Raw genomic sequence first — 1,021,742 nt, 5'->3', positions numbered from 1 at the left:
ATTGTCAGTGGCAGGAATGGAAGGATGTCAGCGCATAGTCTAAACATTGGTGGAAGTGTGAGAGATAATTGTGGAAGTGGCAGAGCAATGTTTGACCTGGGGGTGGGTGAACTCTCTTGTGGACGGCGGTAGAGGCCCAGGGCCCCTCATGTTACAACAGTGTGTCTGACGTTGGGTGCGCACCACCACCGCCAGAGACAGTTTAGTGTACTATGAGGGACCCAGTGGCAGTGCTGTCGACCAAAAGCGGGCACACCCACCTCTTCAGACAAACAGCACTCTCACGGGTGCTTGCGCCAAGTCGCGATACCACGGCCCCGTATGGGGAGTTTGGCCATTTAGGGAGGTGTAAACATGTCGTATTCTGGACAATCAGCTGCTGCAAATTAAGACATTTGAAAAGTCATTCACAGTAGTCCACAGGCAAGAGCTTTTCATAGGAAAGCTAGGTGTCGCCCGGGCAAGGTGGGGCAAAAGAATTCGAAATCCAGTTGTGGTTCATTTTAATGAATGTTAGACCATCAACATTTTGTGTAGCCAGACGAGTCCTTTTTTCGGTTAATATTGAACCTGCAGCACTGAATACTCTTTCTGATAGGACACTAGCTGCCGGGCAAGCAAGCTCCTGCAATGCATATTCAGCCAATTCTGGCCAGGTGTCTAATTTTGATGCCCAGTAATCAAATGGGAATGACGGTTGAGGGAGAACATCGATAAGGGATGAAAAATAGTTTGTTACCATACTGGACAAATGTTGTCTCCTGTCACTTTCAATTGATGCAGCAGTACCTGTCCTGTCTGCGGTCATAGCAAAATCACTCCACAACCTGGTCAGAAAACCCCTCTGTCCAACGCTACTTCTGCTGTGTGCACCCCTAACACTCCTGGTCTGCTGCCCCCTGGAGCTCGTGTGAGAACGATCACGGGCGCTGTGTGCTGGGAATGCCTGAAGCAAACGGTCAACAAGAGTTGATTGTTTTGTTGCTAATATTAGTTCCAAGTTCTCATGTGGCATAATATTTTGCAATTTGCCTTTATAGCGAGGATCAAGGAGGCAGGCCAACCAGTAATCGTCATCGTTCATCATTTTAGTAATGCGTGTGTCCCTTTTGAGGATACGGAAGGCATAATCCGCCATGCGGGCCAAAGTTCCAGTTGTCAAATCTGCGGTTGTGCTTGGTTGAGGTGCAGTTGCAGGCAAATCTACGTCACTTGTGTCCCTCAAAAAACCAGAACCCGGCCTTGCCACGCCACCAATTTCCAGTGCCCCCGGGAAAGCTTCCTCATTAAAAATATACTCATCCCCATCATCCTCCTCGTCCTCCACCTCCTCTTCGCCCGCTACCTCGTCCTGTACACTGCCCTGACCAGACAATGGCTGACTGTCATCAAGGCTTTCTTCTTCCTCTGGTGCAGACGCCTGATCCTTTATGTGCGTCAAACTTTGCATCAGCAGACACATTAGGGGGATGCTCATGCTTATTATGGCGTTGTCTGCACTAACCAGCCATGTGCATTCCTCAAAACACTGAAGGACTTGACACATGTCTTGTATCTTCGACCACTGCACACCTGACAACTCCATGTCTGCCATCCTACTGCCTGCCCGTGTATGTGTATCATCCCACAAAAACATAACAGCCCGCCTCTGTTCGCACAGTCTCTGAAGCATGTGCAGTGTTGAGTTCCACCTTGTTGCAACGTCTATGATTAGGCGATGCTGGGGAAGGTTCAAAAACCGCTGATAGGTCTGCATACGGCTGGAGTGTACAGGCGAACGGCGGATATGTGAGCAAAGTCCACGCACTTTGAGGAGCAGGTCGGAGAAACCAGGATAAGTTTTCAATAAGCACTGCACCACCAGGTTTAAGGTGTGAGCCAGGCAAGGAATGTGTTTCAGTTGGGAAAGGGAGATGGCAGCCATGAAATTCCTTCCATTATCACTCACTACCTTGCCTGCCTCAAGATCTACTGTGCCCAGCCACGACTGCGTTTCTTCCTGCAAGAACTCGGACAGAACTTCCGCGGTGTGTCTGTTGTCGCCCAAACACTTCATAGCCAATACAGCCTGCTGACGCTTGCCAGTAGCTGCCCCATAATGGGACAACTGGTGTGCAACAGTGACAGCTGACGATGGAGTGGTTTGGCGACTGCGGTCTGTGGAAGAGCTCTCGCTTCTGCAGGAGGACGAGGAGGAGGAGGAGGGGGTGCGAACGCCTACAGCCAACTGTTTCCTAGACTGTGGGCTAGGCACAACTATCCCGAAATTGCTGTCCCCTGTGGACCCTGCATCCACTACATTCACCCAGTGTGCCGTGATGGACACGTAACGTCCCTGGCCATGCCTACTGGTCCATGCATCTGTAGTCAGGTGCACCTTTGTACTCACAGATTGCCTGAGTGCATGGACGATGCGCTGTTTAACATGCTGGTGCAGGGCTGGGATGGCTTTTCTGGAAAAAAGTGTCGACTGGGTAGCTCGTAGCGTGGTTCAGCGTACTCCATCAGGGCTTTGAAAGCTTCGCTTTCAACTAACCGGTAGGGCATCATCTCTAACGAGATTAGTCTAGCTATGTGGGCGTTCAAACCCTGTGTACGCGGATGCGAGGATAAGTACTTCCTTTTTCTAACCAGAGTCTCATGTAGGGTGAGCTGGACTGGAGAGCTGGAGATCATGGAACTAGCGGGTGTGCCGGTGGCCATGGCAGACTGAGAGACTGTTGGAGACGGTATTGTTTCCGCCGGTGCCCTAGATGCAGTATTTCCTCCTACAAAACTGGTGATTCCCTGACCCTGACTGCTTTGGGCTGGCAAAGAAACGGTGGTGCGGAAAATGGTGGCCTTACAGTGACGGAAGGGATGTTGCGTTGCTGACTAGCTTCATTGGCCGAGGATGCTACAACCTTAAGGGATGTTTGGTAGTTAGTCCAGGCTTGCAAATGCATGGTGGTTAAATGTCTATGCATGCAACTTGTATTGAGACTTTTCAGATTCTGACCTCTGCTTAAGCTAGTTGAACATTTTTGACAGATGACTTTGCGCTGATCAATTGGATGTTGTTTAAAAAAATGCCAGACTGCACTCTTCCTAGCATCAGATCCCTTTTCAGGAATTGCAGACTGAGCTTTAACCGGATGGACACGCTGTCCTCCAACAGTTTTTTGCTTTGCCACGCGTTTTGGGCCAGATACGGGCCCGGCAGATGGAACATGTTGATGCCTGCTGCGGCCCCTCCTCCTCCGCTTCAGAACTACTGCCGCCTGCACCCTGTTCCCCCAATGGCTGCCAATCGGGGTCAACAACAGGGTCATCTATTACCTCCTCTTCTACCTCGTGTGCAACTTCGTCTGTGTCACCGTGTCGGTCGGTGGTATAGCGTTCGTGATGGGGCAACATAGTCTCATCAGGGTCTGATTGTGGATCAGTACCCTGAGAGGGCAATGTTGTGGTCTGAGTCAAAGGACCAGCATAGTAGTCTGGCTGTGGCTGTGCATCAGTGCACTCCATGTCAGAATCTACTTGTAATGGGCATGGCCTGTTAAGTGTTTCACTTTCTAAGCCAGGGACGGTATGTGTAAAGAGCTCCATGGAGTAACCCGTTGTGTCGCCTGCTGCATCCTTCTCTCTTGTTGTTGTTTTTGCTGAAGAGGACAAGGAAGCGACTTGTCCCTGACCGTGAACATCCACAAACGACGCGCTGCTTTTACATTTACCAGTTTCAGAAGAGGAGGCAAAAGAGCTAGAGTCTGAGTCTGCAAGGTAAGCCAAAACTTGCTGTTGCTGCTCCGGCTTTAAAAGCGGTTTTCCTACTCCCAGAAAAGAGAGCGTTCGAGGCCTTGTGTAGCCAGACGACGAACCTGGCTCCACAGCTCCAGACTTAGGTGGAATATTTTTTTCCCCACGACCACCTGATGCTCCACTACCACTACCATCATTACCAGCTGACAATGAACGCCCACGGCCACGACCTCTTGCACCAGACTTCCTCATTGTTTTATAAACTTAACCAAAGTAACTTTATTTGTTGCTGTCAAACAACTTACACGGTGAGCTATAACTTCTGTTTGATTTCAATATCCCTTTACAGGTTGGTGATACCACAAGGAAAATCAGGCACAATGTTACACACTCTGTTTTCTGTGGCACCAAATCACAGAGATGCCACACACGCAGGACTTTTTTTCAGGGAGACTTTATAAACAAAATAAAATAAAATGATTTTTTCAGGAATAATTTAGAAACCAAATAAAATAAAATGATTTTTTCAATGACAATTTAGAAACCAAATTAAAAAAAAAAAATGGCTTTCTATGCCCCACTGAGTGACAGATGGCACACACAGGAGTCAGGAGTGGCCCACAAGCCCAGAGGGCAATATTTTTCTCCCACTGATTGATGTAGTGATTTTTTCAGGTAGATTTTAGAACCCAAATCAAGCAAAAAAATTAATAGGCTTTCTATGGCCCTCAATTTGAGAGAGAGAGAGAGAGATGGCACACCCAGGAGTCAAGACTGGCACACAAGCAGAAAGGGCAATATTAATCTCCCACCTATTTTTTTTTTTTTTTTTAGGGAGACTTTATAAACAAAATAAAATAAAATGATTTTTTCAGGAATAATTTAGAAACCAAATAAAATAAAATGATTTTTTCAATGACAATTTAGAAACCAAATAAAAAAAAAAAAGGCTTTCTATGCCCCACTGAGTGACAGATGGCACACACAGGAGTCAGGAGTGGCCCACAAGCCCAGAGGCCAATATTTTTCTCCCACTGATTGATGTAGTGATTTTTTCAGGTAGATTTTAGAACCCAAATCAAGCAAAAAAATTAATAGGCTTTCTATGGCCCACAATTTGAGAGAGAGAGAGAGAGAAAGATGGCACACCCAGGAGTCAAGACTGGCACACAAGCAGAAAGGGCAATATTAATCTCCCACCTATTTTTTTTTTTTCAGGGAGACTTTATAAACAAAATAAAATAAAATGATTTTTTCAGGAATAATTTAGAAACCAAATAAAATAAAATGATTTTTTTCAATGACAATTTAGAAACCAAATAAAAATAAAAAAAAGGCTTTCTATGGCCCATTGACTGAGAGATGGCACACACAGGAGTCAGGAGTGGCACACAAGCCCTGAGGCCAATATTTTCTCCCACTGATTGATGTAGTGATTTTTTCAGGTAGATTTTAGAACCCAAATCAAGCAAAAAAATTAATAGGCTTTCTATGGCCCACAGTTTGAGAGAGAGAGAGAGAGATGGCACACCCAGGAGTCAAGACTGGCACACAAGCAGAAAGGGCAATATTAATCTCCCACCTATTTTTTTTTTTCAGGGAGACTTTATAAACAAAATAAAAATAAAATGATTTTTTCAGGAATAATTTAGAAACCAAATAAAATAAAATGATTTTTTCAATGACAATTTAGAAAACAAATAAAAAAAAAAAAAGGCTTTCTATGCCCCACTGAGTGACAGATGGCACACACAGGAGTCAGGAGTGGCCCACAAGCCCAGAGGCCAATATTTTTCTCCCACTGATTGATGTAGTGATTTTTTCAGGTAGATTTTATAACCCAAATCAAGCAAAAAAATTAATAGGCTTTCTATGGCCCACTGACTGAGAGATGACACACACAGGAGTCAGGAGTGGCACACAAGCCCTGAGGCCAATATTTTTCTCCCACTGATTGATGTAGTGATTTTTTCAGGTAGATTTTATAACCCAAATCAAGCAAAAAAATAAATAGGCTTTCTATGGCCCACTGACTGAGAGATGGCACACACAGGAGTCAGGAGTGGCACACAAGCCCTGAGGCCAATATTTTTCTCCCACTGATTGATGTAGTGATTTTTTCAGGTAGATTTTAGAACCCAAATCAAGCAAAAAAATAAATAGGCTTTCTATGGCCCACTGACTGAGAGATGGCACACACAGGAGTGGCACACAAGCCCTGAGGCCAATGTTTTTCTCCCACTGATTGATGTAGTGATTTTTTCAGGTAGATTTTAGAACCCAAATCAAGCAAAAAAAATAAATAGGCTTTCTATGGCCCACTGACTGAGAGATGGCACACACAGGAGTCAGGAGTGGCACACAAGCCCTGAGGCCAATATTTTTCTCCCACTGATTGATGTAGTGATTTTTTCAGGTACATTTTATAACCCAAATCAAGCAAAAAAATAAATAGGCTTTCTATGGCCCACTGACTGAGAGATGGCACACACAGGAGTCAGGAGTGGCACACAAGCCCTGAGGCCAATATTTTTCTCCCACTGATTGATGTAGTGATTTTTTCAGGTAGATTTTAGAACCCAAATCAAGCAAAAAAATTAATAGGCTTTCTATGGCCCACTGACTGAGAGATGGCACACACAGGAGTCAGGAGTGGCACACAAGCCCAGAGGCCAATATTTTTCTCCCACTGATTGATGTAGTGATTTTTTCAGGTAGATTTTAGAACCCAAATCAAGCAAAAAAATTAATAGGCTTTCTATGGCCCACAGTTTGAGAGAGAGAGAGAGAGAGAGATGGCACACCCAGGAGTCAAGACTGGCACACAAGCAGAAAGGGCAATATTAATCTCCCACCTATTTTTTTTTTTTCAGGGAGACTTTATAAACAAAATAAAATAAAATGATTTTTTCAGGAATAATTTAGAAACCAAATAAAATAAAATGATTTTTTCAATGACAATTTAGAAACCAAATAATAAAAAAAAAAAGGCTTTCTATGCCCCACTGAGTGACAGATGGCACACACAGGAGTCAGGAGTGGCCCACAAGCCCAGAGGCCAATATTTTTCTCCCACTGATTGATGTAGTGATTTTTTCAGGTAGATTTTATAACCCAAATCAAGCAAAAAAATTAATAGGCTTTCTATGGCCCACTGACTGAGAGATGGCACACACAGGAGTCAGGAGTGGCACACAAGCCCTGAGGCCAATATTTTTCTCCCACTGATTGATGTAGTGATTTTTTCAGGTAGATTTTAGAACCCAAATCAAGCAAAAAAATAAATAGGCTTTCTATGGCCCACTGACTGAGAGATGGCACACACAGGGATGGCACTCTAGCAGAAATGCCAATCTTAATCTCCCACAAAAACAAAACAAAACAGGTATGGCAGGCAGCAATAAGGAGTGGACTGATGCACAAATTAAATAAAATGTGTGGACAAACAAAAAAGATAGCTGTGCAGAAAGAAAGGAACACGAGGATTTGTGCTTTGAAAAAAGCAGTTGGTTTGCACAGAGGCGTACACACAGCAATGAAGCTATCAGGGAGCCTTCTAGGGCAGCCCAATGAGCTACAGCGCTGAGGAAAAAAAAAAAATGTAGCTTCCACTGTCCCTGCACACCGAAGGTGGTGTTGGGCAGTGGAAATCGCTACAGCACAAGCGGTTTGGTGGTTAATGGACCCTGCCTAACGCTATCCCTGCTTCTGACGAAGCGGCAGCAACCTCTCCCTAAGCTCAGATCAGCAGCAGTAAGATGGCGGTCGGCGGGAACGCCTCTTTATAGCCCCTGTGATGCCGTAGACAGCAAGCCAATCACTGCAATGCCCTTCTCTAAGATGGTGGGGACCAGGACCTATGTCATCACGCTGCCCACACTCTGCGTTCACCTTCATTGGCTGAGAAATGGCGCTTTTCGCGTCATTGAAACGCGACTTTGGCGCGAAAGTCGCGTACCGCATGGCCGACAACGCACAGGGGTCGGATCGGGTTTCATGAAACTCGACTTCGCCAAAAGTCGGCGACTTTTGAAAATGTTCGACCCGTTTCGCTCAACCCTAGTTACCAATACACTTAAGGTTCAAGTGTCAGCATTGGGAGCTGGTTTTTGGTCATTCTGCCTCACAAAAATCAGAATAAAAAGCGATCAAAAAATGTCACGTGCCTAAATATGTTACCAATAAAAATGTCAACTCGTCCCGCAAAAAATAAGACCTCACATGACTCTGTGGACCAAAATATGGCTGCCAATTATAAAAATCCGCTAAAAAACCCGCTATAAAAGTAAATCAAACCCCCCTTCATCACCCCCTTAGTTAGGGAAAAATTTTAAAAAATGTATTTATTTCCATTTTCCCATTAGGGTTAGGGCTAGGATTAGGGCTAGGTTTAGGGTTGGGGCTAGGGTTAGGGCTACAGTTAGGGTTGGGGCTAAAGTTAGGGTTAGGGTTGGGGCTAAAGTTAGGGTTAGGGTTGGGGCTACAGTTAGGGTTAGGGTTTGGATTACATTTACGGTTGGGAATAGGGTTGGGATTAGGGTTAGGGGTGTGTCAGGGTTAGGGGTGTGGTTAGGGTTACCATTGAGATTAGGGTTAGGGGTTTGTTTGGATTAGTGTTATGACGTGGTGGTTAGGAGCACCCGGCACGACCTGATAGATAAACTCACACAGGACAAGATCTGGGATGTGGGAGCTCTGCTGACCGCAGGCCCTAATCCTATCACAACAACTAGAAATAGCCGTGGAGCGTTCCTGACTCTCCCTAGACGCCTCTTCACAGCCTAAGAGCTAGCTAGCCCTAGAGATAGAAAATAAAGCCTACCTTGCCTCAGAGAAATTCCCCAAAGGAAAAGGCAGCCCCCTACATATATGGACTGTGAGAAAAGATGAAAGTCACAAACGCAGAAATGAAACAGGTTTCAGCAAAGGGAGGCCAGACTTGCTAAACAGACAGAGGATAGGAAAGGTATCTTTGCGGTCAGCACAAAAACTAGAAAAGACCACGCAGAGTGTGCAAAAAGACCTCCGCACCGACTAACGGTGCGGAGATGCCACTCTGCATCCCAGAGCTTCCAGCTAGTAAGACAAAATCATGATAACCAGCTGGACAAGGAAACAATGAACAAATAATAACTATCAGGAACTTAGCTTCTACTGGAGAAGACAGGTCACCAGAAAGATCCAAGAGCGAACTGAACCAATGCAGGAACATTGACAGCTGGCATGGAGTAACGATCTGAGTAGAGTTAAATAGAGCAGCCAACCAAAGGATAAACCACGTCACATGTGTAAGGAACCTCAGAAGCAGCAGCTTCACTCACAGCCACCAGAGGGAGTCCATGGACAGAACTCGCCGAAGTACCATTCACGACCACAGGAGGGAGTTCGACAACAGAATTCACAACAGATTAGGGTTTCAGTTATAATTGGGGGGTTTCCACTCTTTAGGCACATCAGGGGCTCTCCGATCTCAATTCCAGCCAATTCTGCGTTGAAAAAGCAAAACAGTGCTCCTTCCCTTCCGAGCTCTCCCGTGCGCCCAAACGGGTTTACCCTAACTTATGGGGTATCAGCGTACTCAGGACAAATTGGACAACAACCTTTGGGGTTCAATTTCAACTGTTAGCATTGGAAAAATACAAAACTGGGGGCTAAAAAATAATTTTTGTGGAAAAAAAAGAATATTTATTTTCACGGCTCTGCGTTATAAACTGTAGTGAAACACTTGGAGGTTCAAAGCTCTTACAACACATCTAGATGAGTTCCTTAGGGGGTCTACTTTCCAAAATGGTGTCACTTGTGGGGGGTTTCAATGTTTAGGCACATCAGTGGCTCTCCAAACGCAACATGGCGTCCCATCTCAATTCCAGTCAATTTTGCATTGAAAAGTCAAATGGTGCTCCTTCGCTTCCGAGCTCTGCCATGCGCCCAAACAGTGGTTTACCCCCACATATGGGGTATCGGCATACTCACGACAAATCAACTTTTGGGGTTTTGAGCACCTTAAGGGGTGCAGTTTTTAGAATGGTGTCACAATTGGTTATTTTCTATCATATAGACCCCTCAAAATGACTTCAAATGAGATGTGGTCCCTAAAAAAAAATGGTGTTGTAAAAATGAGAAATTGCTGGTCAACTTTTAACCCTTATAACTCACTAACAAAAAAAAAATTTGGTTCCAAAATTGTGCAGATGTAAAGTAGACATGTGGGAAATGTTACTTATTAAGTATTTTGTGTGACATATCTCTGTGATTTAATTGCATAAAAATTCATGGTTGGAAAATTGCGAAATTTTCAAATTTTTTGCCAAATTTCCTTTTTTTTTCCCACAAATAAACGCAGGTAATATCAAATAAATTTTACCATTATCATGAAGTACAATATGTCACGAGAAAACAGTGTCAGAATCACCGGGATCCGTTGAAGCGTCCCAGAGTTATAACCTCATACATGGACAGTGGTCAGAATTGTAAAAATTGGCCCAGTCATTAACGTGCAAACCACCCTTGGGGGTAAAGGGGTAAGGCTAGGTTCACACTGTGTTCAGTGTCTTTGTTAAATGGACTACGTTACACCACGGCATAACGCGGTGTAACGTAGTCCGTTAACGCCGCCATTAAATGCAATGTTGGACGCATCGCTAGCGCACGCCCACAATGGGCGTGCGCTAGCAATGTGCCGTCATTGAGTGACGGACCCGAGACACGGGCTGCAGCGTTTCCGGGTCCGTCACTGCTAGCGTAAATGGAGCTAGCAGATGCTTCATCTGCACTAGCGCTGTGCCAAAGTGGGCACTTGCGTTAGCGCAGTCCGTTTAACGTATGCGTTGAACGGACTGCACTAATGCAATGTGAACCTAGCCTTAAGCTTAATTTCACAAACGAACAAACTACAAGAAAACTGGTGGCACCTTCTCTTTAACCCCTTCCCGACCCAAGACGCCACGTAGGCGTCATGTAAGTCAGTGCCAATCCGACCCATGACGCCTATGTGGCGTAAGACCCCCCCCCCCACCCCCGTGGCTACGATCGCTCTGATTGGCTGTTGAAAGTGAAACTGCCAATCAGAGCAATATGTAATATTTCACCTATTAAAACTGGTGAAATATTACAATCCAGCCATGGCCGAAGCTGCAATATCATCGGCCATGGCATGGAAACACTGGTCTATCCCCCCCACCCCACCAATCGCCCCCCCAGTCCTCCGATCAGTCCTGCACTTCTCCGCTCCCCTCCGTCCTCCTGTCCGCTCCCCCCGTGCTCTTGTCCGCTCCCCCGTGCTCCAATCCACCCCCCGTGCTCCAATCCACCCCCCCGTGCTCCCCCCCGTGCTCCGATCCACCCCCCCTTGCTCCAATCCACCCCCCACGCTCCGATACACCCCCCATCCTCCGATCCACCCCCCATGCTCCCCCCACCCCATCATACTTACCGATCCTCCCGGGGTCCGTCCATCTTCTCCATGGGTGCCGCCATCTGCCGGGAGGCAGATTCGTTCCAATGTGCATTTTGATCACTGTGATAGGTTTTATCACAGTGATCAAAATAAAAAAAAAGTAAATGACCCCCCCCCCTTTTGTCACCCCCATAGGCAGGGAAAATAATAAAATGAAGAATTATTTTTTTCCACTAATGTTGGGGTTAGGACTAGGGTTAGGGTTAGGGTTTCGGTATGTGCACACGTATTCTGGTCCTCTGCGAATTTTTCCGCAGAGGATTTGATAAATCCGCAGTGCTAAACCGCTGCGGATTTATGGTGGATTTACCGCGGTTTTTCTGCGCATTTCACTGCGGTTTTACAACTGCGATTTTCTATTGGAGCAGTTGTAAAACCGCTGCGGAATCCGCAGAAAGAAGTGACATGCTGCGGAATGTAAACCGCTGCGTTTCCGTGCAGTTTTTCTGCAGCATGTGTACAGCGATTTTTGTTTCCCATAGGTTTACATTGAACTGTAAACTCATGGGAAACTGCTGCGGATCCTTTAGAATTAGGCTATGTGCACACGGTGCGGATTTGGCTGCGGATCCGCAGCGGATTGGCCGCTGCGGATTCGCAGCAGTGTTCCATCAAGTTTACAGTACCATGTAAACCTATGGAAAACCAAATCCGCTGTGCCCATGGTGCGGCAAAATACCGCGTGGAAATGCTGCGTTGTATTTTCCGCAGCATGTCAATTCTTTGTGCGGATTCCGCAGCGTTTTACACCTGTTCCTCAATAGGAATCCGCAGGTGAAATCCGCAGAAAAAACTCTGGAAATCCGCGGTGAATCCGCAGGTAAAATGCAGTGCCTTTTACCCCTTGATTTTTCAAAAATGGTGCGGAAAAATCTCACACGAATCCGCAACGTGGGCACATAGCCTTAGGGTTAGGGTTGGAATTAGGGTTGTGGTTAGGGTTGTGATTAGGGTTATGGCTACAGTTCGGATTAGGGTTAGGGGTGTGTTGGGGTTAGTGTTGGAGTTCGAATTGAGGGGTTTCCACTGTTTAGGCACATCAGGGGTCTCCAAACGCAACATGGCGCCACCATTGATTCCAGCCAATCTTGTATTCAAAAAGTCAAAAGGTGCTCCCTCACTTCCGAGCCCCGACGTGCGCCCAAACAGTGGTTTACCCCCACATATGGAGTACCAGCGTACTCAGGACGAACTGCGCAACAATTACTGGGGTCCAATTTCTCCTGTTACCCTTGTGAAAATAAATAATTGCTTGCTAAAACATCATTTTTGAGGAAAAATTGATTTTTTATTTTCACGGCTCTGCGTTGTAAACGTCTGTGAAGCACTTGGGGGTTCAAAGTGCTCACCACATATCTAGATAAGTTCCTTGGGGGGTCTAGTTTCCAAAATGGGGTCACTTGTGGGGGGTTTCTACTGTTTAGGCACACCAGGGGGCCAGGGCTCTGCAAACGCAACGTGACGCCTGCAGACCATTCCATCAAAGTCTGCATTTCAAAACGTCACTACTTCACTTCCGAGCCCCGGAATGTGCCCAAACAGTAGTTTACCCCCACATATGGGGTATCAGCGTACTCAGGAGAAACTGGACAACTTTTGGGGTAAATTTTCTCCTGTTACCCTTGGGAAAATAAAAAATTGCGGGCTAAAAAATAATTTTTGAGAAAAGAAAAATTATTTTTTATTTTCATGGCTCTGCGTTATAAACTTCTGTGAAGCACATGGGGGTTTAAAGAGCTCAATATGCATCTAGATAAGTTCCTTGGGGGGTCTAGTTTCCAAAATGGGGTCACTTGTGGGGGAGCTCCAATGTTTAGGCACACAGGGGCTCTCCGAATGCGACATGGTGTCCGCTAACAATTGGAGATAATTTTTCATTCAAAAAGTCAAATGGCGCTCCTTCCCTTCCGAGCCTTACCATGTGCCCAAAAAGTGGTTTACCCCCACATGTGAGGTATCGGTGTACTCATGAGAAATTGCCCAACAAATTTTAGGATCCATTTTATCCTGTTGCCCATGTGAAAATGGAAAAATTGAGGCTAAAACAATTTTTTGTGAAAAAAAAAGTACTTTTTCATTTTTACGGATCAATTTGTGAAGTACCTGGAGGTTTAAAGTGCTCACTATGCATCTAGATAAGTTCGTTGGGGCGTCTAGTTTCCAAAATGGGGTCACTTGTGGGGGAGCTCCAATTTTTAGGCACACGGGGGCTCTCCAAACGTGACATGGTGTCCGCTAAAGAGTGGAGCCAATTTTTCATTCAAAAAGTCAAATGGCGCTCCTTCCCTTCCAATCCCTGCCGTGCGCCCAAACAGTGGTTTACCCCCGCATATGAGATATCAGCGTACTCAGGACAAATTGGACAACAACTTTTGTGGTTCAGTTTCTTCTTTTACCATTGGGAAAATAAAAAAATTGTTGCTAAAAGATCATTTTGGTGACTAAAAAGTTAAATGTTCATTTTTTCCTCCCATGTTGCTTCTGCTTCTGTGAAGCACCTGAAGCGTTAATAAACTTCTTGAATGTGGTTTTGAGCACCTTGAGGGGTGCAGTCTTTAGAATGGTGTCACTTGTGGGTATTTTCAGCCATATAGACCCCTCAAACTGACTTCAAATGTGAGGTGGTCCCTAAAAAAATGGTTTTGTAAATTTCGTTGTAAAAATGAGAAATCGCTGGTCAAATTTTAACCCTTTTAACTTCCTAGCAAAAAAAAATTTTGTATCCAAAATTGTGCTGATGTAAAGTAAACATGTGGGAAATGTTATTTATTAACTATTTTGTGTCACATAACTCTCTGGTTTAACAGAATAAAAATTCAAAATGTGAAAATTGCGAAATTTTCAAAATTTTCGCCAAATTTCCGTTTTTATCACAAATAAACGCAGAATTTATTGCCCTAAATTTACCACTAACATGAAGCCCAATATGTCACAAAAAAACAATCTCAGAACCGCTAGGATCCGTTGAAGCGTTCCTGAGTTATTACCTCATAAAGGGACACTGGTCAGAATTGCAAAAAACCGCCAGGTCATTAAGGTCAAAATAGGCTGGGTCATGAAGGGGTTAAACTGTCTGGCATAGATAGGTGTTGTGTGTGTGTCCCTGCTATTGTGGTGTGCCTGTCCCCCAGAGGTTGATTGGCTTTTGTTTGTCTATGTTGTATGTGTTGTTTGTACTCTAACATCACTTGTCGGCTGTGATATCTTTATGTTTATATTTTGGGATCCTATATATTGTGTGACCCTTGTGCCCTTCATTATGGCTGCGGTTTTGTTCAGCCCACGGTACATACGGGTTCTCTGCTTTTTTAAGCATATGCGACTTTAACGTTTTCTTGGCTGAATTGGCCTAATTATAATGCCCTGTGCTGTAGTTTATGTGGATACCCCATATGGCCAACCTGCGTTTGGTGCATTTTTTGGCAAGCATATATTAACTATGAATACTATGTACCGTGGTGCTGGACTCTGCGGCGTGTTATTTTGCGCAGGCGCCTGATAGTTGTCTTGCACTCTAATCTATGGAGGCGATTCACAGGGCCAGTTTATGCAGGCGCACTTTCGTGCTCGGTGAGCATGTACTGATCATGCGCAACAATGTACAGTCGCTGGATCCTGTTGCGCTGTACCATGCGCAGGTGCCTTGAGTTGACCCGCGTCCAAGCATCTGCAGCTGTGCAACGGCGCTGGACTTTGTTGCGCTCCACTTCACGCAGGCGCCCCGACAGGGTCTGTGTTCTTTGTGCGCGGCCACTTTTTCGTGCCGGTTCTCATGTGCACTTTTTTTTTTTTTTGCCTGGTTGGGCTGCTGCTATCTATGCACAATGGTTTTTCATCAGGTAATTATGGCAATTCCACATACTGCTATTTATTTGTACATTGGTGTGTGTATGTGCCACCACTTTCCCTGACGAAGCCCTTTCCACTAGGGCGATACTCGTGGGGTCACTGTCTTCATTCCACTCAGCTCCTGAATTTGAGTGGTCTTGCCCTGTTTCACACGTGGAGCATTTGGTAATTTAACCCTTACCTTTCAGGCTTTTACTGAGTTCTCTTGGTTTCATTATGCAGATGACCATCTATAATATAACGCTGGGAGCGTCACTCTGTCCGAAGCCTTTATAGACTGCGCAAGCACAAGCGCCGGCGCAGTCTGGGCCTCACAGAGTGACGCTCCCGGGAGATCGCGGTATGCGTTAACACTGAACGCACACCGCGATCTCCAACAAAGAAGCAGGGACCGCCAGGAGGGTGAGTATCGGCTATATTCACCTGTCCTCCGTTCCACCGCTGCGCGCCGCCATCTTCCCGGTCCTCGGCCTGTGACCTTCAGTTCAGAGGGCGCAATGACGTGCTTAATGCGCGCCGGCGCCGCCCTCTGACTGACCAGTCACAGCCAGAGGACCGGGAAGATGGCGGCGCGCAGCGGTGGAACGGGGCCAGGTGAATATAGTATGTGCTAGGGGGCCTGAGCTGGCGGCGATACCGGCACCTGACCCCCACAGCGCGCCAGTGTCCCCGCCTGCTCAGGCCCCCCAGCACTCGGCGCCCAGCGACGATAGGTGAGGGTTTTTTTTTTTTATATATCTATATATTGCAGTAGCATACGGGGGCATATAGAATGGAGCATTTTAAGGGGGCCATCAACCATAATGGAGCAGTGTACGGGGGCATATAGAATGGAGCATGTTAAGGGGGCCATCAACCATAATGGAGCAGTGTACGGGGGCATATAGAATGGAGCATGTTAAGGGGGCCATCAACCATAATGGAGCAGTGTACGGGGGCATATAGAATGGAGCATGTTAAGGGGGCCATCAACCATAATGGAGCAGTGTACGGGGGCATATAGAATAGAGCATGTTAAGGGGGCCATCAACCATAATGGAGCAGTGTACGGGGGCATAGAGTATGGAGCATCTTATGAGGCCATAAACCATAATGGAGCAGTGTACGGGGGCATAGAGTATGGAGCATCTTATGGGGCCATCAACCATAATGGAGCAGTGTCCGGGGGCATATAGTATGGAGCATCTTATGGGGGCCATAAACCTTTATGGAACAGCATACAGGGCATACACTATGGAGCATCTTATGGGGGCCATAAACCATAATGGAGCAGTGTACGGGGCATATACAATGGAGCATCTTATGGGGCCATAAACCATAATGGAGCAGTGTACGGGGGCATTTACCATGGAGCATCTTATGGGGGCCATAAACCTTTATGGAGCAGTGTACAGGGGCATATACTATGGAGCATCTTATGGGGGCCATCAACCTTTATGTAGCAGTTTACGGGGCATATACTATGGAGCATTTTATGGGGGCCATAAACCTTTATGGAGCAGCGTATGGGGCATATGGATGGGAGCAGCAAATTAAAGAACGGTGGCGCAGGATGGGAGCAGCACATGACAGAACGGGGGCGCAGGATGGGAGCAGCACATGACAGAACGGGGGCGCATGATGGGAGCAGCACATGACAGAACGGGGGCGCATGATGGGAGCAGCACATGACAGAACGGGGGCGCAGGATGGCAGCAGCACATGACAGAATGGGGGCGCAGGATGGAAGCAGCACATGACAGAACGGGGGCGCAGGATGGGAGCAACACATGACAGGATGGGGGCACAGGATGGGAGCAGCAAATGACAGGATGGGGACGCAGGATGGGTGCAGCACATGACAGGATGGGGGCGCAGGATGGGAGCAGCACATGACAGGATGGGGACGCAGGATGGGTGCAGCACATGATAGGATGGGGACGCAGGATGGGTGCAGCACATGACAGGATGGGGGCGCAGGATGGGAGCAGCACATGACAGGATGGGGACGCAGGATGGAGCAGCACATACCAGGATGGAGACCATATACCAATATAAATGCTCGCCACCCAGGCGTAGAACGGGTTCAATAGCTAGTTTATATATATATATTGTCTTTAATCATCTTCTGTGGTCTTCCCTATAGGATCCTTCCCTACCTTGGGGGGCCCTTTGCCTTGATGGGCATGTTATTGTCCACGTTAGGTTTGCAGAGTTGCACCACATAGCCCCATGAGCCAGTAGGTCTGAGATTGGTTTATATGTGTATATTGGGTACTATAACATATACCTTTTTTTCTGAGTGGATTGATTCTTGTCTGGTTTTAATTATGTTTTAATATTTTGTGTGGCATACCAATAAAATATACCGTTAAAAAATTTTGTATACAATTTTGTGGTGTGCATTTATTGTAGTGGTACGTTCTCTTTTTTGGACATTATTGTTTACCACTGAGCTGTCACATCACCCGATGTCCCTGTTCTGTAAGGGAGATTGTCGTGAGACACTCATTATTAATTGGACTACATCTGAACAGGGAGTATACTGTTGGTTTATTATTTTTTGCAGGTGATCAATGGCTTTTGAGGAATTAGATGTGCTTGTAAGTATGGTGAAATTAAGAATGTTAAAATACTCAGATAGGAATGCTCGGACCTGACACCCATAATGTGGTAGTGCACCATTTTATGGGTGTCAGGTCCAAGCATTCCTACATGAACAGTTTCCTGGAAAGTGGATTGGTCATCGTGGGCCAGTTGAATGGCCACCAATGTCTCCTGATCTGACCCCCTTAGACTTTTATTTTTGGGGTCAACTATTATTATTATTATGATTTATTTATATAGCACCATTAATTCCAAGGTGCTGTACATGTGAAAAGGGGTTGTAGATATCGTTAACAGTAAACAAATTTACAGTGACAGACTAGTACAGAGGGGAGAGGACCCTGTCCTTGCGGTCTTACATTCTTCAGGATAATGGGGAAGAGACAGGAGGTTGGTGTACTGTAGCACTGGTGGTGGTGAGGCGGCTGCTCGGGTGGTCGGTGACGTGGCAGCAGCTCGAGTGGTCGGTGACGTGGCGGCAGCTCGGGTGGTTGGTGAGGCGGCAGAACGGTTATTGCAGGCTGTATGCTTTCCTGAAGAGATGGGTTTTCAGGTTCCGCCTGAAGGATCTGAGGGTGGTGGATAATCGGATGTGTTGAGGGGTGGAATTCCAGAGGATGGGGGATATTCGGGTGAAATCTTGGAGGCGGTTGTGTGAGTAACGAATAAGTGTGGAGGAGAGTAGGAGGTTTTGGAAGGATCGAAGATTACGTGAGGGAAGATAGTAGGAGATTAGTTCAGAGATATAAGGAGGGGACAGGATGCGGGTGGCTTTGTAGATCAGTGTTAGTAGCTTGAACTGGATTCGTTGGGGAAGTGGGAGCCAGTGGAGGGATTTGCAGAGGGGTGAAGCAGGGGAGTAGCGAGGAGAGAGGTGGATTAGCCGAGCAGCAGAGTTGAGGACAGACTGGAGTGGTGCAAGGGAATTAGCTGGGAGGCCACAGAGGAGGGTGTTGCAGTAATCGAGGCGGGAGATGATGAGGGCAAGCACAAGAGTTTTATTAGATTGTTGGCTGAGGAAGGGATGGATTCTGGCAATATTTTTGAGTTGGAGGCGACCGGAGGTGGCAAGAGTTTGGACATGCGGTTTGAAGGACGTGGCAGAATCGAGAGTTACCCCGAGGCAGCGGATTTCAGGTGCGGGAAAGAGCATGATGTCATTTACTGTAAGAGATAGATCAGGTAGGGGGGATACACGAGAAGGGGGAAAGATGATGAGTTCAGTTTTGTCTACATTTAGTTTTAGGAAGCGAGAGTTGAAGAAGGAGGATATGTCTGACAGACACTCCGGGATTCTGGACAGAAGAAAGGTGACATCTGAGCCAGAGAGGTAGATCTGAGTGTCGTCCGCATATAGGTGGTACTGGAAGCCATGGGACTTTATGAGTTGTCCTAAGCCAAGGGTATACAGTCATGGCCAGAAGTTTTGAGAATGACACCAAAATTATATTTTCACATGATCTGCTGCCCTCTGGTTTTTATTAGTGTTTGTCTGATGTTTATATCACATCTACTATATAAAGCTGAATGTGTGTGTGTGTGTGTGTATGTGTGTATGTCCGGGATTGGCATCTGCACCGTCGCAGCTACAGCCACAAAATTTTGCACAGTCACACGTCTGGACCCCGAGAGCGTCATAGGCTATATTGTGAGGCGAAATTTTAACCCCGCGCGTTCCAATTCACCAAACAATTTTGCCCCTATCTACATAATGGGGAAAAAAGTGAAAGGAAAAGTGTTGGAAGCGTCGCAGCTACAGCAACAAAATTTTGCACAGTCACACGTCTGGACCCTGAGAGCGTCATAGGCTAGGTTGTGAGGTGAAATATTAACCCCGCGCTTTCCAATTCACCAAACAATTTTGCCCCTATCTACATAATGGGGAAAAAAGTGAAAGGAAAAGTGTTGGAGGCGTCGCAGCTACAGAAACAAAATTTTGCACAGTCACACATCTGGACCCTGAGAGCGTCATAGGCTTCGTTGTGAGGTGAAATTTTAACCCCGCGCATTCCAATTCACCAAACAATTTTGCCCCTATCTACATAATGGGGAAAAAGTGAAAGGAAAAATGTTGGAAGCGTCGCAGCTACAGCAACAAAATTTTGCACAGTCACACGTCTGGACCCCGAGAGCGTCATAGGCTATATTGTGAGGCGAAATTTTAACCCCGCGCGTTCCAATTCACCAAACAATTTTGCCCCTATCTACATAATGGGGAAAAAAGTGAAAGGAAAAGTGTTGGAAGCGTCGCAGCTACAGCAACAAAATTTTGCACAGTCACACATCTGGACCCTGAGAGCGTCATAGGCTACGTTGTGAGGTGAAATATTAACCCCGCGCTTTCCAATTCACCAAACAATTTTGCCCCTATCTACATAATGGGGAAAAAAGTGAAAGGAAAAGTGTTGGAGGCGTCGCAGCTACAGAAACAAAACTTCGCACAGTCACACGTCTGGACCCTGAGAGCGTCATAGGCTACGTTGTGAGGTGAAATTTTAACCCCGCGCGTTCCAATTCACCAAACAATTTTGCCCCTATCTACATAATGGGGAAAAAGTGAAAGGAAAAGTGTTGGAGGAGTCGCTACAGCCACAAAATTTTGCACAGTCACACGTCTGGACCCCGAAAGCGTCATAGGCTATATTGTGAGGCGAAATTTTAACCCCGCGCGTTCCAATTCACCAAACAATTTTGCCCCTATCTACATAATGGGGAAAAAAGTGAAAGGAAAAGTGTTGGAAGCTTCGCAGCTACAGCAACAAAATTTTGCACAGTCACACGTCTGGACCCCGAGAGCGTCATAGGCTATGTTGTGAGGTGAAATATTAACCCCGCGCTTTTCAATTCACCAAACAATTTTGCCCCTATCTACATAATGGGGAAAAAAGTGAAAGGAAATGTGTTGGAGGCGTCGCAGCTACAGAAACAAAATTTTGCACAGTCACACGTCGGGACCCTGAGAGCGTCATAGGCTTCGTTGTGAGGTGAAATTTTAACCCCGCGCGTTCCAATTCACCAAACAATTTTGCCCATATCTACATAATGGGGAAAAAGTGAAAGGAAAAATGCTGGAAGCGTCACAGCTACAGCAACAAAATTTTGCACAGTCACACGTCTGGACCCCGAGAGCGTCATAGGCTATGTTGTGAGGTGAAATTTTAACCCCGCGCTTTCCAATTCACCAAACAATTTTGCCCCTATCTACATAATGGGAAAAAATGAAAGGAAAAGTGTAGGAGGCAAATTGACAGCTGCCAGATGTGAACAAGGGGGACTTAAAGAATGAGAGCGATGGCGCCAAAGAGTATATACCGTACAGTTGCTAAGGTGGGGCCTCGACATGGGATACTCACCACACACGGGGATATGAACACACACAAAATGCGCCACACACTACCACGTGCTTGAACACATATTACCCTCAGCACACATTTCACCACAAATACACCAACCTCGCCACATAAAAGTCAAAACACAAAAGTCGCCACTCAAAACTCGCCACGCGCAGAACTCGCCACATGCAAAAACTAGGCTCTTGCAAAACTCGCCACAAGTGCAAAATTCTCCTCATGAAAAACTCGCCACACGCAAAACTTGCACATGCGGAAAAATTGCCACATGCACAAAAGTTGCAACACATGCAAAAGTTGCCTCACACAAAACTTGCACATACTCAAAAGGCACCACACATAATACTCGCAACGCGCAAAACTCGCCATGCGCAAAACTTGCTGCACACAACTTGCTACACTAACCTGTCACATGTAACTCGACACACAAAAAGTTGCTACATGCATGTTGCTACACAAAACTCATCTCACAAAAGTCGCTACATGCATGTCGCCACACGCAACTCAACACACACAACTTGACAAACGAAACTCGCCCTAAAACACACACAAGTCTGGTATTATCCTTCAAAAATAAAAATCTGATTAATAAGCAGACAAACTACAACAATTGCACCATATAGGAAATACGGCAGCTGTCAGTCACATGACCTGTCTATTATGTGTATGTGTGAGCTAATATATACTGCCAAGGGGAGGGCTTCCTGTTGGCTGGGGATTTATCAGGCTGCCAATTTAGCTTACAAATACTGAGGTAAAAATACTGAGCAAATAACGTGTGAACGAGGTCTAATACAGGAGGAGATGACACACAGGTATATACTATATACAGGGGAGATGACACACAGATATATACTATATACAGGAGAGATGACACACAGGTATATACTATATAGAGGAGGAGATGACATACAGGTATATACTATATACAGGAGGAGATGACATACAGGTATATGCTATATATAGAAGATGACATGCAGGTATATACTATATGCAGGAGGAGATGACACTCAGATATATACTGTATACAGGGGAGATGACACACAGGTATATACTATATACAGGAGGAGATGACATACAGGTATATGCTATATATAGAAGATGACATGCAGGTATATACTATATGCAGGAGGAGATGACACTCAGATATATACTATATACAGGGGAGATGACACACAGGTATATACTATATACAGGAGGAGATGACATACAGGTATATACTATATATAGAAGGAGATGACATTCAGGTATATACTATATATAGGGGAGATGACACACAGCAGGTATATACTATATACAGGGGAGATGACATACAGGTATATACTATATACAGGAGATGACATACAGATGTATACTATATATAAGGGAGATGACAAACATGTATATACTGAGGTGATGAGGTGAAAATGAGAGGTGTGAGGTGAAAATGAAAAGGTGTGAGTGCAAAATGAGAGAAGTGAGGAAAAATAGTGGAGTGATCAGAAAATGACAGATGTGAGGTTGAAATGACAAGTGTTAGGGGAGAATGAGAGGAGTGAGGGAGAAAATGAGAGGTGTGAGGTAGAAAATGAGAGATGTGAGGGGGAAAATGAAAGATGTGATTGGGAAAATGAGAGGCGTGATGGGAAAATAAGAGAAGTGAGGTGCTATAACTAACCACAGATATTTACTATGCCCAGGCAACGCCGGGCTCTTCAGCTAGTACAGAAATATAATTGCAATCATATAATGAGTACCAATAGGTTATATTGGCAGTTAGAATGAGTTAATGCAGCAAGTCAATATTTGCAGTGTTGACCATTCTTCTTCAAGACCTCTGCAATTCTCCCTGGCATGCTCTCAATCAACTTCTGGACCAAATCCTGACTGATAGCAGTCCATTCTTGCATAATCAATGCTTGCATTTTGCCAGAATTTGTTGGTTTTTGTTTGTCCACCCGTCTCTTGATGATTGACCACAAGTTCTCAATGGGATTAAGATCTGGGGAGTTTCCAGGCCATGGACCCAAAATCTCTATGTTTTGTTCCATGAGCCATTTAGTTATCACCTTTGCTTTATAGTAAGGTGCTCCATCATGCTGGAAAAGGCATTGTTGGGCGCCAAACTGCTCTTGGACGGTTGAGAGAAGTTGCTCTTGGAGGACATTCTGGTACCATTCTTTATTCATGGCTGTGTTTTTAGGCAAGACTGTGAGTGAGCCGATTCCCTTGGCTGAGAAGCAACCCCACACATTAATGGTTTCAGGATGCTTTACAGTTGGCATGAGACAAGACCGGTGGTAGCGCTCACCTCTTCTTCTCCGAATAAGCTGTTTTCCAAATGTCCCAAACAATCGAAAAGGGGATTCATCAGAGAAAATGACTTTGCCCCAGTCCTCAGCAGTCCACTCCCTGTACCTTTTGCAGAATATCAGTCGGTCCCTGATGTTTTTTCTGGAGAGAAGTGGCTCCTTTGCTGCCCTCTTTGAAACCAGGCCTTGCTCAAAGAGTCTCCGCCTAACAGTGCGTGCAGAAGCACTCACACCAGCCTGCTGCCATTCCTGAGCAAGCTCGGCACTGCTGGTAGTCTGATCCCGCAGCTGAAACAGTTTTAAGATACGGTCCTCGCTTGCTGGTCTTTCTTGGGCGCCCTGGAGCCTTTTTGACAACAATGGAAGCTCTCTCCTTGAAGTTCTTGATGATGCGACAGATTGTTGACTGAGGTGCAATCTTTGTAGCTGCGATACTCTTCCCTGTTAGGCTATTTTTGTGCAGTGCAATGATGGCTGCGCGTGTTTCTTTAGAGATAACCATGGTTAACTGAAGAGAAACAATGATACCAAGCACCAGCCTCCTTTTAAAGTGTCCAGTGATGTCATTCTTACTTAATCATGACTGATTGATCGCCAGCCCTGTCCTCATCAACACCCACACTTGTGTTAATGGATCAATCACTAAAACAATGTTAGCTGCTCCTTTTAAGGCAGGACTGGAATGATGTTGAAATGTGTTTTGGGGGTTAAAGTTCATTTTCTGGGCAAATATTGACTTGGCAAGTACAGTAATTGCTGTTAAGCTGATCACTCTGACATTCAGTAGTATATGCAAATTGCCATTAGAAAAAATGAAGCAGTAGACTTTGGAAAAATTAATATTTGTCTCATTCTCAAAACTTTTGGCCATGACTGTAGATGGAAAAAAGTAGAGGCCCTAGGACAGAGCCTTGAGGGACTCCAACAGAGAGCGGGCGGGGTGAGGAGGTAGTGTGAGAGTGGGAAATGCTAAATGTGCGGTCAGAAAGGTATGAAGCAATCCAGGACAGGGCAAGGCCTTTGATGCCGAGGGAAGAAAGAATCTGTAGCAGTAGGAAGTGGTCAACTGTGTTGAAAGCAGAGGACAGGTCGAGAAGGAGGATGATGGAGAACTGTCTGTTAGCTTTGGCTGTGAGTAAGTCATTAGTAATTTTGGTCAGAGCAGTTTCGGTGGAGTGGTGGGGGCGGAAGCCAGATTGGAGGTTGTCAAGGAGAGAGTTAGATGAGAGGTGGGAGGAAAGTTGGCCATTGACATGCTGCTCAAGGAGTTTAGAAGCAAACGGGAGCAGTGATATGGGGCAATAGCTGGGCATAGCAGTTGGGTCAAGGTTAGCTTTTTTGAGAATGGGTGTGATGGTGGCATGTGGGGAAAAAGTACCAGAAGATAGTGATAGGTTGAAGAGATGGGTTAGGGCTGGAATAAGCGTGTTAGTGAGGTTGGGGAGCAGGTGGGAAGAGATGGGGTCAAGTGCACAGGTGGTGAGGTGTGATTTGGACAGGAGGCGAGTAAGTTCTCCTTCAGTGATGTTGGAGAGGGAAGTTATTGGGGAACGGCAGAGATCTGGTATATGGAGTTGTTGGAGTGGTGGAACAGTAAAGGTTTGCCTTGTTTGGTCAATCTTGTTTTTGAAGTACGTGGCAAAGTCCTCAGAAGAGATTAGGGGAATTGGAGGTGGCAGTGGTGGGCGGAGGAGAGAGTTAAATGTGCTGAACAGTTGTTTTGGGTTGTAGGATAGTGAACATACAAGGTTACTGAAATAGGTCTGTTTAGCAGAAGTGAGGGCTAGTTTGAAGGCAAGTGTAGCTTGTTTGAAAGCGGTGAAGTTGTCTGGCAGGTGTGTTTTTTTTCCAACGCCGCTCAGCGAACTGAAGGCAATTGTCTATGCTGTGAAGATACGAGATGTGCAGCATCTGAAACAACGTATACTGGAAGACTGAGATAGCATTTCTTCTGCGTTGTTGCAATCAGTGTGTCAAGAGTGGGAGAAGAGGGTTGCATTGACAATCCAACACAATAGGCAGTACTTTGAACACATTTTATAAGTGGTCATAAACTTGTAAATAATTCAAGAAAAAATAAAGTTACGTTAAAACCAAGCACACGATTGTTTTTCTTGTGAAATTCTCAATAAGTTTAATGTATCACATGACCCTCTTCCCATTGGAAAAAATAAGGTTGGATCCAAAATGGACAACTTCAAAATGGCCGCTGTAGCGGGGTCTACCAAGCTGGGGTACCTCTTTCAGTACCACCCCGTGTTTCAGGAGGTCCACTCTGCTTTTGCTGGATTCTGAATGAAGGACGCTGGCTGAAATTCCTTGGTTACGTGAGAGCATATAAAAGCTGACTGCTACCCCACGTATTTCCAGTCTCAAAGAACGGACTTTATTTACAGCACACAGAATATATAACACAGATACACAGAGTAGGCCAATAGAAAAAGCAAGCCAGACATACATTACAATAGCCGCAGGGGGCCGGAGCCTGCTGATATTTACTGGGGGAATTACAAAGGTGGGGGAGGACAGAAGGGGGATATCTTGTCCTCTCTGTCCAGGGGCGCAGCCTGTGGACTGATGCATTTCACATGGAACCTATTATACATAATATATACTGCATAACATTCTTGGTGCTGGGGGGTTCTGTAACACGGCTCCCCTTTTCAGCGATGCGATCGGCATACACAGTCTGATCCTTAACGGATCGGTTTGGGGATGACCAAAGTTTATGGGGTTGGTACAAGTTCTGTTTGTCGACTTAGTCCATCGGCGTTACCATTTTGTTTGCCGGGTCTGTAGTGGATGGTGAAGTCCAGAGGTTGTAGCGCTAAACTCCACCGCAGTAATCTGGCGTTGTCTCCGGAGACCCGATTCAGCCAGACTAGGAGATTATGGTCCGTTAGGAGGGAAAACTGTCGTCCATACAAATATGGTTGTAACTTTTTGAGTGCCCATACTATTGCCAGGCACTCTTTCTCAATGGCCGCAAAGCTCACTTAACGGGGCAGTAGTTTCCGACTCAGGTAAGCTACCGGGTGTTCTTGGCCGTCCGGCCCGACTTGGCTTAGTACTGCCCCCAATCCAAACATAGAAGCGTCTGTGTGAACAAGGAAACGTTTAGTTGGATTGGGTGCAGAAGGCTTCCTCACACTCTGGGGTCCAGGTTACCTGGCGGGGTTGGTTCTTACGGGTCAGATCAGTGAGGGGCTTAGCCACGCTGCTGTAATTGGGAACGAATTTCCTGTAATACCCCGCTGTCCCTAGAAACGCCATGACCTGGGTTTTAGTGCGTGGGGTGGGCCATTTGGCTATGGCCTCAATCTTGGCTGGTTCTGGTCTCTGTTTCCCACTTCCCACCCAATGCCCTAAATACTGAACCTCTGCTTTGCCCACGTGACACTTGTTTGGGTTCAGGGTGATTCCGGCCTTGTGGATCCTGTCTAATACTGTCTCTAGGTGACTTAGATGCTCTTCCCATGTCGCGCTGTAGATGGCGATGTCATCCAGGTAGGCACACGCATAGTCCTGGAGACCATCCAGAAGCCGGTCAGCCAGCCTCTGGAAGGTCGCCGGGGCAGTCTTCATCCCGAATGGCATAACTCGAAACTGGAATAAGCCAAACGGGGTGACAAATACCGACTTGGGAATAGCATCAGGACTAAGGGGAATCTGCCAGTAGCCTTTGCATAGATCGATGGTGGTCAAATACTTTGCCTCTGCCAGCCGGTCTAACAAGTCATCCACACGCGGCCTGGGATACGCATCCGTCACTGTTTTCTCATTGAGCTTACGATAGTCTACACAAAACCGTGTACTCCCATCCTTCTTGGGCACTAACACTACGGGGGATGCCCAGGGACTATCTGACTCTTCAATGACCCCTAAACGCAACATCTCTTGTATCTCTTGTCGTATCTCCCTTCTTGTACAGACTCAGGGACGCGGAAGGGGGGTTGTCGCAGGGGGGTCTGATCCTGGGTCTCAACCTTGTTTGTGCCAGGTGAGTGTACCCGGGTTTCCCCGAAAACATCCTCTGTCGCTGTCTCAACAACTCCTCCGCCTGCTGTCTCTCCCGGGGACCTAAGTCTTCACCCCAGTGTACCTGGTCCCATGTATTAGACTGAGTCCTCTCCCCTAAGACATCAGGCAAGGGAAGTCCGGCTAAATCCTCTGCTTCAGGTGCACAGATGACCACTACCTCTTCGGGCACTCCCAATAGGGCTTCAGCATATTCACGTGGAACATGCGGATAACCCTGGGGTCGTCACAATCGGCGACATTATAGGTGGTGTCGGCTATTTTCCCCACTACCTGGTAGGGCCCCTGCCATGCAGCTTGGAACTTGTTCTGCCTAGTGGGCTCTAACACCAGGACCTTCTGCCCTATTTCCAAGGTGCGCTCTCTGGCCCTCCGATCGTACCATACGCGCTGGCGCCGCTGGGCCACCTGCATGTTCCCACGTACAGCCTGGGTCAGCTCCTGTAGGCGGTCCCGGAATTCCAGCACATAGGGTACAATAGGTACCCCTTCTATGATGCCCTCCCCTTCCCAGTGTTCTAGCACTAAGTCTAGGGGTCCCCTTACCCGTCTCCCGTATTCCAGTTCGAATGGGGAGAACCCCGTGGATTCTTGGGGCACCTCTCGATAGGACAGAAGGGGGATATCTTGTCCTCTCTGCCCAGGGGCGCAGCCTGTGGACTGATGCATTTCACATGGAACCTATTATACATAATATATACTGCATAACATTCTTGATGCTGGGGGGTTCTGTAACAGCCGCCATGGTCACCGCCCATTTTGAAAAGTTTTCCCCCTCCCATATACTAATGTGCCACAAACAGGAAGTTGATATCACCAACCATTCCCATTTTATTTAGGTGTAGCCATATAAATGGCCCAGTGTGTGTGTGTGTGTGTGCGCGTGTGCATGTGTGTATATATATACACTACAGACCAAAAGTTTGGACACACCTTCTCGATTTTTCTGTATTTTAATGACTATGAAAATTGTACATTCACACTGAAGGCATCAACACTATGAATTAACACATGTGGAATTATATACTTAACAAAAAAGTGTGAAACAACTGAAATTATGTCTTATATTCTAGGTTCTTCAAAGTAGCCACCTTTTGCTTTGATAACTGCTTTGCACTCTCTTGGCATTCTCTTGATGAGCTTCAAGAGGTAGTCACCGGGAATGGTTTTCACTTCACAGGTGTGCCCTGTCCGGTTTAATAAGTGGGATTTCTTGCCTTATAAATGGGGTTGGGACCATCAGTTATATTGAGCAGAAGTCAGGTGGATACACAGCTGATAGTCCTACTGAATAGACTGTTAGAATTTGTATTACGGCAAGAAAAAAGCAGCTAAGTAAGGAAATATGAGTGGCCATCATTACTTTAAGAAATGAAGGTCAGTCAGTCCAAAAAAATGGGAAAACTTTGAAAGTGTCCCCAAGTGCATTGGCAAAAACCATCAAGCGCTACAAAGAAACTGGCTCACATGAGGACCGCCCCAGGAAAGGAAGACCAAGAGTCACCTTTGCTTCTGAGGATAAGTTTATCCGAGTCACCAGCCTCAGAAATCGCAGGTTAACAGAAGCTCAGATTAGAGACCAGGTCAATGCCACACAGAGTTCTAGCAGCAGACACATCTCTACCACAACTGTTAAGAGGAGACTTTGTGCAGCAGGCCTTCATGGTAAAATAGCTGCTAGGAAACCACTGCTAAGGACAGGCAACAAGCAGAAGAGACTTGTTTGGGCTAAAGAACACAAGGAATGGACATTAGACCAGTGGAAATCTGTGCTTTGGTCTGATGAGTCCAAATTTGAGATCTTTGCTTCCAACCACCGTGCCTTTGTGCGACGCAGAAAAGGTGAACGGATGAACTCTACATGCCTGGTTCCCATCGTGAAGCATGAAGGAGGTGTGATGGTGTGGGGGTTCTTTGCTGGTGACAAAATTGGAGGCATACTGAGCCAGCATGGCTACCACAGCATCTTGCAGCAGCATGCTATTCCATCCGGTCTGCATTTAGTTGGACCATCATTTATTTTTCAACAGGACAATGACCCCAAACACACGTCCAGGCTGTGTAAGGGCTATTCGACCAAGAAGGAGAGTGATGGGTGCTATGCCAGATGACCTGGCCTCCACAGTCACCAGACCTCAACCCAATCGAGATGGTTTGGGGTGAGCTGGATCGCAGAGTGAAGGCAAAAGGGCCAACAAGTGCTAAGCATCTCTGGGAACTCCTTCAAGATTGTTGGAAGACCATTCCTGGTGACTACCTCTTGAAGCTGATCAAGAGAATGCCAAGAGTATGCAAAGCAGTAATCAAAGCAAAAGGTGGCTACTTTGAAGAACTTAGAATATAGGACATAATTTTAGTTGTTTTCACACTTTTTTGTTAAGTATATAATTCCACATGTGTTAATTCATAGTTTTGATGCCTTCAGTGTGAATGTACAATTTTCATAGTCCTGAAAACACAGAAGAATCTTTAAATGAGAAGGTGTGTCCAAACTTTTGGTCTCTACTGTATATATATATATATATATATATATATATATATTGAGATTGCAAGTTAAAATATGGAATCTTCCTTCATCAATAAATTTAAAGGGAATTGAATTTCTTATTATTGTAAATAGTTCTGCTTTTTTCCATCTGTTAAGAGACATAAAAATGTGGGAGTAATTTTTATGGACTAATTTAGGGTGATTTTTATTTCCTTCCTTGTAAGGTGCCTTTTCCCAGGTCTGTTAAGACTGCTAAAGGTACTGTTACACTTTACACTAAACGACTTACCAACGATCACGACCAGCGATACGACCTGGCCGTGATCGTTGGTAAGTTGTTGTGTGGTCGCTGGGGAGCTGTCACACAGACAGCTCTCTCCAGCGACCAACGATCAGGGGAACGACTTCGGCATCGTTGAAACTGTCTTCAAAGATGCCGAAGTCCCCCTGCAGCACCCGGGTAACCAGGGTAAACATCGGGTTACTAAGTGCAGGGCCGCGCTTAGTAACCCGATATTTATCCTGGTTACCATTGTAAAAGTAAAAAAAAAACAGTACATACTCACATTCCGATGTCTGTCACGTCTCCCGCCGTCAGCTTCCTGCACTGACTGTCAGCGTCAGCCGTAAAGCAGAGCACAGCGGTGACGTCACCGCTGTGCTCTGTTTTACGGCCGGCACTGACAGTCAGTGCAGGGAAGCTGACGGCGGGGGACGTGACAGACATCGGAATGTGAGTATGTACTGTTTTTTTTTTTAACTTTTACAACGGTAACCAGGGTAAATATCGGGTTACTAAGCGTGGCCCTGCACTTAGTAACCCGATATTTACCCTGGTTACAAGTGAACACATCGCTGGATCGGCGTCACACACGCCGATCCAGCGATGACAGCGGGTGATCAGCGACCAAAAAAAGGTATATAAACTAGTATTCTTCATATAAACAGATTCTATTCAAAATGTTGTCTCAGACCACAATACCCAACTGACACTAGAATGCTGCATTAGTGCTATGAAGTAGGGTTGAGCGAAATGGGTCGGCCAGATTCAGAAGTCGCCGACTTTTGGCAAAGTCGGGTTTCATGAAACCCGACCCGACCCCTGTGTGGGGTCGGCCATGAGGTCGGCGATCTTCTGAATCTGGAATTGGAATTCCTATATCGATTCCCGATATGTTTAAGATATTGGGAATCGGTATCGGAATTCAGATTTAAGTGTAAAATAAAGAATAAAAATAAAAAATATTGCTATACTCACCCTCGGACGCGCCCTGGTTGTAACCGAGAGCCTTCCTTCCTAAGAATCAGCGCCTGAAGGACCTTTCGATGATGTCGTGGCTTGTGATTGGTCGCGTGAGCGGTCACATGGGCGTCACGCGACCAATCACAAGCCGCGACGTCATCGAAAGGTCCCTCAAGCGCTGATTCTTAGGAAGGAAGGCTGCGGGTTAGAACCAGGGCGTGTCCGAGGGTGAGTATATACCTTTTAGGAATATACTCACCCTCGAACGCGCCCTGGTTCTAACCCGCAGCCTTTCTTCCTAAGAATCAGCGCTTGAAGGACATTTCGATGACGTCGCGGCTTGTGATTGGTCGCGTGACGCCCATGTGACCGCTCACGCGACCAATCACAAGCCGCGATGTCATCGAAAGGTCCTTCAAGCGCTGATTCTTAGGAAGGAAGGCTCTCGGTTACAACCAGGGCGCGTCCGAGGGTGAGTATAGCAATATTTTTTATTTTTATTCTTTATTTTACACTTAAATATGGATCCCAGGGCCTCAAGGAGAGTTTCCTCTCCTTCAGACCCTGGGAACCATTAGAAACCCAATGCACTGCATTGGGTTTCGTGTTTCGGCCGACCCCGACCCCGACTTTTCTATAGGATCGGCCGATTTCACTCGACCTGACTTTTGAAAAAGTCGGGTTTCGTGAAATCCGACCCGATCCTATAAAAACAAAAGTCACTCAACCCTACTATGAAGTTTGACAACCAAGGAATCTGTATGCAACACTATAAGACAATCGGAGTCCTCCTAATCCAGAGAGTTCACTTCCTATTGAGGAAACTTTTGTGAAAGGAGATACGGAAAAACATCTTACCATTAAAAGAGGACATTAATCCAGATGTAAGTCCTCAGGAGAAAAATGTAACAAGTAATTTTTCAACAAAATGCACTATTCTTCTGCATTGTGGGGAAATCAAGGTTAAACAGGTAAAAAAATTCCTGTAAGAAAAAATATGTGACAATAATAAAGACATTTCTTCCACAATATAAGTAAGCCCTCTGCATATGCAGAAATTAAATTAGAATAAACAAGAGCCTTACCTCAGTATTTGTAAGCCAAAACCAGAAGGAAAACTATAATAGAAATGTGTCACCATTTCTGTATTTTTCTCCCACTCCTGATTTTAGCTTAGAAATACTGAGGTAAAATACTGACCAAATACTGAACATGTGAACGTGGCCTAAAGTTACAAATAGAGAACTTCTGAAGTGTTCAAAATTGTATTGTGAATCATGTTTTACTGATTGTGTAAAATCGTCATGTAGGAATGTTATTATAACATTTCAGCTTTAATATGTTCAACAGAAGTTAAAATAAAGTCTGTTTATATTTCCAGCAGCTGACTGCACAGAAAAATATGTAGAAAATCCCCTTTCTTCTCCAGACAACAAAGTAAATTGCAATAATTTCAAAAAGGATAATCAAGAAAATTCAAGAACACTTCTTATAACAACTATACCATCATTTTTCCCCGCCGATGATCTATCTACTGATTTAACTAATCGCAATGATCTTTTACCTGTTCAATCCCAGATTGTTAAGCAGAAGATGCAGAGGGTAAAATATTTCCACATTCTGAAAGTGGTAAACATTTTAAAAATAAAACAATTCTATCAATCCAGGAAAGAATTCACAGAGATGAGAAGCCATTTTCATGTTCTGAATGTGGGAAAGGCTTTAGGAAGAAATTTAACCTTTCTAAACATGAATTAATTCACAAAGATGAAAGGCCATTTCCTTGTTCAGAATGTGAGAAAAGTTTTCGCCAGAAATCAGATCTCTTTATTCATCAAAAAATGCACACAGGAGAGAAGCCACATTTATGTTCTGAATGTGGTAAATGTTTTGCAAGGAAATCGTGTCTTGTTGAACATCTGAGAACTCACACAGGGGAAAAACCATTTTCATGTCCGGTCTGCTTTCGCCTGCGGTCTGCTGCTGTTCACCATCGTGTAATCCATACAGGAGAGAAACCCTATTCATGTTTGGAATGTGACAAATGGTTTAGCAAGAAAGCTGATAGTATGAAACATCTGCGAACTCACACTGGGGAGAAGCCATTCTCATGTTCAGACTGTGGGAAAAGCTTTACAAGAAAAACAAGTCTTGTTCAACATCAGAGAACTCACACCGGAGAGAAGCTATATTCTTGTTCAGAATGTGGAATGTGGTAAATGTTTTAGTCAGAAGTCAGATCTTCTTAACCATCAGGTAATCCATACAGGGGAGAAGCCATTTTCATGTAATGAATGTGGAAAATGGTTTAGCAAGAAATCTTATAAGGTTAAACATTTGAGAACTCACACTGGGGAGAAGCCATTTTCATGTTCAGAATGTGAGAAAAGCTTCACAAGAATATCAAGTCTTGTTGAACATCAGCGAACTCACACAGGAGAGAAGCCGTATTCTTGTTTAGAATGCAAGAAATGTTTTAGTCAGAAGTCAGATCTTCTTAAACATCGGGTGATCCATACAGGGGAGAAGCCATTTTCATGTTCTGAATATGGGAAATGGTTTAGCAAGAAATTTGACAGAGTTAAACATCTTAAAACTCACACTGGAGAGAAGCCGTTATCTTGTTCAGAATGTGGAAAATGTTTTAAGCATAATTCTGATCTCATTAAGCATCATAGAACTCACACAGGGGAGAAGCCATATTTATGTCCAGAATGTGGAAAATGTTTTACGCTTAATGATGATCTGAATAAACATAGGGTAATCCATACAGGAAAGAAGCCATTTTTATGTTCAGATTGTGGTAAGTGTTATAATCATAGATCATCGCTTACTCAACATAAGAAGCGCTTCCATTTTAGCAGTGTGACTGTAGCAAATGTTTTTCCTTAGATCCAATGTTTAATAAAAATAAAATATATTAAGTTAAAATCATGATTTTTGTAATCTCAGGCTTGCTCATAACAAATATTTTTTCTCCAGTGTCTGTATTATAACCCTCAACAAAATAAATAGCAGAGAGCTGATCCTTCAGACAAAACCTAGGCCGCTGTACAACTCCATGCACTATGCCATATTTCACCATGTTTCTAAGGAATTCCTGGTTCTGACCTCTCTAGCTATAGTTAATGCACAAGTTCACAAGAAACATTCTTTTCAAGTTCATCCTGGCAGCAATAAAAGCAGAGGAAGCCCCATTCTTGCACTGTATTACTGTGGAGCACAGCTCCAGACATGCCATCTCAAACTTTGCTTTAGTCATGGCTAATTCCCTATAGCTTTCTATAGCACTCACTGCTAATTTCCTATCGCCATGCATTTGGGACCTTCAAAACTGCTTATGTTTAGAACTTTTCCCGACCTAACCCCATAGCGTGGCTGCTGTCAATACTGATGCCTTCATCTATCCATCAAGGTTTCACACTGGGATATTGAAAAGGGTTAGCTTCTTCTCCCACCAATTTTCAAAAAAATTTGATAAGACCCACTTCTTTCTAATGGAGCCTTAAAGGCAACCTGTCAGGTTCCCCATTCCTTCCAAACCAGCACCATTCACTTATGTATCAGTAAATTCCCTGCCTATCCAGCCTTGTATAAAGTTTTTAGGTAAAAAATTGTTTTAAAAAAGCATTTATAATTTTATCTTTTTCTGTGCTAATTAGGACTTTGACTAATTGATGGGGCGTTAGTTTCCCCAGACTAGTCAGCCTTCTTTCCATCTGATAAAAACATTTGCAGGAGCTTTCAACATCACCAGCAAATCTCACGCATGTGTGCCACTCATTTTGGCAGCATTGTTGCATCTCTGATGCCGAGTTTATCCTTCCCGTCTTCAGAGGTGCACTACACATGACCAGAAGTTCAGACGATGGCTGCTGGTCATGCGCAGTGCGCCTCTTGAGCTGGAGAATTGTACAGCCAGCTTCTGAGGCTCACTTCGCTGTCATGATCCCAATGGCAGGGGATCACAAAAAGGACAAGCACAGATACAAACAAGCTCTAGGGCGATGGAACCTGAGCTGACCGCGACCCTGAACCTAACACACAAATAAAAGTAGCCGGGGAACGTGCCTACGATGATCCTAGACGTCTCGCTCCAGCCGAAGATCTAACTTCCCCTATCAGAAGAAACACAGACCTCTCTTGCCTCCAGAGAAATACCCCACAGCAAATAGCAGCCCCCCACATATAATGACGGTGAAATGAGAGGAAAGCACATACGTAGTATGAAAACAGTTTCAGCAAAATGAGGCCCGCTAAAGCTAGATAGCAGAGGATACAAAAGTGAACTGCGCGGTCAGCGAAAAACCCTTCAAAAAACCATCCTGAAATTACTTGAACTCATGTGCCAACTCATGGTACATGAAAAGCAATTTCAGCCCACTAGAGCAACCAGCAGCAGAGAATCACATATCTGCAGGCTGGACTAAAAACCAAATTAAGCAAAACACAAAACAGGAAAATCCAAACTTAGCTTGTCCAGAAGGTTCTAGGAGCAGGGAGCAGAGGTAACAAGACACACTGGATACATTGATAACCGGCGAGGAAATGCCAGCAAAGCCAGGTTAAATAGGAAACTCCCATATGCTGATGGAACAGGTGGAACCCAGAAACCCAGGAAAGACAAGTCACCCAGTACCATCAGTAACCACCAGAGGGAGCCCAAAAACAGAACTCACAACAGTACCCCCCCTTGAGGAGGGGTCACCGAACCCTCACGAGAACCACCAGGGCGACCAGGATGAGCCCTATGAAAAGCGCAAACCAAATCATCAGCATGAACATCCGAGGCAACCACCCAAGAATTATCCTCCTGACCATAACCCTTCCACTTGACCAAATACTGGAGTTTCCGTCTGGAAACACGAGAATCCAAGATCTTCTCCACAACATACTCCAATTCTCCCTCCACCAGCACTGGAGCAGGAGGCTCAAGAGAAGGAACAACAGGTACCTCATACTTCCGCAACAACGACCGATGAAACACATTATGAATAGCAAACGATGCCGGGAGATCCAAACGAAACGACACAGGGTTAAGAATTTCCAAGATCCTATAGGGACCGATGAACCGAGGCTTGAACTTAGGAGAAGAGACCTTCATAGGAACAAAACGAGAAGACAACCACACCAAGTCACCAACAAGAAGTCGAGGACCCACGCGGCGACGGCGATTAGCAAACTGCTGAGCCTTCTCCTGGGACAACTTCAAATTGTCCACCACATGACTCCAAATCCGATGCAACCTATCCACCACCATGTCCACTCCAGGACAATCAAAAGGTTCCACCTGACCAGAGGAAAAACGAGGATGAAACCCCGAATTACAAAAGAAAGGAGAAACCAAGGTAGCAGAACTAGCCCGATTATTAAGCGCAAACTCGGCCAGCGGCAAAAAGGTAACCCAGTCATCCTGATCAGCAGAAACAAAACACCTTAAATAAGTTTCCAAGGTCTGATTAGTTCGTTCAGTCTGGCCATTCGTCTGAGGATGGAATGCAGACGAAAAGGACAAATCAATGCCCATCTTAGCACAGAAAGTCCGCCAAAATCTAGACACAAACTGGGATCCCCTGTCAGAAACGATGTTCTCAGGAATCCCATGCAAACGAACCACATTCTGAAAAAACAGAGGGACCAACTCAGAGGAGGAAGGCAACTTAGGCAAGGGTACCAGATGAACCATTTTAGAAAAGCGATCACACACAACCCAGATGACGGACATTTTTTGAGAGACAGGGAGATCCGAAATAAAGTCCATGGAAATGTGCGTCCAAGGCCTCTTCGGGATAGGCAAAGGTGACAACAATCCACTGGCCCGAGAACAGCAAGGCTTAGCCCGAGCACAAACCTCACAAGACTGCACAAAAGAACGCACATCCCTCGACAAGGAAGGCCACCAAAAAGACCTGGCCACCAAGTCTCTAGTACCAAATATTCCAGGATGACCTGCCAACGCAGAAGAATGGACCTCGGAGATGACTCTACTGGTCCAATTATCCGGAACAAACAGTCTCTCAGGCGGACAACGATCAGGTTTAGCCACCTGAAACTCCTGCAAAGCACGTCGCAAGTCTGGGGAGACAGCAGACAAAATCACCCCATCCCTAAGGATACCAGAGGGCTCAGAATTTCCAAGGGAGTCAGGCACAAAACTCCTAGAAAGAGCATCCGCCTTCACATTCTTTGAACCTGGCAGATATGAAACCACAAAATTGAAACGAGAGAAAAACAGTGACCAACGAGCCTGTCTAGGATTCAGACGCCTGGCAGACTCAAGGTAAATCAAATTTTTGTGATCAGTCAAGACCACCACACGATGTCTAGCACCCTCTAGCCAATGATGCCACTCCTCAAATGCCCACTTCATGGCCAAAAGTTCCCGATTACCAACATCATAATTCCGCTCAGCCGGCGAAAACTTTCTAGAAAAAAACGCGCATGGCTTCATCACTGAGCCATCGGAGCTTCTCTGTGACAAAACCAATCTCGGAAGCATCAACCTCAACCTGAAAAGGGAGCGAAACATCTGGCTGACGCAACACAGGAGCAGAAGAAAACCGGCGCTTAAGTTCCTGAAAGGCCTCCACAGCCGCAGGAGACCAATTAGCAATATCAGCACCCTTCTTAGTCAAATCCGTCAAAGGCTTAACAACACTAGAAAAATTAGTTATAAAACGACGATAGAAATTAGCAAAGCCCAAGAACTTCTGTAGACTCTTAAGAGATGTAGGCTGCGTCCAGTCACAAATAGCCTGAACCTTGACGGGATCCATCTCAATAGTAGAAGGGGAAAAAATATACCCCAAGAAAGAAATCTTCTGGACTCCAAAGAGACACTTTGAGCCTTTTACAAACAAGGAATTGGCCCGCAGGACCTGAAACACCTTCCTGACCTGCTGAACATGAGACTCCCAGTCATCAGAAAAAACCAAAATATCATCCAAATACACAATCATAAATTTATCCAGATATTCACGGAAAATATCGTGCATAAAGGACTGGAAGACTGAAGGAGCATTAGAAAGTCCAAAAGGCATTACCAAATACTCAAAATGGCCCTCAGGCGTATTAAATGCGGTTTTCCACTCATCACCTTGCTTTATTCGTATAAGATTATACGCACCCCGAAGATCAATCTTAGTGAACCATTTAGCCCCCTTAATGCGAGCAAACAAATCAGTCAACAATGGCAAAGGATACTGATATTTTACGGTAATCTTATTCAAAAGACGATAATCTATACAAGGCCTCAAGGAACCATCTTTCTTGGCCACGAAAAAAAAACCTGCTCCCAAAGGGGACAAAGATGGACGGATATGTCCCTTTTCCAAGGACTCCTTAACATAATCCCGCATAGCAGTATGCCCTGGCACTGACAGATTGAACAAACGACCTTTAGGAAATTTACTGCCCGGAATTAAATTTATAGCACAATCGCAATCCCTGTGAGGAGGAAGCGAACTGAGCTTAGGCTCCTCAAAAACATCCCGATAGTCAGACAAAAACACAGGAATCTCAGAAGGAGCAGATGAAGTGATAGAAATCGGAGGTGCATCATCATGAACCCCCTGACAACCCCAGCTTAACACAGACACTGATTTCCAGTCAAGGACTGGATTATGAGTTTGTAACCATGGCAGACCAAGTACTAGAACATCATGCAAATTATACAGTACCAGGAAGCGAATCACCTCCTGATGAACGGGAGTCATACACATGGTCACTTGTGTCCAGTACTGAGGTTTATTCATAGCCAAAGGTGTAGAGTCAATTCCCTTCAAAGGAATAGGGACTTCCAGAGGCTCCAGACTAAACCCACAGCGATTGGCAAATGACCAATCCATAAGACTCAGGGCAGCGCCTGAATCCACATAGGCATCGACGGAAATGGATGATAATGAACAAATCAGAGTCACAGACAGAATGAACTTAGACTGTAAAGTACTAATGGCAACAGACTTATCAACCTTTTTTGTGCGTTTAGAGCATGCTGATATAACATGAGCTGAATCACCACAATAAAAGCACAACCCTTTTTTCCGCCTATACTTTTGCCGTTCACTTCTGGACTGAATTCTATCACATTGCATTATCTCAGGTGACGGTTCAGACGACACCGCCAAATGATGCACAGGTTTGCGCTCCCGTAAACGCCGATCAATCTGAACAGCCATAGTCATAGACTCATTCAGACCAGCAGGCACAGGGAACCCCACCATAACATCTTTAATGGCCTCAGAAAGGCCATCTCTAAACTTTGCAGCCAGAGCGCACTCATTCCACTGAGTAAGTACCGACCACTTCCGAAATTTTTGACAATAAATTTCTGCTTCATCTTGCCCCTGAGAGAGGGCCAACAAAGCTTTTTCAGCCTGAATCTCTTGGTTAGGTTCCTCATAGAGGAAACCCAATGCCAGAAAAAACGCATCTGCATTAAGCAACGCAGGGTCCCCTGGTGCCAATGCAAATGCCCAATCCTGAGGGTCACCCCGCAGGAAAGATATAATTATCTTGACTTGCTGAGCAGGGTCTCCAGAGGAGCGAGATTTCAAAGAAAGAAACAACTTGCAATTGTTCCTAAAATTCAGAAAACGAGATCTATCTCCAGAAAAAAACTCTGGGACAGGAATTCTATGTTCAGACATAAGAGCATGTACAACAAAATCCTGTATATTTTGAACCTTAGTGGCAAGATTATTCAGGCTGGAAGCCAAACTCTGGACGTCCATGATAAACAGCTGAGATCAGAGCCATTCAAAGATTAAGAGGAGGAGGATGTAGCCAGGCTGCAATAAGGCTAGGCAGCAAACTCTGAGGGGAAAAAAAAAAAAAAAAACTTCCTCAGACTACTTATCCTCCTACTTCAGCCAATACAATTAACACTTTGTGGGCCGGTTATACTGTCATGATCCCAATGGCAGGGGATCACAAAAAGGACAAGCACAGATACAAACAAGCTCTAGGGCGATGGAACCTGAGCTGACCGCGACCCTGAACCTAACACACAAATAAAAGTAGCCGGGGAACGTGCCTACGATGATCCTAGACGTCTCGCTCCAGCCGAAGATCTAACTTCCCCTATCAGAAGAAACACAGACCTCTCTTGCCTCCAGAGAAATACCCCACAGCAAATAGCAGCCCCCCACATATAATGACGGTGAAATGAGAGGAAAGCACATACGTAGTATGAAAACAGTTTCAGCAAAATGAGGCCCGCTAAAGCTAGATAGCAGAGGATACAAAAGTGAACTGCGCGGTCAGCGAAAAACCCTTCAAAAAACCATCCTGAAATTACTTGAACTCATGTGCCAACTCATGGTACATGAAAAGCAATTTCAGCCCACTAGAGCAACCAGCAGCAGAGAATCACATATCTGCAGGCTGGACTAAAAACCAAATTAAGCAAAACACAAAACAGGAAAATTCAAACTTAGCTTGTCCAGAAGGTTCTAGGAGCAGGGAGCAGAGGTAACAAGACACACTGGATACATTGATAACCGGCGAGGAAATGCCAGCAAAGCCAGGTTAAATAGGAAACTCCCATATGCTGATGGAACAGGTGGAACCCAGAAACCCAGGAAAGACAAGTCACCCAGTACCATCAGTAACCACCAGAGGGAGCCCAAAAACAGAACTCACAACACTTCGCATTGCCTGAAATTCAGAAGATGGCTTCCGGATAGGTACAGTGCACCTCTGAAGACGTATATGTCCCTCATCTTGGTATATGCCCTCACCCTGGTATATGGTCCCCATCCTAAACCCCATGTTGGTATATGTCCTCATCCTGGTATATGTCCTTATTTTCGTATATGACCCTCATCCTGAGCCCCATCCTAGTATATGGCCCTCATCCTTAGCCCCATCCTGGTATATGGCCCTCATCCTGGAATATGTTCTCATCCTGGTATATAGCTCTCATCCTTGTATATGGCCCATCCTGGTATATGGCTCTCATCCTGGGCCGCATCTTGGTATATTTCCCCTTCCTGGTATATGGCCCTCATCCTGGTATATGAACCTTATTCTGGACCCCATCTTATATGTTTACCACCCTGGTATATGGCACTTATTTTTGACCCCATCCTGGTTTATGGCCCTCATCCTGGTATATGGTCCTCATCCTGGAATATAGCCCTCATCCTGTGCCCCATCCAGGTATATGTCTCCATCCTCTTATTTATTATGCTTTGCTTATATGACGCTATCTTATTCCGTAGCGCTTTATAGACATTGTCATTGCTGTCCCCAATTGGGCTCACAATCTAAATTCCCTATCAGTAAGTCTTTGGAGTGTGGGAGGAAACCAGAGTACCCGGAGGTATATGGCCGGGCTGTATATGGTCCTATCCTGTTATATGTCCCTCATCCTGAGTCCCATACTGGTATATGTGTATCATCTTATATGGCCCTCATCCTGCGCCCTATCCTGGTATATGACTCCATCCTGGCACATGTCCCCATCCTGCTATATAGCCCTCATCCTGCTATATGGCACACATCCTGGGCCCCATCCTGGTACATGGCCCTCATTCCTGGTATATGGCCTCATCCTTATATGTCATGTCCCCATCCTGGGCCTCATCTTGGTATATGGCCCCCATCCTGATATATATCCCCATCCTGGGCCTCATCATGGTATACGGCCCCCATCCTGGTACATGGCCCGACTGTTCAATGCACAGTAAAAAAAACAAAAAAAAAACAAATGCTCCTACTCACCTTCCCAGCACTTTCACGCCATGCAGCATCCACTTTTGGAACTGGCAGCTGACTTCAGCGTGCGACAGGAGCTCATGACGTCACTGCCATGCTCCCCTGGTCACATGCGTGCTGACATCAGCTGCTGGCCTCTGGCCGGCAGCATGTATTACGGCACACAGACGTTATTGGTCTTTACGATGCAATACACTTTAACTCGAACGCATATCCAGCTGAAGTAGAGGCTGGCGTCGGTGGGCCCCTAACCCACCAGATCTGGTCACAGCAGCGACCGCGATCGTTACGCCCCTGCTGTAATCGTATCTGTTTACTGTGTCAGATCTTTGGTGAAGATATTTCTATATAGAGTCTGATGTTGAGTACCCCTATGGTTGTCAACTATTCGATTTCTGTTTAGGATGCTGATGTTCCACGTCCAAGACATAATTATAAGGTTATTACATCAATGAATGCTGCACACCCTACAGCAGTGGTCCCCAACTCCAGGCCTCGAGGGCCGCCAACAGTGCAGGTTTTCAGGATTTCCTTAGTATTGCACAGGGGTTGGAATCATCACCTGTGCAGATGATCACATTACCACCGATGCAATACTAAAGAAATCCTGAAAACCTGCACTGTTGGCGGCCCTCGAGGCCTGGAGTTGGGGACCCCTGCCCTACAGGATTGTGCTGTTACTAACAGCTCAGCAGGTGCAATATATCATTGGGGTATCATGATCGGCCGTACAGGGGCCCAAAAGGTAAGGAGCACAATTACCACCTCTAAATCTGCAAGCAACTTCTCTAGTAAACAGAGCTATTGTACTGCAAATGACCCATATATGATTCTTTGCACAGTGACCCTTTTCTATCTGTGTCCGCTACTGCAGCTCATTGTATCTAGAATTACATAGGTGTTTGTGCGATCCCAACATCACGCTAAGTTTATCTTTTTAAACGGCTTATGTATAGGTTGATAGACTGCGGTAATAGTTAAAAGGTGGTGGCTTTAGTTTATATTGGCAAAACCTGGTGAATTAACTCCTTCAAGACATATGATGTAAACTTAAGTCATATGTCATGTCCCTGCCTTTAATGCAGGCTCACGTCTTCCCCCGTACATGATGGCTGATTTAATAAGCACACATGTGCCTCGAACAGCTGTGGGTGGAACAGAGCTCTAAAAGTTGCCATTTACCTGTTAACTCCTGCTGTCAATTTCTGACAGAGGGATTAGCAGTGGAGCACATCGTTCCACACTCTCATCGGCATGCCCGTGTCATGATCTCGGGGGGGTGCTGATAGGTTATCGTGACATCTGAGGGTCTGCTGATAACCCTGTACCTGTCATTACAATCCTGTGGAAGCTGGTATACATAGCAGTGCTCATGCACTGGTATACATAGCGGTGCTCATGCCCTGCTATAGATAGCACAAGCTATCAGACAATCACAGCTTCAAGTCCTCTACAAGGACTATTGAATACAGTAAAAAGTGAAAAAAATTTTTTTAAAAAAATATGACAATAAAAAATAAGTTACCCTCTTTTGTACCATTAAAAAGCAAACAATTTAGAAAATAAACATTTGGGATTGTTGCATTAGTAAAAGTAAGATCTACGAAAATATAAAATCAATCAATCCAATCGGTAAACAACCTAACAAGAAAAAAATCAAAACGCAAAATTTACAGGGTTTTTTGGCCTCTGCAACATTGCCATAAAATGCAATGAGAGGAGATCAAAATATTAAATCTACCCCATGTGACAGGGTCACTGGCACGATATGTGAGGGAAGATATGTGTCACGGAGACTGCTTTCATCCATTATCTAGAAGTTTCCATTCAGCATGGTATGTGTTGAAGGAGTTAAGCGGCCATGTTATGGGTGGATTTTTAGGTGAGTAGGTAAGAGTTGGGCGGGACGCCTACTTACCATATCTCCTCAAGGGTGTGGCTGAGGAAATAAATGTCCAGCCATTTTTTTCTGTGTTGTGTAGAGGCAAGCAATCCTTAGGCTGATGCTCCTGAGAGAGCCACCATATACAGGTCCTTCTCAAAAAATTAGCATATAGTGTTAAATTTCATTATTTACCATAATGTAATGATTACAATTAAACTTTCATATATTATAGATTCATTATCCACCAACTGAAATTTGTCAGGTCTTTTATTGTTTTAATACTGATGATTTTGGCATACAACTCCTGATAACCCAAAAAACCTGTCTCAATAAATTAGCATATTTCACCCATCCAATCAAATAAAAGTGTTTTTTAATAACAAACAAAAAAACCAACAAATAATAATGTTCAGTTATGCACTCAATACTTGGTCGGGAATCCTTTGGCAGAAATGACTGCTTCAATGCGGCGTGGCATGGAGGCAATCAGCCTGTGACACTGCTGAGATGTTATGGAGGCCCAGGATGCTTCAATAGCGGCCTTAAGCTCATCCAGAGTGTTGGGTCTTGCGTCTCTCAACTTTCTCTTCACAATATCCCACAGATTCTCTATGGGGTTCAGGTCAGGAGAGTTGGCAGGCCAATTGAGCACAGTAATACCATGGTCAGTAAACCATTTACCAGTGGTTTTGGCACTGTGAGCAGGTGCCAGGTCGTGCTGAAAAATGAAATCTTCATCTCCATAAAGCATTTCAGCCGATGGAAGCATGAAGTGCTCCAAAATCTCCTGATAGCTAGCTGCATTGACCCTGCCCTTGATGAAACACAGTGGACCAACACCAGCAGCTGACATGGCACCCCACACCATCACTGACTGTGGGTACTTGACACTGGACTTCAGGCATTTTGGCATTTCCTTCTCCCCAGTCTTCCTCCAGACTCTGGCACCTTGATTTCCGAATGACATGCAAAATTTGCTTTCATCAGAAAAAAGTACTTGGGACCACTTAGCAACAGTCCAGTGCTGCTTCTCTGTAGCTCAAAAGTGGCTTTACCTGGGGAATGCGGCACCTGTAGCCCATTTCCTGCACATGCCTGTGCACGGTGGCTCTGGATGTTTCCACACCAGACTCAGTCCACTGCTTCCTCAGGTTCCCCAAGGTCTGGAATCTGTCCTTCTCCACAATCTTCCTCAGGGTCCGGTCTCCTCTTCTCGTTGTACAGCGTTTTCTGCCACATTGTTTCCTTCCAACAGACTTACCATTGAGGTGCCTTGATACAGCACTCTGGGAACAGCCTATTTGTTGAGAAATTTCTTTCTGGGTCTTACCCTCTTGCTTGAGGGTGTCAATGATGGCCTTCTTGACATCTGTCAGGTCGCTAGTCTTACCCATGATGGGGGTTTTGAGTAATGAACCAGGCAGGGAGTTTATAAAAGCCTCAGGTATCTTTTGCATGTGTTTAGAGTTAATTAGTTGATTCAGAAGATTAGGGTAATAGGTCGTTTAGAGAACCTTTTCTTGATATGCTAATTTATTGAGACAGGTTTTTTGGGTTATCAGGAGTTGTATGCCAAAATCATCAGTATTAAAACAATAAAAGACCTGACAAATTTCAGTTGGTGGATAATGAATCTATAATATATGAAAGTTTAATTGTAATCATTACATTATGGTAAATAATGAAATTTAACACTATATGCTAATTTTTTGAGAAGGACCTGTATGTTGGCCCAGGAGTTCTGGGCAGGACTGTTTATGAACTTTTTGTTTTCTTTTGAGCCAGAAGGCTATTTCTTCTGTTGCCATTTTGTGGTTTATGATACAATAAACCACCCAGAGACACTAACCCTCTTGTTCCTGTGTCTACCTCAAGGAGCAGCTAAGTGAGCCTGCCACATCCAAAATGCTTTCAATAAAAATGTCAGGGCGCAAAAAATAAGCACTCACACAACCCCATATTTTGAAAAATGAAAATGATACGGGTCTCGGAAAATGTAATTTTTTTTTGTTTTACAAATTTCTAAAGTTTCTTCACTTAAATGAAAAAAAAAGAAAACTATACATTTTTTATATCTGCATTCTCAAACTGATCTAGAGAACTAAATTGGCAAATTAGTTTTACCATTTGGTGAATATGGTAAATAATAAAAAAAAAAAACAGTTTTGCAATTTCAATGCACTTGGAATTTTTTTTTCCGTTTTTAAAGGGACTCTGTCACCTGAATTTGGAAGGAACAATTTTCAGCCATAGGGGCGGGGTTTTCGGGTGTTTGATTCACCCTTTCCTTACCCACTGGCTGCATGCTGGCTGCAATATTGGATTGAAGTTCATTCTCTGTCTTCCATAGTACATGCGTGCACAAGGCAATCTTGCCTTGTGCAATCATGTACTACGGAGGACAGATAATGAACTTCAATCCAAAATTGCAGCCAGCATGCAGCCAGCGGGTAAGGAAAGGGTGAATCAAACACCCGAAAACCCCGCCCCTATGGCTGAAGATTGTTCCCTCCAAATTCAGGTGACAGAGTCCCTTTAACTACACTATGTTGTAGAATGATGTCATTGAAAAGTACAACAAAAAGTAAAAAAATGAAAATTGCCATGTCATGAAGGTTAAAATCTTGTTACCTCTATTTCCTTTGTGAAGGAGCCAAAAATAAACACAAATCATGAAACATGAAAGTGTTTTTGACAGTTTTCTGGTGTGTTACAAGTTTTAGCACAACTCAGAAGATTTTGCAGCTTTTGGTGTTTTATGCCAGTCCTGGAGAGCTCCACTGAAATGGGTGTATCATCAGCAGGATGGGAAGAGGTAATCCCCACCCCTCTGTTGAATGACAAAAGTGGCGTATATTTGTCAGAAATGTACTCAAGTCAGTTACTGGCATACATTCCCAGCGGAGGTGTATGGCACTTGTAAAATGTGCCTAATTAATTGACATGTGCCTCTTAATGAATTAGGCGCATCTTAATTCAACACAACCCTTCATTAAGACTGGCTTGATACATGCCAGTCTTCATGAATTGGACCGCTAATTGATTTTTGCTAGCACCCTTGGTCAAAATTTGCCAGTCAGCCCCTACGTATGTATGCAATCGCTAAACAATATTTGAGAATGCATGCTCCTGTGCCAGTGTGTGCAAGTTGTACATTTGGAAGTCCAGGTACTGGATCTAAGTGAATAGCTGGCAACACGGAGATCTATAGCCAATATGGAAATTAGATTGCTGCTCACTGAGCCAATGCTCGCTGGGGTAGATTTGGGGGAGGACAGAAGTGTGGAGATACAGGACATTGAGGCAGCTAGTTGGGGGAACAAAGGTGGGGTAAAGGGAAGACTGTCAGAGTCATTGGCACCATTGACAGTTAGGCTAAGTTCACATTAGAGTCTCTGTGCGCAGCATATCATCTAAATGCGCAAATGCATGCCAAAACGCATTCAAACTCATGGTTACATTGCGTTTTATATCCGCATCAGCTTATGCATGACGCCAAAAAAATGCGTGTGCATGCGTTTGCGTTTTTTCAGAGCATGCGTTCAAATTTTCAACGAATTTTGATATGCAGCAAATGCTTTTCCAGGAGAATTTTATTGACACAAGCCACACCCAATGGGCATGTCTCATGGGGATTCTGTATATATATAGACCCTACACAGATGAAATCCTCATCTTTTGCTGCTATATCCAGCTACAAGATAGATCTTGGCATGGAAAGCTTCTATCGTAATCTGGATTTGGAATTGAAATTGGCTTTTGCCTTTGCTGTGGCTTGTGAAGAAGAAAGAAGAAGAGTAAGATGGAGAAGACGTCATCATCGCTACTGGCAACACCCCATCGTTCAAGTCCTAGAGAGCCATGGAGCCTACCACTCCTTGTTCAGCGAGTTACATGAAAACCAGGAGAAGTTTTTCGAATACACGAAGATGTCTGAACAGAGCTTTGATGAATTGCTGCAACGTGTGCGAGGATCCATCACCAGGCAGGACACACTACTTCATAGAGCAATTCCTGCTGAGGAATGTCTGTTGGTGACCCTGAGGTACGTAATTTTGAAAAATAAACACGTCGTTTGTGTTATTGTTAGAAAAGCCATGTACTGATATTTTTTCCCCATTTTCTGTTTGTCAGATTCCTGGCTACCGGAGAGACCTTAAGATCTCTACATTTCCAATTTGGAGTGTCCACCCTTTCTGGGATTGTTGGAGACACCTGTCGTGCTTTATGTGACGTTCTATGTGCAGAATTCCTCCCCCAACTCACAACTAAACTCTGGCTGAAAAATGCAGCAAAATTCATTGAAATTTGTAATTTTGCTAACTGTGTGGGGGCTGTGAATGGCAAACATATTCGAATTCTGAAACCTGCTGGAAGTGGATCCGAGTATTTCAATTACAAAAAATACTCTTAAATTGTTCTCATGGTGATTGCAGATGCTGAGTGTCGATTTGTCACCGTTGATGTTGGCTCATTTGGACGAGAAAATGACTCACAGACTTTCAAACACTCTGACATGGGACAACGTTTGGTAATTTAAAATTCCACCGCCACAATTTCAGAACACTGAAGGATTGCCAATGCCATTTGTTGTGGTTGGGGTTGAAGCATTTCAAATGTGTAGCAACCTCATAAAACTACTCGAGTCAGGACTTGGATCACACCAAAAGGGTTTTCAACTACCGACTGACAAGGGCACGAAGAACTGTGGAGTGTGCCTTTGGTTTGCTGGCATCAAAATAGCACGTTTTATAAACACTGATCAATCTAAAAACTGAGACAATTGATGATGTGGTCAAAGCGTGTGTTATGCACAATTATATCCTGGCAAAAGAGTGACTACAATTAGAACTTGATGAACCTGTTGATACCACTTTGCAGGATTACCACGGACACCCTCTGAGGACTACAGTGGAAGTTGCCCACATGAGGGATAAATTTGCTTACTTTGTATCAGATATTGGACATTTTGCATGGCAAGATATGGTTTAATACACTTTAAGTAAATGTTATATGTTTGCTGACTTTACTACATATGTTTGCTGACTTTACTACTAATAAAACACCTCCAGATAAACACCCGTTACAGCTTGACTAAAAAATACAATATACACGTGTGTTTTTGCATAAAGAGACAAATAAAATGGGGATTGTGCAAACAAAATTTTTTTATTTAACAACGAACAAACAATTGGTTTTATGTTCGGGGTCTGTATGATGGTGATATATTGTGGACCTTGAGGGTGTTGAGCTGTGATGATTAAGTATCATTTGATGATGAAGGGGTTACAGGAGATGGGGCACTTAATTGAAGGATTGGCTCCTGGATAGGACTGGACACATTGGGAGTAGAGAACAGATTAGGAGTTGAACTGTGGGAAGTGATAGACAAATTGGAAGGAGGACAACCAAGGGAGGGTAGTGACATATTAGAGACACATTGAGAGGTGAGGATGGAGGTGGTAGGACCATTTTTGGCTGACATTTCCTGCTCCTGGTGCAGCGCCAAGTCACTAGTGGGAGTCTTTCTGAGTTTCTTTGTTGTATGAGTGGGAGTTTGGGGCTCTGTAACAGCGCGTGGTGCTGGACTGTGCAGCGTGGTGGATGCTGCTTGCAGGGGTTCTGCACTCTGGAGTGTGGTGGATGCAGCTTGCTGCAGGGGTTCTGCACTCTGGAGCGTGGTAGATGCTGCTTGCTGCAGGGCTGCTGCACTCTTGAACGTTATGTAGCTATGAACTGGGGGAACAGGCCAATGATGCTGTGCTTGGTGATGCTGGTAAAATCCAGCCCACGGCTGATAGCTTCAGGACTGCTGCTGCTATAATTTCTGGCTGTAAGCAGCCTGGCAGGCCTGTATGACGTTCAGCTGGAGTTCAGGCGTAGGGTTTTCCGACACGCCGCGCTCTATTGCTGAAAAAAAATTGTCTCGCCAGTCTCTGAAGGTCTGCTTCCAGGTGGTCAGGCGTCTGTTGAATCCTGGAAAAGTGTGTTCACCTGAGTGAACCCACTGTCCAATCACCTTCATCCCATCCTGGAAGACCGAGCTTAAGTGAATAAGCTCTGGCATGACTGACCTCTCCCAGGCCCTCTGCCACTGATGAAACTTCCCAACAAAAGCAGTGGCAGACAGCTGGGAGAGGGGAACACCTGATGGACCAGCTGCCTGTTCCCCAGCCTGTGAAGCCTGCCTAGTTGCTACATTGCTGGTGGATGATTGGGACTGTTTGTTGGCTGGTCGATGAGGGGCCTCTCCAACAGAGGAAGATCCAGGTTCTATAGTACTGCTCCAGGTTCTGTGTATAAAATAAAAGAAAAACATTATTAAAAAATGTTTTAAAGTTTCTATAATAGACAACAGAAAAGATAAGTTTGCTGAGCAAGCGCAGGTCTCAGAAAATACAGCATACAATTGTATTTGTACTTCGAAAGCTTTGGAGCAGCACCACTTTTAACCCGCAGCTCCTGTCTGATATCCTTATTGAAACGATCCTTCATTGAACGCCAATGAACTTTTCACTGTGAAGGGGGAAGAAAAAAAAATTGTAATAAAAGACAACATTTACAGCAAAACAGAGACCACGTTGCAATACTTAAGAAAATCCTTTCTGACTTTTGGCCTTGCATGGTCCCAAACATCCAACAGCGATCTGGCCACTTCTTCCCACAGTCATCGAATCAATACTGAGTCAAAATGATTACGATCAAGGGGATGGGTCCCACAACGCTACATGCTCTTGAACCAGTGGAATGAATAGGTCATTGTCAATGACATATTGACCTTCCTCACGTTGTCGAACCTATAGATCAAATAAAATACGAAAAAAAATTATTAAGTCATACAGTTTGAAAGATACAAACCTGAAAAAAATCCAATTACAAGTCTGATAATGAAAAAGAATACTTACACCCCATCTTTCCTCAGGAATTTGAACCCGACGACCCTGGGAAGATTCATTTCGACTTGAATGCTCCTGCTCTTCCATACTGGAAGGTTCCTGTAAAGAAAATACATGATTTACCACGTGTAGTATTGCCAGTCAATATATACCAATCAGTATACAACTGTGATTATATAATCAGTGTTATGTCCACCCTGGGAAGCAGTCAGGTCTTCACCGGACGACATGTTTGAAGAGCAGGCAGCACTCAAGTGAAACACTATGGAAAAGAGCAGATAATAAAAATTGAACTTAAAAAAGCTAAAGCAAAAAAATTTGAAGGCCAATACTTACATTACAGGCAGCAGTCCAACAGCACGGCATCGGAAAAGCAGCACAACACAGGGACAGCAGCACCGCATTGGAAAAGCAGCACAAAACGGGGACAGCAGCACCGCAGTCTACAAGGAAAACATAAGACACAAAGTAACGAAGGATGTGAAACTGGGCAGAGTGGCATAGTACACACACTCTTACACAGGGCTTCAGGAGCAATCCACAACAGGTAATCATGGAAAGGAAGGAGCAAGCCAGGCTAGGAATCCAGGACAGGAAAAAAACAGTCTAGAAGGTACAGAAAACAAAACATAAGTACAGAATGCAGTGAGAGACAGACATACATTTTCAAAGCTCTATACTTACATCCAGAGTTTTGTCCAGAGTCTTGTGCTTGCATCCAGAGTTTTGAGAGTAATGGACTACCTGTCTCCAGACCTCCTTTTATACATCAGGGATTTTGCAGGAGGTGACATCATTTCCTGGACATGGTTAGTGTGAAGTACGCATGTTCTTGCGTAGCAGTACGTTCCCTTAGACAGTAATGCGTTGTTTTGAGACACTCATCCATATGCAGACGTCTGCGCTACATTGATGCCTCAAAAATGCAACGTGTTGCGTTCGCTGCACACCGCGAAAAGACATGTGTACGTGTTATGATCTAGTGGTTTAGGAACAACATGAGACAAGCTCTGAAGGAGGTGGTATCTGTACTGACCGCAAACCCTGAACCTAGCAGCGCAACTAAAAATAGCCGTGGGGGGTACCTGACGCTCCCTAGACCCCTCGGCACAGCCTAAGATCTAACTTCCCCTAAAGATGGAAACAGGAAACCTATCTTGCCTCAGAGAAAATCCCCAAAGGAAAGATAGCCCCCCACAAATATTGACGGTGAGAGGAGGGGAAAATAACATACGCAGAAATGAAATCAGATTTGAGCATAGGAGGCCAGTCTAGCTTGATAGATAGGACAGGAAAGGATACTGTGCGGTCAGTATAAAAACTACAAAACAATCCACACAGAGTTTACAAAAATCTCCACACCTGACTAAAGGTGTGGAGGGTAAATCTGCTTCCCAGAGCTTCCAGCTAACAGAAATAATCCATACTGACAAGCTGGACAAATATAGAATGCACAGAACAATAAGTCCACAACATGTGGACTGAAATGAGCAAAGCCAGAACTTATCTTTGCAGAACTGGTCAGGAAACTAGGAGAATCCAAGCAGAGATGTGAATCCAGCCAGGAAACATTGACACAGGCTGAAGAAAGAGCCAGACTTAAATAGCCGAGCAGAAGAGACGATAAGTGGAGGCAGCTGATGACAGCTAACTCCAAGGAGCAGCCATACCACTAGAAACCACAAGAGGGAGCCCAAGAGCAGAACTCACAAAAGTGCCACTTACAACCACCGGAGGGAGCCCAAGAGCAGAATTCACAACAGTACCCCCCCTTGAGGAGGGGTCACCGAACCCTCACCAGAGCCCCCAAGTCGATCAGGACGAGCCAAGTGAAAAGCACGAACCAAATCGGTGGCATGGACATTGGAGGCAACAACCCAAGAATTATCCTCCTGGCCATAACCCTTCCACTTGACAAGATACTGAAGCCTCCGCCTCGAAAAACGAGAATCCAAAATCTTCTCAACCTCATATTCCAACTCTCCCTCAACCAACACCGGGGCAGGAGGGTCAACCGAGGGAACAACGGGCACCACATATCTCCGCAACAAAGATCTATGGAAAACATCATGAATGGCAAAAGAGGCAGGAAGGGCCAAACGAAAAGACACCGGATTAATAATTTCAGAAATTTTATAAGGACCAATAAACCGAGGCTTAAACTTAGGAGAAGAAACCTTCATAGGAACATGACGAGAAGACAACAAAACCAAATCCCCCACACGAAGCCGGGGACCAACATGCCGACGGCGGTTAGCAAAACGTTAAGCCCTTTCCTGAGACAACGTCAAATTGTCCACCACATGAGTCCAAATCTGCTGCAGCCTGTCCACCACAGAATTAACACCAGGACAATCAGAAGGCTCAACCTGCCCAGAAGAAAAACGAGGATGAAAACCAAAATTACAAAAAAAAGGTGAAACCAAAGTAGCCGAACTAGCCCGATTATTAAGGGCAAACTCGGCCAACGGCAAGAAAGACACCCAATCATCCAGATCAGCAGACACAAAGCATCTCAAATAGGTCTCCAAGGTCTGATTAGTTCGCTCAGTTTGGCCATTAGTCTGAGGATGAAACGCCGAAGAAAAAGACAAATCAATGCCCATCCTAGCACAAAAGGCCCGCCAAAATCTAGAGACAAACTGAGAACCTCTGTCAGACACAATATTCTCCGGAATGCCATGCAAACGAACCACATGCTGAAAAAATAATGGAACCAGATCTGAGGAGGAAGGCAACTTAGGCTAAGGTACCAGATGGACCATTTTAGAGAACCGGTCACAAACAACCCAGGTAACAGACATCTTCTGGGAAACAGGAAGATCCGAAATAAAATCCATGGAAATATGCGTCCAGGGCCTCTCAGGGACCGGCAAAGGCAAACAGCAAGGCTTGGCCCGGGCGCAAGTCCCACAGGACTTCACAAAAGCACGGACATCTTGCGACAAAGAAGGCCACCAAAAGGACCTAGCAACCAAATCTCTGGTACCAAAAATCCCAGGATGACCAGCCAACACTGAACAATGAACCTCAGAAATTACCTTACTTGCCCATCTATCAGGAACAAACAGCTTCCCCACTGGACAGCGGTCAGGCCTATCAGCCTGAAATTCCTGAAGCACCCGCCGCAAATCAGGGGAGATAGCAGAAAGAATCACCCCTCCCTTAAGAATGCCAACCGGCTCCAGGACTCTAGGAGAATCAGGCGAAAAACTCCTAGAGAGGGCATCAGCCTTAACATTCTTAGATCCCGGAAGATACGAGACAACAAAATCAAAACGGGAGAAAAACAGGGACCATCGAGCCTGTCTATGATTCAGCCACTTGGCCGACTCGATGTAAATCAGATTCTTATGATCGGTCAGGACCACAACACGGTGTTTAGCTCCTTCAAGCCAATGTCACCACTCAAACGCCCACTTCATAGCCAACAACTCCCGATTGCCGACATCATAATTGCGTTCCGCAGGCGAAAACTTTCTGGAAAAAAAAGCACACGGTTTCATCAAAGAACCATCAGACTCCCTCTGAGACAAAACGGCCCCTGCCCCAATCTCAGAAGCGTCGACCTCAACCTGAAAAGGAAGAGAAACATCCGGTTGACGCAACACAGGGGCAGAAGTAAATCGGCGTTTAAGCTCCTGAAAGGCCTCAACAGCCTCAGAGGACCAATTCGTCACATCAGTGCCTTTCTTCGTCAAATCAGTAAGGGGCTTAACCACACTGGAAAAGTTGGCAATGAAACGGCGATAGAAATTAGCAAAGCCCAAAAATTTTTGAAGACCCTTCACAGATGTGGGTTGGATCCAGTCATGAATAGCTTGGTGTTGTGAATTCTGTTGTCGAGCTCCCTCCTGTGGTCGTAAATTGTACTTCGGTGAGTTCTGTCTGTGGGCTCCCTCTGGTGGCTGTGAGTGGAGCTGCTGCTTCTGAGGTTCCTTACACAGGTGACGGGGTTTATCCTTTGGTTTGCTGCTCTATTTAACTCCACTTAGATCGTTACTCCATGCCAGCTGTCAATGTTTCTGCATTGGTTCAGTTCGCTCTTGGATCTTTCTGGTGACCTGTCTACTCCAGCAAAAGCTAAGTTCCTGATAGTATCTAATTCGTTCATTGTTTTCTTGTCCAGCTGGATATCATGATTTTGTCTTGCTAGCTGGAAGCTCTGGGATGCAGAGTGGCATCTCCACACCGTTAGTCGGTGCGGAGGTCTTTTTGCACACTCTGCGTGATCTTTTGTAGTTTTTTGTGCTGATCGCAAAGCTACCTTTCCTATCCTCTGTCTATTTAGTAAGTCTGGCCTCCCTTTGCTGAAACCTGTTTCATTTCTGCGTTTGTGACTTTCATCTTTACTCACAGTCAATATATGTGGGGGGCTGCCTTTTCCTTTGGGGAATTTCTCTGAGGCAAGGTAGGCTTTATTTTCTATCTCTAGGGCTAGCTAGCTCTTAGGCTGTGACGAGGCGCCTAGGGAGCGTCAGGAGCGCTCCACGGCTATTTCTAGTGTGTGTGATAGGATTAGGGATTGCGGTCAGCAGAGCTCCCACATCCCAGAGCTTGTCCTGCATGAGTTTTAACTATCAGGTCATTCCGGGTGCTCCTAACCACCAGGTCATAACAGTACAGCTGGCCCAAAGTATTAATGCATCTCAATAGAGGGATAAGAGAAGTTCTGAGACCATTTTTTTTTCTTTGCACTGTGTTTTGTCTTTCTTTTCCCCTAAACCTTTGGGTGGTTCAGGACACAGGTGTAGAGATGGACATTCAAGGTCTGTCCTCTTGTGTGGATCATCTCACTGCAAGGGTACAAAACATTCAAGATTTTGTGGTTCAGAATCCAATGTTAGAGCCTAGAATTCCTATTCCTGATTTATTTTCTGGGAATAGATCTAGGTTTCTGAATTTCAAAAATAATTGTAAACTGTTTCTAGCTTTGAAACCCCGCTCCTCTGGTGACCCCGCTCAACAAGTAAAAAGCATTATTTCTTTGTTGCGTGGTGATCCTCAAGACTGGGCATGTTCCCTTGCGCCAGGAGATCCTGCATTGCGTGATGTTGATGCGTTTTTTCTGGCGCTTGGATTGCTTTATGATGAACCAAATTCCGTGGATCAAGCAGAGAAAATCTTGCTGGCATTGTGTCAGGGTCAGGATGAAGCGGAGGTGTACTGTCAGAAGTTTAGAAAGTGGTCTGTGCTTACTCAGTGGAATGAATGTGCCCTGGCGGCAATTTTCAGAAAGGGTCTTTCTAAAGCCCTTAAGGATGTAATGGTGGGATTTCCCACGCCTGCAGGTCTGAATGAGTCTATGTCCTTGGCCATTCAGATCGATCGGCGCTTGCATGAGCGCAAAGCTGTGCACCATTTGGCGGTGTTCTCTGAGAATAGGCCTGAGCCTATGCAGTGTGATAGGACTTTGACCAGAGCTGAACGGCAAGAACACAGACGTCGGAATGGACTGTGTTTTTACTGTGGTGAATCCACTCATGCTATCTCCGATTGTCCTAAGCGCGCTAAGCGGTTCGCTAGTCTGCCACCATTGGTACGGTACAGTCTAAATTTCTTTTGTCCGTTACTCTGATTTGCTCTCTGTCGTCCTATTCTGTTATGGCATTTGTGGATTCAGGCGCTGCCCTGAATTTGATGGACTTGGAGTTTGCCAGGCGCTGTGGTTTTTCCTTGGAGCCCTTGCAGTATCCTATTCCATTGAGAGGAATTGATGCTACACCTTTGGCCAAGAATAAACCTCAATACTCGATGCAATTGACCATGTGCATGGCTCCTGCACATCAGGAGGATATTCGCTTTTTGGTGTTGCATAATGTTACCGCTCCTGTCGTCCCTGCGCGCCGCCGTCGCTCCTCCAGGCTTCAGCGTGCCGGTCTCTCTCTCAGCGCGTTGTCTCGTCCTCCTTCCGCTGCGCGTCCCCGCCGCTCCTCTTCCTGGTCGCGGCGCGCTCGTGCCCGGATGGTTTCTTCACTTCCGGTTCCTCGCTCTGCCAAGGGCGTCCGGTGCTGGCGCAGGCGCTCTGGAATCATCAAGGGACGCATGCGTTCCTCTGCTTCTCCTCCTTCCCCGTGACAGCCAATCCGAGGAGGACTTCCAGTATTTAAGGTCGGTCTTGCTGCCTAGCTATGCCTGATTGTCATTTAGCTTTTGCTAAGTGCTTCCGGCCCGTTCGCTCTGCCTGTGCTCGCTGTCTCTCGCGTTCCTCGTAGTCCGTGCCCGTTATCTTCTGCCTGCCTGCTTTCTCTTGTGTCATTTGTCTTTCCTTTATTAAGCTCCTCTCTGTTTCCTTGTCTCCTGTAGGTACCCCCTGTCCTGGCTCCTCGGTCTGTCCTCCATCTTCCTGGTCCAGTGCTTCGGCTCAGTCTTCCCAGTTAGTCCTTTTGTTCACCTCTCACCTTCCTCCCTTGCTCCTTAGTTCTTGTTTTCTCCGCTCTTGAGCCGCCCCTCTTGGTACGGCCACTGTGGGTTTGACTCCTCTGGGTCTGCGCCTGACGGTCCCTGTATAGGGGTCGGTTCCATTAGGTTAGCTCGCCTGGAGGTTCGTCTCTCCCACGGTCCAGAGGGTCCACTCTCCTCACGCTTCGTAGCGCGTCACAGTACAATCAGGCCATGGACCCCGCTGGTACCCCATTCTCGGCCCAGAAGGAGTTGGCTATCTTGCGTGAGAATCAGCAGCGCATTATGTGTTTTATGAAGACTATGGAGTCTCGCTTGTCTTCCTTACAGGCCGCTGATCCGGTTAACGCCGCTCAATTAGCTAGCCTTCAGCAGGAGCTTACTCAGCAGCGAGATACTCAGGCTTGCATGTTGAGTTATATGGCCTCCATCGATGATTGTCTGTTTAATTTACAGTCCTCAGCTTCCGTTCAGGTCCCTTCTCTCGATTCTAGTCCATCTTCCATTCCTCACCCACCTCCTCGCCTTGGAAAGCCTCCCAGGTTTAGTGGGGATCCCAAACTCTGTAGAGGCTTCTTAAATCAGTGCCGTCTCCACTTTGAGCTTCTTCCCCAACAGTACCCCACTGATCGGGCTAAGGTGGCTTTTCTTGTGTCTCATCTTGAGGGGGAGGCTTTGGCTTGGATTAACCCCTTGTGGGAGCGTGACGATCCTTTAATCTCCCACTTAGAGGACTTTCTTGGGACTTTTCGTAAGATCTTTGACGAACCTGGACGTCTGGCCTCTACAACAGAGTCCCTCTTTAACCTTCATCAGGGGTCTCTGTCGGTAGGCCAATACGCCATCCGGTTCCGTACTTTAGCCTCAGAACTAGGGTGGAACAACGAGGCTCTAGTTGGCGCTTTCTGGCGAGGCCTGTCGAGTCGGATCAAAGATGAGCTTGCAGGTCGTGATACCCCCTCTACCTTGGAGGATCTTATTTCCCTGGCCACACGCATCGACCTTCGCTTTCAAGAGTGATCTCGTGAAACCGCTAGGGAGAAGAGACCTAATATTTCTATGCATCCTTCTCGTCAGTCCAGTAGTCCTCGACTCTCTGCCTCTCCTACTCCTCCATCACCTGAACCCATGCAAGTGGATCGTGTTAAGATGGCAGAGCAGCGTCGTAAGGAGAGACGTACCCAGGGTCTCTGTTTCTACTGCGGTAGTGCTTCCCATTTGCTGCGTGCTTGCCCTGAAAGGCCAGAAAACTCCTCAGCCTAGGACAGGTAAGAGAGGCCTCCCTAGGTGTTCCTGTTTCCTCTCTATCTTTAACCCTTTCTGTTTTATTAGTCCTCAATCACAAACGTTTTTCCGAGGTCGCGTATGTGGATTCGGGCGCGGCAGGTAATTTTGTCAGTCTTGAGGCAGTTCGGAGGCTTCGCATTCCAGTTCTCACTCTGGCTACTCCTCGTCTTATTGCATCAGTGGACGGCAGACCATTGCAAGAGGTCATCACCTTGGTTACTGAAGAGGTTGAGTTACAAGTCGGAGCTCTTCATCATGAGAAGATTGCTTTCTATGTACTACCTCGCCTTTCCCATGCTCTATTACTCGGGTTGCCGTGGCTCCGTACACATGAGCCTACTCTAGATTGGCGTTCGGGTGACGTTCTTCGCTGGGGATCTACTTGCCAGGAACAGTGTTTAATTTCTGTTTGTCCAGTCGCCCCTTCTCTGCCGGCCACTGTTCCCGCAGGATTACCTCCTCCTTATTGGTCTTTTACTGACGTCTTCAACAAACAGGAGGCTGAGAACCTTCCTCCTCATCATCCTTACGACTGCCCGATTGAGCGTCTTCCTGGTAGCACACCACCTAGAGGTAGAATTTACCCACTTTCTCCTGCTGAGACACAGGCGATGTCCGACTACATCCAAGAGAATCTTGCCAAGGGATTCATTCGGAAATCTTCTTCTCCTGCTGGAGCAGGATTTTTCTTTGTTAAGAAGAAAGACGATACCCTTCGCCCTTGTATAGATTACCGTGGGTTGAATAACATTACAGTCAAGAACAAATATCCTCTTCCTCTCATCCCTGAGCTTTTTGATCGACTTAGAGGAGCTCGTATTTTCACCAAACTTGACCTGCGAGGTGCCTACAACTTGGTTCATATCCGCCCGGGTGACGAGTGGAAGACCGCTTTCAATACCCGGGATGGCCATTATGAATACTTGGTCATGCCTTTCGGCCTCTGCAATGCCCCTGCAGTATTCCAAGAATTCGTTAACGATATCTTTCGAGACCTTCTCTACTCCTGCGTGGTAGTTGTCATGCCCTCAGCCGCAGGTTCGGTCTCCGCTGTGCAGGGACACCGGCACCTATCACACAGCCTTACTCACCCTGTCCGTGGCTCCAGACGATCTGCGGCTTCTTTCTCTGCGAAGAACCTGCATCCTCTTGGCAGGTCTCCTGGAAATGCTCTTAGGAGCCGCGCCCCGCTTCCTGCACATACTTGAAACAGCAGGACACCTGTTCGCTATTAGGGCCGTCTGTGTTATGATGCTCTGTGCATAAAAAGCACCCTCCCCTTTAGGGAGGTGCCTGGGCTATGTGTTCATTCTTTGGATTGTTGCCGCAGCTTCAGGCCATGCTCTGCTGTGCTCTACACTTTACTTATATCTCTATTTTCACAGAGTCCTCTTCTGGTGAATCCCATTCTGGACTTCTCTGGTCTCTCCGGTTCTCACTCCAGGTTGTCTTGCCTCTCCTCACGGAATCCTCCAGACCCTGCTACAGCGAAACGCGCGTCGAGGCTCCCTTCCTGCTTCCACCACACCGGTGTCCGGACACCAGCATGTCTCAAGGTAACATTTTGACACTCTTGGTAGCATGCGTACATATCTCCTAGGACTTGGGCTTGCTGATGTTGATTACATCTTTATGCTCTGCATATTCTCTGAGCGTCACGGATATATATATTATTTCGGGGATTTCCCATCATCCATTCGGGCTATCGCTCTGGGCCTGTCACTTAGTATTTGATACTGTTATGCCCTTATGTGGAGCGATCCTTGTATGAGTTATCTTGGATGCTCACACTATTTATGAGCATATCCCGGTGTGGTGGTATAGTTAGGATGCCTGGATTTTTTGTGTTCCTTTTTCAGCAGTTGACATCTATTATGCTGATGTAGTTTGTCCTGCTTTTCCCAAGCATCCGCTGTTTATGTATATTTATTGCACATTTTGCATGTAAATTTTTTTTGCTTTAATAAACTGTTGTTTATACCTCTACTGCTTGGTTGTGGCTTTTGGGTCATATTTATGGTCCTTGTCGGACTTGGTATACCTTTTTACTTCATACCCCAAACCACCACCTGGCGTTTCTCTTATAGGTTTATACCAGTGGAAACTACCTTGCTGGATTTCATGGAGCTTCTGGGATTGTCCCCACCAGCTGGCCCAAGTATTCTACGGTGTTGCTAGTTTGTCAGTATGGGTCGTCCTCTGGTCCTGGATTCGTAGCATTCAGGCCACCTGGTGTTGTGACGGGGGAATCCCTGTATAGGGGTACACCTTGCCCGGTGCTCCACTACGTGGTACAGTGCTGTGATCCAGAGGTTCTCTCCCTCTGACTCCTGTTTCCTTTTTGTTAATAAATATCTTTTGGTTTATGAGATCTACTCTCCTGTCTGTTGAGTATCGGGTATATAGCCGCCACTGCACCATCAGTGGTTTAGTGAGTCCACTTTACCTTGTCACACCCTGTGGGAGTAACAGTTAGCCCAGGCCACTTATCCTTAGGAATATTTTTCTGGAGCGCTGCTGAAGACGCATGTCAATCCGAATGGCGAGGGATATGAGATCATAGGCCGATGAAGAGCTGGTGCGGTTGAAAAGGCTTGTTTGAGGGAGGCGAAAGCTGATTCGGCCTCAGGAGTCCAATCCTTTGGTTTGGCTCCTTTACAAGTCAGGGCAGTGAGTTTCCTTCACACAAAAACTGCCTACTGGTAAGATGGTGACCTGTGGTTTCTTCTCCAAGGATTTTCATTGTTTGAAATTGCTTGCCTCCTTACGGATCCATAACTCCTTCCATGTATCCCTGCTGAAACCAGTTGTCCTCAGCCGCTTCACCCAGGATCCTGGTAATTTTCCTCCTCCTGTCGGTTCCGAGGACGTTTATGAAGTGAAGGACATCCTGGCCATGAAGAAAAGAGGGGGCAGGTCCCTCTTTCTGGTTGACTGGAAGGGATACGGTCCTGAGGAGAGATCCTGGAAGCCTGTGGAGAATGCCCCAGTTCTTCTTAGAAGGTTCATGACAGGTTTGAAGAAGGGGGGGCGTAAGGGGGAGGGTACTGTCATGCCCTCAGCCGCAGGTTCGGTCTCCGCTGTGCAGGGAGACCGGCACTTATCACACAGCCTTACTCACCCTGTCCGTGGCTCCAGACAATCTGCGGCTTCTTTCTCTGCTAAGAACCTGCATCCTCTTGGCAGGTCTCCTGGAAATGCTCTTAGGAGCCGCGCCCCGCTTCCTGCACATACTTGAAACAGCAGGACACCTGTTCGCTATTAGGGCCGTCTGTGTTATGATGCTCTGTGCATAAAAAGCACCCTCCCCTTTAGGGAGGTGCCTGGGCTATGTGTTCATTCTTTGGATTGTTGTCGCAGCTTCAGGCCATGCTCTGCTGTGCTCTGCACTTTACTTATATCTCTATTTTCACAGAGTCCTCTTCTGGTGAATCCCATTCTGGACTTCTCTGGTCTCTCCGGTTCTCACTCCAGGTTGTCTTGCCTCTCCTCACGGAATCCTCCAGACCCTGCTACCAGTGGAAACTACCTTGCTGGATTTCATGGAGCTTATGGGATTGTCCCCACCAGCTGGCCCAAGTATTCTACTGTGTTGCTAGTTTGTCAGTATGGGTCGTCCTCTGGTCCTGGATTCGTAGCATTCAGGCCACCTGGTGTTGTGACGGAGGAATCCCTGTATAGGGGTACACCTTGCCCGGTGCTCCACTACGTGGTACAGTGCTGTGATCCAGAGGTTCTCTCCCTCTGACTCCTGTTTCCTTTTTGTTAATAAATATCTTTTGGTTTATGAGATCTACTCTCCTGTCTGTTGAGTATCGGGTATATAGCCGCCACTGCACAATCAGTGGTCTAGTGAGTCCACTTTACCTTGTCACACCCTGTGGGCGTAACAGTAGTATACCTGGATGATATCCTAGTATTCTCGACTGATCTACCGTCCCATCGAAGAAGTGTCCGCATGGTTCTACAACGTCTAAGAGAGAATCACATCTACGCCAAATATGAAAAATGTCTTTTTGAGCAAACCTCTTTGCCTTTTCTCGGATACATTGTCTCTGATTCTGGTCTTAAAATGGATCCCGAGAAGGTGAATGCTATCGTCAATTGGCCACGACCTTGCGGGGTGAAGGCCATCCAACGATTTCTTGGATTCGCCAATTATTATAGGCAATTTATATCCCATTTCTCCTCCATGATCCAGCCTCTGTCCTCTCTCACCCGAAAAGGTTCCGACTCGAAGAAGTGGACTCCAGAGGCGGAGAGAGCCTTTGAATCTCTTAAGCAGTCTTTTTCCTCCGCTCCAGTCTTGCATCATCCAGAGATTAACAAACCTTTCATTTTGGAGGTGGATGCATCCTCCACGGGGGCTGGAGCTGTGCTCTCAATGGTCTGCTGTTGGTCGAATGGTTCCCTGTGGCTTCTTCTCCAAAGCATTTTCAACATCCGAACGTAACTACACTATCGGAGATTGAGAATTGCTAGCCATTAAATTGGCTTTAGAGGAATGGAGGTATCTGCTAGAGGGTTCCGTACATCCATTTGTCATATACTCCGACCATAAGAACCTAGCCTATCTTCAAACAGCACAAAGACTTAATCCTCGACAAGCCAGATGGTCTCTGTTTTTTGCCCGTTTTGAGTTTGAGATACGTTTCCGACCGGGTAAGAAGAATGTCAAAGCAGACGCGCTGTCAAGGTCTTTTCAGCCTTTGGATTTAGAGGAGGAACCAGCATACATCTTGGATCCTTCCAAAGTTATTGCCGTGGCTCCCGTGAGGATGATTTGTCCTCCACCAGGTAAAACCCTTGTACCAGAGTGTAACAGAGAGAGGGTGTTACGTTGGGGTCATTCTTCTAAGTTGGCTGGTCACGCGGGATTCAATAAGACTTTTCTTCTCATCTCTCGCTATTATTGGTGGCCTAAGCTACGTCTGGACGTCAAAGACTTTGTTGCATCCTGTCCTTCCTGCGCGAAGAACAAAGTTCCTAGACAGTTTCCTTTTGAAACTCGGCTTCCTCTTCCAGTTCCCTCTGCGCCGTGGCAGCATATTGCCATGGATTTCATTACCGACCTACCAAGTTCTTCTAGTTGTACAGTCGTCCTTGTGGTGGTTGACCGGTTCTCCAAAATGGCTCATTTCATCCCTCTACCCAGCTTACCTTCAGCATTTGAGTTGGCAACAGTTTTTATCTCTAACATCTTCAAACTCCATGGCTTCCCTCAGCACATCGGAGGAGTCCAGTTTACATCCCGTTTATGGAGAGCTTTATGCAAACTCTTGAAGGTTTCTTTGGATTTTTCTTCCGCGTATCATCCGCAAACTAATGGGCAAGCTGAGAGGACTAATCAAATTTTGGCTGCTTATCTACGACACTTCATCAATGCCCATCAGGACGACTGGGTCTCTCTGCTTCCGTGGGCGGAGTTCGCTTATAATAATCACTCCAGTGAGGCATCTACAAAATCTCCATTCCTCATTGTCTTTGGACAACATCCAGGTATTCCTCTTCCGGTCTCTCCCGCCTCTGGCGTGCCAGCAGCCGACTCGCTGTCTTTGAGTTTTTCCACTATTTGGGGTGAAGTGAGAGAAGCACTCAATAAAGCAGCTTTGAAAATGAAGAGCCACGCCGACAAGAGGCGTTTGGATTCTCCTCCTTTTATGCCAGGCGACAAAGTCTGGCTCTCGTCGAGATTCATCAGACTCAAAATACCGTCCTACAAGCTTGGTCCTCGCTACATTGGTCCCTTTGAGATTCTGAGTCGGGTCAACGAAGTTGCTTACAAGCTGAAATTGCCTGCCGCGCTCCGTATTCCCAATACCTTCCATGTGTCTCTACTTAAACCCGCTGTTTTCAACCGCTTTCTTCCTTCCTCTTGTACCTCTTCTCCACCCGTCAGTGTTGATAACAACATCTTTGAGGTTAAGGATGTTGTTGCTCAAAAAAAGATTTGTGGTAGAGATTTTTTCCTGATTGATTGGAAGGGTTTTGGTCCAGAGGAGAGGTCCTGGGAACCTATAGAGAATATCAATGCTCCTCGTATTTTAAACAAATTCCTTTCTAGTCAGGGTAAGGGGAGTAGTAAGGGAGGGGGTACTGTTACTGCTCCTGTCGTCCCTGCACGCCGCCGTCGCTCCTCCTCCAGGCTTCAGTGTGCCGGTCTCTCTCTCAGCGCGGCGCCTCTTCCTGGTCGCGGCGCGCTCGTGCCCGGATGGTTCCTTCACTTCCGGTTCCTTGCTCTGCCAAGGGCGTCCGGTGCTGGCGCAGGCGCTCTGGAATCATCAAGGGACGCATGCGTTCCTCTGCTTCTCCTCCTTCCCCGTGACAGCCAATCCGAGGAGGACTTCCAGTATTTAAGGTCGGTCTTGCTGCCTAGCTATGCCTGATTGTCATTTAGCTTTTGCTAAGTGCTTCCGGCCCGTTCGCTCTGCCTGTGCTCGCTGTCTCTCGCGTTCCTCGTAGTCCGTGCCCGTTATCTTCTGCCTGCCTGCTTTCTCTTGTGTCGTTTGTCTTTCCTTTATTAAGCTCCTCTCTGTTTCCTTGTCTCCTGTAGGTACCCCCTGTCCTGGCTCCTCGGTCTGTCCTCCATCTTCCTGGTCCAGTGCTTCGGCTCAGTCTTCCCAGTTAGTCCTTTTGTTCACCTCTCACCTTCCTCCCTTGCTTCTTAGTTCTTGTTTTCTCTGCTCTTGAGCCGCCCCTCTTGGTACGGCCACTGTGGGTTTGACTCCTCCGGGTCTGCGCCTGACGGTCCCTGTATAGGGGTCGGTTCCATTAGGTTAGCTCGCCCGGAGGTTCGTCTCTCCCACGGTCCAGAGGGTCCACTCTCCTCACGCTTCGTAGCGCGTCACACATAATCTGCATGATGTGGTCGTTTTGGGGTTGCCATGGCTACAGGTCCATAATCCAGTATTGGATTGGAAATCTATGTCTGTGTCCGGCTGGGGTTGTCAAGGGGTACATGGTGATGTTCCATTGTTGTCAATTTCACCTTCCACTCCTTCTGAAGTCCCTGAGTTTTTATCAGATTACCGGGATGTATTTGATGAGCCCAAATCCGGTGCCCTACCTCCTCATAGGGATTGCGATTGTGCTATTAATTTGATTCCCGGTAGTAAGTTTCCTAAGGGCCGACTGTTTAATTTATCTGTGCCAGAGCACGCTACTATGCGGAGTTATATAAAGGAATCCTTGGAGAAGGGACATATTCGCCCGTCGTCGTCACCATTGGGAGCAGGGTTCTTCTTTGTGGCCAAGAAGGATGGCTCTTTAAGACCTTGTATGGATTACCGCCTTCTTAATAAGATCACAGTCAAATTTCAGTATCCTTTGCCGCTGATGTCTGATCTGTTTGCTCGGATTAAGGGGGCTAGTTGGTTCACCAAGATAGATCTTCGAGGGGCGTATAATCTTGTGCGAATTAAACAGGGCGATGAATGGAAAACAGCATTTAATATGCCCGAGGGCAATTTTGAGTACCTGGTTATGCCATTCGGGCTTTCTAATGCTCCATCTGTGTTTCAGTCCTTTATGCATGACATCTTCCGAGAGTACCTGGATAGATTCATGATTGTATATTTGGATGACATTTTGGTCTTTTCGGATGATTGGGAGTCTCATGTGAAGCAGGTCAGAATGGTGTTCCAGGTCCTTCGTGCGAATTCCTTGTTTGTGAAGGGGTCTAAGTGTCTCTTTGGAGTTCAGAAGGTTTCGTTTTTGGGTTTCATTTTTTCCCCTTCTACTATCGAGATGGACCCTGTTAAGGTCCAGGCCATTTATGATTGGACTCAGCCGACATCTGTGAAGAGCCTACAGAAGTTCCTGGGCTTTGCTAATTTTTACCATCGCTTCATCGCTAATTTTTCTAGTGTTGCTAAACCGTTGACTGATTTGACCAAGAAAGGTGCTGATGTGGTCAATTGGTCCTCTGCGGCTGTAGATGCTTTTCAGGAGTTGAAGCGTCGTTTTTCTTCTGCCCCTGTGCTGTGCCAGCCAGATGTTTCGCTCCCGTTTCAGGTCGAGGTCGATGCTTCTGAGATTGGAGCAGGGGCTGTTTTGTCGCAAAGATGTTCTGATTGCTCGGTGATGAAACCTTGTGCCTTCTTTTCTAGAAAATTCTCGCCTGCTGAGCGCAATTATGATGTTGGCAATCAAGAGTTGTTGGCCATGAAGTGGGCATTCGAGGAATGGCGACATTGGCTTGAAGGAGCTAAACATCGCGTGGTGGTCTTGACGGATCACAAGAATTTGACTTATCTCGAGTCCGCCAAACGGTTGAATCCTAGACAGGCTCGATGGTCGCTCTTTTTCTCCCGTTTTGATTTTGTGGTTTCATACCTTCCGGGATCTAAGAATGTGAAGGCTGATGCCCTGTCAATGAGTTTTGTGCCTGACTCTCCAGGTGTTCCGGAGCCGGCGGGTATTCTTAAAGAGGGGGTAATTTTGTCTGCCATCTCCCCTGATTTGCAGCGCGTGCTGCAGAAGTTTCAGGCTGATAGACCTGACCGTTTGGAGAAACTGTTTGTCCCTGATAGATGGACTAGTAGAGTTATCTCTGAGGTTCATTGTTCGGTGTTGGCTGGTCATCCTGGAATCTTTGGTACCAGAGATTTGGTGGCCAGATCCTTTTGGTGGCCTTCTTTGTCATGGGATGTGCTTTCTTTTGTGCAGTCCTGTGGGACTTGTGCTCGGGCTAAGCCCTGCTGTTCTCGTGCCAGGCAACCGCAACAACCAAGACCTGGAATGCCAAAAGGAGTTGAACCACACAGAAGATAAATATAAAATAGCCTTTATTACAGTGAGTGGCAAAAAAGTTATATATACATAAAAATTACATTAAAAAAATACAATAAAAAACAAGTACGCGATTTGTTCTCGTGCCAGTGGGTTGCTTTTGCCCTTGCCGGTCCCGAAGAGGCCCTGGACGCATATTTCCATGGATTTTATTTCTGATCTCCCTGTTTCTCAAAGGATGTCGGTCATTTGGGTGGTTTGTGATCGCTTCTCTAAGATGGTCCATTTGGTACCCTTGTCTAAATTGCCTTCCTCCTCTGATTTGGTGCCATTGTTTTTCCAGCATGTGGTTCGTTTGCATGGCATTCCGGAGAACATCGTCTCGGACAGAGGTTCCCAGTTTGTTTCAAGGTTTTGGCGGTGCTTTTGTGCTAAGATGAGCATTGATTTGTCTTTTTCTTCGGCTTTCCATCCTCAGACTAATGGCCAAACTGAACGAACTAATCAGACTTTGGAAACATATCTGAGATGCTTTGTTTCTGCTGATCAGGATGATTGGGTGTCCTTCTTGCCTTTGGCTGAGTTCGCCCTTAATAATCGGGCCAGCTCGGCTACTTTGGTTTCTCCTTTTTTCTGCAATTCTGGTTTCCATCCTCGTTTCTCTTCAGGGCAGGTTGAGCCTTCGGACTGTCCTGGTGTGGATACTGTGGTGGACAGGTTGCAGCAGATTTGGACTCATGTGGTGGACAATTTGACATTGTCCCAGGAGAAGGCTCAACGTTTCGCTAACCGCCGGCGCTGTGTTGGTCCCCGACTTTGGGTTGGGGATTTGGTTTGGTTATCATCTCGTCATGTTCCTATGAAGGTTTCCTCTCCTAAGTTTAATCCTCGTTTCATTGGGCCATATAAGATTTCTGAAATTCTTAATCCTGTGTCATTTCGTTTGGACCTTCCAGCTTCTTTTGCCATCCATAATGTGTTCCATAGGTCGTTGTTGCGGAGATACGTGGCGCCTATGGTTCCCTCCGTTGATCCTCCTGCCCCGGTGTTGGTCGAGGTGGAGTTGGAGTATGTGGTGGAGAAGATTTTGGATTCTCGTGTTTCAAGACGGAAACTCCAGTACCTGGTCAAGTGGAAGGGTTATGGTCAGGAGGATAATTCCTGGGTTTTTGCCTCTGATGTTCATGCTGCCGATCTAGTTCGTGCCTTTCATTTGGCTCATCCTGATCGGCCTGGGGGCTCTGGTGAGGGTTCGGTGACCCCTCCTCAAGGGGGGGTACTGTTGTGAATTCTGTTGTCGAGCTCCCTCCTGTGGTCGTAAATTGTACTTCGGTGAGTTCTGTCCGTGGACTCCCTCTGGTGGCTGTGAGTGGAGCTGCTGCTTCTGAGGTTCCTTACACAGGTGATGGGGTTTATCCTTTGGTTTGCTGCTCTATTTAACTCCACTTAGATCTTTACTCCATGCCAGCTGTCAATGTTTCTGCATTGGTTCAGTTCGCTCTTGGATCTTTCTGGTGACCTGTCTACTCCAGCAAAAGCTAAGTTCCTGATAGTATCTAATTCGTTCATTGTTTTCTTGTCCAGCTGGATATCATGATTTTGTCTTGCTAGCTGGAAGCTCTGGGATGCAGAGTGGCATCTCCGCACCGTTAGTCGGTGCAGAGGTCTTTTTGCACACTCTGCGTGGTCTTTTGTAGTTTTTTGTGCTGATCGCAAAGCTACCTTTCCTATCCTCTGTCTATTTAGTAAGTCTGGCCTCCCTTTGCTGAAACCTGTTTCATTTCTGCGTTTGTGACTTTCATCTTTACTCACAGTCAATATATGTGGGGGGCTGCCTTTTCCTTTGGGGAATTTCTCTGAGGCAAGGTAGGCTTTATTTTCTATCTCTAGGGCTAGCTAGCTCTTAGGCTGTGACGAGGCGCCTAGGGAGCGTCAGGAGCGCTCCACGGCTATTTCTAGTGTGTGTGATAGGATTAGGGATTGCGATCAGCAGAGCTCCCACATCCCAGAGCTTGTCCTGCATGAGTTTTAACTATCAGGTCATTCCGGGTGCTCCTAACCACCAGGTCATAACAGCTTGGACCTTAACAGGATCCATTTCTATAGACGAGGGAGCAAAAAATAAAACCCAAAAAAGAGACCTTCTAAACTCCGAATAGGCACTTAGACCCCTTCACAAATAAAGCATTATCACGAAGGATCTGGAACACCATCCTGACCTGCTTCACATGAGACTCCCAGTCATTGGAAAAAATCAAAATATCATCCAAATATACGACCATGAATTTATCAAGATAATTGCAGAAAATATCATGCATGAAAGACTGGAACACAGATGGAGCATTAGAGAGCCCAAATGGCATCACAAGGTATTCAAAATGGCCTTCGGGCGTATTAAATGCAGTTTTCCATTCGTCACCCTGTTTAATACGAACAAGTTTATATGCCCCTCGGAGGTCAATCTTAGTAAACCAACTAGCCCCCTTAATCTGAGCAAACAAATCAGTAAGCAAAGGCAAGGGTTATTGGAATTTGACCGTGATCTTATTAAGAAGATGATAATCAATACAGGGTCTCAAGGAGCCATCCTTCTTAGCAACAAAAAAGAAACCCGCTCCCAATGGGGATGAAGAGGGCCGAATATGCTCTTTCTCCAAAGATTCCTTAACATAGCTCCGCATGGCGGCATGCTCTGGCACAGAAAGATTGAAAAGTCGGCCCTTAGGGAACTTACAACCAGGAATCAAGTTAATAGCACAATCACAGTCCCTATGTGGAGGAAGGGAACTGGACTTGGGCTCATCAAATACATCCTGGAAATCCGACAAAAACTCAGGGACCTCAGAAGAGGGGGAAGAGGAAATTGACATCAAAGGAACGTCACTATGTACTCCTCGACAACCCCAACTAGTCACCGACATAGTTTTCCAATCCAGCACCGGATTATGTTCCTGTAACCATGGAAATCCCAGTACAACAACATCATGCAGGTTATGCAACACCAGAAAACGGCAATCTTCCTGATGTGCAGGAGCCATGTACATAGTCATCTGTGTCCAGTACTGAGGTTTATCCTTGGCCAAGGGTGTAGCATCAATGCTCTGCAAAGGCTGCAAGGAAAAACCACAGCGCCTGGCGAATTCTAAGTCCACTAAGTTCAGGGCAGCGCCTGAATCCACAAATGCCATGACAGAAAAGGACGACAATGAGCAAATCAGGGTCACAGATAAGAGAAATTTAGGCTGTATAGTACTAATGGTAACAGACCTAGCCACTCTCTTAGTACACTTAGGGCAATCAGAGATAACATGAGCCGAATCACCACAGTAAAAACACAGCCTATTCTGACGTCTGAATTCCTGCCGTTCTATTCTAGTCAAAATCCTATCACATTGCATCGGTTCAGGACTTTGCACAGAGGATACAGCCATTTGGTGCACAGCTTTGCGCTCTCGCAGACGCCGATCAATCTGAATGGCTAGAGACATAGATTCGCTCAAACCGGCAGGCGTAGGAAAGCCCACCATAACATCTTTAAGGGTTGCAGAAAGACCTTTTCTGAAAATAGCAGCCAGAGCCTCTTCATTCCATTTAGTGAGCACAGACCATTTTCTAAATTTCTGGCAGTATAACTCTGCCGCTTCCTGACCTTGACACAAGGCCAACAGGGTTTTTTCTGCATGATCCACAGAATTAGGTTCATCATACAATAATCCGAGCGCCTGACAAAATGCATCTACATTCAATAATGCCGGATCCCCTGTTTCAAGAGAAAAAGCCCAGTCTTGAGGGTCACCACGCAGCAAGGATATGATGATTTTTACTTGCTGAATGGGATCACCAGAAAAACGGGGTTTCAAAGCAAAAAACAATTTGCAGTTATTTTTAAAGTTCAAAAACTTGGATCTGTCCCCAAAAAACAAATCAGGAGTAGGAATTCTGGGCTCTAAAGCCGGAGTCTGGACAACATAGTCCTGGATACTCTGTACTCTTGCAGCAAGTTGATCCACACGAGAAAACAAACCCTGAACATCCATGCCAAAACATATATCCTGAACCACCCAGATATCAAGAGGAAAAAAAAAAAAAGACAAACCAAAGCACAGAAAAAAAAATGGTTCAGAACTTTCTTTTCCTTCTTTTGAGATGCATTTAATTCATTTTTGGCCACTTGTACTGTTATGATCTGGTGGTTTAGGAACAACATGAGACAAGCTCTGAAGGAGGTGGTATCTGTACTGACCGCAAACCCTGAAACTAGCAGCGCAACTAAAAATAGCCGTGTGGGGTACCTGACGCTCCCTAGACCCCTCGGCACAGCCTAAGATCTAACTTCCCCTAAAGATGGAAACAGGAAACCTATCTTGCTTCAGAGAAAATCCCCAAAGGAAAGATAGCCCCCCACAAATATTGACGGTGAGAGGAGGGGAAAATAACATACGCAGAAATGAAATCAGATTTGAGCATAGGAGGCCAGTCTAGCTTGATAGATAGGACAGGAAAGGATACTGTGCGGTCAGTATAAAAACTACAAAACAATCCACACAGAGTTTACAAAAATCTCCACACCTGACTAAAGGTGTGGAGGGTAAATCTGCTTCCCAGAGCTTCCAGCTAACAGAAATAATCCATACTGACAAGCTGGACAAATATAGAATGCACAGAACAATAAGTCCACAACATGTGGACTGAAATGAGCAAAGCCAGAACTTATCTTTGCAGAACTGGTCAGGAAACCAGGAGAATCCAAGCAGAGATGTGAATCCAGCCAGGAAACATTGACAAGTGGCACAGGCTGAAGAAAGAGCCAGACTTAAATAGCCGAGCAGAAGAGACGATAAGTGGAGGCAGCTGATGACAGCTAACTCCAAGGAGCAGCCATACCACTAGAAACCACAAGAGGGAGCCCAAGAGCAGAACTCACAAAAGTGCCACTTACAACCACCGGAGGGAGCCCAAGAGCGGAATTCACAACATGTACGCATCCACCTGCGAACTCATGCTAACGCCTGTCCCTGTGTAAACAATGTTAAATATATGTACGCAAGACGCATGCAGATCGATGCGCATGTAAACGCTGCGCACACATACGCTATTAGATGTAGGTGAAAGGCCATTAAAAAAAATTTCAGATATTTATGCCATAAGCTTAAGCAAAGCATCTCAAAGTAAATGGTAAGGTAAATGAGTTGCTCAGTAATTGGTGTGGGAAGGAGGGTTTAGGGTTCCTGGAGAACTAGGCCACTGCTGGCTACAATTTCTATCGTAGCGATGGGCTGCAGTTGTGTGGGGGAGGAATAGCTAGAAATTTGGAGGAGTGTTTAATCTCCATACTAAGGGGAGAGCAATTAGCACTGTTGCTTTGCAGTGCTGGGATCCTGGGTTCAAATTCCACCAAGGACAACATTTGCAAGGAGTTTGTATGTACTTTCCATGTGTGAAGTGAGGGGAGAAACCCACAAAAAGACATACTGATGGGGAATTTATATTGTGGGTTCCAATGGGGACAGTGATGATGTCTGTAAAGTGCTGTGAAATTAGTGACTGAATATACAGTTGAAACCAAAAGTTTACATGCACAATATAAAAGACACATATGCATGTTTTTCTCAGTATCTAACATTAAATCATAAGCCTTTCCCATTTTACGTAATTAGACTGTTTTAAGGCAATTTTATTACTTAATTAGGCCAGCCCGCCTAATCGAAAAGTAGGGCGTTACTAATAGGCTGTGAACCAGACACTATGCAGTACCATTGTGTGAACAACGCCCTATGTGGGCTTTTATTGTGCAATTATATACTGGACAGACACCCCCTTTAGGAGTGGGTATGTGGAGAGTGGCTGTTGATCTGGTATTTTGCACCTGTGTTGCTAACATCTTGCTTTATGGGCTGGCTGCACTCTGTAGTGCATTTTGTTCCAAGATCTGGGCAGATAAGCGTTGCTGCCTTTTTTTTTTCTGCTTTTGAAAATTGAATTTTTGTAGACCTTGAGTCTCTAGTGGCTTTGCTATCTAATTTTATTACTTAAGGCTGGTTTCACATTTGCGTTTAGAAACGCAGCATTTCAAACGCAAACGCATTTGGTGAAAACACGCATTTAAACGCGTTTAAACGCATTTTTTAGACGCATGCGTTTTTGCATGTTTTAACAGAAACGCGGCGTTTTGATGCATTTACATGCGTTTTTTCCAGCATTTGCGTTTTTTAAATGCATGATGAGAAGTGTGTGACAGCTGCCAATCATCAAAATCAACTAGAAAACCCACTATAAACAGAAATAGCTAGGGTTAGGATCCCTAGTAACCCTAGGGATCCTAACCCTAGGGATCCTAACCCTAACCCTTAGGGTTAGGATCCCTAGGGTTAGGGCTAGGATCCCTAGGGTTAGGGTTAGGATCCCTTTGGGTTAGGGTTAGGATCCCTAGGGTTAGGGTTAGGATCCCTTTGGGTTAGGGTTAGGGTTAGGATCCCTTAGGGTTAGGATCCCTTAGGGTTAGGGTGTATTCTTGTGTTTTTCTATTAAAACGCATGCAAACGCATGTGCTTAAAAACGCATGCGTTTACATAGACATCAATACGTTTTTTTTTGCAGCAAAAAAACGCCGCTAAAAATTACTACATGTTGCATTTCTGCAACAAAACGCATGCATAGAAACGATGCATGCGTCGTCAAAACGCGTCAAAACGCATGCGTTTTTTAATGTTAAGTATAGGGAAAAAAACGCATGCGTTTTTTTGCGCAAAAATGCAAAAAAAAAACGCAAATGTGAAACCAGCCTAAGTCAAATGTTTCCATACACTAAGATTATTATGCCTTTAAAAAATTCTGGACTGCCCATATGATGATGATGTCATTTGTTTGGAAGCTTCTCATTTTTTGGCAACAACTGAGTTAATTAGAGACACATCTGTGTAAGTATTTTAATGCACACCGGAAACACACTGCTTCTTTGTGTAGCATCATGGGAAAGTCTAAAGAAATCAAAGCATAGTAAAGAACCAGCGCTCCATCCAGGTGTAGTAATCCAAATATAAATTTATTCAGCCATGTCAGAGCAACGTTTCGACCATACAGGTCTTTTTCAAGACCTGTATGGTCGAAACGTTGCTCTGACATGGTTGAATAAATTTATCTTTGGATTACTACACCTGGATTGAGCACTAGTTCTTTACTATCTTTTGATTACTTGGAGTATCCAGCAAGGTACTCTGAATTTGGATCGGGCGCCCCAATAAGTGAGTGCTGTCAGTCTTTTTTGTCTAAAGAAATCAGTCAAGATATCAGGAAGAAAATTGTAGACTTGCGCAAGTGCAGCGCCCCACAGATCTGGTCGTTGCAGTATGACACTCTGCCACTAAGGGGAGTGATGGTACGTCTGATGGCACTGAAGGAATTCTACTGACCAGGTATCACCAGCACACATTACACTTCACACTCCGGCTACTAGGGGGAGCAAAGGGCTTTATTTATTGGGCCACTCCTCACACTGGTAAAACTGGGGGTTGGATAGGAAGTTAGTCAGAAGCTGACTGGGTTGGATTCAGGCAACATCCCGTGGCAGGGGGTGTTGCAGGGAGAAGACACAGGGGGGTCTCTCAGGCGTGGGAACCTGGCAGGCACCTAGCGACCAGAATAGAACGTTACGGAACCGCGCCTACACACCCCACGGCGGTATCCTAAGAAAGAGACACGAAGCGAAGGATGTTGTGGAACAGTGAGAAACGATATCAAGCACAAAGGAGAGCCAGTAGGAGTCGTGCCGTGAGACCGAGGCAACATCCTACTGAGGCGCGTAGCCGGTGGCCGGAACACCGAGTGAGTAACTGACTCTACGCTTTACTTCAAACTCCGCAGGACAGTTAATTATAGGTTGGCTGTCTCACCTAAACACCTACGAAGACATAGGGGGCAACAGTGGGAGAGGGGCGTCTCTAGGGTCCCAGAAGAACTTCAGGCCTTCCCGTCATATGGGTGCGTCCTAGCCATAACATACCTGGGGGACGTTGAACTAGAAACATCTGGAACACATTAGAAAGAACAAACGAGAACAGACGTTGTGAGGACTATTCCGAATGCTCAGCAGGTGTTATGAACAGGTGATTCAGAACCACAATGGACCTAGTGGTTAAGAGCACACAAAGTGACCTGATAGTTACTAACATAGGACGAGCTCTGAGACGTGGGAACTCTGCTGACCACAATCCCTAATCCTATCATACCACACTAGAGGTAGCCGTGGAACGCTCCTGACCAGACCTAGGCGCCTCGGGCACAGCCTGAGAAACTAGCTAGCCCTGAAGATAGAAAAATAAGCCTACCTTGCCTCAGAGAAATTCCCCAAAGGAAAAGGCAGCCCCCCACATATAATGACTGTGAGTAAAGATGAAAATACAAATACAGAGATGAAATAGACTTTAGCAAAGTGAGGCCCGACTTACTGAATAGACCGAGGATAGGAAAGATAGCTTTGCGGTCAGCACAAAAACCTACAAACAACCACGCAGAGGGGGCAAAAAGACCCTCCGCACCGACTAACGGTACGGAGGTGCTCCCTCTGCGTCTCAGAGCTTTCAGCAAGCAAGAAAAACCAATATAGCAAGCTGGACAGAAAATATAGCAAACGAAAGTAACACAAGCAAAACTTAGCTTATGCAGGGCAGACAGGCCACAAGAACGATCCAGGAGAGAGCAAGACCAATACTGGAACATTGACTGGAGGCCAGGAACAAAGAACTAGGTGGAGTTAAATAGAGCAGCACCTAACGACTTAACCTCGTCACCTGAGGAAGGAAACTCAGAAGCCGCAGCCCCACTCACATCCACCAGAGGAAGATCATAGACAGAACCAGCCGAAGTACCACTCATGACCACAGGAGGGAGCTTGACCACAGAATTCACAACAGTACCCCCCCTTGAGGAGGGGTCACCGAACCCTCACCAGAGCCCCCAGGCCGACCAGGATGAGCCAAATGAAAGGCACGAACCAGATCGGCAGCATGAACATCAGAGGCAAAGACCCAGGAATTATCTTCCTGACCATAACCCTTCCACTTAACCAGGTACTGGAGTTTCCGTCTCGAAATACGAGAATCCAAAATCTTCTCCACTATATACTCCAACTCCCCCTCAACCAAAACCGGGGCAGGAGGATCAACGGATGGAACCACAGGTGCCACGTATCTCCGCAACAATGACCTATGGAATACGTTATGGATGGAAAAAGAAGCTGGAAGGGTTAAACGAAAAGACACAGGATTAAGAACCTCAGAAATCCTATACGGACCAATGAAACGAGGCTTAAACTTAGGAGAAGAAACTTTCATAGGAATATAACGAGATGACAACCAAACCAAATCCCCAACACGAAGTCGGGGACCCACACAGCGCCTGCGGTTAGCGAAACGTTGAGCCTTCTCCTGAGACAACGTCAAATTGTCCACCACATGAGTCCAAATCTGCTGCAACCTATCCACCACAGTATCCACACCAGGACAGTCAGAAGACTCAACCTGCCCTGAAGAGAAACGAGGATGGAAACCAGAATTGCAGAAAAACGGTGAAACCAAAGTAGCCGAGCTGGCCCGATTATTAAGGGCGAACTCAGCCAAAGGCAAAAAGGACACCCAATCATCCTGATCGGCAGAAACAAAACATCTCAGATATGTTTCCAAGGTCTGATTGGTTCGTTCAGTCTGGCCATTTGTCTGAGGATGGAAAGCCGAGGAAAAAGACAAATCAATGCCCATCCTAGCACAAAAGGCTCGCCAAAACCTCGAAACAAACTGGGAACCTCTGTCAGAAACGATGTTCTCCGGAATGCCATGTAAACGAACCACATGCTGGAAGAACAATGGCACCAAATCAGAGGAGGAAGGCAATTTAGACAAGGGTACCAAATGGACCATCTTAGAGAAGCGATCACAAACAACCCAAATGACCGACATTTTTTGAGAGACGGGAGATCCGAAATAAAATCCATAGAGATATGCGTCCAGGGCCTCTTCGGGACTGGCAAGAGCAAAAGCAACCCACTGGCACGAGAACAGCAGGGCTTAGCCCGAGCACAAATCCCACAGGACTGCACAAACGAACGCACATCCCGCGACAGAGACGGCCACCAAAAGGATCTAGCCACCAAATCTCTGGTACCAAAGATTCCAGGATGACCAGCCAACACCGAACAATGAACCTCAGAGATAACTCTACTCGTCCATTTATCAGGGACAAACAGTTTCTCCGCTGGGCAACGGTCAGGTCTATTAGCCTGAAATTTTTGCAGCACCCGCCGCAAATCAGGGGAGATGGCAGACAAAATTACCCCCTCTTTGAGAATACCCGCCGGCTCAGACAAAGCCGGAGAGTCGGGCACAAAACTCCTAGACAGGGCATCCGCCTTCACATTTTTAGAGCCCGGAAGGTACGAAACCACAAAGTCAAAACGGGAGAAAAACAGCGACCAACGAGCCTGTCTAGGATTCAACCGTTTGGCAGACTCGAGATAAGTCAAGTTCTTGTGATCAGTCAAGACCACCACGCGATGCTTAGCTCCTTCAAGCCAATGACGTCACTCCTTGAATGCCCACTTCATGGCCAGCAACTCTCGATTGCCAACATCATAATTACGCTCAGCAGGCGAAAACTTCCTGGAAAAGAAGGCGCATGGTTTCATCACCGAGCCATCAGAACTTCTTTGCGACAAAACAGCCCCTGCTCCAATCTCAGAAGCATCAACCTCGACCTGGAACGGGAGCGAAACATCTGGTTGGCACAACACAGGGGCAGAAGAAAAATGACGCTTCAACTCTTGAAAAGCTTCCACAGCAGCAGAAGACCAATTGACCACATCAGCACCCTTCTTGGTTAAATCAGTCAACGGTTTAGAAATACTAGAAAAATTATTAATGAAGCGACGATAAAAATTAGCAAAGCCCAGGAACTTTTGCAGACTCTTCAGAGATGTCGGCTGAGTCCAATCATAAATGGCCTGAACTTTAACAGGGTCCATCTCGATAGTAGCAGGGGAAAAAATGAAACCCAAAAATGAAACCTTCTGAACACCAAAGAGACACTTTGACCCCTTCACAAACAAAGAATTCGCACGCAGGACCTGGAACACCATTCTGACCTGCTTCACGTGAGACTCCCAATCATCCGAGAAGACCAAAATATCATCCAAGTATACAATCAGGAATTTATCCAGGTACTCGCGGAAGATGTCATGCATAAAGGACTGAAACACTGATGAAGCATTAGAAAGCCCGAATGGCATAGCCAGGTACTCAAAATGGCCCTCGGGCGTATTAAATGCTGTTTTCCATTCATCGCCCTGTTTAATACGCACAAGATTATACGCACCACGAAGATCTATCTTGGTGAACCAACTAGCCCCCTTAATCCGAGCAAACAAATCAGACAGCAGCGGCAAGGGGTACTGAAATTTGACCGTGATTTTATTTAGAAGGCGGTAACCAATACAAGGTCTCAGCGAACCATCCTTCTTGGCCACAAAAAAGAACCCTGCTCCCAATGGCGGCGACGACGGGCGAATATGACCCTTCTCCAAGGATTCCTTTACGTAACTCCGCATAGCGGCGTGTTCAGGCACAGACAAAGTAAACAGTCGCCCTTTAGGAAACTTACTACCAGGAATCAAATCGATAGCACAATTACAATCCCTATGCGGAGGTAGGGCACTGGACTTGGGCTCATCAAATACATCCCGGTAATCCGACAAGAACTCTGGGACCTCAGAAGGGGTGGATGACGAAATAGACAGAAATGGAACATCACCATGTACCCCCTGAAAACCCCAGCTGGACACAGACATTGATTTCCAATCCAATACTGGGTTATGGACTTGTAGCCATGGCAACCCCAACACGACCACATCATGCAGATTATGCAACACCAAAAAGCGAATATCCTCCTCATGCGCAGGAGCCATGCACATGGTCAGCTGGGTCCAATACTGAGGCTTATTCTTGGCCAAAGGCATAGCATCAATTCCTCTCAATGGAATAGGATACTGCAAGGGCTCCAAGAAAAAACCACAGCGCCTAGCATACTCCAAGTCCATCAAATTCAGGGCAGCGCCTGAATCCACAAATGCCATGACAGAATAGGATGACAAAGAGCAGATCAAAGTAACGGACAAAAGAAATTTCGACTGTACCGTACCAATGGTGGCAGACCTAGCGAACCGCTTAGTGCGCTTAGGACAATTGGAGATAGCATGAGTGGAATCACCACAGTAAAAACAGCCCATTCTGACGTCTGTGTTCTTGCCGTTCAGCTCTGGTCAAAGTCCTATTGCACTGCATAGGCTCAGGTTCATGCTCAGATAATACCGCCAAATGGTGCACAGTTTTACGCTCACGCAAGCGTCGACCGATCTGAATGGCCAAAGACATAGACTCATTCAGACCAGCAGGCATAGGAAATCCCACCATGACATCCTTAAGGGCTTCAGAGAGACCTTTCCTGAAAATTGCTGCCAGCGCACATTCATTCCATTGAGTGAGCACAGACCACTTCCTAAACTTCTGACAATATATCTCTACCTCATCCTGACCCTGACACAGAGCCAGCAAATTTTTCTCTGCCTGATCCACTGAATTAGGTTCATCATACAGCAATCCGAGCACCAGAAAAAACGCATCAATATTACATAATGCAGGATCTCCTGGCGCAAGGGAAAATGCCCAGTCTTGAGGGTCGCCACGTAATAAAGAAATAATGATCTTAACTTGTTGAACTGGGTCACCAGAGGAGCGGGGTTTCAAAGCCAGAAACAGTTTACAATTATTCTTAAAACTCAGAAACTTAGCTCTATCTCCAGAAAACAAATCAGGAATAGGAATTCTTGGTTCAAACATAGAATTCTGAACCACAAAGTCTTGAATATTTTGTACTCTTGCAGTGAGATGATCCATACAAGAATACAGACCTTTAATGTCCATCACTACACCTGTGTCCTGAACCACCCAAATGTCTAGGGGAAAAGAAAGACAAAACACAGTACAGAGAAAAAAAAATGGTCTCAGAACTTCTCTTTTCCCTCTATTGAGAAGCATTAGTACTTTGGGCCTCCAGTACTGTTATGAACAGGTGATTCAGAACCACAATGGACCTAGTGGTTAAGAGCACACAAAGTGACCTGATAGTTACTAACATAGGACGAGCTCTGAGATGTGGGAACTCTGCTGACCGCAATCCCTAATCCTATCATACCACACTAGGGGTAGCCGTGCAGTGCTCCTGACCAGACCTAGGCGCCTCGGGCACAGCCTGAGAAACTAGCTAGCCCTGAAGATAGAAAAATAAACCTACCTTGCCTCAGAGAAATTCCCCAAAGGAAAAGGCAGCCCCCCACATATAATGACTGTGAGTAAAGATGAAAATACAAACACAGAGATGAAATAGACTTTAGCAAAGTGAGGCCCGACTTACTAAATAGACCGAGGATAGGAAAGATAGCTTTGCGGTCAGCACAAAAACCTACAAACAACCACGTAGAGGGGGCAAAAAGACCCTCCGCACCGACTAACGGTACGGAGGTGCTCCCTCTGCGTCTAAGAGCTTCCAGCAAGCAAGAAAAACCAATATAGCAAGGTGGACAGAAAATATAGCAAACGAAAGTAACACAAGCAAAACTTAGCTTATGCAGGGCAGACAGGCGACAAGAACGATCCAGGAGAGAGCAAGACCAATACTGGAACATTGACTGGAGGCCAGGAACAAAGAACTAGGTGGAGTTAAATAGAGCAGCACCTAACGACTTAACCTCGTCACCTGAGGAAGGAAACTCAGAAGCCGCAGCCCCACTCACATCCACCAGAGGAAGCTCATAGACAGAACCAGCCGAAGTACCACTCATGACCACAGGAGGGAGCTTGACCACAGAATTCACAACAGCAGGGTAGCACTACAACACACAGGCGCTATTGGTAGGCAACGATTTCCACCTGCAAAGGGAATTCTGGAAGTGCCCATCGGACCGGCCGGTCTCAGATAGCCCTGTTAAACGTGCTCTGGATTGCGGATCCTGAAGTCTTCAGTAAAGAGGTAAAGAGACTGCAACCTTGTGTCCTCGTTATTGACTGCTCCTCATACCATCACCATCCACCTTACTGGGAAGCCCTGGGGACACACTTCACCTGTGGGAAGGTATACCATCCGGCTGCCATTTCATCACCCCAGCGGACCCCACAGCAGCGTCGGTCACCCTGACCGAACACCACATGTGGCATCACGAATCCCTGATAGACTGTATTCCCTTTATTGGACGCCCCTTAGCAGGGTCGCGGACCGGGTCTAGCCACCGTGACAGTCTTAGAACCGAACCAGAGAGGCCCGGTACCGAGAACGCGTGGCCCTGTAATTGGGCGTGCTCCAACTTGGCGTCACGAACAGGATCGTACTTAAGCCTGAGAAGCAGGTCATGTGTGCCTTCGAACTGTGATTGAAACGTGTTTGGACTATGATTTATTGCAAGGACTGTGTATTGCTGATTGTCGCATGATTCCCGCCAAAACCACCGCCATTGCCACGCCACGAGGAGTGCAGGAGAAGGAGGGCGTGTCATGGGAGGAGATCGAGAAAACGGCACGAACAGCAGCATCCGCCCACTCCGACTACGGCTGCACGGTGACGAGCTCAGGAATGGAGGAGCTCAAACCCCAGAAAATAGCGGAGCCTCGTGTGTGTGCCGCTGCAGACCAAGGAGCAGAGCTGATGACCAGCGGGTACCTGAACGACGACGAAGTGACCCGGGATCACCGCAGCCCAGCGGAGCCGAACCAGGGCTTGCCGTCACAGGGGAACCCGGATCCCCTGGAATTGCCAGAGGAGGCATCGGACCACCCAACTCCAGACAGGGGGTCGGTGACGGCGAGGAAATGGAAGTCGGAGCTGTGCTGGTAGGCCGCCCGGGGGGAGCCGTGGTCAGGGCCGCAGCAGACTCCAGTGTCCTCGTCAGCGGAGCCGACCGACATCGGTGGAACCACATCAGACGCAGGTACCAAAAGTGACCCTGCCCCACCGACCGCTCCGGCTCCGTTGACCGCTCCCCAGCCCATTGATGACTGGTCTCCCGCTACTGAGATTGTGGTGGCGGCCCTTTACGCCATGAAGGGGATCCTGCCCCTGCTGCCGACACCTCTGGATACACATGGATAGACATGAGCCCCAGGGGGGTGGTCTTTGAGTGGAATGCTCCCCGGTTACAACCAGACGGGTCCCGACAGGAGGGCTCCTACGTCATCAGGCTCACTTGGGATCAGTATAGACGAAGTTTGATTTCACAATGGGAAGACCGGGAACGAATGGAACAGACTGTCCGACCAGAGGAACGGGTGCCCCTCGTCAATTGCTGCCCTAAGAGTTTGATAAAACGGGATTGTGCTGGCCTTCCACCGGGGGAGGGTTTGTGGCTTCATATTAGAGCCAGGGCTGCTGACCGAGGTCTATGTGACTAGCTGCAACGTGGAACCCCAGTCCCGCAGTGTACCTCCACTCCGAAACTTGTACAGAGGGGACCATGTGACCTACACCCGCCACTGGAGTGAGCGAGGGTGGAATGCTAAGAGAGTAAAACGCTGTGCGCTAGTGGTCGCGCCATCTACGATTACGACTGAAACTGGTGGCGGTACTCCACTGACCACTGACCCCACAGGACCCAGCACTACTACCCCGGCGGGTGGTGTCCCAACTGCAGAGTCTGCCACCGGCACCACCGTTCGTGCCCAGACCACTGCTGGTTTGATGAAGACGGGGCTGGACAACAACGCCGAGCCAGGCCCTCCCCAGCCAGGAAGTAGTCATTACCGACTGATGTCTTGTCACCTGCTATAGAAATAAACCTCGAATAACCGAGTATGTACATAGTTATTTAACTGTTTCCTGTTTTCGCTGCTTAAACCCGTCCAGGGTTATTTCTTAAAGGGATCCCTTTGTTGACCCGGGATCCCTATTGCTTTCATTCCTTTTTCTACTTTGCACAAGTTCATCATTGTTTAAAAGACTGCCGGATCATGAACAGTGAATGATTCCAAAATTGTTTTGTACATAGTTTGCACCTTCTTAAAGGTGCTCCCTACTCGTTTTACATCGAAAGACTTTGCGAAGATACTGCTTTTGGACATGACGCAGAAGGTCTTGCTTTCATTGGACTTGCAGACAGAGAGAAACTGCACTACCTCATAGAGACTTTGTTCCCTCTTAAAGGGAATGTTCACATGTTGCACTGAAGTTATAATGTTGCCTTAAGAAAAGTTGCAATTTAGAATAGTTTGATAATGTTGATAGAGATTGAGGACAGGAAAGATTGAAAGTGAACCCGTAGGGGTTAGAGAGAGAGTCCTGAGAACCGTAGAACGACAGTTGGTAGCTGAAAGAGAGACAATGACAGTAGGCCCGGCCCAGGAGCTAGGCGGTCCTGCATTGGTGAAGCTAGAAAGGAAAGACAAGTTGAGTTATTTTATAGTATTTTATAGTAGGCCTTTAGTGGGTTAAGCTTATACGCCCTTAAAGGAAAAGTTAACTTATTGTTCAGAATTTGCACTGAGTAGAATACCCGGTTGGGTGAAAAGAGTTATTTATAGTCATAATGTTATTTAAAAATATTTAATCCTGTTTTTGTTTGTAACGTTCAAGTGTCCTCACCTCCCATAAAGGGAAGCATTTGCACTACTAAAGCAGGATGGCACCATTGAAGCTCTAAAAAACTATAGGGAGAAAAATACTTTATCTAAAAAACTAGTTAAAGCTGCCAAAAAGGAAACAGAGAAGCAAATTGCTAAGGAGAGTAAAGCTAATCCCAAACTGTTCTTCAACTATATCAATAGTAAAAGAATAAAAACTGAAAATGTAGGCCCCTTAAAAAATAGTGAGGAAAGAATGGTTGTAGATGACGAGGAAAAAGCTAACATATTAAACACCTTCTTCTCCACGGTATTCACGGTGGAAAATGAAATGCTAGGTGAAATCCCAAGAAACAATGAAAACCCTATATTAAGGGTCACCAATCTAACCCAAGAAGAGGTGCGAAACCGGATAAATAAGATTAAAATAGATAAATCTCCGGGTCCGGATGGTATACACCCACGAGTACTAAGAGAGCTAAGTAATGTAATAGATAAACCATTATTTCTTATTTTTAGGGACTCTATAGCGACGGGGTCTGTTCCGCAGGACTGGCGCATAGCAAATGTGGTTGTAGGGATTCGGACAGAAATCCGAGAGTGGACCCTCTGGTTCGTGACTCTAGAGCCCCCGGGGTCGAGCGGACCAGATGGAATCACCCCCTATACAGGGAGTGTTAGAAGCAGGACCTCGGGGGAATGGAGACACAACAGCTAGAGCCAAAGGGACGACCCAAGAGAAAGGAGGAGACCACAGAGCTATAGGAATGGCAGGGAACAAATAGGAAAACAGGACTTAACTGAATATGACAGGAACACGAGACGATGCAAGACACGGCAGGAACTTAGGACTGGGCAGGACACGGCAGGAACACAGGACTTGGCAGGAGACGGCAGGAACACGGAACTTGGCAGGACACAGCAGGAACACGGAATTTTTCAGGACACAGCAGGAACACGGAACTTGGCATGACACAGCAGGAACACAGAACTTGGCAGGACACAGCAGGAACACGGAACTTGGCAGGACACAGCAGGAACATGGAACTTGGCAGGACACAGCAGGAACATGGAACTTGGCAGGACACAGCAGGAACACGGAATTTGGCAGGACACAGCAGGAACACGGAACTTGGCAGGACACAGCACTGAGACAAAGAGAGAACTAAGCAGGGAAAAGATACAAATACGGGGGAGCCTAGGGCATAGGGACACTGACGGCAGACAGTGCACCTACAAAGCAAAGGCGTCTTACCTGGAAAGACGCCGGGAAGAAATACCCGATGGGCGCCGCCATGTTGGGGCAGAGCCATCGGGTCGTGACCTCCCAGAGGGCTCAGCGACGGAGGAGACGCGACCGCGCATGCGCAGAGAGACCGGACGCCGTGAGCCGGCGAAGGAGGAGGCAGAGCGGCGAGGGACAGGATCGAGAGTGCGCCGAGGGATGGAAGAAGCCGGGTAAGTATGTGCAGCGGACGTGACAGTACCCCTCTCCTTAGTCCCCCTCTTTTTAAGGCTAGAAAGGAATCTTTTCATGATAAAAGGAGCATTGATGTTCTCACGGGGCTCCCAGGACCTCTCCTCAGGGCCAAATCCCTCCCAATCAATCAAAAAATAGGTCTTACCCCTAACTACCTTTTTGGCAAGAATATCTTTAACATTAAAGATTCCATCAGAGGTACAGAGCTGAGGAGAAAGAGAGGTAGCGGAGTGAAAACGATTAAACACTGCGGGCTTGAGAAGAGATACATGGAAGGCATTGGGAATGCGTAAAGAGGCAGGTAGTTTCAATTTGTAGGAAACATCATTAATGCGACCCAAGATAGGAAAAGGACCAATATAGCGAGGACCCAGTTTGTAAGAGGGGATTTTAAGCTTGATATAGCGAGAGGAGAGCCAAACTCTATCACCCGGAGAATATGGAGGAGCATCCAAACGCCTCTTATCAGCAAATCTTTTCATATTATGGCTAGCTCTCTCAAGAGCCTCTTTGGTCTCACTCCAAATCTTAGAGAATTCCCGGGACAAGAAATCCGCTGCCGGTACCCCCGAGGAGAGAGAAACAGGAAGAGGAATGCTCGGATGTTGACCATAGACTACAAAAAAGGGAGATTTGGAGGAAGACTCACTGGGAAGATTGTTATATGAGAACTCAGCCCAGGGGAGGAGGGAGACCCAGTCATCTTGATGTGCATTGGAAAAATGTCGCAAGTATGTAGTCAGGACTTGATTAACTCGCTCCACTTGACCGTTGGACTGAGGGTGATAAGCGGAAGAGAAGTCCAGGTTAATTTTCAATAGACTGCAGAGAGCTCTCCAAAAACGTGAGGTAAATTGTACTCCGCGGTCTGAGACAATATGATGTGGAAAACCATGAAGACGGAAGACTTGGTGTAAAAAGATTTTTGCCAACTCAGGAGCAGAAGGCAGACTAGGCAACGCGATGAAGTGAGCCATCTTAGAGAAGCGATCCACAACAACTAGGATGACAGAGCAACTCGAGGAACAAGGTAGATCAGTGATGAAGTCCATAGCGATATGACTCCAAGGGACGGAAGGCACAGGCAGAGGATGCAGGAGACCGGAAGGAAGCTGCCTAGGGACCTTATTTTTGGCACAAGAAGCAATAAATTCGGTGACGTCTTGTCGGAGAGATGGCCACCAGTAGTGCCGAGAGATAAGGGAAAGTGTCTTCTTGACTCCTACATGTCCTGCAATCTTGGAGGAATGACCCCAACGTAAAACTCTCTCCTTGTCTTGATTAGACACAAGAGTCTTGCCAGGAGGAGTTGAAATCACTCTTAGAGGAGCAAGAGTGACGATCTTCGCAGGATCAATGATGTGAGCCGGAGAGTCCTCAATGTCCTGAGGCTGAAAGGATCTTGAAAGAGCATCCGCTTTGACGTTCTTATTTCCGGGTCGGAAATGAAGTTCAAATTCAAATCGTCCAAAGAATAAAGACCATCTGGCTTGTCGTGGATTTAGTCTTTGGGCAGACTGAACATAGGCCAGATTCTTGTGGTCTGTGTAAATGGTGAATGGATGAAGAGACCCCTCAAGGAGATAACGCCACTCTTCTAAGGCTAGCTTGATAGCCAATAGTTCTTTATCCCCAATGGAGTAGTTTCGCTCTGGAGCAGAAAAGGCTTTAGAAAAAAATCCACAGGTCACCAAATGTCCGGACGAAGATTTTTGCAAAAGTACTGCTCCGGCTCCGACAGAGGATGCGTCGACTTCAAGGACAAACGGTCTATTAACATCAGGACGATGAAGCACAGGGGCTGTAGCGAAACTTTGTTTAAGGGACTGAAAGGCCTCTTCAGTCTCAGGGGTCCAAAGACTGGAGTTGACTCCTTTGTGAACTAGGGCAGAGATAGGCTTGGTAATGGAAAAAAAATGAGGAATAAATTGTCTATAGTAGTTGGCAAAGCCAAGAAAACGTTGGATTGCTTTAGTTCCAAGAGGACGAGGCCAATTCAGGACAGCAGAAACCACCTCTGGATCCATCTCTAGGCCAGATCTTGAGACAATATATCCAAGGAAGGGAAGTGAGGATTGCTCAAAGACGCACTTCTCAATCTTAGCGAACAGATGATTCTCCCTTAGCCGTTGCAGAACACGGCGGACATCTCGTCTATGAGTGGAAAGATCCGGAGAAAAGATGAGAATGTCGTCAAGGTAGACTACGACAGAGGAGTAGAGAAGATCCCGAAATACATCAGTCACAAATTCCTGGAAAACCGCAGGAGCGTTGCAGAGACCAAACAGCATAACCAAGTACTCATAGTGACCGTCACGAGTATTGAAGGCGGTCTTCCACTCATCGCCTGCACGAATTCGAACCAGATTGTATGCGCCACGTAAATCCAATTTGGTAAAAATTTGCGCTCCACGAAGACGATCGAAGAGTTCCGGAATGAGTGGCAGAGGATATTTGTTCTTCACCGTGATGTTGTTTAGGCCTCGATAATCAATGCAGGGACGAAGTGAACCATCTTTCTTCTTCACGAAAAAAAAACCTGCTCCGGCAGGAGAAGAAGACTTGCGAGTGAATCCTTTAGCTAGATTTTCTTGAATATACTCAGACATAGCTTGTGTCTCAGCAGGAGAGAGAGGGTAGATTCTTCCCCTGGGCGGGGTAGTTCCAGGCACGAGATCTATGGGACAATCATAGAGACGGTGAGGCGGAAGACCCTCAGCCTCCTTCTTGTTGAAGACATCAGAGAAAGAACTGTAGACACAGGGTAAGGCGGGAAAAGAAGAAGAAGGAGAAGAAGAGGAAGAACCCACAGGACGCACCGGCAGCAAACGTTCCCAACAAAGCTCTCCCCAGCGCAAGATATTGCCATTGCGCCAATCTAAAGTGGGCTCGTGATTCCGTAGCCAAGGAAGACCTAAAAGCATAGGATGAGACAGACCCACTAAAACATAAAATGCAATTTTCTCCCTATGCAGAACCCCAACTTGAAGTTCCACCTCAAGTGTTACTTGAGTAATGGTCTCCTGTAACGGTCTACCATCCACAGATGCAAGAATCACAGGAGCCTCTAAGGTTTTGACTGGAACGGAGAATTTCAAAACCTCTTCCAACCTGATAAAATTCCCTGCTGCGCCAGAATCCACATAAGCATCCAAAGAAATGCCCTTGCCAGAAATATGCAAAAGGACAAACAAAGTGAGGGGTTGAGAGGAATCACACACACCTAGGGAGGCCTCTCTTACCTGACCTAGGCGGAGAAGTTTTCCGGACGTTCAGGGCAAGACCGCAATAGATGAGCAGCACTCCCGCAGTAAAAACATAAACCCTGAGTACGCCTCTCTTTACGTCGCTGTTCGGACATCTTTAGACGGTCCACCTGCATAGGCTCAGGTGCGGATGCCAGAGAGGAAGTTCTAGGATGTGTTCTGAGTGGCTTACGGGTGGCAGGAGAAGGACGAAGAGATCTCCGCTCCCGGGCGCGTTCTTGGAACCGAAGGTCAATACGGGTAGCTAAGGAAATTAAATCCTCCAAAACCGTAGGGGTGTCCCGACCAGCTAACTCATCTTTTATGCGCCCAGAGAGGCCCCGCCAGAAAGCACCCACTAACGCCTCATTGTTCCAGCCTAAGTCGGAGGAGAGGGTGCGGAACTGAATAGCATACTGGCCCACGGATAAAGATCCCTGATGGAGAGACAATAGAGCCTCAGTAGTAGAAGCCAGACGACCAGGTTCTTCAAAAACAAGACGGAAGGTCTCCAAAAATTCAGACAACCGGGAGACTAGGGGATTGTCTCGCTCCCAGAGAGGATTTACCCATGCCAAGGCGTCACCCTCCAGATGGGAAATCAAAAAAGCAACCTTGGACCGATCCGTTGGGTAATGCTGGGGCAGAAGCTCAAAGTGAAGACGGCATTGGTTTAAAAATTCTCGGCAGAATTTAGGATCCCCATTGTACCGAGGTGGTTTAGCCAAGCGGGGTGGAGGGTGGGAAGCAGAAGCAGAGGTAGAAGCGGCTGTCTGAATAGAAAGCAGCCGATCGTCTATCGAAGACATATAACTGAGGATATGAGCCTGGGTGTCACGCTGCTGAGCTAACTCTTGCTGTAAGCCAACGAGTAGAGCGGCGTTGCCAGGATCAGAGGGCAGGAGCGTAGAAAGGCGAGAATCCATAGCCTTCATAAAGGACATAATACGGGACTGATTCTCCCGCAAAAAGAGTAGCTCTTTTTGCGCAGCAGAGGCCCCAGCGGGGTCCATGGCCTTTGCTTACTGTAGGGATTCGGACAGAAATCCGAGAGTGGACCCTCTGGGTCGTGACTCTAGAGCCCCCGGGGACGAGCGGACCAGATGGAATCACCCCCTATACAGGGAGTGTTAGGAGCAGGACCTCGGGGGAATGGAGACACAACAGCTAGAGCCAAAGGGACGACCCAAGAGAAAGAAAGAGACCACAGAGCTATAGGAATGGCGGGGAACAAATAGGAAAACAGGACTTAACTGAATATGACAGGAACACGAGACGATGCAAGACACGGCAGGAACTTAGGACTGGGCAGGACACGGCAGGAACACAGGACTTGGCAGGAGACGGCAGGAACACGGAACTTGGCAGGACACAGCAGGAACACGGAATTTGGCAGGACACAGCAGGAACACGGAACTTGGCAGGACACAGCAGGAACACGGAACTTGGCAGGACACAGCAGGAACACGGAACTTGGCAGGACACAGCAGGAACACGGAACTTGGCAGGACACAGCAGGAACACGGAACTTGGCAGGACACAGCACTGAGACAAAGAGAGAACTAAGCAGGGAAAAGATACAAATACGGGGGAGCCTAGGGCATAGGGACACTGACGGCAGACAGTGCACCTACAAAGCAAAGGCGTCTTACCTGGAAAGACACCGGGAAGAAATACCCGATGGGCGCCGCCATGTTGGGGCGGAGCCATTGGGTCACGACCTCCCAGAGGGCTCAGTGACGGAGGAGACGCGACCGCGCATGCGCAGAGAGACCGGACGCCGTGAGCCGGTGAAGGAGGAGGCAGAGCGGCGAGGGACAGGATCGAGAGTGCGCCGAGGGATGGAAGAAGCCGGGTAAGTATGTGCAGCGGACGTCACATAGGTTCCAATATTCAAAAAGGGCTCTAAAAGTGAACTTGGAAATTATAGGCCAGTAAGTCTAACCTCTATTTTTGGTAAAATATTTGAAGGGTTTCTGAGGGATGTTATTCTGGATTATCTCAATGAGAATAACTGTTTAACTCCATATCAGCATGGGTTTATGAGTAATCGCTCCTGTCAAACCAATCTAATCAGTTTTTATGAAGAGGTAAGCTATAGGCTGGACCACGGTGAGTCATTGGACGTGGTATATCTCGATTCTTCCAAAGCGTTTGATACCGTGCCGCACAAGAGGTTGGTACACAAAATAAGAATGCTTGGTCTGGGGGAAAATGTGTGTAAATGGGTTAGTAACTGGCTTAGTGATAGAAAGCAGAGGGTGGCTATAAATGGTATAGTCTCTAACTGGGTCGCTGTGACCAGTGGGGTACCGCAGGGGTCGGTATTGGGACCTGTTCTCTTCAATATATTCATTAATGATCTGGTAGAAGGTTTACACAGTAAAATATCGATATTTGCAGATGATACAAAACTATGTAAAGCAGTTAATACAAGAGAAGATAGTATTCTGCTACAGATGGATCTGGATAAGTTGGAAACTTGGGCTGAAAGGTGGCAGATGAGGTTTAACAATTATAAATGTAAGGTTATACACATGGGAAGAAGGAATCAATATCACCATTACACACTGAATGGGAAACCACTGGGTAAATCTGACAGGGAGAAGGACTTGGGGATCCTAGTTAATGATAAACTTACCTGGAGCAGCCAGTGCCAGGCAGCAGCTGCCAAGGCAAACAGGATCATGGGGTGCATTAAAAGAGGTCTGGATACACATGATGAGAGCATTATACTGCCTCTGTACAAATCCCTAGTTAGACAGCACATGGAGTACTGTGTCCAGTTTTGGGCACCGGTGCTCAGGAAGGATATAATGGAACTAAGAGAGAGTACAAAGGAGGGCAACAAAATTAATAAAGGGGATGGGAGAACTACAATACCCAGATAGATTAGCGAAATTAGGATTATTTAGTCAAGAAAAAAGACGACTGAGGGGCGATCTAATAACCATGTATAAGTATATAAGGGGACAATCCAAATATCTCGCTGAGGATCTGTTTATACCAAGGAAGGTGACGGGCACAAGGGGGCATTCTTTGCGTCTGGAGGAGAGAAGGTTTTTCCACCAACATAGAAGAGGATTCTTTACTGTTAGGGCAGTGAGAATCTGGAATTGCTTGCCTGAGGAGGTGGTGATGGCGAACTCAGTCGAGGGGTTCAAGAGAAGCCTGGATGTCTTCCTGGAGCAGAACAGTATTGTATCATACAATTATAAGGTTCTGTAGAAGGACGTAGATCTGGGGATTTATTATGATGGACTATAGGCTGAACTGGATGGACAAATGTCTTTTTTCGGCCTCACAAACTATGTTACTATGTTACTATGTTCTATTTACTTGTTTTAAGCATTTCAAAAATTTTGTATGTCTTTTGCTGAAATATATTGTTGTTCTTCTTCCCAGTCCAGGAGTACTGGATTTAACCGGGTGTGGGAGTGCAGCGCCCCAGAGATCTGGTCGTTGCAGTATGACACTCTGCCACTAAGGGGAGTGATGGTTGTTATGATCCGGTGACTTTGGAGCTGCATGAGAACTTTCACTGGAGATGGTGGCCACTGTACTGACCGCAATCTTGAACTTAACACCGCAACTAGAAGTAGCCGTGGAGTGTACCTAACACACCTAGACACCTCGTCACAGCCGGAGGACTAATTACCCCTAAAGATGGAAAGAGGAATACTATCTTGCCTCAGAGAAAATCCCCAAAGAATAGACAGCCCCCCACAAATATTGGCGGTGAGTCGGAGAGGAAAAAACACAGGCAGAAAACAGAATTTAGCACAGGAGGCCACATTAGCTAAATAGGACAGAATAGGACAGAGTTCTAAGCGGTCAGTAAAAAACCCTTCAAAAACATCCACTGCAGAAATAACAAAAATTACCTACATCTAACTAATAGATGTAAGAGCGTAAATCTGCAACTCCAGTGAATCCTACAATCAGAACAGGAATAAAACTGAAACCAGCACACAGCAGTGTGCCACAGATACAAAGAACCAAACACTTATCTTTGCAGAATTTGGCAGCAGGCAGGAGAAGCCAGAAAGTGATCCAACACTTCACAAGGAACATTGACAACTGGCAAGGGCTAATGAATCCTGCACACTTAAATATCCCAGTCCGAACAGCAATTAGCAGATACACCTGGCCAAGACTGTGACTCAGAGACAACTGCATTCCCACCTACAACCACTGGAGGGAACCCAAGAGCAGAATTCACAACAGTACCCCCCCTTGAGGAGGGGTCACCGAACCCTCACCAGGACCTCCAGGATGAGCCACATGAAAGGCACGGACCAAATCAGCAGCATGGACATCAGAGGCAAAAACCCAAGAATTATCCTCCTGGCCATAACCCTTCCATCTGACAAGGTACTGAAGCTTCCGCCTCGAAAACCGGGAATCCAAAATCTTCTCAACAACATATTCCAACTCCCCATCAACCAACACAGGGGCCGGAGGATCAACAGAGGGAACAACGGGCTCCACATATTTCCGCAACAAAGATCTATAGAAGACATTATGGATAGCAAAAGAGGCCGGAATCGCCACTCGAAAAGACACCGGATTAATAATCTCAGAAATCCTATAAGGACCAATAAACCGAGGCTTAAATTTAGGAGAAGAAACCTTCATAGGAACATGACGGGAAGACAACCAGACCAGATCCCCAACCCGAAGCCGGGAACCAACACACCGACGACGGTTAGCAAAACGCTGAGCCTCCTCCTGAGACAACACCAAATTGTCCACCACCTGAGCCCAAATCTGCTGCAACCTGTCAACCACAGAATCCACACCAGGACAGTCAGAAGGCTCAACCTGCCCAGAAGAAAAACGAGGATGAAAACCAAAATTACAAAAGAAAGGCGAAACCAAAGTAGCCGAACAAGCCCGATTATTAAGGGCAAACTCGACCAATGGCAAAAAAGCCACCCAATCATCCTGATCAGCAGACACAAAGCATCTCAAATAAGTCTCCAAAGTCTGATTAGTTCGCTTGGTCTGGCCGTTTATCTGAGGATGAAATGCAGAGGAAAAAGACAAATCTATGCCCAGCCTGGCACAAAAGACCCGCCAAAACCTAGAAACAAACTGGGAACCTCTGTCAGACACAATATTCTCCAGGAATACCATGCAAACGAACCACATGCTGAAAAAACAACGGAACCAAATCTGAAGAGGAAGGCAATTTAGGCAAGGGCACCAAATGAACCATCTTAGAGAACCGGTCACAAACAACCCAGATAACAGACATCTTCTGGGAGACCGGAAGATCAGAAATAAAATCCATCGAAATATGCGTCCAGGGCCTCTCAGGAATAGGCAATGGCAAAAGCAACCCACTAGCACGGGAACAACAAGGCTTAGCCCGCGCACAAGTCCCACAGGACTGCACAAAAGAACGCACATCACGTGACAATGAAGGCCACCTAAAGGACCTACCAACCAAATCTCTGGTACCAAAAATGCCAGGATGACCAGCCAACACGGAACAGTGAACCTCAGAAATCACTCTACTAGTCCACCTGTCAGGAACAAACAGTTTCCCCACAGGACAGCGGTTAGGTTTATCAGCTTGAAATTCCTGAAGAACCCGTCGTAAATCAGGGGAAATGGCAGAAAGGACCACCCCTTCTTTCAGAATACCGACCGGCTCCAAGACCTCAGGAGAATCAGGCAAAAAACTCCTAGAGAGGGCATCAGCCTTAATATTCTTAGAACCCGGAAGGTACGAGACCATGAAATCAAAACGGGAAAAAAACAAGGACCATCGAGCCTGTCTAGGATTCAGCCGTCTAGCAGACTCGAGGTAAATCAAATTCTTATGATCGGTCAAGACCACAATACGGTGCTTAGCTCCTTCAAGCCAATGTCGCTACTCCTCAAACGCCCACTTCATAGCCAACAACTCCCAATTGCCGACATCATAATTGCGTTCAGCAGACAAAAATTTACGGGAAAAGAAGGCACACGGTTTCATTAAGGAATCAACAGAATCCCTCTGAGACAAAACGGCCCCTGCCCCAATCTCAGAAGCGTCAACCTCAACCTGAAACGGAAGAGAAACATCCGGTTGGTGCAACACAGGAGCAGAAGTAAATCGACGTTTAAGCTCCTGAAAGGCAGAGACAGCCGCAGAGGACCAATTAGCCACATCAGCACCTTTCTTCGTCAAATCTGTCAAGTATTTAACCACGCTAGAAAAATTAGCAATGAAACGGCGATAAAAATTTGCAAAACCCCAAAATTTCTGAAGGCTCTTCACGGATGTGGGCTGAATCCAATCATGAATGGCCTGAACCTTAACCGGATCCATCTCTATAGACGAGGGAGAAAAAATGAAGCCCAAAAAAGAGACTTTCTGCACCCCAAGGAGACACTTAGTCCCCTTCACAAACAAGGCATTGTCACGAAGGATCTGAAATACCATCCTGGCCTGTTGCACATGAGACTCCCAGTCATCGGAAAAAATCTAAATATCGTCCAAATATGCAATCAAGAATTTATCAAGATAAGTCCGAAAAATATCATGCATAAAGGACTGAAAAACAGATGGAGCATTAGAGAGTCCGAATGGCATCACAAGGTATTCAAAATGGCCTTCGGGCGTGTTAAACGCAGTTTTCCATTCATCGCCCTGCTTAATACGAACAAGATTATATGCCCCTCGAAGGTCAATCTTAGTAAACCAACTAGCTCCCTTAATCCTAGCAAACAAATCGGAAAGCAAAGGTAAAGGGTATTGAAACTTGACCGTGATTTTATTCAAGTGGCGATAATCTATACAGGGTCTCAAGGAACCATCTTTTTTAGCAACAAAAAAGAACCCTGCTCCCAATGGTGAAGAAGATGGTCGAATTTGCCCTTTCTCCAAAGACTCTTTAATATAGCTCCGCATGGCGGTATGTTCAGGCACAGATAGGTTGAAAAGTCGACCCTTAGGAAACTTACAGCCTGGAATCAAGTCAATAGCACAATCACAATCCCTGTGCAGTGGAAGAAAACTGGACTTGGGCTCATCGAATACATCCTGAAAATCAGACAAAAACTCTGGAATCTCAGAAGGTGAAGAAGAGGAGATTGACATCAAAGGAACATCATTATGAACCCTCTGACAACCCCAACTAGTCACAGACATGGATTTCCAGTCCAACACAGGATTATGTACATGCAACCACGGAAAACCTAGCACGACAACATCATGCAAGTTATGCAACACCAGAAATCGACAATCTTCCTGATGGGCTGGCGCCATGCGCATGGTTACCTGTGTCCAAAACTGGGGCTTATTTTTAGCCAAGGGTGTAGCATCAATGCCCCTTAAAGGAATAGGGTTCTGCAAAGGCTGCAAGGGAAAACCACAACGCTTGGCAAATTCAAAATCCATTAAATTCAAGGCGGCGCCTGAATCCACAAACGCCATGACAGAAAATGATGACAATGAGCAGATCAAGGACACAGATAATAAATATTTAGGTTGTACAGTACTGATGGTAATTGAACTGGCGATCCTCTTAGTCCGCTTAGGGCAGACAGAAATGACATGAGAAGCATCGCCACAATAATAACACAACCTATTTTGACGTCTGAAACCTTGTAGTTCCGTTCTAGACAGAAATCTATCACATTGCATAGGCTCTGGAATTTGCTCTGAGGATAACGCCACAGCGCGCACAGTTCTGCGCTCCCGCAAGCGTCGGTTAATCTGAATGGCCAGAGACATAGATTCACTCAGACCGGAAGGTGTGGGAAACCCCACCATAACATCTTTAACGGATTCAGAAAGCCCCCTTCTGAAAATTGCCGCTAAAGCGTCATTATTCCATTTAGTCAACACCGACCATTTTCTGAATTTCTGACAATATAATTCTGCCACCTCTTGACCCTGAGACAGGGCCAACAATGTCTTCTCAGCTTGATCCACAGAATTAGGCTCATCATACAATAATCCTAAAGTCTGAAAAAAGGAATCAATATTAAGCAAAGCCGGATTTCCAGATTCCACAGAAAACGCCCACTCCTGCGGATCGCCACGCAGCAGTGAAATAACGATTTTTACCTGCTGACTGGAATCACCATAGGATCGAGGTCTCAGGGCAAAAAAAAGTTTACAGTTGTTTTTGAAACTCAAAAATTTAGACCTGTCACCAGAAAATAAATCAGGAGTAGGAATCTTTGGTTCTAAAGCAGGAGTCTGAAAAATATACTCACAAATACCTTGCACCTTAGCAGCAATCTGGTCTACACGAGAAGCTAAATCCTGAACATTCATGCTTGCACCAGGCTCCTCAGTCACCCAGATATTAAGAGGGAGGAGAACACAAAATAGACTGGAGAAAAAAATGGCTCAAGAGCTTCCTTCCCTTCTTCCGAGATGCATTTAACTCATTGTGGGTCAGTTGTACTGTTATGATCCGGTGACTTTGGAGCTGCATGAGAACTTTCAATGGAGATGGTGGCCACTGTACTGACCGCAATCCTGATCATAACACCGCAACTAGAAGTAGCCGTGGAGTGTACCTAACACACCTAGACACCTCGTCACAGCCGGAGGACTAATTAACCCTAAAGATGGAAAGAGGAATACTATCTTGCCTCAGAGAAAATCCCCAAAGGATAGACAGCCCCCCACAAATATTGGCGGTGAGTCGGAGAGGAAAAAACACACACAGGCAGAAAACAGAATTTAGCACAGGAGGCCACATTAGCTAAATAGGACAGAATAGGACAGAGTTCTGTGCGGTCAGTAAAAAACCCTTCAAAAACATCCACTGCAGAAATAACAAAAATTACCTACATCTAACTAATAGATGTAAGAGCGTAAATCTGCAACTCCAGTGAATCCTACAATCAGAGCAGGAATAAAACTGAAACCAGCACACAGCAGTGTGCCACAGATACAAAGAACCAAACACTTATCTTTGCAGAATTTGGCAGCAGGCAGGAGAAGCCAGAAAGTGATCCAACACTTCACAAGGAACATTGACAACTGGCAAGGGCTAATGAATCCTGCACACTTAAATATCCCAGTCCGAACTGCAATTAGCAGATACACCTGGCCAAGACTGTGACTCAGAGACAACTGCATTCCCACCTACAACCACTGGAGGGAACCCAAGAGCAGAATTCACAACAGATGGTACGTCTGATGGCACTGAAGGAATTTTACTGACCAGGTATCACCAGCACACATTACACTTCACACTCCGGCCACTAGGGGGAGCAAAGGGCTTTATTTATTGGGCCACTCCTCACACTGGTAAAACTAGGGCTTGGATAGGAAGTTAGTCAGAAGCTGACTGGGTTGGATATAGGCAACATCCCGTGGCAGGGGGTGTTGCAGGGAGAAGACACAGGGGGGTCCCTGTCAGGCGTGGGAACCTGGCAGGCACCTAGCGACCAGAATAGAACGTTATGGAACCGCGCCTGCACACCCCGCAGCGGTATCCTAAGAAAGAGACACGAAGCGAAGGATATTGTGGAACAGTGAGAAACGAGATCAAGCACAAAGGAGAGCCAGTAGGAGTCGTGCCGTGAGACCGAGGCAACATCCTACTGAGGCGCGTAGCCGGTGGCCGGAACACCGAGGGAGTAACTGACTCTACGCTTTACTTCAAACTCCGCAGGACAGTTAATTATAGGTTGGCTATCTCACCTAAACACCTACGAAGACATAGGGGGCAACAGTGGGAGAGGGGCATCTCTAGGATACCGGAAGAACTCCAGGCCTTCCCGTCATACGGGTGCGTCGTAGCCATAACATACCTGGGGGACGTTGAACTAGAAACATCTGGAACACATTAGAAAGAACGAACGAGAACAGAAGTTGTGAGGACTATTCCGAATGCTCAGCAGGGTAGCTGTTATGATCTGGTGGCCTAGGAGCAGCATGAGACGTACTCTGGAGAAGGTGGTACCTGTACTGACCGCAAACTCTGAACTTAGCAGCGCAACTAGAAGTAGCCGCGGGGGGTACCTAACACTCCCTAGACCCCTCGACATAGCCTAAGAACTAACTTCCCCTAAAGACAGAAACGGGAAAACTATCTTGCCTCCCCAAAGGATAGACAGCCCCCCACAAATATTGACTGTGAGAGGAGAGGGAAATACCATACGCAGACATGAAATCAGGATTTAGCAGGAGGCCATACTAGCTAAAAAGAAAGAATAGGACAGAGTACTATGCGGTCAGTATTAAAATACTAGAAAATATCCACCACAGAAAATACAAATCACCACATCTGACTAAAGACATGGAGGGTATATCTGCATCTCCAGAGACACAGCTTGGCTGCAAAAAATCCTTCACAGACAAAGCTGGACAAGACAAAACATGAAAATGCACTGAACTATAAGGCCCACAGCATGTGGACAGCAAAAACAAAGCCAGGACTTATCTTTGTTGAAAAGCACAGCAAACAGGAGAGACCAGAAAGGGATGTGAATCCTCCAAAAACAATGGACAACTGGCACTGACTAAAGGATCAAGCAGGACTAAATAGCTGAGTCCAAATTGCAAAAAGTGAACACACCTGATAAATGCTGCGATCCAAACACAGCAGCACTACCACTCATAACCACCGGAGGGAGCCCAAGAGCAGAATTCACAACAGTACTCCCCCCTTGAGGAGGGGTCACCGAACCCTCACCAGAGCCCCCAGGCCGATCAGGACAAGCCAAATGAAAGGCACGAACCAAATCGTCAGCATGAACATCGGAGGCAACAACCCAAGAATTATCCTCCTGGCCATAACCCTTCCATTTGACCAGATACTGAAGCTTCCGCCTCGAAAAATGAGAATCCAAAATCTTCTCAACCACATACTCCAACTCCCCATCAATCAATACCGGGGCCGGAGGATCAACAGAGGGAACAACGGGCACCACATACTTCCGCAACAAAGATCTATGGAAAACATTATGGATGGAAAAAGAGGCTGGAAGGGCCAAACGAAAAGACACTGGATTGATAATCTCAGAAATCCTATAAGGACCAATAAACCGAGGCTTGAACTTAGGGGAAGAAACCTTCATAGGAACATGACGGGAAGACAACCAGACCAAATCCCCAACCCGAAGCCGGGAACCAACACACCAACGACGGTTAGCAAAACGCTGAGCCTCCTCCTGAGACAGGACCAAATTGTCCACCACATGAGCCCAAATCTGCTGCAGCCTGTCAACCACAGAATCCACACCAGGAAGGTCAGAAGGCTCAACCTGCCCTGAAGAAAAACGAGGATGAAAACCAAAATTACAAAAAAAAGGCGAAACCAAGGTAGAAGAACTAGCCCGATTATTAAGGGCAAACTCGGCCAATGGCAAGAAAGCCACCCAATCATCCTGATCAGCAGACACAAAGCATCTCAAATAAGTTTCCAAAGTCTGATTAGTTCGCTCAGTTTGGCCATTTGTCTGAGGATGAAATGCGGAAGAAAAAGACAAATCAATGCCCAGCCTAGCACAAAAGGCCCGCCAAAACCTAGAAACAAACTGGGAACCTCTATCGGACACAATATTCTCCGGAATGCCATGCAAACGAACCACATGCTGAAAAAAACAACGGAACCAAATCAGAAGAGGAAGGCAATTTAGGCAAAGGTACCAAATGAACCATCTTAGAAAACCGGTCACAAACCAACCAGATAACAGACATCCTCTGGGAAACCGGAAGCTATGAAATAAAATCCATAGAAATATGCGTCCAAGGTCTCTCAGGGACCGGCAAAGGCAGAAGCAACCCACTAGCGCAGGAACAGCAAGGCTTAGCCCGTGCACAAATCCCACAGGACTGCACAAAAGAACGCACATCCCGCGACAAAGAAGGCCACCAAAAGGACCTACCAACCAAATCTCTGGTACCAAAAATCCCAGGATGGCCAGCCAACACAGAACAATGAACCTCAGAAATCACTTTACTAGTCCATCTATCAGGAACAAACAGGTTCCCCACTGGACAGCGGTCAGGTTTATTAGCCTGAAATTCCTGAAGAACCCATCGTAAATCAGGGGAGATGGCAGAAAGAATCACCCCTTCCTTCAGAATGCCGACCGGCTCAAGAACCCCAGGGGAATCAGGAAAAAAACTCCTAGAGATGGCATCCGCCTTAACATTCTTAGTACCAGGAATGTACGAGACCACAAAATCAAAACGGGAGAAAAACAGGGACCATCGAGCCTGTCTAGGATTCAGCCGTTTGGCAGACTCGAGGTAAATCAGATTCTTATGATCGGTCAGGACCACAATACGGTGCTTGGCCCCCTCAAGCCAATGTCGCCACTCCTCAAATGCCCACTTTATAGCCAACAACTCCCGATTGCCGACATCATAATTGCGTTCCGCAGGTGAAAACTTACGAGAAAAGAAGGCACACGGTTTCATCAAGGAGCCATCAGAATTCCTCTGAGACAAAACGGCCCCTGCCCCAATCTCAGACGCGTCAACCTCAACCTGAAATGGAAGAGAAACATCCGGCTGACGCAACACAGGGGCAGAAGTAAATCGGCATCTAAGCTCCTGAAAGGCAGAAACAGCCGTGGAGGACCAATTCGTCACATCAGTGCCTTTCTTCGTCAAATCAGTCAGAAGTTTAACCACACTGGAGAAGTTGGCAATGAAACAACGATAAAAATTAGCAAAGCCCAAGAATTTCTGAAGGCTCTTCACAGATGTGGGCTGAATCCAATCATGAATGGCCTGAACCTTAACCGGATCCATTTCTATAGATGAGGGAGAAAAAATGAAACCCAAAAAAGAAACCTTCTGCACTCCAAAGAGGCACTTCGACCCCTTCACAAATAAAGCATTATTACGGAGGATCTGAAATACCATCCTGACCTGTTTCACATGAGACTCCCAATCATTGGAAAAAATCAAAATATCATCCAAATATACAACCATGAATTTATCAAGATAACTCTGAAAGATATCATGCATGAAGGAATGGAACAAAGATGAGGCATTAGAGAGTCCGAATGGCATCACAAGGTATTCAAAATGGACTTCGGGCGTATTAAATGCAGTTTTCCATTCGTCACCCTGCTTAATACGAATAAGATTATATGCCCCTCGAAGGTCAATCTTAGTAAACCAGCTAGCCCCCTTAATCCTAGCAAACAAATCAGTAAGCAAAGGCAAAGGGTATTGAAATTTGACCGTGATCTTATTCAAGAGGCGATAATCAATACAGGGTCTCAAGGAGCCATCCTTCTTGGCAACAAAAAAAAAACCTGATCTCAATGGTGAAGAAGATGGCCGAATATGCCCCTTCTCCAAAGACTCCTTAATATAGCTCCGCATGGCGGCATGTTCTGGCACAGACAGGTTGAAAAGCCGGCCCTTAGGGAACTTACAACCTCAAATCAAGTCAATAGCGGCAATTTTCAGAAAGGGTCTTTCTGAATCTGTTAAAGATGTTATGGTGGGGTTCCCCACGCCTGCTGGTCTGAGTGATTCTATGTCTCTGGCCATTCAGATTGATCGGCGCTTGCGCGAGCACAGAATTGTGCACACTGTGGCGTTGTCCTCTGAGCGGAGCCCTGAGCCTATGCAGTGTGATAGGATTTTGTCTAGAGCTGAACGTCAAACATTCAGGCGTCAGAATAGGTTGTGTTTTTACTGTGGCGATTCTGCTCATGTTATTTCTGATTGCCCTAAGCGTACTAAGAGAATCGCTAGTCCTGTTGCCATCAGTACTATACAACCTAAATTTCTGTTATCTGTGACCTTGATCTGCTCATTATCATCATTTTCTGTCATGGCATTTGTGGATTCTGGCGCCGCTCTGAACTTAATGGACTTAGAATTTGCCAGACGTTGTGGTTTTCCCTTGCAGCCTTTGTAGAACCCTATTCCTTTGAGGGGCATTGATGCTACACCGTTGGCTAAAAATAAACCTCAGTTTTGGACACAGCTGAACATGCGCATGGCGCCAGCCCATCAGGAAGATTGTCGTTTTCTGGTGTTGCATAATTTGCATGATGATATTGTGCTGGGTTTTCTATGGTTGCAGCTACATAATCCGGTGTTAGATTGGAAATCCATGTCTGTGACTAGTTGGGGTTGTCAGGGGTTTCATGATCAGGTTCCTTTGATGTCAATTTCCTCTTCCCCCTCTTCTGAAGTTCCTGAGTTTTTGTCTGACTTCCAGGATGTATTCGATGAGCCCAAATCCAGTTCCCTTCCACCGCATAGGGACTGTGATTGTGCTATTGATTTGATTTCAGGTTGTAAGTTCCCTAAGGGCCGACTTTTCAACCTGTCTGTGCCTGAACATACCGCCATGCGGAGCTATATTAAGGAGTCTTTGGAGAAAGGGCATATTCGGCCATCTTCTTCACCGTTGGGAGCGGGGTTCTTTTTTGTTGCCAAGAAGGATGGCTCCTTGAGACCCTGTATTGATTATCGCCTCTTGAATAAGATCACGGTTAAATTTCAATACCCCTTGCCTTTGCTTACTGATTTGTTTGCTAGGATTAAGGGGTCTAGCTGGTTTACTAAGATTGACCTTCGAGGGGCATATAATCTTATTCGTATCAAGCAGGGTGACGAATGGAAAACTGCATTTAATACGCCCGAAGGCCATTTTGAATACCTTGTGATGCCATTCGGACTCTCTAACGCCCCATCTGTGTTCCAATCCTTCATGCATGATATCTTTCGGAGTTATCTTGATAAATTCATGGTTGTATATTTGGATGATATTTTAATTTTTTCCAATGATTGGGAGTCTCATGTGAAACAGGTCAGGATGGTATTTCAGATCCTCTGTAATAATGCTTTGTTTGTGAAGGGGTCAAAGTGCCTCTTTGGAGTGCAGAAGGTTTCTTTTTTGGGTTTCATTTTTTCTCCCTCATCTATAGAAATGGATCCGGTTAAGGTTCAGGCCATTCATGATTGGATTCAGCCCACATCTGTGAAGAGCCTTCAGAAATTCCTGGGCTTTGCTAATTTTTATCGTCGTTTCATTGCCAACTTCTCCAGTGTGGTTAAACCTCTAACCGATTTGACCAAGAAAGGCGCTGATGTGACGAATTGGTCCTCCGCGGCTGTTTCTGCCTTTGAGGAGCTTAAACGCCGATTTACTTCTGCCCCTGTGTTGCGTCAGCCAGATGTTTCTCTTCCATTTCAGGTTGAGGTTGACGCGTCTGAGATTGGGGCAGGGGCCGTTTTGTCTCAGAGGAATTCTGATGGTTCATTGATGAAACCGTGTGCCTTCTTTTCTCGGAAGTTTTCGCCTGCGGAACGCAATTATGATGTTGGCAATCGGGAGTTGTTGGCTATGAAGTGGGCATTTGAGGAGTGGCGACATTGGCTTGAGGGGGCCAAGCACCGTATTGTGTTCCTGACCGATCATAAGAATCTGATTTACCTCGAGTCTGCCAAATGGCTGAATCCTAGACAGGCTCGATGGTCCCTGTTTTTCTCCCATTTTGATTTTGTGGTCTCGTACATTCCTGGTACTAAGAATGTTAGGGCGGATGCCCTCTCTTGGAGTTTTTTTCCTGATTCCCCTGGGGTTCTTGAGCCGGTCGGCATTTTGAAGGAAGGGGTGATTCTTTCTGCCATCTCCCCTGATTTGCGATGGGTTCTTCAGGAATTTCAGGCTGATAAGCCTGACCGCTGTCCTGTGGGGAAACTGTTTGTTCCTGATAGATGGACTAGTAAAGTGATTTCTGAGGTTCATTGTTCTGTGTTGGCTGGCCATCCTGGGATTTTTGGTACCAGAGATTTGGTTGGTAGGTCCTTTTGGTGGCCTTCTTTGTCACGGGATGTGCGTTCTTTTGTGCAGTCCTGTGGGATTTGTGCGCGGGCTAAGCCTTGCTGTTCCCGCGCTAGTGGGTTGCTTTTGCCATTGCCGGTCCCTGAGAGACCTTGGACGCATATTTCTATGGATTGTATTTCCGATCTTCCTGTTTCCCAAAGAATGTCGGTTATCTGGGTTGTCTCTGACCGATTTTCTAAGATGGTTCATTTGGTGCCTTTGCCAAAATTGCCTTCTTCTTCTGATTTGGTTCCGTTGTTTTTTCAGCATGTGGCACGTTTGCGTGGTATTCCGGAGAATATTGTGTCCGACAGAGGTTCCCAGTTTGTTTCTAGGTTTTGGCGGGCCTTTTGTGCCAAGCTGGGCATTGATTTGTCTTTTTCCTCTGCATTTCATCCTCAGACAAATGGCCAGACTGAGAGAACTAATCAGACCTTGGAGACCTATTTGAGATGCTTTGTGTCTGCTGATCAGGATGATTGGGTGGCTTTTTTGCCATTGGCCGAGTTTGCCCTTAATAATCGGACTAGTTCGGCTACTTTGGTTTTGCCTTTTTTTTGTAATTTTGGTTTTCATCCTCGTTTTTCTTCTGGGCAGGTTGAGCCTTCTGACCTTCCTGGTGTGGATTCTGTGGTCGACAGGTTGCAGCAGATTTGGGCTTGTGTGGTGGACAATTTGGTGCTGTCTCAGGAGGAGGCTCAGCGTTTTGCTAACCGTCGTCGGTGTGTTGGTTCCCGGCTTCGGGTTGGTGATCTGGTTTGGTTATCTTCCCGTCATGTTCCTATGAAGGTTTCTTCCCCTAAGTTTAAGCCTCGGTTTATTGGTCCTTATAGGATTTCTGAGATTATTAATCCGGTGTCCTTTCGCCTGGCGCTTCCGGCCTCTTTTGCTATTCATAATGTCTTCCATAGATCTTTGTTGCGGAAATATGTGGAGCCCATTGTTCCCTCTGTTGATCCTCCGGCCCCTGTATTGGTCGATGGGGAGTTGGAATATGTTGTTGAGAAAATTTTGGATTCCCGTTTTTCGAGGCGGAAGCTTCAGTACCTTGTCAAGTGGAAGGGTTATGGCCAGGAGGATAATTCTTGGGTTTCTGCCTCTGATGTCCATGCCGCTGATTTGGTTCCTGCCTTTCATCGGGCTCATCCTGATCGGCCTGGGGGCTCTGGTGAGGGTTCGGTGACCCCTCCTCAAGGGGAGGGTACTGTTGTGAATTCAGCTTTTGGGCTCCCTCCGGTGGTTGTAGAGGGTAAAGCAGTTGTGCCTGGACTGCAGGAGTGGACAGGTGTATCTACTAATTGCAAGACTGACTGGGTTATATAGCTTTGCTGGATCCTTTAGTCAGTGCCAGTTGTCCATTGTTCTTGAAGGATTCACTTCCCTGCTGGTCTCTCCAGTTTGCTGTGTTTTTCTACAAAGATAAGTCCTGGCTTTGTTTTTGCTGTCCACCTGCAGTGGACCTTATAGTTCTGTGCATTTTTATGTTTTTGTCTTGTCCAGCTTGGTCTGTGAAGGATTTTTTGCAGCCTAGCTATTTCTCTGGAGATGCAGATATACCCCCCATGTCTTTAGTCAGATGTGGTGATCCGTATTTCCTGCGGTGGATATTCTCTAGTGTTTTTATACTGACCGCATAGTACTCTGTTCTATTCTTTCTTTTTAGCTAGTATGGCCTCCTATGCTAAAATCTGATTTCATATCTGCGTATGTTATTTCCCTCTCCTCTCACAGTCAATATTTGTGGGGGGCTATCTATCCTTTGGGGATTTTCTCTGAGGCAAGATAGGTTTCCTGTTTCTGTCTTTAGGGGCAGTTAGATCTTAGGCTGTGCCGAGGGGTCTAGGGAGTGTGAGGCACCCCCCACGGCTATTTCTAGTTGCGCTGCTAGGTTCAGGGTTTGCGGTCAGTACAGGGACCACCTTCTCCAGAGTATGTCTCATGCTGCTCCAAGGCCACCAGATCATAACAGTACAGACCATTTTCTAAATTTCTGGCAATTCGATTCTGCCGCTTCTTGACCCTGACACAGGGCCAACAAGATCTTCTCAGCTTGATCCACAGAATTAGGCTCATCATACAATAACCCCAATGCTTGAAAGAAAGAATCGACATTAAGCAAAGCAGGATTGCCAGTTTCCAGGGAAAATACCCAATCCTGTGGGTCACCACGCAGCAGGGATATGATGATTTTAACCTGCTGAATAGGATCACCAGAGGACCGGGGTCTCAATGCAAAAAAACAGTTTACAGGTATTTTTGAAATTCAAAAATTTGGATCTGTCACCAAAGAATAAATCAGGAGTGGGAATCTTAGGTTCTAAGGAAGGAGTCTGAACAATATAATCTGAAATACCCTGTACCCTAGCAGCAAGCTGATCCACACGAGAAACTAACTCCTGAACATTCATGTTATTAATAGGTTCCGTAGCCACCCAGAGATTAAGAGGGAGGAAAAGACAAAACAGGCTAAGGAACAAAAAATGGCTCAAAACCTTTCCTGTTATGACCTGGTGGTAAGGACAATAATGGACCTAGTGGGTAAGAGCACACGGAATGACCTAATAGTTACTAATAATATAGGACGAGCTCTGAGACGTGGGAACTCTGCTGACCGCAATCCCTAATCCTATCACACACACTAGAAATAGCCGTGGATTGCTCCTAACGCTCCCTATGCAACTCGACACAGCCTAAGAAACTAGCTAGCCCTAGAGATAGAAAAATAAAGCCTACCTTGCCTCAGAGAAATTCCCCAAAGGAAAAGGCAGCCCCCCACATATAATGACTGTGAGTAAAGATGAAAATTACAAACACAGAGATGAAATAGATTTAGCACAGTGAGGCCCGACTTACTGAACAGACAGAGGATAGGAAAGGTAACTTTGCGGTCAGCACAAAAACCTACAAAAAGACCACGCAGAGGGCGCAAAAAGACCCTCCGCACCGACTCACGGTGCGGAGGCGCTCCCTCTGCGTCCCAGAGCTTCCAGCAAGCAAGACAAAAATCAAAATAGTAAGCTGGACAGAAAAATAGCAAACCAGAGAAAAACAAGCAGTAACTTAGCTTCAGCTGGGAAGACAGGTCACAAGAACGATCCAGGAGAGAGCAAGACCAATACTGGAACATTGACAGGTGGCATGGAGCAATGATCTAAGTGGAGTTAAATAGAGCAACCATCTCACGAATTAACCTCGTCACCTGTAGAAGGAAACTCAGAAGCCGCAGCTCCACTCACAACCACCAGAGGAAGCCCATGGACAGAACCAGCCGAAGTACCATTCATGACCACAGGAGGGAGCTTGACAACAGAATTCACAACAGTACCCCCCCTTGAAAGGGGTCACCGAACCCTCACCAGAGCCCCCAGGCCGACCAGGACGAGCCAAATGAAAGGCACGAACCAGATCGGCAGCATGAACATCGGAGCCAAAGACCCAGGAATTATCTTCCTGACCATAACCCTTCCACTTGACCAGGTACTGGAGTTTCCGTCTTGAAATACGAGAATCCAAAATCTTCTCCACCACATACTCCAACTCCCCCTCAACCAACACCGGGGCAGGAGGATCAACGGATGGAACCACAGGCGCCACGTATCTCCGCAACAATGACCTATGGAATACATTATGGATGGCAAAAGAAGCTGGAAGGGTCAAACGAAATGACACAGGATTGAGAACCTCAGAAATCTTATACGGACCAATGAAACGAGGCTTAAACTTAGGAGAGGAAACCTTCATAGGAACATAACGAGACGACAACCAAACCAAATCCCCAACACGAAGTCGGGGACCCACACAGCGCCGGCGGTTAGCGAAACGTTGAGCCTTCTCCTGGGACAATGTCAAATTGTCCACCACATGAGTCCAAATCTGCTGCAACCTATCCACCACAGTATCTACACCAGGACAGTCCGAAGACTCAACCTGCCCTGAAGAGAAACGAGGATGGAAACCAGAATTGCAGAAAAACGGCGAAACCAAAGTAGCCGAGCTGGCCCGATTATTAAGGGCGAACTCAGCCAATGGCAAAAAGGACACCCAATCATCCTGATCAGCAGAAACAAAGCATCTCAGATATGTTTCCAAAGTCTGATTAGTTCGTTCGGTTTGGCCATTTGTCTGAGGATGGAAAGCCGAGGAAAAAGACAAATCAATGCCCATCCTAGCACAAAAGGCTCGCCAAAACCTCGAAACAAACTGGGAACCTCTGTCCGAAACGATGTTCTCCGGAATGCCATGTAAACGAACCACATGCTGGAAAAACAATGGCACCAAATCAGAGGAGGAAGGCAATTTAGACAAGGGTACCAAATGGACCATCTTAGAGAAGCGATCACAAACCACCCAAATGACCGACATCTTTTGAGAGACAGGGAGATCCGAAATAAAATCCATAGAGATATGCGTCCAGGGCCTCTTCGGGACCGGCAAGGGCAAAAGCAACCCACTGGCACGAGAACAGCAGGGCTTAGCCCGAGCACAAGTCCCACAGGACTGCACAAAAGAACGCACATCCCGTGACAAAGACGGCCACCAAAAAAATCTAGCAACCAAATCTCTGGTACCACAGATTCCAGGATGACCAGCCAACACCGAACAATGAACCTCAGAGATAACTCTACTAGTCCATTTATCAGGGACAAACAGCTTCTCCGCTGGGCAACGGTCAGGTCTATCAGCCTGAAATTTTTGCAGCACCCGCTGCAAATCAGGGGAGATGGCAGACAAAATTACCCCCTCTTTGAGAATACCCGCCGGCTCAGGAACACCCGGAGAGTCGGGCACAAAACTCCTTGACAGGGCATCAGCCTTCACATTCTTAGAGCCTGGAAGGTACGAAACCACAAAATCAAAACGGGAGAAAAATAGCGACCAACGAGCCTGTCTAGGATTCAACCGTTTGGCAGACTCGAGATAAGTCAAATTCTTGTGATCCGTCAAGACCACCACGCGATGCTTTGCTCCTTCAAGCCAATGACGCCACTCCTCGAATGCCCACTTCATGGCCAACAACTCTCGATTGCCAACATCATAATTGCGCTCAGCAGGCGAAAACTTTCTAGAAAAGAAGGCACATGGTTTCATCACCGAGCCATCAGAACTTTTTTGCGACAAAACAGCCCCTGCTCCAATCTCAGAAGCATCAACCTCGACCTGAAACGGAAGCGAAACATCTGGCTGGCACAACACAGGGGCAGAAGAAAAATGACTCTTCAACTCCTGAAAAGCTTCCACAGCCGCAGAAGACCAATTGACAACATCAGCATCCTTCTTGGTCAAATCAGTCAACGGTTTAGCAACACTAGAAAAATTGCAGATGAAGCGACGATAAAAATTAGCAAAGCCCAGGAACTTTTGCAGACTCTTCACAGATGTCGGCTGAGTCCAATCATAAATGGCCTGGACTTTAACAGGGTCCATTTCGATAGTAGAAGGGGAAAAAAATGAAACCCAAAAATGAAACCTTCTGAACTCCAAAGAGACACTTTGACCCCTTCACAAGCAAAGAATTCGCACGAAGGACCTGGAACACCATTCTGACCTGCTTCACGTGAGACTCCCAATCATCCGAGAAGACCAAAATATCATTCAAATATACAATCAGGAATTTATCCAGGTACTCTCGGAAGATGTCATGCATAAAGGACTGAAATACTGATGGAGCATTGGAAAGCCCGAATGGCATAACCAAGTACTCAAAATGGCCCTCGGGCGTATTAAATGCTGTTTTCCATTCATCGCCCTGTTTAATACGCACAAGATTATACGCACCACGAAGATCTATCTTGGTGAACCAACTAGCCCCCTTAATCCGAGCAAATAAATCCGACAGCAGCGGCAAAGGGTACTGAAATTTGACTGTGATCTTATTAAGAAGGTGGTAATCAATACAAGGTCTCAAAGAACCATCCTTCTTGGCCACAAAAAAGAACCCTGCTCCCAATGGTGACGACGACGGGCGAATATGACCCTTCTCCAAGGATTCCTTTACATAGCTCCGCATAGCGGCGTGCTCTGGCACAGATAAATTGAACAGTCAGCCCTTAGGAAACTTACTACCAGGAATCAAATTGATAGCACAATCGCAATCCCTATGAGGAGGTAGGGCACTGGATTTGGGCTCATCAAATACATTCCGGTAATCCGACAAAAACTCCGGGACTTCAGAAGGGATGGATGACGAAATAGACAAAAATGGAACATCACCATGTACCCCCTGACAACCCCAGCTGGACACAGACATAGATTTCCAATCCAATACTGGATTATGGACCTGTAGCCATGGCAACCCCAAAACGACCACATGCAGATTATGCAAGACCAAAAAGCGAATATCCTCCTGATGTGCAGGAGGCATGCACATGGTCAATTGGGTCCAGTACTGAGGCTTATTCTTGGCCAAAGGCGTAGCATCAATTCCTCTCAATGGAATAGGATACTGCAAGGGCTCCAAGAAAAAACCACAGCGCCTAGCAAACTCCAAGTCCATCAAATTCAGGGCAGCGCCTGAATCCACAAATGCCATAACAGAATAGGATGACAAAGAGCAAATCAGAGTAACGGACAAAAGAAATTTCGACTGTACCGTACCAATGGTAGCAGACCTAGCGAACCGCTTAGTGCGCTTAGGACAATCGGAGATAGCATGAGTGGATTCACCACAGTAAAAACACAGCCCATTCCGACGTCTGTGTTCTTGCCTTTCAGCTCTGGTCAAAGTTCTATCACACTGCATAGGCTCAGGCCTATGCTCAGAGAACACCGCCAGATGGTGCACAGCTTTGCGCTCACGCATGCGCCGATCGATCTGAATGGCCAAAGACATAGACGCATTCAGACCAGCAGGCGTGGGAAATCCCACCATGACATCCTTAAGGGCTTCAGAAAGACCCTTTCTGAAAATTGCTGCCAGGGCACATTCATTCCACTGAGTAAGCACAGACCACTTTCTAAACTTCTGACAGTACACCTCCGCTTTATCCTGACCCTGACACAAAGCCAGCAAGATTTTCTCTGCCTGATCCACTGAATTTGGTTCATCATAAAGCAATCCAAGCGCCAGAAAAAACGCATCAACATCACGCAATGCAGGATCTCCTGGCGCAAGGGAAAATTCCCAGTCTTGAGGGTCACCACGCAACAAAGAAATAATGATTTTTACTTGTTGAGCGGGGTCACCAGAGGAGCGGGGTTTCAAAGCTAGAAACAGTTTACAATTATTTTTGAAATTCAAGAACCTAGATCTATCCCCAGAAAATAAGTCAGGAATAGGAATTCTAGGCTCTAACATCGGATTCTGAACCACAAAATCTTGAATGTTTTGTACCCTTGCAGTGAGATGATCTACACAAGATGACAGACCTTGAATGTCCATACCTACACCTGTGTCCTGAACCACCCAAATGTCTAGGGGAAAAGAGAAACAAAACACAGTGCAAAGAAAAAAAATGGTCTCAGAAGTTCTCTTATCCCTCTATTGAGATGCATTAATACTTTGGGCCACCTGTACTGTTATGACCTGGTGGTAAGGACAATAATGGACCTAGTAGGTAAGAGCACACTGTGACAAAACACTCTGGGATCGCCTTTGCTGGGGTCAAAGGTCACGTGGTTTGTGCATTGAATCTGAGGCGTACAGCAGGTTTTCTGAGCAGGCTGACCTCAGGTCAGATTTATTAACGTGAAAGCAACATGAACAAAACAAAACGTAAAAATATATCCTAGCCTGTCCGGCACTAACTAAACAAATATGTTGCTATCTCAACAACTGGGGGGCTTCTCCCACCTAGCTAACATCACATAGATCTTGAGCACAGCTCTCACTCACGTTTGTCACACACAGGCAGGCAATCTGTGTGCCCCAGGCTGACGCTGGAAACCTCCAGCTGGTCATCTTTTATTCCTGCAATCATTAACCCATTAGCACCCTGAAGATACTGAGTGGCCTAATTCACATAGGACAAACACCTGGGCGAGATATACCTGCCTCCAACTACCACACCAGCATGAGTCTTACATATCCCCCCCCCTTGCTCAGACCACTCCGGTCGAGCAAGAACACTCTTGAAACAGTGCACTCGGGATAGGGCATCGGCGTTCCCCATCTGCACCCCAGGTCGGTGCTCCACCGTAAAAGAGTAAGCCTGCAGGGCAAGGAACCACCGGGTTACCCGACTATTACGGTCTTTGTGGAGGTGCATCCACTTGAGAGGGGCATGGTCTGTGACCAGCCTAAACTTCCTACCGGCCAGGTAATACTTGAGGGAGTCGAGAGCCCATTTAATGGCTATGCACTCTTTTTCAACCACCGCATACCTCTGCTCATGTACATTCAGTTTCCGACTGAGATAGAGGACCGGGTGTTCGACTCCGTCCCTCACCTGGGAAAGTACAGCTCCGACACCAGTATCAGAGGCATCAGTTTGTACCACAAACTCGCTGCTGAAATCAGGAGTCACTAGTACGGGCTGAGAGCACAAAGCCCGTTTCAGGCTGTGGAAGGCCTCTTCAGCAGCTGAGGTCCATTTTACCATGACGGAACCCTTCCCCTTGGTAAGATCCGTCAAGGGAGTAGCCATGGCTGCAAAATTGGGTATGAACCGGCGATAATAGCCGGCAATCCCCAGGAAAGCCTGTACTTGTTTTTTGTTCACTGGTTGTGGCCAGCCCTGAATTGCCTGTATTTTGTCGATCTGGGGTTTAACCACTCCTCGGCCAATCACGTAGCCCAAGTATCGGGCTTCTTCAAGCCCGATGTGGCATTTCTTGGGGTTTGCCGTTAAACCTGCATCTCGCAGGTCATCAATTACCGCTTGTACCTTCTGGAGATGAGTTTCCCAGTCCATGCTGTAAATTACGATGTCATCCAGGTAGGCAGAAGCGTACTGTCTGTGAGGCCTCAAGACTCGATCCATCAATCTCTGGAACGTTGCGGGAGCTCCGTGAAGTCCAAACGGCATATAGACATACTGGAACAGACCTTTCGGTGTAGCAAATGCCGTCTTCTCTCTGGCCGCCTCGGCCAGAGGAATCTGCCAGTACCCCTTTGTTAAATCCAGGGTCGTAATGTATCGGGCTTTACCAAGCCGGTCGATCAACTCATCGACCCGGGGCATAGGGTACGCATCAAATTTAGAAACTGCATTCAGTTTCCTAAAGTCATTACAAAACCGGATGGAGCCATCCGGTTTAGGTATCAACACAATTGGACTGGACCAGGCGCTGTGCGACTCCTCAATGACTCCTAATTCCAACATTGCCATCACTTCCCGGGAGACGGCTTCACGGCGGGCTTCCGGAATCCGGTAGGGCTTCACATGAACAGTGACGCCAGGCTCTGTGACAATTTCATGTTTCACCAACTTAGTCCGGCCAGGTTTTTCGGAGAAAAACTGTCGGTTCTGTAACAAAAATTGCTTAACCTCAGATTTTTGTCGTTCTGAGAGAGTCTCGGCAACCTGCACCTCCGGTACAGTAGGTGAACAAACCGGACGGGGCAGATCCGCCGTTAGGGCAGAGCGGTCTTTCCAGGATTTTATCAGATTCACATGATAAATCTGTTCCGGTTTTCTCTTACCCGGCTGGTACACTTTATAGTTCACTTCACCAACTCTTTCTCGGACCTCAAATGGGCCCTGCCATTTCGCCAGGAATTTACTATCCACCGTAGAGATTAGGACCAACACCCTATCGCCGGGTGCAAATGTACGGACCTTAGCGCCTCTATCATAACTTTGCCTCTGGGCTCCCTGGGCCTGTAACATATGGTCCCTAACAATGGGCATGACAGCGGCAATACGATCCTGCATTTGTGTTACATGGTCGATCACCATTTTAAAGGGAGTGACGTGACCTTCCCAGGTTTCTTTTGCGACGTCCAGCAGTCCCCGGGGACGACGGGCGTACAACAGTTCGAAAGGCGAAAACCCTGTGGAAGACTGGGGAACTTCCCTAATGGCAAACAGCAAATAGGGTAACAAGTAATCCCAGTTCTTCCCATCTTTGTCTATCGCCTTCCGGAGCATCTGTTTTAAGGTTTTGTTGAAGCGCTCAACCAGGTCTGTTTGAGGGTGATAGACAGACGTACGCAACGGGTCTATTTGTAAGAGTCTGCAGAGCTCCTTCATTACCCTCGACATAAAGGGAGTCCCCTGGTCCGTGAGTATCTGTTTTGGAATTCCCACCCGACTAAACACTTGTACCAATTCCTTGGCGATCGTCTTGGTAGCTGTGTTACGCAAAGGGACGGCTTCCGGGTAACGAGTGGCATAGTCCACGATGACGAGAATATGTTGGTGCCCACGTGCGGATCGGGGAAGGGGCCCAACCAAATCCATCCCAATTCTCTCAAAAGGGACCCCGATGATAGGAAGGGGTACCAAAGGGCTACGGAACTGAGATTTAGGGGCCGCGATTTGGCACTCTGGACAGGACTCACAATAGTTACGCACATCATAATGTATTCCAGGCCACACAAAACAATGCAATATCCTTTCTGTGGTTTTCTGTACCCCCAGATGTCCCCCCATTATATGTCCGTGGGCCAAATCCAGTACCTTCCGCCGATAAGGTTTGGGTACCACTAACCGTTGCACTGTGTCTTCCCCTTTTTTTTCTACCTGGTAGAGCAAATCATTTTCAAGAACCATATACGGGTACGCTAGCCTAGTGTCAGGTTCTACGGGTACCCCATCTATCATTTTTACATTTTTCCTAGCCGGAGTCAGGGTAGGATCTTTCATTTGATCGCTGTGGAAGTCATCCACCTGGACTCCCAAATCTGGCAGGCAGGGTGCCGGATGGCTGTCTGCCTCCGCCTCTCGCTGAGGTTCCTCAGTTTCCTCCGTTTCCCCCGCCATGACGGAGAAGGGGTACTGAAGGTTAGATTCACTAACCTCCCCAGCAACATCTTCCTGTGGGGTCTCCTCTAGGGACTCGGGACCTCCAGATGGCATGGGAGAAGATTCACGGGTACAGCTACCGTGAAGGAGCAACTGATTCTCCCACAACTGCCAGAAATAGGGAAAATCCCTGCCCAGGATTACATCCTGTAACAATGCGGGAACGAGTCCCACTTTGTGCTGCACTGACCCATAGGGAGTAGAAATCCATATGACCGCTGTTAAGTACGAGCGGGTGTCACCATGCACACACGTCACAGAAAACTTGTCAGACGGACCAGACGGAAGTGCCACCAGACTAGCTTTCACCAGAGTCACCACACTTCCAGAGTCTAATAATGCCACAACATTTTTCCCATCAACAGATATATCACACAGGTGTTTCGCTATATCATTTTGTTCTGCATTCACACTCACTAGCTGTGTAACCAAAGACATGCGTTTTCTAGAGTCTATAACGTCGCACTGCATGGGTTCAGCGGTAACAGGACAGTTCGCAGAAACATGACCCTTCTCATGGCAGCGGAAACACCTAACAGGTCCCCTACTGAGACCACCGTCCAACACTCTTGGTCTCGGAGTGCGAGCAGTCCCGGGCTCCTCCCCCACAGTTTTAAGCGATTTTCCTTCACCCGTGGTCCCTGGAACAGTCTTACCGGTTCCACGAGGAGGAGGCACAGACCGGGGGTTGGCAGTGTCGTCGGGAAGTCCTTCTGCCACGGAATAACGCTCGACCAACTCCACAAGTTGATCCGCTGTCGTGGGATTTCCTTGGCTTACCCACCTTTTCAGCGCTGGGGGTAGTATTCTCAGGTACTTGTCCAGGACAACCCGCTGGATTATTTCGGGTATTGTCAGTACCTCGGGTTGCAGCCATTTCTTTGTTAAGTAGATCAGGTCGAACATCTGAGACCGCGCCAGCTTATCTTGCTGGTATGTCCACTGATGTACCCTCTGTGCCCGGACAGCCGTCGTCACACCCAGCCGGGCCAGGATCTCAGCTTTCAGCTTCTCAAAGTCCTGAGCGACCTCCGGGTCCAAATCATGGTAAGCTTTCTGGGCCTCGCCGGAGAGAAACGGGGCAATCAAATCGGCCCATCGTGCCTTCGGCCACTTCTCTCTCAATGCCGTCCGCTCAAACGTTGTCAGGTATGCCTCGACGTCATCTTCTGCAGTCAGCTTTTGCCAGTATCGACTCGCATGGATCCTTCTGGACTCTGCTTCCGGGTCAGCGTCAGGCATGCTCACCAGGCGCTGCGCCACCTGTTGGAGAAGTTGGCGGTCTGCAACCATCATGTCCACTAACTCCTTCAGCTGTGCGGCCATCAAGCGATTAGCTTCGTGCTGTGCAGCAGTGGCCTGCTGCTGTACGGCAGTGGACTGTACTAAGGCTTTCACCACGTCTTCCATGCTGTCGCCTGTGCCACGGTATGCCCGCGTTCTCCACCACAATGTGACAAAACACTCTGGGATCGCCTTTGCTGGGGTCAAAGGTCACGTGGTTTGTGCATTGAATCTGAGGCGTACAGCAGGTTTTCTGAGCAGGCTGACCTCAGGTCAGATTTATTAACGTGAAAGCAACATGAACAAAACAAAACATAAAAATAAATCCTAGCCTGACCGGCACTAACTAAACAAATACGTTGCTATCTCAACAACTGGGGGGCTTCTCCCACCTAGCTAACATCACACAGATCTTGAGCACAGCTCTCACTCACGTTTGTCACAGGCAGGCAATCTGTGTGCCCCAGGCTGACGCTGGAAACCTCCAGCTGGTCATCTTTTATTCCTGCAATCATTAACCCATTAGCACCCTGAAGATACTGAGTGGCCTAATTCACATAGGACAAACACCTGGGCGAGATATACCTGCCTCCAACTGCCACACCAGCATGAGTCTTACAACACGGAATGACCTAATAGTTACTAATAATATAGGACGAGCTCTGAGACGTGGGAACTCTGCTGACTGCAATCCCTAATCCTATCACACACACTAGAAATAGCCGTGGATTGCTCCTAACGCTCCCTATGCAACTCGACACAGCCTAAGAAACTAGCTAGCCCTAGAGATAGAAAAATAAAGCCTACCTTGCCTCAGAGAAATTCCCCAAAGGAAAAGGCAGCCCCCCACATATAATGACTGTGAGTAAAGATGAAAATTACAAACACAGAGATGAAATAGATTTAGCACAGTGAGGCCCGACTTACTGAACAGACAGAGGATAGGAAAGGTAACTTTGCGGTCAGCACAAAAACCTACAAAAAGACCACGCAGAGGGCGCAAGAAGACCCTCCGCACCGACTCACGGTGCGGAGGCGCTCCCTCTGCGTCCCAGAGCTTCCAGCAAGCAAGACAAAAATCAAAGCTGGACAGAAAAATAGCAAACCAGAGAAAAACAAGCAGTAACTTAGCTTCAGCTGGGAAGACAGGTCACAAGAACGATCCAGGAGAGAGCAAGACCAATACTGGAACATTGACAGGTGGCATGGAGCAATGATCTAAGTGGAGTTAAATAGAGCAGCCAGCTAACGAATTAACCTCGTCACCTTTAGATGGAAACTCAGAAGCCGCAGCTCCACTCACAACCACCAGAGGAAGCCCATGGACAGAACCAGCTGAAGTACCATTCATGACCACAGGAGGGAGCTTGACAACAGAATTCACAACACTTTCCTCCCTTCTTCTGAGATGCAATTAACTCATTGTTGGCCAGTTGTACTGTTATGATCTGGTGGCCTAGGAGCAGCATGAGAGGTACTCTGGAGAAGGTGGTACCTGTACTGACCGCAAACCCTGAACTTAGCAGCGCAACTAGAAGTAGCTGTGGGGGGTACCTAACACTCCCTAGACCCCTCGACATAGCCTAAGAACTAACTTCCCCTAAAGACAGAAACGGGAAAACTATCTTGCCTCAGAGAAAATCCCCAAAGGATAGACAGCCCCCCACAAATATTGACTGTGAGAGGAGAGGGAAATAACATACGCAGACATGAAATCAGGATTTAGAATAGGAGGCCATACTAGCTAAAAAGAAAGAATAGGACAGAGTACTATGCGGTCAGTATTAAAACAGTAGAAAATATCCACCACAGAAAATACAAATCACCACATGTGACTAAAGACATGGAGGGTATATATGCATCTCCAGAGACACAGCTTGGCTGCAAAAAATCCTTCACAGACAAAGCTGGACAAGACAAAACATGAAAATGCACAGAACTATAAGGCCCACAGCATGTGGACAGCAAAAACAAAGCCAGGACTTATCTTTGTTGAAAAGCACAGCAAACAGGAGAGACCAGAAAGGGATGTGAATCCTCCAAAAACAATGGACAACTGGCACTGACTAAAGGATCAAGCAGGACTAAATAGCTGAGTCAAAATTGCAAAAAGTGAACACACCTGATAAATGCTGCGATCCAAAGACAGCAGCACTACCACTCATAACCACCGGAGGGAGCCCAAGAGCAGAATTCACAACAGGTAGCACTACAACACACAGGCGCTATTGGTAGGCAATGATTTCCACCTGCAAAGGGAATTCTGGAAGTGCCCATCGGACCGGCCGGTCTCAGATAGCCCTGTTAAACGTGCTCTGGATTGCGGATCCTGAAGTCTTCAGTAAAGAGGTAAAGAGACTGCAACCTTGTGTCCTCGTTATTGACTGCACCTCACATCATCACCATCCACTTTACTGGGAAGCCCTGGGGAGACACTTCACCTGTGGGAAGGTATACCATCCGGCTGCCATTCCATCACCCCAGCGTACCCCACAGCAGCGTCGGTCTCCCTGACCGAACACCACAGGTGGTGTCACGAATCCCTGATAGACTGTATTCCCTTTATTGGACGCCCCTTAGCAGGGTCGCGGACCGGGTCTAGCCACCGTGACAGTTTCAGAACCGAACCAGAGAGGCCCGGTACCGAAAACACGTGGCCCTGTGATTGGGTGTGCTCCACAAGTCTGGCTCATCCTTGGGTACAATTTCAAGATACCTGAAGATGTCTTGTTCATCTGTACAAACAATTATACACAAGTACAAACAAGATGGGAATGTCCAGCCATCACATCGATCAGGAAAGAAACGGGTTCTGTGTCCCAGAGATGAGCGTGATTTGGTCCAACATGCATATCAACCCAAGAACAAAAGCAAAAGACCTTAAGAAGAGGATGGCGGAAACTGGTAAGATTGTGTCAATATCCACAGTGAAACAAGTACTGTATCAGTATGGCCTGAAAGGCCACTCAGCCAGGAAGAAGTTATTACTCCAAAAGAAACATAAAAAAGCTAAATTACTGTTCTTCCAAATTGACAATGACCAGAAGCATCCTGCCAAATTGGTAGCAGAGTGGCTAAGGATAACAAAGTCAATGTTTTGGAGTGGCCATCACAAAGCCCTGATCTCAATCCTATTGAAAATGTATGGGCAAAGCTGAAAAGGCAGGTGCGAGCAAGGCGACCTACAAACCTGGATCAGTTACACCAGCTTTGTCAGGAGGAATGGGCCCAAATTCTGACCAACTGCTGTTGAAGGATATCCCAGACATTTGACCCAAGTCATTCAGTTTAAGAGCAATGTTGCCAAATAATTAAATGAATGTAAACTTTTGACTTTGCAGTAAGTAAAAATGGCTTAAAACATTTTATCATTATTCTGGCATTTGGCAAGTATTATTTACGGTAATCCTAATTGACCTAAAAAGGAAAAAGTTTATTCTTATTTCATGTCAAATATTGAGAAAAACATGCATGTGTCTTTTTATATAGTGTATGTAAACTTCTGGTTTCAACTATAAGAGAGTAAAATAAATTACTGTACAAGAGGGGAAAATAGTGGATAGTGTGACCTGAACTACAGTAATGAAATTGGGAGTGACCTGGGGGAGTGATTAGACCAGTTCAAATAGTGAGTAGGAATAAAACTGCAGAGAAATACATAAAGTGCATGCCAGAAGCCTCACAAACCAGATGGAGGAATATTGTACAAAGAAAATTATATTATTTGGATAACGGAGACATGGCTGGATGAGAACTATCACTGGGCTGCCTCATGGGGTTTATAATTTCTTCTGGATCAAAATGTTGGGTTAAAAGTCAGGAAAGATTGGTTTGTCTTCTTTCATCTTTAAAATTATGCAACTATGAACATGTCCCACAATAAAGACCTCACATGGCTATATCAACCGAAAAATAAAGTTATAGCTATTGGAAGAAAATGAAAAATCAGCTAGTTAGTCCTTCGGAGGTTATATGTAAGCTTTCACTCTGTACTTCAAAGTATAGAGAGCGTGTGGCTTCCTGAGAATGAGCATGTCACTTCTGTTAACAGTTTGAGGGTTTCCGAACCCTTGAAAGGGTACTCTGCGGAGATAAAAAAAAAGTTATACTGTATTTGCCTTCAAACTATAAAGATAAAGTGTACAGTGCACTTTAATTATCTTTATAACTCTTGTAAAGGTACCGTCACACTAAGCGACGCTGCAGCGATACCGACAACGATCCGGATCGCTGCAGCGTCGCTGTTTGGTCACTGGAGAGCTGTCACACAGACAGCTCTCCAGCAACCAACTATGCCGGTAACCAGGGTAAACATCGGGTTGCTAAGCGCAGGGCCGCGCTTAGTAACCCGATGTTTACCCTGGTTACCATCCTAAAAGTAAAAAAAACAAACGCTTCATACTTACCTTCAGCTGTGTGTCCCCGGCGCTCTGCTTCTCTTGTACTGGCTGTGAGCACAGCGGCCGGAAAGCAGAGTGGTGACGTCACCGCTGTGCTTTCCGGCCGCTGTGCTTACACAGGGCAGAGAAGCAGAGCGCCGAGGGACAGACAGCGGAAGGTAAGTATGTAGTTTTTTTTTTTTTTTTTACTTTTACGCTGGTAACCAGGGTAAACATCGGGTTACTAAGCGCGGCCCTGCGCTTAGTAACCCGATGTTTACCCTGGTTACCAGCGAAGACATCGCTGAATCGGCGTCACACACGCCGATTCAGCGATGTCAGCAGGAAGTCCAGCGACGAAATAAAGTGCTGGACTTTCTGCAGTGACCAACGACATCACAGCAGGATTCTGATCGCTGCTGTGTGTCAAACTGAACGATATCGCTAGCCAGGACGCTGCAACGTCACGGATCGCTAGCGATATCGTTTAGTGTGACGGTACCTTAATTGCATGTGACAGGATTTGCTCCTCACTCCTGTCTGGGACAATACGTCACACACCAGTGTTCAGCTCCCTGCTGTTAGTAACAGTCAAGATGAGAGAAGCAGACATGGCCGTGCCCCCTGTTCTCTGCAGAGAAACCACTATTATTAGGTGACTGGCTGGTAGTAACAGCATGGAGCTGTGCACCGTGTAACGCCCAAGATGGATGGGTGAACAGTGAGGAGCAGCTCCTGTCACACTAGCCACTTGATAATGTCGCCTTGTCTGCAGCACGAGGTGAGGAGGCATCTCCTGCTTCATGCCAGTGAAGGAGACATTATCGGGGGGCTGGCTACTAAAAGTCAGGGAGGGGGGCAGCTGCCGCAGGGGACTGGCTGCTGCTACTAAAGGCCTGGCTGTTTCAGTGGGGAGATTCACATTGCTGCTTGCCATATTGTGCCAAATGGGAAGGGTGAGCAGTGAGGAGCAGCTCCTGTCACACGGAATTACAAGGGTTATAAGGATAAAATTGGTCAACGCTATTTTTCTGGCAAAAGGTTTTAAAACATATTTTAAGTCAATTTTGGCTGCTGATTATGAATATGAACTCCATTTTTGGCTATCATATCAGGATTTCGAGATATTTTCCATTTTTTATGAAAATTACTCCTAATGTTTTATGATAAAAACACATGATTTTCAGTTCTACATTTTGTATATTTTTAATCAAGGAATAACAAAGATTACAAAGTCTATGTACAGCAAATCAAATATACTTACAGAATTAAACTACAAAATATAAAAACACATATATATGGCACACAGATGAATGACAAATGGCAGCTATTTGAACTTTCTTTTCTTGGCTGATCTGTGATGTACAGCTTCTGGGTTGTCTCTCATCAAGCTCCATAGCCAGCCATCATATGTGAGTCCCACTGGCCTTGATACCGTTCTTCCACTGTTTTAATGTCCTGATGAAAACGCTCCTCTTGTTCCTCGCTCACATCCCCAAGTTTTTCTCTAAAAAAGTCCAAATGGCTGTGTAAATAGTGAATCTTGATACTCATTCTACATCCAAGATTTCGCAGACTCATTGGTAGCTCTTCCACAATCTCTTCATAGTTGTCTGTGCCACGCCGTTAATGGCAATAAAGGGACAGGATGGCGTACTGGGACCTGCACCTGTCCCTGCCACTATAATGGGGCCCTGGCTTTCCCTTATGTCAGGGGTACCTATAATGGTTAGGAGGCCTGAGCCGCCAGCGTATCCCTGTCTCCTGTGCAGGCCCTATCAGTGGCCCCCTCTCCCCCCAAGGGAGATGGACTGCACCAGTGTATAAATACGATAATTAAACAGGGTATACAGACAAGGTAACTGAAAGTCTCAAACTCACCAAATGCTCACACAACCACAGAGGAAACACAGAGAAGGGAAGAGAAGGAAAATGCTAGGAAGGAAAAACAGATATAACATGCACCCAAAACAGCAGACACCAATCTCTGTAAATAAACCTCCAAGCTCCTAATACCACGCTCCTTCTCACTCCAAGCCAGGCAGCAGAACTGATCACTGACAACAGTTGTAGACAAAGCTGAGTCTATATAGGAGCAAAGATTACCAAAACCAATTCAGCTGAGAGACCTAGCTCTCAGTAACTTCAGTATCAAGGTTTAACTCCTGCCCTGCTGGCACAAGACAGCCAGGTCAGAATTCAGGAGAAGAGCTTCTGTTCATCGTGTGTGAACGAGGCCCAGAGCGCTGCGGTTCTCTGGAACCTTTCTGTCACGGTAGCCCCGTGACAGTACCCCCCCTTCTACGAGGGACCTCTGGAACCTCAGGACCAGTTTTCTCAGGATGAGCTGAATAAAATGCACGGACTAATTTAACCGCATGGACATCGGCTGCAGGTACCCACATCTTCTCCTCAGGACCGTACCCTTTCCAATGTATTAGATACTGTAGAGACCGGCAAACAAATCGAGAATCCATGACCCTGGCTATCTGGAACTTGAGATTTCCATCAACAAGGACCAGAGAGGGAGGTAAAGGTGATGGATTAAGTGGTGCCACCAACCTCTTGAGTAAGGAGCGATGAAAAACATTATAAATCCTTAACTACTGAGGTAAAGCCAGCCGAAATGCAACAGGATTGACGACAGCCACAATCCTATAAGGGCCAATAAACCTAGGGCCTAATTTCCACGAGGGAACTCTCAGTTTAATATTCTTTGAGGACAACCAAACCCAATCACCCACACCTAGGTCCGGACCTTTCATACGTCTCCGATCAGCCGCATTCTTATATCTGGAACTCATCCTCTTTAACTTATCAAGAACCCCCTGCCATACGGACATGATGGACGGAGAAAACCTCTCCTCTTCAGGCACCCCCGAGGAATTCTTTCTATTAAATGAACTGAATTGAGGATGAAAACCATATGCCCCGAAAAACGGGGACTTACCACTGGACTCATGAGTACGGTTGTTTATTGCAAACTCTGCCAACGGTAAATACTTAACCCAGTCCTCCTGATTTTCTGAAATGAAACACCTGAGATAAGTTTCAAGATTTTGAATTACACGTTCTGTTTGACCATTAGATTGAGGATGAAAAGCTGAAGAAAACGACAATTGAATCCCCAGCCGGCTGCAAAAAGCCCTCCAAAACTTAGAAATAAACTGCACCCCACGGTCTGACACAATATCTGAAGGAACACCATGTAATCTCACAACCTCCTTGATAAAGATCTGTGCCAGAGTCTTGGCATTAGGTAACGCGGGAAGGGCAATATAATGTGACATCTTGCTAAATCTGTCAACTATGACTAAAATAACTGTATTACCCTCAGAAACTGGTAAGTCAGTGATGAAGTCTATTGACAAATGGGTCCAAGGTCTACTGGAAATCTCCAGAGGTTGGAGAAACCCAGACGGGCGAGTACGAGGGGTCTTGGAACACGCACACACACAGCAGACAGCGACATATTCCTGTACATCATGATTTACCTCAGACCACCAAAAACGCCGAGTGAGAAGGTCCGTAGTAACTTTACTTCCAGGTTGTCCGGCCAGGACCGAATCATGATGTTCATTAATGACCCTAAGACAAAGATTAGCAGGAACATAAAGTTTACCTAAAGGACAGGCTGTTGGGGTGTCCCCCTGCACCTCTAGGACCTCTCTCTCAAGATCCGAATTAATTGCAGCGACAATTACACCCTTCTGAAGTATAGGACCTGGCTCACAATTATCCCCACCCCTAGAAAACAACGGGATAACGCATCAGCCTTGACATTCTTGCTTCCTGGCCTATACGTAATGTAGGAATTGAACCTGGCGAAAAACAGAGACCATCTATCTTGCCTAGGTGTGAGACGCTTCGCAGATTCTAGATACAACAGATTCTTGTGATCTGTGATCACCATGACTGGGTGAAGTGCTCCCTCCAAAAAATGGCGCCATTCCTCAAATGCCCATTTAATTGCCAACAGCTCCCTGTTACCAATATCATAATTCCTCTCAGTAGGAGAAATTTTTTTTAGAGAAAAATGCACATGGACGCCACTTACTTGGAGAAATCCCCTGAGAAAATACAGCTCCCACTCCCACCTCAGAGGCATCCACCTCTACCACAAATGGTTGCGTGATGTCAGGCTGTATTAGTATGGGTGCAGTGGAAAAACACTTCTTCAAAGTCTCAAAAGCCTGGCAGGCCATACTGGACCAGACAGAGAAGTCCGTGCCTCTCTTGGTCATGTCTGTTAAAGGTTTGGCTACTACTGAAAAGTCTTTACTAAATTTGCAATAGTAGTTTGCAAAACCTAAAAACCTCTGTAAGGCCTTAAGGTCCTCAGGACGCTCCCACTCCAAGACCACCTTAACCTTAGCTGGATCCATACAAAATCCTGTGGAGGATAAGAAATAACCCAAAAACGGAATCTCTGACCGCGAACATGCATTTCTCAAGTTTGGCAAACAGTTTATTGTCCCTAAGTACCTGAAGGACCTGTCGTACATGATCCTGATGGGACTCGAGGTCAGGGGAATAAATTAAGATGTCATCGAGATATACCACCACAAACCTACCTATTAGGTGACTAAGTATATCATTGACAAAGTGTTGAAACACAGCAGGAGCATTACTTAACCCAAAAGGAATAACCAAGTTCTTGTAATGTCCCTCTGGAGTATTACATGCCATCTTCCATTCATCCCCCTCCTTCATCCGAATGAGATTATATGCTTCCCTGAGATCTAATTTGGAGAACCATTTAGCCCCCAAAATTTGATTAAAGAGGTCCAGAATAAGAGGGAGCGAGAAAGAATCCCGGACCATAATTTTGTTTAATTCACGGAAGTCTAAGCATGGGCGTAAACCCCTGTCCTTCTTCTTTACAAAGAAGAACCCGGCAGCAATGGGTGATGACGAGGGTCTGATATGACCCTTGGCCAGACTCTCCGTGATATAGTCCTTCATGGCTTGTCTCTCTGGGGCAGAGATGTTGTATAGCCTACTCTTAGGCAGTTTAGCACCAGGAATGAGATGTATGGCGCAATCATAAGGATTGTCTTCTAGAAGGACACACATTCAAATAATGATCCCTTCTGCCACAAAAAAAAACATGCACATCCCTTACTCCGTACTACTGCAGCCCCCTTAGAACGAGAAGCGCCACCCAACTGCATAGGTTCTCCTAGAGACTCAGATTCTGGTGAGGCCAAATCTGAATTACCCTTGAATAGTGGCGATTCATTAAGTCTCTGGCGCAGGCGGCGGTCTACACGGATCACAAGAAACATAGCTGCCTCCAGTGTGGTTGGTGTCTCCTGTAGGGTGAAGGCATCTTTTATATTATCAGATAGGCCCTGATAAAATTGACTGCGGAGTGCAGGGTCATTCCACATTGTGTCAGTAGCCCATCTCCGAAACTCAGAGCAGTACTCCTCTACTGGCCGGTCTCCCTGTGTAAGATGGCGTATTGTGGACTCAGCGAGGGAGACGCGGTCAGGATCGTCATACACTTGACCTAAGGCTCGAAAAAACTCCTCCATAGTCCGTAACGGCAAAGCGTCAGCGGGAAGTGAAAAATCCCAGGCCTGAGGATCACCTTGTAGGAGCGATACTACAATTCCAACCCTCTGCTCCTCTGAACCTGAAGTGTGAGGTCGCAACCTAAAATACAAATTACAGGCCTCCCTGAATGTAACAAATTTGTCACGCCCCCCAGAGAACCTGTCAGGTAACGCAATTTTAGGCTCCAGCAAAGCTTGTAGAGGTGTAGTAACCCCTGCAGTGGCCACTGGAGTGCGCTGTACAACCACCGAGTGGAGGTCAGCCACCTCTAGACTGGGTTGCTGCAATTGTCCAGCTAAAGCAGCAATGGGGTCCATATTGGACCAAGAAAATTTTTAAGGTCAGTGATACTGTCACGCCGTTAACAGCGATAAAGGGGCAGGACGGCGTACTGGGACCCGCACCTGTCCCTGCCACTATAATGGGGCCCTGGCTTTCCCTTATCTCAGGGGTACCTGAGATAATGGTTAGGAGGCCTGAGCCGCCAGCGTATCCCTGTCTCCTGTGCAGGCCCTATCAGTGGCCCCCTCTCCCCCAAAGGGAGGTGGACTGCACCAGTGTATAAATACGACAATTAAACAGGGTATACAGACAAGGTAACTAAAAGTCACAAACTCGCCAAATGCTCACACAACCACAGAGGAAACATAGAGAAGGGAAGAGAAGGAAAAAACTAGGAAGGAAAAACAGGTATAACATGCAACCAAAACAGCAGACACCAATCTCTGTAAATAAACCTCCAAGCTCCTAATACCACGCTCCTTCTCACTTCTAGCCAGGCAACAGAACTGATCACTGACAACAGTTGTAGACAAAGCTGAGTCTATATAGGAGCGGAGATTACCAAAACCAATTCAGCTGAGAGACATAGCTCTCAGTAACTTCAGTAACAAGTTTTAACTCCTGCCCTGCTGGCACAAGACAGCCAGGTCAGAATTCAGGAGAAGAGCTTCTGTTCATTGTGTGTGAACGAGGCCCAGAGCGCTGCGATTCTCTGGAACCTCTCTGTCGCGGTAGCCCCGTGACAGTCTGCTTTCTTATTCCCTAGAAAATTCTGCACCACATTACAAAATGCATTCCAAGCTCTTTCTTCTGTCTCACTCATTGATGTGATAAAATTTGGGTCTCTCATAAGTGTTCTTATTTGAGGTCCATCAAATATTCCAGCCTTTTTCTTCTCTTCACTAAGACCAGGAAAAGTTGAACATATATAGTTAAAACATTCTCCACTGTGATTGAGAGCTTTGACGAACTGCTTCATCAATCCAAGTTTTATGTGTAAGGGAGGAAAAGACAATGTCCTTCCTATCCACTAGAGGATCATGGATGACATTCTTATCGCCAGATGCCAAACTCTGTCGCTGAGGCCATTCAGTTTTCACCCAATGCTCTGCTGTAGCTCTCCTGTCCCAGTAGCACAGAAAACAAGGGTGTTATCATAACAAATGGGAATTATGCATGTTCAAAGAAAACAAAGATATTCTCACATTTATTGGGAGACTAAAGGCTACTTCACACTAAGCGAGGTCGCTAGCGAGATCGCTGCTGAGTCACAAGTTTTGTGACGCAACAGCGACCTCAGTAGCGATCTCGCTATGTTTGACACGTAGCAGCGACCAGGCCCCTGCTGTGAGATCGCTGGTCGTGTCGGAATGGCCTGGACCTTTTTTTGATCGTTGAGGTCCCGCTGGGTAGCACACATCGCTGTGTTTGACACCTTACCAACGACCTCGTTGACGACTCAGACACCGACACATAGGCGTGCATTTCCGTTGCCTTTTCTCCACCCCTCCGCTCCGATTGGTGGTCGCTACTGCATTCTGATTGGCGGTCATGCCTTCAACAGAAGGCGACATAGTAGCGCTTCCATCCTTTGTTCCTGACCGCGTGGTGGTTTGCAGATCGTTGTAGAGTTCTCCGGCCTGCGACTCCTCTTCGATTTATCTATTCTTCAACGGTTCTTCTGACACGTATATTTTGTGCACGGTAGGTATCGTTTGGGGTCTCAAATGCGTTTTCATTTTTCCTTAATCTGCAAACCACCACGCGGTCAGGAACAAAGGACGGAAGGGCTATTGTGTCGCCTCATAAGGCAAGGCCGCCACCAATCAGAACGCAGTAGCGACCACCAATCGGAACTGAATGGGCGCGGAAAAGGCAACGCAAATGCACGCCTGTGTGACTACAACGTCACACAGGACGTCCCTCATCGAGGTCTGAATCGTCATAATAGCTGCCATGTGACAGGGTCACAACGACCAACGACATCGTTGTACAGGTCGCTACAGGTCGCCGCATCGCTGCTGCGTCGTTGGGAAGATCTCACTGTTTGACATCTCACCAGCGACCACATAGCGACGCAGCAACGATCCCTGACAGGTCGTATCGTTGTCGGGATCACTTTAGCGTCGCTAAGTGTGACGGGGCCTTAAATGAAAACTAAATTTACCTTAGTGAACTGTATAAACCGACACTTTTCATACACTACTTATATTTATCATGGAATTCATGAAAATGGGCTATATACCTATAGCGCAAAAACACTTTTTTGTAGACCAGTGTAATTAGAGTGCACTTGGCAACTCTTCTTTATAATTTATGAGGGCAGGGACAGAACAAAAATGTTTAATCTCCCCGGAAAACCCTTTTAAGCAGTTAAAAGAAGTGATATCATACGGACCATGTACATATGTTAATTTTATAAATAAATAAATAAATATAATAAACCATGAATAAATTTTCAAAAAGGGGTCAAAAACTGAGCTCGGAAATTATAGGCCTGTAAGCTTAACCTCTACTGTGGGTAATATCCTGGAGGGCATTCTAAGGGATGCTATTACTGGAGTATCTGAAGAGGAATAACCTCTTGACCCAATACCAACATGGGTTTACTTAGGGACCGTTCCTGTCAGACTAAGGCTACTTTCACACTTCCGTCCTTATAAAGGCATTGCAATGTGTCGTTCTGTGCAAAAAACGCATCCCGCAAAGTTGCCCGTAGGATGCGTTTTTTGCACATAGACTTGTATTACCGATGCATCGCGACGTATGGACACACGTTTCATACGTCGTGCACTGGATGCGTTGGTAATTGGCGGACCGTCGTCACAAAAAACGTTCAATGTAACGTTTTTTTGTGCGACGCGTCCGCCATTTTCGACCGTGCATGCGCGGCCGAAACTCCGCCCCTTCTCCCCGGAACTCATAATGGGCAGCAGATGCGTCTGAAAACTACATCCGCTGCCCACGTTGTGCACTATTTTGCACAACGTACGTTGGTACGTTGGGCCGACGGTTTCGACAGCCCCCTACCGACGGAAGTGTGAAAGTAGCCTAATCTCATCAATTAATATGAAGAGGTAAGTTATGGACTGGACCAAGGGAACCCAGTGGACGTAGTGTATATAGACTTTTCAAAAGCTTTTGATATGGTGCCACACAAAAGGTTGATACATAAAATGAGAATAATGGGGATAGGGGAAAATATGTGTAAGTGGGTCAAGAGCTGGCTCAGGGATAGGAAACAAAGGGTGGTTATTAATGGAGCACACTCGGACTGGGTTGTGATTAGCAGTGGGGTACAGGGGCTGTCTGGCAAATTTTAGCCTGGGGGCAAGCGCACAGCAGTGGCCCATGAGTAGCGACCCATCCTTAAAGGGGTTTTTGGATCTTAAGCTACATGTCTACAGACACTATGTGTGAATCCTCATATCGTGAGCACTGTGATGATTCTCTGGTGCCGGGAACAGGTGGTCTTGTTACTGCAAGCATGCGAATATATAATATATATATTTTGACACACACACGCACAGTCCCACTGTATAATGAGACAAACACAAGGCCAGACTGGGACAAAAAAGCAGCCCTGCCTGCCACACAAACCCAAATCCATTTAAATGGGTTTTCCAATTTTTTTTTTTACTTCCCCATTAAAAAACTGAAAATAATAAACCAGTATTAACCTTCTCAAAGTCCAAAGTCACCTCTCTGACAATAGAACAGGAGGAGTGGTACTGTGCAGTGTATATATATATATACAGGAGGAATGGTACTGTGCAGTGTATATATACAGGACAGGAGGAGTGGTACTGTGCAGTGTGTATATACAGGACAGGAGGAGTGGTACTGTGCAGTGTATATGTACAGGACAGGAGGGGCGGTACTGTGCAGATATACAGTACAATACAGATAAGGCCACATTCACCCTTTCAGTATTTGGTCAGTATTTCACCTCAGTATTTGTAAGCCAAAACCAGGAGTGGGTGATAAATGCAGAACTGGTGCATATGTTTCTATTATACTTTTCCTCTGCATTGTCCCACTCCTGGTTTTGGCTTACAAATACTAATTAAAATACTGAACACATACTTACCGTGTGAACGTGGGCTTAATACAGGTACTCATTAGGATGGAATCACACTAGAATATGGCATCGGATGTGATATGCCAACGATACCCGGCTCTTGCTCTGCTGCGAGCGTGAGCCAAGTGTCCGTGCTCCAATGCTCTCGCAGCACAGATGTGGAGGAGAAGGAAAAACTAATTTCTCCATCTCCTCAATGGTCTGACTCGCCGCGTATCGGACTGCAACATCTGCTGAGAAATAAATAAACGACTTCACACTGACAGCAAGTGGGAAGAAAATTGTACCACTTTTGTGGAAGAAAATGGAACCAATTTTTTTTATACTCTTTATTAGCCCATGTGGCAACATTTCACTTCCATATCAGAGAAATGTTCAGTTATGCATCCAAAACATTGCCACATGGGCCAATAAAGAGTCCGCTACTTTTCTAACAATTAATCAGGCTCCCTCGTTCCTGTATCCATGGCTCCTTATCCTCATCCTTGTATGCATGGCTCCTTATCCCCCTCCTTGTCTGCATGGCTCCTTATCCCCATCCTTGTCTGCATGGCTCCTTATCCCCGTCCTTGTCTGCATGGTTCCTTATCCTGGTCCTTGTCTGCATGGCTCCTTATCCCCGTCCTTGTCTGCATGGGCTTCTTATCCCGGTCCTTGTCTGCATGGCTTCTTAACCCCGTCCTTGTCTGCATGGCTCCTTATCCCGTCCTTGTCTGCATGGCTCCTTATCCCCGTCCTTGTCTGCATGGCTCCTTATCCCCGTCCTTGTCTGCATGGCTCCTTATCCCCGTCCTTGTCTGCATGGCTCCTTATCCCCGTCCTTGTCTGCATGGCTCCTTTTCCCTGTTCTTGTATGCATGGTTCCTATTAAAAAACAAAACAAAAAAACATCCTACTTACCTTCACTGCATGCCCTCGCAGCATCTCGTTCCGATGCCAGCAGCTCCTGTGGTCACATGTCCCCCGCTCATTAAAGTAATGAATATTTACTCCACACCTATGGCAGTGGAGAGGGGTGAATACTCATTACCTTAATGAGCGGAGGACACATGATCGCTCGGCCTGAAGAGCTGCTGGCGCAGGAACGAGATGCAGCGAGGGTGCGCAAGGAAGGTAAGTAGGATGTGTGCTGGAAGGCGGCAGCTGTGCACGCTATAAGAGAAATGAATATTCACTGCTAGCGCAGTGAATATTCATTTTTCTTTAGCAGCGGCACAGGCTTTAGCCACAGCCACCGGCTCCTGCCTCTGTGACCCGCTGCTCCCCCTCCATCTTTCTGAGACAATGACTCATGTATAAGCCGAGGGGGGCGTTTTCAGCACACAAAAAAAATATGCTGAAAAACTCGGCTTTATATACGGTATACTACATTCTATTATATACACAGCTGCATATTATATACCGTGTTAAGGAATATAGAGCGGTGTAAATATTATATAGTGTAGAGATGTGGCAGTGTAAATATAGTGTGAATTCTACACTATATACATAGCGCCATCTATATACATAATTGCCTAAGGGGTACTTCCATCTGTCTGTCTGTCTGTCCTTCTGTCATGGATATTCATTGGTCCTGGCCTCTGTCTATCATGGAAATCCAAGTCGCTGATTGGTCGCCGCAAAACAGCCACGACCAATCAGCGACGGGCACAGACCGGAAGAAAATGGCCGCTCCATACTCCCCGCAGTCTGTGGCCAGCACCCGCTCCCCGAACTCACTGTCCCCGGCGCCCGCTCCCCGCACTCACTGTCCCCGCCGCTCCACTCCCCGTAGTCAGTGTCCCCGCCACTCCACTCCCCGCACTATGTCCCCGGCGCTCCCCTCCCCGCACTGTGGCCCCGGCGCTCCCCTCCCCACACTGTGGCCCCAGCGCTCCCCTCCCCGCACTGTGGCCCCAGCGCTCCGCTCCCCGCACTGTGTCCCCGGCGCTCCGCTCCTCGCACGCTCCATACTCCCCTCCAGTCACCGCTAACACAGGGTTATTGCCGGCGGTAACGCATTCCATTACCGCCGCTATTAACCCTGTGTCCCCAACCTTTTACTATTGATGCTGCCTATGCGGCATCAATAGTAAAAGAAAGTAATGTTAAAAAAAACAAACAAAAAAACCCTGTTATACTCACCCTCCGCCGCCATTCACGATCCTCTCCACGCTCCCGTTACCGCTCCATTGCAAGCGGTAGCTTCCGGTGAGGTCCCATCCCAGGGCTGGTGTGCGACAAGGACCTGCCGTGACGTCACGGTCATGTGACCGCGACGTCATCATAGGTCCTGCTCACACCAGCGCTGGCAGCGGAAGCTGCCGCTTCCAATGGAACGGTCCCGGAAGCTTGGAGAGGAGCGAGAAAGGCGGCGGAGGGTAAGTATAGCAGGACGTCAACGGGATTTAGGTGAGTATATGTTTGGTTTTTTTTAAGTCTATACTACGTGGCTCTGTGCTGTGCAATATACTACGTGACTGGGCTATATACTATGTGGCTGGGCAATATACCGTACTACGTGACTGGGCTATATACTATGTGGCTGGCCAATACGTAACTGGGCAATATACTACGTGACTGCGCAATATACTACGTGGCTGGGCAATATACTACGTGGACATGCATATTCTAGAATACCCGTTGGGTTAGAATCGGCCCACCATCTAGTGTGTGTGTATATATATATACAGTATATATATGTATATATATATATATACAGTTGTCCAAAAAAGTATTTAGTCAGTCAGCAATAGCTCAAGTTCCACCACTTAAAAAGATGAGAGGCGTCTGTAATTTACATCATAGGTAGACCTCAACTATGGGAGACAAACTGAGAAAAAAAAATCCAGAAAATCACATTGTCTGTTTTTTTATCATTTTTTTTGCATATTATGGTGGAAAATAAGTATTTGGTCAGAAACAAACAATCAAGATTTCTGGCTCTCACAGACCTGTAACTTCTTCTTTAAGAGTCTCCTCTTTCCTCCACTCATTACCTGTAGTAATGGCACCTGTTTAAACTTGTTATCAGTATAAAAAGACACCTGTGCACACCCTCAAACAGTCTGACTCCAAACTCCACTATGGTGAAGACCAAAGAGCTGTCAAAGGACACCAGAAACAAAATTGTAGCCCTGCACCAGGCTGGGAAGACTGAATCTGCAATAGCCAACCAGCTTGGAGTGAAGAAATCAACAGTGGGAGCAATAATTAGAAAATGGAAGACATACAAGACCACTGATAATCTCCCTCGATCTGGGGCTCCACGCAAAATCCCACCCCGTGGGGTCAGAATGATCACAAGAACGGTGAGCAAAAATCCCAGAACCACACGGGGGGACCTAGTGAATGAACTGCAGAGAGCTGGGACCAATGTAACAAGGCCTACCATAAGTAACACACTATGCCACCATGGACTCAGATCCTGCAGTGCCAGACGTGTCCCACTGCTTAAGCCAGTACATGTCCGGGCCCGTCTGAAGTTTGCTAGAGAGCATTTGGATGATCCAGAGGAGTTTTGGGAGAATTTCCTATGGTCTGATGAAACCAAACTGGAACTGTTTGGTAGAAACACAACTTGTCGTGTTTGGAGGAAAAAGAATACTGAGTTGCATCCATCAAACACCATACCTACTGTAAAGCATGGTGGTGGAAACATCATGCTTTGGGGCTGTTTCTCTGCAAAGGGGCCAGGACGACTGATCCGGGTACATGAAAGAATGAATGGGGCCATGTGTCGTGAGATTTTGAGTGCAAACCTCCTTCCATCAGCAAGGGCATTGAAGATGAAACGTGGCTGGGTCTTTCAACATGACAATGATCCAAAGCACACCGCCAGGGCAATGAAGGGGTGGCTTCGTAAGAAGCATTTCAAGGTCCTGGAGTGGCCTAGGCAGTCTCCAGATCTCAACCCTATAGAAAACCTTTGGAGGGAGTTGAAAGTCCGTGTTGCCAAGCGAAAAGCCAAAAACATCACTGCTCTAGAGGAGATCTGCATGGAGGAATGGGCCAACATACCAACAACAGTGTGTGGCAACCTTGTGAAGACTTACAGAAAACGTTTGACCTCTGTCATTGCCAACAAAGGATATATTACAAAGTATTGAGATGAAATTTTGTTTCTGACCAAATACTTATTTTCCACCATAATATGCAAATAAAATGTTAAAAAAACAGACAATGTGATTTTCTGGATTTTTTTTTCTCAGTTTGTCTCCCATAGTTGAGGTCTACCTATGATGTAAATTACAGACGCCTCTCATCTTTTTAAGTGGTGGAACTTGCACTATTGCTGACTGACTAAATACTTTTTTGCCCCACTGTATATATATATATATATATATATATATATATATATATATATATATATATATATATATATATATATATAAAGAAACACAGCAGCACATGTATATGAATCTAGGCCATGTGAAAACACAGACAAATATTCGATATGAATCATACTACTCAAAAATATTTTTTCATAAAAAAAATTTTCAAAAATTTTTTTCCGTAAAACTTACAGTTATAGATAAAATGAAGATTCTTAGCGCATAAATTGGCCAATTCATGTGTGCCCATCAACCGCGGCAAGGTGATCTCCCTCTGATGGGTCCTACTCTACTGTACATGCCACTCTTGGGCCACCAGCCTACAACTTAGGACAAAAATGTCACTCTGGGCTAAACCTACAATTTATGGGCAAGTAGAGATGATTACCGCCACCTGCAAGGTCAATGGGAGGAGTGCAAGATCAGGATGGATGCAGCCACATCCATACACTAAACAAAGAAAAAAAAAAAACCAACCAGCACTCCCAATGTGAACACATGCAAGCTGCAAGCTGTATCATATAGATATAAAGAAACACAGCAGCACATGTATATGAATCTAGGCCATGTGAAAACACAGACAAATATTCGATATGAATCATAATACTCAAAAATATTTTTTCATAAAAAATTTTTTCAAAAATTTTTTTTCGTAAAACTTACAGTTATAGATAAAATGAAGATTCTTAGCGCATAAATTGGCCAATTCATGTGTGCCCATCAACCGCGGCAAGGTGATCTCCCTCTGATGGGTCCTACTCTACTGTACATGCCACTCTTGGGCCACCAGCCTACAACTTAGGACAAACATGTCACTCCGGGCTAAACCTACAATTTATGGGCAAGTAGAGATGATTACCGCCACCTGCAAGGTCAATGGGAGGAGTGCAAGATCAGGATGGATGCAGCCACATCCATACACTAAACTGTTTGTCCTAAGTTGTAGGCTGGTGGCCCAAGAGTGGCATGTACAGTAGAGTAGGACCCATCAGAGGGAGATCACCTTGCCGCGGTTGATGGGCACACATGAATTGGCCAATTTATGCGCTAAGAATCTTCATTTTATCTATAACTGTAAGTTTTACGAAAAAAAATTTTTATGAAAAAATATTTTTGAGTAGTATGATTCATATCGAATATTTGTCTGTGTTTTCACATAGCCTAGATTCATATACATGTGCTGCTGTGTTTCTTTATATCTATATGATACAGCTTGCAGCTTGCATGTGTTCACATTGGGAGTGCTGGTTGGTTTTTTTTTTCTTTGTTTAGTGTATGGATGTGGCTGCATCCATCCTGATCTTGCACTCCTCCCATTGACCTTGCAGGTGGCGGTAATCATCTCTACTTGCCCATAAATTGTAGGTTTAGCCCAGAGTGACATGTTTGTCCTAAGTTGTAGGCTGGTGGCCCAAGAGTGGCATGTACAGTAGAGTAGGACCCATCAGAGGGAGATCACCTTGCCGCGGTTGATGGGCACACATGAATTGGCCAATTTATGCGCTAAGAATCTTCATTTTATCTATAACTGTAAGTTTTACGAAAAAAAAAATTTGAAAAAATTTTTTATGAAAAAATATTTTTGAGTAGTATGATTCATATCGAATATTTGTCTGTGTTTTCACATGGCCTAGATTCATATACATGTGCTGCTGTGTTTCTTTATATCTATATGATACAGCTTGCAGCTTGCATGTGTTCACATTGGGAGTGCTGGTTGGTTTTTTTTTCTTTTTTTTCTTTATATATATATACATACATACACACTAGATGGTGGCCCGATTCTTGGCCCGATTCTAACGCATCGGGTATTCTAGAATATGTATAGAAGTATATAGCACAGTCCACGTAGTATACAACACAGTCCACGTAGTATACAACACAGTCCACGTAGTATATTGCCCAGCCACGTAGTATATTGCCCAGCCACATAGTATATTGCCCAGCCACGTAGTATATTGCCCAGCCACGTAGTATATTGCCCAGCCATGTAGTATATAGCACAGCCACGTAGTATATAGCACAGCCACGTAGTATATAGCACAGCCACGTAGTATATAGCACAGCCCACGTAGTATACAGCACAGCCCACGTAGTATATAGCACAGCCACGTAGTATATAGCACAGCCCACATAGTATATAACACAGGCCACGCAGTATATAACATAGCCCATGTAGTATATAACACTGCCCACGTAGTATATAGCACAGCCCATGTAGTATATAACACTGCCCACGTAGTATATAACACAGCCATGTAGTATATTGCAGAGCCACGTAGTATATAGCACAGCCCACATAGTATATAACACAACCCACGTAGTATATAGCAATGTGGGCACCATATTCCTGTTAAAAAAAGAATTAAAATAAAAAATAGTTATATACTCACCTTCCGGCGGCCCCCGGATCCAGCCCAGGCCTTTACCAATGCTCCTCGCAATGCTCCGGTCCCAAGAATGCATTGCGGCAATAACACGTGATGATGTCTCGGTCTCGCGAGACCGCTACGTCATCTCCGGTCGTTGCCGCAATGCATTCTTGGGACCGGAGCGTCGCGAGGAGCAGCAGGAAAGGCACCGGAAGGTGAGAATAGCACGATTTTTTAAATTATTTTTAACATTAGATCTTTTTACTATTGATGCTGCATAGGCAGCATCATTAGTAAAAGTTGGTCACACAGGGTTAATAGCAGCGGTAACAGGCTGCATTACACCGTGTTATGCCGCGGTGTAACGCAGTCCGTTTAACGGACTGCTAAACCGCTATGGGGGCACTGACTGGAGGGGAGTAGGGAGGGGCCAATTCATGGCCGGACTGTGCCCGTCGATGATTGGTTGCGGCCGGCCGGGATTTCCGTGACAGACAAACAGACGTAAGTGACCTTTAGACGATTATATGATACTGCGACTATACACTGCAGTATCACCTATATATTGAATATGAAGTAGTCTATACATTATACAGATGATACTGCAAATGTTGGATACACGTTATATACACGTTATATATACTGCTACTGCTGTATATAATGATAGTATCACCTATATAATGTATATACAGCAGTCTATACACATGCTATAGGAAGTACTGGTACTGTATATGTTACATATAGGTGATACTGCTGGGTATACGTGTGTGTGTGTGTGTGTGTGTGTGTGTGTGTGTGTGTGTGTGTGTGTGTGTGTGTGTGTGTGTGTGTGTGTGTGTATGTGTGTATGTGTATATATACATATACTGTCCGCAGTGTCAACTATAACGAATCTACACAACAGTAGCAGTATTGCCTATAGAATGTATATAGACTGCTGTATATACATTATATAGATGATACTATCATTATATACAGAAGCAGCCAGTATCACTTATATATTGTATATACAGCAGTCTATATACATTCCATAGGCAATACTACTACTGATGTGTATATACGTTATATATAGGTGATACCGCTGTGTATATATGTACGTGTGTGTGTATATATACACACACACCAGTATTGCCTATATAACGAATATACACATCAATAGCGGTCACTGTATCACCTATATAATGTATGTATAGCAGTCTATATACATTATATAGTGTGAATACTGCTACTGATGTGTATATACGTTATATAGGTGATACTACTGTGTATATATGTACAGGTGTGGGTATATAAATATATATTCACACACACACACCGCAGTGTCACCTACAGTGGGGCAAAAAAGTATTTAGTCAGTCAGCAATAGTGCAAGTTCCACCACTTAAAAAGATGAGAGGCGTCTGTAATTTACATCATAGGTAGACCTCAACTATGGGAGACAAACTGAGAAAAAAAAATCCAGAAAATCACATTGTCTGTTTTTTTAACATTTTATTTGCATATTATGGTGGAAAATAAGTATTTGGTCAGAAACAAAATTTCATCTCAATACTTTCTAATATATCCTTTGTGGGCAATGACAGAGGTCAAACGTTTTCTGTAAGTCTTCACAAGGTTGCCACACACTGTTGTTGGTATGTTGGCCCATTCCTCCATGCAGATCTCCTCTAGAGCAGTGATGTTTTTGGCTTTTCGCTTGGCAACACGGACTTTTAACTCCCTCCAAAGGTTTTCTATAGGGTTGAGATCTGGAGACTGGCTAGGCCACTCCAGGACCTTGAAATGCTTCTTACGAAGCCACTCCTTCGTTGCCCTGGCGGTGTGCTTTGGATCATTGTCATGTTGAAAGACCCAGCCACGTTTCATCTTCAATGCCCTTGCTGATGGAAGGAGGTTTGCACTCAAAATCTCACGATACATGGCCCCATTCATTCTTTCATATACCCGGATCAGTCGTCCTGGCCCCTTTGCAGAGAAACAGCCCCAAAGCATGATGTTTCCACCACCATGCTTTACAGTAGGTATGGTGTTTGATGGATGCAACTCAGTATTCTTTTTCCTCCAAACACGACAAGTTGTGTTTCTACCAAACAGTTCCAGTTTGGTTTCATCAGACCATAGGACATTCTCCCAAAACTCCTCTGGATCATCCAAATGCTCTCTAGCAAACTTCAGACGGGCCCGGACATGTACTGGCTTAAGCAGTGGGACACGTCTGGCACTGCAGGATCTGAGTCCATGGTGGCGTAGTGTGTTACTTATGGTAGGCCTTGTTACATTGGTCCCAGCTCTCTGCAGTTCATTCACTAGGTCCCCCCGCGTGGTTCTGGGATTTTTGCTCACCGTTCTTGTGATCATTCTGACCCCACGGGGTGGGATTTTGCATGGAGCCCCAGATCGAGGGAGATTATCAGTGGTCTTGTATGTCTTCCATTTTCTAATTATTGCTCCCACTGTTGATTTCTTCACTCCAAGCTGGTTGGCTATTGCAAATTCAGTCTTCCCAGCCTGGTGCAGGGCTACAATTTTGTTTCTGGTGTCCTTTGACAGCTCTTTGGTCTTCACCATAGTGGAGTTTGGAGTCGGACTGTTTGAGGGTGTGCACAGGTGTCTTTTTATACTGATAACAAGTTTAAACAGGTGCCATTACTACAGGTAATGAGTGGAGGAAAGAGGAGACTCTTAAAGAAGAAGTTACAGGTCTGTGAGAGCCAGAAATCTTGATTGTTTGTTTCTGACCAAATACTTATTTTCCACCATAATATGCAAATAAAATGTTAAAAAAACAGACAATGTGATTTTCTGGATTTTTTTTTCACAATTTGTCTCCCATAGTTGAGGTCTACCTATGATGTAAATTACAGACGCCTCTCATCTTTTTAAGTGGTGGAACTTGCACTATTGCTGACTGACTAAATACTTTTTTGCCCCACTGTATATAATCTATATACATCAGTAGCAGCATTCCATATATAATGTATATAGACTGCTATATATACATTATATAGGTGATACAGTGATTATATACAGCAGCATCACCTATATAATGTAAATACAGCAGTCTTTACACATTATATAGGTGCAACTGCTGTATATACACATTTAAAAAGATTATCTTGGGACTTACCCAGATCCCTGAGATGGGGGGGAGGTTGGTAGGATAAAGGGCTGAGGTGGGTTGGCTCCCAGCGTCGGTGGTAGAAGATCCCAGGCAGCATTGGTGAGAGAGAGCAGTCTTCTCTGACGCTGCTTCCGGCCGGCCAGAGTCAGACACAGGTGGAGGCGCCCTTTTCGAGCGCCAGCCTTTTCAAATATCTCCGTGTGCACGCGGGGTCTCCTGCTTGCCCGCGCTGGCAAGGGCAGCAGCAGACGAGCACACTCGGCACACGAAGGGCAGGCGGCACGAACAAGGACCGCGGCCGTGCTCATTGTTGCTCTTGCAACCCGCACTGACGCCGGCCGCCGCGGCCCTTGTCAGTGCGGGCAACTGAACGCGCGCATACAGGACCATTTAAAGGGCCAGTGCGCTATGTAGTAAAATCGCTGCCTGTCTTCGAGCGGCCCTGTTTAGTTGCTCAGGCACCGTCCCGGGGGGCACATGCACTCCTGCCACCCGGCCCAGTCCGCTCCTGGTGGGGTACCACAGGGGTCAGTATTGGGCCCTCTTCTTTTTAACATATTTATTAATGATCTTGTAGGGGGCATACAGAGTAGAATTTCAATATTTGCAGATGACACTAAACTCTGCAGGGTAATCAATATAGAAGAGGACAATTTTATATTACAGGATGATTTATGTAAACTAGAAGCTTGGGCTGATAAATGGCAAATGAGCTTTAATGGGGATAAATGTAAGGTCATGCACTTGGGTAGAAGTAATAAGATGTATAACTATGTGCTTAATTCTAAAACTCTGGGCAAAACCGTCAATGAAAAAGACCTGGGTGTATGGGTGGATGACAAACTCACATTTAGTGGCCAGTGTCAGGCAGCTGCTACAAAGGCAAATAAAATAATGGGATGCATTAAAAGAGGCATAGATGCTCATGAGGAGAACATAATTTTACCTCTATACAAGTCACTAGTTCGACCACACTTAGAATACTGTGTACAGTTCTGTCTCCGGTGTATAAGAAAGACGTAGCTGAACTGGAGCGGGTGCAGAGAAGAGCGACCAAGGTTATTAGAGGACTGGGGGGTCTGCAATACCAAGATAGGTTATTACATTTGGGGCTATTTACTTTGGAAAAACGAAGACTAAGGGGTGATCTTATGTTAATGTATAAATATATGAGGAGACAGTACAAAGACCTTTCTGATGATCTTTTTAATCATAGACCTGAGACAGGGACAAGGGGGCATCCTCTACGTCTGGAGGAAAGAAGGTTTAAGCATAATAACAGACGCGGGTTCTTTACTGTAAGAGCAGTGAGACTATGGAACTCTCTGCCATATGATGTTGTAATGAGTGATTCATTACTTAAATTTAAGAGGGGATTGGATACCTTTCTTGAATAGTATAATGTTACAGGGTATATATACTAGATTCCTTGATACGGCGTTGATCCAGGGAACTAGTCTGATTGTCGTATGTGGAGTCGGGAAGGATTTTTTTTCCCCAATGTGGAGCTTACTCTTTGCCACATGGTTTTTTTTTTGCCTTCCTCTGGATCAACATGTTAGGGCATGTTAGGTTAAGCTATGGGTTGAACTAGATGGACTTATAGTCTTCCTTCAACCTTAATAACTATGTTACTATGTTATGTCGTTCTTTCACTGCAATTTTTCAGGCAGAAAAAGATGTTGTATGCACATAGCTTAATAGTGGCAGAACACGCACCGCACCCCTCCCAGCATCTCAATTTTAACAGTATCTGCTTCTTCATTATGCAGATGTAGTTGAACACAATAGTGGAACAGAAAACCGCCGACTACCTGTTTTACTATACAGCCTGTGCATCTAAGCCTCAGCTCAAGAAATGCGATAACATCACTAAATCATGTTTGCTGCATGGAGCCCCAGTGCAAATGCTGCACAGATCAGAACAACTTGCTCATAGCAGCAATGTTACAATGGGTCATGTGACGGATATGACTATTACATCATCGCAGGTCCTTTATCCTCTTAAAAGCCGCCAATGTGGCTTTTCAAAGTGGTCAATAAGGGACCTAATTCTTCAGTGCCTCTGTTTCACGGCACTGAAGAAAAAGTGAATAGTGTCCCCAATGGGCGAAAATTCAGACACCCTGAGGCATCGGGTTTGAATAATCTCTTAGAAACTGCTGTCTATCCCAACAGCGGCATCTAGGTGGTTAAAAGAGGGCGATAACTCCCTCTTTTATCCTATTAGCACCTAGTGATCATGGTTGCTGATAGTACAGTGGCCTGTTAGACCTTGCCATCAAAATTTGAAAACCCTTGCAGTTTTATTTTTATGGCACAATCTTATAAAATTCTGTGAAGTAGTTTGTGGGTTAAAATGCTCATCTCACCTATGGGTGAATTTCTTGGGTTGTTTCCCAAATTGGGACACTTGCGGGTGTTTCACTGATATAAGGTAGACATATAGGACATAACATTTATTAACTATTTGTCTCGTATGACTACCTGGTTTAATGAGAGAAACATTCAAAGTTTGAAAATTGCACAACCCACCCACATGTTATAAAATTGCAACCTGTGGAGCTTATTGGATAGATTTTTACGACTAAACAAATATATGGATAAAAACTCCGTGGGTCCCCCCCCCCCCTTCATTTTTGACAACCAGCAAAGGTAAAGCAGACAGCTAAAAATCCCAACCATCAGCCATCCCAGAAGTGGCGCATCACATGAGAATCACCAATTCTCGCTTTCTACCTTCTCTTCCCGACTGCCTTTGTGGGTAATGATGGCTGGGCTTGATATCAGCTGTGAATTGTACAAAAGTTCTAACCCAGTAATCAAAAATAAAAACACTCAAAAAATACTTTATTTGAAAAAAAAAAACACACCTCCACACACTCAATGGTTCAACAATTTATTAAAAAAAAAAAAAAAAAGTCATGCAGGTCAGCCATAGTCCAGGTCGCCCCCTGAGGAAGGAACTATCCGAAACGCGTGTCGGGGTGGACAGGGGCTACACGTGTGGTCTGATACTTCTTTCCTGGTATGTACATCAGTTGCACTTGTATTTTACACAAGTGATATTGTGAGTGATACTGAACTACATGACTGACATGTGTTGCTACCTGTCCCGCTGTGTGTGTTGATTTTTGGCACAAAGAATCCCCTTACCTGCTGTGCTTTTTTATCTGTTATTTGTTAATAAAGTTTTTTACACATTTATTTGACTTTTGACTGTTCTTCAACTCTAGTTTTTTTCTTATTGAATTTGCAGTGGGTCAGACATTGTCCTATCCTGTCTACTGTATTTATTTCAGATAATTACATTAATCTCCAACATGTCAATGAGGTGTATTTCATAGACTGGTGATGTGCGCCATTTATCGTCCAAGGAATCCACTGTAGTCCAGGGAATCCACCACATAGAAAACAAATGGATACCTGAAAAACATAAAAAAAGAAAAAACAAGACAATGTCTCTTATTCACCAATTTAATAGAAAAAATGTTCGCACACAGGTTCGACGTAGTCCAGCGTTCCACAATTCCGGCCCTGGCGCCTGTTAATAGCAGTAAGTGATGTTACTGCTACTCACAGACGCTGGGTACTATCGTAGCTCATCAGAGTTGCCGACTCCCACTGCGTGAAACCCAGCTTCTCTGAACAGAGGTGACGTCAGTTACCATACTGTTCAGCAGAGTTGGCGAGTCACTGACATCACTGCCGTTCAAAGCTGCCGAGTCTTGCGCAGCGCAGTAGGACCCAAGAGTGGCTGCTGCTAAAGCCTATGGAGCCTTTGAACGAGGCTCCATGTGCTTTGCAAGGAGGACAAGGAAATTCTCTGGGATTAGCTTGGAATAAGTTGGACTTGCGCGGGAACTTTTCTAATAAATTGGTGATCCAGGAACAGTGTCTTGTCTTTATTTCTCTCTTTTTTGACATTTTTCAGGTATCCATTTGTTGATAATATAGTGGTGAACCAAGTAAAGTGTCAGGGTGTCTATTTAAATAAAGATTCTTTGTGTGCGGTTTTTCTTTTTATTACTGGGTTAGCAATGGGGGTGTCTGATAGACACCTTTACACTACTAAACCCAGGGCGTGATGCCAGCTGTGATTTTTCACACCTCACAGCTGACATTAACCCTAATAATAATAATAATTTTTATTTATATAGCGCCAACATTTTCCGCAGCACTTTACAACTAAGTGGGGACATGTACAGACAATAAATTCAGTACAAGTTAAGACAATTTAAACAGTGACATTAGGGGTGAGGTCCCTGCTCGCAAGCTTACAATCTACAAGGAAATGGGGGGACACAATAGGTGAAAAGTGCTTGTTATTTCAGGTCTGGCAATTATAATAAATAGGGATTTTCATATAAAGCTGCATGATCCGGTTATCAGCCCATGTGTTTAAGTGCAATAGTCAAGTATCAAGTGCAGTTATCGTGTGCATGGAGGGTGTGGAGACAAATCAATAGTAGGGTGCAGATTCACATGCAGATAATATTTGGAAGGAAGGAACAGGACAAAGTTAGTTTACTGAGTAGTTGATGTGGTAGGCTTGTTTGAAGAGATGGGTTTTTAAAGTGCGCTTGAATAGGTCGGGGCTAGGTATCAGTCTGATCGTCTGGGGAAGTGTATTCCAGAGAGCTGGCGCAGCACGAGAGAAGTCTTGGAGACGGAGGTGCGAGGTTCAGATTACGGGGGATGTTAGTACTAGGTCATTTGTAGAACGGAGGGGACGTGTAGGGCGATAGACGGAGATGAGAGAGGAGATATAAGGCAGTGCATAACTGTGGAGAGCTTTGTGGGTGAGAGAGATGAGTTTATACTGGACCCTGTAGCGAATGGGTAGCCAGTGTAATGACTAGCACAAGACGGAGGCATCGGTGAAGCGGCTGGACAGAAATATGACCCTGGCTGCCGCATTCAAGATGGATTGGAGAGAAGAAAGTTTGAAAAGAGGGAGACCGATCAGAAGAGAGTTGCAGTAGTCCAGACGTGAATGAATAAGAGCAACAGTAAGAGTCTTAGCAGTTTCAAAGGTGAGAAAAGGTCGAATTTTGGAGATGTTTTTAAGATGCAGGTGACAAGAGCGAGTGACTGATCGGATATAGGGAGTAAAAGAAAGTTTGGTGTTGAATATGACCCCAAGACAGCGGGCATGCTGTTTGGGAGTTATGGTTGAACCCTCCAGGGTAATTTCGATGTTGGGTAGAGTGAGGTTAGTAGAAGGGAGAAACACAAGTAGTTCAGTATTGGAGAGATTTAGTTTCAGATAGAGGGAGGACATGATGTTAGAGACAGCAGACAGACAATCCTTGGTATTTTGAATTAGGGTAGGGGTGATGTCGGGGGAAGAAGTGTATAATTGTGTGTCGTCAGCATAGAGATGGTACTGGAACCCAAATCTGCTGATTGTTTGTCCAATAGGGGCAGTGTATAGAGAGAAGAGGAGGGGGCCCAGGACTGAGCCCTGCAGAACCCCGATAGTAAGGGGACGAGGAGAGGAAGAGGAGCCAGCAAAAGATATAGTGAAGGAGCGGTCAGAGAGGTAGGAGGAGAACCAGGAGAGGGCTGTGTCCTTGAGGCCTATGGAGCGGAGCATGGTGAGAAGGAGCTGGTGATCCACAGTATCAAATGCGGCAGAGAGATCCAGGAGAATCAGCAGAGAGCAATGACCTTTGGATTTAGCTGTTATTAGATCATTAGAGACTTTAGTGAGGGCAGTTTCAGTGGAGTGTAAAGAGCGGAAACCAGATTGTAAGGGGTCAAGAAGAGAGTTATCCAAGAGATAGCAGATTAGACGGGAGTGGACCAAGCGTTCCAGGAGTTTAGAGATGAAGGAAAGGTTAGAGAGAGGTCTGTAGTTAGCCGTGCAGTTCTGGTCCTGGGATGGCTTTTTAAGTAAAGGGGTAATGATGGCATGTTTAAATGAGGAGGGAAAGATGCCTGAGGAAGGAGAGAGGTTAAATATTTTAGTCAGGTGAGTGCTGACCACTGGTGAGAGAGACTGCAGGAGAGGTGAAGGAATGGGGTCACTATTGCAGGTTGTAGGCCAAGCAGAAGTGAGGACCTTTGAAACTTCTTCTGAAACAGGCTCAAAGATGTCTAATGAGCTTGAAGTGCAGCAGGGAAGGGGATCCAGGCACTGAGGAGATTGGGTTGAGATATCCTGATGGATGTGGTTGATTTTTTCTAGGAAATAAGTGGCCAGATCCTCACCACTGAGATTGAAGATGGGGCCTGTACTTTAGGTTTCAGGAGGGAGTTTAAGGTTTCAAAAAATCGTTTTGGGTTGTTGGATAGTGAGGTGATGAGGGTGGTGAAGTAGGATTGTTTGGCCAGAGAAAGGGCAGAGTTATAGCATGAACTTATAGTGGATGAAATCTTCTGCTAAGAGAGATTTTCTCCACTGCCGCTCTGCACACCTCGAGCAGCGCTGAAGAAAGCGTGTTTGCATAGTGTGCCTGGGCTGCCGTTGTCTGTGTCAGGTCTTTCTGCGTGTAGAAGGTGCTGCTTCATCCAGGGCATTCTTCAGTGTAATATTGAAGTGTGACAATGCCAAGTCTGGACAGGAGAGTGGGGAGATGGGGGCTAAAGATGTGTGGAGGTTGTCCATAAGCTGCTGGGTATTAATGGTACGTGTATTCCGATAAGTGTGGTAAGTGGGGGTGTCCCTGGTGAGGAGACTATTCTTGACAGAGAAGGAAAGAAGGTTGTGGTCCGAGAGCGGGAGAGTGGAGTTAGTAAAGTTGTGCAGCGATCCGAGACGGGAGAAAACCAGGTCCAGAGTATTCCCGTCCTCATGCGTAGGAGAATTAGTAAACTGTGAGAGGATGAATGAAGAAGTTAGAGAAAGAAGATGAGAGGCAGATTGGTAGAGGGGATCATTGATGGGGATCTTAAAGTCTCCCATGATGAGGGTGGGGATGTCACAGGATACAAAGTGAGTAAGCCAGGTGGCAAAGTGGTCTAGAAACAGGCGGGAGGAGCCTGGAAGGCGATAAACAACCGCCACCCGCAAGGGGAAGGGCTTAAAGAGTCTGACGGCGTGGACTTCAAAGGAAGGAAATGTAAGTAAGGGAACCGGGGGGATGACCTAGAAAGCACATTGTGATGAAAGGAGTAAGCCAACACTTCCACCCTGTCTGTTCTCAGGTCTGGTGGTATGTGAAAATTTCAGCCCACCAAACGAGACAGCGGCAGCGGCGGTGGTGTCTGAATGCTGGATCCAGGTTTCTGTAATAGCCAGAAGATTAAGGGAATTAGAGAGGAAAAGATCGTGAATGTAAGTTAGTTTGTTACACACAGACCGTGCATTCCAGAGAGCACAGTGGAAAGCAATAGGAGAAGGCATGCACTGAATGTTAATAAGATTAGCAGGGTTTCTATATGTTGCTGGAGGAGAGTAATGTATGCTGGTGGAGGGAGGTCCAGGGTTTGGGGAGATGTCACATGCAACTAATAGAAGGAGAAAAAACAGAAAGAGTAGGTGGTGGGTTGATTTGTATGAACGTTTTGAGTGCTGCATGGCGGTAGTGGCTGGTTTGGAGTGGGTAAGAAATGTCAGTAGAGCCTCAGAGTTAGGCCAGTCTCACACGTCCAGATAATTCCGGTACCGGAAAAATCGGTACCGGAATTATCCGTGTCCGTGTGCCCGTGCGTTTCTGTGGCACATCAGTGTGGCACACATGTGCCGCCCGTGTGCCCACTGGGTACCACACGCACCGTGCAGGAGACAGCGCTAGAGATAAGCGCTTTCCCCCCCACGTGGTGCTGAAGCCGCCATTCATATCTTCTCTGCAGCAGCGTTTGCTGTAGAGAAGATATGAATAATCATGTTTAAAATAAAGATCCAGGTCCCCACCACCCTCCCATCCCCTGTGCGCCCGCCCACTGTTATTAAAATACTCATCCGGCTCCCTCGCTGGTGCCTGCTTCCTGTCCTGACCGCACCTTCTACTGTATGAGCGGTCATGTGAAGCCGCTCATTTACAGTAATGAATATGCGGCTCCACCCCTATGGGAGGTGGAGCCGCATATTCATGACTGTAATGGGCGGCCCCACGTGACCGCTCATACAGAAGAAGTTGCGGCCAGGACAGGAAGCAGGCGCCAGCGAGGGAGCCGGGTGAGTATTTTAATAACAGCGGGCGGGCGCACAGGGGGTGGGAGGGGGGTGGGGACCTGGATCTTTATTTTAAACACGATTATTCATATCTTCTCTACAGCAAACGCTGCTGCAGAGAAGATATGAATGGCGGCTTTAGCACCACGTGGGGGAGACAGGAGACACAGACTGCACACCGACAACGTCCGTGTGCGGTACGTGTTTTACACGGACCCATTGACTTTAATGGGTCCGTGCAATCCGTGCGCTCCCACGAACACTGACATGTCTCCGTGTTTGGCACACGGAGACACGGTCCGCAAAAAATCAATGACATCTGCACAGATGCATTGATTTCAATGTGTCTACGTGTGTCAGTGGCTTCGGTACGTGAGGAAACTGTCACCTCATGTACTGGAGCCACTGACGTGTGAAACCGGCCTTATACATGGGAGAGGGAAGAAGGGAGGGGTGGATATAGAGAGAGTGCCCAGAATGTGTTAATGGGCGGGTGAGTTGTGAGAAAGCAGAAGTAAAAACAAATAAGAAGCAGGTTGATATGATCAATGCATAATGTAGTACAACTGACCAAGAAGTATGATTGTTTGAAAAACGTATGCACCTTACCTATCTCCTGCCCTATCCAAATGCCATTGTCTAACTGCAAAGCACTTTAAACTGTCGCACTTAAAATCTGTTGCACATGCGAACCCGCACACGTCCTATCCCAGCCAGACTAAATATATATGAAATGGAGTGACTGCTAGAATCAGGAGCCAAATGGTCCCAATCAGCAATCCACCAATTAGCATAAAGGTACCTTCACACTTAGCGACGCTGCAGCGATACCGACAACGATGTTGATCGCTGCAGCGTCGCTGTTTGGTCGCTGGAGAGCTGTCACACAGACAGCTCTCCAGCGACCAACGATGCCGGTAACCAGGGTAAACATCGGGTTACTAAGCGCAGGGCGGCACTTAGTAACCCAATGTTTACCATGGTTACCATCGTAAAAGTAAAAAAAACAAACACTACATACTTACCTTCCGCTGTCTGTCCCCGGCGCTCTGCTTTCCTGCACTGGCTGTGAGCACAGCGGCCGGAAAGCAGAGCGGTGACGTCACCGCTCTGCTTTCCGGCTGACCGGCACTCACAGCCAGTGCAGGAAGCAGAGCGCCGGGGACAGACAGCGGAAGGTAAGTATGTAGTGTTTGTTTTTTTTACTTTTACGCTGGTAACCAGGGTAAACATCAGGTTACTAAGCTCGGCCCTGCGCTTACTAACCCGATGTTTACCCTGGTTACCAGTGAAGACATCGCTGAATTGGCGTCACACACGCCGATTCAGCGATGTCTGCAGGGAGTCCAGCGACGAAATAAAGTTCTGGACTTTCTGCAGCGACCAACAACATCACAGCAGGATCCTGATCGCTGCTGCATGTCAAACACAACGATATCGCTAGCCAGGACGCTGCAACGTCACGGATTGCTAGCGATATCGTTGTGAAGTTGTTTAGTGTGAAGGTACCTTAAGGCCAGAGCAGGCATTACTATGGAGGGTAAACAACCAATGCTGAACAAAGCCATAAAACAGTGGATAAGAGGAAGAAAGAAAAAAAAAATAGCTTTGAACACTTTAAATCAGAAACCAAAAACAGAGGGAAAAAATAAAAACAACACAGGGGTGATGGATTAAAATACCCTGAGCAAAGCTTGCTAGATATGAATCTGTTCACACTTGCAGTCAGCACACAAATGGATAGATGGATATAATACCTGTATGAAGAAGAGAAGAGAGGAACATCAGCTTCAATGCCATTGTCTAGCTGCAAAGCACTTTAAACTGTCGTACTTGAAATCTGTTGCACACGCGAACCCGCACGCGTCCTATCCCAGCCTATGTGGCTGCTTAAAAGCATAGCTCCCAACCGTCCCTCATTGTGCGGGATTGTCCCGGTTTTGAATCTTTGCCCTGCTGTCCAGCACGGGACGCTTTGATCCCGCAGACAGCAGGACCGACACGCTCCCTTGTGTTAAGCCCTGCCCCGAGCCTTTACCCTTCCGTATGGCTTCCTGCTTTCTGTGCACAGGACCTGTGATGAAGTCACAGGAGGGGAGGAGTCAGGGGTCACATTATCGGGACCTCCGTGGATTGCAGGACTCGGCTGCCTGTGCTGATTGCCAACTTGCCACATGGTGCTGCAGCCGCAGGATGAGGTAAGTATGCTGCCTTGTGTGGGGTCAGGAGGTGTACAGTGTGGATGTAGCAGAGCCGTGTGTGTGCGAGGTGGACGGAGCGGAGCCGTGTGTATGCGAGGTGTACGTAGCGGAGCCATGTGTGTGCGAGGTGTACGGAGCGGAGCCGTGTGTGCGAGGTCTACGGAGCGGAGCCGTGTGTGTGCGAGGTGTACGGAGCGGAGCCGTGTGTGTGCGAGGTGTACGGAGCGGAGCCGTGTGTGTGCGAGGTGTACGGAGCGGAGCCGTGTGTGTGCGAGGTGTACGGAGCAGAGCCGTGTGTGTGCGAGGTGTACGGAGCAGAGTCGTGTGTGTACAAGGTGTACGGAGCGGAGCCGTGTGTGCAAAGTGTACGGAGCACAGCTGCGTGTTTAGGAGTAGCTATGTGTCGCCATTATATGGTACGAAGTATCATGTGCGGTCATTATACAGTATGGAGCATCATGTGGAGCCATTATACAGTATGGAGCATCATGTGTGGCCATTATAGAGTATGGAGCATCATGTCCGTTCATTATACAGTATGGAGCATCATGTGCAGCCAATATACAGTGGAGCATCATGTGCAGTCATTATACAGTATGGAGCATCATGTGCGTTCATTATACAGTATGGAGCATCATGTGTGGTCATTATACAGTATGGAGCATCATGTGGGGCCATTATACAGTATGGAGCATCATGTGTGGTCATTATACAGTATGGAGCATCATGTGGGGCCATTATACAGTATGGAGCATCATGTGCAGTCATTATACCGTATGCAGCATCATGTGGGGCCATTATACAGTATGGAGCATCATGTGCGGTCATTATACAGTATGGAGAATCATGTGGGGCCATTATACATTATGGAGCATCATGTGCGGTCATTATATAGTATGGAGCATCATGTGCGGTCATTATACAGTATTGAGCATCATGTGGGGTCATTATACAGTATGGAGCATCATGTGCAGCCAATATACAGTGGAGCATCATGTGCAGTCATTATACAGTATGGAGCATCATGTGCGGTCATTATACAGTATGGAGAATCATGTGGGGCCATTATACATTATGGAGCATCATGTGCGGTCATTATATAGTATGGAGCATCATGTGCGGTCATTATACAGTATTGAGCATCATGTGGGGTCATTATACAGTATGGAGCATCATGTGCAGCCAATATACAGTGGAGCATCATGTGCAGTCATTATACAGTATGGAGCATCATGTGCGTTCATTATACAGTATGGAGCATCATGTGTGGTCATTATACAGTATGGAGCATCATGTGGAGCCATTATACAGTATGGAGCATCATGTGCGGTCATTATACAGTATTGAGCATCATGTGGGGTCATTATACAGTATGGAATCATATGCGGTCATTACAGTATGGAGCATCATGTGTGGTCATTATACAGTATGGAGAATTATGTGGGGCCATTATACAGTATGGAGCATCATGTGCGGTCATTACACAGTATTGAGCATCATGTGGGGTCATTATACAGTATGGAGCATCATGTGCAGCCAATATACAGTATGGAGCATCATGTGCAGTCATTATACAGTATGGAGCATCATGTGCGGTCATTATACAGTATGGAGCATCATGTGTGGCCATTATACAGTATGGAGCATCATGTGTGGTCATTATACAGAATGGAGCATCATGTGGAGCCATTATACAGTATGGAGCATCATGTGCGGTCATTATACAGTATTGAGCATCATGTGGGGTCATTATACAGTATGGAGCATCATGTGCGGTCATTACAGTATGGAGCATCATGTGGGGTCATTATACAGTATGGAGCATCATGTGTGGTCATTATACAGTATGGAGCATCATGTGTGGCCATTATACAGTATGGAGCATCATGTGTGGTCATTATACAGTATGGAGAATCATGTGGGGCCATTATACAGTATGGAGCATCATGTGTGGTCATTATACAGTATGGAGCATCATGTGCGGTCATTATACAGTATTGAGCATCATGTGGGGTCATTATACAGTATGGAGCATCATGTGCGGTCATTATACAGTATGGAGCATCATGTGCGGTCATTATACAGTATGGAGCATCATGTGCAGCCATTATACAGTCAGTATGGAGCATCATGTGTGGTCATCATACAGTATAGAGCATCATGTGTGGCCATTATACAGTATGGAGCACTGTGTGGCCATATTTTTTTGTTTATAATTATTGTATATGAAACGGTGTGATCAGCAGTGCTAAATGGGTGTGTTTGGGACGTGGATATGGGTGTGACTAATTATGAATGGGTGTGGTCAGGGGCATGGCCTAAAATTTGCCGTGGCGCACATTGCGCGCCCCCAGCTTTGTCCCTCTTTCCCATCTTCAAAAATTGGGAGGTATGTTAAAAGGCATATAGTTCTAGCCCATGATTTAAGCCCTTAGGTGCAAGGCAATCTAAGGAAAATATCCAATTAGACTCCTCGACGTAACCTGTATTAGATTGCCACCTCTTATATTTTGTTGGATTCTTTGAATCCCGCAAAAACGTACATCTTTCATAGATTTGTTATGTTTCTCACTAAAATGCCGTGAAAGGGGATGACCAGCAAAACCTTTCTGAATGGTTGTCAAATGTTCCTTAATACGCACCATAAGGGGCCTCTTAGTGCGGCCTATATACAGTTTCTTGCATGGACACTCAATTAAATATATGAGGTAAGCCCCATTACCCTGATTACTACTGCACCAGGGCAATCAGGAAGAGTGTGGCAAAGTACCAGATTTGGTGCATCTCATGTGATGCCCCACTTTTGGGGCGGTTGTGGGCTTGTATTTTTCAGCTGGGAAGGGCCCAATAACCATGGACCTTCCCAGCCTGATATCAGGTCTCAGCTGTCTGCTTTACCTTTGCTGGTTACCAAAATAGGAGACCCCATGTAGTTTTTTTTCCATTTATTTAACTCAAAATCTATTTTCTATCTCTATAGATCTGACATAAAAAGTGGCTCTTCAATGATTAATGTAAAAATCCTTTATTGGTGCATCAATTTAAAGGGATATACATATTAAAGCCATTTAAAAAGACAAAAAATGACTGTGTAGGATGCAGAAAAAGAGACACAGGGCACAATAATATAAAAACACCACACTGGTTGTAAATATAAGTCGGAAAGGCATACACACATAGAATATAATTAACTTTTAAATAATGCATGGTAGTGTCATGCATAGAGTAAATAGATATACAATGTATATGTAAAAACTAAAGAAAGTAAACAGGGTGTGTGCAAATAATGCTCCAAGATGGGGCAGTATGGGAGACTCACAAAGGGAGAACTAAACCAGTGCAAACAAATGAGCAGACCAAGGTGCAAAATCAAATAACTACAACACATAGCCAACACACCCCCTGCAGACTGTGAGCCCTCGCGGGCAGGGTCCTCCCTCCTTATGTACTTGTGTGCCTTGTTATCTGCTCATGTTTAATGTATTTGTCTATATTTGCCCCGTATTCACATGTAAAGCGCCATGGAATAAATGGCGCTATAAAAATGTATAATAATAATAATAATAAAATAATAATAAGTTTAACACAAGACAATGGAGGAGAATATATATCATATCAATGTGCCCCAGGGACCCGCAGGGAGCATTTGACTAAAGGATTCTCATTCACTTTGCTAGCATCAGGATTCCCTTCAGGATTTGTTGACCAATCCGAACTGCAAAAACTCAATGTGTGCACATGGCCAAACCAGTAACATATGGTAGAATTGAAAATTGGGGCTTGATCATTAAAGGGGTTATCCTATCTTCAAGATCCTATCCCAATATGTAGCAGGTGTAGTAATAATAATAATATTAGCAAATATCTCCAATTAGACATTATAAGTCATAAATGCTTACAACGGATTTCTAATATTTGCAACCACTGTAAAAAAAAATAAGTGACCGCTAATTGATAATAATAATCTATTTTTTTTTTCCATGCTCAATTTAAAAATAATTAAAATTCAGGAGTAGGTACTGGAAAGAAATAGAAGGCAGAAAAGCACACATAATACATATAGCAGCAAGGTATATGAAAAAGTAATAATATTACTAGGTAGAAATACAAAACATACATTTGTCTGACCAGATTTGCTAATTGGTGAAATTTTAGGGAAGTATCTTCTCCTAATTGTAGAAAAAATAAATATATTTAACCTCTGTAGGCAAACAAATGCCGTTATTTCAACTAGCCACTAGGTGGCAGTCTATCTTTGAAATGCAAATTGCTTGAGGTTTATCCCCTTTCTGACATATGACATACTATCCCATCGAGGTGGGGTGGGCCCGTATGACCACCGACGGGAAAGTACATCATATGCGATCGGCCGCGCTCACGGGGGGAGCGCGGCCGGGTGTCAGCTGCCTATCGCAGCTGACATCCGGCACTATGTGCCAGGAGCGGTCACGGACCGCCCCCAGCAAATTAACCCCCGGCACACCGCGATTAAACATGATCGCGGTGTGCCGTCGGTATAGGGAAGCATCGCGCAGGGAGGGGGCTCCCTGCGGGCTTCCCTGAGACCCCTGCAGCAACGCTCAGAGCAGGCGCTTGGTAAGCCTGCAGTACTGCAAGTCAGATCACTGATCTGACAGAGTGCTGTGCAAACTGTCAGATCATCGATCTGTGATGTCCGCTGTTATGATCTGGTGGTTTAGGAACAACATGAGACAAGCTCTGAAGGAGGTGGTATCTGTACTGACCGCAGACCCTGAACCTAGCAGCGCAACTAGAAATAGCCGTGGGGGGTACCTGACGCTCCCTAGACCCCTCGGCACAGCCTAAGATCTAACTTCCCCTAAAGATGGAAACAGGAAACCTATCTTGCCTCAGAGAAAATCCCCAAAGGAAAGATAGCCCCCCACAAATATTGACGGTGAGAGGAGGGGAAAATAACATGCTCAGAGATGAAATCAGATTTTAGCATAGGAGGCCAGTCTAGCTTGATAGATAGGACAGGAAAGGATACTGTGCGGTCAGTATAAAAACTACAAAACAATCCACACAGAGTTTACAAAATCTCCACACCTGACTAAAGGTGTGGAGGGTAAATCTGCTTCCCAGAGCTTCCAGCTAACAGAAAAAATCCATAATGACAAGCTGGACAAAAATAGAATGCACAGAACAATAAGTCCACAACATGTGGACTGAAATGAGCAAAGCCAGAACTTATCTTTGCAGAACTGGTCAGGAAACCAGGAGAATCCAAGCAGAGATGTGAATCCGGCCAGAGAACATTGACAAGTGGCATAGGCTGAAGACTAGAGCCAGGTTAAATAGCAGAGCCAGGAGAGACAATTAGTGAAAGCAGTTGCTAAAGCTAAACCCAAGGAGCGGCAGTTCCACTCAAAACCACCAGAGGGAGCCCAAGGGCAGAATTCACAAAAGTGCCATTTACAACCACCGGAGGGAGCCCATGAATGGAATTCACAACAGTAAAAAAGTTAAAAAAAATTTTTCCACATGTGTAAATAAAGAAAAAAATATATATATTATTCCCATAAATACATTTCTTTATCTAAATAAAAAAACAAACAATAAAAGTACACATATTTAGTATCGACGCGTCCGTAACGACCCGACCTATAAAATTGGCCCACTAGTTAACCCCTTCAGTAAACACCGTAAGAAAAAAAAAAAACGAGGCAAAAACCGACACTTTATTATCATACTGCCGAACAAAAAGTGGAATAACACGCGATCAAAATGACAGATATAAATAATCATGGTACCGCTGAAAACGTCATCTTGTCCTGCAAAAAACGAGCTGCCAAACCGCATCATCAACAAAAAAATAAAAAAGTTATAGTCCTGAGAATAAAGCGATGCCAAAATAATTATTTTTTCTATAAAATAGTTTTTATCGTATAAAAGCGCCAAAACATAAAAAAAGATATAAATGAGATATCGCTGTGATCGTACTGACCCGAAGTATAAAACTGCTTTATCAATTTTACCAAACGCAGAACGGTATAAATGCCTCCCCCAAAAGAAATTCATGAATAGCTGGTTTTTGATCATTCTGCCTCACAAAAATCGGAATAGAAAGCGATCAAAAAATGTCACGTGCCCAAAAATGTTACTAATAAAAACGTCAACTCGTCTCGCAAAAAACAAGACCTCACATGACTCTGTGGACTCAAATATGGAAAAATTATAGCTTTCAAACTGAACTGGTCAGGAAACCAGGAGAATCCAAGCAGAGATGTGAATCCGGCCAGAGAACATTGACAAGTGGCATAGGCTGAAGACTAGAGCCAGGTTAAATAACAGAGCCAGGAGAGACAATTAGTGAAAGCAGCTGCTAAAGCTAAACCCAAGGAGCGGCAGTTCCACTCAAAACCACCAGAGGGAGCCCAAGGGCAGAATTCACAAAAGTGCCATTTACAACCACCGGAGGGAGCCCAAGAACGGAATTCACAACAGTACCCCCCCTTGAGGAGGGGTCACCGAACCCTCACCAGAGCCCCCAGGCCGATCAGGACGAGCCAAGTGAAAAGCACGAACCAAATCGGTAGCATGGACATCGGAGGCAACAACCCAAGAATTATCCTCCTGGCCATAACCCTTCCACTTGACAAGATACTGGAGCCTCCGCCTCGAAAAACGAGAATCCAAAATCTTCTCAACCTCATATTTCAACTCTCCCTCAACCAACACCGGGGCAGGAGGGTCAACCGAGGGAACAACGGGCACCACATATCTCCGCAACAAAGATCTATGGAAAACATTATGAATGGCAAAAGAGGCTGGAAGAGCCAAATGAAAAGAGACCGGATTAATAATTTCAGAAATTTTATAAGGACCAATAAACCGAGGCTTAAACTTAGGAGAAGAAACCTTCATAGGAACATGACGAGAAGACAACCAAACCAAATCCCCCACACGAAACCGGGGACCAACACGCCGACGGCGGTTAGCAAAACGTTGAGCCCTTTCCTGAGACAATGTCAAATTGTCCACCACATGAGTCCAAATCTGTTGCAGCCTGTCCACCACAGAATCAACACCAGGACAATCAGAAGGCTCAACCTGCCCAGAAGAAAAACCAGGATGAAAACCAAAATTACAAAAGAAAGGTGAAACCAAAGTAGCCGAACTAGCCCGATTATTAAGGGCAAACTCGGCCAACGGCAAGAAAGACACCCAATCATCCTGATCAGCAGACACAAAGCATCTCAAATAGGTCTCCACGGTCTGATTAGTTCGCTCAGTTTGGCCATTAGTCTGAGGATGAAACGCCGAAGAAAAAGACAAATCAATGCCCATCCTAGCACAAAAGGCCCGCCAAAATCTAGAGACAAACTGAGAACCTCTGTCAGACACAATATTCTCCGGAATGCCATGCAAACGAACCACATGCTGAAAAAACAATGGAACCAGATCTGAGGAGGAAGGCAACTTAGGCAAAGGTACCAAATGGACCATTTTAGAGAACCGGTCACAAACAACCCAGATAACAGACATCTTCTGGGAAACAGGAAGATCCGAAATAAAATCCATGGAAATATGCGTCCAAGGCCTGTCAGGGACCGGCAAAGGCAAAAGCAACCCACTAGCGCGGGAACAGCAAGGCTTGGCCCGGGCGCAAGTCCCACAGGACTGCACAAAAGCACGCACATCGCGAGACAAGGAAGGCCACCAAAAGGACCTACCAACCAAATCTCTGGTACCAAAAATCTCAGGATGACCAGCCAACACTGAACAATGAACCTCAGAAATTACCTTACTTGTCCATCTATCAGGAACAAACAGCTTCCCCACAGGACAGCGGTCAGGCCTATCAGCCTGAAATTCCTGAAGCACCCGGCGCAAATCAGGGGAAATAGCAGAAAGAATCACCCCCTCCTTAAGAATGCCAACCGGCTCAAGGACTCCAGGAGAATCAGGCGAAAAACTCCTAGAGAGGGCATCAGCCTTAACATTCTTAGATCCCGGAAGATACGAGACCACAAAATCAAAACGGGAGAAAAACAGGGACCATCGAGCCTGTCTAGGATTCAGCCGCTTGGCCGACTCGAGGTAAATCAGATTCTTATGATCGGTCAGGACCACAACACGGTGTTTAGCTCCCTCAAGCCAGTGTCGCCACTCCTCAAACGCCCACTTCATAGCCAACAACTCCCGATTGCCGACATCATAATTGCATTCCGCAGGCGAAAACTTTCTGGAAAAAAAAGCACACGGTTTCATCAAAGAACCATCAGACTACCTCTGAGACAAGACGGCCACTGCCCCAATCTCAGAAGCGTCGACCTCAACCTGAAAAGGAAGAGAAACATCCGGTTGACGCAACACAGGGGCAGAAGTAAATCGGCGTTTAAGCTCTTGAGAGGCCTCAACAGCCTCAGAGGACCAATTCGTCACATCGGCGCCCTTTTTCGTCAAATCAGTAAGGGGCTTAACCACACTGGAAAAGTTGGCAATGAAACGGCGATAGAAATTAGCAAAGCCCAAAAATTTTTGAAGACCCTTCACAGATGTGGGTTGGATCCAGTCATGAATAGCTTGGACCTTAACAGGATCCATTTCTATAGACGAGGGAGAAAAAACAAAACCCAAAAAAGAGACCTTCTGAACTCCGAATAGGCACTTAGACCCCTTCACAAATAAAGCATTATCACGAAGGATCTGGAACACCATCCTGACCTGCTTCACATGAGACTCCCAATGATTGGAAAAAATCAAAATATCATCCAAATATACGACCATGAATTTATCAAGATAATTGCGGAAAATATCATGCATGAAAGACTGGAACACAGATGGAGCATTAGAGAGCCCAAATGGCATCACAAGGTATTCAAAATGGCCTTCGGGCGTATTAAATGCAGTTTTCCATTCGTCACCCTGTTTAATACGAACAAGATTATATGCCCCTCGGAGGTCAATCTTAGTAAACCAACTAGCCCCCTTAATCTGAGCAAACAAATCAGTAAGCAAAGGCAAGGGGTATTGGAATTTGACCGTGATCTTATTAAGAAGACGATAATCAATACAGGGTCTCAAGGAGCCATCCTTCTTAGCAACAAAAAAGAAACCCGCTCCCAATGGTGACGAAGAGGGCCGAATATGCCCTTTCTCCAAAGATTCCTTAACATAGCTCCGCATGGCGGCATGCTCTGGCACAGACAGATTTAAAAGTCGGCCCTTAGGGAACTTACAACCAGGAATCAAGTTAATAGCACAATCACAGTCCCTATGTGGAGGAAGGAACTGGACTTGGGCTCATCAAATACATCCTGGAAATCCGACAAAAACTCAGGGACCTCAGAAGAGGGGGAAGAGGAAATTGACATCAAAGGAACGTCACTATGTACCCCTTGACAACCCCAACTAGTCACAGACATAGTTTTCCAATCCAGCACCGGATTATGTTCCTGTAACCATGGAAATCCCAGCACAACAACATCATGCAGGTTATGCAGCACCAGAAAACAGCAATCTTCCTGATGTGCAGGAGCCATGTACAAAGTCATCTGTGTCCAGTACTGAGGTTTATCCTTAGCCAAGGGTGTAGCATCAATGCCCCTCAAAGGAATAGGGCTCTGCAAAGGCTGCAAGGAAAAACCACAGCGCCTGGCGAATTCTAAGTCCATTAAGTTCAGGGCAGTGCCTGAATCCACAAATGCCATGACAGAAAAGGACGACAATGAGCAAATCAGGGTCACAGATAAGAGAAATTTAGGCTGTATCGTACTAATAGTAACAGACCTAGCGACTCTCTTAGTACGCTTAGGGCAATCAGAGATAACATGAGCAGAATCACCACAGTAAAAACACAGCCTATTCTGACGTCTGAATTCCTGCCGTTCTATTCTAGTCAAAATCCTATCACATTGCATAGGTTCAGGACTATGCTCAGAGGATACTGCCATATGGTGAACAGCTTTGCGCTCGCGCAGACGCCGATCAATCTGAATGGCTAGAGACATAGATTCGTTCAAACCGGCAGGCGTAGGAAAGCCCACCATAACATCTTTAAGGGTTTCAGAAAGACCTTTTCTGAAAATAGCAGCCAGAGCCTCTTCATTCCATTTAGTGAGCACAGACCATTTTCTAAATTTCTGGCAGTATAACTCTGCTGCTTCCTGACCTTGACACAGGGCCAACAGTGTTTTCTCAGCATGCTCTACAGAGTTAGGTTCGTCATACAATAATCCGAGCGCTTGAAATAATGCATCTACCTTCAATAATGCAGGATTCCCTGTTTCAAGAGAAAAAGGCCAGTCTTGCGGATCACCACGCAGCAAGAATATGATGATTTTCACCTGCTGAATGGGATCACCAGAAGAACGGGGTTTCAAAGCAAAAAACAATTTGCAGTTATTTTTAAAGTTCGAAAACTTGGATCTGTCCCCAAAGAACAAATCCGTAGTAGGAATTCTGGGCTCTAAAGCCGGAGTCTGGACAACATGGTCCTGGATACTCTGTACTCTTGCAGCCAGTTGATCCACACGAGAAAACAAACCCTGAACATCCATGCCAGAGCATATATCCTGCACCACCCAGATATCAAGAGGAAAAAAGAGGCAAACCAGAGCACAGAAAAAAAAAATGGTTCAGAACTTTCTTTTCCTTCTTTTGAGATACATTTAATTCATTTTTGGCCACTTGTACTGTTATGATCTGGTGGTTTAGGAACAACATGAGACAAGCTCTGAAGGAGGTGGTATCTGTACTGACCGCAGACCCTGAACCTAGCAGCGCAACTAGAAATAGCCGTGGGGGGTACCTGACGCTCCCTAGACCCCTCGGCACAGCCTAAGATCTAACTTCCCCTAAAGATGGAAACAGGAAACCTATCTTGCCTCAGAGAAAATCCCCAAAGGAAAGATAGCCCCCCACAAATATTGACGGTGAGAGGAGGGGAAAATAACATATGCAGAGATGAAGTCAGATTTTAGCATAGGAGGCCAGTCTAGCTTGATAGATAGGACAGGAAAGGATACTGTGCGGTCAGTATAAAAACTACTAAACAATCCACACAGAGTTTACAAAATCTCCACACCTGACTAAAGGTGTGGAGGGTAAATCTGCTTCCCAGAGCTTCCAGCTAACAGAAAAAATCCATAATGACAAGCTGGACAAAAATAGAACGCACAGAACAATAAGTCCACAACATGTGGACTGAAATGAGCAAAGCCAGAACTTATCTTTGCAGAACTGGTCAGGAAACCAGGAGAATCCAAGCAGAGATGTGAATCCGGCCAGAGAACATTGACAAGTGGCATAGGCTGAAGACTAGAGCCAGGTTAAATAGCAGAGCCAGGAGAGACAATTAGTGAAAGCAGTTGCTAAAGCTAAACCCAAGGAGCGGCAGTTCCACTCAAAACCACCAGAGGGAGCCCAAGGGCAGAATTCACAAAAGTGCCATTTACAACCACCGGAGGGAGCCCATGAATGGAATTCACAACAGTAAAAAAGTTAAAAAAAAAAATTTCCACATGTGTAAATAAAGAAAAAAATATATATATTATTCCCATAAATACATTTCTTTATCTAAATAAAAAAACAAACAATAAAAGTACACATATTTAGTATCGACGCGTCCGTAACGACCCGACCTATAAAATTGGCCCACTAGTTAACCCCTTCAGTAAACACCGTAAGAAAAAAAAAAAACGAGGCAAAAACCGACACTTTATTATCATACTGCCGAACAAAAAGTGGAATAACACGCGATCAAAATGACAGATATAAATAATCATGGTACCGCTGAAAACGTCATCTTGTCCTGCAAAAAACGAGCTGCCAAACCGCATCATCAACAAAAAAATAAAAAAGTTATAGTCCTGAGAATAAAGCGATGCCAAAATAATTATTTTTTCTATAAAATAGTTTTTATCGTATAAAAGTGCCAAAACATAAAAAAAGATATAAATGAGATATCGCTGTGATCGTACTGACACGAAGTATAAAACTGCTTTATCAATTTTACCAAACGCAGAACGGTATAAATGCCTCCCCCAAAAGAAATTCATGAATAGCTGGTTTTTGATCATTCTGCCTCACAAAAATCGGAATAGAAAGCGATCAAAAAATGTCACGTGCCCAAAAATGTTACTAATAAAAACGTCAACTCGTCTCGCAAAAAACAAGACCTCACATGACTCTGTGGACTCAAATATGGAAAAATTATAGCTTTCAAAATGTGGTAACACAAAAAATATTTTTTGCAATAAAAACCATCTTTCAGTGTGTGACGGCTGCCAATCATAAAAATCCGCTAAATAACCCGCTATAAAAGTAAATCAAACCCCCCTTCATCACCTTCTTAGTTAGGGAAAAATTAAAAAAATTTATTTATTTCCATTTTCCTGTTAGGGTTAGGGCTAGGGCTAGGGTTAGGGTTAGGGCTAGGGTTAGGGCTAGGGTTAGGGCTAGGGTTGGGGCTCGGGTTAAGGCTACAGTTAGGGTTGGGGCTAAAGTTAGGGTTAGGGTTTGGATTACATTTACGGTTGGGAATAGGGTTGGGATTAGGGTTAGGGGTGTGTCTGGGTTAGAGGTGTGGTTAGGGTTACCTTTGGGATTAGGGTTAGGGGCGTGTTTGGATTAGGGTTTCAGTTATAATTGGGGGGTTTCCACTGTTTAGGCACATCAGGGGCTCTCCAATCGCGACATGGCGTCCGATCTCAATTCCAGCCAATTCTGTGTTGAAAAAGTAAAACAGTGCTCCTTCCCTTCCGAACTCTCCCGTGTGCCCAAACAGGGGTTTACCCCAACATATGGGGTATCGGCGTACTCAGGACAAATTGGACAACAACTTTTGAGGTCCAATTTCTCCTGTTACCCTTGGGAAAATACAAAACTGGGGGCTAAAAAATAATTTTTGTGGGAAAAAAAAAGATTTTTTATTTTCACGGCTCTGCGTTATAAACTGTAGTGAAACACTTGGGGGTTCAAAGTTCTCACAACACATCTAGATAAGTTCCGTGGGGGGTCTAGTTTCCAATATGGGGTCACTTGTGGGGGGTTTCTACTGTTTAGGTACATCAGGGGCTCTGCAAATGCAACGTGACGCCTGCAGACCAATCCATCTAAGTCTGCATTCCAAACGGCGCTCCTTCCCTTCCGAGGTCTGCCATGCACCCAAACGGTTGTTCCTCCCTGCATATGGGGTATCAGCGTACTCAGGACAAATTAGACAACAACTTTTGGGGTCCAATTTCTCCTGTTACCCTTGGAAAAATACAAAACTGGGGGCTAAAAAATATTTTTTGTGTGAAAAAATTTTTATTTTATTTTTACAGCTCTGCATTATAAACTTCTGTGAAGCCCTTGGTGGGTCAAAGTGCTCACCACACCTGTAGATAAGTTCCTTAAGGGGTCTACTTTCCAAAATGGTGTAACTTGTGGGGGGTTTCAATGTTTAGGCACATCAGTGGCTCTCCAAACGCAACATGGCGTCCCATCTCAATTCCTGTCAATTTTGCATTGAAAAGTCAAACGGTGCTCCTTCCCTTCCGAGCTCTCCCATGCGCCCAAATAGTGGTTTACCCCCACATATGGGGTATCGGCGTACTCAGGAGAAATTGTGCAACAACTTTTGTGGTCCATTTTCTACTGTTACCCTTGGTAAAATAAGACAAATTGGAGCTGAAATAAATTTTTTTGTGAAATAAAGTTAAATGTTCATTTTTATTTAAACATTCCAAAAAATCCTGTGAAACACCTGAAGGGTTAATAAACTTCTTGAATGTGGTCTTGAGCACCTTGAGGGGTGCAGTTTTTGGAATGGTGTCACACTTGGGTATTTTCTATCATATAGACCCCTCAAAATGACTTCAAATGAGATGTGGTCCCTAAAAAACAATGGCGTTGTAAAAATGAGAAATTGATGGTCAACTTTTAACCCTTATAACTCCCTAACAAAAAAAAAGTTGGTTCCAAAATTGTGCTGATGTAAAGTAGACATGTGGGAAATTTTACTTTTTAAGTATTTTGTGTGACATATCTAAGTGATTTAATTGCATAAAAATTCAAAGTTGGAAAATAGCGAAATTTTCAAAATTTTCACCAAATTTCCATTTTTTTCACAAATAAATGCAGGTAATATCAAAGAAATTTTACTACTATCATGAAGAACAATATGTCACGAGAAAACAGTGTCAGAATCACAAGGATCCGTTGAAGCGTTCCAGAGTTATAACCTCATAAAGGGACAGTGGTCAGAATTGTAAAAATTGGCCCGGTCATTGACGTGCAAACCACCCTTGGGGGTAAAGGGGTTAAGGAACCATCATTGAATATAAACAGGTGCTGTTACTTCAAATATCCACAAGGTGGCACTATATCTTACAAATACTAAATGTTTGTGCTTTATCAGACAATCATTAACCTCTCAATTTTGACCTTAATGACCAAGCCAAATTTTATAATTCTACCCACTATCACTTTATGTGTAATAACTCTGGAACGCTTCGATGGATCCTGGTGATTCTGAGATTGTTTTCTCATGACATATCGTTGGTGGTAAAATTTCTTCAATATGACTTGTGTTTATTTGTGGAAAAAAAACCTGAAATTTGGCAAATGGTTAAAAGTTGACCATCTAGGAGTGTAGTGAGTATTTGGAAGCCATATGTGCCTCACAGAATTTTATAACATTGAGACGTGGAACTATGACATTTTAGTGGTAAAAATGTTTGTATTTGCTGCAAATTTGTCAGGCACACAAGGGTTAATAGGTGAAACTAGACCGAACAAATAATTGCGCAATTTCTCCTGAACACGGTGATGGCCCCTATGTCATCAGAAATTACTGTTTGGCCACATGTCAGGGCTGAGAGGGAATAAGCGCTATTTGGAGCACAGATTTTGCTAGAATAGTGTAACAACTCTGCTGGCATCACGGCATGGACTCTCATCTCTCACACTATCTTACCCACTGCTCCAGGTCATGTTGTGGTTTCTTTTTCTTGCCAGCTCTATATTCTGCACCTCTGCTCTCTGCATGCTTCCTGGCTGTGTGCATAGGGGGGCGGCGCCTGAACTCTCTGGTTCTTATAGGAATCAGGTGCACCTGTCTAATCTGTTCCTGACCAATTACCAAAAGGCCTCCAATATTTAGTGCAGCTCCACCCAGTGGACTGGGCCTGTGCAATGTGTTAACTCCGTTTGTGTTTTGCTTCTGAGCTGCCAGGCCTTGCTCTGTGTCTTGCCTTCTCTGAAGGCTGTTCTCCTTGCTTTGCCTTGTATCTTGTTTGTCTGCCCTCCAGGAGGCTGTATATCCTGGTCCCTGTGTCTTTGTTTTTATACCTTGTCTTGTTCCATTACCTTGTCTGAACTTTGTCCTACCTCTGTCTCCTTGTCTGTGGTTTCTTTCCCTGCAGTGCCTCTCTGCTCTCGGCTCCGCACTCTGTGACCTTGCTTTGCTTCTTACTCTGCACTCTGTGCCTTTGCTCTTGGCTCTGCACTCTGTTCCTTCACTCTGCTTTTGGCTCTGCACTCTGCCTTCACTCTGCTCTTGGCTCTGCACTTTTTGGTTCTACCCTTGTCTCTCTGCAGCTTTGCCTCTGCTCTGCACTCCTGCGGTTCCTGCTCCATTCTACTCTGCTCCGCTCCTGCAGTAATCTCTTGCTGCAGCTCCTCTCCGCATTTCTTGTGGTTCCGCTCTGCTTAGCTTTTGTTGCTTATCTCTTGCTGCCCTACCTGTTCATTCATACTTCATTCCTTCCTGCTTGTTTCCTTACCTGCACCTCCTGTGTGAACAGGTTCCAACCTGTCCCTTCATACTATATATCTGTACCTGCACCTCCTATGTGAACAGGTCCCTACCTGTTCCTTCATCACCACACCAACCTGCCCTGTATCTCTGCCGTTCCTGCCAGCCCTGTGCCTCTGACGTTCCTGCCAGCCCTGTGTCTCTGCCATTCCTGCCAGCCCTGTCTCTGCCATGCCTGCCAGCCCTGTGTCTCTGCCATGCCTGCCAGCCCTGTGTCTCTGCCGTACCTGTGAGCCCTGTGTCTCTGCCGTGCCTGCCAGCCCTGTGTCTCTGCCGTTCCTGCCAGTCCTCTGTCTCTGCCAGCTCTGTGTCTCAGCCGTGCCAGCCTACTCATTTGAGTTTCATCCGTGCTCATCTGCTAGTCCTGCCTGATGCCCGCACCAATCCTGGTGTTCCTGTTTCCCAAGTGGGATCAGCAGCCACAGCCAGAGACCACCCTGGAGTAGCACCTGCCAGCTGCCTGCCGCATAAGCCTGACCTCACCATCAGAGGCTCCAGTGAAGACCAAGGCAGCTGTCATAGTCACGCCCCTTCCAAGGTAGTCTGGTTCGTGGCACAGTGGGGCCACAAACCCCCTTGGTTCATGCCCATCAGTCAGGGCATGAGCGTGACAAATAAATTGCGGGCGGGTGACATTTGCAGAGCCCCGAAGGTGCCAGAACAGCAGAAAAACCGTAAAAGTGAGCCCAGAGAGCCCCAATAAATTCATCTATGACTGCAGTGACTATTTTGTAACATCCATGATAGGCTTTTTTTCTGTAGAATTGCCAACCTGCCAGTCTGGTACCAATACATTGTGTTTCCATACAAAATAGAGCTTCCATATATTGTAGTGCCCCCATACATTGTGCCCAGCTTGTGCTTTTGGCGATACGCACCCGTAAATTAAATGCCTTCATTCCATTACAATAATGCCAAACATGTGGCCACTTACTGTGGTTTAGGCACAGAGGAGCTCAGAAGAAGGGGGACATTTGGGAGTGCAGAATTCACTGGATTTTATTTGAGGGGCGGGAGCCATGTGGCTTTTCCTGACTCTTTGTTCTACCTGTCATTTGGGAACCCCCTGTAGTGCCAATGACAGATAATGGACCTGAGTGGGGGCTGGTTTGTGCCAGATAAATTGAGGGTTTTTTTGTAACATTTTTGGGTACATAATATTTTTTGATCACTTCCAGTATAAGGCTGTGATCACATTCTTCTGTTCTATGCTGAGCACATACGTAAAGGTTTCCGTGTAAACCCCACAAAAATGCGATTCAAACGAAATCCCCAATGGAACCACCCACCATAATAAGGCAGATGGAGACACTTCATACTCCGTTTGACGTCTGCTCTTGTGGTGTCCATCTTTTTAGGTGTGCACAGATTTGTAGTCTTCCACACTGGACACCGAAAATGATGGGACACCGCTGGAACACAGACCAGTTCAAAGTGACTCCATGTGCCTCATAAGGCTGGGTTCACATTGCGTTAATGGGAAAGCGCTAACGGACAGCGTTGCACGGCGAAATTAACGCCGTGCAACGCGTCCGTTAGCGCGCCCATTCACAGCAATGGGAACGCGCAGCACTAGCGCGTGCCATGTTCGGCACGCGCTATGCGACGCGTCGGTGATTCCTGGCGCGCCGCGGACGCTGCTTGCAGCGTCCGAGGCGCGCCCGCGGTCCGTTCCCCGCTCTCGCAGATCGGGGATCTGCGAGAGCGGGGACATTACCGCGACCCCGGGACGCAGCCCCATTAAAAACATTGCGTTAGCGCAACCCGCTAGCGCTAGCGCTAAACGGGTTGCACTAACGCAATATGAACCTAGCCTAAGAGAGTGGTTCCATCTGGGTTTTGTATGGATCGCTGTTTTGGAGAATTTACACAGAAACCCTAACGTAATGCACAGCGGAAGGCGCTGTATAAATGTGAGCCGAGCCTTATTCCGATTTTTGGGAGGTAGAATGAACAAATAGAGAGCAGTGCAAGAGTAGTTCTTATTTTTATTTTTGCACGATTCACAGTGCGGTATAAGTGATGAGACGATTTACTGTTCCGTTCGGTGCGATTACAGTGATACCAGATCGTTTTTTGGTTCAGGTTTTGCATCTTTAGAAAAGGTAGCTTTTTTGTCGCCTTATTGTGAATTTTTAGAGAACAGACCTGTGTGAGGGCTTATTTTTTGCAAGATGAGTGGCAGATTTTTTTATACCATTTTGGGGTACATAATACTTTATCGCTATTCAGATTTTTCAGACACCTGTTTTTAATTTTTTTTGCCTCGTTCACCAAGTTGTATAAGTGATAAGAACAATATGTTTGTCAGATCTGTATGATTACAGCAATACCAGATTTATTATTTATATATACTTTTCTATTCTATACACTAAAAACAATATTTTAACAAAATGAATTTGTTTTTGCATCATCCTATTCTGAGAGCTGTAACTTTTTATTTTTATTTTGCAGAATGAGCCACATTAGGGCTTGTTTTTTACGGGACGGTTTGGCATTTTCATTTGTACCATATTTATTGTACATATGACTTTCTCAACACTTTCCATTCACTTTTTTGTAAGTCAGTATAATGAAAAAGCAACATTTTTGGCATTTTCTTTTATTAAGATCTGCATCCATTAGACATTGTCACCTTCCATGATTAATGTTTTAATATAATTGAGATGGATGCATATATACTTTCTTATTAAATGGACAACATATCTGTTTAATTATTTTCCTTGAGATACTCACCTCACCTATATAAATACAGCTTCACTTCACTGCACACTCCCTTAATTCATTTACTTACAGTTTTTATATTCTGATATATGACTATTTGTCTCTACAATATATCACACTGATGGTAGCCTTTGTTATGATGGTCCCAGCTCTATGCAGGTCATTCACTAGGTTCCCCCCCGTGTGGTTCTGTGATTTTTGCTCACCGTTCTTGTGATCATTTTGACCCCATGGGGTGAGATCTTGCGTGGAGCCCCAGATCGAGGGAGATTATCAGTGGTCTTGTATGTCTTACATTTTCTTATTATGGCTTCCACAGTTGATTTCATCACGCGAAGCTGCTTTCCTATTGCAGATTCAATCTTCCCAGCCTGGTGCAGGGCTACAATTTTGTTCTTGGTGTCCTTCGACAGCTCTTAGGTCTTCACCATAGTGAAGTTTGGAGTGTGACTGTTTGAGGTTGTGGACAGGTGTCTTTTATACTAATAACAAGTTGAAACAGGTGCCATTACTACAGGTAATGAGTGGAGGACAGAGGAGCCTCCTAAAGTAGAAGTCACAGGCCTGTGAGAGCCAGAAATCTTGCATGTTTTTAGGTGACCAAATACTTATTTACCACCATAATTTGGAAAATAAATCTTGCCAAATCAGACAAGGTGATTTTCTGGATTTGTTTTCTCATTTTGACTCTCATAGTTGTGTTATGGACCTGGTGGTTAGGAGCACCCGGAACGACCTGATGGTTAAACTCACACAGGACAAGCTCTGGGAAGTGGGAGCTCTGCTGACCGCAACCCCTAATCCTATCACACAACTAGAAATAGCCGTGGAGCATACCTAACTCTGCCTAGACGCCTCTTCATAGCCTAAGAGCTAACTATCCCTAGAGATAGAAAATAAAGCCTACCTTGCCTCAGAGAAATTGCCCAAAGGAAAAGGCAGCCCCCCACATATATTGACTGTGAGTTAAGATGAACGTCACAAACACAGAAATGAAACAGGTTTCAGCAAAGGGAGGCCAGACTTACTAAACAGACTGAGGATAGGAAAGGTATCTTTGCGGTCAGCACAAAAAACTACAAAAAGACCACGCAGAGTGTGCAAAAAGACCTCCGCACCGACTCACGGTGCGGAGGTGCCACTCTGCATCCCAGAGCTTCCAGCTAGCAAGGCAAAATCATGATAGCAAGCTGGACAAGGAAACAATGAACAAATAATTAACTAGCAGGGACTTAGTTTCTGCTGGAGTAGACAGGTCACCAGAAAGATCCAAGAGTGAACTGAACCAGTACAAGAACATTGACAGCTGGCATGGAGAAACGATCTGAGTGGAGTTAAATAGAGCAGCCAGCCAAAGAATAAAGTACGTCACCTGTGGAAGGAACCTCAGAAGCAGCAGCTCCACTCACAGCCACCAGAGGGAGTCCATGGACAGAACTCGCCGAAGTACCATTCATGACCACAGAAGGGAGTTCGATAACAGAATTCACAACAGTACCCCCCCTTGAGGAGGGGTCACCAAACCCTCACCAGAGCCCCCAGGCCGATCAGGATGAGCCAAATGAAAGGCACGAACCAGATCGGCAGCATGAACATCAGAGGCAAAAACCCAGGAATTATCTTCCTGACCATAACCCTTCCACTTGACCAGGTACTGGAGTTTCCGTCTCGAAATACGAGAATCCAAAATCTTCTCCACCACATACTCCAACTCCCCCTCGACCAACACCGGGGCAGGAGGATCAACGGAGGGAACCATAGGCGCCACGTATCTCCACAATAACGACCTATGGAACACATTATGGATGGCAAAAGAAGCTGGAAGGGCCAAACGAAATGACACAGGATTGAGAGCTTCAGAAATCTTATATGGACCAATGAAACGAGGCTTAAACTTAGGAGAGGAAACCTTTATAGGAACATAACGAGACGACAACCAAACCAAATCCCCAACACGAAGTCGGGGACCAACACAGCGCCGGCGGTTAGCGAAACGTTGAGCCTTCTCCTGGGACAATGTCAAATTGTCCACCACATGAGTCCAAATCTGCTACAACCTGTCCACCACAGTATCCACACCAGGACAGTCCGAAGGCTCAACCTGCCCTGAAGAGAAACAAGGATGGAAACCAGAATTGCAGAAAAAAGGAGAAACAAAAGTAGCCGAGCTGGCCCGATTATTAAGGGCGAACTCAGCCAAAGGCAAGAAGGACACCCAATCATCCTGATCAGCAGAAACAAAGCATCTCAGATATGTTTCCAAAGTCTGATTAGTTCGTTCGGTTTGGCCATTTTTCTGAGGATGGAAAGCCGAAGAAAAAGACAAATCAATGCCCATCTTAGCACAAAAGGACCGCCAAAACCTCGAAACAAACTGGGAACCTCTGTCCCAGATGATGTTCTCCGGAATGCCATGCAAACGAACCACATGCTGGAAAAACAATGGCACCAAATCAGAGGAGGAAGGCAATTTAGACAAGGGTACCAAATGGACCATCTTAGAGAAGCGATCACAAACCACCCAAATGACCGACATCCTTTGAGAGACAGGGAGATCTGAAATAAAATCCATGGAAATATGCGTCCAGGGCCTCTTCGGGACCGGCAAGGGCAAAAGCAACCCACTGGCACGAGAACAGCAGGGCTTAGCCCAAGCACAAGTCCCAAAGGACTGCACAAAAGAACGCACATCCCGTGACAAAGAAGGCCACCAAAAGGATCTAGCCACCAAATCTCTGGTACCAAAGATTCCAGGATGACCAGCCAACACCGAACAATGAACCTCAGAGATAACTCTACTAGTCCATCTATCAGGAACAAACAGTTTCTCCGCTGGACAACGGTCAGGTCTATCAGCCTGAAACTTCTGCAGCACCCGCCGCAAATCAGGGAAGATGGCAGACAAAATTACCCCCTCTTTGAGAATACCCGCCGGCTCAGGAACACCCGAAGAGTCAGGCACAAAACTCCTTGACAGGGCATCAGCCTTCACATTCTTAGAGCCTGGAAGGTACGAAATCACAAAATCAAAACGGGAGAAAAACAGCGACCATCGAGCCTGTCTAGGATTCAACCGTTTGGCAGACTCGAGATAAGTCAAATTCTTGTGATCCGTTAAGACCACCACGCGATGCTTGGCTCCTTCAAGCCAATGTCGTCACTCCTCGAATGCCCACTTCATGGCCAACAACTCTCGATTGCCAACATCATAATTGCGCTCAGCAGGCGAGAATTTTCTAGAAAAGAAGGCACATGGTTTCATCACCGAGCCATCAGAACTTCTTTGCGACAAAACAGCCCCTGCTCCAATCTCAGAAGCATCAACCTCGACCTGAAACGGGAGCAAAACATCTGGCTGGCACAACACAGGGGCAGAAGAAAAACGACGCTTCAACTCCTGAAAAGCCTCTACAGCCGCAGAGGACCAATTGACCACATCAGCACCTTTCTTGGTCAACGGTTTAGCAACACTAGAAAAATTAGCGATGAAGCGACGGTAAAAATTAGTAAAGCCCAGGAACTTCTGCAGGCTCTTCACAGATGTCAGCTGAGTCCAATCATAAATGGCCTGAACTTTAACAGGGTCCATCTCGATAGTAGAAGGGGAAAAAATGAAACCCAAAAATGAAACCTTCTGAACTCCAAAGAGACATTTTGACCCCTTCACAAACAAGGAATTCGCACGAAGGACCTGGAACACCATTCTGACCTGCTTCACATGAGACTCCCAATCATCCGAAAAGACCAAAATATCATTCAAATATACAATCATGAATCTATCCAGGTACTTTCGGAAGATGTCATGCATAAAGGACTGAAACACAGATGGAGCATTAGAAAGCCCGAATGGCATAACCAGGTACTCAAAATGGCCCTCGGGCGTATTAAATGCTGTTTTCCATTCATCGCCCTGTTTAATTCGCACAAGATTATACGCCCCTCGAAGATCTATCTTCGTGAACCAACTAGCCCCCTTAATCCGAGCAAACAAATCAGACAACAGCGGCAAAGGGTACTGAAATTTGACTGTGATCTTATTAAGAAGGCGGTAATCAATACAAGGTCTCAAAGAACCATCCTTCTTGGCTACAAAAAAGAACCCTGCTCCCAACGGTGATGACGACGGGCGAATATGACCTTTCTCCAAGGATTCCTTTATATAACTGCGCATAGCGGCGTGCTCTGGCACAGATAAATTAAACAGTCGGCCCTTAGGAAACTTACTACCAGGAATAAAATTAATAGCACAATCGCAATCCCTATGAGGAGGTAGGGCACTGGATTTGGGCTCATCAAATACATCCCGGTAATCTGACAAAAACTCAGGGACTTCAGAAGGAGTGGAAAGTGAAATTGACAGCAATGGAACATCACCATGTACCCCCTGACAACCCCAGCCGGACACAGACATAGATTTCCAATCCAATACTGGATTATGGACCTGTATCCATGGCAACCCCAAAACGACCACATCATGCAGATTATGTAACACCAAAAAGTGAATATCCTCCTGATGTGCAGGAGCCATGCACATGGTCAATTGAGTCCAGTACTGAGGCTTATTCTTGGCCAAAGGCGTAGCATCAATTCCTCTCAATGGAATAGGATACTGCAACGGCTCCAAGAAAAAACCACAGCGCCTGGCAAACTCCAAGTCCATCAAATTCAGGGCAGCGCCTGAATCTACAAATGCCATAACAGAATAGGATGACAAAGAGCAAATCAGAGTAACGGACAAAAGAAATTTAGACTGTACCGTACCAATGGTGGCAGACCTAGCGAACCGCTTAGTGCGCTTAGGACAATCGGAGATAGCATGAGTGGAATCACCACAATAAAAACACAGCCCATTCCGACGTCTGTGTTCTTGCCGTTCAGCTCTGGTCAAAGTCCTATCACATTGCATAGGCTCAGGCCTATGCTCAGAGAATACCGCCAAATGGTGCACAGCTTTGCGCTCATGCAAGTGCCGATCGATCTGAATGGCCAAGGACATAGACTCATTCAGACCAGCAGGCGTGGGAAATCCCACCATGACATCCTTAAGGGCTTCAGAAAGACCCTTTCTGAAAATTGCCGCCAGGGCACACTCATTCCACTGAGTAAGCACAGACCACTTTCTAAACTTCTGACAATACACCTCCGCTTCATCCTGACCCTGACACAAAGCCAGCAAGATTTTCTCTGCCTGATCCACTGAATTTGGTTCATCATAAAGCAATCCAAGCGCCAGAAAAAACGCATCTACATCACGCAATGCAGGATCTCCTGGCGCAAGGGAAAATGCCCATGCTTGAGGGTCACCACGCAACAAAGAAATAATAATTTTTACTTGTTGAACGGGGTCACCAGAGGAGCGGGGTTTCAAAGCTAGAAACAGTTTACAATTATTTTTGAAATTCGGGAACTTAGATCTATCCCCAGAAAACAAATCAGGAATTGGAATTCTAGGCTCTAACATCGGATTCTGAACCACAAAATCTTGAATGTTTTGTACCCTTGCAGTGAGATAATCTACACAAGAGGACAGACCTTGAATGTCCATATATACACCTGTGTCCTGAACCACCCAGAGGTTAAGGGGAAAAGAAAGACAAAACACACTGCAGAGAAACAAAAAATGGTCTCAGAACTTCTCTTATCCCTCTATTGAGATGCATTAATACTTTGGGCCAGCTGTACTGTTACGGACCTGGTGGTTAGGAGCACCCGGAACGACCTGATGGTTAAACTCACACAGGACAAGCTCTGGGAAGTGGGAGCTCTGCTGACCGCAACCCCTAATCCTATCACACAACTAGAAATAGCCGTGGAGCGTACCTAACTCTGCCTAGACGCCTCTTCATAGCCTAAGAGCTAACTATCCCTAGAGATAGAAAATAAAGCCTACCTTGCCTCAGAGAAATTCCCCAAAGGAAAAGGCAGCCCCCCACATATATTGACTGTGAGTTAAGATGAACGTCACAAACACAGAAATGAAACAGGTTTCAGCAAAGGGAGGCCAGACTTACTAAACAGACTGAGGATAGGAAAGGTATCTTTGCGGTCAGCACAAAAAACTACAAAAAGACCACGTTGAGTGTGCAAAAAGACCTCCGCACCGACTCACGGTGCGGAGGTGCCACTCTGCATCCCAGAGCTTCCAGCTAGCAAGGCAAAATCATGATAGCAAGCTGGACAAGGAAACAATGAACAAATAATTAACTAGCAGGGACTTAGCTTCTGCTGGAGTAGACAGGTCACCAGAAAGATCCAAGAGCGAACTGAACCAGTACAAGAACATTGACAGCTGGCATGGAGAAACGATCTGAGTGGAGTTAAATAGAGCAGCCAGCCAAAGAATAAACTACGTCACCTGTGGAAGGAACCTCAGAAGCAGCAGCTCCACTCACAGCCACCAGAGGGAGTCCATGGACAGAACTCGCCGAAGTACCATTCATGACCACAGAAGGGAGTTCGATAACAGAATTCACAACAGTTGTGGTCTACATATGATGTCAATTACAGGCCTCTCTCATATTTTTAAGTGGGAGAACTTGCACAATTGGTGGCTGACTAAATACTTTTTTGCCCACTGTATGCTTGGATACAGCACTCTGTGAACAGCCAGCTTCTTTAGCAATTACCTTTTGTGGATTACCCTCCTTGTGGAGTGTGTCAATGACTGCCTTCTGGACATCTGTCATGTCACCAGTCTTCCCCATGATTGTGGAGCCTACTGAAACAGACTAAGGAACCTTTTAAAATGATAGAGAAGCCTTTGCAGGTGTTTTTGTTAATTATTGTAATGTACTGAGAAAATGACTAATCATCAACATAAACAGAAATAAACACTTGAAATAGATCACTCTATTTGTATTGACTATATATGATTTTTATTTATTATATTGACGAACTTAAAGAAAATTATCTTTTTGATGATATTTTAATTTTGTGAGAAGCACCTGTACATATGTGAGTCGGCCGTCAGGGCCATGGGGTACTCGGTTCCGGGTCTGGTACTTAAAGTGATGTGTCACAGCGGTGGCGACCCGGTCCGTAGCCCTGGGCACCCATGTTTAAGGGACGGTCTTTAACGGGGTTTTTGAAATAAGGAAAGTTCGTGACACCACCTGTGGTATTCGGTCAGTGGGGACCGACGCTGCTTAAAGGGGTCCTCTTGGGTGATGATATGGCAGCCGTATGGTATAACTTCCCACAGATGATGTAGGTCTCCAGAGCTCCCAATGAATAGATGGAGGTTGGTGAGTGGTGCAGTCAGTAAAGAATGAAGGACATTGTTGTGCAGTCTTTTTACCTGGTTTACTTATGGTAGCAGGCAGCCAAAGTCCAGGGCACCAGATCACAGGTACAGGCAGGGTCCGGCCAGCTTGGAAGCGAGTTCAGAGTCCAGCTTTATCAGGTGGAGTTAAAAGCCTTCTAGCCCTGTGTTGTTATAGTCCCTATGGCTTTGTAGCAAGGTCCTCTCAGTTATCTCTGTCCTTTGTTGAACTGGGACACAAACCCGTATGACAGGTGACTCGAGCCTTTTTACAGGGTCTCTATCACGATCTGGGCTCTATGTGTCACTGTGTCTCATGGGTGTTAGGGCGAACAGGTGATGTATAATCCAGCTGTGCTGCCAGTTTCTGCTATGTGTCTTAGAGTCCCACAAAAGCTTCGGTCTTCCGGCTACCGGTGTCTGCGCTCAATCCGGGATGTAGCCCAGTCGCAGCTATTCTCCCCTGTTGTCACACTCCTGTGCTTCGCTCTCCGGCACGTTAGCTAAAGGCTGTTCTTCCTTCTGTATCTCGCTATCTAGGAGCTACAGAACCTCAGGCTGTACTGCCCCTCACCCGTCCTTCTGCCTCAGACTGCTCCAGTCTCCTGTCAGGCACCAACTGACAAACTCTTCCTAACCACCTAGCAACTGCCCCGCAACTAACTCCTCCTCCCGACCATAGAGAGAGTAGCTCCCCTGAGGTCAGGTGTAGAGCTCCCCCTTCTGGCCAGAAGTCTCAATAGTGTTGTATGTGCTAATTACCTGTTAAAAGGAATTTTCCATCGCTTCCAAGCGTGACATCACTCTCCCCATGAGGAAAGCAATGCCACTGTGACAACCAGGACCCAGGGGCGTCACACATGCACATGCCAATTTTTAGTTATTTGATCCCATAAATTTAAGCCTATATTTTAATCACTTCACCAACTTAGACTATTGCTGATGCATCACACAGAAATCGGATTACAAAAATATTTAAACACTGGTTGTAATATAGCAAAATAGGCAAAACCCAAAGGATCGGGGAATACTTTCGCAAGCCTCTGTAGTTAGAAACTATAGTTTAGAATACCTATTTCCTTTAAAAAAAAATTTATTTGTGGCTGACGCAACATATAAAAAAAAAAAGGTACTCAATTTAATAAATACTTTTTTTCATTTTAATATTTAATTCATGAGAACTAAAGTTAATATTTTAATGTGTCTGTACTTAAAATATATGTAAAAAAACACCTTTTTTATTTTATGTGTCTTATGTGCTGAATCATGTGGTGCCACACTGAACTTTGACATGTTGTCATGTGATATGTTGGCGTCCAGATTAAAAAATCAAACATATATAAGAACCATCCCTGTATCTCCTGCGTACATGTGTTTGCCTCCTGAAGAGGTGACCGAAACTTCAAAACGCGTAGAATAAGCAACAAATTTCCTTTATCTCCCTATGTCTGGATTGACATCTTCATTCATTCAATCATTCAGCTGCGCGGAAAAATAACCCACCAAACTAGAACTCTGTGTGCTTTCCAGAGGTCTCACAATTTGTCATACGAAACCTCTAGACAAAACAGAACTTGGTAGTGACATGGAACCATATTTCACGAGACTGAAGTGTATAGTGTACAGGTAATACAGTGATAACCAGTGACATTATACACAGGAGCTCTGTATATAATGTTAGTGTACAAGTAATACAGTGATCACTGGTGACATTATACACAGGAGCTTTGTATATAATGTCAGTGTACAAGTAATACAGTGATCACTGGTGACAATGTGACATTATACACAGGAGCTCTGTATATAATGTCAGTGTACAAATAATACAGTGATCACTGGTGACATTATACACAGGAGCTCTATATATAGTGTCAGTGTACAGGTAATAGTGATCACCGCTGACATTATACACAGGAGCTCTGTATATAGTGTAGGTGTAAGGTAATAAAGAGATCATCAGTGACATTATACACAGCTCTCTATACAGGTAATATAGTGATAACTGGTGACATTATATACAGGCGTATTGTACATAGCATCAGTGTACAGGTAAGACAGGGATCACCAGTGACATTATACGCAGGACCTCTGTATACAGTGTCAGTGTACAGATAATATAGTGATCACTGGTGACATTATACACAGGACCTCTGTATACAGTGTCAGTGTACAGGTAATACAGTGATCACCAGTGACATTGTAAACAGGAGCTCTTGATATGTCAGTGTACAGTAATACAGTGTTCACCAGTAACATTATACATTGGACCTCTGTATATAGTATACAGTGTATAGTGTCAGTGTACAGGTAACACACTGACTCACCAGTGACATCTCTAGCTGAAGTCCTTCATCTTTGCTTTTATTTTTCATGCAGCACAGACTGCCATCATTTCTTCCAGCCAGGACTCATCTCTGCATAAAATAACATAGTTACCTAGAGCACAGCTACCCGAGCACATTCCCCAATTTTTCCATTTCTTCTACACTTCACATCTGAATACAGATATGCACCAACTATTAATATATAATTGATTATTATGCAATCCACCATTCTAAATGTAAATTACAATCTGCCACTGTGCCCCAACTAACTATACATAGCCACTTTCCCCACCTAATAAATGTATAAATTAGCACCTGTACTCTTGCCACCAATTCATTCATTACCAGTCACTGCATACTCAACACCCCCCACTATGTACCTCCCGCTCCCTCGATTAATTATATTTACATGCCCCTTCTGCCCCAATTCATTGTCATGTCTTCTCTATTTCCCACCCTCTATTCATTATCAACAGCTCTCCTTCCATATTCAATATATCATTTACTCCCTCACCCTCTAAATTCATTATTTGCTCTCCCCCACCCCTTCACACTATATAATAATCTTTTATAATTTTTTCTAGCATAGTTTTTTCTAGCTTCAGATCTATTCAGATCTTTCAAACATGCTGTTACCGGTCAATGATATGCAACGGCAACAGATGTGGGAAGACCCACAATCTCCTCTCCAGAAGATTTGATTTACAGCCTGTTCACACTTTAGTTAAAGAAAGACTGAGATTAACTCTTTCGACTGGAGACTTTATTCTACAGATCCTAGGTGTTTTTCTTTGGCACATAATGCTACCAATAGTTTTCTCATTCTGCCATTTTGCTTTTAATACCATTATAAGCAGTGTATGGCCTGATGATACATGTGCAAGGAATTTTTCCATCTATGTAAATTTGATTGAATTGCTTTGTTTCCATATCAGTAAAAAATAAGGCTGCGCGGCACTCCAAAAAACATGGTGCATGAATAGGATACCACTCCAAGTAAGTAAAAAAATAATTCGGCACTCCCAAATTGTATGATGCAAAAAATAAGATTGAGATTTTATTAATGAAATAATATCCACTGTAGACAAACACGTTGACGTTTCGGCCAATTCTTAGCCCTTCATCAGAACTCTAACAAATAAGCACAGATGGAAAAATCTATGTCAGTATAATACATACACATCATAAATTGATCATACATAAATCAGTAACAGTGGAAAGTAATACAGAAATAACAATAGATAATCCAAGAAAATAATAGAAAAATATAGGAAGTATAATGTACAATCGAGATACAGAAGCCATCAGCGGTTGGTGGTGATACTGAACCCTCTAAAAGAACTAGAGGAAACCCAAGTAGTAATATACCTCAAGATGATAAATACACTGAAATAACGCGTATTATAACTAAATAAAGCATTTAGCAAGAGGTAATAGTACCAGTGCACACTTGGATGCATCAATATGTCTGGGTTTAATATCCTTCACAAAAAATTAGTTTAGTTAAATAGTGAAACAGATCTCAAGTACAGAATAGTGGATGGAGACAGAGCAATATAAGGTATGAGCATAAATAAGGTCACATACATTGTCTTCAGTGAATGTAGACAGCACAACAGGTCAAGAAGGGAGCTAGAAAAAGAAGACATGTAAAATGTCAGCATAATGAAATATACAGTATATAAGGGAGACAGTAGGGTTGAGCGAAACGGATCGGTCATTTTCATAAGTCGCCGACTTTTGGCAAAGTCAAACCCGATCCGATCCCAGCGTGGGGTCGGCCACGCGGTCGGCGACCTTCGCGCCAAAGTCGCGTTTCTATGACGCGTTCAGTGCCATTTCTCAGCCAATGAAGGTGGACGCAGAGTGTGGGCAGCGTGATGACATAGGTCTCAGTTCCCACCATCTTAGAGAAGGCCATTACAGTGATTGGCTTGATTTCTGCGGCGTCACAGGTGCTATAAAGGGGCGTGCACGCTGACCGCCATCTTACTGCTGCTGATCTGAGTATAGGGAGAGGTTGCTGCCGCTTTGTCAGAAGCAGGGATAGCGTTAGGCAGGGTACATTAACCCCCAAACCGCTTGTTCAGTAGCGTTTTACACTGTCCAACACCACCTTTTGTTTGCAGGGACAGTGGAGTTTTTTTTGGGTGCATCAGCTCTGTAGCTTAGGCTGCCTTATAAGGCTCCCTGATAGCTGCATTGCTGTTTGTACGCCGCTGTGCAAACCAACTGCTTTTTTGAAAGCACAAATCCTGTTGCTCCTTCCTTTCTGCACAGCTATCTTGTTTGTTTGTCCACACTTTTGACTTTTGTGTGCAGCAGTCCTTTTTATTGCTGCCTGCCATACTTTTCTGAGATTACTGTAGGGAGATAGTAATTGTAGTACAGCCCCCTTTTTTTTTGTTGGTATATCTCTTCAAGCCACTTTCTGCCACAGAAAATATACTCTAATACAGTGGCCCAGATTTATTTACTAGTCTCCCTGAAAAAAAAAGGGGCAGATTAAAATTGGCAAATCTGCATCAGTGCCAGTCCTGTCTGTGGCATCTGTCTTTCATTTTCTGCCACAGAAAACCTACTGTATAACAGTGGGCCTGATTTCTTCACAATTCTCCCAGAAAAAATAAAACAAGTAGGAGATTAAGATTGGCAAATCTGCATCACTGCCAGTCCTGTGTGTGGCATCTCTCTTTCATTTTCTGCCATAGAAAATATACTGTATAACAGTGGGCCTGATTTCTCCACAATTCTCCCAGAAAAAATAAAACAAGTGGGAGATTAAGATTGGCAAATCTGCATCACTGCCAGTCCTGTGTGGGGCATCTGTCTTTCATTTTCTGCCACAGAAAACCTACTGTATAACAGTGGGCCTGATTTCTTCACAATTCTTCCAGAAAAAATAAAACAAGTGGGAGATTAAGATTGGCAAATCTGCATCACTGCCAGTCCTGTGTGTGGCATCTGTCTTTCATTTTCTGCCACAGAAAACTTACTGTATAACAGTGGGCCTGATTTCTTCACAATTCTCCCAGAAAAAATAAAACAAGTGGGAGATTAAAATTGGCAAATCTGCATCACTGCCAGTCCTGTGTGTGGCATCTGTCTTTCATTTTCTGCCACTGAAAACCTACTGTATAACAGTGGGCCTGATTTCTTCACAATTCTTCCAGAAAAAATAAAACAAGTGGGAGATTAAAATTGGCAAATCTGCATCACTGCCAGTCCTGTGTGTGGCATCTGTCTTTCATTTTCTGCCACAGAAAACCTACTGTATAACAGTGGGCCTGATTTCTTCACAATTCTTCCAGAAAAAATAAAACAAGTGGGAGATTAAGATTGGCAAATCTGCATCACTGCCAGTCCTGTGTGTGGCATCTGTCTTTCATTTTCTGCCACAGAAAACCTACTGTATAACAGTGGGCCTGATTTCTTCACAATTCTCCCAGAAAAAATAAATCAAGTGGGAGATTAAGATTGGCAAATCTGCATCACTGCCAGTCCTGTGTGTGGCATCTCTCTTTCATTTTCTGCCACAGAAAACCTACTGTATAACAGTGGGCCTGATTTCTTCACAATTCTCCCAGAAAAAATAAAACAAGTGGGAGATTAAGATTGGCAAATCTGCATCACTGCCAGTCCTGTGTGTGGCATCCGTCTTTCATTTTCTGCCATAGAAAATATACTGTATTACAGTGGGCCTGATTTCTTCACAATTCTCCCAGAAAAAAATAAAACAAGTGGGAGATTAAGATTGGCAAATCTGCATCACTGCCAGTCCTGTCTGTGGCATCTGTCTTTCATTTTCTACCACAGAAAATATACTGTATTACAGTGGGCCTGATTTCTTCAATATTCTCCCTGAAAAAATAAAAAGGGGGAGATTTTTATTGGTAGTGTCTGTGTCAGCGTCAGTCCTGTTAGTGGCATATCTGTCTGCCACTGAAGCTGTGTACTGTTATACATTGGGCCTGATTTTCCCTGCAGTCTCACCCACCTATAAAGGGATATATAAATCCAACAGAAGTTTGAGTACACCTTGTAACTGGTTTTACAGTAACAAATACCATTTGTTTGGTTACGTGTTTCAAACAATGAGGAAGTCTGGTGGAAGAGGTCGTGGCCGTGGGCGGTCATTGCCAGCTTGTAATGATGGTAGTGGTGGTGGAGCATCAGGTGGTCATGGGAAAAGCAATATAGCACCTAAGTCTCGAGTTGTTGAGCCAGCGTCATCGTCTGGCTACACAAGGCCTCGAACGCTCCCTTTTCTGGGAGTAGGAATACCGCTTTTAAAGCCGGAGCAGCAGGAACAAGTTTTGGCTTTCCGTGCTGACTCTGCCTCTAGCACTTTCGCCTCCTCTTCGGAAAGTGCAAAATTGAAAAGCAGCGCATCGTCAGTGGATGTTCACGGTCAGGGACAAGTCGCTTCCTTGACTTCTTCACCAAGAACAACAGAGAAGGATGCGTCAGGCGACACAACGGGTTACTCCATGGAGCTCTTTACACATACCGTTCCTGGGTTAGAAAGGGAAATTGTTAACAGGCCATGCCCATTACCAGATGAATCGGACATGGAGTGCACAGATGCACAGCGACAGCCAGATTACTATGCTGTTCCTTTGACTCAGATCAGAACATTGCCCTCGCAGTGTACTGATCCAGAATCTGACCCTGATGAGAATATGGAGCCCTGTCACGAACGCTATAGCACCGGATTACACGGTGACACAGAGGAAGTTGCACACGACATAGAAGAGGAGGTCATAGATGACCCAGTTGTTGACCCCGATTGGCAGCCATTGGGGGAACAGGGTGCAGGCGGCAGTAGCTGTGAAGCGGAGGAGGAGCTGCAGCAGGCATCAACATCACAACAGGTTCCATCTGGCAGGCCCGTATCTGGCCAAAAACGTGTGGCAAAACAAAAACCAGTTGTAGGACAGAGTGGCCATCCGGTTAAATAAACTCAGTGTGCAATGCCTGAAAAGTATCCGAGAGTAGGAAGAGTGCTGTCTGGCATTTTTTTAACCAACATCCAAATGATCAGTGCAAATAATCTGGAAGAAATGCTCAAGGACCTTCAGCAGAGGTCAGAATGTTAAAAGTCTAAATACAAGTTGCATGCGTAGACATTTAACCACCATGCACTTGCAAGCCTGGACTAACTACCAAACGTCCCTTAACATTGTAGCACCCTCTCACAATGAAGCTAGTCAGCAACGCTACATCCCTTCCCTCACTGTAAGCCCACCGTTTACCGCACCACCTGCAGTAAATGTGGAGGTTCCGTCGCAAGGCCAAAGCAGTCAGGGAATCACCAGGTTCGTGGCAGGAAACACTGTATGTAGGGCACCAGCAAGAATACCATCTCCAACCCTCTCTCAGTCTGCCATGTCCACCGGCACCCCCGCTAGTTCCACCATCTGCAGCTCTCCAGTCCAGCTCACCTTACATAAGACTCTCGTTAGGAAAAGGAAGTACACATCCTCGCATCCGCGTACACAGGGTTTGAACGCCTACATTGCTAGACTAATCTCATTAGAGATGATGCCCTACCGGTTAGTTGAAAGCAAAGCTTTCAAAGCCCTGATGGACTACGCTGTACCACGCCATCCCAGCCCTCCACCAGCATGTAAAAGACCGCATCGTCCATGCACTCAGGCAATCTGTGAGTAGAAAGGTGCACCTGACAACAGATGCATGGACCAGTAGGCATGGCCAGGGCCGTTACGTCTCCATCACGGCACACTGGGTTAATGTGGTGAATGCAGGGTCCACAGCGGACAGCAATATTGGGACAGTTCTGCCTAGCCCACGGTATATGAAATAGTTGGCTGTAGGCGTTCGCCCCCCCTCCTCCTCTTCCTCATCCTCCTGCAGAAGCGAGAGCTCGTCCACAGACCGCAGTCGCACGACCACTCCATCCGCAGCTGCCACTGTTGCACACGAGGTGTCCCATTATGGAACAGCTAGTGGCAAGTGTCAGCAGGCTGTATTGGCAATGAAGTATTTGGGCGACAACAGACACACCGCGGAAGTTCTGTCCGAGTTCTTGCAGAAAGAAACTCAGTCATGGCTGGGCACTGTACATCTTGAGGCAGGCAAGGTAGTAAGTGATAACGGAAGGAATTTTATGGCTGCCATAGCCCTTTCACAACTGAAACACATTCCTTGCCTGGCTCACACCTTAAACCTGGTGGTGCAGTGCTTCCTGAAAAGTTATCTGGGGTTACCCGACCTGCTCCTGAAGGTGCGCAGACTTTGCTCGCATATCCGCCCTTCGCCCATACACTCCAGCCATATGCAGAACCATCAGTGGTCTTTGAACCTTCCCCAGCATCGCCTAATCATCGACGTTGCAACAAGGTGGAACTCCACACTGCACATGCTTCAGAGACTGTGCAAACAGAGGCGTGCTGTTATGTATTTGTGGGAGGATACACATACACGGGCAGGCAGTTGGATGGCAGACATGGAGTTGTCAGGTGTGCAGTGGTCGAAGCTACAAGACCTGTGTCAAGTCCTTCAGTGTTTTGAGGAATGCACATGGCTGGTTAGTGCAGACAATGCCATAATAAGCATGAGCATCCCCCTAATGCGTCTGCTGATGCAAAGTTTGACGCACATAAAGGAGCAAGCGTCTGCAGCCGAGGACGAGGGAAGCCTTGATGACAGTCAGGCATTGTCTGGTCAGGGCAGTCTACAGGACGAGGTGGCGGGCGAAGAGGAGGAGGACGAGGAGGATGATGGGGATGAGTATTTTTTGGATGAGGAAGCTTCTCAGGGGGCAATAGAAACTGGTGGCGTTGCAAGGCCGGGTTCAGGGTTTTTGAGGGAGACAAGTGATGTTGATTTGCCAGAAACTGCCCCTCAACCCAGCACAACCGCAGATTTGACAACTGGAACATTGGCCCACATGGCGGACTATGCCTTGAGTATCCTCAAAAGGGACCCACGCATTATAAAAATGATGACCGATGATGATTACTGGTTGGCCTGCCTCCTTGATCCTCGCTATAAAGGCAAATTGCAAAATATCATGCCACATGAGAACCTCGAACAAATATTGGCAACCAAACAAGCAAGTCTTGTAGACCGTTTGATTCAGTCATTCTCTGCACACAATGCCGGTGATGGTTCTCACACGAGCTGCAGGGGCAACAGGGCAGAGGTTTTCGAGGTGCACAAACCAGAAGTGGCGTTGGACAGAGAGGTTTTCTGACAAGTTTGTGGAGTGATTTCGCAATGACCGCAGACAGGACAGGTACTGCAGCATCAATTCAAAGTGACAGGAGACAACATTTGTCCAGTATGGTTACTAACTATTTTTCATCCCTTATCGATGTTCTCCCTCAACCATCATTCCCATTTGATTACTGGGCATTATTGTTGAGCATTCCGATACCGCAAGTATCGGGTATCGGCCGATATTTGCGGTATCGGAATTCCGATACGGAATTCCGATATTTCCCGCATATCGGATACCGGAATCGGAAGTTCCCAGAAGTCAAAACTGCACGCAGCAGCCAATGAGGAACAAATGGAAGTGTGGGCACATCCTGTTTAGCATGGTGGGCATGTAACTACTGGCAAGGCTGTGATTGGCTGCTGAAATGATGTCACGATGCACTATAAAAACGCTGCCGCCATTTTGCGCTCTTTCTGCTGTGATTTCAGTTAGGGACAGGACGCTGTGTTCTAACTGAGGGCCAGTTGAGATAGCGAATTGCTTCATTGCGCTTTTCCAAGTCTAATTTAGCAAACGCTGTGTGTTCACCTTGCTCTTGCCTTGCAGCGCTGTTTTAACAGCGTTCTGCAAGGTCTCTCTCTGTGTGTGTGTGTGTGCAGCTCACTCTGTAGTCTGTGTGCAGCGATATACCCGGTTGTATTCAGCTCAGGGGGGGTTCACACTGCCTCATACTGTTCTATCCATTGTCCTTTTTTGCTCATAGTGCAGCCTTCTGCACATTTTTTCTAAAATTTCCTATTAGTGTCTTTCCACCCGTCTCCAGCTAAATTGTGGAAAAACACTACATAGGATAACCTAGAGGAGGGTTTTTGGGCCTTGCAGCGCCGTTTACGGCTGTCTGCACGGTCTCCGTGTGAGCGCAGCTCGCCCTGTAGTCTGTGTGCAGCCACAGCCGGTTGTATTCAGCTCAGGGTGCGTCACTGCCTCATACCGTTAAATAACTTGTCCTTTTTTTGCAAATAGTGCAGCCTGCTGCAAATTTTTTCTAAAATTTCCTATTAGTGTCTTTCCACCCGTCTCCAGCTAAATTGTGGAAAAACACTAAATAGGATAACCTAGAGGAGGGTTTTTGGGCCTTGCAGCGCCGTTTACGGCTGTCTGCATGGTCTCCGTGTGAGCGCAGCTCGCCCTGTAGTCTGTGTGCAGCCACAGCCGGTTGTATTCAGCTCAGGGTGCGTCACTGCCTCATACCATAAAATAACTTGTCCTTTTTTGCAAATAGTGCAGCCTGCTGCAAATTTTTTCTAAAATTTCCTATTAGTGTCTTTCCACCCGTCTCCAGCTAAATTGTGGAAAAACACTACATAGGATAACATAGAGGAGTGTTTTTGGGCCTTGCAGCGCCGTTTACGGCTGTCTGCACAGTCCCCGTGTGAGTTAAACTCGCTCTGTAGCCCGATCTGCAGAAAAAAAAGAAAGCAAAGTTCACCAAACACCACTTAACACTTGTGTAGGCCACGTTTTATCAATAATAAAGTCTAGTCCACACTTTACAAAATTAGTGTTTCTTACACCTGTTAGGAGGAGCATTTCAGGAATAAGCACACTAAGGCCTTAGTACTTTTCTGCTTATCTTTATCTGTCAACCAAGATGAAGAGGGCAGGGAGTAAGGCACGTGGGCGTGGGCGCGGAGCAGGGAGAGGAGCAGGGAGAGGACGTGGTGATTCTGTGCCTGCTGCGGGCACCGGTGACTCATCATCACTCAGTTTCAGCAGGGAACAGTCCTTCATGCGCAGCTTTGTCGGAGAGCGCCGTGCACCGCTGCTGCGTGAAGATCAGATTGAAGCCGTTGTCGGATGGATGGCAGCTAACGCATCGGCATCGACTTCAATTAGTGCCACATCCTCTCAGGCACAGACCACTGGAGAGCAGCCATCTGTCTCTTCACCACCTGCCAAATTGGCCAGGCAGTCAGAGAGCCCAGGACAGGAGCCGTCTCTACTTCTGTTCTCTGAATCTCTTGGCTTGGAAACAGGGGGCCAGCCAAGCAACATTGGAGAAATGGAAGAAGAGGCAGTGTGCAGTGATGCCCAACAGCTTTGTCTCTCTGACTCTGAAGAGGCGGGTGGGCCAGTGCCTCCGGTGACCACAGCACAGTATGCATCTGATGATGAAACTCAGGTGCCGCTTTCTGGTGCGTACTGTGCTGCCGAGACTACCCAGGAGGAGCAGTTGGTGGCAGAGGGTAGTGGAGATGATGAGGTCCTTGACCCATCGTGGCGTGAGGAACAGGAAGGTGGTGGGAGCAGCTCTGAGGAAGAGATTCCGCTAACGGGCCAAAGAGGGAGAGGGAGGGGGAAGACTGCGGAGCCTGTAGCCTCCACTTTGGCACCCGTTAGGAGCCTGTCTCTTCCAAAAGCCAAAAAGGGCGCTCCCAAGACTTGCAGTGCCTGGTCCTTTTTTGACACAGTTGCAGATGACATTTGTTTTGTCAAATGCAAGCTGTGTCATCAGAAAGTCAAAAGAGGGAAAAGTGTCAGCAACCTCAATACCACAAATATGTGGAAACATGTGCAGACCAGGCACGCGGTGGAGTTACAAAAACACACTGAAGACCTAGGCCAACCAACAGCGGCAGCTACCACCTCTTCAGCTCGTGTTGCCTCTTCCTCCAGCTCACACACAGCTGGTTCGGCTTCCTCCCAGGATCGCCATGGAAGAACCTCTGGCACTGTTGTCCAGAGACCTAGTGTAATTCCACCCACAGCACCACGTTCCCAGTCATCCTCACACTCCCAGCCTAGTCTACAGCAATCGGTAGTACAGGCATGGGAGAAAAGGCGGGAATTCTCGGCCAACCACCCCCGAGCACAGGCTCTGAATGCAGGCATTGCCAAACTTCTGTCTCTGGAAATGCTCTCATTCAGGCTGGTGGAGACTGACAGCTTCCGTGACTTGATGGCATTGGCAGTCCCACAGTACAAGGTGCCCAGCCTCTTTTACTTCAGCAGGCAAGCTGTCCCTGCCCTGCAGAAGCATGTGGAGGGACACATAAAACACGCGCTACTGAACGCCATCAGTAGCAAGGTCCACCTCACCACCGATGCGTGGACCAGTCAACATGGACAGGGGCGATACCTTTCCCTCACTGCCCATTGGGTTAATGTTGTTGAGCCAGGTACAGATCGTGCGAGTGGCGCAGGACGTGTCCTGCCCACTCCAAGGATTGCAGGAATCCAGTCTGTACGCATTGACTCCTCCTCATACACAAGTTCCTCAGAATCATCGCTGCAGGAGCCGTCACAGTCCACCTCCACATGGACCCGTGAACGTTTACCTGTTACGACCGACATGAGCACAGCCGTGGCCAAACGTCAACAGGCCGTCTTGAAACTAGTTTCTTTGGGGAATCGAAGCCACACAGCGCAGGAGCTCTGGAATGCCATCAAGCAGGAGAGCGATGTGTGGTTTGTGCCAGCGAATCTCCAGCCAGGCATGGTAGTGTGTGACAATAGCCGAAATCTGGTGGCAGCTTTGGCCATTGGCAACCTCACTCACATCCCATGTCTGGCACATGTGCTCAATTTGGTTGTGCAGAGTTTTCTGAGGGACTATCCGGATCTTGATGCACTGCTGCACAAGGTCCGCCTAGAGTGTGCTCACTTGCGGCGTTCCAGCTTGGCAAGATCCCGCATTGCTGCTCTGCAGCGCCGATTCCGCCTTCCGGAACACCGCATCATATGTGACCTACCTACCAGGTGGAATTCCACGTTACATATGTTGGAGCGGTTGTGTGAGCAGCAGCAAGCAGTAATGGATTACCAGCTGCATCAGGCGCAAAGAAGTCGCAGTCAGCGCCGATCAGACTTCACAACCACAGAGTGGGCCACTATGAAGGATGTCTGCCAGGTTTTGCGTCCTTTTGATTAATCCACCCGGATGGCAAGTGCAGATGATGCACTAGCCAGCATGACTGTCCCCCTTATCTGCCTGCTTCAACAAACACTGCAAGCGTTAAGGGATGATGTTGCGGAAGAGGTGGAGGATGAGGAGTCACCTTTTCCATCAGCTTCTGGAGAGTCAGCGCCACGTGGTTCCTCACAAAGGGGTAGGCAGGGGCCACTTTGTGAGGAGGATGAGGAGGAGTCAATGGAGGAGGAAGCGCTCCGTCCAGAGGAGGGAGTTACACAATTGTCCAGTGGTCAGTGTGTACAGCGAGGGTGGGGTGATGACGAGCGGGCAGAGATCATGTCTCAAGCAGGGGACAGCGTTTCTGGGCCAATTGGAAGTCTGCAGCACATGGTTGATTTCATGCTGCAGTGCCTGAGAAACGACCGCCGCATCGACCACATTCTCAACATGCCTGATTATTGGGTGTTCACCCTCCTCCATCCTCGCTACCGGGACAACGTCCAAAACCTCATCCCAGCGTTGACCCGGGAGCGTAAAATGCGGGAGTACCACGACACACTGGTGAATTCAATCATCTTCTCCAGTCCAACTGAGAGGAGTGCTGCTAGTGCTTTACAAAGCAGCTCAGTGCGTCGAGGCAGTGGAGGAGGCTCTGCACAAAGAGGGAGCAGAAGCAGTGCCTCTGCCCAAGGCAAGCCCAGTATGGCACAACTGTGGCAAACTTTTGTGTGCCCGCCCCAAATGTCTACACCATCACCGGTGGCTCCAGTCAGCAGGAGGCAACGGTTCCGTCAGATGGTGACAGACTACATGTCTTGCCCTCTTACTGTACTCCCAGACGGCTCTTCCCCTTTCAAGTTTTGGGTCTCTAAGCTGGATACATGGCCAGAGCTAAGCCAGTATGCATTGGAGGTGCTGGCTTGCCCTGCGGCTAGTGTCTTATCGGAACATGTCTTTAGTGCCGCAGGTGGTGTACTAACAGACCGTCGCATGCGACTATCCTCCAATAACGTTGACCGGCTTACTTTTCTGAAAATGAACCAGGCCTGGATCTCGCAGGAATTTGCCACTCCTCTGCCTGATTAAGTAATTGAGTATCATCCAGGTCTCCTGATGTGTTCATCTTTCTACCACCTGAACTGCTATTCCTGGGCTCCAACACCGCCAGTTGCGGCTCAGAAGTGCAGGCTGCACAGTCAAAACATACGACCCAGTGTTATTGGGTTTCAGTAACGTCAGCTGATCCCCAGCTGTGTAGCCGGCAATGTGTCCTGCGACCGCCACGCTGGCACAACAACCTAAATGTAAGGGAACCTGTCCCCCCCTCCTCCCCCCCCCCGGCGTTTGTTACTGAAAAAGCCACCTTGTGCAGCAGTAATGCTGCACAAGGAAAAGGTAGCTCTTTTAGTTTAGCTCCTTGCACACACAGAACTTAACACTTATAAAATGTGTTCACTGATACCGTTATACCGTCCCGGAGCTGGGACTTTCCTTCGTAATGTGACGCAGCACAGCCGTCATTCCTACCCCCTTGGTGCTGTGCGCTGCCTCCTCAGCGTTGTTTTAAGCTGTCACGGACCCTGCGCTGTTCTGTTATCCCTTGGCCATGCCCAATTTGCGCTGCCTGTCTTCTGACATAATTTGGTGTCAGGCTGGCTGCGCTTGTGCGGCCGCGCTGCCCGAGATCCCGCCTCACAGTGTCTTCTGATTGAATCACACTGCGGGCCTGGGATCCATGGGCATGTGCAGTGCATATCTTCCCCTCGGGCTCTCGCTCATCTCCCTCCGCCTTCTTCAGACAGTGCGCCGTCAGCTGATCCCTAATAGCATGCCACGGCCGTGACGCCGCACAGTCTGAAGAAGAGGGAAGGAGGGGAGTGAGAGTCGAGGATATGCACTGTGCATGCCCATGGATCCAAGGCCCACAGTGGGATTACATTAGACGACACTGCGAGGTGGGATCTCGGGCAGTGTGGACGCACAGGCACTGACAGCCTGACACCTAAATGATGTCAGAAGACGGGCAACGCTAAGTGTGCATGGCCAAGGGATAACATAACAGCGCAGGCTCCGTGACAGCTTAAAACAACGCTGATGAGGCAGCGCACGGCACCAAGGGGATAGGAATGACAGCTGTGCTGCGTCCCATTATGAAGGAAATTCCCACCTCCGTGACGGTTTTACGGTATCAGGGGACACATTTTAAGTGTTTACTTCTGTGTTTGCAAGGAGCATAATTAAAAGAGCAACCTTTTCCTTTTGCATCCTTAGTTCTGCACATGATGGCTCTTTCAGCTACAAACGTCTTGGGGGGGGTTAAAGGTTCCCTTTAATTTGCTCCAATCAGGCTTCGGCCTACACTCTGTTCCTCTGCTACTCGTGCTGTCCCTGTGCTCTAACACCGCCAGTTGGTGCCTGGAAGTGCTGTCCGCAAAGTCAACAGTCGCTCCTCTGTTATTGGGGTTCAGTAACGTCAGCTGATCCCCAGCTGTGTGTGCGGCAATACCTCCAATCTGCTCATCCTGCTGTCCCTGGGCTCTAACACTGCCAGTTGGTGCCTGGAAGTGCTGTCTGCACAGTCAACAGTCGCTCCTCTGTTATTGGGGTTCAGTAACGTCAGCTGATCCCCAGCTGTGTGTGGGGCAATACCTCCAATCTGCTCCTCCTGCTGTCCCTGGGCTCTAACACCGCCAGTTGGTGCCTGTAAGTGCTGTCTGCACAGTCAACAGTCGCTCCTCTGTTATTGGGGTTCAGTAACATCAGCTGATCCCCAGCTGTGTGTGCGGCAATACCTCCAATCTGCTCCTCCTGCTGTCCCTGGGCTCTAACACCGCCAGTTGGTGCCTGGAAGTGCTGTCTGCACAGTCAACAGTCGCTCCTCTGTTATTGGGGTTCAGTAACGTCAGCTGATCCCCAGCTGTGTATCCGGCAACATGTCATGTGACCGCCACGCCTAAAATGTAAGGGAACGTGTGTCCCCCCCCCCTAGGCGTTTGTTACTGAAAGAGCCACCTTGTGCAGCACTAATACTGCACAAGGAAAAGGTCGCTCTTTAAATTATGCTCCTTGGAAATGCTGAACTACACACTCATGTAATGTGTCCCCTCACACCGTCAAACCGTCCCGGAGGTGGGACTTTCCTTTGTAATGTGACGCAGCACAGCCATCATTCCTACCCCCTTGGCTCCGTGCGCCGCCTCCTTAGCGTTGTTTGATTCTGTCACGGACCCTGCACTGTTATGTTATCCCTTGGCCATGCACAGTTTGCGCTGCCTGTCCTCTGACATCATTTGTTGTCGTCCTGGCTGCGCCTGTGCGTCCACGCTGCCCGAAATCCCACCTCGCAGTGTCGTCTAATGTGATCCCACAGTGGGCCTGGTATCCATGGCCATGCGCAGTGCATATACTAGCCTCTCACTCCCCTTCTTCACGCTTCTTCAGACTAGGTGGCGTCAGCTGATCCCTAATAGCATGCCACGGCCGTGACGCCGCACAGTCTGAAGAAGCAGGAAGGAGGGGAGTGAGAGGCAATGATATGCACTGCGCATGCCCATGGATCCCAGGCCCGCAGTGGGATTACATTAGATGACACTGCCAGCCTGACACCTAAATGATGTCAGAAGACGGGCACCGCTAAGTGTGCATGGCCAAGGGATAACATTACAGCGCGGGCTCCGTGACAGAATCAAACAACGTTGAGGAGGCACCAAGGGGGTTGGAATGATGGCTGTACTGTGTCACATTACAAAGGAAAGTCCCATAATTTAAAGAGCCACCATTTTCCATTTGCAGTATTACTGCTGTACAAGATAGATCTTTCAGCAACAAATGCCTGGGGGGGGGGGGGGGGGTTAAAGGTTCCCTTTCAACTTGCTCCACTGCAGGATTCGGCTTACACTCTGCTCCTACTGATGTGAATCAAGAGGACAAATGGAAGTTCGTTAAAAAAGGTATAAACATGACTTTATTAACAATAATACCATACATAAATACACGCAACCGTCACACACTGACAGTGCAGACACAGACACAACAAGTATAAGACACCAGAAAAAATGGGTCTACCGCATATAAATAATATACATAACACCACACAGTAGCATATGGTAAGGTGCAGGCAGGAAATAGTCCCCACTAGAGTCTCCCGGCAGTCTAGATCTCATATGGGGTACACCATCAGTATGGTATGTAAATAGCCGGAGAATCACACCCACAATAAGTGCCTAACATCAGCCACTATAGAGATAAAGAGGGGGTGAAGGGGAAAATGTCTCACCTCACTGCAGATAGACCACTATACACGCCCCGACGCACGTTTCGCCTCGCTTTCTCAAGGGGTAGTATGCTCTTTTAGTGCCTACCAAGCCTTTAAATAGTGCACAAATTAAAAATTAAAAACAGCTGTCCGGTCCCATATTGATGCCGTGAGGATCCGGCGCATGCGCGCGCTGCCCTCCGGGTCCACCCGCCCCCATCCGGACATATCCGGCCTCGGGAATCGGCGGGCACCAGCAGGTCCCGCCCGCGCCCGCTGCAGGAAGTCGCCGGAGGAGGGAGGGCGGAGCCGCGACGGAGGCGCACGCACGCGCACCACAGCAAGAGCCCAGTGGAACCCAGCACCGCCTCCTGTGTCAGTTGTAGCCAAACAACGCTACTTGCGTAGGTATGGAGGCGTAACCCCACATCACAAAAAATGATTCGTAACATTCAGTAGTCCATGTCCATTCTGTGTCTTCATGTGAACCATATGTGGGTAAACAAACTGGTTGGAGACATCTTCTCCTAAGTGCCGGGTGTGTAATAGGATCTCACGGCTCCCATGAACAGCCACATATAATTCGATTTCCTCATTCCATTGGTAAATAGGTGCCGATAGCTGAGTACATATTGCCAAGTCAGGGGAGAATATCAATCACCGGAAAGATAATACTAATAAACCTAAATATAAATATAAGACAAATAAGCATTAAAAACAACATAACTAAAATACAGGGAGAGAGAATAAAGGGAGAAGGGGAGATGAAGAGAAAAAGTAGTCGAACCTAAATCCACATTAGTCATATGACTCTGCTCCTACTGCAGACCCTGGGCTCTAACACCGCCAGTTGTTGCCCGGAAGTGCTAGCTGCACAGAGAATAACACCCGCCAATGTGTCAGTGGGGTTCAGCAACGCCAGCTGTTCCTCTGCTGTGTAGCCGGCAACGTGTCCAGCACAAGCCACGCTGGCACAATAACAGACATTTTCCTGCCTCCAGTGCAGGCTTCGGCCTACACTTTGCTCCTCTTTGATTCCCTGGGTTTCAACACTGTCAGTTGTCACCTGAAAGTGTTGTCTACACAGAAAAAACACTCGCTGATGTGTCAGTGGGGTTCCGCAACGCCAGCTGTTCCCCTGCTGTGTAGCCGGCAACGTGTCCTGCAAACGCCACGCAGACACAACAGACCTAAAGCTGCCACGAGTGCAGGCTTCGGCCTACACTCTGCTCCTCTTCTCCTCCTGCTGACCCTGGGCTCTAACACCGCCAGTTGTTGCCCGGAAGTGCTAGCTGCACAGAGAAAAACACCCGCCAATGTGTCAATGGGGATCAGCAACGCCAGCTGTTCCCCTGCTGTGTAGCCGGCAACGTGTCCTGCAAACGTCATGCAGGCACCTGAACTGAAATTAAAGGGAACCTGCCCCCCCCCAGGTGTTTCTATGCATAACAGCCACCTTGTACAGCAGTAATGCTGCATTTGTACAAGGTGGCTAACTTTTTCTCCTTGCCCACGTGGAAGGCAACACTTACAAAATGTGTCTCATTACAGACCATTACATTGTCCCTGAGGTGTGACTTTCCTTTTTAATGACACGCAGCACCCCCCTTGGTAGCGCTGCCTGTCTTCTGACATCATTGGTTGGCTGGCTGTGCCTGTGCGTCCGCCCTGCCCGACACAACGTCCCTCGTTGTCTGATATATTTTGACTGCGAGGGTGTGATTGATGGGCATGTGCAGTGCATATGTTCGCCTGACTTGACTCATCTCCTTCCGCCTTCTTCAGACTGTGCGGCCTCATGGCCGCGGCATGCGATAAGGGATCAGCGGAGGCCGCCCAGTCTGAAGCAGGTGTAAGGACATGAGTGAGCGGCAAACATATTTACTGCGCAAGGCCATGAATCCCAGCTCTACAGTGTGACTTTATGAAAAGACACTGCTGGTCTGGGATTCATGCCCATCGCTAACCGCACTGGCCGACATGAAATGAGGTGAGAAGACAGGCAGCGCTCACAGCGCATGACCAAGGGATAACAAGAGCGCAGACTCCTGTACAGCAAACAACAACGCTCAGGAGGCTGCGCCCAGCACCAAGGCGTTATTTTGGACACCTGTGCTGCGTCTCCTTAAAAAGACAAGTCACGCCTCCAATACAGTTTTACTGTATAATGGACAAAATTGTGTACGTCTTTCATTCAGCGTGTGCAATGAGCAAAATTTAAAGAGCAACCTTTCACTTGTGGAGCATTACTGCTGCACAAGGTGTGGCTCTTCTACATTGTAACACCTGAGGGTGGGTTAAAGGTTACCTTTGAAATTGGTTCAATTAGGCTTCGTCCTACACTCTGCTCCTCTCCTCCTCCTGCTGACCCTGGGCTCTAACACCGCCAGTTTTTGCCCGGAAGTGCTAGCTGCACAGAGAAAAACACCAGCCAATGTGTTAGTGGGGTTCAGCACCGCCAGCTGTTCCCCTGCTGTGTAGCCGGCAACGTGTCCTGCAAACGCCACGCAGGCACCTGAACTGAAATTAAAGGGACCCTGCCCCCCCCAGGTGTTTCTATGTATAACAGCCACCTTGTACAGCAGTAATGCTGCATTTGTACAAGGTGGCTGACTTTTTCTCCTTGCCCACGTCGAACTCAACAAACACGTACAAAATGTGTCTCATTAGAGACCATTACAGTGTCCCTGAGGTGTGACTTTCCTTTTTAATGACATGCAGCACCCCCATTGGTAACGCTGGCCGTCTTCTGACATCGTTGGTTGGCTGCCTGTGCCTGTGCGTCCGCCCTGCCCGACACAACGCTCCTCGTTGTCTTACTTATTTTGACTGCGAGGGTGTGATTGATGGGCACGAGCAGTGCATATCTTTGCCTGTCTTCACTCCCCTCCTTCCGCCTTCTTCAGACTGTGCGGCCTCATGGCTGTGGCATGCGATAAGGGATCAGCTGAGGCCGCCCAGTCTGAAGCAGGTGTAAGGACATGAGTGAGCGACAAACATATTTACTGCGCAAGGCCATGAATCCCAGCCCTGCAGTGTGACTTTATGAAAAGACACTGCGGGTCTGGGATTCATGCCCATCGCTAACCGCACCGGCCGACATGAAATGAGGTGAGAAGACAGGCAGCGCTCACAGCGCATGGCCAAGGGATAACAAGAGCGCAGACTCCTGTACAGCAAATAACAACGCTCAGGAGGCTGCGCCCAGCACCAAGGCGTTATTTTGGACACCTGTGCTGCGTCTCCTTAAAAAGACAAGTCATGCCTCCAATACAGTTTTACTGTATAATGGACAAAATTGTGTATGTCTTTCATTCAGCGTGTGCAATGAGCAAAATTTAAAGAGCAACCTTTCACTTGTGGAGCATTACTGCTGCACAAGGTGTGGCTCTTCTACATTTTAACACCTGAGGGGGGGTTAAAGGTTACCTTTGAAATTGGTTCTACTAGGCTTCAGCCTACACTCTCCTCCTCCTGCAGACCCTGGGCTCTAACACCGCCAGTTGGTGCCTGGAAGTGCAGGCTGCATAGAGAAAAACACCCGCCATTGTGTCAGTGGGGTTCAGCAACGCCAGCTGTTCCCCTGCTGTGTAGCCGGCAACGTGTCCTGCAAACGCAACGCAGACACAAAGCTGCCTCCAGTGCAGGCTTCGGCCTACACTCTGCTCCCCCTGCTTACCTTTTGCTCCAACACCGCTAGTTGGGGCTCTAGGAAGACAATCTTGTATAGGCAACGCATCCGGGTTCCAGCACCGTCAGCTGGTTCTCGGCAGTGTCTTTGTTACCGGTACTCCCTCGTGCCCAGCCTGGTTCCAGCACCGTCAGCTGGTTCCGGGTAGTGTCAAGGTCACTTAGACGCCTATACGTTGCCCCGTCGTGTTTCGGTCGGGTTAGCCAACTCCATGGTGCCTCCAGTTTAGGAGCGTCCTATGTGGGCTGCGGGAATTGGAAATCAAGGCTGGTTCTGTAGTGCCAGTAGGCCAAGCTCCCCCTGTAGGACTGTTGGTGTTCGGTAACTGCGGCAGCCTCGCGGCCTAGCTGTTCTCTCCTCTCCTGTGGACCTTCTGGTCCACATCCTGGTTCCAGCACCGTCAGCTGGTTCCGGGCCGAGCCTTTGGCTTAGGTGCCTCCTTCTGGGTATCCGAGTTCCGCCAACGCCAGGCGGTCCTTGGTAGTGCTTTTAAGCGCGGGTACCTACAGCTTTGTAACTGGGTTCCAGCACCGTCAGCTGGTCCTCGGTCCTGCCATTGGCTCTTGCACACTTGGGCAACGCATCCGGGTTTCAGCACCGTCAGCTGGTTCTCGGCAGTGTCTTTGTCACGGGTACTCCCTCGTGCCCAGCCTGGTACCAGCACCGTCAGCTGGTTCCGGGTAGTGTCAAGGTCACTTAGACGCCTATACGTTGCCCCGTCGTGTTGCGGTCGGGTTAGCCAACTCCATGGTGCCTCCAGTTTAGGAGCGTCCTATGTGGGCTGTGGGAATTGGAAATCAAGGCTGGTTCTGTAGTGCCAGTAGGCCAAGCTCCCCCTGTAGGACTGTTGGTGTTCGGTAACTGCGGCAGCCTCGCGGCCTAGCTGTTCTCTCCTCTCCTGTGGACCTTCTGGTCCACATCCTGGTTCCAGCACCGTCAGCTGGTTCCGGGCCGAGCCTTTGGCTTAGGTGCCTCCTTCTGGGTATCCGAGTTCCGCCAACGCCAGGCGGTCCTTGGTAGTGCTTTTAAGCGCGGGTACCTACAGCTTTGTAACCGGGTTCCAGCACCGTCAGCTGGTCCTCGGTCATGCCATTGGCTCTTGCACACTTGGGCAACGCATCCGGGTTCCAGCATCGTCAGCTGGTTCTCGGCAGTGTCTTTGTCACGGGTATTCCCTCGTGCCCAGCCTGGGTCCAGCACCGTCAGCTGGTTCCGGGTAGTATCAAGGCTACTTAAACGCCTATACGTTGCCCCGTCGTGTTGCAGTTGGGTTAGCCAACTCCATGGTGCCTCCAGTTTAGGAGCGTCCTATGTGGGCTGCGGGAATTGGCAATCAAGGCTGGTTCTGTAGTGCCAGTAGGCCAAGCTCCCCCTGTAGGACTGTTGGTGTTCGGTAACTGCGGCAGCCTCGCAGCCTAGCTGTTCTCTCCTCTCCTGTGGACCTTCTGGTCCACATCCTGGTTCCAGCACCGTCAGCTGGTTCCGTGCTGAGCCTTTGGCTTAGATGCCTCCTTCTGGGTATCCAAGTTCCGCCAACGCCAGGCGGTCCTTGGTAGTGCTTTCAAGCGCGGGTACCTACAGCTTTGTAACCGGGTTCCAGCACTGTCAGCTGGTCCTTGGTTGTGCCATTGGCTCTTGCATACTAGGGCAACGCATCCGGGTTCCAGCACCGTCAGCTGGTTCTCGGCAGTGTCTTTGTCACGGGTACTCCCTCTTGCCCAGCCTGGGTCCAGCACCGTCAGCTGGTTCCGGGTAGTGTCAAGGTCACTTAGACGCCTATACGTTGCCCCGTCGTGTTGCAGTCGGGTTAGCCAACTCCATGGTGCCTCCAGTTTAGGAGCGTCCTATGTGGGCTGCGGGAATTGGAAATCAAGGCTGGTTCTGTAGTGCCAGTAGGCCAAGCTCCCCCTGTAGGACTGTTGGTGTTCGGTAACTGCGGCAGCCTCGCGGCCTAGCTGTTCTCTCCTCTCCTGTGGACCTTCTAATCCACATCCTGGTTCCAGCACCGTCAGCTGGTTCCGGGCCGAGCCTTTGGCTTAGGTGCCTCCTTCTGGATATCCGAGTTCCGCCAACGCCAGGTGGTCCTTGGTAGTGCTTTTAAGCGCGGGTACCTACAGCTTTGTAACCGGGTTCCAGCACCGTTAGCTGGTCCTCGGTCGTGCCATTGGCTCTTGCACACTTGGGCAACGCATCTGGGTTCCAGTACCGTCAGCTGGTTCTCGGCAGTGTCTTTGTCACGGGTAGTCCCTCGTGCCCAGCCTGGTTCCAGCACCGTCAGCTGGGTCCGGGTAGTGTCAAGGTCACTTAGACGCCTATACGTTGCCCCGTCGTGTTGCGGTCGGGTTAGCCAACTCCATGGTGCCTCCAGTTTAGGAGCGTCCTATGTGGGCTGCGGGAATTGGCAATCAAGGCTGGTTCTGTAGTGCCAGTAGGCCAAGCTCCCCCTGTAGGACTGTTGGTGTTCGGTAACTGCGGCAGCCTCGCGGCCTAGCTGTTCTCTCCTCTCCTGTGGACATTCTGGTCCACATCCTGGTTCCAGCACCGTCAGCTGGTTTCGGGCCGAGCCTATGGCTTAGGTGCCTCCTTCTGGGTATCCGAGTTCCGCCAACGCCAGGCGGTCCTTGGTAGTGCTTTTAAGCACGAGTACCTACAGCTTTGTAACCGGGTTCCAGCACCGTTAGCTGGTCCTCGGTTGTGCCATTGGCTCTTGCACACTTGGGCAACGCATCCGGGTTCCAGCACAGTCAGCTGGTTCTCGGCAGTGTCTTTGTCACGGGTACTCCCTCGTGCCCAGCCTGGTTCCAGCACCGTCAGCTGGTCCTCTGTCGTGCCATTGGCTCTTGCACAGTTGGCCAACGCATCCGGTTTCCAGTACCGTCAGCTGGTTCTCGGCATTTTCTCAGCCTTCTTGTACCTTCTGCTACATTTCCAAGTTCAAGACCCTAAAGACGACGACCCGGAAGACCACCCCTAAGATGACGACGACACCAGAGACGACAACCACTGAGATGACGACGACCCTGGAGATGACGACCCTGAAGACCACCCCGATGACGACGACGACAGCGGAGACGACAACCCTGGAGACGACGACCCTGGAGACGACGACATGGAAGACCGAGAAGCAGAAGAACAAGAGGCTGCAGAACAAAGAGCAGAAGAACATTAAGCATAACACTTAATATCTGAGCAAAAGATATTATCTAAATTATATGCAGAAGAAGACTAAGCAGTGTATGGGGGTGAGTCCGTTCCTCCTCGTGGTGCCCCTGGATAAAGCCTGATGCTGCAGGCCAAACTGAACGCGGACAAATGTAACTTTTGTGACAGGCAGAACAGAAGGTGTAATCTTCAAACTTTTATAGATAACAACTACGGGAATGCCTGTCACAAATGAGAATAAGATGAAGAAGTAGAATAGGAAGAATAATAATAGTTGAAGAAAATGAATATGAAGAATGTAATAAAAAAAAATGTAGAAGATGAAGAAGAAGATGAATAAGGTGAAGAAGAAGTTGATGTCAAAGATGCTGATGATGATGAAGTTGAAAGTGTGGGAAAAGTAAAAAAAAGAAGGGGAAGGGCGTGGAATAGTGAAACATCAATATCTGACAAAATAAAAAAAAACTTTACATAGTCAATATCTTTGTAACTCCCAACGTCTTTAAAAAAAATTAAAATTCCTGCTATTCTATTTGATTGGGCTAAACCTCTATGCCTTTAATGTCTCCGCCACCTCCCCAAATACATCCTGCATTATTCTTAGTTGTTTTCCTTCATGTAGAATGAACCTACAAGGAAAGAAAGGGTTTATTTTAATTCCGATATTTTGGTCCCATTGACTTGTATTGGGATCGGGTATCGGTATCGGCGATATCCGATATTTTTTGAATATCGGCCGATCCAATCCGATACCGATACTTTCCGATATCGGAAGGTATCGCTCAACACTACTGGGCATTCAAAATAGACACCTGGCCTGAATTGGCAGAATATGCATTGCAGGAGCTTGCTTGCCCAGCAGCTAGTGTGCTATCAGAAAGAGTATTCAGTGCTGCTGGTTCAATATTGACTGAAAAAAGGACTCGTCTGGCTACCCAAAATGTTGATGATCTAACCTTCATTAAAATGAACCACTCATGGATTTTGAATTATTTTGCCCCACCTTTCCCGGCTGACACCTAGCTTTCCTATAAAAAGGTCTTGCTTGTGGACTGATCTTACTGACTTTTCCAATCTCTTAATTTGCAGCTGCTGTTTGTCCAGCATATGACATGTTTACACCTCCCTAAATGGGCTAACTCCCCCCACGGGGCCGTGGTCTCGCCACTTGGTGCAAGCACCCGTGAGAGTGCCGTTTGTCTGAAGAGGTGGGTGTGCCCACTTTTGGCCGACGGCACTGCCACTGGGTCCCTCATAGTACAATGAAGTGTCTCTGGTGGTGGTGGCGTGCACCCAACGTCAGACACACCATTGTAACATGAGGGGCCTGTACCGCCGGCCACAAGAGAGTGTCCCCCCCAGCTCATACAATGCTCTACCACTTGCAAAATTATCTCTCACAGCTCCACCAATGTTTAGTCTATGCGCTGAAATCCTTCAATGCCTGGCACTGACAATACCAATTTGTTGACATGTATGATGCTAGTTAAAATAGTCAGGGGCCGTGTCCTATATTTACACCAGTAAATACTTTGCACCAAATTACTATGTCTGAAAGTCACCAGAGGAGCAAACCCCTGTACCTAAGTATGCCACCCTTTTTTTGTTTTTCTTTTGTTGTTTTGCGAGACATTAACATCTATTTATTTTTTGGGAGTACTAACTGTGTCAGACACTCCTTCCAATTGTCTTCCGCTGACCACACCAATGCTGCCTGTGTACCCCTACCACATAAGCGAAGCTGCATTGAGCCTAATTTATTTATTTTAGGCCTACTAAGTCTGTCTGCGGTCCCTCCTTCCAATTGTCCTCCGGTGACCACACCAATGCTGCCTGTGTACCCCTACCACATAAGTGAAGCTGCATTGAGCCTAATTTATTTATTTTAGGCCTACTAAGTCTGTCTGCGGTCCCTTCTTCCAATTGTCCTCCGCTGACCACACCAATGCTGCCTGTGTACCCCTACCACATAAGCGAAGCTGCATTGAGCCTAATTTATTTATTTTAGGCCTACTAAGTCTGTCTGCGGTCCCTCCTTCCAATTGTCCTCCGCTGACCACACCAATGCTGCCTGTGTACCCCTACCACATAAGCGAAGCTGCATTGAGCCTAACTTATTTATTTTAGGCCTACTAAGTCTGTCTGTGGTCCCCCCTTCCAATTGTCCTCCGCTGACCACACCAATGCTGCCTGTGTACCCCTACCACATAAGCGAAGCTGCATTGAGCCTAATTTATTTATTTTAGGCCTACTAAGTCTGTCTGCGGTCCCTCCTTCCAATTGTCCCCCGGTGACCACACCAATGCTGCCTGTGTACCCCTACCACATAAGCAAAGCTGCATTGAGCCTAATTTATTTATTTTAGGCCTACGAAGTCTGTCTGCGGTTCCTCCTTCCAAATGTCCTCCGGTGACCACACCAATGCTGCCAGTGTACACATGTAACCTTTTTTAAACCTGCAGCGAGCCAACTTTGTGGTGTAAGGCCTACTAGCAGTGTCATGATCCCAATGGCAGGGGATCACAAAAGGACAAGCACAAAAAACAAAACAAGCTCTAGGGTGATGGAAACTGAGCTGACCGCGATCCTGAACCTCAACACACAACTAGCTGTAGCCGGGGAACGTGCCTACGATGATTCCTAGACGTCTCGCGCCAGCCGAAGAACTAACTTTCCCTATTAGAAGAAACACAGACCTCTCTTGCCTCCAGAGAAACACCCCACAGAAATAGCAGCCCCCCACATGTAATGACGGTGAAATGAGAGGAAAGCACATACGTAGTTATGAAAACAGATTCAGCAAAATGAGGCCCGCTAAAGCTAGATAGCAGAGGATACAAAAGTGAACTGCACGGTCAGCGAAAAACCCTACAAAAACCAATCAAGAAATTACTTGAACTCATGTTCCAACTCATGGAACATGAGGAGTAATATCAGCCCACTAGAGCAACCAGCAAAAAGGAATCACATATCTGCAAGCTGGACTAAGACAAAAATTAAGCAAAACGTGGAACAGGAAAATCAAAAACTTAGCTTGTCCTGAAGAATACAGAAGCGGGAAGCAGAGGTAACAAGACACACTGATTACATTGACAGCCGGCGAGGAAATGACAAGAAAGCCAGGTTAAATAGGAAACTCCCATATCCTGATAGAACAGGTGGACACCAGAGACAGCAGAGAACACAAGTCACCCAGTACCATCTGTAACCACCAGAGGGAGCCCAAAAACAGAATCCACAACATAGCAGTGTCTGGCTGCTAGTGTCTGGCAGCGCCACTAAATACAGCTGTCCTCCTCTTTTAAAAAAAAGAGCTGCAATTGTCTGGTTTTCAGCCTGTCGGAATTTTAAAACTGCATTGGGGCCACAAGTTTTGTTGGGGTCTACAAACTGTGTCTGCAGCTCCAAGGTGTTCTTCAGTTTGCCTCTCCATAGCTTCTATCTTCATGCTCTTGTTAAGTAGTTGTTGAAACAACAATGCATTAGACCTACAAGTTGGGTCTGGGTTGTAGAGACGGTGTCTGCCGCTCCAAGGTGTTCCCCAGGTTGCCACTTCCTTGCTTCTATCTTCAGGCTCTTGTTAAGTAGTTGTTGAAACAACACTGCATTAGGCCTACAAGTTGTGTCTGGGTTGTAGAGACGGTGTCTGCCTCTCCAAGGTGTTCTCCAGGGTGCCTCTCCATAGCTTCTATCTTCATGCTCTTGTTAAGTAGTTGTTGAAATAACACTGCATTAGGCCTACAAGTTGGGTCTGGGTTGTAGAGACGGTGTCTGCCGCTCCAAGGTGTTCTCCAGGTTGCCTCTCCCTTGCTTCTATCTTCATGCTCTTGTTAAGTAGTTGTTGAAACAACACTGCATTAGGCCTACAAGTTGGGTCTGGGTTGTAGAGACGGTGTCTGCCGCTCCAAGGTGTTCTCCAGGTTGCCTTTCCCTAGCTTCTATCTTCATGCTCTTGTTAAGTAGTTGTTGAAACAACACTGCATTAGGCCTACAAGTTGGGTCTGGGTTGTAGAGACGGTGTCTGCCGCTCCAAGGTGTTCTCCAGGTTGCCTCTCCATAGCTTCTATCTTCATGCTCTTGTTAAGTAGTTGTTGAAACAACACTGCATTAGGCCTACAAGTTGGGTCTGGGTTCTACAAACGGTGTCTTCCGCTCCAAGGTGTTCTCCAGGTTGCCTTTCCCTAGCTTCTATCTTCAGGCTCTTGTTAAGTAGTTGTTGAAACAACACTGCATTAGGCCTACAAGACAGTGTCTGCCGCTCCAAGGTGTTCTCCAGGTTGCCTCTCCTTGCTTCTATCTTCAGGCTCTTGTTAAGTAGTTGTTGAAACAACACTGCATTAGGCCTACAAGTTGTGTCTGGGTTGTAGAGACGGTGCCTGCCGCTCCAAGGTGCTCTCCAGGTTGCCTCTCCCTTGCTTCTATCTTCAGGCTCTTGTTAAGTAGTTGTTGAAACAACACTGCATTAGGCCTACAAGTTGGGTCTGGGTTCTACAAACGGTGTCTTCCGCTCCAAGGTGTTCTCCAGGGTGCCTCTCCATAGCTTCTATCTTCATGCTCTTGTTAAGTAGTTGTTGAAACAACATTGCATTAGGCCTGCAAGTTGGGTCTGGGTTGTAGAGACGGTGTCTGCCGCTCCAAGGTGTTCTCCAGGTTGCCTCTCCATAGCTTCTATCTTTAGGCTCTCGTTAAATTGTTTTTAATATAACACTGCATTTGGCCTACTTGTTTTGTTGGCCCTACTAACGGTATCTGCCGCTCCTTGCTGTTCTCCTCCACTGAACAAACCAGTGCCGCCTGTTTACTTCTGTTACCAATTTTGAACTGCATTTAGCCTACTTACTGATTTGGGCCTACTCACTGTGTCAGCCTCTCATTACAGTTGTACTCCACTGAACAAAGCAATGCCCCCTGGTTAGTCCTGTTACCAATTTTGAACTGCATTTAGCCCACTTTATTATTTGGGCCTATATCTGTGTTTCCTCCTCATCCTGCCAATTGCCCAGCCAGTGATAGACGAGTCTGCTGGTACATTGACCCAGAACGCCAAATTCCCCGAGCACGCTACACAGCCAGAATGTGACCCTGCTGAAAGTCAGGTTTCCCTTCCCGCATACTATACCACCTTACACAGGGACAAAGAGTAAGGTGCAGATGAAAGTGCAGGTTCCTTCATCACGTGGGGGGGCATACTCTTTGGCGATGTCACTGGCACAGGGCCCCTCATAGTACGCAAAAGTGTCGCTGCCGGTGGGAGGCGCACCCACCATGCAAATACACCGTCGTACTTTGAGGGGCCCTGTGCCAGTGCCAATGCGAACGAGTGGGCCCCCCTGCTTGCTCAGGATCACAGCACTTGCAAAGTTGAAATACTTACCTCTCCCTGCTCCACCGCTGTGACGTAGTCCACGTTTAATGGGCCCACTAAAACTTGAACCAGCCCTACCTCCCACAACTATAGCCAAATGACCCCCAATTTCCAATGCCTAACTATTATTATAAGGTAAAAGAAGATTGGCAAGCTTCAGTAACAAGAATGGATGTTTTTGCCATTAAAATGGGCACTGTAGGTGTTTTCCTGGCCCCGACTCACTGCCGACTATGCTTCCCCATTGACTTGCATTGGGTTTCGTGTTTCGGTCGATCCCCGACTTTTCGAGAAAATCGGCCGATTTCACTCGACTCGACTTTTGAGATAATCGGGTTTCGCAAAACCCGACTCGACCCCAAAAAAGGAAAAGTCGCTCAACCCTAGTAGACAGTGTTTACACACAAGCAAAGATAGCACATATAGCATTAAATGTTTAGCCCCTAAAAGATAGGGGACCTAGCTCACCAATAGAGGTTAAGTGTTCGTACGCTGAGGTAAATGGCACAGAAGTGCTGAAGGATAGCGTCATGTTGATGGAGTAAGAGGTCATTTAAATACGTTGGCCCGCATGTAGGGTATTTGTTGCGCCTCTGTGTCGTGTTCCTGGAAGTTCCGGGCCAGGGAACTGCGTGAGGATGTGTACTAGACGTGTGCCGTGTCCCCGCGTGTAGGGTGCCTATGGCGCCATTGTATTGTGATCCCGGAAGTTCCGAGTAAAGCTCCGTCACAGGAAGTGACGTCGCTGGCCCAGAGAGTCACATGATAGGTCCGGGAGGAGAATTCTTCCCCTGAGAAAGCCGGAAGTCACCAATGGTCCGAGGATGAAATACCTTCCCTAGAGATGTATACAAAATAAACGATATGTGTGCAAAGTGGTTCTGGTGTATAGTTGTAATCTTGATGTGGAAGAGGGATAGCAGTAGTATTTAAACAATAAAAAGGATATAATAGAAGGATATAACAAGCAGAGATGGATAGAGCTCCAGACTTACATAGAGGAGAGAAATAAATTAATTATACGTGTAAATAATGGACTGAAGAAAATAATCAACAAAAATGAAAAATGAATAATAAAAATAAATGTAAAAATAAATGTAAAAATAAGAATAAAAAATAATAATAGTAATAATAATAATAAGTCGAAATTATGAAAAAATCTGAAAAATATAAAAAATATAATAATTATGAGAAAATTAATAACGCTCTTAGAGTAGATTCAAAAGAAAAAATATCAAATAGAAGAAGAAATACAAAAATAAAAAAAAAATAATCAAAGAAATAAAAATTAAAAATAATTAGTATAAGAAAAATAGTGTACTGTATATACTTGTCCATTTGACACTACATTATATTTCAGTTTACACGTGTCTGAAAAAAAAATAGAGGCAAGCGATAGATTAATGACATATCAAATAAAGCTGGATAACTCATAATCCCTATTTACCGGTAATCCTCGTTGCTCCAAGGTGTCAAGCTTGTTGATCCAGATAGCCTCACGATGCTCAATTGTTTCTACCCTATTGCCACCTCTTCTACGACAAGGAATTTGTTCCAACACCTGGAAACGTAATTGAGAAATATTATGTTTTTTTCTGGGTTAAGTGATATGGTAGAGGGAGATAGGTCTTTCCACGGCGTATACTAGACTTGTGCTGTGAAACCCGGTCATGTATATGTTGGGCAGTTTCTCCAACATATACTAGACCACAGGGGCATTTTATAGCATACACGACAAAGGATGAATCACATGTATAGAAACCTCCAATTTTGATACTCTTACCCATATGTGGGTGGAAAAATCTATCACCTTTATGTACATTCCCACATTGTGGGCAATGAAGGCACGGAAACGTACCTTTTTTAGGGGTGTCCAGGAAAGTGGCAGTTTCTTGGTGGGACCAAAATCTGCACGTACTAGTTTGTCACGCAAGTTAGTAGGTCTAAAGCAGGGTAAAAAGGGACCTGAAATTCATGGACTCTAGGATAGCTGGCCTTCAGTAAGTGCCAGTGTTTTCTAATGCTTATATATATATACGATACATAAAAGGATGGAAAGTGTGGACGAGGGGTACCCTCATGTTGGTGTTAGATTCTTTGGGTGACCTAAAGGAAGGTGTGCGTAAATTGTTAAGAAGTTTAGTTGGATAACTCCTGTTTGAGAATTTACTTTGCATCTCATTGAGTCTGATTTCTCCAATGGTTGGATTAGATACAATCTTTGTTACTCTACTGAATTGTGAAAGGGCACAACACCACCATATAAAGGATGATACTCTAGTCCCAATTAATCAAAATATACAAAATTTTATTATTTAAAATTTACAGACATAAGTGAGAGGGAATGAAAAACATGACCATAACCCTAAAAAGCATGCTGTGCAAAAAGTAAGGGAGCACATCTCCCTGGGCATCCACTACTAGGTATAAAATGATGGTGACTGGCCTGTCTCAATAATAATAACATTTACCGCCATATATAGAAAGCCAGTCCTCTGGAGATCACCCATTACCCACCATGATCACAATTCAGAATAGCTGAACTTAATTTTCCATTAATATTACCTTATAGTAATGTGGTCAGGATGTCCAGGGAGCGTGCGCCCACCCCAACGCGTGTTTCGGTGAAGCACCTTCGTCAGGGAACATGTGATAAAATAACGCTGTGAGTTTAACAAGGCTGAGCCCGGAAATACATCGCGCATGAAACCGGAAGTAATCCTCCGTCACCATGACACACACGGCGCACGCTGGCAACAACTGTTATGATCTGGTGGCCTTGGAGCAGCATGAGACGTACTCTGGAGAAGGTGGTCCCTGTACTGACCGCAAACCCTGAACCTAGCAGCGCAACTAAAAGTAGCCGTGGGGGGTACCTAAAACTCCCTAGACCCTTCGGCACAGCCTAAGATCTAACTACCCCTAAAGACAGAAACAGGAAACCTATCTTGCCTCAGAGAAAATCCCCAAAGGATAGATAGCCCCCCACAAATATTGACTGTGAGAGGAGAGGGAAATAACATACGCAGATATGAAATCAGATTTTAGCATAGGAGGCCATACTAGCTAAAAAGAAAGGATAGAACAGAGTACTATGCGGTCAGTATAAAAACACTAGAAAATATCCACCGCAGAAAATACGGATCACCACATCTGACTAAAGACATGGGGGGTATATCTGCATCTCCAGAGAAATAGCTAGGCTGCAAAAAATCCTTCACAGACCAAGCTGGACAAGACAAAAACATGAAAATGCACACAACAATAAGGTCCACTGCAGGTGGACAGCAAAAACAAAGCCAGGACTTATCTTTGTAGAAAAACACAGCAAACTGGAGAGACCAGCAGGGAAGTGAATCCTTCAAGAACAATGGACAACTGGCACTGACTAAAGGATCCAGCAAAGCTATATACCCCAGTCAGTTTTGCAATTAGTAGATACACCTGTCCACTCCTGCAGTCCAGGCACAACTGCATTACCCTCTACAACCACTGGAGGGAGCCCAAAAGCTGAATTCACAATAGTACCCCCCCCTTGAGGAGGGGTCACCGAACCCTCACCAGAGCCCCCAGGCCGATCAGGATGAGCCCGATGAAAGGCAGGAACCAAATCAACGGCATGGACATCAGAGGCAGAAACCCAAGAATTATCCTCCTGGCCATAACCTTTCCACTTGACAATGTACTGAAGCTTCCGCCTCGAAAAACGGGAATCCAAAATCTTCTCAACAACATATTCCAACTCCCCATCGACCAATACAGGGGCCGGAGGATCAACAGAGGGAACAACGGGCTCCACATATTTCCGCAACAAAGATCTATGGAAGACATTATGAATAGCAAAAGAGGCCGGAAGCGCCAGGCGAAAGGACACTGGATTAATAATCTCAGAAATCCTATAAGGACCAATAAATCGAGGCTTAAACTTAGGGGAAGAAACCTTCATAGGAACATGACGGGAAGATAACCAAACCAGATCACCAATCCGAAGCCGGGAACCAACACACCGACGACGGTTAGCAAAACGCTGAGCCTCCTCCTGAGACAGCACCAAATTGTCCACCACATAAGCCCAAATCTGCTGCAACCTGTCGACCACAGAATCCACACCAGGAAGGTCAGAAGGCTCAACCTGCCCAGAAGAAAAACGAGGATGAAAACCAAAATTACAAAAAAAAGGCAAGACCAAAGTAGCCGAACTAGCCCGATTATTAAGGGCAAACTCGGCCAATGGCAAAAAAGCCACCCAATCATCCTGATCAGCAGTGTTATGAACTGGTGGTTTAGGAGCAACATGGGACGAGCTCTGAAGGAGGTGGTACCTGTACTGACCGCAGTCCCTAAGCTCAACACAACACTAGAAGTAGCCGTGGGATGCTCCTGTCACTCCCTAGGCACCTCGTCACAGCCTGAGAACTAACTACCCCTAAAGATAGAAACAGGAAAACTATCTTGCCTCAGAGAAAATCCCCAAAGGATAGATAGCCCCCCACAAGTAATGACTGTGAGTGGAGAGGGAAAAGACATACGTAGAATGAAACCAGGATGTAGCACAGGAGGCCAGTCTAGCTAGATAGATAGTACAGGACAGAATACTGTGTGGTCAGTATTAAAAACTACAAAAATCCACACAGAGTTTACAAAAATCTCCACACCTGACTAAAGGTGTGGAGGGTAAATCTGCTTCCCAGAGCTTCCAGCTTAACTGAATTAATCCATACTGACAAGCTGGACAAAACATAGAATGCACAGAACGAATAAGTCCACAACATGTGGACAGAAAAGAGCAAAGAACGGACTTATCTTTGCTGAACTGGTCAGGATATCAGGGAAATCCAAGAGAGATGTGAATCCAACCAGGAACCATTGACAAGTGGCACTGCTGAAGGGAAGAGTCAGGCATAAATAGCCGAGCAGAAAAACAATCAGTGGAAGCAGCTGCAGACTGCTAAATCCAAGGAGCAGCCATTCCACTTAAAACCACCGGAGGGAGCCCAAGAGCGGAATTCACAACAGTACCCCCCCTTGGGGACGGGTCACCGAACCCTCACCAGAGCCCCCAGGCCGATCAGGACGAGCCAAGTGAAAAGCACGAACCAAATCGGCGGCTTGGACATCAGAGGCAACAACCCAAGAATTATCCTCCTGGCCATAACTCTTCCACTTGACAAGATACTGAAGCCTCCGCCTCGAAAAATGAGAATCCAAAATTTTCTCAACCTCATATTCCAACTCTCCCTCAACCAACACCGGGGCAGGAGGATCAACCGAGGGAACAACGGGCACCACATATCTCCGCAACAAAGATCTATGGAAAACATTATGAATGGCAAAAGAGGCTGGAAGAGCCAAACGAAAAGACACCGGATTGATAATTTCAGAAATCTTATAAGGACCAATAAACCGAGGCTTAAACTTAGGGGAAGAAACCTTCATAGGAACATGACGAGAAGACAACCAAACCAAATCCCCCACACGAAGCCGGGGACCAACACACCGACGGCGGTTAGCAAAACGTTGAGCCTTTTACTGAGACAACGTCAAATTGTCCACCACATGACTCCAAATCTTCTGCAGCCTGTCCACCACAGAATCCACACCAGGACAATCAGAAGGCTCAACCTGCCCCGAAGAAAAACGAGGATGAAAACCAAAATTACAAAAGAAAGGTGAAACCAAAGTAGCCGAACTAGCCCTATTATTAAGGGCAAACTCGGCCAACGGCAAGAAAGCCACCCAATCATCCTGATCAGCAGACACAAAGCATCTGAAATAGGTGTCCAAGGTCTGATTAGTTCGCTCAGTTTGGCCATTAGTCTGAGGATGAAACGCCGAAGAAAAAGACAAATCAATGCCCATCCTAGCACAAAAGGCCCGCCAAAACCTAGAGACAAACTGAGAACCTCTGTCAGACACAATATTCTCCGGAATGCCATGCAAACGAACCACATGCTGAAAAAACAATGGAACCAAATCTGAGGAGGAAGGCAACTTAGGCAAAAGTACCAGATGGACCATTTTAGAGAACCGGTCACAAACAACCCAGATAACAGACATCTTCTGGGAAACAGGAAGATCCGAAATAAAATCCATGGAAATATGCGTCCAGGGCCTCTCAGGGACCGGCAAAGGCAAAAGCAACCCACTAGCGCGGGAACAGCAAGGCTTGGCCCGGGCGCAAGTCCCACAGGACTGCACAAAAGCACGGACATCCCGCGACAAAGAAGGCCACCAAAAGGACCTAGCAACCAAATCTCTGGTACCAAAAATCCCAGGATGACCAGCCAACACTGAACAATGAACCTCAGAAATTACCTTACTTGTCCATCTATCAGGAACAAACAGCTTCCCCACTGGACAGCGGTCAGGCTTATCAACCTGAAATTCCCGAAGCACCCGCCGCAAATCAGGGGAGATGGCAGAAAGAATCACCCCTTCCTTAAGAATGCCAACCGGCTCAAGGACTCCAGGAGAATCAGGCAAAAAACTCCTAGAGAGGGCATCAGCCTTAACATTCTTAGATCCCGGAAGATACGAGACCACAAAATCAAAACGGGAGAAAAACAGGGACCATCGAGCCTGTCTAGGATTCAGCCGCTTGGCCGACTCGAGGTAAATCAGATTCTTATGATCAGTCAAGACCACAACGCGGTGCTTAGCCCCCTCAAGCAAATGTCGCCACTCCTCAAACGCCCACTTCATAGCCAACAACTCCCGATTGCTGACATAATTGCGCTCCGCAGGCGAAAACTTTCTGGAAAAAAAAGCACACGGTTTCATCAAAGAACCATCAGAATCCCTCTGAGACAAAACGGCCCCTACCCCAATCTCAGAAGCGTCAACCTCAACCTGAAAAGGAAGAGAAACATCTGGCTGACACAACACAGGGGCAGAAGTAAATCGGCGTTTAAGCTCCCGAAAGGCCTCAACAGCCGCAGAGGACCAATTCGTCACATCAGCGCCTTTCTTCGTCAAATCAGTAAGGGGCTTAACCACACTAGAAAAGTTGGCAATGAAACGGCGATAGAAATTAGCAAAGCCCAAAAATTTCTGAAGGCTCTTCACAGATGTGGGTTGAATCCAGTCATGAATAGCTTGGACCTTAACAGGATCCATTTCCATAGACGAGGGAGAAAAAATAAAACCCAAAAAAGAGACCTTCTGAACTTCGAATAGGCACTTAGATCCCTTCACAAATAAAGCATTATCACGAAGGATCTGGAATACCATCCTGACCTGCTTCACATGAGACTCCCAATCATCGGAAAAAATCAAAATATCATCCAAATATACAACCATGAATTTATCAAGATAATTGCGGAAAATATCATGCATGAAAGATTGGAACACAGATGGAGCATTAGAGAGCCCGAATGGCATCACGAGGTATTCAAAATGGCCTTCGGGCGTATTAAATGCAGTTTTCCATTCGTCACCCTGTTTAATACGAACAAGATTATATGCCCCTCGAAGGTCAATCTTAGTAAACCAACTAGCCCCCTTAATCTGAGCAAACAAATCAGAAAGCAAAGGCAAGGGGTATTGGAATTTGACCGTGATCTTATTAAGAAGACGATAATCTATATAGGGTCTCAAGGAGCCATCCTTCTTAGCAACAAAAAAGAAACCCGCTCCCAATGGTGACGAAGACGGCCGAATATGCCCCTTCTCCAAAGATTCCTTAACATAACTCCGCATGGCGGCATGCTCTGGCACAGACAGATTGAAAAGTCGGCCCTTAGGGAACTTACAACCTGGAATCAAGTTAATAGCACAATCACAGTCCCTATGTGGAGGAAGGGAACTGGACTTGGGCTCATCAAATACATCCTGGAAATCCGACAAAAACTCAGGGACCTCAGAAGAGGGGGAAGAAGAAATTGACATCAAAGGAACGTCACTATGTACCCCTTGACAACCCCAACTAGTCACAGACATAGTTTTCCAATCCAGCACCGGATTATGTTCCTGTAACCATGGAAAACCCAGTACAACAACATCATGCAGGTTATGCAACACCAAAAAACGGCAATCTTCCTGATGTGCTGGAGCCATGTACATGGTCAGCTGCGTCCAGTACTGAGGTTTATCCTTGGCCAATGGTGTAGCATCAATGCCCCTCAAAGGAATAGGGCTCTGCAAAGGCTGCAAGGAAAAACCACAGCACCTGGCGAATTCTAAGTCCATTATGTTCAGGGCAGCGCCTGAATCCACAAATGCCATGACAGAAAAGGACGACCATGAGCAAATCAGGGTCACAGATAAAAGAAATTTAGGCTGTACAGTACTGATGGTAGCAGACCTAGCGACCCTCCTAGTACGCTTAGGGCAATCGGAAATAACATGAGCAGAATCACCACAGTAAAAACACAGCCTATTCTGACGTCTGAATTCCTGCCGTTCTGTTCTAGTCAAAATCCTATCACACTGCATAGGCTCAGGACTCTGCCCAGAGGACACTGCCATATGGTGCACAGCTTTGCGCTCGCGCAGACGCCGATCAATCTGAATGGCTAGAGACATAGATTCGTTCAAACCAGCAGGCGTAGGGAAGCCCACCATAACATCTTTAAGGGCTTCAGAAAGACCTTTTCTGAAAATAGCAGGCAGAGCATCCTCATTCCATTTAGTGAGCACAGACCATTTCCTAAATTTCTGGCAGTATAATTCTGCCGCTTCCTGACCTTGACACAGGGCCAACAGGGTTTTTTCTGCATGATCCACAGAATTAGGTTCGTCATACAATAATCTGAGCGCTTGAAAAAATGCGTCTACATTCAGCAATGCCGGATCCCCTGATTCAAGGGAGAATGCCCAGTCCTGAGGGTCACCACGCAGCAAGGATATGATGATTTTAACTTGCTGAATGGGATCACCAGAAGATCGGGGTTTCAAAGCAAAAAACAATTTGCAGTTATTTTTAAAGTTCAAAAACTTGGATCTGTCCCCAAAAAACAAAACAGGAGTAGGAATTTTAGGCTCCAAAGCCGGAGTCTGGACAACATAATCTTGGATACTCTGTACTCTTGCAGCAAGTTGATCCACACGAGAAAACAAACCCTGAACATCCATGCCAGAGCATAAATCCTGAACCACCCAGATATCAAGAGGAAAAAAAAGACAAAACAGAGCACAGAAAAAAAAATGGCTCAGAATTTTTTTTTTCCTTCTTTTGAGATGCATTTAATTTATTTTTGGCCACTTGTACTGTTATGAACTTGTGGTTTAGGAGCAACATGGGACGAGCTCTGAAGGAGGTGGTACCTGTACTGACCGCAGTCCCTAAGCTCAACACAACACTAGAAGTAGCCGTGGGATGCTCCTGTCACTCCCTAGGCACCTCGTCACAGCTGAGAACTAACTACCCCTAAAGATAGAAACAGGAAAACTATCTTGCCTCAGAGAAAATCCCCAAAGGATAGATAGCCCCCCACAAGTAATGACTGTGAGTGGAGAGGGAAAAGACATACGTAGAATGAAACCAGGATGTAGCACAGGAGGCCAGTCTAGCTAGATAGATAGGACAGGACGGAATACTGTGCGGTCAGTATTAAAAACTACAAAAATCCACACAGAGTTTACGAAAATCTCCACACCTGACTAAAGGTGTGGAGGGTAAATCTGCTTCCCAGAGCTTCCAGCTTAACTGAATTAATCCATACTGACAAGCTGGACAAAACATAGAATGCACAGAACGAATAAGTCCACAACATGTGGACAGAAAAGAGCAAAGAACGGACTTATCTTTGCTGAACTGGTCAGGATATCAGGGAAATCCAAGAGAGATGTGAATCCAACCAGGAACCATTGACAAGTGGCACTGCTGAAGGGAAGAGTCAGGCATAAATAGCCGAGCAGAAAAACAATCAGTGGAAGCAGCTGCAGACTGCTAAATCCAAGGAGCAGCCATTCCACTTAAAACCACCGGAGGGAGCCCAAGAGCAGAACTCACAAAAGTGCCACTTACAACCACCGGAGGGAGCCCAAGAGCGGAATTCACAACACAGCAGACACAAAGCATCTCAAATAGGTCTCCAAGGTCTGATTAGTTCGCTCAGTCTGGCCATTTGTCTGAGGATGAAATGCAGAGGAAAAAGACAAATCAATGCCCAGCTCGGCACAAAAGGCCCGCCAAAACCTAGAAACAAACTGGGAACCTCTGTTGGACACAATATTCTCCGGAATACCATGCAAACGTACCACATGCTGAAAAAACAACGGAACCAAATCAGAAGAAGAAGGCAATTTAGGCAAAGGCACCAAATAAACCATCTTAGAAAATCGGTCACAGACAACCCAGATAACCGACATTCTTTGGGAAACAGGAAGATCGGAAATACAATCCATAGAAATATGCATCCAAGGTCTCTCAGGGACCGGCAATGGCAAAAGCAACCCACTAGCGCGGGAACAGCAAGGCTTAGCCCGCGCACAAATCCCACAGGACTGCACAAAAGAACGCACATCCCGTGACAAAGAAGGCCACCAAAAGGACCTACCAACCAAATCTCTGGTACCAAAAATCCCAGGATGGCCAGCCAACACAGAACAATGAACCTCAGAAATCACTTTACTAGTCCATCTATCAGGAACAAACAGTTTCCCCACAGGACAGCGGTCAGGCTTATCAGCCTGAAATTCCTGAAGAACCCGTCGCAAATCAGGGGAGATGACAGAAAGAATCACCCCTTCCTTCAAAATGCCGACCGGCTCAAGAACCCCAGGGAAATCAGGAAAAAAACTCCTAGAGAGGGCATCCGCCTTAACATTCTTAGTACCAGGAATGTACGAGACCACAAAATCAAAACGGGAGAAAAATAGGGACCATCGAGCCTGTCTAGGATTCAGCCGTTTGGCAGACTCGAGGTAAATCAGATTCTTATGATTGGTCAGGACCACAATACGGTGCTTGGCCCCCTCAAGCCAATGTCGCCACTCTTCAAATGCCCACTTCATAGCCAACAACTCCCGATTGCCGACATCATAATTGCGTTCCGCAGGCGAAAACTTCCGAGAAAAGAAGGCACACGGTTTCATCAAGGAACCATCAGAATTCCTCTGAGACAAAACGGCCCCTGCCCCAATCTCAGACGCGTCAACCTCAACCTGAAATGGAAGAGAAACATCTGGCTGACGCAACACAGGGGCAGAAGTAAATCAGCGTTTAAGCTCCTGAAAGGCAGAAACAGCCGCGGAGGACCAATTCGTCACATCAGCGCCTTTCTTGGTCAAATCGGTTAGAGGTTTAGCCACACTGGAGAAGTTGGCAATGAAACGACGATAAAAATTAGCAAAGCCCAAGAATTTCTGAAGGCTCTTCACAGATGTGGGCTGAATCCAATCATGAATGGCCTGAACCTTAACCGGATCCATTTCTATAGATGAGGGAGAAAAAATGAAACCCAAAAAAGAAACCTTCTGCACTCCAAAGAGGCACTTTGACCCATTCACAAACAAAGCATTATTACGGAGGATCTGAAATACCATCCTGACCTGTTTCACATGAGACTCCCAATCATTGGAAAAAATCAAAATATCATCCAAATATACAACCATGAATTTATCAAGATATCTCCGAAAGATATCATGCATGAAGGATTGGAACACAGATGGGGCATTAGAGAGTCCGAATGGCATCACAAGGTATTCAAAATGGCCTTCGGGCGTATTAAATGCAGTTTTCCATTCATCACCCTGCTTGATACGAATAAGATTATATGCCCCTCGAAGGTCCATCTTATTAAACCAGCTAGACCCCTTAATCCTAGCAAACAAATCAGTAAGCAAAGGCAAGGGGTATTGAAATTTAACCGTGATCTTATTCAAGAGGCGATAATCAATACAGGGTCTCAAGGAGCCATCCTTCTTGGCAACAAAAAAGAACCCCGCTCCCAACGGTGAAGAAGATGGTCGAATATGCCCTTTCTCCAAAGACTCCTTAATATAGCTCCGCATGGCGGTATGTTCAGGCACAGACAGGTTGAAAAGTCGACCCTTAGGGAATTTACAACCTGGAATCACATCAATAGCACAATCACAGGCCCTATGCGGTGGAACGGAACTGGATTTGGGCTCATCGAATACATCCTGGAAGTCAGACAAAAACTCAGGAACTTCAGAAGAGGGGGAAGAGGAGATTGACATCAAAGGAACCTGATCATGAACCCCCTGACAACCCCAACTAGTCACAGACATGGATTTCCAATCTAACACCGGATTATGTAGCTGTAACCATGGAAAACCCAGCACAATATCATCATGCAAATTATGCAACACCAGAAAACGACAATCTTTCTGATGGGCTGGCGCCATGCGCATGGTCAGCTGTGTCCAAAACTGAAGTTTATTTTTAGCCAACGGTGTAGCATCAATGCCCCTCAAAGGAATAGGGTTCTGCAAAGGCTGCAAGGGAAAACCACAACGTCTGGCAAATTCTAAGTCCATTAAGTTCAGAGCGGCGCCTGAATCCACAAATGCCATGACAGAAAATGATGATAATGAGCAGATCAAGGTCACAGATAACAGAAATTTAGGTTGTATAGTACTGATGGCAACAGAACTAGCGATTCTCTTAGTACGCTTAGGGCAATCAGAAATAACATGAGCAGAATCGCCGCAGTAAAAACACAACCTATTCTGACGCCTGAATGTTTGACGTTCAGCTCTAGACAAAATCCTATCACACTGCATAGGCTCAGGGTTCCGCTCAGAGGACAACGCCACAGTGTGCACAATTCTGCGCTCGCGCAAGCGCCGATCAATCTGAATGGCCAGAGACATAGAATCACTCAGACCAGCAGGCGTGGAGAACCCCACCATAACATCTTTGACGGATTCAGAAAGACCCTTTCTGAAAATTGCCGCCAAGGCATCCTCATTCCATTTAGTCAGTACAGACCATTTTCTAAATTTCAGGCAAAACAATTCTGCCGCTTCTTGACCTTGACACAGGGCTAACAAGATTTTCTCAGCCTGATCCACAGAATTAGGCACATCATACAACAACCCCAATGGGTGAAAGAACGAATCAACATTAAGCAAAGCAGGATTGCCAGATTCCAGGGAAAATGCCCAATCCTGTGGGTCACCACGCAGCAGAGATATGATGATTTTAACCTGCTGAATAGGATCACCAGAAGACCGGGGTCTTAATGCAAAAAACAGTTTACAGTTATTTTTGAAACTCAAAAATTTGGATCTGTCACCAAAGAATAAATCAGGAGTGTGAATCTTAGGTTCTAAGGCAGGAGTTTGAACAATATAATCTGAAATACCCTGTACCCTAGCAGCAAGCTGATCCACCCGAGAAACTAACTCCTGAACATTCATGTTAATACAAGACTCCGTAGCCACCCAGAGGTAAAGAGGGAGGAACAGACCAAACAGGCTAAGGAAAAAAAAATGGCTCAAAATCTTTCCACCCTTCTTCTGAGATGCAATTAACTAATTGTTGGCCAGTTGTACTGTTATGATCTGGTGGCCTTGGAGCAGCATGACACGTACTCTGGAGAAGGTGGTCCCTGTACTGACTGCAAACCCTGAACCTAGCAGCACAACTAAAAGTAGCCGTGGGCGGTACCTATCACTCCCTAGACCCCTCGGCACAGCCTAAGATCTAACTACCCCTAAAGACAGAAACAGGAAACCTATCTTGCCTCAGAGAAAATCCCCAAAGGATAGATAGCCCCCCGCAAATATTGACTGTGAGAGGAGAGGGAAATAATATATGCAGATATGAAATCAGATTTTAGCATAGGAGGCCATACTAGCTAAAAAGAAAGGATAGAACAGAGTACTATGCGGTCAGTATAAAAACACTAGAAAATATCCACCGCAGAAAATACGGATCACCACATCTGACTAAAGACATGGGGGGTATATCTGCATCTCCAGAGAAATAGCTAGGCTGCAAAAAATCCTTCACAGACCAAGCTGGACAAGATAAAAACATGAAAATGCACAGAACAATAAGGTCCACTGCAGGTGGACAGCAAAAACAAAGCCAGGACTTATCTTTGTAGAAAAACACTGGCGAGACCAGCAGGGAAGTGAATCCTTCAAGAACAATGGACAACTGGCACTGACTAAAGGATCCAGCAAAGCTATATACCCCAGTCAGTTTTGCAATTAGTAGATACACCTGTCCACTCCTGCAGTGCAGGCACAACTGCATTACCCTCTACAACCACTGGATGGAGCCCAAAAGCTCAATTCACAACAAACAACACAACCAGGGCAGGAGGAGCAAACACGGGAAAGTGGCAGTTTCTTGGTGGGACCAAAATCTGCACGTACTAGTTTGTCAGTAGGTCTAAAGCAGGGTAAAAAGGGACCTGAAATTCATGGACTCTAGGATAGCTGGCCTTCAGTAAGTGCCAGTGTTTTCTAATGCTTTTATGTATCAAATACTTAAAAGAATGGAAAGTGTGGATGAGGGGTACCCTCATTTTGGTGTTAGATTCTTTGGGTGACCTAAAGGAAGGTGTGCGTAAATTGTTAAGAAGTTTAGTTGGATAACTCATGTTTGAGAATTTACTTTGCATCTCATTGAGTCTGGTTTCTCGAATGGTTGGATTAGATACAATCTTTGTTACTCTACTGAATTGTGAAAGGGGAATAGACTCCTTTGTAGCTTTTGGATGACAACTAGAAAATAAAAGGAGTCTGTTGCGATCAGTCTCCTTCACATGTAGGTCAATCTCCAAGGTACCCCCAACCTTTTTAATAATTTTAGTATCTAAGCAGTTCACCTAGTTCAAATCGTAATGTATGGTAAACTGTAGTTCTGGCCAGATTTGGTTAAGATACCTATGAAAGGAGAGAAGGGAATCCAATGGGCCCCGCCAAATGCAAAAAATATCATCAGTATAGTGGCTCCATGAGGTCGCATAGGTCTTAAAGTTGTGGTCCGGGTAGATGTAGTGTTCCTCAAAGTATGCCATAAAACAATTAGCATATGACGAGGCTACATTGGTTCCCATAGCAGTACCTTGTTTTTGCAGGAAAAAGTCATCACCGAACATAAAGAAGTTTTCTTGAAATACCAAATTGAGAAGCTCCATACAAAATCTAATAGCGTTTTGGTCCAATGATGAACCATTGAGTAATAATTATTGGACTGCTGTTAGACCTTTTTCATGTTGTATAGAGGTATACAGGCTGTTGTCATCCCATGTGACTACGTATGAGTCACAAGGGACCTGTTTCACACCTTTAATCAAGTTGATAGTCACCTGTGTCCAAAATAAAAGATTTTGTAAATCTGACCAAAGGAGTCAGAATTTTCTCTAGTAGTATAGATAGAGGGGACAAGATTGAATTTGTGGAAGCGACTATAGGCCGCCCTGGGGGTTTATCAAGCCATTTATGTACTTTAGGGAGTACATAAAAAACAGGGATGATTGATCAAAACAATCATAGACTTTTTTTATCTATGGTGTTCTGTAGGTAAGGTTCGATAGTTCGATAATATTTGTTTTTAATCTGTATTCACCTCATATGTTTTCACTTTGATCAGCAATCATGCTAATTAACCCCTTAGTGACAGAACCAATTTGCAGCTCAATGACCAGGCCAATTTTTACAATTCTGACCACTGTCAATTTATGAGGTTATAACTCTGGAACGCTTTAATGGATCCCGCTGATTCTGAGAATGTTTTTTCATGACATATTGTACTTCATGTTAGTTGTAACATTTCTTCGATATTACTTGTGTTTATAAAAAGAAAAGGAAATATGGCGAAAATTTTTAAAATTTTGCAATTTTCAAAATTTGAATTTTTATGCCTTTAAATCAGAGAGATATGTCACACAAAATAGTTAATAAATAACATTTCCCACATGTCTACTTTACATCAGCACAATTTTGGAAACAAAGTTTTATTTTGTTAGGAAGTTATAAGGGTCAAAAGTTGACCAGCGATTTCTCATTTTTACAACAAAATTTACAAAACCATTTTCTTTAGGAACCATCTCACATTTAAAGTCACTTTGAAAGGTGTAGATGACAGAAAATACCCAAAAGTGACACTATTCTAAAACCTACACCTCTCAAGGTGCTCAAAACCACATTCAAAAAGTTTATTAACACTTTAAGGGCTTCACAGAAACTGAAGCAATGTGGAAGGAAAAAATTAACATTTAACTTTTTTTTACAGCTGAGACCCCAAGATCTGCCAGGTGCCGAGAAGATGGCGGCACCCATGGGGGGGAAGCACGAGGGCCGAGGAGCACCAGGAGACACTGGTAAGTATCTGGGGCAATTGGGGACCCTATTTCTCTGTCCTCCGATGTGCGATCACATCAATGTACAAATAAATTACCGTATATACTCGAGTATAAGCCGAGATTTTCAGCCCAAATTTTAGGGCTGAAAGTGCCCCCCTCGGCTTATACTCGAGTCACGGTAGTGGCAGGGTCGGCGGGTGAGGGGCTGAGGGCGCTGGGGTATACTTACCTAGTCCCAGCGATCCTCGCGCTGTCCCTGCCGTCCCACGGGCTTCGGCGCTGCAGCTTCTTCCTCTCTTCAGCGGTCACGTGGGACCGCTCATTAGAGATATGAATAAGCGGCTCCACCTCCCATAGGGGCGGAGCCGCGTATTCATTTCTCTGTCAGCGGTGCCGGTGACCGCTGACAGAGAAAGAAGCTGCAGCGCGGAAGACAGGAGGGGACAGCGCGAGGATCGCCAGGACTAGGTGAGTATGTTATATTCACCTGTCCTCGTTCCAGCCGCCGATCCATCTTCCCGGCGTCTATCTGCGCTCTGACTGTTCAGGTCAGAGGGCGCGATGACGCACTAGTGTGCGCGGCGCCCTCTGCCTGATCAGTCAGTGCAGACAGACGCCGGGACCAGACGCTGGGAGCTGCAAGTAGCGAGGTGAGTATGGCTTTTTTTTTTTTTTATTGCAGCAGCAGCGGCCATCGCACAGATTAATGTGGGGCATCTATGGGGCCACTATGAACACTGCAGAGCACTGTATTGGGGCATCTATGGGGCCACTATGAACACTGCAGAGCACTGTATTGGGGCATCTATGGGGCCACTATGAACACTGCAGAGCACTGTATTGGGGCATCTATGGGGCCACTATGAACACTGCAGAGCACTGTATTGGGGCATCTATGGGGCCAGTATGAACACTGCAGAGCACTGTATTGGGGCATCTATGGGGCCACTATGAACACTGCAGAGCACTGTATTGGGGCATCTATGGGGCCACTATGAACACTGCAGAGCACTGTATTGGGGCATCTATGGGGTCACTATGAACACTGCAGAGCACTGTATTGGGGCATCTATGGGGCCAATATAAACACTGCAGAGCACTGTATTGGGGCATCTATGGGGCCAGTATAAACACTGCAGAGCACTGTATTGGGGCATCTATGGGGCCAATATAAACAGTGCAGAGCACTGTATTGGGGCATCTATGGGGCCACTATAAACACTGCAGAGCACTGTATTGGGGCATCTATGGGGCCAGTATAAACACTGCAGAGCACTGTATTGGGGCATCTATGGGGCCAGTATAAACACTGCAGAGCACTGTATTGGGGCATCTATGGGGCCAGTATAAACACTGCAGAGCACTGTATTGGGGCATCTATGGGGCCAGTATAAACACTGCATTTCCACCCTAGGCTTATACTCGAGTCAATAAGTTTTCCCAGTTTTTTGTGGCAAAATTAGGGGGGTCGGCTTATACTCGGGTCGGCTTATACTCGAGTATATACGGTAAATGACAAATCGCGCTTCTTTTTAAAAAAAAATCACATCTGATTAGTCACATGCGTAGAAACTGCGTAAATGCAGCTTACTACGCATGTCTGCCGGCTCACCTGTCCCGCCACCAGAAGTCCCTTGTCCACTGCAGTTCTCGCGATAACTTATGCTATCGCGAGAACTGCCGTGCACGTGACTGGGACTTATCTCCGGTCACTAGTCTGGTTCTCGCAAAAAGCTGATCATTCTGAGAATGCTGCAGTGTAGGTGATCGCTGGAGAGTTATCTCCGGTGATCATCTACCGGCTCTGCTACATCTAGATGTCAGGCATCCAGATGTAGCAGAGCTGGACTCGTCTAGACTGTGTGCACATGCAACACACAACATACACCATACAACATACACCATACAACAACATGCGACATGCAACATGCGACAACATGCGACATGCAACAACAAGCGACATGCAACAGCATGCGACAACATGCGACATGCAACATGCGATAACACGTGACAGCATGCGACAACATGCGACAGCATGCAACAACATGCAACATGCAACAGCATTCGACCACATGCAACATGCAACTTGTGACAACATGCTACATGCAACATGTCACATGCAACACCATACGACATGCGACAGCATGCGACGACATGCGACGTGCGACAGCATGCGACAACATGCAACAACATGTGACATGCAACATGCAAAAACATGCGACATGCACCATACAACATGCAACATACACCATACAACACATACATACAGTATATACATATAGACATACAGTACATTAAACATAGATTACATACTCACCATCACTTGTCACTTTGATCCCCGAAGCCAGTGTCATCTGTAAAAAAATATCTACTATATAATTGTCTAAGGGTCACTTCTGTCTGTCATGAAATCCAAGTCGCCGATTGGTCTCGCCAGCTACCTGTCATGGCTGCCGTGACCAATCAGCAACGGCCACAGTCCGATTAGTCCCTCCCTACTCCCCTGCAGTCGGCGCCTGCTCCATACTCCCTGCAGTCAACGCTCACACAGGGTTAATGCCAGCAGTAACTGACCGCGTTATGCCACGGGTAACTCACTCCGTTACCGCCGCTATTAACCCTGTGTGACCAAGTTTTTACTATTGATGCTGCCTATGCAGCGTCAATAGTAAAAACATCTAATGTTAAAAATAATAAAAAAAATAACAAATCATTATATACTCACCTTCGCGACGCTCCGGTGACCTTCGGCAGCTTCCGGTGCCAAGGGTGGTATGGGAGAAGGACCTGCCATGACGTCACGGTCATGTGACCGCGATGTCATCACAGGCCCTGCGCGCGACGAGAAGGACCTGCCGTGACGTCACAGTCATGTGACCGCGACGTCATCACAGGTCCTGCGCGCCTACGCGAGACGGACCTGCCATGACGTCACGGTCATGTGACCACGACGTCATCACAGGGCCTGCGCATCTGCACGAGAAGGACCTGCCATGACGTCACGGTCATGTGACCAAACTACAAGGGGCCCTCGGAAGGTGAGTATATGTTTATTTTTTAACCTGTGACATACGTGGCTGGGCAATATACTACGTAGCTGGGCAAAATACTACGTGACTGGCCAATATACTACGTGGCTGGGCAATATACTACGTGACTCTGTGCTGTATACTACGTGGCTCTGTGCTGTATACTACGTCGCTGCGCAATATACTACGTGGCTCTGTGCTGTATACTACGTCACTGGGCAATATACTACGTAACTGGGCAATATACTATGTGGCTGGGCAATATACTACGTCACTGGGCAATATACTGCGTAACTGGGCAATATATTACGTGGCTGGGCAATATACTATGTGGCTGGGCAATATACTACATGGCTGGGAAATATACTACGTGGCTGGACAATATACTACGTGGCTGGGAAATATACTACGTGGCTGGGCAATATACTACGTAACTGGGCAATATACTATGTGGCTGGGCAATATACTACGTGGCTGGGCAATATACTACGTGGCTGGGCAATATACTACGTGGCTAGGCAATATACTACATGGCTGGGCAATATACTACGTGGGCTGTGCAATATACTACATGGCTGGGCAATATACTACGTAGCTGGGCAATATAGTACGTGACTGGGCAATATACTACGTGGACTGTGCAATATACTACATGGCTCTGTGCTGTATACTACATCGCTGGGCAATATACTACGTAATTGGGCAATATACTACGTGGCTGGGCCATATACTCTGTGCTGTCTACTACGTGGCTGGGCAATATGCTACATGGCTGGGCAATATACTACATGGCTGGGCAATATACTACGAGGACATGCATATTCTAGAATACCCGATGCATTAGAATCGGGCCACCTTCTAGTTAAAATAATAAACAAACACTATACTCCCTGATCCGCAGAAATCCAGTTAAAACGAGTGTCCCATGACGATCTCCCGTGGAGAGCAGCAGCATCAGCTGATGCCACCGCTCTCCGGCTCCAGGAACACAATGATGGAAGGTATCCTTCCGCACTGTATTCCTACGCCCCTGCGAGAAAATAGTCCCTAGTCTCACTTCCGGCACTGCTGTGTGAGAAAGTTCCCAAGCAGCAATGCCATAAACTGAGACCCTGAACTGAGGTAACCTCAGTGATACACTGCAGGAGCCATTGTCTCCTGTCAGTGTGTCACTGGAGGGCCTATAGAGCAGTGACATCACCAAATGTCACTGTTCTATAGGGGAGTTCGTCGTGGGACAGTCGTTATTAATTGGACTATGGCGGACAGGTAGTATACGGTTTATTATTTTTAATTTTTTGCAGGTGATCGAGTATGGTAAGTATGGTTAAAGCTACTATATAATTGTCTAAGGGTCACTTCCGTCTTTCTGTCTGTCTGTCTTTCTGTCACAGATATTCATTGGTCGCGCCTTCTGTCTGTCATGGAATCCAAGTCGCTGATTGGTCTCGCCAGCTGCCTGTCATGGCTGCCACGACCAATCAGCGACGGCCACAGTCCGAATAGTCCCTACCTACTCCCCTGCAGTCAGTGCCCGGCGCCCGCTCCATACTCCCCGCAGTCACCGCTCACACAGGGTTAATGCCAGCGGTAACGGACCGCGTTATGCCGTGGGTAACACACTCCGTTACCGCCGCTATTAACCCTGTGTGACCAAGTTTTTACTATTGATGCTGCCTATGCAGCGTCCATAGTAAAAGGATCTAATGTTAAAAATAATAAAAAAAATAAAAAATCATTATATACTCACTGTCCGCCTGCTTTCCCACTCCTCGCGACGCTCCGGTAACCGCTCCATGCAAGCGGCAGGTTCCGGTGGCAAGGATAGTATGCGACAAGGACCTGCCATGACGTCACGGTCATGTGACCATGACCTCATCATAGGTCCTGCTCGCCTGCGCGAGAAGGACCTGCCATGATGTCACGGTCATGTGACCGCGGCGTCATCACGGGTCCTGCACTACCATCCCTGGAACCGGAAGCTGCCGAGTACACCGCACACAGGCGACATGACTACAAGGGCTCCTTCGGAAGGTGAGTATATGTTTATTTTTTTATTTTTGAACCTGTGACATAAGTGGCTGGGCAATAAACTATGTGGCTCTGTGCTGTATACTACGTGGCTGGGCAATATACTACGAGGCTCTGTGCTGTATACTACGTCACTGGGCAATATACTATGTGGCTGGGCAATATACTACGTGGCTGGGCAATATACTACGTGACTGGGCAATATACTATGTGACTGGGCAATATGCTACGTGACAGGGCAATATACTACGTGGCTGGGCAATATACTATGTGGCTGGGCAATATACTACGTGGACATGCATATTCTAGAATACCCGATGCGTTCGAATCGGGCCACCATCTAGTTAAGAATAATAAAATACTTTTTTCTGGCTGTGTCTTTATTTTGTTTTTTAACTCTTTCACTACTCTAGGATTAATAATGGATAGCGGTCTTATTGACGCCTCTCCATTATTAACCCGGCTTAATGTCACCTTACAATAGCAAGGTGACATTAACCCCTTATTACCCCATATCCCACCACTACACGGGAGTGGGAAGAGAGGGGCTAAGTGCCGGAATTGGCGCATCTTACAGATGCGCCATTTCTGGGGCGACTGGGGGCTGCGACTGGGGGCTGGTATTTGTAGCGGGGGGGGGGCAATATCCATGGCCCCTCTCTAGGCTATGAATATCAGCCCGCAGTCTTTCTGGTTATAAAATATAGGGGGACCCCATGTCTTTTTTTGGGGCTCCCCCTATCTTTATAGCCAGTAAAGGCTACGCAAACAGCTGCGGGCTGATATTCATAGCCTAGAGAGGGGCCATGGGTATTACCCCCTTCCCAGGCTACAAATATTGGCCCCCGGCCGTCGGCTTTCCCCCTCTGGAGCCGTTTTTTTCCCATTTTTGTTTCAAATTAAACGTTCATTCATAAACATCGGCCTTGCTATTACATATCAACTAGATGGTGGCCCGATTTTAACGCATAGGGTATTCTAGAATATGTATGCATGTATGTATGTACGTCGCGCTGTGAGTGGGGGCTAAATTCTGCACCAGTATCGCTGATTGGTTGCGGCCGGCCGCGTAGTATATAGAACAGCGATGTAGTATATAACACAGCCCACGTAGTATATAGCAGCCACGTAGTATATAGCACAGCCACGTAGTATATAGCACAACCACGTAGTATATAGCACAGCAATGTAGTATATAACACAGCCCACGTAGTATGTAACAGACACGTAGTATATAGCACAGCCACATAGTATATAGCACAGCAATGTAGTATATAACACAGCCCACGTAGTATGTAGCAGACACGTAGTATATAGCACAGCCACATAGTATATAGCACTGCCACGTAGTATAGCACAGCCATGTAGTATATAACACAACCACATAGTATATAGCACAGCGATGTAGTATATAGCACAGCCCATGTAGTATATAACACAGCCACGTAGTATATAGCACAGCCAACACAGTAGATAGCGCAGACACGTAGTATATAGCACAGCCACGCAGTATATAGCACAGCCACGTAGTGTATAGCACAGCCACATAGTATATAGCACAGAGATTTAGTATATAACACAGCCCACGTAGTATATAGCAGCCACGTAGTATATAGCACAGCCACGTAGTATATAGCACAGCCATGTAGTATATAGCACAGCAATGTAGTATATAAAACAGCCCACGTAGTATGTAGCAGCCACGTAGTATATGGCACAGCCACATAGTATATAGCACAGCCACGTAGTATATAACACAGCCCAAGTAGTATATAGCAGCCACGTAGTATATAACACAGCCACGTAGTATATAGCACAGCGATGTAGTATATAGCACAGCCCACGTAGTATATAACACAGCCACATAGTATATAGCACAGCCAACACAGTAGATAGCGCAGCCACGTAGTATATAGCACAGCCACGCAGTATATAGCACAGCCACGCAGTATATAGCACAGCCACATAGTGTATAGCACAGCGATTTAGTATACAACACAGCCCACATAGTATATAGCAGCCACGTAGTATATAGCACAGCCACGTAGTATATAGCACACCGATGTAGTATATAACACAGCCCATGTAGTATATAACACAGCCCACGCAGTAGATAGCACAGCCACGTAGTATATAGCACAACCACGTAGTATATAGCACAGCGATGTAGTATATAACACAGCCCACATAGTATATAGCACAGCCCACGCAGTAGATAGCACAGCCACGTAGTATATAGCACAACCCACATAATATATAACACAGCCACGTAGTATATAGCACAGCCAATGCAGTAGATAGCACAGCCACGTAGTATATAGCAGACACGTAGTAAATAACACAGCCCACAAAAAGAAAATAAAAAATAGTTATATACTCACCTTCTGTCGTCCACCGAAGCTGTCCCGCTCATCGCGATACGGCCGGCAGCTTCCGTTCCCAGAGATGCATTGCGAAATTACCCAGATGACTTAGCGGTCTTTGCCAGAGACCGCTAAGTCATCTGTGTAATTTCGCAATGTATCTCTGGGAACGGAAGCTGCTGAGAGCATCGGGAGGAGCGGGAAAGCTGTGGAGGCGACGGAAGGTCAGAATAGCATGATTTTTTTTTTTTTATTAGTTTACCATTATATCTTTTTACTATTGATGCTGCATAGCCAGCATCAATAGTAAAAAAAAAGTTGGTCCGGGATGGGGAGTAGGGAGGGGCCAATTCCCAGCTGGACTGCTGCCCGCGACCAATCAGCAACTCGGGATTTCCGCTACAGACAGAAAGACAGACAGACGGAAGTACCCCTTAGATGATTATATAGATAATCTAGCTATCTATATATTTATAGATAGATATATCTATAGATACATAGATATACTAAATATCGGGCTTGGTATTATCTATCTATTATCTATCGATATATATGTCTAGCTATCTATAGATATATCTATCGATAGATATATTTATAGATAGATAATAGATACGATAGATCTATTATCTATCTATCCCATATCTATCATCTATCTATCATCTATCTATCTGTTATCTATCACCTATCTGTCTGTGTGTGTAAACATTATTCTTCAATGGAGTATGTAAATGAAGATGTTGGACAAGAAATGACATCACCCTTTTTTTGGTATATCTTTATTGAGCTTACAAAAACACACACAAATCCGCATGAAAAAAAAACTCATGAAAAACGCAGGTGACCTGCCAGTGACCTCAGGTGCAGATTTTACCTGCGTCAAATCCTGATGCAATCCTGAATGTGGACACATACCCTTACAAGAAGAAACCCAAAAGAAAAATGGACACTAAGAGCTAAAATATAACACTTTATTAAAGAACCATATAACTAGAATACAAAAAAATGCATAGATAAAAACCAAGTAATGGGATGCAATGAAGCAAGATAAAAGAGGCGACACTAGTACCACACACGGAACAAATGACACACAAATAGAGCCAAAAGATAATCAAGAGACCTATTCCAAAATTATGAACAGTTACACTGATATCAATAAATGCACAATATCATACGTAGATCTACGTATCATATTGTGCATTTATTGATATCAGTGTAACTGTTCATAATTTTGGAATAGGTCTCTTGATTATCTTTTGGCTCTATTTGTGTGTCATTTGTTCCGTGTGTGGTACTAGTGTCGCCTCTTTTATCTTGCTTCATTGCATCCCATTACTTGGTTTTTATCTATGCATTTTTTTGTATTCTAGTTATATGGTTCTTTAATAAAGTGTTATATTTTAGCTCTTAGATCTACGTATGATATTGTGCATTTATTGATATCAGTGTAACTGTTCATAATTTTGGAATAGGTCTCTTGATTATCTTTTGGCTCTATTTGTGTGTCATTTGTTCCGTGTGTGGTACTAGTGTCGCCTCTTTTATCTTGCTTCATTGCATCCCATTACTTGGTTTTTATCTATGCATTTTTTTGTATTCTAGTTATATGGTTCTTTAATAAAGTGTTATATTTTAGCTCTTAGTGTCCATTTTTCTTTTGGGTTTCTATTTGATATATTGTGGCGGAGCTTTCACCTCCGATGCCCTTTCTGTAGGTTTATGATATAACATACCCTTATAAGGCAGCACCTGCGCTCATGTAGTGCTCTCAGGTGGGTTAGGCCGCGTTCACATTGCGTTAACAGCAGCCCGTTCAACACATCCGTTAACGGGCTACTGTTAACGCAAGTGCCGAATTTCGCTAGCACAGATAGAGCTAGCAGATGCCCTATCTACGCTAGCAGTGACAGACCCAGAAACACTGCAGCCCGCGTCCCAGGGTCCGTCACTCAATGACGGCACATGGCTAGCGCACGCCCATTGTGGGCGTGCACTAGCGATGCGTCCGACATAGGGGATAATTGCGGCGTTAACGGACTACCTTACACCGCGTTATGCCGCGGTGTAACGTAGTCTGTCTAACGTGCCATATAAACGCAGTGTGAACCCAGCCTTACAGCGAGCGCCTGCCAGAAAAACACATCATGCACACTCACTCAGAGCAAAAATAGACCGTCAATAGGGCCAGCAAAAAAAAAAAAAAAGATGTGAACAAGCCCACAGACTAACAGCTGCGTTTTTTAACCCGCAGCACATATACATCGGAATGAGGCTCTGCTATCTGCACACATTGCGACAGGAGCAAGAGCGCCACCTGCAGAGTGCCTGCAGCATGACACACAGACTCCTCACACACGTGACCGATCACGTGCGCATGACATCACGGAAGGTCCTTCTACTCAAGCGGCACGTACTTGAGCCTGTCTCCGCCCACACATGTGACTGATCACCTGAGCATGATATGAAAGGTCCTTTAGATCTTCCAGCTGAGTGAGCAGGGCCAGGCTGAGCAGTAGGTGACAACACTGGTGAGTGACGGTCAGGAACAGTGGGACTTGCTGCAGTGTAATTCCGGTGCTGTGTACCCGGTGCTGTAAGACTATGTGCACACGTAGAATTTACCTCTGCAGATTTTTCCGCAGCGGATTTAGAATTCTGCAGGTAAAAGGCACTGCGTTTTACCTATGGATTTTACCGCGGTTTTTATGCAGAGTTTGTGCGGATTCCACTGCAGTGGGTACCTGCGGATTCCTATTGTGGAGCAGGTGTAAACCACAGCGGAATCTGGGACGGACTAAACTGCATATTGGGATGATGGGATGATGGGCTGCAATACTAGACTCCACCACTAGATGGAAGCACATTTTAGAAATGCAGCCCAGGAAATGACTTCTTGTAATATAGCAAGGGAATTCAATGGAATCAGAACATCCACAGGGCTGGATTAAAGTTTAATAATAGAACAAGGGAAAAAAAGATTGTAACTATATGGGATTATGTGTAGAATATCGGGTTACACACGCCTGGTGATATATCTCATCAACATCTCATAGGAATATGGGTATAACTATTGTTCTGTATGGGGATTATGGGTGAAATATCACAAATACACATGCCCAGGAACATACTTCATCTACTTCTGATAGGAATATGGGTATAATTATTGTTCTGTATGGGGATTATGGGTGAAATATCACAAATACACATGCTCAGGAACATATTTCATCTACTTCTGATAAGAATATGGGTATATCTATTGTTCTGTATGGGGATTATGGGTGAAATATCACAAATACACATGCTCAGGAACATATTTCATCTACTTCTGATAGGAATATGGGTATAATTATTGTTCTGTATGGGGATTATGGGTGAAATATCACAAATACACATGCCCAGGAACATACTTCATCTACTTCTGATAGGAATATGGGTATAATTATTGTTCTGTATGGGGATTATGGGTGAAATATCACAAATACACATGCTCAGGAACATACTTCATCTACTTCTGATAGGAATATGGGTATAATTATTGTTCTGTATGGGGATTATGGGTGAAATATCACAAATACAGATGCCCAGGAACATACTTCATCTACTTCTGATAGGAATATGGGTATATCTATTGATCTGTATGGGGATTATGGGTGAAATATCACAAATACACATGCCCAGGAACATACTTCATCTACTTCTGCTAGGAATATGGGTATAATGGTTCTTTGTGGGTATTATAGGTGATATATCATGAATACACATGCCCAGTGTCATATTCGATCAATTCCTGGTAAGAACACGTATGTGTACAATTATTGTTTTATATGATGATTATTGGTAAAATATGATGAAACATTTCATTAACTTCCGGTAAGAATATGGGTATATTTATTATTCTATATGGGGTTATGGTCAGAATGCTATGGATATACAGATCCTGTAACCTATTTGCATCTGACAGGATTACATGTCCATTGACTTCTCCCACCCCTGGGAGATGTGAGCCCTGGCATCATAGGTCTTTGACCCAGTGTTCCCACCTCCTTATTAGGCCGGCCATGCCGGCCATGTCATAGAGATGAACAGTCTTGCACCATACTTCTTGCTTATATACCTATATTATTCTCAATACATTGTTCTTTATAGGATGTTGGATCTTTTGCAGGATTTTATTGGTTACTTAGGTTTGTTGACATCAATAACTTTTAATGGAGATATATAGAATTTTTTTTAAATAACTTTTAATAAAATACGGTAATAGGTTTTATCTTAACAAACATATTTGGAAATGGAACATGTATTTTAGTGTATACTGGTCTCTAGGTTAATACGAAGGCCATCATAACAAATCCAACAAAATAGCTTTCATGGAACAATAAATGATCCTGCTTACGTTCACATGTCTGATATAGGACTCGGTATTGCTTCTTCGTCAGTAGGCAAGGCATAATTGAATCTTATGTGCCTGTTTTCCATCCAGGTTCACTTGAATGGGAATGGAAACTTTCATATTGTTCCCCGCTATACAGGGCAGATTTTTTTTTTTGTGTGTGGCTGTTTCTGTGCTGCCACTATCATCCTCTGCTGTGCTTCGGAAACCCAGGTCCAGTGCGTGGCATATTTCCTTCTACTTCTTCAAGAGAATTCTGACCTCTGCCGGAACACTCATGTGGAGGGGTGGACATCAGAGGAGGATGATGTCTGCCTGACATAGGTCACAGACATCATCCTCCCTCTCCACTGCAATAGGGATTGGCGGTGGGCAGACCTACCCACCCCTCTCCCTCTGCCCTCACTGCCTCCTTGATTGCACAGTTTAGCTGTGCCACCATCAAAAAGTCCTATGTTGAGCACATTCGTTCCTGATGTACAGAACACACATTATGCCAATTCAGAGTCTTTATATACTCTTTACTGTATTTTATGGGCACTTTTGGAAAATAATGAAAGTCTAAAGTGTCCATAAAATACAAATTACTTGTAAAATTCTGGATTCCAAGCTAAAAATATCAATCTTCCTTGTTTTTGATCTGTTTAAAGAGTCAGTGTACTTTTTACTTGTCATTTTCAGCTCCGTGCCGTCCTCCAGATGCTTTTTGGACCCACGATGCCGGGTCTCCTCATGCTCCTTCACCGCTTCTGACCCGCCGCAGCTACGGAGTCCGGTCTCAGCACTGCGCTCCAACAATTGAGAAAAATCGGAGCGCAGCACTGAGACCGTGTGCCTGATTGGCTGGCTGCTCGCAGGAGTTTGCAGCTAGCCAATCAGGATCGCTGTATTAGCGCTGGCACTTCCGTGTCATGTGACACAGCTTGCTCAGCGCTGATACAGGATCCGGGATCTTCAGCGGGTCAGAAGTGGGTGAAGGAGCGTGAGGAGACCTGGCACCGCTGGACTGAGGAGGATCTGGAGGACAGCGCGGACCTGAAAATGAAAAGTTAGTAAAAAGGACAGTAACTCTTTAAAAAGTAAGTCCACATTATAATATAAAGGTTTTTTTTTTAAATATCAAGTCTCTCACCGTAAACAAAATGGCAATAACATTTTGCACTAGTTTCTTTTACATTGTAAACATAGGAAATATTTTGGTGGTCGGCCCATCGGTCCCGCACACTTCTGGTGATACCAATTTCGACACATTACACACAGGATCTGTTTTTCTTCATGATAAATGTCACCTGTGCAATAGCAAGAGCTGCACAATGTCCACCCTTCTGAATTGCTGTAGCGGGATGCAAGAGTACTTATTTCCTGCTCTGTTTCCTTTTCAATTATTTTGATCATTTTCTCAGCCACAATTTTTTGTTGTGGTGTTTGTTTGTAGCTGAAATGTGAGTAATTAACTTCCCTAATCTTGGTCTGTATCCACCTTCTAACATTATTGCTGTCAAACCAATGAACATAGTTAATACCATTACATATCACATATGAATTTAGTATGACATGCACTCCACAGTCCTATGAATTATTCTGTTTTAGGCAGTCGGCGCTCACAATAAAAGTCCATTCATCTTCAAAAAACTCCACTGAGGAGCATAGAGAGTGGATGCCATAGAGAATTTTTTTGAGAACAGCACAGTGTATGTTGCATTCGGAGATCATAGAGTCCATTATTGTCACTGTTTTAGATTTTAGGTCTGCTAAAGCCAAAAACCAGTTGAAACCTCGTCCATATAAAGTGAGGTCACTGTTTATTGGAAATAGCAAAATGTCATAGTTTAACATTGCTAAGGAATCAGCAAATCTTAAAAAAGATGCGTGTCCTCCATTACTAATAGCATTGAAAAAATGTGGAGGAACAGTCAAACAACTACTGGTAATTCCAGATTCCTTGACCAACTGTATTATGGCACTGTCTATTACTTCTCCTTCAAGCCAGGCCTTTGGTTTTAGACATAGTGTCAGACTGTCAATTAGGTCTACTGGTTGATCCCAAGGCTTTCTGTCTATAAAGCTATCAGACTTTCTTGGTGTGCTTTCATACTTTGGAGATTGTACTGCAATATTCTCATCAGTTAATTCTTTAAACGTGAGAGTTTCACAGGAAAACGGTGACACTGGTTGGTTATCAATTTGTTTGTGTGAACTGGTAGACTGGTCTTGAGTATTCTCTATTAACTGCATAACTGTAGGTATCAAGATTGCATGAGATTCATTTGCTACATTCTCCTCTAGGTTTTTTTGGTTAAGATTTGGCTGTGAAGAGTTTGGCTGAGTTGCCTTCTCGGAATCTGGTGCAGCCTCTGTTTCATAGTCATAATCTCTCTTTCTTGCCTTTTTACGTGCTGATTTTCCATCTTTCCGACGTTGTCGTTTCCTCAAAGTGGAAAGATTATAAGTGAAATTATCTGGGATAAAAATTCCACATGCCTTTTGGACTGCTATTAAATGGAAACACAGTCCAGAGCTATTACAGTAACATTGAGGTTTTCGTGACAAGCACACTGAATGGACATCATTTTTAAATGGACTCTTAACAACAAACACCTGTAGTTGCCCATTTAAAGAAACTAAACTGTTCTCAATGCATAAGTTTGCAATAGCTGTCTGTGTCATTCTGTTAGTGGATTCTTTTTTAAGGCTGGGAACAATTGTGGAATTTTCTGATTTCACCTTCTCAACAATTTTCTCAACTGGTATATATAATGGGAATTGCGTGTACTCATTGGGGACTTTCTGCAATTTCTTGAATGTTGCTTTCAAGTGATACATTCCTAGACTATAGTAAGCCCTTTGGAACTCATAAACATAAAACAATTGTAAATGGAGTAAGCACAATAGAAGGCAGTCCAAAGACAATTCTTTCCAATCTGTTGCGATTTTCAATATTTTGTTCATGCTTTCACTTACATTATTTGTTGACCCTTTATCTTGAAATGCAGCAAACTTCTTAGTATAGAACCTGCTTGCAAATTTGAATATGTGTTCATGCAAATTATGCTCAAAATATTCAGCGAACGAGTGCGACCACAGTATTTTGAACTCTTCATATTTGTTCCTCCATTCTTCTTCACTTTCAGAATCTTTAAGCTGTTCTACATGATCCTTCAATACCTGTATGTCATCGTTTTTTCCTCTAGCAGACTTCACCCAATATTCAATATCTCTCAAAATGTGATTTTCATATAACACAAGTGAAATAGATTGTGCCACTTTCTTCACAGCATTAAGAATTCCTTTTTCACGATCAGTCACAAATGGAATAGTTTTGATATCTTTAAGATTTAACTGATTGACAAGTTCTCCAATGAAGAGTTCATGGTATTTTTGAAACCTCCTTTCATGAACCATAAAAGCTACTGGAAATATTGGATTTTTCTCCAACATTGTATTTCTCATAACAAAAGTTGACATGTAGAAATCACCAAGGTTAAAGGTGGTGTCATAAGCAAACATTTGTTCTATTTCAATGTCTTGTAAGGCACTTTTTATTAACTCTTTTCCAAAATCCAATAACTCTTTTGACCACGCAAACACCACAAGATCTGGATATATTGTGACATATCTTACAAAATCTGTTTGTTCTGCCAGCTGTATTGTACTAAAAATTTCATCTTTACCAATTTTGCATCTGATAATTTCTGAATAGCGAACATTCTGTACTTGTTTTAGATTTCTTGGGCGATTTACGGCTGCTCTTCCATCATCTCCTCCTGCAGATGCCTCACTATGCAATTTTGAGTATGTGTTTTTTGGAGCACTGGAGTAATGTTGTCTACATTTTAGTAATAGCGATGGAGTGGACGGTATGAACATACGGTTAGATTTTTAATTTCCATGAGGGGTTGGAAGATTTACAGAATGATCTCCAAGATATTGTATAACTTTTATATGTTTGTGTGGCCCAGTCATGTATTGCCATACCTGGGAAAAAATGAAATCGAATGTTAAACATCTTTTTGAGATGAGAACTAAAGAGACATAGTAAAACATTGTCTGTCATAAGTTATTTTGCACATTCAAAATGCTATGCATGTTGTATTGATCAAATGATAACAGTCCGTTTAAAGGGTTTGGCCCAACTATTGGGACTTTTGGGGAGGGCTGCCCAGTCGCCCCAGCAGCCTAATGATGCATGTTGCACTGTGGTGCCAGCTCCCGCCACCGCAGCGTGAACCACAAAAGTCCCGGCGCGCGCTCCCGCTGAACGTGATGGATGGATGACCACCGCTAGGGGGAACGCAACTGTGCACCTGAGCTCATGGGAGACTAAATCTCCCATAAATGCTTGTGGTCATGGCACACATGGCGCATGTGTGGCTATAGCCATGGCTATAGACACACATGCGCTGCAGCGAGCTATAGCCAAGAATGCTGGCCAGGGTATGCGCTAGTGCTCATGTCTGGCCAGCCCAGTTATAGAACTACAGGACATATACCTGGGTGATGCAAATAGCATCGCTCTAGGGGTGTCCTGCTTCAGCCCCCCCAGCGGCCACAGGGACATAGGAAGCATATTACAAAAAGTAATATGCTGGTGTGTTCTGTATAATGAGGGGGATCTTTAAGTTGGTCCTACCCCTTTTAGTCTATTGGATTTGAATTTGTGTTTGACAGCAGCAAAAAGGACAAATGGTCCCGCTCAGCGCTCCGACTTTTCTGGTGGTGCATGGAGTGCTGTGTCGGGACTTGACCAGGCCAAGAAGAGGGTGAAGGAGCCGTTGGGGACCAGGAGAAGCTAATCCAGATGTGATAATCGTGCCGCCGTGGGTCTGAATCCGGCAGGTAAGTTAAACCTATACTTCCTCTTTAACAAGACCTCCGGCTGCCATGTGAGTTTCATGGACGGCCATGAATTTAATTGCGGGTGTATGTGTTTCTGCAAAACCATGTAAATGGCACTTTCAGTGTTCACAGTATGTTAAACAGCCACAATCAGTTATCTCTGGTCATAGCCGTTTGCAGGTGTGTCAGCTTTCACAGTAGACAAGCACCATGCATGTACATAGCATATACCGACACCAGACAAAAGATGTGTGTATATATACAGCTGATGTCAGGAAGGTGTTAAATATGAAAACATAAAAATACTGTATCGTTTGACAGTAAATTACAATTGCTCTTATTGCTGTACCTGCTTTCTGAATGTCAGTAGGTACTGTTTACCTTTGCCATTTGGATCCTTTAAAGCAAAATACCTATAAAAGGAGTATTTACAAAATTAGTTGTAGTACACAATATAAACTTTTGACATTCACATTATAAATGGAAAGAGAACATAAATTTACTTCAGGTCAAAATTGTACTGTCTTGTATTCATTTACTTTTTCATTTACCTGCAGCGCATGTCACATATGCACTCTGCAGCCGGCCTAAAGGTGTCGGCTCTTCCGAGGCAGCAGCGCTGAGAGGGTGCTCGCTATTGTCTGGTTGATAAGTCATGCTTGATTGACACAGCAATCAGCCAATAGCCTTCTCAGCGCTGCTCCCATGCATGAAACCATGTCGGGTCGGCTGCAGAGCATCGCACCGGGACCCAAAGCTGCAGATAAGAGGGGAGAAAACAGTGTATTCTCCTATACTAAGGTTAGGAGAATACACTGTTTCCAGGGGTCGGGGAACAGTTGCAGCACATTGCTGCAATAAAAATTTTGCATTCAGTTGCTCTTTAACCCCTTCCCGACATCCGCCGTACATGTACGGCGTATTTTGTCCAGACCAATGGACAGCCGCCGTACATGTACGGCGGAGTGCTTCTCCGGTCCCCGCACGCGATCGCACGTGGACCGGAGGGGGGCGACGGTACCTAAGGTACCGTCGGGGTCCTCGCCTGCCGAGAAGCACAGTCTCTGTGCTTCCCTGCAGCTACGAGCGCTGCTATTGGCTGGGGCTTCTCAGGCGTACTTTCACGAGCAGATCTGGCAACTCGGGGTACGATTTAAGAAACCGCTGAACCACGAGGTTAAGCACATGAGCCAGGCATGGTACGTGTGTGATCTCACCTAGCCTCAGAGCCGCCACCAGGTTACGGCCATTGTCACACACGACCATGCCGGGATGTAGGTTCAGCGGTCTCAGCCACAGATCTGCCTGCTCTTTCACAGTTGTCCACAACTCACAAGCAGTGTGAGGATTATCACCTAAGCTTATGAGTTTCAGCACAGCCTGTTGCCGCTTGGCGGAGGCAGTACTGCAGTGCTTCCAGCTTGTAACTGATGTGGTGATATCTGAGATGGAGGCTGAACATGAGGAGGAGGAGGATGATGCGCAGGAGCTATACACTGTGGGGGCAACTATGACTGACATAGGGCCCGCAATCCTCGGTGTGGGGAGGACGTGTTCTGTCCCAAGGTCCGACTGGGTCCCGGCTTCCACTTTGTTTACCCAGTGTGCCGTCAGAGAGATGTACCGTCCCTGGCCACAAGCACTTGTCCACATGTCCGTTGTCAGGTGGACTCTCCCAGAAACTGCGTTGTTGAGAGCACGGCAGATGCTTTGGGACACGTGCTTGTGTAGTGCGGGGATGGCACACCAGGCAAAATAGTGTCGGCTGGGGACCGAGTACCGAGGGACAGCCACCGCCATAAGATTGCGGAAGGATTCCATCTCCACCAGCCTAAAAGGCTGCATTTCCAACGCAAGCAGTAGTGAAATGTGCAAATTTAGGACTGTGGCCTGTGGGGCATTAGCTGCGAATTTCCGCTTTCGTTCAAAGGTCTGGGATATGGACAATTGAACGCTGCGGTGGGACGTGGACGTTGATGCTGTTTCTTGAGAAACTGCCATAACAAGTGAAGACTGAGAGGAGGGGGCATCTTTACATTCAGTATGGACAGGGGATTGCCTTGCACACACAACAGGGGGTTCTATTGCACGCACAACAGTGGAAGAAGCAGGGGTTACACCCGATGGAAAAAGGGTAAGAAAAAGGGGATTAGAACTGTGGAAGAGGAAAACCACAGTTCTATTTCTCTGGCCTACACCAGACTCTTTTACACAATCAGAACAATCAGGGAGAAACTATTACTGTTTTTCTTTACGTAAAAAATACCAAAACCTGAATAGTAGAGATTTTTTACCGTGGAAGAGCAAAACCACAGTTATTGTTTACTGGTGTATATACCAGAGTTTTTTAAATATATAGATTTGCAGCTGAACAGTGAGCGACACACTCAAACTGTGTTTTTTTAGATACCAAAGGCCTAAAACTGGATAGTAGAGATTTTACCCGTGGAACTGCAAAACCACACTGGGATTTGTCTGGCCTACACCAGACTATTTTCAACAGATATATTTTTGTGTCAGAACAGTCAGGAGACACTTACTGTTTTTCTTTATGTAAAAAATACCAAAACCTGAATAATAGAGATTTTTTACCGTTGGATGGCAAAACCACAGTTATAATTTACTGGTGTATACCAGACTTTTTTATCTAGATATTTTTGGGCTGAACAGTGAGCAACACACTGAAACGGTTTTTTTTTTTTTAGATAAAAAAGGCCCAAAAGTGGATAACACAGAGGTTTGAACCGTGGAACTGCAAAACCACACTTCTGTTTCTGTGGCCTACACCAGACTATTTTCAACAGATATATTTGTGTCTGAACTGTCACAGACACACTTTTTTTTTGGGGGGGGGACACCAAAAGGTTAATAAGACGGGTATTTGTACAGTGTGAAGGAGGAAAAAAAAAATAGGATTTAGATGAAAAAAAAGGATTTTTCCTGTCCCCCGAGACCTGGAGCTAAGTCCAGAAATTTCAGCAACAGGAGCACACAGGACTGTAATGCAGCGTTTGCTGGTATAACCACTGCGTCTCCTATACAGCCTGCCTGTCTGATATCTGGGATGGATATTAGTCCTGAGAAGGACTGCTTGTTTGATCTGGCAGCCTTTAGAGACCCTACACTATTTCGCAGTATAAATCTCTCCCTAGCTCAGCAGCGCTGTCCCTTCACTGTCTAATCCGGAGCGACTTTCCAAGATGGCGGCGCCCGGTTTTAAATACTCGAGGTGACGCTGTGAGGCCAGCCAATCACTGTAATGCCCACAAACAACATGGATGCGGCATTCCAGTGACTGGCTGGCAATCTCTGCATGTTCATTGGCTCTGTAAAGAGCGCGAAACATGCAGGGCGGAGACCTGAGCTACTGCCCGAGTAACCCGGAAATGCTCGGTGCTCGCCGAACATCCCGAGTAGCGTGATGCTCAGGCGAGTAACGAGCAGTGTCGAGCATGTTCGCTCAACACTAGTTACGGTATGTATGCAAATCTATGGAAATTTTTAATGTTTGGATACCATAATCGTCACTTGGCCGCTGCCGAATAACGACCGAAACTTCAGTCCTGATGCGTCCGTTGTCCGGTTACCATTATTATAACTGTGTACATTCGTGCCACTTGTGTTGTCAATCCAAGTCGATGGAGATTAGTAACGCTCCGCTACTTCACCGTAAAGAATGGAGTTGTTACCCTCTGGTCTTAAGAGTGAACTAAAGCAGGTGCGAACCTAACCTAACAATACTGACGTACGATGTGGACCAGAAGCTGCCTTCTAGTAGCTGTGGGTGTGAAACGGCAATTTCAGCATTGACAATAGCCACCTGTGATGAGCCAATGCTAATCAGGAGGGCTGCGCCGCATTGCATTACTCAGGTCTCGCTATGGCTGGCGCCCGCACTGAGTTTATGCTTCAGCTCAGTGCGGGCGCTATTGCAAGACCTGTGTGAAGCAGCCTGATGCTAATTTTGTGGCCGATGCTGCATCGGCATAATGCGATGCAGTGCCACCCATGAAATTAGAATCAGGCTGCCTCACACAGGTTTCGCGGTTGGGCCTGCACTGAGTTGATGCTAATGCATCAGCTCAGTGCGGGTGTCATAGCAAGACATAAGTAATGCAATGCAGCGCAGCCCTCCTGATTAGCATTGGCCCAACACAGGCAGCCTGTGTCGAAGCTGAAATTCTGGCTCATGGTCACACTCGTCACTGACATGCGATGCAGTACAGAAGCCTTAATATGTAGAACTGTAGGTGCAAAATACAAGGTCAACCACTGTAGTAACATAACAAAATAATTGGTCACAGTTGCTCTTTCCAGATAAACTGAAGCAACACATGACAAAAAAAAAAAAGACAAACTGATTTATTTTTACAGTCAGCTTTGTTTTGCACAGATTTTTGCAAATTCCCTTTCACAATGGAAAAATGATTTAGAGCCCCACCTTTTTTGGAGTTGTGTTTCCACATACCACTTGCGCTGCTTGTTGTTTCCTCTTGAAATCTATCTGTATTGATCTTTTGAATAATAATTTTCTTGAAGACTATTTAGAGGCACAAAGATGTAAATTTCTCCTCCTTTGGGAGTCACTGGTGGACCATGCATCATTAGTTCTTCTGCAATTTCTCCTCTAGCTATTTTTTCAATCAGGTCAATCACCTTTTGATTTGTAAGTAGTGTTGAGCGATACCGTCCGATACTTGAAAGTATCGGTATCGGATAGTATCGGCCGATACCCGAAAAATATCGGATATCGCCGATACCGATATCCGATACCAATACAAGTCAATGGGACATCAAGTATCGGAAGGTATCCTCATGGATCCCAGGGTCTGAAGGAGAGGAAACTCTCCTTCAGGCCCTGGGATCCATATTAAAGTGTAAAATAAAGAATTAAAATAAAAAATATTGTTATATTCACCTCTCCGGCGGCCCCTGGACATCAGCGGGAGGATCCGGCGTCCGGCACGGCTTCTTTCTTCAAAATGCGCGCCTTCAGGACCTGTGGAATGACGTCCCGGCTTCTGATTGGTCGCGTGCCGCCCATGTGACCGCCACGCGACCAATCAGAAGCCGCGACGTCATTCCTCAGGTCCTAGAAGGCGCTCATTCTAGGACTTTAGCTGAGGAATGACGTCGCGGCTTCTGATTGGTCGCGTGGCGGTCACATGGGCGGCACGCGACCAATCAGAAGCCGGGACGTCATTCCACAGGTCCTGAAGGCGCGCATTTTGAAGAAAGAAGCCGTGCCGGACGCCGGATCCTCCCGCTGATGTCCAGGGGCCGCCGGAGAGGTGAATATAACAATATTTTTTATTTTAATTCTTTATTTTACACTTCCGATACCGATACCCGATATCACAAAAATATCGGATCTCGGTATCGGAATTCCGATACCGCAAGTATCGGCCGATACCCGATACTTGCGGTATCGGAATGCTCAACACTATTTGTAAGGTCATCCTTCTTGTCTCTTAAATATGGTTTGTTCGCCATTAGATTGGTACAATGGTCAGAGAAAGAAAACTCAGTTTAAGAATGTAGGCAGATTCTCCTTCATCCTGGGAGGGTCACTGAGAGGCTAGTAGTAGCATCTAATATATGTAACTTTGTAACTTTTCCCCTAAGATGTTGCTTTGGTAACAGTCAGGTGACCATCCTGAGCTGGATTTCTCCATGTATAGAGAAAGACATGCTGCAGTTGTAAAAGCCATTTAATCTGCCACCTCAAAATCATCTTTGCTTTTGACCTGCATTGACCTGCTGACACAGAGCATAATGAGACCAGAGGCGTTCCGATCCAATGTACAGTAAGGGTGCTACGGCCCCTGGAATGGAGCATGTGCTGGCTGTCAGAGCGCTGGGACTAGTCCCATGATGCAGCTCCTCCATTGAACTCAATGGAGGAAACCATGTGACCGGACTAAACCCGGCTCTGACAGGCAGCGTGCGCTCCGTTCCAGGGGCCGTAGCACAATTACTGTACATCGGATCGGAGCGCCGCTGGTCTCACTATGCTCTGCGTCAGCAGGCCAATACAGGCCTGCTGAGCATAGCACAGTGATCACAGCCACGCTCTGATCCGATGAGCTGTTCGGGTGCTACGGCCCCTGGAATGGAGCACATGCTGGCTGTCAGAGCCGAGATTAGTCCCGGTCACGGGGTCTCCTCCCATTGACTTGAATGGGGGAGCTACATCACAGGACTAGTCCCAGCGCTGTGACAGCCCAGCACGCGCTCCGTTTTGGGGGCCGTAGCGCCCGAACGGCTCATCGGATCGGAGCGCGGCTGGGAACACTGTGCTGCTGTGCTGTGCGGCAGCAGGTCAATGCAGGCCTGCAGAGCACAACACATGTGATTTGGCACTGGCAGCCCCTTTAACAAAAAAGACATTATATTCATTTTTTTTTTTGTGTGTGTGTGTGTTGTTTTTTTTTTTTGGTGTGTCTGTGGGAAAAAGATGAGGGTAACGTATACAGTCATGGCCAAAAGTTTTGAGAATGACACCAAAATTATATTTTCACATGATCTGCTGGCCTCTGGTTTTTATTAGTGTTTGTCTGATGTTTATATCACATACAGAAATATAATTGCAATCATGTTATGAGTACCAATAGGTTATATTGACAGTTAGAATGAGTTAATGCAGCAAGTCAATATTTGCAGTGTTGCCCCTTCTTCTTCAAGACCTCTGTAATTCTCCCTGGCATGCTCTCAATCAACTTTTGGACCAAATCCTGACTGATAGCCGTCCATTCTTGCATAATCAGTGCTTGCATTTTGCCAGAATTTGTTGGTTTTTGTTTGTCCACCCGTCTCTTGATGACTGACCACAAGTTCTCAATGGGATTAAGATCTGGGGAGTTTCAAGGCCATGGACCCAAAATCTCTATGTTTTGTTCCATAAGCCATTTAGTTATCACCTTTGCTTTATGGCAAGGTGCTCCATCATGCTGGAAAAGGCATTGTTGGGCGCCAAACTGCTCTTGGACGGTTGGGAGAAGTTGCTCTTGGAGGACATTCTGGTACCATTCTTTATTCATGGCTGTGTTTTTAGGCAAGACTGTGAGTGAGCAGATTCCCTTGGCTGAGAAGCAACCCCACACATGAATGGTTTCAGGATGCTTTACAGTTGGCATGAGACAAGACTGGTGGTAGCGCTCACCTCTTCTTCTCCGAATAAGCTGTTTTCCAGATGTCCCAAACAATCGAAAAGGGGATTCATCAGAGAAAATGACTTTGCCCCAGTCCTCAGCAGTCCACTCCCTGTACCTTTTGCAGAATATCAGTCGGTCCCTGATGTTTTTTCTGGAGAGAAGTGGCTTCTTTGTTGCCCTCCTTGAAACCAGCAGCCCTTGCTCAAAGAGTCTCCACCTCACAGTGCGTGCAGAAGCACTCACACCAGCCTGCTGCCATTCCTGAGCAAGCTCGGCACTGCTGGTAGTCTGATCCCGCAGCTGAAACGGTTTTAAGATACGGTCCTGGCGCATGCTGGTCTTTCTTGGGCGCCCTGGAGCCTTTTTGACAGCAATGGAAGGACTCTCCTTGAAGTTCTTGATGATGCAATAGATTGTTGACTGAGGTGCAATCTTTGTAGCTGCGATACTCTTCCCTGTTAGGCCATTTTTGTGCAGTGCAATGATGGCTGCACGTGTTTCTTTAGAGATAACCATGGTTAACTGAAGAGAAACAATGATACCAAGAACCAGCCTCCTTTTAAAGTGTCCAGTGATGTCATTCTTACTTTATCATGACTGATTGATCGCCAGCCCTGTCCTCATCAACACCCACACCTGTGTTAATGGATCAAGCACTAAAACGATGTTAGCTGCTCCTTTTAAGGCAGGACTGCAATGATGTTGAAATGTGTTTTGGGGGTTAAAGTTCATTTTCTGGGCAAATATTGACTTTGCAAGTACAGTAATTGCTGTTAAGCTGATCACTCTTTGACATTCAGGAGTATATGCAAATTGCCATTACAAAAATGAAGCAGTAAACTTTGGAAAAATTACTATTTGTCTCATTCTCAATAGTTTTGGCCATGACTGTACAGCACTTTGCCAGCCAATTTACTGCTTTATCCAAGCATCCAGGCGGCTGCCCAGGGCTCCCCTTTTAGACACAAAAAAGGGACAAAAGCGGACAGTAGAACATAACAGAGAGGTAGGATGACACAAAAGGAGGATACTCAGAGGGACAGAAGGATACAAGAGGGACAGGAAGACCCAAAGCGGGACAGCAGGATACAAAGGGGGGCATTTTATTCAGTTGTTTGAGTTATCCCAGTTTTTCACAAATCCAAGCACCCTCTGCTCCCGTTTAGCTTGGATAAAAGAGACTCTACTGGATATTTTTATCAGGTAAAGGATAAATATGGGAGTTGGGATTTGTAGCCATATAATCCAAATCATAATCCCCATATAAATGAATATTGATAATAATCAATAATATAATCATCCACATCTGATGATCATATCACATTACATTTTATGTGAAATTAGTGGGGTAAGGTGTTCGTTGGTTGACAGCACACGCTATGCACGATTGAGCAGCTAAGTATTAAATTTCACAAGGAAAACACAGGCTATTTTCAACTCGACGCTTTAAAGAGGACCTGTCATCACATTCAATGCCACCAAGCCGCAGCTATGGTGGCATAGTTGACAGGTCCAGCTGTGTGGAGAGACCTTTGTCCACCTCCCTGGGTGCCTCCTCATTGAAATACTAAACTTTATTGCCCCCTTGGCATGCGTAACGGGAATCAAGAAGTGGTCCTGTTGGTGTTTTGGAGTGTGAACCAATCAGTGCTTGAGCCCTGCGCTGTGCCGCGTCATCAGTCGCTGGGCAGTAAAAAAATTCCTGCCCAGCAACTGATGACGCAGTGCATTGTAGATTGTGCAGATTTGTTCTCACTCCATCGGACCGATACAGACACTTCATGCTTCCAGTGGTGCCCGTCAAGAGGAATAAAGTGTAATATTTTAGTGCGGAGGCACCAGGGAGGCGGATAGAGGGCTGTCCACACTGCTGGACCTGTCAGCTATGCCACCATAGCTGCGGCTTGGTGGCATTGAATGTGATGACAGGTCAGCTTTAAGCCTTTTTTTCAGTACTGAAGATAAGCAGTTAAAAGTCTCTTAAATCAGCCTTTATTTACTTATTTCAGCAACCTTGACGTCCAACCACAAAATATATCAATAAAGTCACAAAAGCTATTTTAAAGTCAATGCTTCAGACAGTTTTCACAATCTTGAAGAAAAAAAAAAAAAAAAAAGCAAAAACTTTGTTAAACCCGTCTTTCCAGGCCTGTTTCAGCATCTTTGAGCGTATAAACACTGCATACAGTGGGGCAAAAAAGTATTTAGTCAGTCAGCAATAGTGCAAGTTCCACCACTTAAAAAGATGAGAGGCGTCTGTAATTTACATCATAGGTAGACCTCAACTATGGGAGACAAACTGAGAAAAAAAAATCCAGAAAATCACATTGTCTGTTTTTTTAACATTTTATTTGCATATTATGGTGGAAAATAAGTATTTGGTCAGAAACAAAATTTCATCTCAATACTTTGTAATATATCCTTTGTTGGCAATGACAGAGGTCAAACGTTTTCTGTAAGTCTTCACAAGGTTGCCACACACTGTTATTGGTATGTTGGCCCATTCCTCCATGCAGATCTCCTCTAGAGCAGTGATGTTTTTGGCTTTTCGCTTGGCAACACGGACTTTCAACTCCCTCCAAAGGTTTTCTATAGGGTTGAGATCTGGAGACTGGCTAGGTCACTCCAGGACCTTGAAATGCTTCTTACGAAGCCACTCCTTCGTTGCCATGGCGGTGTGCTTTGGATCATTGTCATGTTGAAAGACCCAGCCACGTTTCATCTTCAATGCCCTTGCTGCTGGAAGTAGGTTTGCACTCAAAATCTCACGATACATGGCCCCATTCATTCTTTCATGTACCCGGATCAGTCGTCCTGGCCCCTTTGCAGAGAAACAGCCCCAAAGCATGATGTTTCCACCACCATGCTTTACAGTAGGTATGGTGTTTGATGGATGCAACTCAGCATTCTTTTTCCTCCAAACACGGCAAGTTGTGTTTCTACCAAACAGTTCCAGTTTGGTTTCATCAGACCATAGGACATTCTCCCAAAACTCCTCTGGATCATCCAAATGCTCTCTAGCAAACTTCAGACGGGCCCGGACATGTACTGGCTTAAGCAGTGGGACACGTCTGGCACTGCAGGATCTGAGTCCATGGTGACGTAGTGTGTTACTTATGGTAGGCCTTGTTACATTGGTCCCAGCTCTCTGCAGCTCATTCACTAGGTCCCCCCGTGTGGTTCTGGGATTTTTGCTCACCGTTCTTGTGATCATTCTGACCCCACGGGGTGGGATTTTGCGTGGAGCCCCAGATCGAGGGAGATTATCAGTGGTCTTGTATGTCTTCCATTTTCTAATTATTGCTCCCACTGTTGATTTCTTCACTCCAAGCTGGTTGGCTATTGCAGATTCAGTCTTCCCAGCCTGGTGCAGGGCTACAATTTTGTTTCTGGTGTCCTTTGACAGCTCTTTGGTCTTCACCATAGTGGAGTTTGGAGTCAGACTGTTTGAGGGTGTGCACAGGTGTCTTTTTATACTGATAACAAGTTTAAACAGGTGCCATTACTACAGGTAATGAGTGGAGGAAAGAGGAGACTCTTAAAGAAGAAGTTACAGGTCTGTGAGAGCCAGAAATCTTGATTGTTTGTTTCTGACCAAATACTTATTTTCCACCATAATATGCAAATAAAATGTTAAAAAAACAGACAATGTGATTTTCTGGATTTTTTTTTCTCAGTTTGTCTCCCATAGTTGAGGTCTACCTATGATGTAAATTACAGACGCCTCTCATCTTTTTAAGTGGTGGAACTTGCACTATTGCTGACTGACTAAATACTTTTTTGCCCCACTGTATGTCCAGGAAATCAATGCAGATATTTTCAAATTAATAGTTCAAACTGTTATCGCTATATTAATGAAAAGCCGTCATATAGAGACAATAAACAGCCTATACTGACTTATTACAGCGCTATTGAATGCAGAATTACCAAGCTGTAAAAGGAAATTACTTAGCCTATTTGACGCTGTAATATAAATGTACATATAGGTATTCATTTATTATGGAGCTTAGGTGCCCACAAGTTTTTAAAGATATTTTTTCAAACAAAGCTGCAAAATTATTTGGCCTCTGTAAATATAATATTTCACATTGAATTGAATTACCATGGAGGTGAATAATTCTATTCATATTATTATGGGAAATTCATCAAATGTGGTACTGGGCATGACTATTTGGGATAAATATATATGTTCTTAAAATAATGATAAAATATGTTCCTGAGCATGTGTATTTGTGATATTTCACCCATATTCCCCATACAGAACAATAATTATACCCATATTCCTATCATAAGTAGATGAAGTATGTTCTTTGGCATGTGTATTTGTGATATTTCACCCATAATCCCCATACAGAACAATAATTATACCCATATTCCTATCAGAAGTAGATGAAATATGTTCCTGAGCATGTGTATTTGTGATATTTCACCCATAATCCCCATACAGATCAATAGATATACCCATATTCCTATCAGAAGTAGATGAAATATGTTCCTGGGCATGTGTATTTGTGATATTTCACCCATAATCCCCATACAGAACAATAATTATACTCATATTCCTATCAGAAGTAGATGAAATATGTTCCTGGGCATGTGTATTTGTGATATTTCACCCATAATCCCCATACAGATCAATAGATATACCCATATTCCTATCAGAAGTAGATGAAGTATGTTCCTGAGCATGTGTATTTGTGATATTTCACCCATATTCCCCATACAGAACAATAATTATACCCATATTCCTATCAGAAGTAGATGAAGTATGTTCCTGGGCATGTGTATTTGTGATATTTCACCCATAATCCCCATACAGATCAATAGATATACCCATATTCCTATCAGAAGTAGATGAAGTATGTTCCTGGGCATGTGTATTTGTGATATTTCACCCATAATCCCCATACAGAACAATAGTTATACCCATATTCCCTTCTTGCTATATTACAAGAAGTCATTTCCTGGGCTGCATTTGTAAAATGTGCTGCCATCTAGTGGTCGTGTCTAGTATTGCAGCCCATCATCCCATCATCCCATCATCCCAATATGCAGTTTAGTCCGTCCCCGGAATCCGCACAAAGGCTATGTGCACACGTAAGAAAAGAGGTGCACAATTTTCTGTACAAAATCTGCAGCTCCTGGCAGAATCCGCAGCCACGGATTGGCCGCTGTTTTTATGCGGAATTGCTGCGGATTTTATGCAGATTTTGCCACTGTGGATTTTTAACATGGAGGGGTTCAGAAATGCTGCAGATCCGCACAAAAGAAGTGACATGCACCTCTTTGAAATCTGCAGCAATTCCGCACTGATTTTTCCACACAGTCTGCACATTTTTTTTTCCCATTAACTAACGTACTGTACATCAGAGTGCGGATCTGCAGCGTTTCTGCATGGTAAAATCCACTGCGGATCCGCAGCAAATTCGCAACGTGTGCACATAGCCTTATAGCAGCAGCACTGCACGTATCTCTAGCTATAGCAGAGTCAGTAAACTAGTAACATGCGGCGCCAGCAAATCCGCACCGTGTGCACATACCCAAAGAATTGACATGCGGCGGAATGTAACCTGCAGTGTTTCCACGCTTTTTTTCTGCAGCATGGGCACTTCGGATTCCATAGGTTTACATTGTACTGTAAACGCATGGAGAGTTGCTGCGGACCCGCAGCTGCAGATCCGCAGCAATTCCGCACTGATTTTTCCACACCGTCCGCACATTTATAATAATAATAATAATAATCTTTTTTTTTTTTTCCCATTAACTAACATTGTACTGTACATCAGAGTACGGATCTGCAGCGTTTCTGCGCGGTTAAATCCGCTGTGGATCCGCAGCAAAATCCGCAACGTGTGTACATAGCCTTATAGCAGCAGCACTGCACGTATCTCTAGCTATAGCAGAGTCAGTAAACTAGTAACATGCGGCGCCAGTCAGCTTCACAGCCCTCTACAGCACATCTCTGACACGGTGGCCAGCGGCAGTCAGTGTCTGATGGGACTTGAGTAATCTGTGCAGACAGTACAATTCTGTCCAGCAAAGACCATCTCTTAGACACAGTAAGGGCTCATACTTGTGTAAAATACGGCCGAGTCTCGCATGGTAACACCCGGTTCTGCCGCCGGCACTTGGGAGCGGAGCATGCAGCTCCATGTATTGCTGTGCAGCCGCACGCTCCGCTCTGGGGTGCAGGCGGCAGGGTTTTAACCTGCGAGACTCGGCCGTATTTCACGCAAGTATGAGCCATAACGACAACATGTTTATTCTTTAACCTTTGTTATACCATTACCAGCCCCTTTAATGGCTGCCGATATTCCTTTTAATGGTGGTCATTAAGGGGTCTTATTCCTCAGGGTCATACAAAAGTTATGTTGAGGATTAAGTATATAGGGTCCCCCTTTAACAAGCCAAAACGTAGCAGTTGTCAGCTGTATATGATAGCCGATACCCGGTTACACTGCTTTTGATCGATTCTAGAGCCAAGCAGGGCTATATAACCCCTTACATGCCACTGTCGAATGCAACAGTGGCATCTAGATGGTTAAAAGAGGAAGGGAGCCCCCGCTTTTAATCTTGATTGCTGTGGCAAGTAAGGGGTTAAATAACCCAGCTCGGTTATGATGCCCACCTAGTTAAGGTCGCCACAAAACCTGACTGGCTAAACTTTAGGATGTTCTGACTACATGGCTCATATTGGACTTGCTCTCCCTTTGTTTCCTTAAACAAAAAATAGGCATTTTTTTTACTGATGTATTGAGGATGGATGAAGACGGGAAACAGATGACGGAGAGAATATTAAGGCTCATCGTAGAGATAATCTACCTGCTCACTGGAGAGGTGAGGGGATCTGGAAGTCATATCATGTATCTTTCTATAATGCATGGACGTGATCGGAGAGGTGATGGGAATGTGTAATCAATGTCTCCCTCCATACACAGGATTACATAGTGGTGAAGAACATAACTGATGGAGCAGAACCCAGGATCCTATTAGGATGTCTACACCTCACTCATTAAAACATGAGAGAAGGGATTATCAGGAGATCCTGAAACAGGCCAGCGAAATCACAGAGCTGCTGACTGGAGAGGTGAGCACTGCTGGGAGCCAATACTTTATCATCAAGAGACGTTCTGGTAAGACTGTAGGCAATTAAAGGGAATCTGTCACCCCAAAATTCGCCTATAAGCTGCGGCCACCCACATCAGGGGCTTATCTACAGCATTACAGAATGCTGTAGATAAGCCCCAGATGTATCCTGACAGATAAGAACAACAAGTTAAGGTACCGTCACACTTAGCGACGCTGCAGCGATACCGACAACGATCCGGATCGCTGCAGCGTCGCTGTTTGGTCGCTGGAGAGCTGTCACACAGACCGCTCTCCAGCGACCAACGATGCCGGTAACCAGGGTAAACATCGGGTAACTAAGCGCCGGGCCGCGCTTAGTAACCCGATGTTTACCCTGGTTACCATCCTAAAAGTAAAAAAAACAAACACTAGATACTTACCTACAGCCGTCTGTCCTCCAGCGCTGTGCTCTGCTCTCCTCCTGTACTGTCTGTGTGAGCACAGCGGCCGGAAAGCAGAGCGGTGACGTCACCGCTCTGCTTTCCAGCTGACCGATGCTCACAGCCAGTACAGGAGGAGTGCAGAGCACAGCGCTGGAGGACAGACGGCTGTAGGTAAGTATGTGGTGTTTGTTTTTTTTACTTTTAGGATGGTAACCAGGGTAAACATCGGGTTACTAAGCGCGGCCCTGCGCTTAGTAACCCGATGTTTACCCTGGTTACCAGTGAAGACATCGCTGAATCGGTGTCACACACGCCGATTCAGCGATGTCTGCGGGGAGTCCAGCGACGAAATAAAGTTCTGGACTTTCTTCCCCGACCAGCGACAGCACAGCAGGGGCCTGATCGCTGCTGCCTGTCACACTGGACGATATCGCTAGCGAGGACGCTGCAACGTCACGGATCGCTAGCGATATCGTCTAGTGTGACGGTACCTTTAGATTATACTCACCCAGGTCCTCTTCTTTGCTTCCTGCCGCGGCTCCTGCGCAGACGTACTGATTTGCCCTGTTGAAGGCAGAGTAAAGTACTGCAGTGCGCAGGCGCCGGGCCTCTCTGTCCTTTCCCTGTGCACTGCAGTATTTTGCTCTGCCCTCAACAGGGCAAATCTGTATGCCTGCGCAGGAGCCGCGGCAGGAAGTAAAGAAGAGGCCGACATCGTATGAAGATGCGAGGCGCTGGACCCGGACCGCAGCACCCCTGGGTGAGTATAATCTAACTTGTTTTTTTATCTTTCAGGTTAGATCAGGGACTTATCTACAGTATTACAGAATGCTGTAGATAAGCCCCTGATGCCTGTGGCCTTAGCTTATAGGCGAATTTTGGGGTGACAGATTCCCTTCCGATTATCCAGTTCATTCTATGCAGTTTGCCTATTCTGCGTAACTAGCCAACGCAGTTTATTGCCATAAATCCATTTCAATATGTTTTGCTATTGTGCAGAAGCTGTCACTTTTTACATAGTCTGATCTGAGGACACCGTATATACACAAGGAGCAACCATGCAGAATGAAATATAGGTCTACTGGAAAAGATTTAGCACAACTTCTATTCTTTAAAATTTCTGGTGTTTGTATGCATGTGAGTCCACAGTGGGCGGTCCTACTCGGTGACTGACAGCAGTTTCTGTAGTCATATTGGGAAGACTCAATCACTGAGTTGGATGGCTCACTGGACTCGTATGCGTACCAACACCAGAAATTGTAAAGAATACAAGTTGTAATTAAAATTTTCACACAAAAATGTCTATCAATCTAAGCAGCTCCTCTTGCTCTATAAAATCTGGCCTGCAAGATAAGCTATATTCAAATTGACAGGTCCCCTTTAAGCACCAAAATGAGAAATCTTAGTGTGAATGTGGCCATACTATCAGTATTTGGTCAGTATATTACCTCAGTATTTGTAAACCAAAATCAGGAATAGAACAATCAGAGGAAAAGTATATAGAAACACTTGCACCACTTCTCCAGTTTTCACCCATTCCTGGTTTTGGCTTACAAATGCTGATGAAAAAACTGACCAATTCTCAAGGTGAACATGGCCTTTTACTACGTACATTGGGTCAGTTCTCTCACTTTGTCCAAATGACTGTGATGCAGTGTTAAAGTGAAGAGATTTTGCAATATAATGTCATGTTTCTTTTAAGCCCCATGACATACTACATCTTTCGCACCTGAACCTTAATGCAAACTGCCTTACCATTACAGCAATGCTGAAGGTTTCCTATGCAAACCAAAGACCTAATCATGGCCTTTGTGATTGCCATATGCAGAAGTCTAGGAATTCCGTCAGTATAAAACTATTGTCAATGGGGGGGGGGGAAAAAAAGGTCTTAAAAAAAAAATTGTCAAGTTAAGATGGGATTTTGTTGAAAAAGTAATAAACTGGTTATCACCCTAAAAGGGTCAAGTACAAAAATATATTATACACACACACCTTTCTAGAACAACTCTTCAATATACCACTGATAATAATGAGGGACTTCATTATAAGTGATGCCTATTGGAATCACCTATGAAAAGTTTCTGCAACGGAAGGAGGTTCACCACAAATTTTGGATTATTACTTCAAGAATTACCACTGAGATACATGCAGGACTAGAAACCCTGGAACTAGAGCCTTATCTAGAAAAATATACACATGCTCCCAGTCAGGATGTGTCAGATATAGAAGTGTTACATGGGGTTATAAAGAAATGATCAATTCGGATCTGTCAGGATTACACAAGATGCACCATGACCTTTACAGTCAGAAACATGTCGGTCATACACAGATGAAGCCTTTATCCGTCTCGATGTGGATGGAGACTCAGATCCATGAAGTCAGTCTTCTGAATTTTACCCTTTGCCACCACAGCACCCACATGAGAGAGGGGATCCGCCCATAGGAATAGGAAACCTACAGAATAAAAAGAGGCGGTCCCCCTCTCCTCCTCAGTTTAGGTTTCCTGTTCCTATAGGAATCCCACAATACCTGCAGTAAGAAGAGGATTCCTGGGCCAAAAGCATCCACCTGTGTGGTGTCCGAGGGAACAGTAGGGGCTGCAGCACCAGATGCAGCGATGGGGGAGCCCCTGCTTGCAGCCTCCCCCCTCGTCTGTCCAGGTCCAGGGTGGGCCGCCCGGTTCCATGAGTACGTGCGCGCTGCAGCGGGTGGCTTTTTCAAAACTTGCAGTGGCTGCCGTGCAGTGAGGGGAGCGGCGCGTCTAACCCGGAAGTGACCGGAGTACTTACGGGAAGGCAGGAGATGTGGCGCCAAATTTAAAAATGGCGGCGCCCGACAAAGCCGGTGTGTGTAACATGGCTTCACCGGCTGATGGAGCGCACCTACCTACGGCAGCGCAGCGTCCTCCCAGCAAGGAGGGAAGCGCTAAAAGCGGCAGTGCAAAGGGCAGTGGTTGGCCTAGCAGGCAGTAAGGTAGAAAGGACGAACTACCTGAGCCCCGGGTGTCCCCGCCTCCAGAACCGGTACCTTTCAGCTTCACTGGGTGAGTGTAAAAAAAATCCTCTTCCTGTAAGCTGATCTATTCCTCCTATGTTCCCCTCTTCTTTTAGACTAAGAAACGGACACACAATTCCAAACATAAAGAATGTGCCCTATGCACGCAGCTCCTCCCAGATTCGTATATTAACCCCTTCAAGTCGCGGCCCTTTTTCGTTTTTGCGTTTTCATTTTTCACTTCCCTCCTTCCCAGAGCCATAACTTTTTTGAGTTGTACTTTTGAACGACACCATTGGTTTTGCCATGTCTTTTACTAGAAAACGGGAAAAAAAAAAAAAAAAAAAGTGTGGTGAAATTGCAAAAAAAGTGCAATCCTACACTTGTTTTTTGCTTGGCTTTTTTGCTAGGTTCATTAAATGCTAAAACTAACCTGCCATTGTGATTCTCTAGGTCATTACGAGTTCCTAGACATCTAACATGTCTAGGTTATTTTTTATCCAAGTGGTGAAAAAAAATTCAAAACTTTGCTTAAAAAAAAAAAAAAAATTCCATTTTCCGATACCCGAAGCATCTCCGTTTTTCGTGACCTGGGGTCGGGTGAGGGCTTATTTTTTGCGTGCTGAGCTGACGTTTTTAAAGATACCATTTCGGTGCAGATACGTTCTTTTGATCGCCTGTTATTGCATTTTAATGCAATGTCACGGCGACCAAAAAAACGTAATTCTGGCGTTTCGGATTTTTTTCTCGCTACGCTGTTTAGCGATCAGGTTAATGCTTTTTTTTATTGATAGATCGGGCGATTCTGAATGCGGAGATACCAAATACGTGTAGGTTTTTTTTTTTTTTAATTGTTTTATTTAGGATGGGGCGAAAGGGGGGTGATTTAAACTTTTATATTTTTTATATTTTTTTCATATTTTTAAAAACTTTTTTTTTTTACTTGTGCCATGCTTCAATAGCCTCCATGGGAGGCTAGAAGCTGGCATAGCCTAATCAGCTCTGCTACATAGCAGCGATCATCAGATCGCTGCTATGTAGCTGAAATGCAGGTGTGCTGTGAGCGCTGATCACAGTGGGGCGCTCACAGCAGGCCGGCATCAGTAACCATATAGGTCTCAAGGACCTCTATGGTTACCTTCCTGATGCATCGCCGACCCTCGATCATGTGACGGGGGTCGGCGATGACATCATTTCCGGCCGCCCGGCCGGAAGCGCCGGTTAAATGCCGCTGTCTGCGTTTGACAGCGGCATTTAACAGGTTAATAGCGGCGGATGAATAGCGATTTCACCCGCCGCTATTGCGCGCACATGTCAGCTGTACAAAACAGCTGACATGTCGCGACTTTGATGTGGGCTCACCGCCGGAGCCCACATCAAAGGGGGTGACACGGCATGCGCAGTACTAGTACGGCGCATGTCGTGAAGGGGTTAAAAGATTATGCCCCGACTGCATCAGTCTAACCTTACAGGAAGAAAAGATAATGACGCCAACGGTCTTAAGGGCCATAATTCGGGAAGAAATACAGGCTTTGGGGCAGGCCAGCAGTTCAAGTACACGTTTTCTGAGTAAATCCCTTTCACCAGTGGCCAGCTCAGATTCAGATGATGCGCAGGATAAATCCTCTGACACTCCAAATTCCCAATCGAGTTCATCAGAATATGAAGGTGGTCTTTGCCTTCCGGACGGTAGTATAGATAATTTAGTTAAATCCGTCAGAAATACGATGGGATGCCCTGGTTCAAAAGGATCTAAGTCCGCACAGGGCATAATGCTTGCCGGGTTGTCCCAGAAAAAACATAGAACCTTTCCGGTAATCTCAACTATAAAAGAATTGATTAAAAAGGAATGGGATAAGCAGAACCTGCGAGGATTTTTACCATCATACTCTAAGGCCGGCATCACACACAGCGTAAAACAATACGGTCCGTATATTACGGCCGTAATACGCTGAAAAGTCCCGAAAATAGTGGTCCGTAGCTCCTCCGTAGGCAGGGTGTGTCAGCGTTTTTTGCGCATGGCATCTTCCGTATGTAATCCGTATGGCATCCGAACTGCGTGGTTTTCTCGCAGGCTTGCAAAACCAACATACCGCTATAGAAGTGATCCATGTGTCCCAAAAAAAAAAAAAAAAATATATATATATATATATATAAATATATATATATATATATATGTCAGTAGACACATATATGTATATATATTAATATTTATTCCAGCGCTATACAGCTTGAAAGCCGGTAATTCAATTACCGGCTTTTTCTTTCTCCTTCCTAAACCCGACATGATTTGAGACATGGTTTACATACAGTAAACCATGTCTTCTCTCCATTTTTTTTGCAGATTCCACACTACTAATGTTAGTAGTGTGTATCTGCAAAATTTGGCCGTTCTATCTACTAAATTAAAGGGTTAAATGGCGAAAAAAAATTGGCGTGGGCTCCCGCGCAATTTTCTCCGCCAGAGTAGTAAAGCCAGTGACTGAGGGCAGATATTAATAGCCTGGAGAGGGTCCACGGTTATTGGCCTTCCCCTGGCTAAAAACATCTGCCCCCAGCCACCCCAGAAAAGGCACATCTGGAAGATGCGCCTATTCTGGCACTTGGCCACTCTCTTCCCATTCCCGTGTAGCGGTGGGATATGGGGTAATGAAGGGTTAATGCCACCTTGCTATTGTAAGGTGACATTAAGCCAAATTAATAATGGAGAGGCGTCAATTATGACACCTATCCATTATTAATCCAATTGTAGTAAAGGGTTAAATAAAACACAAACACATTATTTAAAATTATTTTAATGAAATAAAAACAATGGTTGTTGGAGTATTTTATTCTACGCCCAATCCAGTCACTGAAGACCCTCGTTCTGTAACAAAAAAAAACATAATAAACCAACAATATCCTTACCCTCCGCAGATCTGTAACGTCCAACGATGTAAATCCATCTGAAGGGGTTAAAATAACTTGCATCCACGAGCTTTGCTAATGCAATGATGCTCATGGCTGCAAAAACCCCGGAAAATGAAGGTAAAGTAGGTCAATGACCTATATTTACCTTCATTTGCGGTGAGGCGCCCTCTGCTGGTTGTTCCTAGATCGTGGGAACTTTCCTAGAAAGCTCCCAGGCTCGAGTTCATATGAGGACAACCAGCAAAGGGCGCCTCTTATGAACTCGAGCCTGGGAGCTTTCTAGGAAAGTTCCCACGATCTAGAAACATCCAGCAGAGGGCGCCTCACCGCAAATGCAGGTAAATATAGGTCATTGACCTACTTTACCTTCATTTTCCGGGGTTTTTGCAGCCAAGAGCATCATTGCATTAGCAAAGCTCGTGGATGCAAATTATTTTAACCCCTTCAGATGGATTTACATCGTTGGACGTTACAGATCTGCGGAGGGTAAGGATATTGTTGGTTTATTATGTTTTTTTTGTTACAGAACGAGGGTCTTCAGTGACTGGATTGGGCGTAGAATAAAATACTCCAACAACCATTGTTTTTATTTCATTAAAATAATTTTAAATAATGTGTTTGTGTTTTATTTAACCCTTTACTACAATTGGATTAATAATGGATAGGTGTCATAATTGACGCCTCTCCATTATTAAATTTGGCTTAATGTCACCTTACAATAGCAAGGTGGCATTAACCCTTCATTACCCCATATCCCACCGCTACACGGGAATGGGAAGAGAGTGGCCAAGTGCCAGAATAGGCGCATCTTCCAGATGTGCCTTTTCTGGGGTGGCTGGGGGCAGATGTTTTTAGCCAGGGGGGGGCCAATAACCGTGGACCCTCTCCAGGCTATTAATATCTGCCCTCAGTCACTGGCTTTACTACTCTGGCGGAGAAAATTGCGCGGGAGCCCACGCCAATTTTTTCCGCCATTTAACCCTTTAATTTAGTAGACAGAACGGCCAAATTTTGCAGATACACACTACTGACATTAGTAGTGTGGAATCTGCAAAAAAAATTGAGAGAAGACATGGTTTACTGTATGTAAACCATGTCTCAAATCATGTCGGGTTTAGGAAGGAGATAGCAAAAGCCGGTAATTGAATTACCGGCTTTCAAGCTGTATAGCGCTGGAATAAATATTAATATATATACATATATGTGTCTCAATGACATATATATATATATATATATATATATATATATATACCTATATAATATTCTATGTGTAGACATTAATTCTACCTATTCTATTGTAAGCGGTCAGTGTGATTTTGCTGTACACCGCAGTGAATTACCGGCTTTTCTCTCTAACACAGCTGCGTATTTCTCGCAAGTCACACTGCTTGTCCGTGTGTAATCCGTATTTTTCACGCTTCCATAGACTTTCATTGGCATATTTCTTGCGCAGTACGGTGACAAACGCAGCATGCTGCGATTTTGTACGGCCGTAGAAAGCCGTATAATACTGATCAGTTTAATACGGCAGATAGGAGCAGGGGCATAGAGAATAATTGTGCCGTATGTTTTGCGAGTTTTACGGACGTAGTTTCTGCGCTCTTACGTCCGTAAAACTCGCAAGTGTGACGCCGGCCTAAGAGATGCTATCCTTTTAGTGATGGATGAAGCTGCTCCTCCTATAAATAAAACAACTCAGCACAGACGGTGACAACCGTGGCACGCTGCAAACACGTTTCCTGCAGCAGTGCTCCAGGTGCGCCGAAAGTCTGTGGAGAAAATCTAATCTACTCGAAGATTTCATCCATTATATGTTCATGCTAAAAACATACAACTCTGCCCTTCACCTCTCCAAACAAACCTATTTCAACACCCTCCTCACCTCGCTGTCCAATAACTATAAGGCTATGTGCACACGTTCAAGATTTCTCGCAGAAAATTCCTGAGAAAAAACGGACATTTTCTGCAAGAAATCTGTATGCGGTTTTGCCGCGTTTTTTTCCGGACATTTCCCAATGCATTTTGTAGTGGGAAATCCGCAAAAAAACCCGCAAAATTAATGAACATGCTGCGGTTTTTACCGCGAAGCGTTTTTTTTTCGCAGAAAAAAACGCATCATATGCACAAAACATGCAGAATTCATTCTAAATGATGGGATGCTTATTGTATGCATGTTTTTTTTTTTGCGGTTTTATAGCGTTTTTATCGGAAAAAAACGCAACGTGTGCACACAGCCTAAACGTCTCTTTGACACTTTCCAGTCCCTTCTCAACCTAAGGCTGCCGTCACACTAGCAGTATTTGGTCAGTATTTTACATCAGTATTTGTAAGCCAAAACCAGGAGTGGAACAAATAGAGGAAAAGTATAATAGAAACATATGCACCACTTCTGTATTTATCACCCACTCCTGGTTTTGGCAAAACAAATACTGATGTAAAATACTGACCAAATACTGCTAGTGTGACGGCAGCCTAAGAGTGCAGGCCCCAAACACAGATCTCCGCGCTGATGATCTGGCCAATTACTTCAAAGAAAAAAATGAGTACATTCGACAGGAAATCATTTCCCAATCTCTTCATACCATGCATCTAGTTCACTATCTGACTTTGAACCAGTTACAGAAGAAGTAATCCGGCTCCTTGCATCTTCTCACCCAACCACTTGCACCAGTGACCCCATTCCGTCACATATACTCCAGTCCCTTTCCCCGGCTGTCACCTCTCACCTAACAAAAATATTCAACCTTTCCCTCACTTCCAGTATTTTTCCATCCTCATTTAAGCATGCCATCATACATCCATTACTTAAAAATCCATCCCTCGATCAAAACTGTGCCGCTAATTATAGACCTGTCTCTAATCTTCCCTTCATCTCTAAACTCCTCGAGCGCCTGGTCCACTCCAGTCTTACCCGCTATCTCTCAGATAACTCTCTTCTAGACCCTCTTCAATCTGGTTTCCGCTCTTTACACTCTACTGAAACTGCCCTCACTAAAGTCTCTAATGACCTACTAACAGCTAAATCTAATGGTCACAACTCCATGCTAATTCTCTTGGATCTCTCCGCAGCATTCGACACTAGGGTTGAGCGACCTTGACCTTTTTGAAGTCGAGCCGTGTTTCGCGAAACCCGACTATCTTAGAAGTCGAGTCGAGTGGAATCGGCCGATTATCGCGAAAAGTCGGGTATCGCCCGAAACACGAAACCCAATGCAAGTCAATGGGGGAGCATAGTCGGCAGTGAGTGGAGGCCAGGAAAACATCTACACTGCCCATTTTAATGGCAAAAACATCCATTCTTGTTACTGAAGCTTGTCAATCGTAATTTAGCTTATAATAATTTGAAGGCATTTGAAATTGGGGGTCATTTGGCTAAAGTTGTGGGGGGTAGGGCTGGTTCAAGTAATTAGTGGGCCCAGGAAATCTGGAACACGTCACGGCAGTGGAGCAGGGAGAGGTAAGTATTTCAACTTTGCAAGTGCTGTGATCCTGAGCAAGCAGGGGGGGCCCACTAGTTGGCATTGGCACTGGCACAGGGCCCCTCAAAGTACAGCGGTGTGTTTGCACGGCGGGGGCGCCTCCCACCGGCAGCAACACTTTTGCGTACTATGAGAGGCCCTGTGCCAGTGACGTCACCAACTAGTATTCCTCCCCCCACCTGATGAAGGAACCTGCACTTTCATCTGCACCTTCCTCTTTGTCCCCGTGGAAGGTGGTATGGTATGCGGGAAGAGGAACGTGACTTTTAGCAGGGTCACAATCTTGCTGTGTAGCGTGCACAGGGAATTTTGCGTTATGGGTCAATGTACCAGCAGACTCATCTATCACTGGCTGGGCAATGGGCAGGATGAGGAGGAAACACAGATATAGGCCCAAAGAATAAAGTGGGCTAAATGCAGTTCAAAATTGGTAACACAGGACTAACCAGGGGGCATTGCAGTGGAGGACAACTGGAATGAGAGGCTGACACAGAGAGTAGGCCCAAATCAGTAAGTAGTCGAAATGCAGTTCAAAATTGGCAACCGTAGTAAACAGGCGGCACAGCTTTGTTCAGTGGAGGAGAACAGCAAGGAGCAGCAGACACTGTTAGTAGGCCCCAAACCAACTAGTACGCCAAATGCAGTTGTTCCATTTAACCACTATTTAACAAGAGCCTGAAGATAGAAGCTCAGGAAAGGCAACCTGGAGAACACCTTGGAGTGTAACACACCATCTCTCTACACCCCATACCCAATTTGTAGGCCTAATGCAGTGTAGTTTCCAACAACTACTAAACGAGAGCATGAAGATCGAAGCAATGGAGAGGAAACCTGGGGAACACCTTGGAGTGGAACACACCATCTCTCTTCACCCCACACCCAATTTGTAGGCCTAATGCAGTGTAGTTTCCAACAACTACTAAACGAGAGCATGAAGATCGAAGCATTGGCGAGGAAACCTGGGGAACACCTTGGAGTGGAACACACCATCTCTCTACACCCCATACCCAATTTGTAGGCCTAATGCAGTGTAGTTTCCAACAACTACTAAACGAGAGCATGAAGATCGAAGCATTGGCGAGGAAACCTGGGGAACACCTTGGAGTGGAACACACCATCTCTCTACACCCCATACCCAATTTGTAGGCCTAATGCAGTGTAGTTTCCAACAACTACTAAACGAGAGCATGAAGATCGAAGCATTGGCGAGGAAACCTGGGGAACACCTTGGAGTGGAACACACCATCTCTCTACACCCCATACCCAATTTGTAGGCCTAATGCAGTGTAGTTTCCAACAACTACTAAACGAGAGCATGAAGATCGAAGCAATGGAGAGGAAACCTGGGGAACACCTTGGAGTGGAACACACCATCTCTCTACACCCCATACCCATTTTGTAGGCCTAATGCAGTGTAGTTTCCAACAACTACTAAACGAGAGCATGAAGATCGAAGCAATGGAGAGGAAACCTGGGGAACACCTTGGAGTGGAACACACCATCACTCTACACCCCATACCCAATTTGTAGGCCTAATGCAGTGTAGTTTCCAACAACTACTAAACGAGAGCATGAAGATCGAAGCATTGGCGAGGAAACCTGGGGAACACCTTGGAGTGGAACACACCATCTCTCTACACCCCATACCCAATTTGTAGGCCTAATGCAGTGTAGTTTCCAACAACTACTAAATGAGAGCATGAAGATAGAAGCAATGGAGAGGAAACCTGGGGAACACCTTGGAGTGGAACACACCATCTCTCTACACCCCATACCCATTTTGTAGGCCTAATGCAGTGTAGTTTCCAACAACTACTAAACGAGAGCATGAAGATCGAAGCAATGGAGAGGAAACCTGGGGAACACCTTGGAGTGGAACACACCATCTCTCTACACCCCATACCCATTTTGTAGGCCTAATGCAGTGTAGTTTCCAACAACTACTAAACGAGAGCATGAAGATCGAAGCAATGGAGAGGAAACCTGGGGAACACCTTGGGGAGGCAGACACCGTTAGTAGGCCCTACCAAAGTTGTACCCCCAATGCAGTTTTAAAATTCCTAGAGGCTGAAAACAAGACTATTGACGCTCAGCTTTTTTCAAAGGAACACAGCTGAATTGAGTGGCGCAGACAGACACAGGTAGTAGGACTTAAACCAAAAATGTGGCTCACTGCAGCTTAAAAAAGTTACAGGGGTACACAGGCAGCATTGCTCTGGGCAGTGGAGGACAATTTCAATAGTGGACCGCAGACAGACTTTGTACGCCTACTATTAAAAAAAGGATGCTCTATGCAATTAAAAATAGGTTCCAGGGGTCCACGGGCAGCAGTGGTCTGGTCAGTGGATGTGTATTGGAAGGAGGGACCGCAGACAGGCGTAGTAGGCCTAACACAACAAAATTAGGCTGTAGACACTGTAAAATTGGTTCCAGGGGTACACGGGCAGCAGTGGTGTGGTCAGCGGAGGAAAATTTGAATTAGGGACTGCAGACAGACTTTGTAGGCTGTCCCCTGTGGACCATGCATCCAACACATTAACCCAGTGCGCCGTAATGGACACGTAACTTTTTGTGGACATGCCTACTGGTCCATGCGTCTCTTGTCAGGTGCACCTTTCTACTGTTTGATTGCCTGAGTGCTATGACAATGCAGACTTTTTCATGCTGCTGGAGGGCTGGGATGGCTTTTCTCGCAAAAGAAATGTCGACTGGGTAGCTTGAACCGTGGTACAGCGTAGTTCATCTGAAAAAAAGGAGGCTCCATGCACTTTCAGCTGGGTTCCAGGGGTACACGGCCAGCATTGGTCTGGTCAGTGGAGAACTATTGGAAGGAAGGACCGCAGACAGGCTTCGAAGGCCTAACATAATAACAGATGACTGTAGGCAATTTTAAATTGGTTCCAGGGGAACACGGGCAGCAGTGGCCTGGTCAGTGTAGTAGTAGAAAGAACGCACTGAAGACAGGCTTCGAAGGCCTAACATAAAAAAATTGGGCTGGCTGTAGGCAATTTTAAATTGGTTCCAGGGGTACACGGGCAACAGTGGTGTGGTCAGTGGAGGCCTAGTGGAAGGAGTGACCGCAGACAGGCATCGAAGGCCTAACATAATAACAGATGGCTGTAGGCAATTTTAAATTGGTTCCAGGGGAACACGGGCAGCAGTGGCCTGGTCAGTGTCGTAGTAGTAGAAAGAACGCACCACAGACAGGCTTCGAAGGCCTAACATAATAACAGATGGCTGTAGGCAATTTTAAATTGGTTCCAGGGGAACACGGGCAGCAGTGGCCTGGTCAGTGTAGTAGTATTAGAAAGAACGCAACGCAGACAGGCTTCGAAGGCCTAACATAAAAAAATTGGGCTAGCTGTAGGCAATTTTAAATTGGTTCCAGGGGTACACAGGCAGCAGTGGTGTGGTCAGTGGAGGCCTAGTGGAAGGAGTGACCGCAGACAGGCATCGAAGGCCTAACATAATAACAGATGGCTGTAGGCAATTTTAAATTGGTTCCAGGGGAACACGGGCAGCAGTGACCTGGTCAGTGTAGTAGTATTAGAAAGAACGCACCGCAGACAGGCTTCGAAGGCCTAACATAAAAAAATTGGGCTGGCTGTAGGCAATTTTAAATTGGTTCCAGGGGTACACGGGCAGCAGTGGTGTGGTCAGTGGAGGCCTAGTGGAAGGAGTGACCGCAGACAGGCATCGAAGGCCTAACATAATAACAGATGGCTGTAGGCAATTTTAAATTGGTTCCAGGGGAACACGGGCAGCAGTGGCCTGGTCAGTGTAGTAGTAATAGAAAGAACGCACCGCAGACAGGCTTCGAAGGCCTAACATAAAAAAATTGGGCTGACTGTAGGCAATTTTAAATTGTTCCAGGGGTACACGGGCAGCAGTGGTGTGGTCAGTGGAGGCCTAGTGGAAGGAGTGACCGCAGACAGGCATCGAAGGCCTAACATAATAACAGATGGCTGTAGGCAATTTTAAATTGGTTCCAGGGGAACACGGGCAGCAGTGGCCTGGTCAGTGTAGTAGTAGTAGAAAGAACGCACCGCAGACAGGCTTCGAAGGCCTAACATAAAAAAATTGGGCTGGCTGTAGGCAATTTTAAATTGGTTCCAGGGGTACACGGGCAGCAGTGGTGTGGTAAGTGGAGGCCTAGTGGAAGGAGTGACCGCAGACAGGCATCGAAGGCCTAACATAATAACAGATGGCTGTAGGCAATTTTAAACTGGTTCCAGGTGAACACGGCCAGCAGTGGCCTGGTCAGCGGAGGATGATTGTAATGAGTGTCTGCCAGTTAGTAGTCCAAAACAATACATAAATGTGAATGTCTCACATTAAAATCCAGCGAAAACACTAAAGGGTGCAATCTTTAGGTACAGGGGTGGGATCCTCTGCGTTGTTTCTGACCTACTAATTTGGCGCAAAGTTTTTACTTTGGTAAATAGAGGACACTGCCCCTGACTATGTTAAGTACCATTATACATGTCAACACAATGGTATTGTCAGTGGCAGGAATGGAAGGATGTCAGCGCATAGTCTAAACATTGGTGGAAGTGTGAGAGATAATTGTGGAAGTGGCAGAGCAATGTTTGACCTGGGGGTGGGTGAACTCTCTTGTGGACGGCGGTAGAGGCCCAGGGCCCCTCATGTTACAACAGTGTGTCTGACGTTGGGTGCGCACCACCACCGCCAGAGACAGTTTAGTGTACTATGAGGGACCCAGTGGCAGTGCTGTCGACCAAAAGCGGGCACACCCACCTCTTCAGACAAACAGCACTCTCACGGGTGCTTGCGCCAAGTCGCGATACCACGGCCCCGTGTGGGGAGTTTGGCCATTTAGGGAGGTGTAAACATGTCGTATTCTGGACAATCAGCTGCTGCAAATTAAGACATTTGAAAAGTCATTCACAGTAGTCCACAGGCAAGAGCTTTTCATAGGAAAGCTAGGTGTCGCCCGGGCAAGGTGGGGCAAAAGAATTCGAAATCCAGTTGTGGTTCATTTTAATGAATGTTAGACCATCAACATTTTGTGTAGCCAGACGAGTCCTTTTTTCGGTTAATATTGAACCTGTAGCACTGAATACTCTTTCTGATAGGACACTAGCTGCCGGGCAAGCAAGCTCCTGCAATGCATATTCAGCCAATTCTGGCCAGGTGTCTAATTTTGATGCCCAGTAATCAAATGGGAATGACGGTTGAGGGAGAACATCGATAAGGGATGAAAAATAGTTTGTTACCATACTGGACAAATGTTGTCTCCTGTCACTTTCAATTGATGCAGCAGTACCTGTCCTGTCTGCGGTCATAGCAAAATCACTCCACAACCTGGTCAGAAAACCCCTCTGTCCAACGCCACTTCTGATGTGTGCACCCCTAACACTCCTGGTCTGCTGCCCCCTGGAGCTCGTGTGAGAATGATCACGGGCGCTGTGTGCTGGGAATGCCTGAAGCAAATGGTCAACAAGAGTTGATTGTTTTGTTGCTAATATTAGTTCCACGTTCTCATGTGGCATAATATTTTGCAATTTGCCTTTATAGCGAGGATCACGGAGGCAGGCCAACCAGTAATCGTCATCGTTCATCATTTTAGTAATGCGTGTGTCCCTTTTGAGGATACGCAAGGCATAATCCGCCATGTGGGCCAAAGTTCCAGTTGTCAAATCTGCGGTTGTGCTTGGTTGAGGTGCAGTTGCAGGCAAATCTACGTCACTTGTGTCCCTCAAAAAACCAGAACCCGGCCTTGCCACGCCACCAATTTCCAGTGCCCCCGGGAAAGCTTCCTCATTAAAAATATACTCATCCCCATCATCCTCCTCGTCCTCCACCTCCTCTTCGCCCGCTACCTCGTCCTGTACACTGCCCCGACCAGACAATGGCTGACTGTCATCAAGGCTTTCCTCTTCCTCTCGTGCAGACACCTGATCCTTTATGTGCGTCAAACTTTGCATCAGCAGACACATTAGGGGGATGCTCATGCTTATTATGGCGTTGTCTGCACTAACCAGCCGTGTGCAGTCCTCAAAACACTGAAGGACTTGACACATGTCTTGTATCTTCGACCACTGCACACCCGACAACTCCATGTCTGCCATCCTACTGCCTGCCCGTGTATGTGTATCCTCCCACAAAAACATAACAGCCCGCCTCTGTTCGCACAGTCTCTGAAGCATGTGCAGTGTTGAGTTCCACCTTGTTGCAACGTCTATGATTAGGCGATGCTGGGGAAGGTTCAAAGACCGCTGATAGGTCTGCATACGGCTGCAGTGTACGGGCGAACGTCGGATATGTGAGCAAAGTCCACGCACTTTGAGGAGCAGGTCGGCGAAACCAGGATAAGTTTTCAATAAGCACTGCACCACCAGGTTTAAGGTGTGAGCCAGGCAAGGAATGTGTTTCAGTTGGGAAAGGGAGATGGCAGCCATGAAATTCCTTCCATTATCACTCACTACCTTGCCTGCCTCAAGATCTACTGTGCCCAGCCACGACTGCGTTTCTTCCTGCAAGAACTCGGACAGAACTTCCGCGGTGTGTCTGTTGTCGCCCAAACACTTCATAGCCAATACAGCCTGCTGACGCTTGCCAGTAGCTGCCCCATAATGGGACAACTGGTGTGCAACAGTGACAGCTGACGATGGAGTGGTTTGGCGACTGCGGTCTGTGGAAGAGCTGTCGCTTCTGCAGGAGGACGAGGAGGAGGAGGAGGGGGTGCGAACGCCTACAGCCAACTGTTTCCTAGACCGTGGGCTAGGCACAACTATCCCGAAATTGCTGTCCCCTGTGGACCCTGCATCCACCACATTCACCCAGTGTGCCGTGATGGACACGTAACGTCCCTGGCCATGCCTACTGGTCCATGCATCTGTAGTCAGGTGCACCTTTGTACTCAAAGATTGCCTGAGTGCATGGACGATGCGCTGTTTAACATGCTGGTGCAGGGCTGGGATGGCTTTTCTGGAAAAAAAGTGTTGACTGGGTAGCTCGTAGCGTGGTTCAGCGTACTCCATCAGGGCTTTGAAAGCTTCGCTTTCAACTAACCGGTAGGGCATCATCTCTAACGAGATTAGTCTAGCTATGTGGGCGTTCAAACCCTGTATACGCGGATGCGAGGATAAGTACTTCCTTTTTCTAACCAGAGTCTCATGTAGGGTGAGCTGGACTGGAGAGCTGGAGATCGTGGAACTAGCGGGTGTGCCGGTGGCCATGGCAGACTGAGAGACTGTTGGAGACGGTATTGTTTCCGCCGGTGCCCTAGATGCAGTATTTCCTCCTACAAAACTGGTGATTCCCTGACCCTGACTGCTTTGGGCTGGCAAAGAAACCTGCACAGACACTGCCGGTGGTGCGGAAAATGGTGGCTTTACAGTGACGGAAGGGATGTTGCGTTGCTGACTAGCTTCATTGGCCGAGGGTGCTACAACCTTAAGGGATGTTTGGTAGTTAGTCCAGGCTTGCAAATGCATGGTGGTTAAATGTCTATGCATGCAACTTGTATTGAGACTTTTCAGATTCTGACCTCTGCTTAAGCTAGTTGAACATTTTTGACAGATGACTTTGCGCTGATCAATTGGATGTTGTTTAAAAAAATGCCAGACTGCACTCTTCCTAGCATCGGATCCCTTTTCAGGAATTGCAGACTGAGCTTTAACCGGATGGACACGCTGTCCTCCAACAGTTTTTTGCTTTGCCACGCGTTTTGGGCCAGATACGGGCCCGGCAGATGGAACCTGTTGCGATGTTGATGCCTGCTGCGGCCCCTCCTCCTCCGCTTCAGAACTACTGCCGCCTGCACCCTGTTCCCCCAATGGCTGCCAATCGGGGTCAACAACAGGGTCATCTATTACCTCCTCTTCTACCTCGTGTGCAACTTCGTCTGTGTCACCGTGTCGGTCGGTGGTATAGCGTTCGTGATGGGGCAACATAGTCTCATCAGGGTCTGATTGTGGATCAGTACCCTGAGAGGGCAATGTTGTGGTCTGAGTCAAAGGACCAGCATAGTAGTCTGGCTGTGGCTGTGCATCAGTGCACTCCATGTCAGAATCTACTTGTAATGGGCATGGCCTGTTAACTGTTTCACTTTCTAAGCCAGGGACGGTATGTGTAAAGAGCTCCATGGAGTAACCCGTTGTGTCGCCTGCTGCATCCTTCTCTCTTGTTGTTGTTTTTGCTGAAGAGGACAAGGAAGCGACTTGTCCCTGACCGTGAACATCCACAAACGACGCGCTGCTTTTACATTTACCAGTTTCAGAAGAGGAGGCAAAAGAGCTAGAGGCTGAGTCTGCAAGGTAAGCCAAAACTTGCTGTTGCTGCTCCGGCTTTAAAAGCGGTTTTCCTACTCCCAGAAAAGAGAGCGTTCGAGGCCTTGTGTAGCCAGACGACGAACCTGGTTCCACAGCTCCAGACTTAGGTGGAATATTTTTTTCCCAAGACCACCTGATGCTCCACTACCACTACCATCATTACCAGCTGACAATGAACGCCCACGGCCACGACCTCTTGCACCAGACTTCCTCATTGTTTTAAAAACTTAACCAAAGTAACTTTATTTGTTGCTGTCAAACAACTTACACGGTGAGCTATAACTTCTGTTTGATTTCAATATCCCTTTACAGGTTGGTGATACCACAAGGAAAATCAGGCACAATGTTACACACTCTGTTTTCTGTGGCACCAAATCACAGAGATGCCACACACGCAGGACTGTCACTCAAGCACAAATGTCAATATAAATCTCCCAATTTTTTTTTTTTTTTTCAGGGAGACTTTATAAACAAAATAAAATAAAAGGATTTTTTCAATGACAATTTAGAAACCAAATAATAAAAAAAAAGGCTTTCTATGCCCCACTGAGTGACAGATGGCACACACAGGAGTCAGGAGTGGCCTACAAGCCCAGAGGCCAATATTTTTCTCCCACTGATTGATGTAGTGATTTTTTCAGGTAGATTTTAGAACCCAAATCAAGCAAAAAAATTAATAGGCTTTCTATGGCCCACAATTTGAGAGAGAGAGAGATGGCACACCCAGGAGTCAAGACTGGCACACAAGCAGAAAGGGCAATATTAATCTCCCACCTATTTTTTTTTTTCAGAGAGACTTTATAAACAAAATAAAATAAAATGATTTTTTCAAGAATAATTTAGAAACCAAATAAAATAAAATGATTTTTTCAATGACAATTTAGAAACCAAATAAAAATAAAAAAAAGGCTTTCTATGCCACACTGAGTGACAGATGGCACACACAGGAGTCAGGAGTGGCACACAAGCCCTGAGGCCAATATTTTTCTCCCACTGATTGATGTAGTGATTTTTTCAGGTAGATTTTAGAACCCAAATCAAGCAAAAAAATTAATAGGCTTTCTATGGCCCACAGTTTGAGAGATGGCACACACAGGAGTCAGGAGTGGCACACAAGCCCTGAGGCCAATATTTTTCTCCCACTGATTGATGTAGTGATTTTTTCAGGTAGATTTTATAACCCAAATCAAGCAAAAAAATAAATAGGCTTTCTATGGCCCACTGACTGAGAGATGGCACACACAGGAGTCAGGAGTGGCACACAAGCCCTGAGGCCAATATTTTTCTCCCACTGATTGATGTAGTGATTTTTTCAGGTAGATTTTAGAACCCAAATCAAGCAAAAAAATAAATAGGCTTTCTATGGCCCACTGACTGAGAGATGGCACACACAGGAGTCAGGAGTGGCACACAAGCCCTGAGGCCAATATTTTTCTCCCACTGATTGATGTAGTGATTTTTTCAGGTAGATTTTAGAACCCAAATCAAGCAAAAAAATAAATAGGCTTTCTATGGCCCACTGACTGAGAGATGGCACACACAGGAGTCAGGAGTGGCACACAAGCCCTGAGGCCAATATTTTTCTCCCACTGATTGATGTAGTGATTTTTTCAGGTAGATTTTAGAACCCAAATCAAGCAAAAAAATAAATAGGCTTTCTATGGCCCACTGACTGAGAGATGGCACACACAGGGATGGCACTCTAGCAGAAATGCCAATCTTAATCTCCCACAAAAAAAAAAAAAAAAAAACAGGGACTGTCCTACAATTACTATCTCCCTGCAGTAATCTCAGCCAGGTATGGCAGGCAGCAATAAGGAGTGGACTGATGCACAAATTAAATAAAAAGTGTGGACAAACAAAAAAGATAGCTGTGCAGAAAGGAAGGAACAAGAGGATTTGTGCTTTGAAAAAAGCAGTTGGTTTGCACAGCGGCGTACACACAGCAATGCAGCTATCAGGGAGCCTTCTAGGGCAGCCCAATGAGCTACAGCGCTGAGGAAAAAAAAAAAAATGTAGCTTCCACTGTCCCTGCACACCGAAGGTGGTGTTGGGCAGTGGAAATCGCTACAGCAGAAGCGGTTTGGTGGTTAATGGACCCTGCCTAACGCTATCCCTGCTTCTGACGAAGCGGCAGCAACCTCTCCCTAAGCTCAGATCAGCAGCAGTAAGATGGCGGTCGGCGGGAACGCCTCTTTATAGCCCCTGTGACGCCGCAGACAGCAAGCCAATCACTGCAATGCCCTTCTCTAAGATGGTGGGGACCAGGACCTATGTCATCACGCTGCCCACTCTCTGCGTTCGCCTTCATTGGCTGAGAAATGGCGCTTTTCGCGTCATTGAAACGCGACTTTGGCGCGAAAGTCGCGTACCGCATGGCCGACAACGCACAGGGGTCGGATCGGGTTTCATGAAACTCGACTTCGCCAAAAGTCGGCGACTTTTGAAAATGTTCGACCCGTTTCGCTCAACCCTATTCGACACTATGGATCATCAGCTCCTCCTCACTATGCTCCGCTCCATCGGCCTCAAGGACACCGTTCTCCTATCTCTCTGACCGCTCCTTCACTGTATCTTTTGCTGGTTCCTCCTCCTCTCACCTTCCCCTTACTGTTGGGGTTCCTCAAGGATCAGTCCTAGGCCCCCTCCTCTTCTTTGTATTCTGCCCCTATTGGACAAACAATCAGTAGATTTGGTTTCCACTACCATCTCTATCCTGACGACACCCAATTGGACGCACAAACTTTATTTTTAAGGGAAAAGAAAAAAAAAGATTTTTCATTCCTTCTTTCCAGCGAACGCTGCTGGGAAGAAGGGATGAATTCCGGCTTCAGCACCACACGCGGGGGGACAGCGCTTACAGTCTTACTTATGTGTCTCCTGCACGGCACACGGACTGCACACGGACAGCATCCGTGTGCGCTACGTGTTTTACACGGACCCATTGACTTTAATGGATCAGTGCGCTCCCACGAACACTGACATGTCTCCGTGTTTTTCAAACGGACACACGGTCCGTGAAAACACGCTGACATGTGCAGAGACGCATTGATTTTAATGTGTCTATGTGAGTCAGTCACCTTACGTACCGGACCCACTGACGTGTGAAACCAGCCTAAGGAAGCTGTAGCATTTCTAGCGGATGCATCAGCAGACTCCCTACATTTAGCAGCCAGGTCAGCCGGCTTGGTGAATACAGCCCAACGAGCACTCTGGTTGAGGCCGGCGTTTTACGGACGTTAGAGAGGTGCTGAAAATACGGATTGCATACGGTACAATGCTTCTCTATGCCCCAGCTCCTATCAGCCGTATTTTACTCATCCGTATTATACGGTCTTCTACGGCCGTAGAAAATCACAGCATGCTGCGTTTGTCACCGTATTGCGCAAAACATACGCCACTGAAAGTCTGTGGGGGCCAGAAAAATAAGGATTACACACGGACCAGCAGTGTGACTTGTGAGAAATACGCAGCGGTGTTAGAGAGAAAAGCCGGCAATTCAGTGCAGTGTACAGTAAAATCACACTGACAGCTTACAATAGAATAGGTAGAATAAATGTGTACACATAGAATAGGTATATATATATATATATATATATATATATATGTCATTGAGACACATATATGTGTGTATATATATATTAATATTTCATCCAGCGCGAGATAGCTTAAAAGCCAGTAATTCAATTGCCGGCTTTTGCTATCTCCTTCCTAAACCCGACATGATATGAGACATGGTTTACGTACAGTAAACCAGTTCATATCCCCATTTTTTTTTTTTTTTGCATATTCCACACTACTAATGTTAGTAGTGTGTATGTGCAAAATTTGGGCTGTCTAGTTATTAAATTAAAGGGTTAAATGGCGGAAAAAATTGGCGTGGGCTCCTGTGCAATTTTCTCCTCCAGAGTAGTAAAGCCAGGTGAGGGCAGATATTAATAGCCTGGAGAGGGTCCATGGTTATTGGTTTCCCCCCCCCCCCCCCCGGCTAAAAACATCTGCCCCAGCCACCCCAGAAAAGGCACATCTGGAAGATGCGCCTATTCCGGCACTTGGCCACTCTCTTCCCATTCTCGTGTAGCGGTGGGATATAGGGTAATGAAGGGTTAATGTCACCTTGCTATTGTAAGGTGACATTAACCCAGATTAATAATGGAGAGGTGTCAATTATGACACCTATCCATTATTAATCCAATAGCATGAAATGGTTAAAAAACACACACACACACACACACACAATTTTGCAAAGTATTTTAATGAAATAAACACACAGGTTGTTGTAATATTTTATTCCACTCTCAATCCACCTGAAGACCCTCGATCTGTAACAAATTAAAAATAATTAACCAACAATATCTCATACCTTCCGTCGATATGTCCCACGATGTAAATCCATCTGAAGGGGTTAAATTATTTTACAGGCAGGAACTCTGCTATAATGCAGCTGTGTTCGTGCCTGTAAAACCCCAGCAAATGAATGGAAAGTAGGTCAATGACCTGTAGTTACCTTCAATTCGAGCGTGGGAACTTTTCTGAATATTTTCCCAGCCTCGAGGTCATATGAGGACATCCAGCAGAGGGCGCATCACCGCAACTGAAGGTTGTCTCAATGATATATATATATATATAGATATATATATATATATATATATATATATATATATATATATATATATATATATATATATAATGACAGTAAATATGTTTTTATGTTTTTGGGAGCACATGGATCCATTGCATGTCCGTATGTCGGTCTTGAAAGCTTGCGAGAAAATCTCGCAGTACGGATGCCATACGGATTACATACGGGGGATGCCATGCAAAAAATACGTTGACACACCCTGCCTACGGATGAGATATGGACCACTATTTTGGGGACTTTTCTGCGTATTACGGCCGTAAATTACGGACCGTATCTTTATACGTTGAGTGTGATGCCGGCCTAAAAAGCTGGAAGGGGGACGCACAGACAAAAGCAAAACTTTGTGCAATCCCGTGCCAGGGTGAGTTCCTTTTTGGAAAGACGCTAGATGATCTTCTCACCAAAGCGGGAGAGAGAAAGAAGGGATTCCCTAATCAATCTTTTCCTTCCTTCAGGAGAGCCTTTAGAAGACGCCCCTTTATCAGGAATAAAACATTCAAGACGCAAAGAGATCATTGGGAGACAAAGGACACAAAACAAAAAGGTGCCTTGTTTAGTGGATCCTTTGGGGCAAGGCGTAACAAATACCGATAGTCCTCAAGTTGGTGGTAGGCTGAAATTTTTTATCCAAAAATGGAAACTTATAACATCAAGCCAGTGGATCCTTGACATCATAGAGTTCGGATTAAAATTAGAATTTGAATGAATTCCTCGGCATTCATTTATAGTAACATCTCTTAGAATGCCGGAACAACAAAAGGCTCTTGGATTAGAAATCCTGTCCTTAACCCCTTCATGATCCAGCCTATTTTGACATTAAAGAGAACCTGTCACCCCCAAAATCGCGGGTGAGGTAAGCCCACCGGCATCAGGGGCTTATCTACAGCATTCTGTAATGCTGTAGATAAGCCCCCGATGTTACCTGAAAGAGGAGAAAAAGACGTTTGATTATACTCACCCAGGGGCGGTCCCGCTGCTGGTCCGGTCGGATGGGCGTCTCTGGTCCGCTGCAGCGCCTCCCATCTTCATTCCATGACGTCCTCTTCTGATCTTCAGCCACGGCTCCGGCGCAGGCGTACTTTGTCTGCCCTGTTGAGGGCAGAGCAAAGTACTGCAGTGCGCAGGCGCCGGGCCAGAGACGCCCATCCGACCGGACCAGCAGCGGGACCGCCCCTGGGTGAGTATAATATAACGTCTTTTTCTCCTCTTTCAGGTAACATCGGGGGCTTATCTACAGCATTACAGAATGCTGTAGATAAGCCCCTGATGCCGGTGGGCTTACCTCACCCGCGATTTTCGGGGTGACAGGTTCCCTTTAATGACCTGTCCATTTTTTTTGCAATTCTGACCAGTGTCCCTTTATGAGATTATAACTCAGGAACGCTTCAACGGATCGTAGCGATTCTAAGACTGTTTTTTCGTGACATATTGGGCTTCATGTTAGTAGTAAATTTAGGTCGATAATTTTTGCATTTATTTGTGAAAGAATCAGAAATTTGGCAACTTTTTAAAATGTTGCAATTTTCAAATTTTGACTTTTTATTCTGTTAAACCAGAGAGTTATGTGACACAAAATAGTTAAAAAATAACATTACCCACATGTCTACTTTACATAAGCACAATTTTGGAAACATTTTTTTTTTTGCTATGAAGTTATAAGGGTTAAAATTTGACCAGCGATTTCTCATTTTTACAACAAAACTTACAAAACCATTTTTATTAAGGACCACCATTTGAAGTTAGTTTGAGGGGTCTATATGGATGAAAATACCCAAAAATGACAACATTCTAAAAACTGCCCCCCTCAAGGTGCTCAAAACCACATTCAAGAAGTTTATTAACCCTTCAGGTGCTTCACAGCAGCAGAAGCAACATGGAAGGAAAAAATGAACATTTCACTTTTTAGTCACAAAAATGATCTTTTAGCAACAATTTTTTTATTTTCCCAAGGGTTAAAGGAAAAACTGGACGATGAAGGTTATTGTACAATTTGTCCTGAGTACGCCGATACCCCATATGTGGGGGGAACCTCTGTTTGGGCGCACGACAGGGCTCGGAAGGGAAGGAGCGCCATTTGACTTTTTGAATGAAAAATTGGCTCCAATCTTTAGCGGACACCATGTCGCGTTTGGAGAGCCCCTGTGTGCCTAAACATTGGAGCTCCTCCACACATGACCCTATTTTGGAAACTAGACCCCCCAAGGAACTTATGTAGATGCATAGTGAGCTCTTTGAACCCCCAGGTGCTTCACAAATTGATCCCTAAAAATGAAAAAGTACTTTTTTTTTTTCACAAAAAATGTTTTATCATCAATTTTTCTCCTTTTTACATGGGCAACAGGATAAAATGGATCTTAAAATTTGTTGGGCAATTTCTCCTGAGTACACCGATACCTCATATGTTGTCATAAACCACTGTTTGGCGCACGGCAGGGCTCGGAAGGAAAGGGGCGCCATTTGACTTTTTGAATGAAAAATTAGCTCCAATCGTTAGCGGACACCATGTCAGGTTTGCAGAGCCCCTGTGTGCCTAAACATTGGAGCTCCCCCACAAGTGACCCCATTTTGGAAACTAGACCTCCCAAGGAATTAATCTAGATGTGCGATGAGCACTTTGAGCCCCCAAGTGCTTAACAGAAATTTATAACGCAGAGCCGTGAAAATAAAAAAATCTTTTTTTTTTCCCACAAAAATAAGCTTTTAGCTCCCATTTTTTTATTTTCACAAGAGTAACAGGAGAAATTGGACCCCAAAAGTTGTTATCCAGTTTGTCCTGAGTACGCTGATACCCCACATGTTGGGGGGAACCACTGTTTGGGTGACGTTTTGAAATGCAGCGAACAAAATGTACTTGGAATGAATCTGCCGGCCATTTTGGAAGGTGGCGGCGCCCATGGAGAAGACGGACGGACACCAGTAGGGACACCGGAGCTCGGTAAGTATGCGGGGGTGGGACCGGACCACGGGGGGGTGAGATCGGACTGCGGGGGGAGCGGACAGGAGGATGGAGGGGAGCGGAGGACAGCAGAAGACAGGATGGGGGCAGTGGATCGGTGGCGGGCAGATCGCGGTCTCCAGCCATGGCCGATGATATAGCAGCATCGGCCATGGCTGGATTGTAATATGTCACCAATTTTCATTGGTGAAATATTACGATTGCTCTGATTGGCTGTTGAAAATGACGTTTCACTTTCAATCAGAGTGGATCGTAGCCACGGGGGGGGGGGGGAGGGATTCGGGAAGCCACCCTCCCTGGGCTGAAGTACCACTCCCCCAGTCCCTGCAGGTCCGGTGAAATTACAGTCAACCCTTTCACCCGACCTGCAGGAGAATGATTATTCTGTGACACAGCATATGCGTCGCAGGTCGGATTGGCACCGACTTTCATGACTCATACGCTGTGTCACAGGTCGGGAAGGGGTTAATATCTAAAAAAGTTCTGATAGAGGTTCCCAAAGTTCAGGAAGGAAGGGGGTGTTATTCCCCTTTATTTCTTATCACCAACCCTGACGGTTCATTCCGAACCATAATTAATCTAAAAAAATTACATTCCTTTCTATATAACCGTACCTTTTAAAATGGAATCCATTGGTTCTACTATCAAACTTTTACTTCCTAGATGTGTGATGGCAGGAATAGACTTAAAAGATGCCTATTACCCTCTTCCCATACACGCCAAGCGCCAACGGTACCTGAGACTAGCAGTCAACCTGGCAGGACATATCCATCATTTCCAGTATGCAGCAATGCCCTTTGGTCTTTCGATGGCTCCTTGTGTATTCACAAAAGTAATGCTAGAGGTGATGGCTTACTTGCGCCAACAGTATACTTTAATTGTACCCTACCTAGATGTTTTCTAGTAGTAGGAAGATCTGCCTCTAAGTGTGAGGACTGTCTATCTAATACAATTTCATCCCTGCAGGAGTTAGGATGGATCGTCAATTTCAAAAAATCCAGATTGGTTCCAGAAACCTTCCAGTCCTTCCTAAGACTACATCTAGACTCTGTAAGTCAGATGTTTTCTTCCAGAGTCCAAAAAATTGACTATAATATCGAAGATAACGCTAGCAAGGAAAAATCCTAAGATGTCGCTAAGGGAGGCTATGTCTTTACTTGGATCCCTAACCTCGTGTATTCCAGCAGTTCCATGGGCCCAGTATCATATTAGGCCCTTACAACATGAGATCCTATATGTACAGGATATCTCGCAGGGTCATCTGGAAAGGAAGTTAACTCTTTCCCAAAGTGTAATAGAATCCCTGGCCTGGTGGTTGGATATAGACCACCTTTCCAGAGGAGTACCCTGGGTAATAGAGCCATCCAGAGTAATCACTACTGACCCCAGCCCCTCGGGATGGGGAGCCCACATGGGGGATAATTTAGCACAGGGTCTCTGGAATCCTGCAGAGTCACTCTACTCTTCGATTTGGTAAGAGTTAAAAGCGGTTGATCATGCTTTAAATCATTTTCTTCCACAGATTCAGGGAACACATGTAAGAATCTTGTTGGACAATTCCATCACAGTGGCGTACGTGAACTGTCAAGGGGGAACACGATCGAAAAATCTAATGTCCATAGCAGCAGACATCTTTCAATTAGAAGAAAACAATCTTTCATCCCTAACAGCCCTTCATATCAAAGGAATAGAGAACACGAGCAGACTTTCTCAGTCGAAACATGCTACGCCAGGGAGAGTGGACTCTCAATGCTCATATATTCAAAAAAATAGTAAAATTATGGGGTACTCCACAAATAGATTTATTTGCCACCAGAGAGAACAGACAAGTACAAATGTTCGCTTCCCTGAACAAAGTAGACCATCCGGACTTGTTGGACTCACTTCAGTACCCCTGGAAGTTCGATCTAGCGTATGCTTTTCCTCCGGTGATGCTAATTCTGCTAGTGCTCAGGAAGATCAGGAGGGAGAAAGCAAGGGTGATCCTTATCGCACCCTTTTGGCCAAAGAGACCGTGGTTATCTTGTCTCCAAGCCATGTCACTATGCGACCCTTGGATTCTTCTATGAGACCCGAAGCTGCTATCTCAAGGGCCATTCTTCCACTCTCAGGTGAAAGGACTACACTTGACGGCGTGGAATTTGAGAGGCAGATATTAAGTTCAAGAGGCTTCTCTGAGGACCTTGTAAACACTCTGTTATTAAGTAGGAAAAAATCTACTACGTTAATATACAAACAAACCAAAGAGCAAAACAGTCATAAAGCCCATAAAGAGTAACAAAGTCTAAATCTTTATTAATAACATTGAAACAGGGAAAAAAGGGGCCAGTTTTTTTTACACGAGTAAAATCAGATGTTAACAGCATCCAGAAGAAACGCTAAGGGCGAGCATGTCACAGGCATAATATATATATACAGTACAGACCAAAAGTTTGGACACACCTTCTCATTTAAGGATTTTTCTATATTTTCATGATGATGAAAATTGTATATTCACTGTTGTGAATTCTGCTCTTGGGTTCCCTCCGGTAGTTGTAGGTGGGAATGCAGTTGTCTCTGAGTCACAGTATCTGATGATTACAATTCGGACTGGGTTATTTAGATGTGCTGGATCCTTTAGCCCTTGCCAGTTGTCAATGTTTCTTGTGAAGTGATGGTTCACTTTCTGGCTTCTCCTGCCTGCTGCCAAATTCTGCAAAGATAAGTGTTTGGTTCTTTGTATCTGTGGCACACTGCTGTGTGCTGGTTTCAGTTTTATTCCTGCTCTGATTGTAGGATTCACTGGAGTTGCAGATTTACGCTCCCACATCTATTAGTTAGATGTGGGATGTTTTTGTTATTTCTGCAGTGGATGTTTTTGAAGGGTTTTTTACTGACCGCACAGAACTCTGTCCTATTCTGTCCTATTTAGCTAGTGTGGCCTCCTGTGCTAAATTCTGTTTTCTGCCTGTGTGTGTCTTTTCCTCTCCGACTCACCGCCAATATTTGTGGGGGGCTGTCTATCCTTTGGGGATTTTCTCTGAGGCAAGATAGTATTCCTCTTTCCATCTTTAGGGGTAATTAGTCCTCCGGCTGTGACGAGGTGTCTAGGTGTGTTAGGTACACTCCACGGCTACTTCTAGTTGCGGTGTTAAGTTCAAGATTGCGGTCAGTACAGTGGCCACCATCTCCAGTGAAAGTTCTCATGCAGCTCCAAAGTCACCGGATCATAACAATTCACACTGAAGTCATCAAAACTATGAATTAACACATGTGGAATTATAAACTTAACAAAAAAGTGTGAAACAACTGAAATTGTCTTATATTCTAGGTTTTTCAAAGTAGCCACCTTTTGCTTTGATGACTGCTTTGCACATTCTTGGCATTCTCTTGATGAGCTTCAAGAGGTAGTCACCAAGAATGGTTTTCACTTCACAGGTGTAACAATTATAGGGGATAATTCAGGAGACTCTTTGCGTGGAACAAGACAACAGGACACAGTTTTATAATTGGTAAAGTTTATATTATAACACGGTGATTCAAGCAGGTGCAGAGATAAACTCAAAGTCCACAACACTTGGTGCAAATAATAAATGCAGCTAGCAGAGCAGTCCATAGGAAACTTCAGAGGAAGATGTAAACAAACAGAAAGTCTATGAAGCACTTGACTTAGTCCAGACACAGATAGATATGCTATAGGCAGTTCAAAACATATCTTACCTCAACTAGGGAGGCCTGGTTAATAGTCTCAGGTTTTGCAGAGCAGAAACAGCTTACATGTCCAGCAAATGCAGATGGTAGTAACAGGAGCAGCAGATGAAGGAGGATTACTGAACACTGTAATGCAGCAGGAACTCAGAGCAGAGTGGAAGGATCTCCAACACAGGTTCACAGGAGCAGGTGCAAGGCCAGGGAGCAATCAGGAGCTGGATGCAAAGCAGAATAATCTAGCACAGACTGAAGGCTGGGGTGGAGTTTTATAGCAGGAAGACAAGTGCACATGAGACCAAGGACGCCATGTTGGAAAAGGGCAGTAATGCACAAAAATAAAAAATGTTCAGAGTCCTGACAACAGGTGTGCCATGTCAGGTTTAATGAGTGGGATTTCTTGCCTTATAAATGGGGTTGAGACCATCAGTTGTGTTATGCAGAAGTCTGGTTGATACACAGTTGATACTGAACAGACTGTTAGAATTTGTATTATGGCAAGAAAAAGGCAGCTAAGTAAAGAAAAATGAGTGGCCATCATTACTTTAAGAAATGAAGGTCAGTCAGTCCGAAAAATTGGGCAAACTTTGAAAGTGTCCCCAAGTGCAGTGGCAAAAACCATCAAGCGCTACAAAGAAACTGACTCACATGAGGACTGCCCCAGGAACGGAATACCTAGAGTCACCTCTGCTTCTGTGGATAAGTTTATCCGAGTCACCAGCCTCAGAAATCGCAGGTTAACAGCAGCTCAGATTAGAGACCAGGTCAATGCCACACAGAGTTCTAGCAGCAGACACATCTCTACAACAACTGTTAAGAGGAGACTTTGTGCAGCAGGCCTTCATGGTAAAATAGCTGCTAGGAAACCACTGCTAAGGACAAGCAACAAGCAGAAGAGACTTGTTTGGGCTAAAGAACACAAGGAATGGACATTAGACCAGTGGAAATCTGTGCTTTGGTCTGATGAGTCCAAATTTGAGATCTTTGGTTCGAACCACTGTGTCTTTGTGAGACGCAGAAAAGGTGAACGGATGGACTTTACATGCCTGGTTCCCACCGTGAAGCATGGAGGAGGTGGTGTGATGGTGTGGGGGTGCTTTGCTGGTGACACTGTTGGGGATTTATTCAAAATTGAAGGCATACTGAACCAGTATGGCTACCACAGCATCTTGCAGCGTCATGCTATTCCATCTGTTTTGCGTTTAGTTGGACCATCATTTATTTTTCAACAGGAGAATGACCCCAAACACACCTCTAGGTTGTGTAAGGGCTATTTGACTAAGAAGGAGAGTGATGGGGTGCTACGCCAGATGACCTGGCCTCCACAATCATCAGACATGAAACCCAATCGAGATGGTTTGGAGTGAGCTGAACAGCAAAGTGAAGGCAAAAGGGCCAACAAGTGCTAAGCATCTCTGGGAACTCCTTCAAGATTGTTGGAAGACCATTTCCGGTGACTACCTCTTGAAGCTCATCAAGAGAATGCCAAGAGTGTGCAAAGCAGTCATCAAAGCAAAAGGTGGCTACTTTGAAGAACCTAGAATATGACATAATTTCAGTTGTTTCACACTTTTTTGTTAAGTATATAATTCTACATGTGTTAATTCATAGTTTTGATGCCTTTAGTGTGAATGTACAATTTTCATAGTCATATGAATACAGCAGTGTTCTGCCCATTCCAGCGAAGGTCAGGGCTTCGTATCTAGCTTTAAAAAGGTTTAATACCATAGTTTGGTTTTGCTGTGTTATAGCACCACCCAGTGGTGGTTAAATTTATTACCTGTGTTTTTCAGTAATTATTAGAGTGTTGCATTCTGGGATTCACCAAGGTATCATGGGAAGGGGAAACTCCATTTTCTCTCTGTGTATTTCCCTGGACACACGTGTTAATCTGCTGTGTTGAACTACCTCACTTACTTCCCATTCCGGTTAAGTTTATCCGGTAAGACCATTATCCCTGTTCTTGCTATGTAATGTTGTACAGAGTGTGATTAACTGTATAGCAGCCAGTACACAGGAAATGTGATTTCAGTTACCTGCTGTATGTAGTTATTATAGAAGTTGCATCATCCTGTATGCTTTCCCTGTTAGTTGCAGTCATGTTATTATTTGCCCAATACTTACTCAAATCATTTGCATTCTTATAGTTTTACCGCGCTCATGTTTACCAATAAACAAGTTAGACTACAGAAAACAGTCTGCTTATTTGGGAGACAGAAGTGGTTTATGCCGTATGTCGGATCACACACCGTATCAACGTGTATGAAGACAGAACAGTAAAACGGATTCTAGATACCAGCAAGCAGTAAAACAGAAGCTAAATACCAGCGGAGGCTAGCAAAACCAGGCTAGATGCCAGCAATAACAAGACAACTCTGATCCGTTACACCAACCAGCCTATACAGATTACCAGAGATCCTTCCTCCAAACACCGTACTGGAAGCAGGAAGGTATACTGCGAAACGACGTCGACCACCACTACCGTCTTACAGAACAGAAGGTACGGCCTCTTCCCAGACTGACAGGGACACCCTTCGCTTCAGAACGGTTTTATACAGACTTTCCTAAGCCAGAAGCTCCTACCAGGTATGAGGATGCACCACACACTGCATGACAACAGCACACCAGCTCATGTTGACACTGACTCAGCCACTATGAACTTTGCAAGGTTCTTTACCCGCCGGGAGCTGGTGACCAAGGGACTTGTAAAGTTCACCGATCGAGCTGAAAGCTACAGAGCTTGGCGAGCCTCCTTCCAGAACGCCATCAGAGACTTGCATCTTTCCAGTAGTGAAGAGTTAGATCTACTGGTTAAGTGGCTTGGGAACGAGTCAGCTGAACACGCCAAAAGAATCAGGAACATTAACATAAAGTACCCACACAAAGGACTTCGCATGGTGTGGGAGAGACTCGAAGAATGTTATGGGTCAATAGAAGCTATAGAAAATGCTTTGTATAAAAGAATTGATGATTTCCCCAAGATAGCAAATAAGGGTTATCACAAGCTCAGAGAACTGAGTGACTTGTTAATGGAGGTGCATGCTGCTCAGGCAGAAGGTGACCTACCAGGGTTGGCATTCCTGGACACCGCCAGAGGTGTCAACCCAATTGTCCAAAAACTCCCTTACAACTTACAAGAAAAGTGGGTCAGTCACGGGTCCCGTTACAAACAGGCTCATAAGGTGCCATTTCCTCCTTTCAGGGTGTTTGTAGACTTTGTTGCTCAGCAGGCTAAAGTTAGAAATGACCCCAGTTTCGATTTCACTATGTCATGTACCACTGCCTCCGGTGTAAAACACCAGTGGCAGTACACAAAACTAATGTTACCTCCACAGGTTTTCCTTACAGGGCAAGTAAGTCCTCTCCAGAGGAGGACAAACCTCAGGATCTCAGCAAACACTGCCCCCTACACAAGAAACCTCATCCTCTCCTCAGGGAGAAGCCTCTAGAAGACCGTAAGAGCTTCCTAAAGGAAAACAAGATATGCTTCAGATGCTGCGCGACTACCTCACACTTCGCCAAGAACTGTGAAACCAGTGTGAAATGCGCAGAATGCAGTAGTGTGGAGCACAACACGGCTTTACACCCTGGACCACCCTCAGGGGTATCGTCACGAGTAGAAGAGTCTGCCGAAAAACAGACGGACACTGACATTGACACCCCAGTGGTCACTTCTCAGTGTACAGAGATCTGCAAGGAATTTGTAGCAGGGAGATCCTGCTCGAAGATCTGTCTTGTCAGAGTATTCCCAGCGAGCCAACGGGATAAGGCAATCAAGGTATATGCAATATTGGACGATCAGAGCAACAGGTCTCTAGCTAAGCCCTTTCTCTTCGACACCTTCAACATTGCTGGTCCCGGCTCTCCGTACTCCTTGAAGACATGTGCAGGTACTGTCGAGACGGCGGGGAGAAAAGCGACCGGATTCAAAGTAGAGTCTATGGACGGTCAAACCTGCTTATCCTTACCATCAATACTAGAGTGCAATCAAATTCCGGACAACAGGTCTGAGATACCTACACCGGAGGTAGCAGCTCATCACACCCACTTGAGACGTATAGCTCACCTGATACCGGAGCTTGACCAAGGAGCCCCTATCGTCTTACTCCTCGGAAGAGACATTCTACGGGTCCACAAGGCTAGAGGACAGATCAACGGCCCACAAAATGCCCCATATGCTCAGAGACTTGACCTAGGATGGGTCATTGTGGGAGACGCCTGTTTGGGCGGAGCACACAGGCCGACATCAGTCAACAGCATGCTCACCAATACCCTCGAGAATGGACGCCCGTCTCTCTTCCAGCCATGCGAGAGCAGTTTCCTGATTAAAGAATTGCCACACAACACCCCTCCATCTTGCCCATTAGCTGATCCCTCCTGTGAAGACCATGCATGCGACGGTGAGCAAGATCATATAGGGTGCACAGTTTTCCACAGGACAAGAGAAGACAACCAGGTAGCAACGTCCATAGAGGACAGGCTGTTCTTGGACATCATGGAGCGAGAGATAGTAAGAGATGAATCAAAGAGTTGGATCGCACCTTTACCATTCAAACCACAGAGGCAACGCTTACCCAACAACAGGGAACTTGTGTACAGTCGATTTGTCTCCCTTACACGCAAACTGCAGAAGTCACCAGAGACAAAAGAACACTTCTTTACCTTCATGGAGAGAATATTCCAGAGTGGCCATGCGGAAATTGCACCTGTACTTCAAGATTCCGAGGAATGTTGGTACTTACCTATTTTCGGCGTGTATCATCCGAAGAAACCTGGTCAGATAAGAGTGGTATTTGACTCAAGTGCCAGATACGAAGGTGTTTCTTTAAACGACGTCTTTCTATCTTGTCCAGACCTCAACAACAGACTTCTGGGAGTACTCCTTCGTTTCCGCAAAGATGCAGTAGCATTTACGGCTGACATATAACAGATGTTTCACTGCTTCCTTGTTAAAGAAGAACACAGAAACTACTTGAGGTTTTTCTGGTACCGTGATAATGACCCCTACAAGGACATCGTGGAATATCGTATGAAGGTACACATCTTCGGGAACAGCCCTTCCCCTGCTGTCGCTATCTATGGGCTTAGACATTCAGCCAGAGAGGGTGAAGCAAAGTATGGATCGGATGTAAGATCTTTTGTGGAAAAGGATTTCTACGTAGATGACTGCCTGAAATCCACACCCTCAGATGAGTCGGCAGTCAGTCTCCTGAAAAGGGCACAAGAAATGCTCGCTTCATCCAATTTGAGGTTGCACAAAATTGCTTCCAACTGCCAAAAACTAATGGCAGCCTTTCCCTCTCAAGATTACTCAACCGATTTAAAAGACTTGGATTTAAGCACGGACTCCCTTCTTATGCAGCGGAGCCTGGGTTTACTTTGGGATTTGAAAAAGGATGCATTCACCTTCCAGATCAGCGAAGAAGAGAAACCTTTCACGCGTAGAGGCGTCCTGTCCGTTGTGAACAGCTTGTACGATCCTCTGGGATTTGTAACTCCTGTAACTATCCAAGGTAAAATGATGTTGAGAGACTTCAACCAAGAGACGTCCGATTGGGGTGATCCGCTTCCCAGTGAGAAAAGAGACTTGTGGGTAAGATGGAAGAACTCTTTAGAAGCCAACACCGGAGCTCCTGCAACCCTCAACCTACTGTCTCCTTCCCCATAATCCTGTAGAATGTAAGCCCGCAAGGGCAGGGTCCTCGCCCCTCTGTATCAGTCTGTCATTGTTAGTTTGTTTACTGTATGTGATATTTGTAACTTGTATGTAACCCCTTCTCATGTACAGCACCATGGAATCAATGGTGCTATATAAATAAATAAATAAATAATAATAATAATAAGAAGCCCTGTCAAGTCTCTATGTTGCACGACCATATGCTTCTGTGCCATCAACAGAAATCAAGATGCAAAGGCTTTGTATCTTCTGCGATGCCTCAACCAAAGCAATTGCAGCAGTGGCGTATTTGAAAACTACTGACATCAATGAACAATGCCACGTGAGGCTTGTTATGAGCCGGACAAAACTGGCCCCACTCCGTGAACACACAGTACCCAGACTGGAACTCTGTGCAGCTGTGTTAGCAGTAGAGTCAGCTGAGCTTATCTCAACAGAAATGGACCTGGAGGTCAAAGAAATCGAGTTCTACACCGACAGCAAGGTAGTGTTGGGGTACATTTGCAATGAAACTCGTCGTTTCTATGTCTATGTCAGCAATCGGGTGCTAAGGATCAGGAGATCCACCTACCCTAAACAGTGGCACTATGTGTCCACACACCACAATCCTGCGGACCACGCAACCAGATCCGTTGGAGCTAGACCATTGACTTCACTTTCTAGTGACTCTGAGGATCCGACCATTCTCACTCCTGCCATGTTACTTACTCAGAAAGCCAGCGTTCTCAGCGCTCCACCTGGAGAATTTAGCAACAAAGACCTCTACAGACGACAATGGAGACAAGTCCAAAGTCTCTCCAATACCTTCTGGGACAGATGGAGGAAGCAGTACCTCTCCACCTTACAACCCAGGAAGAAGTGGCAGACCGACAAACCAAACATCAAAACCGGTGATGTCGTTCTCATGAAAGACAGCCAGTCTCACCGTAATGAGTGGCCACTAGGCCTCATCACTAAGATACTCCCAAGCAAAGATGGGAAGGTGCGTAAGGTCGAAGTCAAAGTAGGCAAGTCCGGGGAGAGTAAACTATTCCTCAGACCAGTTGCGGAACTTGTCTTACTGTTTTCGCCGAAAGAACCTGTGGGTGGCATCGGTTGATGCCAAGCGGGGAGTGTTCTGCCCATTCTAGCGAAGGTCAGGGCTTCGTATCTAGCTTTAAAAAGGTTTAAATCCATAGTTTGGTTTTGCTGTGTTATAGCACCACCCAGTGGTGGTTAAATTTATTACCTGTGCTTTTCAGTAATTATTAGAGTGTTGCATTCTGGGATTCACCAAGGTATCATGGGAAGGGGAAACTCCATTTTCTCTCTGTGTATTTCCCTGGACACACGTGTTAATCTGCTGTGTTGAACTACCTCACTTACTTCCCATTCCGGTTAAGTTTATCCGGTAAGACCATTATCCCTGTTCTTGCTATGTAATGTTGCACAGAGTGTGATTAACTGTATAGCAGCCAGTACACAGGAAATGTGATTTCAGTTACCTGCTGTATGTAGTTATTATAGAAGTTGCATCATCCTGTATGCTTTCCCTGTTAGTTGCAGTCATGTTATTATTTGCCCAATACTTACTCAAATCATTTGTATTCTTAGGCCATGTTCACACAGTGCGTTTTTTACTGCGGAACCGCATCGGTATTGCCGCTGCGGTTCCGCAGCTGTTTTCCATGCAGGGTACATAACAATGTAACCCTATGGAAAACAGTCACTGCTGTGCACATGATCCGGAATTTCGTGTAAAAAGCCGCGCAGAATAGCTGCGGCAAAAAAGAAGGAGCATGTCAATTCTTTTTCCTGAACCGCAGCGGTTCTGCACCCATAGACCTCCATTGTGAGGTCAAAATCGCAGTAAAACCCGCAGATCAAAAATATATCTGCGGGTTTTACTGCGATTTGATGTGCAGAACCGCTGCAGCAGGAAGTGCGGGGGAGCGGGCGGAAGTGCGTGGGCGGAGTGTGGCTGCCCCCCCGTGCTCCGATCCCGCCCCCCCGTGCTCCGATGCCCCCCCCCCGTGCTCCGATGCCCCCCCCCAGTGCTCCGATGCCCCCCCCGTGCCCTAATCTCCCCCCCTTATACTTACCCGGCGTCCCGGTGTCCGTCCGGCCGTCTTCTCCCTGGGCGCCGCCATCTTGCAAAATGGCGGGCGCATGCGCAGTGCGCCCGCCGAATCTGCCGGCCGGCAGATTCGCTCCAAAGTGCATTTTGATCACTGAGATATAACCTATCTCAGTGATCAAAATAAAAAAAATAGTAAATGACACCTCCCCCCCCACTTTGTCACCCCCATTGGTAGGGACAATAAAAAAATTAAGAATTTTTTTTTTTTTTTTCACTAAGGTTAGAATAGGGGTAGGGGTAGGGTTAGGGGTAGGGGTAGGGTTAGGGTTAGGGGTAGGGTTAGGGGTAGGGTTAGGGGTAGGGTTAGGGTTAGGGGTAGGGTTAGGGTTAGGGTTAGGGGTAGGGTTAGGGGTAGGGTTAGGGGTAGGGTTAGGGTTAGGGGTAGGGTTAGGGTATTTTCAGCCATTTTAGCCCTAAAAAGCTTCCCAGGAAACACACAGTCTCTGCATAGAAAACTGCATAAAAAAAGGATCAAAAAACGCCTCAAAAAACGCATCAAAAAACGCATCAAAAACGCATCAAAAAAGGACCAAAAAAAGGACCTGCGTTTTCTGCCAAGAGCTGCAGTTTTTAAAAAAACTGTCCTGAAAAAAAAAGGATGGAAATCCTGAACGTGTGAACATACCCTTATAGTTTTACCGCGCTCATGTTTACCAATAAACAAGTTAGACTACAGAGAACAGTCTGCTTATTTGGGAGACAGAAGTGGTTTATGCTGTATGTCGGATCACACACCATATCAACGTGTATGAAGACAGAACAAGCAGAGTATGGAAAAAATTCTTAAATTTTCATACTGAACTTTTCACTAGACAGGCTCCAATCTTGGCCATCCTAGAATTTTTACAGAAAGGCCGAGAGCTGGGGTTATCAGTAAACACCTTAAGGGTATGTGCACACGTCACGATTTCTTGCAGAAATTTTCCTGACAAAAAACGGACATTTCTGCCAGAAATCCGCATGCGTTTTTACCGCGATTTTGACGCGTTTTTGATGCGTTTTTTGTGCGTTTTTTCCCAAATGCATAGAATTGCGGGAAAAACGCAGAAAATCCGCAAAAATAATGAACATGCTCATTTTTTTACCGCGATGCGATCCATGTGAACAAAACATGCAGAATGCATTCTAAATGATAGAATGTATAATGCATGCGTTTTTAATGAGTTTTTATAGCGTTTTTAGCGCGAAAAAAACGCGAAAAAACCTGAACGTGTGCACATGGCCTAAGAGTACAGGTTTCAGCTTTAGGGGCCCTGTATGGGTGCAATATAGCAGGAGATACATGGGTCGCAAGATTCATTAGGGCATGTGAGCGAAGTAACCCGGTCCACATTCCATGTTTACCTCCATGGGATTTGAACCTAGTCCTCGATGCCTTAACTAATTCTCCATTTGAACCGCTAGATTCTATTCCCTTAAATATCTTAACATATAAGGTAGCTCTGCTGGTAGCTTTAACATCAGCCATAAGGGTCAGTGATATCCTGGCCCTCTCCATAGACCCACCCTACCTGTTAGTATTCCAAGATCGGGTAATAATTAAACCAGACCCCTTCAAACCATCCAAAAGTCGCATCTAGCTATCATAGGTCACAAGAAATATTTCTTCCTTCCTTCTTTGAGGCTCCAGTAACTCCAGAACAACAAATGTTAGATGTTAAAAGAGCCATCTAGACCTATATAGAAAGGTCTTGGGTATGGAGACAGAGTAGGGCTCTGTTTGTGTCCTTTCAGGGCCAAAGGAAAGGACGTGGGGTCACAAAAGCTACCTTATCCCGGTGGATCAGAGAAACTATCTGCTTGGCTTATTCGTCAAAAGGCAAAGTTCCTCCGGAGGGCATAAAAGCACATTCTGCACGAACCATGGCATCCTCTTGAGCGGAGAAAGCAGACGTGCCAATTGATTTATTATGTAAGGCCGCAACCTGGTCGACACCTACTTTTTACAACCATTATAGACTCGATCTATTCACATCTTCTGACTTGGCCTTTGGTAGAGCTGTCCTTAGCACAATAATCCCACCCAGGTGACTGTTCTCTGAAAGTCTCTTACGTGGGTGCTGTCGTGGCGAAGGGTAAAAAGCCGGATTACTTACCGGTAATGCTCTTTTAATGAGTTCACGACAGCATCCATTCACTACCTTCCCTAGTCATACACTGTTTCTTCCTTTTAAACTGACAAATAAATTGCTGTATAGAGTATTTTAAGGCATTGACATTATCTGATATGAATTGGACTAAAACCTTGCGGTTCCTCTCGTACTCTGAAAACTAAACTGAGGAGGAGTGGGGGACTGCCTCTTTTTTATTCTGTAGGTTTCCTGTTCCTATGGGCGGATCCTCTCTCTCATGTGGGTGCTGTCGTGGACTCATTAAAAGAGCATTACCGGTAAGTAATCCAGCTTTTCTATTACATAGTGTGAGATTTATCAGTATGTCAGAACTATAGAAGTGTTCAAACGTCCTAATCTTTGTCCTGGTATTGCTACATAAGTGGTCATCCTAAAATAAACAGCAAATGGTGCCACCATTCACAGGCTAGCCTTAATGTGCCCTATACTGGTCCTTCAAAGATAACTAACTCCACATATACTGTTAACCTCTCGATAACCACAGATGCAACATGATGGGCCTGTAGAACAGAACTAGTTCCCATACAAAGAGCTCCTTTCTACAGTTCTGATCCCCCTTTTCAGCACTGTTCTCTGATATTTCCCACATGGCAATCAGTTTAGATTAAAGGTCAACACAGACTGAAATGTTAATTTGTGGATTACCAAATAAATCTGTTTACGTTCAAACTATCCTGAGTGCCAGGTTTATTGCTACTAATTCCCATACAAAGTCAGGGTTTTTCTAATCACAGTATGTACAAATTCAGAAAGGTGCTCCGCTCAGGAAGAGACTGCGGCAATTAAAAGGATAATTTTCCATTTAACGTCTAAGTTTCCAGAATCATGGTTTTCAGATTAGTGTTCTCCTCTCAATGCATTTCCCGCAACAATGGTTAAAGGCTCTTCAGGAGAATTAATGAAGTCCAGAAAGCACTACAGTCAGTTTCCACAGCAGGCTCACACATGGTTCAGAAAGCAGCAAATTCAGCTTTTCAGGAGGCTCACACATGGTCCAGCAGATTTAGTGGGGTCCACAAATAATCCAGGAATCACTCCAATAAGCTGCTCAGTGCTCACAATTTTACCCCACCCCCCCCCCACTCTCAATGACAGCATCACGGTGAGAAAGGGGATCCTCCCTTCAGGGACATGAAACCTACAGATAAAAAGGGCAGGGACAGGGAACCTGCAGTTCAGGCATACCTGAAGTCAGAAGACAAGAAGACCAGAGGGTGTCTGGGCCTGGCCAGTCCGGTACAGGCAGCTTGGTTGCCTCTGCCGCGTCTGGTTCAGTGTCCTGAAGCCGCCACTGCTGTGACCAAGCAGTGTTTCAGGGTGAGCAGGGGGAGCGAGTCCACCCCACCATACTCCGGTGCTGGGCCTCTGGACGTCCAGTCTGCGAAGTTGACCCCTGATGACGCGACTAGGGGTCACATGACAAGGAGGAACTTCAGGGATCGAACCCAAAGTAGTGCAGGAGATGCCTGGCAATTTTTTCAAATGGGAGCCGGGTGAGACTCTCCTTGCAGCTGTCAGTCCCCTGTAGGATGGAGGTACAGTACAGCAAACTGCAGCAGCAGCAACAGCCAAGGAGAAGACAGCATGTTTCTTCAGGCAAGCGTAGTGGACGTTCCAGCAGCCATTCCACCCAGCACAGCATGCACTCTGGCACAGTGGACAAGTCTCCAACCTCAAAAGGCCCATCAGTGGACCTTATTCCTCCACCAAAACCGGTATCCGCGGCTGCCTCTGATTGGTGAGTGATGTTTGTGAAAGATCACTTTGTAATTGGGGTCTCCTTTCTCTTTCATTATTCAGGGAGGAAAAAGTTTAGCTAAGACCAAACACAGAAGTTGCCCAATGTGTAAGGAAGATTTACCTGTCACCTGGGATAAAAGACTTTGCTATTCATGCATATAACAAGTGCTATGTGAGGAGACCCCAAATGTTGCCTCCGAACTAAGATCAGTAATCAAGATGGAGGTTGAAAGCACCTTTTTAGATCCTCTCACAAGGGGGGAATAGTGTTGTGAAAGGTAATTCAGTACCACAATGGACATAGAGGTCAGCGCACATACAGTGACCTGGCGATAACCCAAAAAACAAGAACGAGCTCTGAGACGTGGGAACTCTGTTGACCGCAATCCCTAATCCTCTCCAACCACACTAAAGGCAGCCGTGGATTGCGCCTAACGCTCCCTATGCAACTTGGCATGGCCTGAGAAACTAGCTAGCCTGAAGATAGAAAATAAGCCTACCTTGCCTCGGAGAAATACCCCAAAGGAAAAGGCAGCCCCCACATATAATGACTGTGAGTTAAGATGAAAAGACAAACGTAGAGATGAAATAGATTTAGCAAAGTGAGGCCCAGCTTTCTGAACAGAGCGAGGATAGGAAAGGTAACTTTGCGGTCAACACAAAACCCTACAAAAACCACGCAAAGGGGGCAAAAAGACCCTCCGTACCGAACTAACGGCACAGAGGTACACCCTCTGCGTCCCAGAGCTTCCAGCAAGCAGTAAAAAACAAATTGACAAGCTGGACAGAAAAAAACAGCAAACAAATAGCAAAGAGGAACTTAGCTATGCAGAGCAGTAGGCCACAGGAACGATCCAGGAGGAAACAGGTCCAATACTAGAACATTGACTGGAGGCCAGGATCAAAGCACTAGGTGGAGTTAAATAGAGCAGCACCTAACGACTTCACCACATCACCTGAGGAAGGAAACTCAGAAGCCGCAGTACCACTTTCCTCCATCAACGGAAGCTCACAGAGAGAACCAGCCGAAGTACCACTTGTGACCACAGGAGGGAGCTCTGCCACAGAATTCACAACAGAATAGTGTCATGGAACAGAAAGCCAGCAAGCACCCCCAATCTGAGTCTGCTAGCTCTGTGGAGAAAGACTCTGGTTCATCGGATGCTTCCTCATGCTCAGAAGAAGTAGGGGGGCGCCATTGTTTCCCTTTAGAAGAAATAGAACGTCTAGTTAAAGCAGTGAGATGCACTATGGGAGTAATGGACCCTCGCCTGTAAATAACTGCAAGTTGTGATATTTGGGGGATTAGAACAAAAAAAGCGGAGTTCATTTCCCCTAAATGAAAACATACAGGCCCTGATTAAAAAGGAATGGGATAAACCAGATATGAAGAACTCTTCTCTACCGTCCCTCACGCGTAAATATCCCTTTGAGGATGTAGCATCAGCATCCTGTGATAAAGCCCTAAAATTGGATGTAGCAGTAGCAAAGGTCTACAAAAAATGTACCCTCCCCTTTAAGGACATGAAGGATTTAAAGGAACCTCTAGATAAAAAGGCAGATATCTTCCTTAAAGGCGCATGGGAAGCATCAGGAGGGGGTTTAAGACCTGCTATAGCAGCAACCTGCACCTCTAGATCCCTAATGATATTGCTAGACCAGTTGGAAAAACAGCCCCAGGAAGAGTATCAGGAGACAGGATTCTAGAGTCCATTAATGCGGGGAGGCTGCAGCTTTTATGGCGGATTCATAAGCCAACTCTGTTCGACTAGCGGCCAAATCTGCAGCTCTCTCTAACGCAGCCCGTAGAGCATTTTGGCTTAAATGCTGGCCTGAAGAAATACAGACTAAATCAAACTATGCTCCATCTCCTGTGAAGAAAATTTTATATTTGATAATACATTAGATGACCTCCTTCAGAAGGCAGGGAATAAGAAAAAGGGTTTCCCTTACCTGCCCACCCCTGCATATAAACGGTCCTTTCGGAGCAGAAAATTTTTCCGTAGGAGACCTCTGAGGGAGCAGAGTAGATGGGAAAGGGGGAAAAAGAAAAAAAGAAAGAAAGATAAAGGTTTTCTCTTTGGAAGCTCCTTTCATGATAGGAAGCCCTACGAGTGATGTTCCTTCCCAGGTGGGGAGCAGACTATCCCGCTTCTCTCTGGCTTGGGAAAAGATTCCCAACAGTCCCTGGATAATAAGCCTAATCAAGTCAGGTCTGAAGATAGACTTTCGTTCATTCCCTCCCCAGACCTTTGTAGTAACTCCCAAACAATCTTCCCCGGAGGAACAAAGGGCCTTGGAACATGAGGTGTTGGATTTAGTGGGCAAAGCTGTCCTCCAGGAGGTCCCTCCTTCAGAAAGGACGGAAGGATTCAACTCTCCATTGTTTCTGGTAAACAAACAGACGGGTCCTTCCATACAACTATAAATTTGAAAAAAATTAAGTATGTAACAACTCAAACTTTCAAGATGGAATCGATAAAAATCAGCCATCAAATATTGTTTCCCAAGTGCTTTATGACAGTCCTGGATCTGAAGGACGCATATTATAACGTTCCCATACACAAAGACTCTCGAAAGTTCCTCAGGGTCGAAGTCTCCATAAAACGAAAAATAAATCTTTCAATACAAGGCCCTAACCTTCGGCTTGTCAGTAGCCCCTCGTGTGTTTACCAAATTAGTGGCGAAATCAATGGTGCACCTGACACAACAGGACATTTTGATCATCCCTTATTTGGACGACTACTTAGTGATGGTCAACTCAGTCCAACATTACAGGTGGCTATTAAATTTAAAAAAAAAAATCAAAGATCGAGGCAAGTACTGTTCAGAGTTCCTGAGGCTTATGTTGGACTCCCAGAAGCAAGAGTGTTGCCTAATGGAGCACAAAGGGGAAATTTTTTTTCCCTTAAACGGCGCATTGCGACGTATTAAAAAAAAACGCCAGTGTGAAAGTAGCCTAAGACGGACCCCCATCTTACAAAAAATAATTTTTCTGCAATTTTCACCCCAAATTTGGGGTGTGTCTTATGGTCCGGTGTGTCTTATAGTCCGAAAAATACGGTAGATAGATGCAGCGTCGGACTGGAGTAGCTTGGACCCACCAGAAAAAAATCATTCTAAGGGCCCACCATGCTTAAGGGGTACTAGCTTCAGAGTCTTCCCTTAGCTTCCATCTGGTCAAGCACGCTAGACACAGGATACATTCACGTGACACACACCAGTTACACGCTAGACACAGGATACATACACGTGACACACACCAGTCACACGCTAGACACAGGATACATACACGTGACACACACCAGTGACACGCTAGACACAGGATACATACACGTGACACACACTAGTCACAGGATACATACACATGACACACACCAGTGACACGCTAGACACAGGATACATACACGTGACACATACCAGTGACACGCTAGACACAGGATACATACATGTGACACACACCAGTGACACGCTAGACACAGGATACATACACGTGACACACCAGTGACACGCTAGACACAGGATACACTCACACAGCATACAAACACCAGTCACACGCTAGACACAGGATTAGAGATGAGCAAACCCTTGGGTGTTCGGGTCCAGCCGAACAGTTACAAAAAAGTCCAGGGGACCCATTCACTTGAATCGGGGGCCCGAACATCCAGTGTTTACCACTCTGTGAGGTGCAAGACAGCGCGGCAAACACTCTTTCTCCACATAGCCCCCTCATCATCCCCCCTTCTGCCCACATCTCCTCATTATCCCCCTTCTCCACACAGCCCCTCATCATCCCTCCTTCTCCACACAGCCTCATCATCCCTACTCCACACAGCTCCTCATCATCCCCCCTTCTCCACACAGCCCCTCATCATCCCTCCTTCTCCACACAGCCCCTCATCATCCCTCCTTCTCCACAAAGCCTCATCATCCCCCCCTTTTCCACACGGCCTCATCATCCCTCCTTCTCCACACAGCTCCTCATCATCCCTCCTTCTCCATACAGCCCCCTCATCATCCCGCTTTTCACACAGCCCCTCATCATGACCCTTTTTCCATACAGCCAGTCATTATCATCTCCCCTTCTCCACACAGCCCCTCATCATCTTCCCTTTACAAGCCCCACTCAAGTTACATCAACCCATTCCAAAATACATCCTCTCACCACTCTCATTGAATCCTGGGTCTTCATTCCTATTTGTGCAAGAGTCCATTGTGCAGCTTCTCGGTCCTCTTCTCACGGGGCTCCATGGTGCGCCTCTCATTTCATTCCTCTCCAGCAGCCTTAGAACAACGCTGCTTCCTGCTTTCAGGTCACTGGTCTGATTGAGGCCCCGCCCCTTCCGGTGACATCATGCCATTGCCTTCAGATAATAATAATAATCAAAAAATCAACTCCGCTCTAGAGGCTGTGTGCAGTGCAGTCTCACAGCCTGTGGCTCTGTGCTGTGCGTGGTGTGTTATTCCACATCCGGTGCCGGCTGTCTGCACTGCTCAGCAACAAGTGATGTGAGGTGAGCCCTTTCTCATCACCTGCTGCTGCCACTTCTATTGATCTCATCCAGCACACCACAGCTGATAGAACGGTGAGCGCCACAAGATCAGTAATAGCTGCAGCAAATGATGAGAAAGCTCTCTCCTCACATCACTTGTTGCTGAGCAGTGCAGACGGCCGGCACCGGGTGTGGAATAACAAAATCACCGCTGGGTGATCTATGGATCTATCTGGCGTATTTATGTATGGTATCTATCTATCGATATATCTATTATCTACCGATATATATATCTATACTAGATGGTGGCCCGATTCTAACGCATCGGGTATTCTAGAATATGTATGTAGTTTATTTATGAAGTTTTCAAAATAATGCAATTTATACACAGGATTCAGGCGGCCGGCCATGACCAATTAGCGAAGCGTGGTTCAAATTCCGCGTCAATTCACGGGCGGACTGCGACTGTCACTGATTGTTCACGGCCGGGCGCGACTAATCAGTGAAGCCAGGGCCGGCTCCAGGTTTTTAGGGCCCCACAGTGGCGTAGGAAGGGGGGTGCGGGGGGGGGCGGGCCGCCCCGGGCGGCACAATGCGGGGGGCGGGCATCTAGCCCTGCTGGCACAAGCATCTTTTCATTCAGTGCAGGGCCAGGCAGTGCAGGCACATCGGGGTTAAGAACGCAGCGTGACTTTGTTTGTGGGCGGAGAGAGCACTTCTCCTGCTCTGCTCCTCCGCCCGCCCCTCCCTGGCTGCTGTGAAGTGAACACTTATTAGGACAGATGCAGATCCTGGAGGAGCTCCTTCCTTGCCGCCCTGAGTGAGTGCGATGTATCTTTGTATTCTGACAGTCTGGGTGACCTGGGGCGGCCACAGCTGATATATATATACTTCAGCAGCCGCCCAGGCCCCCAGCACCTGTCCTGTATGTGTATATACTGTATCTGTACAGCCTGCATGACAGTATATATAATATATATACAGGACAGGTGCTGGGGGCCTGGGCGGCTGCTGAAATATATACACTGCACAGTACCATCACTCCCCTGTATATATACACTGCACAGTACCATCACTCCCCTGTATATATACACTGCACTGTACCACTGCCCTGTATATATACACTGCACTGTACCACTGCCCTGTATATATACACCGCACTGTACCACTGCCCTGTATATATACACCGCACTGTACCACTGCCCTGTATATATACACCGCACTGTACCACTGCCCTGTATATATACACCGCACTGTACCACTGCCCTGTATATATACACCGCACTGTACCACTGCCCTGTATATATACACCGCACAGTACCACTGCCCTGTATATATACACCACACTGTACCACTGCCCTGTATATATACACCGCACAGTACCACTGCCCTGTATATATACACCGCACAGTACCACTGCCCTGTATATATACACCGCACTGTACCACTGCCCTGTATATATGCACCGCACTGTACCACTGCCCTGTATATATACACCGCACTGTACCACTGCCCTGTATATATGCACCGCACTGTACCACTGCCCTGTATATATGCACCGCACTGTACCACTGCCCTGTATATATACACCGCACTGTACCACTGCCCTGTATATATACACTGCACTGTACCACTGCCCTGTATATATACACTGCACAGTACCACTGCCCTGTATATATACACTGCACTGTACCACTGCCCTGTATATATACACTGCACAGTACCACTGCCCTGTATATATACACTGCACAGTACCACTGCCCTGTATATATACACTGCACAGTACCACTGCCCTGTATATATACACTGCACTGTACCACTGTCCTGTATATATACACTGCACTGTACCACTGCCCTGTATATATACACTGCACTGTACCACTGCCCTGTATATATACACTGCACAGTACCACTCCTGTATATATACACTGCACAGTACCGCTCCTCCTGTCCTGTATATATACACTGCACAGTACCATCACTCCCCTGTATATATACACTGCACAGTACCACTCCTCCTGTATATATACACTGCACAGTACCACTCCTCCTGTCCTGTATATATACACTGCACAGTACTGCTCCTCCTGTCCTGTATATATACCCTGCACAGTACCACTCCTCCTGTCCTGTATATATACACTGCACAGTACCACTCCTCCTGTATATATACACTGCACAGTACCACTCCTCCTGTCCTGTATATATACACTGCACAGTACTGCTCCTCCTGTCCTGTATATATACACTGCACAGTACCACTCCTCCTGTATATATACACTGCACAGTACTACTCCCCTGCCCTGTATATATACACTGCACAGTACCATCACTCCCCTGTATATATACACTGCACAGTACTACTCCTCTGCCCTGTATATATACTCTGCACAGTACCATCACTCCCCTGTATATATACACTGCACAGTACTACTCCTCTGCCCTGTATATATACACTGCACAGTACCACTCCTCCTGTCCTGTATATATACACTGCACAGTACCATCACTCCCCTGTATATATACACTGCACAGTACTACTCCTCTGCCCTGTATATATACACTGCACAGTACCATCACTCCCCTGTATATATACACTGCACAGTACTACTCCTCTGCCCTGTATATATACACTGCACAGTACCACTCCTCCTGTCCTGTATATATACACTGCACAGTACCACTCCTCCTGTCCTGTATATATACACTGCACAGTACCACTCCTCCTGTCCTGTATATATACACTGTAGAATTTACAATAGCTGTCACTCATGTTAGAAGTGAAATCTGGCATTGTACTATACCTAGATTTCTCTGCCGTATCTGGGCATCATGAATCGTGGTATGTGTTAATGGGGGGACCCACTGAGACTCTTTTGCCCGGGGCCCTCAAAAACCTGGAGCCAGCCCTGGGGGTGGGTCACTGGGCCGGCGCTGCAGCTGTTTAACGCTATTGACGTGCGGGCCCGCGCCCGCACGTCAATAGTTAACAGCCGCCAGCCAATCTGAGGCTGGCAGCTGACGTCAGTCCCAGTGTGCATGTCGCCAGCGTCTGACATCATTGTCAGTCGCCGGCGAGTGCACGTTTCAGCTGCGTGGAAAGAGCAGGAGCGCGGTCAGGTAAGCAGAACTTGTTTTTTTTTTTGCAGTCCCGATCATGTGATGGTAACATTCACCGGCGAAACAATTTAACTTCTCCATCTGAGGTCTTATTCCTGCGTATAACACAGCCCACATAGTATATAACACAGCCCACGTAGTATATAGCACAGCCCATGTAGTATATTGCCCAGCCACGTAGTATATAGCACAGCCCACATAGTATATAGCACAGCCCACGTAGTATATTGCACAGACACGTAGTATATAGCACAGAGATGTAGTATCTAACACAGCCCACGCAGTATCTAACACAGCCCACGTAGTATATAGCAATGTGGGCACCATATCCCGTTAAAAAAAGAATTAAAATAAAAAATAGTTATATACTCCCCCTCCGTCGGCCCCCCGGATCCAGCCCAGGCGTTTACCGATGCTCCTCACGACGGTCCCAAGAGTGCATTGCGGTCTCGCAAGATGATGACGTAGCGGTCTCACGAGATCGCTACGTCATCATCTCGCAAGACCGCAATGCATGGACCGGACCGTCGCGAGGAGTGGGAAAGGCGCCGAAGGTGAGTATATAATGACTTTTAAAATTTTTTTTATTATTGTTAACATTAGATCTTTTTACCATTGATGCTGCATAGGCAGCATAAATAGTAAAAAGTTGGTCACACAGGGTTAACAGCAGCGTTAACGGAGTGCTTACACCGCGGCATAACGCGGTCCGTTAACGCTGCCATTAACCCTGTGTGAGCGCTGACTGGAGGGGAGTATGGAGCGGGCACTGATGGCAGGGGAGTAGGGAGCAGCCATTTCGCGGCCGCACGGTGCCCGTCGCTGATTGGTCGTGGCCGTTTGACTGCGACCAGGCCACGACCAATCAGCGACTTAGGATTTCCGTGACAAACGTCTATCCGTTACTAATCCTGTTATAGTGTAACAAAAACAATAAAGACACAGCCAGAAAAAAGTATTTTATTATTCTTAATTTAACCATACTTGCCATACTTGAGCGCCTGCAAAAAAAGTAAAAATAATAAACCAACCGTATACTTGCTTTCTGCCGTAGTCCAATTAATAACGAATGTCCCACGACAATCTCCCCTATAGAACAGTGACATCAGATGATGTGACCGCTCTATAGGCCCTCCAGTGACACACTGACAGGAGACAATGGCTCCTGCAGTGTATCACTGAGGTTACCTTAGTTCAGAGTCTCACTTTATGGCAAAGCTGTGTGGGAATTTTCCCACACAGTAGTGCCACAAGTGAGACTAGGGACTATTTTCTCAAAGGGGCGGAGGAATACATTGTGGAGAATACATCGTGAAAGGATACCTCCCATCATTGTATTTCTGGAGCCCCTGGAGAGCGGTCACATCAGCTGATGTAGCTGCTGTCCATGGGAGATCGTCGTGGGACACTCGTTTTAATTGGATATCTGCGGATCAGGGAGTATATTGTTTGTTTATTATTTTATTATTTGTTACAGGTGACAATGGCTTCGGGGATCAAGGTGATGGTGAGTATGTACTCTGTTTAATGTACTGTATGTCTATATGTATGTATTGTATGTATGTACCTCCTGTATGTATGTTATGAATGTTGCATGTTCTGTATGTATGTACAGCATGTTGCATGTCACATGGGGTATGTCGCATGGTGTATGTCACATGGTGTATGTGCACACAGTCTAGACGAGTCCGGCTCTGCTACATCTGGATGTCTGACATTCAGATGTAGCACAACCTGTAGATGATCGCCGGAGATAACTCTCCAGCGATCACCTACACTACAGCGTTCTCACAATCAGCTGATCAGCTGTTTGTGAGAACCAGACCAGTGACCGGAGATAGCTCCCGGTCACGTGCACGGCAGTTCTCACGATAAGATAAGTTATCGCGAGAACTGCAGTGGACGAGGGACTTCTGGCGGCGGGACAGGTGAGCCGGCAGACATGCGTAGTAAGTTGCGGTTATGCAGTTTCTACGCATGTGACTAATCATTAGATGCGGTTTTACCGCATCTAATGATAGTCTATGATAAATTTACGCCGCGGCGACGGAGCGTCGCCACATTGTAAACAGACATGCTGCGTAATGAAAAGAGGCGCCGCATGTCCGTTTACACGGGTCTGCCGCCTGCGTGTTTTACCGCATAGTGGAGACGGGATTTCATGAAATCCCCTCCACTATGCTGTAACATCTGGACGCTGCTTGTTTGACGCTGACAAAGAATTGTGATGTAATTTGCTTGTCCAACCTCCTATAGATAGGTGATTAATAGATCTATAGGTAATGGGTAGATATAGCTATAGATCTATAGATAGATATAGCGATAGATAGATATGATAGATAATAGATATAGCTATAGAAAATACCAAGCCCAATGTTTAGTAATAAACATAATAAAATCGTACATAAAGAGTTAGGCCGGGATCACACATGCAAGAAACTCGGATGAGTCTCGCATCTTAATACCCGGCACTGCCGCCGGCACTCGGGAGCAGCCGGGACTCGGGAGTATGTCCAAAGACATACTGATAGGGAATTTAGATTGTGAGCCCCATTGGGGACAGTGATGATGATGTGTGCAAAATGTAAAGCGCTGCGGAATATGTTAGCGCTATATAAAAATAAAGATTATTATTAGAGCGTGCGGCTGCATGTATTTCCCCGAGTGACGGCGGCAGTGCCGTGTATTAAGGAGCGAGACTCGTCCTATTCTTTCGCATGTGTGATCCCGGCCTTAAATAAAGACACACTTTAGGCCGGGGTCACACTTGCAAGAAACTCGCACAAGTCTCACACCTCAGTACCCGGCACTGCTGCCAGCACTTGGGAGCGGAGTATGCGGATGCATGTATTTTTATGCAGCTGAACTCTCCGGTCCGAGTGCTGGCGGCAGTGCCGGGTATTGAGGTGCGAGTCTCGTGCGAGTTTCTCGCAAGTGTGACCTCAGCCTTAAATGCAATATCTGTTTTAATTTTAATAAAATTTTAATAAAAAATTGAAAAAAAAAATGGCGTTGGCTCCTGCGCAATTTTCTGCACCAGAGAGGGAAAGCCAGCGACTGACGGACCGATGTCTGTAGCCTGGGAAGGCGTTAATACCCATGGAGCTTCCCAGGCTATGAATAGCAACCCACAGCTGTATATTTAGTCTTTAATGGCTATTAAAATAGGGGGGACCCCCCCGCCAAAAAAAAAAAACAATGACGTGGGGTCCCCCTAATTTATAGGCATAAAGGCTACGCAGACAGCTGCGGGCTGATATTCATAGCCTAGGAAGGGACCATGCCCCCCGATGGCTACAAATACCAGCTGCCCCTAAAATGGCACATCTGTAAGATGCGCCAATTCCGGCGCGTAGCCACTCTCTTCCCACTGCCCTGTGGCAGTGGCATATAGGGTAATAATGCGTTAATGTCACCTTTGTAACATGACATTAAGCCGGCTTAGTAATGGAGTGGCGTTAATAAGATACCTACCATTACTAATCCTATAGTTGGTAAAGGGTTAATAAAACACACACATGCAGAATAAAGCATTTTAATTAAATAAAACACCACACAGTTTTTCCATCTTTATTGTACTGGTAATCAAAATGAAGCCAACGATCTTCTGAAAAACAAAAATAACAATAAACCAACAGTATACTCCATGTGTCTGACGCAGACATCCAGACATAGCAGAGCTTGTAGATGACTCTCCGGTGATCACCTACACTCTAGCACTAGCGGTCAGCTGACCATGAGAACCAGCCTAAAGTGACTGGAGATAACCCTTGGTCACGTGCACGACTGTTCTCGAGGTAAGCTAAGTTATCGCCAGAACTGCAGTGGATGCAGACTTCCGTCGGTGTGACAGATAAGAGATTATTTAAATTAGTAGACATGCGTAGTAAGCTGCGTTTACACAGTTACTACGCATGTGACTAATCATTAGATGCGGTTTTACCGCATCTAATGATAGTCTATGGGAAATTTACGGTGTGGCGATGGAGCGTCGCTGCATTGTAAACAGACATGCTGCGTTCTGGAAAGACGTGTTGCATGTCCGTTTACGCGGGTCTGCCACCTGCGTCTTTTGACGCATAGTGGAGAGGGGATTTCATGAAATCCCCTCCACTATGCTGTAACATCTGGAAGCTGCATGTTTGACGCTGCGGCTGTAAGCAGCGTGAAACACGCAGCGTTTCCTGACCATGGGAACATACCCTTAGAGACTTGAACCTGGGATTTTCTGATCGCTTCTATATACAGCTATTACTGTATATCTTCTAGGTCTCTCAGCCTCAGGCTGGACATCACTGTTGAGATCATATGACATACGTGGGGTGGGGGGCGTACAGCCAACCCTGGACCCCAAAAGTTGTTGTCCAATGTATCCTGAGTACGCTGATACACCATATGTTGGGGTACACCCCTGTTTGGGCGCACGGGAGAGCTCGGAAGGGAAGGAGCACTGTTTTACTTTTTCAACGCAGAATTGGCTGGAATTGAGATCGGACGCCATGTCGCGTTTGGAGAGCCCCTGATGTGCCTAAACAGTGGAAACCCCCCAATTATAATTGAAACCCTAATCCAAACACACCCCTAACCCTAATCTCAACGCCAACCCTAACCACACCCCTAACCCTGACACACCCCTAATCCTAACCCTGTTCCCAACCATAAATGTAATCCAAACCCTAACCCTAACTTTAGCCCCAACCCTAACTATAGCCCTTACCCTAGCCCTAACCCTAATGGGAAAATGGAAATAAAAACATTTTTTTATTTTTCCCTAACTAAGGGGGTAATGAAGGGGGGTTTGATTTACTATTTATAGCAGGTTTTCTAGCGGATTTTTATGATTGGCAACCATCACACACTAAAAGATGCTTTTTGTTGCAAGAAATATTTTTTGCGTTACCACATTTTTCCATATTTTGGTCCACAGTCATGTGAGGTCTTGTTTTTTGCCAAAGAGAAGGACCTCTGCAGGTACCAGAAGTACACGCTCCAGGAGCCATTCCACGCCGCAGAGTAAAGCCTCTAGCCAGCCGACACCATCCACTTCGGGTCTCATACAAGATCCCATACCTCCTCCAGAACCGGTACCTGTAGCTGCGCAAGATGGGTGAGTGATCTTCGTGAAAGTTCACCGAATAATTGAGGTCCCCTTTTCCGTTTATTTTTAGGCAAGGAAAAAAACGGAGAAAACTAAACATAGGAACTGTCCCTTATGTGGAGAACCCCTGTCACAGAACTGGGATAAGAAATTATGCGGTTCCTGTATAGGACAAGTCCTTTGTGAAGAAACCCCTAGTTTTGCCTCTGAATTACGATCAGTAATAAGATCAGAGGTAGAAACAGCGTTCAAGTCCCTTAAAGGGGAGGGGGTTAAGGATAAAACACCTATGCTCTATTCTCACTCCGATTCTTCCAGTTCTGATGAGGGTGTGTCCGACAAACGGGGTTCCTCTTCCTCCTCGGATTCTGAGAGTGGAGGCCGCCACTGCTTCCCCTTAGACGAAGTAGATGCCCTTGTGAAGGCTGTAAGATCTACAATGGGGGTCCTAGATCCACGTCCTGATAAAACAGTACAAGACATTATGTTTGGAGGTCTGGGCCAGAAAAAACGTAGAGTTTTCCCACTTAACGAGAACGTGCAGGCCTTAATCAAAAAGGAGTGGGAGAAACCAGAGAGAAAAAATTCATCTGTGCCCTCCCTTAAAAGGAAATATCCTTTCACGGAGGAGGCTTCTACGTCATGGGACAAGGCCCCTAAACTTGACGTTGCAGTAGCTAAAGCGTCAAGGAAGTTTGCATTGCCCTTTGAGGACATGGGAACGCTGAAAGATCCCCTCGATAAAAGGGCCGATCCCTTCCTTAAAGGGGCCTGGGAGTCGGCGGGGGGATGTTTAAGACCCGCAATAGCAGCCGCGTGTACTTCCAGATCTTTAATGATTTGGATAGATGATTTAGAGAAACAATTAAGAGATGGGGTATCCAGACAAAAAGTAATTGAATCAATTCCCAGGATTAGGGGAGCGGCAGCGTTTTTGGCTGACTCATCAGCTGATTCTATCAAGCTCACTTCAAAATCAGCAGCCTTATCTAATGCAGCTCGTAGGACGCTATGGCTTAAAAATTGGCCGGGCGACCTACAGACAAAACAAAAACTCTGTTCAATCCCATGTGAGGGGAAATTTTTGTTTGGGGAGACCCTAGATGACATCTTACAAAAAGCTGGAGATAAGAAGAAGGGGTTCCCTAACCTGACCACACCATTTGTTAGGCGGCCCTTTCGGAATAGGAAGTTCTTCCGGAGGCGTCCCCCAAGAGAACAGAACAGATGGGACGATGGGAGAAATAGAGATAGGGGCTTCCTCTTTGGCAATTCCCCAAGAAATAAAAAGACCCCTAAGTGACACCTCCCCCAGGGTGGGAGGGAGACTGTCTCAATTCCTTCCGGCCTGGGAAAAAATCCAGTACTTGGATTTTAAACCTAATAAAGATGGGACTTCAGATAAACTTTACCGCCCTTCCTCCCCAAAACTATGTGGTCACTCCACTAAGACCCTCACCTCGGCAACAACAAGCCCTGGAACAAGAAATCTCAAAACTCATAGTCAAAGACGTGATTCGAGAGGTTCCCCTACTAGAAAGAGGGAAAGGTTTCTTTTCCCCACTATTTCTGGTCCCAAAGCCGGACGGTTTTTTCCACACAATAATAAATCTACGGAAATTAAACAGATATGTAAAGAATCAGACTTTCAAAATGGAGTCAATAAAATCAACAATAAAAAACCTGTTTCCGAACTGTTTCATGGTAGTGTTGGATCTCAGCGACGCGTACTATCACGTCCCAATCCACCAAAAATCACAAAAATTCCTCAGACTAGCAGTAGCCATGGAGGGGAAAATAAGGGAATACCAGTACAAGGCCCTCCCTTTTGGAATTTCCATAGCGCCCCGTATATTCACCAAATTGGTAGCGGAAATGATGGCCCACATAAGGGAAAAAGACATTCTTATAATACCATATCTCGATGACTTCCTAATTGTCAGCAACTCAGCCCAACACTGTCGCCAACAATGCAACAGAGTAATAGAAACTCTAACGGAATTAGGTTGGCTCATAAATCTTCAAAAATCAAAACTGGAACCGACCAGGTTTCAAGAGTTTTTGGGCCTGACTTTGGACTCGGTTTTACAGGAATGTCGTCTTCCAGACCAGAAGAAACAAAAAATATCAACTATTGTGTCCAGAGCTCACTCAAATCCTCATATGACCCTGAGGGGGGCAATGTCATTACTGGGGTCCCTTTCTGCTTGTCTCCCAGCAATACAGTGGGCACAAATCCACACGAGAGACCTCCAGTGGGATATCCTGAGGAGTCAGGTTACACTAAGGGGACACCTAGAGGGTCGCATGACTCTAAGTTCAAACACTATTCGTTCCCTAGCCTGGTGGTTAGATTCCAACAACCTAGCAAAGGGGGTTCCGTGGGTGATAGATATACATCGAATAGTTACTACGGATGCCAGTCCCACGGGGTGGGGAGCTCACCTGGACAACGGTTTTACTCAGGGGGTCTGGACAGACCAAGAATACGAGATATCCTCGAATCAAAAAGAACTTTCTGCAGTGAGCCATGCTCTGTCATTTTTTCTTCCCAGCCTGCGGGGGCATCATGTCCGGGTTTTTTCGGACAATCAGGTGGTGGTAGCTTATCTGAACCACCAGGGGGGGACCAGATCCTGAGCCCTAATGAAGACTACTTTCCAAATCTTCACCCTAGCAGAAAATCACTTCCTATCCCTCTCGGCGCTACATATTAAAGGGGATAGAGAACCAAAAAGCAGACTTCTTAAGCCGTACACAACTAAAACAGGGGGAGTGGGCTCTCAACCAAAGTATCTTCGATCAGATCACCAAAATCTGGGGGGTTCCGGTAATAGACCTCTTTGCCAGCATAGAAAACAGGAAAGTAAAGGAATTTTGCTCTCTAAACCCCAGAGGGAACCCTCGAGCACTAGATGCGTTCACGATTCCCTGGACTCAGGGTCTTGCATATGCCTTTCCCCCTCACATACTTATCCTGGCAGTCCTACGGAAGATCAGACAGGATGGGGCGAGGATCATTCTAATAGCCCCCTTCTGGCCCAAAAGGGCCTGGTTTTCCTGGCTGAGAATCCTATCGGTTACAGACCCCTGGGTTCTTTCGGACCTTCCGGATCTCTTATACCAGGGACCGGTGCTTCACCCTCAGTCAGCAAATCTCCACTTGACAGCGTGGAACTTGAGAGGTCACTGCTAGGGTCAAAGGGGTTCTCAGATAATTTAGTGTCCACACTACTAAAAAGTAGAAAAACTGTAACAACTAAAATCTATGGTAAAACCTGGAAAAAGTTTCTGTCCACCTCAGGGGTAAAACTACAAGATGGGGTCCCTGTGGTGAAAATATTAGAGTTTCTACAGAAAGGCTTAGATATGGGCCTTTCTGTGAGCACCTTAAAAGTCCAGATAGCGGCCTTAGGGGCTTTATACAATGATAATATTGCCACTAACCCATGGGTATCAAGATTCATTAAAGCCGCTGTACGTTCCAGGCCCATAAAAATCAAAAGTCCTCCATCCTGGGACTTAAATTTAGTATTATCAGCTCTTACTGAACCCCCGTTTGAACCCATAGATTCAATACCACTTAAAATCTTATCTCTTAAAACAGCCCTTCTTACAGCTCTAACATCTGCCCGTAGAATTAGTGACCTCCAGGCTCTATCCGCGAATCCTCCCTTCACGCAAATCATGGAGGATAGGGTAATATTGAGAACAGACCCTGCTTATCTACCCAAAGTTGCTTCCAATTTCCATAGGTCCCAGGAAATAATCCTTCCTTCCTTCTGTCCAAACCCGAAAAACCAAAAAGAGGAAAAATTCCACACATTAGATGTGAGAAGATGTTTAATACACTACCTAGAATCCTCCCGACAGTGTAGGAAGGAAGGGTCTCTTTTTGTCTGTTTTCAGGGACCTAGAAAAGGACTCAAAGCCTCCAAAAGCACTATAGCTCGATGGGTAACTGATGCGATAGCCTTGGCATACTCGTCCACGGGAAACGCAGTGCCTGAGGGGCTCAAGGCGCATTCTACAAGAGCTATGGCGACCTCCTGGGCCGAAAGGTCGGAGGTACCGATAGATAAAATCTGTAAGGCGGCCACCTGGTCAACCCCTTTAACCTTCTTTAGGCACTACCGCTTAGACCTAGCCTCTTCATCTGACCTAACCTTCGGAAGAAGGGTCTTGCAGGCTGTGGTCCCTCCCTAAAGAAATTATCTCTGCAATTCTCTCTGGTAGTGCTGTCATGGGCGACTGAGAATAGTGTAGTTACTTACCGATAACGGTATTTCTCGGAGCCCATGACAGCACCTGCTTATTCCCCCCCTATCACGCGTGCGGTGAGCACTTTATTATACGAAGTGTGTGTTTGATTTAGACACGGTGTAATCTTCATAAGTATTTTGCTAAAAATGTATATTTCTTGTTGTCATTAACCTGGAGGACCTCTGATGCTCTGTAAACTAAACTGACGCAGGAGAGAGGTACCGCCCTTTTTATCCTGTAGGTTTCCTGTCCCTGAAGGGCGGATTCCCTCTCTGGTAGTGCTGTCATGGGCTCCGAGAAATGCCGTTATCGGTAAGTAACTACACTATTTTGCCTCTCTTTTTCTTTTTACGGTGTTCACTGAAGTGGTTAACTAGTGGGACAGTTTTATAGGTCGGGTCGTTACGGATGCGGCAATACTAAATATGTGTACTTTTATTTTTTTTTTTTATTTAGATAAAGGAATGTATTTATTGGAACAATATTTTTTTTTTTTACACATGTAAATTTTTTTTTTTTTTTTTTTTACTTTGCCCCAGGGGGGGACATCACAGTAAAGTGACAGATCGCTGATCTGACACTTTGCTGTGCACTGTGTCAGATCAGCGATCTGACGTGCACTACTGGAGGCTTCCCGGCGCCTGCTCTGAGCAGGTGCTGTGAAGCCACCTCCCTGCAGGACTCGGATGCAGCCCCACGGCCATTTTGGATCCGGGCCTGCTGCAGGGAGGAGGAGGTAAGAGACCCTCGGAGCAACGCGAACACATCGCGTTGCTCCGAGGGTCTCAGGGAAGCACGCAGGGAGCCCCCTCCCTGCGCGATGCTTCCCTATACCGCCGGAACACGGCGATCATGTTTGATCGCAGTGTGCCAGGGGTTAATGTGCCGGGGGCGGTTCGTGACCGCTCCTGGCACATAGTGCCGGATGTCAGCTGCAATAGTCAGCTGACACCCGGCCGCGCTCCCCCCGTGAGCGCGGCTGATCGCGCTGGACGTACTATTCCGTCCTTGGGAAGTAGGGCCCACCCCACATGGACGGAATAGTACGTCCAATGGTAGAAAGGGGTTAAGGTGATCAACACACTCATCGATCAGTAACTTATTCCCAAATTCTAAGGATTGGGGGATAACATAAAATCTGGGATTAAACCCTTTAATGCAAAATGATCAAGATGTTATGACGGTGCATAATTCATTGGCAGTATTTTATATGATGTTCCTTGGTATGTCTTAAAATATCCAAGTAATTGTTTTATGCAAAAATTGTAATCAAAATTGTTTCTATTCCTAACAGAAGAATACCCCAAGACTATGGAAAGTCAATGTATATCTCCAGACCATGATGTAAAATATAACCGTATCACAGAAGACTATCCTGGAGAACATGCCATAATACTCAACAAAATATATATAATATGGTTGGCGCAAAATCGAAATATTGGAGATATTATTGCCGCTGCAAAAACAGGACACCAACCACCAGTGTTGTCCAAAGTAAATACTATGTATGAAGAAAAAAACCTATAGGTTTGTTTTGCGCTGAACAAGAATAATAATCTCCACTAGCATTTCAATACACTCTATATGTCCCATATGCCCTCTGGCATGTCTAAAAGTACCATATGAAAAAACGCTTAAAAGTACCTGAGAAAGTAGTGAAGCAAGTCTCTACGATAGCGGTATACTTGCAGCCGTTGTCCGGGAGAAGTGTGAAGTACCGGAGGAAGAAATGTTTCTTCAGGAGTGTAGTCCCGGCCGGTGACTAACACCCCCCTTTCTGTGTGTCCTCTGATGGTGTACAGATAGAACCGATGTACGCTCGGAACCTGTGGCACTGCAGACGCCGAAACAGGACCTTGCGTGACGTTGGTGATCACGTGCCCGTCCGAGGTAAGGAACACTGTGTGGACCAATTCCTACGCGTTTCGAAGATCACGGTCTTCTTCGTCAGGGATGGTCCACCAGCGTTATGAGCTTCCTTATATAGAACTAGCTGAAGAGCCCGGCGTTGCCTGGGCATAGTAAATATCTGTGGTTAGTTATAGCACCTCACTTCTCTTATTTTCCCATCACGCCTCTCATTTTCCCCCTCACATCTCTCATTTTCTCCCTCACTCCTCTCATTCCCCCTAACACTTGTCATTTCAACCTCACATCTGTCATTTTCTGATCACTCCACTATTTTTCCTCACTCCTCTCATTTTGCACTCACACCTTTTCATTTTCACCTCACACCTCTCATTTTCACCTCATTACCTCAGTATATACGTTTGTCATCTCCCTTATATATAGTATACATCTGTACGTCATCTCCTGTATATAGTATATACCTGTATGTCATCTCCCCAGTATATAGTATATACCTGCTGTGTGTCATCTCCCCTATATATAGTATATACCTGAATGTCATCTCCTTCTATATATAGTATATACCTGTATGTCATCTCCTCCTGTATATAGTATATACCTGTGTGTCATCTCCCCTGTATATAGTATATATCTGCGTGTCATCTCCTCCTGTATATAGTATATACCTGCATGTCATCTTCTATATATAGCATATCCCTGTATGTCATCTCCTCCTGTATATAGTATATACGTGTGTCATCTCCCCTGTATATAGTATATATCTGTGTGTCATCTCCTCCTGTATATAGTATATACCTGCATGTCATCTTCTATATATAGCATATACCTGTATGTCATCTCCTCCTGTATATAGTATATACCTGTATGTCATCTCCTCCTGTATATATATGTACCTGTATGTCATCTCCTCCTCTATATAGTATATACCTGTGTCATCTCTCCTGTATATAGTATAAATCTGTGTGTCATCTCCCCTGTATATAGTATATACCTGTGTGTCATCTCCTCCTGTATTAGACCTCGTTCACACGTTATTTGCTCAGTATTTTTACCTCAGTATTTGTAAGCTAAATTGGCAGCCTGATAAATCCCCAGCCAACAGGAAGCCCTCCCCCTGGCAGTATATATTAGCTCACACATACACATAATAGACAGGTCATGTGACTGACAGCTGCCATATTTCCTATATGGTACATTTGTTGTAGTTTGTCTGCTTATTAATCAGATTTTTATTTTTGAAGGATAATACCAGACTTGTGTGTGTTTTAGGGCGAGTTTCGTTTGTCAATTTGTGTGTGTTGAGTTGCGTGTGGCGACATGCATGTAGCGACTTTGGTGAGATGAGTTTTGAGTGGCAACATGCGTGTAGCAACTTTTTGTGTGTCGAGTTGCATGTGACAGGTTAGTGTAGCAAGTTGTGTGCAGCAAGTTTTGCGCATGGCGAGTTTTGCGCGTGGCGAGTTTTATGTGTGGTGCCTTTTGAGTATGTGCAAGTTTTGTGTGAGGCAACTTTTGCATGTGTTGCAACTTTTGTGCATGTGGCAATTTTTCCGCGTGTGCAAGTTTTGCGTGTGGCGAGTTTTCCATGAGGTGAGTTTTGCACTTGTGGCGAGTTTTGCAAGAGCCTAGTTTTTGCATGTGGCGAGTTCTGCACGTGGCGAGTTTTGAGTGGCGACTTTTGTGTTTCAATTTTTATGTGGCGAGGTTGGTGTATTTGTGGTGAAATGTGTGCTGAGGGTAATATGTGTTCAAGCACATGGTAGTGTGTGGCGCATTTTGTGTGTGTTCATATCCCCGTGTGTGGTGAGTATCCCATGTCGGGGCCCCACCTTAGCAACTGTACGGTATATACTCTTTGGCGCCATCGCTCTCATTCTTTAAGTCCCCCTTGTTCACATCTGGCAGCTGTCAATTTGCCTCCAACACTTTTCCTTTCACTTTTTTCCCCATTATGTAGATAGGGGCAAAATTGTTTGGTGAATTGGAACGCGCGGGGTTAAAATTTCTCCTTACAACATAGCCTATGACGCTCTCGGGGTCCAGACGTGTGACTGTGCAAAATTTTGTGGCTGTAGCTTCGACGGTGCAGATGCCAATCCCGGACATACACACATACACACACACACATTCAGCTTTATATATTAGACTAGCTGAAGAGCCCGGCGTTGCCTGGGCATAGTAAATATCTGTGGTTAGTTATAGCACGTCACTTCTCTTATTTTCCCATCACGCCTCTCATTTTCCCAATCACACCTTCAATTTTCCCCCTCACATCTCTCATTTTCTCCCTCACACCTCTCATTTTCTCCCTCACTCCTCTCATTCCCCCCTAACACTTGTCATTTCGACCTCACATCTGTCATTTTCCGATCACTCCACTATTTTCCCTCACTCCTCTCATTTTGCACTCACACCTTTTCATTTTCACTTAACACCTCTCATTTTCACCTCAGTATATACATGTTTGTCATCTCCCTTATATATAGTATACACCTGTATGTCATCTCCTGTATATAGTATATACCTGTATGTCATCTCCCCTGTATATAGTATATACCTGCTGTGTGTCATCTCCCCTGTATATAGTATATACCTGTATGTCATCTCCTCCTATATATAGTAACATAGTAACATAGTAACATAGTTAGTAAGGCCGAAAAAAGACATTTGTCCATCCAGTTCAGCCTATATTCCATCATAATAAATACCCAGATCTACGTCCTTCTACAGAACCTAATAATTGTATGATACAATATTGTTCTGCTCCAGGAAGACATCCAGGCCTCTCTTGAACCCCTCGACTGAGTTCGCCATCACCACCTCCTCAGGCAAGCAATTCCAGATTCTCACTGCCCTAACAGTAAAGAATCCTCTTCTATGTTGGTGGAAAAACCTTCTCTCCTCCAGACGCAAAGAATGCCCCCTTGTGCCCGTCACCTTCCTTGGTATAAACAGATCCTCAGCGAGATATTTGTATTGTCCCCTTATATACTTATACATGGTTATTAGATCGCCCCTCAGTCGTCTTTTTTCTAGACTAAATAATCCTAATTTCGCTAATCTATCTGGGTATTGTAGTTCTCCCATCCCCTTTATTAATTTTGTTGCCCTCCTTTGTACTCTCTCTAGTTCCATTATATCCTTCCTGAGCACCGGTTCCCAAAACTGGACACAGTACTCCATGTGCGGTCTAACTAGGGATTTGTACAGAGGCAGTATAATGCTCTCATCATGTGTATCCAGACCTCTTTTAATGCACCCCATGATCCTGTTTGCCTTGGCAGCTGCTGCCTGGCACTGGCTGCTCCAGGTAAGTTTATCATTAACTAGGATCCCCAAGTCATTCTCCATGTCAGATTTACCCAGTGGTTTCCCGTTCAGTGTGTAATGGTGATATTGATTCCCTCTTCCCATGTGTATAACCTTATTTATCATTGTTAAACCTCATCTGCCACCTTTCAGCCCAAGTTTCCAACTTATCCAGATCCATCTGTAGCAGAATACTATCTTCTCTTGTATTAACTGCTTTACATAGTTTTGTATCATCTGCAAATATCGATATTTTACTGTGTAAACCTTCTACCAGATCATTAATGAATATGTTGAAGAGAACAGGTCCCAATACTGACCCCTGCGGTACCCCACTGGTCACAGCGACCCAGTTAGAGACTATACCATTTATAACCACCCTCTGCTTTCTATCACTAAGCCAGTTACTAACCCATTTACACACATTTTCCCCCAGACCAAGCATTCTCATTTTGTGTACCAACCTCTTGTGCGGCACGGTATCAAACGCTTTGGAAAAATCGAGATATACCACGTCCAATGACTCACCGTGGTCCAGTCTATAGCTTACCTCTTCATAAAAACTGATTAGATTGGTTTGACAGGAGCGATTTCTCATAAACCCATGCTGATATGGAGTTAAACAGTTATTCTCATTGAGATAATCCAGAATAACATCCCTCAGAAACCCTTCAAATATTTTACCAACAATAGAGGTTAGACTTACTGGCCTATAATTTCCAGGTTCACTTTTAGAGCCCTTTTTGAATATTGGCACCACATTTGCTATGCGCCAGTCCTGCGGAACAGACCCTGTCGCTATAGAGTCACTAAAAATAAGAAATAATGGTTTATCTATTACATTACTTAGTTCTCTTAGTACTCGTGGGTGTATGCCATCCGGACCCGGAGATTTATCTATTTTAATCTTATTTAGCCGGTTTCGCACCTCTTCTTGGGTTAGATTGGTGACCCTTAATATAGGGTTTTCATTGTTTCTTGGGATTTCACCTAGCATTTCATTTTCCACCGTGAATACCGTGGAGAAGAAGGTGTTTAATATGTTAGCTTTTTCCTCGTCATCTACAACCATTCTTTCCTCACTATTTTTTAAGGGGCCTACATTTTCAGTTTTTATTCTTTTACTATTGATATAGTTGAAGAACAGTTTGGGATTAGTTTTACTCTCCTTAGCAATGTGCTTCTCTGTTTCCTTTTTGGCAGCTTTAATTAGTTTTTTAGATAAAGTATTTTTCTCCCTATAGTTTTTTAGAGCTTCAATGGTGCCATCCTGCTTTAGTAGTGCAAATGCTTTCTTTTTACTGTTAATTGCCTGTCTTACTTCTTTGTTTAGCCACATTGGGTTTTTCCTATTTCTAGTCCTTTTATTCCCACAAGGTATAAACCGCTTACACTGCCTTACAGTGTATACTGCCTTACAGTATATACCTGTATGTCATCTCCTCCTATATATAGTATATACCTGTATGTCATCTCCTTCTATATATAGTATATACCTGTATGTCATCTCCTCCTGTATATAGTATATACCTGTGTGTCATCTCCCCTGTATATAGTATATATCTGTGTGTCATCTCCTCCTGTATATAGTATATACCTGTATGTCATCTTCTATATATAGCATATACCTGTATGTCATCTCCTCCTGTATATAGTATATACCTGTAGGTAATCTGCTCCTGTATATAGTATATACCTGTGTGTCATCTCCTCCTGTATATAGTATATACCTGTATGTCATCTCCTCCTGTATATAGTATGTACCTGTATGTCATCTCCTCCTCTATATAGTATATACCTGTGTCATCTCTCCTGTATATAGTATATATCTGTGTGTCATCTCCCCTGTATATAGTATATACCTGTGTGATCTCCTGTATTAAACCTCGTTAACACGTTATTTGCTCAGTATTTTTACCTCAGTATTTGTAAGATAAATTGGCAGCCTGATAAATCCCCAGCCAACAGGAAGCCCTCCCCCTGGCAGTATATATTAGCTCACACATACACATAATAGACAGGTCATGTGACTGACAGCTGCTGTATTTCCTATATGGTACATTTGTTGCTCTTGTAGTTTGTCTGCTTATTAATCAGATTTTTATTTTTGAAGGCTAATACCAGACTTGTGTGTGTTTTAGGGCGAGTTTCGTTTGTCAAGTTGTGCGTGTTGAGTTGTGTGTGGCGACATGCATGTAGCGACTTTTGTGAGATGAGTTTTGTGTGGCAACATGCGTGTAGCAACTTTTTGTGTGTCGAGTTGCATGTGACAGGTTAGTGCAGCAAGTTGTGTGCAGCAAGTTTTGCGCATGGCGAGTTTTGCGCGTGGTGAGTTTTATGTCTGGTGCCTTTTGAGTATGTGCAAGTTTTGTGTGAGGCAACTTTTGCATGTGTTGCAAATTTTGTGCATGTGGCAATTTTTCCGCGTGTGCAAGTTTTGCGTGTGTCGAGTTTTCCATGAGGGGAGTTTTGCACTTGTGGCGAGTTTTGCGTGAGCCTAGTTTTTGCATGTGGCGAGTTTTGAGCGGCGACTTTTGTGTTTCGACTTTTATGTGGCGAGGTTGGTGTATGTGTGGTGAAATGTGTGCTGAGGGTGGTATATGTGTTCAAGCACGTGGTAGTGTGTGGCGCATTTTGTGTGTGTGTTCATATCCCCGTGTGTGGTGAGTATCCCATGTCGGGGCCTCACCTTAGCAACTGATCGGTATATATTCTTTTGCGCCATCGCTCTCATTCTTTAAGTCCCCCTTGTTCACATCTGGCAGCTGTCAATTCACTTTTCCTTTCACTTTTTCCCCCAATATGTAGATAGGGGCAAAATTGTTTGGTGAATTGGAACGCGCGGGGTTAAAATTTCGCCTCACAACATAGCATATGACGCTCTCGGGGTCCAGTAGTGTGACTGTGCAAAATTTTGTGGCTGTAGCTGCGACGGTGCAGATGCCAATCCCGGACATACACACACACACACACACACACACACACACACACACACACACACACACACACACACACACACACACACACACATTCAGCTTTATATAGTAGATTTCTATGTAAACTTAAAACAGAGCAATTTCATTAAGTGAACGCAAAGAGTTCAACCTCACAATTAAAACCATTTGGTCTCAGCGTGTCTAAATTAAAAATCCATCTGCTTTCAGCCCGGGACATTTTCTTAAAGGGACACTGTCACCTGAATTTGGAGGGAACAATCTTCAGCCATGGAGGCGGGGTTTTTGGGTGTTTGATTCACCCTTTCCTTACCCGCTGGCTGCATGCTGGCTGCAATATTGGATTGAAGTTCATTCTCTGTCCTCCGTAGTACATGCCTGCACATGGCAATCTTGCCTTGCGCAGGCATGTACTATGGAGGACAGAGAATAAACTTCAATCCAATATTGCAGCCAGCATGCAGCCAGCGGGTGAGGAAAGGGTGAATCAAAAACCCCAAAACCCCGCCTCCATGGCTGAAGATTGTTCCCTCCAAATTCAGGTGACAGTGTCCCTTTAATATCGTCACCTCTGCGCCAATCCGGTGGAATAATTTCTAGGCCAGTGATTACAATATCTTTCACCCGTCCATCATGATAATCAGCAAAATGCTAAGAAAGTGGATGTCCACAGAATTTCTTTTTTATGTTTCTAAGATGTTCATTCACTCTAACATTAAGGGGGCATTTGGTGCGTCCCACATATAACTTCCCGCAGGGACATTTTAAGGAATAGATCACCCCTGTACTAGTGCAGGTAATAGAGTCACGGATCTTAAATTCTATCTTTCCATTCGAAATGGTGCTTTGTTTGATCATTTTGAGTGATTTACACACTTTGCAATTGAAACATGGGATGAAGCCGGGTTTCTTTTTCCCAGATAAAGAGCCTATTTTCTGATTGTATATAGGTATTGAAGGAGCAATAGCATTACCCAGATTTTGGCTCTTAGTAAAAATAAACCTGGGGTTTGGTGGTATTTGATCTCCAATTATTTTGTCCCCTTTGAGCAGGTCCCAGTGTTTACCCACCATTTTTTTAAAATATCCCTATTATTACCCAGTATAATACAAATGCCTACATTTTTAAAAAAATTGTGGGTAAACACTGGGACCTGCTCAAAGGGGACAAAATAATTGGAGATCAAATACCACCAAACCCCAGGTTTATTTTTACTAAGAGCCAAAATCTGGGTAATGCTATTGCTCCTTCAATACCTACAGGTCCTTCTCAAAAAATTAGCATATAGTGTTAAATTTCATTATTTACCATAATGTAATGATTACAATTAAGCTTTCATATATTATAGATTCATTATCCACCAACTGAAATTTGTCAGGTCTTTTATTGTTTTAACCCCTTTACCCCCAAGGGTGGTTTGCACGTCAATGACCAGGCCAATTTTTACAATTCTGACCACTGTCCCTTTATGAGGTTATAACTCCGAAATGCTTCAACGGATCTTAGCGATTCTGAGATTGTTTTCTTGTAACATATTGTACTTCATGATAGTGCTAAAATGTTTTCGATATAACTTGCGTTTATTTGTGAAAAAGACGGAAATTTGGCGAAAATTTTGAAAATTTCACAATTTTCCAACTTTGAATTTTTATTCTGTTAAACCAGAGAGTTATGTGACACAATATAGTCAATAAATAACATTTCCCACATGTCTACTTTACATCAGCACAATTTTTGAAACAAACTTTTTTTTTGCAAGGAAGTTATAAGGGTTAAAATTTGACCAGCAATTTCTCATTTTTACAACCAAATTTACAAAACCATTTTTTTTAGGGACCACCTCACATTTGAAGTCATTTTGAAGGGTCTATATGGCAGAAAATACCCAAAAGCGACACAATTCTAAAAACTGCACCCCTCAAGGTGCTCAAAACCACATTCAAGAAGTTTATTAACCCTTCAGGTGATTCACAGCAGCAGAAGCAACATGGAAGGAAAAAATTAACATTTTACTTTTTAGTCACAAAAGTGATCTTTCAGCAATAATCTTTTTAATTTCCCAAGGGTAAAAAGAGAAAATGGACCTCAAAAGTTGTTGTCCAATTTATCCTGAGTATGCTGATACCCCACATGTGAGGGGGAACCACTTTTTGGGCGCATGGCAGGGCTCAGAAGGAAAGGAGCGCCGTTTGACTTTTTCAAGCTAAATTTGGCTGGAATTGAGATCGGACGCCATGTCGCGTTTGGCGACCCCCTGATGTGCCTAAACAGTGGAAACCCCCCACAAATGACCCCATTTTGGAAACTAGACCCCCTAAGGAACTTATCTAGATGTGTCATGAGCACTTTTATCCCCCAAGTGCTTCACGAAAGTTTATAACGCCCGGGCGTGAAAAAAAAAATTCCTATTTTTTCCACAAACATGATCGTTTAGTCCCCAATTTTTTATTTTCTCAAGGGTAAAAGGAGAAATTGGACCCCAAAAGTTGTTGTCCAATTTGTCCTGAGTACGCTGATACCCCATATGTGGGGGGGACCACTGTTTGGGCGCATGGCAGGGCTCAGAAGGAAAGGAGCGCCGTTTGACTTTTTCAAGCTAAATTTGGCTGGAATTGAGATCGGACGCCATGTCGCGTTTGGCGACCCCCTGATGTGCCTAAACAGTGGAAACCCCCCACAAATGACCCCATTTTGGAAACTAGACCCCCTAAGGAACTTATCTAGATGTGTCATGAGCACTTTTATCCCCCAAGTGCTTCACGAAAGTTTATAACGCCCGGGCGTGAAAAAAAAAATTCCTATTTTTTCCACAAACATGATCGTTTAGTCCCCAATTTTTTATTTTCTCAAGGGTAAAAGGAGAAATTGGACCCCAAAAGTTGTCCAATTTGTCCTGAGTACGCTGATACCCCATATGTGGGGGGGACCACTGTTTGGGCGCATGGCAGGGCTCAGAAGGAAAGGAGCGCCGTTTGACTTTTTCAAGCTAAATTTGGCTGGAATTGAGATCGGACGCCATGTCGCGTTTGGCGACCCCCTGATGTGCCTAAACAGTGGAAACCCCCCACAAATGACCCCATTTTGGAAACTAGACCCCCTAAGGAACTTATCTAGATGTGTCATGAGCACTTTTATCCCCCAAGTGCTTCACGAAAGTTTATAACGCCCGGGCGTGAAAAAAAAAATTCCTATTTTTTCCACAAACATGATCGTTTAGTCCCCAATTTTTTATTTTCTCAAGGGTAAAAGGAGAAATTGGACCCCAAAAGTTGTTGTCCAATTTGTCCTGAGTACGCTGATACCCCATATGTGGGGGGGGGACCACTGTTTGGGCGCATGGCAGGGCTCAGAAGGAAAGGAGCGCCGTTTGACTTTTTCAAGCTAACTTTGGCTGGAATTGAGATCGGACGCCATGTCGCGTTTGGCGACCCCCTGATGTGCCTAAAAAGTGGAAACCCCCCACAAGTGACCCCATTTTGGAAACTAGACCCCCTAAGGAACTTATCTAGATGTGTCATGAGCACTTTTATCCCCCAAGTGCTTCACGAAAGTTTATAACGCCCGGGCGTGAAAAAAAAAATTCCTATTTTTTTTCCACAAACATGATCGTTTAGTCCCCAATTTTTTATTTTCTCAAGGGTAAAAGGAGAAATTGGACCCCAAAAGTTGTTGTCCCATTTGTCCTGAGTACGCTGATACCCCATATTTGGGGGGAACCACTGTTTGGGCGCATGGCAGGGCTCAGAAGGAAAGGAGCGCCGTTTGACTTTTTCAAGCTAAATTTGGCTGGAATTGAGATCGGACGCCATGTCGCGTTTGGCGACCCCCTGATGTGCCTAAACAGTGGAAACCCCCCACAAATGACCCCATTTTGGAAACTAGACCCCCTAAGGAACTTATCTAGATGTGTCATGAGCACTTTTATCCCCCAAGTGCTTCACGAAAGTTTATAACGCCCGGGCGTGAAAAAAAAAATTCCTATTTTTTCCACAAACATGATCGTTTAGTCCCCAATTTTTTATTTTCTCAAGGGTAAAAGGAGAAATTGGACCCCAAAAGTTGTTGTCCAATTTGTCCTGAGTACGCTGATACCCCATATTTGGGGGGGAACCACTGTTTGGGCGCATGGCAGGGCTCAGAAGGAAAGGAGCGCCGTTTGACTTTTTCAAGCTAACTTTGGCTGGAATTGAGATCGGACGCCATGTCGCGTTTGGAGAGCCCATGATGTGCCTAAACAGTGGAAACCCCCCACAAGTGACCCCATTTTGGAAACTAGACCCTCTAAGGAACTTATCTAGTTGTGTGGTGAGAATTTTGAACCCCCACGTGCTTCACTAAAGTATATAATGCCCAGGCGTGAAAATAAAAAATCCTATTTTTTCCTACAAAAATGATATTTTAGTCCCCAATTTTTAATTTTCCCAAGGGTACCAGGAGAAATTGGACCCCAAAAGTTGTTGTCCAATTTGTCCTGAGTACGCTGATACCCCATATGTGGGGAGGAACTACTGTTTGGGCACACGTTGGGGCTCGAAAGGGAAGTAGTGACGTTTTGGAATGCAGACTTTGATGGAATGTTCTGCTGGCATCATGTTCCATTTGCAGAGCCCCTGATGTGACTAAACAGTAGAAACCCCCCACAAGTGACCCCATTTTGGAAACTGTACCCCCTAAGGAACTTATCTAGTTGTGTGGTGAGAATTTTGAACCCCCACGTGCTTCACTAAAGTTTATAATGCCCAGGCGTGAAAATAAAAAATCCTATTTTTTCCTACAAAAATGATATTTTAGTCCCCAATTTTTAATTTTCCCAAGGGTACCAGGAGAAATTGGACCCCAAAAGTTGTTGTCCAATTTGTCCTGAGTACGCTGATACCCCATATGTGGGGAGGAACTACTGTTTGGGCACACGTTGGGGCTCGAAAGGGAAGTAGTGACGTTTTGGAATGCAGACTTTGATGGAATGTTCTGCTGGCATCATGTTCCATTTGCAGAGCCCCTGATGTGACTAAACAGTAGAAACCCCCCACAAGTGACCCCATTTTGGAAACTGTACCCCCTAAGGAACTTATCTAGGTGTTTGGTGAGAAATTTGAACCCCCACGTGCTTCACTAAAGTTTATAATGCCCAGGCGTGAAAATAAAAAATCCTATTTTTTCCCACAAAAATGATATTTTAGTCCCCAATTTTTAATTTTCCCAAAGGTAACAGGAGAAATTGGACATCAAAAGTTGTTGTCCAAATTGTCCTGATTACGCTGGTACGCCATATGTGGGAAAAAACTGTTTATGCACACGTTGGGGCTCGAAAGGGAAGTTGTGACGTTTTGGAATGCAGAAATTGTCTGCGGTCGTCATGTTCCGTTTGCAGAGCCCCTGATGTGCCTAAACAGTAAAAAAAAACCACAAGTGACATCATTTTGGAACCTAGACCCCCCCCAAGGAACTTATCTAGATGTGCCCCCTTTTTGGAACTAATGTACGCTTTCTTGTAAAGTAAATTAGTAGTGCATGGAGGTGTGGTACAATCTGAAGCAATCCTTCATACACAGACCAGGTTTTTCGGGGCAGGTGTCGCATTGATAAATGGTGTCCTTGCGTATTCCCCTTTTGTAACACACTCGGCACCTTTTTTGCGGCTTACCTTTTCTGCCGGTTGGCGGGACCACCCCCGGAAAATGCTGGCCTGGTACGATACGAGCACCTTCAGTTCCGGAAGTACTGGGGCCCTCTCCTTCCGGAGTACCAAATATCAGGGCCTTAACCACTACCTCCTGGAACTGAAGGTACGACGTATCGGTGTGGCGTGCACATCGTAACAGCAGGAAAGCGTTGAGCATTGCCATTTGTACGATGTGGACGGCAAACTTTTTGTACCACACCTTGGCCTTTCTCAAAGCACTGTATGGTTGGAGGAGTTGATCAGAGAGATCAACCCCCCCCATGCTTTTGTTGTAGCCCAGTACACAGTCCGGTTTGCAGACCTGTGTAGAGGTACCCCGTACAGTGCTGAGGGCTCTGCCATCACCATGTATGGTGGTCAAGAGAAGGACATCCCTCTTGTCCTTGTACTTGACCACCAGCAGGTGGTCGCTACATTGGGCCTTGCTCTCACCTTTTCTGAGCATCTGCCGAAGTAGCGTCTTTGGGAGGCCTCTCTGATTTTTGCGCACAGTACCGCAGGCTGCGGTACCTCGCGCAGAGAGGGATTTGTAGAGTGGGATGCTGGTATAAAAGTTATCAGTATAGAGGTGATAACCTTTATCCAGCAGTGGGTGCACCAAATCCCACACGATCTTCCCACTCACTCCCAGGACAGGAGGACACTCAGGGGGTTCAATCCTGCTGTCCTTCCCTTCATACACTCTAAACCTGTGGATGTACCCTGAGGCACTCTCACACAGCTTGTAGAGTTTGATTCCGTACCTGGCCCTTTTGTTGGGCAGGTATTGACGGAATCCGAGCCGCCCCTTAAAATGGACCAAGGACTCATCCACGCAGATGTCCCTTTTGGGCACGTACACTTCAGAAAACTTTTTGTTGAAGTGTTCGATGACCGGCCGAACTTTGAACAGACGGTCAAAGTTGGGGTCATCTCGTGCGGGACACTGTGCATTATCGGAATAATGCAGGAATTTATGGATGGCCTCAAAACGTCTCCGAACCATGGCCATTCGGAATACTGGAGTGTTATATAAAACATCTACACTCCAATATTGCCGCATTTCTGGCTTCTTCACGATCCCCATGTGGAGGACCAGGCCCCAAAACTGCATCATTTCAACTGCGTCTACAGGAGACCAGTTGGAAAATGATGTACCGGGGTTTTGCTCCAAAAATTGACGAGCATACAAATTAGTTTGCTCCACCATGAGGTTAATAAAATCCTCAGAGAAAAAGACTTTGAAAAAGTCTGTTTCTGTGAGGCCCGTGGTGTCAAACTTGATTCCTGATTCTGCCACAAAATCAGGAATCAGTGGCTCGTAATTTTCGGGGGGCGAGGCCTATGTGGGTTCCGCAGTGGGGAGCGCTGGTTCAGGAGTGGTGGGGGCTGCCTCATCTTCTGTCCTGGGGCGTCTGCGTGGTGGTTCCGCAGGACCCGAGGAGGAAGATGAGGAGGAAGAGGAGGAGGAGGAGGAGGAGGAGGAAGAGGATGAAGAATCAGAAAAGTGAAGAAAAGTGGGATCCTCTCCCTCGCTATCAGTGTCGGAGGCAAGGAAAGCATATGCCTCCTCCAATGAATAGCGCTGTTGGGACGAACGGGACGAGCGGGACATTTTTGTGTGAATATGGTGATTGGGTGCACTTTATTGATAACTGTATGTGTATGTGTGGGGGGATAGTGATTTGTGCAAACTTATCTGAAAAGAAAATGCTAAAAGGAGAAGAAAAACCTGTAAAAAAAAAAAAAAAGGCAAGCACAAACTCTGATAAGAGAACTGCGTCACTTATCAAAGTTTGGCGGCTGCGGGATGTGTGTACGGAGGTTTCGCAAAAAGGCTGAAGGGAAAAAAGCGAGCGCGAGAGTTGATCGGTGAACTGCGTCACCAATCAACGCTCGGCGGCTGTTAAATGGGCGCACGGAAGGAGGTGCAAAGGGGGGTAAAAAGAGGGGGAAGGGAGATGGGGGTGGAAGTGGGGTTTGGGCAGGGATCAGTGATCAAAACGTACGGTTGTAGTCAGGTGGCGCAAAAGGGGGGTGAAAAAAAAAAAAAAGGAAAACGGCAGGCACAAACTCTGATAAGTGAACTGCGTCACTTATCAAACTTTGGCGGCTGCGGAATGTGTGTACGGAGTTGGCGCAACGGGGGTGAGGGAAAAAAAGCGAGCGCGAGCGTTGATCGGTGAACTGCGTCACCAATCAACGTTCGGCGGCTGTTAAATGGGCGCACGGAAGGAGGTGCAAAGGGGGGTAAAAAGAGGGGGAAGGGAGATGGGGGTGGAAGTGGGGATTGGGCAGGGATCAGTGATCAAAACGTACGGTTGTAGTCAGGTGGCGCAAAAGGGGGGTGAAAAAAAAAAAAAGGAAAACGGCAGGCACAAACTCTGATAAGTGAACTGCGTCACTTATCAAACTTTGGCGGCTGCGGAATGTGTGTACGGAGTTGGCGCAACGGGGGTGAGGGAAAAAAAGCGAGCGCGAGCGTTGATCGGTGAACTGCGTCACCAATCAACGTTCGGCGGCTGTTAAATGGGCGCACGGAAGGAGGTGCAAAGGGGGGTAAAAAGAGGGGGAAGGGAGATGGGGGTGGAAGTGGGGATTGGGCAGGGATCAGTGATCAAAACATACGGTTGTAGTCAGGTGGCGCAAAAGGGGGGTGAAAAAAAAAAAAGGAAAACGGCAGGCACAAACTCTGATAAGTGAACTGCGTCACTTATCAAACTTTGGCGGCTGCGGAATGTGTGTACGGAGTTGGCGCAACGGGGGCGAGGGAAAAAAAGCGAGCGCGAGCGTTGATCGGTGAACTGCGTCACCAATCAACGCTCGGCGGCTACTAAATGTGCGCACGGAGGCGGCACAAATGGGGGTGGAGGGGGTAAAAAGAGGGGGAAGGGGGGATTGGGGTGGATGAACGGGGATTGGGGTGGATGAAGGGGGATTGGGGTGGATGAACGGGGATTGGGCAGGGATCAGGGATAAAACTTACGTTTAGTTGTCTTCTTTCTTTAGCAGGGATTGTGGTGCTACAGGCTGCTGTGGCACCACAATACCCAGCACGGCAGGGAGATCCAGGCACAAAATCCAGCAGGGAGATCCAGCAGTATGACCGCTCTGTAGGAATCCTCAGCTAGAATGAGGACCCTGCAGAGCGGTCATACACAGGTCAGGCAGGTGACACAGACAGGTCACAGAGCGGTCATGCTGCTGCTGTGACCTGTCATTGGTGGGATCGACCATAACATCGATCCCACCAATCAGAGCTTTCCTGGTGACCTGGCTGTGACCTGCCTAGGATCGGATCTGTTCGCGCCATCCTAGGCAGGTCACAGCCAGGTCACCTGCAGGGCACAGAGCGGTCACAGCGTGATCGCCGCTGCGCCCTGTGATTGGCGCGATCGACGATGACATCGATCGCGCCAATCGGCTCCTGCAGGCCCTGCTGGGCCTGCACTGTGTCCTATCCTAGGATCGGTGCTATTAGAGCACCGATCCACGCAGGTTCCGGCAGGGCACAGCGCGGTAATACCGCACGGTGCCCTGCGATTGGCGCGATCGATGCGATCGGCGATCGCGCCAATCCGGGGTGTTCTTGCCGGTGCCTGGCGTTGCCAGGCACCGGACCTAGGATCGAGTACATCGGTACTCGATCCTAGCCTGTGACCTGATTGTTTCAGCCGCTCCGATTGGCTGAAACAATGAGAATGGCTGTGATTGGCTGTTCAGAATTGAACAGCCAATCACAGCGATCGAGAGGGCGGGTGGGCGGCGACAATGCCCTGGATGCCGAGGCCATCTCCCCCCAGGTGAGATGGCGTCGGAATTTTAATGCGATCACCGCGACTTAAGTCGCGGTATCGCATTAAAGGGCAGGATCACTATGGCGTACTATCCCGTCAAGGGTCAGATAGGCCCAGGGCACCTCGACGGGATAGTACGTCCAAGGTCACAGAGGGGTTAATACTGATGATTTTGGCATACAACTCCTGATAACCCAAAAAACCTGTCTCAATAAATTAGCATATCAAGAAAAGGTTCTCTAAACGACCTATTACCCTAATCTTCTGAATCAACTAATTAACTCTAAACACATGCAAAAGATACCTGAGGCTTTTATAAACTCCCTGCCTGGTTCATTACTCAAAACCCCCATCATGGGTAAGACTAGCGACCTGACAGATGTCAAGAAGGCCATCATTGACACCCTCAAGCAAGAGGGTAAGACCCAGAAAGAAATTTCTCAACAAATAGGCTGTTCCCAGAGTGCTGTATCAAGGCACCTCAATGGTAAGTCTGTTGGAAGGAAACAATGTGGCAGAAAACGCTGTACAACGAGAAGAGGAGACCGGACCCTGAGGAAGATTGTGGACTGAGTCTGGTGTGGAAACATCCAGAGCCACCGTGCACAGGCGTGTGCAGGAAATGGGCTACAGGTGCCGCATTCCCCAGGTAAAGCCACTTTTGAACCATAAACAGCGGCAGAGGCGCCTGACCTGGGCTACAGAGAAGCAGCACTGGACTGTTGCTAAGTGGTCCCAAGTACTTTTTTCTGATGAAAGCAAATTTTGCATGTCATTCGGAAATCAAGGTGCCAGAGTCTGGAGGAAGACTGGGGAGAAGGAAATGCCAAAATGCCTGAAGTCCAGTGTCAAGTACCCACAGTCAGTGATGGTGTGGGGTGCCATGTCAGCTGCTGGTGTTGGTCCACTGTGTTTCATCAAGGGCAGGGTCAATGCAGCTAGCTATCAGGAGATTTTGGAGCACTTCATGCTTCCATCGGCTGAAATGCTTTATGGAGATGAAGATTTCATTTTTCAGCACGACCTGGCACCTGCTCACAGTGCCAAAACCACTGGTAAATGGTTTACTGACCATGGTATTACTGTGCTCAATTGGCCTGCCAACTCTCCTGACCTGTACCCCATAGAGAATCTGTGGGATATTGTGAAGAGAAAGTTGAGAGACGCAAGACCCAACACTCTGGATGAGCTTAAGGCCGCTATTGAAGCATCCTGGGCCTCCATAACATCTCAGCAGTGTCACAGGCTGATTGCCTCCATGCCACGCCGCATTGAAGCAGTCATTTCTGCCAAAGGATTCCCGACCAAGTATTGAGTGCATAACTGAACATTATTATTTGATGGTTTTTTTGTTTGTTATTAAAAAACACTTTTATTTGATTGGATGGGTGAAATATGCTAATTTATTGAGACAGGTTTTTTGGGTTATCAGGAGTTGTATGCCAAAATCATCAGTATTAAAACAATAAAAGACCTGACAAATTTCAGTTGGTGGATAATGAATCTATAATATATGAAAGTTTAATTGTAATCATTACATTATGGTAAATAATGAAATTTAACACTATATGCTAATTTTTTGAGAAGGACCTGTATATACAATCAGAAAATAGGCTCTTTATCTGGGAAAAAGAAACCCGGCTTCATCCCATGTTTCAATTGCAAAGTGTGTAAATCACTCAAAATGATCAAACAAAGCACCATTTCAAATGGAAAGATAGAATTTAAGATCCGTGACTATTACCTGCACTAGTACAGGGGTGATCTATTCCTTAAAATGTCCCTGCGGGAAATTATATGTGGGACGCACCAAACGCCCCCTTAATGTTAGAGTGAATTAACATCTTAGAAACATAAAAAAGAAATTCTGTGGACATCCACTTTCTAAGCATTTTGCTGATTATCATGATGGACGGGTGAAAGATATTGTAATCACTGGCCTAGAAATTATTCCACCGGATTGGCGCAGAGGTGACTATATTAAGAAAATGTCCCGGGCTGAAAGCAGATGGATTTTTAATTTAGACACGCTGAGACCAATTGGTCTTAATTGTGAGGTTGAACTCTTTGCGTTCACTTAATGAAATTGCTCTGTTTTAAGTTTACATAGAAATTCTATATAAGGAAGCTCATAACGCTGGTGGACCATCCCTGACGAAGAAGACCGTGATCTTCGAAACGCGTAGGAATTGGTCCACACAGCGTTCCTTACCTCGGATGGGCACGTGATCACCAACGTCACGCAAGGTCCTGTTTCGGGGTCTGCAGCGCCACAGGTTCCGAGCGTACATCGGTTCTATCTGTACACCATCAGAGGACACACAGGAAGGGGGGTGTTAGTCACCGGCCGGGACTACACTCCTGAAGAAACATTTCTTCCTCCGGTACTTCACACTTCTCCCGGACAACGACTGCAAGTATACCGCTATCGTAGAGACTTAGTTCACTACTTTCTCAGGTACTTTTAAGCGTTTTTTCATATGGTACTTTTAGACATGCCAGAGGGCATATGGGACATATAGAGTGTATTGAAATGCTAGTGGAGATTATTATTCTTGTTCAGCGCAAAACAAACCTATAGGTTTTTTTCTTCATACATGCCATAATACTCCTTACAAAAAATATACCAGCAGAACTTCACAGCGAAAGTCTAGCTACTGATCTCAGTAATCTCAAGGAACCTGAACCTCCGCAATCAGAGATTGTTAAGCAAAGTACAGGCGAGATTGAAGATAAAATATTTCCATGTTCTGAATGTGGGAAATATTTTAAAAAGAAATCAATTTGTCCATTCACAAGAGAATTCATAAAGTTGAGTGGCCATTTCCATGCTCAGAACGTGGGAAATGTTTTCGCCAGAAATCTGATCTCAATGTACATCAAAGGCGGCACAGAAGAGAAAAGCCATATTCGTGTCCAGCGTGTGAAAGATCTTTTCTACAGAAATATGATCTTCTTGCACATCAAAGAACTCACACAGGAGAGAAACCATATTCATGTTCTGAATGTAGCAAATGTTTTAGTCGGAAGTCATCCCTTATCACGCATCAGAGGACTCACACAGGGGAAAAGCCATATTAATGTTCTGAATGTGGGAAGTGTTTCACCCAGAGGTCAGTCCTTGCCATACATCAGATTACTCACACAGGGGACAAGTCCTTTTCATGCACTGAATGTGGCAAATGTTTTAGCCAGAAGTCCGATCTTGTTAAACATCAGGTAATCCATACAGGGAGAAGCCATTTTCATGTTCAGAATGTGGAAAATGTTTTACCCAGAGATCAACCCTTGTTACACATCAGAGAACTCACACAGGGGTGACTCCATATTCTTGTTATAAGTGTGGGAGATCTTCTTGTGCATCAAAATAAGCATTGGAAGGGAGATTCATTTTCTAGTCCAGAATATAATAGGGATTTCCTACCAATATACAGTCTCATTGCACATAAAGAAACTTACACAGGGGAGAAGCTATACTCATATTCTGAGTGTCAGAAATGTTTTACTCAGAGATCATCCCTTGTGACACATCAGAAAACTCACACAGGAGAGAAGCCATATTCTTGTTCTGAGTGTGGAAAATGTTTCACCCAGAGATCTGTTCTTGCTATACACCAGAGTACTCACACAGGAGAGAAACCATTTTCCTGTTCAGAATGTGGAAAATGTTTTAACCAAAAGTCCAATCTTATTAAACATCACGTAATCCATACAGGGGAGAAGCCATTTTCATGTAAAGAATGTGGGAAATGTTTCGGACATAAATCTGATGTTGTCAAACATCAGAGAATTCACACAGGAGAGAGGCCTTATCCATGTTCAGAATGTGGGAAATGTTTTAGTCACAAATCATCCCTTGTTACACATATGAGGAGTCACACAAGAGAAAGGCCATTTTCATGTTCAGATTGTGGAAAATGTTTTAGCCAGAAGTCTGATCTTGTTAAACATCATGTAATCCATACAGGGGAGAAGCCATTTTCATGTTCAGATTGTGGGAAATGCTATAATCATAGATCCACTCTTGTTCAACATAAAAAGTGGAGCCATTTTAATGTTCAAACTGAAGCAAATGTTTAACCTCATGTAGTAGTACAAGGAAATGACTTGGAAAACGTTACCAACAGGATTTCTTTTTTTTTTTTTGTTCTTTTTAGCACATTTTTGGGGAAAATATGTGTTGAACAATGCTACACATGCCACCTTTTAATTTGCATACTGTATATAGAAGACCGTTTTTAAATACAATTTTTAGTGGCTGTTTCAATAGTACATGTAAGCAAGGTAGTACTACACGTGCTTCTCACTAAATTAGAATATCATCAAAAAGTTAATTTATTTCATTTCTTCCATACAAAAACCGGTTTTTACGTACCGGTAATAGGATTTTACAGAGTCCACGACAGCACCCACAACGAGAGAGGGGATCCGCCCACCTTCCGGACAGGAACCTACAGGTTAAAAAGGGGCGGTCCCCCTCGCCCTCCAGTTTGTGTTCCAGAGTACAAGGGATACCGCCAATGCATCAGTACATGACAATATTATCTTAAACACTACTAAATACCACCACCTCTATAGAGTGATCTCTAAGGCACACCTTCCAACAGAGTGCAGGAATAAGTAACTAAATACGGGGGGGAATGTATGGGTGCTGTCGTGGACTCTGTAAAATCCTATTACCGGTACGTAAAAAACGGTTTTCCTATCGCCACGACAGCACCCACAACGAGAGACTTTCAAAGACTATTTAACTGGGAGGGACCACAGCACTAAGTACTGAACGGCCAAACTGTAAGCTGGAATTAGCAGATAGATCAAGGCGATAGTGCTTATAAAAGGTGGAAGGTGATGACCAAGTTGCCGCCTTACATATCATTTCAATGGGGACATCTGCCTTCTCCGCCCAGGATGATGCCATGGCCCGAGTGGAGTGCGCCCTGATGCCTTCTGGTGGTGCTACTCCCCTGGCAGAGTAGGCAAGACATATCGCTTCTCTAATCCATCTAGCGATAGAATTCTTCGTGACACCAGAACCCTTTTTCTGATTCTGGAAAGAAATAAACAGAGCCCTACTCTGTCTCCAGCTTTGTGTCCTATCCAGGTATTCTAATATCGCCCTCTTTACATCTAGGGTATGATATTTTTTCTCCTCTTCTGAACCTGGATTTTCATAGAAAGATGGTAAATAAATCTCCTGACTTCTATAAAACTTAGTTGCTACTTTTGGTAAATATGCAGGATCAGGCTTAAGACAATCTTATCCTGGAGAATTATTAGATAGGGAGGATCTACTGATAACGCATCTATATCACTGACCCTCCTGGCAGACGTTAATGCTAAAAGTAGAGCTGTCTTTAAAGTTAAATTTTTTATCGAAATAGTCTAATGGCTCAAAAGGAGGTTCGGTCAATGCCTCAAGCACCAAATTTAGATCCCAAGGGGGTATTCTTACAATATGGATTGGGTTAGAACGCTGACATGCCTAAATGAACCTAGCAACCCATCTATTACCAGCTATATCACTGTTATATAGAGCTCCCAAGGCTGAAACATGAACTCTTAGAGTGTTGACTGCTAAACCCAATTCCCAGCCTTTCTGAAGGAATTCTAAAATAGCTGAAATCGGAGCCTTATCTCCTAATGGTTGCTGATAAAACATAAGGAATTTTTTCCAAATTTTTGTATAGATCTTTGTAGTAACCTCCTTCCTGCTTTTCAATAAGGTAGTAATTAAAGCATTAGAGAACCCTCTCTCCTTCAGAAGCTCCCTCTCAAGTTCCAAGCCGTTAAGTGAAGAGTCTCCAAATTTGGATGACGAAATGTACCTTGAGAAAGGAGTTCCGGAACTACTGGCAGCACCCAGGGATCGGTCACAGACATTGTCCTGAGGAGAGAAAACCAAGGCCTCCTGGGCCAGAAGGGGGCAATTAGGATCACTCTGGCTCCTTCCTCCCGGATCTTCCTGAGAACTATCGGAATCAGACACATAGGGGGAAAGGCATATGCCAGCTGGAAGTCCCAACGGACACGAAGGGAATCCACTATGAATGGTTGGTCTGCTATGTGTAAGGATGCGAACCTCCTGACCTTCCTGTTCTTCCTCGTAGCAAATAGATCTATTATCGGCAATCCCCACAGATTGACTATTTGATCGAATATGTGTTGGTTTAGGGACCACTCTCCCTGACGAAGGGAATGGCGACTGAGATAGTCCGCCTCTATATTGAGTTCCCCTTTTATATGAACTGCCGACAGGGATTGTAAGTGATTCTCGGCCAGAGACAATATCTGTGCTGTAGTGGTCATTAGGGATCGTGATCTTGTCCCCCCCTGATGATTGATGTAGGCCACCACAGTCATATTGTCTGTTTGTATCTGTACATGTGAATTCCTCAGGGATGGTAGTAAGCAAAGAAGAGCCTGTTTGACTGCAGCAAGCTCTCTTAGATTTGAGGAATTCTGGGATTCTTGAATCGACCATCGCCCTTGGGTTAGAATGTCTCCCATATGGGCTCCCCAACCGAACGGACTGGCATCTGTTGTAATTACGTTGTCCGGAGTGATGGTCCAGAGAACTCCTTTTGACAAATGTGCCAGATTGAGCCACCATCTCAGATCGTGAAGAGTAGCGGGTGATAGACTGAACTTTCTGCTCAGAGCACCGTGAAGATCTTTCTCTGCTTGAAGAACCTCGTATTGAAGCATTCGGGTATGAGCCTGAGCCCATCTCACCGCCGATATACACGCAGTCAAAGATCCTAGTAGAGACATTGCGTCTCTTAAACTTAAGTTTGGAACTCTCCTTACAGCCGTGATCCTTTGAATGATCTTCTGCTTCTTCTCTTCTGGTAGGAAGGATGACTGATCTTCTGAGTCTAGAAGAACTCCTAGGAACATTTGACGTCTTGTGGGTTCCAGTTTTGACTTTTCCCAATTGATTATCCATCCGAGTTCCTGTAGGGATGATATTATGGCATTTACCCTAGACGTACACTGAGCAATTGAATTTCCGACTATTAAAAAATCGTCTAAATAGGGCACTACAAGGGTTTCCTATTCCCTGATATGGGCCATTACTTCCGACACAACCTTTGTAAAAACTCTAGGTGCCATGGACAGGCCAAAGGGCATTGCCAAAAATTGGAAATGTTTAATCTGATGGTTTACCCATACTGCCATCCTGAGGAATTGCTGGTGATTTCTGTGAACTGGAAGATGGTAGTACGCATCTTTTAGATCCAAGACCGACATGTAGCACCTAGGAAACAAAAGCTTAGTTGTTGATTTAATGGATTCCATCTTAAAAGCGTGGTACTGAAGATATTTATTCAATTTACGTAAATTTATGATAGTCCTAAAGGACCCATCAGGTTTAGAGATTAAGAATAGCGGAGAATAAAAGCCCGTCTTCTCCTGATGTTTTGGTACTTCTTCAATAACTCGCTTTGTAAGCAATTGTTGAATCTCTAATTCTAAGGCCTGTTGTTGGGCCGGAGTGTCCAGTGATGTTATAACAAAATGTTTTGGGGGAGTTCTCAAAAATTCTAATTTTAATCCTGACTCGACTACTCCCATTATCCAGGCGCTAGAAGTTATCCTTTTCCATTCTGCTGAGAAGAACCGTAGTCTTCCCCCTACTGGTAGATCTGTTCTCTCTGTAATTACGTCTACGTCTTGAGAAAGACGAAGGATTTTTATAGTATCCACCTTTCTTCTTTTGGTCCAACGTCTCCCAGTCACGATTATATCCCTGCTGGTCTGACTGGAATTTTCTGAAGGGCATGCGTCTCCGGAAGGCATTCCCCTACACGGAATGGAGCACAATTTGGCTTTTGCCTGAGCATCCCCCTTCCAGGTCTTTAGCCAAAGTGCCCGTCGGGCTGCATTTGAGAGACCCGCCGATCTTGCAGCCAATTTCAGGGAATCAATCGAGGCATCCGCTAGATAAGCCGCTCCTTCTCTGACCTGAGACAGGGAGTTTAACAATTTATCCCTGGGTACTTTAGCTTTAAGCTGTTCTTCCAGCTGAGTTACCCAGACCATAACTGATCTTGCCGTACAGGTGCCTGCGATTGCGGGCTTAAAGGCTCCAGATGATGCTTCCCACACCTTCTTAAGGAGAATGTCAGCCTTCCTGTCTGAAGGATCTTTAAGGAGTCCTACATCCTCTAATGGTAGCGAGGCTGTTTTCGAGGTAGAGGCTACTGCCGCATCTACTTTTGGGATCTTCATCCACTGGGATAAGGTGTCATCCTCAAAGGGGTACCTTCTTTTTGCGGCCGAAGGTAAGAACCCTTTATCCAGCTTGTCCCACTCCCGTTTGACCAGATCTTTAATGGTATCTACCACCGGGAAAGCTTTGCGACTTCTCTGGCTCAGCCCTGCGAACATGATCTCCTGGGTTGTTTTCGGTTCTTTACTCTCAGCCACACCCATAGTCGCACGGACTGCCTTAATTAAAGTCTCCATATTATCGGTGGCAAAGCAAGGCCTTCCCTCCTCATCTGAGGAGGATGGTGATGAACTCTCCGAGCACTCGCCCTCTTGCAACGAAGGGCTGGAATCGGATACCATTTCCATACTACTCTTCTCATGCCGCCTAGATTTAAGGGAAGATTTTATTTCTTCCCTAATTACTTCCCTCAAATCCGATACACGGAGGGGGGCCTCTTCCTCTAACGTACGGCATATACACGTCTGACAATTTCTTTACATAGGTGTCAGGTAGTGGCTCCGTGCATAACGCACACTGCTTATGTTTAGACTTTGAGACCTTCTTCCCCTATAACAAAGCATAGTATAGAAGACAGTTGTATCAGCCAGTGGCTCAGATATAACACTCACCACTGATGATGAAATTAGAGTACCGGTTTCTGAGGGGGTGAGGTGCGACGTGACGTCGGGTTGCCAGGGTCCTGCTGCCCGCGTGCCACATCTCCACTATGAGATCTGCTGCTGCTCCTCTGCTCTGCTAGCTGTCAGTGTTCGGCGTCTCCTGTGGAAGACATGTTGCTGCACACCACTCACCAAGCGCTGCCTTCTTTTCAAAGGTCCCGCGCTCCTCCTCCCGGCCTCCTCCGGAAGTCGTTAGATCACTTCCGGGTCATAAGCGCCAACTTGCTCCCGCAGCGTCGCGCGCGTGTGGACGACCCAGGGCGGCGTGCCTTCCCCCGGGAACGCCACTTCGAACGCTCGGCCATGCCGCTCCTTGCCAGACGAGGGGGGAAGCTGAACACAGGACTTCCCCCGACGCTGCTTCCGGGCCCCCGACTCTGCCGTTCTCACCTGGACACCGCACAGAGGCTTGGCGGACCCGGGTAGGTGAACGAGACCTGTAGGCTCCCGCCGTCCGGACAGGAACCCAAAACTGGAGGGCGAGGGGGACCGCCCCTTTTTAACCTGTAGGTTCCTGTCCGGAAGGTGGGCGGATCCCCTCTCTCGTTGTGGGTGCTGTCGTGGCGATAGGAAAAGAGAAACTCATTATATAGAGTCATTACAAACAGAGTGAACTATTTCAAGTGGTTATGTTAATGTTGATGATTATGGCTTTACAGCCAATGAAAACCCAAAAGTAATTATCGCAGTAAATTAGTATAACAAAAAACAGCGATTCAAAAGGTCCCTTAGTCTGTTTCAGTATGCTCCACAATCATGGGGATGACTGCTGACTTGACAAATGTCCAGAAGGCAGTCATTGACCCATTCCACACGGAGGGTAAGCCACAAAAGGTCATTGCTAAAGAAGCTAGCTGTTCAGAGTGCTGTATCCAAGCATATTAATGGACAGTTGAGTGGAAGAAAAAAGTGTGGTAGAAAAAGGTGCACAAGCAACTGGGATAACTTCAGCCTCGAATAGATTAAAAAAAGCCATTAAAAAAAACTGGGGAATGAATGGAATGCAGCTTCGTAGACTTGCAGTGATGCGCCCCCTGGTGGCATAAACTCATATGAACTCTAGTGAGGGAATATATTCAGAAAAATTCCCACACTACAGTTCATGAGTTTATGCCACCAGGGGGCGCATCACCGCAAGTCTACAAAGCTATGTTCCCCTGCATTCCATTCATTCCCCAGTTTTTACAACCAGGAGCAACAGCTGCATTATAAGGCCATGTTCACACGTTCCTGATTTCCCTGCTGTTTTTTCTGCACTAAAAACCGCAGCTCTTGGCAGAAGACGCAGGTGCGTTTTTGGTGCGTTTTTTGATGCATTTTTTGATGCGGTTTTTAGTGCGTTTTTTTATGCAGTTTTCTCTGCAGAGTCTGTGTGTTTTCTAGGAAGTTTTTTTAGGGTTAAAATGGCTGAAAATACCCTAACCCTACCCCTAACCCTACCCCTAACCCTACCCCTAACCCTAGTTCTTACTGTAGTGGGGGGAAAAAAAATAAATAAATTCTTTATTTTATTATTGTTACTACCTATGGGGGTGATAAAGGGGGGTGTCATTTACTTTTTTATTTTATTTTGATCACTGTGAGGTTATCACAGTGATCAAAATGTGCCTGGAACGAATCTGCCGGCCGGCAGATTCGGCGGGCGCACTGCGCATGCGCCCGCCATTTTGGAAGATGGCGGCGCCCAGGGAGAAGACGGACGGACGGACACCGGGAGGCCCGGTAAGTATAAGGGGGGGGAGATGAGGGCACGGGGGGCGTCGGAGCACGGGGGGGTGGCATCGGAGCATGGGGGGGTGGGATTGGGGCATGGGGGGACAGCCACACTCCGCCCACGCACTTCCTGCTGCAGCGGTTCTGCACCACAAACCGCAGAAAACCCGCAGATATTTTTTTCGTCTTCGGGTTTTACTGCGGGTTTGACCCTCACAATGGAGGTCAATGGGTGCAGAACCGCTGCAGTTCCGCAAAAAGAAGTGACATGGTCCTTCTTTTTTACCGCAGCTATTCAGCGCGGCTTTTTTAGTGCATTTCCGCAATGTGGGCACAGTGGTTCCTGTTTTCCATAGGGTTACATTGTACTGTACCCTGCATGGAAAACAGCTGCGGACCCGCAGCGGCAAAATCGCGGCGGTTCCGCAGTAAAAAACGCATTGTGTGAACATGGCCTAAGGCTCCTGGTTGTAAAATTATTTAACCCCTTCAGATGGATTTACAGCGTGGGACATGACTATACGATGGACAGGTATGGGATATTGATGCTTTTTTATTTTATTTTTTTTTACAGAACGAGGGTCTTCAGGTGGATTAAGCGTACAATACAAATTTTAACCCCTTCACGACATGCGCCGTACATCTACTGCGCATGCCGTGAATCCCCCTTTGATGTGGGCTCCGGCGGTGAGCCCACATCAAAGTCGCGACATGTCAGCTGTTTTGTACAGCTGACATGTGCGCGCAATAGCGGCCGGTGAAATCGCTATTCACCCGCCGCTATTAACCTGTTAAATGCCGCTGTCAAACACAGACAGCGGCATTTAACTACCGCATCCGGCCGGGCGGCCGGATATGACGTCATCGCCGACCCCCGTCACATGATCGGGGGTCGGCGATGCATCAGGAAGGTAACCATAGAGGTCCTTGAGACCTCTATGGTTACTGATACAGGTCTGCTGTGAGCGCCCTCCTGTGGTCGGCGCTCACAGCACACCTGCATTTCTGCTACTATGTAGCAGAGTCGATCAGGCTATGCCAGCTTCTAGCCTCCCATGGAGGCTATTGAAGCATGGCACAAGTAAAAAAAAAAATGTTTTTAAAAATATGAAAAAAATATAAAAAATATAAAAGTTTAAATCACCCCCCTTTCGCCCCATCCTAAATAAAACAATAAAAAACAAACAAACCTACACGTATTTGGTATCGCCGTGTTCAGAATCGCCCGATCTATCAATTAAAAAAAAGCATTAACCTGATCGCTAAACGGCGTAGCGAGAAAAAAATCCGAAACGCCAGAATTACGTTTTTTTGGTCGCCGCGACATTGCATTAAAATGCAATAACGGGCGATCAAAAGAACGTATCTGCGCAAAAATGGTATCATTAAAAACATCAGCTCGACACGCAAAAAATAAGCCCTCACCCGACCCCAGATCACGAAAAATGGAGACGTTACGGGTATCGGAAAATGGCCCTTTTTTTTTTTTTTTTTTTTTTTTTTTTTTAGCAAAGTTTGGAATTTTTTTTCACCACTTAGATAAAAAATAACCTAGTCATGTTAGGTGTCTATGAACTCGTAATGACCTAGAGAATCATAATGGCAGGTCAGTTTTAGCATTTAGTGAACCTAGCAAAAAAGCCACACAAAAAACAAGTGTGGGATTGCACTTTTTTTGCAATTTCACCGCACTTGGAATTTTTTTCCCATTTTCTAGTAAAAGACATGGTAAAACCAATGGTGTCTTTCAAAAGTACAACTTGTCCCGCAAAAAATAAGCCCTCACATGACCATATTGACGGAAAAATAAAAAAGTTATGGCTCTGGGAACGAGGGAAGCGAAAAACGAACACGCAAAAATGAAAAAGGGCCGCGACTTGAAGGGTTTAAAACCTCATGTGTATTTATTTCATTAAAATACTTTATTCATAATGTGTGTGTGTATTATTAACCCTTTACTACTATTGGAATAATAATGGATAGGTGTCTTATTGACATCTCTCCATTATTAACCAGGCTTAATGTCACCTTACTTTAGCAAGTTGACATTAACACCTTATTACCCCATATCCCAGCGCTACTCGGGAGTGGGAAGAGAGTGGCTAAGTGCCGGAATAGGCGCATCTTACAGATGTGCCTTTTCTGGGGTGGCTGAAGGCAGATGTTTTTAGCCGGGGGGGCCAATAACCATTGTCCCTCTCTAGGCTATTAGTATCTACCCTCAGTCACTGGCTTTCCCACTCTGGTGGAGAAAATTGTGTGGGAGCCCATGCCAGTTTTTTCTGTGATTTAACCCTTTATTTTAACACGTAGAACCCCCAAATTTTGCACACACACACTACTAACAGTAGTGTGGAATATGCTGCTGAGAACAATGATTTCTGTTCCAGCAAAAACAATCTAAATATGCAGCATTTTACTTGTTTAGTAAAATACACCCCATAGTCCTCCATATATTATAATGTGCACCACAGTCCTCCATATAGTATAATACACTCCCTATAGTCCTCCATATATTAAAATACACTGCTCAGTCCTCCATATAGTATAATGCACCGCCATAGTCATCCATGTAGTACAATTCACTTCCCATAGTATATTGCACCCCATAGTTCTTCATATAGTATAACGTAATCCCCATAATCCTCGATACAGTATAATGCAGCCCACATATAGTATAATGCAGCCACCACCTTACAGAATATAATGCAGCCACCCCATAGAATATAATACAGCCCACCTCCCCATAATATATAATGGAAACAGGAACACATGGGCTACTTGCACAGTGAACAAGTCTATATGATCATGTTCACACACCACCAAGAAACCTGAAGACACAAAAGAGAATAGTAAAACCAAAAACACTCAGTTTGAAAAAATGTTGCAGTAATCCGCAAGTGCTAGTAAAAGATGTAAAAAACAGGGTATTTGGTTGATACGTTTTTTGCAAAAAATGTATACTAAGCTGCTCTACCAATCTTCACGGTATACCCTTATCAGAGCAGTCCTAACTAATGTATGCAATCCCTATCTGATGTATTTAAAAACCTGATCATCTGTATATAACCTGTGTGAACAGGGTTCAGAGAGGAAAAATCCATGTGCGCATACAGGGTAGAACAGCTTTTGTGCAGATAGCCCAAGAGGAGTGGTGGAACTCCCCAGTCTTGTAGACACAAGAGAACAATTATGGAAACAGGAACACATGGGCTACTTGCACAGTGAACAAGTCTGTATGATCATGTTCACACACCACCAAGAAACCTGAAGACACAAAAGAGAATAGTAAAACCAAAAACACTCAGTTTGAAAAAATGTTGCAGTAATCCGCAAGTGCTAGTAAAAGATGTAAAAAACAGGGTATTTGGTTGATACGTTTTTTGCAAAAAATGTATACTAAGCTGCTCTACCAATCTTCACGGTATACCCTTATCAGAGCAGTCCTAACTAATGTATGCAATCCCTATCTGATGTATTTAAAAACCTGATCATCTGTATATAACCTGTGTGAACAGGGTTCAGAGAGGAAAAATCCATGTGCGCATACAGGGTAGAACAGCTTTTGTGCAGATAGCCCAAGAGGAGTGGTGGAACTCCCCAGTCTTGTAGACACAAGAGAACAATTATGGAAACAGGAACACATGGGCTACTTGCACAGTGAACAAGTCTGTATGATCATGTTCACACACCACCAAGAAACCTGAAGACACAAAAGAGAATAGTAAAACCAAAAACACTCAGTTTGAAAAAATGTTGCAGTAATCCGCAAGTGCTAGTAAAAGATGTAAAAAACAGGGTATTTGGTTGATACGTTTTTTGCAAAAAATGTATACTAAGCTGCTCTACCAATCTTCACGGTATACCCTTATCAGAGCAGTCCTAACTAATGTATGCAATCCCTATCTGATGTATTTAAAAACCTGATCATCTGTATATAACCTGTGTGAACAGGGTTCAGAGAGGAAAAATCCATGTGCGCATACAGGGTAGAACAGCTTTTGTGCAGATAGCCCAAGAGGAGTGGTGGAACTCCCCAGTCTTGTAGACACAAGAGAACAATTATGGAAACAGGAACACATGGGCTACTTGCACAGTGAACAAGTCTGTATGATCATGTTCACACACCACCAAGAAACCTGAAGACACAAAAGAGAATAGTAAAACCAAAAACACTCAGTTTGAAAAAATGTTGCAGTAATCCGCAAGTGCTAGTAAAAGATGTAAAAAACAGGGTATTTGGTTGATACGTTTTTTGCAAAAAATGTATACTAAGCTGCTCTACCAATCTTCACGGTATACCCTTATCAGAGCAGTCCTAACTAATGTATGCAATCCCTATCTGATGTATTTAAAAACCTGATCATCTGTATATAACCTGTGTGAACAGGGTTCAGAGAGGAAAAATCCATGTGCGCATACAGGGTAGAACAGCTTTTGTGCAGATAGCCCAAGAGGAGTGGTGGAACTCCCCAGTCTTGTAGACACAAGAGAACAATTATGGAAACAGGAACACATGGGCTACTTGCACAGTGAACAAGTCTGTATGATCATGTTCACACACCACCAAGAAACCTGAAGACACAAAAGAGGACTGCTCTGATAAGGGTATACCGTGAAGATTGGTAGAGCAGCTTAGTATACATTTTTTGCAAAAAACGTATCAACCAAATACCCTGTTTTTTACATCTTTTACTAGCACTTGCGGATTACTGCAACATTTTTTCAAACTGAGTGTTTTTGGTTTTACTATTCTCTTTTGTGTCTCCATAATATATAATGTAGTCCACATCAGGGCCGGACTGGGACTAAAATTCAGCCCTGGCATCTGAAGTTACACAGGCCCACTTGTCACATGGTGACTGTATAATATCTTTGTACACTTGTAGGCAGGGCCGGTTTTAGGCAAAGTGGGGCCCTAGGCAAAGTTTAAAATGGGCCCCAAATGCTAACATATTGCACATCATAGAAAAGCATTTCGGTTGTATTTACATGCGCTGAGTTCAGGCCGCTAAATGAGTTTGATCAACAATACTGAAGTTGCTCAACACTTGTTTCCCGGCCTCTTTAGACGAGCTGAGGAATAATGATGGGACAGTACGATTACTAATAGATCACTAACAGATCACCATACAGTATCATGTTATCAGCAGCACATCTACAGTTTACACCGGCGATGTGCTGCTGAGAACAATGATTTCTGTTCCAGCAAAAACAATCTGAATATGCAGCATTTTACTTGTTTAGTAAAATACACCCCATAGTCCTCCATATTATAATGTGCACCACAGTCCTCCATATAGTATAATACACTCCCTATAGTCTTCCATATATGAAAATACACTGCTCAGTCCTCCATATAGCATAATACACTCCTCATAGTGCTCCATATAGTATAATGCACCGCCATAGTCATCCATGTAGTACAATTAACTTCCCATAGTATAATGTACCCCATAGTTCTTCATATAGTATAACGTATTCCCCATAATCCTCGATACAGTATAATGCAGCCCACATATAGTATAATGCAGCCACCACCCTACAGAATATAATGCAGCCACCCCAGAGTATAATGCAGCCACCCCAGAGTATAATGCAGCCACCCCATAGAATATAATACAGCCCACCTCCCCATAATATATAATGTAGTCCCCATAGAATATAATGCAGCCCCACATAGTATAACACAGCCTCCCCCATAGAATATAATATACCACCATAGTATATAGCACAACCCGCATAGCAGATAACACAGCCCGTGTAGCAGTATACAGCACAGCCCATGTAGCAATATACAGCACAGCACACATAGTAGTATACAGCAGAGCCCACATAATAGTATACAGCACTGCCCAAATAGTAGTATACAGCACTGCCCACATAGTAGTATGTAGCACAGCCCACACGGTAGTATACAGCACTGCCCATATAGTAGTATACAGCACTGCCCACATAGTAGTATACAGCACTGCCCACATAGTAGTGTATAGCACAGCCCACATAGTAGTATACAGCAGAGTCCACATAGTAGTTTACAGCAGAGCCCACATAGTAGTGTATACCAGAGCCCACATAGTAGTATACAGCACAGCCCACATAGTAGTATACAGCATAGCCCACATAGTACTATATAGCACAGCCCACAGAGTATACATCAGAGCCCACACAATAGTGTATAGCACAGCCCACATAGTAGTATACAGCACAGCCCACACAGTAGTATACAGCGCAGCCCACATAGTAGTATATAGCAGAGCCCACACAGTAGTATACAGCACAGCCCACACAGTATTATACAGCACAGCCCACACAGTAGTATACAGCAGAGCCCACATAGTAGTGTATAGCACAGTCCACATAGTATACTGCACAGCTCACGCAGTAGTATACAGCAGAGCCCACACAGTAGTATATAGCACAACCCACTTAGTAGTGTATAGCACAGCCCACATAGCAGTATACAGCAGAGCCCACACAGTAGTATACAGCAGAGCCCACATAGTAGTATACAGCAGAGCCCACATAGTAGTACACAGCAGAGCCCACATAGTAGTACACAGCAGAGCCCACATAGTAGTGTATAGCACAGCCCACATAGTATACAGCAGAGCCCACATAGTAGTGTATAGCACAGCCAACATAGCAGTATACAGCAGAGCCCACATAGTAGTGTATAGCACAGTCCACATAGTATACTGCACAGCTCACGCAGTAGTATACAGCAGAGCCCACACAGTAGTATATAGCACAACCCACGTAGTAGTGTATAGCACAGCCCACATAGCAGTATACAGCAGAGCCCACACAGTAGTATACAGCAGAGCCCACATAGTAGTATACAGCAGAGCCCACATAGTAGTACACAGCAGAGCCCACATAGTAGTACACAGCAGAGCCCACATAGTAGTGTATAGCACAGCCCACATAGTATACAGCAGAGCCCACATAGTAGTGTATAGCACAGCCAACATAGCAGTATACAGCAGAGCCCACATAGTAGTGTATAGCACAGCCCACATAGTAGTATACAGCAGAGCCCACACAGTAGTGTACAGCACAGCCCACACAGTAATATATAGCACAGCCCACATAGTAGTATACAGCACAGCCCACACAGTAGTATACAGCAGAGCCCATATAGTAGTATACAGCAGAGTCCACATAGTAGTATTCAGCACAGCCCACATAGTAGTATACAGCAGAGCCCACATAGTAGTGTATAGCACAGCCCACATAGCGGTATACAGCAGAGCCCACATAGTAGTGTATAGCACAGTCCACATAGCAGTATACAGCAGAGCCCACATAGTAGTATACAGCAGAGCCCACACAGTAATATATAGCACAGCTCACACAGTAGTATACAGCACAGCCCACACAGTAATATATAGCACAGCTCACACAGTAGAAAGAAGTAGCGGACAATCAATAAATCAAATAAGTGAATACGCCCAATAACTCATATATGTGTCCAAGTAAGACCCGTGAAAAAAAGGGGGACCACTACTTAACGGGTGAATGGCAGACCATTCGGTAAATTAATACAACATAAAACCCTATGTATGGAAAACAATACCAATATATAAAAATATATAGATGGAGAAAAATAAAAATATAAAAATGTGTATATATATATATATATATAAATATAAGATAATAAAAAATATGAAGACCAAAGTATAATATAGTAAAATGCCTTTATTAACCCCTTCATGACCAGGGGATTTTTCGTTTTTCCGTGTTCGTTTTTCGCTCCCCTCCTTCCCAGAGCCATAACTTTTTTATTTTTCCGTCAATTTGGCCATGTGAGGGCTTATTTTTTGCGGGACGAGTTGTACTTTTGAACGACATCATTGGTTTTAGCATGTCGTGTACTAGAAAACGGGAAAAAAATTCCAAGTGCGGTGAAATTGCAAAAAAAGTGCAATCCCACATTGGTTTTTTGTTTGGCTTTTTTGCTAGGTTCACTAAATGCTAAAAATGACCTGCCATTATGATTCTCCAGGTCATTACGAGTTCATAGACACCAAACATGACTAGGTTATTTTTTATCTAAGTGGTGAAAAAAAATTCCAAACTTTGCTAAAAAAAAAAAAAAAAAAATTGCGCCATTTTCCGATACTCGTAGCGTCTCCATTTTTCGTGATCTGGGGTCGGTTGAGGGCTTATTTTTTGCGTGCCGAGATGACGTTTTTAATGATAGCATTTCGGTGCAGATACGTTCTTTTGATCGCCCGTTATTGCATTTTAATGCAATGTCGCGGCGACCAAAAAAACGTAATTCTGGCATTTCGAGTTTTTTCCCCGCTACGCTGTTTAGCGATCAGGTTAATACTTTTTTTTATTTGATAGATCGGGCAATTCTGAGCGCGGCGATACCAAATATGCGTAGATTTGATATTTTTTTTATTGATTTATTTTGATTGGGGCGAAAGGGGGGTGATTTAAACTTTTATGTTTTTTTTATTTTTTTCACATTTTTTTAAACTTTTTTTTTTAACTTTTGCCATGCTTCAATAGCCTCCATGGGAGGCTAGAAGCAGGGACAGCACGATCGGCTCTGCTACATAGCAGCGATCTGCTGATCGCTGCTATGTAGCAGAATTGCACGTGTGCTGTGAGCGCCGACCACAGGGTGGCGCTCACAGCGACGGGCAATCAGTAACCATAGAGGTCTCAAGGACCTCTATGGCTACAATGGAGACGCATCGCCGACCCCCGGACATGTGACGGGGGTCGGCGATGACGTCATTTCCGGCCGCCCGGCCGGAAGCGGTAGTTAAATGCCGCTGTCTGCGTTTGACAGCGGCATTTAACTAGTTAATAGGTGCGGGCAGATCGCGATTCTGCCCGCGCCTATTACGGGCACATGTCAGCTGTTCAAAACAGCTGACATGTCCCGGCTTTGGTGCGGGCTCACCGCGGAGCCCTGCATCAAAGCAGGGGAGCCGGCATCGGACGGTATAGTACGTCCGATGCCGGTAAGGGGTTAAAATAATGTAATGGGCAATAAATGGTAACAACAATATGTGCCTGTAACTGGAGGAACAAATATATATCAGCAAAAATTAGCAATAAAATATGGACGTATAAGGAGGGTTAAAATGCCAAAAAATGGCTAGAGGTGGAAATACTCTGCAAAGGTTTATATGGGCTACCGCAAAAATATATAAAGATTGTATGCGTACAGAAAATATATATATAGAAGTATGAAATACAAAAAAATGGACAATTGCTGTATATATATGAAAGATTAAATATATGTGTAAGAATAAATTATGTGAACAAATAAGTGAAAGTATGAGTGTGCAACCAATTGAGTGAACAACTGAGCAATATTTACTCAATAAAAATACAGTGAACTATATAGAAAAAATAAAATAAATAAAATAAATAATAAAAATAAAACCCCCCCCCAAAAAAAGGAAAGTGAGCGGTGCAAAAATAGAATGTGTATATATATTTATATATATATATATATATATATATATATATATATATATATGAAAAAATGCCAACCACGAAAAAAATAATAAAATAAATTTTTACCTAAAAACCGCTGTGAAATACACAGTCCATACAGTATATATATATATTTGTGTAGAAAATAAGGGGCACAGCCAATTATATACAAACAAAGGTATGGGGCCGGTAAGCAAGCGTAAAGTGCATGTGCATATATATCAGATCAATGGCGGACATAAATAGTGCAACATGAGCCCCAGACCAAGGACACGGTCCGAAACGCGTGTCGGGGTGCTCTGTACCTGGAGGACTGGACTGTTGTAGGAGGAGGTAATTATCTATTATTTTGTATGGAACTCTGCTTTTGGCTCTTTGGTCTGGGGCTCATGTTGCACTATTTATGTCCGCCATTCTTACACATATATTTAATCTTTCATATATATACAGCAATTGTCCATTTTTTTGTATTTCATACTTCTATATATATATTTTCTGTACGCATACAATCTTTATATATTTTTGCGGTAGCCCATATAAACCTTTGCAGAGTATTTCCACCTCTAGCCATTTTTTGGCATTTTAACCCTCCTTATACGTCCATATTTTATTGCTAATTTTTGCTGATATATATTTATATATTTGTTCCTCCAGTTACAGGCACATATTGTTGTTACCATTTATTGCCCATTACATTATTTTAATAAAGGCATTTTACTATATTATACTTTGGTCTTCATATTTTTTATTATCTTATATTTATATATATATATATATATACAGTTAGGTCCATATATATTTGGACAGAGACAACATTTTTCTAATTTTGGTTATAGACATTACCACAATGAATATTAAACAAAACAATTCAGATGCAGTTGAAGTTCAGACTTTCAGCTTTCATTTGAGGGTATCCACATTAAAATTGGATGAAGGGTTTAAGAGTTTCAGCACCTTAGCATGGGCCACCCTGTTTTTAAAGGGACCAAAAGTAATTGGACAATTGACTCCAAGGCTATTTCATGGACAGATGTGGGCAATCCCTTCGTTATGTCATTCTCAATTAAGCAGATAAAAGGCCTGGAGTTGATTTGAGGTGTGGTGCTTGCATTTGGAAGGTTTTGTTGTGAAGTAAACATGCGGTCAAAGGAGCTCTCCATGCAGGTAAAACAAGCCATCCTTAAGCTGCGGAAAAACCCATCCAAGAAATTGCTACAATATTAGGAGTGGCAAAATCTACAGTTTGGTACATCCTGAGAAAGAAGAAAGCACTGGTGAACTTATCAATGCAAAAAGACCTGGGTGCCCACAGAAGACAACAGTGGTGGATGATCGCAGAATAATCTCCATGGTGAAGAGAAACCCCTTCACAACAGCCAACCAAGTGACCAGCACTCTCCAGGAGGTAGGCGTATCAATATCCAAATCTACCATAAAGAGAAGACTGCATGAAAGTAAATACAGAGGGTTCACTGCACGGTGCAAGCCACTCATAAGCATCAAGAATAAAAAGGCTAGACTGGACTTTGATAAAAAAAAAACATCTTAAAAAGCCAGCACAGTTCTGGAAGAATATTCTTTGGACAGATGAAACCAAGATCAACCTCTACCAGAATGATGGAAAGGAAAAGTATGGTGAAGGCGTGGTACAGCTCATGGTCCAAAGCATACCACATCATCTGTAAAACACGGCGGAGGCAGTGTGATGGCTTGGGCATGCATGGCTGCCAGTGGCACTGGGTCACTAGTGTTTATTGATGATGTGACACAGGACAGAAGCAGCTGAATGAATTCTGAAGTATTCAGAGACATACTGTGTGCTCAGATCCAGCCAAACTGATTGGTCGTCGTTTCATACTACAGATGGACAATGACCCAAAACATAAAGCCAAAGCAACCCAGGAGTTTATTAAAGCAAAGAAGTGGAATATTCTTGAATGGCCAAGTCAGTCACCTGATCTCAACCCAATTGAGCATGCATTTCACTTTTTAAAGACTAAACTTTAGACAGAAAGGCCCACAAACAAACAGAAACTGAAAACCACTGCAGTGAAGGCCTGGCACAGCATCAAAAAGGAGGAAACACAACGTCTGGTGAAGTCCATGAGTTCAAGACTTCAGGCACTCATTGCCAACAAAGGGTTTTCAACCAAGTACTAGAAATGAACATTTTATTTAAAATTATTGAATCTGTCCAATTTCTTTTGGTCCCTTTAAAAATAAATGAAAGCCAAAAGTCTGAACTTCAACTGCATCTGAATTGTTTTGTTTAAAATTCATTGTGGTAAAGTCTATAACCAAAATTAGAAAAATGTTGTCTCTGTCCAAATATATATGGACCTAACTGTATATATACATTTTTATATTTTTATTTTTCTCCATCTATATATTTTTATATATTGGTATTGTTTTCCATACATAGGGTTTTATGTTGTATTAGCTCACACAGTAGTATACAGCGCAGCCCACACAGTAGTATACAGCACTGCCCACATAGTAGTGTATAGCACAGCCCACATAGCAGTATACAGCAGAGACCACATAGTAGTATACAGCAGAGACCACATAGTGTATAGCACAGCCCGCATAGTAGTGTATAGCACATCCCACATAGTATACAGCAGAGCCCACGTAGTAGTCCATAACACAGCCCACATAGCGGTATACAGCAGAGCCCACATAGTAGTATACAGCAGAGCCCACATAGTAGTGTATAGCACAGACCACATAGTAGTATACAGCAGAGCCCACATAGTAGTCTATAACACAGCCCACATAGCGGTATACAGCAGAGCCCACATAGTAGTATACAGCAGAGCCCACATAGTAGTGTAGATCACAGCCCACATAGCAGTATACAGCAGAGACCACATAGTAGTATACAGCAGAGCCCACATAGTAGTGTATAGCACAGCCCACATAGTAGTATACAGCAAAGAGCCCACATAGTAGTGTATAGCACAGCCCACATATCAATATACAGCAGAGCCCACATAGTGTATAGCACAGCCCACATAGTAGTATACAGCAGAGCCCACACAGTAGTATACAGCACAGCCCACACAGTAATATATAGCACAGCTCACATAGTAGTATACAGCACAGCCGACACAGTAGTATACAGCACTGCCCACATAGTATACAGCAGAGCCCACATTGTAGTGTATAGCACAGCCCACATAATAGTATACAGCAGAGCCCACATAGTAGTATACAGCAGAGTCCACATAGTAGTTTACAGCAGAGCCCACATAGTAGTGTATAGCACAGCCCACATAGTAGTATACAGCAAAGTCCACATTGTAGTATACAGCACAGCCCACACAGTAATATATAGCACAGCTCACATAGTAGTATACAGCACAGCCCACACAGTAGTATACAGCAGAGCCCACATAGTAGTGTATAGCACAGCCCACACAGTAGTATACAGTAGAGCCCACATAGTAGTATACAGCAGAGTCCACATAGTAGTATACAGCAGAGCCCACATAGTAATATACAGCAGAGCCCACATAGTAGTGCATAGCACAGCCCACATAGCAATATACAGTAAAGCCCACATAGTAGTGTATAGCACAGCCCACATAGTAGTATACATCAAAGACCACATAGTAGTATACAGCAGAGCCCACATAGTAGTATACAGCAGAGCCCACATAGTAGTGTATAGCACAGCCCACATAGTAGTATACAGCACTGCCCACATAGTAGTATACAGCAGAGCCCACATAGTAGTGTATAGCACAGCCCACATAGTAGTATACAGCAGAGCCCACATAGTAGTATACAGCAGAGCCCACATAGTAGTGTATAGCACAGCCCACATAGTAGTATACAGCAAAGAGCCCACATAGTAGTGTATAGCACAGCACACATAGCAGTATACAGCAGAGCCCACACAGTAGTATACAGCACAGCCCACACAGTAATATATAGCACAGCTCACATAGTAGTATACAGCACAGCCCACACAGTAGTATACAGCAGACCCCACATAGTATACAGCAGAGCCCACATAGTAGTGTATAGCACAGCCCACATAGTAGTATACAGCAGAGCCCACGCAGTAGTATACAGCACAGCCCACACAGTAATATATAGCACAGCTCACATAGTAGTATATAGCACAGCCCACACAGTAGTATACAGCACTGCCCACATAGTAGTATACAGCAGAGCCCACATAGTAGTGTATAGCACAGCCCACACAGTAGTATACAGCAGAGCCCACACAGTAGTATACAGCAGAGCCCACATAGTAGTATACAGCAGAGTCCACATAGTAGTATACAGCAGAGCCCACATAGTAGTTTACAGCAGAGCCCACATAGTAGTGTATACCACAGCCCACATAGTAGTATACAGCAGAGCCCACATAGTAGTGTAGAGCACAGCCCACATAGCAGTATACAGCAGAGACCACATAGAAGTATACAGCAGAGACCACATAGAAGTAGTCAGCAAAGCCCACATAGTAGTGTATAGCACAGCCCACATAGTAGTATACAGCAGAGCCCACATAGTAGTGTATAGCACAGCCCACATAGTAGTATACAGCAGAGCCCACATAGTAGTATACAGCAGAGCCCACAGTAGTATATAGCACAGCACACACAGCGGTATACAGCAGAGCCCGCATAGTAGTATACAGCAGAGCCCACATAGTAGTATACAGCAGAGCCCACATAGTAGTGTATAGCACAGCCCGCATAGTAGTGTATAGCACATCCCACATAGTATACAGCAGAGCCCACATAGTAGTCTATAACACAGCCCACATAGCGGTATACAGCAGAGCCCACATAGTAGTATACAGCAGAGCCCACATAGTAGTGTATAGCACAGCCCACATAGTAGTATACAGCAGAGCCCACATAGTAGTATACAGCAGAGCCCACATAGTAGTGTACAGCAGAGTCCACATAGTAGTATACAGCAGAGCCCACATAGTAGTATACAGCAGAACCCACATAGTAGTATACAGCAGAGCCCGTAGTAGTATACAGCAGAGCCCACATAGTAGTGTATAGCACAGCCCACATAGCGGTATACAGCAGAGCCCGCATAGTAGTATACAGCAGAGCCCACATAGTAGTGTATAGCACAGCCCACATAGTAGTATACAGCAAAGAGCCCACATAGTAGTGTATAGCACAGCCCACATAGCAGTATACAGCAGAGCCCACATAGTAGTGTATAGCACAGCCCACATAGTAGTATACAGCAGAGCCCACATAGTAGTGTAGAGCACAGCCCACATAGTAGTATACAGCAGAGCCCACATAGTAGTATACAGCAGAGCCCATAGTAGTATACAGCAGAGCCCACATAGTAGTGTATAGCACAGCACACACAGCGGTATACAGCAGAGCCCGTATAGCAGTATACAGCAAAGAGCCCACATAGTAGTGTATAGCACAGCCCACATAGCAGTATACAGCAGAGCCCACATACTAGTATACAGCAGAGCCCACATAGTAGTATACAGCAGAGCCCACATAGTAGTGTATAGCACAGCCCACATAGCGGTATACAGCAGAGCCCGCATAGTAGTATACAGCAGAGCCCACATAGTAGTGTATAGCACAGCCCACATAGTAGTATACAGCAAAGAGCCCACATAGTAGTGTATAGCACAGCCCACATAGCAGTATACAGCAGAGCCCACATAGTAGTGTATAGCACAGCCCACATAGTAGTATACAGCAGAGCCCACATAGTAGTGTAGAGCACAGCCCACATAGTAGTATACAGCAGAGCCCACATAGTAGTATACAGCAGAGCCCATAGTAGTATACAGCAGAGCCCACATAGTAGTGTATAGCACAGCACACACAGCGGTATACAGCAGAGCCCGCATAGCAGTATACAGCAAAGAGCCCACATAGTAGTGTATAGCACAGCCCACATAGCAGTATACAGCAGAGCCCGCATACTAGTATACAGCAGAGCCCACATAGTAGTATACAGCAGAGCCCACATAGTAGTATACAGCAGAGCCCACATAGTAGTATACAGCAGAGCCCACATAACGGTATACAGCAGAGCCCGCATAGTAGTATACAGCAGAGCCCACATAGTAGTGTATAGCAAAGCCCACATAGTAGTGTATAGCATAGCCCACATAGCAGTATACAGCAGAGCCCACATAGTAGTGTATAGCACAGCCCACATAGTAGTATACAGCAGAGCCCACACAGTAGTATATAGCACAGCCCACACAGTAGTATACAGCACAGCCCACACAGTAGTATACAGCAGAGCCCACATAGTAGTGTATAGCACAGCCCACATAGTAGTATACAGCAGAGTCCACATAGTAGTATACAGCAGAGCCCACAGTAGTTTACAGCAGAGCCCACATAGTAGTGTATACCACAGCCCACATAGTATACAGCAGAGCCCACATAGTAGTGTAGAACACAGCCCACATAGCAGAGACCACATAGAAGTATACAGCAGAGACCACATAGTAGTATACAGCAAAGCCCACATAGTAGTGTATAGCACAGCCCACATAGTAGTGTATAGCACAGCCCACATAGTAGTATACAGCAGAGCCCACATCTCTCTTCCCTCCCTAGAATGGCCCCACAGTCCAGAAAAAGAAAAAAAAACACTCCTCACCTCCCCTCGTGCCTGCGGTGCTCCCTGCTCCTGTCTCAGCGGCTGCCACTGCACTGCCTGGGACACAGTGAGTGCGCGCGCACCCGCAGTGTCAGAGGCAGATCAAGGAATGATGGGAGAGAGAGAGCGTCAGCAGACGCTCTCTCCTCCATCATTGCATTCAACTGTATCGGCATTATAGACGCCGATATAGTTGAATGCGGCAGCGGCGGCACTGGGGCGGGGAAGGGGGAGTCGGTGTGCAGCAGCCCACTTCTGGCACCGGCCCTTCTGGCATTTGCCAGAACTGCCCGATGGCCAGTCCGGCCCTGCTCAGGGTACACTCTCAGCTTTAGAGTTTATCAAGGAAAGGACAGCAGTATCCAGCCCCCAGAATGTCCACCTGCTCTGGGGTGAGTGGGAAAATAGTGTGGGATTTGTTCCACCCACTGCTTGATAAAGGTTACCATCTGTACGTTGATAACTTTTATACAAGCATCCCACTCTTTCAATCCCTCTCTGCCAGAGCTACCGCAGCTTGCGGTACTGTGCGCAGAAACAAGAGGGGTCTCTCCCTTTGTCGCTAATTGAGCAGACTCTCCCAAAAGGTGAGAGCCGAGCCCACTGTAGCAGCAACATACTTGTGGTTAAATTCAAAGACAAAAGGGACGTCTTTTTCTTGACAACAATCCATGGTCCCGGCACCACGGCCACCACCGTTCGAGGTACCCCAGCACAGGTCCACAAACCGGATTGTGCCCTGGGGTACAACAAACACATGAGGGAGTTGATCTTTCTGATCAAGTCCTCCAGCCCTATAGTGCCATGCGAAAGGTGAAGGTATGGTATAAAAAACTGGCTGTGCACATCGTACAAATGGCACTGTATAACTCATACGTACTATCACGATGTGCAGGCCAGACCAACACCACCTTCCTTCAGTTCCAGGAGGCTGTGATAAAGGCCCTGATGTTTGGAGGCGTGGAAGGAGCGGTCCCCAGCACCCCTGGAACTCAAGTTTCCCGTATGGTGCCAGGGCAACATTTTCCCTGTGAGGGGAGAGCAAAAAAAGGGTGCTGGGTATGCTATAAAAGGGGGATAAGAAGGGAAACTCGTTTCCAATGTGAAACGTGTCCGCCAAACCTGGACTGTGTTTGAATGAATGCTTCAGAATTCATCACACATCCGTGGACGAAACACATCCTGACATTCCCCTACAGAACTCACTAACACCAGCCTGACATCCACAACAACACACACACACACACCAACCTGACGTACACTACACCACACACCAACTGGACATACACTACACCACACACACCAACCTGACGTAGTGTGTCAGGTTGGTGTGTATGGCGTAGTGTATGTCAGGTTGGTGTGTGGTGTGGTATAGTGTACGTCAGGTTGGTGTGTGTGTGGTGTACACTAAACCACACACACCAACCTGACGTACACTACACCACACACCAACCTGACAAACACTACACCACACACACCAATCTGACGTAGTGTGTCAGTTTGGTGTGTATGGAGTAGTGTACGTCAGGTTGGTGTGTGGTATGGTATAGTGTACGTCAGGTTAGTGTGTGTGTGTGGTGTATACTACACCACACCCACCAACCTGACATACACTACTATTATTATTATTTATTATTATAGCACCATTTATTCCATGGCGCTTTACATGTGAGGAGGGGTATACATAATAAAAACAGTTACAATAATCTTGAACAATACAAGTCACAACTGGTACAGGAGGAGAGAGGACCCAGCCCGCAAGGGCTCACAATCTACAAGGGATGGGTGAGGATACAGTAGGTGAGGATAGAGCTGGTCGTGCAGTGATTTGGTCGATCGGTGGTTACTGGAGATTGTAGGCTTGCCGGAAGAGGTAGGCTTCAGGTTCTTTTTGAAGGTTTCGATGGTAGGTGAGAATCTGATATGTTGTGGTAGAGAGTTCCAGAGTAGGGGTGATGCGCGAGAGAAATCTAGTATGTGATTGTGGGAAGAGGAGATGAGAGGGGAGTAGAGAAGGAGATCTTGTGAGGATCGGAGGTTGCGTGTAGGTAAGTACCAGGAGACGAGGTCACAGATGTATGGAGGAGACAGGTTGTGGATGGCTTTGTATGTCATGGTTAGGCTTTTGTACTGGAGTCTCTTGGTAATGGGGAACCAGTGAAGGAATTAACAGAGGGGAGAGGCCGGGGAATAGCTGGGGGGCAGGTGGATTAGTCAGGCAGCAGAGTTTAGAATAGATTGGAGGGGTGCGAGAGTGTTAGAGGGGAGGCCACAGAGCAGGAGGTTACAGAAGTCGAGGCGGGAGATGAAGAGGATATGGACTAGGGTTTTTGCAGATTCTTGGTTTAGGAATGTACGGATCCGTGAAATATTTTTGAGTTGAAGGCAGCAGGAAGTGGAAAGGGCTTGGATATGTGGTTTGAAGGAGAGATCAGTGTCAAGGATTACCCCGAGACAGCAAGCTTGTGGGACTGGGGAGAGTGGGCAGCCATTTACTGTAATGCATAGGTTCGTTGGGGGGGGTCGCATGAGATGGGGGAAAGACAATGAATTCTACATACCTTCCATATGCAACATGGTGTCCACTAACGATTGGAGCTAATTTTTCATTCAAAAAGTCAAATGGCGCTCCTTCCCATGTGCCCAAACATTGGTTTACCCCACATGTGAGGTATCGGTGTACTCAGGAGAAATCGCCCAAGAAATTTTAGCATCCATTTTATCCTGATGCCCATGTGAAAATGAAAAAAATTGAGGCTAAAATAACATTTTTGTGAAAAAAAAATACTTTTTCATTTTTTGGATCAATTTGTGAAGCACCAGGGGGTTCAAAGTGCTCACTATGCATCTAGATACAGTTATATCCATATATATTTGGACAGAGACAAAATTTTTCTAATTTTGGTTATAGACATTACCACAATGAATGAATGAATGAATGAATGAATGAATGAATGAATGAATTACAAAACAATTCAGATGCAGTTGAAGTTCAGACTTTCAGCTTTCATTTGAGGGTAGCCACATTAAAATTGGATGAAGTTTCACATTAAAATTGGATTGGAGTTTCAGCTAGGGTTGTGCGAAACGTATCGGACAAATTCAAAAATCACCGACTTTCGGCAAAGTCGGGTTTCACGAAACCCGACCCTAGTGTGGGATCAGCCATGAGGTCGGCGATCTTCACGCCAAAGTCATGTTTCCTATGATGCTTTCAGCGCCATTTTTCAGCCAATGAAGGAAGACGCAGAGTGTAGGCAGCGTGATGACATAGGTCTCGGTCCCCACCATCTTAGAGAAGGGCATGACAGTGATTGGCTTGCTTTCTGCGGCGTCACAGGGGCTATAAAGGGGCGTGCACGCCGACCGCCATCTTACTTCTGCCGATCGTAGCATAGGGAGAGGTTGCCGCAGCTTCAACAGAAGAAGGGATATAGTTAGGGAGGGAAGATTAACCCCCGAAACTGCTTGTGCTGTAGCGATTTCCACTGTCCAACACCACCATTTGTTTGCAGGGACAGTGGAGGTTATATTTTTGTGCATCAGCTCTGTAGCTTATTAGGCTGCCTTATTGGGGCGGCACGGTGGCGTTGTGGTTAGCACTGCAGCCTTGCAGCGCTGGAGTCCTGGGTTCAAACCCCACCAAGGACAACATCTGCAAAGAGTTTGTATGTTCTCTCCGTGTTTGCGTTGGTTTCCTCCGGGCACTCTGGTTTCCTCCCACATTCCAAAGACATACTGATAAGGAATTTAGATTGTGAGCCTCATTGGGGACAGTGATGATAATGTGTGCAAAATGTAAAGCACTGCGGAATATGTTAGCGCTATATAAAAATAAAGATTATTATTATAAGGCTCCTTGATAGCTGCATTGCTGTTTGCACGCCGCTGTGCAAACCAACTACTTTTTTAAAAGCAAAAATCCTGTTGCTCCTTTCTGCACAGTTATCTTGTTTATTTGTCCACCCTTTTGTGTGCAGCAGTCCTTTTTATTGCTGCCATACTTTTCCTGAGATCATTGTAGGGAGATTGAAATTGTACTACAGTCCTTGTATTTTTTCATATATCTTCCAGCCGCTTTCTGACACTTACATTGCATTGTTTTATACACTGGGCCTGAATTTTGGGTCAGTCTCCCCCCAAAAAAGGCAGTTTCCAATTCGCACAAAGTGGATCTACTGCAGTCCTGTTAGTTTAGTGTATGTCAGCCAGCTACTTTCTGCCACTTACATTGCGTTGTTTTATACACTGGGCCTGAGTTTTGGGTCAGTCTCCCCAAAAAAAGGGAGTTTCAAATTCTCACAAAGTGAATCTACTGCAGTCCTGTTAGATTGGTGTATGTCAGCAAGCTACTTTCTGCCACTTACATTGCATTGTTTTATACACTGGGCCTGAGTTTTGGGTCAGTCTCCCCAAAAAAAGGGAGTTTCAAATTCTCACAAAGTGGATCTACTGCTGTCCTGTTAGTTTGGTGTATATCAGCCAGCCACTTTCAGCCACTTACATTGTGTAGTTTTTTTTACACAGGGCCTGATTTTTTGTTCAGTCTCCCCAAAAAAAGGGAGATTTAAAATCTCAACACGTTTATATACACCTTCTACCTTGTTTTACAGTACCATATAACCGTTGTTATTTTGGTTAGATTTTCCAAAAAATGAGGAAGTCAGGTGGAAGAGGCCGTGGGCGGTGGTTGCCAGCTGGTACTGATGGTGGTGGTGGTGCATCTGGTGGTAGTGGCAAAAGCACAATAGCACCTAAGGCTGGAGGTGTTGAGCCAGCGTCATCGTCAGGCTACACAAGGCCTTGAAGGCTCCCTTATCTGGGAGTAGGAAAACGGCTTTTAAAGCCGGAGCAGCAGGAAAAAGTTTTGGCTTTCTTTGCTGACTGAGCCTCTAGCTCTTTCGCCTCCTCTTCAGAAAGTTCCAAATATAAAAGCAGCGAGTCGTCAGTGGATGCTCCCAGTCAGGAACAAGATGGTTGCTTGTGTCCTTCACCCAAACCAAAAGTGAAGGATGCGTCAGGCGTCACTACAGGTTACTCCATGGAGCTCTTTACACATACCGTGCCTGGGTTAGAATGGGAAATTGTTAACTACCCATTACAAGATGAATCAGACATGGAGTGCACTGACGCACAGCCACAGCTAGATTATAATGCTGTTCCATTGACTCAGATCACTACATTGCCTTCGCAGTGCACTGAGCCAGTGCACTGAGCCAGAATCTGACCCTGATGACACTATGGTGCTTCATCCCGAACGCTATAGCACCTTACACGGTGACACAGAGGAAGGTGCACATGACATTGAAGAGGAGGTGATAGATGACCCAGTTGTTGACCCAGATTGGCAGCCATTGGGGGAAGAGGGTGCCGCTGCCAGTAGATCTGAAGCGGAGGAGGATGATCAGCAGCAGCCATCTACATCGCAACAGCTGTCATCTGGCAGGCCCGTATCAGGCTAAAAACGTTTGCCAAAAACAGTTTTAGGACAGCGTGGCCATCCAGTGAAAGTAGCACTGCGTGCAATGCCTGAAAAGGTATTCCATAGTAGGAAGAATGCAGTGTGGCAATTTTTTAACCAAGATCTGAATGATCAGTCAAAAGTCATCTGTAAGAAATGCTCAAAGACCTTTAGCAGAGGGAGGAATCTCCTAAATTTAAATACAGTTAGGGCCAGAAATATTTGGACAGTGACACAAGTTTTGTTATTTTAGCTGTTTACAAAAACATGTTCAGAAATACAATTATATATATAATATGGGCTGAAAGTGCACACTCCCAGCTGCAATATGATAGTTTCCACATCCAAATCGGAGAAAGGGTTTAGGAATCATAGCTCTGTAATGCATAGCGTCCTCTTTTTCAAGGGACCAAAAGTAATTGGACAATGGACTCTAAGGGCTGCAATTAACTCTGTAATCAATGAAGTAGTTAAAAGGTCAGGGGTGGATTCCAGGTGTGTGGTTTTGCATTTGGAAGCTGTTGCTGTGAGCAGACAACATGCGGTCAAAGGAACTCTCAATTGAGGTGAAGCAGAACATCCTGAGGCTGAAAAAAAAGAAAAAATCCATCAGAGAGATAGCAGACATGCTTGGAGTAGCAAAATCAACAGTTGGGTACATTCTGAGAAAAAAGGAATTGACTGGTGAGCTTGGGAACTCAAAAAGGCCTGGGCGTCCACGGATGACAACAGTGGTGGATGATCGCCGCATACTTAATTTGGTGAAGAAGAACCCGTTCACAACATCAACTGAAGTCCAGAACACTCTCAGTGAAGTAGGTGTATCTGTCTCTAAGTCAACAGTAAAGAGAAGACTCCATGACAGTAAATACAAAGGGTTCACATCTAGATGCAAACCATTCATCAATACCAAAAATAGACAGGCCAGAGTTAAATTTGCAGAAAAACACCACAAGAAGCCAGCTCAGTTCTGGAAAAGTATTCTATGGACAGATGAGACAAAGATCAACCTGTACCAGAATGATGGGAAGAAAAAAGTTTGGAGAAGAAAGGGAACGGCACATGATCCAAGGCACACCACATCCTCTGTAAAACATGGTGGAGGCAACGTGATGGCATGGGCATGCATGGCTTTCAATGGCACTGGGTCACTTGTGTTTATTGATGACATAAGAGCAGACAAGAGTAGCCGGATGAATTCTGAAGTGTACCGGGATATACTTTCAGCCCAGATTCAGCCAAATGCTGCAAAGTTGATTGGACGGCGCTTCATAGTACAGATGGACAATGACCCCAAGCATACAGCCAAAGCTACCCAGGAGTTCATGAGTGCCAAAAAGAGGAACATTCTGCAATGGCCAAGTCAATCTCCAGATCTAAACCCAATTGAGCATGCATTTCACTTGCTCAAATCCAGACTTAAGACGGAAAGACCCACAAACAAGCAAGACCTGAAGGCTGCGGCTGTAAAGGCCTGGCAAAGCATTAAGAAGGAGGAAACCCAGCGTTTGGTGATGTCCATGGGTTCCAGACTTAAGGCAGTGATTGCCTCCAAAGGATTTGCAACAAAATATTGAAAATAAAAATATTTTGTTTGGGTTATGTTTATTTGTCCAATTACTTTTGACCTCCTAAAATGTGGAGTGTTTGTAAAGAAATGTGTACAATTCCTACATTTTCTATCAGATATTTTTGTTCAACCCTTCAAATTAAACGTTACAATCTGCACTTGAATTCTGTTGTAGAGGTTTCATTTCAAATCCAATGTGGTGGCATGCAGAGCCCAACTCGCGAAAATTGTGTCACTGTCCAAATATTTCTGGCCCTAACTGTACAACATGCATGCGTAGACATTTAACCAGCATGCACTTGCAAGCCTGGACTAACTACCAAACATCCAGTACCGTTGGTGCACCTGCTCAGAACGAAGGTAGTCAGCAACGCTACATTGCTTCCCTCACAGTAAGCCCACCAGTTAGGACACCACCAGCAGCAAATGTGGAGGTATCATCGCAAGGCCAAAGCAGTCAGGGAATCACAAGGTTCTTGGTAGGAAACACTGTAGGTAGGCCAACATCAAGAATACCATCACCAACCCTCTCTCAATCTGCCATGTCCACCACCACCCCCGCTAGTTCCACCATATGCAGCTCTCCAATCCAGCTCACCCTACAAGACTCTCACTAGGAAAAGAAAGTACTCATCCTGTCATCCACGTACACAGGGTTTGAACGCCCATATTGCTAGACTAATCTCGTTAGAGATGATGCCCTACTGTTTGGTTGAAAGCGAAGCTTTCAAAGCCCTGATGGCCTACGCAGTACCACGCTATGACCTACCCAGTTGACAATTCTTTGCGAGAAAAGCCATCCCAGCCCTCTACCTGCATGTCAAAGACCGCATTGTCCATGCACTGGGGCAATCAGTCAGTAGAAAGGTGCACCTGACAAGATGCATGGACCAGTAGGCATGGCCAGGGACGTTACGTGTCCATCATGGCGCACTGGGTTAATGTGGTGTATGCAGGGTCCACAGGGGACAGCCAAAGTGGGACAGTTCTGCCTAGCCCACGGTCTAGGAAAGTTTGCTGTAGGCGTTCGCCACCCCTCCTCCTCCAGAAGTGAAAGCTCATCCACAGAGCGCAGTCGCATGACCACTCCATCTGCAGCTGCCAGTGTTGCACACGAGGTGTCCCATTATGAAACAGCTAGTGGTAAGCGTCAGCAGGCTGTGCTATAAATGAAGTGTTTGGACGACAACAGACACACCGCGGAAGTACTGGCCGAGTACTTGCAGCAACAAACTCAGTCATGGCTGGGCAGTGTACATCTTGAGGCAGGCAAGGTAGTCAGTGATAACGGAAGGAATTTTATGGCTGCCATAGCACTTTCAGAACCGAAACACATTCCTTGCCTGGCTCACACCTTGAACCTGGTGGTGCAGTGCTTCCTGAAAAATTATCCGGAGTTACCAGCCCTGCTCCTGAAGGTGCGAAGACTTTGCTCGCACATCCACCGGTCGCCTGTACACTCCAGCCGTATGCAGAACCATCAGCGATCGCTGAATCTTCCCCAGCACCGCCTAATAATCGACATTGCAACAAGGTGGAACTCCACACTGCACATGCTTCAGAGGCTGTGCGAACAGAGGCGTGCTGTCATTTATTTGTGGGAGGATACACATACACGGGCAGGCAGTTGGATGGCAGACATGGAGTTGTCTGGTGTGCAGTGGTCGAAGCTCCAAGACCTCTGTCAAGTCCTTCAGTGTTTTGAGGAATGCACACGGCTGGTAAGTGCAGACGACGCCATCATAAGCATGAGCATCCCACTAATGCGTCTGCTGATGCAAAGTTTGACGCATATCAAGGAGCAGGCGTCTGCAGCCGAGGAGGAGGGAAGCCTTGATGACAGTCAGCCATTGTCTGCTCAGGGAACTCTCCTAAACGAGGTGGCGGACGAAGAGGAGGATGATGGGGATGAATATTTATGGGAGGAGGATGCTTCTCAGGGGGCAATAGAAACTGGTGGCGTTGCAAGGTCAGGTACAGGGTTTTTGCGGGCCACAAGTGATGTTGATTTGCAAGAAAGTGCTCCTCAACCCAGCACAAGCAGTGAATTAACACCTGGAACATTGGCCCACATGACAGAGTATGCCTTGCGTATCCTAAAAAGGGACCCCCGCATTATCAAAATAATGACCGGTGACGATTACTGGTTGGCCTGCCTCCACGATACACAGGAAAAATACAAAATATCATGCCACATGAGAACCTTGAGCAAATATTGGCTACCAAACAAGCAACTATTGTAGACCGTTTGGTTCAGGCATTCCCAGCACACAGAGGCGGTGATGGTTCTCACACGAGCTGTAGGGGGCAACATGGCAGAGGTGTTAGAGGTGCACAAATCCGAAGTGGTGTTGGACAGAGGGGTTTTATGACCAGGTTGTGGAGTGATTTTGCAATGACCGCAGACACGACAGGTACTGCTGCATCAATTCAAAGTGATAGGAGACAGCATTTGTCCAGTATGGTTACCAACTGTTTTTCCTCCCTTATCGATGTTCTCCCTCACAGGTCATTCCCCTTTGATTACCGGGCATCTAAAATAGACACCTGGCCTGAACTGGCAGAATATGCATTACAGGAGCTCGCTTGCCCAGTTGCTAGTGTGCTATCAGAAAGAGTCTTCGGTGCTGCTGGTTCAATACTGACAGAAAAAAGGACACGTCTGGCTACCAGAAATGTTGATGATCTAACCTTCATTAAAATGAACCAATCATGGATTTCAAATTATTTTGCCCCACCTTCCCCTGCTGACACGTAGCTTGCCCTATAAATAATCTTGCTTTTGGCCTCCTCTTACTGACTGCTCCAATTCCTCCATTTGCAGCTGCTGAATGTCCACCATAGGCCATTTTTATACCTCCCTAAATGGGCTGACTCCCCCCACAGGACCGTTGTCACCACTTGGCGCAAGGACCCGTGCAAGTGCCGTTTGCCTGGACAGGTGGGTGTGCCCACTCTTGGGCGACGGCACTGGCACAGTGTCCCTCATAGTACAATAAAGTGTCTCTGATAGTGGGGGTTCACAACCAACGTCAGACACACCAACGTAATATGAGGGGCCCTGTGCCAGTACCGCCGCCCACGAGAGAGTGTTCCCCCCCCAGCTCGAACAGTGCTCTACCACTTGAAAAACTTACCTCTCCCTGCTCCACCACTGTGTAGTCTGTGCTGTTAAATCCTTCAATGGCACTGCCGATACAAATTTGTTGAAATGCTAGATGATAGTAAAAATATACAGGGGCCATGGCCTCCATTTAGACCAGTTAATACTTTGCTCCAACTACCATTGTCTGCTACTCAGCAGAGGAGCCCACCCCTGTACATAGCTATGCCACCAGTTTATTTATGAGTATTTTTTGGGCCGACATTTAGCCCACTTTATTATTTTGGCCTTCTAACTGTCAGCCACTTATTACAGTTGTCCTCCACTGAACAAAGCAATGCCGTCTGTGTACTTCTGTTACCAGTTTTGAACTGCATTTAGCCTACTTTTTTATTTTAGGCCTACTAAGTCTGTGTGAGCCTCTCATAACAGTGGTCCTCCTCCACTGAACAAAGCTATGCCGCCTGTGTACTCCTGTTACCAATTTTGAACTGCATTTAGCTAACTTTTTTATTTTAGGCCTACTAAGTCTGTGTGAGCCTCTCATAACAGTTGTCCTCCTCCGCTGAAACAAACTGCCGCCTGTGCACTCCTCTTACCAATTTTGAACTGCATTTAGCCTACTTACTTACTTAGCCTGGTAACTGTGTCAGCCTCTCATAACAGTTGTCCTCCGCTGAACAAAGCTATGCCACCTGTGTACTCCTGTTACCAATTTTGAACTGCATTGCATGTATTATGTGGTTATGACATCACCACAGGTCCTGAAACACATATAGATAGGCATGGTTATGTGCATCAAAGAAAACACTCCAGGTTACATCACAGCGACAAGCCACCTATGTGACACATACCTCCCATCGACTAAACAACCTTTAGCCACGCTACATACCTCCCCCTCTGTCTAAAGCTGTGGGGCTTGGCACTTTATCCCACTAAACAAGGGATTCTTGATAGGGCATCAGCATTACCGTGCAGCTTTCCGGCCCTATGTTCCACATGGACACTGAAGTCCTGCAGGGCTAAGAACCAACAGGTGACCCTAGCATTTCTACCCTTTGTTTCCCTCATCCATCTAAGTGAGGCATGGTCGGATATCAGTCTAAATTTACGTCCCAGCAGATAGTACCGCAACGTGTCCACTGCCCACTTTATGGCCAAACACTCCTTCTCTACGACTGAGTAATTCCTTTCAGACGAGGACAGCTTCCTACTCAGAAAAAGAATAGGATGCTCCTCCCCATGTAGCTCTTGGGAAAGGACTGCTCCTACCCCAACATCTGAGGCATCTGTCTGAAGAATTAATTCTTTCATAAAATCTGGGGCCATCAGAACGGGTTGCTTACATAGAGCCCTTTTCATTTCTTGGAAGGCTGACTGTCTCTTTGGACCATTTAACCATCACTCATTTTGTCCCCTTTAGCAGATCAGTCAGAGGTGCAGCCATTGTGGCGAAGTTCGGGATGAACCTCCTGTAATATCCCACGATCCCCAGAAAGGATTTAACTTGCTTTTTGCAGAGGGGTTTTGGCCATGTTTGGATTGCCTCCACTTTACTGATTTGGGGTTTTGTTTCTCCACGACCCACTATATATCCTAGGTACTTAGCTTCTTCCTTACCCAAGGCACACTTCTTCGGGTTTATTGTAAACCCCGCCTCTCTTAGAGCATCAAACACCGCTTAAGACTTTTTCCAGATGACGATATCATCCAGGTACGCAGCAGCGTATGGCTTATGGGGTGCAAGGACTCTATCCATAGCCCTCGGGAAGGTCGCCGCAGCTCCCTGTAGGCCAAACGGCATCCGGACATACTGGAAGCATCCATCTGGTGTAGAAAAAGCAGTCTTCTCCTTGGCTTCCTGTGCCATGGGGATCTGCCAATACCCCTTCATCAAATCCAAGGTGGTTATATATCTGGCGTGCCCAAGACTTTCGATGAGCTCATCAACGCGGGGCATGGGATATGCGTCGAACCTGGAGACCTCATTCAACTTCCGATAGTCATTGCAAAACCTCCACTCTCCATCAGGTTTTGGGACCAGGACAATTGGGCTCGACCAACCGCTCTTGGATTCCTCAATGACTCCAAGCTTCAACATACTCTCCACCTCCTTGGAGATTACTTCTCGACGGGCCTCAGGAATTCGATAGGGCTTCACGTTCACCCGCACATGTGGCTCTGTTAGGACCTCGTGCTTTATGACCTTCGTGTACCCTGGCAACTCTGAAAACAGGTCCCTGTTTTTCTGGAGTAACTCCCGGCACTGCTGTTTCTGGGCCTTCGATAGCGTCTCCGCTATAGTGACCGCTCCAACCTCAACTTCTGGGTTGCTTAGCAAAGATGGAGTGACAGCCGGCTCTCTATCTTGCCATGGCTTGATGAGGTTGACATGGTAAACTTGGATTGGTTTCCGTCTTCCTGGTTGGTGAATTTTATAGTTTACCTCACCAAGCTTCTCGATGACCTCATATGGCCCTTGCCATTTGGCCAAGAACTTGCTCTCCACCGTCGGAATTAGCACAAGAACTCGGTCTCCCGGATTGAACTGCCTAACTATTGCAGACCGGTTGTACACCCTGGCCTGAGCTTCTTGTGCCTGGTGGAGATGTTCTTTCACGATAGGCATCACCTTTGCAATCCTCTGCAGCATCAGGGCCACATGCTCAATGACGCTTCTGTGGGGCGTGACTTCTGCTTCCCAGGTTTCCTTGGCTATATCCAGGAGACCTCGCGGATGTCGGCCATATAGAAGCTCAAACGGTGAGAACCCTGTGGAGGCCTGCGGAACTTCACGAATGGAAAACATCAGATATGGTAAGAGACAGTCCCAGTCTCTACCGTCTTTCTCTATGGCTTTTCTCAGCATGCTCTTCAGTGTCTTGATAAATCTCTCAACAAGGCCATCCGACTGAGGATGGTACACCGAAGTCCTCAACTGGGAGATTTTCAGGGCTTTGCATAACTCCCTCATCACCTTGCTCATGAAAGGCTAACACGGTACCAAAATATATATCTTTCCTGTAGAAAATGGTTTGAGAGAAAGCACTGGAGATTTCTAAGGTGGCCAGCAATGAGTCCAGACCTGAATCCCATAGAACACCTGTGGAAAGATCTAAAAATGGCAGTTTGGAGAAGGCACCCTTCAAATATCAGGGACCTGGAGCAGTTTGCCAAAGAAGAATGGTCTAAAATTCCAGCAGAGCATTGTAAGAAACTCATTGATGGTTACCGGAATGGCTCAAAGGGGCTTTCTGTCAAAGCTGTCAACACTAAATTTAGATCCCATGGTGGAGGAGTAGGGGATGCAACAGAGTCAGCTCTACTACAGGCTCGGATAAACCTCATAACCCATCTATTGCTTGCCAGGTAACAGTTGAATAAGGCTGCTAAAGCTGAAATGTGTACTTTGAGGGTACTAAGAGCTAATCCCAGATCTAAGCCCTTTTGCAGGAACTCCAGTTGAGCTGGACAGGAATTTCTTCCATATTCTCCCATAGATCTTGGTCGATACTGGTTTTCTGCTACTGAGCAAGGTGGATATTAAACCAGCTGAGAACCCTTCTTTCTCTAACAACGACCGTTCAAATGCCAGGCTGTCAAATGTAGCCCGGAATTCTGCGGGTGGTTAGAGGGACCCTGTGTTAGAAGGTCCTGGTCTTCCGGGAGTACCGACGGGTCCGTCACTGACATCACTCTTAGCCAGTAAAACCATGGTCTTTTCGGCCAGAAGGGAGCTATTACAATCACCATGGCCTTGTCCTCCCTGACCTTCTTCAGAACTGCTGGGATTAGACATATCGGTGGGAAGGCATACAAGAGTCCTGACGTCCATTCTATGCTGAAGGCGTCTACTGCCAACGGTCTGCTGGGTTCAGGGAGCAGAATTTTTGAACTTTTTTTGTTGGCTTTTGAGGCAAAGAGGTCTATACATTGGGTCTCCCCCACATCTGCACTATCCGTTGAAAAATTGACTTTTTTAGGGACCATTTCCCTTGCCTTAAGTGGTTACTGGTCCACACCTTGAATATGCAGAGCCGATAATGAGAGGAAATGCTTCTCGGCTAGAGTCATGAGTCTCTTGGTTATGTGCATCAGTGACCGAGAACGGGTGCCCCCCTGGTGGTTCACGTATGCGACTGCTGTTCGGTTGTCTGATAGGACTCTCACATGATGCCCTGTTAAGTGTGGAAGTAACATCCTTAGCGCTTTCGATTGCTAGGAGTTCCCACTCGTTTGAGGATAGATTTTTCTCCTCTTGAGCTCAGGGGTCTTGGACCCATAGTGTGTCTGAGTGAGCTCCCCATCCCCATGCACTGGTGTCCGTTGTGATTACTTTGGAGGCTGTGTATGTCCAGGGAACTCCTCAAAAGGATCTTCTCTTTAGGGAGGTGGTTATTTGGGACTTTTTCTCCGTTTTTTGCCATTCCCTCTTAATCAGTTCTTGTAGCTGTTCATTAATAGGGAATGACCTCCATTTTTTCTTTTGCAGACCAATGAACATTAGCTCTTGGGCTGTCTTTTTTTGCCTTCTCGTCTACCAGCCCCATGGTAGAGCTTTTATAAGCTTGTCCGTAGCCTCCGCTGGAAATGCATCTTCCTCCTCTGAGCTACTATCTGAGCAGTGGGCTGTGTCTGAGTCCTCCTCTGACACCGAGGAATCCCTTTGGGATGCTACTGAGGGGCTGGATCTGTCCCTAGATCTGGCATCTGTGTCGGCTGTCTGTAACGCTTTTACAGACCTAGGGACCTTGGACTGGATCAGAGATCTTAGGCTCTCCGTAAAGGAGGATGTTTCCTCCGCCACTGTCTTGTTGATACACTCCTGACACAGTCTTTTACCCCAAGATGTCTTTAAAGGCTTTTTACACAAGGGACATTCCTTATTTTTAGCTTTTGCCTTATATTTTTTGGGGACCTCCTATACTCCACCCCCAATGTATGTAAGAAAAGAGGGGAGAGACGGAGATAAAAGAACAGACATTAGCGTGCTGGACTTTCTCGAAGTTCACTCACCACTCGGACGCTTTCAAAGTACGGGTACCGGATCTGGAGGTTGACTGGTTTTCTCCGTGTCTCCCAATGAGACTAGGGACCCCTCCTTGGTATGGTGATCCGTCCGTACGCTGTCCAAGCGGCTTCTGCTGCTGCCATGGCGGATCTGGCTCTTTTCACTTGAGCGAGACCGCCTCTCCTGCACCTCTTGCTGTGGCATTAAATGTTCTGGTGAAAAGCTTTCCATCTTACACACCACCACGCAACAAGAGTAGTCACCTTCAACCTAGCCTGGTTTGGTGACACAGGGCAGCACTTCTGGTTCGTTTAAATAGATTCACTTCCTTTTGTTTTTTTAATTTTTTTTTATGGATCACCTGGTTGAACCTGCCTTTACTGGCTGCTCAGCACCCTGGTGTGTGCTATAACCAGGTGTATGTCTTAATCCTATTAATTACCTGGCTGATCGTGCCTGCACCACTTCCGGTGCACGTAAATGCAATCAATCACCTGGTTGATCCTGCATCTGCCGCCGCTAGCGCAACACCTGCGCTGTATAATGATATCTAAGCGCACCTCCGGCAATCACTTCCGGAACGCGCTAGTCAATTAACCATTCACCTGATTGATCCTGCCTCTGCTCCAAGTGCCGCCGCCGGGTCCTGCGCATGCTGCTCTGCCGCCCTCCAGCGTCCATGAGTACTCTACTTCCAGGCGCACACCCGGCCCTTACTTCCGCTGCGCGCCGAAGATTCCGGCCCTTCTGCCCCAGTGCCCTGCACAAACGTTCCGAGTGTTGCTTCCCGGCGATGTGCGCACGCGTGGCCGCCTCCTGGGAACATTGCGCCGGCCAGGCAGGAAACTTTGAAGTGTCCACTCCGTCCGACACGCCACGCTCACTCCCAGATCCATGCTGCCAGATATCGCTCCATACCTCTCTGCTGTCTCAGCTACCGACCAGGGAGGAAGGAGGGGACCATCTGCAGTGCTCAACAAGGATGGTATAATACCTCCGAGGAGCCTTACATAGCCTGGGCACCGATGTGCCTCACAGGCTGCATGGCCACCATAGTCAACAGGGAGGGAGCACCATTGTGACCTCTGAGGACAATTAGCAGGTGGATTTTTTGTGGCAACAGCCATGGCCTCCAAGGCTCCATCTTCTCCCGGGCATTGCCTCACGGGTTGTGGCCATGCTTCGCTCAGGGGGCATGGAATACACGGCCCCCCCGAGGCGACTACCGGTACCTGGTGACGGGTGCAGCAGACCAGCACCTGCCCAAATCCACCCGACTAGGCCCAGGCATCCTCTTCTGTCTTCATCTTGAGGGTTCCCCGTCAAGGACAGGAAACCAACTGATGTGGAGGAACCGCCCCTTTTATCTTGAATGTTTCCTGTCCTTGATGGGCAGATCCCCTCTCTCGTGGTGCCATAATGTATGATGGAAAAACATATCTACCCATCCATCCGTGTGTAATGGTGCGTGGGTTGGACAAAAGTAAAAGAGGAAGTTGGACAGAAATGACATCACAAATCTTTTTGAAGATAGAGGGAGGGGGGTTTGGGTGTGTTTTGGTGAGGGTGTGGTAGGTTCGGGCTTCGTGGCCTATGCAAAGCATCATGGAACTTTTAGTATTAGAGAACAATAACTCAAGAAAAAGGAAGTTGTTGAGTAACCCCATGAGAGCTGGATCCAGCACTGAAGATGTGCTGCTACAGTGATAAAAGGCAATATTGCTAAAATAAACACAGTGGATGTTGTCAGTGGCACATAATAGCAAGATTTCTGAAAAAAAAATGTTATAGTAGTGGATAACTTCTTTAATAGTGGAAAGAGTAAATCTGGAACAAGTGACAGCAGTATGGATTAAATCAGTAAAAAAAAAAAAATCAATGGTGATCTGTGGGTACTATACCTGGAGATGACGCAGAGACCCCGACACGCATTTCGCGTGGGCTTTATTGAGGGGGGATATGCACACTGAGCCTCTAAATCTATTTGGACATATGCACATTGGCACTTTCTCTTAAACCGGACATGGATTTATTACTTAGGCATATTGTGATTATTTTTGAAGCTGGTTCCTTGCTCATTACTCTGATACAACATGCCTCGTTTAATTTCCAAAATCTTGGTATTGTATTGTGGTACTATAGTCTCTTGTATGGTTGCTCTTTTTGTATTGTTACCTGCCCCCCCCTCTAGTGGATTTTAACATGTTATATTACATTTTAATTATATTATCAATAAAATGTATAGTTTTTTGGCTCATAGCTTCCTTGTTCTATTTTTGATGACCTGTTAAGAGGAGACTTTGTGCAGCAGGCTTTTATGGTAAAATTGCTGCTAGGAAACCACTGCTAAGGACAGGTAACAAGCAGAAGAGACTTGTTTGGGCTAAAGAACACAAGGAATGGACATTAGACCAGTGGAAATCGGTGCTTTGGTCTGACGAATCCAAATTTGAGATCTTTGGTTCCAACCACCGTGTCTTTGTGCGACGCAGAAAAGGTGAACGGATGGACTCTACATGCCTGGTTCCCACCGTGAAACATGGAGGAGGTGTGATGGTGCGTTGCTGGTGATTTATTCTAAATTGAAGGCATACTGAACCAGCATGGCTACCACAGCATCTTGCAGCGGCATGCTATTCCATCCAGTTTGCGTTTAGTTGGACCAACATTTATTTTTCAACAGGACAATGACCCCAAACACACCTCCAGGCTGTGTAAGGGCTATTTGACAAAGAAGGAGGGTGATGGGGTGCTATGCCAGATGACCTGGCCTCTACAGTCACCAGGCCTGAACCCAATCGAGATGGTTTGGGATGAGCTGGACCACAGAGTGAAGGCAAAAGGGCCAACCAGTGCTAAGCATCTCTGGCAACTTCTTCAAGATTGTTGGAAGACCATTTCCAGTGACTACCTCTTGAAGCTTATCAAGAGTATGCCAAGAGTGTGCAAAGCAGTCATCAAAGCAAAAGGTGGCTACTTTGAAGAACCTAGAATATAAGACATATTTTCAGTTGTTTCACACTTTTTTGTTAAGTATATAATTCCACATGTGTTAATTCATAGTTTTGATGCCTTCAGTGTGAATGTACAATTTCCATAGTCATGAAGATACAGAAAAATCTTTAAATGAGAAGGTGTGTCCAAACTTTTGGTCTGTACTGTATATACACACATTGTTTCTGTCAGGAAATACCGTTCATGAGACTGTGGATCATACAAGAACCACAGCACTGATGAGACAGTCAGGACCACAAATACATTTACCTCCACGTACCTTATTTTTGACAAGATGTTCACATCCTTTTGTCTCCATGTAGCACAAAGGTCATGCTGATGTCATGCCTAGACTTAGTCTCTGCAGACTTCACCACATGGCATCCTTAAAAAGATCATTCTTTCCCCATAAATAATAATAATAGTAATAAAAAAAAAAAAAAAAAAAATCACCCAGGCTCTACCCCCTGAATTAGGCTGTAGTAAACAATCATATGAAAAATTAGTCAATAGTGCTATGGGATGTATTCTTGCATTGTAATCGTCCAAATTATACGCTCGTGTGAGCGAACCCTAAGTGTCACAGTGGTGTTTGAACTAAATAGTTAACCCACTGCAACACGCACTGAAACGCTGCAAAATTCCCAATGTACACACGCACTCAAAAATACCATACGTGCACACACTGCTTCCGCACAAAAATTTCCCCTCACTGCAACATATGCACGCAGACCAGCTGCAAAACACACACAGCAAAATACCAAAACACAATATCCCCACTGCCCCCCGACAATGATAGAACATTTATTCTACAGCTTCTTGGTGCCGGGACCAGTGCCGCTGCCAGTCAAGACTGACGTGCTCCTCTGCACCAGTTCTGGCGCTAGAGTGTTCAAATGTATTTATGTCTAAAGACGCTAATACAGGAAGGAGCAGCAGTCACATCCACATCCTGGAAAGCTTTGCGGGACGCATGTTGTGCAGGCCTGGTCTAAGTAAACAAAACAATACAAGGACTTCAATTTTTATACATTTTATTACAAGGTCCACAACTGAGGTACAATCTTCATAAAGAGAGTCTTTGGATCCTTTAATCCTTCTGTAAGAAAAAAAAAAAAAAAAGGAAAATAAAGTTTAAATTCAAAATAAATTTAACCCCTTAGTGATATATATCTATTAAAAAAAAGGTGCAATTTTCAAACTTTGAATGATTATCCCTTTAATCCAGATCGTCATACCACAGAAAAACATTAATAAATAACAGTTCCCTCATGTTTGCTTTACATCAGAACCATTTTGTAATATGTTATGTTACGGTGTTTGCATTTTAGGAGGTTTAAATTGTAGCATTTTTTCAAAGACATGTACAAAACTTATGTTTTTGTGACAAAATCAAGGTTTGAAGTGACTGAGGGTCCTATTTATTGAAAAACCCCCAAAAGTTATAACATTTTAAAAACAACACCCCATTACATATTGAAAAGCTGCGGTCAGGTAGTTAATTAACCCTTCAGGTGCCGTGAATTGCCATGGCAAACATCAGGACAACACAGCCATGATCTCTGGGTGCTGATGGTAATAAATAGGAAGACCCCGCACTGTTAGCCATTTATATAATCTAATCACTTGACAGCAGCAACTAACTGGTTAAACATATGGATGGTGCCAGCGCTGATTGTGGCGGATGCAGCAAGTTGTCAACTATAGTGTACAGCTACTGGATTGTCACCTGTGTGGGAATGTTATTCTCTTATATCTCAGGTCTGTAAAAAGAATTATCAGCAGTCATTAAGGGATTTAAAAAGGACTATGGACATGACAGAATTGCCTTGGGCTAGAATTAGAGACTGCACAATACTCCATTTGCAATAGAATAGTACAGGAATGCAATACTCCTATTAAAAACGGGACCAGCTTTAGGGGCCATTTTTTACTTGCACACGGGCTTCAAAAGGCAAACTAACATTTTTAATGAAACTTATGGAAAAAATTATTTTAAAGCCCCAAATATATGCTTTTGGAGAAAAAAAAAAAAAAAAAAAAGGAAATCTAGAACCTGTTATGAGTCATTGATCCAAGAACGTCTGACATATTGCAAACACAAAAGCAAAACATTAGCAGGCACTGCAGCTACAAGTTTAGTAAACTAAAAATAAACTTAAAATGAAGATGGTGCATCAAGAGATTGAGGGGGAACACATGCGAACATGCTATAGGGCCATATATCAAATATGTGTATGTTTGATCTCTTTTGCGGTTTTATTTCGAATGGGTGATAGATATAGATATATATATATATATATATATCTATTTTTTTTTTTTCCAATAGTCTCCATAGACTAGAAGCTGCCACAACCCGAACGCTACATAGAGGCGACGTTCAGATTGCCTCTATATAACAGAATTACTCACTTGCCATGAGCGTCTACCACTGGGTGGCACTCACAGCAAGCCATCACTGTCAACCATAGAGATCTCCAGGAGACCTCAGGTTGTCATGCCAACACACTGGTGAACCACGTGACGGAAGTCAGTGGTGTGCGTATTTCCTGGGGGGTAGTCATATCACACGTCATAACATACGACAACCCCCCAGGAAGAAGCAAGTCGCGAAACGCGCGTCGGGGACCATCTGCACGCACAGGTCATGTATCATTTAGCACCTTAAGCCCTCTGCTTCATTAGTCCTGTCATGTTATTATGCCTATATTTGCTCCCTATTATGTGTTGCACTAAAGCACCTTATACCGCTGTGAGGCTATTAGCACACATGCACTAGACACTTTATAGGTTAGCGGATAATACCTATAGGGGCACTTAGCACTTTGGCAGACTCAGGTAACATTAAGCACTCCTGGTAGACAGAGGCAGGACAATCCTGCATAGGGTATATAAGCATTAACAAATATTTGAACTATATATAACGAATCATTAACTATACCTACCTATTTATGTACCTCTACTGAGTTACTACACTCATTTAGATCAATTATTTATGAAGCAGTTCTGCTCGCATATTTATATTTAAGTATGATGGTTACAATTCAGTAGCATTGTTTATTCCCTTTTATTGATCTCTTATGTGATTCATTCATGACAGTGGTTTTTTCTATGTATACTGAATAATCTAATGATATTGCAAGATGCTATTTTTCTGGTGCATGCCAGTGTTGGCAGTGTCTTTGTCTGTGTTCCTTTTTATATGTATGTTAATGTTGTATTATATATCATATTGGAATAAAATTTGTTTAATTTTATATTGGGTGTTTGACTTCCTTATGAGTTCTTTTTTGGTGAGATTGATATTGGAAATGCCATATACCTAGGCCTAGTGCTTTCTCGGATATATCAAATATAAATATGTTCTTAAAGTATGTGGTGTACAATGACAATGTCCTTCTGACAGTCAGGACATGTAAAGCTCGTGATAGTAACACAGGCACAGGGATTATGACCCGGTAGTCCAACGCAAACCTAAAATGGGACGGTATGAAGTGCGAGGTGGGAATAGCAGTCACACTCATGCAATCACTATACCTGCTGATCACTTCATTTCTAAAGAATGCCAAGAAAGTGTGGAATAAAAAAAAAAGGCAGAAAGTGTCAAGTTACAACATACAAAACTATAGACAGAAATTAAGTCTTGCTAAATAAGAAAGCAGCTAATAATCTTAATGAATCCTCAAGTCATTTGCTTCTTATTAGGCTATGTGCACACGTTGCGGATTCGCAGCAGTTTTCCATGCGGTTTACAGTACCATTATAAACCTATGGAAAACCAAATCCGCAGTGCACATGTTGCGGAAAATACTGCACAGAACCGCAGCGGTGTATTTTCCGCAGCATGTCAATTCTTTGTGCAGATTTCACAGCGTTTTACACCTGCTCCTCAATAGGAATCCGCAGGTGTAAAACCGCAGGTAAAACTCAGGAAATCCACAGGTAAAACGCAGTGCGCTTTCCCTGACGATTTTTCAAAAGAGTTGCGGAAAAATCCGCACACAAATTTGCAACGTGGGCACATTAGAAGCAAACTGAATTAGATTTGAGAATTGACACGCAATACAATTTTTCAGCAGTATGTCATTTTACGTGGTGGATTTTTCAGCAAGAATTCCATCCTTTACAACTTTATGTGAAATCAGAGTATAACTGATGCCAATCTTGTAATGCAATCTGCAGCAGAAACTTAAGTGGTAATGTACCCCAATGTCATGTGGGAACCAAGAAAAAGGTGAAGAAAGTCAAACTTAAATTCAAGAAAGAAAGTAGCTTCTTTACATTAGAGTTCAGCAAAGGAGAACTTGTGACAATTCCTCCAAGAGATGTAAGGCATACTAAGACAGTGAACGGGTTAAGGTACCTTCACACTAAACAACTTCACAACGATATCGCTAGCGATCCGTGACGTTGCAGCGTCCTGGCTAGCGATATCGATGTGTTTGACACGCAGCAGCGATCAAGATTCTGCTGTGATGTCGTTGGTCGCTGCAGAAAGTCCAAAACTTTATTTCGTCGCTGGACTCCCTGCTGACATCGCTGAATCGGCGTGTGTGACGCTGATTCAGCGATGTCTTCACTGGTAACCAGGGTAAACATCGGGTTACTAAGCGCAGGGCCGCACTTAGTAACTTAATGTTTACCCTGGTTACCAGCGTAAAAGTAAAAAAAAAAAACAAACTCTACATGCTTACCTTCAGCTGTCTGTCCCCGGCGCTGTGCTTCTCTGCACTCCTCCTGCATCAGCCAGCCGGAAAGCACAGCGGTGACGTCACCGCTCTGCTTTCCGGCCGCTGTGCTCAGTCAGTGCGGGAAAGCACAGCGCCAGGGACAGACAGCAGAAGGTAAGTATGTAGTGTTTGTTTTTTTTACTTTTATGCTGGTAACCAGGGTAAACATCGGGTTACTAAGCGCGGCCCTGCGCTTAGTAACCCGATGTTTACCCTGGTTACGCGGGGACCTCGGGATCGTTGGTCGCTGGAGAGCTCTCTGTGTGACAGCTCTCCAGCGACGCTGCAGCGATCGACATCGTTGTCGGTATCGCTGCAGCGTCGCTTAGTGTGAAGGTACCTTAAGACAGTATTCCTGCACACACAAGCCCTAAATCTAGCCAAGTAGCCTAGCACTACTACTAATTAAGCAAGTCTGGTTTCGAGATCTGAATGGCTGACAAGTATTTTATGTAGCCCCCAAGGATGCAGAAAGACATTTTAGGGTCTTGACTTAAAAAGTGAACCATCAGAGGAAGAGTTCAGAAGAGGACATTTGCCTCGCCACTGTCAGATTCAGAGCACCATCGTACTCGAGCCATTGCACTTTAGGTTCAGAATCGAATAGACAATACTGGTATTAAACTTCAATGAGTTCTCATCACTACATTTTATGAAGTAAAGCAAATACTATGATCTGGCAGACTACATACTAATCCTCAACAGGAAGTGTTACCTTCTGTACAACAGGGGAGAACAAAGACAAAAGCAATTTTAAAAAGTTACTAGTGAGAACCCATGACATTTAAAGAGACACTACAAACTACTGTGCTTTACACTTACCTTTTTACCAGCACCCACGGTAGCTTTGGCTGTACCCCTGACCTTCTTCATTCTGTTCTTCCTTTCTTTACGCTGTTTTCTTGAAGTCTTTTTTTTCTCATAGAGACCATGCTATAAGAAGTATATCAAGTTATCCAACTTATAGGAAACTGTTAAACATATCCAAAACACGTTAGGTGCAAAGAAGTGAATATCTGTAATGCATGTGGGCATCTCATCTTACAATACATATAATACCCTGGCTCCTGTGCGATAAAAGCAGGCATGTTTTCTTGGGGAAAAGACCTCTGCTCTAATAATTAAATATCTATATTAGTACATATGAATGATGGGAATCCTACTCAAAAGGCAAAACGTGGGGTTAGAGACCAGTTGTGCATTAAAGTGGATCTGGCAGCAAGTTTTTGCTAGCTCAGCATTATATGGGGGAAGAAACAATGCTGCCATTGATGTGTTACTTAACGGGCTGCTTTCTGCAGTTTTGATAAAATCTTTGTTTTCTCTGCTGCAGATCTACCAGTTCTCTGAATGCGGAGTTTTGCATAACCCCCGCTCACACCCCAGATTTTATACAGAAATCTGCCAATCAGTGGTAGGGGCAGGGTTATAGAGATCATGAGTATGGAGGACTACATGGCAGTGGGTTTACTTGTCCTCTAGTGATTAATATCACTGATTTATAAGCAGGTTATCACTAGACTAGTAAACATGTTGCTATGTAGTCCTTCATATTCAGAGCTCTGTATAACTCCAGCCCATTACAGATTGACCACAGAAAGCTGAGATAAGCATTCAGAGAGCTCAGTAGATCTACATCAGATAGAAGACTTTTTCAAAAGTAGCAGTTCGCCCATTAAGTCACTGTTATCAGGTGGGGCAAAAACTCTTATATTTTCTGCAGCGTTCTTCCTACCAACACTCAAGGACTTGCAGTTTTCTTCTGCAAATTCTTAACATGTGCACATACCAATAGTGAATATATCAATAAACAGTTTTTGGAGAAAGAAACAGCTTTAACCACTACTGACACTTACCCTGGCCAGTCTGTGCTTGGGTTCATTCTTCTTAGCATAGTCTAGAGAGTCGTAAATCATTCCAAAGCCGGTAGTTTTGCCACCACCAAAGTGAGTCCTGAAACCGAAGACAAAGATCACATCTGGGGTAGTCTTGTACATTTTTGCCAGCTTCTCCCTGATTTCGGTCTTAGGGACAGTAGCTTTCCCCGGATGAAGGACATCTATGACCTAAATGCAAGAAGCACAACATACAGATTATAATAAAGATCCTTGCAACTAATGCAATAGTCTAAGGTAATGACCCCATCCTCCCAAAGTAAGGCAAGAACGCAGCCAAAGCCATATACATCTCTCCTAAGCAGCTAGAGACAGGGCGACTTACCATTTGCTTCCTCTGAAGCAGCCGGTTGGTCATGAACTTCCGAGTTCTAATAGTGACGCTGTCGTTCTAAAAGAAAAAAAAAATGTAAACTTCTATTATCTTCCAACTCTTTTCTATGATTAGTAAGTATCCTGATGTGTCCAGCTGCTAGGCCTCAAAGGGCGAGCTAGAAATGAATGGAAACATGACAATACGTGGCATGATTGACTTCTATGGCTATATTAAAGGGGTAGAAATCCTAAAGGGTCACATGTATTCCTTCATTGTGATAACCATGGAGCTTCAGGTGTAAAGACAGATCCCTGCAGACATCTCTCCAGCTCCACGGTACTTTCTTATTGCTGACCTATAGAGATGGGCCAGGTCCGTAATCTGTGGCCGCTGGATGCAAGCACTGTGAATCCCCTTACCGCCCGACTCTTCATCAGCCAGGCTAGTGCGATATCATTGCGGCAGATGGACACAACAGACAGCACCAGCCTAGCTAATCAAATGGGGGCTGGGAGACCAGGAGCGCGCAGTGCTAGCGGTGGCAGATGGAGAGTCCGCAATGCCATTCTCCCATCTCTATCCTATGGATCAGTGGGGCCGACACGTGGTACCGCCCGCAGCACGGTTTCATGGCCAGTTAGGCTACGTTCACATTTGCGTTGTGCGGGGCTGTGTCGGCGACGCACAGCACAACGCAAACAAAAACGCAACAAAATGCACGCTAAAACGCTGCGTTTTGCGACGCATGCGTCCTTTTTTGCCGAAAAATGGATGCAAAAAAAAAATGCAACTTGCTGCGTCCTCTGTGCACTACGCTTGCGGCAAAAAAAACGCATGCGTCGCAAAACGCAGTGCAACACATGTCCATGCGCCCACCATGTTAAATATAGGGGTGCATGCGTCGCCGCAGCTGCGTCGGGAGACGCTAATGTGAACATAGCCTTACTGCAGCCCCCTAAGGCTGTGTCCACACTAGGTTTTAGAGCTTTCCACAGCCAGGGGCCTGCAATCATAACGGATGGGCACATTCTACCCGACTTACTGCCCATGGGGCTGCATGGCACTGTGCACGGCTTATCAGGCACCGGCCCACGAGTGGGAGGAAAGACCCCAGCCATCCTAACTGGCTCCATCCAGGCCGCACTCATGCCTGGCGCCGCGGCCTGGGTCAGGCGGGGACACTCCGCAGCCCGCCGCACCCACTCAGGTATGGCCAGATCACGTGGTGCCACTACCCGCAGCGCTGCCCTGGGGAGGCCACTGCCCAGAGTAACCGTGCTCCCGGGCCAGTCCGCACACCCAGAGCTGCCGCCACACGGGCCCACAGCAGGGCGGGTTTCCGGAGCTCTCTACCCGCACTAATATCCCGCCAGCAGCCGCGCTCCTGCCGTTGGAGCCGCACATCACACGCTGCTCGGTGCCCGAGGCAGGATGGCGCGGATATTCCACAGATCGCACACATACAGCGCCGACACTCACCATCTTGGTACCGTCTCTCGTAGAGAGGAAGGAAAGAAAGACCGAAATTTCTTCAGCCAATCCTATAGTAGGATTCACAGGAAGTGGGCGTGGTTTCAGGCACCTGAATACGGCACAAGCATTGGTTGGAAGGGCCGTCAATCATCAACCCTGAGTACGCCTATTTAAAGGGACCATATGGAAAGAGGAAAAAAAATCACGGAAAATGCCGAATTAGGCTGCCGTCACACTATCATTATTTGGTCAGTATTGTACCTCAGTATTTGTAGCCAAAACCAGGAGTGGGTGATAAATGCAGAAGTGGTGCATATGTTTCTATTATACTTTTCCTCTAATTGTTCCACTCCTGGTTTTGGCTTACAAATACTGATGCAAGATACTGACCAAATACTGATAGTGTGACGGCAGCCTGAAGGTGAAAGTGTCTCCCCGCACGTTCCGCAGCCAAGCACAACAGTGGCCGTAGCCTCACTTTGGCATTCATGAATCTGATCTGTTCAGGCTATGGGCCCATGCTGTGCTCCTATATCCCCACAAGAGCGTATTACACCGTCGTATATGACCGGCTGCCCGCGGATAGAAGGACTGTGACGTACGCCCACGTCATAGCCTCATCCATTGCTTGTCCAGCCTGAACAGCTCAGAGGAACAAGTGGCAGCCCTGTAAAACTGCAGTCTACACTCCGACCGGACGGTGTCGCTGTACGTGTCTGAGACCTCGCCTCCTGCACTGCTTAACTCTATGGCGAGGTGAAAGGTTACCGGAAGTGGCGTCTGCAAGAGCACTGAGTGGGGAATCACTCGTGGCGGAGAGGACTCGGGGCGTCAGGATGAAGGAGCAATTCAGGGAAACCGATGTGGCTAAGAAGATGTGAGTGACCGTAGGCGGGCTGCTGCATGGAGTGGGGACTGGGCACATGACACTCCCAGCAGGCTATAAAGTGTGCAAGGAGGGCATGCTGGCATTTGTAGTTCCAATTACGTATTGTCTCTGTTCAGATATTGCTAAAAACGAGAAAATAAACCCTGGTTGTTGTGAAGCTGCTGGTAGTAAGACGGCTCTGTGTGTAGCCTGCCGGCCGGACTGTAGTGGAGGTATCCCCATATACCAGCGCGCTACCCCCTATTCCATTCAACACAAAAAAACGGAGCAAGAACGTCCAAAACCACATAATTATAAAAATATGTAAAGTATTTATTATAGAAATAACACACTATCGACAATTGCAATAAAGTGCTATATGCACTATGCACTTAAAAGAGGACAACAGGAAGGAGACATGACGATAGCCAAGCATAGGCGGGGGAACTAAAGGAAATAGACATCCCTTTTGATTTGGCAGTGATCACATATGCAGGGTCCAGCCGGTATCCCCTTAAAAAAAGTAGCGCAGATACAATATATTCAATGCAGCAGATGAAGGATCAAGCTTACCCATTGCAGTCATGTGAATAGAGTGCCCCCTCCCTGCTTGGCGCCCCTATTCTATGGTGTACGGACGATACGTGCCTTGTCTCCAATGTAACGCCGCTTGTGTCTCACGCATACATCCGCATGCACCATGATTTCATATCTTTATCATTGTAGACGCAGGTGCATGCGGTCGCCCGCGTTTGCTTACACGTGGATTTTCGTGGTGCGCGGCTAACGCACCATGTCAGAATTTTTTTGGCTTCAAACTTCTGCCGCCATATATATGTGGACGCTTGCAGAAGGAGTGCGTCAAAACAACACATTACAGTCTATGGGAATGCAAGGACATGCGTTCGCTTGCATTTGCACAAGGGTCTATATACAGAAATCCCATGAGCCACGCCCATTGGGAGTGGCTTGTCAAGGAAATTCTCCTTGAAAAATTTTTTCATAACAAACGCATGCACATAAAAAAACGCAAACGCATGCAACGTTGAGTTTTTTTATCCGTCATGCATAAGTTGATGCAGATAAACGCTGCGTTATCATGTGTTTGCAGTTGCGCACGAAACGCTGCAGACTCAACCGCAATTGTGAACCTAGCCTAATGCAGTGGAACTGATGTTAGATTTCGGGGAGCAATAGTCACGAAGTGTCCCCTGATCAACCACAGAGAGACACGCTTGGTTCTAATGCACTGGGTATAGGCAGCGCTGTTGGTACATGTATCCAGATAAATGAGACACTTAGTCTTCTATGGCTATGATTTCCAGTAAGCAGTCGGTGAACGCTGCAGGTTGGGCGCTGCATGATTCAGTGGCCAGATGTTACAGCATAGTGGATGGGATTTCCAGAAATCCCATCTCCACTGTTTGTGCACCGGTGCCCATGGAGATACCGCAGTATGTCTATTTATCTTGTGGAGACGCGAGCCTACGCAAAATAAATTTCATCTGTACAATGTATAGGATGCGGTGACTCCGCACAGTTCAGTGCACACATGCGGAATCGCCTGCGTTCAATAGCGGCGGCGCTTTGGACTCAGCGGACATGTGCTGCTTCCAAAGCACTGACAACTCCTGATCATGTGCATATACCCTTAGCGAAGCAGCGGGTCCTTGGTGCAGCCAGAAACTGTCGTGTTTAGAAGGAATCACAGTCCTTCTTCCTCAGGGTGTCTGACAACTTATTGTGGGATGAATATTTGGTACCATATTAGTTGTCACCAAAGTTTCATAACCGAGAGAACAGTTTTTAATAGGGTTGTCACATCATGGCACCTCGCTATCCATATGTCCAGTCCTTAACCCCTTCCCGACCTTTTACGCCACGTAGGCATCATGAAAGTCGGTGCCAATCCGACCCATGACAACCTATGTGGCGTCATGGAAAGATCGCGTCCCTGCAGATCGGGTGAAAGGGTTAACTCCCATTTCACCCGATCCGCAGGGACAGGGGGATTGGTAGTTTAGCCCAGGGGGGGTGGCTTCACCCCCCCCCCCTTCCGTGGCTACGATCGCTCTGATTGGCTGTTGAAAGTGAAACTGCCAATCAGAGCGATTTGTAATATTTCACCTATTAAAACTGGTGAAATATTACAATCCAGCCATGGCCAATGCTGCAATATCATCGGCCATGGCTGGAAACACTAATCTCACTGAGATATAACCTATCACAGTGATCAAAATAAAAAAAAATAGTAAATGACCCCCCCCCCCTTTGTCACCCCCATAGGTAGGGACAATAAATTTTTTTTTTTTTTTCCCGCTAAGGTTAGAATAGGGTTAAGGTTTCGGTATATGCACACATATTCTGGTCCTCTGCGGATTTATGGCGGATTTACCGCGGTTTTTCTGCACATTTCACTGCAGTTTTACAACTGCGATTTTCTATTGGAGCAGTTGTAAAACCGCTACGGAATCCGCAGAAACAAGTGACATGCTGCGGAATGTAAAGCGATGCGTTTCCGTGCAGTTTTTCTGCAGCATGTGTACAGCAATTTTTGTTTCCCATAGGTTTACATTGAACTGTAAACTCATGCTAAACTGCTGCAGATCCGCAGCATTTTCCGCAGCGTGTGCACATACCTTTAGAATTAGTCTATGTGCAAACGTTGTGGATTTGGCTGCGGATCCGCAGCGGATTGGCCGCTGCGGATTCGCAGCAGTGTTCCATCAGGTTTACAGTACCATGTAAACCTATGGAAAACCAAATCCGCTGTGCCCATGGTGCGGAAAATACCGCGCGGAAACGCTGCGTTGTATTTTCCGCAGCATGTCAATTCTTTGTGCGGATTCCGCAGCGTTTTACACCTGTTCCTCAATAGGAATCCACAGGTGAAATCCGCACAAAAAAACACTGGAAATCCGCGGAAAATCCACAGGTAAAACGCAGTGCCTTTTACCCGCGGATTTTTCAAAAATCCGCAACGTGGGCACATAGCCTTAGGGTTAGGGTTGGAATTAGGGTTGTGGTTGGAATTAGGGTTGTGGTTAGGGTTGTGATATGGCTACAGTTGGGATTAGGGTTAGAGATGTGGGGGGGTTAGTGTTGGAGTTAGAAATGAGGGGTTTCCACTGTTTAGGCACATCAGGGGTCTCCAAACGCAACATGGCGCCACCATTGATTCCAGCCAATCTTGTATTCAAAAAGTCAAATGGTGCTCCCTCACTTCCGAGCCCCGACGTGCGCCCAAACAGTGGTTTACCCCCACATATGGGGTACCAGCATACTCAGGACAAACTGCGCAACAATTACTGGGGTCCAATTTCTCCTGTTACCCTTGTGAAAATAAAAAAATGCTTGCTAAAACATCATTTTTGAGGAAAGAAAAATAATTTTTTATTTTTACGGCTCTGCGTTGTAAACGTCTGTGAAGCACTTGGGGGTTCAAAGTGCTCACCACATATCTAGATAAGTTCCTTGGGGGGTCTAGTTTCCAAAATGGGGTCACTTGTGGGGGGTTTCTACTGTTTAGCCACATCAGGGTCTCTGCAAACGCATCGTGATGCCCGCAGAGCATTCCATCAAAGCCTGCATTTCAAAACGTCACTACTTCACTTCCGAGCCCCGACATGTGCCCAAACAGTGGTTTACCCCCACATATGGGGTATCAGCGTACTCAGGAGAAACTGGACAACAACTTTAGGGGTCAAATTTCTCCTGTTACCCTTGGGAAAATAAAAAATTGCAGGCTAAAAGATCATTTTTGAGAAAATATTTTTTTTATTTTCATGGCTCTGCGTTATAAACTTCTGTGAAGCACTTGGGGGTTCAAAGTCCTCACCACACATCTAGATTAGTTCCTTTGGGGGTCTAGTTTCCAAAATGGTGTGGTTTGTGGGGGATCTCCAATGTTTAGGCACACAGGGGCTCTCCAAACGTGACATGGTGTCCGCTAATGATTGGAGCTAATTTTCCATTTAAAAAGCCAAATGGCGTGCCTTCCCTTCCGAGCCCTGCCGTGCGCCCAAACAGTGGTTTACCCCCACATATGGGGTATCAGCGTACTCAGGACAAACTGGACAACATTTGGGGTCCAATTTCTCCTATTACCCTTGGCAAAATAGGAAATTCCAGGCTAAAAAATCATTTTTGAAAAAAGAAAAATTATTTTTTATTTTCATGGCTCTGCTTTATAAACTTCTGTGAAGCACCTGGGGGTTTAGGGTATGTTCACACGTTCCTGATTTCCATCCTTTTTTTTTCAGGACTTTTTTAAAAAACTGCAGCTCTTGGCAGAAAACGCAGGTCCTTTTTTTGGTCCTTTTTTTGGTCCTTTTTTTGGTCCTTTTTTTGGTCCTTTTTTTTGTCCTTTTTTTGTCCTTTTTTGATGCGTTTTTTTATGCGTTTTTTGATCCTTTTTTTTATGCAGTTTTCTATGCAGAGACTGTGTGTTTCCTAGGAAGCTTTTTAGGGCTAAAATGGCTGAAAATACCCTACCCCTACCCCTAACCCTACCCCTACCCCTAACCCTAACCCTACCCCTTCCCCTACCCCTTCCCCTAACCCTACCCCTAACCCTACCCCTAACCCTACCCCTAACCCTACCCCTAACCCTACCCCTAACCCTACCCCTAACCCTACCCCTAACCCTACCCCTAACCCTACCCCTAACCCTAACCCTACCCCTAACCCTACCCCTAACCCTACCCCTAACCCTACCCCTAACCCTACCCCTAACCCTACCCCTAACCCTACCCCTAACCCTAACCCTAACCCTACCCCTAACCCTACCCCTAACCCTACCCCTAACCCTACCCCTAACCCTAACCCTACCCCTACCCCTAACCCTACCCCTACCCCTAACCCTACCCCTAACCCTACCCCTACCCCTAACCCTAACCCTAACCCTAACCCTAACCCTACCCCTAACCCTACCCCTAACCCTAACCCTATTCTAACCTTAGTGAAAAAAAAAAAAAAATTCTTAATTTTTTTATTGTCCCTACCAATGGGGGTGACAAAGGGGGGGGGGTGTCATTTACTATTTTTTTATTTTGATCACTGAGATAGGTTATATCTCAGTGATCAAAATGCACTTTGGAGCGAATCTGCCGGCCGGCAGATTCGGCGGGCGCACTGCGCATGCGCCCGCCATTTTGCAAGATGGCGGCGCCCAGGGAGAAGACGGCCGGACGGACACCGGGAGGCCGGGTAAGTATAAGGGGGGGAGATTAGGGCATGGGGGGGGGCATCGGAGCACGGGGGGGGACATCGGAGCACGGGGGAGGGGCATCGGAGCATGGGGGGGGTGGGATCGGGGCAGCCACACTCCGCCCACGCACTTCCGCCCGCTTCCCCGCACTTCCTCCTGCAGCGGTTCTGCACCACGAACCGCAATAAAACCCGCAGATCTATTTTTGATCTGCGGGTTTTACTGCGGGTTTGACCTCACAATGGAGGTCTATGGGTGCAGAACCGTTGCGGCTCCGAAAAAAGAAGTGACATGGTACTTATTTTTTCCCACAGCTATTCAGCGCGGCTTTTTTTTTGAAATTCAGGATCATGTGCACAGTGGTTCCTGTTTTCCATAGGGTACATTGTACTGTACCCTGCATGGAAAACAGCTGCGGAACCGCAGCGGCAAAAACGCTGCGGTTCCGCAGTAAAAAACGCACTGTGTGAACATGGCCTAAAAGTGCTCAGTATGCAACTAGATAAGTTTCTTGGGGGTCTAGTTTCCAAAATGGGGTCACTTGTGGGGGAGCTCCAATGTTTAGGCACACAGGGGCTCTCCGAACGCGACATGGTGTCCGCTAACAATTGGAGCTAATTTTCCATTCAAAAAGTCAAATGGCGCGCCTTCCCTTCCGAGCCCTGCCGTGTGCCCAAACAGTGGTTTACCCCCACATATGAGGTATCGGCGTACTCGGTAGAAATTGCCCAACAAATTTTAGGATCCATTTTATCCTATTGCCCATGTGAAAATTAAAAAATTGAGGCGAAAAGAAATTTTTTGTGAAAAAAAAAAAAAAAAAAAAAAAAAAAGTACTTTTTCATATTTACGGATCAATTTGTGAAGCACCTGGGGGTTCAAAGTGCTCACTATGCATCTAGATAAGTTCCTTGGGGCGTCTAGTTTCCAAAATGGGGTCACTTGTGGGGGAGCTCCAATGTTTAGGCACACAGGGTCTCTCCAAACGTGACATGGTGTCCGCTAAAGAGTGGAGCCAATTTTTCATTCAAAAAGTCAAATGGCGCTCCTTCCCTTCCAAGCCCTGCCGTGCGCCCAAACAGTGGTTTACCCCCACATATGAGGTATCAGCGTACTCAGGACAAATTGGACAACAACTTTCGTGGTTCAGTTTCTCCTTTTACCATTGGGAAAATAAAAAAATTGTTGCTAAAAGATAATTTTTGTGACTAAAAAGTTAAATGTTCATTTTTTCCTTCCATGTTGCTTCTGCTGCTGTAAAGCACATGAAGGGTTAATAAACTTCTTGAATGTGGTTTTGAGCACCTTGAGGGGTGGATTTTTTAGAATGGTGTCACTTTTGGGTATTTTCAGCCATATAGACCCCTCAAACTGACTTCAAATGTGAGGTGGTCCCTAAAAAAAATGGTTTTGTAAATTTCGTTGTAAAAATGAGAAATCGCTGGTCAAATTTTAACCCTTATAACTTCCTAGCAAAAAAAAAATGTGTTTCCAAAATTGTGCTGATGTAAAGTATACATGTGGGAAATGTTATTTATTAACTATTTTGTGTCACATAACTCTCTGGTTTAACAGAATAAAATTTCAAAATGTGAAAATTGCGAAATTTTTAAAATTTTCGCCAAATTTCCGTTTTTATCACAAATAAACGCAGAATTTATTGACCTAAATTTACCACCAACATGAAGCCCAATATGTCACGAAAAAACAATCTCAGAACCGCTAGGATCTGTTGAAGCGTTCCTGATTTATTACCTCATAAAGGGACACTGGTTAGAATTGCAAAAAACGGCAAGGTCTTTAAGGTCATGGGTCATGAAGGGGTTAAAGAGGTTGTCTCATCAGGGCCCTTCTGTCCATATGTCTAATCATTAGATCATCTACTGTTGGAAACCCCCATTTTTAGCTGAGACTTGATGTGTGATATGTCATATGCTAGCCATTTGCCTTCTTTGTAGAAATTTCCGCAGCTTATCTGATTGCTGATGCTGCATTCCACTGCGGGTTTTCTCCTTGCACACAGCTGTCATGCTGAGATGACCAGCACATAGGAATACCATTCATTTGTATGGTCACCGGCAGCTTCTCCCCAACAGTTATATGGTTCCCAGTGATTTCATCTGCTGGTTATCAGCTCCTCACCAGCTCATGTTCATTTATAGGGGTACTCCAACATTAAATGTATGACTTATCTAAAACCTAGATAATATTTTGCAGTTTGAACCCCACCAATCCCAAGAACAGGTTCTGATCAACCCAATTGGAATGGAGCTACACTGTATTTCTGGCAGTCCCATAGAGAATGAATGTGCTTTATGTCCACTGGTTCATTCAGAGTCCCAATCTTGGCATCTGTGTGGGTCACATTGGTGTTTCTACTCCTTTCAGTCCTCTGGGTTAATGGGTCTGTGTGACTGCAGACGCATGAATCCCCCCAGCATACGCACCTTGTGCTGCTGGGATTAACAGGTTACAGACTGGGAACGGAGGGTATGTATGAGTTATACATACTCCCGGCCAGTAGGCGTGGCCTCCCTCTATTCACTTGTATTGAGCCAAGGCCGCTCCCCGACCAGTAATGCCAACGGCCCGTGAGCATGGCTGACCAGAGACCGCAGCCTTACTTCATACAATTGTATGGAGAGCGAGGCTTCGCCCACTGGCCGAGGGTATGTACAGTGGGGGAGATAAGTATTTGATACCTTGCTGATTTTGTAAGTTTGCCCACTAACAGACATGAACAGTCTATAATTTTAAGGATAGGTTAATTTTAACATTGAGAGATAGAATATCAAAAATAAAATCCAGAAAATCACATTGTATAAATGTATTTGCAGTTTGCAGTGAGATATAAGTATTTGATCCCCTACCAACTAGTAAGAGTTCTGGCTCCTACAGACCAGTTAGACGCTCCTAATCAACACCTTACCTGCATTAAAGACAGGTGTCTTATATAGTCGTCACCTTTATAAAAAAGACTCCTGTACACAGACTCAATCAGTCAGACTCTAACCACTACAACATGGGCAAGACCAAAGAGCTTCATAAGGATGTCAGGGACAAGACCATAGACCTGCACAGAGCTGGAATGGGCTGCAAACCCATAAGTAATGTAAACTAAAAGAAAGTCAGCACTCCCCCTTCTTTTTGAAGAAAGTCAGTTCTTTTTTGATTTTCATTATATTGGACAAATGGCAAAGAAGTGCTAGCAGCAGGTGTAGTAATTCCATATAGAGAGACATGACGGACAACGAACTTTTGGTGCGCCAAGGTTGAGTGCTGACTTTCTTTTCATTTACATTATAGTGAAACTCTTTTTGTTTCCTTTCTTTGCACCTCTCTCTATTTGAAAGTAGAGGCTGCAGTACTAATAATTTTGTACCTTGATGCTGGTGAAAGAGCTTTCGATTTTGGTGCTTCAACCCTTTTATGATTAAAACCATGAGTAAGATGCTGGGTGAGAAGGAGACAACTCTTGCTGCAATAGTAAGCAAATGACAGAACAGCAAAATGACTGTCAATCGACATGGATCAAGGGGCACCATGCAAAACCTCACCTCGTGGGGTATCATTGATCATGAGAAAGGTGAGAGATCAGCCTAAAATTAATTGGGGGGGGGGGGACTTGATAATGACCTCAAGGCACCTGGGGCCACAGTCATGAAGAAAACCATTGGTAACACATTACTCCGTAAAGGTTTAAAATCCTGCAGTGCCCACAAGGTGCCCCTGCTCAAGAAGGCACATGCAGGCCCGTTTGAAGTTTGCCAATGAACACCTGGGTGATTCTGTGAGTGATTGGGAGAAGGTGCTGTGGTTAGATGAGACAAAAAGTGAGATCTTTGACATTAACTAAACTCGCCGTGTTTGGAGGAAAAGAAATGCTGCCTGTGACCCAAAGAACACCGTCCCCACTGTCAAGCATCGAGGTGGAAACATTATGCTTTGCGGGTGTTTCTCTGCACAAGACTACTTCACCGCGTCAATGGGAGAATGGATGGAGACATGTACCGTAAAATCCTGAGTGACAATCTCCTTTCCTCCTCCAGGACATTAACCCATTCATAGATACGATGACACGTCACTCCTCGTTAAAGGTGGTGCTCGAAAAAGGGGTTACCACTCCCCTATTAAATACTCCAAAAATTGTTCCGGCACTCGAAAATTTCAATGCTTGTTCAGAAATATTTTTTAATGAAGAACATATATACTCCAGAAAAATGTGACATTTCGGTCATTACACTGACCTTCATCAGACAAAAGAATGATAGATAATTATTCAGGGTGTCATCAGCAATGTGTCATAATTCCCTAGACATAGCGCAGCGGATAGCGGGTAAAGACCGGAGAAAAGGCGCATTTGACTTTTTCAATGAAAAATTGGCTCCAATCTTTAGCGGACACCATGTCGCGTTTGGAGAGCCCCGGAGTGCCTAAACATTGGAGCTCCCCCACAAGTGACCCCATTTTGGAAACTAGACCCCCCACGGGGCTTATCTACATGCATAGTGAGCACTTTGAACCCCCAGATGCTTCACAAATTGATCCGTAAAAATGAAAAAGTACTTTTTTTTTTCACAAATTTCTTTAATCCTCAATTTTTTTCATTTTCATATGGGCAACAGGATAAAATGGATCCTAAAATGTGTTGGGCAATTTCTCCTGAGTACACTGAAACCTCATATGTGGTCACAAACCACTGTTTGAGCACACGGCAAGGCTCGGAAGGGAAGGAGCGCCATTGGACTTTTTGAGTGAAAAATTAGCTTCAATCGTTAGCGGACACCATGTCGCGTTTGGAGAGCCCCTGTGTGCCTAAACATTGGAGCTCCCCCACATGTGACCCCATTTTGGAAACTAGACCTCCCATGGAACTAATCTAGATGCACGGCGACCACTTTAAACCTCCAAGTGCTTCACAGAAGTTTATAACGCAGAGCCGGGAAAATAAAAAATCATTTTTCTTTCCTCAAATTATTTTTTAGCCTGCAATTTTTTATTTTCACAAGGGTAACAGGAGAAATTGGACCCCAATACTAGCTGCCCAGATTGTCCTGAGTATGCTGGTACCCCATATGTAGGGGTAAAACACTGTTTGGGCACACGTCGGGGCTCAGAAGGGAAGTAGTGACGTTTTGAAATGCAGACTTTGATTTAATGGTCTGCGGGCGTCACGTTGCGGTTGCAGAGCCCCTGATGTGCCTAAACAGAAGAAACCCCCCACAAGTGACGCCATTTTGGAAATTAGACCCCCCTAGGAACTTTTCTATATATGTGGTGAGCACTTTGAACCCCCAAGTGCTTCACAGAAGTTTACAACGCAGAGCCGTGAAAATAAAAAAAAAAAATTTTCTTTCCTCAAAAATTGTTTTAGCAAGCAATTTTTTATTTTCGCAAGGGTAACAGGAGAAATTGGACACCAATAGTTGTTGCCCAGATTGTCCTGAGTATGCTGGTACCCCATATGTGGGGATAAACCACTGTTTGGGCGCACGTCAGGGCTCGCAAGGGAGGGAGCACCATTTGACTTTTTGAACGAAAGATTGGCTGGAATCAATAGTGGTGCCATGTTGCGTTTGGAGACCCCTGATGTGCCTAAACAGTGGAAACCCCTCATTTCTAACTCCAACACTAACCCCAACACACCCCTAACCCTAATCCCAACTGTAGCCATAACCCTAATCACAACCCTAACCACAACCCTAACCCCAACACACCCGTAACCCTAATCCCAACCCTAACCACAACCCTAACCCCAACACACCCCTAACCATAACCCTAACCACAAGCCTAATCTTAACCCTATTTCCAACCCTAGCCCTAATTCCAGCCCTAACCCTAAGGCTATGTGCCCACGTTGCGGATTCGTGTGATATTTTTCCGCACCATTTTTGAAAAATCCGCAGGTAAAAGGCACTGCGGTTTACCTGCGGATTTACTGCGGATTTCCAGTGTTTTTTGTGCGGATTTCACCTGCGGATTCCTATTGAGGAACAGGTGTAAAGCGCTGCGGAATCCGCACGAAGAATTGACATGCTGCGGAAAATACAACTCAGCGTTTCCACACGGTATTTTCCGCATCATGTGCACAGCGGATTTGGTTTTCCATAGGTTTACATGGTACTGTAAACCTGATGGAAAACTGCTACGAATCCGCCGCGGCCAATCCGCTGCGGATCCGCGGCCAAATCCGCACCGTGTGCACATAGCCTAATTCTAAATAACCCTAGTTCTAACCCTAACCCTAGTGGATAAAAAAATTATATATTTATTCGGACTCCCATGACAGCACTACGAGAGAGGGGATCCGCCCTTCAGGAACAGGAAACCTACAGATACAAAAGGGCGGTACCTCTCCCATGCATCAGTTGGTTTCCTGTTCCTGAAGGGACAGGATCCTACAGATGAATCTCGTAGGAATAGATCCCAGGCCGGCCGGTCGAATCAGGTAGCGGGGGGGTCTCCTACCTCGGCCGGTGCGGAAGCCCCTGGAAGACGTCACGGTGGTCCTGGCTGGACTGCACGTCAGTGACGTAGACAGCAGGGAGCAGAGTCCAGAGGATTCCTGATCTCTTTCAGCGCCGGCGCCGGTAAGTATAGCGCTCCTTCGGTCCATGTGGTGGTGCAGCGCGGTGGTGAAGTAGCGGTGCCAGGAGGGGAACGCTATCCGGAGCGCTGCTGCGTGCTCTTCAGCATCCTGCATCGCTCTCAGCGTTAGCTGGAGCGTTTCCGGGTGCAGTGACGTCGAGGGGGCGGAGTCAGCAGGCGCTTCCGGGTCACTGGGTGACTGCGCATGCGCAGTTCATCCAAGATGGCGGCGCCCATCGATCCTGAACGCCAGACTCCTCACACACTGCGCTGACCCCCCAGCTGTAGCCTCATCAGCAGGAACCAATGAGAGTGGCGCCAGGCAGCCTGCTGACCGGATCTGAGGGGGATTTAAGCAGGAGCCGGATTTAGAGCTCTGCCTTTGGTCACATCTACATCATGGAGAGTGATGGTGAGCGGCAGCTTCAGCTGCCGGAGGAGGTGTGACAAAAGCCCACGGAGAAGGAGCATGCCAGGAGTGACCAGTCCAGCCGTAAAAGCTCGTCCAAGCAGGGATCTAGAGCATCGACTGGCAAAGAACCCCTCGTGTTCCGGTACCTTTTTTGGCGTACACTGGTAAGTGATCTACGTGAATGCTCACTCAGTGACGCGGGCCCCTTATACTTTGTCATTCTAGGGGAAGAAAAGTGCAAAGTCGAAACATAAGGAGTGTGCCCTGTGTGAAGTCCCGTTACCAGATTCTTATACTAATAAATTATGCGCCTCCTATATACAACAGACGGTGAGGTCTACAGGAGTGGAGGGGTTGAGTGACATCAGGCTAGATAGATGGTATCACCCTTATTGTCCTCCCCTAGGTAGCGGAAGAATCTACTTCTACGGCTAATCTGCGTGAGATGATCCGTACGGAAGTAAGGGAATCCCTGCGGTCTATGTCCCAGGCGGGAAGTTCAAAACAGAGAGCCTCGGTGATCTCTGATTCGTCAGAGGAAGATAAGGACGAAGGTTCTTATGGCTCAAATCTCTCTTCCTCGTCATCAGAAGAGGAATCTGGCCGATTCTGTCTGCCTCTGGACCGGGTGGATAAATTAGTTAAGTCGGTCAGAGGTACGATGGGCCTAGAAGAACCTAAGACTCAGCTTTCCCGTCAGCAGCTAATGTTCAGTGGCTTGGAACACAAGCGTAGATCCTTCCCGGTGAATGATAATATTCAAGACCTGATTCTCCGGGAATGGAAGAAACCGGAGAAGAAAGGCTCATTACCACCAGCTTTAAAACGCAGATATCCCTTTGAGGATACGACTGGATACCTGGGACAAGGCCCCTAAATTAGATGCCGCGGTGGCAAAGGCATCAAAGAGAGCCGCATTACCTTTCGAGGACATGGGATCCCTTAAAGACCCTCTTGACAGGAAGGCGGATACCTTCCTTAAAGGTACTTGGGAGATGGCAGTCGGATCCTTGAGACCGGCAGTGGCTGCGACTTGTACAGCCAGATCCCTAATGGTTTGGCTGGAACAGTTGGAATCCCAGCTTAAAGAAGGCGCTTCCCGAAGTTCTATTCTAAGTGCGCTTCCGGTGATTCAAGATGCTGCGGCTTTCCTGTCGGACGCGTCGGTTGATTCGGTCAGAATGGCGGCCAGAGCAGCAGGACTCTCCAACGCGGCTCGTAGAGCCCTGTGGTTGAATTGTTGGTCGGGTGACATTCAATCAAGGTCCACATTATGCGCTATCCCATGCAAAGGGGAATATCTCTTTGGGCCAACCTTGGATGAGCTGCTTGAAAAGGCTGGAGATGACAAGAAGAAATTCCCTAGTTTGTCATCAGCTTTTTATCGGCGTCCATTCAACAGGAGGAGATTTGGTCGCGGAAGGAAGCGCGCATCCTCGCCCTCTAGAGAGAATTTTAGATGGGAGGATAGACGCAGGAGAGGTACGGGTTACATGTTCCGCCGTTCCTCAAAAGAACGTAAGAAACCGGACCAATGACTAGCAATCCCTGTGGGAGGGAGATTGTCAGCCTTCTCTTCCGCATGGACTAACATCTCAAATAGTGACTGGGTCCGAGGTATTATTTCAGAAGGTCTGAAATTAGAATTTATTCACTGGCCTCGGGATAAATTTATGCTAACCCCCTTACGTTCCTCCACTATTGAACAGACGGCTTTAGAGGCAGAAGTTGTGAGTTTATGCCTTTTAAAAACGTGCTGATTGAGGTCCCAGAGTCAGAAAGAGGGAGTGGATTCAACTCTCCTCTATTTCTGATTCAAAAACCAGACAGGTCATTTAGGACTACTATTAACCTTAAATCCCTTAATTAATACCTGGTTAAGGCCACATTTAAAATGGAGTCAATCAGCTCTGCAATTAAAATGTTGTTAAAACACTGCTTCATGGTAGTTGTGGACTTAAAAGATGCGTATTATCATGTTCCTATCCATGAAAACTTTCAGAGGTTTCTACGTGTGGCGGTGTCTATGGGGGGTATTGTTCGACATTTTCAATTTAGAGCCCTTCCCTTCGGCCTCTCAACGTCCCCCCCGAGTATTCACTAAAGTTGTTGCGGAGGTCATGGCGCACTTACGTGAATCTGATATCCTCATAATCCCTTATCTGGATGATTTCCTGATAGTTGGAAACTCAGCAGACCATTGCCTTGCTCAGGTAAAAACAGTTATGTCTAAACTAGAACATCTGGTCTGGATCATAGTAACATAGTAACATAGTTAGTAAGGCCGAAAAAAGACATTTGTCCATCCAGTTCAGCCTATATTCCATCATAATAAATCCCCAGATCTACGTCCTTCTACAGAACCTAATTGTATGATACAATATTGTTCTGCTCCAGGAAGACATCCAGGCCTCTCTTGAACCCCTCGACTGAGTTCGCCATCACCACCTCCTCAGGCAAGCAATTCCAGATTCTCACTGCCCTAACAGTAAAGAATCCTCTTCTATGTTGGTGGAAAAACCTTCTCTCCTCCAGACGCAAAGAATGCCCCCTTGTGCCCGTCACCTTCCTTGGTATAAACAGATCCTCAGCGAGATATTTGTATTGTCCCCTTATATACTTATACATGGTTATTAGATCGCCCCTCAGTCGTCTTTTTTCTAGACTAAATAATCCTAATTTCGCTAATCTATCTGGGTATTGTAGTTCTCCCATCCCCTTTATTAATTTTGTTGCCCTTCTTTGTACTCTCTCTAGTTCCATTATATCCTTCCTGAGCACCGGTGCCCAAAACTGGACACAGTACTCCATGTGCGGTCTAACTAGGGATTTGTACAGAGGCAGTATAATGCTCTCATCATGTGTATCCAGACCTCTTTTAATGCACCCCATGATCCTGTTTGCCTTGGCAGCTGCTGCCTGGCACTGGCTGCTCCAGGTAAGTTTATCATTAACTAGGATCCCCAAGTCCTTCTCCCTGTCAGATTTACCCAGTGGTTTCCCATTCAGTGTGTAATGGTGACATTGATTCCTTCTTCCCATGTGTATAACCTTACATTTATCATTGTTAAACCTCATCTGCCACCTTTCAGCCCAAGTTTCCAACTTATCCAGATCCATCTGTAGCAGAATACTATCTTCTCTTGTATTAACTGCTTTACATAGTTTCGTATCATCTGCAAATATCGATATTTTACTGTGTAAACCTTCTACCAGATCATTAATGAATATGTTGAAGAGAACAGGTCCCAATACTGACCCCTGCGGTACCCCACTGGTCACAGCGACCCAGTTAGAGACTATACCATTTCTAACCACCCTCTGCTTTCTATCACTAAGCCAGTTACTAACCCATTTACACACATTTTCCCCCAGACCAAGCATTCTCATTTTGTGTACCAACCTCTTGTGCGGCACGGTATCAAACGCTTTGGAAAAATCGAGATATACCACGTCCAATGACTCACCGTGGTCCAGCCTATAGCTTACCTCTTCATAAAAACTGATTAGATTGGTTTGACAGGAGCGATTTCTCATAAACCCATGCTGATATGGAGTTAAACAGTTATTCTCATTGAGATAATCCAGAATAACATCCCTCAGAAACCCTTCAAATATTTTACCAACAATAGAGGTTAGACTTACTGGCCTATAATTTCCAGGTTCACTTTTAGAGCCCTTTTTGAATATTGGCACCACATTTGCTATGCGCCAATCCTGCGGAACAGACCCTGTCGCTATAGAGTCCCTAAAAATAAGAAATAATGGTTTATCTATTACATTACTTAGTTCTCTTAGTACTCGTGGGTGTATGCCATCCGGACCCGGAGATTTATCTATTTTAATCTTATTTAGCCGGTTTCGCACCTCTTCTTGGGTTAGATTGGTGACCCTTAATATAGGGTTTTCAGTGTTTCTTGGGATTTCACCTAGCATTTCATTTTCCACCGTGAATACCGTGGAGAAGAAGGTGTTTAATATGTTAGCTTTTTCCTCGTCATCTACAACCATTCTTTCCTCACTATTTTTTAAGGGGCCTACATTTTCAGTTTTTATTCTTTTACTATTGATATAGTTGAAGAACAGTTTGGGATTAGTTTTACTCTCCTTAGCAATGTGCTTCTCTGTTTCCTTTTTGGCAGCTTTAATTAGTTTTTTAGATAAAGTATTTTTCTCCCTATAGTTTTTTAGAGCTTCAATGGTGCCATCCTGCTTTAGTAGTGCAAATGCTTTCTTTTTACTGTTAATTGCCTGTCTTACTTCTTTGTTTAGCCACATTGGGTTTTTCCTATTTCTAGTCCTTTTATTCCCACAAGGTATAAACCGCTTACACTGCCTATTTAGGATGTTCTTAAACATTTCCCATTTATTATCTGTATTATTAGTTCTGAGGATATTGTCCCAGTCTACCAGATTAAGGGCATCTCTAAGCTGGTCAAACTTTGCCTTCCTAAAGTTCAGTGTTTTTGTGACTCCCTGACAAGTCCCCCTAGTGAAAGACAGGTGAAACTGTACAATATTGTGGTCGCTATTTCCTAGATGCCCGACCACCTGCAGATTTGTTATTCTGTCAGGTCTATTAGATAGTATTAGGTCTAAAAGTGCTGCTCCTCTGGTTGGATTCTGCACCAATTGTGAAAGATAATTTTTCTTGGTTATTAGCAGAAACCTGTTGCCTTTATGGGTTTCACAGGTTTCTGTTTCCCAGTTAATATCCGGGTAGTTAAAGTCCCCCATAACCAGGACCTCATTATGGGTTGCAGCTTCATCTATCTGCTTTAGAAGTAGACTTTCCATGGTTTCTGTTATATTTGGGGGTTTGTAACAGACCCCAATGAGAATTTTGTTACCATTTTTCCCTCCATGAATTTCGACCCATATGGACTCGACATCCTCATTTCCTTCGCTAATATCCTCCCTTAAAGTGGACTTTAGACAAGACTTTACAGAGACAAACCCCTCCTCCTCTCCGATTTTTACGATCCTTTCTAAACAGACTGTAACCCTGTAAGTTAACTGCCCAGTCATAGCTTTCATCTAACCATGTCTCGGTTATTCCCACTATGTCAAAGTTACCTGTAGATATTTCTGCTTCTAGTTCTTCCATCTTGTTTGTCAGGCTTCTGGCGTTTGCAAGCATGCAGTTTAGAGGATTTTGTTTTGTTCCAATCTCCTCGCTGTGGATTGTTTTAGAAATGTTCTTACCTCCCTTCTGAGTATGTTTTCCTGGATCTTCTTTGTTCAAGTCTAATGTTTTTCTTCCCGTCCCCTCTTCTTCTAGTTTAACGCCCTCCTGATGAGTGTAGCGAGTCTTCTGGCGAATGTGTGTTTCCCAGGTTTGTTGAGGTGTAGTCCGTCTCTGGCGAGGAGTCCATCGTACAAGTAATTCACACCGTGGTCCAGGAATCCGAATCCTTGTTGTCTGCACCATCGTCTTAGCCAGTTGTTTGCATCAAGGATCCTGTTCCATCTCCTGGTGCCATGCCCGTCTACTGGAAGGATAGAAGAAAAAACTACCTGTGCATCCAGTTCCTTTACTTTCTTCCCCAACTCTTCAAAGTCCTTGCAGATTGTCGGTAGGTCCTTCCTTGCCGTGTCATTGGTGCCAACATGTATCAGAAGAAATGGGTGGACGTCCTTGGAGCTGAAGAGCTTTGGTATCCTATCGGTCACATCCTTGATCATCGCACCTGGAAGGCAGCATACTTCTCTTGCAGTTATGTCCGGTCTGCAGATGGCTGCTTCTGTGCCTCTCAGTAGTGAGTCTCCCACCACCACCACTCTTCGTTGCTTCTTGGCTGTACTTTTTGCTGTCACTTGTTGCTGTGTGCCCTTTTCTTTTTTGCTTGCTGGTATTGCTTCATCCTTAGGTGTGCCATCTTCATCCTCTACAAAGATTTGATATCGGTTCTTCAGTTGTGTGGTTGTTGATTTCTCCATGGTCTTCTTGCTTCTTTTGGTCACATGCTTCCACTCATCTGCTTTTGGAGGTTCTCTGACACTTTTTTCACCTTCTGTGACCAGTAGAGATGCTTCTGTTCTGTCTAGAAAGTCTTCATTCTCTTTGATGAGTTTCAAGGTTGCTATTCTTTCTTCCAGACCCCGCACCTTTTCTTCTAAAAGGGCCACTAGTCTACACTTCTGACAGGCGAAATTTAATTCTTCTTCTGGTCGATCTGTGAACATGTAGCACATGCTGCAGCTCACCATGTAGGTTGTCACATCTGCCATGTTGCTCCTAGATCCTGCTGACTTGCTGTGTGTTTTCCTTCTTGTGTAATCTACTCAGCCAAGCTCTCTTGCAATAATCATAAACTATGAAAAATCCCGATTACAACCCCTAAAAACCCAGAGATTTCTAGGGCTGCTGTTAGATTCCGAGTCCCAACAATGCTGTCTTCCACCTGATAAACTGCTCCATATCCAACAACAGGTATTAAAAGCAATTAATAAACCAACCATGACTCTTAGACAGGCTATGTCCTTGTTAGGTTCCCTAACTTCCTGTATTCCCGCCGTCCGTTGGGCACAGTTCCACTCCAGACCTTTACAGTTTGACGCACTGAATTATGATAGTCTTACAGGGTTCCTTGCAGGGTCAGATGACATTGAGTCCAGAGGTTCTGGCATCTCTTAGATGGTGGCTAAAGGAAGACAATCTGTCAGCAGGAGTTCCCTGGGTGACTCAAGTGACTCGGGTAATTACGACGGACGCCAGCCCCACGGGGTGGGGGGCACACATGGGTGACGTAGTAGTCCAGGGTTTATGGGATCCCCAAACATCAGCCTCTTCCAATCAGAGGGAGTTAATGGCAATTGAATTCTCAATTAAAGAACTCCTCGTATATCTACAGGGTCACCATGTCAAAATCCTCTCCGACAACCAGGTGGCAGTGGCCTATGTGAATCACCAGGGTGGAACACGCTCCAAGTCCCTGATGGAAGTAGCGGATCGCCTGCTCCAAACAGCAGAAAACCATTTTCTATCTTTATCCGCAGTTCACATAAGAGGGAGAGAGAATATAAGAGCAGACTTTCTAAGTCGAAGCACCTTAAAACAAGGAGAATGGTCTTTGAACACAAAAATCTTCAACCGGATTGTCCGCATGTGGGGTCATCCAGAAGTGGACTTATTTGCCACCAAGCACAACAGAAAGACGATAAATTTCTGTTCCTTAAATTCCAGGGAATATCCACTGGCAGTGGATGCCTTCCTGATCAGATGGGATTTCCGATTGGCATATGCGTTCCCTCCGCTCAATCTATTGCCGCTGGTGGTCAGAAAGATAAGGGAGGATCAAGCGAGAGTCATACTGATCGCTCCGTTCTGGCCCAGAAGAGCTTGGTTTTCCTGGCTCAGGACCATGTCCGTGAAAGACCCCTGGGTACTGCCGGACATTCCGGACTTACTTCATCAAGGTCCGATCAACCATCCACAAGTGAAGGGTCTCCATTTGACGGCATGGTTTTTGAGAGGTCATTGTTGAAAAGCAGAGCTTTTTCACCAAATCTAATTGATACCCTTATGAAGAGTAGGAAAAACATAACAACTAAGATCTGCTCTAGAACTTGGAGGAAGTTTCTGGCCTCTTCAAATTTTAATATTGAAGAGGGTATACCAATCAACCAGATTCTAGAATTCCTGCAGAGGGGGCTAGAGCTAAATCTATCCACAAGTACTCTAAAAGTACAAGTCTCAGCCCTGGGGGCTCTATTTTCTTGTAACATTGCGGGTAACTACTGGATATCAAGGTTTATCAAAGCAGCTAGTAGATCCAGACCTATACACAGGAATAGGTCAATGCCTTGGGATCTCAATCTAGTCCTTTCAGCCTTGACTAAGGAACCATTTGAGCCCTTACATTCAGCCTCACTTAAATTACTATCCCTCAAAACAGCGTTTTTGGTGGCAATTACATCTGCTCGTAGGGACAGAGTAGTCCTCAGACCAGATCCAGCTTATTAACCAAAAGTGGCCTCAGATTTTCACAGATCTCAGGAGATAGTGTTACCGTCATTTCTCCCTAATCCTTCTAATTCCAAAGAGGAGTTACTCCATACATTAGATGTTAGGAGATGTCTATTAGAATATATATCAGTCACTGATGCTTGGAAGAGAGAGGATGCGTTGTTTCTATCCTTCCAAGGTCCCAGGAAAGGACTTAGAGTATCAAAGTACACGCTAGCGAAGTGGATTAGGGAGGCTATCTCTCTGGCTTATACTGCAGGTGGAGGTCCAGCTCCGCAGAATCTGAGGGCACATTCCACCCGGGCCATGGCTACATCCTGGGCTGAAAGATCTGGAGTTTCGATCGACCAGATATGTAAGGCAGCTACGTGGTCATCCCCTTCCACCTTTTTCAAGCACTATAGGTTGGACTGGGGGTTCTCTTCTGATCTCACCTTCGGGTTAAGGGTGCCACAGGCTATAGTCCCTCCCTAAGGTAGTTTACATCTCTGTAATTCTCTCGTAGTGCTGTCATGGGAGTCCGAATAAAGCATTAAGCTACTTTCTGGTAGCGGCATTTTTCGGAGGCCCATGACAGCACCCTTAGTTCCCTCCCTATTCACGTGGGGGTTGCACTTCCTATAATGTATATAATGAGATAGATAGATCTCACGTGTGGTATATAGTTCAATATGATGGATTATTATTGTACATAAACTGTATATAATGTATTTTTGTGTGCTACTAACCGCGCTAGTCCTCTCAGGCTCAGAAATACAATTGATGCATGGGAGAGGTACCGCCCTTTTGTATCTGTAGGTTTCCTGTTCCTGAAGGGCGGATCCCCTCTCTCGTAGTGCTGTCATGGGCCTCCGAAAAATGCCGCTACCAGTAAGTAGCTTAATGCTTTTCTTTATTTTACTATTGTTCCTACCTATGGGGGTGATAAAGGGGGGTTCATTTACTATATTTTTATTTTGATCACTGTGATAGGTTTTATCACAGTGTTCAAAATGTACCTGTAACGAATCTGCCGGCGCACTGCGCATGCGCCCGCCATTTTGGGAGATGGCGGCGCCCATGGAGAAGACGGACGGACACCGGGAGGCTCGGTAAGTATGAGGGGGAGGGGGAGATCGGAGCACGGGGGGATCGGAGCACGGGGAGGTGGAATAGAAGCACTGGGGGAGCAGACAGGAGGACGGGGAGGCAGACAGGACGACGGAGGGGAGCGGAGCACAGGACGGAGGACTGGGGAGGAGATCGGTGGTGGTGGGTGGGGGGGGGGCAGAATGGGGTTTCCAACCATGGCCGATGATATTGCAGCATCGGCCATGGCTGGATTGTAATATTTCACCAGTTTTCATATGTGAAATATTACAAATCGCTCTGATTGGCTGTTTGTGAAGCCACCCCCCCTGGGCTGAAGTAGCGCTCCCCCTGTCCCTGCAGATCGGGTGAAATTGGAGTTAACCCTTTCACCCGATCTGCAGGGACGCGATCTCTCCATGAGGCCACATAGGCGTCACAGGTCGGATTGGCACCGATTTTCATGACGGCTACGTGGTGTCAAAGGTCGGTAAGGGGTTAAAAATGGGTCATGGCTGGGTCTTTCAGCAAGACAATGACCCAAAACATACAGCCAAGGCAACAAAGGAGTGGCTCAAAAGGAAGCATATTAAGGTCATGGGAGTGGCCTAGCCAGTCTCCAGACCTTAATCCCATAGAAAACTTATGGAGGGAGTTGAAGCTCCGAGTTGCCAAGCAAAAGCCTCAAAATCTTAATGATTTCGAGATGATCTGCAAAGACGAGTAGACCAAAATTCCTCCTGACTTGTGCGGAAACCTCATAATCAACTACAAAAAAGGTCTGACTGCTGTGCTTGCCAACAAGGGTTTTGCCACCAAGTCTTGTTTGCCAGAGGAATCAAATACTTATTTCTCTTTGCAAAATGCAAATAAATGTATAGAATTCACCAGATGGAGGCCCGATGCTATCTCATTGGGAGGGCAGTAGTGTCACGATGGGAGCAGGCTTTGCAGCGTTGAGAATCTCTATCACCCCTCCCCCCCCGATGTGCTCACCAGGGCTGTGGAGTTGGTAAGCCAAACCTCCAACTCTGACTCCTCGATTTCCATAACTCCGACTCCACCAAAATAGGCTTCGACTCCACGACGACAAAGCCCTGGTGCTCACCCACCTACACACTCTCTCTTTCCCCATTTGCTGACTTCTCCAATCTGTTCTCTCTTCTTTGACCTGTCTACCCCATGTGCTACCCCCTTGTCTGGTGTCTCTCTCCTTTCTGTGCTGTGTTCTCCCCTCATGTGCTGTCCTGTTTGAGCTGTCTCCTCCCTGTGCTCTGTCTCTCACCCCTGTAAATCAGACCACCACCATCTTTGTGCAGACAGATAGCGGCAGTCACATTAAAACTGCGCTTGTGCTCCTCCTGTACAAAGATGGCGGCGATCAGTAAATCATTTGGCTGATCCCGACGGTGGTGTGTTCGCGATGGTGTTCTGCTGGTGGTACCGCGCAAGAGGCTGCGTACGCTGTATACAGTGTGTGTTGCGTACGGCGTTTAGTGTGTGTGGTGCAACGGTGTTCCGCTGGTGGTACAGCGCAAGATACTGGTACCACCAGCAGTTTCCATATTGAGACACCCATCACTTGGGTGTCCCAATATGGAGGTCGGTGAACTTCCGCCACTTGGAATTCTGGGATCCAGACACATCCAGACTGAACAGGATGTGAAGACATTACAAGGTAAGTATATATTAAGATAAATGTGATTTTCTGGATTTTATTTTTGATATTCTATTTCTCAATGTTAAAATTAATCTACCCTTGAAATTATAGACTGTTCATGTCTTTGTTAGTGGGGCAAACTTACAAAAACTTTAAGGGAGTAAATACTTATTTCCCCCACTGTACATACCCTCCGATCTACACTCTTAAACCAACAAATCCTCACAGCACACAGCGCATGCATGAGGGGGATTCATAAGTCTACCACAATGAAAGGAAAAAAAAAAGTGATCCGCAATAGCCTAGTTTGCCAGCTTGGTGTTTAAAGGAAATCTGTCACCCCAAAAATCGAATATGAGATAAGGCCACTGGCATCAGGGGCTTATCCACAGCATTCTGTAATGCTGCAGATAAGCCCCTGATGTATCCTGAAAGATGAGAAAAATAGGTTAGATTATACTCACCCAGGGGCGGTCCCGCTGCGGTCCGGTCTGATGGGCGTCGCGGTCTGTGTCTGGCGCCTCCTAGCTTCATACGATGACGTCCTCTTCTTGTCTTCCTGCTGCGGCTTTGTCTGCCCTGTTGAGAGGACGTCATCATATGAAGCTAGGAGGCGCCAGACATATACGATTTTTGGGGTGACATTCCATTTTAATACTGCTGTAGGCATGTAACCTGAGATGGTGGGGGGGTGCTCACCAAGAGGATACACAGTACTAAAGTCCAAGTATGTAAAAAGCAGAGGTGGCACTCACCAGTCTAGAAATCCATGCTTTATTGTAGAAACACAAACAGTTAAAACATCAACGGGAGAATGGGAGATGGAGTATGTGAGTGACGACAGCCGTTTTGTGCTGTTGCGCTTCTACGGGTTGACCCGATAGAGCGGAGCATGGTGATCGACAGTGTCGAATGCATCAGAGAGTTCCAGGAGAATCCGCATTAAGTAAGGACCATTAAATTTTGCTGTTAAGTCATTAGAGAGTTTAGTGAGGGCAGTTTCAGTAGAATGTAAAGAACGAAGACCAGATTGTAGAGGGTCAAGTAGAGCATGGTCTGGGATTAGACGGGAGTGAACCAGGCATTTCAGGAATTTAGAGATGAAGGGAAGATTATAGACTGGTCTGTAGTTAGCCGTGCAGTTCTAGTCAAGGGATTTTTTTTTTCTTTAAGTAAAGGGGTTATGATGGCATGTTTGGGGGAAAAATACCAGAAGAAAGAGCGCAATATTTTGTATCCGGCTACCAGAATATAATATTCACCCTACCAATCCTTAATTGAATTCTTTCACTATCCTTTTTGTCTCTAGAAGCCATATCTGCTTCGGTGTGAAGTCGGCAGAGCAGATGAGGCAGCAGGCTCACATCCAGGTGGTGAGCAAGAGTCTGTACAGCCAAGACAACCACCATTCACCTCTTCCTTTTGGGGTTTTGGACCATCGCATGGTAACTAAACGCTTTGCATTCCACTTCTCCTATTTCAGTGTTTGGACTTATTTTAAAGTGATACTTCTTTGTTTCCAATAAAAGCTCTCTTGTAAGTCATAATTGGATGGTCAGTTTTTCCAGGAGTCTTTGCTTATTTTAGGTAAAATGACAGGAAAATATTTCTAATATTTTGTTCATTATTGAACTAGTTTTTCAAGGGATCCTGACAGCGGATACATGCTGCTCAATCCATGGGCAGCACGTATCGGACACTGGCTGTATGATTACAGTCAAGTATGTTTGACTCTGAAATGCTACTGTGTTTGAAAGATGTACCGTATATACTAGAGTATAAGCCGACCCCCCCTAATTTTGCCACAAAAAAACTGGGAAAACTTATTGACTCGAGTATAAGCCTAGGGTAGGAAATGCAGCAGCTACCGGTGAATTTCAAAAGTAAAAATAGAAGCTCCATACCGTTCATTATGGCCCCATAGATGCTCCATATAAAGCTGTGCCACATATAATGCTCCATACTGTTCATTATGGCCCCATAGATGCTCCATATAAAGCTGTGCCATATATAATGCTCTGCACCGTTCATTATGGCCCCATAGATGCTCCATATAAAGCTGTGCCACATATAATGCTCTGCACCGTTCATTATGGCCCCATAGATGCTCCATATAAAGCTGTGCCATATATAATGCTCTGCACCGTTCATTATGGCCCCATAGATGCTCCATATAAAGCTGTGCCATATATAATGCTCTGCACCGTTCATTATGGCCCCATAGATGCTCCATATAAAGCTGTGCCATATATAATGCTCTGCACCGTTCATTATGGCCCCATAGATGCTCCATATAAAGCTGTGCCATATACAGGTCCTTCTCAAAAAATTAGCATATAGTGTTAAATTTCATTATTTACCATAATGTAATGATTACAATTAAACTTTCATATATTATAGATTCATTATCCACCAACTGAAATTTGTCAGGTCTTTTATTGTTTTAATACTGATGATTTTGGCATACAACTCCTGATAACCCAAAAAACCTGTCTCAATAAATTAGCATATCAAGAAAAGGTTCTCTAAACGACCTATTACCCTAATCTTCTGAATCAACTAATTAACTCTAAACACATGCAAAAGATACCTGAGGCTTTTATAAACTCCCTGCCTGGTTCATTACTCAAAACCCCCATCATGGGTAAGACTAGCGACCTGACAGATGTCAAGAAGGCCATCATTGACACCCTCAAGCAAGAGGGTAAGACCCAGAAAGAAATTTCTCAACAAATAGGCTGTTCCTAGAGTGCTGTATCAAGGCACCTCAATGGTAAGTCTGTTGGAAGGAAACAATGTGGCAGAAAACGCTGTACAACGAGAAGAGGAGACCGGACCCTGAGGAAGATTGTGGAGAAGGACCGATTCCAGACCTTGGGGAACCTGAGGAAGCAGTGGACTGAGTCTGGTGTGGAAACATCCAGAGCCACCGTGCACAGGCGTGTGCAGGAAATGGGTTACAGGTGCCGCATTCCCCAGGTAAAGCCACTTTTGAACCATAAACAGCGGCAGAGGCGCCTGACCTGGGCTACAGAGAAGCAGCACTGGACTGTTGCTAAGTGGTCCCAAGTACTTTTTTCTGATGAAAGCAAATTTTGCATGTCATTCGGAAATCAAGGTGCCAGAGTCTGGAGGAAGACTGGGGAGAAGGAAATGCCAAAATGCCTGAAGTCCAGTGTCAAGTACCCAGAGTCAGTGATGGTGTGGGGTGCCATGTCAGCTGCTGGTGTTGGTCCACTGTGTTTCATCAAGGGCAGGGTCAATGCAGCTAGCTATCAGGAGATTTTGGAGCACTTCATGCTTCCATCGGCTGAAATGCTTTATGGAGATGAAGATTTCATTTTTCAGCACGACCTGGCACCTGCTCACAGTGCCAAAACCACTGGTAAATGGTTTACTGACCATGGTATTACTGTGCTCAATTGGCCTGCCAACTCTCCTGACCTGAACCCCATAGAGAATCTGTGGGATATTGTGAAGAGAAAGTTGAGAGACGCAAGACCCAACACTCTGGATGAGCTTAAGGCCGCTATTGAAGCATCCTGGGCCTCCATAACATCTCAGCAGTGTCACAGGCTGATTGCCTCCATGCCACGCCGCATTGAAGCAGTCATTTCTGCCAAAGGATTCCCGACCAAGTATTGAGTGCATAACTGAACATTATTATTTGTTGGTTTTTTTGTTTATTAAAAAACACTTTTATTTGATTGGATGGGTGAAATATGCTAATTTATTGAGACAGGTTTTTTGGGTTATCAGGAGTTGTATGCCAAAATCATCAGTATTAAAACAATAAAAGACCTGACAAATTTCAGTTGGTGGATAATGAATCTATAATACCGTATATGAAAGTTTAATTGTAATCATTACATTATGGTAAATAATGAAATTTAACACTATATGCTAATTTTTTGAGAAGGACCTGTATAATGCTCTGCACCGTTCATTATGGCCCCATAGATGCTCCATATAAAGCTGTGCCATATATAATGCTCTGCACCGTTCATTATGGCCCCATAGATGCTCCATATAAAGCTGTGCCCCACATATAATGCTCTGCACCGTTCATTATGGCCCCATAGATGCTCCATATAAAGCTGTGCCATATATAATGCTCTGCACCGTTCATTATGGCCCCATAGATGCTCCATATAAAGCTCTATGGGAGGTGGGGCCGCATATTCATTACTGTAATGAGCGGTACCATGTGAACGCTCAATACAGGAAGAAGATGCAGCGGTGGAAGAAGCAGGGACTGCAGGGACCGCGCCAGGAGCAGGTAAGTATAACTAGACAGCCCCGCTCCCCATTCCCTGCCGACCCCCGGGTATGACTCGAGTATAAGCCGAGACTTTCAGCCCCAAAAAATGGGCTGAAAATCTCGCTTATACTTGAGTAAATACGGTACTTTAAGAGCTGCAAGGGAAGCTGGTTGGACAGGTAGGTTCCCAGTGGCTTCTCCCTGTTTGCTCCACTGCAGTGACTGGTCTCTCTTTGCATCTGTGTGTAGGAAGGTGCCTGTCAGTCATTGACAGAGATTAGAGAGAAGTCGCCGGGGACTTGTATTTTCAACTAGTCAGGTTGCGTTGAGCTCCTTCCACATCTATTGACCTGTTAAATACCTCTGTCAAACGCTGACAGTGGCATTTAATACTCGCCAGCAGGGAGCACGCCATTACATGCGGCCATTGGCGCGCCCGTGATGTGATGGTGGGGCGCCCTTGAGTTGCCGGTGGCCTGGTGAAGACTTCTACTCTTGTCATGATGATCCTTCTGTTAAAGACAGCAATTAGCTGGTGTTCAAATGAGATTGTAATAATTACTATAGGTAGCAGTGCAGCTGCACTGCTATGTATGGCACATGTAATCAGACGATTGGAGCTTCAAGTCCCCTAAAGGAACTATGAAATAGAGTAAAAAGAAAAAAGTTTTCAAAAATTTAAGGAGAAAAATAAAATCGCCCCCCTTTGCCCCATTAAAAATAAAGTAATAAAAAATACCATACATATATATACATTTGATAGTGCTCCATTCAGAAATGTCTATTCTTTCACAATGTAAAATAAATCTGATCGGTGACAGCGTTACGAGAAAAAAAATCAAAATGCCAGAATTAAAGTTTTTTGGCTGTAGCAACACTGCAATAAAATGCAATAAGAGGCGGTCAAAACATTGTATCTTCAAAATTTGTATCAGTAAGAACATCTGCTCAGGGCTCATAAAATAAGCCATTGCCCAGCCACAGATTCTGAAAAATGGAAATATTACAGGTCTAGGAATATTGCGACAAAAGGAAAATGTCCTTTTTTTTCCCCACCACTTAGAAAAACTAAGCATGTTTGGTATCTGTACTCGCACTGACCTGGGGAATCATATTGCCAGGTCAGTTTTACCATACAGTGAACATTGTAAATAAAAAAAAAAAAAAAAAGTGGAATTGAGCTTTTTTTGCTATTTCAACACAGTTGGAATTTTTTTTTCTGCTTTCCAGTGCATCACAAAATAAAATGAATGGAGCCAATCAAAAGTACAATTTGTCCTGCAAAAAGCAAGTCCTCATATATGGATGGATAAATTAAAAAGTTATTGCTCTTGGAAGAGGGGAGAAAAAAATGGAAAATGGCCCCGAGGGTGAAGGGGCTAATGAATTTTAATTGTGTATTTTTAATACTATTGCATAAAGCGATATTAACTGATAATCTTCTACCTTTGGAGGGCTACAAGTTTTTTTTTTTTTTTTTGCTGGCGTTCAGTGTGTCAAAACATGACACTTACACACTGTAAATACGGATAGCACAGTCCTTAGGAGACCTTATCTCCTATTCTGTGAGTTCATCAACTGTGAACTGCGCATGTCCCATGACTATGGCTGGCTAGTTTCACACTAGCGTTTTGCTGAGCTGCGGACTTCCTCCGTGAGGCCCCGCCTACGACCGCACCTCCACCACTCAGGTCCGCCTACGCCCGCATGCGGCCTGCGTACCTATCTTTAATATTAGGTACGCAGGTTGTGCAGATGTATGCGGATGCCTCCGCATGTGTCATTTTGACGATGTAGAGAAAAAAAAAAGAAATTCCAACCAGCTGCATTTGACACGGGTCGCCGCATTGTCAAAATGACACATGCGGAGGCAGTCCGCAGCTCAGCAAAACGCTAGTGTGGAACTAGCCTAAGCCATGGCACCTGAAACACGTAAATGTCTTAAGCCATGTTATAACATGAAATTTTAACTTTTGTCATCCGATTTGTCTGATGTGTTCTCAAAATCACTGCCCTGGTGCTTGAACTCGCTGTCACCGCTACGCTGTTCAGAGTGCAGCAGTAAAATTATTATGACTGCTGTGTTGTTAGTACGGACTATGTTCAGCTTTATTAAGCAATATCATGTTGATTTGTAAAAGGCTTCTTCCAGGAGTGAGCACTAGTGATGAGCGAGTGTACTCGGGTTTTCCATGCATGCTCGGGTGATCTCCGAGTATTTTGGGTGTACTCGTAGATTGTTTGAGTCGCTGCATCTGCATGATTTGCATCTGGTAGACGGCCTGAATACATGTGGGGATTCCCTAGCAAACAGGCAACCCCCACATGTATTCGAGCTGTCCAGCAGCCACAAATCGTGCAGCTGTGGAGACTCAACCATAATCTACGAGCACGCCCAAAACACTCGGAGAACACTCGGCATGCTCGGAAAACCTGAGTACACTCACTCATCACTAGTGAGAACAAGTCAGGCAGCCTGACTTAGCAGTACAGTTCTCAATGTTGGATGAAGTCAAGGGAACTGAAATCAAGGGAATTTTATGGCACTAAAGAAAAAGTTTAAAGAAAAACTTCAATTCACTTCCATGTATAACACAACATAAATAAAGAACTTAAAAAGATAAAAAATAAACAGTCTTGCCACATTCTTAAGCCTGTCCTATCAAAATATAAAATGAATCAGTTTAGTAAATTCTTTAAAAAGAAAAAACAATCAAAAATACCAAATTTATTTTTTTTTTTGGTTACCTGATCTCATTAAAGAATGCATTAAGAAACCATCAAAACTTTGTATGTAGCCAAAAATGGTATCAATTGAAACCGCTCACCATGCACAAAACAAGCCCAAACACATCTCCACCAATGGAAAATAAATACGTCTCTGAAAAAGGTGCTACGAACCACAAAAATTATTCGTTTAGTATCGCTGACATACTGACCTGGAGAACTATGTCATCAGGTCATTTCTACTACACAAAAGCCATTAGCTAAACCCAAATATTCCCATGCCTTAGCAAATGATACTGTTGAAAAGTTTTTAAAAAAAATGGGGTTTAAGGGGTAAGGTTTCTCCTTGTGGAGAGTGACACACCAGCTCTGGCTTGTCAAGGTAAGGAGGCACAAGGAGAAACCTTACCCCAGTCCAGAGCCTCTTACCTAGCCAAATTAGTTCTCATGCTTCGCACTGAAGAGGGCCAACTGGCCGAAACACCGTGTCTGCAAATTGAGATACTGATTTGGCTTTTATCCGAAGTCATATTACAAGTCTCGTTAAAGGGTTGATTGTAACTTGTAGGATCGCTACTTCCAACAGGTGGTGCTATAGAGTTCAAATCCTCTTTTTCTCTGAAGAGGCAATTTGCATTTTAAAAATGGGAATCATAGGACAATTCTTATTCATAGTCTATTATGTTACAATTCTATTCAATATGAAATGGAACCATAAATATTAGGTTACTGTTAAATTATCTTATGAAAGCAAACATTTCTATTTGTTTTTATTTGTTATTTATGCTATACTAGATGGCAGCCCGATTCTAAAGAATCGGGAGTCTAGAATCCATATATACTTTATTTATTCAAATGTAAGAATAATACAATTAATAAATAATAGTAAGAAAGAACAAAAATAATAGGCAGTATATGGAGAAAACACCAAACAAAAGTTCAAAATTGGTGTGAAAATGTCACTGAACCACTTCACAACTAAATATATATAGTTTTGGTAAATGGTATTATCATTTTTTTGACGAAATTCGGCAGGAGCTTGAAGAGCAACGTCACTGGGCCCGCCTCCACGCAGTAGAAACTTGCTGTGAGGTAAAAATTCAAAAATCACACCAAAATGGCGGGCGGAGTGTGTCACAGTACGGCACGTTTCTGATTGGTTGCCGCCTGCTGCGAGCGACCAATCAGACACTGGACACTGTTGACGTCACTTATCTCCGGACATTAGCTCCGGACATTAGCTCCGGACAAAGCCACGGAAGTTGGCACAAATTGCAGGAAGTAGTATTCTAGGCAATTATATATTAGATATGGTATATACGAACTTATGTTTGTTAACCCGCTTAATCCCATATGACGTACTATCCTGTCAAGGTGACCTGGGACTTAATTCCGAGTGACGGGATAGTACGTCATATGCGATTGGCCGGGCTCACGGTGGGAGCCCCTGACACATTAATCCTTGGCACACTGCGATCAAACATGATCGCAGTGTTCCGGCGGCATAGGGAAGCATCGCTCAGGGAGGGGGCTTCCTGCGTGCTTCCCTGAGACCCTCGAAGCAACACGATGTGATCGGGTTGCTCCGAGTGTCTCCTACCTTCTTCTCCCTGCAGGCCCCGGATCTAAAATGGCCGCGGGGCTGCATCCGGGTCCTGCAGGGAGGTGGCTTACCAGCGCCTTCTCAGAGCAAGCGCTGGTAAGCCTGCAGCCCTGCATGTTAGATCGCTGATCTGACACAGTGCTGTGCAAAGTGTCAGATCAACGATCTGTTACTATAACATGATGCCCCCCCCCCCGGGGCAATGTTATAAGGTAAAAAAAAAAATATTCACATGTGTTTAAAAAAAAAAAAAATATATATATATATTGTTCCCATAAATACATTTCTTTATCTAAATAATAAAACAAAAGTACACATATTTAGTATCGCCGCGTCCGTAACGACCCCACCTATAAAACTATCCTGCTAGTTAACCCCTTCAGTGAACGCGGTAAAAAAACAAACAAAAAGAGGCAAAAAACAACGCTTTATTATCATACCGCCGAACAAAACGTGGAATAACACACGATCAAAAAGACTGATATAAATAACCATGGTACCGCTGAAAACGTCATCTTGTCCCGTAAAAAAACGAGCCTCCATACAGCATTATCAGTGAAAAAATAAGTTATAGTCCTCAGAATAAAGCGATGCAAAATTAATAATTTTTTCTATAAAATAGTTTTTATCGTATAAAAGCGCCAATAAAGGTATCACTCCCAGAATACTTATGCCATCGTTGGGCAGAAAAGTATTCACATCGATTTTTTTTTTTTTTTTTTTTTTCTCTGGCTGTGGCCGGTTTCACACGTCAGTGGCTCCGGTACGTGAGGTGACAGTTTCCTCACGTACCGGAGACACTGACTCACGTAGACACATTAAAATCAATGTGTCTCTGCACATGTCAGCGTGTTTTCACGGACCATGTCTCCGTTTGGAAAACACGGAGACATGTCAGTGCTCGTGGGAGCGCACGTATTACACGGACCCATTAAAGTCAATGGGTCCGTGTAAAACACGTACCGCACACGGATGTTGTCCGTGTGCAGTCCGTGTGCCGTGCAGGAGACAGCGCTACTGTAAGCGCTGTCCCCCCCGCGTGTGGTGCTGAAACCCCATTCATTTCTTCTCTCCAGCAGCGTTCGCTGGAAAGAAGGAATGAATAATCTTTTTTTTTTTTTTAATTTATTTTTGTTTTTAAAATAAAGTTGCCGGTAATCTGCGCCCGCCCGCTGGCATTAAAATACTTACCCAGCTCCCTTGGCGCTTACGTCCTCTCAGCGTCGCTGCTTGTCCTGTATGAGCGGTCACGTGGTGCCGCACATTACAGTGATGAATATGCGGCTCCACCTCCCATAGGGGTGAAGCCGCGTATTCATTACTGTAATAAGCGGCACCACGTGACCGCTCATATAGGAAGAGCTGCGACGCTGAGAGGATGCAAGCGCCGAGGGAGCTGGGTAAGTATTTTAATGCCAGCGTGTGGGCGCACAGGGGGTGGGAGGGGACAGATTACCGGCAACTTTATATTAAACACCAAAAAAAAAAAGAACGCTGCTGGAGAGAAGAAATGAATGGCGGCTTCAGCACCAGATGCAGGGGATAGCGCTTAACTGTAGTGCTGTCTCCTGCACGGTGCGTGTGGTACCCAGTCGGCACACAGGCGGCACACGGATGCCGCACGTGAGCACACGGACAAGGATAATTCCGGTACCGATTGGGGGTTGGGGTTAGGGTTGGGGCTTGGGTTGGGGCTAGGGTTAGGGCTTCAGTTAGAATTGGGGGTTTCCACTGTTAAGGCACATCAGGGGCTCTCCAAACGCAACATGGCGTCCCATCTCAATTCCAGCCAATTTTGCATTGAAAAAGTAAAACAGTGCTCCTTCCCTTCCGAGCTCTCCCTTGCGCCCAAACAGGGATTTACCTCAACATATGGGGTATCGGCGTACTCAGGACAAATTGGACAACAACTTTTGTGGTCCTGTTTCTCTTGTGGGAAAATAAAAATTTGGAGGGCTAAAAAAAAACATTTTTGTGGGGAAAAAAAAGATTTTTTATTTTCACGGCTCTGCGTTATAAACTGTAGTGAAATGCTTGGGGGTTCAAAGTTCTCACAAAACATCTAGATAAGTTCCTTGCGGGATGTCTAGTTTCCAATATGGGGTCAATTGTGGGGGGTTTCTACTGTTTAGGTACAAAGTCTGCATTCCAAATAGCGCTCCTTCCCTTCCGAGCTCTGCCATCGCCCAAACATATGGGGTTTCAGCGTACTCAGTACAAATTGTACAACAACTTTTGGGGTCCATTTTCTCCTGTTACGCTAGGTAAAATAAATCAAATTGGAGCTGAAGTAAATTTTGTGTGAAAAAAAGTTAAATGTTCATTTTTATTTAAACATTCCAAAAATTCCTGTGAAACACCTGAAGGGTTAATAAACTTCTTGAATGTGGTTTTGAGCACCTTGAGGGGGTGCAGTTTTTAGAAAATAACCAAGTGTGACACCATTCTGTCATATAGACCCCTCAAAATGACTTCAAATGAGATGTGGTCCCTAAAAAAAAAATGGTGTTGTAAAAATGAGAAATTGCTGGTCAACTTTTAACCCTTATAACTCCCTAACAAAAAAAAATTTTGGTTCCAAAATTGTGCTGATGTAAAGTAGACATGTGGGAAATATTACTTATTAAGTATTTTATGTGACATATCTCTGTGATTTAAGGGCATAAAAATTCAAAGTTGGGAAATTGCGACATTTTCAAAATTTTTGCCAAATTTCCATTTTTTTCACAAATAAACGCAAGTCTTATCGAAGAAATTTTACCACTATCATGAAGTACAATATGTCACGAGAAAATGTCAGAATCATCCAGGATCCTTTGAAGCGTTCCAGAGTTATAACCTCATAAAGGGACAGTGGTCAGAATTGTAAAAATTCTTTTCTTATTATATTTCTGTTAATATTTTAAAATGTGATAAAAATTATTGAAATATAAAAGACTTTTCAGACTGCTCCAGTGCAGGTTCCGGATTGCTTTTTCAGGCGCTTGCAGTCTGCCATCAATAGCTTTATTTGGGGAGCTAAGAAGCCGCGGACTCAATTCTCAGTGTTAGTGAGACCCAAGACTAAAGGGTCGTTTTGCAGTAGGCCTTCCTGGTTTTAAACGTTATTATCAGGCAGTCTTGCTCTCTAGGATTGTCGACTGGAGGTTCAGTGATGCTCATAAACAGTGGGTGCTCCTGGAGAAACTTTTATCGCCCTCTTCTTTGTACTGGCTGCCTTGGCTGGGGGGGACCGGACGCCCACCTGTGTCGAGTTTTGCTCCACTCACACAGACTGTTTTGAGGTTCTGGGATAGATCCTATTTGAAATTACGCCTGACCTCCCGATTGAGCAGACTGGTTCCCCTTTTTGACAATCCAGCCTTTCCCCCAGTAATGAATAGATCTATGTATCTGTGTTGGTCACGACTTGATGGGGTGGGACTGGGTCAGGTGAAGGATAAGCTTGCGGGGCTCTCCGGCGTGCGGGGGTTACGAGGTTCTGGTCTTAAGACACCACTGTCCTGGCTAGAGTTTCTGTAATTGCGGAGCTTTCTTTCCAGTGTGCCGATGGGGGCGCTGACGCCATTTGAGTCCCTGATGCTCCCTACCGAGTGTCCCTCCCACGTGGTTTCGGTGCTCTATGGCCTGGTCTTGAATTCACTTCCCCCTACTATGCTTATATTTATGGAGGCTTGGGAGAGGGATCTGGGGATCACCTTTTCTGAGGCGGATAGTCTAAAAATCTTCACTCTTGCACACAAGATGACGATGTCCAGTCAGGCGCAGGAGAGGAATTATAAATTACTGACACGCTGGTATAGGTGTCCCGCCCTTCTCCACAGGATTAACCCGGAGATCTCGGACGCCTGCTGGAGATGTGGCTCCGCCACGGGCTCTATGCTTCATGTTTGGTGGTCCTGTGGTCCCCTGCAACCCTTCTGGAACTCAGTTTTTGATGACTGGGGTCCGCCACGAGCCCTCCCCCCAAATGGCCCTACTGTCCCTGATACCCAGTTCGATAGCTTCCGTTAAAAAGGGGATCCTGAGATTTTGCCTCATAGCTGCCAGGGCAGTTATTCCCCGACATTGGAGGTCCACTGAGGTCCCCTCCACGGAGGAATGGATAGCTGAAATGGATAGATTACATCATCTGGAGTCGCTGGTGGCTGGTGTTGGTGATGCTGCATATGACCAGGGACGCACCTGGTTCCTCTGGCAATCCTTCAAGGAGAGCACAGGGTTCCTGACTTGGCTGCGTACATACTCATAATTCTCAATACGTGGGCGTGTACATTGCTGGGTCTCCCTTAAGCCCCCCCTTCCCTCCCCCTCCTTACTCCCCTTCTCCACCATTCCCCCCCCCTTTTTTTTCTCTTCTCTTTCTTTCTTTCTTTTTCTTTCTTTCTCTCCTGTCTCTACAATTGCTTTTCTTGCAGGTTCTGTATTCTGTATATAAGGTCCATGTCCCGAGGTGATTCTCAAGATGAGAAGCATGTACCCTGTATGTGCCAGAGTCCTTGTTCAACTACACTTGTGCTGTGTTCTCAGAGGCGTAATGTATAGCTCTGGACATTGTAATGATTCGTTTTATTCTTTTTCCTGTTTAAAATTTCATTAAAATTTCAATAAATATATTTACTGACAAAAAAAATAAATAAAAGCCATAAGCTAACCCAACTACAATGCAGGAATTGCGTTTATTCACTGCATGTTTATATTGCGCTGTGGGCAGGGACGCTATTCCAATTGTTGCCTCCGCCATCAGGATAGACAGATTCGGTTCGGCCAGTTGTTTTTGGTGACACTGTTATCTTGCAGTCACCTATGCAATTGACCCGATTCATCAAAACTTTTATGCCAAGCTTTGACTTGACGACTTCAAGACAGTTTCTCCCAGCTCCACAGATATGTGCAAGCTGTGGCATCCAGCCGGGTACTGCAGTGAGCTTTCTGGTGTAGGGCACGGAGGCATGCACTCCTTTATAACTCATTTGCATCTGCTTCCAGCACATCTCATCAAAAACGACATGAGCAATGCTGCTCTTGCTCAATTGGGCCCAATATCTCTGCACTGTGATCCTAAACCTCCAGAAGGGTAGGAGTTACATCACACGGAGCAGGTCCCACCCACTTTTACCCTTGTCATAACGCGAGCTAGCAGTACACTAGACTTTCATGGGAAATTTCAGCAGATGCTCCCCCTAGTACTTAAAAATTCAAAATATCAAAACTTTTAAAATGATTTTTCAGTATTTCATACCATTAAAAAAAATTGCCTGCCCTCCCCCCCCAAAAAAAAATAATTAGCCATTAATACTATATTTTTTTTTCTTTACTTTTTTTGAAAAATATATAAATTTCCATTTGTATTCGGTGTTCCTTCAGCAACACCACCTGGAAAATTAAGCATGTTAAGTTAGACATGTCCATTGAAATAAATTGGCCAGCTATACAATGTATTTGAGAGGCCAAGAGGTGATAATCCTGTAAAATGCGATTTGCCGATCTATAAAGAGGAATTCCCTAGTAGGGTATGTGAAAATAGATTTGCTAAGGCTACTTTCACACTAGCGTTAACTGCAATCCATCACAATGCGTCGTTTTGCAGAAAAAACGCATCCTGCAAAAGTGCTTGCAGGATGCGTTTTTTTCCCCATAGACTTGTATTGACGACGCATTGCGACGAATTGCCACACGTCGCATCCGTCGTGCGACGGATGCGTCGTGCTTCGGGGGACCGTCGGGAGCAAAAAACGCTACATGTAACGTTTTTTGCTCCTGACGGACCGCTTTTTCCGACCGCGCATGTGCGGCCGGAACTCCGCCCCCACCTCCCCGCACCTTACAATGGGGCAGCGGATGCGCCGGAGAAATGCATCCGCTGCCTCCGTTGTGCAGTGCGTTAAACGCTAGCGTCGGAATCTCTGCCCGACGCATTGCGACGGGGAGATTCCGACGCTAGTGTGAAAGTAGCCTTAGCTAAACGAGCACTTTAATATGTTTTTTTTTGCATTTGCAGGGTACTAGTGAGAAGGATCGTCCCTGCCTGACCTGTGGGAAAAACTTGGCTGATTGCTTAGGTCATTATGGATACCTAGATCTGGAACTTCCTTGTTTTCATGTTGGATATTTTAAGTCTGTCATTGGCATTTTACAGGTAAGTTGAATGATGCAATATTATGTACAATTACGACGATTTTCATTGGTTTAAGAGAATGATGTTGCAAATTATGCATGTTCTTTAAAGGGTTTTTCCCACAAACAAAAATTCATTTTAATCAATACATATTGGAATAAGAATATTTTCCTCCATTGGATGTATTTGTATTTGAATTAAATAATCCTCTGCTGAGATAATCTTATACATGTGCCCCTGCTGTGTACTGTGTAATGGCTGTGTCTGACTGTACAGTGACATGGTCTGATCATACCACAGCTCCCGGGCAGGGGGGAAGCAAATGAGTTTACAGACATTATAGCAGAGGATCACAGCTGACTATTTCTGTGTGGAAAAAGATTTCCCTGCCTGTTTTTAAACAATGTTTTATCTTCAAGAAAGAATCATTTGTGATCTCCTGCTGTAATGTTAGTATAGGTTGCTATTTTTTTTCTCCTCCCTTCCCAGGAGCTGTGGTATGATCAGACCATGTCCCTGTAAGGTGAGACACAGCCATTACACAGTACCCAGCAGGGGCAGATTTATAAGATTATCTCAGCCCAGGAACATTTTATTTAAACACGTCCAATTGTAGAAATTATTATAATTCCATAATCTATTGATTAAAATCAAATTTTCTTCTTGGGAAAAACCCCTTTAAATATATTTTCTCAACACAGATGTTTAACCCCTTTCTGACAATGGACGTAATGATCCGTCCATGTGCGCTGGGCCTATTTGACCAGGGATGGATTATTTTGTCACCGCGATCGCACGCGGCAATCGCTGCCGGGTGTCAGCTGATTCTGACAACTGACACCTGGCACTAGGTGCCAGGAGCAGTCACAGAATGCTCCCAACATTTTAACCCCCCAAATTCTGTGATTGAACACGATCGCAGCATTCCAGAAGCCAGCAGAGGGCTGACAGCCCCTCTGCCTTTGGATCGGAGACCCCGCAGCATGATGCGGGGTCCCGGTCGTTGCCATGGTGACCTGATGTCATCATGACGACATCCAGGTCACCAGAGATGGGAAACTTGCTGATCATGTGCAGAGCATGATCAGCAAGTCTCTGTCAGTGCAGAGCTGCTAGTTTCTATAGCATGCCGATGCTGCTTCATCTGCATGCTATAGAAGCGATCAGCCTGCAAAAAAATTATCCCATAGTGGGGCAAAGTAAAAAAGTTAGAAAAGTATAAAAAAAAATACTTTTAAATAATTGTAAAAATTATTTTTTTAACCCCTTTCTGACCTTTGACGTACTATCCTGTCGAGGTGACCTGGGCCTATCTGACCCTCGACGGGATAGTACGTCATAGCGATCGGCCGCGCTAAGCCTGCACTGCTGTAAGTCAGATCGCTGATCTGACAGAATGCTGTGCAAACTGTCAGATCAGCGATCTGTGATGTCTTCCCTGGGTCAAAGCAAAAAAGTAAAAAAAAAAATTTCCACATGTGTAAAAAAAAAAATAATAAAAAAAAAAATATTCCCATAAATACATTTCTTTATCTAAATAAAAAAACAAACAATAAAAGTACACATTTAGTATCGCCGCGTCCGTAACGACCCAACCTATAAAACTGTCCCACTAGTTAACCCCTTCAGTAAACACAGTGAGAAAAAAAAAAGAGGCAAAAAACAACGCTTTATTATATCGCCAAACAAAATGTGGAATAACACGCGATCAAAAAGACAGATATAAATAATCATGGTACCGCTGAAAACGTCATCTTGTCCCGCAAAAAATGAGCCGCCATACAGCATCACCAGCAAAAAAATAAGTTATAGTCCTCAGAATAAAGCGATGCAAAAATAATTATTTTTTCTATAAAATAGTTTTTATCGTATAAAAGCGCCAAAACACAAAAAAAGATATAAATGAGGTATCGCTGTAAACGTACGGACCCGAAGAATAAAACTGCTTTATCAATTTTACCAAACGCAGAACGGTATAAACGCCTCCCCCCAAAAGAAATTCATGAATAGCTGGTTTTTGGTCATTCTGCCTCACAAAAATCGGAATAAAAAGCGATCAAAAAATGTCACGTGCCCGAAAATGTTACCAATAAAAACATCAACTCGTCCCGCAAAAAACAAGACCTCACATGACTCTGTGGACTCAAATATGGAAAAATTATAGCTCTCAAAATGTGGTAACGCAAAAAATATTTTTTGCAATAAAAAGCGTCTTTTAGTGTGTGACGGCTGCCAATCATAAAAATCCGCTAATAAACCCACTATAAAAGTAAATCAAACCCCCCATCATCACCCCCTTAGTAAGGGAAAAATTAAAAAATTTAGGGTTAAGGCTACAGTTAGGGTTGGGGCTAAAGTTAGGGTTTGGGTTTGGCCTAAAGTTAGGGTTGGGGCTAAAGTTAGGGTTAGGGTTTGGATTACATTTACGGCTGGGAATAGGGTTAGGGGTGTGTCTGGGTTAGATGTGTCATTAGGGTTAGGGGTGTGTTTGGATTAGGGTTTCAGTTATAATTGGGGGGGTTTCCACTGTTTAGGCACATCAGGGGCTCTCCAAACGCGACATGGCGTCTGATCTCAATTCCAGCCAATTCTGCGTTGAAAAAGTAAAACAGTGCTCCTTCCCTTCCGAGCTCTCCTGTGTGCCCAAACAGGGGTTTACCCCAACATATGGGGTATCGGCGTACTCAGGACAAATTGGACAACAACTTTTGGGGTCCTGTTATGAAAGGCAATTCAGTACTACAATGGACATAGCGGTGAGAGCACATACAGTGATCTGACAATAACCCAAAATCATAGAACGAGCTCTGAGACGTGGGAACTCTGCAGACCGCAATCCCTAATCCTCTCCAAACAACACTAGAGGCAGCCGTGGATTGCGCCTAACTCTGCCTATTCAACTCGGCACAGCCTGAGAAACTAACTAGCCTGAAGATAGAAAATATGCCTACCTTGCCTCAGAGAAATACCCCAAAGGAAAAGGCAGCCCCCCACATATAATGACTGTGAGTTAAGATGAAAAGACAAACGTAGAGATGAAATAGATTTAGCAAAGTGAGGCCCGACTTTCTTAACAGATCGAGGATAGAAAAGGTAACTTTGCGGTCTACACAAAACCCTAAAGAAAACCACGCAAAGGGGGCAAAAAGACCCTCCGTACCAAACTAACGGCACGGAGGTACACCCTTTGCGTCCCAGAGCTTCCAGCAACAAATTAGACAAGCTGGACAGAAAAAATAGCAAACAAATAGCAAAGAAGAACTTAGCTATGCAGAGCAGCAGGCCACAGGAATGATCCAGGGAAAAGCAAGTCCAACACTGGAACATTGACAGGAAGCCAGGATCAAAGCATTAGGTGGAGTTAAGTAGAGAAGCACCTAACGACCTCACCAGATCACCTGAGGGAGGAAACTCAGAAGCCGCAGTACCACTTCCCTCCACCAACAGAAGCTCACAGAGAGAATCAGCCGAAGTACCACTTGTGACCACAGGAGGGAGCTCTGCCACAGAATTCACAACAGGGTCCAATTTCTCCTATTACCTTTGGGAAAATACAAAACAGGGGGCTAAAAATTAATTTTTGTGTGAAAAAATTTTTGTTTCATTTTTTACGGCTCTGCATTATAAACTTCTGTGAAGCCCATGGTGGGTCAAAGTGCTCACCACACATCCAGATAAGTTCCTTAGGGGGTCTACTTTCCAAAATGGTGTCACTTGTGGGGGGTTTCAATGTTTAGGCACATCAGTGGCTCTCCAAACGCAACATGGCGTCCCATCTCAATTCCAGTCAATTTTGCATTGAAAAGTCAAACGGCGCTCCTTCCCTTCCGAGCTCTCCCATGCACCCAAAAGTGGTTTACCCCCACATATCGGGTATCAACGTACTCAGGACAAATTGTACAACAATTTTTGTGGTCCATTTTCTCCTGTTACCCTTGGTAAAATAAATCGAATTGGAGCTGAAGTAAATTTTGTATGAAAAAAAGTTAAATGTTCATTTTTATTTAAACATTCCAAAAATTCCTGTGAAACACCTGAAAGGTTAATAAACTTCTTGAATGTGGTTTTGAGCACCTTGAGGGGTGCCGGGGTGTCACACTTCGGTATTTTCTATCATATAGACCCCTCAAAATGACTTCAAATGAGATGTGGTCCCTAAAAAAAAAAATGGTGTTGTAAAAATGAGAAATCGCTGGTCAACTTTTAACCCTTATAACTCCTTAACTAAAAAAAAAAAATGGTTCCAAAATTGTGCTGATGTAAAGTAGACATGTGGGAAATGTTACTTACTAAGTATTTTTGTGACATATCTCTGTGATTTAATTGCATAAAAATTAAAAGTTGGAAAATTGCGAAATTTTCGCCAAATTTCCGTTTTTTTTTCACAAATAGACGCAGGTAATATCAAAGAAATTTTACCACTATCATGAAGTACAATATGTCACGAGAAAACAATGTCAGAATCACTGGGATCCGTTGAAGCGTTCCAGAGTTATAACCTAAGGGACAGTGGTCAGAATTGTAAAAATTGGCCCGGTCATTAACGTGCAAACCACCTTTGGGGGTAAAGGGGTTAAATAAAAAATAAAAAAATCAATATATATTTTATCTCTAAATAAGTATTTGAAAAGAAAGTATGAACAATAAAAGCACATATTTGGTATCGCCACATCAACGACCCGACTGATAAAACTGTCCTACTAGTTAACCCCTTAAGTGAACACCATAAAAAAAAAAGATGCCAAAAACAACACTTTATCATGATACCGCCGAACAAAAAGACAGATATAAGTAAACATAGTACCACTGACGTTATTTCTTCTTCGCCTCATTGGGGGACACAGACCGTGGGTGTATGCTGCTGCTGACACTAGGAGGCTGACACTAAGTGATACAAAATGTTAGCTCCTCCCCTGCAGTATACACCCTCCTGCTGGCTCTCAGCTAACCAGTTCTTGCTTAGTGTCCGTAGGAGGCACACGGACTGGTCTGCCATTCAGACCCAAAAACTCTTTTTACCTTTTACAACGGACGAATGGGACGACAGATCCTTTCAAGGTTCCGATCTTCCCGAACCAACAGGCGAGCACGGGAGTGTTACTTCTCCGTATCCTCTCCTGTGACGTGGGAAGCCACTGACTGAGCTGATTCTAGGGGCGACTGGCCCCTTCAAGGGCACCGATCTCCCCCCTCCCTTATCAGACGAGCACTGGAGTGTCACTTCCACGTATCCTCTTTTGCAGCCAGGCCTGTTGCCGGACATTCAGCCCTGCCCACCAGGTTTTACCCTCGGCTGTTGAGAGGCACTTTCCAGCGTGGTGTCCGAGCAGCCCCCACTGCACCACCACTATTAAAAGCAGATGGTACAAGGAGGCGGCCGGTTCCTCTCCACCTTCCTGCTAAAGGGACGATGGATTGAGGGTTTTTCTTTATCCCTGCACTGTCCAAACAGCAGCAACAGCACGGGATCTTTTCTACCTTCTGACCTTCTGAACAAAGCTGCATACTGGGGTAAGTGGCGGGGCTCGAGCGGTTGAAGGGCTCTGCGCAACCTTCGATTTTTTTTTTCTTTCCCTCGTTTTTCCTCGTTCAGCGCCGGCTGGCTTCAAAAATTTAGCCGGGGCTTTGGGTTTGTGTAAGCCGGAACTCCGCCCATGCAAGGCCGCGCTTCAGGCTCTGCCTGTTATGACCTGGTGGTCAGGACAATAATGGACCTGGTGGTTATGAGCACACGGAATGACCTGATAGTTACTGATAATAAGGACGACCCCTGGGACGTGGGAACTCTGCTGACCGCAATCCCTAAACCTATCAAACACACTAGAAATAGCCGTGGATTGCGCCTAACGCTCCCTATGCAACTCGGCACAGCCTAAGAAACTAGCTAGCCCTGAAGATAGAAAAATAAAGCCTACCTTGCCTCAGAGAAATTCCCCAAAGGAAAAGGCAGCCCCCCACATATAATGACTGTGAGTTAAGATGAAAATACAAACACAGAGATGAAATAGATTTAGCAAAGTGAGGCCCGACTTACTGAACAGACCGAGGATAGGAAAGGTTACTTTGCGGTCAGCACAAAAACCTACAAAAAGACCACGCAGAGGGCGCAAAAAGACCCTCCGCACCGACTCACGGTGCGGAGGCGCTCCCTCTGCGTCCCAGAGCTTCCAGCAAGCAAGACAAAAATCAAAATAGCAAGCTGGACAGAAAAATAGCAAACCAAAGAAATACAAGCTTGAACTTAGCTTCTGATGGGAAGACAGGTCACAAGAACGATCCAGGAGTGAACTAGACCAATACTGGAACATTGACAGGTGGCATGGAGCAAAGATCTAAGTGGAGTTAAATAGAGCAGCAGCTAACGAATTAACCTCGTCACCTGTGAAACTCAGAAACACCCACCAGAGGAAGTCCATGGACAGAACCAGCCGAAGTACCATTCATGACCACAGGAGGGAGCCCGACAACAGAATTCACAACAGTACCCCCCCCTTGAGGAGGGGTCACCGAACCCTCACCAGAGCCCCCAGGCCAAGCAGGATGAGCCAAATGAAAGGCACGAACCAGATCGGCAGCATGAACATCAGAGGCAAAAACCCAGGAATTATCTTCCTGACCATAACCCTTCCACTTGACCAGGTACTGGAGTTTCTGTCTCGAAACACGAGAATCCAAAATCCTCTCCACCACATACTCCAACTCCCCCCTCAACTAACACCGGGGCAGGAGGATCAACGGATGGAACCACAGGCGCCACGTATCTCCGCAATAACGACCTATGGAACACATTATGGATGGCAAAAGAAGCAGGAAGGGCCAAACGAAATGACACAAGATTGATAACCTCAGAAATGTTATACGGACCAATGAAACGAGGCTTAAGCTTAGGAGAGGAAACCTTCATAGGAACATAACGAGACAACCAAACCAAATCCCCAACACGAAGTCGGGGACCCACACAGCGCCGGCGGTTAGCTAAACGTTGAGCCTTCTCCTGGGACAATGTCAAATTGTCCACCACATGAGTCCAAATCTGCTGCAACCTATCCACCACAGTATCTACACCAGGACAGTCTGAAGACTCAACCTGCCCTGAAGAGAAACGAGGATGGAAACCAGAATTGCAGAAAAACGGCGAAACCAAAGTAGCCGAGCTGGCCCGATTATTAAGGGCGAACTCAGCCAACGGCAAAAAGGACACCCAATAATCCTGATCAGCAGAAACAAAGCATCTCAGATATGTTTCCAAAGTTTGATTAGTTCGTTCGGTTTGGCCATTTGTCTGAGGATGGAAAGCCGAGGAAAAAGACAAATCAATGCCCATCCTAGCACAAAAGGATCGCCAAAACCTTGAAACAAACTGGGAACCTCTGTCAGAAACGATGTTCTCCGGGATACCATGTAAACGAACCACATGCTGGAAAAATAATGGCACCAAATCAGAGGAGGAAGGCAATTTAGACAAAGGTACCAAATGGACCATCTTAGAAAAGCGATCACAAACCACCCAAATGACCGACCTCTTTTGAGAGACGGGGAGATCCGAAATAAAATCCATAGAAATATGCGTCCAGGGCCTCTTCGGGACCGGCAAGGGCAAAAGCAACCCACTGGCACGAGAACAGCAGGGCTTAGCCCGAGCACAAGTCCCACAGGACTGCACAAAAGAACGCACATCCTGCGACAAAGACGGCCACCAGAAGGATCTAGCCACCAAATCTCTGGTACCAAAGATTTCAGGATGCCCAGCCAACACTGAACAATGAATCTCAGAGATAACTCTACTAGTCCATCTATCAGGGACAAACAGTTTCTCCGCTGGGCAACGGTCAGGTCTATCAGCCTGAAATTTTTGCAGCACCCGCTGCAAATCAGGGGAGATGGCAGACAAAATTACCCCCTCTTTGAGAATACCCGCCGGCTCAGGAACACCCGGAGAGTCAGGCACAAAACTCCTTGACAGGGCATCAGCCTTCACATTCTTAGAGCCCGGAAGGTACGACACCACAAAATCAAAACAGGGGAAAAATAACGACCATCGAGCCTGTCTCGGATTCAACCGTTTGGCAGACTCAAGATAAGTCAAATTCTTGTGATCTGTCAAGACCACCACGCGATGCTTGGCTCCTTCCAGCCAATGACGCCACTCCTCGAATGCCCACTTCATGGCCAACAATTCACGATTACCAACATCATAGTTACGCTCAGCAGGCGAAAACTTTCTAGAAAAGAAAGCACATGGCTTCATCACCGAGCCATCAGAACTTCCTTGCGACAAAACAGCCCCTGCTCCAATCTCAGAAGCATCAACCTCAACCTGAAATGGAAGCGAAACATCTGGCTGGCACAACACAGGGGCAGAAGAAAAACGACACTTCAACTGCTGAAAAGCCTCTACAGCCGCAGAAGACCAATTGACCACATCAGCACCCTTCTTGGTCAAATCAGTCAACGGTTTAGCAACAGTAGAAAAATTAGCGATGTAGCGCCGATAAAAATTAGCAAAGCCCAGGAACTTTTGCAGGCTCTTCACAGATGTCGGCTGAGTCCAATCGTAAATGGCCTGGACCTTAACAGGGTCCATCTCGATAGTAGAAGGGGAAAAAATGAAACCCAAAAATGAAACCTTCTGAACTCCAAAGAGACACTTTGACCCTTTCACAAACAAGGAATTCGCACGAAGGACCTGGAACACCATTCTGACCTGCTTCACATGAGACTCCCAATCATCCGAAAAGACCAAAATATCATCCAAATACACAATCAGGAATTTATCCAGGTACTCTCGGAAGATGTCATGCATAAAGGACTGAAATACTGATGGAGCATTGGAAAGCCCGAATGGCATAACCAGGTACTCAAAATGGCCCTCGGGCGTATTAAATGCCGTTTTCCATTCATCGCCTTGTTTAATACGCACAAGATTATACGCCCCTCGAAGATCTATCTTGGTGAACCAACTAGCCCCTTTAATACGAGCAAACAAATCAGACAGCAACGGCAAAGGATACTGAAATTTGACTGTAATTTTATTAAGAAGGTGGTAATCAATACAAGGTCTCAAAGAACCATCCTTCTTGGCCACAAAAAAGAACCCTGCTCCTAACGGTGATGACGACGGGCGAATATGGCCTTTCTCCAAGGATTCCTTTATATAACTCCGCATAGCGGCGTGTTCTGGCACAGATAAATTGAACAATCGGCCCTTAGGAAACTTACTACCAGGAATCAAATTAATTGCACAATCGCAATCCCTATGAGGAGGTAGGGCACTGGCTTTGGGCTCATCAAATACATCCCGATAATCCGACAAAAACTCTGGAACTTCAGAAGGAGTGGAAGACGAAATAGACAAAAATGGAACACCACCATGTACCCCCTGGCAACCCCAGCTGGACACAGACATAGATTTCCAGTCCAATACTGGATTATGAACCTGTAGCCATGGCAACCCTAAAACGACCACATCATGCAGATTATGCAACTCCAGAAAGCGGATATCCTCCTGATGTGTAGGAGCCATGCACATGGTCAATTGGGTCCAATACTGAGGCTTATTCTTGGCCAAAGGCGTAGCATCAATTCCTCTCAATGGAATAGGATACTGCAAGGGCCCCAAGAAAAAACCACAGCGCCTAGCATACTCCAAGTCCATCAAATTCAGGGCAGCGCCTGAATCCACAAATGCCATAACAGAATAGGATGACAAAGAGCAGATCAGAGTAACGGACAAAAGAAATTTAGACTGTACCGTACCAATGGTGGCAGACCTAGCGAACCGCTTAGTGCGCTTAGGACAATTGGAGATAGCATGAGTGGAATCACCACAGTAAAAACATAGCCCATTCCGACGTCTGTGTTCTTGCCATTCAGCTCTGGTCAAAGTCCTATCACATTGCATAGGCTCAGGCCTATGCTCAGATAGTACCGCCAAATGGTGCACAGCTTTACGCTCACGCAAGCGTCGATCGATCTGAATGGCCAAGGACATAGACTCATTCAGACCAGCAGGCATGGGAAACCCCACCATGATATCCTTAAGGGCTTCAGAGTGACCCTTTCTGAAGATTGCTGCCAGGGCACATTCATTCCACTGAGTGAGCACAGACCACTTTCTAAACTTCTGACAATATATCTCCGCTTCATCCTGACCCTGACACAGAGCCAGCAAGATTTTCTCTGCCTGATCCACTGAATTAGGTTCGTCATAAAGCAATCCAAGCGCCAGGAAAAACGCATCAACATCACGCAATGCCGGATCTCCTGGCGCAAGGGAAAATGCCCAGTCTTGAGGGTCACCACGTAACAAAGAAATAATGATCTTGTTGAACAGGGTCACCTGAGGAGCGAGGTTTCAAGGCAAGAAACAATTTACAATTATTTTTTAAATTCAAGAACTTAGATCTATCACCAAAAAACAAATCAGGAATTGGAATCCTAGGCCCTGACATCGGATTCTGAACCACAAAATCTTGAATGTTTTGTATCCTTGTAGTGAGATTATCCATCCAAGAGGACAGACCTTGAATGTCCATGTTAACACCAGTGTCCTGAACCACCCAGAGGTAAAGGGGAAAATAGAGACAAAACACACTGCAAAGAAAAAAAAATGGTCTCAGAACTTCTCTTATCCCTCTATTGAGATGCATTAGTACTTTGGGCCACCTGTACTGTTATGACCTGGTGGTCAGGACAATAATGGACCTGGTGGTTAAGAGCACACGGAATGACCTGATAGTTACTGATCATAAGGACGAGCTCTGGGACGTGGGAACTCTGCTGACCGCAATCCCTAAACCTGTCAAACACACTAGAAATAGCCGTGGATTGCGCCTGTTGTGAATTCTGTGGCAGAGTTCACTCCTGTGGTCACAAGTGGTACTTCGGCTGATTCTCTCTGGGAGCTTCCGTTTGTGGAGGAAAGTGGTACTGCAGCTGCTGAGTTTCCTCCCTCAGGTGATCTGGTGAGGTCGTTAGCTGCTTCTCTACTTAACTCCACCTGATGCTTTGATCCATGCTTCCTGTCAATGTTCCAGTGTTGGACTTGTGTTTCTCTGGATCATTCCTGTGGCCTGCTGCTCTGCATAGCTAAGTGCTTCTTTGCTATTTGTTGCTATTTTTTTTTTTCAGTCCAGCTTGTCTATTTGTTTTGCTGGAAGCTCTGGGACGCAAAGGGTGTACCTCCGTGCCGTTAGTTCGGTACGGAGGGTCTTTTTGCCCCCTTTGCGTGGTTTTCTTTAGGGTTTTGTGTAGACCGCAAAGTTATCTTTCCTATCCTCGTTCTGTCCAGAATATCGGGCCTCACTTTGCTGAATCTATTTCATCCCTACGTTTGTCTTTTCATCTTACTCACAGTCATTATATGTGGGGGGCTGCCTTTTCCTTTGGGGTATTTCTCTGAGGCAAGGTAGGCTTATTTTTCTATCTTCAGGCTAGTTAGTTTCTCAGGCTGTGCCGAGTTGCATAGGGAGCGTTAGGCGCAATCCACAGCTGCCTCTAGTTGTGTTTGGAGAGGATCAGGAATTGCGGTCTACAGAGTTTCCACGTCTCAGAGCTCGTTCTATTATTTTGGGTTATTGTCAGATCACTGTATGTGCTCTGATCGCTGTGCACGTTGTTACTGAATTACCTTTCTTAACATGCGCCTAACGCTCCCTATGCAACTCGGCACAGCCTAAGAAACTAGCTAGCCCTGAAGATAGAAAAATAAAGCCTACCTTGCCTCAGAGAAATTCCCCAAAGGAAAAGGCAGCCCCCCACATATAATGACTGTGAGTAAAGATGAAAATACAAACACAGAGATGAAATAGATTTAGCAAAGTGAGGCCCGACTTACTGAACAGACCGAGGATAGGAAAGGTTACTTTGCGGTCAGCACAAAAACCTACAAAAAGACCACGCAGAGGGCGCAAAAAGACCCTCCGCACCGACTCACGGTGCGGAGGCGCTCCCTCTGCGTCCCAGAGCTTCCAGCAAGCAAGACAACAAATTAAATAGCAAGCTGGACAGAAAAATAGCAAACCAAAGAAATACAAGCTGGAACTTAGCTTCTGATGGGAAGACAGGTCAAAAGAACGATCCAGGACTGAACTAGACCAATACTGGAACATTGACAGGTGGCATGGAGCAAAGATCTAAGTGGAGTTAAATAGAGCAGCAGCTAACGAATTAACCTCGTCACCTGTGAAACTCAGAAACACCCACCAGAGGAAGTCCATGGACAGAACCAGCCGAAGTACCATTCATGACCACAGGAGGGAGCCCGACAACAGAATTCACAACATCTGCCCCCTTATTCAGGCGCCTCTCATTCAGGACGAGAACTCTATTCTCGGCGGCCATCTTCATCCTCCTGCCATTTCCGGACACGAGCTCATCCGGAAGTGGCTGCTGCATCGCAACTGAGGTACTCTGTGCTGAAGACAGAGCTATGCCAGAGGGGGACTCAGAATCTGGGTAAGGAGACAGCACCATCCCTCCCTCCGCACCCCTCCCCCGCACACACCCCGGCAGCATAAAGGAACTAGTGTTCCCTGTTTTTAATACATACGACCTGCAATCTCTGGTTGACCAGCAAGCTCTGGTCTTAAAGGCACGGGTCTTAAGGGTACATGACCGCATTCCCTGGTCTTAAATACGCATGTCCAGTAGTCGCTGGGCTTATAGGTACATGTCCAGCATTCCCTGGTCTTAAAGGTTCCCTAGTTTAAAAGGGCACATGACCTGCATTCTCTGCTCTTAAAGTCATGACCTTCCAGAAGCCGGTCACCATTCCCAGAGTACTTAGTTCAAATGAGCTCAGGAGCCCTCCACCACCGCCGATCCCAGCTCTTCCCAGAGTACCTAGTTCCCCTGAAGGGGCTTCACCTCTGGCTTCTCTGACCACGAGATGAACCCTCTGGTTTGAAGTGCTCGCAAGACCAATATACATGTATTCTAGAAACAGAACAAGACTCCACATATGAATCAGACGTCACCTTGGATCTGGACTCGCTAGAGCTTCAGAACAAGATTGATTCACCCATTTAGGCCATCAACCAATCTCTGTAAATTGGCAAGGGCTTCCTCTAGATCACACAGGGTCCCTCACAAACGGAAACCCTTAGTAGTGCTTTTGCAATTTTCCTGAACTGCGAGTGTCCGGAAATGACTCACTGGTGAGCACCATGGTAGCGCAGTGGTGAACACCATGAATAATTGCAAATTGACTTCCTCTAGAAACACTCTTCTTCAAGCGACACGAGATGCCATGACTGGTTTAACTGTTTTTTTTAACCCCTTAATGACAACCAATACGTTTTTTAACTGACCTGAGATATAAGAGAATAGCCTCCCCATACAGGTGACAATCCAGCAGTTGGCTGTCCACTATAGCTGACCACTTCCTGCATCAGCCACGATCAGTGTTTGCACCGTCCAACTCTGTTTAACCCCTTAGATGCTGCTGCCAATAGTGACTACATCATTATAAATGGTTAACAGAGTGTGGGGGCTTCCTATTTCACCAAATTGGTGCCCTCAGATCTTGATTTTGTGGTCCTGATGTTTGCCATGGCAATTCATGACCAAATAGCGACCTTAGAGTCTGACGGCTGTAGTAATCTGTTCCAAAGTTAGAGACATTTAGGTGGTAAAAATGCACATTTTCATTCCTATCATGCCACTTTGCATTAATTCCTGTAAAGCACCTAAAGAGTTAATAAACCACCTGACTGCAGTTTTCAATATGTCAGGGGGTGCTGTTTTTTAAATGGTATAAAGTTTGGGGGTTTCCCAATATATAGGACCCCTAAAGTCACTTCAAACATGGATAAGTCCCTAAAAAAATAAATTTTGTAAATTTCTTTGAAAAAATGAGAAATTGCTGCTACATTTTTAATCCTCCTAAAATGCTAGCAAAATAAAATAACATTTTACAAATGGTGCTGATGTAAAGCCGACATGTGGGAAATGTTATTTATTAATGGTTTGCTATGGTATGACTATCTGGATTAAAGGGATAATCATTCAAATTTTGAAAATTTTTAATTTTTTTATATTTTTCTCAAATGTTTGATATTTTTTGTAAATAAACACTAAACATATTGACCTAAATTTACCATTATCATAAAGTATAATGTGTCACGAAAAAACAATCTCAAAATCACTGGGATTTGTTGAAGTGTTGCAGAGTTATTACCACATAATTTGACACTGGTCAGATTTAAAAAATTTGGCTACGTCACTAAGGGGTTAAAGGCGACGGGTCCTTTAAAGGACACCGATCGCCTCACACCAGCATCAAATGAGCACATGGAGTGTCGCCTCCACGTATACTCTGGGCGACGGGTCCTTCAAAGGACACCGATCTCTCCTCCTTGCTTTTGACGTCCGAGCAGCTCCCCTCTGCATCGCCACTATTTAACAGATGATGCGAGGATGCGGACGATTCCTCTCCACCTCCCTGTTAACCCTTTCTGACATCGGATGTACTATCCCGTCGTGGTGGGGTGGGCCCCTATGACCACTGACGGGATAATACGTCCAGCGCGATCGGCGGCGCTCATGGGGGGAGCGCGGCCGATCGCGGCCAGGTGTCAGCTGCCTATCGCAGCTGACATCCGGCACTATGTGCCAGGAGCGGTCACGGATCGCTCCCGGCACATTAACCCCTGGCACACCGAGATCAAACATGATCGCGATGTGCCGGTGGTGCAGGGAAGCATCGCGCAGGGAAGGGGCTCCCTGCCGGCTTCCCTGAGCCCCCCGCAGCAACGCGATGTGATCGCGTTGGTGCGAGGGTCTGCTCACCTCCCTCCCTGCTCCAGGCCCGGATCCAAGATGGCCGCGGCATCCGGGTCCTGCAGGGAGGGAGGTGGCTTCACAGAGCCTACTCAGAGCAGGCACTGTGAAGCCTGCAGCCCTGTAAGTAAGATCAGTGATCTGACAGAGTGCTATGCAAACTGTCAGATCATTGATCTGTGATGTCCCCCCCTGGGGCAAAGTAAAAAAGTAAAAAAAAGTTTTCGAAATGTGTAAAAAAAAAAAAAAAAAATATTCCTAAATAAAGAAAAAAAAATATTATTCCCATAAATACATTTCTTTATCTAAATAAAAACAAACAAACAATAAAAGTACACATATGTAGTATCGCCGCGTCCGTAACGGCCCGACCTATAAAACTGGCCCTCTAGTTAACCCCTTCAGTAAACACCGTAAGGAAAAAAAAAAAAGAGGCAAAAAACAACGCTTTATCATACCGCCGAACAAAAAGTGGAATAACACGCGATCAAAAAGACAGATATAAATAACCATGGTACCGCTGAAAACGTCATCTTGTCCCGCAAAAAACGAGCCGCCATACAGCATCATCAGCAAAAAAAATAAAAAAGTTATAGTCCTGAGAATAAAGCAATGCAAAAATAATTATTTTTTCTATAAAATAGTTTTTATCGTATAAAAGCGGCAAAACATATAAAAAAAAATGATATAAATGAGGTGTCGCTGTAATCGTACTGACCCGAAGAATAAAACTGCTTTATCAATTTTACCAAACTCGGAACGGTATAAACGCCTCCCCCAAAAGAAATTCATGAATAGCTGGTTTTTGGTCATTCTGCCTCACAAAAATCGGAATAAAAAGCGATCAAAAAATGTCACGTGCCCGAAAATGTTACCAATAAAAACATCAACTCGTCCCGCAAAAATCAAGACCTCACATGACTCTGTGGACCAAAATATGGAAAAATTATTGCTCTCAAAATGCGGTAACGCAAAAATTAATTTTTGCAATAAAAAGCGTCTTTTAGTGTGTGATGGATGCCAATCATAAAAAAATCCGCTAAAAAACCCGCTATAAAAGTAAATCAAACCCCCCTTCATCACCCCTTTAGTTAGGGAAAAATTTAAAAAATGTATTTATTTCCATTTTCCTGCTAGGGTTAGGGCTAGGGTTAGGGTTAGGGTTGGGGCTAGGGTTTTAAGGCTACAGTTAGGGTTGGGGCTAAAGTTAGGGTTAGGGTTTGGATTACATTTACGGTTGGGATTAGGGTTAGGGGTGTGTTTGGATTAGGGTTTCAGTTATAATTGGGGGGTTTCCACTGTTTAGGCACATCAGGGCTCTCCAAACGCGACATGGCGTCCGATCTCAATTCCAGACAATTCTGCGTTGAAAAAGTAAAACAGTGCTTCTTCCCTTCCGAGCTCTCCGTGTGCCCAAACAGGAGTTTACCCCAACATATGGGGTATCAGCGTACTCAGGACAAATTGGACAACAACTTTTGGGGTCCAATTTTTCCTATTACCTTTGGGAAAATACAAAACTGGGGGCTAAAAAATAATTTTTGTGGGAAAAAAAAAGATTTTTTATTTTCACAGCTCTGCGTTATAAACTGTAGTGAAACACTTGGGGGCTCAAAGTTCTCACAACACATCTAGATAAGTTCCTTGGGGGAGTCTAGTTTCCAACATGGGGTCACTTTTGGTTTTTTTTTTACTGTTTAGGTACATTAGGGGCTCTGCAAACGCAATGTGACGCCTGCAGACCAATCCATCTAAGTCTGCATTCCAAATTATGCTCCTTCCCTTCCGAGCTCTGCCATGTGCTCAAACAGTGGTTCCCCCCCACATATGGGGTATCGGCGTACTCAGGACAAATTGTACAACAACTTTTGGGGTCCAGTTTCTTCCCTTACCCTTGGAAAAACAAAAAAATTGGGGGCGAAAAGATAATTTTTGTGAAAAAATATGATTTTTTATTTTTATGGTTCTGCATTATAAACTTCTGTAAAGCATTTGGTGGGTCAAAGTGCTCACCACACATCTAGATAAGTTCCTTAGGGGGTCTACTTTCCAAAATGGTGTCACTTGTGGGGGGTTTAAATGTTTAGGCACATCAGTGGCTCTCCAAACGTAACATGGCGTCCCATCTCATTTCCAGTCAATTTTGCATTGAAAGTCAAATGGTGCTCCTTCGCTTCCGAGCTCTGTCATGCACCCAAACAGTGGTTTACTCCCACATATGGGGTATCGGTGTACTCAGGACAAATTGTACAACAACTTTTGGGGTCCACTTTCTCCTGTTACCCTTGGTAAAATAAAACAAATTGAAGCTGAAGTCAATTTTTTGTGAAAAAAAGTTAAATGTTCATTTTTATTTAAACATTCCAAAAATTCCTGTGAAACACCTGAAGGGTTAATAAACTTATTGAATGTGGTTTTGAGCACCTTGAGGGGTGTAGTTTTTAGAATGTTGTCACACTTCATTATTTTCTATCATATAGACCCCTCAAAATGACTTCAAATGAGATGTGGTCCCTAAAAAAAAAAATGGTGTTGTAAAAATGGGAAATTGCTGGTCAACTTTTAACCCTTTGTCAGGATTCCCTGACCGCTGCCACCAATTTGTCACGATTCACACCGTGACCGTCACCCCTACGTCACGGGTCGGGGTTACTTTGGGCCAACAGACGGCTATCACATGTGCAGGGGGGCTTATCTTAGTTAACACTCCACTCCACAATGTGATGAAACAACACACCCAAGGCTATTGACCTTTTAGTTTACAGCAGGGGCTTATTTTAGGTATCCCACTGCTTTTCCATATACCACGAACTGTAGGGATTTATGTATATCCCGCTTACAGTTCCACTTAACACTTGCAGCTCTCTGGCGCCCCCCTTACTCTCAGGTCAGATTAGGTACTGCACCCTGGGTAATTAGTCGCCAGAAAGGCTGCCTGCTATGTACTGGCTATTAGGCACGCTGCAGCGACGCGATAACTACTCCCACTCAGGCAGGAACAATAATTATCAACGCCGCAGCCGCTACAGCATCACTCTACAGTCTGCACACTATCGCTGCCACCAGCTTCGATTAAATGGGTCCGAAGCTAACCCAACAGTAACAGTAGCGTATTTCCCTTCAGAAGACTTAGGGTACGGTTTAGAACAGGAGAACGAACTAATATTAAATATTATTTCCCATAAAAATTAGGCAGTGCTTTATCAAAAATATTTTATAAAGATGTTACAAATGAGACAATTGCAAATATGTACAAGGGTAATTATGAAATAAACAGGCATTAAATGAGAAAATGTAACACTCACATGTTCAAAGCATGGCAGGCAACCAGGCTAGTGTAGTTTTTTCCATACGTCCCAGCTCATTGGATGTGCTGCTGGCTTCAGGAGAAGACAAGAAGTCAAGAAAAAAAAAGTGACTCCTCAGAGCCTGCCAGACACTTAAAACCTTAAGGCTGTGACACAGAAAGGCTGGTTTATCCAGACCCTCCTCTCTCTACATTCTGAGTAAACTTTAAACTATTTTCTCTGATTTCTATAACTTCACTACAAAACATGTCAGAGTCATAACAAACCCATCATTCATCTCGGATTAACGTGAGCATTCTAATGAGATCAAATATGTACTATCTGGGATACATATTTACAGAGAAATCCCTTCTTCTTTACCAGATGGAGTTAGAAGCCCGTGTTTCGAGCGATGTATAGATCCTCCGATTGACTCTAACAATATATATTTTCGTGCTCGTAACGTAAACGGTCGGCCTAATATCTTAGAAAAACTAAACAAAGAACTTCCATGGATTTCTGGAAGTTTCTAGTTCACTTATAGCTGGACAAGAGCTTACACGGCAGGAAATGCCGGTCGTAAGAGTTTATTACCTCTAGCTCGGAGAGCAGAAGTACTTACGACCGGCATTTCCTGCCGTGTAAGCTCTTGTCCAGCTATAAGTGAACTAGAAACTTCCAGAAATCCATGGAAGTTCTTTGTTTTAGTTTTTTTTTTTTAGTTTACGTTACGAGCACGAAAATATATATTGTTAGAGTCCATCGGAGGATCCATACATCGCTCGAAACACGGGCTTCTAACTCCATCTGGTAAAGAAGTAGGGATTTCTCTGTAAATATGTATCCCAGATATGACATATTTGATCTCATTAGAATGCTCACGTTAATCCGAGATGAATGATGGGTTTGTTATGACTCTGACATGTTTTGTAGTGAAGTTATAGAAATCAGAGAAAATAGTTTAAAGTTTACTCAGAATGTAGAGAGAGGATGGTCGTAAATACTTCTGCTCTCCGAGCTAGAGGTAATAATCTCTTCTTCCCCCATCTACATTGGCAAAGCAGCTCTTGGCTGAGTGAAAGGGAAGGGGGGCTTGTTAGCCCACAGCCTTGAGCAAGAGAAGCTACTTAAATGATATTTCATACCATATCGTGACACCTTATAACTCCCTAACCCAAAAAAAATTTGGTTTCAAAATTGTGCTGATGTAAATTAGACATGTGGGAAATGTTACTTATTAAAGGGAAGGTGCCACCAGTTTTTTGTATTTTGTTTTTTTGTGAAATTAAGCTTAAAATAGTAATTAAAATGTATTAATGCAATGTTTGCACTGTTTGCAAACATTTCTATATGAAAAATTTTATATATTTTTCTACAAATATACATATTTACCACTAGGGGGAGCATTTTCCTGTTTTAGACCTCAAGCAGCTATAGTAAGATTTAGCAGCTTTACTCTTTGCTGGAAAATTGGGGCAGTAACTGCTGACATCACCATTTCCCTCACCTTTTGGGTGGTGTAATATCCCTGGGGCAGAATGAAGAGCAGCATCACAGGGCAGCACCATTTTGTGTGTGACTGCCCTGTGACCTGCTATCACCAGCAGTTACTGCATCAGAGGCACAGATTGTTTACAGAGGAGCAGAACACAGTGGGCTCAGCAGCATTTTTTGTGAATAACATTCTTGCCATCCCCCTTCCCCCACCTTAATCCCTGTCCTGTCAGCTGCCCTGCTCTCTCTCCAGGTGTCACCTCCCTCTCTGCAGGCTGTGACTGCAGCTTACCAGAGATCACAGGGACTGGGTGTGGGGGGGAGGCAGAGATACAGCAGGAGAAGCACACAGGGCAGCTTGTGAGGAGCAGAGGATGTGTGCCTGCTTGGAGTACAGAGGAGCAGTGAGGGCTTCTTCTGTCCTGCGATAGAGAGTAAGTGGAGCTGGGCAGATAGCACTGGCCTATAGTAAAATGGCAGCTAGTCACACCTACAGCAGTGAGTTGTGCAGCCCACAGAGGCGTGCCAAGCTCACTGCTAATGCTGCTGCAATGTTAGAGATAGGGTCCTCGCCGGTCTATTATCTCCTATGTCCATGGGGTGCCGTGAGCTGACACGGATAGTGCCCTCCTACTGCTGCAAAACCAAGATGTCAGCCCCCAGTGCATTCTTTAAACTCATATAACACATGAAATCTGTTTCACATGCATTTTAAACTTGCATGTTATGCTACATTACAGTGATTTATTAATGACCTACAAACGCGGTACCTTCCCTTTAAGTATTTTGTGTGACATATCTCTGTGATTTAATTGCATAAAAATTCAAAGTTGGAAAATTGCGAAATTTTCAAAATTTTCGCCAAATTTCCATTTTTTTCACAAATAAACGCAGGTAATATCAAAGAAATTTTACCACCATCATGAAGTACAATATGTCACAAGAAAACAATGTCAGAATCACTGGGATCCGTTGAAGCGTTCCAGAGTTATAACCTCATAAAGGGACAGTGGTCAGAATTGTAAGAATTGGCCTGGTGTTTAACGTGCAAACCACCCTTGAGGGTAAAGGGGTTAAGACTGGACAACCCCTTTAACATGCAAAACAGACTGGGTCATAAGCATTTAAACTTTGTATACCCCAGACAACCCCTTTTATCTTTTACAGTGACTAAGGGTACCGTCACACTATACGATTTACCTACGATCACGACCAGCGATACGACCTGGCCGTGATCGTAGGTAAATCGTAGTGTGGTCGCTGGGGAGCTGTCACACAGACAGCTCTCCAGCGACCAACGATGCCGAGGTCCCTGGGTAACCAGGGTAAACATCGGGTAACTAAGCGCAGGACCGCGCTTAGTAACCCGATGTTTACCCTGGTTACAAGCGTAAAACTAAAAAAACCAAACAAATAGCACATACTTACATTCTGGTGTCCGTCAGGTCCCTTGCCGTCTGCTTCCCGCACTCACTGACTGCCGGCCGTAAAGTGAAATTGAAAGCACAGCCGCTGTGCTCTGCTTTCACTTTACGGCCGGCAGTCACAGTGCGGGAAGCAGACGGCAAGGGACCTGACGGACACCAGAATGTAAGTATGTGCTGTTTTTTTTTTTTTTAGTTTTACGCTTGTAACCAGGGTAAACATCGGGTTACTAAGCGCGGTCCTGCGCTTAGTTACCCAATGTTTACCCTGGTTACAAGCGAATGCATCGCTGGATCGCATCGCTAGATCGGTGTCACACACACCGATCTAGCGATGACAGCGGGAGATCCAGCGATGAAAGAAAGTTCTAAACGATCTGCTACGACGTACGATTCTCAGCAGGATCCCTGATCGCTGCTGCGTGTCAGACACAGCGATATCGTAACGATATCGCTGGAACGTCACGAATCGTACCGTCGTAGCGATCGAAATGGTATAGTGTGACGGTACCCTAAAACATTGTTGCTTTTTCTATTGTTTGTTTGGCACAGAGATCACTTTTTTTTTTTCTTGTATGCGACTTTGTTCATTCACTTCACTCATAAATGTGATTAAATCCTGGACTAGCTGAAAGTTAGACATTTAGCTCAGCATTTAGCTGTAAATGCTTCTTCAAATGGTAATACATTTTGTCTCACTTCCAGTAAGACTAGAATAAACTGCACCTCAAAACCAGACATGGGCACCTTAATATGGGCTTTGTCCTCATCCTGACTGGGTCTACCATCAATTTACCAATAGAGTTCTAAATCTGTTGTTTTTTTTTTTATTTATAGAACTCCTGGTCAAGTTTATCTGCTTTTTGGGTGACTTTGATCCTTGTTGTTCTGTCTCCGAATTGTTTGGTGGAGCTTGTAGTCTTGTCTGAGAATGCTAGCCCAGCCCACGCAGCGTGTAGCCCAGCCCACGCAGCGTGTAGCCCAGCCCACGCAGCGTGTAGCCCAGCCCACGCAGCGTGTAGCCCAGCCCACGCAGCGTGTAGCCCAGCCCACGCAGCGTGTAGCCCAGCCCACGCAGCGTGTAGCCCAGCCCACGCAGCGTGTAGCCCAGCCCACGCAGCGTGTAGCCCAGCCCACGCAGCGTGTAGCCCAGCCCACGCAGCGTGTAGCCCAGCCCACGCAGCGTGTAGCCCAGCCCACGCAGCGTGTAGCCCAGCCCACGCAGCGTGTAGCCCAGCCCACGCAGCGTGTAGCCCAGCCCACGCAGCGTGTAGCCCAGCCCACGCAGCGTGTAGCCCAGCCCACGCAGCGTGTAGCCCAGCCCACGCAGCGTGTAGCCCAGCCCACGCAGCGTGTAGCCCAGCCCACGCAGCGTGTAGCCCAGCCCACGCAGCGTGTAGCCCAGCCCACGCAGCGTGTAGCCCAGCCCACGCAGCGTGTAGCCCAGCCCACGCAGCGTGTAGCCCAGCCCACGCAGCGTGTAGCCCAGCCCACGCAGCGTGTAGCCCAGCCCACGCAGCGTGTAGCCCAGCCCACGCAGCGTGTAGCCCAGCCCACGCAGCGTGTAGCCCAGCCCACGCAGCGTGTAGCCCCATAGCCCTGTAAAAAAAAAAAAAAAAAAAGAATTAAAAAAAAGTTATATACTCGACCTTCCGTCGGCCCCCTGCCGGCCGCTACCAATAAGTGACGTGGGATTTCTGTGACAGGCAGACAAACAGACAGACAGACAATCAGACGGAAGTGCCCCTTAGATGACTATATATATAGCACCATATGACAGGATGGGGGCAGGATGGGAGCAGCACATGACAAGACGAGGGCGCAGGATGGGAGCACATGACAGGATGGGGATGCAGGTTGGAGCAGCACATGACAGGATGAGGACGCAGGATGGAGCAAAACATTACAGTATGGAGGAGCAAGATGAGAGCAGCACATACCAGGATGGAGACCATATACCAATATAAATGCTCGCCACCCGGGCGTAGAACGGGTTCAATATATATATTATATTATTCATTCCTGCACCCAAAATCCTCCTTGCTGGTCCTTGGTTTACAGTGGGGCAAAAAAGTATTTAGTCAGTCAGCAATAGTGCAAGTTCCACCACTTAAAAAGATGAGAGGCGTCTGTAATTTACATCATAGGTAGACCTCAACTATGGGAGACAAACTGAGAAAAAAAAATCCAGAAAATCACATTGTCTGTTTTTTTAACAATTTATTTGCATATTATGGTGGAAAATAAGTATTTGGTCAGAAACAAACAATCAAGATTTCTGCCTCTCACAGACCTGTAACTTCTTCTTTAAGAATCTCCTCTTTCCTCCACTCATTACCTGTAGTAATGGCACCTGATTAAACTTGTTATCAGTATAAAAAGACACCTGTGCACACCCTTAAACAGTCTGACTCCAAACTCCACTATGGTGAAGACCAAAGAGCTGTCAAAGGACACCAGAAACAAAATTGTAGCCCTGCACCAGGCTGGGAAGACTGAATCTGCAGTAGCCAACCAGCTTGGAGTGAAGAAATCAACAGTGGGAGCAATAATTAGAAAATGGAAGACATACAAGACCACTGATAATCTCCCTCGATCTGGGGCTCCACGCAAAATCCCACCCCGTGGGGTCAGAATGATCACAAGAACGGTGAGCAAAAATCCCAGAACCACGCGGGGTGACCTAGTGAATGAACTGCAGAGAGCTGGGACCAATGTAACAAGGCCTACCATAAGTAACACACTACGCCACCATGGACTCAGATCCTGCAGTGCCAGACGTGTCCCACTGCTTAAGCCAGTACATGTCCGGGCCCGTCTGAAGTTTGCTAGAGAGCATTTGGATGATCCAGAGGAGTTTTGGGAGAATGTCCTATGGTCTGATGAAACCAAACTGGAACTGTTTGGTAGAAACACAACTTGTCGTGTTTGGAGGAAAAAGAATACTGAGTTGCATCCATCAAGCACCATACCTACTGTAAAGCATGGTGGTGGAAACATCATGCTTTGGGGCTGTTTCTCTGCAAAGGGGCCAGGACGACTGATCCGGGTACATGAAAGAATGAATGGGGCCATGTATCGTGAGATTTTGAGTGCAAACCTCCTTCCATCAGCAAGGGCATTGAAGATGAAACGTGGCTGGGTCTTTCAACATGACAATGATCCAAAGCACACCGCCAGGGCAACGAAGGAGTGGCTTCGTAAGAAGCATTTCAAGGTCCTGGAGTGGCCTAGCCAGTCTCCAGATCTCAACCCTATAGAAAACCTTTGGAGGGAGTTGAAAGTCCGTGTTGCCAAGCGAAAAGCCAAAAACATCACTGCTCTAGAGCAGGGGTCCCCAACTCCAGTCCTCAAGGCCCTCCAACATGTCATGTTTTCAGGATTTCCTTAGTCTTGCCCAGGTAATAATTGCATCACCTGTGCAATGCAAAGGAAATCCTGAAAACATGACCTGTTGGTGGGCCTTGAGGACTGGAGTTGGGGACCCCTGCTCTAGAGGAGATCTGCATGGAGGAATGGGCCAACATACCAACAACAGTGTGTGGCAACCTTGTGAAGACTTACAGAAAACGTTTGACCTCTGTAATTGCCAACAAAGGATATATTACAAAGTATTGAGATGAAATTTTGTTTCTGACCAAATACTTATTTTCCACCATAATATGCAAATAAAATGTTAAAAAAACAGACAATGTGATTTTCTGGATTTTTTTTTCTCTTAGTTTGTCTCCCATAGTTGAGGTCTACCTATGATGTAAATTACAGACGCCTCTCATCTTTTTAAGTGGTGGAACTTGCACTATTACTGACTGACTAAATACTTTTTTACCCCACTGTATCTTGTGTGCATATGTGACATGCCGTATAGACCACATGACCTCTGCAGTCAATCGCCTGCCTCTCACATTTCATGCCACATATATATATGGTTGGCTGTATCACTATATGGACGTCGAGCATTCATCATTGATGCAGTGTTAAAGCTGCAGGAGTGAAAAGTGTTAGTATATATTATGTGTTCATTTTAGCTGGCTTATTGCCCGTTTACAGATTTTTTTTTTAGTACTTTGAAAAGTCAATAAAATGATTTTTAGCTGTAAAACGGTTAGAAACGTTTCATTTATATATGCTCTTAATAGTACATTTTGATTGGCTCTTACAGATGATCTGCAAGACCTGCTCCCATATTATGTTGAGCACAGAAGAGAAGAAACAGTTCTTGGATTTCTTAAAGAGGCCAGGCCTTGCATACCTGCAGAAAAGAGGACTAAAAAAGAAAATCTCCGAGAAGTGTCGCAAAAAGACAACTTGTTTGTACTGTGGTGCCTTTAACGGTCAGATTTATTTTATATTTTTATGAAACAAAAAATATTTTTGTGGGTTCAAACATTTTTTTTTCTTGTGTTCCAAAGGATTCCTGGGTCAAAGGAACTGACAGTCTTTTGTTGTTTATAATACACCCTCCATCTTTTAACACTGAGGGGTTAAGTAAAAAAACATTGCTTATCTGGTGACAATTGCAAGGGGTGTTTTTATTGGGCAGAAAGTTTTTTCCACTCCTTGAAGTTAGTGTGTTAAGGTCAGTAATAAGGATTTAAGAAAGCTTAAAGGGAACTTGTCCCCTCCCCCCCCCCCCCAGGCGTTTGTTACTACAAGAGCCACCTTGTGCAGCACAAATGCTGCATTCTGACAAGGTGGCGCTTATAGTTATGATGCCTGCACATGCTGAAATAAACGTTTATAAAATGTGCCCACTCATACCCTGAAATCGTCCCAGAGGCGGGACTTTCCTTTCTAATCATACGCAGCACAGCCGTCACTCCGGGCCTGTGCGCGCCGGGCGCCGCCTCCTCTTGCAGCATTATCGTCCCCGGCGCCTGCGCATTACTTTTTTTTGGGGGCATGCGCAGTTGCGCTGCCCTTCGTACTTACAGCGCAGGCTCCAGGGACGATAATGCAGCCAGAGGAGGCGGCGCCCAGGCCCGGAGTGACGGCTGTGCTGCGTCTGATTAGGAAGGAAAGTCCCGCCCCGGGACGGTTTCACGGTATGAGGGGGCACATTTTATAAACGTTTATTTCAGGCCGTGCGATGAGCATAACTAAAAGAGCCACCTTGTCAGAATGCAGCGTTTGTGCTGCACAAGGTGGCTCTTTAAGTTACAAACACCTGAGTGGGGTGACAGGTTCCCTTTAAATGGGGACAAATTTTGATAAGAGGACGGAGTCAACCCATCTCCAACATGACCGATCCTGTGCATTTTCTCCCTTTGTAGTGGTTAGTAGGACAGTCAAGGATCATAAATTCCCAAGGCTCACTGTTGTGGTTAGGAAGAGAGGGATAGCCGGTCTGGTCAGATATTAAAGAAACCTTAGGCTGTGCTGGCTTCTCCCCTTTTTTTGCTTTGTTATTGGTAAGTGGCTGACCACCACTGTTGCCGTGCGCCGCGCCTGGTTATGTGCGCCATTCTTTCTGTGTCTCAGTGATTGATAGGCTGCTGTTCACACACAGCAGCCCTGCCCTGCCTCAGGCTTTGTTTAATTATGCACCTGTGCCTCAGCCTGTTTCACTCTTCATCTGTGGCTCTAGATGGGCAGTGTGGAGGTTGGATCCGAAATGTCTGTCTGGACCTGGTCAACCTTTATCCTCGCTTGCCTACTCTGGCGCCATGGGGGTGACTCAGTATATGCTCCAGGTACAGCATGTTTTTAATGTGGTCTTGCGTTTAGTTCATTTAGGAGGCCTTTATGGCACACCGAATATAAAAAACGTAGTGTAAGACTGCCCCAATATGAGATTGGTGTGAAGAGGCGGGGTTGCTCAAAGAATTGATCAATTGTTTGCTAAATGTCTCATTTTGAAAATACAGTTAGAAATTAATATGTGCATTTGCACTTTATGTATTGCGTCTTAACCTTAGGCTGCGCTGGCTTCTCCCCTTTTTTTGCTCAGATATTAAAGAAAGTAAAGTACTATGGCACAAATTTCTGGAAGGTGTAATAATACATAGTGCTTCACAGCTTGCACCAGAATGCACTGTGAGATGAAGTGCTGATTCACACTGGTCAAAATTTTGCTGGGAAACTTGGGTTCTGGCATTCACGTAGTTGTGTACCTTTTACATTGGGGATATGCTGTTTTAAAGGGAATCTTTTACCATATTTGACCAATCTAAACTTTTAATATGGACATACGGTTATAAACTGCTAAGGAGAGTGATGCCTTTATGCCTCATACCAGATGCCTTGTTGTTGAGAAGTCTTTTATCACTTTATATAAATAACCTCTACCAGGCTCTGGGGAGGACACTGCTTGGAACATAACTCTGCCCCCGGAGCTTATTTTACATGAAGGGGGAGTTACTAGTGTGATGTCTGATGGCCGCTCTCTGCTCATCTGGTCTCACTGCTGAGCTGTGTGTGATTATACATAACACATCTGCAGGATGCTCTCCGCTTCAGTTTCCATCTCACAGGCAGACAGGGTTGCAGTATTGTTACAATACAGCAGAGCTTAGAGAGAAGCAAAAGGTGTTTGGAAGAAGACCAAGTTCATTTCTCCTGCTCGGTTAGTTAAACGTCTCACACTGATAACTCTCCTTTCATTTAAAATCACTCCTCCTTAAGAGCTTATCTTCCAGGCTTCCCTATTGCCTGGAAGACATTTACATAAAATGCCAAAAGATGATTGTGAAGGATGGCACCAGAGAGATCACATAGAATCCTATCGCTGCCACCACATGTGAAGAGCCCACTCCTCGCCACCCCTCCTGACGTCACTATTACATCAGAGGTATCATGTGGAACGCTCTTCTTACTTGCACCAACGTGACGTTTCACACCCCCTGGGGAGATGTCAGCTTGGCACAGTTTCACAGACTCCTCTTGTTCACACATGCCCATGGAGGCATGGGACGTGTGAGGATGTGGCCTACGCAGTTGCTGACATGGCAACACACTCACTTGTATCCCTGAGGGCCTCTTCACTAGCACTAGTCAAATAGCTTTTCATCAGCCCGGTAGGACTGAAACCAGTTCCTCTTGGATATAAGCCCTGTCCGTTAACTTGATTATATGGGGCCAGAAACCAGCCCTGGTAGCATGGAAAATTAACCCAAGAACACGGACGTGTGGATTGCGGTAAAAGAGCAGCCCAAGGTTAAATTATATATTTAACCCCTTTCCGACCTTTGACGCCAAGTAGGCGTCATGAAAGTCGGTGCCAATCCGACCTGTGACGCCTATGTGGCGTCATGGAGGGATCGCGTCCCTGCAGGTCGGGTGAATGAGTTAACTCAAATTTCACCCAACCTGCAGGGACAGGGGGAGTGGTACTTCAGCCCAGGGGGAGTGGTACCTCAGCCCAGGGGGGGGGTGGCTTTGCTCCCACGAGGCTACGATCGCTCTGATTGGCTGTTTCACTTTGAACAGCCTATCAGAGCAATTTGTAATATTTCACGTATGAAACTTGGTGAAATATTACAATCCAGCCATGGCCGATGCTGTTATATCATCGGCCATGGCTGGAGACTGCGATCTGCCCTATCCACCGACTGACAGCAGCGATCTACCGTTGCTTTCACATCCCTCCCCTCCGTTCTGTGTTCCGCTGCCCTCCTCTCCCCTTCGCCTGCCCCCGGCCTCCCCTCCGCCACCCCCACTGTCCGATCCCACTCCCCCATACTTACCAAGTCCCGGTGTCCGTCCCTCTTCAGCGATGGGCGCTGCCATCTTCCAAAATGGCATGCGCAGTGCGCCCGCCGAATCTGCCTACCGGCAGATTCATTCCAGGTACATTTTGATCACTGTGATCAAAAAAAAAAAAAAAAAGTAAATGAACCCCCCCCCCTTTATCACCCCCATAGGTAGGGACAATCTAATATATAAAGCTGAATGTGTGTGTGTATGTCTGGGATTGGCATCTGCACCGTCGCAGCTACAGCCACAACATTTTGCACAGTCACTTCTGAACCCCGAGAGCGTCATAGGCTATGTTGTAAGGCAAAATTTTAACCCGCGCATTCCAATTCACCAAACAATTTTGCCCCTATCTACATAATGGGGAAAAAGTGAAAGGAAAAGTGTAGGAGGCAAATTGACAGCTGCCAGATGTGAACAAGGGGGACTTAAAGAATGAGAGTGATGGCGCCAAAGAGTATAGACCGTACAGTTGCTAAGGTGGGGCCCCGACATGGGATACTCACCACACACGGGGATATGAACACACACACACAAAATGCGCCACACACTACCACGTGCTTGAACACATATACCACCCTCAGCACACATTTCACCACACATACACCAACCTCGCCACATAAAAGTCGAAACACAAAAGTCGCCGCTCATAACTCGCCACACGCAAAACTTGCACACGCGGAAAAATTGCCACATGCACAAAAGTTGCTTCACACAAAACTTGCACATACTCAAAACACACCACACATAAAACTCGTCACACGCAAAACTCGCCATGCGCAAATCTTGCTGCACACAACTTGCTACACTAACCTGTCACATGCAACTCGACACACAAAAAGTTGCTACATGCATGTCGCCACACGCAACTCAACACACACAACTTGACATATGAAACTCACCCTAAAACACACACAAGTCTGGTATTATCCTTCAAAAATAAGAATCTGATTAATAAGCAGACAAACTACAAGAGCAACAAATGTACCATATAGGAAATACGGCAGCTGTCAGTCACATGACCTGTCTATTATGTGTATGTGTGAGCTAATATATACTGCCAGGGGGAGGGCTTCCTGTTGACTGGGGATTTATCAGGCTGCCAATTTAGCTTACAAATACTGAGGTAAAAATACTGACCAAATAACGTGTGAACGCGGTCTAATACAGGAGGAGATGACATACAGATATATACTATATACAGGGGAGATGTCACACAGATATATACTATATACAGGAGAGATGACACACAGGTATATACTATATACAGGAGGAGATGACACACAGGTATATACTATATACAGGAGGAGATGACACACATATACTATATACAGGGGAGATTACACACAGGTATATACTATATACAGGAGGAATTGACATACAGGTATATACTATATACAGGGGAGATGAGACACAGGTATACACTATATACAGGGGAGATGACACGGGTATATACTATATACAGTAGGAGATGACACACAGGTATATACTATATACAGGAAGAGTTGACATACAGGTACATACTATATACAGGAGGAGATGACGACACACCGGTATATACTATATACAGGGGAGATGACACACGTATATACTATATACAGGAGGAGATGACACACAGGTATATACTATATACAGGAGGAGATGATATACAGGTACATACTATATTCAGGAGGAGATGACGACACACAGGTATATACTATATACAGGAGGAGATGACATACAGGTATATAGTATATACAGAAGAGATAACATACAGGTATAGACTATATACAGGAGGAGATGACACATAGGTATATACAATATACAGGAGGGGATGACATACAGCAGGTATATACTATTTACAGGGGAGATGACATACAGGTATATACTATATACAGAAGATGACATACAGGTGTATATTATATAAGGGAGATGACAAACATGTATATACTGAGAGGAAAATGAGGTGTGAGGTGAAAATGAAACGGTGTGAGTGCAAAATGAGAGGAGTGAGGGAAAATAGTGGAGTGATCGGAAAATGACAGATGTGAGGTCGAAATGACAAGTGTTAGGCTAGGTTCACATTGCGTTAGTGCAGTCCGTTCAACGCATACGTTAAACGGACTGCGTTAACGCAAGTGCCGAAAAAGATAGCGTTTATGCGATCGCGCTAGCGCAGATTCTCTATCTGTGCTAGCGGTGATGGACCTGAAAACGCTGCAGACTGCGTCCGAGGGTCCGTCACAGAATGAAGGCACATCGCTAACGCATGCCGATTATGACATGTGTTAGCAATGCGCTACATAATGGCAGATAATGGGTGCGCTAACGCATCCGTTACATAGCGTTAGTGCCGCTATGTAACGGATGCCGTCAGCGCATTGTCATTAACGCAATGTGAACCTAGCCTTAGGGGGGGAATGAGAGGAGTGAGGGGGAAAATGAGAGGCGTGATGGGAAAATAAGAGAAGTGAGGTGCTATAACTAACCACAGATACTTACTATGCCCAGGCAACGCCGGGCTCTTCAGCTAGTAATGAAATAAAGAAAATATATTTACTTTTATTTTTCAACTAGGGTTAGGGCTAGGGATAGGATTGCAATTAGGGTTAGAATTAGGGTTAGGCTATGTGCACACGGTACGGATTGGCCGCTGCGGATTCGTGGCAGTTTTCCATCACGTTTACAGTACCATGTAAACCTATGGAAAACTAAATCCGCAGTGCCCATGGTGCCCATCCGCAGGTGAAATCCGCACAAAAAAACACTGGAAATTCGCGGTAAATCCGCCAGTAAAACGCAGTTTTCCAAAGGAAAAAAAAAGGGATTGAGATCCAGCTCCTAAAATTCGGTAATTTTTATTAGATTCCAAAAACGATAAAATCCACAGACATGGAATAACCAAACTTCCTCCGGGTGGGTGCCCCTGCACATGAGGGGCTATACGGCAACGCGTTTCGATCTGACGATCTTTTTCATAGCCTTTTTCCTTTGGAGGACTTGTTCGTTTACCTGCAACGGAGATCCGTGCACCTGTGATCGTCATCGGTGAGCTGGCTTATTTCTTTTCTCTTGTTGAAAACGCAGTTTTACCTGCTGATTTTTCAAAAGCGGTGTGGAAAAATCCGCACACGAATCCGCAATGCGGGCACATAGCCTTAAGGTTAGGGTTGGAACTAGAGTTAGGGTTGGAATTAGGGTTAGTTTTGGAATTAGGGTTAAGATTAGGGTTAGGGGTGTGTTGAGGTTAGGGTTAGGCTTGTGGTTAGGTATATGGTTACTGTTGGGATTAGGGTTGGTTGTGGTTAGGGTTGGTGTTGGGGTTAGAATTAAGGGGTTTCCATTGTTTAGGCACATCAGGGGGTCTCCAATCACGACATGGCACCACCATTGATTGCAGCCAATCTAGCATTCAATGAGTCAAATCGTGCTCCCCCCCCCGTCCAAGCCCTGACGTGCGCCCAAACACTGGTTTACCCAAACATATGGGGTATCAGGGTACTCAGGAAAAATTGTACAACAATTTTGGGGGTCTAATTTCTCCTGATACCCTTGGAAAAATAAAAAAATGGGGGCTAAAAAATTATTTTTGTGGGAAAAAAATGATTTTTTATTTTCACGGCTCTGCGTTAAAAAATTCTGTGAAGCACTTGGAGGTTCAACGTGCTCACCACACATCTAGATAAGTTCCTTAGGGTGGTCTAGTTTCCAAAATGGGGTCACTTGTGGTGAGTTTCTACTATTTAGGTACATTAGGGGCTTTGCAAACGCAACGTGACGCCTGCAGACCATTCCATCAGTCTGCATTTCAAAACGTCACTACTTCCTTTCCGAGCCCCGACGTTTCCCCCCACATATGGGGTATCAGCGTACTCAGGACAAACTAAACAACAACTATTGGGGTTCAGTTTCTCCTGTTACCCTTGTGAAAATAAAAAATTGCTGGCTAAAAAAATCATTTTTGAGGAAAGAAAAATTATTTTTTATTTTCACGGCTCTGCGTTATAAACTTCTGTGAAGCACTTGGGGGTTCAAAGTGCTCACCACACATCTAGATGAGTTCCTTGGGGGGTCTAGTTTCCAAAATGGTGTCACTTGTGGGGGAGCTCCAATATTTAGGCACACAGGGGCTCTCCAAACACGACATGGTGTCCGCTAACGTTTGGAGCTAATTTTTCATTCAAAAAGTCAAATGGCGCTCCTTCCCTTCCGAGCCTTGCTGTGTGCCCATACAGTGGTTTACCCCCACATGTGAGGTATCGGTGTACTCAGGAGAAATTGCCCAACAAATTTTAGGATCCATTTTTTCCTGTTACCCATGTGAAAACAAAAAAAATTGAGGCTAAAATAATTTTTTGTGTGAAAAAAAGTACTTTTTCATTTTTACGGATCACTTTGTGAAACACCTGGGGGTTGAAAGTGCTCATTATGCATCTAGATAAGTTCCTTGGGGGGGGTTAGTTTCCACAATGGGGTCACTTGTGGGGGAGCTCCAATCTTTAGGCACACAGGGGCTCTCCAAACGCGACATGCTGTCCGCTAAAGATTTTTTCAAAAAGTCAAATGGCACTCCTTCCTTTCCGAGCCCTGCCGTGCGCTCAAACAGTGGTTCCCCCCACATATGGAGTATCGGCGTCATCAGGACAAATTGTACAACATCTTTCGAGGACCAGTTTCTCCTTTTACCCTTGGGAAAATTAAAAAATTGTTGCTAAAAGTTCATTTTTGTGACTAAAAAGTTAAATGTTCATTTTTTCCTTCCATGTTTCTACTGCTGCTGTGAAACACCTGAAGGGTTAATAAACTTCTTGAATGTGGTTTTGAGCACCTTGAGGGGTCCAGTTTTTAGAATGGTGTCACTTTTGGGTATTTTCAGCCATATTGACCCCTCAAACTGACTTCAAATGTGAGGTGGTCCCTAAAAAAAAACAAACAAAAAAAAAAAGGTTTTGTAAATTTTGTTGTAAAAATGAGAAATTTTAATCCTTATAACTTCCTAGCAAAAAAAAAAACATTTGGTTTCCAAAATTATGCTGATGAGTAGTGTATAATCGGGTCCTTTCGTCAAACTCAATTTGACAGGTGGGCCCGCCCCTATCAGAGTGTATCAAAATGTGTAACCCCTCCCCTCCATGTCTGCCAGCTGTCCCTCCTTGGCTGATTTCCCCTTTTGATATAGTTTGATATTATCACAGTATTTTGATACAGTGATTATTATACCAGTATTTGTTTTTTATATCCTATTAGATTTTCATTTTATACGTAGCTGCGAGCTTGCTTCTGTAAAATGTATATTATTCACAGTGTACACATGTTATTCAGGGCTGGTGTTTCTGTCTGCAATCCTACATCCTGTTATGTGAAAAGCATTCTCATTTTACATCTCATAAACTACAGCCAGAGTTTCACATGTTATTCAACATCATTAACACACCAAGCTGTTTATTTTATATCCTATTAGATTTTCATATTATATGTAAGTTGCTGTAGCTGCTATGAGTATGAATGAGTCTGATACTATAATTGCTAGCAGCTGTGCCTGATACTATAACTGCTAGCATCTGCTAAAATGTGTCTCTACTAACCATTAACTAAATGATGGTCATCACATTTACGCAGAGTATCCGGCTACTCCTTACATAACTACAGCCAGTAGTTTTGCATGAATACACCAAATGGTTAGGCATTCAATCCAATTATCCCAGTATTTGTTTTTTTATATTAGATTGTCATATTTGTTTGACTGATTTTCCCTTTTATCCTGGTATATTATGTATGTCTCTATCAAAATGTTAAATGTCACTATCAAAATGCGACTACTTGGTCATTTTATGTTGTATTTAAGTTTACTCTCATTTGATAACCCGATGACAGGAAAAATGAGCCTGTGTTTCTGCACCATTATTTGACACTGGTATTCTCATTTTATGTGTTTTATAACGCCCAGGATCAGTGCATGGGCATATTATGTATATGGACATGTTACAACACCACGCCTGTGCTTATGTATATAACCCATGTTACAACACCCGCAAGTATGAAGCGGTGTGTTTTATACGTTTATACAAAACAGACATGATATTGTAAAAGTTTAAAAGATTTTATTGTTGCAAAATAAACACAGCTCAAAGACATTTCAATCATATAAAAATTCTTACAGAATCTAAAAGTAAAAGCATTAAATAGTAAAATGAACATACACCAACACACTTCTTACAAAATGAGTAATATAGTGTTACAAGCCAAGTACAGATTTTATCCAGTACATTCTTTACATCATGAGCCACATGGTTTGTAGTATCGGTAGAGACCATTTTTTAGGTAGCAGAGTTCCGCGTGTGGTGCCTAATGACTGTGAATGTAAAGATTGAATTGTACGGGGCATCGGAGCTAGCTTCTGCGGTGTAGATACAGCGTGTGTCTCACTGGTGGAAATTTTTAATTAATCTAAAAGCTTCCTAGTAGCAGGGTTACCCACAACTGTAGACAGCATATTTAGCTCGGCCATAGCCTGCATAAATGAATCCCAACCCGGAGGTAAATTTCTGCTGTTCAGAGCATGACTCTGTGTTGTACTACGTACCAAATCCAGTAAGTTAGACCCTGGTATTACGGAGCCTTTGAAAATAAATTCAGCTTTATTATTCCAGGCTGTAAAATTTTTATTCTGCAGTACCCTGCTTAGTAAAAATTCAGCATTCTTTTTATATCTTTGGTTTATATGGCTGACAATTTCAGCGACCTCTTGATTTTTATCAGAGTCGGTATTTGGCAATTGTTGCTGACCAGGATCAGGAGTGCTAACGAGATTTAAAGCCGTTACTTCTTTTGAGCTGTGCCTCGTATGTACCAAGTAGCGCTGTAGCACGGAGCTATAGATTTTAATTTTCTCATCATCGGGAATATCACAACGTTGTAAAATGGCGCTAATTTCATCATCAAGGTGGCGAATAACACTGTCGCGTATGTTATCTGCAGCACGGGGCCTTAGTTTGTCTAGCTCCTGTTTGGGGACTAGATACATTTTCTCTGTATGCTCCATTATTTTCCTGCGAACAGGCTTGTTATTATTGGAATTGCAAAAGCTAAAAGAGGGCCGATAAACCCGCCGGCCTGCTTTAGTAGGCGCTTCTTTTTCCTTATGGGCTGAGACCTGTCGCTCAGGGTTCTTATAGCTTAACGCCACTTCTTTAATATGCCCTTTTGACGCTCTTTCACCGGAATCCTGCCTTTTAAGATGTTTAAAGCAATCTCGCCTATGGCTGTAATTAAATCATTGCTTGCATTGTGCAAACTAGACTTTCTGACAGCGGGGGTTGCTTTCACCAGTGTTTTTAAGAGCGCCCAGTTACGCCGGAGCCTCTCAGACATCTTTACATCACAACGCACACAGCGTAGAATGTCTGATACGGGGTAAAATTCACTTTTTAGAAGTGTTTTTCTTTTGAACATAGACAGCGGGCAACGCTGGTGAAAACAACCCGGTCCTTAAGCGAAGATCCTCAGGGGTATTACCTCTCAAATCTCCAAGCAAATACCCATAAGGCTCCCGCGTGGCATCCTCAAAAGCTTCTAGGAAAAAACGTGTTTTTCCGGGAAACATCTGCCGAGCTAAAGTTAAAATTTGTAATTTATCTCGGGGTTTATTAAAAAGCACCATGTATTTTGTGTTTAAATTTATCGTGCAGCTTTTCTTACCCTGACAAAATATGTTTTGTACCAGGTAGAAAATGCTGAGATTTCTGTGGTGCACATACTTGGTAAAGGCTTTTTCTATCTCACAATTTTCGCTAGCACTCTCCATGAGATCATCAACAATAGCCAAATTCACCTTCTCCGGCGGGAATAATTCGTCATCTATGAATGTATTCGGCAGACCCTCCACAAATCTGGTGTTGGGAAAAGAGAGAGAGATTTCATCATATAGTTTTTGCCAACACGAATAAAACCAAACAATATTATCAGGTTTCTGAGAAAAATTAGCTTCAATATTATATAGCATTTGTTTTACAAACTAGCTCTTTCCAGAATTAGACGGTCCTGCTAGAATGCATGAGAATGGGTGTTGCAGGCGCGTATCCATCACAATACGTGGCTAATACCCAAAAGCTAATGTGGTGAAATCATCTGATAGTCTCCGCTTTGTATAAATGCACTTTTGTGTTTTGCGTAATGGCCTTGTTTCAATATCACAGTACTTTTTATTTCTCACAATGGACGCCTGCTGTACGACAATACGTTCCTGAGTTTCTGCGGCAGAATTGTGCGGGTAGTCCAGAACTAGATCTTTTAGACTGTTGAAATTAATAGATTGAGAGTTACCGACATTTAGTGTTATTCCCTTAACTTTTAAGACAGTTTTACCGGTGTTGAGTTTGTATCCGTAAGTTTTGGTGCCCGCGGATACAAATTCTGTGATGTGTGTACCATCTGGTATTTCACTGGTCAGCTCCCCCAGGTAATCGCCTAAAGGCGGCTGCCACTCACCATCTCTCTGTACAAAAATAACTGAATCTGTGTCGTGATAAAGGCACCTCTCCTGCAGCCGGTCCAGCAGCGAATAGAGCTCTAACCGGGCATAAGCTGTTGTAAAACACGCTATAAAAATGTTTGTGTTTTTGTTGAGTGTGTGGTGGCCTTTTGCATATTTCCAGTTAACGGTTGCAGTGTCATCATCAAGGAAATGTAACATCGAAATGTCATAGTAAGGCAGGAACAAATACTTAAAAAGCTCATCTGGATCCCTAACAATGCTGGTACATGATAGATTAGATCTCTGAGCAAACTTTCCCCATAAAGAATTTAAGAAAAGCTTGGAGATCTGTCGCTTAGCAGGATTGACAGCTATATTTTCAGGGCGTAATTGGACACCTTCTTTTTCAAGAAAAGAGTCAATGTACTGCCTTTTCTTGGCGTCATCAGTACACCAGCTAGGATAACCAGAGGCTTCCTGCTTATCCCTAAGATGTAATTTAATGTAGGGAGCAAACAGATCATCGGTGGTTTTAGGAAAATGCCATATTTCATAGATGTGTGCGATCCGATACCCTTTTTCTATCGCCATCTGGAGCTCTACAGTGCACCAGGTGCCTGTCAGGGCACGTTCTTCATCACTATGAGCACAAATATCTGTCTGGGAGTTTACAGCGCATGTGTAGCAAAGGGGGAACATTAATTTTTTGTTGAGTTTTACCGGTAGAACTGGAAAAAATAAATCTCTTGGTGGGTAGACCTTGACTTTAGCAATGCCAAAGTATTTTTTAATGAATCCAAAATTGTCATAGATGATGTCTGGGTGGCCTACAGGGTATGTTTTAGTTTTGTTTACAAAGGGGTACAGACTCGTAGTGAAATCGTAGTAATGTAAAGTCTCCCCTTCTTCCAGATGGTGATAGAGCTTAATGGCGTTAGTTCGGCTGCCATAAAGCGCATCACGGGGGTCTAAAGGAACGGGGAAATCCATCTGGTGGAGAAATGCTTGAAGGTTAGAATCATTTTCAACCATTTCATTCCACGCATGCTCCCACATCACTCTTACTGTGTACCCGCAGCACTGTAAGTAACGCTTTTTAGCTAAAAAGGTATAATATAATTGTCCGTAGGACGTGTTTGTGGCCGTATTCGTGTCTTTTTCATTATAGCACACGGGACATCCGTGGTAAAAACACCCCTGAAATTCAAAGGCTATGTGTTGGCCGCTAACATTAGCATACCCATCTGGAAAATATTTCCCGACTTGTTTTTCGCCGCCTCTCAAAGCGTGCTGTATGTCGATGTTCTCGGAGTGGGCTACATACATGAGCCATTGTATAGCGGGTGTCGAGTAGCGCTTTTTTGCCTTGTGATAATTATCACCAGGTAAAATGGCGATTGTCTTTTTTGGAAGAAATTTAAACCGGTACATTGTCATACACACCGAGGCCAGGGTGATGAGCTGAAAAGGGTCAACACATCTGCTCACTACAATCCTTTGCTTTTGACGCTTACAGTATTTTTTAACATTTTTCTGTGTCATCTGCATAATACGCTCTCTATAGATCTCACAGGGGTGCCTCAAAATTTCAACATCTTGTTTGCAATAAGATTTTAGCTCGGCCTTGAAGTCAAAAGTTGTATTTACCTGTGTCTCATACCACTCCAGGAACTCTACCTTCTCACCAGGTGACATGTACTCCACCCCATAATATTTTACATCAGGTATGGGGCCTACATAATTTTGGTTTTCTCTGGTATTAAAAAAGTGTGGAAAATGGCCTTTGCCGCCTGAAAAGCCCATGGCCTGTGGTAATTTAATGAGTTTCATGGGGATAAAATTGAGAGTCTATGAACCTTATAGACAAATCGGGTAGCAACACACACAAGAGACGGCCACCTTGGGTTATCAACTGTACTTGTAGTTTTTCAGAAATCAGTTCCTTAACAATAAAGTATGCGTCGTATCTTCCACCATTGTGGGCAATAAATGTATGATCTGAAAGTCTACTGCTTGTAAAGAACTGTACAAAGTCATGTGTACACGTATCACCCTTAAACTCCCAGGAGGGGTGGCAATACAGCGTTGTAGCATAAATGTAATTCGGGATGTGCGTGCCTGTCTCTTGCATACATTCAAAATCATAAAAGATATAACAATCTAACTCCTCCTGTGCTACATGCTTCCGCATGTAACAAAGATGGGCATCAAATTTATTTATATGTCTGCGACATACAGGACAGCGCATACCATTACATTTATGCTCTGTTTCGCTATTTCTGAAAACAAAATTGTTGCATTTATCACAAAATGTTTAAGCCTGCAGAAAGCTAGGTCGCTTACACCCAATTGTGTGTGATAATCTAAGCACTCGCTTGATCGGCAATAAACCCTGCAAACAGGACACCTGGGCTGTTGGTCGGCACTGCTTTCTACACAATTCTCTCTCTGACAGGCTTTACAAAAATACTGGAAGGAGTGATTGTTTTTGTGGTGAAACACTGAATTGCAGAGCTCACAAAAGTAATCAGCACGGATAAAACCCTTCATATTTTTGATACCGTAGTAGTGATTATCATGGAACAATATGAATACGGTTTTACCATTAGGTGTATTACCGCTCTGAAAGTAACGCCAATCACCCTGACTATAGTACAGTACTTTAATGGTGACCCCCAAATATTTTTCAAATGCCGGGATGTCGCTAAAACTCACTAATTGCCCATCAGGGATGCCCAGTGCTGCGTGTATGTTTTCAGAGCGGCTCAGTAAAACAGCATCAGCGACATCCGTGTCCTCCATCAGGGCGCGCACACTAGCCGCCAAACACAGATTTGTCGTGTAATTGTTAAAATCATACAACCATTGCCTCTTTTGTTTAATGATCTGGCTGCTCGCTATAGATTTCAAGCGCCTTTTTACACCACCGCGTCGGTTTTTAATGATGGTGACTACTAGCTTTAGTGAATTGGATGATAATGCATTCAGCGTTACTTTGAAGTGTGCGGGCAACGGCATTTAAAAAAGATTCAGAATTAAACTCTTCACGGGTTTGTTTTGTAGTGAAAATAGGGTCTATAGTATCGCCACATTGAAGCCTTAACTGTACAAAGTCGCCAGGTTCAATGTCCCTGATGATTCTATCCAGTAATGACTGAATGCCGTCATGAACAATATTCACGCCCTCTTCAAATGATCGTACACGCTCCAAATTTACAAATCTAAAATGATCTGTATGTATATGGCCGTTGAAATTGCGGAGGTCCCTTTGATGAAGATGGATGTGTTGCAAAAATACTGTATGATCGGGGCTCCGCACATTACCATCAGCGACAGCACCAGCGTCTGAGGCTTGTGAATTTTGTGTAGATGCATGCGCGGCATCTGCAGAGTTGTCTCGGCTATGTGAATGCTGTTCTGACTCTTATGACGACAGCTGGGGTGTCTGTAGAGGCATTGCAGGACACCTGCCACCACGACGCCTCCTAGCGCATAGCGCGCGTTTAGCGCTGACCAACAATTTTAGAGTCCTCTTTATAACTCTAGCCCTATTATGCCTGGGTAGTGCGGGTTTATTCAGTCATAATGGGGTCGCTGTAGTTGTTATCTCGCCATCCAGTTGCAGGTTCCGGAGTGTGTATAGTTCGACCTTATTAGCATGTGTTCGGATTTGTGTTGAAGATAATTTTTCAAAAGTATCACAAAAAAACATTATTTTGGGGACCCAGAGGTTGTAGCGTAAGTAGCGGCTGAACTGTTCCTGAAACACAGGCATTTCAGCGGGGCCCCAACCGATGGATTCATGCAGCAGATTTGTAGATGCCACAGATACAGATTCTGTATTGTTAGCCGCTACCGACACCGCTGCGTGAATCCTTGGCTTTTTACACACCTTAACATCCGCTGGTAACGACCTCTTTAACCTTTTCTTAACATTAACAGAGTTAGATACACAGACATGAGATATGCCACCCAAATTAGAGGCTCCTGAGGGGCCGGCACCAGAGGAATTAGCAGGTACAGTTAGATATGCTGCTGGCGGCGGCATAGTGTGGGCCATACGTGTAATGAGCGGTTCTACGGCTGATTGCTTACCATCAGCGAGCTGATCAATCGCGCGATCAAGCTCTTCACGAGTCATCGTGGCTGTGGCACTCACGGCGCTGGATGTGCTTGCTGGCTCTGTAATATGCTTTGTTTTTCGCTTATGTTTTCGGGGGGCCTCTATCACTTCTGGGTATAGTAGCGCTGGGTCATTCACACGGCGGATCGATGGCTGGCCACTTGAATGGGGTATTTCACGCTGGTCCGCTGACACCTGGTTTCTTGCGCCCTGCACCACACATATCGGTGATACCGGGGGTGTTCTAACAGCTCCATTAGTCGTCTGTATTGACGTCCACACTGGTGCTGCGCCATTCTCGGAGAGCTGTAGCGGCTGTAGAGGTGCTGATGGCGTTTTACTCACGACTTTGCGTTTAGCTGCAAGAAAGATTATACATGTGTCAGATATGTGCGAGACCGCCGCCTAGGCTTCACTTTACAAGCTATAAATAAAGATATAGGACTTAGTAGAGGCGATTGGGGATTTTCTCAGAGCGGCTGTGCAAAAACACGTTTTCATACGATTGCTACCTTTTCCTTTCTTGCTCGCAGGCCCTCGCGGTTTTTTAGGGGCTCTAGAAACAGGGCTGTTTCTCTGTGTGATGGCCTGGTACAACAGGTCTTCAGCGGACATCTGATTGTGTTCCGAGGTAATTGGTTCTGGAAACAGGTCGACATCTGTAAAGAATTAATATATATTTACACATCTAAATACTTAAAAGATATATATACATACACACACACACACACACAACGCACCTATGATGTCCTGCGTCAAATCCCATACCGCTGCGTCAGCTTCATTAGTGTTACTATACTCAGCTCCAGGTGTATCACACTCCAGAGCAGGTACGCTGATGGCGCTTAACCCCTTTCTGACCTCGGACGGGATAGTACGTCCAAGGTCAGATCCCCTGCTTTGATGCGGGCTCCGCGGTGAGCCCGCATCAAAGCCGGGACATGTCAGCTGTTTTGAACAGCTGACATGTGCCCGTAATAGGCGCGGGCAGAATCGCGATCTGCCCGCACCTATTAACTAGTTAAATGCCGCTGTCAAACGCAGACAGCGGCATTTAACTACCGCTTCCGGCCGGGCGGCCGGAAATGACGTCATCGCCGACCCCCGTCACATGATCGGGGGTCGGCGATGCTTCAGAATAGTAACCATAGAGGTCCTTGAGACCTCTATGGTTACTGATCCTCGGCAGCTGTGAGCGCCACCCTGTGGTCGGCGCTCACAGCACACCTCCATTTCTGCTACATAGCAGCGATCAGCAGATCGCTACTATGTAGCAGAGGCGATCGAGTTCTGCCAGCTTCTAGCCTCCCATGGAGGCTATTGAAGCATGGCAAAAGTAAAAAAAAAAAGTTGAAAAAAATAAAAAAATATAAAAGTTTAAATCACCCCCCTTTCACCCCAATCAAAATAAATCAATAAAAAAAATCAAATCTACACATTTGGTATCGCCGCGCTCAGAATCGCCCGATCTATCAATTAAAAAAAAGCATTAACCTGATCGCTAAACGGCATAGCGAGAAAAAAATTCGAAACGCCAGAATTACGTTTTTTAGGTCGCCGCGACATTGCATTAAAATGCAATAACGGGCGATCAAAAGAACGTATCTGCACCAAAATGCTATCATTAAAAATGTCATCTCGGCACGCAAAAAATAAGCCCTCAACCGACCCCAGATCACGAAAAATGGAGACTCTACAAGTATCGGAAAATGGCGCAATATTTTTTTTTTTTTTTTTTTAGCAAGGTTTGGAATTTTTTTTCACCATTTAGATAAAAAATAACCTAGTCATGTTAGGTGTCTATGAACTCGTAGTGACCTGGAGAATCATAATGGCAGGTCAGTTTTAGCACTTAGTGAACCTAGCAAAAAAGCCAAACAATAAACAAGTGTGGGATTGCACTTTTTTTGCAATTTCACCGCACTTGGAATTTTTTTCCCATTTTCTAGTACACGACATGCTAAAACCAATGATGTTGTTCAAAAGTACAACTCGTCCCGCAAAAAATAAGCCCTCACATGGCCAAATGGACGGAAAAATAAAAAAGTTATGGCTCTGGGAAGGAGGGGAGTGAAAAACGAACACGGAAAAACGAAAAATCCCAAGGTCATGAAGGGGTTAAAACATCATCGGGGATGTTCCTGATAAATTCATATTAAACAAGAAAGAATAAAGTAATATAAAAATAATATACATAACAGCCAATACTTAGAATGGCACACTAACAGTTGTATTTATATAAAGCTTGAAACATACCTAATTGCGAATCCTCAACTAGGTCGGAAAAAGCCAAAAAAATTTGGGATTCCATCTAAAATAAATTCTGTGTACATTTTTTTTTTTTTTGTGCTATCTATATTAATTTTAGACCACAAACACATTTTATATACCGAACAAATACATTTGAGACTGCTGCATAAATATGTTTATACTAACCAAAACATAGGTAATATGGATAAGTCTTTCTATATTAATTTTACACCGTAAATACGGGTTATACAGTTAAACTATATTATTCAGCGCAACTAAATTTGTACCTATTGTATAAATATGTTTGTCATGCAAATCATATGTAATAAGTCTTTATACACGATTAAATACCTCAAGCGCTGAATACGTTAGTTATGATGTATTAACAGCTATTAACTATTGTATTACACAAATTATGTCGTAATAAATAAACGGTTGAATTATTAAAACAAATAACTTTAAATATGGTTTTAGAGATGCATAGTTAAATATAATTAAGAATTTGCGAATAATAAGACAAAATAGATTAATGCGGCGCTCTGTGTATACTTACATTTAGAATAGCTCAGAGAGTAGCCTGGTCTGCCTTTTGGTGGATGTCTGGTGTCATGCATTGCTACAGGGAGCTGTATTTATTCTGACTGTCAGAAAACAGCCCTTCTGTTAACACCTAGAAACACACCCAGTTACGCCCCACCACACGCCTTCTGTTAACACCCAGAACACAACCATACAGACAATTATTGCTTGTATTAACTCAAGCATGATATAGTCGGATTAAAACCGGAAATTTTATACAATTGAATTTCTGAAAGAAGCAGGCGGTTATTGCTTATCGCCACACAATCATTTTATTCAATCATGACGTCTAATGCCTATCAGGAAATATTAGAGAGACAATATTTTACCCCTAAAGCACCCTGGTCATTCTACGGAATTGACAAATTATTTAGAGAGACAAGAGCCCGCGGAATAAAGAAATCTGCTGTGACCGCTTGGCTGAATAAACAAGACGCCTGCACGCTACACAAGCCTGCTAGAAAACGCTTTTTGACAAATAAAATTTACGTCTCGGACATTGATGCGCAGTGGCAGGCGGATCTCGTAAGTTTAATTGACTATTCAAGGGAAAATGATAATGTCAAATACATCCTGACGGTGATTGATACTATCGAGATACGCATGGTGCGTGGGCTTATCAAACAAGACCGGTGCGAGTGTAGCCAGATCGTTCGAATTAATATTTCAAAATAAGCGCATACCGAAGAAATTGCAGACGGATCGCGGCAAAGAATTTATAAATTCACCACTCAAGCAACTATGTAATATGCATAATATTCACCACTTTTTTTTTTACCAACAATGATGTAAAGGCCGCTATGGTAGAGCGCTTTAATCGCACATTAAAAACCCGTATGTGGCGCTATCTTACGCAGCATAATACCTTTAGGTATATTGATATTTTACCGGATTTGGTGCATAGCTACAATCATACTTATTATTCTACCATACGCTGTAGTCCCGCAGCTGTGACAGAGAAAAACGCTCTGCAAATCTGGCGAAATATTTACAGTTCTACTATTACTAATTACTAATAAGCCTATTAAACCAACTTTAAAGTTTGGGGATCATATCAGAATTTCCCGCTATAAAGGGCCCTTCGTACAGCGAAGAGATTTTTTAAATTACCGCCGTCTCCAATAAATTTCATAAACCTCTTTATAAAATCAGTGATTTAGCCGGCGAGGCTATAGAGGGGTCATTTTATAAGGAAGAGCTGCAAAAAATACCTATGGATGAGCATCGTGTCTACAGAGTAGAAAAGATTTTGAGAAAAAAACGTGTCAGGGGTGTGAGTCACTGCTTTGTCAAATGGCTGGGCTACCCTGAAAAATTAATGCCGTGGAATCGCCGCTTTTACCCCGATTCAAAGGCTGGTTTTTATTCGCTTTTTGTATACACTGATATAATTCAGCATCAGCTTGTAGGGGACAGTTACGTTCAACTGTTACGAACCGTAGAAGTTAGCGGTGATAATGATAGTCACGGTGCGCTACTCGCGTCCCGATTACATACCGCTGTGCAAACAACACTTTGACTCCATAAACGTTAGTCATGTCGGACCAGGGTACGCCAGTTAAATTCAGATACGGAAAGTGTATAGTGCGATTACATTTTAGACCTCGACAGTATTGACACGATAAAATGGTGTCTCAAAGGGTGTATGGAGATCCCACTGTTTATGCCCGCTACTATACTGCTCAGTCAGAGCACGGGCTAGAGGGTTCTGCGGGAGCGAGTACATGTATGGCTCTGGCCTGGCCGGGATATTTAAAGGCTCATTTCGCCGCGCCGTGCCGCTTTTCAGAAAAGACCTAGAATTAGTAAAACCGCATGTTAAGACAGCTGTCCGGAACATCGAGGCGGACGCCGTCACGACAGCCTCAACGGCCCTTATGAAGCGGATAAATACACCACCACAGCAAGACAGATCTGGGATAATTTATGTCGCTAAAAAAGCACAAAAAAGAAAGAGGCGCACGTGCCCGCCTTTACCCCCGATGCTCATGAATAAAACTACAACCAAGAGACGCACCCGTCAGAAACGAGTAAGACGCTCTGTGGACGACATCTTCTAATCAGTTATCATGGCTTTCCTGCATGACGCTTCTGTAGAGTGCGCAAAATCTGAACTGGATATTTTTGACGTACCCCGACACAAACAAGTATAGAGAAATCTCTATTTGTAGAAGTACAGCCGGTTGCGGCTCTGTCAGACAATGGACCGTTGGAATTTTACATATCTGGGAACGGCGATTATTATTATGATCTGAACAACACGCTGCTGTACATAAGCTGTCACATCGTGAAGCAAGATAATACGGCTATCGCCGATGGTGCGCGTGTGGCGCTCATAAAGTACCCTCTAGCCACTCTTTTTAAACAGGTCGATATTACTCTGGGATACCGGCTTATCTCACAATCGGACAATCTCTACAGTTATAGAGCGTACATAGAGACCCTTTTAAATTACAGCTCGCAGACGCTGTCATCACAATTTACAGCCGGTTTGTTCTATAAAGACACTGCAGGCCATCATAATGACAGGCGCTTGGATGGCGCAAATGCAGGGTTTATCAAAAGAGCCAGTGCAGCTTCTCGCTCAAAGCCGGTCGACCTCTTGGGGCCCATTTTTTTGGGATATATTTAACCAACCAAAGTTAATATTGAATGGCCTTGACCTTAAGGTTAAGTTATCAAGAAATAAGGATACTTTCTGCCTCATGTCCGCAGAAGTCGAACCGCTGAAGGTGCAAATCTCGCAGGCGGCTCTCTATGTGAAGAGTGCAGGTATCTCCGGCTGTCCGAATCAGTCACAGCCAGGCCCTCCTATCCGCAACAGCCAAGTACGCTATTGACCGAACATGCCTGAAAGTGTACAGTATCGCCGCAGGGACACGGATTACGAACCACGAGAACCTCTTCCTAGACCAGATACCAAAAACTGTTATATTGGGGTTTGTAGATAATGAGGCCTTCAGCGGTTCTTACACAAAAAACCCACTGGACTTTCACCACTACCACGTCAACCACGCGGCATTATATCTGGATGGCCAGCAGATACCCGCGAGACCTTATAATCCTAATTTTAATGATGATTTAGCCATCAGAGAGTATATGGCGCTTGCCCATATATCTGGCAAGCAAAAGGCTGATTGTGCCATGGCGATAGATCGTGAAGAATTTATGGCTGGATTCACGCTATTTGCTTTTGATTTATTGCCTGATCAAGAGCCTGGCGGCCATTTCTCGCTCATTAAAACAGGTAACCTGCGTGCTGAAGTCCGCTTTGCGCTAGCGACACCCCACACGATAAATATGATTGTTTTTGCCGTCAACCACACCATTGTGGAAATTAATAGGCGAGAGATCTTGTACGATTTTTAATTAACGATGGACAGTCTGCAGCTTACAGCGGTAGTGAGGTCCGATAATTATGCAGAGAGCATATTCGCGGGTGTGTTTCCGTGTGATTTGCTTCCGGAAGAAAGAGTGACTCAGAGACCCGCCGCATATATCGTGAATACAGACCCGGCGAATCAAGCTGGACGCCACTGGGTATTAATCGTACTCTGCGGTGATAAGACGGGCATATTTTTGGATAGTTACAGCTTTCGCGCGGACAATGTTATCTTCCCACGTGATTTTGTGGCATTCCTGAACAAGAATTGTGACTCTTATTGTTACCATAACGCGCAAATCCAGGATTTGTATAGTAGTGTCTGTGGCCATTACTGCATATATGTATTACACCATTTAGCGCTCGGGTTACCATTCAAGAAGGTTTTACAGCGCTTCACTTCTGACTTGCAGAATAATGATAGAATCGTATCAGATTTTGTGTCATCAAAATTTTCAAGTTTAATCCGTTATTCTGACCGGGGCTATCAAACCCAACAAAAATGTACTTGTCTGTCAGTTCACATGGATAGCTAACATATGCTATGAATTAGTTAAGGCTGTTTTATAATGTGGGTTTTCCTGTAGTTGTGTTATGTGCCAATAAATATTTTAAGCCTCTGTGTGCTTCCACATCTGTTTTTTGCTGCTTCGGTCACGCTTATGTATTGCCCCTTTGATTGTGTTGAACTGTTTGCTTCTCTTTTGGTGGATTGATTGCCTAGCCATTTGGTGTGTTCATGCAAAACTACATCTGGCTGTAGTTATGTAAGGAGTAGCCGGATACTCTGCGTAAATGAGATGACCATCATTTAGTTAATGGTTAGTAGAGACACATTTTAGCAGATGCTAGCAGTTATAGTATCAGGCACAGCTGCTAGCAATTATAGTATCAGACTCATTCATACTCATAGCAGCTACAGCAACTTACATATAATATGAAAATCTAATAGGATATAAAATAAACAGCTTGGTGTGTTAATGATGTTGAGTAACATGTGAAACTCTGGCTGTAGTTTGAGATGCAAAATGAGAATGCTTTTCACATAACAGGATGTAGGATTGCAGACAGAAACACCAGCCCTGAATAACATGTGTACACTGTGAATAAAATACATTTTACAGAAGCAAGCTCGCAGCTACGTATAAAATGAAAATCTAATAGGATATAAAAAACAAATACTGGTATAATAATCACTGTATCAAAATACTGTGATAACAATATCAAACTATATCAAAAGGGGAAATCAGCCAAGGAGGGACAGCTGGCAGACATGGAGGGGAGGGGTTACACATTTTGATACACTCTGATAGGGGCGGGCCCACCTGTCAAATTGAGTTTGACGAAAGGACCCGATTATACACTACTCTGATGTAAAGTAGACATGTGGGTAATGTTTATTAACTATTTTGTGTCACATAACTCTCTGGTTTAACAGAATAAAAATTCAAAATTAGAAAATTGCAAAATTTTCGCCAAATTTGTTTTTTTCACAAATAAATGCAAAAGTTATTGACCTAAATTTACCACTAACATAAAGTTCAATATGTCACAAAACAGCAATCTCAGAATCGCCAGGATCCGTTGAAGCGTTGAGTTATTACCTCATAAAGGGACACTGGTCAGAATTGCAAAAAATGGCCAGGTCGTTAAGGTCAAAATAGGCTCGGTCATGAAGGGGCTAATCGCCTTAAGGGCACAGTAGACAAAACACTATATACAAAATGGTTATACATATGCAATAGTCAGATATGTAAATACCTACGATGGGTCATAACTCCTTAGTGAACGGTCCTAAAGAGATGGTTTTGGCGTCATTAGATCTGGCCGGGCCCCTGCTACGCATTGAGGCCAAACATGTTTTTTTTCTACTTGACTTCTACAAGCTATTTTGCGTAACTCCCCACTATGGAGTGCTTGAATGGATTTGGACCCTGGAAGCCGTTCACCATGTTCTGGGGATCTCCGAAGTATACACAATGCATGGCAAGGACGTATAGTATCTCCATAACTCTCTATGAAATTTTGCTTCTCAGTCCCCCATGATAGCACCACAGAGAGAGAGGATCCGCCCTTAAGGGACAGGAAACCTACAGATAAAAGGGCGGTACCTCTAACTTTCATCAGTTGGTTTCCTGTCCCTTACGGGGAAACCTTCAGTCAGCGGTACCTTCAGTCAAGACAAAGATTCAATCCAGGGCCGGCCAGTCGGAGTTCCCTGCCGTGGCTGGTCCGGTTCCTGAAGCCGCCACCGCTGGGACTGATGGGTTCTTCAGGGTGTGCAGTGGGGAGTGCAGCCGCCGCTCCGGAAAGGAGTCTGAGGCTCCCGGGTTCCCAGGGAGTACTCGCGCCGACAGCGCACACTGTTTGGTGCACCAAGATGGCCGCCGCTCCAGAAGTAGAGCTGAATTACCGGGGCGGGTGCATGCGCAATGACGCTCCCTCTCAATGACGAGCACAGGAGGAGTGGGCGGGACCGGAAGTGACGAAGTGGCGGCAAATTTAAAAAAAGGTAAAAGTGTAGACAACTTTTGCTGCATGCAGTCTCCATGAACATGGAAGGCAGCGATGAGCAGCCGCAACAGAAGCGCCACCATAAACGGCAAGATGGTCCAAAGGACAAAGACAAGCGAAACAGCTGTTCCAGTAGCCACTCCACGCAGCAGATCTGCTGCAGTGAACAAGTCGTCATCTCCGGATCCTTTGGTTCAAGATCCAGTCCCCCCTCCAGAACCGGTACCTGCGATTACATCTAATGGTGAGTGAACGTCGAGAAAGTTCACCATTGTAATAGGGTTCCTTCTATTCCCTTACTAGGGAAAGAAGTCGGGGAAAATGAAAAACTGGTGTTTTCCCACTTGTAACAGAGCCTTATCAGAGTCATGGGATAGGAAGCTCTGTAAATCATGCATACAAAAAATAGTGTGAAGAAACCCCAGATTTTGCCTCTGAACTAAGATCTGCAATCAGATCAGAAGTTCAGAGTGCCTTTTCATCCATCACTCAGGAGGAGAAAACAAAAAAGAAAGATTACATCATACCCCATATCTGACCCCTCTACTTCAGGGAAAGTGGACTCGGATACCTCAGACTCTCCTCCCCTTCGTCCCGGGGTGAAGAAAACTCAGGACGTCACTGTGTTCCCCTAGACCAAGTGGATGGTCTCATAAAAGCAGTGAGATCTACCATGGGGATGGAAGACCCCTGTCCGGATAGAAAGCTATCCAGGACATAATGTTTGGGGGTTTAGGGCAGAACAAACAGAGTGTTTCCAATAAATCAAAATGTCCAAACCCTAATCAAAAAAGAATGGGAAAGACCAGATAGAAAAAAAACTTGTCAGTTCCTTCCCTCAAAATGAAATACCTCTTCGAGGAGGAAGCATCCACATCCTGGGACAAAGCCCCTAAGCTAGATGTAGCTGTGGCTAAAGTTTTAAAGTTTGCACTTCCCATCGAAGACATGGTTACACTCAAGGTATGTGCACACGTCAGGATTTCTTGCAGAAATTTTCCTGACAAAAACCGCACATTTCTGCCAGAAATCCGCATGCGTCTGTTATGCGTCTGTTATGCGTTTTTGACGCGTTTTTGTGTGTTTTTTCCAAAATGCATAGAATAGCGGAAAAACCACAGAAAATCCGCAAAATTAATGAACATGCTGCTTTTTTTTACAGCGATGCGTTTGTTTTCACGGAATAAAACGCATCATGTGCACAAAACATGCAGAATGCATTCTAAATGATAGGATGCGTAATGTATGCGTTTTTAATGAGTTTTTATCGCGGAAAAACGCGAAAAAACCTGAACGTGTACACATAGCCTCAAAGATCCCCTAGATAAAAAAAGCTGACATCCTCCTTAAAGATAAATAATACAAAAAGTCTCGCACTCAACTTAAATCTTATTGATTGATAGATTTATTGGTACTAAGGTAGCACTGGAAACGTTTCAGCCCTTATCGAGCTTTCATTAGTCACGATAAGGGCTGAAACGTTTCCAGTGCTACCTTAGTACCAATAAATCTATCAATCAATAAGATTTAAGTTGAGTGCGAGACTTTTTGTATTATTTACTGGATGGTTTGGGAACCTAGTCTCTGCACCAAAATATAGCAGTGCACACGGTGTTTGTTTACATCCTCCTTAAAGAGGCCTGGAAATCTTAGGCCGGCCATACCGGCGACGTGTACCTCCAGATCCCTCATGGTATGGGTGGATCAACTGGAGAAACGGTTGAGTGATGAGACACCAAGGATCAAAATCCTAGAAACCATCCCCATGACAAGAGGGGCAGCAGCCATCCTAGTGGACTCTTCGACAGATTCATTTCGTTTAACATCAAAGTCGACAGCCCTCTCAAATGCGGCCAGGAGAACCCTATGGCTCAAAAGCTGGCCTGGAGATCTTCAAACCAAGCCTAAATTATGCCCAATTCCCTGTGAGGGTAAATATTTGTTTTGAGAAACTTTGGATGACCTATTCCAACAAGCAGGGGATTGCCCAAGGGAACAAAGCAGATAGGACGAACAAAGAAGGAAAGACGGAGGATTTCTCTTCGTCAACCCCTCCAGAGATTAAAAAAAAAAAAAAATCCCCCAAGTGACGGTCTCCCCAGGGTGGGGTGGAATATTAACTCTCTTCCTCCCAGCCTGGGAAAAAATACCAAACAGTCCTTGGAACTTAAATCTGATTAGGTCAGGGTTGAAGATAGATTATTTTTTTTCCTCCCCAAAACTATGCCGTAACTCCCCTAAGATCTTCAGCAAGGGAGCAAGAAGCCTTGGAAACCGAAGTCCTAAACCTAGTAAAGAAAGCAGTCCTACAGCAGGTTCCACCTCACGAAACAGGGAAAGTATTTTATTCCCCACTATTTCTGGTATCCAAACCAGACTGCATATATCGGACAATAATAAATTGAACAACTATGTCAACAACTAAAGATTCAAGATAGAATCAATAAGATCTACCATCAAAATACTGTTCCCCAGGTTGCTTTATGACTGTATTAGGATCTCATTGATGCATATTATCACGTACCTGTCCACAAGGAATATTGGAAATTCCTCAGACTAGCAGTCTTAATAAATGGGGAGGTGAAAGAATTCCAGTACAGAGCTCTCCCATTCGGAATATCAATAGCCCCCCGTGTGTTCACAAAATTGGTAGCAGAAATGATGACCCATCTGAGAGAATAAGATATCCTAATCATTCCATACTTGGACGATCTTCTAATAGTAAGCGAATCAGCCCAGAACTGCAGAGAACAGAGGGATAGAGTAATGAGCACTCTGGAAAACCTAGGAAGTCTTCTAAACTTAAAAAAAACAGGGTTGGAACCCAGCAAAATTCAAGAGTTTTTAGGTTTAACACTGGACTCTCAAAAACAAGAATGCCGCCTCCCAGTGCGCAAAATACAGAACATTCTACACATAGTACCAAAGGCCTTACGGAACCCCTCCATGACATTAACCCCTTCCCGACCTTTGACGCCACGTAGGCGTCATGAAAGTCGGTGCCATTCCGACCCATGATGCCTATGCGGCGTCATGGAAAGATCGCGTCCCTGCAGATCGGGTGAAAGGGTTAACTCCCATTTCACCCGATCTGCAGGGACAGGGGGAGTGGTAGTTTAGCCCAGGGGGGGTGGCTTCACCCCCTCGTGGCTACGATCGCTCTGATTGGCTGTTGAAAGTGAAACTGCCAATCAGAGCGATTTGTAATATTTCACCCATTATAACGGGTGAAATATTACAATCCAGCCATGGCCGATGCTGAAATATCATCGGCCATGGCTGGAAATACTAGTGTGCTCCCACCCCACCCCTCCGATCGCCCCCCCACCCCCCCGATCTGGCCGGTACACTGCTCCGGCTCCCCTCCGTCCAGTGCTCCGCTCCCCCCCGTGCTCGTGTCCGCTCCCCCCGTGCTCCAATCACCCCCCCTGCACTCCGATCCACCCCCCCCGTACTCCGTTCAACCCCCCCGTGCTCCGTTCCAGCCCCCCCGTGCTCCGTTCCACGCCCCCGCGCTCCGTTCCACCCCTCCCGCGCTCCGATTCCCCCCCCGTGCTCCGATCCCCCCCCCCGTGGTCCCCCCCCACCCTATCATACTTACCGATCCAGCCGTGGTCCCGTCCGTCTTCTCCCGGGCGCCGCCATCTTCCAAAATGGCGGGCGCATGCGCAGTGCGCCCGCCGAATCTGCCGGCCGGCAGATTCGTTCCAAAGTGCATTTTGATCACTGAGATATAATCTATCTCAGTGATCAAAATAAAAAAAATAATAAATGACCCCCCCCCCCCCCCCTTTGTCACCCCCATAGGTAGGGACAATAAAAAAATAAAGAATTTTTTTTTTTCCACTAATGTTAGAATAGGGTTAGGGGTAGGGTTAGGGTTAGGGGTAGGGTTAGGGTTAAGGTTAGGGCTAGGGGTAGGGGTAGGGTTAGGGGTAGGGTTAGGGGTAGGGTTAGGGGTAGGGTTAGGGTTAGGGCTAGGGTTAGGGTTAGGAATGTGCACACGTATTCTGGTCCTCTGCGGATTTTTCAGCTGCGGATTTGATAAATCCGCAGTGCTAAACCGCTGCGGATTTATGGCGGATTTACCGCGTTTTTTTCTGCGCATTTCACTGCGGTTTTACAATTGCGATTTTCTATTGGAGCAGTTGTAAAACCGCTGCGGAATCCGCACAAAGAAGTGACATGCTGCGGAATGTAAACCGCTGCGTTTCCGTGCAGTTTTTCCGCAGCATGTGTGCAGCGATTTTTGTTTCCCATAGGTTTACATTGAACTGTACACTCATGGGAAACTGCTGCGGATCCGCAGCGTGTGCACATACCTTTAGAATTAGGCTATGTGCACATGGTGCGGATTTGGCTGAGGATTCGTAGCAGTTTTCCATCACGTTTACAGTACCATGTAAACATATGAAAAACCAAATCCGCTGTGCCCATGGTGCGGAAAATACCGCGCGGGAACGCTGCGTTGTATTTTCCGCAGCATGTCAATTCTTTGTGCGGATTCCGCAGCGTTTTACACCTGTTCCTCAATAGGAATCCGCAGGTGAAATCCGCACAAAAAACACTGGAAATCCGCGGAAAATCCGCAGGTAAAACACAGTGCCTTTTACACGCAGATTTTTCAAAAATGGTGCGGAAATATCTCACACGAATCCGCAACGTGGGCACATAGCCTTAGGGTTAGGGTTGGAATTAGGGTTGTGGTTAGGGTTAGGGGTGTGTTGGGGTTAGTGTTGTGGTTAGGGGTGTGTTGGGGTTAGGGTTGTGATTAGGATTATGGCTACAGTTGGGATTAGGGTTAGGGGTGTGTTGGGGTTAGTGTTGGAGTTAGAATTGAGGGGTTACCACTGTTTAGGCACATCAGGGGTCTCCAAACGCAACATGGCGCCACCATTGATTCCAGCCAATCTCGTATTCAAAAAGTCAAATGGTGCTCCCTCACTTCCGAGCCCTGACGTGTGCCCAAACAGTGGTTTACCCCCACATATGGGGTACCAGCATACTCAGGACAAACTGCGCAACAATTACTGGGGTCCAATTTCTCCTGTTACCCTTGTGAATCTAAAAAAATGCTTGCTAAAACATAATTTTTGAGGAAAGAAAAATGATTTTTTATTTTCACGGCTCTGCGTTGTAAACGTCTGTGAAGCACTTGGGGGTTCAAAGTGCTCACCACATATCTAGATAAGTTCCTTGGGGGGTCTAGTTTCTAAAATGGGGTCACTTGTGGGGGGTCTCTACTGTTTAGGCACACCAGGGGCTCTGCAAACGCAACGTGACACCCGCAGACCATTCCATCAAAGTCTGCATTTCAAAAGTCACTACTTCCCTTCTGAGCCCCGACGTGTGCCCAAACAGTGGTTTACCCCCACATATGGGGTATCAGCGTACTCAGGAGAAACTGGACAACAACTTTTGGGGTCCAATTTCTCCTGTAACCCTTGGGAAAATAAAAAATTCTGGGCTAAATAATTATTTTTGAGGAAAGAAAACGTATTTATTATTTTCACGGCTCTGCATTATAAACTTCTATGAAGCACTTGGGGGTTCAAAGTGCTCACCACACATCTAGATAAGTTCCTTTCAGGGTCTAGTTTCCAAAATGGGGTCACTTGTGGGGGGTTTCTACTGTTTAGGCACATCAGGGGCTCTGCAAACGCAACGTGACGCCCGCAGAGCATTCCATCAAAGTCTGCATTTCAAAACGTCACTACTTCAATTCCAAGCCCCGGCATGTGCCCAAACAGTAGTTTACCCCCACATATAGGGTATCACCGTACTCAGGAGAAACTGGACAACAACTTTTGGGGTCAAATTTCTCCTGTTACCCTTGGGAAAATTAAAAAATTCTGGGCTAAATAATTATTTTTGAGGAAAGAAAACGTATTTATTATTTTCACGGCTCTGCATTATAAACTTCTATGAAGCACTTGGGGGTTCAAAGTGCTCACCACACATCTAGATAAGTTCCTTTGGGGGTCTAGTTTCCAAAATGGGGTCACTTGTGGGGGGTTTCTACTGTTAAGCCACATCAGGGGCTCTGCAAACGCAACGTGACGCCCACAGAGCATTCCATCAAAGTCTGCATTTCAAAACGTCACTACTTCACTTCCGAGCCCCGGCATGTGCCCAAACAGTGATTTACCCCCACATATGGGGTATCAGCGTACTCAGGAGAAACTGGACAACAACTTTTGGGGTCAAATTTCTCCTGTTACCCTTGGGAAAATAAAAAATTGCAGGCTAAAAGATCATTTTTGAGAAAATAATTTTTTTTTTTATTTTCATGGCTCTGCGTTATAAACTTCTGTGAAGCACTTGGGGGTTCAAAGTCCTCACCACACATCTAGATTAGTTCCTTTGGGGGTCTAGTTTCCAAAATGGTGTCATTTCTGGGGGATCTCCAATGTTTAAGCACACAGGGGCTCTCCAAACGTGACATGGTGTCCGCTAATGATTGGAGCTAATTTTCCATTTAAAAAGCCAAATGGCGTGCCATCCCTTCCGAGCCCTGCCGTGCGCCCAAACAGTGGTTTACCCCCACATATGGGGTATCAGCGTACTCAGGACAAACTGGACAACAATATTTGGGGTCCAATTTCTCCCATTATCCTTGGCAAAATAGGAAATTCCAGGCTAAAAAATCATTTTTGAGGAAAGAAGAATTATTTTTTATTTTCATGGCTCTGCGTTATAAACTTCTGTGAAGCACCTGGGGGTTTAAAGTGCTCAATATGCATCTAGATAAGTTCCTTGGGGGGTCTAGTTTCCAAAATGGGGTCACTTGTGGGGGAGCTCCAATGTTTAGGCACACAGGGGGCTCTCCAAACGCGACATGGTGTCCGCTAACAATTGGAGCTAATTTTCCATTCAAAAAGTCAAATGGCGCGCCTTCCCTTCCGAGCCCTGCCGTGTGCCCAAACAGTGGTTTACCCCCACATATGAGGTATCGGCGTACTCGGGAGAAATTGCCCAACAAATTTTATGATCCATTTTATCCTACTGCCCATGTGAAAATGAAAAAATTGAGGCGAAAATAATTTTTTTGTGAAAAAAAGTACTTTTTCATTTTTACAGATCAATTTGTGAAGCACCTGAGGGTTTAAAGTGCTCACTAGGCATCTAAATAAGTTCCTTGGGGGGTCTAGTTTCCAAAATGGGGTCACTTGTGGGGGAGCGCCAATGTTTAGGCACACAGGAGCTATCCAAACGCGACATGGTGTCCGCTAACGATGGAAATAATTTTTCATTCAAAAAGTCAAATGGCGCTCCTTCCCTTCCGAGCCTTACCATGTGCCCAAACAGTGGTTTACCCCCACATGTGAGGTATTGGTGTACTCAGGAGAAATTGCCCAACACATTTTAGGATCCATTTTATCCTGTTGCCCATGTGAAAATGAAAAAATTGAGGCTAAAAGAATTTTTTTGTGAAAAAAAAGTACTTTTTCATTTTTACGGATCAATTTGTGAAGCACCTGGGGGTTCAAAGTGCTCACTATGCATCTAGATAAGTTCCTGGGGGCGTCTAGTTTCCAAAATGGGGTCACTTGTGGGGGAGCTCCAATTTTTAGGCACACGGGGGCTCTCCAAACGTGACATGGTGTCCGCTAAAGAGTGGAGCCAATTTTTGATTCAAAAAGTCAAATGGCGCTCCTTCCCTTCCAAGCCCTGCCGTGCGCCCAAACAGTGGTTTACCCCCACATATGAGGTATCAGCGTACTCAGGACAAATTGGACAACAACTTTCGTGGTTCAGTTTCTCCTTTTACCATTGGGAAAATAAAAAAATTGTTGCTAAAAGATAATTTTTGTGACTAAAAAGTTAAATGTTCATTTTTTCCTTCCATGTTGCTTCTGCTGCTGTGAAGCACCTGAAGGGTTAATAAACTTCTTGAATGTGGTTTTGAGTACCTTGAGGGGTGCAGTTTTTAGAATGGTGTCACTTTTGGGTATTTTCAGCCATATAGACCCCTCAAACTGACTTCAAATGTGAGGTGGTCCCTAAAAAAAATGGTTTTGTAAATTTCGTTGTAAAAATGACAAATCGCTGGTCAAATTTTAACCCTTATAACTTCCTAACAAAAAAAAATTTTGTTTCCAAAATTGTGCTGATGTAAAGTAAACATGTGGGAAATGTTATTTATTAACTATTTTGTGTCACATATCTCTCTGGTTTAACAGAATAAAAATTCAAAATGTGAAAATTGCGAAATTTTCAAAATTTTCGCCAAATTTCCGTGTTTATCACAAATAAATGCAGAATTTATTGACCTAAATTTACCACTAACATGAAGCCCAATATGTCACGAAAAAACAATCTCAGAACCGCTAGGATCCGTTGAAGCGTTCCTGAGTTATTACCTCATAAAGGGACACTGGTCAGAATTGCAAAAAACGGCAAGGTCTTTAAGGTCAAAATAGGCTGGGTCTTGAAGGGGTTAAGGAAGGCAATGTACAGTGGGCATAGCTACACGCAAGAGGCCTCCAATGGGATATATTGGGAAATCAGTCCAAGTTGAGAGGCCACCTAGAAGGTCAAGTAACTCTAAGCTCCTCTTCTACTCATTCCCTACTTTGGTGGAGAAATGCCCACAACCTATCCAAAGGGATTCCCTGGGTAACAAAAATATCCCATATGATTAATACAGACACAAGCGTCACAGGATGGGGAGCTCACATAAACAACCAAGTTACACAGGGGAAATGGGAGAATCGGGAATTAGGAGCTTCTTCGAACCAGAAAGGACTAAAGGCTGTGGGTCAGGCTCTCTAGACTTTCCTACCCTACCTACAGGGTCATGATGTCCGCATATTGTCAGACAACCAGGTAGCAGTGGCTTATATAAACAATCCGGGAGGTACCAGGTCCAGAACTCTGATGGATCCCTCCAGGATCCTCAACCTAGCAGAGGAGAACCTTCTATCCCTCTTGGCACTACACATTTGGGCGGTAGAAAATCAAAAGGCCGACTATCTGAATCGAACCCAACTAACCCAACTAAGGCAAGGCGAGTGGGTTTTAAGTCAGTCCCATTTTCCCCAAACTAAGAGGATGTGGGGAACCCCGATAATAGATTTATTTGCCGATCACAAAAACAAGAAAGTAGAAGATTTCTGCTCTCTCAACCCCAGGGGGAATCCTCAAGTACTAGATGCTTTTATGCTTCCGTTGTTTATAAGAAAAGACCTGGCACTCAACTTATATGTAAGCAGTTTATTATTCAAAAATGTTTCAGTCCCCAATTTGACCTTCATCAGTTACTGTAAATACAATATGACAATACTCAGTGTAAAGAAAACAGTGTAAAAAAAACAAATTAAAGTATATACAAATTAAATTTCCAGTAGAATGATAATATGGCATGGTAATGGAGAAATAGTGATACTGAAAAACCGGTGGAGTAGTGGAGGAGGGGTCACATACCGTATTGTAGATGATGATGAGGGAAATGTGCCAGAATAGGCAAGGTGTGATAAGCTTCTGTAATATAGCGATAAACATATATATAAGAAAAGAGCCAAGTGGCGTGATGCTATATATATGTGGAAACATATCCCTGGTTTGTAGGAAGAATTGTAATACGGATAAATGTCACAGCCTGATGGATAGAAAACATAGGTGGATTAGGGGTAAGGGACTACTGGTAAATCAGAACAAAGGTCTGGAGATATCTTACCGTATGTGTGGCGCGGCAGACACGGTGTCCACCGCTTGTCTGGCGCCCTGTGTGAAGCCGCATGTGTTATATACACCGGAGAAGTGGCAGGAAGAGAGCGAGTCCTGCCGACCGGAAGTGGGCGGGTCCAGCACTGTGCAATGTTACCCGGGACAGAAAATGACATCACCAATATGGTGGTGCGTTCCAAGGATCAGAGCTTGCGTTCCACCCATAATAAGTACTATATGGCTGTATAGGGTATGGGATAAGCGCTATTGTGGGTGCCTAAATGAAATGCGCTATATGGTGCTATAGGGAAGGATCAGATAATGTTGATGACAGTATGTAAAGATCGTGAGGACCCCAAAAAAAAGACGGAAAAAAAGAAGAAAAAAAACGGGAAAAAAAAACAGAACAGTAATGGTATTGCATTATTAAACGTGTGCAGGAGGATTGTGGTGAGCGTCAGGAAATAGTGAGTGCCCATAGGTGAAGAGATAGAGAAGACATCATTAGAAATCAGGCATGATAAAATACAATATCACTATACTACTTTAAATAAAGGCAAGTAAATCATATTCTCTGTTTAAACCCTTTGGGGTTAGGGTCTCCAGGGTCTGGATCCAGTAGGCTTCACGTTTCTTTAAGAGTGAGATCCTATCGGGTGCCTCCCCCCCCCCCCTATTGTTGTGGGGGAACTGAGTCGATTACTTGGTATTTTAAATGTGAAATAGTATGCCCGTGTGTCACAAAATGCTGGAGGATGGGTAGAAGCAAATTTTTACAACGAATGGTGGATTTGTGCTAGGAGACACTCTATCTCGTACCGATTGTGTAGTCTCGCCAATGTATAGTAAGTCACATGGGCACTTAATTAGGTAGATGACAAAAGATGACTCACATGTATAGTAGTCTTTAATCTGAAAGCTTTTTCCTGTGTGGGGATGTTGGAAAGTGTTACCCTTTTGTACATTGCCGCACTGCGCACAGTGTAGGCAGGGGAACGTGCCCATCTTGGGTTGTGATAGGAATCGGGGTTTTTTGGACTGCGTAGGACCGATGTCCGACTCCACCAAATTGTCCCTTAGGTTTTGTGGTCTCCTAAAACATGGAAGAAATGGGAGTTTAAACCCCGGGACGTTGGGGTATGCCGTAGTAAGTAGGAACCAATGTTTCCTAATATTTTTATGAAGGATGGAGGCGAACGGATGGTAGGTGTGTACAAATGGAATACGTCCATTATGATTAACATCCCGAGTGCGGGGGGAGGATGTAATTGTTCGTTCAGAACCCTAGTGGGGTAGTCTCGACGGAGGAACTTAGATGTCATGTCCTGTAGGCGTTGGTCCCGTGTTGTATTGTTGGAGACAATGCGATTAACGTGTTGATATTGGAATCTAGGTATGGAACGTTTGACCACTGGGGGGTGAAAACTTTGATAGTGTAAGATGCTATTGCGGTTAGTGGGTTTCATATGAAGGACAATAGTTAGATGACCACCCTCATCTTTAAGGACAACTGTGTCTAGAAAACGGACTGACCCGGTATCATGAGTCATCGTGAACTTTATGCCTGGCCATGCCCCATTCAAGAACACCAAGAATGATTTGAGGGATTCCAACGTGCCCCCCCATAGGCAAAAAACATCATCTATATAGCGTGTCCAATAGAGGACGTTTGAGATGAATAGGGGATGTTTATAAATAACAGATTCCTCAAAATGAGCCATATAGGCGTTAGCGTAGGGGGGCGCTACATTGGAACCCATAGCGGTCCCACGGGTCTGGAGAAAGAACTGGTCCTGAAAAAGAAAGAAATTGTTAAACAGGACCGGAGTAAAGGCCCCGTCACACACAGCGAGATCGCTAGCGAGATCGCTGCTGAGTCACAAGTTTTGTGACGCAACAGCGATCTCAGTAGCGATCTCGCTATGTGTGACACGTACCAGCGGTCAGGCCCCTGCTGTGAGATCGCTGGTCGTGTCGGAATGGCCTGGGCCATTTTTTGATCGTTGAGGTCCCGCTGACATCGCTGAATCGGCGTGTGTGACGCCGATTCAGCGATGTCTTCGCTGGTAACCAGGGTAAACATCGGGTAACTAAGCGCAGGGCCGCGCTTAGTAACCCGATGTTTACCCTGGTTACCATCGTTAAAGTAAAAAAAACAAACGCTACATACTTACCTACCGCTGTCTGTCCCCGGCGCTCTGCTTCTCTGGTCTGACTGTGAGCGCCGGTCAGCCGGAAAGCAGAGCGGTGACGTCACCGCTCTGCTTTCCGTCCGCTGTGCTCACAGCCAGACCAGAGAAGCAGAGCGCCGGGGACAGACAGCGGTAGGTAAGTATGTAGCGTTTGTTTTTTTTACTTTAACGATGGTAACCAGGGTAAACATCGGGTTACTAAGCGCGGCCCTGCGCTTAGTTACCCGATGTGTACCCTGGTTACCGGGGACCTCGGGATCGTTGGTCGCTGGAGAGCTGTCTGTGTGACAGCTCTCCAGCGACCAAACAGCGACGCTGCAGCGATCCGGATCGTTGTCGGTATCGCTGCAGCGTCGCTATGTGTGACGGGGCCTTTAGGAGGTCCACACATAGGTTGATTTGATTGATATCCATACCAGCTGATGTTAGTAGGTGATATACTGAGTTGATTCCAACGATATAGGAAATTGAGGTATACAGGTCTTTGACATCCATCGTGACCAGAATGGTATGGGATGGTATAGTATCTATCATGCGAATCCTATTCAAGAATGCCCCGGTGTCAAGGAGAAAAGATGGGGAGGATTGGATAATGGGTGTGAGAATTTTCTCCAAAAAGATGGAAATTGGGGACAAGATGGATTCAGTGGAGGCCACTATGCGTCTCCCAGGGGGATTCTGTAGATTCTTATGAATCTTTGGTAGAGTGTAAAATACCGGAATAACCGGATTTCTTTTAGTTAGGAACTCCACAGTTTTGGAGTCCAGAATCCCAAGTTGGGAGTTTTTTGGAGAATGGCCTCTGTTTTAATACGGATGTCGTTAGTGGAATCCCTAGTAAGTTTGGCATAAATGTATTCATCTTTTTATTTGTCGAGTAATTTCTGAGAGATAACTGGAACTATCCATAACTACCAGGGCACCCCACTTATAATAATAATAATAATAATAATAATAATAATAATAATTTTTATTTATATAGCGCCAACATATTCCGCAGCGCTTTACAAATTATAGAGGGGACTTGTACAGACAATAGACATTACAGCATAACAGAGATCACAGTTCAAAATAGATACCAAGAGGAATGAGGGCCCTGCTCGCAAGCTTACAAACTATGAGGAAAAGGGGAGACACGAGAGGTGGATGGTAACAATTGCTTTAGTTATTCGGACTGGCCATAGTGTAAGGCTTGGTTCCCATTGCGTTAATGGGAACGCGCTAACGGACAGCGTTGCACGGCGAAATTAACGCTGTGCAACGCGTCTGTTAGCGCGCCCATTCACGACAATGGAAACGCGCAGCACTAGCGCGTGCCATGTTCGGCACGCGCTAGCGACGCGCCGGTGTTTCCTGGCGCGCCGCGGACGCTGCTTGCAGCGTCCGAGGCGCGCCCGCGGTCCGTTTCCCGCTCTCGCAGATCGGGGATCTGCGAGAGCGGGGACGTTACCGCGACCCCGGGACGCGGCCACACTAAAAACATTGCGTTAGCGCAACCCGCTAGCGCTAAACGGGTTGCACTAACGCAATGTGACCCTAGCCTAAGGCTCGGGTGTTCATGTAAAGCTGCATGAACCAGTTAATTGCCTAAGTATGTAGCAGTACAGACACAGAGGGCTGGTAACTGCATAAAGTGTATGAGAACATGATGCGAGGAACCTGATATTTTATTTTTTTTATTTTTTTTAAATAGGCCACACAGGGATCGTTAGGTTAATGCATTGAGGCGGTAGGCCAGTCTGAACAAGTGAGTTTTTAGGGTACGCTTAAAACTGTGGGGATTGGGGATTAATCGTATTAACCTAGGTAGTGCATTCCAAAGAATCGGCGCAGCACGTGTAAAGTCTTGGAGACGGAAGTGGGAGGTTCTGATTATTGAGGATGCTAACCTGAGGCCACTTATCAGCTGGTTTGATAACTAGATTCCCATCACCTCGAAGTGTCCTAAGGGCTTGATTCTCAACAGCGGATAGATTAGGAGGAAAAAAAGTCTCCCCTTCTCGATGTCATCACGTATATCCTGAAAGGATTTTTGTATAAAGTTGATAAAGGTGGAGACCTTAATTAACTTTATACAAAAATCCTTTCACGATATACGTGATGACATCGAAAAGGGGAGACTCTTATTTATTCGGACTCCCATGACAGCACTACGAGAGAGGGGATCCGCCCTTAAGAAACAGGAAACCTACAGATACAAAAGGGCGGCACCTCTCCCATGCATCAGTTGGTTTCCTGTTCCTGAAGGGACTGGATCCTACGGAAGATACTAGGATTCCAGGCCGGCCGGGCCGAATTAGGTAGCGAGAGGGTCTCCTACCTCGGCCGGTGCGGGGTACCTGAAGGAAACACGGTGGCTCTGGGGGGCTGCACGGCAGTGTCTCATCAGCGTGGAGCGGTCGCCAGGGGGTGTCCGATCTCCGAAGCCGGCGCTTGGTGAGTATATTGTTTCCCTCCCTTGAGCGGCTTAGGGGAGGCTCTGAGGGGTCGGCGACATTGAGGGGGCGCCACCCGGAGTCTCGTGGCAAGTCTCGGCGTCCCACGTTGTTCACAGCGCTAACAGGAAGCGCTGTGGGCCGGGGGTGACGTCGGAAGGCGGAGCCAGCTGTGACTTCCGGGTCACGGAGCTTCTGCGCATGCGCAGGAGCTCCAAGATGGCGGCGCCCACCGGAAAATGTGCGCTCATCACCCTCAGGTGTCGGCTGATCCCCTGCAGCTGCATGGGGGGAAGGGGAGCAACTGGAAGCGCGGTGCAATTACGCTGGCCGAAGGAGGGGCTATATATCGGCTCCAGGTGCGCGTTCCTTGCTCCTGGTCTCCAAACTGCTTCAGATGGAGTCTGATCAGGATCAGCAGCCTCTGCTGCTGGATGAAGGTCCCCTTGCCTGACTCACACCCTAAAAAACTATGTGACCCCTGTATCCAGCAGACGGTGAGGTCCTGGAAAGAGGGAGGGGATATAGCATGTAGATCTTACACTCTAGTCTACCTTACTTATCCCTGTAGGTGGCAGAAGAATCCTCTTCTATGGTGACCAGTCTGAAGGAAATGGTTAGAAGGGAGGTCAAGCAATCCATTAAGGATCTTTCACAGTCAGGCTCTAAGCAGAGAACTCAGTGGGCATCTGATTCATCTGTGGATAAAGACAAGAGTGAAGAATCGGATGATTCAGCAGCATCATCTTCCTCGTCGGGGGAAGACGCTGCCCGGTTTTGTTTACCCATAGAGAGGATAGACAAATTAATAAAAGCGGTCAGAGGCACAATGGGTATAACAGAACCCAAGCCTCAGCTATCTAAGGAACAAATGATGTTCAGCGGCCTAGAACAGAGGAAGCGCAGAGTCTTTCCCCTGAATGAAAAGATACAGGAACTTATCAACAGGGAGTGGAGAAAACCGGAAAGGAAAGGCTCCTTACCACCTGCGCAGAAGCGTCGGTATCCCTTTGATGACCCAGCAGTGGGTAATTGGGAAAAGGCCCCAAAGCTGGACGCAGCAATTGCCAAGGTGGCAAAGCGATCCTCTCTCCCGTTTGAGGATATGGGTACGCTTAAAGACCCCCTGGATAGGAAAGTGGATACCTTCCTAAAAGGAACCTGGGAGATGGCAGCCGGCTCCTTAAAACCTGCGGTGGCGTCAACCTGCACGGCAAGGTCAATAATGGTCTGGCTGGACCAGTTAGAAACCCAATTAAAACAGGGGGCCTCTAGAGATTCCATACTTGCAGCGTTACCAGTAATCCAGGAGGGGGCAGCTTTTTTATCGGATGCCTCAATAGACTCTGTTAAATTGGCGGCTAGGGCAGCAGGTCTTTCTAATGCTGCAAGAAGAGCCCTATGGTTGAAATGCTGGCCGGGGGATATGCAGGCAAAAACAAAACTCTGCGCTATCCCTTGTAAGGGCGAGTATCTATTCGGACCTACCCTGGACGAACTCCTGGAGAAGGCAGGAGATAAGAAAAAATTTCCTAACCTTTTCAATCCATATCGTCGTCCCTTCAACAAAAGAAGGTTCAATCGGGGAGGAAGGCGGACCTTCTCACCGGGTAGGGATCGTTCCAGATGGGATGATAAGCGAAAAAGAGGCACAGGTCTCATGTTTCGCCGTAACCCGACGGAAAACAAAAAACAAGACCAATGACTGGCAATCCCGGTGGGAGGGAGACTGTCGCATTTCTCAGCAGAGTGGTCAAAAATCACAAACAGTGTTTGGATAAAAGACACTGTTTCCCATGGTCTCAGACTTGAGTTTGTCCATAACCCACGGGACAAATTCCAGTTAACACCCTGGCGCTCATCTCCCACTGAACAATTTGCCTTAGAAGAGGAAGTGAGGACTCTTTGCTCCAAAAATGTTTTGATTGAAGTGCCGTATTCTCAGGCAGGGAAAGGGTTCTACTCTCCCCTTTTCCTAATTCAAAAGCCGGATATGTCTTATAGGACCATTATAAACCTTAAGGGTCTCAATAAGTTTTTGGTGAAACATACCTTCAAAATGGAGTCCATCAATTCAACAATAAAAATGCTTTTCAACAATTGTTTTATGGTAGTAGTGGATTTGAAAGATGCCTACTATCATGTACCCATTCACGCTGATTTCCAACAATACCTAAGGGTAGCAGTACTAATGGGGGGTAGGATTCAACATTTTCAGTTCAGGGCACTCCCCTTCGGGATAACTTCTGCTCCTAGAGTGTTCACTAAAATAATCGCTGAAGTCATGGCACACTTAAGAGAATCAAACGTCCTTATAATTCCTTACTTGGATGATTTCCTCATTGTAGGGAACTCGATAGATCACTGTCTGTCACAATGGGAGGTTACTAAAGCCAAGCTAGAACACCTGGGTTGGATCATAAACTTCGAAAAATCTAAGTTACAGCCCCTAAATATTCAAAAGTTCCTGGGTCTAATGTTGGATTCAGTGACACAACAGTGTCTCCTCCCCATAGAAAAAATAGATCTAATTCAAATTTATGTGTTAAATGCAATTAATACACCTTCCATGACACTTAGGCAAGCAATGTCTCTACTTGGGTCACTCACATCTTGCATTCCAGCAGTTAAGTGGGCTCAGTTCCACACCAGATCCCTACAAAGAGAAGTCTTGTTCCATGACAGAGCCTTGGGAGGCGTGTTAAATGGGAAAATAACGTTAGAGCCAACCACGCTAGATTCCCTTAGGTGGTGGTCAGATAAAAAGAATTTATCAGCAGGGGTCCCCTGGATAGTAAATGTGTCCCGGGTGATAACCACGGATGCCAGCTCTTCAGGGTGGGGAGCCTACATGGGGGACATGGTGGTCCAGGGACAATGGGAACCCTTCACAACATTCTCATCCAACCAGAGGGAGTTGTTGGCGGTTGAATTGGCTGTTAAAAAATTCCTCATATATCTGCAGGGCCAGCACGTCAGAATTCTGTCGGACAACAGAGTTGCAGTCGCTTACATAAACCGGCAAGGGGGAACTCGTTCCGAGACATTGATGCAAATCACGGATCGATTGTTCCAGATGGCAGAGCTCAATTTTCTATCTTTGACGGCTCTCCACATCAAAGGAAAGGAAAATGTGGCAGCAGATTTCCTCAGCCGAAACATGTTAAAGCAAGGAGAGTGGTCTCTCAACGAAGACATTTTCAATCTGATCGTCTGCAGATGGGGTCAACCAGTGGTAGACCTGTTCGCCACCAGAAACAACAGAAAAGTAAAACTTTTTTGCTCGCTAAATCCCAGGGAAAATCCCTTGGCAGTGGACGCGTTTCTGATAAAATGGGATTTTCCACTGGCCTATGCTTTCCCACCACTGAACCTGATACCTCTAGTGGTGAGGAAAATCAGGGAGGATCGAGCGAAAGTCATCCTTATCGCCCCCTTTTGGCCCAGAAGAACCTGGTTTGCCTGGCTCAAGACAATGTCTGTATCGGTTCCCTGGGTACTACCAGAGATCCCGAACCTGCTTTCTCAGGGACCGATCTCCCATCCACAAGTGGCAGCACTCCATTTAACGGCGTGGAGTTTGAACGGTCACTATTAGTGGGGAAAGGCTTCTCTCCAAATTTAGTCGAGACACTCCTAAAGAGTAGAAAGCAAGTAACTACAAAAATCTACTCTAGAACTTGGAGGAAGTTCTTGTCTTGTTCAAGATTTGACATCCAAGACGGGATACCAATACAACAAATCTTAGAGTTCCTACAGAGGGGTTTCGAGTTAAAACTCTCTACTAGTACCCTTAGAGTACAGGTCTCAGCTCTGGGTGCCCTGTTTTCATGCAATATAGCAAACAATTATTGGATAGCGAGGTTTATGAAGGCAGTTAGCAGATCTAGACCGGTATATAAGGATAGGACAGTTCCATGGGATTTAAATTTAGTTCTGTCCTCTCTAACAAAACCCCCCTTTGAACCTCTGCAAGAGGCCTCAATCAAAATGTTGACACTTAAGACCGCCTTCCTGATTGCCATAACCTCAGCTCGCAGGATAGGGGATATCCAGGCGCTTTCCAGAGCTCCTCCATACACAGAAATCTTATCAGACAGAGTAGTCCTTAGACCAGACCCGGCATATCTGCCGAAGGTAGCGTCACGTTTCCATAGATCACAGGAGATAGTTTTGCCATCCTTTATTCCTAATCCCTCTAATCCTAAAGAGCAGGAGCTTCATACGTTAGACGTTAGGAGATCTCTCCTTCAGTATATCTCAGCTACTGATAATTGAAAGAAAGATGGAGCACTGTTTCTTTCATTCCAAGGTCCAAGGAAAGGATTTAGAGTGTCAAAATATTCACTAGCCAAATGGATTAGGGAAACTATATCTCTAGCTTACACAGCAGGTGGGGGGCCAGCTCCGCAGAATCTAAAGGCACATTCCACCCGGGCCATGGCGTCATCCTGGGCAGAGAGATCTGGAGTGTCAGTGGAGCAAATATGTAAGGCGGCCACTTGGTCATCTCCTTCCACTTTCTTTAAACACTATCGGTTGGATTTGGGGTCCTCCTCTGATCTCTCCTTTGGGTTAAGGGTGCTACAGACTATAGTCCCTCCCTAAGGTAGCTTACATCTCTGTAAATCTCTCATAGTGCTGTCATGGGAGTCCGAATAAAGCATTAAGCTACTTACTGGTAGCGGCATTTTTCGGAGGCCCATGACAGCACCCTTAGTTCCCTCCCTATTCACGTGGGGGTAGCACTTCCTGATATGTAAATAGTGTAGTATGTAAATCTCACATATGGTGTCTGGTTACAATATAGTAGATTATTTTTTGGTTTCCAAATGTATATAATGTATATAATGTATGTTTGTGTACCACTAACCGCGGTAGTCCTCTCAGGCTCTGAAATACAACTGATGCATGGGAGAGGTGCCGCCCTTTTGTATCTGTAGGTTTTCTGTTCCTTAAGGGCGGATCCCCTCTCTCGTAGTGCTGTCATGGGCCTCCGAAAAATGCCGCTACCAGTAAGTAGCTTAATGCTTTCCTCCTAAACATACATAACGTATAAAGTGTGTGTATGTGTATATGTATATGTATATATTTCCTATACCGTGGTTTATGGAGATCAAAATTTATTGAAACATATGTATGTGCAGAACAGGGCAAACCCAAACTGATTGGCGTAAATAAATAATAAATAATAAATATATATATAGCATCGTGATTACTCGCTAATCCTGCCCCCTGCACAGTAGCACTGCCTCCCACCACATCACCACACACAATCCCGCCCCCCACCTCATTACCATACACAATCCCGCCACCCACCACATCACCACACACAATCCCGCCCCACAACACATCACCACACACAATCTCGACCCCCAACCCATCACCACACACAATCACGCCCCCAACCCATCACCACACACAATCCCGCCCCCCAACACATCACACACAATCCCGCCCCATCACCACACTTAATCTCGCCCCCCACCCCATCACCACACACAATCCCACCCCCAAACACATCACCACACACAATATATATTGTTGTCACTAACCTGGAGGTTCTCCGATGCTCTGTAAACCAACTGATGCGAGGGAGATGTACCGCCCTTTTATCTGTAGGTTTCCTGTCCCCTCTCTCCGTGGTGTCTCCCCTCTCTCCGTGGTGTCATGGGCTCTGAGAAACAGTTATCGGTGAGTACCTATGACTTTCTAGAATGTTCTAGAAGGTTTCTTTGGCAGCAGCTTCAGCATGACTGTATATTGCAAGCAAGTGTTTGTCCTGAGCTTAGCTTGCTCAAGGTGTGACATCTGTCACTCACAGCCTTTTGAGGCTTGACCACCTGCTGCATTAGGCATCAGCTTTCTCTTTGAGGCTTTGAAAATGCTGGACAACCTGCTGATCCAGGTTTCCTGTCCCTGCTGCACAAAGGAAGAGGGTTATATAATCCTGTGCCAAATGGGATATAAATTATTCACATGTAAGTACGTATCCAGTATTCTTCACACTGATTTCTCAACAACAAGGCATCTGATATGCCTCATACAGGTATCACTCACCTCAGCAGTCTATAACCTGTATATGGAGACAGAGGGGTGATGGTAAAAAGGGGCAACAGGGTGTCATTAATAGTCCAGTCAGTTCTGATGCCCAAGAGACTGAAAAACATCCTGTGCCCGGCCATTCATGCTAATTCACAGGTAATTGGCCCAGTCAGCTGTGGGCTCCTGGTGCATCATCATTTTGGTCTCAAAGCTTTGCAGATGTTCATCAACCTCTGTGTTTGACTCCTTAAACACTGGCACATTTTTGTAGCGAAGATTATTTTCTTGGTGGTGGACCATCATAGAGGTAGAGTCCAGAGTTAGGTCAGGTTCACATTGCGTCTATGGCATCCGTTAGACGGACTACGTTACACCGCAGCATAACGCGGTGTAACGTAGTCCGTTAACGCAGCTATTATGCCCTATGTCGGACACATTGCTAGCCCACGCCCACAATGGGCGTGCGCTAGCGATGTGCTATCATTGAGTGACGGACCCTGGGACGCGGGCTGCAGCGTTTCCAGGTCCGTCACTGCTAGCGCAGATAGAGCATCTGCTAGCTCTATCTGCGCTAGCGCTATATCAAATCGGCACTTGCGTTAACAGCAGCCCATTAACGCATGTGTTGAACGGGCTGCTGTTAACACAATGTGAACCTGGCCTTAGGGGTACCAGAACTCCCAAAACTGATTCAATAACACATGCCCTCTCATCACTTGAGGCTTCGGGTCCCAATGCAATCAACAATTCCTGGATTCGGGCTGCTTTAGACTAGGTATTGGATTCCAGACTACCGCTGGATCCTGAATTTGGCAAGCAGCTTAATTCCTTTGGGTCCACTTCAGCTGAGTTTTCATCTTCCTCCATGACATTCTGGGCATCCCAACAGACCAATTCCTTGATCAAATTCGACCAAGTGTCGGTGGGACGGTATTCAATCTGTCGAAGCTAGTCCAGCTCCTGTAGTTTTTCGTTTCTTGTTGTAGCTGTACATCCACTCTGGTCCTCTTCCCAAGGCAGAGTTGGTGGGGTTGTCAGCTCCAAGCTGAAAAACAGCGGACGCTGCGTCTTTCTCCAGGCACGTGCACACATTGAGGTCCCCTGGCTTGTTTGCCATTGGGGTTTTTCCTCTTTAAACGCCCAATACAATGGATATGGATAATTCAGATTAAATGCGATGTCACCACACTGTATACTTGAGAGAGGCATGTTTAGGATGATGGGACTCATCGGGGATGTCACCTTGCCCTAGTAATGGGCACACAAACCAAGGGCCAATTTATGCACTAAGAACCTTCATTTTTGTAAGTACTTCTTTTTGTAAGTACATTTTATTAAGTGACAGTGTAGTCTAGATCTTGTTTGCATATATCTTGGTCCTCAGAGAGTGCTGTTGTTCACCCTTTTTTTGCATATTAATAGTTTAAATAGGTCAAATGTGCTGCCAGATTTCCATTAAGGAAAAAATACAAAGTTCCAAATATAGGAGAATTGTTGGAGGCAATTCACGACGCTTATATGACTACTAGTGATGAGCGAATATTCTCGTACTCGAGATTTCCCGAGCACGCTCGGGTGTCCTCCGAGTGTTTGTAAGTACTCGGAGATTTAGTTTTCCATGCCGCAGCTGAATGATTTACATCTGTTAGCCAGCATAAGTACATGAGGTTGCCAGTGAATCCAAACATGTACTTATGCTGGCTAACAGATGTAAATCATTCAGCTGCGACACTGAAAACGAAATCTCCGAGTACTTAAAGATACTCGGAGGACACCTGCGCATGCTTGGGAAATCTCAAGTACCGAGTATATTCGCTCATCACTAATGACTACCTGTCCTCCTCCAAATTACCAGATCTTTATCTGATTAAGCATTTGTGGAATGTGCTGGAAACAAGCTGTCATCCTTGGATTCTACACCACTATTCTTATAGGACTCGACAATCACCAGATAATTATGGGAAACCTTCAGGGTAGGTGCACACTGTTAGTAATTGGCAGTGCTTTGGATGCATAACATGTCCATTGTGTCCAAAGTGCTGCCGGCTATTGAACACAGGTTATTCCGCATGTGTTCACGGAACCATGTGGAATCGCTACGTCCAGTACCATTGTATGGGTGAGATTTATCTTGCGGAGACTCGCATTTCCGCAAGATAAATTGACATGCTGCGGTCTGGAAAGACACGGAGAATGTCAGTCTCTGCAGGTAAGCCACGGGCGTCGGTGCTCACAGTGGGCATGGGATTTCTTAAACTCCCATCCACTATGCTGTAACATCTGGCCGCTGCTGGTTGGACGCTGCGAATGTACGCGCAGCGTCCAACCTGCATCATTTACTGACCTTGTGGACATACCCTAACAGGTTTTGTGGAGTCCATGCTATGATGGAACCAGGAGAGTATTAGGACATACATTAAAGGGGATGTCCAATTTCAGTAAACTGGTTCCTAAATTATATAAAGTGTATGTAATGGCAAATTCCTCAGATACTCGCCCTCCCTGGGTCGTGCATTGGCTCCTCACCACTGCTCTGCCAGTGCTGTGACTAGAGCAGTGATGTCACATTGACCGCACATGTCGCTGCTGTAGACCGTGCCTGGGTTCAGCTCTCATGCAGAGGTTGATGACATGCAACACTGAGCTCAGTGACAAGTTACTGTAGATTGGTGACGTGACCACACCGATCACAACACAGAGAGCGGAGCAGCAGTGGTATGGACCCAGGATGGTTGAGACCCTGATGAGTTTATTTTAAGCAATTTACACACTTCGGGTACCACTTTATTGAAAGTGAACATCCCCCTTTTAATCAGCCAGTACATTAAAACCACCTGTGTGGCATAAGAATATCATCAGTTCTGCTAATATACCTGTAAATTATTTGTTAGCTCTACAAAAATAGAAAAGTTACATTTCTGTACAGTCACAGATGGAATTCTAAGGTCTTGGATTAATTGTTTGTATTTTTATGCAATTATAGGCCCTGTGAAGAAGTGTGGATTGCTAAAAATTATTCATGAAAAGTACAAAACTACTAAAAAAGTGATAGACCCCATGGTGTCTCAGTTCTTACAGTCTTTTGAGAATGCTATAGAGCACAACAAGGAGGTGGAGGCTCTCTTAGGGCGAGCTCAGGTGAGAGCATTTTTATGTGAAACCTAATATTGTGCAATTGCTACATTCTACAGTATTACTGCTATTTCTGCTCACCTCTTAGCTTCTGCAAGTGCCCAGTTACTATTAAACAGGAAATGTCCCTAAGCACTGGTTTCTACGTTTTTATGCAGTATGTATATAGTTTTCTTTTAGTTCTATTTTTCTCTATTCCCCTCCGTGACAGCACGCAGGAGGTTGCCTCCCCATCCTAATTAAGGACAGGAAACGAGGTTTAAATAGCCCTCCCCTTCCCTCAATCCCCAGTGTTTTCCTGTCCCTAAGGGACGAAGAGGTTTTTTTTGTGCGTTTCTGAGTGTGTCCCGGCCAAACTCTTATGTGTACCTTTAAGCCGGGCAGCCTGGGTTGATCGTCCTGGACCTTCCTTCTTCAGCTGCTCCTGCCTCGGGTGGGACTGCACCATCCTCCGGCACCTGCTAGCAATGCTGGATGGTTAAGAAATGGCTGGGGGCCTCCCGTAGCCACCCAGCCTCGTAAAACCGGGTGGTGGAGCTACCCTAAAGGGGGTAAAGGAGAAATATTTTTCAGAACCCTCGTTCAGATAGAAAAGGGCGCCAAACGAGTAGGGGGCACGAATTCAAACTACACTTCAAGATAGCGGAAGGTAACATCAGACCACAAAATCCTGGACTCAGTCAGAAGAGGAGTAAAAATAGAATTTTCCTACTTTCCCCCACAAAGACTAGAGGTGACATTCCTTCCATCTTCAAAGCTGAAAAAATTCTGTACACTGAACTCCAGCAAATGCTGTCCTCTGCGGTAATATCACCGGTTCCAGAAGCAGAGCAAGGCCAAGGTCATTACTCCCGGGTGTTCCTTATAAAGAAGCTGAGTGGAGATAACCCGGTAATCATCAACCTGAAATGGTTAAATCAATACATCGTGTATCGAGGATTCAAAATGGAATCGATAAAAACTACAAACCCGTCGATTTCTGAAGGACTTCGCCATGGCTACCATAGACCTTCAGGAGGCATGCTACAATGTACACATTCATCCAAGCTACCATCAGTATGTGAGGTTTGCGGTCACTCTAGGCTAGGAGGTGTGTCAATTCCAGTTCAAGGTCCTTCCCTTCGATATATCATCTGCACCCCAAACATTCACAACTATTATGGCGGAAGTAGTAGCTTTTTTCAGGAAGCAAGACCTCTGCATCATTCCCTACCTGGACGACCTTCTCATCATGGCTCCTTCCAGTGCTACTCTTAAGAGGGCATCTCCATTCAGTTCTACATACCCTAATCTCTTTAGGCTGGATCATAAATCGGTGAACACCAGACCTGAACCCATCAACCGAGAAAGTCTTTTTAGGAACCCTCCTAGACTCCTAGCCAAAAATCCTTTCTTCCGGTCACCAAACAATTATACATAAGATCAAGGGTTCGGACCCTAAAAACCCTGAAGAGGGTGACCCTGAGATTTGCAATGTCAGTCCCGGAATCAATTACATATATTCAGGCAGTTCCCTGGGCCCAAGCTGTCAAGGATCCTCCAAAAATGAATATGGACCAGACTCCACTCTCATAGGGGTGGGTCATTCCATGCCTAGTGAACCAATGATTTTTACCACTATATTTTTAATTCTTTTGAGATTTTGTTATTTGGTAATAGTGTGTCAAAGAATGCAAAATGTGAAGACAAAAAAATTCTAGGTTTTTTAAAATTTTTCATTGATTTTTAAAGTTTGGAAAAAGTGCGAATTTCGGTGTTGCCTGCCTTTTACATTTCTCCCCATAACTCAGGCTAGAAAAAAGATAGAGACACAAAATAAACACCATTCTACTCAGAACTGTACAGGCTTTCACCAGATATGTCACAAGCGTATCTTTGATATTTTACCTATGCGAACGCAAGCGCAAAATTTTAAAACGCATTTTTGAAAAAAAAGTTTAATTTAAAAATTTCAAAAACTGCGGATGTGCCTGCTATGCTCCTAGCCACATCTGTACCAAAATACAAGCTGGGATCGTGATGGGATCATATTTAAAAAAATAAAACTATTACAGTGTCAATTCGAAAATCTCGCATTCAGATCTGTTCAGCCTGTGGTCTAACAGTGTGGGGTCTATATTTACCAAATAATCCATGATTTTTAGATATTACTGTATTATTTTATTATGTTACAGAGTATTAGAAGCAGGAGAGGGCAGAGGAGAAGCTTTGTTAGGGCTGAGAATGACCAGGGGTAGACAGTGAATGCAAAGCAGATGACAGGCCGGCAGCTCCAGCCTCCAGAGGCCATATTCACTCCAAATCTTAATACCCAGACAACTCCTCAAATGGAGGGAGAAAAATATTCTTAACATCCAGTTGATGTATTGTACAAACCAGGACTACAAAGAGGAGGAGAGTTTGTGAAAACATCAGTTACCGGAAGCAGAACCCATCACAGGGACTCGGCAGTACCACACTGTCATCCCATGTAGTGAAACAGAAATAAAAACTAGGGTTTTTTCATTCAGCAAAGAGAGTGACGCCCATGACGTGGTAGAAGGCGGCACAAGATCGGCAATGGATGGCATAACTGGTGATGTGACCTGTGAATATGATCGGCGCTGGTGGCGGCTACTGTACTCTCCAAAGATTGTGAAAATTAAGAAGTAGAAAGGACTTTTCTGCGACTTCTGGTCCAGCGCCGTCCTTTGTGTATCCAAGAAAACCAGACATTGTAAAAGTTAACATAAATCAGATATTGACTCAGGTGGAGCCGAGCACCATGACCGGCCGTACATACTCTGACACAAAAGGAAACTGCCACTGCTAGTAAGCGCTTATGGACAAGATTACATTTCACCCACTAGAAGGGACACATTGATGATAAAAGGCCAGTGTAAAAACCTACTATTAATTGTTTGATTACCACGTTTTTTCCGGACTATAAGATGCACCGGACTATAAGATGCACCCAGGTTTTAGAGGTGGAAAATAGGGAAAAAAATATTTGAAGCAAAAAAGGTGGTAAAATATTTAATAACATAAACATACTATATGTATTGTTATTACTGGTATATACAATAGTATGATATGTTGGAAGCTGCGGGTAGAAGATGGTGCTGCGGGACCAGTGTGGTGTCTGTAAAGTACTGTATGAAGATGCTGGAGGGTGAGTATAAGAATGGGGGCACAGGACTTATATTTAAAGCCCCACTCCAACACTGAAAAATAACACTGGAGTGCTGCTTTGAGGTCCCATTGAGAGAACTATAACTCCCAGCATGTCCTGCAGAACCTATGGCATGCTGTGAGTTATAGTTAACCACAGAAGTGGCAGAGTGCTTTGTGTGTTGTAGTGACTAACCTTTTAATTGTGGCAGCCAGCCACACTGTGGTGTGGTAAAATGCTGGAGCATCCCATCCCATGACACCACAGAGCGCTCCCTCTTGTTGCCTCTCCACAGCACAGGAGTAAGCATGCAGATTGTAGTGTGGTGTCTGCAGGACCTGTGATGACATCAGAAGAGGGAGGGCTCTGTGCTGCCATGTGATGCTCCAGCCCGCCCTCTTCATGACATCATACAGGTCCTTGTGCTGGAGCACTCAGCCAGCCGGCAGGCAGGTATGCGGCAATCTTGTCCCCTCTGGCCCCTGCTGCTGCTCCTCCACCAGACACACAGATCTCCCCAGCTGCTGCAGGAATCCAGCGCTGGGGAAATCACTGTGTTTCAGTGAAGGAGTATTCATTTGCTGCTCCTGCTCAGCTGACAGGTGGGCGGGAAAGCAGCTAATGAATATTCACTGCACTTTAATGATATGGTTTCCCCAGCACTGATTCCTGAAGCCTATTTTATAAAACAAGGATTTGTTCGTAACCACTTCATAAATGACATGTTTAGTGATATAATAGAAAAAAAATTGTTACATGTATAAATAGGTGGTAAAAATATTGGTTCTTTTAATCTTGTTTTTAACATATAATTAGGATGAGACTGTATTTGGATAATCACACTTGAGGATATGATCACCTTTTTCTTTTGGCTTGTTCAATGAATTCAGGTTGAAAATGCTGAGCAAGTTGTGTTATGATGATTAAGATGTATTCTGTCACTTCGGTATTTGTTTTTTTGTGTTTCTTTATTGTTGCATATAAATGTTGAATTCAATAAGTTGTAATTTGAAAAGAAAAAGGGAAGAAACTCCCACAAACATAAAATCAGATGATTCAAGGCTTAAAAAAAAATACAAATTTGATAGGTCCCAAGTTGAATCCCTGTACAAATATAAGCAAGAACACAAGTAACACACATGCATCTTTTTACAATTTTAAAACATACGTTTTTTTCACAATTGCGCATCAAAATTTTGAATTTGATTTCTCCAAAACAAAATATCAAGAAACAGTCTTGTGACATATCAAATGAAAGCCGGTACCATTCTGAGAACAATGATGCCTCTCTCTCCACTTTATTTTAATGTTGGCCCAAGATATGATAAAAAATGTAAAGCCATACCAGGCCAAAATCCGCACTTTTTTCAAACTTTAAAAATCTGTAAAAAATTAACGGATGAAGAAGAAAATTCTAAATTTTTAATTTGTAATTAACTAAAGTTGTACTTCATAAAAACAAAAAATAAAAAAAAATCTAAAGACGTCAGGTAAAAAAAAATTCATATTTGGATCACTTGATGTGAAATGACCCGGGTGGAGCCGCATATTCATTACTGTAATGAGCGGTACCATGTAACCGCTCAACACAGGAAGAAGCTGCCGGCGCCCGGAGAACCAGGGACGTGCAGGGACCACGCCAGGAGCAGGTGAGTATAGCGGGGGCATTGTGCGAAATTCACCTGTCCGCGTTCCGCCTTCCGCGTACTCTGCAGTGACGCTCAGGTCAGAGGACGCGGAAGACACAGTGGCACTTGGCAGTGGAATGGGGAAAAATGACTATAGCAAGTGTCGGGGGCCTGAGCAACGAGAGGTGAGTATGTGATTTTTTTTTTTTTTTTCTTAATCGCAGCAACAGCATATGAGGCAAATGTGTCTATGGAACATCTTATGGGGCCATAATCAGCATTTGTGCAGCATTGTATGGTGCAAATGTCTGTATGGAGCATCTTATGGGGCCATAATCCGCATTTGTGCAGCATTATATGGGGCATATTTTAATATGGAGCATCTTATGGGACCCATCATGAACTGTATGGAGCATTATATGGGGCTCCTGATTCAGTATGGATATCCTAAAACCCTTAACCTACTGATGTCTCAATTAATTTTACTTTTATTGGTATCTATTTTTATTTTTGACGTTTACCGATACCTGCTGTATTTTCCACCTTAGGCTTATACTCGAGTCATTAACTTTTCCCAGTTTTTTTTTGGCAAAATTAGGTGTCTCGGCTTATACTCGGGTCGGCTTTATACTTGAGTATATACGGCAAGTTTTATTCCACTTTTTGTTCCGCGATGGGGGTAAAGTTTCTTGATAGATAGAATCGGAAGACTACAACAAAAAATTGTTCTTGGATGTAGGCTTGTGTGTTCTGTGATGTCTGTAATGATCTGTTTTTGTGTTGTGTGTACTGTGATGATGTCGTTCTGCGACGCATATAACAAACTTGCCAATTGCAAGCCCACTCCGGGTATTTCTCCACCCGGTCCTTCTCCTTCTGGAAGCACCTCCGATGCTGTGTATGTATGTATATATACGTGTGTGTGTACACATACATACATACATACATACATACATACATACATACTAGATGGTGGCCCGGTTCTAATACATCGGGTATTCTAGATTATTCTTGTCCCCGTCGTATATTGCCCAGTCACGTCGTATATTGCCCAGTCACGTAGTATACTGCACAGCGACGTAGTATACAGCACAGAGCCACGTACTATACTGCCCAGTCACGTAGTATATTGCCCAGCTACGTAGTATATTGCCCAGCCACGTATGTAACAGGTTAAAAAATAAACATATACTCACCTTCCGAGGGCCCCTTGTTGTCCTGTTGCCTGTGTGCGGTGCACGCGGCAGCTTCCGGTCCCAGGGTTGGTATGATGGCAGGACCTGTGATGACGTCGCGGTCACATGACCGTCACGTCATGGCAGGTCCTTCTCGCATAGCATCCTTAGCACCAGAACCTGCCGCTTGCACTGCCGAGGACAGGACGCCACGTCGGAGGGTGAGAATGTTTTTTTTTTTTAAATTATTCTTATTTGTAACAGATCTTTTTACTATTGATGCTGCATACGCAGCATCAATAGTAAAAAGTTAGTCACACAGAGTTAATAGCTGCATAACCGGAGTACGTTACACCACGCTCCGGTAACGCTGGCATTAATCCTATGTGAGGGATGACTGGAGGGGAGTATGAAGCAGGCACTGACTGCGGGGAGGAAAGAGCGGCCATATTGCCTCTGGAGTGTGGCCGTCACTGATTGGTCGTGAAAATGGTCGTGGGCGTTTTGCCACGACCAATCAGCGACTTGGATTCCATGACAGACAAAGGCCGCGACCAATGAATATCCGTAACAGACAGACAGAAACACAGACGGAAGTGACCTTTAGACAATTATATAGTAGATATATATGTATGTATATATAGTACAGACCAAAAGTTTGGACACACCTCATTTTAATGATTTTTCTGTATTTTCATGACTATGAAAACTGTACATTCACACTGAAGGCATCAAAACTATGAATTAACACATGTGGAATTATATACTTAACAAAAAAGTGTTAAACAACTGAAAATATGTCTTATATTCTAGGTTCTTCAAAGTAGCCACCTTTTGCTTTGATGACTGCTTTGCACACTCTTGGCATTCTCTTGATGAGCTTCAAGGGGTAGTCACCGGGAATGGTCTTCCAACAATCTTGAAGGAGTTCCCAGAGATGCTTAGCACTTGTTGGCCCTTTTGCCTTCACTCTGCGTCCAGCTCACCCCAAACCATCTCGATTGGGTTCAGGTCTGGTGACTGTAGAGGCCAGGTCATCTGGCGTAGCACCCCATCACTCTCCTTCTTGGTCAAATAGCCCTTACACAGCCTGGAAGTGTGTTTGGGGTCATTGTCCTGTTGAAAAATAAATGATGGTCCAACTAAACGCAAACCGGATGGAATAGCATGCCCTTGCAAGATGCTGTGGTAGCCATGTGGGTTCAGTATGCCTTAAATTTTGAATAAATCCGCAACAGTGTCACCAGCAAAGCACCCCCACACCATCACACCACCTCCTCCATGCTTCACGATGGGAACCAGGCATGTAGAGTCCACCCGTTCACCTTTTCTGCGTCGCACAAAGACACGGTGGTTGGAACCAAAGATCTCATATTTGGACTCATCAGACCAAAGCACAGATTTCCACTGGTCTAATGTCCATTCCTTGTGTTCTTTAGCCCAAACAAGTATCTTCTGCTTGTTGCCTGTCCTTAGCAGTGGTTTCCTAGCAGCTATTTTACCATGAAGTCCTGTTGCACAAAGTCTCCTCTTAACAGTTGTTGTAGAGATGTCTGCTGCTGGAACTCTGTGGCGTTGACCTGGTCTCTAATCTGAGCTGCTGTTAACCTGCTATTTCTGATGCTGGTGACTCCCTTATAGTTACCTTATAGTTTATTACATCTGTAATAAAATCAGAGGTAGAGACAGAGTTTAAATCTCTTAAAGAGGGGGAAAGGGTTAAGTGGAAAACACCTATACCCTATTCCCACTCCGATTCCTCTAGTTCTGACAGGGGAGACTCAGATAGACGGGATTCCTCCTCCTCTTCCTCGGATAACGAGAGTGGAGGTCGCCATTGCTTTCCTCTAGATGAAGTCGATGCACTTGTGAAGGCAGTTAGATCGACCATGGGGGTGCTGGATTCTCGTGCTGACAAGATGGTTCAGGACATAATGTTTGGAGGATTAGGCCAAAAAAAGCGCAAAGTCTTCCCTCTTAACGAAAACATCCAAGCTTTAATTAAAAAGGAGTGGGAAAAGCCAGAGAGGAAAAACTCGTCGGTACCCTCCCTTAAAAAGAACTATCCCTTCGACGAGGAGGCTTCTACTTCATGGGATAAAGCCTCTAAACTTGACGTAGCAGTAGCTAAGGCCTCAAAAATATTTGCGTTGCCCTTTGAGGACATGGGAACCCTGAAGGATCCCCTTGACAAAAGAGCGGATACCTTCCTCAAAGGGGCCTGGGAATTGGAAGGAGGATGTTTAAGGCCAGCAATAGCAGCCGCATGCACTTCTAGATCCCTAATAATTTGGGTTGATAATTTAGCAAAACAACTGAGGGATGACGTATCCAGAAATAAGGCGATAGAATCTATTCCCATGATAAGAGGGGCAGTGGCCTTTCTGGCAGACTCATCAGCTAACTCGATTAAACTCACTTCTAACTCAGCAGCCCTATCAAATGCAGCTCGTAGGACATTACGGCTAAAAAGTTGGCCAGGCGACCTACAAACTAAACAAAAACTTTGCTCAATCCCATGCGAAGGAAAATTTTTGTTTGGGGAGACCCTAGATATTGTGCAAAAAGCAGGAGACAAGAAAAAACCACCACCTAACCTGGCCACACCATTTGTTTAGCGGCCCTTTCGGAATAGGACGTTTTTCCGGAGAAGGCCCCCAAGGGAGCAGAACAGATGGGATGATGGAAAAAAGAGAGATAGGAGGTTCCTTTTCGGTAATTCCTCAAGAGATAAAAAGACCCCTAAGTGACTTCTCCCCCAGGGTGGGAGGAGGGAGATTATCTCAGTTCCTCCCGGCCTGGGAAAAAATCTCAACCAGCCTCTGGATATTACATTTGATAAAATTGGGGCTTCAAATAGACTTTACTTTACTTCCTTCCCAAAATTATGTGGTCACTCCGCTGAAATCCTCACCTCAACAACAACATGCTTTGGAACAGGAGATTATAAAGCTCATAAACAAAGCCATCATCCAGGAAGTGCCCCCACTGGAAAAAGGGAAAGGTTTTTATTCCCCATTGTTCCTAGTTCCAAAACCAGACTGGTCCTTCCACACGATAATAAAATTGCCATAGCTAAACAGTTATGTGAAGAACCAGAGTTTCAAAAGGGAATCAATAAAATCAACAATCAAAAACCTGTTTCCGAACTGTTTCATGATAGTGTTGGATCTCAGCGACGCATATTATCACGTCCCCATCCACAAGAACTCACAGAAATACCTCAGACTAGCAGTAGTCATGGGAGCGGAAGTAAGGGAATACCAATACAAAGCCCTTCTCTTTGGCATATCAGTGGCACCCCGCATATTTACCAAATTGATAGCAGAAATGATGGCCCATCTAAGAGAAAAAGACATTTTGATAGTTCCATACTTGGACGACTTTTTGATTGTGAGCAATTCAGCCCAATACTGCTGTCAACAATGCAAGTGATAAAAGCTCTAACAAAGTTAAGGTACCGTCACACATAACGATTTCGTTAGCGATATCATTGCTTTTTGTGACGTAGCAACGATATCGTTAACGAAATCGTTGTGTGACAGCGACCAACGATCAGGCCCCTGCTGGGAGATCGTTGGACGCTGGGGAAAGTCCAGCACTTTATTTTGTCGCTGGATCTCCCGCTGACATAGCTGAATCGGCGTGTGTGACGCCGAATCAGCGATGTCTTCACTGGTAACCAGGGTAAACATCGGGTTACTAAGCGCAGGACCGCGCTTAGTAACCCGATGTTTACCCTGGTTACCGTTGTAAATGTAAAAAAACAAACACTACATACTTACATTCCGGTGTCTGGTCATGTCCCCCGCCGTCAGCTTCCGCACTGACTGGTGAGCGCCGGCCGTAAAGCACAGCACAGCGGTGACGTCACCGCTGTACTTTACGGCCGGCGCTCAGTCAGCGCGGGAAGCTGAAGGCGAGGGACATGACCAGACACCGGGAATGTAAGTATGTAGTGTTTGTTTTTTAACATTTACAACGGTAACTAGGGTAAACATCGGGTTACTAAGCGTGGCCCTGCGCTTATTAACCCGATGTTTACCCTGGTTACCCGGGGACTTCGGGATCGTTGGTCGCTGGAGAGCTGTCTGTGTGACAGCTCTCCAGCGACTAAACAGCGACGCTGCAGCGATCGACATCATTGTCGGTATCGCTGCAGCGTCGTTAAGTGTAACGGCACCTTTAGGCTGGCTTCTAAATCTTCAAAAATCAAAACTAGAACCAACCAGAGTTAGAGTTTTTGGGCCTAACCTTGGACTCCATAACACAAGAATGTTGTTGTCTTCCAGACCAGAAAAACAAAAAATATTAAATCTTATGTTAAAAGCTTGCTCAAACCCTCATATGACCTTAAGAAGGGTGATGTCATTACTGGGGTCCCTTTTTGCCTGCCTCCCAGCAGTCCAGTGGTCACAACTCCACACGAGAGACCTGCAGTGGGACATCAGATTACACTAAGGGGGTGTCTAGAAGACCACATGACTCAAAATTCAGCCACTATTCATTCCCTAGCTTGGTGGTTGGATCCCAACAACTTGTCAAAAGGGGTCGATTGGGTAGTAGAGGTATCTCGAATAGTTACCATAGATGCAAGACCCACAGGGTGGGGAGCTCACCTGGGCAACAGTCACTCAGGGAATTTGGACGGGTCAGGAACACAAGGCTTCCTCAAACCAAAAAGAAGTCTGGGCGGTGGGCCGTGCTCTATTATCCTTCCTTCACAGCCTACAGGGGCATCATGTCCGGGTATTTTCGGACAATCAGGACTTGGTAGCTTACCTGAATCACCAGGGGGACCAGGTCTCAAGCCCTAATGAAGGCCACTTCCGAAATCTTCCGTTTAGCAGAGAACAATTTCCTATCCCTCTCTGCGCTACATATAAAAGGAGTAGAGAATCAGAAAGCAGACTTCTTAAGCCGTACCCATTTAAAACAGGGGGAATGGACACTAAATCAACGCATCTTCGATCAGATCCCGCTTTGGGGGGTCCCTGTAATAGGTCTTTTTGCCAATGTAGACAACATAAAATTAAAATAATTTTGTTCTCTAGACCCCAGGGGGGCCCTTGGGCGCTGGATGCATTCGGGATTCCCTGGACTCAGGGTCTCGCATATTCCTTTCCCCCTCCTATTCTCATCCTGGCAGCTCTGCGGAAAATCAGACAGGGCGAGTCTCATTCTAATAGCCCCCTTCTGGCCCAAAAGGACCTGGTTCTCCTGGCTGAGGATGCTATCGGTCACCGATCTCTGAGTTCTTCCGGATCTTTCCGACCTGCTATCACAGGGACCGGTGCTCCACCCCCAGTCAGCGAGTCTCCACATGACAGCGTGGAATTTGAAAGGTCACTACTAAACGGAAGGGGGTTTTCTGATAAATTAGTCTCCACACTATTGAAAAGTAGGAAAACTAACCACTAAAATCTATGGCAAAACTTGGAAAAAATTTCTGTCCACCTCCGGGCTAAAATTATAAGATGGGGTCCCAGTTGTTAAGGTGTTAGAATTTCTGCAAAAAGGTCTAGATCTGGGCCTCTCAGTAAGCACCTTAAAAGTGCAGATAGCGGCTTTAGGGGCATTGTACAGTGAAATTATAGCTGCTAACCCTTGGGTAACACGTTTCATTAAAGCTGCTATTAGATCTAAACCCATAACCATAAAAAGACTACCAACTTGGGACTTAAACCTAGTCTTGTCGGCTCTAACAGAACCCCTGTTTGAGCCTATAGAGTCAATACCTCTTAAAACCTTATCACTTAAAACGACCCTTTTTGTAGCCTTAACATCTGCCCGTAGAATAAGTGATCTCCAGGCCCTATCTGCAAGGCCCCCCTTTACACAAATCCTGGATGATAGGGTTATCCTAAAAACTGACCCCGCCTATCTACCCAAGATTGCTTCCAAATTTCACAGGTCCCAGGAGATAATCCTTCCTTCCTTCTGCCCAGACCCTAAAAATAAGAAAGAGGAAAAATTCCACACATTAGATGTGAGAAGGTGTCTAGCTCAATACTTAGAATCCACCCAGCGGCATAGGAAGGAAGGGACTCTCTTTATCTGTTTCCAGGGACCCAGAAAAGGAGTCAAAGCTTCTAGGGGCACTATAGCACGCTGAGTAACAGATGCGATAGCCTAGGCATACTCGTCTACAGGAAACACAGTTCCCGAGGGGCTGAAAGCGCACTCTACAAGGGCTGTAGCGACCTCCTGGGCCGAAAGATTGGAGGTATCAATAGACCAAATCTCTAAGGCGGCCACCAGGTCATCACCTTCAACCTTTTTTAGACACTACCGTTTAGACCTAGCCTCTTCATCTGACTTAACTTTCGGAAGAAGGGTTCTGCTGTGGCTGTGGTCCCTCCCTAAGCAATAATCTCTGCAATTCTCTCTGTGGTGCTGTCATGGGAGACTGAGAAAAGCATAGTTACCAATAACGGTATTTCTCAGAGCCCATGACAGCATCCGCTTTAAGAAACGCAGTATCATTAATTGAAGGGTTTGGGCAAATATCGGGGCTGATTATTAATTGGGATAAATCGTGTGTTTTACGGGTTGACAGAGTATATGATTGTACAGGGGAGGTGGAGGAAAACACTAAGTTGAGGATGGTTCAAAAACTTAAGTATCTGGGGATCCAAATTGCTGTCCCATTGACAAGATTTGAGGAGCTTAATTTAGAGCCATTAATACAAAGATTGCGTACTAAAATTTCAGCTTGGAATAAGCTGCATTTATCGGTGGAGGGTAGAGTGAATGAATCTCCTTCAGATTGTGATGCCACAGTTATTATACGTTTTGCATAACTCTCCTGTTTGGCTCCCATTGAGCAGATTGCTCAGGATAAAATCATTAATCGGTGAGTTAGTGTGGGGTAGGAAGAGTCCGAGAATTAAACAAGAAATATTGCAGAGGCCAAAAGATGGAGGGCTTGCGCTTCCTAACCCCTGGGTATATTTCTTGGCTGCGCAGTGCCAACATCTCTGGGGATGGGTGGAAGGGTCTGAGAAGGGACAGGTTCATAGTAGTTTGGTGTATTTAATTGAGACTTGGCCTTTGAGTAGGGGTCTAGAAGTGGGACTTTTCAAGAAATTGGGATCTAAATACCATACCATAAATTTAATTCACAAGTTAAGGCAGACAATCAAACAAATTAGGGGGGTAGAGCAGTTCACAGAATTTCCACCTATTTGGGATAATATATACTTTCAGGATTTTAACAATATGGAGGGAATGGGGGAGTGAAAGGAAAGGGGCTTTGGGCTGATAGGCCAGTTGATATGCAGAGGGGATCTTAAGTCATATGATATGTTACAGGAAGAATTCCGGCTCCCAAGGATTAATATTTTTCAATATAGACTGGTTCAGCATGCATTCCAGGCGCAAAGAAGAAGAGGGCCTATAGTGATAGAGAGATCACATGTTGGATTTTATACTTGATAATAGAGGAACGAAGGAGGCAATATCAGAAGTATACGGAGATCTATTGCATACCTTTCTGGTTGATCACCCTATTAAGGCCAGAAGGAAGTGGGAGGCTGACTTGGGTGAGATAGACCATGACAGGTGGGAGTCTATTTTCGAGTACGTACCCAAGATTTCTATGAACGAACTCGGGAGATTGTCACAACAGTACGTGATAAATAGTCTACAGCACACCTGACATGCTATTTAAAGCTGGGTTGAGATCCAATTCTGAGTGCCCTAGGTGTTCAGTCTCAGGCGGGTATATTACACATGCTCTGGCATTTCCCCAGACTATCTTCCTACTGGGTTGTAGTGCTGAACCGAACTGAAGCAATTTTATGGGTGCTCAATTCCTAGAGACAAGTTGATTTGTGTACTAAGGTATGTGGAGGAAATACTAGCCGACAATACGACTAAAATTGCAGTTGCACGGTTATTGTTTATTGCGAGGAAATTGATTGCAAGGTATTGGATCAGAGAGGAACCTCCATCCAGACGGGACTTAATCACTCAAACGAATCATATTATTCAGCTTGAGTATATACACTAAGAGGAATAGGTTGGGATTTTTCCAGAAACTGTGGCAACTATGGCTGGATGGGAATAACTGATGGTTATTTGTATAGAGAATACTAGACTGTATAACATATGTGAATTGTTAACTCTGTTTTCTCTAGTAACCCCCCACGACAGCACACCTGGAGGATGTTACCCCTTTCCTAATAGGGACAGGAAATGACCAAGAGGTTAAATAACCCCTCCCTCATCCTCCCCTCAGTGTTTTTTCCTGTCCCTACTAGGGATGAAGAGGTCATCCCAGGTGTACTGTGCCGGCAGCGGTCACCAGGGGGAAAAGAGAACCTCCGATCAAGAACCTTCTCTATCAGGGGCCAATACTTCATCCAGATTCCGAGAGATTACACCTGAATGCCTGGCTTCTGAATTCTCAATTCTGAGGACCAGAGGGCTATCAAAGAAGGTCATTAGTACGCTAAAGAAAAGCCGGAAGACAGTTACCAATTCCATTTATCAGAAAATATGGAAAACATATATCACATGGAGTGCTCTTGAACGGCCCAACCCAGACCGGCCGAACTTAGCCAGAACCCTGGATTTTTTGCAAGATGGGCTAGAAAAAGGTCTCAGACTTGGCACCCTCAAGGTACAGGTGGCGGCACTGAGCTCGTATTTTGACCAGCCTTCAGCCAAACACAGATGGATAGGAAGATTTATTACGGCAGCATCCCGCATATCTCCAAGATCTATAAATATAGTCCCATCTTGGGACCTCAATATAGTCCTGAAGGGACTTACACTTCCACCTTTTGAACCCTTGTCATCAATAGCAATGGATACTCGCCTGGAAAACCACCTTCCTGATAGCTATAACTACAGCCAGGAGAGTAGGTGAACTACAGGCCCTGTCAATCAATGAACCCTACATGAGGATTCTACAAGATAGGATGGATTCAATCGCAGAATAAGTCTTTCTCCCAAAGGTCGTCTCTGACTTCCACAAGTCACAGGAGATAATTCTCCCTTCCTTTTATCAAGAACCAAAAAATGAGCAAGAAGAACAATTCCATACTTTAGACGTTCGGAGAACGGTACTTTATTACCTTCACGTTTCAGAAAAAATTAGGAAGGATCAGAATTTGTTTATCCATCTTCACGGACAGAATAAGGGAAAGAAGACTTCCAAATCTACAATTGCCAATTGGATCAAGAGAGCAATCTTGGAGGCTTATCAGATCCAAGGCTTTCCACCGCCAGAAAAATTCACAGCTCATTCTACCAGAGCAACAGCTGTCTCCTGGGCCGAGAAAGCCAGTGCTTCCATTGGGCAAATTTGCAGAGCTGCTACATGGTCCTTGGTCCATACATTTTCCAAACATTACAGGCTAGACCTGATGTCAAAGGAAGGCTTAGCCTTCGGAGAAAAAGTCCTTAGGGCTATAGTCCCTTCCTAAGAGATTACTCTTGGGTACTGCTCCAGGTGTGCTGTCATGGGGGGGTTACTAGAGAAAATAGAATTATTCTTACCATTAATTCGGTTTCTAGTAACCCACCATGACAGCAGGAGTAATCCCTCCCTTTGCTTAATATACGTTCTGGAAAGAATAAATATAATTTGAAGCATTACTTCTCCTGTGGTCCTTTATAATAACACTGAGGGGAGGATGAGGGCGGGGCTATTTAACCTCTTAATCATTTCCTGTCCCTATTAGGAAAGGGGTAACATCCTCCAGGTGTGCTGTCGTGGTGGGTTATTAGAAACCGAGTTAACGGTAAGAATAATTCTATTTTTCTTTTCAGTCAACATGGACCGACTACTGTACCCTGATCTGGTCTCCGAGAGGGAGGGGGGGGGAAGGGGAGATGTATTTCTTTTGTTAAATCAAAATGAATATGGTCATATGAGTGGTTGTCAACTTTGATACGTTTAATAAAAATTTATCTGATTAAAAAAAAAACAACTCTCAAAATGGCCAGAAAAAAAAGAACTTTCATGTGAAACTCGTCATTCTTTTCTTGTTCTTAGAAATGAAGGCTATTTCATGTTAGAAATGGCCAATAAACAGAAGATTTCCAACAACGGTGTGTACTACTCCCTTCAGAGGGGAGCACAAACCAGCTCTAACCAGAGTAGAAGGAGAAGTGGGAGGCCCTGCTGCACAATTGAGCAACAGGACAAGTACATTAGAGTCTGTAGTTTGAGAAATTGACGCCTCACAGGTCCTCAACTGGCAGCTTCATGAATTAGTACACGCAAAACGCCAGTGTCAACATCTACAGTGACGAGGCGACTCTGGGATGCTGGCCTTCAGGGCAGAGTGGCAAAGAATAAGCCAGATCTGAGACTGGCTAATAAAAGGAAAAGATTAATATGGGCAAAAGAACACAGACACTGGACAGAGGAAGATTGGAAAAAAGTGTTATGGACAGATGAATCCAAGTTTGAGGTGTTTGGATCACACAGAAGAACCTTTGTGAGACACAGAACTGAAAAGATGCTGGAAGAGTGCCTGACGCCATCTGTCCAGCATGGTAGAGGTAATGTGACGGTCTGGGGTTGCTTTGGTGCTGGTAAAGTGGGAGATTTGTACAAGGTAAAACAGATTTTGAATAAGGAAGGCTCACTCCATTTTGCAACGCCATGCCATACCATGTGGACAGCACTTGATTGGAGCCAATTTCATCCTACAACATGACAATGACCCAAAGCACACCTTCAAATTATGGAATAACTATTTAGAGAAGAAGCACACAGCTGTTTTTCTATCTAATGGAGTGGCCAGCGCAGTCACCAGATCTCAACCCCATTGAGCTGTTGTGGGAGCAAGCTGTATGGTACGCAAAAAGTGCCCATCAAGCCAAACCAACTTGTGGAAGGGGCTTCTGGAAGCATGGGGTGAACTTTCTCCAGATTACCTCAGCAAATTAACTGCTAGAATGCCAAAGATCTGCAATGCTGTAATTGCTGCACAGGGAGCATTCTTTGACGAAAGCAACGTTTGAAGGAGAAAATTATTATTTGAAATAAAAATCTTTCTTTCGAACCTTGTCAATATCTGGACTCGATTTTCAATTCCTTTGCAACTCATTTGATAAGTGTGATTCTTTTTTTTTTTTTTTCATGGAAAACACAAAATTGTCTGTGTGACCCTAAACATTTGAACGGTAGTGTATATAGGTTATATTTTATTTAAGTGGTGAAACAAAAATCAAAACTTTACAAAAAAAACAAAACAAATGGCTCGGTTTTCGGAGTCCTGTAGGGTCTCCATTTTACAGGATCTGGGGCTGGGTGAGGGGTTATTTTTGAACGCAGAGCTGATGTTATTATTGATACCGTTTTGGCTAGATATGTTTGGATCACCTTATTGCATTTTATTGCAATGTTGCAAAAAAAAAAAAAAAAAATGGAATTCTGGCAGTTTGCTTCTTTTATTTTATTTTTTTTTCCTCATTGTCGTTTGCTGATCGGATTAATTCTTTATATGTTTCGAAATACGGTGCATTTCTGAACGCAGCTATACCAAATGTGTTTTTATTTATTTTGAATGGTGCAAAGGAGGGTGGGTGATTAGAAAATATATATATATATATATATATATATATATATATATATACATATATACATATATACATATATATATAATATAATTTTTTTTTTTTTATTAAAAACTTTTTTTTCTTACTTTTCAATTGCTTCAGTAGTCTCCATAGGAAACTTGAAGCTGCGATCATCCGATCACCTGTGTGGCTAAAATGATCATGTCCTATGAGTGCCCGCTATAGTGTGGCACTTATAGCACATCGACAACCATTGGGTGGGATAATTGACTTATTAAATGCCGCTGTCAGAGATTGACAGTGGCATTTAACATGTTAACAGCCGAGGGTGTATCGTGATTCGACGATCAGCTTTTAAAGGTGAAATCAGCTGACATGTGCCATAAAACAAGTGAGTTTAGCCCCAGAGCCCGCATAGAATTCACGGACACGACCTATGACACACATATATACATCATAGGTCGTGAATGGGTTAAAGCATCACTTCTAGTGGTAACTGAGTGTACTCATTGCTCGGGTGACGACCCAGAGCCCCCCCAAACAAGTATTTGTTAGTGTTCGGAGATTGTTTTTGTCACCTCAGCTGAATGATTTACAGCTATTAGCCAGGCTGAGTACATGTGGGGGTTGCTTGGTTGCTAGGTAATCCCCACATGTAATCAAGCAGGCCAATAGCTGTAAATCATTCAGCTGCCGCCATGTAAACTAAATCTCCTAGCAGTCATAAATACTCAGCGACCAATCGGGAAATCCCGAGTAACGAGTACACTCGCTCATCACTAATCACTTCCATCAAAGTGTTTTCTTTATTGCAGTAATCATACTATATAGCATTGTGTACTTAAAATTGCTCATTTTGCCTTTCTACTCAGGTAATTCTTCTTTTCCATTAGGTCTATGACATCACGTGATTAAAAACAGACTAGGTTGAATCATTGTAAGCTCTATGTAGAAACAGGAAGTCTATTTTCCCTGCATGAATCACTGCAAAAGGCCCTGGCAGGGGGAGGAGCAGAGCAGCTGGGTCAGGAGTTGAAGAGGCGGATGACTGGCGCAGGGAAGAGAGACTTCCTGTTTCTACATAAAGCTACAAAGTGTTTTCTTTATTGCAGTAATCATACTGTATAGCATTGTGTACTTAAAATTGCTCATTTTGCCTTTCTACTCAGGTAATTCTTCTTTTCCATTAGGTCTATGACATCACGTGATTAAAAACAGACTAGGTTGAATCATTGTAAGCTCTATGTAGAAACAGGAAGTCTATTTTCCCTGCATGAATCACTGCAAAAGGCCCTGGCAGGGGGAGGAGCGGAGCAGCTGGGTCAGGAGTTGAAGAGGCGGATGACTGGCGCAGGGAAGAGAGACTTCCTGTTTCTACATAGAGCTGAGAAAAGAGAAGAATTAACTGGATATACATTGAGGGGAAATGAGTATTTGATTCCTTGGTGATTTAGTAAGTTTGCCCACTGACAAAGATGTGAACAGTATATAATTTTAAGGGTAGGTTTAATTTTAACATTGAGAGATAGAATATGAAAAATAGAATCCAGAAAATAACATTGTATAAATTTATTTGCATTTTGCAGTGAGATATAAGTATTTGATCCCCTACCAACCATTAAGAATACTGGCTCCTACAGACCAGTTAGACGCTCCTAATCAACTTGTTACCTGCATTAAAGACATCTGTCTTTCATAGTCACCTTTATATAAGACTCCTGTCCACAAACTCAGTTAATCAGTCAGACTCTATCCTCTACAACATGGGTAAGAGTAAATAGCTTTATAATGATGTCAGGGACAAGATCATAGACATACACAAAGCTGGAAAGGGCTACAAAGTAAGACGCTGGATAAGGAGGAGACAACTATTCATGCAATAGTAAGAAAATTGAAGCAATACAAAATGACCTGCAATCGACATCAATCTATAGCACCATGCAAAATTTCACCACGTGGATGGTATCCTTGATCATGAGGAAGGTGAGATATGAGCCTAAAACTACATGGGGGAAACTTGTTAATGATCTAAAGGCAGCTGGGACCACAGTCACGAAGAAAACCATTGGTAACACATTACGCCGTAAAGGTTTAAAATCCTACAGTGCCCACAAGGTCTCCCTGCTCAAGAAGACACATGTGCAGGCAAGTCTGAAGTTTTCCAATGAAGACCTGGATGATTCTGTGAGTGACTGGGAGAAGGTGCTGTGGTCAGATGAGACAAAATTTGAGGTCCTTGGCATTAACTCAACTTGCTGTGTTTGGAGGAAGAGAAATGTTGCCTATGATACAAAAAACACCGTCCCCTGTTGTGAATTCTGTTGTCGGGCTCCCTCCTGTGGTCATGAATGGTTCTTCGGCTGGTTCTGTCCATGGACTTCCTCTGGTGGGTGTTTCTGAGTTTCCTTCCACAGGTGACGAGGTTAATTCGTTAGCTGGCTGCTCTATTTAACTCCACTTAGATCTTTGCTCCATGCCACCTGTCAATGTTCCAGTATTGGTCTAGTTCACTCCTGGATCGTTCTTGTGACCTGTCTTCCCAGCAGAAGCTAAGTTCCAGCTTGTATTTCTTTGGTTTGCTATTTTTCTGTCCAGCTTGCTATTTTTATTGTTGTCTTGCTTGCTGGAAGCTCTGGGACGCAGAGGGAGCGCCTCCGCACCGTGAGTCGTGCGGAGGGTCTTTTTTGCGCCCTCTGCGTGGTCTTTTTGTAGGTTTTTGTGCTGACCGCAACGTAACCTTTCCTATCCTCGGTCTGTTCAGTAAGTCGGGCCTCACTTTGCTAAATCTATTTCATCTCTGTGTTTGTATTTTCATCTTAACTCACAGTCATTATATGTGGGGGGCTGCCTTTTCCTTTGGGGAATTTCTCTGAGGCAAGGTAGGCTTTATTTTTCTATCTTCAGGGCTAGCTAGTTCCTTAGGCTGTGCTGAGTTGCATAGGGAGCGTTAGGCGCAATCCACGGCTATTTCTAGTGTGTTTGATAGGATTAGGGATTGCGGTCAGCAGTGTTCCCACGTCCCAGAGCTCGTCCTTTATTATCAATAACTATCAGGTCATTCCGTGTGCTCTTATCCACCAGGTCCATTATTGTCCTGACCACCAGGTCATAACAGTCCCCACTGTCAAGCATGCAAGTGGAAACATATTTTGGGGGTGTTTCTCTGCTAAAGGTACAGGACTAATTCACCTCATCAATGGGAGAATGGATGGAGTCATGTACCGTAAAATCCTGAGTGACAACCTCCTTCCCTCCTCCAGGACATTAAAAATGGGTCATGGCTGGGTCTTCCAGCAAGACAATGACCCAAAACATTCAGCCAAGGCAACAAAGGAGTGGCTCAAAAAGAAGCATATTAAGGTCATGGAGTGGCATAGCCAGTCTCCAGACCTTAATCTCATAGAAAACGCATTGAAGGCGTTGAAGCTCCGAGTTGCCAAGCGACAGCCTGAAAATCTTAATGATTTAGAGATGATCTGCAAAGAGGAGTGCATCAAAATTCCTACTGACATGTGCGCAAACCTCCTCATCAACTACAAGAAACGTCTGACTGCTGTGCTTGCCAACAAGGGTTTTGCCACTAAGTATTAAGTCTTGTTTGCCAAAGGGATCCAATACTTATTTCCTTATTTCTCACTGCAAAATGCAAATACATTTATAGAATTTATACAATGTGAATTTCTGGATTTAGTTTTTGATATTCTATATCTCAATGTTAAAATTTACCTACCCTTAAAATTATAGACTGTTCATGTCTTTGTCACTGGGCAAACGTACATAATCAGCAAGGGATCAAATACTTATTTCCCCCACTCTAAGGCCAAAAGGAGCAGTTGTTAGTACACAGTGAAATATAATGTGATAGTTGCAATATATAAAAACTCTGATGGGAGTGCTTCTTTAAGCAAGGCACAAGTTTCAAGCAATCTAGGAAAGAAAAAGGATCTCTGGACAAGGTATGAAAACATTAGCTATTTCACAAAAGCTTAAGTGTGATCATCTTACTGAAATATGTAGCTGATACACAGCACAAAAGGGTTTGTGCAGATAAAGGCAAAATGAGGAAGATATCTGCCAGACAAATTCATTGAATTAAGAGAGCTGCTGCTAAAATATTAATACAAAGCAGTAAACAGATATTTGGAGCTGCTGGTGCCTCTCGAGTCCTGCAAACTTAAAGGTGTTGGGTCCTCCAAAGCCTTTCAGTTGCGCAGAAACCTACTATTCGACTACCCCTAAACAGTGCTTACAAGCAGAAATGGTTGCAGTGTACCCAGGCATACATGAAAACTGATTTTAAAATAGTCTTGTTTCGTGATGAGTGCCAGGCAACCCTGGATGGTCCAAAGGAATAGAACAACTTCAGTGGCTTGCGAAAGTATTCACCTCCCCTTGGCTTTTTACCTATTTTATTACATAACAACCTGTGTTAATTCTTTTTGTAATCTCGATTTATGTGTGATGCATAATCACTAAATAGTCTAAATTGGTCAAGTGAGAAAAATATATGTATAAATTAAATTTATTGGATCAAATAACTATAAATTGACATGTAGATATGTATTCAACTCTTTTGCTATGAAGCCCCCCAAAATTTCTGGTGCAATTAATTATTTTCTTAAGTCACGTGCTTAGAGAAAGGAAGTTCACTTTTGTGCAATCTAAGTGTCACATGGTCTGTAAGTATATTCACACCTTTTCTGAAAGACCGCGGAGGCTTCAACACCCTTAAAGATATTGTCCACTACTTTTACATTGATGGCCTATCCTTAGGATGGGTCATCAATGTCTGATCGGCACACCTGCCAATCAGCTATCAGTGTCGGCGGCCGCCTGCTGAAAGTACTCACCTGCTAAGCTGCTCTGTCTACTTGTAGTGGCTGGGGCTTGGTACTGCACATCCGCCTACTATTCAAATCAATAAGAGGTGGATGTGCAGTACTCTTCTGCAGCCTCTACACGTAAACAGAGTAGCTCGCCAAGTATTTACGGCCGCCGAAACCGATAACAGCTGATTGGTGGGTTTGTCGGACCTTGGGCGATCAGACATTGATGATGTATTCTAAGGATAGACCATCAATGTAATTGTAGAGATCATCCTCTATAATTGCCTCTAAGGTGGTCTCTCCCTGTTTGCTGCTGGCTCCGGCGATCAGCCTGCAACTTTTCCGGCACATGCACCTAACAGCCGCGGGTGGAATCGCGATCTCTGACAGCGGCATTTAAAATGCTGGCATCAGAAGCGCGTCACTAATCCCACTCATCAGTGCCCATGTCAAATGACTGTGGATCGCCAATGGGTTGGCATGACAGCCCGGGGTCTGCAGCAGATCCCTGTGGTTGTCATTGCCATATGACTGAGCGCCGCCTGGCGCTTATAGCAAGTGAGTATTTCTGCTACACAGAGCAGTGTTGAAGCCCTGCTTTGTGTAGCACAGGCGATGGGTTGATTGCAGCTTCTACTCTCCCATGTAGACTATTGAAGTAAATAAAAAGTGAAGAAAAAAAAGTTTTTAAAAATATAAAAAATATAAAAGTTCAAATCGTCCCCAATTTGCCCTATTTAAAATTAAACTAAAAAAATACACATATTTGGTAGCACCGTTTTCAGAATCGCTCGATCTATCAATATATGAAAATAAAATTATTCCGATCAGTTAACTGCGTAATGAGAAAAAAAATCAAAATGGCAGAATTACGGGGATTTTTGATTGCCGCAACATTGCATTAAAATGGAATAACTGGCGATCAAAAAGATCATATCTACACCAAAATGTTGTAGTGCGACGCGCAAAAAATAAGCCCTCATCCAGCCCTAGATCAAGAAAAATGGAGACTCTACGGGTCTTAGAAAATGGCGACTTTTTCTTTTTAAAAAAGAAACTTTGGATTTAAAAAAAAAAAAAAACACAACAAAACTGTTTTGGAATTGCACTTTTGCAATTTCACCGCACTTGGAATTTTTTTCCCGTTCTCCAGGAGACTATATGGCAAAACCAATGGACTCGTTCAAAAGCACTATTCATCCCCCAAAAACCAAGGGCTCACATGGCCATATTGACGGAAAAATAAAAGTTATGACTCAGGGAAGAAGGGAAGCAAAAAACAGGGTGTTTTTTTTTTTTTTTTTTGAGTACTCATCGTAAAATCCTTTTCTCCGAGCCGCTCATTGGGGGGCACAGGACCATGGGTGTTATGCTGCTGACACTAAGTTAATACAAATAAAGTTAGCTCCTCCTCTGCAGTATACACCTTTGTGCTGTCTCCAAGAGAGCCAGTTTGGTACAAAAGCAGTAGGAAAACATTAACAACATAGAAAAGTACAACATGGCAACCCAAAGAACAGGCCAAACTATTAGGCTAACAGGGTGGGTGCTGTATCCCCCAATGAGTGGCTCAGAGAAAAAGATTTTTTACGGTGAGTACTCACAAAAATCCGTTTCTCCATCGCCTCATTTGGGGACACAGGACCATGGGACGTTCCAAAGCAGCCCCTGGGTTGAATAATATGAGTGGGCTTCATGTAACAACTGCCTAGGTGTGCAACCGTGGCTTGCCTGAGAGTGCATATTATGCTTTGAGAATATATGTAAGCTCGACCAAGTCTCAGCCTTCCAGACCTGTTCTGCCGATGCCTGATGCCAATGCCGCTCGAGTGGAGTGTGCCCTGATCCCCGCTGGAATGGGCTGGCCTCTGACACGATAGGCCTCCTGAATGGAGGAACAAATCCACCTGGTTATTGTGGCCTTTGAAGCTGTGAAGCCCTTCCTATGACCCTCGGGGATCATGAAAAAAGCGTTCGTCCTTATGAAAGATGCCGTCCTCTAGACATACCTTCTCAGGGCTCTGACCAGATCCAGAGTATGGAGAGCTCTTTCCATTCTGTGAATGGGAGCCAGACAAAGTAGAAGAACAATGTCTTTGTTCAGATGGAAGGACGAGATGACTTTGGGCAAGAAAGTCAGGGATGGCCTGAAGACAACCTTGTTCTGATGGAAATTGAGAAAAGGCGCCTGACAAGACAGTGCGGCTAGTTCTAAGACTCGTGAGATTGACGCGATTACCACCAGGAAAGCAACATTCTAGGACAGGAGATTCAGCAAAATGTCCTGGAGTGGTTCAAAGAGGGGTTCCTGTAGGACACTCAGTGCCAAGTTGAGATCCCAGAGGTCTAAGGGCATGCGATAGGGGGGTACCAAGTGTGACAACCCCTGCATGAGTCTCCACCTGAAGCCTAGTTGCGATCTTCATTTGAAATAAGACTGATAGGGCGTAGATCTGACCCTTGAGAGAACTAGACACCAGGCCCGAGTCCAGACTGACTTTTAGAAACTGTAATATGTTTGGAATGGAGAAGACGAGAGGGGGAAGACCTTGATCATCGCACCAAGCAAAATATTTCTTCCAGGTGCGATGATAAATATGTACCGATGCCGGGTTGGCAAGCACTGACCATTGTGGAAACAATCTGTTTAGAAAAACCAGCCTGGGTCAGAATCCAGGATTCAACGGCCATGCCGTTAAACACAGAGCCTCAGAGCTCTGGTGGCAAATCAGACTCTGGGAGAGCAGATCTGGACAATCTGGCAATCGCCCGGGGAAAATCGGCGACGAGGCGCACCAACTCCGAAATCCACGCGTGGCGTGGCCCATCTAGGGCGACCAAGATCACGGGGACTCCCTCCGCCTTGATCTTCCTTGTGACTCTCGGACATAATGACAACAGGGGAAAAATGTGTGGAAGACGGTAATCCGCTCCGATTGCTCTTGGGTCTCAAGAAATCTGTAGTCCCCCCAACGACTACATATCTGTTGGAACACTTCCAGATGAAGTTCCCATTCCCCCGAGGTGAGACACTGGCGGCTGAGGAAGTCTGCCGTCCAGTTTTCAACGCCTGGAATGGGGACCACTGAGATTACCGAGTGGTTGTCTTCTGCCCATTAGAGAATGTGAGAGACCTCGGACATAGCCACGCAGCTGTGAGTACCCCTTTGATTGTTTATGTAAGCCACGACCGTGGCATTGTCCGATTGAATTCTGATGGGGTGACCCGCTAGGAGATAATGGAACTGATGTAGGGCCAGCCATATTGCGTGAATCTCCAGTACATTGATCAGGAGTTTCGATTCTCGGATGGACCAGTGGCCATGGGCGACGTGACGTCGGTGGTCACCATTAGCCAATGAACCAGGAGAAAGGATTTCCCCTGATTGAGAGAAGAGTTCAATGTCCACCATCTGAGAACTCATCTGACCCGCAGGGGTAAACTTCACTGGTGGTCGAGGGAGAAAGGGTTCCTGTCCCAGGCCTCCAGAAGTGCGTGCTGTAGGGGACGAAGGTGCAGCTGCGCAAAAGGGACCGCTTCCATTGCTGCCACCATTTTTTCCCAGTACCCTCATGGCAAACCGGATGGAATGAGGGGACGATTGACAGAGGTTACGGGCTCCTTGTTGAAGGGCTAAGACCTTTTCTCGAGGAAGAGTTACTAACCCTCGAGTGTCCAGGGTCATCCCTAAAAAGGATATCTGCTGGGCTGGGACAGGGGATGACTTGCTTAAGTTTATCAGCCAGCCCAGGCACGAAAGGATGTCGCAAGTAATACAAACAGAGACCTTGCAATCGTGGAAGGATGGGCCTTTGACCAAGAGGTGGTCCAGGTAGGGCAGAATGACCATGCCTCGAGAGTGTAAGATGGACATGACGGCTGCCATGACCTTTGTGAACACTCTGGTGGCCGTGGCGAGGCCAAAAGGCAGGGCCGTGAATTGCGAAGTGCAGGAATCTGGTGGGGAGGAAAGATCGGGATATCCAGGTAAGCGTCTCAGATGTCGATGGATGCCAAAAACTCTCCTCCTTCCACAGAAGTGATGACTGAACGCAGAGATTCCATGCGAAAATTATGAATCTTGACAAACTTGTTTAGAAGTTTGAAGTCTAGAATGGGTCTCAACTTTTCATCCTTTTTTGGGACCACGAAAAGCTTTGTGTAGAAACCCTGAATGTTTTCCGAAACAGGGACAGTGACGCCATCGTGACGCAATGTGTCTATGGCTCTTGAAAAGGCTTTTGCCCTTACCTCTGACGCCGGATGACCGGAACGGAAGAAACACGTTGGGTGACGTGTAGAAAAATCAATAATGTATTCGGACGACACCAGGTTTCTGACCCATTTGTCGTGGACGACGGAAAGCAAGGCCTGACTGGACAGAAGCAGACGGCCGCCCAACCTGGCAGTCTCGACCGGACAACGCCAAGAGTCAGCGGGCGGAAAATCTGAGACTTAGGTCTCTTAGATCTCGACTGTTTTGGGTGAGATTTCCATTGACGACTAGGCCTGTAGGAGACTCGAGAACCTCTGTCCCTGTGTGGGGAGCACCCTGACCCAGGAGAGGTATTGGTGGTGGAACTGCCCGGGATGGAGCGAAAGGCTTGGAAACGGAACTGTTTTCTCCAAAAAGGACGTCTAAGCCTCTGCTGGGGTAGAAATTTACTCTTTCCTCCCGTGGCCTCAGAAATAAGCTGATCTAGCTTCTCACCAAATAAGCGACCACTCTGGTAAGGCAGAGAAATTAAGGACTTTTTGGATGCAGAGTCCGTTTTCCCTTCTTTGAGCCATAATGCTCTTCTGATCGTGACAGCGTTCGCTGCCAGTAGAGCGGAACAGCCAGCCGTGTCCAAATATGCATGTAACAGGTAATCTCCAATCCGAGAAATTTGACTGGCAAGATGTAGTGCGTCAGAGGGGAGATTGGAGCTCTGAATGGATTTGGCCACGTTATCTGCCCAGAAGACTTTCTCCTTAGCAACCCATGCTACAGCGAATAAAGGAGAGAGGGCCGAGCATGAGGCCTCAAAGACAGAGCGAGCCAGGTGTTCTCTCTGACTGTCTGTGGGATTTTTAATGGATGACCCATCCGGTACGGAAAAAAGGGTCTTGGATGCCAGGTGAGACACTGGCGGGTCTACAACAGGGGATTCAGCCCAGCCCTTCCTCAGCAGAGCCGAAAAAGGATATTTCACTTCAAGAGACTTTTGTCCTGTGAATCGTTTATCCGATTGCTCCCTGTGACAATTGAGTATGGCTGTAAACTCAGGGTGAACTGCAAAATTCTTATGGGGGCGTTTAGCCCTCTTAAAGGACACGGCTTGATCCGGAATGTTGTCAGATTTCTCCTCAACGTTTAATGAGAGATTGACCGCCTCAATCAGCGAATCTAACGTTTTCTGGAAGTCTGGCAAATCCAGGTCCAAGAAGCGTCCGATTCGTACTCAGATTCGCGTTCGCTACTGTCCACTGAAGAGGGAGAGCAAAAAGCAGAACTCGCAGACAAGAATGCATGTGAATGCTCTGGTGACGTGTTGCGGACCCATTTCCTAGACAACTGTAGATTTGTAGAGTGCTCTCTGCCCCTGCTGATTGACTGCTCCCGTATGGGAGAGGGTCTATTTATGTCAGACCTGCGCATACTTCGATCCCTGGAGGGATAATGGACGGATTCAATCTCTTTGGCCAGAGAAGCCATGGATTGTAACAGTGACTAAGCCCACTCAAAAGGACTAGGTACACTGGGTTTGGCGGCGGTGTGTTCCCTGGGCATTTGGGGTCACAGGCATTGCAGAGCAGTGAAGTCTCATCCTTAGGAGGCACACTGGCAGGAGGTACATGAAGTGAAGAAGATTGCATTAGCCTTGTTAGCCTTTTAAATGCTTTAGGCTGAGACATTGTACCCTTCTATGTATTCCCTTTAAAAACTTAAAGAATTCCTGCAGAGAAAAATGTTACAGCAGGGAGGAGGAGGATGGTCTAGAGTAGCGCTCCCTTGCCCAGATCCTGCGTCCCCAGGTCCTTCTGCATGGCACTGTAACTGCTGAGCCTCCCCAGAGAGTACTGATGCCGCTGTGAGTTGTTCCTGGCAAAATTGCTTCATAGACCGCTGCTGGATGCCAGTGTAGGTCCGGAGGATCCGTGGGAGAAGGGAAGATGGCCGCCGAGATTAGGAGAGGTGCTTTTCATCCTGTATGAGAAGCGCCAGAAAGGTGGGTGGAGCCGCCGGGACGCGTTACAGCGGGGGCGGAGTTACAGAATGCGGCCTAGCAGAGAAGCGAAGCCAGGGACTAAATTTATCGGCGCCGATACCAGAAGGACCAGGGAGTGCTGCACTGCCGCGAGAAGCCCCCTTCTATGCTGCGCCATCTCAGACCGCCTGCCCAGAGCCCTCCAGCCCCGGATCTTACCCAGAGAAGCTGCTGGGTGGCAGGTAAGCCAGCGATATGCACGCGGTACAAGTCCTCCAGTCCTCCTGCTGCTGCTGGCCTTAGGCGGTGCAGGGATAAAGGGATCACGCTCGATCCACCAAACTTTTAATAGGGAGGTGGAGAGGGACCGTCCCCCTCCTTGTACCATCCCCTTTTGACAGTGGTGGTGCAGTGGGGGCTGCTCGGATGCCACACACGAGGGGCCTTTGTACATCCAAGAGATTAAACCCCTAGGATGGGACAGGGCTAATGTCCGGAATTGAGCCCGGCTGCAGAGGAGGATACGTGAAGGCGACACTCCATGTGCTCGTCCGTAAGGTGCAGGGGAGATCGGTGCCCTTGAAGGGACCCATCGCCCCTAAAAAATTCAGCTCAGACATTGCATTCCCACATTGCAGGAGAGGATACGGAGAGGCTACTTTCTCCACGCTCACCTGTTGATGGTTCAAGGAGATCGGAACCTTAAAAGGATCCATCGGCCCATTCGTCTGTAGTAAAAATACAAATGAAAAATAAAATAAAAGACTTTAGGTCTGAAGACCAGACAAGTGTGCCTCCTACGGACACTAAGCAATAACTGGCTCTCTTGGAGACAGCACGAGGGTGTATACTGCAGAGGAGCTAACTTTTTTTTTTTTTTTTATTAACTTAGCGTCAGCCACCTAGTGGCAGCAGCATAACACCCATGGTCCTGTGTCCCCCAATGAGGGGATGGAGACAGCTGGGGTAAGGAGGGCATTAATCAGAGAGGCAGCGCAGACCAAAGGTAACCCTGAATTAGCTGCAGTATTCCAAAGCAGAGACTGGAGTATCTGTCCATATGACTGCAATAACCCGTACACTCCATGTTGCTTGCTTTTATGGAAGTGTGTGTATAAAAAAAAAATCCTTTACTTACAATTTTTGTGTTTTGGGCTCGTTTTGAGTTTGCCAAAATACATGTTGAAGATTACTCAAATGTGTGGAGGAAGGTGCTGTGGCCAGATGAGACCACAATTTAACTTATTGGCCACCAAGATAAATGCGATGTCTGGCACCAAACCAACACCACACAAGAACAAATCCTCATAGTGAAACATGGTGGTGGTAGCATCATGCTGAGGGGATGTTTGTCAGCAGCAGGGAACAGGGACAATGGTCCAAGTCGAGGGGAAGATTGATGGTGCGAACTACAGGGATATTCTTGAGCAAAACTTGTTTCTGTCAGTGATTTGAGACTGGGATGGAGGTTGACCTTCCAACAAGAAAATGACCCAAAGCATACTGCTAAAGCAACACGCGAGTGGTTGAAGGGAAAACTTGTAAATGTTTTGGCGTGACCTACTCAAAGCCCAGACCGTAATAACATTGAGAATCTGTGGTTAGACTTGAAGATTGCTTTTTACCAGAGGAAACCATCTAACATGAAGGAACTGGGGCACTTTTGCCTTGAGGAATGGGCAAAAATCCCAGTGGCAAGATGTGAAAAGCTCACAGCAGCTTGCAGCTGTAATTGCCACAAAAGGAGGCTCTACAAAGTACTGACTTTCGGGGGATGAATAGTTTTTCACAATTAATTTTTCTATTATCCTTCTTATTTCTTTTTAGGCTATGTGCACACGTTCAGGATTTCTCCCAGAAAATTCCTGACAAAAACCTGAAATTTTCTGCAAGAAATCTGCAAAAAATCTGCATGCGTTTTTGCCGCGTTTTTGATGCGTTTTTTTCGGACATTTCCCAATGCATTTTGTAGTGGGAAATCCACAAAAAAACGCAAAATTAATGAACATGCTGCGTTTTTTTACCGCGATGCGTTTTTTTCACGGAAAAAAACACGTGCACAAAACATGCAGAATTCATTCTAAATGATGGGATGCTTATGGTATGTGGTTTTTTTTGCGGTTTTATAGCGTTTTTATAGCGTTTTTATCGGGGAAAAAAACGCAAAAAATCTGCAACGTGTGCACACAGCCTTAATGCGAAGCAAACACCAATTGTTTACAGTTGTAGACATGTTTACCTGAACTAATGCAAACCATGGGGGAATGAATTGAAATTCCAGGTTGTGACATAGCAAAACACAAAACATGTCAACAGTGTTGAGGGTGTGAATGCTTTTGCAAGCCACTGTATATTTGCTGTTGTTAGCGGTCGTTGATGGTTGTGTAACACAGCCAGTGTCTTCTGGTATTCATGCAGGCTTGGCTCCGGAGCTTGCATCAAAGGAAGGGAACCTGACATATGACATATGACTTTAACAGTATGTCGCATTTCAGTAAGGGTGCGAGTTTGTCTCACCAAAACGGTTTACGGCTCATCCAAATTTTGTACCATAAATGTTGGTGATCATGCTTGACAAAATTCTGACTGTCTCATTCTCCAACTTGATATCTGATTCTTTCCAGGAAAACTTAAACCCATTAGTCGTATTAAATATTCTGAAACGGATACCAGCTGAAGACGTGCCTTTATTACTCATGAATCCAGAAGCAGCTAAGCCGTGTGACCTTATCCTCACCAGACTTCTCGTGCCTCCCCTCTGTATCCGGCCTTCAGTAGTGAGCGACCTGAAATCTGGCACCAATGAAGATGACCTTACCATGAAGTTAACAGAAATCATTTTCCTAAATGACGTCATTAAGAAGGTGAGGTGACTTTGTTTTTACCTGTAGTTCGCTTTTCTGATTCTCGGTTGAGAAATTACCCCCCCACACAAAAAAAAAGAAGGAATCTAAAAAAAAAACCAAAAAAAAAAACAAGCACACAGTTCTTCTACATACATCCGCATCAATATAGTTTGGCAAGTATGGAACAAAACAAGTGTGTTTTTTTTGGGTTTTTTTTTTTTTTTTTAAATTTGTGGGGTCCTTCATGTGATTTGTGTTTTCTGCGTATGGGTGACAGGTTACATGCGTGTTACCAGCGAAACCTTTAGGCTGTGTGCACACGGTGTGCTTTTGGTGTGTTTTCCTATGCGGAAATGGGACAAAAAGGCTATGGAATCCTTATGCCAGCTATTTCACTGAGAATCTTATAGATGTGCCTTTTCTGGGGTGGCTGAGCTGATGTTTGTAGTCTGGGAGGTGCCAATATCCATGGCCCCTTTCTAGGCTATTAATATCAGCCTGCATCTGTCTGCCTAGCCTTTGCTGGTTCAATTTTATACGGGGACCCTATGTCAATTATTTTTTTGTGGGTCCTGTAACGGGTTCTACTGTGCTGTAGTACCTCTTTCAGCACCCCCCGTGTTTCAGGAGGTCCACTCTGCTTTTGCTGGATTCTGAATGAAGGACGCTGGCTAGAATTTCTTGATTACATGGGAGCATATAAAAGCTGACTGCTACTCCACGTATTTCCAGTCTAAAAGAACACACTTTATTCACAGCACACAGAATATATAACAGATACACAGGGCAAGCCAATAGAAAAAACAGGCCAGACATACATTACAATAGCCGCAGGGGGCCGGAGCTTGCTGGTATTTACTGTGGGAATTGCAAAGGTGGGGGAGGTCAGAAGGAGAATATCTTGTCCCCTCTGCCCAGGGATACAGCCTGTGGACTGATGCATTTCACATGGAACCTATTATACATAATATATATAGCATAACATATTCTTGGTGCTGGGGGTTCTGTAACACGGCTCCCCTTTTCAGCGACGCGATCGGCATACACAGTCTGATCCTTAACGGATCGGTTTGGGGATGACCGAAGTTTATGGGGTTGGTACAAGTTCCGTTTGTCGACTTAGTCCATCGGCATTACCTTTTGTTTGCCGGGTCTGTAGTGGATGGTGAAGTCCAGAGATTGTAGGGCTAAACTCCACCGCAGTAATCTGGCATTGTCTCCGGAGACCCGATTAAGCCAGACTAGGGGATTATGGTCCGTTAGGAGGGAAAACTGTCGTCCATACAAATATGGTTGTAACTTTTTGAGTGCCCATACTATTGCCAGGCACTCCTTCTCAATGGCCGCATAGCTCACTTCACGGGGCAGTAGTTTCCGACTCAGGTAAGCTACCGGGTGTTCTTGGCCGTCCGGCCCAACTTGGCTTAGTTCTGCCCCCAATCCAAACATAGAAGCGTCTGTGTGAACAAGGAAACGTTTAGTTGGATCGGGTGCGGCCAATACAGGGGTATAGGTGAGGGCGTCCTTTAGCTGGCGGAAGGCTTCCTCACACTCTGGGGTCCAGGTTACCTGGCGGGGTTGGTTCTTACGGGTCAGATCAGTGAGGGGCTTGGCCACGCTGCTGTAATTGGGAACGAATTTCCTGTAGTGCCCCGCTGTCCCTAGAAACGCCATGACCTGGGTTTTAGTGCGTGGGGTGGGCCAATTGGCTATGGCCTCAATCTTGGCTGGTTCTGGTCTCTGTTTCCCACTTCCCACCCAATGTCCTAAATACTGAACCTCTGCTTTGCCCACGTGACACTTGTTTGGGTTCAGGGTGATTCCGGCCTTGTGGATCCTGTCCAATACTGTCTCTAGGTGATTTAGATGCTCTTCCCATGTTGCGCTGTAGATGGCGATGTCATCCAGGTAGGCACACGCATAGTCCTGGAGACCATCCAGAAGCCGGTCAGCCAGCCTCTGGAAGGTCGCCGGGGCAGTCTTCATCCCGAATGGCATAACTCGAAACTGGAATAAGCCAAACGGGGTGACAAATGCCGACTTGGGAATAGCATCAGGACTAAGGGGAATCTGCCAGTAGCCTTTGCATAGATCAATGGTGGTCAAATACTTTGCCCCCGCCAGCCGGTCTAACAACTCATCCACACACGGTATGGGATACGCATCCGTCACTGTTTTCTCATTGAGCTTACGATAGTCTACACAAAACCGTGTAGTCCCATCCTTCTTGGGCACTAACACTACGGGGGATGCCCAGGGACTATCTGACTCTTCAATGACCCCTAAACGCAACATCTCTTGTATCTCTTGTCGCATCCCTTGTCGTACAGACTCAGGGACACGAAAGGAGGGTTGTCGCAGGGGGTCTGATCCTGGGTCTCAACCTTGTGTTGTGCCAGGTGAGTGTACCCGAGTTTCCCCGAAAACATCCTCTGTCGCTGCCTCAACAACTCATCCGCCTGCTGTCTCTCCCGGGGACCTAAGTCTTCACCCCAGTGTACCTGGTCCCATGTTTTAGACTGAGTCCTCTCCCCTAAGACATCAGGCAAGGGAAGTCCGGCTAAATCCTCTGCTTCAGGTGCACAGATGGCCACTACCTCTTCAGGGCGCTCCCGATAGGGCTTCAGCATATTCACGTGGAACATGCGGATAACCCTGGGGTCGTCACAATCGGCGACATTATAGGTGGTGTCGGCTATTTTCCCCACTACCTGGTAGGGCCCCTGCCAAGCAGCTTGGAACTTGTTCTGCCTAGTGGGCTCTAACACCAGGACCTTCTGCCCTATTTCCAAGGTGCGCTCTCTGGCCCTCCGATCGTACCATACGCGCTGGCGCCGCTGGGCCACCTGCATGTTCCCACGTACAGCCTGGGTCAGCTCCTGTAGGCTGTCCCGGAATTCCAGCACATAGGGTACAATAGGAACCCCTTCTATGATGCCCTCCCCTTCCCAGTGTTCTAGCACTAAGTCTAGGGGTCCCCTTACCCGTCTCCCGTATACCAGTTCGAATGGGGAGAACCCCGTGGATTCTTGGGGCACCTCTCGATAGGCAAACAGGAGGTGAGGCAAGAATTTCTCCCAGTCCCTGTAGGTCCTGGTAAAAGTCCCAATGAGTTGTTTTAACGTCCCAATAAACCGTTCACACAACCCATTGGTTTGCGGGTGGTACGGGGCGCTTCTAATGGACTTTACGCCGCACAGCTTCCACAGTTGGTCACCTCTGCTGTAAACTGGGTACCCTGGTCTGAGATAATCTCCCGGGGAAATCCAACCCGTGAGAAAACCTGGAGCAGGGCAGCCACCACCGTCTCTGCCAGTATGTTAGGTAATGCAACCTCCTCTGGATACCGTGTGGCATAATCTATCACTGTTAATGTATACCTTTTCATTGACGGACTGGGTTTGGCTAACGGCCCTATCAGATCGACCGCTACTCGGCTAAATGGTTCCTCCACAATGGGGAGGGGGTGTAATTTGGCCTTGCATCGATCTCCCCTCTTGCCAATGCGCTGGCAACTGTCACAGGTCTGGCAGTATTGACGAACATCATAGGTTACCCCCGGCTAAAAGAAGTTTTGTGTCAGACGATGCCTGATGCGACTGACGACGAAGTGCCCGGCCAAGGGTATGTCATGAGAGATTCGCAGTAACTCCTGCCTATACTTCTTGGGAACTACCAGCTGTCGTTTTATAGTGGGGCTCGTCCCTGTGTGGTGCTGCTCTGTGATCTGGTAGAGGAGTCCCTGCTTCCATATAAACTGTTCCCCTTCCAGTACCCCTCTCCCCTCCTGTGCCTTCCCACGATATCCCTCCAATGAAGGATCCTCAAGTAACTCCCTCTTAAATTCATCTGGGGTGGCCCAAGAAATGTGTCTGGCTATGGGAATACGTGTAGGGCTGGGATGTCTTACCTGGGCCTCCTCTGAGTGTGATTCCTCCTCCGCAGCTTGAGCTCGTCTCCGGGTGGTCACAGGATATGTCTCAGCCAGAGGGGCAACCGAGAAGGCAGACAACATGGGCCCCAAGTCATTTCCCAGCAAAACGTCTGCAGGCAAATCCTCCATCAAGCCGACCTCAACAAGGCCATCCCCAACTCCCCAGTTAAGGTGAATCCTGGAAGTGGGCAGTCGATGTATGGCTCCCACTGCTACACGGAATGCCACTGTCCGGTCCGTCTTCTCTTGGTCCCGGATGAGATGAAGCTTCACAAGGGTCAAAGTTGCTCCGGAATCTCTTAGTCCCTGCATGCGTTTCCCACTAACCCACACGACCTGTCGATGCGGTTGTCGATTATCTGCCCGGGCTGCCTGCACAGGGTCTACTTCATGCAGCACTTCCTCCATGTCTTCCACCCCTTGGTTAGTTGTAGCCCCCAATGACGGGTCAGCTTCGCCTTGGTAGCAGTGTACAGCGGCCCGGCGGAAGGTAGCTGTTCCCGCCTTTGGCCACTGGGTATGCTGAGTCCGGTTGGGACATTGTCTTTGCAGGTGGCCCAGCTGACGGCAGGTGTGGCATCGCGCCCCAGGGGAACTGTGGTAGGCCGGGTTTCTAGCTGGTCCCCCTACAATCTTCGGTGGTTTGGGGCCCTCCAGGTCCATGGGCGAACCCCTAGTGACCATCTTTAATCCGGACAATTGAGGCGTCATGATGTTCATCGGCCAGACGAGCGGCTTCCTCAAGAGTCATTGGCCGCCTGTCCTGAAGCCATTCCTGTGTCTCGGGGTTTAGTCCATTAAAGAATCGTTCTGACAAGAAGAGCTGGAGGATGTCCTCCTTAGTGGTTGCTTGGCTCCCTTGTACCCACTGTAGCAGTGACCGCCGTAATTTAAAGGCCCATTCAGCGTGGGTATCGGTTACTCGTTTTATAAGTCAGCGGAACTTTTGGCGGTATGCCTCTGGTGTCAGCGCATACCGGGCCAAGATCACTTCTTTGATCCGCTCATAGTCCATACAGTCCTCATCAGGTACCGTGCGATACACGTCCGCTGCCCGGCCTGTCAGCTTGCTGGCCGGAATTTGAACCCGTTTCTCCGGCTTCACTTGATGAAGGGCACACTGCCGCTCAAAGTCCTGCAGAAAGCCATCAATGTCTTCCTCTGCCTCCCCCAACTGTCGGAAGGCATTATACTGGATCTTTTTGTGGCTTCCTGTTGAAGGTACCTGGGCGGAGGCCAGAGCTCCCCTTGCTCGCTCACTCTCCTCTCTCCGCTCTGCCATCTCCATCTTGGCCAGCTCCACTTTGGTCTGCTCTGCCATCTCCATGTTGGTTAGCTCTATCCTGTCCGCTCGGCCATCTTTTCCTTCAGATCAGTACGCACATCAGCCATCACCTCTCGTATGATCTCTACTGCAGGGTTTGGCCATAGAGCGCCAGTCTGTTCTTTACCTCCCTCTGGAATTCAGTCTCCTCCACGTTTACATTGGGGGGTGCTGCACTGTCGTGTTCCGTGATGGCTGCTATCAAATCTTGTTTTGTTGCTGGCGATTAACCCTTGGGCTTCCACCAGATCTTTTAGTGTAGTCCTCTTTAACTTCTGGTAGTTGTCTTCCATTCATTCCTTTCCTCCTGTAGAGGGGGTATCACATCCCGCTGTCTGCCACCAGTGTAACGGCGTCTACTGTGCTGTAGTACCTCTTTCAGCACCCCCCGTGTTTCACTCTGCTTTTGCTGGATTCTGAATGAAGGACGCTGGCTGGAATTCCTTGATTACATGGCATATAAAAGCTGACTGCTACTCCACGTATTTCCAGTCTAAAAGAACACACTTTATTCACAGCACACAGAATATATAACACAGATACACAGGGCAGGCCAATAGAAAAAACAGGCCAGACATACATTACAATAGCCGCAGGGGGCCGGAGCCTGCTGGTATTTACTGTGGGAATTACAAAGGTGGGGGAGGTCAGAAGGAGAATATCTTGTCCCCTCTGCCCAGGGATGCAGCCTGTGGACTGATGCATTTCTCATGGAACCTATTATACATAATATATATAGCATAACATATTCTTGGTGCTGGGGGTTCTGTAACAGGTCCCCCTGTAAACTAGCCACCAAAGGCTAAGCAAATAGCTGTGAGCTGATATTAAAATCCTGGGAACATTTATGGCTATTGACTTGTTCCCAGCATATTAACATCAGCCATCGGCTTTCTCTCTGCTAGGTTTTGAAAATTGTGCAGGAGACCACTAATTTTTTTTTTTTTTTTTTTTGTATAGATAAACATTTGCTGTTTGGTTCCAGCCTATGTAGGTTCATTCTGTTAATGCTCCTACATAGGCTGGTAACAGTATGTTTATTTAACTGTTTATTTACCACCTTAGTAAGGAGGGTGTCTGGCTAACACCTCTTCATTACTAAACCTAGGGCTTGGTGTCAGTGACAGCAGCTGACACCAAGCCCTAATCCGATTACCATGATGCTACTGCATCAGAATGAAAAAGGTGTTGAACCAAGAAATTAAATCACAAAACATTTTTTTTTAAATGTCTATCTTTAGCTCAAAAAGCCTTCATTGCTATACAAAGACGCATGCAAAAAATGCTGCAAACCGCGTGTTGTTGCTGACAAGAGATGCAGAAACCTTGCAAAAAATTCCACCAGCAATTACTCAATGTGCACACATAGCATTAGGGTGTTTATAATGTTTTGCTGTGCTGATATTGGGACCCCACAACACAATGACATAAGAAAACAAAATTACAGTAAAACAAAATATAAAATTGAGTATCTGCATGTAAAAAAGTCATTGTTTTTACTCTTAGTCAATGGAGTGAAAGCAACCTCTGTATTCTGCTCATTGCATATTCTTTTTAGTCCAATGAAATGATCACAATTTTTTTCATTTGTGAAGGATGTAATTCTTTCATACAATGAAAACATCACTTTTAGGAAGAAACGCTATTTGCTTGTAGATCATCTGCGGTAAATAGCTTTTAAAGTATCATATATACTCGAGTTTAAGCAGAGATTTTCAGCCCATTTTTTTTTAAGGCTAAAAGTGTCCCTCTCAGCTGATAATCCAATCATTGTCCAGTGGATCGGCGGGGGAGCGGCAGGAGTGGCGGCTGTCATATCATACTCACCTGCTCCCGGCGCGGTTTCTGCACTTCCCTTCTTCTCCGATGGTCTCTGGTGCCCACAGCTCTTCCTGTGTTCAGCGGTCACGTGGTACCGCTCATTAAAGTAATGAATATGGACGTGACTTCACTCCCATAGGCGTGGAGCACATATTCATTACTTTAATGAGCGGTACCATGTGACCGCTGAACAAGGGAACAAGCTTCCGGCGCCAAAGACCATCTGTGAAGCAGAGGCCGCACCAGGATGGGGTGAGTATGACCCGGGAGGGTGAGCCATGCGATACTCACCTGTCCCCGTTCCACCACCGGGCTGTCTTCTGCATCCTCTGGCTGTGACATTCAGGTCAGAGAGCGCGATGACGTTGTTAGTGCGCTCCTTCAGCCTGAACAGTCACTGCAGAGACCCGAAAGACACAGGCGCGTGGCGGTGGGATGGGGAAAGGCGAATATCGCAAGTGCCGGTGTCCTGAGCCAGTGGCAACTCCCGCACCTGGTCCTCATAGCAGGCCGGTGTCCCCGCCTGCTCCGGACCTCGGCACCAGACCCCCAGCGACAAGAGGTGAGTATGTAATTTTTTTTTTTTTTTTTTAATCGCAGCAGCAGTATATGGGGCATATTATTCTATGGAGCATCTCATGGGGCCATCAACCTTTGTGCAGCATTATATGGGGCATAATATTCTATGGAGCATCTTATGGGGCCATAAACCTTTTGTGCAGCATTATAAGAGGCACATTTTAATATGGAGCATCTTATGGGGCCCATCATGAACTTTATGAACTTTATGGAGCATTATATGTGGCATATTTTGTATGGAGCATCTTATGGGGCCCATCATGAACTGTATGGAGCATTATATGGGGCTCCATCTGAATATGGATATTCAAAAACACTTGACCTACTGATGTCTCAATCAATTTAACTTTTATTGTCATCTATTTTTATTTTTAAAATTTACCAGTAGCTGCTTAATTTCCCACCCTAGGCTTATACTCGAGTCATTAAGTTTTCTCAGTTTTTTTTGTAGCAAAATTAGGGGTCTCCGCTTATACTCGGGTCGGCTTATACTCGAATATATACGTTAACTGGTTTCATTTTTAGGTCATTAATCAATAGTACATAAGATATATATTAGAGTATATTTTTATATTAGGGGAATCTTCTTTCTCCTCCAGGACTGATCAGTCATTCTCGAAATTACCAATTCACAGATAAAATCTGTCTTTGGAGAATACAGATTTTCCCATTACTCAAATAGATGACAATTGGTGTTCATAACGTTTTATGGAGATCTGTAACTATTTTAGAAGAACTCATATTAGAATGTCAATGTCTTACTCCAGCTCCTCCCCTCCACCAAATTTTACAAGCACCAGCTGTCCTCTATTTCAGTAATGGGATAATGTTCCTTCACTAAATGCAGATTTTATCCATGAATTGAAAGAGAAAGTTCAGTCCAGAAGGAGAAACCATCAGATTTGTCTGACAAGATGTCTTACAAAGTTATTTATTTTCATGTGTAGATTTATAAAATAAAAATTAAAACTGTTATTTATAAATTTTTATTTAGCCGATTTACGGGAGCAGCGTTGGCTACATGGAGATAAGGAAGTTTCATTCTACTGGCAGTGCAGGAAGCTTTTACAGTCATGGCTCATTATACAGAGAGCTGCTGCTGCGATCAATCCCACTGCACATTGATTCCGAGCCACATCTTCAGTGCATGTTTGCAGGATGAGTGATCGCAGCTGCACACTTTATAGTCAGCAGTGAATGTAACTGTTTTCTGCACTGCCCCAATGACTGGAAGTACGCGGCTGCAGGGTGAATAACATCTCATTTTCTCTGTGTTTCTAGAGCTTTATTAAGCTGACTACACAGGGTTTAAACACTGTAGATTATCCCTATATCTACAAGTAAATAGCGTTTCTGGATGTGTAGGTTCTCTTTTATAGCTAGACTATAATTTCCCAAATGGGTTATAATGATGTAATCTTTGTTTTTTTTTTTTTGTTTTTTTATAGCATAGAATCTCTGGAGCCAAAACTCAGATGATCATTGAGGATTGGGATTTCCTTCAGTTGCAGTGTGCGCTTTACATAAATAGTGAACTATCTGGAATTCCTTTAAACATGGCCCCAAAAAAGTGGACACGTGGCTTTGTTCAAAGGCTGAAGGGGAAGCAAGGTACATTCTATTGCTAACAAATGTGCCTTAACATCTAACCTTTATTAAATGGATGGTCCCTACCTCCTGGCTTCCTTTTTGCCAAGAACAGTGTGCTCTCTAAGATTGACAGTTTAGACTGGCTTCATGTCAGAGCCACTGTTACGAACTGCGAGCTCTCCAATACTTCTAGCAAAGGCTACCGATCCAGCAATCTAACCACTTCCAGAGCAGCACTTGCAAATTGTATAGCAAATGGCAAGTGTGCCTTACTTGTTTAGCCATTTCTTAGGTGGCCGGTAACCTGAGGCACAAAGGTATAAACTAATACAATTCAAAATCCCTCATTTTGAAAATGGAAAGGCTTTTTAATTAGAAGTACACTGCATAGTGTACACTAATCCTTAAAGATACTGTATAATGAATTTGGTTGTTTGCCCTCTAAATAAACTTTTAACAATAGGTGATAAATATAATTGGGGTGTCACTTCTGGGAATATCATCAATTCCAAAGTCTCGAGTGAAAGGAATGGTAGTGCTCCTATTCCATCTTTGTCTATGAGACTAAAATAACTGCTATCTGTCCCTTAGAAAGGAATGGACTAGTAAAAAAGCATGTGAGCAAAGGTCTCCACACAGGGAAATGGATGAGACAAGGACAGAGACTATTTTTTTTTTTTTTTTCTGAACCATTTTCTCTGTGGACAATTGATTTGATTATTGTGACTAGCATCTAAATATTATACTGTAGCTCAGATTGGTAGCAAATTAATCAATATATTTCGAGTTCAAGTGGGATGTCCTATTTTTTTTTCTGTGGCACGTGTCACATCGGGGTGAATTGATAAAGACTGACATATTATGAGCTGGTCTTGATCTAAGGTTTGCTAGAGCAAAAAGCAGCAAGGTGAGTATAATAAAACATATATACAAACCAACTTGGGTAGTATAAACTTAAAATGAAAAAACTTTGCTATGTGTATGTATGTATGTATATGATCATATAGCCCACAGTGGTGGACAATTTGTCCGTGAAAGATCCAGACCTGAAAAAAAATACACATTCCTATATCACAGTAGTCAAAATGACTCCTATTAGACAATGAGAAATCAGTAGTATCTCCTGAAGTCTGATGACGAAAATATGGAAATCTCTCACCCAATGTAGGTTCTCCACAGGGTAAGTAGAAAATACTTAATCCGATAAATCATGGAGCGAATCCTCACCAGATCTGGAATGAGCAGTGTCAGGATCATAAGCTCTAATATTCCCTATAGGAACTACAGTTGCTCTATGTTCCCCATGACAAGGCCAGTCCACAGCTTGCCCTCAGATGGCCTTGCCCTGAAATAGCCCTGCTTTTCTTCTGTAATAGGCCATCAAGGGAGGGCATATGCACGCATCATACAAGATCAAAGGCGAATTGTCCACTGTTTTAACTGTTCATAATCCTGCAGATCCTGTTGGCACGTATGTCAGAAGTTATGACACACATGCCTCATTCCCAATACTACACACCTCCTGGTCCGTCATCGCAGGGTCTCGTGATTAGCATCATAGTGTTGCCATGCGACTGAGTGCCTCATTCATAGAGTGAACTGCAAAATTAAACCGTAAACCCTCTAGGACCTTTCCTAAAAGCTGCGTCATCAGTCACATTACAAAATATCCTAGAACTTTCCTTAAATAATATTAAGGAACGTAAGCATAAGCAATTTGTAAAGGATCTACAGCAGTGGTCCCCAACTCCAGGCCTCGAGGGCCGCCAACAGTGCAGGTTTTCAGGATTTCCTTAGTATTGCACAGGGGTTGGATTCCAACCCCTGTGCAATACTAAGGAAATCCTGAAAACCTGCACTGTTGGCGGCCCTCGAGGCCTGGAGTTGGGGACCACTGATCTACAGGATTTCAAGGAGAACAAGGCCTATTTATTCCTTAACAAAAATACAGCACCAATGTTGGAAACAGACAACTCGTCTACTGACTCTAAGGCTTCAGATGACGAGACTAAAAATAAGGGTCAATGTGGGAGGGATTGGGGAAGAGGACGGGGACGTGAATTCCCAAAGGCTAGGGAAATATATGGTACTGGAATAAAAATTACAAATTACCAATGTCAAATAATTTCCATCTTAAATTTAAGTTTTATTTCAACTACTAAAGGATAATTAAAATTGCGCTCAGGTCAGTTCATCATAAGGGGACACTAATATATATTTTCAGATGGACTCTGGTCCTGTAAGTGCTAATTGTCCTAATTTTATGTTCATCAATCATGGGCTTATGGATTGAGGTGCGGCCGCTACCTATATCATATCTATTGCCATCCCGAAACTACCCTGACCAGTTTTATTAAAAGTTGCCCTAAGCCTCCCCACTGAGCGGAATTTTAATTATCCTTTAGTAGTTGAAATAAAAGTACATTTTTAGGCCTTTAGATAGGGATTATTTGCCTTTGGCAATTTGCAATTTATATTTTGTTACCCTACGCTGGCTTTGGACAGCAATTTTTGGTGTGTTTATATATGGTACTGGGGCTCATTTTCCAGACATGAACTACCCTTTAAGAAACCGATTAGCTCCCTAGAAGACTCACAAAGTTTGACCTTCAGGTCATCAATCTATCCTCTTGAGTACTGAATAATGATTCTAAATAAGGGCCTTTCTTTTGTCCCTACATCAGACTTTGACCTGTTTTAATATCGTGAATGATTTTAACTTATTTGCTCAAAAACGTAAGTGGAAGAAACATTTTCATTTTGCAAGACAGAATAAAGACATGTGTAGATATTTGGGTATTCCTCCTAGCATGCTAGATGATGTGAGGCTTCTTGATGGCCTAGCTGAATCTGACTGAGTTGACTGCTAAGGGCCCCTTTTCAGATCTCAAAAATGTAATAAGATGCCTCCAAGTCTAATTGATGTTTCAGCCATAGATGTGTTTGTGAACATGGTGACAGAGGATTTCCATTCCCTCCAAAAAGTTAACCCCTCCCAGGTATGACTACAGCTCTAGAGAAATGGCAGCACTTGGGGGTCTAGAACAGGACCACCATATTGTCATTAAACCCTCTAATAAGGGTGGCAATGTGGTGGCCCTGAATGCAGAGAAGTAGCTCACTATGTGCCTTGACCTTCTGCAAGAAAGTGAGGGCTATACTGTTTTGCCTAATAATCCTACCTCTGGTTTTCTGGGTGAACGCAAACTGATTCTTGATAATGGTTTTAAAGTAATTGACAAGACAGTTTGATTTTCTTTTGCCTGTGAACCCAAGACTTGCTACATTCTTCAGTTCCTGAAAATTCATAAGGGCATAGAACCCCTACGAGGGTATCCTATAGTTTCTGGGATAGGGAGCATGTGTCAAAATTTGGGACTCTATATTGATCATATTCTCAGATTATTTATACAGGTGTTGTAGTCTAATACAAGAGATACTACAGACTTGCTGCTGTGTAAGCTAGAGGGCACCCCATTTGACACTGGGAGTATTCTGGCGAGAATAGATGTAGAATTTGTAAACGCCTTGTTTCCACACAAGGGGTCTTCAATTATTCGGACAGGGATTGTCAATACCGGTCTCATAACAACTTACTTCTAAATATTCTTGAGTTTTGCCTTACCAAAAATGTTTTTGACCTTCAACGACAAGTACTACCACCAGTGCAGGGGCACAGCTATGGGAAAATTAAAGGGAGGGGGAAGGAGGATATGTGCTCACCAGAATATGCTAGAGACTGTCCGTGCCTGGAATTCAGTGGCTGACTACCATGTCTAAGCACATATAGAAACAAAGGATTTTTCCGGCACAGGAGTCCTTTTCTTAAAAAATAATTTTATTTATTCAGACATCTTCATCAGTAAAAACAGTACATACGGGGGGAACCCCCAACGCCTGATGCGTTTCGGACCCGTTAAAAATGGTCCTTTCTCAAAGGTATGCCTTTTTTAAGAAAAGGACTCCTGTGCCGCAAAAATCCTTTGCTTCTACAGAGCTATGGGCAGCACTTGTGTGATCAACTATGCTAATGGGGATAAATGTAAGGTCATGCACTTGGGTAGAAGTAATAAGATGTATAATTATGTGCTTAATTCTAAAACTCTGGGCAAAACCGTCAATGAAAAAGACCTGGGTGTATGGGTGGATGACAAACTCATGTTCAGTGGCCAGTGTCAGGCAGCTGCTACAAAGGCAAATAAAATAATGGGATGCATTAAAAGAGGCATAGATGCTCATGAGGAGAACATAATTTTACCTCTATACAAGTCACTAGTTCGACCACACTTAGAATACTGTGTACAGTTCTGGTCTCCGGTGTATAAGAAAGACATAGCTGAACTAGAGCGGGTGCAGAGAAAAGCGACCAAGGTTATTAGAGGACTGGGGGGTCTGCAATACCAAGATAGGTTATTACACTTGGGGCTATTTAGTTTGGAAAAACGAAGACTAAGGGGTGATCTTATTTTAATGTATAAATATATGAGGGGACAGTACAAAGACCTTTCTGATTATCTTTTTAATCATAGACCTGAAACAGGGACAAGGGGGCATCCTCTGCGTTTGGAGGAAAAAAGGTTTAAGCATAATAACAGACGTGGATTCTTTACTGTAAGAGCAGTGAGACTATGGAACTCTCTGCCGTATGATGTTGTAATGAGTGATTCATTACTTAAATTTAAGAGGGGACTGGATACCTTTCTGGAAAAGTATAATGTTACAGGGTATATATACTAGATTCCTTGTTAGGGTGTTGATCCAGGGAACTAGTCTGATTGCCGTATGTGGAGTCGGGAAGGAATTTTTTTCCCCAATGTGGAGCTTACTCTTTGCCACATGGGTTTTTTTTGCCTTCCTCTGGATCAACATGTTAGGGCATGTTAGGTTAGGCTATGGGTTGAACTAGATGGACTTATAGTCTTCCTTCAACCTTAATAACTATGTAACTATGTAACTAATTTACTCCTGGGCTGGTAGGAGGAAACGGACGTTTTAACAGATGTCAATGAATTGTGCACAGATAAGATCGATATCGATCGATATAAGGAAGAGATTTCTCGAGTCAATCCTGATAAAATCTTAAAAGAAGCCTATAAAGAGGCGAAATCTAGAAGTAGGTTTGAACTATTGTCCTAAAAGATAAAACATCAGTAACACACACAAAATAACAAAGTGCAAGGCGCTTTAGACAGACAACACTACAAATACATGGAGTGCGCATACAAGATAGGGTAATCCAATATGCCCAAGGCCTTCCAGGTTCCTGCAAAATTTAGTTCTTTCAAAGAAACCACAATCCCTATAATGCAAGCTATTGAGCTGACAATCAGGTTTCAGCGACCAATATTATATCTCAATATATGCCCAATTATTGCAGACTCCAGATTAGTGCATTAGTTTCACAAACCTATGGAAAGGCAAGCTATTCAGCTGACACGTTTTGGTGACCAATACTATATCTCCATATGCACCCAATTATTGCAGACTACACATTGATGCATCAGTATCACAAACATATGGATAGGCTATGTAAACCCTAACTCCAACATCATCATCAGCATAGAACTCTTGTCCTAGTATAGGTACAAATGACTAATGCATATAATCGGCCCTTATATTAAATCTGTCGGGACCGTCAATTTGCCACAAAGCTAAGACCCCTTTTTGTGGTTATGTTATGAAGTCCTTCAGGATATTAAACAAGATAGCGGTGTCCTCAATTGCAACAACTCCATTATAAGCAAGTGCCACCTCTTGGTGCGGTATTATACTTACAGGTGCATCCCCTACGGTGCACCACACTAATACCTCTCTTAGGAGGTGATCAATATAACGCCTAAATCAGCATAGTTTGGTAATATGGAAAGGTCTCACCAAATGTAGAGGTAATTTGTTTGATGACCCTCCAACCGGATTCTATGGTGGACGCTTCCCCCCTTTCTCTGACGCGTTTTGCTGTGCTCATCAGGGGAGTACCATGGGGCTAATATAATTTTGTTATCTCGGACGTTGTCGTTGCACATGGACATACCTGTGTTGTTTGTCCTTGCTTTCAAAAAGCACAAATGCTTTCGGCTTCTATCATGCGGAGGTTCCGGTCCTTGAATCGCTGACGTCAGCCGGACATCCGCTCCATGGAACGCATGTGCCCCACAAACGGCACATGTGACACAGAGCTGGAATGGAACGCAAGCGGCTCAGTACGCGCATATGCCAAATGCCAGTTCTAATGGTTTCTATCTATTATAAATAGAGGAATAGCAATGTGCAGCAAACCCTTTATTCAGAAGTGATGAAATCACATTTCTGTGATGGGTAGTAACATTTAGAAATGTGTCTACTGTGATGCAGCGGTAGGACCATATACAGTGAAACGGCAGTGACCCAAGCAAGTTCAAACAAAACGTTCTTTTATTGTGTTACTTCACACAATCAATATAGTATACAGCTTCTTCATACAGTCCATTAATAATGCATGGCTATATGACGCAGTCAATACACAGGCCGAACTTCCCTCTGTCCAGTTTCCCTGGGTGACCGCACGCCGGTAACAAGTCTCTGTACTCACTCAGCGCACTGCACTCTTTATCCTCTGGAGTGCAGCCGGGTACACATAAGACAGCCCAAGACGCAGGGTGTCAGTCTCTCTGGTTCCTTTAGCATCTGTGCTGCTCCACACAGAGAGAGCTCTGCAGACAACTGCCCTGTCTGCTTCCAAGAACACACTGACACCCTTCCCCCAGTACTACAGGGCTTTTTAAATCAGTCACTGCTTCACTATTCTAACTACAGCCACATCTGTGTCTGTAGTACGCCCTCATGGCCTCACTACGCTTCCTTGCACATTCTGGAGAGCACATACAGCGCCCCCTAGCTGTAACAGGGGTCACTGCCTCACATATCCTCCCCCCCTGTTCATACCTGTGGGGTTGAACATTTGTTACCCCGTAAGGGCGAAAGACAGGGCATCGGTATGCCTCCCTGACATCCCCGCTCACTACATTAAGAAACCAAAGTAGGGACCGGAACCATCGCTCAACGCACGCATCCCTAACCTTTGCGTTTCTCCTCCATATTTCATTACGGGACAACCCACCCTGATCTCCATTGCAGAAGCCAAACCCTCTTTTCTGATTAACCGCAGATTTGGGACAGTTTTGGGTGGTCTTTACTTTGTTTACTTCAGCTTCACTAACCCCACTGGTCATCCTGTCACCTAAGTATCTGCTTTTGGGCACCTGGTACCGCTTCCTCTGTACCCTTACCCGTGCCTCAGTGACTATATCACGCTGAAACGCCACGGACCGCGCTGGCAACTCTGGGCATATATCTGTACTATGCCGCACCCGAACCGGAGCCTCCCGACAATGCTGTCTAGCGAGCACTCTATCAAATTTACTCTGAGCCCCGGCCCCTTCCTTGACCGGTGCCAGAGGGTTCCTCGTGCGCACGTCCCCGGTCGCCTCTGCGATCGTACACTCTCGGCTCTTCTCATACCTGAGTCTTTTATATCTGCGTCTCCGAAAGAGACCCTGGATCTGAGCTGTCCCAACCTTATCAGGGAAGACCTCCAGCTCAGGGTTCAATGGGGACCCCACAACCTCTACTGCCACAACCTCTAGAGGGAGCCTATCGGGATTACACTCTAATCCTAAATTGGTGACCCCTGTGGCATACATCTTATGATTTTCGGGTTCTACGCCCGAAACATCTTTAGCTTCTCCTGCCATTACCTCTAGGGGAAGCCTATATTGGCATTACACTCGGTCCCTAGGTTGGCGACCCCTATGGCAGGTATTTCAACATTTTTGGGTTCTGCAACCGGTATAACTTTTTCCATGAGAGGGTTTACCCTGGTCTCCCACAGGGACCAAAACAGGGGAAAATCTCTTCCCAACACAGTCCCATAGGGAAGGGTCTTTGCCACTCCCACCACATGTCTAATGTCTCCACATGGTGTAGAAACATTGACCTCCACGGTCGGGTACTCCCGGATTTCCCCATGGATACCCATCACCTCCACTTTCTGTCTGTTGGTGTTGTCCACAGCAACAAGGGATTGATGGACCAGAGTCACTTTACTCCCCGTGTCCAGGAGAGCCTCTGTTTGGCACCCATTCACAAGTACCTGGCACAGCTCTGGTTCGCCGCTAGCTGTGTCCCTAGTGGTGATACAGACAGGCTGGGCACACATAGACTCCTGACCAGTGTTCCCACAGTCCATGGGCTTAGATGTTACTGAACAGTTACTAGCCCCATGCCCAGGCTCTAGTGCAACGTCCTGAGTGGACTTATACCGCTCAATCAATTCTATCAGCAGTTCCAGGTGGCCTTGGTCCCTCAGCCCGACCCAATGCTGCATGGCGGCCGGCAGATCCCTCACCATCCGATCAGCCACGATTCTCTCCATCATCTCATACGGAGAACAGAACTCAGGCTGGAGCCACTCCTCCACCAATTGCAACAAGTCACTTACTTGAGACCTGGCAAACCGAGTCTCTACATAGGACCACTGGTACACTGTTGTGAATAGGTAATTCAGAACCACAATGGACCTTGAAGTTCAGAGCACACAAGTGACCTGACAAAAACCACAAAACATAGGACGAGCTCTGAGACGTGGAAACTCTGCTGACCGCAATCCCTAAACCTACCAAACCACACTAGAGGTAGCCGTGGATTGCGCCTAACGCTCCCTATGCAACTCGGCACAGCCTGAGAAACTAGCTAGCCTGAAGATAGAAAAATAAGCCTACCTTGCCTCAGAGAAATTCCCCAAAGTAAAAGGCAGCCCCCCACATATAATGACTGTGAGTAAGATGAAAATACAAACACAGAGATGAAATAGATTTAGCAAAGTGAGGCCCGACTTACTGAATAGACCGAGGATAGGAAAGATAGCTTTGCGGTCAACACAAAAACCTACAAACAACCACGCAGAGGGGCAAAAAGACCCTCCGCACCGACTAACGGTACGGAGGTGCTCCCTCTGCGTCTCAGAGCTTCCAGCAAGCAAGCAAAACCAAAAAAGCAAGCTGGACAGAAAATATAGCAACAAAAGTAACACAAGCAGAACTTCGCTTATGCTGAGCAGACAGGCCACAGGAACGATCCAGGAGGAAGCAAGACCAATACTAGAACATTGACTGGAGGCCAGGATCAAAGCACTAGGTGGAGTTAAATAGAGCAGCACCTAACGACTTAACCTCATCACCTGAGTAAGGAAACTCAGAAGCCGCAGTACCACTTGTGACCACAGGAGGGAGCTTGATCACAGAATTCACAACAGTACACCCAATGATCGCCCTTTACCTTTGGGGTCTCTTCAGGACTCTGCTGTTCACCCCTCACATTAGAGGTCTCCACTTTAAATCGTTGAAGCTCTGCTAGCTCCCTCTGCATTGTCTCCTGCTGCCGCTGCTGAAAAATCTCTTGCTGGGAATGTTGAAACTGCAGCATCATTTGTTGAAGCCTTTGCTGACTGAGCACAACCTGCTCCAAAAGTTCCTCCATTTTTCCAGCTGGCTCAAACTGTAGCCTTGCAGGCTTAGGCTACGTTCACATGTGCGCCGCTCCCGGCTGCGTCGGGTGCAGCCGCGGCGACTCACGCGCTATGCGCCCCTATATTTAACATGGGGGCGCATGGACATGCGTTGCATTTGCGTTTTGCGATGCATGCGTCGCTGCAGCGCATGCGTCATGGCGCAGGGAACGCTGCATGATGCAGATTTTCCTGCGCCCAAAACCATGCAAAAAGCGACAACGCAGCGTTTGTGCATGCGTTCATATTTGCGTTGTGCGTTGCGTCGCTGACGCAGCGCCGCACAACACAAATGTGAACGTAGCCTTAATCAGTGACAAGCAGCACGCTCTGGGTATGCCTCAGTTCACATGGCCCGCATTCTTTCCACCATATGTGATGCAGTGGTAAGACCATATACAGTGAAACGGCAGTGACCTAAGCAAGTTCAAACAAAACGTTCTTTCATTGTGTTACTTCACACAATCAATATAGTATACAGCTTCTTCATACAGTCCATTAATAATGCATGGCTATATGACACAGTCAATACACAGGCCGAACTTCCCTCTGTCCAGTTTCCCTGGGTGACCGCACGCCGGTAACAAGTCTCTGTACTCACTCAGCGCACTGCACTCTTTATCCTCTGGAGTGCAGCCGGGTACACATAAGACAGCCCAAGACGCAGGGTGTCAGTCTCTCTGGTTCCTTTAGCCTATGTGCTGCTCCACACAGAGAGAGCTCTGCAGACAACTGCCCTGTCTGCTTCCAAGAACACACTGACACCCTTCCCCCAGTACTACAGGCCTTTTTAAATCAGTCACTGCTTCACTATTCTAATTACAGCCACATCTGTGTCTGTAGTACGCCCTCATGGCCTCACTACGCTTCCTTGCACATTCTGGAGAGCACATACAGCGCCCCCTAGCTGTAACAGGGGTCACTGCCTCACATATCCTCCCCCCGGAGATTACATCCTATATACTACCACTTATGTACAGGTTCCAAGTCACGGAATATGTCAAGAAGGTATCCAGATATATCGGGAGATCCCCCAGGCGGCCCCTATGCAGATACCGTATATACTCGAGTATAAGCCGACCAGAGTATAAGCCGACCCCCCTAATTTTGCCACAAAAAACTGGGAAAACTTATTGACTCGAGTATAAGCCTAGGGTGGAAATGCAGCATTTACAGGTGAATTTCAAAAATAAAAATAGATCATTATTTCCCCATAGCTGTGCCATATAGTGCTCTGCATCGTTCATTATTTCCCCATAGCTGTGCCATATAGTGCTCTGCACCGTTCATAATTTCCCCATAGCTGTGCCATATAGTGCTCTGCACCGTTCATAATTTCCCCATAGCTGTGCCATATAGTGCTCTGCACCGTTCATAATTTCCCCATAGCTGTGCCATATAGTGCTCTGCATGTTCATTATTTCCCCATAGCTGTGCCATATAGTGCTCTGCACCGTTCATTATTGCCCCATAGCTGTGCCATATAGTGCTCTGCACCGTTCATTCTTGCCTCATAGCTGTGCCATATAGTGCTCTGCACCGTTCATTATTGTCCCATAGCTGTGCCATATAGTGCTCTGCACCGTTCATATTTCCCCATAGCTGTGCCATATAGTGCTCTGCGCCGTTCATATTTCCCCATAGCTGTGCCATATAGTGCTCTGCACGTTCATATTTCCCCATAGCTGTGCCATATAGTGCTCTGCACCGTTCATTATTGTCCCATAGCTGTGCTATATAGTGCTCTGCACCGTTCATTATTGCCCCATAGCTGTGCCATATAGTGCTCTGCACCGTTCATATTTCCCCATAGCTGTGCCATATAGTGCTCTGCACCGTTCATATTTCCCCATAGCTGTGCCATATAGTGCTCTGCATCGTTCATATTTATTCATAGCCGCATATTCATTTCTCTAATCAGCGGTCCCACGTGACCGCTGAAGAGGGGAAGAACTGCAGCACCGAAGACCGTGTGACAGGCGGGGAGCGTCAGGATCGCTGGAAGCAGGTAAGTATGCCTCAGCGCCTTCACCCCCTCACCCGCAGACCCTGCCACTCACCTTGACTCGAGTATAAGCCGAGAGGGGCACTTTCAGCCCAAAAATTTGGGCTGAAAATCTCGGCTTACACTCGAGTATATATGGTGTGTGTGTGTGTGTGTGTGTATATATATATATATATGTAAATATGTATGTATATATATATATATATATATATATATATATATATATATATATATGTATATGTATATATATATGTATATATGTGTGTGTGTGTATATATATATATATATATATATATATATATACTGAATGTGTGTATGTATGTGTGCGTGTGTATGTCCGGGATTGGCATCTGCACCGTCATAGCTACAGCCACAAAATTTTGCACAGTCACACGTCTGGACCCCGAGAGCATCATAGGCTATGTTGTGAGGTGAAATTTTAACTCCGCGCTTTCCAATTCACCAAACAATTTTGCCCCTATCTACATAATGGGGAATAGTGAAAGGAAAAGTGTTGGAGGCAAATTGACAGCTGCCAGATGTGAACAAGGGGGACTTAAAGAATGAGAGCGATGGCGCCAAAGAGTATATACCGTACAGTTGCTAAGGTGGGGCCCCGACATGGGATACTCACCACACACGGGGATATGAACACACACAAAATGCGCCACACACTACCACGTGCTTGAACGCATATTACCCTCAGCACACATTTCACCACACATACACCAACCTCGCCACATAAAAGTCGAAACACAAAAGTCGCCGCTCAAAACTCGCCAAGCGCAAAACTCGCCACATGCAAAAACTAGGCTCACGCAAAACTCGCCACAAGTGCAAAACTCACCTCATGGAAAACTCGCCACACGCAAAACTTGCACACGCGGAAAAATTGCCACATGCACAAAAGTTGCAACACATGCAAAAGTTGCCTCACACAAAACTTGCACATACTCAAAAGGCACCACACATAAAACTCGCCACGCGCAAAACTCGCCATGCGCAAAACTTGCTGCACACAACTTGCTACACTAACCTGTCACATGCAACTCGACACATAAAAAGTGGCTACACGCATGTTGCCACACAAAACTCATCTCACAAAAGTCGCTACACGCAACTCAACACACACAACTTGACAAACGAAACTCGCCCTAAAACACACACAAGTCTGGTATTATCCTTCAAAAATAAAAATCTGATTAATAAGCAGACAAACTACAAGAGCAACAAATGTACCATATAGGATATACGGCAGCTGTCAGTCACATGACCTGTCTATTATATGTATGTGTGAGCTAATATATACTGCAAGGGGGAGGAGGGCTTCCTGTCGGCTGGGGATTTATCAGGCTGCCAATTTAGCTTACAAATACTGTGGTAAAAATACTGAGCAAATAACGTGTGAACGAGGTCTAATACAGGAGGAGATGACACACAGATATATACTATATACAGGAGGAGATGACACACAGGTATATACTATATACAGGGGAGATGACACACAGGTATATACTATATAGATGAGGAGATGACATACAGGTTCATACTATATACAGGAGGAGATGACCTACAGGAATATACTATATACAGGACGAGATGACATACAGGTATATACTATATACAGGACGAGATGACACACAGATATATACTACAGACAGGGGAGATGACACACAGCTATATACTATATACAGGAGGAGATGACATACAGGTATATACTATATATAGAAGGAGATGACATACAGGTATATACTATATATAGGAGGAGATGACATAAAGGTATATACTATATACAGGGGAGGTGACACACAGCAGGTATATACTATATACAGGGGAGATGACATACAGGTATACACTGTCCGAGAGATGACATACAGGTGTATACTATATTTAAGGGAGATGACAAACATGTATATACTGAGGTGAAAATGAGAGGTGTGAGGTGAGAATGAAAAGGTGTGAGTGCAAAATGAGAGGAGTGATCGGAAAATGACAGATGTAAGGTCGAAATGACAAGTGTTAGGGGGGAATGAGAGGAGTGAGGGAGAAAATGAGAGGTGTGAGGGAGAAAATTAGAAATGTGAGGGGGGAAAATGAAAGATGTGATTGGGAAAATGAGAGGCGTGATGGGAAAATAAGAGAAATGAGGTGCTATAACTAACCACAGATATTTACTATGCCCAGGCAACGCAGGGCTTTTCAGCTAGTATATATATATATATATATATATAGATAGAGAACCGACATACAGAAGAGCAGAAGTGCTCTGAAGACTGAAAATTCGCACGTGCGCGTACATCACACCACCCCCAGGAGGACTAGATATGTTAAAGAAAATCAGGGCTGTGGAGTCGGTAAGCCACAGTTGCGACTCCGACTCCTGGATTTTATCAGGTTCCGGCTCCGACTCCTTCATAAATGGCCAATTTGTAACAATAAATTTATGTTGTCAAATATTAACATCGTTTTTATTCAGTTTCTCACCATCATATAAGTAATCAGACCACTTAGAGCAAAAACTATATTTATTAGAATACAATTAGAATATAGCAAATAACTTTTATAAACTTTTCTAAACTCTTGTAAGTAAATATGCAATAAACACTGTTGTGCGGTTAATAAGAAGAAATCTATAAATTGTTCCTCAGAAAAAGTATTGCCTCTGTCAGATCCTCCTTCATGGATGCCCTCAAATCTGATCTAATTATTTTGAGAGCAGAGAACAACCTCTCTACACTAACTTGGGTTGGTGGCAAAGCAGTAACCACTCGGGCAACATCTCTGACAATGTCAGGATACAGAGGAATCGTTTGTTGCACTGTTATTTTTGATGAACGGTCAAATTTCTCAATTTCTTGAAGTGCACATGAAAAATTTTGCTGAAATGTACTGGCTGTGTTCTTTGATGGGGATGACTCTTCTTGTGGGAACGCTTTTCACGGTCCTTGTGATCCAAATATTTTTCTAAATTAAATTCTTCATCAGTTGATGAGGGTGAAGATGTGGCAGGATGACCAAATTCTTCTTGTTCCTCCTGACTGTTCTGCAACCCTTTCATCCTTACTGCTATTTCAAACAGAGCCTCTTTTCCTTTAGTTAGCTGTTGATCATCTAGAAGAATCCGATGCATTGGGTCTACATAAACAGCTGCCAAAAGAATGTTATTTTGTAATAGTAGCTCCTCTCTGGTTTCATTGATGTAGCAATGCCACTTGCAATTAACCCTCCTCTTTGGGGCAGGCAAAACATCAGGTTCTTACACTCCTTTAAGAAAATACCTGGAGTTATGTCCTCTGCTTGTAAGTTTTTAGTCACTGTAAATGGGTGCTCTAGCAATTTTTCCAGCTCAGTCACCTGATTCCACTGACTTTCATTTAGCGTCAGTTGAGGGTTAGCCATGTCTACAAGAAAGGTTTTCAGTTCAACCAAGCGCTGAATGATTAAGTAAGTACTGCCCCATCGTGTGGCTTGATCAATAATTGGCCCTTTTCCAGCACGTCTCTTCAAAATTGAGTCCACTTTAGGGGTTCTGGCAACATTAGCCAATTTTCTCACCTTGCCAATCAGTGCAACAGCATGTCCTTCTTGCAGACTGTCTCTTATAGCCAGCTGTAGCGTATGCACAACACAGCACATGTGATGAATGAAAGAACGTATTGACACAGTTTCAACAAGATCATCTAAATTATCATGTTGCTGTTCATCTGAAGCAACTTCATTTTGCTCCCGAGTTACAATACTGTGTTCCTCTATTTCAAACATTTCTGTGTCTGTGTACCCAGAATGTTCTTAGCTTAATAGTACTTATCATATTTGAAGCATTGTCAGTTACGACAAAAAAGAACTTGCTCTTTTTTAAGTTCATAGTCTTGCAGAACCTTTTCCACCAAGACCTAGAGAAACTCACTGGTGTGATGAGCTTTGGTGTCTTTTACTGCCAATGTCTTGGTAACTATTTAATTTTTGTCACAAACAAACCGGACATTGATGGCAAAATAGTTCTCTGTGACGTGTGCTGGCATCCATTTTAAGAAACAGAAAGCGTCCCTTGAGAGTTTTTTTTAAGTTCTTCGTTTTGTTTAAAAGCTTCTTTGATTACTAATTTTCTAATACTCTCTCTCTCCAGAGAAACACTAAGCTTGCGGGCCATTTCCCCATTCAGACACAACAGCTGGTTGTGAAAATAATGAAATAGGCACACTATCCTTTACAACAAGCTCTATGATCTGTTTTTTAAATGTATCTACTGTCATTGTCACAGTAACTTTGTCACTGACAAAATATCTTGCAACTGATGGCTGCAAAGTTCTCTGCTCCTTTGTTTGCTTTCAAAATATTTTATTAAATTTTAAACTTTAACCGGGAGGGATAAATCGGGAGGGGAGGGGGAGGGGTATGGAGGTAGGGAGAGACAAACCCCTAACAATGGGGTATAATAATGATCATACAGTAATATTGCATAGGACAAGTATGATAACAAGAACTATATACAGATTTTTACAAGCATGTTAATAAACGTCTTGAAATGAAACCAAGAGTGTAAATTAGGACCACATAAAACAGGAATCGAGGTAATCACTTTATGATTAATGAATGGAGCCTGAACTTGACTAACACTTCAAGTAATCGGGGTAGGGAATATTTCGTCCCATCTGGACCATTTTTTCATGAATTTTAGACACTGGTTATTCGCTATTGAAAAATGAAACTCATGGGATCTGTGCTGAGAAACTCTTAGTATGATATCTTTTAATGATGGTATCTGTTGACTCTTCCAATGAAAAGCAATATAATTCTTCACCACAAGACATATATGAATTATAGTTAATTTTAAGTTATGGTCGAGCTGATCAAGTCCAATAGACAGCAGAGCATTTTGAGGTTGTAAAGTGAAGGGAGCATTGGTAAGTTTGCTGATGACTTCTCTAGAAAGTTTTTTCCAGAGAGGGTTTACTATTGGGCAGCTCCAGAATATGTGCATCATGTCTCCTTTTTGACCGCATCCTCTCCAACATTGGGAGGAGTTTGTTGATCCCATGTGTGCCAGCCTGCTTGGGGTGTAGTACCATCGCGAGGTCACCTTAAAATGGGTTTCTTGGAGAGACATGGAAAGAGTTGATTGATAGGAAGTGGTGAAAGCTTCCTCCCAATCCTCAATTTTGTATGTATCTTTTAAATCTTGTTCCCACTTAATCATTGGGGGGCTTTTGGATAAATTAAAGTCTGAGTTGACGTTATCTACTATATAAAGCTGAATGTGTGTGTGAATGTGTGTATGTCCGGGATTGGCATCTGCACCGTCGCAGCTACAGCCACAAATTTTTGCACAGTCACACGTCTGGACCCCGAGAGTGTCATAGGCTATGTTGTGAGGTGAAATTTTAACCCCGCGCTTTCCAATTCACCAAACAATTTTGCCCCTATCTACATAATGGGGAAAAAAGTGAAAGGAAAAGTGTTGGAAGCGTCGCAGCTACAGCAACAAAATTTTGCACAGTCACACGTCTGGACCCCGAGAGCGTCATAGGCTATGTTGTGAGGTGAAATTTTAACTCCGCGCTTTCCAATTCACCAAACTATATTTCCCCTATCTACATCATGGGGAAAAGTGAAAGGAAAAGTGTTGGAGGCAAATTGACAGCTGCCAGATGTGAACAAGGGGGACTTAAAGAGTAAGAGCAATGGCGCCAAAGAGTATATACCGTACAGTTGCTAAGGTGGGACCCCGACATGGGATACTCACCACACACGGGATATAAAAACACACACACAAAATGCGCCACACACTACCACGTGCTTGAACACATATACCACCCTCAGCACACATTTCACCACACATACACCAACCTCACCACATAAAAGTCGAAACACAAAAGTCGCCGCTCAAAACTCACCACGCGCAAAACTCGCCACATGCAAAAAATAGGCTCACGCAAAACTCGCCACAAGTGCAAAACTCACCTCATGGAAAACTCGCCACACGCAAAACTTGCACATGCGGAAAAATTGCCACATGCACAAAATTTGCAACACATGCAAAAGTTGCCTCACATAAAACTTGCACATACTCAAAAGGCACCAGACATAAAACTCACCACGCGCAAAACTCGCCATGCGCAAAACTTGCTGCACACAACTTGCTACACTAACCTGTCACATGCAACTCGACACACAAAAAGTTGCTACACGCATGTTGCCACACAAAACTCATCTCACAAAAGTCGCTATATGCATGTCGCCACACACAACTCAACACACACAACTTGACAAACGAAACTCGCCCTAAAACACACACAAGTCTGGTATTATCCTTCAAAAATAAAAATCTGATTAATAAGCAGACAAACTACAAGAGCAACAAATGTACCATATAGGAAATACGGCAGCTGTCAGTCACATGACCTGTCTATTATGTGTATGTGTGAGCTAATATATACTGCCAGGGGGAGGGCTTCCTGTTGGCTGGGGATTTATCAGGCTGCCAATTTATCTTACAAATACTGAGGTAAAAATACTGAGCAAATAACGTGTTAACGAGGTCTAATACAGGAGATCACACAGGTATATACTATATACAGGGGAGATGACACACAGATATATACTATATACAGGAGAGATGACACACAGGTATATACTATATTAAGGAGGAGATGACATACAGGTACATACTATATACAGGAGGAGATGACATACAGGTATGTACTATATACAGGAGGAGATGACACACAGGTATATACTATATACAGGAGCCGATTACCTACAGGTATATACTATATACAGGAGGAGATGACATACAGGTATATGCTATATATAGAAGATGACATACAGGTATATACTATATACAGGAGGAGATGACACACAGATATATACTATATACAGGGGAGATGACACACAGGTAGATACTATATACAAGAGGAGATGACATACAGGTATATACTATATATAGAAGGAGATGACATACAGGTATATACTATATATAGGAGGAGATGACATACAGGTATATACTATATATAGGAGGAGATGACATACAGGTATATACTATATATAGGAGGAGATGCCATACAGGTATATACTATATACAGGGGAGATGACACACAGCAGGTATATACTATATACAGGGGAGATGACATACAGGTATATACTATATACAGGAGATGACATACAGGTGTATACTATATATAAGGGAGATGACAAACATGTATATACTGAGGTGAAAATGAGAGGTGTGAGGTGAAAATGAAAAGGTGTGAGTGCAAAATGAGAGGAGTGAGGGAAAATAGTGTAGTGATCGGAAAATGACAGATGTGAGGTCGAAATGACAAGTGTTAGGCGGGAATGAGAGGAGTGAGGGAGAAAATGAGAGGTGTGAGGGAGAAAATGAGAGATATGAGGGGGGAAATTAAAGATGTGATTGGGAAAATGAGAGGCGTGATGGGAAAATAAGAGAAGTGAGGTGCTATAACTAACCACAGATATTTACTATGCCCAGGCAACGCCGGGCTCTTCAGCTAGTTATAAATAAATTTATGGCTCCAAAATATACGATGACCAATGTTATTAAGTAATTTGATTGAAGATTCTGAGAATTTTGGTTTGTCTTCCAAGAAAGATCCTATGTTCTTTTTAAGAATCATAAACTCCAAAAAGGAGGATGTGTGTATGCCGAATTTGCTTTTTAGGGTTTGAAAATTTATAAATGTCTGGTCCGAATATATATCACCTATTTTTTTAATTTTTGAGTCTACCCATAGCTTAGGGAGAGTTTGATTGGTTATAGAATATACCAAGGAGATGGGAATGTCTTTTAAAATATCTGAATGTTTTAGGCCATTTTTCTGGTAAGATAGTTTATTCCAGGCTTTGGCCACCGCCTGAAAAAGGGGGTGTGATACAGAGTCTGGGAGGTTGTTAAAAAGAGCTTTGTGAATGATTGATTTTGGATGACGGTTGTTGTTTATTGCCATCTCTAAATCTAACCATACCGGAGGGTCTGTATTTTGGAGCCAGTGAATACTTTGCTTTATCAGAAGGGTGTGGTAATGTGCTTTGAGGTTTGGGATATTGATCCCACCATTGGTTTTCCTTTTGTATAGGGTTTGAGTGGCTGTTCTTGGTTTTTTTGAGTTCCAAATGAATGCCTTGATCTGTGCTTGTAGATGTGTGATACCGATGTCTGAGAATGGAAGGGGAATACACCTAAGAACATAGAGGAGTTTTGGTAAGATGAAAAGTCCCATTGTAAGAGTCCTACCCCACCATGATAAAGTGTTATCTCTATGAGCGATGTCCTCTTTGCTTATTATCTCGCTTAAAAGTTTGAAATTTGATTTTATTGTCCCTTTCATGGTTTTGTTTATCAAAATGCCTAAGTATGTAAATTCTTTATCACACCAGTTCAACATAGTTGAGTTTTTTATGGTTTGGATTTGATCCTTGTCTAGGTCTAAGGGTAGGATGTTAGACTTGATTTCATTTATTTTGAAATTTGAAAGTGTAGAGAATCTTTCAATATTTAGTAACACCTCAGGGATAGAAGTTTCTGGGTTTGACAAGGTTAATATTAAATCATCCGCGAAAAGTGTAATTTTATGGTGCCTAGTTTGGGTGGAGATGCCCGTAATTTTGTTGTTGGATCTTATTAGTTCAGCTAGGGGTTCTATAGCTATGTTAAATAGAATAGGTGAGAGGGGGCAGCCCTGTCTGGTACCATTATTGATACAGAAGGGATCCGAGATTTGGCAATTGCAGCAGATACTAGCCTTAGGCTTCGAGTATAGGGCCATGATGTATGATATCATAATTTCGTCGAACCCAAATTTAGTTAAGCTCTCTCTCAGAAAGTCCCAATCGACCCTGTCGAAGGCCTTTTCGGCGTCAAGAGACAGTAAGGCTAAGGGTATCTTGTTTTTCCTAGCCCAGCTCATAATGTCAATAATTCTTCTAGTTGCATCTGCCGGTTGCCTTCCTTTCACAAATCCCATGTGATAATTGGGTATCAGTCTTGGAAGAATAAGGCTAATTCTGTCTGCTAAAATTTTTGAGTATATCTTTAAGTCCACGTTAATCAAGGAAATAGGTCTGAAATTTTCTGTAGCCTCGGGATCACCTTTGGATTTTGGAATAACTGACACCGTAGCCATCAGCATCTCCTGAGGAAAGGATCCTCCTTGGAACACATAGTTAATGACCTCGGCCAAGTGTGGTGATAGAACATCTGGGAAGGCCTTATAGTAAGCGTTTGTGAACCCATCAGGGCCAGGAGATTTATGAAGGCCGAATTCCTTGATTACACTTTCTATCTCACCCGGGGTAATTGGGGCTTTAAGGGAGGTAAGTTCGTTTGATGTTAGGGTAGGAAGATTTATTTGTGACATAAATGCTTTGATTTTGTTGATTTTTTCCTAATTTCTCTATGGGGTCGTTTTGTTTGGGATTGATGTTATAGAGCTTTGAGTAGAATTTTGCTAACTCGTTCGCTACTTCTTTTGGGTGTGAAATTTTGCCCGTCCCGTCCAATTTGTTGATTCTGTTAATCCTATTGTTAATTCTTTTCTTTTTAATTTTGTTGGCCATAAATTTAGTTGGTCTGTTATGGGAAGTGTAATATTTGTAGTTCGACATTTTCACAATGGCATCATATGGTGAGAATAGTATATCTCTAAGTTCCGTTCTCAGCTTAGATAATTCAGTCTGAAAGTTTTGGGGGGGTGTGGTAAATTTAAGTAATTTGTTTTCCATTTCTCGGATTTTGTTTGATAAGTTTTGAATTTTTTTCCTGGACTCTTTTTTTCTCTTTTGAGGCTAAGCCCATAATCACTCCTCTAATCACTGCCTTATGGGCACACCAGTTATTGCAGGGGTTTGTCATTTCAGGTTTGTTGTCATCAAAGTAGTTAGTTTTGGCTTTTTGTATAATTGTTTTGCTTACTGGATTGTGTAGGATTTTTGAACTGCATCTCCAGAGTTTAGTATTTAGAAGAGGGGGGCCTATTATAGTTTTACCGGTGACTGGGTCATGATCAGAAATTTTTCTATCCCCGATTGAAACCTCTTTAATTCTGGTCAAGGAATAAATGTCGGTAAGAATCAAGTCAATTCGCGAGGCTGTCTGGTGTACATCTGAGAAGTGGGTGTACTCTCTGGAATTTGAATTTAGACACCTGAAGGTGTCAAATACCTCATTCTTATCCAGCCAAGCATTAAGGCAATCCGCGATAGGCCTATTTTTTGAAGATGAATCCAATTTGTTGTCTGGGGTAATATTAAAATCACCCATCAGAAACAAGTACCCTCTCCTGACTTCCTCAATTAACCTCATGACCTTATTTAAAAAAGGTATTTGACCAGTATTCGGCGCGTAGATGTTGGCTATTGTACATTCCTGGTCATTAATTTTGCATGTCAGGATGTGAAAACGACCTTTATTATCTTTGTATTCTTCTATTGTTTCGAATGGGATGGAACTATCTATTATTGTAAGTACCCCTGCTCTTTTCTTTGTATTGCATGCCTCAAAGATATGAGGGAATTTGTGGTGGGAGAAGTATGGATGATTACCTTCAAGAAATTTGGATTCCTGAATGCATATGATGTTAGCCTTGGACCTGATCAGCTCTTTCCAGAGGGCATGTCTTTTCCTCGGATTATTAAGACCCCTGACGTTATATGAAACTACGTTCAGCTCCATTATCTTTTCTGTGAAATAACTGAAAAATAACTGAAAAATAAACAGTAGTAAAGTTGCTTAGATTAGTAGGTTAATATAAACAGTAACAGCTCTCTTGATGTTCTGAATATAACGATTTAACTTGTAACCTGCAAAGCAAAAATAGTTAACAATGTATAATATGAAACAAATGCCCAGGTAGACCCGAAGAGGTACTACCGCCTCTCAGCAAGGAGCTCCTGTAAAAGGAAAACAGAGACAACATCCAAATAGCTGATAATCAAAGCCAGCATATCCCCAATTGTGGCGATACAAACAGTTTTTTCATTCTTTGGCTTTGGTGAAGGTTTCTTTAATCGAATGAATAAAGTCCATTCCATCTCCTGGGGAATGGATTGGGATGATCCGTCCTCTAAAGTTCACCAATAGTTTTAGGGGGATCGAGGTAACTCTGTTGAACTCCTTTCGGCCTTCTAACGTATCTTTAGACAAGTCCGGGAAAACTTTTAAGTCCTTTTACGGTTCAGGGAAGAATTTATTTATTCTCAGATAGTTAAGAATTTTCTCCTTAGTATGATAAAAGTGGATTCTTAAGATGGTATCCCTTGGGATGTCCGGTGCTATTCTAGGAGGTCGAGGGAGTCTGTGTGCCCTATCAATGATGAGGTCAGAGGGAGTCAAGTCCGGAATTGCAGTTTTGAAGATATCTTGGATATGGTTAGAAAGATCTTCCTGTGTTATTGTCTCCGGAAGCCCTCTAATCTTTATATTGTTCCGGCGTCCCCTATCTTCGATGTCTGCCATTTTTAATCTCAGTTTGTGGACTTCTGCCGAGATATATTCTAAGTCAACTGATGATTCAGCACCTCCTTTTTCTAATTTTTGAATCCTTTTTTCATGGCTTTCCAATTGTTTGTCGACTTTCTCACAGAACTTCACAAATTGTTCATTAATTTCTTGTTTTTGTATTTGAAATTTTTTATCTAGCATTGTGCTGAACCTGTCAATGAGATCAGCTTGGGTGTCTTGGTTCTGCGGATTCATAGCAGATTGAAATCTTACAGGGCTCTCTCTTCTGGCTCTTTGTTTCTCCGGGCTCCTATTAGGGCTATAGTCGTTTGAGGAGTCCTCTGACTCACTAAGATCTTTTAGGACCTCGTATTTTTCATCCGTTGCTCCCGGCATGTTTCTTTTTGAAGAAAAGGATGAATCCATTTTATCTGATGGGTGGGGACTTTCATCCAATTTAGTTTTCCTTTTAATTTCAGGACGATGGTTTAGGTCTCTTGGGGGTGATCTGGATTTGAGAGGACTGATAGGGTTTGCTTGGTCCCTGTATGGCTTATAGCTGCTGTAGAGTTTATTTTGTTTACCAACGCTTTGTGATTTTGGTGATTGTTGAGGTTGGGAGCCTCCTTTTGTTTTAGAGAAACTCATAGTGATTAACTTCACCAGTAGGTTTCTTCTTATATTGTAGGAATGAACTTATGGGCAATCCTGCCTCAGTTATTGTGTATTCACTGCTACAGATGCTGTGAAGTAACAAGTTGGTACCGGATGACCCGGTGTGGGAGCCGCCGCTATTGCTGCCCTTCTAGCGGTTATAATGTGGCTCAATGGCACTTATATATGTGCCTGCAGAGAGAGGGGAGGAAGACCTCTAGTTGAACATTGGTGGTGTAATGGATAAAGCGCTAAAGTGTCTTAGAGCGCTGGAACGTCGTGAATAGAGCGCTGGTGCGTTGTAAATGAATCGTTGAAGCATCGTAAATGGTCCGCTGGAGCGTCGTGAATGATTCGCTGATGCGTTGTAGATAAGACGCAGGAGCGTTGTAGAGCGTTGGAGCGTATTAGATCGCCGGGGCGACGTTGGGCGCTGGAGCGTCGTAAACAGTAACTGCAGGCGCGACGCTGCAGCCACTTGTCTAAGGAGAGTTTGTTATTCGAGTGCTGGGACCGGGACGAGAGGCTCTTACCTCCGGTTCAGAGGGCTTCAGTAATGTCTGTGCCTCCGGTGTGGCGCAGTCTGAGTCCTGGACGAGGCTCTAACGCGTCGGATGTCCTCCGGTAAGGTTGTTCTCCGGATCGGTCACAGCGGAGGGAGGGGGAAATGGAGCTATCAGCCGCACCTGCTTCTTGCTCCGGTCGGAGCTCCGGTGCTCGGTCTCCTCGCTGTGCCTGGTGATGGCGCGGGCTGCAAGAGTCTGTGTCGCGCTGCCTGTCACAGTAAGTGGAGGAGGGAAGCGGCGCTCTCCGCAGCGGTTGTTTCCTGCTATAAGCGGGAACTCCGGTGAGACAGGGGCCCGGCAGGGCTTCTTGCTGCGATCGGTGGCTCCGGTTTTCTGCCTCTTCACCGTGTCCAGCCACAGCTCAGGTTGAGAGGCTCTGTGTCGCTGCTGATTTTGCAGCGCTCGGCCGCGGCACAGGCTTTGGGGCCTTTGATCTCCCGCTCGGTGCCGCCGGGCGCTGCGAGGGAGGGAGGGAGATGTTGTAGCAGCGGCTGTCTCACCTCGGTCTCGGCGGTCCCGGAACCAAGGGGACCCGGTTAGTCCGCTTAAGTTTTCTTAGTCCTGGAAGCGCCTCACTGTGTGTGAGGAGGTGTGGCTTTGCTGTAGCCGGCCGGCTGGGGAAATCTAGGTCCCGGCCTCAGTGTTGCATCAGCTTTGTAGGCCTCAGCTTCCAAAGTCCTCAGAAATTAAAGGGAACCTGTCACCCCGTTTTTTTGAGATTGAGCTATAAATACTGTTAAATAGGGCCTGCGCTGTGTGTTCCTATAGTGTATGTAGTGTACCCCGATTCCCCATGTATGCTGAGAAATAACTTACCAAAGTCGCCGTTTTCGCCTGTCAATCAGGCTGGTCAGGTCGGGAGGGCGTGGTGACATCGCTGGTTCTTCCTCAGCTTTACGTTGGTGGCGTAGTGGTGAAGACACAGCGCGCGATCTGCGCTGTCATCCCTTTCGTCGGTGGGGGCGGCCATCTTCCTGGGGCCGCGCATGCGCAGATCGAGTGCTCTGCTGCACGGGGCTTCAGGAAAATGGCCGCGGGATGCCGCGCGTGCGCATTAGAGATCGCGGCGGCCATTTTCCCAAAGCCGAGATGCAAACTCGGCTTTGGGAAAATGGCCGCCGCGATCGCTAATGCGCACGCGCGGCATCCCGCGGCCATTTTCCTGAAGCCCCGTGCAGCAGAGCACTCGATCTGCGCACGCGCGGCCCCAGGAAGATGGCCGCCCCCACCGACGAAAGGGATGACAGCGCAGATCGCGCGCTGTGTCTTCACCACTACGCCACTACGCCACCAACGTAAAGCTGAGGAAGAACCAGCGATGTCACCACGCCCTCCCGACCTGACCAGCCTGATTGACAGGCGAAAACGGCGACTTTGGTAAGTTATTTCTCAGCATACATGGGGAATCGGGGTACACTACATACACTATAGGAACACACAGCGCAGGCCCTATTTAACAGTATTTATAGCTCAATCTCAAAAAACGGGGTGACAGGTTCCCTTTAAAAATAAACATCCCAAAAGGGGCTAGACTGTGTCTTGGATCAATCCCACATACTTTTGGGGCTGGATGGCTTGATTAATGTCACTTTTTAGTCGGATTGGGATGATTGTCTCTGGAGCTCCTGAAATTACATCCTCATGCTTCAGGCTCAAGCCACGCCCCTCTGCTCCTTTGTTTGGCTGGAAGAGCTGGGCACTGGTAAACCTATACAACAAACCTCCGAGCTACCAAAGGGAATCCCCCGTGAGGCAATACGTATAAACCAAAAAAGACCGAAAACAACTCAGTACGGTAATGGATAGGTAATATTACTAAAAAATGAAGAAACATCAAGTGTAAAAATACACAGAATCCATACCAGACGGGGGTGAATAAAAATATAAATTTTATTAGAAATAATTTTTTTAATAGGTCATACAAAAAGGACAACAGTGTACGTGAGCAAAAACAGCTAAAAAGAGCAGCGCATCAGATGTTACAAAAAACGTGGGATGCGCTGGAAGACAGCGCAAAAATGTCACTGCTGCACAGGCCGCAAAACCTGAGGTGTGGATGCCATGAATATAGCCAGCATACGATCAGTGAAAAACCTCATAGAGGGTAACAGGTGAAAAGACAAGCTGGTAATAATCACACTGAAAACCCAGAGTACTGGATTGCTGCACTATAATATATAACACAAGGTAACCCCAATAAAAATAATTGTCAAATCTGACTAAGTACTAGTACCTTGGGACATCACAGCAACAGGGTGCAGGCGTGCAGAGAGCCTCGACGTGCGTTTCACCGCCTTGGCTTCGTCAGGAGGCGTGGCCAATAAAAAGAGGGCCGGGATATTTATCGAGAAGTGTGAGGGGGCTCCAGCGAATCGGCGCGCTAACCCATCATGATGTGTATGCGGCAGCAGCGAGGCGGGCCACCGCGCGCTGCGGATCATGGGCAGGAGGACGTGCGTCATCCTCCCCATCCCCACAGCAACGCTCCCAGCCAGCGACACCGCTGAGGCAACACAGCGCATGCGTGGGGCGTGTCTGCATCGGAGGTAAGAAGATAAGCAGGTAACAAATGGAGCGGAATCACAGCCCGCATCAGAAGCTCCTCCCCTTAATAGCCGGAGTTAGGCAGAGTCACAAGATGATCAGAGTGATCGCATGAACACAGAGACCAGGTACATAATAGAAAAAGCACAGAGACATGCAAACAAATAAGCAAGGAAAATTAACCCAAAATCTCCTGAAAAATTAACAATGAACATAACAATGCAAGTAAGCAAAAGTACATCTAAAGACAATTGATAATGTAAGAATTACAAAAAATACAAAATTGAACAGCATATGTACATAATAACTACCGTATATACTCGAGTATAAGCCGAGATTTTCAGCCCATTTTTTTGGGCTGAAAGTCCCCCTCTCGGCTTATACTCGAGTCATATACCCGGGTGTCAGCAGGGGAGGGGGAGCGGGGGCTGTGTAATCATACTTACCTGCTCCCAGCGCGGTCCCTGCAGTCCCTGGCTTCTCCGGTGCTGCAGATTCTTCCTGCACTGAGCGGTCACATGGCACCGCTCATTACAGAAATGAATAGGCAGCTCCACCCCCATAGGGGAGGAGCCGCATATTCATTGCTGTAAATGATCGGTGCCATGTGACCGCTCAATTACAGGAAGAAGCTGCAGCGCCGGAGAAGCCAGGGACTGCAGGGACCGCGCCGCAGCAGGTAAGGGGAGCGCAGCGCTATAATTACCTGCTCCTCGCTCCGGCTCCGTCTGCAGCGTCCTCTAGCAATGACGCTCAGGTTAGAGGGCGCTGTGACGTAGTCAGTGCGCGCCCTCTGCTGAGCGTCAGTGCTGGAGACGGAGCCGCAGAGGAGCAGGTAATTATTGAAAGCGCCGGCGTCCTGAGAAGAGAGGTGAGTATGTGATTTTTTTTTTTTCTTATGGCAGCACCAGCAGCATTCTAAGGAGCACCTATGGGGCCATAAAGGTGCAGAGCATATAAGGGGCACAGCATTATAAGGAGCACCTATGGGGCCATAAAGGTGCAGAGCATATAAGGGGCACAGCATTATAAGGAGCACCTATGGGGCCATAAAGGTGCAGAGCATATAAGGGGCACAGCATTATAAGGAGCATCTATGGGGCCATAAAGGTGCAGAGCATATAAGGGGCACAGCATTATAAGGAGCACCTATGGGGCCATAAAGGTGCAGAGCATATATGGGGCACAGCATTATAAGGAGCATCTATGGGGCCATAAAGGTGCAGAGCATATATGGGTCACAGCATTATAAGGAGCACCTATGGGGCCATAAAGGTGCAGAGCATATAAGGGGCACAGCATTATAAGGAGCATCTATGGGGCCATAAAGGTGCAGAGCATATATGGGGCACAGCATTATAAGGAGCACCTATGGGGCCATAAAGGTGCAGAGCATATATGGGGCACAGCATTATAAGGAGCACCTATGGGGCCATAAAGGTGCAGAGCATATAAGGGGCACAGCATTATAAGGAGCATCTATGGGGCCATAAAGGTGCAGAGCATATATGGGGCACAGCATTATAAGGAGCACCTATGGGGCCATAAAGGTGCAGAGCATATATGGGGCACAGCATTATAAGGAGCACCTATGGGGCCATAAAGGTGCAGAGCATATATGGGGCACAGCATTATAAGGAGCACCTATGGGGCCATAATCAAAGGTGCAGAGCATATATGGCACAGCATTATAAGGAGCATCTATGGGGCCATAATCAACGGTGCAGAGCATTCTATATAGCACAGTTGTATATGGAGCATCTATGGGGCAATAATGAACGGTATGGAGCATCTATTTTTATTTTTGAAATTCACCGGTAAATGCTGCATTTTCTACCCTAGGCTTATACTCGAGTCAATAAGTTTTCCCAGTTTTTTGTGGCAAAATTAGGGGGGTCGGCTTATACTCGGGTCGGCTTATACTCGAGTATATACGGTATATGCAAATATACAGAAATATAATAATCATAAACTAATAAAGCATACAGGTAAGACAAGCAATATACATGCTGAATTATACTGGTCCCATGGCATATTGGTTATATTAACCATATAATGCTTCCTAACCACAAACTCCCAAATAGAGCTGTCAAAAGAATGGAAGAGGGCTGAATAAATACTGAGCGTGCAGGTATATCAGAGGCGGATCAGTCCATATATCTTCAGCTAAGGCAGATGTAATATCTGGTGTAGGGTCCCCTCATCGTGTAATAAAGAGATGAATTAATGATACATGAAGCAGCATCCAATTAATAAAAAGAAAAAAAGTAAGAACATGTACAATAGCAAAAACAACACAAAATATACCCGGACCAAGATAAAAACCAATAAAATAAAAAAATCTAGATAAAAGACTTGAAACTGAGGGCTTCATTTAAACCTATTGGTGAAAGAGTATCCAGGGTTACTATCCAGCGTGCTTCTTTTTGAAGCAACCTCTGCTTAATGTTACCACCCCGAATACCCATGTATATGCTGTCAATCCCGCATACTGCAAACCCCTTGGGATTACTGTTGTGCCTATCAAAGAAGTGTTTTGGAATGGGTTTCAACAAATGTGGTTCGGAGCAGTTGGCTGAATTCTTTATGTCCCTCAGATGTTCTTGCACTCGGATTTTCAAGGACCTAGTTGTCATGCCAATATAAATGCGGTCACACGGACAACGGCCATAGTACACTACTGCTTCGGTATTACAAGTAATGTGGTGAACGATCTTATAATTCTTATTTCCTGCTGAATTTGTGAATTTTGTTTGTTCTTTTAATGGCACTGCAAGCCGAACAATTCCCATAAGGGAAACAGCCCCATGGGGGACCACTGCTATTAGAGCCAAAAGGTATGCTCTTAGGGGGTACATAATGGTTGTTGCATAGAATATCGCCCAAAGTACGGGATTTACGCCACGTAATAAGAGGGTATGGGGTCTGATGATTGGCCAGATCTCTGTCGGTTAATAAGACTGACCAATGTTTTTTAAAGATTCCATTGATTTCTGACCAGTTGGAATTAAATTTTGTGATGAATCGAGGTGTCAGATCTGAATTTTTTGTAGCTTTTCTAGGTGGTTTTGTCAGCAAAGTGGATCTATATGAATTGAGGGCACGAAAAAAACCTCTATAGATGTCTTTCCGCTTATAGCCTCTGTTCCTGAAACGAGTAGATAGATCCATAGCCTGGCTGAGAAAGCTATTGTCGTCCGAACAAATACGACAGGCTCTCAAGAACTGTCCCATAGGTATTGAACTCCTAAGTTTGAGAGGGTGAGAAGACGTAAAGTGCAACAGTGCAATGGTGGCCGTTTCCTTGCGGAAAATATTTGTCCTAATAGTACCCTCCATAGGTTTAGTAATTTGCAGGTCCAAGAAATCAATAGAACTTTGGCTATACTTCCACGTAAGCCTAATATTAAGAGTATTGATATTTAATTGGTTCAGGAATGAATCCAACCGTGACGTGGAGCCCTGCCAGATGAAAAATATATCGTCGATATTGCGTAGCCACGAGATAAGCGCACTGATTCATTGGTTTGGATGCAGTCTTTCTCATCCACTGCTTTCAGTACTTCTGGATGAAGCACTGTAAATGTCTCTTTAGATTAGAAGCTCTGGCAGGAGCATTTTTATCTTTGCCTGAATATGCACTGATCTTGGCTTCACAGCATAATGTTTTCTATCTTGAGTGATGGTGAAATGTTCAAATACAGCTGATTTAATGTGACGCTTCTTTGACATTCTCAGGTTTTTAATTCTGCATTCACAATCCAAATGACAATTGGTTTTCCTAAAATCAATTGTACAAAATTATTGCCAGGTCGTACAACTGATAAAGTGGTCAGTAATACTGTTATTCCTCATGTATTCACAGTTAACTGATGCAAAGTTTGATGAAAGGATAATACTTCTTACAGTCTTCCTCTTCTGAGTAGCAGCTGTGAGAGGCTTGAAAGACGCACACCAAACATCTAGTCTAGAGGAGGAGCTTTACTACTAAGAATTTGCAACACATTTTCACTTTCAGTTTCATACATTGTAAGTAGGGGGGTTGGGGCAGAATGAGGTTAACCAAGTATAAGATTAGATAAGGGCTCTGGAGAACAGTGACACACAAGAAGTAAGAAATGTCTCTATCTCCAGCAGAACTGCTTATCACTGTTGTTCATAGTTTGATAGAACATATATATTTGAGTAAAGGCCCCGTCACACATAGCGAGATCGCTTGCGAGATCGCTGCTGAGTCACAAGTTTTGTGACGCAACAGCGATCTCATTAGCGATCTTGCTATGTGTGACACGTAGCAGCGATCAGGCCCCTGCTGTGAGATCGCTGGTCGTGTCGGAATGGCCTGGGCCATTTTTTGATCGTTGAGGTCCCGCTGACATCGCTGAATCGGCGTGTGTGACGCCGATTCAGCGATGTCTTCGCTGGTAACCAGGGTAAACATCGGGTTACTAAGCGCAGGGCCGCGCTTAGTAACCCGATGTTTACCCTGGTTACCATCGTTAAAGTAAAAAAAACAAACGCTACATACTTACCTACCGCTGTCTGTCCTCGGCGCTCTGCTTCTCTGCTCTGGCTGTGAGCAGCGGGCAGCCGGAAAGCAGAGCGGTGACGTCACCGCTCTGCTTTCCGACCGCTGTGCTCACAGCCAGAGCAGAGAAACAGAGCGCCGGGGACAGACAGCGGTAGGGTAAGTATGTAGTGTTTTTTTTTTTTACTTTAACGATGATAACCAGGGTAAACATCGGGTTACTAAGCGCGGCCCTGCGCTTAGTAACCCGATGTTTACCCTGGTTACCCAGGGACTTCGGCATCGTTGAAGACAGTTTCAACGATGCCGAAGTCTTTCCCCTGATCGTTGGTCGCTGGAGAGAGCTGTCTGTGTGACAGCTCTCCAGCGACCAAACAGCGACGCTGCAGCGATCCCGATCGTTGACGGTATCGCTGCAGCGTCGCTAAGTGTGACGGTACCTTAACATTTATAAAATTCATACGAAAGTTCAATTATGAAATATTAATACATTTTTTTTTAAAGCTGGAGTTTGAGTCGGTACATTTCTACCGACTCCGACTCCACGACTCCGACTCCACAGCCCTGCAGAAAATAGACAGAAAAGTGGAAACAAGTAACCACCCACATAAGCCTGATGTACCTCTAAGGTACCCTATTCTTACTTCACCCTACCTCACGCGGAGGTTGGCACCGAAGACCTACACAGTGGCGCCCCCACTCGTCATCAGCTTTCCCTCTCTATATTCCCTAAAATCCCCTACTCTATAGGAAGGAAGAAAATGAAAGTTAATCATTGAGGCCCTTTGGATGTATTGGATGTAAACTTGGTGAAATATTACAATCCAGCCATGGCCGATGCTGCAATATCATCAGCCATGGCTGGAGACCCCGATCTGCCGGTCGGCAAATTCTTTCCAGGTACATTTTGATCACTGTGATAGGTTCTATCACAGTGATCAAAATATAAAAAAATAGTAAATGACCCCCACCCGTTATCACCTCCATAAGTAGGGAACATAATGAAATAAAGAAAATATATTTATTTTTATTTTTCCACTAGGGTTAGGGTTAGAACTAGGGTTAGGGTTAGAACTAGGGTTAGGGTTAGAACTATGGTTAGGGTTGCAGTTAGGGTTAAGGTACCTTCACACATAACGATTTTGTTAACGATATCGTTGCAACGTCACGCTTTTTGTGACGTAGCAACAATCCCGCTAACGATCTCGTTATGTGTGACAGCGACCAACGATCAGGCCCCTGCTGGGAGATCGTTGGTCGTTCGTGAATGATCAGGACCTTTTTTTGGTCGCTGATCACCCGCTGTCATCGCTGGATCGGCGTGTGTGATGCCGATCCAGCGATGTGTTCACTTGTAACCAGGGTAAATATCGAGTTACTAAGCGCAGCGCCGCGCTTAGTAACCCGATATTTATCCTGGTAACCATTGTAAAAGTTAAAAAAAAAAAAAAAAAAACAGTACATACTCACATTCCGATGTCTGTCACGTCCCCCGCCGTCAGCTTCCCTGCACTGACTGTCAGCGCCGGCCGTAAAGCAGAGCACAGCGGTGACGTCACCGCTGTGCTCTGCTTTACGGCCGGTGCTGACACAGTCAGTGCGGGAAGCTGACGGCGGGGGACGTGACAGACATCGGAATGTGAGTATGTACTGTTTGTTTTTTGTTTTTTACTTTTACAATGGTAACCAGTATAAATATCGGGTTACTAAGCGCGGCCCTGCACTTAGTAACCCGATGGTTACCCGGGGACTTCGGCATCGTTGAAGACAGTTTCAACGATGCCGAAGTCGTTCCCCTGATCGTTGGTCGCTGGAGAGAGCTATCTGTGTGACAGCACCCCAGCGACTACACAGCGACTTACCAACGATCACGGCCAGGTCGTATCGCTGGTCGTGATCGTTGGTAAGTCGTTTAGTGTAACGGTACCTTTAGGGTTGCAATTAGGGTTAGGGTCAGAATTAGGCTATGTACACATGGTGCGGATTTGGCTGCTTGGCCACTGCAGATTCGTAGCAGCTTTCCATCATGTTTACAGTACCATGTAAAACTATGGAAAACCAAATCTGCTGTGCCCATGGTGCGGAAAATACCGCTCAGTATTTTCTGCAGCATGTCTATTCTTTGTGCGGATTCCAGAGCGTTCTACACCTATTCCTGTATAGGAATCCGCAGTTGAAATCTGCACAAAAAACACTTGAAATCCGCAGGTAAAATGCAGTGTGTTTTAATTGCGGATTTTTCAAAAACGGTGTGGATAAATCCACACACAAATCCGCAATGTGGGCACATATCATTAGGGTTCGAATTAGGGTTAAGATTAGGGTTAGGATTGTGTTGAGGTTAGGCTTGTGGTTAGGGTTATGATTTGGGTTAGGGGTGTGTTGAGGTTAGGGTTGGGATTAGGGGTGTGTTGGGGTTAGTGTTGGAGCTAGAATTGAGGGGTTTCCACTGTTTTGGCACATCAGGGGGTCTCCAAATGCGACATGGCGCCACCATTGATTTCAGCCCATCTTGCGTTCATTCGAGCCCCGACATGTGCCCAAACAGTGGTTTACCCCCACATATGGGGTATCAGCGTACTCAGGACAAACTGGACAACAACTTTGGGGTCCAATTTCTCCTGTTACCCTTGGGAAAATGCAAAACTGGGGGCTAAAAAATAATTTTTGTGGAAAAAAATAAGATTTTTTGTTTTCACGGCTCTGTGTTATAAGCTGTAGTGAAAAACTTGGGGGTGAACAGTTCTCACAACACATCTAGATAGGTTCCATAGGGTGTCTACTTTCCAAAATGGTGTCACTTGTGGGGGGTTTTCCCTGTTTAGGCACATCTCAGCTCTTCAAACGTGACATGGCGTCCTATGTCAATTCCAGTCAATTTTGCATTGAAAAGTCAAACGGCGCTCCTTCCCTTCCGAGTTCTGCCATGCGCCCAAACAGTGGTTTACCCCCACATATCGGGTATCAGCGTAATCAGGACAAATTGCACAACAACTTTTGGGGTCCAATTTATTCTGCTACCCTTGGGAAAATAAAAAAAATTGGGGCAAAAAGATCATTTTTGTGAAAAAAATATTTTTTATTTTTACGGCTGTACAGTATAAACTTCTGTGAAGCAGTTGGTGGGTCAAAGTGCTCACCACACATCTAGATAAGTTCCTTAGGGGGTCTTTCCAAAATGGTGTCACTTGAGGGGGGTTTCAATGTTTAGGCACGTCAGGGGCTCTCCAAACGCGACATGGCGTCCTATCTCAATTCCAGTCAATTTTGCATTGAAAAGTCAAATGGCGCTCCTTCCCTTCCGAGCTGTACAACAACTTTTGGGGTCCAAATTCTCCTGTTACCTTTGGTAAAATAAAACAAATTGGAGCTGAAGTTAATTTTTTGTGAAAAACATTAAACATTTAAACATCACAAAAATTCCTGTGAAACATCTGAAGGGTTAATAAACTTCATGATTGTGGTTTTGAGCACCTTGAGATGTGCAGTTAGAATGGTGTCACACTTGGGTATTTTTTATCACATTGACCCCTCAAAGTGACTTCAAATGTGATGTGGTCCCTAAAAAAAAAAATGGTGTTGTAAAAATGAGAAATTGCTGGTCAACTTTTAACCCTTATAACCCTTTTAACTTCCTAACAAAAAACATTTTGGTTCCAATACTGTGCTGATGTAAAGTAGACATGTGGGAAATGTTACTTAGTAAGTATTTTATGTGACATATCTCTGTGATTTGAGGGCATAAAAATTCAAAGTTGGAAAATTGCGATATCTTCAAAATTTTCGCCAAATTTCAGTTTTGTTTTTTGTTTTTTACAAGCGCAGGTTATATCAAAGAAATTTTACCACGATCATGAAGTACAATATGTCACGAGATCCTTATTATATTTTTACGTTTTACAGGTCGTTTCAGAGGGAATCTTTCTGGCAAGAGAGTAGATTTTTCGGGGCGCACAGTCATTTCTCCTGATCCAAATCTTCGTATAGATGAAGTTGCTGTTCCCATACATGTGGCCAGAATACTTACTTTTCCTGAAAAGGTAAACTTGCAATGAATGTTAATGCTTTAACTATTAAATTTCATATCGTTCATTATTTTGGGAAAGTCTGTCACTGGTGTGACTGTTAGATATTCACCACGTAGGCCACACCGACACTGCTGTGTGTATTCACCACGTACGCCGCACTGTCACTGCTGTGTGCATTCACCATGTAGGCGACATTACTGTGTGTATTCACCACGTAGGCCCCACTGCTATGTGTATTCACCACTTACTCCACACTGTAATTGCTGTGTGTGTTCACCAATTACTCCACACTGTCACTGCTGTGTGTGTATTCACCACGTAAGCGACACTGCTACGTGTATTCACCAAGGAGGCGACTCTGCTGTGTGTATTCACCACGTAGGCGACACTGACAGCCAGTGTCAGACATTATTCACTGTTGTTTGCACTGCAGTGGTGTTCAGTAGTTAACGATACATGTGCACGCCGTCTGCAGAAGAATTAGGCTGTGTGCGCACATTGAGCATTTGATTGCAGAAATTTATGCAAGGTTTCTACTTCTCTTGACAGGAAAAATGCTGCAGCGAAAATGCACGTTTTTTGCGTAATTTCATGCATTTTTGCTGTGTGTTTGTATGCGTTTTTGCATGCATTTTTGTTCAGCAATGAAGGCTTTTTTTTTAGCTAAATAAAGATATTTAAAAAAGTTTTGTGATGTAATTTCTGGGCTCAACACCACCTTTTTCATGATGATGCAGTGTGGCATTAAGGTAATGGGATTAGGGCAGCAGCTGTCATTGACAGGTAGGTCTAGGCTTAGGGTACCATCACACTCAGCAACTTTACAACGAGAATGACAACGATCTGTGATGTTGCAGCATCCTGGATAGCGATCTCGTTGTGTTTGACATGCAGCAGCGATCTGGATCCCGCTGTGCCATCGCTGGTCGGAGCTAGAAGTCCAGAACTTTATTTGGTCGTCAGGTCGGCGTGTATCGTCATGTTAGACATCAAAAGCAACGATGCCAGCAATGTTTTTACATGGAGCTAACAACCAGCGAGAACGATAAGTGAGTCGCCGTTACGTCACTGGATCGCTCCTGCATCGTTCTGGAGTAATTGTGTTTGACGTCTCTACAGCGACCTAAATAGCGACGCTCCAGCGATCGGCTCGTTGTCTATATCGCTGCAGCGTCGCTGAGTGTGACGGTACCTTTGGTAATGAAAAGTTGTGAGCCTGACGCCCTCATTACTAAGCTGATAAAAAAAAAACAAATACAAACAGACACAAAAACACACACACATTGTCACCAGCCTATGCACGAGCGCTAACAGAACGAACATACATAGCTACATGTTAATTTTAAAAGAAAATTGGGTGGGCTTGTGTGTAATTTTAATAACCAGCAAAGGGAAAGCCAATGGCTGGGGGCAGATGTTTATAACCTGGTAAGGGGGTAATATCGATGGAGCTTCCCACAGCTGTATACTTAGCCTTTACGGTCTATTAAAATGGGGACCCCCCCCACCAAAAAAAAAAAATGATGTGGGGTACCCCTATAATTAATAACCAGCAAAGGCTATGTAGACAGCTGCAGGCTGATATTAATAACCTAGGAAGGGGCCATGGATATTGGCCCTTCCCAGACTAAAAACATCAGCTCTCAGCCGCCCCAGAAAAGGCTCATCTATAAGATCAGCAACTGAAAACCACCGCAGTGAAGGCCTGGCACAGCGTCTGGTGATGTACATGAGTTAAAGACTTCAGGCAGTCATTGCCAACAACGGTTTTTCAACCAAGTACTAGAAATGAACATTTTATTTCAAATTATTTAATCAGTCCAATTACTTTTGGTTCCTTTAAAAACAGGGTGGCACATGTTAAGGAGCTGAAACTCCTAAGCCCTTCATCCAATTTTAATGTGGATACCCTTAAATGAAAGCTGAAAGTCTGAACTTCAGCTGCATCTGAATTGTTTTGTTTAAAATTCATTGTGGTAATGTCTGGAACCATAATTAGAAAAATGTTGTCTCTGTCCAAATATATATGGACCTAACTGTAGATAGAAGGAATGAATGAGCTAGTTAGATGACAGATAGATCGATAGATCTATACATAGATCGATAGATATTCTCTATCTATAGATATGTCATCTATCTAGCTCATTCCTTCTATCTATTATATCTGTCATCTATCTTATCTATCTCATTCCTTCTATCGATCGATAGAAGGAATGAAATATAGATTGATAGAATAGATAGAAGGAATAAGCTAGATAGATGATAGAATAGATAGATAAATAAAAGAAATGAGCTAGATAGATAGATGACAGATCTATAGATAGATCTATACATAGATCGATAGATATTATCGATCTATAGATCTGTCATCTATCTAGCTCATTCCTTCTATCTATCAATCATCTATCTAGCTCATTCCTTCTATCTATCTATTCTATCATCTATCTATCTCATTCCTTCTATCTAATCGATGGATAGATATAGATAGATGGAAGGAATGATATAGATATAGATATAGAGATAGATAGATATAGAGATAGATATAGAGATATCTATCTGTGGATAGATGTAGATAGATATAGAGATAGATATAGAGATAGAGATATCTATAGATATATCTATCTGTGGATAGATGTAGATAGATATATGGTTAGATATATCAAAATCTATAAATATATCTCTGTAACTATTCATGTTTGTATCTACATCTATCCATAGATAGATATATGAATAGATATATCTCTCATTCCTTCTATCTAGCCCATATCTGTCTGTCCCCTATCTGTCTGTTCCCTTTCTGTCTGTCCCCTATAATAATAATAATAATCTTTATTTTTATATAGCGCTAATATATTCCGCAGCGCTTTACAGGTTACACACATTAACATCGCTGTCCCCGTTGCGGCTCACAATGTCCCCTATCTGTCTGTCCCCTATCTGTCTGTCCCCTATCTGTCTGTCTCCTATAATAATAATAATAATAATCTTTTTATATAGCGCTAACATATTCCGCAGCGCTTTACAGGTTACACACATTAACATCGCTGTCCCTGTTGGGGCTCACAATGTCCCCTGTCTGTCCCCTGTCTGTCTGTCCCCTGTCTGTCTGTCCCCTGTCTGTCTGTCCCCTGTCTGTCTGTCCCCTGTCTGTCTGTCCCCTGTCTGTCTGTCCCCTGTCTGTCTGTCCCCTGTCTGTCTGTCCCCTGTCTGTCTGTCCCCTGTCTGTCTGTCCCCTGTCTGTCTGTCCCCTGTCTGTCTGTCCCCTGTCTGTCTGTGGATAGATCTATGGGTAGATGTAGATGGATATATGGATAGTTAAGCTACTTTCACACATCAGTTTTTTTCCGTCAGGCAGCATCCAGCGAATTTTTGAAAGAACGGATCCGTTGCAAATAGTGAAAAACTGATGCAGCAGAACCATTTAATTTTTTTTTTTTTATAGAGAGCGAGAGAGAGAATGGAAAATGTGCATGATTTGAATGGAAAAATGCACACACAACCAGATTCGGAGGCCGGATTTATCATTTCACATCTCAGTTTCATACATTTTTCGCCGGATCAGTTGCTGGGAGTTTTTTCGCTGGACAGAAAAAACGTTCCTCTGTATGTTTTCTCTGTCCACCGGAAACGGCTTTTTTGACGGATCCGGCAAAAAAAACGGATGAAGCGTATGGCCATCAGGCGCAATTCGGCGCCAATACAACTCAAAAAAATGGATCAGTTTTTTTCAAAACTCGCCGGATTGTGCCTGACGGCAAAAACCTGATGTGTGAAATTGGCCAGATAGATATATGGATAGATACGTTCTACAGATATATTTATAGATACATAGATATAAGTCCGCAAGGTCAGGGTCCTCTCCCCTCTGTACCAGTCTGTCATCATAAATTTGTGTACTGTAAATATCTATAACCCTGTATGTTACCCCTTTCTCATGTACAGCACCATGGAATTAATGGTGCTTTATAAATAATAATATAGCTATAGTTATATCTATAGTTATATCCATAGTTATATCTATAGATATATCTGTAGATATATCCATAGATATCCATCTGTAGATATATAGATTTATCCATAGATATATCCATAGATATATAATAGCATGGCCGATGTTGATTAACCCCTTTCTGCCATTGGACGTACTATTCCGTCCATGTGGGGTGGGCCTTAATTCTCAAGGACGGAATAGTACGTCCAGCGCGATCGGCCGCGCTCACGGGGGGAGCGCGGCCGATCGCGGACGGATTTCAGCTGCATATCGTAGCTGACATCCGGCACTATGTGCCAGGAGTGGTCATGGACCGCCCCCGGCACATTAACCCCCGGCACACCGCGATCAAAGATGATCGCGATGTGCCGGCGGTGCAGGGAAGCATCGCGCAGGGAGGAGGCTCCCTGTGGGCTTCCCTGAGACCCCCGCAGCAACGCGATGTGATCGCGTTGCTCCGGGGGTCTCCTACCTTCCTCCCTGCAGCAAGGCCCGGATTCAATATGGCCGCGGCATCCGGGTCCTGCAGGGAGGGAGGTGGCTTGCCAAGTGCCTGCTCAGAGCAGGCACTTGGTAACGCTGCAGCGCTGTTTGACAGATCGGTGATCTGACAGAGTGCTGTGCAAACTGTCAGATCACCGATCTGTATTGTCCCCCCCTGGGACAATGTAAAAAAGTTTAAAAAAAAATTTCCAAGTGTGTAAAAAACAAAACAAAAAAAAAACCTAAATAATGAAAAAATATATATATATATTATTCCCATAAATACATTTCTTTATCTAAATAAAAAAAAAAACAATAAAAGTACACATATTTAGTATCGCCGCATCCGTAACGACCCGACCTATAAAGCTGTCCCACTAGTTAACCCCTTCAGTAAACACCATAAGAGAAAAAAAAAAAAAAGAGGCAAAAAACAACGCTTTATTATCATACCGCCGAACAAAAAGTGGAATAACACGCGATCAAAAAGACGGATATAAATAACCATGGTACCGCTGAAAGCGTCATCTTGTCCCGCAAAAAACAAGCCGCCATACAGCAACATCAGCAAAAAAATAAAAAAGTTAGTCCTCAGAATAAAGCGATGCAAAAATAATAATTTTTTCTATAAAATAGTTTTTATCGTATAAAAGCGCCAAAACATAATAAAAATGATATAAATGAGGTGTCGCTGTAATCGTACTGACCCGAAGAATAAAACTGCTTTATCAATTTTACCAAACGCGGAACAGTATAAACGCCTCCCCCAAAAGAAATTCATGAATAGCTGGTTTTTGGTCATTCTGCCTCACAAAAATCGGAATAAAAAGCGATCAAAAAATGTCACGTGCCCGAAAATGTTACCAATAAAAACGTCAACTCGCCCCGCAAAAAACGAGACCTCACATGACTCTGTAGACTTAAATATGGAAAAATTATAGCTCTCAAAAAACGCAAAAAATATTTTTTGCAATAAAAAAGCGTCTTTCAGTGTGTGACGGCTGCCAATCATAAAAATCCGCTAAAAAACCCGCTATAAAAGTAAATCAAACCCCCCTTCATCACCCCCTTAGTAAGGGAAAAATTAAAAAATTAAAAAAATGTATTTATTTCCATTTTCCCCTTAGGGTTGGGGCTAGGGTTAGGGTTAAGGCTACAGTTAGGGTTGGGGCTAAAGTTAGGGTTAGGGTTTGGATTACATTTGCGGTTGGGATTAGGATTAGGGGTGTGTCTGGGTTAGAGGTGTCGTTAGGGTTACCATTGGGATTAGGGTTAGGGGTGTGTTTGGATTAGGGTTTCAGTTATAATTGGGGGGTTTCCACTGTTAACCCTGCTGTTCTGTTGGTCAAAAATGACCGACTTTGAACTTCAATATTCTTTAAAATATTCAAGATGCGGCTCTGAAACCCGTGGCCGACCGACCCATCCTCATTTAAGTCAATCAACCACAAGTTTCAGAACCGCATCTTGAACACCCCTAAAAATACCAAAGTTCAAAATAGGTCTCCCCAGACCGAACAGAACAGCAGGGTTAAGACACATCAGGGGTTCTCCAAACGCGACATGGCGTCCGATCTCAATTCCAGCCAATTCTGCGTTGAAAAAGTAAAACAGTGCTCCTTCCCTTCCGAGCTCTCCCGTGTGCCCAAACAGGAGTTTACCCCAACATATGGGGTATCAGCGTACTCCGGACAAATTGGACAACAACTTTTGGGGTCCAATTTATCCTGTTACCCTTGGGAAAATACAAAACTGGGGGTTAAAAAATAATTATTGTGGGAAAAAAAGAGATTTTTTATTTTCACAGCTCTGCGTTATAAACTGTAGTGAAATTCTTGGGGGCTCAAAGTTCTCACAACACATCGACATAAGTTCATGGAGGGGTCTAGTTTCCAATATGGGGTCACTTGTGGGGGGTTTCTACTGTTTAGGTATATTAGGGGCTCTGCAAACGCAATGTGACGCCTTCAGTCCATTCCATCTAAGTCTGCATTCCAAATGGCACTCCTTCCCTTCCGAGCCCTCCCATGTGCCCAAACGGTGGTTCCCCCCCACATATGGGGTATCAACGCACTCAGGACAAACGGGACAACAACTTTTTGGGTCCAATTTCTCCTTTTACCCTCGAGAAAATACAAAACTGGGGGCTAAAAAATAATTTTGAGGGGAATTTTTTTTTTTTTCACGGCTCTGCGTTATAACCTGTAGTGAAATACTTGGGGGCTCAGTTCTCACAACACATCTAGATAAGTTCCGTGGGGGGTCTAGTTTCCAATATGGGGTCACTTGTGGGGGTTTTCTACTGTTTCGGTACATTAGGGGCTCTGCAAACACAATGTGACGCCTGCAGACCATTCCCTCTAAGTCTGTATTCCAAATGGCGCTCCTTCCCTTCTGAGCCCTCCCATGCGCCCAAACGCTGGTTCCCCCCCTCCCCCCACACATAGGGTATCAGCGCACTCAGGACAAATTGCACAACAACTTTTGGGGTCCAATTTCTCCTGTTACCCTCAGGAAAATACAAAACTGGGGGCTAAAAAATAATTTTTGTGGGAAAAAATGTTTGCTTTATTTTTACGGCTCTGCATTATAAACTTCTGTGAAGCTCTTGGTGGGTCAAAGTGCTCACCACACCTCTAGATAAGTTCCTTAGGGGGTCTACTTTCCAAAATGGTGTCACTTGTGGGAGGTTTCAATGTTTAGGCACATCAGTGGCTCTCCAAACGCAACATGGCGTCCCATCTCAATTCCTGTCAATTTTGCATTGAAAGGTCAAACGGCGCTCCTTCCCTTCCGAGCTCTCCCATGCGCCTAAACAGTGGTTTACCCCCACATATGGGGTATCAGAGTACTCAGGACAAATTGCGCAACAACTTTTGTGGTCCAATTTCTTCTCTTACCATTGGGAAAATAAAAAATTGGGGGCGAAAAGATATGGGGTATCGGCGTACTCAGGACAAATTGTACAACAACGTTTGGGGTCCGTTTTCTCCTGTAACCCTTGGTAAAATAAAACCAATTGGAGCTGAAGTAAATTTTTTGTGAAAAAAAGGTAAATGTTAATTTTTATTTAAACATTCCAAAAATTCCTGTGAAGCACCTGAAGGGTTAATAAACTTCTTGAATGTGGTTTTGAGAACCTTGAGGGGTGCAGTTTTTAGAATGGTGTCACACTTGGGTATTTTCTATCACATAGACCCCTCAAAATGACTTCAAATGAGATGTGGTCCCTAAAATAAAATGTTGTTGTAAAAATGAGAAATTGCTGGTCAACTTTTAAACCTTATAACTCCCTAACAAAAAAAAATTTTGGTTCCAAAATTGTGCTGATGTAAAGTAGACATGTGGGATATGTTACTTATTAAGTATTTTGTGTGACATATCTCTGTGATTTAATTGCATAAAAATTAAAAGTTGGAAAATTGCGAAATTTTCAAAATTGTCGCCAAATTTCCATTTTTTTCACAAACGCAGGTAATATCAAAGAAATTTTACCACTATCATGAAGTACAATATGTCACGAGAAAACAATGTCAGAATCACTGCGATCCGTTGAAGCGTTCCAGAGTTATAACCTCATAAAGGGACAGTGGTCAGAATTGTAAAAATTGGCCTGGTCCATAACGTGCAAACCACCCTTGGGGGTAAAGGGGTTAATGAACATTTTTAATTTAAAAAAAAAATGGAAACAAATGGTGTGGGCTCCCACGCAATTTTCTGCGCCAGAGGGTGAAACCCGACAGCCAGGGGACAATATTTGTAGCCTGGGACGGGGGTAATACCCATGGCCCCTTCCCAGGCTATAAATATCGGCCCGCAGCTGTCTGCATAGCCTTTACTGGCTATTAAAATAGGAGGACCCCCAAAAAAATGACGTGGGGTCACCCTTTATTTTATAGTCAGAAAGGCTACGCAGACTGCTGCTGGCTGATATTCACAGCCTGGCTACAAATACCAGCCGCCCCAGAAATGGCGCATCTGTAAGATGCACCAATTCCGGTACTTAGCCCCTCTTCTCAATCCCCTGTAGCGGTGGGATATGGGGTTATAAGGAGTTAGTGTCACCTTGCTAATGTAAGGTGATATTAAGCCTGGTTAGTAATGGAGAGGCGTCAATAAGACAATGTTTTATGTACTGTTGTATGTACTGTTGTATGTTTTGTATGTAGTATGTTCTCTGTCATATGTTGTATGTACTGTATGGTGTATATTATATGTTGTATGTACTTGTTATGCACTCTGGATCTCGGCAAGGCACTAGTGGCATAGTTCCATGGAAACAAGCCCTACACAATGTGAGAAATAAGCCCTCTCGGGTAGAGAAATATAGCAGATAGAGTGAGCAATTCCATTGTAAGCTTGCTTATATTCTTGTAAATCATTAACCCCTTAGTGATCACCAAGACGTATTTTTACTGACCTGCGATATAAGAGACTAGCCTCCCCATACAGGGAACAATCCAGCAGCTGTCGGCTGTACACTATAGCTGACAACTTGGTGCTTCAGTTACAATCAGTGTTGGCACTGATTATGGTTGTTTAACCCCTTTAATGCTGTCAACAGTGACTATGGCATCTAGATGGTTAAGAGTATGTGGTCTCCCTCTTTAACCCCATCGGCACCCTGAGATATTGATCGTGTGGTCCCGATGTTTGCCATGGCAATTCATGGCCAAATAAGGTCCTTAATGTCTTCCATCTATAGTGGCCTGTTCAGAAGTTATCATTTAGATGGTAAAAATTATCTTTTTCATTCCTGTCATATCACTTTGCATTAATTCCTGAAAAGCACCTGAAGGGTTAATGTACACGAAGTACCCAAAACCAATTTTGACTATGTTGAGGGGTGCAGATTTTAAAATTGTTTCAATTTTGGGGTTTTTCTAATATATAGGACCCCCAAAGTCACTTCAAAACTGAATAGGTTTTGTAAATTTCCTTGAAAAAATGAAAAACTACTGCTAGGTTTTTAAGCCTTCTAAAAGGCTAACAAAATAAAACAACATTTTACAAATGGTGCTGATGTAAAGCCGACATAAAGGAAATGCTATTTATTAATGTTTGTGTGTGATATGACTCTGGATTAAAGTTAATCATTCAAATTTGGAAAATTGCACATTTTTATCAAATTTCTGCCATTTTTATAAATAAATGCAAAACATATTAACCTAAATTTGCTATCATCATAAAGTATGTGTCATACCACTAACAGCAGCAGGTGGAGCTGAGCTGTTAACCACTTAAATGCTGCTGTAAATTTCTAACTGCGGCATGTAAAGTTTATGGATTGGTGTGGTTTGCCATTTCACATGCTTATTGGGCTCTCCCCTTATTGCTTATGGAGTGTCTGGGGTTTTCTGAATTTCCCCTATTAATTCCATTCTGTTTCTCTTGTGGAGACCAGCGTTTGGCTGACATTTATCGTACACCATGATTTTTGACTATTTACCACAATACCATGGTATTGCAGTATACGATCTAAGCAATCGGACAGCCACAGGTTTGAGCCCCCTTAAAGGGAATCTGTCACCCCAAAATTCGCCTATATGCTATGGCCATCAGGGGCTTATCTACAGCATTCTGTAATGCTGTGGATAAGCCCCCAATGTAACATGCAACAGGGGAGGTTCCGGTTCTGTTCGGGTGCAATGGGCGTCGCGGTCCGCTCCGGGGGCTCCCATCTTCATACGATGACGTCCTCTTCTTTTCTTCCTGCCGCGGCTCCTGCGCAGGCGTACTTTGTCTGCCCTGTTAAGGGCCCAGACCGCGACGCCAATCGGACCGGACTGCAACGGGATCGCCCCTGGGTGAGTATAATATAACCTGTTTTTCTTCTCTTTCAGGTTACATCTGGGGCTTATCCACAGCGTTAAAGAATGCTGTAGATAAGCCCCTGATGTCTGTGGCCTTAGCTTATAGGTGAATTTTGGGGTGACCGATTCCCTTTAATGAGACTTAAAAACACTTTTTATAAAAATAAATTCCAATGACCCCTCTTTCCTGCATTAAAAGTAGAAAAAAATTTAAAAATTAAATGTGGTGTCACTGCTTCTGTAAATGTCAAAATATATTGTTAATAAAATCAGTAAACACTATTGATGAAATACAACAAAAATAGACAAGCCAGAATTGTGCTCTTGGTGTCACGGGGCTGCCAAGAGAGACTAAAGGTACCGTCACACTTAGCGACGCTGCAGCGATACTGACAACGATCCGGATCGCTGCAGCGTCGTTGTTTGGTCGCTGGAGAGCTGTCACACAGACAGCTCTCCAGCGACCAACGATCCCGAGGTCCCCGGTAACCAGAGTAAACATCGGGTAACTAAGCGCAGGGCCGCGCTTAGTAACCCGATGTTTACCCTGGTTACCAGCGTAAAAAAACAAACAGTACATACTTACATTCAGCTGTCTGTCCCTTGCCGTCTGGTTCCTGCACTGACTGCTGGCCGTAAAGTGAAAGTGAAAGCACAGCACAGCGGTGAGTCACACAGCGGTGACTCACCGCTGTGGCTGTGCTCTGCTTTCACTTTACGGCCAGCAGTCAGTGCAGGAACCAGACGGCAAGGGACAGACAGCTGAATGTAAGTATGTACTGTTTGTTTTTTTACGCTGGTAACCAGGGTAAACATCGGGTTACTAAGCGCGGCCCTGCGCTTAGTTACCCGATGTTTACCCTGGTTACCAGTGAAGACATCGCTGAATCGGTGTCACACACGCCGATTCAGCGATGTCTACGGGGAGTCCAGCGACGAAATAAAGTTCTGGACTTTCTTCCCCGACCAGCGATCTCCCAGCAGGGGCCTGATCGCTGCTGCCTGTCACACTGGACGATATCGCTAGCGAGGACGCTGCAACGTCACGGATTGCTAGCGATATCGTCTAGTGTGACAGTACCTTAAGGCTGGTAACCCGGGCCCCTGCGTTATCCCTCAGACTAGGGGAAACCCTGTCTGTCCCTCTCCAAGAATTTACACTGACGGTGTGCTTGTCTGGGCCGCCAGGCCTGGCCCTAACTCCTGTTTCAGCCCTATGCTGAAACCACCACCCGCCACCCAGTGAAGAGACCACACACCAATCCCCCACAGAAAGCACAGACAGGGAAAACTAAAAACGCACCACGCCGCAAGCACACAGGAAAATACGATAATGTGCACAGGGCAAAACAAATACAAATATAGGAAGGAGAAATATAACAACGGATCATACACCACCAGATACGATATTACTTCTCCAAGACCACTACTCCAGACCGGAATCACTAGGCACGAGGCACAAGCTATAATCGGCGACGCCCAAAGTCCAGCAAGACTATTTGAAGGCCATGGGCGTAACCCAACCTCCAACCCGATTACCAACTAAATTAACCCCGACAAACCTGGATAAAGTCTAGCCGGCGCCACTGAGCGTATAGTGGTCGTAAATGGAATTACCGCTGTCTGTCGGACGCCCTAGTGTGAATAGCGTCCGACATGACAGTACCCCGCCTTCTTACGAGGGACCCCAGGGCCCTCACGACTTATAGGACCCGGCTTGTCTGGATGACGGCTGTGAAATATACTGACCAGCCGGTCCGCATGTATGTCCGAGGCTGGTTCCCAGAACCTCTCCTCCGGCCCATAACCACGCCACTGTACCAGATACTGTAATGTGCGAGGCAATACTCGAGAGTCAACCACCTTGGAGACTTCAAATTCCAAATTGCCATCCACCAAGACTGGAGGTGACATCGGCGCCGTGTCCACAGAACCCACCACCTTTTTTAATAAAGATCTGTGAAACACGTTGTGTATCTTATATACCATAGGAAGCTCCAATCGGTAGGCTACCGGGTTGATGATGGCGGCGACCCTAAATGGACCAATAAACCTTGGACCCAATTTCAAAGATGGTATTTTAAGTTTAATGTTTTTTGTGGACAACCACACCCAGTCACCCACACTCAGGTCCAGACCTGGCACACGTCTGTTGTCAGCCACACGTTTGTACCTTGCACTCATGCTTAGCAAGCGCTGTTTCACTCTCCTCCAGACGGATGACATTTGTGCTCCTAGCTGGTCCTCCTCCGGAACGCCAGCAGAGCCCCCCTGACGCAAAGTACAAAATTGAGGATGGTGCCCGTAAACACAAAAGAACGAGGACACCCCAGACGATTCCTGGCGGTGATTATTTATGGCAAACTCAGCCAAAGGAAGGAACGTCGACCACTCCTCCTGGTTGTCAGAAACAAAGCAGCGTAAATACTGCTCCAAATTTTGGTTCATACGCTCGGTCTGCCCATTTGACTGAGGATGAAACGCCGAAGAATACGACAACTTGATCCCCAACCGTAAGCAAAATGCCTTCCAAAATTTTGCCACATACTGAGTACCCCTATCAGACACGATGACATACGGGACCCCGTGAAGTCTGACCACCTCCTGCACAAATACCTGAGCCAGAGTCTTAGCATTAGGCAACGAAGGCAAGGACACAAAGTGCGACATCTTTGAGAACCGATCAACAACCACCAAAATGACCATGTTCCCAGCTGAGGAGGGCAAATCTGTGATAAAAATCCATGGAGATATCCGTCTATGGTCTACTGGGTACCCTGAGAGGATGGAGTGTGCCAGCAGGGCGGGAACGGGGCGTCTTAGCCCTAGCGCACGTGGTGCATGCTGACACATACGAGACCCTGTCCTGTCGGATTTTAGGCCACCAAAACCGATGCGACACGAACTCCAAGGTACCCCTCACCCCCGGATGGCCGGCCAGAACAGCATCATGATGCTCACCCAACACCTTTAGGCGAAGATGGAGCGGTACAAATGATTTGTTAATGGGAAGCCCTGGTGGTACCTCCTCCTGAGCTTCGGCAATCTCAGCCTCGACCTCGGTCGTGAGAGCCGAGACCACTACACCCTTTTGGAGGATAGGTACCGGATCTTCCCGAGGTTCTCCCCCTGGAAAACACCTGGATAAGGCGTCCGCCTTAGTGTTTTTAGACCCAGGACGGTAAGTAACAACAAAGTTGAAACGTGTGAAAAACAATGCCCAACTAGCCTGCCTGGGGACAGACGCTTGGCTGACTCCAAATAAAGTAGATTTTTATGGTCGGTGAAAACTGTAACCTGGTGGACCGATCCCTCCAAGAAGTGACACCATTCCTCAAAAGCTAACTTGATAGCCCCCAACCTCCAACCCGATTACCAACTAATTTAACCCCGAGAAACCTGGATAAAGTCTAGCCGGCGCCATTGAGCGTATAGTGGTCGTAAATGGAATTACCGCTGTCTGTCGGACGCCCTAGTGTGAACAGCGCCCGACATGAGATTTGGAGTCACCACATCACTGCAAAAAAAAAAAAATGCAACAAGGATCATAAAAGGTCATATCTACCCCAGAATAATATAAATACAGCCGTGAGCCGACCCTGCAAGGGTAATCTCTTACACAACTCCATTGATGGAAAAATGAAAACAAGGGTCTCTGAACATGGCGACAGAAGCAAAAACTTAATTATTTTTATGAATTTACACTTTTTTTTTAAATCACTTAAAAAATAAAAGGCTAAACAAGTTTTCTAGTGATGTATTGGCATTGACAAGGCAAATTATTTTTCCAGCACAATGAATATTGTAAAAACAAAGACGTTTTTGCCCAATTTCACAGCATTTGGAATTTTTTCTCCCATTTTTCACTATTGTGAAATCTATGGAGTATTTTAAAACTACACCTCATCCAACAACAACAAAAAAGTCCTCATACAGCTGTGTGGATGGAAAAATAAGAAAACATTTGTGGTTCTTGTAAAAGCGGCAGAAAAGGGCAAGCAAAAAAAACAGGGATTAAATATTAAGAATAATTTTGGTTCAGAAGGTCCATAGTAGCACCTTTATCATAAAACTGTAGATTGATAACACAGGATCATAAATAGAAAATCTAATATATAATTGCCTAGAATACTACTTCCTGCAATTTGTGCCAACTTCCGTGTCTTTGTCCGGAGCTAATGTCCGGAGCTAATGTCCGGAGCTAATGTGCGGAGCTAATGTGCGGAGCTAATGTGCGGAGCTAATGTCCGGAGCTAATGTCCGGAGCTAATGTCCGGAGATAAGTGACGTCAACAGTGTCCAGTGTCTGATTGGTTGCCGCCTACTGCGAGCGACCAATCAGAAACGTGCCGTACTGTGACACACTCCGCCCGCCATTTTGGTGTGATTTTTGAATTTTTACCTCACAGCAAATTTCTACTGCGTGGAGGCGGGCCCAGTGACGTTGCTCTTCAAGCTCCTGCCGAATTTCGTCAAAAAAATGATAATACCATTTACCAAAACTATATACAGGGTGGAGCGCGGTAATTTGCTTTTTTGCACTGCATGCTGTGGCGGCACTGTCGGTCGAAGAGAGGGGAGAGTGGGTGTGGCTTACAGTGGCTGATGGGAGATTTGTATTCCTCTGCCTTTCAGTTGCCATCATGCAGTGGACACGTGAGGAGAGGTCATTTTGTGTTGAAGCGTATTTTTCAAATGCCCACTCGATCATTGCAGTGCAGCGTGCTTTTCGTTTACAATTCGCTGTTCCTCCACGCGGACGTGTTCCTGGACGGCAATCAATTGTAAATTGGGTGAATGCATTCAGAACAGCAGGGAATGTGTCATGTGTACGAAGGGGACCTGAGAGAAGGATTACAACACCACAAAACATCGAGAGAGTTAGAGCAGCAGTACTGCAATCTCCGAAACGCTCTGCTCGGAAGCAATCATTTGCTCTTGGCATTTCAAGACGTTCTCTCCACTGGATTCTTCATGATGAACTGAATTTTCACCCGTATAAAATGTGCGTGGTCCAACATTTGTCAGCATGGGACTATTTGACACGGCGGACCTCTTGTGAAGACATGTTAGCAACAATACCCCGTGACGCAATTGTGTTTTTTTCTGATGAGGCACATTTTTACCTCAGTGGGTGTGTAAACAAACAAAATATGCGTTACTGGAGTGAAACAAACCCCAGAGAAGTTCACGAGAGACCTCTGCATTCGGACCGCGTCACTGTGTGGTGCGCCATATCACGAGTAGGCATCATTGGTCCTTACTTTTTTCAGGATAATGGTCGTGCCATAACTGTGAACTCCGAACGGTACTTGTCTATGATACAGGATTATTTTCAGCCGGCTCTTGAGGCGATGGAACTAGAGGATACATGGTTCCAACAGGATGGTGCCACTGCACACACAGCGAGGGTTACCATGAATTGTTTGAGGCAAATGTTTCCTGGACGGCTTATCTCTTTGAGGGGAGATGTGAACTGGCCAGCACGCTCACCAGATTTAGCCCCATGCGATTTTTTCCTTTGGGGTTACCTGAAGTCTAAGGTGTATATCAACCGTCCCAACACCTTGGAAGACCTAAGGAACAATATTGAAGCTGAAATTGGCAGAATACCAGTGGACATGCTTGTTAGAGTTCATGAAAACTTCAGAAAACGTATGCAGCAGTGTGTGGATAGCGAAGGTCGACATTTGCCAGATACACTATTTAAAACCATGTAATTTAAAAATTCCATTACTGTTCAGTATAATTAAAATATAAAATAAATTTTTCTAATGATCATAATTTTTTTATTTCATTCCCAAGTCAGCAAATTACCGCGCTCCACCCTGTATATTTAGTTGTGAAGTGGTTCAGTGACATTTTCACACCAATTTTGAACTTTTGTTTGGTGTTTTCTCCATATACTGCCTATTATTCACTGACTGTTATACTGAGAGACTGCCGTTTATTAACCTCTTCTTTGCCACATTGGGTATATTGCTCTATTATTTGCCACATAAGGACATTGTCCATTATTGCCCAGCAATTTCTCTGCAATATAAACTGCCTATTAATATCTGCATTCCTGCAAAGAACTATTGCCTATTATTAACTAGCTATTTTCCTACTACCTGACACTGCCCACAACACGCAAAGTTGTCGTCTGATGTCTTTCATCCCTCCCCTCATAAGCATGTTCATGGATCCTGTGTAACTGTACCTTAAATAACAAGAATTGTCAAGAGCTGGTGAGTGCAGCCATTTTTTGTTCTTTCTTACTATTATTTATTAATTGTATTATTCTTACATTTGAATAAATAAAGTATATATGGATTCTAGACTCCCGATTCTTTAGAATCGGGCTGCCATCTAGTATTATATAATGTAATATTATTAGTATTTTCCTGATGAAAATAACTTCCGCCAAACCAAGGACCTCAGTCCACATGGAGAGAAATCAGGCGGCACATTACTCCTGCTACAGCAGACTTTGTCGGCACTCTTTACTTGGGCAGAAATCACTTTCTCAGTTTATTCGGTTAAAGATGTCTGTAATTTTTTTTGAACACTGTCTTTTCTCACATTATTTTTTTTTATGTGCAGGTGAACATGGCAAATATCCATTTTATGAGGAAACTGGTACAGAACGGGCCAGATGTTCATCCAGGAGCAAACTTCATCCAACAGCGACATACCCAGATGAAGAGGTTGGCCTTTCCTTTGTTTGTGCCTTGCCTTTTAGCCTTTGTGGAAATACAGTGCCTTGCGAAAGTATTCAGCGCCCAGGAACTTTTCAACCTTTTCCTACATATCATGCTTCAAACATAAAGATATCAAATGTAAATTTTGGTGAAGAATCAATAACAAGTGGAACATAATTGTGAAACGAAATTTATTGGTTATTTAAAATTTTTGTGGAAATTCAAAATCTGAAAAGTGGGGCGTGCAATATTATTCGGGCCCTTTACTTTCAGTGCAGCACACTCACTCCAGAAGTTCATTGTGGATCTCTGAATGATCCAATGTTGTCCTAAATGCCCAGTGATGATAAATATCCACCTGTGTGTAATCAAGTCTCCGTATAAATGCACCTGCTCTGTAGCAGTCTCAGGGTCCTGTTTAAAGCACAAAGAGAATCATGAAGACCTAGGAACACAACAGGCAGGTCCGTGATACTGTTGTGGAGAAGTTTAAAGCTAGATTTGGATACAAAATGATTTCCAAAAGTTTAAACATCCCAAGGATCACTGTGCAAGCGATCATATTGAAATGGAAGGAGTATCATACCACTGCAAATCTACCAAGACCTGGCCGTCCCTCTAAACTTTCATCTCAAGCACGGAGAAGACTGATCAGAGATGCAGAGATGATCACTCAGGATGAACTGCAGAGATCTACAGCTGAGGTGGGACAGTCTGTCCATAGGACAACAATCAGTTGTACACTGCACAAATCTGGCCTTTATGGAAGAGTGGCAAGAAGAAAGCCATTTCTCAAAGATATCCAGAAAAAGTGTAGTTTACAGTTTGCAATATGCCACTTGGGAGACACACCAAACATGTGGAAGAAGGTGCACTGGTCAGATGAAACCAAAATCGAACTTTTTGGCAACAATGCCAAACGGTATATTTGGCATAAAGGCAGCACAGCTCATCACTCTGAACACACCATCCCCAATGTCAAGCATGGTGGTGGCAGCATCATGGTTTGGGCCTGCTTTTCTTCAGAAGGGACAGGGAAGATGGTGAAAATTGATGGGAAGATGGATGGAGCCAAATACAGGACCATTCTTGAAGAAAACCTGTTGGAGTCTGCAAAAGACCTGAGACTGGGACGGAGATTTGTCTTGCAACAAGACAATGATCCCAAAAATAGAGCAAAATCTACAATGGAATGGTTCCCAAATAAACGTGTCCCGTGTTAGAATGGCCAAGTCAAAGTCCAGACCTCAATCCAATCAAGAATCTGTGGAAAGAGCTGAAAACTGCGGTTCACAAACAATCTCCATTAAACCTCACTGAGCTCGAGCTGTTTGCCAAGGAAGAATGGGCAAGAATTTCAGTCTCTTGATGTACAAAACTGATAGAGACATACCCCAAGCGATTTGATTCTGTGATCGCAGCAAAAGGTAGCACATCAAAGTATTAAGTTAAAGGGGCCGAATAATATTGCGCACCCCACTTTTCAGTTTTTGATTTTACACAAAAATGTAAAATCTAATATATTAAGCTGAATGTGTGTATGTATGTACAGTATGTCCGGGATTGGCATCTGCACTGTCACAGCTACAGCCACATAAAATGAGGATCATGGGGATAGGGGAAAATATGTGTAAGTGGGTTGAGAGCTGGCTCAGGGATAGGATACAAAGAGTGGTTATTAATGGAGCACACTCGGACTGGGTAGCGGTTAGCAGTGGGGTACCACAGGGGTCAGTTTTGGGCCCTCTTCTTTTTAACATATTTATTAATGACCTTGTAGGGGGCATTCAGAGTAGAATTTCAATATTTGCAGATGACACTAAACTCTGCAGGGTAATTAATACAGAGGAGGACAATTTTATATTACAGGATGATTTATGTAAACTAGAAGCTTGGGCTGATAAATGGCAAATGAGCTTTAATGGGGATAAATGTAAGGTTATGCACTTGGGTAGAAGTAATAAGATGTATAATTATGTGCTTAATTCTAAAACTCTGTGCAAAACCGTCAATGAAAAAGACCTGGGTGTATGGGTGGATGACAAACACATATTCAGTGGCCAGTGTCAGGCAGCTGCTACAAAGGCAAATAAAATAATGGGAAGCATTAAAAGAGGCATAGATGCTCACGAGGAGAACATAATTTTACCTCTATACAAGTCACTAGTTCGACCACACTTAGAACACTGTGCACAGTTCTGGTCTCCGGTGTATAAGAAAGACATAGCTGAACTAGAGCGGGTGCAGAGAAGAGCGACCAAGGTCATTAGAGGACTGGGGGGTCTGCAATACCAAGATAGGTTATTACACTTGGGGCTATTTAGTTTGGAAAAACGAAGACTAAGGGGTGATCTTATTTTAATGTATAAATATATGAGGGGACAGTACAAAGACCTTTCTGATGATCTTTTTAATCATAGACCTGAAACAGGGACAAGGGGGCATCCTCTGCGTTTGGAGGAAAAAAGGTTTAAGCATAATAACAGACGCGGATTCTTTACTGTAAGAGCAGTGAGACTATGGAACTCTCTGCCGTATGATGTTGTAATGAGTGATTCATTACTTAAATTTAAGAGGGGACTGGATACCTTTCTGGAAAAGTACAGGGTATATACACTAGATCCCTTGATAGGGCGTTGATCCAGGGAACTAGTCTGATTGCCGTATGTGGAGTCGGGAAGGAATTTTTTTCCCCAATGTGGAGCTTACTCTTTGCCACATGGGTTTTTTTTGCCTTCCTCTGGATCAACATGTTAGGGCATGTTAGGTTAGGCTATGGGTTGAACTAGATGGACTTATAGTCTTCCTTCAACCTTAATAACTATGTAACTATGTAACAAAATTTTGCACAGTCACACGTCTGGACCCCGAGAGCGTCATAGGCTATGTTGTGAGGCGAAATTTTAACCCCGCGCGTTCCAATTCACCAAACCATTTTGCCCCTATCTACATAATGGGGAAAAAAGTGAAAGGAAAAGTGTTGAAGGCGTCGCAGTTACAGCCACAAAATTTTGCACAGTCACACGTCTGGACCCTGAGAGCGTCATAGGCTATGTTGTGAGGTGAAATTTTAACCCCGTGCTTTCCAATTCACCAAACAATTTTTGCCCCTATCTACATAATGGGGAAAAATGAAAGGAAAAGTGTAGGAGGCAAATTGACAGCTGCCAGATGTGAACAAGGGGGACTTAAAGAATGAGAGCGATGGCACCAAAGAGTATATACCGTACAGTTGCTAAGGTGGGGCCCCGACATGGGATACTCACCACACACGGGGATATGAACACACACACAAAATGCGCCACACACTACCACATGCTTGAACACATATTACCCTCAGCACACATTTCACCACAAATACACCAACCTCGCCACATAAAAGTCGAAACACAAAAGTCACTGCTCAAAACTCGCCACATGCAAAAACTAGGCTCTTGCAAAACTCACCTCATGGAAAACTCGCCACATGCAAAACTTGCACACGCGGAAAAATTGCCACATGCAAAAAAGTTGCAACACATGCAAAAGTTGCCTCACACAAAACTTGCACATACTCAAAAGGCACCACACATAAAACTCACCACGCGCAAAACTCGCCATGCACAAAACTTGCTGCACACAACTTGCTACACTAACCTGTCACATGCAACTCGACACACAAAAAGTTGCTACACGCATGTTGCCACACAAAACTCATCTCACAAAAGTCGCTACATGCATGTTGCCACACACAACTCAACACACAACTTGACAAACGAAACTCGCCCTAAAACACACACAAGTCTGGTATTATCCTTCAAAAATAAAAATCTGATTAATAAGCAGACAAACTACAACAAATGTACCATATAGGAAATACGGCAGCGGTCAGTCACGTGACCTGTCTATTATGTGTATGTGTGAGCTAATATATACTGCCAGGGGGAGGGCTTCCTGTTGGCTGGGGATTTATCAGGCTGACAATTTAGCTTACAAATTCTGAGGTAAAAATACTGAGCAAATAACGTGTGAACGAGGTCTAATACAGGAGGAGATGACACACAGGTATATACTATATACAGGGGAGATGACACACAGATATATACTATATACAGGAGAGATGACACACAGGTATATACTATATAGAGGAGATGACATACAGGTACATATATATACAGGAGGAGATGACATACAGGTATATACTATAGACAGGAGGAGATGACACACAGGTATATACTATATACAGGAGCAGATGAACTACAGGTATATACTATATACAGGAGGAGATGACATACAGGTATATGCTATATATAGAAGATGACATGCAGGTATATACTATATACAGGAGGAGATGACACACAGATATATGCTTTATACAGGGGAGATGACACACAGGTATATACTATGTACAGGAGGAGATGACATTCAGGTATATACTATATATAGGGGAGATGACACACAGCAGGTATATACTGTATACAGGGGAGATGACATACAGGTATATACTATATACAGGAGATGACATACAGATGTATACTATATATAAGGGAGATGACAAACATGTATATACTGAGGTGATGAGGTGAAAATGAGAGGTGTGAGGTGAAAATGAAAAGGTGTGAGTGCAAAATGAGAGGAGTGAGGAAAAATAGTGGAGTGATCAGAAAATGACAGATGTGAGGTTGAAATGACAAGTGTTAGGGGGGAATGTGAGGGGGGAAAATGAAAGATGTGATTGGGAAAATGAGAGGCGTGATGGGAAAATAAGAGAAGTGAGGTGCTATAACTAACCACAGATATTTACTATGCCCAGGCAACGCCGGGCTCTTCAGCTAGTAACCAATAAATTTTGTTCATCTTCACAATTGTGTTCCACTTGTTGTTGATCCTTCACCAAAAATTTACATTTGTTATCTTTATGTTTGAAGCATGATATGTGGGAAAAGTTCCAGGGGGCCGAATACTTTCGCAAGGCACAGTATATTAGATTGTTTTTTTTTTTTTTTACTTTATTTACCATACACCGCTCAGGATAGAGATGATCCGATGAATGGAAATGTGTCCTTGATCGAGAGCAACAGCAGGGAACTGTCTTATTATTATAAAGTCAAAGGCATGAAGGCACCCATTTGGGAAAGTGTAATTTTGCAGAATTTATTTTTCACAGCGAAGTATCTTTTGTATTTGCGTTCTGTTTCTCTATTGTAAAACTTGCTTTTGCAGGTTCCTTAAGTATGGTAACCGTGAAAAGATGGCTCAAGAGCTGCGATATGGAGACACAGTGGAGAGGCACCTTATAGACGGCGATATAGTTCTTTTCAACCGACAGCCATCCCTGCATAAGCTCAGCATCATGGCTCACATAGTGAGTACCACAGGATTGGGATGTTTAGTGTATGGAGGGTGTAGTGAAATATGTATAGGTATGTGTGTGGCCGGCAGTTAACTAGCATCTGTCCTCAGGCTGCAGGTCTCACTAAGGTGATAATATATGTTATCCTGAGAAAAGTCAGTTTTCCTGTTCTCAGACCACAAGGGGCCTTCCTGGAAAGACATAGAATTGGAAACATTTAACACCTCTGATTCCTCAAAGGAAGATGCCAAATGGGACCTAGTACAGCCTGACAATTTCTGTTTATTATGAGAAAGGAAGGTTACACAAAGAGTTTTAGAGAAAAATAATGTATTCATTGGTGGAGTGGCCATGGTCCAATCACAAACCAGCAATTGGAATATTAACCTGAGAGGCTGGTCTAGAAATTTGACCTCCAAATTGACTCGATAAATTAGGCCTTTACATTTCGAAAGATGTTCACATGGGGGCAGCCTGGAAAGCTGATGTCAGCCATTCCATATTTCTCCCTCCCTCAGGGACAGAATACCAGACTGCAAAGTTTGATATTTCTGTAAGTTCTCCCTTTTATTTTATAACTGTTTTTGCATATTTGTATGTCACTTTTTATTTTCATATTTTTATATATTTTATTGTAAGCACTGTACCTTTTATATTAAAGCTTACACCTTTAATAAGTCTGAACCTTGTATGCTCTAAAGAATCCATAACCTTAAAGTCTTTCATCCTGGTGATTGGCAGACAGAAGTAGTAGTATTTCCGGGACTCATCGCCCGTGTGTTTGGTGAGTGGTGGCAGCGTATATGAGCGGGGTGTGTGTACTGTGTTGGGGTGTGATTTGTGCTACCATTGCAGCATAGAACAGAGATTGAATGCTGGACTGAGTGAGAGGAGAAAGACTAACCCTTGCAGGCGCAACCCCAAATCACGTGCTGAGAAGCGGGTACGTGACAGAGGGATATATACTTGAAGGAAAACTAATCTTGTAAATAAAGAACACTGGAAACCGGAGTTACATTTGCCTACACTGTTAGTTTTATGAACGTGCATAAAGTCCTACAAAACTGTCATGTAGATAAGGTTGGTGAGATGGGGCTTAGCAAATGGCTGGGCCCAATGTTAAAATTGGAGAGAAATTTAAAGGAGTATTCACATCTTCAAAATCCTTTCCCAATAGTACGTGTAATAATAATATTAGCAAATATCTCCATTTAGAAATGTAGTATAGTTTTTCTGATTCCTTATTTCTCTTTCCTCATGTGCAGGCATTGCAGGACCTTAGGTATCCATGGTTATGACCATTGATATATTGACAGCTAGTTACTAGTGGCCGTAACCTTGATTAACTACAGGAACTGTCAATATATTAGTGGTCATAACCATGGATACCTAAGGTCCTTCAATTCTTGCTTATGAGGAAAGAGACATAGCTAATCAGAAAAACTATACTACATTTCTAATTGGAGGTATTTCCTGTTATTATTACACCTACTAAAAAGTGAGATAGGATCTTGGAGATGGGAGTACCCCTTTAAGAACACTTATGGATTTAGCTTAGTTTTCTCTTTTTCTTATTTTTAGCGTTCCTTTAATTACTACTAAGGGTATGTTCACACGTTCAGGATTTCCATCCTTTTTTTTTCAGGACAGTTTTTTTAAAAAACTGCAGCTCTTGGCAGAAAACGCAGGTCCTTTTTTTGTCCTTTTTTGATGCGTTTTTTGATGCGTTTTTTGATGCGTTTTTTGATGCGTTTTTTTATCCTTTTTTTACTGTGTGTTTCCTAGGAAGCTTTTTAGGGCTAAAATGGCTGAAAATACCCTAACCCTACCCCTACCCCTAACCCTACCCCTACCCCTAACCCTACCCCTAACCCTACCCCTAACCCTACCCCTACCCCTAACCCTAACCCTACCCCTAACCCTAACCCTACCCCTAACCCTACCCCTAACCCTAACCCTACCCCTAACCCTACCCCTAACCCTACCCCTAACCCTACCCCTAACCCTAACCCTATTCTAACCTTAGTGAAAAAAAAAAAAAAAAAAATTCTTAATTTTTTTATTGTCCCTACCAATGGGGGTGACAAAGTGGGGGGGGTGTCATTTACTATTTTTTTATTTTGATCACTGAGATAGGTTATATCTCAGTGATCAAAATGCACTTTGGAGCGAATCTGCCGGCCGGCAGATTCGGCGGGCGCACTGCGCATGCGCCCGCCATTTTGCAAGATGGCGGCGCCCAGGGAGAAGACGGCCGGACGGACACCGGGACGCCGGGTAAGTATAAGGGGGGGAGATTAGGGCACGGGGGGGGCATCGGAGCACTGGGGGGGGGGCATCGGAGCACGGGGGGGGGGGGGGGGCATCGGAGCACGGGGGGGCGGGATCGGAGCACGGGGGGGCAGCCACACTCCGCCCACGCACTTCCGCCCGCTCCCCCGCACTTCCTGCTGCAGCGGTTCTGCACATCAAATCGCAGTAAAACCCGCAGATATATTTTTGATCTGCGGGTTTTACTGCGATTTTGACCTCACAATGGAGGTCTATGGGTGCAGAACCGCTGCGGTTCAGGAAAAAGAATTGACATGCTCCTTCTTTTTTACCGCGGCTATTCTGCGCGGCTTTTTACACTAAATTCCGGATCATGTGCACAGCAGTGACTGTTTTCCATAGGGTTACATTGTTATGTACCCTGCATGGAAAACAGCTGCGGAACCGCAGCGGCAATACCGCTGCGGTTCCGCAGTAAAAAACGCACTGTGTGAACATGGCCTAACAGTGTAAATAGACAGCTGGTGAAATCCATATTGAACATTTTCTAAACTTTTCTAAATAAATATATTTCTAAAGGTTCTATTGACATGAAATTTTCACCAGATGTCAGTAACAACCCATCCAATCCATACAGGCAAAGAAATCAATTATAGATGTCCATAAATTGTGTAGTTGGGGGCATAGCCTGGCAGGCATGTGAGAAAGAGGCTCTGTTCATCGCTTCTGCTCTACCCCTGTAAAAATCCTATAATACCCCAGTAGTGTACCATGATTCGAGGACACAAATTAAAGGCCTGTATCACCCTACACCCGTGCCACGCAGTGAGCTGTTTCACGGCCCGAAACAACGTGACCCGCAGCAGAAGAACTGGACAAAAGGAGCAGCCACCGATGGAACATCCTTCATCCAAGATGGCACTGGTGGACCAGACTCCTGTCAGAGCTGTGGTGGAGGACACCACTGCGAAGCTCGTGAGATTTGCTAGAGTCCCGGAGTCACAGACAAAAACTTCTGCTCATGGGAATAGAGTCCGGGAATTACCCAATCCTGAACAGCAGGTAAGAAACACAGATAATATCTATATGGGCAAGATGGAGCCTGCATGCAAAACGAGGAAAAATGAACAGGAACTTAAAAAATCTGGTACAGAGATAATAATGGAGGTATGTGATGACGCTCAAACCTCAGAGATCTCCTCCATAGGGCCAACTTTAAGAGATGTGTTCTCAGCAGTAACTGTCTCTAATAAAATCCTGACTGATCTAACTGAACACATGAGGTATAAAAGAGGACATTCACTTTATTAATCAAGACCTCCAAAAAGCAAATGACAGTGTGGAGGGACGGGTCAGTTCTATTGAAGATAAAATACCACGAATGACCAAAGACCTTGCCAAAACCATATATATTACCCTACTAATTGAAAAAAACGGATGATTTATAAAACAGATCGCACAGAAATAATTTAAGGCTGGTTGGTGTGCCTGTAAAAGCAGAGGACAGAGACACGGTAGCCTTTTTTGAGAAATGTTTGCTAAACACCTTGGGAAAAGTCACAATCTTCATCCTTTGCAATAGGGAGAGCTCATAGTTTCCCACTAGACCACTTCCAGCAGGTGCTCCCTCAAGACCAGTCCTTATGCGGATATTTCATTTCTGGGACCGAGACACCATTTTGAGAAGGGCCAGAGACATAAAAGGTGTTTTCATTGATGTATACAGAGTCTCCACATATCTGGACTTTTCCAGTGAAATACAAAAACATGAAGCAAAAAATCTTAGAAATTCAGAAAAGGCTGAGAATACGCCAAGTGCCTTAGTCTATTATTTACCCTGCTAAACTACGGGCTGAAGCAAATGTGGTGATGCAATGAAAAAATTGCGTAAAAAAAGTATAAAACCAATTCTTCACCTGCTGTTTTGTTCATTCTTCCGCATAAAGATCACAGTGAGGCTTAGCGCACATTTATCCTGCGCTCTACGCTGAGCTCTTACATCGGGGTTTTTGTGTACATATCTGAAATACGTGATTCAAACGGAACCCACTGCTGATGATTTCCTATAATGAGGCAGATGGAGGCCCTGTGGATGCCATAGGACCTGTGATCCGGCGGTGTCCTTCTTTTTAGGATGGCATAAAAGTGCAGTCGGCTACAGTTTTGTGCACTTCTGAAAAGGACACCTCTGAACAGAGGCCAAATGGAGTCCAGAGTAACTCTGATTCCTCATTATAGTGAATAGATCTCTTCAGGGATTTCATCTGAATCACCTCACTTGGAGATTTAGATGGAAACCCCCAAAGTAAGTGCTCATCGTGGATTGCCTGATAAATGTGATCTCAAACGTTGTGTAAAATGTTACCAATAAAAGTTTCAAATCGATCCACAAAAAAGCAAGTCTACATTCAGGTCTGTCATCTGTTAACGGAAATTTAGGGGGCTTCCACATTACTGGTATACAATGGCTCTAGAAAAGCAAAATAGCTCCTCGCCCCACAAGAGATTTAAATTCTGCGCTCCCAAATCAAAATTCCCTCTCCCTTCTGAGCCCCACAATGTTCCTAAACTACATATAGCGTCCACATGTTTGGAATTACGGGTGCATGTCTCTAGAAGCATGAGCTGGGCTTACCTTACTGGTGACTGCAATGTACTGGTCACTATAATGACAGTTTGCAATTTTCACTCTGCAACATACTCATTGTTTCTGGAAAACACCCATGGATTCAAAATCGTCACTACATCTGTAAGATAAATTCCCAACGGGTTTTAATTTTCAAAATGGGGTCACATTAGGGAGGGATTCTGCTTTTCTAGCAATTGGGGGCTTTGTATATGGAGTCCGCTAACTAATCTAGGAAAACCTGCGCTCCAAGATGCAAATGGTGCTCCGTCGCTCCCAAGTCTCTCCATATGGCTAAGTAGTGCTGTAGAGCCACTAATGGGGTATTGCCACATTCAGTAGAACTTGTGGAACAAATTATGATGCCATTTTTACCCACTAAATCTGCGTCTAAAGCAACATTTTGGTGGTAAAATGTAGTTGTTTCTTGACTGCCCAATGGTGCAAAATTCTGTGACACACTTGTGTCAATATGATCACTGCACCCATAGATGAATTTGTTGAGGTGTAGTTTGTAAAATGGGGTCACTTATGGGGGTTCGGCTGTTCTCAAAAATTAGGGGCTCGCCCAGTGGGTCACGGCACCGCACACCATAACAGTAAAATCTTCTCTATAGTATGGCGCTACTTTCCTCCTTCTGATCTTTGCACTGCGCCTGAAAAATATTTCCCGATTTACATTTCGGGTATTGGCGCACTCAGGAAAAAATGGACCTCAGTTTTTTGTGAACAAAAAATTCCTATTAGCCCTTGGAAAAATTAAAAACTTGTAGTTAAAACAACATTTTAGTGGTAAAATGTAATTTATTCTTTCTTCACCGCTCAATGGTGTAAAATTCTGTGAGGCACAGGTGATGTCACCAGATGAATTCATTGGGGAGTGCAGTTTGTAAAAGGAGTTGACATATATGGAGGGTTTCTGTTGTTCTGGCACCTCAGGGGATCTGCCAATTTGACATGGCACCCTCAAACCATTCCAGCAAAATCTGAAGTCCAATATGGCACCTCTTCCTTTCTGAGCTTCGCACTGGGCATCAAAAGTAGTTTTCTCCCTCATGGGGTATCGACGAACTGAGAGAAATTGAACTACAAATTATGTGCTGAAATTTCTCCAGTTACCCTTATGAAAATGCAAAATTTGGGGCTAAAATGATATTTTTGTGCTGAAATTTTTTTTTTTTTTAATTTTTCACGGCTCAACGTTCTAAACTCTTAGGATTCAAAGTGCTCACCATCTAAATACATTCCTTGCGGGGTCTAGTTTCCAAAATGGGGTCACTTGTGGGGGGGTTTCCACTGTTAAGGCACATCAGGGACTCTCCAAATGGGACATGACGTCCGCTAATGATTCCACGAATTTTTACATTTTAAAAATAAAATGGCTCTCCTTCCCTTCCGAGCTCTGCCGTTTGCCCAAACAGTGGTTTTCCCCCACATATCGGGTATCTGCATGCTCAGGCGAAATTGCACAACAAATGTTGGAGTCCATTTTTACTTTTACCCTTGTGAAAGTAAAAAACATTTGGTGTAACTTTTTTTTTTTCCACAAATTTACTTTAATGCTATGTGCACACGTCCGGAATTGCTGTGGAAATTTCCGCGGCAATTCCGGAACTCCCTGCCGCGGGAAAACCGCATGCAGAATTGGCATGCATTTTCCCGCTAAACACTAGCGTTTTGCAAGCATAATTAGCTTGCTGAATGCTAGTGTTTTCCAAGCGATCTGTAGCATCGCTCGGAAAACTAATTGACAGGTTGGTCACACTTGTGAAACATTGTCAAATATCTAATGTTATAAAAAATGGTGATTTTCTCACCTTCCGCGTCCCCGGCAGCCTTTCCTGCTCTTCGCACTGCTCCGGTCCCAGTAATGCTTTGCAGCAATGACCCCAGATGACGTAGCGGTCCTTCTCACAATGCATTATTGGGAATCGGAGAATCGCGAGGAGCGGGAACACTGTGAGGGACACCGGAAGGTGAGAATATCAGAATTTATTATTAAAAATTTTTTTTTTAAAGCAATTCTATGGTTCCCAACCGCACATGATCCGCTTACTTCCCGAATGGTGGGCATAGCCACATGCGTAAAGTAAGCTGATCAGTGCATTCCTATGTGTGCGGAAAAAAATGCAGCATGTGTACAAAAAATGCGGATTGCTTTCTAATAAATAGGATGATTAATGTATGCGGTTTTTTTCACAGTTCTATCACATTTTTATAGCGAAAAAAAGGGAAAATTCCGAAACGTGTGTACATAGCCTAAATGTTTTTTTTTTTCACATTCAAGAAATTCCTGTGAAGCACCTGAAAGGTTAATAAACTTCTTGTATGTGGTTTTGATTACTTTGAGTGGCAGTATTTAGAGTGGTGTCACTTCAAATGTGAGATGGTCTAAAGAAAAAAAAATTATTTTGTTGGAAAAGGAGAAATTTCTGGTCAACTCTTAACCCTTACTTCCTAACATAAAAAAAAAAGATTGGAAAATTTGCTGATGTATAGTAGACATGTGGGAAATGTTAGTTATTACCGTATATACTCGAGTATAAGTTGAGATTTTCAGCCCCTTTTTTTGGGCTGAAAGTCCCCCTCTCGGCTTATACTCGAGTCATATACCGGGAGGTCAGCAGGGGAGGAGGAGCGGGGGCTGTGTAATTATACTTACCTACTCCCGGCGCGGTCCCTGCAGTCCCTGGCTTCCCCAGCGCTGCAGATTCTTCCTGTACATGGCACCACTCATTACAGAAATGAATATGCGGCTCCACCTCCCATAGGGGTGGAGCCGCATATTCATTGCTGTAAATGAGCGGTAACTGTGACCGCTCAATACAGGAAGAAGATGCAGCGTCGGGGAAGCCAGGGACTGCAGGGACCGCACCAGGAGCAGATAAGTGTACGGGGAGCGCAGCGTTTACCTGCTCCTCACTCCGGTGCGGCTCCGTCTGCAGCGTCTTCTAGCAGTGACGGTCAGGTCAGAGGGCGCGGTGACGTAGTCAATGCGCGCCTTCTGCTGAGCGTCAGTGCTGGAGACGGAGCCACACGAGGAGCAGGTAAATATTGAAAGCGCTAGCGTCCTGAGCGAAGAGAGGTGAGTATGTGATTTTTTTTTTTTTTTTTTTTTTTTTTTATTGCAGCAGCAGCATTATATATGGCACAGCTTTCTATGGAGCATCCATGGGGCAATAATGAACGGTGCAGAGCATTCTATATGGGGCACAGCTTTCTATGGAGCATCTATGGGGCCATAATGAACGGTGCAGAGCATTCTATATGGGGCACAGCTTTTTATGGAGCAATAATGAACAGTGCAGAGCATTCTATATGGGGCACAGCTTTCTATGGAGCATCTATGGGGCCATAATGAACGGTGCAGAGCATTAAATGTGGCACAGCTTTATATGGAGCATCTATGGAGCCATAATGAACGGTGCAGAGCATTATATGTGGCACAGCATTTTTATGGAGCATCTATGGGGCAACAATGAACTATATGGAGAATTATATGTGGCACAGCTTTATATGGAGCATCTTATGGGGCACTAATGAACGGTATGGAGCATCTATTTTTATTTTTGAAATTCACCGGTAGCTGCTGCATTTCCTACCCTAGGCTTATACTCGAGTCAATAAGTTTTCCCAGTTTTTTGTGGCAAAATTAGGGGGGGTCGGCTTATACTCAGGTCGGCTTATACTCGATTATATACGATAACTATTTTGTGTGACATAACTCTATGATTTAAGGGTACAAAAATTAAGTTTGAAAATTGCAAAATTTTCAAAAGTTTTGCCAAATTTCCATTTTTTTTCCGGAAAACGCAAGTGTTATCAATTAACATTAATTAACATGCAGTACAATATGTCATGAAAAAAACAATCTCCGAATCAATGGAGTCAGTTGAAGCGTTCCAGATCTATAACCTCATAAAGTGTAAATATATATATATATATATATATATATATATATATATATATATATATATATATATATATATATATATATATATATATATATATATATATACATACATATACACACATACATATACATACTAGATGGTGGCCCGGTTCTAACGCATCGGGTATTCTAGAATATGCACGTCCACGTAGTATATTGCCCAGCCAGGTTTGTCACAGGTGAAAAAATAAAAAATAAACATATACTCACCTTTCCGAGGTAGCCCTTGTAGTCCATGGCAGGTTCCGGTCCCAGGGTTGGTATTAGCGCAGGGCCTGTGATGACGTCGCGGTCACATGACCATGATGTCATGGCAGGTCCTTCTGCCACCGGAACCTGCAACGGAAGATGGCGGCCGCCGCGAGCTGCAACAGAGGATGAGTATAGCAGTTTTTTTTTTATTTTTAACATTACATTTTTTACTATTGATGCCGCATAGGCAGCGTCAATAGTAAAAAGTTGGGGACACACAGGGTTAATAGCGGCGGTAACAGTGCGTTACCCGCGGCATAACGCGGTCCGTTACCGCCGTCATTAACCCTGTGTTAGCGGTGATCGGAGGGGAGTATGCGGGCAACAGGCACTGACTGCGGGGAGTAAGGAGCGGCCATTTTGTTCCGGACTGTGCCCGTCGCTGATTGGTCGCGGCAGCCATGACAGGCAGCTGGCGAGACCAATCAGCGAATGAATAACCGTGACAGAAAGACAGACAGAAGGACAGACGGAAGTGACCCTTAGACAATTATATAGTAGATATATGTGTATGTATATATATCTACTATATAATTGTCTAAGGGTCACTTCCGTTTTTCTGTCACAGATATTCATTGGTCGCGGCCTCTGTCTGTCATGGAAATTCAAGTCGCTGATTGGTCGCGGCAAAACAGCCACAACCAATCAGCGACCGGCACAGTCTGGCTGAAAAATGGCCGCTCCTTACTCCCAGCAGTCAGTGCCCGCTCCGTACTGCCCTCCAGTCAGCGCTCACACAGGGTTAATGACTGCGTTATGCTGCGGTGTAACGCACTCCATTAACGCTGCTATTAACCCTGTGTTACCAACTTTTTACTATTGATGCGGCCTATGCAGCATCAATAGTGAAAAGATCTAATGTTAAAAATAATAAAAAAAAATAAAAAATCATATACTCACGTCCATCGGCCCTTCGGATCCGCAACAGGCCTTTCCCGCTGCTCGCGACGTTCCGGTGACCGCTCCATGCATTGCGATCTCGCGAGATGATGACATGTCGGTCTCGTGAGACCACTACGTCATCTCTCGCGAGACCGCTTCGCTAATTGGTCGCGCGGTGCCTTGCGATCAGCGACATTGCCGCGGGATTTAAATCCCGCTTCGCTGATTGGTCGCGCGGTGCCTTGCGATCAGCGACATTGCCGCGGGATTTAAATCCCGCTTCGCTGATTGGTCGCGCGCGCCAGCTGGGCGCGAGCAATCAGCGACATTGGCGCGGGATTTAAATCCCACGCCAATGTCGCTGATTGGGCGCCACCAATCAGCGAAGCAGGATTTAAATTAAAAAAAAAAAATTTAAAATCGTTATATACTGATTGTCCGTTGGCCCCTCGGATTCACAACAGGCCTTTCCCGCTGCTCGCGATGTTCAGGTGACCGCTCCATGCATTGCGATCTTGCGAGATGACGACGTATAGCGGTCTCGCGAGACCGCTACGTCATCATTTCGCTAGACTGCAATGCACTCTTGAGACCGGAGCACGCGAGGAGCGTCGGTAACCGCTTCGCCATGATCCGGGGGCCAACGGAAGGTGAGTATGTAACTATTTTTTATTTTAATAATTTTTTTAACCGGGATATGATGCCCACTGTGCAATATACTGCGTGGGCTGTGCAATATACTGCGTGGGCTGTGCAATATACTGCGTGGGCTGTGCAATATACTGCGTGGGCTGTGCAATATACTGCGTGGGCTGTGCAATATACTGCGTGGGCTGTGCAATATACGGCGTGGGCTGTGCAATATACGGCGTGGGCTGTGCAATATACGGCGTGGGCTGTGCAATATACGGCGTGGGCTGTGCAATATACGGCGTGGGCTGTGCAATATACGGCGTGGGCTGTGCAATATACTGCGTGGGCTGTGCAATATACTGCGTGGGCTGTGCAATATACTGCGTGGGCTGTGCAATATACTGCGTGGGCTGTGCAATATACTGCGTGGGCTGTGCAATAGGCTGTGGGATAGAGGTAAAGACTAGTGATGAGCGAGTATACTCGTTTCTTGAGATTTCCTGAGCATGCTCAGGTGGTCTACAAGTATTTTGGTGTCCTCAGAGATTTAGTTTTTGTCGAGGCAGCTGCATGGTTTGCAACTGCTAGACAGCCTGAATACATGTGGGGATTGCATAACAAACAAGCAAGATGTGGACTTAATAACACTCATTTGATGCATGTGTTATAGGTGTGCCCAAGAATTGGTGACTATTGGAAAGGGTAGCTATACTTATAGGCACAATTTTTGGACTATAAATTCAATTGGGACCCAAAATATGCATACTTGGAATGTTGGGTGATGGGGTGGACTCAGATTCCCCTATGGCACTGGCAATTTTTATAATTCTATTTCAAGCCAGAAAGTTGATAGCATTGCACTGGATGAATGGCTTTCCACCAGGGTTTGAACAATTAAAGTCCAGAATTTACAACCTCCTGTGTCTACAGTGGGGAATATTATTTAAAAGGAAGGCCCTTAAGAAAGATATAAATATTTTGGAGCAATGGTTGACTACGCCGGTTATTGCATCGGAGACCCTCCTTAGTAATGCCATTATGGACTGCTTAACCCCTTACTTCCATTGGATGGGATACTACTTTAGTTCGTCCAATGGCAATACCCCTGCTTTGATGTGAGCTCCGGCGGTGAGCCCACATCAAAGCCGGGATATGTCAGCTTTTTTGAACAGCTGACACGTGCCCCCAATAGGCCGCTGTCAAACTCTGACAGCGACATTTAAAGGGAATCTGTCACCCCCAAAATCGAAGGTGAGCTAAGCCCACCGGCATCAGGGGCTTATCTACAGCATACTGTAATGCTGTAGATAAGCCCCCGATATATAGCCCCCATCACACATAGCGAGATCGCTGCTGAGTCACAAGTTTTGTGACGCAACAGCGACCTCAGTAGCGATCTCGCTATGTGTGACACGTAACCCCTTTCCCCCAAAGGGTGGTTTGCACTTAAATGACCAGGCCAATTTTTACAATTCTACAAGATAAGTGAAAGCAGTCGGAGGGGAGCGCAGAGGAATTGACCCAGGGAAGGGGAGATGAAAGGGAGTTGTCGAGCACCACTGCAGCTCCAGCTGAATACCTCCAAAGGAGGATAAGAATGTGTGTCAAACAGAAATCAGTCCCAGGAGCGCTGAAGGAAACTCAGACAACATATGTCATTTGCCACAACGCGTTTCAACGGTAAACACCGTCTTCTTCAGGTGGGAGTTCCTGAAGAAGACGGTGTTTACCGTTGAAACGCGTTGTGGCAAACGACATATGTTGTCTGAGTTTCCTTGAGCGCTCCTGGGACTGATTTCTGTTTGACACACAATTTTTACAATTTTGACCACTGTCCTTTTATGAGGTTATAACTCTGGAACACTTCAACGGATCCCAGTGATTGGCATTGTGTTCTCGTGACATATTGTGCTTCATAATAGTGGAAACATTTCTTTGATATTACCTGCATTTATTTGTGGAAAAAAATGGAAATTTGGCAAAAATTTTGAAAATTTCGCAATTTTTCAACTTTGAATTTTTATGCAATTAAATCACAGAGATATGTCACACAAAATACTTAATGAGTAACATTTCCCACATGTCTACTTTACATCAGCACAATTTTGGAATCAATTTTTTTTTTGTTATGGAGTTATAAGGGTTAAAAGTTGACCAGCAATTTCTCATTTTTACAACACCATTTTTTTTTTAGGGACCACATCTCATTTGAAGTCATTTTGAGGGGTCTATATGATAGAAAATACCCAAGTGTGACACCATTCTAAAAACTGCACCCCACAAGGTGCTCAAAACCACATTCAAGAAGTTTATTAACCCTTCAGGTGTTTCACAGGAATTTTTGGAATGTTTAAATAAAAATTAACATTTAACTTTTTTTCACAAAAAATTTACGGTACTTCAGCAGCAATTGTTTTTATTTTACCAAGAGTAACAGGAGAAAATGGACCCCAAAAGTTGTTGTACAATTTGTTTTGAGTACGCCGATACCCCATATGTGGGGGTAAACCACTATTTGGGTGCATTGGAGAGCTCGGAAGGGAAGGAGCGCCGTTTGACTTTTCAATGCAAAATTGACTGGAATTGAGGTGGGACGCCATGTTGCATTTGGAGAGCCACTGATGTGCCTAAACATTGAAACCCCCCACAAGTGACACCATTTTGGAAGTAGACCACCTAATGAACTTATCTAGATGTGTGGTGAGCACTTTGACCCACCAAGGGCTTCACAGAAGTTTATAATGCAGAACCGTAAAAATAAAACAAAAATTTTTTTCCCACAATAATTATTTTTTAGCCCCCAGTTTTGTATTTTCCCGAGGGCAACAGGAGAAATTGGACCCCAAAAGTTGTTGTCCAATTTGTCCTGAGTACACTGATACCCCATATGTTGGGGTAAACTCCTGTTTGGGCACACGGGAGAGCTCGGAAGGGAAGGAGCACTGTTTTACTTTTTCAACGCAGAATTGGCTGTTATTGAGATCGGATGCCATGTCGCATTTGGAGAGCCCCTAATGTGCCTAAACAGTGGAAACCCCCCAATTATAACTGAATCCCTAATCCAAACACACCCCTAACTCTAATCCCAACGGTAACCTTAACCACACCTCTAACCCAGACACACCCCTAACCCTAATCCCAACTCTATTCCCAACCGTAAATGTAATCCAAACCCCAACCCTAACCGTAACCCTAACCCTAACACTAACCCTAGCCCTAACCCTAATGGGAAAATGGAAATAAATACATTTTTTAATTTTTCCCTTACTAAGGGGGTGATGAAGGGGGGTTTGATTAACTTTTATAGCGGTTATTTAGCGGATTTTTATGATTGGCAGCCGTCACACACTGAAAGACGCTTTTTATTGCAAAAAATATTTTTTGCATTACCACATTTTGAGAGCTATAATTTTTCCATATTTAAGTCCACAGAGTCATGTGAGGTCTTGTTTTTTGCGGGACGAGTTGACGTTTGTATTGGTAACATTTTCGGGCACGTGACATTTTTTGATCGCTTTTTATTCCGATTTTTGTGAGGCAGAAGGACCAAAAACCAGCTATTCATGAATTTCTTTTGGGGGAGGCGTTTATACCGTTCCACGTTTGCTAAAATTGATAAAGCAGTTTTATTCTTTGGGTCAGTACGATTACAGCAATACCTCATTTATATCATTTTTTGTGTTTTGGGGCTTTTATACGATAAAAACTATTTTATAGAAAAAATTATTATTTTTGCATCGCTTTATTCTGAGGACCATAACTTTTTTTTTTTTCACTGATGATGCTGTATGGCGGCTCATTTATTGCGGGACAAGATGACGTTTTCAGCGGTAGCATGGTTATTTATATTAGTCTTTTTGATCGTGTGTTATTTCACTTTTTGTTTGGCTGTATGAGAATAAAGCGTTGTTTTTTGCCTCTTTTTTATTTTTATTTAACGGTGTTCACTGAAGGGGTTAACTAGTGATATAGTTTTATAGGTGTGGTCATTACGGACGCGACGATACTAAATATGTGTACTTTTATTTATTTTTTTATTTAGATAAAGAAATGTATTTATAGGAACAATATATATATATATTTTTTTTTTGGAATTTTTCTATTTTTTTTTACACATTGGAATATTTTTTTTTTTACACTATGACATTGCCCCAGGTGGGGGGCATTATGTTATAGTGTAAGATCGCGGATCTGACACTTTGCTGTGCACTGTGTCAGATCAGCGATCTGACGTGCACTTTTCCTATGCTTCCCGGCACCTGCTCTGAGTAGGCGCAGTGAAGCCACCTCCCTGCAGGACCCGGATGCCACAGCCATTTTGGATCCGGGCCTGCAAGGAGGAGGAGGAAGTAAGAGACCCTCGCAGCAACGCGATCACATCGCGTTGCTGTGGGGGTCTCAGGGAAGCCCGCAGGGAGCCCCCTCCCTGTGCGATGCTTCCCTATACCGCCGGCACACTGCGATCATGTTTGATCGCAGTGTGCCGGGGGTTAATGTGCCGGGGGCGGTCCGTGACCGCTCCTGGCACATAGTGCCGGATGTCAGCTGCGATGAGCAGCTGACACCCGGCCGCAATCGGCCGCGCTCCCCCTGTGAGCACGGCCGATCACTATGGCGTACTATCCCGTCGAGGGTCAGATAGGCCCAGGTCACCTCGACGGGATAGTACGTCTAAGGTCAGACATGGGTTAAAAGATGAGAAAATGAGGTTAGATTATACTCACCCAGGGGCGTTCCCGCTGCTGGTCCGGTCCGATGGGTGTCGCGGTCCGGCGCCTCGTATCTTCATCAGATGACATCCTCTTCTCGTCTTCAGACTCAGGCGCAGGCATACTTTGTCTGCCCTGTTAAGGGCAGAGCAAAGTACTGCAGTGTGCAGCCGCCGGGAAAGGTCAGAGAGGCACGGTGCCTGCGCCGGAGCCGCAGCCTGAAGACAAAAAGAGGACGTCATCTGATGAAGATAGAGGGCGCCGGACCAGACCAACACCGGGACCGCCCCTGGGTGAGTATAATATAACCTCTTTTTCTCATCTTTTAGGATACATCGGGGGCTTATCTACAGCATTACAGAATGCTGTATATAAGCCCCTGATGCCGGTGGGCTTACCTCACCCTCGATTTTGGGGGTGACAGATTCCCTTTAAAGCACATTTCCAGCCATCGCTTATCGTCGTAGCGAGAAAAAAATTGAAATGCCAGAATTACGTTTTTTTTTGTTCGCCTCGATATTGCATTAAAATGCAATAACGGGCGATTAAAAGAATGACTCTGCACAAAAGTGGTAGCATTTAAACCCTCAGCTTGGCGCACAAAAAATAAGCCCTCACAAAACCTGAGATCACGACAAATGGAGACGCTGCAGGTATCGGAAAATGGTCCAATTTTTTTTTTTTTTTTTTTTAAGCAATCTTTGAATTTCTTTTTCACCATTTAGATAAAAAAGAATGTAGATGTGTTTATGAACTCGTAATGACCTGGAGAATCATAATTGCGGGTCAGTTTTAGCATTTAGTGAACCTAGCAAAAAAGCCAAGCGGAAAACCAGTGTGGGATTGCATTTTGTTTTGCAATTTTACCGCACTTTGAATTTTTTTCGAGTACACAACATGCTAAAACCAGTGGTGTATTTCAAAAGTACAACTTGTCCCGCAAAAAAAGCCGGATTACTTACCGGTAATGCCCTTTTAATGAGCCACGACAGCACCCACTTTGAGAGAGGGACCCGCCCATAGGAACAGGAAACCTACAAAGACAAAAGGGCGGTCCCCCTCTCCTGCTCAGTTGTTTTTCAGAGTATGAGAAGAACCGCTGTTGTTAGATTAGTATATCTCCGTAATTTTTAGTACATTTTATCATATCTATATTCACCCATGAGAATATCTTGTATTAATAAGTGACAGGGTGCTGTCGTGGCTCATTAAAAGGGCATTACCGGTAATTAATCCGTCTTTTTACCCTTCGCCACGACAGCACCCACTTTGAGAGATTTTCAGAGAACCATCACCTGGGTGGGATTACCGTACTAAGGACGGCTCTCCCGAATGCCAAGTCAGATGCAGAAGACAGATCAAGTCTATAATGTCTATAGAAAGTTGAAGGCGACGACCAGGTTGCGGCCTTACATATGAGCTCGATGGAGATGTCTTTATTCTCCGCCCACGAGGATGATACAGCCCGAGCTGAATGTGCTTTCACTCCCTCTGGAGGATCTTTGCCTTTTGATAAGTATGCAAGATGGATAGCCTCTCTGATCCAACGGGACAAGGTAGCTTTCGTGACACCGTGGCCTTTTCGGTGACCCTGAAAAGATACAAACAGAGCCCTACTCTGTCTGCAGGACTGGGTTCTGTCTATGTAGCTTAGGACTGCACTTTTTACGTCCAACATATGTAGCTTCTCTTCCTCTGGATTTAGTGGATTATCATAAAAGGAAGGCAGGAAAATTTCCTGAGATCTATGGTATTTTGTCGCTGCTTTAGGGAGATATGATGGATCTGGTTTGAGAACCACTCTGTCCTGATATGTCATTAAGAATGGAGGGTCTATGGAGAGGGCTTGGATGTCTCCTACTCGTCTGGCCGATGTTAAGGCTATCAATAAAGCTACCTTGTATGTGACATTTTTTAGAGGGATAGAATCTAAAGGCTCAAAAGGAGGTCCAGTTAAGGCGTCTAGAACTAGATTCAAGTCCCAAGGTGGTAGACGTGGGACATGAACCGGAGTACATCGTTCACATGCTCTAACAAATCTTGCTATCCATCTATTACCCGCTATGTTAGCACTCTAGAGGGCTCCTAAGGCAGACACTTGAACTCTCAAGGTATTAACAAATAATCCCATCCCATGACCTTTTTGTAAAAACTCAAGGATGGCTTTAATAGGAACCTTGTTAGAGAAGGGTTCGGTATAAAAGTTGAGAAATTTGCTCCATACTCTGCTATATATGAGTTGTGGATCTTTTCCTACTTAACAGTATGGTATTAATCAATTCTTGTGAGAACCCTCTTAATGTTAGAATCTGCCTCTCAAATTCCATGGAGTCCCTTTACCCGTGGATGGTAGAATGGACCCTGAGTCAAGAGGTCTGGTGTCATTGGCAGAATCCAGGGATCGCAAACTGACATCGCTCGAAGACAGGAGAACCAGGGTCTCTTTGGCCAAAACGGAACTATTAATATTACTTTTGCTTTTTCTTCTCTTATTTTCTTGATCACCATTGGAAGTAGCATCATTGGTGGAAAAGCGTAGGCCAGATCGTATTTCCATGGATACTGGAGAGAGTCTATTATATCTGGATGATGTGACACATTCAGGGAAGCAAACATCGGTACCTGCCTGTTGTTCCTGGTCGCAAATAAATCTATCTGCGGAAGGCCCCATATGTCCACTATCTTCCTGAATATCCGAGGATTGAGAGTCCATTCTCCCTGGCAAAGCGTGTGGCGACTTAGGAAGTCGGCTTTTACATTTTCTACTCCTCTGATGTGTAGAGCCGTGAGTGAAAGTAAATTGGGTTCTGCTAGCTCGAAGATGTCTGCTGCTGAACACATCAGACTTCCTGATCGCGTTCCGCCTTGCCGATTTAAATATGCGACCACTGGTGTGTTGTGTTGTCCGACAGGATTTTGACATGAGACCCTCGGAGCTGAGGAAGGAAAAAATTTAAGGCATAATAAACTGCATTTAGTTCCTTCCAATTTGAGGAGTGCTGAATTTCTAAAGAATTCCAACGACCTTGGGCTATATTTTTGTCTAGATGGGCCTCCCACCCTTGTGGACCTGCGTCGGTAGTGAGTATTTTAGAGGACCTAATTGTCCATGAGACTCCTCTGGACAAATGGTCTTTATTTAACCACCAAAGAAGAGATTGAAGCACGTCATCAGATAAGGTTATCTTAGGGTACCGTCACACAGTGGCACTTTTGTCGCTACGACGGTACGATTCGTGACATTCCAGCGATATCCATACGATATCGCTGTGTCTGACACGCAGCAGCGATCAGGGATCCTGCTGAGAATCGTACGTCGTAGCAGATCGTTTGGAACTTTCTTTCGTCGCTGGTACTTCGACGAGAACATTCTTAGCCAAAAGGCTCAGAATTTCTAACTGAAGCGCTTCTTGTTGATCCGGCGCTTTCAGTGATGTTATGATAAATTTATCTCGTGGTAATTTAAAGAAATCTAATCTTAGTCCAGATCTTATTAGAAGGAGGATCCATTGATTTGAAGTTATGTTTTCCCACTGATGATAAAAATATTTAAGTCTCCCACCAACTGGGATCTCTCTACTGATGGTATCTACCACGTCTAGATGTCTCAGGGTTACTGTATAAGGCACCTTTCGGTTTTGCTTCCGTTGACTCCCAACGGTCTTTCTGTGGCTCGTACGGCCTCCTCCTGTTAAACGGCCGTCTTCTAAACGCTCTCCTATAAGAAGGAAGAAACTGTTTAGGAAAGCCCTTCCTTCTCTCTCTTGCTTTATTCAGTAGGTCATCCAGGACCTTCCCAAACAGGAACTCACCCTGGCATGGGATTGAACATAATCTGGATTTCGATTGTGCATCTCCCCTCCATCCTTTTAACCAGAGGGCTCGACGAGCCGCATTGACCAGACCTGCTCACCTCGCCGCCAACCGTAGGGAGTCCGCTGAAGCGTCGGCTAAAAATGCTGCAGCACTCCTGATTAGAGGCACAGTTTGGAGAATTTTTTCTCTTGCCACCTTGCCCTTTACTTGCTGCTCCAGCTGGTCTACCCAGACTAGTAGAGACCTGGCTGTGCACGTGCCTGATATTGCTGGCTTAAAGGCTCCTGTATTTGTCTCCCAAGATCTTTTGAGGAAAGCTTCTGTTTTACGGTCTAATGAATCCAGTAAAACTCCCGCATCTTCTACCGGAAGGGAGGACTGTTTTGAGGTTGACGCCACTGCCGCGTCCACTTTAGGGACTTTGGACCATACCGCCAAATCCTCATCACTAAAGGGGTAACGCCTTTTAGGAGATGATGGGAGAAACCCTTTCCCTTGTTTGTCCCATTCCTTCTTAACAAGGTCCTTAATAGTGGTATTGACCGGGAAGGCACGGCGTTTTTTCTGGCCTAGTCCAGCTAACATTATATCCTGTACCGACCTAACCTCCTTAGTATCCGGACACCCCATGGTGTTCCTAACGGATTTTACGAGGTTATCTATGCTGTCGACAGGAAAACATGCACCGCCTTCATCCACAGAAGAGCTAGGGGATGATCCTGAGGTATTAGAGGATCGGATAAGGCCCTCTTCAGATTCTGAACTGGAGACGGGAGAGTGGTGCTTACTTCCATGTTTTTTATGAGATTTCGCTCCGAGAGACTGGATCTCCTGTCTTATCATGGAACGGATGTTTGTGGCCGTAACAGCCGCCTCATCCTGTAAAGTCTGTTTAATACAGGTCTGACACAACCTCTTGGGATACGTGTCGGGCAGGGGTTGCATACACAGGGCACACTGCTTATGCCTAGATTTACTGCTCTTCTTAGCCTAAGGGGAGAGGTAGAGGAGGGGATCAGCTTATAGGTAGAGTATTATAGACACTCACCCAGTGAAGCTATTGTCATACCGGTCTTGGAGGTGAAGCCACTGTGTGGGGTGTGAGTAGATCAGTATCTCTACTCTTTGTCTTGGTCCTGGAATGAGTGTCAGATCCTGCCATGGAGCGACCATTCTTCTTTGCAGACGATCTAGCGCTGCTTTTTTCAGTGCTATCTTCCACCATAGGTGAGAGCTCCTCATGTGCCGGGGACAGCATGGTGAGCGATCTGCTCGGCGTCCCCGGCCTGCATTTGTAAAGCACGTTTTTTTTTTTTTTTTCCAGTGCTCCTGCCGCGAACCGGAAGTGTACCAATCACTTCCGGTTCAATGGATTAGTGCGGACTTACCCGCGCGATGCAGCCACCACCGCCTCTACAGCGTCGCTGGCGGCCGACGATACCCCACACCTGGGCCCTCCATAGGCCGGGTTCGATCACCCGGAACCTGCCGGATCTCCACAGACGAGGGGGGAGGATGCGTGCAGTTGCTCCCCCGCCGCTGCTTCCGACGCCGCAGCCCCTGCTGTCCCCACAGGATCACACAGGCGGGTGCACAGGCGTCAGGTAATCCTGGAGGTGCTCCAACCACCTCCTCTGTAGGAATCCCGGGATTTCCGATAGGAACAGGAAACCAACTGAGGAGGAGAGGGGGACCGCCCTTTTGTCTCTGTAGGTTTCCTGTTCCTATGGGCGGGTCCCTCTCTCAAAGTGGGTGCTGTCGAGGCGAAGGGTAAAATAAGCCCTTACTTGGCCATATTCACGGAAAAATGGCTCTGAAAAGAGCGAAAACCAAAAAAAGCTCTGGTCATGAAGGGGTTAATTTTTACACTGTAGCAATGTGTGTAAGTATGAGTGTTGTGGAAACACTGGGATCAGTGGGTGCTCTCCTCCGCTGGCCCAGCTTTCATTAGAAAGACTGTCTGGACCAGGGCTCATACCACTGAATGCCCACGCTCTCTGCCCGTGGGCAGAACACTACTCAGACAACACAGGGTGAGGGTAAAACGGTGTGTCAATAATTTATTGAACCACCAACCCACAATAACGTACAGAACAGTCCCAGCAAATACCCAAGATGTTGCAAATTAGAGTTTCACCCTTCCACTGACTCTATGGAATTAGAGCTGCTTCTTTGTATAGTTCTCAACTGGCCTTCAACCAGCATCCAGAGGTCAGAGAGAGATGTGAATGAGGCCAACCTGCATTGTCCAATTATGTAAGCTATTTGCATAGTTTTCCCTCCTCTGTTTGGGCATGCCCAGAAAGGTGGCTGGCATAAACAATGTAAGTAATCCGCATACATCATTGTTCAGTGGCCATGCCTTAAGGTACCGTTACACTCAGCAACTTTACAACGAGAACGACAACGATCTGTGACGTTGCAGCGTCCTGGATAGCGATCTCGTTGTGTTTGACACGCAGCAGCGATCTGGATCCCGCTGTGCCATCGCTGGTCGGAGCTAGAAGTCCGGAACTTTATTTGGTCGTCAGGTCGGTGTGTATCGTCATGTTTGACATCAAAAGCAACGATGCCAGCAATGTTTTACATGGAGCTAACAACCAGCGAGAACGATAAGTGAGTCGCCGTTACATCACTGGATCGCTCCTGCATCGTTCTGGAGTTGCTGTGTTTGACGTCTATACAGCGACCTAAACAGCGATGCTCCAGCGATCGGCTCGTCTATATCGCTGCAGCGTCGCTGAGTGTGACGGTACCTTTACTGTTTGCAAAGATAGCTGAAGATAAACAGTAGGAGATAATATATCAGGCTATGTGCATGCGTTCAAGTTTTTTCGCTTTTTTTGCGGTAAAAACGCTATAAAAACTCATTAAAAACGCATGCATTATGCATCCTATCATTTAGAATGCATTCTGCATGTTTTGTGCACATGATGCGTTTTTTTCCGCGAAAAAAAACGCATCGCGGTAAAAAAAAAGCAGCATGTTTATTAATTTTGCGGAATTTCTGCGTTTTTCCCGCTATTCTATGCATTTGGGAAAAACGCACCAAAAACGCATAAAAAACGCATGAAAAAATGCGAAAAAACGCATGCGGATTTCTGGCTGATATGTCCGGTTTTTGTCAGGAAAATTTCTGCAAGAAATCCTGACGTGTGCACATACCCTTAGAGGTAAATGCTGTGTCGTCACAAGTGTTATCAAAAGTTTCATATGTTCCATTTCCATCCAATAATATAATTGAAGAAATTAAGTGGTTCAGCTTCCGATAAGCCTTGACTTTATTGAAACATATTAAAATTACAAGGTACCCATTACCACAGCAACACGTTTCGAACACTAGTAGTGGTCTTTGTTAGATCTGCATTTACAGTGATCCATCAATTTATACAGAAAGGACACCTTTGGACATACCCCAAAAAGGTCAACTGAACTAATAAAACCAACCCTTCACATCAGTGGCATGATAAACTGCAAACAAGAAAGATCTGTACAAAAACCGGGTGAGAAAACACAAAAGCAAGCAATACATTTGTGGAACAAACTACAAATAAAACGCAATGAAATAACATGGAAAAAGCAAGAGAATATGTTTAGGCAATGGCACATAACAATTAACACAGAAGTACTATTTTAATCAGTATAAAGGTGCCGACCTGACACACTAGCTCACTGTGCACAATCCACCTGACACTTTCCCTTTAATACTTCATACAAAAGCCTTTGTTGGTGATCACTTCAAGTCACCTCCTGTGAGGAGAATCCAGTCCCATGCATTGTTCAGGTGTGATTTTAGCCCATTCTTCCACACAATCACTCTTCAAATCCTGATGGTTCCGTCTATGAACGCTTAGCTTTAGTTCCTTCAATAAATTTATTACGCTAAGTTCACACTGCGTTAGCAGCCCGTTCAGCGCATACGCTAACGGGCTGCTGCTAGCGCAAGGGCCGACGTTCAATGGCGCTAGCGCAGATAGAACAGCTGCTAGCTCTATCTGCGCTAGCAGTGACGGACACGGAAACGCTGCAGCCCGCGTCTCCGGGTCCGTCACTCAATGACGGCACATCCCTAGCGCACACCCACTGTGGGCGTGCGCTAGCGATGCGTCCGACATTGCAGTCAATGGCGGCCGTATCGGACTGGGTTACACCGCGTTTATGCCGCGGTGTAACGTAGTCCGTCTAACGGACACCATTGACGCAGTGTGAACTTAGCCTTAGATTCAGTTCAGGTGGTTGTAAATCTCTGGGGTCTCAGCTACTGGGGATAGCTGAGACCCCCGGAGAACATGATCAGGGCCGGACATTCCAGTGCCTGATCGCTGTTATTCAGCAAATAATGGCCATCACGTTATCACAAAAAATGAAGTGTGCCCGCTTTTTTAATTATTTTTCTCTCTTCTGACATGATATACATGTCAGAGGAGAGAAATCATGCCCCCTAAGACCACCCGGTTCCTTTGCCATCCCTGGGTCCTCCATCTTCCAGCCCGGTGTCATCTTCCTGGAGGAAAAAGAATGGCGGGCCCGCCAAGCTCTGCCGGCCGTACACAACAATAGGAAATTTTTCCAGTTGGTTCCTTTTGATCACTGTGATAGACCCTGTAAGACGAGTTTTTCAGCACATTTTTGCGGCAGGAGCCGGCTGCTGTGGCTAAAGCTAGTACCCGCTGCTAAAGAGAAATTGAATATTCACTGCACTCGCAGTGAATATTGATTTCTCTGTAATGGCAGGCATAGTAGTCGCAGCCGCTGGCTTCATGCATAGGCATGGAGGGCATTGAATATTCATTCCCTTAAGACGGGAACACTTGATCACCCCACCGCTGCTGGCACCGGAACAAGATGCTGCGAGGGAGCGCAGAAACGGTAAGTAAGATGGTTTATTTTATTTTTTGTGTGTGTTTTTCTGATGGATGCCATGCATACAAGGATAGGAATGAGGAGCCACGCATACCAGAATAGGAATGAGGAGCCATGAATACCAGGATAGGGCTGAGGAGCCATGCAGACCAGGATGGGGATGTGGAGCCATGAATACCAGGCATAGGGATGAGGAGCCATGCAGACCAGGATAGGGATGAGGGGACAATACATACCCAGCTTATACTTGAGTCAATAAGTTTTCCCAGGTTTTTTAGGTAAAATTAGGTGCCTCGGCTTATACTCTGGCCGGCTTATACTCAAGTATATACGGCATGTTTCAAAAATTGTGCTGATGTAAAGTAGACATGTGGTAAATGTTTATCAATTATTTAGTGTGACATGTCTCTGATTTAAGGGCTTAGGAATTACAAGTCTGAAAATTGGAAAATTTTCATCAAATTGATGTAAGTCATATCGAACACATTTTACCATTATTATACCATCAGTCTCAGAATCAGTGAGACCCGTTGAAGCGCTTCAGAGTTGAAACCTCATAAAGTGACAGTGGTCAGAATTGTAAAATTTGGCTTGGTCATTAAGGTCAAAATTGGCTCAGTCGTTAAGGGGTTAATTAAATTTAAGTAGGCATGTTCAATACTTTTTCATGCTTCATGTCTCATTATTGCACATAATTAAATTTATAGACTTCTATGGTTTGATACTTTTTGCCTGTGTGGATTGGAAGGGTTTTTACCGACATTTGGTGGGAATTTCATGTCAATAGCACCTTTAGAAATATATTTACTTAGAACTTGGTAACGTGTTCAATACTTATTTCATCTACTGTATATACCCATTTGTTTTTTACAGAAAGTAAATTATACTATAAAAATCAGTGCAGTCTATTTATAACAATAAAACACAAACACTATTTAACAATATTTAATACATGTGCTCAGTTAGTTTACAGGTCATTCAGGTGTTTGATTGTGTAAGGATAAGTTTTGGGCATGCAGCAAGTATTTCTCTGTCCCCCATGACGGCACCACGAAAAGAGGGGATCCGACCATCAAGGACAGGAAACCTACAGATAAAAAGGCGGTACCTCTCTCCCGCATCAGTTTGGTTTCCTGTCCTTGATAGGGAACCTGCAGCAAGACTACCTTGGAATCTTCGTGAGATACCGAGGCAAGTCAGACCGATCCAGGCAGCAGGGGTTCCCTGACTCGGCTGGCGTGGCTACCCGAAACGCCACCGCTAGGCTCAGTGGGTCTCTAGGGTGCGCGGAGAGTAGCGGCAGGAGCGAGACCGCCATTCTCAAAGAATCCTCCATAGCGTCGCTGGCAGCACAACACTGCGAGGGGTCCCTCCAGGTGAGGGAGAAGCAGCTGCAGGTAACTGCTTCCCCGGAACAGAGTTTGCCGCCTCTAGGGCTCCCGGCCGGAACCAGAAAGCACGCGCGCAGAGGCTCAATCCTTTTCTGCAGCAAAGCACCTCTGAGAGTAGGTTAGTACGCATGCGCGGGCCCAATGACACGTTCAGGCGCAATGCATGACTGGGTAACCGGTCAGCGTGCACGCGTGGGGCATAATGGTGTGCTGGCAGGGGTCAAGACTGGATAACCCAGTCATACACTCTTTAAGGGGACAGTACTCTGGCCAGACGCTTCTAAATGGAGCGTTCCCCAGCAGCAATGAGTGACCCAGACTTGCCAGAATCAAGATCCCCACAAGCCAGGCAGCAGCAGCAGCAAAAATGGCTACCACAGCCAAAAGGGAAACAAGCTTCTCATGACCAGCAACATGATACTGCTGGGAAAAGACGCTCAGGATCTCTGTACAGCAAAGGCTCCAGCGCAGCATCCGGAGGAAGGGAGAATCCTATAGCAGATACGGATCATCCCCAACTGGTACTGATTGGTCCACCAGGTGATGAGTGATCTTCGTGAAAGTTTGCGGCTAATAGAGCCCTATTTTTTCTGTTAATCTCCTCTTTAGGGGAGGAAAAGTTCAGGGAAATCAAAACACAGGATTTGTACGCTTTGTAAAGAAGATTTGCCCACCATGTGGGAAAAAAGACTGCAGTTCATTCATGTATAGAACAGACACTCTGTGAAGAGCTCCCCGAATTCGCAACAGAGCTTAAGTCACTAATTCAAACCCAAATAGAGGACACCTTTAGGTCCCTTCAGGAGGGTACAAAAAGAAGGAAGACTAGACAGAGGTCCCCTGATCCAGTGACACAGATAGCGAAGGAAAAGATTCAGATTCTTCGAATTCATGATCATCGTTGTCATCGGCAGATGGGGGACACCAGACATAGATCTGTTTGTGAAAAATCTGAACCGGAAGGTGAACACCTTCTGTTCCATAACTACCAGTCGGGAACCCGTCACGCTCGATGCATTTTTGATTCCATGGAATTATCGACTAGCCTATGTATTTCCCCCAGTCGCATTAATACCAGCAGTCATGAGGAAGATACGAGAAGACAGAGCTCGGGTAGTGTTGATAGCCCCCTTCTGGCCAAAGAGGATCTGGTTTTCATGGGTCAGGAGGATGTCCATCTCCGACCCTTGGGTACTCCCGGACCTGCCCAATCTTCTCTCCCAGGGACCAATAGCGCACCTGCAGGTAGCAAGGTTACACATGACAGCCTGGAATTTAAAAGGGGGCTACTAAGGGATAAATGGTTTTCTCCAGGCCTGGTATCAACTTTTCTACAAAGCAGAAAGCCAACAACTACCAAACAATATGGTAAAGTCTAGAAAAAAATTTCTTTCATCCTCAGGCTCTGAAGTGTCTGAGGGAGTTCCGCTTAATGCCATATTAGAGTGATTTAAATTTAGTCCTCACAGCCCGTTTTAAATCTCCCTTTGAACCCTTGGAGGACCCTGTCTTGAGAATTCTATCCCTCAAAACCTCCCTATCGGTAGCTCTTACTTCAGCTCACAGGGTCAGTGACATTCAAGCTAACCCGCCTTTTACGCAGATCTTGGACGATAGGGTTGTTCTCAAGACAGACACCGCTTATCTACCAAAAGTAGCCTCTCGTTTCCACAGATCTCAGGAGATTTCTCTTCCCTCCTTTTGCCCGATCCCCAAAAATGAGGGGGAACAAAACCTTACACACGTTAGATGTTAGAAGATGCCTGATTCGTTACCGAGAAGCCACTAGGGAGTGTAGGGAGGACAGATCTTTTTATGTGTTTAAGTCCTCTGAAAGGGGAAAAAAGCCTCCAAAAGCACATTGGCAAGATGGATCAGAGGTGCCATCAACCTGTCTTACACATCGAGTGGGGCGTCCGTTCCAAGGGAAGTTAAAGCTCACTCGACGAGGGCAGTGGCAGCCTCCTGGGCGGAAAGAGCTGGTGCTCCTGTTGATCAGATATGTAGAGCTGCTACTTGGTCTTCACCCTCTACATTCTTTAAGCACTATTGGTTGGACTTAGCTTCTTCTTTGGACCTTACATTTGGTAAAAGGGTTCTGGAAGTGGTCCCTCCCTAAATGTACAGTCTTTGCAATTCTCTCCGTGGTGCTGTCATAGGGGACAGAAAAATAATTACTTACCGATAACTGTATTTCTCTGAGCCCATGACGGCACCCGTACATTCCCTCCCTTCACGAGTGGATGTGCACACTAGTTTAAAATTATGCTAGTACTTACGAAATAATCACATGGTATCTCTACTGAAACTTTAGTAATGTTGAATATTTTTTTGTTATTAACCTACCGTTCCCTTCATACTCTGTAAACAACTGATGCAGGAGAGAGGTACCGCCTTTTTATCTGTAGGTTTCCTGTCCTTGATGGGCGATCCCCTCTCTCTGTGGTGCCGTCATGGGCTCAGGGAAATACCGTTATCGGTTAGTAACTATATATTTTTTTTTTCTTGCGGGATGTAATATCTAGTCTTGAAAGAGGTCCTATCAACCAGATGAAAAATGGCCCGTTTTTTTGTTTGTTTTTTTTAAATTAACCATTCAATTCCAGATAAGCTTTTATTTAGTGCAAATTTTTATAGTCTTTACAAGGGTGCATTTGACTGTGGGTGAATGCCGGTAATGAGTGTTATGGCTGTGAGCAAAATCTGCTCTTTGCAATACAGTGTGGTGTCAAACTAATTTAATGTAAATGAATGTGTACGATTGGCTTTGAGGAATCAACTCACAGATACAGCAGCTGTATACCCAATGTAAATTCATGTTTATGTATAGACAGGCAAACTTAAGTATTCATGGTGGCCCAGATATGCACAAAAGATATAGCCTGCAGTCATCTGGGTGAGTCAGGAACTTGTTCTTCAAGGTTGTGGGCTACATGGATTAAGTCTATGCACATTGTTGATGCAGGGAACAAGATGGAAGATGCAGAAGACAACATGGTTTTCTTCACATCACTAATAGTGATGTGCGAGCATACTCTGTAATGCTCGTTACTCGCCTGAATATCACTGTACTCTGCGAGCGCCGAACATTTCCGGGTTTGCTCTTTGGGAGCTTGGGGCCCTGCCCTGCATATTTGGTACTCTTTAGAGTGACAATCAACATGCAGGGAGTATCTGCCACGGATTGTAATGCTGCAGCCATGTTGGTTGTGGCATTACAGTGATTGGCTGGCCGCACAGTGTCATGAGGTCTATATGAGACCTGCCACCTCCCTGCTCGTCGTATTCAGCTCTGGATTCAGACAGTGTATGGAGAGTTGCTGCTGAGATAGGGTCAGATTTGGGGGTTTATAAGTTAGAGTATTCCATCATAGAATACACAAATCCAGCTAAACCAGCATCTTTCTAAGAACTAATTATGGGGTATATAGGTTGCAGTGTTAGGTAGGCAGGTGAGTGTATGTGGGTCTATACATATCAGTGCAAGGCATGCAGGCACTGTATGTGAGTACATACAGTGCCTTGCAAAAGTTTTCGGCCCCCTGGAACTTTTCAACCTTTTACCACATATCATGCTTAAAACATAGATACCAAATGTAAATTTTTGTTGAAGAATCAACAACAAGTGGAACACAATTGTGAAGTTGAACAAAATGTATTGGTTATTTAAATTTTTTGTGGAAATTCAAAAACTGAAAAGTGAGGCATGCAATATTATTCGGCCCCTTTAACTTAATACTTTGTTGCGCCACCTTTTGCTGTGACTACAGCTGCAATTCGCTTGGGAAAGGTCTCTATCAGTTTTGGACATTGAAAGACTGAAATTCTTGCCCATTCTTCCTTGGCAAACAGCTCAAGCTCAGTGAGGTTTGATGGAGATCGTTTGTGAACCACAGTTTTCAGCTCTTTCCACAGATTCTCGATTGGATTGAGGTCTGGACTTTGACTTGGCCATTATAACACCTGGATACATTTATTTGTAAACCATTCCATTGTAGATTTAGCTTTCTTTTTGGGATCATTGTCTTGTTGGAAGACAGATCTCCATCCCAGTCTCAGGTATTTTGCAGACTCCAACAGTTTTTCTTAAAGAATAGTCCTGTATTTAGTTCCATCCATCGTCCCATCAATTTTAACCATCTTCCCTGTCCCTTATGAAGATAAGCAGGCCCAAACCATGATGCTGCCACCACCATGTTTGACAATGGGGAGGGTGTGTTCAGGCTGATGAGCTGTGTTGCCTTTACGCCAAACATATCGTTTGGCATTTTTGCCAAAAAGTTCAATTTTGGTTTCATCTGACCAGATCACCACCTTCCACATGTTTGATGTGTCTACCAGGTGGCTTGTTGCAAACTTTAAACAACGCTTTTTCTGAATATCTTTGAGAAATGGCTTTCTTCTTGCCACTCTTCCATAAAGGCCAGATTTGTGCAGTGTACGACTGATTGTTGTCCTATGGACAGACTCTCCCACCTCAGCTGTAGATCTCTGCAGTTTATCCTGAGTGATCATGGGCCTCTTGGCTGCTTCTCTGATCAGTCTTCTCCTTGTTTGAGATCAAAGTTTATAGGGACAGCCGGGTCTTGGTAGATTTGCAGTGGTATGATACTCCCTCCATTTCAATATGATTGCTTGCACAGTGCTCCTTGGTATGTATAAGGTTTTGGAAATCATTTTGTATCAAATCCTGCTTTAAACTTCTCCACAACAGTATCACGGACCTGCCTGTTGTGTTCCTCGGTCTTCATCATGCTCTCTGTGCTTCAAACAGAACCCTGAGACTATCACGGAGCAGATGCATTTATACTGAGACTTGATAACACACAGGTGGATTATATTTATCCTCATTAGGCATTTAGGACAACATTAGATCATTCAGAGATCCACAATGAATTTCTGGAGTGAGTTTGCTGCACTGAAAGTAAAGGGGCTGAATAATATTACGCGCTCCACTTTTCAGTTTTTGAATTTCCACAAAAATTTAAAATAAGCAATACATTTCGGTAAAGGTTGAAAAGTTCCAGGGGGACGAATACTTTTGCTAGGTACTGTAGATATCATTGCATACATCAAGAGGGTCCTTTCCATTACTGTCTGCTGCTGCCTTTTATATATATTGACCGTATACCTGGCCCCAGGTAGCGGTGGCTAGGAATATTTTTTTTTTGCATCTTAATCCTGATTATTTTATTCCAAAGCAATCCAGAGCCTGCTTTTTTTGCATGTTGACACCGCAGAATACAGCAAGATCCTTTTCATAGTACAGCGTGAAAATCCAGCTATTTTAAAACAGGTTTGCCCATCCCAAGCATTTCATCTGAGTGCGCAGAAAATTCTGCCTTTTTTGTGGTAATGTAAAAAAAATTTGGAGTGTCTTATACAATTTCTTGACACCATTTTGGTGCTCAAAAAATACTTGGCTGCCCAAAAAAATATTTATCTACAGAGCAGATTTTTTACACTGGGTTTTGTCCACCACACGGATCACATATTATTGCGCTCAAAATTGTGCCATTTCAGGCATCCAATTTTTTTTGTTGTGTCTTAGCCTACGTATTGACACGATTTTCCTGGCCAAAAAAAAATTACAGGCCCCATATAGAACAGTGTGGTATCTCCGTCAGACGCCTCATCTATCTGTGGGCTACAAATTGTGGCATTTTAGGCCTCCATTCAACTTTTTTTTGCTGTGTGTTACCCTAGTTCTATACACTATTTTGCGGTAAAAAATGCCACATATTGAACAATGTAGTATCTCCTTCAGACGCCTAATCTATCTGGGCTTCAAATTGTGGCATTTCGTGCCTCCATTCAACTGTTTTTGCGGTGTTACCCTAGTTATTGACACCAGTTTGCTAAAAAAAAAAATGTACCTACAGCCAAGATATCTTAAACTGTGGTTTTCCCGCACACTGAACACATATTAGTTCGCTCCGAATTCAGCTATTTGTAGTCCATTTAAAATGGGCAAGGCGCGTGGCAAGGGACAGGGAAGTGGACGTGATGGTGCATGCCGAAGCCGTGGGCAAGCTGAAATTGGTCCACAATAAACACCAACATCTTCTCGCCCGACCTTCCTGTCCCAATTACTAGGGGACCGCAGCAGCATCGCACTATTGCAGCCAGAGCAGTGTCACAAGGTTGTTGATTGGATAGCGGATAATGCTTCTAGTCACTTTGCCACCAGCACCCTATCTTCCACATGGTCAAGTCTGAGTAGCCGTGAATCTGTACCGCATATTACTCCTGATCCTCCTTCCTCCCACCATGCCGAGTGCCCGGAGACAACTGATCCCACACTTGGACACTCTGAAGAGCTATTCCCTTTTCCATTTATAGATTCGGGCCTCTCGTCCGGTCCACTTGAAGCGGGACAAGATGAGATCACATGTAGAGATGCCCAAATATTTGAGCAGCCACTGTCACACGAAGGTGATGGTGGAAACGTGTCACAAGAGGTGGACAATGATGAGACACAATTGCCAGAAAGTCAGGAGGAGGACCAAGGTGCGAAAGTGTAAGTCGAGGTGGTGGATGATATAGTAACTGACCCAATCTGGCAGGAGGACATGCAGGGCGAGGGCAGCAGCACACATTGGGAGGGAGGCGTAGCACCCCAACAGGCAGGAAGGAACAGTGTGGTGGCCGCAGACAGAAGGCGGGCAACCGTTCCTCGTAATATGACAGAAGTTGCCAGTACAACTGTTAGGTCTTCCCGCGTTTTGTTCTATTATAAAGACTGCCGATAACCCCAAACAGGCCATTTGCACCACTTGCCATGCCCGCATCAGCAGGGGTAGAAAAACTACCAGCACCCGACTTTGTAGGCCGAACCCCAGGCTCCAGGAACAGTGTCTGGGGGTGACACCACTGCTTCTCCCATTGTTGTGCCTGCAAGCCAATCCCTTGTCCATAGTGCATGCGAAGATGCCTCCTGCCCTGCACCTGTCTAATCCACACTCAACTAGCACCATCATCAAGCACGTCCTTGTCCCAGAACAGCCTTCAGTTGTCCATATCCCAGACATTGGAACGCAAGCGGAAAAACGCAACCAATGCCCCACAGGCCACAGTACTAAATTCACACATTTCTCATCTACTTGCTCTTGAAATGTTGCCTTTTAGGCTCATGGAGACTGAAGCTTTCCACAACCTGATAGTGGCGCCCATCCCAATGTACTCGGTCCCCAGCCGCCACTATTTCTCCCAGTGTGCCGTCCTGGCATTACACAAGCATGTATCCCACAACATTACCCGTGCCCTCAACAATGCTGTTACTGGGAAAGTCCACCTAACCACGGAAACGTGGACAAGTGTTTGTGGGCAGGAACAGTACATCTCAATGTCGGCACACTGGGTTAACATAGTGTAAGCTGGGACTCAGTCTGACCTTGGGATGGAACACATCCTCCTGATGCCGAGGATTGGGGGCCCTACGCCAAGTCAGGGTTGCCCTCACAGTGTACAGCTCCTGCACCTCCACCTGCGCTGCTATTTTTTCTTCGGGCATGCGCAGTTGCGCTGCCCTTCGAACTTAGAGCAGGCGCCTGGAACGCTAATGAAGGAAGAGGAGGCGGCGCCCGTCGCGCAGAGGCAATGAGTGACGGCTGTGAGGCATCTGGATTAGGGGGGAAAGACCTGCCCCCGTGGCGATTTCGAGATATGAGGGACAAATTTCAAAAGCAATTATTTCAGCAGTGCCAGGGACCCGAACTAAAAGAGCCACCTTGTCAGAATGCCGCATTAGTGCCACCTAGTGGCGTATAGGGAGGGGAGTTAGTCGACAACTAGTCTGGTTTTCTCTGTTACCTATGCCACAGCCATGTTTTCTCCAGCTGTTTCTTCAGTACAGAGTGCGTTCATCATATGTATGCATTCGTGCTCACCAGCCTGTTTTTTGCTTAATTTTTTGCACCTTTTTGTTATAATTGTATGAGTTTATCATGTGTTTCACCACTTCTCTTCAGTCCACTTTCCTCTCCTGCAACTTTCTGCACTTTCTTACTAGTATCAGAGATGTATTCATAAGTGTTGTCCATGTTGTACATATGGCCATGCTCCCAGATAAAGTAAAGCCTGTCTATACTGTTTGTGTTAGACTGCCAAAAACCTTATTTTTTTGCCAATTGTGTTTTCTTATAGTGTTTTGTGAGGTGGTCTTGTTACTTGTGCTGCTTAACCCCTTAATGACCGCCAATACGCCTTTTAACTGACCTGCTATATAAGAGCATAGCCTCCCCATACAGGTGACAATCCAGCAGCTGTCGGCTGTCCACTATAGCCAACAACTTGCTGCATCAGCCACGATCAGTGTTTGCACCATCCATATCTGTTTAACCCCTTAGATGCTGCTGTCAGTAGTGACTACATCATTATAAATGGCTAACAGAGTGTGGGGGCTTCCTATTTATCCCAATTGGTGCCCTCAGATCATGATTGTGTGGCCCTGATGTTTGCCATGGCAATTCATGACCAAATAGCGGCCATAGAGTCTGACGGCTGTAGTAATCTGTTCAGAAGTTAGAGACATTTAGGTGGTAAAAATGCACATTTTCATTTCTGTCATGCCACTTTGCATTAATTCCTGTAAAGCACCTGAAGGGTTAATAAACTACCTGACTGCAGTTTTCAATATGTCAGGGGGTGCTGTTTTTAAAATGGTATCACGTTTGGGGGTTTCCCAATATATGAGACCCCTAAAGTCACTTCAAACATGGATAAGTCCCTAAAAAAATACATTTTGTAAATTTCCTTGAAAAAAATGAAAATTGCTGCTACATTTTTAATCCTCCTAAAATGCTAACAAAATAAAATAACATTTTACAAATGGTGATGCTGTAAAGCCGACATGTGGGAAATGTTATTCATTATGGTTTGCTGTGATATGGCCATCTGGATTAAAGGGATAATCATTCAAAGTTTGAAAATTGCTAATTTTTTAACATTTTTCTCAAATTTTTGATATTTTTTATAAATAAACACAAAACATATTGACATAAATTTACCATTATCATAAAGTATAATGTGTCACGAAAAAAAAATCTCAAAATCACTGGGATTTGTTGAAGCGCTGCAGAGTTATTACCATATAAAGTGACACTGGTCAGATTTCAAAAATTTGGCTCCGTAATAGTGGTTTTTTTCTGGTTTAGTCCGGTTTGCCTGCTTCTGTGGGAACAGTGCTCTACCATGCAGCAGCTTATCTGCACTGCTGTGATTAGGGACCAGTCTGTGCTGGCTTCTGTGTTAGATGTGTTGTATCATGGAGATGAGGCCAAACTAAAGGTACCGTCACACTCAGCGACGCTGCAGCGATATAGACAGCGAGCCGACCTAAAGTAGATCGCTGGAGCGTCGCTGTTTAGGTCGCTGTAGAGACGTCAAACACGGCAACTCCAGAACGATGCAGGAGCGATCCAGTGACGTAACGGCGACTCACTTCTCGTTCTCGCTGGTTGTTAGCTCCATGTCAAACAGCCGGAGTGTACCGATCCGACACACATCTAGGGGCCCTATGCTCGTTGCTGGCGTCGTTGCTTTTGATGTCAAACATGACGATACACGCCGACCTGGCGACGAAATAAAGTTCTGGACTTCTAGCTCCGACCAGCGATGGCACAGTGGGATCCAGATCGCTGCTGCTTGTCAAACACAACGAGATCGCTATCCAGGACGCTGCAACGTCACGGATTGTTGTCGTTCTCTTTGCAAAGTTGCTGACTGTGACGGTACCTTTATTTCATTATTGTGGTCCCTTTTTTTCCAGTCAGTGTGAGTTTCACTATTCTTATCCACCAGTTGGCACACACCCTGTGGATTTTGCAGTGATTTATAAACCCTTTTGGATCCTGCTCATTGATTTGCTACTTTGTTCATGTTTATCTCAATTGCCATTTCCAGTTTTTGTTATAAAGTAGCCCACATGATTGCTAACATCTGCATATTTTTCCTATGTAGGCCAAAGTGAAACCACATAGAACTTTCCGCTTCAATGAATGTGTCTGCACACCATACAATGCTGATTTTGATGGGGACGAAATGAACCTTCATCTCCCCCAGACAGAAGAAGCCAAGGCAGAAGCCTATGTGTTGATGGGGGTAAGTGCTTCCAACTAGATCCAAGCGCATCATATAAGCTCCTGTTTTCATGTAATAATAATTGCAAATATTCTTGTAAGACTTCCTCGGTTGCATGTTGCATCTTGCTGAGTTGCTCCAGAGGCCTTAAGATATGTAAGATCGGATTTTGTAAACCGTGCAGTAAACAACCATTAATGAAAAGTTAGTGGTTGTTTTCTGCACAGTTTATAAAATCCCATTCTGATTTTGCAAATGTCATTGTGTTGCTGTGAATTCACATTGAGTTTTACCCTTCTTAATGCAAAATAGGAAAACTCTCCTGAAATATCTGCCTTGAACACCTACTGGTTTTTGCTGCAAATTAATGCTAAAACTTTGTCATATCTGAAACCCACTTTAATAGTTATATTCATTGAACCATTAATTTATGGCTTAAAAAAAAACGTATTACAGCCTAGACACCAACCAATTGTGTGTTTTATGAAAAAAAAAGTTTGTCGTCTTAGGCTACGTTCACATTTGCATTGTTGGGCGCAGAGTCGGCGACGCATACCGACGCATGCGTCATGTGCCCCTATCTTTAACATGGGGGGGCAAATGGACATGCGCCGGTATGCGTTGTACTGCGTTTTACGACGCATGCGTCATATGGACGCACAAGACAGGGCGCAGAGGACGCTACTTGTAGCGTTTTCCCTGCGCCAAAATTCCTGATCTGTAGGATCTTACGACAACGCATGCGTCGCAAAACGCTGCGTTGTGCACATGTCTTGTTGGATGCGTTGCGTCGCCGACGCTGCGCCCAACAACGCAAATGTGAACGTAGCCTTAGGCTTCTTTCACACTTCAGTTGTGTGGCGTCAGTTAGGTCCGACATCGTGGCGGATCGACGGATCCGTCAAATTTTGTGGAAAAACGGTTCTAACGGATCCGTTTTTTTGACGGATCAGCTGCCCTGATCCGTTAAAAAAACGGATCCGTTAGAACCGTTGCGACCGTTTTAACATCCGTTGTAACCGTTTTTTGACGGATCCGTTTTTTAAAAGGGGAGGATTTCAATGTGATTGGCTACTGGAAACTACTGGAAAACTATATATAGCGTGTATTTACACCACATCTTTGAAAGGTTGTAGAGAAAGTGGCAGAAATGGAAGGAGTCCTGGCGAACATTGCAAAGATCTATGCGGATTTTACTTTTGAGGCAAATCAGTTGGCAGTCAGCGTTCGAGAGAGGGAGGAACAAAGACTGCGCATCCTACGGCAGCGGCGGAAGAGAAGGCTGTGGATCCATCCCATCACAGCACAACATATGACCCGTGGTGTTTATTCCACGCTTTACATGGAACTAAGGGAAAACCCTCAAAAGTTCTTCAATTATGTGAGGATGAGAGCTGAAAATTTCGAGTTTTTATTGGGCTATGTGGAAGACTGTATACGGAGACGAGACACCCAGATGCGATTCTCAATATCACCAGCAGAGCGTCTGATGGTGACTATTCGGTAAGTAAGTTTTTTTTTAAATGATTCTCATTCATCAGACTTATAACTGTAATGTTTTTTGAATTTTTTATTAATTATTGTCTTTTCGTTTTGTTAACAGATTCCTTGCAACTGGAGAGTCGTTCTCATCCCTCCATTTCCAATTTCGACTTGGGATATCCACCATCTCGGGGATCATCAGAGATACCTGCCGGGCATTGTGGGAGTGCCTACAAGTGGAATACATCCCAGAGCCATCACAGGAGAGGTGGCTGGAGATCGCCCAAAATTTTCATCAAATTTGCCAGTTTCCAAATTGTGTTGGAGCAGTTGATGGAAAGCACATACGGATCGTCAAACCTTCAGGCTCTGGATCACAGTTTTATAACTATAAGAAGTACTTCTCTATTGTGTTGATGGCCATAGCCGATGCACAATGCAAGTTCATCGCTGTTGATATCGGTGCGTATGGACGCGCAAATGATTCACAAATCTTTAAAAATTCACCAATGGGGCGCCGTTTATATGGAGAGACATTTGATTTTCCGCCCCCTAGACCTCTCCCTGGAACCACTGGTCCACCATTACCATTTGTTTGTGTTGGAGATGATGCCTTCCGGCTTTCCCCACACTTGCTGAAACCCTTTGGAAGTAGTGGACTGACCCAGAGGAAAAAAATTTACAATTACCGCTTAACCAGAGCACGAAGAGTAGTGGAATGTGCTTTTGGCATCTTAACTGCCAAATGGAGAGTCCTGCTAACTGCAATTAAACTGCAGACTGAAACTGTCGATGATGTGGTCAAAGCGTGCGTTGTCCTGCACAATTTTGTTTTATCAAAAGAACAAGTTTCCCTGGAGGATAATGTTTCAGAAAGCACCTTACGGGATTACCAAAACCCCACTTTTTGCAGTCCAGTAGCAGTCTCCAGAATGCGGGACAGTTTTGCAGACTACTTCATGTCTCCTGCAGGATCAGTTGACTGGCAGTATGAAATGGTGTAAAAAAAATTTTCTTTTTACACTTGTAAAAATACCATTTTTTGTTTGCTTACAAAATCTTTGTACTTTAATGCAGCATTGTATGTTTTGCAACGGTACCCTTTAAACACTGTTATTGTTACTATTGCCATAACCTTGGTGACTTAAAAACTTTACAAAAAAAAAAAAAAGAAAGACAATAAAATTGTTTTTAAACCAAAAAACTGTTTATTTATTGACTTTTACAGATTCTCATAGTTTGGGGTGGAGATAGTAGCGGAGGGGCTGACAGGGCGGACCACGTCGAGAGTGGGGGACAGGACATCACGGGGAGGAACAGAAGTGGAATGGGTGGTGAAAACATGAGGTTGTGTAGAGAGTTGAGGTGCAGATGTGGTGTGTGGGAGGTATGAAGGTGTTGGTGGGATTGGGAACGGAGAAGTTAAAGGGGAAGAATGGAAGGGGGACGGTAAAAACTGGGAAAGACTAAGGGGGGAAGGAACAAATGACGAAGGAGTAGAATGGACGGGAGGAGGACGGACGGGAGGATAGACGGTGGATTGAGAGGGGAAAGGTGTTGACACATGAAGGGTAGGTGGAGGGGCATGGGACATCGCCTGCGCTAGAGCAGTGTGGCAGCCTTGCATCACATGCATCTGCAGGTCAGGAGTTAGATTTTCCATGTGCCTGAGGACCGACTGAAAAAAACAGTGCCTTGGTGACTGGTTTGCATCTGATTGCATCCTATCAAGACGACTGCTGAGTTCAAGTATGCTTTTGTTAAGCATATTGTACCCAGCAGACGTTTGCTCACTCAAAAGCTTGATGGCACTGTGAAAGGATGCATTCAGCTGCAAAAAGTCAGGCGCATAGCTCCTTTCCTGACCTCTCTGGCGCTGCCGTCCTGACCACAAAGTTGGTCTAGATGTTGCGGCAGTGGCAGAGGGGTGGGGTAAAGGGAACTCTAACTCATCACCTGCAGCTTCAAGTGACGAAGTCCGCCCTGCTGCTCCAGCGCTGGTGGATGAGGCTGAGGGATCAAACGAAAGGGAAGGTGCAGAAACAGAGGGGTCGACGTGGTCCCCGGTGGCGGACTCTTGAGGGATCGCTCCAGAGGGGTGCAACTCTGATGCAGGCTCCCGAGTGCTGCAGAAAGTGCTGTTAAAGAAGAAAAAAAAAAAATTAGTATCTGGATATTACAATTGCCCTTGCTGCAAAAAAAAATTGAAGGTTACACATTTTTACAGTTTGACTGAAAATATGTGGTGTTGAATATTTACCTTCTGCTCAACAGCGTTGAGCGGAGGAACGACAGGGCTCTGGCATGTTTGTATCTGCTCCTGCGTCCTCTAGATCCACTCGGGGCCTGCATCTCCTTATTAAACTCCCTCTTGAAGCGATCCCTGAGTGACCGCCACCGCACGATAATCCTGTTACCTGGAAAGAGAAAGCAAAAATTGGTTACTATACACCACATTAAATCATGCTAACATAAGGTTATGAAGTGTGAATACTTACGCGCTAGATCCTGGGCCCCAGCATCGAGTTCCTCCCAGTTATCCATAACAGCACTGCACACTTCCTGCCATAGCCGTCGGGTGATTAACTGGTCAGCATGGCGGCGGTCCGACATGTTCCACAGCGGCTCCCGACTTTGTACTGCTTCGATGAGGGTGTTCACATCGATGCCCTCCTCTTCATCATCTTGTTCGGGAGCACGCTGTGAAGCCTAACAAAAAGATAAGAATAAAAAGGGAAAGATTACAACACATGAATTTTACATTTTACTAAACACCAAACAAAAAAGGAACTTACTCTTCGGCGACCGCCGCGATTATCATTCCGACGACTATGGGAGGTGCTTTGAGGAACTCTACGTCGAGCCCCGGATTGTGAAGACTAATTTAAAAAAAAAAAAAAAAAAAATTAATAATGTTCTTTGATCGAGGCATATGTATTGTGTGCTGTGCTGAATGTTTGTGTTGGGTGTAGTGCATTGTATGTGAGAATCGGTCTGTTCAAAACTTACACTATGCGCTCCCGCTCCTTGTATTTCTCCACCCTGTCCGTCTCCTTCTGTTAGCCCCTCTGCTTCATATTCCTGTGAATACAGAATAAACACATAAAGGCTTAAAATACAATTGCCATTGTTGCACCAAAATAAAAAATTTATGAAGAAAAAAAATTAACACCTCAGTTTGCTGATGATGTGCTGGGGGGCTCTCAGAAGAAGACATTATGATCTTGCGTCTATCTTGGGTTGGTCGGTCCCTTGCTTGGGTCCTCTTGGTCCCTAGAATCTGTAAGCATAAAGGGAGTTCTAAGCTACTATACAAAAGGATAGATAGATAGATGCATCTTTCAGGACTTTACACTTACATCTGTTTCCAAAACTTGGGGCTTGCGTATAGCTTGGGTCGGTCGGTCCCTTGCTTGGGTCCTCTTGGTCCCTAGAATCTGCAAGTATAAAGAGAGTTCTAAGCTACTATGCAAAAGGATAGATAGATAGATGCAGCTTTCAGGACTTTACACTTACATCTGTTTCCAAAACTTGGGGCTTGCGTATAGCTTGGGTCGGTCGGTCCCTTGCTTGGGTCCTCTTGGTCCCTAGAATCTGCAAGTATAAAGAGAGTTCTAAGCTACTATACAAAAGGATAGATGCAGCTGTAGGGACTTTACACTTACAACTTTTTAAAAAAATTGGGGAGCCTGCTTGTGTACGTCTTGGGTCAGTACCTACTACAGTACCTACAGTGCCAACTTATTTTTGATTTCCCCCACCACAAAAGAAAAAAAAAATTCTTAACCGTCAAACTTGATATGCTTGATGCACAAGCTGCCAAACCCTCTACCTCCTGTTTCCCCACAAAAAAAAAAAACCCAAAAAATCCCTTTAAAACAACACCAAAACTACTTAGAACTTGATATGCGCAATGCGCATGCTGGTAAAACCCACCTAAACAAAGTTTAACCTTATAAAAAACGTTACTCATTTGAAATTAAAATACCAATCCCCAAAATTGTTAATTATGATTACCCTACAGTTTGTATTTTCTAAAACCAGATAACATATTCTATAACAAAGATTTGCATTACACATTTGTATATATAACCTTTACTGCATGTTTACCCAATATTACATTTATCTTGAAATGAGACTACTGACAGTTTTATGAAATTTTTATTACTATATTTTTTAAAATTTTCTTTTTTTTAGGGTACAGTAGGAGCTACACTGCTCTTTATTTGAAATACAAGTACATTATGGAAAACAACAAAGCTGCAGAACACATCACACATCATTTATACACACACACAAAACACATTTTACACCACAGCTATTCAAAATACCAGCATAGTATGAAAAACATATAAACAGGGCAGGCGCACGCACACACAGCCACCTTCTGTCTGTCCCTCGGCGCTCTGCTTCTCTGCCCTGTGTAAGCACAGCGGCCAGAAAGCAGAGTGGTGACGTCACCACTGTACTCTGCTTTACGGCTGGCTGGCGCTCACAATGCAGAGAAGCACAGCACGGGGACAGACAGCGGAATTCACCTTTTTTTTTTTTTACTTTTACACTGGTAACCAGGGTAAACATCGGGTTACTAAGCGCGGCTCTGCAGTTAGTAACCCGATGTTTACCCTGGTTACCGGCATCGTTGGTCGCTGGAGAGCTGTCTGTGTGACAGCTCTCCAGCAACCAAACAGCGACGCTGCAGTGATCCGGATCGTTGTCGGTATCGCTGCAGCGTGTGACGGTACCTTTAGTAAATACATCAAAAATCAACATTAACCAATATGGCATTGACAAATGCACATGCAACCAACAAGATGCAAACAAACATACCTGCTAGCAGAGTCATAACGCAAGCATAACACATGAAAAGGCATAATATTGACGAAGGCATAATAAGGTGCAGGCACGTGAACACATACATACAAAAGCACACAGCAGTACAAAAATACACACACACACACACACACACACACACACGGCCATCAGTCCTCCAGCTGGAGCTTGATATATTCACAGTGGCAGGCCTCGGGGTGGATCTGGACTGTAGCAGGGCACTGGCTGTTGCAGGGCGACGGCAGGCCTCAGGTTGGATTCAGGTTTTAAAAGCTATTGCTGTACTCAGTACGTCATACACAAATGCGCGCACACACACACACACACACACACACACACACACACACACACACACACACACACACACACACACACACACATATACACATGCACGCTGGATGGCAGTACTCACATGGCTGTCTCAGGCAGGGTCTGGCTAGCACGGCCTCTCTGGCTGGCTGGCAGGGCCTCTCTGGCTGGCTGGCAGGGCCTAGCTGGCAAGGTCTTGCTTGCAGGGTCTGGCAGTGTGTCTCTGGCTGGCAGGGCCTCTCTGGCTAGCTGCCAGGGCCTCTCTGGCTGGCTGGCAAGGTCTTGCTGGCAGGGTCTGGCTGGGTCTCTCTTGCATTGAAGGGTCTCTCTTGCTGGCTGGTACATTTGGGAATGACCTGTCCTCTTTATATAGTTTTTGGGTTGTCTGGGCAAAGTATCCACTTTTTGGAGCATGCTCAATCAAAAAAAGCGGATTGAGGCGACGGATCCGCCAAAAAGCGGATCGCGACGGATCCGTCGCCCATAGGCGCCCATTCTAAAAAAAGGCGGACACGACGGATCCGCCGCGGTCCGCCTTTTCGGCGGCGCCAAAAAACGTTACAAAGTCCGTCAATGTCTAGACAACGTCCGCCAAATATCGACGGATCCGTCGCATGGCGGATGGTACGGACGACCATCCGCCACAATCCGTCTCTAATGCAAGTCAATGGGAAAATAGCGGATCCGCCAAAAAAAAATGGCGGATCCGCCATTTCACGAAAATGGCGGTTTTTGACTGACACCGAAAGACTGAAGTGTGAAAGAGGCCTTATCGGAAACAACACTATTTAACCCCTTTGTATCTGCATAATTTAAAATTATGGATGGAGCATTTTCAGTAGCTTAGACAAATAAAAGGTTACATGAATTTTTTTCCACCTCTACAATATAACAAGAACACATACATTTGGTATCTCTGCACTCTCACTGACCTGATCAGTCATACTGCTATCTAATTTTTACCACATAATGAATGCCGTAACAGGAAAACGCAAAAAACTATGACTGAATTGAATTTTTTTCACCGCTTTCCCATAGTTTTTTTTTCTACATGTTTCACTACGTTATATGGTAGAGTGAATGGTGCCGTTGAAAACTACAATTTGTCCTGCAGAAAACAAGCCTTCGTTCAGCTCTGTTGTTAGACAAAAAAGTTATGACAATTGGAAGAAACTGGGAAAATAAATCAAAGGGCCAAAGACTAAAGATTTACTGATCATAGAGGGGTTATTTTTTGTGTGCGTATAATACTTACTTTTAACATGTTTTTCAGACTAAAGCTAACCTGGTCACACCACGTAATGGGGAGCCACTTATTGCTGCTATTCAGGACTTTCTTACAGGTAGGTGATGTTACTGTAAAGTAATGTCTGGGCAGTTTGAACTGTACCTCAAAGCAATAGCCAATAGGGCTGTGAGTAAAAGGAATTATGTTTCCTATGTGAGGCTCACAATGTTTCCTGAAAAAGTTTAAGAATGGCCAAACATGAACACCAATCAACAAGATTATCCAGTGATATCAGGCGACAGTGATGGCAGAGATATAGAAGATGAGTTGCCACAGGTTGTGGTGCTTAAAGGGAACTTGTCAGCAGAATTTCAAACTATTTATATTTACACTAGATGGTGGCCCGATTCTAACGCATCGGGTATTCTAGAATATGCATGTCCACGTAGTATATTGCCCAGCCACGTAGTATATTGCCCAGCCACGTAGTATATTGCCTAGTCACGTAGTATATTGCCCAGTCACGTAGTATATTGCCCAGCCACGTAGTATATTGCCCAGCCACGTAGTATATTGCCCAGCCACGTAGTATATTGCCCAGCCACGTAGTATATTGCCCAGCCACGTAGTATATTGCCCAGCCACGTAGTATATTGCCCAGCCACGTAGTATATTGCCCAGCCACGTAGTATATTGCCCAGCCACGTAGTATATTGCCCAGCCACGTAGTATATTGCCCAGCCACGTAGTATATGGCCCAGCCACGTAGTATATGGCCCAGCCACGTAGTATATGGCCCAGCCACGTAGTATATTGCCCAGCCACGTAGTATATTGCCCAGCCACGTAGTATATTGCGCAGCCACGTAGTATATTGGCCAGTTACGTAGTGTATTGCCCAGTCACGTAGTATATAGCTCAGCCACGTAATATATTGCCCAGCCACGTAGTATATTGCCCAGCCACGTAGTATATTGCCCAGCCACGTAGTATATTGCCCAGTTACGTAGTATATTGCCTAGTGACGTAGTATATTGCCCAGTGACGGAGTATATTACCCAGTGATGGAGTATATTGCCCAGTCACATAGTATATTGCCCAGCCCACGTAGTATATTGCCCATTTACGTAGTATATTGCCCAGTCACATAGTATATTGCCCAGCCCACGTAGTATATTGCCCATTTACGTAGTATATTGCCCAGTCACATAGTATATTGCCCAGTGACGTAGTATATCGTACAGCGACGTAGTATACAGCACAGAGCCACGTAGTATATTGCACAGCGAAGTAGTTTACAGCACAGAGCCACGTAGTATATTGGCCAGTCACGTAGTATATTCCCCAGCTATGCAGTATATTGCCCAGCCAGGTTTGTCACAGGTGAAAAAATAAACATATACTCACCTTTCCGAAGACCCCTTGTAGTCCACGGCAGCTTGCGGTCCCAGGGTTGGTATCAGAGCGCAGGATTTGTGATGACGTCGCGGTCACATGACCGTGACGTCATGGCAGGTCTTTCTAGCGCAGGGCCTGTGATGACGTCGCGGTCACATGACCGTGATGTCATGGCAGGTCCTTGTCGCGCAGGGCCTGTGATGACGCCGCGGTCACATGACCATGACGTCATGGCAGGTCCTTCTGCCATACCATCTTTGCCACCGGAAACTGCAGCGGAAGATGGCGGCCGGCGGGAGCGGCTCAGCGGACTACAGAGGGTGAGTATAGCAGGTTTATTTATTTTTTATTATTTTTAACATTACATTTTTAACTATTGATGCCGCATAAGCAGCGTCAATAGTAAAAAGTTGGGGACACACAGGGTTAATAGCGGCGGTAACGGAGTGCGTTACCCGCGGCATAACGCGGTCCATTACCGCCGACATTAACCCTGTGCTGGCGGTGACCGGAGGGGAGTATGCGAGCGCCAGGTACTGACTGCAGGGAGTAAGGAGCGGCCATTTTCTTCCGGACTGTGCCCGTCACTGATTGGTCGCGGCAGCCATGACAGGCAGCTGGCGAGACCAATCAGCAAATGAATAACCGTGACAGACAGAAGGACAGACGTAAGTGACCCTTAGACAATTATATAGTAGATGCAGCTTTCATAGACTAGTCCAGCAAGATGTTTCCATGGCCAGTCCACTCCTCCATTACTGAGAAATCAACAATTGAATTGATATGCAAATGAGGCTGAAGAGCTGTGGTAGATCTGAAGCCTCTGTTACTTCAGATTCATTCCCCTTCTAGCACACCTCTTCTTGCTTGACTACCAGCCTCTATGCTGTATGACTTCATGCAAAGGATCCATCAGTCAAGAAGGAGGAAGAGGTGGTGCTAGTTGGGGAATAGCGTTGGAGTGAAAGTGGCTTCAGATCTACCATAGCACTCCAGCCTCGTTTGCATATCAATTCAAATGTTAATTTCTCTGTAATGGAGGAATGGACTTTCCATGGCAACTTTTTTCTGGGCTAGTCTATGAGAGAGCTGCGTGCACATATAAATAGTGTTGGGTGTGAAATCCTGCTAGCAAATTCTCTTTAAGCACCACAATCTGTGGTAGCCCATCTTCAATATATCTACCATCACAATCGCCTGATAGTCCAGTTGATCAAGAGGAAGAGTCAGTGCTACATGAGGAATAGATTTTGAGTGAAAGTGGCTTTAGATCTACCATAGATCTTTAGCCTTATTTGCATTTCGGACTGACAACATGAGGGTATTTGCTGGACTTGTCTTTTTAAATAGATCAAATATCAATAGTTTGGGGTGTAAAATTGTGCTGATAGGTTGTCCTTCTTAAAGGGAATCTATTAGCATAGTTGTTTGTGAACATTACACAATAGTTCAGAAGTACAAAAGATGAGGACACAGCCCCTGCAGGTATAAATGCATCATCCCACATGGGAGAAAAAAGATGAAAACACAGGTAATCATCTTCAGTAAATGCAGCCAGAAACCAGTGCCGAATACTAGATTTCTACTGATGAGAAGGATGAAGATTACCACATAATAGAAAGAAAGGTCAGCATTACTCGAAAAAAACATGAGAAACACATTAAGGGATATTCACACGTATGGTGCGCAGTATATTTTGATCATATGATAAAACGGTTATTTTCTTTGCCTGGTGGAGTGGTATAGAAAAACAATATGCACTAGTCCATAGGATGAAGAGTGAGCCATGAATGACAGATCACTGGAGTTTATTTTATTTTGGAATTGTTACCCTTCTTGAAATTATTGTGCTTTAACAATTCTGCATGGAACTATGTTTTCTATATGTCTAATTATTATCTTTTTATCTACTGTTAATAAATGTGCTTTGTATAGAAAGCACCACAATACCATTTTAATAATGTCCACCTTTACCAGCGGCCTATCTCCTCACTCTCAAGGACACATTTTTTGACCGTTCCAAAGCTTGTCAAATTATTGCATCTGTCTTAGTCGGTAAAGATGAGAAGATAAAAGTCCGTCTGCCCCATCCAGTAATCTTGAAGGTATTTGTCCAGAATCAGTAGCATGAATAGTTATTGTAGGTTTTGTGATTTGTAGCTCACGCAATCCTTCTCTTTTCACTTCCATAGCCTGTAACTTTGTGGACTGGAAAGCAAATATTCAGCATCATCTTGCAACCAAGTATGGACAATCCTGTCCGTGCCAACCTGCGTACTAAGGGAAAACAGTACTGTGGAAAAGGAGAGGATCTGTGCTATAACGACTCTTGTAAGTCTTGTGTATCTTCAAACTTTAACCCTTTAACCACCGCCAATAGCTATTAAGACAGCGGTCATTAAGGGTACTTATTCCCTCACTGCCATTTTAAAACGGCAGCTGGGAATAAGGGAATAGCGCCACCACTGTATATGACAGCTAGCACCCTGCAGTATCGGACTCAGCTGGTGTTGTGACCGATCGGGGCGGATTAACCCCTTAAACACTACGGTCAGTCGCGACAGCAGTATTTTAAGTTGTTGCAAGGCCTTATTAACCATCTGACCCTTGTGATGAGAATCACCTGTCCCGATTACCATAGTACCATGATGTCATGTGATGACCCCAAGGTACAGTGGCCTGTGAGACCCAGCAATAAGCAGAGTCTCTCAGGCACAGTCAGTGAGACACACGAGTACAGCAGTGTATGAGACAAGTGATCAACATAAAAATTATTCATGTCTCACAATGGGACTAAGTAAAAATATGAAAATAAAGTCAAATAAAACATGTAAAAAAGTGAAGAAAAAAACCACACAAAATTACATATGCTGCGTTTGTGATAAAACAAAAAAAAAGTACACATAATTGGTACCGCTGTGTCCGGAACGACCCATTCTATAAATCTGGTACATTATTAATTCCGTTTGACAAACGCCATAAAAAAATTATAAAATACATGCCAAAAATGTTGCTTTTTCATGGTACTGACGTACAAAAAAAAGAGAAAAAGCAATCAAAAAGTCATATGTAAGAAAATAGTATAAATGAAAGCGCCAAGCCGTCCCGCAATAAACAATCCCTAACATGGCTCATTCAGCAAAAATAGTTACAGCTCTCAGAATTTCATGATGCAAAAACAAATTCATTTTTGTAATTTATTGTTTTAGTCTGTAATCTCAGAATGTCATGATGCAAAATGTAATTTTTCTATTTGCAGTAAATTTATCAAGTACACAATGGTTAGTTAATAGGTGTAACTAGACCCCACAATTTATTGTGCAATTTCTCCCGAACACCGCCACACGTCACGGCTGAGAAGGAAGGAGAGCCATTTGGCTTTTAGAGCAAAGATTTTGCTAGAATAGTTTGCAGGCAACATTTGTGGAGCCCAGAAGGTGCCAGAGCAGCAGAAAACCCCAAAAGTGACTCCATTGCAGCCCTCCATTAATTCATCTATGGCTGCAACGCCTATTTTGTAACATCAATGACAAGCTTTTTTTTGGAGAATTGCAAATCTGCCAGTCTAGTACCCATACACTGTGTCCCCATACAATGTAGAGCCTCCATATATTGTAGCTCCCCCATACATTGTGCCAAGCTTATTCTTCTGGCAATACGTACTCATAAATTGCCTTCTCTCCATTGCAATAATGCCGAACATGTGGCTGCTTACTGTGGTTTAGGCACAGTGGGGCGCAGAAGGAGGAGGGCATTAGGATTTGGGAACACAGAATTCACTGGATTTTATTTGAGGGGGCAGGAACCATGTTGCTTTTCCAGAGACCAGTAACGTGAGAACCTCCTAGATATCCAGTGACAGATGACAGACCTGAGTGGGGGCTGGTTTTGTGCTGGATAAATTAGGGTATTTATTGGTAACATTTTGGGGTACATTATATTTTTCGATTGCTTCCAGAATAAGGCTGGATCACATTCTTTTGTTCTACGCTGAGCACTTATGTCTCGATTTCCGTGTAAATCCCACAAAAATGCGATTCAGACAAAACCCCCAATGGAACCACCCACCATGAGCCAGATGGAGACAATTCGTACTCAGTTGGCATCTGCTCAAGTGGACGCCATCATTTTAGGCGTTTATAGAACTGTGGTCGCCCACACTTGTGCAGTAAAAAGACGCCTATAATGATGTGACACTGTTGGAACACAGACGAGTCCAAAGTAACTCCATCCGCCTCATAAGTGTGTTATTCAGTCTGGGGTTTTGTCTGAATCGCGGTTTTGGGGAATTTACATGGAAATCCCAACCTAAGCGCTCAGCAGAGAACGCAGGATGAATGTGAGCTGAGCCTTATTCCGATTTTTGGGAGGCAGAATGAACAAACAGCAGTACAATTCCTATTTATATTTTCGCGCAATTCACACTGCGGTATAAGTGATAAGGCGGATTTTTTCTTCGGGTCGGTGTGATCATGAGATTCCAGTTTTATATATTTTTTTTGTAGCTTTTGCTAGAATTTTTTTGTCGCCGTATTCTGAGAGCTGTAACTTTTACTTTTTGGCGAACAGAGCTGTATGAGGGCTTATTTTTTGCAGGATGAATTACACATTTTTTATACCATTTTGGGGTACATAATATTTTTGATCGTTTTTTTTATTCAGATTTTTCAGACATAGAATGAACAAAACCAGCAATTCATTTAGGCTGCACTGTTCACCGCGCAGAAAAAGTGATAAGACTGATTTGTTCGTCGGGTCGGTACGATTACAGCGATACCATATTTATATATTTTTTTGCTTTGCTCTTTTTACAGACTAAGACAATAAATTACAAAAATGAATTTTTACCACTAAAATGTCATATTTTCACATTGCATTGTTAAAAAATTCTGTGAGGTTCCTATGGGTTCAAAATACTCACTACGCCCCTAGATGAATTCCTTGAGGTGTCTAGTTTCCTAAATAAGGTCACATGTGGGGGGTTTCTGCTGTTTTCACATGTCAGGGGCTTTTCAAATGCAACATGACATTCACAATCTATCCCAGGTAAATAGCGTTCTTTCTTTTCCTAGCCTTGCCATGTGCCCAAGCAGAAGTTTTCGACCACATATGGGGTATTGTCTCGTTCGGGACAAATTGCACAACAAATTATTGGGTCCATTTTCTTTTATTATCCATTGTGAAAATGACAAATTTGGGGCAAAAACGTTTTTGTAAAAAAAATGAACTTTTTCAATATGACGACCTAATGTTATCAAATTCTGTGTCGTACCTATGGATTCAAAATGCTCAGTATACCCCTTAATAAAATCTTTGAGGGGGTGTAGTTTCCAAAATGGGGTAACTTCTGGAGGAATTTCACACCAAGGACTCTCCAAACGTGACATGACGCCCGCAGATCATTCCATCAATGGTTTTTTTATTTCACAGCTTTAACCCCTTCATGACCTTGGGATTTTTCGTTTTTCCGTGTTCGTTTTTCACTCCCCTCCTTCCCAGAGCCATAACTTTTTTATTTTTTGTCAATTTGGCCATGTGAGGGCTTATTTTTTGCGGGACGAGTTGTACTTTTGAATGACATCATTGGTTTTAGCATGTCGTGTACTAGAAAACGGGAAAAAAATTCCAAGTGCGGTGAAATTGCAAAAAAAGTGCAATCCCACACTTGTTTTTTGTTTGGCTTTTTTGCTAGGTTCACTAAATGCTAAAACTGACCTGCCATTATGATTCTCCAGGTCATTACGAGTTCATAGACACCTAACATAACTAGGTTATTTTTTATCTAAGTGGTGAAAAAAAATTCCAAACTTTGCTAAAAAAAAAAAAAAATTGCGCCATTTTCCGATTACCGTAGCGTCTCCATTTTTCGTGATCTGGGGTCAGTTGAGGGCTTATTTTTTGCGTGCCGAGATGACGTTTTTAATGATAGAATTTTGGTGCTGATACGTTCTTTTGATCGCCCGTTATTGCATTTTAATGCAATGTCGCGGCGACCAAAAAAACGTAATTCTGGCGTTTCGCATTTTTTTCTCGCTACGCCGTTTAGCGATCAGGTTAATGCTTTTTTTTAATTGATAGATCGGGCGATTCTGAGCGCGGCGATACCAAATATGTGTAGATTTGATTTTTTTTTTTATTCATTTATTTTGATTGGGGCGAAAGGGGGGTGCTTTAAACTTTTATATTTTTTTTATTTTTTTCACATTTTTTTAAACTTTTTTTTTTTACTTTTGCCATGCTTCAATAGCCTCCATGGGAGGCTAGAAGCAGGCACAACGCGATCGGCTCTGCTACATAGCAGCGATCATCAGATCGCTGCTATGTAGCAGAATTGCAGGTGTGCTGTGAGCGCCGACCACAAGGTGGCACTCACAGCTGCCGAGGATCAGTAACCATAGAGGTCTCAAGGACCTCTATGGTTACCATTCTGAAGCATCGCCGACCTCCGATCATGTGACGGGGGTCGGCGATGACGTCATTTCCGGCCGCCCGGCCGGAAATGGTAGTTAAATGCCGCTGTCTGCGATTGACAGCGGCATTTAACTAGTTAATAGGTGCGGGCAGATCGCGATTCTGCCCGCGCCTATTACGGGCACATGTCAGCTGTTCAAAACAGCTGAGCTGTCCCGGCTTTGATGCGGGCTCACCGCGGAGCCCTGCATCAAAGCAGGGGATCTGACCTCGGACGTCAGGTCAGGTTAAGTTATAAACGTCTGTGAAACACCTGGGGTTCAGAGTGCACACCACACATCTAGATACTTTCCTTAAGGGGTCTAGTGTCCAAAATTGGGTCACTTGTGGGGGTTTTCCACTGCTCAGGCACATCAGGGACTCTCCAAATGCGACATGGCGTCCGCTCTTGATTCCAGCCATTTTTGTTTACAAAAAGTCAAACGGTGCTCCTTCCATTCTTAAACCTGCCGTTTGCCCAAACAGTGGATTTCCCCCACATATGGGGTATCTGCATTCTCAGGAGAAATTGCACAGCAAATTTTAGGATCCATTTTCTCCTTTTACCCTTGTGAAGATGACAAATGTAGAGCTAAAATAAATTTTTGTTAAATGTTCATTTTTCTCCTCCCACACTATTAATTCCTGTGAAGCACGTGGATAGTTAACCCCTTCCCGACCCATGACGCCACGTAGGCGTCATGAAAGTCGGTGCCATTCCGACCCATGACGCCTATGCGGCGTCATGGAAAGATCGCGTCCCTGCAGATCGGGTGAAAGGGTTAACTCCCATTTCACCCGATCTGCAGGGACAGGGGGAGTGGTAGTTTAGCCCAGGGGGGGTGGCTTCACCCCCTCGTGGCTACGATCGCTCTGATTGGCTGTTGAAAGTGAAACTGCCAATCAGAGCGATTTGTAATATTTCACCCATTATAACGGGTGAAATATTACAATCCAGCCATGGCCGATGCTGAAATATCATCGGCCATGGCTGGAAATACTAGTGTGCCCCCACCCCACCCCTCCGATCGCCCCCCCAGCCCTCCGATCTGGCCGGTACACTGCTCCGGCTCCCCTCCGTCCAGTGCTCCGCTCCCCCCCGTGCTCGTGTCCGCTCCCCCCGTGCTCCAATCACCCCCCCGTGCTCCAATCACCCCCCCTGCACTCCGATCCACCCCCCCCCCGTGCTCCGTTCCACCCCCCCGTGCTCCATTCCAGCCCCCCCGTGCTCCGTTCCACGCCCCCCGCGCTCCGTTCCACCCCTCCCGCGCTCCGATTCCTCCCCCCCGTGCTCCGATCCCCTCCCCCGTGGTCCCCCCCCACCCTATCATACTTACCGATCCAGCCGTGGTCCCGTCCGTCTTCTCCCGGGCGCCGCCATCTTCCAAAATGGCGGGCGCATGCGCAGTGCGCCCGCCGAATCTGCCGGCCGGCAGATTCGTTCCAAAGTGCATTTTGATCACTGAGATATAATCTATCTCAGTGATCAAAATAAAAAAAATAATAAATGACCCCCCCCCCCTTTGTCACCCCCATAGGTAGGGACAATAAAAAAATAAAGAAATTTTTTTTTTTCCACTAATGTTAGAATAGGGTTAGGGGTAGGGCTAGGGTTAGGGGTAGGGTTAGGGTTAGGGGTAGGGTTAGGGCTAGGGTTAGGGGTAGGGTTAGGGGTAGGGGTAGGGTTAGGGGTAGGGTTAGGGTTAGGGTTAGGGTTTCGGTATGTGCACACGTATTCTGGTCCTCTGCGGATTTTTCCGCTGCGGATTTGATAAATCCGCAGTGCTAAACCGCTGCGGATTTATGGCGGATTTACCGCGTTTTTTTCTGCGCATTTCACTGCGGTTTTACAATTGCGATTTTCTATTGGAGCAGTTGTAAAACCGCTGCGGAATCCGCACAAAGAAGTGACATGCTGCGGAATGTAAACCGCTGCGTTTCCGTGCAGTTTTTCTGCAGCATGTGTACAGCGATTTTTGTTTCCCATAGGTTTACATTGAACTGTACACTCATGGGAAACTGCTGCGGATCCGCAGCGTTTTCCGCAGCGTGTGCACATACCTTTAGAATTAGGCTATGTGCACACGGTGCGGATTTGGCTGCGGATTCGCAGCAGTGTTCCATCAGGTTTACAGTACCATGTAAACATATGGAAAGCCAAATCCGCTGTGCCCATGGTGCGGAAAATACCGCGCGGGAACGCTGCGTTGTATTTTCCGCAGCATGTCAATTCTTTGTGCGGATTCCGCAGCGTTTTACACCTGTTCCTCAATAGGAATCCGCAGGTGAAATCCGCACAAAAAACACTGGAAATCCGCGGAAAATCCGCAGGTAAAACGCAGTGCCTTTTACCCGCAGATTTTTCAAAAATGGTGCGGAAATATCTCACACGAATCCGCAACGTGGGCACATAGCCTTAGGGTTAGGGTTGGAATTAGGGTTGTGGTTAGGGTTAGGGGTGTGTTGGGGTTAGTGTTGGGGTTAGGGGTGTGTTGGGGTTAGGGTTGTGATTAGGATTATGGCTACAGTTGGGATTAGGGTTAGGGGTGTGTTGGGGTTAGTGTTGGAGGTAGAATTGAGGGGTTACCACTGTTTAGGCACATCAGGGGTCTCCAAACGCAACATGGCGCCACCATTGATTCCAGCCAATCTCGTATTCAAAAAGTCAAATGGTGCTCCCTCACTTCCGAGCCCTGACGTGTGCCCAAACAGTGGTTTACCCCCACATATGGGGTACCAGCATACTCAGGACAAACTGCGCAACAATTACTGGGGTCCAATTTCTCCTGTTACCCTTGTGAATCTAAAAAAATGCTTGCTAAAACATAATTTTTGAGGATAGAAAAATGATTTTTTATTTTCACGGCTCTGCGTTGTAAACGTCTGTGAAGCACTTGGGGGTTCAAAGTGCTCACCACATATCTAGATAAGTTCCTTGGGGGGTCTAGTTTCTAAAATGGGGTCACTTGTGGGGGGTTTCTACTGTTTAGGCACACCAGGGGCTCTGCAAACGCAACGTGACACCCGCAGACCATTCCATCAAAGTCTGCATTTCAAAAGTCACTACTTCCCTTCTGAGCCCCGACGTGTGCCCAAACAGTGGTTTACCCCCACATATGGGGTATCACCGTACTCAGGAGAAACTGGACAACAAATATTGGGGTCAAATTTCTCCTGTTACCCTTGGGAAAATTAAAAAATTCTGGGCTAAATAATTATTTTTGAGGAAAGAAAACGTATTTATTATTTTCACGGCTCTGCATTATAAACTTCTATGAAGCACTTGGGGGTTCAAAGTGCTCACCACACATCTAGATAAGTTCCTTTGGGGGTCTAGTTTCCAAAATGGGGTCACTTGTGGGGGGTTTCTACTGTTAAGCCACATCAGGGGCTCTGCAAACGCAACGTGACGCCCACAGAGCATTCCATCAAAGTCTGCATTTCAAAACGTCACTACTTCACTTCCGAGCCCCGGCATGTGCCCAAACAGTGATTTACCCCCACATATGGGGTATCAGCGTACTCAGGAGAAACTGGACAACAACTTTTGGGGTCAAATTTCTCCTGTTACCCTTGGGAAAATAAAAAATTGCAGGCTAAAAGATCATTTTTGAGAAAATAATTTTTTTTTTTATTTTCATGGCTCTGCGTTATAAACTTCTGTGAAGCACTTGGGGGTTCAAAGTCCTCACCACACATCTAGATTAGTTCCTTTGGGGGTCTAGTTTCTAAAATGGTGTCATTTCTGGGGGATCTCCAATGTTTAGGCACACAGGGGCTCTCCAAACGTGACATGGTGTCCGCTAATGATTGGAGCTAATTTTCCATTTAAAAAGCCAAATGGCGTGCCATCCCTTCCGAGCCCTGCCGTGCGCCCAAACAGTGGTTTACCCCCACATATGGGGTATCAGCGTACTCAGGACAAACTGGACAACAATATTTGGGGTCCAATTTCTCCTATTATCCTTGGCAAAATAGGAAATTCCAGGCTAAAAAATCATTTTTGAGGAAAGAAAAATTATTTTTTATTTTCATGGCTCTGCGTTATAAACTTCTGTGAAGCACCTGGGGGTTTAAAGTGCTCAATATGCATCTAGATAAGTTCCTTGGGGGGTCTAGTTTCCAAAATGGGGTCACTTGTGCGGGAGCTCCAATGTTTAGGCACACAGGGGCTCTCCAAACGCGACATGGTGTCCGCTAACAATTGGAGCTAATTTTCCATTCAAAAAGTCAAATGGCGCGCCTTCTCTTCCGAGCCCTGCCGAGTGCCCAAACAGTGGTTTACCCCCACATATGAGGTATCGGCGTACTCGGGAGAAATTGCCCAACAAATTTTATGATCCATTTTATCCTACTGCCCATGTGAAAATGAAAAAACTGAGGCGAAAAGAATTTTTTTGTGAAAAAAAATTACTTTTTCATTTTTACAGATCAATTTGTGAAGCACCTGAGGGTTTAAAGTGCTCACTAGGCATCTAAATTAGTTCCTTGGGGGGTCTAGTTTCCAAAATGGGGTCACTTGTGGGGGAGCGCCAATGTTTAGGCACACAGGAGCTATCCAAACGCGACATGGTGTCCGCTAACGATGGAAATAATTTTTCATTCAAAAAGTCAAATGGCGCTCCTTCCCTTCCGAGCCTTACCATGTGCCCAAACAGTGGTTTACCTCCACATGTGAGGTATTGGTGTACTCAGGAGAAATTGCCCAACACATTTTAGGATCCATTTTATCCTGTTGCCCATGTGAAAATGAAAAAATTGAGGCTAAAAGAATTTTTTTGTGAAAAAAAAGTACTTTTTCTTTTTTACGGATCAATTTGTGAAGCACCTGGGGGTTCAAAGTGCTCACTATGCATCTAGATAAGTTCCTTGGGGCGTCTAGTTTCCAAAATGGGGTCACTTGTGGGGGAGCTCCAATTTTTAGGCACACGGGGGCTCTCCAAACGTGACATGGTGTCCGCTAAAGAGTGGAGCCAATTTTTGATTCAAAAAGTCAAATGGCGCTCCTTCCCTTCCAAGCCCTGCCGTGCGCCAAAACAGTGGTTTACCCCCACATATGAGGTATCAGCGTACTCAGGACAAATTGGACAACAACTTTCGTGGTTCAGTTTCTCCTTTTACCATTGGGAAAATAAAAAAATTGTTGCTAAAAGATAATTTTTGTGACTAAAAAGTTAAATGTTCATTTTTTCCTTCCATGTTGCTTCTGCTGCTGTGAAGCACCTGAAGGGTTAATAAACTTCTTGAATGTGGTTTTGAGTACCTTGAGGGGTGCAGTTTTTAGAATGGTGTCACTTTTGGGTATTTTCAGCCATATAGACCCCTCAAACTGACTTCAAATGTGAGGTGGTCCCTAAAAAAAATGGTTTTGTAAATTTCGTTGTAAAAATGACAAATCGCTGGTCGAATTTTAACCCTTATAACTTCCTAACAAAAAAAAATTTTGTTTCCAAAATTGTGCTGATGTAAAGTAAACATGTGGGAAATGTTATTTATTAACTATTTTGTGTCACATATCTCTCTGGTTTAACAGAATAAAAATTCAAAATGTGAAAATTGCGAAATTTTCAAAATTTTCGCCAAATTTCCGTGTTTATCACAAATAAATGCAGAATTTATTGACCTAAATTTACCACTAACATGAAGCCCAATATGTCACGAAAAAACAATCTCAGAACCGCTAGGATCCGTTGAAGCGTTCCTGAGTTATTACCTCATAAAGGGACACTGGTCAGAATTGCAAAAAACGGCAAGGTCTTTAAGGTCAAAATAGGCTGGGTCTTGAAGGGGTTAATAAACGACTATGTGGTTTTAAGCATCTTGAGGGGTGCAGTTTTTAGAAATTGTCATATAGGCCCCCCAGAGTCACTTCAAATGTGATGTGATGTCCGTAAAAAAAATGGTTTTGTAAATGTTGCAACAATGGGAAATCGCTGCTCAACTTTTAACCCTTAACTTCCTAAGGAAAAAAAATTGTTTAAAAAATGATGCAGATGTAAAGTAGACATGTGGGAAATATTTCATACTACTGAACGTACTGGAAGACTGGGAAAAAGTGTGCTGTGAAATTGTAGAAAAAAATCAATACCAGTTTTGTTTTTTTCTCTGTTTTACTGGTGAAAACAAAATGTAAAACAAATGTTAAAAATAAACTGAGGCCTGTAACTTGTCCTCACCCCTACCCTTGTTCATTGTACTTTATAGGTGGGGGCTTGTTTTTTTTGTGTTGCAAGCACATGTTGGTATTGATGCTATTTTGGGGTGCATGTTTGATCACTTTTAAACCTTTCATAAACTTTGACATGCCTGTATGTCATGGTCGGTAAGGAAATCCCATCAAATGATGCACATTACTTCATGACAGTCGTATGCGTATAGGAGCTGTGGTCTCACGATCGATGTCAGGAGCTTAAGTGATAGCCGAGCTCTGGCTGTTTAATCTGCTAAATGCCACAATCGGTAGCAATCGCAGCATTTAGAAACCTGGAGGACTCCCTCTACCACGCGATAAATGTAATTGCTAGCTGCTCATGAGAAGTCATGGCAACTGGAAGTGAAATGATGACCTCCGTGTCTGCCAGCTACGGTGGCCTGTTAAACCATGCCAGGATCATAATCTAAAATGCATTTTATCATTGTAGCAGTAACAGGTGTAATGCATTGCAATGCATCATACCAGTGATTAAAGTAATAAAACTCAGTCACACAGAGGGACTCAAAATAGTTACAATTGTAAAACTATTTTCAAAATATATCACAAAATGATTAAAAAATATTATACCAATAAACGTGTATTTATGTAAAAGCAAGAATGAGCAAAAGAACATACATAATATATACGTATATTTTGTATCGCCATATCCAGAACGACCTGATCTAATTAACCCCTTACGTGAGCACTATAAAAAAGAAATAATCTAGTGTTTTTCATCATACCGCCAAAGTCAAATGTAAAATAAAATGGTATCTTTGAAAACGTCATCTTATCCCTCAAAAAAAAACATCAGCCATACAGCTCCATCAGTGGAGAAATAAAAAAGTTATAGATCTGAGTAAAGCAATGCAAGAACAATTTTTTTTCTATAAAACAGTTTATGTTGTGTGAAATCACTGAAGCATAAACATTTATATAAATGTGGTATTGCCGTAATCGTACTGACCCAAAGAATAAAGCTGCCTTTTCAATTTTACTACACAGTGAACGTCATAAAAAAAATCCCCAATTGCTTGTTTTTGTTCATTCTACTTCTCGAAAATCGGAATAAAAAGTCATCAAAAGATATTATTTGCCCAAAAATGGTACCAATAAAAACGTCAACTCGTCTCTCAAATATCAAGCTCTCATGACTGTCGGCAGATACATAGGAGAAAACTCAAAATATGGTAATGCAAAATCTTGTTTTTTGCAAAAGGAAGTGTGTCTTTTACTGCAGCAGCCAAACATAAAAAATCTGATATTGCTGTAATCACACCGTCCTAAAGAATAAAGCCATTGAATCACTTACACTGCTCAGGGAATGGCATAGAAAATAAATAAAACCAATTCTTCATCTACTGTTTATTTGTTAATTCTGCTTCCCAAAGATCCCAGTAAGGTTCTGCTCAAATTTATCCTGTGCTCTACGCTTAGTGCTTACACCAAGGTTTCCATGTAAATCTTTCAAATACCGTATTTTCTGGTGTATAAGACGACTGGGCGTATAAGACGACCCCCAACTTTTCCATATAAAATATGGAATTTGGGATATGCCCGCCGTATAAGACGGGGGTCATCTTATACGCCCAGTCATCTTATACGGCGTGTGGTTCCCAGGGTCTGGAGGAGAGGAGACTGTCCTTCAGGCACTGGGATCCATATTCATGTAAAAAATAAAAATAAAAAACATGGATATACTCACCCTCGGACGGCCACTGGCTCACAGCGCTGCTAGCGTCTCCCTCTGTTCCTAAGGAATGCAGTGAGTGAAGGACCTTCGATGACGTCGCGGTCACATGAGCGGTCAGGTGACCGGTCACCTGACCGCGACGTCATCGAAGGTCCTTCACTCACTGCATTCCTTAGGAACGGAGGGAGACGCTAGCAGCGCTGTGAGCCAGGGGCCGTCCGAGGGTGAGTATATCCATGTTTTTTATTTTTATTCTTTATTTTTTACATGAATATGGATCCCAGGGCCTGAAGGAGAGTCCTCCTCTCCTCCAGACCCTGGGAATCACACGCCGACATGCAGGATCGCTCCCTGCACACGCCGTACCCGGCGTATAAGACGACCCCCGACTTTTGGGACAATTTTTAGGGGTCAAAAAGTCGTCTTATACGCTGGAAAATACTTTACATGATTCAGACAGAACCCCTGGCAGAAGATTCCCCATAACAAGGCAGATGGAGACACTGTGGACACTTTCTGGCCTGTGATCCAACGGTGTCTGTCTTTTAGGGGTGCATAAAAGCACAGTCGGCCACAATGTGGGCACCTCTGAAAAGGACACTACTTAACAGAGGCCAGATGGAGTCCAGAGTAACTCTGTTGCCTCTTAATAGTGAATCGATCCTCCAGGGATTTCATCTGAATTGCATCATTCAGAGATTTTGATGGAAATTCTGATATAAGTGCTTAGCGTAGAGCGCCAGATAAAATGTTATGTAAAATGTTCCCACTAAAAGCTTGATGTGAATACTTTTCTGCCGAATGATGACATAAGTATTCTGGGAGTGATACCTTTATTGGCTAACCAGAAAATATGTTTGCAAGCTTTCAGAGCACAGAGGCTCCTTCTTCAGGCAAGATTACAGATAGATTAATAAGAAAAAAGCACAATATTTAAAGAACAGTACAGCAGGACATTTGTTAGGGTGTGGGAAGTGTGAGGAGTCCATACATAAGCCATCTTATCAAATTAGGCATTTTCTTACAAATGGAGAGGTAATGGGAACAATGTTCTTAGTTATCTGGAGTATGTCCGGTGGAGGTGTGAATTGTATCCATGTAGTGACTCATAAATTCAGGTGTTAAATTGAGTCCTAGTGTCAACGAATTAAACATATTCATTAGTTTGTATTCCCAAATTTTTCTTTCCCTGTGGTCCTTAAAATTACCTTTTAGTATTAAAGGTACCTTCACACTGAGCAACTTAACAACGATATCGCTAGCGATCCGTGACGTTGCAGCGTCCTGCATAGCGATATCGTCGTGCTTGACACGCAGCAGCGATCTGGATCCTGCTGTGACATCGTTGGTCGGAGCAGAAAGGCCAGAACTTTATTTTGTCGCTGGATCTCCCGCAGACATCGCTGAATCGGCGTTTGTGACGCCGATTCAGCGATGTCTTCACTGGTAACCAGAGTAAACATCGGGTTACTAAGCGCAGGGCCGCGCTTAGTAACCCGATATTTACCCTGGTTACCAGTGTAAATGTTAAAAAAACCAAACACTACATACTTACATTCCGGTGTCTGTCGCTTCCACCGGCGTTCTGCTTCCCTGCACTGTCACCGCTCTGCTTTACGGCCGGCGCTTACAGTGAAGGGAAGCAGAACGCCGGTGGAGCGACAGACACCGGAATGTAAGTATGTAGTGTTTTTTTTTTTTTTACATTTACACTGGTAACCAGGGTAAACATCGGGTTACTAAGCGCGGCCCTGCGCTTAGTAACCCGATGTTTACCCTGGTTACCCGGGGACTTCGGAATCGTTGGTCGCTGGAGAGCTGTCTGTGTGACAGCTCTCCAGCGACCAAACAGCGACGCTGCAGCGATCGGCATCGTTGTCTAGATCGCTGCAGCGTCGCTAAATGTGACGGTACCTTAAGACTTTTAAATCTGTCATACTTTGTCCAGGTCCAGAGAAAAGTTTTCCCACAGGTGTGTCCACTTCATTCCTGATTGTGTGTCTGTGCAGATTCATCCTAGTTTGTTGTCTTTGCATAGTTTCCCCTACAGTCATGGCCAAAAGTATTGACACCCCTGCAATTCTGTCAGATAATACTCAGTTTTCTTCCTGAAAATGATTGCAAACACAAATTATTTGGTATTATTATCTTCATTTAATTTGTCTTAAATGAAAAAAAACAAAAAGAATTATCCTAAAGCCAAATAGGATATAATTCCACACCAAACATAAAAAAAGGGGGTGGACAAAAGTATTAGCACTGTTCGAAAAATCATGTGATGCTTCTCTAATTTGTGTTAACAGCACCTGTAACTTACCTGTGGCACCTAACAGGTGTTGGCAATAACTAAATAACACTTGCAGCCAGTTGACATGGATTAAAGTTGACTCAACCTCTGTCCTGTGTCCTTGTGTGTACCACATTGAGCATGGAGAAAAGAAAGAAGACCAAAGAACTGTCTGAGGACTTGAGAAACCAAATTGTGAGGAAGCATGAGCAATCTCAAGGCTACAAATCCATCTCCAAAGACCTGAATGTTCCTGTGTCTACAGTGTGCAGTGTCATCAAGAAGTTTAAAGCCCATGGCACTGTGGCTAACCTCCCTAGATGTGGACAGAATAGAAAAACTGACGAGATTTCAACGCAAGATTGTGCGGATGTTGGATAAAAAACCTCAACTAACATCCAAACAAGTTCAAGCTGCCCTGCAGTCCGAGGGTTCAACAGTGTCAACCCGTACTAACCGTTGGCATCTGAATGAAAAGGGACTGTATGGTAGGAGACCCAGGAAAACCCCACTTCTTACCCTGAGACATAAAAAAGCCAGGCTGGAGTTTGCCAAAACTTACCTGAAAAAGCCTAAAACGTTTTGGAAGAATGTTCTCTGGTCAGATGAGACAAAAGTAGAACTTTTTGGGCAAAGGCATCAACATAGAATTTACAGGAGAAAAAAGAGGTATTCAAAGAAAAGAACACGGTCCCTACAGTCAAACCTTGCGGAGGTTCCCTGATGTTTTGGGGTTGCTTTGCTGCCTCTGGCACTGGTCTGCTTAACCGTGTGCATGGCATTATGACGTCTGAAGACTACCAACAAATTTTGCAGCATAATGTAGGGCCCAGTGTGAGAAAGCTGGGTCTCCCTCAGAGGTCATGGGTCTTCCAGCAGGACAATGACCCAAAACACACTTCAAAAAGCACTAGAAAATGGTTTGAGAGAAAGCACTGGAGACTTCTATCGTGGCCAGCAATGAGTCCAGACCTGAATCGCATAGAACACCTGTGGAGAGATCTAAAAATGGCAGTTTGGAGAAGGCACCCTTCAAATATCAGGGACCTGGAGCTGTTTGCCAAAGAAGAATGGTCTAAAATTCCAGCAGAGCATTGTAAGAAGCTCATTGATGGTTACCGGAAGCAGTTGGTCGCAGTTATTTTGGCTAAAGGTTGTGCAACCAAGAATTAGGCTGAGGGTGCCAATACTTTTGTCTGGCCTATTTTTGGAGTTTTGTGTGAAATGATCAATGTTTTGCTTTTTGCTTCAATCTCTTTTGTGTTTTTTCATTTAAGACAAATTAAATGAAGATAATAATGCCAAATAATTTGTGTTTGCAATCATTTTCAGGAAGAAAATGAGTATTATTTGACAGAATTGCAGGGGTGTCAATACTTTTGGCCATGACTGTATATAAATACTTCCAGGGCACCTCGTACATTGTATCATCTACACCACGTTGGAGGATGTACAAGAAAAGAAGCCCATGACACAATAACTTCAACAAGTTCCACCCAACCATCAAGTTCTCCCTCATCGTTTCAAAGACCCAAATACATTTTCTGGACATGACCATATACATCAAGGACAATGCCATACAGACATCCATTTACCACAAGCCCACCGGACGTCCGGCTTATCTTAGATGGAACAGCTTTCATCCAAGACAAACAAAAAAATCAATCATCTACAGTCAAGCTGTGAGGTATATTCGGATCTGTTCAGACAGCAAAGACGGGGAACTACAGCTGCGATCACTGAGGAATACATTCCTACAACAAGGATACCATCCACTGGTAATAGATGAGCAGATCCACAAGGCTACAAGGATCCCAAGAAACAGCCTCCTGGATTGCAAACTGAGAGAGGATAACAACAGGGTACCTCTTGTGGTCACATACAACCCCCACATGAGCATCCTAAGGAAAGTTGGTGCTGATCTCCAACCCATATTCCATAGAGATCACAAATTGAAAGACATATTCCCAGAACTATCACTTCTCTCCTATAAACAGCCCCCTTACTTAAAGAATCTGCTTGCCAGAAGTGTCCTCTCATCACCATCCATGACTGGCACATTCCCCTGTAACAATAAAAAATGCAAGACTTGTACCCGCATATTACCAACAAATACACAACTTGTACATCCTCCAACGTGGTGTACATGATACAATGTACGAGGTGCCCTGGAAGTATTTATATTGGGGAAACTATGCAAAGACTACAAACTAGGATGAATCTACACAGACACACAATCAGGAATGAAGTGGACACACCTGTGGGAAAACATTTCTCTGGACCTGGACACAGTATGAGATTTAAAAGTCTTAATACTAAAAGGTCATTTTAAGGACCACAGGAAAGAAAAATTTGGGAATACAAACTAATGAATATGTTTAATTCGTTGACACTAGGACTCAATTTAACACCTGGATTTATGAGTCACTACATGGATACAATTCACACCTCCACCTGACGTACTCCAGATAACTAAGAACATTGTTCCCATTACCTCTCCATTTGTAAAGGTACCGTCACACTCAGCGACGCTACAGCGATATAGACAACGAGCCGACCTAAACTAGATAGCTGGAGCGTCGCTGTAGAGACGTCAAACACAGCAACTCCAGAACGATGCAGGAGCGATCCAGTGACGTAACGGCGGCTCACTTATCGTTCTCGCTGGTTGTTAGCTCCATGTAAAACGTTGCTGGCGTCGTTGCTTTTGATGTCAAACATGACGATACACGCCGACCTGGCGACGACATAAAGTTCTGGACTTCTAGCTCCGACCAGCGATGGCACAGTGGGATCCAGATCGCTGCTGCGTGTCAAACACAACGAGATCGCTATCCAGGACGCTGCAACGTCACGGATTGTTGTCCTTCTCGTTGCAAAGTTGCTGAGTGTGACGGTACCTTAAGAAAATGCCTAATTTGATTATCTTGGCTTATGTATGGACTCCTCACACTTCCCACACCCTAACAAATGTCCTGCTGTACTGTTCTTTAAATATTGTACTTTTTTCCTATTAATCTGTAATCATGCCTGAAGAAGGAGCCTCTGTGCTCTGAAAGCTTGCAAACATATTATTTTCTGGTTAGCCAATAAAGGTATCACTCCCAGAATACTTTTGTCATCATTGGGCAGAAAAGTATTCACATCGATTTTTCTGGCTAACACTGTACCACAATACAATTTGTTATTGTACATCACCACTAAAAGCTTCAAATCAATCCACAAATATTTCAAGTCCCCACTCGGGTCCATTTTATGTTACCGGAAATATAGGGGGCTTACACATAACACAAAGGCTCTGGAAGAGCACTATAGCTCCTTTCACCCCATAAGAAATTTAGGGCATTATGTGCTATAAAAACCAAATGCCCCTGTCCCTTCTGAGACCCACATTATACCTAAACTACATTTGGCATCCACATGTTTGGTATTTCTGTAGCGATGAAAACCTGCTTAATTTACGGGGTACATGTCTCCAGAAGCATGAGCTGGGCATAGTGTAAAGGCACTACAATGTGTCGAGCAGACTACATACTGGGCACCGCAATGTAGGGGCACTACAGTGGCAGATTTCCAATTTTCAGTCTGCAACATTCACTGCTGCTTGTTTATGGAAAACACCCATGGAGTCAAAATTGTCACTACACCTGCAGATAATTTCCCAGAGGGTATAGTTTCCAAAATGGGTTCAGTTGAGGGGGGATTCTGCTCTCTTGGCGCTTGTGGGCTTTGTTTATGAAGTCTGGAAACTATTCTACGATAATTTGTTCTCCAAGAGTTCCCTTCCAAGCCTCGCCATGTGGCTAAGCAGTAATGTACAGCCACATATGGAATATTGCCTCATTCAACAGAATTTGTTGGACAAATTTTGTTGCCATTTTTACCCACTTCCCTGTGTGAAAATATAAAATCTAGGGTTAAAACAACACTTTTTTTTCCATTTCCCAATGGTATAAAATTTTGTGGCACACCTGTGGTGTCAATATGATCACTGCACTGTTAAAGGGAACCGGTCACCCCCCCCTCCCCAGGTGTTTGCAACTAAAAGAGCCACCTTGTGCAGCACTAATTCTGCATTCTGACAAGGTGGCTCTTGGTGCTGTAACTGCAGAAATAATCGATTTTGCAATTTGTCCAAAATACATTGAAGCAGTCCTGGGGGCAGGTCTTTCCCCCCCTAATGCAGACGCAGCACCACCATCACTCATGCCCTCTTGGCGCCGCCTCCTTAGCGTGGTTTTCAACTACCCCGGCGCCTGCGCTGTTATGCCTTGGGCATGCGCAGTTAGCGCTGCCCGTCTTCTGACATCATTTGATGTCTTGCTGACTGCGGCTGTGCTGCCCGAAATCCCGCCCCGCAGTGTAAAAAAATCAGAAGACACTGCAGGGCGGGATCTCGGGCAGCGAGGCCACACAGGCGCAGTCAGCAAGACATCAAATGATGTCAGAAGACAGGCGCAAGGCATAAGAAGATAGCACAGGTGCCGGGATAGTTAAAAACAACGCTGAGGAGGCGGCACCAAGAGGGCATGAGTGACGGCTGTTCTGCGTCTGCATTGGGGGGGGGGTTTGAAAGACCTGCCCCCAGGACTGTTTCAAGGTATTTTGGACAAATTGCAAAATCGATTATTTCTGCAGTTACAGCACCATGAACTGAAAGAGCCACCTTGTCAGAATGCAGCGTTAGTGCTGCACAAGGTGGCTCTTAGTTTCAAACGCCTGCGGGAAGGGGGGGGGGGGGGCGCGACAGGTTCCCTTTAAATTAATTCATTGAAAGGTGTAGTTTGTAAAATGGGGTCCATTATGGGGGGGGGGGGGGGGGGGTTCTGCTGCTCTGGCACCTCAGGGGCTCTGCCAGTGTGACATGGCAGCCTCAAGCCATTCCGGCAAAACCTGAACCCCAATATGGCTTTTGTTCCCTTCTGAACTTTGCACTGTGCCTCAAAGGTACTTTTTGACCACATATGGGGTATCGACGTTCTCTGGAGAAATTGCATAATTCTCCCCTTCATTTTGTTAACCCTTTTGACAATTAAAAACTTGGGATATTACCAATATTTTAGTGCAAACAATGGTGATTTTTAGTGATGATCGAATATGCTGAGATGACGTGTTGTTCGGTTTTTTCAGAGTTTCTTGGGCGTGCATGAATAATATGTTCCAGTCCCTCCGGCTGCAGGTTTTACATCTGTTAGACAGCCTTAACACGGGCGGGAATTGCCTAACAGACAGCCACAAAACATGGAAAAATTTGGCCTGCAGGAATTAAAATACAAACCAAAAAAACCCACTTTGTTTTGGGGTTTTTTTTCTATTAACCTCTAAAAGGCTTAAGCTGAAATTTGGTTTGGTCATAAATCAACTGAGAAGCTCAGAAGAAAAAAAAAAAACCTTTGTAAGGCTACGTTCACATTTGTGGTTGAGTCCGCAGCATATCGTCCGCAAACACATGCAAAAACTCATGCAAACGCATGATAACACAGCTTTTTTTATCTGTTTCAGCTAACGCATGACGAGAAAAAAAGCAACGTTTGCACATGTTTGCACACGTTTGCATACGTTTGCATGCGTTTTTGCATGTGTTAGCATTTTTTATGCGCATGCGTTTGATAGGAAAAAAAATTTCAAGGAGAATTTCCTTGAAACGAGCCACGCCAAATGGGCGTGTCTCATGGGATTTCTGCATATAAATCCTTGTACAGATGAAATCCTCAGATTTTGCTCTTGTATCCTGCGTCAACATGGATCTTCCCATGGAGAGTTTCTATCGGAATTTGGATTTGGATGTCAACTAGTTTCCTTTGCATTTGCTTGTGAGCAAGAACGGAAAAGAGAAAAACAGAGAAGGCATCGTCTCTTTTGGCAGCACCCGATTCTTGAACTCCGACAGAGCCGTGGAGCCCACCACTTCTTATTCAGTGAGCTCCGTGAAAGCCCAGAGAAATATTTTGAGTACATGAGGTTGTATAAAGACAGCTTTATGGAATTGCTGGTCCGTGTACAAGGAGCCATCAGCTGGCAGGACACCCAGCTCCGTAGAGCGATTCTTGCTGAGGAACGTCTGCTGGTGACACTAAGGTACACAATATTTAAACATTAACGCCTGTCATAGTGCTTATTATTTTGCAATGCACTTAATATTTTTCACTTTTTTGTTTTGCAAAAAAACTGACCTAAATATTAATGTTATAAAAGCCATGTCCTTTTTTTTTCTGTTTTGCAAAATCCCAGTCATAAATATTATTGTACTGAGTTTTTTTTTCATTCTCTGTTTGGCAGATTCCTGGCTACCAGAGAGAGCCTATCATTGCTCCATTTCCAGTTCCGGATAGGAATTTCCACACTATCTGGGATTGTCGCAGACACTTGCCGGGCTTTGTGGGATGTTCTCCTTGAGGAATTTATTCCCCTACCCACCATGGAAATCTGGCAGGAAAATGCTGATAAATACTGGCAAATTTGTAATTTCCCTAACTGTTTGGGAGCAGTGGATGGAAAACATATTAGAATTACCAAACCTGCTGGAACTGGCTCCAAGCACTTTAATAATAATAAAATATTTTTCCTTAGTGCTCATGGCAATTGCAACTGCGGACTATAGTTTTTGGATCATTTTGCCGTGGTAATGACTCCCTGACATTTAAAAACTCGGACATGGGCCAACGGTTGTATGGCAATCATTTCAATTTCCCCCTGCCACAACCTCTTCCCAACACTCAAGGCCCACCAATTCCATTTGTTGTGGTTGGGGATGAGGCCTTTCAGATGTGAAGAAACCTACTAAAATCATACTCCAGTCGGGACTTGACACACATAAAAAGTATTTTTAATTACCGACTGACCAGGGCAAGAACAACTGTTGAGTGTGGATTTGGTAGCCTTATCTCAAAATGGCGCATTTTAGGGATAGCCATTAATCTCAAAATTGAGACAGTCGAAGAGGTTGTCAAGGCGTACATAATGGCTAAAGAACGACGCAACGTTGAACTTGATGAACCTGTTTCTAACACATTGCCAGATTACCATCATCACCCTCTCAAGATGGACAACAGTTGAAGTTGCCCAAATGAGGATACAGTTGCGTCCTACTTTGTTTCTGAGAGTTGACGTCTGTCCTGGCAAGATGAAATGGTTTAGTAATCTTATAATGTTGTGTAATGTTATGTACCTGTAATTATTAAAATGTACTTTAATGTTTGCTGACAATAAAACACCTCTAGTTAAACACCTGTTCCAAGTGTCCTCTATATAAGGGTGCGTATCCACGGTCCGGATTGTCGTCACTTTGGACGGAGCAGAAAACCCACTCCGCCCAAAGCGCCGCCCTTTTCTATATGTTCGCTGATTCTGGATGTGTTCATTGCACACATCCGGAATTGCCACACCCTATACATAGGACCTTGTTATTTACCTTCCGGCGACGGAGCATCGCATTGCTGCATTCTAAAAAGACGCGCCACATGTCCGTAAATGCAGGGCCGCCGGATGCGTGTTCGCACGCATAGTGGAGATTTCATAAAATACCCTTCACTATCCTGCAACATCTGAACCCTGCAGTTGTATGCAGCGTTCAATCCGCAGCTAATCCGGATGTAATCCGACCCGTGGACACATACCCTTAGAATATTTATTTTTAAAGTTTAAAAAGGTGATCACCGCTTCACAACTACAGTTTTTATAAAATCCACTCGCTGTATCATGCGGATTGCATGAGACAGGGATTGGATTATAACCAAATTGGGTTTTGTCGCCCATGCTTTACACTACACCTCTTCTGTCTGTGGTCAGTGCTATGGTAGGTGACGTTGATTAGCTCCATCGTCTCTTCAGTCTGCATTTCTATAGTTCTATATATTAATGCAGACTGAAGAGATGATGGAGCTAATACACCTCATATCTTTACTCACCTGCCTGTGTGTCAGAACTTGTGCACTCAGGATGCAGAAAACTCAACATCCTGACTGCATTAGTGCTCACACCTGGGCAGATGAGCATTGTTGACCCCTGACCTTTTTTGCTGTATTAATATATATATTTTTGGAGGATTTTCAGTCCTCTTTGTGTTTTTGCCACCTCATAGCTCCATGACAGATACAAGAAGCAAAGCTGCAGTGTAAAACAAATAAGAGGGGCAGTTGATTGTGTGTCATGGAGCTATGAGGTGGCAAAAGCACAGTGTGTGTACACGGCGACGTGTGTTGACGGCGCACGGTGTGTGTTTCCAGCGACGACAGAGACAAAGAACAAGCAGTGAATGGGTAAAAACAACACAAATTTATTTAAAAAAATAAATAATAATAATAATAATAATATAATAATAATAATATTTATTTATATAGCGCCAACATATTCCGCAGCGCTAAATAACTTTTACGAACCAATGAGGGGGAAATGTTAAGGAACCGGGGGTGTGGAGCTGGGACGACTGGCTACAGGTGGACAATGAAGGGGTTCCAGGAGAAAGGACTATCTACTCTTGGGTGGCCTGGGAGGTCAAGGATGGAAGTAGACACATTAGGAGTGTAAGCATGGGACGGGAGAGACACATTGGAAGGGAGAGAAAAACTGGACAACACAGACACATTGGGAGGTGAGGGTGGAGGTAGTATGACAGTTCTGGTGGCACTACGCTTTTTAGCTTTCTGTCCATTTTTTTGTGCCAGCTTCCTATTTTTGTGTCTCCTTGGGAGGGTGGGGTCAGCAGGTCGTTCAGAATGTGGATCCGGCCTGGTGGTGGCAGTGGACAGTCGTGCAGGATCTTGAGGAGACCTAGTGGTGGTGGCGGTGGACAGCCGTGCAGGATCTTGAGGCGGCCTAGTGCTGGTGGCGGTGGACAGCCGAGCAGGACTCGGCATAGTGATGGAGTGGCTTTCAGCAGCACCTGGCATGGTGGTGGCGGTGTAGTGGTGTGCGGCAGGACTGGGCATGGTGGTGGCTGTACAGTGGTATGCAGCAGAACTTGGTATTGAGGTCAAGTGTGCAATTTGTGACACAGGTGGAAATACCACCTGTGGCTGTTGTAATTGCTGAGTCTGCTGCATAGCCTGAACATAAGCAGCATTGCAGGCCTGTATCACGTTGAGCTGGAGTTCAGGTGTAAGGTGTCCTGACATGCCCTGCTCTATCTTATTAAAAATAAATGGTGTGCTGGTCTCTGGAGGTCAGCTTCCAGACTGTTAAAGCGTTGGTTGACATCCTGGAAAAGTGTGTTAATATGGGTCAGACCACTTTCCATTCTGTTTCCCAGCTCCTTCAAGCCATTCTGGCATACCGAGCAAGTGAATAAACTCAGGCATGAGTGACCTGTCCGAGGTCTTCTGCCGCTGGCGGGAAGAGCCCAAATAAAAAAGAGGCAGAGGACTGGGACAGGGGAATACAAGAAGGATCAGATGCTTGTTCTCCAGCGTGTGACGCCGGCCCACTTGCTGCTTCACTGGTGGATGGCTTGGACTGGTCCGTGGCTATTCGATGAGGGACCGCTCCAGAGGATGATCCAGGTTCGAGGGTGCTGCTCCAGGTTCTGTGAAAAGAAAAGAAAACTAAAACATTACTACCCAAAAATAACAATAGTAAAAGCGCCAACTCCTGTGTAATACAAAAAATCAGATTAGTGAATACATCACAAAGGAATACAACACAAAAATACTTACGTTCTCTGAGCAAAGACAGGCCTCAGGAAATCCAGCATGCGGTGGTATTTGTATTTCCCTATCCTTGCTGCAGCACCATTGCGAACTTGAATCTCCTGTCTCAGGTCCTTGTTGAAGCGATCCTTGAAGCAATCCTTCATCGAACACCAACGGATTTTGACTTTGTTCACTGTCAATAGGGAAAAAAACGAAATTGTTAAACAATGCACTTTAGGCCGGGATCACATAACCGTGTGTGATGTGAGAAATTCACAGGAGTTTATCACATCTCACATGGTTGTGTGATCCCGACCTTCATGTTCACTGCCGCATCAGACCACATTGCACTACTTACAAAAAGCCTTTCTGACTCGTGGCGTTGCATTGTCTGTCATCCATCATTGCTTGGGCCACCTAATTCCACAGCCGCCGAATCAGCACAGCGTCCGGTCCGAGTGCTGCTGCTCCCGAGTGTTCCACAACGCAACTCGCTACTGCACCAAGCTGATGAGGAGGTCGTTGTCAAGGAATTCCTCATCCCGTTGTGGAACCTAGAAATTGAAATAAAGACAATGTTGGAAAGATAAAACAGTCAATACTACCAAAAACAGTCAAAAATAAATAAGAACAGTCAAGAATACTTACGGCGTCTTGCCACCAGAACTTGGGCCTGAGCCTGCTGCTCCTGCTCATCTGCACTGGAATGGTTCTGTAAAAAGAAATATTTTGCCACATGTGTAATAGTGACAGTGAATACCTACCAATCCGTAGCAAATGTACTCACTTCAGTCTCCTATCCACTCTGTGAGGTCTGCTCTGAATTGGAGGACATGATGAAGAATGCTGCAAGAGAGACAGAAATGATTACAGACTGCAGGGAGAAAAACACAGGCAGACATATAGCTTGTATACTCACATTGTAGTCAGTCTTCCAATGCTTCCAAAAAAGATGCTGCAATGCTTGTAGAGTGTTGAGTACTGGACTTCCACTGCCCACACCTTCTTTTTAAGCCCTTAATCCCATATGACATATTATCCCGTCAAGGTGACCTGGGACTTAATTCCCAGTGACGGGATAGTACGTCATAGTGGATCGGCCGCGCTCACGGGGGGAGCGCGGCCGGGTGTCAGCTGACTATTGCAGCTGACATCCGGCACTATGTGCCAGGAGCGGTCACGGACCGCTCCCGGCACATTAACCCCCGGCACACCGCGATCAAACATGATCGCGGTGTGCCGGCGGTATAGGGAAGCATCGCGCAGGGAGGGGGCTCCCTGCGGGCTTCCCTGAGACCCCCGGTACAAGGCGATGTACTCACCTTGTACCGAGCGTCTCCTCCCTGCAGGCCCCGGATCCAAAATGGCCTACTTCCGGGTCCTGCAGGGAGTACTTCCGGGACCAGAGCAGGCTCTGTTACCTAGCAGCAGGGCACGCCAGATCGCTGATCTGACATACTGCTCTATACAGTGATGTCCCCCTGGGACAAAGTAAAAAAAAAAAAAAATTTAGATGTGTAAAAAAAAATTTTTTAAAAAATCCTAAAAAAAGAAAAAAAAAAAATATTGTTCCCATAAATACATTTCTTTATCTAAATAATAAAAAACCCAATAAAAGTACACATATTTAGTATCGCCGTGTCCGTAACGATCCGACCTCTAAAACTGGCCCACTAGTTAACCCCTTCAGTGAACACCGTAAAAAAAGAGGCAAAAAACAACACTTTATTATCATACCGCCGAACAAAAAGTGGAATAACACGCGATCAAAAAGATGGATATAAATAACCATGGTACCGCTGAAAACGTCATCTTGTCCCGCAAAAAAACGAGCCGCCATACAGCATCATCATCGAAAAAATAAAAAAGTTAGTCCTCAGAATAAAGCGATGCAAAAATAATTATTTTTTCTATAAAATAGGTTTTATCGTATAAAAAGTGCCAAAACATAAAAAAAGATATAATTGAGGTATCGCTGTAAACGTACTGACCCAAAGAATAAAACTGCTTTATCTATTTTACCAAAGGCGGAACGGTATAAACGCCCCCTCCCCCAAAAGAAATTCATGAATAGCTGGTTTTTGGTCATTCTGCCTCACAAAAATCGGAATAAAAAGCGATCAAAAAATGTCACGTGCCCGAAAATGTTACCAATAAAAACGTCAACTCGTCCCGCAAAAAAAAAGACGTCACATGACTCTGTGGACCAAAATATGGAAAAATTATAGGTCTCAAAATGTGGTAACGCAAAAAATATTTTTTGCAATAAAAAGCGTCTTTCAGTGTGTGACGGCTGCCAATCATAAAAATCCGCTAAAAAACCCACTATAAAAGTAAATCAAACCCTCCTTCATCACCCCCTTAGTTAGGGAAACATAAAAAAAATAAAAAAATGTTTTTGTTTCCATTTTCCCGTTAGGGTTAGGGCTATGGTTGGGGCTAGGGTTGGGGCTAGGGTTGGGGCTAGGGTAAGGGCTAGGGTTGGGGTTAGGGTAGGGGCTAAAGTTAGGGTTAGGGTTGGGGCTAAAGTTAGGGTTACATTTACGGTTGGGATTAGGGTTAGGGGTGTGTCAGGGTTAGGGGTCTGGTTAGTGTTGTGGTTGAGATTAGGGTTAGGGGTGTGCTGGGGTTAGGGTTTCAGTTAGAATTGGGGGTTTCCACTGTTTAGGCACATCAGGGCTCTCCAAACGCGACATGGCGTCCGATCTCAATTCCAGACAATTCTGCGTTGAAAAAGTAAAACAGTGGTCCTTCCCTTCAGAGCTCTCCCGTGCGCCTAAACAGGGGTTTACCCCAACATATGGTGTATCAGCATACTCAGGACAAATTGGACAACAACTATTGGGGTCCAATTTCTCTTGTTACCCTTGGGAAAATAAAAATTTGGGTGTCTAAAAAAACATTTTTGTGGGAAAAAAATTAATTTTTATTTTCACGGCTCTGCATTCTAAACTGTAGTGAAATACTTGGGGGTTCAAAGCTGTCAAAACACAGCTAGATAAGTTCCTTACGGGGTCTAGTTTCCAAAATGGTGTCACTTGTGGGGGTTTCTACTGTTTAGGTGCATCAGGGGCTCTGCAAATGCATTGTGACGCCTGCAGACCAATCCATCTAAGTCTGCATTCCAAATGACGCTCCTTCGCTTCCGAGCTCTGCCATGTGCACAAACGGTATTTTCCTCCACATATGGGGTATCGGCGTACTCAGGATAAATTGGATAACAACTTTTGGAGTCGAATTTCTCCTGTTACCCTTGGGAAAATACAAAACTGGGGGCTAAAAAATAATTTTTGTGGAAAAAAAAATAATTTTTATTTTCACGGCTCTGCATTATAAACTGTAGTGAAACACTTGGGGGTTCAAAGCTGTCAAAACACAGCTAGATAAGTTTCTTAGGGGGTCTACTTTCCAAAATGGTGTCACTTGTGGGGGGTTTTAATGTTTAGACACATCAGGGGCTCTCCAAACGCAACATTGCGTCCCATCTCAATTCCAGTCAATTTTGCATTGAAAAGTCAAATGGCGCTCCTTCCCTTCCGAGCTCTGCCATGCGCCCAAACAGTGGTTTACCCCCACATGTGGGGTATCAGCGTACTCGGAACAAATGGCACAACTTTTGGGGTCCAATTTCTTCTCTTACCCTTGGGAAAATAAAAAATTGGGGCGAAAAGATCATATTTGTGAAAAAATATGATGTTTTATTTTTACAACTCTGCTTTATAAACTTCTGTGAAGCACTTGGTGGGTTAAAGTGCTCAGCACACATCTAGATAAGTTCCATAGGGGGTCTACTTTCCAAAATGGTGTCACTTGTGGGGGTTTCAATGTTTAGGCACATCAGGGGCTCTCCAAACGCAACATTGCGTCCCATCTCAATTCCAGTCAATTTTGCATTGAAAAGTCAAATGGCGCTCCTTCCCTTCTGTGCTCTGCCATGCGCCCAAACAGTGGTTTACCCCCACATGTGGGGTATCAGCGTACTCGGAACAAATGACACAACTTTTGGGGTCCAATTTCTTCTCTTACCCTTGGGAAAATAAAAAATTGGGGCGAAAAGATCATATTTGTGAAAAAATATGATTTTTTGTTTTTACAACTCTGCTTTATAAACTTCTGTGAAGCACTTGGTGGGTTAAAGTGCTCAGCACACATCTAGATAAGTTCCATAGGGGGTCTACTTTCCAAAATGGTGCCACTTGTGGGGGTTTCAATGTTTAGGCACATCAGGGGCTCTCCAAACGCAACATTGCGTCCCATCTCAATTCCAGTCAATTTTGCATTGAAAAGTCAAATGGCGCTCCTTCCCTTCCGAGCTCTGCCATGCGCCCAAACAGTGGTTTACCCCCACATGTGGGGTATCAGCGTACTCGGAACAAATGGCACAACTTTTGGGGTCCAATTTCTTCTCTTACCCTTGGGAAAATAAAAAATTGGGGCGAAAAGATCATATTTGTGAAAAAATATGATTTTTTATTTTTACAACTCTGCTTTATAAACTTCTGTGAAGCACTTGGTGGGTTAAAGTGCTCAGCACACATCTAGATAAGTTCCATAGGGGGTCTACTTTCCAAAATGGTGTCACTTGTGGGGGTTTCAATGTTTAGGCACATCAGGGGCTCTCCAAACGCAACATTGCGTCCCATCTCAATTCCAGTCAATTTTGCATTGAAAAGTCAAATGGCGCTCCTTCCCTTCCGAGCTCTGCCATGCGCCCAAACATTGGTTTACCCCCACATGTGGGGTATTGGCGTACTCAGAACAAATGGCACAACAACTTTTGGGGTCCAATTTCTTCTCCTACCCTTGGGAAAATAAAAGAAATTGGAGCTGAAGTAAATTTTTTGTGGAAAAAAGTTAAAAGTTAATTTTTTTTTTAAGCATTCCAAAAACTCCTGTAAATCACCTGAAGGGTAAATAAACTTCTTATATGTGGTTTTGAGCACCTTGAGGGGTGCAGTTTTTAGAATGGTGTCACACTTGGTTATTTTCTATCATATAGACCCCTCAAAATGACTTCAAATGTGATGTGGTCCCTAAAAAATATTGACGTTGTAAAAATGAGAAATTGCTGGTCAACTTTTAACCCTTATAACTCCATAACAAAAAAAAATTTTGTTTCCAAGATTGTGCTGATGTAAAGTAGACATGTGGGAAATGTTAATTATTAATTATTTTACATGACATATCTCTGTGATTTAAGGGCATAAAAATTCAAAGTTGGAAAATTGCAAAATTTTCAAAATTTTCGCCAAATTTCCATTTTTTTTCACAAATAAACGCAAGTTATATCGTAGAAATTTTACCACTATCACGAAGTACCATATGTCACGAGAAAACATTGTCAGAATCGCCAAGATCCGTTGAAGCGTTCCAGAGTTATAACCTCATAAAGGGACAGTGGTCAGAATTGTAAAAATTGGCCTGGTCATTAACGTGCAAACCACCCTTGGGGTTTAAGGGGTTAAATCCAGTTCCTAGACATGTTTACTCATAAAAATGCATGCGTACGCAATCGTACGCATGTTCTTGCGTAGCAATGCGTTCCCATAGACTGTAATGTGTTTGTTTGACGCACTCCTTTTGCAAGCGTCCGCATGCGTATGACTGCTGAAATTTGCCGCCACAAAAAATACAACAAGGTGCGTTTGCCGCGCCCAACCGCTCACCGCAAAAATATGCATGCATAAGCAAACGCAGGCGAACGTATGCAAACGTTATATATAAACGTATATAAATAATTTGCCCCTCCCTACGGTCTCTTTATCTTTTAAAGTAAACCTGACAGCTAATACACTCTACCCGATGCACAGGCGGCATGTATCGGACTAACTTTTCAGCCTTGTATGTTTCATTCTGAAACGCTGTAGCATTTCAGAGAATAACTTACTTGAAGGCTATGTGCACACGTTCAGGATTTGTAGCAGAAATTTCTTGAGCAAAACCGGACATTTTCTACAAGAAATCCGCATGCTTTTTTTTACGCGTTTTTTGTACGTTTTTCACAAGTTTTTTTCCAGAGCTTTCCAATGCATTAAATAGCGTGAAAAACACCAAAAATCCGCAAAATTAATGAACATGCTGCGTTTTTTACCGCAATGCTTTTTTTTTGTGGAAAAAAATGCATTATGTGCACAAAAATTGCGGAATGCATTCTAAATGATGGGATGCATAATGTATTCTTTCTTATGCGTTTTTATACCGAAAAACGTGAAAAAAACGCAACGTGTGCACACAGCCTAAAACTCACGGGGACCAGACAGGAGACTGGTTGTACAGGATGGTCCCCAGCTGCCGCTACTCACCCGATGCCCTGGAGGGATGAATATCTCCTTCCTCTCTGTTCATGTGTAGGCGGAGACCTGTCAGTCACTGGCAGCAGGCAGAGAGAAGCGACCTGCCTATCCAACTAGCCTCCTCCCCAATAGCTTTTTCAGGCTGTGTGCACACGTTGCGTTTTTTTTTGCGTCCTTTCGCTATAAAACAGCATAAAAAAACACATACATTATGCATCCCATCATTTAGAATGCATTCTGCAATTTTTGTGCACATGATGAGTTTTTTTCTGCGAAATAAACCGCAGCATGTTCATTAATTTTGCGGATTTTTCACGTTTTTCCCGCTATTTAATGCATTGGGAAGCTCCGGAAAAAAAGCGTCAAAAACGCGAAAAAAACGCATGCCGATTTCTTGCAGAAAATGTCTGGTTTTGTTCAGGAAACTTCTGCAAGAAATCCTGAACGTGTGCACATACCCTTAATGTGTTTGCCTGAAATGTTGAGAGTAAAACCTACAAGGCTGAAATAACATACTGTAGTAAGTCTTATACATGCTGCCTGTGGACCGTGTAGCATATATCCGCTGTCACGTTTCCTTTGAGTTAATATGAAGTGACATACAAAGGTTGCTTTTAATTCATCCTCCGCTACTCTGTAGTCATGAAGAACTGAGTCAATCTAAGCAAAGGATAATTTTATTAAATCATTTTTTGTCCTTTTGAGTAAACGGATTATCAATGACATCCAATTAATGGTTTTATTTACTACCAGTCACATTACTCTCTTGCTTTTTCCCAGATGTGACTATTCAGAACAGTGATCTAATGTGCGGCAGCATGGACAAGGGAACTTTGGGTTCTGGCTCGAAGAATAACATTTTCTATATCCTTCTGAGGGACTGGGGACAAGTTGAGGCTGCTGATGCAATGTCCCGCCTGGCTAGACTGGCACCAGTATATTTGTGTAAGTGAAAGCTGCCACCATGGCATCTAAATTAAAAAAAAAAATGTGTTTTTTCAATGTTTTTCTTATAGGCTTTTTAAACTTGTGCTTCATGCAATCTTCAGCATTAGGAAATTAATGACTTTTTCTATAACTACATCTTGAAAGGTGGTTGATTCGCTTTGTCTTGTTATACGTTTGTGTACAATGTATGGCTCCCTTTCTCTCTCTGATGTTGTTGAGGTACACAGAAGACCGTGGTTAGAGCTGCTACCAACAGGATATGAACAGTAGGCCAAAAGTCTAAATTCATACACAAGCTAATAGCACTTCTGCAGTCACCAAGCTACTCTGTTTTAGCTTGGTGTTCACAGGAAGCAGATATTCTCCATCCAGGTCCCTCCAGCAGGCTTTAAGGGGTGTTCTTAAATTGATTTTATTAGACAGCATGAAAATAAGCAGTTTGTAATTGGCTTGCTTTTTCTACCTTCTGTCATTCTTCTGCAATGGGAGATTTTATCTTTTATAATGTAGAGCTAGTTTCCATGGAGCCCACCCTTTAGTGCACAATAGTTATTTTCCAGGAGAGAGGTTAAAGGTACCGTCACACTAAGCGACGCTGCAGCGATACCGACAACGATCCGGATCGCTGCAGCGTCGCTGTTTGGTCGCTGGAGAGCTGTCACACAGACCGCTCTCCAGCGACCAACGATCCCGAGGTCCCCGGTAACCAGGGTAAACATCGGGTTACTAAGCGCAGGGCCGCGCTTAGTAACCCAATGTTTACCCTGGTTACCATCCTAAAAAGTAAAAAAACAAACGCTACATACTTACCTATCGCTGTCTGTCCTCGGCGCTCTGCTTCTCTGGTCTGGCTGTGAGCGCCGGGCAGCCGGAAAGCAGAGCGGTGACGTCACCGCTCTGCTTTCCGGCTGACCGACGCTCACAGCCAGAGCAGGAGGAGTGCAGAGCACAGCGCTGGAGGACAGACAGCGGTAGGTAAGTATGTAGTGTTTGTTTTTTTACTTTTAGGATGGTAACCAGGGTAAACATCGGGTTACTAAGCGCGGCCCTGCAGGAGCCCCATATAATGCTCCATATAAAAATGTGCCACATATAATGCTCCATACAGTTCATTATTGCCCCATAGATGCTCCATATAAAGCTGTGCCCCATATACAATGCTCTGCACCGTTCATTATTGCCCCATAGCTGTGCCATATAGTGCTCTGCACCGTTCATTATTGCCCCATAGCTGTGCCATATAGTGCTCTGCACCATTCATTATTGCCCCATAGCTGTGCCATATAGTGGTCTGCACCGTTCATTATTGCCCCATAGCTGTGCCATGTAGTGCTCTGCACCGTTCCGTTCATTATTGCCCCATAGCTGTGCCATATAGTGCTCTGCACCGTTCATTATTGCCCCATAGCTGTGCCATATAGTGCTCTGCACCGTTCATTTTTGTCCCATAGCTGTGCCATATAGTGCTCTGCACCGTTCATTATTGCCCCATAGCTGTGCCATATATGCTCTGCACCGTTCATTATTGCCCCATAGCTGTGCCATATAGTGCTCTGCACCGTTCATTATTGCCCCATAGCTGTGCCATATACAATGCTCTGCACCGTTCATTATTGCCCCATAGCCGTGCCATATACAATGCTCTGCACCGTTCATTATTGCCCCATAGCTGTGCCATATAGTGCTCTGCACCGTTCATTTTTGCCCCATAGCTGTGCCATATAGTGCTCTGCATCGTTCATTTTTGTCCCATAGCTGTGCCATATAGTGCTCTGCACCGTTCATTTTTGTCCCATAGCTGTGCCATATAGTGCTCTGCACCGTTCATTTTTGTCCCATAGCTGCGCCATATAGTGCTCTGCACCGTTTATTATTGCCCCATAGCTGTGCCATATACAATGCTCTGCATCGTTCATTATTGCCCCATAGCTGTGCCATATACAATGCTCTGCACCGTTCATTTTTGTCCCATAGCTGTGCCATATAGTGCTCTGCACCGTTCATTTTTGTCCCATAGCTGTGCCATATAGTGCTCTGCACCGTTCATTTTTGTCCCATAGCTGTGCCATATAGTGCTCTGCACTGTTCATTATTGCCCCATAGCTGTGCCATATAGTGCTCTGCACCGTTCATTTTTGTCCCATAGCTGTGCCATATAGTGCTCTGCACCGTTCATTAATGCCCCATAGCTGTGCCATATAGTGCTCTGCACCGTTCATTTTTGTCCCATAGCTGTGCCATATAGTGCTCTGCACCGTTCATTTTTGTCCCATAGCTGTGCCATATAGTGCTCTGCACCGTTCATTATTGCCCCATTGATGTACCATAGAAAGCTCTGCCATTGCTGCTGCTGCAATAAAAAAAAAAAATGCCATACCTCTCTTGCTTGCAGCTCCCCAGCGTCCGGTCCCGGCGTCTCTCCGCACTGACTGACCAGGCAGAGGGCGGCGCGCACTATATGCTTCATCGCACCCTCTGACCTGCACAGTCAGTGTGGAGAGACGCCGGGAAGATGGAGCGGCGCCGGGAAGATGGAGCGATGCCCGGCGTGTGGAACGGGGATAGGTAAATGACATACTTACCTGATCCCGGCGTCCCGCTCCTTCTCCTGGACAGCTGGTCTTCGGTGCCGCAGCCTCTTCCTCTATCAGCGGTGACCGTTACCGCTGATTGGAGAAATGAATATGTGGCTCCACCCCTATGGGAGTGGAGTCCATATTCATTTTTCTAATGAGCAGTCCCACGTGACCGCTTAAGAGGAGAAGAGCTGCAGCACCCGAAGACCGTGGGACGGCAGGGGGGAGCGTCAGGATCGCCGGGACTAGGTAAGTATGCCTCAGCGCCCTCTCCCCCTCACCCTCCGACCCTGCCACATACCGTGACTCGAGTATAAGCAGAGAGGGGCACTTTCAGCCAAAAAATTTGGGCTGAAAATCTCGGCTTATACTCGAGTATATACGGTAGATAGATAATAGATTGATAGATCATAGATAGATCTATATATTATTATTATTTTTATTATTTATATAGCACCGGTAATTCCATGGTGCTGTACATGAGAACGGGTTACATACAAAGTTAGAGCCAAAATTGATAAACAATACACAGCGTGTTTAATCACAAACCACCTGTGCCTATACAGGGACTACTAGCAAAAGAAATCCCATGCAATTACGACAGATAAATCCTATAAGCAAATATTGTACAAAACAAGGGGATCATTATCAAAAAAAGATTTATTCTTTATTTAAATGCAAATAGAAAATATTAAAATATAAAATTACAACAGAGGGAAAACTATGACGGTGATAACTACACCAGGGGCCGCAGGTAAGAGGCTAACACATTGCTCATAATCACAAATACAAACCCCATAGCAATTGTTGGTGTGCTAGTGATCTATAACATAGGAAAATACCACTACGCTGGTAGAAAGCATCCAGCACCCACATCCAGACTAGCATATAGGACAATAGACATATGTTAGTGCAGCATAGATACCTCAGGTCTGCGGCGCCACCACCCCTTTACGCGCGTTTCGGCGTGCGTGCCTTCTTCCGGGGGAGTGGCGTCGTCAGGACTTGTAACAGCATATATACAACTGGCCACCCAATGAGAAACAGGACATCAAAAGACGCTAAGTATCGGCCGTGTATCGGCGCATGCCCAGTCGGAACAGGAAGCGTACACCTCGCAGAGTGCGTCATCGCAAGGAGGCAGAGCAAGAACCACCCACAATGACGTGGGACGACACTGCTCGCACGCTGGAGCGTTGCGATGGAGACGCCGTCAGCGAAGGTAAACAAGCTGACACAACGGGCATGCGCACTGGCCATAAAGGGGATCCAAGTGAACCAAATCGAAACGCAAGAGAGCTACTATCTAAAGTGCATTATTACAAAGTAATAACAATTATCATAAAAAATACATTGTCATATAATGAAGACAATAAATATATAGATTAAAGTGTGAGAAATAAATGTGAACAATAATTATACCGCAATACATGAGAATGAATCATCACAAAAATTAAATAATAATAACCACAACTAGTTATTAACCCCTTTACCCCCAAGGGTGGTTTGCACGTTAATGACCAGGCCAATTTTTACAATTCTGACCACTGTCCCTTTATGAGGTTATAACTCCGAAACGCTTCAACGGATCCTGGTGATTCTGACATTGTTTTCTCGTGACATATTGTACTTCATGATAGTGGTAAAATTTCTTTGATAGTACCTGCGTTTATTTGTGAAAAAAACGGAAATTTGGCGAAAATTTTGAAAATTTCGCAATTTTCAAACTTTGAATTTTTATGCAATTAAATCACAGAGATATGTCACACAAAATACTTAATAAGTAACATTTCCCACATGTCTCCTTTACATCAGCATAATTTTGGAACCAATTTTTTTTTTGTTAGGGAGTTATAAGGGTTAAAAGTTGACCAGCAATTTCTCATTTTTACAACACCATTTTTTTTTAGGGACCACGTCTCATTTGAAGTCATTTTGAGGGGTCTATATGATAGAAAATGCCCAAGTGTGACACCATTCTAAAAACTGCACCCCTCAAGGTGCTCAAAACCACATTCAAGAAGTTTATTAACCCTTCAGGTGTTTAATAGGAATTTTTGGAATGTTTAAATAAAAATGAACATTTAACTTTTTTACACAAAAAATTTACTTCAGCTCCAATTTGTTTTATTTTACCAAGGGTAACAGGAGAAATTGGACCCAAAAAGTTGTTGTCCAATTTGTCCTGAGTACGCTGATACCCCATATGTGGCAGTAAACCACTGTTTGGGCGCATGGGAGAGCTCGGAAGGGAAGGAGCGCTATTTGACTTTTCAATGCAAACTTGACAGGAATTGAGATGGGACGCCATGTTGCGTTTGGAGAGCCACTGATGTGCCTAAACATTGAAACCCCCCACAAGTGACACCATTTTGGAAAGTAGACCCCCTAAGGAACTTATCTGGATGTGTGGTGAGCACTTTGACCCACCAAGTGCTTCACAGAAGTTTATAATGCAGAACCGTAAAAATAAAAAATCATATTTTTTCACAAAAATTATATTTTTGCCCCCAATTTTTTATTTTTCCAAGGGTAAGAGAAGAAATTGGACCTCAAAAGTTGTTGTCCAATTTGTCCTGAGTACGCTGATACCCCATATGTGGCAGTAAACCACTGTTTGGGCGCATGGGAGAGCTCGGAAGGGAAGGAGCGCAGTTTGACTTTTCAATGCAAAATTGACAGAAATTGAGATGGGACGCCATGTTGCGTTTGGAGAGCCACTGATGTGCCTAAACATTGAAACCCCCCACAAGTGACACCATTTTGGAAAGTAGACCCCCTAAGGAACTTATCTAGAGGTGTGGTGAGCACTTTGACCCACCAAGTGCTTCACAGAAGTTTATAATGCAGAACCGTAAAAATAAAAAATCATATTTTTTCACAAAAATTATATTTTTGCCCCCAATTTTTTACTTTTCCAAGGGTAAGAGAAGAAATTGGACCTCAAAAGTTGTTGTCCAATTTGTCCCGAGTACGCTGATACCCCATATGTGGCAGTAAACCACTGTTTGGGCGCATGGGAGAGCTCGGAAGGGAAGGAGCGCCGTTTGACTTTTCAATGCAAAATTGACAGGAATTGAGATGGGACGCCATGTTGCGTTTGGAGAGCCACTGATGTGCCTAAACATTGAAACCCCCCACAAGTGACACCATTTTGGAAAGTAGACCCCCTAAGGAACTTATCTGGATGTGTGGTGAGCACTTTGACCCACCAAGGGCTTCACAGAAGTTTATAATGCAGAGCCATAAAAATAAAACAAAATTTTTTTCCCACAAAAATTATTTTTTAGCCCCCAGTTTTGTATTTTCTCTAGGGTAAGAGGAGAAATTGGACCACAAAAGTTGTTGTCCAATTTGTCCTGAGTACGCTGATACCCCATATGTGGGGGGGAACCACTGTTTGGGCGCATGGGAGGGTTCGGAAGGGAAGGAGCGCCATTTGGAATGCAGACTTAGATGGAATGGTCTGCAGGCGTCACATTGCGTTTGCAGAGCCCCTAATGTACCTAAACAGTAGAAACCCCCCACAAGTGACACCATTTTGGAAAGTAGACCCCCTAAGGAACTCATCTTGATGTGTTGTGAGAGCTTTGAACCCCCAAGTATTTCACTACAGTTTATAACGCAGAGCCATGCAAATAAAAAATATTTTTTTTTCCACAAAAATTATATTTTAGCCCCCAGTTTTGTATTTTTCCAAGGTTAGCAGGAGAAATTGGACCCTAAATGTTGTTGTCCAATTTGTCCTGAGTACGCTGATACCCGATATGTGGGGGGGAACCACCGTTTGGGCGCATGGGAGGGCTCGGAAGGGAAGGAGCATCATTTGGAATGCAGACTTAGATGGATTGGTCTGCAGGCGTCACATTGCGTTTGCAGAGCCCCTAATGTACCTAAACAGTAGAAACCCCCCACAAGTGACCCCATATTGGAAACTAGACCCCTCAATGAACTTATCTAGATGTGTTGTGAGAACTTTGAACCCCCAAGTGTTTCACTACAGTTTATAACGCAGAGCCGTGAAAATAAAAAATCTTTTTGTTTTCCCACAAAAATTATTTTTTAGCCCCCAGTTTTGTATTTTCCCAAGGGTAACAGGAGAAATTGGTCCACAAAAGTTGTTGTCCAATTTGTCCTGAGTACGCTGATACCCGATATGTGGGGGGGAACCACCGTTTGGGCGCATGGGAGGGCTCGGAAGGGAAGGAGCATCATTTGGAATGCAGACTTAGATGGATTGGTCTGCAGGCATCACATTGCGTTTGCAGAGCCCCTAATGTACCTAAACAGTAGAAACCCCCCACAAGTGACCCCATATTGGAAACTAGACCCCTCAATGAACTTATCTAGATGTGTTGTGAGAACTTTGAACCCCCAAGTGTTTCACTACAGTTTATAACGCAGAGCCGTGAAAATAAAAAATCTTTTTGTTTTCCCACAAAAATTATTTTTTAGCCCCCAGTTTTGTATTTTCCCAAGGGTAACAGGAGAAATTGGTCCACAAAAGTTGTTGTCCAATTTGTCCTGAGTACGCTGATACCCCATATGTTGGGGTAAACCCCTGTTTGGGCACACAGGAGAGCTCGGAAGGGAAGGAGCACTGTTTTACTTTTTCAACGCAGAATTGGCTGGAATTGAGATCGGACGCCATGTCGTGTTTGGAGAGCCCCTGATGTGCCGAAACAGTGGAAACCCCCCAATTATAACTGAAACCCTAATCTAAACACACCCCTAACCCTAATTCCAACGGTAACCCTAACCACACCTCTAACCCTGACACACCCCTAACCCTAATCCCAACCCTATTCCCAACTGTAAATGTAATCTAAACCCTAACCCTAACTTTAGCCCCAACCCTAACTGTAGCCCCAACCCTAACCCTAACCCTAATCCTAGCCCTAACCCTAGCCCTAACCCTAGCCCTAACCCTAGCCCTAACCCTAGCCCTAACCCTAGCCCTAGCCCTAACCCTAGCCCTAACCCTAGCCCTAACCCTAGCCCTAACCCTAGCCCTAACCCTAGCCCTAACCCTAGCCCTAGCCCTAACCCTAGCCCTAACCCTAGCCCTAATGGGAAAATGGAAATAAATACATTTTTTTTTATTTTTCCCTAACTAAGGGGGTGATGAAGGGGGGTTTGATTTACTTTTATAGCGAGTTTTTTAGCGGATTTTTATGATTGGCAGCCGTCACACACTGAAAGACCCTTTTTATTGCAAAAAATATTTTTTGCAATACCACATTTTGAGAGCTATAATTTTTCCATATTTTGGTCCACAGAGTCATGTGAGGTCTTGTTTTTTGCGGGACGAGTTGACGTTTTTATTGAAAACATTTTTGGGCACGTGACATTTTTTTATCGCTTTTTATTCCGATTTTTGTGAGGAAGAATGACCAAAAGCCAGCTATTCATGAATTTCTATTGGGGGAGGCGTTTATACCGTTCCGCGTTTGGTTAAATTGATAAATCAGTTTTATTCTTCGGGTCAGTACGATTACAGCGATACCTCATTTATATCATTTTTTTATGGTTTGGTGCTTTTATACGATAAAAACTATTTTACAGAAAAAATAATTATTTTTGCATCGCTTTATTCTCAGGACTATAACTTTTTTATTTTTTTGCTGATGATGCTGTATGGCGGCTCTTTTTTTGCGGGACAATATGACGCTTTCAGCGGTACCATGGTTATTTATATCTGTCCTTTTGATCGCGTGTTATTCCACTTTTTGTTCGGCGGTATGATAATAAAGCGTTGTTTTTTGCCTCGTTTTTTTTTTTTTTTTCTTACGGTGTTTACTGAAGGGGTTAACTAGTGGGCCAGTTTTATAGGTCGGGCCGTTACGGACGCGGCGATACTAAATATGTGTACTTTTATTGGTTTTTTTTTTTTATTTAGATGAAGAAATGTATTTATGGGAATAATATTTTTTTTTTTTTTTCATTATTTTGGAATATTTTTTTTTATTTTTTTTACACATTTGGAAATTTTTTTTTTTACTTTTTTACTTTGTCCCAGGGGGGGACATCACAGATCAGTGATCTGACAGTTTGCACAGCACTCTGTCAGATCACTGATCTGATAGGAGTGCAGGCTGCTTCACAGTGCCTGCTCTGAGCAGGCTCTGTGAAGCCACCTCCCTCCCTGCAGGACCCGGATCCGCGGCCATCTTGGATCCGGGGCTCGAGCAGGGAGGGAGGTGAGGAGACCCTCGCAGCAACGCGATCACATCGCGTTGCTGCGGGGGGCTCAGGGAAGCCCGCAGGGAGCCCCCTCCCTGCGCGGTGCTTCCCTGTACCGCCGGCACATCGCGATCATCTTTGATCGCGGTGTGCCAGGGGTTAATGTGCCGGGGGCGGTCCGTGACCGCTCCTGGCACATAGTGCCGGATGTCAGCTGCGATAAGCAGCTGACACCCGGCCGCGATCGGCCGCGCTCCCCCCGTGAGCGCGGCCGATCGGCTATGACGTACTATCCCGTCCAGGGTCAGATAAGCCCAGGGCACCTCGACGGGATAGTACGTCTAAGGTCACAGAGGGGTTAATACAAATATACCAATGTGTCAACGATACATAGTGATACATGAAACATTTTATCAGATACTTGAAATACATATGAACATATTATATATACCAGTGTGAAACAATTGGTACACATAGATGAAGATAATATATTAGAAAAACACACAAGCTCATAAAGTGCATATTGTGCAAAGAATCATTGTTCCAAAAGTCCAAAGGTGCTAATAAGATCCTCTTCATGAAATATTGAGAGACATCATGGGACAAGCCAGATAGACAATTAAACTCAATACAAATGAACTAAGAAAAAAGAAGAAAGAAAAACACATAATTAATAACAGTTAAAAAAAATTAAAATTAAAAACCCCTGACGAGGCCATTAAAAAATCTGATAACGGGTTGATCAGAGAAAAGGGGCGTAACTAATCATTTCGTTTAGGCCTTGTGGATACATAGTACGTAGTTCCCAGATCCAACGAGCCTCCTTTTGGGCTAACAACCGACCCACACTGCCACCCCGCAAATTCAGATGAACACAATCAATCCCCTTGACTTGCAGAACCGTAGGATCACAGGCATGAAATTGCTTAAAATGCCTCGGTACACTTTTCAGAATCTCCATATTATCCTCATTTTTGGCCGCCAGGATATCTCTTACATGTTCCCTAACTCTAATTTTCAGGGCTCTTGTTGTCAAACCAATATAGATCTTGGTACAAGGACAGGACGCATAATAAACTACAGCCGTAGTAGCACATGTGATGGTATGTGTTATTTTGAATATACGTCCATCTGTTGAGGTGAACTCCTTGGCTGACACAACGTATGGGATGCCACACATTTCCCACATGGCTTGCAGCCCCAAGGTGGCAATGATTTCTTTTGGTCAGAACTGAAAGGAGATGGGGAAGTTTTAGGTGTATAATAACTCCTAACCAAAATATCACCCAAACTGGGAGATTTCCTAGCTGTCAATGATGGTTTGGGTGACAGGTACAGGATCAGCCAAAAGTATAGGCCAATGTTTGTCCATAATTTGGTACAGCTTGTTCCAATGGGAATTATATGTGGTGACCAACCTTACCTCATTACTTAATTCCTTCTTTTTGGGTGCATATAATAATTGATGGCGATCCGTATTTCTTGCCCTATTGTATGCCCTCTTGATAGACCTTTTGCTGTAACCTCTCTCCAAAAACCGGGCCTTCATTTCTTCAGCTCTGATCTCAAAATCCGAAATGTTGGAACAAATTCTCTTGATGCGTAAAAATTGTCCTGTGGGGACAGCGTTAACCACATGAGGAGGGTGTGAGGAACTAGCATGGAGGACCGAGTTCACAGCCGTGACCTTACGGAAGGCATCGGAGGACAACAGACCATCAGGGCCCCTTCTGACCACAACATCCAAAAATTCAACTTGATGATAACTGGAATTAAACGATAAATGAATATTCAAATCATTATTGTTAAGAACTTGAAAAAAAGAATTTAACTCAGAAGAAGTACCTCGCCAGATCAGGAAAATGTCATCGATGTAGCGGGTCCAAAAAATGACCCGCTCAATCGACACACCCCGATCTGACGAGAACAGGTCCCTCTCCCACAGCCCCAGGAACAGATTCGCATACGAGGGCGCACATGCCGCCCCCATTGCTGTCCCCTGGAGCTGTAGGAAGAAGGACCCATTAAAAAGAAAAAAATTTTTTGTAAGTAAAAATTCTAACAAAACCAACAAAAACTCAGTATCATCAGTCGATAAATCCGTCATGGTCAGAAAATAGGAGACCGCCCTCAAGCCATCCTGGTGGCGAATGTTCGTATATAAAGACTCAACATCACAAGTGGCGAGGATCATATCCTCGTCAATGTGAATTGAGTCAATCTTTTTTAAAAAATCAGACGTGTCCCTAGTATATGATGGGATCGTCTCCACCAGGGGCTTGAGGAACGAGTCAATATACCTCCCGATGCCCTCCGTAAGGCCACCAACCCCAGATATGATGGGCCTACCTGGGGGAACCTGCAAACTCTTGTGAACCTTAGGCAAAAGGTATAATGTTGATATTCGTGGATCCTTAACCATCAAGATGTCACGTACTTCCGTGGTGATTATATGCCTCTCCTCTGCATTCCAAAGGATTTTCCGTAGTTGTTCCTTATATGAAGATAGAGGATTGTATGTTAATTTTCTGTAACAAGACGTGTCCCTCAGCAACCGATAAGCCTCAGCCTCATATAACTTAGTGGGCCAGACGACGATATTTCCGCCTTTATCGGCCGGTTTAATTACAATATTTTTCAAGTTTTTGAGGCGTTTTATGCACTGGTGCTGAGAGACAGTCAGATTATTATGATGAATATGCGATGGTATACTTTCGAGATCATTGGTGGTGAGTTGAACAAAAATCTCCACATTTGGACAAGCAGATAAGGGTGGAAACCTCGTGGATTTTGGGCGGAGAGAAGGGGGAACCTTACCCAAAGATGGACCCTGATGCTCCACGGCTAGTTCCTCCAATGTCCTCAATGCTGCCTGTTCAGATGGTAAGGGGAATAATTTTTGGATCTCCTCACTATGGTACCATTTCTTAAAAAGTAACGATCGTCCAAAAACGTGCAGATCCTTGATAACCGTAAATTTATCACATCTTGTGCTAGGAGAAAAGGTTAAACCCTTAGATAACACATAAATTTCCTCATTACTAAATACATGATCAGATAAATTGATCACCTTCAAGGAATCGCTCCGTGGGTTGGGACCAGGGTTGCGTTTATTAGCATCTGTTCTTTGTTCCTTCTTTCTTTTATTGTTATTCCCAAACCTTGTTTTCATGGAGTGTGACGTATCCGAAGTTTCACCCGAAGATGAGACAGATGAGAACGAAACAGATCTTTGCCTCCTAGTACCATTGTTTCTCCATCTATATACCGTACCTTGTTGGTAATCATTATTGTCACGTGATATTTTTTTGGCATGAATAGTTTTGATTTGTTTTTCCCATTCGTCTGAATTTTTATCCATAGTCATATTAAACGTGGTCAAATTCTCAGCTGAAGACACCTCCTTAAGATTACCAAATAATTCATCAATTTCAACTTCCACAGCCAAAACCGATTTTTTGTTCAATTCAATTAATAGTTCCATGAACTGAAGAGATGATTTGGTACAAATTTCTTCCCATTTTGTTATAAAATTTTCATCACTCACTGGAAAAGACGGGAACACCTGAATCCTCAAGCCACGTGGAATAATTTTTTTCCTCAAATAATTCTCCAGGAGGGCTCTATTCCACCACATCCTAGTACGTTTGTGTAATAGACGTTTGATCTGCGTTTGTAAACCACTCACATCACCCTGAACACCCGTCATCAGATTAGTAGCATCACCATCAAAGACCTGGGCAGCTTGAGCCTGCCAGGTAGCATCCCTATTTCTGTAATCCATTGTGAATCAGAGATATTTCTGTGAAAATAAACAGCAACAATTAGAGCCAAAATTGATAAACAATACACAGCGTGTTTAATCACAAACCACCTGTGCCTATACAGGGACTACTAGCAAAAGAAATCCCATGCAATTACGACAGATAAATCCTATAAGCAAATATTGCACAAAACAAGGGGATCATTATCAAAAAAAGATTTATTCTTTATTTAAATGCAAATAGAAAATATTAAAATATAAAATTACAACAGAGGGAAAACTATGACGGTGATAACTACACCAGGGGCCGCAGGTAAGAGGCTAACACATTGCTCATAATCACAAATACAAACCCCATAGCAATTGTTGGTGTGCTAGTGATCCATAACATAGGAAAATACCACTACGCTGGTAGAAAGCATCCATCACCCACATCCAGACTAGCATATAGGACAATAGACATATGTTAGTGCAGCATAGATACCTCAGGTCTGCGGCGCCACCACCCCGGGGTCCAAATGCTCTCTAGCAAGCTTCAGACGGGCCCAGACATGTACTGGTTTAAACAGTGGGACACGTCTGGCACTGCAGGATCTGAGTCCATGGTGGCGTAGTGTGTTACTTATGGTAGGCCTTGTTACATTGGTCCCAGCTCTCTGCAGTTCATTCACTAGGTCCCCCCGCGTGGTTCTGGGATTTTTGCTCACCGTTCTTGTGATCATTCTGACCCCACGGGGTGGGATTTTGCGTGGAGCCCCAGTTCGAGGGAGATTATCAGTGGTCTTGTATGTCTTCCATTTTTTAATTATTGCTCCCACTGTTGATTTCTTCACTCCAAGCTGGTTGGCTATTGCAGATTCAGTCTTCCCAACCTGGTGCAGGGCTACAATTTTGTTTCTGGTGTCCTTTGACAGCTCTTTGGTCTTCACCATAGTGGAGTTTGGAGTCAGACTGTTTGAGGGTGTGCACAGGTGTCTTTTTATACTGATAACAAGTTTAAACAGGTGCCATTACTACAGGTAATGAGTGGAGGAAAGAGGAGACTCTTAAAAAAGAAGTTACAGGTCTGTGAGAGACAGAAATCTTGATTGTTTATTTCTGACCAAATACTTATTTTCCACCATAATATGCAAAAAAAATGATAAAAAAACAAACAATGTGATTTTCTGGATTTTTTTTTCTCAGTTTGTCTCCCATAGTTGAGGTCTACCTATGATGTAAATTACATACGCCTCTCATCTTTTTAAGTGGTGGAACTTGCACTATTGCTGACTGACTAAATACTTTTTTGCCCCACTGTATCTATAGATAGATATATCTATAGATAGATATATCTATAGATAGATATATCTATAGATAGATATATCTATAGATAGATATATCTATAGATAGATATATCTATAGATACATAATACCAAGCCTGATATTTAGTAATAAACATAATAAAATGGTGGTACATCAAGCGTTAAATAAAGACACACACACACACACACAAAATCTGTGTTAGGCCGGGGTCACACTTGCAAGAACCTCACACGAGTCTCACACCTCAATACCTGTCACTGCTGCCGGCACTCGGGATCGGAGCATTCAGCTGCATAGAAATACCTGTATCCGCACGCTCCGGTCCCGAATGCCGGCAGCAGTGCCAGGTATTGATGCGAGAGACTCGTGCAAGTTTCTCACAAGTGTGACCCCAGCCTTAAAGTCAGTATAACTTTAATTTATTAAAACTTTTTTTTTTAAAATGGTCTGGGCTCCCGCGCAATTTTCTGTGCCAGAGAGGGAAAGCCAGTGACTAGGGGCCGATGTTTATAGCCTGGGAAGGGGTTAATACCCATGGATCTTCCCAGGCTATGAATATCAGCCCATAGCTGTATATTTTGCCTTTACTGGCTATTAAAATAGGGGGACCCCCCCAAAAAAAACATTGTGGGCTCCCCCTATAATTAATAGCCAGAAAAGGCTATGCAGACAGCTGTAGGCTGATATTCATAGCCTGGGAAGATCCATGGGTATTAACCCCTTCCCAGGATATAAACATTGGCCCCCTGGCGTACTTCCCCGTCCCGCCCGGCTACAAGCAAAGAAAAAAATAATATAATAAATAAAAAATAATAAATAGTGATGGGCGAATATACTCGATACTCGAGATTTCCCGAGCACGCTCGGGTGTCCTCCGAGTATTTTTTAGTGCTCAGAGTTTGTTTTTGGTGCCGCAGCTGAATGATTTATATCTGTTAGCCAGCATAAGTACATGTGGGGATTCCCTAGCAACCAGGCAACCCCCACATGTACTTATGCTTGTTAACAGATGTAAATCATTCAGCTGCGGCGCTAAAAACTAAAACTCCGAGCACTTAAAAATACTCGGAGGACACCCGAGCGTGCTCTGGAAATCTCGAGTAATGAGTATATTCGCTCATCACTAATAATAAACCAACACAAATACTCCCTGGTCTGACACGGTCCATTTAATAACGAGTGTCCCACAACGATCTCCCCTATAGAGCTGTCACATCAGGAGAGATGACAACTCTATAGGCCTCCAGTGACACACTGACAGGAGACAATGGCTACTGCCATGCATCACTGAAGAGGTTACCTGAGTTCAGGCTCTCACTTTACGGCAACGCTGCAGGATAATTTTCCCACACAGAGGTGCCACAAGTGACAGTATGAACTATACTGAACTCACGACGGAGGGATACAGTGCGGAGGATTACCTCCTGTCACTATATCACCGGAGCCCCTGGAGAGCGGTCTCATCTGCCAATGTGACGGCTTTCCAGGGGAGATCGTCGTGAGACACTCGTTATTTAAAGGATTAAATTGGATCAGGGAGTATACTGTTGTTTTATTTTTTTTACATGTGATAGAGGGCTTCGGGGCTAAGTGTATGGTGAGTATGTACGTACTGTATGTCTATATGTGTTTATGTGTTTTTTTTGTTTGTTTTTTTTACACTTGAACACAGTAGCCGGATGATGGGACTACTACTGTCCCATCATCCGGCTAGCTGTCATTGTAGCAGGCATAGCCAGATGGGACTAGTAGTCCCATCGGACGATGCCTGCCTTCACACAGCCCCGCACACACACACACACACAGCCCCGCACAGATGCACACACTCTTCCCCCTCCCAATCTGCAGCGTTTCTCGCTGGCACATCCGCAGCAAATCCGCAGATCTTTTTTAAAACTGCGGTTTGGCTGCGGATTGGTCTGACACAATGGAAGTCAAAGGGTACAGAAAAGCAGCAGATCTGTAAAAAGAATTGACATGCTGCGGAAAATAAAACGCTTCAAATTCGGACTTTTTTTTACGCAGCATGTCCAATTCTCAATTTCACATTGACTAACATTGCTTGTGCACTACACTGCAGATTTGATGCAATTCCACGCTTCCAAAAACGCTGCGGATCCGCATCAAAATCCGCAACTTGTGCACATAGCCTTACATGATTCTACAAGCAGATTTTGATCAGATGACCAATTGTTTTGTCTTTGTTCCCTTCTTCTGTTTTACGACATTCAAAGATCTTCTGTGTTCCCCAATGACATGAGCGAGGGAAGAGGAATTATTTTCTTACGTATAAAATTCTTTTGTATCAGAGCATTTTTTTCATGCGGTTATTTTTTGTTTTGGAGCACCTTCTCGGTTCTACTGAATGGGTTTTCATTGTTCTCTGTTCTCTACCCATTAACTGTTTTTTTTCCAGATTACCTTCTGTTTATTTCTCTTAGTTGCTGCAATTGCTTATATAGGAAATGCTCAGCTGAACCGCTGCAGAAGGGATATAGCCCTTGTTGGAGCAGCGTACAAATTTGGCTTGGTATTTGTCTCCTAGTGTCAGCAGCTATATGCAGTCTTTTGTGTCTCCCAATAAGCTTAGAAATAATTTTTTTCAAATGTAGTGCTCTACTTGGCACATTTTACTAAAACATGTTCCTTAAAGGGATCCTGTCACCATGAAAATGCAGTCCAATCTGCAGGCACCATGATATAGAACAGGGGGAGCAGAGTAGATTAATAGTTTTGTGAGAAAAGATTCAGTACGTGTTAATCATTTACACCTCCTCTCTTTCTGGGACTTTGGGTCCAAGAAGGAAATTTGGCTTTGTTTCATCTTTTTGCTGATGACACCCAACTATACACTTCTTCCCCTGGCATTACCTCTGCTGTTCTACAGAACACCAGTGATTATCTGTCCGCAGTTTTCAACATCATGTCCTCTCTCTGTCTGAAACTCAACCTTTCCAAAACTGATCATCTTCTCACGCCGTTTACTTACGTCCCTAAATCTATCATCTCCCTCTCCGTGCGTGGCACCACAGTAACGCCTAGGTATTTGGCTTGCTGTCATGGTTTTATGTTTGACACCAATCTTTCCTTCACCTCCTATATACAATCTCTTGCCCGCTCTTGCCGCTTACACCTAAAGAAAATCTCTAGAATCCTCCTCTTTCTCACCATTGAAAAAATAAAAACCGTCATAGTTGCCCTGATCCACTTCTGCCTTTACTACTGTAATTCTCTTTTAGGGTATGTTTCCACGTGGCGTATTTGCTGCGGAATGGACGCTGCGTACAGCCTCAGTGTCCAATCTGCAGCATCCGGATGTTACAGCATAGTGGATGGGATTTTATGAAATCCCATATCCACTATGCGTACAAAGACGCAGGTGGCAAACCTGCGTATACGCACATGCGGCGCGTCTTTATAGACTGCAGCATGTCTATTTACCTTGCGGAAACGCACAGTCTCCCCAAGATAAATAGCACCGTTCTATGTATAGGATGCGGCGATTCCGCATGTGTTCAATGAACACATGCAGAATCACCACGTGGACAAAAGCCGGCAACGAACACCCGCCCCGTCCAAAGCGCTGCCATTCCGGACCGTGGAAACATAACCTTAATGGGCCTTCCCCTAACTCAACTTTCCTCTCTCCTGTGCATCCTTAATGCAGCATCCTTCTGGCTTATCATTACTCGGACACATCTGCTCTGTGCCAGTCATTACAGTGGCTGGCCATACATTATAGCAGTGGTCCCCAACCTTTATGACCTTGAGAGCCACATTCAGCTTAGAGAGAGGGTCGAGAGCCACATTAAGCACTGAGAGAGGGTCGCGAGCCAAATCTAGCTCCCAGCCCCTTCAAAAGTAGTGTCAACCAAAGCCCCCATTACAGGTATACTGATAACCAAACTTTTCCACAGAAATCACTCCAGAGCAGTACACTGAGATCCAGGGGTTCCCACAATACCCCCATTCAGTATTCTCCCAACACACTGTCACATCCAGCTTTGAGCACCTCATCTAACAGATAGTACAAACCTCCAGCGTATCATACCTAAAACATCTCTAAACCCCTAAGACCAGTAAATGTGCATCCATATCTGCAATTCTGTGCAGGGCTACTCACAAAATTCACCATTTTGAGATGCGGTCTTCATACCTGTTTGCTAGACCTGGACCTAATGCATCAAGCTGGCAGACAGTCGCGAGCCACAATTCATTGGGCCGCGAGCCACATGTGGCTCCCGAGCTACAGGTTGAGGAGCCCTGCATTACAGGATCCAATTTAAATTGCTTGTTCTCCCCCACAAAGCTCTCCACTGTGCGGCACCCCCTTACATCTTCTCCCTTATTTCTGTTCATCAACCTACCCACTTGTTGCAATCCTCAAGAGACTTTCTACTAATATACGCACTAATCCGGACCTCCCATTCCCGGGTCCAAGACTTCTCCCGAGTTGCACCAATTGTTTGGAATGCTCTACCCCAAGAAATTAGGACTAACCACAGCTTACACAGTTTTAGGGGCTCCCTAAAAATACATCTGTTTAGGTTAGCCTATCACGTTCTCTAATTGAAGTCCTTTTTATATATAGCCCCTTCACTATTTCTATGAACATAATTCTCCATCAAACTCCACCGCACCCAAAACTATAAATATTGGCTGGTGACTACTTCATGCAACCTTTATCTATCACCCATTCTCTCAAGATGGCTGTTCCATCAAGGTAAATAAGCACCTGTACTTTGTATCTCATCCACCCCATTGTAGATTGTAAACTTTTACAAGCAGGGTCATCATTATTTTCGCATTAATTACTGTATTATCTTTAAAGCGAACCTGTCAGAAGGATTTTGCTAACTAAACTACAAGCATTGTTAGGTTGGCGTTGTTACACTGATTAAAATGATACCATTGGTGAAGATACCCGTCTTGTGCTTTTTGTGTAATCAGTGTTAGAAGTTTTCTTTTTTTATATCAGATAATTTTTATTAACAGTAGTCATGTTGACAGACAAAACAGTTCTGTCAAGAAAGGAGAATAAACATGTGTACAAAATTTTTTGAAACAAACCCCCAATTCCCACCCTCACCTCCCGCCTCCCATAAAGCCTCTATATACAAGAATAGGACAATAGCATACATTGCCTTCTTATTGAAGCAACATTTCCTTGGAATCAGTTCCTCTCCATCCACGGTTTCCAAAGTGTTTCAAATGTTTTCACACTTTTTCCTTTTTTCATAAATATCCTTTTCCATATTAATATCAGACTGTCTATAGAATTCCTGCAGAGTCGGCGGTACCTCACTCAACCAATGCCTGGTAATTAACTTACACGCAACATACAATAATCTAGCTATGGCCACTTTATGATGATTTGGAACTCTGATCTTTTCCATATAGCATGTGTAGAATACCTGACACCTAGGACACTCGGAAGTCTGTCTCAGCCCTGCCTTATAAAGCCTATCTGGAGTTCTATATACTCTGTGAACCACATATATTTGCAAAAGTCTACTTTGTTCGCTCAATGACAATTGGGGAATATATTCCATGATATCCTCCCATTTATCCTCCTCTATCCTTCCCAACTCTTCCTTCCATTTCTCATTTGCTTTAATAGGGAATCTATTTAGAAAGGTACCGTATATAACAAATCTCTATAGATATCCGAGGCTACCCCTTTCGTTCCTCCCATCGCACAGACATAGTCTGCCAGAATATTCCTAGAAATTCTCATGTCAACCGTTTTACTCTGCGCAAGATAGGCATGTTTCAACTGTCCATATTGAAACCTACAAGTCTCCTGCAATGCCTCAAAGGATAACAGTCCTTGTGCATCCTGAATCTGAGCCACATATTGAATACCCAATGACTTCAAATTTTTGAATTCCCCCATTTTAATAAATTCAGGTAGTATTTCATTGTGCAGTGTTAGAAGTTTTCAGTTAATGATATACCCGTTCTCCGGGGCGCGACTGTAGACAGAGTCTTATCTTCCTGCTCTAGCCAGAGAATCCAAGGAAAGATCTGCTAACAGGCCACCCCGAAGCACAAACAGTCTGTCTCTATGATGAGGAACATGTTTGTGCTGCGGAGTGGCCTGTAGGCAGGTCTTTACTTGGATTCTCTGGCCCAGAGCAGGAAGAAAAGACTCTGCCCTCAGCCCTGCCCAGAGCACGGGCATATCATTAACTGAAAACATCTAACACTGATTACGCAAGAACCACAAAACGGATTTATTCACCCCAGGTATCATTTTAGTCAAAATTCTGCTGACAGGTTTGCTTTAACTATGATTCTTATGACTGTTGTATATGAATCTCTGAATTGTAAAGCACAGCAGAATATGTTGGCGCTATATAAATAAAGATTATTATTTTCTATCAGTGACTGATAGCTGTCTTTGTATAAGAATGCATAGTGAGATCGCTGTCACTTGTAACCAGACAACATGAGCACTCTGGTAAATTGGTGCATGATGTGCCACTAATGAGAAAGACTGCCATCTGCTGGCCAGCCAAAATCAAGCGGAACCAAAGTTTGCTGTAAGATTTGCAGAGGGCGGAACCTTGTGTGCTCGACCAGATCAGGTGACCCTCTGTAAGAACTGCCCTGATATAAAATCCCAGCCCACCAAAAAACAGGTGGATTTGGCGCTAGGAAAGAGAGCGGGGCAGACGTGCTCCAGAGACTCCACTGAGACCGTGACAGGCCTCAGCAGAAAGTCTCTCCTACCTGGGTGTCGTTTACCACCTGGCAATGTCCGGATCCCCCGGAAGGTATTCCGGAGTACCGCTTACGCTGGTCAGAGCCATAATCTGAGCTCTGCCCTGGTCATTCCCCCAAGGTTGGACTACGCCTGTCAAGAGTTGAGACCCGGTCCTGTCTGCCCCGAGCCTGAGACTTTCGCCGACTATCAAGCTGAGAAGAACCGTGCAGCGACTGCGACAGGAGAGGCACGCCTGCGGGAGAGGAGGGATAGGGCAAGTGAGCAGGGCCTTCACTTCCAGCTATCACCTAGGGTACCGGGCTCAACTGGGACTAGGATTACAGGTTGGAAGGGGGCCGGTTGGTGCATGGGAGACTCAACGGGCTTTAATAGACTAGATCAGGAAGATACTTGCAGCCTAGCGGGAAAACCCGGTGACCCCCGCTAGAGCCGGAGCTTCAAGTGAGAACTCACGTGGAGTCTCCCAAGACTGGGCACACCGCTAGCGTTAAGTACTGAGAGACTTTCTAGCTTGTTCATAATCCTCTATAATGTTAAATTGCATATTTACTAAGGCTGTGTTTACACTGCGTTAGTGTGACCCGTTTAACGGACTACGTTACACCGCGGCATAATGCGGTGTAACATAGTCCGTTAACGCCGCCATTACTTTCAATGGCGGACGCATCGCTAGCGCACGCCCACAATGGGCGTTCGCTAGCGATGTGCCGTCATTGAGTGACGGATCCGAGACGCGGGCTGCAGCGTTTCCGGGTCCGTCACTGCTAGCGCACTGCTAGTGCAGATGGAGCTAGCAGATGCTCCATCTGCGCTAGAGCAGTGCAAACGTCGGCACTTGCGCTAGTGCAGTCCGTTTAACAAATGTCTTGAACAGACTGCACAACGCAAGTGTGAACTTAGCCTAACCCTAATTGTTTAGAAGTTATTGTTGTATAAAAATACCAATGTATCAACCCTTGGCTATTTCTGCCTCATGATCTCTGTACTTTGCATCCAGGCACCTGCATACACACTGATAGGACCACCCACTGGACCCAAAATCCCAGAAATCTTTTTCTTACAAATCATTATATCAATCTCTTTAGCTTCTCCTACTCCTTAATATGGTGCCTGTAGGTTGGATTGTATTTTTATAGTGACCGGTTTCCTTTAGGGTATGTGCACACGTTCAGGTTTTTTCGCATTTTATCGCGATAAAAACGCTATAAAAACTCATTAAAAAGCATACATTATGTATCCTATCATTTAAAATGCATTCTGCATGTTTTGTGCACATGATGCGTTTTTTTCCACGAAAAAAAACACATTGCGGTAAAAAAAAGCAGCATGTTCATTAATTTTGCGGATTTTCTGCGTTTTTCTCGCTATTCTATGCATTTGGAAAAAACGCACAACAAACGCACAAAAAAAGCTCAAAAACGCGAAAAAAACGCATGCAGATTTCTGGCAGAAATGTCTTGTTTTTGTCAGGAAAATTTCTGCAAGAAATCCTGACGTGTGCACATACCCTTAAAGATGTGTCTGTTTTTATTTTTAAAGAATGAAGTATCTGTAAAGCTAAGGCTCTGTTTACATGAAATGTGTATTCCATCAGGAAGGGTTTGTTTAACCCCTTAAGCACCACCAATGTCTTTTTGCTGACCTGAGATATAAGAGAATAGCATCCCCAGACAGGTGACAATCCCAACAGATGTAGGCTATAGCTGACACCCACAATCAGCCACGATTGGTGTTGGCACCGACCATAGCCATTTAACCCTATAGATGCTGCTGTCAATAGTGACTACAGCATCTAAATGGTTAACAGAGTGTGGGGGCTCCCTCTTTAATCCCATTGCACCCTGGTATCATGATTAAGTGGTCCTATGTTTGCCATGGCATTTCATCCCCAAATAACAGCCTTAGTCATCCGGGTACAGTGAACTGTTCAGAAGTTAGTGACATGTACCGTATTTTTCGGACTTTTTAAGACGCATCGGACCATAAGACGCATCTCAAATTTTCATAAGAAAAATAGGGTAAAAAAATTAGTGCTTCAAATGAAGGTCCGTCTTACCGTCCGAATTCAGCTTACAGGTGTGGGGGGATCAGCAGCGCTGGTGGCGGCGATGATATGACTCCTAACCCAGAGTGATGTGTCAGGTTTGGCAGTGCTTGGTGGTATGGGGAGATTTTGTGAAAGCCCTGAGCCCCTGCACTTCCATTGCTGCATGCACAGATTGCTGAGATCTCAATCTGCACATGCGCCGCCTTCGGCGGCCATTTTCTTGGTGGCCGCCGCATTACAGCAATGGAAGTGCAGGAGCTCTTGTCTTTCACAAAATGTCGGCAGAGCCCTCACATCACCAAACACCACCAAATACTGCTGCACCATTCTGGGATGGAGTCATATCAACGCCCTGCAGTGTCTGACCACCAAACGCCCCCTCTTCCCAGCCTAGGGTCAGCAGAATCGCCTCACTCCTGCTGCCGCCACACTCCTGGTAAGTACATTCTGACTATAAGACGCACACCCATTTTCCCTCAAAATTTTTGGTTCAAAAAGTGCGTCTTATAGGCCGAAAAATACAGTAGGTAGTAACCATAAATGTTTTCTTTCCTGTTATGCCACTTTGCATTAATTCCTGAAAAGCACCTGAAGTGTTAATAAACTATCTGACAGCAGATTTGAGTATATTGACTGCTGCTGTTTTAAAATGGAGGTTTCCAATATACATGCCGTGAAAGTCACTTCAAAACTGAATAGATCCCTAAAAATTTTGAAAATTTTCTTGGAAAATTACTGCTACATATCAGTGTGATCCTTTAAAACGTTCCAGAGTTGTTAAAGTGACCCTGGTCAGATTTTAAAAATTTGGCCTGGTCATTAAGGAGTTAATGGTGAAAAAAATTTTTAACGTCCCATTTTATTTTTATTTATTTTTCTCACTTATATAGCGCCATTAATTCTACAGCACTTTACATACACAATTGGCACTGTCCCCATTGGGGCTCACAATCTAGATTCCCTATCAGTATGTCTATGGAGTGTGGGAGGAAACCGGAGAACCCGGAGGAAACCCACACAAACATGGGGAGAACATAGAAACTTGGTGGGATTTGAACCCAGGACTCCAGTGCCATATAAACACAATCTTAATTTGTCCCCCATATTCTCTCCCCCGATTCAGCAAACAGAGGATTTTCTATTGGCATTGGAGATGTCACTCCAGGACAAGGACTCTTAAAGGCCAAACAAGATCTTTTGGATGCGGGATACAAGAAGTGCGATGAGTACATTGAAGCTCTAAATACCGGAAAGTTACAGCAGCAACCTGGGTGTAGTGCAGAAGAGACTTTGGAGGTAATATATTAAAAGAAATGTGCATGTATAAAATGTGTATATATGTGTAAATACACAAGGGGTGAAATCACCAATTTTCAAACTAAATATATTCTGAATACTGGCTATTGACATGAAATTGCTAACAGAAGTCAGTAACAACTCATCCAATCCACACAGGCAAAGAAATCAAACTATAGATGTCTATGAATTAACTTAAGTGTAATAATGGGAAATGATACAGGGAAAAAGTATTGAACACGCTTACTGAAATTTATTTAATACTTTGTACAGAATCCATTGGTGGTGGTGGTGGTGATCGCTTCAAGATGCCTCCTACAACCCCTAGCAAAAATTATGGAATCACCGGCCATGGAGGATGTTTATTCAGTTCAACTTTCTGGCTTTAAGAAACACTAAAAGAAATCAAGAACAAAAAATGTGGTAGTCAGTAATGGTTACTTTTTTTAACCAAGCATGGGGGAAAAAATATGGAGTCCCTCAATTCTGAGGAAAAAATTACGGAATCACCCTGTAAATTTTCATAACCAAAACTAACACCTGCATCAAATTAGATCTGCTCGTTAGTCTGCATCTAAATAGGAGTGATCACACCTTGGAGAGCTATTGCACCAAGTGGAATGACATGAATCATGGCTCCAACACGAGAGATGTCAATTGAAGCAAAGGAGAGGATTATCAAACTCTTTAGAGGGTAAATCATCACGCAATGTTGCAAAAGATGTTGGTTGTTCACAGTCAGCGGTGTCTAAAATCTGGACCAAATACATACAACATGGGAAGGTTGTTAAAGGCAAACATACTGGTAGACCAAGGAAGACATCAAAGCATCAAGACCGGAAACTGCAAGCAATATGTCTCCAAAACAGGAAATGCACAACAAAACAAATGAGGAACGAATGGGTGGAAACTGGAGTCAACATCTGTGACCGAACTATAGGAAACTGCCTAAAGGAAATGGGATTTACATACAGAAAAGCTACACGAAAGCCATCATTAACACCTAAACAGAAAAAAACGTTACAATGGGCTAAGGAAAAGCAATCGTGGACTGTAGATGACTGGATGAAAGTCATAGTCAGTGATGAATCACGAATCTGCATTGGGCAAGGTGATGATGCTGGAACTTTTGTTTGGTGCCGTTCCAATGAGATTTATAAAGATGCCTGCCTGAAGAGAACATGCATATTTCCACAGTCATTGATGATATGGGGCTGCATGTCAGATAAAGGCACTGGGGAGATGGCTGTCAATACATCTTCAATAAATGCACCGGTTTATGTTGATATTTTGGACACTTTCCTTATCCCATGAATTGAAAAGATGTTTGGGGATGATTAAATCATTTTTCAAGATGATAATGCATCCTGCCATAGAGCAAAAACTGTGAAAACATTCCTTGAAAAAAGAAACATACGGTCAATGTCATGACCTGCAAATAGTCCGGATCTCACTCAAATTGAATATCTTTGGTGGAAGTTGAAGAAAATGGTCCATGACAAGGCTCCAACCTGCAAAGCTGATCTGGCAACAGCAATCAGAGAAACTTGAGGCAATATTGATGAAGAGTACTGTTTGACACTCATTAAGTCCATGCCTCAGAGACTGAAAGCAAGGGTTGGTGCAACAAAATACTAGTGATGTTTTGGGGTATTTTTTTGTGTTTGTTTATTTTTCGTGATTCCATAATTTTTTCCTCAGAATTGAGTGGCTCCATAATTTTTCCCTATGCTTGGTTAAAAAAAGTAACCATTACTGACTACCACATTTTTTGTTCTTGATTTCTTTTAGTATTTCAGAAAGTTACCATTTGAAATGACTTTAGTTTTGTGCCATGTCTGTGATTTGCTTTTTTCTACAAAATTAAACAACTTGAATGAACATCCTCCAAGGCCAGTGATTCCATAATTTTTGCCAGGGGTTGCATATGAAGAAATTAGATGCATGCTTTGCTAAGGTGAGATTTTGGCCCATTTTTTTTTTACTCAAACACTCTTCAAATCCTGAAGGTTCTGTGGGCTTCTCCTATGAACTCTGAGCTAAAGTTCCTTTCACAAATTTTCTATTGGATTATGGTCCTGTGATTGGCTGGACCATTCTAGCAGCTTTATTTATTTTCTCTAAAATCAATTGATTTTTCTTGGATGTGTTTCGGATCAATGTCTTTCTAAAATGTCCACTTTAGTGTCATTTTCATCATCCTCGTAGATGTCAGCAGATTTTTATTAAGAATGTTGCTGTACATTTGTCCATTCAGTCTTACTTTAATTACATAACGTTTGCCAGTGCCTTATGCTGACAAACAGCCCCATACCAAATATTTCCATCTCCAAACTTCACTGTTGGTTTGGTGGTTTTTGGGGTGGTATACAGTGGCTTTTGGCCTTCAAACGTGGTGTATTATGGCATCCAAAAGGTTTAATTTCTCATCTGACCAGAATGTGTTCTCCCAGTATTTCACAGACTTGTCTAAATGTTGTTGAGCAAACTTTTAAACGCACTTGATCATACTTATTGTTTAGCAATAGATTCTTGAGTGGTGAGCGTGTATACAGGCCATGGAGGTTGAGTGAATTACTTATTTTTTTCTTTTAAACCAAGAACAGCGCCTACTGTAGCGCTTCTTCCCCGGTGGTCGTCCGTGTGGTACTGATGCAGCACACGGGTGGCACACAGTTGCCTACACGTAGTATACACACGGACACGGATATTTCCGGTATCTCTTTTTCCGGTACTGGAAATATCAGAACTTGTGCAACCGGCCTAACAGTGCTCACTAGAACCTGCAGAAGTTTAGAAATTCTTCTGTAACCAATGCTATTAGTATTAGTGATGAGCGGAGTGAGTATACTCGTTGCGCGGGTTTTCATTCAAATCATTCAACTGCGGCGATGAAAACTTAATCTCCGAACACTAGCAAATACTCGGAGATCACCGAGCGTGCTTGGGAAAACCAGAACAACGAGTTGTTCTGGTTTAATTAGCTCATCACTAATTAGTATATACTATTTTGCAACATTAAGGTTGCGAAGGTCTTGAGACTGCTCACTGGTTTTACCCATTATGAAATGTTTAGTCTGTGGCACCTCGGTAGTGACACTTTTTATAGGCCATCAGTTGAACCAGCTGATATTATTTTTACTAAATGGCTGAATTGCTTCCTAATTAATGATAGATTTTAGCTGGTGTCATTAACTTTCATTGATTTTTTTCACCTCTTTTTCTTCATGTGCTCAATACTTTTTCCTTGTGTAATTTCTTTTTATTACACATAATTTATGGACATTTATGGTTTGCTTTCTCTGCCCCTGTGGATTGGATGAGTTGTTACCTACATCTGGTGAGAATGTTATATTACCACCTTTAATAATATATTTACTTAGAAAATTAGTGACGTGTTCAATAATTATAGAATGGTTAGGTGGAATGTTACACTGTGTGTGTGTATATATATTGTGAGGCAGTGACTGATTTTACATGTAGGGGTCGCTGTTTGTTCCCACTAGGATGCGTACGGAGGGTTATTGATTTAGATTGTGAGCCCCATTGGGGACAGCGATGATAATTTGTGCAAACTGTAAAGCGCTGCGGAATATGTTAGCGCTATATAAAAATAAAAATTATTATTATTATTATTGAGGCCATGGGAGTGCATGGCAGTCACAGGCGTAGCTGTGGTTGCAATGCAGAATTTAAAAAAAGTCATTGTTAGTCCTAGGCAAACTATTTGTCCAACGCATATTTAAGAAAACCTGCTATGGGCGTTTGTGTCTTGAAACGGCCTACAGGATGGTAGTGGTGCAGTCCGTTTCATTCTTGGCTGAGATTTCCATGGGCTGAAGGCCACAGGTTGCCTGCTTTAAAAAAATAAATAAATTAAAAAAAGGGGGAAAAAAAGGAAAAAAAAAACCTGGAGAAGAGAGTTGGGTGTGTCAGTCTGGTGTTTGGAGGAGTACAGAGCAGAAGGCTCTGCAGAGCTCCACCTGTGTGAGGCAACACAGGCAAGCATGCCACACAGCCCACGTAGCTGGAAGGCCTGGCACCCACAGCGGTGCAGTCAACCACGGCAACTGGTTTCGGAGGTGGACTGGCCTGTTTATCGGCGGCAATCTGGAGGATATGTTTCCCAGCTGCGATCCAGAGGATATTGTGTGCTGTGTACTCTGTGAATTCGACATTAAAGAGACTTTTGTTTTGAACTTTACTGGGTCACTGCACAGAGTACTGCACTACATATGGTGAAAAGATTGGGGCAGTGTGAACTGAGGCATGCCCCAAAGCGTGCTGCATGTCAGTGATTAAGCCTGCAATGCTACAGTTCAAGCCAGCTGACAAAATCGAGGAGCTTTTTAATCAGTTGGTCCTTTCTCAGCAGCGAGAGGTGCTACAGTTGCAGTGGCAGAAGCAGGAGCATCAGCAAGAGGCACTGCAGTTTCAGCGACAACAAGAAGATGATTAACGGCAGCAGGAGTAGTCCCAATTGCAGTTGTATCAGCAGCAACAAATGACCAATGAGCTGATTCTGTAGCAGGTTGCGGCTATATGAGAGGCACCCTCCACAGTTACCTCGATCCGTTCTGAGGCCTCGTACAAAGTCCGGACAGCGCTGAGGAAGATGAGTCCTGAGGACGACATGGAGGCCTTCCTCACTGTCTTCAAATGCACTGCAGAGCGGGAAAGCTTGCCGATGTCACCGTGGGCTGAAGTGGTGGCCCCTTTCTGATGTCCAGAAGGCTTACCTAGACCTCAGTCAGGAGGATGCCTTGGACTATGAGAAGCTGAGAGGTGAGAACCTTGCCTGACTGGGGTTTAATACCTATGTGCGGGCTCAGCGGGTGTACCAGTGGTCCTTTGTGGAGTCTCGTCCCGCCAGGTCTCAGGCATATGAGTTGCTGCAGCTGGAAAAAAAAAATTGCTCCAGCCTGAGACCTTAACCTCGTTCCAGATGGTAGAGCGGGTGGTGGTTGACCAGCTGGTGAGGGCTCTGCCAGCAGCCAAACAGCATTGGGTGGGACAAGGGAACCCGGTCACTCTGGACCAGGTGGTTGGATTTGTAGAATGGTATACAGCCACTCAGGACTTTATACGGGACATTGCTCCAATTCGGCTGTCATGTAAGGCCCTCCCAGCCCAGGAACTGGGGAAAAGTCCACAAACCTCTGTTGTGGCTAACCAGGACCGAGCCAGGGATGGAGAGGGTAACCCAAAGTGAAGGTGACAAAAGTCTCAAATTCCCTAAAACGGCCCCACGGTATAGTCGGACCTTAGCGATAAAGTGTTGGTGGTGCCAAGGGCCCGGACATGTGGCCCCCGAAATCTGATCCCATGGACTGTACTGCCACTACGTGCACTGCCGACAGAGATGCCCAGCTGTACCAGGTACTAATGAATGGGTACCAAACAGAGGCTCTCCTGGACTTGGGGAGCTTAGTGATTTTTGTCCATGGGTCCCTGGTTTCCAAGGACAACCCCAAAGGATGGAGAGTGGAGGTGAAGGGTATACATGGGGAAATCCAGTTGTACCCGTCAGGAGAGGTTAATTTTTCTACATCATGTGGGGACATTAAACATGTGGTGGGAGTGGTGAAGACCCTTCCATATGGGACTGTTGGGAAGAGACTTGCCCCTGTTCTGGTCATTGTGGGAGACCAGGGTCAACCCTCCCAAGGTAAATGTTGTTCCAGGTGTAGAATCCAAAGATCTCAAGTCAGGGATATCTGCCATAGAGGTCGCCAACCTAGGGACAGAGTAGAACCTTGATAGACTCCCCCTAGAGGTATTGGCAGGAGAGGCTGAGGATGTTGTTGCGGGCGCAGAACCCGAAGATCACTAGTCAGGGATACCTTCCATAGTGGTCGCCAACCTAGGGGCAGAGTGTAACCCCGATAGGTTCCACCTAGAGGTTGTGGCAGGAGAGGTTGAGGAGACCCCACCAATCCCCGTGCTGAAAATGTCCCTTTGTAAGTTTGGGACAGTTCAGTTCCAGGGAACCTCCACGCAGAGACGCGTATAAAAAGAAAGCCAGGACGAACCAGGAGTGTATGGTCGTGGAGGCGACTAAGGATGTACGTGTAAGGAGGTGGCAGGAACCCTTGTTTGCCCCCTCTCTCCCGTGTGCTGGGCCTGTGCACTTTATTCGGCACCCAAATGGTGTATCTGTATAGGAACATATTAAAGTGCTGTGTTTGCAATGCGTGATGCCCCTTTTTACTCTGTACTGTCTCAACTTATATTGTATTACTGTTGTGATGTATTGTTCTCTGTGCTTCACACTGCCATATCTGTTTGCACATGTTGGAGGCAGGGACAGAAGGGGTTACTTTAGGGGACTGGACTTGCAGCCTCAAGGGAGCAGGAAGTTCCTGCTTCTGCAGCAGAGCCTGGCCAAGCTTGGCTGTGGCATGTTGGTCTCCAGCATCTGGAGCCAAGGACTACCCTGGAGGGGAGAGAAAGTGCTGCCCTGGACCCACAGGCAGTTAAGTGTGCACAGGATTACGTAGGTGCCCCGCCGAAGGGACTTTAAGCATCCAGATTTCGGCATATGTGCGTCCCCATACAGGACAGAAGAAGCCCCCATCTGGGGTATGGGTGTGTCCCCATCCGGGACAGAAGGGACTCCCAGCTGGGGAGAATATTTGCTGTCAGGACTGTCGGGCACCAAGACTGGGTGAGTGCTCAGCCGAAGGGACTATAAGCGTCCAGACATCAGTCACTGAAGCATCTCCATTACTACTGCTGCTGACACTGCAGTGACTAACAATATGGACCTAGCAGGAACTTTTATTGGATTTACTGCAACTACTTTTTCTACCCTTTTCTACCTCGTTTGTTCACAAATAAATAAAAGTTGTCCCTGTTGGATCATAACTGTGCTTCTGGATCCTGATTGCCTGAACTGCAGTGACCGAGGAGAAGAGATAGATCTCCTGGGGTTGCATCCGTCCTGTTTATTTCATGTACAAGGTCCCGGGGTGTATACTGACTGACTCGGCTAGGACTACCGTCCCGGGCCACCTTGTTACACTTGGCCTATTCGGCAGGATTGAACCCAGCAGCACTGAAACCCTAAGACTATCAGAAGGATCCGGGGTCTACGACCGGGTTGGGAGCAGCTGAGATAGCTTTCCCGGGCCACCTTGTTACATACACACGAGGAACCCTCTGGCACCTGCCAAGAATGTGGCCTTGGATCAGGGTTAAACTGGATAGAACTCTCGCTGGACAGCAGCGTTTGGGAGGTTCGAGTGCGACATGGTACGGATGTGTGCCTGAAGTTTCCTTGGTGGACCTCAGTGTTTCCCTGGAAAGTGGTCACAGGGGCACAGGTGGAGGTACGGAGGAAATGGTATCAAGTGCCCAAAGGCAGGTATTTAGGTCACGGGATGATGATGCGGAGTTATTGAACCTCACAAAAACAAGGTAGAGACCACCCAAAACTGTCACAAATCTACTGTTAGTCAGGAAAGTGGGCGTGTCTTCTGCAACGGAGAACATGGAGGTGGGTGGTCATGTAACAAAGTGTGGAGGCATAAGGGTATGTTTCCACGTTCAGTATTAGCAGCGCTTTGGACGCAACACATGTTGGCTCCGTCCAAAGCGCTGCCGACTTTTCTACGTGTGGTGATTCTGCATGTGTTCATTGAACCATGCAGAATCACCGCATCCTATACATTGGACTTTGATATTTATCTTGCGGAGAAGGAGGGTCTACGCATGATAAATTGACATGCTGCAGTCTAGAAAGACTCGCCGCCTGTGCGTATACACAGGGAAGTCGGAGGCGTCCGTGCACATATAGTGGAGATGGGATTTCATAATATCCCATCCACTATGTTGTAACATCTGGCCGCTGCGGATTGGACCCTGCGGCCGTACGCAGCGTCCAGTCCGCAGCGTTTACTGACCGTGGAAACGTCCCCTGAAGGGAAATGATGCTTTCAAAAGATGGTTCTGGTCCCTACCTTTTTTCTCAATACAATTTAGCGGGGCAGGGGTGTTACAGGGTCATGCGGATGCCCTGTCACGCTGACATGTGGGGTGACAAGTGTTCAGCCCTACAGTTTTGAACAGAGGGAGGGGATATGTGAGGCAGTGACTGGTGTTACATGTAGGGGTTGCTGTGTGTTCCCCCCAGGGAGGCGTGTCGAGGCCATGGGAGTGCATGGCAGTCAGACGTAGCTGTGATTGCAATGCGGAATTAAAAAAAGTAATCATTAGTCTTGGGCAAAATATTTGTCCGAGGCAGATTTAATAAAACCTGCTCTTGGCTTTTGTGTTTTGAAACAGCCTACAGGATGGCAGTGGTGCAGTCCGTTTCATTCCTGGCCAGGTATTCAATGTGGCTGAAGGCCACAGGTTGCTTTACAAAAAAAAAATGAAACCCTGAAACAGAGGGTTGGCTTTGTCAGTGTCAGTGGTCGGTCTGGTGTTTGTAGGAGTACACACACGCCAGAGTTATATAATAACATCCACAGTTATTATTAATGGCATTTCATATACTAAGATAAAGAATACTAATTTGAAGCCTAATAATAAAAGGTTGAATTGGAGAAGAGATCCATATTAAAAAATATATATATTAAGTCTAAAAGTTTTTTAATATGAATCTCTTCTCCAATTCGGCCCTCTATTATTAGGCTTGAAGTTAGTATTGTTTATCTTAGTCTATGAAGTGCCATTAATAACTACGGATCTTAATATATAACTGTATATGTATGTGTACATATGTATGTTTTTGTTTTTTCTTTTTTATGCAATTGGCAAAAATTTCTACATTTGTTTTTTTTTTCCATTCAAGATGGGGTGCAGAGTGTACATTAATGAGAAAAAAATGAGCTATTTTGAATTTACCAAATGTTTGCAATGAAATGGAGGGACAAATTTAAAGGGGTCTGAATACTTTCCATAGCCACTGTATATGTATGCTTATGTATTTGTGTATGTATATATTATACACACAGTAACATTCTACCTAACTATTTTGCATCCTTTGGCTTTCAGTTATACCCTTGGCAAAGAGTCTATTATACAGAAGTATCTAGACTGAATTGCCGTTTCTTACCAAAAAGTGGTGAACTGTCTTATTTCCTGTGCGATGTCATACACACATATCCATGCTCTATTGTAATATGCCATGCTCATGTGTTAGACATAATCAGAAAGGTTTTTCTTCTCACTTTTCACTAAATTGAGGATCAAATTGCTACCAATCTTTTTACCTTGCTTTATTGAATATCTATTGGTACAAGCTTCTAATACTTGAAAATCCTTATTCTTATTTCAAAACTTTTATTTTGTGACTAATTTTTTTTCCATTTATAAAATTATCTGAGACTATTTGGAACATCTTTTTTTTCCATACTATACAAATGCAGCTTCATGAAACATTAAACTAGCAGCATTTTCTCTGTAGTTTTGTTTTCTAATTCTTTTTTTTTTTTATATATATTATATATAAGGCCTTGATCTTGCGTGAACTGTCCGTGATCAGAGACCATGCTGGTAGTGCCTGTCTGAGAGAACTGGACAAGAGCAACAGCCCCCTCATTATGGCTTTATGTGGCTCCAAAGGTTTGTTACGTGACACAGATGAAACCATATTAGTAATTACTGATACGTTATAATCAACTAAACAGAACTTTCACCAATATTTCAAGTGGATTCTTGATTTCAAGTTTTTGTTTTAACCTAGGTAATATTTATATGTCTCAGTATGCCGGTCTATACCTCCTGTACTGATGTCTACGTCTACTAATATGCAAAGCTATCATAAATGTAACAATGAAACAGAACAATAGATAACAATTCAGAGGACGTTATGCAAAAAGTCCTTGCTGTGTGTGAGTGCTTGCCGAATAACACATGCTGGGTGTCAGTGTCAGTGTTCACAGATTTTTGTATAAAATGATGGTGTGTAGGCAATAACCTCACCGACCAGTCTATCCTTTTTGGGTAATGCTATCCCGAGTATCAGTCATTGATCCATAGTAATCCAATGTTGAGAGGAATCCAATACCTTGAGAGCTCTCCAGCCGGTAGTCATTCTCTGAAATCCACAAATTTCAATGACTGCATTGTTGAGCAACGTCACCTCAAAGTACACGAGTTCAGATAGATCAAACCACCGTCCAATGTGTTTCTAAGGGTATGTGCACACGTCAGGATTTCTTGCAGAAATTTTCCTGACAAAAACCGGACATTTCTGCCAGAAATCCGCATGTGTTTTTACCGCAATTTTACCACGATTTTGACGCGTTTTTTGTGCGTTTTTTTCCCAAATGCATAAAATTGCGGGAAAAATGCAGAAAATCCGCAAAAATAATGAACATGCTCATTTTTTTACCGCGATGCGTTTTTTTCGCGGAAAAAAACGCATCCATGTGCACAAAACATGCAGAATGCATTCTAAATTATAGAATGCATAATGTATGCGTTTTTAATTATTTTTTATAGCGTTTTTACCATGAAAAACCACGAAAAAAACGCGAAAAAACCTGAACGTGTGCACATTCCACACATGTAGGGCTCCTCATTGGCTGGACATTTTATCCCTACCTTGATAGTGAGCTGCAAATATAACCTAAGTCAATGTCGGTTTCTAATTTCATGTAAATTACATAAATAATGTTTATTAATAGTTACAGATATATGGTTCTATTTTCTTTTGTTACAACTCGCATGTTTGAAGACCCTAGTATAAAAATGCACATAATTATATAAATTAATTTGCTCTTCAGGATTTAAATAGCACAATAAAAGGATTTGATTTTACTGTATATCTAATTACTAATAATAATAATAATAATTTTTTATTTATATAGCGCCAACATATTCCGCAGCGCTTTACAAATTATAGAGGGGACTTGTACAGACAATAGACATTACAGCATAACAGAAATACAGTTCAAAACAGATACCAGGAGGAATGAGGGCCCTGCTCGCAAGCTTACAGACTATGACGAAAAGGGGAGACACGAGAGGTGGATGGTAACAATTTCTTTAGTTATTCGGACCAGCCATAGTGTCAGGCTCGGGTGTTCATGTAAAGCTGCATGAACCAGTTAACTGCCTAAGTATGTAGCCGTACAGACACAGAGGGCTATTAACTGCATAAAGTGAATGAGAACATGATGCAAGGAACCTGTTTTTTTTTTTTTTTAATAAATAGGCCACACAGGGATCGTTAGGTTAATGCATTGAGGCGGTAGGCCAGTCTGAACAAGTGAGTTTTTAGGGTACGCTTAAAACTGTGGGGATTGGGGATTAATCGTATTAACCTAGGTAGTGCATTCCAAAGAATCGGCGCAGCACGTGTAAAGTCTTGGAGACGAGAGTGGGAGGTTCTGATTATTGAGGATGCTAACCTGAGGTCATTAGCGGAGCGGAGGGCACGGGTAGGGTGGTAGACTGAGACCAGAGAGGAGATGTAGGGTGGTGCAGAGCCATGGAGTACTAATAAATATTATTTGTCACTTCCATGAGATTAGGTGCACACAGTAATATTTTTCTGTCATTGTGAGGGTAGGGATAAAATGTCCAGCTAATAAGTAGTACTGCTGGTGTATCATTAGAAAGCTGCTAAAAGCTATATAAGAAGCAAAAAAGGAAAGGGGATTCAACATTAAAGAAGAAATGTTCTACTTTTCAAAACGAGTTGGACGCTGGTTCGATCTACCTGGATTTCTGTAGCGCTAGGTACCAAAAAACGTTGTCTTCGAAACTAGTGAACTTGGAACAGTCACTACAGGTCGGAGCTCTCACAGTATTGAATTCCTACTAACATTGCATTACTACAGATCAACTACTACGATACTCAGGATGCTATTATCCAGATAGAATAGACTGGTTGGTGTGGTTATTATCTACACAAAGATCAGTGAACACTGACACTCACGTGCATTACTCTGCAAGCAAACCGCCATAACTTTGTGCCCATTGTCCCTTAGTTTATACGTTGTTGTCTATCGTTTTGTTTTATTGTTACTTGTATTATGGTTTTGAACTTTAATAGACGCCAGCGCAGGAGGCTATACCTGTACTCATCCTTTTATGAGTTTTATTTCTGCTGTGCACAAACCTACCTCACTCTGCTGCAGTGTCAGTATATGGTAGTAATACTAATGCTTATTCATTTCTATAACCTATATTTTAATATATATATTGACTTAAAGGTTCCCAGTAGATACACTATGTGTTTGAATGAAAGCCTACATAAAATCTGTAGTCTGTGTCACTACATTCCACTGAATTCATAAATAACAAATATACAGATCTGACATGTGCTGAACGTTATTGGAGAGTTTCATCTGAGTACATGTAATTATTCTATTTTTCCTTAGGCTCATTTATTAACATCTCCCAGATGATTGCTTGTGTGGGTCAGCAGGCTATCAGTGGCTCTCGTGTTCCTGATGGCTTTGAGAACCGATCTCTTCCACATTTTGAGAAACATTCAAAGGTGAGTTTCCTATCAAGGCTCTATTGATGAGTATGTTTGCAGGCTTTTAGCTGTTGCAGAGTATTTGGTTTTCTTTTAGATATATGATCTAAAAATTGTCAGGTAAAAGTTCACTTTCTTGCTTAAAGATTTGCAAACATGTATTTTTGTCTGTGTCTTTGAGGGCACAAAAACCTGCTGTCACTAGGAAGCAGACACTGAGTATTCAAGTGTTTGCTCCATGAGCTATACCTCTCCTGCAAGCACTGAGCTATATCAATTGTTAGTTTAGTACCTGTAGGAGGCAGACCTTACTACTTTTGCACAGCGTCTCTGGTTTTCTTATTTTAGTTTTTTTATTTTCTTCTTCTGTAGCTGGGAAACCAGGATGACACAATCTCCCAGCTTATCCCCAAGTGGGGAGAGCATAGTAATGAATAATCCCACTGTTACTCCCTCCTCCAAGGAAGCACAGTGGACCAGCGCAGTCTAGCTCCTCTGCCTTCCTCACTAGGCCAGCATACCCTCCTTAGACCTCACGTACACTATAGTATAACAAAAATAACTTTATTACAGTGGGGCAAAAAAGTATTTAGTCAGTCAGCAATAGTGCAAGTTCCACCACTTAAAAAGATAAGAGGCGTCTGTAATTTACATCATAGGTAGACCTCAACTATGGGAGACAAACTGAGAAAAAAAAATCCAGAAAATCACATTGTCTGTTTTTTTATCATTTTTTTTTTGCATATTATGGTGGAAAATAAGTATTTGGTCAGAAACAAACAATCAAGATTTCTGGCTCTCACAGACCTGTAACTTCTTCTTTAAGAGTCTCCTCTTTCCTCCACTCATTACCTGTAGTAATGGCACCTGTTTAAACTTGTTATCAGTATAAAAAGACACCTGTGCACACCCTCAAACAGTCTGACTCTAAACTCCACTATGGTGAAGACCAAAGAGCTGTCAAAGGACACCAGAAACAAAATTGTAGCCCTGCACCAGGCTGGGAAGACTGAATCTGCAATAGCCAACCAGCTTGGAGTGAAGAAATCAACAGTGGGAGCAATAATTAGAAAATGGAAGACATACAAGACCACTGATAATCTCCCTCGATCTGGGGCTCCACGCAAAATCCCACCCCGTGGGGTCAGAATGATCACAAGAACGGTGAGCAAAAATCCCAGAACCACGCGGGGGGACCTAGTGAATGAACTGCAGAGAGCTGGGACCAATGTAACAAGGCCTACCATAAGTAACACACTATGCCACCATGGACTCAGATCCTGCAGTGCCAGACGTGTCCCACTGCTTAAGCCAGTACATGTCCGGGCCCGTCTGAAGTTTGCTAGAGAGCATTTGGATGATCCAGAGGAGTTTTGGGAGAATGTCCTATGGTCTGATGAAACCAAACTGGAACTGTTTGGTAGAAACACAACTTGTCGTGTTTGGAGGGAAAAGAATACTGAGTTGCATCCATCAAACACCATACCTACTGTAAAGCATGGTGGTGGAAACATCATGCTTTGGGGCTGTTTCTCTGCAAAGGGGCCAGGACGACTGATCCGGGTACATGAAAGAATGAATGGGGCCATGTATCGTGAGATTTTGAGTGCAAACCTCCTTCCATCAGCAAGGGCATTGAAGATGAAACGTGGCTGGGTCTTTCAACATGACAATGATCCAAAGCACACCGCCAGGGCAACGAAGGAGTGGCTTCGTAAGAAGCATTTCAAGGTCCTGGAGTGGCCTAGCCAGTCTCCAGATCTCAACCCTATAGAAAACCTTTGGAGGGAGTTGAAAGTCCGTGTTGCCAAGCGAAAAGCCAAAAACATCACTGCTCTAGAGGAGATCTGCATGGAGGAATGGGTCAACATACCAACAACAGTGTGTGGCAACCTTGTGAAGACTTACAGAAAACGTTTGACCTCTGTCATTGCCAACAAAGGATATATTACAAAGTATTGAGATGAAATTTTGTTTCTGACCAAATACTTATTTTCCACCATAATATGCAAATAAAATGTTAAAAAAACAGACAATGTGATTTTCTGGATTTTTTTTTCTCAGTTTGTCTCCCATCTTTTTAAGTGGTGGAACTTGCACTATTGCTGACTGACTAAATACTTTTTTGCCCCACTGTATAAGACTTCTGGGTCTGAGGAGGATACTGTGCTGATCATGGGACAGATGCTGAAGGGGAAGACTCTTCAGGTACATCAGCTGAGCTAACATGAAGAGGAAAAAAAAAGGGGGGATGATTATTGCATCATGGGAAATTGTTGGTAGAAACATCGGGATTGATTCCGTACATTGAGCCCAACAGCGAAACATTTAGACGGGGGACATCTACGCAAAATCTGCATTTTTTTCCCCCGCCGGGACTGCATCTGCATAGAACAGAATTTGTATGTCCATCCCACTATGACAGCATTGTCCTATAATAACATTGAATAGAATCTGTATGGTCTGTCCCAAAGTCAGCCTATTCATCTCTTAACTGAATATCTCCAAGGTGGCAAGTAAGTGAATCTTTATCACGTGATAAGCCCCGCTCATTCACTAGGGGATTTTCCAAGGAATTTTGCATGTCGTGTTGGTGGTAATGCACCTTAACAAGGTTACAAATAAAGTTCCTGTTAGCCAAAGCAAAGCAACCATGCCAATGTACTCTTTGGTCCTCTGGCTGTAGACACCATGGCGTTGTATGCTCCATGCTGGGTGGGTTAGGGAGTCCTGCTAGAAGTCAAACCAAAGATGAATATTTGTTATGCAAGTCTAACGGTCTTGCGGTTTGCACCACTTTTCTTTCAGAAGTACGTATTCAGTCTCCTCCACACTTTTAAGCTTGAGTTTTGTGCTTTGCTTCTCACTTGGATGTAGAAAAACTGTCCAACACTTCATTCATGTTATAAATGTTAGGGAGACAAGTGACAGCTTCCAGGTTCAGAGCCTTTAATAGTTTAACTTTCTGGCCTTTCACCCTGCTATGACCACTGTCATAGGGGCCGCAAGTATTCTAGAAACGTGCAGGCGTCTAGAAACATACAGGCATCTAGAAAACGGAAGTTTTTCGTTTCCTGCTCCCTCACCAATGATTTGATGACAACAAGGCTCTGAATATGGATTGGATATTGCCTGAGCTTGCCAGAGCTTCAGAGACTAAACTCCCTCGAGAGCATTTGCCGTTCAATTCGGATAAGTGATTCACTGGACAGAAGCCTCTACGTGGGATGCCATACCTGGCCTGTTTTTTAGGGGCGACGGGTCCTTTAAAGGGCACCGATCTCCCCACACCATCAACAGACGAGCACACGGAGGGTCGTCTCCATGTTTCCTCTTCTGCATCCAGGCCTAACGCCAGACAACCTGTCCTGTCCACCTGGAGACCTGAACTCTGTGGACATATAGAGGCACCCTTTTTGGCGTACGAGCAACCCCCTCTGCATCACCACTATTTAGCGGATGATGCAAGAAGGCGGACAATTCCTCTCCACTTCCCTGTTAAGAGGTTGATGGATCGAGGGTTCCTAATTTTTATCTCTGCACCATGAAAAGAGGAGATGGCAAGAGACTATGACCTGCTGGATGCAGCCGCACATTCTGCCATGGGGCAGATTATCCGGGTAGAATCTCCTGTGGTATATCTTCCAGTATCCCTACCCGATGGGTCATCAATTAAAAATACCACGGACTGTCAGATAGCAAATCTGGTTCGTTCCGTATTGCGGCTTCGGGTCCAGCGCTCTATCCTCCCTAGCGGCCGCATGGATTGCTAGAGCAATGGTCTCCTGGCTGGAGACCTTAACTACCTTGATTCACACCAGCAACAACTGGCCAATCAAATCCTTTGAGCGGGAGACTGACAAAGGATTGTATAAGGATTGTCCAGCACAGTCTAGATCTAAGGGATCTTGGTTCCAAACAGGGGAACAAAAAGTAAGATCGACCCTGGACCTCAAACTTCTAACAACCTTTGACATGGTCCTCCTTTTTTGGATGGAGTTCCTCCGCTCAGCCATTACTTCAACAGAAAAAAGGTGCAGTTTCCGGCATCCATCGACATTCGGGTTGCTTGCCCTCTGCAAAAATTCCTTCGCCTTTCCATTCGTCAACAGCATTTTCAAGTCACAACCTTGTCCTTCGGCCTTGATTCCGCACCCAGAGTGTTCGCTCGGGTCATGGCGGATGTCATGTTTCTCTTGCACTCTAGAGGCGTGCTCGTCCTGCCCTGTTTGGTCTGTCTAGCCGCCCTTCCAGGACTACGCTGAGTCGTCTATATCTCTTGTGATACCTTCTCTCCTGGGCTGGCAGCTACACTTAGACAAGTTCTCCTCATTTCCAGCCCAGCAGATATCCTTTTTGAGGATGATCCTGCACACTTCTAGAAGGATGGTAATTCTTCTTCGAGACAAGGTCATGGCCCTTCAACAAGGGGCTCGCGCAAGGAGAGTTCTGAGGACTTGATTACTCACCCCCTCATTTCATTCGATTTGCTAAGAGAGTTCTGAGGAAAAATGGTGACGACAATGGAAGCGGTTTCCTTCGCTCCGCTCGTTTTCAGCAAGTCAAACAGACTTTCAGACAATAGTCTCTGAGCTCCTTCTTCATCCAGGGCCTTTCTCCCGGTTCAATGGTTATTAGTAACTACCAATGCCAGTCTTCTTCTCCCCATCATTGTTCTGGAGATCCGAACGGTAGTCTTACAGCAGGTCCACTGCCTTCTGGCACGTCACCCAATCCAAATTCAATTGGATAATGCCACGGCGGTGCCTTACTTCAGTCATCTAGCAGGTACCCACGGTCAGGCGCCATGACCGAGGTACCTCACTTTCTCTGATGGGCCGAAGTCTATTATTCGGTGATCTCGGCAGTATATATCCCAGAAGTAGAATTCTGAACGGCAAACAAATTCAGCCGTCAGGGTTCCGCCTCAAGTCAGTGGGAACTTCACCCCGAAGTCTTCCATCAGATCTGTCCTTACTGGAGCTCTCCAGTTGTAGGTGGGATGACATCCAGACTGAAGGCCAATGTACTCGAGTTCGTGGTTCGGCCTCGAGATCCAAGAGCCATCGCTCTCCATGCTCTGGTTCTGCCGTGGTACCAGTTTCCATAACTCCCCTTCCACTGCTTCCGAAAGCCTTTCGGAAGCAGAAAGGGGCCCCAGTGATCCTCTGAGATCCGCACTGACCACGTCCGTTTTTTGTTTGCGGAGCTAGTATCTTCTCGCCTTATCGCAGCACAACTGCAAGTAGGGACTTTCTCACAGGGAGTTTTCACACGTAGTCCTTTTCTATCGCATACCGTTAGCTCATTGGGACCTTATTATTCCTAGGAGCCTTAAAGTAGGCTCCTTTTTCATCTGGGCAGACTTTACTATCAGGGAAAGTCGTCCCGTTCTCCTCTGCGATATTCTCACTCTGACGAGTCTTCGGAGCTAGCTTCTCTGCTTTTTCAGACTTTTTTCCCTTATTACCTTCGAGGCAAGGTTGTCCTCAGGCCATCTCCATCCCTTGTTGCCAAGGTGGTACTGTATTACCACTGTTATGAGGGCATAGTTCTTCCCTCATCTCTTTTGGCTCCAGTCCACAAAATGGAATAAGATCCCCCATATTCTGCACGAAGTGAGTGCTCTGAGTAGGTAAGTCTTGAGGACAGCGTCCTTCTGAAGGTTGGACGTTTTATTTGGGCTTCCTGACGGTAGAGGAAGGCTTCCTGACATTTTCAGGAAGGGTTTAGCCGTTTCATCGACCATGATAACATGGTGAATTCTTTTCACCATCCAGGAGTCCTTCCGTGCTAGATGTCAGCCTATCTCCCTGTCTATCAAGGGTTCTAGGCACCAGGCGTCGGCAAGGCACGCCTGCAAGCTTGCGGATTCGTCCAGTCCGCATGCATTCTTGAAGCACTATAATTCCCACACTTCCACAGATGTGAGTCTGGGCAGGCAGACTCTGCAGGCCGCGGTGGCGCACTTGTAAGTAGCGGTTACACAGGGCCTGATCTATTGTTGTCCCCACCCAGGGACTGCTTTGGGACGTCCCACGGTCTGTGTCCCCCAATGAGGCGAAGGAGAAATAGGGATTTTTGTGTACTCACCGTAAAATCCTTCTCTCCGAGCCATTCATTGGGGGACACAGCTCCCACCCTGTTATTAGCTTATGCTTGTTTTTTATAATATGACATGCTATACGCTCATATATTGTTATTGATCTCCTACTGCTTTTGCACCGAACTGGTTAGCTGAGAGCCAGCAGGAGGGTGTATACTGCAGGGGAGGAGCTAACTTTTTTTTGTATCACTTAGTGTCAGCCTCCTATTGGCAGCAGCATACACCCACGGTCTGTGTCCCCCAATGAATGGTTCAGAGAAAAGGATTTTACGGTGAGTACACAAAAATCCCTATTTTATTTTCAAGGCTCTACTTTATAAACTTCTGTCAAGCACTTGGGGGTTCAGAGTGCTCACCACACATCTAGATAAGCTCCCTGGGGGGGTCTAGTTTTCAAAATGGGGTCACTTGTGGGGGGGGGGGTTGTACTGAATAGGTACATCAGGAGCTCTGCAAATGCAACATGACGCCCGCAGACCATTCCATCAAAGTCTGCATTTTAAAACGTCACTACTTCCCTTCCAAGCCACGTTGTGTGCCCAAGCAGTGCCACCCCAGCCCCCCCCCCCCCACCCCACACACACACACACACACACACACACACACACACACACACACACACACACACACACACATATATATGGGGTATCAGTGTACTCAGGACAAACTGGAAAATAAATTTTGGGGTCCAATTTCTCCTTTTACCATTGCAGAAATCAAAATTTGGGGGCGAAAAAGATCATTTTTGTAGAAAAAAATGCGATTTTTTTTTTTTTTTTTTTTTTTTTATTATTATTTATTTATTTTTTCTCCAAGTCTCTACTTTATAAACTTCTGTGAAGCACTTGGGGGTTTAAAGTACTCACTACACATCTAGACAAATTCCTTAAAGGGTCTAGTTTCCAAAATGGTGTCACTTATGGGGGGTTTCCACTGTTTAGGCACATCAGGGGTTCTCCAAACGCAACATGGCGTCCAATCTCAATTCCAGCCTATTCTGCATTGAAACAGTGCAATGGCACTCCTTCTCTTCCAAGCTCTGCCGTGCGCCCAAACAGTGGTTTACCCCCCACATATGAGGTATCGCCGTAGTCAGGAGAAATTGCACAACAAATTTTGTGGTTCATTTTCTCTTTTTACACTTGTGAAAACAAAAAAAAAATTGGTTCTGAAATAAAATGTTTGTAAAAAAAAAGTTAGATGTTAATTTTTTCCTTCCACATTGTTTCAGTTCCTGTGAAGCACGTAAAGGGTTTATAAACTTCTTGAATGTGGTTTTGAGCACCTTGAGGGGTGTAGTTTTTAGAATGGTGTTACTTTTTTTGGTATTTTCTGTCATGTACACCCCTCAAAGTGACTTTAAATGTGAGATGGTCCTTAAAAAAATGGGTTTGTAAATTTTGTCGTAAAAATGAGAAATCGCTGGTCAACTTTTAACCCTTATAACTTCTTAACAAAAAGCAATTGTGGTTCCAAAATTGTGCTGATGTAAAGTAGACATGTGGAAAAGGTTATTTATTAACTATTTTGTGTGACATATCTCCCTGATTTAAGGGCATAAAAATTCAAAGTTTGAAAATTGCAAAATTTTAAAAATTTTCGTCATATTTCCATTTTTTATTAAGCAAACACAAGTAATATAGAAGAAATTTTACCACCAACATGAAGTACAATATGTCACGAAAAAATAATCTCAGAATTAGCGGGATCCGTTAAAACGTTCCAGAGTTATAACCTCATAAACTGACAGTGGTCAGAATTGTAAAAATTGGCCTGGTAATTAAGTACCAAGTTAGCTCTGTCACTAAGGGGTTAAACACCCCAAATGAGGTTCTACTACATTTACAGAAGAATGTTCCTCTTGATTGGCATCAGGACCGTATTACATATTTAGTATTTAGGAATGTCAATAACTATATCTGCATCAGCTTTATATAAATCAAATTATCTTCCTTTATTGCAGACTCTAGAATTTGACCTAAATAAAATAGGCCAATACAAGGTTTCATGGGTGGGACATGTTGCAGCCTATCAGATGTCCTCATTACCCAAATTATTATGCTTGTTTCGCACTGTTCCATTCTCCCTTCCTCCTTTTTTCTATCACATAAACAGAATCTTAGGCTAAGTTCACATTAGCGTTCCGCTAATGTGCGTCGCTGTTGCGTCGGCGACGCAGCGGCGACGCGCCCCTATGTTTAACATAGGGGACGCGTGCGTTTTTTTGGTTGCGTTTTTCGACACGTGCGTCGTTTCCGACGCTAGCGTCGGACGCAAGAAAATGCAACAAGTTGCATTTTTCGTGCGTCCGATTTTCGTCAAAAAACGACGCACGCGTCGCAAAACGCAGCGTTTTTGCGCGCGTTTTTTGTGCGTCGTGCGTTGCGTCGCCGACGCACCGGCGCGCAACGCTAATGTGAACGTAGCCTTAAAAACACTTTTGTGTGGAGGAACAAAAGACCTCTCTTATCTAATCACCTCATGAAAAGACCTAAGAAATGTGGAGGGCTCAACCTCCCTAATATCCATGATTACTATCTAGCTACCCAACTAGATCAAGTTAAGGTACCGTTACACTAAACGACTTACCAACGATCACGACCAGCGATACGACCTGGCCGTGATCGTTGGTAAGTTGTTGTGTGGTCGCTGGGGAGCTGTCACACAGACAGCTCTCTCCAGCGACCAACGATCAGGGGAACGACTTCGGCATCGTTGAAACTGTCTTCAACGATGCCGAAGTCCCCGGGTAACCAGGGTAAACATCGGGTTACTAAGCGCAGGGCCGTGCTTAGTAACCCGATATTTACCCTGGATACCATTGTAAAAGTTAAAAAAAAAAAAAAAAACACTACATACTCACATTCTGATGTCTGTCACGTCCCCCGGCGTCCACAGGGTTAAAACGGTTTTCGGCAGGAGCGCTGCTAATGCACGCTCTCCGGCCGAGAGCTTCCCTGCACTGACTGTGTCAGTGCCGGCCGTAAAGCAGAGCACAGCGGTGACGTCACCGCTGTGCTCTTCTTTACAGCCGGCGCTGACAGTCAGTGCAGGGAAGCTGACGGCGGGGGACGTGACAGACATCGGAATGTAAGTATGTACTGGTTTGTTTTTTTTACTTTTACAATGGTAACCAGGGTAAATATCTATGTTTACCCTGGTTACAAGTGAACACACCGCTGGATCGGCGTCACACACGCCGATCCAGCGATGACAGCGGGTGATCAGCGACCAAAAAAAGGTCCTGATCATCCCCCAATGACCAACGATCTCCCAGCAGGGGCCTGATCGTTGGTCGCTGTCACACATAATGAGATCGTTAGCGGGATCGTTGCTACGTCACAAAAAGCGTGACGTTGCAACGATATCGTTATGTGTGAAGGTACCTTTAGAGCATGGTGAAATGGAAATCAAACTTGTAATTGGGTTCAAATTGAATCACAAGTGCCGCCTCTAAAAATCTAAAAGCTCTATTTAGTGCTTCTTTGATTGCTCCAACTTAAAAAGATAGCGGCTCATCCTCTGACGGTGTCATCCATCTCCAGCTGGACAGCATTCCATAATAAAAGGTTCTAACGCCTCGGCCCCTGTTGTGTCCATAACTTCATTGGCAACCTTAGAACTCATAATACCAGATCTTAATATTAAAGATTCGACATAACAAGGCATGTACTTGTGAAAGATTTGTATGAAGGTCCTAACCTCCTCTTTTTTGCTTCTTTACATAATCAAAATTCCCAATAAAGAGTTGTATAAATATCTCCAAATTCGGTACACATTACAACATTTTCCGACATCAGAGGGAACGGTTAACTCAGAATTAATATTGACTCTTTTAAATGTTTCATCTAATAAAGTGGGCCTAAAGCGCATATATAATTTAATAGACATGAAAAATGTTTTAGAAAGTCGACTCCTTTTTTATCATGGGAAAAAGAGTTAAATAAAACATTCTCAAGCAGTGAATGGACAAGCTCACTAGTTTTTGCAGCTCACACCTTCAAATGTGCATCTTATCTTGAGTCCTAGATGGTATTACACCCCAATGAGGCTTCACTCTGTTCACCTCTTCTACTTAAAGGGAAGTACTCGGCTTTGGGAAAATGGCCGCCGCGATCTCCATCTGCGCACGCGCGGCATCCCGTGGCCATTTTCCTGAAGCCCCGTGCAGCAGAGCACTCCATCTGTGCACGCGCGGCCACAGGAAGATGGCCGCCCACACCGATGACAAGGGTAATAGCTCAGATCGCGCGCTTTTTCTTCACCTGCGCGCAGTGGATTCGGCACTTGGACATGCGCACACCACTACGCCACCAACGGAAAGCTGGGGAAGAAACAGCGATGTCACCACGCCCACCTGACCTGACCAGCCTGATTGACAGGCGTAAGCGGCGACTTTGGTAATGTATTTCGCAGCATAGGTGGGGAATCAGGGTACACTACATACACTATTGTAACGCACAGCGCAGGCCCTATTTAACAGTATTTTTATCTCAATCTGAAAAAACGGGGTGACAGGTTCCCTTTAACTCTGCTGGCGTAACTGTGGCAAAAAAGGTTCTTTAATCCACACTTTTTGGAGCTGTCCAGTTATCGCTCCCACCTGGTAGTTTACTTTTCATCTGATCTCTTCTTTACTCCACCGAAAAACAAAAACCATCTCCTTCTTTAGCACTGCTTTAGTTAGATATACATTCTATTCCCTCCAATGGCAGAGTAATTGCCTCACATATTCTTCTAGCTACAAAAATAGCAATTACAAGATATTGGAAGCCCCCAGGAATTCCTGCCAACGAATAGATAATACAATCGATAAATAAAATTTAAGCTTTTAAAAAAATGATAGCACACAAAAATATTAAGTTACAAGTTTTCAATGTTAATTGGAAGAGTTGGTTGAATCATCCAGAAAATGTTGTTCTAATTTAATAGTAGTCATTAATGATTGTAATTCTTGAAATGTGTTGTATACAGCCCTGTATGTTATGTTGTATTTTATTTTCTGTAAGTTTAATCCCTATGTAGACTTCAATGTTTGTCAGTCTAAAGTAATGTATACACTGTTTATTTTCTTAAAACCAAATAAAAAGATAATGTTAAAAAAGAGTTGTTCCTTTAGACCCTTCCTCTCATGGTGTAAGTTCTCAAGTTCCAAAACCTGCAAGTGGGCTAACTACTGGTAGTGCTATCCCCATCCTTGGTGTAAATAAAGGGTGTGGGTCCTTCCTTTATCAGGCTGTCTGTCTCCTCTTTTTATCCAAGGTGTGAGTAAAAGATGCGTGCTCTTCACAGGCTACACGTTTTCTTAGATCTTTTTTTAGATGGACTATTCCATCCTTCCATTTTTGGATATTTTGGATATTCTGCTCTGGTCTGTTTGTTGCTCTTCAGCAATGATCTCATCCTCCCAAGGATGACACAGGCCTCTCAATTCTACCGAAACTATGGTGGTTCTGCTTCATATTTGAGAGGTGCCACATAAAACCTGATGGTTCATATCAGTAGCCCTTTTTCCCTTGGCATGCAGGAACTAGCTCTCTGTTGGCATATAGGGACTAGCTCCCCTTCTGATCAGTTGTTCTGTTAGGGCTTGATTGATTAAGCAGCTTAGTCATGTTAGTGTTTCCTAAGGTTTTGCTCCACATGGGTGTAGTCTATGCTTCTTATTGGATCCATACGCCACTCTCTGGGCACTTCTCAGGAGTTTTGTGAGTGAACACCATGGATCTCCATATACGGAACCCACTAACCATGCAGATAGAAGAATTTAAAAAAGTATTGATCATTTTTGCAAATGGCTTAAAGTAACTAATCTTTAATTAGGTTAAATGGCCGGTACAGGTGTTGGACTATTTTTTTCCACTTTCCATAGGGTGCATACCTTTGCATCCAGATTGTGGTTCGATGACTGCAGTGCTATGTCCATGATCTTTCATTCTCTGCCCCCAAAAAATACTCGAGTCACCGCTGCTGCATGTCTCGTGGCTGTTAGACATCCGCAACACATGCAAGGATTGCCTAACAAACAGGCGTAAACCCTGCATGTGTTGCTGTTGTCGAACAGCTGCAAAATGTGCAGCCGCTGCAACTCAAGCAATTTTTTTCGAGCACGCTGAAAAAACTTGATAAAGACATGAGCGTGCTCAGATAATATTTTATCCGTATCCGACCACACTCGCTGTTCACTACTTCCCATCCATAGGGACTGCTTTTAGCTAAACATTATTACCTAGAAAGATAGGTGATATAAGGGAGCACTACCTTAACGTAGTAACATAGTAACATAGTTAGTAAGGCCGAAAAAAGACATTTGTCCATCCAGTTCAGCCTATATTCCATCATAATAAGTACCCAGATCTACGTCCTATAGTAAGTATTATGGAGTTATTATTTTTATTATATATATTATATATATAGTTATTATTATAGTAGTATTATGGAGTATGGTCAAAGTAAGGAGAGAAGAGATTTTGCTCACCTTTATAAAGTAGTTTCAAGCACGCACAACTCTGAGAAGGGCAAATGTCCAATAATTAATCCTTGGTGATGGTTTGCTGTCAACTTTGTTCCCATGGACAATTCATTGAAAAGGATTCAGCATGAAGTAATGGATAAAAATAGAAAACCGAGATATAGGCACTCCCACTCTGTTACCAAGGTTCCAATGAATCGATGTTTAATAAAAATGTTTTATTGATAAAATATTTGGATATTAAATAAAAATAGCAATATAAAAACACAACTAGCTATCCAACCTTGTTCCTTTTGGGACAAAGCAGCCGTACAGTTTTGTACCTGTTACATGCTGTGTCCACTGTCCTCAAGCAGGGGATTTTTCCCAATAAATCTCGGATAATCTTTTGTTTTTTTATTTATCTTAATAATAATTATAATAATAATTTTTATTTATATAGCGCCAACAAATTCCGCAGCACTTTACAATTAAGCGGGGACATGTACAGACAATAAATTCAGTACAAGTTAAGACAATTTAAACAGTGACATTAGGGGTGAGGTCCCTGCTCGCAAGCTTACAATCTACAAGGAAATGGGGGGACACAATAGGTGAAAAGTGCTTGTTATTTCAGGTCTGGCAATTATAATAAATAGGGATTTTCATATAAAACTGCATGATCCGGTCATCAGCCCGTGTGTTTAAGTGCAATAGTCAAGTATCAAGTGCAGTTATCATGTGCGTGGAGGGTGTGGAGACAGATGAATAGTAGGGTGCAGATTCACATGCAGATAATATTTGGAAGGAGGGAACAGGACAAAACAGGGAACACCTTAGTATTTATCTACTCTTACTGCAAGCTACAAAACTGATTGATCCAGCTTAATGCCTGTAGGGGGGTGTACTTCGTGGGCAGATCAAAGACTTAACTACTTAGTGTCAGTCTCATGGTAGCAACAGCTATAACCCAATTTCTCATCCCTAATGAGTGTGATGCATAAAGAATTTTACCGTCACAAAAAAAATACATTTTTTTACATCAGTTTTACTGCTCATTTGAGTTGTCATCTGAAAAGTGTGTCAATAATGTGTAATGATTTTTAAATTGTATGATTAGGTAATATCTAATATATAATTCAACGAATTACTGGAGTTTTAAGTTGCATTTCACAACATATTTACAGCTACCAGCAGCCAAAGGATTTGTTGCAAACAGCTTTTATTCTGGACTGACACCCACAGAATTTTTCTTCCACACCATGGCTGGACGCGAAGGTCTTGTAGACACAGCTGTGAAGACAGCAGAGACTGGTTATATGCAGGTATAGTATGGATATTCTCAAATCTATATCGCTTCATCGGGACGTCGAGAAACTGCCACATTGAGCAAGGCGTCTGGTTTGGGCTTTTCTGATCATGGGGTTTTGTGGGCCAGATTGATATAGTACAGACCAAAAGTTTGGACACACCTCATTTAAAGATTTTTCTGTGTTTTCATGACTATGAAAATTGTATATTCACTCTAAAGGCATCAAAACTATGAATTAACACATGTGAAATTATATACTTAACAAAAAAGTGTGAAACAACTGAAAATGTCTTATATTCTAGGTTCTTCAAAGTTGCCACCTTTTGCTTTGATGACTACTTTGCACACTCTTGGCATTCTCTTGATGAGCTTCAAGAGGTAGTCACCGGAAATGGTTTTCCAACAATCTTGAAGGAGTTCTCAGAGATGCTTAGCAGTTGTTGGCCCTTTTGCCTTCACTCTGCGGTCCAGCTCACCCCAAACCATCTCAATTGGGTTCAGGTCTGGTGACTGTGGAGGCCAGGTCATCTGGCATAGCACCCCATCACTCTCCTTCTTGGTCAAATAGCCCTTACACAGCATGGATTTGTGTTTGAGGTAATTGTCCTGTTGAAAAATAAATGATGGTCCAGCTAAACGCAAACTGGATGGAATAGCCGCTGCAAGATGCTGTGGTAGCCATGCTGGTTCAGTATGCCTTCAATTTTGAATAAATCCCCAACAGTGTCACCAGCAAAGCACCCCCACACCATCACACCTCTTCCTCCATTCTTCACGGTGGATACCAGGCATGTAGAGTCCATCCGTTCACCTTTTCTGTGTCGTACAAAGACATGGTGGTTGGAACCAAAGATCTCAAATTTGTACTCGTTAGACCAAAGCAAAGATTTTCATTGGTCTAATTTCCATTCCTTGTGTTCTTTAGCCCAAACAAGTCTCTTCTGCTTGTTGCCTGACCTTAGCAGCGGTTTCCTAGCAGCTTTTTTACCATGAAGGCCTGCTGCACAAAGTCTCCTCTTAACAGTTGTTGTAGAGATGTCTGCTGCTAGAACTCTGTGTGGCATTGGCCTGGTCTCTAATCTGAGCTGCTGTTAAGCTGCGATTTCTGAGGCTGGTGACTCGGATAAACTTATCCTCAGAAGCAGAGGTGACTCTTGGTCTTCCTTTCCTGGGGCGGTCCTCATGTGAGCCAGTTTCTTTGTAGCGCTTGATGGTTTTTGCAACTGCACTTGGGGATGCTTTTAAAGTTTTCCCAATTTTTCGGACTGACTGACCTTCATTTCTTAAAGTAATGATGTCCAATCGTTTTTCTTAGCTGCTTTTTTCTTGCCATAATGCAAATTCTAACAGTCTATTCAGTAGGACTATCAGCTGCGTATCCACCAGACTTCTGCACAGCACAACTGATGGTCCCAACCCCATTTATAAGGCAAGAAATCCCACTTATTAAACCTGACAGGGTACACCTGTGAAGTGAAAACCATTTCCGGTGACTACCTCTTGAAGCTCATCAAGAGAATGCCAAGAGTGTGCAAAGCAGTCATCAAAGCAAAAGGTGGCTACTTTGAATAATCTAGAATATAAGACATATTTTCAGTTGTTTCACACTTTTTTAAGTATATAATTCCACTTGTGTTAATTCATAGTTTTGATGCCTTCAGTGTGATTGTACAATTTTCATAGTCATGAAAATACAGAAAAATCTTTAAATGAGGTGTGTCCAAACTTTTGGTCTGTACTGTATATAGATTTGTCGAAAAGACTCCGTAGGCCCTTTATTTAATTCCTGTTTTTTTATATGTAAGAATCTAGTGGGCAAGTCTCATGAGTATATGAAAGAGTAGGGATTTATATTAACAAAATCAGTGTTTTGCACAAGCGATCAGATGATCACAGCTTTGTCTCTTAAGGGGTCTAACAAGTGCAGTGAAAAGTTTTTAAAAAAAATATGAAAAAAACAACTTCAAATGAAAAGTTGAATATATGAAAATAATTAACCCGATCGGTAGACACCGCAAAAGAAAAAAAAAATCAAGAACGCCATTTTGTTTTTTTCTTTGGGGGTAGGGGGGGTCACTGTAATACAACAAAATGATGTAACAAACTATCAAAATGTTATATGTAACCCAAAATGGTATCAATAAAAATTTAGTCAAGCCCCGCAAAAAATAAACTGCTACACAGCCACCAACCTGTGGCTGCACCAAAAAACCACTAAGACACCGTGAACAAACTAGTGTGGGGAACTGAACATGCCCTGCACAAAAATTGTACTGAGGTCTGCCTGTCAGCGGGGGTTGGCGCCCTATGGGATGCGTATTGGCGCCCCCGCTCTGCGTCGACTGTCCCTAGGGTCCCTAAAATGCCCTGACCATATTATTGGGCCCCTCTACCCACGTAATCGTGAACTAAAGGTCAGCTAAGGGCTAAACATAGACCAAACCTAAGTCTAGGGAGTCCTATACCCCACACTGTGCAATTAAAACAAAACAGAACATATATATGTATATAGGCGTTTGACGAAAATGCAGATTAATTAAGCCCCCTTTCTCAAAACGGAATTTACTTGAGCGGCTTTCTCCAAATAATCGTAGTTTGCATACACCATTATCATAAACAATGCTATCGTGTTACTGCTGTAGACCATGATTCTGGCTACTTAATATCTCAAAAATATTTTTATCTGCTCTTTGTCACAAGCATATAGATCAAAAAATTTGGCGACTGTACTCAGATGCCGTCCAATCACAATGTATGAAATCAATCTATAGCCAATAAATCTCAATCATATTCCATCAGGAATGTATCCCATTGATAAAGACAAGATTAGTACTCATCATAAGATAAAGTGCCGTCCACCTCATAGTAGTATAGCCTCAAATAAATCTCTATCATATTCCATCAGGAATATATCACATTGATAAAGACAAGATTAATACTCATCATAATATAAGGTGCCGTCCGCCTCATAACTGTATAGCCTATAGCCTCAACGCGTTTTGTCCTTCTGGCTCATCAGGAGGCTCGATCCCATGTCATATGTCTTGATAGTTTGATACCTGAAGAAAACAATGCTTTTACCTTATTTTTAAGCAGGACCGCCAAAACATCCAGCGCGTGTACTTCCTGTTTCAAGACCGGAAGTTACGTAGAACGTGCTTCTCTCATAGGGCTCGAGGATTTGCTCAGTGTGCATGCTCGAGATGTAACGCTCAGCTCCTCTCTGCGCTCCACCATGTACCTACTGCGCATGCTCGCCATCCCCGTCAATGAACAACAGACACCGTAGCCAAGGGGATACTGCGCACGCGTCAAATGGATCACATTCACTCCTCCCCGCGTTGCGCAGTCAATGATATGCGCACATCCCATTACTGGCTCTGTGACTTTTCTAAAGATGCTGTACTGCTGCACATACACAGAGGCTGCGCATGCGCTAGATAATTAGCTCCCTGTATTCTAAGCTCATAGAGTCCCCGGGGTTTGGTCGCAAGTACCCCTTCCTATTAACACAAACCACTCCGGTCATAAGCGCTGCGCAGACTTCAGGTTCAGCATCTCATTACAGCAAAAGGGCAGCCTACTTCTCATTAGGCATCTATTCTTATCTCATATCAAAATATTATGCATGTATTGAAACACACTCACGTAAGTATAGATTTATCAGTCCGCTGTGTCATGATTCCAATGGCAGGGAATCACAAAAGGACAAGCACCAACGAGCTCTCGGGTGATGGAACCTGAGCTGACCGCGACCCTAAACCTGAACACACAAATAACAATAGCCGGGGAACGTGCCTACGTTGATCCTAGACGTCTCGCACCAGCCGAAGATCTAACTTCCCCTATTAGAAGAAACACAGACCTCTCTTGCCTCCAGAGAAATACCCCATAGAAATAGCAGCCCCCCACATATAATGACGGTGAAATGAGAGGAAGGCACATACACAGTATGAAATCAGATTCAGCAAAATGAGGCCCGCTAAAACTAGATAGCAGAGGATACAAAAGTAAACTGCGCGGTCAGCAAAAAACCCTTCAAAAAACCATCCTGTAATTACTTGAACTCATGTTCCAACTCATGGAACATGAGGAGCAATTACAGCCCGCTAGAGCAACCAGCAGCAAAGAAACAATTATATGCAAGCTGGACAAGACAAAAATAAATCAAAACGTGGAACAAGAAAATCAAAAACTTAGCTTGTCCTGAAGATTACTGAAGCCAGAAGCTGAGGTAACAAAACATATGATAACCTTGATAGCCGGCGGGGAAATGACAAGAAAGCCCGGTTAAATAGGAAACTCCCAAATCCTAATAGAACAGGTGGACACCACAGACAGCAGAACACAAATCACCCAGTACCATCAGTAACCACCAGAGGGAGCCCAAAAACAGATCTCACAACAGTACCCCCCCCTTGAGGAGGGGTCACCGAACCCTCACGAGAACCACCAGGGCGACCAGGATGAGCCCTATGAAAAGCGCGGACCAAATCATCAGCATGAACATCAGAGGCAACCACCCAAGAATTATCCTCCTGACCATAACCCTTCCACTTGACCAAATATTGGAGTTTCCGTCTGGAAACACGAGAATCCAAGATCTTCTCCACAACATACTCCAATTCTCCCTCCACCAGCACCGGAGCAGGAGGCTCAGGCGAAGGAACAACAGGTACCTCATACCTCCGCAACAACGACCGATGGAACACATTATGAATAGCAAACGATGCCGGGAGATCCAAACGAAACAACACAGGGTTAAGAATTTCCAAGATCCTATAAGGACCGATGAACCGAGGCTTGAACTTAGGAGAAGAGACCTTCATAGGAACAAAACGAGAAGACAACCACACCAAGTCCCCAACACGAAGTCGAGGACCCACGCGGCGACGGCGATTAGCAAACTGCTGAGCCTTCTCCTGGGACAACTTCAAATTGTCCACCACATGACTCCAAATCCGATGCAACCCATCGACCACCATGTCCACTCCAGGACAATCAGAAGGCTCCACCTGACCAGAGGAAAAACGAGGATGAAACCCCGAATTACAAAAGAAAGGAGAAACCAAGGTAGCAGACCTAGCCCGATTATTAAGGGCAAACTCGGCCAGCGGCAAAAAGGTAACCCAGTCATCCTGATCAGCAGAAACAAAACACCTCAAATAAGTTTCCAAGGTCTGATTAGTTCGCTCCGTCTGGCCATTCGTCTGAGGGTGGAATGCAGACGAAAAGGACAAATCAATGCCCATCTTAGCACAGAACGTCCGCCAAAATCTAGACACAAACTGGGATCCCCTGTCAGAAACGATGTTCTCCGGAATCCCATGCAAACGAACCACGTTCTGGAAAAACAGAGGGACCAACTCAGAGGAGGAAGGCAACTTAGGCAAGGGTACAAGATGAACCATTTTAGAAAAGCGGTCACACACACCCCAGATGACGGACATTTTTTGAGAGACAGGGAGATCCGAAATAAAGTCCATGGAAATGTGCGTCCAAGGCCTCTTCGGGATAGGCAAAGGTGACAACAATCCACTGGCTCGAGAACAGCAAGGCTTAGCCTGAGCACAAACCTCACAAGACTGCACAAAAGAACGCACATCCCTAGACAAGGAAGGCCACCAAAAAGACCTGGCCACCAAGTCTCTAGTACCAAATATTCCAGGATGACCTGCCAACGCAGAAGAATGGACCTCAGAGATGACTCTACTGGTCCAGCTATCCGGAACAAAGTCTCTCAGGCGGACAACGATCAGGTTTACCCGCCTGAAACTCCTGCAAAGCACGTCGCAAGTCTGGGAAGATGGCCGACAAAATCACCCCATCCCTAAGGATACCAGTGGGCTCAGAATTTCCAGGGGAGTCAGGCACAAAACTCCTAGAAAGAGCATCCGCCTTCACATTCTTTGAACCTGGCAGGTATGAAACCACAAAATTGAAATGAGTGAAAAACAGTGACCAACGAGCCTGTCTAGGATTCAGACGCCTGGCAGACTCAAGGTAAATCAGATTTTTGTGATCAGTCAAGACCACCACATGATGTCTAGCACCCTCCAGCCAATGACGCCACTCCTCAAATGCCCACTTCATGGCCAAAAGTTCCCGATTACCCACATCATAATTCCGCTCAGTGGGCGAAAATTTTCTAGAAAAGAACGCACATGGCTTCATCACCGAGCAATCGGAGCTTCTCTGTGACAAAACCGCCCCCGCTCCAATCTCGGAAGCATCAACCTCAACTTGGAAAGGAAGTGAAACATCAGGCTGACGCAACACAGGAGCAGAAGAAAACCGGCGTTTAAGTTCCTGAAAGGCCTCCACAGCCGCAGGAGACCAATCAGCAACATCAGCACCCTTCTTAGTCAAATCCGTCAAAGGCTTAACAACACTAGAAAAATTAGTTATAAAACAACGATAGAAATTAGCAAAGCCCAAGAACTTCTGCAAACTCTTAAGAGATGCAGGCTGCGTCCAGTCACAAATAGCCCGAACCTTGACGGGATCCATCTCAATAGTAGAAGGGGAAAAAATATACCCCAAGAAAGAAATCTTCTGGACTCCAAAGAGACACTTTGAGCCCTTTACAAACAAGGAATTAGCCCGCAGGACCTGAAACACCTTCCTGACCTGCTGAACATGAGACTCCCAGTCATCAGAAAAAACCAAAATATCATCCAAATACACAATCATAAATTTATCCAGATATTCACGGAAAATATCGTGCATAAAGGACTGGAAGACTGAAGGAGCATTAGAAAGTCCGAAAGGCATTACCAAATACTCAAAATGGCCCTCAGGCGTATTAAATGCGGTTTTCCACTCATCACCTTGCTTTATTCGTATAAGATTATACGCACCCCGAAGATCAATCTTAGTGAACCATTTAGCCCCCTTAATGCGAGCAAACAAATCAGTCAACAAAGGCAAAGGATACTGATATTTTACGGTAATCTTATTCAAAAGACGATAATCTATACAAGGTCTCAAGGACCCATCTTTCTTGGCCACGAAAAAAAAACCAGCTCCCAAAGGGGACGAAGATGGACGGATATGTCCCTTTTCCAAGGACTTTTTAACATAATCCCGCATAGCAGTATGCTCTGGCACTGACAGATTGAACAAACGACCTTTAGGAAATTTACTACCAGGAATTAAATCTATAGCACAATCGCAATCCCTGTGAGGAGGAAGCGAACTGAGCTTAGGCTCCTCAAAAACATCCCGATAATCAGACAAACATACAGGAACCTCAGAAGGAGTAGATGAAGCGATAGAAATCGGAGGTGCATCATCATGAACCCCCTGACATCCCCAGCTTAACACAGACATTGTTTTCCAGTCAAGGACTGGATTATGAGTTTGTAACCATGGCAGACCAAGTACTAGAACATCATGTAAATTATACAATACCAGGAAGCGAATCACCTCCTGATGAACGGGAGTCATACGCATGGTCACTTGTGTCCAGTACTGAGGTTTATTCATAGCTAAAGGTGTAGAGTCAATTCCCTTCAAAGGAATAGGGACTTCCAGAGGCTCAAGACTAAACCCACATCGCTTGGCAAATGACCAATCCATAAGACTCAGGGCAGCGCCTGAATCTACATAGGCATCGACGGAAATGGATGATAATGAGCAAATCAGAGTCACAGACAGAATGAACTTAGACTGTAACGTACTAATGGCAACAGACTTATCAACCTTTTTTGTGCGTTTAGAGCATGCTGATATAACATGAGCTGAATCACCACAATAAAAGCAGAACCCATTTTTCCGCCTATAGTTTTGCCGTTCACTTCTAGACTGAACTCTATCACATTGCATTGTCTCAAGTGCCTGTTCAGAAGACACCGCCAAATGGTGCACAGGTTTGCGCTCCCGTAAACGCCGATCAATCTGAATAGCCATAGTCATAGACTCATTCAGACCCGTAGGCGCAGGGAACCCCACCATAACATCTTTAATGGCCTCAGAAAGGCCATCTCTGAACTTTGCAGCCAGGGCGCACTCATTCCACTGAGTAAGCACTGACCATTTCCGAAATTTTTGACAATATATTTCTGCTTCATCTTGCCCCTGAGAGAGAGCTAATAAAGCTTTTTCAGCCTGAATCTCTTGGTTAGGTTCCTCATAGAGCAAACCCAATGCCAGAAAAAACGCATCCACATTAAGCAACGCAGGATCCCCTGGTGCCAATGCAAATGCCCAATTTTGAGGGTCACCCCGCAGGAAAGATATAATAATCTTAACCTGCTGAGCAGGGTCTCCAGAAGAGCGAGATTTCAAAGAAAGGAACAGCTTGCAATTGTTCCTAAAATTCAGAAAACTAGATCTATCTCCAGCAAAGAACTCTGGAATAGGAATTCTAGGTTCAGACATAGGAGCATGTACAACAAAATCTTGTATATTTTGAACCTTAACAGCAAGATTATTCAAGCTGGAAGCTAAACTCTGGACGTCCATGATAAACAGCTAAGGTCAGAGCCATACAAGGATTAAGAGGAGGAAAAAAAAAAAAAAAATCAGCCAGGCTGCAATTAGGGCTAGGCAGCAACCTCAGAGGAGAAAAAAAAAAAAAAAACTTCCTCAGACTACTTTTCCTCCTACTTCAGCCCAAACATTTTAGGCTGGCTATACTGTCATGATTCCAATGGCAGGGAATCACAAAAGGACAAGCACCAACGAGCTCTAGGGTGATGGAACCTGAGCTGACCGCGACCCTAAACCTGAACACACAAATAACAATAGCCGGGGAACGTGCCTACGTTGATCCTAGACGTCTCGCACCAGCCGAAGATCTAACTTCCCCTATTAGAAGAAACACAGACCTCTCTTGCCTCCAGAGAAATACCCCATAGAAATAGCAGCCCCCCACATATAATGACGGTGAAATGAGAGGAAGGCACATACACAGTATGAAATCAGATTCAGCAAAATGAGGCCCGCTAAAACTAGATAGCAGAGGATACAAAAGTAAACTGCGCGGTCAGCAAAAAACCCTTCAAAAAACCATCCTGTAATTACTTGAACTCATGTTCCAACTCATGGAACATGAGGAGCAATTACAGCCCGCTAGAGCAACCAGCAGCAAAGAAACAATTATATGCAAGCTGGACAAGACAAAAATAAATCAAAACGTGGAACAAGAAAATCAAAAACTTAGCTTGTCCTGAAGATTACTGAAGCCAGAAGCTGAGGTAACAAAACACTCTGATAACCTTGATAGCCGGCGGGGAAATGACAAGAAAGCCTGGTTAAATAGGAAACTCCCAAATCCTAATAGAACAGGTGGACACCAGAGACAGCAGAACACAAATCACCCAGTACCATCAGTAACCACCAGAGGGAGCCCAAAAACAGAACTCACAACACCGCTGTCCCATTTGGTACTAGCGAATCTACCAGATGTTTATAAATAAAACTTAGTATTTTTTGATATACACTAGATTTAATAGATATTGGTAGAGTTTATAGATAGACAAACAAAAATCACAGTGGGGCTTGTGACCATTTTAAGCATTAGTCCAAACCCCAGAAATAAATGTTGAGTACATATAAGTTAAGGCCGTATATCACATAGTCCACCTTACGCTGCGAATCCTAGTGAATGAGGATTTCTATTAAGAAATAATAGTACACACTGATCTATGTATACCCCTCACAAAGGAGGGGCTCATTGCAGTAGAGAGCATGTCCGTAATCGGATGTGCGCATATCGTTGACTGCGCAAGGCGGGGAAGAGTGAATGTGATCCATTTGACGCGTGCGCAGTATCCCCTTGGCTACGGTGTCTGTTGTTCATTGACGGGGATGGCGAGCATGCGCAGTAGGTACATGGTGGAGCGCAGAGAGGAGCTGAGCGTTACATCTCGAGCATGCACACTGAGCAAATCCTCGAGCCCTATGAGAGAAGCACGTTCTACGTAACTTCCGGTCTTGAAACAGGAAGTACACGCGCTGGATGTTTTGGCGGTCCTGCTTAAAAATAAGGTAAAAGCATTGTTTTCTTCAGGTATCAAACTATCAAGACATATGACATGGGATCGAGCCTCCTGATGAGCCAGAAGGACAAAACGCGTTGAGGCTATAGGCTATACAGTTATGAGGCGGACGGCACCTTATATTATGATGAGTATTAATCTTGTCTTTATCAATGGGATACATTCCTGATGGAATATGATTGAGATTTATTGGCTATAGATTTCATAAATTGTGATTGGACGGCATCTGAGTACAGTCGCCGAATTTTTTGATCTATATGCTTGTGACAAAGAGCAGATAAAAATATTTTTGAGATATTAAGTAGCCAGAATCTCATGGTCTACAGCAGTAACACGATAGCATTGTTTATGATAATGGTGTATGCAAACTACGATTATTTGGAGAAAGCCGCTCAAGTAAATTCCGTTTTGAGCAAGGGGGCTTAATTAATCTGCATTTTCGTCAAACGCCTATATACATATATGTGTTCTCTGTTTTGTTTTAATTGCACGGTGTGGGGTATAGGACTCCCTAGACTTAGGTTTGGTCTATGTTTAGCCCTTAGGGGACCTTTAGTTCACGATTGTGTGGGTAGAGGGGCCCAATAATATGGTCAGGGCATTTTAGGGACACTAGGGACAGTCAACGCGAAGCGGGGGCACCAATACGCATCCCATAGGGTGCCAACCCCCGCTGACATGCAGACCTCAGTACAGTTTTTGTGCAGGGCATGTTCAGTTCCCCACACTAGTTTGTTCACAGTGTCTTAGTCGGTTTTTTTAGTGCAGCCACAGGTTGGTGGCTTTCTAAGGTTAATATTTAATAATTTTTTGTTATTTTTGAGTACTACATAATTTCTACAAATTCTTACTCTAATATATTGATATAAACTGGTAAAACTGCTACACAGCTCTATCAACTGAAAAAGAAAAACATTAAGGGTATGTTTCCATGTGCAGGAAACGCTGCGTGCTTGACGCTGCATAGAGCCGCAGCGTCAAACACGCAGCGTCCAGATGTTACAGCATAGTGGAGGGGATTTAATGAAATTCCGTCTCCAGTATGCGTGGTAACACGCACGCGGCGGCCCTGCGACTCCGGACATGCGGCGCGTCTTTTAAGATCGCCGCAAGGTATAGCACAGGGCCCTATGGTGGGGTGCAATGATCCCGGATGTGTGCTATGAACACATCCGGCATCATCGCGTCCCAGAAAGGGGGCGGAGCTTAGCGCAGAGCGGGTTTGCCGCTCCGACGAAACCGCCGGCCATCCTGATCGTGGACACATACCCTAAGGGTCTCGAAAAATTGTGATAAACCCCCAGATTTTCATTCTTTAATTTTTGAAAGCTTTTGGGTTTTCTTCCACTACTAAAGTAATAAAAATAACACTGTAATTATACTGATGAGCAGAATCATATTGTGAAGGTATTTTTACCAAACAATATACAATGTAAAAACAATTCCCAAAAAACAATGTCAGAATTGTGGGGGGAAGGGGGTTCAAATTTTTTTACATTTTCCTGCACACTGTGGTAAAATAAATGGTGTTATTCTAAGTTGACAGAAAAGTAAAAAATAATTATGGCAATGGGAAGAAGGGGAGGAAAAAACGAAACAGCAAAAAAACGGAAATTGGCCACATGTGAAGGGGTTAATGGGGAAGTGGTCATTAATGTGCTCTGAAGTGCTGCATCACCCATTGTCAAATCATTCCTTATAAACTGAGCTACGGGAGGTGCCAGTTTGTAAATGGTCACACAGGAGGCGGTCACAAGTTTGTGCACTCTGCAGCTGCAATCTCTGCATGGGTCTTAGAGTTTAAAAATAAATTGTGGGCTTTTGGGACAATACTTTAAATTGATTTCTACTTTGCAGAGGCGTCTTGTGAAATCTCTTGAAGACCTCTGCTCTCAGTATGACCTGACCGTCCGTAGTTCTACTGGTGATATCATTCAGTTCATATATGGAGGAGATGGGTTAGACCCTGCAGCCATGGAAGGAAAGGACGAACCTCTTGAATTTAAAAGGGTCTTGGACAACATAAAGGTGGGAGAAGTGTGTCATCTGATTCTTGAATTTAGCAGCTAGTCATAATTACAGATACCGTAGCGAGTTCTTATTCAGCGCCTCTGCACACATACGTCTACTTCATAACTTTTTATTCCCTGCTTTACAACCGCATTTACACTACCTTCATTCTGCCTCCTGCTTGGTGTTACCTTCTCATAGCATTTAATCATCAGTTGGGGACAGACTGGAAAGGGGTGAGACTGCAGGATCACGCTGCAATGTGTGTGCTTGAAATTTTGCCATGGAGATTCACAGGTCAACCCACAGGAAAAAAGCAAGATGTTTTGTGTACAACTTTTTACTGCCTTTATAAAAGCATCACCCCAGGGTTTTTTGTATTGTTTATACTTATCAGCCGCCGTCTTAACCTATTATCGAGACCATCTTGTGACCGCAACTTCTGACTGGTAGTGGTGCTTTTAGTTTTAAATTAATTTGAGTAACAAAATGACATAACCGTTAAACTGTACTTTCAACAAAATTTGTGTGAGGCAATAGAACAAGCGAATGTAAAAAAAAAAATGGTAATATATCTTATCAGAGAATTCTGTTTATTTTTCTCCATTTATAAGCCACTTCTCTTGCCTCCTGAATGACAGAGGAAGACAAAGAAAGATTGTGTTGAGCATTCTAGCAAGTTTCTCAATCAGATCATTTTTGTGAAAAATGTCAAATACATTCACATTTTAATAAATGAATAAAAATAAAAACATAAGTCATTGCGAACTAAATAAAAACCTGTTCATATCAATTCTCATTGTAGGTATTATCATTCGCTTACTGCTATTTACGTACATGAATATAAATGAATATGATCTGACTGCTTGTTGATTGCATTAAAATACAGACAATTGCAGTATTTACATATAATTATCTAGGTCCTTTTGTTTCCGAAAACCTAAATCTCTCACTTTGAGTTTGTAAAGGTACCTTCACACTGAACAACATTACAACGATAGCGATCCGTGACGTTGCAGCGTCCTGGCTAGCGATATCGTTGTGTTTGACACGCAGCAGCGATCAGGATCCTGCTGTGATGTCGTTGGTCGCTGCAGAACTTTATTTCGTCGCTGGACTCCCTGCAGACATCGCTGAATCGGCGTGTGTGACGCCGACTCAGCGATGTCTTCACTGGTGACCAGGGTAAGCATCGGGTTACTAAGCGCAGGGCCGCGCTTAGTAACCCGATGTTTACCCTGGTTACCATCGTAAAAGTGAAAAAAAACAAACACTACATACTTACCTTCCGCTGTCTGTCCCCGGTGCTGACGTCACCGCTCTGCTTTCCGGCCGCTGTGCTCACAGTCAGTGCAGGAAAGCAGAGCGCCGGGGACAGACAGCAGAAGGTAAGTATGTAGTGTTTGTTTTTTTTACTTTTACGATGGTAACCATGGTAAACATCGGGTTACTAAGCGCGGCCCTGCGCTTAGTAACCCGATGTTTACCCTGGTTACCGGCATCGTTGGTTGCTGGAGAGCTGTCTGTGTGACAGCTCTCCAGCGACGCTGCAGCGATTGACATCGTTGTCGGTATCGCTGCAGCGTCGCTTAGTGTGAAGGTACCTTTACTTACAGACTTGAGATGAATCACGAGATTTTACAGGTTGATGACAAGGAAATGCACAAACAGTCTATCATAGTGTTTCTGAGAAGGCTTTCTGGTGCAATCCCCAGAGTAGTTAACCATTGTTCTCATAGCTTTATATTTTTTTAGGGCATTTCTTTTAACATATGTTCCCCTTTCCAGACATGAAACATTATTTAACCCCTTCCCGACCCATGACGCCACGTAGGCGTCATGAAAGTCGGTGCCATTCCGACCCATGACGCCTATGCGGCGTCATGGAAAGATCGCGTCCCTGCAGATCGGGTGAAAGGGTTAACTCCCATTTCACCCGATCTGCAGGGACAGGGGGAGTGGTAGTTTAGCCCAGGGGGGGTGGCTTCACCCCCTCGTGGCTACGATCGCTCTGATTGGCTGTTGAAAGTGAAACTGCCAATCAGAGCGATTTGTAATATTTCACCCATTATAACGGGTGAAATATTACAATCCAGCCATGGCCGATGCTGACATATCATCGGCCATGGCTGGAAATACTAGTGTGCCCCCACCCCACCCCTCCGATCGCCCCCCCCCCACCCCCCCGATCTGGCCGGTACACTGCTCCGGCTCCCCTCCGTCCAGTGCTCCGCTCCCCCCCGTGCTCGTGCCCGCTCCCCCCGTGCTCCAATCACCCCCCCGTGCTCCAATCACCCCCCCTGCACTCCGATCCACCCCCCCCCCGTGCTCCGTTCCACCCCCCCGTGCTCCATTCCAGCCCCCCCGTGCTCCGTTCCACGCCCCCCGCGCTCCGTTCCACCCCTCCCGCGCTCCGATTCCCCCCCCCGTGCTCCGATCCCCCCCCCGTGGTCCCCCCCCCACCCTATCATACTTACCGATCCAGCCGTGGTCCCGTCCGTCTTCTCCCGGGCGCCGCCATCTTCCAAAATGGCGGGCGCATGCGCAGTGCGCCCGCCGAATCTGCCGGCCGGCAGATTCGTTCCAAAGTGCATTTTGATCACTGAGATATAATCTATCTCAGTGATCAAAATAAAAAAAATAATAAATGACCCCCCCCCCTTTGTCACCCCCATAGGTAGGGACAATAAAAAAATAAAGAAATTTTTTTTTTTCCACTGTTAGAATAGGGGTAGGGTTAGGGTTAGGGGTAGGGTTAGGGGTAGGGTTAGGGGTAGGGCTAGGGGTAGGGTTAGGGGTAGGGTTAGGGTTAGGGCTAGGGTTAGGGTTAGGAATGTGCACACGTATTCTGGTCCTCTGCGGATTTTTCCGCTGCGGATTTGATAAATCCGCAGTGCTAAACCGCTGCGGATTTATGGCGGATTTACCGCGTTTTTTTCTGCGCATTTCACTGCGGTTTTACAATTGCGATTTTCTATTGGAGCAGTTGTAAAACCGCTGCGGAATCCGCACAAAGAAGTGACATGCTGCGGAATGTAAACCGCTGCGTTTCCGTGCAGTTTTTCCGCAGCATGTGTACAGCGATTTTTGTTTCCCATAGGTTTACATTGAACTGTACACTCATGGGAAACTGCTGCGGATCCGCAGCGTTTTCCGCAGCGTGTGCACATACCTTTAGAATTAGGCTATGTGCACACGGTGCGGATTTGGCTGCGGATTCGCAGCAGTGTTCCATCAGGTTTACAGTACCATGTAAACATATGAAAAAACAAATCCGCTGTGCCCATGGTGCGGAAAATACCGCGCGGGAACGCTGCGTTGTATTTTCCGCAGCATGTCAATTCTTTGTGCGGATTCCGCAGCGTTTTACACCTGTTCCTCAATAGGAATCCGCAGGTGAAATCCGCACAAAAAACACTGGAAATCCGCGGAAAATCCGCAGGTAAAACACAATGCCTTTTACCCGCAGATTTTTCAAAAATGGTGCGGAAATATCTCACACGAATCCGCAACGTGGGCACATAGCCTTAGGGTTAGGGTTGGAATTAGGGTTGTGGTTAGGGTTAGGGGTGTGTTGGGGTTAGTGTTGTGGTTAGGGGTGTGTTGGGGTTAGGGTTGTGATTAGGGTTATGGCTACAGTTGGGATAAGGGTTAGGGGTGTGGGGGGGTTAGTGTTGGAGTTAGAATTGAGGGGTTACCACTGTTTAGGCACATCAGGGGTCTCCAAACGCAACATGGCGCCACCATTGATTCCAGCCAATCTCGTATTCAAAAAGTCAAATGGTGCTCCCTCACTTCCGAGCCCTGACGTGTGCCCAAACAGTGGTTTACCCCCACATATGGGGTACCAGCATACTCAGGACAAACTGCGCAACAATTACTGGGGTCCAATTTCTCCTGTTACCCTTGTGAATCTAAAAAAATGCTTGCTAAAACATAATTTTTGAGGAAAGAAAAATGATTTTTTATTTTCACGGCTCTGCGTTGTAAACGTCTGTGAAGCACTTGGGGGTTCAAAGTGCTCACCACATATCTAGATAAGTTCCTTGGGGGGTCTAGTTTCTAAAATGGGGTCACTTATGGGGGGTTTCTACTGTTTAGGCACACCAGGGGCTCTGCAAACGCAACGTGACACCCACAGACCATTCCATCAAAGTCTGCATTTCAAAAGTCACTACTTCCCTTCTGAGCCCCGACGTGTGCCCAAACAGTGGTTTACCCCCACATATGGGGTATCACCGTACTCAGGAGAAACTGGACAACAACTTTTGGGGTCCAATTTCTCCTGTAACCCTTGGGAAAATAAAAAATTCTGGGCTAAATAATTATTTTTGAGGAAAGAAAACGTATTTATTATTTTCACGGCTCTGCATTATAAACTTCTATGAAGCACTTGGGGGTTCAAAGTGCTCACCACACATCTAGATAAGTTCCTTTCAGGGTCTAGTTTCCAAAATGGGGTCACTTGTGGGGGGTTTCTACTGTTTAGGCACATCAGGGGCTCTGCAAACGCAACGTGACGCCCGCAGAGCATTCCATCAAAGTCTGCATTTCAAAACGTCACTACTTCAATTCCAAGCCCCGGCATGTGCCCAAACAGTAGTTTACCCCCACATATGGGGTATCACCGTACTCAGGAGAAACTGTACAACAAATATTGGGGTCAAATTTCTCCTGTTACCCTTGGGAAAATTAAAAAATTCTGGGCTAAATAATTATTTTTGAGGAAAGAAAACGTATTTATTATTTTCACGGCTCTGCATTATAAACTTCTATGAAGCACTTGGGGGTTCAAAGTGCTCACCACACATCTAGATAAGTTCCTTTGGGGGTCTAGTTTCCAAAATGGGGTCACTTGTGGGGGGTTTCTACTGTTAAGCCACATCAGGGGCTCTGCAAACGCAACGTGACGCCCACAGAGCATTCCATCAAAGTCTGCATTTCAAAACGTCACTACTTCACTTCCGAGCCCCGGCATGTGCCCAAACAGTGATTTACCCCCACATATGGGGTATCAGCGTACTCAGGAGAAACTGGACAACAACTTTTGGGGTCAAATTTCTCCTGTTACCCTTGGGAAAATAAAAAATTGCAGGCTAAAAGATCATTTTTGAGAAAATAATTTTTTTTTTTATTTTCATGGCTCTGCGTTATAAACTTCTGTGAAGCACTTGGGGGTTCAAAGTCCTCACCACACATCTAGATTAGTTCCTTTGGGGGTCTAGTTTCTAAAATGGTGTCATTTCTGGGGGATCTCCAATGTTTAGGCACACAGGGGCTCTCCAAACGTGACATGGTGTCCGCTAATGATTGGAGCTAATTTTCCATTTAAAAAGCCAAATGGCGTGCCATCCCTTCCGAGCCCTGCCGTGCGCCCAAACAGTGGTTTACCCCCACATATGGGGTATCAGCGTACTCAGGACAAACTGGACAACAATATTTGGGGTCCAATTTCTCCTATTATCCTTGGCAAAATAGGAAATTCCAGGCTAAAAATCATTTTTGAGGAAAGAAAAATTATTTTTTATTTTCATGGCTCTGCGTTATAAACTTCTGTGAAGCACCTGGGGGTTTAAAGTGCTCAATATGCATCTAGATAAGTTCCTTGGGGGGTCTAGTTTCCAAAATGGGGTCACTTGTGGGGGAGCTCCAATGTTTAGGCACACAGGGGCTCTCCAAACGCGACATGGTGTCCGCTAACAATTGGAGCTAATTTTCCATTCAAAAAGTAAAATGGCACGCCTTCTCTTCCGAGCCCTGCCGAGTGCCCAAACAGTGGTTTACCCCCACATATGAGGTATCGGCGTACTCGGGAGAAATTGCCCAACAAATTTTATGATCCATTTTATCCTACTGCCCATGTGAAAATGAGAAAATTGAGGCGAAAAGAATTTTTTTGTGAAAAAAAATAACTTTTTCATTTTTACAGATCAATTTGTGAAGCACCTGAGGGTTTAAAGTGCTCACTAGGCATCTAAATTAGTTCCTTGGGGGGTCTAGTTTCCAAAATGGGGTCACTTGTGGGGGAGCGCCAATGTTTAGGCACACAGGAGCTATCCAAACGCGACATGGTGTCCGCTAACGATGGAAATAATTTTTCATTCAAAAAGTCAAATGGCGCTCCTTCCCTTCCGAGCCTTACCATGTGCCCAAACAGTGGTTTACCTCCACATGTGAGGTATTCGTGTACTCAGGAGAAATTGCCCAACACATTTTAGGATCCATTTTATCCTGTTGCCCATGTGAAAATGAAAAAATTGAGGCTAAAAGAATTTTTTTGTGAAAAAAAAGTACTTTTTCATTTTTACGGATCAATTTGTGAAGCACCTGGGGGTTCAAAGTGCTCACTATGCATCTAGATAAGTTCCTTGGGGCGTCTAGTTTCCAAAATGGGGTCACTTGTGGGGGAGCTCCAATTTTTAGGCACACGGGGGCTCTCCAAACGTGACATGGTGTCCGCTAAAGAGTGGAGCCAATTTTTGATTCAAAAAGTCAAATGGCGCTCCTTCCCTTCCAAGCCCTGCCGTGCGCCAAAACAGTGGTTTACCCCCACATATGAGGTATCAGCGTACTCAGGACAAATTGGACAACAACGTTCGTGGTTCAGTTTCTCCTTTTACCATTGGGAAAATAAAAAAATTGTTGCTAAAAGATAATTTTTGTGACTAAAAAGTTAAATGTTCATTTTTTCCTTCCATGTTGCTTCTGCTGCTGTGAAGCACCTGAAGGGTTAATAAACTTCTTGAATGTGGTTTTGAGTACCTTGAGGGGTGCAGTTTTTAGAATGGTGTCACTTTTGGGTATTTTCAGCCATATAGACCCCTCAAACTGACTTCAAATGTGAGGTGGTCCCTAAAAAAAATGGTTTTGTAAATTTCGTTGTAAAAATGACAAATCGCTGGTCGAATTTTAACCCTTATAACTTCCTAACAAAAAAAAATTTTGTTTCCAAAATTGTGCTGATGTAAAGTAAACATGTGGGAAATGTTATTTATTAACTATTTTGTGTCACATATCTCTCTGGTTTAACAGAATAAAAATTCAAAATGTGAAAATTGCGAAATTTTCAAAATTTTCGCCAAATTTCCGTGTTTATCACAAATAAATGCAGAATTTATTGACCTAAATTTACCACTAACATGAAGCCCAATATGTCACGAAAAAACAATCTCAGAACCGCTAGGATCCGTTGAAGCGTTCCTGAGTTATTACCTCATAAAGGGACACTGGTCAGAATTGCAAAAAACGGCAAGGTCTTTAAGGTCAAAATAGGCTGGGTCTTGAAGGGGTTAATTTGGATTTCAATTCTTCTTTCGTTGGGGGAGATTTTTCTATCCAGTGTGGAAGATTTTTCTGTATTTTCATGACTATGAAAATTGTACATTCACACTGGAGGCATCAAAACTATGAATTAACACATGTGGAATTAAATACTTGGCAAAAAAGTGTGAAACAACTGAAAATATGTCTTATATTCTAGGTTCTTCAAAGTAGCCACCTTTTGCTTTGATGACTGCTTTGCACACTCTTGGTATTCTCTTGATGAGCTTCAAGAGGTAGTCACCGAGAATGGTTTTCACTTCACAGGTGTGCCCTGTCAGGTTTAAAAAGTGGGATTTCATTCCTTATAAATGGGGTTGGGACCATCAGTTGTGTTGTGCAGAAGTCTGGTGGATACACAGCAGATAGTCTTACTGAATAGACTGTTAGAATTTGTATTATGGCAAGAAAAAAGCAGCTAAGTAAAGAAAAACGAGTGGCCTTCATTACTTCAAGAAATGAAGGTCAGACAGTCCGAAAAATTGGGAAAACTTTGAAAGTGTACCCAAGTGCAGTGGCAAAAACCATCAAGCGCTACAAAGAAACTGGCTCACATGAGGACCGCCCCAGGAAAGGAAGACCAAGAGTCACCTCTGCTTCTGAGGATAAATTTATCCGAGTCACCAGCCTCAGAAATCGCAGGTTAACAGCAGCTCAGATTAGAGACCAGGCCAATGCCACACAGAGTTCTAGCAGCAAACACATCTCTACAACAACTGTTAAAAGGAGACTTTGTGCAGAAAGCCTTCATGGTAAAATAGCTGCTAGGAAACAACTGCTAAGGACAGGCAACAAGCAGAAGAGACTTATTTGGGCTAAAGAACACAAGGAATAGACATTAGACCAGTGGATATCTGTGCTTTGCTCTAATGAGTCCAAATTTGAGATCTTTCGTTCCAACCACCGTGTCTTTGTGCGACGCAGAAAAGGTGAACGGATTGACTCTACATGCCTTGTTCCCACCGTGAAGCATGGAGGAGGAGGTGTCATGGTGTGGGGGTGCTTTGCTGGTGACACTGTTGAGGATTTATTCAAAATTGAAGGCATACAGCATGGTTACCACAGCATCTTGCAGCGGCATGCTATTCCATCCGGTTTGCATTTAGTTGGACCATCATTTATTTTTCAACAGGACAATGACCCCAAACACACCTCCAGGCTGTGTAAGGGCTATTTGACCAAGAAGGAGAGTGATGGGGTGCTACGCCAGATGACCTGGCCTCCACAGTCACTAGACCTGAACCCAATCGAGAATGTTTGGGGTAAGCTGGACCGCAGAGTGAAGGCAGAAGGGCCAAAAAGTGCTAAGCATCTCTAGGAACTCCTTCAAGATTGTTGGAAGACCATTCACGGTGACTACCTCTTAAAGCTCATCAAGAGAATGCCAAGAGTGTGCAAAGCAGTCATCAAAGCAAAAGGTGGCTACTTTGAAGAACCTATAATATAAGACATAATTTCATTTGTTTCACACTTTTTTGTTAAGTATATAATTCCACATGTGTTAATTCATAGCTTTGATACCTTCAGTGTGAATGTACAATTTTCATAGTAATGGCAATACAGAAAAATCTTTAAATGAGGTGTGTCCAAACTTTTGGACTGTACGGTATATGTGTATGTATATATATATATATATGTGTGTGTGTGTATATATATATATGTGTATATATATATGTATATATATATATATATATATATATATATATAATGTTCTCCTTCGCCTCATTGAGGGACACTATGGTGTTATGCTGCTGCCACTAGGAGGACACTAAGCAAGTACACAAAGTTAACTCCTCCTCCGCAGTATACACCCTCTGCTGGTTCTCTCGTGAACCAGTTCTTGCTTAGTGTCTTTAGGAGGCACTAGGGTCTGATTTCAGACCCAGACTTTATTTTATTTTTCAATTTTTTTCCATTTTCACGGATTGGACGGGCGACGGGGCCTTTCAAGGTCCCAATCTCCCAAAATCATCAACAGGCGGGAACGCGGAGTGTCGCCTCCACGTACCTACTCCTGCGCTGCGTATGCCTAGGCTCTTTTAGGGGCATCGGGAACATGAGGTGTCGCCCTCACATACCCTCTTCTGGAGCCAGGACTTCACTGACAAGCTGTTACCTGCAGCGGAGACTTCCTTCAGCAGTTATGTGCCCCTGCACCACCACTGTCAGAAAGCGGCTGATGCCAGGAGGCAATTGGACTCTCTCCACCTCCCTATCAAAGGGATGGTGGATTGAGGAAGAATACAGTGCCACAGATTTCCTACATGGATCCAATCAGACAACGAAAATTGTGAGTACTTGGCTGGAGATTGCAGGCAAATGCACTCCATCGGCAGGGGTGAGTAAGACTCTTTCCCTCCCCCTCCAGGGGTCCTCTGTGGAAGTCCGGAGTCCAGAGGGGATTAGTACTCCTCATAATTCTCTCCTTTCCGACGCCGTTTGAGCCCCCCCCGGTCCTCGCTGGAGCTGTCCACTCCGCTGTGACCACTGCACTGGCCGCTGCACGCAGCAGCGCTGGCCGCGGCAGGCTCCGGCCGTCGTGGCCATCACCGCTGACCGCGGCCGTCATTGCTGACCGCGGTTGCTAATTTAGGCCCTGGCTTTTGTCCGTGGTATGCCAGATCACGACCTACTCTGCCCCTCTTTCTGGTGCTTGCCGGGCGGCTTTTCTTCCTGGGACGCTGCACATTGCAACTGCGTCCCTCCCATAGCTCTGCCTACTCCTGGTGCATCTCGTTGCCCACCAGAAGTACCGTCTTCACTCTCGGGGACTGCTTCCTAGATGACTGAAGGAAGTTAGGTGTGACACCGCAGCAGGACGACCTGACTGGGGGCACAGACGCAGGACCTGGGTAAGTTAGCGCTCGCTTCTTTACCCACTCCACGGCAGATACTTATTTAACCCCTCACTCTGCTAGGCCAGTCTCAGCCCTACAGCCTCTCAGCAGCCATCTGCATCTCCCTACAAATGTTTGTAAAATGTCTCAGCCACAGGCTAATAAAAAGGCAAATTAAATGCACATGGTGATCTATGCCTCATGTACCTCATTTAATGCTTCCCTACCGCGGAAACATCCAAAACCCCTCTGTACAGACTATGAATCTTCAGGCTCTCAGGAGCCCCCCGCTACCGTAGAACATAGCGGGGCCAGCCCCCTGAGTGGGCTTCTTCTTTGACACAGTCCATGGCTTCCCTCGAGGGGCCTTAGAATCCTTTCGCGATTCATCCTCAAGCCAGGGCATCACCTTACCCCCAGTAGAGGGTCTCGCGGCTGCACAACAGTCTTCTTCAGACATGGGGCCGGACGGCGATGGGGAGTACACATTCCTCCAGGAAGCGTATCCATGCCGTATCCCAACGGAGCTCCGATGTTTCTTCATCCACTAGTTCTGTATGCTGTTCCCCTTCTCCAGGGCTTACAGTGAGCACGACTCAGAATACGAATCCGATGTGGCCCCAGACTCGGAATCCCCTGAGTTCCAGGAGTCTATTGATTCCCTCATCGAGGCGGTTAATCATACTCTAAAAAAAATAGACGAAGTGCTCGATACTAATCAGGATCACCCAGTGTCCTTTAAGCGTGCAAAACTGCCTCACAGGCTTTCTGCCAACCACCCTGAGTTTACGGACATTATTACAAGGCATAGAAGCCGCCCAGATAAGCGTTTCTCAGGCCTAAAACCTCTAAACCTCTAGAAGCTAGATGCGGCCCATTTTGGACCTGAAGTTGTTAAACAAATTCCTCTCAGTGCACCATTTCAGGATGGAATCCCTACGCTCTGTCGCTTCTTTGGAAAAAGGGGAATACCTGGCGTCAATCGACATCAAAGACGCATATCTTCACTTCCCAATCTTCGAAAGTCAAAGATTCCTACGCTTTGCGGTCGGAGACGATCATTTTCAATTCACTGCTCTGCCCTTCAGGCTCGCCACCGGCCCCAGGGTATTCACAAAAGTCATGGCAGCTGTCATGTCTATTCTACACTCCCGGGTTGTGGTGATTCTTCCATATCTGGACGATCTTCTCGTCAAAGGTCCATCCTATCGGGCTTGCAAAGAGAGCGTCACTGTCACCGTCGACACTGTCTCCTTTAGGTTGGCTGGTGAACATGGAGAAATAATCTCCAGTTCCATCCCAGCAAGTCTCCTTTTTTGGCATGATCTTGGACACTTCCCTAGGGTTGGTAATTCTCCCTCTGAAAAAGATTTCCTCTCTAAGCCGGGGAGCCCAATTGCTGTCCCTGGGCCGCTCTCACCCCTGCAGTTTGCCATGCAGGTACTCGGGTGGCATCTATCGAGGCAGTGCCATTTGCCCAATTTCACTTCTGTCCCCTGCAGCAGGCTTTGATCTCAGCATGGGACAAGAATCCAGCCTCCCTGGGTCACCGTTTTCGCCTGGCACCCAGAATCAAGTGATCTCTCAGGTGGTGGACTGCAACGTCGTCCTTGAATCAGGAAAGGTCCTTCCTTCTCGGATCATTGGCTGGTAGTGACCACCGACGTCAGTCTCCTCGGATGGGGCATGTTTTTTTCGTCACCACATGGCTCAGGAACGTTGATCTGCTCAGGAAGCCAACCTTCCAATCAACATGCTCGAGATCCGAGCGATAATGCTGGCTCTTCATTGATTCCATCACCTCTTGGCGGGAAGTCCCGTCCGGATCCAATCAGACAACGCCACAGCTGTGGCATACATCAATCGCCAGGGAGGCACGCACAGCAGAAGAGCGATGACCGAGGTTTCGCACATCCTTCAATGGGCCGAGGCAAATTAATCGCTTATCTCCGCAGTTCACATTCCGGGGGTAGAGAATTGGGCAACGGACTTTCTCAGCTGCCAGGGCATAGCCTTCATCCGGAAGTCTTTCATGGGATTTGCCAGCGTTGGGGCACTCCAGATGTGGACCTCATGGCCTCCAGGCTAAACACCAAGGTTCCGGCATTTGTAGCTTGATACCGCAATCCGTTAGCCATCGGCTCAGATGCCCTAGTACTCCCATGGAGCCAATTTTGTCTCCCTTACATCTTTCCGCCTCTTCCGCTGATCCCAAGGGTCATCTGAAAAATCAAAGCGGAAGGCGTCCCGGTGATCCTTGTCGCTTCGGACTGGCCACTCCGAGCTTGGTACCCTGTATTACATATATATATATTATAATACTAGATGGTGGCGATTCTAACGCATTGGGTATGCTAGAACATGTATGTAGTATATAGCACAGCCCACGCAGTATATAACACAGCCCACGTAGTATATTGCACAGCCACTTAGTATATAACACATCCCACGTAGTATATAGCACAGCGACATAGAATATAGCACAGCCCACGTAGTATATAGCAGTGTGGGCACCATATCCCTGTTAAAAAAAACAATTAAAATAAAAAATAGTTATATACTCACCTTCCGGCGGCCCCCGGATCCAGCCCAGGTCTTTAGCGATGCTCCTCGCGACGCTCCTTTCCCAGTAATGCCTTTCGGCAATAACCCATGATCATGTAGCGGTCTCGCGAGACAGCTACGTCATCATCTCACGAGACCGATACGTGATCTCAAGTCATTGTCACAAGTCATTCTTGGGACCGGAGCGTCGCGAGGACTGGGTAAGGGTGCCACGGACGCCGGAAGGTGAGAATATAATGGGGTTTTTTTATTATTATTTTTAACATTATATGTTTTAACTATTGATGCTGCATAGGCAGCATCAATATTGAAAAGTGAAGCGGTGTTTAACTCCTGCCCCAATATCGGCCGCGACAATCAGCGACCCGGGATTTCCGTTACGGAAGTTACAAACAGACGGAAGTACCCCTTAGACAAGCCGGCCGCGACCAATCAGCGTCAGGCATAGTCCGGCCATGAATTGGCCGCTCCCTACTCCCCTGCAGTCAGTGCCCCAGTGCCTATGCAGCATCAATAGTAAAAAGATATAATGTTAAAACTAATTAAAAAAATTAAAAATGGTGCTATTCTCACCTTCCGCCGTTTACCGATGCGCGCGAGCGGTGATGCTGCCGCCAGCGTCCGTTCCCAGTGAGGCATTGCAAAATTACCCAGATGACTTAGCGGTCTCGCGAGACCGCTAAGTCATCTGGGTAATTTCGCAATGCCTCACTGGGAACGGAAGCTGGCGGCAGCCTCGCACGCATCGGGACAACTTCTGTGGATGCCGGAGGGTGAGTATATAAATATTTTTTATTTTAATTCTTTTTTTTTTTTTAACAGAGATATGGTGCCCACACTGCTGTATACTACGTGGGCTGTGTTATATACTGCGTGACTGATATATACTACGTGGGGAGTGTTATATACTGCGTGGGCTGTAATTTACTGCGTGGGCTGTGTTATATACTACGTGACTGTGCTATATACTACGAGGCTGCTATATACTACGTGGCTGTGCTATATACTACGTTGCTGTGCTATATACTACGTGGCTGTGCTATATACTACGTGGTTGTGCTATATACTACGTGGCTGTGCTATATACTATGTGGCTGTGCTATATACTACGTGGCTGTGCTATATACTACGTGGCTGTGCTATATACTACGTGGCTGTGCTATATACTACGTGGTTGTGCTATATACTACGTGGCTGTGCTATATACTACGTGGCTGTGCTATATACTACGTGGCTGTGCTATATACTACGTGGCTGTGCTATATACTACGTGGCTCTGCTATGTACTACGTGGCTCTGCTATGTACTACGTGGTTCTGCTATATACTAGATGGCTCTGCTATATACTACGTGGCTGTGTTGTATAGTACATGGTTGTGCTATATACTACATGGCTGTGCTATATACTACGTGGTTGCTATATACCAGGGGTCCCCAACTCCAGTCCTCAAGGCCCACCAACATGTCATGTTTTCAGGATTTCCTTAATCTTGCCCAGGTAATAATTGCATCACCTGTGCAATGCAAAGGAAATCCTGAAAACATGACCTGTTGGTGGGCCTTGAGGACTGGAGTTGGGGACCCCTGCTATATACTTATATACTACATGGCTGTGCTATATACTACATGGCTGTGCTATCTACTTCGTGGTTGTGCTATATACTACGTGGCTGTGCTATATACTACGTGGCTGTGCTATATACTACGTGGCTCTGCTATGTTCTACGTGGTTCTGCTATATACTACATGGCTCTGCTATATACTACGTGGCTGTGTTGTATAGTACGTGGTTGTGCTATATACTACGTGGCTGTGCTATATACTACGTGGTTGCTATATACCAGGGGTCCCCAACTCCAGTCCTCAAGGCCCACCAACATGTCATGTTTTCAGGATTTCCTTAATCTTGCCCAGGTAATAATTGCATCACCTGTGCAATGCAAAGGAAATCCTGAAAACATGACCTGTTGGTGGGCCTTGAGGACTGGAGTTGGGGACCCCTGCTATATACTCATATACTACATGGCTGTGCTATATACTATATACTAAGTGGCTGTGCTATATACTACTGCTCTAGAGTCGGGCCACCATCTAGTTATGGCCAAAAGTATTGACACCCCTGCAAATTCTGTCAGATAATACTCAGTTTCTTCCTGAAAATGATTGCAAACACAAATTATTTGGTATTATTATCTTCATTTACTTTGTCTTAAATGAAAAAACACAAAAATAATTGTCCTAAAGCCAAATTGGATATAATTCCACACCAAACATAAAAAGGGGGTGGACAAAAGTATTGGCACGGTTATAAAAATCATGTGATGCTTCTGTAGTGTAATTAACAGCACCTGTAACTTACCTGTGGCACCTAACAGGTGTTGGCAATAACTAAATCACACTTGCAGCCAGTTGACATGGATTAAAGTTGACTCAACCTCTGTCCTGTGTCCTTGTGTGTACCACATTGAGCATGGAGAAAAGAAACCAAAAAGAAAGACCAAAGAACTGTCTCAGGACTTGAGAAACCAAATTGTGAGGAAGCATGAGCAATCTCAAGGCTACAAGTCCGTCTCCAAAGACCTGAATGTTCCTGTGTCCACCGTGCTCAGTGTCATCAAGAAGTGTAAAGCCCATGGCACTGTGGCTAACCTCCCTAGATGTGGACGGAAAAGAAAAATTGACAGGAGATTTCAACGCAAGATTGTGCGGATGTTGGATAAAGAACCTCGTCTAACATCTAAACAAGTTCAAGCTGCCCTGCAGTCTGAGGGTACAACAGTGTCAACCCGTACTATCCGTCGGCATCTGAATGAAAAGGGACTGTATGGTAGGAGACCCAGGAAGACCCCACTTCTTACCCCGAGACATAAAAAAGCCAGGCTGGAGTTTGCCAAAACTTACCTGAAAAAGTCTAAAACGTTTTGGAAGAATGTTGTCTGGTCAGATGAGACAAAAGTAGAGCTTTTTGGGCAAAGGCATCAACATAGAGTTTACAGGAGATAAAAAAGAGGCATTCAAAGAAAAGAACACGGTCCCTACAGACAAACATGGCGGAGGTTCCCTGATGTTTTGGGGTTGCTTTGCTGCCTCTGGCACCGGACTGCTTGACTGTGTGCATGGCATTATGAAGTATGAAGACTACCAACAAATTTTTCAGCATAATGTAGGGCCCAGTGTGAGAAAGCTGGGTCTTCCTCAGAGGTCATGGGTATTCCAGCAGGACAATGACCCAAAACACACTTCAAAAAGCACTAGAAAATGGTTTGAGAAAGCACTGGAGACTTCTATGGTGGCCAGCAATGAGTCCAGACCTGAATCCCATAGAACACCTGTGGAGAGATCTAAAAATGGCAGTTTGGAGAAGGCACCCTTCAAATATCAGGGACCTGGAGCAGTTTGCCAAAGAAAAATGGTCTAAAATTCCAGCAGAGCATTGTAAGAAACTCATTGATGGTTACCGGAAGTGGTTGGTCGCAGTTATTTTGGCTAAAGGTTGTGCAACCAAGTATTAGGCTGAGGGTGTCAATACTTTTGTCTGGCCCATTTTTGGAGTTTTGTGTGAAATGATCAATGTTTTGCTTCATTTTCTTTTGTGTTTTTTCATTTAAGACAAATGAAATGAAGATAATAATACCAAATAATTTGTGATTGCAATCATTTTCAGGAAGAAAATGAGCATTATCTGACAGAACTGCAGGGGTGTCAATACTTTTGGCCATGACTGTATATATAAATATTATATGTAGAAATATTATATATATATATATATATATATATATATATATATATATATATATATATATATATGTAAATATAATATATATGTATATATAATATATTATACCGTATTTTCTGGCGTATAAGATGACTTTTTAACCCCTGAAAATCTTCTCAAAAGTCGAGGTCGTCTTGTATGCCGGATACAGCGTGTGCAGGGAGCGTTCCTGTATGGTTCCCAGGGTCTGGAGGAGAGGAGACTTTCCTTCAGGCCCTGGGATCCATATTCATGTAAAAAAAAGGAATAAAAATAAAAAATAGGGGATATACTTACACTCCGACGACCCCCGGCTCTCAGCGGCGCAAGCAGCGGCCTCCGTTCCTAAGGATGCATTGAGCAAAGGACCTTCAATGATGTCACGGTCACATGACCGGTCATGCGACCGCGACGTCATCGAAGGTCCTTTACTCAATGCATCCTTAGAAACGGAGACCACCGCTGAGAGCCGTTGAAGGGTAAGTATATCCCATATTTTTTATTTTCATTCTTTTTATTACATGAATATGGATCCCACGGCCTGATCTATGAGTACAAGCCTAACCCAGAAGGAGTGAACCAAGCTGCAAAAGACCTCAATGATATATTCTACACCATGGCCGAACTGTCCGACCTTAAAAAAGTCAACTATAAAAGGCCAAAAGAAAAACAGACCAATAGTTGGTTTGACAGAGAATGTAAAGCCATACGGAAGACCCTGAGAACAGCCTCAAACAAGAAACAGAGACCCCAGCCATCCGGGTCTGAGGGGATGCCTATGACACCATACAAAGGCAATACAAAGCCATCCTCAAGAGGAAGAAGCAGAATTACATCTCCACCAAACTTAACCAACTCCAAGACGCCCTCCAAAACAACTCCTTCTGGGAACTATGGAACCACATGGGCACAAAAAACAAGAAAAACATCCATATCCAAATTGGCAATATCTGGCTCAGTGCTTCATAGACCTCTACAAAGACATCCCGAAGGAAGAACTAAACCAAGAACAGAAAAACATAACAGAAAAACAAAAACAATGGAGGAAAAAGTCAAACATTTCCAAAACCACTGGATACAGCAATCACACTACAGGAAGTTAGAGAGAATCTCTTCCATAAGAAAGCCAGTGGCCCAGATGGAATCCCACCAGAAATGCTGAAATATAGCCCACCGGAAATACAGGCAGCAATGGTTAAACTGTTCAATATTGCGCTGAGTGCTGGCTACTTCCCTCGTACCTGGAATCAAGGACTCGTCTCACCCATTCACAAGAGTGGGGATAGGTACGACCCTGCCAACTACAGAGGAATATGTGTCAGCAGCAACCTGGGGAAACTGTTCAATAGCATCTTGAACAAAAGGATCCTTAATTTCCTCACGAGCATAACATCCTCAGCAAAAGCCAAGCAGGGTTCATGCCAAACCACCGCTCTACCGATCACATCTATACCCAGCATAGCTTCATTCAGAGCCACGTCCAAAACACAAAGCATGGGAAGATGTACGCATGTTTTGTGGATTTCAGAAAGGCTTTTGATTTGGTGTGGCACCCGGGCCTGTTACTGAAACTACACTGAGAACCGCTGCAGCTTGATCGTGAATGGTAGAAGAACGGCTGAATTCCAGCAGAGCCGCGGAGTCATACAGGGCTGCACCCTAAGCCCAACGCTTTTCAACATTTACATCAATGAGCTGGCCACCACTCTGGAATCTTTCACGGCACCAGGTTGTATGCAGATGACCCGCTGCTGCTGTCACCAACTGAGAAAGGTCTCCAAGAAAACCTGAAAATCTTGGAGAAATTCAGCTCCACGTGGGCACTACTGATCAATGCAAAGAAAACCAACGTCATGGTGTTCTAGAAGAGAAAGCCAAGACCGAACCAGCAACTTCCATTCGTGCTAAACAACTGCGCTCTTACAGAAACAAACAAATATACCTACCTGGGCCTGGAAATTCACCAGTCAGGGAGCTTCAAACAAGCTATAGAGACCATGAAGGACAAGGCCTGCAAAACCTTCTATGCCATTCGAAGGAAGCTCTACCATCTGAAGCCACCAGTGAGGGTCTGGCTAAAAATCTTTTATGTCATAATCACCCAAATCCTCCTGTATGGCAGTGAAGTCTGGGGCCCTCATGCCTACCCACACTGGTCAAAGTGGGATTTCAGTCCAAAAAAAAAAATTTTCCACCTGGAATTCTGTAAACACCTCCAGGTCCATCGGAGCACCACCAACAATGCCTGCCGTGCTGAGCTGGACAGATTCCCACTGCACCTAGCAGTCCTGAAGAGGGTGCTGTCCTTCCAGTCTCACCTACAGAGTAGCAACCCAAGCTCCCATCACCATAAAGCCATGCTACATATAGGTGGTTCCCACAAACCAGGACCCCTAGAACAGCTCACCCAAACTCAACCTGACCGAACTGTCAACCAAAACAATCTGACAAAAGCCACAATCAGGAAGATGGTAGAGGAGGGGCAGGAGAGATACGCCAGTGTCTGGAGGAACGAGATCAGCAGATCACAGAATCTGACCGTGTACTAGAGTCTACAGAGAGACTACAGACTGGACTGGCTCCATATCTGGAGGACCCCATCGGACCCAAACAAAACCGGGACCGCCCCTGGTTGAGTATAACCTGTTTTTCTCATCTTTCAGGATACATCCGGGGCTTTTCTACAGCATTACATTACAGAATGCTGTAGATAAGCCCCTGATGCTGGTGGGCTTAGCTCATCTTCCATTTAGGTTGTGACAGGTTCCCTTTACTGACTTAATCGACTGTGGATAGTATACAGAATGATTTGTTCATGTGCTTTACTAAAGTAGCAGTAGACTGTTGATCCCTGCCTGGTGTATGTGCTGCTGCATTCAGACCACCTGCTTACAGCTGCTGAAAAAAAAAAAAATACTAAAAATGACATTTAATTATGTATTAAAATAATTGATTTGATATAATAATTGCGACACATTCCCTTTAAGAGAGAGCCTGCAGGGAAAAACTGGTGAAAGTGTAGGATACAGATCACATAATGGCCACATATACAGGTCCTTCTAAAAAAATTAGCATATAGTGTTAAATTTCATTATTTACCATAATGTAATGATTACAATTAAACTTTCATATATTATAGATTCATTATCCACCAACTGAAATTTGTCAGGTCTTTTATTGTTTTAATACTGATGATTTTGGCATACAACTCCTGATAACCCAAAAAACCTGTCTCAATAAATTAGCATATCAAGAAAAGGTTCTCTAAACGACCTATTACCCTAATCTTCTGAATCAACTAATTAACTCTAAACACATGCAAAAGATACCTGAGGCTTTTATAAACTCCCTGCCTGGTTCATTACTCAAAACCCCCATCATGGGTAAGACTAGCGACCTGACAGATGTCAAGAAGGCCATCATTGACACCCTCAAGCAAGAGGGTAAGACCCAGAAAGAAATTTCTCAACAAATAGGCTGTTCCTAGAGTGCTGTATCAAGGCACCTCAATGGTAAGTCTGTTGGAAGGAAACAATGTGGCAGAAAACGCTGTACAACGAGAAGAGGAGACCAGACCCTGAGGAAGATTGTGGAGAAGGACCGATTCCAGACCTTGGGGAACCTGAGGAAGCAGTGGACTGAGTCTGGTGTGGAAACATCCAGAGCCACCGTGCACAGGCGTGTGCAGGAAATGGGCTACAGGTGCCGCATTCCCCACTTTTGAACCATAAACAGCGGCAGAGGCGCCTGACCTGGGCTACAGAGAAGCAGCACTGGACTGTTGCTAAGTGGTCCCAAGTACTTTTTTCTGATGAAAGCAAATTTTGCATGTCATTCGGAAATCAAGGTGCCAGAGTCTGGAGGAAGACTGGGGAGAAGGAAATGCCAAAATGCCTGAAGTCCAGTGTCAAGTACCCACAGTCAGTGATGGTGTGGGGTGCCATGTCAGCTGCTGGTGTTGGTCCACTGTGTTTCATCAAGGGCAGGGTCAATGCAGCTAGCTATCAGGAGATTTTGGAGCACTTCATGCTTCCATCGGCTGAAATGCTTTATGGAGATGAAGATTTCATTTTTCAGCACGACCTGGCACCTGCTCACAGTGCCAAAACCACTGGTAAATGGTTTACTGACCATTGTATTACTGTGCTCAATTGGCCTGCCAACTCTCCTGACCTGAACCCCATAGAGAATCTGTGGGATATTGTGAAGAGAAAGTTGAGAGACGCAAGACCCAACACTCTGGATGAGCTTAAGGCCGCTATTGAAGCATCCTGGGCCTCCATAACATCTCAGCAGTGTCACAGGCTGATTGCCTCCATGCCACGCCGCATTGAAGCAGTCATTTCTGCCAAAGGATTCCCGACCAAGTATTGAGTGCATAACTGAACATTATTATTTGTTGGTTTTTTTATTTGTTATTAAAAAACACTTTTATTTGATTGGATGGGTGAAATATGCTAATTTATTGAGACAGGTTTTTTGGGTTATCAGGAGTTGTATGCCAAAATCATCAGTATTAAAACAATAAAAGACCTAACAAATTTCAGTTGGTGGATAATGAATCTATAATATATGAAAGTTTAATTGTAATCATTACATTATGGTAAATAATGAAATTTAACACTATATGCTAATTTTTTGAGAAGGACCTGTAGAAGTATTCCTCAATCCTCATATTGTGAAAAATCAAATGAAAGTGAAGTTCACCTTTAGGCACAAAGAATGTGGTCCAACAAAGGAGAAACATAGGCGTTTATGGTAAAAATTATAACAAATCTTTATTAGCAAAATCACACATAAATAGACAAAATGTTAAAAGATGTGATAACAAGGACACCAACCCAGGTAATATTCAGCACCCTGTCAAGTACCCGTCCAAAAAAAGGACTACAAATATGTTATATATAACCCCATCCAATGTCAGGTCCATCCATATGCTCCCAAAGTCTTTGAAGGGAGGACACCACTCATTATGACCTAGTGATTAATACATAATGATATCCCTAGATCCAAAGATCCTTTTATCATGCTACCACCTAAATGCATATAGTCACAACATAAATATGTGGCAAAGTGGATGGAGGTTATCCTTACCGGTGCTGAAATCTACCACTGGATGCGTTTGGATCTAGGGATATCATTATGTATTAACCACTATGTTTCTCCTTTGTTGGTACATGTAATATGGAGTGGTACGTGGGTAGCTAGGCGATTTTCGCTTAGTTCACTGAACAATATGAGTCTGGGATTTTTTGTATTTATAATGAATGTGGTCGTTGTTTACCTCGGTCTGCTATCCTGTTACATTGGGTTTAATTTGTGTGTGACTTTATGAACTATATTCTTATCATAACCCTGTCTCATACTGTTGTATTCATGGGGACCTATTTCTCTCATAGGCAGTGTTTCCCAGCTCAGATGAACCAGCCTTAAGTAAAAATGAACTTGTTCTGACAACTGAGTCAATACTGAAGAAACCGGAATTTTTATCCTGTCAAGATTCTTATCTGCAGGTAATGATTGTCATTTGTTAGGGTCAGCTACAGATCCTCACCCTTTTCTGTGATGACATCTCACATTAAATAAAGTAATCTAACCAAAGTGCTTACTTTTGTAAAGGCTGGGAAGGGGGTGGCTGCAACCATCAGGTAGCCAGATGCTATAGCCAAGACATCTGTCCAGCTATAACAAGCAAGAGATAGTCTATCGAGCACATCTGCACAGTTATTGCAAGCACGAGGCAGTGGACAGCCATCTTACTCATGTCTATGGGATAAATAATTGTACTGTCGCTGGATCAGGAGCCTGATATGGCTACATAGATATCGTAAGCACTAGAGCTGATGCAAACTGAGTTACCTGACCAAGCCCCTCTGCCATGACAGTAATTCTTTTTGTTGGATGAAAGCCTTAAGATCCACCTCTTACCTGACAACATCCACAGCTCTTTGATTAGCTGGCTTGGCTTGACTTCATCACTGTGGCATTACATACATGTGACATTGCGCCAATCTGCTAATGAAGAGCAGCGGATGTAAGGTAAAAGATGGTTCTTAAGGCTTCTATCCAACGTCAAGAGTTTATTGTTATGGCAGATGGCCCGGGTCAGGCAACTTGATTCACGAAAACTCTAGTAAGCATCAACCACATTACTCAGTTACCTGGCGAAATACAATTGTCAACTCTTGGTGTTCATTTCTTCCACAGTTATTACCGTAAATCTTCAGGCAACCATGTATCCTTTTGGGTTAGCGTAGGATTACTGCACCATGTTCCTCAGATGGCTACACAGTTTCTGCAAATGTCACTTTTTGGGGGGGGCACTGCAATTGTAACATTGTGAGCCAGACGTTTTTGGCACAGGTGAAAAAATTAACAGCTCCACTTCCCTCTCGGTTTCAGCAGTCAGCCTTTCCTTCCAACAGGTAACAGCAATGTCTACACTGTCCAGTTACTGATACTGCTACACACAGGCCCGTTATTAATATTCGAGTAATTGTCCTATCTTTCAAGATAATGTAACGGATACTTCTACTTTCTTTTGGCGTGCAGCCACATTTCTTTTTTTTCTTTTTTTATCTAGCGGGAGTAATAATATTTGTGCTTCACACTAAACAGATATTGTGAAACCAGTCATACACTAGATACGAATAGTGAATGATCTAATTTCTGGGGATGCAGGAATGGTAGTTCACACTACATTCATGTATGATCTCAGGACAACTTTGAAAGGTCTCTTTATATGTCTGGAGAAATCTAAAACAACTAGCCAACCAACAAAGGCAGTCACAAGGCATTTGGCATATAAATGGTCAGATTGGAGTCTTCCTCCACTGGGCTCCAACCAGCTACTTCCAATGATTGGTCTCTAGAACGTGCAGATACCTGGCAAATGGAACAACACCTTGAATCAGACGCTGATATCAGAGAGCTCTTTGTTGATCTTCATATGGGATCTTGCCCTGTCACTGGCTGTGTCTACCCTACACTCCTAAAGTTCTTATAAAATCCTTGAAATTTTCCTCCAGTGAAAACCCCCAGGCAGATATCGTTTTCTTTTGGTACCACTGGTCTAATAATTTTCCAAATCATTTAGTAGTTAAACTGTACCTTTTTGGACTTTCCAGGGTACCTTCCTCAAGTCCTCTTGTGAAACCCACAAATTCAGTCTCTCTCTGTGTATGAGTACGGCAGGAATGTAGATGTTGGACTTCCACTGGTCTGATATTGATGACCTATCCTAAAGATATGTAACAATATAATTTTTCTGGAGAATCCGTTAAAAATGAGACTATTGGCACAAACGAAGTGTTTAACCCCTTTCTGGCATTGGACGTACTATTCCGTCCATGTGACCTGGGACGTAATTCCCATGGACTGAATAGTACGTCACGTGCAGTCAGCCGTGCTCAGTGATGGAGAGCAGCTGGGTGTCAGCTGATTATCACAGCTGACACCCCACACTGTGTGCCAGGAGCTCCCGACACTTTAACCCCCGGTACACTGCGATCAAACAAGATCCCAGCGTTTCGGTGGCATAGGGAAGCATCGCGCAGGGAGGGGGCTCCCTAAGTGCTTCCCTGAGACCCGCAGAACAATGCAATGTGATCGCTTTGTTCCGCGGGTCTCCTATCTACAGGCCCCCAGATCCAAGATGGCCGCGTGGTCCTGCATGGAGGTGGCTTCTCAGTGCCTGCTGAGAGCAGGCATCGGCTAGCCTCTTGCACTGCCTGTCAGATCGCTGATCTGACAGTGCTATGCAAAGTGTCAGATCTGACTTTATACAAGTGATGACCAACCCTGGGACAATGTAAAAAATTTTAAAAAAATTAACGTGTAAAAATATTTTTTTTTTAAATTCCTAAATAAAGAAAATATATATATTGTTCCAATAAATACATTTCTTTATGTAAATAAAAAAAAATAAAAGTACACATTTAGTATCGCTGCGTCCGTAATGAGCCGACCTATAAAACTGTCCCACTAGTTAACCCCACTAGTTAACCCCTTCAGTGAACAACGAAAAAAATAAACGAGGCAAAAAAACAATGCTTTATCATCATACCACCAAACAAAAAGTGGAATAACATGTGAGACAGATACAAAAAAACATGGTACCACTGAAAACATCATCTTGTCCTGCAAAAAACGAACCGCAATACAGCGTCATCAGCAAAAAAAATAAGTTATAGCAGTCAGAATAAAGCGATGCAAAATATTTTTTTTATTTAAAATACTTTTTATTGTATAAAAGCGCCAAAACATAAAAAAATTATACACTGCTCAAAAAATAAAGGGAACACGTAAACAACCGAATATAACTCCAAGTCAATCAAACTTCTGTGTAATGAAACTGTCCACTTAGGAAGCAACACTGACAATCAATTTCCCATGCTGTTGTGCAAATGGAATATACAACAGATGGAAATTATTGGCAATTATCAAGACACCCTCAATAAAGGAATGGTTCTGCAGGTGGGGACCACAGACCACATCTCAGTACCAATGCTTTCTGGCTGATGTTTTGGTCACTTTTGAATGCTGGTTGTGCTTTCACACTCGTGGTAGCATGAGATGGATTCTACAACCCACACAAGTGGCTCAGGTAGTGCAGCTTATCCAGGCTGCCACATCAATGCAAGCTTTGGCAAGAAGGTCTGCTATGTCTGTCAGCATAGTGTCCAGAGGCTGGAGGCGCTACCAGGAGACAGGCCAGTACCCTAGTAAATAAGATGTGGAGGGGGCCGTAGGAGGGTAACAACCCAGCAGCAGGACTGCTACCTCAGCTTTTGTGCAAAGAGGATCAGGAGGAGCACTGCCAGAGCCCTGCAAAATGACCTCCAGCAGGCCACCAATGTGCATGTGTCTGCACAAACAGAAACCGACTCCATGAGGATGGTCTGAGTGCCCGACGTCCAAAAATGGAGATAGTGCTCACAGCCCAACACCGTGCAGCATGCTTGGCATTTGCCACAGAGCACCAGGATTGGCAAATTCGCCACTGTTGCCCTGTGCTCTTCACAGATGAAAGCAGGTTTAGTGGCATATCCAGGGGGGCAGCCGGGGCATGTGCCCCGGGCGCAGCCGACAGGGGGCGTCAGTGGGCCGCCTGATGATGCGGTGGTCCAAGGAGGCTCCTCCGCGATCACGGGTGGGACTGCACTTGTCCCGCAGCAGAGCCTGTTGTGAATTCTGTTGTCGAGCTCCCTCCTGTGGTCGTGAATGGTACTTCGGCGAGTTCTGTCTATGGGCTCCCTCTGGTGGCTATGAGTGAAGCTGCGGCATCTGAGGTTCCTTACACAGGTGACGTGGTTTATCCTTTGGTTGGCTGCTCTATTTAACTCCTCTCAGATCGTTACTCCATGCCAGCTGTCAATGTGTTTGCATTGGTTCAGTTCGCTCCTGGATCTCTCTGGTGACCTGCCTTCTCCTGCAGAAGCTAAGTTCCTGATAGTCATTATTTGTTCATTGTTTTCTTGTCCAGCTGGTTTTCATGATTTTGTCTTGCTAGCTGGAAGCTCTGGGATGCAGAGTGGCCCCTCCGCACCGTGAGTCGGTGCGGAGGTCTTTTTTGCACACTCTGCGTGGTCTTTTGTAGGTTTTTGTGCTGATCGCAAAGTTACCTTTCCTATCCTCTGTCTATTTAGTAAGTCTGGCCTCCCTTTGCTGAAACCTGTTTCATTTCTGCGTTTGTGACTTTCATCTTTACTCAGTCAATATATGTGGGGGGCTTCCTTTACCTTTGGGGAATTTCTCTGAGGCAAGGTAGGCTTTATTTTCTATCTCTAGGGCTAGATAGTTCTTAGGCTGTGACGAGGCGCCTAGGTCTGGTCAGGAGCACTCCACGGCTAATTTTAGTGTGTGTGATAGGATTAGGGCTTGCGGTCAGCAGAGCTCCCACATCCCAGAGCTCGTCCTGTATGAGGTTTAACTATCAGGTCATTCTGGGTGCTCCTAACCACCAGGTCACAACAAGAGCCCCTCCACCGCAGAGAGCCGCACACCACAACTATGGCTGCCGCTGCTCTGTGCGCACATGACCTGTGATGAGGTCACAGGAGGGGAGGAGTCAGGAGTCACATGATGAAGGGCCTCGTGTAGTGCAGCACTCTGCTGGTTGTCATGGTGCTGGAGGAGGGTAAGCTTTTGTGTGGATGTAGCAGAGCCGTGTGTGTATGAGGTGTACAGAGCGGAGCCATGTGTGCAAGGTGTATGGAGCGGAGCTGGGTGTGTACGAGGTGTACGGAGCGGAGCCATGTGTGTACGAGGTGTACAGAGCGGAACTGAGTGTGCAAGGTGTATGGAGCGGAGCTGTCTGTGTACGAGGTGTACGGAGCGGAAGCCGTGTGTGCAAGGTGTATGAAGCAGAGCTGGGTGTACACAAGGTGTACAGAGCGTAACTGGGTGTGTGCAAGGTGTATGGAGCGGAGCCGTGTGTGTACGAGGTGTATGGAGCGGAGTAATGTGTACGAGGTGTACGGAGCAGAGCTGGGTGTGTACGGAGTGGAGCCGTGTGTGCAAGGTGTATGGAGCGGAGCCGGGTGTGTACGAGGTGTACAGAGCGGAGCCGTGTGTGTACAATGTGTACAGAGCGGAGCCGTGTGTGTACGAGGTGTACAGAGCGGAGCGGTGTGTGTACGAGATGTACAGAGTGTAGCCGTGTGTGTACGAGGTATACAGAGCGGAGCCGTGTGTGTACGAGGTGTACAGAGCGTAGCCGTGTGTGTACGAGGTGTACAGAGCGTAGCCGTGTGTGTACGAGGTGTACAGAGCGTAGCCGTGTGTGTACGAGGTGTACAGAGCGGAGCCGTGTGTGTACGATGTGTACAGAGCGGAGCCGTGTGTGTACGAGGTGTACGGAGTGCAGCCGTGTGTGCAAGTTGTCTGAAGCGGAGTAGTGTGTGTCTATGAGGTGTACGGAGCGGAGCCGCGTGTACGAGGTATACGGAGCAGAGGCGCGTGTGTACAAGGTGTACGGAGCGGAGCCGCGTGTGTATGAGGTGTGCGGAGCGGAGCCGCGTGTGTACGAGTAACTAGGTGTGGCCATTATATTGTACGCAATATGTGTGTGTGTGTTTGTGCGTGCATGCGTAGCGCTGCGGGTGAATGTGTAGAGACATAAATGGTTTTGTGTGTGTGTGTACAGGGAGGAGAGGCGAGGGCAATGATGGGGCTGACGGGGAGAGGGCAATAATTGGGATAGAGGGGGAGGAGGAAATGATGGAGTTGGAATGGGCAATGATGGGGGTGGGGAGGAGGAAATGATGGAGGTGGTGGAATGGGCAATGATGGGGGAAGCAATGATGGAGGTGGAAATTGGAATGGGCAATGATGAGGGTGGGGAGGAGGAAATCATGGAGGTGGTGGAAAGGGCAATAATGAGGGGGGAAGAAATGATGGAGGTGGTGGAATGGACAAGGATGGTGGTGGTGGAAAGCACACTGATACTGGAGGGGGAGAAAATGATGGAGGTGGTGGAATGGGCAAGTATGGTGATGGCGGCAGAAAGGACAATGATGGGGATGGTAAGGGAAGAGATAATGATGTATATGGTGGAAAAGGCAAAGGAGGAAATGATGGAGGTGGTGGAATGGGCAATGATGCGAGTGCTGGGGAAGGAGAAAATGATGGAGTTTGTGGAATGGGAAATTATGGGGTGGTGGGGGAGAAAGCATAGATAGAGGTGGTGAAGAGCACAATAATGGGGTGGGGTAGAGGAAAATAATGGGCATATATGAGGAAACAGTATAGGGGATGGGTGCAGACAGTATGAGGAGCGAATGTGGAATGTATGTGGAGACAGTATGAGTAGCGATGTGAAAAATGTATGTGTACACAGTACGGGGAGTGAGGGTGATGGGATGTGTGCAGACACAGTATGGGGAGTCAGGTGCACAGGCAGTATAGAAAGTGAGGGGGGAAATATATGAGGAGACAGTATGGTGAACAGGAGGGATGTGAGAGGAGACAGTATGAGGAGGGAGGGGAATAGTGTGAGGAGACCGTATCGGGGAGAAAAGTGAGTGGGCACAGAATAGAAACTGAGTAGTGGGGGCGTAGCATGGGGGGACAGTGTAAGGGCACAGCCAGGAGGAGACAGTATACCAAGGAGGGGGAGTGTGATGAGAGAGTACAGTATAAATACTGGGCCCTATTGGGGGACACAGTGTGAGAGGACAGTGTGAAGAGGGGTCCGGTATGGAAAGGAGAGGTCAGTGTTAAGAGCATGTACCATAAGAAGGACAATGTTGGGTCATATTTTGTGCAGACAATATAGTGAGGGGCAGTTTTTTATTCAGGAGCATTAGAATGACACATATATCTTTAGGGGTATCGTGTGGAGATTTTCCGCAAAAGAGCGGAGCAGATGGAAGTCTGCAGAGACGAGCTGTGGATGAAATAACTCATCATGGGGTCTGGACAAGATGAAGAAAATAAGAACGGCTCCAGAGACGACGTCATCTATAAGGTACCTGAATGTAAATGTTATTTGTGATACTGACTAATTCTCATGTTTTTATTTATGTTAGTAGCATTAAAGTGGACATGACTGTCCACAGGCAAGGGAGAATCCTAAAAGTGTGCAGTGCATTCGTTGTGAGAATTCAGAAGCCTGCGATGTCAGGATTCAGCTCTGCAGGTTCCAGTAGTCGTCACATGGACACTTCACGAGCTTCTCTTCCTACTTCTCTCAGTTTTTCACTGAATATTAAGAGCATTAGGGAGAGGAGCTCGTCAGTAAGTGTGCAAATCGCATGTTTGCTGGGGGGGGCGCCAAAATGAATATTTGCCCCGGGTGCCAGAAACTCTAGATACGCCTCTGAGCAAGTTCACACTGAGCACATGTGACAGGCGTGACAGAGTCTTTAGACGCTGTGGAGAGCGATCTGCTGCCTGCAACATTCTTCAGTATGACCAGTTTGGCAGTGGGTCAGTGATGGTGTGGGGTGGCATTTCTTTGGAGGGCCGACACAGCCCTCCGTGTGCTCACCAGAGGAAGCCTGACTGCCATTAGGTACCGAGATGAGATTCTGAGACCCCTTGTGAGACCATATGCTGGTGCGGTTGGCCCTGGGTTCCTCCTAATGTAGGACATTGCCAGACCTCATGTGGCTAGAGTGTGTCAGCAGTTCCTGCAAGATGAAGGCATTGAAGCTATGGACTGGCCCGCCCGTTCCCCAGACCTGAATCCGATTGAACACATCTGGGACATCATGTCTCGCACCATCCACCAACTTCATGTTGCACCACAGACTGTCCAGGAGTTGGTGGATGCTTTGGTGCAGGTCTGGGAGGAGATCCCTCAGGAGACCATCCGCCGCCTCATCAGGAGCATGCCCACGCATTGTAGGGAGGTCATACAGGCACGTGGAGGCCACACACACTACTGGGCATCATTTCCTTGTCTTGAGGCATTTCCACTGACGTTGGGTCATCCTGTAACTTAATTTTCCACTTTGATTTTGAGTATCATTCCAACTCCAGACCTCCGTGGGATATTAGTTGTGATTTACGTTGATCATTTTTAGTTTTTATTGTTTTCAACACATTACACTATGTAATGAATAAAGATTTACAATTGGAATATTTCATTCAGTGATATCTAGGATATGGGATTTTAGTGTTCCCTTTATTTTTTTGAGCAGTGTATAAATGAGGTATCGCTGTAATCGTACTAACCCGAAGAATAAAACTGCTTTTTCAATTTTACCACACACGGAATGTAAATGCGATCAAAAAATGTAATGTGCCCAAAAATGGTACTAATAAAAACAACTCGTCCCTCAAAAAAGCAAGACCTCACATGACTCTGTGGGCCAAAATCTGGAAATATTATAGCTCTCAAAATGTGATGCATAACTATTTTTTGCAATAAAAAGTGTTTTAATGTGTGACTGCTGCCAAACCTAAAAAACAGCTATAAATAGTAAATCAAACCCCCGTTTATCACCCCCTTAGTTAGGGAAAAATAATAAAATAAAAATTTTCCCATTAGGGTTGGGACTAAAGTTGTGTTTAGGGTTGGGGCTAAAGTTAGGGATGGGGCTAGAGTTGAGGTTAGGGTTTGGATTATGTTTACGCTTGGGGTTAGGTTTGGGATTAGGGTTAGGAGTGTGGTTAGGGTTATGGTTACGGTTAGGGTTAGGGGTGTGTTTGGGTTAGGGTTGCAGTTAGATTTGGGGGGCTTCCACTGTTTAGGCACATCAGGGGCTCTCCAAATGTAACATGTCGTCCTATCGCAATTCCAGCCAATTTTGCATTGAAAAGTAAAACGGCGCTCCTTCCCTTCCGAACTCTGCCATGCGCCCAAACAGTGGTTTAGCCCCACATATGGGGTATCGGCGTGCTCGGGACAAATTGCACAACAACCTTTTGGGTTTAATTTCTCCTGTTACCCTTGGGAAAATAAAAATTGGGGGGCGAAATTATCATTTTTGTGAAAAAAAAATGACTTTTTATTTTTACGGCTCTACATTATAAACTTCTGTGAAGCACTTGGAGGTTTAAAGTGCTCACCACACATCTATATAAGTTCCTTAGGGGGTCGTCTTTCCAAAATGTTGTCACTGGTGGAGGGTTTCCACTAGGGTTGAGCGAAACGGGTCGAACATTTTCAAAAGTCACCGACTTTTGGCGAAGTCGAGTTTCATGAAACCCGATCCGACCCCTGTGCGTTGTCGGCCATGCGGTACGCGACTTTCGCGCCAAAGTCGCGTTTCAATGACGCGAAAAGCGCCATTTCTCAGCCAATGAAGGTAAACGCAGAGTGTGGGCAGCGTGATGACATAGATCCTGGTCCCCACCATCTTAGAGAAGGGCATTGCAGTGATTGGCTTGCTGTCCGCGGCGTCACAGGGGCTATAAAGGGGCGTTCCCGCCGACCGCCATCTTACTGCTGCTGATCTGAGCTTAGGGAGAGGTTGCTGCCGCTTCGTCAGAAGCAGGGATAGCGTTAGGCTATCCATTAACCACCAAACCGCTTGTGCTGTAGCGATTTCCACTGCCCAACACCACCATCGGTGTGCAGGGACAGTGGAAGCTACATTTTTTTTTTTTTTTTCCCCTCAGCGCTGTAGCTCATTGGGCTGCCCTAGAAGGCTCCCTGATAGCTGCATTGCTGTGTGTACGCCGCTGTGCAAACCAACTGCTTTTTTCAATGCACAAATCCTCTTGTTCCTTCCTTTCTGCACAGCTATCTTTTTTGTTTGTCCACACTTTTTATTTAATTTGTGCATCAGTCCACTCCTTATTGCTGCCTGCCATACCTGGCTGAGATTACTGCAGAGAGATAGTAATTGAAGGACAGTTCCTTTTTTTTTTTTTTTTTTTTTGGTGGGAGATTAAGATTGGCATTTCTGCTAGAGTGCCATCCCTGTCTGTGTCATCTCTCACTCTGTGGGCCATAGAAAGCCTATTTATTTTTTTTGCTTGATTTGGCTTCTAAAATCTACCTGAAAAAATAACTACATCAATCAGTGGGAGAAAAATATTGGCCTCAGGGCTTGTGTGCCACTCCTGACTCCTGTGTGTGCCATCTGTCACTCAGTGGGCCATAGAGAGCCTATTATTTTTTTTGCTTGATTTGGGTTCTAAATTCTACCTGAAAAAATCAATAAATCAATCAGTGGGAGATTAATATTGGCCTTTGGGCTTGTGTGCCAGTCCTAAGCGTGCCATCTCTCTCTCTCACATAGTGGGCCATAGAAAGCCTATTTATTAATTTTTTTATTGGGTTTATAAATTTTCCCTGGAAAAAAAAAAAAAAAGTGGGAGATTAATATTGGCCTCTGGGCTTGTGTGCCAGTCCTGAGCGTGCCATCTCTCTCACAAATAGTGTGCCATAGAAAGCCTATGTATTTTTTTTGGTTGATTTGGGTTCTAAATTCTACCTGAAAAAATCAATAAATCAATCAGTGGGAGATTAATATTGGCCTTTGGGCTTGTGTGCCAGTCCTAAGCGTGCCATCTCTCTCTCTCACATAGTGGGCCATAGAAAGCCTATTTATTAATTTTTTTATTGGGTTTATAAATTTTCCCTGGAAAAAAAAAAAAAGTGGGAGTTTAATATTGGCCTCTGGGCTTGTGTGCCAGTCCTGAGCGTGCCATCTCTCTCACAAATAGTGTGCCATAGAAAGCCTATGTATTTTTTTGGTTGATTTGGGTTCTAAATTCTACCTGAAAAAATCAATCAATCAATCAGTGGGAGATAAATATTGGCCTCTGGGCTTGTGTGCCACTCCTGACTCCTGTGTGCGTCATCTCTCACTCAGTGGGCCCTAGAAAGGCTATTTTTTGTTTTATTTGTTTTCTAAATTCTCCCTGAAAAAATCATTTTATTTTATTTGGTTTCTAAATTATTCCTGAAAAAATCATTTTGTTTGTATTTTTTTTTTCTCTAAAGTCTCCCTGAAAAAAAAAAAAAAAAAAAATCTGTGGGAGATTCATATTGCCCTTTCTGCTTGTGTGCCAGTCTTGACTCCTGGGTGTGCCATCTCTCTCTCTCTCTCTCTCCAATTGTGGGCCATAGAAAGCCTATTAATTTTTTTGCTTGATTTGGGTTCCAAAATCTTCCTGAAAAAATCACTAAATCAATCAGTGGGAGATAAATATTGGCCTCTGGGCTTGTGTGCCACTCCTGACTCCTGTGTGCGTCATCTCTCACTCAGTGGGCCCTAGAAAGGCTATTTTTTGTTTTATTTGTTTTCTAAATTCTCCCTGAAAAAATCATTTTTTTTTTATTTGGTTTCTAAATTATTCCTGAAAAAATCATTTTGTTTGTATTTTTTTTTCTCTAAAGTCTCCCTGAAAAAAAAAAAAAACACAAATCAGTGGGAGATTCATATTGCCCTTTCTGCTTGTGTGCCAGTCTTGACTCCTGGGTGTGCCATCTCTCTCTCTCTCTCTCTCTCCAATTGTGGGCCATAGAAAGCCTATTAATTTTTTTGCTTGATTTGGGTTCCAAAATCTTCCTGAAAAAATCACTAAATCAATCAGTGGGAGATAAATATTGGCCTCTGGGCTTGTGTGCCACTCCTGACTCCTGTGTGCGTCATCTCTCACTCAGTGGGCCCTAGAAAGGCTATTTTTTGTTTTATTTGTTTTCTAAATTCTCCCTGAAAAAATCATTTTTTTTTATTTGGTTTCTAAATTATTCCTGAAAAAATAATTTTGTTTGTATTTTTTTTTTTTTTTCGAAAGTCTCCCTTTTAAAAAAAAAAAACACAAATCAGTGGGAGATTAATATTTACATTTGCACTTCAGTGACAGTCCTGCGTGTGTGGCATCTCTCTCATTTGTTGCCAACAACAACAGAGTGTGTAACATTGTGGCTGATTTTCGTTGTGGTCTCACCCACCTGTAAAGGGGTAGCTAAATCATACTGAAGTTATAGCTCACCGTGTAAGTTGTGTGACAGCAACAAATACCGTTAGTTTGGTTACGTTTTTAAAACAATGAGGAAGTCTGGTGGAAGAGGTCGTGGCCGGGGGCGTTCATTGTCAGCTGGTAATGAGGGTAGTGGTAGTGGTGGAGCATCAGGTGGTCGTGGGGAAAAAAATATTGCACCTAAGTCTGGAGCTGTGGAGCCAGGTTCGTCGTCTGGCTACACAAGGCCTCGAACGCTCCCTTTTCTGGGAGTAGGAAAACGGCTTTTAAAGCCGGAGCAGCAAGAGCAAGTTTTGGCTTATCTTGCTGACTCAGCCTCTAGCTCTTTTGCCTCCTCTCGTGAAACTGGTAAAAGTAAAAGCAGCGCGTCGTTAGTGGATGTTCACGGTCAGGGACAAGTCACTTCCTTGTCCTCTTCAGCAAAAACAACAACAGAGAAGAATGCAGCAGGCGACACAACGGGTTACTCCATGGAGCTCTTTACACATACCGTCCCTGGCTTAGAAAGTGAAGCAGTTAACAGTGCATGCCCATTACAAGTTGAATCTGACATGGAGTGCACTGATGCACAGCTACAGCCAGACTACTATGCTGGTCCTTTGACTCAGACCACAACATTGCCCTCGCAGGGTGCTGATCAAGAATCAGACCCTGATGAGACTATGTTGCCCCATCACGAACGCTATACCACCGACCGACACGGTGACACAGACGAAGTTGCACACGAGCTACAAGAAGAGGTAATAGATGACCCAGTTCTTGACCCCAATTGGCAGCCATTGGGGGAACAGGGTGCAGGCGGCAGCAGTTCTGAAGCGGAGGAGGAGGGGCCGCAGCAGGCATCAACATCGCAACAGGTTCCATTTGCCGGGCCCGTATCTTGCCCAAAACGCGTGGCAAAGTCAAAACCTGTTGGAGGACAGCGTGGCCATCCGGTTAAAGCTCAGTCTGCAATGCCTGAAAAGGTATCCGATGCTAGAAAGAGTGCAGTCTGGCATTTTTTTAAACAACATCCAATTGATCAGCGCAAAGTCATCTGTCAAAAATGTTTAACTAGCTTAAGCAGAGGGCAGAATCTGAAAAGTCTCAATACAAGTTGCATGCATAGACATTTAACCACCATGCATTTGCAAGCTTGGACTAACTACCAAACGTCCCTTAAGGTTGTAGCACCCTCGGCCAATGAAGCTAGTCATCAACGCAACATCCCTTCCGGCAGTGTAGGGCCAACATTTTCTGCACCACCTGCAGTATCTGTGCAGGTTTCTTTGCCAGGCCAAAGCAGTCAGGGTCAGGGAATCACCAGTTTCGTAGTAGGAAACACTGCATCTAGGGCACCGGCGGCAACAATACCATCTCCCACCGTCTCTGTCTGCCATGTCCACCGGCACCCCCGCTAGTTCCACGATCTCCAGCTCTCCAGTCCAGCTCACCCTACATGAGACTATGGTTAGAAAAAGGAAGTACTTAGCCTCGCATCCGCGTACACAGGGTTTGAACGCCCACATAGCTAGACTAATCTCGTTAGAGATGATGCCCTACCGGTTAGTTGAAAGCGAAGCTTTCAAAGCCCTGATGGACTACGCTGTACCACGCTACGAGCTACCCAGTCGACAGTTTTTTTCCAGAAAAGCCATCCCTGCCCTCCACCAGCATGTTAAAGAGCGCATCGTCCATGCACTCAGGCAATCTGTGAGCACAAAGGTGCACCTGACAACAGATGTATGGACCAGTAGGCATGGCCAGGGACGTTACGTGTCCATCACGGCACACTGGGTAAATGTGGTGGATGCACGGTCCACAGGGGACAGCAAGTTTGGGACAGTTCTGCCTAGCCCACGGTCTAGGAAACAGTTGGCTGTAGCCGTTCGCACCCCCTCCTCCTCCTCCTCTTCCTCCTGCAGAAGCGAGACCTCGTCCACAGACCGCAGTCGCACAACCACTCCATTCGAAGCTGCCACTGTTGCACACCAGGTCTCCCATTATGGGGCAGCTACTGGCAAACGTCAGCAGGCTGTATTGGCTATGAAGTGTTTGGGCGACAACAGACACACCGCTGAAGTTCTGTTCGAGTTCTTGCAGAAAGAAACGCAGTCGTGGCTGGGCACTGTAGATCTTGAGGCAGGCAAGGTAGTGAGTGATAACGGAAGGAATTTCATGGCTGCCATCTCCCTTTCCCAACTGAAACACATTCCTTGCCTGGCTCACACCTTAAACCTGGTGGTGCAGTGCTTCCTGAAAAGTTATCCGGGGTTATCCGACCTGCTCCCCAAAGTGCGTGGACTTTGCTCACATATCCGCCGTTCGCCCGTACACTCCAGCCATATGCAGTGTATTGACATTTTTGTTATGTTAGGCCTTCGAAGCCTGTCTGCGGTCCCTCCTTCCACTAGGCCTCCACTGACCTGTCTACTGCTGTCCGTGTTCCCCTGGAACTCATTGTAAATTGCCTACATCCCAATTTTTGTTATGTTAGGCCTTCGAAGCCTGTCTGCGGCCCGTTCTTTCCACTACTACTACACTGACCAGGCCACTGCTGCCCGTGTTCCCCTGGAACCAATTTTAAATATCCTACAGCCATCCCAATTTATTATGTTAGGCCTTCGAAGCCTGTCTGCGGTCCCTCCTTCCACTAGGCCACCACTGACCTGTCTACTGCTGCCCGTGTTCCCCTGGAACCAATTGTAAATTGCCTACAGCCAGCCCAATTTATTATGTTAGGGCTTCGAAGCCTGTCTGCGGTCCCTCCTTCAATAGGCCTCCACTGACCTGTCTACTGCTGCCCGTGTTCCCCTGGAACCAATTGTAAATTGCCTACAGCCAGCCCAATTTATTATGTTAGGCCTTTCTCAGCCTGTCTGCGGTCCCTCCTTCCACTAGGCCTCCACTGACCTGTCTACTGCTGCCCGTGTTCCCCTGGAACCAATTGTAAATTGCCTACAGCCAGCCCAATTTATTATGTTAGGCCTTTCTCAGCCTGTCTGCGGTCCCTCCTTCCACTAGGCCTCCACTGACCTGTCTACTGCTGCCCGTGTTCCCCTGGAACCAATTGTAAATTGCCTACAGCCAGCCAAATTTATTATGTTAGGGCTTCGAAGCCTGTCTGCGGTCCCTCCTTCCACTAGGCCACCACTGACCTGTCTACAGCTGTCCGTGTTCCCCTGGAACCAATTGTAAATTGCCTACATCCCAATTTTTGTTATGTTAGGCCTTCGAAGCCTGTCTGCGGTCCCTCCTTCCACTAGGCCACCACTGACCTGTCTACTGCTGCCCGTGTTCCCCTGGAACCAATTGTAAATTGCCTACAGCCAGCCCAATTTATTATGTTAGGGCTTCGAAGCCTGTCTGCGGTCCCTCCTTCAATAGGCCTCCACTGACCTGTCTACTGCTGCCCGTGTTCCCCTGGAACCAATTGTAAATTGCCTACAGCCAGCCCAATTTATTATGTTAGGCCTTCGAAGCCTGTCTGCGGTCCCTCCTTCCACTAGGACTCCACTGACCTGTCTACTGCTGCCCGTGTTCCCCTGGAACCAATTGTAAATTGCCTACAGCCAGCCCAATTTATTATGTTAGGCCTTCGGAGCCTGTCTGCGGTCCCTCCTTCCACTAGGCCTCCACTGACCTGTCTACTGCTGCCCGTGTACCCCTTGAACCAACATCAGAAAATAAAAAAAAAAGTATTTTGCTTATAAAAAAGAAAATACTGGAGAGATATCAATTGCAGACATGTTAAAATTAAAAACAAACACATACAACAAAAATCTGGTACAGTACTAAAAATGGCCACCAGCTACAATAACTTTCTCCTGCAAGTAGTTAACTGAAAGTTTTTTTAAATTTAAAACACAGATATGGCATCCACCGAGTGTTGTCCTGTCGCGTCTTCTTTATATTATTGCCAAGAAGATGCAAAACAATGAAAACAATAAAATCATTATTTACCAAAAAAAAAGAGTAAGTCAAAAGCACATTGCAAATAAACATTCATTACAAATAAAGAAGCAGGGCGCGTCCGAGGGTGAGTATATACCTAATAAGAATATAATCACCCTCGGACGCGCAATGCTTCTTTCCGACAGCCTTCATTCTTAAGAATCAGCCCTTCCGTGGTGTAGAGAGAGGGTGTGTTACACTCCAAGGTGTTACCCAGGTTGCCTTTCCTGAGCTTCGATCTTCATGCTCTCGTTTAGTAGTTGTCGGAAACTACGCTGCATTAGGCCTACACATTGGGTATGGGCTGTAGAGAGAGGGTGTGTTACACTCCAAGGTGTTCCCCAGGTTGCCCTTCCTGAGCTTCGATCTTCATGCTCTCGTTTAGTAGTTGTCGGAAACTACGCTGCATTAGGCCTACACATTGGGTATGGGGTGTAGAGAGAGGGTGTGTTACACTCCAAGGTGTTCCCCAGGTTGCCTTTCCTGAGCCTCGATCTTCCGGCTCTCGTTTAGTAGTTGTTGGAAACTACGCTGCATTAGGCCTACAAATTGGGTATGGGGTGTAGAGAGAGGGTGTGTTACACTCCAAGGTGTTCTCCAGGTTGCCTTTCCTGAGCTTCGATCTTCCGGCTCTCGTTTAGTAGTTGTTGGAAACTACGCTGCATTAGGCCTACAAATTGGGTATGGGGTGTAGAGAGAGGGTGTGTTACACTCCAAGGTGTTCTCCAGGTTGCCTTTCCTGAGCTTCGATCTTCCGGCTCTCGTTTAGTAGTTGTGGGAAACTACGCTGCATTAGGCCTACAAATTGGGTATGGGGTGTAGAGAGAGGGTGTGTTACACTCCAAGGTGTTCTCCAGGTTGCCTTTCCTGAGCTTCGATCTTCCGGCTCTCGTTTAGTAGTTGTTGGAAACTACGCTGCATTAGGCCTACAAATTGGGTATGGGCTGTAGAGAGAGGTTGTGTTACACTCCAAGGTGTTCCCCAGGTTGCCTTTCCTGAGCTTCGATCTTCATGCTCTCGTTTAGTAGTTGTCGGAAACTACGCTGCATTAGGCCTACACATTGGGTATGGGGTGTAGAGAGAGGGTGTGTTACACTCCAAGGTGTTCCCCAGGTTGCCTTTCCTGAGCCTCGATCTTCCGGCTCTCGTTTAGTAGTTGTTGGAAACTACGCTGCATTAGGCCTACAAATTGGGTATGGGGTGTAGAGAGAGGGTGTGTTACACTCCAAGGTGTTCTCCAGGTTGCCTTTCCTGAGCTTCGATCTTCCGGCTCTCGTTTAGTAGTTGTTGGAAACTACGCTGCATTAGGCCTACAAATTGGGTATGGGGGAAACATTGGCGCATCTGCGGTCCCTCCTTCCACTAGGCCTCCACTGACCTGTCTACTGCTGTCCGTGTTCCCCTGGAACCAATTGTAAATTGCCAACATCCCAATTTTTGTTATGTTAGGCCTTTGAAGCCTAAACAACAAAATAGCGGCAGACAGCACTCCGTGGTATATAGTGGTGCTCGTCCTAACTCCACAGGATCCAAGTGGAGGAGTACATACCAAAATTCAAAAGTGAAGGACAGCATCCAATCCGGGTGAAAAAGAAATAAACACTTTATTGTGCCTTAAATGCGACGTTTCAACCCCATTGGGGTCTTTATCAAGCATGTATAACATTCAAAATGACGGCCTTATAAAGGAAGTGGATCACCACCACCTGAAGGATCCGCCTACAAAATTTACATACATAATAACTGGTGATCGTATTAACAATAAAAAACATATACAAAGTGAAACATACATAATTAAAATCTCATTGCATTCATAACACATGATCACATTGTTGGCAATATTGTTCAAGCACATACTAATATACACATGTCAATGGTGAAAGGTAAATAAACAAAACTCGCAAGTCACTCGACGGCCTATCAGAGGACACATGGGGGCTATTGTGAGCGTGAGCTGCCTATCACTATACCCATAACACATCAATACTTAATTAGCCAATCCACGCCTCTGGTGAAAATCCAATCCAGGGCCCTGACCCATATCGAGCCCAAGCTTCGGAGCCAATCCAAGCTCCATAAACGCTTACATAGTAACACCCTCCAGGCTGACTACCGTAGTGCTACATAATCGTACATAATCGTATATAGTGACATAAGTGATAGTATTACAAGCTCCCATTACTCACCCCCGGGTATATCCAATTAACCTGCGCAAATCTGCCGGCCACACGGCAGCGCCAGACATGTAAACACATGTAGCTACGCCGACAGCCGCCGAGAGGCACGCCCATCCAGACCGGTACACGCCCCATGTATTCGAATCACCGCAGGCTCTGCATCAGCATCCGCCCTTACTCAGGTCACATGACCGACCAGCGCGTCACCTCACCATACTCACGTAAGTCCAGGACCGAGTACGCATGACCGTCGGCCCACCAGCGGCCCATGTAAACATAGCGCCGCTAGAAGGCCGACAGACACGCCCCCCGGACCCCATAGCGCCGCTAGAGAAGGCCGAAAAACACGCCCCCCGGACCCCACAGCCACGCTAATGTGCTAATGTTCCATCTGTGCCCTAGCTCTCACTAAAGGGCAAATGCCACTAGCTATGTGAAAATACAAAAAAAGGAGATGTGCAAATATTACGCTCCCCAGCTCAAGGTTATAAAAGGAGGTCCTCATAATCACCCCTCAATCAATAAATGGGGCCATAAGTAGCTAAACTTAGCTCAGACCCGTCCTACTTGACAAACTATAATATGGGGAAGCATAAAGATGAATCATTTTGAATAATATTACGCCATATCCATGGCTATATATCCATCAAGAAAACAAAACATCATGTCCAACAGACAGAAGAAAGATCAGCCCATCAACCAAATGTCAATTCACATTCTAGAAAAAATGCAATAAGTAATATAACCATCACCACATTAAAAACAATCTAAACGGATGTGAGCCACACAGGACCATATATGGATATATCAAGAAACACATACTGAGAGATTGTAGTCAACATTTAACCCCCCAGGCTGTCGAGAACCCAACCTCGATATCCATCTGAGTTCTTTCTTTTTTAATAGTTTGACCCTGTCCCCACCCCTACGTAGAGGAGGCACGCCATCTATCACCCTAAATCGTAACTGACTGATCGAATGCCCACTATCAATGAAATGTTTAGGTATTGGTAATTCCAACATTTTGGTCCTGATAGTACTCTTATGTTTACTAATGCGGGCCTTGATTTCCATTGTGGTCTCACCCACATACGCAAGTCCACAAGGACAAACAATAAGATAAATAACAAAACTTGAGGTACACGTGTACCTCCCCCTGATGGAGTATCTCTCACCTGTGTGAGGATGATTAAAAAAATCACCCTTGATTATATTCCCACAACACGCGCATCCCAAACAGGGAAAATTACCAAATTTAGGGGGACCCAATGTCCTCTGTACCTTGGTCACTATAGGGCCAACATCGGATTTGACCAATTTGTCCTTAAGGTTGCGTCCTCTTTTGTAGGATAAAATCGGTGGCAGGGCAAATTCTTCAATGTCAGGCAGACCTTGATGCAAAATGTGCCAGTGTTTCAAAATCACGTTCTTCATCAACCCACTAGCAGTATTAAAAGTGGACACAAAGGGAATCCGCTTCTCTCTAACCCTAGATTTTTTCTCCCTTAAGGCCTCTCTAGATGTCCCCTTAGCCCGTTCCATATGCCATCTAACTCCACCCACAGGATAACCCCTACTCAAAAATTTATGGCACATCTCATCCAATCTAGAGTCAAGACGTGAGTCCTCCGCCACTATCCTCCTCACTCTAAGCATCTGGCTCCATGGTAACGACTCAAGCATATTCCTTGGATGATGGCTATTAAACCGTAATAAGCTGTTTCTATCCGTGCTCTTCACATATAGATCAGTTTTTAGAGAAGACCCGACTTTGTACACCAGTGTGTCCAGGAATTGCACCTGTTCCTGAGAATATGTGATCGTAAAACTGAGTTCAGGAAAAATGTTGTTTAACTCTTGGTGAAAATCAAGTAGTTCACTGAGGTGCCCCTCCCATACCACGAACACATCGTCGATGTAGCGCCACCAGGCCCGGACCTGGGGCCAAAACCGCGAAACATACACGTACTGGTCCTCGAGCACCGCCATGTAGATATTAGCATAGGTGGGGGCCACATTGGACCCCATGGCGGTACCCCTCAGCTGCTGGTAGTAATCATCCCCAAAAAGAAAATAATTCTTTCTGAGAATGAACTCCAGCAGCTGGAGGACCAGACGTGCACGGTCCGGCCCCACGTCCGAGCCCGATAGCGCCACATCAACGGCTGCCAAACCCCTGTCATGCTCTATGGAGGTGTATAACGACACCACATCAAAGGACACCAACAGTGTATCAGTTGTAACATTTACACTCTCAAGTTTATTCAAAAAATCATCAGTGTCACGGATATACGACTTTGCACCTGATGCAAACTTGGACAACACCTTATCCAAAAAAATCGAAACTTTATTGAAAATGGAGTCACGGCCTGAAACAATCGGCCGGCCCGGGGGGTTAAAATAATCTTTGTGAATTTTGGGCAAAACATATATCAAAGGCCTAACCGGACAGTTGGTGATCAAATATTCCGACAGCTTAGAGTCAATCAGGCCATTGGTCAAGGCCTCATTGACTATAAGCTGTAGCTCCTTCTGGAAGCGTAATGTGGGGTCCCCTGACAACTTACAGTAAACATCAGTGTCTGACAATTGTCGTAATATCTCCGCTTTGTATTTAACAGTATCCATCACAACCACCGCCCCACCTTTGTCAGCGGCCTTGATCGTAATGGATGTGTTATTGGAAAGATTATCCAGAGCTTTTCTCTCAGCCATAGTCAGGTTATGCCGACAACGATTTCTATGTGTCTTTCTTAGTGTCTCAAAATCTTTTTCAACCAACTGTATGAATGCTTCCACTATATGGGTTCTGGTAGGTGGCTGAAAATCACTTCTGCCATATAAACCAACACCCTGTAAAGAAAAGAGATTAGCATTCCCAACATCAACTGGTCTCATTATATCCTGTTTTTTATCTGCAAAGAAAGAAGTTAAACGACACCTCCTAAAAAAAGCAAACAAGTCAGTCTCTAATTGAAACCAATCAGGTAAATTAGTGGGGCAAAACGAAAGGCCCTTTTCCAAAACACTCAGTTCAATCGTAGACAAAATAACAGAGGAAATGTTCACCACAAGGGTTTTTTCTATCGATTGTTGAACCTCCGTCTCTCCTCTCCATTCCTCTGTTTCATTGTAGTGTTCCGCATCACTCTCTGTCCTTGTGCTGACTTTGTTCCTTTTATGTTTCCTGCCCCCCCTCCGGTATCTCCTCCGGGGGCAGTATCTGTCGCTATTTCTCTCTCCAAAAAATTCGTTGATGTTGAGGCTCCCATATTAGAATCATCAGTGGAGTCAGATTCCCCAGTAGTGAAGCCAAATTGTTGTCTACCCTCAGGGGCTCTCTTTCGTCGACGTGATTGAAAAGTCCTGTTATTTCTTTGTGAGGACTGTTTCCCCATATGCCATGGAAAAACTCGACCTGTCTTATAGTCCTCATTATCACGGAACCATTTAGTCCTTTTAGTGCTCTCATTGTCTGCACGAAATTTAGATAGATTAACATTCAATCGTGTCATATAAGCACTCATTTCTGATGTTGTCAAATGAGCTGTAAGCAACTGTTCACATTCAACAATAATCCTTTTAAGAGTCTCAATTTCTTTACTCAAAAATTCAATGTTTAGCAACATCAGATCGAAACAGTACTTATTTGTTATAGACTCAAATCTTGAGCAGAACAACACATTCTCAGCCATTAGTGTGGGCCGGAGATGTGGACGCAGGCCACGTGGTATCCTGTGCACTTTATAATATTCAGTTAAAGTTGAAACATGCAGTTCCAGTGAGATCAATCTCCGTTTCTCATTTTCATACTTCCTTTTCAACATGTCACCAGAGGGGACACTCAAGAAAGTCACGTCAGTCTGTGCAGCATTAATGATCCGAGCGGCATCATCATCCGTATAGGAAAAAATATTACTGGCACCATCCAGTTCACCCATATCTGGATTCAAATTAAGTTCAGTCATAATTACCAGGTGCACGTCAGCCAGGGATCCCAGCACAGTCCAAACAACAAAATAGCGGCAGACAGCACTCCGTGGTATATAGTGGTGCTCGTCCTAACTCCACAGGATCCAAGTGGAGGAGTACATACCAAAATTCAAAAGTGAAGGACAGCATCCAATCCGGGTGAAAAAGAAATAAACACTTTAATGTGCCTTAAATGCGACGTTTCAACCCCATTGGGGTCTTTATCAAGCATGTATAACATTCAAAATGACGGCCTTATAAAGGAAGTGGATCACCACCACCTGAAGGATCCGCCTACAAAATTTACATACATAATAACTGGTGATCGTATTAACAATAAAAAACATATACAAAGTGAAACATACATAATTAAAATCTCATTGCATTCATAACACATGATCACATTGTTGGCAATATTGTTCGAGCACATACTAATATACACATGTCAATGGTGAAAGGTAAATAAACAAAACTCGCAAGTCACTCGACGGCCTATCAGAGGACACATGGGGGCTATTGTGAGCGTGAGCTGCCTATCACTATACCCATAACACATCAATACTTAATTAGCCAATCCACGCCTCTGGTGAAAATCCAATCCAGGGCCCTGACCCATATCGAGCCCAAGCTTCGGAGCCAATCCAAGCTCCATAAACGCTTACATAGTAACACCCTCCAGGCTGACTACCGTAGTGCTACATAATCGTACATAATCGTATATAGTGACATAAGTGATAGTATTACAAGCTCCCATTACTCACCCCCGGGTATATCCAATTAACCTGCGCAAATCTGCCGGCCACACGGCAGCGCCAGACATGTAAACACATGTAGCTACGCCGACAGCCGCCGAGAGGCATGCCCATCCAGACCGGTACACGCCCCATGTATTCGAATCACCGCAGGCTCTGCATCAGCATCCGCCCTTACTCAGGTCACATGACCGACCAGCGCGTCACCTCACCATACTCACGTAAGTCCAGGACCGAGTACGCATGACCGTCGGCCCACCAGCGGCCCATGTAAACATAGCGCCGCTAGAAGGCCGACAGACACGCCCCCCGGACCCCATAGCGCCGCTAGAGAAGGCCGAAAAACACGCCCCCCGGACCCCACAGCCACGCTAATGTGCTAATGTTCCATCTGTGCCTTAGCTCTCACTAAAGGGCAAATGCCACTAGCTATGTGAAAATACAAAAAAAGGAGATGTGCAAATATTACGCTCCCCAGCTCAAGGTTATAAAAGGAGGTCCTCATAATCACCCCTCAATCAATAAATGGGGCCATAAGTAGCTAAACTTAGCTCAGACCCGTCCTACTTGACAAACTATAATATGGGGAATCGTGCTACGATTATGTAGCACTACGGTAGTCAGCCTGGAGGGTGTTACTATGTAAGCGTTTATGGAGCTTGGATTGGCTCCGAAGCTTGGGCTCGATATGGGTCAGGGCCCTGGATTGGATTTTCACCAGAGGCGTGGATTGGCTAATTAAGTATTGATGTGTTATGGGTATAGTGATAGGCAGCTCACGCTCACAATAGCCCCCATGTGTCCTCTGATAGGCCGTCGAGTGACTTGCGAGTTTTGTTTATTTACCTTTCACCATTGACATGTGTATATTAGTATGTGCTCGAACAATATTGCCAACAATGTGATTATTATTATTATTATTATACATTTTTATAGCGCCATTTATTCCATGGCGCTTTACATGTGAATACGGGGCAAATATAGACAAATACATTAAACATGAGCAGATAACAAGGCACACGAGTACATAAGGAGGGAGGACCCTGCCCGCGAGGGCTCACAGTCTGCAGGGGGTGGGTGAGGATACACTAGGAGAGGGAAGAGCTGGCTGTGCGGCTGTTCAGTAGGTTGAGGATCACTGCAGGCTGTAGGCTTGTCGGAAGAGATGAGTCTTCAGGTTCTTTTTGAAGGTTTCTATGGTAGGCGCAAGTCTGATGTGTTGGGGTAGAGAGTTCCAGAGTATGGGGGAAGCACGGGAGAAGTCTTGGATGCGGTTATGGGAAGAAGAGATGAGAGGGGAGTAGAGAAGGAGGTCTTGGGAGGACCGGAGGTCGCGTGTAGGTAGGTACCGGGAGACCATGTCACAGATGTATGGAGGAGACAGGTTGTGGATGGCTTTGTATGTCAGTGTGAGGGTTTTGAACTGGAGTCTCTGGGCGATAGGAAGCCAGTGAAGGGCTTGACACAGGGGAGAGGCTGGGGAATAGCGGGGGGACAGGTGGATTAGTCGGGCAGCAGAGTGTAGGATGGATTGGAGTGGTGCCAGAGTGCTAGAGGGGAGTCCAGAGAGTAGGAGGTTGCAGTAGTCGAGGCGGGAGATGATAAGGGCATGCACTAGCGTTTTTGCAGTGTTGCGGTCAAGGAAAGCACGGATCCGGGAAATATTTTTGAGTTTGAGACGACAGGAGGAGGCAAGGGCTTGGATATGTGGCTTGAAAGAGAGGGCAGAGTCGAGGATCACCCCGAGGCACCGGGCGTGTGGGACTGGGGATAGTGAGCAGCCATTGACATTGATGGATAGGTCTGGTGGAGGGGTAGAGTGAGATGGGGGAAAGATGATGAATTCTGTTTTGTCCATGTTCAGTTGTAGAAAGCGAGCAGAAAAGAAGGCTGAAATGGCAGACAGACAGTGCGGGATTTTGGTAAGCAAGGAGGAGAGGTCAGGTCCGGAGAGGTAGATCTGCGTGTCGTCAGCGTAGAGATGGTACTGCATACCGTGGGATTCTATGAGCTGTCCCAGGCCGAAAGTGTAGATGGAGAAGAGTAGGGGTCCTAGAACAGAGCCTTGAGGAACACCGACTGACAAGGGGCGAAGTGAGGAGGTGGTGTGGGGGAGGGAGACACTGAATGTTCGGTCTGTCAGATATGACGAGATCCAGGAAAGGGCCAAGTCTGTGATGCCAAGGGATGAGAGGATTTGTAGCAAAAGGGAGTGGTCTACAGTGTCAAAGGCAGAAGACAAGTCCAGGAGAAGGAGGACAGAGTAGTGTCGCTTGCTCCTGGCAGTTAGTAGGTCATTGGTGACTTTAGTTAGGGCAGTTTCAGTTGAGTGATGGGAACGGAAGCCTGATTGTAACCGATCAAAGAGGGAGCAGGAGGAGAAGTGGGAGGACAGTTCAAGATGGACGTGTTGCTCCAGCAATTTGGAGGCATAAGGGAGAAGAGATATCGGGCGATAGCTAGACACAGAGGATGGGTCGAGGGAGGGCTTTTTGAGGATGGGTGTGATCTTGGCATGCTTGAAGGATGAGGGAAAGACACCTGTTGTGAGTGAGAGGTTGAAGAGGTGTGTTAGGGTTGGGATGAAGACCGTGGAAAGGTTAGGGATGAGGTGGGATGGGAGCGGGTCAAGCGTGCAGGTGGTGAGGTGTGATCTTGACAGGAGGGTGGAGAGCTGATCTTCTGTCATGGTGGAGAAGCTGGTTTTGGAGGAGCAGGGTTGAGCAGCTAAGAGGGGCAGTGGGCGCTGTGGGCCAAAGCTTTCTCTGATCGTATCGATCTTCTGTTTAAAGAAAGAGGCGAAGTCATCAGCAGAAATGAGGGGGGAGGGAGGAGGTGCGGGGGGACGGAGTAGAGAATTGAAAGTGTTGAAAAGCTGTTTAGGGTTGTGGGACAGGGAGGATATGAGGGATGAGAAGTAAGTTTGTTTTGCGGCAGTGAGTGCAGACTTGAAGCTGGCGAGGGACTGCTTGTATGCAGTGAAGTGGTCGGCAGAGTGGGATCGCTTCCATCTCCGCTCAGCAATCCTGGAAGCCCGTCTCAATTCTTTGGTCAGGCTGGTCAGCCAGGGCTGCCTGTTAATTGTACGAGTTTTACTATGCATGAGTGGGGCGGCCGAATCGAGTGTTGTTGTTATTGTGGTGTTATAAAAAGCAGCAGCAACATCTGTGTCATGAAGGGAGGCTATGTCTGTGAGAGGGAGAAGGGACTCAGAGAGTGATTGTAAGTTGAGATGTTTGAGATTTCTGCGAGGGTGAGTGAGTTTGTGGAGTGGGGGTTGCACACTAGGAGAGGAGAGGGACGAGAATGTCAGTAGGTTGTGGTCAGACAGGGGGAGGGGTGTGTTAGTGAGGTTAGTAAGGGAGCAGAGGCGGGTGAAGATGAGGTCCAGCGTGTGGCCATCTTTGTGAGTGGCCTCAGAGGACCATTGAGTGAGGCCAAAGGAGGCAGTCAGTGATAAAAGTTTAGAGGTAGCTGAGGTGAAAGTGTCAATGGGGACATTGAAATCACCCATGATGATAGTGGGGATGTCAACAGAGAGGAAATGAAGTAGCCAGGTGGTGAAGTGGTCGAGAAAGGTGGAGATGGCTAGTTCTGGGGGGCGGTAGATGACAGCCAGCTGGAGGTTGGAGGGGGAATAGATGCGGACAGAGTGCACCTCAAACGAGGGAAGAGTAGCGGAGGGTGGTAGCGGGATTGGAGTAAAGGAGCAGGTGTCGGACAGGAGCAAGCCAACTCCTCCACCGCGTTTGTTGCTGGGGCGAGGGGTGTGAGAGAGGTGGAATCCGCCATAGGAGAGCGCAGCTGGAGAGGCCGAGTCAGAGGGGGTGAGCCAGGTTTCAGTGAGGCCGAGGAAGGAGAGTTTGTTGGTGATGAAGAGGTCATGGATAAATGTCAGTTTGTTGCAGATGGAGCGTGCGTTCCATAGTGCTCCAAGTAGGGGGAGCTGGGGAGTGGGGGCTGGATGAATGGGTATGAGGTTGTCGTGGTTGGGAAAACGTGCGGAGGATCGTGGCAGGGGGTTAGAAACGAGTGTGGGGATGAATTGGGGAGGGCCGGGATTTGGGGATATGTCACCAGCAATGAGGAGTAACAGACAGATCATTAGAAGGTGGGAGCAGGATAGGACATGATGTGGCCGTGTGTGTCTGAATAAAAAGGATTGTATGTGGAGGAACAGTTCTGAGGGGAAGGTGAGATGGCTGGGGAGTATGGAGGAAGAAATGACTAGTTCCTTACTAGGAGGAGGGATTGCAGGAGATTGTAAGAAGGAAAGTAGTATGGGGGTGAAAGAGAAAAGAAACCGAAACATTGTAGTGGTTGGTGTTCTGTTACCTTCCAGTCAATTCCAGTCCAATTCAGTCTAATTCAGAATCATAATTAAAAAGATGGAAGTTAAAAGATGGAAGTTAAAAGATGATTTGCAGCAGACTGAGTCTATAGCAGACTCCTGCATGTGAATATATCCCCAGTTAAGGGCAATCAGGTGTGAATGAGGGGGTGGCTGGGTATGGGAGACCAGATGTAGAGAGTTAAGCAAAGGTCGTAAAGTGAGGGAGGGGTAAGACTGACCACTCAAAGAGATGCCAGGATCACACAATGAGAGACATGAAAACAGGTCGTGGAAACAAGCTCATAGGTGAGAAAGCATACTAAAAGGATTGTATGTGCTGCACCAAGACACTCAGATCCAGGGGAAGCATAGAAAAGCCAGTGCAATATACAGAGACATTCAGAAGCCAGGGAGAGCTGGGTAAAGTCAGTGCATACCATGGAAAATCAATGCAGTATACAGAGATATTCTGGAGCCAGGGAGAGCTGGGTAAAGTCAGTGCATACCATGGAAAATCAATGCAGTATACAGAGATATTCTGGAGCCAGGGAGAGCTGGGTAAAGTCAGTGCATACCATGGAAAATCAATGCAGTATACAGAGATATTCTGGAGCCAGGGAGAGCTGGGTAAAGTCAGTGCATACCATGGAAAATCAATGCAGTATACAGAGATATTCTGGAGCCAGGGAGAGCTGGGTAAAGTCAGTGCATACCATGGAAAATCAATGCAGTATACAGAGATATTCTGGAGCCAGGGAGAGCTGGGTAAAGTCAGTGCATACCATGGAAAATCAATGCAGTATACAGAGATATTCTGGAGCCAGGGAGAGCTGGGTAAAGTCAGTGCATACCATGGAAAATCAATGCAGTATACAGAGATATTCTGGAGCCAGGGAGAGCTGGGTAAAGTCAGTGCATACCATGGAAAATCAATGCAGTATACAGAGATATTCTGGAGCCAGGGAGAGCTGGGTAAAGTCAGTGCATACCATGGAAAATCAATGCAGTATACAGAGATATTCTGGAGCCAGGGAGAGCTGGGTAAAGTCAGTGCATACCATGGAAAATCAATGCAGTATACAGAGATATTCTGGAGCCAGGGAGAGCTGGGTAAAGTCAGTGCATACCATGGAAAATCAATGCAGTATACAGAGATATTCTGGAGCCAGGGAGAGCTGGGTAAAGTCAGTGCATACCATGGAAAATCAATGCAGTATACAGAGATATTCTGGAGCCAGGGAGAGCTGGGTAAAGTCAGTGCATACCATGGAAAATCAATGCAGTATACAGAGATATTCTGGAGCCAGGGAGAGCTGGGTAAACACATGTGATCATGTGTTATGAATGCAATGAGATTTTAATTATGTATGTTTCACTTTGTATATGTTTTTTATTGTTAATACGATCACCAGTTATTATGTATGTAAATTTTGTAGGCGGATCCTTCAGGTGGTGGTGATCCACTTCCTTTATAAGGCCGTCATTTTGAATGTTATACATGCTTGATAAAGACCCCAATGGGGTTGAAACGTCGCATTTAAGGCACAATAAAGTGTTTATTTCTTTTTCACCCGGATTGGATGCTGTCCTTCACTTTTGAATTTAGGCCTTTGAAGCCTGTCTGCGGCCCATTCTTTCCACTAATACTACACTGACCAGGCCACTGCTGCCCGTGTTCCCCTGGAACCAATTTTTAATTGCCTACAGCCAGCCCAATTTATTATGTTAGGCCTTCGAAGCCTGTCTGCGGTCCCTCCTTCCACTAGGCCTCCACTGACCTGTCTACTGCTGCCTGTGTACCCCTTGAACCAACATCAGAAAATAAAAAAAAAGGATTTTGCTTATAAAAAAGAAAATACTGGAGAGATATCAATTGCAGACATGTTAAAATTAAAAACAAACACATACAACAAAAATCTGGTACAGTACTAAAAATGGCCACCAGCTACAATAACTTTCTCCTGCAAGTAGTTAACTGAAAGTTTTTTTAAATTTAAAACACAGATATGGCATCCACCGAGTGTTGTCCTGTCGCGTCTTCTTTATATTATTGCCAAGAAGATGCAAAACAATGAAAACAAAATCATTATTTACCTAAAAAAAAGAGTAAGTCAAAAGCACATTGCAAATAAACATTCATTACAAATAAAGAAGCAGGGCGCGTCCGAGGGTGAGTATATACCTAATAAGAATATAATCACCCTCGGACGCGCAATGCTTCTTTCCGACAGCCTTCATTCTTAAGAATCAGCCCTTCGTGGTGTAGAGAGAGGGTGTGTTACACTCCAAGGTGTTCCCCAGGTTGCCTTTCCTGAGCTTCGATCTTCATGCTCTCGTTTAGTAGTTGTCGGAAACTACGCTGCATTAGGCCTACACATTGGGTATGGGGTGTAGAGAGAGGGTGTGTTACACTCCAAGGTGTTCCCCAGGTTGCCTTTCCTGAGCTTCGATCTTCCGGCTCTCGTTTAGTAGTTGTCGGAAACTACGCTGCATTAGGCCTACAAATTGGGTATGGGGTGTAGAGAGAGGGTGTGTTACACTCCAAGGTGTTCCCCAGGTTGCCTTTCCTGAGCTTCGATCTTCCGGCTCTCGTTTAGTAGTTGTTGGAAACTACGCTGCATTAGGCCTACACATTGGGTATGGGGTGTAGAGAGAGGGTGTGTTACACTCCAAGGTGTTCCCCAGGTTGCCTTTCCTGAGCTTCGATCTTCCGGCTCTCGTTTAGTAGTTGTAGAAAACTACACTGCATTAGGCCTACAAATTGGGTATGGGGTGGAGAGAGATGGTGTGTTCCACTCCAAGGTGTTCTCCAGGTTGCCTTTCCTGAGCTTCTATCTTCAGGCTCTCGTTAAATTGTGGTTAAATGGAACAACTGCATTTGGCGTACTAGTTGGTTTGGGGCCTACTAACAGTGTCTGCCGCTCCTTGCTGTTCTCCTGGTTTCCTGTCCTGAAATTCCGTTTTCAGGCGCTCGTTAAGTAGTTGTTAATGTTAGACTGCATTTGGCCTACTAGTTGGGTTGGGGCCTACTATCGGTGTCTGCCACTCCTTGCTGTTCTCCACTGAACAAAGCTGTGCCGCCTGTTTACTACGGTTGCCAATTTTGAACTGCATTTCGACTACTTACTGATTTGGGCCTACTCTCTGTGTCAGCCTCTCATTCCAGTTGTCCTCCACTGCAATGCCCCCTGGTTAGTCTTGTGTTACCAATTTTGAACTGCATGTAGCCAACTTTATTCTTTGGGCCTATATCTGTGTTTTCTCCTCATCCTGCCCATTGCCCAGCCAGTGATAGATGAGTCTGCTGGTACATTGACCCATAACGCAAAATTCCCCGTGCACGCTACACAGCAAGATTGTGACCCTGCTGAAAGTCAGGTTCCTCTTCCCGCATACCATACCACCTTACACGGGGACAAAGAGGAAGGTGCAGATGAAAGTGCAGGTTCCTTCATCAGGTGGGGGGAGGAATACGACGTCACTGGCACAGGGCCTCTCATAGTACGCAAAAGTGTTGCTGCCGGTGGGAGGCGCCCCCGCCGTGCAAACACACCGCTGTACTTTGAGGGGCCCTGTGCCAGTGCCAATGCCAACGAGTGGGCCCCCCCTGCTTGCTCAGGTTCACAGCACTTGCAAAGTTGAAATACTTACCTCTCCCTGCTCCACTGGCGTGACGTGGTCCAGATTTCCTGGGCCCACTAATTACTTGAACCAGCCCTACCCACCACAACTTTAGCCAAATGACCCCCAATTTCTAATGCCTTCCAATTATTATAATGTTAATTACGCTTGACAAGCTTCATTAAGAAGAATGGATGGTTTTGACATTAAAATGGGCACTCTAGGTGTTTTCCTGGCCCCCACTCACTGCCGACTATGCTGCCCCATTGACTTGCATTGGGTTTCGTGTTTCGGTCGATCCCGACTTTACGTCATAATCGGCCGATTTCACTCGACCCGACTTTTGAGATAGTCGGGTTTCGCGAAACCCGGCTCGACTCTAAAAAGGTCAAGGTCGCTCAACTCTAGTTTCCACTGTTTAGGCACATGAGGGGCTCTCCAAACGCGCTCCTTCCCGTCCAAGCTCTGCCATGCGCCCAAACAGTGGTTTACCCCCACATAATGGGTATCGGCGTACTCAGGACAAATTGTACAACAACTTTTGGGGTCCAATTTCTCCTGTTACCCTTGGTAAAATAAAACAGATTGGATGTTAAGTACATTTTTTGTGAAAAAAAGTTAAATGTTCTTTTTTTTTAAAACATTCCAACAATTCCTGTGAAGCACCTGAAGGGTTAATACATTTTTTTAAATGTGGTTTTCAGCATCTTGAGGGGTGCAGGGTTTAGAATGGTGTCACTTTTGGGTATTTTCTATCATATAGACTCCTCAAAGTGACTTCAAATGGGATGTGGTCCCTAAAACAAAATGGTATTGTAAAAATGAGAAATCGCTGGTCACCTTTTAACCCTTATAACATCCTAACAAAAAAAAAGAAATGGTTCCAAAATTGTGCTGATGTAAAGTAGACATGTGGGAAATGTTACTTTTTTATTTTGTGTGACATATCTCTGTGATTAAGGGCATGAAAATTCAAAGTTGTAAAATTGTGAAATTTTCTAAATTTTTGCCAGTAATATCAAAGAAATTTTGCCACTAGTGTGAAGTTAAATATGTCACGAGAAAACGGTGTCAGAATCAGCGCATCCATGGAAGCGTTCCAGAGTTATTACCTCATAAACGGACAGTGGTCAGAATTGTAAAAATTGGCCCGGTCATTAACGTGCAAACCACCTTTGGGGGTTAAGGGGTTAAAGTAGGTACTGGTGTTGTAGGGTCTAAAACCTTAATACAAATAGGAACCTTTTGGTGTCTCAAAATAATAATTTATATTGAGCATAATCCAAGTAGTCTCAGCTTTTTCATGTACTAGTACATGCAGATCATTATCTGCAGTTCCTGTGTTATGACAAATGTTAACAGTGCAGGAATGTAGCACTTTGGAGAACGTTGGGACCATCCTTATTTAAGACCATCTTGCAAGAATAAAATTTGAGTTTGCAAACAATAGATGGAAGATGTGCCCATCAAATCAGTTTCTCTGGAGAACTAAAGGTACCTTCACACTGAGCAACTTTACAACGAGAACGACAACGATCCGTGACGTTGCAGCATCCTGGATAGCGATCTCGTTGTGTTTGACACGCAGCAGCGATCAGGATCCCGCCGTGACATCGCTGGTCGTAGCTAGAAGTCGAGAACTTTATTTGGTCGTCAGGTCGGCTCGATTCGTCATGTTTGACAGCAAAAGCAACGATGCCAGCAATGTTTTACATGGAGCTAACAACCAGCGAGAACGATAAGTACGTCACTGGATCGCTCCTGCATCGTTCTGCTGTTGCCGTGTTTGACGTCTCCTAGCGACCTAAACAGCGACGCTGCAGCGATCGGCTTGTTGTCTATATCGCTGCAGCATCGCTTAATGTGACGGTACCTTTAATGTCCCCAATCTGATACTGGTTGGCTAATCAAAATTATGGCCTATTTTTGGCTTTGTTTTAATGCAGGCGATGTGGGTCACACCATTTCTCCAGCCACTTTCAGGTAGGCCACACATGTTGGAAAAACATGTCTAAAAGCATAATAAATATGGGCTCTCTTGATTGGTAGGTGCCTCTGCATTGGGACTTCACGAAATTATCAGCTTGTCACCCACCCTTTAAGTTGTAATAGTGGGTTAACACCTCTGCCATTTTTTTTTTATTATTTTATTTCATTGGTCAGTATAAACTAATGGTAAAATATTAACATTGTTAGGTGTTGTTATTTTTCTATTGATCCATGAGACTTATGAGACCCTTTATTTGAAGTCCCTTACAGATACAGGGTTCACTCACTTTTATGAGGTAAATGAAGCATGGAGTGAAACTGTGGGGATGCTGTGTGCACATTCTGTAACATGGCCATGTTTGTCTGTGTCTTGTCGCTTCAAAATAATTTTTTGTGTATGCTTAAAATAAGTTTTTCAACATTTTTGTAACATTTCTTTCTGACTGTTTTACTATTGATGACATATTAGGGGAGAGGGCTACATAAATGCATCAAATGCTTGTAGATGCAGAAGTTGCCAAAAAATCGATTAAAATCTCTGCACAGCAAATGGAAGAACATGAAAAGCAAAAGAAAAAAGCCAGCTCACCAGGCAGCCACAGCAGGTGCACGGAACTTCCACGTTGATCAGCGTAGTTGCATAGACAGGAAAAAAAGTTCAGTTCCAGCTCCGATAGCTTTGTTTAAAACTTGATACTTTATTCATCCATAATAAAAGCAATGATGAGGCTGTGAAGCTCTCCAAGGCACAAACAGGGAAAGCGCAACGCGTTTCCATCCTTTGCAGATCTTTATCAGCGCTAAATACACATACAAATGTCTACGTTATATAGCCACCACTAACCAATAAGCAGAAGCCGGTCAATCACATGACATGTGAAGGTCCTGATAGTAAAGACATTAACCATATAAAAACAAAAAAGAGAATAATGAATGAAAACATAATAATAAAAACAATGAAAAAATGTGAAAATAATAATGATACATTAGTTCATTGCGCTTGTTGAGACCGGCTGGTCTCAACAAGATCGAAACGCGTTGCTCTTTCCCTGTTTGTGCTTTGGAGAGCTTCACAGCCTCATCATTGCTTTTATTATGGATGAATTAAGTACCAAGTTTTAAACAAAGCTATCGGAGCTGGAACTGAACTTTTTTTCCTGTCACACCAAATGGAAGCCCAAACTCATAAAGAATGATTTTTTTTTTGTTTTTATCTTACATGTGTTTGCATTGTACTGGTGCGAGTGAGCACTGAGACTGTAGACAGATGCACAAAATCCCTGCAAGTGCATACTACGGAAACTGTTCTGCCTTATGAGTATAACACTATTGTTACCTTGTGCCCTTCAGATTTTCAGGACCGATTTACCAGTCCCCTACCTCATTACTAATTGCACCCTATGTTTTATGCTTTTTTATATTTTTTATTTAAAACATTTTATTTCATATGTGCAGTGCACTACAATTTAAAAGAACTACAGGTCAAGGACCAAAAATCAAACTTAGTCTTATTCTTCATAGATTACTCAGACTGTTTATTAAAATTTTTGAGATATTAGCTGATTTCTTTAGTTTAGAACTGGTTGCCTAGGACAGGGGTCCCCAACTCCAGTCCTTAAGGCCCACCAACATGTCATGTTTTCAGGATTTCCTTAGTCTTGCCCAGGTAATAATTGCATCACCTGTGCAATGCAAAGGAAATCCTGAAAACATGACCTGTTGGTGGGCCTTGAGGACTGGAGTTGGGGACCCCTGGCCTAGGAGATCAGCCACCTCTGCTGTCTAGCAGAGGTGGGTGAATATGCCCAGTATTTACAAGCTTTTCTCTATAGAACTTAAGCTCTGCTCTGAAGCTGACCAGGATCACTGTAGTGCATGGTGGCTCCCGATCGTTGCCAGCTTCAGTGCCACTGCACTGCCAATGCTACAGAAGTAGAGCTTCCTTATATGTCAGCATCGGAAGCACACTGTTCAGGCAAGCACGTCAATGATGCCATTGGCCTGAACTGTCACTCAAGCAGGGGTGCCCGATCCCCAGGAAGCATGGAGGCTGAGGAATGGGGCTCTCCTACTTCAGGACATGGAAGTAACCCTTGGGTTATTCGGAATCATCAAAATTGGCATTGTGGGAATTCATTTGGACTGCTGATAGTAGGTTTGCTAAAACTCTAGATGCGTTACACTCATGCAATTGCGCTCTTCTCTTGCTCGGTTATTTAGTTGCTGAGCACAGTTTGGTACAAAAAAACCTGTGCTATAATCTTCTTCCTAGTCAGCGCAGAGTGAATGTGTAAGCCAAGTACAGCACTTTGTGCGTCGTGGCGCAGCCAAGCCTTTAACTACACCTTACCATCTGCTTATTTTCCATCTACCGCCACCATTCTTTGACTCGATATGAAGCTAGAACTATCAATTAAAGTAATGGAGGGATACGAGGACATTGAGGGAGTCCTTTAATCACTGAAAGTTAAATGCTTTGCAGTATTTATGCACAATTGTGATATCTTACTCTACTTTCATCTCAGTCCGAGGGTTTTTTAAAATCTTTTTACTTTTCTTACAGGAAATTAGAAAGTTTGTACAGACCGTTTCAGATCGCATCAAGAAGACCAGAGATAAATATGGGATCAATGACAATGGCACTACAGAGGTAAAATGCCTTGTGTTTCAATATTTTTTATTACATTTTTAAATATTAACAAAAATATAATAAGGGAAAAGGGAGGAAGGAAATATAGATGTAAATAATTATTTAATAGGGAGTAATTGGGATAGTGGGACAGGAAAGGATAACTAAGGGAAGGGAGAACTTTTAAATGCATAGCTCTTTTCTGGATTGATGCAATAAAATGCATAATACATTTTGACAAATATAGATATGTATGTATATATAGCATAAATAACCAATAAAAGCAAATAGAAATGGTTTACTTTCAGATTTAACGGTAACCTAATATTTATGGTTCCATTCCATATAGAATAGAATACTAACGAATCATACTATGAAATAGGAAACGTCCCATAATTCCCTTTTTTTAACTTTTCAAAAGTATTATTTGCGAAGGCATGGGAATATTCATAAGTTTTATGAAGTGAAATCTTGTTAATGTCCGACACTGTAGGGACATTTGGTTTCTTCCAGAAGGCTGCGATTGAGTTCTTAAGCACTAGAAATACATGTATTAACAAAGGTTTACAAGTGGGGTTAATATTCTCCATATCCAATGAAAGAAGGGCCATTTGGGGAGTTATGTCTCTCTTCAGTAGCATAAAAGAGGATGTCTCTTTCCAAAATGTTCTCAATTTAGGACATTTCCAAAAAATGTGCAGAATGTCACTATCTTGTCCACTATTTCTCCAGCATTGACATGAGGTGTTTGGAATTGCCTTTGCCCAACTTTATCGGGGAGAAATACCATTTGGTAAGGGATTTGTAGTAAGATTCATGAAGGGTATTACATATATTGGATGAGTACGGTAAGTTAGTTTCATGCTGTCCTGCCATTGAGCTGTGGTAAATTGCTTCCTTAAATCTTTTCCCCACTTCTCTCCAGAGAATGTCATTATTACATTTATCATAAATATTGCTTGTAAAATGCCTTGTAGCCATATTTAGAGATTTTACAAACTCCTGATTAATAGGTAAACTTAGAATACCGAGTAGTCCTGAGTATTTAAAGAGAACCGCTGTATTAGATTTTGGAAACACAGGGAAACTGTATCACAGAAGAAATCCTAATTGGGTACTTTTCCTTTACACGCTCTTTACTCTAGAGCTGAAAACTGAGCAACTGTGATTGACTGGTAGCAGGGTACATTGCTATCTGTCAGCACAATTGGCAAAATGGCACTGACACTGGTAGGTATCTATGCATTGCCTGCATTTACAATATGTCTGAGTATACCTTTGATGTTGGCCAAGCCAGCCTAAAAGATTTTGAGCCAAGAGCTATCTTATATGTATGACCATCTTTAGATGCACGGACCACCACGTGACATTGGTTGTGTTTTTCCTTTTCTCTTAGTTTAGCCATTTTTCCTACTGCTCAAATAACAGTTGTTTCCTGGTCACTGTACCGATGTTATCTGCTCTCTCATCAGTCACTGGTCCCAATCTAATTCCATATTGCAGGCTCAAACTTGCCTGCATAGGAAAGCATTTAAAGGGAACCTGTCACCCCGTTTTTTCAGATTGAGCTATAAATACTGTTAAATAGGGCCTGCGCTGTGCGTTACTATAGTGTATGTAGTGTACCCTGATTCCCCATGTATGCTGAGAAATACATTACCAAAGTCGCCGTTTTCGCCTGTCAATCAGGCTGGTCTGGTCAGGTGGGCGTGTTCACAGCGCTCTTTTCTTCCCCAGCTTTCCGTTGGTGGCGTAGTGGTGTGCGCATGTCCAAGGTCCGAATTCCCTGCGCCCACGTGAAGACACAGCGCGCGACCTGCGCTGTCATCCCTTTCATCGGTGGGGGCGGCCATCTTCCTGGGGCCGCGCGTGCGCAGATGGAGTGCTCTGCTGCACGGGGCTTCAGGAAAATGGCCGCAGGATGCGGCGGCCGTTTTCCCAAAGCCGAGATGCAAACGCTAGTGTGAAAGAAACCTACTGATTTTTGGAGCTTGTATGTTCTCCCTGTGACTATCTCAGAATGAAGAAAACTTAAAGGGAGTCTGTCACCCCCATAGTGAATATTAAACTAGCTTTACAGTGATGTAGTTGACCTGGACCCTTTAAAGGGAAGGTGCCATCAAAAAAAATTTTTTTTCAGAAATTGTAAAAATGTAAAGCATTAATGATTACATTTTCTTAAAAAATATTTGTTTATAATTTAGTAAAATATGAAAAATTATTTGAAAAGTTTTGGAATTTCCACTTTTCAACACTAGGGGGAGCAGCTGCTGAAATTTCAGAAAAACCTAGTGTACAAATAGCTCACATTACTGCACTGCAGTAATTATGGGCGGAGTCTGCTGATGTGTGTGATGTCTCCTCTCCTCCCCTTCTGGGTGTTTGCTAAGGGATTAGAGAGGATGATATTCAGGAACCCAGTGAGCAGCCATTTTGTTGGTGACTGCAGAGTATGGCTGCCGTCACACTATCAGTATTTGGTCAGTATTTTACCTCAGTATTTGTAAGCCAAAACCAGGAGTGGAACAAATAGAGGAAAAGTATAATAGAAACATATTCACCACTTCTGCATTTATCACCCACTCCTGGTTTTGGCTTATAAATACTGATGTAAAATACTGACCAAATAATGATAGTGTGAAGGCAGCCTTCTACTGACAAGTAGACAGTCACTAAGGATGGCAGGCAGCAAGGATTCTGGGAGATATGTGGTGGAGGAAGCAGGGTGACAGCAGCACAGAGTATTTCAGGAGAGCAGTGTGCAGGTCTATGGGGGCCCCCTGTTTGGTGCGCAGAGCAGCCAGGGATTGTACATACAGCGCTGTCTTTTATACACATGGATGGACCATCTGCTTCACAGAAATCCAGGAAACATTTCTGCGGATTGATGGCCTGGTCTGATCCAGACTTTGCATACAGACCCCATTCCCCTCCTCAGATCCTGTCTTCCCCATCCTGTCCTGGCAATGTGTGAAAGCGAGGTGACAGGCGAAGTACGGGGTGACGCTGGGAAGGAAATGTAGCCATATAGTAACGATAAAAATGAGACCCCTCTCTTCAGCTGCCTCACCAGCCTTCCCCTGACTGCACCTAACTGGAGGTCATGCTGCCCCCTCTATTACCCCAGAGCCACGTGCAGGTGCTCAGCCAGAACCACCATAGAATGGGTCCACTTTCTGAAGATAATACTGCCATAGTGTTCTCACATAACACCGCCATATAGATCACACAATACTGTCATACAGTTCTCACATAATACCACCATATAGATCACACATAATACCGCCAGTGTTCTCACATACCGCCATATAGATCACACATAATACCGCCAGTGTTCTCACATACCGCCATATAGATCACACATAATACCGCCAGTGTTCTCACATACCGCCATATAGATCACACATAATACCGCCAGTGTTCTCACATACCGCCATATAGATCACACATAATACCGCCAGTGTTCTCACATACCACCATATAGATCACACATAATACCGCCAGTGTTCTCACATACCACCATATGCTTCTCACATAATACCGCCATATAGATCACCCATAATGCCGCCACATAGATCTCACATGTATTGTAAATAAAGAATCGGCCAGAATAAAGTCCTTTATTAATCTTTTTTATACCATACCGAACGCATAATCCTCGACTCCCTCATCTCCCACAACAAAAATAATAAACCACAATGGGGAAAGACACGCAGGGGGGAGAGGAGTACATAGGAGAGGATTAGATACTGACTGCTGAGCCGTGTATCTCATCCTGTCCTGTGTGATACTGTGCTGCGCCGTGTATCTAATCCTATCTTGTGTGATACTGTACACAGGACAGGATTAGCTACACAAGACTAGATTAGCTACACAGGACAGAGGTAGCAGTGGTAGATGGTATATAGAGGCAGGCAGCAGTGGTAGATGGTATATAGAGGCAGGCAGCAGTGGTAGATGGTATATAGAGGCAGGTAGCAGTGGTAGATGGTATATAGAGGCAGGCAGCAGTGGTAGATGGTATATAGAGGCAGGCAGCAGTGGTAGATGGTATATAGAGGCAGGCAGCAGTGGTAGATGGTATATAGAGGCAGGCAGCAGGGGTAGATGGTATATAGAGACAGGCAGCAGTGGTAGATGGTATATAGAGGCAGGCAGCAGTGGTAGATGGTATATAGAGACAGGCAGCAGTGGTAGATGGTATATAGAGGCAGGCAGCAGTGGTAGATGGTATATAGAGGCAGGCAGCAGTGGTAGATGGTATATAGAGACAGGCAGCAGTGGTAGATGGTATATAGAGGCAGGCAGCAGTGGTAGATGGTATATAGAGGCAGGCAGCAGTGGTAGGTGGTATACAGAGGCAGGTAGCGGTGCTATACAGAGGCAGGTAGCGGTGCTATACAGAGGCAGGTAGCGGTGCTATACAGAGGCAGGTAGCGGTGCTATACAGAGGCAGGCAGCAGTGGTAGATGGTATATAGAGGCAGGCAGCACTGTTAGGTGGTATACAGAGGCAGGTAGCGGTGGTATGCAGAGGCAGATAGCGGTGGTATACAGAGGCAGGTAGCGGTGGTATACAGAGGCAGGTAGCGGTGGTATACAGGGGCTGGTAGCGGTGGTATACAGGGGCAGGTAGCGGTGGTATACAGGGGCAGGTAGCGGTGGTATACAGGGGCAGGTAGCGGTGGTATATAGGGGCAGGTAGCGGTGGTATATAGGAGCAGGTAGCGGTGGTATATAGGAGCAGGTAGCAGTGGTATATAGGGGCAGGTAGCAGTGGTATATAGGGGCAGGTAGCAGTGGTATATAGGGGCAGGTAGCAGTGGTATATAGGAGCAGGTAGCAGTGGTATATAGGAGCAGGTAGCAGTGGTATATAGGGGCAGGTAGCAGTGGTATATAGGGGCAGGTAGCAGTGGTATATAGGAGCAGGTAGCAGTGGTATATAGGGGCAGGTAGCAGTGGTATATATGGGCAGGTAGCAGTGGTATATAGTGGCTGGTAGCAGTGGTATATAGGGACAGGTAGCAGTGGTATATAAGGGCTGGTTGCAGTGGTATATAAGGGCTGGTAGCAGTGGTATATAGGGGCAGGTAGCAGATGCATAAGAAAATAAAAACTCTGTACTTACCTTCAGTCCTCTCCCAGGAAGTGCTGAGTCATGTTCAGGGGAGAGCAGTGTGACGATCTCCCTGCTCTGGACAGGTCAGCAGTGAGCAGTGATTGCAGCCTGTGCTGTAATACTAAGTACAGGCTGCAATCACAGCTCCTGGCTGCAGATACTCACCCCGACCCTCTCTTCCCAGCAGCAGCTTCTCCCTGGCAGCTCCTGCTATGATCGCACACACTGAGCTGTGTGTGCGATGACAGAGGAAAAAAACAAAATGGCCGCGATCTCCTCTCACAGCTGTGACGTAGCAGCCCAGTGGGCGTGCCCAGGTCACAGCTGAGAGGCAGGAGAAGCGGCCTCAATGAAAGAGATGCGGTCGGAGCCCGACTGTTGGCTCCTATGTCCATGGCTGCCGTAAGTGAGGTGTGCAAGTATCGTGCCCAGACACTTACACCCACACTAATGAAAATGCCTCCAGTGGCAAAAGTAAAAATGAATAAATAAAAAAGTATTAAAGTACTACATTTACTTTTGTATTAAAAATAATTGATTATATAATCAATAATTATTAATACAAAAACTAAGATCACGGCACCCTCCCTTTAAAATTCATACTAGCACTGCACATTTTAGTGATGCAATGCCTGAGAAAATTACTTTTAATTCAAGTGGTAATGAGGGGTCTCCTTTATACCTTTGGTGTGGCCAAAGGCTCATTGCACCATTATGAACCTTCAGTTTGCATTTTGGGGACTTTCCCTGCTTTTAACTGACCACGCTCGTCAGTGCTCCACTGACACAACTTAAACAGCCGCAACTCTCTACACCGATACACCCAATAGTGTAGCTCATAAGCCGCTTCAGAGAGTAGAGGGCAGATCGAATGACATATAACATTTTTTCTACTCCCTCTCCTGCTCTAAAGTCGCTTGGTTGCTATTGGGGTTATTGGTGTAGTGAGACCTGGCCAGGGAGGAGAACACACCTGAGCTCAGGCACAGTCAGTGCGCATGCGCAAGTAGGTGGGCTGAAGTCAGGCTATGCTCATGCTTGGCAAGTGAGTACTGTGAATCAGAAGCAGAAGTATCAGAAAATGCAAATTGAGGAGGTGTAATGGTGCGCTGAGCTTTTGGCTACACCAAGGGTGCACCTAAGCCGCCTCATTTACATGTACCACTGTATTATTCAGGAATAGTATGTATATTATAGGAGCTGTGTTCACTGTCAAGTTACTGTAAAGCTAGTTTCATTTGCATTTTGAGGGCGACAGACTTTTTTTTTTTTTTTTAAAGCCAATAAAAATTGTGGTACCAACAAAAATGTTTTCAAAACCAGAAGAGAGTACACACCATTACTCCACATATACCAAAAAACCCAGCTTATTATCAGCTATTTTTACACTACATGATTGTGTTACTTTTGAGACCTCGGTTCAACAGAAGAGCTGTAAGATAATTGTTTCTTGATTACAAGTAAGCTACTGAATAACCTCTGCATTATTTTTTTGTTACTCCATTAACAGCCACGTGTTTTGTACCAACTGGACAGGATTACACCAACTCAGCTGGAAAAGTTTTTGGAGACGTGTCGTGATAAGTACATGAGGTGTAAAGAGCATACCTTTTGGGGTTTCTTCAATAGAAATTCACAAGACCTTGATACAGGACTGATTTTTTCTTTAAAGGGAATCTGTCAGCGGGTTATTGAATCTGAGAGCACTACGATGTAGGGGCTCAGAGCATGATAACAGCTATGTATCATTTACTAGGCACTTTCATGGTATTATCAGCAGGTAATGATCACTATAGTCCAAACATGCCCCCAGCAGTGATTAGCAGCTCTCTGTCACTGCAGTGTACTTCAAAGATGTGCTGTGGATCTGCAGCAGAGAAAACTGTGGCTCCATCGAAACTGCTCCACCCAGTAAACTAAGTGATACATTGCTGGAATCGGGGTTTCTATCTCTACCTAATGTTCCTGTCAAGACATAGCAAAAACCTAACGATAAATTCCCTATAAGGCCACATTCACATGTTCAATATTTGGAAACCACAACCAGGAGTGAAACAATCCAAAGAAAATTGTAATAGAAACACATCACCACTTCTTCATTTTGCACTTACTGGTTTTGGCTGATTGTTGTGAAACTGCAGCACACAGCCTAATAATTGGCAAATCCTTGTACTTAGGCTCAAGTGGATGTATTATGCTGCTCTCAGATTAAATGGCAAAAACATGCTGACAGGTTACCTTTAACTGAATTTCCACCTAACACCTACAAATATGATACATAAACAAGAAAATCTTCAAAAAGTATATATTTTATTATTACACAATGATCACAACATTAAAATCAAAGCTGAAGCGAAACGCGCGTCGGGCCGTGCGGGCTTACCATCGAGGTATGTACAATTACGGCAACGCAATACCGCAGGATAATCATGTCTGATGCACTGATATGGCGTGCATCCCAGTAACTAGGCTATTTTGTATTTTATATTCCCCATCTTTATAATAATTATTTATTATTCTATTTATTTATTTTTCTGGTGTAATTTATTATTCATGCACAGCGCTCACTTTATCCTAAATATTTATTTGGTATATGTATTTTAAATAATGAAATTGGAGATGTGAGTATTGAGTGCATATTAGCCTTTTTTATATAGCTAATTAGTGTCTGTTTTTTTGTGCGGAGTTAAATAATAGTGGTATTGATTGATTATTTGTTTACTGATTAAATCTATTGTCAACTTGTATGTACCGTATTTATTGCCCATACCCTTATGTGGTACCTTGCACTTTATTGCCATCTGGTGGTCTGTTCCCTTATTTTAATGTTGTGGTCATTGCGTAATAATAAAATATATACTTTTTTGAAGATTTTCTAGTTTATGTATCATATTTGTAGGTGTTGAGTATTCGGATAGATACATGACTATATATATATAAATATATATATATTATATTTATCTGCTTGGTTTATTAAATGAATTTCCACCTAAAACAAGCTTGGCTGTTTAGGAAATCAGAAATTAGGGCAGCAACGTTTTAATATTGTCATTGTCTTATCTAGCTGCAGACACAATCTGTTAAGGCAATTGTTTGCAGAAGTGGAACAATATAATTTGTCTGTATGAAATTACTATCGCTTTCCATGTAAGGGGATGCTGTTGTTTATCACTCTCCCATATTGGTAGCTCTGCTTCACGTCACTTGTTTTATCTGTGGCATTATGTATTAGTCTATGCCTGATGAAGAGACCTGTGTAGTCTCAAAAGCTTGTAATTTGTTACCATCTTTTCAGTTAGCCATTAAAAGGCATCAACCACTGAGGACTCTCAATTCTAAATATTTTTCTATTCATTCATTCATTTATTGCAAACTACCGTTTCATCTGTGTGCTCAATCTCTGTAAAGTAATTCAAAGGACAACATCATGTGTTCTGTTTGAGTGTAGCAGCAAAATGAGGGTATCTGAATAGAAAAATCCAAACATATTTAATATTATTTAGCCTTTACTTCTCAACCACTGATAACCTTCTGGGTGCAAATCCAATTGGAAACGTAAAATAAATTCTAAGTCCCATGTGAAAGTGATAACTCTCACCTAAATAGTATTTTAGAAATTCAATAGTTCCATGTATTTAATATATTAAGTATTTTTCCTGTATTTCCTATGTTACATCTACAAGCATTCTTAAAACTTGGTGAGGTCCAGACATGATCTTGGTATGTCCGATCAGGCCTTGGTATTATCTTGGTCTGAGTGAGGAGGCCCCAGAATAAAAAGTTTGAGAAGCCCTGCTCTAGACATGTAAAATGTTTGATCATTTACGTTTTGGGGATTTCATTTCCTGCTTTATATTTTTCAACTTTCCCAGAGCTCAGATGGAACCAGGGTCCGCAGTAGGAGCCCTGTGTGCTCAAAGTATTGGAGAACCAGGAACACAGATGACTCTGAAGACGTTCCATTTTGCTGGTGTTGCCTCCATGAACATCACTTTGGGAGTGCCTCGTATTAAGGAAATTATTAATGCTTCAAAGAACATCAGGTATGTGATGAGTATGAGCTTGCTCAGAAATTCTAGAGGCTGGTGGGAAGCTAAGATACAGTGTAAGGAGTATTATACCATTGTAGGGTGGTTTCATTATTGTAATATACACTCCCTGACAGAAGTTATTTTGCTTATCCATGTTATGTAAATAAAAGCTTATAACCTGACGTTAAATTCATCCACTGGTTGTATAAATTATTCTTTTGAAAGCTCAAACCCTCCGAAATGTGGTTTAGGTTAAGAAAATAAATTGGCATCAATGCAGAAATATTATCAGTTAATGGACACAGAATGGTCCCATTTTGGCGTTTTGTCGCCTGGTAATATAATGCACCCAATCCTAGTTTACATCCTCACTTGTGCTCAGTAAATGATCGGTTAATTAGTGTGTGTGTATAAAAAGAAACCCAGCACCCCAGACCTTCACTTGAACTGCAACTTGAGCTCTGACAACTTGCCAAAAATCCACCCTGCAACCAAAGCCTGGATTATCAAGATGCTGAAGACCAGATCCACTGCAGAGGTGGCTGGCACCTTTAATGTGTCTCCGCGTCAAGTACAAAGAATTAAAAAAAGATTTTAAGAGACTGGAGATGTTTGACAAGCCCAGGTTCGGCAGATCCACAAGACAACTGCTCAGGAGGAACGTTTGTTGGTTAGACAATCCAAAGCAAGCCCCTCATCCACTGCAGCAGAGCTCCAATAAGCCTGGTCACCTCAAGTCCCTGTGTCATCTAAATGAGTTTGTAGGATTCTGTCTCGAAATGGCCTCCATGGTCGAATCAGTGCCCAGAAGCCAGCACTAAACAAAAGGCAAATAAAAAACCGTATGGCATTTGCAAAGTCCCACAGCCTGCTAAACAGGTGGACACTGGAAAAGTGGCAGAAGGTGGATTTCTCTGATGAATCTTCAGTAGAATTACACCACAGCTGCCGCAAATACTGCAGGAGACCTACTGGAGCCCGTATGGATTCAAAATACACCCAGAAAACAGTTAAATTTGGTCGTGGATAGATCATGGTCTGGGTTTACCTTCAGTATGGGGGTGTGCGAAACATTTGCAAGGTGGAAGGCCATATCAATAGCCTAAAATATCAAGAAGTATTAGCTACCTCTTATATTCCAAATCATAAAAGGAGTCAAATTCTGCAGCAGGATGGTGCTCCATCTCATACATCCATCTCTACAACAAAGTTCCTCCTGGCAAAAAAGATCAAGGTGCTCAAGGACTGGCCAGCCCAGTCACCAGACATGAACATCATTAACCTCTTTCTGACCTCGGACGGGATAGTACGTCCGAGGTCAGCTCCCCTGCTTTGATGCAGGGCTCCGCGGTGAGCCCGCATCAAAGCCGGGACATGTCAGCTGTTTTGAACAGCTGACATATGCCCGTAATAGGCACGGGCAGAATTGCGATCTGCCCGCACCTATTAACTAGTTAAATGCCGCTGTCAAACGCAGACAGCGGCATTTAACTACCGCTTCCGGCCGGGCGGCCGGAAATGACGTCATCGCCGACCCCCGTCACATGATCGGGGGTCGGCGATGCGTCTCCATTGTAACCATAGAGGTCCTTGAGACCTCTATGGTTACTGATCGCCGGTGGCTGTGAGCGCCACCCTGTGGTCGGCGCTCACAGCACACCTCCATTTCTGCTACATAGCAGCGATCAGCAGATCGCTGCTATGTAGCAGAGGCGATCGAGTTGTGCCTGCTTCTAGCCTCCCATGGAGGCTATTGAAGCATGGCAAAAGTAAAAAAAAAAAAGTTGAAAAAAATGTTAAAGAAAAAAAAATATATATAAAAGTTTAAATCACCCCCCCTTTCGCCCCAATCAAAATAAATCAATAAAAAAAATATAAAATCTACGCATATTTGGTATCGCCGCGCTCAGAATCGCCCGATCTATCAACTAAAAAAAAGCATTAACCTGATCGCTAAACAGCGTACCGGGAAAAAAATTTGAAACGCCAGAATTAAGTTTTTTTAATCGCCGCAACATTGCATTAAAATGCAATAACGGGCGATCAAAAGAACGTATCTGCACCGAAATGCTATCATTAAAAACGTCATCTCGGCACACAAAAAATAAGCCCTCAACCGACCCCAGATCATGAAAAATGGAGACGCTACGGGTATCGGAATATGGCGCTTTTTTTTTTTCTTTTTTTATAGCAAAGTTTGTAATTTTTTTTCACCACTTAGGTAAAAAAAAATTTTTTCTAGTACACGACATGCTAAAACCAATGATGTCTTTCAAAATTACAACTCGTTCCGCAAAAAATAAGCCCTCACATGGCCAAATTGACGGAAAAATAAAAAAGTTATGGCTCTGGGAAGGAGGGGAGCGAAAAACGAACACGGAAAAACTAAAAATCCCAAGGTCATGAAGGGGTTAAGCATGTTTGGGGTAGGATGAAAGAGGAAGTTTGGAAGACAAAATCAAAGAATCTAGATGAACTCTGGGAGGCATGCAAGACTGCATTCTTTGTTATTCCTGATGACTTAATTAATTAATTGTATGAATCATTGTTGAACCGCATGGATGCAGTCCTTCAAGCTCATGGAAGTCACACAAAATATTAAATACTAGCTGAAGAGCCCGGCGTTGCCTGGCATAGTAAATATCTGTGGTTAGTTATAGCACTTCACTTCTCTTATTTTCCCATCACATCTCTCATTTTCCCCCTCACTCCTCTCATTCCCCCCAACACTTGTCATTTCGACCTCACATCTGTCATTTTCCGATCACTCCACTATTTTCCCTCACTCCTCTCACTTTGCACTCACACCTTTTCATTTTCACCTCACACCCCTCATTTTCACCTCACACCTCTCATTTTCCCCTCAGTATATACATGTTTGTCATCTCCCTTATATATAGTATACACTTGTATGTCATCTCCTGTATATAGTATATACATGTATGTCATCTCCCTTGTAAATAGAATATACCTACTGTATGTCATCTCCTCCTATATATAGTATATACCTGTATGTCATCTCCTGTATATAGTATATACATGTATGTCATCTCCCCTGTATATAGTATATACCTTCTGTATGTCATCTCTATATACCTATGTGTCTTCTCCTCTTTTATATAGTATATACCTGTATGTCATCTCCTCCTGTAAATAGTATATACGTGTCATCTCCTCCTGTATATAGTATATACCTGTGTGTCATCTCCTCCTGTATATAGTATATACCTGTCATCTCCCCTGTATATAGTATATACCTGTGTGTCATCTCCCCTGTATATAGTATGTACGTGTGTCATCTTCCCTGTATATAGTATATACGTGTCATCTCCCCTGTATATAGTATATACGTGTGTCATCTTCCCTGTATATAGTATATACCTGTCATCTCCCCTGTATATAGTATATACGTGTGTCATCTCCCCTGTATATAGTATATACCTGTGTCATCTCCCCTGTATATAGTATGTACCTGTGTCATCTTCCCTGTATATAGTATATACCTGTGTCATCTCCCCTGTATATAGTATATGTGTGTGTCCTCTCCTGTGCATAGTATATATGTGTGTCCTCTCCTCCTGTATATAGTATATACCTGTGTGTCATCTCCCCTGTATATAGCATATATCTGTATGTCATCTCCTCCTGTATTAGACCGCGTTCACACGTTATTTGGACAGTATTTTTACCTCAGTATTTGTAAGCTAAATTGGCAGCCTGATAAATCCCCAGCCAACAGGAAGCCCTCCCCCCTGGCAGTATATATTAGCTCACACATACACATAATAGACAGGTCATGTGACTGACAGCTGCCGTATTTCCTATATGGTATATTTGTTGCTCTTGTAGTTTGTCTGCTTATTAATCAGATTTTTATTTTTGAAGGATAATACCAGACTTGTGTGTGTTTTAGGGCGAGTTTCATGTGTCAAGTTGTGTGTGTTGAGTTGCATGTGGCGACATGCATTTAGCGACTTTTGTGAGATGAGTTTTGTGTGGCGACATGCGTGTAGCAACTTTTTGTGTGTCGAGTTGCATGTGACAGGTTAGTGTAGCAAGTTGTGTGCAGCAAGTTTTGTGCATGGCGAGTTTTGCGCGTGGCGACTTTTATTTGTGGTGCGTTTCGAGAATGTGCAAGTTTTGTGTGAGGCAACTTTTGCATGTGTTGCAACTTTTGTGCATGTGGCAATTTTTCAGTGTGTGCAAGTTTTGCATATGGCGAGTTTTCCATGACGTGAGTTTTGCACGTGTGGCGAGTCTTGCGTGAGCCTAGTTTTGCATGTGGCGAGTTTTGCGCATGGCGGGTTTTGAGCGGCGACCTTTGTGTTTCGACTTTTATGTGGCGAGGTTGGTATATGTGTGGTGAAATGTGTGCTGAGGGTGGTATATGTGTTCAAGCACGTGGTTGTGTGTGTTCATATCCCCGTGTGTGGTGAGTATCCCATGTCGGTGCCCCTCCTTAGCAACTGTACGGTATATACTCTTTGGCGCCATCGCCCTCATTCTTTAAGTCCCCCTTGTTCACATCTGGCAGCTGTCAATTTGCCTCCAACACTTTTCCTTTCACTTTTTCCCCATTATGTAGATGGGGCAAAATTGCTGGTGAATTGGAACGCGCGGGGTTAAAATTTCGCCTCACAACATAGCCTATGACGCTCTCGGGGTCCAGACTTGTGACTGTGCAAAATTATGTGGCTGTAGCTGCGACGGTGCAGATGCCAATCCCGGACATACACACAGACATTAAGCTTTATATATTAGAAGACTCTAATAGCACCACAACTTCATTCACCAATGTTATGCAACATATATTTGTATTTTAAGTTAATTATTTGTTTGAATATCACATTACTTTCTGTGGGCGACAAAACTTTTGTCTAGCCTAAATCTGACCATTTTGTGTCCATTAACTGATCAATATTTCTGCATTGATGCCAATTTATTTTCTTAACCTAAACCACATTTCGGAGGGTTTCAGTTTTCAAAGAATAATTTATACAACCAATGGATGAATTTAACGTCAGGTTATAAGCTTTTATTTACATAACATGGATAAGCGACATAACTTCTGTCAGGGAGTGTAGGGTTGTCCACCATTGGGGAATGTTATTTTCTTAAATTCATTTATTTGAGAGAAAAATAATTTTTGCAGATGGTTTGCTTAAAAAAAAAACCTTCCACCATTTTCTTACTATAGCATTTATGTTGCACAGTCCATTGCTGGCCACAAAAGCAGCTGAGATTCCATCAGTCATTCCACTGTGACAGTCGGATGGGGAGTTTGTAACCCTTATCTGTCTCTTTCAGAGCTCCCCTCAGCTGATTTATGACCACACACCACATTAGCATTGAATGTTGAGGGAAACCAAGAGCCTGAAAAAGCCAAATAAAGCAAAATCATTAATAGAGGTTAATTACAAAAATAATTTTGACCCCAAATACAGGCATTTAACAAAATATTGTTACCAGGCTTGTGATAACTAAATTGTTTGTTTGATGTTTGTAATGGGTGAAAGATGCTGTTTCATGCGAGTGATCGCCTCTCAGGATCCCATCTATGAGCCAGAGTTGTGAGGCCCGTAGTATTATGGCCTCCAGGTAACACTACTTTTCTCTGAAGCATGCATTGCAGGGGAAATGAATGGCTGCAAATTCACCCATTGGTAACTGCTGGTTATTGAGCATTTCTGCAACTGGACTATCCTGTATTGGCAGAGTACTAGTTGGCATAATTATAAAAGATGCATTGTCATGGTCGGTACACAAGTCTATACCAATATAGTGGGTGATATGAAACCATTCTTATTTATCCCTTTAGTACTCCAATCATTACTGCCCATCTGGACAGAGATGATGATTCAGACTTTGCTCGTCTGGTTAAAGGCAGAATTGAGAAGACCCTGTTAGGCGAGGTAAGCAAAGTATTGCAAGTAACAAAATTCCTTTGATTTTAAGTTGCATTACTGTAATATGCATATTTAACCCCTTAGTGACAGAGCCAATTTGGTACTTAATAACCAAGTCAATTTTTACAATTCTGACCACTGTCACTGTATGAGGTTATAGCTCGAGCTCTTTAACATATCCCTCTGATTCTGAGATTGTTTTTTCGTGACCTATTGTACTTCATGTTAGTGGTAACATTTTTTCAATACAACTTGCACTTATGTATTAAAAATATGTAAATTTAGCATAAATGTTGAAAATTTTGCAATTTTCAAACCTTTACATTTTTGTACCCTTAAATCAGAGAGTGGTGTCACACAAAATAGTTAATAAATAACATTTCCCACATGTCTACATCAGCACAATTTTGGAAACAACTTTTTTTTTTTGTCATGACGATATAAGTGTTAAAAGTTGACCAGCGATTTCTCATTCTTTCAACATAATGTACAAAACCATTTTTTTTAGGGACCACCTCACATATGAAGTGACTTTGGGGGTTCAGTATAACAGAAAATACCCAAAAGTGACACCATTCTAAAAACTGCACCCCTCAAGATGCGTAAAACCACATTCAAGAAGTTTATTAACCCTTCAGGTGCTAAAGCAATGTGGAAGAAAAAAGTGAACATTTTTACTTTTCACAAAAAAATTACTTTGGAACCAAATTTTTTTAATTTCACAAGGGTATCAGGAGAAAATGAACCACAAAATTTGTTGTGCAATTTCTCCTGAGTACGCCAATACCCCGTATGTGGGGGAAAGCCATTATTTGGGTGCATGACAGAGCATAGAAGGAAGAGAGCACTGTTTTAGTTTTTGAATGCAAAATTGGCTGGAATGAATGGCTGCGCCATGTCTTGTTTCGAGACCCCCGTGATATACCTAAACAGTGGAACCCTCCCTATTCTATCTCCAACCCTAACGCCAACACACCCCTAATCATAACCCTAACACACCCCTAATCCCAACCCTAACCGTAAACCCAACGCTAACCGTAACCCCCGACGCTAACCGTAACCCCCGACGCTAACCGTAACCCCCGACGCTAACTTTAGCCCAACCCCAACTTTAGCCCAACCCTAACTTTAGTCCAACCCTAATGGAAAAATGGAAATAAATACGGCCGACTTCTCAGTTGGCTACAGGCTCTACGCTAGGGACGGGCTGCACCTCAATGGGGAGGGTGCCGCTGTGCTGGGGGAGAGAATGGCTAGAAGGTTGGAGGAGTGTTTAAACTAGGAATTGGGGGGGAGGGTATTCATTTTATAGGAGGGGAAGATAGTGCAGACAGAGACCTGGACACAAATAAGGAAGTTGGGGGTGGCGGTGGCATGGGGGGTGGGGTCAGAACAGTTAATAATTTAAGAAATAGAAGTGCAGAGAGGAACATAAAGTGCATGTATACTAATGCCAGAAGCCTCGCCAACAAAATGGACGAATTAGAACTAATGTTGTTGGAGCATAATTATGACATGGTGGGGATATCTGAAACGTGGCTGGATGAGAGCCATGACTGGGCTGTTAACTTGCAGGGCTATAGCCTGTTCAGAAATGACCGTACAGATAAGCGAGGGGGAGGGGTGTGTCTATATGTAAAATCATCCTTAAAACCCATCCTGCGCGATAATATAGGTGAATTTAATGAAAATGTAGAATCCCTGTGGGTGGAGATAAGGGGAGGGGGAAAAAATAATAAATTACTGATAGGGGTTTGTTATAAATCTCCAAAAATAATGCAAGCAATGGAGAATATCCTCGTAAAGCAAATAGATGAAGCTGCGACTCAAGGAGAAGTCATTATTATGGGGGACTTCAACTACCCTGAAATAGATTGGGGAACAGAAACCTGCAGTTCCAGCAAAGGTAATCGGTTTTTGACAATTATGAGAGACAATTACCTTTCACAACTGGTTCAGGACCCAACAAGAAGGGGGGCACTGCTAGACCTAATATTAACCAACAGGCGAGACCGCATATCAAATATAAGGGTTGGGGGTTACTTGGGAAATAGCGATCACAAAATAATAAGTTTTCATGTATCCTTTAAAAAGATGTGTAGTAGAGGGGTTACAAGGACACTAAACTTCAGGAGGGCAAATTTCCAACGGATGAGAGAGGATCTTGGTGCAATTAACTGGGACGATATCCTGAGACACAAAAATACACAGAGAAAATGGGAGACGTTTATTAGCATCCTGGATAGGACCTGTGCACAGTATATACCGTATGGGAATAAACATACTAGAAATAGGAGGAAACCAATATGGCTAAATAGAGCTGTAAGGGGCGCAATAAGGGACAAAAAGAAAGCATTTAGAGAATTAAAGGAAGTAGGTAGTGAGGAGGCATTAAATAAATACAGAAAATTAAATAAATTCTGTAAAAAACAAATCAAGGCAGCAAAGATTGAGACAGAGAGAGTAAAAATAATCCTAAAATATTCTTTAACTACATAAATAGTAAGAAACTAAAAAATGATAGTGTTGGCCCCCTTAAAAATAGTCTGGGTGAGATGGTGGATGAGGATGAGGAAAAAGCCAATATGCTAAATGACTTTTTTTCATCAGTATTTACACAAGAAAATCCCATGGCAGACAAAATGTCTAGTGATAAAAATTCCCAATTAAATGTCACCTGCTTAACCCAGCAGGAAGTGCGGCGGCGTCTAAAAATCACTAAAAATTGACAAATCTCCGGGCCCGGATGGGATACACCCTCGAGTACTGCAGGAATTAAGTACAGTCATTGATAGACCATTATTTTTAATCTTTAAAGACTCCATAATAACAGGGTCTGTGCCACAGGACTGGCGTATAGCAAATGTGGTGCCAATATTCAAAAAGGGAACAAAAACTGAACTCGGAAACTATAGGCCAGTAAGCTTAACCTCTACTGTGGGTAAAATCCTGGAGGGCATTCTAAGGGACGCTATACTGGAGTATCTGAAGAGGAATAACCTCATGACCCAGTATCAGCACGGGTTTACTAGGGACCGTTCATGTCATACTAATTTGATCAGTTTCTATGAAGAGGTAAGTTCCGGATTGGACCAAGGGAACCCAGTGGATGTAGTGTATATGGACTTTTCAAAAGCTTTTGATACGGTGCCACACAAAAGGTTGATACATAAAATGAGAATAATGGGGATAGGGGAAAATATGTGCAAGTGGGTTGAGAGCTGGCTCAGGGATAGGAAACAAAGGGTGGTTATTAATGGAGCACACTCGGACTGGGTAGCGGTTAGCAGTGGGGTACCACAGGGGTCAGTATTGGGCCCTCTTCTTTTTAACATATTTATTAATGACCTTGTAGGGGGCATTCAGAGTAGAATTTCAATATTTGCAGATGACACTAAACTCTGCAGGGTAATCAATACAGAGGAGGACAATTTTATATTACAGGATGATTTATGTAAACTAGAAGCTTGGGCTGATAAATGGCAAATGAGCTTTAATGGGGATAAATGTCATGCACTTGGGTAGAAGTAATAAGATGTATAATTATGTGCTTAATTCTAAAACTCTGGGCAAAACTGTCAATGAAAAAGACCTGGGTGTATGGGTGGATGACAAACTTAAATTCAGTGGCCAGTGTCAGGCAGCTGCTACAAAGGCAAATAAAATAATGGGATGCATTAAAAGAGGCATAGATGCTCATGAGGAGAATATAATTTTACCTCTATACAAGTCACTAGTTCGGCCACACTTAGAATACTGTGCACAGTTCTGGTCTCCGGTGTATAAGAAAGACATAGCTGAACTGGAGCGGGTGCAGAGAAGAGCGACCAAGGTCATTAGAGGACTGGGGGGTCTGCAATACCAAGATAGGTTATTACACTTGGGGCTATTTAGTTTGGAAAAACGAAGACTAAGGGGTGATCTTATTTTAATGTATAAATATATGAGGGGACAGTACAAAGACCTTTCTGATGATCTTTTTAATCATAGACCTGAAACAGGGACAAGGGGGCATCCTCTGCGGTTGGAGGAAAAAAGGTTTAAGCATAATAACAGACGCGGATTCTTTACTGTAAGAGCAGTGAGACTATGGAACTCTCTGCCGTATGATGTTGTAATGAGTGATTCATTACTTAAATTTAAGAGGGGACTGGATACCTTTCTGGAAAAGTATAATGTTGCAGGGTATATACACTAGATTCCTTGATAGGGCGTTGATCCAGGGAACTAGTCTGATTGCCGTATGTGGAGTCGGGAAGGAATTTTTTTCCCCAATGTGGAGCTTACTCTTTGCACATGGGTTTTTTTTGCCTTCCTCTGGATCAACATGTTAGGGCATGTTAGGTTAGGCTATGGGTTGAACTAGATGGTCATATAGTCTTCCTTCAACCTTAATAACTATGTAACTATGTAATACATTTTTTTTATTTTATTATTTTTACCTAACTAAGGGGGTGATAAAGTGGGGTTTGATCTACTATTTTTTTTTATTAAGATCACTGTGATAGACTCTCTCACAGTAATCAAAATGAACCAATAGGAAAATTTGCTATCGTTGCCAGGTGCCCGCCATTTTCTTGCCAGAAGAAATGCCAAAGTCCCGGGGGTGATCGGGGGACCCCGTTTCTCTCTCCTCTGATGTGCGATCACATCAGAGGAGAGCAAAAGAAAATGGGAAATCTGACTTTTTTTTGTGGTCGCCCTTATTCCGTTAATAGCTTCGATCGCAACACTGGGGTCGGTAAAAACCAACCCGAATCATGTTCTGCAGGGTCTCAGCTACCCCCCGTAGCTGAGATCCTGTAGAAATTCCGAATCTGGGGGGCGCTATACACTTATTTCTCAGCACCGTTAAAAAGTGGCGCTGAGGCATAAGTACCCTTAACTGCCGCCGGCATATAGGAGGTCGTTAAGGGGTTAAAAAAAACAATTGGTGGTTTCAACAAGGATTAGACTTATACTTTTCGGTCAGACAGTAACTGCATTATTTCCATCCATTACTGGTCATGCAGTATCTCTTCTTCCCTTTCTTCCCCACTAGTTTGTTTCCAGACTATCCTCCATATTAATCTATTTCTGCAATACTTTTCTGTGCCTAGACCCATTCTATGGATTCTTGTCACTTACAGTGGGGCAAAAAAGTATTTAGTCAGTCAGCAATAGTGCAAGTTCCACCACTTAAAAAGATGAGAGGCGTCTGTAATTTACATCATAGGTAGACCTCAACTATGGGAGACAAACTGAGAAAAAAAAATCAAGAAAATCACATTGTCTGTTTTTTATCATTTTTTTTGCATATTATGGTGGAAAATAAGTATTTGGTCAGAAACAAACAATCAAGATTTCTGGCTCTCACAGACCTGTAACTTCTTCTTTAAGAGTCTCCTCTTTCCTCCACTCATTACCTGTAGTAATGGCACCTGTTTAAACTTATCAGTATAAAAAGACACCTGTGCACACCCTCAAATAGTCTGACTCCAAACTCCACTATGGTGAAGACCAAAGAGCTGTCAAAGGACACCAGAAACAAAATTGTAGCCCTGCACCAGGCTGGGAAGACTGAATCTGCAATAGCCAACCAGCTTGGAGTGAAGAAATCAACAGTGGGAGCAATAATTAGAAAATGGAAGACATACAAGACCACTGATAATCTCCCTCGATCTGGGGCTCCACGCAAAATCCCACCCCGTGGGATTAGAATGATCACAAGAACGGTGAGCAAAAATCCCAGAACCACGCGGGGGGACCTAGTGAATGAACTGCAGAGAGCTGGGACCAATGTAACAAGGCCTACCATAAGTAACACACTACGCCACCATGGACTCAGATCCTGCAGTGCCAGACGTGTCCCACTGCTTAAGCCAGTGCATGTCCGGGCCCGTCTGAAGTTTGCTAGAGAGCATTTGGATGATCCAGAGGAGTTTTGGGAGAATGTCCTATGGTCTGATGAAACCAAACTGGAACTGTTTGGTAGAAACACAACTTGTCGTGTTTGGAGGCAAAAGAATACTGAGTTGCATCCATCAAACACCATACCTACTGTAAAGCATGGTGGTGGAAACATCATGCTTTGGGGCTGTTTCTCTGCAAAGGGGCCAGGACGACTGATCCGGGTACATGAAAGAATGAATGGGGCCATATATCGTGAGATTTTGAGTGCAAACCTCCTTCCATCAGCAAGGCCATTGAAGATGAAACGTGGCTGGGTCTTTCAAAATGACAATGATCCAAAGCACACCACCAGGGCAACGAAGGAGTGGCTTCGTAAGAAGCATTTCAAGGTCCTGGAGTGGCCTAGCCAGTCTCCAGATCTCAACCCTATAGAAAACCTTTGGAGGGAGTTGAAAGTCCGTGTTGCCAAGCGAAAAGCCAAAAACATCACTGCTCTAGAGGAGATCTGCATGGAGGAATGGGCCAACATACCAACAAAAGTGTGTGGCAACCTTGTGAAGACTTACAGAAAACGTTTGACCTCTGTCATTGCCAACAAAGGATATATTACAAAGTATTGAGATGAAATTTTGTTTCTGACCAAATACTTATTTTACACCATAATATGCAAATAAAATGTTAAAAAAACAGACAATGTGATTTTCTGTATTTTTTTTTCTCAGTTTGTCTCCCATAGTTGAGGTCCACCTATGATGTAAATTACAGACGCCTCTCATCTTTTTAAGTGGTGGAACTTGCACTATTGCTGACTGACTAAATACTTTTTTGCCCCACCGTCTTGTCACTTAGGTCCCTTATCTTCAGTCCTTCATTTCCCAAGTTCTGTCTTCTTATGGTCACCTGAACCTTTTTTGACATCAGTCAAAAATTAGATTTCTTGTTCACATCTTTTTAATCCTCTGTCTGCACATAACCCAATAGCTGGACTGACAGTGTTTTGATGCAGTCAAAAAACAACACATTTTTCAAGTGGATACTGCTTCAGGAAACGCTCCTTCTTTGGGCAGTTTTTGAAGGAGGAGTTCATAACCTGAAACATTTTGGAAGAGTGTTTTTTTTGTCTTTTTTCTTACCTGCAATGTGTTTTTTGTTGCCTTTTGATTTCACTCTTTTTAAGGTTGGAGAAGATTCCATCCAGAGTTGTTTCAGTGATTGAGTTAAAACTAGAGGGAATCCAACACAATATCTCTACTTCTACTTATTTCAGCCAATGTCAGGCAATACTATTCTTCAAACTAATAGTGGTCACCCAAATACAATTAAAGCAATCCCAGTAGGAGAATGTACATGCATAAAACGCAATTGCAGCAATACAGATGAGTAGAAAAGAAATCGGTGAATGTAGAAACAGATTGTCAGGTAGAGGATTCCATTTGCACCCTAGATAGGACCTCCAAAATCATAGACACCAAGGAAAGAACTGATTTAATAGGTATTAAAAAATCATAACATCTAAAAAAAAAAAAAAGTTGTGACACACTACCAAAATTAGTATTAGCTTTGCAATATAGCCCACAATTCTATGAAATAAAAAACATAGTCATGGAATATCTACCTTTACTACAAGATGATGCTGTTATGTCGAAAGTTTTGGATTTTGGTGTCAGAGTAGTAGCCAAAAGAGCTAGAACCCTAGGCAAATGGAGCAACGCCATACATGGTTAAATTGCAAGGGTTTCTTTAGATGTGGTCTCCATAGATGCGGCTTATGCCGTTTTGTAGTAGTAGTAGCAAAGAACTTTACAAATACTGATGAAAATCAAGTATTTAGCATCAAACAATACATAAATTGCAACAGTGACCATATGGTGTACATAATCAAATGCGCTACATGCAATAAGTTATATCTGGGTTGTACCATAAAAAAAATTAAAAACCGCATATCGGAACATCTCGCAGACATCTATAGTATATCGAACACCAATCACAGTGTTTCTCGTGCATCAAGACTCTTCATCTAATAACATACTGTAATAGGAAATGGGGGGGGACATTATAATAGGAAACGGGAGACATTATGACAGGCTTGGAGGAATTATTATAGGACTGGGGTTATTATTTCAGGACTGGGTACATTACTAGAGGACGGGGACAGAATTACTATAAGGGGCTAATTGTAAAACAATAATACTGCATGGAGCCTTTTGGGGGATGAAAAAGGAAAAACATTTTGCAAAAAAATATTCAAAATAAACAATGCAATAATAACGGAAGAATATTTGACTACTAAAAATACTGTCTTGTGTAGAATCTGAAGTACAAAAGAATGACTTGACCCCTCAGATGAAGGAGGTCAAAGGCGAGATTATACAGATAAAGGCTGCCATACAGAAAATGGACAAAGGCATGGGAGAAGTGGGGGAGAGGGTGAGCACTGCGGAGGATCATGTTGTAAAACTACAAAAGGCAGAGAAAAAGTTTGCTCAACAGATATCAGAATTGGCGGCAAAAAATGAGGATCTAGAAAACAAATCCAGAAGAAACAACATCCGAATTTTGGGTCTGCCGTAAAAAACAGTGGGGAGAAACCCTACTGAGTTTTATTGAAAATTGGCTAAGGGAGAAGCGCACAGAGTTCCACTGCAACCTCCGACCCCCGTACCATGCTGGCTAAGATATTAAACTATAGAGACAGAGACATTACTCTTAGGAAGGCCAGAGAAATGGAGGATCTCACTGTCGGCGGACAGAGGATTGCCATCTACCCGAATTACTCTGCTGCGGTCCAAAAACAGAGAATGCAGTTTACTGGTGTCAAGAGGCGAATGAGAGCGAGGTTAAGAGTGGTGGCTTTTAACAAAGTTCACTTCTTCATGACACCAGAGGACACTACCCAGTGGATTGATATCAATGTCAAGAAACTGCAGGCTAAAGGAGACTGGCCTTCCGTGGAGACAGGAGTTATTATTGCTATACTTCTGGAAGAGGAGAATCGGGTTTATTGTATGCCTATTTACTGCCTATGTCTCTTTCAATTTTGGAAGAGTTGAGTTGGGCCAGTCTGGTTAGTGTGCCAGACAGTGTTGTGATAGATAATACGGAGGGCGGTGGGGTTTGTTAACAGGGTGTTCTATGAATGTTGTTTTTGTAATCTCTTTATTTTATTGTACGCTTTGAAATGTTATTGATAAATGTAAGGTGCCGTGGCTCTGATGGCTTCTGGAGGTAGAAGGAGAAGGTAACCTAAGTGAGAGTGTTTCTAGTGGGCAGAGGAGCCGCACTCTCGATGAGAGGTAAAAGCTTTATTTGGGGGGGGGGGGGCGTTGGGTTGGGAGGTGGGAGTTTAAAGGGTGGAGGGGTTACTTAGCCCAGGCTAGGGAGTAAGGATTCTTGGAAGACTGTTGAGCGATATGATGGGGGACCTTATTAAAATACTGAGTTGGAATGTAAGAGGCATAGCGGATAAGAATAGACGAACGGCGGTTTTACAATATGCTCGAGACCAAAGGGCTTAACTGATATGTCTGCTAGAGACACACTTGGTGCGCGAGAAGGTCGCTGTCTTATGTAGGCGCTGGTTACAGAAAACTTATCATTCTACCTTCTCTACGTACTCAAGGGGAGTGTTGGTATTGGTCCCAACAGGTGTGCGTTATGAGGAGGTGAAGGTGTATGTTGATGTGGATGGGCAGTATGTGGTAGTGAAATGCAGACTGCTGGGGGTTTTGATGTGTGTGGTGGTTATGTATATTCCCCCTCCTTATTCTAGCAAGAAAATTAGAGAAGTGTTGGAACTGATTGGATGGGGAGATCCGATGTTGCTTTTAATTATTGGAGACCTCAATAACATATGTGATGATTTCTGGGACAGAAATAAAAACATACAGAATAGGTCGGAAGGCCATACTACGGTGTTTGGACCATATATCTGAGAAATTTGTATGATTGATTTGTGGAGAGTGCGACATGTTGGGGAGAGGGGGGTATTCTTGCTACTTGACGGCTCATGATACCCTATCTAGAATAGACATGGCTCTCGGATATGACATGTTTGATACTATGGTGGGGTATGTGAGGTATTTGTCACGGGCGTTCTCGGATCATAATCCGATGGAGGTGGAGTTGCGACCAATGGGGACACAAGCCCGGCACAGGGGAGAGAGGAAAATACATCCTAACTGGTTGCATAGTGTGAGTTTGGAGAACATACAGCAGGAGGTTGAGGAGTTATTTAGATTAATGAGGGCAGCGCAGATATACTCACTATCTGGGAGACTATGAAAGCATATCTGAGAGGTTTGCAGTTTAGGGATATCAATAGATGTAAGCGGCGGTCAAAACAGATGGAGAATGCTGCGAGGGAAATGTTGAGAGTACCTGAAGATGAGTTGGTCACACTGGGTACCCCTGAAGCTGGGAAACGGCTAAACGAAGCCCAGAAATAATATGGATAAAATTCTTTTGGAGAAAGCAGGGAGGAAGAGAGAGTTTCAAAGACTTGCTTTTTACCAGGAAGAGGAGGAGGTGGTGGGGCACATGCTGTCATTGGTGGCTTCTGCCCAGAGGAGTACATCATTCTTACATTCATTGGTACTTGACAACGGTACGAAAGTGTCGGAGACCTCCGAGATCTTAAAGGTCTTTATGGACTTCTTCGCGGACCTGTACTCCTCTGGGGTGGTTCCATCAGTGGTAGACAATATAGCATTTTTAGAGGGTCTTGTCTTACCTAGGCTGAGTGAGGAGGATAGGGAAAATTTGGAGGCCCCTATTACGGATGAAGAACTTAGTCGTGTACTAAGGGGGATGGCAAGGGGTAAGGCGCCAGGAGCAAAATGGATTACCAGCCGAAATCAATAAAGAGATGGAGGGAGTGTTGTTGCCCAGATTAAGAGTGGTCTTGGAAGAGGCTAAGAATAGGGGGATCCTGCCAGCTTCTATGAGGGAAGCCATAATAGTGGTAATCCCGAAGGAGGATAAAGATCTACGACTGCCTGAATCGTATCGTCCGATCTCTTTGCTCTCAGTTGGGGGCTGATAACGGTGGTCGTAGAGTTATTGCATCCTTAGACGCCCATAAGGCATTGGACAGTGTGAAATGCGGGTACTTATGGCAAGTCTTGCACTGTTTTGGCTTTGGCCCACAATTCGTGTCTTGGGTTCAGCTGCTGTATGCGCAGCCATCAGCTAAAGTTAGAGTGAATGGAGAGCTTACTCATACGATAAAGCTACATAGAGGGACGAGAGAGGGGTGTCTGCTCTCCCCTCTTTTGTTTTCTTTGGCTGTGGAGCCCTTTGGCCGCCAAAATTCGACAGTCTGCTGAGGTCTCTGGGTTTAAGTACGGATCGATAGAAGAAAAGATAGTGCTGTACGCGGCCGATATACTGCTGTTCTTGAGCGACTCACGTGACTCATTGAGCAATGCTATTCGGCTCATTGAGGGATTTGGTGCTTTGTCGGGGCGAAAGATAAATTGAAATAAATCAACTCTACTCAAGGTGGATGATGCAGAGGATGAGCTGGGAGATTCCACGGATGGGGGTAGACTTAAAATAGCAGACCAATTTAAATATTTGGGGATATTGATCTCTTTGCCGATTACAAAAAATTTGCATAAGAATCTGACACTGGTGTTGGGAATTCTTAAGGCAAAGGTAGGGGCTTGGTCTAAATTACACTTGTCAGTTGTGGGCCGAGTTAATCTTAAGATGATTCTGATGCTTAAAGGTACCGTCACACTCAGCAACTTTCCAACGATCACGACCAGCGATACGACCTGGCCGTGGTCGTTGGAAAGTCCTTGTGTGGTCGCTGGAGAGCTGTCACACAGACAGCTCTCCAGCGACCAACGATGCCGAAGTCCCCAGGTAACAAGGGTAAACATCGGGTTACTAAGCGCAGGGCCGCGCTTAGTAACCCGATGTTTACTCTGGTTACCATTGTAAATGTAAAAAAAAAAACACTACATACTTACATTCCGGTGTCTGTCACGTCCCTCGCCGTCAGCTTCCCGCACTGTCTGTGAGCGTCGGCCGGCGGTCGTCAGTGTCGTCACCGCTGTGCTTTACGGCCGGCGCTCAGTCAGTGCGGGAAGCTGACCTTGGTTACCAGTGAACACATCGCTGTCACACACGCCGATCCAGCGATGTCAGCGGGTGATCCAGCGAGGAAATAAAGTTCTGGACTTTTAGCTCCGACCAGCGATGTCACAGCAGGATCCTGATCGCTGCTGCGTGTCAAACTCAACGATATCGCTATCCAGGACGCTGCAACGTCACGGATCGCTATCGTTGTAATGTTGTTCAGTGTGAAGTTACCTTAAGATATTGTATGTTCTCCATAACTCACCTATCTGGAAACCGCGTGGGAAATTCAAACTGATTAACTCCTAGACTAGAAGTTTGGTGTGGGGGAAACACCCCCGTATCAGGTTAGAGACGCTTCAGCGCCCTAAAGATGCGGGAGGTTTGGCTTTGCCTAATCCTGAAATATACTTTTTAGTGGCCCAATGTCAGCATTTGAAGGAGTGGGAGCATGGGACGTCTACCAATGTGGTACAACTCTTGATAGAGAGGGTGACAAAAAGAAGTACAGCGGTACAGTGCTTAGAAGATGGTTCCCTGGGGACGCTTGGGAAAATCTATCCAACATTGTTTCTGATATATAAAATATGGGGGAGAGTTAAACAAATTTGTGGGGTTACCTATCTTACCAGGTTCTCTCTGCTGTGGTTTAATAATAATCTACCGGAGTTTTTGGCAGTGGGATGTATATCAGAATGGCAAGCTAGGGGGATTCGATACCTTAATCGGATTCTAGAGCAACGGGAGTTGAAATCCTTTTCCCAGCTGCAGTCGAGTATGGTATTAGGACATCCGGGGATACCAATATGCACAAGTACGACATGTGTTTGTGACTCAAAATAAGTGGGATTGTCTTAAAATCCAAAGTGACCTAGTATTGGAATACTTATGTGGAGTTGGGACAACGAGGGGAGTTATCTCTTCTCTGTACAAAGATTTACTCCTTACCCACTCATTGGGATACCAATTGGCGCGAGGGCTAAATGGGAAAACGAGTTAGGCCACTTAGAGGATGAAACGTGGGAATCTGTACTAGAACGGATACCAAAATTATCACTGAATGATCTGTATAGACTTTCACAGCTTTATATCATACATAGAGTATATAGGTCTCCGGATGTCTTGTATAGAGCCGGATTGAGATCTGATTCGGAATACCCTAGATGTAGGAATGATAATGCCGGAATACTTCACATGCTCTGGACGTGTCCGAGATTAGCTGCTTTTTGGTTGGTGGTTCTCAGACGTATAGAGGGTGCTTACAGATGCGTAATCCCAAGGGAACCAGTGGTGTGCTTGTTGGGATATGTAGAGGAGATAATTTTGGATGACAAGCTGAAAATAGCAGTCGCTAGATTACTATACATGGCACGGAAGGTCACAGCAAGAAATTGGATAAAAGAGGAGCCGCCTTCAGGGGGAGAATACATTAAATATGTGGGGCAGGTTATTGCCCTGGAAAAGGGAGTGTACCAGAAAAGAGGGAAAATGATCTTGTATGACAAATTGTGGACGCCTTGGCTGGAATTGGGTTACGAGGAGGTTAAGGGAAGATAGGCCTGGGGATGTTTTTCCTATGAAATAATGGTCTATATGTTCATAATGGAAGACACTTTATAATGCTAACGTATATACTATTACAAGACATGTTAAGAGAAGAGCATGAGCTGTCTAATTGGGAAGGAGGGGGGAGGGACTGGTAAGGGGGGTTGTTGTTGCGGAAAATCGAAAATACATGTATTGATGTCAAATGTTTTATTGAAATTTTAGACTTGATAAAAACCTATTTGAGTTAAAAATAAATAAATAAATAAATAAAAAATAAAAAAAAATTATGTGGGTCACTATTCATATCAATGACCGGGATCTATTGCTCAGGAGTAAACTGTCATTTAGTGTCACCTTGCTGGTTTCACTAACCACGGAATATGGAGGATGTTTTCCCAAAGGAATGGGAGCAACCTAAACATCGCTTATCCAGTTCTCTTGGATGGAGCAGTTGTTTCCTTCTGTAAGGGACTTGGTATCTAATTGATTTGTCTTCAACAGTCAGGGCCGGTTTTAGACAAATTGGGGCGCTAGGCAAAATTCAAAGTGGGGCCCCATGTCCATATAAAATACGTACATGTTACTCAGATATCAGTGTCACCAGTGTTTTCAATCAGTGTGCCATCCATGTGCCATCCATGTTTTTCCGGTATAGGTAATGGAAATGAAATTACAAAGCTTCTCATATACTTTCCCTGTTAAACAAGGACGGCGTGTTTACACGGACCCATAGACTTGTATTGGCCCTTGTCATCTGTGCTGCTGGGAAAACATGGACATGAGTGCAGCACCATAGGTTAAATAAGAGACACGTGGCATCTGTGAAAAACATGCAGAATTGCCATTTTTATCTACATCCTACCTCACAAACAGCAGAATAAAAAGCGATTTTAAAAAAAGTCCTACATGTTCCCCAACCTACTCTGCTAAATCCCTTCTGGCTCCAAGGCCGATGGTTCAGGGTCCCTGATGGTTATTATACACTTTGCAGCTACAATATAAGGTGAAGCTACAAGACCCCTGCAGCCCAGTGCTAAGACTGTCAGAGACCTCCGGAGCCATAAGACCCCTGCAGCCCAGTGCTGAGACTGGCGGAGACCCCCGAAGCATCAGTGCTAGAGCAGCATGGGATTTATCATTTCATGCTAATTATTTTTACATTCTCAGAAAACCCCTGTAGACTTGGTTCACACCCTCCATTTTTGCTGCGGATTGATCTACAGTGTTGGCAGGAAATATTCAGCGTTTGTACAGCCTTTTCACTTGCATTTGTGTCCCATTCAATTTAAATAGGGAAAGAAACGCTCAAAGACGACAGCAACGGATTTATAAAGAAAAACGTGTCTTCTGGCTGCTGTCTATGTTTGGCTGCTGCACTGGGACAGCACTGAATAGTATAGTATGTAATGTAAAAGTCTAGCACTCAACTTCAGTAACCGTAGAAACAATGGTAACCGTGAAGACGATTTATTAGTAGCACCAGAAACGTTTCAGTCCCTTGGGACTTTCATCAGTCGCTACAACATAAAAAAGAGTGAAATAACAAAAAGGGAGTACAACCTGTACAAAAAATAACTAAAGTATATACAAAAAACACAAATAAATGAACAGACAAGGTTAACATGAAGTATAGGTCAAAAATAACATGTAACATCGCTAATAGGTATAACCTGGGAAATAGTCGCAAATATCCAGGCCAAGTGTCACTCGAGAAAGGGGCGTGGTGGAGCCAGTGGACGGGACCAAGATACGAAGAGGGTGGAGCCAACGGACATGCAAATCATGCTAATGGAAGCCTACCCGGGCAGTGAAATACAGCTAAGTGAATAGTGGCTAGGCATGGAGGAATATAGCCAAGTATCGTGTAGCTACAAATGACGAGCGTGGTAAAATGAGTGATATAAAGAGGGAGCACGGTGTGGTTCCGGAGGAGAAAAAGAAATGGGCGGGAGAATAGAAAAAGAGTAAAGAAATAAACCGACACACATACCGTGCCTATGAGGGCCAAAACAGGCAAATTCAGTATGGTTGAATAGAATATGGGTATAACCAGCGCCTGAATATGAGGAGAGCAACCGAAGATAAAGAATAAAAATGAAAATACGAGCCACAGAAAATGCAGGGACACAAGGGAATACTCCAAATACTCACTTATGTGTGTAACGCCCTAATATGAGGGAGATGTACTGAAAAGGAGATGTAGAGGAAGATTTAGTAAAGATCAGTAAACACCGCCAGTCTCAGAAGAAATAATCAAAACCGGTACCTTAGAAACAGATAGGATATGGTGGAGACTGTCCACCTGTCGGGTGAAACACCCGTGACTATGGGGGAGAAAAAGAAGAAACAATAGTAAAATGCTGGACCAGGGAGAGGGGTGAAAAAGCAGGAGCGGATACCGCCGTATACACATTACCTTAAGAATGCTGGCGAGGGGGAGAGGAGAAGAGCCACCTCGGGACACGGCGTCCACCGCAAGTCTGTGAAGCGGTGGGACACGCCGGGTTAAATAGCGCCAACAGTCAGCGCCGAGACTAGGGGGCGGAGACGCCAGACCGGAAATGACGTAGCGCCGGCATCGGTGGAACAGAGTAAAGATGGTGATGCGGTTCACCTAGTGTGTGCGTTCCACCTGGATGCCGGGCGTGTACAGAATGCAGGGGAGCCGCAGAATTAGAACAAAATAGAAGAAAAAGGAACCGGAAGGACATCTCTAAGGCGAATACTAAGAAAACATATGGGGAAATGATAAAAGAAGGATGAATATAGATAGGGAAGATAAAAAGAAAAAAAGGAAATATACCGTAAGGATATGAGTCTAGGGAAAACCTAGGTGAAAAGGACAAAAACGAGGAACAAAAAAACGGGAGGATAATATGATGGGAGAACATTGGTGGAAATTAGCTAGAAAAGGAGAAGGGAGAGAAATATGAAAATGAATGGTGGAGTATAGTGTCAGGTGATTAACGTATGGTGGTGCTAACACCAGAAAGTGCCCCTACTTCTTAAGGAACACACGGATTATAATGCAAGCCACAGAAAACTATACATATTATAACAGTCGTGAGATGAGTGAACTGCTGGTGTCTAGAGAAAGCCGTGATGAGGGATCCTCCGGTGGATATTGGTAGCTGAGGTGAGGGGTATATAGTGCTCGTCATTTAATAGAGACGATTCTATGGAAAACAGAAACACGTATTAATATCAGATACAAAATGCAACAAAATACAGTTGACAACAGCCTAAGTACATTTCACTAAGTGAAAGCCGACAATTCATATTCTCTATTAAGACCCTTCGGTGTCAATGTATCGAGTGTATGGATCCAGTAGGCCTCCCGTTTTTTTAGAGTGAGAATCCTGTTGCCACCCCGACGTGGTGGTGGTATCTGTTCTAAAATTAGAAATTTTAGCTGTGAGATATTATGTCCTGCAGCGGCAAAATGGTGGGGTACAGGTAGAAGGAGGTTATTGCATCGGATGGTGGATTTATGCATTGATATTCTATCACGGATGGATTGTGATGTTTCACCTACATAGAGAAGGCCACAAGGGCACTTTAGGACATAGACAACATAGGACGAGTTACACGTAAAGAAACCATGGATTTTGTGTTCTTTACCCGAGCGTGGATGTGTAATGGTGTCACCTTTCAGGACATTATTGCACTGTGCGCAATGAAGGCACGGGAAGGTGCCTTTTCTTGGGGTATTCAAAAAGAGTTGCCGTGTAACAGTGTTGGAACCTATGTCAGCTTTAACCCCTTTACCCCCAAGGGTGGTTTGCACGTTAATGACCGGGCCAATTTTTACAATTCTGACCACTGTCCCTTTATGAGGTTATAACTCTGGAACGCTTCAATGGATCCTAGTGATTCTGACATTGTTTTCTCGTGACATATTGTACTTCATGACAATGGTAAAAATTATTTGATAGTACCTGCGTTTATTTGTGAAAAAAACGGAAATTTGGCGAAAATTATGAAAATTTCGCAATTTTCCAACTTTGAATTTTTATGCAATTAAATCACAGAGATATGTCACACAAAATACTTAATAAATAACATTTCCCACATGTCTACTTTACATCAGCACAATTTTGGAAACAAAATTTTTTTTTGTTAGGGAGTTATAAGGGTTAAAAGTTGACCAGCAATTTCTCATTTCTATAACACCATTTTATTTTAGGGACCACATCTCATTTGAAGTCATTTTGAGGGGTCTATATGATAGAAAATACCCAAGTGTGACACCATTCTAAAAACTACACCCCTCAAGGTGCTCAAAACCATATTCAAGAAGTTTATTAACCCTTCTGGTGCTTCACAGGAATTTTTTGAATGTTTAAATAAAAATGAACATTTAACTTTTTTTCACAAAAAATTTAATTCAGCTCCAATTTGTTTTATTTTACCAAGGGTAACAGGAGAAAATGGACCCCAAACATTGTTGTACAATTTGTCCTGAGTATGCCAATACCCCACATGTGGGGGTAAACCACTGTTTGGGCGCATGGCAGAGCTCGGAAGCGAAGGAGTGCCATTTGACTTTCAATGCAAAAGTGACTGGAATTGAGATGGGACGCCATGTTTCGTTTGGAGAGCCCCTGATGTGGCTAAACATTGAAACCCCCCACAAGTGACACCATTTTGGAAAGTAGACCCCCTAAGGAACTTATCTAGAGGTGTGGTGAGCACTTTGACCCAACAAGTGCTTCACAGAAGTTTATAATGTAGAACCGTAAAAATAAAAAATCATATTTTTTCACAAAAATTATCTTTTCGCCCCCAATTTTTTATTTTCCCAAGGGTTAGAGAAGAAATTGGACCCCAAAAGTTGTTGTACAATTTGTCCTGAGTACGCTGATAGCCCATATGTGGGGGTAAACCACTGTTTGGGCGGATGGGAGAGCTCGGAAGGGAAGGAGCGCCGTTTGACTTTTCAATGCAAAATTGACAGGAATTGAGATGGGACCTCATGTTGCGTTTGAAGAGCCACTGATGTGCCTAAACATTGAAACCCCCCACAAGTGACACCATTTTGGAAAGTAGACCCCCTAAGGAACTTATCTAGAGGTGTGGTGAGCACTTTGACCCACCAAGTGCTTCACAGAAGTTTATAATGTAGAACCGTAAAAATAAAAAATCATATTTTTTCACAAAAATTATCTTTTTGCCCCCAATTTTTTATTTTCCCAAGGGTAAGAGAAGAAATTGGACCCCAAAAGTTGTTGTACAATTTGTCCTGAGTACGCTGATACCCCATATGTGGGGGTAAACCACTGTTTGGGTGGATGGGAGAGCTCGGAAGGGAAGGAGCGCCGTTTGACTTTTCAAAGCAAAATTGACAGGAATTGAGATGGGACGCCATGTTGCGTTTGAAGAGCCACTGATGTGCCTAAACATTGAAACCCCCCACAAATGACACCATTTTGGAAAGTAGACCCCCTAAGGAACTTATCTAGAGGTGTGGTGAGCACTTTGACCCACTAAGTGCTTCACAGAAGTTTATAATGCAGAGCCGTAAAAATAAAACAAAATTTTTTTCCCACAAAAATTATTTTTTTAGCCCCCAGTTTTGTATTTTCCTGAGGGTAACAGGAGAAATTGGACCCCAAAATTTGTTGCCCAATTTGTCCTGAGTGCGATGATACACCATATGTGGGGGGAACCACTGTTTGGGCACATGGGAGGGCTCAGAAGGGAAGGAGTGCCATTTGAATGCAGACTTAGATGGAATGGTCTGCAGGTGTCACATTGCGTTTGCAGAGCCCCTAATGTACCTAAACAGTAGAAACCCCCCACAAGTGACACCATTTTGGAAAGTACACCCCCTTAGGAACTTATCTAGATGTGTGCTGAGCGCTTTGACCCACCAAGGGCTTCACAGAAGTTTATAATGGAGAGCCGTAAAAATAAAACAAAAATTTTTTCCCACAAAAATTATTTTTTAGCCCCCAGTTTTGTATTTTCCCGAGGGTAACAGGAGAAATTCGACCCCACAATTTGTTGTCCAATTTGTCCTGAGTGCGCTGATACCCCATATGTGGGGGGGAACCACTGTTTGGGCGCATGGGAGGGCTCGGAAGGGAAGGAGCTCCATTTGGAATGAGGACTTAGATGGAATGGTCTGCAGGTGTCACATTGCATTTGCAGAGCCCCTAATGTACCTAAACAGTAGAAACCTCCCACAAGTGACACCATTTTGGAAACTAGACCCCCTAAGGAACTCATCTAGATGTGTTGTGATAGCTTTGAACCCCCAAGTGTTTCACTACAGTTTGTAACGCAGAGCCGTGAAAATTAAAAAAAAAAAATCTTTCCCCCCAAAATTATTTTTTAGCCCCCAGTTTTGTATTTTCCCGAGGGTAAGAGGAGAAATTCGACCCCAAAAGTTGTTGTCCAATTTGTCCTGAGTACGCTGATACCCCGTATGTTGGCGGAAACCACCGTTTGAGTGCATGGCAGAGCTCGGAAGGGAAGGAGCATCATTTGGAATGCAGACTTAGATGGAATGGTCTGCAGACGTCACATTGCGTTTGCAGAACCCCTAATGTACCTAAACAGTAGAAACCCCCCACAAGTGACCCCATATTGGAAACTAGACCCCCCAGGGAACTAATCTAGATGTGTTGTGAGAACTTTGAACCCCCAAGTGTTTCACTACAGTTTATAACGCAGAGCCGTGAAAATAAAAAATCTTTTTTTTTCCCGCAAAAAATATGTTTTAGCCCCGAGTTTTGTATTTTCCCAAGGGTAACAGGAGAAATTGGACCCCAAAAGTTGTTGTCCTATTTGTCCTGAGTATGCTGATACCCCATATGTTGGGGTAAACCCCTGTTTGGGCACACGGGAGAGCTCGGAAGGGAAGAAGCACTGTTTTACTTTTTCAACGCAGAATTGGCTGGAATTGAGATCGGACACCATGTCGCGTTTGGAGAGCCCCTGATGTGCCTAAACAGTGGAAACCCCCCAATTATAACTGAAACCCTAATCCAAACACATCCCTAACCCTAATCCCAACAGTAACCCTAACCACACCTCTAACCCTGACACACCCCTAATCCCAACCCTATTCCCAACCGTAAATGTAATCTAAACCCTAACTGTAACTTTAGCCCCAACCCAAACTGTAGCCCTAGCCCTAACCCTAATCCTAACCCTAGCCCTAACCCTAGCCCTAACCCTAACCCTAGCCCTAACCCTAACCCTAGCCCTAACCCTAATCCTAACCCTAGCCCTAACCCTAGCCCTAACCCTAACCCTAGCCCTAACCCTAGCCCTAACCCTAGCCCTAACCCTAGCCCTAACCCTAAACCTAACCCTAGCCCTAACCCTAGCCCTAACTCTAACCCTAGCCCTAATGGGAAAATGGAAATAAATACATTTTTTAAATTTTTCCCTAACTAAGGGGGTGATGAAGGGGGGTTTGATTTACTTTTATAGCGGGTTTTTTAGCGGATTTTTATGATTGGCAGCCGTCACACACTGAAAGACGCTTTTTATTGCAAAAAATATTTTTTGCGTTACCACATTTTGAGAGCTATAATTTTTCTATATTTTGGTCCACAGAGTCATGTGAGGTCTTGTTTTTTGCGGGACGAGTTGATGTTTTTATTGGTAACATTTTCGGGCACGTGACATTTTTTGATCGCTTTTTATTCCGATTTTTGTGAGGCAGAATGACCAAAAACCAGCTATTCATGAATTTCTTTTGGGGGAGGCGTTTATACCGTTCCGCGTTTGGTAAAATTGATGAAGCAGTTTTATTCTTCGGGTCAGTACGATTACAGCGATACCTCATTTATATCATTTTTTTATGTTTTGGCGCTTTTATACGATAAAAACTATTTTATAGAAAAAATAATTATTTTTGCATCACTTTATTCTCAGGACTATAACTTTTTTTATTTTTTTGCTGATGATGCTGTATGGCGGCTCGTTTTTTGCGGGACAAGATGACGTTTTCAGCGGTACCATGGTTAGTTATATCTGTCTTTTTGATCGCGTGTTATTCCACTTTTTGTTCGGCGGTATGATAATAAAGCGTTGTTTTTTGCCTGGTTTTTTTTTTTTTTTCTTACGGTGTTTACTGAAGGGGTTAACTAGTGGGCGAGTTTTATAGGTCGGGCCGTTACGGACGCGGCGATACTAAATATGTGTACTTTTATTGTTTTTTTTTTATTATTTAGATAAAGAAATGTATTTATGGGAATAATATTTTTTTTTTTTTCATTATTTTGGAATATTTTTTTTTATTTTTTTTACACATTTGAAATTTTTTTTTTTTACTTTTTTACTTTGTCCCAGGGGGGGACATCACAGATCAGTGATCTGACAGTTTGCACAGCACTCTGTCAGATCACTGATCTGACATGCAGCGCTGCAGCCTTCACAGTGCCTGCTCTGAGCAGGCTCTGTGAAGCCACCTCCCTCCCTGCAGGACCCGGATCTGCGTCCATCTTGGATCCGGGGCTGGAGGGAGCAGGGAGGGAGGTGAGACCCTCGCAGCAACGCGATCACATCGCGTTGCTGCGGGGGGCTCAGGGAAGCCCGCAGGGAGCCCCCTCCCTGCGCGGTGCTTCCCTGCACCGCCGGCACATCGCGATCATCTTTGATCGCGGTGTGCCAGGGGTTAATGTGCCGGGGGCGGTCCGTGACCGCTCCTGGCACATAGTGCCGGATGTCAGCTGCGATAAACAGCTGACACCCGGCCGCGATCGGCGGCGCTCCCCCCATGAGCGCTGCCGATCGCATATGACGTACTATTGCGTCCTTGGGAAGTAAAGCCCACCCCACATGGACGCAATAGTACGTCTAATGGCAGAAAGGGGTTAACCAAGGTATGACGGAGATTGGGGGCCCGTTTAAAACAGGGTAAGAACGGCTGTTTAAATTCCGGGACGTCTGGGTGGGCCGTAGAGAGCAATGGCCAATGTCTGCGTATGGCTTTATGTAAGATATATACCGATGGATGAAACCTATGTACAAATGGGATGCGTCTCGTGTTGTCTATCTTAGGGGTATTAGATACAGTTCGGGAGTTTTCTAGCAGAGCAGGAGGATAGCCTCTAGCCAGAAATTTCCTTGTCATGCCCTCAATACGTGACTCTCTAACTTCGGTGTTGGATACAATCCTTTGCACCCTATGGTATTGTGCTCGTGGAATAGATCTCTTGGTTGAAGGAGGATGTAAGCTGTCGTAGTGTAACAGACTATTCCGGTCTGTATCCTTGAAGTATAGATCAGTGCTCAACCTACCGTCACTATCCTTAATAACAAGTGTGTCTAGGAAGTTCATCTTGTCCTGACTAGTGTTGATGGTAAATTTAATGCCAGGCCATGAGACATTAAGGAACTCAAAAAAGTTTTTTAGAGAATCCGGTGACCCGTGCCAAATGCAAAACACGTCGTCAATGTATCTTTTCCAGATAATCACATGATCCTGAAAGAGGGAATTTTTGTAAATAACGTTCTCTTCGAAATCTATCATATAGGCGTTAGCGTATGGAGGCGCTGCGTGTGACCCCATAGCTGTCCCCCTTACCTGTAGGTAGAAGGTATCTTGAAATAAGAAAAAATTTGAAGTTAGGATTAATCTCAGTAATTCAATACAAAGTGATACATGTTCTGGATCCATCTCAGCGCCCTCCAAGAGGCGGCGAGCGGAGTTCACGCCTTCTATGTGTGGAATAGAAGTGTATAAGTCCCTAACGTCGAGGGTCACCAAAAGGGCTTCAGAAGGTATCTGATGTATTTCACGGATGAGGTGGAGAAAAGAACCTGTATCCAGGAGGAATGACTTGGATCCCTTGATGAGTGGTGTTAGTATTTTCTCAAGATATCTCGCTATGGGGGATAGCAGGGAATCGGTGGAGGCCACGATTGGCCTACCTGGAGGGTTTTCAAGATTTTTATGAATTTTGGGTAACGTGTAAAAGACTGGTGTGATCGGGTTGGGATTTCTCAAAAACTCGCACGTTTTTTGGTCTAAGACCCCCAGATTCGTATATTTATGAAGAATGTCCTCAATCTCCTGATGAATTCGGTGTGAGGGATCCCTATCCAGTACTTTATAGATTGAAGCATCACTAAGTTGGCGAGTTATCTCAGATTGGTACATGGTTCTATCCATTATGACTAAAGCCCCACCCTTATCAGCTGGTTTAAATATGATGGACTTATCCTCCTGTAAGTTTCTGAGGGAGTGCCTCTCCTCCACTGAAAGGTTTGGTGGATAGAAGAGAGTGCCCCTCACTACATCCTCCTTAAAAGAGGAGAATGAGTCCTGTATGAAACCAATAAAGGTTTCAACCGCGTGAGATGACTGAGGGGGCCTAAAGTGACTCTTCAGGCGTAATCCCAGGGAAGTGGAAGACAAAACTCTCGAGTTGCTAACTTCAGTACCCCTTTCACTAAGGGTTGGTGTGGTGGCGAAATAGGCTTTTAATCTAATCTGACGAAAGAAACGCTGGAGATCCATATCAAGATCAAATGTTCGACAGCGATAAGATGGACAAAATGAGAGTCCCTTTTGTAAAAGGGAATGTTCGGCCACACTAAGAGTTCTGGAAGAGATATTGATCACCAAATTGTCCGTACCTTTGATCTGGTTATCCGGTTTGGCTCCTGATTTCTTCTTGGATCCCTGTCCCCGTCGGGTTTTCTTCTGGGGTAACGGCGAGGGCCTAAAAAAGAAGGAGGAGGAATAGAAGAGGAGGATCCTAGTTCGTGGTCCGAACCCGAGGTGGAGACATCTGATGAGATGGGCTGAGTTCCTCGTATGTTGGTGCGCCAGGAACTGTCCTGCCATCGATACACTCGATTGTTTCTATAGTCCTCCGCGTCCCTTGCGAATTTATTGCGCTTTCTCGTTTCAATGTCCCTTTTGTGACGATTGATGCGGTCCTGTATTTCGGTTTTCAAGGAAGTGAGTTCTTCAGGTGTGCCCGTCGTGGATCCATCGGTATATATCTTACATAAAGCCATACGCAGACATTGGCCATTGCTCTCTACGGCCCACCCAGACGTCCCGGAATTTAAACAGCCGTTCTTACCCTGTTTTAAACGGGCCCCCAATCTCCGTGATACCTTGGTTAAAGCTGACATAGGTTCCAACACTGTTACACGGCAACTCTTTTTGAATACCCCAAGAAAAGGCACCTTCCCGTGCCTTCATTGCGCACAGTGCAATAATGTCCTGAAAGGTGACACCATTACACATCCACGCTCGGGTAAAGAACACAAAATCCATGGTTTCTTTACGTGTAACTCGTCCTATGTTGTCTATGTCCTAAAGTGCCCTTGTGGCCTTCTCTATGTAGGTGAAACATCACAATCCATCCGTGATAGAATATCAAAGCATAAATCCACCATCCGATGCAATAACCTCCTTCTACCTGTACCCCACCATTTTGCCGCTGCAGGACATAATATCTCACAGCTAAAATTTCTAATTTTAGAACAGATACCACCACCACGTCGGGGTGGCAACAGGATTCTCACTCTAAAAAAACGGGAGGCCTACTGGATCCATACACTCGATACATTGACACCGAAGGGTCTTAATAGAGAATATGAATTGTCGGCTTTCACTTAGTGAAATGTACTTAGGCTGTTGTCAACTGTATTTTGTTGCATTTTGTATCTGATATTAATACGTGTTTCTGTTTTCCATAGAATCGTCTCTATTAAATGACGAGCACTATATACCCCTCACCTCAGCTACCAATATCCACCGGAGGATCCCTCATCACGGCTTTCTCTAGACACCAGCAGTTCACTCATCTCACGACTGTTATAATATGTATAGTTTTCTGTGGCTTGCATTATAATCCGTGTGTTCCTTAAGAAGTAGGGGCACTTTCTGGTGTTAGCACCACCATACGTTAATCACCTGACACTATACTCCACCATTCATTTTCATATTTCTCTCCCTTCTCCTTTTCTAGCTAATTTCCACCAATGTTCTCCCATCATATTATCCTCCCGTTTTTTTGTTCCTCGTTTTTGTCCTTTTCACCTAGGTTTTCCCTAGACTCATATCCTTACGGTATATTTCCTTTTTTTCTTTTTATCTTCCCTATCTATATTCATCCTTCTTTTATCATTTCCCCATATGTTTTCTTAGTATTCGCCTTAGAGATGTCCTTCCGGTTCCTTTTTCTTCTATTTTGTTCTAATTCTGCGGCTCCCCTGCATTCTGTACACGCCCGGCATCCAGGTGGAACGCACACACTAGGTGAACCGCATCACCATCTTTACTCTGTTCCACCGATGCCGGCGCTACGTCATTTCCGGTCTGGCGTCTCCGCCCCCTAGTCTCGGCGCTGACTGTTGGCGCTATTTAACCCGGCGTGTCCCACCGCTTCACAGACTTGCGGTGGACGCCGTGTCCCGAGGTGGCTCTTCTCCTCTCCCCCTCGCCAGCATTCTTAAGGTAATGTGTATACGGCGGTATCCGCTCCTGCTTTTTCACCCCTCTCCCTGGTCCAGCATTTTACTATTGTTTCTTCTTTTTCTCCCCCATAGTCACGGGTGTTTCACCCGACAGGTGGACAGTCTCCACCATATCCTATCTGTTTCTAAGGTACCGGTTTTGATTATTTCTTCTGAGACTGGCGGTGTTTACTGATCTTTACTAAATCTTCCTCTACATCTCCTTTTCAGTACATCTCCCTCATATTAGGGCGTTACACACATAAGTGAGTATTTGGAGTATTCCCTTGTGTCCCTGCATTTTCTGTGGCTCGTATTTTCATTTTTATTTTTATTCTTTATCTTCGGTTGCTCTCCTCATATTCAGGCGCTGGTTATACCCATATTGTATTCAACCATACTGAATTTGCCTGTTTTGGCCCTCATAGGCACGGTATGTGTGTCGGTTTATTTCTTTACTCTTTTTCTATTCTCCCGCCCATTTCTTTTTCTCCTCCGGAACCACACCGTGCTCCCTCTTTATATCACTCATTTTACCACGCTCGTCATTTGTAGCTACACGATACTTGGCTATATTTCTCCATGCCTAGCCACTATTCACTTAGCTGTATTTCACTGCCCGGGTAGGCTTCCATTAGCATGATTTGCATGTCCGTTGGCTCCACCCTCTTCGTATCTTGGTCCCGTCCACTGGCTCCACCACGCCCCTTTCTCGAGTGACACTTGGCCTGGATATTTGCGACTATTTCCCAGGTTATACTTATTAGCGATGTTACATGTTATTTTTGACCTATACTTCATGTTAACCTTGTCTGTTCATTTATTTGTGTTTTTTGTATATACTTTAGTTATTTTTTGTACAGGTTGTACTCCCTTTTTGTTATTTCACTCTTTTTTGTGTTGTAGCGACTGATGAAAGTCCCAAGGGACTGAAACGTTTCTGGTGCTACTAATAAATCGTCTTCACGGTTACCATTGTTTCTACGGTTACTGAAGTTGAGTGCTAGACTTTTACATTACATATATTGACGGTTTGGGAACCTAAGTCTTAGCACCAGTCTGTGAGCTGTGCACACGGTGTTTTCTTTTCATGAATAGTATAGTAGGCTGCACTATTTCACACATAGTATATTAAAGGGAACCTGTCACCTGAATTTGGCGGGACCGGTTTTCGGTCATATGGGCGGATTTTTTGGGTGTTTGATTCACCCTTTCCTTACCCGCTGGCTGCATGCTGGCGCAATATTGGATTGAAGTTCATTCTATATCCTCCGTAGTACATGCTTGCGCAAGGCAAGGCAGAACGCATCGGGAGCAGTAAAGAAAGAAAGTGTGAACAGGCCCTAATGTAAGACACAGGCATTAGACATAGCGTATTTTTCTCCAAAATTATGGGGGGAAATGGGGGGGGGGTGTCTTATAATGCAGCTATACCTTACCGGCCGCGGTGGAGCAGGGTCCATTTTCCCAGGAGTCAACCGCATAGGAAACCATGCCATGCACGGTGGCTCAGTGGTTAGCACTGCAGCTTTGTAGCGCTGGGGTCCTGGGTTCAAATTTCACCAAGGACAACATCTGCAAGGATTTTGTATGTTCTCCCCTTGTTTGCATGCGTTTTCTCCTGGTACTCCGGTTTCCTCCTACATTCCAAAGATAGGGAATTTAGATTGTGAGCCCATTGGGGACAGTGCCACTAATGTTTGTAAAGCACTGTGGAATTAATAGTGCTATATTAATGAGTAAAAATAAGTAAATAAACTGCACTGAGCAGCCGCACATCCGAACACCCCCTCAGCCCAGCCTGTGGCCTGCAGCATCGCCCCACTCCTGCTTCCTCCAGAAGCGACCCTGGGACCCCGCTTCACCGCAGCCACCACCCCCTGGTAAGCAGTAAGACGCATGGATTATAAGAAGCACCACCATTTTATAAAAAAAAAAGTTTTTTTCCTATTTTTCTCCTCAAAAATTGGGATGCGTCTTATAATCCAGAGCGTCTTATAATCCGCAAAATACGGTAAACTACTGATTCCTATTATAGCGACACTTCCATTACAGAACTATATATGCAGTACATATATACAGATACACTCTATACATGTACACACATATATACATATAGAAAGACACACTATATATAAAATATATATATATACTGTATACTGTGTATATATATATATATATATATATGTGTATGTGTATATTTATATATATATATATATATGCATTTACACTCACATGCGCCACATATACACAATCATACTATATACTGTATATATGCACACACATACTATACATATATACACATATAGAGACACACACACTGTATACTGCACATGTACACACACAGATACACATATACAGTGCCTACAAGTAGTATTCAACCCCCTGCAGATTTAGCAGGTTTACACATTTGGAATTAACTTGGCATTGTGACATTTGGACTGTAGATCAGCCTGGAAGTGTGAAATGCACTGCAGCAAAAGAGAATGTTATTTCTTTGTTTATTTTTTTAAAAAATTGTGAAAAGTCTTTTCAGAGGGTTATTTATTATTCAACCCCTCAACCCACCAGAATTCTGTTTGGTTCCCCTAAAGTATTAAGAAGTAGTTCAGGCACAAAGAACAATGAGCTTCACATGTTTGGATTAATTATACTGGTCAACAGCATTTTTGGTGCCAAAGATATTTCATCGAATTTAGGGTAACTTTGGGGTGCTGATTCTGAATATGTCATCAGTTTTGCCAGATTGGCTCAAGTTTTTGAGATTTTTCGTAAAATGTGTAAAAAAAAAGACGTAATTTGCTACACGCGCATTAACTTTATTGATATTGTCATGAATACAATAAATTTAACAAAGTAAATGTTGATTTTAGTTTATTTTAACTAGTTTTAGAAAGTAATCTTCAAAAATGAACAAGACATGAAAGATAGGAGACATTTAATCGCTGGAAAAGCGCTTTTTATATGATTTTCTTCTATGTGAGCTATTCGGGCAGTCACGCTGTAGATTCCAGCAGTAATCAGCCATCATATGTCTGTCCCATCTGCCTTGGTACCTTTCCTCCATCACCATAATATCCTGATGAAATCTCTCCCCTTGTTCTTCGCTAAAATCTCCAAGGTTTTCTGGAAATCTGTCCAAGTGACTGTGAAGATAATGCAATTTAATGCTCATGTGTACACCCAGATTTCTAAATCTCAATAGCATGTTTTGTACCAGTTCTTCATAATTGTCTGCCTTTTGATTTCCCAAGAAGTTCTTCACTACCAACACAAAACTACACCATGCAGCAGCTTCGATGTCATTCATTTCCTTAGGAAAATTTGAATCTTTAATGAGTTTCCGAATTTGAGGACCATCAAAGATTCCTGCCTTCAGTTTTTCGCTACTAAGACCAGGGAAAGATCTGCAGATGTACATGAAGCAATTACCATCTTTGTCTAATGCCTTGACGAACTGCTTCATTAATCCTAACTTTATGTGAAGTGGTGGTAGAATGATTTTTTCCCTGTCCACCAAAGGTTCGTTCACTATGTTTGATGCTCCTACTGTCAAGGTGTCCCTTGGAGGCCAATTCAGTTTCTCCCAGTGCTGATGTTTTGCTCTACTATCCCACATGCAGATGAAGCAAGGATACTTTGTGTATCCACTTTGCTGTCCAAGTAAAAAGTTGACCATTTTTAAATCAACACATATCAGCCACGAATGTTCATGGTAGCACAGTTTCTCCAAGACCATTTTGACATTTTTGTATTGTTCTGCAAGTTTAGTTGAGTGAGCTACTGGAAGAGATGCACACTGATTGCCATTGTTCAACAAAACACATTTCAAACTCCTTTTAGAACTATCTATGAAAAGCCTCCAGTCTTCAGGACGATATACTTGTAAACCCATTTGCAGCATCAGGCCAGGAATATCCTTACAATATACAAGTAGGTCATCTTCACAGAAAAATTGAAGAAGTGCTTCTTCTCTGGTCCTGTAAGATGTAATTTTAGTTCCAGGCGTCAGACAATTTTTTTCACTTAGCCTTGAAGCTAAAAGTTCGGATGCACTTTTTGAGAGGTTGAGGTCTCTTATTAGATCGTTGAGCTCTCCTTGGGTAAATTGCGTAGGTGTTCTGAAACTTCCTTCATATTCTAGTTCACTTCCAGAACTGATGTTTAGCTCCATACCCTGCATTTCATCATCATCAGGTGGGGGAAGGTCAGGTAACATGGTAAACACAGGTACAGGCACATCTTCACAATGAGGAACAGGCCTTCTTGCAGATTCCATGTTAGGATACTCCCATTTTCGTTTCTTATGCTTATTGAATCCTTGCACTTGCACTGCACAGAAATAACAGTCATCATGATGATTTTTTTGCTCTCTCCACACCATTGGAACACCAAATTTGAAGCTTTTTCTTTGTCCTTTGCTCCATTTTCGTAATAATTCGATACATGCTTTGCACACTATGTGTGGTGCCCAAAACTTGTCTTGGTCCCCAAGCATAACCCCAAAATAGGCAAAATACACTTTTTTTACGAAGTCTGTTATGTTTCTTCTATGTTTTGGCAGTGTGTATTCACCACAAATGTAACAGAATGAGTCTGGATCGTTAAGACAACTTCTTCTTGATGAGTTCATGCTTTTCACTGGAAAACAGACAACAACATAAAGTTAGTGCAAAAATCAAGCTATGAACAAACTTTTAGAACACTAATTAACACAAAACTATATTGAGAACTGCTCAGTTCAAGTACTAATCCAAAGAAATTAATGAGATGATGCGTCGCATTTACCAACAAGTGCTATAAATAAGATACCAAAAATCTCAAAAACTTGAGCCAATCTGGCAAAACTGATAGCATATTCAGAATCAGCACCCCAAAAATACCCCAAATTCATTAAAATATTTTGGACACCAGAAAAAAAATTTTTTTTTGTTGACCTGTTATCTTTTTCCAGCCTTTTCTGACTATTTAAGACCCTCCCCAAACTTGTGAACAGCACTCATACATGGTAAACATGGGAAAGACAAAGGAGCATTCCAAGGCCATCAGAGACAAGATCGTGGAGGGTCACAAGGCTGGCAAGGGGTACAAAACCCTTTCCAAGGAGTTGGGCCTACCTGTCTCTACTGTTGGGAGCATCATCCCGAAGTGGAAGGCTTATGGAACTACTGTTAGCCTTCCACGGCCTGGACAGCCTTTGAAAGTTTCCTCCCGTGCCGAGGCCAGGCTTGTCCAAAGAGTCAAGGCTAACCCAAGGACAACAAGGAAGGAGCTCCGGGAAGATCTCATGGCAGTGGGAACATTGGTTTCAGTCAATACCATAAGTAACGTACTCCACCGCAATGGTCTCCGTTCCAGACGAGCCCGTAAGGTACCTTTACTTTCAAAGCGTCATGTCAAGGCTCGTCTACAGTTTGCTCATGATCACTTGGAGGACTCTGAGACTGACTGGTTCAAGGTTCTCTGGTCTGATGAGACCAAGATCGAGATCTTTGGTGCCAACCACACACGTGACGTTTGGAGACTGGATGGCACTGCATACGACCCCAAGAATACCATCCCTACAGTCAAGCATGGTGGTGGCAGCATCATGCTGTGGGGCTGTTTCTCAGCCAAGGGGCCTGGCCATCTGGTCCGCATCCATGGGAAGATGGATAGCACGGCCTACCTGGAGATTTTGGCCAAGAACCTCCGCTCCTCCATCAAGGATCTTAAGATGGGTCGTCATTTCATCTTCCAACAAGACAACGACCCAAAGCACACAGCCAAGAAAACCAAGGCCTGGTTCAAGAGGCAAAAAATCAAGGTGTTGCAGTGGCCTAGTCAGTCTCCTGACCTTAACCCAATTAACCCAACTTTTTGGTTTGTAAGATTTATGCATCTGTTAATAAATCCTGCTCTTGTTTGAAGTTTGAAGGCTCTAACTTATTTGCGTCTTATTAAACCTGCTAAATCTGCAGGGGGTTGAATACTACTTGTAGGCACTGTACTTGTATACTTACCAGTTTCTGCAGCTTCTCTTGTACAGATCCATTCCAAGGACAGTGCTAGGAGCAGCCATGATGAGGACTGGAGAGGACAGACATATAGGGCTGCAGGCATCTTCCTGGCCCGACACTGATCTCTGTCTGCTGTGCTGTAATTGGCCCCTCCCCCTCACTCTTCTAACCTGACTGCAGGGAGAAAGATAGACAGGGGGGCAGGAGGGGGGTTTGGGAGAGATGTTCCAGGACTACAGACGATGTACAGCGTTATTCATTGCTGTACACCCTCTTGGTACTTCATAACGGGGGGGCCCAGGCATCTGCCTGGTCTGCCTGCCCTGCCAACAGTGGATGAGTTAGTGGTCCAGAACAACTACACTCTCTGTCAAACATGATGCCCTCTATGTTAAGTTTCACTAATACCTCATTCAATTTTTAGTTTGTTCACACTCTTTTACAGTTAGTTTTTTTTGTGCTCAATTCAATCCAGAGTCTTCTCAGCCAAGGTATGGCTCTCCTTAAAGGGAACCTGTCACCCCGAAAATCGCGGGTGAGGTAAGCCCACCGGCATCAGGGGCTTATCTACAGCATTCTGTAATGCTGTAGATAAGCCCCCGATGTTACCTGAAAGAGGAGAAAAAGACGTTGTATTATACTCACCCAGGGGCGGTCCCGCTGCTGGTCAGGTCAGATGGGTGTCTCCGGTCCGCTGCGGCGCCTCCCATCTTCATTACAAGACGTCCTCTTCTGATGCCGGTGGGCTTACCTCACCTGCGATTTTTGGGGTGACAGGTTCCCTTTAACCCCTTACCGGCATCGGACGTACTATACCGTCCGATGCCGGCTCCCCTGCTTTGATGCAGGGCTCCGCGGTGAGCCCGCACCAAAGCCGGGACATGTCAGCTGTTTTGAACAGCTGACATGTGCCCGTAATAGGCGCGGGCAGAATCGCGATCTGCCCGCACCTATTAACTAGTTAAATGCCGCTGTCAAACGCAGACAGCGGCATCTAACTACCGCTTCCGGCCGGGCGGCCGGAAATGACGTCATCGCCGACCCCCGTCACATGATCGGGGGTCGGCGATGCTTGTATATTGTAACCATAGAGGTCCTTGAGACCTCTATGGTTACTGATTGCCCGTCGCTGTGAGCGCCACCCTGTGGTCGGCGCTCACAGCACACGTGCAATTCTGCTACATAGCAGCGATCAGCAGATCGCTGCTATGTAGCAGAGCCGATCGGGTTGTGCCTGCTTCTAGCCTCTCATGGAGGCTATTGAAGCATGGCAAAAGTTAAAAAAAAAAAGTTTAAAAAAATGTGAAAAAAATAAAAAAAACATAAAAGTTTAAATCACCCCCCTTTCGCCCCAATCAAAATAAATCAATAAAAAAAATATCAAATCTACGCATATTTGGTATCGCCGCGCTCAGAATCGCCCGATCTATCAAATAAAAATAAGTATTAACCTGATTGCTAAACAGCGTAGCGGGAAAAAAACTCGAAACGCCAGAATTACGTTTTTTTGGTCGCCGCGACATTGCATTAAAATGCAATAACGGGCGATCAAAAGAACGTATCTGCACCGAAATGCTATCATTAAAAACGTCATCTCGGCACGCAAAAAATAAGCCCTCAACCGACCCCAGATGATGAAAAATGGAGACGCTACGAGTATCGGAAAATGGCGCAATTTTTTATTTTTTTTTTTTTTAGCAAAGTTTGGAATTTTTTTTCACCACTTAGATAAAAAATAACCTAGTCATGTTAGGTGTCTATGAACTCGTAATGACCTGGAGAATCATAATGGCAGGTCATTTTTAGCATTTAGTGACCTAGCAAAAAAGCCAAACAAAAAAACAATGTGGGATTGCACTTTTTTTGCAATTTCACCGCACTTGGAATTTTTTTCCCGTTTTCTAGTACACGACATGCTAAAACCAATGATGTCGTTCAAAAGTACAACTCGTCCCGCAAGAAATAAGCCCTCACATGGCCAAATTGACGGAAAAATAAAAAAGTTATGGCTCTGGGAAGGAGGGGAGCGAAAAACGAACACGGAAAAACGAAAAATCCCCCGGTCATGAAGGGGTTAAGTCTAGCAGAATTCATATGAAAGGACAATCTCTTGAGGCTTAGTATAACTCTGGGCACCATCTAATTTTATTGTTGATTACATGAGTCCTAAGATCCTCTGTTCCATTTAATTCTGTATGAGGTTGTTAAATAGATCATTCTTTGTGTTCATAGCTGTTCACTACGGCCAATTTCACATATGACTCCTATAAAAATAGTTACAAATATTTACACATGCAGTTCTTATAGATGGATTTTAGGGCAGATTGTGCTCCATAGTCCATGTAGAAGAAAAAAATCTTTAAATGTTTCCTATTAAAACATTTTTAATGTTTTAGCATCCTCACCTCACCTTGCACGGGTTGTGACACAAAGTTCTTCCTCTCAACTCTTTGCACAGGTCGTGGGACATCCGTATGAGGCACTCTGTACAGACTTTGTCGTTCAAAGTGCTGTGCATATTGCTTCTGCCTACTGAAAAGCTCACTGCAGACTTGATTTTTGAGGTATTTTTTTCAGGACCCCTCACCAATCTGGTAAACAGTAGATAGTACCTATCATTTTTGAGGGAAAAAAATATCGGTACCCTTTAAGTTTTGTACTGCAGTCCGTTCTTACAGCCTGTTAACAGCAAACCACTGTGAAGGATTACGATCAGTCAGAAGTATCTTAATAGTTCCCAAGTAGCAAGCAAAGTTTTCCTATAGTAGTTAAAGTGGTTTTCATTTTTGGAAAATTCCTGTCCCCTGGTTGCGGATTGTTAAAAAAAAAAAAAAAAACCACAAACAAACTGTGCTTTACCCATCATTCCCTGGTGCAGCATGAGTGGGTCCCTGTCGCTGCTCCCGGCATATGTTATTGTCTTCAGTCCTGACATCACTGGCAATGCAGCCAATCAATGAGCTGAGCGGCTTGTGCCATCCAAGCTATTGAGCTCAGGTATTGGCTGCAGTGCTGTTACGCAGCAGCAGCAAGGACTCTACACAGGACCTAGGGAAGGTGAGGAATGCAAAGTTTTCACTATTTTTTTTTTTTTTTTTTTAATGAAGGCAAACTGCAATAAGGGGACAGGTGTATTCTAAAACTAAAAAATCCCTTTAATGTTATGTTAAATGCTTTGAGTGAAATCTGGAATAGCAGCTTAAAGGCATTTAAAATGTGTAATATTGTCATTGATTAGAGCGCTCAGGGGTCACTATGTTATAATGGTGTCTTGCAAGAGCTTTGTCTTGGACTGTTTGCTATATGACTTGAGAATATTGAGAAGTGGCAGGTCTGTAGTTCACATCACACATGAACCACACTTTTGCTAGTAACTATGTCTCTTGCCTTCTATACACAGATATCAGAGTACATAGAAGAGGTCTTCCTTCCCGATGATTGTTTCCTGCTGGTGAAGCTTTCACTAGAACGTATCCGCTTGCTGAGGCTTGAGGTGAGATGAACCCATGCGCTGTATGGCTGCCTATTCTTCTCATTGTACATTGTACTCATATGTAATTGTCTGTTTTCCAGGTGAATGCAGAAACCGTAAGATACTCAATTTGCATGTCAAAACTTCGCGTGAAACCAGGAGACATTGCGGTTCATGGTGAGGCGGTTGTTTGTGTCACACCAAGAGAGAACAACAAAAGCTCAATGTACTATGTCTTACAGTCCCTTAAAGAGGAGCTCCCAAAGGTCAGTGTGACAGCTTGTCTCCTTTACTGGTTCAGTCTTCTCTTTGACTGACTAAAGAAGCTGAATAAATCTGCGAAAGAAAATATTGCTGCCAAATATATTTACTACAGTGAGGAGTTTGGGTAGCATTGTCCAGTCAGCATAAATTCTTGCCATGACAGAAACCTGCTTCTAAATCGTGACGGGGGCACGATCACAGGGATCCCCTTGATCAAGCTGTTATTACTGGGAAAACTGCTTTCTCCTTCTGCATCAGAGCAATCACAATGTAAAATGATGTGATTATTTTTCAGGTAATACAAGGGTGTTCTTGTGTCTTCTGGGTTATGAAGGAGGGATGCTCATCGGTGCTCCCTCTTTCACCTCTAAAGACCTAAAAAAAGCTATATATGTTGTGTAGGGCACAGTGCAGATTTTTTTTACCCAAATCCATGACCTACCGTATGTTGTAAATTCTCTTCTGAATTTTTAGGTATGTTTTTTTTTTTACAGTGTACATGTAGCAATGTTGCCTCTATTCAACCTGCTGATCACATGACCGATCCACATGATTGCCAGCTTCCCATTGGATAGTAGACTTTGACCAATGTCACCATAGGGGGCTGTTTGCCGTTAGTGTCCCTACGGATGCCCTCAATCATGTAGTAATATAGTAAAACATGAAGTTATAAATGACCTTACTACTAGAGAATTTTTTAATACTCTAAAAGATAATACACGAACATCAAACACATACATGAAAAAAACAAGATGACCAAAACTAAATCATGAATCCATTTTCATGATGGAGTTTCTCTTCACTGCACAAAAGGGATTTGAATGTCTCCTTCGTAAATGTTAATAAAGCTCTAACATATCTACAATCATTTTGTTTAAATGAACAGGTCAAGTTCTAGTTTTGGCCTCGGTATATACCCATGTTAGATGGACTACTGCAAACATTTGTTTTATGGTCTCTTTTTCTTTTATTTTTTTTGTTGGTTTAGGTGGTGGTACAGGGCATCCCTGAAGTAGCTCGTGCTGTTATACACATTGATGAACAGAGTGGCAAGGAAAAGTATAAACTTCTGGTGGAAGGAGATAATCTGCGTGCTGTAATGGCTACCCATGGAGTGAAGGGATCTCATACAACATCAAACAATACCTATGAGGCAAGTTCATGAGTCCATGTTCTGCATATTTTACATCACAAAAGACAGCAGCCTCTGTATTGCAGTATTTAGCAAACCAACCTATGGCTGGGTTTCACAGGACTATCAACATTGTGGCCTTCAGCAGGACTCTGGCACCTATCAGCACCCTGCCAGGCAAAGCATGTCCTTTAAACCATGCACTTTAACCCCTTAGTGACAGCCAATTTGGTACTTGGTGGCCAAGCCAATTTTTACAATTCTGACCACTGTCCCTTTATGAGGTTATAGTTCTGGAATACTTCAACGTATTCCACTGATTCTGAGATTGTTTTTTCTTGACATTGTACTTCATGTTAGTGGTAAAATTTATTTGATATAACTTTCGTTTATCTCTGAAAAAACAGAAATTTGGCAAAAAAATTAGAAAATTTTGCAATTTTCAAACTTTCAATTTTTGTACCCTTAAATCAGAGAGTGGTGTCACACAAAATCTACTATATAATTGTCTAAGGGTCACTTCCGTCTGTCTGACTTTCTGTCACGGATATTCATTGGTCGCAGCCTCTGTCTGTCGTGGAATTCCAAGTCGCTGATTGGTCGTGGCAAAACGCCCACCACCATTGCCACGACCAATCAGCGATGGGCGCAGTCCGGCGGCAACATGGCCGCTCCTTCCTCCCCGCAGTCAGTGCCCGCTGCATACTCCTCTCCAATCCGCACTCACACAGGGTTAATGGCAGTGCTAATGGACCGCGTTATGCCGCGGTGTAACGCACTCCATTAACGCTGCTATTAACCCTATGTGACCAACTTTTTTACTATTGATGCTGCCTATGCAGCATCAATAGTAAAAAGATCTAATGTTAAAAATTAATTTAAAAAAAATAAAAAATCATCATATACTCACCTTCCGGCGCTTTCCCGCTCCTCACGACGCTCCGGTGACCGGTCAATGCATTGCAATATCGCGAGATGACGACGTAGCGGTCTCGGGAGACCGCTACGTCGTCATCTCTCGAGATCGGAGCGCGCGAGGAGCGTCGGTAAACGCTTCCTGGATCCAGGGGCCAACGGAAGGTGAGTATATAACTATTTTTTATTTTAATTATTTTTTTTAACAGGGATATGATGCGCACATTGCTATATACTACATGGGCTGTGCAATATACTACGTGGGCTGTGCAATATACTACGTGGGCTGTGCAATATATTACGTGGGCTGTGCAATGTACTACGTGGGCTGTGCAATGTACTACGCGGGCTGGGCAATGTACTACGCGGGCTGGGCAATGTACTACGCGGGCTGGGCAATGTACTACGCGGGCTGGGCAATGTACTACGCGGGCTGGGCAATGTACTACGCGGGCTGGGCAATGTACTACGCGGGCTGGGCAATGTACTACGCGGGCTGGGCAATGTACTACGCGGGCTGGGCAATGTACTACGCGGGCTGGGCAATGTACTACGCGGGCTGAGCAATGTACTACGCGGGCTGGGCTGTTATGATTTGGTGGCCTTGGAGCAGCATGAGACGTACTCTGGAGAAGGTGGTCCCTGTACTGACCGCAAACCCTGAACCTAGCAGCGCAACTAAAAGTAGCCGTGGGGGGTACCTAACACTCCCTAGACCCCTTGGCACAGCCTAAGATATAACTACCCCTAAAGACAGAAACAGGAAACCTATCTTGCCTCAGAGAAAATCCCCAAAGGATAGATAGCCCCCCACAAATATTGACTGTGAGAGGAGAGGGAAATAACATACGCAGATATGAAATCAGATTTTAGCATAGGAGGCCATACTAGCTAAAAAGAAAGGATAGAACAGAGTACTATGCGGTCAGTATAAAAACACTAGAAAATATCCACCGCAGAAAATACGGATCACCACATCTGACTAAAGACATGGGGGGTATATCTGCATCTCCAGAGAAATAGCTAGGCTGCAAAAAATCCTTCACAGACCAAGCTGGACAAGACAAAAACATGAAAATGCACAGAACTATAAGGTCCACTGCAGGTGGACAGCAAAAACAAAGCCAGGACTTATCTTTGTAGAAAAACACAGCAAACTGGAGAGACCAGCAGGGAAGTGAATCCTTCAAGAACAATGGACAACTGGCACTGACTAAAGGATCCTGCAAAGCTATATACCCCAGTCAGTCCTGCAATTAGTAGATACACATGTCCACTCCTGCAATCCAGGCACAACTGCATTACCCTCTACAACCACCGGAGGGAGCCCAAAAGCTGAATTCACAACGCTGGGCAATGTCCTCCGCGGGCTGGGCAATGTCCTCCGCGGGCTGGGCAATGTCCTCCGCGGGCTGGGCAATGTCCTCCGCGGGCTGGGCAATGTCCTCCGCGGGCTGGGCAATGTCCTCCGCGGGCTGGGCAATGTCCTCCGCGGGCTGGGCAATGTCCTCCGCGGGCTGGGCAATGTCCTCCGCGGGCTGGGCAATGTCCTCCGCGGGCTGGGCAATGTCCTCCGCGGGCTGGGCAATGTACTACGCGGGCTGGGCAATGTACTACGCGGGCTGGGCAATGTACTACGCGGCCTGGGCAATGTACTACGCGGCCTGGGCAATGTACTACGCGGCCTGGGCAATGTACTACGCGGGCTGGGCAATGTACTGCGCGGGCTGGGCAATATACTGCGCGGGCTGGGCAATATACTGCGCGGGCTGGGCAATATACTGCGCAATATACTACTATATTGCCCAACCACGTAGTATATTGCCCAGTCACGTACTATATTGCCCAGCCACGTACGTGACTGGGCAATATAGTACGTGGCTGGGCAATATACTATGTGGGCTGTGCAATATACTACGTGGACATGCATATTCTAGAATACCCGATGCATTACAATTGGGCCACCATCTAGTAGTTAATAAATAACATTTACCACATGTCTTTTTTACATCAGCACAATTTTGGAAGCATTATTTTTTTGTTAGGACGTTATAAGGGTTAGAAGTTGACCAGCGATTTCTCATTTTTCCAACAAAATTTACAAAACCACTTTTTAGGGACCACCTCACATTTGAAGTGAGTTTGGGGAATCAGAAAATACCCAAAAGTGACACCATTCTAAAAACTGCAACCCTCGACGTGCGCAAAACCACATTCAAGAAGTTTATTAACCCTTCAGGTGCTTCACGAGAACTAAAGTAATGTGGAAGGAAAAATTGAACATTTTACTTTTTTCACTAATTTTTACTTTGGAACCAATTTTTTTTTATTTTCACAAGGGTATCAGGAGAAAATGGACCACAAAATTTGTTGTGCAATTTCTCCTGAGTATGCCGATACCCCGTATGTGGGGGAAAGCCACTGTTTGGGCACACGGCAGGGCTCGGAAGGGAGGGAGCACCATTTGACTTTTTGAACACACAATTGGCTGGAATCAATGGTGGTGCCATGTCACGTTTGGAGACCCCCTGATGTACTTAAACAGTGGAACACCCTCCCCCCCCCTAATTCTAACCCTAGCCCCAACACACCCCAATCCCAACCACAACCCTAACCCCAATCCCAACCTTAACGCTAACCACAAACCTAACCCTAACACACCCCTAACCCTAATCCCAACCCTAACCGTAATCCCAACTATAGCCCTAACTTTAGCCCAACCCTAACCCTAGTTTTAGCCCAACTCACTTTATCCCAACTCTAACACTAATGAAAAAATGGAAAGAAATATGGTTTTTTTTATTTCATTATTTTTACCTTAGGGGGTGATTAAAGGGGGTTTTATTTACTTTTTTTATTTTATTTTGATCACTGTGATAAAGTCTATCACAGTGATCAAAATGAACCAATAGGAAAAATTTCTTATTGATGCCGGGTGCCCGCCCTTTTCTTCTCAGAAGACACTGGCAGACCAGGTTACTTCACGAGGGGGGTTACAGGGACATCGTAGGTACCTGGGGGGGGGGATCGGGGGACTCAATTTCTCTCTCTTCTGATGTGCGATCACATCAGAGGAGAGAGAAATTAAATGCGAAAACGGACTTTTTTTTTGTGGTCGCCATTATACTGTTAACGGCGATTGCAACACTGGGGTCGGAAAACCGACCCGAATCATGTTCTCTTGGGTCTCAGCTACCCTCGGGAGCCAAGACCCTCTAGAAATTCCGACTGGGGGGCGCTATACACTTATTTCTCAGCGTCTTTAAAAAGCGGTGCTAAGGCATGAGTACCCTTAATTGCCTCCATTCAAAGGCGTATCTGCGGTTGTTAAGGGGTTAAATGATGCTGTCAGAAACTGTCAGGTGCATTCAAGGGGTTAACAGCAGCAATCTAGGCTTAGCCCCAATTACTGCTGTTACACGCATTTGCTAGAGTACAGTATATACTATAAGCCAAGTTTTTCAGCACTTTTTTTGTGCTGAAAACACCCCCCTCGGCTTATACACGAGTCAAGCGGGGGAGGGGGAGCTGCAGGTGACTGAGGCAGGAGCCAGCAGCTGTGGCTAAAGCCTGTGCTACTGCTAAAGAGAAGTGAATATTCATTTCTCTTATAGTGCACACAGTGACACCCGCAGCCGCCGGCTTCCAGAAGACATCCTACTCACCTTCCTGTGTGCCCTCGCAGCCCCTTGTTGGTCCCGCCGCTGGCAGCTCTTCCTGCACCGAGCGATCACGTGGCCCCGCTCATTAAGGTAATGAATATGCACGCCTCTACACTCCCATAGGCGTGGGGCGAATATTCATTACCTTAATGAGCGGGGCCACGTGATCACTCGGCGCAGGAAGAGCTGCCAGCGCCGGGACCAAGAAGATGCTGTGAGTGCGCCGGGACCAACGGGTTGCTAAGAGTGGAAGGTGAGTAGGACGGTTTTTGTTTTGTGTTTTTTTTATTTTTTTTTAATAGGAACCATTCATACAAGCATAGGGCATAAGGAGCCATGCATAACAGGACAACGATGGGGACAAAGATGCATACCAGGACGGGGATGAGGGGACAATGCAGACCCAACTTATACTCGACTCAATAAACTTACCCAGTTTTCCGTGGCAAAATTAGGTGCCTTAGCTCATACTCGGGTCGGCTTATAGTCGAGTATATACGCTAAGTTACAATTTCATCTCTTGTACCTGCTCCATATACAGACGTCAACAGAAGGTGAGAATGATTGCTAAATAACTTCACTATGTATTCATCAGCCCTCCATGAAGATATTCTCACAATATGTTTTCATCTGCCTTTACAGTTTTTGCTCTACTTTGACATGCCCTAACCAAAGTCACAACTTACTACCGTAACTGCCAAAGCTTAAATGATAATACTTTTTCCTGCTGTCCTTTGTCTTTGACACAGTTGACATTCCTACCAGATTTTGTTTTCCCTTGGCATCACAGTCCTGTCCTCTCCTGAACACCTCATATCTCACTTAACCATTTATTTAGTCTCCCATTCCCATACTACCTCATCTTGCCGGTTCTCTGTTGGTATCCCTACAGGCTCTGTCCTATACCTTTTGGCCTGATACAACTCATAAAGTCCGATGGCCTCCAGTACCATCTATATACTCTTGATACTGAGAACTACCTCTGGCCCAGATGTCACCTCTCTGCTCTCCAGAATCCGAGTGTGTATGAACCATTTCCTCTTCCTTCTTAAAACACTTCCAAAGCTCAATGTGGACAAAACTGTACTATCCTCTTTCCTCCATCTCACTCAGCTCCCCTACCCGATCTATCAAAACCACAATAAATGATATCACACTTTCCCTTGTATCGGAAGTCTGTAAAAACTGCAAGATTACAATTACCGTATATTGTAAACTGCATTAACCTTAGTGATGTCCTCACTCGTTGCAGCAACCGGATTCACATGCTACAGTCAGTGTGTTCCGGCTGCCCATGCTGAGAGCGGTCACATTACTAAAGTCACCGCTCAGCACTTCATCTGGGTGTAGCAGAGTCATCACTTTTCAGAGCTGATATGCAGCATTCTATAATGCTGTATATCTGTCCCCAACCCGACCTGCAAAAGATGAAAAATAACTTTTATTATACTCACCTGCGGGGTGGTTCGGTTCGATGGACGTCGCTGGTCTTGGTCCGGCGCCTCCCTTCTTCTTGCAATGCCACCCTCCTGATTGCTTCGTATGGATGATGAGTCTCCCCGGCATGGCGCTCCTGTGAAGCCGTACTTCTCTGTTGAGGCTGAGCAAAGTACTGCACTGTGCAGGTGTCGGGAAAAGTCAAAGAACCCCGGCACACTGCAGTACTTTGCTCTGCCCTCGGCATGGCAGAGAAGTACATCATTAAAGGAAGAAAGTGGCAGCACTCACCGATCTTCAAAGCAGGTTAATCTTTATTGCTTTAAAATCTTCACGGCTCAGGGGTGCACATGACAACAGAGTGTACAAGCTCAAACGACGGCCGTTTCACGCTTCTCAGGCGCTTCCAACGGGTTTGTCACACCTACAACCAGGAGCCATATCTGATTCTGATGTCAGAGTGACAGACATTCCCATAAGCCTCCTGAAGAACTTTATCATGGGAGAGAAACGCGTCGAGGCAAAGTCTGATTACAGATAAGTTAGACCAACATGGATTGGCATTCTCATAGTGTTGGTTGTTGATTTTTCTGGGGCCCAGTGCAATAGGTGTTTTTTTCTTGTATATACATTTGTTAAAACTTTAAGGCGAAACCTGTATAATAGATAAGGTGGACCAACAATGATTGGCATAATTGTCTTGCTGTTTTTTGAGTAACTGTTTAGGGCACAGTGCAATAGGTGCAGACTGTGTCCAGGGCACAATGCAATAGGTGCTTGTGTTGTATATACATATATTAAACCCTAAACCAATAACAGGAATAGGTATGGTGTAGCTGTTGGGGCATTGAAGACGCCTTATGACATCAGAAAAAAAACATTTTTTTGTATATAAAAACTAATAACTGATGTGTTATGATGCCTTTGGAGAGGGAATATAAAGGATAAATAGTATTATTACTGAACATATTAAAGTACCCCATACATATTATACTTACCGTAAATGGAATACAAACACTTAGATAACACTGGAAATAAGCATGCTATTTTGAATTGGTTTCTTGGTTGGGCTGCAAAAGATTTAAACCCAGTGTTAAAATCACTGGGGATACTATATCATTGGAACTTCAGTGACGTATTGATGAGTGTGGTTTTCATGCAGCCTTAAATATCCTTTTCACTGTGTTTTCATATTTTTGAGCTGGAGAGAGTTGTCTCTAATTTTGAATGCAGAAGACTGATTGCTTATGATTGCCCAGTGTCTGGGTGTACATTCTTTATTATCTATAACCCAGGAGATTTTTAGGGACACAAGGGAGCGCCGCCGAGGAGCGGGGGCGCCACATTGCGTCCAAGAGGGTGCCAACCTCCGCAGACAGGCAGGGATTACTCTAGGGATCTGGTATGCAAGATATCTCTATATTTATGCTCCCAGAATATCAGATTGGTTTTATTCACTGCACTAGTTTTTTGGTTGGTTCTGTTTTTTTTGTCCTACTCCCCCTTTTTTTTTTTTTGGTTATAATCTAGATAAGTCATTGTGTGTATCCCTGTGTAGGGGCATTTTTTGTGAATCCCCTATTGGTGTGTATACTAGGGATTTGCTAGGGAGATAAGGGCGAGCCACCGAGGAGTGGGGGCACCATATTGCGTCCAAGAGGGTGCCAACCTCCGCAGACAGGTAGGGTTTAGGTAGGGATTATAAGGGTGTAACAGGGATATCCATCCCCCAGCCCACCCGTGAGTGTTGTCTAGTATAGTGGATAAATTATTGCTTGGTGTGGATTGTTTTTAGGTCATGTAACAACATCCATAGCCCCTTCCCAGCCTATTAATATTAGTCCACAGCTGATGGCTTGGCCTTTGCTTGTTATTAAATATAAGGGGACCCACGTAATTTGTTTTTTTTGGGGGGGTGGAGGTGGGGTCCGTTTATTGTAATAACCAGTGAAGGCTACGCAGACAGCTCTGAGCTGATATTAAAAGGCTGGGACCCTTTATGGATATTGGCCCCTCCCCAGCTTACAGCTGTCTGTTTTTTTACTGATTTCTAAAAAGATGGGGACAGCACATGTTTGTTTGTTTTTTATTATCATCATCATTAATTTATTTTGTGCAGGCAGAGTCTCGTGTTGCCATTACTTGACATGGCTGTGATGGAGCCGGAAGTGCCCATAGCCTTAAATTTTGTTGTTGAGCCTTTGAACATGCTTTATTAAGGTACCGTCACACTAAGCGACGCTGCAGCGATACCGACAACGATCCGGATCGCTGCAGCGTCGCTGTTTGGTCGCTGGAGAGCTGTCACACAGACAGCTCTCCAGCGACCAACGATCCCGAGGTCCTCGGTAACCAGGGTAAACATCGGGTAACTAAGCGCAGGGCCGCGCTTAGTAACCCGATGTTTACCCTGGTTACCATCGTTAAAGTAAAAAAAACAAACGTTACATACTTACCTACCGCTGTCTGTCCCCAGCGCTGTGCTTCTCTGCTCTGGCTGTGAGCGCCGGGCAGCCGGAAAGCAGAGCGGTGACGTCACTGCTGTGCTTTCCGGCCGCTGTGCTCACAGCCAGAGCAGAGAAGCACAGCGCCGGGGACAGACATCGGTAGGTAAGTATGTAACGTTTGTTTTTTTTACTTTAACGATGGTAACCAGGGTAAACATCGGGTTACTAAGCGCGGCCCTGCGCTTAGTAACCCGATGTTTACCCTGGTTACCAGCGAAGACATCGCTGAATCGGTGTCACACACGCCGATTCAGCAATGTCTGCGGGGAGTCCAGCGACGAAACAAAGTTCTGGACTTTCTTCCCCGACCAGCGACAGCATAGCAGGGGCCTGATCGCTGCTGCCTGTCACACTGGACGATATCGCTAGCGAGGACGCTGCAACGTCACGGATCGCTAGCGATATCGTCTAGTGTGACGGTACCTTTAGGATCACAATCCCAAACTGGAAACCGGACATACAGTAAGTAGTCAGTGTTGGGGGTCAAGTACTGGACACTAGAAGTTCGGTACAAACTCCGAACTTTCCAGTTCAGGCTCGCTCATCCCTAATAAGGATATTAAAATGAAAATACTACATGTTAGATTAGATTAAAAGGCTATTCCAATGCAAAACGTAAATGTGGTGCTTTTTTTTTTATCTGATATCTATTTTTTGTTCATACACCTTTTATTAAATGTTTTAATTTCTCATTTAATTAGGTGGAAAAGACTATTGGTATTGAAGCTGCTCGTTCAACCATTATAAATGAAATCCAATACACAATGGTGAACCACGGGATGAGTATTGATCGGCGACATGTAATGCTGCTTGCGGACCTCATGACTTACAAGGTAAGTTCTAATCGAGCGTTTCATAAAAGTTCCCAATCCCCCTAACCATTTATGCATATCAACTTTCATATTTACCAATCAATACTTCAATACTGCCACAGGGAGAGGTGCTAGGCATTACTCGATTTGGGCTGGCAAAGATGAAAGAAAGTGTCCTAATGTTGGCTTCTTTTGAAAAGACTGCTGACCACCTCTTTGATGCGGCATATTTTGGCCAAAAAGATTCGGTCTGTGGTGAGTAAATTTGTGTTACAATGTTTAATCAGCTAAGTGTTGTACTATCAATCAGTAGTTTTGACCTGTCTTGGATGCTGAGACTTTTGCAGTTTGCTAGAATAAAGCAGGTTTGTGTGGTTGATATTGGGAAAAGGTGTTGTATAGGCCATATGACGTAAACACTGCTCATTCTGCATTTCTGTCCCTTTTGGACCAGAGATTGTTTTGGTTTCAACACTCCCATCTGTCACAACTAGTCAAGATTGTGTGGAAAGAGAAAGTACCCTTTAGGCCATGTTCACACAGTGCGTTTTTTACCGCGGAACCGCGGCGGTTTTGCCGCTGCGGTTCCGCAGCTGTTTTCCATGCAGGGTACAGTACACTGTACCCTATGGAAAACAGGACACACTGTGCACATGGTCCGGAAATTGTTAAAAAAAAGACGCGCTGAATAGCTCCCGGAAAAAAGAAGGAGCATGTCAATTCTTTTTCCGGAGCCGCAGCGGTTCTGCACCCATAGACCTCCATTGTGAGGTCCAAACCGCAGTAAAACCCGCAGATCAAAAATATATCTGCGGGTTTTACTGCGATTTGATGTGCAGAACCGCTGCAGCAGGAAGTGCGGGGAGCGGGCGGAAGTACGTGGGCGGAGTGTGGCTGCCCCCCCCGTGTTCCGATCCCGCCCCCCCGTGCTCCGATGCCCCCCCCCAGTGCTCCGATGCCCCCCCCCAGTGCTCCGATGCCCCCCCCGTGCCCTAATCTCCCCCCCTTATACTCACCCGGCGTCCCGGTGTCCGTCCGGCCGTCTTCTCCCTGGGCGCCGCCATCTTGCAAAATGGCGGGCGCAGTGCGCCCGCCGAATCTGCCGGCCGGCAGATTCGTTCCAAAGTGCATTTTGATCACTGAGATATAACCTATCTCAGTGATCAAAATAAAAAAATAGTAAATGACACCCCCCCCCCTTTGTCACCCCCATAGGTAGGGACAATAAAAAAAATAAAGAATTTTTTTTTTTTTTTTTTCACTAAGGTTAGAATAGGGGTAGGGGTAGGGGTAGGGTTAGGGTTAGGGGTAGGGTTAGGGTTAGGGTTAGGGTTAGGGGTAGGGTTAGGGTTAGGGGTAGGGTTAGGGGTAGGGTTAGGGTTAGGGGTAGGGTTAGGGGTAGGGTTAGGGGTAGGGTTAGGGGTAGGGTTAGGGGTAGGGTTAGGGTTAGGGTTAGGGGTAGGGTTAGGGTATTTTCAGCCATTTTAACCCTAAAAAAATTCCTAGAAAACACACAGACTCTGGCTAGAAAACTGCATCAAAAAAACGCATCAAAAAACGCATCAAAAAACGCATCAAAAACGGACCAAAAAAGGACCAAAAAAAGGACCTGCGTTTTCTGCCAAGAGCTGCAGTTTTTTAAAAAACAGTCAGGAAAAAAAAAGGATGGAAATCCTGAACGTGTGAACATACCCTTAGGCTATGTGCACACGTTCAGGAATTCATGCAGAAAATTCCTGTGAAAATCCGGACATTTCTGCCAGATTTCCGCATGAAATCCGCATGCGTTTTTTTGCGCAGTTTTGACGCGTTTTTTGCGCGTTTTTTTCTGGACATTTCCCAATGCATTAGACAGTGGGAAAACCGCGAAAAAAACGCAAAATTAATGAGCAGGTTCATTATTTTTCCGCAATGCGTTTTTCATGCGGAAAAACGCACATCATGTGCACAGGAGTTGCGGATTTCATTAAAAATGATAGGATGCTTAATGTATGCAGATTATTTGCGGTTTTATAGCGTTTTTATAGCGCAAAAACGCTAAAAAACCGCAAATAATCTGCAATGTGTGCACATAGCCTTAAGCTGGTCGAGCAGTCCAGATTTATTAGCACAGTCTGAAAACAATGTAATGGTCATACGATGTATGGCAGTGGATAACTACATATATGAAGGTCTTTATTATTAAGGTAAAAAGAAATCCAAACTTACAGGGCCCTGGGTGAAAAAGTTATTGCCCCTCAAATCTCATAACTGGTTGGCTCACCCCTAGCAGCAACATCTGCAATCAAGCGTTTGCAATAACTGGCAATGAGTCTTTCACAACACTCTGGAGGAATCTTGTCCCACTCATCTTTGCAGAATTGTTGTAATTCAGCCACATTGGAGGGTTTCCGAGCATGAACCACCATTTTAAGGTCATGCCAGAGCATCTCAATCCAACTAAGGACAGGGCTTTGACTAGGCCACTCCAAAGTCTTCATTTTGTTAAGCTATTCAGAGGTGGACTTGCTAGTGTGTTTTATATCATAGTCCTGCTGCATAACCCAAGCACGCTTCAGCTTGAGGTCACGATTAGCATGCCGGACATTCTCCTTCAGGATTTTTTGGTAGACAGCAGAATTCATCAAAAGAAAACTGTTCAGCTCACCCCGTTATGTCCATGTTCCTTGGCTGGTCATCGGGGCACAGAGCCGCCTTGGTCCCTGCGGTATAGACATTCAATGTGCAAGAAAAGTTGTCTCCAGCGACCACAGAAGATATGATTCTTAAAACTTGACATTTATTTATCATCAAGTTAAAAAGCACAGATATGAGCAATCCCAGTGCAAGGAATAAATTCTACATGTTTCAACCTACATGGTCTTAATCATGGATTACATCTTAGAGTGACTGACAGACATATATACATACCAGAAGGTCAAAGGGAGTGGTAAGACAAGTTAATTCAGGTTAATTAGTCAGCCCTGACTCTATCCTCCTTAGACATCTAAAAGTAAATAGTATACACACAAAAACAATGTATTTAAAAAAAAACATATACCGTATATACTCGAGTATAAGCCGAGATTTTCAGCCCACTTTTTTGGGCTGAAAGTCCCCCTCTCGGCTTATACTCGAGTCATACCCAGGGGTCGGCAAGGGAGGGGGAGCGGGGCCTGTCTAATTATACTCACCTACTCCTGGTGCGGTCCCTGCACGTCCCTGTTTCTTCCAGCGCTGCAGATTCTTCCTGTAGTGAGCGGTCACATGGTACCGCTCATTACAGTAATGAATATGCGGCTCCACCTCCCATATCTTATGCTCTTATGGGAGCATCTTATGGGGTCATAATCAACATTTGTGGAGCATTATACGGGGCAGATATCTGTATGGAGCATCTTATGTGGCCATGTGCAGCATTATATGGGGCAAATATCTGTATGGAGCATCTTATGTGGCCATGTGCAGCATTATATGGGGCAGTTATCTGTATGGAGCATCTTATGTGGCCTTGTGCAGCATTATATGGGGGCAAATGTCTGTATGGAGCATCTTATGTGGCCATGTGCAGCATGATATGGGGCAAATATCTGTATGGAGCATCTTATGTGGCCATGTGCAGCATGATATGGGGAAAAATATCTGTATGGGGCCATGTGCAGCATTATATGGGGCAAATATCTGAATGGAGCATCTTATGTGGCCATGTGCAGCATTATATGGGGAAAAATATCTGTATGGGGCAATGTGCAGCATTATATGGGGCAAATATCTGAATGGAGCATCTTATATGGCCATGTGCAGCATTATATGGGGGCAAATGTCTGTATGGAGCATCTTATGTGGCCATGTGCAGCATTATATGGGGCAAATATCTCTATGGAGCATCTTATGTGGCCATGTGCAGCATTATATGGGGCAGTTATCTGTATGGAGCATCTTATGTGGCCTTGTGCAGCATTATATGGGGGCAAATGTCTGTATGGAGCATCTTATGTGGCCATGTGCAGCATGATATGGGGCAAATATCTGTATGGCGCATCTTATGTGGCCATGTGCAGCATGATATGGGGAAAAATATCTGTATGGGGCCATGTGCAGCATTATATGGGGCAAATATCTGAATGGAGCATCTTATGTGGCCATGTGCAGCATTATATGGGGGCAAATGTCTGTATGGAGCATCTTATGTGGCCATGTGCAACATGATATGGGGCAAATATCTGTATGGGGCATCTTATGTGGCCATGTGCAGCATGATATGGAGGCAAATATCTGTATGGGGCCATGTGCAGCATGATATGGGGGCAAATATCTGTATGGGGCCATGTGCAGCATGATATGGGGGCAAATATCTGTATGGGGCATCTTATGGGGTCATAATCAACATTTGTGGAGCATTATACGGGGCAAATATCTGTATGGAGCATCTTATGGGGCCATAATCAACATTTGTGCAGCATTATATGGGGCGTATTTTAATATGGGGCATCTTATGGGCCCATCATAAACTGTATGGAGCATTATATGGGGCTCCTGAATCAATATGGATATTCAAAAACACTTAAACTACTGATGTCTCAATTAATTTTACTTTTATTGGTATCTATTTTTATTTTTGAAATTTACCAGTAGCTGCTGCATTTTCCACCCTAGGCTTACACTCGAGTCATTAAGTTTTCCCAGTTTTTTGTGGCAAAATTAGGGGGGTCGGCTTATACTCGGGTCGGCTTATACTCTAGTTTATATGGTACATCAGGATAAGCAATAAACTTTACATTAATTATTGCCAGTTCCATAGTATAAACACTATACCTTAACAGATTCATGTAAAAAGAGACTATTCAGAGAACATTAGTTATATTGTAGGATGAGATCTTGGCTAATGCTCAGACCTAATGGGCCTTGAGCACAATTTAAAAATCCAGAAAGACTCTCGATTTGGGGCATGGCCTGGAGTGAGATTTCAGCAGACGTGTGTGGATACAGCTCCTGCAGAGAATCTGGTCAGATCATACCTTGTGACACCCAGTGGCATTTCTCTGCTCCCTGTTAGGCTGCTTTCACACATCAGTTTTTTGCCATCAGGCTCAATCCGACGGATCCGTCGTAAATTGTGAACAACTGATGCGATGGATCCGTTTTTCCGCCGGGTTCGACTAACGGATGCGGCAAAAACACAGATCAGTCGCATCAGTTTTTCATCCGTTTCGTCTATTTTTTTTTATCCGTTTTACAATGGTTTACGACGGATCCGTTTTTTAAAAACGCCCATGGGAGGCTCCCAAATGTGATTGGCTACTGAAAACCAATATATACAGTGTTCCTACAGCCCATCTTTGACAGGTTGTAGAGCAAGTGGCGATGATGGAAGGCATGATGTCAAACATTCTGAAGATTTCTGTGGATTTCACTTTTGAGGCGAATCGTTTGAAAGCGATTTATCATCGAGAAGGAGCGATAAAGACAGCGCATCATGTGTCTGCGCCGACAATGTTTTTGGATCCACCCAATCACAGCACAGAGAATGACACGTGGGGTGTATTCAACATTATACATGGAGTTAGGAGGAAAACGCGAGAAGTTTTTCAGCTAAGTGCGTATGCAAACTGAGAACTTGAATATTTTGGTGGAACGGATTGGACACCTCATACAAAGAAGTGACACATATTGCCGCTTCTGCATTTCACCGGCAGAGTGTCTAATGGTGACTCTTTGGTAAGCCATTTTTATTTTGTCTCCCACTGTTACAGCACACTTATTACTGTAATGTTGCTGGTATTTTGTACTAATTATTGCCTTGCCTTTTTTCACAGATTCCTTGCAACTGGAGAATCACTTTCCTCACTACATTTTCAGTTTAGACTCGGGATTTCCACCATATAGGGGATTATTAAGCACACCTGCCGTGCATTGTGGGACTGTTTGCATGACGAATTTATCCCACATCCCACAACGGAGAGTTGGCTGGAGATTGCAGAAAAATTTTTTGAACAATTTTCGTGAACAACGGATGAAACATGAGGACATCTGTCGCAATCCGTCACTAATACAAGTCTATGAGAAAAAAACTGATCCGGCGGCATCATTCACCGGATCCATTTTTTTCAAAATTCGCCAGATTGAGCCTGACTGCATAAAAGTGATGTGTGAAAGCAGCCTTAGAGTGCAGTGATATCCCAAGATCGCCCGGAATCTATCGGCACCGCTGATGACCGGCAAAAAAAGCTCCAGGAAAAACGCCGGGACCCAGACAGGAAGGCCCAAGATGGCGCCCATGCCACCAGAGGGTTGGAGGTGGAGAAGTCGTCGTCACAGGGAGAGTATCGGAGGATGTACGCTGTAAGCAAGCTGCAGCGGAGCACAGGGGAGCCTCTGAGCCAGGCAGGAGATGGAGCAGACACGCACTCTCAGAGGAGGTATGAGAGGGGGGAGAAGGAGCAGGAAGGGGGGGTAGTGAAAAGGAGAGACGGAGTGGCTCACAGGAGGGAGACACAGGACGTGGTGAGATGACTGCAGGGCTGCTGCAGGGGAGCTGATACTGCCAGAGGAGCTGACCCTAAAGGATGTTTTTCGCACCATTATTCACTGTGACTCCTCCATTCTCAGTATGGCGACGCAGCTGGGCGGTATCCAGGCCAACCTGTCCCAATTGCAGCACACTTTGCATGTGGTGAAAGAAAAGATGGGAGAAGTCGAGAAAAGGGTCAGTTCTGTGTAGGACTATATAATAAGAGCCAAAAAGGAGTGTAAGCAAATAGCAGTGGCTCTAACCATTGAACAAGGTAAAGCGGATGATCTAAAAAACAGATCTTGGCGCAATAACCTGAGGCTGATCGGTGTACCAGAAAAAGTTGAGGATAACACCCCTACGGAGTTTTTTGAGAAGTGGATACTGGATAAATTGGGTGCTGATAAATTGTCCCGATTCTGTGCCATCGAACAAGCCCATAGGGTCCCCCCACATCCCCTCCCCCCTGGAAGTCCACCACGGACTGTAATAGCTAAAATACCCCACTATTGGGATAGAGATACTATTTTGAAGCTTGCTAGGGATCACCCTGATCTTGTCATCAATGGCTCTGCAGTCTCCATCTTTCCAGATTATTATTCAATTGAAGTACAGAAACAGAGCTAAGTTTATTAGCATCAAGAAGCGGTTGCGTGAGATTGGTGTGATGTATTCCATGTTATATCTGGCTAAGTTGTGGATCGTGGCTGCGGAAAGGTCCATTTTTTTCTCTGAGGTCAAAGATGCACTCAGGTGGCTGGACTGCAACGAGAAACAACTACGGATGGAGAAGGCAAAGGATTCTGCAGACTGAGGGTCTCATGATCTGTGCGTCTGCTCTGTCATCTGGTGTCCCCGGTGGTTTTCTGAGAATCTCTGTGGAGAGTTAATGGTTTAATTTTTGTTCACAAGGTCAAGTCATCATGCACCCCTGCGTTCAGGTATCCGATGTGGGACTGGATATGGAAAGATTAAGGGTGGTTATGGATAATATACACCAATTTTTCCATCACAGGGAAAGATGTTTTGATTTTTCTGTTTTGCTGTTCTTTGTTTGGGGTTTTTTTTTTTGGGGGGGGGGGAAGGGGATTATGGGAACTGTTTACGTCACGCTTCCTATTCAGGCTGTATACATGCTGATACACATATTGTATTATATGCAAGTTTGAATTGTAATGGTACATGATATTAAAATTTTAAGCTAGAATGTTAGAAGCCTGGCAGCGGATGTTAAAAAACAGGCAGTTTTTCAATTTCTGCGCAAAGCAAAGCCAGCTGTGGTCTTTTTGTAGGAGACCCATTTGGTCCCTGAAAGGTCTCATATACTGAATGGGTGCTGGATACAAGAAAGCTACCATGCTACGTATTCTGCATATTCAAGGGGAGTCGGTATATGATATGTAGGGGAACACAGTTGAAAAAGCTTACTTCACTTATTGATTCGGAGGGGCAATATGTGTGTTTACTCTGTAAACTCAATAACAGGCCTATGTTACTTTTATATGTATACATTCCGCCGCCATATAATAGCAAGCTGTTACTGAAGATACTAGAAATTATTGCAAAATTCCATGGGATCCCGTGTCAGGTGATGGGGGACTTCAACAATGTACCTGATTCTCAGTGGACAGAGGCAGGGAGGAAGTCATAAAGCAGGGGGGCAACTATACTCCTTTTGGGGCGTTAAGGGAGACACCTAAGACTGACTTGTGGAGGATTCGTAAATTCTCGTGTTTCTCAACTTTCTCCTCAATGTCAAGGATTTATTTAGCGCTGGAGGATGAGCGGATGCTGAACCTTGTGACGGATGTGGGCTATCTGACCAGAACGGTGTCTGACCACTCCCCAATGTATGTGTTGCTTAGTGACCAGGGTCAAATGATCAATACTAGACCTATCTGGCGATTAAACCCCTTCTGGTTACAGCTTATTGATAAAGGAGGTGATTTGGGGAGGGAGTTTCGTGAGTACTTTAAAACCAATAGGGGTACGGTACATGAGATTGTTTGGAAAGCTATGAAAACTTTTTTTAGGGGGCTGTGTATTAAAGAGATATCTAAGATCCAAACAAGCACTAAGCAGAAGGATCAGCTGGCATTCCCAGAGTTAGAGGAGGCGGAGGAGGCATTGATTCATGACCCATCCACTTGGGCGCAAGAGAGACTAAAAAAGGCACAGGCTGGAGTTAATTCACTGTCATTGTGGGCAGCTGAGTGGAAAAAGATGTTCCGTACTATACAATATTTTGAGGAGGGAGAGCGAGCCGGCTATCTCTTGGCTCTAGTGGCTGCTGCACAAAGAGACAGCGCTTACATAGTTGCCTTAAAGGTTGAGGATGGACAGGTGGTCATGGATACTTGGGGTTTGCTGGAGATGATGGCGGGCTTCTGTACTAATTTGTAAGCATCACAGGTGAAGCTACCGGATACTGAGATTGATGAATTTTTGGTTAGAGCTGGGCTTCCGAAATTGTCTATGGAGTCCCAACATTTTTTAGATGAACCATTTGATTTAGAGGAGCTGGAGTTGGCACTTGCCTCCATGGCTTAATGATAGGGCTCCAGAGGTAGAAAATATAAAATATAAGGAACTTCTGTTGCCTGTTTTGTTGTAAGTATATAAGGCAGGGATAGAGAGGGGTGAACTCCCGTGGTCCATGCGAAAAGCGATAATTGTTGTGCTTCCCAAAAAGGGTAGAGATGCCACCGCAGCAGCTTCATATTGCCTGATCTCATTATTGACAACAAATGTAAAATTGTTGGCGAAGATGACGGCTAATAGTCTTAGTAAAGTCATAACATCTATAACAGAGGTGTCAAACTGCATTCCTCGAGGGCCGCAAACAGGTCATGTTTTCAGGATTTCCTTGTATTGCACAGGTGATAATTTAATCACCTGCACAGAATGATTCCAGCACTTTGTGCAATACATGGAAATCCTGAAAACTTGACCTGTTTGAGCCCTCGAGGAATGCAGTTTGACACCTCTGATCTATAATACACCATGATCAGGTGGGATTCATGCCGAACAAATCCACAGCAACGAATCTGAGGAGACTCTTTATTAATATGCATGCAGAGGCGGACAATGTAGGGCATAGAGCGATCCTGTCATTAGACGCGGCCAAAGCATTTCATAGCGTAGAGTGGAGGTACTTGTGGGCTACAATGCGCTATATGGGCTTTGGGGAAGTATTTTTTAAGTGAGTTCAATTGCTATATACTGCTCCAAAGGCCAGAGTGCGAGTTAATAACAGTTGTCTGAGGAATTTTCCTTAGTTAGGGGTACGAGGCAGGGGTGCCCCCTGTCTCCCCTCTTATTTGCCATTGCAATTGAGCCACTGGCGGCGGTAATAAGATGGGAGCAAAATATTGTGGGATTCCAAAATGGAACACACGTGGAAAAGGTGGCACTCTATGCCTACGACATGCTGTTATTTTTGGGGTGTTCTTTGAGAGCAGTGATGACTGTCCTTGATGAATATGCCAGTGTTTCTGGGATACGTATTAATTGGGATAAATCTGTGCTGTTGCCGCTGGAGTGTGGGACCCCTGTTGATAGAGATGGTTTAACTCAACTACAGGTAGTCGAGGAAGTTACATATCTGGGTATTAAGGTATCAAACAATCTTATGGGACTATGAGAGGCTTAATTTTGGCCCCGCTATTCTGTAAGTTTAAATGGAAGATCGCGGCATGGAGGAAGCTAAACTTGACAAAGGCTGGGTGTGTGAACTTAGTTACGATGATACTCATACCTCAACTTTTGTATGTACTGCATAATGCATCGATCTGGTTACCTCAGAACAGATTTTATAGAATTAACTAGATGGTGGCCCGATTCTAACGCATCGGGTATTCTAGAATATGCATGTCCACGTAGTATATTGCCCAGTCACGTAGTATTTTGCCCAGTCACGTATTATAATGCTCCATGCAGTTATGGCCCCATAGAGGCCGGCTGGCCTCGACCAATCAGCAAGGCGGGATTTCCGAGACAGACAGACAATTAGACCCTTAGACAACACAATGGCGGCACTCGACAGCAGTGGAGGACAATGATAATTCCAGAATTCGCGGCAGACTGTACTGAACGGGTTTTGGACCCGTTGAAGTGCTGAGGCACGAAACGATCGTTGTCCGCATTTTTTCTACACTCTCCCTGAAATTTACTGTAATGTCCGAATAAAGTTGTGACTTTTTACATACACGGGTAAGTGCACTTTTTTTTCGTTTCATGGACTGTTATGTATTACTTTGCAAGTCGCACCCCGTTGTATAAAAAAGGATATTATATCGGCTTACTTAAAAAAAAAGGGTGATAAAAATAACAGAGTCTAGCCTAACAACAGCAGTGCGGAGGTTCATTGTTTCCTTTGGTCGTTTGAATATATATATAGATGCCATCTTTCGGGATTTAATATGAAAAGGAGGTTGAGCGCTTATCAAGCTAGAGTTGACGGAGGCCTGGCCAATCCATGGTTATATTACATTTGGTCTCAATGTCAAAATTTGGTGGGATGGGGGGGATCACAAATTTTCTAGTTCAGTGGGGAAGGTTATATCTCACATGGTGGGGAAGGGTCCACTGTTGGCTTCCTTGGAGGCGGGCAGATTTTGCTGAGTTCTAGAAGGTTTCCAACACTGGTGCTGCTTGAGAACTTGTGGAAAAAACTTAAGCAGTGGAGAGGAATAAAGGAATACATGAGTTACACGTCTATTTGGTATGATTCACGGTTGACTGAAATGCTACATCTACGAAATTTTGGACAGTGGAGATGAATAGGTATATGGTATGTGTCGCAGCTGTTGGATGGTGAGGTTGTTCAAAACATTTGAAGCACTTTAGAAAGAATTCCCTTTGGAAAGCAATATGTTCTGCCAGTACCTGCAGGTGCGGCATGCATTTCATAAGCAGTGGAGAAGATCGCCGATAATGATACAGGGGGACAGTTTGTTGAGTGTACTTGGGGCACAGGGGAGTACTAGGTTTTATAACATTTACTAGCTGAAGAGGCTGGCGTTGCCTGGGCATAGTAAATATCTGTGGTTAGTTATAGCACCTCACTTCGCTTATTTTCCCATCACGCCTCTCATTTTCCCCCTCACTCCTCTCATTCCCCCCTAACACTTGTCATTTCGACCTCACATCTGTCATTTTCCGATCACTCCACTATTTTCCCTCACTCCTCTCATTTTGCACTCACACCTTTTCATTTTCACCTCACACCCCTCATTTTCACCTCACACCTCTTTTTTCCCTCAGTATATACATGTTTGTCATCTCCCTTATATATAGTATACACCTGTATGTCATCTCCTGTATATAGCATATACCTGTATGTCATCTCCCCTGTAAATAGTATATACCTGCTGTATGTCATCTCCTCCTGTATATTGTATATACCTATGTGTCATCTCCTGTATATTGTATATACCTGCATGTCATCTCCTGTATATAGTATATACCTGTATGTCATCTCCCCTGTATATAGTATATACCTGATGTCATCTCCTCCTCTATATACTTATGTGTCATCTCCTCTTTTATATAGTATATACCTGTATGTCATCTCCTGTATATAGTATATACGTGTGTCATCTCCTCCTGTATATAGTATATACCTGTAAGTCATCTCCTCCTGTATATAGTATATACCTGTGTCATCTGCTCCTGTATATAGTATATACGTGTTATCTCCTGTATATAGTATGTACCTGTATGTCATCTCCTCCTGTACATAGTATATACCTGTGTGTCATCTCCTCCTGCATATAGTATATACCTGTGTCATCTGCTCCTGTATATAGTATATATCTGTCATCTCCTCCTGTATATACGTGTGTCATCTCTCCTGTATATAGTATATACGTGTGTCATCTCCTCCTGTATATAGTATATATCTGTCATCTCCTGTATATAGTATGTACCTGTATGTCATCTCCTCCTGTATATGGTATATACGTGTCATCTCCCCTGTATATAGTATATACCTGTGTCATCTCCCCTGTATATAGTATATACCTGTGTATCATCTCCCCTGTATATAGTATGTACCTGTATGTCATCTCCCCTGTATATAGTATATACCAGTGTGTCATCTCCCCTGTATATAGTATATACCAGTGTGTCATCTCCTCCTGTATATAGTACATACCTGTATGTCATCTCCTCCTGTATATACAGTTGTATGAAAAAGTTTGGCCACCCCTAATAATCTAAAGCTTAATGTTTTATAAAAATTGTTGTTTTTTTTGCAACAGCTATTTCAGTTTCATATATCTAATAACTGTTGGACACAGTAATGTTTCTGCCTTGAAATTAGGTTTATTGTACTAACAGAAAATGTGCAATCTGCATTCAAACAAAATTTGACAGGTGCATAAGTATGGGCACCCCACCATAAAAGTGGCATTAATATTTAGTAGATCCTCCTTTTGCAAAAATAACAGCCTCTAGTCGCTTCCTGTAGCTTTTAATGAGTTCCTGGATCCTGGATGAAGGTGTTTTTAACCATTCCTCTTTACAAAACCATTCCAGTTCAGTTAAGTTTGATGGTCGCCGAGCATGGACAGCCCTCTTCAAATGATCCCACATATGTTCAATGATATTCGGGTCTGGAGACTGGGATGGCCATTCCAAAACAGTGTAATTGTTCCTCTGCATGAATGCCTGAGTAGATTTGGAGCGGTGTTTTGGATCATTGTCTTGCTGAAAGATCCATCCTCTGCGTAACTTCAACTTTGTCACTGATTCATGAACATTATTGTCAAGAATCTGCTGATACTGAGAGGAATCCATACGTCCCTCAACTTTAACAAGATTCCCGGTGCCGGCATTGACCACACAGCCCCAAAGCATGATGGAACCTCCACCAATTTTTACTGTGGGTATTTTTTTCTTAGCCTGCCACTTCTGGCCTTAACAAGAACTGTACCTGTGTTCTTCCATTTCCTTACTATGTTCCTCACAGTTGAAATTGACAGGTTATATCTCTGAGACAGCTTTTTGTATCCTTCCCCTGAACAACTATGTTGAATAATCTTTGTTTTCAGATCATTAGACAGTTGTTTTGAGGAGCCCATGATGCCACTCTTCAGATGAGATTCAAACAGGAGAACAACTTGCAAGTGGCCACTTTAAGTAGCTTTTCTCATGAGTGCATACACCTGGCTATGAAGTTCAAAGCTCAATGAGGTTAGAAAACCAAAAAAAGTGTTTTAGTAAGTCAGTAAAAAGTAGGTAGGAGTATTTAAAATAAGAAAATAAGGGTGCCCATACTTATGCACCTGTCAAATTTTGTTTGAATGCAGATTGCACATTTTCTGTTAGTACAATAAACCTCATTTCAAGGCAGAAACATTACTGTGTCCAACAGTTATTAGATATATGAAATATGAAATAGCTGTTGCAAAAAACCCAATTTCTATAAAACATTAAGCTTAAGATGAATAGGGGTGCCCAAACTTTTTCATATAACTGTAGTATATACCTGTGTGTCATCTCCCCTGTATATAGTATATACCTGTGTCATCTCCCCTGTATATAGTATGTACCTGTATGTCCTCTCCCCTGTATATAGTATATACCAGTGTGTCATCTCCTCCTGCATATAGTATATACCTGTATGTCATCTCCTCCTGTATATAGTATATATCTGTGTCATCTCCCCTGTATATAGTATACCTGTGTCATCTCTCCTGTATATAGTATATATCTGTATGTCATCTCCTCCTGTATTAGACCGAATTCACACGTTATTTGCTCAGTATTTTTACCTCAGTATTTGTAAGCTAAATTGGCAGCTTGATAAATCCCCAGCCAACAGGAAGCCCTCCCCCTGGCAGTATATATTGGCTCACAGATGCACATAATAGACAGGTCATGTGACTGACAGGTGCCATATTTCCTATATGGTACATTTGTTGCTCTTGTAGTTTGTCTGCTTATTAATCAGATTTTTATATTTGAAGGATAATACCAGAGTTGCCTGTGACGACATGCATGTAGCGACTTTTGTGAGATGAGTTTTGTGTGGCGACATGCGTGTAGCAACTTTTTGTGTGTCGAGTTGCATGTGACAGGTTAGTGTAGCAAGTTGTGTGCAGCGAGTTTTGCGCATGGCGAGTTTTATGTGTGGTGCTTTTTGAGTATGTGCAAGTTTTGTGTGAGGCAACTTTTGCATGTGTTGCAACTTTTGTGCATGTGGCAATTTTTCCGCGTGTGCAAGTTTTGCGTGTGGCGAGTTTTCCACGAGGTGAGTTTTGCACGTGTGGCGAGTTTTGCGTGAGCCTAGTTTTGCATGTGGCGAGTTTTGCGCGTGGCGAGTTTTGAGCGGCGACTATGTAGATAAAGGCAAAAATTTTTGGTGAATTGGAACGCGCGGGGTTAAAATTTCGCCTCACAACATAGCCTATGATGCTCTCGGGGTCCAGACGTGTGACTGCGCAAAATTTTGTGGCTGAAGCTGCGACGGTGCAGAAGCCAATCCCGGACATACACACATACACACATTCAGCTTTATATATTAGATTTACAAGGGACTGCTAGACACGTTTTTGGACAGACATCCGTTGACGCCCAAAGTTAGGTGGATTGTGGACTTGGGAGACTGTTGTGAATTCAGCTTTTGGGCTCCCTCCGTTGGTTTCTCATACAGGAGAACAAAGGAGCTTACAGATAACAAGTTTAAAAAGTACAAAATTTTATTAAGACACTGAAAAAACACACACTGACAAGTACATACATGAAATAAAATAAGGACACTAAAGACCATCCCTATACCCCATCCTATCCAAGGAGTAATGTAATATGCTGTTAAAGCAGAGGAACAACCGTGTGCCTATATGGACAGTGGGTCAATGTGAGCCATAGACCTCACAAAAGTGCATATGAGGTCAAGGATAGCAGCCAAAGTAACGCTGAATAGTACTATCCTAGAAGCGATCCAAAGTCCAGGGCATACTACAAAGAGATCTACCAGACTGCCAGTAATGTAAATGCCACTAGCGTAAAGAGCGCAGTACAGATAATCTCCGATGGTTCCTCTTACCCAGGTAGAGAGATGGATAACGTTAGGCGAGACCCCCGACGTACGTTTCGCTCCAGCGATCTGTTAGCTTTCTCAAGGGGAAGTGTCCGTACTCCACCAAAACAAGCCTTATATCCACTGTTTCCGGTCACATGAGGAACACGTGACCCGGACGTCAGCGGGGACTGCCAATACACGGCGCATGCGTCAATGGCCCCCGGCGCCGCAACCACCCCGCCCGGCCAGCCTCCAAAGCCGACTGAATGGGAGCATGGAGTAACCATGACACCCAGTCACCGGCCAAGGACGCCGAGCGGCCGGACCAAGGAGGGGCGGAGCCAGGAGAAAAAGAACGCACGCGCACTGCAGACCAAGACCGCACCACAGCAGAAGAGATACCATATAATAACTGTACCGATATAATGACAGTATAGAGACTCAAAACTGCTTACATATGACAATATACATAGGCCCAATGACCAATAATATAAAGAGCACATGATAGGTCTGTAAAAAATGCTTCTGCGTGCCGGTGTGAGGTCGGAGTATTCAGAGGATATGAAGGGAATCATATAGAAGGCTATAATAGACAAGAAAAAAAACACAAGTTAAACACAGTACTTTAAAAGAAAATAAAAAAGGTGAAAAACAGATCTTACTATGGGCTACAAAAACGGGGCAAAATTAAGAGCTTCATTCAGGCCCCCCGGTCTGGTGGTGCCCAAAGTCAAAATCCATTTGAGTTCACGTTGGGCAAGGAGTTGTTTGATATTGCCCCCACGTATGCCCGTGTGGATGAGGTCTATCCCCCTTATCATGAACTCACTGGGATTACAGTCATGATATTTATAAAAGTGTTTTGGTATAGTTTTTAATTGGGAGACATCCTCCACCGTCCTGGCCGCGCCAATGTCCCGCACATGCTCCCTCACCCTCACTCTCAATTCGCGTGATGTTAAACCAATATAGATGAGATGACAGCTGCAAGTAGCATAATAAATAACGTTTTTGCTACTGCAAGATATAAAATGTCTGATTTCAAAATTCCTTTTGCCGTCTGCTGAGGAGAATGAGGAGCTGCGCAGGACATTGGCGCAGGCAGCACAGTGTCCACACGTGTTTGTTTTTGGAGGATTCACTTCCCTGCTGGTCTCTCCAGTTTGCTGTGCTTTTCTACAAAGATAAGTCCTGGCTTTGTTTTTGCTGTCCACCTGCTGTGGACCTTACAGTTCTGTGCATATTCATGTTTTTGTCTTGTCCAGCTTTGTCTGTGAAGGATTTCTTGCAGCCAAGCTGTGTCTCCGGAGATGCAGATATACCCTCCATGTCTTTAGTCAGATGTGGTGATTTGTATTTTCTGTGGTGGATATTTTCTAGTGTTTTAATACTGACCGCATAGTACTCTGTTCTATTCTTTCTTTTTAGCTAGTGTGGCCTCCTATGCTAAAATCTGATTTCATATCTGCATATGCTATTTCCCTCTCCTCTCACAGTCAATATTTGTGGGGGGCTATCTATCCTTTGGGGATTTTCTCTGAGGCAAGATAAGTTTCCTGTTTCTGTCTTTAGGGGAAGTTAGATCTTAGGCTGTGTCGAGGGGTCTAGGGAGTGTTAGGTACCCCCCACGGCTACTTCTAGTTGCGCTGCTAGGTTCAGGGTTTGCGGTCAGTATAGGGACCACCTTCTCCAGAGTCCGTCTCATGCTGATCCTAGGCCACCAGATCATAACAGGAGACATATCGGATGTTCAATGGGAGTCGGTCTTGCAATACGTCCCTAAAATTTCTATAAGTGTTTATATATGTTTATATAAGTGTTTCTATAACTATTTCCCATAGTTTGTAAGCTTGCGAGCAGGGCCCTCACTCCTCCTGGTATCTGTTTTGAACTGTATTTCTGTTATGCTGTAATGTCTATTGTCTGTACAAGTCCCCTCTATAATTTGTAAAGCGCTGCGGAATATGTTGGCGCTATATAAATAAAAATTATTATTATTATTATTATAAGTGAGTCTGGGAGGGTGTCGCAATTATTCACCATACATATGGTATATAGGACTCCTGTGTGGATGAAAAAGGCTGGTGTGAGAATGGATTCCAGGTGCCCAAGGTGTACGACTGATGAGGCCGATATGCTACATATGCTATGGTCCTGTCCACGATTGCAGGCATTCTGGATAGTGGTCTTGAATTTGATAGAGAGTGATGGAAATAAAGATTATTCGAGACCCATTGACGTGTATTTTAGGGCATGTAGACAGGGTGGCGACGGACGAATGGGGCAGACTGGCGATAGCTAAAAATGCTATATGTTGCAAGGAAGATTATTACATTACATTGGTTGGATGCAGATCCTCCTCCTAAAAAAGAAATTTGTGAAGAGTCAATTTCGTGATACTTATGGAGCGGAGTGTGTATATGAAGAGAGGCAAAATGAATCGCTATGAGGATATATTGGGGGTTTGTTGGACTTTCCTAGGTTAGCCTCTCTGGAACTCATCAAAGACAGGATATTAGGGTTATAGAAATGTGTGTGGCATTGTATTATATGAGCAAGGACCGTGTAAGCGTGACTAGGGGAGGGTTTTCTTAGTTTCTAAGGGGGGATTTGTTTGTATTACTTAAAGTGTAAGAAAAGTAATATTGCTGATATATTTACATGTACATGAATGTATTGTTATCCTTCTTATTTTCTTGAATAAAAACTGTGATTAAAAAAAAAAAACAAAAAAAAAAAACAGCCTCTCGATTTAACAACTTACGTTGGAAATTACCACACCGTGCTGATTTTTTTAACTCTTTCAATACCCCAAAATTTGAAATGTTTTGTATCCTGGTTGTGACAAGTGATGAAATGTTTAAAAACAGAAGAAACATTTAATGTTGGTTCACGGTATCAGATAAATGTCTCCTTATTCGTTTTTTTCAGTGGAACTATGGTACAGCCTACATATTGAATATTGCAAGCTACCACTGGGGGTACTGATAGAGTGGATGGGCAAAGGGATTCAGTATGTGTATCAAATAATAGAGCAAGGTGAACTGAAATCATTTTCCCAATTGCAGGCGGAATTTGGTCTTGGGACTGCAGGGGAGTATCAGTATTTGCGGATGAGGCATGCCTTTGGAGCTCAGAGTAGGGACGGAGGTATTAGGATTCAAAGGGAATATAGTACTGGAGTATGTGTGTAATGACGGGACGACTGCAGGGGTCATATCCACTCTGTATAAAGATTTGTTGCACACCTTCCTATTGGGGTTTCCAATAATGGCGAGAGCTAAATGGGAAAGGGATCTGGGTCCAATGGATAACGAGACTTGGGAGTCGGTGTTAGAATGGGTCCCAAGACTGTCGCTGAGTGAACCGTATAGACTGTCACAGCTTTATGTGATACACAGAGTTTTTAAGTCTCCGATGGTGCTATATAAGGCAGGATTGCGTAATGACTCTGAATGTCCGAGGTGTAAATCTACGGATGCTGATATTTTTCATATGATGTGGACATGTCCGAGATTGGCTGCCTTCTGGGTGGTAGTTTTGAGTCGTATGGAGGGTGCGTATGGATGTAAGGTGCCAAGGGATCCAGTTGTCTGTTTGTTGGGATGCGTGGATGAGATTGGAGTAGATAAACACCTAAAGATAGCTATTGCCAGATTGTTATACATGGCTAGGAAGGTAATAGCTCGAAATTGGATTAAGGTACCTTCACACTAAACGAGATCGCTAGCGATCCGTGACGTTGCAGCGTCCTGGCTAGCGATATCGTTCAGTTTGACACGCAGCAGCGATCAGGATCCTGCTGTGATGTCGTTGGTCGGGGCTAGAAGGCCAGAACTTTATTTGGTCGCTGGTAGGGTTGAGCGAAACGGGTCGAACATTTTCAAAAGTCGCCGACTTTTGGCTAAGTCGGGGTTTCATGAAACCCGATCCGACCCCTGTGCGGGGTCGGCCATGCGGTACGCGACTTTCGCGCCAAAGTCGCGTTTCAATGACGCGAAAAGCGCCATTTCTCAGCCAATGAAGGTAAACGCAGAGTGTGGGCAGCGTGATGACATAGGTCCTGGTCCCCACCATCTTAGAGAAGGGCATTGCAGTGATTGGCTTGCTGTCTGCGACGTCACAGGGGCTATAAAGAGGCGTTCCCGCCGACCGCCATCTTACTGCTGCTGATCTGAGCTTAGGGAGAGGTTGCTGCCGCTTTGTCAGAAGCAGGGATAGCGTTAGGCAGGGTCCATTAACCACAAAACCGCTTGTGCTGCAGCGATTTGCACTGTCCAACACCACCCTCGGTGTGCAGGGACAGTGGAAGTTTTTTTTTTTTTTTTTTTCCCCTCAGCGCTGTAGCTCATTGGGCTGCCCTAGAAGGCTCCCTGATAGCTGCATTGCTGTGTGTACGCCGCTGTGCAAACCAACTGCTTTTTTCAAAGCACAAATCCTCTTGTTCCTTCCTTTCTGCACAGCTATCTTTTTTGTTTGTCCACACTTTTTATTTCATTTGTGCATCAGTCCACTCCTTATTGCTGCCTGCCATACCTGGCTGAGATTACTGCAGGCAGGGAGATAGTAGCTGCCTGCCATACCTGGCTGAGATTACTGCAGGCAGGGAGATAGTAATTGTAGGACATTCCCTGTTTTTTTTTTGGTGGGAGATTAAGATTGGCAATTTGGCATTTCTGCTAGAGTGCCATCCCTGTGTGTGCCATCTCTCTCACATAGTGGGCCATAGAAAGCCTTTTCATTTTTCTGTATTTTTTTTTGTGGGGTGTATAAATTCTCCCTGATAAAAATACAGTGGGAGATTAATATTGGCCTTTGGGCTTGTGTGCCAGTCCTGAGTGTGCCATCTCTCTCACAAATAGTGGGCCATAGAAAGCCTATTTTATTTTTTTTGGGGTTTTATAAATTCTCCCTGAAAAAAAGGGAGATTAATATTGGCCTCTGGGCTTGTGTGCCAGTCCTGAGCGTGCCATCTGTGCCAGCCCTGAGCGTGCCATCTCTCTCACAAATAGTGGGCCATAGAAAGCCTATTTATTTTTTTTTTTGGTTTTATAAATTCTCCCTGAAAAAAAGGGAGATTAATATTGGCCTCTGGGCTTGTGTGCCAGTCCTGAGCGTGCCATCTGTGCCAGCCCTGAGCGTGCCATCTCTCTCACAAATAGTGGGCCATAGAAAGCCTATTTAATTTTTTTTTTTGTTTTATAAATTTTCCCTGAAAAAAGGGAGATTAATATTGGCCTCTGGGCTTGTGTGCCAGTCCTGAGCGTGCCATCTGTGCCAGCCCTGAGCGTGCCATCTCTCTCACAAATAGTGGGCCATAGAAAGCCTATTTAATTTTTTTTTTTGTTTTATAAATTTTCCCTGAAAAAAGGGAGATTAATATTGGCCTCTGGGCTTGTGTGCCAGTTGTGAGCGTGCCATCTGTGCCAGTCCTGAGCGTGCCATCTCTCTCACAAATAGTGGGCCATAGAAAGCCTATTTAAATTTTTTTTTGGTTTTATAAATTCTCCCAGAAAAAAAGGGAGATTAATATTGGCCTCTGGGCTTCTGTGCCAGTCCTGAGCGTGCCATCTGTGCCAGTCCTGAGCGTCCCATCTCTCTCACAAATAGTGGGCCATAGAAAGCCTATTTTATTTTTTTTGGGGGTTTTATAAATTCTCCCTGAAAAAAAGGGAGATTAATATTGGCCTCTGGGCTTGTGTGCCAGTCCTGAGCGTGCCATCTGTGCCAGCCCTGAGCGTGCCATCTCTCTCACAAATAGTGGGCCATAGAAAGCCTATTTATTTTTTTTTTTTGTTTTATAAATTTTCCCTGAAAAAAGGGAGATTAATATTGGCCTCTGGGCTTGTGTGCCAGTTGTGAGCGTGCCATCTGTGCCAGTCCTGAGCGTGCCATCTCTCTCACAAATAGTGGGCCATAGAAAGCCTATTTAAATTTTTTTTTGGTTTTATAAATTCTACCAGAAAAAAAGGGAGATTAATATTGGCCTCTGGGCTTCTGTGCCAGTCCTGAGCGTGCCATCTGTGCCAGTCCTGAGCGTCCCATCTCTCTCACAAATAGTGGGCCATAGAAAGCCTATTTTTTTTTTTTTTTTGGGTTTTAGAAATTCTCCCTGGAAAAAAAAAGGGAGATTAATATTGCCCTTTGGGCTTGTGTGCCAGTACTAAGCGTTCCATCTCTCTCTCTCTCTCTCTCAGTCAGTGGGCCATAGAACGCCTATTTTTGGTTTTATTTGTTTTCTAAATTCTCCCTGAAAAAATCATTTTATTTTATTTGGTTTCTAAATTCTTCCTGATAAAATCACATTTTTTTTATTATTTTTTTTTCTAAAGTCTCCCTGAAAAAAAAAAAAAAAAACAGTGGGAGATTAATATTGGCCTTTCTGCTTGTGTGCCAGTCTTGACTCCTGGGTGCGTCATCTCTCAGTCAGTGGGCCATAGAACGCCTATTTTTGGTTTTATTTGTTTTATAAATTCTCCCAGAAAAAATCATTTTATTTTATTTGGTTTCTAAATTCTTCCTGATAAAATCACATTTTTTTTATTATTTTTTTTTCTAAAGTCTCCCTGAAAAAAAAAAAAAAAAACAGTGGGAGATTAATATTGGCCTTTCTGCTTGTGTGCCAGTCTTGACTCCTGGGTGCGTCATCTCTCAGTCAGTGGGCCATAGAACGCCTATTTTTGGTTTTATTTGTTTTCTAAATTCTCCCTGAAAAAATCATTTTATTTTATTTGGTTTCTAAATTCTTCCTGATAAAATCACATTTTTTTTATTATTTTTTTTTCTAAAGTCTCCCTGAAAAAAAAAAAAAAAACAGTGGGAGATTAATATTGGCCTTTCTGCTTGTGTGCCAGTCTTGACTCCTGGGTGCGTCATCTCTCAGTCAGTGGGCCATAGAACGCCTATTTTTGGTTTTATTTGTTTTATAAATTCTCCCAGAAAAAATCATTTTATTTTATTTGGTTTCTAAATTCTTCCTGATAAAATCATATTTTTTTTATTATTTTTTTTTCTAAAGTCTCCCTGAAAAAAAAAAAAAAAAAAACAACCAAAAAAAACAGTGGGAGATTAATATTGGCCTTTCTGCTTGTGTGCCAGTCTTGACTCCTGGGTGTGCCATCTCTCTCTCTCTCTCTCTCTCTCTCTCTCTCTCTCTCTCCAATTGTGGTCCATAGAAAGCCTATATTTTTTTTCCTTGATTTGGGTTCTAAAATCTACCAGAGAAAATAACTACATCAATCATTGGTAGAAAAATATTGGCCTCTGGGTTTGTGTGCCACTCCTGACTCCTGTGTGCGTCATCTCTCAGTCAGTGGGCCATAGAACGCCTATTTTTGTTTTTATTTGTTTTATAAATTCTCCCTGAAAAAATCATTTTATTTTATTTGGTTTCTAAATTCTTCCTGATAAAATCATATTTTTTTTATTATTTTTTTTTCTAAAGTCTCCCTGAAAAAAAAAAAAAAAAAAAAAAACAGTGGGAGATTAATATTGGCCTTTCTGCTTGTGTGCCAGTCTTGACTCCTGGGTGTGCCATCTCTCTCTCTCTCTCTCTCTCTCTCCAATTGTGGTCCATAGAAAGCCTACATTTTTTTTCCTTGATTTGGGTTCCAAAATCTACCAGAGAAAATAACTCCATCAATCATTGGTAGAAAAATATTGGCCTCTGGGCTTGTGTGCCACTCCTGATTCCTGTGTGCGTCATCTCTCACTCAGTGGCCCATAGAAAGCATATAGTTTGTTACATTTGTTTTCTAAATTCTCCCTGCAAAAATCTTTTTTTTTTTTTGGGGGGGGTTTCTAAAGTGTTCCTGAAAAAAATAAAAATAAAAAAAAAATAATAGTGTGACATTAATATTAACATTTGTGCTTCAGTGACAGTCCTGCGTGTGGGGCATCTCTCTAATTTGCAGCCACCAAAAAAAGAGTGTGTAACATTGGGCCTGATTTTCGCTGTGGTCTCACCAACCTGTAAAGGGGTAGCTAAATCATACTGAAGTTATAGCTCACCGTGTAAGTTGTGTGACTGCAACAAATAACGTTAGTTTGGTTACGTTTTTAAAACAATGAGGAAGTCTAGTGGAAGAGGTCGTGGCCGGGGGCGTTCATTGTCAGCTGGTAATGAGGGTAGTGGTAGTGGTGGAGCATCAGGTGGTCGTGGGGGAAAAAATATTGCACCTAAGTCTGGAGCTGTGGAGCCAGGTTCGTCGTCCGGCTACACAAGGCCTCGAACGCTCCCTTTTCTGGGATTAGGAAAACCGCTTTTAAAGCCGGAGCAGCAAGAGCAAGTTTTGGCTTATCTTGCTGACTCAGCCTCTAGCTCTTTTGCCTCATCTCGTGAAACTGGTAAAAGTAAAAGCAGCGCGTCGTTAGTGGATGTTCACGGTCAGGGACAAGTCACTTCCTTGTCCTCTTCAGCAAAAACAACAACAGAGAAGAATGCAGCAGGCGACACAACGGGTTACTCCATGGAGCTCTTTACACATACCGTCCCTGGCTTAGAAAGTGAAGCAGTTAACAGTCCATGCCCATTACAAATTGAATCTGACATGGAGTGCACTGACGCACAGCCACAGCCAGACTACTATGCTGGTCCTTTGACTCAGACCACAACATTGCCCTCGCAGGGTGCTGATCAAGAATCAGACCCTGATGAGACTATGTTGCCCCATCACGAACGCTATACCACCGAACGACACGGTGACACAGACGAAGTTGCGCAGGAGGTACAAGAAGAGTTATTAGATGACCCAGTTCTTGACCCCGATTGGCAGCCATTGGGGGAACAGGGTGCAGGCGGCAGCAGTTCTGAAGCAGAGGAGGAGGAGGGGCCGCAGCAGGCATCAACATCGCCACAGGTTCCATCTGCCGGGCCCGTATCTTGCCCAAAACGCGTGGCAAAGCCAAAACCTGGTGGAGGACAGCGTGGCCATCCGGTTAAAGCTCAGTCTGCAATGCCTGAAAAGGTATCCGATGCTAGAAAGAGTGCAGTCTGGCATTTTTTTAAACAACATCCAATTGATCAGCGCAAAGTCATCTGTCAAAAATGTTCTACTTCCTTAAGCAGAGGTCAGAATCTGAAAAGTCTCAATACTAGTTGCATGCATAGACATTTAACCACCATGCATTTGAAAGCTTGGACTAACTACCAAACGTCCCTTAAGGTTGTTGCACCCTCGGCCAATGAAGCTAGTCATCAACGCAACATCCCTTCCGGCAGTGTAGGACCACCATTTAGCGCACCACCTGCTGTATCTGTGCAGGTATCTTTGCCAGGCCAAAGCAGTCAGGGTCAGGGAATCACCAGTTTCGTAGTAGGAAACACTGCATCTAGGGCACCGGCGGCAACAATACCATCTCCCACCGTCTCTCAGTCTGCCATGTCCACCGGCACCCCCGCTAGTTCCACGATCTCCAGCTCTCCAGTCCAGCTCACCCTACATGAGACTATGGTTAGAAAAAGGAAATACTTAGCCTCGCATCCGCGTACACAGGGTTTGAATGCCCACATAGCTAGACTAATCTCGTTAGAGATGATGCCCTACCGGTTAGTTGAAAGCGAAGCTTTCAAAGACCTGATGGACTACGCTGTACCACGCTACGAGCTACCCAGTCGACACTTTTTTTCCAGAAAAGCCATCCCAGCCCTCCACCAGCATGTTAAAGAGCGCATCGTCCATGCACTCAGGCAATCTGTGAGCACAAAGGTGCACCTGACAACAGATGCATGGACCAGTAGGCATGGCCAGGGACGTTACGTGTCCATCACGGCACACTGGGTAAATGTGGTGGATTCAGGGTCCACAGGGGACAGCAAGTTTGGGACAGTTCTGCCTAGCCCACGGTCTAGTAAACAGTTGTCTGTAGCCGTTCGCACCCCCTCCTCCTCCTCCTCCTCGTCCTCCTGCAGAAGCAAGAGCTCGTCCACAGACCGCAGTCGCACAAACACTCCATCCGCACCTGCCACTGTTGCACACCAGGTCTCCCATTATGGGGCAGCTACTGGCATACGTCAGCAGGCTGTATTGGCTATGAAGTGTTTGGGCGACAATAGACACACCGCGGAAGTTCTGTCCGAGTTCTTGCAGCAAGAAACGCAGTCGTGGCTGGGCACTGTAGATCTTGAGGCAGGCAAGGTAGTGAGTGATAACGGAAGGAATTTCATGGCTGCCATCTCCCTTTCCCAACTGAAACACATTCCTTGCCTGGCTCACACCTTAAACCTGGTGGTGCAGTGCTTCCTGAAAAGTTATCCGGGGTTATCCGACCTGCTCCTCAAAGTGCGTGGACTTTGCGCACATATCCGCCGTTCGCCTGTACACTCCAGCCGTATGCAGACCTATCAGCGTTCTTTGAACCTTCCCCAGCATCGCCTAATCATAGACGTTGCAACAAGGTGGAACTCAACACTGCACATGCTTCAGAGACTGTGCGAACAGAGGCGGGCTGTTATGTTTTTGTGGGAGGATACACATACACGGGCAGGCAGTAGGATGGCAGACATGGAGTTGTCAGGTGTGCAGTGGTCGAAGATTCAAGACATGTGTCAAGTCCTTCAGTGTTTTGAGGAATGCACACGGCTGGTTAGTGCAGACAACGCCATAATAAGCATGAGCATCCCCCTAATGCGTCTGCTGATGCAAAGTTTGACGCACATAAAGGATCAGGCGTCTGCACCAGAGGAAGAGGAAAGCCTTGATGACAGTCAGCGATTGTCTGGTCAGGGCAGTGTACATGACGAGGTACCGGGCGAAGAGGAGGTGGAGGATGAGGAGGATGATGGGGATGAGTATATTTTTAATGAGGAAGCTTTCCCGGGGGCACGGGAAATTGGTGGCGTGGCAAGGCCGGGTTCTGGTTTTTTGAGGGACACAAGTGACGTAGATTTGCCTGCAACTGCCCCTCAACCAAGCACAACCGCAGATTTGACAACGGGAACTTTGGCCCACATGGCGGATTATGCCTTGCGTATCCTCAAAAGGGACACACGCATTACAAAAATGATGAACGATGACGATTACTGGTTGGCCTGCCTCCTTGATCCTCGCTATAAAGGCAAATTGCAAAATATTATGCCACATGAGAACTTGGAACTAATATTAGCAACAAAACAATCAACTCTTGTTGACCGTTTGCTTCTGGCATTCCCTGCACACAGCGCCCGTGATCGTTCTCACACGAGCTCCAGGGGCCAGCAGACCAGAGGTGTTAGAGGGGCAGAAATCAGAAGTGGCGTTGGCCAGAGGGGTTTTCTGACCAGGTTGTGGAGTGATTTTTCTATGACCGCAGACAGGACAGGTACTGCAGCATCAATTCAAAGTGACAGGAGACAACATTTGTCCAGTATGGTTACAAACTATTTTTCATCCCTTATCGACGTTCTCCCTCAACCGTCATTCCCATTTGATTACTGGGCATCCAAATTAGACACCTGGCCAGAATTGGCAGAATATGCATTGCAGGAGCTTGCTTGCCCGGCAGCTAGTGTCCTATCAGAAAGAGTATTCAGTGCTGCAGGTTCAATACTAACAGAAAAAAGGACTCGTCTGGCTACCCAAAATGTAGATGATCTAACCTTCATTAAAATGAACCACAACTGGATTTCAAAATCTTTTGCCCCACCCTGCCCGGCTGACACCTAGCTTTCCTATGAAAAGGTCTTGCCTGTGGACTATTCTGAATGACTTTTCCAATCTCGTAATTTTCTTCACCTGATTGTCCAGCATACGACATGTTTCCACCTCACGAAATGGCCAAACTCCCCACACGGGGCCGTGCTATCGCCACTTTGCGCTTGGACCCTTGAGAGTGCTGTTTGTCTGAAGAGGTGGGTGTGGCCGCTTTTGGTCGACGGCACTGCCACTGGGTCCCTCATAGTACAATAAAGTGTCTCTGGCGGTGGTGGTGCGCACCCAACGTCAGACACACCGTTGTAATATGAGGGGCCCTGTGCCTGTAACGCCGGCCACAAGACAGTTCCCCCCCCCAGCTCAAACAGTGCTCTACCACTAGCAAAATTATCTCTCACAGCTTCACCAATGTGTAGTCTAGGCGCTGACATCCTTCAATGCCTGGCACTGACAATACCATTGTTTTGACATTTTTGTTATGTTAGGCCTTCGAAGCCTGTCTGCGGTCCCTTCTTTCTACAACTACTACACTGACCAGGCCACTGCTGGCCGTGTTACCCTGGAACCAATTTAAAAGTGCCTACAGCCAGCCCAAGTTTGTTATGTTAGGCCTTCGAAGCCTGTCTGCGGTCCATTCTTTCAACTACTACTACACTGACCAGGTCACTGCTGCCCGTGTACCCCTGGAACCAATTTAAAAGTGCCTACAGCCAGCCCAAGTTTGTTATGTTAGGCCTTGGAAGCCTGTCTGCGGTCACTCCTTCCACTAGACTTCCACTGACCAGACCACTGCTGCCCGTGTACCCCTGGAACCAATTTAAAAGTGCCTACAGCCAGCCCAAGTTTGTTATGTTAGGCCTTGGAAGCCTGTCTGCGGTCACTCCTTCCACTAGGCCTCCACTGACCACACCACTGCTGTCCGTGTACCCCTGGAACCAATTTAAAATTGCCTACAGCCATGTGTTATTATTTTAGGCCTTCGATGCCTGTCTGCGGTCACTCCTTCCACTAGGCCTCCACTGACCACACCACTGCTGTCCGTGTACCCCTGGAACCAATTTAAAATTGCCTACAGCCAGCCCAATTTTTTTATTTTAGGCCTTCGATGCCTGTCTGCGGTCCATTCTTTCAACTACTACTACACTGACCAGGTCACTGCTGCCCGTGTACCCCTGGAACCAATTTAAAATTGCCTACAGCCATGTGTTATTATTTTAGGCCTTCGATGCCTGTCTGCGGTCACTCCTTCCACTAGGCCTCCACTGACCACACCACTGCTGTCCGTGTACCCCTGGAACCAATTTAAAATTGCCTACAGCCATGTGTTATTATTTTAGGCCTTCGATGCCTGTCTGCGGTCACTCCTTCCACTAGGCCTCCACTGACCACACCACTGCTGTCCGTGTACCCCTGGAACCAATTTAAAATTGCCTACAGCCATGTGTTATTATTTTAGGCCTTCGATGCCTGTCTGCGGTCACTCCTTCCACTAGGCCTCCACTGAGCACACCACTGCTGTCCGTGTACCCCTGGAACCAATTTAAAATTGCCTACAGCCAGCCCAATTTTTTTTATTTTAGGCCTTCGATGCCTGTCTGCGGTCCATTCTTTCAACTACTACTACACTGACCAGGTCACTGCTGCCCGTGTACCCCTGGAACCAATTTAAAATTGCCTACAGCCATGTGTTATTATTTTAGGCCTTCGATGCCTGTCTGCGGTCACTCCTTCCACTAGGCCTCCACTGACCACACCACTGCTGTCCGTGTACCCCTGGAACCAATTTAAAATTGCCTACAGCCATGTGTTATTATTTTAGGCCTTCGATGCCTGTCTGCGGTCACTCCTTCCACTAGGCCTCCACTGACCACACCACTGCTGCCCGTGTACCCCTGGAACCAATTTAAAATTGCCTACAGCCAGCCCAATTTTTTTATTTTAGGCCTTCGATGCCTGTCTGCGGTCCATTCTTTCAACTACTACTACACTGACCAGGTCACTGCTGCCCGTGTACCCCTGGAACCAATTTAAAATTGCCTACAGCCATGTGTTATTATTTTAGGCCTTCGATGCCTGTCTGCGGTCACTCCTTCCACTAGGCCTCCACTGACCACACCACTGCTGTCCGTGTACCCCTGGAACCAATTTAAAATTGCCTACAGCCATGTGTTTTTATTTTAGGCCTTCGATGCCTGTCTGCGGTCCATTCTTTCAACTACTACTACACTGACCAGGGCACTGCTGGCCGTGTACCCCTGGAACCAACATCAGAAAATATAAAAATAAGTATTTTGCTTATAAAAAAGAAAATACTGGTGAGATATCAAATGCAGACATTTTAACATTAAAAACAAACACACAACTAAAATCTGGTACAGTACTAAAAATGGCCACCAGCTACAATTACTTTCTCCTGCAAGTAGTTAACTGAAAGTTTTTTTAAATTGAAAACACACATATGGCATCCACCGAGTGTTGTCCTGTCGCGTCTTCTTTATATTATTGCCGAGAAGATGCAAAATAATGAAAATAATAAAATCATTAATTACCAAAATAATAGAGAAAGTCAACACCACATTGCAAATAAACATTCATTCCAAATAAAGAAGCAGGGCGCGTCCGAGGGTGAGTATATACCTAATAAGAATCTAATCACCCTCGGACGCGCAATGCTTATTTCCAACAGCCTTCCTTCCTAAGAATCAGCCCTTCCGTCGTGTAGAGAGACGTTGTGTTACACTCCAAGGTGTTCCCCAGGTTGCCTTTCCTGAGCTTCGATCTTCCGGCTCTCGTTTAGTAGTTCTTGGAAACTACACTGCATTAGGCCTTCAAATTGGGTATGGGGTGTAGAGAGAGGGTGTGTTACACTCCAAGGTGTTCCCCAGGTTGCCTTTCCTGAGCTTCGATATTCCGGCTCTCGTTTAGTAGTTGTTGGAAACTACACTGCATTAGGCCTTCAAATTGGGTATGGGGTGTAGAGAGAGGGTGTGTTACACTCCAAGGTGTTCCCCAGGTTGCCTTTCCTGAGCTTCGAAATTCCGGCTCTCGTTTAGTAGTTGTTGGAAACTACACTGCATTAGGCCTACAAATTTGGTATGGGGGAAACATTGGCGCATCTGCGGTCCCTCCTTCCTCTAGGCCTCCACTGACCTGTCTACTGCTGCCCGTGTTCCCCTGGAACCAATTTTAAATTGCCTACAGGCAGCCCAATTTATTATGTTAGGGCTTCGAAGCCTGTCTGCGGTCCCTCCTTCCACTAGGCCTCCACTGACCTGTCTACTGCTGCCCGTGTACCCCTTGAACCAACATCATAAAATAAAAAAAAAAGGATTTTGCTTATAAAAAAGAAAATACTGGTGAGATATCAAATGCAGACATTTTGACATTAAAAACAAACAAACAGCTAAAATCTGGTACAGTACTAAAAATGGCCACCAGCTACAATTACTTTCTCCTGCAAGTAGTTAACTGAAAGGTTTTTTAAATTGAAAACACACATATGGCATCCACCGAGTGTTGTCCTGTCGCGTCTTCTTTATATTATTGCCGAGAAGATGCAAAATAATGAAAATAATAAAATCATTAATTACCAAAATAATAGAGAAAGTCAACACCACATTGCAAATAAACATTCATTCCAAATAAAGAAGCAGGGCGCGTCCGAGGGTGAGTATATACCTAATAAGAATCTAATCACCCTCGGACGCGCAATGCTTATTTCCAACAGCCTTCCTTCCTAAGAATCATCCCTTCCGTGGTGTAGAGAGACGTTGTGTTACACTCCAAGGTGTTCCCCAGGTTGCCTTTCCTGAGCTTCGATCTACCGGCTCTCGTTTAGTAGTTGTTGGATACTACGCTGCATTAGGCCTTCAAATTGGGTATGGGGTGTAGAGAGATGGTGTGTTCCACTCCAAGGTGTTCCCCAGGTTGCCTTTCCTGAGCTTCGATCTTCCGGCTCTCGTTTAGTAGTTCTTGGAAACTACACTGCATTAGGCCTTCAAATTGGGTATGGGGTGTAGAGAGAGGGTGTGTTACACTCCAAGGTGTTCCCCAGGTTGCCTTTCCTGAGCTTCGATATTCCGGCTCTCGTTTAGTAGTTGTCGGAAACTACGCTGCATTAGGCCTACAAATTGGGTATGGGGTGTAGAGAGAGGGTGTGTTACACTCCAAGGTGTTCCCCAGGTTGCCTTTCCTGAGCTTCGATATTCCGGCTCTCGTTTAGTAGTTGTCGGAAACTACGCTGCATTAGGCCTACAAATTGGGTATGGGGTGTAGAGAGAGGGTTTGTTACACTCCAAGGTGTTCCCCAGGTTGCCTTTCCTGAGCTTCGATCTTCCGGCTCTCGTTTAGTAGTTGTTGGAAACTACGCTGCATTAGGCCTTCAAATTGGGTATGGGGTGTAGCGAGAGGGTGTGTTACACTCCAAGGTGTTCCCCAGGTTGCCTTTCCTGAGCTTCGATCTTCCGGCTCTCGTTTAGTAGTTCTTGGAAACTACACTGCATTAGACCTTCAAATTGGGTATGGGGTGTAGAGAGAGGGTGTGTTACACTCTAAGGTGTTCCCCAGGTTTCCTTGCCATTGCTTCGGTCTTCCGACTCTCGTTTAGTAGTTGTAGAAAAGTACACTGCATTAGGCCATACAAAATGGGTATGGGGTGGAGAGAGATGGTGTGTTACACTCCAAGGTGTTCCCCAGGTTGCCTTTCCTGAGCTTCTATCTTCAGGCTCTCATTAAATTGTGGTTAAATGGAACAACTGCATTTGGCGTACTAGTTGGTTTGGGGCCTACTATCGGTGTCTGCCACTCCTTGCTGTTCTCCTCCACTGAACAAAGCTGTGCCGCCTGTTTACTACGGTTGCCAATTTTGAACTGCATTTCGACTACTTACTGATTTGGCCCTACTCTCTGTGTCAGCCTCTCATTCCAGTTGTCCTCCACTGCAATGCCCCCTGGTTATTCCTGTGTTACCAATTTTGAACTGCATTTAGCCCACTTTCTTCTTTGGGCCTATATCTGTGTTTCCACTTCATCGTGCCCATTGCCCAGCCAGTGATAGATGAGTCTGCTGGTACATTGACCCATAACGCAACATTCCCCGTGCACGCTACACAACAACATTGTGACCCTGCTGAAAGTCAGGTTGCTCTTCCCGCATACCATACCACCTTACACGGGGACAAAGAGGAAGGTGCAGATGAAAGTGCAGGTTCCTTCATCAGGTGGGGGGAGGAATACTAGTTGGCGACGTCACTGGCACAGGGCCTCTCATAGTACGCAAAAGTGTTGCTGCCGGTGGGAGGCGCCCCCGCCGTGCAAACACACCGCTGTACTTTGAGGGGCCCTGTGCCAGTGCCAATGCCAACGAGTGGGCCCCCCCTGCTTGCTCAGGTTCACAGCACTTGCAAAGTTGAAATACTTACCTCTCCCTGCTCCACTGCCGTGACGTGGTCCAGATTTCCTGGGCCCACTAATTACTTGAACCAGCCCTACCCCCCACAACTTTAGCCAAATGACCCCCAATTTCAAATGCCTTCCAATTATTATAAGGTAAATTACGCTTGACAAGCTTCATTAAGAAGAATGGATGGTTTTGACATTAAAATGGGCACTCTAGGTGTTTTCCTGGCCCCCACTCACTGCCGACTATGCTGCCCCATTGACTTGCATTGGGTTTCGTGTTTCGGTCGATCCCGACTTTACGTCATAATCGGCCGATTTCACTCGACCCGACTTTGGACATAGTCGGGTTTCGCAAAACCCGGCTCGACTCTAAAAAGGTCAAGGTCGCTCAACTCTAGTCGCTGGCTCTCCCGCTGACATCGCTGAATCGGCGTGTGTGACACCGATTCAGCGATGTCTTCGCTGGTAACCAGGGTAAACATCGGGTTACTAAGCGCAGGGCCACGCTTAGTAACCCGATGTTTACCCTGGTTACCATCCTAAAAGTAAAAAAAAAAAAAACACTTCATACTTACCTTCCGCTGTTTGTCCCCGGCGCTGTGCTTTCCTGCACTCACTGTGAGCACAGCGGCCGGAAAGCAGAGCGGTGACGTCACCGCTCTGCTTTCCGGCCGCTGTGCTCACAGCCAGTACAGAGAAGCAGAGCGTCGGGGACAGACAGCGGAAGGTAAGTATGAAGCGTTTGTTTTTTTTACTTTTAGGATGGTAACCAGGGTAAACATCGGGTTAATAAGCGCGGCCCTGCGCTTAGTAACCCGATGTTTACCCTGGTTACCGGGGACCTCGGGATCGTTTGTCGCTGGAGAGCTGTCTGTGTGACAGCTCTCCAGCGACCAAACAGCGACGCTGCAGCGATCCGGATCGTTGTCGGTATCGCTGCAGCGTCGCTTAGTGTGAAGGTACCTTTAGGGAAGAGCCGCCGTCAAGAGGAGAGTTCCTCCAGTATGTGAAACAGGGCCTGACACTGGAAAAGGGGAAACGTATACGAAGAGAGGGAAAATTGAAACGTTCAATAAATTATGGTCTTCATGGATGGCTATGGGATAGTAATGTAAAGTGTGGCTTATACGATCGGTTGAGGGATTGGATATTCTATTGTCTTAATGATGGAAGTAATTAGCAAGGTGAGCTGCTTTGTGGGGTGGGGGCGGGGGGTCTTGGGATCGAAGGGGGTTGTTTGAAGGGGGGGGGGGACTTTGTATTGAAAATGTGAATGTAACATGTTAATTGCCTTGTTATTCTTAATCAAAATCTATTTGAACAAAAAAAGAATATTGCAAGCTACGCACTCTATTAAGTAAATAACTCCTGGGATATTGCAATTGATAAAACCCTTAATTGAAAAACGTTTTTTTGTTACTGCCGAGGCAAAAGTTTTACTTTTGTTTACGTGGCTGCAAGAAACACACTTTGTTTGGCCACAGCCAAAGAAACCAATGCCAAGTTAGAGGGGGATTGGAGTCAGCATTGACAATATTACTAGGAGACAAAATGCTAGCCAAAGTGGGAACTATTTTTGCCACAAATCTGATGTCATTGTGAAACATAACGTCACACAATTTTTTATCTTTATATTATAAAGGGACATTTTTTTTATAACCTTTGTTATTTCGTTAACATTTCGTCGAGGTAAAAAATACGTGGAAAAAGTAATATTCCCTTTCTTCATTGTTTAACCAGGAGTACTGTTATTATATAGGTTTTTTTATTTGATAGAAGAGTTTTTCTATCAATTTTTTCCACTATTTTTTTTTAGCTCTTGTCAAACTCCAGGTCGGGTAACCCCTCTGATGCAATCTAGATATGACTTTTGCAGCCTCCTAATTATACAAGTCATTATCGGAACAATTTTGTTTCGTTCTGATCAACTCACCCAGCGGAATATTTTTAGTAACATGGGCCGGGTGACAGGATGTAGCTTCCAATATGGAGTTAGTATCCGTGTCTCTGCGATACGGCAACGCCATTATTTTTTCCTCTATACCTTTAAAGGTGACATCAAGATAATTAATGTCAGTTTTTTAATGACAAAAAGTAAATTTTAAGTTGAAAGAATTTTGATTTAAATATTCTGCAAAAAGAATAGCGTTTTATTCGGCACCCTGCCAGATAAATATCTGGTCATCAATATAGCGTCCGTAAAATTTGATTTTGTTTTGAAAAACATTATTTTGATGAAAGATGTATCGTTCCTCAAACACAGCTACCACCAAATTTGATGGGGAGGGAGAAAATTTACCTCCCATGCTCACTCCACACCTCTGCAAGAAAAACATTTTGTCAAAAGAAAAATAATTGTGTGTTGAGAGAAAATTAATCGCAGATATGAGGAATGATCTCATATTATCAGGATAGGAGTTGTGCCTGAGTAGAAAATAGTGCATTGTTTCAATTGCTACATGATGTAGAATGAAAGGATACAAGTTTACAATGTCACAGGTCAGCCAAGAAAAACTATCTTCCCAGACAAAGTCACTGAGATCAGAAATTAACGCCTTAGTGTCCCTCACATATCCAGGTAATTGTTTGACAAGTGGCTGCAAAAAATGATCCACCCAGGCACCCAATCTTTCATTCAAAGATCCAGTGCCAGACATAATAGGTCTGAATGAGGGGGGAAAACAGTTATTGTGTATTTTAGGGAGTGCGTGATAGATAGAAATTCCACATTCAAATAATCAAAAAAAATTTGTGTGAAAACCCCCTCATTCAGATCTTCCTGCAGTAGGTTTTTGTTTGTAGGATCGCTGGCCAGCGAAATGTAAATATCTGGGGTATGTAACATTGTTAGGCCATGTGCACACGTTGCGGATTTAACCGCGGATCCGCAGCGTTTTTGACACTGCGGATCTGCAGCAGTTTCCCATGCGGTTTACAGTACCATGTAAACCTATGGAAAACCCAATCCGCTGTGCACATGCTGCGGAAAAAAAACGCGTGGAAATGCAGCGTTGTTTTTTCCACAGCATGTCAATTCTTTGTGCGGATCTGCAGCGTTTCTGCACCCATAGACTTGCATTGAGTCGGGCACATCTGCAGCAAAACCGCAGATGTAAAAAAGATCTGTGGTTTAGCTGCGGGAGAAACGCTGCAGACCGGGAGGAGGGAAGTGTGTGGGCGGTGACTGTGTGCGTGTATGTGCGTGTGGGCTATCAGTGGGTCTGTGCGGGCTGTCGGGTGTCTGTGCGGGTGTCTGTGCGGGGGTCTGTGGGCTGTCCAGGGGTCTGCGGAGCTGTGCGGGGGGGTATTTGGGTGTGTGTGTGTGTGCGCAGGCATCATCCGATAGGACTACAAGTCCCATTGGGCTATGCCTGCTAAAGTGACAGTGATTGACACATTAGCCAATGATGGGTCAGTAGTAGTCCCATCATCCGGCTAATGTGTTGAATGTAAAAAAAAACACATACAGTACATACAACATATGACAAGTACATACAACATACAGTACATACAACACACAACATATAACATACAGAACATGCAATATACATACAGTACATACAACATAAAACAGTACATATAACATACAACAGTGCATGCAACATACAACAGTACATACAACACACAGTACAGACTAAAAGTTTGGACACACCCCATTTAAAGATTTTTCTGTATTTTCAGGACTATGGAAATTGTAAATTCACGCTGAAGGCATCAAAACTATGAATTAACACATGTGGAATTATATACTTAACAAAAAAGTGTGAAACTGAAAATATGTCTTATATTCTAGGTTCTTCAAAGTAGCCACCTTTTGCTTTGATAACTGCTTTGCACACTCTTGGCATTCTCTTGATGAGTTCAAGAGGTTATCACCGGAAATGGTCTTCCAACAATTGTGAAGGAGTTCCCAGAGATGCTTAGCACTTGTTGGCCCTTTTGCCTTCACTCTGCGGTCCAGCTTGCCACAAACCATCTCGATTGGGTTCAGGTCTGGTGACTGTGGAGGCCAGGTCATCTGGCGTAGCACCCCATCACTCCCCTTCTTGGTCAAATAGCCCTTACACAGCCTGGAGGTGTGTTTAGGGTCATTGTCCTGTTGAAAAATAAATGATGGTCCATGCAAACCAGATGGAATAGCATGCCGCGCAAGATGCTGTGGTAGCCATGCTGGTTCAGCATGCCTTCAATTTTGAATAAATCCCCAACAGTGTCGCCAGCAAAGCACCCCCACACCATCACACCTCCTCCTCAATGCTTCATGGTGGAAGCCAGGCATGTTGAGTCCATCCGTTCACCTTTTCTGCGTCGCACAAAGACACGGTGGTTGGAACCAAATATCTCAAATTTGGACTCATCAGACCAAAGCACAGATTTCCACTGGTCTAATGTCCATTCCTTTTGTTCTTTAGCCCAAACAAGTCTTTTCTTGTTATGGCTGGCAATCAGGCAACACAGCGTGCAGTAATCAGCGCACATACAGAGATCTGGCAATAACCAAAAACAATAGGACGAGCTCTGAGACGTGGAATCTCTGTAGACTGCAGTACCTGATCTATCCTCACACAACTATAAGCAGCAGTGGATTGCGCCTATCACTACCTATGCAACTCGACACTGCCTGAGGAGCTGACTAGCCTGAAGATAGAAATACAAGCCTGACTTACCTCAGAGAAATACCCCAAAGGAATAGGCAGCCCCCCACATATAATGACTGTTAGCAAGATGAAAAGACAAACGTAGGAATGAAATAGATTCAGCAAAGTGAGGCCCGATATTCTAGACAGAGCGAGGATAGCAAAGAGAACTATGCAGTCTACAAAAAACCCTAAAACGAAAACCACGCAAAGGGGCAAAAAGACCCACCGTGCCGAACTAACAGCACGGCGGTGCAACCCTTTGCTTCTCAGAGCTTCCAGCAAAAGTTAATAGCAAGCTGGACAGAAAAAACAGAAAACAAACTAGAAGCACTTATCTAGCAGAGCAGCAGGCCCAAGGAAAGATGCAGTAGCTCAGATCCAACACTGGAACATTGACAAGGAGCAAGGAAGACAGACTCAGGTGGAGCTAAATAGCAAGGCAGCCAACGAGCTCACCAAAACACCTGAGGGAGGAAGCCCAGAGACTGCAATACCACTTGTGACCACAGAAGTGAACTCAGCCACAGAATTCACAACAGTACCCCCCCCTTGAGGAGGGGTCACCGAACCCTCACCAGAACCCCCAGGCCGACCAGGATGAGCCACATGAAAGGCACGAACAAGATCTGGGGCATGGACATCAGAGGCAAAAACCCAGGAATTATCTTCCTGAGCATAACCCTTCCATTTGACCAGATACTGGAGTTTCCGTCTAGAGACACGAGAATCCAAAATCTTCTCCACAATATACTCCAATTCCCCCTCCACCAAAACAGGGGCAGGAGGCTCCACAGATGGAACCATAGGTGCCACGTATCTCCTCAACAACGACCTATGGAATACATTATGTATGGAAAAGGAGTCTGGGAGGGTCAGACGAAAAGACACCGGATTGAGAATCTCAGAAATCCTATACGGACCAATAAAACGAGGTTTAAATTTAGGAGAGGAAACCTTCATAGGAATATGACGAGAAGATAACCAAACCAGATCCCCAACACGAAGTCGGGGTCCCACACGGCGTCTGCGATTAGCGAAAAGCTGAGCCTTCTCCTGGGACAAGGTCAAATTGTCCACTACCTGAGTCCAGATCTGCTGCAACCTGTCCACCACAGAATCCACACCAGGACAGTCCGAAGACTCAACCTGTCCTGAAGAGAAACGAGGATGGAACCCAGAATTGCAGAAAAATGGAGAGACCAAGGTAGCCGAGCTGGCCCGATTATTAAGGGCGAACTCAGCCAACGGCAAAAATGACACCCAATCATCCTGGTCAGCGGAAACAAAACATCTCAGATATGTTTCCAAGGTCTGATTGGTTCGTTCGGTCTGGCCATTAGTCTGAGGATGGAAGGCCGAAGAGAAAGATAGGTCAATGCCCATCCTACCACAAAAGGCTCGCCAGAACCTCGAGACAAACTGGGAACCTCTGTCAGAAACAATATTCTCAGGAATGCCATGTAAACGAACCACATGCTGGAAGAACAAAGGCACCAAATCAGAGGAGGAAGGCAATTTAACCAAGGGCACCAGATGGACCATTTTAGAAAAGCGATCACAGACCACCCAAATGACCGACATTTTTTGAGAAACGGGAAGGTCAGAAATGAAATCCATCGAAATATGTGTCCAAGGCCTCTTCGGGACCGGCAAGGGCAAAAGCAACCCACTGGCACGTGAACAGCAGGGCTTAGCCCTAGCACAAATTCCACAGGACTGCACAAAAGCACGCACATCCCGTGACAGAGATGGCCACCAGAAGGATCTAGCAACCAACTCCCTGGTACCAAAGATTCCTGGATGACCGGCCAGCACCGAACAATGAAGTTCAGAGATAACTTTACTAGTCCACCTATCAGGGACGAACAGTTTCTCGGCCGGACAACGATCAGGTTTATTAGCCTGAAATTTCTGCAACACTCTCCGCAAATCAGGGGAGATGGCAGACACAATGACTCCTTCCTTGAGGATACTCGCCGGCTCAGATAACCCCGGAGAGTCGGGCACAAAACTCCTAGACAGAGCATCCGCCTTCACATTTTTAGAGCCCGGAAGGTATGAAATCACAAAATCAAAACGAGCAAAAAATAACGACCAACGGGCCTGTCTAGGATTCAAGCGCTTGGCAGACTCAAGATAAGTAAGGTTCTTATGATCAGTCAATACCACCACACGATGCTTAGCACCCTCAAGCCAATGACGCCACTCCTCGAATGCCCACTTCATGGCCAGCAACTCTCGGTTGCCCACATCATAATTACGCTCAGCAGCAGAAAATTTCCTGGAAAAGAAAGCACATGGTTTGAACACTGAGCAACCAGAACCTCTCTGTGACAAAACCGCCCCTGCACCAATCTCAGAAGCATCAACCTCGACCTGGAACGGAAGAGAAACATCAGGTTGACACAACACAGGGGCACAGCAAAAACGACGCTTCAACTCCTGAAAAGCTTCCACGGCAGCAGAAGACCAATTAACCAAATCAGCACCCTTCTTGGTCAAATCGGTCAATGGTCTGGCAATGCTAGAAAAATTACAGATGAAGCGACGATAAAAATTAGCAAAGCCCAGGAATTTCTGCAGACTTTTTAGAGATGTCGGCTGAGTCCAATCCTGGATGGCCTGAACCTTAACCGGATCCATCTCGATAGTAGAAGGGGAAAAGATGAACCCCAAAAATGAAACTTTCTGCACACCGAAGAGACACTTTGATCCCTTCACGAACAAGGAATTAGCACGCAGTACCTGGAAAACCATTCTGACTTGCTTCACATGAGACTCCCAATCATCTGAGAAGATCAAAATGTCATCCAAGTAAACAATCAAGAATTTATCCAGATACTCACGGAAAATGTCATGCATAAAAGACTGAAAAACAGATGGAGCATTGGCAAGTCCGAACGGCATCACCAGATACTCAAAATGACCCTCGGGCGTATTAAATGCTGTTTTCCATTCATCTCCCTGCCTGATTCTCACCAGATTATACGCACCACGAAGATCAATCTTAGTAAACCAACTAGCCCCCTTAATCCGAGCAAACAAGTCAGAAATCAATGGCAAGGGATACTGAAACTTAACAGTGATCTTATTAAGAAGGCGGTAATCAATACACGGTCTTAGCGAACCATCCTTCTTGGCTACAAAAAAGAACCCTGCTCCCAATGGTGACGACGATGGGCGAATATGTCCCTTCTCCAGGGACTCCTTCACATAACTGCGCATAGCGGTGTGTTCAGGTACGGACAAATTAAATAAACGACCCTTAGGGAATTTACTACCAGGAATCAAATCGATAGCACAATCACAATTCCTATGCGGAGGTAGGGCATCAGACTTGGACTCTTCAAATACATCCTGAAAGTCCGACAAGAACTCTGGGATGTCAGAAGGAATGGATGACGAAATAGACAAAAATGGAACATCACCATGTACTCCCTGACAACCCCAGCTGGTTACCGACATAGAGTTCCAATCCAATACTGGATTATGGGTTTGTAGCCATGGCAACCCCAACACGACCACATCATGCAAATTATGCAGTACCAGAAAGCGAATAACTTCCTGATGTGCAGGAGCCATGCACATGGTCAGCTGGGCCCAGTACTGAGGCTTATTCTTGGCCAAAGGTGTAGCATCAATTCCTCTCAACGGAATAGGACACCGCAAAGGCTCCAAGAAAAATCCACAACGTTTAGCATAATCCAAATCCATCAGATTCAGGGCAGCGCCTGAATCCACAAACGCCATGACAGAATACGATGACAAAGAGCACATTAAGGTAATGGACAAAAGGAATTTGGACTGTACAGTACCAATAACGGCAGAGCTATCGAACCGCCTAGTGCGTTTAGGACAATTAGAAATAGCATGAGTAGAATCACCACAATAGAAACACAGTCTGTTCAGACGTCTGTGTTCTTGCCGTTCTACTTTAGTCATAGTCCTGTCGCACTGCATAGGCTCAGGTTTACTCTCAGACAATACCGCCAGATGGTGCACAGATTTACGCTCGCGCAAGCGACGACCGATCTGAATGGCCAAGGACATAGACTCATTCAAACCAGCAGGCATAGGAAATCCCACCATTACATCCTTAAGAGCTTCAGAGAGACCCTTTCTGAACAAAGCCGCTAGTGCAGATTCATTCCACAGAGTGAGTACTGACCACTTCCTAAATTTCTGACAATATACTTCTACATCATCCTGACCCTGGCATAAAGCCAGCAGATTTTTCTCAGCCTGATCCACTGAATTAGGCTCATCGTAAAGCAATCCCAGCGCCTGGAAAAATGCATCAACATTACTCAATGCAGAATCTCCTGGTGCAAGAGAAAACGCCCAGTCCTGAGGGTCGCCGCGCAAAAAAGAAATAATAATCAAAACCTGTTGAATAGGATTACCAGAAGAATGAGGTTTCAAGGCCAAAAATAGCTTACAATTATTTCTGAAGCTCAGGAACTTAGTTCTGTCACCAAAAAACAAATCAGGAATCGGAATTCTTGGTTCTAGCATCGATTTCTGATCAATAGTATCTTGAATCTTTTGTACATTTACAACGAGATTATCCATTGAGGAGCACAGAGCCTGAATATCCATGTCCACAGCTGTGTCCTGAAGCACTCTAATGTCTAGGGGAAAAAAAAGACTGAAGACAGAACTAAGAAAAAAAAATGATGTCAGGATTTCTTTTTTCCCTCTATTGGGAATCATTGGACGGCTCCTTGTACTGTTATGGCTGGCAATCAGGCAACACAGCGTGCAGTAATCAGCGCACATACAGAGATCTGGCAATAACCAAAAACAATAGGACGAGCTCTGAGACGTGGAATCTCTGTAGACTGCAGTACCTGATCTATCCTCACACAACTATAAGCAGCAGTGGATTGCGCCTATCACTACCTATGCAACTCGACACTGCCTGAGGAGCTGACTAGCCTGAAGATAGAAATACAAGCCTGACTTACCTCAGAGAAATACCCCAAAGGAATAGGCAGCCCCCCACATATAATGACTGTTAGCAAGATGAAAAGACAAACGTAGGAATGAAATAGATTCAGCAAAGTGAGGCCCGATATTCTAGACAGAGCGAGGATAGCAAAGAGAACTATGCAGTCTACAAAAAACCCTAAAACGAAAACCACGCAAAGGGGCAAAAAGACCCACCGTGCCGAACTAACAGCACGGCGGTGCAACCCTTTGCTTCTCAGAGCTTCCAGCAAAAGTTAATAGCAAGCTGGACAGAAAAAACAGAAAACAAACTAGAAGCACTTATCTAGCAGAGCAGCAGGCCCAAGGAAAGATGCAGTAGCTCAGATCCAACACTGGAACATTGACAAGGAGCAAGGAAGACAGACTCAGGTGGAGCTAAATAGCAAGGCAGCCAACGAGCTCACCAAAACACCTGAGGGAGGAAGCCCAGAGACTGCAATACCACTTGTGACCACAGAAGTGAACTCAGCCACAGAATTCACAACATTTTCTGCTTGTTGCCTGTCCTTAGCAGTGGTTTCCTAGCAGCTATTTTACCATGAAGGCCTGCTGCACAAAGTCTCCTCTTAACAGTTGTACAGATGTGTCTGCTGCTAGACCTCTGTGTGGCATTGACCTAGTATCTAACCGGAGCTGCTGTTAACCTGCGATTTCTGAGGCTGGTGACTCGGATAAACTTATCCTTAGAAGCAGAGGTGACTCTTTTTCTTCCTTTCCTGGGGCGGTCCTCATGTGAGTCAGTTTCTTTGTAGCGCTTGATGGTTTTTGCAACTGCACTTGGGGACACTTTCAAAGTTTTCCCAATTTTTCGGACTGACTGACCTTTATTTCTTAAACTAATGATGGCCACTCGTTTTTTCTTTACTTAGCTGCTTTTTTGTTGCCATAATACAAATTCTAACAATCTATTCAGTAGGACTATCAGCTGTGTATCCACCAGACTACTGCTCAACACAACTGATGGTCCCGACCCCATTTATAGGGCAAGAAATCTCACTTATTAAACCTGACAGGGCACCTGTAAAAAATATTAAAATAATAAACAAACAATATACCCCCTGATTCGCAGATATCCAATTAATATGAGTGTCCCATGACGATCTCCCGTGGAGAGCAGCCACATCAGCTGATGCGACCGCTCTCCAGGGGCTCCAGGTATTCTTCCGCAATGTATTCCTACGCAGCTGTGAAAAATAGTCCCTATTCTCACTTGTGGCACTGCTGTGTGGGAAAATTCCCACACAGCTTTACAATAAAGTGAGACTCTGAACTCAGGTAACCTCTTCAGTGATGCACTGCAGGAGCCATTGTCTCCTGTCAGTGTGTCACTGGAGGCCTATAGGGACACTCGTTATTAATTGGACTACGGCGGAAAGTGAGTATATGATTGGTTTATTATTTTTAATTTCTTTGCAGGCGATCGATTATGGTGAAATTAAGAAAATTAAAATACTTTTTTCTCGGTGTGTCGGGTATTATTTTAACCCTTTCACTACTATAGGATTAGTAATGGATAGGCATCTTATTGACGCCTCTCCATTATTAACTGGGCTTAATGTCACCTTACAATAGCAAGGTGACATTAACCCCTTACTACTCCATATCCCACCGCTACAGGGGAGTGGGTAGAGAGGGGCTAAGTGCCGGAATTGGCGCATCTTACAGATGCGCCATTTCTGGGGCGGCTGGGGGATGGTATTTGTATTCGGGGGGGGTCAAATATCCATGGCCCCTCTCTAGGCTATGAATAACAGCCCGTAGCTGTCTGCGTAGCCTTTCTGGCTATAAAATATAGGGGGACCCCACATCATTTTTTTGGGGTGCCCCTATTTTAATAGCCAGTAAAGGCTACGCAGACAGCTGTGGGCTGACATTCATAGCCTGGGAAGGGGCCATGGGTATTACCCCCTACCCAGGCTACAAATATTGGCTCCCTGCCGTCGGTTTTCCCCCTCTGGCGCAGAAAAGTGTGTGGGAGCCATTTTTTCCTTTTTTTTTTTTTTTTAATTAAACATGTCCATTAATCAACATCAGCCTTGCTATTATATATCTATGGATATATATATATATATATAGATAAATATATTTATCTATAGATGAATATCTATGGATATATCTATAGATATAACTATGGATATATCGATCTATAGATTTATTTATAGATATATCTATAGATACATTGATATATCTATCTGGCTACTTTCACACATCAGGTTTTTGCCATCAGGCACAATCCGGCGACTTTTGAAAAAAATAGATCCTTTTTTTCAAAAATTCGCCGGATCCTGCCTGACGGAAAAAAACTGATATGTGAAAGTAGGCTAACTATCCATAAATCTATCTACATCTATCCATAGATATATCTATAGATAGATACAGTACATAGATCTATCTATTCATATATCTATAGATCGATCTATCTATATTTATATCTATCTGTGTGTGTAATGGTGTGTAGGTTGGACAAATGTAAAAGAAGTTGGACAAGAAATGACATAGCAAATTTTTTTTTTGCTCATTAATATGTCTATATTTAGCTTTCAGAAACATATACATACTACGCAAAAAACGCGCATAAAAAATGCATTTTTCTGCGTTTTCTGCCAAGAGCTGCGGATTTAGTGCAGAAAAATGCGCCGGCAAATCTGCAACGTGTGCACATACCCTCAAGTTCTCCCTGAAATAGAACGATGAATTTAATGCAACAATCCCACCTCTCTTATCTGCAGAACATATCAAATCCTTGTTTTGTTGTAATTCCTCTTTAGCTTTTAATTCCTTGTTTGTTGGATTACATTTAATCGATCCACAATTTTGATCCAAACTATAATGTTTGTCTCTATTATTATTATTATTATTTTTTATTCATATAGCACCAAACTCTTGAAATGTTTCTAAGACACTGGGACAAGACTGGATTGCTCATATCTGCACATCTGTGCTTTTTACATGATGATAAATAAATGTCAAGTTTTCAGAATCATATCTCCTGTGGTCGCTGGAGACAACTTTTCTTGCACATTGGACAGCAGAATTCATGGTTCTATTTTTTGACAGCAATCTTCCAGGTTCTGAAGCAGCGAAACAGCCCCAAACCATCATACTTCCATCATCATATTTTACTGTTGGTATGATGTACCTTTTCTAAAATGCTGTTACTTCTGTGCCAGGTCTATTGGGACATACACCTTCCAAAACGTTCAACTTGCCAGTCCAAATCAAGATGTTTTCTGGGAAAACTGAGATGAACCTTTATGTTCCTGTTGCTCAGCAATGGTTTTAGTCTTAGGCCTCTGCCATACTGGCCATTTTTGCCCACTCTCGTTCTTATGGTGGAGTCATGAACACTGATCTTAACTGAGGAAAGTAAAGCCTGCAGTTCTTTGGACGTTGTTGCAGGGTCTTTTGTGACTTCTTAAATAAGTTGTCGCTGCACTCTTGGAGTAATTTTGGTCGGCCAGCCACTCCTAGGAAAGTTCACCATTGTTCCATGTTTTTGCCACTTGTGATAATGGCTCTCGCTGTAGTTTGCTGGAGTCCCAAAGCTTGATAAATGGCTGTATAACCCTTTTCAAGACTGATAGATCTCAGTTAGGCTACGTTCACATTTGCGTTGTGCGCCGCTGCGTCGGCGACGCAATGCACAACGCAAATAAAAACACAGCAAAACGCACGCAAAAACGCTGCTTTCTGCGACACATGCGTCGTGTTTTGCCGAAATTTGGACGCAAGAAAAATGCAACTTGTTGCGTTTTCTGTGCCCGACGCTTGCGGCAAAAAAAAGCATGCGTCGCACAACGCAGCACACAAAAACGCATGCGTCCCCCATGTTAAATATAGGGGCGTATGACGCATGCGTCGCCGCTGCGTCACCCGACGCAAACCCGACGCAAACACGCAAAATGCTAATGTGAACGTAGCCTTACTGTGTTTTTCATTTGTTCCAGAATTGATTTGGATCGCAGCATTATGTCTAGCTTTTGGGGATCTCTTGGTCTATTTCACTTTGTTAGGCTCATAATATTTAAGTGATTTCTTGACTGGGAACAGGTGTGGCAGTAATCAGGCCTGCTTGTGGCTAAGGAATTTGAACTCCTCTTCCCAAAGATGTGATAAACCACAGTTAGTTTATGTTTTAAGGATGGGGGCAATCACTTTTTATTCAGTCGCCATGACAGCACAACGAGAGAGGGGATCCGCCCTTCAGGGACAGGAAACCTCAGACACAAAAGGGCGGCACCTCACTCACCCGCCAGTTGGTTTCCTGTCCCTGACAGTGGAACCTCTTCAGACAGGCCCCGATAAGAGGGTCGAAGAAAGAATTTATCCCACGCCTGACAGACCGATGCAGGTAGCGGGGTCCCCCTACCTCGGCCTGGTCAGGTAGATGGAAGCACCACACGGCAGGGGTACTGTTGATGTAGGTGTCGGCAGGAGGAAGCGGCCCGAGGCATTAAGGGCCTTGCTTCTACGACAGCTGCTTTTTACCTGGGGGTCTCCAGGGTGCCGCTTCTGCTGGGGCCTCCGGGGTCGGTCCGCCGCTTGCGCCGGGGTCTGCGGTGGCTAGGGAGAGCTGCCGTCCTTGTCCGGCGCGTCCGCTCTCAGCGCCGCAGCGGCGTCCGGAAGAGGCGTGTCCGGATGACGTCGCGAGCGGCGCGGGGCGATGACGCGGCCGCGCATGCGCGGTAGCGACTTCTTCTGGCTAATGGCGGCGCCCGGCGTCTGGGGAGGGATTTTCTGGCCACGAGGGGTCCAGCGCTTTAAGCGGACGCCTAGCGGTCACGACCCTACCAGCGCAGTACCGGTCGTCGGCAAGTGATTTCCCTGCTGGCCCCCATCCGGGGGTGGTACCCAGGGGGAGGAATTTAAACGACGTACTGAAGCCACAGCTTGTTCCTGTCCACCATTTCCAATATGGAGTCTCTGGAAGGAACACCGCAGCTGGGCGGTGAGCAGCAGCAGCAACCTGAACAGCCTTTGAGCAGCTCCCAGCGGCGTTCTAGTGGCAGTAGTCGCGCTGGTAGAGCTAAAGAGGCTCAGAAACCAACTAAGTCCTCAGGCCGTAAGAGATCTCCGGCTAAGAAGGACCCCCCGATCACGGTACCTTTCGCTGCAGGGATGGGTAAGTGAGCTTCGTGAAAGTACGTTTCTGATAGCTGTCCCTCCTTGTATTCCCTCTCTCCTTATTAGGGGAGGAAATCTGTGTCCAAATCCAAACATAGGGAGTGTGCCATCTGTACGGAGCCACTTCCAGATGGACATGAAAAGAAATTGTGTAGCATCTGCATTCAAAGGTTAATTGAGGACGAGGCCCCTGACCTTACGTCTACTCTTAGGGATCTGGTTAGACAGGAGGTCAGAGATTCCATGAGGTTTCAGAAGTCAGTTTCAAAAAAGAGGAAGGAGATATTATCCCCAGCCTCAGATGTGGATTCAGACACGGGTGGTGTAAGCTCGGATTCTCATCCGTCATCATCATCAGAGGACATGGAATCTAGTCGAGCCTGTCTATCAATTGATAGGATTAACCGCTTAGTCAAAGCTGTCAACAACACCATGGGCATTGAGGAGACCCAGGCGGAATGTTCCATTCAGGACATAATGTTTAAAGGCATAGATCGCAAATCCAAAAGAGTATTTCCGGTAGTTGATAAAGTTAAATCACTGATTACGAGAGAATGGAAGAAACCCGAAAGGAAGGGGTCACTCCCACCAGCATTCAAAAGAAGATATCCCTTTGAGGAAGAGGCTTCTTCCTCCTGGGACAAGGTCCCGAAGCTGGATGCGGCGGTGGCCAAAGCTTGTAAAAAAACGTCTCTCCCATTTGAGGATCTGGGAAACCTAAAGGACCCGCTTGATAGGAAAGCTGAGGTATTCCTTAAAGGAGCTTGGGAAACATCAGCAGGTTCCCTGAGACCGGCGATTGCGGCCACCTGCACTGCCCGGTCGTTGATGGTATGGTTGGGTAATCTAGAAGACCAGCTCAAGGATAAGGTTCCTAGGTGCGAGATCCTATCATCTATGTCTATGATTCAGGATGCAGCAGCCTTCCTTTCGGATGTGTCAGCCGATTCCGTTAGGCTAGCTGCAAGGTCATCAGCACTGTCTAATGCGGCCCGTAGAGCTCTTTGGATAAAATGCTGGCCAGGAGACTTACAGGCCAGATCGAAACTATGTGGCATCCCCTGTGAGGGGGTTCATTTGTTTGGCCCAGTCCTGGATGAGCTTCTAGAAAAAGCAGGTGACAATAAAAAGCGATTCCCTCTTCTAACAAGACCCTTCTATAGACGAGACTACAACAGAGGAGGGCTGTATCGCCGAAGATCGGACAGAGATTCAAATAGAGATTCGACCAGATATAACTCTTATAGAAGAAGAGGTAGAGGTTATATGTTTAACTCCTCTAGAGACTCTAAAAAGCCTCAATGACTGGCGGACCAGGTGGGCGGTAGGCTGTTGGCCTTCTACCCAGCCTGGTTGAAAATCACCAATAGTCCATGGATACTCAGTATCATTAAAGAGGGGTTAAAGTTCCAATTCCACCATACCCCCCAGGACAAATTTAAATTAACCCCTATCCGTTCTTCTCCCGCAGAACAATTGGCGTTGGAGTCAGAAGTTCGAGATCTCCAAAGAAAGGGGGTTCTCGTTAAAGTACCTACGAAGGAACAAGGTACGGGGTTTTACTCCCCTTTATTCCTGATAAAGAAGCCAGATGGATCATATCGTACCATCATCAATCTAAAGGGCCTGAATGTATTCCTGCGGGTCCCATCCTTTAAAATGGAATCTGTGAAGTCGGCAATAAAGCTTCTTTTTCACAATTGCTTCATGGTTGTCTTAGATCTGAAAGACGTCTATTACCATGTCCCGATACATGCAACTCATCAGCGCTTTCTCAGGGTGGCGGTTTCTCTTGCCGGCACAGTAGAGCACTTTCAATATCAGGCACTCCTCTTTGGTGTTGCAGTCGCACCTCGGGTTTTCACTAAGATTATGGTAGAGGTTATGGCACACCTTCATGAGCAAAACATACTAATAATTCCCTACCTGGATGATTTATTGATTGTTGGGCGTTCAGAGTCACACTGTAAAGAGCAGTTGGAGAAAGTGATAGCAGCATTACACAACTTAGGATGGATTATCAATCTCAAAAAGTCGCGTCTTCAGCCCTCAACGTCACAGCAGTTTTTGGGTCTTACGGTGGATTCGGGTCAGCAGGAATGTCGCCTGCCAGACTCAAAAGTCGATTCTATTCGTCAGCTGGCCTCCAGAGCAATTAATAATCCCGTAGTCTCCTTAAGAAATGCTATGTCACTCTTAGGTTCACTTACTTCTTGTTTTCCGGCGGTGATGTGGGCACAGTTTCACTCCAGGTCTCTGCAATGGGATGTTCTGCATAATTTTCGGCGGCTGGGCGCTAACCTTGATAAAAAATTTTCCCTATCTGTAGACGCCACGGGTTCCCTAAGTTGGTGGACGCACATCCCTAATCTTCGTAGAGGTGTACCTTGGACAAATCAGATAACACGGGTGATAACAACTGATGCTAGCCCCACGGGTTGGGGGGCACACTGGGAAGACAATTACATTCAGGGTCTGTGGTCCCAATCGGAGCGAGACACGTCCTCCAATTTGAAGGAATTGATGGCGGTGGAACGCGCCTTAGATAGGTTCCTTATACCTCTGCAGGGTAGACATGTTAGACTACTCTCTGACAACCAGGTGACCGTTGCTTATGTGAACCACCAAGGAGGTACACGGTCTAGGTCATTAATGAACGTTACAAATCATATTTTTCAGATGGCCGAAAATCACCTGCTCTCCCTTACGGCCCTTCATATAAAGGGAAATCTAAATACCATGGCCGATTACTTAAGCCGCAACGAGCTCAAACAAGGGGACTGGTCTCTAAAACCGGCTGTCTTCAATCAGATCGTACGGTTGTGGGGATGTCCAGAGATAGATCTGTTTGCCAGTCGAGGAAACAAGAAACTCCATCAATTCTGTTCCCTAGACCCAAGGGACAACCCGTACGCAGTCGACGCTCTTCTGATCCCCTGGAATTTCAGTCTCGCCTACGCTTTCCCTCCTCTGAATCTCATTCCTATAGTTCTGAGGAAAATTCGGGAAGACGGAGCCCGAGTGATTTTAATAGCCCCGTTCTGGCCCAGAAGGTCATGGTTCCAATTGTTGAGAAGCATGTCCATTTCCCAGCCATGGATCCTCCCAGAAATACCGGACCTCCTTTCCCAGGGTCCAAGTCTTGCATCCACGAGTAACCAACTTGCACCTGACAGCGTGGAACTTGAGAGGTCACTTCTGAAAGGAAAGGGATTCTCCCAAAATCTTGTAAATACTCTACTTAAAAGTAGGAAAGCCTCCACGACTAGCATTTATGTTAGGGTATGGAGGAAGTTCCTATCAAGTTCAGGAGCACAAATCAATCAAAAACCTGATATTGCTCAAATCCTAGAATTTTTACAGAAGGGCCTAGAGTTAGGCTTAGCCACCAGCACCCTTAGAGTTCAGGTTTCAGCTCTAGGGGCACTATATAATTCCAACATAGCCAGTAATCACTGGATAACAAGGTTTTTCAAAGCGGTCACCAGATCCAGGCCGGTTGTTAAACAAAAGATAGTGCCATGGGATCTAAATCTTGTGCTCTCGGCTCTAACACAAGCTCCGTTCGAGCCTATTGACTCTGTTCCAATCAAGATCCTGTCGGTCAAAACAGCCCTCTTAGTTGCCCTTACATCGGCAAGAAGGGTTAGTGATCTTCAGGCATTATCCAGGCAACGTCCATATATGCAATTTTTGGAAGATAGAGTGGTGATGAGGCCTGACCCTCTTTATCTTCCAAAGGTTGCCTCAAAATTTCATAGATCCCAGGAGGTGATCCTACCTTCATTTTGTCCTAATCCCTCTAACAATAAGGAGCAGAGATTTCATTGTTTGGACGTACGTAGGTGCCTTCTCAAATACATTTCGGTAACAGACACCTGGAAAAAAGACCACGCTTTATTTTTATCCTACCAGGGGGTTAGGAAGGGACTTAGAGTATCAAAAAATACCCTAGCCAGATGGATTAGGGAGGCGATATTTCTTGCTTATACCGCAGGTGGCGTGGAAATTCCAGAAGGTATAAAGGCACACTCCACTCGTGCGGTAGCCACATCCTGGGCTGAGAGAGCAGAAGTATCGATTGAGGACATCTGTAAGGCGGCCACATGGTCTTCTCCATCCACCTTTCTTAGACACTATAGATTAGATCTAGGTGGCTCCTCCGACCTCACGTTTGGGAGAAGGGTGCTGGAAGCTATTATCCCTCCCTAGTCACTTTTTCACTTCTCTGAAAGTCTCTCGTTGTGCTGTCATGGCGACTGAATAAATACGTACGCTACTCACCTGGTAGCAGTGTTTTTTCAGGAGCCATGACAGCACCCTTATATTCCCTACCCTCTTTGTTTATGGGTTCAACACTTCCTTTAGAAAAATTCCTAAGTTTATTCACTGGGTGAATTGTACCATATATTAATATTGTTTATGTGCTACTAACCTAGAAGGTCCTTTCATACTCTGTAAACCAACTGGCGGGTGAGTGAGGTGCCGCCCTTTTGTGTCTGAGGTTTCCTGTCCCTGAAGGGCGGATCCCCTCTCTCGTTGTGCTGTCATGGCTCCTGAAAAAACACTGCTACCAGGTGAGTAGCGTACGTATTTCACACAGGACCCTGTAGGGTTTTTTTTTTACCTTAATAATAAAGACCTTCATTTAAAAACAGCATTTCTCCTTCACCTCATTGAGGGACACAGGACCATGGGTGTTATGCTACTGCCACTAGGAGGCTGACACTAAGCAAACACAAAAAGATTAGCTCCTCCTCTGCAGTATACACCCCACACACTGGCTCCAGCCAAACCAGTTCAAGCTTAGTGTCAGTAGGAGGCACGTGGGTTCTGATCTTCAAAACACATCTATAGCTTTTTATTTTTACCTTATTTTTTCTCAATTTTTTTCAAAGGATTACAGGTGCGACTGGTCCTTTAAGGGTTCCGCTCTCCCCTCACCTCCATGTACCCCCCTTTGCATCCAGGCTTATTACAGCTGTACCAACAGCCCTGTTCCATCCCGGGGGGGAGTTAACCCCTAGGATGTCCAGAGGCACTAATGGCGTCTGTGCAGCCCCCACTGCATCGCCTGTGATAAACAGCGGCGATGGAATGACTGCGGATAGTCCCTCTCCACTTCTCTGACAACGGGAAGGAGAATGGAGGGTTCCTGCACTGTCCATACTGTAGCAGCTGACCTGTAAGCAGAGCAATCTTGCGCTTCATCTTTTTCCTGCGGTTCACACCGTGACGCACACCGCGGGTAAGTGTGGGCCCGGGACACGGTGTTAGGAAGGATGGTTGCAACAATAGAAGCAGTACCGTTTGCACAGCTTCACTTTCGACCTCTCCAACAGGCAATCTTAACAGTGTGGAACAGGAATCCACTCTCCCTCAACCACAGATTTCGGTTGTCTCCCCAGGTCAGGCAGGCTCTTTCATGGTGGTTAAACAGTTCGTTCCTACTCAGGGGGAAACCCTTTCCCCCAACCAATTGGCTAGTGGTTACAACAGATGCCAGTCGCCTGGGTTGGGGAGTAGTGTTTTTTCACCACACAGCTCAGGGGCGCTGGTCTCCTCGGGAATCAGATCTCCCCATCAATCTCTTAAGCTTTAGTCACACTAAACGACTTACCAACGATCACGACCAGCGATACGACCTGGCCGTGATCGTTGGTAAGTCGTTGTGTGGTCGCTGGGGAGCTGTCACACAGACAGCTCTCTCCAGCGACCAACGATCAGGGGAACGACTTCGGCATCGTTGAAACTGTCTTCAACTATGCCAAAGTCCCCCTGCAGCACCCGGGTAACCAGGGTAAACATCGGGTTACTAAGTGCAGGGCCGCACTTAGTAACCCGATATTTCCCCTGGTTACCATTGTAAAAGTAAAAAAAAAAACACTACATACTCACATTCTGATGTCTGTCACGTCCCCCGCCGGCGTCCACAGGGTTAAAACTGCTTTAGGCTGCTAATGCACGCGCTGCTGCCGAGAGCTTCGCTGCACTGACTTGTCAGCACCTGCAGTAAAAGCGTGTGCTCTGCTTTACGGCCGGCGCTGACACAGTCAGTGCAGGGAAGATCTCGGCCGGAGCGCGTGCATTAGCAGCGCTCCTGCCGAAAGCAGTTTTAACCCTGTGGACGCCGGGGGACGTGACAGACATCAGAATGTGAGTATGTACTGTTTGTTTTTTTTTTACTTTTACAATGGTAACCAGGGTAAATATCGGGTTACTAAGCGCAGCCCTGCGCTTAGTAACCCGATATTTACCCTGGTTACAAGTGAACACATCGCTGGATCGGCGTCACAAACGCCGATCCAGCGATGACATCGGGTGATCAGCGACCAAAAAATGGTCCTGATCGTTCCCCAACGACCAACGATCTCCCAGCAGGGGCCTGATCGTTGGTCGCTGTCACACATAACGAGATCGTTAGCGGGATCGTTGCCACGTCACCAAAAGCGTGACGTTGCAACGATATCGTTAACGATATCGTTATGTGTGACGGTACCTTTAGAGATTCGGGCAGTTCGACTAGCTTTGCAGTATTTCCACCATCTTCTGGCGGGTCGCCCTCTCTGAATTCAATCGGACAATGCCACATCCGTGGCCTACATAAATCATCAGGGGGGCACCCGCAGCAAGGCAGCCATGCAGGAGGTAAAACAAATACTGTTCTGGGCTGAGAGGAATCACTCGGTGATTTCAGCAGTCCACATTCTGGGCGAAGAGAACTGGGCGGCAGATTTCCTCAGCCGTCAGGGTCTAGCGTCTGGAGAATGGTCTCTCCATCCCGAGGTATTTCAGCAAATATGCCATCTATGGGGGACTCCGAACGTGGATCTAATGGCGTCCAGGAGGAATGCCAAGGTACCCAGATTTGTCTCCCGGTACCGAGATCCACAGGCAATCGCCGTAGATGCGCTAGTACTGACTTGGAACCAGTTTCATCTCTCTTATCTGTTCCCTCCTCTGGCACTGCTCCCGAGGGCAATCAAGAAGATCAAGTCGGAAAAGAATGCCTGCTATTCTGATCGCCCCGGATTGGCCGCGGCGAACCTGGTATACGGACCTAGTGCAGCTTCTCACCGGGGTCCCATGGCGGCTCCCCGATCGTCCGGATCTTCTATCTCAAGGGCCGATTTACCACCAGAACTCAGAGGTCCTAAGTTTGACGGCCTTGCCATTGAATCTTGGGTTTTGACCCAGGCAGGGTTCTCCCAAGAGGTAGCAAATACCATGTTCAGTGCACGTAAAACTGTTTCGGCCAGAATCTATCATCACACTTGGAAAGTTTTCCGTTCTTGGTGTATAGAGCACGGGCTGCCTCCTTTGCGTTTTTCTGTCCCAAATATTCTAGCCTTTCTCCAAGCAGGCCTGGATTCAAGGCTTGCTCCAAGTACTCTTAAAAAGCAGATTTCGGCCTTATCTGTACTTTTTCAACGCAGGATTGCTATTAACAGTCAGGTCAGAACTTTTTTTCCGGGAGTCGCTCATAAGGTCCCCTCTTATAAAACTCCTTTGGAAGCTTGGGACCTTAATTTGGTCTTAAGGGCATTGCAGGAAGCTCCTTTTGAGCCTCTTCAAGATATTTCCTTGACTTTTCTTTCTTGGAAAGTCGTATTTTTAGTGGCCATAACTTCCATAAGGCGGGCATCAGAGCTGGCAGCCCTCTCCTGTCGTACTCCCTTTCTACGTTTTCATCAGGACAAGGTAGTGCTCAGACCAGCACCTTCCTTTTTGCTGAAGGTGGTTTCCTCGTTCCACATTAATGAAGATATAGTTCTTCCCTCTTTTTGTCCAGCACCTACGCACAGTGTGGAAAAAGCTCTCTATACGTTGGATCTAGTGAGGGCGCTGAGGAGATACATTTCCCAAACAGCTCCTTTTCGTCAGACGGATGCTCTGTTTGTCCTCCCAGAGGGTCGCAGGAAGGGATGCGCGGCCTCGAAATCTACCCTGGCCAGGTGAATACGAGCGGCCATTCAGGAGGCCTATAGTGCCAAGGGCATGATGGTTCCGGCTGGAATCAAAGCCCACTCCACTAGACCAGTGGGGGATTCCTGGGCGATTCGGCATCAGGCCTCAGCAGAACAGGTTTGCAAAGCTGCAACCTGGTCTAGTTTGCATACATTTGCCAAACATTATAATGTCCACTCCCAGATCTCTGCAGATCCAAGTCTGGGTAGAAGGATTCTTCAAGCGGCGGTGACGCACTTATACACAACTGTTGTCTGGATAATTATTACTGGTGAGTTAATTTCCCACCCAGGAACTGCTTTAGGACATCCCACAGTCCTGTGTCCTCCAATGAGGCGAAAGAGAAATAGGGATTTTTGTGTTACTCACCGTAAAATCCTTTTCTCCGAGACGCTCATTGGGGGACACAGCTCCCTCCCTGGTAGCCTGATGGCTGTTTTTTTGTTATATCTGAATTTATCAGTCAGTAGGACTTTTCTAGACCTGAGTTTTCTGTATTTATGCGGTTATATTATTTCTCGTGTTTTTTTCTCCTACTGCTTTTGCACCAAACTGGATTCTCTGGTAGCCAGTGTCAGGGTGTATACGACAGAGGAGGAGCTAAACTTTTTTTATGTTTACTTAGTGTCTGCCTCCTGGCGGCAGAAGCATACACCCATAGTCCACAGTCCTGTGTCCCCCAATGAGCGTCTCAGAGAAAATGATTTTACGGTGAGTAACACAAAAATCCCTATTTTTCAGACAGCCAGGTAGTAGTAGCCTATCTGAACCACCAGGGCAGAACCAGATCTTGTTCCTTGATAGATATAACAGTCCAGATTTTTCGTATGGCATAGAGCAATGTCCTTTCTCTGACTGTGCTCCACATATGGGATGTAGAAAACTACAAGGCAGATTTCTCGAACCGCACACAGTTGAAACAAGGCGAATGAGTTCTAAAACGGACCATAGAGATGTGGGGTCTCCCAGTTATAAATCTCTTTGCCACCAGCGAGAACAAGAGGGTACAGTCTTTTTGCTCCATAGATCCCCAAAGGAACCCTCAGTCTTTAGATGCCATTTATGATTCCATGGAATCAGTGCCTGGCCTCAAAAAGCACCTTGGCAATGTGGATAAGGGATCCGATCTCATTGGCCTACTCGTCCAGTGGGAATGTCGCCCCGGAGGGATTGAGAACTCATTCGACGAGAGCGATGGGAAACTCTCAATAAAACAGATCTGTTAGGCTGCTACTTGATCATCTCTCTCTAGCTTTTACAATCACCTTCGGCCGGATCTAGCCTCTTCTTCTGATCTGACCTTTGGGAGAAGGGTTCTACAGGCTGTTGTTCCTCCCTAAGATATAATTCTCTGCAATTCTTTCCGTGGTGCTGTCATGGGAGATGGAGAAAGACATAGTTATTTACCGGTAACGGGATTTCTCAGAGCCCATGACTGCACCCTTACAGTATATTCCCTCCCATCACATGTGGGTGAGCACGCTCTTGTTTGTGTGTGATTTATGTATAGGTCACACGGTGGTTTCTTAGAAGTATTATGGTTAAAATCTTTATTATTGTAATAACCTGGAGGTCCTCTTGTGCTCTGTAAACCAGCTGATACAAGGGAGAGGTACCGTCCTTTTTCTCTTTAGGTATCCTGTCCTTGAAGGGCGGATCCCATCTCTCCATGGTGCTGTCATGGGCTCTGAGAAATCCCGTTACCGGTAAGTAACTGTCTTCATACATTCACACACATGCATTAACATATAAATACACATACCTACACACATACACACACATACACACACACATACATATGTACAAATGTATAAACATACACACAGGGCCGGCTCCAGGGTTTTGGGGGCCCCGGGCGAAAGAGCCTCAGTGGGCCCCTTTAACCCATACCACAATTCATGATGCACAGATACGGCAGAGAAATATGGGTGTAGTAAAATGCCAAAGATTTAACTTCTTATATTACATGACTGATATCTGTTGTAAATTCTGCAATATCACACAGCAAAGTGGATTAGTGGATTCAGGTGATCAAGGGTCCACAGGTTTCAGGGTTTCAGTACCTGTAGAATTAGAGATAAATGGGATATTGATAAATGTACCCTACCAGTAGAAACTGTCCTCAGCAGTGTGCCCTTTACAAAAGTCAAAAATTTTCTCTTGTAAAGTCCTCCATACAGTATTATGGGCACCACATAGTGCCCCATACAGTATTATGGGCACCACATGGTGCTCCATACAGTATAATGGGCCCCATTTATTGCTCCATACAGTATTATGGGTACCACATAGTGCTCCATAGAGTATTGTGGGCACCACATAGTCCTCCATACAGCATGATGGGCTCCATACAGAATGGACCCCATATAATGCTTCATACAGAATAATGGACCCCATTTAAGGCTTTATACAGAATAATGAACCCCATATAATGCTACATACAGAATAATGAAACCCATATAATGCTTCATACAGAATAATTGACCCCATATAATGTTTCATACAGAATATGGGACCCCATGTAATGCTTCATACAGAATATTGGACCTCATATAATGCTTCATACAGAATAATGGACCCCATATAATGCTAATGCTTCATACAGAATAATGGACCCCATTTAATGCTTTATACAGAATAATGAACCCCATATAATGCTTCATACAGAATAATGAACCCCATATAATGCTTCATAAAAAAACATTGGACCCATATAATGCTTCATACAGAATAATGAACCACATATAATGCTCCATACAGAGTAATGGACCCCATATAATGCTCCATACAGAATAATGGACCCCATATAATAATCCATACCGAAAGGGTCCCAAATAATGCTCCATACATTAAAAAAAAATCAAATACTTACCTCTCCTTCTTTCCCCACTGCTTCAGGCGCCGTTGCTCCGGTTTCCTTAGCACCTTGTGACTCTCTGCACTGCTTAGCGCAGAGGGCACGCTGTAGTGACGTCATCTCGCCCTCTGCCCTGAGACGTCAGTCATAAGATGTGGAAGACACTGGAACTGAGGAGGAACAGGGAGAGATGTGTTTTCAAATAGTTTAATGCACGAGGGGGCATCGTGACCTCCGACTCACGGGCCCCATAGCGTGCCGTTGTCCCCGACGGAGAGTGGGCCCCAGACACTTGCTCGGTGGTGACGCTGGCCCTGCCTGCCGGCAAGGGCCCCCTCCACCTCCGGGCCCATGTGGAGCTGTACCGGCGATATGTCTGCCCCTGTCTTTGTCTAATATTTAAATTTGTTTGCTCATCTGAAACACTTAAGTGTGACAAACATGCAAAACAATAGCAAATCAGGAATAGGGCAAACACTTTTTCACACAACTGTATATGTGGAAATTACATATTTAATAGGTGTAGTGAGATGCATCTAAACACTTCTGTGTTTACTGTGAAAAATTTCTAAAAGTCATTCTTAATGTAACAGCTTCAGTGTGAGATTGTTCTATGTACAGGCAGTTTTTTCAAGTGTGATCTGAATATCTCATTGCGTAAATCTTGTCTTCACCTTTCATTTCTCGCCTAGGAGTGTCGGAATGCATAATAATGGGCATCCCTATGAACATCGGCACTGGACTCTTTAAGCTTTTGCACAGGGCAGACAAGGATCCTAATCCACCCAAGAGACCACTCATCTTTGACAACAAAGAATTTCACCTTCCTATTGCTAGTAGTTAACCAGGAACTTTTACACTTATCATCAACTCATTAGTGTCTGCTTCATTCATTGATAGACACTTAGATGCATGCAGATGGAAATGCCTCCAATAACTTATTGATGGAAATAATTATCAATATATGTAAAAAGTGCAGCTGCCTTTTCAGCAAATAGAAAGTAAAGGATACGAGATATGTCCATATAGTACTCTAGACAAGAACGCCAAGTATGTGCCATGCATACTCTTGAACACCGCAATTGTGTTGCATTTATTTACATACATTATCGCTATGTTTTAAAAGGGTGGTCTGAAGGCAAAGTAATTTTGCTCCTAATTCCCTAGCTGTTTGAAGCTATAATCTAAGCAATTTTCTAATATGCTTGCATTAAAAACTACTGTTCCCACTCTACACTGTGTAACAACTATTGTATTTTTTCCCTACTTCCTGTGTGATGACAATTCATTTAAGTATCCCAGTGCATGCAACAGTATAGGGGCAGATGCTGCGGTCATTGTCGCAGCCCCTTTTCCCTCCCTGAAATCGAGCGTGACTCTTGTTTCAGGGGCGGTTCTGATCCTGCTGTCTCCTCTGTGTGATGTGCACAGCTCGCTGTCTCCCCTGTGTCTGCTTAGATGAACAATAAGCCGGGAACAGAGCGGTGTCACTACTGCCACCGCAAATGACGTCACTGGCCTCTGCTCCCAGCTTATTACTATTAACTCATCTAAGCAGACACAGCAGCGACAGCACAGCCCCTGAAATGATCATCACTGACTCTTCCTTTCAGGGAGGGGGCAAGGGCTGTTGAAGTGACTGCACATCTGCTTCCAGCTCTGATGACTCTTTAAGTATCCCAGCATGCACTGAGATACTCAAACGAATTGTCATCGCACAGGAAGTAGGGAGAAATAAGATTGTGTAGATAGGGAACAGTAGGGAATTTTTAAATCAAGTCTATTAAAATAACTTAGATTATAGCATCAAATACAAAGAGAGTTAGGAGCAAAATTACTTTGCCTTCTGACCACTCATTTAATGGATAATACCCATTAGTAAGAAGACACCCTGTATGTAAAAGCAAGAGAAAGGTACAATTTGTAAGAAGGCTACTGACAATCGTATTGCTTCTTTTCAGTATCGTTCTTTTAAGCATTGAATATTCTTACAACTTGTATTTTTTTTTCTTGGAGAACACCCTTTCTTTTGACACTACCTATATGTAACTGACAGTGTGCTTGGGTTTTTTTTGTATATGGGAGTTTGCATAGTTTATGTAGAATACCTAATAAAGTTATATTTTCTTAATTGCTTGTTGTACACACCGTTTTTGTAAAAGTATAATGCCACTGCTCACGGCACATTTCTAAGTGGGCAGAACTTAGCATAAGGAACAGGTCCAGTCTAACTAGTTTACTTTAATATGGAAACAGAGGGCTAGCACTCAACTAAGGGAGTTGGACGGTGCTAGTAAGAAGGGACTGATTGTCCCAAAGTTTACTTTAATGGCTGAAAGGCGCATACATTTTACTGCAGATCTGTGCAAGCCATGACTTGCACAGCTAGAGATGCTCCTCGCTAATTAAGAAGCATGGGTTCTCTTACTAAATTAAACCCACTCATTAAGGCCAGCAGAAAGAAATTCTCCCAACTATGTGCAAATGCGAATTGTGTTTTCCTACTATAAATCTGCACATTTGTCATGTTTTGATTATATATAGTTTATTTATAAAGCTGAAGGAATTTCCCTTTTGGGTTAGTGGACAGCTTTGGAAATAGTAGGATTCTGCCATCATGGAAGCGATTTAAAATACAAAAGTAGCTCACATTTTTACAGTAAGTACTTGTGGTGTCAAAATCGCACCTGAATATGATACATTTTCTGTAAATGTTTTTGAAGAGATAATGTTGAATGTTACAAATTTGGACTGTTTTACGTTGCTCTTCTCCAATGTTTTGATTGTTGCATAATACACACTTTAATGTATTAAATATATAATCTACTGCATGTAGATATATATATATTTCTGTTACCCCCGAAAATAAAGTGTTTTTTTGTTGACTCATTTATGTGTGACATAGTATAATTTCAATCGACCACTGTTAGCAGGAGAATGGGTTATGCATTTTGTTTTATGGATATACTGTATGTTTGTAGGTCTATAGATTTGCATGTTTTGTAGATTTCAAAGAAGTGGTGGCAGGTAAATATAGTCCTTTTCTACCGATGCAGAGAACAAATTGAGCACTAGACAGGAGATTTTTTTAATAGTATGTTAGCAATACGTCTGAATGGTAAGTTCTGTTGGCATTAAAAATCTGCTTGTCACCAATGCCTCGTGTTTATTTCTAAAGGTTCATCTATACCAGACATGGGCAAGATGCGGGCCGCATCTGGCCCGCCTGATGATTTTAAGCGGCCCGCCAGTTAGCTGTCACTTCTGACAGCCGCCCCCGGCACCACTCGGCCAGCCGCTTCTGAGGAGGACCGCTGGAGTGAAAGCCAGGTTGATTACCTGTTTATCGGTGGCGGCGGCCATCTTCCCGAGGCCGCGCATGCGCAGATGGAGTGCTCTGCTTCAGGAAAATGGCCACGGGAGGCCGCACATGCGCAGATGAAGATTACGGCGGCCATTTTTCTGAAGCCGAGTTTGGAGATTTAGATCTCGGCTTCAGGAAAATGGCCGCCGCGATCTCCATCTGCACACGCGCGGCCTCGGGAAGATGGCCGCCGCCACCGATATTCAACCCGCCTCTGCTGCTCACATTGGATTCCGGGCCGCTGCGTCACCACACCGATGGAAGGGACCCTGCGCACGCCATACCGCACCTCTGTCGCCGCCACACCACTGCTGCAACCCCCCCATGGACACCAGGCCGTGGCGTCACCCGCCTAAGCAGGAAGGGACCCTGCTCAGGTGCATGCCACACCGCATCACCCCATCTCTGCCAACACCATGCCTTCTGTGACCCTGCTCTGCCACCGCCAGCCCTCAGGTAAGAATCTTACCGTAAGATACTGTAAATTCGGACAATAAGACGTACCCCCATCTTATAAAGAATCTTTTTTTCTGCAATTTTCACCCCAAATTTGGGGTCTGCCTTATGGTCCGGTGCGTCTTGTACTCTAAAAAATACGGTAATTATATTAGTTTGGCCCTCTAAAACCATCCCACTTTCTCATGCGGCCCCATGGCAAAATTAATTGCCCACCCCTGATCTATACGGTCAACCAGTGGCACGATACGAACATCGATAAATAAACTTTTCTCTGCCATTTCATTGGTGGAATGATGCCACTTGGAGGCTGACATTAAGAATACATCTTAGAGGAAAAAAAACTGATTCCTCCTGAACAGACTGCACCTGGGCAGCTGACACACAGTTATTCAGTTTAGCCTAGTGTGAATTAGAGGCACACATGGGTCTGAGCCTCGGACCAGTCTTAGCCGTGATAAGTTAGGTACTAACTTTCTCTCTTTATGTTTTCAATCTCATTATATCTTAGACCATAGATGTGAATCTAACTCCTGCAGGCCAAATCTGGTCCGCAGTTTAATCATACACTACCGTTCAAAAGTTTAGGATCACCCAATTTTGTTTTTTCCATGAAAACTCATACTTTTATTAATCAAATGAGTTGCCAAATGAATTTAAAATCTAGTCCAGACATTGACAAGGTTAGAAAAAAAGATTTTTATTTGAAATAATAATTTTCCCCTTTAAACTTTGCTTTTGTCAAAGAATGCTCTTTGCAGCAATTATAGCATTGCAGACCTTTGGCATTGTAGCAGTTAATTTGCCGAGGTAATCTGGAGAAATTTCACCCCATACTTCCAGAAGCCCCTCCCACAAGTTGGTTTGGCTTGATGGGAACTTTTTGCGTACCATACGGCATGCTCCCACAGCAGCTCAATGGGGTTGAGATCTGGTGACTGCGCTGACCACTCCATTACAGATAGAATACCAGCTGTGTGCTTCTTCTCTAAATAGTTCTTGCATAATTTGGAGGTGTGCTTTGGGTCATTGTCCTGTTGTAGGATGAAATTGGCTCCAATCAAGCGCTGTCCACAAGGTATGTCATGACGTTGCAAAATGGAGTGATAGCCTTCCTTATTCAATATCCCTTTTACCTTGTACAAATCCAGCACCAAAGCTACTCCAGACCATCACATTACCTCCACCATGCTTGACAGATGGCGTCAGACACTCTTCCAGCATCTTTTCAGTTGTTCTGTGTGTCACAAATGTTCTTCTGTGTGATCCAAACACCTCAAACTTGGATTCATCTGTCCATAACATAACTTTTTTCGAATCTTCCTCTGCCCAATGTCTGTTCTTTTGCCCATATTAATCTTTTCCTTTAATTAGCAAGTCTCAGATATGGTTTTTTCTTTGCCACTCTGCCCTGAAGGCCAGCATCCCAGAGTCACCTCTTCACTGTAAACATTGATGCTAGCATTTTGTGTGTACTATTTCATGAAGCTGCCAGTTGAGGATCTGTGAGGTGTCGATTTCTCAAACTACAGATTCTAATGTACTTGTCTTGTTGCTCAGTTGTGCAGCGGGGCCTCCCACTTCTCTTTCTACTTTGGTTAGAGCCTGTGTGTGCTCTCCTCTGAAGGGAGTAGTACACACCATTGTAGGAAATCTTCAGTTTCTTGGCAATTTCTCACATGGAATAGGCTTCATTTCTAAGAACAAGAATAGACTGTGCCGAGTTTCATATGAAAGTTCTTTTTTTCTGGCCATTTTGAGAGTTTAATGGAACCAACAAATGTAATGCTCCCAATTCTTAACTAGCTCAAAGGAAGGTCAGGTTTATAGGTTCTCTAATCAGCCAAACTTTTCTGCTGTGCTAGCATATTTGCACAAGGGTTTTCAAGGGTATTCTAACCATCCATTAGCCTTCTTACAGTTCGCAAACACAAAGTACCATAAGAACACTGAAGTTATGGTTGTTGGAAATGGGTCTCTATACACTTATGAAGAATACTGCATTACAAACCAGACATTTGCAGCTAGAATAGTCATTTACCACATTAACAATATATAGAGTGTATTTCTGAATCATTTAATGTTAGCTTCATTGGAAAAAACTGTGCTTTTCTTTAAAAAATAAGGACATTTCTGAGTGACCCTAAACTTTTGAACGGTAGTGTATCTGGCCTACGAGGAAATACCAAATGTCTACTAGAGCTGGCTTGCTGGTAAAGAGCACCGCTAATACTTCAAATCCCTCGTTTCCTGTCGTACATGCTCCCTGGTTACTACAAGGCTGTTTACAACATGCCCCATAGTAACTCGCTCCCCAGCTATGACATTTCCTCACAAGTGCCTGAAGTTTCCTCCTCTCCACACATCAGTGCGTATTTCCCTTGTGCTCCCCTAACATCTGTGTGCACAGTGCCTCCTACCCTCTACCTTCTCCAGAAGCAGGGCACAGGCATACTATTGAGCCAATGTGCTCATTAAAATGATTTATTTTATTGCTCTATTTGGTCATGTATTCTCCATTTAGTTTTTTTGTACATTGTTATCCTTTCCCTTTGTATTTGAGATCTTACCCTTTTTGTTCACTCCCTACCATCTTTACTCTGCTATTATTCAGTGCGGATTATGTATTTCTGTCCTCTATTTTCCTTTATTTCCTTCTATTTGAGTCACCACACCCTTTGCATTCCCGTTTACTGCTAAGTACCATCCCCTCAAACTTAACTTTTCCTCCAGTATTGGAGTTCTCCCTACCCTAGGCAGATTTTTTTGTCTCAATGTTATTCCTTTGCTTGTCTTGATCATGTTTGCTAGAACTTCTCCATTGGTTGGATTTTCACTGAAGGAAACTAATATTTTATTTTATTATGGTGAGCCAGTGTAAAAGATATTACCATTGAAATTTAACTCAGAACGCTAATAAATGAAACAAAATTATAAGATTTTTTTTAAGAATTTAAGAAATGAATGCCACAGATATTATTATAGTTATTATTATTAATTATATCGCCATTTATTCCATGATGCTTTACATTTGAGGAGTGGTATACATAATAAAAACAAGTACAGTAATCTTAAACAATATAAGTCACGACTGGTACAGGAGGAGGGGACCCTGCCTGCGAGGGCTCCCAATCTACAAGGGATGTGTGAGGATACAGTAGGCGAAGGTATGTCTTTTATTTGACATTTGATTTCATATGTGTTTATGGTATTAAGCGTTGCTTGTTTCAGATTCAATGTTTAAGAAAAGCTTAGTTTTTCTTTATTAAAAGGTTCATCATTATATTTAATAAGAAGGAAAAGCTTCCTTAATTGTAGACATTTGTTTAATAAATATCAAGTTTGGCACATGAATTTGTCCAAGTTTTTAATATTGGCCCACTGTGCATTTGAGTTGTCTTAGATGATTGATCAGATACTGGGATTGATGCATCTTGAGTCCTAGACTTGTCACCCTGTATCCTCTTGACAGTGGGCTTAATTTTTTTTTTTTTGAGAAGTCCCACAAATTCTCTGCCTTTTGAAGGCATTGTTCCCGAGTTTGAAGGTATTTGTTTGAAGTTTGAAGGCATTGTCCCCTGGTAGGCCAAATTTGAGACAACTGTATTAACCCCTGTGCATCTGCAGGATCCCATGCTGATCTTGGACACGCTTTAGTCCTCTTCATTCATGACAATTAGAGAGTTCTCTCCATCTGTCTTTCCAGCACAGTGATTTTTTTTCCTCTTAATGATCTCTTCTATCAGCCGAGGCTCCAAGTGGTAGCTTTCGCCTGTATTCGACTTTCTCCTTTCTCCATAGTGTGTTCTCTACCTTTCACCTTAATGAGGAGATTGCTCTACTTACTTTTAGGTACTTTGCCTCTCATTTCTAGAAGAGGTCTTTACTAATCTGAAGTTGAGCTGTGCATCTCTACCTGTCTCTCACAGCTCCATTCGGACGTTTAATTGCCTTGTGGGTCATCACAGTTTGCTCTGGCAGATGTCAGACAACCACGAAGACTAAAATTCTTCTCTTGTTTCTAAACTGTCAATGTAAAAGCTCTGACTAATCTAGGACACCTCCTTGTAACTGTTTCATACTTTGTCTTCAGTCCACATTTTTGTGGATCTCTTACCTTTACACCTAGGGATGCAAGTTTAACCCCTTTACCCCCAAGGGTGGTTTGCACGTTAATGACCAGGCCAATTTTTACAATTCTGACCACTGTCCCTTTATGAGGTTATAACTCCGAAACGCTTCAACGGATCCTGGTGATTCTGACATTGTTTTCTCATGACATATTGTACTTCATGATAGTGGTAAAATTTCTTTGATAGTACCTGCGTTTATTTGTGAAAAAAACGGAAATTTGGCGAAAATGTTGAAAATTTCGCAATTTTCAAACTTTGAATTTTTATGCAATTAAATCACAGAGATATGTCACACAAAATACTTAATAAGTAACATTTCCCACATGTCTCCTTTACATCAGCATAATTTTGGAACCAATTTTTTTTTTGTTAGGGAGTTATAAGGGTTAAAAGTTGACCAGCAATTTCTCATTTTTACAACACCATTTTTTTTTTAGGGACCACGTCTCATTTGAAGTCATTTTGAGGGGTCTATATGATAGAAAATGCCCAAGTGTGACACCATTCTAAAAACTGCACCCCTCAAGGTGCTCAAAACCACATTCAAGAAGTTTATTAACCCTTCAGGTGTTTAATAGGAATTTTTGGAATGTTTAAATAAAAATGAACATTTAACTTTTTTACACAAAAAATTTACTTCAGCTCCAATTTGTTTTATTTTACCAAGGGTAACAGGAGAAATTGGACCCAAAAAGTTGTTGTCCAATTTGTCCTGAGTACGCTGATACCCCATATGTGGCAGTAAACCACTGTTTGGGCGCATGGGAGAGCTCGGAAGGGAAGGAGCGCTATTTGACTTTTCAATGCAAAATTGACAGGAATTGAGATGGGACGCCATGTTGCGTTTGGAGAGCCACTGATGTGCCTAAACATTGAAACCCCCCACAAGTGACACCATTTTGGAAAGTAGACCCCCTAAGGAACTTATCTGGATGTGTGGTGAGCACTTTGACCCACCAAGTGCTTCACAGAAGTTTATAATGCAGAACCGTAAAAATAAAAAATCATATTTTTTCACAAAAATTATATTTTTGCCCCCAATTTTTTATTTTTCCAAGGGTAAGAGAAGAAATTGGACCTCAAAAGTTGTTGTCCAATTTGTCCTGAGTACGCTGATACCCCATATGTGGCAGTAAACCACTGTTTGGGCGCATGGGAGAGCTCGGAAGGGAAGGAGCGCAGTTTGACTTTTCAATGCAAAATTGACAGAAATTGAGATGGGACGCCATGTTGCGTTTGGAGACCCACTGATGTGCCTAAACATTGAAACCCCCCACAAGTGACACCATTTTGGAAAGTAGACCCCCTAAGGAACTTATCTAGAGGTGTGGTGAGCACTTTGACCCACCAAGTGCTTCACAGAAGTTTATAATGCAGAATCGTAAAAATAAAAAATCATATTTTTTCACAAAAATTATATTTTTGCCCCCAATTTTTTATTTTTCCAAGGGTAAGAGAAGAAATTGGACCTCAAAAGTTGTTGTCCAATTTGTCCCGAGTACGCTGATACCCCATATGTGGCAGTAAACCACTGTTTGGGCGCATGGGAGAGCTCGGAAGGGAAGGAGCGCCGTTTGACTTTTCAATGCAAAATTGACAGGAATTGAGATGGGACGCCATGTTGCGTTTGGAGAGCCACTGATGTGCCTAAACATTGAAACCCCCCACAAGTGACACCATTTTGGAAAGTAGACCCCCTAAGGAACTTATCTGGATGTGTGGTGAGCACTTTGACCCACCAAGGGCTTCACAGAAGTTTATAATGCAGAACCGTAAAAATAAAAAATCATATTTTTTCACAAAAATTATATTTTTGCCCCCAATTTTTTATTTTTCCAAGGGTAAGAGAAGAAATTGGACCTCAAAAGTTGTTGTCCAATTTGTCCTGAGTACGCTGATACCCCATATGTGGCAGTAAACCACTGTTTGGGCGCATGGGAGAGCTCGGAAGGGAAGGAGCGCAGTTTGACTTTTCAATGCAAAATTGACAGGAATTGAGATGGGACGCCATGTTGCGTTTGGAGAGCCACTGATGTGCCTAAACATTGAAACCCCCCACAAGTGACACCATTTTGGAAAGTAGACCCCCTAAGGAACTTATCTGGATGTGTGGTGAGCACTTTGACCCACCAAGGGCTTCACAGAAGTTTATAATGCAGAACCGTAAAAATAAAAAATCATATTTTTTCACAAAAATTATATTTTTGCCCCCAATTTTTTATTTTTCCAAGGGTAAGAGAAGAAATTGGACCTCAAAAGTTGTTGTCCAATTTGTCCTGAGTACGCTGATACCCCATATGTGGCAGTAAACCACTGTTTGGGCGCATGGGAGAGCTCGGAAGGGAAGGAGCGCCGTTTGACTTTTCAATGCAAAATTGACAGGAATTGAGATGGGACGCCATGTTGCGTTTGGAGAGCCACTGATGTGCCTAAACATTGAAACCCCCCACAAGTGACACCATTTTGGAAAGTAGACCCCCTAAGGAACTTATCTGGATGTGTGGTGAGCACTTTGACCCACCAAGGGCTTCACAGAAGTTTATAATGCAGAACCGTAAAAATAAAAAATCATATTTTTTCACAAAAATTATATTTTTGCCCCCAATTTTTTATTTTTCCAAGGGTAAGAGAAGAAATTGGACCTCAAAAGTTGTTGTCCAATTTGTCCTGAGTACGCTGATACCCCATATGTGGCAGTAAACCACTGTTTGGGCGCATGGGAGGGCTCGGAAGGGAAGGAGCATCATTTGGAATGCAGACTTAGATGGATTGGTCTGCAGGCGTCACATTGCGTTTGCAGAGCCCCTAATGTACCTAAACAGTAGAAACCCCCCACAAGTGACCCCATATTGGAAACTAGACCCCTCAATGAACTTATCTAGATGTGTTGTGAGAACTTTGAACCCCCAAGTGTTTCACTACAGTTTATAACGCAGAGCCGTGAAAATAAAAAATCTTTTTGTTTTCCCACAAAAATTATTTTTTAGCCCCCAGTTTTGTATTTTCCCAAGGGTAACAGGAGAAATTGGTCCACAAAAGTTGTTGTCCAATTTGTCCTGAGTACGCTGATACCCCATATGTTGGGGTAAACCCCTGTTTGGGCACACAGGAGAGCTCGGAAGTGAAGGAGCACTGTTTTACTTTTTCAACGCAGAATTGGCTGGAATTGAGATCGGACGCCATGTCGTGTTTGGAGAGCCCCTGATGTGCCGAAACAGTGGAAACCCCCCAATTATAACTGAAACCCTAATCTAAACACACCCCTAACCCTAATTCCAATGGTAACCCTAACCACACCTCTAACCCTGACACACCCCTAACCCTAATCCCAACCCTACTCCCAACTGTAAATGTAATCTAAACCCTAACCCTAACTTTAGCCCCAACCCTAACTGTAGCCCCAACCCTAACCCTAGCCCTAACCCTAGCTCTAGCCCTAACCCTAACCCTAGCCCTAACCCTAGCCCTAGCCCTAACCCTAGCCCTAACCCTAGCCCTAACCCTAGCCCTAACCCTAGCCCTAACCCTAGCCCTAACCCTAGCCCTAACCCTAATCCTAGCCCTAACCCTAGCCCTAATGGGAAAATGGAAATAAATACATTTTTTTTATTTTTCCCTAACTAAGGGGGTGATGAAGGGGGGTTTGATTTACTTTTATAGCGAGTTTTTTAGCGGATTTTTATGATTGGCAGCCGTCACACACTGAAAGACCCTTTTTATTGCAAAAAATATTTTTTGCAATACCACATTTTGAGAGCTATAATTTTTCCATATTTTGGTCCACAGAGTCATGTGAGGTCTTGTTTTTTGCGGGACGAGTTGACGTTTTTATTGAAAACATTTTTGGGCACGTGACATTTTTTTATCGCTTTTTATTCCGATTTTTGTGAGGAAGAATGACCAAAAGCCAGCTATTCATGAATTTCTATTGGGGGAGACGTTTATACCGTTCCGCGTTTGGTAAAATTGATAAATCAGTTTTATTCTTCGGGTCAGTACGATTACAGCGATACCTCATTTATATCATTTTTTTATGGTTTGGTGCTTTTATACGATAAAAACTATTTTACAGAAAAAATAATTATTTTTGCATCGCTTTATTCTCAGGACTATAACTTTTTTATTTTTTTGCTGATGATGCTGTATGGCGGCTCTTTTTTTGCGGGACAATATGACGCTTTCAGCGGTACCATGGTTATTTATATCTGTCCTTTTGATCGCGTGTTATTCCACTTTTTGTTCGGCGGTATGATAATAAAGCGTTGTTTTTTGCCTCGTTTTTTTTTTTTTTTTTTCTTACGGTGTTTACTGAAGGGGTTAACTAGTGGGCCAGTTTTATAGGTCGGGCCGTTACGGACGCGGCGATACTAAATATGTGTACTTTTATTGGTTTTTTTTTTTTATTTAGATGAAGAAATGTATTTATGGGAATAATATTTTTTTTTTTTTTTCATTATTTTGGAATATTTTTTTTTTATTTTTTTTACACATTTGGAAAAATTTTTTTTTACTTTTTTACTTTGTCCCAGGGGGGGACATCACAGATCAGTGATCTGACAGTTTGCACAGCACTCTGTCAGATCACTGATCTGACATGCAGCGCTGCAGCCTTCACAGTGCCTGCTCTAAGCAGGCTCTGTGAAGCCACCTCCCTCCCTGCAGGACCCGGATCCGCGGCCATCTTGGATCCGGGGCTCGAGCAGGGAGGGAGGTGAGGAGACCCTCGCAGCAACGCGATCACATCGCGTTGCTGCGGGGGGCTCAGGGAAGCCCGCAGGGAGCCCCCTCCCTGCGCGGTGCTTCCCTGTACCGCCGGCACATCGCGATCATCTTTGATCGCGGTGTGCCAGGGGTTAATGTGCCGGGGGCGGTCCGTGACCGCTTTTGGCACATAGTGCCGGATGTCAGCTGCGATAAGCAGCTGACACCCGGCCGCGATCGGCCGCGCTCCCCCCGTGAGCGCGGCCGATCGGCTATGACGTACTATCCCGTCCAGGGTCAGATAAGCCCAGGGCACCTCGACGGGATAGTACGTCTAAGGTCACAGAGGGGTTAAACAGAAGGGTACATCAAGAGACAGTTGCTCAGGTAGAAACATGAAGGATTACTATTCTTCCTTCTGCATTACTGATATTAGTTTTCCCACCCCAGAAGATGTATTCTGAGGGTCAACCTCGAGGTGGCAGCATATTAACCTATGGTTCCTGTGCCCTCCATTGAAAGATACAAGAACGATTTTATCAAAAATATTTATCAATCGGTGGTCATTTAAAGTCAACCTTTTAGCAGGTTTGTGCTCAGTAAACTACAGATACTGTCAGGTTGGTGCCGTAATACAGATTAAAATGATACCTGAGTTGATAAAATCCATTTTGTTGTTGCTTAATCCCTTTGCCCCGAAGCTGTTTTCACCTTCATCAACAGGCTAATTTTTACAATTCTGACACTTTGAGGTCTGAAGCCCTTAAGGATGTCATGGTGGGATTTCCTATGCCTGCTGGTCTGAATGAGTCTATGTCTTTGGCCATTCAGATCGATCGACGCTTACGTGAGCGTAAAACTGTGCACCATTTGGCGGTATTATCTGAGCATAAACCTGAGCCTATGCAATGCAATAGGACTTTGACCAGAGCTGAACGGCTAGAACACAGACGACGGAATGGGCTGTGTTTTTACTGTGGTGATTCCACTCATGCGATCTCCGATTGTCCTAAGCGCACTAAGCGGTTCGCTAGGTTTGCCACCATTGGTACGGTACAGTCGAAATTTCTTTTGTCCGTTACTTTGATCTGCTCTTTGTCATCCTATTCTGTCATGGCATTTGTGGATTCAGGCGCTGCCCTGAATTTGATGGACTTGGAGTATGCTAGGCGCTGTGGGTTTTTCTTGGAGCCCTTGCAGTATCCTATTCCATTGAGAGGAATTGATGCTATGCCTTTGGCCAAGAATAAGCCTCAGTACTGGACCCAGCTGACCATGTGCATGGCTCCTGCGCATCAGGAGGATATTCGCTTTTTGGTGTTGCATAATCTGCATGATGTGGTCGTGTTGGGGTTGCCATGGCTACAAGTCCATAACCCAGTATTGGATTGGAAATCAATGTCTGTGTCCAGCTGGGGTTGTCAGGGGGTACATGGTGATGTTCCATTTCTGTCTATTTCATCATCCACCCCTTCTGAGGTCCCAGAGTTCTTGTCGGATTACCGGGATGTATTTGATGAGCCCAAGTCCAGTGCCCTACCTCCGCATAGGGATTGTGATTGTGCTATCGATTTGATTCCTGGTAGTAAGTTTCCTAAAGGTCGACTGTTTAATTTGTCTGTGCCTGAGCACGCCGCTATGCGGAGTTACGTAAAGGAATCCTTGGAGAAGGGTCATATTCGCCCGTTGTCGTCGCCATTGGGAGCAGGGTTCTTTTTTGTGGCCAAGAAGGATGGTTCGCTGAGACCTTGTATTGATTACCGCCTTCTAAATAAAATCACGGTCAAATTTCAGTACCCCTTGCCGCTGCTGTCTGATTTGTTTGCTCGGATTAAGGGGGCTAGTTGGTTCACCAAGATAGATCTTCGTGGTGCGTATAATCTTGTGCGCATTAAACAGGGCGATGAATGGAAAACAGCATTTAATACGCCCGAGGGCCATTTTGAGTACCTGGTTATGCCATTCGGGCTTTCTAATGCTCCATCAGTGTTTCAGTCCTTTATGCATGACATCTTCCGAGAGTACCTGGATAAATTCCTGATTGTATACTTGGATGATATTTTGGTCTTCTCGGATGATTGGGAGTCTCATGTGAAGCAGGTCAGAATGGTGTTCCAGGTCCTGCGTGCTAATTCTTTGTTTGTGAAGGGGTCAAAGTGTCTCTTTGGTGTTCAGAAGGTTTCATTTTTGGGTTTCATTTTTTCCCCTTCTACTATCGAGATGGACCCTGTTAAAGTTCAGGCCATGTATGATTGGACTCAGCCGACATCTCTGAAGAGTCTGCAAAAGTTCCTGGGCTTTGCTAATTTTTATCGTCGTTTCATCAATAATTTTTCTAGTATTGCTAAACCGTTGACTGATTTAACCAAGAAGGGTGCTGATGTGGTTAATTGGTCTTCTGCTGCTGTGGAAGCTTCAAGAGTTGAAGCGTCGTTTTTCTTCTGCCCCTGTGTTGTGTCAACCAGATGTTTCGCTCCCGTTCCAGGTCGAGGTTGATGCTTCTGAGATTGGAGCAGGGGCTGTTTTGTCGCAAAGAAGTTCTGATGGCTCGGTGATGAAACCATGCGCCTTCTTTTCCAGGAAGTTTTCGCCTGCTGAGCGTAATTATGATGTTGGCAATCGAGAGTTGCTGGCCATGAAGTGGGCATTTGAGGAGTGGCGTCATTGGCTTGAAGGAGCTAAGCATCGCGTGGTGGTCTTGACTGATCACAAGAACTTGACTTATCTCGAGTCTGCCAAACGGTTGAATCCTAGACAGGTTCATTGGTCGCTGTTTTTCTCCCGTTTTGACTTTGTGGTTTCGTACCTTCCGGGCTCTAAAAATGTGAAGGCGGATGCCCTGTCTAGGAGTTTTGTGCCCGACTCTCCGGGTTTGTCTGAGCCAGCGGGTATTCTCAAAGAGGGGGTAATTTTGTCTGCCATCTCCCCTGATTTGCGGTGGGTGCTGCAAAAATTTCAGGCTAATAGACCTGACCGTTGCCCAGCGGAGAAACTGTTTGTCCCTGATAAATGGACGAGTAGAGTTATCTCTGAGGTTCATTGTTCGGTGTTGGCTGGTCATCCTGGAATCTTTGGTACCAGAGATTTGGTGGCTAGATCCTTTTGGTGGCCGTCTCTGTCGCGGGATGTGCGTTCGTTTGTGCAGTCCTGTAGGATTTGTGCTCGGGCTAAGCCCTGCTGTTCTCGTGCCAATGGGTTGCTTTTGCCCTTGCCAGTCCCGAAGAGGCCCTGGACACATATCTCTATGGATTTTATTTCGGATCTCCCCGTCTCTCAAAAAATGTCGGTCATTTGGGTTGTTTGTGATCGCTTCTCGAAGATGGTCCATTTGGTACCCTTGTCTAAATTGCCTTCCTCCTCTGATTTTGAGCCATTGTTCTTCCAGCATGTGGTTCGTTTACATGGCATTCCGGAGAACATCGTTTCTGACAGAGGTTCCCAGTTTATTTCGAGGTTTTGGCGAGCCTTTTGTGCTAGGGCATTGATTTGTCTTTTTCCTCGGCTTTCCATCCTCAGACAAATGGCCAGACTGAACGAACCAATCAGACCTTGGAAACATATCTGAGATGTTTTGTTTCTGCTGATCAGGATGATTGGGTGTCCTTTTTGCCTTTGGCTGAGTTCGCCCTTAATAATCGGGCCAGCTCGGCTACTTTGGTTTCGCCGTTTTTCTGCAATTCTGGTTTCCATCCTCGTTTCTCTTCAGGGCAGGTTGAGTCTTCTGACTGTCCTGGTGTGGATACTGTGGTGGATAGGTTGCAGCAGATTTGGACTCATGTGGTGGACAATTTGACATTGTCTCAGGAGAAGGCTCAACGTTTCGCTAACCGCAGGCGCTGTGTGGGTCCCCGACTTCGTGTTGGGGATTTGGTTTGGTTGTCATCTCGTTATATTCCTATGAAGGTTTCCTCTCCTAAGTTTAAGCCTCGTTTCATTGGTCCGTCTAGGATTTCTGTGGTTCTTAATCCTGTGTCTTTTCGTTTGACCCTTCCAGCTTCTTTTTCCATCCATAACGTATTCCATAGGTCATTGTTGCGGAGATACGTGGCACCTGTGGTTCCATCCGTTGATCCTCCTGCCCCGGTTTTGGTTGAGGGGGAGTTGGAGTATATAGTGGAGAAGATTTTGGATTCTCGTATTTCGAGACGGAAACTTCAGTACCTGGTTAAGTGGAAGGGTTATGGTCAGGAAGATAATTCCTGGGTCTTTGCCTCTGATGTTCATGCTGCCGATCTGGTTCATGCCTTTCATTTGGCTCATCCTGGTCGGCCTGGGGGCTCTGGTGAGGGTTCAGTGACCCCTCCTCAAGGGGGGGGGGTACTGTTGTGAATTCTATGGTCAAGCTCCCTCCTGTAGTCATGAGTGGTACTTCGGCTGGTTCTGTCTATGAGCTTCCGCTGGTGGATGTGAGTGGGGCTGCGGCTTCTGAGTTTCCTTCCTCAGGTGACGAGGTTAAGTCGTTAGGTGCTGCTCTATTTAACTCCACCTAGTTCTTTGTTCCTGGCCTCCAGTCAATGTTTCAGTATTGGTCTGGCTCTCTCCTGGATCGTTCTTGTGGCCTGTCTGCCCTGCATAAGCTAAGTTCTGCTTGTGTTACTTTTGTTTGCTATATTTTCTGTCCAGCTTGCTATATTGGTTTTTCTTGCTTGCTGGAAGCTCTGAGACGGAGAGGGAGCACCTCCGTACCGTTAGTCGGTGCGGAGGGTCTTTTTGCCCCCTCTGCGTGGTTGTTTGTAGGTTTTTGTGCTGGCCGCAAAGCTATCTTTCCTATCCTCGGTCTGTTCAGTAAGTCGGGCCTCACTTTGCTAAAATCTATTTCATCTCTGTGTTTGTATTTTCATCTTAACTCACAGTCATTATATGTGGGGGGCTGCCTTTTCCTTTGGGGAATTTCTCTGAGGCAAGGTAGGCTTATTTTTCTATCTTCAGGGCTAGTTAGTTTCTCAGGCTGTGCCGAGTTGCATAGGGAGCGTTAGGCGCAATCCACGGCTACCTCTAGTGTGGTATGATAGGATTAGGGATTGCGGTCAGCAGAGTTCCCACGTCTCAGAGCTCGTCCTATGTTAGTAACTATCAGGTCACTTTGTGTGCTCTTAACCACTAGGTCCATTGTGGTTCTGAATCACCTGTTCATAACAGAGGACCCTGCCCTTGCGGGCTTACATTATACAGGATGGTGGGGAAGGAGACAGTAGGTTGAGGGTTGCAGGAGCTCCGGTGTTGGTGAGGCGGTAGCTTCGGTAGTGATGAGGAGGCAGCGGGGTCAGTGCAGGCTGTATGCTTTCTTGAAGAGGTGAGTTTTCAGGTTCCGTCTGAAGGATCCGAATGTGGTTGATAGTCGGACATGTTGGGGCAAAGAATTCCAGAGGATGGGGGATATTCCTGAGAAGTCTTGGAGGCGGTTGTGTGAGGAGCGAATAAGTGTGGAGGAGAGAAGGAGGTCTTGGGAGGACCGGAGATTACGTGAGGGAAGATAATGGGAGTTTAGCTCAGAGATATATGGAGGAGACAGGTTATGGATGGCTTTGTAGGTTAATATTAGTAATTTGAACTGGATACGGGAATGGGAGCCAGTGAAGAGATTTGCAGAGGGGGAAAGCAGAGGAGTAGTGAGGAGAGATTTAGTCGGGCAGCACAGTTAGGCTGTGTGCACACGTTCAGGATTTTTCACGTTTTTTTTCGCTATAAAAACACAAATAAAACACATACATTAAGCATCCTATTATTAGAATGCAATCCGCAATTTTTGTACTCATAGGAATGCATTGATCCGCTTACTTTCCGCATGGGGCTTATGCCCACCATGCGGGAAGTAAGCGGATCATGTGCAGTTGGTACCCAGGGTGGAGGAGAGGAGACTCTACTCCAGGCCCTGGGAACCATATAATTGTTAAAAAAAAAAGAAGAAAAAGAATTAAAATCATGGTCGAAAACTTCTTTTGAGACACCGTGCAAAGCTCAGAAGGAAAGAAGCGCCATATTACAGTGCATATGACATTTTGCTGCACTTGTTTGAGGGTGCCATGTTACATTGACAGAGCGCCTGAAGTGCCAAAACAGCAGAACCCCCCATAATTGACCCAATTTTACCAATTAAACCTCTCAATTAATTCATCTAGGGTTGCAGTGATTATATTGACAAACAGGTGTCACAAACTTTTATACCATTGGGAAGTGAAGAAAAAATAATTTACATTTTTACCACCAAGATCGTGTTAGCCCCAAGTTTAAAATTTTCATACTGGGAAATGGGTAAAAATGGCACCAAAACTTGTCCCACAATTTCTGCTGAATGTAGAAATACCTCATATGTGGCTGTACAGTACTACTTTGCCATACGGAGTGACTTGGGAGGGACAGAGGGCTATTTGCCTCCTGGAGCACAGATTTTCATAGACTAGTTTGTAGATTCCATATAAAGAGCACGTAAGTGCTAGAAAAGCAGAATCCCCCTCACGTGACCACATTTTTGAAATTATAACCCTTTGGGAATTTATCTACAGATGTAGTGACGATTTTGACTGCATGGGTGTTTTCCAAAAACAGGCAGCAGTGGATGTTGGATGAGTAAAAATTGCAAACTGCCGTTGTAGTGACCAGTACATTATACCATCTCATGCTTCTGGAGACACGCACCTGTAAATAAGGCGGGCTCTCATCACTACAGAAATGCCAAACATGTGGGCTCTAAATGTTGTTTAGGCACACTGGGGCTCAGAAGGGAGGGGACATTTGGATTTGGGAATGGAGAATTTGCTGAATTTTTGGGGGAGCGAGGAGCAATTTAGCTTTTCCAGAGTCTTTTGTGCTACCAGTAACGTGGAAGCCCCCTATATTTCCATTAACAGATGACAGATCTGAGTGGGGACTTGCTTTTTTTGTGGATTGAGTGGAAGCTTTTATTGTAACACTAGATGGTGGCCCCGATTCTAACGCATCGGGTATTCTAGAATATGCATGTCCACGTAGTATATTGCCCAGCCACGTAGTATATTGCCCAGCGACATAGTATACAGCACAGAGCCACGTAGTATATTGCCCAGCGACGTAGTATACAGCACAGAGCCACGTAGTATATTGCCCAGTCACATAGTATATTGCCCAGTGACGTAGTATACAGCACAGAGCCACGTAGTATATTGCACAGCCCACGTAGTATATTGCCCAGCCACGTAGTATATTGCCCAGCCATGTAGTATACAGCACGTAGTATATTGCCCAGCCACATAGTATATTGCCCAGTTACGTAGTATATTGTCCAGTGATGTAGTTTACAGCACAGAGCCACGTAGTATATTGCACAGCGACGTAGTATACAGCACAGAGCCACGTAGTATATTGCACAGCAACGTAGTATACAGCACAGAGGCACATAGTATATTGCCCAGCTACGTAGTATATTGCCCAGCCACGTATGTCACAGGTTAAAAAATAAGCATACCCACCTTCCGATCCCAGGGCGCTTTGTAGTTCTGTTGGCAGCTTCCGGTCCCAGGGTGTGATGACGTCGCGGTCACATGACCGTGACGTTATGGCAGGTCCTCCTCGCGCAGGACCTGTGATGATGTCGCAGTCATATGACCGTGACGTTATGGCAGGTCCTTCTCGTGCAGGCGCGCAGGGCCTGTGATGAGGTCGCGGTCACATGACCGTGACGTCATGGCAGGTCCTTCTCCCATACCATCGTTGGCACCGGAACTTGCCGCTTGCATGGAGCGGTTACCGGAGCGTGGCGAGGAGCGGGAAAGGCGGCGGAAGGTGAGTATATAATGATTTTTATTTTTTTTTTTATTATTTTTAACATTAGATCCTTTTACTATTGTCGCTGCGTAGGTGGCATCAATAGTAAAAACTTGGTCACACAGGGTTAATAGCGGCGGTAACGGAGTGAGTTACCCGCGGCATAACGCGGTCCGTTACCGCTGGCATTAACCCTGTGTGAGCAGTGACCGGAGGGGAGTATGCGGGCGCTGACTGCGGGGAGTAAGGAGCAGCCATTTTCTTCCGGACTCTGCCCGTCGCTAATTGGTCATGGCTGTTTTGCCGCGACCAATCAGCGATTTGGATTTCCTTGACAGACAGAGGCCGCAACCAATGAATATCTGTGACAGACAGAAGGACAGACAGACGGAAGTGACCCTTAGACAATTATATAGTAGATAGTTAGCAAGGCCGAAAAGACATTTGTCCATTCAGTTCAGCCTATATTCTGTCAGAATAAATCCCCAGATCTACGACCTTCTAAAGATCCTAATCACTGTAAGTTACAATATTGTTACGCTCCAGGAAGACATCCAGGCCTCTCTTAAACCCCTCGACTGAGTTTGCCATCACCACCTCCTCAGGCAAGGAATTCCAGAATCTCGCTGCCCTAACAGTAAAGAATCCTCTTCTAAGTTGGTGGAAAAACCTTCTCTCCTCCAGACGCAAAGAATGCCCCCTTGTGACTGTCACCTTCCTTGGTATAAATAGATAATCGGAGAGATATTTGTATTGTCCCCTTATATACTTATACATGGTTGTTAGATCGCCCCTCAGTCGTCTTTATTCTAGACTAAATAATCCTAATTTTGCTAATCTCTCTGGGTATTGTAGTTCCCCCCTCCCCTTTATTAATTTTTTTGCCCTCCTTTGTATTCACTCTTGTTCCATTATATCCTTCCTGACCACCGGTGCCCAAAACTGTACACAGTATTCCATGTGCGGTATAACCAGGGATTTGTACAGAGGCAGTATAATGCTCTCATCATGTGTATCCAGACCTCTTTTAATGCACCCCATGATCCCGTTTGCCTTGACAGCTGCTGCCTGGCACTGACTGCTCCAGGTAAGTTATTTACCCATTGGTTTCCCGTTCAGTGTGTAATGGTGATATTGATTCCTTCTTCCCATGTGTATAACCTTTTATCATTGTTAATCCGTATCTGCCACCTTTCGGCCCAACTTTACAACTTATCCTGATCCATCTGTAGCAGAATACTATACTCTTTTGAACTGACTGCTTTACATAGTTTTGTATCATCTGCAAATATCGATATTTTACTATGTAAACCTTCTACCAGATCGTTAATATGTTGAAGATAATAGGTCCCAACACAGACCCCTGCAGTACCCCACTGATCACAGCGGCACAGTTAGAGAATATACCATTTATAACCACCTTCAGCTTTCTGTCACTAACCCACTTACCCATTTACACACATTTTCCCCTAGACCCATCATTCTCATTTTGTATACCAACCACTTGTGTGGCACAGTATCAAACGCTTTGGAAAAATCAAGATATACCATGTCCAATGACTCACCTTGGTCCAGTCTATAGCTTACCTCTTCATAAAAGCTGATTAGATTGGTTTGACAGGAGCGATTCCTCATAAACCCATGCTGATATGGAGTTAAACAGTTATTCTCATTGAGATAATCCAGAATAACATCCCTCAGAAACCCTTCAAATATTTTACCAACAATAGAGGTTAGACTTACTGGCCTATAATTTCCAGGTTCACTTTTAGAGCCCTTTTGGAGTATTGGTACCACATTTGCTATGCGCCAGTCCTGTGGAACAGACCCCGTCGTTATAGAGTCCCTATATATAAGAAATAATGGTTTGTCTTACATTACTTAGGTCTCTTAGTACTCGTGGGTGTATGCCATCTGGACCCAGAGATTCATCGACTTTAATCTTATTTAGCCGATTTCGCACCTCTTCTTGGGTTAAATTGGTGACCCTTAATATAGGGTTTTCTTTGTCTCTTGGCATTTCACCTAGCATTTTATTTTCCACCGTGAATGCCGTGGAGAAGAAGGTGTTTAATATATTAGCCTTTTCCTCGTCATCTGCAACCATTCTTTCCAATTTTTTAAAGGGTCTACACTTTTACTTTTGATTCTTTTACTGTTGATATACCGTATATACTCGAGTATAAGCCGACCCCCCTAATTTTGCCACAAAAAAACGGGAAAACCTAATGACTCGGGTATAAGCCTAGGGTGGAAAATTCAGCAGCTACTAGTAAATTTCAAAAGTAAAAATAGATACCAGTAAAAGTAAAATTAATTGAGACATCAGTAGGTTGTGTTTTGAATATCCATATTGAATCAGGAGCCCCATCTAATGCTCCATAAAGTTTGATGGGCCCCATTAGATGCTCCATATTAAATTATGCCCCATATAATCCTGCATAAAGGGTAATAAGGGCCCCATAAGATGCTCCATAGAGATATTTGCCCTATATAGTGCTGCACAAGCGTTATGGCCCCATAAGATGCTCCGTACAGTCACTTGCCCCATATAGTGCTGCACAAGTGTTATGGCCCCATACAGATGCTCCACACAGCCACTTGCCCCTTATAGTGCTGCACAAGTGTTATGGCCCCATAAGATGCTCCGTACAGTCACTTGCCCCATATAGTGCTGCACAAGTGTTATGGCCCCATAAGATGCTCCATACAGTCACTTGCCCCATATAATGCTGCACAAGTGTTATGGCCCCATACAGATGCACCGCACAGCCACTTGCCCCTTATAGTGCTGCACAAGTGTTATGGCCCCATACAGATGCTCCGCACAGTCACTTGCGCCATATAGTGTTGCACAAGCGTTATGGCCCCATACAGATGCTCCGCACAGCCACTTGCCCCATATAGTGCTGCACAAGTGTTATGGCCCCATACAGATGCTCCGCACAGCCACTTGCCCCATATAATGCTGCACAAGTGTTATGGCCCCATACAGATGCACCGCACAGCCACTTGCCCCTTATAGTGCTGCACAAGTGTTATGGCCCCATACAGATGCTCCGCACAGCCACTTGCCCCATATAATGCTGCACAAGTGTTATGGCCCCATACAGATGCTCCGCACAGCCACTTGCCCCATATAATGCTGCACAAGTGTTATGGCCCCATACAGATGCTCTGCACAGCCACTTGCCCCATATAATGCTGCACAAGTGTTATGGCCCCATACAGATGCTCCGCACAGCCACTTGCCCCATATAATGCTGCACAAGTGTTATGGCCCCATACAGATGCTCCGCACAGCCACTTGCCCCATATAATGCTGCACAAGTGTTATGGCCCCATAAGGTGCTCCGCACAGCCACTTGCTCCATTTGCTTTTGCTGCCATAAAAAAAAATCACATATTCACCTCTCCGTCGCTCAGGACCCGGCACTTTTACCTGCTCCCCGTGCGGCTCCGTCTTCGGCACTGACGTTCAGCAGAGGGCGCGCACTGACTATGTCACCGTGCCCTCTGACCTGAGCGTCACTGCCAGAGGACACTGAAGACGGAGCCGCACCGGAACGAGGAGCGGTAAATATCGTGCAGCACTGCGCTCCCCCTCCCCGTATACTTACCTGCTTCTTCCTGTATTGAGCGGTCACCGTTACCGCTCATACAGTAATGAATATGCGGCTCCACCCCTATGGAAGGTGGAGCCGCATATTCATTGCTGTAATGAGCGGTACCATGTGACCGCTCAGTACAGGAAGAAGCTGCAGGGATGTCCAGGGACCGCGCCGGGAGCAGGTAAGTATAATTACACAGCCCCCACCCCCCTCCCCTGCTGACCCCCGGGTATGACTCGAGTATAAGCTGAGAGGGGGACTTTCAGCCCAAAAAAATGGGCTGAAAATCTCGGCTTATACTCAAGTATATATGGTAGTTGAAGAACAGTTTGGGATTTGTTTTACTCTCCTTAGCAATGTGCTTCTCTGTTTCCTTTTTGGCAGCTTTAATTAGTTTTTTAGATAAAGTATTTTTGTCCCTATAGTTTTTTAGAGCTTCAACGGTGCCATCCTGCTTTAGTAGTGCAAATGCTTTCTTTCTACTGCTAATTGCCTGTCTTACTTCTTTGTTTAGCCACATTGGGTTTTTCCTATTTCTTGTCCTTTTATTCCCACAAGGTATAAACCGCTTACAGTGCCTATACAGGATGTTCTTAAACATTTCCCTTTTATCCATATTCTTATTTCTGAGGACATTGTCCCAGTAAACCAGATTAAGGGCATCTCTAAACTGGTCAAACCTTGCCTTCCTAAAGTTCAGTGTTTTTGTGGCTCCCTAACAAGTCCCCCTTGTGAAAGGCAAGTGAAACTGCAATATTGTGGTCGCTGTTTCCTAAATGCCCAACGACCTGCAGATTTGTTATTCTCTCAGGTCTATTAGATAGTATTAGGTCTAAAAGTGCTGCTCCTCTTGTTGGATTCTGCACCAATTGTGAAAGATATTTATTCTTTGTTATTAGCAGAAACTTGTTGCCTTTATGGGTTTCGCAGGTCTCTGTTTCCCAGTTAATATCCGGGTAGTTAAATTCCCCCATAACAAAGACCTCATTATTGGTTGCAGCTTCATCTATCTGCCTTAGTAGTAGACTTTCCATGATTTCTGTTATATTTGGGGTTTTGCAACAGACCCCAATGAGAATTTTGTTACTATTTTTCCCTCCATGTATATCCACCCATATGGACTCAACATCCTCATTCCCTTCACTAAAATCCTCCCTTAAAGTGGACTTTAGACAAGACTTTACATAAAGACAAACCCCTCCTCCTCGACGGGGCAGAGGGCGGAATTAATTTCCCTGTCATAGGAAGGTATAACTTGGCAGCTAACTTTAGATATGCCATCGATTGGTTAAGGGGTGTCTCTCATTTTGCTAATGTTGGCTTGAAGCAACAAATATGACCACACATCGTGTTTTCGGCATTGTTGCATCTGGGTGGGGAGGGGCTTCCGACGGAGATGCATGAACACCCGACGTTGTGGCAAACGATACTGACTTGGAGACGTTGTAGAAGGCTTTGTAATTTACGAGCTGGGCTGTCCCCATTTCAACCATTTCTCGGTAATCCTGCGTTTCTAAGGGGTACTCCACCATTATTCTATAATCCTCTGGCTGTTTAGGGATGTAAGCAAGCAATAGATTTGCTGGACCTTAATTTCTCTGTGTTCTCTTTTGACGTAGCCTCACAGCGTTTCCCATTATTTAGTTACAATTCTTTTCTATTCCTTCAGGCACGCAGCTTGGTACAAAAGTGCCTGTCGACTGGAGGGGTGGGGGAAGAGAGGAACAACCTGGACGGCTTTATCAGAAATGCAAGATCACAGCCGGCCTCTATAAGTAGCATTTATTCTGTATTACGTAAAAGATGGTCATGGGAAGGGAAAAATACGGGATTAGCAAAATGGTCAAAAGACCTTCCGGGCTTAGGGGTAGGGGATCTCCTCGATGCTACCACAGTGCAAAGGAAATTCTTGACATATAATAGCTACACCGACATGGCTCTTTTGATTCTACACAGGGCTTATATCACCCCTTATCTGCAGTCTAGGATGTCTCCTTCTACTCTATATTCGTGCTCCAAATGCAAAACACGCAATACTGACATATATCACTACCTATGGAGCTGCTCAAAGATTCAGGAGCTGTGGGGCACCATACATGATGAATTGCAGAGGTTGTGTGGGATCAGCTTCACGCTCACACCACAGTGGGCCATTTTTAACATCTTGGAGGAAGCTCATCATAAATTGCCTAAACATATTAAAGCAACACTTATGATTTGGGCCTCGACAACCAGGAAAAGCATATTACAACAATGGTTGAGCCCGACTATCCCGCCACTTTCTCTTATACATGCTAAGATTATGTTCCTGTTCAAAATGGAGTGGATGGACGCGTTGACCAATAAGGAAAAGATGTGCAGTAAATTCCTGACTACATGGTCTTTCTTTGTTCCATCTCTTCCTCTAGGTAGGGACTAGGGAAAAATTGCGAGCTCCGTTTGAAAATACCCAATGGTATCTGTTACAGCAGATAAGTGGTCATATGTTATGATCTGGTGGCCTAGGAGCAGCATGTGACGTACTCTGGAGAAGGTGGTACCTGTACTGACCGCAGACCCTGAACTTAGCAGCGCAGCTAGAAATAGCCGTGGGATGTACCTAACACTCCCTAGACACCTCGACACAGCCTAAGGACTAACTTCCCCTAAAGATAGAAACGGGAAAACTATCTTGCCTCAGAGAAAATCCCCAAAGGATAGACAGCCCCCCACAAATATTGACTGTGAGAGGAGAGGGAAATGACAAACGCAGACTTAAATCAGGATTAGCAAAGGAGGCCTTACTAGCTAAAAAGAAAGAATAGGACAGAGAACTATGTGGTCAGTATTAAAACACTAGAAAATATCCACCACAGAAAATACAAAACTCCACATCTGACTAAAGACATGGAGGGTATATCTGCATCTCCAGAGATACCGCTTGGCTGCAAAAAATCCTTACACAGACAAGCTGGACAAGACAAAACATGAAAATGCACTGAACTATAAGGCCCACAGCATGTGGACAGCAAAAACAAAGCCAGGACTTATCTTTGTTGAAAAGCACAGCAAACAGGAGAGACCAGTAAGGGATGTGAATCCTCCAAAAACAATGGACAACTGGCACTGACTAAAGGATCAAGCAGGACTAAATAGCTGAGTCCAAATTGCAAAAAGTGAACACACCTGATAAATTCTGCGATCCAAAGACAACAGCACTACAACTCATAACCACCGGAGGGAGCCCAAGAGCAGAATTCACAACAGTCATACAACAATTCCATAACACAACTTGAATGTTGAGTGCACGCAGAGAAGAGGATTTGGGGAGGGTTACAGTTCTTGGGTTCTTGTTACTGCTGTTTATTTGTCTTGTTAACTTTTGAAAAACATATTAAACAGAATTATAAAAAATAAAAAAGCATAATGACATAGAACACAGGAGATGGCAACACTTACTGTACAAAAAACGAATTACACTGTGCAAGCGAATAAATAGTTAATACAGATAGATGTTTTTTAAATATAAAGTGCATAAAAATTAGTAAACACCTGATGCAAGCATAATCCCATAGAGCAGCAGTTAGGCTACGTTCAAACTAGCGTTGTGCGCCGCTGCATCGGCGTAACGCGGCAAAACGCACGCAAAAACGCTGCGTTTTGCGACGCGTGCGTCATTTTTTGCCGAAAATCGGACGCAAGAAAAATGCAACTTGTTGTGTTTTCTTGGTCCGACGCTTGCGGCAAAAAAGACGCATTTGTCGCAAAACGCAACAAGCAAAAACGCATGCGTCCCCCATGTTAAACATAGGAGCGCATGACGCGTGCGTCGCCGCTGCGTCGCCCGACGCGGCGCCGACGCACACTAGCACAACGCTAGTCTGAACGTACCCTTAGTTGCAATAGAAGTCATGTTCCATACCAGACCTCTCAGAAAGCCGTATACTACATAAGGTACAAATTCTCAAGGAAAAGTGCTAAGTGCATAAAACATGGAAATAATGCAGGACGATGATGGAAGGTGTCCATAACCTGTACTGCAGTCCATTAGGAATGGATGTCAAAATCTATAATAGCATCAGTCCAAACCCAATGTCTGTAGACGGGCCAGGGAGGTTGCTGTTTATAAGAATTACATTTTTTAATGGTATTTGGGTCATGGTTACCAGTAGATGTATTTACTAGTGATGAGCAAGTGTACTCGTTGATCGGGTTTTCCCGAGCACGCTCTGGTGATCGCCGAGTATTTGAAGTGTTCGGAGATTTAGTTTTTGTCACCTCAGCTGAAAAATTTACAGCTACTAGCCAGGCTGAGTACATGTGGGGGTTGCCTGGTTGCTAGGGAATCCCCACATGTTTTCAGCCTGTCTAGCAGCCGTAAATCATTCAGCTGAGGTGACAAAAACTAAATCTCCGAGCATTCATAAATACTCGGAGACCAGCCGAGCGTGCTCGCTCATCACTAGTATTTACCCAAAGTTGGACTTACAACCGTGAACCCTTCCTCCAGAGATACAATAGTTGGATGGGAGAAAGTGACACTATAGTGAGTACGGAAAGTATTAATACCCCTTTAAATTTTTCACTCTGCTTCATTGCAGCCATTTGATAAATTGAAAAGTTAATTTTTTTTGTCATTACTGTACACTCTGCACCCCATCTTGACTGAAAACTGAAATGTAATAATTTTTGCAAATGTATTAAAAAAGTAAAACTGAAATCTCACAGGTTCATAAGTATTCAAACCCTTTGCTCATTATTGAGTAGAAGCACCCTTTTGAGCTAGTACATTCATGAGCCTTCTTGGGAATGATGCAACAAGTTTTTCACACCTGGATTTGGGGATCCTCTGCTATTCTTCCTTGCAGATCCTCTCCAGTTCCGTCAGGTTGGATGGTGAATATTGGTGGACAGCCATTTTCAGGTCGCTCCAGAGATGCTCAATTGGGTTTAGGTCAGGGCTCTGGCTCGGCCAGTCATGAATGGTCACAGTAGTTCTGAAGCCACTCCTTTGTTATTTTAGCTGTGTGTTTAGGGTCATTGTCTGGTTGGAAGGTGTACCTTCAGCCAAGTCTGAGGTCCAGAGCACTCTGGAAGTGGTTTACATCCAGGATATCTCTGTACTTGGTTGCATTCATATTTCCTTCAATTGCAACCAGTCGTCCTGTCCCTGCAGCTGAAAAACACCCCCATAGCATGATGCTGCCACCACCATGTTTCACAGATGGGATTGTATTGGGCAGGTGATGAGCAGTGCCTGGTTTTCACCACACATACCACTTAGAATTATCACCAAAAATGTCTATCTTTGTCTCATCGGACCAGAGAATCTTATTTTTCATAGTCTGGGAGTCCTTCATGTGTTTTATAGAAAACTCTCTGAGGGCTTTCATATGTCTTGCAATGATGAGAGGCTTCCGTTGTACCACTCTGCCATAAAGGTGGAGGGCTGCAGTGATAGTTGACTTTGTGGAACTTTCTCCCAACTCCCTACTGCAGCTCAGCTACAGTGATCTTGGGGTTCTTCTTTACCTTTCTCACCAAGGCTCTTCTCCCACAATTGCTCTGTTTGGCTGGATGGCCAGGACAAGGAAGACTTCTGGTGGTCCCAAACTTCTTCCATTTAAGAATTATGGAGGCCACTGTGCTCTTAGGAACCTTGAGTACTGCAGAAATTCTTTTGCAACCTTGGCCAGATTTGTGCCTTGCCACAATTCTGTCTCTGAGCTTCTTGGCCAGTTCCTTTGACCTCATGATTCTCATTTGGTCTGACATGCCCTGTGAGCTGTGAAGTTTTATATAGACAGGTGTGTGCCTTTCCTATCCATTTAATTAAACACAGCTGAACTCCAATGAAGGAGTAGAACCATCTCGAGGATTACAAATTATGGACAGCATGTGACTTAAATATGAGTTTCTGAGCAAAGGGTCTGAATACTTATGACCATGTGATATTTCAGTTTTTCTTTATTAAATTTGCAAAATTTTCTACATTTCTGTTTTTGTTTTTTTCAGTCGAAATGGGGTGCAGAGTGTACATTAATGATAAGAAAATGAAATTTTTTGAATTTACCAAATGGCTGCAATGAAACTGAAAAATTTAAAGGGGTATGAATACTTTCCGTACCCACTCTATAAATAGTTTCTGGGAGGGACACTATAGATCAGAGAGATCAACTTCCTCCCCTCCATATTTTTTTGTTGTACCCCAGTACACAGTTTGGTTTGTGGACCTGTAGAGGTATTTCATAGAGTGGTGGGGGTGCTGCCATCACCTTGTATGGTGGTCAAGAAAAGTACATCCCTCTTGTACTTGACCACTATCATGTCATCACTACATTGTGCTGTGCTCTCCCCCTTTGAGTAGCTGTCCAATTAGCATCTTAGGGAGGCCGTTATGATTTTTGCCAACACTACTAGAGCGCCCCCAGACGCAGGGCCGCGGGTTACCCGTACCGGTCCTCTGTGTCTCAGTTCTGGGGTTGTCACGGTGGCTGGACCCGGTCCGTGACCCTGCTAAGGGGCGTCCAATAAAAGGGTGAAGGAAGTTGTTAGGTGTTTGTGACGCCACCTGTGGTATTCGGTCAGGTCGACCGACGCTGCTCGGGGTCCACTGGGGTGATGTGATGGCAGCTAGATGGTATACCTTCCAACAGGTGAAGTGAGTCCCCAGGGCTTCCCAGTGGTGTAGGTGGTGATGGTGTGAGGTGCAGTCAATAACGAGGACACAGGGTTGCAGTCTCTTTACTGGTGACTTCAGGATCCTCAATCCAGAGCACTATCAACAGGGCTGTCTGAGACCGGCCGGTCCGAAGGCACATCCAGAGTTCCCTTTGCAGGTGGAAATCGTTGCCTACCACTAGTGCCTGTGTGTTGTAGTGCTTCCCTGCTGAGCATTCGGGATAGTCCTCACAACTTCTGTTCTCGTTCTTTCTCATTCTTTCTCGTTCTTTCTATTCTCCGTCCCCCAAGTTTGTTATGGCTAGGATGCACCCGTTTGACGGGAAGGCTCGGAGCTATTCTGGGACCCTAGAGACGCCCCTCTCCACGCTTGCCCCCTATGTCTGCTTAGGTGATGTATGGTATACAGCCAACCTATAATTAACTGTCCTGCGGTATTTGAAGTAAGGCATAGAGTCAGTTACTTCCTCGGTGTTCCGGTCACCGGCTACACGCCTCAGTAGGATGTTGCCGTTCTCGGGGCACGACTCCTACTGGCTCTCCTTTGTGCTTGATCTCGTTTCTCACTGTCCACAATATCCTTTGCTTCGTGTCCTTTCTTTAGATGCCGCCGCAAGGTAGTGCAGGCACGGCTCTGTAACGATCTGTCCTTGTCGCTAAGTCACTGCCAGGTTCCCACGCCTGACAGGGACCCCTCTGAATCTTCCCCGCAACACCCCGTGCCACGGGATGTTGCCTGGGCAAAACCCAGCCAGCTTCTCCCTAACTTCCTATCCAACCCCTAGTTTTACCAGTGTGAGGAGTGGCCTAATAAATAAAACCTTTTGCTCCCCCTAGTGGCCGGAGTGTGAAGTGTAATGTGTGCTTGTGATACCTGGTCAGGTGAACTCCTTTAGTGCCATCAGACGTACCATCACTCCCCTTAGTGGCAGAGCGACACTACTGCAACGACCAGGTCTCTGGGGCGCTGCACTACCGCAGGCTGCAGTAGCTTGCACAGAGAGGGACCTGAAGAGTGGGATGCTGGTATAACAGTTATCTACATAGAGGTGATAGCCTTGATCCAGCAGTGGGTGCACCAAATCCCACACAATTTTCCCACTCACTACCAGGACAGGGGGCATTCAGGGGGTTAAATATAGGTTTCTTTCCCTTCATAAACTCTCAACCTGTGGTTTGTACCCTCATGTACTCTCTCACAGCTAGTAGAGTTTAATTCTGCACCCGGCTCTCATACTGGACAGTCAATTAAGTAAAGTACACCTGAGGATCCCAAAAGTGCTGAATACTAAAAGATAAAATATAAGTATCTATTATTATTATTACCAGGTGTACTTCAAGATAAAAGTGGAAACCACTCACTAAAAGCCAAAAGATTTATCCCAAACTTAAGGACTAAGATCTAAATAGCGGGCCACAGTAAAATTTTATCAGAATTTTACTGTGGTCCGGTATTTATGTCCTAGTCCTTAAGTTTGGGCTCTTACTGGCTCTTACTGGACAGTTATTGTCAGAATTAGACAGTTCCCTTGAAATGTATTAGAGACTCATCCACGCAGATGTCCCTTTGGTGAACATACACCTCAGCAAACTTATTGGAATGACAGGCCGAACTTTGAAAAGAGGGTCAAAGTTGGAGTCATCTCTGGGAGGACACCGTGCATTATCATTGCAATGCAAAAATGTTTTACATTCCATCAAAACATTTATTGCGGAATACGAAACAGTGGAGTGTTGTATAAAACATTAACACTTCAGTATTGCCGAAGTTCTGGCTTCTTCATTAACCCTATTTTTCTTGCGTCTACAGGGGTCCAGTTAGAAAATGAAGTGGAGTTGTTTTGGGCCAAATATTGCTGGGCATACAAATTTGTCTCGGCCACTATGAGGTTTGCTAATTCCTCAGAGAAAAGACCTGGACACCACCGCCCTCACATAAATAAACTTTTTCAAATTGGATTTCTGCTTGCGCAGAATCTGTGGCTCATAGTATTGATGGCGGAGGGGTTGAGGTCCATAACGGGTCATTAACGATAGGGGCTCATTCAGTTTCTGTCCTGAGGCATCTGTGTTGCCATTTGGTATCATATGATGAAGAGAAGAAGGATGAAAAATAAAGGAAGGTGGCATCCTCTTCCTTTTGGAGGCAAGGAAAGCGTATGCCTCCTCAGCTGAATACCGTGTTTCAAATGAGCGGGACAACATTTTTTCATGTATGCGGTGTTTGTGTGAGTGGACCAAATTTTATTCAGGTGTGTGTGACTGTTTGGTGTAAACTTTTTTTTATTTAGAAAAGAAAAATAAAAATTGTTGGAATAAAAAAAAAAACGTACTAAACGTACGTCAGTAAAAGAAAATACTGATATATTTTTTCTGTTCCAATCTAGTCCTATCAACTAATCGAAGTAATTTTTTTTTTTATTTCACATGCAAAAAAAAACAACCAGAGGCCGATTAGTGATTTGTGTCACTAACCAGTGCTCAGCTGTTGTAGGACAGACGCATGGGGTGGGAGAAAAATTAGGGCGAAAAATGTCCTGGAAAACAGTGAGCATGAGTGTCCAGAGCCATCAAAGAATAAATAAAGGAGATGGTAATGGAAATAAGTAAGATTTATTAAGTACTTTTGATGTTATCACTTTTGCAATTTGGTATTAATTGTGCTCAATTTAGTCTGGCGTGTTCATATTTTTAATACTTTTTGGAATAAAAAAAAATAAAATTTTCTCATTTACATCATTTACTTTCAAGAATGCTAGAGACCTAGGATCAGTATGTGAAATTTAGTACATATGGATCCCCTGAATACTCCAGTTCAGGTACTGACATTGGCCCTGATTCATGACCTGCAGTTTTCTCTCCAGTTTCAATGAGGTGGAGGTTTGGAGTGTGAGGTTCCTAACCCATGAATCAGACAAGGAACAAAGTGTGTTCCTTGCCAAAAATTTTACCCCAGTCCCTGCTAGAGTGAGATTTGAGGTGTAGCTACACCTCCCCCCCCCCCCCCCCAAAAAAAAAAAAAAAAGATACAGCCTCCTCAACACTAGGTCATATAACCAATTCACTTAGCAGGATGCAACAGATTCCCTTGATAAAGGTAGGGGGCAGCACAGTTGCAAAATACTGATGCAGACAGCCACCTGCAAACTTACTGTTATGGAACTGCAACACAGAACTAGGATAGAAGGGGGAAAACTGACTGAGACTAGGCTGATACCCTACGATGGAGTGGGCGACCCATTCCTTGCGAATAGACCCACTGACGATCCTAGGTTAATCTCAGCGAAGACCTATAGATAGATCATTCAGGGACCTCCTTCCCGCTAAGGACTGGGTATAAAAACAGGTCACCTCCTAATAGAAAACACAGAGACGGCTGCAGAAACCAACTGAAAACAAAAACTAAGGATAGCAGAACCAGAGATCCCAGAACAGCACAATATCAAAGCACCAAGCCAGAACTCTAGCGGATTAACACTGTTGTCCAGCAAGGAATGGGAGGCATGTGCTGGGTAATAAAGGGTGATACAATCACCTGACCTAAGACAACCCAGCACCAGGGGAAAAAGACCAGCAGCAATCAAATTAAGTGCAGAACTACAATCCACCATTACCTGAAAATCAATGGAATGACCATGATATGTGGTATTGCTAGGAAAAAACTCCTGCGGATCGTAAAAACGCAATACGAACTAAAGTGTTACTCCTACTGACCTTTTTTTTTCTTTCGTTATACGAACCTCACATTGCTTAATAAAATGGTCAGTCTTACCACAATACAAGCATAGCCCTTCAGAAAACCTCTTCTCCCTCTCCTGGGAATGAGAGGACATCACCCCAAGTTGCATCGGTTCCCCGTTGTCGACGGGGCTATCCTGAGAGACGGGGTTCAGCATTATCCACACGGATAGCTAACAGCATAGCAGTTTCCAAATATCAGGCGCAGGATATGCAATGAGCCAATCTTTAACTCTTTCACTTAAACCTGCAAAACACTGATGCTGGGTCATTCCACCTGACCTCTGCGAACCATCATCTGAACTGGGTGCAATGCCTCTCAGCATCAACAGAACCCTGTTTAAGCCATCAGAGCTCTGCCTCACCTGATCCAAATAATCTGACACGTCACTCCTTAGTAGATCAGGTGCTCAGAGAAGGGAAGCCAACCCCTATATCCAATATAATATAAATCCGGAACTAAAAAATATGGAAATTTATTTCATGATCCCCAAACAATTCATACCGTTTCGGTCTTTATGACCTTCATCAGACTTGGATACAAAAGGAAAAACAAAACGAAAAAAAAACATAAATCCAAACTCCATATTATACATACAGAAAATTCATCAAGTACAATGGATCCTACATGATACATCTATAGTGATTTGAAAGACGTTCCTAATCCTGCAACAGCTATTTATGTAAGGCTCAATTATTCATCAAAATTTCACAGATATTTATATATTTATCTCAAATATAGTAAAATACAGGATTTTAACAAAAGATCCAAAGTAAATTAATTTTTATAACAAAGATCAAATATTCAGTGATATATGGCATATGACATAGGCATAATTCATGATAGAGTAATTCATATAAAGAAATCATCATAACAGAAGTACTTAATATATTTCATGGTATATATACAGGGTGGAGCGCGGTAATTTGCTGATTTGGGAATGAAATAAAAAAATTATGATCATTAGAAAAATTTATTTTATATTTTAATTATACTGAACAGTAATGGAATTTTTAAATTACATGGTTTTAAATAGTGTATCTGGCAAATGTCGACCTTCGCTATCCACACACTGCTGCATATGTTTTCTGAAGTTTTCATGAACTCTAACAAGCATGTCCACTGGTATTCTGCCAATTTCAGCTTCAATATTGTTCCTTAGGTCTTCCAAGGTGTTGGGACGGTTGATATACACCTTAGACTTCAGGTAACCCCAAAGGAAAAAAATCGCATGGGGCTAAATCTGGTGAGCGTGCTGGCCAGTTCACATCTCTGTCATGATCCCAATGGCAGGGGATCACTAAAGGACAAGCACAGATACAAACAAGCTCTAGGGCGATGGAACCTGAGCTGACCGCGACCCTGAACCTAACACACAAATAAAAGTAGCCGGGGAATGTGCCTACGATGATCCTAGACGTCTCGCTCCAGCCGAAGATCTAACTTCCCCTATTAGAAGAAACACAGACCTCTCTTGCCTCCAGAGAAATACCCCACAGAAATAGCAGCCCCCCACATATAATGACGGTGAAATGAGAGGAAAGCACATACGCAGTATGAAAACAGTTTCAGCAAAATGAGGCCCGCTAAAGCTAGATAGCAGAGGATACAAAAGTGAACTGCGCGGTCAGCGAAAAACCCTTCAAAAAACCATCCTGAAATTACTTGAACTCATGTGCCAACTCATGGTACATGAGGAGCAATTTCAGCCCACTAGAGCAGGGGTCCCCAACTCCAGTCCTCAAGGCCCACCAACATGTCATGTTTTCAAGATTTCCTTAGTCTTGCCCAGGTAATAATTGCATCACCTGTGCAATGCAAAGGAAATCCTGAAAACATGACCTGTTGGTGGGCCTTGAGGACTGGAGTTGGGGACCTCTGCACTAGAGCAACAAGCAGCAAAGAATCACATATCTGCAGGCTGGACTAAAAACCAAATAAAGCAAAACACCAAAACAGGAAAATCCAAACTTAGCTTGACCAGAAGGTTCTAGGAGCAGGGAGCAGAGGTAACAAGACACACTGGATACATTGATAACCGGCGAGGAAATGCCAGCAAAGCCAGGTTAAATAGGAAACTCCCATATCCTGATGGAACAGGTGGAACCCAGAGACCCAGGAAAGACAAGTCACCCAGTACCATCAGTAACCACCAGAGGGAGCCCAAAAACAGAACTCACAACACATCTCCCCTCAAAGAGATAAGCCGTCCAGGAAACATTTGCCTCAAACAATTCATGGTAACCCTCGCTGTGTGTGCAGTGGCACCATCCTGTTGGAACCATGTATCCTCTAGTTCCATTGCCTCAAGAGCCGGCTGAAAATAATCCTGTATCATAGACAAGTACCGTTCGGAGTTCACAGTTATGGCACGACCATTATCCTGAAAAAAGTAAGGACCAATGATGCCTACTCGTGATATGGCGCACCACACAGTGACGCGGTCCGAATGCAGAGGTCTCTCGTGAACTTCTCTGGGGTTTGTTTCACTCCAGTAATGCATATTTTGTTTGTTTACACACCCACTGAGGTAAAAATGTGCCTCATCAGAAAAAAACACAATTGCGTCACGGGGTATCGTTGCTAACATGTCTTCACAAGAGGTCCGCCGTGTCAAATAGTCCCATGCTGACAAATGTTGGACCACGCACATTTTATACGGGTGAAAATTCAGTTCATCATGAAGAATCCGGTGAAGAGAACGTCTTGAAATGCCAAGAGCAAATGATTGCTTCCGAGCAGAGCGTTTCGGAGATTGCAGTACTGCTGCTCTAACTCTCTCGATGTTTTGTGGTGTTATAATCCTTCTCTCAGGTCCCCTTCGTACACATGACACATTCCCTGCTGTTCTGAATGCATTCACCCAATTTACAATTGATTGCCGTCCAGGAACACATCCGCGTGGAGGAACAGCGAATTGTAAACGAAAAGCACGCTGCACTGCAATGATCGAGTGGGCATTTGAAAAATACGCTTCAACACAAAATGACCTCTCCTCACGTGTCCACTGCATGATGGCAACTGAAAGGCAGAGGAATACAAATCTCCCATCAGCCACTGTAAGCCACACCCACTCTCCCCTCTCTTCGACCGACAGTGCCGCCACAGCATGCAGTGCAAAAAAGCAAATTACTGCGCTCCACCCTGTATTTCATATGTTTCATAGTTTCCATAGTCCTATCCTATCCTATGATATCCCATATAGTAAGAAACAGGAAAATGACGCTTACCACTAGATGCAGTGACAGAGAAAAAAAAAACGACCTATAAAGTGCATGCGACTCCTTCAGGAGTTCTACAAAAGAAGCAGAGGAAAGGTTCAGCAAAAAAAGCACAGTAAAAGAAAATCTCTGTGTTCCAGCTACAGTCTGAAAGAGCTAGTGTGCAGGGAGAGCTTACCGCATATGTGTCCAGTGGTCAAAATGCTGCTAACCGCAAAGAGCGGCATGTGGTATGCTGACATCACATCTGCACTAAATAGCCCTTAACCCGGAAGTGACATCAGAATAAGCGACTGAAACGCTAGGTGGAACGCAAGAGAGAAACCAGCGCAATCAGAAGTATGTCACTGCAGTGTCTAAAGGTCACAACTCCTCTATGGAATGCTGTTATGAAACGCAGAAGTGAGCGGTAGGCCTCCCAGTGAAGAACGGAAGTCCCAATCCACAGTGAATCGGAATATTCAGCGCTGGAACGTGTGGATCAGGTGAGTATAGTGTAAAATAAAGAATCAATTGGCTGCCTAAGGAAACAGAAGAAAAATAAAATTAAAGGGAATAATTAAAAAAGAATAGATTAACTGGTATTATAGTCAAAGTCATCAGGTCCACCGAGCATTTATTCAATATCCGCTCAAATTTGGAGCAGAAGTTAGAATTATCTTGAAATAAGGTGGGTCGTAATGAAATGCGAAGGCCTCTTGGAATACATTGCGTTTTTATATATTCAGCAATAGTGATGCTGTGTAACTCTAAAATCACCAGATGGCGGGACTCTCTTTCCAGGTCCCATGACCTAAATTCGCTGCCCGAGACTTGTAAAAAGTCACTACACGCCGTGACTTGTGAGACAATATTAGCCACTTCTATTTCACTGTATGAAAAACTAATTGTAGACATATTCCACTCCTCCAAATAAATAGATCCAGAGTTTGAGAAAAAATTAGTAATAAAGTGGATATCTTATACAAGAAAATGGATAAAAAATCAAGGGTGCTCGTGAAAAAAAGGCACATTCTAATCCAAATAATCTGACACGTCACTCCTTAGGAGATCAGGTGCTCAGAGAAGAGATGCCAGCCCCTATATCCAGCCCTATATAAGCGATTCAACTTTATGTTTGCAGTGCTTAGATGAGATGGAAAATAAGTTTTTACAGAGGGGTTATCCACGTCGTATATTACGGCAATGCCGTAATAATGTAAGTCGAAACAGGAGTCCAGGACAATCTGTGAGGATCCCCCTAGTTCATACGTTTCACCCTTATATGTATAAACTCCACAACAAGATCCGCAAATATTGGCATATATTGCAGGATAGTTTTCCAGGAGTACCTGAATTTCAAGTTCCTTTTTTGCCTTGTTTTAGACGGCCGAGTAATTTAAAAAATAAAATCGTAAGAGCAGATATCGGTTCACTTTCCAATGTTGCACGACAGACATTTTTACAAACACCACGAAAAGGGACTTTTCCATGTCTACAATGTGCGCAATGCGCAAATGTATTGAAAGGTCCTAAGATCTCTCATCCATTGACAGGAACCGCCATCCCTATCCAAGGATTTTTTACTTGTGATTCTAAGCAAGTAATTTATGCTATAAAATGTCCCAGTGGTAAAATCTATGTAGGTGAAACAACTCAGATGATCAAGAATCGTATTTCACATCATAAATCGGACATTCGTTGTGGGAAATATCATCTTCCTATTCCATATCATGTTCATGAAGCAGGACATTCCGTTGCGCAATTACGGTTTTTGGTGTTAGAACAGATTTCTCTGAATAGAAGAGGGGGCAACTTAAATAAAAGATTATTACATAGAGAGGCCTATTGGATCCATTTTTTACAAAGTCTGGAACCTAAGGGCTTGAACAGGCATAATAATCTTACGGGTCTCTTTTAAAGTTTATTTTGGATTTTTTTTCTCATCGTTAGAAGTAGGATTATAGATATGTTTAATTTTAGAATTCCTGACCTAGAGACCAATGATATGGCTTCTTATCAAATATTTGGTTGGTGTTATTTGCTTTTTGTTAATGTGATGTATGCATTAATGTACCTCTAGTAATCAGTGATATGTTTGGGAATATACTTAGATATACTTATTGTTTGCAATCCATATATTTCATTCTTATTAGGATAAAATGATGCCTAAAATACTTATACTGAATATACTTATGGTTTGTAACCCATTGATTTTATTCATATTAGGGTTAAATGATGCTTATTATAATACCAGTTCATCTATTCTTTTTTAATTATTCCTTTTAATTTTTCTTCTGTTTCCTTAGGCAGCCAATTGATCCTTTATTTTACACTATACTCACCTGATCCGCACGTTCCAGCGCTGAATATTCCGATTCACTGTGGATTGGGACTTCCGTTCTTCACTGGGAGGCTTACCGCTCACTTCTGCGTTTCAAAACAGCATTCCATAGAGGAGTTGTGACCTTTAGACACTGCAGTGACATACTTCCGGTTGCACCAGTTTCTCTCTTGCCTTCCACCTAGTGTTTGTCGCTTATTCTGACGTCACTTCCGGGTTAAGGGCTATTTAGTGCAGATGTGATGTCAGCATGACATGCAGACATACCACACGCTGCTCTATGCGGTTAGCAGCATTTGGACCACCGGACACATATGCGGTAAGCTCTCCCTGCACACTAGCTCTTTCAGACTGTAGCTGGAACACTGAGATTTTCTTTTACTGTGCTTTTTTTGTAGAACTCCTGAAGGAGTCGCATGCACTTTATAGGTCGGTTATTTTCTCTGTCACTGCATCTAGCGGTAAGCATCATTTTCCCGTTTCTTACTATATGGGATATCATAGGATAGGATAGGACTGTGGAAACTATGAAAACATATGAAATATATATAATATGAAATATATCAAGTACTTCTGTTATGATGATTTCTTTATATGAATTACTCTATCATGAATTATGCCTATGTCATATGCCATATATCACTGAATATTGGAACTTTGTTATAAAAATTAATTTACTTTGGATCTTTTGTTAAAATGCTGTATTTTACTATATTCGAGATAAATATGTAAATATCTGTGAAATTTTGATGAATAATTGAGCCTTACATAAATAGCTGTTGCAGGATTAGGAACGTCTTTCAAATCACTGTAGATGTATCATGTAGGATCCATTGTACTTGATGAATTTTCTGTATGTATAATATGGAGTTTGGATTAATGTTTTTTTTTGTTTTGTTTTTCCTTTTGTATCCAAGTCTGATGAAGGTCATAAAGACCGAAACGGTATGAATTGTTTTGGGATCATGAAATAAATTAATAAATTTCCATATTTTTGAGTGCCGGATTTATATTTTACTGCCTCAGCTGATGTGACCTGATCAGGATCATCATATAACAATCCCATAGCAGAAAAAAATGCTACTTCTGAAACTTTGAAACTGTTTCAAACAAGGATCATCAGGATGTAATGAAAATGCCCAGATTTGGGGTTCATTTCGCAATAAAGACATAATAATCCCCACACGCTGTAATTCACTCCCTGAGGATCTGGGTCTAAGCCGAAAATATAGTAAACATGCATTTTTAAATGTAAAAAATTCCTGCCGTTTACCAGAAAAAACTCAGGTAATCCTGCCTTAGGTTCTTCAGAGCATGCTCCAGAGTAATTACTCATGTGCTGTTGCAGGTCGGCTACTTCCAAAGTTAAACCTTGCAAGCTTGAGCAAGTTCTTGGACGCTGCACATATTGAAGGAAAGGATTTTTTTTATATATATATGTGTGGCTGGACAAACTGTTACGGAACTGCAACACAGAACTAGGATAGAAGGTGGAAAACTGACCCTGCACTGAGACTAGGCTGATACCCTACGATGGAGTGGGTGACCCATTCCTTGCGAATAGACCCACCTACGATCCTAGGTTAATCTCAGCAAAGACCTATAGATAGGGGGATGGAGGTCCCTGAAAGATCTAAGGACTGGGTATAAAAAACTGGTCACCTCCTAATAGAAACACGGAGACGGCTGCAGAAACCAACTGAAAACAGAAACTAAAGATAGCAGAACCAGAGATATCAGAACTGCACAATATCAAACACAGAAAGCTTTCAAAGCACCTAGCCAGAACTCAAGCGAATTAGCACTGTTGTCCAGCAAGGAATGGGAGGCAGGTGCTGGGTAATAAAGGGTGATACAATCACTATGCCTAAGGCAACCCAGCACCAGGGGAAAAAGACCAGCAGCCAGGAAACCACAACAAGATGACGGATGGTCAAAAAACAAAACAGATTCTAACACCTAATAATTCTCGGAGGTGGTGGTTGTGTAGTATTAAACATGAAGAAAAAAATAGTGTTGTCCCAGCTCCTTAAACAAATTCTTTTATTGAAGACATATTAAAATTTCAAACAGCAGCTAAATCCTCATTCTGTAAAGGTGCACTAGTGTGCTGACAGTCCAGCAACGCGTTTCGATCTGATAAGATCTTTATCACAGCTGATTTCATTAGACTCATGCAATAGTCTTAAGGTACCGTCACACTAAGCGACGCTGCAGCGATACCGACAACGATCCGGATCGCTGCAGCGTCGCTGTTTGGTCGCTGGAGAGCTGTCACACAGACAGCTCTCCAGCGACCAACTATGCCGGTAACCAGGGTAAACATCGGGTTACTAAGCGCAGGGCCGCGCTTAGTAACCCGATGTTTACCCTGGTTACCAGCGTAAAAGTAAAAAAAAAAAAACACTACATACTTACCTTCCGCTGTCTGTCCCTCGGCGCTCTGCTTCTCTGCCCTGTGTAAGCACAGCGGCCGGAAAGCACAGCGGTGATGTCACCGCTCTGCTTTCCGGCCGCTGTGCTTATACAGGGCAGAGCTGCAAAGCGCCGAGGGAGAGACAGCGGAAGGTAAGTATGTAGTGTTTGTTTTTTTTTTACTTTTACGCTGGTAACCAGGGTAAACATCGGGTTACTAAGCGTGGCCCTGCGCTTAGTAACCCGATGTTTACCCTGGTTACCAGCGAAGACATCGCTGAATCGGCGTCACACACGCCGATTCAGCGATGTCAGCAGGAGGTCCAGCGACGAAATAAAGTGCTGGACTTTCTGCAGCGACCAACGACATCACAGCAGGATTCTGATCGCTGCTGTGTGTCAAACCGAACGATATCGCTAGCTAGGACGCTGCAAAGTCACGGATCGCTAGCGATATCGTTTAGTGTGACAGTACCTTTATACTTACTATGAACCAATCACATTTCGTATTCTAATCACATGCTTATCTATCGCTAGGTCCTTGTATGTTACATTTCTTTTTTTATATTATTTAGCTCCGCATATATTAAAACACACAAATACAAATCTTAACCCCTTCGTGCCACGCGCCGTACTAGTACTGCGCTGCCGGCACTGCATTTGTGCCAGCAGCAGTACTAGTACGGCGCACCGACCACCGCGGTCTCGCGCTGAGCGCCGCGGTGGTCGGGTGCGGGTGTCAGCTGTATATGACAGCTGACACCCCGCAGCAATGCCCACGATCGGCGCTATCGCCGATCACGGGCATTTAACCCCTCTGATGCCGCTGTCAGTAGTGACAGCGGCTTAGAGGGGGATCGCGCAGGGACGGGGGCTCCCTGCGCTCTCCCACCGGAGCAACGCAATGAGATCGCGTTGCTCCGGTGACCCGGAAGGAGTCCCCGGATCCAAGATGGCCGCCGGACTCCTTCCGGGTCATGAAATTACCTGGCTAGCCGGCGCCTGCTGAGAGCAGGCGCTGGAAAGCCAGCTAAACTGCCTGTCAGATCGTTGATCTGACATTGTGCTATGCACAGTGTCAGATCAACGATCTGATCTAATACAGAGATGTCCCACCCTGGGACAAAGTTAGAAAGTTAAAAAAAAAAAATAGAATGTGTAAAAAAAATTTAAAAAAATCCCCAAATAAAAAAAAAAAAACATTTCCCAATAAATCCATTTATTTATGTAAAAAAAAAAAAAAAACAATAAATGTACACATATTTGGTATCGCCGCGTCCATAACGACCCGCTCTATAAAACTATCCCACTAGTTAACCCCTTCAGTGAACACCGCAAAAAAAAAAAAAAAAAAAACAAGGCAAAAAACATTGCTTTATTATCATACAGGCGAACAAAAAGTGGAATAACACGCGATCAAAACGACGGATATAAATAACCATGGTACCGCTGAAAACGTCATCTTGTCCCGCAAAAAAAAAGCCACCATACAGCATCATCAGCAGAAAAATAAAAAAGTTATAGCTCTCAGAATAATGCAATGCAAAAACAATTATTTTTTTATATAAAATAGTTTTTATTGTGTAAAAGCGCCAAAACATAAAAAAATTACATAAATGAGGTATCGCTGTAATCGTACTGACCTGAAGAATAAAACTGCTTTATCCATTTTACCAAACGTGGAACGGTATAAACGCCCCCCCTAAAAGAAATTCAGGAATTGCTGGTTTTTGTTCATTCCGCCTCCCAAAAATCGGAATAAAAAGCGATCAAAAAATGTCATCTGCCCAAAAATGTTACCAATAAAAACGTCAACTCGTCCCGCAAAAAACAAGACCTCATATGACTCTGTGGGCCAAAATATGGATAAATTATAGCTCTCAAAATGTGGTGATGCAAAAACTATTTTTTGCAATAAAAAGCGTCTTTTAGTGTGTGATGGCTGCCAATCATAAAAATCCGCCAAAAAAACGCTATAAAAGTAAATCAAACCCCCCTTCATCACCCCCTTAGTTAGGGAAAAATAATAAAATGTAAAAAAATGTATTTATTTCCATTTTCCCATTAGGGCTAGGGTTAGGGCTAGGGTTAGGGTTAGGGCTAGGGTTAGGGTTGGGGTTAGGGTTTCAGTTATAATTGGGGGTTTCCACTGTTTAGGCACATCAGGGGCTCTCCAAACGTGACATGGCGTCCGATCTCAATTCCAGCCAATTCTGCTTTGAAAAAGTAAAACAGTGCTCCTTCCCTTCCGAGTTCTCCTGTGTGCCCAAACAGTGGTTCCCCCGAACATATGGGGTATCAGCGTTCTCAGGACAAGTTGGACAACAACTTTTGGGGTCCAATTTGTCCTGTTACCCTTGGGAAAATAAAAACATAGGGGATAAAATATCATTTTCTTGGAAAAAAAAAATTTTTTATTTTCACTGCTCTGCGTTATAAACTGTAGTGAAACACTTGTTGGTTCAAAGCTCTCACAACACATCTAGATAAGTTCCTTGGGGGGTCTAGTTTCCAATATGGGGTCACTTGTGGGGGGTTTCTACTGTTTAGGTACATCAGGGGCTCTGCAAATGCAACATGACGCCTGCAGACCAATCCATCTAAGTCTGCATTTCAAATGGCGCTCCTTCCCTTCCGAGCTCTGCCGTGCACCCAAACAGTGGTTTCCCCCAACATATGGGGTATCAGCGTTCTCAGGACAAGTTGGACAACAACTTTTGGGGTCTAATTTGTCCTGTTACCCTTGGGAAAATAAAAACATGGGGGCTAAAATATCATTTTCGTGGAAAAAAAATATTTTTTATTTTCACGGCTCTACGTTATAAACTGTAGTGAAACACTTGTTGGTTCAAAGCTCTCACAACACATCTAGATAAGTTCCTTGGGGGGTCTAGTTTCCAATATGGGGTCACTTGTGGTGGGTTTCTACTGTTTAGGTACATCAGGGGCTCTGCAAATGCAACATGACACCTGCAGTCCATTCCATCTAAGTCTGCATTTCAAACGGTGCTCCTTTCCTTCCGAGCTCTGCCATGCACTCAAACGGTGGTTCCCCCCTACATGTGGGGTATCAGCGTACTCAGGACAAATTGGACAATAACATTTGTGGTCCAATTTCTCCTGTTACCCTTGGGAAAAAAAAATTGCGGGCTAAAACATTTTGTGGAAAGAAAAAATGATTTTTTAATTTTCACAATGCTACATTCTAAACTTTAGTGAAACAATTGGGGGTTAAAAGTGCTCACCACACATCTAGATAAGTTCCTTAGGGGGTCTTCTTTCCAAAATGGGGTCACTTGTGGGGGGTTTCCACTGTTAAGGCACGTCAGGGGCTCTCCAAATGCGACATGGCGTCCGATCTCAATTCGAGCCAATTTTGCATTGAAAAGTCAAATGGCACTCCTTCCCTTCCGAGCTCTGCCATGCGCTCAAACAGTGGTTTATCCCCATATATGAAGTATCGACGTACTCAGGACAAATTGCACAACAACTTTTGGGGTCCAATTTATCCTGTTACCCTTGGGAAAATAAAAAATTTGGGGCAAAAAGATCATTTTTTGTGAAAATTAATATAAATTTTTTTTTACGGCTCTACATTATAAACTTCTGTGAAGCACTTGGAGGTTCAAAGTGCTCACCACACATCTAGATTAGTTCCTTAGGGGGTCTACTTTCCAAAATGGTGTCACTTGTGGGGGTTTCCACTGTTTAGGCACATCAGGGGCTCTCCAATCGTAACATGGGCTCCGATCTCAATTCCAGCAAATCTTGCATTGAAAAGTCAAATGGCGCTCCTTCCCTTCCGAGCTCTGCCATGTGCCCAAACAGTGGTTTACCCCCACATATGGGGTATCGGCGTACTCAGGACAAATTGTACAACGACTTTTGTGGTCCAATTTCTCCTGTTACCCTTGGTAAAATGAAACAAATTGGACCTGAAGTAAAAATTTTGTGAAAAAAAAGTTAAATGTTCAATTTTTTTAAACATTCAAAAAATTCCTGTGAAGCACCTGAAGGGTTAATAAACTTTTTGAATGTGGTTTTGAGTACCTTGAGGGGTGCAGTTTTTAGAATGGTGTCACTTTTGGGCATTTTCTGTCATATAGACCCCTCAAAGTCACTTCAAGTGTGAGGTGGTCTGTAAAAAAATGGTTTTGCAAATTTTGTTGCAAAAATGAGAAATCGCTGGTCAACTTTTAACCCTTATAACGTCCTAACAAAAAAAAATTATGTTTCCAAAATTGTGCTAATGTAAAGCAGACATGTGGGAAATGTTGTTTATTAACTATATTATGTGATATAACTCTCTAATTTAAGGGCATAAAAACTAATTTCCGACAAATTTTTGTTTTTTTCACAAATAAATGCAAGTCATATCGAAGAAGTTTTACCACTATCATGAAGTACAATATGTCACGAGAAAACAATGTCAGAATCACCAGGATCCGTTGAAGCGTTTCAGAGTTATAACCTCATAAAGTGACAGTGGTCAGAATTGTAAAAATTGGCCCTGTCACTTAGGTGAAAACAGGCTTTGGGGTGAAGGGGTTAAACATGTTATATTTACATAGTATCCCTCAGTAGTGAAACATTATTTTGTTTCTTTTATTAAACCCGTCAGGATGACGAGTCCCTAGATTGTATATCCAAAATGCCTCCCTATTATGTAGATGTCTTTTTACATTACCTCCTCTTCTAAATCCTCTGACCTGTTCAATTCCTGTGAATCTTAATGATGACATGTTACCATTATGGCAATAAATAAAATGCTTTGAAGCCATTGAAATATTCCTTATATTAGTATTGTTATTTTTGAAGTCTCTTATATGTTCTGATACAGCAATAATAAACAAAAGAAAACATGCCAGTACGTATAACATACAAAAAATTACCGTATAAATATAAGTACTGTAATGTAAAAAGACCAAATCCTAGCACTGAATGAGACTGTAGTGGACAAACTGCAACACAATACAACATCACAAACCAAAAAGAAAAAGCAATCCGAAGTCCAATTATATGTAAATAAACAAATAATCTTTATTTAGAAATCTCAGGTGAACAAACAGCAGGGAATGGATTCCCCATGGTAACCTCAACACGCATAAATAGGGCACAGGTAGGTGTGCATCGGAACACCCAGTAATAGGGACAATATACCATCCAATTAAAACCATATAGCAGCCAAGTGACATAGATCACAATCAAACATAAATATGCAGATGGTACATACCCGTAGCTGGAAATAAGGGTTACTGTGCACTCACTACCGCACCCACCCCGACGCGCGTTTCGGCAGATGCCTTTCTCAAGGGGTGCCATCTTGTACTCACGGATTTAATTTATAGCTCCCAGAGGATGTCAATTTGCGCCAAAGAAATCCCTTCCTATTGCGTCATCAACTTCAGACACCGGCGCACCAGTGCGGAGACACCGGAAGCACATGGGCCCATGTGATCCAGGGTCACCAGCCCTGCAGCGTCCGAGACCGGAAATAACGCGCACGCACATGCACACAGTAAAGAACCGATGCCATATTGGTACAGGAGGCTGCATCATACAGCCATATTGGTCTAGGAAGAAAATACCAACTCTGCAGCGTCCGAAACTGGAAATAACGCGCACACTCATGCGCTTAGTAAAAGACCGACGCCATGTTGGTACAGGAGGCTGTATCATACAGCCATCATGGTATAGGAGGGAATACCACCATGTACCTGACCGCTATATATAGCATGCAGCGGACCGCACATAAATAGCGGCATATATAGATCAATGGCTCATATAGTAACATGCTACCCATAAAGCTAAATGTATCCCACCATTGGTGGCTCAATCAAAATAGGGGCAGTAGTAAAGCATTTATCTGGGGCATACATTTGGTACAAATAAACTGCATCATATATTGTGGAGCACCAAAACAATAAATCCATACAAAAACACATACATATATACAATAAGAGAACACTAAGAGGAGGGAAGATATATGAGTATATACATACTAGATTGTGGCCCGATTCTAACGCATCGGGTATTCTAGAATATGCATGTCCCCGTAGTATATGGACAATGATGATTCCAGAATTCGCGGCAGACTGTGCCAGTCGCTGATTGGTCGAGGCAACCTTTATGACATCATCGTCGCCATGGCAACCATTATGACATCTACGTCGATACTGTGCCCGTCGCTGATTGGTCAAGGCCTGGCGGCCTCGACCAATCAGAGACGCGGGATTTCCAGGACAGACAGACAGGAAGACAGACAGACAGACAGACGGAAAAACCCTTAGGCAATTATATATATAGATTACAAGAGCCCAAAAACAGAATCATCCAACACGATATGGATATAAATAAACAGTGAAGAACACATATAGCACATGTTTCACTATACAGTATAGGTATATATCCCATATATCACATATCACAGGAGACATATAATTAACTATACATATAAGGTAGGACATCAATCTCATGGGTAACAGTGTAAACATATTATGGGTATTCATTATAGTGTCATAACCAGTGTCCATATAATTGAAATGCAATGATCACACTAATAATAAATGCTATGGTATAACAGATGAAGCATCCAAGTATATAGACTAGTATAAAATTCTATATGTATCCGTATATGGGCACATCCCACTATTTTCGTATCCACCGAAGATTCGATTCATGGTCCAACGATGTAAGTATCCTCATAGCATTCCATAGGTAGCCATCACTTGCGATACCACAATAGAGTTACTAGAGAAAAATAAAAAATCCTTAAAATCATGCAATAAAAACATACGAGGAAAGGATACCAATGTGGAAAGCACAGCAGCCGGTGGACTAAAGATATGGAACAAAAGATAAATTTTCGTTCAGGCCATCCGGTTGGACGGTCTGGAGGCGCCAAATCCATTGGGTCTCTAATTTTCCCAACCGCTTGGATAATTGGCCGCCTCTAATGTTAATACTCAGGGCATCAATGCCCCGAACCTTTAGTAACGATGAATTGCAGTCATGGAACTTCCAGAAATGCCTCGGTAAGGTTTTGAGCATCGACCCATCCGTGTGGCCAGAGGCCGCCTGTATCCCAAGTACGTGTTCCCTGATTCTTACCTTAAGTTGGCGGGTAGGCCAACGTAAATCAGCCCGCAGGGACACGTAGCATAGTAGACAACATATCGTGTAGTACACGTAATATGTTGCCTAATAGTGTATGATCTAGAACCTTTAGAATTAAGAAAGGAATTACATCTTTCAACGTTAGGGCAGGCGACACAGTGGCCACACGGAGTGCTTCCAGGCCCCGGCCTAATCCTATCCAAAAATGTTGTAGGGTGTTGGCTTACATAATGGCTTCTCACTAAATAATCCCTAAGGTTCCTGGTCCTCCTAAACATTAATGAGTTGGAAGGAACTTTTTCATAGTGGGATCCACCATCAAGATTGGCCATGCCTTCCGATGCACACCTACCTGTGCCCTATTTATGCGTGTTGAGGTTACCATGGGGAATCCATTCCCTGCTGTTTGTTCACCTGTGATTTCTAAATAAAGATTATTTGTTTATTTACATATAATTGGACTTCTGATTGCTTTTTCCATTTGGTTTGTGATATGTTCTGATACAGGAAAGATATATATCTTGGTACCGTGTTAGCCAGTAGATAGAAAAATATTTATATTTATGCCTGATGAAGAGACCTGTGTAGTCACAAAAGCTTTTAATTTGTTACCATCTTTTCATTTAGCCATTAAAAGGTATCAACCACTGAGGACTCTCAATTCTAAATATTTTTCTTATATGTTCTGACATTCTTACTTTTAATTTTCTCATTGTGCACCCGATATATCTTTTTTTGCATATGGTACATTCTATTTGATATACCACATTTTCTGTATTACAATTGATAAACTGATTGATGTTATATATACCATTCCCTTCCTGATTATTGAAGGTCTTGGTATTATGTGCAGATTTGCACATTTTACACATATTTGCTCTAACAAATCCTTTATATTTTAACCAGTTTTGCACTTTTAATTTTGATGAGAAATATCCCGGCGATAATACATTTCCTATAGTTGGAGCATGTCTGGATATGACATTTATCCCCGAATCTAAAATTTTAGCTAAACTATCGTCCTCATATAGGATAGGTAGACATTTATATATTTTGCTCTTTCTATTGTCTATTGCGATTTTGTATAATTGTATATGTGTATTCCACATGAAATAGCAATGATGGCATTGGAATATTTCCTTAGGGAGTTTAGCCAATATTCAGATGATTTAATCAATTTTCTGTTACAGGTGTTTTTTTGTTTATTAAAACATAATATATTTTTGTTTGATGAAATAATTTACCTACAGAAGAAGGGGGTCCCTATGGGAGCGAAATACTCACCCTCGCTAGAAAACATTGTAATGGCACTTTGGGAACATGAATTTATATTTTCACATGATAATCCATATGTACAGTATATGTTCTGGTATGGCAGATACATAGACGACACCCTCATAATATGGCAAGGGGATGTATCTGTCATACCAGAATTAATAAATTATATTAATGATAATAAGTATAACATAAAATTTACATATAAACAACGTAAATACAGTATATCATTTTTGGATTTAGAATTACAGGGTAATACTAATCAAATAATAAGGTCTAAGACATATCAAAAACCAATTAAGGGTAACACAATCTTGCATGCAAAAAGTAGCCATCCGAAGCACACAATAAAATCTATTTCAGTGGGTGAGCACATTAGATTAAAAAGAAACTGCTCCAATCCAGAAGATATGTACACCAAATTTAGGGATTTGCAAAGGAAAATGACTAAGAGGGAATATCCAATATGGACAATAGAAATTGCAAAATATATAGCATTATCAAAAGACAGGGAAACATTAATAAAACTGCAAAAAAAGCGCAATAATGTGAACAGAAATGAAAAACCATATGTATGTTAAAGAAATAAAAAAGATCATATATAAATGTCTACCTATCCTATATGAGGACGATAGTTTAGCTAAAATTTTAGAATCGGGAATAAATGTAATATCCAGACGTGCTCCAACTATAGGAAATGTATTATCGCTGGGATATTTCTCATCAAAATTAAAAGTGCAAAACTGGTTAAAATATAAAAGATTTGTTAAATGTGGAGCAAATAAGTGTAAAATGTGCAAATTTGCACATAATACCAAGACCTTCAATAATCAGGAAGGGAATGGTATATATAACATCAATCAGTTTGTAAATTGTAATACAGAAAATGTGGTATATCAAATAGAATGTACCATATGCAAAAAAAGATATATCGGGTGCACAACGAGAAAATTAAAAGTAAGGGGGGGCGTGGCCTGGAACCCGAACGGAGCAGACGTGGCTGGTACGAGCTCCCCAGATTTCCTAGACTGGGAGCCCCAAACCTGCACCTAATTCTCCAATAAAGCCCTTAAGATTGGAGAACACAGGGCTTTTCACCTCGTGCTACCTGAATCCCGTGCCGGGGGAAGTTCCTAGGGAGGGGGAGATGCTGGTCGGAGCCCGCAGCATCTCAGGAAGAAGGCGCCATTGCTGCTCCCCCGTGGAACCCCTGTACTGAAGGAGCGGCGGGAGACGGAACTCCGGAACGGACATAGAGACGTGAGGCAAGGAGGGGGATTGCGGCGCAGTGCGGAGGGACCCGGTGAGTCTGGGAGCACCGGCGGAGCAGGAGGAGATCGCCCATTACATCGGCGGCCATCTTCTCATAGAAGCCACCGTGAATCAGATGGCGCGCAGTACGAGGACACTCACGCCGCCTGTCCCTATCGTCCCTTCACGCTTACCTCCTCCATATCGCGCTTACCAGGCACAGGTGGAGAGCGGAGCTCTGTGGTAGACCAGAGCTGTGGTTGTCCTGGTCCCTCCTCCTTCTTCCCAAGCCCTCTTTTTGCCGCCATTACATACAGGAGCCAGTTTAACCCCTTCATAAAAACATAGATCTGCCTCTGGGTGCAACACCGGATTAGCTGTGCTGCTCAGTACCTGTAAGGCCCCAAGCTACCCCTTTAAATAAAGGGGAAATCTCCTTGGGGAGAGGTTTCTGCTAAGTGAGGAGTGAGATATTTGATGTAGCTTCTCGGGTCTCATGTGCACCCCCCACGGCCAAATATTAGCTTATAAAAATCGTTAATGTTCATGGGCAAATCCAAAAAACGCTCAGAAGTACTTCTGGACTCTACAGCCCACTCTGCAGATATGGATCACTTCTTAACTGCTAATAAGCAACACAGAAATACCAGATCCCAGTCCTCCATTAAGATCTCAGAAGACCGTTTCTCCTCACAAGACTCAATAACCTCACACAGCTCTCCTGAAAGGGCAACAGAGGAAGGCGATGATAGTAACGAATTTCCTGAAGACCTGAATGTGCAGGATCTTAGTAAATTTATAAGAACCCTCCCAACCAAAACAGACTTGGAAAAATTTGCTTGTAGAATAGAAAACTCCTATAAAAAGGAGCTCCATGCGCTAAAATCAGAATTTACAACTAGAGTGGAAGAGGTAGAGAAAACTCAGGAACTCATATTGCAAGAGCTACAAACTCACATGGAGGTTATAACAAGTCATACTTTGAGACTGGATGAATTAGCTACTGGAATGGAGGACCTAGAAAATCGTAACAGACGTAACAACATCAGGATCCGTGGTCTACCTGAGTCCATAGGTCCATCTGAACTAGACCCCACAGTACAAAAATTATTCCTTGAAATTTTAAATGATGAGGGGACAGGTTCCATAGAATTTGACCGGATCCACAGGTCCCTCGGCCCAAAACCACAATCAGACTCAAGGCCCAGAGACGTCATTTGCAGAGTACATTACTATAAAATTAAAGAATCTATAATGCTGGCCGCTGGACAGAAGGGCACAATTCATTTCTGTGGAACACAGATTCTAATACTCTCAGATTTGTCCAGGCGAACTCTACAATTGAGAAGAACTCTGCGACCATTATTGTCTCTCCTCCAGGGAAAAGACATCCCTTACAAATGGGGCTTTCCATTCCAACTGATAGCCTTTAAGGGAGGGAAAACAGCTACTTTTCGTAACCTGGGTGATCTGGCCAACTTCCTAGGTACTTTCGAGTTGCCGATGACTGCCCTGCCTGACTTTCCAAGCTCCCCTCAGCTTCCAGATATATCACCGAGATGGTTAAAGGTCCAACGCTCCAAGCAACATAAGAAACATGACTCGCCCTCTCAGATCAGACTTGAGGGTCTTCTTTCTATATCCCGTTTGCTCTTAATGTGATTTAAATTAATCACTCTTACCCTACTGAGCCGCTCTAACTCTGGGTTTGCTATGTGATGGGGATTAACCATGTTCCGTTATATGAACCGTTTTCATACAAGTTAAATGTAAGTGTATGTCATTGATGTTTGGTATAATACTGAGGTTTTGTTAATCTAACTATCTTCTTCAACATTTGTATTATCTAGTTAGAGCTCAAGTTTAACCCAAACAGGTATAGTTATCAATATCTGATGTTTGATCTTACACAATATTATTCAATTGCTGATATGTACCTTAGGCTGTGGGGGTAATGGAGAGACTGAACCTCGCCTTTGGCTCTCCCTCACCCAAATTGATGCGACTGGTGGCATCCAAGTACATCACCGCACCATGATTTCCTCCTTTAGGTGTTCATTCACTACACTTTCACTTTTCTTTCTGAGCCTATACTCTATGGGTTCTTTTCTCCTCTTCTTCATAGTTTTCCTTTCCCAATTCCTTAACTTACTCCCCGCCCAAAAAACATACATAGACCTACAATGGACCTGGTTTCACTGTATTTATAGTCAATCACCCAACCAACATCTTGATTATGGCTAGAGTTAAATTTTGCTCTTTTAATGCCAAAGGGCTTAACATACCGGAAAAAAGGAGACAGGTACTGTACTCTAACCATAAGCAACGTGTCTCAATATTAATGCTACAGGAGACTCACTTTAAGACGGGAGTGACTCCTAACTGTACATCCTATTATTACCCCAAATGGTTCCACAGCACGAACCCTTACTCAAAATCTAAAGGGGTATCTATAGGTTTCCACAAGTCTTTCCTCCCAGAAATTCTCGATTCGGTAGTTGATACAGAGGGGAGATTTATCTTCTTGAAACTGGCATGGAGATCTCGTGAACTCATATTAGCAAATGTTTATTTCCCTAATCAGGGTCAGCACAAATTTGGCTCTACATGCAAAAAGCTTCTAGAAAAATTTGCAGGAGACTCGCCGATAATCCTTGGCGGTGACTTCAACCTCCCAATGAATCCTCTAATTGATGTGTCATCGGGTAAGTCCTCATATCCCTTATCCTCTATCAAAAAAGTGAAGAAGCAGTTGAGTGATATGCAGTTGGTAGATATGTGGAGGGTGTTGCACCCAGACATGAAAGACTATAGCTTTTATTCTCCAATATATTCTACATATAGCAGAATTGACTATTTTTTCATCTCGCACTCTTTGTTGGGGTGGAGGCTGTCGTGGGGTCGGTCCTGTGGTCTGATCACGCACCTATTTATTTTTCGATACAGCTGGATCCCCTTGTGAGATCCAGGTTCTCGTCGAGATTAAATGAGAATCTATTACAGGATCCGACCTGTGTTTCGGAAGTGAAACGATCCATTGAAGGTTTTGTGGTGGACCATGCTGATGACCCCACGTCTCCTTCGATCAAATGGGAAACCCTAAAGTGTATCTTAAGGGGTGTATTCATATCACATGGTGCTCGTCTTAAAAGAGACCGCATTGCAGAAATTGCTGATCTCTCCTCCCAAATATACAAACTTGAAACGCAGCATAAACAGGACATCTCCCCGCTCACTCTGTCAAGCCTGTCCACGGCCAGACAAAAAGTACTCACTATTCTAGATCAGAAATCCCGGTGTTTACGAGAGAAAATAAAGAGGCGCTTCTATCACCTAGGTAACAAAAGTGGCAAATTTTTAGCAAGAGCCCTCCATCCACGAGGCCCGCAAACATTCATTCCATATATCAAAAACGCTAAGGGTAAAAAAGTTTATAGCATGCAAGATATACTCTATGGCTTCCACGACTATTATAATTCTCTCTATAACATAAAGGGTCACTTTAAAGATCTTCCCTCGCACTCACTTCAAGATAAAATCAAATCCTATATCCAGTCAAACCAATTACCTACTATTTCAGAGGAGTCCCTGGCAGATCTGGGGAGCGCTTTTTCATTAGGTCTCCTCTGTGATTAAGGATCTGAAACTAGGTAAAAGCCCTGGACCCGATGGTTTTACAGCTAGCTTTTACAAACAGTTCTCAGATCTGCTATGTTCTCCACTCCTAACCTCTTGTAATTTTGTAGCCTCAGGAGGGTCCTTTGCACCACAAGCCTTAGCTGCACATATAAGAGTCATCCCAAAGCCGGAGAAAGACCCTGCACTGTGTAGCAGTTATCGCCCCATCTCACCCCTAGAACGCGTACCTGGGGCCTCGCAGGCCTGCTAGGTTACTTGTTTTCTATTATCTGTAAAACTACATTAGTTAGAATTTTGAAACTCAAGGTAATCCTCAGGTATATAGTTGTTAGTAATATCCAGTTGTTCATATATTTTTATGTTATAGGCATCTCGTATAGCAACGCTTTTTTTGTGACTACCCCAGATTCACGTACCTGGGGCCTTTGAGGCCTGCTTTGGTTTACATGTACTCCTCAGTCTTTTTGTCTGTACTGTTGTTGGGGAAGAACTTATGACTCAGTCTTTATGACTATTGGTCGATGGCTGTTGCTGGGAAGAGTGTGGATTCTGCCTGATATGGTAATGTGATCCTGGAAGGGAGTTTCCCCTTACAAAGTAACGTGATTATGATGTCAGTACAGGTCCTTTAGTCCTAAATCCTAGTTGCTGGAGAGACTTTGGAGGAAGAAGTCAGCTTTCTTTGGTCTGTAACAAAGAACCTTTCTGAGCTCTAAAACCAGAGGCTTCTACTGCACTTACAAGAAAGTGATCTGTTGAAGGTAAGAGTAGTTGGGCTGTACTTTACCCTAAGCACACAAACACTAACAAAGTCTTAGCACACACAGTGTATAGTGCACAAGCCTGATTGTAATCTTTATTTTTTACTTTTAATTTTAGTTTACTCACATCTAAGATTACAATGGCACAGTCTACATCAAGGGGATTGACTGTCCAAGAAATTGAGGCGATTATTTTCAATAGTGATGAAGACAATGACATTTCTTTGTCGGATGAAGAGTGTATTCCACCAGCTAATGTATCAACTTCATCATCCAGCGATTCCTCAGATGATGAAGAAGTAATGGATCCAGCAGAATGTGCAAGTAGAACATCTAAAACAAATGTTTTTTGGAACAGTACTGCTGTGGCTCATGCACGCACCCCATCACATAACATTATTAGAGTTCCTCAAGGAGCTGTCGGAATTTCCAAATTCATGTCCAAAAAAGATGTTTTCAGTAAATTTGTTTCAGATGATATTGCAGATGAGGTAGTTTTGTGTACGAATGTGGAAGGTAAACGTATTGCTTCGGAAAAAAAAAAAACTTGGAAAAATTTAACTAAAGAGGAACTATATGCCTATATTGGCCTTACTCTTCTGGCAGGGTCGACTAAATCATATGATGTGCCAATCAGAGAGTTATTTCTGAACCCATTTGCAGATCCACATTACAAAGCCACTATGTCCGTAGATAGATTTGAGGCTATTCAGAGATGCATTCGTTTTCATGAAAAGAGAACTCGGCCTGTGAGGTTGGCAACCGATAAATTAGCGCCTATTAGCTATATATGGAATCTTTTTATCAAGAACTGTTACAAACTTTACAATTCTAGCGAATATGTGACAGTGGACGAACAACTTCTTGCCTTTAGGGGACGTTGCAAATTTATCCAATATATGCCCAGTAAGCCAGCTAAATACGGCATAAAAATTTTCTGGATGTGCGATTCAGCAACTTATTATGGGATGAATGGCATGATTTACTGTGGAAAAGAAGCTGACGCTCCAGTCCAGAAAGATCTATGTTCCAACATAGTGAAAACACTAGCTTTACCAATTTTCCATTCTGGAAAAAATATCACTATGGATAATTATTTTACTAATTTAGAACTGGCCAATTTTTTGCTTCAGAAACAACTAACACTTGTTGGTACAATGAGACCAAACCGCCGCGAAATTCCACCAATAATGAAGCACAATGCACAGCGACCAATCTACGAGAGTGTATTCGGTTTCTGCAATGAGGCAACAATGGTGTCCTATAAAGCCAAGAAAGAAAAATCTGTGATATTACTGAGCACAATGCATCACGATGAAAGTATTGACACCAATGACAGGAAACAAAAACCTGAAATTATACTTCATTATAATAAGACAAAAGGAGGTGTCGACAAGATGGATGAAATGATTACTGAATATTCGTGTAAAAGGCAGACTAAACGTTGGCCTGTTGCCCTTTTTTCCAATATCCTTGATGTGTCAGCCCTCAATAGCTATATTGTTTATTGTCAAACTAATCCAGAATTCCATGCCAACAGGAAGGACAATAGACGTATATTTTTGACAGAACTTTGTTATGAACTTTTGATGCCTACTATGCTAGAGAGAAGCAGCACAAAATGCTTATCAAGGCAAATTACAGAGGCAATGATCCGATGTGGAATATGCTTTCAGGAACAGCCAGAGCAAAGAGAAAAAAAAAGAAAGCGCTGCTATATTTGTCAAGCAAAGAAAGAAAGAAAATCGGAGCGTTTCTGTTCTACTTGCAGACAAAATGTATGCAGGGAACATTCTGAAGAAAAAATAATATGCAAGAATTGTCGGGGGAATATGTAAAGTGGAAAATAAATATTCCTGCACCAAGTTTGCTACAGACTTTATGTAAAAACTTTTTATAAGAAAAAATGTATCCATCATAAAAAATTGTACTGAGTGAATATATTGGGCGTGCCCGTTTAGTTACATTTTTGTTGTTTTATGTACATAATTTTTTTTTTGAATTATACACATCTTAGGCTATGTTCCAAGTAGCGCTGGGGTTCACCAGAATGGGATCCATAATGGATCTGACCTCCTGGTAACTCCAGCTAAGGCTGATGGAATGCCGGGATCCCACCAGCCTTAGCTGAGGTCACCAGGAGGTCAGATCCATTACGGATCCCCTCCTGGTGGACCCCAGCGCTAGTGGGAATGCATCCTTACTTTGCAAATTTAAAATAAACTTTGAAAAGTATTTTTATTTGAGTTATTCCATGTTATTTGCACACAGGCCTAAAAGGCCCCAGGTACGTGAATATGGGGTAGTCACAAAAAAAGCGTTGCTATACGAAATGCCTATAACATAAAAATATACGAACAACTGGAAATTACTAACAACTATATAGCTGAGGAATACCTAGAGTTTCAAAATTGTAACTAAAGTAGTTTTACAAAAAATAATAAAAAAGTAACCTGACAGGCCTGCGAGGCCCCAGGTACGCGTTCTACCAGCCTTAGCCGGGGTCACCAGGAGGTCAGATCCATTACGAAATCCCGTCCAGGCGGACCCCAGAGCTAGTGGGAATGCATGCTTACTTTCAAATAACTTTGAAAAAAATTTTTTTTTGAGTTATTCCATGTTATTTGAAAACAGGCCTCAAAGGCCCCAGGTACGTAATAGTGTAGATTTCTATGGTCACGCATTCTAGGGTTAATATAGACGTGAAAATTTACGCAAAAATGATCGCTAAAAGATTGAACGGTCTTTTACCCCATTTAATCAATCAAGACCTAGTCAGTTTCATCCCAGGAAGGGAGGCGAGAGACAACACTATAAGATCTATTTCTCTGATTGATAGGGCCAATAGAGGTGGTGACCCCATGTGTATATTTTCAATTGATGCCGAAAAAGCATTCGATAGGGTGGGGTGGGAATTCATGCACAGAACATTAGAGGGCATTGGGTTGAAAAAGAAAATGTTGAGGAGTATCATGGCTCTTTATGAATCCCCCTCGGCACAGATCAAAGTGAATGGGTCTCTGTCGGACCCTATACATATTCGTAACGGCACAAGGCAGGGGTGTCCCCTTTCACCCTTATTATATGTATTAACTATGGAACATTTAGCCACTGCGATCCGCAACAATCCATCTATAAAGGGAATAGAGATCCAATCAGAAGAACACAAATTAGCCCTGTTCGCTGATGATGTGCTTGTATACATTACTTCCCCTATAACTACTATTCCTAATATCATATCGGAGCTGTGAAGATTTGGATTCCAGAGCAACTTCAAAATAAATTCACATAAATCGGAAATACTAAATATCTCACTTTCGCCCTCTCTGGTCTGTCAGCTGCACTCCTCCTTTCCGTTGAGATGGCGAACGCACTCCCTTAGATACTTGGGCATTACATTAACTTCAAAAACATCACAGTTATATGAGGCCAATGATATTAGCCCTTCACAGAGCAGAGATGGATCTGGAAAAGTGGAACAAATTACCCTTATCCTGGCTGGGAAGGATTAATTCCATCAAGATGGACTTCTGCCACGCCTCCTCTATTTTTTCCAGACTATCCCAATGGCTCTCCCGCCTTCCTTCTTCTCCAGACTTAAGACTGTAATCACACGATATGTCTGGTCTGGCAAGCGCTCACGTATATCATACCAGCTCCTAAGCAGGTTGTAACAACTCTGCTGGCATCACGGCATGGCCTCACATCTCTCACACAATCTTACCCACTGCTCCAGGCCATGATGTGGTTTCTGTTTCATGCCAGCTCCATGTTCTGTGTCTCTGCTCTGTGCATGCTTCATGGCTATGTGTATAGGGGGCCGGCGCCTGAACTCTCTGGTTCTTATAGGAATCAGGTGCATCTGTCTAATCAGTTCCTGACCAATTACCAAGAGGCCTCCTGTATATAGTGCAGCTCCACCCTGTGGTCTGGGCCTGTGCAACTTACTCCCTCAGTCAGTTCTTAGCTGCTGAGGTGCCAGGTCCTGTCTCGGTTACTCTCTCTTGTCTGCCACCGAGGGGGGCGTTGTACCCTGGTCTGTGTCCTGTGTAGCCACCCAGTGGGGCTTAGTACCCTGGTCTCTGTCTTGTGTAGCCACCCAGCGGGGCTTCGTACCCTGGCCTATGTCTGCCACCCAGAGGGGCATCATACCCTGGCTTGTGTCTATGTCTCTGTGTCTTGTCTCGTTCCTGACTCTGTCTTAGTCTAGTCCTATTCCACTGTCTGTTTATATATGTCTTGGTTTGCCTTTTCTGCTCTGTTCGCCACTGTCTGTGGCTCTGCTTCTCTTTGCTCAGTTCTACCACAACCTGTGCTTCTGTGTCTCTCAGCTTTTCCCTCAGCTCTGCTCTCTGTAACTTTGCTCTGCACTCTGACCTTGCTTTACACTCTGTGGCTTTGCTCTCAGCTCTGCACCCAGACATTGCTCCGCACTCTGTGGCTTTGCTCTGTGGCTCCGCTCCTTGCGGTTCTACCTGGCTCCGCTCTTTGCGGTTCTATCTGGCTCCGCTCTTTGTGGTTCTACCTGGCTCTGCCTCCTACGTTTCTGCACTTGGCTCCGTCTCCGCTCTTGGCTCCGCCTCCAGCGTCTCCGCTCTTGGCGTTACCTCCAGCGTCTCCGCTCTTGGCTCCGCCTCCAGCATCTCCGCTCTTGGCTCCGCCTCCAGCATCTCCGCTCTTGGCTCCGCCTCCAGCATCTCCGCTCTTGGCTCCGCCTCTTGCGGCTCCATCCTTGGCTCTGCCTTCTCCTTTTCTTCTCTTAGTTCCACCTTCTACTCGTACTCATCCTCCTGCGTTTCTGTTCTTGGTTCTAGCTCTTGTGCTTTCGCTCTGCATCCGCTCTTGCGGTCTTTCTCTACTTGTTACTTAGTCCTCCTGTCTGAACAGGTTCCTACCTGTTTCTCATACCTGCATGCAGACCGGTCCCTACCGGTTCTTCCTATGTTCCAGCCGTACCCGCCTGCCTACCAGAGAGCCAGCCGTGTCCGCCTGCCCGCAAGTGTCTCTGTTGTACCCGTCTGCCTGCCTGTGTCCCAGCTGTGCCCGCCTGTCAGCCAGAGTGCCAGCCTTGCCCACTCCGTCCCTTAGTGGGATCAGCAGCCACAGCCAGACACCACCCTGGAGTGGCACCTGGTAGCTTCCTATTGCGCAAGTCTGACCTCACCATCAGAGGCTCCAGCGAACACCTAGGAAGCTACTTAGTTACGCCCCTTCCAGGGAAGTTTGGTCTGTGGTCCAGTGGGGCCACACCCCCGTATGCCCGCGCCAACCAGTCTGGGCGCGTGCGTGACAGTTTGCACAGGCCATGGTCCCCGCTGAGTCCCATGTGCCTTCGCTCTCGGAGCAAGATGAACTCTCTTCTTGCCAGTATTGGCCTCCGAGGAAAATGTTTACCCAGTCTGAAAGCCAGTCCTTCACTGATTCATCCCCAATTGTCATCGCCTATGAGCTGTTGGATGAACTTCAAGCCTGCGCTCCTAATGATGAATCCATGCCAGCAGATCCTCCATGCTATGATGGGGACCCAAAGCAATGTCGTGTGTTCCTGGAGCAGTGCTTGCGTTATTTCAAGTGGCATGCTCCCCAATTCCCCACTGACTGGTTGAAAGTAGGTTTCTTAATGGCCTACCTTAGAGGAGATGCTTTGATGTGGTGCGACCCCCTTTGGGAAGCAGGGGACCCCATCATCTCGAATCTGCCGGCCTTCCTGGTGGCCTTCTGTAAAGCCTTCGATGAGCCAAGTACTGCATCTCTTGAAAAGTCTTCCCCTTCAAGCTCACAGAGACGGTCCAGACGAAAGGAACCTGTAGGTAAACCGTCACTTCCGTCGATGACCGTCCAAGACTCATCTGTTCCACAACCTGCCAAAACGGCCACCCGAGCAAGATCCAAGAGGTCTAATAAGAGGGGTCTGGCAAATCTGCAGCCTGAATCTGGTGCTGAGATTGAAATACGGTATCCCTGTGGTTGTAAAGAACATTCAGATGGTCTTTGCCCTGTGAAGCCTGTACTCCAAAACCCTGGGCCAGTAGGAGAGGCTGTCCCTGGCGAGAGTATTTCCTCTCCGTCAAAGTTAATGACTGTTTCTCTGCCTTCTGGGAGCTTTAGTGTGTTTAAGCCGCCTATCATTCGGAGTCAGTGTATGGTCTCCGTTCTACAGCTCCAGAACCCGGTGTGGGCGTTGCCTGATAATAGCCGAGCCCTGCTAAAGAGCAGTCTAGTCCTGCAAGGACAACTACAGCTCCAAGTTGGAGCCTTATACACGAAGAAGTTTGTTTTCCGTATGCTGTCTGTTATGCCCATGGGTCATTCTGAGCCAAGGACTCTACCACCCGCTCTGGTCAAGAGTTCCAGTAAAGTGCTTCGTTTGAACTTACCCAGTCTTGAGAAGTGTCTGGTTCCCATGCGTCAAAGACACTCAGCAGTGTCATCTTCTTCAGCTGGTCTGCTAGTCGTCGAGTCAAGGTGTGCTGACGTCACCGAAGATGGGGAAACGTTGACAATGTCTCCACACATCTCCAATGACTATACCAGTAAACAGTTAGTCGTCGAGTCAAGGTGTGCTGACGTCACTGAAGATTGGGAAACGGTGACGATGTCTCCACACATCTCCAGCGACTATACCAGTAAACAGTTAGTCGTCGAGTCAAGGTGTGCTAACGTCACTGAAGATGGGGAAGCGGTGACTATCTCTCCACACATCTCCCACGACTATTCCTGTAATCCGTTCCTAGGAACATCCTCGTCGTTTGGACGATTTCTTCTGGATAACGGGCAGAAGATGGTTCCTATGTGGATACCTTCAGCGTCCCTGTGGCCGGCTGGTGAAGATTTCAAAACAGAAGTTTGTTCACCTCAATTTTTCTCTGACCCGGTGGAGCTCTTGTTTTCCACTCTCATCTCTAATGACTTTTCTTGTGTTCCATACCTAAGAACATCTCTGCTACCTGTCGGGCAAGAGTTGAATCCTATGAGAAGGCTTCCAGTTTCCATGTGTCCGGCTGGTGAAGATGTTAAGACAGCAGCATTCAATTCCCTGTTACCTGTCTACCTGAAGGAGGTGGTCCAGCTCATTGTGGAAGCTAACCCTGTTGAGCACCAAGAGACTTTGTTTTATGAGATTCCTGGTGACCCGCCTGCCTTATTCTACCCTGAAGATGTCATGTTGGTCTGGACTATGTGTGCTCCTATCCTTCTTCTACAAGTTATTCTGGCGGGCTTGAAGAAGAGGGGCCGTAAAGGGGGGGGGGGTACTGTAACAACTCTGCTGGCATCACGGCATGGCTTCACATCTCTCACACAATCTTACCCACTGCTCCAGGCCATGATGTGGTTTCTGTTTCATGCCAGCTCCATGTTCTGTTTCAAAAAACCTGATCTGCACATCCAAACATAGACTGAGTGTGAACAGGTGCTGAACCCAGAGTCGCCAACTCGTATATAGTTAAATAAATAGGGCAGCACACTGCAGCGCCAAAACATGCAAACTTGAAAAAACGAAATTTGAACTGCATTACTGCACTAGAAATATGAAAAATGAGAGCTTTTAGCGCACAAAAATGGCCAATTTTATGTGTACCTCGTAGCCACGTTAAGGCATCTCTCTTATACGAGGTCCTACGTTTGACCTACCTCACTGAGAATAAACGTCTCCATCTGAATGAGTACATGTAAAAACCTCTTCTTGGACTCAAATTCTCTCTCTATGTGGAGGGGTATTGGACCTACTATAATTAAAACACCTGAAGCTAGGAGGCGGGGAGTGCACGATCAGAAGGCTAGAGAATACATTTCAAAAAACCTGATCTGCACATCCAAACATAGACTGAGTGTGAACAGGTGCTGAACCCAGAGTCGCCAACTCGTATATAGTTAAATAAATAGGGCAGCACACTGCAGCGCCAAAACATGCAAACTTGAAAAAACGAAATTTGAACTGCATTACTGCACTAGAAATATGAAAAATGAGAGCTTTTAGCGCACAAAAATGGCCAATTTTATGTGTACCTCGTAGCCACGTTAAGGCATCTCTCTTATACGAGGTCCTACGTTTGACCTACCTCACTGAGAATAAACGTCTCCATCTGAATGGGTACATGTAAAAACCTCTTCTTGGACTCAAATTCTCTCTCTATGTGGAGGGGTATTGGACCTACTATAATTAAAACACCTGAAGCTAGGAGGCGGGGAGTGCACGATCAGAAGGCTAGAGAATACATTTCAAAAAACCTGATCTGCACATCCAAACATAGACTGAGTGTGAACAGGTGCTGAACCCAGAGTCGCCAACTCGTATATAGTTAAATAAATAGGGCAGCACACTGCAGCGCCAAAACATGCAAACTTGAAAAAACGAAATTTGAACTGCATTACTGCACTAGAAATATGAAAAATGAGAGCTTTTAGCGCACAAAAATGGCCAATTTTATGTGTACCTCGTAGCCACGTTAAGGCATCTCTCTTATACGAGGTCCTACGTTTGACCTACCTCACTGAGAATAAACGTCTCCATCTGAATGGGTACATGTAAAAACCTCTTCTTGGACTCAAATTCTCTCTCTATGTGGAGGGGTATTGGACCTACTATAATTAAAACACCTGAAGCTAGGAGGCGGGGAGTGCACGATCAGAAGGCTAGAGAATACATTTCAAAAAACCTGATCTGCACATCCAAACATAGACTGAGTGTGAACAGGTGCTGAACCCAGAGTCGCCAACTCGTATATAGTTAAATAAATAGGGCAGCACACTGCAGCGCCAAAACATGCAAACTTGAAAAAACGAAATTTGAACTGCATTACTGCACTAGAAATATGAAAAATGAGAGCTTTTAGCGCACAAAAATGGCCAATTTTATGTGTACCTCGTAGCCACGTTAAGGCATCTCTCTTATACGAGGTCCTACGTTTGACCTACCTCACTGAGAATAAACGTCTCCATCTGAATGGGTACATGTAAAAACCTCTTCTTGGACTCAAATTCTCTCTCTATGTGGAGGGGTATTGGACCTACTATAATTAAAACACCTGAAGCTAGGAGGCGGGGAGTGCACGATCAGAAGGCTAGAGAATACATTTCAAAAAACCTGATCTGCACATCCAAACATAGACTGAGTGTGAACAGGTGCTGAACCCAGAGTCGCCAACTCGTATATAGTTAAATAAATAGGGCAGCACACTGCAGCGCCAAAACATGCAAACTTGAAAAAACGAAATTTGAACTGCATTACTGCACTAGAAATATGAAAAATGAGAGCTTTTAGCGCACAAAAATGGCCAATTTTATGTGTACCTCGTAGCCACGTTAAGGCATCTCTCTTATACGAGGTCCTACGTTTGACCTACCTCACTGAGAATAAACGTCTCCATCTGAATGGGTACATGTAAAAACCTCTTCTTGGACTCAAATTCTCTCTCTATGTGGAGGGGTATTGGACCTACTATAATTAAAACACCTGAAGCTAGGAGGCGGGGAGTGCACGATCAGAAGGCTAGAGAATACATTTCAAAAAACCTGATCTGCACATCCAAACATAGACTGAGTGTGAACAGGTGCTGAACCCAGAGTCGCCAACTCGTATATAGTTAAATAAATAGGGCAGCACACTGCAGCGCCAAAACATGCAAACTTGAAAAAACGAAATTTGAACTGCATTACTGCACTAGAAATATGAAAAATGAGAGCTTTTAGCGCACAAAAATGGCCAATTTTATGTGTACCTCGTAGCCACGTTAAGGCATCTCTCTTATACGAGGTCCTACGTTTGACCTACCTCACTGAGAATAAACGTCTCCATCTGAATGGGTACATGTAAAAACCTCTTCTTGGACTCAAATTCTCTCTCTATGTGGAGGGGTATTGGACCTACTATAATTAAAACACCTGAAGCTAGGAGGCGGGGAGTGCACGATCAGAAGGCTAGAGAATACATTTCAAAAAACCTGATCTGCACATCCAAACATAGACTGAGTGTGAACAGGTGCTGAACCCAGAGTCGCCAACTCGTATATAGTTAAATAAATAGGGCAGCACACTGCAGCGCCAAAACATGCAAACTTGAAAAAACGAAATTTGAACTGCATTACTGCACTAGAAATATGAAAAATGAGAGCTTTTAGCGCACAAAAATGGCCAATTTTATGTGTACCTCGTAGCCACGTTAAGGCATCTCTCTTATACGAGGTCCTACGTTTGACCTACCTCACTGAGAATAAACGTCTCCATCTGAATGGGTACATGTAAAAACCTCTTCTTGGACTCAAATTCTCTCTCTATGTGGAGGGGTATTGGACCTACTATAATTAAAACACCTGAAGCTAGGAGGCGGGGAGTGCACGATCAGAAGGCTAGAGAATACATTTCAAAAAACCTGATCTGCACATCCAAACATAGACTGAGTGTGAACAGGTGCTGAACCCAGAGTCGCCAACTCGTATATAGTTAAATAAATAGGGCAGCACACTGCAGCGCCAAAACATGCAAACTTGAAAAAACGAAATTTGAACTGCATTACTGCACTAGAAATATGAAAAATGAGAGCTTTTAGCGCACAAAAATGGCCAATTTTATGTGTACCTCGTAGCCACGTTAAGGCATCTCTCTTATACGAGGTCCTACGTTTGACCTACCTCACTGAGAATAAACGTCTCCATCTGAATGGGTACATGTAAAAACCTCTTCTTGGACTCAAATTCTCTCTCTATGTGGAGGGGTATTGGACCTACTATAATTAAAACACCTGAAGCTAGGAGGCGGGGAGTGCACGATCAGAAGGCTAGAGAATACATTTCAAAAAACCTGATCTGCACATCCAAACATAGACTGAGTGTGAACAGGTGCTGAACCCAGAGTCGCCAACTCGTATATAGTTAAATAAATAGGGCAGCACACTGCAGCGCCAAAACATGCAAACTTGAAAAAACGAAATTTGAACTGCATTACTGCACTAGAAATATGAAAAATGAGAGCTTTTAGCGCACAAAAATGGCCAATTTTATGTGTACCTCGTAGCCACGTTAAGGCATCTCTCTTATACGAGGTCCTACGTTTGACCTACCTCACTGAGAATAAACGTCTCCATCTGAATGGGTACATGTAAAAACCTCTTCTTGGACTCAAATTCTCTCTCTATGTGGAGGGGTATTGGACCTACTATAATTAAAACACCTGAAGCTAGGAGGCGGGGAGTGCACGATCAGAAGGCTAGAGAATACATTTCAAAAAACCTGATCTGCACATCCAAACATAGACTGAGTGTGAACAGGTGCTGAACCCAGAGTCGCCAACTCGTATATAGTTAAATAAATAGGGCAGCACACTGCAGCGCCAAAACATGCAAACTTGAAAAAACGAAATTTGAACTGCATTACTGCACTAGAAATATGAAAAATGAGAGCTTTTAGCGCACAAAAATGGCCAATTTTATGTGTACCTCGTAGCCACGTTAAGGCATCTCTCTTATACGAGGTCCTACGTTTGACCTACCTCACTGAGAATAAACGTCTCCATCTGAATGGGTACATGTAAAAACCTCTTCTTGGACTCAAATTCTCTCTCTATGTGGAGGGGTATTGGACCTACTGTAATTAAAACATCTGAAGCTAGGAGGCAGGGAGTGCACGATCAGAAGGCTAGAGAATACATTTCAAAAAACCTGATCTGCACATCCAAACATAGACTGAGTGTGAACAGGTGCTGAACCCAGAGTCGCCAACTCGTATATAGTTAAATAAATAGGGCAGCACACTGCAGCGCCAAAACATGCAAACTTGAAAAAACGAAATTTGAACTGCATTACTGCACTAGAAATATGAAAAATGAGAGCTTTTAGCGCACAAAAATGGCCAATTTTATGTGTACCTCGTAGCCACGTTAAGGCATCTCTCTTATACAAGGTCCTACGTTTGACCTACCTCACTGAGAATAAACGTCTCCATCTGAATGGGTACATGTAAAAACCTCTTCTTGGACTCAAATTCTCTCTCTATGTGGAGGGGTATTGGACCTACTATAATTAAAACACCTGAAGCTAGGAGGCGGGGAGTGCACGATCAGAAGGCTAGAGAATACATTTCAAAAAACCTGATCTGCACATCCAAACATAGACTGAGTGTGAACAGGTGCTGAACCCAGAGTCGCCAACTCGTATATAGTTAAATAAATAGGGCAGCACACTGCAGCGCCAAAACATGCAAACTTGAAAAAACGAAATTTGAACTGCATTACTGCACTAGAAATATGAAAAATGAGAGCTTTTAGCGCACAAAAATGGCCAATTTTATGTGTACCTCGTAGCCACGTTAAGGCATCTCTCTTATACGAGGTCCTACGTTTGACCTACCTCACTGAGAATAAACGTCTCCATCTGAATGGGTACATGTAAAAACCTCTTCTTGGACTCAAATTCTCTCTCTATGTGGAGGGGTATTGGACCTACTATAATTAAAACACCTGAAGCTAGGAGGCGGGGAGTGCACGATCAGAAGGCTAGAGAATACATTTCAAAAAACCTGATCTGCACATCCAAACATAGACTGAGTGTGAACAGGTGCTGAACCCAGAGTCGCCAACTCGTATATAGTTAAATAAATAGGGCAGCACACTGCAGCGCCAAAACATGCAAACTTGAAAAAACGAAATTTGAACTGCATTACTGCACTAGAAATATGAAAAATGAGAGCTTTTAGCGCACAAAAATGGCCAATTTTATGTGTACCTCGTAGCCACGTTAAGGCATCTCTCTTATACGAGGCCCTACGTTTGACCTACCTCACTGAGAATAAACGTCTCCATCTGAATGGGTACATGTAAAAACCTCTTCTTGGACTCAAATTCTCTCTCTATGTGGAGGGGTATTGGACCTACTATAATTAAAACACCTGAAGCTAGGAGGCGGGGAGTGCACGATCAGAAGGCTAGAGAATACATTTCAAAAAACCTGATCTGCACATCCAAACATAGACTGAGTGTGAACAGGTGCTGAACCCAGAGTCGCCAACTCGTATATAGTTAAATAAATAGGGCAGCACACTGCAGCGCCAAAACATGCAAACTTGAAAAAACGAAATTTGAACTGCATTACTGCACTAGAAATATGAAAAATGAGAGCTTTTAGCGCACAAAAATGGCCAATTTTATGTGTACCTCGTAGCCACGTTAAGGCATCTCTCTTATACGAGGTCCTACGTTTGACCTACCTCACTGAGAATAAACGTCTCCATCTGAATGGGTACATGTAAAAACCTCTTCTTGGACTCAAATTCTTTCTCACAAGAAATCTAGTTATTTTCATTAAAAATGGCAACCAAAAACTTAACATCTCTTCGATACCTGGCCCTCTGACTCCGGTTATCGACAGCCTAGATTTTCCCGCTGGACGGGACAAAGTCTTCCTTTTACACAAGCATAAAGATAGTTGCCCGATAATCTATGACTATATAACAAAATCCACAATAAAGCCCTTACGGTCCCTCTTTGCCGAATCAAACCCACCTCCTGGCACATGGCTCTTATATGAACAGATTAAGAGCTACATTAACAAGATATCTAAACAGACTAACATATTTAGATCTCTCACTCCCTTCGAGTTGGCCTGCTTGGGTGCTAGCCCTCCTACGCACTCAGTATCGTTCTTATACAAGATGTTCCAAGACCAGCATATAACCGCACTTAGCTCTCCTGCATTCTTTTTGAAATGGGAGAATGACTAAAATAAAACATTAACACCGGAGGATAGAAATAAGAGTCTCCTTCACACGTTCAGATCTTCACTATGTGCTGACCATCAAGATAGAAGTTATAAACTACTGAACCGATGGTATAGATGTCCGGACAGTATTCACAACATGTTTCCTTCCACCCCAGATCTTTGCTGGAGGTGTTGGACAGAGAAGGGATAGTACTCACATATTTGGTGGTCTTGCCCACCCATACATACATTTTGGGGGGATGTCTTCGATCTCCACAATAAACTATCCTTTTACAAGATACAGCCTACAATGGAATTAGCCTTATTATCTATATGCAATCTCTCCATTGCCAGATTTAAGAGAGGTCTTCTTAGACACTTTCTCACAGCTGCACGCAACCTAATACCCCGTTATTGGAAACAATCAAAATCTCCTTCACTCTCCGATCTTGTTTTGGAATTGAACCATATTTTCAGAATGGAGCAATTGATTAGACAAGATACTGGAACCCTAGACAAAGTTCTAAACATATGGTCTCCATGGATTATGTTGAGAGAGACTGCGGACCTGATGTCTTGGATGGGTTAACTGACTAAATTTTTTGAATTATACTTACTTATACTCAGGACCTTTATAAGCATACCAGAAACAGTTGATTGTAGACAGGAAACCAGGAACTGAACTCCCCTTCCCCCATCTTTTCCCCCTCTTCTATCTCTCTTCTTCTCTATCTCTTCTTAAACATAAATAAAGTTTAAACTATCTTAAGGTTTTTATACGATGTTACAACATAGATATTCCAGTTCTCGAACCATAACCAACTCTATATATCTACAATATAGAAGACAAAAGGAATATCGCCACTCAGGTTTATTTCAAATTTCAATGCATTTTATTGTTCAAAAGTGCTTACAATGGAAAACAATTTTACTATTTATTTGTTTGATGATGATGATCTGATCTGTAATGAGTAATCTTATACAACTTATATTAATAAAAAGATTTACCGTATTTTTCGGACTACAAGACGCACTTTTTCCCCCCCAAAAAAGGGGGGAAAATGGGGGGTGCATCTAATAGTCGCAATGCAGGCTTACCGTGGCGGCAGAGGTGCGGCGGCAGAGGTGGCGCAGTAAGCAGGGTCCCTTTCTCTGGTGAAGTGATGCAGCAGCCCGGTAAGCAGCAGAGCCAGGTGAATCCTGTTGTTATCGGTGGTGGCGGCCATTTTCCTGAGGCCACGCGTGCGCAGATGGAGCGCTCTGCTTCCCAGGGCTTCAGGAAAATGGCCGCCGCGATCTCCATCTGCGCACGCGCGGCCTCCCGCGACCATTTTCCTGAAGCCCCGGGAAGCAGAGCGCTTCATCTGCACATGCGCAGCCTCAGGAAGATGGCCGCCCCCATCGATAACAACAGGATTCACCCGGCTCTGCTGCTTACCGGGCTGCTGCATCACCTCACCGGAGAAAGGGACCCCGCTTACTGCGCCTCCTCTGCCGCCACACCTCTGCCACCGCAGGATTCAACCGGTTCTGCTGCTTACCGGGCTGCTGCATCACCATACCGGGGAAAGGGACCCCTCTCACGCCATACCTCTCACTGTGCCTCCTCATCCCAGCACCTCCTCATCCCAGCACCTCTGCCGGTAATCACTGCTGCAACCCTCCCATGGACACCAGGCCGTGGCATCGCCCACCTAAGCAGGAAGGGACCCTGCTCAGGTGCACGCCACACCGCATCACCCCACCTCTGCCGACACCTTGCCTCCTGTGACCCTGCTCTGCCACCGCCAGCCCTCAGGTAAGAGACTGTACATTCGGACAATAAGACGGACCCCCATCTCATAAAAAATATTTTTTTCTGCAATTTTCACCCCAAATTTGGGGTGCGTCTTATGGTCCGGTGCGTCTTATAGTCCGAAAAATACGGTACACGAAAAAGTAACTGTCAGAACATATAAGAGACATCAAAAATAACAATATTAATATAATGAATATTTCAATGGCTTCAAAGCATTTTATTTATTGCCATAATGGCAACATGTCATCATTAAGATTCACAGGAATTGAACAGGTCAGAGGATTTAGAAGAGGAGGTAATGTAAAAAGACGTCTACATAATAGGGAGGCATTTTGGATATACAATCTAGGGACTCGTCATCCTGACGGGTTTAATAAAAGAAACAAAATAATGTTTCACTACTGAGGGATGCTATGTAAATATAGCATGTTTAAGTTTTGTATTTGTGTGTTTTAATATGTGCGGAGCTAAATAATATAAAAAGAAATGTAACATGCAAGGACCTAACGATAGATAATCATGTGATTAGAATACGAAATGTGATTGGTTCATAGTAAGTATAAGACTATTGCATGAGTCTAAAGGCCCCGTCACACATAGCGAGATCGCTGCTGAGTCACAAGTTTTGTGACGCAACAGCGATCTCAGTAGCGATCTCGCTATGTGTGACACGTACCAGCGATCAGGCCCCTGCTGTGAGATCGCTGGTCGTGTTGGAATGGCCTGGGCCATTTTTTGATCGTTGAGGTCCCGCTGACATCGCTGAATCGGCGTGTGTGACGCCGATTCAGCGATGTCTTCGCTGGTAACCAGGGTAAACATCGGGTTACTAAGCGCAGGGCCGCGCTTAGTAACCCGATGTTTACCCTGGTTACCATCGTTAAAGTAAAAAAAACAAACGCTACATACTTACCTACCGCTGTCTGTCCCCGGCGCTCTGCTTCTCTGCTCTGGCTGTGAGCGGCGGGCAGCCGGAAAGCACAGCGGTGACGTCACCGCTCTGCTTTCCGGCCGCTGTGCTCACAGCCAGAGCAAAGAAGCAGAGCGCCGAGGACAGACAGCAGAAGGTAAGTATGTAGCGTTTGTTTTTTTTACTTTAACGATGGTAACCAGGGTAAACATCGGGTTACTAAGCGCGGCCCTGCGCTTAGTAACCCGATGTTTACCCTGGATACCCGGGGACTTCGGCATCGTTGAAGACAGTTTCAACGATGCCGAAGTCTTTCCCCTGATCGTTGGTCGCTGGAGAGCTGTCTGTGTGACAGCTCTCCAGCGACCAAACAGCGACGCTGCAGCGATCCGGATCGTTGTCGGTATCGCTGCAGCGTTGCTATTTGTGACGGGGCCTTTATGAAATCAGCTGTGATAAAGATCTTATCAGATCGAAACGCATTGCTGGACTGTCAGCACACTAGTGCACCTTCACAGAATGAGGATTTAGCCGCTGTTTGAAATTTTAATATGTCTTCAATAAAATAATTCGTTTAAGGAGCTGGGACAACACTATTTTTTTCTTCATTGGTTCAACACGTCGGGTTCAGACAAGGTCCCGTGCACCTGCGGCTGAAAGTGGTGAGCTGGCTAGGGCTCTTATGCCCGAATCTCTTTTTCTATTTATTCAGTATTAAACATGCACCCAGATGGATCTTGCATAAGCCGCTAGTCACACAAATACGTGTGATGTACAGTGTCTGGCTTACTGCCTATACTATTAAATCAGGTGGGCTGCCCAACATTATATAAGTGCAGCCCACAAGAACAGACACCCTAGTACACCCAACCAACATTAAAGGGCCTTGCTGTATCCTGCATAAAAATGGAAAAAAAATTGCTATAAAAAAGATGAATAATGTATAAGATAAATACATTACATTGGGCATTGATTGATATTTTGGCCAAAATAGGTAAGTTTGCAACCCACGTCAAGGGTCCTAACACTAAAATTGAAAATCACTAACATAGAACAAAATTTAAAAAAAATATCACAGAAAAAAGATACAGCCTTTCCAACACCAGGAAATATTACCAATGCACTTAGACCCCCCGCAGCAGACCCCATGATAAAGGCAGGGACAGCACAGGCACAAAATACTGATGCAGACAGACACAAACATACCAATTAATTCTATGTAGTATTAAACATGCCACAAATGTTATCCCAGTCCCTACGAGTGAGATTTGAGGTGTTGCTACACCTCCATCCTGCCACAGCTCCAATCACTTTGAAAGTTGCTAAATTTTAGCTCAACCTTGAGTGCCTCTAGAGTCTTGCAACTTTTTAAGAATTCCACCGGGAGAGCTTTGATGAATCGGTCCAAAAGTTCTTAAATTAGAAGCAGTAGAAGACAGAGAAATAAAACATCATAGTCTACATGGGTAAGAATAGGAGCTGTGCACTGTAAGGCTACGTTCCCACAAATAATTTTTGGTGAGTTTTTTTTACGCTGCCTAGTTTAGAAAAAATGCAAGTAACTTTTTTTACTTAATGGGTGCAGAATCTGCAACATCAAAAACTGACCAAAAGCTCATTGAGGGAAAGTAGCAGGCTACTTTCACACTAGCGTCGTTTGGCCTCCGTCGCAATGCGTCGTTTTGCAGAAAAAAACGCATCCTGCAAAGTTGTCTGCAGGATGCGTTTTGTCTCCATAGGCTTGTATTAGTGATGCATTGCGAAGCTTTGCCACACATCACAATCGTGCGACGGTTGCGTCGTGTTGCGTTGGACCGTTGGCACCAAAAAACATTGCTTGTAATGTTTTTTGGTACGTCGTGTCCACCATTTCCAACCACGCATGCGCGGCCGGAACTCCGCCCCCTCCTCCCCGCAACTCACAATGGGGCAGCGGATGCGTTGTAATAATGCATCCACTGCCACCGTTGTGCAGCTTTGAGACAGGATGCGTCGGTACGTCGGCCCGACGCACTGCGACAGGCTGACGCTAGTGTGAAAGTAGCCTTACATTGATTTGAGGATGTAGAATCACATCTTGGATAGAGGCGCAGCGAGCCATTGAAGATGAGATTAGCAAGCACCTGTCACCACTCATAGGAGGTTGTTTTAAGTGTCTCAAAGTGCCAACCAATTGTGGACCCATGCATAGTTGCTGTCATGGTGGTCACAGATGTGCAGAGGAGCCAAGTTTCACACATATGCAAGTCAAGTGCCATGCCAGGAAACGGGTGTAAAAGTCTAGGAACCTTCACTTATTGTTTACATGGGTCACAGCATCAAATGCCTTCTTAAAAGGGTTGTTCCCTTTTATATTTAACAGATGTCGGGAATATGATTTTGTTGCACTTTCTAATATAAGTATTACAGGCTCTCCTTCTTTAGAGAAGTGCCGTTGTTAACACCCTAGCATGCTAGGCTTAAAGAACTGGATTTGTTTACAAGCCATAATAACCTTTATGATCCCGATGAATTATATTTTAGTTTTTATATCCTGTGTTTCATCATCATCATCATCATCATCTAGTCACAACATTTTACAAAAGCTGTAAAAAACAAAAAACAAGACCATACGCCGCACTTGTATTAGTTTCCATCTTTCTGAAGGTCACAACTTCCTTGAACAACATAATAGAACCAATGAATGGTGATTGGTTTCAGTTTTCATCTCAGAGAAATGGTGTTCTAATTTTTTAACCCCTTAAAAATGCAGCCACAGCTGTTTAATTTTTCACTCAGAGTAGCTATATGATCACAGGTTGTTTTTTTTTTTGTTCTATGCTGTAGAATTTGTATTTTTTAATTGTGCTATTTTGGAATACATAAAATGTGTTGAAATACCTGTATTTATATTATTATTATTTATTTATATAGCACCATTGAGTCCATGGTGCTGTACATGAGAAGGGAAATGCAACCATTCTGTAATATATGCAAAACAATTTTCACTTTGTGCTAAAACTGACATGTTAACTTTGCGTGTCACTCAGATTATGATGATTTCAAATTTATTTAAAAAAAATAGTTTCCTCCAACAACGCTTTTTATGACGTCACTTCCGGTTTGCATTTCACCCTGGAGCACAGGATTGCAAAATGTGGCCTGTTACTGGGAATTCGGAGGGAGATAACAGTTTGCGGTCACTTGGGCCTCCCTGCCCTTGCGCATGTTAAATGCCGCTGACAGAGTTTGACAGCTGCATTTAATGGGTTAATAGCCATGGGTGGATTGCGATTCCACTCTTGGCTGTTCCGGGCACATGTCAGCTGTTCAAAACAGCTGACATGTGCAAGGAAATATGTACGCTCAGCGTCGGAACCCACATCAAAGGGGGAGACACGACATGTGCAGTACATGTACAGCGCATGTCGTGAAGGGGTTAAACAGATTTTTGTACTCCTTGTCCTCTTCGTTTTGCTTCAATGATTTGGGCCCCACATTGAGGTCTACTCGAACAACATGATTAGGGTCGCTCATCTGTCATCAGTGAAGCAAATTCAGCAAGAATATTCTCTTGGGCAGAAGAACATCTCTCCTTATCTTCTCTCCACATAAGAGGCCCTGTCAACATTCAAGCCGATTTCCTGAGCAGAAAATTAAGAAGTCTTCCAGATGCTAACCAGAAAGCGGGTTTAACCAGAAGCAGATCTCTTTGTAGGACACAAACGCAAAAGTGGATTAGTACTTCTCTGTAACGAATGGAAACGGAGGCACAGATGTAGAAGTTCACATTCGTATTTATTAAGGTTTGATGTGGAACCACTAGACAACAGTCCGGGGGGCTCCGAAGGGGGCGTTACTGCATGAGCCCCAGACACCCGTAGTAAGTCCCCTCGAACAGGGACAGAATGGAATGCCTGGAGGACATGGGTGCTACCTTCAGTTAGACCCCGTACTCGTGGCGACTGTCCCAGCGGAACAGACGGACCAGCAAGGTTAGCTGGTATTGCAGAGTTGACTGGAAGATACCGGGTGTAGAAGCTGGCACCGGGGGTCCTGATGTGGTCCAGAAGTGAGGCTGGTGAACTGGCAGGACTAGATAGGTCCAACGTAGATACTGCAGATGCAGTCCAGAATAGCCGGGTAACTAGTAGCAGAAGATCTGTGGAGACAGACAGAATAAGCAGAGTTCCTTGCAGATACTTCAGAAAGAGAAGCGCAAGATAACAGGAACCGGAAGTTAGCAACAGTAGATACTTGCTGCTCCGGCGCCCTCTCTATGGTGGAAGGGCTTGAAATAATAGACAAACTCACGCCATTGGTTAGAGGCAACATTTGGAAAATGCACACTGTCTCTTTAAGAGGCCGGGAGCAATCGCGCGTGCGACCTAAGAACCCTGCCTGGGAACCTGCTGGTCGCATGCCAGGAAGCAGGAGGAGTGGGGGCTGCGTCCAGACAGCGTGAAGCTCGTACAGAGCGAGAGTCCCGACGGAGACCCCCTGGAGGTACAGTAAACAGACCAAGTGTAACAGTATCCCCCTCTTTACGCCCCCTCTTTTTCAAGCCTGCGTAGAATTTTTTCAGAAGAGGAGCATGGATATTCTCTCTAGGCTCCCATGACCTCTCCTCAGGACCGAAGCCCCTCCAATCCACCAAAAAATAGCTCTTACCCCTTATCCTTTTAGTGGCCAAGACTTTCTCTACCTCAAAAACATCCTCCTCACTGAAGGGGACCGGAGTGGAACCAGGATCTTTAAAAAATTAACTCAAAAGTACGGGTTTGAGGAGGGAAACATGAAAAGAATTAAGCGCACGTCAGGAAGTCGGCAGTTTCAATTTGTATGAGACTGCGTTAATCCGTTTCAGGACTTCAAAAGGACCGATGAAGCGGGGACCCAGTTTTTAAGAGCGCATCTTCAGACGAATATATTTGGAGGAGAGCCATACCTTATCCCCTGGCCGGAAGGAAGGAGCCTCCAGATGTCTTTTGTCCGCATGCTTCTTCATACGTAGAGAAGCTCTCTTTAAGGCAACCTTGGTGTCGCTCCATACTTTCGAGAATTCTTCCGTAAAGGTATCAGCTGCAGGAACGCCAGAAGACCCAGAGATGGGAAGCGGAATCCTGGGTTGGAGCCCAAACACAATCTGAAAGGGAGATTTACCAGAAGACTCACTTACTTGATTGTTGTACGACAATTCTGCCCAAGGCAGCAACTTGATCCAGTCATCATGATGTACGTTGACAAAGTGACGCAAGAATCCTGTCAGAATTTGATTGGTCCTCTCTACTTGCCCATTGGATTGAGGGTGATATGCGGAAGAGAAGTCCAGCTCCACTTGTACAGACTTAAAAAGTGCTCTCCAGAATTTGGAGGTGAACTGGACACCCCTGTCGGATACGATATGGAGAGGAAACCCGTGAAGACGGAAGATATGTAGAATGAAATGATTAGCGAGCGAGCTCTGAAGCAGACGGAAGACCAGGTAACGGAACAAAATGCGCCATCTTCGAAAAACGATCCACCACAACCCAGATGACTGAACATCCAGAGGAGATGGGAAGATCAGTAATAAAGTCCATTGCGATGTGCTGCCAGGGTACTGAAGAAACAAGCGTTTGCCCTCCGGGTGGTTATTACCTCTGTTTATCAGTCTTGTTACAAGCACACGAAGGACAGGCAGCAACATACTCCTGAACATCTGTGCCCATTGTAGGCCACCAGTAGTAACAGGAGATGAGTTGCAGAGTCTTCCTTTGTCCGGCATGACCGGACAATTTAGAAGAATGACCCCACCGAAGAACTCGTTTAAAATCAGAGGTAGATACAAAGGTTTTATCTGGAGGAAGTCGAGCAAGATTAACTGAGGCCACCAATACTAATCTGGACAGTTCAATGATGTGGTGCGGTTCTTCCACAAAATCGGGAGGCAAAAGCGCTCTGGAAAGTGCATCGGCTTTAATGTTCTTATCAGCTGGTTGGAAATGAAGAACAAAATTAAATCGAGCAAAAAACAAGGCCCACCGGGCTTGACGAGGATTCAGTCTCTGAGCAGATTGAAGATAAGCAAGATTCTTATGATCTGTGAAAATGATAACCTGATGAGCAGCACCCTCAAGAAGATGATGCCACTCCTGCAGAACTAATTTGATAGCTAATAATTCATGATCTCCTACGGAGTAATTCCTCTCCGAAACAGAAAAGACTTTCGAGAAAAATCCACAAGTGACCATCCGGCTGGACGAAGACTTCTGGGTGAGAACTGCACCAGCACCTATGGAGGAAGCATCTACCTCAAGTAAAAATTGTTTTTCGGAGTCCGGTCAATGAAGTACGGGTGCGGAGTAGAAGGCCTGCTTTAAGGAAGTAAAAGCCTCCTCAGCCTCAGGTGTCCATCCTTTGGCATTCGCGCCTTTCCGGGTCAAAGCCGAAATGGGTGCTACTCGAGTGGAAACATTTGAAATGAACAAGCGGTAATAGTTGGCGAACCCCAGGACCCATTGTATTGCCTTCAAACCGCATCGACGAGGCCACTTTAGAATGGCAGATACCTTCTCAGGATCCATCTTTAAACCTGTAAATGAGACGATATAACCCAGGAAAGGCAGAGAGGATTGTTCAAAGAGACACTTTTCAATTTTAGCATAAAGTCTGTTTTCCCTGAGTCTCTGTAAGACCATACGTACATGTTTCCGGTGGGAAGCTAAATCAGCAGAGAAGATCAGAATGTCGTCCAGGTAAACAACAACACAAGAATAAAGCAGATCTCTGAAAATATCATTTACAAATTCCTGAAACACTGCTGGTGCATTACTTAGCCCAAAAGGCATTACCAGGAATTCCTAGTGTCTGTCCCAGGTGTTAAAGGCGGTCTTCCATTCGTCTCCCTTATGAATGCGTACCAGATTGTAAGCCCCCCTGAGATCCAGTTTGGTGAAAATTTTAGACCCCCTAAGATGATCAAACAATTCTGAAATTAACAGCAATGGATACCTGTTCTTTACCGTAATCAGATTCAGGTACCTGTAATCGATACAGGGTCGTAGAGATCCATCCTTTTTCTTCACGAAGAAGAATCCAGCTCCAGCAGGCGAGGAAGACTTCCGGATGAATCATCTGTCCAGGTTCTCCTGAATGTATTCAGACATGGACTGAGTCTCTGCTTGAGAAAGAGGATAAATCCGTCCACGTAGAGGAGACGCTCCGGGAAGCAGATCAATGGGGCAATCATATGACCTGTGTGGAGGTAATCTCTCTGCCTCTTTTATCCCCAAGACATCAGCGAAGGACCAGTAAGGAGATGGCAAACCCGGCAGGGTTTTAGGTTGTACTGGAGGAAGGGCAGGACGAACCGGAATGATACATCGATCAAAGCAAGAATCTCCCCAGCGCAGGATCTCTCCCGTCCTCCAATTTAGAACAGGTTAATGCATCCGGAACCAGGGTAGACCTTTAAGCAAGGGGTGAGACAAATCTGGCAACACATTAAAACAGATTCTTTCAGAATGGGTTAGACCTACCCGGAGTTCCAAAGGCACAGTCTGGAACCATATGGACTCCGCCAGGGGTCTGCAATCCACAGACATCACTTGCAACGGTTCCGATAAACGCTGGACTGGAATCTGATAACGATCCACAATGGCCTGCCGAATAAGGTTCCCCGCGGCACCAGAATCCAGGTGACAGAACTCTGAAAATCTTGTTTTGCCAATGGCCACAGAGACTTATTTGCAAAGCTGGAGAGAGATGATCCTTACCTAGGGTAGCCTCTCCTACAGACCCTAGGAGTTTCCCGGTCTCTTAGGACAGGAGCGGATATAATGCTTGGCACTGCCACAGTAGAAACAGCTCCCCTCCAGGCGACGCGCCCCCTGGCGACGGTTGACCAGATTTACACGATCCACTTCCATAGCCACAGGAGCGGAAGACAAAGTTGGAGAGTTCGCAGATTTAGGAGCACAAGCAACCTGGTGATTGGATTCTTTTTCATGTCTGATCTCGTTGGAGTGTTCCTGAAACCGTAGATCAACCCAAACTGCCAGGGAAATCAGGTCATCCAGAACCGTAGGCAAGTCTCGTCACGCCAACTCATCCATAATTCATCCAGATAGTCCATGCCAGAAGGTAGCCACCAAAGCCTCACTGTTCCAGGAAAGTTCAGATGAAAGAGTACGGAACTGCACCGCATACTGAGCCACCATAAGAGCCTCCTATCGTAGTCGAAGCAGAGCAGAAGCTGGAGCACAAGCAACCTGGTGATTGGATTCTTTTTCATGTCTGATCTCGTTGGAGCATTCCTGAAACCGTAGATCAACCCGAACTGCCAGGGAAATCAGGTCATCCAGAACCGTAGGCAAGTCTCGTCACACCAACTCATCCATAACTCGTCCAGATAGTCCATGCCAGAAGGTAGCCACCAAAGCCTCACTGTTCCAGGAAAGTTCAGATGAAAGAGTACGGAACTGCACCGCATACTGAGCCACCGTAAGAGCCTCCTGTCGTAGTCAAAGCAGAGCAGAAGCTGTCGACGTAATACGACCAGGTTCGTCAAAGGTCTTGCAAAATGCCTCTAGAAAAGACTGGAGATTAGTAACCAACGGATCCACCCTGTCCCACAGCAGATTCATCCAGGCGAGCGCCTCTTCATCAAGGTGGGACATGATGAAGCCAACTTTGGCCAAATCGGAAGCAAACCTATGCCCCAATAGTTCGAAGTGCAGTGTGCACTGATTTATGAACCCTCAACATAAAACGGGGTCGCCTCGTAAGCGGGTGGGAGCCACTAAGCGAGAATCCTTATTTGCTGTGCAGTTTGATACCTGGATACAGGTGGCAGGAGCAGGTGCAATCGAAGAAGCCAGACTATCCAGGCGAGCAGATACATTGTGCAGGAAAGGCATGATCTTATCCTGTTGCTCCTTCAGCTGGGAGATCTCCTGACGTAACTCCATGACTGGTGATTTCTGGGATCCAGCGGGTTCCATGGCCGGAGCAATCTGTAACGAATGGAAACGGAGGCACAGATGTAGAAGTTCACATTCGTATTTATTAAGGTTTGATGTGGAACCACTAGACCACAGTCCGGGGGGCTCCGAAGGGGGCGTTACTGCGTGAGCCCCAGACACCCGTAGTAAGTCCCCTCAAACAGGGACAGAATGGAATGCCTGGAGGGCACAGGTGCTACCTTCAGTTAGAACCCGTACCAGGAATTCCTAGTGTCCGTCCCAGGTGTTAAAGGCGGTCTTCCATTCGTCTCCCTTATGAATGCGTACCAGATTGTAAGCCCCCCTGAGATCCAGTTTGGTGAAAATTTTAGACCCCCTAAGATGATCAAACAATTCTGAAATTAACAGCAATGGATACCTGTTCTTTACCGTAATCAGGTTCAGGTACCTGTAATCGATACAGGGTCGTAGAGATCCATCCTTTTTCTTCACGAAGAAGAATCCAGCTCCAGCAGGCGAGGAAGACTTCCGGATGAATCATCTGTCCAGGTTCTCCTGAATGTATTCAGACATGGACTGAGTCTCTGCTTGAGAAAGAGGATAAATCCGTCCACGTAGAGGAGACGCTCCGGGAAGCAGATCAATGGGGCAATCATATGACCTGTGTGGAGGTAATCTCTCTGCCTCTTTTATCCCCAAGACATCAGCGAAGGACCAGTAAGGAGATGGCAAACCCGGCAGGGTTTTAGGTTGTACTGGAGGAAGGGCAGGACGAACCGGAATGATACATCGATCAAAGCAAGAATCTCCCCAGCGCAGGATCTCTCCCGTCCTCCAATTTAGAACAGGTTAATGCATCCGGAACCAGGGTAGACCTTTAAGCAAGGGGTGAGACTAATCTGGCAACACATTAAAACAGATTCTTTCAGAATGGGTTAGACCTACCCGGAGTTCCAAAGGCACAGTCTGGAACCATATGGACTCCGCCAGGGGTCTGCAATCCACAGACATCACTTGCAACGGTTCCGATAAACGCTGGACTGGAATCTGATAACGATCCACAATGGCCTGCCGAATAAGGTTCCCCGCGGCACCAGAATCCAGGTGACAGAACTCTGAAAATCTTGTTTTGCCAATGGCCACAGAGACTTATTTGCAAAGCTGGAGAGAGATGATCCTTACCTAGGGTAGCCTCTCCTACAGACCCTAGGAGTTTCCCGGTCTCTTAGGACAGGAGCGGATATAATGCTTGGCACTGCCACAGTAGAAACAGCTCCCCTCCAGGCGACGCGCCCCCTGGCGACGGTTGACCAGATTTACACGATCCACTTCCATAGCCACAGGAGCGGAAGACAAAGTTGGAGAGTTCGCAGATTTAGGAGCACAAGCAACCTGGTGATTGGATTCTTTTTCATGTCTGATCTCGTTGGAGTGTTCCTGAAACCGTAGATCAACCCAAACTGCCAGGGAAATCAGGTCATCCAGAACCGTAGGCAAGTCTCGTCACGCCAACTCATCCATAACTCATCCAGATAGTCCATGCCAGAAGGTAGCCACCAAAGCCTCACTGTTCCAGGAAAGTTCAGATGAAAGAGTACGGAACTGCACCGCATACTGAGCCACCATAAGAGCCTCCTATCGTAGTCGAAGCAGAGCAGAAGCTGGAGCACAAGCAACCTGGTGATTGGATTCTTTTTCATGTCTGATCTCGTTGGAGCATTCCTGAAACCGTAGATCAACCCGAACTGCCAGGGAAATCAGGTCATCCAGAACCGTAGGCAAGTCTCGTCACACCAACTCATCCATAACTCGTCCAGATAGTCCATGCCAGAAGGTAGCCACCAAAGCCTCACTGTTCCAGGAAAGTTCAGATGAAAGAGTACGGAACTGCACCGCATACTGAGCCACCGTAAGAGCCTCCTGTCGTAGTCAAAGCAGAGCAGAAGCTGTCGACGTAATACGACCAGGTTCGTCAAAGGTCTTGCAAAATGCCTCTAGAAAAGACTGGAGATTAGTAACCAACGGATCCACCCTGTCCCACAGCAGATTCATCCAGGCGAGCGCCTCTTCATCAAGGTGGGACATGATGAAGCCAACTTTGGCCAAATCGGAAGCAAACCTATGCCCCAATAGTTCGAAGTGCAGTGTGCACTGATTTATGAACCCTCAACATAAAACGGGGTCGCCTCGTAAGCGGGTGGGAGCCACTAAGCGAGAATCCTTATTTGCTGTGCAGTTTGATACCTGGATACAGGTGGCAGGAGCAGGTGCAATCGAAGAAGCCAGACTATCCAGGCGAGCAGATACATTGTGCAGGAAAGGCATGATCTTATCCTGTTGCTCCTTCAGCTGGGAGATCTCCTGACGTAACTCCATGACTGGTGATTTCTGGGATCCAGCGGGTTCCATGGCCGGAGCAATCTGTAACGAATGGAAACGGAGGCACAGATGTAGAAGTTCACATTCGTATTTATTAAGGTTTGATGTGGAACCACTAGACCACAGTCCGGGGGGCTCCGAAGGGGGCGTTACTGCGTGAGCCCCAGACACCCGTAGTAAGTCCCCTCAAACAGGGACAGAATGGAATGCCTGGAGGGCACAGGTGCTACCTTCAGTTAGAACCCGTACTCGTGGCGACTGTCCCAGCGGAACAGATGGACCAGCAAGGTTAGCGGGTATTGCAGAGTTGACTGGAGGACACCGGGTGTAAAAGCCGGCGCCGGGGGTCCTGACGTGGTCCGGAAGTGAGGCTGGTGGACTGGCAGGACTAGACGAGTCCAGCGTAGATACTGCGGATGCAGTCCAGAATAGCCAGGTAACTGGTAGCAGAAGATCTGTGGAGACAGAGAGAATAAGCAGAGTTCCTTGCAGATACTTCAGAAACAGAAGCGCAAGATAACAGGAACTGGAAGTTAGCAACAGTAGATACTTGTTGCTCTGGCGCCCTCCCTATGGTGGAAGGGCTAGAAATAATAGACAAACACACGCTATTGGTTAGAGGCAACATTTGGAAAATGCACACTGTCTCTTTAAGAGGCCGGGAGCAAGCGCGCGTGCGACTTAAGAACCCTGCCCGGGAACCTGCTGGCCGCACGCCAGGAAGCAGGAGAGGAAGGAGGGGTGGGGGCTGCGTCCAGACAGCGTGAAGCTCGTACAGAGCGAGAGTCCCGACGGAGACCCCCTGGAGGTACAGTAAATAGACTGGGTGTACCATTCTCTCTGAACCCGTACGATGTATGTCTAGGTGTGGACGCATTCGCTCACCTATGAAGATTCAAACTAGCATCTGCCTTTCTGCCAATTCTGGTTCTATCAAGATCACTACAGAGGATAAGACATGAAAAAGTCAAGGTTTTCCTAATAGCAGCTCTCTGGCCAAAGAGAACCGGGTTTGGCACCCTGAATAACTTGAGCATAGAGGGTCCCCTGATTCTCCCACCATTCAGAAACCTCCTTTACCAGGGTTCAATGTACCACCCAGACACCAGAAGCTTGTGTCTAGCTGCCGGGCTTCTAAATTCGCAATTTTAAAAACTAGAGGTCTTTCGGATAAAGTCAATAAGACCCTCCAGAAGAGTAGAAAGCTGGTGACAACATATACATTGGGTACGGAAAGTATTCAGAACCCTTTAAATTTTTCTCTTTGTTTCATTGCAGCCATTTGGTAAATTCAAAAAAGTTCATTTTTTTCTTATTAATGTACACTCTGCACTCCATCTTGACTGAAACAAAACAAATGTAGAAATTTTTGCAAATGTATTAAAAAAGAAAAACTGATATCACATGGTCATAAGTATTCAGACCCTTTTCTCAGTATTGAGTAGAAGCACCCTTTTGAGCTAGTACAGCCATGAGTCTTCTTGGGAATGATGCAACAAGTTTTTCACACCTGGATTTGGGGATCCTCTGTCATTCTTCCTTGCGGATCCTCTCCAGTTCCATCAGGTTGGATGGTGAATATTGGTGGAAAGCCATTTTCAGGTCTCTCCAGAGATGCTTAATTGGGTTTAGGTCAGGGCTCTGACTGAATGGTCACAGAGTTGCTCTGAAGCCACGCTTTTGTTATTTTAGCTGTGTGGTTAGGGTCATTGTCTTGTTGGAAGGTGAACCTTCGGCCAAGTCTTAGGTCCAGAGCATTCTGGAAGAGGTTTTCACTGAGGATATCTCTGTACTTGGCAGCATTCATGTTTCTTTCAATGACAACCAGTTGTCCTTTCCCTGCAGCTGAAAAACACCCCCAGAGCATGATGCTGCCACTGCCATGAGCAGTGACTGGTTTTCTCCACACATACCGCTTAGAATTATCACCAAAAGGTCAATCTTCATCTCGTCAGACCAGAGAATCTTATTTTTCATAGTCTGGGAGTCCTTCATATGTTTTTTTTTACCAAATGAAATACAGGCTTTCATATGTCTTGCACTGAGGAGAGGCTTCAGTCGTGCCACTCTGCCATAAAGGCCAGAATGGTGGAGGGCTGCAGTGATAGTTGACTTTGTGGAACTTTCTCCTATCTCCCTACTGCATTTATGGAGCTCAGCCACAGTGATCTTTGGGTTCTTCTTTACCTCACTCACCAAGGCACTTCTCCCACGATTGCTCAGTTTGGCTAGACGGTCAGGTCTTGGAATACTTCTGATGGTCCCAAACTTCTTTCATTTAAGGATCACGGAGGCCACTGTGCTCTTAGGAACCTTGAGTACTGCAGAAATTCTTTTGTAACCTTGGCCAGATCTGTGCCGAGCCACAATTCTGTCTCTGAGCTCCTTGGCCAGTTCCTTTCTCTGAGCTCCTTGGCCAGTTCCTTTTACCTCATGATTCTCACTTGGTCTGACATGCACTGTGAGCTGTGAGGTCTTATATAGACAGGTGTGTGCCTTTCCAAATCAAGTTCTATCAGTTTAATTAAACACAGCTGGCCTCCAATGAAGGAGTAGAAACATTTCAAGGAGGATCACAAGGAAATGGACAGCTTGTGACTTAAATATGAGTGTCTGAAAAGGGTCTGAATACTTATGACCATGTGATATTTCAGTTTTTCTTTTTTAACCCCTTACCTACATCGGGCGTTAGGCTATGTGCACACGTTGCAGTTTTTTATGTGAATCCACAGCATTTTTGGATGCACGGAATTGCATCAAATCCGCAGTGTAGTGCACAAGCATTGTTAGTCAATGTGAAATTCAGAAATTCTTGTGCACATGCTGCGGAAAAATACACGCAGATTTGAAACGTTTTATTTTCCGCAGCATGTCAATTCTTTTTGCAGATCTGCAGCTTTTCTACACCCATTGACTTCCATTAAGTGCTGACAGCACAAGGCACTTTCTATGTCCCAAGTGCAGCACAGCCATTGCCAGTTATGATATCGGGAGAAGAGTGTGATCTGTTATGAACTGGTGGTTTAGGAGCAACATGGGACGAGCTCTGAAGGAGGTGGTACCTGTACTGACTGCAGTCCCTAAGCTCAACACAACACTAGAAGTAGCCGTGGGATGCTCCTGTCACTCCCTAGGCACCTCGTCACAGCCTGAGAACTAACTACCCCTAAAGATAGAAACAGGAAAACTATCTTGCCTCAGAGAAAATCCCCAAAGGATAGATAGCCCACCACAAGTAATGACTGTGAGTGGAGAGGGAAAAAGACATACACAGAATGAAACCAGGATGTAGCACAGGAGGCCAGTCTAGCTAGATAGATAGGACAGGATAGAATACTGTAATACACCAAAAAACCAACCTTCACACCAAAGCCATGAGATAAAAAATATATATAATCTTTATTAAGTACAATACATATTAAAATCAGATAATGGCGGGTGAAATATCCAGAGCACAGAACAGAAGGTGGGCAACCCAGAGCAAAAAGTTCCATAAATTACATCACCAATGTAAACAATATGACCCAACAAAGTGCCAATGTGCAGTTGATCATGTACATACATACATATAATATAAGTATATAGAAGTAAATAGTAACCTGTATATTTACCAAATGGAGCGCTCCTGGGGACCCACCACACCCGATGCGCGTTTCGCACCGAAATGCTTCGTCCGGGGGTGGTTAGGTGTCGGCCAACAATCATATTTAAATCCCTGGTATCCAATAGGAATGGTGCTGACATCATAATATAACACAAAACTGCTGTGGACGCATGCGCAGTATAGATGTAATGACGCGCTAGCATATATCCACAAACAGCAACATGATAACCGGAAGTACCGTAGTTCAAACTGGCGCCAGCATGTCCCTAATGGAGGACGCAGATGCAGGACCGAGAACCGGAAGTGGCGATGTAACAACGCAACATCCGGCTCGACACTAGCATTGCTGACAGCCGCCCCTAGCAACCAACAAGCGGCGCCTAACATGACGCACGCCTGGGGGACGTGACAGATATACTCAATGGAGACCCATAGGAGATAACCACAGCCGCCGTGAAAGTTCCGACACGGATCTCCTGTAACCATGGACACAAAGTACGCTGTCATGGAATGTGCGTGAATAGTAGTGGTCACCAAGATCAATGCAACACGCCTGCATGGTAGCCATAAATACGCTAGACGATGGGGAGATATACACATAAAGCACAATAAGAACTCCGCTGTTCAGATGGCAAATGAGGCAGAATAGGCGCATATCAGCACCTCTACTATGATCATACTGGAAGACCCAAAAAAATATTTAATATATAAAAAAAATAATTATCCCAGCAAGAATGCTATATCGGCAGACCGGGCCCACATATAACTAAGGTATCAATTGACCATGGGCCAAAAATAAGACCATAATCAAAAGTGAAATAAGAAAAAATATAGAAAAATAAATAAATAAATAAAACAGTGCAAAGTGAAAAAAAAAGGTGCGCAGTGAAAAAAGTGATTCCTATTAAGGAAAAACATATATTAATAAACACAACATGAGATAAAGTATAATACATAACAAAATGCAAAAATATAAATATCAATAACAATTAATGTGTAAAAACATGATATAAGGACGCAAAGCATCCAAGTGCATGAAGTACATGAACAAGTGCACATAGGGCCGATGTAGCATAATTGATGAAAATAGACCAGTTCCACATATCAACAAAATTTCCACAGTCCCTGAGCTTCCAGAAGTCAGCACCACCTATAAGACCAAGGATAAAAATAGCAAAAATTAAAACCAAAAAATAGAACAAGATAATAAGAATAAAACAAGACACCCATAAAATCAAAAAAGTAAAGAAAAAATTAAAAGGACCGCACTCAGATACATAAAAACCATATTATATCATACCAAACCCTACCGTACCTACAGTATCATGGGGCAGAACAAAATATCAATGCCCAAAGGGGCCTTTAAGGGGGGACATACCAACCTTATTTCGGAAGAAAAGAGGAGAAACTATTATACTCATTCAGACCCAGGGGTGCAAGGGTACCCAGCTTAAAAATCCACCGAGCCTCCTTCTGGACCAGCAATTTTTTCCAATTACCCCCCCCCCCCCCCCCGAGTCCAATGAAGACTCGATCAATGCCTTTGACTTGTAACCCTGTTGGACCACATCCATGAAGGGCTTTAAAGCGACGTGGGATAGATTTTAATTTGAGGGGGTCAGTCTCCATCTCCGCCCTCTCAATATCCAACACGTGTTCCCGTACCCTTCTACGGAGCTCACGCGTAGTCATACCGATGTATATCAGGCCACATGGGTATGTGGCATGATAGATGACTGCCTTCGTGGTACAGGTAATGGTATGTGTGATACGATACATCCTATCTCCTTTAGAATTTGAAAAGTCAAGGGCTGTGACGATATTGCGGCAGGCTACACATTTGCCACAATTGGAACAGCCCCATGCAGGGCTCTTGGCTCCAAAAATATATTTAGGGTCCGGTCCTTTATGATAGCTGTGTACCAATTGATCCCTTAGGTTGGGCGAACGTCGGTAGGTAATCGATGGATAAGAACCAACGCAGTTAGCGATAGTCCTATCCATCAGAAGTACCGGCCAATGTTTAATAATTGCCTTTCTAACGTCTTCGCTCCTAGAATTGAAGTCCAGGATGCAACGTACCTGATCTTGATCCTTCACAATTTTTTGTTTCCGTAGTAGAGCACTTCTTTGGCTATGATAGGCCATCTGATATGACCGACAGATAGTCTTCTTGCCATAGCCCTGATCTCTAAAACGTGTCCATAGGTCTTGAGCTTGATGTTCAAATAAATCATCTTGGGAACATATCCTCCTGGCACGCAGGAATTGTCCTGTAGGGATATTTCTGATCAGATGGCGTGGATGCTGTGAAGAGGAATGTAGGAGGGAATTAACGGAGGTGGTTTTGCGAAACAAATCAGTACAAATAGTTCCATCGACCCCGACCTTGATGGAAATATCCAGGAATTCTATCTGTTGGGTGTCATATTTGTACGTTAATTTGATATTTTTGACATTTGAGTTCAGTATATTAATGAACTGATCCAAATCACTCTTAGTCCCCTGCCACACCATCAGAATGTCATCAATATACCTCCACCATGACACGACACCTTGACTCAAAGGGTGGGGGTCAGTCTGAAAAATATTACGCTCCCATAGACCTAAAAATAAATTTGCATATGGGGGCGCACAAGACGTCCCCATAGCAGTACCCTGCGTCTGGAGAAAAAAAGAATCCCGAAATAGGAAAAAATTATGGGTTAATACAAAGTCCAGGGCTTTTATCAAAAAGGAAATCAGGCCCTGGTCCAATCCACTACTAGACAGAAAAAAGGAAGCTGCTTCGATGCCATCCTGGTGTCGAATCGAAGTATATAGTGACTCGACATCACAGGTGACTAGAGCCATGTTCTCCTCAAGTTGTAACCCGTCTAGTTTTTGCAAAACGTCCGTGGTATCTTTAAGGAAAGAAGGTAATGTTTCCACCAGAGGTTTGAGATGAAAATCTATCAATTTTGAAACAGAATCACATAGACTATCAACCCCGGACACTATGGGCCTACCTGGGGGTGAGACCGGATCTTTGTGGATCTTAGGCAGAAGATAGATGCACGCAACCGTTGGATCATCATTCCAGAGACCATCCCTTGGTTTAGGTGTTAAAACACCATCAATAACAGCTTCATCCAGAAGTTCAGATAGTACTTGCCTAAATTTAGATAAGGGATTAAATGTAAGTCTCTTATAGCATAACGGATCTTTTAGCTGCCTCATCATCTCTTTTTCGTAAGCCATCTTAGACCAAACCACCACATTCCCACCTTTGTCCGATGGTTTAATAGTTACCTCTTTGAGATCTCTTAATTCTTTGAGGGCTCGTCTCTCTTCAAGGCTGAGGTTATCCCTCTTAATGGTCTCAGGAATTAATTCAACTTCCTTCATCACCAGCTGAATAAAGAGGTCAATAGATGGTATTGTGCTAGTTTGTGGAAATTTCTTCGATTTTGGAAGAAGGTATTTAGGATACTGTTTGGTGGTATCAGCCTCCAATGCCAAGTCTTCTAAGATCTGAAGTACTTCTTCTTCGGTCTCTATGGGAGAAATTCCAACATGTGGTGGTTGATTATACAGTCTCTTGAAGTATAACTTACGTGCAAACAGTTGTAAGTCCTTAAGTATCGAAAAATGGTCTGGCGCAGAGGATGGAGCAAACGTAAGACCCTTACTCAAAACTCCCACCTGGGCATCGGTCAGCACCACATCTGATAAATTAATTACCTTCATTAAATTCCTTTGTGGTGCCTCTTCCCCTTCATCTGAGTTGGCCTGGAGTCTCCTTCTTGTATTGTACCTACGGGAACGGTCGTCCTTCCTCCTCTGGCTAAACCTTATATGGCTTTGTTCTCCCACATTGGTAGATGAAGCGGATGTGCCAGTGCTAGACGTACTGGCCACTTCAGATGTTGGTCCACCCCTATCCTGAGTGTTCGCATGACTCCATTTGTAAACTTTGTTCTCATTCTTGTCCTGAAGATCTCTCAGGAATTTTTTATTCTTATTAGCCGCAATGACTTTTTCCCATTCATCACATGATGCATCCACATCCTTCCTAAACGTATCCAACTCCTCCTGCGTACATTCTTTCTGGAGTTTCTTATGAATCTCATCAATCTCCAGACCCAGCTAATTGATAGACTTTGTATTGATATCTATAAAAATAGACATAAATGTCATAGAGCATGTGTGACATGCTTCTTCCCACCGTGTTCTTAAGGTCATGTCATTCACAGGAAAAGAAGGAAAAATTTGCACCCTCAGGCCCCTCGGGATGATGTTCTTAAGTATATAATTATCCAATGACATTTTATTCCACCAAATGCGGGTTCTGCGGTTTAATAGGTTTTTAAAAGTTTTCTTAAGTGCAGTCTTTTGTACCGGTTCCTGTGCCTGGGAATTCTCATCGCCAAAAACATTAAAAGCTTGTACTGTCCTAGAAGCATCTCTGCTTCTATAATCCATATCAGATCGGGGTCTATACTGACCTAAACCAAAACAGGAGACAATAACCAACACCTATAAATATTCCTAATGTACAGCCATGAAGGAAACGTATAATACACCAAAAAAACAACCTTCACACCAAAGCCATGAGATAAAAAATATATATAATCTTTATTAAGTACAATACATATTAAAATCAGATAATGGCGGGTGAAATACCCAGAGCACAGAACAGAAGGTGGGCAACCCAGAGCAAAAAGTTCCATAAATTACATCACCAATGTAAACAATATGACCCAACAAAGTGCCAATGTGCAGTTGATCATGTACATACATACATATAGTATAAGTATATAGAAGTAAATAGTAACCGGTATATTTACCAAATGGAGCGCTCCTGGGGACCCACCACACCCGACGCGCGTTTCGCACCGAAATGCTTCGTCCGGGGGTGGTTAGGTGCCGGCCAACAATCATATTTAAATCCCTGGTATCCAATAGGAATGGTGCTGACATCATAATATAACACAAAACTGCTGTGGACGCATGCGCAGTATAGATGTAATGACGCGCTAGCATATATCCACAAACAGCAACATGATAACCGGAAGTACCGTAGTTCAAACTGGCGCCAGCATGTCCCTAATGGAGGACGCAGATGCAGGACCGAGAACCGGAAGTGGCGATGTAACAACGCAACATCCGGCTCGACACTAGCATTGCTGACAGCCGCCCCTAGCAACCAACAAGCGGCGCCTAACATGACGCACGCCTGGGGGGCGTGACAGATATACTCAATGGAGACCCATAGGAGATAACCACAGCCGCCGTGAAAGTTCCGACACGGATCTCCTGTAACCATGGACACAAAGTACGCTGTCATGGAATGTGCGTGAATAGTAGTGGTCACCAAGATCAATCCAACACGCCTGCATGGTAGCCATAAATACGCTAGACGATGGGGAGATATATACATAAAGCACAATAAGAACTCCGCTGTTCAGATGGCAAATGAGGCAGAATAGGCGAATATCAGCACCTCTACTATGATCATACTGGAAGACCCAAAAAAATATTTAATATATAAAAAAAATAATTATGCCAGCAAGAATGCTATATCGGCAGACCGGGCCCACATATAACTAAGGTATCAATTGACCATGGGCCAAAAATAAGACCATAATCAAAAGTGAAATAAGAAAAAATATAGAAAAATAAATAAATAAAACAGTGCAAAGTGAAAAAAAAAGGTGCGCAGTGAAAAAAGTGATTCCTATTAAGGAAAAACATATATTAATAAACACAACATGAGATAAAGTATAATACATAACAAACTGCAAAAATATAAATATCAATAACAATTAATGTGTAAAAACATGATAAAAGGACGCAAAGCATCCAAGTGCATGAAGTATATGAACAAGTGCACATAGGGCCGATGTAGCATAATTGATGAAAATAGACCAGTTCCACATATCAACAAAATTTCCACAGTCCCTGAGCTTCCAGAAGTCAGCACCACCTATAAGACCAAGGATAAAAATAGCAAAAATTAAAACCAGAAAATAGAACAAGATAATAAGAATAAAACAAGACACCCATAAAGTCAAAAAAGTAAAGAAAAAATTTTGCATCATGTGATGAATGGGAAAAAGTCATTGCGGCTAATAAGAATAAAAAATTCCTGAGAGATCTTCAGGACAAGAATGAGAACAAAGTTTACAAATGGAGTCATACGAACACTCAGGATAGGGGTGGACCAACATCTGAAGTGGCCAATACGTCTAGCACTGGCACATCCGCTTCATCTACCAATGTGGGAGAACAAAGCCATATGAGGTTTAGCCAGAGGAGGAAGGATGACCGTTCCCGTAGGTACAATACAAGAAGGAGACTCCAGGCCAACTCAGATGAAGGGGAAGAGGCGCCACAAAGGAATTTAATGAAGGTAATTAATTTATCAGATGTGGTGCTGACCGATGCCCAGGTGGGAGTTTTGAGTAAGGGTCTTACGTTTGCTCCATCCTCTGCGCCAGACCATTTTTCGATACTTAAGGAGTAACAACTGTTTGCACGTAAGTTATACTTCAAGAGACTGTATAATCAACCACCACATGTTGGAATTTCTCCCATAGAGACCGAAGAAGAAGTACTTCAGATCTTAGAAGACTTGGCATTGGAGGCTGATACCACCAAACAGTATCCTAAATACCTTCTTCCAAAATCGAAGAAATTTCCACAAACTAGCACAATACCATCTATTGACCTCTTTATTCAGCTGGTGATGAAGGAAGTTGAATTAATTCCTGAGACCATTAAGAGGGATAAACCTCAGCTTTGAAGAGAGACGAGCCCTCAAAGAATTAAGAGATCTCAAAGAGGTAACTATTAAACCATCGAACAAAGGTGGGAATGTGGTGGTTTGGTCTAAGATGGCTTACGAAAAAGAGATGATGAGGCAGCTAAAAGATCCGTTATGCTATAAGAGACTTACATTTAATCCCTTATCTAAATTTAGGCAAGAACTATCTGAACTTCTGGATGAAGCTGTTATTGATGGTGTTTTAACACCTAAACAAAGGGATGGTCTCTGGAATGATGATCCAACGGTTGCGTGCATCTATCTTCTGCCTAAGATCCACAAAGATCCGGTCTCACCCCCAGGTAGGCCCATAGTGTCCGGGGTTGATAGTCTATGTGATTCTGTTTCAAAATTGATAGATTTTCATCTCAAACCTCTGGTGGAAACATTACCTTCTTTCCTTAAAGATACCACGGACGTTTTGCAAAAACTAGACGGGTTACAACTTGAGGAGAACATGGCTCTAGTCACCTGTGATGTCGAGTCACTATATACTTCGATTCGACACCAGGATGGCATCGAAGCAGCTTCCTTTTTTCTGTCTAGTAGCGGATTGGACCAGGGCCTGATTTCCTTTTTGATAAAAGCCCTGGACTTTGTATTAACCCATAATTTTTTCCTATTTCGGGATTCTTTTTTTCTCCAGACGCAGGGTACTGCTATGGGGGCGTCTTGTGCGCCCCCATATGCAAATTTATTTTTAGGTCTATGGGAGTGTAATATTTTTCAGACTGACCCCCACCCTTTGAGTCAAGGTGTCGTGTCATGGTTGAGGTATATTGATGACATTCTGATGGTGTGGCAGGGGACTAAGAGTGATTTGGATCAGTTCATTAATATACTGAACTCAAATGTCAAAAATATCAAATTAACGTACAAATATGACACCCAACAGATAGAATTCCTGGATATTTCCATCAAGGTTGGGGTCGATGGAACTATCTGTACTGATTTGTTTCGCAAAACCACCTCCGTTAATTCCCTCCTACATTCCTCTTCACAGCATCCACGCCATCTGATCAGAAATATCCCTACAGGACAATTCCTGCGTGCCAGGAGGATATGTTCCCAAGATGATTTATTTGAACATCAAGCTCAAGACCTATGGACACGTTTTAGAGATCAGGGCTATGGCAAGAAGACTATCTGTTGGTCATATCAGAGGGCCTATCATAGCCAAAGAAGTGCTCTACTATGGAAACAAAAAATTGTGAAGGATCAAGATCAGGTACGTTGCATCCTGGACTTCAATTCTAGGAGCGAAGACGTTGGAAAGGCAATTATTAAACATTGGCCGGTACTTCTGATGGATAGGACTATCGCTAACTGCGTTGGTTCTTATCCATCGATTACCTACCGACGTTCGCCCAACCTAAGGGATCAATTGGTACACAGCTATCATAAAGGACCAGACCCTAAATATATTTTTGGAGCCAAGAGCCCTGCATGGGGCTGTTCCAATTGTGGCAAATGTGTAGCCTGACGCAATATCGTCACAGCCCTTGACTTTTCAAATTCTAAAGGAGATAGGATGTATCGTATCACACATACCATTACCTGTACCACGAAGGCAGTCATCTATCATGCCACATGCCCATGTGGCCTGATATACATCGGTATGACTACGCGTGAGCTCCGTAGAAGGGTACGGGAACACGTGTTGGATATTGAGAGGGCGGAGATGGAGACTGACCCCCTCAAATTAAAATCTATCCCACGTCACTTTAAAGCCCTTCATGGATCTGATCCAACAGGGTTACAAGTCAAAGGCATTGATCGAGTCTTCATTGGACTCAGGGGGGTAATTGGAAAAAATTGCTGGCCCAGAAGGAGGCTCGGTGGATTTTTAAGCTGGGTACCCTTGCACCCCTGGGTCTGAATGAGTATAATAGTTTCTCCTCTTTTCTACCGAAATAAGGTTGGTATGTCCCCCCTTAAAGGCCCCTTTGGGCATTGATATTTTGTTCTGCCCCGTGATACTGTAGGTACGGTAGGGTTTGGTATGATATAATATGGTTTTTATGTATCTGAGTGCGGTCCTTTTAATTTTTTCTTTACTTTTTTGATTTTATGGGTGTCTTGTTTTATTCTTATTATCTTGTTCTATTTTCTGGTTTTAATTTTTGCTATTTTTATCCTTGGTCTTATGGGTGGTGCTGACTTCTGGAAGCTCAGGGACTGTGGAAATTTTGTTGATATGTGGAACTGGTCTATTTTCATCAATTATGCTACATCGGCCCTATGTGCACTTGTTCATATACTTCATGCACTTGGATGCTTTGCGTCCTTATATCATGTTTTTACACATTAATTGTTATTGATATTTATATTTTTGCATTTTGTTATGTATTATACTTTATCTCATGTTGTGTTTATTAATATATGTTTTTCCTTAATATAAATCACTTTTTTCACTGCGCACCTTTTTTTTTTCACTTTGCACTGTTTTATTTATTTATTTATTTTTCTATATTTTTTCTTATTTCACTTTTGATTATGGTCTTATTTTTGGCCCATGGTCAATTGATACCTTAGTTATATGTGGGCCTGGTCTGCCGATATAGCATTCTTGCTGGCATAATTATTTTTTTTTATATATTAAATATTTTTTTGGGTCTTCCAGTATGATCATAGTAGAGGTGCTGATATGCGCCTATTCTGCCTCATTTGCCATCTGAACAGCGGAGTTCTTATTGTGCTTTATGTATATATCTCCCCATCGTCTAGCGTATTTATGGCTACCATGCAGGCGTGTTGGATTGATCTTGGTGACCACTACTATTCACGCACATTCCATGACAGCGTACTTTGTGTCCATGGTTACAGAAGATCCATGTCGGAACTTTCACGGCGGCTGTGGTTATCTCCTATGGGTCTCCATTGAGTATATCTGTCACGCCCCCCAGGCGTGCGTCATGTTAGGCGCCGCTTGTTGGTTGCTAGGGACGGCTGTCAGCAATGCTAGTGTCGAGCCGGATGTTGCGTTGTTACATCGCCACTTCCGGTTCTCGGTCCTGCATCTGCGTCCTCCATTAGGGACATGCTGGCGCCAGTTTGAACTACGGTACTTCCGGCTATCATGTTGCTGTTTGTGGATATATGCTAGCGCATCATTACATCTATACTGCGCATGCGTCCACAGCAGTTTTGTGTTATATTATGATGTCAGCACCATTCCTATTGGATACCAGGGATTTAAATATGATTGTTGGCCGGCACCTAACCACCCCCGGACGAAGCATTTAGGTGCGAAACGCGCGTCGGGTGTGGTGGGTCCCCAGGAGCGCTCCATTTGGTAAATATACCGGTTACTATTTACTTCTATATACTTATATTATATGTATGTATGTACATGATCAACTGCACATTGGCACTTTGTTGGGTCATATTGTTTACATTGGTGATGTAATTAATGGAACTTTTTGCTCTGGGTTGCCCACCTTCTGTTCTGTGCTCTGGGTATTTCACCCGCCATTATCTGATTTTAATATGTATTGTACTTAATAAAGATTATATATATTTTTTATCTTATGGCTTTGGTGTGAAGGTTGTTTTTTTGGTGTATTATACGTTTCCTTCATGGCTGTACATTAGGGATATTTATAGGTGTAGGATAGAATACTGTGCGGTCAGTATTAAAAACTACAAAAATCCACACAGAGTTTACAAAAATCTCCACACCTGACTAAAGGGGTGGAGGGTAAATCTGCTTTCCAGAGCTTCCAGCTTTACTGAATTAATCCATACTGACAAGCTGGACAAAACATAGAATGCACAGAACGAATAAGTCCACAACATGTGGACAGAAAAGAGCAAAGCAAGGACTTAACTTTGCTGAACTGGTCAGGATATCAGGGAAATCCAAGAGAGATGAGAATCCAACCAGGAACCATAGACAAGTGGCACTGGCTGAAGGGAAGAGCCAGGCATAAATAGCCGAGCAGAAAGACAATCAGTGGAAGCAGCTGCAGACTGCTAAATCCAAGGAGCAGCCATACCACTTAAAACCACCGGAGGGAGCCCAAGAGCAGAACTCACAAAAGTGCCACTTACAACCACCGGAGGGAGCCCAAGAGCGGAATTCACAACAGTGATCTCTCTGACCATAGTACTGCAGCTAGCCCCCAGACACATCAAGCAGCAGACAGCTCAGCTCGGGGTGCAGAGGGGGGAGGACTGACATCATCATATTCTGATAATACACAACTTCAGCATTGGTCAGAGCTGCCAACATTCACACCAACATAGATCTATAATCATCCACAGCTTCAGCAAGGGGGGAGATTGTTGTGAATTCTGTTGTCGAACTCCCTCCTGTGGTCGTGAATGGTACTTCGGTGAGTTCTGTCTATGGGCTTCCTCTGGTGGCTATGAGTGAAGCTGCTGCTTCTGAGGTTCCTTACACAGGTGACGTGGTTTATCCTTTGGTTTGGCTTCTCTATTTAACTCCACTCAGATCGTTACTCCATGCCAGTTGTCAATGTTTTAGCATTGGTTCAGTTCGCTCCTGGATTTGCCTGGTGACCCGTCTTCTCCTGCAGAAGCTAAGTTCCTTATTTTTTTTTTTGCTCATTGTTTCTTTGTCCAGCTGGTTATCCTGATTTTGTCTTGCTAGCTGGAAGCTCTGGGATGCAGAGTGGCCCCCCCCGCACCGTGAGTCGGTGCGGAGGTCTTTTTTGCACACTCTGCGTGGTCTTTTGTAGGTTTTTGTGCTGAACGCAAAGATTCCTTTCCTATCTTCTGTCTATTTAGTAAGTCTGGCCTCTCTTTGCTGAAACCTATTTCATTTCTGCGTTTGTGACTTTCATCTTTTCTCACAGTCATTATATGTGGGGGGCTGCCTATTCCTTTGGGGAATTTCTCTGAGGCAAGGGAGGCTTTATTTTCTATCTCTAGGGCTAGCTAGCTCTGAGGCTGTGACGAGGCGCCTAGGGAGCGTCAGGAGCGCTCCACGGCTATTTTTAGTGTGTGTGATAGGATTAGGGCTTACGGTCAGCAGAGCTCCCACATCCCAGAGCTCGTCCTGTATGAGTTTAACTATCAGGTCGGGTGCTCCTAACCACCAGGTCATAACAGTACAGCTGGCCCAAAGTATTAATGCATCTCAATAGAGGGAAAAGAGGACTTCTGAGACCATTTTTTTTTCTTTGCACTGTGTTTTGTCTTTCTTTTCCCCTAGACCTTTGGGTGGTTCAGGACACAGGTGTAGAGATGGACATTCAGGGTCTATTCTCTTGTGTGGATCATCTCACTGCAAGGGTACAAAACATTCAAGATTTTGTGGTTCAGAATCCTTTGTTTGAGCCTAGAATTCCTATTCCTGATTTATTTTCTGGGGATAGATCTAGATTCTTGAATTTCAAAAATAATTGTAAACTGTTTCTAGCTTTGAAACCCCGCTCCTCTGGTGACCCCGTTCAACAAGTAAAAATCATAATTTCTTTGTTGCGTGGTGATCCTCAAGACTGGGCATTTTCCCTTACGCCAGGAGATCCTGCATTGCGAGATGTAGATGCGTTTTTTCTGGCGCTTGGATTGCTTTATGATGAACCAAATTCAGTGGATCAGGCAGAGAAAATCTTGCTGGCTTTGTGTCAGGGTCAAGATGAAGCGGAGGTGTACTGTCAGAAGTTTAGAAAGTGGTCTGTGCTTACTCAGTGGAATGTGCCCTGGCGGCAATTTTCAGAAAGGGTCTTTCTGAAGCCCTTAAGGATGTCATGGTGGGATTTCCCACGCCTGCTGGTCTGAATGAGTCTATGTCCTTGGCCATTCAGATCGATCGGCGCATGCGTGAGCGCAAAGCTGTGCACCATCTGGCGGTATTCTCTGAGCATAGGCCTGAGCCTATGCAATGTGATAGGACTTTGACTAGAGCTGAACGGCAAGAACACAGACGTCGGAATGGGCTGTGTTTTTACTGTGGTGAATCCACTCATGCTATCTCCAATTGTCCTAAGCGCACTAAGCGGTTCTCTAGGTCTGCCACCATTGGTACGGTACAGTCTAAATTTCTTTTGTCCGTTACTCTGATTTGCTCTCTGTCGTCCTATTCTGTAATGGCATTTGTGGATTCAGGCACTGCCCTGAATTTTATGGACTTGGAGTTTGCCAGGTGCTGTGGTTTTTTCTTGGAGCCCTTGCAGTATCCTATTCCATTGAGAGGAATTGATGCTACGCCTTTGGCCAAGAATAAGCCTCAGTACTGGACTCAATTGACCATGTGCATGGCTCCTGCACATCAGGAGGATATTCACTTTTTGGTGTTGCATAATCTGCATGATGTGGTCGTTTTGGGGTTGCCATGGCTACAGGTCCATAATCCAGTATTGGATTGGAAATCTATGTCTGTGTCCAGCTGGGGTTGTCAGGGGGTGCATGGTGATGTTCCATTGCTGTCAATTTCGCCTTCCACTCCTTCTGAAGTCCCTGAGTTTTTATCAGATTACCGGGATGTATTTGAAGAGCCCAAATCTGGTGCCCTACCTTCTCATAAGGATTGCGACTGTGCTATTAATTTGATTCCTGGTAGTAAGTTTCCTAAGGGCCGTCTGTTTAATTTATCTGTGCCAGAGCACGCCGCTATGCAGAGTTATATAAAGGAATCCTTGGAGAAGGGTCATATTCGTCCGTCGTCGTCACCATTGGAAGCAGGGTTCTTATTTGTGGCCAAGAAGGATGGTTCTTTGAGACCTTGTATTGATTACCGCCTTCTAAATTAGATCACAGTCAAATTTCAGTATCCTTTGCCGCTGCTGTCTGATTTATTTGCTCGGATTAAGGGGGCTAGTTGGTTCACCAAGATAGATCTTCGAGGGGCGTATAATCTTGTGCGAATTAAACAGGGTGATGAATGGAAAACTGCATTTAATACGCCCGAGGGCCATTTTGAGTACCTGGTTATGCCATTTGGGCTTTCTAATGCTCCATCTGTGTTTCAGTCCTTTATGCATGACATCTTCCGAGAGTACCTGGATAGATTTATGATTGTATATTTGGATGACATTTTGGTCTTTTCGGATGATTGGGAGTCTCATGTGAAGCAGGTCAGAATGGTGTTCCAGGTCCTTCGAGCAAATTCCTTGTTTGTGAAGGGGTCAAAGTGTCTCTTTGGAGTTCAGAAGGTTTCATTTTTGGGTTTCATTTTTTCCCCTTCTACTATCGAGATGGACCCTGTTAAAGTTCAGGCCATTTACGATTGGACTCAGCCAACATCTGTGAAGAGCTTGCAGAAGTTCCTGGGCTTTGCTAATTTTTATCGTCGCTTCATCGCTATCTTTTCTAGTGTTGCTAAACCGTTGACTGATTTGACCAAGAAAGGTGCTGATGTGGTCAATTGGTCCTCTGCGGCTATAGCGGCTTTTCAGGAGTTGAAGCGTCGTTTTGCTTCTGCCCCTGTGTTGTGCCAGCCAGATGTTTCGCTCCCTTTTCAGGTGGAGGTTGATGCTTCTGAAATTGGAGCAGGGGCTGTTTTGTCGCAAAGAAGTTCTGATGGCTCGGTGATGAAACCCTGTGCCTTCTTTTCTAGAAAATTCTCGCCTGCTGAGCGCAATTATGATGTGGGCAATCGGGTGTTGTTGGCCATGAAGTGGGCATTCGAGGAGTGGTGAAATTGGCTTGAAGGAGCTAAACATCGCGTGGTGGTCTTGACGGATCACAAGAATTTGACTTATCTCGAGTCTGCCAAACGGTTGAATCCTAGACAGGCTCGATGGTCGCTCTTTTTCTCCCGTTTTGATTTTGTGGTTTCATACCTTCCGGGATCTAAGAATGTGAAGGCTGATGCCCTGTCAAGGAGTTTTGTGCCTGTCTGTCCGGGTGTTCTGGAGCCGGCGGGTATTCTTAAAGAAGGGGTAATTTTGTCTGCCATTTCCCCTGATTTGCGGCGTGTGCTGCAAAAGTTTCAGGCTGATAGACCTGACCGTTGTCCTACGGAGAAACTGTTTGTCCCTGATAGATGGACTGGTAGAGTTATCTCGGAGATTCATTGTTCAGTATTGGCTGGTCATCCTGGAATCTTTGGTACCAGAGATTTGGTGGCTAGATCTTTTTGGTGGCCTTCTTTGTCACGGGATGTGCGTTCTTTTGTGCAGTCCTGTGGGATTTGTGCTCGGGCTAAGCCCTGCTGTTCTCGTGCCAGTGGGTTGCTTTTGCCCTTGCCGATTCTGAAGAGGCCCTGGACGCATATTTCCATGGATTTTATTTCTGATCTCCCTGTTTCTCAAAAGATGTCGGTCATTTGGGTGGTTTGTGATCGCTTCTCTAAGATGGTCCATTTGGTACCCTTATCTAAACTGCCTTCCTCCTCTGATTTGGTGCCATTGTTTTTCCAGCATGTGGTTCGTTTGCATGGCATTCCGGAGAACATCGTCTCGGACAGAGGTTCCCAGTTTGTTTTGAGGTTTTGGCGGTCCTTTTGCGCTAAGATGGGCATTGATTTGTCTTTTTCTTCGGCTTTCCATCCTCAGACTAATGGCCAAACCGAACGAACTAATCAGACTTTGGAGACATATCTGAGATGCTTTGTTTCTGCTGATCAGGATGATTGGGTGTCCTTCTTGCCTTTGGCTGAGTTCGCCCTTAATAATCGGGCCAGCTCGGCTACTTTTGTTTCTCCTTTTTTCTGCAATTCTGGATTCCATCCTCGTTTCTCTTCAGGGCAGGTTGAGCCTTCGGACTGTCCTGGTGTGGATGCGGTGGTGGACAGGTTGCAGCAGATTTGGACTCATGTGGTGGACAATTTGACATTGTCCCAGGAGAAGGCTCAACGTTTCGCTAACCGCCGGCGTTGTGTTGGTCCCCGACTTCGTGTTGGGGATTTGGTTTGGTTGTCATCTCGTCACGTTCCTATGAAGGTTTCCTCTCCTAAGTTTAAGCCTCGTTTCATTGGACCATATAAGATTTCTGAGGTTCTTAATCCTGTGTCATTTCGTTTGGACCTTCCAGCTTCTTTTGCCATCCATAATGTGTTCCATAGGTCGTTGTTGCGGAGATACGTGGCGCCTATGGTTCCCTCCGTTGATCCTCCTGCCCCGGTGTTGGTCGAGGGGGAGTTGGAGTATGTGGTGGAGAAGATTTTGGATTCTCGTGTTTCGAGACGGAAACTCCAGTACCTGGTCAAGTGGAAGGGTTATGGTCAAGAAGATAATTCCTGGGTTTTTGCCTCTGATGTTCATGCTGCCGATCTTGTTCGTGCCTTTTATTTGGCTCATCCTGATCGGCCTGGGGGCTCTGGTGAGGGTTCGGTGACCCCTCCTCAAGGGGGGGGTACTGTTGTGAATTCTGTTGTCGAACTCCCTCCTGTGGTCGTGAATGGTACTTCGGCGAGTTCTGTCTATGGGCTTCCTCTGGTGGCTATGAGTGAAGCTGCTGCTTCTGAGGTTCCTTACACAGGTGACGTGGTTTATCTTTTGGTTGGCTTCTCTATTTAACTCCACTCAGATCGTTACTCCATGCCAGCTGTCAATGTTTTAGCATTGCTTCAGTTCGTTCCTGGATTTGCCTGGTGACCTGTCTTCTCCTGCAGAAGCTAAGTTCCTTATTGTTTTTTTTGCTCATTGTTTCTTTGTCCAGCTGGTTATCCTGGTTTTGTCTTGCTAGGTGGAAGCTCTGGGATGCAGAGTGCCCCCCCCCCCGCACCGTGAGTCGGTGCGGAGGTCTTTTTTGCACACTTTGCGTGGTCTTTTGTAGGTTTTTGTGCTGACCGCACACAAAAAAGCAACTTCTAAGTTCAAATATCAGCCAGTGCATGACCCAGTACACGCTATGACAACTATTCCTCAGATGAAGATGAAGAGGGAATATCATACATGCTGCCTAGTACTAGGAAAGAAACCCACAGGCACCAAGAATGCAGGGGCAGATAGAGGCATCACCCTTACGCTATGTACACTTCAGCCCAATACACGTGACCAGTATTCTGAATAATCTGCCAGACCCAGAAATGCATCCTATGCCATTTTACCGAAGAGTGCAGCAGAACCAGGAAACATATGCAGCAACCTGGAATGATCTCTGGGCCGTAATGGAAATAAAAGCAGGTGATGCATTCTGGCCATGTCACGCTCACGCCCTGACTGGTGGGCGTGAGCTCGGGGGTTTGTGGCCCCACTGTGCCACAAACCAGACTACCCTGGAAGGGGCGTGACTATGACAGCTGCCTGGGTTTTCACTGGAGCCTCTGATGGTGAGGACAGGCTTGTGCAGCAGGCAGCTGCCAGGTGCTACTCCAGGGTGGTGTCTGGCTGTGGCTGCTGATCCCACTTGGGAGACAGGAACACCTGGATTGGTGCGGGCATTAGGCAGGACTGGCAGAAGAGCACGGCTGGAACACAGACGAGTAGGCTGGCACGGCTGAGACAGGGCTGGCAGAGACACGGCAGAGAACTCAGGGCTGGCCGAGACACGGCAGGAAACAGGACTGGCTGAAGAGCAGGAACACAGGACTGGAAGGCAGGGCAGGAACGGCAGGACTGGCAGGAACACAGGATTGGGAGGTACTGCAGAAAACACAGGACTGGAAGGCAGGGCAGGAACGGCAGGAACACAGGATACACAGGACTGGTTGATGTGGTGTATGAATCAGGCTGCACTCAGATGACACCCGAGTGCAGTCCTATTGTGAGTGTGATGAAGGAACCGGTAGGGACTTGTACACACAGAAGATGCAGGTACGGAAACAAGCCAGAAGGAAAGGAGAATGAAGGAACAGGTAGGGACCTGTTCACACAGGAGGTGCAGGAAAGGAAACAAGCAGAAAGGAATGAGGTATGAAGAAACAGGTAGGGAGCTGTTCACACAGGAGGACCAAGTAACAAGTAGAAGGTGGAACTAAGAAAAGAGAAGGAGAAGGCAGAGCCAAGGGCGGAGACGCTGGAGGCGGAGCCAAGAGCGGAGACGCTGGAGGCGGAGCCAAGAGCGGAGACGCTAGAGGCGGAGCCAAGAGCGGAGACGCTGGAGGCGGAGCCAAGAGCGGAGACGCTGGAGGCGGAGCCAAGAGCGGAGACGCTGGAGGCGGAGCCAAGAGCGGAGACGCTGGAGGCGGAGCCAAGAGCGGAGACCCTGGAGGTAACGCCAAGAGCGGAGACGCTGGAGGCGGAGCCAAGAGCAGAGACGGAGCCAAGTGCAGAAACACAGGAGGCGGAGCCAGATAGTACCGCAAAGAGCGGAGCCAGATAGAACCGCAAGAGCCACAGAGCAAAGCCAGAGAGTGCGAAGCAAGGTCTGAGTGCAGAGCCGCAAGAGTGCGGAGTGAAAGCAGACAGAAAACACAAGGAAAGAAAGCAGGGAAGAAAGCCACAGACAAGGCGACCGAGAAAAGACAAAGTACAGACAAGGCAATAGAACAAGACTCAGGGACAAAGACACAGGGACCAGGATATTCTGCCTCCTGGAGAGCAGACTACAAGAACAAGGCAAAAGCACAGAGAAAAGCTCAGAGGAGGTAACTCAGAGCAAGGCCAGGCAAACTCAGCAGCTAAACACTAACTGAGCTAACACATTGCACAGGCCCAGAGCACAGGATGGAGCTGCACTATATACAGGAGGCCTCTTGGTAATTGGTCAGGAACTGATTGGACAGGTGCCCCTGATTCTTATAAGAACCAGAGAGTTCAGGCGTCGGCCCCCTATACACATAGCCATGATGCAAGCAGAGAGCAGAGACACAGAACATGGAGCTGGCATTAAAGAGAAAGCACATCATGGCCTGGAGCAGTGGGTAAGATTGTGTGAGAGATGTGAGGCCATGCTGTGATGCCAGCAGAGTTGTTACAGTACCCCCCCCCCTTTACGGCCCCTCCTCTTCAAGCCCGCCAGAACAACCTGTAGAAGAAGGATAGGAGGACACATAGTCATAGCCATCACAACATTCCTCTCGTAGAATGAGGTATTTGAGACATTAAAGATCTCAGGATGCTCAGTCTCTTTGAGTCCAGTAAGATCAGCCTCCGACTCAGAAGACACAAGGGACAGGACTTCTTTCACCTGGTCAACAGAAAGCAGGGACTTGGAAGATTGTGATTTGACCACAACATAGTCTGATTCTTTGGACACTGAAGACACCTTCACTGGATCCAACTTAAGTCCATCATCACAAGAAAATTGGACCTCCTCCTTTAGACCGGTGGGAAGCAGAGATGAGAACACTTCAGTCTTGGGATCTTCGCCCGATAGCCAGATGGAAACTGGTGGCATACATATAGGAAACATCTTCAACATGGTACCCTGAAAAAACTGGACCTCCTCTTCAAGATAAGAGGATGAGTAAGTCTCTGTCTTAGTATTATCAGCAAGTAGCCACTTGGAAGCAGAAGACATACATTTAGCAAGCCCCATCAGCCAGTTGCTCTGACAAGACTGGACCATTTCTTCCTTCGGATTGGTGAAGAACAGAGATGCAAGAGCTTCAGCTTCAATTTCTTCATCCACCTGCCACATGGAATCCGAAGGCATCATTACAGGAAGCATCTTCTTCCCAAAGTTCATAGAAAAATTTTTAAGTGACAGGGATGTTCCTGGGAACTGGTCACAGGTATTGACACTGGAGGTGTGCGGAGAGGACGACACTGTTTCCCTTACTTCAGTGAGGTCAGCACACCGTGACTCAATAGCCAGCTGATTGGGTGGAGAAGTGTTGTGAATTCTGTGGCAGAGCTCCCTCCTGTGGTCACAAGTGGTACTTCGGCTGATTCTCTCTGGGAGCTTCCGTTTGTGGAGGAAACTGGTACTGCTGCTTCTGAGTTTCCTCCCTCAAGTGATCTGGTGAGGTCATTAGGTGCTTCTCTACTTAACCCCACCTAATGCTTTGATTCATGCTTCCTGTCAATGTTCCAGTGTTGGACTTGTGTTTCTCTGGATCATTCCTGTGGCCTGCTGCTCTGCATAGCTAAGTGCTTCTTTGCTATTTGTTGCTATTTTTTCTGTCCAGCTTGTCTATTTGTTTTGATGGAAGCTCTGGAACGCAAAGGGTGTACCTCCGCGCCGTTAGTTCGGTACGGAGGGTCTTTTTGCCCCTTTGCGTGGTTTTCTTTAGGGTTTTGTGTAGACCGCAAAGTTATCTTTCCTATCCTCGTTCTGTCTAGAATATCGGGCCTCACTTTGCTGAATCTATTTCATCCCTACGTTTGTCTTTTCATCTTACTCACAGTCATTATATGTGGGGGGCTGCCTTTTCCTTTGGGGTATTTCTCTGAGGCAAGGTAGGCTTATTTTTTCTATCTTCAGGCTAGTTAGTTTCTCAGGCTGTGCCGAGTTGCATAGGGAGCGTTAGGCGCAATCCACGGCTGCCTCTAGTTGTGTTTGGAGAGGATCAGGGATTGCGGTCTGCAGAGTTCCCACGTCTCAGAGCTCGTTCTATTATTTTGGGTTATTGTCAGATCACTGTATGTGCTCTGACTTCCATGTCCATAGTGATACTGAATTACCTATCATAACAGTACAGGAAGCCCAAAGTACTAATGATTCTCAATAGAGGGAAAAAAGAAGTTGTGAGACCATTTTTTTTCTTGGCTTTGTGTTTTGTCTTTTTTTTCCCCTACACATTTGGGTGGTTCAGTACACAGGTGTAGCGATGGACATTAGAAGTCTGTCTTCATTTGTGGATCAGCTCTCGGCAAGAGTACAAAAGATTCAAGACACTATTGATCAGAAATCTATGTTAGAACCAAGAATTCCTATTCCTGATTTGTTTTTTGGAGATAGAACTAAGTTTCTGAGTTTCAAAAATAATTGTAAGTTATTTCTGGCCTTGAAACCTCGTTCCTCTGGTGATCCAGTTCAACAGGTTTTGATTATTATTTATTTTTTGCGCGGCGACCCTCAGGACTGGGCATTTTCTCTTGCGCCAGGAGATCCTGCATTAAGTAATATCAATGCGTTTTTCCTGGCGCTCGGATTGCTGTACGATGAGCCTAATTCAGTGGATCAGGCAGAAAAGAATTTGCTGGCTCTTTGTCAGGGTCAGGATGAGATAGAGGTATATTGCCAGAAATTTAGAAAATGGTCAGTGCTCACTCAATGGAATGAATCTGCGCTGGCAGCTATGTTCAGAAAGGGTCTCTCTGAAGCCCTTAAGGATGTCATGGTGGGATTTCCTATGCCTGCTGGTTTGAATGAGTCTATGTCTTTGGCTATTCAGATCGGTCGACGCTTGCGTGAGCGTAAATCTGTGCACCATTTGGCGGTATTACCTGAGCTTAAACCTGAGCCTATGCAGTGCGATAGGACTTTGACCAGAGTTGAACGGCAAGAACACAGACGTCTGAATGGGCTGTGTTTCTACTGTGGTGATTCCACTCATGCTATCTCTGATTGTCCTAAGCGCACTAAGCGGTTCGCTAGGTCTGCCACCATTGGTACGGTACAGTCAAAATTTCTTCTGTCCGTTACCTTGATCTGCTCTTTGTCATCATATTCTGTCATGGCGTTTGTGGATTCAGGCGCTGCTCTGAATTTGATGGACTTGGAATATGCTAAGCGTTGTGGGTTTTTCTTGGAGCCCTTGCAGTGTCCTATTCCATTGAGAGGAATTGATGCTACGCCTTTGGCCAAGAATAAGCCTCAATACTGGACCCAGCTGACCATGTGCATGGCTCCTGCACATCAGGAGGATATTCGCTTTCTGGTGTTGCATAATCTGCATGATGTGGTCGTGTTGGGGTTGCCATGGCTACAAGCCCATAATCCAGTATTGGATTGGAAATCCATGTCGGTGTCCAGCTGGGGTTGTCAGGGGGTACATGGTGATGTTCCACTTTTGTCAATTTCGTCATCCACCCCTTCTGAGGTTCCAGAGTTCTTGTCTGATTACCGGGATGTATTTGATGAGCCCAAGTCCGATGCCCTACCTCCGCATAGGGATTGTGATTGTGCTATCAATTTGATTCCTGGTGGTAAATTCCCAAAAGGTCGACTGTTTAATTTATCCGTGCCTGAGCACACCGCTATGCGCAGTTATGTGAAGGAATCCCTGGAGAAGGGGCATATTCGCCCGTCATCGTCGCCATTAGGAGCAGGGTTCTTTTTTGTAGCCAAAAAGGATGGTTTGCTGAGACCTTGTATAGATTATCGCCTTCTTAATAAGATCACTGTTAAATTTCAGTACCCCTTGCCTTTGTTATCTGATTTGTTTGCTCGGATTAAGGGGGCTAGTTGGTTCACCAAGATTGATCTTCGTGGTGCGTATAATCTGGTGCGAATCAGGCGAGGCGATGAATGGAAAACTGCATTTAATACGCCCGAGGGTCATTTTGAGTATCTAGTGATGCCATTCGGACTTGCCAATGCTCCATCAGTGTTTCAGTCCTTTATGCATGACATCTTCCGAGAGTACCTGGATAAATTCCTGATTGTGTACTTGGATGACATTTTGATCTTCTCGGATGATTGGGAGTCTCATGTGAAACAGGTCAGAACTGTTTTTCAGGTCCTGCGTGCTAATTCTTTGTTTGTGAAGGGATCAAAGTGTCTCTTTGGTGTGCAGAAGGTTTCATTTTTGGGGTTCATCTTTTCCCCTTCTACTATCGAGATGGATCCTGTTAAGGTCCAAGCCATCCATGATTGGACTCAGCTGACATCTCTGAAAAGTCTGCAAAAGTTCCTGGGCTTTGCCAATTTTTATCGTCGCTTCATCTGCAATTTTTCTAGTATTGCCAAACCATTGACCGATTTGACCAAGATGGGTGCTGATTTGGTCAATTGGTCTTCTGCTGCTGTGGAAGCTTTTCAAGAGTTGAAGCGTTGTTTTTCTTCTGCCCCTGTGTTGTGTCAACCTGATGTTTCTCTTCCGTTCCAGGTCGAGGTTGATGCTTCTGAGATTGGAGCAGGGGCTGTTTTGTCGCAGAGAGGTTCTGATTGTTCAGTGATGAAACCATGCGTTTTTTTTTCCAGGAAGTTTTCGCCTGCTGAGCGGAATTATGATGTGGGCAACCGAGAGTTGCTGGCCATGAAGTGGGCATTCGAGGAGTGGCGTCATTGGCTTGAAGGAGCTAAGCATCGCGTGGTGGTATTGACTGATCGTAAGAACCTGACTTATCTCGAGTCTGCTAAGCGTTTGAATCCTAGACAGGCTCGTTGGTCGCTGTTTTTCGCCCGTTTTGACTTTGTGATTTCGTACCTTCCGGGCTCTAAAAATGTGAAGGTGGATGCTCTGTCTAGGAGTTTTGTGCCCGACTCTCCGGGTTTATCTGAGCCGGCGAGTATCCTCAAAGAAGGAGTAATTGTGTCTGCCATCTCCCCTGATTTGCGGCGGGTGCTGCAAAAATTTCAGGCTAATAAACCTGATCGTTGTCCAGCGGAGACACTGTTTGTCCCGGATAGGTGGACAAATAAAGTGATCTCTGAGGTTCATTGTTCGGTGTTGGCTGGTCATCCTGGAATCTTTGGTACCAGAGAGTTAGTGGCTAGATCCTTTTGGTGGCCATCTCTGTCGCGGGATGTGCGTTCTTTTGTGCAGTCCTGTGGGATTTGTGCTCGGACTAAGCCTTGCTGTTCTCGTGCCAGTGGGTTGCTTTTGCCCTTGCCGGTCCCGAAGAGACCTTGGACACATATCTCTATGGATTTTATTTCAGATCTTCCCGTCTCTCAAAAGATGTCAGTCATTTGGGTGGTCTGTGATCGCTTTTCTAAGATGGTCCATCTGGTACCCTTGTCCAAGTTGCCTTCCTCCTCTGATTTGGTGCCATTGTTCTTCCAGCATGTGGTTCGTTTGCATGGCATTCCAGAGAATATCGTTTCTGACAGAGGTTCCCAGTTTGTTTCGAGGTTTTGGCGAGCCTTTTGTGGTAGGATGGGCATTGACTTGTCTTTTTCCTCGGCTTTTCATCCTCAGACTAATGGCCAGACCGAACGAACCAATCAGACCTTGGAAACCTATCTGAGATGCTTTGTTTCTGCCGATCAGGATGACTGGGTGTCCTTTTTGCCTTTGGCTGAGTTCGCCCTTAATAATCGGGCCAGCTCGGCTACCTTGGTTTCGCCATTTTTCTGCAATTCTGGGTTCCATCCTCGTTTCTCTTCAGGACAGGTTGAGTCTTCGGACTGTCCTGGTGTGGATACTGTGGTGGACAGGTTGCAGCAGATTTGGACTCATGTAGTGGACAATTTGACCTTGTCCCAGGAGAAGGCTCAACGTTTCGCTAATCGCAGACGCCGTGTGGGTCCCCGACTTCGTGTTGGGGATCTGGTTTGGTTATCTTCTCGTCATATTCCTATGAAGGTTTCCTCTCCGAAGTTTAAACCTCGTTTCATTGGTCCTTATAGGATTTCTGAGGTTATTAATCCTGTGTCTTTTCGTCTGACCCTCCCAGATTCTTTTTTCATACATAACGTCTTCCATAGGTCATTGTTGCGGAGATACGTGGCACCTATGGTTCCATCTGTTGACCCTCCTGCCCTGGTTTTGGTGGAGGGGGAATTGGAGTATATTGTGGAGAAGATTTTGGATTCTTGTGTTTCAAGATGGAAACTCCAGTATCTGGTTAAATGGAAGGGTTATGCTCAGGAGGATAATTCCTGGGTTTTTGCCTCTGATGTCCATGTTCCCGATCTTGTTCGTGCCTTTCATGTGGCTCATCCTGGTCGGCCTGGGGGCTCTGGTGAGGGTTCGGTGACCCCTCCTCAAGGGGGGGGGTACTGTTGTGAATTCTGTGGC

At 44.7% G+C, this 1,021,742-nt stretch overlaps 3 protein-coding genes and 1 pseudogene across 6 annotated transcripts; 3 read left to right on the top strand and 1 right to left on the bottom strand.

Moving 5' to 3' along the window:
- Window positions 1–18,653: 18,653 nt before the first annotated feature.
- On the top strand, window positions 18,654–33,931 carry LOC138666797 (zinc finger protein ZFP2-like). The gene is made up of 4 exons (XM_069754970.1): window positions 18,654–18,795; window positions 32,421–32,641; window positions 32,707–33,254; window positions 33,352–33,931. The coding sequence occupies exons 1-4, from the start codon at window positions 18,654–18,656 to the stop codon at window positions 33,929–33,931; spliced, it is 1,491 nt and encodes a 496-aa protein (XP_069611071.1).
- Window positions 33,932–293,934: 260,003 nt separating this feature from the next.
- On the top strand, window positions 293,935–333,189 carry LOC138666796 (zinc finger protein 271-like; annotated as a pseudogene).
- A 41,779-nt stretch (window positions 333,190–374,968) lies between these two features.
- On the bottom strand, window positions 374,969–382,520 carry RPS24 (ribosomal protein S24). Of its 2 annotated transcripts, XM_069753080.1 has the most exons (6): window positions 382,372–382,520; window positions 380,902–380,967; window positions 380,538–380,747; window positions 379,504–379,614; window positions 377,489–377,506; window positions 374,969–375,050 (listed from the first exon to the last, which is right to left on the bottom strand). In XM_069753080.1, the coding sequence occupies exons 1-5, from the start codon at window positions 382,372–382,374 to the stop codon at window positions 377,501–377,503; spliced, it is 396 nt and encodes a 131-aa protein (XP_069609181.1). In that variant the 5' UTR covers window positions 382,375–382,520; the 3' UTR covers window positions 374,969–375,050; window positions 377,489–377,500. The 2 variants fall into 2 exon arrangements, with proteins under 2 accessions (XP_069609181.1, XP_069609180.1); XM_069753079.1 differs by lacking the exon at window positions 377,489–377,506.
- A 601-nt stretch (window positions 382,521–383,121) lies between these two features.
- Window positions 383,122–950,526, top strand: POLR3A (RNA polymerase III subunit A). 3 transcript variants are annotated; one of them, XM_069753076.1, is made up of 31 exons: window positions 383,122–383,242; window positions 407,449–407,584; window positions 420,732–420,869; window positions 445,997–446,168; window positions 494,154–494,308; window positions 525,440–525,679; window positions 534,768–534,930; window positions 570,106–570,242; window positions 587,103–587,206; window positions 592,403–592,544; window positions 627,888–628,028; window positions 635,905–635,974; window positions 639,234–639,361; window positions 639,449–639,587; window positions 670,579–670,743; window positions 694,474–694,646; window positions 704,105–704,216; window positions 706,985–707,103; window positions 720,830–720,967; window positions 732,816–732,986; window positions 754,844–754,957; window positions 790,170–790,256; window positions 796,866–796,948; window positions 799,228–799,398; window positions 805,205–805,298; window positions 840,651–840,743; window positions 840,824–840,988; window positions 841,975–842,139; window positions 851,341–851,472; window positions 851,574–851,706; window positions 949,494–950,526. In XM_069753076.1, the coding sequence occupies exons 1-31, from the start codon at window positions 383,202–383,204 to the stop codon at window positions 949,649–949,651; spliced, it is 4,179 nt and encodes a 1,392-aa protein (XP_069609177.1). In that variant the 5' UTR covers window positions 383,122–383,201; the 3' UTR covers window positions 949,652–950,526. The 3 variants fall into 3 exon arrangements, with proteins under 3 accessions (XP_069609177.1, XP_069609178.1, XP_069609179.1); XM_069753077.1 differs by lacking the exon at window positions 949,494–950,526 and adding an exon at window positions 910,273–912,469; XM_069753078.1 differs by lacking the exons at window positions 851,574–851,706; window positions 949,494–950,526 and adding an exon at window positions 910,273–912,469.
- Window positions 950,527–1,021,742: the final 71,216 nt, after the last annotated feature.

This window comes from Ranitomeya imitator, chromosome 2 (genome assembly GCF_032444005.1).
Source record: "Ranitomeya imitator isolate aRanImi1 chromosome 2, aRanImi1.pri, whole genome shotgun sequence".
NCBI classification, from domain to species: domain Eukaryota; kingdom Metazoa; phylum Chordata; class Amphibia; order Anura; family Dendrobatidae; genus Ranitomeya; species Ranitomeya imitator.
Note: the sequence above shows the minus strand (reverse complement) of the source record. Positions and strands in the feature narration are given on the sequence as shown.

Coding starts and splice junctions, on each gene's coding strand:
- LOC138666797 (XM_069754970.1), top strand. CDS start 18,654: ATGGATTCTGGCAATATTTTTGAGTTGGAGGCGACCGGAGGTGGCAAG. Junction 18,796..32,420: donor AGAGCATGATGTCATTTACT/GTAAGAGATAGA, acceptor TTATATTTCCAG/CAGCTGACTGCACAGAAAAA. Junction 33,255..33,351: donor TGTTCAGAATGTGGAATGTG/GTAAATGTTTTA, acceptor AAAATGGTTTAG/CAAGAAATCTTATAAGGTTA.
- RPS24 (XM_069753079.1), bottom strand. Junction 380,748..380,901: donor TGCTTCAGAGGAAGCAAATG/GTAAGTCGCCCT, acceptor TCTTGCATTTAG/GTCATAGATGTCCTTCATCC. Junction 379,615..380,537: donor CCAAGCACAGACTGGCCAGG/GTAAGTGTCAGT, acceptor TACTTCTTATAG/CATGGTCTCTATGAGAAAAA.
- POLR3A (XM_069753076.1), top strand. CDS start 383,202: ATGAAGGAGCAATTCAGGGAAACCGATGTGGCTAAGAAGAT. Junction 494,309..525,439: donor CTCTCTTAGGGCGAGCTCAG/GTGAGAGCATTT, acceptor GATTCTTTCCAG/GAAAACTTAAACCCATTAGT. Junction 628,029..635,904: donor AAGCCTATGTGTTGATGGGG/GTAAGTGCTTCC, acceptor CATGTTTTTCAG/ACTAAAGCTAACCTGGTCAC.